Below are 1,153,433 nucleotides of genomic sequence, written 5' to 3'. Positions count from 1 at the left end.
CAATGTAATTGTTATGTAAATAGTTGTTATACTATAATGTTTAGGAGATAATGACAAGAAAAAATGTCTATATTTGTTCAGTACAGATGCAATCATCCTTTTTTTCCGCAAATATTTTAATCTGAAGTTGGTTGAATCCACAGATGTGGAATCCACAAATTTGGAGGACTGAATGTACTTTATTTATCATCTACCTATTTTCTACAGTTCTCAGCCACGAATCCATTAGAAATTATGCTGTGATATAAATCTTGGCATTTCTGGAAAGTAATGCTTCCTATGATTGTGCTTTTAATGCAAAAAGCTTTTGGTCTTACCAGATCATAGCAAAGGTTCAAATTCTACTTTGAATCAATCAGTGGATTCCTCTAACCCCAATTACTATTAGTTTGCAGCAACAACAAGTTTTAGAACATTCTCTTACTTCCAAATTCTGATGATGAGGGTACCAGACTAAAATGTCCTCTTCCAAAAAATACCATATTGATTTTTAAAAAGGATATAATATAATATAATATATCATGCAAAATAAATAGATAAAAATGAAATCAATAGCTCATATGTCTTATAATGCAATTTATTTTACATAAACAAGTCTTGAAAATCAAATGAAGACTGCTTTGTCTATTGTCCACTTGCCACCATTAAAAACCCTGGCTTACTTGAACACAGAAAAATTACATGTTATATAAATTACAAAATATAATAATTGCAGCAATGCAACAAATGCAATTTATTCATTGATTGTTCTATTGACAATCAGCATTTTAAAGTCATATACATTTCCTTAAAAATATAAAAAGCACCACACTGTAATGTAAAATAAATTTTAAAAATCTAATTACTAAAAGATCCTTCTGGACTTGTAGATAGCATGGAAAAAAATAACCTCAGGATTTATTTTAATAGCATTGACCAAAGTAGCATCAACCAAAGCACTTTTAGAAATGCAATGACTTTGGATGCTGCCTACTTGGAGTTAGGCCAAACTTCACAAGTTAAGGGCACATTTTTCTTCAAGACTGCTGTCACTTCAGACAATAGCTGCATGCTCAGGGATTCTGGGGTACTCACCCTTCTAATCTTCTAGCTACAAATTTCAGGGCTCCCACTACCGGTTTTAGTTTAATTATTTGCTAGAAAGACTCACAGAGGTCACTGAAAGTATTATACTTATGAATGCAGTTTCATTATAACAAAAGGTTACAAATTAGAACAAGTCAAAAGAAGAGGCAGAGAGGGAGAGGACTAGGAGGGTCCCAAATGTGAAACTCCTATGTCTTCAAGAACATGTCACCTTTCTTGCGCATCAGTATGCCAGAAAGGTGACATGTGCCAATACCCACAAAATATTATTTCCAGCAAACCTCACCCAAGTTTCAGTGTCCAGAGATTTTGTGGGGTTTCATCATGTAGGCATGACTGAATGAGTTATTGGCCACAAGATTTAACTCAGTCTCCAGCCTTCTTCACTCCCGGGAGTTTAGGCTGATAATTTCATGTCTGAAAGCCCCAACTGTCTAATCATTTGGCTTGTCTTTCTGACATGGTCAGCCCCAATCCTGAATCTCATTAGCATAAACTACCTACGGGCCCACCAGGAGCCACTTTATTAGCATAAACTATTAGGTCACATTATGACTAACAAAGACAGTACTAATAATTTTAAAACCCCAAAGATTTAGAGGCTTTCTTCCCAAGAACCAGGGAGGATCATTAACCAACTTGTTCATTATAGGATAGAAAAATCTGTCCATGCCATCTATTTCTTTTGTTTAGACTTTCCTTTTCACATTTCTCTTTTAGCCAGTAATTTTGAAGTGCCCCTTGCTCTGTGTTGAACTATTTTATTCATGTAAAGTTTATTACATTTTTAATATATTAAATTGCCTCTTGAAGACCCTTTTTGATCTTTCTACTACCATTTTCATTTCCTTTTTCCTATCAAACCAATTGTGCTACCGTATTATAAATTAGTAGTTCCCTAGACAATAACATCTTCATCACTTATGCAACAAACAGGATAAGCCCCCAAAGTCCATGCCAAAATACATCATAATTACATTTTTGAAAACTAAAGACAAAAAATAAAATCTTGCAAGCATTTGAGGAGAAATGACAAATTACCTTCAGGGAGACACCAATCCAAATGAAATCTGATTTCTCATCTAAAACTATGGAGGTCAGAAGAAAGTGGTATGATACATTTTTTAAGTGCCAAAATAAAAGACTTGTCAACCATGAATTTTATACCTGGTGGGTGACATTATCCTTAAGGAATGAAAAGTAAAGAACATTCACACACAAAGGAAAATTAAGATAATTTTTTAATGAATGAAACTACTCTTAAAAACTGACCAAAGGAAGTTCTTCAAACAGAAATAAAATGATAAAAGAATAAATCTTGGAGCATCAGGAAGAAAGAATGAACAATTGAAAGAGCAGAAATATGGATACATACAATACACTATTCTTTTCCTTATGAGTTTTTACATGAGTATTTACGTAATATAATCCTGAGTTTATGTACGAGTGTGTAAATACATTGGCCATGTGCAGTGGCTCACAGCTGTAATCCCAACATCTTATGAGGCCAAGGAAGAAGGATCGCTTGAGCCCAGGAGTTCGAGACCAGCCTGGGCAACACAGTGAAACCCCTTCTCTACAAAGAAAACAAAAAATTAGCCAGGCATGGTGGCATGTGCCTGTGGTCTACGCTACTTGGGAGGCTGAAGCCAGAGGATCGTTTGAGCCCAGGAGGCAGAGGTTGCAGTGAGTTGAGATTGCACCACTGCACTCCAACCGCAGTGACAGAACAAGACCCTGTCTCAAAGAAAAAATAAACAAAATAAAAATAAATATACTATTTATAAATAATATTTAATGACTGAAATAAAAATTAGATCATATGATCCTCAAGCCAGTGATATTTAAAATTTGATAAAGTGTAGGCACCTAAATGGAGGTCAGGTTTCCACACTTCACTTGAAGTGGTAAAATATTGGTACTAATAGACTGTTAAAAATCAGATATATACATTATAATATACTGAATGAGATGGAAAATAACTGAAGAGTTTTGTCAGAGAAGGGATATATTATGGCTTACATTAAAAAAATAAAACACTCATGCTACTGGATGGAGAATTATTTCCATAAGGATAAGGATGACTAGTTAGGAAGTTATTACATTAATTCAAGTGAAAGGCTTGGCATAGAGTAATAATGTTAAAGACAATGAAAATTGTGGATTCTGAATGTATCTTTTCTTATTAATTTATTTTTAATTGATATATAATAATTATACATATTTATAGGATACATAGTAATGTTTGATACATACAATGTATAGTGATCAAATCAGAGTAATTAGCATATCCATTACCTCAAATATTTATCAGTTCTTGTAACAGAAACATTCAAAGTTCTCCCTTCTAGCTACTTGACAATTTATAATAAATTATTGTTAACTATAGTCACCCTACAGTGCTATATAATGCTGGAACTAATACCTCCTACTTACCTGTAGTTTTGTATTCTTTAACCAGTTTCTCCCTATTTCTCCCCACTACCTTTCCTAGTCTCTAGTAACCAGTATTCTATTCTCTACTTCTCTATGGGAACAGCATTTTTAGCTTCTGCATTTAAGTGAGAACATATGGTATTTGTCTTTCTGTAACATAATCTCCTTCAGGCTCATCCATGTTGCTGTGAATGACAGCATTACATTTTTTTATGGCTGAATAGCATTCTATTGTGTATACTGTCACATTTTCTTTAAATTCTGGATATATCTTGAAGGTAAAACTGTCAATGTTTGTTAACTTATTGGATGGTGGTGTCACTTTATAAAAAGGGATAAGGATGAACCAAAATATGCAATTGGCTTAATTCAAATAGAGCAACTCCATGAAAAAAATCAGGACAAAATTATTTTACATTGGAAATAACTACCAGATGTCTCTTTTGAATTAAACTCGTCAAGTCTTTTCAGCTTAGCTGGTAGCTACTTCCTTCAGCAGCCACTAGAAGCTCAAGGAAGCACCAGCGAGGCATCCACCTGCCTGGGTGCCCTTATGGTAGCCTCACCAACTGGAGTCAAACTGGAGACAAGGCTTCAATGGCACTACCATAGGGTGAATGTTTAAGAGTTGTTAGTACATACAGACCATGGAGGGTGCATAGCATTCCTGGAGGCCACAAATGCGGAGTTCATAGAGCCTTGCTTCTCAGAGAGAGAGAGAAGAGGCCACTCTCAGCATATGCTGTGAAGTACAGCGTGAGTCACTTTAAATTTGTGGACAAATGCCTGAATGGTCCTATTAAAGGCAGTGGTGAGAAAGCTAAACCCGCACTCAAAATGGATGCTGAAGCAAAATAAAGTTAAAAGCATTCAATGCAATGTTATTTAAAGCTTTTGTGTAGAAACGTATGTGTGTATATATATATGCAACATATATATATATATAAAATGTAAGTTCCGAGTAGAAAATATGTAGTGCGTATGTATACAAATATGCAACATATGTATATGCCACATATATATATGCAACATATATATATATAAAATGTAAGAATTTAGGGTAGAAAATATGTGTGTACATATATGAAACATATATATATATAAAGAGTTTAGGGTAGAAAATAGGACTAGAGCTATACATAGGGAGTTGTAAGTGTATGAATACTATTAAAGTCATTAGACAGGATAAAGTCACATTAAGATTTAAGGTACAGAGAGAAGAGGAATGGCATGTGAACTAATCCTGGTGAAATCCAAAATTAAGAAGTCATGAGTATGAGGGTAAACCAGCAAAACACACTGAGAAGGAACAACAAATAAGGCAGAAAAACTGAAAAACAGATGTCTGGAATCTTAGCTTAAAAAAAAAAAAACCCTCTAGAGGTAAGTGGTTAACCCACTGTGACAAATGCTGCGGAAAGCTCAAATCAGATCATGATTGAGACTTGGCAATCATATTGGTCATGCATCTTTGTCAGGATCTAAGAGTAATTTCAGTGCCCATAAATCTCATGAGATGTCAGTAAAGATTAAATGCTAGTTTCTATCTTGATAAAGACATATGAAACACCACACACCTGAAAGGAGATAAAAGAGGTAAAGATATTTTCTATCCACATCCCCATCTTCACTTCATACATACTCTGTTTCTAGGCTCTCAAATCTTGGGTGTAATCAACCAGAAAAAGCACAAAACATCTCCTTAATTCATAGGTGTTGCATCTGAAGTAAATATAACATGTCAGCTGTGCTATATTAAGAAACTTTTGAAGATCAAACTTCATAAACCAATAGTGCAATAAACAAGAGCAAGGGGTAGTCAAGGGCACAGTCCTTTCCATTTGATATTTCACATTCCTTCCACCTAAGTGAAATGTTGGAAGCAAGCTTTAAAGAGAAAAAAATAAATAAATATCCATAAAACTCGGGGTTTTAAAATCCACATAAAATCCATCACTTCTCTCTGACAAAGATCCAAATATGGTGAAGATGCAAAGATCCCAGGAATGTCAGTAAAATCAGGCAGTGCTTGATAAATGGTGACTGGTTAATGAGGATTGTACTGAGAATTGTATATATCAAACTTTAAATCTAAGAAGTGAATTAAAACATCACTCAAGCAGATAGGTAATGAAGCCAAGGAAAGTCCACATTCCCTTTCAGTTGAAACACTGATTCTGGGTAGATTGCTTCCAAGCATGTGGTTTACGGGAAAAAATGCTGCAGAAATGAGATCAGCAAGTCATTCTGAAGGCACGATGGACTCAATGGGAAAAACATAACTCTGGAAATGATCAACAGTAGGAATCAAAAAGAAAATGACTTAATCTTTGTTTTAAATAAAAGCAGAAAATCATAAGGATAGTGAAAGCTCAAGATTATATGTAAAGACAAAATGATAGCAGGGTTACAAACAGAAGATTTGAATAAACAATACAAGTGGAAATGGGAAACGTATATTGATAGTGCTAAAAAGAAAATGGAGAAAATAGCTAAAGAAGGTCAGCATGTTACAGAAAAAATAAATGGAAGGGTGGATGCAATCAGAACTGTCCTATGAAGAAAACTTACAAAATAAATAATAAATAACAAATTATATAATCACTAAGCTCTCAAAAGAACAGCTGCTAAATAAACATATAATAAAATTAGAGAAGTCTTTCTATGTTATCAAAATCATAACAGACTTTTAAGGGAAATAAATTTGAGTCAGAGAATTTTGTGTAACTAAATAGTTTTCATAGAATGTAAATACAGACTCAGATGTTTAATGACTCAGAAATTTTACCATACATGTCTTAATTATTATTTTAAAAAGCAGGTATATAAAGCAATTATGTATATATATATGTGTAGACACACACACACACACACACACATCCTAGGTGGCTGAGAGTTGGATTGAAATTTACACTTTAAGAATGGTGGGGTCACTGCAAAAAAAAAATAATAAATTGATAGTGAGCAATGTAGCTCAGTTAATTCTCAATATGTTTTACAACTAAATACAAATATCAAAATAATCTTTGAAATAAAGCCTAAAACATAAGTTATGAGAGTGTGATAACAATGACCTCTTCTCTAAACTTAGCACAGATATAGTTTTGGTACAATGATAATAATAAAAGATCTCAAGTGAGACAAAACTGTTTGAAATTCCAACTCTACCACCTACTATATATGTACTATAAAATATCATGTAAACTTAGTCATTCAATTCTTTTTTTTAACTTTTATTTTAAGTTCAGGAGTACATATGCAGGTTTGTTGTATACATAAACTTGTGTCATGGGTATTTGTTGTACTGATTATTTCATCACTCAGATATTAAGCCTAGTACCCATTCATTATTTTTCCTGATCCTTTCCCTCCTCCGACCCTCCATCCTCTGATAGGCCCCAGTGTGTGTTGTTCCCCTCTATGTGTCCATGTGTTCTCATCATTTGTCTCCCACTTATAAGTGAGACCATGAGTTATTTAGTTTCCTGTTCCCACATTACTTTGCTAAGGATAATGGCTTCCAACTTAATCCATGTCCCTGAAAGGGACATGATCTCATTCTGTTGTAGTAAATTATCACAAAATATCATAATCGCTACCACCAATATCAGAATCAAATATATGATTTTTTTTGGTCTAGGAGGTATCTCTTACCGTTGAATCTCATCTGTGTCACTTGGTCATGAAACACATTTATTTAGGACGCACTTGATGCCTTTCTCATATATCTACATCCATTTAATTATGGTATGCTGTGATGTATGTCCAGATTTATGGCTTGGTAGGTAAGATATCACTCAATTAATGATGGTCAACTCAGGTTGCATAGTGGTCTGTTGTCACCTGGCCATGTCTTCAGTCTCTACCAAGGTATTAAGCCTTTTCAAAAGGAGAAGAGTTAACTGCAGAAGATAGAATCGCCTTATTCCAAAACCTTAAGAAGTTGTGCTGCGCTGTGATTCACTACAGTGTATTTCCAAAGGCTCCACAGCATTCTTATTTGCTGTATAAACTTTAGGCAGCATTGAATCTACTGGGTCACATGGTCCACGTGGCCAAACAGCTTTCATGGCAGTGTGGAACCAAAGCAAAACTCTCTTACTGTGTGCCTACTCAAAATTAGCTTCTCAGGTTACTCAACAAAATGGTTATGGAAATTTGCCCAAATAAGTCTAGGCTTGGCCCCCAAAATTGCAAAGAGGCCATATGTCCTTGTACTTCTTTCTTAGATGTAGGAAGGACAAGATTTAGCAACTTTTCCTTTAATTTAGAAGGGATATGACAATATGCCCTATACCAAGTCTCAGTAAACTATAGCCTGTGGGCCAAACCCACTTCACTGCCTATTTTATAGATAAAGTTTTACTGCAAAACAGCCACATGTATTTGTTTACATGTTGACTGTGCTCATTTCATGTTGCAATGACACAGTTGAGTAGTTGTGATAGAGATGTATGATACAACTTAAAATGTTTACTACCTGTCTCTTTAAAAATTGTTTGCCAAACCCTGCCCTAGACCACTGAACACCTAGAAATTTCACTCAGTGACAAGCCATTGAATTTTGTGGGATTTATTTTATACCTTCTGACATCCACATGTCTTACCAATATATCTATGTAGTTGCTACTTTCTGCTCACCAGATGAATAAGCATATCATTAATTTAATGAAGCAACTTGATATCTTCTAGAATGGAGATATAATATTTATTCTTATGACTAAATTATGTCAATGGCCTGGGCTGTTGACACAACCCTGAGACAGAATAGTGAAGGTGTATTGCTGGCCACATCAGCTGAAAGAAAATTGTCTCATGATGTTTACTTACAGCTATAGGAAAAAATGTTTTTCTATTTAGCAGTTGTATATATGTGCTAAATAATGTATTTATTTGTTCCAGCAATGAAACTCTATCTGGCACAACAACTGCAATTGAAGTCATCACCTATTTAAGTTTACAATAATTCACCCTCATTATGCAAGATACATCTCTCTTTTTCATTGTTCAAAAAGGTATGTTGAGTATGAATGTGGTATGAATCACTATCACCTGCTTCTTTTAAGTTTTCATAGTAGCACCAATATCTACATTGTTTCCCAGAAATGCAAGTGCTAAGATTTACTATTTTGGCAGATTAAGGAAGATCTTATGGTTTCCTTTTGTTTTTTGCTACAATATTAATCCTCATGCTATACATCGAGGCACAAATGTAAGAATCTTGACAGTTAATGTGTATGTCTATTTCTATTAAGCATTTCAGAACTGATAATCACAGGATAGATCAAGGAGTACAAGGGAGAGAAATCGTAACTAAAACTCAATTGATCTCTTAAATGTCATCTGCCCCTTCTCTGACAAGTACACCAAGGTAGTGTTTTGGTCTTCCAAAATTAGTGTAGATATACAGAAAATATATAACTCCCAAAAAGTCTAATTATTTTTCATTACTCAGTTATCGGTGCTATGGACCGAATTGTCTCACACCAAAATTCATATATTGAAGACCTAACCCCCAATGTGATGGTATTTGGAGATGGGGAATAATTATCTCTATAGGAGATAATTATGTTTAGCTGAGAATCCTACTCTCATAAAAGACATCAGTAGAGCTTGAGGGTGCTCTCTCTCTCTCTCTCTGTGTCTGTGTCAAATGAGGACACAGTGAGAAAGCCATTGTCTACAAGCCAGGAAGATAGCTCTTGCCAGAACCTTCCAGCCTGTGAGGAAATAAATGTATCTTGTTTAAGTCACCCAGTCTATGGTATTTTGTTGTGGCAGTTTGAGCTGATTAAACAGAATTTGGTACTGAGAAATGGAGTGCCGCTGTAACAAATACCTAAAAGTGCACAACTGGCTTTGGAGCTTTTCTGAAAGGCAGAACTTGTGAACAATGAAATTGACTATTTAGCCAAGGAAATTTCTAAGCAAAGTGATAAAGGAGTAGGTTAGTTCTGAGCATATATTTTGTATGACTGAATATACAGAAAATTGGGAAAGAATGAATTAGTGCTATATATAACAAATGGATAAATCTGAAGCAATGCTTTTTAAAAAGGCGCAAATTGTAACATAATATCACAGATACGATATATGTAAACTTTGAAAACATACTAACAGTGACATATTCTCTTGGTGAGCCCATGCATATATAATATAATTATAAAATACATAAATAGAAAAAAATGCACCATCTTCTGGGAAGTACTTGTTAATGGAAATAAAAATTAGCAAGAATAAGTTTGTTATGAATCATTACACAGGACTTCAACTATGTCAGTAAATTTTTTCGTGAAGGAGTTTTGACCAAATATGAGAAATGTTTAGTAAACTTGGATGTAGGTACCTGGGGCTTTGTTACTCTACCTTGTATTATGTATAGATCAAATATTTCTTTTAAAATTATATGAGGACCAGGTGTGGTGGCCCGCATCTGTAATTACAGCACTTTGGTTGGCTGAGACAGGAGGATTACTTGAGCTCAGGAGTTTGAGATTAGCATGGACAACACAGTGAGACTTCATCTCAGGTATATATATATATATATATATATATATATATATATATATATATATGTGTGTATATATATATGTGTGTATATATATATGTATATATATATGTATATATATATATACATATATATATACACACATATATATATATATGCCAGGCATGATGGCATGTGCCTGTAGTCCCAGCTACTCAGGAGGCTGAGGCTGGAGGATCGCTTGAGCCAGGAAAGTCGAGGCTACAGTGATCTGTGATGATGCCACTGCACTCCAGTTTGGGTGATAATGGGAGACACTGACTCAAAAAGAAAGAAAAATTATATGAGAAACAAACCACAGCGAAATTTTTTAAATACTACAACCCAATGAACATCCCATAATATTTTAATCTTCAATCTTGAATTACATTTAATGAGAAACTTAAGAATCAAATACATGCTTAGAGCTTGGGCAGGCATAACAAGGACTGGAAGAACAGATACAGTCATGGGCCATAGAATGACGTTTCAGTCAATGGTGACCGACATGTAAGATGGTGATCCCGGAAGATTATAATGGAACTGAAAAATTCCTATCAGCTAGTGACATATTAGCGCAACACATTACTCACATGTTTGTGGTGATGCTGGTGTAAACAAACCTACCGGGCTGCTAGTTCCATAAAAGAGTAACACATACAATTATGTACAGTACATAATACTTGATAATGAATGACTGTGTTACTGGTTTATGTATTTACTGTACTACACTTTCAAATTTTTATTTCAGGGTCTACTCCTACTACTTACAAAAACAGTTAATCATATAACAACCTCAGGCAGTTCCTTCAAGAGGTATTCCAGAAAAAGGCATTGTTATAATAAGAGATGATAGCTGCATGCATGCTTTGCCCATAAAAACTTTCCAATACGACAAGACATGGAGGTGAAAGACAGTGATATTGGTAATGCTGATGCTCTATAGGCTTAGGTTAATGTGTGTGTTTGTGTCTTCATTTATAACAAAAAGTTTAAAAAGCAAAAAAATAAATTTTTAAATAGAAAAAATCTTATAGAATGAGGATATAAAGAAATAAAATCCTTTTGTAAAGCTGTTCAGTGTGTTTTTGTTTTAGGCTATGTGTTATTAGAGAGGAGTCAAAAAGTTTAAAAAAATAAAAGTTTGTAAAGTCAAAAAGTTAGAGTAAGCTAAAGTTAACTTATTATTGAAGACAAATATTGCTTTATAAATTTAGTGTAGCCTACATGTACAGTGTATATAAATTGTGCAGTAGTGAACACTAATGCCCAAAGCCTTCACATTCGTTCACCACTCACTCACTGACATCCTGAGCAACTTCCAGTCCCACAAGCTCCATTCATGGTAAGTTTTGTATACAGGTGTACCATGTTTAATCTTTTATACCATATTTTTACTGTAACTTTTCTATGTTTAGATGTGTTTAGATATGCAAATACTTACCTTTGTGTTTCAATTGTCTGAAGTATTCAGTACAGTATAACCTGCTGTACAGGTTTGTAGCCTAGAAGCAACAGGCTACGGCATTTCTCCTGGGTATATAGTAGGCATCATCATCTAGGTTTGTGTAAGTGCACTCTATGATGTTTGAACAATGATGAAATCACCTAAGGATGCATTTCTCAGAACACGTTTCCATAATTAAATGGCTGATCCAAATGGTAAAGAACATGTAGTCAATCTACATGGGCCTCCATACTTTCTTGGAGACTTCATTATAGAGGCTGGGGAAAAGAAAACTTTTAAGTTAAAAGGATATGCTTTTTTATTATTAGAACAAGATATTGTGTCTTCTTTAAATGTATCACCCTAGAATTAATAAAATAAAAGCATTATACATTTTAAAATAAACCTAAAATCATGGCAGAAAAGTTTTATAGATTTATATAATAAAACTTTTTTTCTAAATATCACGTCACGTCTCATTAGGTTTTTGAATTTAACTTCATGCTGTAGGTTAACTACTTCTTTTACTTTCGACATTTTAAATGAGTGAAATTTAATAAAACAGTAGCCAGTTGACACACACAATATTTTTCCCAGTCCTTACAAATGTGGTGTAACATGAGTATCAATATAAAAGTCAAATGGCAACACACTAAGTTTAAATCACATGCTTTTCTTTTGAAGATAAGACTTTCAATGTACTTAAATTCAAGGCTGAAAATGTTGATAATTCTGAAAGTAAGATTAATAGATTAAGTGATGGCGAGACAAGAAGTCTATCAGACCACAAGTTAGGATATGACAATTAGATGCCATTTTCCTTAGCAACTTCACTTTTAACGCTACTATGAAATGAATAAAATAGTGTGCTTCCATATTTAATATTATAGTTGGAAAATAATTTACAATAAATGGAAGCTATACCAGCAGTGTCCACAGTTACCATTATCACTTCATAGAAGAGATTTTTCCCATCAAAATTTTAGCATGCTTTACCAAATATTTATTTTGTAGTGAGTATGGAATGACTAATGACAAAAAGATTTTGAAAATGTCTTATTCTTTCTCTCATACAATAAGATGTTCTATACAAAAAGGAAAGTAAAAAATTTGAGAAGACGACAATGTGAAATACCTGATAGACCTCAATCATCTGTTTAAGAGCATGTTTAGTGCATTTTGTGCAGCTGTAAACTAAGGGGGAGTCAATTGAGATGCGTGAGGAGAAGGTGGTCAGGAGAATGGTGAAACAAAACCAGGAGAACCACACATGGAAGACTCAATATAATTGCCATTCTGCCACTTCTTTGCTTTTGTAATTGTGCATATTGTTTATCTTCTCTCAATTTATTTTATTTAATTAATAAATGCAACAAAATATTTTTTGTCTCATGAGGTTTTGTACATAGTTGCTGTAGGGATTCAATAAGAAATTGTATGAAAATGTTAACAAATTTTGAAAGCTACACAGTGTTTTGCACAAATATAAATTAACATTTTAATTTTAATCTTATATGATATTGGTGACATGACATATACACAAAAGTAAATAATATGTTTCAGCACAAAGTGGCTGGGGTTAGCAGATTAGCTGTGTAATCTATTCAGAGGGAGAAATTTGTTTTAATAATATCAAGGAGATTTCATTAAGCATCAAAGCATCAATAACATGACTGTATATTTTGCTATGAGGGTGCTGAAGATCTGAGATGAATGTTTCTGGATGCTATCATTTTGAAGATGTATGCAGAAAGTGGCAGATTTGGTTTGGTAACACTACTAAATAGAGCAAGAAACAAATTTCCTTTCAAATTCTTCCTCAGCCATTTACCATCTGTATGACCTTAGGGGAACTTAGATTTCTCAGTACAATGTTCTTAAATCTCTAAAATAGAGATGCTAGGTACATAGCATACTAGTAGTCGGTAAATTAACCTCTGTAAGCCTCAATTTTCCCATTTCCAAAAGATGAATAACAACAGCAACTAAACATGTGGAATGAGTCTTATAATATTGCTTTTTCATATTATCTTAAAGACTTAAAATAACTATTTGTATGTTATACAAATTGAGGTATTGTTTGGGCTCTACACTTTGAGACAATTTGGAAAAAATCAAAGATTAATCGGTGCTGTGCTATTGTACTAAATTTTAAGCTTGATCCTGTCATGAAAAGTTATACAATATAATTTTTTGATGTGATAGATTGTTTAAGACGGATGAGCAGTTTCACTTGAAATCAATAATACTTTGTTTTCATTTCATTTTTGCATTTTTGACAAAATGGATCTCTTGTTTGTCAGTTTATTCTTTAGTGATGTATTGAATACATTTAAATCTTTAAGATCAGGAAAAAATTACTTGGAGGAAAAAATTTAGATAATTTTCATCTTAATATTAATTCATCTGTTTTCCAACCAAAATATTACTCTCAAAAAATAGTACAGGATTATTAAAAATAAAGTGCATGATATATATCAAGGTGGTGTTGTGCAACACTCAGTCATCTGAATATCTCAGCAGCCCAGATTCAAGTGTAACTGAGAGATAAGCCCAAGCCTACTCTTCTGGTTGCAGGTTCACAATTGGAAAGCCATCTGGAGTGCTCTGAGTCCTGAACAATGATTGTTGGCACATGTACACGGGCGCACTGCACAGAGAGAGGCAGATTGACCCAGTTGGCTAATAATAGAAAATCTAGCGAGGAGTGAAATCATGTTTATTTCATTTTCTAATTTTAAAAAAGATTTAGAACACTTGAATGTATATAAGGTGCAGAATACTCTGCTATATGTTATAAAGAAAGAAGTATTGTGAGGTAAATCAAATACAGACCTGATGTTTACCCTTGAGAATTTTCCTTTGTAAGATAGATAACATTTGTGCAGACACCAAAAATAAAATACTTAAAAGAAGAGGACATGTAGGCAGTCAGGCAATCCGGGAAATAATTTCAAAGATGTTTCCTCTGGCCCAAAATGTGCACCAGAGTTTAGTGATATGTCACTATTGATGTAGTAGGTTATTAGTCAAAGTGAATTGACTGAAGCATGGATCAACAAAAAGACAATTTCTAGGAGGAGAAATGCACATTGAAGCATTATCTGTTCCTTTTTTTCAGTGTTGGATAGTTATACACAATTTCTAAAGCTTTATTTCTATATTTCTTTCAGTTTCAAAGTATCCTAAATTTATTTCCTGTTTTGTATGCTGGTTGACTTTTTAAATTTATCAGATCAGGGGATTTCCTGCCAACGTGCCATTCATTCACAAAAGAAGTACTTGCTATTTCTTTCTCTATGTGATGCTGGGCCAGAAATATAAAGATGGTAAAATACAGTCCTTTTCTCCTAGAAATCAATATAAGTATGTTTACTAAAGAGTATTCAGTAAAGTTCCAGAGAAGAGAGAGAAGTCTTTAGAGACAAGAGCCTTTTTAGTCCTGTTTTGATAATTAAGTAGGTCTCATTAAGAAGAGAAGGAGAAAGTATCTCTAATTTAAAAAAAAAAGAAAGAGAAATTTGAAAAACGTATTCAGTCTTAAAAGTGTGTGATATCTGAGGCACCTGTAAGACTGCCAGTACATTATATAGCTGGAGCACAAGACTTTTAAGGAAAGGCAGGAAATAAAGGCTGAAAGAAGTTCAAATCATATATTAGCTATTGCTGCTATAAAATATTATTATAAACTTAAAGAAACAATACAAACTTATTATCTTAGAATTTTCTAGTTCAGAAATCCAACAGTTACCACGATGCTAACTTCACGGTTTCGGCTGGGCTACTTTCTTTTGTGGAGGCTCTAGAGGAGGCTTGTTCATTTGGATTGCTGGCAGATAGCAGTTTCTTGCAGTTGTGGGACTGTGTTCCCTGTTTCCTGGCTGCCTGTTGGTTCTAGAGACTACTGACAGTGCCGGGCTCATGATCTTTCTCCAGCTTCAAAGCCAGCAATGGTGGGTCAAGTCCCTGTCAAATTTAGAACCTCTTCTGCCTTTTCTTTCATTGTTGTTTCTCTCTAATTAAGTCCTATTCTTCCTCTTCCACTTTCATAGGCCCATTTTATTTCACTGGATCCACTGGATGATGGAGGATAATATCCATACCTGAAGGTCAGCTGATTATTAAACAATGCTCTTTTGCAATATAAAGTAACAAATTCACAGGTTCTGGTATTTCAGACTTAGACATCTTTGGGGGGGCCACTATTCTGTCTACCATGCGTTGCATGTATCAAATTAGCTTGAAGAAAATAAAGAGAAGTATCTTTTATTTCATTTTATATTCCTTAGTGCACACCTGCCGATTCAAGTTTCCTAATTTTCTTCGTGCTGTTTTAGCATATTATATTTTTTCTAAAAATTCTTCCATTTTCTTTATATTACAAAACTAATTAGCATGTAGACTTTTATACTATTTTGTAATTATTATTTTAAACATTTATTTTTAGTAAATATTTAGTTCTTTCATTCACATATTTTCCCCTTCCTTATTCTCCATCAACATCACTGGAAGTTTACCCTTCTCATTAATCTTTTAGAAAAAGCTGCTGTTGATTCTCTAAGTCTTATTTACATATTATTGGTTTTTATACCATTAATATTTATAATTTTCATTATTTTATTCTTTGTTTTAGCTTTCTCCATTCTTTTTTCATCTTAAATGGTTGCTAGTTTATTATTTTATTTCTCTAATTTGTTTTCTCATGTGTCTAAGCTACAAAATTCTATGTACTTTTTTTAATGCAGATTTTGACAGCTCATGTTTTCATTGCCATTTAGCTGTATTTTTAATTTCTCTTATAATTTGCTTTTTTAACCAAATAGTAAATTGTATTTTATTTAGTTTGCAGAAATGTTATATTCTTTGCAATATTTTGAAAACTTGTTAACGTGTGTATTTATTACATTTTAAATAAAGGGCATATGCTGTACATTGTTGATTCTTTGAGAAAAATAAGACTTGTTTTGTAGATTATTTTGTGGTAAACATTAAAATTTTCATTGGAACTTAATGCAAATGTGCATTTTCTGCATATATATATATATATAGTTTTCTCTCTCATTTTGTTTTTTTTTTTTTTTTGAGACGGAGTCTCTTTCTGTTGCCCAGGCTGGAGTGCAGTGGCGCGATCTTGGCTCACTGCAAGCTCCGCCTCCCGGATTCAGGCCATTCTCTTGTCTCAGCCTCCCGAGTAGCTGGGACTACAGGCGCGCGCCACTACGCCCGGCTAATTTTTGTATTTTTAGTAGAGACGGGGTTTCACCGTGTTCACCAGGATGGTCTCGATCTCCTGACCTCGTGATCCGCCCTCCTCTGCCTCCCAAAGTGCTGGGATTACAGGCGTGAGCCACTGCGCCTGGCCTGATATATATATAGTTCTCTATATACCTATTGCTTAAAGTTTTATACCTGGATTATTCAATTATTTATTTTGGATTATTTATTGTGTTCTTTATCTTTCAAGAAAAGTAGTAACAAGTTCAATTTAATATTTTATTCTTGTTTTAATATTTTGAAGCTTTTTTTTCTTGTATGTGACATTATAGGTGAACTTTATCAAATTTATAATGAACAAGTAAACATTATCTCAATAAAAGTTTAAGTAACTATGGGGAAAAAATAAAAAGTGGAAAACTGTTCAACTAATTTTATTAACTTGTTAAATATAATGAAATAAAAAACTAGTATTTAATTTATGAATACTAGGAATATGTGGTATATAATTTTGTGAAATGTATATTACTGATAGATACAGCAAATAATATACGTAATGGAAAGACTTTGGTAACATTTTTATTAATATATTTAATTTAGTACATTATCAGTGAAACTTTACTACTCCCTCTAATGTTTAACAGATTATTGAAGGGGAAGGATAAAGTTATAACAAAAATGCATAAGAAGCATGAGGATAACAAGAGAAGAAAGTTTTTAAATGCAATATAATAATCTAAAAAGAGAACTCGAGGGAATAATAAGATGAGAAAGTTCATGAATGTGCCTAGATGAAACACCAGCTTATGGCCATCAATAGCATTTTGTTATAGCAGCAACAGTCAACTCATAGATGTTATAAAAAACAAATATTACTCATATTAACATCAAAAATTAATTAATTAACATCCTAAATTAATACTTAGGAACCAAAATAAAGAGCTAGCATTGTTATAGAGAAAATTAAAATTATAAAAAAGTAACAAAAATACATTTAAGTAAATGGAAAAGCATACCATGTACAGGACAGATAGCTACATTTTATATCCAACCTTTTTAGTTTCTCCAAAATAATGCATAGAAAGTAAATTTTCCAGCTGGGTATCCTGAGACATTTGACAATCTTATGCTAACTTGGATGTGAAAGTATGCTGATGCAGGTGTTGCAATCTTGCCAATGCACCTTAATATAGCAGTTTCTTGCTTGAAACTATATATAAATCAACTTGCATAAAGCGGCTTAGGGTAATTTCACTGACAGATGTTGAAAGTACTAAGAAACCATAGTACTTGCACAGTTTAGTACTGGTGCAAGAAAAAAAAATTTGACTAAGATAATGAAATAGAAGGCACAAAAATGTATGTTGTGTGTGAGAGAGAGATAATAGAAAATGGTTTATAACAAATAGGGAAAGACTGTGCCACATAGAAAGTACTGTTGAGAAAAATAGCAACTCTTTCTACAGAGAAGAGTACAGCTATGTTACCAATTTATTCCAAATAATGTTGCACTTGACATGTATTAATGCCACGAAGATGCAAGAAATAATAAGCATAAGATGATAGAAAACAATAGGGAAGAATTTTTTTTTGTCAACAAGGGCAGGAGAAACTTCTTAAATGAGACCTATAAAGCACAAACAAGATAATAAAAAGGCAGATTTGACTACACACACAAAAATAAAAACTGTATCTTTATAAACAGTCATAACCAAAGTTTACAGATAAATAACCATTGAAAGATATTTCTAAAGATCTAAAACTAACAAAAGATTAATGGTATAAATTTTGACACTTCCTAGTTAATGAACAATGGAAAGAAACATATTGCAATAGTAAAACTGGCAAAGAGATGAACAGGAAGTTTACAAAAGTTATAACCCAAATAGCCGCACAAACTTTCTAAGTAATCAGACCAAAGTGTAAGTTAATATATCAAAGTAATGTGGATACAACCTACTGATGACAAGACTGTGAAGAAAAGGAAACTTTGGCAATATTTAGGGAAGCTAAGCATGTGTATACTTTACAATTCTGGGATGCTACTCCTAAGTATTGTTTCTGTTGGGTGGTGATATGGTTTGGCAGTGTCCCCACCCAAATTTCGTCTTGAATTGTAGCTCCCGTAATTCCCACATGTAGTGGGAAGGACCCAGTGGGAGATAATTGAATCACAAGGGCAGCCTCTTCCATACTGTTCTCGTGGTAGTGAATAAGTCTCAGTTTTATATGGGGAAACCCCTTTCACTTTGGTTCTCATTCTCTTTTGTCTGCCACCATGTAAGGTGTGCCTTTCACCTTCCGCCATGATTGTGAGGCCTCCCCAGCCACATGGAACTGTGAATCCATTAAACTTCTTTTTCTTTATAAATTACCCAGTCTGGGTTATGTCTTTATCGGCAGCCTGAGAACAGACTAATACAGGTGGGGGTGAGGGAGTTTTCAAAGGCCCTGAGAAGACATGAGCAGGATTTGTATAAAAACTTTGTCATGGCAGTGTCTATCTCTAGATACATAGATAACTGATGGGTAAATACTATTGAAAGCTAGAAGCAGTAAGAAGCAAGGGACTAAAGTACATGCAGCACCATGGGCAGATCTAAACTTCTAATGATGAATGACAATAGCAAATAGAAAAATGGAGTAAGAAGTTTTGTATTATAGAAAAAGTTCATGAACTTCTTGCCCCTTGGTTTGATTTCAAACCCCACAAATAGCTCCATAATCTTGATGTTCATCAAATTTTTCTCAGTCTCATTTTTTTCATCTGGAAATTAGGAGTAATTATACAGATTGCAGTGACAAGTAAGTGAAATAATGTTTGTAAAATTATCCAGCAGTGTAGCACTTTTAGAATAGACAGATACAAACTTATTGCAAATGATATCTACTGGAAAACTTTAAGAAATATACTTACTGATAAAATACTGCAATTTTTCTCATTAAAGGAACAAACAAAGTGAATGCCACTATATACTATATTTTACATATAAAGCCTTTTTTTCTTGGCCAGTAAAATAGGACAAATAGAAAACAAAAAGTAATTAGATTATACTTCTAAACTAATTATTATATCAAAGGACTAATAAAAGCTACTCTTCTCATAAATTCCAATGAGAGTGTATAGAAGACAGATAGAATTCTAGTCCAGTCACAATTCACAGTGAGCCCTGTTAGTCCTCAAAGCCATCCTCCAATTATTTCCCCACTTGAATAAGTTAGACTCAAGAATAGGTTTCTCTCCACAAGCTGATATCTGTAAATTATCCCTAAAACAATGTATACCCTACTTTGACCATTGTTCTTAGAAGTCAGCTATTACAGAATGCTAACACCTCCAAAGTGTCCCCAAGTATAGCAGCATTGACATTGTGAGTGCTGATAGACTTCACACAATGATAATTGAGAAGATAAGAATGTATTTAAGGTTATCCACTCTAGAATATTGTTTATCAATGATCATTGGCAAGCATGAGTTCTTTTTTAACCTCCTTCCCTCCCACTGAAATTATGCTGCCCTCTTTCTACCCACAAAACTAAATAAACATGTACACTTGGGAAAGACATATATGACAAATATCGCCTTTGTATATACAGTCATGCACCACATAATGATGTTTGGTCAAGGATGGGCTGCATGAATAACAGTAGTCCCTTAAGATTATAATACCATACTCTTACTGTACATTTTTATGCTTAGATAAACAAATGTTTAGCATTGTGTTCCAACTTCCTACAGTGTTAAGTACAGTAATCTACTGTACAGGTTTGTAGCCTAGGAGCAATAGGCTATACCATATAGGCCCAGGTGTGTAGTAGGCTCTGCCATCTAGGTTTGTGTAAATACACTCCGTGATGTTTGTATAATGATGAAGTCACCTAATGATGCATTTCTCAAAACATATCCTCAACCTTAAGCAATAAGCGACTGTTTATATATAAATATAAATGTATATATACATATATATGCATATAAAATGAGTATAATCAGACATCTACAAAACCAATAGAATTCTCAATAAAGAGTATATCCAGATCATTAAAAGCAGGCCTATGTGAAATCATTCTCATCTACACAGTAATATTTTGGCAATTATGGTGCAATCTTGAGGATGATGAAACCCGCAATAAGTCTATCATTTAATTTTCCTTGTTTTGGTTTATTGACTCAATGAGGCCAAAGTTTTGTCATTTTATAAGTGTTAATTAATAAATAACAAAAACTGTACTGATTACTGTAAAACTAGTATGCATTCTTATTTTAACAAAGCATCAACAATTTCAATTATGAATAATTCAGCAACATTTTAAATTAAGCATTCTCATAACACCGCAAGGACTTAAAATCTTAATTTTTTTGCAGAAAATCTCATAAATAAGAGAGTATAAATTTATTATTGTAACGTATTTACATCAGGGTCTTCAGATAGCATGCTGAAACACATACTGATTTTTAAAATGATAGCTTGGTTTCTTCTTTTAAATCTCATTGTATGGAATTTTATAGAAAACCAAACAGACTTCTAATATGTATTGATCTCTGTCTCAACTTCCTAATATACATTAACCCACTGAATCCTCACCAAAACCTTTTGAGTTGGGGCTATTATTTTTCCTACTTTACGGAAGAGAAGATTAAGTCTGAGAGGATAAATAACTTGCCTGAGCTAAAGAAGCTGGTTGGCAGTGGGGAGAGAATGAACCTCAGAAATTCTAGCTCCAAGCCTTGCTCGCTTAACAACTAGACAATAGTATCATCTCTCAGAGATTTTCTTTATTCTCTGCTTGAATTGTGGTTATGTCTTGACCAAATGTAGCACTTGAATATGAGACTATTAGTATATGTGCCAGTGATTGAAACCTGTGTTTAGTTCCAGAGCTTTTTGCACACCATGAGTGTAAGAGCAGAGTTATATGAAAGGAATAAAACAATTGTTCACTTAGGGCACAAACAGATTGCCTTCCTTCTGGGCCCTATATAAACCTATGGAAGGATTTTTCTTCATGAGTTTAAAGGTATCTGGCTTCTTATTTGTATGTGATTTATGAAAATAGGCTGAATGAATTCCAAAAAACAAGTGATTTGAAAGCTTTTTATGTGCTTCTATGGGAACATAACACAGAAGCCAGAAGCAAGCAAAATAAGTTTATTCAGTTGCTTGTATGTTGGAAATGCCCCTGAGGTGCCTTATAATAATGCACTATGAATAATTCTGTCTTAACAACCCAAGTTTAATAAGAACAAATAATTCTTTTTTTTCATATTGAGAATTGAAAGAATGTTCTTTGGTCTAACATTCTAAAAGTGGTTTTCTATATTGAACAAGAGAGAATGATATTAAAACTGAGTAATGGATTGATGCACTTCTTTTTCTATGGTGGTCACCTTTTCAAAAACAATTGTTCTCTGGTAATCTCTTAAAACTACAATATTTCTATCAGGTAAAGTTATACCTTTATTAACCATCATAATCTGGCTCTTGTTTATATTATACTTGTACTTCCTGCTATAATGTCAAATATTTGAAAACATGGCTGAGATATAAGTGATATTTAATCTTTTTCTATTAGAAATTATTTTAATTATGCAGATAAAGGTAAAAGTTTTAAAGTAACAGTATACTCACATACACCTTCAATAAAATTGTTAAAAGTAAACATAATGTTTAATTTTTTTCAGTGAATTCCAAGATTAAAATAGCTGCTGGAATCATAAAAAGTAAATAAAGCCATGCATTTAATTGCCTCCAATCCACTGTATAACATCAACTCAATACATAAATTAGCTATATTTAGCATTATTTCCACCAACAAATTTTGATGAGATGGTCACATCCATATTTTTATGAAAAACCCCAATGGGAGTGAAGCTTAGTATTTAAAATAATTTAGGTGCTTACAATTTCCAAACAAAGTAGACCATGAAATGGAACTAAATTTCCCACAGGAATTTACTTTTCTTCACTTTCCTTCAGGCCACCACTGAACCGGGGACTATCCTTTCTGGTTGCTGACGACCATGTGTAGAGCTGCCTGTAAACCATCATCAATTTTACTCAATTTCAGTCAACAGATCTAAAGTAATTTCTTCTAGTGAAATGAGAAGTATAGTGGTGAGGTAGGAATAGACACACTGGGAATATATGCAATTTAAGTGTTCCTTTAGGACCCATGTGAAGATAATCCTTTTCTCTACCACTTCTGTTTAATAATCAAATATGTTACTGTGAAAGCCCAGCTATATTTTTATAGTATCCTCTCTGTAGTGACACATTCTGAAGTCCTATGGAATTATGACAATGAGTGTCTATTTAGACTGAATTACGGTATGCAAGAGAACTGACACTTGACAGATTTGCTATTTGAAATACCACTTTATTAAGTTTATGATAATCCACTTTTATCTTTTAAGACCTATCAATCTCTTTCAGAATACAAATAGGTAGATTAAATGATGGTATTATAGGCATAACCACTCTAAAACTTTTAAATCTTGGATGTGATTCTAACATTATGATTGCCCCAGGGTAGGGCAGTAAGCCTGCTTACTTGTTTGATAGGGAAGATAATTTCTAAGCACATATTCTTGGCTCTTTATACCAAAAGTTTCTTTATGCCAAGGATCATGGAACCAATGAGTGAATTTTAAATTTTTGTAAATATCTATTCCAATGACATGCTCAGTTGAAAATTAACCGTTGTATGAATTTGGGGTCCCAATGTATTGATCAAGAGGCAGATTCATGCTAAAAATCCACTTATTAGCATACCAATATTTATACATTAAACTTGATAGCAGGATCCTTCTGAGAAGTATGCAGACTCCAATTCCCTCAAAGAACACTCAGTGTATGTGGTTCACAAATGGCAAACAGAGGGTGTGAGATATGGCAGGGCTCTCTTCAAACAGCCTGCTCAACTTCTTATTCTCTAATTCCAAGTACCCGCCCCCTGCCCACCACCTTTCTTCTCCTTTTCTTCTGATTTTACTACATGCCCAGACATGCCACAGCCCCAACTCACATTCCTTTCCTTATTTGAAAATAGACTGGCTCTCTAGTCCTCTGTAGACGACCCTTTCCTCCTCTCCCCTCTCTCCCATTAGGTGCCCACCTTATCTAAAAAAGTTTAAATGCTTAGCCAATCGAGTCCACTTTAGATTGTGCAGTCCAACCCCAGCTAATGAGAAAAGGACACAGGGTCAAGAGTCGCGGTAAAAATAAAAGCTTCAGGCCGGGCGTGGTGGCTCATGCCTTTAGTAATCCCAGCACTTTGGGAGGCCGAGGCAAGCGGAACACCTGAGGTCGGGAGTTCAAGACCAGCCTGACCAACATGAAGAAACATTGTCTCCACTAAAAACACAAAATTAGTCATGCATGATGGTGCATTCCTGTAATTCCAGCTACTCATGAGGCTAAGGCAGGAGAATCGCTTGGACGCAGGAGGCGGAGGTTGCGGTGAACTGAGATCGCGTCATTGCACTCCAGCCTGTGCAACAAGAGCGAAACTCCCTCAAATAAATAAATAAATATAAAAAGAAAATAAAAGCTTGTACTCTCCTTTGTTCAGGGTGCTTTCGTGCCAGCCAGCCTGATGAGAAACACCCTTCTGCGCAAAAGTAAATTTGCTTTGCTGAGAAATCCTTTATTTAAGTGCTGTTTTTCTTTATGACTCCGAACTTTTTTTCTAACAGAGGGGCTCTAACTATTTATCATCATAGCCTTAGTCAGTTATCCAGGCCTATGATTTAAAAATCCAGTAGTAAATGTCCTATGGATGCCATCAACAGTCTCTTAAAAGGTTTTATAATTAGACAATTTTTAATGCCATTCCCATTGCCTCTGACAGACAACTGTCATGTTTTGCCTTTGCTACCTAAGAATCTTACCAACTTCGTTGAACTCAGGAAACCTGTTCAGTGGCCTAATCTTCTACCTGCGTCCTCAGGCTACACATAACAACCAGTAAAAGTATGTTTTGTCATATTGCTACTTGCCTCTCCAATAGGATCCTCGAAGTGGTATTCCATGAAAACACTCAGGGGACATGGTAGGCTATGGTTGAATAAAATATAACGATACAGGATACAGTTCCTCTAACATTTTTAACTTCTTTAATTAATTCACTTATACAAATTCATTTTTAGCATCCAAGTTCCAATTTTACCAGAGGCCACAGTGAAGCTCAAGTTCTAGTCAACCAAACAAATTAATACCAGACCACTTAAGAATTCAAGGTTTATTTTACTGAGTACTTTATCCACCAATATGTCCTGATGTATAATAATACTCTCAGAATACATACAAAAATCTATTCTTCATATATATTGTCCATATGGACTATAAAGTACTTGGGGTTATTTGATATGTGTTTGAGCATTTTGAGAGGTATCAAATAAATAGCATGTCTCTTTTCTTGAATTCTGAAACTCTTGTGAATTAAAATAATGAATAAGTTAGATGGAGCAAGATGTTTTCTTTAAAATTGTGGAAGCCAATTAAGATTCTAACTATTAACTCCCATCATTAGTCAGAAACACAATCAGTTTCCCCGTATCAGATGCCTTAACTTGAGGAACAAAGAGAACTTTTACTTTGTGAAAGTAATACTACACCCTTCCAAAAGGAAAATTTATGAGAAGCTGATCTAAACATGTAAAATTCATTGTTTTTAATTTACTAATTAGAAAATGTACACTCTGGGGACAGAGTTTTTAAATTCAGCAAACTGTAGGAATGGACTATTTTAAATTTGGCCCTGTTGGCTGTATTGACCCCGAACCTGTAGGAAAATAAATGAAAAAAGATGAAAAATAAATGAGAGAAGCTAAAGATGCTCTCTAGTTCTGGCATATGTGTATTGAGGTTATTTTTTCTATGTATGTTTTCGAATAAAGCAACCATGCCAGCACTCAGGCTGTGTATGAGACCCAGTAAAGATTCATTTATTTATTTTATGTTTTTTGTTTGTTTGTTTTTGAGACAGAGTGTCTGTCGCCCAGGCTGAAGTGCAGTGGTACAATCTTGGCTTACTGCAACTTGTGTCTCCTGGGTCTAAACAATCCTCTTGCCTCAGCCTCCTGAGTAGCTCAGCTAACAAATCCCTGCCACCATGCCTGACTAATTTTTGTATTTTTAGTAGAGATGGGGTTTCACCATGTTGGCCAGCCTGGTCTCGAACTCCTGAACTCAGGTGATCTGCCCTCCTCGGCCTACCAATGTGCTGGGATTGCAGGCTTGAGCCATCGTGCCTGGCCCCAGTAAGGATTTATTAGTGGCTATTAGGTAACTCACAGAAACAACTGGAGGATTAGGCAATGACCAAACTACATAGAAAAACTAGCATGATTACATAACTTACTCTGAGTAAAAAACAATAGATCACCATTCTTACCTCTCAATCCAGGGTAAGCCCAGTCTTTTAAAAGCCTTTTTCTAAACTACAGCCTAGACAAGAATGTGGTTTAATAGAGATAGTTGCATATTTCTTACTAATTTTTGCCATTGCTAAAATAGATTGTAGCAAAGACCATTCATGCATTTACTTTTTTTGTAACTCATTTTTATCAAAATTTGTGCAGTTGTAAAATTTTAACAGAAGAATTTCCAAGTTGAGTGCTCAAAGTGACTATATATGTACACATATACACACTTTCTTTAAAATTAAGATAACATGTGATCCTATATTTTCCTTGTTTATTAAAAAGTGTTTTTCTTGGGTAACTGTAAAAAAAATGAACACATCTGGGCTTTAATGAATAGGTGTTGATTTTTGGAGAAAGAATCAGCATTTCATTGAATATTTTTGACACATTAAGACAATATATAGGCTAGGCATGGTGGCTCACTACTGTAATCCCAGCACCTTGGGAAGCCCAGGTGGGTGGATCGCTTGAGGTCAGGAGTTTGAGACCACTCTGGCCAACATGATGAATCCCCATCTCTACTAAAAATACAAAAAACAATTAGCTGAGCATAGTGGCGTAAGCCTGTAATCCCAGCTACTAGCAAGGCTGAGGCAGGAGAATCGCTTGAACCTGGTAAGCAGAGGCTTCAGTGAGCCGAGATCATGCCACTGCACTCCAGGCTGGGGGACAGAGACTCTGAAAAAAAAAAACAAAATATATACATTTTAATTGAAATTTTTACTAAGAAAATTGTAGATTCATATGCAGTTATAAGAAGTTCAAACTACAACAGAACTCTGTGTATGTTTTATTCAGTTTCCACCAATGAAATACATAAAACCATTGTATATAGATCTCAAAACTGAACTGTGACTATTTTAAGTCAATTTTAAATTGAAGAGTACTTATCATAGAGAATACATAACTTGTTCTAAATAACACAGTGAGCCGTACTGTGCATTCAACCCCAGATCTGTCTATTCACAAAACCCATACTTTTTCTAATGGCACAATTAGAATTTACAAAGATAGTGTATGATAGCCTTGCAACAAGAACTTGATGCACCCCAAGAATACGTCAAGTATTATGTGTCAATACCAACATGGTCAAAAAGGATTTCACACAGTCCTTATGAAATGAGTTAAACAATTGAGGAACAACTTGCCTTCAGATATCAGTTGCTAAAATACCTTAGTTTAGACATTAGAATGCACAAAAATTACCTGGGAAATTTGGAAAAAAGCAAAATTGAAGTAATTCTTTGTTCACAACTACTAAATAGTCTATCGTAAGAGATGATAATTGTTGCTGACCCTTGACCTGTCCTACACCTACAAATCCCTTAAAATCTTTGCATGTAGGAGTGCTTTTCCATCCACATTGCCAGCCGTCTGTCCAGATTGACTAAACTTGGGAGAAAGCAGTGAGCTCTACAAACCAAAACAGAGCTTCCATCTTCATGGTCAGGGGCGAACTGCAAAATCATTGTGGAAAAAAGACAAAATCTTTAATACTGTTTGTATGGGGCTGCTACTGAAAAGCATTTATCTAGGGAATTTTATACAATTCACAAATGTTGATGAAGCTCACACTGGGAGTTAAAGCCAAGTCTTTCGTCCTGAGAATTTCACAACTATCAAGAAAAATACAGTCAATTATATGCTCTTGGGTCTTTTGACATGGCAATGAAATTACTGACCATTCTTGAAAATAATTCACAATCTGGTCAGTCATTGCTCAAGTTTTCAGGGTTTCTTTATTTTCCATAGCTTCAGGATACGTGGGTAAATAGTTGTAGACTTGTCTTTTTGTTAATTAAAGGGCTTTTTTTCTGTTGATAATGGCAAGAAGAAGAAAAAGAAAAAAACATCTCTGGGAATAAAAGTCCCGAAATGACTAACAGAACAGGATGAATGTATACCCAGATAAATTGACATAGAACAATCAACTCTGTGACATATTCTGGAAATTCTTCAGACGTTAAAGATATTAAAAATATCTAAGAAGCCCCTGCGCAAAACCAAACCAAACCAAAACAAAAACATAAGCTGCTTACCAAGGAAAAAAGATAACACTTGTTGGAATTAGGCATCTGAAAAGTAATGAGAAACAAAACAACAAAGAAAACAAAAACAGTGGAGCATCATTCAAGAAACACAAGGAAAGGAAGCTCGAATCCATAATATTATAGCTAGGCAATAAGAAGCTGTAGAAAAATTCTATATATTCGAAAACACTTTCAGTGATGTAAGCATGGAATTTCCTTCAGCAATGTACTAGAGGATGAATTTCATCTAAGAAGTAATTAGGTAAGTACTAGACAAAAGATTGCCAGTAATTTTATTCTAAGACAAAAGCCTCAGAGCCTAGCTGCCATTCAAGTGATTTGGGAGGCTGGGGCAGACTGCATTTGAGCCTGGGCAACAGAGTGAGACCCTGTCTTTGAAATAAATAAATAAATAAAGACAAAAGCAAAGCTGTGACAAGGATGGAAAAAAGCAAAATAAAAATGCCATATATTATGTCAAAAAGTGAGAACAGAAGGAAAATATTAAGTGGGAAAATGGAAAAACTTATTGAATGTCAAATAAGTGGGTCAATCAGTAAGTAAAAGCTTAGCTACAGAGAACAAAAAGGAAATTAGTGAATAGATAAGAGTTAAATCACATGTTTTAAAGCTGAAAACAAACTAATTGAAAGGAAAAAATAAGGATACTATAAAGATGTTAATAAGAAAGTAACTGCTAAAAACAATGAAACTTTTCATTGCTTCTAAAATAAATATCAAAAAATAGCAAAAAAGATATACCACCTAAAGAAAAACCCACCTGTATCTCTTTCTCTATCACACAAACACACACTCACACACACACACACACAATAAATATAAAATAACATGCGTAGCATGTAAAAAATAAAAAGGACCTCAGAAGACTCTCTTGTCTTCTTTTCACCATCTAAGGATACTAAAAGTCACTGCCTGCAACTTGGAAGAGACCCGTCATCAGAACCCAAACATGCACCATGCTGGCACCTAGATCTTGCACTTCTAGCCTCCCAGATTGTAAAAAATAAATGATTGCTGTTAAACCACCCAGTCTATGGTAATTTGTTATAGCAGCCAGAACTAAGACACATGAGAAACGTCTATCTAAAAAAAAAGTGATTCAGAAATGAGAGAGAGGAAGGAAGGAAAGTAAGAGGAAAGGAGAAAGAGAGAGAAAGAGGAGCAACAAGCTGTCAGGCAAATGGAAATACTACTAAGCAGGCAAGTTTGAAGTCTTTCATCAAACAAGGAAGCACTCAGGCCTCAATACATTAGACAATAAAGTTTATTTATGATGCAAAATGATACAATTAACAATCAAAATCTATTAGACATAGATAGCTTCATACTAAGTAACGTACAAACCACCCTTATACTGTAGAACCTAAAGGATACAGAGAGATAAATAGAAAAAAACACTAGGAAAGTTTATCACTCTTTGCAAGTTTTTGTGAAAATAGCTGAAGAGGACAAATAAGTAAGCAAGCATATAGAACATATAATCAATATCAATAAGGTAGATAATATAGAGAAATATCAAATATTACATTCCGATAATAAAGAATATCCCTTTTCAAGAGCAAATGAAACATACATGAAATGTACTGTATATTAAAATGCAGCAAGAAGGCAAATACATTTAACAAGATGGAATTTTTATAAACAATAGTCTCCAATCAGAATGTAATAAAACCAGAAATCAATAACAACATTGAAAAGATTCTTCTCATGGAATTTAATTATTTTATTAGGTTAGGTTTATTGTGGTATAATTAAATACAGTAGAACTGACTTATTTTAGGTATACGTTTTCATGAAATTTTTAAATTTTAATTTTGATATAAGTTAAATTTGATAAAGTCTAATTTATTAAGTTTATCTTCTGTGATTCATGTTTTGCATCCTAACACCTTTTTGCCTAACCAAAAACTGCAAGAGTATTCTTTTCTTTAATACTTGAAGGTCTAACATTTAGGTCTATGAATTCATGTTATTTTTTTAAAGTAATATAATGTATGGGTACAGTGCTATTATTTTTCATACTAACACCCTCATATTTCAGAACCATTCTTACAAAAGTCATCCCATTATTCATTGAATAACCTGGACACATTTGCCAAAAATTAGTTAAAGTAATTATAAGTGTGGGTATATACCTGGTGTGAGTCTCTCTTTGGTTCCTGTCTTTCTTGATCTTAGTTCATGCTTTATAAGCACTAAGACAAAATAGAGTGACACTTTAACACCTTGCTAAGAAATATTTTTAGCTAGATCACTCAGATAAGTTAGTTTTCTACTTTCCACCTTACCATAGGTGACAATATTGCCAAACGTTCTTAATTGTATTTTAAAAATCCCATTTCCAACAGTTTCCGGTAAGATTTTTCATACTTTCTTTAAGCCCTCATCTGCGGTATTCTCAAAGCTTATAAAATTTTCAGCTTCTTCAAGGATCTTGATGCTTTCACATATACTTTCTTCAAACTCTTTTTGGTTTCTAAATCCACTCCAATATTGCAGGATTTGGATTTCTTTGTTTAGGTTTGTGTTTTGCTACCCTAACACCCACTCCCAGGATAAAAATAGCTATTATCTAAAGCTGTGTAAACAAGTGCCTTAAAACATAGTGACTTAAAATAGAAAACACGATTTTTGCATATTGGCAAGTTGAGAGCCAAATCACAAATGAAATCCCATTCACAACTGCTGTAAAAAGAATAAAGTACCTAGGCAGAAAGCTAAATAGGGAGGTGAAAGATCTCTATAAGGAGACTACAAACCACTGCTGCAAGATATCAGAAATGACAAAAACAAATGGAAAAACATTCAATGCTCATGGATAGAAGAATCAATATCATTAAAATGGCCATCCTGCTCAAAGCAATGTATAGATTCAATGCTATTCCTCTGAAACTATCACTGACATTCTTCACAGAAATGGAGAAAACTACTCTAAAATTCATATGGAACAAAAAAAGAGCCCGAATGGCCAAGGCCATTTTATCTACAATTTTACTAAGCCAAAAGAACAAAGCTGGAGGCATCATGCTACCAGACTTCATGTAGTATGGTAGCTACTATAGTACATAGCTACAGTAACCAAAAAATCAGGGTACTGGTACAAAAGCAGACAAATAAACCAATAGAACAGAATAGAGAACCCAGAAATAAGACTGCACACCTACATCTATCTGATCTTCCACAAAGCTGACAAAAACAAGCAGTGGGAAAAGACTCCCTATTCAATAAATGGTGCTGGGATAACTGGCTAGCCATATGCACAAGACTGAAACCGAACCCCTTCCTTACACCATATACAAAAATTAACTCAAGGTGGATTAAAGACTTAAATGTAAAACCCAAAACTATAAAAACCTTGGAAGACAACCTAGGCAATACCATTCAGAACATAGGCATGGGCAAAGATTTTATGAAAAAGATGCCAAAAACCAATTACAACGAAAGCAAAAATTGGCAAATAGAGTCTAATTAAATGAAGGAGCTTCTGCACAGCAAACGAAACTATCATCAGAGTGAACAGACAAACTACAGAATGGGAGAAAATGTTTGCAAATAAATGCATCTGAGAAAGGCGTAATATCCAGCATCTGTAAAACAAATTATTAAACAAATTTACAATAAAAAGCAACCGCATTAAAAAGTGGGCAAAGGACGTGAACAGACTCTTTTCAAAAGTTGACATATATGTGGCCAACAATCACATGAAAAAAAGCTCGATATCACTGATCATTAGAGAAATGCAAATGCAAACTACAGTGAGATACTATCTCACACAAGTCAGAATGGCTACTGTGAAAAAATAAAAAAACGCAGATGTTGGTGAGGTTTTGGAGATAAAAGAATGCTTATACACTGTTGCTGGGGAGTGTAAATTAGTTCAACCATTGTGGAAGACAATGTGGTGACTCCTCAAAGACCTCAAGACAAAAATACCAGTGAACTCAGCAATCCCGTTACTAGGTATATACCCAAAGGAATATAAATCATTCTACTATGAAGACACATGCACGCTTATGTTCACTGCAGTACTATTCATGATAGAAAGGACATAGAATCAACCTAAATGGCCATCAATGATGGACTGGATAAAGAAAATGTGATATATATACACCACAGAATACTATGCGGCCATAAAAAAAGAGTGAGATCATGTCCTTTGCAGGGACATGGATAGAGAGTCACAACATTATCCTTAGCAAACTAACAGGAATAGAAAACTAAATACCTCATGTTCTCACTTATACGTGGGAGCTAAATGATAAGAACACATGGGCACATGGAATGAAAGAACTCATGTTGGGCCTTACCAGAGACTGCAAGGTGAAAGGACGGAGAGGATCAGGAAAAACAACTAATGGGTATTAGGTTTAATACCTGGTTCATGAAATAATCTATAAAACAAACCCCCATGACACAAGTTTACCTATGTAACAAACCTATACTTGTACCCCTGAACTTAAAATAAAAGTTAAAAAAAAGAATACATGACTTATGTAAGATTTCTGTAGGTCAACAATTTAGAAGAAGCTTACCTGAGTAATTTTGGCTCAGAGTCTCACATCTGGCTGCAGCTAAGCTGTTGATCAGGGCTGCAGTCATCTGAAGGGTAGACTAGGACTGGAGGATTAACTTCCAAGTACTCAACGGTACTTGGCACGAAACCTTAGTTTCTTTCCAGGCATATAGGACTCTCCATAGGTCTGACTGGTTAATCTCATGACCAGACAGCTGGCTTCTCACAAAGTGAGTGATCTGAGAGAAATAAAGGGGGACGCCACAGTCCCTTTCATGACTTAGTTTTGGAAGTGATACACTATGACTTCAACCACATTTATTCATTAAAAATAAGTCATTGAATCCAGTCCACACTGAAGGGGAAGAAGTTAAGCTCACTTATTGATAGGTACAGCAGCAAAGAATTTGTGGACACATTTAAGATAACCACAAGGCAGAAGGAATTTTTTATATATACTGGATATATTGAATGCTATGGCAGAGATTTCAGGGGTATAACTGGTTATAGTGTCATGACCATATAAACAAGAGTTAATTAGTTTAGGAGGTGGAAATATTGATGTATAGGGGCTTGGAAATTAGGAGATTTTTGTGGTAAGAAATGTAAATGGACATTAAATAATAAACATTATTTATTTTGATTCAAGTTCTTAAAAAGATTTCAAATCCCTAAGAACATTTCAACTTGTTTGTGTCAGGGAATACTCAGCTTGTGGCCAAGAGGAATACACATTTTCTCTCTTTCTGTATTAGATTTTTCTTAAGCTTAAATGTATTATTGAATAAAAGAGTAAAACACATAGAAAATGATATTTAAGAAACAAAATCACTTGGGATATATAAGGTGTATTTTGATATAAACTGTCTTACACTTCTTCAATAAGTTTCCTATGAACAGTGAAACAAATACAATTATTATGGTTTGAGCAAAGACTGTACAAAGATTATCCATACACAGGGAAAATAATAATGATGATAACACTGAAGATAGCCTAATGTACTGAGCTAAATACTTATTTGTTAAGCACTCTGATAAGCAATTTATATGCATTGCCTCATTTAGTTATCTCCAAAATCACATGAGATTGATGCAACAAGGAAGTAATTATTTTCCTTAGGAGAATTACGTTCTATATTAATATACATGGATATGAATCCAACTTCTCTGAAGTTTGTGGAAGCACTGGGTTTTCTTACTTACATTGCATCTCCTTATTGAAGTGTTAATTGATTCAAGGTCTGCTGATTATGATGATGATGATGATTATTATTATTATTATTATGCATTATCATGCTTTTGCATTCACCAAACCTCCCATGTTTTAAAAACAAACAAACAACATGTTTTCTACAATTTCAGGCAGTTAAAACTGAAACAATTTTGCAAAATTTTTATACAATGAGAGAACAAATTTTGCTTTTCTAGTGCTTGAACTATGTGGTTTATTCATCTCTCTTAATTCATATCTAGTTTTCCCAATATCAGTTAATTTTATTGTTCTTATTATTTTTAATTCATTGACTAAAGCTTAGCTGATTTATCTTCAACAATTCCAGTGAAACTTTAAAAATAATGATTTTTTTCAATTACAGAATATATAGCATATATGAAAAAGTGCATAAACTTTAAAACAGTATTCAAATATAAAGCATGATCAAGGTATTATTCTAGTCCTGCATATTCCTGCATATTCCCCACAAGTGGGGAAATATGTTTTCAATATTATTTTTCTCATGAATGGAAAATATGTATTAATTATAGACTTCAGAAAGTATTTTTAAAAGGTCTCAACAATAAAATATCTACAAATTAACATGGTTAATTTTCTCCAGTAAGTTTCTAGTTATATCCATATCTGAACACATATTTTCAAATATATACATATATGCATTCACATTAATATATAACTATTTTAAAAATAAGATCATACAATGTAAAATTATTTCACTTAAGGTTTTTATCTAAAATATTCCTCTGTACCATTAAATATTTTTTCAGAACACAATTTAAAAACCTGTACAGCATTCTTAAAAACATATATACTGCATTTTATTTTATTATTTTTCTATGGTTGAAATTATAAGTGATGAAACTTGATCACTTTAAACATATTGAAAATATATCTTAAAGGAATTCAAAGTGTTGGTATATGAATGTGGTGGGATGTCTTCTTAATATATTCCTCAAGAGAATTCATCAGCCTTCTTTAAGATTGGTCTTCTGTGTCCCCAAGGTTCTATTTTTCACTTGGAAATGTTTTAATATCTAGCTACCAATTATAATGGCACTATCACAGTACCTGAGGCATTTAATCATACATGATTCTCCCTTCTTTGCCCAACTATATCTGAATTATCTTGGAGAGAAAAAAATCGTTATTCTCCGCATGGTTGCAGTAAAACTGGTGGAAAAAAAAAAGTAATATAAAAGATCAAGAGAAGGGCCCTGCGAATTGCAATAGAAATTGCACCTAGATGTAGGAGATTGGTTTCTACTCCCTGTTGAGCACTCAGATATTTTTGTGCCCTTGGGAAAGTCACTTAAATTTTCTACACCTTTGACTCCTCAGCTGATAATTTATCTTAAATAGTAATTTTTGACTGTGAAATTTTTAAATTTTTCCTTAGAGGAAATAAATGTCTCAATAAATGCAATCTAATTTCCAGGTGATACATCTGAAGTCAGGTAAAAATTATACAAATTAATTCTATATACTTGGCTAACTTTACCACTGAGGCTTTTATAATTAGAGTCTGAGTTACTTGGGATGATTTATCGTCACATGTGGTTAGAGTTCAGAGAATTTTTCTAAATGTTATTTTTCTACAATTAACTTTTTTACCCCTCCATTCACCTCAACACATTTGTTGTAAAGTCTACAATCTTAATATTAGTTTTCATATGAACATTAGATTTCTATTTTTATCTCTAAAACAGTCCATTTTATTGGTGAAAAGTGTATTTAAATTAGAAATTATGTTGGAAAAAAAGTATGTTGTTGTAATATTCAGTCTCATAAGGATGAGATTTTAAAATTGCTTTGGAAAAAAGCATCTCCTAATATCTGATATTTTCCCTTCTCACAAGATATGCTAAGCTTGAAGAGGCTCATTCTGCCAGTGTGTCTTGGAAAAATAAATGGATAAAACTAGCTCAGTTTATCGTGTATGAGCAGTGAAGTGAAAGGGATCCTGTCCTAACAGATATTAAAATATATTAAAAGGCTATAGTACTAAGACTGCTATTGGCCCTGGAAAAAAACTGAAACCAAAGAAACAGAAATCAAAATCTAAAAACCAAAAAAAGTCCAACATTAATAGAAAAAAAATTAAATATTCAAAAGTGAGATTAGGGCACTCATTAGGCATTGCATCTGAAGGTTATATGCTTTCCTTCACAATTTAACCAAAATGAATTTGAGATGAATCAAAGTTAAAACAAGGCTATTTATGTAATTTAAAATAAAACTCCATAATTAGTATAATAAAGTTTAATGTATTTTTATCACAATTACTACCATATAAATTTTTTTAGCAAAACATGAAAAATAAAAATCTGCATAGAAAAAACAGTAAATGTGACAGCAAAAGCCACTGTAACCAAAATGCAAGAAAGAAACAAAAACTGAATAAAGCAACTGCATCACAGTCAGTATCACAGGTAAAGCATTACTTAATATCCTTAACAAATAAGGAGATTTTATAAGTGAATATAAAAATTTTATATGGGATAAGAGGGAAATGACATAGGAATTGGATTAGAAAAAAAAAAACATGTAAAAGACAAATAAACACATGTAATATATTTGACCACACTTGTAAGCTTATATATTTGTCCACATTTGTAAACAAAATTAAGCAAAGAAAAAATAGTTTTGCCTGCAAAGTTTCTGTTATAAATAATGTAACACACTATCATAGATTATGGTGCAGAAGTATAAACTTCCTTTAGCCTCATTTATTGTTAAAAGCTTTCAAAGTTCATGTCTTTCGTTCTAGTAATTCGCTTCCAGCAATTTATCTCAAGCTAAAAATGGACAAGTGTGTAAAGGTGTTGTTAAAAGGATATATTGGAATAACTTATATCAGCGAAAAACCGGAAGCAACTTAAATATCTTTCAATAGGAGACTTATTAAATTAATCATGGTATATTTCTAAAAGGAAAGCTATATTGGTGAAAATAATGGCAATTAATTAATATATTCATTAACAGGCAAAGAAGTATACAATATGTATTTATAGTACTTTTATTTATTGTTTATTTAATGTATTGTCTGCACTTTATTTGTGTGTGTGTGTGTGTGTGTGTGTGTGTGTGTGTATTATTAAAACATTAAAACCCTCTACTCAGTCGGAAAAAAATTCAATATTAGTTCCAGCTCTTAAAAGTCTTTCGGGGAAGTCAGTGGGGTACATCACTGAGAAACAGACGGGTGCTGACAACTCTTTGGTGGAAAAATAAGTTGCAGACTTATACAAGTTGCCCAAATGATTATCAAGCCGAGTTTGTTTTTCAGAAATAGGTTTCAAGAAATTTCAAAGAAGCTATACAAATACTCCCTAACAATACAAAAATTTAACAATAAAGTTTAAATATATAGCAAAAGCCAAATAGGATAATAAACATGAATAATTTATGAAACAAGCCTTTTAATCCTAGAAAACTGAAATGGAGAGACTACACACTTAAGGGTAACATACCTAAAATGAGGACTAATAGCAAATAAAACAACTCTAAATGTTTCCCCAATGACTAAGCCACAAAAAGAGAGCTTAGGAAAATTATCAGCATTTTTTCAACTTGGATGTGTTGTTTAATGCATTTCTCTTTTTCCCTAGCTGATTTGGTTCTACTTGGATAAATCTGGTTATATATATATATACACATATATATATATATACACATATATATACACATATATATTCATATATACACATATATATACATATATACATATATACACATATATATACACATATATACACATATATACATATATATGTGTATATATATACATATAAAATGTTTTTTCTACTCAGTTACTACCATTTTTTTTTCTTTACACCTTTTCCCTAATTTTCTCCAGAAACATTTTTCTTTTGGTTTGAGCAGTTGAACTGACAAGGTTTGGAAACTAGAATGAGTATTAGCTCTTATTGGAATAGCACTTGAGAAATGCAGTCCTAGAAAAGGCCAATTTTGAACTGAAGTGGCTTGACAAAGTTAAGCGTCCATTCTCAATGTGACAGTGACTCCCATGTTACTAACTAGGTCAATGGCTGCTCTTGACTAGATCGCATAGCCCTGCATGATACTGGAATGTTCCGTGGTGAGGTATTGCAGAGTTATGTGCTCAAACACCCAAGCACTTAAGTTTTCAATGAATACAAAGCATCATTTTAATCTATTTTAGCATAAAGGAAACAAAAAATACTGCTGACCTGCTTTGCTTCTTGAACTGGCTTGGAGTGCTGTTCATGACATAGAAGACACAATAGTTAATGAGTAGCTACTACAAGCTCTTTAGACTTCAGCACTTACTGCTCTCCAGGCCTCAACAATGTTTTGGCAGTAATAATCATATTCTTCATTAACACCACAACTGTCCTGGGACGAACACCCCAAGGAACTGGAATGATGTAATCAGCTTTTTCGTGATTCCTTCAAAATCCACATCTCCAACCAACTTGGGTTTAGCAATTATGGGATCTTGAACTCTATGTATTCTCATGTCAATGATTGCTTCTCCTCCCTTGATATCTGCTGTGATCAGATTTGGAATGCCTGAGGCAGATACTACAATATCTGCAAGAATTATATTTTTCTTCAACTGCTCTATGGGAGTGTACTGATGAGATATTGTAACGTGGCATCACCTCCAGGACTTTCATGTGCCCCATCTGTGTTTAATAACATTAAAATGAGCATCCCAACATTTTTTTTATTTCCCAGCTGCAATCACATTCTTCTCTAGGGCTGGAATGCCAGTTCACTTCATCATTTCCCACATACCCTATGAAGGAGCTGGTAGCATGGAATACTGGTTCCATGAAATACTGGTTCCATGGAATACATAGAGTTCTAGATCCCATAATTGCTAAACCCAAGTTGGTTGGAGATGTGGATTTTGAAGGAATCACGAAAAAGCTGATTACATCACACCCAACATTAAGTACATGAAAGCAATCAACATCCCTGTCTGGAGAAACAGCGTTATGGGTCTTTCTCTCATGGATGTGATCTGGAATAAGCCCCTGAACAAGGAAGCCATCTACATTATCATCATTCTTCAGTTTATTGATTAAATTCAACAATAGCTTCTTTGAAATTGAAGCTGATTTTACAACTGTCTCAATGTCAATTTTTACATCTTCAGCTGTCCTGGTTTTGTTGAGGACATAGGAATGACTTGCAGGATTATTATCGACCAGAACCAGGCTCAGGTGTGGTCCTTTGTTCCCAGAAGCCACTCACTCTTCCACCTGCTGCACTTCCTGTTTGATCGGCTGAGCCATTTTCTTTAAGAAATGACAACAGCTTTCTTTTATTATTATTATTATTATACTTTAAGTTCTAGGGTACATGTGCACAACGTGCAGGTTTATTACATATGTATACATGTGCCATGTTGGTGTGCTGCACCCTTTAACTCGTCGTTTACATTAGGTATTTCTCCTAATGATATCCTTCCCCGCTCCTCCCACCCCACGACAGGCCCCGGTGTGTGATGTTCCCCGCACTTCTCTTGGGTTTATGCAAACATACACATACACACACACACACACACACACACACACACACACACACGATGCATAATAAATATATTTACACATAATCATCCTTGATATATAATAGATATATTTACACATATCCATAAAGAGATATATATATATAGCCTTATATATGTATATATACTGTATATATAAATACTCAGAGAGAAGGACTTAACTTGCACTTAATAAAACGTTTCCTTTGAAAGCAATACACTTAGAGAAAATGGTAGCTGCACATTCAGATAAAAATGATATAGTAATGTTAAGGCATCGGGTTCTGGGAGAAGCCAGTGTTCCAAGTCTTAGTCTTTGCTTCCAAACACATGTTCTCTGTGTTAGGCCAACTTGTGAATTCCTGCGAGGTGGAAGGGAAGATGGCGGAGGTGACAGCTCTGCGCTGCGTGAGCACCAGAGTGGTGGAGGAGGCAGACATTAGAGCAGTTGCTGGGAAACTACTGTCTGTACTTTTAAAAAGCCCAGTTGTATATCCATCTGTTTTCCCCTAAATGACATTGCTAAAAATGCCGCTGTCAGAAACACTCAATTTATACACACACACACACGTATAAAATTATAAACATATCCTGTCATTATTTTTACAATTTAAATAGCTCACATTTTTCTGTGAACAAGTTTCTTTTTTTAAACTTTTATTTTAGATTTAGGGGGTACATGTGACGGTTTGTTACCGAGGTAAACACGTATGTATGGTGGTGATTTGTCGTACATAGCATTTCATCACCCAGGTTTTAAGCCAGTGCTAAAATGATTGGCAAAGAAGCTAGAGAAGGTCATGTTAAAAGGAAGTAATATTAACAAATGTTGTAAATCATAACTTGATATAAAATAACATTACAAAGTATTTTGTTATAAACTAATAAAGTCATTTATATAATTTAATAAAAATATTTACAATTTTCGCTAAAAAGTAACCTTGAAATGTTGATCAATATATTCTGTATTCCTTACATATTTAATATGTAGGCTTATAGATGTTAACTTTTACATACTCCAGTCTGTTAACATGTGGTCCTTGAACTTGAATTAACCCAAGACTCTTCTGATGCTTTTGGAACTAAATATCTCTTAATGTTCACAGTAAGCTACCTTTGTAGTGAATTTCACAGTGTAAATTAGTTAAATGATTGTATATCCATTTTTATGCCTTGTGACATTTCATTAGATCCTGTATGGTGATGTAAAGTTTGTATCTTTAAAAATAGTATTTCTGAAATGAATTTGAAATTCATTACTGCTCAGAAAAGGGAAAAAAATGGTTTGAGTTGGGGTTACTCATTCTCACATTGCTTCACAGCCTTCCTTCACTAATATTGATATTTAAAAATATATTCACACATATCATTGGTTTGCATGTATGTTCCATTATTAAATAGATTCTGATTAGGCTTTGTATATCTAGAAGTTTTTGATATATATTTAAAATATGTTTGATTTATTAACAATTAACTTTGATCATCATAGCAGATTACTGAGTAAGGGTTATAAGATAATTTGATGACAAGAAAAGTGATAAGTGTATGAGTGCATGATTAGAGACATCCAAGGTTGGTTTCTTTCAAGATGCAAAAAGCAAAGTGAGGAAAAAGCCCTAGGAAAACTACATAAAAGAGGCTTTATTTCATTATTATTACTTGTTTTAAAAGTTACCAAATATTATCTAAATCTGCTCTAATTTAAGGTATTTAAATTTTTCAATGGGACTGGAATTACCATGTCCCTTATCTTTCAATATAGTCCTTGTAGATAAAATGGAGCATTAGTGACACTATTTTCAAAGCCACTTTGGTGAATGTTTACAAAACATCGTAATTTACATAGCACAAAGAAGGTTTTCTGCACTTAATGTCTGTCTTTATCTTCTGGATAAACACTTGTCCTCAGATTTAGCTAGATCCCCTGGTAAGTTTCTGATGATCTCAGATATTTTCATTTTATCCACATATCCAGATGAACTTTTTGGTTTTCTTATTTAACAAAATGCTGCCAGGAGCTGCTTTACAGTCATACGACCTGTATAGTCAATTTCACACAACTCTACCTTTGGAATGATCCTACACTTGGTTAAGTGCCTGCTGTTGTTATCCTAAAAATCTTAATTGTTTTGTACATAGGCCTCTGAAGTTCCATTTTTCACTGGGCTCTCAAAATTAAGTAGCCAATCTGGCTTATTCCTATAAGGTATCAAATATAATGAATGATACAGAAAACCGGAATTGTGTTTGTGACTTTTCTAGATTCTGTTTTTAACTTATTATTTTGAAAACATTATTTCAGTAATTTGAATGAGTTCCCCCAAAGTTCATGTGTTGGAAACTCAATCTCCAGCACAACAATGTGGGGTGGTGGGGACTAATGAGAGGGAACTGTTATATTACAGCCAAGTCCTTATGATTAGATTAATGTTGTTATTGCAAGAGCAGTTTAGCTATAGCAAGAGTGGGCTCCTGGTGTCTCTCTCTTTTGCATGTGCTCACTTGTCTTTCCATCTTTCTGCCATGAGATAACACAGCAAGAAGGCCCTCACTAGATGTGACTGCCCAATCTTGGACTTCCCAGTTTTTAGAACCATGAGCCAAGTATACCTCTATCCTTTAGAGGTTATCCAGCCTGTGGCAGTCTTTTGTAGCAACAAAAAATGGACTAAGACAAATATATACTCACAGACGTTTACAAAATTAGTATAGAGAGGTAATGTATAATATTCACCCAACTTCCCCCAGTGATAAAATCACACAACTATAGTGCGATATCAAAACAAAGAAATGGACATTGATACAATCTATAGACATTATCCACATTTTAACAGTTTTTATATACACTCAATTGTGTGTGTGTGTGTAGTTTTATACAATTTTATCACTCAAGATTCATGTGGCCACCAACACAATAAAAATGCAGAACTGTTTAAGCATCAAAAAAGAGCTTCCTTGTACCCTATAAAGGGGTACCTTTATAGGAAGAGGTATTATTTTAAAGACATGACTTCATTTACCAAATCAGAACAACACATTGTGCATTACATCTGACGTTAAGTATGCACTATTTGCTAAAAACCACTTAGTGCTTTCCACACATTAACTTTTTTAATACATGTAAAAACCCTATGAAGTAAATATTATCACTCACATTTAACAGTCAGTATATTGATGAGTGAATTGTCAGAATATGTAAGGTACTGATTCCTTAACAATTGTACTATGCTGACTTTCTAAATAATAAATATATTTCTAAAACTCACTTTTGCTATATATTTATCTTTAAAGTTGTCCAGGTGTTGTGTTAATTTTAAATTATAAGCATTATTTTTCATTATTATTGGTAAAACATTTTCTTATTTATGACCCCTGCTTCCAATCCTACATTATTTAGTAAATGTTTTACCCTAAACCCTCCCAATTTTTAAAATAACATATACTTTTAAATGAGCAATTGTTTTGAAAAATATTAATGTATATAATTAATAATTTTATGAATCCTAAAGATTTTTATAATATTTTAAATTTGTGAAATCAGTTTATGAGACACTAATTTCAGGTTTTGCAGTAAAAATTTAGCCATCCATTTCCAGCAAGTCAAGATTTATGGAAATAACTATAAATCAGGCAATTAAAATGAAGTTTTAAGTTATTAAATATGTTAATTACAGAAAGTATTTTTGCCTTTATTTAAGGACATTAATTTATAATTTAATGTGGAGAAATTAAAACATATAATTTCAAATGTATTACTGCCATTTATTAGAAATACCATATCTAAGTGAATTTCTATTCTTAAAAAAACCATAAAATAAATGATCTCTCATGGGCTAAACTTTAAGTTTCATTATTAGATATTGTTTATGTTATATATGAGCATGTACAACTGATGTACTGTACTATGTATTTGGGTTTAAATATTTCACAAGAACTTTTCAATTAGATGTGTTGTGTGTGTGCAGGAGTGATCTTTTATTTTTATTGTTTCTTTTAGGAAATGATGTATGACAGAATGATCTGGGAGCGCTGGGTTCTAATATTGTTTGCTGTAAAGTAGGGTTGTTTTGCTTGAAATTCTGATTATTACCTATCAATTTTATTCATAATAAATATATATTTTTTGCTATAAATTTGATTTGCTATAAAAAACACTTTAGTTTCTGACTAGAAACTGACTAGAAGCAGTTAATGGTCACCTCTCTCCTGGAAATGAATCAAAACAGCAAGTAAATATTAGCACTTCAAGGAGATCATCTTAAAAAGTACACTGGAATCAATTCGAAAGTGACAAGAACATGGAAAGCAGAGGAAAGCAAAGCCCGGTAGCCTGCTGAGCTGGGATCAGCATGGAGCTGGGAGAGGCTTCCTAATGTGAAGAAGGGGTGAGTGAGGGAGAGACCTCTGGGGTTCCACACTTCCGCCATGGACATTTACAATCCTAGACACAGAGTAGAACCCTTGGACCTCACAGGTCTCCAGACCAACAGATAGCTGCTTGGAGACTATTCAGAGGCACTGCTAGAGCCCTTGTTGAATCCCACAGTAATCTTATTCCTGAGCAGCCTGGTGCCAGCTGCTGCCACCCTGCCAGGGGTGGAGCAAGGAAGCCGGGCACTTTTACGTGCCACAAAAACAGATACTGCAGCCATGGTATGGAAGAGTAGGCAGACTACATACCACACAACGCTCTGCCTCCCCTGCTCCTCACTAAACAGTGTCTGCCCACTTCAGCATCAGGTCCCCAGCATAGCCACCTTGCCCCATGTGACAAGTAGTGCTTTGGGCCAACATTATTCTGAGAGCCCTGCTCCCAGAGGCTGGTGATATACCCTTAGGCTCCCACGGTACCTGCTGCCACTGCTTCTATTGTCCTTGCCAACCCTGGGCCAAGGAGGGAGTTGGTAGGCCAGGTACCTAAGTGTAGCCCTAACAGCACAGTGCATTGCTACTTATGTGTGGGGGAGTGAGTGTGAACAATCCATTTACCTTGCAGCTTCCAGACTCCACAGTTCCAGTTGAGGTGACCCTGGCTTTCCCAATGAAAGGCCTATAATGCAGCCACCTTGCTCCTACCTGACCATTTCAGCTGTGGCCCAAAGCACTTCTCAGAGCCCAGCCCACATAGGCCTGTAATCACCTGAATGTTCTGCCATTCTGCCACCAGCTGAGCATTCTGTCTGCCCCTGCCTGAGAGTTCTGCTGGTGTCTTGAGGAATAGCCCAACCTTACCTATCAAGCCAGTACCTGAATTCTGGGACCCTGAGAACAAGTCCACTAACCTGATATTTGTCTAGTCCCTTCAGGACTTGCACATGCTGTTCAGTTGGCTATCTAGGGGCCTGAGAATTGGAGTATTACCTAGCTCAGTCCAAGGTTGCTTGCACCTGATCAGTCCCTTGGGGCCTAAGGATAGGCCAACCCAATCAGCTGAAATCACCACACCTGACACCCACCTGCACATGCCAGAAGGTAGAGCTTCTGCCCTTCTTTATACAAAGTAGCAGTGTTACTTCATTGGAGAACAGGAAGTCACAAATATCCCTGTACGGGGCTGAGTGAAGAGGTCCTTGTCCCAAAATCGTTTCTGCGGAGTGCCTCAGGGCAGTCATTTCCTATGGCTCTCATCTACACTGTAGCCTGGAAGTAGACAACAGTGTGTGTCTGAACCAAGAGCCAAGAGCCCTGGGACAAGGTTGTGTTATGAAAACAGATCATGTTCCTGACAATCTAGGATGTGGAGCTTGTGCCACCTCAACCTCCACAGAGACCTTAGCACATTTTTTCAGTAGCTTTCCCAGCTGCCCTGTCAGGGTTGGTGGCTGTGCTCATCATTTGGGTATTCATATGCAAACCAGGTGGCCCAGCTCCACAAAACCATCCCCACAACCCCATCACTGAAAATGAAGCTCAGGGCACCAGTCATTCTACTGTCCAGCCTATTATCTGAAACAACAGAGAGCACCTCATGACTAACAAAGACCCAGTATATATTAATCTGCTTTTTCTATAGCTGGCTGTTACCCACAAGCACCACCTACTAGTTTGTAGGCTGAATAGCACAACCCAACATAAAACTGGCCAACAGACATGCATGAGGCTATAGAAGCAAAGTCAAAAGACTCTATCCAATATACTCTACTCTACAGTCACAACTTCATGGAGGGTTGAAATAAAATAAAATAAGAAGGGAGGAACAAAACCAACCACGTGAATGTAAATTCACCAACAAGAAGTGTAAGTCAGATAAAAAGGAACCAGTGTAAGAATTTTTAGCACCATGAAAAATCTGAAAGCTGTGGCCCAACTAAAGGACCACAATAGCTCTCTAATAATGGACTTTAATCATAAAGGAAATTCAGAAATAACTGATAAGGAATTCAAAGTGTGAATTGTAATAAAGATCACTAGGGTTCAGGAGAAGTTTCAAAACCAACACAAAGAAACCACAAAAGCAATTCAGGAAATGAAGAGAGAGAGAGATCTTAAAAACAAACAAACAAAAAGAATTCACTTGAGAAATTTCAAGGTACAGTTGAAAGCTTTAATGATAGACTAGACTGAGCAAGAGAAAGAATTTTAGAGCTTTAAGACGGATCTCTTAAATTAACCTAGTCAGGAAAACAATAAAGAAAAAAGAATTTGAAATAGCAAACAATGCCTTCAAGAAATATGGAATTATATAAAGTAACCAAACCTATGATTTATAGGCATTTCTTGGGGATAAGAAAAAGTAAGACATTTTCAGAACATATGTTAGAGAGTAATGGATGAAGTTTCCTGATATTGCTAGAGATGTAAACATCAGATATAAGAAATTCAGAAAACACCTGAGAGATACTATGTAATATGAACATTACCAAGGATAATAGTCATCAGACTATCTGATATGGTTTGACTGTGTCCCCACCTAAATCTCATCTTGAATTTCCGCATGTTGTAGGAGGGTCCTGGTGGGAGGTAACTGAGTCATGGGGGCAGGTAAGATAAAACAGACTTTAAACCAACAACAATAAAACAAGAAAAGACAAGACCATTATGTAATGACAAAGCATTCAATATAATAAGAAGATTTAACTATTCTAAATGTGTATGAACCCAACACCAGAACACCCGGATTTATACACCAAATACTACTAGACCTGTGAAAACAAATTGATACGAATGTAACAGTGGGAGATTTAAGCACACCACTGACAACACTAAACAGGTCATTGAGGCACAAAATCAACAAAGAAAGCCTAGAATTAAAGTGGGCTATAAAACAAATGGACCTAATAGATATTTAAAGAACATTATACCCCCAAACTGAAGCAAATACATTTTTCTCATCTGTGCATGGAACATTCTCAAAAATTGACCATATGCTTGGCCACAAAGCAAGTTTTAAGAAATTTAAGAAAAAAACTTAATCATGCAGTATCTTCTTGGACCGCAGTGGAATAAATTAGAAATCAACAGCAAGATTAACTGTCAAAACAACACAAGTACATGGAAACTAAACATGTCACACCTCAGCAAACTAGAAAAACAAACAATACCCAAATTTAGAAGCAAACTAGAAAAACCAACAATACCCAAATTTAGAAGCAAAAAAAACAAAGATCAGAGCATAACTAAACAAAATTAAAACAAAAAATGATATAAAGGATGAACAAATGAAACAGAATGTCAAATACTGCACATTCTCATACGTGGGGAATAAACAATGAGTACACATGGACATAAAGATGGAAATAATAGATGTTAAGCATTCCAAAAGAGGGAAGGATGGGAAAGGGATGAGCTGAAAAATTACCTGTTGAGTACCATGTTCAGTATTTGGGTGATGGGTGCACTTGAAGCCCAATCCCCACCAGTATGCAATATACTCATGTAACAAACCTTGTACATGTACCTCCTGAAACTAAAATAGAAGCAAACAAACAAAAAATACTTTCAGAATTAGATAGTTTGTGCTTCTCAAGGTAGTAGGTAAAGTTTATTTAATAGTATATCTTATGTGCTTTCTATTTATATGTACATAAAAATCTGAGACAGTAAAAGTATAGTCTTAAAACATAGCAAGACTAGTAGGACTAGAAAATAGTTAAATGATAAATTGTCATCAAGGAAATATAAAACTGATTCTGAATTTGGTTACGTACCCTAGGAATATGTGAAATTTATTGAATTTTTAGTGCAAAATAATGGGCTTGAGGAAAAAAATCCTAACTTCTGAAAATCCAAAACTCAATGATAAATACGAAAATGACTTTATGACTCTTCAATTCACCTACTAAGAGATGTCCTATTGAGGCCATAATACTCACAATGTATGTACCCCAAAATATACCTTCTATGTTTGTCAGTTTCACTCATTGACAACTCATATTTTAAAATGTGACATTGTAGATGAGTTCTGTAATTCACATGCTATCTCCCGTCACTACTCTAAACAGGAAAATCAGTAGCCAGAAAAATTATCCTAGATATTGTCCAGATTCAGTAGTCACTTCTGATACCAACTAGTCTATACTGAACCTAGGATGTTTGAAACTAAACATCTCTACCTAGGTTTCTTACCTTGTAGTCTTTTGTCAGTTGCTAAAGGCAAAGACAGCTTCCTCCTTTTTCTAGTTTTCTGATATGTTTATTGTCTGTTTGTTGCAACTCTGTATTTTCTAATACAAATCTATTCCTTTTCTATTTGCCAGTGAAACAGTAAATATGTACTAAAAATGTATTTAATAATTAATTTTATTAAAGATCAATTTGTAGAGGATTTATACAACTTTTTTTTATTTTATTAAGAAATTATATAAAGTAAAAGTTGTAGATAATAATATAGTGAGTACCTGCATATTTACCAACCAAGTTAATGTTAAAATATTACAATTATTAGTTGAAGTTTTCTGAATTTTTCTTTCTCTCTCGCAAAGGACATCACAAACATTAATTTAATTTTTATCATAATTATACACATTTTACACTTAGGATTTCCATGCATATGAACTATGTAATATGGAATATTGTTTTGAATGCTTTTGAGATATAAATAAACTATGTCATACTCCACTTATAAGTTTGAAATCTTTCCCACCTGTATGTTAAGGAGAGTTCAATCAAATTAATTGTTTTTTATTGTATAAATATCTCTTTTATTTATTCTTGTTTTGATGAACATATAGGTCATTTTCAAATTTTACCTATTCTGAAATAATTGTTATAACAACAATTTTTGTTCTAGCCTTACATGTAAAAAGCTAGAAATCACCATTGTGTCCTAACAGCAAACAAAAAGTTAAACAAACTGAAAAATCAACAACTCTTCTTCTGTTTGACAGGTAGGGTCACAGGGCAAATGATTGCTTCCAAAATTGGAGAAACCAACAGGCAAATGCTATTTTGTGTTCTATTTCTTCCTTTGTCAGTTTGATAAAGAACTTTTACAGTTTTACGAATTATTTTTAAAGAAAATTATCTACTAGACTGAATGATTTTATGACTGGGCAATAAGTTTATCTTGAACCCTAGTCATATCTGTACTCACCATGGTTTTACAGTAATGGCATCTTTCCTTTCTTAATTTCTATTTATGCTTTTCCTGCTTTTATGTTTTTTCTTGATTAATGACTTAGAAAGCTTATTTTTTTATTTGTTTCCATGAAACGTCTTTTACCTTTGTTGATATTCTGTATTCTATCTAGATCTTAGGATTTACTAATTTATATTCTCAAAAATATATTTTTATGTATTTTATTTATTTGAATTTATCACATTAGAGTTTTACAAATTGATTAAGCTGTATGCTTAGCTTAGTTCATTAAACCTACATATTTTTAAATCTTAGCCTTGAGCACTATGCATTTTACTTTCTGTACCTAACACTTTACTAATCTTACAAATGTTCTGACATTTCATATTCTAAATATCATTCACTTCTGATTATTTTATAAGCTACATCTTTATTACTACTTTGACTCACAAAATATTTAGATGTTTTCAAAGGTCTCAATTATAGAATTTTCTTTTCACTTGTCATATTTTTGTCCTCAAATTCTAATTTAAAGGCATAATTGTAACAAAAATCTCAGTCTAAAAATCTCCAGTTTTAATATATTTTGGGTCCTAGTACATAGTATTTACTAAAGTTGCATGTACTTGAAAAGCTTGTGTATTTTCTAATTTTGTGATTTAAATTTTTATATTTGACTTTTGGGAGATCAATTTTGCTTAATTTTTGTTTTCAAAAATGTCTAAATTTAATTTATATTTTTGCTTATTTGATCTATCACTTAAAGAGAGCAGTGTACTAATATCTTACATTATGAAGGGGAATTTGATTTTTAGCAGTATTCTTTCCTTTGTTACTTTACTTGTTTTGAAACACAAATATTAGTTAACAATATAATTGATTATCATGTAAAGCTTGATATACCTAAAAATGTTCACTTTTCTTTAAATCTATTTTTGCCTAATGTTATCAATTCATGCTCATTTTTGGATTTTGTTTGTTCCCCAGCTAAATCTGTTTTCTTTTTATCTTTTTGTTTGTTTGTTTGTTTGTTTGTTGAGATGGAGTCTCACTCTGTTGCCCAGGCTGGAGTGCAGTGGCATGATCTTGGCTCACTGCAACCTCCAACTCCCGAGTTCAAACAATTCTCCTGCCTCAGCCTCCTGAGTAGCTGGGACTAAAGGCGCCTGCCACCACACTCAGCTAATTTTTGTATTTCTGGTAGAGACGGGTTTTCACCATGTTGGCCAGGATGGTCTCAATCTTCTGAACTCTTGATCCACCCACCTCGGCCTCCCAAAGTGCTAGGATTACAGGCATGAGCCACCGTCCCTGGCCAGTCTTCTTTATATTGATTGAGTGCACCTAGTAAAATGCGTTGCTATTTCTCTCTCTTTTTTAATTTATTCAATTGTAATAATTTTGATCATTAAGACAGACATTTAGACCATTTCTAATATAGTTTGTCTCTTGTTATACTTAGATTTCTTTTGTGCTTTCTGTTTACCTGATTTACCTTTCTGGAAGATACTCATTATCTTTCTGTTAGATTTTACAACTTAAAATATATATAAGATTTCTTTTTTTTTTTTTTTTTTTTGAGACGGAGTCTCGCTCTGTCGCCCAGGCTGGAGTGCAGTGGCGGGATCTCGGCTCACTGCAAGCTCCGCCTCCCGGGTTCACGCCATTCTCCTGCCTCAGCCTCCCAAGTAGCTGGGACTACAGGCGCCCGCCACTACGCCCGGCTAATTTTTTGTATTTTTAGTAGAGACAGGGTTTCACCGTTTTAGCCGGGATGGTCTCCATCTCCTGACCTCGTGATCCGCCCGCCTCGGCCTCCCAAAGTGCTGGGATTACAGGCGTGAGCCACCGCGCCCGGCCAAGATTTCTATACTTAAAAGTTAATCACAATTTTTTTCTTCCATCTGAGTAACATATATACCTTAGAATCATTTAAATGATATCACTCATTGCCATTCAAATGTTAGGGTTTTCCAGTATTGAATTCCAATTTTTTTGAGTAATTTAGTCATTATTATTATCTCACATATTATCTGTGTTCAGTTTTCTTCTTCTAGAACATTCTTTAGAAGTTATTTGAACAAAAATACTATTTGTCCAAGCATGCTTTCAGCCCATTTCTTGTAGCTGAATGATACTTTGGCCAATTCAAAATTCCAATTTGCCAAATTTGCTCAGAACTTTGAAAAACTTTATCTACTCAACTCTAGCTTCAATATTTTCTCTTTAAAAGTTTTCTAAACTGTATAATAGCAATTATTTGTGTGCCTCTAATTTTATTTTAAATATTTTATTTTTTTTGGGTGTTTAGCAGTTTCATTTCAATTTATTTAGATGTGATTTTTTTTCTTTATCATATTTGGAATTTATAAAGGTTCCTAGTATCTGGTGATATATGCCAGTTTTCTCTTGAATATTTCCTACACATTTTGATCTTTTTTTCCCCTAAATTTCCTATTTGTTTCATTTCATATAACTTGTTTAAAGCTCTCTTAAATTTTTCCAATTTGCAATTCCTTTGTTTTCTATTTTGAAAAAAAAAATCTTTTATATCTATTTTCTAACGTATAGGAATAATTAAAAATAATTTCCTTAATTATATCGTCAGTTATATCTAAACAGTTGCTTAATCCCTGCATTCATTTTTTGAATTTCAATGATCAGATGTTTTATAGGTACAGATTATATGTCTTTTTAATACCTATCACTTTATATAGTATTTTACTTTATCATGTTTTATATATTACTAATGTTTAAAATTATTTTTATATATTGATCTTTTTCATCTATAGCCAATATTTTTATTTGTTGGACTTTGACATTTACAATTCAGCTATTTCGTGTTTACTCTGATTCCCTTTCATGGTGGTATGTTTTATTGTTCATTTTGTAATTCAGAACTGTGATATTATATTTTGTTGCTTTAATCTGTGGAAATCCTGTGAGATCCAGTAGAGATGTTTGCTTGCTTCTACCAGGTGATCTAGGGATTAACTGGTTTCTTACTACATTTTTATGTTAATTTTCTAGCTTTTCATTTGATTGATGACATAGACGATATAATTTGTAATCCAAAACCCATTTGATGATAGACTCTGTGATTTTGAATTCTTACTAAGACTTTTTTTTTTTTTCTCACTAAGATCTCAGGTCAAGACAGACTTGCTTTAATTCCACTTCCTTTTTTTTTTTTTTTTTGTAAGCAAGTTTAATTTATATTCCCCTTTCACATACCCAGTAGCTGTTGAGGATCCTAGCTTTGGTTCAAGTGGTTCCAAAGCATTGTCTTCCATACCTGCACGGCCATTACATTTTCCACAAAATCCCCAGGAGGCAGTTAAAATATTGTCAAGGATTCACCTCCATAATTTTAGCAGCTTTTTTATTTTTGATCTCCGGAATTTCACTTCTTTAGATTTCCTACCATCTAAAATAGTGTTTGCCGTATATTTTTAATAGTTTCTGAAGTGTTTGGATACATTCCTAGCTGATACCTGGATCTCTCCTAATGAGTTCACTTGCCTGCCAGCTCGCTCTAGCAGAAATTTTTATTCATTTTAACATACCTTGATTTAGAGCCACAAGAAAAATTTTCATTTATTTTTCCTTTTTAACCTGCTTCCTAATCACTTTTACGACTTCCTATTAAAGCCCTCTGCTTGGAGCCCATCCAACCTTGACAACGTAGCACTATTATTATTAATAATAATATATTCAGTCCCTAATACGAACCTAGGTGAAATTAACCACATTGCACATACTGAGTCACTTAATCCTAGGAAATAATTACTATTATGTTCAATATAATAATAAAAATTCTGAGCTATAGAGTAGGTGATAAAATGAGTAAATGATAAATTTAATATATGAAGCTAGGAGATCTGCCTTCAGAGCCCAACCCCATGATCACTATCCTACGTGATTTACTACTTCACATTCTACATTTTTTGATCTCCGATATTAATTTGATATTTAGCTTTCCAGTTAATCACTTTCCTTTTAAAACCAACTTCTGCCATCATAACATAAATTTCAAAATATACAGGACAACTCATCAAAAACACTAGGATAGCGTCCATTGATATTTTTTCAATAGCTCTAATTTTTACATCTAATTCACTCTATTACATACCTCAAAAATTCTACTCTGGACCTTAGTTGTTTCCTACATTTCTGCTTCTGGAATCATAAACTCTAAACATATTCCGCTATTCTTTTAGTGCTTTCAATATCTCATCCATAACAAACCTCACATTTAAGATCAGAGAAACTTTCACATGCAGAAGACTCATTACCTCTCCTTGCCTCAGTTTCCTCATCTGTAAAGTAATGCTCCTTCTCCAAATATTTTATAACCTAAAAAGGTAGTATGTGTAAAGCTGTAACAATAACCATAGAGAATGCATCTGATTCTGATTAAAGTCCTAAAATGTATTCCATTAAAGTCCTAAAATGCACTCTGATTAAAGTCCTAAAATGCACTAACTTGTCTTTCTCGTACTTTAGCTATGTTTCATATTTCTTCTTTCATTGACTAATTCTGACTGCCATAATTATTTAATTTATATAATTATTTAATTTATATAATTGTAATCATTTACTTTATATAATTTACTTGTTTATATTCTGACATTGCTGGCTCTCAGAGAAGTATCACAGTGTTACTGCCTAAAAAGCAAATTGTACCAAATGGTTAATGAACAGAAAATACTTATTTGTGAAAGTGTTTTTCATACTAGCATGATAGATTTTGTATTTATATGTTCTGTGTTTTACTTACTCTGTAAATTATTTGAGGCTTTGGGTTTAAAATATAACACATTATAATTTCTTCCACTTAAAATAATGTAAATAACATCTGGTTTGTATTTTTTGCAGTACATTTGTTTTCAGGAGCAGAGTATTGATTTTAAAGTATTTGCCTATATTTGAGAAAATACCAGTATGGTAAAGCAAGTCTAGATAATAAAACAAATGCCTTTGTATCTCACTCTTTGTATAATATCAAAAAAAGACAATCATGTTTTTTATAACAAACATTTGGAAATTTGACAAGTATGAAACATTTGCCTGGCATGACGACTGGTTTTTTCCTTGCAATCAAGTCAAATATTTATAGCAAATATACCTTGTAGTTAAAAATAGTTTTAAATTCTTTATGTTCCTAGCATAGAAATACTGTGTAACTTTAGTCCTGTAGTTATTTAAATATTTTTAAGTATTTATCAAATTTGTCAAATTATACTTTTTTCTTGATTTTTTGTGGCATATTACTGACCTATTTAAAAATTTTGACCCATATAATCTGTCAGTTTATACTAATTTTGAAAATAAGGATTATATTTTATAATTCTCAATTACATATAGTGGGAATTATGAGAGTGTTTTGGATAATAGAAGGAATGATCAGAGGATTTAAGTCTGTAACATTGATTTATTCATTTATCATGGAATTTTATTCTTATTTTTATAAAACGATATTAGCTGGAGTGCAGTGGCATGATCTTGGCACACTGCGGCCTTGATCTCCCTGGCTCAGGTGATTCTCCAACCTCAGCCTTCCAGTAGCTAAGATTACAGACACATGCCACAACATCTGGCTAATTTTTCTATTTTTAATGGAGACAGAGTTTTGCTATATTGCCCAGGCTGGTCTCGAACTTCTGGACTTAAGCAATCTGCCCGCCTCAGCCTCCCCAAGTTCTGGGATTACAGGCATGAGCCACTGTTAGCCATTTTTAATCCAAAAGGGAATATCAACATAATGGAAGTTTTGTGCAACATGGAGAAATTGTTTTTATCAATTATCAGGATGCATTTAAATCTACTTGTACTCATACCCCAGTTTCACAGCCTACTGAATATAACAAGTCATAACAGAAATTCAGCACTTCAACTCAAATATCCCTTAGACTACTCTACTGGGGCTAGTAACATCAGCATTCCACCCATCTATTCATTTATTTATTTATCTGTGACTCTGGGAAAACATGATTCTTCACTTTCTAGGGAGTTTTATTTTGTGATATGAGATATACTTAGTTGCATATTTTACTTTTCCCCGAGGAAGAAGCTAGACTGATTAAAATCTTGCCTACAGTAGTCTCAAGAATGTCATTTTTGGTTTGCTTTTCTCACAGTGTTGTGCATATACCTAAAGAAATACTTGGTGATTGATTTTTTTTTATAAAGTGTGGCTTTTTCCCCCATGATTTAAATGCAATAGTTTAACTCTGATTTGTTTCTGTCATAACTTAAAATTGGTCCCCAAGTAATATTTCATTACTGCTGACATTGGTAACAACAATGAAGGTAGGTTCCAAACTTTTTTGTGTTGTTTTTAATTAATACATTAAACCCAAAGTATAGGGAAGTGTATATCCTGTTGCAATACAGTAAACTGTATACAGATCAGAGTTATATAAAACTGCTAAGACTGAGTTTACATATTTCTATACATTTTATCTATTTCCATCAAAGTTAGAACAATTTTAGGCTTCCACTGGTTTTCTGACAATGTGATAAAGTGATATTTAGCCTAACCAGGTCTGTGGTCAGGCAGAGACCCATATTTATAATTACATGTCATTGTTTGTGGCTTATATCTTGTGAGACATCTAATTTGTTTGAAGTCGAATACAATTGCATTCACCTAAAGCATTAATTTTGGATTTTTATCATTTGCAAACCTACATAGTGACCTAGGTGTATAGATATTTCTGACAGCATATAAGCTCACCTGTAATTTCTCTAAGTATGATGGATACAGGTGAAATGGCAAATGCAAAATGTAATGCAAGGTGTTTCTATCAGCCTCAATTCATGTGTAATTACATATGTATGTACTGTAAATTACTGGACTACAAAGTTTTGAAGGGAAGAATTGTTACTGAGTTTTACGTTCCTAGCATCAACTTCTTCAGGGCCCTGTAGACAGTTGTAAGAAAATAATGGTATTTGTTATATATTACAGGACTCATTGCTCTTCACTGGTTCCTTTCTTTAAATTTCACTCAAGGTTTGGTTTATTTTAGAAATTGAGAGAGGGTGTTGTAGAAGATTTTATTTATAGTCACGACTTCATTTACCACCTACACATGAATGACTTTTGTATTTATAACTCCACCCCACATACCTCTTCTGAATAGGATACCTATATAGCCAATGGCTCCATAAACTTATCTCTAGAATATCTCAATGATTCTAGCCACATTCTATGGTTCACCATAGCCAAAACTATACCAATGAATCAGGAACACTGAGAGGGTGCTTCTCACCTCAGTGAAGGTTTGCTTCGCCAACTGTTTTTCAAGCTAGAAACCTTATAATCCTGATGATGGTCTGCTTATCAAATGAGCTGCCCTCATCAAGTCCACTCTATCACATTTATTAATACCTCTGAAATTAATCAACTTCGCTCTCCTTACGGCACCACTGTGCTAGTTCAAAGTTTCATCAAGGCAGATCTCCTCTTAATGCTAATAAACTCCTACCTAGTTTAGGAGGTTACGAAACATATCTTTATGTAACCTCCAAACTAGTTAGGTTACTAAACATATCATTATCTGTTTTAACCAATACCATCATTACACTCAAGCCATAGAGATCTAATGAAAATGTGAATCTGAGCATGTCAATTTTCTTCTTTTAACTCTCAAAGCTTTCTCATGACTTACAGAATAAAAATGCAAACCTTTACCTTTATTCAGAATTCTATATCAGGTGGCCAATTTGGGTTTATTTTCCATATGCTCTCCTTTTTATTTTTTAATTTACAAAAAACTCTTAGAAATTTCTCAAGAATGCTGTGACCACTGCAACTTCAAGTCTTTACAAATATATTCTTTACCTCCATGGCGGTAATGTATAATTTTCCCTTTGGTAATTTTACCCAGCCTTCAGTTCACAGCTCAAGTGTAACATCCTCAAACGGGCCTTCATTAAGCTTAGGACTGAAGCAGGTGCTCTAGTCACATGGCTACATAGTTTCCTATGGCTTTTCTTCATAGCTCTCATCACAGTTTGCAATTTAAACCTGGCATTTTTAAACAACTCTGTTTATTATATGTGGCTTTAAATTTCCTGTGGCCTGGGATTCTATCTGTTGTATCCACCATTGAATTTTTGGCTCCAATTAATTGCCTGGAATCGACAAATATGTGTTCACTGGTAAATATTTTGCCTGAAAAAAATTCTTGAACTGTTATTGGCTTGGAACCTGTTCACAGCTACCTACATGCCACATATCCGTAAAATTAATGACTGGGGTCCTGAAGTTGGCCATGTGGACTCTCAAATGACCTACAAAATGATGATTATTAGATTGTGCCAGGTCAGAATATCATAAAGTGATTTTCTCTTTTCTCTCATATTGTTTCTTCCTAAAATCACTGCTTTATCTCTTTTTATATCAGCATAGAACCATATGTGCTTATACGGTTCTGTAAAAGTTATCATTTTATATCTGATCTATTTCTTCTATTTAATTTTCAAAAGGGAAATATTTTGTTTAAAAAAGAAGAGGGAAAGAAGATGGGGAGTTGAGAAGGAATTTTTTAAATGCACGATACAAGTTTTGTATGCTATTACTTGATTAATATTCTTGTGAGTTATTCTCCTCGATAATCAGATCCCAAACCAATTTTCTACATGAACTACACAGCAAAGGTCATAAGAAATGTCCTCAAAGCTCTACTTCTATCTCACAGTAGTAAAAGAAGGGCAGTGCATTGTGATGCAGATTTGCTGCAATGTTCACCCTAGTTCTCTAGCAGACACTTTCCAATGAATATCATTATCCTGCTCATAAAAAGAAGCACACCTAGTAATGGGTGAAAAACTACCTACAGTAAGATGAAAACCCCTCCCAGCTAGGAAACCCAACCACCTGACATCTGAATGTTTGGAAATTACCAACAGGTGCAAGGAAGCAAGACAATAAGGATATTAAATTACAGTAAGGAACCAGGAAGAGAGAGAGTTTCGTATTACCACTGCAAGATGTTGAACTGAGCTTGGTATTTAACAAATATTATATATTTCAGAGCAATAATAAAATATAGAAGGCTATGGAAATGAGTATACTTTCTAGAAACATTACCAAGAAAAAATCTTAAGGGTATCTCTCTAAACAGAATACAGTGAATGAGGCAGTTTCATATTATTATGGGCTTTCAAAAAAGTATTGAAGTGAAAATGCATGTATTTTATACCATTTGATATATATTAGATATTTTGCTAATTATTTTACTTACTAAGACATTATTCTGATATGAAGTCAAGAGTCTCAGATTCAAGTTTATAAGTGATCCCCAATTAAATATATTTGTATAATCTAATGTATACTAAATAATAAACCTCAAGGATTTTTAACAAGTAACTTTTGACATCGCAAGAAAAATACAATTTAGACTTAAAAATCTAGGATAATATAATGTTCTGAAGGATCTTGGTATCTATTTGACTTTTGAATGAACAATAAACATACAAAAGGCAGAATAACATTGTTTCCATATAATTTCAAGAGGTATATCAAGATGGGCAGTCCGTATGTAATATTTTGTTATTGCCAGCATTCATTAGGTTTCTATCATTACATAAGAATATTAATTTTGAAGTCATTGTCCTTTATTGATTTTTAAGAAATCAGTGATCACTTATTACTTATTTTAAACTGAAACTCTATTCCTGTCTAAAATAATAGTGTATTATTCTGATATTTAAAATGTTACAATCGTTTTGGATGGCGATACCAATTATAAACTCTGGACAAAATGTAAAATAAAACTACTTGAGGGCTCTGAAGATGGAATAAACACCGATTCTGGAGAAGAGTTAAACCTTAAATAAAATCAATCACGTGAATATGTTTCCCGTTTTAAGACACCGGTGACTGGGTGGCCAAAATAACAATAGAATCAAGCTGTATTTCTGACTGGAAGAACCAGAGAAAGGAGCCTGGAGAACCAAGGTCACTAAAATGATCAAGAAACCTTGGAAAGGAGAAAGCGCCAAGGAAGAAACTCCAACAGTTTACCCAGATTGTATGCATGTGTAGGGTAAACAGAAAGCAGTCCGATTTGAGATCTGAGTTCCTACCTACCAAAGGTATGGCAGGATTTTTGCTCTACTGTAGATTTCGCTAGACAAAAACATCAACTTCCTTCAGAAAAACATAAAACAATTCAGAATACCTGCAATGCAACATTCACAAAGTTGAGGATATAATCCCAAATTACCCAACATAAGAAAAGCCAGATAAGTAGAATCATTATCAAGGAAAAAAAAAAAATCAACAGACTTCAAAATGACCTATGTTGATGTTATCCAGATGAGGAATTTAAAGGAGATCCTAGTATTTGTCATCAAGGAAAATGAATTAAATATTGAAAAATATTATCAAAGAAATAGAAACAATTTAAAATATTTTAAAATGGAAAATTTTAAATGGAAAAATGAAATTTCTGAAATAAAATCTTTAGAGCCAGAGTGTAATGGGAGAAAGATATGTCAGACAAAAGTTTCAGTAAGTTTGAACATAGATTATTTGTGATAATATCATCCAATCTAAAAACAAGGGAGAAAAATTAATAAAATCGTTGCAGCCCCTGGAACCTGTGAATATTTTGTCTCCTGTAGGTTTTGATTATTTATTCATTCATTTATCTATAAATAGGCCATTGAAGGGCCAAAAGAGAAAAATGAGAGAATTGAACAAATTAAATGTTTCTATAAACAATTGATGAATATTCCAATATATGAACAAAAACAGACTTACAGATTCAAGAATCTCAAGTCTAAACTGAAATAATTAGGAACACACACACACACCTACACACACATACACACCCCTACACACACACACACACAAACACACACACCCCAAGCACATATGGTTAAACTGCTAAAAACCAACAACTCTTGAAATCAATTGTAGAAAACAATACATGTTAAATATAAAGAAGCAATGATTCTATTGATCTCTGAGTTATCTGAAGAAACTCTGTAGGCCAAAAGAGAGGGAAAAAACATTTGATGATTTTAAAAATATAAATAAAATGGAGGCTGGGAGCGGTGGCTCACGCCTGTAATCCCAGCACTTTGGGAGGCAGAGGCGGGCAGATCACGAGGTCAGGCGATCGAGACCATCCCGGTGAACACAGTGAAACCCCGTCTCTACTAAACATACAAAAAATTAGCCGGGCGCGGTGGCGGGCGACTGTAATCCCAGCTACTCAGAGGCTGAGGCAGGAGAATGGCGTGAACTCGGGAGGCGGAGCTTACAGTGAGCCGAGATCGCGCCACTGCACTCCAGCCTGGGCGGCAGAGCGAGACTCCATCTCAAAAAAATATATAAATAATATATATAAATAATAAATATAAATAAATAAATAAAATGAAATAGGCAAATTCAAATAAAGAATATCCGAGATAACTTCTTGCTACCATACATACACTATGAGTAAAAAGGTTAAACTTCTTGACACTGAATTAATTATACCAGAGAAAAATTATCACCTTCAGGAATGCCTAATGAACATGACAGGTTTTATATATATAACCTGACTATAACCTGAATATATATATAATATATAATATAATATATATAATATAATATATAATATAATATATATAATATAATATATATATAATCTATAATCTATATAATCTTATGAAATGAAACTGTAAATAAGAGCCAAAGCACTCCAGATGAGATGGACTACCTGTCATTGATGAAGCCACCCAAATTTATGGAACAGAACCAAGTGGACATGGGGGTGGCGTGTTGAGACAAGAGTAGTTGAGCAGTTGCATGACCTTTGTTCTCAGAAAGGTAGCTCTGGACAAACTTTCTGCTTTATGTTCCTGGGCCAGAACAGTTCTTGTAACCCAAGCTAAGATAAACCAGGAAGAAATCCCCACTCCCCATAGCAAGTTGTTTGGAAGAAACATCTGACAGCGACTTCTGGTTTGGGACTTGGAAACCACCCAATCAGGGCTCAACTACTGTGACTAATTTGAATCCTTTATTTGCACAAACAGACCTGATTAAGAACAGTGGCAGAAACTTTCTCTATTTAGGCCAGACTCTTTGTACTTTGGAGAGCACACTTTCACTTGTCCTCGCCCTCTTCAATCTGCAGATTTTTTTTTTTATAGAAAATATATCTCTTCCTTTTTCCTCCAAAAACCTCAGAATCTTTTCTTAACAATCCCAATCAGAATAAAACACACTTTTTAAAAAGTGATAAGTAAATTCGAAAATTGATATGGAAACACGTAAACTTACAACTTAAAATCAAGAAAGTAAATTTAGAATAGAAGAACGAAGTTGGAGAAAAAACACTACATATGAGTTTAAGATAGAAAGTTACAGTAATCAAGGCTGTAGGTTCACAGACGTTTTCTGAAAGGAAGCATATAATAAATACTTTAGATTTTGCAGGTCATCTGTACTCTTCACAGTTACTCAACTCTGTCATTGTAGCAGGAAAGCAACATGGACAAATGTATAAACAAATAAGCTTATTTTCTGATACAACTTTATTTACAAAAATTGGCAGCGGACCCAATGTGCTATGGGCCATAGCTTGCTGCTCTTGATTAAGACTGTGGAATTGACAAAAGAATAGACCTAAAAGTTGGTGAAAAATGTACAGACTCCAGAATAGACCCACTCTATATAGTCAGCTAATTTTCAACACAGATGCTAAAGCAATTTATTGGTAAACATTTGGTAGTAATGTCTCTATATAGTTATATTTGCTTTTCCTAAGTAATGGTGTTGAATATCACTTGTCTTTCAAGGACTTTATTGAAATATCTGGTCAGATCTTTTTTTTTTGATGAAAATGTAAAGAGACCGACAAGACAAATATTTGATATAGATGTGGAGCAACTGGAACTCTATGCATTGATGGTGGGAATGTAAACTATTCACTGTTTTAAAAAATGTTTTGGCAATTTCTTAAAATATTAAATAAACACCTACTGTATAAGCTAGCAATTCTACACCTAGCTACTTACCCAAGGGACATAGAAAAGCTCTGAAACAAGCACAATAGGGATGAATGTCAAAACTGTTACACTGACTGAAAGAAGCCAGATGCATATAAATTTCTAGAAAATGTGATGTGATCTATAGTGACAGAAGGACAAACAGTTGCTTATGACTCAGGCTAGAAGGAGGGTGGTTTGTAATGAGAAATAAGGGATTTTTTAGGGGCACAGGACATGTTCTACATCTTGTGTGGTGGTGGTTTTATAGTAGTAAACAAAAATAATATTCCTAACATTTTTCATCTTAAATGGATGTAGCTTCCATAATAAATATATTATTTCCATGCAAATATGGTTTAGGAAGATGGTAATAACGTAATTTGATGCAACATAGATAAACATTTTTGCAGTTATTTCTAAGGTAGTATTTGAAAGAACTCTTGAGTAGCAATCCAACAACTCATAGTGGAATAAAATTTGTTGTTCTAAAATTGTGAGTCTGGACTTTATTGATTTCATTGGTAATAAAGAAGGTCCATTTGTGTAACAGTATGTGTCCAGGAAACAAATTTAGGAAACAAATCACAGTATAGTCTTCCCGTGGTATTCATGGGGGATTGGTTCTAGGACACCTCATGAATACCAAAATCCATGGATCCTCAGTCTCTTATATAAAATAGTGTAGTATTCACATATAACCTATGCACATTCTCCTCTATATTTTAAATCACTTCTAGATTACTTATACTGCCTAATACAATGTATGTGCTATGTAAATAGTTGTTACACTGTATTGTTTAGGAAATAATGGCAAGAGAAATAAAGTTTGTACATGTTTAGTATATATACAACTAACCACATTTTTTTCTGAATACTTTTGACACATAGTTGAATTTATAGATGCAGAACCCAGAAAGAGAGGTGGTTGATTGTAATTTGGAAAAGGAACATTTAATGTAAAGAATATTTAGCTTGTAACAGGAAATTGGACTATTATTAACTAGTAATGTAATTGGTTACGATGACAAAGAAACTCAATACAGCAGTAGCAGTTATACAGAAAGAGCAGTGGGATCTTATAGAACAAGATTTTATAGAACAACAATCTGATGGCAAGAATTTTCTGACCTAGATTGGCAGATAAAGACAACAGAGTATTATGCCAATTGTGTGATTAAAAAACACAGTTCAATTTTATCTTACATGAGAACTTAAATTGTGTGTGTATATATATATATATATATATATATACAATTAGTAGAAACGGGGTTTCACCATGTTGGCCAGGCTGGTCTCGAACTCCTGACCTCGTGAGCCACCCACCCCAGCCTCCCAAAGCGCTGGGATTACAGGCGTGAACTACCGTGCCCGGACAGGATTTTTTTTTTTAATGATGATTATTGCAGGTAAGGCAGAGAGATAGATGGTAAATGAGAGATAAATAAGGGCAATTGCAAACATATCCAAGATTGGTAGAGGTGCAAATAAGAGGAAGGGGGAAAACGGTCTTTAAGAATACATTTTTGACAGTTCTGAAGGAACTGTGGGAGTCAGCTTGAATTGCTCTGGTATTTTGTTAGTTTGTTTTGTGTGTTTTCTCTGATTTGGAAGTAATTATGATTAAAGTCATAGACATTGAGGAGAGAAGTTAGAAAAATTCCCTAGATACGTAAAATGAGGGCCTTATTAAGTTGAGCTAAGAAAACTTTACTTAAGTTTAACCAGTGTATGTCAAAACTTTCAAGTCATTGTGAGCATCCATTATCTTAAATATATAGAGTTAAATATCATAGACCTCTTTTTAGATACTTTTCTCTGGAAAACATACTTCTCCCCTTTTAAAACACATTATCAATATCATAAGTGATATGGAAAAGATGAATGGTTAAAAATCCATGGATAAGTCATAATTGTGTTTTTAGAGAAAAGCATTTCCACATTTATTTCAGTTCCTGTCATATTAAATTGAATTGTTTTTATTTTCAAATTAATACTTTCATACTCCTTGCTAGAGCTAAATACCTTGAGTCTTAGTCAGAAATTGCTCATGGGTGATTTGTTTTATTTTCTTCACTTATTAGTTTGACAGTCAAAGTTTGGAAATTTTATTGTCTTTCATACTTCTTAAACTAATAGTCATCCCTTAGAAAATAATTTTCTCCCACTTTCTGCATATTGGATGGCATGGGACCACTAGGTGGGTCAGAACAAGTGTAATTGAGGCAAGAAAGAAATATTATTGGGTAAGTCTTGCACATATCATGCTGGATAGGTATGTATTCATCTGTGGGCAGTAATTAAATCTAGAAAAATGATTAATGCATTTACTAAACAACTATTTATAGACAGGCATCCATGTATCAGGTATTTTTCTGGATGCTGGGAATAAACAGAAAATGAAATACACAAAAATTTGGGTCCTTATGATGCCACAAAGGTATTTTACTTGTATTGTTTTCTAAATCCAGGTTCACAAGGTAACAGGAAATCAAGAGATTGGGCATAGAAAATCTAAGGGAGTTTTGGGAAATTTAAACCAATTTTATGGAACAAGGGTTTATGCAGGATGGGGCAAAGAAAAATCCAACCCAAACAAATATTACAAGGTAAGAATTACTACTGGGTTAAAAATGCTGGAGCGGGATAAAAGGGAAATGAGTCCTGTTCAAACAAAGAACATGGAACAAAGAATATGGAATGCTCCATAACCTGTGCCTTGGTCTTACTCTCCCTAGGAGGATGATAATTCAGAGTAAAGTGTGGTTTACCATTAAGCTTCCTAGACAATTGAAATGGCTATTTGACCAAAGACAAAATCAACTTGCCATGCTGAAAAGTAGAATAAGATAAGTTATATACACAGTTCTTTTAAGCCAAATTTAAAAAATCAATTATTCTGGACAGTGTCCATTTAAGAGAATAAACTTTTGATTTAATTTTAATAATAATTTTAGAAACTAGTAGAATTTGTCAAATTTATTTTCTCTGTTAAGTTATAAGTGAAAGAGTACTAGCATTTATTTCTGCCTTATGTCAGAGAAGCCTAAATGTACTAAGAAAGCAGATTCATCCCTAAATGACCACAGTTAAAGAAGCTCTGCCTTGGAGGTTTCAAGGTAAGGCAAGATTCACTTTGCCCTTCACATTGTTTCTTTTGTACAAAAATGACATTTTGGTTGGAATTTGTGTTTGACAGCTCTATAATGTAATTTTCCAGAATGTGTTGAAGTGGAACCAAATGTCACTGGCTTCATTCACTATGTTTTCTGCCTGGTGGAATATACCATTACTATTCTATTTATTTTTACAACTGATCAAAAAATGGATTATTTTGATTTGTGAAGTTTTTTACACACAATTTTCCAGAAGATAAAGATCACATATTAGCCCCTATACATGCCCTAGATTGCACATTAATTGACTTTGACCTTTAAGAAAGTGCCTATGTTAATTCCATTTTGGCATTACTTACACTAAGAGTCAATAGGCTGTATATTGGATTAGAGTATGAGTGGACGGTGGGAGAATTCTGTGTAATGATTTAAAGGGTGGTCATGTAAAAGACATCCAGAAATGCTGAGAATTAAAAAGGCATTTTATAATAGAAAACCAACTTGTGGTTTGAGAGTAGAAGTGAAGCTGAGTCAACTATAAGCTCTGAGTCAAAAACACTAGAGTCTTGAACACATTGCTTCTCAGGAAGAGAAGTGGAGATAAGGGCAAAAGTATTAGAGCTATGTTAGAGTATCATACAGACTTGTTTTTTTCTAGGCAGGAAACTATCCCGGAAAATAAATGATATATAGAATTTAAGGTACTGGAATTAAGAGGCCCAGGCCGGGAGCAGTGGCTCACGCCTGTAATCCCAGAATTTTGAGAGGCCATGGTGGGTGTATCACCTGAGGTCAGGAGTTCAAGACCAGCCTGGGCAACATGGTGAAACCTCATCTCTACTAAAAATACAAAGATTAGCTGAGTGCGATGGCGCAAGCTTGTAATCCCAGCTACTCAGGAGGCTGAGGCAGGAGAATCGCTTAAGCCCGGGAGGCAGAGGTTGTAGTGAGCTGAGATTATGCCACTGCACTCCAGCCTGAGTGACAGAGTGAGACTTCATCTCAAAAAAATAAATAAATAAATAAATAAAGCCCAGACAGACAGACATGGAGACTTATTTGTGGTTGTTAATGTTGTTTTTTACCACTAGCTAAATTGAAATTAAAATTTTAAAGTAAGATTGTGCTTAACATTTTTATCATATTAATCAAAGTAACATTTGTGACTCTAGGGAATCCATGGCTGCTTAGAAAGAGGATATTACTAGACATTGTTGTCATTTTTAAATTTTTTAAAAGGACATTTAGCTGCTTATCAATATTCTATTCATAAAAGGAGGAAAATCCACCTCTTAGCATACAAATTGTAATTTTAATCTATCTACTTATCATACTGAATTTGAGAATTGAATGAAAAAATAAAGAAATTTTCTCAGTATAAAAGAAACTTAAAATCATACTGTTTGTGATTTTAAATTTATAAACTTAATTTCTTATTTGCTTTTGTTTTCCACCAATGCTTTTTGGCATGAAGATATTTTATGTCAATAAGAAATCAAGATGCTGAAATGGTAGGTGGGTTATGCAATAAAATGGAAATCAGAACAGCAACATAAAAGGCCATCATATGATATGACTGCTCATTTAACAGAGTGGGAACACAGATATAATGTGTTAGGAAAAAGTGTATTGTGAATCAGGTATGTGGGAAATATCCTGCGGACCCAGACTATACACATTAATTATAACTTTTTTTCCTCTATTTTGCCGCCAGTCTTCAGGAAGCTTAGACAAATGTAAAAAGCTATTCATAGGAAGCCTGTTACAAATGAAGTAAACATAAACTTCTGGGCTCTGGGTCTTTTTAAAGAGAATAAAAAACAAACATTCACTTTCCTTGAGTCAAAGCTGGCTTTGCTCCCTCCTTAAGACTGTTGTGTTATATACGAACTGATATCCCAGCTTGTCCAAACCTGTGAAAGTTATCTGACCTTCCTGCCTTAGCTGTCTCTCCATGGGGCAGCCTCACTCATTTCCAGCAGCTATACCATTTCTGCTTCTTAAAACTGAGTATCTTTGATTGCCACTGGCAGACCAAATTTTTTCAATTTGATTTTTGACTTGGTTATGCTACATCAAATCTACTAGGGCTGTCTTTTCAGTTATCCTGTTATGATCCTATGACTACAGTCTTTCTCAATTGATTAGTTCTCCTTCTTGCATTCTACAACCTAGAGTAATCTAACTTGGCGATATCTTTTATTAATCAACAGTCTACCTCATATCGTTTCTATGAGCATTAAATGAGAATGCAGTTAGGGGCATAGGATATTACCTGGTACCAAGATTTCTATTATAGTTATCTTGGTACCAGGAAATATGTTAATTAACACTCTTCCTGTAACATAAAGTTTTATGCTAGAACTGTCCATAATAAATCTAATGTGTCATATACGTAACTTTAATTTTTGTTAATAATATTAAAAACATGTACATAAGAAGGTGAAATCCATTTAATGATCTATTTTGCTTAACTAAACACAGTATATTCAAAATATAATTATTTCAACATATCAATATGAAAAATATTAATGAGCTATTTTACTTATTATTGCTAAGTCTTCAAATCCACTGTGTTTTTAACACTTACAGACTATCTCAATTCAGAGCAGCATCATTTCAAGTGTTTAATAGCCACATGTGGTTTGAGACTACCATATTAGATAGCACAGCTGCAAAGGTATATGGATCTGAATTTCCTGCTATGACCAAATACTCATTTTTTGAATCAGATCACTAAAATGCTGTATCTTTTCAAATGATTCCTATCACCCTGAGGTGAAAGTGTAAGAATTATATCATTGCATTCAAAGTTTTATATTGACTAACTCCTGTTAATTTCTTGACTCTGATCATCTGTCACTTTCCTTTTTATCTGTATTTCTCCAGGCACACTGCCTTTCTTCCTTCTTTTCAAATACCTTAAATTTTTACCATCTCATGACCTTAACTTGCTATTTCCTCTGTTTAGAATACTCTTTCTTCAGATTTTTCTTTACATAAGTTGCTATTCACATTATTCACATCTTTGCTAAAATGTCCAGTCATTACAGAAGATTTTCACAAATTACTTCATCTGTAATACCAAACATCTCTCAATCCATATCCAATATTCTGTCCTTTCCCACTACTCCCATTAACATTACACTGCACCATTTTTCTTCTTTGTACTGTAATCATCACTGATGTCACATTTTTTAAAAATTATTTTTCTATTTCAGTAGGTTTTTGGGGAACAAGTGGTGTTTGATTATATGAATAAGTTCTTTAGTGGTGATTTCTGAGATTTTGGTGCACTCATCACCCAAAAAGTGTACACTGTATCCCATGCAGTCTTTTATCCCTCACCACCCCCACCCTTTCCCCCAGTCCCCAAAGTCCAACGTATCATTCTTATACTTTTGCATCCTCGTAGCTTAACTCTCACATATGAGTGAGAACATATAAAGTTTGGCTTTCCATTCCTGAGTTACTTCACTTAGAATAATAGTCTCCAATTCCATCCAGGCTGCTGAGAACGCCATTTGTTCATTCCTTTTAATGGCTGAGTCGTATTCCATGGTGTGTGTGTGTGTACATATACACACACATATACATATATGTGTATATGCATGTACACATATATACACATATACATATATGTGTGTATATGTATGTACACATATACACATATGCATATTTACATACATACACATATACATATATGCATATGCACACATATGTGTATATACATATACGCATATGCACGCATATGTGTATATACATATACGCATATGCACGCATATGTGTATATACATATACGCATATGCACACATGTGTATACGTATACACACATGCGTGTGTACATATATACACACATGCTCATATATGCATATACACACATGTGTGTATATACATATATACACATATATACACATATATATGTATATGTGTATATATGTAATAATATTAAAAACATGTACATAAGTAGGTGAAATCCATTTAATGATCTATTTTTCCTAACTAAACATAGTATATGTGTTTATATATACATGTATATATACACATGTATACACATGTGTATAAATACACTTGTGTGTATACATGTGTATATACATATGTATGTGTATATATGTCTCTATACATATACATATATACACATACATATATGATGTGATATACATGTGTATATATACAGTATATGTATACTATATACATACACTGTATATACTGTATGTATACTGTATGCATACATATATACTGTGTATACATACATATATACTGTATGTATACTGTATGCATACATATATACTGTGTATACATACATATATACTGTATGTATACTGTATTATACTGTATACATACACTATATGTACATATACTGTATGTATACAGTATACATACAGTATATGTATACTGTGCACATACATATACATATGTATACAGTATGTGTATATATACATGTATATATACATGTGTATACACATACATGTATGTGTGTACACAGTATATGTATATATACTGTGTATGTACATATATTGTGTATATATACATGTACAGTATATGTACATATACTGTGTATATACATATATGTATATATGCTGTGTATATACATATATGTATATATACTGTGTATATACATATATGTATATATACTGTGTATATACATATATGTATATATACTGTGTATATACATATATGTCCATATACTGTGTATATACATATATGCACATTACTGTGTATATACATATATGTACATATACTGTGTATATACATACATGGATACTGTGTATATATACTATGTATATATACTGTGTATATACATATATGTCCATATACTGTGTATATACATACATGGATATATACTGTGTATATACATATATGTACATATACTGTGTATATACATACGTGGATATATACTGTGTATATACATATATGGATATATACTGTGTATACACATATATACACAGTATATACACATACTTGTATGATGTGATATATATACACATATATGTGTACATATGATGTGATATATATACACATATATGTGTACATATGATGTGATATATGTGTGTATATACGTGATGTGATTATATATGTGATGTGATATGTATGTGTGTATATATATGCTGTGATATATATGTGTGTATATATACACATATATATGATGTGATATATATAAAATATATATGATATATATATCACATTTTCACACATACATATATATATCACATTTTCTTTATCCACTCATTGATTGATGGACATTTGGACTGATTCCATATTTTTGCAATTCCAAATTGTCCTACTATAAATATGCATTTGCAAGTATCTTTTTCATATAATGACTTCTTTTCCTCTGGGTCGATATCTAGTAGTGGGATTGTTGGATCAAACCGTGGATCTACTTTTAGTTCTTTAAGGAATCTCCACACTGCTTTCCATAGTGGTTGTACTAGTTTACGTTCCCACCAGCAGTGTAGAAGTGTTCCCTGTTCACTGTATTTCCACCAACATCTATTACTTTTTGATTTTTTGATTATGGTCATTCCCGCAGGCATGAAATGGTATCACATTGTGGTTTTGATTTGCATTTCCCTGACAATTAGTGATGTTGGGCATTTTTCCATAGGCTTGTTGGCCATTTCCACATCTACTTTTGACAATCGTCTATTCCTGTCCTTAGACCACTTTTTGATGGGATTGTTTGTTTTATTTCTTGCTGATTTGAGTTTTTTATAGATTCAGGATATCAGTCCTTTTTCAGATATACAGATTGTGAAGATTTTCTCCCACCCTGTGGATTGTCTCTTAACTCCGCTGACTATTTCTTTTGCTATGCAGAAGCTTTTTAGTTTAATTAAGTCTGATCTATTTATCATTGTTTTTGTTGCATTTGCTTTTGGGTTCTTGGTCATGATGTCTTTGCCTAAGCCAATGTCTAGAAGGGTTTTTCCAATGTAATCTTCTATAATCTTTATGGTTTCAGGCCTTAGATTTAAGTCCTTGATCCATCTTGAGTTGATTGTTGTATAAGGTAAGAGATGAGTATCCCATTTCATTCTCCTACATGTGGCTTGCCCATTATCACAGAACCATTTCGTGAATAGGGTATCCTTTCCCCACTTTATGTTTTTGTTTGCTTTGTCAAATATCATCTGGCTGTAAGTATTTGGCTTTAGTTCTGGGTTCTCTATTCTGTTCCATTGGCCTATGTGCCTATTTCTTATACCAGTACCATCCTATTTTGGTGAATATGGCCTTATAGTATAGTTTGAAGTTGGGTAATGTGATGTCTCCAGATTTGTTCTTTTTGCTTAGTCTTGCTTTGGCTATGTGGTTTATTTTTTTGGTTCCATATTAATTTTAGGATTGTTGTTTCTAGTTCTGTGAAGAACAATGGGGATATTTTGATTGGAATTGCATTAAATTTGTATATTACTTTTGGCAGTATGGTCATTTTAACAATATTGAATCTACCCATCCATGAGCATAGGATGTGTTTCCATTTTTTCGTGTTGTCTATGATTTCTTTCAGCAGTGTTTAGTAGTTTTCCTCGTAGAGGCCTTTCATATCCATGGCTAAGTATATTCCTAAGTATTTTATTTCATTTTTTGCAGCTATTTAAAAAGGGGTTGTGCTCTTTATTTGATTCTCAGTTTGGTAGCTGTTGGTGTAAAACAGAGCTACCGATTCGTGTACATTAATTTTGTGTCCTAAAACTGCAGAATTCATTTACCATTTCTAGCAGCTTTTTGTTTGAGTCTTTGGGGTTTTCTTGGTATACAAAATATCATCAGCAAACAGCAACAGTTTGACTTTCTCTTTACCAATGTAGATGCCCTTTATTTATTTCTCTTGTCTAATTGCTCTGGCTAGGACTTCCAGTACTATTAGTATGTTGAATAGAAGTGATAAAAAGTCATTCCTTGTCTTGTTCCCGTCTCAGGGGGAATGCTTTCAACTTTTCCCTATTCAGTATAATGTTGGCTGTGGGTTTGTCGTAGATAGCTTTTATTATCTTAAGGTATGTCCCTTCTATGCCAATTTTGCTGAGAGTTTTAATCATAGAGGAATGCTGGATTTTGCCAAATGCTTTTTCTGTGTCTCTTGAGATGATCATGTGATTTTTGTTTTTAGTTATGTTTATGTGGTGTATCACATTTATTGACTTGTGTATGTTTTTTTGTGTTTTTTTTTGCTTGTTTATTTTTGAGACGGAGTCTAGCTCTGTCACCCAGGCTGGAGTGCTGTGGCGCGATCTTGGCTCACTGCAAGCTCCACCTCCTGGGTTCACGCCATTCTTCTGCCTCAGCCTCTCCAAGTAGCTGGGACTACAGGCGCCCGCCACCACGCCCGGCTAATTTTTTGTATTTTTAGTAGAGATGGGGTTTCACCATGGTCTCAATCTCCTGACCTCGTGATCCGCCTGCCTCGGCCTCCCAAAGTGCTGGGATTACAAGCGTGAGCCCCCACGCCCAGCTGACTTGTATATGTTTAACCATCCCTGCATCCCTGATATGAAACCCACTTGATCATGGTTGATTATCTTTTTGATATGCTATTGGATTTGGTTTACTAGTATTTTGTTGAGGATTTTTGCATCTATGTTCATCAGGGATACTGGTCTGTAGTTTTCTTTTTTTGTTATGTCCTTCCCTGGTTTTCATATGAGAGTGATACTGGCTTCATAGAATGATATAGGAAGAATTCTCTCTTTTTCTGTCTTCTGGAATGGTGTCAATAGGATTGGTACCAATTCTTCTTTGAATGTCAGATAGAATTCAGCAAATCTGCTTGGTTTTGCACTTTTTTTTTGGTATTTTTTAATTACAATTTCAGTCTCACTGCTTGTTACTGGTCTGTTCAGAGTTTCTATATTTTCCTGGTTTAATCTAAGAGGGTTGTGTATTTCAAGAAATTTATCCATCTCCTCTGTGTTTTCTAGTTTATGTCCATAAAGATGTTCATAGAAGCCTTGAATAATCTTTTGTATCATTGTGGTATCAGTTGTAATATCTCCCATTTTTTTCTAACTAAGCTTATTTGGATCTTCTCTCTTTTCTTGGTTAATCTCACTAATGGTCCATCAATTTTATTTGTTTTTTCAAAGTACTAGCTTTTTGTTTTGTTTATCTTTTGTATTTTTTTTGTTTCAATTTCATTTAGTTCTGCTGTGATCTTCATTATTTCTTTTCTTCTGCTGGGTTTAGGTTTGGATTGTTCTTGTTTTTCCAGTTCCATGAAATGTGGCCTTACATTTCTATTCATGCTCTTTCAGACTTTTTGATGTAGGCATTTATTGCTATGAAGTTTCCTCTTAGTACTGACTTTGCTGTATCCCAGGGGTTTCAGTAGGTTGTTTCACTATTATTGTTCAGTTCAAAGAATTTTTAAACTTTCATCTTGATTTCATTGTTTACCCAATGATCACAGGAGCAGTTATTTAGTTTCCATATATTTGCATGATTTTGAGGGTCCCTTTTGGAGTCGATTTCCAATTTTTTTCCACTGTGGCCTGAGAGAGTACTTAATATTATTTCAATTTACTTAAATTTACTGAGACTTATTTTGTGGACTGTCATATGGTCTTAGAGAATGTTCCATGTGCTGATAAATAGAAGGTATATTCTGCACTTGTTGGGCAGAATGTTCTGTAAATATCTGTTAAGTCCATTTGTTGTAGGATGTAGTTTAAGTTCGTTGTTTCTTTGTTGACTTTCTGTCTTGATGACCTGTTTAGTGCCATCAGTGAAGTATTAAAGTCCCCCACTACTATTGTGTTGCCATCTCTCTCATTTCTTAGGTCTAGTAGTAATTGTTTTATAAATTTGGGGCTCCAGTGTTAGGTGCATCTATATTCTGAATTGTGATATTTTGCTGTTGAACAAGTCCTTTTACCATTATATAATGTACCTCTTTGCCTTTTTGTTAACTGCTTTTGCTTTAAAGTTTGTTTTGTCTGATATAAGAATAGCTACTCCTGTTCGCTTTTGGTGTCTATTTGCAGGGAATATCTTTTTCCACCCATTTACCTTAAGTTTACGTGAGTCCTTAGGTGTTAAGTGAGTATCTTGAAGACAGCAGAAACTTGGTTGGAGAATTCTTATCCATTCTGCCATTCTATATCATTTAAGTGGAACATTTAGGCCATTTGCATTCAATGTTAGCATTGAGATGTGAGGTAGGATTCTATTCATTATGCTATTTTATGCCTGCATACTTTGTTTTATATTTAATTGTGTTATTGTTACATAGGTCCTGTGAGATTTATGCTTTAAAGAGGTTCTATTTTTGGTGTATTTTAAGGATTTGTTTCAAGATTTAGAGCTCTTTTAGCAGTTCTTGTGGTGCTGATGGGTAGTGAGAATTTATCTCAGCATTTGTTTGTCTGGAAAAAACTATCTTTTTCTCATTTATGAAGCTTAGTTTCACTGGATACAAAACTCTTGGCTGATAATTGTTTTGTTTAAGGAAGCTAAAAATAGGACCCAATCCCTTCTAGCTTGTAGAGTTTCTGCTGAGAAATCTGCACTTAATTTGATAGGTTTTCCTTTATAGGTTATCTGATGCTTTTGCCTCACAGTTCTTAAGATTCTTTCCTTCATCTTGACTTTAGATAACCTTATTACTATGTGCCTAAGTGATGATGTTCTTGCAATGAATTTCCCGGGTGTTCTTTAAACTTCTTTTATTTGGTTGTCTAGATGTCTAGCAAGGCCGGGAAAGTCTCCTTTAATTATTTCCTTGAATAAGTTTTCCAGACTTTTCGATTTCTCTTCTTCCTTGGGAACACAAGTTATTCTTAGGTTTGGACATTTAACATAGTCCCAAACTTCTTGGAGGCTTTGTTCATTTTTTTAAATCTACTTTTTCCTTTGTCTTTGACACATTGGGTTAATTCAAAAGCCTTGCCTTTGAGCTCTGAAGTTCTTTCTTCTGCTTGTTCGATTCTATTGCTGAGACTTTTCAGTGCATTTTGCATTTCTCTAAGTGTGTCCTTCATTTTCAGAAGTTGTGATTTTTTTTTTTTGCTAGCTATTTCACTGAAGAATTTTCCTTTCATATCCTGTATCATGTTTTTGATTCCTTTAAGTTGGAATGGAATGGCATTTAATGGAATTTCTTCACATTTCTCTGGTGCCTCCTTGATTAGCTTAATAATCGACCTTCTGAATTCTTTTTCTGGTAATTCAGAGCTTTTTATCTTGGCTTGGATCCATTGCTGGTGAGCTGGTATGATCTTTTGGGGTTGTTAAAGAACCTTGTTTTCTCATATCACCAGAATTGTTTTTCTGGTTCCTTCTCATTTGGGTAGACTAGGTCAGAGGGAAGATCTGGAATTCAAGGGCTGCTGTTCAGGTTCTTTCATCCCATGGGGTGCTCCCTTGATGTGGTGCTTTCCTGCTTCCCCTAGAAATGGAGCTTCCTGAGAGCCAAACTGTAGTGGCTGTTTTTGCTCTTCTGAGTCTAGCCACCCAGCAGAGCTACTGGACTCCTGGCTGGTACTGGGGAGTGTCTGCAAAGAGTCCTGCGATGTGATCTGTCTTGAGATGTTGCAGTTATGGACACCAGCATCTTCTCTGGTGGAGGAAGCAGAGGAATGAAGGGCACTCTGTGAGGGTCCTTGGTTGTGTGTTTGTTCAGTGTACTCGTTTTGTGTTGGTTGGCCTCCAGCCAGAAGGTAGTGTTTTCAAGAACGTATAAGCTGTGGTCCTATAGGCAGGATGCAAACTTGCCCTAGGAATACTTGGTTAAGTATTCAGGTTTCTAAGCCAGTGAACAAGGCCATAGATTTCCTAAGAGATTATGGCTTTTGTCTTCAGCTACCAGGGCAGGTAGAGAAAGACCACCAGATGAGGGCAGGGATAGGTGTGTCTGAGCTCAGCCTCTCTTTGGGCAGGGCTTTCTGCCACTGCTATGGGTGATGGAGGTGTCATTCCCAGTCCAATGGAGTTATATTCCCAGGGGGATTATGGCTGCCTCTGCTGAGTTATACAGGTGGCCAGGGAAGTGGGGGAAAGCTGGCAATCACAGGCCTCACACTGCTTCCAGGCAGCCCACAGTCCTAACGGCCGAACTCACTCCCACCATGCCCTCCCAACAGCACTGAGTTGATTTCCAGGAGCCAGTGACCAGAGCTGAGAACTGGCTCCAGACTACCAGCCTCTCTGTTGAGAAAGCAAGCAAACTCACAGTTTTTTGGCATCTCAGGAAGCCTGCAGTGGTGATCCAGTTCCTTCAAAGGGTCTGTGGATTCTCTTGGCTTTCCTGGTATGTTCTTGTGGTAGTTCTTGGAGCAAAGATGCATGATGTGAGTCTCCGCACACTGCTCTGTCCATCCAAGCGGGAGCTGCAAGCTAGTCCTGCTTCCTATCTTCCATCTTAATCCCTGATTCCACGTTTTTCAGATTAGAATTTACATTCCATAAATAAGATTATCTGTTTTGTTTACTGGTGAATCTCCAGTACCAGGCTTAGCATCTGTCTCACAGTAGGTGCTCAATAATGTTTACAGAGTTGGTGAATGAATTATCGAAACACACACATACACAAACACACTCTCACACAATACATACATATATGTAGACACACATATACATCTTTAAGTAAAACTGTAACCTTTAATAAGTGAGGTATTTATCTGTAATGCAGGTGAATACACACATACACACACACACACAAAACCACACACACGAAAATTACGCACAAATCTGTGGGGTCTGGAAAACTGCCCTAAAAGCACAATGTCCAAAGGTTAAATAAAAAATGAAAATATGCAAAATGTGTAGCTAAATACAAACTAGCTAAATATTAACTTTCTTTCATCACACAATATTATATAGTAGTTTTTAAAAATATGAGTAAGGTTCTTTATCATTTGTACAAAGTGGTAAACAATATTTTTTTCACAGATTATTATAAATATTAGAATTTCTGAATCTGAAATGCTAGAGCATGATCTAGTTTTTAAAGAATACATTTGACTGTATTACATATTAACAACTTTTGATACCAGTGTGCTGATGCAGAGCATTTATTTACTTCTTAGGATTTTGTGTTTTCATTTTCTATTTTTCTTTAAGTGCTCAGTTCATTTTTGAAAAATTTTCGCCGAGTTTGCTGAAGAAATTGTATTTCATCCACATCCATTAAAATAAAACGCCCTCCTGTTGTGGTGTGGATGGTGAGCACTGGATGCCGTTTATTTGCCGTGAGTTTGGATGGCACCCCGGCTGGTGTATAGTGACACTGTGGAGTTTTCCATTTGTTCAGCGGTACGGTGTCCAGAGCCCCAAGAAAACAGCAGAATTTGACTTTCATTCATTCACTCTTTTTTTTTTTGAAACAAGAGTCTCACTTTGTTCCCAGGGCTGGAGTGCAGTGATATGTTCGCAGCTCACTGCAACCTCCGCCTCCCGAGCTCAAGCGATTCTCCTGCCTCAGCATCCTGAATAGCTGGGATTACAGGGGCCCACCACCACACCCAGCTAATTTTTTGTATTTTTACTAGAGACGGGGTTTCACCACGTTAGTTGGGCTGGCCTTGAACTCCTAACTTCGTGATTCGCCCATCTCAGCTTCCCAAAGTGCTGGGATTACAGGCGTGAGCCACCACGCCTGGCCAGAATTCGACTTTCTAAACAATAAACAACATCAATCTTATTCACTTTATTTTCCCTTAAATTATATTGACTGTTGTGATTCCATCAGATTTATACACTCTTTTCTTTCCCTATTTTGCAGCAACAAATTGCAAAGCGCTTTTGTTTTGTTCGTTTTTGTTTTGCTTGGTTAAAGCTTATTGCCACGCTGGTGCGGCTATGGAGACTGTCTGGATGGCTTGGAATGGTTTATTGCTTATGGTAAAATTTGCCTGATTTCTTACAGACAGCTTTTGGAAACCTTTTATTATATAGTTGTTTACATACCTGTAAGTCTATAATTTAAAGACATGTACTTGAAACAAATGTATTTGTTTCATAAGCACCTTCCAGTAATCCACTATACAATTGAAATTAAATATAGAGAATGTTTTAACAATTTTAACTCAAAATTTGTCAAACATTTTTAATAGTTTTTTTTATAAAAAGAAAAAGGAATTTAAGACCAGGCAGTAGTCTCTTTTAAAATTTATTCACAAATCCCTTTACCTGCACTGTTGCTATTAGCTGCCTGTTCTAAAATGATAGTATTTTTATTGAAACACAAATAAACTTTTCTGTAATATTTTATGGAATATGAAGAGACTTTAATTGTCTGACTTGTTTAACTTGGCACTGTTAGTTTTTATTAATAAAATGCGCATGCGCCTTTAAAAAACCAAACAACTTTTATGCTTGAAAGAACACCAATAAGGAAATAAAAATACAAGCCATAAACTGGGAGAAATATTTGCAAGTTATGTATTTGAGAAAATAACTATATCTGGATATTAATAGTAAAAAGATTAATAATACAATTACAAATTGACAAAATATTTGAACCGGCATTTCGCCACAGAAAATATATGTATGTTTGATAAACACTTAAAAAGATGTTTAACATTATTATTCATTAGGGAAATGCACATTATAAGGAAAATCAATTACTATTTCATACCACTCAAATGGCAATAATAAAGAGGACAAACAATAACAGGTGTGGTGAAGAGGGGGAAAAGCTGGAACTCATCCAGTTCTTAAGAATGCAACATGGTGCAGCCATTTTGGGAAAGTATTTGACAGTTTCGTAAAAAGTAAAATATGTTTATCATACCACCCTGTGATCTCACTCCTAGGTATTTGCTCAAGGGAAAAGAAAATATAGTTTTCACAGCCACATACATGCAAATATTTACAGCCACATTGTTGATAATAGCCAAAAGCTGGAAATAATCCACTTGTACATCAACTGGTGAATGCATAAACAAAATGTATGTACTGGGTTGAATAATATCTCCTCAAAAAATCCATCTTCATTTGGAACCTTAGAATGTGATTTCATTTGGAAATTGGGTCTTTGCATATGTAATTACTTAAAATGAAGTCATACTCGATTAAAGTAGGCCCTAATCTAATGACTGGTCTCTTTATAAGAAGAGCAAACACAAGAGACACAGAGACAAACAGGAAGAATACCATGTGATGATGGAGACAGTGATTGGAATGATGCCTTTGCAAGCCAAGAAACGCCCACGGATTACCAGGAACTATAAGAAACTAGGAAGGAGTAAGGAAGGATTTTCCCCTTGGACTATCAAAGAGAGTATGGCTCTTCTGATGCTTAGATTTCAGACATCTAGCTTTCAGAAACTGTGAGAGAATAAAGTTCTGTTTTCTTAAGCCACCAAGTTTTTGGTACATTTTTATGGCAGCCCTAGAAAACTAATAAAATGGAATACAATGGAACACTATTGAGCATAAGAAGGAATAAACTATTGATATATAATAAACCATGGATGAATTTCAAAATATAATGCTAATAGAAGCCAGACGCAAGAGATCATATATTCCATGATTCTATTTACATGAAACATCTGCTGCTAGAGGCAGAAAGAGGATTAGTGTTTTCCTGGGGTTGCCAGTAAGAAGAAGGATTGTCTACAAATGGTCAGCAAAAAGCTCTTTGATGTAATGGAAATGTTTTCCAACTAGATTGTTCTGATGATTGTACAACTCTGTAAATTTACTAATAATTGTTGAATAGTATACTTAAATGAGTAAATTTTATTGTATGTCTATTATACTTTAATAAAATTCTTTTTAATAGAAAGAAGAAAAAAATGATGTTGTGAAGAATGGTGATGGGAGCAATTAAAGTGAAATTCTTGTAGCCCTCAAGAATGCAAACATTAACAATGGATTCAGAAAAAAAAAAGAATATGAACAGCTACACTTTTTATCGTGGACATAGTTCCGGTTTTATTCTTTATCTTTAAAAATATATTTTGTTGGCCAGGCACGGTGGCTCACGCCTGTAACCCCAACACTTTGGGAGGCCGAGGAGGGCAGATCACAAGGTCAGGAGATCGAGACCATCCTGGCTAAGATGGTGAAACCCGGTCTCTACTAAAAATACAAAAGATTAGCTGGGCGTGGTGGCAGGCACCTGTACTCCCAGCTACTTGGGAGGCTGAGGCAGGAGAATCGCTTGAACCCAGGAGGTGGAGCTTGCAGTGAGCCAAGATTGTGCCACTGCACTCAAGCCTGGGTGACAGTGCAAGACTCCATCTAATATATATATATAAAACTATATATATATATATATATATATATATATATATATATATAGTTTTTTATATGCATCCTATAATAGGTGCAATAGATTGGAGAATTATTTAAAAGCAATTACATGTCTGAATCTGCTTATGTGAGCACATAACTCTAATTCCAATGATTTCTAGCCCAGAGGCTTCAGGTTCCCATAGTGCATTGAAAAGAATAATGGATATTCTCAAAGTACTTTCAGTTCAATAAGCACAATAGAAATAACAAGGTTGTTATAAAGGCCACATTTTACACTTTACACTTTACTTTTACATGTATATTTACTTTTGTTTGCAAGTATATTTACTTCATGCTGAGACACATTTTCTTGGTGATCAGAGTTTCCATATGATATATGCTACGATTCATAGAAAACTATTAAATTATTACTTGGCACATGCTATTGTTCAATCAAAGATATGCTTTAGTACCTAATATATAAAAATAATGAAACAGAGCTTATGATGTTAAATAATTTGAAATTAGTTTGTTCTCACATTGCTATAAATAACTACCTGAGACTGGGCAATTTATGAAGAAAAAAGGTTTAATTGACTTGCAGTTCTGCAGGCTATATAGAGAGCACGGCTGGGTAGCCTCAGGAAACTTACAATCACAGCAGAAAGGAAAAGGGGAAGCAAGCACATTTTCACGTGGTGGTAGGAGAGAGAGAGAGCGAAGGGAAGAGTGCTACACACTTTTAAACAACCAGATCTCCTGAGAACTCTATGACAAAAACAGCAAGGGGGAAGTCTGCCCCCATGATTCAATCACCCTTCTGCCAGGCCCCTCCTGCAACACGTGGGGCTTACAATTCAACATGAGATTTGGGTGGGGACACAGAGCCAAACGAGATCAGTAACCATTGGCTCAACTTTTATTTACATATTTTATTTTTCAAGATTTTTCTTATGGAGAAAGAATAAATTTTTTTCATGAGAAACAAAGATCTCCCAGAGATCAAGAGATCTCAGAAGTTATGTGTCATTTCTAGTGAATTTCAATGTAAGGTTTATAATTTTTCTTTAATATAAATATTTGAAGTTGCTTGTTTGTTTGCTTTATTTTGTTTCTTGTATTTGATATCTTCTTAATTTAAACAATCTTCTGTATTCTTCAGAGTGTCAGTTAGTAACCACAAAAGGAATGATGGTTATCTGTAGAGGTTTTGCTTACTCATGATTATACCAAATTTAGGAATGTCACTGAATCATTGATACATATTCACACATTATTTAATACATCAAGTGTGTTGAACATATACAGAAAAAGAAAAGAATTGATGAGCAATAAATACAGTACTGGCAACATACTTGGACCAACAAAATTATAGAAACTGTTTATTAATATATTTTAACTAATAAACATAACTAACAGCATTTATATTTAGTATATATATTTTTAAATGTATGAATGCAAGTAAGGGCCCTGATTAATCTGTATAAATAAAATGATTTATAAGCAATCTAAGCAAGAGTTATATAACAATTTTTTGGATGAAAACTTGCAGGATAAAAAATAAAAATTATATGTTTTCATGTTCAATGTTTTATCTTAAAAATGAAAAGACATTATTTTCAGGTACTACCAAATTACTATTACATATGGTTTTGTGTGGGATTTACATAAAACATGCAAATATAAGGCAGTAAGTTAAACAATATTTAAATATACTTGTGGAAAATATCATGAAATGACTTCTATAGCTTTCAATACAAAGAGAAATCAAGAGAGTATTTTAGCCATTTTTATTATTTTGGACAGAGGCCTTCCATTTATTATATGCTTATTTGCTGGAAAATCTGGAGCATAATAAAATCTGTGACATGTGAGGAGACTGCTCTGAGTGGTAAAAGTAATCACACGTCAAGTCAGCTAGATAAACAGAAAGGGTTTCCTTCAGGTTATCAATGTTAAATATGAAGCATGATTTACATAAAATCTCAATATCCTTTGCCTTTCAGTATTGTCTATATGATATGCAGCTGTTCTTCAAAATAGCTACTTGATTCTTGCTTACTTTTACCAATCATCTTCTTCCAAGGCAATCTATAAATTGGACCCAAATACAAACTTCTCTCTATCAAGGCATGCCCTTCTTCAACTCTACATTTTAGGTATATTAATACACAATACATATGCTGTATTAGGCCAGTGCAGTAAAACCTCGATTCAGTTTTATAAAGATAAATATTGGCCACATAATATTAATGTGCTGGCACTGTATATATAATTATTTTTAGGAAACTCAATTGTACGACAGCATTTTAAGCATTTCAATCAGATTTCATGGTATTAAAATAAACAAACTTCTATTGTTAAAAAAAAAAGTGGTTCCTTAAAAACATAAACACAGAATTACCATATTATTCAGCAATTCCACTTCTGGGCATATAGACAAAAGAATTGAAAACAGGGCTAAAACAGATATTTGTACACCAATGTACGGAGTAGCATTATGCATAATAACCATAAGGTGGAAACAATCCAAATGTCTATTCCCAAATAAAAAGATATACAAAATATGATATGTACCTACAATTGATTATTATTCAGCCTTAGGAAGCAATAAATTTCTAATACATGCTACAACACAGATAAAACTTGAGGACGTTATGATAAGTGAAATAAACAAGACACAAAAAGATGTTATGTGATTCCATTTATATGAGGTACCTAGAAGAGTGAAATTCATAGAGACAGAGAGAACAGTGGTTACCAGTGGCTAGAGGGAGGGAGTGTGAGGAGTTATTGTTTCATGGGTACAGAGTGTTAGTGGGCAATGATGAAAAATTTCTGGACATGTATAGTGGTAATGATTGCACACCAATGAGAATGTACTGCATATCAATGAACCGTATACTTAAAATGGATAAAATGTTACATTGTAAGTTATGAATATTTTACAATAATAAAACTTAATTTGCCAACCTGGGTTTTACTTCCTTTTCACTTCCTGCTTCTTGGATCTTCCCTAGGCTAAAATAAGGGATTTTTAAAAATGGAACTCAAATAGCATGAAGGAGAGGTTGTTTTATTATAGTTAGATGTAGGAAAGATTTAAGCTGGAGGTTTCAAAGATTTTAGATAATCTGTACTGTAACCATGGCTTTGCCCCTTCATTTCCTCCACATGTCTCACACTATCTAGTCTAAGTAGAACACAGAGTGATCCAAATACTACGTTCCAAGCTGGGCATGATAGAAACTGGGGTCTTAAAATAGAACCCAGTCTTGCCACAAAAACTTCATAAGAAAGGCCAAACATTCATTATAATATATATTAGATTACCAAACAATTTTTATAACATTAACAAAGTGATTTTTTAAACTTGTAACTCACATTCTCTTATATTTAAACTTAGAGAATATATGCTGCCAGATATCATGTTTGTAGAATTTTCAATGATTTTTTTAAATTTATGAATTATCTCATAATGCAATTTAATGCTGCAGTAGTGAGGGCTGTTCTGAGCATAATAGCAACACAGTTTGAGAACATTACATACAACAGTTTCTATACACACAGGAAGGCCGTTTTGTAAAACCATTCTATTAATAAAGTACAAATTAGCTACTCAGGAGACTGTGGCAGGAGAATCGGTTGAACCCGGGAGGCGGAGGTTGCGATAAGCTGAGATCGTGCCACTGCACGCCAACCTGGGTGACAGAGTGAGACTCTATCTCAAAAATAAATAAATCAAATAAATAAAATAAAGTAGAAATTAGAGGTCATGTTTTACTTAGTGTAGAAAAATTTAAGGACACTAATATCCATAGAGAAAGAAAAGTTAATAAAACAACTTGGCAATGTGATTATAGTCTATAAGTTGCTGATTTGGTGTGAAGACAGCATCTGTGTCACTTTATTGGGGAGGTCAAGGAGCTGGACTTGTTTTTATACTACCTGGAGAAGAAGGAGGCAAATGACCAGCTGGCATCAAAGAATTTTAAAAAACGCTGTGTGTGTGTGTGTGTGTGTGTGTGTGTGTGTGTGTGTACAGGAATTAGAAAGAAAGAGAGATAGCATATTTCTAATTTTATGAAGTTTGGTGTATTCTATTAAAAAATATCACTTTAAAACACACTATGACTACAGAGTACTTCCAGAAAAGAAAGCAATCATCATTTCATAATATCTAAGGTTTCTTCTCGCTCAAAAAGTCTATAACTTCATGTCTTTTAATTGAACAAGCTTTATTATTACATTCTTATTTGTATAAATACATATATATAAATTACAATAAACTTCGGATTTGAGAATAGCTTTATTAATATAATTTTCTAGGTCACTATGTTAAGTCTCTTTTCAATTAAATTATATCCCCTTCCTCAAACATGGTCAAAAGTATAGCCACTATTTTGAGGAGATTCTCTATAATAATGAAACAAACAAACAAAATACCATAATGAAATGGTTTAAATAAGAAATTTCATTAGACACTGTCAAGGAGACAATGAACTGAAAAAGTTTAAGTAATTAAATAATCATAAATTATAGTTCATGCAAAATAATCATTTGTATACACTTAGATTATGAAAAGTAACTTGAATTTGCATACAATGAAATAATTCATTAAAGTTGGTTATATTTAACTAGAAATAACTCATTTTACAATGCTTACACAGTACCGTATGAAGGCATTCTCTTTCTCACTTATTTTACTACTGTGTGCCTTTTCATTTATTTCAATTTTTGGAAGCCGCAATTTAGAAAATGGTTGAGACACAGTAACGCAGGATCTAAGTAAATTAATTCTAAAGATTGAATTAGTTCTGTATAAAACTCTTACCATTATTCACTGTGTTATAAATCTAAATCCTCTGCATTTCACTTTCTTAATTTTTTTTCTGTTTTTGCTTATTCATGCAAAGGAATAAATAAGCAAAGTTTTTTAAAATAGAGGCAACAATTCATCTATTATTGCTTTATCTTGATCATTGTTCTCCTTCTCCCAATCTCTAGCAATTAATTACAATATAGCATGTTATTTATGTTTTGGAACAAAACATAATAGTAATAAGCTTCATATATTTTAGCTTTATTGTTAAGAACCCAAATGTTAAATAGCAAAAGCAAGCACAACACGTATTCTACAACTGTGTTGTGCAACCCCTTTTCATATGCTTTCTCTTTACACTTGCAAATTGTATAAATGCAGCCATAGGTATTTTGACAGCTAACTAAATGTGAAGATGTGTGATTATATCTCAGTTAACTACTAGTATTTGATGAATAGTAATAGTATATTCTATCATCTAAAATAAGATGAGATTGGTATAATTTGCAATGAAGTACTTTGAATTCTGACACTTACATACCTGATTTCATGATGCTTACAAAAACAATCTAACTGAAATTTCATATATATACACATATATATATATATATATATATACACACACACACTCACATCGGACCCAAATACAAATGTATATATGCATGTATGTATGTACCTATGTATTCATTACTGAATTGAAGGCATGTTTTTATATATCTCATAAAATGCTGGATCTGTGAAAAGTAAATAATGTTAGTTCGGAAATAAATTTGAAGGCCCTGGATTTTTTATTATTTTAGCCTTTGCCTTTTGTGAAATTATTGTAGAAAAAACATATTGTCAGACTTTTAGAATGTCTAGATCGATGAGAAAAATCTATCATTATTGCTCATTCAGTTCAATAATCTTGGGTTAGACACAAGTAATAGTCTAGCCTTGAGTAATAGTCTAGCCTTGAGTAATAGTCTTGAGTAATAGTCTTGAGTAATAGTCTAGCCTTCTGAGTTACAATGGAAGGTGAGATGCATGTGACCCAGGGTGATAGAATATTAAAATATCCCCGAAAATTAGTCCAAATGCAATAGAATATCTTATATTTCCGACAGCCTATACTTTAACTTTGTTCTTACATCTTGCTTTCCCCTATAAGGTTGATCATAAAATATTTAAAGATACAGCTAACATAAGATAATCATACAAAGAAGAGGAGGTGTTTTAAAAAGTGGGGCATCAATCAGGACAGTCACAAATGCATAATATAAATTCAGTATATAAAATGGACCACAGATTTGCCTGTAGGTTTTAGAAATCACAGCAAAATGAGAAACTGAGCAGATTGATAATGCCCAATGACTGTAAAACATAAACCAACTGCTCATTTTAAGGTGAGAAATTATTTTTTTCTCAAAGTTACCTACTAAAAAAGATGCTTTTAATTAGCAATGCCTTTAACAGCAGGATTACAATAAACACTGTCGCTTTTCTTCTAACTTCTCTCAATAAAATGTTGAGATTCATATTTTATTCAATAAAAACGTTTCCAAAGGGCAACCATACATGACGAAATCTGAAACTCTCTGCTAGCCTGGCTAAGTTCTGATGTAGACTTTTAGTTTATGTCCATGAAGCATTTCTTCATAACCAGGACTGTTTTTCAAAAATTTCACATCCTTTAGCCCGCTTTTCTTAGTTTTCTGACCTAACGTTGGTTAAGTCACTCCCAAAAATGCCTTTGGAAAACTGTCCATATGACTTGTTGGTGTCTTCCCACTCTGCCATTTCTCTGGAGAGCAGTGATTGGTCTTGACCAGTCAATGTTCACATTCCATTAGCTAAGAAGGGAGGTGCAGGAACAGGAAAGTTTCCACAGCAAAGCCCATGAGACTCTACGGGCTCTGAGGCAGAAAGAGTATAGGTGTTTTTATTGGAATCTCTTAATGTTTCTCCCAACGCTAATCAATCTTAACACTAAGTAGTAATTTAAAAAGTATTCTACACATTTATTTTATGAGTCTGTATTTTTTTTCCAACAGAAGGGTAGACTTTTCTCCTCTTAAAAATATTCTTTCTGTTCTACACAGTAGCATGTTAAAGACTCTTTATAATGCTATTACAAATGTCTTAAAGTTATTCTTAGAAACTTTAACATTTCTTCTTGTAAATAAGCATTGTGTTAAGCAGCATTCTAAGATGATCACAATTATCTTCTACTTTGTATAATCCCTTCTCACCTCCTGTGTGGAGCATGTGAATATGATGAGTCGTTACCATCATGATTTTATTACATTATATGGCAAAAGAAAGATTAACCCAGGAGAGAAGGCCTGACTGATCAGATGAGCCCTTGAAAAGCAGAGAGTTTTCTCTAGCTGTCACAGAAGGGGAAGTCATACATTTGAAGTATCAGGATTTGGCACTGTGTTGCTGGTTTCAAGATGAAATGGCTCATCAGGTAATGATGAGGAACTGAAAGTGGTTTCTGGCCAAAGGCCAGCAGGAACAGAGGGACTTTCATAAGTCAACTCCAAGGAACTGAACTCTGCCAATAACAGGAATAAGCTTGCACAAGGATCCTGAGCTTTAAATGATAATGGAGACAGCTGACCTCTTGATTTTAGTCTAAGCAGGGAAGCCAGCCATGTTATGCTGGACTAACAAACAGAAGTGTGAACTAATAAGTGGGTGTCATCATTAGCCACAAAGTTTGTGTTAATTTGTTATGCAGCAGTAGAAAACTAACACAGAAATGTCCATTCATTTTATCTTTGAAGAGGCTGTTGTTACTTATTTCCAGGGCCCATTTTTGTGCCCAATTATTTCTCTTAATCACCTCATAATGAGCAAAAACAATTAAATTTCTTTTTCTTTAGATTTTCAGGTACACAAACATACCATCTGCAGATAAGAATGAGTTTGCCACTTGTTCTCACTCACATATGGGAGCTAAAAATATTTGATCCCATGAAGGCGAAGAGTAGAATGATGGTTACCAAAGACTCAGGGGAAAGGGCTGAAGAGAGATTGGTTGGTGTTAAATTAAACATTACAGTTAGATTACACATTAATCTAATGTTAGATTAAAACATACAGTTAGAAGGAATAAGTTACAGCATTCAATATCACAGTAGGGTGACTATAGTTTAAAACATATTGTATATTTCAAAATAGCTAGAAAAAAAGATTCAAAATATTCCCAACACAAAGCAATAACAAATGTTCAAGGTGATAGATATGCTAAATAACAAAGGTTTGATCATTATACATTTTATGCCTATATAAAAATATAATATGTACCCCATAGATATGCACAATTATTATGTAACAGTCAAAATAAAAACTAATGAGTTTGCCTTTTTCATTATTTCCTCCTGTTTGACCATTTTGACTGTTATTACAAAATAATGTTAACTCATAAAAATAATTATAGGCATTCATATTATAGTAAATAACTGTTGTCACCCTATCTATGATAAGCTTTTTTTCTGGAAGGACCTGAAACTGCGTGAGAGCTTTCTCTGGCTGCAGAAATCAGTACAGTCATCGTGCAGAGAAGAACGTAAGTATTGGGGATTGTATTATTTTCCTATTGTTTCTATATCAAAATACTTCAAATGTAGTGGCTTAAACAATACAAATATATTATTTTACACTTACGCAGGTCAGAAGCCTGACACAGTCTAACTGTGCTAAAATCAATGTGCTGGCAGTATTATGTCCCTTTCTGGAGACTATGGGGCTAATCTATTTCCTTGCCTTTCCAGTTTCTGTGGGTTGCCTACATTCCTCAGCTCATGCCCTCTGTGCCTCATCTTCAAATCTAGCAAGAGTGGATTATGTCCTTCTTACATCTCATAACTCTGACCTGACTGTCCTCTTCTGCCTGCCTCTACTACTTCTAAGAATCCTGGTAATTGATTACACTGGACACATCTGCATAATCCAAAATGATCTTCCTAATTTAATGTGATTTAATTTCATCTGCAATTTTAATTCTTTTTCGTGTAATTTAAAATATTCACAGATTAGAGGGTTACGACTTGAGCTTTTTTGGGATTGGTTGTGGGGGGAATTATTCTGCCTAGAAGAGGAATATATCCCAGCCTCCTCACCATTTAGACACACAACTCTAAGGTGTAATTTGCTGTGTTCCATAGAGTACAAGTAGGACTGAGCCTCAGTTGCACTTATTCACGTACTCAGTGTTTTCAGATAAGTGATTAAGATCTGTCTCTTTTTTCCCCTTTATTGGGATTGAAGGATCTGCCCAAGACACTTAGGAAGAGAAGTGCCTTTAGAAGCTAGACTCTTACAAAGAAATTGTAGAACTAGATTACTTACTGACCAAAAGATAATAAGGAACCCATTGCCTTTTATAACTGGGGTGATGATAATCCCTAATATACATAAGCATCATCATTTATTAAGATTTTTGCTTGAGGAGAAGATCAAATACAGAAAATGATGCATTATTTTATGCAGTAGATTGAGAACTTGACAGTTATGGGGGACTGGTAATTATAAGCATTGAGAAATTGTTTGACAGTTGTTAATGGCCAGGTTTTTAAACTTCAAAGGAAGAAAGTAACAGTCTGCAGTCAGCAAACTATCAATCCAGGATGCACTGTGAAAGCTAAAAGACCATGATTGCACTGTTTAAACTGACACTCATCTCCTGGAGGCAGGTGGGAGACTATGATGGAAATCTGGCCCGGGATTTAATAGCGAAAGTTGTGGAATTATAAAGGAAGCTAAAGTCAAATCTCTGGCAAGATTTTCATGCTAACATCCCATAGAAAAAAGGAGAACTCAGAGACCTAGAACTTGTATTTTGTGAAAAGTGCTTGAGAATCTCGAACTCACAAATTCTCTGAATCTTCTGAATTAGCAGAAATAGCTCTTTCCCCCTTGCTAGAGGAAGCCTCTCGTTGCCTGAAGACTATGCAAAGTTTTCATCTGAGAAAGATGCCTTGCATGATTATATTTATCCTCTTCAAGATTTTCCACTGTCTTCCTTATTTCTTCATCAATGAAGAATGAAGCTTCAGCATCATCAGGCCCTAAAGTGCTGTCCCAGTTATAAGAAGAGAAAGCATTTAATAAAGAGCTGAGGAGTGTGGTTAATAGGTACGGACGGGAACTGCAAGATAATGCCTGGGTAAGAATCTTAATGGGACTAGACCAGAGAAGGAAGAATGTAAGACTGGAAGAGAGAAAGTTTATCAATATGGGGCCACTCTCCCATTACTCAAAATTGAACTTATTGGCAAGGCCTGAAGTATCTGGAATAACTATTTGAATTTTGGGAAACATGATGGTTTACAGTAAATGAGTTGGAGCTGCCAGAACAAAATAGGTGGATAATTAGGGGTTCAAATGCCTTTGAGGTGTGTGCATGTGGAGTGAATTTGTTATGTAAGACTAGAGAACCCAGTGGCAGAGAATGATGTTCAAGATGACCCAGAAAGCACTCCTTCACAACAAGACAAGAAATGCACTAGCAAAGGAGGTATTGATATATCTGAGAAACTTAGTGGGGGCAGTCCTCTTGGGCAAAGATTGATGGTAAGATATACAGCCTGAAATGTGTCTACCTAATGTCTACAAAGATACTAGGATTCTGGGAAAGCAGAAGTTACGGGTCAGTATATAAGCTCACTAGGTGTAAGATGAACTTAATAATATAATCAGCAGCAAGACCAGAATGACAATCATGCAGACTTTAACTATAGGCATTACTGACACAAGCTAAGAGACTATGTTGTTTCTTCTAGTGGCAAAATAGATGGGAATTCAATGAAGTTATTGTTTGACATAAACAACCGTAAAAGATGACAGGTGAATGAATGTGAAGAAAGTGAATGAAGAGTGAAGGCTGATGTTTAAACATCATAATAAAAAATCACAATTTATCAAATGTTTTCCAGACTTAAACCATTTTTCAGCCTAGAGTCCATTGATTGAACTGGAACCCAGGTACTTTTGAGGAAATATTAACACAAAAATGTCACATCAAGTATTATAATCACTATTCTTCTAAACTATCCCTCAAAGGGAGATAAGCCTATTTTTAAGAGTAGAAAAATATTGGGAAAGGAAAATATTCAGAACTTTCATGGATTTTTAGATGTAGAATATGCCTTGATATTGTTAACAGAGGGACAAGATAACACAATGCCCCTTCCCTATAAAATCCAGGTGACAGAGTCAATACACACATCTATCTCACCATAGAGCCTATGGGTTTACTGAAACACCTGGTAATTATTCCTCCAGACCCTGATTTTATAATAGGAATATTTATACTTAAAAACAGATTTCTTACATGAGCTCCCTGACCTGTGAACTAAAACCTATCACAATAAAAAAAGGCCAAGTGGAATGGCAAAAACTGCAATTACTTTCTCACCAACATAATATTTGGCCATAGTAGAGACTCTGACCTTCACAGGTCGTTTGACTATGTACCAGAGTTGGCCTTCGTGAGCTGCATATTGTAAGACACACCATTTCATAAAATAGAGTACAAATAGCATCAATTTCTTGCAAAATGGAATTGGGGTATTCAGAATAGAAATCAAGCAGGTTCAAAGACATAATTAAGCTTCAGAAATAAGAAGCCCAGATCCCATGATGCTATCCTGTTGAACAAATGCCTCTATTCTGGTAGTACCTGTTGTGTTTGTAGAATTTCCTACAACCAGAAAAGGAGAAGCCTGAGGTTGGTTCTCAATATGCCAAAGTGAACTGAAAACGATTGCTGTTCCTTTACACCCTTCACTCAGTGTTTGGCCCCAAAAGGCTAAGCATGAGGGAAAACATCTCCAAATCTTTCAGCTACACAGTTGGTCATCATCTTTACAGGGAGAGAGGAGTAGTCTAGAAGAAGTATATGTGTTAACTACTGATTAGGGGGATGTTGCCTTATTAGATTGTCAGGGAACCAAAAGCAAAGAGGTCTGGGAGGATTTTTGAGGATAGACCCATAGAAATTAGCACAAATATAGTAAACTCCTGTGTCACTTATCAGAGTCCATGAGGCATTGCTTTTTCAGCTGTGACAGTAGCTAAGTCAGTTTTCATGCTAGAGAGCCACAGCAAATCCATCACCTTCTGTCAGGACCAGAATCTACTTCTGAGACTTTGATGTGGTACCATTTCTTAGGAGACCAATCAGCTCTTGGTGTGAAGTTAATTTTAATATACCTTGTCTATCACGGAGAAGGCAGGGATTCATCTTTACTGGGATATTCTAGATTTAGCTTTTCCTTTTTGTCTGGCTTAAGCATTCTATGAAACTCTTAGAGTGTCTTATTTAACGACATAAAACGGTATATAAAAACACTTTGAATAAATGGAATAAGACAGAGGAAATGTGACAATTGGCTTATGTCATCTGCATTTCCATATATATATGTATATGTGTATGTATATGTATATAATTTCAACTTCTAGATTCAGTGGGTACATGTGCAGGATGGTTACCTGGGTATCTTGCATGATGCTGAGTTTTGGGGTATGATTGATCCCATCACAGGTACTGAGTATAGTACCCAATAGTTTTTCAATGGTATCATTGCTGGCCCCCAACCTCACTAGCAGTCCCCAGTTTCTATTATTTCCATCTTTACGTTCATGAGTACCCAGTGTTTAGCTCCCAATTATAAGTGAGAACATGCGGCATTTGGTGTTCTATTCCTGTGTCAATTCACTTAGGATAATGGCCTCCAGCTGCATCCATGTTGATGGATTATTTCATTATTTTTTTTATGGCTACATAGTGGCCCACGGTGTATATATACCACATTTTCTTTATCCCGTCCACCAGTGATGGGTGCCTACATTTATTCTGTATCTTTGCTATTGTAAAGAGTTCTGCAATGAATATGCAAGTGCACATGTCTTTTTGGCAGAAAAACTTATTTTCTTTTGCATATATACCCAGAAATGGGATTGCTGCATTGAATGATAGTTCTGTTTTAGGTTCTTTGAGAAATCTTCAAACCGCTTTCCACAGTGACTAAACTAATTTACATTTCCACCAACAGTGTATGGTCATTCCCTTTTCTCCATACACTCGCCAGCACCTGTTGTTTTTTTCCTTTTTATAACAGCCATTCTGACTGGTGTGAGATGACATCTCATTGTGGTTTTGATTTGCCTCTCTCTGATAACTAGTAATGCTGAGCATTTTCCTCATATGTTTACTGGCTACTTGTATGACTTTTTAAATTTAATTTAAGTTCTGGGGTACATGTGCAGGATGCGCAGATTTATTACATAGGTAAATGTGTGCCATGGTAGTTTGCTGCACCTATCAGCCAATCACCTAGGTATTAAGCTTGGCACGCATTGGCTATTTTTCCTGATGCTCTCTCCCCTGCCCCCATTCTCCCCCGACAGGCTCTAGTATGTGTTGTTCCCCTCCCTGTGTGTATGTGTTTTCGTTGTTCAACTTCTGCTTATAAGTGAGAACATGCCGTGTTTGGTTTTCTGTTTTCATGTTAGCTTGCTGAGGATAATGGCTTCCAGCATCATCCATGGACTTTTTAACGAGAATTGTTTTTTCCCATTTATGAGGGGTTATTGTTTTTTTCTTGTTTAATTGTTTAGGTTTCTTATAATTTCTAGATATTAGACCTTTTTTGGATGCATGGTTTGTGAATATTTTCTCCCATTTTAGAAAAGTTTCTTCTAATTCTGTGAAAATTACATTGGTATTTTGATAGGGATTGCACTAAATCTGTAGATTGGGCATTATGGACCTTTTAATGACATTGATTCTTCCCATCCATGAGCAGGAAATATTTTTTTCATTTGTTTGTGTCATCTCTTATTTCTTTCAGCAATGTTCCATATTTCTCCTTTAAAGATCTTTCACATCCTTGGTTAGATATATTTCTAATATTTTATTTTTGTAACTATTGTGAATGGGATTGCATTCTTGATTTTATTCTCAGCTTGAATGTTATTGGTGTATAGAAAGATAAACAAGACCAATAAATTAACAAAGAAAACAAAGAAAGAAAATCCAAATAAGCATAATCAGAAATGACGAAGATGACATTACAACCAATTTCACAGACATACAAAAGGTCCTCAGAAATAACTGTGAACCTTCTATGTACACAAACTAGAAAATCTAGAAGAATTGAATAAATTCCTGGAAACATATAATCTTCCAAGATTGAATAAGGAATAAAGTGAAACTGAGCAGACCAATATCAAGTTCAAAAACTGAAACAGTAATAGAAAACCTACCAACCAAAGAGGGCCCTAGACCAGACTAATTCACAGCCAAATTATATAAAAGGTACAAGGAAGAGCTGGTACCAATTCTACTGAAACTATTCCAAAAATCAAGGAGGGACTACTCCCTATCTTGTTCTAAGGAACCTGTGTTACCCTGATACAAAACCTGGCAATGACACAATAAAGAAAGAAAACTATAGGCCAATATTCTTTATGAGCATCAGCAAAATACTAGTAAACAAAATCCCATAATACATCAAAAAGATAATTCACTATGATTAAGTAAGCTTTATTCCTGGGATGCAAGGTTTGTTCAACATACACAGATCAATAAATGTGATTCATCACATAAATAGAATTAATAACAAAACCATATGATCATCTCGATATATAAAGAAAAAGCTTTCAATAAAACCCAACATCTCTTCATGATAAAGAAAAGTCAACAAACTAGGCATTGAAGGAGCATAATTCAGAATAATAAAAACCTTCTATGACAAACCCATAGCCAACATCATACTCAACAGGCAAAATCTGAAAACATTCTCCTTGAGAACTGGAACAAGACAAGAATGCTCACTCTCACCACTTCTATTCAAGGTAGTACTGGAAGTGCTAGCCAGGGAAGGAAAAGAAATAAAAAGTAAACAAATAGAACAAAAGAAGTCAAACTATCTCTCTTTACATACAATATAATTTTATATATAGGAAACCCTAAGGATTTCACCAAAAGGCAGGTGGAACTGAGAAACAACTTCAGCAAAGGTTAAGAATATAAAATCAATGTACAAAAATTATTTTTTCATTTAAGTAGACTATAATTTGCTTCATCTGGAAGATGAAAGCCTGAAAAACATTCTAATGGACACTTAAAGGGGCGAGCTTGATGCACAAGCTTGGGGATGACACTTTGCATGATTCAGAAGGTATATATGTGTGTGTATATATATACATATATATGTGTATATATATGTGTATATGTGTGTGTGTATATATATATATATATATATATAGAGAGAGAGAGAGAGAGAGAGAGAGAGAGAGAGAGAGAGACAATGTCTAGTATATGGTGCTATGACTCCACCAACTAAAATATACTTGTCCAGAAAAAAAAAAAAAAGGTAGAATTTGGTGTGGCTCTATTAAACATTAATCTCAATAACCCACTTAGACAATTTGTACTAGAATCAAGTTTATTGAATTATATGTTCTGGATCTTGGAGCGGGGATTAGGAGCTGGGGTACAGAAACTTCAACCCTGCAACAGCAGTTGTTGCAGAAGGATGGGGTAGAAGGTTGGGGGAGAGTGGTAGAAGCTTTCATTCCAAAAGAAAGGAGTATTTTATTACTGATATTGCTTAGAAATGCTGGTACATTTTGATAATAAAAGTAGTAAATGTAAATAGCTTATTATTGTTTTTTAATTCTATACAATGCACTCTCTTATTGCCCGAACCCAGAAATAAACAAGAGCACTCTACATCCTTCACCTTGGTGCACCATTTGTTAGCAGTAAAGTTTCCACCAAATCTAAAGCTAGGATTACCACCTGATCATTTTGCAGTTTTTATGCTTGTGGACCAGCAAGGATTGAAACCTGTCACTGTAAAGGCAGGTAAAAACCAAATGTGAGTTTCATAAGGAAATAGGTAATGAGCTCATAATGGGAGCAGAAGAGTTAACTCTAAAATTCAGGGCATTCGCTAAGTACATGCCTCCTGGTGTTTTGTGTTCAAGAATAATCATTAACAGGCAAATGCAGCAGCCACATCCTGACAAGCAAACAATAGCCACAGGCCAAATTCCTCAGGGATAGAATTTTGGGTTACTTACATGAGAAGACCAATCTATACTAGAAAAAGTAGTGGTGTGACTGGAAATCTAAAATGTGTTGTAGAGAAGGGAGGATGTTTATAAATGCTGGTTTTTGGAAACAACTAGATCAATGGTGTCTATAGCTGTACCTTTTATCTCTAATTCTTCTTTTGTAAGTCTTCTTTTTTCTTTTTCAACTTTTATTTTAGATTCAGAATGTAATGGTGCATGTTTGTTACCTGGGTATATTGCATGATGCTGAGATTTGGGGTATGAATGATCCCAGCACCCAGGCCCTGAGCATAGTGTCCAACAATTTGTATTCAACCATTGGCCCCTCCTTTCCTCAACCCCAGTAGTCTCCAGTGCCTATTATTGCCATCTTTATGTTCACAAGTACACAATATTTAGCTTCCATTTATAAGTGAGAATTTGCAGTATTTAGCTTTCTGTTCCTGCATCAATTCACTTAGAATAATGGCCTCCAGCTGCATCCATGTTGCTGCAAAGGGCATGATTTTGTTATTTCTTATGGCTGCATAGTGCTCTATGGTGTATATGTACCACATTTTCTTTATCTAATTCATCTTTGATGGGCAATTAGATTGATTCCATGTCTTTGCTACTGTGAATAGTGCTGCAATGAACATGTAGGTGCATATGTCTTTTCGGTAGAATGATTTATTTTCTTTTGGATATATACCCAAGAATAGGATTTCTAGGTCAGTTGGTACTTCTGTTTTAGGTTCTTTGAGATACCTCCAACTGCTTTGGACTGAACTAATTGGCCTTCTCACCAAAAATGTCTAAGTGTTCTCTTTTCTCTGCAGCCTTGCCAGCATCCATTGTTTTTTGACTTTTAAACAATAGCCATTCCGACTGATATGAGATGATATCTCATTGTGATTTTGATTTGCCTCTCTCTGTAATTAGTGATGTTGAGCTTTTTTTCATGTTTGCTGGCTGCTTGCATGTCTTTTTTTGAGAAGTGTCTGTTCATGTTTTTTGCCCATTTTTAATATTTTTTACTTGTTTAATTGTTTATGTTCCTTATAGATTCTGCATATTAAACCTTTTTTGGATGCATAGTTTGTAAATATTTTCTCCCATTCTGTAGGTCATCTGTTTACTCTCTTGATAGTTTATTTTCCTGTGGAGAAGCTCGTTAGTTTAATTATGTCCTACTTGTCAGTTTTTGGTTTTGTTACAATTGCTTTTGAGACCATAGGCATAAATTCTTTCTAAGACTGATGTCCAGAATGCTGTTTCCCAGGTTTTCTTCTATGATTTTTATGGTTTGAGGTCTTAAATTTAAATCTTTAATTCATCTTGAGTTATCTGTACTTTGTAAACAGTAAAGTTTCGGTTTTATTCTTCTGCATATGATTAGCCAGATATCCCAGAACAATTTATGGAATAAGAAGTCCCTTCTTCATTGCTTATTTTGTTGATTTTGTTGAAGTTTAGATGGCTTTAAGTGTGGAGCTTTATTTCTGGGTTCTCTATTCTGTTCCATTGGTCTATATGTCTATTTTTGTACCAGTACCATGCTGTTTTGGTTACTGTAGCTTTGTAGTATAGTTTGACATCAGGTAATGTGATGCCTTGGGCTTTGTTCTTTTTGTGGTAGGATTGCTGATAAATTATTACTGGATACTGACAGATCAGTGATAGAATAGAATAAACATATTGTGGGGGCACAAGGGGATCTGAGATATGCAAAGAATGGAACATAAAGGACAGTATCAGAACTAAATAGTCTCTTTCTTGCCTTTCCTTTTTAATGCAGGCATCTGAGACTTTACACAAAATATTCATCTTGCTACAGGGTATATTTAGATACAGATGGGCCAATATAAAATTGCCAATGAGTCATTATATTTAAGAGAAGTCCCCAAATAATTAACTACCAACAGCCCAAGGATGTCCAAATTCTAATCCCAGGAAACTGTGAATGTGTTAAGTACATGGCAGGGAGAAACTCAGGGCATCAAATTAAGTTTGCTAATTAGCTGACCTTAAGGAGATTATTCTGGATTATCCAAGTAGGCCAAGGTAATCACAAAAGTACTTTAAGGAAGGTGGCAGAAGGGTGAGTGTCAGAGTGATTAGATATAAACAAACCATTCCTTGTTGCCTTTGAGGGTAGAAGGGGGAGAAAACAAAGATATGGGGGCAGCCTCAGAAACTGGAAAAGGTAAGGAATCAATTATCCCCCATAGCATCCCTAATTGGGAATACAATATCTTGATTGTTGTCCATTGAAACCCATTTTGGACATGCAACCTCCAGAAAAGTAAAAGAGTACATTTGTGTCTTCTTTAATCACTAAATTCATGGTAACACATTATGGCAGCAATAAGAAACTAATACACTTGCCCCTTTTGTAGGATGTTGACAACCTTGGAGTCCCTGTTCTGGGATGCCACTTGTTACCATCCTCGATCCCTGGTGGACTGAACAAAGGGGGGTGAACATGGGAATAAAGACAAAGACAAAAGAGTATGTTTGGAAGAAGGGGTCGGGGGCACCTTGCCTCTAGTGGACAAGGGCCCAGACTTTCCACAGCCCTTTGTATTTATTGGTAAAAGAGATAGCTAGAAGAGGGAGTGGAAGAAGAAATCAGCTGCTGGGTCCAGAGTAGGCTTGCAAGACTGCATTCCTCTAACAATAGGCTCTAGATGTCTCAGTAGATAACCTCAAGGAGCCCGGCGCCAGGGACTGACCACCCTCAGCAAATCTTCTGGTGGCAGGCACAGCATGAGTTTGTCCACATCCTGCATTCATGATAAACAGTTTGCTGTTTGATCATATAGCCGCCAGTGGAATGCTGAGTTGGTCATGACCCCTTTGGCCTTTTCGGCTCCCAACAGTAGGACAACTTCTGAGGCTTACAAATATCTCCTGTTGGTTCCATTGGGTAAACTTGCTCATTTCCTCACCCTCTATTAGCTCCCTTTTCTTTGCAGGTGTATTTCCATTCTGCACTATCAATGCTTTCCAGGATTATCTTCCAAATAAACTACTTGCACCTAAACTCATGTCTCAGGCATTACTTCTGAAGGAATTCATCCTAAAACACAAGTTTTTATTTCACTGTCCTTAATGGAAATCTTTCCATTGTTTCACCCTAAGAATGGTGTTGGCTTTGCGGTATAAGAGTCCTTTGACTCTTGGAACCAACTGAAACAAATTGTCATTATTTTGTGAGAGGCCCCAATCTGTGGAATTAGCTAAGTGACAGATGTGTGTGAGAGTGGTCCGGGGAGCTGGTGAAACACAGCTGGTTAAAGTTTGAACTAAATGACTTGAGAATCAAACTGTCTGTCTACCAAGGTGGCATCCACAGCAGACATGAAAGATAAAATCAAGATATATCGTATTGTCTACTTATTGTGCCTTTCAGTAAAATGCTGCGTGTGTTAAATTTTAGTCGAAGAAAAGGAGACCCAGGCCTTGTCAGCAGTTCTCCATAATTTGAAAATCTTAAAAATCATTCAAGCAATCTCTAGCCATACGGATTAAAAAGTACACTGAAAAACGGGTAGGAATTTGAAGAGTCATCTTTCTGTTACCGGCTCATATCAGTTCCTGAAGTAAAGTGAATAACAGAAAAATTCTCAGACGGCAGATTTACAAAATATGAAAGAAAATGTCTTGAAAGTCATGACAGTGATCACTGTGTTGCTTCCCATTTGATTTTTTCCTTCCCAAATGGGTCTTTTCACTGCAATCATTATCTTCTCTCTTCAATACAATGAGCGGAGGGTATATTCCAGAGTTAAGAGTGGGGTGTTGATTACACCTGCTGTTGATTCACTGGTTGCTATATCTAGTTATTCATCAGTAAATCTATCTACATGTTATGGTAATCATTTTCTATCTGTCAGTCCATTTCCTTTTTCTGGAAAATCCCTAAAATAGACTGTTGTTAAATTTTCTTTGCCTGAAGATGTAGGCTAATCTGAATGTCATCCTGTTTATATTTATAATTTTAGTTATTTCTGTGGAAGTTTCTGTAATGAATGATGATTCTATCAATAAGAAAAAAGAAAGGTTTGAGAAAGTGGAGGAAAAAGTATGAAATAGCAAAATTAACCTTCTCTAACTGTCATTTACTGTACCACATTTAGCAACTGTAGGAACAATACAACATTAACTCCAGAATAAGATGTCATAGAAGGACAAGAGCTTTTTTGTCAATATTACTTTAATACATATTTTATTTTAGAAAAAATTTGTACTACAGAGAGTAGTTGTTCAGTGTTATTCTTCCATTCCAATAGATTACAGGATTCTTTGCTCTAGGCAATAATTATCGAAATTTGTTTCCTTCATGTCTTGTAAACATGCTTTACTTTACAAGTCTCTTAGTAATAATGAAAACTTTTCTGTTAGAAAATCGAGAAACTATAACATAAACTTTTAAATCCTATTTTTAAAAGCCTGGAAGACATATGCAGCTTTCTATAACAGATACCATTGTTTAGAATATATTTATGTGAATTACATATTAGATCTATACGAACATAATTAATTAGCATTATATATTTTCACATTTTTATGCATTGAATTGAATACTGCAGGTGGCATAAAAATGAGGTTTTGTAAATAACATCTTTGTTTATCAAGAATGTAATTGTTGTCATTTACTATTGGTTTTAAAACTTGCTTGTAAAAAGCTGTTTCATTTTACTATTACTCAATTAATTAGCTCCTTTAGCTAAAAATATTTCATGTACAAATAGAACATTACATATAGTCTACACCCCTCTTTTCATTGTTGTTCACAACTCTTTCACTTTCCAAACATTTCCTATTCATGAGCTATTATAGTAATGTCCATTTCTGAAACTCGGAGGCTATAACTTTCACAAAATGATAATAGATGTAGTGGTGATATTTAGATACATATTACAGTATTGTAATAGACATTGGCTATTTTCTAATTAAAATAAGAATCTTAATTACTGTTTCACTCTGAGAATGTGAATTTGTGCAGTGAGATTACTGTCTCACTCTGAAAATTCTGGGTTCTTTAAAAATCTGTTGAGGTGATGTGAAGAGACTGAGACAACCATTATCTTAGCAAGTTTTGTAGGATAGTAGGAGACAAGGCAACTAGCTGAGTGAATTTCTTAAATTTTCTGTCTTAGTTGACAGGTAGAAGAGAAATAAGTAAAACCTACCTTATGGTGATATTATAAGTATTTTTTCAAAACAGTGTATTTAAAGCTCTAAGGCATAAAGCCTGGCATGAAATAAGCAGACAAAATTTGCTTATTTCTTTAAAAAAATTTTTAATTATTATGGATAGACAACAGTTGTACATATTTATGGAGTACATGTGCTATTTTGATAGACACATGCACTGTGTAATGATCAAATCAGGGTAATTGGGATATCCAACACTTTAAGATACATTACTATTATGATTATACTATTACATATTCTATATTTTATATAGAATATATATTTATAGATTTTATGTAAATATAATTTTCTACCACTATTTATATTATATATAAATATAGTAATATAAATAAATGTTACAGAAAATGATATTGATAAAAACCTCTTATCCTTCTCTGACCATAAATTTCTATCGTGTATTTATGGTGTTACATAGATTATATATTTATGTTTAATATTTTATTTTATACTAGAATATTAAATCAGATATAAATCTGATTATATTACATATGATTTGAGGAAATAAATGGGTTTGGTTTAATAATATTTAATAATGATATTCCCACTTAATAATGGGCCAAACTGCACATGAAATTAAATTTCTCATATTATTTTTGTAGAAGTAATTACCTAACCACAGATTGCTATGAAAAGAAAAAAAAATCATCGTACTTTTTAAAAGACTTTTCAAACTGAAAGCTAATATTAGTTTGAAGGGCAAAGAATGATAAATACAAGGAAAAATATATTTTTGTATTTCCAAAAACAAGAAATCAGAGATCTTCAGATGTCCCTGAGTGGTAAAAAATATGGTGTGTGTTTGTGGTGATGGTGTGCGGTGGGGGGTTATCTTTTTTTCAAGATGCTGTTACTTGAAATGTAAGACAGATTTTGTTATTAAAAAAAGTAGGGGAGGACAGTTGTAAAAATTAGATAGTAATATTTTTTCTTAATTTTTAAGTTTATGAAAGCTTTGTGTGAATTAAGTATTATACAAAAATCAGAAAATTAGATAAACTTGAGACTATAATGATTTAAGGCGGGGTTGATGTGGTTAGGGAGGAAGCTCCTCTGTCATCTTCTCATCCTTCTGTCTCCTCTTTTTCCAACCACACATGTCTATCTGCAAACACAAAAACTGGGACTTAACTGAAATTAGCTGTTCACAAAGTAGAATGATTTTGAATTACAGTGAACATTAGAGTAAAAAATAAATAAATTAGTGTAATTTTCGGTCACTTTTTCGTAAAGTTCTCTTCCAAGTATTTTTACTGTAGTTCACAAGAAAGATTCTGGTCTCTATTATTGTAAGTCTTGAATGGCTATTTATGTCTTTTCAACTTTTCAAAAACAAAGAAACACACACACACACACACACACACACACATTTTCAGACTTATGCACTCTGAATTTCTGTCTTGGATTTCTGAGCTTATTCTGTCTTGCGTGAGTTAAGAATGCTTGTTAACTGGTAAGTTTTTCAGGTCATTATTCTGCCTTAAAGGATAAGGCAATAAATCTTGCCTTCTCATCTTATATTCCTGAAAAACAAATTATTCTCTTCCTGCATACACTGTAAATCTCTAATTTTCCTTGTTTCATTTGGATGTCTTTGTAGTTCCTTGTTTAGTTTTTAATTACTTGGCGAAATTCCCTCTGAGGATTCTAAAATAGGTTTATATTTTGCATTTCTAAGGCCTACACTTAAAATGAATGATAAAATTGGACTAGGTGGTCTTTAAAATCTATTCTAATACTAACATTGTATAATTCTGATTTTTAATTATTTTATTGGAATAGAAAACAATATGTATTACTGTAAACTATACCATATTTTTTCATGGTTAAATAAATGTCGTCTTGTGAAATTATACTGTTCATTAATGTGTGTTTAAGGGGACACCATTCATTTATCTAAGTTCCAAAAGTATAAAAATATTGCTGCTTAACACCAATGTTGTCATTCAGTATTCATGAACACCTTTTTGCTCAATCTGATACCCCTAACATAGGATTGCCATCCTACACAGGTCAAGGAAGAGAAACTCTTTTGCCTGCCTATATTTTTCTTCATTGCTGCAGCCACATTTGTATTCTAATGAGTGAAACATTTTGGAAATCCATATTCCACATTCCCATTTGTACATAAAGGAATTAATTAAAACCCAAGAAGTTAAAACCAGATTTACTTTTTGTGCCTTATAACATGATACTCCTATTATGTTCACTGTCTAGAGGAATGAAGTAACAGACTGAACAGGAAAGTAGGCACTCAAGCTGTTCAAATTCAAACCTTAGCTTTGCTGTTTTGCCACTCAATAACTATCTGTGTGTGGACAAGTTACTTATTTCCTTTTTGCTTCAAGTTTGTTATCCACAAACAGTGATAATGACAAGATCGACTTCAAAGCTTGTGAATTTCTTTCCCCTATGAGGAGTAAATTAATTAATATAATGCACTTAGGCAGTTTCCAGGACATAGGAAGCATTCAGTAAATATGCAGCGTTAATATCAACCCATTTGCCCTATGGGATTATAAATGTAGATTTTACATGAAAAAGCGCAAAAAAAATTACAGCTTGTTTATTTTCTAAACCTAATCTTATTTTTCTCATATATCACCCTCACAATCTCCTATTGTAATTGTAACTGTAGGAAAAATGCAAATAAATATATGAATGTGTTGTTTTTTAATTAACTGTAGATATTAATATTTTCTTCGTCTTTTATGACCTCAGATGGACTTATTTAAGTAGCTAAATATCTTTAAAATGTCAGTTTCCTTTTTCTCCACAGATTATTTTCTTCTTCTTCCCTCTTCTCTCCCCTTCCCTAAGTGGAAGGTGAGTATATGAAGCATGTATTCTGGTAGCAAAGGAGAGAGAGAGGGAGAGACATCCTTTCTGATTGTGCAGGATTTTGTACTATTATCTTTTGACAAGTGTCTTATCTGTGATCATCTCTCTGAATTGTTAGCTGCTAAGGTGCTAAGGTACAACTATTTCCATCTGGTTTTAGAGTGCTGTGTTAACGCTCACAAGAAGAGACATTGTCTCTTTCTTAGCCCCAGTGTGCCCAGCCATTTACAAGTCCACAGGCATTCAGGACATCTGAAAGGCAATCTGGAACTCCAGATCCTCTGCACATCATACACAGACTATTTAAAACTTTAATCAATCTTATGCTTATGCTTACATGACACATAGAGATTATTAGCACAGCCAACACCAACACTCTTGGACAGGCTTTGCAATAATTTCTCTCTATGAGTCAGAAAGCAGAACTGTATTCTCAATATATATTTTTCTCTATTTCCAAAATCATCATTTCCAATGTTTGTGCCCTAGCGGAGTGACCAAAAAGTAGGTTGTTGGTAGTGAAGAAATTGACACCTTTTATTTCTGTAATACCTTTATTTCTTCTTCATGATGTAACTTATATTTATTTTCCCCTTTTTGGAAAGTACTTCTCTGTCATCTAGTGCTTTGTTCTTGGGCTGTTAAGACATAGTTTATATTTAATGGCCGAATGGCCAATGAACATGTAAGGACATATCTAAACATAGCTTTAACTTGGTCATAGTTGTCTCTGATACTCAAGAAACCTCTGAAATAGTCTTCACTGGGCAATCCTTTTTTATACAGCAGGCACAATATCCTATTTATTCTTTATCATATATGTCTTTGCACTCCATTTGCTTCATTCTGTTCACATTTTCATTGCTATGTCACAAACCCGAGTTGGATCTTAGCTATAATATTTTACTCACTCTATTTCCACCAATCCACCTTACTTCCAATGTCTCTGCCTACTGAACAATGTGTTTATTAACTGACTTAACACCCTATCATGTACAGCAGGGAAAACTGACACAAATGCCAATAAGTGCCAGGCTAGTAACATAAATGAGTGTTAAGATCCATGTAATAGAGAGTGAGGAATGCACACTTTACCTTACAGAGTGAACATCATACAGCTCCTGCTGAAATATTATGAGACAACAGTGTTACTAGACTTTCTGATTTTTCAAGATTAAGATTGGCATTCTGATTTTTTGAAATAATTTCCAATGCTTAAATAATTGCAATAAATTCAAAAATTGTTGGACACCTTTGGTAAGTCAATGAAGTGTCTGTAGCTAAAATTCAGCTCAAGGATAAGCAGTTGTCAAAAATTCAATATACAGAAAAAAAGATTTAATCATTTAACCTGCCATTTGAGGCATTATTCCTTCAACTTTGCTTCAATCTACATTTCCCAAACCTCTTCCATCTATTCCTAATGTATATTCTACACATCATGGTTCAACTCAATCATTTCCTGTTCTCATAATTACTTGCAGATATATGATATTTATACATATTGATCTTTTTGTCTATAATGTATTACTCACTGAAGAATTCCCTCTAATATATTAAGATTGATGTCAATGATTGTCTCCTGGTAGCTGTGTTAACTAGCTATTTATCTGTGATCCTAAGATAGTTTTCTAGAAAGCTCTATTATATAACAGCATTTATTTGAAGAACAATTGCATGTTAACTTCACTGGAGGATTAATACACTGTGAAACAGAAACCTGCTGTATTCATTCATCTTTATTTCCCAACTCTCAAATAACATCATATAGAGAAGAAATGCTCATTCTGATAAAAGGAAGCAGATTCCCTATGATGCTTGAGCATGGAATAAAGGCATAGAAATGCTACCATCCTTAAGTGCCTTAGAGTAAGCCTTAACTTGCCCCACATGCAAATGCTGAGCCCAGGCTTCCCCCGTCCCCTGTGGGATTAGGTTGCAAATTTTGGTAACTTTTCATAACATGTATGCATCCCCTTGTTCATTCCCAATGCCAGCACCCTAGTTTAGTCCCCAACTTACCTCCCTTATTCCAGTCTGCTTTAGTTTCTAACCTCCTCCACAATATTGTTAGACTAATTAATACTATTTGTGTCAATCTTGACTCTAAAATTATCTCTAATAAGACTTGAACTCATTGCTTTGTGACCTTGACCTTGGTCCAAGACAGTAGTGTAAAAATCTGACAGACTGTGCTCTGCACAAAAGCATCTGCCTAAAGTGGAATGGGTAAAAGTGCAGCTTAGAGCAGTCATCTGAGAATGACTTTTGTTAATCAGTCTGTGCAAAGGGGGTACCTGTATCTAACAACTTGGGAAAGGGTGCTAATTATGATTTATCCATGGGGTAGGACATAATTATTAAATTTGTATAATGGCATAGCTTATGCCAACCAGGGGAATCTAGTTTGACAGAATTCCTAGCATTTTTTTTACAGACTAGTATCTAACCTCTCCCCTGCCCCCCAACTCTCTTTTTTGAGTTACAATTTATATATAATTTATACATAGTAAGTGAACAATTCAATGAGCTTGGACTTATGGATAAACAACATTTCAAGATGTGCAACATATCTGTCAACTCGGAAAGTTCTCTTTTACTTCCTTCTAGTCAATTTCTATCTTCCACAGATAATCACTGTATAAATCAGGATTCTCTAGAGGGGCAGAACTAATGGAATATATTTATTTAGTTTAGCACAGGAGAAAGATGTAGGCTGGGAGGCTAGGCCAGTCTCTCTTTTTAGATTTTTCTGCCTGCTTATATTCTAGCCTCGCTGGTAGCTGATTTGATTGGGTCCACCCAGATTAAGGGTGGGTCTGCCTTTCTCAGCCCACTGACTCAAATGTTAATCTCCTTTGGCAACACCCTCACAGACACACCCAATATCAATACTTTGCATCCTTCAATCCAATCGAGTTGACACTCAGTATTAACCATCACAATCATTATTCTGATTTCTATAGAAAACCTTTACCTGTTCTTATTCTTTACTTAAAAATCATATAATATTTATCTTTAGGCTAGCTTCTTTCATTCAGCATATTTTTGAGATTGATCCATGTGGTTTCATTTATTAGAACTCCATTTATTTTGATTGTTGTGTAGTATTTATTGTATAAATATGCTTAAATTTGTTTATCTCTTCTTCTGTGGAAAAACATTTGGGTTGTTTTCAGATTGGGGCTCTTAAAAATAAAGCTGCTGTAAACATTTGTATGTGAGTCTTTTGTGGACATATATTTTCATTTCTCTTAAGTAAAAACCTAGGAGTATAATTGCTGGAGTACAGAGTAAGTGTGTGTTTGTGTTTTACTATATAAGAATCTGCCCAACAGTTGTTAAGAGTTATGGAACCATTTGATATTCCCACCTACAATGCATCAGAATTGAAGTTCTCCACGTTTACCAACATTTGTCCTCAGTATTTTCAATATTAGACACACCAGTGGGAGGGCCTGTGCAATTATGTTTTTAGCAGTCATTTGCCTGATGATTAAAGACATTATACGTCACAATACATTATACATCACAATAGTGTTTTGTAAATTACAAATTACAAATAATTTATCCCATAAATGGCTTGCCTGTTTTTATGTAGTAACTTTTGATGGCGAGGGGTTTTTAATTAGAATGAGGTAAATTTTTTAAACTTATATTTTATGATTAGTGCTTTTTATGTTCACTCTAAAATACCTTGCCTACACCAAAGTTGAAAAATATTTTCTTAGGTTTTCTACTATAATTTTTATAGTTCCAGTTTTGTGTTTAGCTTGATGATCCATCTTGAATAAACTTGGTATATGGCATGAGGCAGAAGTTAAGGTACATGTTTTACACATTTTTATTCAACTTCTCCAACAGTTTTTTTGTTTCTTTGATTTCCACTTTGTAGTTGTTGTTGAATGACATCTTAACCTTTGACAAAAAAACCATGGCTTTGAACGTGTAAGGCTATTTTAGACATTCTGTATTGTTCCATTGATCTATGTCTGTTTATGCCAATAATGCACTGTTTTATCTACTGTAGATTCATGGTAAGTTCAAATTTGTTACTCCTTTACGAATATGTTAGGTGTTTTTATCTCTTCATAAATTGAAGTAACTCAGGAATGGAAAATCAAACATTGTTCTCACTTACAAAGAGAGCTAAGCTATGAGGATGCAAAGGCGTAAGAATGATACAATAGACCTTGGGGACTCGGGGGAAGCCTGAAAGGGGGGTGAGGACTAAAAGACTACACTTTGGGCACAGTATACACTACTCAGATGATGGGTGCACAAAAATTTCAGAAATCACCACTAAAGAACTTTTCCATGCAACCAAACATCCCCAATAGTATTGAAATAAAAATTAAAATTACAAAAAAATTTAGAGTCAGCCTGTTAACTTTTATAAAAATAAAACAAAACTGTAGAGATATGATTGTTATTACATTGACTCTATGCATCAATTTGAGGAAAGCTGAACTCTTAATGATGGTTCATAGTCTTTTTCAAGAAAATGGAATATTTCTTAGTTGATTTAGATTTTCTTTGATGTCTCTGAGTAGTGTTCAATGATTCGTAGTTTTCAATTTTTGAATCTAACATATTTTGGTATGCTTATTTATAATTATGTTTCAATTCTATAGTAAATAGTATTATAACTATATAATACTGTATAAACAGTATTAAATAGTAGTATTTTCAATTAAATTTCAATTGTTGCTTTTTTAATAGATATCCAATTATTATTGTTGTTGTTTTCTTATTTTTATTATGTTCGTATATTGATCTTATGTGCTGTTACCCAGATAAATGAACTTATTAAGCCAGGCATAGTGGCTCATGCCTGTAATCATACAACTTTGGGAGGCCAATGCAGGAGGACTGCTTGAGCCCAAGGGTTTGAGATTACAGAAAGCTGTGATTGCACTACTGCACTCTAGCTTGGATGACAGAGCAAGACCTTGTCTCTAAACAAACAAACAAACAACTTATTAGTTCAAGTAAATTTTTCTCAATTTTTTCAGAAGGAGTTTTATATATACTCTTATTATCTGTGGATGAAGACAGTCAAAATCTTTCTTTGTCTGTGTTTTTAATATGCTTACTTTTACCATATTGTATTGGTTGAATTTCAGTTTAATGTGGCATGGAAATGGTGGTAACAGACATCTTTGTCTTTTTCCCCTTATAAGGGAGAAAGCATTCTACAAGTATTCTGTATTTTATAATGATGTAAGGTGTTGGCATTAGTTTTTGTTTTTTTCCTTTAAATGATGCTCTTTATCAGACTGAGGATGTACAGTTTCATCTTGAATGGGTAGCAAAGATTGCATTTTCTGCAGCTATTGAGAAGATCACTTGAATTTGCTCTTATAATTGTTAATGTGATAAATTACAGTTTTTCTCAATTTTAAAACAAACTTTCCCTCCAAAGTAGACTCTACTTGGTCATGATATACATCCATTTCTATATATTGCTGAATTTTGTTTTGCTATGTAATTAAGGATTTTTGCCTCCTTGTTTATAAAAAATCTATAATTTGTTTTCTCTGGTGTCCTGGTCAGGTTCACACAGGTGTTATATTAGCTTCTTAAAATAAGCTTGAAATTTTTCCCTCCTCCTCTATTTTTCAGAGATTTTGTGTAGAATTAATATTAGTTTTTCCAAAAATAGTTAAAATACCACCAATGAAGCACTTGGGCCTGAAATTTTCTTCAAGATGAACCTTTCTTTTTCTTTTATTTTTGTTTCCTTGCTTGCTTCTTTTAATTTATAAATTGAATTTATTTTATAAAGCATATCAATTTCAGTCACTTCTTGTGTTCATTTTTATAATTTTGGTTTTCACAGAAATTGCATATTTCATCTAAGTTGTTAAATATATTGGCATAAGATTGTCCTTAAGGTTCTCTTCTTATTCTTGTGTCATATACAGTGTCTCTAGAAAGATTTCTTCTTTCATTCTTAATATTAGAAAGTGATTTTATTCTATTTTCTTGAGTAGCCTTTTTTAGGAGTATATGGGTTTTCTTCATCTTTTTAAAGAATCATCTTTTTGCTTTATTAATTTCTTCTTTGTTTTTCAGTTTTATGTTTCATCGATTTCAACCCTTATCTTCATTTTCATCCTTCTAATTTCTCTGAGTTTAATTCATTCTTTTTTGCAGAATCTTAAAGTTGAGGCTTAGATAATTAATTTTAGTCTTTTACATTTTTTCTAGTATAAGAATTACATTTAAAACTAAACACTTTCCTTTAAGCTCTGCCTTACTACATTCTATAAATTTTGGTGTTTTGTTTAAATATCTGTCTACTTTGAAATAATTTCTATTTTTCCTTGGGACATTCTCCTTTGACATTTTATTTATAGAGAAGTATGTGATTAATTTTCAAATACTTGTGGAGATTTTTTTAGATATTTTATTGTGATTGATTTTTAATTAATTCTGTTCTGCTCAGAGAATATGCCCTGTAAGATTTCAATCTTGTAAAATTTATGGAGGGTTATTAAATAGCTTATTATATGGTGTATCTTAAGGAATGCTCAGAGTGCACTTGAAAAACATGTATATTCTGTAATTATTGCATGTTATGTTCCATAAATATCAATTAGATTACGTTTCAGTAGTTAATGTTGTTCAATGTCTACATCTCTACTGATTTTTTTTCTACTTGGCCTATCAATTAATGAGAGAAGGGTGTTAAAAATCTGAAATTATAATTGTGGATTTACTTATTTCAATCTTTAAGTCTTATAAATACAAGTCTTCGTTTATTTAGATTTTCTGTTATTATTGACTTTTATATTAAGGATTATCTCTGCCCAATGACTACATTTTAATGTTATAAAATTTTCCTCCTTTTTTTTTTTTTTTTTTTTTTGAGACAAAGTTTTGCTTTGTCGCCCAGCCTGGAGTGCAGTGGCACCATCTTGGTTCACTGCAACATCCACTTCCAGGGTTCAAGCGATTCTCTTGCCTCAGCCTCCCAAGTAGCTGTAGTCCCAAGTAGCTGGGACTACAGGCACATGCCCTGTACTACATGTCCCAAGTACTGCAGTCCCAAGTAGCTGGGACTACAGGCACAGCCTACAAGTCCCAAGTAGCTGGGACTACAGGCACATGCCACCACACCTGGCTAATTTTTTTGTATTTTTTAGTAGAGACAGGGTTTCACTGTGTTAGCCAGGATGGTCTCGATCTCCTGACCTCATGATCCACCCACCTCAGCCTCCCAAAGTGCTTGGATTACAGGCGTGAGCCACCGCCTGGCCCCTCTTTTTAATCTCAATAATATGTCTTGTCTTGAAGTCTATTTTATCTGACATTAACATTATCACACCAGCCTTCTCATGTTTATTGTTAAGGAATATATTCATCTATAATTGGAAAGTGCTTACCAACATGCCTGGTGTGTGGTCAATGCTATATAAGTGGATAAATAAACAAATCCATAATTTCCAATGACAACACTATTCCATATAAAGCAATCTACATATTAGCCTCTTTATATGCTGTTCTCCCTCATAAAAACTATTCCCCTTGCATGAAGTGCCCTTTTACTTCTGTGTTTTTTCTATTACCTATTTTTCAATATATTTTTTTTCTGCCTGAGAAGAGCACAAAAAGTAGGCTTGCTTTCCTCTAAGTTCCTATAGCCCCTGCCACCTCTTTCTCATGACACTTGTAAAGTGCTTCCTTATAAAGCAAGTTAGGTTTTATGTTTCTTTATACTCACCATTAGGCCATATGTTAGGCTACACTCTTATTTTACTTGTGTCCTTCTTTCCTCATAACAACTTAGGTAAATGCATTTTGTGCTCTGGATCACTTACATTTAGGGCTTCTCCTAAGAATTGCTGTTGGCATACGGAGTGGGACAGAACAGCAAGAGGGAACAGTATGGCAATGAATAACTGGACTCAAAGAGGCACCACGGGAGGAAAGGAGCTCTGACAGGACCCGCTGCATGTTGCAGAAATTATCTTAGTCGGGCTGACTTGGAATAATTTTGATGGAGTAAGCTGTAAAGAATCAAGTATATGCAGAATCAGGACATGGAAATTCTGGGGCTTTCTACAATGATTTTCCTGCTTATTACTACAGCCAATATTGATGATAATAATGATAATCTCCTATGCAACACATACCATGTACCAGGCCCTTTCTAAGTGGTTCCTATGCATATTAACACTTTAATCTTCATAATGATTCCATTGTTTAGTTTTTATTATTCACTTTTTAAAGAGGCAGAAACAGAGAGACTGCAATACCAAGTAACTTGCCCAAAAACTGTTAGCTATTAAAATCAAAGTGAGATTTTGAACCAAAGTAGTTACACTGTGGAGTGAATATGTGTGAGTAGGAGTTATCTTTCTTTGATTTGTCACAAATATAGCAGCAGCATCTCTGATCCTCTAAACCTTCATGAGTAAGGTAGAGAGAGGTTAGTATAAGAGTTCTGATTTGTCTTGGGAGGCTGAGGCAGGTGGATCATTTGAGGTCAGGTGTTTGAGACCAGCCTGGCCAACATGGTGAAATCCCATCTCTACTAAAAATACAAAAAAATTAGCTGGCCATGGTGGTGGGCACCTGTAGTCTCAGCTACTTGGGAGGCTGAGGCAGGAGAATCGCTTGACCCGGGAGGCAGATGTTGCAGTGAGCCGAGATTGCACCACTGCACTCCAGCCCAGCCTGGGCAACAGAGTGAGACTCCATCTCAAAAAACAAAAATTAAAAATAAGAGTTCTGATTTGTCCTATTAACCTGCCAATGCCTTCCCTGTGTCTGTATAGATGAGATACAGCATTAGTCTTTGATAACTACTACAGGCACACTTTTTAAGATAAAAGATAAATAACCAATGTAAATGCCATTTATGCATTAAAATTCTACACAGCACAGTATCTACTCATTATTGCAATGACTAATATACACCAATGTCTTCACGTATATCATAAAACACAATAAAATAGATAATAGATATATCCCCCTTAATAATATTGCTGCAATTTAAATTCCTCTTTAATGACATAAAAAGGGGCACATTTCTGTAAAAGTCAGATTATAGCTCAATAAAGGACTGCATTATTACTTAAAGAAAAATTAATGAATCAGCCAGTATATTATGTAATAATTTTTCTCATATCTGTTTTTATTTGAATTATTTCTTTCTACTTCAAGAACAAAACCAGTATATCCTACATGTTCTCAGAGTAGATTTCCACTAGAATGGTAACAAGACATATTTTAACAAATTGTTACTCATAGATAATTTTTCATGATTCTGACATAGGACTCTCCATTACATTTTAAAATGAGCTTTTAATAAGAGAAAAATGTAGTATGATAAAAGCGGGAGTTTTGTGTTATCTATTATTTAACAACAAAAGGTCTTATAGTTGTATAATATCAAAATCTACCACAAAACAGCTCTCCTAAAATGACAACATAGTACAATACAACTTAGAGTTACCGCACTTCAAAAGATAAAATCAAAGAAAATGCTCACAAATCCCAAGTATGATATCCCAGGGCAGACTTCATTCTGTTTCTGTCTTAAATGGAACATTAAATGCATATCTGCAAAAGAAATCCATAGCATTCAATCTAAGTAAACACATTTTCTGGGAAGCATTATAAAATTGAGTGAAGCCTATTGCTATGAAGTCACCCAGAATGAAATAGCAACTTTAAAAATTTTTATGAAGTTTTCTGTTGTAAAGCTTGACTAATGGTATATAGGAATGTTTTACTGGTATCTCTCTTTCCTCCCTATGTTCCTGCTTATTCCAAGAAATGTTCCTAGTGCCTCATAAATTGCAGAATAAAATAGTTCACTAAATCACTGACATTTCATTTCTAAATTTTAAGAATAGCTAAATGTTTATAAATGCATTGGTATCCATAGAAACACAGGTAGTGTAAATGTTTCTGCTTTATTTCCAAGTTCTGAAACTGAATATTACCTTTCTTAGAACTATAAATTAAGCAAAATATACAGGTAGCAGCAAAATAATATACAACCTTGAAATTATTCTTTGGAGTATAATTGCTTGTGATTTGAAAACAAAGTAGGATTAATCATTCTCAAGGTCTAAGGCAATTTTTAGACCTGATCACTTTGTGCATATTTAGAGTCATTAAAAGGTATTTAAGATCTACTTAACTGTCAGTTATGTTCTGTTTATTTTATATGAATACATATCTGTCAGACTCAGGCCTTCAGGATTAGTTTTTAAAGACTTTGGGTAAGTAACCTTTAACTTTTATTTTAACAGTGTCATAATACATACATTTCACTGAATTTTTTTCTCCAGTGTTTCATTTTATAAATCTGGCTTGCATCTGCTATTGCAAAGATCAGATGGATAGAGATACAAATGGGGAGGTGTGCCCTTTCTTCCTCACACTAACAAAAACTAAACTTAAAAGAATAGTAAATATAATTTCCTAATTTCAAGCTTAGTCAATGTGTCTGTACAGATAATTAAGAAAGTGGGTGGCTCACTTTCTTACAGTGAGCCTTTCTTACAGTGGGTGGCCTGTAATCCCAGAACTTTCAGAGGCCGAGGTGGGCGGATCAGGAGGTCAGGAGATAGAGACCATCCTGGCTAATGCGGTGAAACCCCGTCTCTACTAAAAATACAAAAAATTAGCCGGGTGTGGTGGCGGGCGCCTGTAGTTCCAGCTACTAGGGAGGCTGAGGCAGGAGAATGGCGTGAACCTGGGAGGCAGAGCTTGCAGTGAGCGGAGATGGCGCCACTGCAGTCCAGCCTGGGTAACAGTGTGAGACTCCATCTCAATTAAAAAAAATAAAAAAAGAAAGAAAGTGGGTTTTATAGTGATCCTGAAAATTTCTTTATAAAAGAAACCCAAAGATGCATGTAATAAAGACTTAAGTGCAAGATCTAAAACCATAAAAACCCTAGAAGAAAACCTAGGCAAATCAGGACACAGGCATGGGTAAAGACTTCATGACTAAAACACCAAAAGCAATGGTAACAAAAGCCAAAGTTGACAATTGGGATCTAATTAAACTAAAGAGCTTCTGCACAGCAAAATAAACTATCATTAGAGTATACAGGCAACTTACAGAATGGGAGAAAATTTTTGCATTCTATTCATCTGACAAAAGGCTAATATCCAGAATCTACAAGGAACTTAAACAAATTTACAAGAAAAAAACAACCCCATCAAAAGTAGGCAAAGGATATGAACAGACACTTCTCAAAAGAAGACATTTATGCGGCCAACAAACATATGAAAAAAAGCTCATTATCACTGGTCATTAGAGAAATGAAAATCAAAACTGCAATGAGATATCATTTCATGCCACTTAGAATGGCGAACATTAAAAAGTCAGGAAACAACAGAAGCTGGAGAGGATGTGGAGAAATAGGAATGCTTTTACGCTGCTAGTGGGAGTGTAAATTAGTTCAAACATTGTGGAAGACAGTGTGGAGATTCCTTAAGGATCTAGAACCAGAAATACTATTTGATCCAGCACTCTCATTAATGGGTATCTACCCAAAGGATTATAAATTATTCTACTGTAAAGACACATGCACAGGTATGTTTACTGCAGCACTATTCACAATAGCAAAAACTTGGAACCAACTCAAATGCCCATCAATGATAGGCTGCATAAAGAAAATGTGGCATATATACACCATGAAATACTATGCAGCCATGAAAAAGGATGAGTTTGTGTCCTTTGCAGGGACATGGATGAAGCTGGAATCCATCATCCTCAGCAAAGTAACACAGAAACAGAAAACCTAACACCACATGTTCTCACTCAAAAGTGGGAGTTGAACAATGAGAACACATGGACACAGGGAGGGGAACATCACACACCAGGGCCTGTCAGGGGTGGAGGGCGGGTAGGGGAGGAATAGCATTAGGAGAAATACCTAATGTAGATGATGGGTTGATGGGTGCAGCAAACCACCATGGCATGTGTATACCTATGTAACAAACCTGCACGTTCTACACATGTATCACAGAACTTAAGGTATATTTTTTTAAAAAAACTTTAACATTTAATTCAATAGATTGTTTATTTTCCCGATTTCTCAACCATACTGTGTATGTTTTGCCTACTTTCCCCAAATGGTAAACATATATTGAAAGCTGTTAGGAAAAAAACCATTTTTTAATCCCACTTTCTGTATTCATTTTCATTATGTTGAAATAAGTATGGTTTGTATTTTATATCAAACTAATTCACTCCTTTTTTTAAAAACATATACAAAAAGCATAACCCCTAAAACGTCATTAGGAAACTGCACTTCAATGCTTTTTTGAGGAAACTGCACTTCAATGCTTTTTTGTAAGGAGATTGCTAGAAAAAAAGCCCATTTAAATTTTTCTAGTTCTATATTGAGATCTCCACCCTCTGATAGCAATGCAATAATTTGATGATTTGTCATCATCTATTCTCAATATTTAGAGTGGGTACGATATAAGTGATATTATTTCATAACACTAGTTGTGTTTTATTAAGACATGGTTGAACAAGTAAATTATAAAAAGTAATAGTAGTGAACAAATTTAATGTCTAAAATCACCCTGCTTTCTCTTAAAAGCCATTCAGGAGTCCTATCAAAGTGAAACCAACATGTATTTCTCCAGATTCCAGATCTGTTCACCAGGCAGTTGACGTACTTGATTCTTTCTACATCTACTATGTCAACACCACTTTTTCTCCCCTTCTGCCCTTCTGACCCTTACATTTACAGTAAATGACCCCATTGCTTTAGTGTCGTTGAATCCATAGAGGTCTGCAGCAACCTCGATACTTGCCTTCTCAATTCTTGCCTTCTTTGACTGAGGGCCATAAGGCAGAGTGGGAGACGGAGGCAAGTTTTAGAGCAGGAGTGAAACGTTTATTAAAAAGCTTTAGAGCAGGAACCAAAGGAAGGGAAATACACTTGGAAGAGGGTTAAGTGGGCGACTTGAGAGATCAAGCGTGCTATTTGACCTTTGACTTGGGGTTTTATATGTTGGCATGCTTTCCTGGGGGGTTGCCTCCCTTCTCCCAGATTCTTCCCTAGGGGTGGACTGTCTGCAAGCACAGTGGTCTGTCAGCACTTGGGAAGGGCTGCGTTCACAGTGTGTTTATTGAAATTGTGCACATGCTCACTGGAGGCCATTCGTCTCTTACCAGTTGAGTGTTCCTAGTGGAATGTCATATACAAATTAAACTCTGCCATTTTGCCTCAGAGTATGCATGCTTGAGCCCACTCGCCCAGTTCCTGAGATCTTATAGGGAAGTTACTGATCACCATCATGAGGTGTTTCTATCTATTGGGAGACTGCCTTTCCCTGGTGCCAACTGTGACCAATTATTATTTTGGAGAGGCGGTTTAACAATCACCTGACCATCCCCTAATTGTTGCCTGACATTCTTGGTGGGTGAGGGGCCCTCACTTGCCCTGCTCCTGTCTGCCTGATTACTTACTGTAACATCAGAATTTTTCATAGTATATCTTTACTTAATTAGGGGGCACTATTTCCATTTTGTTCTCTGGTCACGACTCCACAATAAAAATATTAACCAATCAGAATCACTCTAAGCAACAGTGCTGGGGTCCACTCTTGTGTCAGTGAGGCTTTCACAGGGAGATACTATACCAGTCTCCCAGTGTGGGGAGACCATCCGGAGGGTTTTGTTTTGTTTTGTTTTGTTTTTGATTTCAACTGACCTGATCCCGAAAATATTCAGGAGACTTGTAGCCTGGTGTTCCCCTGGAACGTGAGATAAATGGAGCAGCACTTAACAAAACAAACATAAATCTCATTTCTGAATCCCAGAAGCTGGAATTATTTCTGTCTGATAAAGTTCAAAATGATTTAAAACAGAACAAAAAAATAAAACAATAACTCTCAGAGGATCTCTTGTCAGTAAATAAATGTTACCAGACCAATTTTACAGATATGGTATTGGTATTTTTAACTAATTTCCTGAAAAGTCACAGAAAATTATGACTATTACTGGTACATAATGATAATACTCGTGACTATATAAATTTTTATCTGAGATGAATAATAAAATTTTATGTGTATGTACAGTTACATTAAACACCAAACTATTAGTTTTCATCCAATATTTAACTGTCTAGGTATTATGATATTGGTCTTTGAATATTTTTTCTACTGACAACTTAAAATAATTTTGTAAATCTATGAAGCCTGTCACACATTTTTAAATTGACATCTACTATTTTTCATCATAAGTTTAAATAGTTGCAACATTTTTTCTAGCATACTTTGTGTCATATATATCCATTGAATATATTTTCCTTTAAGTTGTGAAGCTGCAAATTTATCTTATTCACCTTATAGATAATGTCACAGGGTGATTTAATTGGCAAAGCCAGTGCTTATTGTCAAAAAAATCAGCCAAATCAGACTTACTTTCTGTCATGAAAAAAATAATCTGAACTCATTTTCAATCCAAATAATCTTGCTAATAGGCTTCCCCTTAAACAATCATCTCATTTCTGAATTATTTCTAATGTATGCCTCATCTTCAGTATCTAGATTGAATGAAGTAGGTCACATACCCAGCACAAATGCTTTCTAAAACCTCAAGTATTCTTTTGCCCTGAGTCGGCTTTTGGTTTTGTGATTTGTGACTGGAACTTTTTTTTTATTTTTTATTTTTTTTGAGACGGAGTCTCGCTCTGTCGCCCAGGCCGGACTGCGGACTGCAGTGGCGCAATCTCGGCTCACTGCAGGCTCCGCTTCCCGGGTTCACGCCATTCTCCTGCCTCAGCCTCCCGAGTAGCTGGGACTACAGGCGCCCGCCACCGCGCCCAGCTAATTTTTTGTATTTTTTTTAGTAGAGACGGGGTTTCACCTTGTTAGCCAGGATGGTCTCGATCTCCTGACCTCATGATCCACCCGCCTCGGCCTCCCAAAGTGCTGGGATTACAGGCGTGAGCCACCGCGCCCGGCCGGAACTTTTTTTTTTTGAGACGGAGTCTCGCTCTGTCGCCCAGGCTGGAGTGCAGCGGCGCGATCTGGGCTCACCTCAAGCGCCGACCCCCGGGCTCGCGCCATTCTCCTGCCTCAGCCTCCCGAGTAGCTGGGACTGGGGTTTGACAATCCATGTGGTTTTAGCCGCCACAACGCCTGGCTAATTTTTTTGTTGTTGTTGTATTTTTAGTAGAGAAGAGGTTTCACCGTGTTAGCCAGGATCTTCTCAATCTCCTGATCCGCCCGCCTGGGCCTCCCAAAGTGCTGGAACCACAGGCGTGAGCCACCGCGCCCGGCCTGTGACTGGAAATTTTGACCTGCATAATGCATTTGAGCAAGCTTCTGGATGACTAAAAGATAAACCTCTTCTACTGAAAAGTCAGGGAATACCTATTGTAAAAAGTGGGAGAGCAAAGAAAACGCAAATAGTGGGGTGGGCAGGAAACTTTGTCAGCCAGGCAACTTTGAAAGGCAGATTTAAAGTCCAGAATCTGGAAACTGATTAAGATATGCTGCATACGCTCTGGAAAGTTTGTGTGTACCTTCATGCCTTTGCAAGCCCGACAGCAAGGATCAGTGCATATAACATATCCAACGTATGTTTTAAATTTAAACTACCATGAGCAATTTTAATTCTATTTAAACTGCTTACTTTTAAAATTGTATTTTGTTTTCCCTCTGGACTATAATTATACCCCAAATTTAGCATGCTAAAACGATAACTGAGCTTTTGCTTACTAAATGACAGAGTTACATATTTACTTGTGTAATTTCTAAGAATTATCACACCAACTCTAAGATGTAAAATATGCTGCTTTTTAGATAAGGGGTTAGTTAGAGAAGTTATGCAACTTGGCAAGTTGCCTAAATTCACAAAGAGAGCAAGGGTTGAAGCTAGGATTAAAATTCATATTTGTCTTACCTTAACAAATGTGTACAGTTTGTCCTAGTCTTGAATTGATTTTTTTTAAAAAGTACACCAACAATTTAATTTGAATATAATTAAAAGTCTTTGTATATTTACACTACCTATTTTATCAAAACTAAATTTTAATACAAATTCATGTGATGTTAAATAAATTTCTGTATGAAGGTTTCTAAATCCTCAGGATTTGAAGATGAGTCATATTTTAAAGTAAAACTAAATTTGAGTTGTATCTAGATTAGAAATGTTATCTGTTTATTATTAATAGAATAACTGATTATTTTGTAGTTTTTTAAGATAATTATTACATATCCTTAATTTTCCATCTAAACCTAGGCTGCATTCAACCACAGTACTGTACAAAACAGGATCATGCAGCTTTCCAGTTGCTGAATGGATGCAAAATTATAATACCTTTGTAAGATATCTCATACTCCATGCTGAATTAATTAAATTAATATCTGTATGTTGAGTGAAAACAAGGTATACTAATGAGAAGAGTTCAAATGATTCTGGCACCTCAATGGCAGATAATTGAAGTGGTGATTTATAAGGGCTGTGAGTCTAAGAGACTATGTAATTCATGTGCTCTTGCCTATGATGTATCAAAGATATGTCAGAAGAAAGTTTACAGAAGGCAGCTCTGAATAGATCCTAGGCTGCAGTTAACTAAGAAACCAAGACGGCATCAAACCTGACCCTATGTCAATTGGTTTACACAGATTATAGAATCTGATTTCACCTTGAAATTAAAGATAATTATAAACAAGGTATAGAAGACAAAAAAGGGAAGTGATGTGCTAGTAAATTAAAAATAATGCTCACTCCTACAAAAGAGCCTATTTTTAGTGCTTTACATGGTGAAGTACTCCTATTATAACCAATCTTAATCCACTAAATGAAAAGTTGTTAAGAAATGTAAAGCAGTTCTCCACTATATAGCACTTCACTTTACAGATAATAATGGACTTAAATGAACTCAAGAGCTTCCCAGTGATATAGTGAAATGTTACATTAAAAAGGAAGTGATGTATTTTGAGTATTTAGTTTTTGCATTTAACATCACTTATTTAGTTATAATTTTAAAATTATTTCTAGTAAATTTTTAAAAAATATTTTTAAATTGAGAATAATTGTGCAAATTGTGCATATTCGTGGAGCAGATAGTGATGTTTTGATACATATAGTATATAGTAATTAAAGTAGGATAATTAGCATAGCTATCATCAATTTTAATAACTGCTATACTTAACAACCAGCTTGCAAAATTTCTGAAAAATTAACCATCTGTTCTCATGACCTGTATAACTGGCTTCAACACATCACTGCTTGGTTCATATATCGCAGCATGAGTCGGTTTGCCTCCACTTATCTGCCTAGGAAACAGAAAACTATTTTATGTATTTATTTATTTATTTATTTATTTATTTATTTATTTATTTTTGCTAAGAATAGCTCACACATTTCAGTGGGCAGCCTAAAATATGGGTGGGTGGATGAGATATATAGCTTTACTTGTGAGTTGAGGCTGACAAACATGAGTGATGCCGAGAGCTTCACACTGAATTGATGTGACATCTTCACCGGTAAGCCCCTTTAATCACATAGCATTTAAATAAGTTGTTGCCAATATAAGAATGATTAACTAGCATACATTGTAAATCGAATAACCTTTCAGCTGAGATAAACAAAATTAAAATCAGTGACAAAATAAAACTATAAGTTCTGTGTCTTTACAGGTACTTAAGTACAAATTATATGATTTTTAAAATTAAGACAATAAAATGCAAAGGCAGCAAAAATTTCAGGCTCCAATTGAAGAACCACCACAAAACACTTATTCAGTCAATACAAAATACAACCAAATATGAAGTGAGTGAGAAAACCCTGGAGAAGTTACAGAACAGACACCTGAAAACATGTTATTCAGCACAAGCACAAAGAGGATGTATATGTATCAAGAGAAAGATTTGTGAAGAGAGCTTCTCTGAAGAAACTTACGCCCAAAAGAGTTCCCTTCAGTAGGGAGAAATTAGAACTGCTTCTTCTGGGCCTTCCAGTTAAAGAGAAGGATTTACTGGGACTATTTTGGAGAATGTAATGTGAGTCTCATGAAGTTCTCATCAAAACTCACCAGAGAAATAGAACCAGCAGAGAAAGAGAGAAAGACTATAGAGTAGGCCTGTAGCCTGGAGACTCAGGGAAGAATTGATACTTCAGCTCAATTTCCAAGGTAGGCTGGAGGCAGAATGCTTTCTTCAGAGGAACTCTGACCTCAGTCTTTTTCTCTTTATTTTATTTTATTATTTTCATTATTTTTATTTTTATTTTACTTTAGGTTCTGGGATACATGTGCAGAACATGCAGGTTTGTTACATAGTTATACATGTTCCATGGTGGTTTGCTGCACCTATCAACCCGTCATCTAGGTTTTAAGCCCCTCATGCATTAGGTATTTGTCCTAATGGTCTCCCTCCCCTTGCCCCCCACCCACTGACAGGCCCCGGTGTGTGATGTTGCACTACCTGTGTGTATGTGTTGTCATTGTTCAACGCCCACTTATGAGTGAAAACATGTGGTGTTTGGTTTTCTGTTTCTGTGTTAGCTTGCTAGGATGATGGATTCCAGCTTCATCCATGTCCCTGCAAAGGACATGAACTCATTCTTTTTTACGCTGCATAGTATTTCATGGTGTATATGTGCCACATTTTCATTATCCAGTCTATCATCGATGGGCACTTGGGTTGGTTCCACGTCTTTGCTATTGTAAATAGTGCTGCAATAAACATACTTGTGCATGTGTCTTTATAGTAGAATGATTTATACTCCTTTGTGTACATACCCAGTAATGGGATTGCTGGGGCAAATGGTATTTCTGGTTCTGGATCCTTGAGGAACTGCCACACTGCCTTCCACAAGGGTTGAAGTAATTTTCACTCTCTTTAGGCCTTCAACTGATTGGATGAGGCACCCCACATTATGAAAGATAATTTGCTTTCTTCAAAGCCCACTAATTTAAGTGTTCCTCTTATTTAAAAAGCAATGTCTAGACTGATGGTTTATGAAACATCTGGGTCACCTAGCTGAGTTGACACCTAACATTAAACATCACAGACCTCAATCAAGAAAATCTTAAAACCAAAGTGTACTTCTCTCAGCATGTTCAAAGGAGATTTGCATGTATTGGGCAGCCTGCACTTCCCGAGTTTATCCCTGGCAGGAATTTGGGTACTTTTAAAACAGCAACAAGATATAGTGTCTCATGAGTGAAAGGCTGGCTGACATTACTTAAAATTGTACCCAAGAGTGTCACCTGGAGTGACCGTAGGACTTTAACATAGTTTCTCGGTAAAGTGAATTACCAAATGAAGCAATAATTGAAAAGGAGCAGGAAGCCAGATGAAAACCTGGCTGATGTTATCCAGGAATAAGCGCCTTGAAGGGAAGTGTCAGCTTTACTATTCTGTCAGATCGAAGAATAACCAAATAACCATTCAGTATGGGAAATAACTGGTTAAGAACTTCCCTATTCCTCTTACCTGTCCTTTCTCCCTTGCTCCATCCCAGAATGGTCAGAAATCATGAGAAGCCAAATGAGGGAGGAGGGATGGAAGCGAGACAGTAGGGAAACTAGACTGACCAAAGCAGTCTTGTAGATTTTTCTTACCTGAAGCAAGCTCCAGTTGGGTAAGGAGTAGCTACGGCATAGTATAAGGTTGAAAATTCTTGAATAGTAAGTGCAACTGAACTCTAAGTAATAAATCAGTTCCATTTCTATGTCTTAGGCAGTTATAGACTACTATGTATTAAACAAATGTGACCAGAGAAGGTGTGAGACTTCATCTAAGGAAAGAGGAAGAACTTGCTGCATTGAAAGTCAGAGTAGGAGACCAAAGAATGCTTTCTGATTGTATACTATAAATTGTTTGTTCAAAAAAATAGAAATTTAAGTAAGGATGTTTTCTAAAGGGTGATGATGCCATATTATGCAATTTCCAGCTGCATAAAATAACTTATACCAATAAGGAACATGAGATTGGAAAACAAAGCTCTCACAAGAAAAGTTGTAAAAAACATTCATGAGCCTCCCTCACCCACAAATAATGCTGATTCGTGAAATAATGTGTAAAACAATTCTAATATTTAACCTTTTAAATGATTATTTCTGCTGACTTCATCATACGTTAATGCTAAATGTTTACCTATTTTTCAAAATATTCATTTGCCCTTTGGTATATAAAAACATAATTAAGTATTTTAAATGAAATAGTTATGTGTTCTGTACCTTTAAATAAATGAGACCAAATAATTTGACTGTAAGAATGTTAAAAAAGAAAATTTTTGGAAATAACATGGTAAATTGTACTACCTAAAATTTTACCAATACGCTGTTCTTATGACATTGCACATTTTGCAGTGAGAATTGTAATAATTTATAGACAAAATAGCAAACGTTTTTAATGAAGAAAGCATGAAATAAAACAAAAATAGTATAAACTTTTAGTATAAAATACTAGTGAAAACGTGGAAATATGAAAAAAGAGACCCTATACCCCACATATCTTATCTTGGAAAAACATTATTGCTTATAATATTCAATACCTCATATTACAGTTAGTTACCTTTTGTGTAATACTCTATGCCCTAACATCATTGGACACAAAGGAATGTTTATATATTTCCAAAGAGGGAACATCAACTATATAGAGAAAATACATACAAATTTGAAAACATCCCTGAGTTTGAAAATTGTAAATCTTCCTGGACTTTGTCCTTAAAATCATCTTCCAGAATCTCATATGCCCCATCAGGATGTGATTATTCTATCATGCTGGTAAGATAAATGATTCCTATCAGCTTCAGTAAGTTCCTGCCTACCATTCATCTTCTTGATTTCCACCTCGAATGCCAATGTGTGATGTACTCAACAAGCTTAAAATTGGTCAAGGTCACTAAATAAATGGTCTTTGGAGATGAGTGCTGCGATGGACAATCGGATTTTGACAGTTGGCAAATAAAGTACCTCAGATTTCCGACAAGTGACCACTGTCCACATAAAATTTTCAGGGTGGAAATTGCTGGAAGAGCATCATCAGCTGAAAATCTAATTTTGATCTTAAGGTCATTATTATTACCTTCAGTAGACACAGTTCCTGAGGTATTAGTATGTATCCACATCACAAGTTACACAACAATATTGAACTGGAATAGAAAACCTAGCATTGTTTTTATGTTATTTCTACCAACCACCTGCCATAAAGTGCCTTCTTTTATAATTATATACGTGCCTGTTTTTCTTAATAGAGTTGGAGGACCTATTAATAGTATATTTGTTCCACTTAGCTAACAAATATTGAAGATTCAGTAATTGTACCTAGAGAAAAGGGATCTTTTATGTCTCTTGCCATATTGCTCCTGCATACACACAAAAAAAGAGGGTTTATCGTGGATTGATTAAAGGACATTCTGTCAGGCTAAATATTAGAGTATTAAAACTTTTAATGGGGTTAGACTATCAGTGTTAATGAAATTGGTTCCTTTCACTGTCTTGTTTCTGTATGAGCAAAATTGTGAGTACTAGCACTACTCACGTGGTAGACCAGGGTGATTTCTCAATATATACATATTTTATTCTCACTCTCAGCATCAAGACATAGACACAGAATTTCTGCTGTGACCTGAGAAGGTCTAAAGTCTACAGCGTGCAGCTTCAGCCTACTCAGTGGTAGGCGTCAAGGACAAATTGTGCTATTGTTGTTGCTTGATTTTTTTTTGCCAACTACTAGAGCATGTGCATTTTCATGCCACTAAAGTGTTAATTTCTATTATATGAATTTATATATTGGTGGTGGCATATAAAAACATAACTTAGTATTTTAAATGGAATAGTTATGTGTTCTGGGCCTTTAAATAAATGGGACCAAATAATTTGACTGTAAGAATGTTAAAAAAGAAATTTTTATTGGAAATAACAAGGTAAATTGTACTAAAATTTTAACAATACACTGTTCTTATCACATTGCATATTTTGCATTGCAAATTGTAATACTTTATAGACAAAATTGCGTGGTGGTGGTGGTGGGTTATGGATGTACAAAGGAGAGCTGACTAAATGATATACATGGGTTATCTGTTTTGGTATTTTGGTATTGAGGTTTGGTGCTGGATTCTCAACTAACAAACTACCACCTTTTCTGCTTTTCTGTAGTTTATTCATTTGGGAACAACATTGGGTTGGGAGGTAATTGGACCAACTTAGGTTTAGGGATTCCTGAATTTTCTGGCCCTTTAATACTTCATAATATACTCTTAATTTTATACCTTAATAACACCCTAGTATTACTTGAACAACATCTATTTTTATATTGGGACCTCTTCCTTAGCTAGTAGGAGTTCTTTAACTTCCTTAGCTTCACTATAAAGTATATCTTTTCATGATTTTTACATAAATTTGAAAATAACTTATCCTGTTATTCTAATTTATAAACCTCAAAGGATTGAGCACCTTTTCATCGCCATAACAACCAGGAGTCTAATCAGAGAGAAGGTTAACCATCTGAAAAACTTTCACCTGCACTTAGAGATATCTGTTGCAGAAGGTTTTCTTTCTTTTCGATTTTATTTTTTCTCTTTGTGAGCAACTCATAATTCCAGCTCAACATCTTAGCACTTGTCTTCCTCCCCTGGGTCCAAGATCAGTAGCTCAGAAAAATTCTCACAAATACAAATCTTTGTAACACCTAAGAAAAAGTGAAAAATTCGAAGATACTAAGGGTGCAGGTTTTCTTGGAGTGGATCTATTTGTTAATTTAAGAAATCCAGATTGGCAAGTATAATGCACGTAAACAATGGGAGAAACATTTTTATCGGGTCTTGTGTAACTTCAGTTCATGATTATTTTATGTCACTTGAGTCAAAATTGGGCCATTTCTATCTAAACTACATTGACATCTATTTTGTGCCCATGATCATGCTAAACTTGAGGAGGGGAGAGGGGAAACAGATGAATAGCTCTAATTCCTGGCATTGGTGAGAAAGATATAAACACTGACAGGCCATTTCAGTATAACAGGAAACTTGCTAAGAGAAAACAGCCAGAGAACAGGGCAATTGATGCAGCATGAATTATCATGAAAGGCTTCCTGTAGAAGTCATCACCTCGAATGAGTCTATGATCACAGGAAGCAGTTACCCAGCCCAAGAAAGAGAGGGTTGGGAGTGAAGGTAAAGAAGAAGGCAGAGACTATTCAAGAGATCAGCTGGCTGCCGAGTGCCTTCTTTCCTGTTGCCTGGGTTACCACAGCTCTCTCATCTCATGATGATAAGAGTCAATTTCTCCAGAAAATTTGTTGACTCCTCTTGTTACACGTTGACCTCTTGGCACAAGAATCCTGGAGTGAAAAGGTGGTAGTCACAGCTTAACATTCAATATGATATTTCTGTATCTCCAGGTATAAGTAAAGTGACTCCCCTCTGGAAACCATGGGTTTTAGACATAGAGTAAATATGTAAGAGTAGAAAGCACATGTCACCAAGATGGGTTACCGGAGTGATGGTAATTGTGACTACTTCTACTTCCAGATCTATGTATTCTATTTAGGAGACAAAACACTAGGTAATTATGATTAAATTAGGATGCATACCACATCTTAAAGGATAAGAATCCCATCACTAAAGGATTATATCATCTGCAGACTGGTTCCTTGGATCCACATTTATTCTCTATCAGGCTGGCAAGTTATGATGCAGTGGTGCAGAATGTGATACAATTGCCAGATTCTATTGTCATATATTCACTCCCCTCCTTTGTTGTAGAGTGAGTATTTTGTTTCAAGTTTAGGCTATCAATTTAACCTTTACAGTGTTTTATACATCCCTTAATGCTCAGATAATATTATTGAAGGACATACAGGCAGGAAAAGCAAACTCATTTCTGCCATATAGATTGATTCCAGTCAAGACAAAATGCTGGTCCTATCATGGTGTGAAAGAATCAATGTCAGTACTTGTTACAAAGAGGAAGGTGGAACTTCTCAAGGTGTGGTGCTCTAGCGACTACCCAGTGTTGAATCCTCTTGCTGGTAGACTTGATATTCAACAGTGACTATAGTTAGAGTAATGTTGCTGTGTGGGAACACAGGCTATGCATGGGCCCACCTTGTTTTTAATACCTACACCCTGTTCCCTGGCCACTATTATTTCAGGGTGCTATCATTCCCATTGTTATGATATAACCAGTTTTATAACATTTCCTATCATCTACATAGAACAGCCATCATTGAGTTTCTTAATGATATATTTGTCCCTCTCACTAACACATTCCCCCATTGCTTTATAAATGCGCTGTAGTTAAGGTTTGGCTGTGACCCCACCCAAAATCTCATCTTGAATTGTAATCCTCATTGGTCAAGGGCAGGACCAGGTGGAGGTAGTTGGATCATGGGTGCGTTTTTCCCCAAGCTGTTCCTATGATAATGAATGAGTCTCATGAGATCTGATGGTTTTATAAGCATCTGGCATTTCCCCTGCTTGCTTTCACTCCATCCTGCTGCCTTGTGAGGAAGGTGTCTGCTCCTCTATTGCCTTCCACTACGATCATAAGTTTCCTGAGGCCTCCCCAGCAATGCATAAATTAAACCTCTTTCCTTTATAAATTACCCAGTCTTGGGCAGTTCTTTATGGCAACATGAGAATGGACTAATACAGTAAATTGGTACCAAGAGTGGGGCACTGCTATAAGGATACCTGAAAATGTGGAAGTGACTTTGGAACCAGGTAACAGGCAGAAGTTGGAAGAGTTTGGAGAGCTCAGAAGAAGACAGGAAAATATGGGAAAGTTTGGAACTTCCTCGAGACTTGGAGGGCTCAAAAGACAGGAAGGTGTGGGAAAGTTTGGAACTTCCTAGAGACTTGTTGAATGGCGTTGACCAAATGCTCATTGTGATATGGACCATTAAGTTCAGGCTGAGGTGGTCTCAGATGAAGTTGAGGAACTTGTTGGGAACTGGAGTAAAGGTCACTCTTGCTATGCTTTATCAAAGAGAATGGTGGCATTTTGCCCCTGACCTAGAGATCTTTGAACTTGAGAGAAATGATTTAGGGTATCTGGTGGAAGAAATTTCCAAGCAGCAAAGCGTTCAAAATGTGACTTGGATGCTCTTAAAAGCATTCAGTTTTATGCATTCACAAAGATATTGTTTGGAATCAGAACTTATGTTTAAAAGGGAAGCAGAGCATAAATGTTCAGAAAATTTGCAGCCTGACAATGTGTTAGAAAAGAAAAAACCATTTTCTGAGGAGAAATTCAAGTGGGCTGCAAGAATGTGCATAAGTAATGAGGAGCCAAATGTGAATCTCCAAGACAATGGGAAAAATGTCTCCAGGGCATTGTCAGAGGTCTTCACAGCAGCACCTCCTATCACAGGCCCTGAGGCCTAGGAGGAAAGTATGGTTTTGAGGGCCAGGCCCAGGGCCTTACTGCTTTTTGCAGTCTCAAGTCTTGGTGCCCTGCATTCCAGCCATGGCTAAAAGGGGCCAATGTATAGCTCAGGCCATTGCTTCAGAGAGTGCAAGCCCCAAGCCTTGGTGGCTTACATGTGGTATTGGGCCTGTAGATGCACAGAAGTCAAGAATTGAAGGAGTTCAGAGGATGTATGGAAATGCCTGGATGTCTAGTCAGAAGTTTGCTGCAGGGGCAGAGCCCTCATGGAGAACCTCTGTTAGGGAAATGCAGAAGGGAAATGTAGGGTTGGAGCCCTGACAGAGAGCCCCCACTGGGGCACTGCCTAGTGGAGCTGTGAGAAGAGGGCCACTGTCCTCCAGACCCCAGAATGGTAGATCCACCAACAGCTTGCACCATGCACCTGGAAAAGCTGCAGACACTCAACACTAGCCTGTGAAAGCAACTGGGAGGGGTCTGTATCCTGCAAAGTCACAGGGATAGAGCTACCCAAGGGAGTGGGAACCTACCTCTTGCATTGGTGTGACCTGGATGTGAGACATGGAGTCAAAAAAGATCATTTTGGTGCTTTAAGATTTGACTGTCCACTGAATTTCAGACTTGTATAGGGCCTGAAGCCCCTTTATTTTGGCCAGTGTCTCCCATTTGGAACTGGTGTATTTACCCAATGCCTGTACCTCCTTTGTATCTAGGAAGTAATTAACTGGCTTTTGATTTTATAGGCTCATAGGTGTAAGGGATTTCCTTTGTCTTAGATGAGACTTTGGACTTGGATTTTTTGGGTTAATGCTGGAATGAGTTAAGACTTTGGGGGACTGTTAAAAAGGCACGATTGTGTTTTGAAATGTGAGGACATGAGATTTGAGAGGGGCCAGGGTTGGAATGATGTGGTTTGGCTGTGTTCCCACCCAAAATCTCATCTTGAATTGTAATCCTCATGTATCAAGGGTAGGATGAGATGGAGGTAATTGGATCATTCAGCAGTATCCCCCATGCTGTTCTTGTGATAATGAGTGAGTCTTATGAGATGTGATTTCTCCTTTGCCTTCTACCATGATTTTAAGTTTCCTGAGGCCTCCCCAGCAGTGCATCAATTAAACCCCTTTCCTTTATAAATTAGCCTGGGACAGTTCTTCATAGCAGCATGAAAACGAACTAATACAGGTGTCTTTCTAGATATATTATGGAACATACTTATTTAGTAGTTTTTCTAGCATTATGTGTTTAAATATTTGTATATAAACATATAGTGTAAGCATATATTTTCTGTCCACTTATATGTCTTTTGATTTCTTCCTCTATCATCTGTCTCAGCAGTTCTGCCATTTTTACTTCCTTAGGCATGACCGTTACTTCTTCAGGATTTCAAGAGCCATCCTAGAATGTCTGCCACTTCTGGTCTATTGTCATGATGGCAAATTACATATCAATGAAGAATGCTTCCATAGGGATACACTCTCATTTTACAAATTTTAAATAATAACTTCTTCAATCCAATATCCTAGAAATTCAGTTGTATTTGTGTTTCCCTGGCTCCCATTCCTACATTGGCTAGGTCACACAGGTCCTTTGTATAGAGCCATTTGTCTCTTAACAGAGTCAACACTTCTGTGACCAGGTTAAATTTTAAGCTGCCTTTATTGGTCTGGCAGCCAGGAATGGGAGGTAAGGGCAGATACTGAGGGGGAGATCACACGTTTTCTTACAATTCATTTTCTCACATAAGGGGATCCACTAACCTGTAATGGGAATGGGTAGTCTACTTATGTAGATCCAGAATGTTTAGGATAGTCTAAGTATTCAAGAGTTGAAGTGCATATGTCCCCATGCAAGTTTAGAGCCCCATACCTTATCGAACAGGAGCTCAGCCTTGATGTAACAGACTGTTTGGCTGGAGAATTAAAATTTCTCTGGTAAAATGCTACCCTAATAATTAAATCTTGGGCTTAATCCACAGTGGTTGTTTTTAACTCTGCAAGGCAATATATAAGAATCTCCTTACACATCACTTAAGCACTTAAGACATCTTCTGCTTTCACTCATATTAAAGTAATATTTAATTACCCTAAGCATTTAATCGTCCTTCTCCAGTGCATCACTAACACCCACTAAAAGCCATTTAATTTCATAGTCATTATAATTACTATTTCCCTCAATCCCCTGAAAGACATGAGATATTGTACTTCTTAGGAAACTTCCTCCTTATGACATCCTGTATACCACTACAAGTATATGGTTTATTGTGTCAAGAGTACAGCATGCCATCAGCACCCACCTCCCACCAGTAAAGGGATCTTGCTTGCTGCACGCGCGGTGGATGACACAGCTACAGATCCTATTTTAGAGGCCTTCTTAGGACCTGTTTTGATACCAAGTGTTTAAAATTGTTTCCAAGAAAATTATGTTTCCAAATTTATGAAACAGTAATTTGTGTGGAAGAGAGTTCTATAATGAATAAGACTCACATAAAAATGAGAGAAAAAGGACTGGTCAGAGTAAAAAGTGTGTCTGGAAGCCTTTCACAACACAAACCAGCCAATTCCACAGGGAGCTCTGGATCTGGGCTGACTCTCCAGAGATTTTCTGAATCAGGGCAAGTCTTTTAACCTTTGTAATAGTGATGCGTTTTGACTTCCCACAGAGAGAAGTATAATCTTTGATGAGGCAGGTCTCTTTCACAAAGATAAATTTCTAGAGAATGACTAGAATGTGAGTCATCAAAAGCCAACAGTCTCAAGAATTGGAAGAAGGAAGACATAGGTACCGAGAAATTATAAGGGTGGCACACCATGCCATCCCTACATTGAGGGGTATAGGAAGAATAGATTTGAGGAAAAATAAACTTCTATTTCAGAGGAACATATTGCTTTTCATAATCCCTTATACTTGTCAAGTCATTTTTGGAGTTAGGATGCAAAACATTATTATAATAAATTGCAATTCATTTGTTTGAAAGGTAAAGAGAAAATGATGTCTGGTCCTGAGTTTGTGTGAAAATAAGTAGAAAGCAAATTGATTTGCTTAAGAAAAAAATATGGCATGCTAAAGTAGAAAACCATCACTCTTTTATTAGTTTATATTTTTATATTTTCTACTTTATACTTATGGCATATTTGAATTAAATTTATAATAGTTTTGAAATATACTTAAGGAATGCAGCCAAATATTAAAAATTACCTAACCCATGGGAATTTTTTTTATAAGAGGTTGGTTATCTATACAACTTGCAAAAATATTTTATCCACGTTTTGGATCATATACACGAAACTTATTTAAACTGTACTATTTATAGCTGTAAGTTATTTCCTGAACTGTAAACTCCTTCAGGACAGGATACATGTTAAAATCATCTCTCTAGCCCTGCTAGCACATTCTTCAAAGGCATGTACTAAGCCATTCTTCACTATTATATTTTGAGTGAGTGAATGAATAAAATGTATCATTTTTTCTAGATATCAAAGATCGACATCTGTCAAACATAAAAATAGAAAAATATGAAGAATACAATAACACAACATACATGCAGCCATTGAAAAATTATCTAGCAGTACATATTTTAAAATAAATTCAGAAAATGAGGGGGAAAACTAAACTTCACGTCATTTCAAAAAAATTTAATTTGTAAAAGTCATGAATATTTCTTAAACAAAATATTTAAGTTGAAATTATATGTCCAGGAAAGTCTCAGTTATCTGAATGAATAGATTTGCAGATCAATCAGCTAGTTTATTTTAAACTTGAAGATTGGACAGTGTGCAGTAATATTTTAAAGTTTGTTTTTAGGCACTACTGTTCAGTGAATCTCTTTTATGACAAAAATTATAATAAGCGAAGTGTGATACAATAGATATTTCTTTTAAGAAGGATAGAACATAGCATTAAATGTTACCATCCTCATTACCGTCCTAAGTCAGTCACTTCACGTTACTTTTTGCTCAGGTTGATGTGCGCGTTCACAGTCATTGCCACACTCCCATTACCACCTTCCCTGTCATTTATCATTAGTGTAAGATAGAAAGCCAAGAAGAAACTTAACATGATAAGGAATATGTAAAAGAAATACAGCAAATAAAATGAAGTGGTCCAAATAATATTCTTTGCATAATCCTGTATAGTGCAAGTTAGAGAAGTAATATTATTTTTGTATTTATTCCCTTTCTAATATTGTTATATAACATATATGGTAAATATGCTAATGATATATGATTAAACAACAAGTATGCAGAAATTTATAAATTAGTGAAGTAAATTAACAGTTGTCTTCTCATCCCAGTTTCCTTCTCATAATTGATGAAGAAGGTGAAAAGCACAGATTTGTGATTCAAGATTTTGGTAGATTACAATATGGGGAATTTGAGCTAGACCTATGCCACTGTCCATTGATGAGAACCATGATCCCAAGAGTGAATCCTTTCTGTTTATGAAGTTCCTACCTGGGTCAAAACTAATTATTGAAAAACTGAAATGTAGAAATATTTTCTGAATATATAAATATATCAAGAGGCTAGTTAACACTGTAAGCTCTTGGGAGTTGTCTATCATAATCAGGCATGTTGAACCAATCTGTCCTCCAGGTGAAGTGCTCTGTCTTTCCATACCTTTAGCTATCAATTCACAGAACCATGCAAACAATTGCTACAAAACCAGCAAACTGGATTTGATAGAAAAACAGTAAAGTAAGGCAATGAATCACATAGATCCTCTCCTTAGAGCTGACAAAAAAATGTCCATTAGATTACCAGAAAAAATCAAGTCTACATAAATAAGAGAGGCATACAATAAAAGTAAAAAAGATTGAATTGTCTCAATTATATTTAGACTCTCAGTCATTGGTTGCTTGCATGAAGATTTTAACAGTGCTACAGTGCTGTGTATACATCAAAACATAAGATTAATTACAAGCTCCTGACCTGAAAGGAGTACATAGTCAATGATATTGCAACTGGGATATAGCTAGAATGTACCTGACAATTAGACCAAAGTCCAGTGCGAACCCAAGGCAAGATTGTTGCCAATGTCTTTATTAGTGATTAACAAAATAAAGAAATCATTCTGAGTATGTTTTTTCCCTCTAAAATGGAGAAAAATACTGACATTTTTCTGTTAGACTTCCTCCAACAGGATTTGTGAAAGGGAAAGCATTTTCCATTAAATTAAAATGGAGACATTTTGATCATGTTAGATAGGGTTGCTTAGTTCTTAACATCCATTTATGCCTCCTGCGTGTCTTGCTATTTTGCAGTAATGGCAAAGCTGAAAACTATATTTCCAAGAATCTCTTGGTAGATGTTCTAGATGCAAATTAAGTTTTATCGATTATAGGAACTTAAAAGGTTTACAAGATAAAAGAGAAGCCAACGTCAGCTTACTAGTGTTTTTTTTTTCTTTATTTAGCAAGAAAAGCCAAGCTTGTGAGGACCTAGGTGTCTCTCTATTTCAGTCAACAGCCTCATGGATGTGTAAGGCAATATCATAGATTCAGTTGCAGCTTCCTGATCCTGGTTTTCTTATCCTTAGATCAATAGATTTAGCAGTGGCCATGTGATTCTCACTTATCTAGCCTTTCCAATACTTTATAAAATTGTTGCAGCATCTGCTTTTCTGTTTAAAATAGCTAGAAGGGTTTCAATTGTTGGGACAAAGTGTAACTGTTGTCAGCAATAGAAAGTAGAGATGGGGAATAGAGATTAGTTTGTTTCTTACGTCCAAAGCAATAATAAGGCAGAGGTATCAGACATGTAAACACAAACACGAGGTCAGGAGATCGAGACCATCTTGGCTAACATAGTGAAAACCTGTCTCTACTAAAAATACAAAAATTTAGCCAGGCGTGGTGGTGGGCGCCTGTAATTCCGGCTACTCAGGAGGCTGAGGCAGGAGAATGGTGTGAACCCCTGGAGACGAAGCTTGCAGTGAGCCGAGATCAGGCCACTGCACTCCAGCCTGGGCGACAGAGTGAGACTCCATCTCAGAAAAAAAAAAAAAAAAAAAAAATGGAAAAAGTCTTTCTTCAATGTCCTGGTCTCATCATCTTCCAAAGTGACAACCTATGATTGATGAATTCCCTATGTAAACATTAAATCTGAAATGTCTTAATCATTGGACATTTGGAAAATGCCTTCAACGTCACATCCCATGAGATCCATTCTCTAAGGTTCAGCCAAAGAAAAGAAGCGGTTATTTAAACATTTCAGAGAAAAAATGTATGATGTGTGCACCACTGAAAAATTACTTTTAAATTTTTTATTTCTAGTGATTACAGATACATAATAATTGCACATATTGATGGGATATATGTGACATTTTGATAGAAGCATACAATGTATAATGATAAAATCAGAGTAATTGGGGCATCCATCACCTCAAGCATTTATCATTTCTTTGTGTTAGGAACATTCCAATTCTACTGTTTTTGTTATTTAAAAATATAGGATATATTATTTATATCATATATTTATATGTAAATATATAACAATATTAATTATATTAACTATAGTTACCATATTGTGCTATTAAATACTAGATCTTATTTAGTCTATCTAATTGTATTTCTGCCTCCATTAATCATCCCCTGTGTATCACCTCCTCCCCAGTACCCTTTCCAGCCTCTGGTAAACACCATTCTACTCTCTATATTCATGACTTCATTTTGTTTAGCTACCACATATGAATGAGAAGATACAGTATTTGTCCTTCTGTACCCAGCTTATCTCAGTTAAAATAACTTGTACCCAAAAAACAGGCAATGACAAATGCTGGCATGGGTAAGGAGAAAGGCAAACCCTGAAACACTTTAAGGGGGAGTGTAAATTAGTACAGACATTATGCAGAACAGTATGGAGGTTCCTCAAAAAACTAAAAATAGAACTACTATATAATTCAAACATCCTAATTCTGGGTATGTATCCAAAAGAAAGAAAGCATTATATTGAAGAGATATGTGCATTTTCTTGTTTATTACTGCACTCCTCACAGTAATCAAGATATGAAATCAACCTAAGTGTCCATCAACAGATGAATGAATCAAGAAAATATGATATATATATATGCACAATGGAATGTTATTCAACCATAAAGAATGAAATTCTTTCATTTGCAGCAACATGGATGGGACTGAGGAATATAATATTAAGTGAAAATTTTGTTTTTTAATTAAAGAAACAGAAAACATAACATCACTGATTTTATTCCTTACTTTATTAACTTAAGAACAAATCAGCACTTTTCAGGGAAATACTCAGAAGTGTCAAAGATACTACCCTGATTTGATTATTACACAATTTATATATGTATCAAAACATCACATTGTACCTTATAAACATATACAATTATGTGTCAATTAAAAACAAAATAAAACCTGTTTCTAAGAAAACATCATCATAGAAAGTTCTCCTAACACAAATTGTTCAAGTACAAGCTGATTGATCCTCTACCGTTTCATTTTTTTAATAGTTTCTAAAAAATATTATAAAATGCCATATAGGGTGTTATTAGATATCAAATAAATGCTCTGTTCAGAAAGTGACATACATTATTTTTGTTCACAATCCTTGGACAAAACTAGAAAAGGGTGTTACCTAAAATATTAAGAAGCCCCAAGTCCTATCCTTCCATAGGATAGACATGGGCACAACAAGAAATATTTGGAAAACATGCGACATATAATGCATATAATGCATATAATGCATCAGTCTGTGAGGCATAGGATTTTCTGCTACTTCAAGTACTCCCTCTAGAATTTACTTTAGTGTGGGTCTATTGCTGATTAATTTTCTGCTTTTGTTTGTCTAAAGGATATTTTCATTGGAAGTAGAGTTCTGAGATGATCCTTCTTTCAGCATTTTGAAAATGTTATACTTTGTTTTCTTTGGTTGAGAAATCAGATTCAAGCTAATTGCTTCCAAGGAATTTTATTCTTCCAAGTTTCTTTACTCCACAAATTTCAAAGGATATAAAGCATATGGATACATCTTTGACTGCAATAGAATTAAACTGGAAGGCAGTGACAAAAAGATAGCTAGAAAATATTCAATGCTTAGAAACTAAGTAATATATCCCGATGGGTCAATGAACACATCGCAATGGGTATTAAATAATACTTTGAAGTGAATGTTAATAAAAGTGTTTCATTTCAAAACTTGGCAGTTGCAGCTGAATAATACTTAATGGAAAGATAATCTCTTTAAATGCATGTAATAGAAAGCAAGGCTGAAAATCAATGTACTAAGCTTTCTTCTTTAGATTTTAGAACTAAAATAGCAAATTAAAGTAAAAGTGTGAAACATGAAATAATAAAGAAAATAGCAGAAATTAATAAAGAAACATACCACAGAGTTATTAAACCAAAAAATGGTTTTGAGACTAATAAAATTGATATATCTATAGAAACAAATCAAGAAATGTACAAAGTAGTTATACATAAACTAATACATAAACAATATTGGTTTTTAAAATGTTAGCACTAATATAGAACCTACGTTTATTGCAATGTTAATAAAATAGTTCTAAAACCAACATTATGAAATAAATTTGAGCAATATAAATACAATGAACACGTTCTAAGAAAAACAATTATAAAACTGACACAAAAATAAAGGCTGAACACACACACACACAGAATATATATAATTTCTTGCAAAGAAAACTCAAGACTTAAATGGCATCATGGTGAATGCAACTTGGCGTCATTTTATGACTTGAGATAAAGGAAGCTCACAAAAATACTTCCCAATCCCTCCCACTCCCCAGACTTTAAGAAGAAAATTCAAATTCACATAAGGATGCTCTAGGTCTAAATTAAGAAGCACAGCATGCTAGGACAGGCTCTAATACAAGCTGGGTATTATATTTAAATATATGTTATTTGGGAGGTATAAACGTATTTTATTACTGGGTTCACATGGAGTGAATATCATTAATAAATAAATACCCTCTCCGAATTAAAATCAATATTACTAGACAGCAATAACAACATAATTATAATTATAGAATATATACAACTTGACAGGAAATATACTAAAACAAGTATGAGGTAGATATTATTATCATTTTCACTATTTAAGTTAAGCTTTTCCACATTTAAGTATTTCATTTATTCTGAGATTGGTACTAGTAATATCCACATTTGATGAGAAAGCTGTGTGACTAGAAGAATAGTTAACACACCCAAGATTGCAAAGTTTCTTTTTTTTTTTTTTTGAGACGGAGTCTCGCTCTGTCGCCCAGGCTGGAGTGCAGTGGCAGGATCTCGGCTCACTGCAACCTCCTCCTCCCAGGTTCACGCCATTCTCCTGCCTCAGCCTCCCGAGTAGCTGGAACTACAGGCACCCGCCACCACGCCCGGCTAATTTTTTGTATTTTTAGGAGAGACGGGGTTTCACCGTGTTAGCCAGGATGGTCTCGATCTCCTGACCTCGTGATCCGCCGGCCTCGGCCTCCCAACGTGCTGGGATTACAGGCATGAGCCACCGCGCCAGGCTGATTGCAAAGTTCTTAAGTGCCAAAGATATTAATCCCAGATTTCTCGGCCTCCAAAATCAGTGGTCTTATTCACCACCGCAGCATGCTAGCTTACCCACTTACGTTATTACTTTCCTCAGTTCATGGTAAGTAGGTACTAGCCTCAGGGATTTTGATCTGGTCTCTTGGTAGCCTTCTTTCTAGAGATATACACATAGCCAGGTGTGGTGGTCCACTCCTGCAATCCTAGCAATTTGGGAGGCTGAGGCGGGTGGATCACCCGAGGTCTGGAGTTTGAGACCAGCCTGCCCAACATGGTGAAACCCTGTCTCTACTAAAAATACAAAATGTAGCCAGGCATGGTGACACACGCTTGTAATCCCAGCTACTCAGGAAGCTGAGGCAGGAGAATGGCTTAAACCCAGGAGGCCGAGGTTGCAGTGAGCTGAGATTGCACCACTGCACTCCAGCCTGGGTGAAAGAGCAAGACTCCATCTAAAAAATATATCTATAAATAAAAAAATAAAGATATATACATAAACACACACACACTCTTTTCTTTCATATATATTTATATATACATATTTTTCCTTTATATATACATATTTTTTCTTTTCCACCTACTGTGTTATGTAGTGATCTTTGAATATAATAAAGCATACCAAACATATTTGGAATACTGAGTGATCTATTGCCCACAGGTGACCATGTGCATCCCCGTGGTTTAGGTGTAGCCACAAGGAATCTGATATTTTTTTAGGGCAAGTAAAAAACCAGGCATGATACAGTCATTTACAAATACTCTTCATTTAAGCTAATGCAGGTATGAGGCAGGGTCGTATCACCCTTGATTTATAAGTAAACACATTGTGTTTGACAAAATTAGAAGAATTGACTAGGGCCATAGTCAGTTATTAATAGAATTAGTATTCAAATCCTGGTTTAATCCAATTATTTTTTCTGCTACTATTTTATGTCATATATAGAAGGAATATGTATACAAGAGTCAAAACAATTTGCAGATTTTTAAAAAACAATTTCCCTTGGTTTATCTAATATTATGAATGCCTTTGAGAGAAACAAAACTTTCCCCAAGTGTGCGCAGAAAGCCATTAGTGACTTTCACAAACCCCGGCTCCTTCACTAGATCATCGGAGTCCAACAGTCCAAATTGCTTTTCATTACAAGTTTTGTCACAGCATTGTCTTTATTGTGCCAATGGAATCACCTTGTGGCATACTTTCCCTGATTTTTTTTTTCTATTTGTAGTTTACTCGAATGAAAAGAACAGCCACACAGGAGAGTGCCAATTATTTTTTATTGGTCTTTTACTCATATATCTTACTTTTAGACTAGAGGGAAAACAACTGGATCTGTAAACATCAAACTCACATTAGAGTTCTGCATTTTCTTCCAATTAGGGTTTATTTTCCTAAAATTCTGGTGATTCATATCCCTATTATGCACTGTTTACCAGCATCCGTGTCCTCATTCTTATTTATTATCTAACCATGACCCACTGATACCACTTAATATACTACTCCAGGTGTTGGAGATTTTTCCCTTCTTGGCTTTATTGGGCATCGAATAAAATAACAAACCTAAAGATATTTCCAAATTCTCAGCTTGCTCCTTCATGTGAAAGAGGGACTCGCACATGTCTGAACTATCGGGAGAGCTAATTTGTATTCCTTTCGTGCTGAGCAATTCCCTGCAGAGTCCTGAACAATCAATTGTACATCACAGCAGTGAGACTAGCAGTATACTCCTCCCATATCTGACATTCACTTGATTATCTCAAGAATGTCCTTGTATCACTTTCTATTCTTGTTGATAAAACATTAGACAAATTGTTTCCCTGTTCCATTTGTTTCATCCTTTTTCTTCTTCTTATTTTAATTAGAAACAGGAGATAACTTAAATTTGTTATGTAATTTACTCCTCCCTTGATTTTCCTCTTTAATATCAATAGCAAATGATATTTTTCCTTTTGTTTATGAGGTTTTTTATAGATATATTTAGACTCTGTCTAAACTTGCGATAATTGTTTAATGTGATATGGAAAAAAGCATACTAGTAACTAATTTCAGTTAGGCATTTGCACTATTAATACTTCGGGTAATTCTTTCATGGGATCATTTATTCTTCCTTTAATTAGGAAAGAAAATATTTTTAAATTGGTAACAACTGCAATTATCTTTCCGTGGCCTCTCTTAACATCTGTTTACAGTTGTATGTTAATGTATCCTATTTAGATTGGAAAGCTTTTTACTTCTCTTGACAATTTGAATAAGAACTTTAATATTATTTATGCAAATGTATGTCAATTCATGTTTACAATGAGAAAAATATTCAAGATTTCACTATTCAAGAACCATTAATTTTAATGAGATAGATATAGCTAATGCTGTAAATATTAAAATCAAGATGTTTTCCTACTTAAGTATTAAATTACAGAATATTATACTATGTCATATAATTAGCATACAAACCTTTGAACATATGTTATAATGAATGTTTTAAAAATTATACCATGACTATTAACTTCAAAATACTACAAGTCTGTTTATGTGGTAAGTTCAAACAATGAAAACACATGAGAATTGGGAAATGACATTCATTCTGTCATTTACTAGAACTTATTGCACAGTTGTCATAAGAATATTTTCTTGATAAGATAATTTAGCAGTGAAATGTTAATATAACATTTATAATATAAACAACTTAATATTTTTCAATTGTTTTCATAAACGACTATATATGTTTTCAAAGAAACTCATGTATGAGAAAATAATACCACCTAAGAGAATCATGGAAATTCGGCCAGTGTTAATAGTTGAGCTATGACATAGAGAATGTGAACAATGACATTTCAAGCAGGGGTCCAGAATCAAAGACATGTAAAGCACACGGCTGGCTTAGGAGTAGGAAAAAAATCTATACTAACTTTCTAGGGTTGCCATAACAAAGTACAACAAACTGAGTATTTTAAAACCACAGAAATTTATTTTATTTTATAGTTCTGAAATGTAGAATTCTGAAATCCAGGCACGGCCATGCCTCTACAGGAGATTCTAGGGAAGAATCCTTCCTTGCCTCTTCTAGCTTCTGAAGGTTGCTGGCAATCCTTGGCTTTCCTTGACTTCCAGCTGCATCATTTTAATTGTTATGTTACATGTGTAATTGTACATATGATACATATATATGATTAAAGGTCATATGTTAATATTAATTAAATATTATTTATTTAATTAAATATGTAACTCGATATACAGGTATATAGTTATATATATTAAATATGGGCTTTAATTAATGTATCATGACATCTTAATTAATATATCATGTAACTATATACATGTATATATAGTTACTATATATAGCTCCCACTATCCACCATCCACTTACTTGGTAGTTCAAATTCAGTAGTTCAATTTCACATGTATAATGTTTTCAGAACTGATAACCAATATCCCAAATATATATATATAGTTGTTACATGATATATTAATTGAAGCCAAAATATTAAATATCATTTAAAGCCCATGTACTAAATATTAAATATGGGTTTTATTAAATATTAAAGCCCACATATTAATATTAAATATGGGCTTTAATTAACAATCACATAGCTATACATAGTTACATATATAATCATATGTACATATGATTTCCTCAGCCTTCCTCTAATATATTTTTATTGTTCCAGGGTCCCATCCATAATATTAAATAATATTTGATGGTCATGTTTCCTTGAGCTGCTCTAACTCTAACACGTTCTCAGATTTCCATTATTTTTTATTATTTAGGCCATCTTGAAGAATGCTGGTAAGACAGTTCATAGAATACCACCAGTTAGGATTTCTCTGATGTATTTCTCATGATTAGACTGCAGTTACAGGTTTTGGGGAGGAAGCCCTCAGAGATAAATTGCCATTTTCATTGCATCATATCAAAGGTCCATGCTATCAAAATGATGTTCACTGTTGTCATTGACTTTGATCGCCTGCCTGTTTAGTGTTTGCGGAGTTTCAACACTGCAAAGTTACTTTTTTTCCCCTGTAAAAACTTTGGAAGAAAGTCATATACACAAGCTACATTTAAGGAGTATAGAGTTCTGCTCTCTCTCCTTGAGAGCAGAATATCTATGTGAAATTTATATGTACTTCTTCCATATCGGACATTTATCTCTTCTCCCTTACTTATTTAATCATTATTTGTATCAATACGGACTCAACTGTGGATATTTTTGAGAACACTCATACCTTCTAGCAGTACAAGGTGGTGCAGGTTCATCATGTATTTCCTTCCTTAGTCCTAAAATCAATGATTTCCTAAGGAGCCTTCATTCCTATTACTCAAGAATGGTATTAGAAACCAATTCTTGTAGCTAAGTATGCTCATCACTATGAAGTGTCATTGCTTTTGGGCCCTCTCAGATGACATAGCAACAAAATATATGTGTGTGTACTGACCTGTGTATACACATACCTATAAATGTTATTTATGTAAATATTGGAATCTATATTAAGCTAAACATGAATTTATATCCATAACCAAATATATTATTTTAGCCACCTCCCCTTGTTTTTCTGTAATCTCCCAACCTAACAGTGAGAGACCTAGCTCCCACTCTTCACCATCCACTTACTTGGTAGTTCAATTTCAGTATACATGTATCATTGTTTCAGAATTGTTAACCAATATCTAATTGAAAAGCCATTGTATCAACTAGAGTACTGACTTCAATCATATTTGAAGTTACTTAGGTTAGTACCTTTTCCCCATCCCCCCTCAGTGAAGTCACTTAATACACCTTTACAGACTTTAATATTTTAACAAAAATTATCTTAAAACAATTATTAAATTCATATATAAAGGTTTTTTATTTTTACAGAAAAAAATTTTTACAGAAAAAAGACACTCTGGCCACATTTGTTAATTGTCAGTAAGTTAGAATGACTGCCATAATAAAATGATCCTTTTTTTTTTGAAGGCAAAATATACTTTTTAACTGTTCCTATAAGATGCTTACTTAGTATTATTTTGAAGTTATCTTTGGCAGGGTAAGATATAATGTTGCAAATACTTTACTAAGTAGGAGTTATCCACATTATTTTTCAAAAATTTTAGGACTCCAATAGGGATTTAATATTTATGTTACCATTTTTATACAATTATATTTCTGAAGTTTTTTTACAACTGAAAATGAAATGCCATCTATCTTGAGAAAAGCAAACCAATTTGTGATGTCTCCAGGCAAATTTTACATATCCCATTTGTTTAGATTACCAGTCAACATTTTGTACAAACTAAACCAGCTCAGAATCTTCTGAGATTACACTAGCAAATTTAATTAAAGAATAGCTCTATGTGTACAAAAATCTCTCCTCCTAAACTGTTAGCATGGTCCTAAAGTTGAGAGAAGCAACAATTAAATATTGTACTGTTTTATATCTTTAACCTATCTTTCAAGACTACTTTGAAACCAAGTATAATAACAATCTAGGCACCTGAACACACCATCAAACTTGTTGCCTTCAGTAGCATAACATTCTTCCTCATCAGTGGCCATCTTTGACAAATTACTCTTTTGAAATCCTACTCATTTCCTGAAAAACAACACCTAGGGTATGATACTGAGGAATCAAACCAACATGTAGGAAGAAACATAAAACCATTTATCTTTAGCTGAGAAGATATATGTCCCAGACCTAGAGTTTTCATAAAATTCCTTGTGATCTTGAGCGCTCCCCTTTATCTCTTTTCTCTCTATTTCTTTATTTAAAAGTTTATTTGCTTAGATGTACTTCAATGAATCCTCTAACTTTAATATAATATGATTTTCTATTTAAAAAATCACATGACATTCCCTATCCCTCTAGCCACATCTATAAATGTATATAACCTATAGCATGGCTTCCCAGAAACAAATGATGTAGAAAGCAACTGAAAAAAAAACCTAATAATCTGTTTCATTTTAAAATTATTGTTCCTGAAATTTTATCAAAACCTACAAAGGGACTAGTAGTAATTCTGAATATGGATCTAATCATTAATCAAAATCTTATCCATAGTTGGGGCAACCCCAACAACCCAAATATATCTTACTGGGATGATCTTTCACCAGTATACGTACTACTTCATAAAGGTGTTTGGAAACAATAGGCAAGAGTTTCAGAACAATTTAGTGAGAAGCATCTCAATAAATCATTGAGGATTCTGCTCCTCACACATAGGATTTGCTTTGGAGTCAGCTTTTTACAAACTGTACTTTGAAAATATAGAGTATTCTCACTCTTCAACACTTAAGTACATAGGAGATATTTATAGCCCCTTGCTTAGCATCCGGTCCATGTCTATATCTTGAGTCTCGTGGCCCACTCTTCCTTAGAGTCATCCATGCCACAGCCCTTGCCAACTACTTGTAGATGCCCAAATGGGATCTTCCACCTAATGCATCTAATATGTCTTCATGCATGCTGTTCTTCTGAATGTAATTTCCATTTCATTCTGTTTTCTATTTTCCATTTATTTCTGAACATTTAATAGACTCATGCATTTTCTGAATCTCCCTACTTATTTGGAGTTTAACATAGTTGTTCATTTCCTGATTCCAAAGTCGAATTTTATGCATATTTGCATGCACCGCATTTTGTATTGCTGAGTTACTAGGTTTCTCCCTTTTAGATTGTACTTTTTTAAAGACCAAGGACAATGTCTTATGTTATTTGATATTAGCAACATCTAACTAAATGGGGTAGTCACTCAGGAGATGCCTCCTGACCGAATCAGTGAAAAGTCACTCTTAATTTTCTTAACGTACATTTTAAAAAATTCATAATAGGTCTATTGGGTTTATGAATATAGCCGTTTGCAATTTATCTAATCTTTTAAAGTTAAAACAGACCCCAACAAGAAAAGTAAAGGAAATTAACTTCTGATTGAGCTGAATTTGATTAATCTTGGTTATGGCCATTTATGAGTAGATTGACCTTAAACAAATTGCTTACATTTCATGAGACTTAGTTTTTTTTTTATTTTAAATAATTGAATAAAAATAGCTATATATCCTGTATTATTAAGAGGTTTGAGTAAAATAAGAAATGACAATAGTCCCTACTATATGCAAGAAATATCGTGAATAATAATTATATTCTTCATATGATTAATTTGAAGTTTAATTACTTTCTAAAAGATTTAAATAATGATTAGATCTGTATATAAGTCCCATAACCATGGAAAACTATCAGCCAAACAAATCCTTAGATATCAGTTTGGTTTTTTATCTTAAAATTTGATACATCAATATTTTTGCAAGTTACAGAAACATCATTTTTTAAAAACTTCATTTAACCTTAAATTAGTATAAAACTAAGTAAATGACCAAACAAAATCATCAGGCACGTTGGGCATATTTGACTATCAATAACATAATAAAGATAGTCAGTACTTGTATCAAGGGTAAATTACTGGCATTCAAATTTCTACTAGGTTCCAATTCACATTTATCAAAATTATATGCAAGGTATGAGTCCAAATGGGACCTAATTGTATTAAAAAGTGAAAAACTAACAAAAAAGAGACTATTTTCACCACAGTCAATATCAATACAGTGTGACAGATATCTGCAGTTAGGAGTGATAAAATTATATCATACTATTATGCCATAAAATAACCAATTAAAAGTGGTTGATTACTTTGTTAACAAAAACATTAGATTAAAATATCAGATATAAAAACTAAATTTATTTTTCTTCTATCCTAGACTTTTTCAATTATAGTCCTAGTAATAGATGGTTGAACAGTTAATGCCACAATAATTCATGCAGTTAAATACTAAGAGAAAAATAAGTGGCAATTATTCTGAAATTGAACTTTGTGTTGTTGACTTTTTAAAAATTCTAAACTAATACTTTGGACGTGTAAAAGTAATTTCATGACATTAGTACAATTCTAGATATTCTCAGTAAGATATCTCGTACAGAGACTGTAACGTCTATAGTATACAGATACAATCTAACTAGAGCTATAAAATCACAGCAAATCATGTTGGAAAATATTGATACAAGAAAAATACAGTCACTCCCTCATTGACATCTGACAGTCTCATGGCTTTAAATATCATCTATACTAGGAGAACTCATAAATGTACCTTTCCAGCTCAAACTTTCTTTTGAATTCTATACTCACATATTAACTGCTTACTTAATATCTTCACCCAGATGCTTTGTCAGATTAAAGCAGAACTCAGTTTTAAACCTTCTTATCCTACATTCTTCTCAAGTAAGTGGCAATATTGTCCTTCTAGCAGTTTAGGCTCACTCTTTGGACTCATCTTTGACTCTTCTTTCTGTATGTTCATAAGCAATCCATTAGGAAAGGCTGCCAGCCCTGCCTTTAGATCTATCCGCTATCCAACCACTTCCCAACTCTTTGGCACTAGCACTATAGTCAAAGCCATATTATCTTTCCTCTGAATTATTGCATTAGTTTTCTAATTGGTTTGCCTTCTTCTGCCTATGTTACTCCAGTCAACTCTTAGCACAATAGCCTGGATTATCCTGTTAAATGTAAATTATAATATAACTTCTCTGTTCAATACTGCCTAATCCCACCAGTAACACATTTTTAGTCAGTATTAAGTTTATCTAGTTTGTTGCAGCAAGAGAAAGTTCACACCAGAGGAAACCTAGGGAATCTCAATAAGACAGGACTTAAAGGGAGGACCTTATTATAAGATTCTAAAGAAGAATTAGGAAAGCAAAAGTCTGTTTTGGAGATATATTGTTAGTAAGCAGGGCAGTTAGCAATTAGGCAACTTGGTATAGTTGTTCAGAAGGCAAGAATAATGTGAGGCTTTAAAGGAGCAGCAGTCACAAATAAGGAAAGCTATTAGGTATGTTGTAGCTGTGATGTAGCCTTGGCTGTGTCCTTTTAGAAACTTTGTTGATGTTATGATAAGTAAACGCAGACTGATTACCAGTAGGACTCATTTTCACCTTCCCAGAGCTCATGGATGTACCATCTACTCATTTTAGGGAAAAAAGAAAAGAAAAGAAAAGAAAAGAAAAAGAAAGAAAGAAAGAAAGAAATAAAAGAAAGAAAGAGATAAAACAGTATTATCCCAGTGAACAACAAGGCCCCATTAAATTTTATCACACCTCTCCGACCTTATTTATTCATACTTTAGTCACTTTTCTGTACACACGTTTTTCTCGGTGTTTTGTTTCACTTTTTGTTTTTCAACAACCAGATACATTTCATCCAGGTAATTTACACTTGATCCTCTTCTGCCTAGAATGATTTTCTTTAAGATACATGAATAGGTTCACTTCTTCTCCAGCTTCAGATCCTCTCAAAGGTCACATTCTTTGGGCTGCTTTCATTTTCACATTGTTTTAACATTGCAAATCCCACCCTAAATATATTCTCTATCTCACTTTTTTGCCATATTTTTTTCTTGAGAACACTACACAATCTGGATTGCTATATATTTTATATATTTCCTCTGTTTATTGCCTGCTCAATTGTACTATATGCTAATTTTTGTGAAGGCAGTGATTTTTGTCTGTCTTGCTTGTTGATGAGCTTAATGCTTAGAACAGTGTTGAGCACAAAGTAGGTGTTTAATAAAGATGTGTTAAAAGAAAAAAAAATGAGTAGGACATTTTTTTGTCTGAAACTTAATCACAATTGTAAATTTCAGGAGGCTAAGATTGTTAATTTCCTACATCACTGCTCATGTTTGTGATCATTTGAACAATGATAGGTCTTTATCAGGATTATATTAATTTTGAAATTAGAGTGTCAAAAAGCCCAAAGTAAATACAAGTTTTAATAGGTTGTTATAAATCATGCTATAATTTAGTTTTTTATAGTTTTATAGAATTATTTTGGAGACATCTTTGAAAATTTGGAACGGAAAATAGTGCAGCATCTGTGGAGGTATGACAAAGCAAATTTACCCCATAAAAATCCTGACTTAAGACATTAGAAATAAATCGAGGCTGCTATCTTTTAGGTTTGGAAATGTTAACATACAAAATTATCAATTTAATAATCATAATAATATTTACTGTGACAATAAATCTAGCATTTTAAATATCCACATTTTTATATTACAAAATAAAACATTTGTCTTACCTTTTTCAGCATCCCTAGAATGGAACTTCTAAACTTTTTGCATTTCTCCAGTAATAAGAGTGACTTTGTTATTGATAGTGGATGCCTAGAAATATGCTTCAGTTTATGCTACTACAATGAGTCAGGGGCCCCTCAGTAGTTTCAGGATGGGGGCTAGCTATGCCGGAAAGACAAAGTGTATGATTAGTGGGTTGGAGCTTTGAGCAAGATGATATGAGCTTGACATTTGGAGAGGAAATGAGGGCTTGGTCAATTATTTCATCAATCAAACCTACAAAAAAAAAAAAAAAAGCCAAGAAACGCAATGGAAACTGAAGCTCCCTTGACTTGTCTGGGTGGTGAAGGCGTTGATGTGCCAGCAGAGCAATGCATCCTGATTCCATGAGGAAAGGACACAAAAGCTCCGTGTTTGGGGCTCTCTTAGATCTCATGCCATACGTTTCTTCTTTCAAGTGGTTCTAATTTGCATCCTTTACAGTAAAAGCATAATAAAAAAAATAGCACTTTTCTGAATTCTGTGACTTGCTCTTGTTAATTACTGAATCCGTAGGGTAGTGAGAACCCTGGATTGGTAGCCAATTGGTCAGGAGTGCAGGTATTTTAAAATTTTTGGAGCTTGCAGTTTGTCTGAAGGCCTAATAACCTCTTAAAAAAAAAAGGAGAATCTTATTAAGGACTGTGCCCTTACGAAGTCTGCACTAACTCCAAGTAGTGTCAGAAGAGTATTGTGCATATTTATTCTTCATTCAATTTAGTATTTTATAACTGCCATATACAGGAACTATGATAGGCACAGAGGATGACACAAAGATAAAAATACACATGATCATTGTTCTTGAAGAATTTATTGTTCAATGATGAAAAAAGACTGTAAATAAATAATTGAATTGGCAGATGCAAATGCTTCCATTTCTTTGTAAACACACAAGGGCAACTGACTTGTCTTTTTTGGGAGGAGAAGAGAGTGAGGGCGAAGAAGCAACCTGTGGAAAATGAGGAAGAGACATTTAAGAGAGGTGAGGTTTGACTTGTTTTTGAAAGGTGTTAAAAAATTATAATCTGAAATTGGGGAAAGATCTTTTAGGTAGAGGACATCATATATGCAAAATGACTTAAGGACCTCAATATGAACTTTGCAGAAGTGAAATTCTGGAGATTAATATGCATCTGGAGACTAAAAAAGTCTTGATATGTTTTTGGTCTTTACTTAGTAGGCGTAACAATGACCAGCCATTGGAAGTTGTAAGTGCAGTGATATTGTCTGGTATGCACATTTAAACTTTAAATTGGTAGCAAAATGTAAAATGACTGGAAGAGAAAAGAATGAGATAGGAGGCAAGAAAATCAGGAGGTTATTATAAGAAGTCAGGATAATAAGAAGTTATGAGATAATGTAGACATGATTTCAACAGCAGTGAAATGGGAGGACTTAAGAGAATTTGGAGGTAGAATTTACTTTATTGGTTTATTAAATATTAGATATGAGCAACAAGAAAGGGGGAGAAGTTTGCCAGGTTAATAGGTCAGAGTTCTTAACCTAGGTCTACATAAGGGACAAACGGAGGCACCCGGGTACCTCTATATGGGCTTAGACATGTGTACATGAATGCAAAACTTTCTATTTTTGGAGAAATATCTGTAAGTTCCATTATTTTTTTCAAGAGCAATGATGATCCAGAAAAGATCAGAAACCATTGCAGCAACATACGTGAAGTATTATTACATGAGGGAATGAATAAACAAATGATATCTTGTTTGGAATAGGAGAGAGGGGGAACAGATAGGCAGAGATGATCCCTGCTTGTGGAGAGAAGTGTTTTAAGCTTCCTACAGAACAAATATTTTGAGGATCATGTATATTCACCAAAGGCAAGTAGAAGCATTAATCATATTAAGTGCATAAAAAAGATTAAAACTTGGCAATCATTGATGTACATGAATTTATTTATTCCCTGATATGAATTTTGATATAAATTTTATGGATATTTACTTTATCATATAAGTATACCATCGAGTAGATTCCAAATGTTAACTTTCCTGCTTTTAACTGAAGAAAATATCTCCATTCAAGCACTGCATCACCCATTATAATATATTAAATTTCTTTTTTTTTTTTTTTTTTTTGAGACAGTCTCACTCTGTCGCCCAGGCTGGAGCACAGTGGCTCAATCTCGGCTCACTGCAACCTCCGCCTCCCAGGTTCAAGCGATTCTTCTGCCTCAGGCTCCAGAGCAGCTGGGATTACAGGCATGCACCACCACACCTGGCTAATATTTGTATTTTTAGTAGAGATGGGGTTTCACTATATTGGTCAGGTTGGTCTCGAACTCCTGACCTCATGATCGGCCTGCCTTGACCTCCCAAAGTGCTGTGATTACAGGCATGAACCACTGCACCCGACCATTAAATTTCTAAATACTTAAACATTTTAAAAATGTAATCACAAGACTTAAATGATTGCTCATGAACTTTTGCACACTGATTTAATTCCTTCAGACTTACTGTGTCTGTGTTTTTAAAACTGAATGTGTGCATTTTTAAAATTCAACAACCTCATTTTTAAATCTTTGATAAATTTGAACATGCCAAAATTTGTAGCCTAAGAATGTGTACAGGTAATTCGCTAAGAAGCCTAATTCACATTATATCAAAGAAAAGGGGCAAAAAAGAGACTGATAAAACATGCCGTGGCTTCCAAGCTTTCATTACAACAATCCTGGGAGCATGAATAGCTGAAATAAGGCCTTTATTATGTCAAATAAAATACCACCTCAGAAGGATCAATATGAGCAAAATACTCATTAGCAGGAACAAAATCCTAGTGTAAACAGCTTTAAATAAAACAGAAAGGGGCATCAAAAAACAAAGAAAGAAAAGTTCAATCACTGTCTTATATGGATCACTATGATTCAAATTTCTTCCTGATCAAAATGAGTAAATTCGTCTTTTTATTTTTTCTTCTCTTTGAAAAATATATTCACATAAGCAGTTAAGATATGCTTTGTTTTCCAAATCCTCTTCATTTCCCAGAGTCAGCAGTTCTTTGATTATAACTTCTTTTTTTCTAATAAATTTATTGAGATACCATTTACATATTAGAAAACGCACTCTTTTAAAGTGTACAATTCACAGAGCTGTGCAACCATCATCACCATCTAATTTTAGACATTTTCTTTACTCCAAAAAGAAACCTTGTACTTAAAAGCAGTCTCTGTCCATTTTTTCCTTCTCCTAACCACTGGCAACCACTAATCTATTTTGTCTCTATAAATTTGCCTAGTCTAGATTTACCATGTAATTGCACAATATGTGTTGTACATGGCTGTTTTCTTTCACTTATAACATTTTCTAGGTTCTTCCTCATTGTAAAGTGTATTAGTCCTTAATTTATTTTTATTGTCAAATATTATTCTATCATTCGTATATATCATATTTTGTTTAACCATTCATAAGCTACAAACATTTGGCTTATTCCACCTTTCAATTACTATAAATAATAAATATGCTGATTTGAACAATTGTGTCAAATTTTTTCCTGGGCATATGTTTTCAATTCTCTTGGTTATGTTCTTAGAGGCAGAATCTCTGGGTCATATGGCAATGCTTATTTAGCTTTTTGAGTAACTGACAATGTATTTTCCAAAGCGGTTGTGCACTTGACATTCTCATCAGCCATGCATGAGGATTCAAATTTTTCCACAGCAGCAACAGCACTTGTTGCCTAGTAAATTCATCCTAGTGTGTGTGAAGTGGTACCTCGTTGAAGTTTTGATTTACATTTCACTAATGACTAAATATATTGAGCATCTTTTCATGTGCTTAAAGATTACTTGTATATCTACTTTGGAGGAAAGTCTATTTAAACCTTTTGCCCATGTTTGAATTGGCTTGTTTGAATTTGCCCATGTTTGAATTGGGGCTGGGTATGGTGGCTCATGTCTCCAGGACAATATTGTCACCACCAGGACAACATTGAATAGAAATGATGAAAGCAGATATCTTTGTATGATTCCTTACTTTAATAGTAATGCATTCAATCTTTCATATTAAGTAAGATGTTATCGTTTTATAGATTACAATTATCAGGTTGAAGAAGCTCCCTTACATTCCTAGTTTACTGAGTGTTTCTATCATAAAAAGGGTGTTGAATTTTACCAAATGATTGTTTATGACTCTATTGAGATGACCATGTTGTGTTTGCCTTTTGTTCTATTCGTATGATGTATTACCTTGATTGAACTTTTATACATTAAACCTGTTGCATTACTGGGATAAATCCTTTTTGGTCACGTTATATAATCCTTTTTTATAATCCTTTTATATTATGCAATCCAGTTCATTAGTATTTGGTTGTGGATGCTTGTGTCTATATTTATATTGCCTACTTGTTTTTAGTTGTTGTTTGTATTTCTTGTGAAGTCTTTTTCCAGTGTAAGGATTCAGGTGAAATTGGTGTCATGGAATGAGTTGGAAAGTATTCCCTTCTGTTGTATTTCTCTGTTTTTGTGCATGAGTTTGTTAAGGATTTATATTAGTCTTTAAACATTTGGTAGAAGTCACCAGTGAAGTCATCTGTGCCTGAACTTTTATTTGTGAGAAGTTTTATTTTTTCAATTAATGTACTCTCTTTGCTTGTAGTTGCATTCAGATTCTTTATCTCTTCTTGAATCAGTTTTGGAGTGTGTCTTTCTAGGAATTTGTTTCGTTTGTCTAGGTTATTTACTATACTGGCATACAATTGTTTATAGCCTTATCTTATTTATAATCCCTTTAATTTCAGTAAAGTCAACAGTGATGTCCTCTCTTTCATTCTTGGTTTTAATAATTTAAGTCTTCTTTCTTTTCTTGGTTAGTTCAGCTAAAAGTTGGCTATTTTTTTTCTGTTCAAAACACAAACTTTGAGTTTTGTCAGTTGTCTTTATTATTTTTCTTTGCTCTGTTTCATTTTTTAACTTACTTCCTTCATTCTTCTTGTTTTGAGTTTAGTGTACTCCTCCTTTTCTAGTTTCTTAAGGTTGGTTGTTACAGCTGTAAATTCCTTTATAACCCCTGCCTTAACTGCAGCCTATAGGTATATCATGTTGTACTTTTCACTCATAAAAGTATTTCATAATATCCTTTGTAATTTTTAAAAAATCTATTGATTAAATAGGAGTGTCATATCATTTCCATAGATTTTAAGTTTCCAAAATTTACTTCTATTACTGATTTTAATTTAATTCAATTATGGTCAGAAAATAACCTTTCTGTGATTTAACACTTTCCATTTAATATGGCTTTTTAAATGCCTAACAATCTAGTCTTTCTCTGAGAATGTTTCATGTGTATTGGGGAACAATTTGTATTCTGCTGCTTCTAGGTTAATTATTCCATAGATTTCTGTTAAATCTAGTTTTTTTATAAAGTTCCTTACGTTTTCTATTTGCTTGTTATATTTCTGTCCAGTTGTTCTATCCATTATTGAAGGTGAGGTGCTATGGTTTGAATTTGTCCCCATCAAAACTCACTTTGAAACTTGATTTCCAATATGGTGCTGTTGGGGTTATAGGCCAAGTGGGAGGTATTTTGGTCATAAGAGCAGCTCTCACAAAAATGGCTTGATGCTGTTCTCACAAGAATGAGTGAGTTCTTGCTCTGGTGAGACTGGATTAGTTCTTACAGGAAAGGATTAGTTCCCATGAGAGTGGATTGTTCTAAAGTGAGGATGCTCCTCAGGGTTTGCCCTTCACATGTGTCTGCTTCCTCTTTGACATTCTCCACCATGTTATGAAGCAGCACGAAAGCCCTTGCTAAAGCTAGGGCCATGACCTTGAACTTCCCAGCCTGTAGAACACTAAGCTAAATATTCAAAGTATTTAGAATACTCTGTAGGTTTCTAAACTTCTTTTCTTTGTAAATTACCCAGCCACATGTATTCTATTATAGCAACACAAAATGGACTAAGACATGAGGTATCTAAGTATCTATTATTACTAAATCATGTATTTCTCTCTTCAAAAAAGATTAAAGCTGAAATGACAAGATACTTCATAATGAATCAGAAAAATAAGCAATCATTGATATTGAAATATTACTATACTTCTTTTGTAGGACCAAGCAACTCTTTTCAGAAGATTTTCTGTATGCATTTTAAAAAGTAATTCTCTAAATAACATTTGATACACTTTGTCATTTTAACCCCATATTCATCAGTTTAACAATACTCTGATCATATAAATGTATAGCTGTTTTGGCCTAAACCTCATTTATAAAAATTACATATCTATTTTTAATAGGGCTATTATAAAAGCATGCTATCTAACTAAGAAAACAAACAAAACCCCCAAAACATGTAACCATGTTTTTTATTCATTTAAAAATATATTTGTAATATTTGCTAGAACTTAATAATCACTCAACAGTCATTTTTCTTTCCCAAAACAGCAACATGTTTTTGATTCTCACAGAAGTAATTCTAAACTTTCAACTCGATTTTGAAATCCTTACATTTATAACAATGTCAATTGTTCTCATGTCCTTTTTAAGAAGTTGTATTATGTTTGCCTGTCATAATTTTTCTTCTACCACTCCATATTGCCTCAAAATAACGAACATGCATTAAATGATAAATATCACTTGCAACTTCTTTTTAAGAATACTACAGTATGATTTTGGAAGTCTGCAGGCTTGATCTAATTTAGGAGAATTGATTCTCTTTTACAACCCCTTTAAAATTGTCAACTTCAGGTCCTACTAATGTATATTAATTCTACATTTTTTGAATCTTCATATCATTCATTATAATTGAGAATATGGTCACAGAATTGGGGTTGAGAAGTAGAAATACTAGAGTAAATACGTAGTGAGAATATTGAAAATCTTGTTCCTTAGACTTTTTCATCTGGACAAATTGGTGGAAATATTTTCAATGACAAATTTCAGAAAAAAAGATGAATAGCTTCACTATTCTACAAAGAAATAGAGTCAAATAAAAAAAAATCTTGCCAAACATTGAGGTCATCACCTTTTTAACTCTTCATGGTTTTAACAAGGCATAAAACTATGAGAATCACACTTAGATTTAAAATAACTAAAAAACATTTGTTTCCACATTAATTTTTAGAGTAGAATTTGCTTAGTTCACAATCAAAAGAACAAATCTATTTTATGATATCTGTTGCATCTATAAAAATAGCTGCATCACTGTTTGGTTGATGCTTTTGATAGATAGGATTTTGTGTTGAAAAATTATTATTATCATACTTGAGAAGCTTGTCCTGAAAGCTGTTTAGCAGAATTCTCCAAATAGAAATGGTATTATTTTTTAAAGAATTACATTAAATGTTTATTTGTCTCGAGTGGCTTACTTATTATCCAGAAAGAAACACCTTATACAGAATACTTTAATAATGGTCAGCGATATTTTATTTATTTACCTTTGACCTATTAATCCCACTTCTGGCAATATATATTGAAGATATGCCTCTAAAATTACAAAAATGAAGATGAACATGATTATTCTTTGGCATACTGTTTGGAATTGCAAAATATGGGAAACATTCTAAATGCCCATTCATAGGAAAATGGTTGTGTAAACTATGCAACTTTTACACAATGGAGTATTATGCAGCTGTAAAACGGAAAGAGGAAGATTTCTGTGAACTGATATCCAGTGATTTCTAGGATACATGATACACTGTTAAGTGAAAAAGAGCAGATCACAAGAAAAATCTATAATCTATTACTCTCCATGTAAGAAAAAAAAAGGATGTGCTGCCATAACCCAAATGTCCAACAATGATAGACTGGATTAAGAAAATGTGGCACATATACCCCATGGAATACTATGCAGCCATAAAAAATGATGAGTTCATGTCCTTTGTAGGGACATGGATGAAATTGGAAATCATCATTCTCAGTAAACTATCGCAAGGACAAAAAACTAAACACCACATGTTCTCACTCATAGGTGGGAATTGAACAATGAGAACACATGGACACAGGAAGGGGAACATCACACTCTGGGGATTGTTGTGGAGTGGGGGGATGGGGGAGGGATAGCATTAGGAGACATACCTAATGCTAAATGATGAGTTAATGGGTGCAGCACACCAGCATGGCACATGTATACATATGTAACTAACCTGCACATTGTGCACATGTACCCTAAAACTTAAAGTATAATAATAATAAAATAAAAAAAAGAAAAAAGAAAAAAAAAGGATGTGAAGAAAACACGTCCATGAACAGTTAGGTGGTTTCCACAGCTTGGATATTGTGAATAATTCTGCAATAAACATGGGACTACATATATCTCTTCAAGATCCTGATTTCTATTTTTTTGATATAAAACCAAGTGTGAAATTGTTTGATCATATGGTAATTCTATTTTTAATTTTTTTTAAAAAATACTGTTTTCCATAGCAAATGCACCATTTTACATTCTCACCAGCAATGTATAAAGGTTCCAATTCCTCCACAGCCTTGCTAAAACTTATCTTTTTAGATTATGCAAATTAAAAGATGTGAAGCAATATCTCACTTGTAGATTTAATTTGCTTTTCCCTCATAATTAGTGATGCTGAGCATTTTTTCATGTACCTATTGGCCATTGGTATGCCTTTTACAGAAATGTCTATTCAAGTCCTTTGCCCATTAATCAGTTATTTGGATTTTTATGCTATTGACTTATAGGACTTCCTTATGTATTTTGGATATTAACCCTTTATCAAATATATTGTTTGTAAATATTTTCTACCATTCCATAGCTTGCCTTTTCACCTGTTGATTATTTCTGTTGCTGTGCAGAAGCTGTTTAGTTTGATGTAGTCCCACTTTCTAATATTGCATTTATTACCTGTGCTTTTGGTGTCATGTCCAAGAAATGATTTCACAGTTGACAGGATATAGGAGCAACCTAAATGTCTGACAGATGAATGAATAAAGAAAATGTAGTATAAACAATTCTGCCATATGTGATAACATGGATGAACTTGGAGGATATTAGGCTAAGTGAGATAAGGCAGTGTAGAAACAGTGAGTGGAGTAGTCATTTCCAGGATCCCTTTGGGGGGCGGTAGCAGACTCAGGCATGGCGGGCTGCAGGTCCCAAGCCCTGCCCCGCGGCGGGGCAGCTGAGGCCCGGCGAGAAGTCGAGTGCAGCGCCGGTGGGCCAGCACTGCTGGGGGACCCGGCACACCCTCAGCAGCTGCTGGCCCGGGTGCCAAGACCCTCAATGCCCAGGGCCGGCAGCGCCGGCCGGCCGCTCCCAGTGCGGGGCCCGCCAAGCCACGCCCACCCGGAACTCTAGCTGGCCCGCAAGCGCCGCGCGCCACCCCGGTTCCCGCCAGTGCTTCTTCCTCCACACCTCCCTGCAAGCTGAGGGAGCCGGCTCCCGCCTTGGCCAGCCCAGAAAGGGGCTCCCACAGTGCAGCGGCGGGCTGAAGGGCTCCTTAAGCACAGCCAGAGTGGGCACCGAGGCCGAGGAGGCACCGAGAGCGAGCGAGGACTTCGAGGGCTGCCAGTACGCTGTCACCTGTCAACATCACTAGTAACAACAGGTACTGACACCTTAACCCTCCACATTATGATGCACAGAGGTGGTACAATATACTTTTCATGGCATTCCTATAAAAATGCATAACCTTCAATGAATCGTGAAAAAGTGTCAGATAAACCCAAATCAAGGAATGTCCATTACCTGAACAAAAGCTTTGAAGTATGAAAGACAAGAAAAGACTGGGGGATGCTGTGGACTGCAAGAGGTAGTCTATAAGGAATGTGGGATCCTTAGAGAATCCTGCAACAGAAAAAAAAAAAGCAGTGAAAAAAATGGTGAAATTTAAATCATGCTTTTGTTGGAAAATTAGCATCATTTTAATTCCCAGGTTCAGATCATTGTACTACAGTTACTTTAGATGTGAATGCTAGGGTTAGGTCAGTAAAAGGGTACATGAAAATTCTGCATGATTTTCCCAGTCTTCTGTAAGTCTAAAGTTAATTCATTCAAAATGTAAACCTAAAAAAAAATCATTAAACTAAATGACACAGCTAAGCCATTGGTAAAATAATGGAAGTCTGTGGTGGCTGGAAAGGAGTCAAAACAAATCTAGGGAGAAAACTGCCATTTGCCATGGGTATTTGTTGCTGTCTCCAGGTGGCCTAAAGCCATGCTTTAATAAGGTTTTACTTAAAAGGCACAAAATAGCCAGGTAAACTTTCAAAACAGAGGACAGATCAGATATTATATAATTAATAAAGGTCTACACCTGAAATGAGAACACTAGATAATTTTCCACAGTGCATAGGAAAATGGTGATACTTGCCTGTCTCTCTTTTGTTTTGGGGTGGATGGAAAAACGAAACAAAACAAAGAAAAAAAACAGAAAAAAGGAAAAAAAAAGATTTCTTATTTCATGGCCACTGTCCTACTAACAGAGAAATAACGAGGCAGACATTTAAAATGGTCTCAGGTTGACATTATCCAAAGTTTATGGTACAACCAAATATTTAAGAAAAATAAGTCTGAAAGATTTATTACAGATAAATGTATAGAGATCACACCAAACAAAACAAAATGAAGCAAAACTCACAGATGGACTTGGAAATGAACATTCTTTAATGAAAGCCAGCCAATACACAAGTAGAATATATCTTAAAATGTATATGTATATTTAATATGTTTAAAGACCGGAAAGATAGTATGAAAAGTATTATGAAGGAGGAAATAGATATCAAAAATGACAAGAGAATTTTAAAAATAACCAAATCTAACTATATTAAATTGTAGTAGGAATGAAAATGATTACTTGAAATTGGAAACCCAACAGACTAGATAAACAGGAAGAGAAAATTAGTGAGCTGGTAGAAATTGCACAGGAGGAAGGTGATGTAATTTATGCATGTTAAAAAATAAACATTTAAGTCAAAGCCACCAAAAATTTTTCACAGTATATGAAAAATAATGCTTAAGAAACTCCAGTGTAGCTGTCATATGCGGTTGTATTGGAGGGCAAAAATAGCAGATGAAGTCCTACTTCTTGTGGTCTACCACAATAATGCAAACGGGAGGTAATGAAGGCATGCATTAGTGTAGTGACCATGGAGATGGGATGAATGAAAAGAATGCAAAGCCATTTTGAAAAAGACACATTAGTACATGATGGTTTTTTGATAAGGTTTTCAGCATTTCCTTCAGATTAATCATCTGTATTAATGAAAGTAGAAAAACTTGGTGGACATTTTTTGAAACTAAAAATATTATAAATCATATTAGATTGTATTTTGACAACCAGACTTTTAAGAATATAATTTGCCTAATTTGATATGATTGTCTTGTTAAAATGCAGATGCTATGCCATTTAATTCGGTCTCTGCAGCATTTCCAGGATGCATACATAATTTTGTTGACGTTTAGAGAAATAGGAAAATCACACATTCCAACAAGGGAAGTTTAAACAATTCAACATTAAAATACAAATACTCAAACAGCGCTAATACATTTTAGCTGAACAATGTACTTTGCATGGTGTTTGGAATATGGTTTGGAAACAAGTTTATTTCTCCATTTGGGAGATAAAGCAAAGCTCTATTTATAATCAAAAGTAAAAACAAAAATCAGTTTTCCGAAATCTATCAAGTATGTATTCAGTGTAGGTTAAACATTGGTTGACTTATTTACTGTGGAATGGAATATAATAGTTGGAAGGCACCTTTGACACGGTCTGGGTTACAGACTGTGGTGTTATGATATGTGTTGGTTTTCATCCAGGGTTCCTAGTTCATAACTCCCATCTCCCTTTACAGTATTTTGTTATAATGTTGGGTGTGTTAGGCCTCAGGAGCAGGCTTCAGGAAACAGAATCTCTCTCCTGCCATCCTTCCACCTGACCCAAGGCAGGACTTTAATCTTTCTCCACCTTTATGATTGTGAGTCTTAAGACCCTTCCCAGAGAGAGTCCCACCTTATACTCCAGGGGGTGGGGGTAAGGAATGCTAATGTCATGAAGCTTCCATAAAAACCCAAACGAGGCCGGGCGCAGTGGATCATGCCTGTAATCCTAGCACTTTGGAAGGCCAAGATGGGCAGCTCACCTGAGGTCAGGAGTTTGAGATCAGCCTGGCCAACATGGTAAAATCCCATCTCTACTAAAATTACAAAAATTAGCTAGGGGTGGTGGCACATGTCTGTAACCCTAGCTATTCGGGAGCCTGAGGCAGGAGAACCCCTTGAACCCAGGAGGCAGAAATTGCAGTGAATAAAAGAAAAACCCAAACAAACTGGGTTTGAAGAGCTTCCAGATTGCTCCTGGAGTGGGGAGAACCCAGGGAGGGCAAGGAAGCTCCCTACCCTTTCCACCATATTTTGCCCTACACATCTCTTCATCTGTATCTTCGCAGTATCCTTTACAATAAGCCAGTAAACATAAGTAAGTGTTTCCCTGGGCTCTGTGAGCCGCTCCAGCAAATTATTCGAACCCAAAGAGGGGGTTGTAGGAACCTCAACCTGAAGTCAGTTGGTCAGAAGTTCCAGAAGCCTTGATTTGAGACTGGTGTCGTAGGTGGGGTGGGAGTCAGTCTTGGGGACTGAGCCCCCAACCTGTGAGATCTGATGCTATCTCCAGGTCGATAGTGCCAGCATTGAATTGGAGGACAACCAGCTGGCATGCACTGCTTGATGGTGGGGAGAAACCCCCGTGGATTTAGTCATAGAAGTCTTCTGTGTAGGTGATTGTTGTGGTGTTGGTGTGAGAATACAGGAAAACCCGTGTTAGATGGTTATTCTCCAGCCACAAACCTTATATAACTTTCTTAAGATCACACAAATAGGAAGTGGTAAAAGAAGGATTTAAAAAAGATCTTAAAATGGCATAAAACTGTACTCTTGTCACTGGATAATATTGCCTCTCTGGCAATTTGACCAAATCACAGCTAAATTTACACTTAGAGGATAAATCTACATTTCATATTTGTTCTCATTGTGTTCTGATAGGCTTGAAATGTCAAGCACAATTTCATTTAACTTGAATTTAATTTCAAACTTAGAACATAAAAAATTATATAAGCTTCAGAATAACAAAGCCTCTTTTAACAGTCTTCTATTCAAAGGGGAAGCAAACTAAATGGTTACACTTTTTCAGTGAATTAATATATAGCATCCAATGTATGGCCATTCAAAATCAGTTCCCAGGCCTGGCACGGTTACAGGCTCATGCCTGTAATCCCATCAGTTTGGGAGGCCAAGCCAGGCAGATCACCTGAGGTCAGGAGTTCAAGACCAGCCTGGCCAATATGGTGAGACCCCGTCTCTATGAAATATACAAAAACTAGCCAGGCATGTTGGTGCATGCCTGTAGTCCCAGCTACTCTGGAGACTGAGGCAGGAGAATCACTTGAACCTGGGAGGCAGTAATACTGCCCAGATCACGCCATTGCACTCCAAACTGGGTGACAGAGCAAGACTCTGTCTCAAAAAACAAAAACAAAGACAAAAACAAATCATTTCCCAAACTACCTTTTTCATTTTATCCAGGGCCAATAACGCTCATATATTTCACAGTGAATTCATTTGGAATACTTGAACACATCATACACTTCAAGGTTGGAAAATACTTTCACCTATTTCAGTCCTTTTTATATTTCAACTATTTTTTCATTGATCTGTTAGGTCAATTTTCTAAATTTATTCTTTTTCATGTATTTCCATGATATTTATTAACAACCTATCAAAAAACTATATCCCAAATTATACATTTATGCCAAGATACAAACAAAGAACACATGAAAAGTAAAAACTTTAAGTAGCCGTAAGCATAAATAATGTTCAGTCTTATTAGTAAACAAAGGAATGAAAATTGTAGCACAAAAACACCAGTTTTTACCTACACAAGTGGAAGAAAATTTTAAGTCGTTATGTTGATAAGAATGCAGAGAAACCAGTGATGATACTCTTAAATAATACTGGTCAGAGTGTACACCGTCATCTCTTTTTTGGAAAGCAAATAAGTAATATGTGTCAAAAGCTTTAAAATATTTTGCCATCATTCATAATTATTTTTGGAAAAATAAATAATGAGAAACCAATCATGATATATTGAAAGGTTCCAAAAAGGTTTAAAAATATCCAGAAACAAAAACAAAAACAAAACAAAACCCAGAGAAACATTATTATCCATCATGTTTTTAGATGGTTAAGTAGTTAGAAGACAAGCACTGGCTTAGGTGCTAGGGATAAAATATGAATGAGATAAAGTTCCCATGCTCAGAGGACTAAGAGAATTAAATAGCAAAATATTGCAAATGGAAAAAATAAATCACAAAAAATAAGATGTAGCTTTACAAAATACTCACCCTGGCTGGGCACAGTGGCTCACACCTGTAATCCTAGCATTTTGGGAGGCCGAGGTGGGCAGATCACCTGAGGTTGGGAGTTTGAGACCAGCCTGACCATCATGGAGAAACTCAGTCTCTACTAAAAATACAAAATTAGCCAGGCGTGGTAGCGCATGCCTGTAATCCCAGATACTCGGGAGGCTGAGGCAGGAGAATCGCTTGAACCCGGGAGGGGGAGGTTGTGGTGAGCCAAGATCATGCCATTGTACTCCAGCCTGGGCAACAAGAGGAAAACTCCATCTCAAAAAAAAAAAAAGTACTCACCCTCACCCTACAATGGGTTTTGCGCATGTATCCCTTACCCATGTTCCTAACATTCAGCTCTGATCAGGCCGCTGATGTCAACATTTTATGTGTTTGGTATAGGTGTTTCAAACACATTCACTCAAGAAGTGAACAACCTTTAATGTTTCCTTGAAATATAGAAAATTTGTTTTGAAACTTAGTATGAAATACTTAGACATGAAAAGGCCATTCTTATGCATTTCTTTGACAATTTACATGCACATGAGGATTCTTTTTATTTTATTTTATTTTATTTTTGACATGGAGTCTTCCTCTGTTGCCCAGGCTAGAGTGCTGCAATGCCATCTCAGCTCACTGTAACCTGCTGGGTTCAAGAGATTCTCCTGCCTCGGCCTCTCGAGTAGCTGGCATTACAGGCTCCCACCACCATACCCAGCTTATTTGTGTATTTTTAGTAGAGTCGGTGTTTCACCATGTTGTCCAGGGTGGTCTCCAACTCCTGACCTCGTGATCCACCCGCCTCGGCCTCCCAAAGTGCTGGGATTACAGTCTTGAGCCACCGCGCCCGGCCGAGGATCCTTATATAAACTACTAAAACCTGTGTTTTATTTTATGTTACTAAATAATACTAAAAATAAACATTTTTATTTCAAGCATTCCTGAAACTCACTTCATTGTTAGTTTTACTAAGGTGAAATAGCATAGATTTTGTATTGTACATATATCATAGAGGTGCTATATGGGCGAAAACAGACTTTTAGAGTCTAGCCCACTTTTTATAGATTTCTTTTAAAAATCAGATTTGTGTTTCAAATAAATGCAATTTTCAAAAAATACATTAGTATGTAAGATATGTTCATTACAGGCAATCCCCATTTTGCACAGTAGTAATGGACTGTGAAAGTGACCATCAAATTAGACCCATACAAAGGAATCTTAATAAACAATGGGACAAAATATGACTCTTTAATGACCTTTATATAGTTTTCATCAAAATCTTCAACATTCTTATTTTCACTAATGATAAATTAAAAAAATAAATTATTTAGTATTCTTTAAAATATTACAAACATTGAGAATTAAAGCTTTTTTGTAAAATACTTATAAAGTATAGCATCAACAGTATTTGCCTTCTTTTCATTGCAAAATGCACCATGAAGCAAGTATCTTTCATATGCCTAACTTTTTATCAGTTTTCAACACTTTATCTTTTGTGCTTTCAAAGTGATGAAATATCTTCTGGAGTTCCCTTAATGTGAAGCTTTTGCCAGTGTCACTTCCTCTGGGACATACTCATCATTTTCATCACCATCGCTTTCCTCGTAATGTCAACATGATCACCTTGACTAAGTTCCTCTGGCTGCATATCTAGATTTTCTTGAAAAGTGGCACTGCCAACATCGCCACACCCAGGTCTTTATCTTTTGTAACTCCATTTAGGTTTGATTCAAATATCACTACCACTATCATCACTCTTCCAATTTTTTAACTGTTATTTTAAGTTCAAAGGTACATGTGTAGGTTTGTTACATAGGTACACTTGTGTCATGGGGGTTTGTTGTACAGACTATTTCATCACCCAGGTATTAAGCCTAGTACTCATTAGTTACTTTTCCTAATTTTTTTCTCCTTTCACCCTTTATCCTACCATAGGCCCCACTGTGTATTGTTCTCCTCTATATATCCATGTATTTCCATCATTTAGCTCCCACTTATAAGTGAAAACATGCAGTATTTGGGTTTCTGTTCCTACAGCAGTTTGTTAATGACAGTAGCCTCCAGCTCCTTTTATAGGATGTGATCTCATTCTTTTTTATGGTTGCATAGTATTCCATGGTGTATAAGTACCACATTTTCTTTATCCAGTCTATCATTGATGGGCATTTAGGTTGATTTTATGTTTTTGCTATTGTGACTAATGCTGCAATGAACATTTGTATGCATTTGTCTTCATACTGGAATGATTTATATGCCTTTTGGTATATACTTAGTATGGGATTGCTGGGTTGAATGGTGTTTCTGTCTTTAGGTCTTTGAGGAATCACCACACTGTCTTACACAAGGGCTGAACTAATTTAAACTCCCAACAGCTGTGTATTAGTGTTCCTGTTTTTCCATAGTCTTGCCAGCATCTGTTATTTTTTGACTTTTTAATAATAGCCACCCTGACTAGTGTGAGATGGTATCTCATTGTGGTTTTGATTTGCATTTCTGTAGTAATCAATGATGTTGAGCTTTTTTTCATATGATTGTTGACTGCATGTATGTCTTCTTTTGAAAAGTGTCTGTTCAATAATCCACAGAGTCAGAGGAAATCTTCACAAGCTATACATCTGACAAAGGACTAATATTCAGAATCTATAAATAACTCAAATAAATTAGTAAGAAAAAAACAAACAATCCCATTAAAAAATAGGCTAAGGACATGAATAGACAATTCTCCAAACAGGATATATAAATGGCCAATGAACAAATGAAAAATTGCTCAACATCACTAATGATCAGGGAAATACAAATCAAAACCACAATGCCATACCACCTTACTCCTGCAAGAATGGCCATAATCATAAAATCAAAAACTAATAGATGTTGGTGGGGATGTGATGGAAAGGGAACATTTTTACACTGCTGGTGAGAATGTAGACTAGTCCAACCACTATGGAAAATAGTGTGGAAATTCCTCAAAGAACTAAAAGTAGAACTACCATTTGGTCCAGCAATCCAACCTCTGGGTGTCTACCCAGAGGAAAAGAAGTCATTATACAAAAAAGATACTTAAACATAAATGTTTATAGCAGCACCATTTGCAATTATAACAATATGGAACCAGTCCAAATGCTGATCAGTCAATGAGTGGATAAAGAAATTGTGAGATATATATACTACTCAGCCATAAAAGGAGTAGAATAATGGTATTCACAGCAACCTGGATGGAATCAGAGATCATTATTCTAAGTAACTCAGGAATGGAAAACCAAACATCATATGTTCACACTCATAAGTGGGAGCTAAGCTATGAGGATGCAAAGGCGTGAGAATGACACAATGGACTTTGGAGACTTGGGGAAAAGCGTGGGAGGGGGTGAGGGGTAAAAGACTACAAACTGGGTACATTGTATAATGCTCGGGTGATGGGTGCACCATAATTTTACAAATCACCACTGAAGGACTTACTCATGTGGCCAAACACCACCTGATCCCCAAAAATCTATGGAAATAATAAAAAGGGAGAAAATGTTTGTTCATATCTTTTTCCTACTTTTTAATGGGGTTGCTTGTTTTCTTGTAAATTTGTTTAAGTTCCTTATAGATGCTGGATGCAGAGCTCTTTAGTTTAATTAGATTCCATTTGCCAAGTTTTTGCTTTTGTTGCTATTGCAATTCATATGGAACCCAAAAAGAGCCAGTAGCAAAGGCAATCCTAAGCAAAAAGAATAAAGATGAAGACATCACACTACCCAACTTTAAACTATACTACAGGGCTACAGTAACCAAAACGGCATGATACTGGTATAACCACAGATACATAGACCAATGGAACAGAATAGAGAACCCAGAAATAAGACCACCCACCTACAACTATCTGACCTTTGACAAACCTGACAAAAACAAGCAATGGGGAAAGGATTCCCTGTTCAATTAATGGTGCTGGGATAACTGGATAGCCATATGCAGAAGAGTGAAACTGGACCCCTTCCTTACACCATATACAAAAATTAAGGTGAATTAAAGACTCAAATTAAAACCGAAAGCTATAAAAACCCTAGAAGACAACCTAGGCAATACCATTCAGGACATAGGCATGGGCAAAGATTTCATGACAAAGATGCCAGTATTATCACTTTTTATTGTTTTGCTGCACTTTCCTCTCTATTGGCCAATTCCCTTTTTTATTATTCATTTTAGGAAAATGTTACATGGGCTTTTCATCGGGTGGGTAGGAGACAACCTAACTAAATGCTTTGCTGTCTGTGTGAGAACTGAGTAACAGATGCACAGAGAACAGTCTCAGACTTTGAAAAAAAGTGACTCAACTGGTCACAGATCATTATATACATCTATTATTTGCTTGGAGATTGTGTACTGAGGAGCTAGCAGAAAATTTTGCACTTTACTTTCTTACTCACAGTAAATAGACCATAATAACTGAAAATTGAATTATCTTGTTAGGAACTAGGATTATTTAAACAAACCATGGTAACTAAAATTCATGCAGATCAGAATCATTTAAAGTAAGTTGTGCCTGTAATTTTTACAACAGAAAAGTATATGAGATACAATAAAAATGTTATTTTTGATGAACATTTTCTAATAGGGATTAATAAACAATATATCTATAAGCCTTGGTGAGATAGCTTTAAACATGTGATGTTGTGTGCCTGTAGAGCTCAGAATAGTGATTTAAAAGGCTCAATATAATCAATATTATGTCTTTTGTTTACTTGACTTTTGATGTAAAAAGATTACTATGATTCCTATCAGTGAAATATTATTAAAAATAATATGGTTTTGACTCGTAAAAATTAAAATTCTTGTTTTTAAATGACTTGACAAAAATGTGTAATCTGTTGCTGTTGCATGGAATGTTCTGCACATGGGTGTTGGGTCCATTTGGTCTAAAGTATAGTTCAAGTCCAATTGTAGTGGTTTGAAATCCTTATTGATTTTCTGTCTGGATGATCTATCTCTTGCTGAGAGTAGGGTATTAAAATTCCCTAAAATTATTGTGTTACAGTCTATATCTCACTTTGAATTTCTTAATGTTTGCATTATATATTTTTGTGTTCTGATGTTGCATTCATATATATTTACAATTGTTAAACCCTTTGGATGAATTGACCACTTTATTGTTATTATGACCTTAAGGGTTTTTGTTTGTTTGTTTTTTGAGACGGAGTCTTGCTCTGTCACCCAGGCTGCAGTGCAGTGGCACGATCTCAGCTCACTGCAACCTCTGCCTCCCGGGTTCAAGCTATTCTCATGTCTCAGCCTCCTGAGTAGCTGGGATTACAGGTGCCCACCACCACGGCCAGCTAATTTTTGTATTTTTAGTAGACATGGGGTTTCACCATGTTGGTCAGGTTGGCCTTGAACTCCTGACCTCGGGTGATCCACCCCCTCCTTGGACTTCCAAAGTGCTGGGATTACAGGCGTGAGCCAGCGCGCCTGACTCACCTTAAGTTTTTAACCTAAACTCCATTTTTTCTGAAATACATACAGCTACCCCTATTTTATTTTGGTTTTTATTGGCATGGAATATTATTTTCCATCCATTTACTCTCATTCTATGAGTGTCCTTTGGTAAAGTGAATCTCTTACAGAAAGCATATAGTTGGGTCTTTAGAAAAAATAATTCATTCAGCCACTGTATGCATTTTTATTGGAGAACTTACTTATATTCAAATAAATTATTGATAGATAAGTACTTACTAGTGCCATTTTATTAATTGTTTTCTGATTGTTTTGTAGATCCATTGTTATTCTTTTGCCTTCATTCTTCGTAGTATAATGATTTTCTGTAGTGGTAAGCTTTGTATCTTTTTATCTTTTTGTGTTTTTTATGGGCTTTTATTTGTTGATTAGCTTGAGATTTACATAAAACATCTTAGACTTATTACAGGATAGTATAAATTGATAAATTAATTTTGATCACATACACAAAATTTACATTTTTACTCATTCTCTTCCCACATTTTATGACTTGATATCACAATTTACAACATTTTATTATTTGTATTTTTTTAATTTTCCATTCAACAGCAACAAAATACACATTCTCCTCAAGTGCATGTGGAATATTCCATAAGATGGATTGTATGTTAGGCCAGAAAACAAGTATTAATAAGTTAAAGAAGATGGTGATAGTATCAAGTATCTTTTCCGACTATAATAATATGAAACTAGAAGTCAATAAAAAGAAAAATTATGGAATGTTAACAAATATGTGGAAATGAAACGATATGCACCTGAACAACTATTAGGTCAAAGAAGAAATTAAAAGGAAAATTTAAAAAATATTTATCTTGAGCGAATTAATATGGAAACATAGCATACACAAATTTATGTGAATCAAATAAGCAGTTCTAAGATGGAAATTCATAACATTAAATGCCTATGATAAAAATGAAGATAACTCAAGTAAACAACCAAATACTAGAGGTCATGGAATTAAAAAGGGAAGAATAAACTAAGCCCAAAGTTAGCGAAGGAAGAAAATACAAATCAGAGCACAAATAAATAAAATAATGATTAGAAAACAATAGAAAAGATCAACAAAACTAAGAGTTGGCTTTTTGAAAAATCTAAAAAAAAAAATTGTCACGCCTGTAATCCCAGCAATTTGGGAGGTCAAGGCAGGCAGATCACTTGATGTCAGGAGTTGGAGACCAGCCTGACCAACATGGTGAAACCCTGTCTCTACTAAAAGTACAAAAATTAGCTGGGTGTGGTGGCATGTGCCTGTAGTCCCAGCTACTTGGGAGGCTGAGGCAGGAGAATCGCCTGAACCAGAGAGGTGGAGGCTGCAGTGAGCTGAGATCACACCATTGCACTCCAGCCTGGGTGACAAAGTGAGACTGTCTCTCAAAAAAAAAAAAAATTGTTAAACCCTTACTAGATTAATTAAGGAAAAAACGAGAGTAGACTTCAAAAATACAATCAGAAGTAAAGGAGGAAAAATTACAGCTGGTAACACAGAAATAAAAAAAATAGAATATTGTGAACAATTATTTGACAACAAATTAAACAATCTTAAAGAAATGGATAAAATTATTGAAAGCATATATTGCACCAAGACTGAATCACGAAGATATTGGAAATCTGAATAGATCAATAATAAAGAGATTAAATCAGTAATTTAGATCTCTCATCAAAGAAAAGCCCAGGGCCACATGGCTTCAAGACAGAATTTGATCAAATATTTTAAAAAGAACGAATATTCATTCTTCTCAAACTCTTCCAAAAGATTGAAGATAAGAAAATAATTTCGAACAGATTTTATGAGTCCAGCATTAGCCTGATGCCAAAGCTAGACAAAAGCAGTATAAGAAAATAAAACTACAGGTTAATATTACTGATAACTATATATGTGAAAATCCACACAAAATAATATCAAACCATATTCAACAGAACATTCAAAGGGTTATTCAACATAATTGACATTTTTCTCTGTAATATAAGTCTGACAGTCACAAATCAATAAACGTGATTCACCATATTAAAATAAGGAAGGTCAAAACCATATGATCATCTCAGTAGGCATAGGAAAAGCATTTAACAAAATCCAACATCCTTTTATGATAAAAACTCTCAACAAATTATGTATAAAATAATGTTCCTGACCACAATAAATAGCAAATATGACATGCCCCTAGCTAACTTTATACTCAACAATGAAAAGTTAAAAGGCTTTTCCTCTAAGATCAGGAAAAAGACAAGGATGCCCACTCTTACCGCATCTGTTCAACATACTACTAGAAGTTGTAGACAGAGCAATTAGGAAAAAAAAAAAAAAAGAAATTCAAGGCAAGAAAGAGAAGTGACAACATGATCTGATATGTATAAAATGCTGAAAACGCCATCAAAAACTGTTTGAATTAATAAATTCAGTAAAGTTGCCAGATACAAAATCAACTTACAGAAATAAGTACCATTAGTACACATTAGCAACAAACTACCAGAAAAAGCAATAGGAAAACAATCCCATTTAAAATATCATTAAAATAAATAAAATACTTGGGAGAAAATTTAACCAAAGAGGTAAAAAATCTATATACTGAAATCTATAAAACCTTGCTGATAGACATTAAAGAAGACACAAGTCAATACAAAGTTATCCTATTTTCATGGATTGAAAGGATTAATACTGTTAAAATATTCATACTACCCAAGATGATCTATAGATTCAATGCAATCCCTATCAAATTTCCAATGTCATTTTTTAAAGAAATGTAAAAAATATCCTAAAATTTTTATGGAACCACAAAAGGTCTTGAATAGCCAAAACGATTATGACCAAATAGAACAAAGCTGGAGGATTCACACTATCAGATTTCAAAATATATTACAAAGCTATAGTAATCAAAACATCATGGTACTGGCATAAAAACAGATGCATCAAGCAATAGAATAAAATAGTAAGAACACAGAATTAAACTCACATGCTATGGTCAAGTGATGTTTGACAAAAGTGTAAAGAACACGCAATGAGAAAAGGAAAGTCTCTTCAAAAAATAGTGTTGGCAAAACTGGATATCCACATACAGAACAATGATAATAAGCCTTATCTCACCCCTTTTACAAGAATCAACTGAGAATGGATTAAATATTTAAACATAAAATGTAAACCTATAAAATGACAAGAAGAAAACATAGGAGGAAAGTTCCATGGCATTGGTCTGGGCAGTGATCCCTTGATTATGATCCCAAAGGCACAGGCAACCTAAGCAAAAATAGACAAATGGAATTGCATCCAACTAAAAGCTTTTTTCACAGCAAAGAAAACAATAGTGTAAAGAGATAGCCCACAGATTGAGAGAAAATATTCATAAATCGTACATTGGATAAGGGGTCAAAATCCAAAATATGCAGAGAACTCAAACTACTCAATAATAGGAAAACAAATAACCCCATTAAAAATAGGCAAAGGACCTGAATAGACATTTCGAAGTGAAGACATGCAAATGGCCAATATATGACAAAATGTTCAACATCTCTAATCATCAGAGAAATGCAAATTAAAACCATAGTGATATATAATGTAGTACCTGTTAGTGTGGCTAACAGAAAATGATGAATGATAACAAGTAGAAAATAATATATTAAAATATTGTTCAATAAAGACAGTGTTTCATTTTAAATATAGTAAAATCAAGCATGTGAAAACCATGTGTTATGGATTGGGGTTTGGGTTAAAAACATAATACGAGATCGCAAATAATATTTATAGAGAAAATAAGCAAGATGAAAGTCAATACAAAAATGCAAAGTTTTTTTTACTTTTTAATTATAACACAAAAGATGTGCAATTGTCAAGAATTGCCATTGTACGCTCAATGAATTTGCAGAAATTAACCCTTTGGTTCTACCTTCTTAGAGAAGAGGAACTTCGTCAGCATGTTATACATACACTACTGGGGCTAGGCAGTCAGGGTTTAGAAGCCACCTGTTTAGAGTATTTTCCTGGGAATCACAGCTTTCCAGCACCTTTCATGTCTGAGAGAAATTACAGCCTCCAGGGCCTGTGAGAGTGAACCAGTGGCCCTATGGAATGAGTTGACTGCATCTTATTCTGGTGGAAAATGGGTGGGGCAGGGTAATTCCAGCTGTTTTTGTAAATGGAGGCACAAAGGAGACTGCAAGGCAGGAGCAATGGAGAAGTACCTTCCTTTCTTTTATTTTTTATTTTGTATCCCTGTTAGCATCACTCCAGCACCATCATTTTACCCAGCATCCGGCTTCATTTAGAATGCCAAGAACTAGGGTTCCAGTAGCTTTCAGAAGGACCATGGTTGGTGCTCCCTTTTCAGATGTATAAACCCCTTCTCCAAGGGGTTATGTCTTTGAAATCCTACCTTACCTCAAGAGCATTTAATCACTGAATTTTAATCTAATCAATACTATAATTAAAATATATTGAAAGCATAGAAACTCATGTGTGTGTATCTGTTTAGGTTATAGGGTGAGTAATAGTAAGCTAAATCTTCAATGTCCAAAGGAAGAGGTAAAATTTTAAAAAGCTAAAACAGAAAGAAATTCAATAAATAACAATATAAATCTATATAGAGATGTAGAAATTAACAGCAAAACATCAGATCTTTAAAAAGGAAATAAAATGTCTCTGATAAATTATAAGTAGAAGGGATGCAGTGGACATACCTTACTGAATTATTTAACAGTTTATAGTAAATACATGTTACAATTTAATAAAAATAAAAACAAAACTATCAATTCAGAAAACCAGTTCTATATAATAAAGCCCATTACTCCAAATAACAAGAAACATTATATTAAATATTATAACCCTGAATTCATTTCCATTACATTCCAGAAAAAGATACTAATAACAGTTTTCATTAATCTTTTCAGCAGTATTTTGGAGGACTTAGCTAGAACTTTATTAAAGTATTTTTGAATGTGTATGCTGTGAAACAGTAGATAAAAATCTGATTGCATATTATAATAATAGACTTTTCTAATCAGTCAGCCAAACAGCAGTCATAATGCAATTGCAAATACTTGTGTATACATCATGTCCACAGCTGTTAATATTATCTTTATCTGAGTGATGCTTTTGGAACCATGCATAGTGAGTTTAATTGTCGTTTAATATACCTTATAAAAAAGAATATACTAGGATTTGACATTGACACAGAAGTTATCTTGTACACAAAATGGTTTGGAAAAAGTAGTGGTGATCGACATTTAATATAGAAAAACAAATATTTGTTATTTGAGAAATGTTTACAATTTCATGTTTTCGTAAAGGAAAAACACAATGGCCTAAGGGATCTGAGAAAAAAGACACAGAAGGCTGGGTGCAGTGGCTTCTGCCTGTAATCCCAGCACTCTGGGAGGCTGAGGTGGGCGGATCATGAGGTCAGGAGATTGAGACCATTCTGGCTAACACGGTGAAACCCCGTCTCTACTAAAAAAATAGAAAAAATTAGCCGGGCGTGGTGGCGGGCGCCTGTAGTCCCAGCTACTCAGGAGGCTGAGGCAGGAGAATGGCATAAACCTGGGAGGCGGAGGTTGCAGTGAGCCGCGATCGCGCCACTGCACTCCAGCCTGGGCGACACAGCGAGCCTCAGTCTCAAAAAAAAAAAAAAAAAAAAAAAAAGACACAAAAATACTCAAAGCTATGTTATATTTTGTCATTTACGTGTGGACAAAAATTTTTCTATTACAAACCATGTAATGCCACTGTGGCTAGAGAAATTGCTAACTCCTTGGAATAAATGAAAATAAGTTTGAAGCAATGAAAGGCTGATTTGACCAATTTATGATTTGTGCATGACTCTTGTCAAGGAAACAAATATCATGTTGTTAGAAACATCCTGCTCATTTTGAACAGAGACTACTTAACTTCCAGCAATACATGATCCAAATGAAGAAAAAACAAAATTATAATTTAGTCAAAGAGGAAATGCAGATCAAACTCTAGTGCACTTCAACATGCCTAAAGAGTACACCTAAAGATGTCAAAGAGGTCAAGATCATCAGCATAGGTTGCAAAAACCATTACTTCATTGTGATTATATTGTCGCATTGAATTTTAAACTGCAGAAGAAAAAGGACATATCCAAAGATTTTATCATAAGGAGAAGAAAGTTTTTATAAAGACTAAAAAATAAGGGTAGAGAAGATAAATGTAATTAGGAGTGAGCAATGATAACATAATTAGAACTATATCTATTTAATAATTGCATTTGTATTCAGAATATTTCTTACAATGAAGACTTCAGAATAAGAAGATCTCATTGTTGACTTCTGGTCAATATTTCAGGATTTCAAAACGTTGTCCTTGGCCAAACTCTTAAAGTAGAAAGAAAAGAACACTAAAGCCATACTGTAAAGACCAGAATCATCCTCTTTTCAATGCTGGGAAGAACATTACAAAAAAAAAAGAAGAAGAAAGATAAGTATCTTTTATGAACACTGATACAGAATATTTCACCATTTTATAACAAATCACATTCAACAATACACAAAAACATTACACAACATGGTAAAATGGGGTTTATTCAGGGATTGAGTGGTATCTTGTGACAAAATCTCACTTTCACTTACTACTTAAAAAAACTTTCAACAAAGTAGTAATAGAAAAATACATTCTTAATTTTCCAAAGGACATTTACAAACGTCTTACAACTAACAACATGCTTAATGGTACAAGTTGAATTCTTTCCTCATAAGCTAAAAAAAAAAATGCAGTGATGTTTATCCTCACATCTTATATTCAGTGATTAACCAGAAAAATAAGTAGAATGTCTGAATATAAAGAAATTGCTGATGACATGGTTGTTTACATAATCCTAAATATGTATACAAATGTGCTAAAACTAATAAGTGAGTTTATCAGGTTCTTAGGAAAATAAGTCAATATGCAAAAATCTATTACATATGTATATATTAACAACAAACATTTGAAAAATAAAATAAAAATTATAGATATAGTAGCAGTGCTAAAATGTATCCCCCACTTAGCTAAAATATAATACAATTTAAGCATAATTTCATACTGAAAACTACAAAATATTGTTTCAAGAAATTAAATAATACATCAGTAAATAGACAGAACCAAATTTAGATGTCACCTCAAACTTGCTATACGAGCTTTGTGAAATTGGAATTCTCATTCATTTTTCATGGGACTGGGATTGTAAAGTAACACACACACACACACACACACACACACTCTTCTACCGTATGAGCCAGCATTTCCACTCCTGGATATTCGTTAAGGTCGAATTGTGTTATTCCAAAAAAAATATATGTTAAGGTCCTAATCCCCAGTACTTCAGAATTTGACTTTATTTGGAAATGTGGTTCTTGCAGATATAATTAGTTAACCCAAGATGAGGTCCTACTGGAGGAGGCTGGGCCCCTGATCCAATATGACTGGTGTCCTTATAAGACAACTGCTTGCAACAATAAAGACACACAAGGGAAACATCATGTGATAACAAAGGCAGAGGTTGGAGTTATGCAGCCACACATCAAGGACTGCCAACAATTGCGAGCCAACTACCAGAAACTAGGAAGGGGCAAGCAACGATTCTGCTACAGTGTTCAGAGAGACCATGGTCCAGCTGACAGAACCTTGATTTCAGGCTCCTAGTCTCTAAAACTGTGATACAATATTTCTATTGTTTTGAGCCACTTAGTTTGTGGTACTTTGCTACAATAACCCTAGAAAACTAATACAAATATAAGTCAAGAAAAAATAAAAATATATGTCAACAGACCAACTTGAAGAAGAATATATCAGCTTTATTCATGATAACTTTCAGAGGGGAAACAATATGCAAAGGTAATGAACAGAAGAATGGAAAACAAATTAAGATAATAATCCTGCAATGGAATACTTACCCATCAACAACAAAGAATGAATTATAAAAACAGTAGTCAACATGGGCTAATCTCACAAAGATGGTGATAAAAAGAAGGCAGGCAAAAAGGATTAAATGGTTTATAATCTCATTGATATGCACTTCAATACCAGGCCTAAGGGAATTTTCTCACATGGTAAAAAAGGGAGAGCATTAGCACAAATACCTAATGCATGTGGAGCTTAAAACCTGGATGACAGGTTGGTAGGTGCAGCAAACCACCATGGCACAGGGATACCTATGTAACAAACCTGTACGTTCTGCACTTGTATCTCAGAACTTAAAGTAAAATTTAAAAAAATAATGGTTTCTCCCATCCTCCCACTTCCCAGTGCATCTCAGTTTTTGTCTCCTTCACTATATTCACTTCTTATACTCCCATCATACCAGCCTCTTCTGTTTCTGAAACTTAGTAAGCAGACTGTTCCTCAGACCCTCTGCACTCACCATTCTTTCTGCATGGAACCCTTGCCCTCAAGAAATCGTGTGGCTTTCTCATACACAACTTTCAGGTGTCTACTGAAATGTTTAATATTCAAGACATCTTCCCTCATTACTCTGTCAAAAATAATAATTCTTGTAACTCTGTTTTTCTCTGCCTGTCACACAATAAGTTGTCAATATTTATTTGAATGACTAAACAAATGAATAAGCTCAGTTGAGTGATTAACTTCTAGAGAAACAGAGAAAATATGTTTAGCTTTAGATTCATTCACTTGCTATAAAGTAATCAGCCTTTATAACCTTATAGGTTATGGTGTTTATTTAGAAACCACAAGGAATCATGTGAAAATGGAACAAATTATTTTGTTTTATTCTTTTTTTAAAACCAAAAGTAGCACCTTCTTGAATGTAGATACATAACTTAGCTCATCAAAATTAAAAGAGCACACCTCACATGAAAATTAAATTGAATTAAAATTAATTAAATAGAGGCCTGGAAAAAAAAAGTTTATTTGATTCCTCATACCAAAAGGAAAAAAATATATATATAGAAATCACAATAAAAAGTAAGCAGGAGCGGACATACTAATTATGAATAATTAATCTGATAGTTTTGATTGCTTTAAGATACTCAATAACCTTGTGAAGAAAACTATTAATGGATTTTAAAACAGTAAAATTACACCAAGCTAAAACTTTTCATGTAATATATGATTTTATACCTTTAAAAATCATTGCTTTGAACTTGCCTATGTCATGCAATTTTAATAACATTGTTTTCAAGAGGATAGCAACATTACTTCTATTTACCTCATATTCTTAGAGTGTTCCAACATTGCTAATAGAAAAATTAAAGAACATGTGATTTGACATATATATATACATATATGTATATAACTACAACATGAAAGGTGCAGAAGAAATAAGAAATAACTTATTCCTTAAAAAACATGAGTTGTTTGATAAAGTGTAACCAGTACATTCAACCTAATTAGAAATAAAGAAAAAAAAAGACCATTAAGCACAGAGTAATGAGTGATTAAATTTAAAATACACACACATCTCAGGATAATGTTTTCATTTTTGGCAATTCAGATTTTAATGGCAATAATATTTGGAAGAATGTAGTCCACATGCTTCTCATTTCCAGATTATGTAGAGGAAACGTGTGTGTGTGTGTGTATGTGTGTGTGTGTGTGTGTGTGTAAATAGGCAGGAGGCTCTTAGTCTCAGGCTGCTGAAACCTTACTTAGGAGTATATATATATTTTTATAATGAATATATAGGCTTCACACAGTCACAAACAGCCAAGATTCATCCAATCATAGGCAGCCAGTTAATCAATCCATACCCAAATAAAACAAATGCTTAGCTATAGCCAATGTGATGATTTGTCTACGTTGCTTCTGTGTTCACCCTATACAGGTTAACTTCTCACCTTGCTAGGTGGAGCTCTCTGAACATTTTCTGGTTCTGAGTGCTGTCTGACTCATGAGTAGTTCTTTGATCAAATTAACTTTGCTAAATTTAATTTGCCTCAAGTTTTCATATGTGTGTGTGTATTCGCACACATACATACATATGTATATATGTATACACAAACACCCATAGACTCAGATTTGAAGAAGTATAGTTTCTTATTAACTTTGTGGGTCAAAAAATCATTTAAAGTTTGCATTTATTTGAGTTTAAATTAATTTAGGTGAAATTTACTACCATATACAAAAGAGATTTTTTTCATTACCCATGAACATGAAATTCCTTATCTGTCATAACATTGTCTTTGCCATCTGGTTAACTGCAAGTAGCATAGTACATGGAGCCATAGTCCATGGGCTCAAATCTCAGCTCCACACTGACTGACCTTGGACAAATTAAAGGTTATCTGACCTCAATTTCTTCATCTGTGTAATTAGAATATACCAATGATCACCAAAAAAGCATTAGTTCTTTTTAGGTTTAATTGTACACCTTTATTATTTTATTAAAATATTGCATTATTGTTATTCTTTGTTCTTTTCTTTGACTGAGGGAAAAATTATACCTTCTTAGCTTAGCACAATGCTTAGAAAATGAAATGACTTTGTTTAATGTGTGTCTAATAAATGATTTATCAATTTTTCTGGGTATATTTGTTCTTAAGACAAAGAAAAATGTCATAATTTGGGCTCTGAATATTAGATACTAAGGACAGTCATAACAGCTCTCAGAAAATTTTGAATTAACATAAAGCTAATGTTTAAATGCAAGGTATGACCTTCCTACTCAGTACTACTCTCAAGTGTGGCAGGCTTGAAAGTGTGATTCCATGCACACACCAATGTATACCTACCGTGACACATTTCTGCTCTAAGTAAACATTAACTCGAAATAAGAATATGTTAACATCAGCAAAGTGCAGACAAAGGTCATTCCCTTCACAAGTCAAAACTTTTAATAATCACCTTGCTAGATAAATCACAAGGATTTCTATACATTTCAATAAAACACCATGAGATCATCAAAATTAATTAAATCTCACACAATAGACATAAAAATGAGTTGAAATATCAATAATTCTTCATACTTGAGTGAAAAATCAACCTATATTAATCAAATCAGTAGAATGGACATACTGAAAGCAAAATGAACACTAATTTTTCTTCAATGTTGTAGGCCCATTTAAAGATCTTATTTTCTTTTCAGGTAAACAACATGTGTCTTGTATAATCCTTAACATCCTGAGTTATGATTGAATGATCTATGTATGTTTTGTGTGATGAATGCTGTCTAATGTATAAAAATTGAGAATAAAAGTTAAATATGTCTTTTTATTATTTTATAAGTGAAATCAGTATATGCCCATATTCTTTGACATTCTAAATAGTCAAGCCAGGTGTTAGTTTTGAGCTCCAAGTCATTTCAGTTACTTTTTCTTGTTACTTCAATAATTACATTGAGAATTATCCAACATTAAACTACCTTGTGTGACCTTGCTCCTTGGCTCTTTAAGTAGAAGTTTGGATGGCCATACCTCAAGGATGTGGTAGGAAAACTTCTTCAACAAAGCATCTTTAAGGCACCTACTAAATCTGGAATTCTACAGTTTAATTAAAATAAATTTTTAGAATGAAACTTCACATTTATGTTTTGGCCAGAAACTACATTACTCTGTACATATTTATTGTAATGATGATAAATTCTGGTTCAGAAAGTATAAGTGTCAATAATTCTTAGTCTGAAAAGATGTGGCCGGGCGCAGTGGCTCACGCCTGTAATCCCAGCACTTTGGGTAGCCGAGGCGGGCGGATCACGAGGTCAGGAGATCGAGACCATCCTGGCTAACACGGTGAAACCCCGTCTCTACTAAAAACACAAAAAATTAGCTGGGCATGGTGGCAGGCACCTGTAGTCCCAGCTACTCGGGAGGCTGAGGCAGGAGAATGGCGCGTGAACCCGGGAGGCGGAGCTGGCTGAGGCAGGAGAATGGCGTGAACCCGGGAGGCGGAGCTTGCAGAGAGCAGAGGTCGCCCCACTGCACTCCAGCCTGGGAGACAGGGCGAGACTACGTCTCAAAAAAAAAAAAAAAGAAAAGAAAAGATGTAAGTACAGAATTCTCATATATAATTCTAACTAATACATTTCCAAGAAGTAAATATTTGTATTACACCAATATAGTTTTTTGTACTAAATTATACTATAACTTAGTGAAGGTGAGGTTTCAAGTATACAGTTTGAACCAAGGGATTTTAGACTTTTTAAAAATAAGATTACAAGGATGTAATCAATATTTAAAGCATTACTAATAAAAACTTGTGATACTGCAGACAGAAGTGGGTTAAAGTTACTTCGCCAGTAAAAGAAAATTCTAAACAAATTAATAGTATTCCAAAATTACTGTATGCACTATTCAGATCGTTCAACTATTCATGGTTAAGAACATTTTAGATTTTTAAAATATCAATATAACATTTGACAAGAATTTATAACTGATTACACTTTTCTTTGGGAAGCAAAGTACACTGTGAGTGAATTATAAAAATTAGCATTATTTTAAACAATATATGCAAAATATATCTTATTTATAATTCTGAATGTATATTTGAGGGAGAATATCCATCATGGAATGAATAATAATAACTCCTACTAAATTAAAAATATTGAATAAGTGCAGTTGAACCACAAAAATAAAAGAATTTAAATAATTAAACATATCAAAATCCATAAAAATCTCTGTTGAAAATATATAGAATGTAATATCATTGGGGATTAATGCTCTGGTAATATGTACATCATATGGCAAAAATTAAAAGACTGAAAATAAGATGCTAGAAGTAAAGTTTATTCTGCTAGATTAAATATTTAAAGGAAGAAACAAACATGAAAAAACTCACCATTAGTATCACGAAATTTAATTTGATAAATTATAGTACAGGGAACAGATTCTTGTTAATTTTATTTTAATCTATGGAGAATGATATCCTAATATAGGCCACATTCATAATACACTGACTCAAAGTGATCAAATTTATCTCATTAAAGACCATTTTACATATATTTATTCATGAAATAATGAATTGCTTATAGTTTATATAGAAGAATATCCTTCTGACATATGCCCAAGACATTCTTGAAGGCAGAGTTTACTTTCTACATCCTAATTGAAATATAATTTAACATTCCTGAATTGTTCAATGAAGGGGACATCAAATTTCGTTTCAAATTATACAGTAATCGTTCAAAAAACTAAAATTCTAAATTGTTACAGAAAACATGATATAACAATTTAAATAAAAAATTAGTTTTACCTTATGCGTGTGTGTGTGTGTGTGTGTGTGTGTGTGTGTGTGTGTGTTCATTCCAAAATATAACAAAAAAATCAGAATGGTTTATAATGGGGTTATGTGTGCATGAGCCCAAATGTTACTGTTTTATCAATCCAAATTTATATTTATCATTGCTGAAAGGTAATAAAATTTTTTTGCAGAGACTTATCCAAAAAACTATAAGAAACATTTTGATTAATTAGTGTTTAACAATGTCAGCAGATGTAAAACTACCAACCTGATATTTATTGCCAGTGTTCTATGTTAAGAGTGGATATTCTGCATATATTTTAATGACATTGATTAAATAAGATGGGCAGAAACATTCTTTGAGTGCCCAGTGTGTTCCATGTATTTATATTATCTAATTTAATCCTCAAAAAATCTGAAAGCTATGAATCCACAACTAAATAATGGAAAAACTAAAGTGAGTAGTCAAGATTTATAGTAATTCAGTTTGTCTGAATAGGATTAATGAAAATTTTGGAAGAAATCAAAGAAGGGTTGCAGGAATGGATAGAAGCCAGGAGAATCCTGGTTTACACCTGTTGACTGAGAGTGATTATTAATCATGCCTCTTTCACTCTCAAATGTCTTCCAGTTTGGATGACAAATTATATGGTCACTGGAGCAATGGAAAACCATGCCAGGCTGTTTAGTGGATAATGACATGATGTGGGCAATCCTTTAGAAAGATTAATCTGGAAGAAATGTGTAGAAAGGAATGAAGATAAGAAAGACCTGAAGCAGAGAAACCAATTAAGTGTCTACTTCAATCATCCCAGGAAATGTACTGAAAATCTGCACTAGGACAGGGACAATGGAAAGGAAAGAAATATATATTTGACAAGCCGATCAGAGCAATGTTATGATATGTAATAAAAAGAGCTTGGATGTTAAAAACTTTTTATTAGGAAGATTGAAGAATTTGCACTGAATGCACGGTTTGAATCCCGAATGACAGAGAATGTCACAATGCCAATGACGTGTGGAAAGTGTTGTGATTGCATTCTTGGCCTGGAATTTTTTTTTTTTTTTGAGAAAACTGCTTCAATTATTATGGGTTCTGTGACTTAATGCTTTTCGGGAAATTATTCCACTTCAAACACTAAGATGCCAGTATACATTTGTCTGTAGAATTTCTAGCTATGTAGGTCACTTATGTGTATAGTTGATTTTAAAAACTGTTAACATAAAAACCCATATTTTCCAAATTTTTCACAATTGATTATGCTTTCCTGTTTCTGTATATTATCCTGTATAACAACACCTCACCCTAGCACAAGCACTATGATAGTTTTTAATACATTAATTATTATGGTGTCTATCATATTTTCGCATACAATCAACATTCCATATAATGAAAGTTATAAGCAATGATTGTCACTTTCCAGCACTTTTTGCCCACCTTCTATGCTTACTATCCTTTTAGATAAAAATATTCTGTGGAAATCCTTCTTAGAGAAATAGAATTTGGCTAGACTCCAAAGATTTTTTAAAAAAGTATCTTTTAATTCAGATTACTCCAACTCTAAATAAACCTCTATGATAGAAATTTAGTAATCAGTTAATAAATAAATAAATACTCTAAAGGCTACTGAGAGCGTGGTGAATATTTTTTTCTGCCCCTCCATATGCATCTCTAGCCATCTCCACTCCACTCTATGCCTCCCAGGACTGAAACATGAGAGGATAATATCACTGGCTTTTCAGTTGAATTCATCAAGTAGGTGACTCAGAAAAGACATCTGTAAAGACATCTGTAAATGGGAACTGGCAAAGCCAACTTAAGGTATTTTCCCCCATTCGGCTTAAGCAATTTCCTGGACCGGCTGCATCCCTCTAAGTAAAGTGTCACCTCCCTACAGTCTTTCTTTTCTGTAGGGACCAGTAACTTTTCCTCATCCCTCTGACCCTTCAGATCTGTGTGTTAACAGGTGCTGGGAATCCAGGCAGCAGTGTCTCTTGTGCTTTTCCTACATTGTTTGTCTTAGTTTGCTAGGGCTGTCATAACAAAAGAAGGCACATTGGGTGTCTTAAACAACGAACATGTGTTGTGTTTGAGTTCTAGAGGCTAGAAGTCTGAGATCAAGGTGTTGGCAGGGTAGATTTCTTCTGAGGCTGTGAGGGAGAATCTGGGCCATGCTTCTGATGATTTTCCAGCAATCCCTAGCATTCGTTACCTTGCAGACAAAGCATCCTACGTTTCAGTTCATGTTCACATGACATTCCCCTCTTCAAACATTTTTGAATGTAAGAAATACCTATTTTTAAATCTAGGACTTTAAATGCTAAATTATTTACTTCTTATGTGCAATATGAATTTAGAACACAGATCATGATATTTTACAGAAGTCCAGATATAAAATAATTTCCCTTGGTTTAAATTCCAAATTGCTTAACCAAATTTTATGAATTCCCAAAACAAAATTTATGCAATTTTGGAGTAGAAAAGAAAGTGTGGTTTTAGCCACACTACTAAAAATTCTTATGTCTTAAAGATATTTATATTAAGTAAATTCCATTCCTCAGTTATTTTTGCATAACCATACACTCATGGACTAATGGGAAGCATCCATGTAATATCAGTTTTATAATTCTTATCACCTTTCTCATTATTAAGACATTCCTTGCAAAATACATTAAACAGAGAATCAATCATTTAGCAAACATAAAACATATGCTAACAATTGCATAATTCAGTATTAACACTGCAGTAGTCTGACAAATATGAGCATGAGGGCAATGCCAAGGGTAAGAAATTGTTCCAGTTAGGTTAAAAACAGGAGAACTTTATCAGAGAGTAGAAGAGGTGACTTATACTGACAGAAATGTGTGTGGAGCAGAAGTTGAAGTAAAAATCATCCTAATGCAAAAAAAAAAAAAAAAAAAAGAAATTAAACAAGCTAGCACCCCAGTGTATACTCTTTTCCATTTTTTGGTAATAAGATTTCCTGGGGATTAAATATATGATAATACATTTTATATGATATTGTTCTTCCAAGACATTCAATATCTTAAAAATAAATACTAACTTGCATTATAGGTGTACACTTAGGAGTAATAAAAAGAAGAAAGAGGGGTTTAGTTTCAGACTCTGTTTTGCCAAAAAATGTTGATGCTACACATTGGCTTTTGGCATTATGAAAAAGGAAGGGTGTCTGCAGCCTAAATATTTGCAATAATAATAAGAATGTCCTAATTCTTAGAGGATGCCCATCATTATTTTGCCATTTCCTCTGCTTGTGTTTTTCAATGTCATGCTCAGGGAAACAGGAGAATGAGCATGTGTGAATGCAGAGGAGGAAATCTCCAGATCACAAAGTTGTGTGAGCAATAGAGGGATGCTAAAATGAAGGTCAGGAGTCCATCAAAGTCATGGTTGAATCAGGAGAGACAGAGAAAGCTACAATCTTGGAGAAAAAGGAACATATAACTTTATAACTTTATGGAGCAAAAGAAAGAGAGAAGAAATGAAAATAGGTAAGTTGGAGAATCAGAGAAATTGTATGTTAGATTGAGAAAAATTTAATGGAAAGAATAAATGTTAAATTGACAAAACAGAGTCTGATATGAGGAAGATGATGCTAAACTTCGGATACATGACTTTTTATTGCCCAATAATTTAAATTAGGAGTTGCTTTGATCTTATAGTTGCTTCTATTGTTCTTAAGTCCTCAAACACAGATCCATCAAAATCTTACATCTATTTGCCTGTATTTAGGAATCAGTCTTCGCCAGAGCAGAGAACATACCAATGTTATCAGCTTCTTCCACTTATGAGGTTGAAAATTACTTGTGATCCTCAAATCTGTGTGCAGGTGATTCATCACTAATAAGCATATATTTGCCATCTGGAAAAGTTTCTGCTACAATACAGGTACCTATAAACCTGGTCTTTTTTCTTGGAGAAAAAAGATTGAAGCTACCAGTATGGAAGGTGGAAAAATCAAGGTTGTTAGATTGTGGTAGGCGGATGTGAATCCCAGTTTTGCCCCTTCCTAGTTACTATACTTTAAAATATCAGTTTGCATCTCTAAGATGGGGATAAACTTGAGAATGAACCTCTTTAAAATTATAGGTTAAAGAAAACTACACAAAATTACTATTTGAATCATTTTAATTTGCGATACAGTAGTGTTAACTCTATGTACATTGTTGTGCAACAGATCTTTAAAACTTTTCCATCTTGAAAATCTGAAACCGTACTCACTGAATAGCAACTCTCCATTTTCCCTTCCCCCAGCCATTGACAACCATCATTCTACCTTTTGTTTCTCTGAGTTTAAATAGTTTAGATACCTCATATAAATGGAATCATACAGTCTATGTCTCTCTGTGAGTGACTTATTTAACTTAGTATAATGAATTTCACTTAGTATAATGAATGTCCTCACAGTTCATCCATACTGTAGTGTTTGACAGGATTTCCTTTATTTTAAAGGCTGAATAATATTCCATTGTATGTACATGCTACTTTTTAAAAATGGATTCATCCATTGATGGAGATTGGGTTTACTTTCACCTCTTGGCTATTGTGAATAGTGCTGTAATAAACATGAGTATGCAATTATTTCTTTGAGATCTGCTTTCAATTCTTTTTAGTATATACTTTAAAATAGAATTGCTGGATCATACAGTAATTCTATTTTTAAGTTTTTGAGGAATCTCCATACTGTTTTCCATAGCAGCTGCACCATTTTACATTTCTGCCAACAGCCATCACTTGCTTTCTTTTACCTTTGTCTACTGTATTCCCAGTAACTATTAAAACATCCAACCCAAAGGAGATTCTCAATACATATTTCTTTAATGATTAAAGTGATAAATACATGATGAAATTTCTTCTTTACATTTCGTATCAACCTCTTCCACTAAAATCTACAACTTGCTTATTTAGCTTCACTTATATGACTATATTAATCTAATTTATGTGTATATATCAGGAAGATATACACATTTAATTTAGAAGCAAATCCATTGACAATGTCTTCTTTTTATATTTAGAAAAATGGACTTGAAACACAGTTAAAGTTGAGTTACTATCCAGTAATCAATCTTTGTCAAAGAATTTTATGAAAGTGTTAAGTTGGAGCAAATGCAATGAACATTTGTAGGAAAAAATAAGAACTTCTGTAATAGATGAGGTGGAGTGTGTTGAGAATCTTCAGCTCTCGTTTAATTAGGATTGATTAAATGTTAAAATGATAATGAAACAAGGGAACTGCAACCATTAATTGAACATGAAGATAGGTAATAAGGCAGGTTATCTGTGAAGTGAAACTAAGGAAGCAGCTTTGTGAAGTTGCCTGCGATTATTCTGGGACATCTATTGTGTAGCTAAGTGAACCTTGTCACTTGATCAAAGTCAGCATAAAACAGTGTGCCAGTAGCAGGGCTTGATTTGAAGTAAAAATACATAAATAACCAAACAAAACATTGCATTATGGGTGCACTGAATTGTTGCATAAGTCTAGGGCATCTGATTATTTTAATGTTTTTCATAAATTTTCTTTACTAGTTAGTCTTGATATTTTATGCTCAAATAGTAAACATAGCCAATAGAACACATTAATCTTCAAGATGCATTTTAAAATGTGTTATTTCTCTTTGTTTATAACTTTTAATTTCTTTCTTATATTTCACTGGCTAACAAAACACTTTTATTTATTCAGTATAAAATGTCCTCATAGAACTATTTTCAGTAATTTAAGCAGCATTCTGTAAAATAAGTGATGCTATAAAACTCTTTGGGCTAAGGTTTTATGAAACAATTTAGTAACACTGTATTGTTACTCATAATTGCTATGCACCATTGAGGATAATTTAGATATGATTGATTTTAATGTATGCCACCTATATTATATTTGTCCTAAAATATTTTCTACAATAATTATATTACTTTAATCTCTATTTTTAGGTGAAATAACTGGAATTTGTACATAGTATTTAAATCCTATAGTACAAAATATTTATCCTATTTGCTGCTGGTTTACTTAGGTAAAATACTAGGTAGAAATATTAGGCAAAAACCACAATTACTTTTGAAGCAACCTATCCCTAAGTTACCCTTGTTTACATCTCTCTTCTACATTTAGGAACAGTAAGTATAGACTAAGAATCTACAAAGTGCTTTACAGAGTAAGCTGAGACACCTAAGTCACTGTTAGAAAGTTGAAACATATAAATCAGAGTGTACATTGCTTACTCTCAGATAACAAATTTTCTATCCACACTATACCTAGAACTTGACATATATATTTTTGTAAATATTTATAAAATATTAAATTAACTATTTGCAGATAAAATTAGGCATAATTAAAATTCTAGTAATGTTAAGACTGCTTGATAAAATAGACATTTAAATGACTAGTGAAGTTATAGCAAGCTTAAAATAAATTTAACAGATGATATTACTAAGATTCTCACTGACAAGGTTTAAGAATATTTTACGAAATGTTATATTTAGTGAAACAATATTTAGATATTCTTTCTTTCAGCAGTTATTTATTAGGTTTCTCCTACTTGCCAGTTCCTCAGTACGAGATGAGGATATAGGGTTGAATAAAAAATAAGTCCAAACTCTCATTCTGAGATAGACAACAAACATCAATAAGTAGATAGAGAGCAAAGACATAAATAAGTAAACATACATGCTTTTAGATTATGTATTTACTGTGAGCCAGAAATTCACATTACATTATGGATATCAAGCTCATAAATTTTAGCTGTTTTCTCTGAAGTTATCGCTATCTAGTTATTAGACAGAGGAATTGAAAAAATATTTAAAATCAGAATTAACATAATGATATAATTCTACAGTGGTTAAAAGAAAGTGTCACAATCAGTTTGCAGATAAAGTTCTGTGAAAGAAATAGCATTCAATATACTCTTTAAAAAAATGAATAGAATCTTAAAAGGCTAAAAGGAATAGTAAATTAATGCATTGCCAAGTTCATTAATGTATTTATTCAGTAAATATATATTGATCACTTATATTACGGACAGTTCTCTAAGCATTCAGAATACAGGTACGAAGAAGTTGGGCCTTACACTCAGTGATGTAAGATTTGGGTGAGAGAAGACATGATATTGACAAATGAATGAATGAATAATACTAAGTTGGTGCAAAAGTAATTGCAGTTTTTACCTTTGAAAGTAATGGCAAAAACAGCAATTACTTTTGCATCAACCACATATAATTTCAGACATTCATGTATCATTAGCTGAAGAAGCAGTACGAACATAATGGTTAAGAATTTGTGTTATGGTGTATTGTTAGTCAGGAAAAACCACTTCAGAGAACTAAATGTTATGGTGTCATCCATGGGAAAGTCTGAGGAAGATAAGTCATTATAATAAAAGGATATTTGCACATGTATGTTTATAGCAGCACAATTCACAATTGCAAAAACGTGCAACCAACAAAAATGCCTATCAATCAACTAGTGGATAAAGACACTGCTGTACACACACACACACACACACACACACACACACACACACACACACACATATATGACGGAATACTACTCAGCCATAAAAAGGAATGAATTAATGGCATTTGCAGCAACCTGGATGAGATTGGAGACTATTATTCTAAGTGAAGTAACTCAGGAATGGAAAACCAAACATTGTATGTTCTCACTCATAAGTAGGAGCTAAGCTAAGAGGATGCAAAGGCATAAGAATGACACAATGGACTTTGGGGATTCAGGGGGAAATGGTGGGAAGGGGGTGAGGAATAAAAGACTACAAATAGGGGGCAGTGTATACTGCTTGAATGATGGGTGCACCAAAATTTCACAGACCACCACTAAAGAACTTACTCATATAACCAAACACCACCTGTTCTCTAATAATCTATGGAAATAAAAATTTTTAAAGAAAAAGCAATGGAGGCTAATTGCTGAAATTCAGTTATCTGGATAATCACAATATTCAAAAGAGTAGGTAATTCGGTTGTTTTTAGGTAGAGAGAATAGCATAATATGCATTTAACAACTGTTGCTCAATCTAGTGTATGGAGGATGGCATCTGAAAATAGGCACAGGCAATACCCTAAAATCTGTAGTCAGGTATTTGATATCTAGGAGCAATATCCATAAATAGTTTTCGTCAGTGCTTCAGAATGACTTTTAAAGGCAAAACTTTTGTCCCTGGTAGAAACAACCTTAAGGCTTATCAGACTGGGATGATTTTAGGTATATCACACTAATTGCATACTTATTACATTGTATTGTAATGGCTTGGTTGGGTCTTATTTACGGTGTTATCTATTATTTACTCTTGAATCTCTAATTCCCAGTATATCTCTGTCACAGTAGACACCTGATTTCTATTTGTTGAAAAGATCATTGAAGGCATACTTGAAAAGAACTAAGTCGGTTCCTATTCTTGGCAAATATGGGTAAGTGGAAATGAAATTCAGATAACTGAAGGATAGAGAGCCATCACTAAAAGTGTAGAGTGAAACTCAGATAATTAGTTTTAGAGTAATGCATTTGGGCCAGAATGACAGAAAAGCTAAGCTGGTACAGCACAATACAGAGGGATCTAGCACCAACAACTAGATTTTCAGCCCCAAAGTGACTTGTGTCACTTCTACTCCTAAAAATTCTTTGTACAGAAGTGGGCACATGGCTCCACTCAACCATTGGAGACCACAGAATGTGATTCAAACATGCACAGGAGGAAAGAGGGTAGTTAAAAGATGAGATTCATTTTATCTGATTCCAGGTAAATATGAAATGTATAGAATAAATAAGACTTTATCTTAGGAGATCAGTGAGATCTATCATGTAAGAAGCTAGAGAACTCAGAAAATGTAAAACTAAGGTGTTGGTGAAGGATTAGTGCATACACAACTATTTCAAAATTAGTTCAGTTGCTGAAACATATCAATGTCTTTAATCTATTTATGCTGTGGCAACAGACCAACCAAGTTCAAATCTCGGTGGCCTAAAACAAATTTCAAATCTCAGTGATGTAACACAATCAAAGTTTATTTCTTGCTCATGCTTTGTGTTCATACTGGGTCAGCAAAAGCCTCTTGGTTCATAGTTGTCCTTCAGGAGTCCATTCTGTCTAAGCAGTCACTATTTCAATTGTTGCCAGTTACTTTGACAGAGAGAAAGGAGTTGCAGGATCTTGCATCAACAGCTAAATTCTCAACCCAAAAGTGACTTGTGTCACTTCCACTCACAATTCTTTGTATCGAAGTGGGCACATGACTTACTCAACCACTGGAGACCACAGAGCATTATTCAAATATGTGCATGGGAGTAGAATGGCCATGACGTGGTAATCAGCCGTGATAAATACAAAAGAAGTATATTGTGAAATGCTAATCTACTACATAGAATTGTTTTCATGTTTCTTTTTCAACAGTGTTGGCCTATTTAAGTTCAAATAATTTCTACATAATATCAACAAACAGCAATCAACATTTTAAAAGTGATACTTTAAGAAAAGTAACATAACCATTTCTGTTGGGTTCCTTACCACACTTCCTCCCAAACAGTTTTAGTGCTATTCTTGGGTTCAAAAACTGGAACAGTTACTTTGGGTCATACGGTTTGGAAGGATCTTCTGTACAGGAAAGGTTAAAAAGCATAAGGGAAAATCGGTAGTAATTTCTCACTTTGCCAAACTCTTTTCTTTACTTCACTTTGAGGATGTATCACTTCGTACCTGAGATTTTACTGATTTTGACCTGCTATACTTTCTCTATATTTCTAATACTTTTCATTTATAACTTACTTATAATAGAGTTTTACTTATAGAGTTATTAATTTATGTATTATTACATGCCTACAATATTTGTATATTTTTCACATACAGATACAAGAACTTAAATTTCAGATTTTTCTCCATCCTTTCTCATAGCTGTGACTTTCTTTTTTTTTTTTTTTTCCTAGCAAGTACCTGTGATACTTGGGGAAAAATTACTTCTCTGTCTGGATAAATATGCAGATTATTTTCATTAGTAACATTATATTTCCTTACACATTATGATATTTCTGAACTCAAGACTTAAAGCTATATTCTCTATGTCCTTTTACATTCTGCTGTAAAGGTTATAATGTAAAACATGTTACTGTGTTTACTTCTTTTGAAACTGAAAGAACCATTATTTTGTCTCTCCTATAAACCGAAGTGTGGCCGGGCCCAGTGGCTCACGCCTGTAAACCCAGCACTTTGGGAGGCCGAGACGGGTGGATCACTAGGTCAGGAGATGGAGACCATCCTGGCTAACACGGTGAAACCCTGTCTCTATTAAAAACACAAAAATTAGCCAGGTGTGGTGGCGGGCACCTGTAGTCCCAGCTACTCTGGAGGCTGAGGCAGGAGAATGGCGTGAACCCGGGAGGCGGAGCTTGCAGTGAGCTGAGATCGCGCCACTGCACTCCAGCCTGGGCGACAGAGCGAGACTCCATTTCAAAAAAACAAAACAAAACAAAACAAAAATTCAGAAGTGTAAGTAAAATGGTGACGGCAACTAATATGAACAGGGACATTAGATTCTAAAAAATAATTAACATACATTTTTTAGATGTTGAAATAGCTGATATCGAAACGCTTTTAAGACCAACTCCCATACCATATGTGTTTTATGCATTTGCTTAATACTTTAAATTCAACAATAGATATTACAGATTTCCAACATAAATCTATTCATCAGCAGCACGTATTGTAATCATTGTGGGCAAATATATAACTCAAGTTGTGAGAACTGAAATTCTCATATGCAATACCAACATAGGCCAATAGATGCCCTAAGAGCTCTCTTAAACACAAGCACTCTAAGAACGTAAGTTGTCTGTCTGAGCATCAGCAAGTCTCATGCTTTTTTTTTTTAAAGTTCAATTAAGAAATAGCATCATAGTTTTAGATTCCAAAGAATCTTAATATTACCGAACTTTAAACTGCCTCACGAAGTACTAATTTCTATTCTATTAAAGTAATAGAAAAAAGAAAGGAAAACTCAATGAATTGATTTAAAAATCTATTAATACAATGAAGGTAACAATATATCTGATTCACATAATTGATTATTTCTAATTTTATAAATGCAGCCAACAATATTATTTATTACTGTGGTACATAAATGTAATTCTAGGGTTAATTTAATCACAGAAGCAGATCAGATTGTGTTGTAAAGTATTTCTTGAATTAGCTGATACTTTTAGGGTTTCCTGCTTTTACTATAATTTCAATTTTTTTTCTACAATATTGCTATTAGTATAGGGTACTTAAAGGCTTATTAATGGATGATATTTTAATTATGGTTACTACTTCTAGATTTTTTTAACACCGAAGTTAATTCATAGAAAATAAAGGATACTTAAATATGTTTGTTATATAAATCTAGCAAAATAAAACTATGTTCTTATCTCGCCAAGTTTAGTTTATAAAAAATTACATTCAGATGCTTTTTCCTAAGCCAAGGAAAAAATGATTTACTTATAGGTTTATGTCCACATTTAACATCCCTAAGGAGGATAGCTCAAATTGTGAAGATACATAGCTCTATAATAACAATTTTTAATTCTTATTTAATTATACTTACTAAATTTTTAAATCAATTCATCATTTCAATCTATACTTTTATAGAGCAATATTTTTTGAATCCATTCATATGAGCTCGAAAACTCTGTGCATTGACACGTTGATAGATGCTTGCTCTTATTGAAAGTTAATTCCCATTGTTTACTAGTGTGGGAAAATCAAACATTTTTACCAAGCCAAAACAGAAAGGCAAAATACAGCTTTAGGGGGAAACTCATAGCAGTATTACTTGGAAAGCAGGATGAGGGTGTCTGTGAAGTTGACAACTAAATAAAAAAAATACGAAAATGCATAAAAACTAGAATAGTTAACACAAACCTGAGTCTGCTAAATCTGTATGTTAATGTTCATTCCCCATGATGTGGCTATATAAAGAGCGGGTTTTAATTCCCTTCAATTGAGAAGATGAAACTTATAACATTAATAATCTATATTTATCATGGAGAATAAAATAGGTTTATTTGGCTTTGCACCCTCAGCATTCATGGTACATCCTTTGATTATGCAGTGGTTCTTTAAGTGGCCAGTTACTATAATTCTGAGTTCATTTTGACCCCAAATTATTGATGACAATGAGCAAATCTTTTATTTAAGGCCAAACCTAGGTTTCTGTATTAAATGTGGTAGGTTTCAGCTTTCCAGTTAAGCAGCATTTATTAAACCATGTTCTGTCTTTCTCCAATTAATATTACCTCAATAAATATTGATATCAAACAATTTCTTAAACCTATAACTTTTATTCATACTATACATTTATCCAGGTTCTTGTAGAATTTAAGAAGCCTGTTTACACAGTGAGAATTAAAGTTTATATGTGCATTAATCTGATAATTTGAGGGGTAGAATAGCAAAAAGTTATAGTCAGCTTTTAGCCAGTATTTCTGAAAAAGTCCGCCACTCCTTTATGAAATGTGCCATTTTGATGGTGGATTTATAATTACAAATGATAAAAATTGTCTCTCTTAGTGTATCTTTCTGTGTGTTAATGTAAATACTAGCAAGAAAAGACCTTTCACAGTAGTCTTGATTAAATTTAACAATCTTATCCAAAGCCACCAAAATGCCTATGCTATGATATATAATAGAGAAAATGAAAAACAACATAATCTCAATTTTAACATATATTGAGATTTCAAATAATTCCAATGAAACTAATTGAGATTTAAAATTAAACTGATATAATCTCATGAAAATTGTAATTGCTGCTTAGATAAAATACGTGTGTGTGCATAATGAAATAGTGTTCTTTAATTTGCGGGTTTATTTATTAGTAGTGAGTTTTTAATTCATATATCTTAAATTTTATTTCCATAATTTTAAGAAAACATATTTGAAAATTCTCTTTAGTATATCCTACCCACATAAACACACACACACACACACACACACATGCACACATATAAATTTGTTTAAGGTCACAATTTGGAATTAGCTAAGAAATTTAATATAAATATATTGTGTCAATATTTCTTTCAATAACAAAATACTGTATTTAAATGCCCTTTACCACAGTAGACATATACCTAATAGACATTTTAAATAGAACATTACAATGAAATAAAACATATGTGGAGAGCACAAAAGGGCCCAAGGGAGCAAGAGATAGAAAGTAAGAAAGTAATGGAAGTAAAGAAGATGCCATATATATATATATATATATATATATATATATATATATATATATGCTCTTTTTTGTGTATATGCTGTTTGTATTTATATATGCTCTTTCTTTCTATTATATATTTTTATATATATGCTCTTTCTTTTTAACCTTTTTATAGTGATTCCAAATTATATATATATATAAAATAGGTTGAAGTCTAATATAAAATTACAGAATGACAAGCATGTAATGAATTTTGGAGATAACAGGATAACCTATATATTTTACAAATGATGTGTGTGATGAAAAGGTTTAAATAACTTGCCCTCAGTCACATTGCCATTTAGGACAGTACAAAACCAAGAATCCGCTAGGAGGATATTCTCAATGCTTTTCTGCATGTATTCATCTTTGTTCATGCTTCCCAAAATAGCTCTTTTCCTTTTTTTTTCTTTTCTTTCTTTCTTTCTTCTGTCCCTCTTTTTAAAGACAGTGAAAAAATGAGAAAATGATTTGGCTTTCCTTTCCATCTTTCAAAGGAAGGTTTGTTTTCTAGTTTTATTCCCTCAGGTTTTTCAATAATATTATGACTGCTTTAATTGAATTCATAGTCCAAAACATTATGATCACTGGAGTAAACTGAAAAATTATGTCCATTATACAAACAACATAGGTCTTGGTGGAATTTTATAAGCATACATCATGTACTCTCTATATTGCTAAAGTGAACTATCAAGATTTCTCTGACATTTCAGCACATTGGCATGAAGCAGACCAAAGTGTGCTATGCGATGTTCCCAAAAGAAGCATATCATGTGCGCCGTAGCCAGCCTAAGTTCAAGTTATACAGTTGGCTCCATTGTAATTGTAATTGTGCAACACCCATCTGCCCCCACAGATCATCTTTCCTGACATATCATGGTGTCTGCCACCTTTATTAAAATGACTTTGGGAATTGAAGAACTCATAATACATGCATGTATGGGTATATCTGTGCAAAAAGTCATGGCACTTGACACTTACAAATGCAAAATCAGTAGTTGTCTGAGAAAACAAAAACATTGCAGATTACCCAAAATGCAAAACTTGTAGTCAAGGTGTGTTGGAGAAATAGTACTGGGGATTGTACGTTCAGAAAAGAAATGGGCAATTTCTGGAATAAAGCCATAGAGAAAGTTTTATGTGGGTGTGAATCAGAATAAAAAAATGTTCCTTCCCTCAAGCAAAAACACCATAGTTTTTTCCTCTGTTATTTCTTCTTTTTTAAGTAACTAGAAAGAAGCAGTTTGGGGGTATGGGTCCACAAAGTAAATAGACTTCCTCAAATAACTTCTTAATATTAGAGAAAATAAAATGCATTATTTTTCCTGATGGGGAAATAAGTAAGTGTATTCCTTTGATTAGAGTCCCTGAAAAATGCTTGTGAGTGGATCCAGTGCTAGATGATATCAGACTCCTGGCATATGATGACACATATCAGTGTGTATGCATTCTGATGGAAAGCAATGTGTGAAATGCTATGACATTATTTGAATAAACAACCTTTTTTATTAAACATGCTTTATCCAACTTAAGAAAATTTAAGCTTAGTTTTAGATACCCACTTCTCTGTCCAAGTAAGTCATGATAGCTGTAGGTGGGACATGTGCATGGAATGTGAATAATCACCCTTCTGGATGATTGATTGCTTCAGTTCACTGAAAGTGTTTGTTTACAAGTTTAAGCAGTCTGTGGAATTTGGCATGACAGGCCCCCTTTCTCTTGCCTTCAAGGAGGCTAGAGCTTCACTGGGACAAGAAATATCACAAATACTGAGAGAATTGCTAAAGGCTATGTAAAGCTTCCAGCATAGCCCATCTTTCATAGAAATATTGATATAGTAGACATAATAAATATTGCATAACCTTCATAATTTTGGCAGTGGAAGTTGAAGCTGATAACTTTCACTTTTTATTATTTAATTTTTTTCCCTCTGGAATCTCCAAGTCTATACAGTTTGAGGATTTGTTTAAATCATGAGAATGAATAAGGAAGGTTCTGTAGGTTTTATAGGAACGCATATGAAGTATAATATATACTATGGAGCACTCGTATTTTTTTTCCTTAAGATTCTGTTTAGAAATGATGGTTAGCGCTGCAAGCTTTCACGTTTTCTCTCAGTGCTCAGAATTTTTTTTTTTTTCTTCCAGGCAAGTTTCTGCAGCAGCGACTCCCTCCAGAGGCTCCGTGAACCGAGGGAAGGGAGTAGGAACACCAAATACGGATCCGTTCAAATAACCAAATGGCAGGGAGAGGCAGCAAAGTTTGGGCAGGAAGATGAAAAGGATTGGAGATGTTTTCAAGAATGGTTGAATAGATTCATTCTATTTCTCCGTCTCCTCCCCACCCGCCTCCCACTCGGTCCTCTCCGTGCTCCACTGCCCCCTCTCTCCGCCCCGTCTTCCTTCCAGAGCTGTGCCCGCAGCGATCTTAGAGTGCGCAGAAACGGCAGTCCCCGCGAAGGCAAAGGCTCCAGCACCGTCAAAGCGTTTAGTTTCTACTGGACTGGTTGAGAATACATCCTGAAGTCCAAAGATGCCCACGCTGACGTTAAGCCTGAATTTTGTTGCCCCGATTGCCGCAGCTGACTCTAGCAGAAGCCCAGTCAAGGGGGCGGCCCCTCACCTCTCGGCGAGTTGATATGCAAAATAGTTACGTCAGATGGTGGGGGCGGGGCACCCCCGGGTTGAGTGGCAGCAGCTCCTGCCTAGGGAGGAGGAGCGAGAATCAGCCTGGTTCAGTGACTGAGACAAACTGGAGGTGAAAGGAGCTGGTACTGTCCACTGTGCTGTCGGTGCTGAACCTGAGACGCGAGCGGACCAGTTGCTCCAGCACCTGAAGGCAACGCCCTCTTGCACCCTCTGTGCCCTGTGGGACCCGCTTCACCAACAGGACCCATATCAACTTGACAAAGGAGTGTGGTATCGGACGTGGGAGAGAGTCCTCTGTTTGCCACCTGGGCGCTCATTCAGGCGTGACTTTGGAGATTTCTATAGTTTTAGACCAAACTATTTTTTTTTCCCCAGCTAAGACGATCTTTTGAGAGTTTTTTTTTTTTATTGTGATTTATATTTCCACAGCGTTTAGGAATCTTTCTGGGGGACTTTTGTGACTGTTAAAATAAGGTAAGAAAAATAATATTGTTATAAATGATTACAAGTGGGGGAGAAATACAGACTGCCATACAAAAATTTAAAAACAAGTTATGCTTATTTTTATAATTTGAAACTGGACTTTTGGCAATGATTACAAAAATATTTTAATAATTACTATTATTATTATTATTATTATTATTATTATTACAAGACAATCTGTTAGTGATTATGCACTAAATTCTAGAGGGGAAGTTGAGAGCTTTGCTTTTTGTGAAGTTGATGTCATTATGTTATATCTTGCTTTATAAATATAAATATTTTAGAGCAATACTTTCAGCAGGGTTCAAAGGATAGGAACCATTCCAGGAAACCCCCCAAATATATTAGCAAATGATGTTAAATAAATCAACCAACAAGTTGTTTAGAACAAATATAATCAAATAATTATTTGAATGGACTAGTCTCTGGTTAATCATCAATATTATTCCTATATCTAAAGCATAGACTTCAAAGTGCAGAGCTCTCTTAACATTTTTTGGAAGGGAGGAGGTAGGTATAGAAACATTTACATCATGCTGGGTCCATTTAGATGTGTTGTTATGCAGTAGATCCAAATAAAACTTGTGAAACTCAGTCTCTGAGCATTCCACACCCCAAGGTCATGTGTATTTCCAAGTTGGGGGCTGTTTGTTCTGCTGTTGACTAGCAAATGTCATCCCCTTGCAACCCCCTCAGGTTAGAGGTGGATGTAAATGGGAAGTTCTGATTTAATAATACAGTATTCGCTTGTATTATAGTCGCTTGTGCTGTTGGTAATTGAATGGAACTGGGAAGTGTGGGCTGAGAAAATGTCTCACTATTTCAGCAATGTTTAACCTCTTGCATGCTTAACAGAGAGCTTTTCTTTACTTAGAAGAATTTTCTTTTGAAGCTATGTTCCTTTTATCAATTGGCAGTGTGTTCTGAGTGTGTACAGAGAAAGAATTCAGTGTGGAAAACGACTGAACAATACTTCTCATAGTGAGCAATTATTAAATGATAGAAGTTATCCTGTGCTCTTTGTATTTCTTATTACTATTCATGACTTTGACAGGTGTGATGGTTTGCCTGATAAATGGAATTGTGGTCTCTCATTTATGTCATTTAGTAACATTAGATTAAGTATAAATGATGCCTGGAAAAGGACGGGGGTGGGGGATATTTCCTTTACATTCCAGAGAGAGAGAGTTTAGGTTGCAAGTAGATGTCCAATATTAATAGGAATGAGTTAAATATAAAGCTGTTTCGTACTTAATAAGTATTATTCAACTGAATAGAGCTATGCTTTTCAGCAGGCGTACACTAAGTTAGGTTTAAATATTTGTATATTTTAAAATATAAAATTTCTACTCTAGTTGCATTAGAGTTACTAGGATGAAGTTTAGCTTTAGAATTTTATGATTTAAACTAAATCCTCTAGGTAGAGATTTTTCATTGTATTTACTACACAGCCCTACAAGAGAGTGATTGTCACAAGCAATGCATATTGTTGCAAATACTAAAGGTCAAATGTAAATCTTTTGAAGTTGTTCACATGTTTTACCCTAAACAGATATTCTTTGTAGGATTCATGTCAGTCATGTGATCTTAAATTAAATATTCATACAAATTTTGAAAGCCTGGATTGGGTAGAGGGGCAAAAAAGAATATATAAAACACTGAGCTAGGAAGTTTATACAACATAATCTCCTTTAAATACACAGAGAATCATTCTTTCCACTACAAATTTTGAAATGTTCTTGTTAAAACTAATTATGTTGGTATAAATATTTAGGCTGTGAAATTTCTAACAGAATTATGGCTTATTTTATTTTCAATTTTATTTATTATCTTGAAACATGAATACATATCTTAATTTTATAACTTATTTGAAAGGCATACTATATATAAACATTATATTTACTCAAAATGTACCTAAGTGTGTCATTGACTTCCATTTGCACAAAGTTTTCCAAGATGTATGTCTTTATTCAAGTATAAATATTTACCTTGAACTACCAATATCTGGAATTCTTTAAGATGAAATTTAATGTTTCATCTAACAATAACATATTTAAACACTGAAGTCAAACTATGCTACTGGCAATAATAACCAAAGGTTGACTCAGTGAGATTGCAAATGTAAAACATTAGCTGCATTTTTTTTTCTGATTTTTCTACACTTTTAGCTTTTGCATCTTAGTCCTGAAATAAGGTAAAATTAGATTCCCATCATAAGCCCAAATTTAGCATATAGGGGACACTACTTAAATGCAGAATAACATTTCCACTGAAACTAATCAAATTGCCAACTTTGAAGACACTTATGAAAGATATTCAAATGTGGTGGCCCCTTATTAAGTCTTTGATCCACAAAGAAATGACCGTATTTTGGAGTTACAATGAATTCATGTAAAATGTAAAGGATTATTCAGTAACACAACACTGGATGTCTTGTTAAGACATTAACTCATTTCATTACAGACACACTGCAAATATATACAGCACCGTTTGCAGAAAAGTGATGAACTTCATAAAGTCTACAGAAAATTATCAAAATAATTTAATTATATATTACATGACGTGCTCAATTTGTCTTTTTAAATTGTTTCTCAACCTCTTGAGGGTTATCGATCAAACTAAAAATTGAGTCAAAAATGAAATTTATAGATAGATTATTTCTTCTTACAAATAAAATGCATTCCTGTTTATGTTTTGTGAGATTTAAGATAAGGGTGAATCAATTTGGAATTTTTATTATCAAGGCTGTATATTGCTTGCTTGCTTTTTTTTTGTTTTGTTTTGTTTTCTAGTTACTAACATGGGCGATAGAAAAATACAAGTCATAATAAATCTGAAATACTCTAAAAAGTTTGAAAAAAATAAAAATACCTTTTAAAATAATATTTAAGAAGTTATTTGCCTAATAATTTGGATAGTTTTCTTTGAATAATGACCATTTAAAAATAATATTTAAAGCTCATTTATCAATAAGACCCAAAGGCCTTGAATGACATCTTTCTATTAGTTCTTCATATTTGCCCAAAATTGACATAGTATCTCTCGTATTTTTTACTACTTAATATATTATGAAGCTCAAAAGACTCTTGTGAACTAATAAACTAGAAAAAAATATTTCCTGTTGTTAGAGTAGTTCTAAGAGTCAAGTGACCAATTATCCTTTACCAAACAGAGTTAATCACCTTCTGCTTCAACGCCTCCAAAATCTTTTGGGTATATCCTACTTTAGGTTAGCTGTAGAATCCCTTGTGGAAATATCCTAATTTTCCAATTAAATTGGTAACCATACAGTAAAGCAATTAGTCCCCCTGTGTTTTAAATCACCTTAGTATTGATGAATTGATATTATTATAATGGATGGGACCATGTTTTGATAAACTCAGAGTTCCAATGGGTTTTCTGAAAGAGGATGAATTAAATAATAGTATAAGTAATTGAGACAATTAGAATGTATATACGTGTGTATGAATTTATGTGTGTACATATATATTTACACATATATGTATATACACATATATATGTAAATTCTACTCTAGAATAAACATGCAAGGGCATGGCCTAGAACATGCAAGTTAAAGACATGCTAGCTATTACAAAATAATTTAGATAATAAGCTGTAATACAATATATAACTTTTAATGGCAATTTTGTCTTCTAATTACTGTTATTTTTTATTTCGGCTAGAATGCTTGTGCACATACCAGTTTTTTTGGCATTAAAATGACATTTAGAACCTCTCATGCTGATTGGCAAGGCAAGGAACAATTGAAAATGAATATTTGCCAGGAATAAAAAACAAAATGGATGTGTGCATAATGAAGAGTTTATAGCACCACATTAATTATTTAAAAATATGAGTTCTGATAAAGGATTTGGAAATTACAATCTATAAAAGTAAAACATCAAGTTTACTTCCTACAAATCTTCAGATAATAAGCCATGCACCTCTGTAGAACACAGCCTGGATATCCCTGCGCATAACATATTTTTATTCCTTGTGTACTAATGTTTTCACACATAAATGTGGTAAAATAAGAGAACAGCTTCACTCTGAACTTTCTTGGTTTAAAATCAAGTAATTAATATTAATTTAATGTGGCTTTTGGTATTAAATTACATACATCTCTAAAGCAAAGTGGTTGCTTAGTGAGTTCATTTGTATGTCAATACATAGAATATTATTTCAACTCATAACTAGTTCATTGCACAAGTAACAATTCCAAAGCAAAAGATTTAAAAATACTTCTTCATTGAGTTGTATTTAAATATACATTGTAATAGAGAAACTTACTTTACTGATGTATTTTCTCTGTGAATGTAGCACCAAGGTAGCAATTAAGACATACATACAGTAGCAATTAAAACATACACACCTGAACTATATTCCCCAAAGATGATGATGAAATGGAAATAATTTACCTTTTGTAGTTGGACCACTAGATATTGTTTTTTTGTCTCTTGAGTTATTATTATTTTTAAAATTCCAAAACCCTAAAAGTAAATGTCCTTACATGAAAACACAAATGCCTACCTGCCCTCTGTAGTTACATGTCCCTTTTCTCAAAGCCACAGCAATTGCTGTGACTCTACTGTCAATCAGACTCTGAGCTGCCTCACTTAGGATTATGGAATCTGGCTCTTCATATTTCTAAAGAAAAAGAAGCAGTGAGTTGGTACTAGTAAAGACATTTGTTGCTTCATAATGGAGTGTCTATTGGTATCATTTGGTCTTTGATCCTGAATTTGCTTTTTCATCTGGGAAAAGGAATAAGATAGACATAGATACCATTCAAAATATTAATAGGTATTCATATATATTTTATTGATATCAGGCCATAAACCCATATTAAGTAATGTAACATTTGCATGGCTTTGTAAAGATTGATACTATTGAATTCTTAATTACTCATATGAATATAAGAAAGCAGAAATTCACATCAAATCTCCATACCACTGTATCCTATGGTCACACAACTAGGAATAGATGAATTAGGGAATCAAACCAAGTTTACATGTCTAGTACCTCTATTTAGGTCAAAAGTCCAGTAACTAGCTATATCATTTTCAAAACTAATCATTTTTACTATGATAATCTCTTTACTATATGTAAATGCCTCTTATTATTTCCCCAAGACTATTCCTTAATTATTAAGTCATTGAAATTATTTTATAGCGTATATTCTTTAGTATACACACTTTAGAATACATAATACCAAAGACCTTAAGGGGTTTTCCCTCTGTATTTAATGTTATAAAGATGCTACATTAATTGACCTCATAGAATATTCAAAATTTTAGCAGCAGCCAGTGTTTCCCTTGGTGCCTCAAACAGCATAAGAAACAACAGAATAGAGTAGATAATGTTTCCTAGGAGTTCAAGTTGTTTTTCTTTTTCCCTTAAAAGTCCTACTGGAGATGAAATTCAAACACTTGGTGAAATTTAGACCATTTCAAGCAATCAGCATTTGTGGTATCAACTGCTACTCATACGTAATCCTTCAGATTACTTAGCTACTAAAGTTTTGAACAGTCTGTGAGATTAAATCAAGATTAAATAAAATAATCAAAACAAATGATTAGCTTTGAGGCACAGCACTAAGGAGGTAATCTAAGGCGGGCTCTTGAAGGCTTTGGAAACATTAAATACTTTATTCTATTGTTTCTATCTAATTGCATTTGATGTAAAGGGAAATACTGGCCACTAGCTGTTGCTCTTTGTTTTCATATAGCATTTAGGGTGACTGAGAAAGAGAAGAGGTGACTGCTGTTAGCAGTAATTATAACACAGCTCCCAGGTGTGCCAGAAAGTTGCATCAGACTCCCTACTGAATCCCCATTATACAAGTTTTTGGTTGTCTTTATTAAGTGGATCCCAAAGGAGATAGAAAAGTTTGATTTTCTTAAGAATGTTTAACTTTAAAGTGGAAAGCGTATAGGGCCTTTTATTTTATATTTTACATATTGGTTAACAATAATCAATGTTTCACTTTTGACAAGAAGTCTGGCATAAATGTTTTTAATCTTGGAATTTTTACGAGATTGTGTATACCATTCGTGTAACTCATTGTTCCTGATTCTCTGTGGAGCCCTAGGAAGTCTATTCACTCCAGCAGCTACAATTATCATCTCTTCACAGATATCCTCCAAATCTGTAGCTGTGACCCAGATTTGAAGTCCATTAATGTATTTACAAAGGTCTGCTGGACATTTTAACTCTGATTTCATGGTGACAGCACAAACCCCATGAACTCATGATCTCATCCCTAACATGATCCCCATTCTATTTTTTTTCTGGCAGTCAGTTGATGACAAATTCTCCTTCAATTTACTTTGGTCTAAAAATTTATAAATATTTAAAAATTACATTGTTCTTCCTATACAATACGCAGCAGGTACACAACTTTTACATCCCTCACTTTATCATGTAGCTTTGTCTGATTCCCTATTCTCTATTTTTCTCTTATCATTTTTACCTTGACCCAGACTGTCCAAACTGAGACAAAATTATTTTGACATTCTTTGCACTAGTCTCCTTATTCTTGTTTCTTCCTGCTGTAATAATGAGACAAAATTTCTGATGATTCATAAAATCCTGTGCATAGTCTTAAGCATTTATAAACACAGTTTCATTTTATATGCATAACAGTTTATAATGTAGATATAGGGAAACCATCTTTTTTTAAAAAAAGTTAAATTATTTTTCAACTGTTATTTTAGATTCAGGGGATATATGTGCATGCTTGTTACCTGGATATATTCCCTGATGCTGAGGTCTGGGGTATGAGTGATCCCACCACCCAGGTACTGAGCATAATACCCAATAATTAGTTTTTCAGCCTTTGCCTCCCTCCCGCCTCTCCACTCTTGTAGACTCCAGTGCTTGCTATTGTCATCCTTATGTCCATGTATATACAATATTTAGCTCCCACTTATAACTGAGAACATGGGATACTTGGTTTTCTGTTCCTGTGTTAATTTGCTTAGGATAATGGTCTCCAGCTGCACCCACATTGCTGCACAGGACATGATCTTATCCTTCTTTATGGCTGTGTAGTATTACATGGTGTATGTGTACCACGTTTTCTTCATCCAATCTACCATTGATAAACACCTAGGTTGAATCCATGTCTTTGCTATAGTGAATGGTGCTGCAATGAGCATGCAAGTCCATGTATGTTTTTTGTAGAATGATTAATTTTCTTGTGGCTATCTACCCAGTAATCGCATTATTGGGTCAAATAGTATTTCAGTTTTAAGTTATTTGAGAAATCTCCAAACTGCTTTCTTCAGTGGCTGAAGTAATCTATATTCCCACCAATAGCATATAAGATTTGCCTTTTCTCTGCAGCCTCACCAGTATCTGTTGTTTTTTGACTTTTTAATCATAACCATTCTGACTGGTGCGAGATGGTGTCTTACTGTGGTTTGATTTGCATGTTTCTGATGATTGATTTGTGACGTGGAGCATTTTTTCATGTTTGTATGTCTTCTGAAACCAAGTCTTAAGGTATTGCCCACAGAGCTGAGACTTAGACCAAGTTTTGTCTGAAGTCAACTGCATGATCAGATCCTACTCTTTATGTCCTGCTGTTACAGATTTCATATCTTCTCTGGATTTCTCTTGATTAAAATATGCTTTAAAATGCCACTGTGTTCAGAAATCATCATTAGATCTCTAATTTTTACATTAAGTTGACACTCTCTGCTGCTTTAAAGATTCTTCTAATTGGTTCTACACCCTGCAAGTAGTCAGCCTGCTTTTCCATTTTCTGATATGTGAAATGCACACATGCAAAACAAAGATAAGTTAAAATCTAAACCATCACATAGTTCCTTACCTCTGTATAAACACAATGTCCTGTCTGGACTGTTGTACTTTCAAGAATCCCTGTTTAGGTCCCACTCTTCTGCATTCAGTCAAAAGTTCTTATAGTTTAAGAGCATACTGTGCTCCCATGTGATTTTCAGAGTTGTTGCAGTTTTTGTTGCAGTAAATGTCATGTCAGTGTCACTTTGGATCTCATCAAAATGTTCATGTTTTTAAAACATATGTATGTTTTCTGTTGTGACATACAAATTATCACAGACTTAGCCACATAAACATTTATTATCTCCGGATTTCCATGAACTGTGAGTCTGGGTACAGGTGAGCTGGCTCCTCTGATCAGGACCTCACCGTCAAGGTTTCTGCCAGCCCTGGGTTTTTATTTGAGGCTTGAGATTCTCCAAGATCACCTAACAGTTGGCTGGATTTGTTTCTTTGCGGCTCAGAACTCATGGAGACTTGCCTCTTCAAGGTCGGCAGAAGAATTAATCTGACTGCTTCTGCTTCTGACCTCTAACCCGGCTTTTAAAGGCTCACTTATCCAGTCAGGGCCAGCTAGGGTAATCTCCCTTTTGATATACATTTAATTACATCTTTAAATCCCTTCCTTTTTGCCATATAATGTGACTACAAGAGCAATAGCACATTACCTTTGCCATGGTCTATTGGTCAAAAGCAAGTTATAGGTCCTGCCTACACACAAGGTGAGGTGATTATACAAGAGTGGGTGTCACTGGGATTCAGGTAGTGTTCTGCCTACTGTACCTGGTTGAAGTTTTACTTAAACCTTGGTCTTTATTGCTTGAATGCCACTGGGCTTTTCTTTCTAACCCTAAATTTATCACCTAAACTGTGTAGTAGACAGTCTGGAGTGGCTTTTGGATTCGTTAATATGTCGTAGGCTGTTCTTCCTAATTAAATCTTTTATAGGAAGAAGCCTAGAAACTTCTTCTGTGTGTAAAAAAAAACCTGCATAGTTTACAATTACTTCATATATATATAAATTAATTGATCCACATTGGATTTTATTCTCTTTTTATGCTTGCATTTGTTACATAATGCTTTGTACATTTAGGACTATAATAGATTTATAATGATGGATTTGCTTAATGTTTTTTGATATTAGAGTTTGGTCATCTGCTGTGTTTTCCCATTTTTAACTTTGGTCTCTGACTGAGAACCACACAAAGGATATTTTATTATGAACTTATTGCATGCAACATGGACTATTTTCATGCAAATCAGAAACTTGTATTTAACATTATATTTATGCTCTTTTATAGATAACATAGTAATTATGTAGAAAGTGAACATGATATTTTACACTTGCTATTTAGGAAAAGTGCAAGAAATATACTTTAGATTTACTTTAAAAGAAAAACTTCAACATTTGAAAAAATGTCATGTTCATAAGATCTTCAACAAAAGATTTACATGCTATGGATACTTTTTTCTTGTTTATGTAGTCTAAAGATTAGTAAATTATTGGGCAATGATTTTTACTAACATTAATTACACAGAAAAAAGCCATTGCACTTGCATCTTTTATATACAATTAAAACAATTTTATTTTGACAAAAGCTAAATAAAGATAACTAACTAAAAGGTAAATTCGATTTTTCATTCTTTTATAAGCAATACTTTAAAAAATATTATTGAGATTATAGCTATTTTGGCTGGGTGCAGTGGCTCAAGCCTGTAATCCCAGCACTTTGGGAGGCCGAAGCGAGTGGATCACCCGAGATCAGGAGTTCAAGACCAGCCTGGCCAACCTAGTGAAACCCCATCTCTACTAAAAATACAAAAAATTAGCTGGGCATGGTGGCAGGCACCTGTAATCCCAGCTACTCGGGAGGATCAGACAGGAGAATCACTTGAACCCAAGGGGTGGAGGTTGTGGTGAGCCGAGATCATGCTATTGCACTCCAGCCTGGGCAACAAGAGTGAAAGTCCGTCTAAAATAAATATAAATATATATATATACATATACATATATATGTATACATATAATATACATGTATATATACATGTATATTATTATATACATATATACATATATTATTATATACATATATAATATACATATATATTATTATATACATATATAATATACATATATTATATACATATATAATATACATATATTATTATATACATATATAATATACATATATATACACACACATATATATAGTTATTTTAAGAGAAATAAATTAGTTCAATAAATATATTAAATACCTGCTGTTTCAGGTACCCTTTCAGGTGCTGGGGATGGGTAGCAATGAGAGAGACAGAGTACCTGCCCTACCCTCTCTGTAGTAAGATAGACAATAAGCAAACTAATAAGGCCAAAGTGTAATATAATATCTGGCATTGATAAGTGTTCAGGTAAAAAGTAAAACAGGTAAAGTATTACTAAGGGATAAGAGTGCTACCTAAGATTGGAGTTATCATAGGTTCCATCTTCATGCCATTCTGAGGAACCCATTAAGTAATTTCTGATTGAAGTTAAGATTCCTTATCATTCTAAAAAGGGTATGTTTTTATCCATAATTATAACTGAGAAGACATGACATTAGTAAACCTCAGGGACTTTAACAAAGAGTTTATCATCCAGTAAGAAGTCAATACATTTAGGGTGGAAGAATGTTGAATACTGAACATCTACTCACAAAATAGAAGTTTATGATTATCAAGTATTGATGGGATATAATACCTTAAAATCCTCTTGAATGAACTTCAATTTGTAAAATTCTATTCAGTTTTAAATGACAAATTGTTGGCAAAAACCGGAAGGCACATATCATGAAAAAAGTAATTACTTTTTGTGGTTTTCTTGTTAATGAAAATTAGCTTTCATTTTTGTTTGGCACTACAATGTATTTGAAATATGTTGTCGGTTTTTTTTTTTCTTTCCAGTTTTAAACATACTATACAGAGCATGTTGCAACTAAATTCTGGGACTTAAAGCTAATTTCTGAGTATAAATTTAGACCCTTTTAGCATTGTGCAGTTTGTTTGTTCAGAACTTCACATTTTTTCATAGAAAATTTAAGTTCTCTAAAATGTATGTTCCTTTAAGGCAATGATTGAGTGAGCTGGTATTTATGTCAACGATTCATTATCCCAGACACTATGGCATTATTAGGGAAAGAGAAATGCTTACAACACTTTTTGGGTTTGTGCACATGCTTGAGAAACTACAGTGATTGTTTGTTATTATGAAATTGCTTTGTTTATTCAAATAGTGTGACATCATGGGACTATGTAGGGAAAAAAGCAAAAGAAATAATAGTAATAAAAATACATCTATACCTTTAGAAAATAAACGCAAAAATTAAATGCACAATATCTCAATCCTTTGGCAGAATATCAAGAGTTAGTGCGCTTACAAAGAAAATAAGACTTGAAAGAAGTGCGTGAATTGTGCCAAAGATTTTCCTGAATTATTTCCTTGGTGAGATTTCTCATAAAGCTATAATTAATTGGAGTAAAAATCATTAAAAACTGAAGAGAAAGTTTCTAGAAAATGCTTTGCATTTAAAGTCTACTTCTTTACAATTCATGACAACAACGATTTCAAATTAATACCCTCTGCAACTGTTTATTTTCTTTTAGCCAGTGCCCTGTTTCTCTACATGTCCTGAGGCCTGAGAAAGTCGAAGGGCTTTCATTCTGTTTGTTTCCCTGTCTGTGCACAAATAGTACAACTTAATTGATAATGTCTGTAGTCGGACTGTGTGCCCAGCTGTGAAAACTGCTCTGGATGCTACTCTACTGGACTTCTGGTTAATTATACATGTTTTGCTGAACACTTCGGTTAAATTAAAAACTGTCTAAAAATCAGTAGAGGGAGCTCAAGAAGGCATTAAGAATATTCTGATTCTGGCCTTCTAGTGCTGCTTTGTTTTGCCTCAAAAATAGTCTTCAGGTAGAGCAAATAAAGGTATTTTTAAATGCAAAATAACTTTTTGAAGTTGCAAAATTCGGAATTGTTTAAATATTTGAAGAAGCCACACTGTTTCTCTTGAAATTGCTGTGTCCTATTTATTATTGGCCTTAAATGGATTTGATTTATAAATGGTTAGGACACTATGGAAACCCTGCTGTGTGATACTCAGGCTTTTACTGCCCCAGTTTCTAGATCTTAACACTGGGCTCTTGATCCAGAAAATAGAATGTGACAAGATGCCAAGTATACAAGAGACTTCTGTAAAGCACCAGCAGGCTTAAATTAATCTGTGATAGTCATTAGAATATGGCAGGTCACATCCTAAAATTTTGCTGTTTAGCTCAACTACAATGGACTTAAACATCATTTTTTGTTCTATTTCAGAACCTTTCAAACTTTTAAAACTGGCACAAAGTTAGAGAATATCAGTCTTCAGAAACTGTTAAACAGACAGTAATGTTTTGAGTTAGCAACTTCATACCAAGGACCGTGTCTCATATTTATATACCTTACATATTTGAAAATAAAAACTATCTCAAGTTATTTTTGATTGGGAAGTTGCTACATGATTTTTAAACATTCTGCTCAAAATATAAAACCTGCTAATTTAAAAACTTTTTCCAATTAAATTTTTTTCTTTTTTCTTTTTATCAGAGAGAAAGAGTATCATATATGCCCTAATGATTCAGTTGAATACCTCCATTGGAGCATTCTGGAAAAAGAAACAAAACTGGATTTCTAATGATTTAACATAGCTTCATGTGATAGTGTTATTCATTCCTGATTTCATACTAAAGTAATTGATTTCTCTATAATGGCATTTTTGCAATTAGTTGATCTTTCCTATATGAAATTTAAATTTAACTGCAGCACATGTGATTTATTGAGATTACATTAAGGCCAAATTTTAGTAAAATTTGCTATTATTTGGCATGCAGTTTTTATGTAAATGTCTAGTGATCTACAAACTTTTGAAACGTATATTTGAAATTCAGTTATGCTTTTATTATTATAACATTTCCCCAGAAGTTGAATTACTTGGTAAAATCACATGAACACTTTTAAGTAATAGGAATAGGTATTGTCATATTATTTTCCATGATGATTACATCAATACATTCAGACTAGCAATGGTTGAGATATTATTTAACCACAGTGTTGGGTGCCATGATTTTGTTGAGTAAAAATGCACTCTGGATTTTTATTTACATTTGCTTATTAGTGAATGTGATGTTTTAATGTTTTTTTCTGGTAGTAATTCTTCTGTTGTAACATTTCTTTATGTCTTTGAACATTAACTTAAAAGAATCTTAACTTCATTGTACAGAATCAATGAAAATAGATGCCAGAGAATAATAATAATTGTTTATTGAACAATTATTGTACCTCAGACACATTTCTAGACACTGTTAATTTATTTTGATAAAACTTTAGAAGAGCATTTAAGGTAGAACCAAGCTGACATCAAGGTTTCTGGGAGGTTACAGCCCATACTGCCTCAGACAGGAAGCACACATGTTTCTCTCTGGCTCAAAAGGCTCCAATGATCTCTGTCTTATATTAAGAACTCTGTGGCTTTACTGTTATATTTTCCATGTAAACTGATTTTTCTTCCATGTCGAAAGTCTTCCTTTAAAAACATTAGGCCCAGTATGTCTTTCTAGGAAGCACTTGGCCTTCTCAAGTATGTCAATATTTATTCAACATAACTTATCTCTTGAATATCTAGGATTCCAAACAAAATATATTATTCTGATACAATCCTGATTAGCCAATATTCTTTAGGAAGTTCTAAACTGTTAGCAAAAACCAAAAGCACCACAAATTAAAAATTTCCTTAATTTAGAGGAAAAATAAAACAAATTTTATTAATGTGGTTATATATCTGTTTTTCATTCAAGACTTACCACTAAATGGCAGAATAGTGAAACTTCTATTTCAGGCATACTCCACATGTTTTTTCTTAGTAACAGATGTCAAACTGAACGTAGTATTGAAACTGAGTTACAAATTAAGTAAAATCATAAGGTAGCATTTCTACCAGGAACAAAAATATTTTTCAGAAGCACGCTATATGTGTGTGCTTATATATATACATATATACATATACACACACAGATACAAATATATAGACAAATTGAAACTACATGGACTTTTTTTATTTTTTATTTTTTGAGAGACAGGGTCTTGCTCTGTCACCCAGGCAGGAGTGCAGTGGCATGATCGCAGCTCACTGCAGCCTCCACCTACTGGGCTCTAGCGATCTTTGTGGGGGATGATGCACATTAGCCCTTCAAGTAGCTGGAACCACAGAGATGCAACAACACACAGAACTAATTTTTTTTTTTTAAATTTTACATTTCTTTGTAGAGATAGGGGTCTCTCTGTGTTGCCCATGCTGTTCTTGAACTCTGGGCTTGTGAGCCACCACACCTGGCTAAATTTTTTAAAAAATATTTTTATATTTTGGACAGATGGTTGGTCGGCAGGGTACAGTCTCTCTATGTTGCCCAGGCTGGTCTCGAACTCCTGACTCAGCCTGGATTACAGGCTTGAGCCATCAAAGTGCTGGGATTACAGGCGTGAGCCACCGCACCCAGCATACATTGACTTTTAGTGGGAAGAATCTTTTGTATGGGTTTCATTTCAATTACTCAACACTTCCAGATTTGATGATAATTCTAAACAGATAACATTCAGACACTTCAGTTTTTGGGAGTGTTTTCAAAACAATTTTTGAATATTAGAACTCTGTGGGCCACAGAGCCATGATCACATGGTAAATGACACACACATACAAAAGATTTTGGTTTTGACCTTGCAGTATTTTTCCTCAAACAAGTTTGGCTAGAGTAATCTCACACTGTTTTGTTTGATTGATTGCTTGGCTTGTTTTACATATAGTCCTTTCAGGGTGCCTACTAAGTCTGTTGTTTCTGAAGAGTTCACTCACTGAAATCACTATAGCACTTAAAATTCATTTAGAATTATAGATGCTGCATTCATTGAAAAATGGTTGATCACTTCTTATTGAAATGCAGGTTAATAATGCCTGACTCAGAAAATACAAAGTACAGTAATAAATCACGTGCACTTTCATATCATATTTAGAAGGCATTATAAAATAATGTTACATGTGTAAGATTAACACAATAATCTTTTTGAGGGTATGAACTACAAAGATGATAATTTATTATTGACAGTGGACATGCTAATCGTTTATTTTGAAAACCTATTTTTATAATGTATAAATGTATATATACATCATCTTTAAAACTTCTAATTAAATTAATAGGTGTTTTTAGACCTATTAATATGCAGATAAGTACATTTTCAATAAAGCATTATGTTGATATATTAAAATTTGAGGACTCACTGGAATCATAAATATATTAGATATAATGATTGAAAATGCATTAAAGGTCCAAATTCAAGACACAAAAGGAATTTAGGATGACACAATAATTATCACACTAAAAAACACAAATAGTGCATTTTTTTCTCAGTGTATTTTGGATTGTGTTCAGCCATTTTTCAGTGACAGGCTAGTTGAGATATTCAGAGGGAAGATTTGGTCAACCAGCTTGGAATTGTCTAATTTATTCACCAAGTCACCTAACATGGGAAGGTTCAAATAGCTTCAATGTTAATATATTTATTTATTAGTTGGAGATATCAAATTTCACTAAATATTGAATAGTAATCTGCCAGATTCAAGGTAACTCAGGTTGTGGCTTAAGTAAAGGTGGGTTGGTTGGCTAGGTATAAATGTCTTTTATTTGCCTGAGTAATCTTCGTATTTCAAACATTAATTGTTTTTTTGGAGGCAGAGTTTCGCTCTTGTTGCCCAGGCTGGAGTGCAATGGCGCAATCTCAGTTCACTGCAACCTCTGTCTCCTGGGTTCAGGTGATTCTCCTGCCTCACCTTCCCGAGTAGCTGGGATTACAGGTGCCTGCCACCACGCCCAGCTAATTTTTTGTAGTTTTAGTAGAGATGGGGTTTCACCAACGTCTGGTCTCGAACTCCTGACCTCTTGATCCACCCACCTCAGCCACCCAAAGCGCTGTGATTACAGGCGTGAGCCACCGCTCCTGGCCCAAACATTAATTTTATAGATACAAATGAATAAGAAGTAGAAAAACTAAGGAAACAATGCAAACAATAAAAACTTTCTGGAAAGCCTCTTCAAAGAAAAGATAGTAAACTGATCTCAAGGAGAACTGTAACTTACAGAGTACACAAAAATGTGACCTGTATGAGGATTTATCACTTTATTTTGTATTTTCTTATAGCAATAGAGTGATTGTATAATTCTGTACTACAAATAAATCTTACTGCTTTTGTTATTGGCCATACTTTAAAAAATCAAGCATGAAAGAACAATTGTAGATTTAAAATCTACCTTTTGCCTGTTGTGAAGACAGCTTCTTGTGAAATGCTTCTTGATGTTGAACTTGTTCAACATTTTTTGAAAAGTAGTATTTTTATGTTAAGTTAGGGAATGTTAACTAAAGAGAAATAGGAGAAACTATTTCTTAGTTTCTTAACTTAGAAACTAAGAAACTAATTTCCAGATTAACTAAGAAACTAAGAAACTAATTCCCAGATAAGAATATTTATAAAATTTTGAAGGAAATAGAAATAAGAAAACAAGTGAAATCATAGTTAAGAAGAGCCTAGAGAAACAGGATAACTAAATTTCATTTTATGTTCTGAATGGGATCTTCAGAAAGAAAAGGATGTTAGGACCAGGTGCGATGGCTCACACTTGTAATCTCAGTGCTTTGGGAGGCCGAGGGGGGCAGATCACTTGAGGTCAGGAGTTCGAGACCAGCCTGGCCAACATGGTGAAACCTCATCTCTATTAAAATACAAAAATTAGCCCAGGCATGGTGGCGTGCGCCTGTAGTCCTAGCTACTTGGGAGGCTGAGGCAGGAGAATCACTCAAACCTGGGAGATGGAGGTTGCAGTGAGCCAAGATCCCACACTGCACTCCCGGGCAACAGAGCAAGACTCCATCTCACACACACACAAAAAGAAAACAAAGAAAGAAAGAGAGAGAGAGAGAGAGAGAAAGGAGAAAGAAAGAAAGGAGGGAAGGAAGGGGAAGGGGAAGGGGAAGGGAAGGGAAGGGAAGGGAAGGGAAGGGAAGGGAAGGGAAGGGACATTAGGTAAAAAACACAGAAACTCAGAATAAGGTGTGCCTCAGTTAATAGTAAGGTATTGGCATTGGTTTATTAGTTGTGACAAATGTGTCATACTAACATGAGATGTTAACAATAGGGAATACTAGGTGTTGGGTATATGATAACTGATATATAGTATATGTACCATCTTTGCAACTTTTCTGTAAATCTAAAGCCTATTATAAAATTTAAAAAATGAGTGAAACATAAAAACATGTTATAAAAAGGTTCTTTTAGCTATAGATATAGTGATGTCAGTATGGTATTAAGGAATTTACTCTAGAAAGGAAATTCTATTTTTGATCCTTCTGTTGGAATAGATTCACAACAAAGTGACATGGATGTTTCAGTTACAAGGGAAATATTCTTCAGATGGATAGACAGATAGATGCATAGATTCATAGATAGATATATAAATACATAGATATGGACATTATATTTACATAGATATCTCCATTCAAGTGTTAGAAAGAAAACAACATTGGGTGCTTAATTGGTTAAGCTTTAGGTTCCACAAAAATCACTATTATTTCCTTTACTATCATGCATATAAATAAGAAATTATCAAAACAGGAATCTTTTAGTTATAAAAAAATCAAAATCTTAACTATTATTATGAAACTGTGAAATAGTTTTAGTCTGTTTATCTCCTCCTAAGTATTGCATAAACTACTGTTTCATGATCTGGTCACAGAGATTAAGTGAAAAACATTCCCACTTAAACAAATCACTTTTTTAGAAAAAAGTTTAGGAAATTCAAAATAGTCTCTCCACTGGCCTTGGAGAATCATCATACACATCAGGACACTCTAAGCTTTACCACATTAAACTTCCTAAAGTTTGGTAGAAATTATTAATACTCACCAATGTTTTTGATTCTCTAAACTATCTGAGCATATGGAAATATTATCCTAATTCTTCCTATGTTAGGTATGGCCATGTGACTTGTTTGTTCAGTAAAATAATAGAAAAGACAGCATTATCTCCATCTGGGAGTATTTAAGAGCTGATGCATGATTCTCCGTTTTTTTCCCTTATTATGGAATATCCTCATGTCCATGTTGAGACAGGGCTGTCATGAGATAGGCTACTCTTCATCAGTTTGTTTTTAATAACTTCATGGAAAGACTTTTCCTTGCCAACCTTCAGTGCATATGTAGGGAAAACGAGAAATACACTTTTAGGTCCCTGAGATTTGGGAATTGCTTGTTGTATAAAATAGACAATTATGACTATAAATATTGTATGGAAACCTCTTTAAATTTGCATTTTATAGATATTTTGAAAATAGAATTGTATTTCTATCATACCTATCAGTAACATCCCACTTACGCTTTGTGTGTTTTTAGATATACATTTTGATTCTTATTTCCTAAAGCTCATCATGTTGAGATAATTTAGATATTTCCTTTTCACTACTTAAAAAATAAATTCTCATATTTTATATGTTTATGGCTATCTTTATAGGTAAATATGCATGCCTATAGAGATTTACATTTGTGTATGTGTGTGCACTGGTAATGAATATGTGTGTATTCATTACATATTCATTGTATGTATATGAATATACATTGTATATTGTATTCATTGTATATGAATATACATACAATGAATATATATTGTATTCATTGTATATGAATATACATACAATGAATATATATTGTATTCATTGTATAATGAATTGTATAATATGGAAACTTATTTTTTAAAATTTAGGGGGGAGTCTCACTTCTTAATTTACCACCTACAGGAATAATTTTGTGTGAATGTTTACCATTTAAAAGTAGTTTTACATTAGACAGCATACGTTTTTATAAAAATTTACATAAGAAAATTCCAAACAAATAACAAATTAAAAAAATTTAATGAACCACATTATAATTATATGTATACACCATATTTCACCTAATTCTCTTTGCTTTTCTGTATTGGTATCTTACTGCAATATGTATTCACTTTTTTGTGGATCATTATATTTGTCTAATCAATTTTTCAAAAGAACCATGATGTTCTTGATGTTTACAACCTCATCACCAAGAAGCACTGCTTTGTATTTGGTGTCATCATGCAGACCTGACAAGGCTGTTTAAAATATTAAGTTGAGTTTGATTCCATACTAATCACACACTCTGTATTTGAGTGATTGCATGCATCATAGCATACTCTAACATGTCTGATTGTAGTGAATGGAATGAAGCTCAAATAGTAACTTGGAAATAAATTTCCATTTGGAATAGCCTTGTAGGAGAAGAGTTCAAATTAAATCCTCTTAGTGCATTAAAATGCAAATATAAGAAGGCAATCCAATTGAGTTACATCGATAATAGAACATATAACACAAATGGAAATTCCTCCCAAATAATTAAGTTATAGCTATATAAATCACTGATGTGTGCATTTGAATTTTGTTCCTTGCGTACATGCTTGAAAGTTCACTAACTTTGGATCACATTAGAATATGTTTTGTTTATCTCCCGCAGACCAGTCTCTAGGCAAGTTCTTTTCTCCACTAAGGCCAATGAAGCCTCGTCCCTGTTCTTCACTGTGTTTGCTGTGCTATAACTAAAGCTTTAAGCTCTGCCAGCAGGTTTTGTTTTAGACATAATTATAGAAGCTCTTTACTTGGGCCATCACCCTGCGAGGTTCAATATCTTGAGCTTTTTTAGTAAATAATTTTGACTCTAAAATATGCATTATCATGAGAAAAATAATGTTTGTACTTCTGTTATATAATCTTGAAGGGAAAAATACAAAAAACTTGAGATAGTTCTGCTTGGAAACTCTGCAAAGGTATTTTTTTTCCTGCCGTGTGTGTTTGTATGTGTGTGTGTGTGTGTGTGTGTGTGTGTGTGTGTATTTAAAGTCAGATACAATGTAACCTTTTTTCCTGGGTGTGTGTGTGTGTGTGTGTGTGTGTGTGTGTAAAGTCAGATACAACGTACCCTTAGCTTTTAGGATTTAGGATTCTAAGCCTTAGTGTTTTAAATAGTTTGTAATGATTTAAAGATCCAGATGCCCTAAAATATTCAACTTATAACAATTATGGAGGGCAATTAATATTGCAGTAAAAAGAGAAAAACAGAAAATAATATGCTTTGGACATTTAAATTGATAATGATGCTAATTTTATATGCAATTAGCATGGAGCATTAACAATGGTGTTCACCTGTAAACATATGAAGGATTGCTTTTGGTCTTGCAAAACAATCATTTGCTCTCAGCTTTAAATTATGTAAGAAACACTTTTAAGTGATAGCATACATCCATAATTAAATATTAAAATAAAATAAAATTGAATTAAATCAAATGGAATTTATTTAAATTTAGAACACTTATTCCAATGCCTAAATATAAATCAAGGTAAAGTCAATAATCTTTACAAGTTAGTTTTTATCATTGTAATTTAATATCTCTACAAGAAACAAAATGACCTAAGTAAATAAAAATTACAGATGGCTAATTATGGAAAAAAAATAGAGGTATTGTTTGAGTTAATTTTTCTAATGTTACCTATAATCAGATATCAGCATTTTTTAGCAGGAGGTATCTCTCTTAAGATATTGCTACACAATTACAGACATAACATTTAAAGCTTTAAATGATGATGACAATCAGAAATATCCCAAGAACGAAGTAGTTGATTTTCTCATTAAATAATAATGATAGTAACAGTTGTCATTACTTGAGAGCCTAGTGTGTGTCAAAGCAATGTATTAGGTATTATGCATACATAATCTCATTTAATTGTTAAAACAGCTTCATATGAAGGAAAGATTACACAGATGAAAGCTGAAGTAGAAAGACTAAATAATTTGACTAAAGTCACATAGCTAAAAATTGACAGTCAAAATAAAATTCATGCAGGTATGCATGTTTATGACTGAGAATGCTTGTTCTGTCATCTTTTACCTTTCATAAAAATTGGAGTATATCAATAACTATATTATATCTTCTCTTAGCTACTCAAAGGCATTGCTCCAAGGGTCCCCCATTCTTTTTCTTCCTTATCAATTTGTATCACTGTCCTGGATCATTTTTATTAGCATGAAAGAATGGTGCTATTGTCACTGTCTTTAAACTCAACAAACTAGCAAAACTCTCTAGATCACGATTATTCTTCATCTGTCATTCTGTTTCTCTTCTTTATTTTATGCCAAAATTCATTGATGAGCTGTCTCTATCCACTGTCTCAAATTTCTCTCTATATATTCTTTCTCAAATCTACTAGACCATTTCTTTAATTCTATTTCCATCAAGGTCAGCAATAATTTACAGATTATTAAATACCTTGGGGTCAATTGCTAGCTCTCAATAATGCTTGAACTATTAGATGATTGGCCATAGCTGAGATAATTTTCTCATCCTTCAAACATTTCCTTTACTTGCCTTTCAGGACACCACACTCTCATTTCCTCCTGACCCTCAGGCCACATCAACTCAATTTTCTCTGCAAGATCTTTGCCCCAACTCCAAAGCCAGGTTTCTTAACAAGGTCCTAAATTTGGTACCACTGAGATTCTGGGTGGGTAATTATTTATTGTGGGGGTTGCCCTACACATTGTAGGATGTTAGGCAGAATTTCTGACCTCTACCCATTAGATACAATAGCACCTTCATTTCCCATTGGAACAACCAAATATTCAGGACAAAATTACCTTTGGTGGAGAACCACTGCTCTCAATGATGGAATACTCTCAAGCTCTTCTTTCTACCTGTGTACACTTTTTTCTACCTGTGTACACTTTTTTCTACCTGTGTACACTTCTTTCTACCTGTGTACACTTCCTCAGTACTCCCATTCATGACTTTCAATACTTGCTATTTGCGGCTTGACCTCTCTCTGTACTTCCACACTTGTATATGGAACTGCTTTCTCTACATATACATTTGAATATCTGTGAAGCCCCTCAAACATAAGTATCACAATCTGAACTGGTTATCTTCTCCTCTTCCCGCCACCGCCACCAAAAACATGCTTGTCCTGCAGAATTCTCTGCTTTTCTAAATACTTGTCTTAGTTCATTTGCATTGCTCTTCAGGAATACCCAAGCCTGGATAATACGAAGAAATAAGGTTTATTTGGCTTACGGTTCTACAGGCTGTACAAGAAGCATGGTGCTAGCATCTGCTTCTGGGAGTTATCTAAGGAAGCTTACAATCATGGCAGAAGACAAAGACAGAGCAGATGTATCACATAGCAAAAGAGGGACCAAAAGAGAGAAGGGAGGCCGGGCGCGGTGGCTCACGCCTGTAATCCCAGCACTTTGGGAGGCCGAGACGGGCGGATCACGAGGTCAGGAGATCGAGACCATCCTGGCTAACATGGTGAAACCCCGTCTCTACTAAAAATACAAAAATTAGCCGGGCATGGTGGTGCGCGCCTGTAGTCCCAGCTACACGGGAGGCTGAGGCAGGAGAATGGCGTGAACCCGGGAGGCGGAGCTTGCAGTGAGTCGAGATCGCGCCACTGCACTCCAGCCTGGGCGACAGAGCGAAACTCCGTCTCAAAAAAAAAAAAAAAAAAAAAAAAAAAAGAGAGAAGGGAGGGAGGTGCCACACTCTTAAGCAACCAACTCTTGAGTGAACTAATTAGCTAGAATTCACTCATTACTCCCATTGACTTCCAATTTGAATGGCCATTCTTAAGAGATCTACCCCCATGACCCAAACACCTCCCACCAGGCCCTACCACCAACATTAGGGATCAAATTTCAATCTCAGATTTGAAGAGGACAAATATCAAAACTATATAAATACTTATGTTAACATCTTGGGGTCATATTAACCTCCTTTCTTTCTTCTACTCCTCATATCAGATTCTCCAGCAATTCTTTAAGGTTAACATCAGAATACATGTCAAACCTGTATATTGTTTTATCACCTCCACTGCTGTTACCTTTGAACAAGTCAGCGCTATTTCTACATCGATTATGTTACTCTTAAGACTGATCTCCTTGCTTTTTTATCTCTATCCTTAATGTATTATCAATACATCAGTCTGAATGATCTTATGAAACCTAAGTCAGGCAATTTCACTCATCTGTCAGATCCTCCAATGTCTTCCTATTTTATTTAGAGTAAAAGCCAATGTTATTAAAATGAGCTGCAATGACTTGCTCAAACTGGTCCTCACCCCTGTTAACTCTCTGACCTCACTGGATTCTTTCCTTATGATGACTTGCAGCTTTCATACATTAGTTTTTACTGTTGTAAAGATTCAATAGTTAAAAATAAAACCAAAGTTTCCTTATCCACTAAATTAGTGATGGGCTCTTGGGTTGTTACTGGCAATTTACTATTAAAAACAATGTTACTATAAATATTTGTGCATATATTTCCTTGAACACATGTGAGAATTTTCTAGGGTATTCCCACAGGAGTAGAATTGCAAAGTAGGTGAATGTTCAACCTTACTAGACATGGTGAATAGCATTTTAAAGTGATTGTGCCTATTTACATTCTCATCAGCAGTATGTATTTTGGTTGCTTCCTATTCTCACTAGTACTTGATATTATCATGCTTTTTGAAAAAAAATGCCAACTGGTTAGAGTGTAACAATATATTCCTAATATTTATTGGCATTTACCTAAAAATAGTGAAAGTGAACATATTTTTAGATATCAATGAGTTTCTTTTACCGTTTTCTTTTTTACAAAATTCCTGCTTAGGTCTGTTGTCCATTTCTTCATGGAGCTTTTTGATCTCATGCTGTTGATACAAATTCTTTGCTGATGACAAAGATAAAACAAAGATCTTCCAGTTGTACCATGTCTTTTTACTCTCTTCATGGCATCCTTTGATGTAGTGACATTCTTATTTTTGTCACAATATAATTTGCAGTCTTTTATGATGTGTGACTTTTGTTCCTTGTTTGAGAATTCCCTCCTTACATACATTATAAGGAAATTTTGCTGCATTATGTTTTAAAAGTTTCATAGTATGGCTTTTCATAGTTAATAGATGAAGACTAGATTTTATACCTTGTGTCAGAGAGAAATTAATTTTTTTCATATAGCTATTCAACATTCCTTGCACAATTTGTCAATCACATAATTCATCTTCTGACATTTATGTGCAAAGTCTGCTCAGGAAAAAGGTAAAATTTTATGTATGCTGCCTCTAACTTTCGCCTAATGTGGTGTATATGTGTATGTGTATGTGTGTGTTTGTGTGTGTGTGTGTGTGGGCGTGTGTGTATACTTTCATGATATGTCTTGAAATATGGTTTGAAAAATCATCTCCCTATTCCTTCTTCAGGAATTTCTCAGATGTTCTTGGCCCTTCCAATTGTCCTTGAAATTAAAATCTGCTTATCAAATCCTACAAAGAACTCCATTAAGGTATATGTGGCCATAAAGATAGAGATAATAGATACTGGGGACTCCAAAATGGTTTCCAGGAGTTGGAAGGGAGGGGAGCATTAAAAATTATCACCTGGGTACAATGTTCATTCTTTTTCTGATGGGTACACTAGAAACCCAGACCTCACCATTACACATTATATTCATGTAATAAACCTGTACATGTACCCCAGAATGTAAAATTTAAAAAACAAGTAACTGAAAAGATATGGGGAAAAAAGAAACCTATTAAGATTTTAATTGGAATTGCACTAATTCTATAACTCAGTTTGAGGAATATTGATAAATTTATTATAGAGAGTTATTTCCAAATGTTTCCATTTATTTAAGTATTATTTAATGTTTTCAATAAAATATTTAATTTCTTCCGTAAAGGGCTTCTACATATTTTTTATTGGCATTCTTCTGTCAATTGAAAATACATCAAATACGTTTTCTGATGGAATGTGGTAGTCTAAAGATTTTCGATTTTGTGTTGCATGTCAGATTTCTCTTTCTTCTTTTGTTTCATCAAATCTTACTTATTCTAATAACAAAAATACATTTAGGATTTTCTTTGTAAACAAGTACTTTATTAAAAATAAACAGGGTTTGTCTAAACTTTCCAATTATTACAGATTTTATTTTATTATTTTTTTAACTTCACTGATTAGGACTCCAGTACAATCCTAAACAGTATGGGTAATAGCAAGCATTTTCCTTTGCTGCTGGTCTTATTAAAATTTATCTCAGTAAGTATGAGAGTCTTGATATTTTTTCTTTTTACATTAAGAAAAATAGATGTCTTTTTAAAGATTAAGGATTTTCCTTCTATTCTTAGTTTGGTAAGAGTGTTTATCATACGTTGACTTTAATTTTATTAAATGCATAGTATCTGCATGCACTGAGATGTGCTCTAGTATCAGATTCACTGTCCTTTAATCTGTAAATGTGGTAAATTACAATAACTACCAATCAAACTAATTAATTCAGCTAATTACCTAATAGAAGTTCTGTAACTCTGAAGAGTTTTCTCCATCACTGTAATTTCTCCAAAACTGCTTCAAATTCAGAATAGAGCTGGATTATTGAACTTCACATATTACTTAGTACATTGAAGAGCAAGAAGGCTTCTGTAGATATAAATATAAGTAATATTACATGTATATATATTTTACTTTCTTATTTCTGCTTTCATGGTGTTGCTTTTCAGCTATCAATGACTTAAGCAAAATTTTTAAAGCTTGCTACAGTTCTTATCTTTTGCTTCTCTTTCTCATACCCCACCTTCCCACCAGCTCTCTGAGTACCCTTGGAACACAGGAGTCCCCCAGCTTGCCAGGAGACTATAGTCACTGACATATGTTTCACACTTCCATTACCCCTAAATGTACTTTTTATCCTCCCTAAAAGCTTAGGTTAATTGACCTTACTTTGTTAATGAATGTGTTAGTTTATGATATGCTAGCTATGATATTGCTTTTCGATAGAAATATAATGGTATCATATAGTTATAATTAGCAACACCTCTGGAAAACAAAAGCGTTTTTTGTCTGTAAGTTGTGAACATGTTGGTAGACAGGATAAACCTTTTCCAAATGCTATTTGTTCCAACTTTTTCTTTTTTGCAAATTTGTAAATAATACAAATGTCTACTGCCAAAGAAGGACAACTTATTCAATCCATCAGTTAATGAGCATTTGTTGTGACAAACTGAACTAGTCATTCGGGCAAAAAAGGCAAAGAACAGTCTCTTATAAAGAAATCCTGTAGTGAGGGGACAAATTTCAGATGTGGTTCCAAATGTTAAGACAGATTTTGTTATATATGTGTGTGTGTGTGGTATGTGGCCACTAGCCACTTTGTTCTTGTGTAGCTAGAATTCCTTGTTCCTAAAGCAAATATTACCTTCTAATTATAATCTCTGTAAATAATCCCCCAGGTCCTGGCATATTGGATGACTAGGCAGTCTTTAGATTTTTAATATGTGAACTTTGCTAAGATGTGACCTAGGAAATGGCTGATAGAGATTTGACATTAATAAACTATTAAATGTGCATATTGAGATATTTTGGTACATATTAAAAGTATTTATTTTGTGGAAAATATTTATCAGTTTTTGTTTATTTCTTGCTCAGAGAATTATGATGATGACTATTGATTTATAGCCAAGGTAGGAAAATAGCTGAGAAAAAGTTAAAGTATATTTTAAACATGTATTCTCTCTTGTTTAGTATGGTTCATTTTTTTCAGTTTTGTTTTGCTTAATACCCACTATATGTAACTGGGTTGCCTGCATATATTTATAACAGCCTGTTTCAAAGTTTCATCACAGGTCTATTTATCCCTTAAAATGTTCTTCTTTTAAAAAATAGAAATTTTTGTTAAATATGTTTAAGAAATTCTGCATACTACAGCTTCCTTTTGGTGTTTCCAAAACATATTATCATACTAAAGTCTCTGAGAAATGTTTCAGGATTTTTTTTTAATCTCAGCATTTCCAAACCTTATTTAACCATCTAAGTCTGTTTTCTTTCTATATAAATATCCAACTAATACATCACTAGTGTTCTGCAGAATACACTTTGGATAATATAGTTATAGGTAAGAAATGTATAATTTTGCAATAATACTTTAAACTGAATTACTTCCTTTTGGTATATGAATGGCTATATCTACAAGCTGGATTTTTGGCATGGATTCACAGCCTTTTTCTAATGTTTTGGGCTCATTGATCCACTGTTGTAGAGTTCTGTCTAGGTTTCTTGGTTAATTCTCCAACCAAGTCCCCATCTCTATTCCAATGAATTTTATAGGAACCCTTATATCTACAACTCCCCCCACTCTAAAGATGTAAAATCGAAATTTGACACACTCTCAGTAAGTAGTTTGGTTTTCTCATGCATTTACCTCCAAAGTATTTATCATGACCCTGTGAATCCTTCAGACTGATCTTCAATTCCTCTCCTTTTCCTCTAATAACCGGGTTCTCATCATCCCTTACAGTCTTGCCCACTTCGGTATGACTATTCCTAAAGATCTCACAGCAAGATGTTAAATATGCATGTTGAGATGTTTTGGTACATATTAAAAATATTCATTATGTAGAAAATATTTATCAATTTTTATTTATTTCTTGCTGGGGGAATTTTGGGGTGTGGGAGAGAGTGTATTTTTTAACTTAAGACATGTTTCTGAGATATGGGTGTATCACAGTGGAAAACTACAGTACTCAGTCACATTTCTGAATTTGGGGAGAGAAGATCTGTAAAGGATTTTGATTTAGGAAAGATAATATATATGGCAACCAGAGTCACAAGAGTGCATGAAAAGCGAGATAGAATGTGAAAGATGAAGATCTAAAACAGAAACTCATTAGCATAAAATGTGTATAGAGAACAAAAGAAAAATGAAAGAGATTTTTGAACATCCTTCCGAGAAGTAGTAAAAAATCCAAAAATTTTAGTGCCATGAAATAAAATTCAGACATTGTTTTAAGATTAAAGACTCGATCATTTATTCAACAAAATATCTAGAAAGCCATTTTATCTGCCAGGTACTACACTGGTGCTAGACTACAAAGATAAACAATACAGTTATAATCTCTGATCTCATGGAGCTTAAAATACCTTATACCCAAATATTTGGGAAAAGCCAAGGCAGATGAGAAAGTAGTAAGAGGGGCCATTCATTAACCTTAACAGCAATGAGGCTAAAAAGGACCCAGGGAGATAACTTTTTATGGAGCAGAGGTGGAATAAGCCATATTGAAATTGATTGAATGGTAAGGCATTTTTATTTTAGGTTATATGTATGAAGAAAAGATGTAAATATACCAAACTATGAGCTTTCATTGTCTCTAGGCTGTGAGATTGCAAGTTATTATAGTTTTTCTTATCTGTATTTTTCTCACATGTATTTTATAAATGCCTACAATGAAGGTATACCCTTTGTATTAAAAAACATATAATTTATTATAACAAAAGAAAAAAGAAAAACTACCTTATTGAAATAAATTATTATGTTTTAAATATAAATAAAATTGAGGTATAACATCATAGACTAATAGTTTGATAAACATAATGAGTTTAACAAGAGTATTCAAACAAATAATAACAATGAGAAAACTTGAGTAAACCCACTCTGAGGACCTCATTGTTCTGACTGGCTCCATAATGAGCTAATTAAGTGGAGAACTGCAGAAACTCCACTTGTACTATGCTGACAATTCACATTTACCAAACTAAGAGCTGGTAGTTTTTAAAAAGTAGTAATCAAAGCACTGATTTATGTAGTTTCCAAGTTAGCACATGCAAATGCTTTCAAAACGTAGAATAGCTTCAATTCCCACCAGTTTAGCAGCTGACATGATTATGTTCATGAATCCTCTAGGAAATTGAGGAAACGGTAATAACAACCCTACTTAACAAGAGAAGAAAAGGACTGCCTGGCTGACTGTATAAGTTTCCTGTGTTAACACTGATTATAAACATCGGTGGTGGTAAACACAGCCATTGCATAAGATTGAGTTGTGAGCATTTATGGGAAAATGAGATCAGCAGCCATGATTCCATTCTATTAAAACAACTCCTCCCAGAACTATGTAAGATAATACCTTTGTTGTTCTCTCTTCCCTCTAGCAAGTGAATGGGACTATGAAATTACAATCTCCATGAGCTAAATGAGAAAGGGTTAAATTGTTAATTTTTCTTCCAATGGTACTGTAGTGTTTAAAAAATATACCTTGGAAACCAAAGAGTTATTAAGTTGTTTTGTTTTGTTTTCCAGGTATATTTCATGAACAAATGAAAATATTTTTGAAATATTCTCAGGTGGTCTACCATGTCATTTAACAGAAAATAGTGTGTAATTGCTAGCCTGAAGCTCATCAACCAATTACACATTAATATGCAGCTTCTAATATATAAGACCGCAGGGGCAGTGAAATCACATATTTTAAAACTGATTACTTTGAGTTACTCAGTACACCTCTAGGTCCCTCTGACAAAAATTATTCTCCCTCAGGTCACTTCCACTAAGCCTCCATGGCCTGAGATACCACCGTGCTTAAAATATCCAGGATGATTCTTATTCCTCAACATTTTACAATGCAATAGCCCAGAGATGGAGGTGAAAGAAAATAAACTGGATATAGTAAAAAGGAAGAATCACGGGAAGTATCAACTAGAAATTAGAGCTCTAAGAAACCATGGCGATCACCCATTCCATGTTTTAAAGTTGACAGACAAACACCAAAACAATTTCAGTGATTTACCCAGTGAGGCACAAAGTTGGGGCCAGATCACAAGTCCTTCAGTGCTAAGATTAATTGCCCTTCCAATGGGAGCATCATGACTCTAGCTGTCGAGAGAGGCAAGGTCGTCAGAGAATCTCAGAGAACAACTGGTTGGCATTGGCTATCCAGGTAAGAGAGAATCCTTACTGAGAAGAAAGGAAGTTGAATTTCTCTAAATGTATGCTAAGATCTCTATCCTTTATCATTATAAAGCTGCTTTCTTAATGTTCTTTAAAAACAGACACAGAAGAATTGAAGCATAATTTTATGGCTCCAACAATAACACATTTAGGAAGTTTTGTCATTTTATGGTAGACTTTCATTCATTCACTTATTAAATATATATCAAGAGTCTACCATATGACTGGCACCAGCTGAAATACTCACCTTATGTACAATAAGGGCTATATTTTAAGGTGTCTGAATGTTACCAGTATTTATATTAAACAAAAATCTTACATAGAATGCCAAAACTAAACAAAAACAAAACAAAATGAAAAACACGACTTAGGTGAGAAGAGAAAGAAAGCATTGAAAGTTAAAGAAAAAGCCATCAATTAACAATGACTGCCTCTCCTACCTGGTGTGCTGTAAAAACATGAGTAGGAACCAAAAGAGCTGAGTTTTAGGGTGACCTTGTAACATACTGTCTGTGTGACCGTGGAGAAGGTACTCACCGACTTCAGCCTCACTCGTGCAATCATTTACTGCAGACTAGACTTTTTGTTCTTCCCTCACTTTCAATGCCATTTAGACTCAGAATACTGTTAGAAGTTTAAATGCATATGAAAATAATTGATTGCGTTCAACACTACAACCTTCTGAACAATATTAGAACCATCCTGGCTAACACAGTGAAACCCCGTCTCTACTAAAAAAATACAAAAATATTAGCCAGGCATGGCGGTGGGCGCCTGTAGTCCCAGCTACTCAGGAGGCTGAGTGAGGTAGGAGAAGGGCGTGAACCCAGGAGGCGGAGCTTGCAGTGAGCCGAGATTGCGCCACTGCACTCCAGCCTGGGCGACAGAGCGAGACTCCGTCTCAAAAAAAGAAAAAAAAATTACATTACTACCACTTTTTCTGCTTAACTTTGAAATTTCTAATAATTAACAAAGGTCCGACTTCTAAAAATTAGTTATAATCACCTAATACCATGTGAGAGTTTATAGTTTCCAGGCTGACAATCTGGGAGCCAACCTCCTCCTCTAGAAGATAAAATGGAGGTAGCTTCACCTGGAGAGCAGATGGTAAAAATTCAAAGATAAATTCAAATTATCTGCAATTTTTTTGAGTGCAGCTTCTTCTTCATGTTCTGAAGATTATTTCAAGAAGCAAAGATAGTTTGCACATCTATGCAGTAGGCATAGATGTCCTATTGCCAAACTCTGAGGAACAATGTGAAATGTAGGTATTTTTGTGTCCGGAATTGGTGGGTTCTTGGTGTCACTGACTTCAAGAATGAAGCCACGGACCCTCGCGGTGAGTGTTACAGTTCTTAAAGGCGGCATGTCCGGAGTTGGTTCCTTCTGATGTTCCGATGTGTTCGGAGTTTCTTCCTTCTGGTGGGTTCGTGGTCTCGCTGGCTTCAGGAGTGAAGCTGCAGACCTTCGCGGTGAGTGTTACAGCTCACATTTTTAATGCCACTGACAATTGCATCTCAGTTTAGAAAGAATGGATTTTTAAAATTCTCAAGTGTGCCATATTTTGCCTCTGATGGAGCACTGTAGTGCCTACAATTGTTTTCTGGCCCCAACCCTATAAATGAGGGTACTTATATAGATAACAATTCTGCCTGCCCCTGTTTAAGTAGAGAACACCTAAACTTAAACACTGAAATCACACTGTTTATTTCTTAATGTTTTAAGAATGCTGCATAGTCACCCACAGATAATCTGCTAGACTTTGGTATAGAAGTTTTAATTCAAACGCTTTGAGGTTAATCTATTATTCACCTGAGTATAGCAGATATGATAGAGCAGTGTTTCACAAGTCTGAGGCTTGCGCCACCTATATTGCAATCACCTGTGATCCCTGTTTAAATTGTAGATTCTTGGATCTCATCTAAGACCCCTAGAATCAGAATATCTTTGGTCTGGCCTAGGAACTTTTATCGAACACTCTCTACCCATAATTTTCTTGCCTGCCAAAATCTGATAAGTGTAAATATGGTATAAGGTCTGCTGGTCTATGACTGCGGAAAAAGAGAAGGCAGGCTAGGAAAGTTAGTGAGGTGGAAACTAGCATCGAGCAGTGTCATTGCAGACACCAGTGGGCTCTCACTTTGTGGCTGAAGTTTCTGACTCATTCTCATGCTACTTATGTCTTTCTAGCCCAGGGAATCTTCTCTCAGTGAGAAGCCCCTGCTGCAGTAGGTACTCTCCAATTGCATGGGGTAATTTTATATCATTGTGCCATTTGATTACTATAATCTCTGTAAATAGAGTTGAATCGTTTAGCCACATCCTCCAGAGATCCAAAGTATATCTTTTGGAACGTGAATGCAATTTGAAATGAAGCCACCAGATGGCCAATTTTAGAAATGATCAATGAACTTGTTCCTAAGTGGACAACAGGTCCACACATTTTAAAATTTTTTATATAAGCAACTTTGATATTTTTATACCCACAATCCATAGTTTGTCACCATGTGAGTATAAACAAATACATTCATTCATTTAATATAAAATATGTTTAGGGCTTTATTAGTGGCTTATAAGTGAAAAGATATCCTCCAATGAGAAATCAATCATGTCCTATGGGCACTCAAATTACTCAGATAATACCTGAGATTCTAATTCTATTCAATTTAAGGGTGACTGTTTTAGTAAAGTATTTTTGCTTTAAATATATTCTTAAGTCTTCTAAAGGGATATTACAGCTTACAGAGCAGACAATGATCTATAAACCCATTGGACCACCACATTTGCAATGAGCATAATTTGTGTTCTAATTCAAATGACATGTTTATATAGGCTATAAGTATTTGGGCCAGAAAATATGACTCTCTAAAATAATATGTGATTAAAAGTAATTTTTATTTTCATTTAATATTCTTCACATATCTAATATGTTCAATGTGTTATTGGCCATATTTAATATCTATATTATAAAAATATTGATAAAGTTAACATTTAAAAACTATATAGCCATGTGAATTGTAATTAATTAGAATCTCTTGATTTTTGGTCATCATGAATAACAGTGATCCAAATCTTTTGTCAATGTGTTCATCTTGGGCAAATCACTGCACATTCCTAAGCCTCAGCTTTTTTTGTTGCTGTTATAAGTTTAATTATTCATATAAGCTATGTAATATAGAGCCTCAAATAAGGTAATCACTCAGAAAATGTTTGCTATTGTCATTATTATATTGTTTTTACTCTGTGGGGCTTGACATATCTGGAAAAGATTTTTCTACAGTTTTCTTTGCCCTAATGCAGCTTGTATAAACACAAAAAACTAGGAATGAAAAAATCACTTGTACTTGAAGTTGTTTCTTATTTAATATAGACTAATAGTCATTTGAAAAAATATAGTTGTAAGGATAATAAGCTTTTGTTCACATAGGGCATGGATATTTAGTTCTTACGCCTTTCTAATCACTTGCGTAGGAAACACAACATTCTTGTTTGATTGAGCTTGTTTTAAAAGACTATATGCAATTTTCAAACTCATGAACCTCTTTATTATGCACGTGATAAGGGTTAAATGCATAGTTATCATGAAACATTTAACACTGTATTACTAAACCTACGGGTTTAGGAATATTCCTTCCTCCTAAGAATGAACCCACATAGACAGTGAAAACAAAAAGAGAGTTTTTCCACTTTCAGACACATGATTTTTTTCCTAAACTCTTCATCAAGTGCACAGGGATGGCAGACTACAGTCATTTTACAAGACCTCCACTTCGTTGCTTAAAATGGCAGGGCGATTTCAGAAAATGAAAAATGCTCAATATCTATGTGGACTTTATCCCTCTAGGCTCTTTAGAATTCTATTGCTTTATATTTGTAATCTCACTGTGTTGTCTTCCTAGGATATATTTATAGTGCTAGCATGTTGCTTCTTTAAAAAGAGCACATTTAAAATCTTGTGATGAGTAAATCTCAAAGAAATGATGCCTCTCTTTGATTAAATCTTTCCTATCCTTCCTTCATATTATAGATATTTCTGACTACTATCTCTAAAGCTATACAATTTGGAAAACTGTTCTGATTACTTATTTAAATTTAGCATCTGCATAAAACAGACAGAATAAAATTGTTTAATTTACATTGAATTATTGTGTAAGACAAATTTGAGAGGATTATTTTTTCATTTTGTTTTGTTTTCAGCATTGGAGCTGTGAGATGCCTTCTCTTATTAATACTGCTATGATATATTTTGGTGACTATTTTGGAAAGTTTCACCATTACACAGCAAGGCTTAAGTCCCTTCTCTGGGACAGATTGTAAACAATGTTCTGTTGATATTTTTGATTAGTGTTTGTTGATTACTGTGCTTTAATTAAGAACTTGCTATGTAACATCAAGTATATTATCAAAGTTTTTTCTCACTTTATCTTTTTGTAAAGAATATGACAATTTGCAGAGATTTGTTTGGAGATATTAAATTCCAGATGAGTTTTCTGGGAGATATTGTTTTAAAGCTTAACATACAAATGATATGCAGTAGGTTATCATTATAATATTTGAAGGATTACACTTTAGGTAAGGTGTGGATTTGAACAAAACTAATGAGTTAATTAACCATAAAAATAGAAAGTCTCGGCCAGGCGCCGTCGTTCACACCTGTAATCCCAGCACTTTGGAAGGCCAAGGCGGGTGCATGACCTGAGGTCAGGAGTTCAAGACCAGCCTGGTCAACATGGCGAAACCCTGTCTCTACTAAATATACAAAAATTAGCTGGGCGTGGTGGTGGGCGCCTGTAATCCCAGCTACTTGGGAGGCTGAGGCAGGAGAACAGGAGAATCGCTTGAACCCGGGAGCCGGAGGTTGCAGCGAGCCGCCCAGATGGCGCCACTGCGCTCCAGCCTGGGCAACAACAGTGAAACTTTGTCTCAAAAAAAAAAAAAAAAAAGTCTCAAACAGTAAGGTATTATAGCTGAAATTAACTTGGGATAACATGCTGCCAATATGTGACCAATATTTTTTATATGAAGTCTTTTACAATGAGAGTCATTTTAAGAAAAATATTTAATTTGCAAACATCATTGTAGATATATGCATACTAAATAATGAAATACATAGGAAGATCGGGAAAAAGAAAATACCAACAGCTTTTTTCTATTTTCTTAATCTTTCTTCCTCATCTTCTATGATATTGGAATAATCAGGTGGAGTTATTCTATTAGAATCTGTCTCAGTCCATTTAGGCTGGTATAACAAAATGTCATAAGCTGGGAAGGTTATAAATGTCAAGAATTTATTTCTGGAGGTTGGGAAGCCTAATATTAATGCAGATCTGTTGTCTGGTGAGGGCCTACTTTGTGGTTCAAAGAAGGTGGCTTCTCCCTATGTACTCACATGGTGGAAGGGGCAAGGGATCACTCTTAACCCTTTTTCATAAGGGTACTGTTCCCATTCTGAGAGCTCTGCTCTCAGGACCTAATCACCTCATCCCAAACCCACCTCCTAATATTATCACCTTGGTTGTTAGGATTTCAAAGTATGAATTTGCGTGAGACAGAAACATTCAGACCACAGCAAAACTTCTGATGAAAACTTGAAAAGACTCTGGGTTTTAGAAAACTTTATATCTAGACATATTGCTCTACAAATATGTAAAAATACTACAGACATATTACTAGAAGTAATTAGTTATATACAATCAGAGTTTAGTTCATCATGCTGATTCTTTTTATTTATCTGTGAGAAAGGTCTTTGGACTCTATAAATTCTAAGGTGTCTTTCAAATACATATAAAATTCTAGTTTTACATGTTTCATGAATTGGATTTATGTTGCCACCAAATTAACTTTAGCATATTAACTATTTGGACCATAGTTTTTGAAAATCTGTACAACTGGTGGGATTTCTTTTAAAAAGAAATGTCTTTAATAATCATTCCCTTAGTGAATAATTTGAATTACTTATAGGCTGTGTATCCCATAAATGTGTATTCCATTAATGATCTTCCAATGTTATCATCAATTTTCTTCACCCAAGGGTTTCTGTTAATGCATATATAAAATAATCACATGTCAACCCTTGTTTATAAAAGATCTCATTCAGATTGGCATTTTTTTTTCTTTTCTGTCTTCCAGATTTTCATAGTAATGTCTCAGTTCTATCCTTAAACTGTATATATATTAGTATTTTCAGTTCAAATTTGCATGTAACAAAACTCATGAATGCACATAAAAAATTACCTACTTCACTTTTATCACAAGAAAACTTTATGAAAATCCTATCATCTAAGTAACTTCAAAGAAACAAAGGTTGCAAGATATATGTTGTCATTAAATGCCTTACAAATGGTATTTCTGTGAAACTTAAAAAAATGCTTGAATGACTTTTAAGTTTATTTTTGGGCTCTACCCAATAAATAGTTAATGTTTGATTCATCCTTGCAGGTCTAATAGATACAGATGAATTATAGTGTGAGCATGCCTCAGGTACACCAGCAATTTTAAAACAGAACAAAACATACTGGTTACCTTACTTAGACTTTGAGGCTATTACAAAGCATAAACTATAAAACAGTAATAAATAAAATATAAAAGGGGAAATGAAAAAGGCATAGCTTTGTGGGGGTGTACGAGGCATAACTGGCAAAAGTCAAGGGTTTCCGAGGAAGTAGGAAAGGCAGCCTGGAGATTTAGCTCTTTGGGGAAAATGGGGAAGACAACTTTCTATTACAAGTTCTTGGAAGCTGCCACAATCAAACCAGTCCCTCAATCCAGGGACTAGGACAGTATTGATTTGAGGTGGGGTAAAAGGCTGGTCAATGGTGCGGCTTAAATAAAGCTGTGTGTTGAGAGAGGTGGATGCTTAAAAAAACCACGACAGTCAGGCAAGCTGACCACTAGGCTGGTGACTGAATCTGCAATGCTCTCAGCATAGTCAGATGGTGGAAGACAAAAGTTGCCAGTATCAGCATTGGAGGTAGACTTAAAAACACAGACAAACACGTACCATCTGTCAGGCCCACATGCACACATGCACACCCACAACCACCAAGTAAATACATAAGTGCATAAGATTATATTCCAGAGGAAATAAAATTTTGTAAAAGCCTGAATTTTTAAAAATGCATAATGCCCAAAAATCACAAGAAATTACAAAATGAAATCAGAATAAGTTAAATATAAAATAAGTTGTTACTTTTAAAAGACAAAATGATGTAAAATCTTGACAAAAAATCTATAGACATTTAAGTAAAAGTTAAATGGAGAGGCTACACATTAGATTATACACATTAGATTATAAAAGGAAAAAATGATGAATTGTAAATACTACTGGAAATTTCATCAAAATAATATGCTAGACTCCGAAGAGAAAAAGTAAGTTTAATAAAAAGGGTGTTAAAAACTACCAAATAAAAGACACATTGCCTACAAAAGAATCATAATTAGATTAACAGGAGACATCTCATCATGTTTTAAATGCCACAAGACATTTGAAAGTGTTGGGAGAAAGTTCTAGAATTATTCACATATCTAAGATTTTAATAAAGTTATTATTTCAATTAATAATTTTAATATTAAGGGCTAGTCAAAAATTTTAAGATACAAAGAACGGGACATGTTGCCTTTTATTGGCCCACATTGAAAAACTATAGAAAGGTTTATTTCAGCATAAAAGTAACCTCTTAGAAATGTATGGAATACAAGGAAAAATGGCAAGCACAGCAGTTAAGTAACTATTGACTTTAATTGTAATAAAAATTGATTTCTTATATTTTAAAGGTAGAATTATTATTCTTATTAATTTCATATGTTTGGTAAAACATTTTTAAAGCTTAACATTTTGTCTTCTTCAAAAGAAAGATACATTGAATATTTTAGACTTTGTAGGCCTCTACAAAGAGAAAAAAGGAGATAATACTGAAAATGTTAACAATCCAATATAAAGTATGAAAGAAAACAAAAGAATCAAAGATATACAACAGTAAACACACACAGGCACAAAAGTACATGTAGAAATATGTTCAAATATATTAGCAATCTTAATAAATGTAAATATATGAAATTTATCGCTTAAAGATAAATTTTTGTTATAGTAAAAAAACAACTTTATACACTGCTTAAATAATAAACACCTAAAGTAAATTACACTAAGGATTAAAAATAAATGCAAATCAAATATGAATTACAATGTCTGATGAAGACTGTATGCGTTCATTCTAAAGTGAATATGGAAGAGAAAAGAACCAAGGATTTCCTTATTGAATATCAAGAATTATTATCAAACTCTAGTAGTTAAAAGCTGTGGTATCTGCATAGGAATAGATAGTTTAATGGAAACAAATAGAGAACTTAAAAACATAACCACAGATACAGGTAAATCCCACATCTAACCAAAAGAGAATTATAAATCAAATAAACTTTTCAAGAACCATAGTTTACTTTCTACAAGAATAAAATAAAATCTTGTCATTATACTGTGCCTCAAAATTAATATCAGGTCAATTAAAAATTCAAATAAAAAAATTTAGTTACAAATATACAATAACATTTTTTAAACTGCAAAGGTAGTTTTTCTCAAACATGACAGCTTTATCATAAACCATTAAATAAGTCAGTGAATTGATGCATTATAATTAAAAGTTGTATAAAGTAAAAATTAAAAATATAATTAAAATTTCATTTTTATAAGATAAAATGTCCAGAAACCAAAATTGATAGAAAGCTGTGTCCCCTGGGCTAACGGCCCTACTTGCTTTATATGTAATTTTACTCCTTAAGGGTTGGCCTTTGCTATTTTTGTGTTTGCTGTAGGACAATCAGTGGGCTGAATCAAACTTACAGCTTGCTTTTTAAAGAAAAGTAGTGAAGGCCAGGCGAGGTAGCTCATGCCTGTAATCCCAGCACTTTGGGAGGCCAAGGCGGGCGGATCACGAGGTCAGGAGATTGTGACCATCCTGGCTAACACGGTGAAAACCCGTCTCTACTGAAAATACAAAAACAAAATTAGCTGGACGTGGTGGCGGGCGCCTGTAGTCCCAGCTACTCTGGAGGCTGAGGCAGGAGAATGGCGTGAACCCGGAGGGCCGAGGTTGCAGTGAGCTGAGATCGCACCACTGCACTCCAGCCTGGGCGACAGAGCGAGACTCTGTCTCAGAAAAAAAACAAACAAAAAAAGGAGTGACCTAAAAGAAGCTTTTGAGTATGTTTTGATAGAGTCTCCAGCCAGCGTTCAGTATTATTTTGGCTGCTCTCTGGCTGTTCAAGGGCTCATTTTTCAATAGATTATCTCATTAAAGAGACTTTTATCTATCTCATCCTCTGCCCAGAAGAAGCCATTATGCTTTCCGGTTCTAGTCCTTTAAGAACAGAGGAAGGGAGGTACACTTCACTATCAATCTGGGCCCAACCAGTTATACTGGGAATTTTATATTCATTACCTAGAGAAGAGGAGAGAATGGAGAAAGAAAGTTGCTAAAAATTACTGGTGGTCAGGCTTACTGTGTGGATTTTACAGAATTACAAGGGTTCTGAAGCAGGCCATAAATGGGTTGGATGATACTACTAAATTTTTTACACCTACCCTCAGTCTAGAAACAGCATCTTGATGGAGTTGCATATAAATTCTAATTCTGTGTTTCTTAAATTCAATGTAATAGCTATCTCTAAATTTAATTAGAGGCGTCATTTCAAAAGTTCACTTGTGTAAGCTTCTCAGATATCATACTAGTACCAATGTATTGTCTTTATTATCTGTTAAAAGCATTTACTTCAAAAGACATAAGACATATAATTTTAAGTGTTGTTATGGATATATTTTCTGAACTCATCTGAATACTCTACCTAGATTAGTGTATTTTTTGTTGACAGATTATCAAGAATTTGAAAGCTCATGGTGTAACTGTGCCTGGAACACATTATATATCCAATAAGCACTTTTTACTGTTATATTATAAAACACTATGTTGCTGCTTTCTTTTCACCTTTCTTCAGTTTTTTTTTTTCTTTCAAAATCTGATACAATTTAGTTAAAAAAAAATCTTTTACCTGTTGCCTCTTTTTCAAACTTGAGACACTGGTCCAAAATAAAATGTAAGTTATATGTCTCTTGCTGAAAACAAACTCAATTTCTGCAGTATTATTTGCTCATGACTTGGGTTCTGACCACTGGCTATGATTGACCACATAACCAGATGAAATAGTTCCAGTAGCTTTAGAGTTTTCTTGCAGGGTTTCAGCTCTTCTTGTCTGTTTTGGTTAAACCACTAGGAATGTCCTCAAGTCTTCAGTTGAGTGAGCAAACGTTCATCTACAAGGATAGTTTACTCTCCACTTTCCATATTTTCTAAGAAAACATGGAGACTTTGATTCTGAGAAACTTTGTGAGAATCTTTATAGTGCAACTAAGCATTAACCTATCTTCCCTCTTTCCCCTGCACACCAGGATGGCCACATCTCTCTTTCTGGGATCTCTCTGGAAAATATCTTGGGTCTTAATTACTTCTACTAACTGTGGACTATTCTCAGACTCTCCACAGTATTCTGAGAATGAACTAGAATTCCTCTGAAACTTAGCTGACCCCTATGAATGGGCAAGTTTTCCCCGTGGCATTTCAGTTTTAAATACAGAGGAAATTAAGTTGTTCCCTGTGCAGCACTTCATTGTTAAACTGTAACAGATTTTTTTTTCTTGTACAATAAATGTAGGTCCAGATTTAAAGAACACAGGCTGCTGGAGACCTTGGTATGGAATAGGTTGAATTTAAAATCTGTCTGACATTGACAAAATTGCAATGATTTTTTTTAATAGCAAATAAAATCTGTAACATAGTACCTCTGGGATTTTAAGCAAAGTCAGTCCTAAGAGCTGTATTCTTCCTTAATTTACATTTTAAGTGCTCATCAAGGTAGAAGGCAATGAATTCAGAAGACAGAGCCTATAATAATTTTCCCTTCTCTTGAACCAGGGAAAGATCTTCAAGGTCATATAATGTATTATGATTTTCAAACTTTTAAAACATCACTTTTCCACATTACACTACGCAAACTTAGGTGTAGCTTACGTACAAAGTAAGGCAATAGGCCTTTTATGCCACACACATATGAAATGTGCAATAAAGTACATAAAGAGTGTTTAGGAGAAAAAGTTTTAATTTGCATGATAACATCCATTTGCTACCTACTTTGAGAAGTAATAGAATATGTTTTCTTAACTTTCAGCTTATATTACTATGACATACAGATGTTGTTCCTTAAATTTTTATTGAAGATAGTATTGAAAATAAATTTAAAAAAACAAAAATTCAACATTGTCAGTCTGATTATTTCTGTTTTCAGAAATTTAACATAACAAACTTGTAGTTTTAAGAGAGCAGGTGAGAAAAGGAAGGTGGAAAAAGAAACTACAAGACCATGACTAGGAAATGAAGTGAAATCATGAGAATATTGTTTGTGTTTGAAACTAAAGGGAGGAAAGATCAAGTACAGTAGTGACCTCCAAGCAAACAATTTAAGTGGATTAGTTAGTGGTAGAAGCGGGGAACAGTGGGTTGAGAATGTTAATGCAAGTGTTAAGAAAATCAGTTTATGAGCCCAGCCACAAGTAGAATGATGTCTTTTGACTTTTAACCTATTGTTCTTTCTACTATAGTATGTTGCTGCTATTAAAAGTACTTTTTCTGAATTGGTACAGTTTTGAGAAATAAAGTTAGCCCTTGAATGACACAGGGTATAGGGTGCCAACCCCGTGCACAGTATAAAATTCAAATATAACTTTTGACTCCCCCCAAACTTAACTATTAATAGCCTACTACTGACCAGAAGAAGCCTTGCCTATAACATAAACAGTCAATTAGCAGGTACTTTGTATGTTATGTTAATATATGTTATATTCTTACAATAAAGTAAACTGGAGAAAAGAAATGTTATTAAGAAAACCATAAGGAAGAAAAATATATTTACTATTCATTAAGTGGAAGTCAGTCATTATAAAGGTCTTCATCTGCATCATCTTTATGTTGAGTAGGCTGAGGAGGAAGAAGAAGAGAGGTTGGTTTTGCTTTCTCAAGGATAGCAGAGGTAGAAGAAAATTTGTGTATAAATGGAACCGTGCAATTCACACCAGTCTTGTTCAAGGGTCAATATTGAAGTAACTTTTTTTTAGATACTGTCATATATAAGCAAAGCTGATACACAGTAGAGAAGAGCTAAGTACAACATACTGAGATATATCACATTATTTTGGCCATATTAGGACATCATTTTAACCAGTCATTTTACACCATGATACAGACCTCCGCTTTCAGCAAGGTGGGAGACTGATGGTCCATTCTGTGTGTATACCAACATACATAATCCCCAGTTCTGAAGGCAGACAATATGTTTTTTAGTTTAAAAATGGACATGTAGAATTAGTTTCAATTCAGTCAATATGTAATGCACCTTTTCACTATTGAATCATGAATATATTACAATGCAGTCCAGGGACTTGTTTTGAGAGGTAAAAAATGAGTCACTATATGTTGTATTGCTTTTTTGGACCTAAATTTGAGATATTAGTATATAAGATTTGAAGTCCCAGCCTACTGTAATATTATGCAACTTAAAAGAAATTTCCTTGGCTAAGTTTTAGTAAAGGTTTGTTCTGTTTCAAAGTTGTCAAAAATGCTTTAAAGTATATATGCTATACTATATATAACCATCTCTGTATAGCTATAATTATAAACATCTATATGTTTATATATCTATATATCAATAACTAAATGTATATTTACATACAAATTCAAAATTATATATATTTATATACAACCATAACTGTAACCATCTTTGTATATAACTAGAACCATAACTATATATAAGCATACTCTCAGTGAACATCATTGTGAGAAACCAAATGTATGAACCAAAAACTCCAAAACTTCTACTCAAATAGATGATTCTATAAAGATGGTTACTATGATGTCCTTTCAGTTGACTTTAGAAATTCTAGTGAGTAGTAAAAACAATTTTACTATGCTTCACAGAGACATAGCTGTTAAAAAATTTCTTAGACACTAAGCACTTGTACATGTGTGTTTTTTCTTTCCATAGTGAAGAGGTTATAGTCAGGTATGCTGTAGTATTTTTTAAAATACTATGCTAGGAATAAGGACAGCTGTATTCTAGAACCACTTTTTATCATGAGCATACTGTTAACTTCACTTTTTGTGATAACTGCAACTTAATTTTTTGACTCACTTCACAGTCAATTCAAATATTTTCAATTATGTAAAGAATAATAAAAATCACTTAATGTATACCTACTCTTTCAAATTAATTTCACTTGTTCTCATTTACTTCAAATATTAAAAGAAGGGGTTGGACTAAGTCTCTAGGATGGTTTTCAGTTCTGTTCTCTTGTGTTCTATGATGTATTATGTTGTTCTTAAACATTTTGCTTTAAAATGTGTTTTTGTGTACCAAAGGAGTTAATATAACTACAATATAGTTTTTCAAGGTGTGGATGGTTTTGGACAACAAATATTTACCACATAACATGGTTCTAATAATGTGGGGCTTTCGTAAGTACCATTTGTTTAAAGCAGAGTATAAACATTTCTATTTGAAACAAAATAATGGAACTAAGAGTGAATACTTTCTCCTAATGCAAGCTCAAATTCCTGTACGTTTTACATCTCAGTACCTCTAAAATAACAATGCAATTATTTTATCTACATTTAGCCTCAAATTAAGCTGGTGATTGAAAGGTATAATTGATTACAATTTGGAAAGTTTGTTCCTCCAAATTAATGACTGAGATGTCACTGAAGAAAAATTTTCTCCTTTTTTGAAAGGGTAAAATTAAATTAATGGTCTTAATTCTTTTTATTTATTACTTAAAATTATATTCTTATCCCACATACTAAGAAAAAAAGTGTACTGTGTATGTTGTAATCTTTCAACATGGAGCACTGCATTGAAAAATGTTGGATATTTTCACAGTATGGACCAATAAGACAAATAATTTAAAACTAGAGATGGAGGATACTAGAGCCTGGGAAGGGTAGGGATAAGGGGGCACAGGGACAGATTTGGTAAATGATATAAAATTAGAGCCAGATGGGAGGAATAGGTTCTAGTGTACTATAGCACTGTAAGATGATTACAGTTAACAGTAATATATTATGTAGTTTCAAACAGCTAGAAGGAAGCTATTGAATGTTCTCAACACAAGGAAATGAATGTTTAAGGTGATGGATATGCAACTTACCCTGATCTAATCATTCTACATTGATATTAATATTATGCCTATACATTAAAAATGTACCCCATAAATGGGTATAATTTTTGTCCCAATTTAAAGCATAAAATCCTCTGTAAAAAAGAACTGAAAAAATTACCATGTTTGCTAGTGTTTTCATATAGATTTGGAAGGCCTTTTACATACAATCTGGACATAGCAGTCACATGGCTAGTTGCATTCATTATTACAGCATTTGTTTAACTTGTATCTTCACTTACCTTGATCTAAAGCAAATTTAAGTGAAATGTTCCCTCTTCCAGAAGTATTCAGTATGAATAATTAGTTGTTTTTTCTGTGCAGATAGTTCTTGTACAGGAAGTATCTTTTATCTGATTCATTGTGTGCACCTTTTTTTTTTTTTAAGAGAGATAGGATCTCACTCTGTTGCCCAGGCTGCAGTGCAATGGTATGATCATGGCTCACTGCAGCCTCAAACTTCTGGGCTTACGCAATCCACCCACCTAAGTCTCCCAAGTAGAGTAGCTACGACTATAGGTGCACACCTACATTTCTGGCTAATTTTAATATATTTTTTAGAGAGGGGGTCTTGCTATATTGCCCAGTCTGGTCTTCAACTTGAATTTCTGGCCTCAGGAGGTTCTCTCACCTTGTATGTGTGTCTTAAAAGTAGTATTAAATAACAAGAATAAATCAGATTTTATTATAGTCAGCCTTGCTACTAACTTTTTAAACTTGGACATTTCATCTGTATAAGCTTTTATTTTTCTTTATGGTAGTCATATATAGGCAATAATACTTACTGAAAATATTTTTGGAGAATTAAGTACCATCTGGTACTACCCTACTATATCTAGTAGGATGTATAGGATCTGTTTTCCCTTTCTTGCTCTTCTTTATGGATATACAACATGAAAGGCAGTAATTCCTTGTTTTTGTTGTAAATGGTGCTAGTTAGAAAAAGTATTTGCAGCTGGTACAATGACGGGGCGGCAGCCAATTCTCTAATGAGGAGAATGTGCTGCTTAATGGAGAAAATCCACTTCTCTGAAAGAGGGAATCCATTGCTCTTATAAAACTGGACTCTTCTCACGCCTGTAATCCCAGCACTTTGGGAGGCCGAGCGGGGCGGATCACGAGGTCAGGAGATCGAGACCATCCTGGCTAACATGGCGAAACCCCGTCTCTACTAAAAAATACAAAAAATTAGCCAGGCGTGGTGGCGGGGCCCTGTAGTCCCAGCTACTCAGGAGGCAGAGGCAGGAGAATGGCGTGAACCCGCAAGGCGGAGCTTGCAGTGAGCCGAGATCGCGCCACTGCACTCCAGCCTGGGCGACAGAGCGAGATTCCGTCAAAAAAAAAAAAGACTCTTTGGAGAATGCTTTTTCCTAAGAAAAATATTAAATTAGAATTCAACCACAGAGTTCACAGTAGTAGGTGTGTAGTTAAAGTGTCTCAATAGATGAAAATAACTGTTACAACAAACAAACTTGCCTGATGGATGTTAGAGAAGCCACTCCGGTCCTTCCAATTCCGGTTAAGGTAAGGAATAAAAAGCTTTTCTGTCCTTGACAAGGGAGGTTTTTCCCAAAAGAACTTCCCATTGAAAGCCTAGTTTTGATCCAAGTGTAAAAGAAAGGGCTTTTTGCGATAACTGCAACTTAATTTTTCGACTCACTTGTCAATTCAAACAAATATTTTCAATTCCATAAAGAATAATAAAAATCACTTAATGTGTACCTACTATTTCAAATTAATTAATTTTTATCAATTTATTCATTATTTTATTTACCCAAAAATATTTATTGAGATTATACTGGGGGCCAAGTACCACTTTAATTTACAGAAATGATTAACATAGTTCTGTCTTTACTGAGTTAACTTTGTGGTTGGATACAGAGAATAAACAAGCCAATAGCCAGGTAGCAATTCAGATGATGAGGAGAGCTGTGGCTTCCAGTCATTTCATTTGAATAAAATTTTTCATCTCTTATTTTTCCAAATTTACCATTTCAGTATTCTTATTTTCTAGAAATATATAATGTGTTTCGACTAAACCTGCCTGACAGCATAGTCTTTGGACCTCTTCTCCTCTCTAATCACATCCTTCTCCTGTCTCGCACCTAGATTGGATGATTTATAAATGTTAAGAACCCCAAACAGGTATCTCTAGCCCATATCTCTTTGCTAAACTCCGGGTTCCTATATCCCAATGCTTAGCTAATATCTCCATTTGGACTACCAAAAGGCATCTCCAAAAAGAAAATGCCATTTGCTCTCCCAAACCTGTTATTCCCCCTTTCTCTTCTCCAACTTGATAAATCTACTCAGATGGAATAATCTGGTACAGGTGCTACACTATATTGGATCGTAAATCCCCTCTGACAGATGGGGCCCACCCAGGGTAATCAGTTTTGCTTAGGTTACACAGTAAGACCCAAGGTAGTCTAGAAGTCAGTTTTCCTGTCTCACAGAATTCTAGGATACCAGAAAAGAAAAAAGGCACTAGTGAGCATTTACAGCTCTTTTCTGCTGCATAATAAAGCCAGAAGTCTGTGGAATGTAAGAAACTTGCTAGACTGTGGGTACTAGTTTAGTACATCTAAACTACTTTCTTTTACATCTTTGTAAGAGTGATAGCCTTTCTAAAAGCAATAGCCACAGTGTGAGGTGAAGTCACATAAGAAAGATACAGAAAAATTGCAGCAGAGAACAGAAAGCCTGGGTAATGTCAGAGAAGGTCTCACAAAGAATCAGGTTGGACTTACCTCTGAAAAGACCCATAGAATTTTTCTAGGACAGGGTGAGGAGTTTTCCATTATGGAGTTGTGGCAGGGTAAGTAAGGCTAGGAGGCCATACCGATGTCTCCCTTGTGTGAAGCCTCGCGGGCTCTTTTCCCTTGCACCTTCCTGCATCAGCCTCTAACTCTTTTAAAAGGTAAGCGGTCCTACAGGATACCAGCAGACCACCAAAAGACTACAGCTTCCTGATATCTAGCACCGCCTGGGAAAGAGAACAAAAGCCCCTTATTCCTGATGTAGCCTCCCCAACCTCCAGCCAATTAGCACCAAAAGCCCAAGAAGCTATTAGCTACAAATTCCTGCCTGCGGGTGGGAGTTGGGTGGCAGGGGGCAGGGACTTCTCTGGGGTCTTGCATGCACAGCTAAGCTCAAGATTTAACTTATAGTAACCCTTTCCTCATTTTAGTGGTAAAAGCCCACACCTACGTGGAGATTTTATATGCTAACGGTACATGCGAAGTGTGTTACAGCATGTAGATACTGAGCGCATGAGCCAATTAGAGGTCGGCCTTGGCACACGTTACTTCAGCAGTATTTTATGAATATTCACATACAGCTCCCATAAAAGAAATTCCTCTTAAGGCACTAGCTGCAGCCTCACCCTTTGAGCAGCCTGCTCTACGTCTCACAGTGCACTGCTGCTTTGCAATAAACTTCTTTGCATACTCTTACTTTGAATTTGCTCTCAAAGTCTTTTGTGCCATTAAGTCAAGAACCTGAAATGGCCCACTCACAACAGAGTGAGAGGCAGGTGAGGATACTTAACCTCTCTGCAACAATTGATAATGTTGGAGATTTTGCTTCATCTCGACACTCTTTTCATTCAAAGGCATGCTACGACACTTTTCTTCTTCTCAAATGCTGCATTTTATTCTTAAGGCAATGCTTCAGTGGTCTTAGTTTTCCCAAGTGATTAGAAGTGACATTCTGGAGAATATGTAAACATATCAAAATCCCTCAAATTTGAATCTACTAAATAACGTAATTACTCTAAATCCTACCCCCAGCAAGCAGCATGGCATGTTTTGCCATGCGGAGAAAATAAAAATGGCTTGATTCAAAGAAACATATTATCTTTTGAAGAAGAGAGATCTCTGCCCACCCCCTCACCATTTTAAAGTCTCACTTTGTTAGATCTGAAGTTAGGCAGATACTTTTAGATACACATGCATTTTGTTTTCTTCAAGTTAATAATGAGGTTGTTTTCTGATGCTTTCCTGTGAAGATGGAGGTTACAAGGAAAAGTCACAGGATCATTATTGCACCATCTGTTCCAGCTGGTTTGTTTTAGTCACGTGCTTTTCAGTGTTGTCAGTGAGCTGTCAACAAACTGCCAATTAATTCTGAAAACCTAACAGGTTGTCAGAGGTTACTATACTAAGAAAGTGAGATTACGACACTGTTTATGGTGGGATCGATTACTGCTGATTTACAAAAAATTTCCAGAACACTTTCTGTGGATGAGTGAACTTTTAAAGATATAATAATGATATATTTGGATTTTGTATCTAAAGAGAAATAAGAAGATGATCATGATTCTCTGAGCATACATTGAGAAGAGCCATTTTTTAATTTAGGTTACTGTTTGATAACTATATAATTGGATTCATTTGTTTTTCTTAGTAATATTTCAATGAAGAAAAAAATTACAAAGTAGTTATTTACAAAAGAGGAGCACAGAAACTAGGTTTTGTTCTTTCTCTGGTCTTTTTTGGCTATTACCTCTGCACTGCTGAGCTCAAATGCCTATGTGTAACAGAAATCAGAGTTTTCCTAAGGAAAACTGACTTCTGACGATCTGACTTTTAATATTAGTTCTGTTTAGTTTTATTTGTGATACCAGTAAATCAATCCAGTCATATCATAAATTTTGCTGAGGTAAAGCATATATGTATATTTATTTTTGTATAACTTTGTATTACTGAGAAATTTGGGACTTGGAAATCTTAGGACTATCAATGAAAACAATTAATTATGATTAATCATATAAGAGATGTAGATGAAAATAGCACAAATAGGTTGCCTATACAGCCTTGAAGATTTACACACTGACTTATTTGTATCGACTTTTAGTGAAATGTAAGGTAGATATTTCTAGCTTACTGCCTTTGGGTAGATAAAATATTTCAGGATAATGTTGATCTAAGTCTGAATGCATGGGATCTAACAGAAGCTTTATAAGATTTTTAGTAACTTATTAAAGTTAGTTGTTAATTTGCTCTATATTTTATAATGCATGAAATATTTGTAGTCATATAGAATATGTGTGTGTGTGTGTGTGTGTGTGTGTGTGTGTGTGTGTCCACACACAAAGAGAAAGAGAGGGAAGAAGAGAGAGAGAAAAGGAGAGGGAGGGCAGAGAAAGAGAAATCTTAACTGAGCACTTTAAAGAAATTTCTGACCTCACTTGTACTCAGTCAGGGTGGAAGGAAGTTGTTTTCATGCCTCTTTCTTGACTCTCCTCGTGGACAACAGAAGCAGCAGATGTATTCAGAACCTTGTGGAAAATATCTCTTAACTTGAGCTGGTCCTTTTTGCTTTATTTTTGGCTCTATCTTGGATTTAATATCTTCCATCCAGATGTCTTATAAACAAATATTTACCTCTGAGAAAAGGATTAGGCTATACATCAAAATGACAAAAAAAAGGGGGATGGGTTGCAAATGAAAATATTTAGTTTGCTCAGGTTAGTTTTCAGAAGCTTTGTAGCATCAGTGGAAATAGGAATTGCATTCAACATTATCAGAATGTAAGGAAACATGATCTTTATTTTATCCTTGAATGCAGAATGACATTTATGCATTCATGTATTGTTCTGGGCTATTTGCTAGGCCCAGGTGATGTAATGCTGAAGAAAACAAAAATAAAAGCAAACAATTTCCTGCATTAACAAAGTTTGGATGAGAAAAAAGATATCTAATGGAGAAGACCCACATTTTTCAAATAATCATGGTTATGATTTATAATTACATCCCTGAAATGAAGGAAAACTGATCTATGGGAATGCGTAACTAAAACAAGTAACTCAGGGAAGGGATTCTTGAGAGAAATGTCTGATGTGTGAAAGTTTTTGGGTGATAAATGGGGCAGGGGGAAAGGGCCATATTTCAAGTGGAGAAAATACCTTACAAAAGCCTTATAGCAGAGACAGGCAAAATAAGTTCAAAAAACTGAATGAAGTTTAGTGTCGCAGGAGGTGATATCTAGAGGGAGAGAGAAACACATAGAGCTCAGACACTGGGAACTTGTCAGCTAGGTCAGGGATTTTGGTTTTTATCTTAAAAGTACGTGAAAATATGCTAAAGTTATTAATGAGTGCAATAACATGATCACTCAGGCTCTTGTGTGGAGAGTGGACTTAAGATGCATATATAGAAATGTGGAAGACTAGCGAGGATGTGGTTGGGGCAGTTTAGGTGAGAAGCGTCTTGACAGCTTGCAATAGAGTGGGGACCGTCAATTTGGAGGGGAAGCAAAGTTTGGGAATGTATTTAGAAGGTAGATATAAAAGAATTAATGATGAGTTTAATCTAAAGGGTAAACAAGAGATATCAAAGATGTTTCCTTGGTTTCTGGTTTAAGTACACAGATGAATGAAAATCTGGAAAAGTGTGGTGTTATGTGAAGGTGTGCATACTACGAGGGCTGTTTTTGAAACATGAAGGTGGAACTGTTAAGTAAGCAAGATATACCAATCTAGAGGTTGGGTGTGAAGCAATATATATAATTAAGACCAGAGATGATGTTGAGATAACCTGGGCTGAATGAATGAAGCAGGAATACAGGTAGCTAGCAATGAGATTTGATAAACCACAATATTTAATGGCAAAATAAAGCAATAGGCTGAACCTACTAAAGGACTGAGGAGTTTTCACAAAATCTACAGAAACAGAAGAGAGAAGTGTTATAAACACCAAAGAAAGTGACAATTTCTTCCACAAAACAACAACAAGAACAACAACAACATGGAATGGCCACCATACGTCTTGTAAGAATGGATTAGGAATGCCCACTGGTGTGTGTGTGTGTGTGTGTGTGTGTGTGTGTGTGTGTGTGATTGTGTCGGTTAGCTTTGAGAAAGCTAAAAAGTCAGTTTAATGGCCTGATGAGGTCAGAAGCGTGACTGAGTGAACTAGGGTAAGAAAAAATGGATGGAATGATGTATATATAACTATTCCAGAAATTCAGAAAGTAGAGGAGAGAAGTTACCTTCAAACACAGGCCATTTCTGCCTGTCTAAAGATGGAAGAAAATAATTGAGAAAGGGAGTTTAAAATTCAGTCAAGAACCAGACTCAGTGGCTCATGCCTGTCACCCCAGTGCTTTGGGAGGCCACGGCAGGAGAAGCACTTGACACCAGGAGTTCAAGACTAGCCTGGACAAGATAGTGAGAACCTGTCTCTGAAAAGTAAAAATAAAACATTAATTCGGCCTGATGGCACACGCTTGCCATTCTACCTACTGGGGAGGCTGAGACAGGAGGGTCATTTATGGTGCCATTGCACTCCAGCCTACATAACAAAGTGAGACCCTGTCGCTAAAACAGACCCAAAATACAGCATAGAGCAATGCTAATCAATTGATTAAGTTTCCCAAGAAATCAGACATAACAGATTGGCTTTGACAGAAGAAAAAGCTGCTCTCTGTCACAGTAGGGAAGGAGGTGTGTTGGCGAAAGTGATAAAGCAGGATATACTTGAACTCAAAGCTTAGATTTGTATGTTTGAAAAGGACTTAGTATTTATACAATAATGAGTTTATGCCATTTTACAACTTATTTATATCCAAAAACATAGAAAGGCTGAAGTAGACATAAAACTTTTAGTTTAAAGTGCTTGTAAAGCAATTTTCTAGGAAATGCCTTTTTAAATACTGAAAAAGTACATTAATAACTAAATATAATCCACCTGCATAACTTCTGTTGTACTCAGTTAATTTATTAAGTACTACCTATCATAGACTATCTTATTAACTTCTCATCAATATTTACCAGTGAATTATAATAACGGTAAGTCTATTAAGATTTGTTCATCAAACATACTCAAAGTTCAATATTTATATATTAATAATTGTATTCTGTACCGATAATTAGAAAATTAAGTATAATGCAATATTTTCTCTATTTTCCCCTTTTCTTTCAACCTTTTTTTATTAACTTTTTTCTTACCACATTTTTATCAGTCCCTATATTTCTTCTCATTCCATATTTTATATAGCTGTCTGAATGAAAAAAAGTATTTGTTATGATCAAAGGAATAATCCGTATTTGGAGATACTCACTTCTCATTTCCCTTGGCAACTACCAGCAAGTTTTGATTAGATTAATGGAGATTTATATGTGATATTAAATATTTCATGATACATGTTTTTTAATATATAATTCATTTTCTCTGATTCCTTGCAATTTTAATTTTGACAGGTGAAAAGCAATAAGGATGTTTAAGTGCTGGTCAGTTGTCTTGGTTCTCGGATTCATTTTTCTGGAGTCGGAAGGAAGGCCAACCAAAGAAGGAGGATATGGCCTTAAATCCTATCAGCCTCTAATGAGATTGCGACATAAGGTACAGTCAATATTCTGAATCTGCTCATAGTGCCTGCCAATTATAAACTAAGCTATTAGTTTTCTGGTTTATTATTCACTTAGGAGCACTTATTTCAGAATATGCTTTCAGTAGTTTCCATATTATTTTTAAAATGCACATTTTAATACATGAAATAGCAGTAAATTTGGAAATTTACAATTTCGAGAACTACTTCTTGACAAAGAATAGAGATAGCCCATTAAAAACATAATTATTAGAATTTACCTACAGTAATACTAATAAATTTATAAAGAAGTAAATATGAAACCCAATCTACCAGATAATTTATATTACTCCCATATTAATTGTGATTTTAGAAGATTTTAAACTAAATAAGTGTTATGTCCTATGCTTAGCTTTGTTATAAGATAAACAAAAAATTATCTACACTGTCTGCAGATATATAGGTTAGCAAAGGATTTCTTTCCATAGAAATTTTTAGAAATTTTCACAATATGGGGTTTTCTAATGTTGGACAAATACTCCACTTTTTATGTTAAATGTTTTGAAGTATAAAATAAACTGATATTTAGGCATATAATAAATTATAAACATTAAATACTTATAATAAATTAAGCTAATGTTTTAACAGCAGTCCATGATACTGAAAATAATATTCTCAACTTTTTATTAAATCACATAAAATTTCATAATACATTTTTGAGTTTTAAGAAAGTAGGAAAAACATCAAAAATAACATACTAATTATTGGAGAAAACTTTATATATTTGTAAAATTTCGTATTCAACTTGTCTATAAGAAAGACTTTTGAAATAAACAAATAGATTTTTTTTCCCCTTGGAATTAATATATGCATTTACACTGCATATATTTTTGCTGAAATTATTTTGTAAGTATCAAATATTTTGATAAAATAGCCAATCTTTACTGGGACTTTTGTGTACCAGACATTAAGCTAAGCTCTTCAATGTATTATCTGATTTAATCTTCAAAGCAATCTTATGAAGAAGTAACTATTTTCATTTTATAGGCAATAAATTAAGTCACAAAAAGGTGAAGGAATTTTCTAAATGCACACATTTATTAAATATATTAATTGGGATAATATGAAGGATAGATTCGATAGTCAACAAAAAAGGAAGTAAGTATAATGTAAAAATATACTTTAATGTCAAAATCATTGTAAAAATTCAGTTACATGTGAAAATAAATAAGTTTTTAAAGTATCTAGTCTTGACATATGCAATTGGAAAATTGCCCTTAACCTACCACTTTTCAATTATCAATGCTTTCTCCTACCTCATGGACTAATAATCAGTTTTATCCCCAGCTGAAGTTTAGAAATAATAACTCTTAATGTTCTCAGAACACATTATTAATATAGCAATTTGGTATATATTGTTATGTACCCATTGAATATTTATTCTGTGCTGTTTGTCTGCCCTAAGTTATGTGTCTTGAAATGAGGAATTATGCTTTTCTTTCACATCCTTTTATTTCTGGTGCTGTGAACATAAGAGACACTGTTTAATTAAATCAACGGCAGAAAAATGAATGCATGATGATGCTTTTCTGATTGTTCCCTTGCTAAATATCATACCACCGGTTTTAATGTGTTAGTATATACCTTTATAAACAAACTATTTTCAATTATGTTTGGATGCTAAAGAAAAACTTATGTGTTGAGGTTTAGTAAAGCTTTAAAGAAATAACACACTGAGTTAAAGTTGTTCGAGAAGCACTAATACCTACCAAAAATCATTGAAGTCACCTTCTAATATTTTATATATCTGTATGTCTTTATGGCTAAATAGAAATAATAAATGACTGTTGGTTTTAAAAGTAGAGACAGAGAATGCCTGGTCATATCTAACTTTCAAACAACTTTGAGCAGAGATGAGATTTGGTGAATGTGTGTGTGTCTGTTTGTGTGAGAAAGTGTATGTTTGACAGGAATGACTAGGAATCCTGGGTTGTACAAGTCCCTGTAAAAACCCCATCTTACACTTTGTACTCATTGTCAACCCTCATATTCAGCCCTCAGGAATTACCTTCTTTTCTCTGACACCTTGAAGATTGTATTAGAGCTTTTATTTCTGTTTGTGTCAGTCAAGATTAGGATCCCAGAAATTTCTGGCCTTCCTTTTCCCACTGATTCCCATTATGAACCCACTGGGTCCATACATCGCATTATTGGTGAGACCTTACCAAACAATGATTGAAAATGACAAGCCAAAAACATTCCCTATCAATTTCTTTGATTTGTTTTCATCCACAAAACTCGACACCATTTGTCAAGACATATACTTTACGTATTTTTTAGTTTGTTGGATGTTTTCTTTCATTAGGATGTGAACTACTTTTCATCTTGCTCCAAAATAAGGATAGTATTGGGCACATGGTACACGTTCAATAAATTATGGCGAACAAATGACTTTATCAGATGGCTCTAATAAGGCTGAAAACAAGATAACATATGTATCATATATACATATATATATTTCTATTTATCTAGTTAATAATTAAAATAAGTAAAATTTCTTTTTATTTATCAAACTAAAGTCAACAGCAGCACAATACTTCAAATTTTAAAAATAAATTATTTTAATAGCATCATACAAATTAATTTTCTCTTATTCATTATTTTTAACCTATATGATTTATTTAAATTGCAAAAATGTAAATATTTGTATTTTAAGACAAATAATGCAAAATCCATTTAGATTATATTTTGCTAATGTTAAATATTACTTATTGACTAGAAAAGTATAAAATAAATAATATACAAAATAGATCTTCAGGTCTGATAAGTCACATTTTACATTTTTCCTAGAAGAATGTAAGTACTTTGAATCTGAACAAAGAGATATATAGAGCTCATTTTTACCAAATATTTGTGTGCCAGCCATATAATGAATCCAATTTTGGAATCAAAAAGGAAAATATGAGACCTGTTTGTCAGATTACATTGAAATGTTGTAGATACAAATATAAAAATATGCAGGCATATCATTTACAACTATATGTAAACATAAATGTAATTGAAAATTTGTCTGTATCTTGAGATAGAAATGAATGACACAACAATCTATCATGCTAATTGTAGAAATCTTACTTATAATCCACAGATAAGAGAGGAAACCGATCATATGTTTTATCCCATGTGTTTACTTAACAAGCATGTATGGAACATCATATGTAGGAATTCATTCACTCTCTAGATTTGTAAAATACAATTACCAAATCCAAATTCCAAAAGTGGATTTTATTTACCATTTTAACTTAAATATTGCATACTCATATCATGCTAGGTGGTTTCATATACATTAATTATTGTAATTTATATAATAATCCTGGGATGTAGGGAATATTATTCCTGTTTATTCACATGGCATTATTAAAACCCAGAGAGGTAAAGTAACTTTACCAAGGACAAGAGAGAGTGAGAACTAATGAGGTCCTTAAAGGCAGGTAAAAGCAAAGGTAGGGCAGACATAGGGACGAAAAGGCCAGAAAATAAATAAAGACGATGATGATAGTAAAGCAAAATGACATTGACCTCAGGAGAAATATCTTATGTTCTTTCAGTTTGTTTTTCTTGTTCCTCCATAAGCACAACCATAGAATCCCCATGTCCATTTCTGAAATGAATGTCTTCTCCTGATGGTTGTTGCAGTCCTCATTTAGGCCAACCTCCCCATGAAGACTCACGAGGAAGCAATACTTAACCATCCTAATTGCAGGTCTGTGACCCAAAATCTGTGTGTGAGCACAGTGTAGTGACTATTGACAGTCTTGTGCATTTGTGAGAAAGTTCCTTGGACACTGGCAAATTTTGAGCCGTCTTTAGAATTAGTGTACTCAGAACAGCCATGATGAACTTGACTTAACATGTCACTGGGCATTGATTGTATAGCGGGTACTCTGTTAGCTATATTCCATACATTAGGTTACTTTATTATATGAATATTCTCATGGCATAAGTGATTTTATTGCTATTTTGTAAACGGGGAAACTGGAGTTCATAGATATTTACTAATTTCTTAATGTCACAGCTGGAAAGCCAGACAGCAGTATTTGGAGATACGCAGTCTAAATAACTTAATAGAGGTTACAGAATGAGTACTTTTGTAGTAATTTGGCCTGTATGCAATGTATTTCCTGTTCTCCCCACATTCATGTGATAGTAACATAGGCTTACATGTCTTGGCACTTTTGTGCTTGGTTAGGACCATGTGTCTAGTTCTGGCTAATGAGTTGGGGGCAGAAGTGCCATGCAATGCATCTGGGCTGAATTATATCATAATTCACATTGGATCACAATTGTAAAATCTTCCAGAACTCTCTTTTTTCTGAAGCATTGCAAACAGCGTCTGTTCAAGGTGGGGGCTACTTAAGTATTCCAAACTGCCTAAATAACTATGATGAGTAAAATGTCCTAACAATTAGAGATTGTCGTGGAATAAGAACTGAAGGGTTTTAAATCACTTCATTTTGTACATCATTGAGATTTGGGAGTTGTTGGTTATTTCATTAAAACCTTAGCGTTATCTGCAATCAAGACAGAACTAGAACTTAAACCCACATTACCTAATTACAAACCCTGTGCTCCTTTTTCTTTACCATTTTGGCTCCCTGTTTCATTTCTATTCTTGGCCTTTTCTTATTCTCATTTCTCCATTATCCCTTTCTTCTCACTACTTGCTTGGTTGTAATTTTCCATCCCAATTTAACCCCTGGCTATATTTATAATGATGTAATATGTATGTATTAATAGTTCAGCATATTAACGTGTATCTAATTGGTTGCTGGTTAAATCCTTTTGGGGTCAGTTACATAGCTTACAACCTTTTTTCTTAACTACAGTGCTGATCACACTGCTACATTGTTTGCTGATGATTATAATCAAAGTCAGGCTTGAGGGAAGATCTTATGAGGACAGACAAGAGTATTCTTTGAGTATACCTAGTGGGACCACTTAAAGTCCTTAAAATGCTTTTATCTCTATTTAACCAGATACTACTATGTCCAACTTTGTAGTGCAGAGCTACCTCCACAAATCTAAATTGACTTATGGTTCTCTTACTTACTAAATCAAAATGTTTATCTGTAAAGGTAGTTACTGAGCAAATGGGGCAAAGGGTGTACATGATTTAATAATTCCTAAGAGGGTTGCTATTTATGATAGTACAGTATAATTCAAAGAATTCCTTTGTGGGATGTGATTTTTTTAACTTTCGATATTAAAGAGTGATAGATGTGGATTGGTGAAGAGTGGCAGTAGAGAACTCTAGGGAAAGAGACAAACATTAAAGAAAACATCAAAACTTTGACTTCTTAGAGGGTGTGAACCTTCAGGCAGACCCAGGAGCATTATTTCCTGACTGAGGAAAAAATTTGCTATCGCTTCTGACGTATGTGATTGCTGGCAGCATATTCAAGAAAGGTCCTTTAAAATGTTAATGTATTTTGCAGAGGTCAGGAAGCAGTTTGGACCACCATCTGAGAGCAAATATGTCCTCGGTCAGAGGAGTTAAAAGAATATTAGTTGAAGAATTAATTAACTAAATAGTAAGGATTATACCAATTAATATATTGATATGTTTATTCTGTATATACCAAAAAGGCTGAATATTATTGATAAATCTCATAATTTTTCTAATAAAATAAATTATGTTTGAAAAATTTTTTATTTTTTTCTGATAAATTATATCTCATTATTAACTGACACCATCCTACCCGTTTTTGTGATTGTGCAAGAACTATTGAAGAATAATTAAAAAATCAGAGTCCTAGGTTAATAAGATCAAAGTACATGTAATAGTTCCGTATATTTTATAAATGGGAAAAATGAATCTAAAAAATATTTGAGTTTTAGCAAAAATGCTTTCTTAGTCATTTAAGAGGCCTAGGCAAAAATCAAATCACGAAGATGTTTGTAAAAGTTTCAGTTATGCAAGATGAATAAGTTTTGCATATCTAATGTACAGTATGGAGGCTATAATTAACACTATTGTATACTCAAAATTGGTTAGTAGGGTAGATCTTAAGTGTTCTCACCACACAAGCACACAGAAAGAAAATAAATGGTAAATATGTGAGGTAATGGATATGTTAACTGATGGTGATGATCATTTCAGAATGCATATGAAACATCAAGTTGTACATTTTAAATATATACAATTTTCTGTCAGTTTTACGTCAATAAATCTGGGGAGGGGAGAAAATACTAAAAGCAACTCGTTTTATTAGAAATACTCTCTACCTGGATTACCCATAGGCTAGATGCTTTTTTATTGTTAAAATTAACATGCTAATTGCCTGAAAGGAACTCTGTATTATAATGATGATTCTGTTGACAAGGGGTAGTATTGTTTTTTTCCTGAGGTCCTCTGTCCTCTTTTTACCTTCCAAGCTCTAGTCAGGCAGGGAAACATTTAAGCAAGCTTTACTTCAGTGAATGACTCTGAATAATATCAAGAATTGTGAAAGGTCTGAGATTTTATCCTCTTTGCAAGCTCTAAAGATAGCCTGTCACACATAGTTTCATGAGTAGTGATAGAAAACAGAAGACTCCTGGGTCAAAGACAAAGGACAGTTCATTCTTCACAGTAGTAGCGGTAGCCAGAGTGTCATCATTTGGGCTAGTTTTGTTAAGCCCAGTTTCCACAGGGCAATGCAGGTTACACTAGTGCACACCATAGAGTATGTTACACGAGAAGACCTGTGAGTTGAAGAACACCAGGTCTGTTGTATGAGCCTGTTTGTTCTTTGCTCCAGAGAAAAACATTCTCTTTATTATAGTGTTACAGGGGTCGGGGAGTGGGTCCTTGCTCTCAGAGCTCCCAAGATGGTGGCGGGCCGCTTCCAAGATGGTAGCCGGAGGCTTCCAAGATGGTGGCAAGCCTCGTGTTCTCTGACCTGGGGTTCTTGGCCTCATGGATTCCAAGGAATGGAGTATTGGGCCATGTGGTGAGTGTTATAGCTCTGTTGGAAGCCATTGGTCACGGAAGAGAACTGTGGAACCCAGTGACTAGTGTTCAGCTCCATTAGGATGAACCCAGGCACTTAGCCGTGCAGGAACAATGGCAAGCCTTTAGCCCAATAGGGAGTGGCAATAGGCGCCTCGCTGGATCAGGAGCACAGCAGATACCTTGCTGGATCCGGAGGGATGGAAGTCAGCAGTGGGTCTGCGATAGTGGCAAACAGCAGTGGTGGACGGCGAGCGAAAGCTCAGCTGGAGCCATAACAAACGCGGATCAGAAGAGTGCAGTTGCAAGATTTAATAGAGTGAAAACAGAGCTCCCATACAAAGGGAGGGGACCCAAAGGGGGTTGCCCTTGCCAGCTCTAATGCCTGGGTTTATATCCCGATCCTTGTCTCTCCCGCTGTGCTCTCAGGCAATAGATGATTGGCTATTTCTGTACCTCCTGTTTTTGCCTAATTAGCATTTTAGTGAGCTCTCTGATTGGTCGGGTGTGAGCTAAGTTGCAAGACCCTTGTTTAAAGGTGGATGCTGTCACCTTCCCAGCTATGCTTAGGGATTCTTAGTCTGCCTAGGAAATCCAGCTAGTCCTGTCTCTCAGTAGGGGACAGTAAGTGGTCATTTCCTTTGTTCTAAATGGAGATACAATTTCCATCTTACAAGGCTATGAATACACTAGCCTTTTGCTTCAGAGAGAGACATTTTCTGTATGTTCCAAGACTTTGCTATGTAAGCATCCTTGAACAGAGAGATGGTCCAGAACAAATGGAGGTTACTATCTCTGCTCACAAGATGTGCAGAAACTAATTATTAGAGACCCATGGAGAACTGGCTACCAATACACATTGAGAGTACCATGTATTACATACTGGAGGTCACAATTGCCACTAAATACATTTGCTTAAGGCCAAAGCTAAATGCTGTGTGCACAGAGTTAATCTGAAAACCAGGTATTTGTTTATAGCTTCATTCTACCTTTTACCTAGTTTTGTCCTTTTAAGAGTTTTAAGAAAATACAAAGTTTTGTTGACCTTTGAATGTGTTGTTTGCGTGTTTATTCCTTCAAAAAAACTTTATTTCCTATTCTAGAGAAAACTGGCATTCACTGGACTGAATTGCTTTGCTTAACTAAAGCAAGTAAATAAAGGGATATATCTGACTTCTAAAATTCTCAAGATAAAGACCTACTACAGAAAATCGTCTTTTGATCTTTGACAATGAGTCCCCAAAACAATATGATTATTATAGATCTGTAGGTGGTATGCAAAAACAGTTGCTCTTTTACACCTTTGTGACCCTACATTAAAATATTTTGCTTAAAGCTTTAAAAGTAACCATAACTTGACAAAATAGAGCTGCTTTCCTTGGCAAGTTTGAACTTTTGAAATGCTAAAAAAGTGTTGCATCAGCATTCTATTTACATCTATTCAACACAAATAAGACAAAGTAGGCAAATAAAGTCAAATGTCTATAGTATATTAAAGCCAAGCTTGTCCAGGAGTCCAGATCACTCCATATATAAATATATATATAAATATGTTATACATATTTATATATGTGTATATATGAATATAAATATAAATAAATATATATAAATATATAAATATTATATAAATATAAATATGTTATACATATTTTTATATATGTATATATAAATATACATATTTATATATGTTATAAATATTTTATATATAATATAATATTAAATATATATCTATTTTATATATATAAATATTATAATATAGATGGAGTGGGGTAAGAGAAAGTACTGTGTTTCAGGTCACTTGAAAATATATATTTGGGTGGTAGAAAACATCATATGTGCCAAAGGCTGGCACATAATTGGAGTGATCTGGACTCCTGACAAGCTTGGCTTTAATATACTATACACGTTTGACTTTATTTGCCTACTTTGTCTTATTTGTGTTGAATAGATGTAAATAGAATGCTGATGCATATTTATATATATAATTGTTTCAATAGTTGAAAAACTACATGGATTTAACCTTGTTTCCAGGAAGTCAGTGATCCTTTTATAGATAAAGAAGCATCAGAATATTAGGACACAGGTGAGTTAAGCAGGCTACTGTTTATTTTTTTTTTCTGTTGGACTTCCAAAGTCTTTTTACCATTAGATCTCTTTGTCTTTTCTCACAATTTCTGTGGAAACAGTAGTGCTAGATCATAATAATTAGCTAAAGAATAACAATCAACACACCTAAATCTGCATTAATTAAGTACTTTGTGCTTCCACCTATTCAAAAAATAAAATATAGGTGTGGTTGTTTTCAAGAGGCCTCTGTGGATACTCCAAATATGTATATGTAGGAAAAAGGGTTATGAGTTAAAAATAGGTGAATGACTAAAGATATGTTTTCTAATCATTGATATTGATCCATTGGCAAGTTGGCATTCACTGTCACTACTTCAATGTGTGAATTAATTATAAGTTATTTTCTGCATGTTTTATTATTAAAAATTCCATTGTGACTTCAATTAGCAAAGCTCTGTGTTACAAATGAAAAGAAATATTCTGGTTTATGAGCTTGACATTCGGCATGTTTAGGAGATTAAAAACCCTACAGTATACAAGCCACAACTGGAAGGGTTTTATTTGTATCCAGTATTACTTATTCCATTATTTCTTGCCTTAGTTCCTTCACATATGAACTGAGTTTTATAAAATAGTAGAAATATTCTTCTATTTTTTTAATCTAATACAGATGGCAAAACTGAGAGCCTGAGAGGCAGAGATTTTTAAGTTGATGATGACACAGCCACAAACTTTTCAGCCGAGAATGGAACCCAGATTTTCTGTCTTCCAGAACAGTTGTTTTCCTTTAAAGCTGTCTCCTCAAATTAATGCTTTTCTTTAAGTTCAGCTTTTAACAATGAACAATGCACATTCACTCATTATTTCAACAAATATTTATTAAGTACCTACTACACATGAAGTACTGAATAAAACAGTTCAAATCAAGTTCTTAAATACACAGTTTGACTTACCCTGACTGCTGTTGAAGCAAACATCTCCAATGAATTTACTGAAAACATACCTTAAAACCTTATTTAGATGTGCAACAGAGGGATAGTTCTTCAGGGAGAGCCAATGCAAAGTTTGCTTTATAGGAGGTAGTCTCTATGAAAATAAAAGCAGGTGATTATGTATGTTTGCCGGACTAGGTACAAGAAAAGCATGCTTAGTCTAAGACTTTGAGCTAGCCACCTGGCTGTCTGAAGGCGATTGTGTGTTTATCACCTGTGTGGATTAAAACCATGGCCCCTTTCAAAGGTGGGTCTGTCACTCATTATACAATCAGTAAGTAGAAGCACCCAACAATAAGTATCTCTTTCCAACAGGCTGTCAAAATCGTGCTCTCGTATGTTATCAGAAATGCCAGCAGTGTGGTTTGCTTTCTCTTGAGTTAAGGGCCTCTTTTCTCTTTCTCACTGCTTTTTTCTAAAACAAACATTATTTTTAGAGAATTTTAGGTTCACAGCTAAACTGAGCAGAGTACAAAGAGTCACTCTATACCCCCTCCCCCACACATGCACAGCCCTCCCTTTATTAACATCCTGTATCAGAGTGGTACATTTATAGTCAATAAATCTACATTGAATATACATTATCATCACCCAAAGTTCATAGTTTGTAATAGGTTCACTCTTTGTGTTGTATATTCTAGGGGTTTTGATGAATGTATAATGACATGTATCCACCACTATAGTATCAGACAAAATAGTTTCATCGCCCTAAATATCTGTGCTTTGCCTCTTCATCTTTCGTTTTCACCAAACATCATATAGTTGGAATCATACAGTATATACCCTTCTGAGATTGTCTTCTTTCATTTAGTAATATGCATTGGAATTTCCTCACCACACCTGGATAATTTTTTGTATTTTTAGTAGAGTTGGGGTTTCACCGTGTTAGCCAGGATGGTCTCGATCTCCTGACCTTGTGATCCACCCGCCTCGGCCTCCCAAAGTGCTAGGATTACAGGCGTGAGCCACCGTACCCGGCCTCCTCTATGTGTTTTCATAGTGCAATAGCTCATTGATTTTTAGTGCTGAATAATACTCCATTTTCTGAATGTACCACAGTTTGTTTTTACATTCACTACTGAAGAACATCTTGGTTGCTTCCAAATTTTGGCAATTATGAATAAAACTGCTATAAACATCCCCATGCAGATTTTTCTGTGGACATACATTTTCAGCTCTTTTGGGTAAATACCAAGGAGCATGATCGCTGGATCATATGGTCAACATATGTTTAGTTTTGTAAGAAACTGCCAAACTGTATTCTACAGTGGCTGTATAATTTTTCATTCCCACTGGCAATGAATGAGAGTTCCTATTGCTCCACTATCCTCACCAGCATTTGGTGTTGTCAGTATTTTGCATTCTGGCTGTCCAAATAGTGGACGCTGTAGTTTTAATTTGCAATTCCCTAATGACATATGATGTTTAATATCTATGAAAACAGAAAATGTATTTTGTCAATTGTGTATCTTTGAAGATAGTGTCTGTTCAGCTCTTTTGCCCATTTTATAATTGGGTTGTCAGTTTTCTTTTTGTTGTGTTTTTCATGTTCATTGTATATTTTGGATAACAGTCCTTTATCAGATATATCTTTTGTAAATATTTTTTCTTATTATGCAGTTTGTCTTCTCATTCTTTTGACAGTGTTTATTTCTATAGCAGAAATTTTTAATTTTAATGAAGTCCAGCTTATCAATTATTTCTTTCATGGACTGTGCCTTTGTTGTTGTATTAAAAAGGTCATTACCATACCAGAGGTTATCTAGATTTGCTCCTACATTATCTTATATTTTTGTGGATCATAAATTTATTGTGAATCCATTCTTGCCATGAGAGACATAACATTTTTATTGTAAAGTGTTTGTATTCTTTTTTAACAATACAAACTATGAATAATTCATTTAAATTAATGCTGATAATTTCAAATTGGATTCTGCTTGAAACAGTAGCTTTATGCAATAATTGGACATTTTATACACTTTAGTATTTCTTCAATTATTTTCCTTTTCTTAAATCCCTTGGATGTATGTAGACACTTAGCGTGCTATAGTTAACAATAACTTATTGTGTGTTTCAAAATAGCTGAAAGAAAATATTTAGAATGCTACTACACAAAGAAATGATACATGTTCGAGGTGATGACTATCCCAGTTATCCTGATTTGATTATTAAGTGTTGTATGCATGTATCAAACTATCACATGCACCTAAAAATTTATACAATCATGTCCTAATAAAAAAAGAGAAAAAGAAGAAAAAGATCTTCTATTTTATAGTCTTTAAGTTTTATAGTTTTGTGTTTTGCATTTAGTTCTATGATCCTTTTTGAGTTAATTTTTGTGAAGGATTTAAAGTCTGTGTGTGGATTCTTTTTGTTGCTGTTTTTGCATGTAGATGTGCAGTTGTTCCAGAAGCGTTTGTTGAAAATACTATCTTTGCTCGATTGTATTGCTTTTGCAACTTTTTCCAAGATAGGTTGGTTATATTTATGTGATTTTATTTCTGGACTCTCATTATGTTCTATTGATATGTTTGTCTATTCTTTCATCAATACCAGCCAGTCTTATTTACTATGACTTTGTATAATAGTAAGTCTTGAAATTTAGTATTGCTAGTCCTCTGACCTTGTTCTTTTCTTTCAATATTGAGTTGACTATTCTGGGGGTTTTGCCTGTCTAAACTAAGAATCAGTTTATTGATATCCACAAAATAACTTTCTGGGGTTTTGACTGAGATTTCACTGAATCATTTGCATTAACTCATTGCATCCCAATATTTTTTATACAATGGACAGCCCAGATGTTACATGCGTATTCTCTGAGTCTTGAACAAAAGTGTATATTTTTGCAAAATACATCAATATATAGATGCATGAAGATATAGAATGTCATCATCCCCTCAAATGTTTCTCTCAGGCCTTTTCTCTATCAATCTCCGCTTCCATTTCTTCTAGGGCAACCAATGTTCTGATTTTTTTTAACCATGATATAGTTTTATCTGTTTTAAGATTTTGATGTAAATGGGATCATACCATATAGCAGATTTATGTAATACGTTTTTCACTCAGAATAATATTGAGATTCATCTATGCTATTTTGATTATCAGTAGTGAATTCCTTTTTATATATCTAGTTAGAGGAATACTACCCAGTGTAGATAACTATGCTTTTTGTTTTTTGGTTATTTTTTATCTTCAGTTCCTTTTACTATGTTGGAAACCAGATTGGGATTCTTATAAATAAAGCTGCTATGGACATCCTTATGCAATATTTTTGTGATTATTTCAGTTTCCCTTGGGTCGCTACTAGGAGTGGATTGCCGGCTCATAGTGCAGGCATTTTTAAAAATAAGAAACTACCAGACCTTTTTCTATAGATGTACAATTTTCCATTCCCAACAGCAATGTATGAAATTTCCAGGTGGTCCACATTTTTGACAGTATTTGCTGTTTTGGTCTTTTTAATTTCAGACATTCTGGAGAGTGTGTAGTATTATCCATTGTAGTTTTAATTTAATTTTCTTGTTAACTAGTGACTTTGAGCTTTTTTCTTTTGCATTCTGACTTTTTATAAATTTTCTTTTGTGAAGGGTCTGCTCCAATTTTTGCCATTGTTGTAAATTGCTTTTCTTTTCATTTTTAAGTTGTTGAAGTGCTTTACATTTTATTAATACTACAAAGTATATATAATTAGCTTATAGGAATACTTACATCATTTATAGCTAATTAAAGCTACTGTTTTCCAGTTTAATATAATTTTGTAGAAAATGGTGTTGATTATGACAATAAAAGTCCATACTTGGGCAGAAATTTCAAACATTTAATAATAAAATAATTGAAAGTTATAACTTGCTACAAGTTACATATGATTAAAATAATTGTATATTTTATTGAAATACACAAGTATTACATATACACACAAATATATGCGTATACACACATATATATACACACCATATTTATTTCGCTAGCATTTCATTGCTAAAAAAAAATGGAAATTCCTCTCCTCTATTGCAGTCAATTTATCAGACACTAAGGATAATCAGTTACACCCAATTTAAGATTTAAAACAGTATTTCCCTAATATATTATGCCTATAACTCATTTCTCTGAGAAGATTAAATATACACAAACTAGAAATGACAGAAATAACATTGAAAAGAGTAAATTAAATCTCTAGGAAAAGCAATAGTAAAAAAAGATATAACTGTTGTAATGAGAAAGTATCTCTTGCTTTATCATCTTGTATTTTAGACTTTAACAAGTCTTAAAAACAAACTGCTATTTCATCTTAAAGAATAAAACAACAAAGGATAATCAATCCTACTGAGTTCTACATTTCTGTTAGTATGATGGGTGGCAAGTGTTAATATAGATTCAATCATGTATCACGCATTGTATCATTTTCATTTCATCAATTGAATATTGTTAACGTTAAAAAATTTTTGTATTAATCCTATAACTTTATTTTTGATTTATAGTTATATAGGAGATGTATGTGAATACCTTTTATAACATATAGTAAACTTGTTCATACTTAAGCAATATTATTTTGGAAAAAATTAAAGCTACATTACTTGTCCACAAGAATTCTTTCTTTCCTTTGAATGGAGAACACACATTAGTCGAGTTGTAGAGATACTAAGGGAAAGGGTATGTAGGCATCTATGAGTCACTGCACCAGATTTCTAGTTTTCATTCTGTTTTATGTTGAGCTTTAAGATTACTTGGGTATGACCAAGAAATTATACAGGAAAATGCAAGACAAACAGAAGGTTGAGCAGCCAGCCCTCTTGATTGCCTACTCCCATTTCACTTAAAGCATTTCTGATTATATATCTATTACAATATATAAGTAATAAATATTTATATTTATATATTGTGACATAAATTTTGTTGGAGGAGAATGTTTTCATTGCTGAAGAAAAGTTAAATTCTTGGATGATTGGTCTTAGGATTCTGCTGCAACAACCTAGTGATTTGTGAATTTTGATTTCAGATGGTTTTTAGCTAGTTCCATGAATCAAGTCTTTGAAGGATGAAGACTTGCAACAAAGAAATATATATTTAAAAATTGAGGATGATTCAAAAATTTTTTTCAGGATAGCAAATTAAATATTTGGAAGCGTTATTGCATTAATTTATAAAACTACTACAAAAGCATCACTGGAAGTTAAAGTTGAAATGTAGCTTATCTGACCACAAGGGTAATATCTTCATTTTACTAATGAAAAATTTAAGTCATTATATGCATGTGTCTGGGTTGCTACAATCGGGTAGTAGTAGACTTGGAAGTAAAACTCTGGTCTTCTAACAAAGGGTAGATAAAGATTTCACACATTAAAGATATATTTTTCTAATGTACTTGTTTAAAATGCTTGATCATCGTACTTACACATGTAACGTGTGTATTTTAAGTACACACATTTCTACCGCAAGCATATTTCTATCAATTCTACTAGAATTTCAGCTCCTATATAAACATTTTTTTCAAAACTTGATGTTCTAAGTAACTATGTGTTCTCCAAAAGTAACTACAATATCATTTAATTTTCCCCATGAAATTTCAGCCATTGTTTAAGTCCATCATTATAGTGAAAAACACCCTCTTTAAGAACATAAATAAATTTGGTTTATGTGCTACAGTTAAAAACCCATTTTTCTGCTTAGTGTTCCTCTCTTTGAAAAACCGTTCCTCAAGATTTCATGAATTTTTCTTTTGATTGTTACAATAAAGTCCCTTATTCACCTCCCAGGATTCGACATTCATTGCTCCAGAGAACATTATTTCTGTGAAATGTTCTACTGAAAAAGGATTCTAATGACTAAGTCATTTGGAGAAAACTGCATATTATGCTTCTGTGGAAATCCACAATGCACAAGAGCATATTAAAGTCTGAGAAACATTATAAACTTTGTTTAACCTAGAATTTCCCAACTAAATGGACTATAGAAATTTTTGAACACCTTCTTATATTCTGGGAAACACAATTTGGGAAAATCTGCTCTAGGCTTTAGAATTAACTGTTGCTATGCATATCAGCAGACTTGGCCTCTCTTGAAACCCACAATGTTAAGATATTATTCAATGTAATTTTATAGTTATACATAATGAAGTATAATAAACTCATTTTTGCTTTCTTATTAATCTATATTTTAAAGTAATTTTTTTCTAGTAAGAGAATATTGATGCTGGCTTTTTTTAAGAATTGTAATAGAGAATTTAAATCATGTGTTGGCCATGTATATGAAAAGCCATTTTTGAAAATATTGCCATCAGTACCCAGAATGTATGACTAAAGAAAAATATTAAAACATACCAATTTTTAAGTTTTAATTGAATTTCTTTATTTATTTCCTGCTCCTTCCTCTGAGGCAAAATTGAAGCAATATAGAGTAAAGTGCTTCATTGTATACTTCAATCCATATTTAGATTTGTATATACTTACAGTGCTACCACTCAGATTATGACACAAAATATCTCCTGTAATTCAGAAGTTTACTCTTGCCACTTCTGACTAATTACTATATACTGTTGAAATACCATCTTCTGAGGGCAACTACTCTTTCATATATTTCACTATGAATTAGTTTTGCCTTTGAAATTTATATAAATGGAATAAATAGAATCCTACAGTAGGTATTCTTTCATGTCTGTTGTTTTTATTTTTATTTTATTTTTTGCTTAATACTATGTCTGAATGTTGCAGAAACCTATTGTATTTATTACTCTGCAGTGGCCCATTATACAAAATTCATGCGCAATTTATTATCCACTCTACTATTGATGGAAATTTGGGTTGTTTCTGGTTTGGCACTATTATGAAATTCTCGTGTATGCCTTCTGTTGGGTATTATATACTCATTTCTCTTGGAATATAATTTTAGGTCCTAAAATTTAGGTCAAAGCTGACATGTTTAGCTTTAGCTTACTGCAACCTCTGCCTCCCAGGTTCAAGCGATTCTCCTGCCTCAGCCTCCCAAGTAGCTGGGATTACAGGCACCTGCCACCACGCCCAGCTAATTTTTTGTATTTTTAGTAGAGAAGGGGTTCACCCTGTTAGCCAGGATGGTCTCAATCTCTTGACTTTGTGATCTGCCTCCCTCGGCCTCCCAAAATGCTGGAATTACAGGCATGAGTTACCATGCCCAGCCTTTAGCAGATAATTCTTGAGAGTTTAACAAAGTGTTTGTGCCAGCATATTTGTTTTTATAAAATATATCAAAATGGTTCTTAATAATTATTTTAATTTTAGCTTTATTTTGTCTACCTAGAAACGATGAGATGTGAGCAGATGATATATTATTGCTGCTGTGACCAAATTTTGAACAAGACACAGAATGATTCATGACTGAATGCTTATAATCCAAGTGAAAAAATACTAATATTGACTCTCTAAAATTTCCTATAAAGTTCTTTTTTGAATGGTTTATAAAATGCGAATTAGTATGTAATATCTAATTTAGAACAAGAGTCATTATTCGATTGTAAATTTGCCCAAAATGATAAACAAATCACAGAAGTTTGTGGTTAAAACTTTTCTTAATGACATTCCCCTCTTTAGATATGTGAGGAAACATAGTGATTACCAGTTTAAAGTTTTTATAGCTTTTGTTTAAAAAAAATACACACCAAAGTTCCTAACATCTAATTATTTTATATAAAAATAGTCTCTTGGGTATGGCATTTCATATTTGTGTATTTTTTAAAGAAGGAATGTGAACCAGCTTTTATCTCTCCTTAATCCCAGCAGGATTGGCTCCAATATTGTGTTTTTCCAATATTTTCTGGTAATTGGTAAAATGATATTTTACTGTGGAAACATTCATTCCTTCTGGTAGAGATTATGCCACTGGAAAACATAGTAACTTCATCTCAGCGAAGTGTTGGGATTTCCCAACAAACATTTGACCTGTTATCTACTATTGCTTAAGTTAGTTAAAATTTTCCAGAGGTGAAAAATTCCTGAAAATTAGAGATTAGTATAACATTTAAGAAATAAAGAAAGCAAAACACACAAAAAATGAGCACTGCTGTATTTCAGTGGTTTTTCTTTGTATCTATTGTAACACTGAAGTCTTATGCTATCACTACGCTTCTCATTTGCCATTCTAGTTTATCTCAGTGTTTAATGACATTTGATATTCACTTGGTCCTGTACTTTTCTTGTAATTTTGTCTTTATTGATTACAGACACTCACTGAATCTAGGAGTTTATTTCAATTCCCTATGCTTATAAGGTATAAGCCCCTATACTACTACTGGAAGACATAGCCTCGGCTATCTTTCTTTTTTTTTTTTTTTTTTTTTTTTGAGACAGAGTCTCGCTCTGTCACCCAGGCTGAGTGCAGTGGTGTGATCTCGGCTCACTGCAACCTCTGCCTCCCCGGTACAAGTGATTCTCCTGCCTCAGCCTCCTGAGTAGCTGGGATAACAGGTGCGCACCACCACGGCTGGCTAATTTTTGCATTTTTAGTAGAGATGGGGTTTCACCATGTTGGTCAGGCTGATCTCGAACTCCTGACCTGGTAATCCACCTGCCTCAGCCTCCCCAAGTCCTGGGATTACAGTCATGAGCCACTGTGCCTGGCCTCAGCTATCTTTTGAATTACGTGCCAGTTGTTAGAATTTTTGGGTTTCTAGATAATGTAGCTTACTTATTCTACTTATCAAACTTTAGGAAAAGGATCTCAAAATGAGTTACTTTCAGTGTTGTATTATTGCTATTCTGAAGAATGTAATTCAGGTGAAATAATTTCTAGCAGCAAAATGATCATCTGTTGGGAAATTTATCTCTTACCAGTTATAAATAATAACAAATACTACTGGCTCCCAACAGAAAACTTATATTTAGTATCCTCATGGTTAAACATTATGTAAACTTGTAGAAAAATATTTTCTTTCAAACTTGTTTCTTTTTAATGATTTAAGAATATTTCGTGAAGGAATTCCAGGTGTATAATGACTCTAAGGGCTTCTAACACAGTGGTTATCAATCTTGGCTAGACATTAGCATCACCTGGAAACATATAAACATGCAGATGCCTGGTACATTTCAATAAAAAATTATATAAGCAGTTCTAAAACTGGAATCCAGCATGGATATTTATAAAAGTTCCTAGATTATTCTAAAGAGCTGTCAGAATAGACAACCATTGTATTAATGTACCTTAGGATTGAATATTAAAAAGTTGTGAAAATATTGATTTGTGTTTAAGTGTTTTAAATTTGGAAATATTACAAATTCTATATGTAATATAGAATTCTATATTTATATAGAAAATATATTCTATAAGGTAATCTACATATAGATATACATATATTGTCTAAAATATAAAATATACATATATTCTATAGATTACCTTATAGAGGAATATATATAATTTCTCTCCCTATATAAATATAACTAATAAAAGTAGTTCCACATAAAAGGAAATCCACTTTGATGAGAACTTTGTGTTGATTATAATTTTTTTTATGGATGCCGTTGTTGGAAGACCAAAGAAAATAATAGCGCAACAATATTGATTAGAGAGAGAATCAACTTGTGGTGCATGAGACAGGGGTGGCAACAATATGTACTTACATTAGCAGAGGACAAACAAACTTAAAACTCATCAGGCCACAAATGAAACCTTGGAGGATGAACTCCAATAAGTAATAAGAATAGAACTTCTAAAGAGAATGTTTGGATCATATGTTTCATTAGCATAACTGTTTGCCAGGTTAACTGGGGAAGGAGGGTTGGAAATTTTTAATGAAAACTTGAAGTAACCCCCCACCCCAAAACCCCAGACACTTGTTCAGACTGAGTTGGGTATACTCCTAACTAAGAGAGAATATATTAGTTTAAGTCACAACTGATAGTAGTTGAAGATTATGAAGTGAGATGCCTATCCGAGGTTTAGATATTTAAAACCTCCCAATACTAATATCATTTATGTAAGTGTGTAGCAGTGCAGAGATTTCAACAGTATACAGTAATTAGTCAGGAAAATGGATAATCTATCAAGCAAGAATCTTGAGGTAATTGCAGAGTGCAATGGAGCATATAGGATGATCCTCAATCTGGTCTTAGGGGGCAGGGTGGCTGAAGTGACAATTTAGCTGAAACCTGAAAGAAATGATTTTGGAGTTACTAAGAAGAAGGAGTAAATGTATTCTAAGTGGAAGGCAAAACTTATATTCACAAACTGGATAATCACTTCAATATCGTCAGTGATTAAATGTATTTAACATATAGAAGAAGAAGGCAGAGGCAGTGACTCAGTTTAAAAACATGAGGAGCAGAAAGGTGATGGAGGGCTCTGTAAACAAGAGTACAACTTTCAGATCTTAGTCTATGATTGACAAGGAATCTTTGGAAAGGTCTTAAGAAAAAGGAATGTAAAGATGTTGGTAAATGTTTTTAATACTGGTGTGAGATGGTATCTCGTGTGTGTGTGTGTGTTTCTGGCTCTGTTGCTCTGGTTGGAGTGCAGTGGCGCAATCTCGGCTCACTGGAACCTCCACCTCCCAGGTTCAAGGGATCCGTGCCTCAGCCACCCAAGTAGTTGGGATTACAGGCGTGCACCACCACGCCCAGCTAATTTTTGTATTTTTAGCAGAGATGGGATTTCACGCTGTTGGCCAGGCTAGTCTCGAACTCCTGGCCTCAAGTGATCCACCTGCCTCAACCTCCAAAAGTGATGGGATTACAGGCATGAGTCACCGCACCCGGCCTTGATTGTGGTTTTGATGGGCATTCCTCTAATGCTTAGTGATTTTGAGCTTTTATTTCACATGCTTGTTGGGTGCATCCACGTCTTTTTTTGAGAAATGTCTATTAATGTCATTTTCCTGCTTTTTAATGGGGTTGTTTTTCTTTTGTAAATTTAAGTTCCTTATAGATGCTATGTATCAGAACTTTGTCAGATGCATAGTTTGCAGAAGTTTCCTCTCATTTTGTAGGTTTTCTATTTATTCTGTTGACAGTCTCTTTTGCTGTGCAGAAAAACAACCCCATTTTAATTGGATCCCACTTGTTAATTTTTGCTTTTGTTCTGATTGTTTTTGGTATCAGTCATGAAATTTTTGCCTGTTCCTATGTGCAGGATGGTATTGCCTAGGTTGTCTCCTAAGGTTTTCATAGTTTTAGGTTTTTACATTTAAGTATTTAATCCATCTTGAGTTGACTTTTGTATATGGTGTAAGGAAGGGGTCCAGATTTAATAATTTGCATGTGGCTAGCCAGTTATCCCAGCACCATTGACTGAATAGAGAGTCTTTCCCCATTGCTTGTTTTTGTCAGCTTTATTGAAGATCGGATGGAAAAAATATGTAATAATAAAAATAAAATATGTATCCACAAAATTTTTTAAAAAGACATTGGTAATTTTATAAACCTTAAAGTTTAATAACATTTTGCAGATTTTTAATGAAATGTAATTTTATAAAGAAGCAAATTTTTATCAAGCATTGGTTAATAATACTTTGGGAAGACTAGCCATTTTGCACAGTAATCTGGAGTTCAAATTGTACTGTTCTGTAGGCAGAAGTTTAACTTGATTTTTAAGTATAGCAACGATACTACAAACCCAATTAACCCAATTTCTTTCTTTCTTTTTTTTCTTTTTTTTTTTTTTTTTTGAGACAGATTCTTGCTCTGTGGCCCAGGCTGGAGTTCAGTGGCTTAATCTCGGCTCACTGCAACCTCCGCCTCCAGGGTTCAGGTGATTCTCCTGCCTTACCCTCCCGAGTAGCTGGGATTACAGGTGCACCCCACCATGTCTGGCTATTTTGTATTTTTAGTAGAGATGGGATTTCACCATGTTGGCCAGGCTAGTCTCGAACTCCTGACCTCAAGAGATCCACCCGCCTCGGCATCCCAAAGTGCTGAGATTATAGGCGTGAGCCACTGCACTCAGCCTACAAACTCAATTTTTTTAAGGCAGTGATTCAGAAAATGTGGTCCCAGAAAAAACTCCATCAGCATCCCTTGGTGTCTTAGTCGGTGTTTTGCTATAACAGATTAGCAGAGACTAAGTAACTTGAAACAAATTTCTCACATTTCTAGATACGGGAAGTACACCGTTAAGGTGCCAGCAACTAGCAAGTGCCTTCTTGCTGCATCATCCCATGGAAGGCAAGAGAGCATGAGAGGGTGAGAGAGAGAGAGAGGGAAAGAGATATGCAACTATTCCCTTAATAAGAAACCCAGTCTCATAATAATGAAACTGCTCCTGTGATAACATTGATCTATTCATGAGGGCAGAGCTCTTACAGCCTAATCATCTTTCTTGGATCCCACCTTCCAACACTGATGCATTGGGGATCAAGTATCCTACACATGCTTTTGCAGGGATACATTCAGACCATAGCACTTGGGAAGTTGTTAGAAATGCATTGACACCCCACTTATACCTATTAAAATCAGTCTTCCTAGTAATTCTAAGTAAATCTGAGAATCACTTAAACATTTGAGAACTATAAATGTTACTCATTTATAGTTCTGGAGAAAGCATAAGACAAAATGTTTCAGTTTTCCTTACTTAAAGATTTTAACATAACAAGTAGTTACTTTTTTCTACAAAATTAAATCTGTTTCTAATAAATATCTAAGTGTCTAAATCATAATTCTTCCTTCTCTCTTAAGTAGCTAACTTACAGTTATGTATTTTGAGGGTGTTAAAAATCATCTAGTCTATGAGAAGATTGTTTCTATTTTGACTGAATACTCTCAAATATGCATGAAAATAGTCAGCTTATAGTAAATTACTTCGACTAACTTATTGAGGATGAAGTAAAAATGTCGCAGTTATATGTCATTTTTCTGATCCTAAGTCAATGGCTCTTTTTTGAGAAATATTTAGATATATATAGATACAAAATGACATTTGAAAGAAAATTTATAATTTTCCAAGCAACTTCAAAAATCTTGAAAAGTTAATACTTGAGTTATAATTCTATACATTTCTGTATAAAAAAGATGAGTGGGGCACACAGGTAACCTAATATTCTGTTAGGCACCAAAAAATCTAGATTTAAAAAAATTATATATTATTAATAAGTCACAATTTGCCACATTTGATATATCTTGTGATTAGAATCTTATTGCTAAACTTTAACTTGCTTGTAATGGCACACATATTATTTAAATATCATAATTTGGGCAATTCACAAAAAATGGGGGTGGAAGAAAAAAAATCTAGCAGTTAACTAAAAGTGCTACTCATGTCTTGAAGGCTTTTTAAAAACTAAGTATTATTTTTTGAATATTTCCCTAATCCATTCACAATAAAGAAACTGATCATTACAGTGATAAAGTGTATCATAATCCATAATCCAAGAATGACTACAACAACTGTGACAAAGCAATTTATTTTTTGTACTCAAAATGGCTGTAACCTCAACTGAATGTATCTCATTGATTCATACACTTAAATAGTGATTCTGTCAAGTACACAATTGATTCATAGGTAATGTGAGCTCTGGGATTGTGAGTTTGAACTGTGCAATGATATTTTGTCACCTCCAAAGCAGCACTGTGGTGGGAAGGTCCATAGTAATTCAGAAAGCCTTGGTTAGAATATGTCAACAACGATCTACAAAGTCGAATGACGATGGAATATTTAACTTGTGCTTATTACACAAATGCCCCAGAATTCCAGTGGCTCTCATGATTTCTACAACAAGTGAGGGCAGAGGGTTAGAAGATTAATTAACTTTGTTAATAAGAGTGTTAGACAACCTCTATTGGTACTTTTCTTTCTTTTTCCGTTAAATACACTGTATTTTTAAAAATCATTTTTAAGTATGAGATATATTCACCCCTGTACATTTTCTCCTCTTTCCTCTTTATTCTCTATGTCATTATACGAACTGAGAATATTTATATAACACTTCATAACCAAAATTAAGTTTTCTGTGCTTTACAGTTTGATGCAGAAAATTATGAACCCATAAATAGTTAAACATTTCTTTGCTCAACCTAACTTTCATTAATTGAAGTAACCTTATGTAAGCCCCACTCAAATAAATTGCAGTGTTTCATTTGGGTGGAATTTGAATTACTTTTTTTCATTCTCATATTCAAAAATAATTAAAGTTTGGTTTATTTCCTTTTGGCAGAGATAAGGTAGTCGTGTTGGTGAAAAACACTGAAAATCTAGAGAAGAGTTCTGGCATCTCTCTCAGTAGCTGCATTTTATAAGAAGCTTGCATTTCTTTATGGATTTTCTCAAATTTGACTCATCAGTAAATTAAGATTTGTGGCTATAAATAAAACAAAATGTTTATCATCATATGAAGGTTATCTCTTTTAAATACTCAAATAGTCATATTGATATTCACAAGATCATATGTAATTGTAAAATATTATTTACACACTTGGATTTAACCAAACTATCAGATATACTTGATTTCATTTTCCTTAACTATTGAACATTATTGAAGCATTAACTTCTTTCTAAATCTAAAATTTTGTTATTATTTTCCTAAATAGAAGTTCAATAGAAGTTTGTTGAGTATCTAGAAATGAAGTTTTAAGCTCTTTTTTAAAATATACAAATCTATAGCTCTCAGATCAATAAACAGTATGAAAGACATAGAGAAACCAGAAGAGGAAAAACAAATTCCCTGGGCAAAGTACACTTGAAATAAACTATAAATTTGGCATTAAAAAAGTAATAAAAAAGGAAAAACATTTTAGATGGCATCAATTTTCCAATGCATCCCACAGAGATGTAAGCTTTGATGATTAAAAAGTAACGGTAGTGCATGACATATTCATTATGCCAGAACTGAAGGTTTTATAAATATCCTATAAATTGTTAACGTTGCCATGGCATACTAGGTCAAGACATAATCGAGAAAATAAGTTTATTATCAAAATTGAAGTTTGAGAAAGAATAGCAAAAATAAAGGAGGGAGGAAGAGAATGAAATAAAGAAAGATAGGAAGAGGGAGAAAGGAGGGGGGAATGAGCATGAGAGAGAATATAAATGCAATGGCAATAATATGTGGGGTGGGAATTACATAAATAAAGACATTCAGAGAGTGTATTTTTTCTAATCTAGGTTACAGAAATTTTGGATTTAGCCTGGTGCCTGGAGAAATTAGATACTTCAAGAATGCATTCTGATAATGGCTGATTAAAAAACACATTAAATATATTAAATATTAAGGGAGAGAGGGAAAAGAATATTAAATATTACATCTAGCTTCCACATTGACAATGCCCTGTGGCTACCAATAAATTCAACTTCAGAGACTACCTGCTTCATGTGCTGTAAATTTTTAAAACACTGACTGTATTTACATTTGTTTTACCTTGCTCAGGAGCCCCTACGTAATGTAACTGTGACAGTTTGTGATATAAATTAAACTGTGAAATTGGCTTAGAATAAAATCACATAGCATAATAGTTGGATAACTCAAAGGTATCAAATCCAAAGCTCTGCATTTTAGTATCCAAGAGACTGAATCCTTGTAGGTATAGAAAAACCACCATGCAAATGACAGAGCTATTCAATGGCAGGGCTACCATGACGAGGAAATGAATTGTGGGTGTCCCAGTCCATACTTTGTCAAGTATCATTATCTTTATTTTTCACATCCCTCTCAATAACATTTCTTGTTAATGAAACTGGTGATGTAACACCTGGCTAATGATTAGATATGTGTGCACCAGATACGTATTGGATGCTGGAGATGTCTCCATACATATATGTGTGTGTATATAAACACGCAAACATGTATACACACATATGTTTGAAATACTGGATAATTGTAGCAACTGATAAATATTACATATTTGATTTTTTGAAAAATTATTATAATTAAAATTTATTTCACTCAAACTTTCTTATACTGAAATTGAAAAAAATCTCCTGATTGTTAAGTACTTTTTTAGTGATTTAAAGAATTTATATTTGTTGGGTAATTGAATTTTCTTTGTGATTTTTCACTGTGGGAATATTATCTTTTATAAGTATACAACAGTACTTGATAATATATTGAACACATTAACATTTTAGTCCTAGTTATTAGAAAATTTTCACCAGTCTATTCAATAGCCTCAAAAGATTTTAGTAAATAGAATATTCAGGATGAAAATGTAAAATATTTGTTGGGACAGAATAAATTATTTTATGTCTTTAAAAATATTTTGTCTTATTTTTATGGGAAAGTTTCCCAATTTTTTAAACAGCTTGTAACAGCTGTTATTTAGTATAGATTTTTTTCCCGTCCCTATACTGGCAATGTGCTAAGGACAAAATTCCATTCTAGAATATTTATCCTAGAAGTGATATGGTTTAGTAATTTACCTTTACATTTAAAAGTTTAAATATGCATTCTATTATACTTTAAGTTCTGGGGTACATATGCAGAATGTGCAGGTTTGTTACATAGGTATACACCTGCCATGGTGGTTTGCTGCACCCATCAACCCATCATGTACATTAGGTATTTCTCCTAATGCTATCCCTCCCCTAGCCACATGCCCCCTGGTAGGTGCCGGTGTGTGATGTTCCCCTCCCTGTGTCCATGTGTTCTCATTCTTCAACTCTCACTTATGAGTGAGAACATGTGGTGTTTGGTTTTCTGTTCCCGTGTTACTCTGCTAAGAATGATGGCTTCCTGTTTCATCCATGTCCCTGCAAAGGACATGAACTAATTCTTTTTTATGGCTGCATAGTATTCCATGGTATATATGTGCCATATTTTCTTTATCCTTTCTATCATTGATGGGCATTTGGGTTGGTTCCAAATCTTTACTATTGTGAATAGTGCTGCAATAAACATACATGTGCAGAAGTTTGTAATACATTTTGTTGTTGTAGTTTTATACTGATATTTGGGTCATGAATCTTTATTTCTTTTTTCCAAATGATTGACTGGTTTTCAAATGTTATTTATAAATGAGTTGTGATTTTTTTCAACCTTTTAAAATCCTATTTAATCATAAATTAAATTGCAATATAAACCTGACTCCAGGTGATGATACTCTGAATATTTAACAATAAGTATTGTATAGACGTTGACCAATCAGGATTATTTTGTGTTTATATCAGCTAACAATCAGCTCTACAAAACTCTGGTTCTATAATTTATAATTTGCACCACTGATGCATCTGTTCATTCTAGCAAAAGGGCTACAATTTTATTTATTATAATTTTATGATATATTTTAATATTCGAATGGGCATATATCATCCCTGTTAGTTATATTCTCTAAATTCATTCTGCCTATTTGATATTCTTTTTTTCCCACAAATACACATTGAGATAATGTCTAAATTATAAAATGATTTATTGTTGCATTGCATTAAAATTATTAATTAACTTGTTCTCACATCAAATATTCATTGGTAGTCATGCCAGTCAATTTTACATTAAGAAGCATCATCTCATAATAATGAATTTAATTTTTCCCTTAAAGAAGTAAAATGTCTTTTAATTAATGTTTTCTTTATGTTTTCAGTAATGTTTCATAGCTCTCCTAACGTTGATTGTGCCTATTTTGTTAGGTTGATTTCTTAAAGTTTTACATGTTCTGCTATTATAAATTGATGTTTTGATAATATTTGAAATTATTCCTTGCAAGTATTTCAGAAGTCCCTAGATTTAGTAACCAGCTAGTGACATGGATTTTCCTATTGAAAAATTATATATTTTCAGTTGAAAATCTTGTTTTCCAGGGAGAAGATCTCTTCCAAAATAAGTGATTTTTTTCTAAATTATTTCATTTTCTTTTAATAAAGCTGTGTAATTTTGCAAAAACTTTTTTAATGAAAAACGTATATTTATCTAACCCTAAACTCTGTGTTCTTAAAGAGAGTCAATATTTTACACCCTAAAGTTGAACTATCTAATTTTTTCATACTTTAATAAAGCCATGTACATATCATTCATCCCTGTGAGAATTAGAGCATAGCATGTGGTAATGATCATTCATTAGTTTTTATGAATTTAACCTTGTGAATACTTTTATTACATTTTCTTAGCCATTAAATACAAAACAATCACAAAATGTTAGTACTTGTATGTTCTCTGCATGTTTCCAATAAAACTATGTTAAATCAATATTGTAAATGATACTTTTCAGCCATTTTGTTCAAAGTGCAACAATGGATAAAATAGTATATTGTCTCTGGCATGAATATTCTTATTATAAACTATTTTCCAAACAAATGTCTTTCAAAGCACTTGCCATTGAGTAAGCACTAAATACTGGCAGCTGGTTTTACTGATATCATTCATTTAGCAAGCTTATAAAATCTCAGTATGAAGTGGCTTCAAACTTACCATTCAAATTTGTATTTGATATTGATTTACTTTATGGTATGTATGGAAGCATTTATTCCGTGATTAGTTGCTGAATGTGTTTGGATGCCACTTGAGATTGAGATTGAACAGGTGAGAGTATTTATTTTATACCTTGTCTCCAAAAAAAAAAAGAGAAAAGAAAAAGTTTTATGTCCTTGCTTAAGTATCTGTGGGTTAAATTTAATATGATCCTGACATCAGAAGATGTATATGTTTATATTTAATATACTGTGACCTGAGAGTTTCCACAAGTTGATGTGTTGATATTTAGAGGTTATAAATGCAGTAACTTTAAGAACCAAGTAAGTAACATAAATAAATGAATTGGGCCTAGTGAATGCTGTGAGAAACTAGAAAACATAGAGAAAGAGATATACACTTAAATATCTTCATGATCAAAGAATTTGAAAAAAAAAAAAAGAATTTGTTTATCCTCAAATTGAACAAAGAGTAAATCAAAATCAGGAATAAGGAACTAATAAAGTAAAAGCAGACAATAAACATTAATTGAACAGGTAAATAAATCCCAAAACTCTTTTGTTAAATTACCAATAAAATATATAATCTTCTTTTAAGCCTAAACAATAACATACGTGAACAATAATAGGAAATACCAGCAAAGAGGAAAATAATCATAAGCAATTCTTATAGCAATTCAGTTGCAGCAATTTGAAAATTTAGACTCAATGAGTAATTTCCTAGAAAAATGCAAACTCTCAAAATCAAACCAAATGAAAGTGGAAATGTTATTCTCCAACTACTATAAAAGGGATTAGAAAGGAGATTAGAGATCAACACTGATAAAGGCACAAGAATCAGATAGCTCCACAGCTGAGTGTTATCTGTCTAAATCCTAAAAATCAGATAATGCCAATGGTATTAAAATAATTCTATTTTTAAAAGAGAAGCCAACATTTTCATATTGGTATGAAATACCTTAATTTTTAAACGTTGGAATCAATGCACATTTAAAATCCTGTGTGTTCTAGACATTTTTGAAGAATCCATTGGTCACTTGTTTAAGATGTTTTATTAGGATTAAGGGCTGATTTTTGTTTACTGAGCTCTGTTTAGAAATCATTGAAGTAAATATTCTTATAAATTTTGTCGGCTTAAGAAGGTGTGTGTGTGTGAGAGAGAGAGAGAGAGAGAGAGAGAAGCAGTTTTCTAATTTTCTTTCTGGTTCTATTTTCATATTATATATATTCTTTGTTTTACAATATCTATGGACAGGGTGTCATATTATAGATGAGCTCTTGTTTGCCAAATTATTTTATTAACTCTAAGGTGTTGTTAAATAGTAACTGGAATACTTTTTGCAATGCCATCTTTAGAAATAAAGGAATACACTAACCATTTTTCTATGGCTTGATTCCCATGGCAAAAGCATGAGCTCTTTCTTTCTTACCTATGTCTATTTGGCCTTTGGAGGGTGAAGACAAAAGTTTGACTGTGATTATTATTTTATATATATATTGTTTAATTTATCAGGGCTTTGCTCACTAACAGAATCACTTTGCAAACTGGCCTTTGAGTAACGAAGTGCCAGGCCAGAAATAAATGAGAATTAAATCATTCTGACCAAATTTTTGTCTTTGATCTGCTTCATTAGCAAAGGGCCCTCCCCTAGTGCCCCTTGAACGCCTAGTTTCACTGTGATCCATTATATTGTGTCAGTTCTGATCAATTCTAATGAGGACTGCTTGTTAAGAGCATTTTGGTGCTACTGACTCTGGAAAACTCTGATTTTGTATAAATCCCCATATTGCTAGTATTCGAGAGATTGGTATTACATGAAGAGTGATTAAATATTCATCATTAAATAATTAGAATACTTCCTAAAGTAGAGTTTATTTAGAGGGCGTGGATAAAAATATGCCCTAAAATAAACTTTTCTGCTTAGTTAACTGAATGGTCTATTTCACACTTGGAAATTGCAATTATTATTTTTGGAAAAAATAAATCCTTAGAGAATAATTTGCATAGAATAATACTTTTTAAACCAACGCAGCTTATTAATGCTTAGTTCACAGCAATAATTTTAAACTTCAACAATTTAAATACACTAGAATCCTTTTAGTCCATTTATTTAGGATTTGTCTGTTATGAAATTGTGCTTTAGAAGCACCTGTATTTAATCTACTGCATAGTTTGTTTCTCAAACTCACATCAATAACCTCAATAAGAAAAAGAACACATGAGCAAATTTGAGGGTATGGGGGCTTTTATCCAGATTCAGTTTCAAAATATTGATACTCAAACTGAAAAGCAACATTTTAGAGACAAGATAATGAAATTAGAAATACGTCATACAAGGAAATAGTGAAACTTTAAAAATGGATTGCTTTATAACTAACTTTAAGGAAAATACCAATCTATGGTATATGTATAAATGGCACAGTTTATAAAACTTTACAAGTATTTCTAGGACTACTCTCTCACTTAGAAATTTCCAGAGAAGTTTTTATGTAAGTACCTACTGAGTAATGGACATCAGATTCATTCTTTCTTTCTCTTTGTGGGTTTTAATTTGTCATTACACAGTTTTGTGCACAGAAGGAACACTCCTTCTTAAAACCCTCTAGCAATCAGCTTATGCCCTTCAGCATGAGGCTTAATTATTCATATCAGTGTTAGGAGACACATTAAATACATTAAGCCAGAATAAATCCTTACACAATTTGTCATAGAAAAGTAAAAGTTGTAAAAATATAGGTGAAATTATTTCCAAAGCTGATTGAAATAAATTATATTGAAAGAGGCACTAGACATCCATCAAACATACAATAATCTCAGTACTATGTTGTTTCAAGAGACGTTGCTCAGTATGTGATAGACCAGGCAGAATAGTTAAAGGCTCATGTGAAGTAGCACAAAAAATATCATTCTGGGGAGGTGGATACACTTTTCCTGATTGAAGTTGGTATCATATTATTTTGGAAAAATTTGTAGTACCTTCAGGCAAGTACACAATTGCCTTTTCTGCCAACTAACATTAGCTTTGGCTTGCTATAATCCCTTCATTATTGTTTTCCTGAAGTGTATACTATATTTCTTATATATATATACAAGAAACAATAGTTTCTTGCTCCTCATCCCACATTCTAGCATTACCTTGAATCCAAATTCTACTTTATTATCCCAAAAGCTCTTTCCAGTTTGATGTGATTGAATATTCTGATTATGTAGTTTTTTTCTTCTATTTCATTTTTCTTGAGTGAATTGAGCCTTCCTAAATCCTTCTCCTATTCTCATTATAAGACTTTTTTCACTTTGCAAACTAAAGTACTTTGAAGTTGCTCTGATCCTACCCTGAAGAATTGTATCATATTTTAACAAATTCAAGGGATTTTTACCATAATCAAATATTTACATATGCGAGTTTAAGGGCAGTATATAAAAATCCATCCTTATATATTTGTTATTGAGTTTTTAAAACTTTTAACACATAAGACATACAGAAAAGTCTATAATAGAAACCCACATGCTCATAACCATTTTATAGATATTAACATTTTCCCATGTCTTTCTTTTTGTGAAACATGAAAAAGAAAGAGATACAGCTAAAACCTTCCATACTTTCCTCTTCCCTTCTCTACTCTATCTCCAGAAGTCATGTTTCCATAATGATATGCCCAGAAATAGACATGTAGACATGCTGAGCTGTATTACTTATGGGATGCGTCTTGAGAGGATATTCATTGCACTAATTTTGTTATATAAATTCTACCTGATATGCTCTAACCTGAAAACTAAATTAGAAAGCTAACCACCACCTACACTTGTTATGTAAACCCATAGGAGAAAAGTAGATTAATATTTTTCAAATAGTTGATATTTGCAACAGGTATAGAGTAGAGAAAAGTGGAAATCCAAGTGTTCTCCATAATTTATAACTTTCATCTGGATCGTAAAACGTCCTTCCTCCACTAACCATTATGTGTTAGACAATACCTCAACCATTGCAGTTTTCTTGTTGTTACTGATGTTTTCTGCAGTAGAGCATGCCCAAGTTTCTCTCCTGAAATTTGTCCTGAGAGTTTAGTGATTTTGCTTATATTAAGTTTCTCTAATCTTCCATCAATATTTACTAACACATGTAAAAATACCATGAGTTAGTCCAGAGAATCTCTTGAGTTTCAGACAGATGTTTTGTGCCTGTGACTTGGTTCCCTTGACACTCATAGTCAGTTTCCTTATTTACTTCTTTCAATTGCTTAAAGGTGTAAAATTGTCAAATGGCTATTTAAACATCCAGGTCAATGAAAAGGTTCTTTGATCCTTAAGTGGGAGCATTCCTCCTTTGGATACTAAAGTAACAAAACTTGAAGCTGAAGGAAAAGTGAGCAAAATTTGAGAATAGTTTATTAATGTAGTAATGAGAAATACTTCCACCACTTCTACCACTTCTCTCTGTTTCCTGGCACTCTGGGAGATGGGAGAACGGCATCATGTATTGGTTACCAATTTATAATATCTATCTCATCTTGTACCATGAACTTACAAGCAATTATTTCCTTCCAAATGGCAACATAACTGAAAACTAAATAAATTAAACCATTACACTTATTTGTAAAGTCAGCCGCTTCTAGGTGTTGGGATTCATGGTAAGACCAGTGAATTTCATTGTCATATAAACCACTTATCTTATCTAAAAATGATTTATTTGTTCCAGGAGCAATATTTTATGGTATATATAGCAGTACATGCGGCACTTGATAATCCCATAAAGGAGAGACCTTCAGAAATGTTGCCAACAGGAAAGGTATATCCGCATCCAGATTACTGTCTATTCCAGTGTGGAAAACTTCTACCTTCTGTGTAATGGAATGTGACCCATGTAATCAACCTGCCCTAGGAATTGGCTGGTCCATCTATGTACAGATGCTAAATCAAACATTTAGAGTTAGTTTATGCTGTTAACATAACTACCATAGTTTTCATGGGTGCTGGTGATCAACTCACCAATGCCTTTATAAAGATATTACAGTCTAGTATTTCAAGGGACATTATTAAAGAATTTGAGTATGTAGCTAAAGGTGAATCTATTCTAACTTGACTATCAACTTGAGTGCTTTGTTTAATATATTGCAATATATTAAGAAACTTTAGAACTCTCAGTATTAATTAATTTAGGACACTGTTGAGTTTTATTTTGGTTAATAAATCAAGCAAAAGAATCCATTGTTATATTCTGAAACTGGCCTTATAAATCCAGAATGCTCATAATTACACCTATATTGATAACTATGGTCTAATCTAAAGTTATTTTTCTTCCTCTCTAGTTATTTTTTTAATTATCACCACATATGTTCTTCTGGGTTTTAGTGAGGGGTACAAATTATCAAAATCTTACAAGTATTTTGGTGTGTTAGCTACCTCCTCCTTAGTCAGGATTTGTATTTTCCCCACAGGCTATGCTGGATCTGACACTGAGGAGTAAGAATGGGGCAGAACAAATATCAGCATATGATTGTAAGATAGCTACATTAAGTGAGGTTATTACAGTGTCTTTAAGCAAGACAGAAATAGTTTGATTAGACATATTACTATGGTTTGCATGTGGTCCCCAAAGTTTATGTGTTGGAAACTTGACACACAATGCAGTTTTCTGAGGAGGTGTTTGGGTAATGGGCACACCACCCTCATGAATGGATTAATGCCAACATCATGGGAGTAGGAGTGGGCTCATTATAACAGGACCAGTTGGGCTCCCTCTTTCTTTATCTCTCCCTCACTCTCTTGCCCTCTCGTGCTTTTCTGCCAGGGAAGACCACAGCAAGAAGGCCCTTGAAAGCTGCCAGCCCCTTGATATTGGACTTCTTAGCCTTCAGAACCATAAGCCAACAAATATATTTTGTTATAAATTACCTAGTGACAGGTATCCAGTTTTTAACAACAAAAAATGCATTAAAAGACAAGTATATGCAGCTGATTCTACTGGCAGTGGAGGTTCTGTATGCTATATTTCAAGGTATCCAGTTAGATCCATTCTAATTTTCAGAAACTCATGTTTCCCTAAGTGGTACACTAACCCATATGTAAGAGAAATACCAAAGTTATAAATTTAATTTATGTTCAGTTTCAGCAACCTATATGGTTCAATTGTACAAGCGATTTTTTTGATACATCAGCCCCGTGTCTGAGAATATAAGACATAATTTTAGGGCCGTTATAGAACCTGTTTGGGCCTCTCATCTGAGCATATGAAGCCCTTAGCTTATAATTTTCTGTATTACAGTGCCGATTGAAGCAGCCATTGCCCCACCCTCATATTTGTATTCTTTCTCATCACAATGTTGGATCCCAGCATCCACTTTATCCACAGAAGTCTTGCCTTCACTGGCACATTATCCCAAATAACCTCAGATGGTAATCTATGTAATCATATTTCATCGAATAATTGTGGGTTTGTCTCACAGCTGAATTACCCAGAGCTGAGAAATCCCAAATCAAATTTTGAAATAAGCTGCAGCAAACCCATTGAAGCTTTACCTAAATAAATGTAATGCACATTATATTTTTTATACTGAAAATCAAACAGACCTGCACTCTACCCCAGATGTAAATAGTATCTTTATCTTCCACAACTGTGCGTTATACAAAGATTCTTGACAAGACAGTTTGGGAAAAAGAAGGCAATTAATGCTTAGCTCACAAAAATGTGCAGAAACATCAGAGACACTTGGAGAATTGTGTCCCAACAACAGACTCTGAAATTTTAGCCATAGCTATAGCGATATGATGGTTCTGAACTGGTAGTTCAGTTGTGGCCTCAGACTTTTACTCCTTTAGCCACCTCAAAGATTTTGTAAGCATTGGATACCAGTATTCAAGTATTTGTGCTTGAGATTCCAAGAATCGTTTCTATTTTCTCCCATCTATAGTATATGCCTTAAATTGGTTTCCCAGAAACAGAAACTAAGAAAGAGATTTGGATTCAGATGTCTTATTGGGAATACTCTGAGGAAATCACTTTTATATAATGAGAGAAGCAGGAGTGTGCAGAGGAAGGAATTAAGTTACAATGCAGTTGCAACAGAGATTCCAGCCACCCACACAGGGACTTCTGAAGCTGGGATGATCTTTCCAGAATGACTCAACTGACACAGTTGTGACAGCCTTTGTAACTCAGTTTTTAACCGATCACCACTTGTGGCTGTCCCTAAGGAAAGTGTGCAGCATCTATATGGGTGTCTCTTCACTGCCTTGGTGTGATGATGGGACATTATCTCAAAGGAAAAAATTAAGCTTTCTGCTCTACTATTAGTAATAGAGTCATTTGCCTATGATTCAGGAGACTGATGTCCTCTATCAGTATCCATGAAACTGTGCAGACTAATTTTCTAGTGTGCAAGTAGTGTAAATCCTCAGATCCTCCACTTAACATCAGGAAGCTGTTGGTGCTCCATCACAGCTGACTCTCATACTCATGAACATTGATGACCAAACACAGGAATGTAGCATCTGTCTCTACATCTGCCTCAGATCATCATGGAGCTGACACCTGGACACTGGAATGCTAATTCAAGCCACAATTATCTCTAACACTCATTGTTACTACATTGTTTTCTGACAGCTGTAGCATCAGGAAGATGGCCTCTGTCTCAGTGACTCCAAATCTTATGCAAATTCATCTAATTGGAGAAACCCAACTCACATCCAAACCCTTGAGGAAAAGGAAGTTTGGGAAATGTGAATTTTACCCTCTGTCTATCCAATCAACAGAATGGACAAGGGGTTGAGAAATCAGGAGGTTGAGAGATGCCATTGATGGGACACATCCTAGGGAAAGCTTTGGCTTCGAGTCTTCATGGGGCTTCAGCAGTATGTCCAGTTGGCCAAATTGTATATTAATAACTTCCCCTGGGTTTTCCTATGGCACAGATACTGCATATTTAAAACTACCCTTGTGGGCTTGGGGTTGTGGTTATAAGTTATGTTTTTTACTTTCAGTAAAAAACAGTATTCAATAAATGACATGAGCTATTCGACACTTTATTATAAAATGGGCTTTGTGTTAGGTGATTTGGGCCAGTTGTAGGCTAATGAAAGTGTTCTTAGCACATCTAAGGTGGGCTAGGCTAAGGTATGATGTTTAGTAGGCTAAGTGTTCGGTATTAAATACATTTTCAATTGTGATATTTTCAGCATATATTTATCAGTATATAACCTCATCGTAAGGTAAGGAGCGTCTGTATGTGAGGTAATGCGTATGTTAATTAGCTTGATTCAACCATCCCACAATGTATACATATATCAAAACATCATATTGTGTACCCTAAATATATATGATTTTTATTTGTAAATTGAAGTAATAGAAAAAGAAAGATCTGAGACTTGCTTACACAAAGTTCATATGATGATGGAACAATTCCACAGTGCACAGTAGGTGGAACAATTAAGTCTGTTATATTATTGAAATTTAATATGTTAATAAGTTTGATAATGATGTATTAATGTCAATTCAAGATGATTAAATCCTTGATACGTAGTACCACTGGTATCCCATTTTGAAACATAATCTTCAGTGAAAAAATCCTTTGATCAAAGTTATAAGTTTAAAACCAAAAAATTTAGGAAGAAACAAAAGACTCAAATTAAAAAAAATAAAAACCTGGCAAACATTACTAAGAATGTGGTAATTTAAACAATAATAAATATTCAAAGAAAAATGCATATCCATGATTATACAAAAATAATAAATGTAGCTAACAGTAAAAATTTTAAGACTTTCTTTCAGAAAAGGGGAAATGATAAATCTATAAGTTACTAAGTGGTGAGCAAAATACTTCTGTCCTGGGAATTACTAGGTCACTAAAAGCATAATTCAAAATAACCTAAAATTGGAAAGTAGCTATATATAACCCAGCTGACTTTGCGAAGGGCTAATTGTGCTGAACTAATTTAATTTCTTTTTATAGTAGAATAAGAGTTTTTATGAACAGTGGAACAACTGAGAGATGTGAAAATACAAGGAAAAAATTTCAGTTTTTACATGTATTACTTCCTATTGCCAAGCTGAAAAGTATAAAATGCACCATATTTAATTTACTTTTAAAATGTATTGGCCTGAGGATGTTAACGACAGCATCTGTATTGCTGTGGGAATCACCTGTGAACAATACAAGCATTTTCTTATCAATGCTACCTCATTTCTGAAAAGGAAGAGTACTGTAAGAATATTCAATTTCATATGCAATTATACCAGAATAAGTAGATATTCTGATTTAGAACTATTAATTTCCCTACCAATTAAATATTACCCTGACAAAAATTAGCTCACTGAAATGAACTATAATCACTGTACAATAGATATTTTTTATACTTGCTGTTATAGTTAAACATTATGTTCTTTTTAGTCAGGAGCATATTTTCAAAATATAGCTGCTTAGAGCCTACAATTTTCTGCTTCTTGAGACATTTCTTGATGTAAAGTTTTCCTGTTTTTTGCAAAGATTAAAGGTATATCACAAAATATGTGATATTTTATGATATCTGTTTCTTATTGATATGTGTTTGACTTTATTTAAAAAACTTTACTGTGGTGTTTTCAATTTATCAATCAGATAATTTATTGTAAGACACATATCAATAAGAAACAGATGTTTCCTAAACTAGTCAATTTAAAAGCAGTTATTTTTTAAATCAAAATAGTATTATATTGAGTTCATACCCATAAAAATATACATACACACACACACATACACATGATAGTATTAAAAACATATAGTTCTACAGTGAAACAGATATAATAAGATAATGGGATGTTAATATGTATGTTTATATGTGTCTATATACATATGTAGATATATAAAAATATTTATTATAATTATTGGCTCATGCAGATTAGAGGCCAATCATCCCAAGTGCAATAAGATGAATCACCAAACTGGACACCCAGGCTTGCTGATAGTGTAGGATTATTCTGAAGGCTGGCTTGCTTGAGACCCAAGAAGAGTCAGTGCCTCAGTTCAAGGTCAAAGGCAATAGTCAATTTCCTAGTTGAAAGGCAGTTAGGCAGGAGAAATTCTCTCACTCAGGGGAAGATCAGCCTTTTTTGTTCTACTGAGGATTTAGTGTTTGCTTGAGGTCCACCCCAATTAGGGAGAGTAATCTGCTTTACTTGGTCTACCGATTTATATGTCAATTTCATTCAAATACTTCCTTACAGAAACACTACCCAGACTGATATTTAAATAAATATTTTGGCACCATGTGACCCAGTCAGTTAGACACATAAAATTAACCATCACACATTTTAAATTTTAAAATGCTAAGTAGGCTATAATTAAATATATCTTAGATTTTAAGTGTTTGCTATTGTATTAGAATGAAACTATTTGTTAATAATGTTTTCACTGAGGGGTGCCTATATTTGTTATCTAATTATAAAACTTTGTTCAAATAACTATTCTCATACTTAGAAAGAAATTAATGTAGTATATGTATTCATTAAAGTAGTAGATAATTACTTGTGAATTCATTTGTTGATATGTTTTCCCTTATAGTATTCCTAATAGATTTCAGAACCTTGTTATCTTCCTTTAAAATTACTTTGTTTTGTATTTCATTTCACCTTTATAGTCTGGAAGAATAACAAAATGAGAATTCTCTTGATATAATTTTATCTTTGTTCTGTGTGTTGGTGGTGGAAAGGAAAGATATACTTTAGTAAATAAACACACTTTGGCTTTGCAGATGTGAAGGAAAATTATGAACTCTGATTAGATGTTCCTTATTAACTGTGTATTATTTTGTACATTGAACTAATGTCAATTAAACTGACATTCATCAATGGATAACAGATAATTATATATGCCTGCCATTTGATTTAAAACTCCTGCATATTATCTATTAGTATCCCTTTGCATCAGACTTTCACTGATCACTTACTGTAGATATTGACGTTATATGTCAATGACACATCTAATATATAAGCAGTGATACCATTTTATCATAACTGATGCCAATTAGCACCTAATGTTTGTGTTAAAAATCTAATATTAAGGAATTTTTTATTTTCCTATTAATTTCTTCACTGACCCATTCATCATTAAGGAGCATGTTGTTTAATTTTCATGTATTTGTATATGTATTGTACAGTTTTCAGATTTTTTATTATTGATTTCTAGCTTTATTCCATTGTGGTCTGAAGATGCTTGATATAATTTTGATCTTTTAAAATGCGTTGAAACTTCTGTTGTGGCCTAACATATGATCTATCCTGGAGAATATTCCGTGTGCTGATGAGAAGAATGTGTATTCATCAGCTGTTGGATGAAATGTTTTCTAAATGTCTGTGAGGTCTGTATGGTCTATAGTACAGTTAAGTTCAAGGTTTCTATGCTGATTATCTGTCTAGATGATCTGCCCAATGCTGAATGTGAGGTGTTGAAGTCCTAAACTCTTATTGTATTGGAGTCTATTCCTTCCTTTAGCTCTAATAACATTTCCGTTATATGTCGGGGTGCTTTGGTATTGAGTGCATATATATTTGAAATTGTTATATACTCTTGCTGAATTGATTCCTATATTATTATATAATACCTTTTTGTCTTCATTTGTGTTTTTTTACTTAAAGTCTATTTTATGTGATATGAATATAGTTACTCCTGCTTGCTTTTGATTTCCATTTGCATGGTATGTCTTTTTTCCTCTCTTTACTTTTAGTCTATGAGTGTCTTTTTGGGAAGAGAATTTCTTATAGGCAGCATACAGTTGCATCTTGTTGTATTTTATTTCATTTTTATTAATTCAGCCAGTCTATATTTTTTAATTGGAGGAATTTAAACCATTTGAATTCAAAATTTTTATTGATAGTTGAAGAGTTACATGTTTCATTCTGTTAATTGTTTTCTGGTTGTTTCATACAGCCTTTGTTTCTCTCTTTTAATTTATTTTTGTGGGTTGATGGATTTCTATAGTTATCAGATTCGATTCCTTTCTCTTTCTCATTTGTGTAACAGCTTTATTAGTGAGTATTATATTTTTGTATGTTTTCATGACAGTATATATTATCCTTTTTCTTCTAGATGTAAAACTCACTTAAAAATTTTTGTAGGGTTAGTCTAGGGATTTTGAATTTCCTCAAGTTTGCATGCCTGAGAAAGGCTTTATTTATCTTTTATTTCTAATGGATAGCCTTGATGGGTATAGAATTCTTGGCTAGCAGGTTCTTTTCTTTTTCTTTCAGAACATGAATACATTATCCCGTTCTTTTTTGGCCTGTAAGGTTTCTGCTGAGAAATCTAATATTAATCTTTCAGCGATTCCCTTATATTTGTATTTTCAGGCAGCTGATTTTCCACAAAGGTGCCAAGAATATACATTGGAGAAATAACAGCCTCTTCAGTAAATGGTCCTAGGAAAACTGGACATATATATGTCGAAGAATAAAACTAGACTCCTATATCCCACAATATTCAAAAATCAACTCAAAATGAATTAAACACTTACATGTAAAGCTCAAAACTATGCAACCTGTAGAAGAAAACATAGAGAAAATTCTTCAGGAGATTGGTCTGTGTGAAGATTTTATGAGTAAGACTTCAGATGAACAGACAAAAATAGACAAAAGATATTATATCAAACTAAAAAGCTTTTACACAGAAACTATGAAATGATTAAGTAGATAACATGTAAAATAGGATAAAACACTTGCAAAGGGTTTGTCTAATAACAAATTAATATCCAAAATATCCAAGGAACTCAATGCAACATCTAACAGAAACAACAAACAAACAAAAAATCCCATTAAAAAGTGGGCAAAGGATCTGCATAGTCATTTATTAAAAGAAAACATACGAATCCCCGATGTAACTTATCATCAGGAAAATGCAAACCAAAACCACATGAGATATTACCTCACCCAAGACAGAATGGCTATTATAAAAAAGACCAAAAATAAGAAATGCTGGTAAAGATGGGCAGAAAAGAAACTCAGCCATTGGAAATGTAAGCTAGTGCAGCCATTATGGAAAATATTATGGAAGCTCCTTTAAAAATTAGTATAGGAATATGATATGATTCATCAATCCTCTACTAGGTATTGACTCAAAGAAAAAAAATTAGTATATCAAAGAGATATCTGCATTCCCATGTTTATTACAGCACCATTGACAAAGGCTAAGATATAGTCAACCAAAGTGTCTGCCAACAGATAAATGGATAATGAAAATGTGACATATATGCATATTGGAATACTAGTTAGCCACAAACAGGAGTGAAATCTTGTCATTCGTGACAACATGGTTGAGCCTGGAGGACATTGGAGTAAGTGAAATGGGTCAGACACAGAAAGATAAATACCACTTGCTCTAACTCATATAGAGGAGCTTAAAATGTTGGGCTCATGGAAATAGAGAGCAGAATTGTGGTTATTAGAGGCTGGAAACGGTCAGGGGAAGGGGTGGATAAGGAGAGTTTAGTTAACAAACCAAAAATTACAGCTAAATAGGAGGAATAAGTTCCAGTGTTCTTCAGAACTGTGGGTTGACTATAGTTAACAATAATTTATTGTATATTTTAAAATACCTAAAAGAGAAGATTTTAGTGCTAATAATACAAAGAAATAAAAAATGTTTAAAGGGAAAGATATGCTAATTACCTTGATTAGGTTATTACATGTTGTATACATATATTAAACTATCACTCTATACCCAATAAATATGTACAATTATTATGCCAATTTAAAAATAATTAAAAGGAAATTTAAAAATAGAATATCAAGGGAAGATGCTTTAATGAGTACAGTTCATTTTAGATGTGTTATAGAAAATCAAAGGACTAATGATTCTAGGTCTTTGAGGAATTACCACACTGTCTTCCACAATGGTTAAACTAATTTGCATTCCCACCAACAGTGTAAAAGCACTCCTATTTTTCCACAGCATCACCAGCATCTGTTGTTTCTTGACCTTTTAATAATCACCATTCTGAGTGGTGTGAGATGATATCTCATTGTGGTTTTGATTTCCATTTTTCTGATGATCAGTGATGTTGAGCTTTTTTTCAAATGCTTGTTGGCCACAAAAATGTCTTCTTTTGAAAAGTGTGTGTTCATGGCTTTTGCCCACTGTTTAATGGGGTTGTTTGTTTGTTTTCCTGTAAATTTAATTAAGTTCCTTTTAGATTCTGGATATTAGACCTTTGTCCGATGGATAGATTGCAAAAATTTTCTCCCACTCTGTAAGTTGCCCTGATGAGGGTTTCTTTTGCTGTACATAAGCTCTTTAGTTTAATTAGATCCCATTCGCCAATTTTTGCTTTTGTTGCAGTTGCTTTTGGTGGTTTCATCATGATATCTTTGCCTGTGCCTATGTCCTGAATGGTATTACCTAGGTTTTCATCTGGGTTTTTATAGTTTTTGATTTTACGTTTAAGTCTTTAATCCATCTTGAGTTAATTTTTGTATATAATGTAAGAAAGGGGTCCAGTTTCAATTTTCTGCATATGGCTAGCCAGTTCTCACAGCAACATTTATTAAATAGGAAGCCATTCCCCCATTGCTTGCTTTTGATAGGTTTGTCGAAGATCAGATGGTTGTAGATGTGCGATCTTATTTCTGGGTTCTCTATTCTGTTCCATTGGTCTATGTGTCTGTTTTTGTACCAGTACCATGCTGTTTTGGTTACTGTAGCTTGTAGTATAGTTTGGAGTCAGGTGCCATAGTGTCCCCAGCTTTGTTCTTTTTGCTTAGGATTGCCTTGGCTATATGGGCTCTCTTTTGGTTCCACATAAAATTTAAAATAGTTTTTTCTAATTCTGTGAAGAACGTCAATGGAAGTTTAATGGGAATAGCATTGAATCTATAAACTACTTTGAGCAGTATGGTCATTTTCATGATATTGATTCTTCTTATTCATGAGCATGGAATGTTTTTCCATTTGTTTGTGTCATTTTTTATTGTTTCCTTGAGCTCTGGTTCATAGTTCTCCTTGAAGAGGGCCTTCACTTCCCTTGTTAACTGTATTCTCAGGCATTTTATTCTCTTTTAGGAATTGTGAATTGGAGTTCATTCGTGATTTGGCTCTCTGCTTGTCTATTGTTGGTGTATAGGAATGCTTGCAATTTTCCCACATTGATTTTTTATCCTGAGACTTTGCTGAAGTTGCTTATCAGCTTAAATGCTTTTGGGCTAAGACAATGGGGTTTTCTAGATATGGGAGCATGTCATCTGCAAACAGAGGCAATTTGACGTCCTCTCTTCCTATTTGAATACCCTTTATTTCTTTCTTTTGCCTGATTGCCCTGGCCAGAACTTCCAATATTATGTTGGAGTGGTAAGAGAGGTCATCTTTGTCTTGTGCTGGTTTTTAAGGGGAATGCTTCCAGCTTTTGCCATTCAGTATGATACTGGCTGTGGGTTTGTCATAAATGGCTCTTATTATTTTGAGGTATTTTCCCTAAATACTGAGTTGATTGAGAGTTGACCCAGCAATCCCATTACTGGGTATATACCCAAAGGAATATAAATCACTCTATTATAAAGATACATGCATGCAAGTGTTTATTGCAGCATAATTCACAATAGCAAAAACATGGAATCAACCCAAATGCCCATCTTTTAAAACTCAACAATAAGAAAACAAAGAATAGGCCAAATGTGGTGGCTCATGCCTGTAATCTCAGCACTTTGGGAGGCCAAGGCAGGCAGATCACTTGAGCCCAGGACTCTGAGAACAGCCTGAGCAACATGGTGCAACCCACTCTACAAAAGAATACAAAAATTTGTTGGGTGTGGGGGCATGGCCTTGTAGTCACCTGTAGGCCCAGCTATTTGGGTGGGTGAGGTTAAAGGATTGCTTGAGCCTTTAGGGCAGAAAGGTGGAGGCTGCAGTGAGCCATGATCACAACAGTGCACTCCAGCCTGGGTGACAGAACAAGATCTTGTCTCAAACAAACAAACAAACAAAGGACTTAGTTCAACCATTGTGGAAGACAGTGTGGCGATTCCTCAAGGATCTAGAACTAATACCATTTGACCCAGCAATCCCATTACTGGGTATATAACCAAAGGATTATAATTCATTCTACTATAAAGACACATGCACATGTATGTTTAATGCAGAACTATTTACAGTAGCAAAGACTTGGAACCAACCCAAATGCCCATCAATGATAGACTGGATAAAGAAAATGTGGCACATAGACACCATGGAATACTATGCAGCCATAAAATAGAATTAGTTCATGTCCTTTGCAGGGACATGGATGAAACAGGAAGCCATCATTCTTAGCAGAGTAACACAGGAACAGAAAACCAAATACCACATGTTCTCACTCATAAGTGGAAGTTGAACAATAGAACACATGGACACAGGAAGGGAAATATCACACATCGGGGCCTGTCAGGGGGTGGGGGGGCAAGGGGAGGGAGAGCATTAGGACAAATACCTAATGCGTGCGGGGCATAAAACCTAGATCATGGATTGATAAGTGCAGCAAACCACCATGGCACATGTATACCTATGCAGCAAACATGCTAGTTCTGCACATGTATCCCAGAACTTAAAGTAAAGAAAAAAAAAAGGTGAAAAACTGAAAAAAAAAAGGAAAATGAAGAAGAAGAAGAAGGAGAAGAAGAAGAAGAAGGAGAAGAAGAAGAAGAAGAAGAAGAAGAAGAAGAAGAAGAAGAAGAAGAAGAAGAAAAGTAGGAGGAGGAGGAGGAGGAGGAACCCAATTAAAAATAGGCAAAATTCTTAATAGATACTAACCAGAGAAAGTAAACAGATGACAAACAAGCATACAAAAATATATTCAATAAATTCAGAGATAAAAAGAGTGGAAAAGAATCAAATAACAGAAAACACAATTGCAAAAATATAGCAGGATAATAGATTCAAAATAAATATGTTCATAATCACATTAATATAAATGTTCTAAATCTTGTAATTAAAAGGCAGAGATTGTGTGATTTTACAAGAATCCAAGAATAATATGCTGCCTATAAAACTGTACTTTATATATACATATTCAAATACAAGAAAAGTTAAAGCATGGAAAAGATATAAGATGGTAACCCTACTTTTTTTAAAAGTTGGATTAGCAAAGTCACTCTCAGACAAAGTTAATTTCAGGGTAGAGCATATTACAAAAGATAAAGACCGTCATTTCATAATGATAACATAATCAATTTTGGGTAATTTTTATACTTTGGCTGTTGTGAATAATGCTACAGTGAACATAGAGTTGAAGATATTTCTTTTAGATATTGATTTCATTTATTTTGGCTATGTACCGAGAAGTAGAGTTGCTGGATTGTATGGTAGTTCTATTTTTAATTTACTGAGGAATCTTCACACCTTTTTCTATAATGGCTATACCAACTTATCTTCACATCAATGGTGTATACCTTTTCTTTACACCCTTTTCTCCATACCCTTGCAAATGTGTTACCTCTTGTCTTTTTGATAATAGCTATGCTCGCATGTACTAGGTGATATCTCATTTTGGTTTTGAATGGTATTTATCTGATGATTAGTGATGTTGAGTACCTTTTCATATATCTATTGGCTATTTGTATGTTTTTATTGGAAAACATGTCTATTCAGGTCATTTTCCCATATTTATTTAGGTTTTGGGGGTTCTTTTTTGCTATTGAGTTTTGTGAGTTACTTATACATTTTGGTTGTTAACTGTTTATCAGATATATGGTTTGTACATATTTTCACCCATTATATAGGTTGAATTTGAATGTCGTTGTTTCCTTTGCTGTGCAGAAGATTTTTAAGATACCCTAAAAAATCATTGCCAAGATTAATGTCAAAGAGATTTTTTCTAAGCTTTTGTTTTTCTAGGAGTTTTATAGTTTCAGATCTTATATGTAAGTCTTTATTCCATGTTAAGTTAATTTTTGTATATAGTGTAAGACATGGGCCTAATTTCATTCTTTTGCATGTGGATATTCAATTTTTTCATCATCATTTATTGAAGAGATATTCCTTTCCCAATCGTGTATTCATGGCACTCTTCCCAAAGATTAGTTGACAATATATGCATGGGCTTATTTCTGGGATCTCTATTGTGTTTATTTAGCCTACAGCTCTGTTTTTTATGCCCTTTTATGCCATACTATTTTGATTACTATAATAACAGAGTAGAATGGTGGTTTTCAGGAGGTGGGAGGTGAAGGAAATTGGAAATGTTGGTCAAAGAGTACGTAATTTCAGTTATACGATGAACAAGTTCTTGGGATTTCTATTATGGCATGGATGGTGTACCCATAGACACAGCTTGTATATATATGAAATTGGCTCACACAATTATAAAGGCTGAGATTCCCTAAGATCTGTTGTTGGCAAGCTGGAAACCAGAATTGTTGGTCTGTAGTTCCAGTCTGAAAGTTGGCAGGTTCAAGACCTAAGATAAGCCAATGTTTTAGTATGAGTTTGAAGGCAGGAAAAGACCAATATCCTCACTCAAATAGTAAGGCAAAAGAAACTACTTTTTACCTTTTTTCTTCCATTCATGTCTTCAATTATTTGGATGAGGTCCGTCTATGTTAGAGAGAACTATCTGCTTTATTCAGTCTACCTGTTCTCACAGACACACAGAAAATGTTTGACTAAATGTTTGGGTAGTCCATGGCCCAGTCAAGCTGATGCATAAAATGAATCACTGCATGTATCATTTTTGATAAAACATTTCACATCCCTTCTAGTAAGTAGCCACAGATGCAGTTAGCAAAATATCATGCAGGTACCAAAGGTTATTTTTGGTAAAAATTCTTATCCGTAAATATTAACACTATTCTAATAAGGTAACAAATGGTTTTAAGGATGAGCAGAAATGCATACAAGCATAGTAGAAACTGCTGAAGAAATTTATTCGGGGAGACCAAGAGAAGGTAGATGAATATACAAAAGAAGAAACAGCTAAATAATTAACAGAGAGAAGATAGAAAAAAAATGTAAGTAAGGCAACTTATGGCCAAGAGAAGAAACAGGAGTAAAGTGTATTTCTTCACATGTTTGTCTATTTTTTAAATCATCTATACCAGATAAAAGATGGATTTAGAAAATTTGCACAAGCCTCTGATAGAATTACTACAGGAGAGAATGAAACACTTTCAAGGAGAGCTTACTTGTAAGAATTTGCTTTATAAGTAGCAAGAATATCTTGCTAGAAAAGTATTAGGAGATGGAGACCATTATTAATTCAAGGGAAATGACCTGAAGAAGCATTATTGTCATAATTCAAATCAATCAAAATAAGGAGTTTGTTGTATGTTTTAGGGAAGCACAAAAATTGAATTTCTAAGGTAGCTTTGCTCAAACAATAATAAATCAACAGGAATTTATGAAAAACAAATCAATGATTTAACTGTACAGGTCAAATTTAAGATAGCATATTCTCATATATAATAATGTATGCTGTTTTTCTTTTAGAAATAATCACATGAATTTAGGAATTTTCACTATACAATATAAGATTTGAAAGAATGGATTTTACCATGATCTTTCATTTCAGTACAAAGAATTTTAGTTGATACAGCATATTGATCAATACAAGCTATCAATAAAACTTAGGAAGTGATTAAAATAGGGCTTTTGAAATTAAAATCGAATCACTGTTTTGTATGTGGAAAATGAATATGCAAATTTCTCTTGTATAAGAGAAGTTTATAAAACTTCATTGGAAAGGGGCTTTGTTATTTAAAACTATGTATATTTTTGAACAAAAACAGATGGAAAAGAAGTACTTCAAAAATAGTTTAGAATTTCACAGATGAGAAAAAAGGGGAAGAGGGAAAATCTAATGAAATGAGACAATAACAACAAATGATAATAAACATGCAATAATTAAAAGGCTAAACCCAGAAGGGCTAGGGACCTATGAATTGATTAAATAATGTTAAGATGTCACAATAGATTGAAGAAGTGAACAGGATATTGAGATAAGGTATTCAGAAAATATCTTGACGGACAAAGGAAAAAAGCACAATTTAAAATAGTAGCATATAATACAAATAATAAATAAATGAATTATTTGAACCTAAGGCAAGAAACCATGAATATTATTTATAAAATACTGGGTATATTTCAGAAAACACAATATTTTGTCTATATAGAAATTTGATTACAAGGCCCTTTGCAATGTCTTTGAGAAGAGAATCATATGACTTTTATTATTCTGGGTTTTTTTAATAAAATATAATGAAAAAATTTGAAAGTATTGCTTACAGTGAGCAAAAAGGTGTGTGTATATACATATATATATTTTTAACATTCTTTAAGTAAATTTTACTTTATCTTACTCTTTAATTTCAACTGGAAATATGAGAAAGATATTTAAAATATTATTAAATAATTATAATAATTAAATCAATCCAAATTGGATTCTTATTTAGAAGATGTTCTATATGGATATAAAGTAAGGATGGGAAATGTCAGGCCTGTGAATGTAAATTGTTCCAAGAAGAAATGTAAGAGGGAAGATAAGTAAAGGGTTCATTTGTTACCTTTTCTAAGGCAGGAAGGCCGGTACTGTACTGGATAGGAAAGACGACTTATTTTAATTTATTTTCAGGAAATTCCAATAGAAATTGGACTAAGCAAAGAGCAGAATAAGTATCCTGAATCTCTCAACAAGTACACAATGTTAGGAATTTCTCTTTCTGTATATACAGATGGCCTGGCTAGTATATATTCATATTCAAAATAACACTATTCAACTGCTATTTAGAAATCTATCCTACGAAAAAGAGTAAACTCATAATAAGGTACAAACTTGGTTTTTATTTTATTAATCTATAATAAAACATCACCAACTTTGTATTAATGTTGCTAATCAGAAATATTTGTTATATATAAATTATTGTCATATAATATATGTTATATATAAATTTCGACATCATGGACACAATTCAGATCGTTTGGAAAACATTTCTTGAATAACTAGTCCTTTTGATAATGAAACTAAAGAATAAGCTCTTAAAATTATGAGTCATTTATTTAACACTTTAAAACATTTATTAAGAGAGATGCTCTTAGTACATGCACTATTTACATTTTTTAAATAAAAGGAAGTTAAAAACAGAAAATTTAAAAATTAAACTTTCAAAAAGCTACCATACTTAATAAATGTAGGAGTAACAGAAAATTGATTACATATTTAACCACAATTTCATTATGCTAGTAGTACTATATCATGTATGTCCCTGTGTGCTTAAGCATGAATCATCTTCAGGTAGGGCTGCCTTTATGCATATGTAACTCATGCATTTGCATGGGACCCTGTGTTTAGAAGGACTGCGTGCTTTGGTTTAAAACCCTGCTGTCATCATCTTAAAATTCTTAATTTTTGAACAAAATGTGTTACATTTTCATGCTGCACTAGGCCCTGCATGTTATGTAGCTGGCCCTGTTTCTAAGCCACAGATACTGCCTTCAGTTATTTCTGAGAGTCATCAGAGTAGGAGTGGTGTCTGCTGCTTTTGCCTTTGCATGAGAACAGAAATGAAGATACTGAAAGTACTGTCGCTTGATACTCCTAATACCATTTCCAACACTCTGGGTGTCTGAGGCATCCACTGACCTGGAATGGAGAGAATGAGTCATTGCACATGCCACTTGTATTCCAGAGGACATCAGAATCTCAGAGAGTTGCTTCTCAAAGCAGCTTCTTTAGATTCAGCATTCCCTTTGTCTTCATCATTCCCTATGTTTTCACTGGGAAGGCTTGGTAGGGAAGTGACCGTCTTTACATCTCTTCCATTGTCTTAGTGACTCCTTGTTTGTCTCTCAACCTATCTCCTATTAATGTCACATTCTGAGGTACTGGCTTAGCATTATAACTCATCTCTTTTGGGGGGCACACAATTCAATGAATAACACAGCCAACATACATAAAGAAGGAAGAAAGCAAAAAAATAAAGTTAAATATACATTTTAATACCTTATTATGATGTGGACTTGCCCTTATTTTAAAATAAATCATAGGTAAAAATAAGTAGAGATTTACAAATGCAGCGTCAAATGTTTTGTCTTTCTGGCATCTGATTCATAATTTTGATTTTGAGAAATTGAATTTGGTTATGTTGAAGGAAGAATATCTCTTTCAGAAATTTCTGTATATTAAGACAGTTGTCAATAGAAGAACCTTTGGTTTTTTTCATGATGTCAAAGTGTGGTGCAATATGTTGAAAATATTTTTAAATAAATTTTTCTCAAAAATTATGTCAAAGGTTTTAAACAGAATACATGATATATCACTTGGTAGAGTATCTCATAAATTATAAAACCAAGCAATAAAAGTGAAATAATAAAAGTTTCTGAAAATAATAAAAATCAAATAACAATCCAGAGAAGTTCAACAATCTAGTATTGATCTAGTAAGAAGAAAGCTAGATCAAAAAAGGACAAAAGTAACCAGTATCAGGATATCATATGTAGAATATACTATATAGGAACAATATTAGCATATGAAAACTGAAGTAAATAATAGTTTTTTAAAAATGTTTTAATTTTTAATTTTGAAGCTTAGATAGACTCATACATTATTAAACTAACTTTATTCTAATCATATAAACTAAGCAAAATGCTCTAAAATTATATTAGAGAAATAGAATCACCATTTCACAACTCGAAGGAAATACTGTGATTTATAGAAGCTCTACTATGCTATGTTGGCTTTAGTTTCACCGACTGAGTCACTGATTTGAGTATAAACCGGAGACTGCTATTATTTCTAAAATTTTACAATAATATATCTCAACTATAATTTTTAAGAGAGTTCTGTATCAGATTATGGAAGATAGAAGTATAGACATAAGAGAAATGGCAGAACTGAAAATAGGGAACTAATTTAATCCCAAATAAACACAAACCGACTGATTATTAACTTCAATTGTGATGTGTGTTTTTGATTCCTTATTTTCAATACAATTTTGAGATCAATTGTAAGAAAGGACTCCCATGATGTGTTTATTTTTAAGATATGTTAGACAGAACATATTGAGTCAATTCGTTTCTCTTCAAGTAGAATCCAAGTCAGCAGTTTAACAAGTTCCCTGGTGATTCTTATGCACACTAACATTTGAGAAATTCTGAAAGATTTTTTCCAGACCTGTGACCTTTATCCAAAAGTCAGACATCTGTGTGTCAGTTTCTGATCTCATAACCTTGATCTTCTTTGCAGTCCATCTTTTCCCACAGAGTCCACTTAAATTTTGAGCATGATCCTGCCCTATCTCCTTCATCCTTATAAACATAACTCTTTCTCATTTGTATGAGTTATAGATTATGCTATTTATAGACTATTATTAACATTTCTATTCCACTGTGCCTTTGGACTTTTCCTGACCTTTGTGATTGTGCATTGGCTTAGCAGACTACTGTGATATTACCGTGTTCTGAAAGGAATGAAGTGAAATGTGGCTTTCATATCATCCTTGAAGATACTGATGATATTACATAGTTTTGATAAATAAACACAAATAGATATTATATTTATTTCAATTTTCTTCTGAATTCCCAATAGGATGGTATAATTCAGAGCCTCAGACCTAACTTCTACTGCATCTAATTTTTATTTGACTCTAAAATAAGTTTAAAATTTGAGTGCTTTAACACAGCTACAATATTAACACGTAAGAATGTATGCTTTCTACCATGCGTGATGTCCTATGGCTAATATTTCAGTTTCAAGAACTGAAAATTTTTGACTATCAATTGGTATGAGAAATTAGTACATGATTGCTGTGTTTTTCTCTTGTATTGTATCAAAAATATCAGCCACTTAACACTTGTTGGGATAGAAATATCACATAATTTTAGGTTATCTCAAACTTATTTTGATACATACTCAGACTTTCAGAAATTTGTATTGTTGTTTAAAAGATATGCCTATGGCCCTTTAAGTATTAATCATTTTAAATGTTGTGGGATTTCTGCCTTATTTATTAAAGTTTCCTCCATTATTTTGAAATGGTATTTCTTTTCTAAAATTTGGAATTAATTGAATTACACTAGTCCAAGGGTAAAGAATTAGTGAATTCACATTTTCAATACAATTATGCCATTGTTTTAGCTGCAATAATGAATTATATAATTGAAAGTCTTTAGTTCATTAATTTTTTTCCTAATTGTGTGAATAATTTTAATACAGTTCAACTTTGATTCAGAGCAAGTACTATATCCTCCTTGTTATAATTTTGAAATCTAACTCCATTTTAATTGCATGTCAACCATAAAAATTTCTAATTGAATAGATCAGTTGCTGCCAGGCACGATGGCTCACACCTGTAATCCTAACACTTTGGGAGGCCGAGGCAGACATATCACTTGAGGTCAGAAGTTCGAAACCAGCCTGGCCAACATGGTGAAACCCCGTCTCTACTAAAAATATACAAAATTAGCCGGGCATGGTGGTGCGTGCCTGTAATCCCAGCTACTCGGGAGGGCTGAAGCAGGAGAATTGCTTGAACCTGGGAGGCGGAGGTTGCAGTGAGCTGAGATCATGCCTCTGCACTCTAGCCTGGGGGACAGAGCGAGACCCTGTCTCAAAAAAAAAAAAAAAAAAAAAGAGGAATTTATTAGTTGAAAGTGTAACATTGATCAGAATTATTCTCCCTTTAAAAAAACTAACATCACAGGCTAATCTATTTCTTGTCATTTGATATCCTTGCTTTCCTATATGGCCAGAATATAGCGGTTTCCAGTTGAAACCTTCTATTCCCATTCTAGCCTTGTCCCTAACTCTTAGAAATTGAATTTGCTTCCTCATCACTGATATCAAAGAACAGATCATTTGGATTCCTCCTCTAATATCATATTCATCTTCAAGCATTTCATTACCCACACTCACCCTTATAACCATGTACATGTATCTTACTATCCCATAATTATAAATGGAATCATTAAATATGCACACACACATGTAATTAATTAGATACTAACATTTACTTTTAACATATTACACTATCCTTCAGAATATGTGTGTGACATACTATCTTGCCGTTGTCCAGTACCCCAGAATTATTATTATTATTATTTTTATTCTTTTGAGATGGAGTCTCACTCTCTTACCCAGGCTGGAGTGCAATGATGTGATCTCGGCTCACTGCAACCTCCGTCTCCCAGATTCAAGTGGTTCTCCTGCCTCAGCCTCCCAAATAGCTGGGACTACAGGCATGTGCCACCACACCCGACTAATTTTTGTATTTTTAATAGAGATGGGGTTTCACCATGTTGGCCAGGCTGGTCTCCAACTCCTGACTTTAAGCCATCTGCCCACCTCGGCCTCCCAAAGTTCTGGGATTACAGGCATTAGCCACCACACCCGGGTGAAATATGTCTTTCAAATATAAACATACATTGAATATATAGTAAAATTAAAACTAACTTTTAAAGAGCAATGATAGGAATGCTTAATAAATTCACAGGTGCATTTTTATTGCCTCTAAGAAAAGTAGTGAAAGCAATTGTAAATATACTAATCTTTGCATACTGTACTGCATTATGCCCAATGCAAAAACTATATAAAAACAGGAAATATTAATTCTTAAATCTGTTAAAATACCTTTAGCAGTATGAGTAATTTCTAAGTTATCCTTAGACACTGTTTTGTTTTACTTTTAGCTCAGGGGATTTTCATTTCAACGTTGTAATGGCAGGGGAGACGGAGAGTTTATCAGAATAGAGCCTTCCATGAGTAGAGCTCTTGAGAGAAACCTAGATTAAAAAGGAATGAGCAGAGGGAAAGCTTTTACAATCCTACTCGAAAGCTATGATTTAGTGAAATGAGGTTCCTGGAATTTAAAGATTAGATAAAAATAGAAGCTGCTTGTCAGCTCCTTTCAGCCACGGTGCTAATCGGGCAGATGGGCCACACGCTCCAGCTGGGATGTGCCGTCCCTTCAGGACCTGTTTGCAACCTGCTGCACGCAGGCCTTTCTATGTGAAACAGCAGTTTCAATCACACTCCTGTGAAGACACACAAAATCAAATGTCTCCATGTAGCAACACATTCTCCTCTGTGATAATGAAATTCACAACAGATGTCTGAAGTTAAATAATAGTATTTTTATTAGTTTAAGGTTGGAATTTGGCATTTATATATACTTCCTTTTCCTTCCATTTACTATAAAATATTTCAGATATGCAATAATATGTATAAATAATTTAATAAAGCTTTGTGAATCCAATAGAAAAGTAAGAAATAAAATGTTGACAATGTTAAGTCTCTACCTCTCCCCAGTTATATTCCTTACTTGAGCACTGTTTAAAAATAAAACTTTAAAAAAATGTTTTATTAAGGATTCCTATTATATTCTTTTTATGTTTGATATGTATGCAAATGCTGATAAACAATAAATAGTGATTTTGCATGATATAAAATGTTATATAGTTGGAATGTATTTATGCATATTGATTCCAATAGCTTTAATTCATGTATTTCCTCTATAATATCCCATTTACAAATATACCGCATACATCATATAAAGGACAGAATGTTCATACAATGCTGCTAGGAACATTCTTATACATTTTTTCAAGTGTACAGAAATTACCCTAGGACACACCCTCATAACTGGATTTGCTATCTCCAAGAATACCTGCATGCTAAAATATAGTTAGTGCTTACAAATTACTCTAGAAATGGGTTACTGATTTTTCTCCAACAAAAATATTACTCATCATCTGATGAAAATCATCAGCATTGATTCTAGTTTCTTTCTTGGTCCCATTCATATATGTAACCCATTTTTGTTACCATTGGATTCTTTGTTTCTAAATTGATTTTTAGTGCTTTATATATTCTGAGAACTAAAGCTTTATAGTGACATTCATTGCAAATGTTTTTTTCCAATGTATGCTTGTCTTTTCACATCATTAATTCACACATATTTTTAAATTTGGTAACTATCAATATTTCTACAGGGTTTCATTTTTAGTATTTGTTTACTAAATTATTTCTTACTCTTTGGTTATATAGAAGCATATATTAGCTTTCAAAAAATTTAAGAGTTTTGTTTTTTATATTTGGATCTTTGAACTAAATATTATTATTCTGTATTGTTTGATGCAGAAGTCTATTTTATTTTTATCTACATGAATATATAAAAGTTCAAGTGCCATTTATTATATAATTTATCCTTTCCCCAGTGACTTGCAGTGCCACATTTGTAACTTGCATATGCCATATTGTATTTCTTGTGTCTCCATTTTAGCAATCTGTCTATCTGCCTATTCATAGTAGTAAAAACTATAAGAAGTTTTGATACATAGTAAATCTCTCCACCTTTTTTTCTCCAAAATTGTTTTATCAGTTCTTAGTCATCACACTTCCAAATGTTTCAATGAAAAAATTAACATTCTGTTTGAAATACAGTTGGATTTAAGGAGAATTAAGATGCTTAATATATTGATTGCCTTACAATTTGTCTATCTATCTATCTATCTATCTATCTATCTATCTATCATCCTCTATCTATCATCTATCTATTTATATATATGGGTCAATAGATACATTTTTAAATGTCTTTCAGTACTATTTATTATACTTTCCATAAAGAGTATTTTCACAGAGATATTACAGATACTTTGCTAAATGTATTCCTGTATATAGTATTACTATTATAATGGTATTTTATTTAGAGTTGTATTAAATATATACTTTGTATATAAGCATGTAATTCATTTGTATATATTGATCAAATTGCTCTTTGAATTATAGTACTAATTATGAGAATTGTTAAGAAAATATATATATTTTTAAATCTCACAACCAGGCAAAACTCTATACAAAGTAGATGAAAAAGAAGTGGTTTTATTATTAAATAAGCATTAAACAACAATTTGATGCACATCATAGGCAATCCACTAAGACATGAAAAAGCAGAAATAAAATTTACCCTTTTCTATAACCAAGCAAATACAGCCCATCTCATACATGCTATCCACAAAAACAATAACTAGTTATCAAGTAACTGGATTTGACAGCACCATTTGTCACAGAGTTAATCCACAATTGAGTTGGTGACTACCTGTGTTAACTAATTGGCTTTATTAAAAGGAAAAAATGATTTCTTATGTCTTTAGGACAAAAGGTAGTTTTGCAACTTGGAGGTAGTTTTGCAACTTGTAATGAAGTTAGGCTCCTCCTCTCCCAGAGGAACTGGGATACAGGTACACTGTATCCCTGAACATTACATTTCAGACACGTTACCCAGGTCCTTGAAAAAGATACTCCTTTGTCTTCAAGCTGGCAAATGGCTTATTTAGCTTTTAAAAAGAGTTGTACACACTTCAAAAAGACACAAAAAGAACTTATGATTAGAAGTTTCTTTAAAGTAAATGCTCTAAGAAAAGAGAGTGATGGGAAATCTGTTCCATTATTTTCAACAGGGAGAATTAAGCCTCTTGTTTTCATTTTTTTACTTGCTCTTACATTTAAAGTTTAAAGTTTAACTCTGTTTTCTATATTAACAAGTATATACTTTATCAAATAGTGGTAATGTCATTCGTTTTTTCTCTGTCCTTATACAATTTATTTATTTATTATCATTGTAATGTTTGAAATTGCCAGCAAGTTGTTTAATGGAAATATGGATTGTGAATATCATGGCCAGATTCTTGATTTTAAGTGGAATGCATCTAATGTTTCATCATAAAGTGAAGTGTTTTCTGCAGGATTCTATTCACACGTTGACAAATGTTCTCAATAGAGTGTTACTAGTTTGCTAATTTATTCATATTTTTCAGTGAGTAGATATTTACTTGTGCATATTTGGGCATATATTAATATGATCAATTTCTTTTTTAGATGGTGAATAGTAATACTAAATTTTCTAATATAAATGCATCCTGAATACTTACAGTTAACCTAAGATTGATGTAGGTGTATATGCATATTGTGCTCAAATGTGTGTATCAGTGCATTCATTTTGCTAAATATTTTATCAATTTTGCATCTATTTTATAAGTAAATTGATCCATAATATTTTACTTTGGGTTTTATTACCTTAATACTAAATACCAGATTCATCAAATGAGATGAGGAAAATTTGCCCTTCTTGTTTTTTTCCTCTGGAAAAAATTTGCATAGAACAGGAACTATTTTTTCAATGATTTATTGAATTATCGTGGGTACATCTTAGGTATTTTTGAATTTTTGGACAGAATTTTATAAGAATGTTCACTTTTAAAAAATAAAGGTAAAGTTATATTGATAATCTATATCTTCTAAAGTTGGATTTGATGTTATATGTATTTTTCTAGAATATATCTTTTAAATTGAATTTTAAAATTTATTTTCAAACTATCCTAATCATTCATATAAAAGGATCTTATACCTTACATGTGTTAGTAATTCTCTGTATCTCCTTAAACATTTTTCATCTTATCAATTTATATTCTATATTCAGGAATTTCAATGTTTGAAATTTGGGGGAGCATAGTCTGTTGATTCCACTGCCATCCATTCTAGTAACTTGTTATGCACACATGTTTTATACATTTGGACTCTGAAAATGTGTTTTGTCTAGTTCTCTTTGAGAATTTTGTGAGGCATGAGTCTAGGACACAGATTCTCAAAGATGAAGCGCTTCTCTGCTGCAAAGGACCTTAAGGCGTTACTAAAAAAAGACCATTTTAACTTATTTCTTGAGTTTTTGTGACTATATCCACAGTATAAATTTGCACTGCAACCCTTAAGAGGACATACTGTGGTTACAGATACTCTGAAAAACACTCAGAAAATACTCAGGAAAGTATTTTTCCTTTACCTAGAGCACAAGTTGAAAATATACATTCCTGTGTTGTTTCCGTTGGCCAAAAAATTATTTTTAAACAATTTTATAAATGTGTATCAATCTATATCTCCTGTTTGCATCCCAGACACAGACAAGTGTCTATAATAATTAGCCTTTCAAAATTAATTTTTTACTTCATTTGTAACTATTTATCAACCATTCCATCCATTTATTACTTTTTGTCACAATTCCCTATGTAACTCTTCTTCCCATTGTCAACTATATCAATTTGTTTCATGACTTGTTTTCATTAGTATTATTATAAAACATATTTTCTTGTTCTGTGTGTGTGCTTTTTAACAACAATTAGGGTGAATAAATTCAAGAGATCTATTATACAACACAATGACTATAGTTAGAAACAATGTGTTGTTTACTTGAAAACTAAGAGAGTAGATTTTAAGTGTACTCACCACAAAAAAGTGTGTGCTTTTATGCTGTTAATTCACATAATATCATGGTTTTTGTCACACGCGTTTGCTTAATTTTTCACTCAGCACTGTATTCTTGGAGATCTTTCTGTGTTGTTTGATTTGTGCTTCTAATTGTTGAATTCTCCATTGGTACAAATCAATGACGACATGAATTGCCACAGAAAACTCTGATGGTCATCCTCTCTCTGGATCCCTTAGGGAACTTAGAAGAATTTCTAAGCTTTCATAATAATGGGTTGCAGGGGATTATTCCTACTCAAATGCTCTAGTCTCACACAAACAGCAGCATATATTTTGCTATTTTATATTTTCTTGAAAAGTATTATAATATAGAAACCATTTATTTTCTGACTTTCTGACTGTATGTTATAGTATAGAAACTGTTTATTTTCTGAAATCATCTACAAAAGCATTTGGGTGCGGCCATCAAAGGTAGCCACTTAAGGCTTTTTTTTTGTTATGATTGATTTTTTTGTTGTTGTTTGTTTTGTTTCAAATTTTACTCATTAATGTAAGTTTTATTTTTCTTCTTGTCCTATTTTGGCATTTTGTGTTTTTTCAGAAATGTATCATTTTACATGTAGAATTACTAGACTAGACTTATTAGAATGTAATAACTACTCTTTACATCAAGTCTCTGTTGTATTTCCAGTTATATTCATTCTACATTTTGTTTATTTTAAAATTCTACTTTTATTTTTTTAATTCAGACTTGAGACAGGTTTGGCTATGAGATTTTATTAATGCTAATGACAACAAATTCTAATTCAAATTTTGTTTATATTTTTTATTTCTTTTTCTTCCCTATTTCCTTCTTGTTTTTCTTTGCTAATGTTGTTACTATCTTGCAACCTCTTACACCAGATGAATAGTTTCTATTCTATAACCTTTCTTGTTTCATGATAATTAAAGCTATAAGTTTCCCACAAATACTGTTTTTTTTCAGCGCTCCATGAATTTCATCATGTGGTGCTTTCCTTTGGTTCAGTCTAAATATTTCATAATCACATTATGATTTTCTTTTAGGGTTATTGAATAATATTATTTAGTTTCTGTTTATAGTGTGCTACTCTCAGCAGCCTATTGATATTTATTCTAATATTACTGAATGATATCTGATAAAATTATATGTATAATTTCTCCAATTGTTTTTTATGAAGCTGTCTTTATGGCCTAATGCACTCATTTTTTGTTAATGTGTGTTTAAAAGAATGGGTTGCAGGGGATTATTCCTACTCAAATGCTCTGGTTATTCTTTATATGTCTAGTAGGGTTTTCTATTTTTTTTATATTTCAAATAGTTTGAGCTGCTTCCTTTTCATATTATTTATATCTCAAGTGATTCTTCTGTTGAAGTTTTTGTTTTTTGTGAGATATGTTAGATTACAAAACAATTTGTTGATCTATTCATTTATCTACCTATCTCTCCATTAATCAATTTAATTTATATAATTAACTTATATATTCAGTGTTAAATCTCTTATTAGATGATTATATGTTGATGATGCTTATATCTTCCTGTTCTATGATACCTGTTACAGATATATTCCCCCCAATTCTCTACAATATTTTTAATCAACATTTTATCTGAGATTTTAGTATTGATACACCAAATTTATTTTGTTTCCTATTTGAACCAAGTACACATACACATCCTCCCCTGCACACACATACATTTTTGTCCTTTTGTTTTAAGTGTTTCTTGAAGACAATACATTACTAGACCATATTTTTGACCCATAGAAGAGGTTTAAATGGTAAATTTAAAACATTTACAATTATTATTATTATTGTTACATTAGGTTTTATTTCTCTCCTCTACAATGTATATTTTTACTGTGCTCTTATTTTTCCTATTTCCTGCTTTCATTTTATAGGCCTAATTTCTTCTAGTTAATCTACAAATATAGTTTTTCTCTTTATTAATTTATTAACTTCATTAACATTTATATCTTCCCATCAAAGGACAAAGTTTTAGATAAAATTCAAATTCCTTTGTTTTCTACTCCCCCAACCCCAAACATGTCTTTCCAGTTCCCTTCTTATGGAACTAGTTTCTCTCTCTGTCTCTCTTTTTTGTTTTTATGCTATTTAAGTAAAATATATCTGAAGTCATAAAATTATTTTCTTGTCAAATTCTCCTGGAGTTTTTTTTTAATAAAGTCTTTTTTTCCAAGAGTGATTTTCAAGGTGAAAAGGAAAAATGGTTATTAATGATTAAATACTGTTATTTAATTTATTAATTAAATTATTATTAAATTATTTAAATAGAAATAGTTCAGAACTATCCTGAATTATTGACAATCCATAATATTGAAGCTATTTTTGTTCCTTTTATTCCTAAGAATATTTATATTATAAAATGACATATAAATGTTTTAACATTTAATTACTAATTTTAAAATATTCAGTTGTCATTATAAGCATTTTGCTATTGAGAATCTGATGTCAATATAATTATTTTTCCTGTATGAGTATTATTTTTTCCAGAATATATTTGTAATTAGTCTCTTTAAATTTTGTTCTATGCAAGTATTTGTGAATTTATTCTTCTACCCTAATTGCCATTTTAAAAAACCTTTCAATTCTAGATTGTGTATTCACTTGCGGAAAATTTATTTTACAACTTATTTAACTCTTTTCTACTTTCTGTTTTTATGTTTCTATTTTTCTGGAGTTCTTATGAACTGTTAATGGATCTGCTACTTAAAAACCTATATCACTTAACTTTTTTGATATATGTTCTTTCTTTCAAGAATTATTTGCCTTAATTTAATCTTCTTCTTTACTAATAATTCAGCTTCATTTATCCTGCTATTTAACTCCTATCTCATATTCATTATGTCAACTATCGTTTTCTCATGCCTGATATTTTCACTTGGGTTTTCTTTAGTCTTTCTTGTTCTTATTTCATTTTGCTAAACTGTTTTCTGAAGTATAGTCATCATGCTTATTTTAAAATTATAATTTTTTCAGATCTTTTAAGTTGTTCGTGTTGCCTTTGATTTCTCTTGTATGGAAATTGTACTTCTGATTGATCTAGTTATTTTCATCTGCAAGGTCAAGTTTCACAGAAAGATTAGCTATTCTTCCTTTTTAGCGGCATGGCAGATAGTCAACCAGTGTTCCTTGTTAATCCTAACTTAATTCAAGAGAAAGGAAGGGAAGAGACTACAGGGTTGAGAACCAAAGGCACCAAAGAATCGCCTCTGATCTCCCACATGATGCAACTCTCCTACTGAGAAGTGTACCTTTGAATTCTTTCAAACAAACTATATTGTGAAGATGTAATGCTTTTGGTTTGTAACCCATACACTTTTGTTATTTTGAAATAGAGTAGGTGGAAGAATACGTGAGCAAGTATATGTAATCAGTCAGTTCACTCCAGCTAGGGATTTGGGTTACACTAAAATTATCTTGCTAATAGTGGGCCTTCTTTTGCAAACATAAATGTTACATTCCTGATGTAAAGAGCATCCATTGATAAAGCCTTTAGAGTTAGATGTTGAGTCAAAAGCAAATCTTCAAAGCTTTCTCTCACTCTGGTGTTCAACCACTTCCCATTGGCTACCTGCACTACTTGTGAAGATCTTTTATCTTCCCATAGGTTTATCACTGAATTTGTGATAATCTCTTTACTTGCATGGAAACCCATGTCTATATTCTCTTTATTGATTTATTAAACTCATATATATATATTCCCCAGAGATATAAATTTGTAGCTTTTCAAGGAATTACCATATGATCCAAATATACCACTTCAAGAGTTTTAGCATTATGCCAACATCTCAGTTCCAAAACTTCAAGTTGCACTGTCTTAAGACCCTTTGTCTACCCTCACCTTATAGGATATACTGAGTGAAAAATGTCTACAGTTTCAGCATCAGCTGACTGTTTCAGTTTTCAGCTACCTCTTTTAATTTGGAACCCCATAACTCCAAGAGGATATCTTCTTCAGAATATCTAATTTATAATATTACCATAAGCCAACAGCTCCAACACATTCCATCATTTATTATTATTTCTTATTGACATCTATGCATCCATTTTCTTGATGACTTTATTCTACTTGAAATCAACAAAAGCTCTGGAATAATAATATACTTATAAATTCAATCACATTTGTCTCATTCGTGTGTGTGTGTGTGTGTGTGTGTGTGTATGTGTATAATGGTATTAAATGTACATGTGCAGTAAGTCAACATTTTCCCAAAGAGGAAGAAAATAATACTGATAGTAGTGAAGGTCTTATATGACTGATTTACCACCATAATTATATCTTTGTTTATAACATGTTCTTGAGTGTTACCAATTTAAATTATTCTAAGGTTTTCTTTTTTCTAAATCTTGCATGTTTTAGTCCTGAGAGCAGATTGTATGTTTTTCAAGGGAATAGGTGTTTTTTTGTTTGTTTGTTTCTGTTTTTGATACTGAGTCTTGCTTTGTCGCCCAGGCTGGAGTCTAGAGTGCAGTGACACCATCGCCGCTCACTGCAACCTCCGCCTCCCAGGTTCAAGCAATTCTCCTGCCTCAGCCTCCCCAGTAGCTGAGAATACAAGCACGTGCCACCACACCCAGCTAATTTTTGTATTTTTAGTAGAGATGGGTTTTCACCATGTTGTCCAGACTGGTCTCCATCTCCTGACCCCAAGTGATAGTCCTGCTTCAGCCTCCTAAACTGCTGGGATTACAGGCGTGACCCGCCACACCTGGCTGGGAATAGGCTTTAACATGAACAATTGTAAACATAATGCTCCAGGCTCACTCAACTTTTGGTTAAAATTAGGCTGATTTATATGATAACCTTTACTATGTACCTGCCAAAACAGGAATGAAAATCCTGTCAAATATTCTTTTACTTATTTTAAGGACATACTATATGGCGAACTCATAGTTTTTTGTTGTTGTTGTTTGCTTTTGTTGTTTTTGTTTTTGAGATGGAGTTTCTCTCTTGTTGCCCGGGCTGGAGTGCAGTGGTGCGATCTCAGCTCACTGCAACCTCCGCCTCCCAGGTTCAAGCAATTCTCCTGCCTCAGCCTCCGAAAAAGCTGGGATTACAGGCCCCTGCTACCACGCTAATTTTTGTGTTTTTAGTAGAGATGGGGCTTCACCATGTTGGCCAGACTGGTTCCAAACTCCTGACCTCAGGTGATCCACCCACCTCAGGCTCCCAAAGTGTTGGGATTACAGGCATGAGCCACCGCACCTCGCGGAACTCATAGTTTTTTTAATGGAAATTTGACTCGTGTTTGGCTCTACTCACATGAACTCACACTTGCTTAGAAATGCTGCTCTGCATGGCACAACCGTCATCCCCTGGAGAGCTCCATGAACCCTCCAGTTGTGAGGGTGAAAGCAGGGAAAACTAGACCATGATTTTTGGGCACCTTAAAAGAGATAATAGGTAAAGAACTTAAAAATTGCATGCTACATAGTAAGAATGATATGTGTTTTCATCTTATCATTATTATTTTTATCATTTCCCAACTAATAAAACTAGTCTCAACACTATTTTCATAGATCTACAACCAATTCTCTGTCTCCCAGGGTGAGCACAGGTTGTGTGTCTGTACTGAGACTCCATGCTATTGACCTACTTTCTGTTTATCTCCTTATGAAGAAGCTTAGTTGCCTGTGCCCAGAGTGTCTTGTGTTAGTTTGGGCTTACCTGGGGGTATCTGGAAATAAGTCTTTGTATTTTCTATATCATAGAGTATAGTTATTTTTGTGCAAAGCATATTTTCAATAATATATCTTATTTATTTGTTGTCTGTCTAAAATTTATATTACTAGATAAGGCATACTCTACTCTCAGTCACTGGGAATTCACAAACCAAATAATTAGATTCCTATGACAACTCTTACTTATGGGCTGTTTGCAGACTTAATAAATTAGAAACCCAAATCTATTAAGGGATAAACATATTATAGAAGGAATTCTTACATATGTGTACATGTCTACATTTTAAATCATACAAATTCACTAGTTTTCATAACCAAATCATTAATTCATTATTTATATTTCCATTAATTACAAATCTTTTCATTAGTGATTTATGTTTTTAAAAATCATCATTATTTATCACTCTAAAAATACACTGAAAATACTGTTATAATAATTGGCATGTTTATTTAATTTATGTGGCTCTTTACCAAATAGCTTCAGCTATAATATTTAGCCAGGCATAAATTTTCTCCTGGAACCAGGAGAAAACTTTCTTGAATGTATTTTTATATAATCTTCATGTCCAAAGAAGTATGCAGTTGGTTATGCTTAACTGTCCACAGTTTCTCCCAAAAGATTAAAGAGTTTACAACTCTGTGCCTTTGTGCAGCTTAATGCTCTTTTCCCCGAGTAAATTACTTTGCCATCCTTTAATTCTTAGCTCAAGTAACAGTTTCGCTTGGAGACTCTCCCTTTACCCCATAACTCAGCAAATGCAGCTGCTCCTCACATCCTTGTTTCCACATCACCCTATAAATTCTTTAACATTGTGTTGTAAGTAATAGCTATTTGTCTTTCCAGATAGAATATGAACTTCAGAGGTCAGACATCTACGTTATTTATAGTTAACCCCTATTTAATAGCACAGTGCTAGACATGTACGTTCCAAATAAAAAAACCCGTGTTCCAATAGTGAGTGGTTATTTAGTGTGTCAATAGCCTACTAAAATGGCAAGATGATAATAAGAAACTTAATGTGTTCCAATGATATTTAAAATTTCTGCAGACAAAAATGAGATAGACAGGATATCTAAAAGTGAGTTAGTTAGAATGTGTCTCATATATATGAAAAATGCTGTCTTCCTCATTATCCTCTTAAAAAACTCGTAAAATATTGTAAAATTAAATAGGTACACCCTTTAAATGTTTCCAAGTTAATTCTTTCACTAGGGAATGTTGCCTAAGAATACTAACAAACATTGTCCAGTCATTTAAAAAATTATTTATTTTATTTCCATTTCAGTTAATAACTGGAAAAGTGGCCTATTAGCAACAAGCATACCTCTTTATACTGTACCTTATCTGATTGCACTTTGCAGATACTGCATTTTTTATAAATGGAAGGTTCGTGGTAGCCCGGTGTTAAGCAAGTCTGTCGGTGTCATTTTTTAAAAATAGCATGTGCTTATTTTATATCACTGTGTCACATTTTGATAATTCCCATAATATTTTGAACTTTTTCATTATTATTATATCTGTTCTAGTGATCTGTGATAAGTGATCTCTTTAAAAATTTTTAATTATTACAGGTACATAATATTTGTATATATTTATGGGGTACATGTGGTATTTTGATAGAAGCATGAAATTGTGATGATCAAATCAGGAAGAGAGCTTGATGTTACAATTATTACTGTTTTGGAGCACCATGAACTGAACTGCACCTTTATGATATATTGAAATTAATCTGTAAATGTGTGTGTTGTGACTGCTCTGCCAGACCGGCTGTTACCATATCTGTCTCCCTCTCATCAGGCCTCCCTATTCCCTGAGATGCAATAATACTGAAATTAGGCCAATTAATAACCATACAATGGCCTCTAAGTGTTCAAGTGAAAGGAAGAATTGTATGTCTCTCACTTTAAATCAAAAGCTAGAAATGATTAAGCTTACTGAGAAAGTTATAACAAAAGCCGAGACAGGCTGAAAGCTAAGCCTCTTGCACCAAATATTTAGCCAAGTTGTGAGTACAAAGGAAACGTTCTCGAAGAAAATTAAAAGTGCTACTTTAGTGAATGTATGAATAATGAGAAAGTGAAGCAGCTTTATTTCTGATATGAAGAAAGTTTCAATGGCCTGGCTAAAAAATCAAAACAAGCACAACCTCCCCCCAAGCCAAAGCATAATTTGGAGCAAAATTCTCACTCTTTTCAATTCTGTGAAGGTTGAGAGAGGTGAGAAAGCTGCAGAAGAAAAGTTGGAAGCTGTCAGATGTTGGTTCACATGGCTTAAGGAAAGAAGCTGTCTCTATAATATAAGAGTGCAAGGCGAAGCACCAAGTGCTGATGCAGAAATTGCAGAAAGTTATTAAGAAAACCTAAGATAATTAATGAAGGTGGCTACACTGAACAAGAGATTTTTCAATTGGACGAAACAACCTCCTATGAAAACAAATATGCCATTCACCACTTTCTTAGCGAGAAAGAAGTCAATGTCTGACTTCAAACCTTGAAAGGACAGGTTCACTCTCTTGTTAGGGGCTAATGCTGCTGGGGAAGCAGCATTTAAGTTGAAACAAATGCTCATTTACCATTCTGAAAACCCTGAGGTCCTTAAGAATTATGCTAAATCACTCTGTGCTCTATAAACGAAAGAAGAAAGCCTGTATGATAGCACACCTGTTTACCGCATGGTTTACTGAATATTTTAAGCTCATTATTGAACGATTGCTCAGAAAAAAGATTCCTTTTAAAATATTACTCCTCTTTCACAATGTACCTGGTCATCCCTTAAGCACTGATATAGATTTACAAGGATACTGATGTGCTTTCATGCCTGCTAACAAAACATTCATTCTGTAGCACATGAAGCAAGGAATAATTTTGACATTCAATTCTTATTATTTTAGAAATATATTTTGTAAAACTTTAGCTGTCATAGACAGTGATTCCTCTGATGGATCTGGATCTGGGCAAAGTAAATTAAAAACCTTCTGGAAAGGATTCACCATTCCAGATCTCATTAAGAACATTCATGATTCATGGAAGGAGGTCAAAATGTCAACTTTAACAGGAGTTTTGGAGAAGGTGATTCCAGCATCATAGATTACTTCCCATGATTCCACCCTTCAGTGAAGGAAGTAACTGCAGATGTTGTGGAAATAGCAAAAGAACTAGAATTAGAAGTGAAGCTGAAAATGTGACTAAATTGCCACAATCTTACAGTAAAATTTGAATAGATAAAGAGTTGCTTCTTATGAATGAGCAAAGAAAGTGGTTTCTTGAAATGGAATCTACTCCTTGTGAAGATGCTGTCAACGTTGTTGAAATGACAACAAAGGGTTTAGAATATTACATAAACGTAGTTGATAAAGCAGTGGCAGGCTTTGAGAGAATTGACTAATTTTGAAAGAAGTCCTACTCTAGATGAAATCCATGAAATGCATTACATGCTACAGAGAAATCTTTCATGAAAGAAAGAATTAATCAATGCAGCAAACTTCATTTTTTTTTTATTTTAAGAAATTGCCACATCCACCCTAACCTTCAACAACCACCACTCTGATCAGTTGACAGCTATCAACACTGAAGCAAGACCTTCCAACAGCAAAAACTTGTGACTCACTGAAGGCTGATATGATCATTAGCATTTTTTAGCAATAAAGTACTTTTGATTAAAGTATGCACATTGATTTTTACACATAATGCTCCTACACACTTAATAGACTATAGTATAGTGTAAACATAACATGCACTGGGAAACTGCAAAATTCAGGTGACTCACTTTGTTGCAATATTGACTTCATGGCAGTGGTCTGGAACTGATCCTGCAATATTTTGAGGTATGGTTGTATATTAATTTTAGATCTTCCCCATAGTTCGTGTCAAAGCTTAGTAGTACAAAACAATAATGCTGTAAGAAGGATGTACATAACTTTTAAAATCTTATATCACACATTAAAGAACATTTTCTTTTTTGTTGTTTGTTTTGTTTTTTTTATTATACTTTAAGTTTTAGGGTACATGTGCACATTGTGCAGGTTAGTTACATATGTATACATGTGCCATGCTGGTGCGCTGCACCCACTAACTCGTCATCTAGCATTAGGTATATCTCCCAATGCTATCCCTCCCCCCTCCCCCCACCCCACAACAGTCACCAGAGTGTAATATTCCCCTTCCTGTGTCCATGTGATCTCATTGTTCAATTCCCACCTATGAGTGAGAATATGCGGTGTTTGGTTTTTTGTTCTTGTGATAGTTTACTGAGAATGATGATTTCCAGTTTCATCCATGTCCTTACAAAGGATATGAACTCATCATTTTGTATGGCTGCATTTTCTTTTCCATAGTATTTTTCAAATCCTCAAATTAATATACATTGAGAAATAAATGTTTCTAATTTATTATGGAGAGGAGTGCCTATATGTGTGGGTACCATGGATAGGTTTTTTAAAAGTATATTATATAATTTCCCTTTTCACTATTTCAATTATCTGTTATGCTTAATATGAGACTTTGTGTTATTTTCTAACATATCTCACTACCTGATCCATCCCTTATCCATGCTATCTTTTCTGCCCTAAATGACCGTAATTCCTTAACCCAGTCTGTTACACAGCTTCTCACTGTGTAAAAGTCAGTGTGTCTATGTCTTTCATGAGTCCATGAACCAAAGATGTCCATTTTGACACTGGGAAAATTCTTAAAGACTCTATTTGACACTGCATGTTTTGATTGAGTTTATATGTCATATTCATTGGATTTGAACATACATGATCTTGGTGAAAACAAGCAAACAACAACAACAACAAACTTTCTGATGTTTCCAACTACTTCTAAACCATTAGTAATATTTCCCATAATGGGAAATATATTTTCCCATTATTTTCAATTTAGACACACATGAATTTGCTTCATATAACATTTTTTTTTTCTTTTTTTTGAGATGAAGTTTTGCTCTTATTGCCCAGGCTGGAATGCAATGGCGTGATCTCGGCTCACCAAAACTGCCGTGTCCTGGGTTCAAGTGATTCTCCTGGCTCAGCCTCGTGAGTAGCTGGGATTACAGGGATGCGCCACCACACCAGGCTAATTTTGTATTTTTAGTTGAGATGGGGTTTCTCCATGTTGGTCAGGCTGGTCTCAAATTCCTGACTTCAGGTGATGCGTCCTCCTCAGCCTCCCAAAGTGCTGGGATTACAGGCATGAGCCACCGTGCCAGGCCTGCTTCATATAACTTCTAAATGTAATATGTAACATCAGAATATGTATGCAATAAAATAAAAATACAACTTTTTAAAATTCTGGTGGTAAATTCTGTCCTAGTTTGATTTTTTTTTTGTCAAGTGCATGTCATTGATATCTTGTTTATGGTCTTTATAATTTGGGGCAATACTGAGAATATCTCAACCCAATCACAAGTTCTCTCTAGATTTTCTTACTGAAAATTACATAAACACAGCAAATACAATATGAATATACAATAAGAAGCAACTACAATTTTAGCATTGGAATGAATAACTTCACATCAAAATATTAAACTGAAGGAGAAGTTGGTTGACTGTTGACTGACACTCTATAACTTTTCCAGATTGTGTTATATATATATATATTCATTAGGCTACTAATAAATCTAATGACATTTCTTACCAACATAAGAAAATTACTTTCATTTCTCCATGAATCATTGAAACATACTACTTGCCCAACCTTATTTAGTAACTTAACCATTCCAACTCTGCACTACTGCAACAACACTATTTGCTGTTTTGCAGTCTTATCATGCACTCTTTTGAATCTATAACTTTGTCTATGCTATGTCCTCTAGACAGAATGTGCTTTTACACTTTGCTATGGAGATAAACTCCTTTTTTTTTTTTTTTTTTTTTTTACCATCTCATCTTTCTCTATAAATTCTTCAGTTCCCACCTTCTCACAGCTCACCTTCAGCTGCCCAAGTTAAGAAAGCCTGCATTCCTCTCTGGACTGTACTATCTAGATTTGATACATAATTCCACTATTGAATATCACATTTTATGGCATATATCTGTGTGTGTCTCTGCCTATCCCTCCACCTGACTATTGAATTCTGGAGTTCAAAGACTCTGTTGGAAAAGTGTCCACTCTTGCAGGGGCTAAGACATTAAGGATATGTCAGTTGAGACTGCAGAATAGTTTTCTTCATGGAAGATACAATCCAGTGGGAGGAACAGACAATGGACAAGCATATATTATTCTTAGAAGTAGTGACTTTTGTGAAAAATGAAAAAAAAAGATAAATAATAATGGGGGTGCTGATTTAGATAGAATGTTCAGCGAAGGCCTTGTTGAGGAGGTAAGACTGGATCAGGGATATGACTCAAATTCTAAGAAAAAGAATTTTAAATAAAAGGTGATAAGATTTTGATTAAACAAAGTAGAACTGAAAATTTAGCTTTATAGTTTACTGATAATATATGTATGACTCCAAGTTTGAGTACACTTGATATAGTGGATTCTGAGTGACCATATCTCTATTTTTCAGGCATTTTTTTCTATGCCCACTGTCTCCCCTCTATTTTTGAGGCATTTTTATAATTTAATTGCCACCGCCAAAATAGTTGTTTTTGATAAAGTGTGTGCACGTGTGTGTGAACCTATATGTGTGTGTATGTATGTGGCTTTGGGGAGGGAAGCTCACATGTTCATGAGTATTCATGTGTCAGAATAACACAGAATAAATTTGTTGTGGGATTATTGGAGACTGGATCTACTGAGACATTCTCCTATTCTCAAGTTCCATGAATTTCCAATCCATATTACTTAGTGGGTCTAACAATATCTTTTAAAACACCTCAGTATTTTATACTTCTCCCTTATAGCACATGAGAACAAATTTGTGATGAATGTGAGTATTCTGCTGCAAATTATCACTTTTAAAACCATTTTTAATTGGTAGCATTTGTCTGGGAAGTAATAATTACAATCAGAGAGAAGGGAAGAGTTCTGAGAATGAAATTCAACTAGTCAGCCTGCTAAAATTAGTAAGGTTTACCTCTATGTATATTTCCCACAAAATTTATATTTTTATAAACTTTATTTTTATCCATTGACTATTTTCAGTGTTAGGATCTATTGACTATTATTCATAAGTTTAAAATCACCTACTCACAACTAAGCACTGAAGTATATATACATAAGGACACTTTGGTGAATTATATCATCAGTTTACTGTAGGAAGACCTATGGATAATATGGATTGATAGAAATATTACTTTAGCTAGAACATATCACTTTTGACTACTGCAGAATTTATTTCTATCTTTTGCTAATTTGTAAATTTTATGTTTATTGATTTATTTTGGGCTTTATTCGATATACCAGTGAAAGTCTTCTACACATTTGAGTTTTCTCAAATCCCATGAGAGAAATGAACTTATTTTCAGCATTTAGCCAAGCTAAACACAGCTTGAATGTGCTTTATTGTACATATTAGTCAAAGAAAAATCACAAGTAGTGCGTTTTTTTCTCCTGGACTTTATAGTTTCTCAACTTATGCCACCTATTCAACTAAAGGAAATGCTGTGTTTGCATAACAGGAAATTTCTTAAAAAGAAAATAACTTTCCAGTATTGCTGCAATGAGATAGAAGAAATTTTCACAGGGATTTTCCTTTTAATTTTGACTTGTTTTTAAAAATAGTCATGTTAATTCTGTTAATTATCTAGAATAACATCGTCTTACTATATGTTTTTTATTAGTGACCAAATGCAAACAAGTCACATGGGGATCAGGAAAAACAACAGCAAACTAGATTTTTTTTTCCTGATTACTCCCATACTAAAAGGGGAAAGAACCTTGCCTTATATCTACTTGATATCTTCTACTTCTTTTTTTATATAAGCAAGTTATTTTTATGTATAGTGAAAAGTACTATGTATAGTCTCTCAGAGTCAGAGAGCATCAGTTTAACTCTTTAGGAGACCAACTCAATTCTGTCTGCATGTGCTTCACTCTTATGTCTCTCCATGTGAAAGGAAGTCTGTATTAGTCTTGGTATTGATCAGAGAGCACATGACTAGTCTCATTCGTGTAACATCATATGTATATATATTATAAAAGAGTATTTGTGGGTATTATCTGTGTGGACTTTATGGCTCTCCCTTAAAATAGTTTAAGCTTATAGTATGAAAAGGGAGGACAATTCATTGATAGTCTAATGTTTACTACCTCAATGCTGTTATGGTGGAGATGATGCACTTAGCATTTAGCATTTAGATGATTTCTTCACTTTCCAGAGAGCATTTGCTTCTCAGTGAGAAGGAAGGAAATAGGTAAATTATGTTTGAAGATATTGTAGCCAGAAATTTTTAGTGTTTCTTCAGGAGAAATCCGTTTTCACGTTATAACATAGCCATCATCAAATGTTAATAATCATTATGTCATAAATCCAGATACTGGAAAAGAAATATCCTTAATATCTCCTAGTGTGGTCACATTCAGCCCAGTTAAAAGACTAGCAACATGGTACTTTGGTGTTATTTGCTAAACTCCAGTTTGTTTAGATGCTTCAGAACCACTTACAGCTCATTTGTACAACTACTGTGTATCCCAATTTGACTGAATTTTACATTGGTTTAGTTACGTTACATTTACTTTATTTCTGTTTAAAAATATTTAAGATACCATATTGTTGACTCTTGTATTTATTATAAAACCGTACTTCTTCCCAGATTGTCTTTGCTAATCTTTATCATACTGTCTGCTAAAGCTTTTAGCCATCTTACATTACTGGACTGGATTTCATGAAGTATGCTGATGTAATTAATATACAGCACTTTGGAATTCTTCCAAGAAATAGCATAGTACAATGTAAAACACGAATAGTTTGCTATTATTTAGCTTTGACACATAACCAAATATATTTCTTATTTTAAGTCAAGTTCACTTTATTAGAAAATCTTTTGAAAGAATGTTAAAATTAAGTTATACCTAGAAATATAAACATTCTGCTATTATGGACAAGACCTAAGTCTTCCTAATGTAAGAATGTTTTTCAAATGAATCGTGTGGACAGAACAACAAAAGTTTCTGGTCACTCGTGAGTTCTCACATAGTTAAATAATCACAATTTTCTTTATAATGTTTTCTCATTTAAAGTAAATATTTTGAACATGAAGTTATAGTTTGTAAAATACAATTGTGGCAAATCTGTATTGCCATTGTGAATAATGTAACATTAAAGTAATAGAAGCAAATTGGAACAGTTATTATTTGCAAATCCTAAATAAGTCTCCAGTGAAAGGGGTTTATACAACTTTGACAGTAATGCGGGAGTTTACCCTTAAGTTTTCTTCTCACTTTGCAAATCTATTGTCATTCTTTCCAGTCCACTAATTAATTACTAGTTTCCCTTCTCCAAATTCATGCTTCTTAAATATTTCTTGTTTATAGAATATTTAGACAGATTTGCATTGGTAATTTATAATTATATAAAACTGTATGGGAGAGAACTTGATTTTAGAAAACAAATACAGTGAAATATAATATCAATAAAAAGCCTACTCAACTATAGGTAAACTAAGCCTAAGATTGTTACAAATTTATGACGACAAAACTCAACTAGGATTGGCTCAATCATACCAAGCTGTATGTGTGATTCTTCTCACCTACTCTCGCAAAAAGCCATGCACTTAAAATCTTCTCCATCTTCTCAAATTTCAGACAAAACACTCAGCTTCCACAATTAGCCAACCACCTTTCCTTCTATTACATAAAGAAAATAAATCAAGATTGAATATGTTTAATTCGTCATATCAAACCTAGAAACCTCCTGCATCTATGACTAAGCCTTCCTGTTCCCACCTGTTCTATTACAGAGACTGGTCTTCTTTCTATCTAAATTTTGCCCCCAATTATATTCTATCACACCCACCCTTTCAATAACCATATACAATCAGTCATGCTGTCTCTTCTTTTTATCCTAATCCTCTCAATTTCTACCAGGTATATTCCATCATTTATGTATTCTCAAATCTCAGTGATATAAATAATAATGTAATATTACAAAACTAAACAAAATAAAGCAAAAGGCCAATAAACAACAAACATAATATCTATGGACTTTAGTTTCCAGCTACACTCCATAACAGGCTTTTTATTCCTAGTCATATTTCCATCATGTAATTTTTCCCACTTTGTACAAATTTCAATCACCCTCTTCTCCTTCCTTAGATAACTTGAACTGGACATTTAATCCCATATGAGCACCAAAAAACGTTTTATCTAAAGTCAATGATTCTATCTATGTCAATATATTGAATGGGCATTTTCTTAGACATAATTGTACTTCACCTCTCAGAATAATTCTGTACTATTGAAAATTTCCTTCCAAATAATATGTTCCTTGGGATTTCATAATTCCTTGATCTCTTGATTTTTCTCCTGTAATTTTTTTATGCTTCCATCCTCTTTTGTTGGTTAATTCAACTTTATATTTTTCTTATACATTTTGCAATACTCAGTTATAGATCAGTGAGTTCTACTCTATGTTCTAATTTATAGAGTGATAATTTATGCATATGCTAGTGGCTTCCAACTTTATGTATCTGGTTGAAATACGTCCTGTGAGTTTTATCTACCTACTTTGAATCCTTGGAATTATAGTCAAAGTAATTTCAAAGTCAACATGTTTAAAAATCATACTAATGAAAATTTGAGGTTTATTATCTCTCAAGAGACAGAGTAACACAGGGTGACACTAAGGATATGCACGACTAGAAGAATGGAGTTACCTACAACTAAGATGAAAAAGATGGTCAAGAAAGTAAGGGAAGGTCAGAAATTCAGTTTGAAACATTACAGATAGGCCATGTTATTAGAAATCCAAGTACGGATGTCAAAAGACAGTTGAATAAGTGAGTCTGAAGTTCAATGGTGAGGTTGGTTTAGATATGTAAATCCTTAGCAATAGAACGAGACTTAAGGCTAAGAGATTAGACGAGATTGCTAAAAGAATGAGCTATATGGAAGAAAGATAAGACCTCAATGCCTAGGACACTAGTGCTTAGGAAAAGAGGAAGCAGTAAAGGAGACTCAATAGGGTTAGCCAGGGAACTAGAAGAAAATCTCAGAGAGTGTGGCAGTGCTGCAAGACAGGTGAAGAAGGAATAAGTACATATCTCTATCCTTATAGCAGCTCAGACCCTTGGAGTCATCTTTGTTGGCTCTCTCACAGCAAAACTTTAATGTATCAGCAAACCTTGCTCTAAGTAGGTATTCCAAATACACTGCTACCACATTGTTCTATGTTTTTGTCACAGCCCACCTGAATTACTGCAATACCTTCTTTAATGGCCTCCCTGACTTTGCCCTTGCCCTTTCAACCTATTCTTAATAGACAGCCAAAATGATTCTATTTAAAAGTAATTCAGATAATATTACCCCCTGAGAAGAAATGTATATGTATTCTCAGCTATGTCAGAGTAAAAACCAAAGTCCTACCAAATGCCCCAAGTGCTAGTCTGTCTGGCTCCTATTACTGCCCAGATTGTATTTCCTATTAAATTTCCTTCCTTTGATCCAGTCCACACACAGTGATCTCCTTAATATTTTTGACAATGCTAAGAACTCTTGTATGTAACTCAGGACAATTTGAAATTTTTTTCTCCCCTAGGACATGTTTTTTCACATATATATGCTTGGATCATGCTCACCTCATTCAGAATTTTATTCAAAAATCAATTTATCCCTGTGGCTACATGTATAATTTCAGTCACTCCACTCCAACACTGTCACCTTCTGTAGCATATCTTTTCTGAATAAAATTTATGCAGTCTGCTCCATGAGGACACAATTTTTTTCTGTTTTGTTCATCCTGTATAGTCTCATCAACGGGAATAGTGTCTGGCACATAAAAAAGTGATCCATACATATTTGGTGAAATAATGAATGAATAAAAGACTGACTGACTGAATGAATGAATGAATGTTAATAGAGGAGAGGGAGGGAGAGAGAGATTCTCATTAACAAATGTCCTTTCGGAAAACTTAACCCTACTAGTTATAGAATTATGAAAAACTAATGTATTTTTAATACAAGTAATGTACATTTAAATTTTAGTTTAAGTGACCAACAGATACTCTAAATTAAACAATTAATAAAGAGCAGAACAGAATTCAAACACAGAGGTTGGGTGAGTTTAGATGAGAGAAATAGAACACCAAGTTTTAAAGTCTAACAGAATTATATCACTAAGTTAGCTGATTCAATAAATACACATTTGTCATTATGCATTTTATTCTCAAATTCTAAATTGTGGATTAATTTTTGCAGCAAAATCAGTTCTTTATATTTTCCTACTCTTTTGCCAAAATATATTGGCATTCATACAGTTCTGCAGTTCAGTTTATATGTCATTGTCATTTTTTTCTTAGGAACATATTTCGAAGTTATTTTCAGTGTGAGACCCTGAAACTTTTAGACGGAGTAAACTGTGCTTGCATATTAATTGAGAAGTTAGTGCACAATATTCACTTTAAAACTTGAAAGCAAGCTAATTCTTTTGGGGTTGCCCGGTAACTAATAAGGAGAATGTCAAACTGAAAGACAAGTCTGACTGGAGCAGCCTTTGAATAAATCATAGAATTGTTGTCAACTTTAGCCTTAAAGAATTGAGATGGGGTCCAATTCTAAGTTAAACTAAAGCAAAGACAGTTGAAAAGTCTTTTGTGTTTTCTTAGTAAAATTCTCCCCGATGTTTGTGCCTAAACTTATTCCTTCACCAACAATTTATGATTAATGTAGAGCCATTGAAAGCAAATTCTGAAGGCATTATTTAATATCTGTTAGAATTAAATGGAATGGCCTAAGGCATTTGAGAGGCATGATTATTTATTATTCATTAACCATTTGTTTATTTATTTATGAATCCATATTCATACAATTTAGTGATTTCTTAGAGAATTATATGCCCACCAAGAGTTATTACTACTCCAATAAAATACTTTATATAAGGCAGGGATGGGGACTCACTCCTCTAATCTTAGCATTTTGAGAGGCTGAGGCAGGAGGATTCCTTGAGCCCAGGAGTTCAAGACCAACCTGGGCAAAATAAGGAAGCCTCGTCTCTACAAAAAATAAAAAAGATATTAGCCTGGCATAATGATATGTGCCTGTAGTTCCAGCTACTTGAGAGGCTGAGGTGGGAGGATCACTTGAGTCTGCGAGGTTGAGGCTGCAGTGAACCATGTTCATGCCATTGCACTCCAGCCTGGGCAACAGGGCAAAATGCTCTCTCAAAAAAAAATTATATGTAAATATTTTTTAAAGGCGAGAATCATGTTCCTGGGAATATGTACAAAAATCATTTTGATACTTCTATAGTGAAACTTTATATGAAACAGTTGATCACATATTTACTTACATATTTTGACCTATTTTCTGTTTTATTTCCAGCAGGAAAAAAATCAAGAAAGTTCAAGAGTCAAAGGTAAGAAATGATTGCTTTAAGATAACAATTATATAAGTTCATAACAGAAAGAAAAAAGATATGTGATGCTACTTTGAATAAAAAGTCAAAAATGAGAAAATAATGATAATTAAAAATATTCAGTGTGATTTTACAGCCATTTTGAGCCCTATGAGGATTCCCCAGGGCCAAAGGGTATTCTCTGTTGATGTTTTCCATCTTCATACTGTGCTCTTGAAAACGTCAACTTTTTTGTTGTTATTGTTTTTTCCCTATATTGTGGTGGTTGAACTCCTCCACCAACCATTGTCCCTACGAGTTGGTGTTGTGTCACTTCTATGTATTGGCAAATGGACTTCCTCAAAATGTGTCTCATGGAGACCCAACTATTTAGTCACTGCCATCTAGTTAATTTTCTACAAAAAGGCTAGAACATATTTATGCATTAAAAGTTGGCAATAGCTCCTAGTATGGCATAGTCCACATTATTCTAATGTTGGAAGACTCTTTTCTCTATAGTCACATTCTTAAATTTTGAAGTTTACTCATTGAGATAATAAATTACTCTATGTAGATTGTCATCCTTCAGTAAATGACTTCCATTAACTTGTGCTTCTGCTGATTATAATGATGGCATATCACAACCTTTTCTTAGGTTGATCCCTCTGGCATCTCCATTCACTTGTTGGCTCTTCTTAGTCTACATTTTGGGCTTCCTTGCTCACCTTTCCCTTCCCAAAGGCATCCCGGCCCCAAGCCTGTCTATGAAGTGAAGCACAATTGTCCAGTTTTTTTCCCTCCTTTTTGAATAGAAAGATATATATCCTGTTTTTACCTTTTTCAGTGTTCTACAAAAATTAAAAAATAAATATGAAGTAGTTTAATAACTTACATGGTCTTCTGAAATGCTGAAAGGGTAGTTACACTTCAGAGGCTCTCTAGATTGTTGATACAATCTTGCTTATTTATAACAAGTCCAAATAGAATCCTCTCTGCACATTTCCCCACAACTGAATGACTTTTACAATATATTATTTTCCATGTTGGGTCATCTGTGTGTCTATATTGCTGAAGAATAAAAAACACATGCATTTGCGTTTTTAAATAATTTTGCTAGATATATTTTGTTCAAATGAATTATGTAAGACTGTTCTTCCAGGGATTCCCAAACTATTTCTGTGCATTTTCAGCAAACTGAAGTATCGCTTGTTATTTTATATGCGAAATTATTACACTTATTTATACTCAAAGCACTCATATTAACTCCAAGTTTTATACTATTGTGTTGAAAAGGGGAATTTTTACTTCAAGATGTGCTGTATGATGTGCATTTGAATGATATATGCATTTAAACTTACTGAGTATGCATCTTCCTTCTCATGAAGGGTTCCAGGGTTTCAGGTTTATCTTAAATCATATTTGTATTCTGTTATAGTAAAAATACAATAACTTATTTTACTTATAGTAAAAATAAGTGTAGTGTAGCTTTCTACTTGATACTTTATTGCCTTGGGGTATATAAATCATGTCATCTGAAGTAGTAGAAATTATGTTTTTCCAACTACTATCTAGGAATATGTTTTCTTTTATAATGCAATAACAATTTCAAGATGATGCTTGTCACTCCTTTCACTATTATTAGCTAGCACATGGTTCAGAACTTTCACACACATTGTGGCTTTTAGACTTCTAACTTTTTTCTTTTTTTGACATGGAGTCTCGCTCTGTTGCCCAGGCTGGAGTGCAATGGTGCTATCTCGTCTCACTGCAACCTCTGCCTCCTGGGTTCAAGCGATTCTCCTGCTTCAACCTCCCAAGTAGCTGGGATTACAGGCACCTGCCACCACGACCAGCTAATGTTTTTGTATTTTTAGTAGAGACAGACTTTCACTGTCTTGGCCAGGACGGTCTCGATCTCTTGACCTCATAATCCTCCCTCCTCGGCCTCCTAAAGTGCTGGGATTACAGGCTTGAGCCACCGCGCCCGGCCCTAGACTCCTGGCTTTTAAGTAAATCAGAGATACATGTTTACATGAGGACTTGTTGCTTATCTCTACTTAGAAAAGCACTACATTTTTCTTGACTATTTATGGGAATCATATTGAAATGTTATTTTACTAGAAATTAGGAATGACCTCTTTAAAATGTTTTCAGATGTTAATATTAAAAGATTAAAAACCCATTTTCAACCATGAAAGCTATAGCTTACTCATTGGCAAATGACAAAAATTCTGAAAATCAAATATTTTATATTCATTGATTACTAATTATTGAAATGTGAGCTATGTCCTCATTTGATATTAGTAATCAGTTATCAGCTAGTAATTCTTTGAAGTTCCTGGCTATTTGTTAACTTCATTTATTCAAACACATTTATTACATTGTCAGGAGTATGTCTAGAAGTCTTATTTTCTGCATTCTGTGCCTATTTCTGCTAATGACAGCAACCCCAATGTAATGATACCAGTGCCCTGAACTTTTATTAACACATAAAACATTTGTTAAAGATAACCTTCCATAAAATTGCACTGAAGATTATAATAGAAAAATGAGATAGTCCTACAGATTTGAAAGTAAGGGTCAACTACCAGGTAGCCATATTTAGTAAAGTGTTCTTCAGTAACACAACAGATAAAACATGTTAAAATATTGTACATTAAGTGCTTAAAATGCATTGAGAATTTTGTAACTATTATTAGACAATGTTTTCCTTTGAGGAACATACCTAGAATAAGAAACACAATTAGTTCACCCCTAATATTTTTTACAGAAGTATTTAAATTTATGATTTCTTTATTCACTTATATTTGAGAGCATCTCTCTAGAGTTCTCAGAGAAAACAGTAGTAGAGTTTGAGATTTCAGTAATTATTGGTTTACAAATAACTTACAGAGTCTGCCAACTTAATAAAGTTTTTAATTTTTGAAATAATTTAAAAGATTTATGACAACCATAATGATAATATCCTTTGTGGAAAGTGCCTGTGCTCTTGCACTCTTGCATGCTCCTCAGTATCAGCCTTACCCTTCTCCGTAAATAAAAGGATGTTGGACTGTCCATCCACCGAAAAAGTTCAGTTGCTTTTATTGCAAAATTTTCTCCTCCTGTTTTTTCAAGTGGACACTCTTGCCTTTATGCATTCAGAAGTGATAAAAATAAAGTATGTTTTTTTCATTTCCAGTTATATTTTGGTTAAGACTCTGCAATTAAGAGACACTGACCTCTAAAGTTATTTCCCTAATGACCACTTCCATATAATGTATTTTAATACTTATATTTTCATAAGTATCTATTAGATTTCAGACATTGTATTGAGTTTTCTACATATATCATCTCATTTTAATCTTCAAATACATATTATTAAATAAGACTTAGCTTTCATACATGCCAGCATTTTGAGAAATCATATCCAAAGTATATAATTCAGACCAGGCATGGTGGCTCACACTTGTAATCTCAGCACTTTGGGAGACCAAGGTGGTTGGATCACTTGAGGTCAGGAGTTCAAGACCAGAAGACCAGCCTGGCCAACATGGTGAAAACCAATCTCTAGTAAAAAAATAAATAAATAAATAAAAAATTAGCCAGGCGTGGTAGCGCATGCCTGTAATCAGGAGGCTAACACAGGAGAATAGCTTGAAGCCAGAAGGAGTTTGCAATGAGCTGAGATCATGCCCCTGCACTCCAGCCTGGGTGACAGAACAAGACTCTGTCTCTTAAAAAAAAAAAAAAAAAAAAAGGAAATAATTTAGATCAATATTGCCATTTTTGTTCTTTCCTAAAATAGATCATGTTTTATTTAACAAATTACCAACTGTACATTAGGTACATTTAGCATACTGTTATTAGTGATACTTTTTATCATAAATTTTATAGATATGAATTTTATTATTTATGTGTTAGTTTCCTTTAATCTTGTGGTTACAAATATTGACTCTCTTGCAAATTTACATAATTACTGTTCAGTGCTTCATAACTTTAAGAAAAAAAATCGATGATGATAAACACATCACAATAGTGTTCTAAGAAAGTGTCTAGGACTTTTGCCAGGTTGTTTACTAATTACTTATCTTTGAGAAGTGACTTAACCTCCCTTGATATGATTCATCTTTTTTGGTAAATATTAGCACAACATATCCATGATGTTAAAAGTCCTTTACATATAAGATATTCTAAGGCTTATAATTTTACAAGGACATTAAACACTGGTATTATTATAAACATTTATCATTCAAAACTCTATAATCCTCTATAAGCTCAATGAGACAAGTATTATGTCATATATATTGATGTACATGAAAAGGGGAAGCCACACAGTTGTTCTTCGTATAAAGCAAATATTCTTATGTATATGAAACCATAGGAAAATATTATGTTAAGACTATATCTAATCAAATTAAAAGTGTGTATTTGGGACAATAAATGTATTATGGCGCCTGCAGTCTACACACACACACGCACACACACACACACACACACTCTCTCTCTCTCTCTCTCTCCCTCATGTACATATACACTGCTTTCAGTTTATTTTTTTGCAACCATGTGTTCAGATTCTCCTTTATTTTCTTTATTTTATATTGGCACCTCAGAGCACTGAAAATCGCCTAATGTATCCGGGGACATATATTTATATCAATCAAGTCAGAGGGGTGTTGCTGTGAGAATGGAAATAGTGAACTCCAAATCTGGAATGCTTGAATATTCAGAGCTCTTTCTAGTAGATTAATCTCACAGTTTCTGAGGTTGGCTCACTACTTCAAGGTCAAGTAGCCAGTCAGAAATGGTGAATAGATAGAAATGGGCCTTCAGATTCTTAGTACTGAAAGCCATTAGCTATATTACATTGACTGATTAAAATGTCCTGTAAAACTGAAAGATGGCAATTCATGTATTTTAGCCCTATATGAGACTCTCCAAATTATTGCATGTCTTTATATTTACAAAATACAATATAGCCAGTAGCATAAGTAATACCTGAAATGGAGTTTATTACAATTTCATGAAATGCATAGTCACTATATTTTTAGTGAACTGCAATACATTCTTTATTTGTTTATTTATTTATTTAGACAGAGCCTCACTCTGTTGCCCAGGCTGGAGTGCAGTGGCAAGATCTCAGCTCACTGCAACCTCCGCCTCCTGGGTTCAAGTGATTCTCTTGCCTCAGTCTTGTGAGTAGCTGGGATTACAAATGCGTGCCAGCACCCCTGGCTAATTTTTGTATTTTTAGTAGAGTTGGGGTTTTGCCATGTTGGCCAGGATGGTCTCGAACTCCTGACCTCAGGTGATCTGCTCTCCTCACCTTCCCAAAGTGCTGGGATTACAAGCATGAGCCACCTCACCTGGCCAATACATGCATTATTATGAATTATATGTTTGTTAACTTTTAGTCCAAAAAGTTATTTTTGAAGTTAATCATTGTTTGTAAGATTTATGAAAATTAAGTATTTTTGTCTATTATACTCAATACTTATAATCCTCAAGTACCTAGAAGACGAGAAAACTTACTCCTTGAAAATATCAATCAAGAGATTCGTGATTTATTTTCTTGGTTGTTTTTATCAAGCAGTAATGCTGAATAAACATCAGACAAGTTTATTTATGGTAGATTTGTAATAATAATTCTTAAAAAATAATTAAGTGTTGTAAAAGAATGTGAGAGGACAACAAATGGTTTATACTATAATTTTTATGTCATAGCAATTGCATTCTATGAGAACAATTCTATTTTCTCGGATTTATTTTATTAAAAATCAATTTTCAAATTAAATGAGGGCAGAATGCACTCTCATGAGTATTACTTACCTCACAGCAAAATATCAGTGTCACATATGCATAACTTGATAGTAGATGATTAACTGGCAACTCTTTAATTACCAATAAGAGAATCTAAAACATTTCAAAATACTTAACTTTATACTTGACTTAACAATACAAATGCAAATTGTTGACAAATAAATCAATTAAAAATGTAATTCTCAATTATAATGAGCTCATTGAAAGATTTTCTGATTTCATTAGCTGACATCTGTTCCATTTATGATCTTTACTATTTAAAAAATATGTCATGTCTTTATGTGAGTGAGATTTATGTTTTTGTGATAATGCAAGTTTTTGAAATAAAAATAGTAAAACGTTGAGTACAAATTCTGAAAGCCATTATATATATAAGATAATAATTGGTACTTTGACAAACATTCAAAATTATAATTTCAGTTCCAATAAACAATTCTATAAAACCATGAATAATTAGCAATTGTTCAAAATTAACAATTCTATAAAACATTAACCAATTCTATAAAAGAAAATTAAGTAAATTAAGTAAATACCTCTCTAAATTGCTTTCAAGTAGTATAGATCTCAATGTAAGTAATAACTTTTTCTAGGTATAAGGGTAGTATTTATTCTCCATCCTTTAAAAAACTCATTGAAATAAGTTGTTACAATTTAAAATGATCCTGATGGATGTCCTTCTGCCACAGGAAGCAGGGAGAAGAACATCCTTCTCTATCTAATAATCCCATTTTCATCAACCAGAAGAGTTTTCAAAAAGTAACTGGTCATGTTTCTTATTTATTCTAAGAAGGGCTCAATTCATGTTATGCAAACACATAATCTTTCTCTCCCCATTTTGCATATATCCTCTAGTTTTCAAAAGGTTACCACCAATAAATTTTCTTATCCAATGGATCATTTGTCTGGGTTTCAGTGTGATTTATTTTGCAGCTCATTTTGCCCACCAGAAGGCAGTGCTATTAAAAAGATATCAACACATTAGCGATGTTGGGGGAAACAACACAGAATAAATTGATTTAGGTTTTTTTCTATTAATAATAAATAATGAATTTGTTGAAATCTGCATTGGATATAAAATGAATGGTATTCAGATGCTTAAGTAGGCTTTTATTTGCATAAATCAATATTGTCTTAACCTACACACTAACATCGCAATATTGTTCTTTCAATCACCAAAACAAGATTTCTTGATTCTAGACTTAACAGAGAGCTAAATGCTTTCTAGTGGAAGGTTTGTAAAAAAATATATATAAGCTCACGCCTATAATCCCAGCACTTTGGGAAGCCAAGGCAGGTGGATCACTTGAGGTCAGGAGTTTCCAAACAGCCTTGCCAACATGGTGAAATTCCGTCTCTACTAAAAATACAAAAATTAGCCAAGCGTGGTGGTGGGCACCTGTAATTCCAGCTACTCAGGAGGCTGAGGCAGTAGAATCGCTTGAACCCAGGAGAAGTAGGTTGCAGTGGCCGAGATCACACCACTGCACTCCAGCTTGGGGGACAAGAGGAAAACTCCGTCTCAAAAAGAAAAAAAAAAAAAAAGAAAATACATAAGCTGTCTCCTGAAATAATTGAATGTCATGTTTGAAGAAATATCAAGTAATAATAACCAAAATGTGTTTGATGGCTTCATTTCTTTAGCTTGAAGGAATAACTTCACTTACCTAGAATGGTTGGCCTTTATGAAAGAGCAGCTCTTGAAATGTTCATATGAATATTGCATTTTTTTCTTACAAAAATCCCTGTTTTATTTGCCAATAAAAATTATACATTCTATCACATTTCCGTTTTTTTTTTTGCTTTGTCTGTCCAGACACTATAAACATGAAATTTGGCTTTATAAAAGAGTATATTTGCTTGGATTTTTTAGAATATCCTTCTTACCTAAGAACTTAGCATTTAGTTAAGTGCATTTTAAGTATTTTTATGTTATTTGAAATATTTTTAGAATTATTAATGTAAAAATTTCATATAAAAAAGTTTGCAATTCTGTAAGTGGTATTATACCTATGACTTCTATGATACTAAGTAGATAGACGGATTTTTTTGTTGTTTAAATATGATACACTAGAGTTTTATCTATTATGCCAAAAAATAAATAATATCCCTTTTAAATAATTATAAGATATATTTCACAGTTGCAACTCATTACATGGGTAATAACTATTTTGAATTACTTAGACAATAAGTAATAATATCATTCTACTAAAATTTATGTCATTGTTTCTTAAATTATTGGTGCATGGAATCATTATCCACAGGACACTTGAAATGAGTGGAAATTCTGCTCAAATGTGCTCTGTGCTATTGAAAAATTTCTACATAATCCTTTATCCCAGAATTTAGACTCTGAATACTAGACTCAGTTATTTATCCCCCACTTAAGATTTCTTAATCTCCCTTTCTAACCTGTAATGTAAATATAATATGCCACAAAGTGCTGTTTGAAGTATTAAATGAAGTTAACTATAACCCTTTTGAGTAAAATGCAAAAAAATCATGTTTTAAGTACATCCATGATAGAAACATATTTATCAAAAGCCTCAATTTCATATAATGTTAAAATTAGAGTTCAAGAAGTGTTGACTTCTATGTCGAATCATTATTTTACAAAGTTATAAGTTACAATTCACATATTTTCCAAACTTGAAGTTACCTGACCTACCAATATTAAGTATCCTCTAGTTGTCCTGTCATATTTATTTTTAGACTAACACTATTCTTATCTTGTTTTTACCATGATGCATGGAGCACTGTAATGAAAAAAAAATACAGTAGACAGTACTTTGACCATAAATATATATAGAAGATATTTTCCTTATTTTGGGGGAAGTAAAGCGTTATTCTCTCAGAGTACGAATTTGACGTTATAATAATGACATATATTTAAATTTAGGACAAGTTGCAGTGGCTCGTGCTTGTAATCCCAGTGTTTTGGGAGGCTGGAGGATTGCTTCAGGTCAGGAGTTCAACACCAGCCTGAAAAGCATAGTGAGACCCTGCCTCTACAAAAAATAAAATAAAAAAAAATTAGCCTAGCATGGTGGCAGGTGTGTAGTTTAGTCCCTCTAGAGGCTGAGGTTGGAGGACCACTTGAGTTAAAGGCTGCAGTAACTATGATCATGCCACTGCATTCTAGCCTGGGTAATAGAATGTGACCCTGTCTCTAAAATAAATAAATGAATAAATAAATAAAGGAATTTATCTGACATTCTTAAAAAAAACACAAGAAACAAACTTAATTACTTAATTTAAACTATTGATTGTAGTTAACTACTGCTACATTTAGAAACAACTGCTGTGTGCCCCAAATGTTGTGGTAATGTTAGCTTGCCAGAAGAATTCAGAAAAAGAAAAGGTAATGATAAGCTCAGCTGCATCAGATAATGAAGGTTACTTAAACAAATGTGTATTAATTTAAATATTAGAAACAGTGTTAGGTGCCAGGGAAATAAAAAGTAAAGACAAAATATCTGTCAGGTCCTCTGTCAAGTGCTTTCCAAGTTCTGTGTTATTTTATATAACCCTCAGAAGAATTGTATATATTCACAAGAAGGTAAATATTGATGATCTATGTATCATGTAAAAATGACAATTGTTACCATTTTGGTATATGTGAATTCGGAATATTTTTACATATGCAAGTATATTTGCGAAAAACTTCCAGTATTGCTTTAGAAGTGTTAGTGAATATCCTTTTTTAAATAAAGTTTGCATATGCTCTGTGGTGGATTCTGTGAAATGGTTCACTTAACCATTTCAAACACCAAATGGCATGCTTTCCTTTTTATAGGCTTTTTTTACAGGGCCTAGTAAATTAAAAGCTACATTTCCCAGATCCCTTTGCAGTTAGCCTTCTAGATTTGCTTGACATTTCTCTTATCAGATTTATGCAAGCAGGGTCTTTTATGGAATGACTTACTGAAATCCCAGGCCATTTTTGTGGGATACCCATTTTCCTTTCACAGATAATGGCAAAGGCAGTGTGGCTCTGAAGCCAGAGGCCAGAAGGTAGGGGAAAAGTCTTCCCCTATGGTTAATTCTGATAATGCAGGGGCAGCAAATCCTTTGATGTCCCAGTTCTATGATGGACCTTTAAAAGCTATTTCTAACAGCTCACTACACAAACCTTTTCTTCAATCCTATCAGCTATTTTCTACATCCCTTAATAAATCTCTTTTACTTAAATAGTGCAGATTCTATAGTCTGGCACAAAGATCTTTGATCAATGTGTCAGTTCATTCTAGAACTAAGAGCAACTAGGGATTGGGTATGGAAATGTAAAGTACCAAGGTATGATCAGAGATTGATAATACTTTGTTCTTTTGGTAAGATTCTGGGAAGCAAATTCATCTGCAAGACTGATGCAGACAGTGACAACCAGGAGGTACAAGATGTTAAGCCCAAAGGGTAGAGAAAACATGTGTGTGGTTTAGGCACATATAAAAACCAGACGGTGCAATCTAGCTTGCAAACATAATTCTAAGAAGTTTTTAACTTAGATGTAGTAATGCTTCATACAGTCACTTATTCAGACTTAAGTGTTGAACATCAACTATATGCCATTGTTTTCAGCACTGGAGATACACTACTGAACAAAATTAAAAAATCGTTTCTTCCTGAGTCTTAGATTGCAGGTCCTAGGAAATCTTACCATACCACACGATAGTCCCTGTTTTCCGGAAAGTAACGAAAATCACCTAAAAAGATCAGGTAGCTTTTCTTGTAAATCCTGAGACCATGAGAGGTCTCTTTTAAAAAAATTGTACAAATGTATGGGGATACACGTGTAGTTTCGTTACAGGCACAGATTTCATAGTGGTCAAGTTGGGGCTTTTAGGGGGTACCCATCACTCAAATAATGTAAATTGTGCCCATTAACTAATTTCTCATCATCCTCCTCCTCCCATCTTCTAACCCTTTTGAGTGTTCATTACCTGTCAATCATTCCATTCTCTACATCCATGTGTACACATTTTTTAGTCCCTACTTAGGAGTGAGAATATGTGATATTTGACTTTCTTTGCTTGGCTTGTTTCATTTAAGATATGACCTCCAGTTCCATCCACCTCTTAATCTTGTGCCTAAAACTCTTTCCAGGGGTTTAGAATCCTGGGGATTAAGTCATAATTGTCATGATGTAATTTGCATGAATTCATAAAGGGAAAGGGCTCTGTGTCACCTGTTGGCCCTATTTGGGGTTCATAAACATTTTATTCTCTCAGGGATATGAAGCAGCAATGACTTTAATAGGATGACTTAGAACACAAAGGAGTCTAACTTATGGTTTACCCTAGAAGGTACCATTACGTTTTATTTTTTTCTTTATATGGCAATCTTTCTAATTTGCCATACAAATTGCTATCCTTTCATGGACAGCGTAGAACATTATTATCTATTATAATTTTTAATAAATTGTGTTTTAAGTTTCTTTAAAACTCTTGGTATGGAGGATATATGTAAATTATATACAGTGTTAATATACAATATTAATATATGAAATGCAATATTATAGATTGTATGACATATCATGTTTAATATATTATGTAAGTAATATATAATTAATGCAATTGTAATATGAAGCTATAGATGTGGTTTTTTAATTACTTGTTTAAATGTAAAATGTAGAAATGCTGTTTTGTTACATGAATATATTGCATAGTGGTGAAATCTAGGCTTTTGGTGTAGCCATTACCCAAATAGTCCAAATAGTCTACATTGTACCCATTAAGTAACTTTTTTTTTTTTTTTTCCCTGAGACAGAGTCTTGCTCTGTCACCCAGGCTGGAGTGCACTGGTGCAATCTCGGCCCACTGCAATCTCTGCCTCCCAGGTTCCAACAATTCTCCTGCCTCAGCTTCCCAAATAGCTGGGATTACAGGCACCCGCCACCACACCTACCTAATTTTTGTATTTTTTAGGAGAAACGGGTTTCACCATATTGGCCAGGCTGGTCTTGAACTTATGACCTCGTGATCCACCCGCCTCGGCCTCCCAAAGTGCTGGGATTACAGGTGTGAGCCATCGTGCCCAGCCATAACTTCTTATCTCTTACCCAGCAAACTCCTACCTTTCAAAATCTCCAATGTCTATTATTTCACACTCTATGTCCATTATTTAGCTCCCACTTTAAGTGAGAACATGCTGCATTTGACTTTCTGTTTCTAAGTTGTTTCCCTTAAGATAATGACCTCCAATTCCATCCATGTTGCTGTAGAAGACATGATTTCATTCTTTCATACTAAGGCTGGGTAGTATTCTATTGGTTATGATTTATTTGTGTGTGTATTTGTGTTTTTGTTGTGTGTGTTATAAAGGATTTAAAGGAGAGCTAATATTTATAAATCTCTTACCATGTTTCATAAACCTATTGTTTATTTCTTCAGCTTATTAAATATTGAAAAATATCTTTGGGAAGGAGGTATAATTTTACATATAAGGCAAATGAGTCTTGGAGATTAAATACTTGGCCAAGATTGTGCTGTTAATAAACGCTTGAAGCTAAATGTAACTAATTGTACTGCTTTTACTTGAGATTGTCATTCTTAAAATTATCCCTATGAATCCTATTTCAATGCAATACAGTTAAACCTTTCTATTTTGGGATAGACCTATATATAAAAAAATGCTTATTTGCAGTTGCCTAGTAGTAGCCAGTATAGACTATACTGTATCCATTGCAAGATGGGAAGTTCTGTCTTCTCAACATTTGAATAAATAGGTTAATAATTTAGATGCCAGGATTCAATTGAAAAATGTATTTATCACAGCAAATAAAAATGTAAACAACTTGAACAATATAAAATGGGAGACAGACTTAAACTTTTTCTAAAATACAAGCAATAAAATTGCTATTTGATTTAAAGAAAAGATTAATTTTACTCACTTTTATAGCAATTTAAAACATTTAAAAAGTAAAATTAAAACATGAAAGGACCTTTCATGAAGTGACTAATAATGCAATAATTATTTGGTTCAATCAGCACAAGGTACATGATATTTGCTGAAAAATCATAAATATTTGAAATACTTTTATCTTTGCTTGTTTTTGTTGTTTTCTGTTTTTTCTTTTAATTAAATAATAAGTAACTTTTTTCTGTTTTTTTTCTTTTAGTTAAATAAGAAGTAAGTTAATTTTCATCTGCCTGGTAAAATAGAGTCAAATAATTATGCCATGTGATGAACAGTCAAATGGCCTACCTTAAAACTTGGCTTTGACATTCGCTAGCCAGGTGACTACAGGCAAGATACCTAATTAGTCTAAGACTCCATTTTCTCTTCTCTAATTGAGAGTCAAACAATAGTCCCCATCTATTGAGGCTATGGTGAGTGTTAACTATGGTTATCTACAGAAGTATTAGAAGCAGTTTTAATTTCATAGTTAATACTTAATAATTGCTAACTTAAATATTTTATAATTTATTGAGTGCCTTAATATGTGAACGAAGACTGAGGGACTCCTTAAATAACTATTAGAGGATATCATTTGTAGCATTAAACCTAATTATCTATTTTTTTAATATTGAATTTAACTTTCACCAAACAGACTTACCTTGAATCTGTTTTGTTCAACAACTTAAGTATTTAAATTTTGTCCATAGCATAAATTTGTCCATGGGGCCTGTGTCCCATGACCCTGGTTAATCGAGGAATGAAAGTGCAGTGCCATTTATTCAAATGGATAATCATATATTTTTTCATTTGCTATAAACTTTCTCATTTATAATTTGAAGATATTTTTGGAAATTTTTTTGTGAACCTCAAATAAGATAATGAATGTAATAATATATGAGACATTATTTAGCATATTACCTGGAATCTTGTAGGTACTCAATAGATGCTCAAGTCTAAATCAAATTGCAGTTTCTGAATATCTGTCTTATATATATATATATTTATATGTATACATTCATATTAAATTCACAACAATGTCTCTAAAGTTTTGTAAAAATATTATAAAAATAAATGCATATATATTTATATATACTTCTATATGTAAATATATAAAATTAATTCACTTTCCATCTTTTGAAAACCATATCATAACACACACATACACACACACACACACACACAGAGAAAGAGAGAGAGAAAGAGAGAGAGAGAGAGAACCAGTTTATTTAATGGCTAAAACCAAGAAATCCACTTTTGTATCTTTATAAACGCTCCGACAAGTGTCTGCTTCATAAAAGATATTGAGAATATATTTGTGAGTAGGTGCTGAGTGAAGGAGTAAGATGTGTTTAGGTACAAAATGCCATTATACAATCATATGAAAGTATTTAATACAATCCACCATAAATTATATAGGATATTTCTAAGTAGAAATATGATACATTTTTTAATCAAAATTAATTACATTCCACCATGTTCTATGTATAAATAATAGGAAATATATTCTCTTTCAGTCATTTTTTATAAGGTATAATCCAGAAAAACAATGTAGCATAGACTAATGTTAATTTTTTACATTTATTGTCATCTATAACATTTCAAGAATTGAGGTTGCAAATCTGGAAGTACACATTTTCATAATGAATTGAAAAATGAGTTGGTATCTAGATCATATGTTATGATTAGCTAGAGTTTTAATAGGTAGCATACATATATCGTGATTAGTGCAAATTATTTTTATTTGTTAAGCAGCTTTAGGAATTACACATGTATTACCAAAATTTCATTTCCCTCAATTGTGGAAAAAATGTGTGCTGTATCACACAAACAACCAAATTTCAGATGTGGGGAGAAAAAAATCTTTCCTTATAGGTGACTGACAAAGTCAAATGTATAGTCCCAAATAACACGAATAATATTATCAAAGGGCTGCAGATCCTGCAACATGACATTAAGTATTTTATTAAGATAATATATTTAGTTATCAGTGGATTAGTTACTGCAGTGATACTATAAATAATATATGGACAATTCAGACATCTAATATTGTTTCCAAAGTTTGTAATTAAAATGTATTCAGCATGTAATTGATGGAGATAGTGAGTGAAGAAGACAGATCTGTCTACACTGATATGCAAGACAGAAAAATATGTAACTCCTTTAATATAGAACTATTAACTGTGTAGTCCCAGAAGAGCAGGAACTGACTTGGGTCTTATTTAGGGCACAGTGTTTTCTCAAGTTTTCTGGAACTTGAGAAAAAATACTGAGTTAGCAGATGGCACTGATTTTTTTTTTTAATTAAAGAAATGTAAAGCTATCGGACACAAAACACAAATATTATGTAGGCAGAGAAAAAAGTTATGACAAGTAGGCTTTACTGCCAACAATGGTGAAGGAAGAAAGAATCTAAAATAATATTACCAGTAAGCATCTGACAATTATTAAATCGTTACTCTTACACAATATGCTGCAAAATGAGGAAATAATTATTCACAAATTCAAAGTATTATCACCAATTAACTACAGTATTAGGTATCAATAGGGTTTTTGACAATTTAATGGAAAACAATATTCTAACACTGTAAAACTTATGCTGTTTGGGTGAAGTATGCTAACTTACATAATCTTGCTTAATACATTTTTAACCAGGCCTAACTCTAAAAGTGGTAAGTCCTGAACCAAGAGTATAAATAAAGCACTCCACCTGCCCACACACCTTGGTTTGCCCTACTTCTCTTCTCTTACTCCTAACCACATGCCCTTTCTACCATTTACCCCCTAGGAAAATTAAAAACAAGCATTATCTGAGAAGGGGCCTGTGTAGGACCTGGAAGCAGGCACAGGGCTATTGTTAGGGAATTCTGGGGTCTGATTACACGGAGCAAGACCCAGAGGAGGGCAACTCACAGAACTGGACTTAGCCCCAGGAACTGCTTGCCTTGCAAGGAGGGGAACAGACAAAGTCAGGCTGGAGGGGTTCTAGCAAAGCAAGGGGCTCGAGATAGGAACCCACAGTATAATCCTGGGCAGCAATGCATTAGAAGGTATAATGAGTTGGACAATATGATCTAAGAAAGGTAAAAGGAGTAGGGAAATTTGCATTTACGGAAGTTTAAATAAGGGACTCTGGAAGAACCATGACTTACGTGAGATAAAATTACATTTTGAAAATCTTGAGTGTGATGAACTTATCAAACCTTTATATATTAGGAGAAAGTGCCATCCATTTTGTTGTCTCATTCTCAAACATACTTTAAAGTTCTGCTGATCCCATTGTTCTCTGATTTTAATATGCTTAGTGGTCTGCTGGAAGTATGAAAATAAACGAACAACGTGAAAGCCAGAAAATGATATGCCTTCCAGTTGAATATTCTGCATTGTTGTTTGAAAATTAGCCTGCTTTAAACTACTCTTCAAAATGGCAATAGACACCCAGTACTGAAACAGAGTACTTTCTGTTGTAAAATTAACACATCTGCCACCTTATATGGTCATCTCATAGGTACCAGATAACATTTATAATAATTTTAGTATGATGTAATAGAAATACCAAGAATCAGTTTATCAGAGAACAATGCATTTACTTTTATTTTAGGGCTCATATTAGTCAAATAATTTATCTGAAAAAACAAAAACAACTTAGGTAGAGATGTTGTAAAGAATTTGGCTTTTCTCTGCTTATTCTGAGAACATGCTTGCAGATAATCTACATGATGATAGCATTCAGCCCATCTGTTATGTGGTCTGCACACCACAGGTCCGATGATCATAATTACAGCAGGACAAACCTGCACGGAGTAACCACAGGGGTACTTGCAAAGACTGACTCTAAGGGAAAATTATAGAGAATAAGTACAGAGGGAATGTCTACCACCTTTATCCATATTTTTTAAAACTTTACTTTTAAACCATTCAACTAAATTATTAAGCCTATGTTTAATCTTGTGTGTGATCAACCTCCTTGGAATTTATCAGGACAGTTGTAGGACTTCGTAAATTTACAAATCCTGTTTCAATCAAGACTACAGATATCCTGATGGTTAGTGTAGATATCTGTCTCCAAAAGATGCTGAAATGGGTCAGAAAAAAATAGCTTTAACTCTAAGACTGCTGCCTCCAAATTTGACAATCTATTCTAATTCTCTTTGACTTCCCAAATTATGTCCAGTCATGTTGTGAACTGTAATTCATCCAAAGTTCTATACTGATGTAGTATAACATTATAAAGATGCTCAAAAATGCCAGGAACATGGAGATACTCCAAATATAATTAGAAAACTCATTCTTATTTGAAGCCTGGGGAAGCCATTAGAGAAATTTAATAAGAAGACTAAATCCCCACGTAAGTTAAAATCTAGAGACACTAAAGTCCAAAGGAATTAAAACTCAAAAAAAATCCATTATCAAGCTCCTTTAAAGAAAATCAAATTTTCTCCACTTCTTATCCTGCTCAGAATGAGCCCTAGGGAATGTCAGAGCCTGGTTGTAATGTTGCTTCCTTCAGCAGCTGCAGCCCTGCCAGCTGTTTTCCATAGGGTTGATGTGATTCTCTTACAACCTTACAATTTGAATTACTTCAATACCAAATTTTGTGTGCCTCTTTTTCAGAGAGTCCAAAGATTATCACAGTCTATTTTTATCAAGCAAGTTCTGAAAAGAAGCTTATTTCCAAAACCTAGACAAAGTTATTCCACTCAAAAGTATGCTTTTAGAACCCAGAATTTAGTTTTGGCCAAAACCATGACAGAAACTCAGTGCTATCTGAGCAAATAAGGCTAGAGAATGAGAATATACTTTATTTCAGACACTTTAGGATGCCCGTAGGTGGATGCCAGTTGCCCAGATTCATGAGCTTTGAGAGTAAGTCAATCAGAAGACTCCCAACAAGAGGTTAATTATGGCAGGGTATTTACTGTATCTGTGAGAAAAGTAGTATCTAATGAACATTCCCTCCTTTCTCAGAGAGTGGCTAGTGAAACATGACCACTTTATTTTGAAATTGAAGAAAGTAGAGTAAAAACATCCTTGCCAAGTCTTAATTTGTATAGTTTGTCTTCTCATCCAGCATATGAAACTCCTTTTAAGCTCCTGTCTCAATTAAACTTTCCTTTAAACCAGAGACTTTGGAAAAGCTGACATGCTATTTTATGGCAAGTACAAACACGGAGATTGAAGAGTAAAGAAAAAAGTAGAAAGGAGGAGAATGTTGAAGAGCCATAGAGGCAGTGCTTTACCAACCTGGCCCTCACAGTTTATGACTAGTTAGTTATTTGTTTTCACAGGACATTTTTAACAAAACTGTATGAAGCTACTTGGTCAGTGAATAGTTCATCCATCATAAGGAAGGGAGAAGAATTAATCTGAAATTATCCATCACCCCCCATATCCCATTACACTGCAAGGTTCTTTCTGGGTTCAGGCTAAGTTATATCTGTGCTTTAGTGGGCAGCGTGTGGTGTGGCATGGCACGTTACTGGGGCATACACATGAATATCAGAGAAGAAGCGCATATTCCAGAAACTATTTTGAAAATGATGGAAACTTTTTGATTTGGCTCCATGACTGAAGGAAGAGCTAAGCTGTGATTTGAGTCATACAGTCAGGAATCAAACCAAGTAAGCAGATCTGGAATGATAAGCAAAACTAAATCCGTCACACTTCCCTTTTTTCTTGAGTTCTGTGTTTCTGCTACACTAATGTTGCAATGCATATGACTCTTTAGTGACCCAGCCTCCCTTCCTTCAGTGGACTAACATTTATAGCCCCTTGCCAGAGTAACTCATTATACTGCCTTACTGTGGTACACTTGTTCATATCTGTAAGTTCTACCTCTGTGGGAAAGTTTTACTCCATTTTTGATTGTAAAATCACTCTAAGAAGATTTCTAAATTTATCCAGCCATTGATGCTTCTGAAAGTTTGCACTAGGAACATAGTGAGGGCAATTGATCTGCAATGGGTTCTTCAAGCCACTATCTCTTCTCAAATTTTGAATTTTTAACCTTGAGTAGCATTTCTAGCTGCTGTTTTTAATGCAATAATGGAAAAGAACTTATCTTATTTTCTTGCTTTCCTTCTTCTTTTTTTAAGAAAAGCCATTACTAACGTGTTTATAAAGTTAGTCTCTTCTATGTAAAAAGATAGCAGTTTTCTGGATCTAAATGCCTTGCTTCCTTTAACCATCTTATATTTTTATCTAGACTTTTAAAAAAAGATTTTAGGGTCAATATGTTCTGAGCCTGTCAAATGCATCCATTCAAACAAATCATGTTCACCTTCACTTTCTTGACTTGGATAATCTCACCCAGGAGAACCACAGCATGGACTCAGTCTACCATCAGCCCATCTGCCTTTCTATCATATCCCTTTTGTGTTATGCTTTCTTTTATGGTCTTAGTTCCACAAATTTATCTAACTCAAGGCACAGGAAATTCTTGAATAGCCAACTAACTATAACATCATCATCTAAATTATTATTTTTCAAATCTCTGAATACAAGCTAAGTTCTTTCACCATTTCCCTTTTAGCCCTGAATGCAAAGTGGAATTTGAAACATCAGATTTAAGCTTGACAATAATAAATTTTAAACCAGAACCTCAGTAGTATTATGTAGCATGCTTGGACTCCAGCTGCCTTGCAGTATAAAAGTCATTCCTTGCAGACAAGGCTGAAAAGCACATTGCAAATAGCAAATAACTGTTCTGTTCTTTAAAATCTAAGTGGTAGGTATATATGAAGATGCTCTTTTCCATACAAATGAATTCTTGATTCAGATAAACCTGATGACTCCAGCCTCTGCAGCTCACTGGTGGTATCTCCTGAGCCTCCCACTTGCCTCCACAGATGCAGGGTGGAGCAAGTCAAGCTGCCACAGACTGCACTGGAGAGCCAGCACAACCCAGACCTCCAGGCCTGCCCCTTTCCTCCTCTGTGAAGGCTCTGCGAGTGATGTGGCATTGGCTGCCCTCATACAGTGCATTTTGGCTTCTGAGATCCATGAGGCTCTTAGTTTGCTTAAATCCAGGATGTTTAGCACCTTTATCAAGCTCAATGCACTTTTGCTTAAGGCTTGAGGTTTGTAGGCATATTTTTTTAATGCCTATGGATAAGTTTTTCAAATGCCACCATTACCAACAGAAGTAAAAAAAAAAAAGTCACCATACATGTTTGATTTAGGCTGTTGACAGCCTCAAATTTATTTACATAATTTAATCTAAACCCTTAAAAAACAAACAAACAAAAAGACTGGGTTACTAATATTGCTTACTAATGTCTGAAGTCAAGCCATGTGCCATGATCCCAACCTGTAAAACCTAAGTCATCAAGGCAGAGAAGAATAATCTTAGAACAACAACAAAGGACCTATGGAGAATAAGCCTAGCTTCTATTTTTTCCTTCCCAAATTCTACTCTCAGAGAACTCCTGCTTTTTCCTTTAGAAAGAATGTGCTCTGCCTTCCCAGGGGCATCTATAAACTATTCTAGTGTTCCTGGATTTTATTTTGCTACGTAACATTCCTCAAAAACTTTCTGTAAGGAAACAGAAAGAAACCAGGAGTGTTATGTGTTACACTAATGTTGTTCCTCCATATAGAAGGAAACATCAGGAGAGGAAGAAAGTTCCTCCATCTAATCTCCACTTCCTGATCTTCAACACTGTCATTCCCAAAGACCTGGGTGAATGGACTGAATATTGAAGTGATCTTGAGAAATGAGTCAATTGTAATAGACATTGTGAAGGTATACTGAAAATTTTTTTTTTTTTTTAAGACAGAGTCTTTCAGTGTCGCCCAGGCTGGAATGTGCAGTGCAAGATCTCGGCTCATTACAACCTTCACCTCCTGGGTTCAAGCAATTCTTCTGCCTCAGCCTCCCAAGTAGTTGGGATTACAGGTGCATGCCACCATGCCTGGCTAATTTTTGTATTTTCAATGGAGACAGGGTTTCACCATGTTGTGCAGACTGGTCTTGAACTCCTGACCTCATGTGATCTGCCCACCTTGGCCTCCCAAAGTGCTAGAACTACAGGAGTGAGCCACGACGCCCAGCTGAGAAGTTGTATTTTAATAAGTAAATTTCATAATGCTATAAATTTCAGAATTCTAATTAAATATAATGTCATATACAGGAAGGGGTGAAAAACTTAATTTTGCAAAAAAATTTCTAATACTCCTTCAATATTATATTATTAAGCACTCAGATATTTGATTTTCTCTCAACATGTATTTCATATGTCTAAATTCTTCCTTATATAATTTAACTAAAAGCTATAAAATAAATTAAAGCTTTATGAGAATTTCAAGTATTGGCAAAGGGGGATATTTTTCTACCAAAAATCATTTGGCAGGGTAGAATTAAAATTCATATGCTTAGGATTATTTACTTTTACTTAAAATTTTTCCATAGATTTTATTAATTGAAGAAATACTAGGAATGTTTTGAAATACGGTTGAATTGAAATTTGGGTTATATTATTTCATTTTCACTGTAATTTTCTATTCAGTAATAATCCATGTTTACTTGAATAATTTACATATTCTCTTCAGATATCTAAGGTTATATCAATGCAAAAGAATAAAATTCTAATAACCTGAACAGTTGGAATAATGATTATTAAAATTCAGTATTTTTACAGCTGAAAAAGTATCAAAATTTCTGTGGTAGCATGTTCCTCAAAATAAACTATATTTTTTCCTTGTCCTCACCTGAAAGGTGACATTTGACTTTATGTCTCATCTCTGTCTGTTACCCTGTAGGGATACACACACGAAGGGTTTGCAAAAGTTGTGTTTCATTTTCAGATATAAACCAGACAGTATATTCGTGGATATTACCGTTGGAACGTAGTGCATCACATGGAGATTTAGAGCTGTACGCGCTTACTGAACATCAAGGCAAGTGCAAAGTACTTGCCTAGGTATAATAAGAATATACAATTATGAAATACATCACCTGCCCTCTAGAAGCTTGTGAATTGCTAGATAAGTCAAAAACACGCACAGAGAGAAATGTAATGACAGAATAAACAAGACTCTAGAGAAGAATAATAAATAGCAGGTTTTAGGAAGGCTTTCAAATGAATGAGATTTGATGTGGCACTTGAAAACAAATGAAACAACTGAAACTAAGTGTAAGGGTTAACAGAGTAAACTGATGGCCGGGCGCGGTGGCTAACATCTGTAATCCCAGCACTTTGGGAGGCCGAGGCAGGCAGATCACCTGCGGTCAGGAGTTCAAGACCAGCCTGGCCAACATGGTGAAACCCCGTCTCTACTAAAAATACAAAAATAATTAGCTGGGCATGGTGGCAGTTGCCTGTAATTTCAGCTACTTGGGAGACTGAGGCAGGAGAGTCACTTGAACCTGGGAGGCAGAGTTTTCAGTGAGCCAAAATCGCACCACTGCACTCCAGCCTGGGCGACAAGAGCAAAATTCTGTCTCAAAGAAAAAAAAAAGTAAAATAACAAGCACAGGTTCCTTGAGAGGGCTGGACAGAGAAGAGTCAGGAAACACAGGAAAAGTATGTCTTCCAATTTTAAGAAAAATATGATTTTTGTTACTGTTAGCCCATATGTTAAACCATATGCTCTGGTTTTTGCTTTGGGAAATCTGATCTTGGGAGTGGGGGCCAATTTGAATTCCAAAAATTCAAGTAATATCTTCTGGCATATAACTCAATATGAGCCTGGGAATGGAAAACTTAATGGTTTGACGATAAAAGGAGCAATGACTCAGCAGAAAAATGCCACTGGATATGTGAGTGTTCCCCTAACTCCAAACCCCCAACCTTCCAGGCATCCTTGCACTCTAGTTTCGCTGCCATGTACACTTCTCCTAACAATTAGAGGCAAATAAAAAAACATCAGATGTGTTCTGCCTTCGTGGGGCATCTGTAAACTGTTCTGATGTTCCTGGATTTTATTTTGATACACAGAATTCTTCAAAAACTAATGATCTTTAACACAGAATTACCATATAGCCCAGCAATTCAACTTTTAGATATATATATAAGAGAAATAAAAACATATACCCACACAAAAAGTTGTACATAAATGTTCATAATAGCATTTGTAATAAGAAAAAAATGAAAACAATGAAAATGTTTGTCAACTGGTGAATAGTTAAGCATATATGGTGTATTAATTCAATGGTATAATATTCAGTAATAAAAAATGAGGTACTGACACAGGTTACAACACAGATGAACCTTTGAAATGTACAAAGTGAAAGAAGCCAAACGCAAGAGGCGACATTTTCTATGGTTTTGTTTATATGAAATGACCAGAATAGGCAAGTCTGTAAATACATAACATTAAACAGTGGTTACTAGGCCTGGAAGTGGTGATATGAGGTGGAAGAGAGAGAGAGACTGCTAATGGGTGTAGAGTTGCTTTTGAGATTATGAAAATGTTCTAAAATCAGATTGTGGTGATGGTTGTGCAATCCTGTGAAAGTCACTGTACACTGTAAAAGAGTGAACTACATGGTGTGTGGATTATTTCTTACATGTTCATCATTTTTTTCCTTTTAGCATGATTATTAAATTATTTAGGACAATACATCCTATTAATATTTAACTTCTCTTGATCTTTAAGAATCAAATGTATCTCTGAATTACTTTTTAATAATTTTCTTAAGTGAGCGTGCTTTTTATTTTTATTTTCTCTGCATTTTTAAAATTTTATCATCTCAGAGTGCTTTAAGAAATTTCTAATTTCATAGGTATACCAATGCACTAGAAAATGTAAAGAAAATAGTTTGTGATACATTGCCTGATACAACCTTGTTGTTTTGAAATAGTGCTGTCTCCTGAACTCCTAAGTTCAGTATGTTGAACTCTATAAAAAGCAAGTTAACCTACAAGTAGAAACAAAGCATCAAGAAATCATTCAGAATCTCTACTTATGTTCATAGTGTGTACAAGGGGATAAGGAAATTCTGTAAAGATTAATAGGTTCTTTTTTTTTTTTTTACAAAACAAACAAAACAAAAGCAAACAAAAAATAAACCAAGAGACTTTAGTTCAAATTGCATGTCACAACCAAAGAGCAACAATTGCATGCTATATTTCATCTTTATAGCTTGGTGCTACTACACGTAATTTGTAGAAAATTGATTAGAAGTTTATTGAGTTGAATATTTACATAATGTACATAGGAAGAAACACAAAATACCAAATGATGTTGAAATCTTTATGCATTCATAGAATAATGTAGGAATGAAAAATAATAATCCTTATTTTCTTTGTATAGCAGTTTTATTATTTTCATTTTATGCCACCTATTAGCTTCGAGTCTATGAGTTAATACCTTTAAGTGTTATTAATTATATATTAAGATGTATTATTTTCTCTTATATTGTCCACTGGTAATTTAAAGGGCAATCAGAGGTCATATAACCTTGAAATATGAATCCAAGGAGTGCTTTTTGGGGTGGCATATTTTATAATTGTAGCCTTTTGCATTATGCAGGTTCCTACTGAAACAATTATTGTATTCATTTTGTGCTTTTGCCTTTTCATGGAACTGCCATGTTTCATTAACAATTAAGGTCATGTTCTGATTCTCTGTAAGACCACTCCTTTGCCCCTGCCCCAGATCCTAGCTTGCTATTAATAATGCCAGCTCTAGTTAACATTTATATCAAAGTTGAGAAGAGATATTACAATGAAGTGCAAATTAGTGCCTTCTAAAATGCTGCTGCTAACAATTATACTGGGGCACTAGTACATTTTCCATTTATTTCAATGGGTCAGATTAACAAGGCTGCATGCCACTTTATCCTAAAAGGTGGACAAGGCTTTCGGTTCTGATTATTGTTGAAAAAATGGCATTTCTAAGAAGGCTTTGCTAAAAGAGAACACAACTATTACTAACTGGTAGTTTAAACATATGTAATTTTTGGACACTTTTTGTAGGACGTTAGGAACTTATGTCAATCAAAGATTAATTTTTAAATTTCTTCTTCCATTTTATTTATTTTTAATTTTCAACTTAATTTGTCTACACAGTTAAGTATCTGTATATAAGCTAAATAGTAAGTAGAGAAACATTCTTACATTTTAATAGCTTCTTGAGTAACTAAGCCTGTTTAATTTAAAATACCATAAAGCAAATTGCTCTTCCTAGAGGAGTACTATGTAAATCAAGCCCAAGTTTAGGCAATCATCCTTCATAGTAAATATTTAAAAAGAATGGCCTAAAGTCATTTATGCTAAAGGAGATCAGAGCCCAGCAGTTTTTTATCTAGTTCATTGTGTTTTTAATAATGGTGTCTATTTCCTATAACACAGATAAAAACTCTAGGTAATAACTAATTATTTATTCCTGAATAATATGAGCTCAGTGATTATGTCATTGTTTCTACAGAAAAAGAACATCAAATCAGATTTTGTCAGCTGCCTCAGGAGAATGGTGCATGAGTTTTAGACCATCTCCAGATTAAAAATTAAAATAACGTGATTTCCCTATTGCATCCTCCTTAATCAAATAAATATCCTTTATTAAATAGCAGTATTTCTTATCAACATTAGATGGGCCTAAGCAATCTGAAGTATTAAAAGGTGCTTTTGGAAATAAGTATAGTAGTAGATCTTAACATTGGCTCCTAACATCTTCTACTATGCCTATGGTTCTTTGGCTTACATTGAACTATTATTATAACTATATAGAACACCTGTATTTTCTTAATTTTATACAGTATGTTTAAGTTTTTTAAAGATCAAGATGAAGATTTGTTGGCAAGACTTGTTCTCTCATTAATGGTCATTACATTAATCTGGGCAAACAGTTTAAATTTCATAATGTCCAGCAATATACATATAGCAACTTTCCATTTATATACAATTTTCATTATTCCTTTAAAAACAAATACTTTATCATAGTATATTTTACATAACAAATTATAAGTACGTATTTTGATATATACCATATCAATAAATAGAAACTTCCACACTGTCCAAAGTTCCTCTTATACTTACTGATATTATCCATTCTCCCCATCACTGGAAACTTCAAAAGTTAGCTACTATCATGACTTCTGACAACTAGTTTAGTTTGACCAGTTTTCACTGTATATATATGAATAATGTAATATAGATTGTTTCATGCTCAGCTCATCATTTCATAATATTTATGCCCGTGTTACTTTAAGCTGTAGTTTGTTCTTTATGTTTTGCTAGACAGCATTGCATTGTATGAATGTGCCATGATACATTTACCCATTGTATGGTTGTGCAGCATTTATTTGCCTATTACACGGCAGAGAGTCACATCAAATTTGCTAATCTTCTGACAGTGTACTATTTCTACTATGCTTTTTTTTTAATAAGTTGGATATGATGAAATATTGTGTTCCAGGTGCTGCAAAGTTAACATAATGAAAGATATGTAAGCACAATACAAAATTTACCAAATGACATAAAATGTATTAGGCCTAATATTTTCTCTGAAATTCAAGTATGTAAAGAGTTGCTGTTTATATATATTTTTATCATACTTTTCTCTATTACATTTTTATTTGAAAAATACATTTACTTGATTTTAAAATATTTTGCTGTTATGCTTATACATCTTGTAATTACTTATAGCTCCTTTATGTTAGTAACTCAACATAGAATGTTAATTACAACTCAACATCTACCTAAATAAATGCTGGACTTTGATCTCCTTTGGCATAAATAACTTTAGGTCATTCTTTAAAAATATTTAATATGAAGGATGAATTGCCTAAATTTGGGCTTGCTTAACATAGCACTCCTCTAGGATAGCAATTCGCTTTATGTCATTTTAAATTAAACAACTATCTTTTTAAAATTTTCTTTATAACAACTTATATTTTATCAACCACTGATGAATTCCTGGTAATTGTGGATCTGGCAATAAGTCACAGATTAATAGACCCACCTTCTTAAATCTCTTAGTGCCCAACCATCTAATAAGATTTTGATTATCAGAAAGTCACAATATCTCAAGGACTAACATGGAACGTTAGCAGATGCCTTGTGCATCTATTTTTTAACTTAACAAAATAATATTTTCTGATCCACCAATTTAATGACTTGAGCAATTCCTCTCCAAAACCATGTGACTATTTCATTGTTTTTGCAAATATTCATTATTTGAAAATATCTACCACAAAATTAGTAAATTTGGAACTGGTTTATATTTTCTTCGTGATGTTGAATAGAGTCCATTTTAACTGATAATTGTCAAAGCAGGAAATACTACTTGGAAAACAATACAAATGAGGCAAAATAAAAGAAATTGTGTTGGTTAATTAAATATTTAGCTATTTAGAGCAATGAGTAATACCGGAGATTTAGAAAAATTGAAATTTTTCTTGTTACCAACTGGATAATAATGCTAATTATTGAGTACTCATTCCAGTGTAGAAATGTAGGAAAGTTTTCATTAATGACAAATTTGTTTTACCTGTACAACAACATATAAAATTTCTTTACAAGAAATATAGAACACTTGTATTGCCTATATTTTCAATATCACTCATTTATCTGTTTATCATTTCCCTAGTATCACAAGGCATGCATATTTACCAGTTCAATTTTCAAAATGAAAGGAAGGTGGTTATTTTTAAAAGCTCTAGTTTTACTCATTTTCTCTTGAATCCACAAGTGATCTAGGTGACTAGGTTTAGAATAAAACAGGGAAAGTCCTTGTATACACTTACTAAAGATATAAATGTTATTAACAATAAAGTTGAATATGTAATAAAAGGGTAAGAATCTACCCAAACAAGTATAAAGCATAAGCAAATTAAATTTTTGCTTTCATATCAAGACACTCAAGCATCTCATTATCTTTTGTATTTCTTACTTATAATATTTTAAAAAAAAAGCCTATGTTATCATTTGATTTATGCAATGAAAGTTGATAACATTTAAGATGTGTGTATAGCTGTCACTAGTTAATTGTAGGGTGAGGGGAGATGGGAGGTAGTATAATGTGTGTGCATACACACAATTTGAGACCAAAACATAAAAACAGCACAATTGATGGACTTAGAATTTTGTAAATATGTGGTAGCAGAAGAGGCAGTAAACAAAGGAGTAGGAAAGTGGATTTCTGTGTTAATCAGCCACTTACTAGAGTTATTTCCTTGGAAAGTTCCTGAGTCTGTTTATGCCTTCGTCAAGTTGCAAAGAGTGCTTATCCCATAGTGTCCATACTGAGGATGAAATGGAATGGTGTATAGAAAGGGGTCAGAATTATGCTTGACACATCACCAATGTCAGTGTACCTTAATTTACCAAAACAGATGGAATAAAGGAAACAAAAGAGAAAGGAGCATGGGGCTTGCAGTATTCTCTTCCCCTAATACCTTTGTTTTCTCCCCTTCCCCTTGATCTCTTTCAGTGGTTTTACATTCCTCTCCAACTCTGAATTTTCTTGGGATCCCATTCCCGTCTCACTGGTTTTCCCATTTGACTCACATTCTCTGGCTTTCTTATTCAACCACATGGTTTTCTTTACCACCATCTATTCAATAATGCATAAAATAATGCAATAATATAGGTGGCGGGCTACCAAAGACACCAGAGTAGAGAGGACATAACTCATTGAAAGTATAGTTTAGCAAGAAAGAGAGAAAATAAACATGTAAGCAGAGGGTGCTATGGGAACATTAAACCTAGGGGCATAATCTAGTCAGAGAACGAAATGCTTCCAAGTGAAATTTGTATTTCAAGTTGTGTCCTAAATAATGAGCAAACAATTGCCTACAGGAAACAGAGCTGGAAGTTGGGAATAATTTTTTAGGTAGACAGAACAACACAGGTGAAAACACAGAGGAAGGAAAAATGGGACACAATGGAGCGAGAGAAATAGGCCAAGGCAGCTAGAGCAGAGATTTCTAGCAGGGATACATTACATTATTTTAGAGAGACAGACACAGCATCTGGCAGGCTATTTTAAAGAGTTTACAAATTTTATAAGGATAATACAAAACACATAACTGACACTTCAATCGAGTGTGAAGCGTGGTTTGAAAAACCTCCCTTAGTGTGTGAATTGGATGGGGCAGGAACAAAATCATGGGGACAGTTGGGAGGTTGGTATGGAAATCAGTAAATATTTACCAATGTCCACTGTATGCCAGGGACTGTTGCAGGCACTGAAGTTAGTTACATAGTGATCATTACTACTTTTATAGAGGTTATTTTATAGTGTAACAAAACTGAAATCAATAACTAAATACCCAAATAAACAAGTTTACTTCAAGTAGTAATGTATTCAGCACAGAAAATAAAAATAATTTTATTTAATAAAAAGTCTGGGAAAGAAAGCAAAGATGTGTGGTAGTCTAAGAAATGTGGTCTGATGGTACGTACTTGATATGATAATATTTGAGTAGTTCTAAATGATAAGCATCTAGAAGGAGGTGTGGCCAGTTATAACCGCAAGAGCAAAAACCCTGAGGAATGAACTTAATGTGTTCAAAAGATGAAAAGAAGACGCATGTGACTGGATCATTTTGAGTGAAGTGGAGGTTGGTATGAGGTCCAAGAAGTAAGCACAGATGATTATGCTGGAGTTGTGGCAGCAGCTATAATAGTAAATTGCAGTGGCCAATTTGAATTTTGGAAGCAGAGTCAATGGGACCTAGTAATGGATTGGTTGTAATAAGTGAAAGAAAGTAGTTAAGAATAGCTATTATACTTTTGACTAGACAATTTAGGAGGACATTTCTACATTGGCCACACAAAAGGAGGAAAATGTTTAAAGAGAAGAGCACGAGTACAGTTTGGGGTGTTTGAAGTTGTGCTGCATGATATCCATATGAATAGGGAAATTTAATACCTGGATCTAGAGTTTAGAAAATAATAGAAATATTCATTTCTATAAAGAAAAGAACACAATATGGAGAGGTTGCTTAACCTGCCGTATTATGAAGCTATTAAGTGGTAGAAAATGATGAAAACAACATTTTTCTGACTTATGAATTAGGTCTAATGCTAGTAGTCTTGATTCTGCTACCCAGATGCTTTTGGAAGACTCCCTTCATCTACTCAGGATTATCCTCATTTGCCAGATGAGCACAATCATGCACAAACTACCTATATCTATATTATTTGTGAGGAAGTAAAAAATGAAGCAATATGGGAAAGAGCCCTGTATTCACATAAAATGTTAAGTGAATAAAATACATAACTTGCACATATATCATTGCATTCAATAGTTTATTATTTTTGTGCTTAAAGATATTACATTTATGCCACCTATTATATTTACATACACATTTACAATATATATTTACACACAAAAATTACACTACATTGGCCATTCCTATGGATGATAATTATACATTTTTTTCTATTTTCATCATGTCATTCGTTGTGAGTAAAACACTAACCTTTCCTCTCTACCTTCCTCTCTGCCTGGCTGCCTTGCTGTGTTCTTTCTTTCCTTCATTTCTTATTTTATTTCTTCCTTTCTGTGCTATCTTCCATTATTTATTTAAGCATTTATTTATTATTACAAACTCTGTTGAGATACCAAAATATAATGATTGAGAGTCCCAACTTCAAAGCCAGGAATCTAGGATACATTATGAAAGGCTTTTGTTGCTATGACTTGGTTACCCATCTCTTCAATGGGAATGACACAACTAACCTCATAGTACCACTGGGTAATGGAATGAGTAAAGCGCATAGAACAGCATCTGGCACACAGAAAATGTAATGGAAATGTAAGGGTAATGCATTATTATTCTAGTCAGAAACTATGATAGGTATGAATTAAATTGAGATAAATAAAATAATAAATGGCTTCTGCTAATTTCTTTTTTTTTGAGACGGAGTCTTGCTCTGTCCCCCAGGCAGAAGCACAGTGGTGCGATCTCGGCTCACTGCAAGCTCCACCTCCTGGTTTCACACCATTCTCCTGCCTCAGCCTCCCGAGTAGCTGGGACTAGAGGCGCCTGACACCACGGCCGGCTAATTTTTTGTATTTTTATTAGAGACGGGGTTTCACTGTGTTAGCCAGGGTGGTCTCGATTTCTTGACCTTGTGATCTGCCCGCCTCGGCCTCCCAAAGTGCTGGGATTACAGGCATGAGCCACTGCACCCGGCCACCTCTGCTGATTTCTAACAACCCAAGGTCTATGGAAGCAAAATTAGAGTCATACATGAAAAAAAAAACAACAATAATAAATGTGGTATTTGATTACCAATATAGCTAAAAAATGCAGTAACATAGAAGAGAGGCTGTTTAATATAATAGGAAAAAAGCTTCACAAAAATAAATATATTTGGGTCTATGTAGTAGATTGGAGCTATTGTTTTATCTGACTCTACTGGAATCTCTTTGTAAGTAGAGAACTAGAAACTAGCATTCCTCTATGTGACTACCATGAAACATAGCCTGAAGCAAAACATTCAGTTTTGCATTGTTAGCCAGTTGTTTGGTCAATAGGACTGCCAACAAGATATATATAATCCCACAATTAAACTAAAACTAATGACTGCAAACAAATAATAGGATAAGACAAGATATTGTGGATAGCCTAAGAGGAGTTCCTATCCTACGGAGCCCCAGTGCGGTGATTAGATTCAGTTCAGGGGGAGCTTAGAAAAAGCAAGGTTAATCAGAGACCTGAAATATACATGGAAGTGAATCATAAGATTTACAGCTGGATTTAGGGGAAGACATTTACAGATTTTAAAGTAAATCCCTTTCTCTGAATTTTTTTGAAAACTGAGTATTTTTGTGTTAGTGTGCTAATTGTAGCTATGAAACAAAGCATATACTCGCATTAGTTACAAAGGTTGTATATGAAATCATAAAATACAAATCTCTTTCAGTTTATAGTAGAGTCCATATTTATATAGTAGGTCTATATTTGAAGGTTTTTTATATAATCAATTAGGTACAATATTCCTGTGTAAAATGCTAAACTTTTAACTCAACTAACCAAACAAAATAATGATACTTAAAAAAAATAAAAAAAGTAGACAGGTTCAATCTTACCTTGCAACCTTATATTATTTAGGACTAGGTTTTCTCTGTATAACTCTTTGAACCATCATGATGCCTGAAATGAAATCCCTGATTACACACAGAATTTTAAAGAAAAAGAAAAGAAAAAGGAGAAAAAATCATTTTTTTGTACTCTGTGTCAAAGCAGTAAGAGAATGAGAAGCCTGTGACTTTGGCCCTAATAAGGTGAGAGCACTGGCTTTGGCATAAACAAAATCCTGGGCTTGAAGAGTCACTAACACTTAGTAATAACATTATCATTTGTTAGTGTACTAAACATGTATACATCACTAGTTGAATGTTACACATGTATATACACTCTTACACTTACACACACACACACACACACACACACACAATGCATGTATCCTTAGCAGAAGGCACTTTATGTATGTTATCCAACTGACAACTCACAACATATAAATCTGCTCACTATCAGACCCTTCATGTACAATGAGGAGAACTAGATCTCATAGAAACAATGTTATTTGTCTAACATCTAATGGCCAGAAAGTGATTAAGTTGTTATTCAAATTCATGACTGTGTGACTACTATTCAATGATGCCTCCTTTTCACAGTTTTTACTAGTTGCTAAATATCTCTTCAATTTTACTCTCTAGATAGATAGATAGATAGGAGGATAGATAGACAGATAGATATAGGTATATGATGTTTCTCTATCTCTACAACAGGAAATAATATCAATTACCTTATAAGAATATCATAAAAATGGAATGGGATAAAGAGAGACAATATTCAGTTGCTGGCATATAGCTGGTAGCTGCTAATTCTTATTTGTGATTATGAAACTAAACGGTATCAAAATGACAAAAACTACAGGGCTTCTTCTTGTCATTGTGCTTGCATTTTTGAAACCTAATTAAAAACTGTTTGTGCTGGTCCACTTAGTTTAAGATGCATAGTTTTTAATAGATCTGGATCAGTGAGATATCAAATTCCATTTCATATACATAATTAGATGCTACTTTTAGTAATCCATTTCCAAAACTTACAGTTTTAATACCTTGGCAAATTTTCCAGGCATTCCTTCCCTCCCTCTTCCCTCCATCCCTTCTTCTCTCTCCCATTTGGTGCTTCCTTATTTTGTGCCAAGGGCTGTAATTCTTATTTGAAGTCTACTTCCCCAATCCATGTAAGATAGTTTATAATTATGACCTTGTTGCAGAAGATACTAGCATTTCTTTTAGTAATACAACTTCTCAATCCTCCCATTAGATTAAAAGGTCATTGTACAGAGGTAATTTTGCACAATTATCTGAGTTTTAACCTTTTAACCTTAGTTTTATCATTTTGTATATATATTTTGTTGTTGTTGTTGTTTTTGTTTTTTTTTTTTTTAGACTGAGTCTCGCTCTGTCACCCAGGCTGGAGTATCGTGGGGCGATCTCGGCTCACTGCAACCTCCACCTCCCTGGTTCAGGCAATTCCCCTGCCTCAGCCTCCCAAGTAGCTGGGATTACAGGCGCCTGCCACCACGCCCGGCTAATTTTGTTTTTTTGTATTTTTAGTAGAGATGGGGTTTCATCATGTTGGCCAGACTGGTCTCAAACTCCTGACCTCAGGAAGTCCGCCCACCTTGGCCTCCCAAAGTGCTGGGATTACAGGCGTGAGCCACCACACCTGGCCTGTTATATTTCTTAAAAGTTTAAATAAATATATATATGTAGGAAGTCTAGCATTTTCAATTTTTAAAGACTGTAAGTGGTTTAATAAAAAAGAAAATTATTCAATCTGCAATTTTAGAGCATAGACTATTCAACCTTATGGACACCTGTGTCTTTGTGGCTAGCAGGCATGAGTGTAAGCACAGAGTTTTTGACTGATTTTGCCAGAAGCCAAACCTCTTGACATCTTTTCTCCTGATAGCCCTTAAGCAAAATAACCTCAAATCCAATATATCAGATTAGGCCATCAAAATCAATTTCAATCTTCAGTCATTTAGTACAGGCTGACCTTATATGATACCTGTAGAATTCACCAAAAACTTTTACTTGTGTTTAAAAATCTGCTTGTGTTTTACTTGGGAAATCGGAGGTGAATTTGACCTCTGAAGTCTTTTCTAACTTTTGAAGAGACTAGAGATGACTTTGATGGTTTTCATGTGAATTGTCCAAGGAAGCATGGCGGGGAGTGTGCATTATGTATCATGATTTCATGTGGTGTATTCAATTTATAAAATGTATAGGTTGTCCTTGAATTTTTCATTTCTAAAATTAAGAGATAATTGAAGTATAAATGAAATTTATTGGCTATCATGGTGACAATTTAGCCACATCAAACTGTCTTATTTAAATGATCATTTACATATATGTAAGGTATTGTGATTTTCCAGAAGACTTTTATAGACACTATATTTGCTGATGAGTACAAATATGTTAGTGACACCATGAAGTGTTTATTATACATAGTCAATTAAAAAGAGATTTACTCTACACGAAAGGATATTTCAAGATCAATTAATATGAATTTTTCTTATCAATATAAATGTATATTATTGGTTTAAAGTAACATTCCAGTTTCAACTTACAATACAAATTTACAAATTACAATTTACAAATTACAATACTAATTTAAAGTTTAACTTTAATTTCAGGATATTGTTGTTTATTTTCTATCAGTATTTTAAGTAGACCAGATACTTTATAACTTTTGGTTCACATGTCATAGCATTTATCCACATAATCAGAGAATATCTATAATATATTTTTATAGCAGCATATAATATTTCCATTAAATAGCTAATTTCATATTCCTTTCAATGTGGAAATAAAAAATTAATGTATTTTTTAAACTAAAAATAAAATTCTATGCTCCTTATCCGACTGAATGGATCCTACCCTTGGTCCTTGGCCTAGTTTCCCTTAGAAACCTGAAAAACTAGTTTAGAGCACGACTGGAAAGTGGGGAGGTTAGACAAGCCTTATTAGACCCTCCTCCCTTTGGAGTTTCGGCACAACTAACCAGCATCACATTGAAACAGAGATCTTTAGACTGACAAAACAGACTTTGTAGAAATAAGATACCAAATTCCAACCTGACTCGTGTGTGTGTGTGTGTGTGTGTGTGTGTGTGTGTGTTGTGTGTGTGTTTAACTGCTTCACCATGCAAAACAAAGGCAAATAGATGATCAAATCTGTCTATGCAATTCCTTTTGTATAGCAGGAGACATCAATGACCTAACTATTTAAGTTTCCATTTGCATGGTGAATATCTTAATTGAATTGATTGATTATTGAACCCAAAGCAATTCAGTCAAATTCTCTTTCAGCTATGTATGTTGAATACATATTGTAAGAGAAAAATTGTACTAGACACTTGTTAAAAATGTCAAGGAAGACTTCATTCAATATTGTTGGAATAGGAGTGATGAATATTGAAATAAGGGAGAGACTGAACTCAAGTCAAGCTGAAACAAAGGTGAAGGATTTTAAATGCTGAGATCAGTTAAAGAAAAATTACAGGAGAGTCTTCCTAAAGGGGAAGATTGGTCAATGTGATCAGGTCCCAGTGTTTGTTAATTGCTGTTCTTTGAAGGTAGGCTCTTACCTTCCCACAGAGACTGAGAGATAGGGGTACTATCTTTTTTGATGGTTATATTTCAAAGGGATAGTTCCCAGCTCCTTGAGAAAACATCCCTGGCTTGTGGTGGGATTACAACTCAAAGAAGAAGAGACAGTATTTACAATAAAAAAAAGAAACAAAGAAAGTCAGGGGGTATACAATTAGGTGAAAAAACTCTTTAAAGTTTAGTCAAGCTGAGGGAGACCTTAAGGCATTCTTGGTCACTAAGATGCATAGATAGAACCCTGTAGAAATTCTAAAGCAAAGAGTAGACAGAATCTTTTCCTCCGTGTAGCTTTAGATGAAGTACTGTTACAGGCATACAACTCTATTTCTTGTATTCTCCTAACTGGTGGCATTTGAGGCCATTGTGGCTTTAGTCTTGACTGTCAGAAGCTGGTACAGACATTATAATCCATCCTCACATTCACACACCTCTATATATTCATATAGATAACATGTACACACTTGGCCGGGCGCGGTGGCTCACGCCTGTAATCCCAGCACTTTGGGAGGCCGAGGTGGGCGGATCACGAGGTCAGGAGATCGAGACCATCCTTGCTAACACAGTGAAGCCCCGTCTCTACTAAAAATACGAAAAATTAGCCGGGCGTGGTGGCGGGCGCCTTTAGTCCCAGCTACTCTGGAGGCTGAGATAGGAGAATAGCGTGCACCCGGGAGGCGGAGCTTGCAGTGGGCAGAGATCGTGCCACTGCACTCCAGCCTGGGCAACAGAGCAAGACTCCGTCTCAAAAAAAAAAAAAAAAAAAAAGATAACATGTATACACTTATGCACATGCATATTTCATATAAAGACTTAAAACTTGTCATTTGTAGTAAGGTGTATTTGATTTGTATTCAATTGAAAGGAATGTGCACTGTAAAGTGCATATATAGAGTAAATCTATTTTAGACAGTATTGGTACATATGGAGAAGATAGTCAACCGTTATGTGTAAATTACCTAGGTTCTTTAAGGAGTGATGTTAGTTATGTGTGCATCTCATGTTTCCTCCTCAATTCTTGATGTAAGTCATTCCTTTGTCAGTTATGCCCATTTTGCTATACATCTTAAGATATATTGGAAAAACAATAAGGAAAAATCTGCTAAAACATAAAATTTCTATAAGAAAAATTTAATTGTGTTTAAGTTCTGTGATGAAAATTATGTGTCTAGATGTATTTATTTGTCTAACCTTTGAGGAACTTATTAGTTCAAAATGTTGCTAAACATTTAATTTAGCTACTTCATTTGCTCCTCACCAAGGTAGTAATAAAAAGTTAAAATGTTGTAAAACAATAAAATAAAAACAATATACATCTGTCTGACTCATCCCATGGAAGATCTAATTAGCATATGTTTTGACTATATTCACATAAATTTCATTGGAGTGGTGATTTCACACTTCAAATATAATTGCCCACTAAAATGCAGTACAAATTTTCAACTATAAAAAAAGATTTCCCTGTCATAACATCTATCCCGAGAGAATGAGTTTTGCAGCTTTAAAAATATTTTCTAATTAGCAATAGATATTATACTTAAAGTACAGATGGATTCCTTATTTGTAACCAAATATTCAAGACATGCAAAAATACAGCTACATAGAGCAATAACTGTTGGAAGCAAATAAAGTTGGGAGACTTATCAAACAGTCCACTGGGCCAACGGTTCCAAAATGGGAAAAGTGAACACCAGGTGGTGCAAAATGTGACACAACTGAAGGCAGGAAAAGTATTAGGCTGTAGGCAAAGGCTATTGAATGACATTAAATTTGATCAGTTTTATATTTCAGAAAGAATGCATTGGCCACAATATAGAGCATGGATTGAATGAAGGAGACAAGACGGGCAAGGGGAACTTGTGAGAAATACGGATGCCTAAAATTATAGCAATGACAATGAAGTTTGAGTGGTGGGGGAGGTTTGGGATAGGTGAAGGAGTTAGAACTGATGGTGAACATTTGGTTGTGAGAGGAAAGGAAGAGATGTAGATGACTCACAAGTGCCTGGATATTTGTTATGTGTTGCTTAGAAGAATCCAGAAAGAAAAGCAAGTTCTGCCAGAGCAGAGTATTTCACTGGTGAGCAACCTTTGTTTTAGGTGCCTGCAGCCACCCACTGGAGTCAGATAGCTTATGGTTAAAATGGGGCTTTGCCATGTGCAGAATAGATTACTTTGGGCAATTTACTTAATGTCTTTGAATTTCAGTTCTTGTTGTAGAATGGAGATTGTAATAGCTAATTCATACAATTATTCTCCAGATTGAATCCATTAACAAAAGCTATCTTTTCCTAGGAACCAGGCTTTACCTTTCTGGTTTGTCTGGGCCTTAGTAAATAGTTGTGTAACTGCATTAACTCCAGTGTTCTTTTATCTTGCTAATAAAGCGCTTTGTATCCTTTTAGGTGATGGCTGTTTAAGAGTATGGCCTTTTTAGGACACTGATGGTACTTTCTGGAGAGTAACAAGATTTAAGTTTCTGATGGGTGATCTGAAGAGTGTGTAGTCTCCCTGAGAGTTCTCTTAGTTAACTCAGAGAAGCAGTGTGTTTTCATTAGACACTGAAGAGAATATAAATCCAATCATTAAAAAAAAAAAAAAAACTCATTACATGTTAATAGACACTTTAGGGAAATGTTAATTTATTCAGGGGCATAGTTGGAGAACAGAAATTAATTATTTATTAATTAACAACTTAGTGACCCATATCATAATGTATACTTCCGATGTGATACAGTGTCTATCCTAGGAAAGCACTGATGCGGAGTGCTAATTATTGCATTCCTAGGTACTGACAAATGAATAACCCTGGTCCGTCTGCTTAAGGCTGATAAGAACAATCAAAATTTTTCCTTTGTGTACCTAAAGGGCATTTCTTCAGAGAAGGTCAGTCGCTCAAAGGGTATAGGTAATACATAGAGATTTGACATATTAATATCAAGCCAAGCACAAGCTCTTACGTCAGACTGTCTGGTTTGGAATTCTGATTCCATTGCATCTTCACTATGCAAAGTTCGGCAAGTTACTGCACTTCTCAGTTTTCTTATTTGTAAAAAAGTATAATTTCAGATTATCCAATAGAGTAGTTCTAAGTAACTAATGCTATGGATGTAAAAATCTAATATAATTTGCCTAATATATGGCATAAAAACACCATTATTATATTAACATTATCATTTTTTAACTACAAAATAAGCATTTCATTCCCCTCCATAAACTTGCATTCTATCAGAGTACACCTCTATTAATAACCTGAAATCTGGCTAGCCATATGCAGAAGATTGAAGCTGGACCCTTCCTTACACCATATGCAAAAATCAACTCAAGACGGATTAAAGACTTAAATGTAAAACCTAAAACTGTAAAAACCCTGGAAGACAACCTAGGCAATACAATCCTGGATGTAGGAATGGACAAGTATTTCAAATGACAAAGACACCAAAAGCAATCACAACAAAAGCAAAAATTGACAAATGGGATCTAATTAAATTTAAGAGCTTCTGCAAAGCAAAATAAACTATCAAGAGAATAAAATAGACAACCTACAGAATGGGAGAAAAACTTTTGCAAACTGTGCATCTGACAAAGGTCTAATATCCAGCTTGTAGAAGGAACTTAAACACATTTGGAAGAAAAAAACAAAACACCTCATTAAAAAGTAGGAAAAGCACATAACAGACACTTTTCAAAAGAAGACACACTTGCTGCCAACAAGCATGTGAACAAAAGCTCAATATCACTGATTATTAGAGAAATGCAAACGAAACCGCAGTGAGATGTCATCTCATATCAGTCAGAATGGCTATTATTAAAAAGTCAAAAAATAACAGATGCTGGCAAGGATGTGGAGAAAAGGGAACACTTATACATTGTTGGTGGGAGTGTAAATTAGTTCAACCATGTGGAAAGCAGTATGGCGATTTCTCAAGAAGCTAACAGCAGAACTGCCATTCGACCCAGCAATCCCAATATGGGGTGCATACCCAGAGGAATATAAATCATTCTACCATACATGCATGAATGTTTATTGCAGCACTATTCACAATAGCAAAGACATGGAATCAACCTAAATGCCCATCAATGACAGGCTGGTTAAAGAAAATGTGGTACATATACACCATGGAATACTATGCAGCCATAAAAAATGAGACCATGTCTTTTGCAGGAACGTGGATGGAGTTGGAGGCCATTATTAGCAAACTAACATAGGAACAGAAAACCAAATACCACATGTTCTCACTTATAAGTGGTAGCTAAATGATGAAAACTCATTCACACAAAGAAAGGAACAACAGACACTCTGGCCTCATGAGGTTGAAAGCGAGGAGGAGGGAGAGGAGCAGAAAAGATAACTATTAGGTACTAGGCTTAATACCTGGGTGATGAAAAAATCTGTACAACAAACCCCCATGACACGTTTATCTATGTAACAAACCTCCACGTGTACCCTCAAGCTCAAGATAAAAGTTGAAAAAACAAATTGAAATGTTCCTGTGAAAATTGTCAATATTTTTAGTCAATCATATATTCCACATTAGACAACTATTTTTACACACAGACACAAACACATTGACAAAAACTAAAAATCAAATGAAAATAACATTGATGTTACTTTTATCATATTAACCTTCACTTCCCTCTCCCCCAAATCTACACAACAAGCATGCTAGAAACGTACCTTTAATTCAAAGTCAACGTTTTTAAAAGTCTTTCTTTGTGAGCCTGTAACAAGGGATAAGTCCTATATTTACAGTTTTAAAACTTTTGATTTCAATGTACACCCAAAGCACAAAAGTATATTATATGCATATATCAAAATACAACATGTACCCTATAAATATATACAATTATCACATATCCATTAAAAATATAGTTTTCCATTTACTGTTGAGTAATTTATATTATAGTTAAATATCATACAAAAGTAAAAATCATACTTCTCAAAAGGATATGAATTTCCACTAAACTATTATATTCTAATTTTTCAATGATTATATGCCCTTATTATATTTCTCATAAATATTGCAAATATTTTACCTTTTTCTTTCTTAGTTGATCTTGTCATTATTCAGTTACAATTCTAATTTATAAGCCTTGTCATTTTTAAAATGGAGCATGATCTATGAATGGCCTTTGAAAATGAGTTTAGTTAGATGACAGTATTGTGATGTTTTTGATTTGTATACAACCATATCCCTGAATTATTAAAAAGATAAATAAGTATTGACAAATAAATATATTTTTAAAAATCCTTGTTTACATTTGATATTCAGAGCCATGGGGTGACCATTCAATATCAAATAAGGCATCATTTGTTAATAAAAGGAAACAATATGCCCCTCCACACCCCTCCGCCTTGTGCAACCTATTGAAACATGTCACTACTTGCATATATATATATACACACATATATATATAGATATACACACATATATATATACACACATATATATATATATATATATACACACACATATATATATATATATATATATATATATATATATATTTTTTTTTTTTTTTGAGATGGAGTTTCACTCTTGTTGCCCAGGCTGAAGTTCAATGGCACGGTGGTCTCAGCTCACTGCAACGTCCAACTCCCGGGTTCAAGCGATTCTCATGCCTCAGGCTCCCGGATAGCTGGGATTGCAGGCGCGCACCACCACTCCCAGCTAATTTTTTGTATTCTTAGTAGAGATGGGGTTTCGCCATGTTGATTAGGCTGGTCTCAAACTCCTGACCTCCAGTGATCCGCCTGTCTTGGCTTTCCAAAGTGCTGGGATTACAGGCGTGAACCACCGCGCCCTGCTTCCACTACTTGCATATCTAAAGACCTCTCACACCTTCCAAAACAGAATACTTGCTCCTCCCCCTGTCTTTCCCTTCTCAATTAATGGTTACTCCTTCCTTCTCTGTGCTCAGTTAATTCTTGTAATCAGCTTTGACTCCTCTCTTTAACTCATCACATTTCCCGGAAATCTTAGTCTCTACCTTCAAAACATATTCAAAGCTCTAGGTTGTCCCACAGTTTCTGCTTCTACTGCTTTTGTTCATGCTACTTTTACCTCTGCCTAGAAGAATATCCCATGTAGTTTCCTTTTTCCTGCACTTTTCTCCCTGGAGACTCTTCTCCACCCAGTAGCCAGAGCCATTCAGATAAAGTCATTCCTCTGCTCAAACCACTCTCTTTCGTGACTCCTACTTTATCTTGCGTGAAATTTGAAGATGTTAAAATCACTGGCAAGATTCTGCAGGATATGTTCCTGCCTTTTAATCTCTCTGACCTCAATCAGTACCACTTTCTTTTCCTTCACTTTTTTCCTGCCACACCGCCTCCTTGATGCTTCTTGAACAGGAACACCGCAGGTGGCCTCTTCCTGGGATTTTTGCACTTGAGGCTCCTTCTGCCTGAAAGTCTCTTTGCCCAGTTGTCAGCATGGTTTATTCTCTTATATCCTTCATATCCGTTCTGAAAGGCCATCTTCTTTGTAAGGTCTACCCACCTATTTAAAATGGAAATCTCTCATTCTCCTAGGACTTCCTATCCTCTACCCCTTCTTTTTCCTTCATCATAGCCTTTTCAACTTCTAACAAACTGTAGGCAGTCATCCCTCCGCATTTGCAGGGGATTGGCTCCGGGACACCTGCATGTACCAAAATCCATGCATACTCAAGTCCCACAGTTGGCCCTGTGGAAACTGCATATATGAAAAACCGGCCCTCTGCATACACGGGCTTTGCATCCCACCAATACAGTATTCTTGATCTGTCTTTGATTGAAAAGAATCCCTGTATAAGTCAATACATGCAGTTGAAACTCATGAGTTTTACACCCTGTCCCTAGAATATTTTGTTGGCACATAATAGATCTTTAATGCACATTTTCAAATGAGTTAATAATATGGAGGCTTGACTTGTATTTATATCTTAAAATGTTAGACCAAATCACTATCTTCCAGCAGAAGTATTGACCTGAGTGAAAGGAAAAAAAAAGACTAGAAAATAGTTGATGCTGCAATGACCAAACAACTTCGTGATTTTGATTATTTCCTAAGTCTCTAGAAGCTCAGTTATTTTTGCTTTCAAGTTCAGTCGTTTCAGATATAAAATTATGTGCATCGTATGAAATGACACCAATTATTCAGTAGGTGCTAGACAAACCAATGAGTTATGTGAATTAATTTACATTAAAATGAAATGCAAAGTTATATGAAATTAAAACATGGTATTTTGAGTTTGACTATCTTAATAGTCCTTTCATTTTTATGTCGATGATATTTCTGAATTAATGGTGGTATAATAAGTGTTAGGAAATTAGTGCTGGGATTTGGTTCATATCTAGAGAATTTTTTTTAATCCAAGTCTATTACTATTTGCTTACTTCTGGGACTCCATTGCTAACATCCTGCTAGTAGCTGCTGTGTTTTAATCTTCAGGTGAGTGGAGACAGCAAGTTTGGACATGCACACCCAACACCTAACTAGAGAGAGTCATGATTAGGTCTCCACAGTTCAATTTCAAATTGTGTGTGTTGTAGCTCACATATTTCATTTAATAGAGAGAGTTCAGGAGTGAGCTGTTTCAATCTATTTCTAGATAAAGTTATTATGCTTCATAGAGAATTAAGCTGAAAATGTCTACCCGAAAACCACCAAGATTATACCTTAATATAAATGCCAAATATCCTTATACTGTAGAGTCTCTGTTCTTATCAAACTATAAATTTTCATATCTAATTGCACACCTGCTTGTATCTTCTTAATGCCTTTCAATGAAAATAAATATAATGGTAACGTAATTTATGTGCATATAAGTTAACGTTGAGTTTATAAGAGAATAATTGATATATTTTATATTTTCAGCTATGTATTACCATAATTTTATCATTAGACATATTATCTAAAAGGTAGTATTCTTTAATAATTTATTCATATTTAAAATGCTTTAAATATCTTTTAACTTTTTATAAGATTATAAAATTTGTCACTTTATTTGAAGATGCAACAAACTACTTTTAAAAAGCTATCAAAATTGAGTAGCTTTTGTTTCAAGGGTGTTTAGATAAAGAAGGCATTTTGTTAGAGTCTATTATATTTTTCCAGTGTATTTGATTGTCTCATTGTGATATGAGGGAAATCATATAGAAACTGCTTTAATATTGGTTGTATAGTCTAATTTTCTAAAACAGAGTGGGCTATTCAAAAACCTAGCACCACTAGTTTAGATAGAATTCACTAACTGTGTAGTACCTCAATTTGATCTTGTTGAGTGTTTAAATTTACATTTAATTTAAAATGCTGGAAATAGATTTTACAAAGTTATTTCCTATGCATGTAAATTTATTTAACACAAGTCAAAAAACAACTTTATTGAGGTATACTTAAATTGTAAATGTCCTAGGAGTTTGGACAATGTATTCACACATGCAACTACCACCACCAACGTAATCAAGAGAGGTGTAAACAGCTATTTATATTGATCTATACACATGCACACACATGTATTCAATTTCATATTTTTGTACATGGTTCTGTGAGTTTTAAGACCTATTTAGTATCCTGTAATCCCCACTACAATAAGGTTACTAAAGATCCATCACTGAAAAATATTCCCTAATTCCTGTCCTTTTTAGTCAAAACTTCCCAATGCAACCTCTGCCAGCCACTCACCATTCTCTGTCCCTATACTTTTGCTGAGTATCATAGTAGTGGACTCACGTAGTATGTAACATTTTGAGACTGAACTGGCTTCTTTCACTCTACCTAATACATTTGATATTTCAATAAAGTCGCATTTGTTTTTAATTTATTAGGATGCATGCATAAAATTCAGTTGACAGTTAGTCATCTTTTTATTTAAGTTTGATTCCATAGCTATGCTTTGTCTAGTATTTGAAGCATGGTAAGTCTACATTCATCAAATATAAAGCATGCTGTAATATTTTTGATATCTTGATTGAAAGTACTAAGACATTTTCATTTTAAAAATATTAAATAATTAAATCTAAATTGGGTGTTATGTTTCCAAAGCATATTGATTACTGGGAATACAATGGGCTGACCTTTCCTATTCTCCCCTCAGCTTACTCAGAGGGAGGAAGTTTTTCATGTGCTAGTTTGTCTTTTTGAGAAGTCAATTGCAACCTGAGGCTTTCTTGCCTTGGATCTCCTGAGAAACATTATGAGACACAAGGCCTGTTTATTTCTTCCAAGCTTTTATTGTTCTGGCAGAGACTGCCCTTTTCCAGATGTCTATTTTATTTCTCAAGTTGTGGAAACTGTTTAAAGGTTAGCAGAATCAAAGATTTAAGTAGAATACATCCTTGGCATAGGGGACATGAAGGTCACTGTCACATTCCACAAAATGATTACAGTTTCCCATCAGACACTTTGTCAATCTGCCCCACTTGCTATCAGGAAAGTCAATATTTGCATTCTGTTGAATATGCATGACCACTAGTGTTTGAAGAAAGGGCTACTTGATATATGCACTTCTATGATTATCTTGTTTGCATTCACAAGAAATTATCTGAAAATCCTCTAATGATTCAAAGACTTGCTGTAAGGGGTTATTTCATTATTAGAATTAGTTGTACTGTAACTTTAAATTAGACTGACTTAGCATCTTATATTTCTTAATTTAAAATAAATCACCAGAAAAGGGAAAAATTAAAGTATGTGAGAAATAACTTCTTTGCTCATAAAACACTGGATTATATGCGTAAATACATTTTCAATTTTTATCATATTTCTGATTTATTTAATCTCTGAAGTGTATGCATTCAAGGATTTTATCTTCCCTGGGGGTTTCTGATATTTTAATCACATCCAACTAGCTTCAATTGAAAATTGTTTAATGTGGAAGTTTTTAACTGATTAAAAATTTCCTATCTTTACTTTGTACAGAAATTTCTTCTCTTTAAACTTTTAGCATCTCTTTGAGAAGTATTGACTAATACTGTAATTCTTTTACACGTATTCTCCTTTGCTGTAGTTGTCTTTCCTGTATGAACTTTTATTTAATGACCCATTTTCTGTTTTCAGTTATTCTGTTACCTTACATACAAACAAAGATGCTTTCATCACATTGCCTATCTGTGATTTTCCCATTTGAATCCTCATGTTTTGTGATTTCCAGGCTATGAAAACAAATAAATCTTGCTGAATACGATGGGACAAAAAAACTCCTGCACTTCTTCTAAATCCCATTTACCTTGCCAATTTTGCAAAATCAAAGAAAATGCTATAGTTTATCTAGTATTAGAGAGATCTTTCCTCTCCCATTACTTTTCTCTGTTTTTTTTTTAGTGGTTTTTTTAGTCCAATCATTTATTCTCTCACAATAAAATTTGTATTTTTTTTTGTATTTTCAATTAGAAATTTTAAACTGAAATAAAGTAAGTTTCTTTACCTCTCTGAGACTCACTTTCTAAGTCTGTAAAAGAAAGAAGTTGGACTAAGATAAAACCTAAGTTTTTTTTATTTGGTAGACTCTGTCTTAGTGGTCTCTTGAAGTCAAGTAAGATGGCAGATCTCTAACTCAGGTGACATTTTAGTTGAAGGTGTGCTCAGACATGGTGTTGTCCTGCATTCCTGCATTGAGAAACTTCAGCCTGCAAGTTAGCATTTGTTACAGTCATTCGGTAAAGAATGTTCCTCATGATTCTGGCTTCCACTTTTAGTTTGGTAAGGTCACTGGATTTCATTATATATATATTTCAATAAAATATATATATACTTTCATTATATACATTTATTATATATATTTCATTATATATTTTATTATATATTTCTTTATATATATTTCAATAAAGTATATATACTTTCATTATATATATTTCAATAAAGTAGCATTTGTTTTAAATTTATTTTTTATATATGTATGTATATATATATATATACATATATATATAAAGTGAGCTGTTAATTAGGAGTTATGAGCCCATGCTTGTAGTTGTAGTTGAAGAGTTTTTTCTCCTTCCCCGCCATTCTAAAATATCTTCCCTCACTTCTTTATTAACTATTTTTGAAAGCCCACTAAAAGAGATACATTTGTTTGAGTTATAGGAGTGTTTGTGCTGAAAACAAACAAATAAAAACAGCCACCAACAGAACAAAACTCTATAAGCCATAAGAAAGAAAGTCATCTTAAATAACAAAAAAAGAAAGGGAGCAGGATTCTTTTAAAATCTGATATCCTCCCCATGAAAGTAAGTGGATTAGGTTTGATAAGACAAAACTAGATGTCGAGAAAGGGTTAGATTGGGACAGGAAGGGGAAATGCAGGGAATGCGTGACTGTCTTGGAGCTACTATAGATTTAGGGGAAAGTATGGCTTTGGTTCAGAGTACAGTGAGAAAAGTATGAATATGACCAATAGGCCTCTCCTTCCACAGTGGTCAATTTCACAACTTCTAGTTTTGAATACCATACTTTTAGGATTTAGTTTTCAAGGTTTGTGATCAATCTGCGGTAGTTTTCCCTAAACCTCAAGTGCTAATTAAACCTAATCCTTGTCTTCAGCAGTTATCTGAGCAGGAATTCCTAATAGCAAGGATTAGAGCCATCAACGTCAAACATGGTGATCTGTGCCACCCGCTTTCCTAGCTTCTCTGACTCTAACACCTCCTGCCTCCTGCTTTTCAGAAAGCTGTTAATTCACAAGGTGAAAAAATTGGCCTCCACTCTCCATTCAGTTATCCTATTCTAGAAACTAATATTTAAATAATAATGTGCATATATTTGAACTAATTACAAAATCTCTCTTTCAAAATGCATTTAATCCATATACATATTCCTCTATTTTATTATTTATTTTTTGAGACAGAGTTTTGCTTTGTAGCCCAGGCTAGAGTGCAGTGGCACAATCTCGGCTCACTGCAACCTCTGGCCCCAGGGTTCAAGCGATTCTCCTGCCTCAGCCTCCTGAGTAAATGGGATTATAGGCACATGCCACCAGGCTCAACTATTTATTTTATATTTTTAGTAGAGACAGGGTTTCAGCATGTTGGTCAGGCTGGTCTTGAAGTCCTGACCTTAAATGATCCACCTGCCTCGGCCTCCCAAAGTGCTGGGATTACAGGCGTGAGCCACCGTGCCTGGCCTATATTTTATTTTTTAAAGAAATATATATTATTTGCTATATACCATGTTCTTCAGTGAGTACTGAAATTACAATTGTCAATTGTCAAGTGCCCCTTTCCCTACCCTCAAAACCATTACATTCTAAGAGAATGAGGTGTGCAGATATGACACTGTGATTTAATTACTTTAGGTGTAAGGGTCTGTGGGAACATAGGAGGAATATAGTCACATTTCCCATGGAAAATACCTCATTCCATGTATGTCTACATGGAATTTTTATATAGTGTATAAAAGCTTTATAAAAAGTGCAGCTTAAATAAATTGTGACAGTTACACATGATTATGTCAGGTAGTCAGGAAAAGTAGTTCCATAGAGGACTCCACATTTCAAGGAATGCAATCAAAACAATGCCTGTTTCATATGAATAAATACACACTATTCAAATTATTAGATATATGTGGAATGTAGGTATTTGAGTAATGATAAATATATATGTATGTAAATGTTCAACTTTCCCTTATGTAATTTTAATATTATTTAATTTATAAAAAGGAAAGTATAATGTGTCATCAAAAACTAAGTAGTAGTATGTGTTCACATATAAGTATATGGATATTTAAAGTATAAATATATATACAAAGTATATTAAAGTATAAGTATTCATATAAGTGCATGGATATTTAAATAGGCAAATTCAAAATTAAATTCCACTGTATGCATTGAGTTTGTCCTTATTTTAGTGAAACTTGGAGACATTGTATTTTTAAGAAACTTATCTTGTTCAAAAACAGATTTCTTTATGTCAAGATTTATGGTGAAACTATGTAATATTAATAGATGGAATAATTGGGTAAATCACAAATTTGTCTTATGAATAATATAAACTTTTCAAAAAAACTAGTTCTACTTCATATACAACTATGTGATGTGACATATAACAATATGATATAACTAACATATTTTAATAGAGTTTTTTATGAAGTTTCATGAAGAATGTTAATGTCCTCAATAGTGAGACTGAAGAATCTTACTTTTTTTAATTTTATAATGAGATATAAAACAACCAAATCAACCCTGATGGCATTTTGGCTTGCAAGTAATCTTGGGTAAATATAAGAATTACTCAGAGAGGTGAAATCCCACCTTCACTAAAAATATGAAAATTAGCTGGGCATGGTGGCACACGCCTGTAATCTCAACTACTCCGGAGGCTGAAGCACGAAAATTGCTTGAACCCAGGAGGCGGAGGTTGCAGTGAGCCATGATCACGCCACTGCACTCCAGCCTGGGCAACAGAATGAGACTATGTCTTAAAAAAAAAAAAAAAGTATTCAGATAATATGTTCGAGAGAGAGCAAGACATAAGACAAAGATATTCTAAAGCCCATTTCTAGAGATTTTGATTTAGTGGTTCTGACTAGGGCCAAGGAATCTGAATTTTAAAAAACTATTCTGATCATTTTGATATATAGCCAAATTTGTACCACTGCTATACTAGTAAAGACAGTACAAATATTTTTACCTTAATTTTAGATATTAAAATAAGCACACATTGATTATTGTTAACATCATTGTAATCTTTTGGAAATGACTGATGATTTGTAAGCTAAAGTAAATTAAAAATAATGGAACTCTACTGGGGAGGCTAAGGGGGAAAGACTGCTTGAGCCCAGGAGTTAGAGAGACTAGCCTGGGCAAGAAAGTGGAATCTAAGTTTCCAAAAAAGTAATAATAAATAATGAAACAGCATTATAGAAACCTGATCTTAAAGTGAATGGAATTATTTCTAATACATTTTTTATACCTTCTCGTCGAGATTTACTTGCACCAATTGGGAGAATAAAATAAATACATGTATAACATTCATGCAGTAGGTGCTGATAAAGTATATTTTTAACATGAATACAACATATATATAATTTATGTACAAAAATAAATTTAAAGCTACTGCAGAAAAACTTATAGCAAAAAAAGCAAAGATCTATAGCAGATAAACTTGAAAGCTAATCAATTTCTAATTGATTTCACTTTACACATTACTCTGTTAGAAAAAAATTATTAGTAATTTTGATAATGGAAATAAAAAAGTATAGAGAAACCCATATTTCAAATAGCATGACATGAAATATAAAATGAAAGTTAAAGCCACTTTGCAACCATTAGAATATTGTATTTTGTAATATTTTAACTTAATTATGAAAGTGTCAGGAGAAATATGTTTATCAGATTAAGTATTTAAAAGATTTAGGACTTAGATATTGTCTTCAATAAAAGTAAAAGATAATAGAAGAGAGAAATTTTGTATAAAATTTTTTTCAGGAAAGTTTTTTACCGATATTGTGTATTTCATGAAATCCTATGAGCAGACATGGAATATTTTTCAGGATCTAAAAATTCAACATAGAAATTCAACATTGGAAACCAAGAAGTATAATATCATGTTTATAGGACCCAAAATCATGTGAGTTTAATTTAATGTGAATCACATAATTTTGCACTCTTTGGTTTTAAGAAGTTTTATTTGCATGCCCTAAGGTTATTTTGGTGAGAGACATATTGAAAAACATGTATTCATAAGATATGTCTCTAATTTTTGATGTATAAATGAGTGTCCTGGTCTTTATTTTAATCCTTCCTTTGTCATTTTCATGAAATGCATGATCTTTAAAACTCTCTTAAGGGAAGACACGTATTTCATATTAATGATAAAATTGCAAGTATAAATCTCAAACCACAGACATAAGCTTTAAAAAATTATTCCTCTAATTTATACTTCAAAGTAACTCTTATATTGGGTTAGCAGGAAATACAAGTTGTTCTTGCTGTCTGCCAGCAGTCCGTATTTCTGCTTTCGTCCTTAGAGGAGTCTAAACTAACTACATAACTTGACTGGTTTACCTTTGTAAACAAAAGCTAGGAAGGGAAGAATATTACATGCAAATTTTGCTGTCTTGGCTGCCTCAAAAGTCCATTGGAACAAGTAGGCACAGCTTGCTACCTGCTTGAGTGGAAGTCATAAAAGACGGAAAGGAAACACTTCACACAGACACACCCCTGACTTGGCAGAAAATTATTCTATCACTTTCTAATGTACCACTTATAATTGATGTGAATGACATATGGTTTCCTTAGGAGTTCCTATTTCTTCATGCTGTAAAAACCTTCTCCATGGTGTTTTTTCTCCTGGTTTGTCAGTGCAATGCGTACAAAAACTGGAACTTTCCTCGATTTCTCTGATTAAATTATCACTTGCTCTAATGATAACTTCATTTTTTTGAAGATTTAAATAACAAAGTACAGCATGTGGGTTGGATTTGAATATGATAATATTGTAGAAGTTTCCAAAACCTAGGAGATGCATAGTATATTTTGATGGTCATTAAGTTCAATTGTATCAAGTGTCATGATATAACTAAGACATTGTAGGCATTATCAAAATCTTAACTTCGAAAGAATAATACATAGACCTAACAAGGAGTCCATGAATATTTTTAGTAAATCAATGAGTCAAAACACTGGTAGTTTCTTTTGTAACTTTTCTTAATTTATTATTGAACCATAGTCAAAAGGACATAATTGCTGTGCATATACATGAACACCATACTTGAATGTACATATGTTAAATCAAATATTCAAATATTATTCATGTATTCAAAACTACATAAGAGAGGAATTCTTTTATATGTATTAGATCATTTCTTGTTTTCCCCAAACAAGGAAATAGGTAACACAAGTGTGGCCAGGAATATATGAAGAAATTAGTAGAATTCAGCAAAAACACAAGAGTGGGAAAATATTTGTATTTCTAAGCATAACTTTGTTTCCCTTACCTGTAACTATATGTTTAAGAAAAATGTCACTTATACATAGAGAACCATTCTATTTTCTAATTGCTAAGTGCCTCTTTATCTTTACAACAGACATTTTTACAGGTTTGGTTTCAATTTCCTATGAATACTGTTGGCAAGAGGAGGGTCCACAGCAGTTCCTCAAAACAAGTCTTGACCCCAAATGAACAATCAGTGGGGAGTATCTCTTGTGCAGCTCATTCTCACAAGGTGACCTCCTAACACAGACCGTCATAACACAAACCAGGGCTCAACAAGTTGCTATTTCTGTTGTTATTTATGAAGCCATGGGTCATACTTGAAAATCATAGCCTAACCCTCAAGTAAGTTGCTGTAGCTCTAATTTGGTCTTTAGGACCCACTGGAGCCAGAAGCATAACAAATTGGGCTCTAAGATTTCATGAATCAAGGAGGAATAAGAATTAATGAACTAGATTTTTTGAGAATTTTATAATAAACTTTTCCCAAAATATTATCTCTTCCTAACAGAAGAGAACTTGGATTAATTTGAGGTAACTAAAGTTATTTTTATAAAAATCAATTATGTTAACCATTATTGTATAAATGTACAGTTTAAACATGTAAAGGTAGTATGCTAATTTTACGAGTTTATTTTAATGTCAGTATTTACAATACATACGCTGGAATAAATACTAAAATGGAAGAAATGTGCTTAAACACTAAAATATTAAATTGAAGGCAAAGTCCAAGAACCAAAAGGCAAAATCCAAACTTACATTTCAAAGTACATTTAAAAAGTACCTACATTTGCAAAGTATCTGAACTAGCCATGTGCTGTGTGTTGAGAATACAATCATATGTCATTATGGAAACACAAGAAAGTATAATGCCCTTATCACTAGGGTAAAAGAGGAAAATATGGGAGAAATATGGTCAATATACATGTCAATTTCAAAAGTACAAGTGGTGTTTTACACCAGTTACCGACACCTCCAGAATTAAGGTCATGAAATGGTGAAAATTTTACATTTCTGGTTGCAGCATATCAAAAAACACAGAGCTTTGCTAGATAATCCCTGGAAGTCTTTTCATTACTCTGCTTTCTTATTGGAAAGTTAGTATAAAATACATGATTATCATTATAATAGCAAAGCATTTTCTTTATCTTTTAATGGATCTAACTTCTGGTAGAGACCATGTGCTGTGCATGCTAGTGAATTTCAATTGAGAAAGCTAGGATTTTGTACCTGTGTTTCAGCAAGGAAGGAGCACATGAAATTTGGTTGTCTCATCAAATCTTTTCCTGTACTGACTTTTCAGCAATAGGTATCTTAGAACTATAAAGTGTTCCTTTGCATTTGGCAGACAAAAGAATGAAGGTTACATATATGCTGTTTTGCAAAAATTACTTGAAGAGTGGCTGGGCGCAGTGGCTCAGGCCTGTAATCCCAGCACTTTAGGAGGCCAAGGCAGGCAGATCATCTGAGGTCAGGAGTTTGAGACCAGCCTGGCCAATATGTGAAACCCCGTCTCTACTAAAAGTACAAAAATTAGCCGGGCGTGACCCCAGCTACTTAAGAGGCTGAGGCAGGAAAATTGCTTGAACCCGGAAGGTGGAGGTTGCAGTGTGCCGAGATCGCGCCATTGCACTACAGCCTGGGTGACAGAGTGAGACTCTGTCTCTAAAAAAAAAAAAAAAAAAAAAAAAAAAAAGTTACTTGAAGAAAGTACAACTGAGTTACATTTATTATTAAATTTCTTTTATGTTTCCCTATGTTTAGGAGAAGACACTGGTCTCTCTAGTAGATGAATTTTTACATCAAGTTAGAAGATAAAAATACTACTCACTTTCCCTTAATTTCTATATGATATAGACTACAAATGAGAGGCAAAAGACTAAATTGAGGATTATATGAATAAAACAAGGAAGAAAGAGAATATGAAAATGTAGAGAGAGAATTACAATAAGGAAAGAGAGACAACTAGGAAGGAAAAAAAAAGCAAACTGCTGTATTTATGAATAAGGGAAACAAAAGAACATGTGCCAGGGTGTCATACACAGAACTTGTCATTTGTTCTTTGGTCTTAAGCAGCTGCTACTTCTTTCTCAATTTTACTTTTCAAATCCTTCCGTCTCTTGATAATTTATGCAGTTCCATAAATTATCTTCTTTCCTTTCTTTCTTTCTCTTTCTTTCTTTCTTTCTTTCTTTCTTTTTTCTTTCTTCCTTCTTCCTTTCTTCTTTCTTCCTTTCTTCTTTCCTTTCCTTTTTCTCTCTCTCCTTCCTTGTCTCCTCCTCTCTTTCTTTTTCTTTCTTTCTTTATCTTTATCCTTCTTTTCTCTTTCTTTCTTTTCCTTTTCTCTCCTTCCTTCCTCTTTCTTTTTCTTTTTTCTTTCTTTCTTTCTCTCTTTCTCTTTTTCTCTTTCTTTCCTTCATTTTGTATTTTTATTTTTTTAATTTTTTGGTGGGAAATAATTCGAGAATTTTAGGTCTTTAGATAGAAGATACATAATGTTGAATTTGCATTGGAGGCATCTGTATTAAATCATTATATACATTCCTTAAATCTGTTCAGTCTGTCCCCCAATAAGACCAAGAAACAGTCACTCATTATGGAATTGAACATGCGTAGAACACATACCTTGGTTTTTAAGTACCAATCCCCACCAAAATATATCAGACATAATTGAAAGAATGGTTGATTCCAGGTTTGGGCAGCAATAGATATGTTGTTATCATAGAAAATAAATAAATACTGAGAGAAAAGTAACATCATGCCAAGGGAACATAATAACCAGTGTTATGGGTACCCCTTTGTACAATTTGATATTATTTACATTTCAAAAAGAATAATGATGGAAATATAGTGTAAGATATTGAATAAACTCAAGTATCACTCATAAAAATGAGGAAATGAAAGAGGGAGAGAAGACAGAGAGAGAGAGAGACAGAAAGGAAAGGGGGAGGAAGATTTTGTTTTTAAGACAAGCTAATAAATGGTAAGAGGACAATATCAGAAAATCATTATTTTGCAAACCACAAGATAATAACTGAATCAAGTAAATGTCAGTATATTTTATATTCCAGTCTTATACACTCTTATGTAGTGGCATATACAAAGCACATTTATTTTTCCCTCATATATCTGTGGGTAAACTGATATTGTGATTTACTCCAGGCTGCAAATTGTGTTCAAATCTATGCCACATGTTTCTGATTCTTCTTGAACCAGTGTATATCACATCAAGTCATATTCTTCTTATGGTGAAAGGAAAGAGTCCAAAAGAATAAGCCAATATGGGCTAGGACATTTCAAGCCTCTGACATCCCATAGACCAAAGTAAGCCACATAGCCAAGACCAGATTCAAGAAGCAGGGATAAATACTTCTCTCATGATTTAATGCATTAGCTTGATCTAATCTTTATAACAGTCTGATAATGTTTTGGACATTGGGATATTCACATTTAAATTACACCCTATGGATGAGGTATCTGGTTCAAAGACAAAAATAATGTGTTTATTCCATGAATAAATCTTGTAGTTACGGTTTAAACTAAGTGATAAAACTTAGAATAATCAGTGATTAAAAACCTGATGTTATGTGTCTCCTGATATGAGGCAATAATATCACTTCTATAGTAATCTTGCCCCAAAATAATTAACTTTAAATTTAATTATGAGATAACAATAGGCAAATCTAGACTGTAGAAAATTCTAGAAGACAAGTGGCTTTATAATCTCCAAAACACATACTGAAACACAAAGGGATTATACTACAGAAACTAGGGAGCCGTAATGGTGAAATTTAAAGTGTATTGTTAAATCAATATGAATTTTCTATAATGTTATAATAGTACTGTATGTAGAAGACCATCGTTATTCTTAGAAGATAAATGCTGAAATATTTAAGGGTAAAGTTCATGACGTCTGCAGCTTATTTTCAAATAAATTGATAAAATGTTAAATTTAAAACTATTCTTACGTTGTAAAATAATAAATAAAACAGCATGAGTGACGTATTTTTCATAAAAATAAAGCATATTAATCAGTTTAATGTAAATATTTAAACAACAAAAAAAAGTTATGTCTGAATAACCTTAAGTGCCCAGTAAAAGGGTTTTTTGTTTTGTTTTCTTTTGTTTTGTTTTTCCAATTGAAGTTATTTTAACATTTTAGAAAACATCAATACCTTATAATCAATTAGTTCACAAGATACATAAAGCACATATACATGTAAATATACATTTGGATATTTCATATTGTACTTTACTTAAATGGGACATAAATAATGTTAGGTCTAGAAAATTATTATGATTTGTGTATAAATAATAGGAACTCTTATAAGCCATTACTTTGGCTGTTATATACAAACTGCACTCTGCAGGCACAGTAAGTTGCATCTGGATGTTTACAATTTAAATGAAGGTGGAAAGGCCAATACTGTTAGTATCATTTTGATATTGTCAGTACAATGACATAAGTAAGAAATGGATTTTGCATCACTATGACAGTGTTAAGATAAATTGCAGATTTTATATGGTAATTTCTTGTGGTAATATAAACAGCTGCATAAGAATTATGAATTATCAGTCCCTGGATTGACATATAGATTAATATAGAATATTTCACCAATGGAACCTTTTGGTCAGTCCACTTCTGCTTTGGTGAATTGTGGCTGATTATAAAGGGATAGTGGGTTCACTTATAGTTGGATTTGAATTCCAATTTCTTGTTGCCAATCCCATGATGGGCTCAAAATAACTTGATAAAACAAATTATTTTTAGCCAAATTTTTAAAAAAATAATTTATTATTATTATTATTATTATTATTATTTTTTTTTTTTTTTTTTTTTTTTTTTTTGACACGGAGTCTCGCTGTGTCGCCCAGGCTGGAGTGCAGTGGCGTGATCTCGGCTCACTGCAAGCTCCGCCTTCCATGTACACGCCATTCTTCTGCCTCAGCCTCCCGAGTAGCTGGGACTACAGGTGCCCGCCACCAGGCCCGGCTAATTTTTTCTATTTTTTAGTAGAGACGGGGTTTCATCGTGTTAGGCAGGATGGTCTCGATCTGCTAACCTCATGACCCGCCTGCCTCGGCCTCCCAAAGTGCTGGGATTACAGGCGTGAGCCACTGAGCCCGGCCAATAATTGATTATTTTCAAATTGTGGTAAAATATGCGTAACATAAAATTAACCATTTAAATGAATTTTGAATGTAGGGTTCCAAAGTGTCACATATATTCATTTTTTGCTTTATAAAGTTTGTAGCCATGGTAGATGACATTTGCAGTTACCAACTTGCAGCAATTATAACATTTTGATCTATCATGTCCCATTTCTTCTCAGGCATTGTAATTTCTTCTCAAGGAATGTAATTTCTTCTCAGTTTTTAACAATAACATGTCATGAAATATTTGTACAATATCAGTGATTTTTCTTCCCATTACTTTTATAACTGTCCTTATCTGAATGGATAAAATGAAGATAGCCATTATAGTCACCATGGAAAACAGAAAAGATGCCGTGCAGTTCCAAACAAAATTGGTTTTCTTGATATCAACAAAGTTTCAATCATAGAAACTTAGTCTTGAGAGAATTTGTAATTCTCATTTATGTAGAATACTTTCCTTTTCTTTTCCATAGGTCCTGTGGGGTTGGCTGGGCTCCTAGACTTATAAAACCTAACTGCACCTGGCCAGGCGCGATGGCTCACGCCTGTAATCCCAGCACTTTGGGAGGCTGAGGCGGGTGGATCACGAGGTCAGGAGATCAGGACCATCCTGGCCAACAAGGTGAAACCCCGTCTCTACTAAAAATACAAAAAATTAGCCAGGCGTGGTGGCGGGCGCCTGTAGTCCCAGCTACTCGAGAGGCTGAGGCGGGAGAATGGCGTGAACACGGAAGGCGGAGCTTGCAGTGAGCCGAGATGGCACCACTGCACTCCAGCCTGGGCGACAGAGCAAGACTCCGACTCAGCAACAACAACAACAACAAAACCAACTTAACTGCACCTTAAAATCACCTGATAAATATTTAAAAACGACTAATGCCTGAGTCCCACACTGAGAAATTTTGATGATGATGAATTGGGAGAAAATATATCTTAATTTTCCTTTACCAGCCCGTATGCATATCTTGAATTAATCACTCTCAATACAAGGATCATCAAAGAGAGATCTTCATGATTTGATGTAGTGAAGAAAGTCAGATGTAGTAGCACTAATTCCCCATCTCTGTAATCTACTGCCTTTCTGCCAAAGGAAAGAAGGCTTACGCTCTTAAGTTTCCCACTTGAGATGAAACGTGAGTGGAGATGAAATGCTTGGAGGTAATCTTTTTTTTTTTTTTTTTTTTTTGAGGCGGAGTCTCGCTCTGTCACCCAGGCTGGAGTGCAGTGACGCGATCTCGGCTCACTGCAAGATCCGCCTGCCGAGTTCACGCGATTCTCCTGCCTCAGCCTCCCGAGTAGCTGGGACTACAGGCGCCCACCACCATGCCTGGCTAATTTTTTTTTGTATTTTTAGTAGAGACGGGGTTTCATGGTGTTAGCCAGGATGGTCTCGGTCTCCTGGCCTCGTGATCCGCCCGCCTCGGCCTCCCAAAGTGCTGGGATTACAGGCTTGAGCCACTGCGCCCAGCCTGCTTGGAGATAATCTTTTTTTTATTTATTTTTTATTTTATTTTATTTTATTTTATTTTATTTTATTTTATTTTATTTTTATTATACTTTAAGTTTTAGGGTACATGTGCACATTGTGCAGGTTAGTTACATATGTATACATGTGCCATGCTGGTGCGCTGCACCCACTAACTCCTCATCTAGCATTAAGTATATCTCCCAGTGCTATCCCTCCCCACTCCCCCCACCCCACCACAGTCCCCAGAGTGTGATATTCCCCTTCCTGTGTCCATGTGATCTCATTGTTCAATTCCCACCTATGAGTGAGAATATGCGGTGTTTGGTTTTTTGTTCTTGTGATAGTTTACTGAGAATGATGATTTCCAATTTCATCCATGTCCCTACAAAGGACATGAACTCATCATTTTTTATGGCTGCATAGTATTCCATGGTGTATATGTGCCACATTTTCTTAATCCAGTCTATCACTGTTGGACGTTTGGGTTGGTTCCAAGTCTTTACTATTGTGAATAATGCCGCAATAAACATATGTGTGCATGTGTCTTTATAGCAGCATGATTTATAGTCCTTTGGGTATATACCCAGTAATGGGATGGCTGGGTCAAATGGTATTTCTAGTTCTAGATCCCTGAGGAATCGCCACACTGACTTCCACAATGGTTGAACTAGTTTACAGTCCCACCAACAGTGTCAAAGTGTTCCTATTTCTCCACATCCTCTCCAGCCCCTGTTGTTTCCTGACTTTTTAATGATTGCCATTCTAACTGGTGTGAGATGGTATCTCATTGTGGTTTTGATTTGCATTTCTCTGATGGCCAGTGATGATGAGCATTTTTTCATGTGTTTTTTGGCTGCATAAATGTCTTCTTTTGAGAAGTGTCTGTTCATGTCCTTTGCCCACTTTTTGAAGGGGTTGTTTGTTTTTTTCTTGTAAATTTGTTTGATTTCATTGTAGATTTTGGCTATTAGCCCTTTGTCAGATGAGTAGGTTGCGAAAATTTTCTCCCATGTTGTAGGTTGCCTGTTCACTCTGATGGTAGTTTCTTTTGCTGTGCAGAAGCTCTTTAGTTTAATTAGATCCCATTTGTCAATTTTGGCTTTTGTTGCCATTGCTTTTGGTGTTTTGGACATGAAGTCCTTGCCCATGCCTATGTCCTGAATGGTAATGCCTAGGTTTTCTTCTAGGGTTTTTATGGTTTTAGGTCTAACGTTTAAATCTTTAATCCATCTTGAATTGATTTTTGTATAAGGTGTAAGGAAGGGATCCAGTTTCAGCTTTCTACATATGGCTAGCCAGTTTTCCCAGCACCATTTATTAAATAGGGAATCCTTTCCCCATTGCTTGTTTTTCTCAGGTTTGTCAAAGATCAGATAGTTGTAGATATGCGGCGTTATTTCTGAGGGCTCTGTTCTGTTCCATTGATCTATATCTCTGTTTTGGTACCAGTACCATGCTGTTTTGGTTACTGTAGCCTTGTAGTATAGTTTGAAGTCAGGTAGTGTGATGCCTCCAGCTTTGTTCTTTTGGCTTACTTGGCGATGCGGGCTCTTTTTTGGTTCCATGTGAACTTTAAAGTAGTTTTTTCCAATTCTGTGAAGAAAGTCATTGGTAGCTTTATGGGGATGGCATTGAATCTATAAATTACCTTGGGCAGTATGGCCATTTTCACGATATTGATTCTTCCTACCCATGAGCATGGAATATTCTTCCATTTGTTTGTATCCTCTTGTATTTCCTTGAGCAGTGGTTTGTAGTTCTCCTTGAAGAGGTCCTTCACATCCCTTGTAAGTTGGATTCCTAGGTATTGTATTCTCTTTGAAGCAATTGTGAATGGGAGTTCACTCATGATTTGGCTCTCTGTTTGTCTGTTGTTGGTGTATAAGAATGCTTGTGATTTTTGTACATTGATTTTGTATCCTGAGACTTTGCTGAAGTTCCTTATCAGCTTAAGGAGATTTTGGGCTGAGACAATGGGGTTTTCTAGATATACAATCATGTCGTCGGGAGATAATCTTTTAAGTGACTCTGACTTGGCCCCTACCTTTATTTGATTGCTCAATAGTAGAAGCTGGGTCTTATTACAGCACACAGAGTTAAGATTTTTCCACTCTCTTGTCATCAAAATTGACTGTCTCTTCAGTGATGTAACTTTCCTAACATCACCGCAAGTGGGAGAATTTCTCATGAGACTGAATTACATTTTGAACATTTTAAAAAACACTCTGTAACAGGCATAAAACTGTTTTTCATGCTTTAACTCATTTAATCTTTCTTATAATCTTATGGCATTATACATAAATACAGTTATTTAGGATTGTTTCTATTGCTAGCAAAGAATTAGTGCTAATGAAGAAACTGAAGCACAGTTTTGTTGATTTCAATTGTCCAATCATTTGAAATACTTAAGTATTCCATATAATAACTACCCTTAATGTTGTGCTTTCTGCAACTGAAATATGTATTACTTCTAGTTTCTCTTACACTTGTGATCAAAATATTTAACAGAATGGAGCTATCATAGAGCTCAGCAATATTTACAGACCTCACAGCTTCATTTGATGCTATTTAAATATACCTATGTCACCTTTCTTTGTTGGGTTAAATCTGTGCAATTAAAACTGTCATGCTATACCTTTCACTACGTAATACAGAAAAAAAAACATGAAACACTTCACCAAATACTGACTTCATCATCAAATAGTGATTTCATAAGTAATAAGGGAATCTGAAGAAAAACACTCCCTAAGGAGAATGATGGGAGACTGGAGAGTTAAAGGGCCATGCATGTAAGTTTTCTAGGCCATAGTAAAAAAATACCAATTCCTAAGAATCAATGAGAAGCCACTCAAGGAAATATTTTAAGCAGTGTATGCAGTTGAAAAATAGAGGCAGCGATATGATTATTTGCATTTTTTATAAACAAGTGTGTAAATTGTGGTGAATGTTTTAGATGGTTGTCAGAGGAGATGCTATTAAAACAGTAGTAGTCCATGTGAAAGTGATGGCACCCTATTTTCTATTTCTGGTAATAAATTACCACAAACTTAGATACTTAAAACACATTTATACATAACAGTTTCTGTGAATCAAAAGATGTGGCAAAGTTTAACTGGGCTCTTTGCTTTGGATCTCTCACATCCAAGGTGTTAATCATGGCTGTGGTTTTATCTGAAACTGCAACCGGCAAAGAAGGATCCACTTACTGGCTCAGTTGGTTATTGACAGAATTCGGTTTCCTGAGGGCTCTGGGGCCTGTTCCACTAGGGGCCTTGGTTCCTTGCTGGCTGTTGGCCAAAGGCATCCTCAGTTCCTTACCACATGGGTCACTCCATGCAGCAGCTCACAACATGGGAGCTTGCTCCAGCAAAGCAAGCAAGACAAAGTCTGCTAGAAGACAGATATCAGAATGTTATGGTGTCCTATTACCTTTTCTAAATTGCATTATTAAAGAATCATGTCGGGGCGGTGTGATGGCTCACGCTTGTAATCCCAGCACTTTAGGAGGCCGAGACATGTGGATCACCTGAGGTCAGGAGTTCGAGACCAGCCTGACCATCACAAAAAATACAAAAAATTAGCTGGGCGTGGTGGCAGACACCTGTAATCCCAGCTATTCGTGAGGCTGAGGCAGGAGAATCACTTGAATGGGGAAGCGGAGGTTGCATTGAGCCCAGATCCCACCACTGCACTCCAGCCTGGGAGACAAGAGCGAAACTCCCTCAAAAAAGAAAAAGAAGCACATCACAGTTTCTTCCCAAAATTAATCAGAGAAGTGGAGCAGTGGCCAGAAGGAATTATACAAGTGAGTGCATACCAGCAGGTAGCAATCATTAAAGACCATCTTAGTGTCTGTACACCACAGTAACTTTGACTTGGTATGGTTATTGGTGGTAGAAAGTTGGTGGACATTTGAGATAATTAGAAAGCATCATCAACTGGGAAACAGACTGGATGAGGTAAAAATGAGAGAATAATTTCAATACCCTACAATCAACTGGAGAAAAGATGTTAGTATTTACTAACATAAAATCATTATTTGTTTATACTATTGTTTGTTTGGATTTTGGGGATATATTGAAATTAATATGTCCACATAGTCTATAACTAGTGTCTTTTGCATTATGTCAGTTGATAGACCATGACTGATGTCCTTGTGTGCTGACATTTAAGCTCAGGAAATTTATAGTTTTTAAATAATTAACCCATATTACATATTTAAATATTTTACCCAGGAATGTTTAGGTAATTACAATTCATATTCCATGTTCCTGGTTACTCCTAGTAGTAATGCCTTATAATAGATCTACTTCTTCAGAAGGGAGAATTTCAAGTATGAGAATGTATTCTCTGGGATTGTTGGAGAGAGGAAACATGAATATAATTAATAGATGTGAATATAAGGAATTAATCTTATATTAGTCTAGAATTAAATGAAATGTGTTTGAATTTTTAAAACATCTTCTGGGAATACTTTACTATGGGATTTGTAACATAAATTTCTGATATTTTAAAGTAGAACCATATAAAAATTCTAATATATCAATGTTTGTGACATAATGAAAAGGGCAGTTTTATAGCGTTCAGTGTGATAACACGTTATCAGAGATGACTGACAATCTGCTATAAAAAGTTTAATTTGAGAACTCTCCTCCATTGATCTCATGAAATCTTCAATCTGTCATTTTATATGAATGAAATATACAAAAATAAGCATTGAATATTTACTATGGCTATTATGATATGGCAGTAACTGACATCTACATTAAGTAGGAAATCATTATTGTTTCCTAATAAAATAATTTATATACCCAGATGAAAAAGTAATTCCTTAATGATGAGCCCAGTCTCCTTTTATGTAGTTATATCACATAAAGAGAGTACACAAATGAAATAGAATACATACCAGGTATGAACTCTTAATTTCTTCATGATTCACTTAAAATTCATTGTTCAAATATAACTGATACAGTTACAATTGCTTAGAATACAAATAAATTTTCAATCATCTATTGAAAATTTTTTTTTGCAATTCAGAGACTATATTCTGAATATGTGTGTACTTTCCCATAGGGATTTTATTTCTAATCTTCTGTTTTTAATGGCCTTTTTCTTGAACAAGGATTACATTTTTATACCTTTTAGAAAACTTGGTGTAATAGTCTAACCTTAGAGAGTTTTTGTGCAGAATGGAAAATCTCTGTTTTCCACTGCACAGATGCCTTCTCCATAAGGCAGCATTTTACTTTTTTCTCTTAGTTCAATCTGGACAACCGATTCTTGAAATTTGTAAGTTAATTTTAAGTGAAGTAAGGCTTTTTAAAAATTTTATTACCCAGTAAGATGTAGTATGCCCTAATGACACTTCTCAGTATTGCATTTCAAAACATTACATATAGGTCACAAATCTGTATTCCTCCCCATAGCTCTTTTCATCCTAGACCTGAACTCTTACTGATATTCAGAATCAAAGTGTTTCCATATTGCAATGGGTCCCTTATAGTCCTGGAAAATATTATTACTGATATATCAAGATAAACTTGCTAAATATAGAATGAGTCCTGTGATTTTAAATCCTTAGCGTTTTAAAATCTGTCTCTACCTTTTCATTCCTACTTAAATGATCTTACCTCAGGTCCTCATTACCTTCATCTGGACTATTTTGATAGTGGAAACAAGGCTTTAATTTCACTCTTTTTTCCTGAAAGACACCTTCTACATTATTGTAAGTGTTCTTAAACAAATCAATCAAAACATTACATAATTTTCCTTAATGAGAAACTTAGTGACTCCCCATCAAATCCAGTTCGATTTTTTTAGCCCAGAACACAAGGGTCTGGTCCTCACCAACCTCTTTAGCTCATACCCTTTCACCCTCTGCATCGAATCCCACACACAGTAATACTAAAATAACTGCATTTTTCAAACATACACCATATTTTTTATCTTCTCAAATCCTCATTTCCTCTGCCTATATTATTATTATCATCCCTCATTTCTTATTTACCTTTTTAAATTCATTTTTTTAAAGATTGGGGTCACAAATTGGTTCCTCCAAAAAAAGGTTCTTATTCATCCTAACTTCTGTTTCTTCTATTTCCCTGCAGCATACCACAATACATCTATATTAGCAGGTTTGATCTTTCTCATTTGCACAGGAAATACGTGTGGATTATACAACTGGTTGCATTTCATATCCAGTGGAATACAGGATGAGTTCGTTTTTGTTTTAGTATTTTGAGATATATTTTGTATCACTGTATTTTTTTTCTTTGGAACTAACTTCCCAGACAGGTGGAAATGTGATAACTTGATTTTTTTTCCAAAACCAAATACCTAAATTGGTATTTTGATCTCTCTATCTTTTCTAACAAATTCTGCTATTTATTTTTGCACATCTAATTCTTTTACATGGTTCTATAGATAGATCGCTGCTCTCGCCTATATTGTCTTAATTTGCACTTTTTGTTTCCCAAAAATGTTGAAAATCAGATAAACCAGATAAAATATGTTATTTTCAACACTTGGGTGGATAAAATCACTTGAGAGATGTAGGGAAAGGAAATAGTAAAGTAATGGAGACAGTATGAATTAAACGTACTTGTCTATACTTAGTAGATCATATGACAGAAGAGATAAATCAACTAATAACTGTACTCTCTACCAAAACTAAATATGGAGTGCGTTTTTCTTTTTCACATCTAGGTAGGGTATATAATTCCAAAAAATAAAGCCCCTCCAACCTGTACAGTGGAATCCAGTCAATGCGGTAAAAACTTTCATGGCCAGGTCATCAGTTCATGGCCCTTGGAAATTTCTTTGAATAGGGACAAGGCCTTGGGCATGTGTGTGTGTGTGTGTGTGTGCTTATGTGAGTGTGTGTGTGTGTGTGTGTGTGTGTATGTCTGTGTCTTGGGTGGTAGTAGCAGACATAATAATCATCTTTGCTTCTTAAGGTCTTTTATGACAAGAGGTATTCTCCTGTCTTTTAATGTCCAAAAAGATGAATAAGTTGAGGCTAAAGTGACCATATTTGGCTCAATATAAACCAAATATTAACTTTGAATAATCAAGATGTTTGCGACAATCTTGACTGGCAATATGTGGTGTTACTTGTCACAACAGGTGTTCAAACATACATGGAATTATTGCTTGGCTAGGATACTGTTGAGGAGATTAAAATATATCAAAGGAATGGTTGTTTTAGAACATCTCTGGGATCCCTTCTAACCTCCAGGTTACCAAATTTTTAAAATATCTTCTTCCAAATGTCTAGTTTAAATATTAAATGGTGGAGTTCTGTCCTATTTTTCTTCTATGATAAAAATAACATTTTATATTTCTCCATATAAGAATGTGCTCTACTGCATATAAAAGTAATGCAGTTATTTGATTTATAAATCAAAACTGCTTTTCAACTCTGTGTGTTTTTATCTCTTTTATAGACATAGTTATCACAAAGATAAGGATGACTTTTTTTTTAAAGACATTGCATTTATATTGTCCATGTGTATTTAATTTTATTCACTTAACTAATAATGAAGACATATTTCTCTTTCAACCAATTTTGTTTTCTAACATTCTTCTGCCAAACACTGAATTTTGCATGTATTATATCATTCAGAACAAATTTCCTTGTATTTCACATTCAGAACAATATGTTTTACAGATGAGGAAATTGATGTGTGGCAAAATAAACTGATTACTAATAGTTGCAAAGTTAATAAGTGAAGGACCAGAGTATTTAACAAAGTCAGAAATACACCAAAGCTCTTCTTCTAAACAACTATAATCTATTTAAAATAAACAAATTAAAAAAAAAGAAAATACACAAGTATTTATTTTCTTTTTGAAATATCTTTAAGTGCAGAAGATGTTAAAGGCAAACTCCTGGGGGAAATTATCTAGTTTATTTTCAACACAAAATATTATCACTTTCAAGATTTGTTTGTAAGTTATATTGAGACATTTCTTTAATTATGATATTTGAGATTCCTCAGTCAGCATTTTAATCACTTTTATTAGCTTGAAAACATAAAATATGTGAACTTTTATTTTAAATAAATAATACAGAAAGCTCTTTAAACCTACTAATATCAATGATAAATGACTTTAGAAAGAAAAGCCAATTTATTCTACAGAAACTATCACTCCAAATTAATAGTTTCAGAGAATGTTTTTGTCTGCACCTAATTTTCAGAATACTTTCAATATAACAAAAAAGATAGGTTTTAGGTTATCTTTACATCATTTAACAAATCAACAACTTACAAAGTTATTTCATATTATTGAATATTTTTCTCTTTTCCTTAAATCTAGGCACTATCCTTTTTAAACTTTCCTCTTCATAAAGTTTTGTTTTGTTTTGCTTATTATTATTTTTTAATTTTCATCCTTTTTTACCTTTCTTTTCTTCTTTTAATTTTTTTCTATTTTTGTGGTTTTCTTTTGTATCTGTTTTTTGTTGAGTAAAATATTGGTTCTTTTGAAGGTTTAGGAAGATAGGCTGTTTTCTTGTTTCTTGCTCAATAAACCTTCCAGATGAGTCAAAGAAAATTTTGTAAAGTGGAGTTTCTCAACAATACTCAACAGGAATATGTCAAACCCTTCATCAGCTGTGCCTCTGGACAATTTTAAGATGATGTAACAAGGTGACTATCTCAGGTAAACTAAACTAAAATTAAAATTTTTATCAAATTGTGATATCTGAGTAACGTTGTAAAATTTTATTTTTATGAAACAGTTTTTTTTTTTTTGTGAAACAGAAATCCCATATCATTTAATTAGTTAACTTTATGGTGAGAGGTTTACCAGGCTCGTTATGTCTAAGTTGTGACTAAGTCCATCTTGCGTAAAATATGTTCACTGTAAAAGATTGAGGTTTTTTTTGTATTTAAAGCGAAGTTGGTCATTAATTCGAGTTAACTAAAGCATGATTTGAGAAAGATGGAATAGATATACCCAAGTAGAATCATGAGGGCAAGATTAAGGAAGTGTCTCCATGTTTGTTTGCTAGGGCTACCATAACAAAATACCAAAGATGAGGTGACTTAAACAACAGAAATTTGTTTCTCACAGTTCTGGATGTTTGAAGTCCAAGATGGACGTGTCAGCAGGGCTGGTTCCTTCTGAGGGCAGCGAGAGAAGGGTCTGTTTCAGACCTCTCTCCTTGCTTAACAGATGGCCATGTTTTCTCTGTGTCTTCACATCAGGATGATGTGCACATTATTTTTTATGTACATTATTGTGTTCAAATATATTCTCATAAGAACGCCAATCATATAGGATTAGCATCTATTCTAGACCTCAAAGTAACTTTATCATCTCTGTAAAGACCCTATCTCCAAATACAATCACCTTCTCAATCCTGGGGTTTTGTATACTTCACATTTGAGGAATGCAATTCAGCCAATAATAGGCTTTTTAATAGAAATTTCCTTAAGTGTCCATGAAAATGTCTCACAGAAGATTTCCTGAGTAATTCGTTTAGTGTTTTTTTAATAGTTAGCTGTACTAAGTAAGAATTTAGTGAAACTGAAAATAGACAGCTAGAAATCAACAAAATCAGGATGGGTGGTCTGCAATTGTAGAGTTCCAAGCCAAGCTTCAGTATGAACTGAAATTTAGGTTCCACAACCTCACTTACTTGCTCATGCCTTAGTAAGAAACTAACAATGAATTAAACAATATACATTGTTTTCTTACTATAACTCTGTGTTTCTTACCATACGACTTCATTGCAGCCAAGTTGTCTTTGTGGCAATAAGAAACTTGTATATATAAACAAACTCAGATATTCTCACACAAAATTAGAAATTTATACACATATTCATACATACTATGATGTACTAAGTCCCAGCTGTTTTAAATATCATCTATCTTACCTGGATAGTCAATAGTCCTTAAGTTTATAAGCTAAGTATGTAGGAACTTTATAAACCATGACAGATTACCCATACTCTACTGGTAAATGGTGAAAAGAGAAAAATTCCAAGGAATTTGGTTGAATTTCTAAAACACTTTACAATGGGACACTAACAGAAAATGACAATCCCTGCCGTCTTCTCACCAATTAAGTGCCTCAGCCCAGCACAGCATGAACAAGGGCCCAGTGAGCACTATGCCAGCAGTAAACAAGTTGTGATTTATCACTTTTTTATACATTTAAATATCCTGTCTAAGGATAACAGGAAGAAAATAAACCAAAATATGATAGCTTCCACTGTAGATTTGTAGGTCACAGTCCTTCCTGGTTCATTTCTACTAGACATGAAAACCCATGTGTTAAGTCAAATTCCATGAGCTCTTCCTGGAAACTCTCTGCCACCACATAGTTTACTAACACTAAATACTTAAATGAATAAATGATTACATCAAAAGTAAAAGATAGGAGACACAGATCAATTGTCACCCTTTCTCTAGTCCAGGCAAAAATTTCACTTACTTTTCCAAGGGGAAGACACCAAAACTCTTTGAGCCTGTCTTGGGCTTCTTCCAAAGTGGGGTTGCTGGATGATACATGTCCATAAGATGTAGAAGGGGTACAAACATTCTCTAGTCCTATTAATTTGGATAACTTGTAAAAGTGTCCAGAGAGTGGTCAGGTGCTGGAGATTTTGAAAAGAATTTTAAAACAGGTCATGGATATTGAAAGGAAGTTTAGGTCAAACATTGGAGATATAAAGGTATAATAAAACTTCAGTATTCACATGAATAAATATATGCTTTAGGAAAAATATTGAAAACAATTAATGTATGCTTACGAATTATCAGTTCCCTTTTAGCTGTAATGATGCTTTAGGGAAATCTTAATAGTTTTATATCAACTCTAGGTCCTTTCTTGATAATTAGGTAAGCATTATCTTGCTCTAGAATAAAGTAAAGTAATGGAATGATAAACCAACAATTAAGGAGAGTCTAATGTGTTATAAATAAATTATTATACTTTTCAAGAAGCTCAGGAAAAAGTAAATAAGGAATTGTGACCATATGTGTTGTAAAATTAGAAAATGTTTTATTCCAAAATGTAATGGTTACATATAGAAGCCAAAAATCATGTTTCATAAATTTCTGCTACTATCATGCTGCGTCCTAGAAGGCAAACACAGGAAACTATTAATATTTATAGACTAAGAATGAAGCAAACATTATAAATTAAATACGACCTGTTTTCATGAAAGAACACCATAAACCGACCAAAAATCTGATAGTTGATTTCCTATGGTAACAGAAAAAGAAAAGCCATGGTCTTTAAAATAGTTAACCTTTGATATTAAATCTCCCACTCCGCTATATTAAAAAAGCTTGAGATTTTCTGAAGTAAATAATAAGCAACTAATCCCTGTTATTTCTGCTAAAACTCTGTATTCTTCAACATAATGTAGCCTCATTGCACTATGTGATTTTGAAAGGAAAATTTTTAAGATTCTACATGGTAATTTGTAAACCATGTTTAAGGAGCTGCTGCACCGCTCTATGGAGTCTAATAGATAATTTGACAAATTGATTGTTAATTAAATAATCTAAAACCAGTATCATCGAGCTGAAGTGTGAAGATGTCATTTTCTGCTAGAGGTTAAATCTGAGTGGAAATTTTCCACCTCAGGCAGATGACTGCCAATCCAGAACATACTCTCAGAGACATTCTTAATATTACAATAAAAGCCACCTCAATTTAGTGTCTTTATTTATTATCCGTCATATTTCAGGATCACATCAGAATTCAGTAGAGGCTCAAATCATCACAAGTATGAATAGCTAGTATTTAGCATTCATAAAGCCTGAATAAATCTAGAGAAAAAAGGGTATTACTTAAAATTACTTTTTATTATATTATCTGAAATCCTTTGTTCCAGTAATTCAATTCTGTATATAACCTCAGAATTCATGGAGATATATTCCTAAATGTAAGTACTCTTATAAGATCACTATTACAATCAGTTTCTGAAGTATTTTCATAGATTCAGAAATTACTCAGATCACTTCTCAGTGTATTTTACAATTACACATGTATCAAGCATGAGCAGGAAAGATGCCTTCTTAATTTGTTTGGCACAGCATAGTGTCATATTTATACTTATCCAAGGCCATTAAGTGGTAATCATAAGTATGTACATTATGTTGAAAGCAGTAATAGTTGGGCAAACTTTTGTAAAAGAGAAATCTTTTATAACTCTTTGTACTGAATTGCATCAATTACTCAGAAAAGATCAGAGTTATTAAAAGTGAAGAGTACATAGAAGCATACAGGTTAAAGAAATCCCATATTTTTTGTTATGATTTTCTTTGTTTATATGAGTGTTCGGTCACGGTCTTGAGTCTCTTAAAATCTGAGATATATTAGAGGAAAATCACATTATCTGTGATACAGGAACCAAGGTTACTGTAGTATTTCAGTTGCAGCAACCATTATGCACAATAGATAACCTTGCAATTGAAGAAACTAGGTAAGAATGCTTTAATTGCTTTGATTTATATTTTTAAAACTTCAAAACCAACTTCTTAAAAATACTCATCTTGTAACTATATACAATATGTGAGGAATTTAAAAATATATTATTTTAATAAAGAACATTTCTGTGTCTTAAGAACAAGTCTACATAAACTTGCTAGAACAAAGAAATTATTTCATAGATATTTTGAATCAAATTACAAGAAAGTGAAAAAAAAGCAGTAACTGTTTTCCATGGTATTCTTATTTTGCCAGGTGTTTTGCATAGTATTTAACTTACATATTTTATTTAAATTTATAGCAAATCTGTGAGCTCTTGTATACTTCCTATATTAGTTGTAAGTTTGAGCTAAACAAAATACAGCTAGCAAGTGGCAAAGCTGGAATTCAAAGTTAGTTCTGACCCCAAAGCTTGTGCTTAGAGGTCTGGTTGGAAGAAAGGAAGAATGGATTCTGCTGTGAAAATCATGAATCTAGCATATGAAATTTTTATATTAATTTTCCTCATCTACAAAATGAATGTATTTAAATTAGTCCTTACAGTGTCTTCAGAAATAAAAGTTCTTTAGTTCTATGAACATGCCTGAAACTTCAATTAGTAATTATATAGTGGCTTAAAGAGTATTAAGAGCTAAGTTAATAAGCTTTCTCAGTGGCAAAATTATACTTAATTCATGGTGCCTGCCCTAAAGGAACTTAAAAGACAGGGCATCAACTTATGAAAATTAAATGACAGATCAACACTAAAGATAGTAATAGAAGATGCTATCATACAATGCCTATAATTCCATTTTCAAATGAGCAATGCGGGCTCATTAATACTCCGAGGAATTAAAAAAAAAAGAATCACAGATATATTAGCAGCAACTACAAAAAAAAATACTCTGAGGAAGTACTATTGTTCTCAAGTTCATAGCAAGGTATCAATTAGAGGGTTCCAGATGGTTACGATAGAAGAAAAGTGATTTGCAGATGTCACAACAAGAACCATCTTGGCTAAAGTAGCAAACAGAGATGATTTTCCAATTCGTATCAAAATAATTATACATTGAGAGCCATGCAAGTTTCTGAGACAAAATAATTGAAAAGGTAACCAGAACAATACTCTTATAGCACTGACAATCTTACTAATGTTTATATAAATAGTCAAAATGTAAATCTGGACCTTTCTTAATACTAACATATTAAATAATACTAGGAATAATTATTAAATGTGATAATAGAGTAGAAAAATACTTAATACTTTATTAGATTGTACTCATATTTAATATTCCTGCAAGTGCTTGGGAGTCAATTTTTATGAAATAAAAATTATTTTTAACAAATTATAATAGTTATACAACATTATGTGATATTAATATAGCTATAATAATATGGTCAACACATAATATATTTGCATATGTCAAAATAATTGATAGATAACTAATCTGCTTAAATTTACATAGATTTATCCATTTGAGTTCATAAAACACATTTCATAATTTCAATATCTTCTTTCTAATTGTTTGTTATCATAGCTTTTGGTCATGTAATACATATAAGGACATTGATACAATTCAAATCAACTCAAGTTGGTAGAAGTTAGAACATTTAAATGATTATTCAGGTATTAACTAGGATTTATAATTTTTAAAAATCTAACACCAAATTTTCAACTTCGGAGAAATTGATATTGTTCTTTTTTTTCTATGGAGAAATCTATTGCTAACAGTAAGTTTTTGGATTAAATGGAGAATGTCTAATTTTAAAGAATTCCAATTTATTATGAAGTGATGTTTAATATAAAGAAAGAATGCTCTTCAGAGCTCAATTATTTATATATCTATGCATATATATGTATATGTATATATATATATATATTTTTCTAGAGTAATGTGATGTATATAACATTATTTGATTACTAATTACTTCTTTGGGACCAAGTATACCAGTTCAGTTAGTCATAATGCAGTGATATTTAACATTTTAAGATAAACCGGGCATGGGGGTCCTTGCCTGCAATCCCAGCAACACAAGTGCCTGAGGTGGGAGGATCAGTAGAGACTAGACGTTGGAGACCAGCCTGGGCAACTTAGGGAGACATCGTCTCTACAAACACAAACAAACAAAACTTAGCAAGGTGCAGTGGGCACACCTGTGGTCCCAGCTACTAGGGAGACTGGAGTGAGAGGATCAGTTGAGCCCCATAGTTCAAGGGTACAGAGACAGTGTCATTGCACTCCAGTGTGGGTGACAGAGAAGCCCTCATCTCTTTAAAAAGAAAGAAAGAAAGATATAATCGAAGTTATCTATTCTCAAATTTGCTCTTCTTTTGAGAATAAATATCTAAATAAAACAAATTTAAAGCATATTTAATTAAAATAGTATAAATTAAATTTCTTAAATGGTTATATTTAATGAGATATATATTTAGGATGAGAATTTAAATTTTAAAGTTTTCATATTCACTTACAAAGGAACTCATTGCATTTCCTGATTTATTTTCGTTATGGCTCTTGACTCTTCTAAATCCTGACTTGTTAGTTTATTTTTCCTATTTCTATCTGATCCTTTTGAGGTAATTATTATTTTAAAGTGTCTTCTTTGGGTCTCCTTACTATTTTAATGCTATCAGACTTGTATTGGTGGAAAACAGCTTAAAAGTTTTCACTTCTGTTATGAAATAAATAGTAAGTATTGACATAAGTAAATCAAAACTATAGTTAAGAAATTTGAAATAAATTATTGTAAAACAATAATGAAATATATCAAATTTAACATAAGTTGTTTTTAGCCAGTTATATAATATAAATGTTTCTACATAACAAGCAAACATATTGCATATCAACTAGACACATCTTAGTACTCTATAATTTGGTAAGATTTATGCATATAATTTCATTGGTTACAATTATATTAAAATGGCCAGGCGTGGTGGCTCACACCTGTAATCCCAGCACCCAGCACTTTGGGAGGCCAAGGCAGGCAGATCATCTGAGGTCAGGAGTTTGAGACCAGCCTGACCAACATGGTGAAGCCTCATCTCTACTAAAAATATATTTAAAAAAAAAATTAGCTGGGCATGGTGCCACATGCCTATAATCCTAGCTACTTGGAAGACTGAGGCAGGAGAATCTCTTGAACCTGGGAGGTGGAGGTTGCAGTGAGTCGAGATTGTGCCATTGTACTCCAGCCTGGGCAACAAGAGCGAAACTCCATCTCAAAAAAAAAAAAAAAAAAAAATTACATTAAAATTCTGGTTTTCTTAATCTGTTTATTGATTTTCAGCATAGGAATAAATATTGAAAAAGCAAACAAGCTAATTAAACAGTTAAGTTCTGAACTTATTTTTATTTAATAACATTGTATAGATAATAAGCATGTATCTACCTTATTTTGCTCGAATTGGTGTTTCAACATGATTTTAGTTTGAGGTCTGAAAATGCTTTGAAATACTTGCTATGTCTTGACAGGAATAGGAGAAGCCAGAATTGGTCTTTTGTGCAAACTGCTCCCAGAATGTAAATTTGAAGCATAGTTCATTCTTCTAGACAACCAAGACACCACTTAGTAAATTACTGTTTGTATTAAAGGCTAATTCAATAGCACACCTCTGAATTAGCTTTCTCAGATGTCCAATTCTCACCCAATAAATTGTAAAGCACAGAACTCTAGAGAGCAGAAACATTATTAACACAACAATGTCTAAAAAAATCTGCATACCAAGAAACATCTCTAGTCTAAATATATAATACTTCTCACACATACGTTACTTTTCATTCATGTAGTTTAAAATTGCTTATATTATTAAAATATATTAATTTAAAAGCATGACTAAATGTCCTGCTATCATTACCATTATCTCAATTAGCTGTTATTAGAACTTCTGTTATGTAAGAGCTCTACAGTTTTAACATGAAAATGTAGTCATTATACATTAATTCATTAGAAACTATTTACCTAAAGCATATGTAACTATCTGAGGTAACAAATTACGCTGAGTGATGTTAGCTGTAAGACTTTATTTTGGTACTATAAAATAAAAAATAACATCCTAAAATTAGCATGTTATACCTATGTTAAGACATGGGAAATATGTATCTTAAATCAATAAAATAAATATATGTCTTTGAAAGTTATAAAATTTTGCTCATCGTAACACAATAAATGTTCTTGTCACCTTTTATGTAATAATGATTTTACAATAAGAAAATGTCAAACTCTATTAAACATGGAATATATTCTTTCTCCTAACCAAAACAACTAAAATGTCAGGATAAGGTACTTAAAACATATGTTAAGACATCAGGTATCAAGGAACAATGGACAGTGATCCCTAAGAAACATGCAATCATCAATATGAGACCTATGCTTGCCCCAGGTCATTGACGGGGAAATTTCAGACTATAACATAAGAAGAAGAATCCTAGAAAGAGCACAACAGTCTCCCTGAATTGAAGAGATAGAACTGAGAATCTAGGAAGGCTAAGGCTGCAGTTCAAAGGACAAAATACTGGAAAGGAGAGTACTACACAGCAAAAAATACCAGACAACTACAGAAATTATTTCTCAAGTCTTCAGCTGAGTCTTCAATGGCTTCAAAGTTAGCAATCTTTTCCTCTGCAGGATTTGATCTACTGTCAACCCCTCCATTGCACTGCGCAGCATAAGCATGTGAGAAAATTATCAGTGGTGGGAGAAAAAAGATCAGTGAGAACAGTCCCTGGAGCTCACATAGGGTTAGGAATGCTTTTTCCAGCATCCGGCATAGAATACTTCATAATTCAAGAAGCAAAAGATTGGAGAGAGTACCCAAGAGGGTCTTGCCTCATTAGTGGGCCAAATTTCACATTGTTCTTGTTCCCATCAATAAAACTTAAAAAGTAATAAACAAAGAGACCAAATTGTGTCTATGCAACTTAATTTCATTCCAGAAAATGCCCTCAATAATATTTATAGAAGTACACAAATATGGAATACCTAAGAAAGTAAAACTTTCAATTCATTCTATCAAATCAAAATTCAGCAGACATGGAAAGAATCAGGAAAGTATACCACACAACGCAAAGAAATATCAGTAGTTACAATGAACATAGACATGACAGCAATGATAGAATTAGTAGATATGGACATTAAAGAAATATTATAACTTATTTTACATGTTTAAGAAACTACAGAAAGAATTTAATATATTAATTAGAAATATAGAAGATATAACTAAAACCGCAAATGAACTTCTGCCACTGAAAACCACAACGTCTGATAGGATAGATACAGTGGAAGAATAAACAGCAGATCAGACACTGTAGAAGAAAAAATTGGTAACATTGAAGACATGCTAATAGAAACTATCTAAAATAAAGCAAGGATAAAGATAGTGAAAAAAATAGTATCAGTGAGTTGTGGGACAACTTCAAGCAGCTAATATATATGTAATAGGAACCTTGGAAATTGAAGTTAAGGTGGACAGCAAAAATTATTTTTTAAATTTGAAAACACTATAAATCAGCATGTCCATGAAACTCAACCATCCCCCAAAGCAAGAAAAATCAAGATAGCTTTATATGGATCTCAACAACTACACTTTAAATTGTAACTTTACCATTTTTAAAAGGCTGCAAAAGCTTTAAATTGTATACTTTAAGTATGTGTAGTTAGGTATGTCAATTATGCCCAAATAAAGCTAATAAAATTAAAACAAAAAGAAGAATGAGGATTCTGCATAATGTTTATCTTAAATACGATATTTAATGGAAAAGGACTCGGTCTGGCTGGTCTAGGATGGCTCTGGCTCTTTCTGCATGTCTGCCTCCCCCCTTCAGCAAGCTGTTGTGGGCATATTTCCATTTATTAAGAAGCAAGAGTAGCAGGAGAACAAGAATTTTTAAAGTTTCTTCTTCTACCCTGATTTCTGACATTCTATTAGCTACAGAAAATAACAGATGAAAGACAACACCCCACTTCCCAGGAGAGAAGCAAAGAAAAGAATGAATAAAACATATTACCTACTTATTTTGTGACTGACATAAGAATATAATTATTATAACTGTGATTTATAAAATGAGAGAATAATAAAGGTTTGTGTAGGAGTCTAATATTTAATTTACATTAACTCAAAAGTTAGGGTGCTATAATTTTGAATTGGTATGTACTTTTATGTAGAATATATAAATTATATTTGCCCAAATAACTAAACATTGAAAAAAAATCACTCTATCTAACCATTAAATCCCAACCATGTATTTTCAGGGTTTTAAATAAATGCTGTCATTTTATAGCCCAAGGATCTTTATATCTTTGCACATTGGTGTATAAAAATTAATTTATTTTTGTTAGCATCTGCATATTTTACCTAACTACTCACTTTTCCATAGTTTTCAGTATTAAAAACCATACTGCAATAAATAGCCTATACTATGCTAATGTAGCTGAACTATTTTTTCTTTCAATAGGTTTTTTAAAAGTATGCTTATAAATTTTATGTATGTAAAATTTTGCAAGGTAGTACCACATCACTATATTAAAGAATACCAACTTAAATGAGCATTATCAATATCAGAGATATTTTAAATAAATATATTTTCTTCAACAGTTACTGTTAAAACTTTTGAAGTTTTAGCTAATCTGTTAGGTCAAACATCAGTTTGCATTATTTCGTATATATTTTTAATAGAGAGTTTCAGCTTTTTTTACATTAACCCGTGTCTCTTCCTCTATCAAGTATTTTCCCAGAGACATTTGCATCATTTTCCCCAAGTTATATGCTGTCATTTGTTTGTAAAAATCATTTATATACTGTTTTAGGTCAGTGCAAAAGTAATTGTGGTTTTTGCCTTTACCAACCTAATAGATACTAATCTTTTGTGTCTTTAGTGTGTTGCAAATATTTTCTGTTTCTGCAATTTTTGAAGTACAGAAATAACAAAATTATTTGTAGTCAAATCTCTCAGTATTGTTCTTTTTAATTGTGAGGCTTTGGATAAGACTTTCATACCTTTACAAAATTTGCTTTTTAGTATTTTTATATAATAGGTGCAAAGCCATTTTATGTGTCATACGTGCATTTTTCTGTAACTTATTTGTATATATTTTCTTTTATTTATTCTTATTCTTAATTGGGCAATCTCTTTACTTACATTTTTAAAGAACTAAACTTGGTTGTAATAATTCTGTTTACTTTTGAAATTCATTTATTGCTATTTCAGCACTTATCCCTTCCTTAGTTCTACTGTATTTATTTGGCAACTTGTAGTAGAAATCCTGCACAGGTTTAAAGAAAAAATAGATTTTTAATTTGATTTTTTCATCATAACAAGCAAATTGGGTAACTGGTACAACAGCTTCACTATGACAATCAATATCCTATGCCCTTAATTTCTTTCTCTGCCATCAGTAGCATGTGATTCTCATTCTTACAATCTCAGGACTATTGCATGTTTAGGCATGTCTCAGTGTTCCGAGAGTGTAGAAGGGTAGAGAACAAGTGTCAAAAAAGCAAAAATTAAACAACAAAAAAAAACCACCTCTCTCCTTGAAAAAATGTTCTCTTCTATTTTATTGGTTAAAACGTCTAATTGTCTCATTTTTACATTAGTTATTATTAATTAAACCCATGTCACATGGTCATTGAAACTGCAAGAGTTACAGATGCTGAATATACTAGGCTAGACTCACTTGCGCATTCCAAAGGAAGGTTCTGTTTGCAAAGAACAGGACAATACTTTTTAACTAGGCTGCTAGTCATGTATCATACTACTATTACATTTTGATGTATTTTGTTGCTTAGTTTTTGATTTGTTATGCTAAATGCTAAGGTTAATATATTTTAAGAGTTCTGCTTAGTATTGAAACATATGAGGAGATGATAAACATTTTTTCTTCTGTTGAGTTTCTGCATCTATAATTATTGGATATACTGATACTGCTTTGGACTGATTTCTCAAACATTCTTATTTTAGTTTTTATTTTTATTTAGCACAAGATTTACTTAAAACATTTTTTTTTGTTCACATTATACACTTTGGAGTTATTCTTTTGTTATTTATTTGCTTTTTTGTTACCTTAAGGTCAAAGAATGTGGTATGGAAGAGTACTATTCTCTGGCTTCATTGAGATTTCCTCTGTGTTTAGGTACATAATCTCTTTTTGTTACTGTTTCTTAAAGAGAAAAGAAGGATGTCCATTATCTGTAGGGGACATTGTTTTTCCCTCAGTTACTCTGTCTCTATCTATACAAGTATAGAAATAAATATTACCTATAGAAAATTATACATTTCATAATTTTTCTCATAAATTATATAACTTAAGTCATTTTTATATCAACATGGCACAAAAGTCTTATAAGAGTAAAATCTGCGGGTACAATTTATTGTTTTAAATGTTTGCATTTCTCAGTAAATTTCCCTCATGCATTTTACTGTGTTTTTCAATGCAGAAACATGTTGTCATTATTACTTTATTGTATATTACAACTTTTATCATTGAATTTTGCTTGTTTTCCCATTTAGTATCTGGTCTTAAATTCCACATTATTTTTCACATTATCTGAATTTATTATGACCATCTTCAATTTAGTTCATTATATGATTATTTATTTTTAATTTGCTAAAGACATTTGAAACACATTTTAATGTTCTGTGTTTAGTGATTTTGGTTCTGACAGATGCATGCAATGTGTTTGGTATAGGTGAATAAAAATGTGATAAAAGAAGGAAGGAACAAAGGACAAACTTGCCTTACTGGAATATGAAACCAAGTGTAGCATGATGATAGATGATAGACAGATAGGTGATAGATGGATATATACACATGTAAATACATACATACAGACATACATACTTAGAATGTAAAGATATATTTTACAAACATACACACATGCACACATACTTTACAGGTATATCCCGATATGCAATGGGTGGTCTGAAGGGATGAAGAGAAATAAACATCTACAGGCACTAATTTCCAACTAGTTCATAAAATTATCTGTGCTAATTATATATAGCAAAATACTGGAGGCATTTTTGTCCATAATTTTTTGTGGAAATTTTGAAATGGCCTCTTAAAAACATTTTAATAGCTTTACATGTATTTTGATTCATAGGGTGTGAATATCTTTACTCTCATTTGAAAAAGTTATTTGCTAACATTAAGAAAAATGCCACTTGTTTTTCACTTTTCAGAATTTGAGATGACACTCTAATTATTAATGTATATTGTGGATCTGTCCCTTAGTGATTTAAATCCTTTAAAAAATTGGATACATCTTCATTTTTTTGTTTTAAATGTTATTCTAGGGTTTATCTATAATAATAGCTGGATTTTGTAGTATATTGCAATATTTGGCAACATTATCCTCTAACACATAATACTTTGTTGAATAATGAATGCTTATTCTGTGGTCCATTTAGCATATAATATCTCAGTATATTATGTTGTGTAGTCAATCAAAAATTGTTTCATTTGCATTTGTGTCTTTACACAATGGATATAAATTACTCTTTGGCAAAACCAATTTCAAATTTAAATGCATTTTTTGGAAGCTGTTACCAGAATTTACCAAGTTATCTAACTTATAATTATACAGAAACATTTGAAAGTCATTGAAAAGAAAATTCTCCGTGGGATAATTGCAGGGTCTGAGATACACAAACTGAAGCTATTTTGTGCTTTTTGTTCCCTCTGGGTTTAAAATATTTGTTCTCATTGAAAAAAATATGTGCTTGCTAATTCTATGGCTAACTAAAATTGTGTAATCTTATTTAAAATAATATAAAATGATTATTTGCCTTTACCAAGGCAAAGATAGCTTATCTACTTAAAAGAAGTATGCAAATTCTATGAAATGTGTGACTAATCAGTGAAATGAGTTTATATTTGGTTGCATACAACCTATAAAGTAGCAATCTCTATTATGTATCTTCTATATGCATGAAACAAATATCTTGCGCATAAAGCAAGTTGTCCTATATTTTATAGTATTTTTTTCCAGGTTATTTAACCATAACTCATTACAACTTAATGGAATATGTGATTAAAATTAAAAGTATACATTTAAAAGTTTTATAATATTTATAATATTTTATAGTTATCTAGTCTTACTAAGTTTTACATGGGCTAATTGTAAAGTTAAGCAAACATTCAGTACTATTCTTGAAGTTGTGTATGTGACTTGAATTCACAGACTTGTATAGTATATTGCAGAATACAAATCTTATAATACAGAGAGCAAACAGACATATTTTAAAAATATGCTCTGAAGGACCTACTTAGATTGCCTGAGATAACTGCTAAGGGGAGAAAAAGAACTAAAATAATCCTTTGATCCAGCCATCTATCTTCAGGGCCTTCAGGAACATAAATGTCTAAAACATTTCTAAGAATTGTGTCTTGTCTTCATGAAGATAAGGAACCAAGCCTTGAGCCAGTAGTAAATGATCATATAATTTAATGTATGCTTAGTTCTCTACACACCCATCATATTTTTGTAACTTCTGAATGTTTGTAATGATAAATTTTATGTTTTTAAGAATAAAATGATATTTCTTAAAGTTATGACTATAATGACTAAAGTTGAGTTACATAATGATAATTTCAGAAGCAATTAATGGTGAGATTTCACTTACCTGGCCAGATAGAAATTAAAAGGTCTCAATTAATACCCGAATCATTATTTTATTCTCCAGTCTAGCACCATGCTTTGGCATCCTTTATCTATTTGTTAAATTAAAAATGCATTTAATTAATGTATTGAATTTAAATATTAAGGTAAAACACTAACCATGTTTATTTTCAAAGCCAGGTGGCGTGCCTTCACTACATAACAATTTTATGAATCCAAATAAGACATGATTTCTTACACTTTTTAACAAGCTATCTGATACCTAAATTAAAGCTTAACTAGAAATTTCAGACATATTTTGAAGCTTTGGCTAAAGGTACCATGCAGTATTATTTTTCCTACTATTATATGATGAGTTAAACTATTTTCTGCTGAACTCAAATTAGTCTATAATGATTACCTGAAAACCACTGCATCATATTCCACCTTCTTTATTTCCCCTGTCCTGATTTTTATCTTCTCTCTCACTTTTCATCCCTAGTTCCCTTGAGGCATATTTTTCCAATAAGGTAAAAAATAGAGCTATCGATTGTGGCTGACAAGTGTCAAAAGTTTTTTCTATCAAAAAGAGAGAGAAGAGAGCAGCTGATAGTCTGATCAAAGCTGGTGAGACAGATGGTGTCACATTTTAAAGAAAGATCCATTATTTGACTTCTTATAACCCTTAAACTCCCTTATTTATTTGTCAAGTTATATTTCTGGAAAGCTTTCTTCTTTCAGAGATTATTTTTAATCATATTATATCAAGATACTTATATTTTCATTACCATCACTGAGTAAAGACACAATACCTAGAAGAATATTTCAAGTGAGTTAAGGAATCAATGAATTTGTTTATAGTACATCTAAATCTTTCTCGTAAAATGTGAAGCTATTTTTATCTATATACTTGAGAATTATGCTAAGATATTCATACAAAAATTTGTTCATATAATGATATAATAATATATGGAAATTCATATGTACAAAGTAGGTAACTTTAAAATCTCAAAGTACATTTCAACAATTTTGCAGCAAACTATCATACAAAGCTTTTTAGTCAAAAGTAATAGATCTTAATACATTGTGATATTTGACATTTAAAATTTAGTTATACAATTATGTATAATATGTGTAATTTCTCAAATAATTTAAATATTAATAACTAGGTTAATTTCAAAGCTATCTCTTTAGTTCAGGATTAGTTAGTACACATGTAGTATCAAGCATTACATACTTCTGCTTCTAAGATGTAGAACGTTGCAAATAATAGTACTTTTTACTCTAATAATGATAAAAAGACAGAGAAGTGACTATATCATTGTTAAGAAAACCCAGCAGAGGTTTGGGGATGTAAATCACCTTAATGAACTAAAATCTCAAAGAGACAAACATTTTTTAGTAGAGAAGAGATTTCTGACTGCTTTTAATCCTGGTGGAATACTTGAAGGAGGAGAAATTCACCAGAGAATAGGGTTAAGAGAAATGAGTTAAAATAGAAGCAGTAGTAGTAGTGTATTAGTCTGTTCTTACACGCTAATAAAGACATACCCAAGACTGGGTAATTTATCAAGAAAAAGAGGTTTAATGGACTCAAAGTTCCACATGGCTGGGGAGGCCTCACAATCATGGTGGAAGATGAAGGAAGAGCAAAGGCACATCTTATATGGCAGCAGGCAAGAGAGCATGTGCAGAGGAACTCCCCTTTATAAAACCATCAGATGTCATGAGACTTATTCGCTGTCATGAGAACAGCACGGAAAACACTGGCGCCGTGATTCAATTACCTCCCACTGGGTCCCTTCCACAACATGTGGGAATTACGGGAGCTACAATTCAAGATGAGATTTGGGTGGGGACACAGCCAAACCATATCAAGTAGTAATAATAATAATAACATCAATAATAATAATAATGGCCAAGTATTTTCTGGCATGATTGTTTAGAATCCTGAAGGGCCCCCATCTCCAAGCAGATGTGTATCTACCTGACAACTCTTTCCAAATTCTTCACTGAATAACCTGGGCTGTAGCCAGCAGGCCAAAAGACAGAGTAGAAGAGGATAAAGAGAGCTTCCTTGAGGCACTTAGAGCCCATTGTAGGCTGAGAACAGGTCAGGATATTTGAGAGGAACCAAACTGAGGCATTCTGTGCCTTCAGTAAGCTGTGGTTTCAGAACACTGAAGAGAGAGCAGAACTCATGCGAGGTAAACTTCCTGATCCCTAGGAAACAGGAGGCCTGACTGCTACAGGCTGTGCCACAGCAGATGAACTGGGAAAGATGCCTGGAGGCACCTGGTACTTTCCAGAGTATGAAGCACTGCAGCGCCAAGGATATGGGCGGATGGGAAGGTCGAGAGGAATTTTCCTAAGTCTTTTTAAGGTTTCATTGAATCTTGAACTGCAGTCCTTCAAAGGCATAATTGCTCAGGACAGCAGAACAGAAAAAGAAAGCACCTAAATGCCATCAATTGAGGAATAAGAGTGGACAGCAAATAGAATTCCTCAGGAATTAAAATAGGTAAGAGTTAAGTCTCCCATGTTAAAACATTCTAAAGAATGTTGGCAGCTGTGCTGTAAAGCAAAAAGAAATTCTTTGAGTAACCTTAGTACTAAGATCCCAGGTCCTGCTGAAGAGAATGTGCCTCATCAGCACTGAATTCATTCTAACTGAATCAGTAGTCCAGCTCAGAACTATTTCAAAACAGATGTATTGACTCAGAAATTCACATTATTGCCCCAAAAGAAGAATGAGTGTGCCATCACTGAAGATATTATTTATCTTATTAATTTTTAAAAATTTTGAGACATACAAATGAGTCATAAACTGTAACTAATCATCAAGAGACAAAACAATTAATAGAAGCAAATGTAGAAATATCTTAGATTTACCAGATGGAGAATTTTAAATATTTGTAAAAAATATGTTAAAAGATGTAGTAGAAATGAAACAACTTGAGTGGGCAGATGAGGAATTAAAGCAGAGAATTCCAATTATTTTTTAAAAATCCAAATGTAAATGTTAATTTAAAAAAAAAAACTTTTAGCTTGGACTTATCAGAAACATGAACACAAGAGAGAAAAGAATCCCTGAAATTAAATACTGATAAATAAAAATGATGCAAACAAACATATAGAAAAAATATAATAATTACTATAAACAATACGTTTGAAATCTGCAGAACAATAAGAAATGTTCTACCATATGTAAACTGAAGTTCAAAAAGGAGGAAAGAAAGGGGTTGGACCAGAAAAAAATTGAAGACATAATTGCCAAGATTTTTAAAATCTGGTAAAATGCAGTAAACCATTGAATCAAGAAGTTCAGAAAACCCTATACAGAAGAAAATAAAAAAGAAAGCCACACTTAGGTATGTTAAAGTAAAACTAAAGAAAATCAAAGATAAAGAGAAGATTTTTTAAAAGCGTATGGTAGACTTAATAGTAGCTCCCCAAAGATGTTTCTGTCCGAATTCTTACATGACTGAAGGAACTTTGCAGATGTGATTGAGTGAAGGATATGGAAATGGGGAGATTATTCTGGATTATCCAAGTGGGCCCGATGTAATTACAAAGGCCCTTATAAGGGAAAGAGGGAGACAAGAGAATGACAGCCAAAGGAGAAAATGAAAGCGGGAGAAGAACAGAGAGTATTTGAAGGTGCTAAGGAACCACACGCGAAGGAATGCAGGCAGCCTGTGGAAGCTGAAGAAAGGGAAGGAAACAGATTCTCCCCTAGAACCTCCCAGAAGGAACACAGCCCTGCCAATGCCTTGATTTCAATCTAATGAGACCATTTCAGACTTCTAACCTCCAGAGCTGTAGGAGAGTAAATGTGTGCTGTTTTAAGCCATTGCATTTGTGGTAATTTGTCACAGCATCAATGGGAAATTAATACAAGCTGTGAGAGAAAATAGCCACAGGGCATACTGGAAATAATTTTAAAAATCACTAAATTCTTGTCAGAAAGAATGGAAGTCAGAATATGATGGAATAAGGTCTTTTAAAGAATAAATACATTATACATGAATACAAATTCAGTAATTAAATTCTGTTCATCAGGCCAGGCACAGTAGCTCACATCTGTAATCTTAGCACTTTGGGAGGCCAAGGCGGGCGGATCACCTGAGGTCAGGAGTTCAAAACCAGCCTGGACAACATGGTGAAACCCCATCTCTACTAATAATAGAAAAATCAGCTGGGCATGGTGGCGGGTGCCTATAATCCCAGTTACTGAGGAGGCTGAGGCAGGAGAACGGCTTGAACTGCATTCCAGCCTGGGTGACAAAGTGAGACTCTGTCTCCAAAAAAAAAAAAAAAAAAGAAAGAAAAGAAAAAAATTCCGTTCATGTAGAATTCAAAGTGTAGCAAATGTCCCTCAAAAATTGGAAACAAGAGCTGAAAACATTTCTCTCCACCTGACTTGCACTATAAGTATTATTAAAATAACAATAATTTAAAAAGCTGTACAGAGCCAGGATTCATCACTCTTTTTCAGTTTTTTTTTTTTTTTTTTCATTTCTTTAGGTACAGGATCTTGCTCTGTTGCTCATGCTGGCATGCACTGATATGATCACATCTCACTGCAGCCTCAAACTCCCAGGCTCAAGCAATCCTCTAGCTTCAGTTTGTCAAGTAGCTGGGACTATAAGTGCACACAACTACACCCAGCAGCTTTTTTTTTTTAAATTTTCTGTAGAGACAGGGTCTTGCTATGTTGTCCAGGCTGGCCTTGAACTCCTGGACTCAAGCGATTCTGCCACCTTGGCCTCCCAAAGCTCTGGGATTACAGGTGTGAGCCACCATACTCAGCATTCTATTTCTTTCTTGATTAGAAAATAAAATAAGGTAAAATAACATTTAAAATGGCTTTAACATCAAATACCTAAATATAAGAAAAGCTGTTAAAAGGTCTCTCTATGGAAAGCCTAAATAAATAGAAAGACACACCAAATCATGGATTTGAAAACTGAATATTGTTAGGTTGCCCTTTTGTCACAAATTGATTATAAATTTAACTGAATTCCAATGAAAATTCTAGAAGACTTTTTTTGGTAGAGCTTTCAATATGATTCTAAAAAACGTGGAAATTCAACAGATCTCGACTAGCCCAAAGTATTCTGAAAAACATATAATGAAGAAATAAAAGAAAATGATTTAACCCTCATATTATCTGACTCCAAAACTTATAACAAAGCTACAGTAATTAAAAAATAGATATTTATGTGGGAAACAGTATGAGGAATCTGAAAATAAAGCTACACATTCATAACTTTGGGCCAATGCACCAATTAATCACAAGAGAAAAGGAACGTATTTAAAACACATATGTCTGGGGAAGATGATTATAGGGTGAAAAAAGAATTTCAACCTTTCAACTCACTCCATGAATAAAAATTAACTCAAGATGTATCATAGTCTTAAAACATAAAGTGTAGAATCTTAAATCCTCTAGAAAAAGCATATAAAATTAGCTTCACAATTTTGAAATAGGCAGAGAAATCTTACATAGCACACAAAAAGCAACATCAATAAAAAAATAAAAGATAGATAGAACTTTAAAAAATAAAATTTCTGCTCATCAAAATGCTCTATTGAGGAATTTAATAGGCATAGGCAAACCACAAGCAGTAACAGAGTAAGATGCACACACACACACACACACATACACACACACACCCCACAAATATCTGCCAAATGTCTATATAACAAACTTCTAAAATTCAGTATAAAATGATATCAGACCCAATACATCTGGACAAAAAAGACTTGAACTAAAACTTTGAAAAATGAAAATTTAAATGTCAATCATTACATTAAAGGTATTCAATATAATTTTTCATCAGGAAAATTAAAATTAACACAACAGTAAGATACCGTGCCACATCCACTACAGTGGCTAAAATCAAAAGAGATGGCAAGTCTAAGATTTAACAGGTGGCACTCACATGTGGGAGTGTAATATAATAAGCCACTTTAAATAAAAGTTTCAGTTTGACAGTGTATTATAAAATTAACTGTCTTATGACCCAGAAATTCCACTTCGAAGTGTTTACACAAGAATAATGAGAACATACTTCCACAAAAATATGTGTCCATGAATGTTCCTAGCAGCTTTATTCATATTATCCCCATGCAGTAAACAACTGAAGTAATTGTTAACAGGAGAATGGGTAAGCAGATATTGATGTTGTCATGCAATGGAATAATGCTCACCATGAAAAATGAAAGAGCAACCTGAATGATTGCTAGTCACATGATGTTGAATGAAAGGTGACAGGCACAAAAAAATACATATTGTGTGATTGATTTCAATCACACCTGAAGGCATCCTTGATGGCATCCTTCCCCAAAGGCAACACAGTAAGAATAAGAATAATTTATGACTTTCAGTATAATGGCAAACATAATTATACATTATAGATGATGTGGATTTGCTCACTGCTTAACATAACTGAGTAACTTTGTTAAAGTTTCATGTCTTCTGAAGCCATAATAACAGAAGTAGGTGGGAGAAGGACAGCAATTAATGGATACAAAATTAATCACTATGACTCAAAGTTCACAAGGCACCAGACAAGATTGGAGAATGTACAATTTAGAATCATCACTTTTTAAAATGTTAACGAATGAACATATGAGACTGGCTTATAACTACTCTGATAAAGAAATTTGAAATATGGTTACTTTATATTGCATAGGAAAAAATATGTGGTGAGTCAATAAAGAAATCATAGACAAACTTCTTTTTTATTTTTGTGGAAATATATACCATATGTTATTTTATGCAAATGAAAATGCAATATTGTTGGTCAGAACCAGAAGAAGATCATTAGGAAAATTTAAATTATAATTATAATAAGAAAGTTTTGTAAAGACTTCTCATTTTTTATTTGTGCAGATGTATGGGGTACATGATAAACTTTTACATATACATATAAATGTATAGTGATCAACTTGGATATTTAAGGTGTGTATCACCTGAGTACATTTTTTAAGTATAGTTGCCCTACTCTGCTACAACACATTGAATGTATTCCTTCCTTCTTTATTTTTTGAGACAGAATCTTGCTCTGTTGCCCAGGTTGGAGTGCAATGGCACCATCTTGGCTCACTGCAACCTCCACCTTCCAGGTTCAAGCAATTCTCCTGTCTCAACCTTCCCAGTAGCTGGGACTACAAGTGCATGCCACTACGCCCGGCTAATTTTTGTATTTTTAGTAGAGATGGGGTTTTACCATATTGAACAGGCTGGTGTCGAACTCCTGACCTCGTGATCCAACTGCCTCAGCCTCCCAAAGTGCTGGGATTACAGGCGTGAGCCACTGCTCCTGGCCTAGTAATTAATTTTATGTGATCACATTTATTGTAAACCTACATCTTCTTTCATGCTAGCTCAATAAAAGGATCTAGAGAAAATCTATGATAACATGTCAAATCCTTATGTGCCGTCAATCCCTGAATTATTTATAGAGTTCTCAACTATAGCATGCAACATATAACACATGTTTTCACAAAACAACTTTACAAGTTGCAATTAGATCATTGTGGAGCTTAATTCACACACAAAAAAATGATTAGCCTGAAATTTAGTATAAGTAGTATTTGTCTGGGCAGTGGAAGAAGAGAGCAGGAGGAAGAAGTTTTCCTTTTTTGTGGCTGATAGCCAGTGCAAATAAAACTTACATAGAGTTATTATAAGTAGACTGAGATGCTTACCTTTTACCTTTAATTCATCCAGTGTATACTACCTGAGATAATAAAACACTTACTGTATGAATCTTCTGCTGTCATGTATTTTCTGAGATTATGCAATCCTAAAAATTTTCTGTGTAATTTTCCCAAAATGAATATAAAATATAAATATCACTTTATATATTAAAATTATTAAGGGGCCTTTGAATATTATAAACATTCACCTAAATTATTATATTTTAATATAAATCTATAGCTAATTATAAACTTCATATATGAATAACTATTCTAAATACATAAAAACAAACAAAATTATAAATTAAATACTAACCAAACTATAAAGCTAGTAATATCAAAAATTACACCATTGTCTTACCTTAAGAGGTATTATTTTGCTAAAACCAAACAATTACTTTAAATGTATGTATGATACATGTTACTGTGATAAAGATATTGAGTTTAAAATATACATATACATATATATAGCAACTTTTTATAACGTAATTTTCTATCCAATTTCTCTGTACAACTCTATGATAAATAATATTATAGCATAGTCTGACATCATTTGACCTTGCTTGGCTAAAATATATAGTATATTGTTTATGTCTGCTTGTATTCTTTTCTAATTAACCAACAGTTACTCAATTACACTTCACCATTATATTATTTTTATGATGTGAACTATGTTTCACTTTATGAAATAAATTTAAAAATAAAGTTTTAGTCTTTTAAATTTTTTTCTAATTTTTAATTATAAATGTAAAATAGATTTTTTTTATACTGGCAATATATGTTAACATGAATCTGAGGCCAACACAGAAGACCATTGGGAGTTCACATTAGGATGTACCAGTAAAATGATAACTATATTTAAATGCTAGAATCTTCTTGCAAAATAGTAGCATATGTTGTTATCAACAAGCAACTTCTAGCTATAAATACATCCAATTTCAGAATTAAATGCAAGCTGAAGCTAGATAACTCAGCAGAGTTTCGTATCCAGATAGAACTTGGAGGCTGAGCATTGGCATTGCAGAGAAAGGAGTAATTAATTTACACATTAAAAGGTTGGAAATTATTTTAGAACCCTGCAGAAACACGAGCCTTAAATTGATGCTCTACCTATCAAAAGAGAACTAGGAAAACTTTATCCAGCAACTCAAGGCAGTGGAAAAAGGAAGCCAACAATTTGTCTGAGAACTTAATGGAAAGGAAAATAATATATTTACAGAGCAGGTAAAGATACAGTGGTTATGGGCCAGGCGCAGTGGCTCACGCCTGTTATCCTAGCACTTTGGGAGGCCAAGACGGGCAGATCACGAGGTCAGGAGATCGAGACCATGCTGGCTAACACGGTGAAACCCCATCTCTACTAAAAATACAAAAAATTAGCCGGGCATGGTGGTGGGTGCCTGTAGTCCCAGCTACTCGGGAGGCTGAGGCAGGAGAATGGCATGAACCTTGGAGGCGGGGCTTGCAGTGAGCTGAGATTGCACCACTGCACTCCAGCCTGAGCGACAGCAAGACTCCACCTCAAAAAAAAAAAAAAAAAAAAAAAAAAAAAAAAAAAAAGATACAGTGGTTCTGATGTAAAAGTCCAATAAAAAACTTATAGGAGTTCTGAAACACGAGTCAATAATTTATCAGAATTAAATACCAGTCACTTGAGTAATCATTAAAATAACATGAGCAGAATAAATGGAAACAAATTCATAATTAATCATATTATGTTAAAACTACAAAAATAGCCAGAACATCTTAAAACTAATAACAAGTATACTGTTTGTAAGCAAACTTCTTAGCATTGAAACTATCAAAATATAATAATATATTACTATTAGAAAGCTATAATGAAAATTTGGGGTAGTATTGCAGTCTTAATATTTAGTCTTCAAATCCATGAGCATAGGATTTTCTTTCATTTTGATAGGTAATTTGATTTTTTTATACAGTGTTATAATTTTCAATGTACAGGACTTGTACCTTCTCATTTAAATTTATTCCTAGATGTTTTATTCTTTTCCATGCTACTGTAAATGGGATGGTTTTCTTAATTCCATTTCCATTTTGTATTATGTATCACTAGTTTGTAGAAATACAATAGACTTCTCAGTGTCGATAATGTGTTCTGCAGCTTTGCCGAATTGGCTTATTAACACTAATTGATTTTTATGGTTTATTTAGCATTTTGACATATAAGATCATGTCATATGTGAATAATGACAGTTTTACTTCTTCCTTTCCAATTTAAGTGCCTTTTATGCCTTCCCTCTCCCAATTGCTTTGTCTAGATCTTTTAGTGCAGTGTTTGCTGGAACTGGTGAAAAATGGACACCAATGTCTTAGGTAAAAACATTGAGATCAAGAACAAGGATTAAGATTTTGCATCTATATTCATAAAGAATATTGGTCTGCAGGGTTTTTTCCCCCCTGGAATTTGTGTGACAGTTATTCTGGCTTCATAGTATGAGTTAGGGCATATTCTCCTTTTTTCCATTTTTGGAATAGGTTAAGAATTGAGTAATTCTTCCTCATAATTGGTAGATGTAACAGGAGCAATCATGAGCTCCTGGGCTATATTTGATTGGGAGGTCTTTGATTACTGATTTAGTCTCTTTATATGTTATTTCAGTAATCCTTTTTATTTCAGTAAGATTATACTAATGATCCCACTTTATCTTTTGAATTTAATAATTTGAATCTTCTTTTTAATTTTTTCTCTTAGTGAGTCAAGCTAAATTTTTGTCAATTATGTTGATCTTTCCAAAGAACCAACTTGGGTTTAATTGATTTTCTCTATTTTTTTTTTCTATTCTCTGATTTATTACTGTCCTAATCTTTATTATTTCTTTCCATCTACTGGATTTGGTTTTGTTTTGCTTTTTCTAGTTTCTTAAGGTGTATAGTTAGATTATTGATTTGAGATCTTCCTTCTTTTTAATGTAGGCATTTACAGCTATGAGTTCTTAGTCTTCTCTCTCTTCATCTCATAAAATTCAGCATGTTATGCTTTCATTTTCTTTGTCTCTAAGTATTTCCTAATATCTCTTTTGATTTCTTCTTTTAGCCATGATTGTTTAAGAATATGTTGTTAAATTCCTACATTTCTGAATAGTCCAGGTTTTTCTCTTATTTATTTCTATTTTATTTCATTGTTGCTAAGATACCTTGAACTATTTAATTTTTTAATTGAATGTTTTAAAATACAAGTATTGAGATTTGTCTTGTGGCCTAACATATCCTGGGGCATGTTTTCTGTGCACTTGAGAAAAATGCATACTCTGCTGTTTGAGGTGAAGTTTTTCTTATATGTCTATTAGGTCTATTAGGTTTGTAGTGTTTGAAAAGTTCTTTATTTCATAATTATTTTTTATATAGTTGCTTATTCCAGTATTCAAAGTGAGGTATTGAAGTCTGCAACTAGAACTGCAAATTTCTGTCTTCAATGCTGCCAAGGTCCCTTCATGTAGTTTAGGGCTCTGAGATTTGGTGCATATATGTTTGTAAGTATTATGTCTTCTTGGTGAATTGATCCTTTTACCAATATATAATGTTCTTATTTGTCTTCTGTAACAATTTTAGATGTATTGTCTACTTTGTATAATAATCATACAACCATCTCACCTCTCTTTTGGTTATTGCTTACTTACACAGAATGTTTTCTCATATTCTCACTTTCAGCTGATTTTTTACTTCAACCTAAGGCAAACTACTTGTAGATAGCATATAATTGAATCACCATTTTTATCCATTCTGCCAATCCCTTCCTTTTGAATAAGACTTTAATCCATTTAGATTTAAAGTAATTAATGGTAAGGAAGAATATGCTTCTCTATTTTTCATACATCTTACATATTTTTGTTCTTCAGTTTTCTCCATTATTGCCTTATTTTGTGTTCAATTAATGTTTATAGTATACTGTTTTCATTTGCTTCTTGTTTCCTTTTATGTATATTTTTAGATATTTTCTTAGTGCTTCCCCCAGTTTTAAAAATTAAACTCTTACATTTATAACAATTTAGTTGAATTAGTATCATCATAGCCTTAATAGTATACCAAAACACTTTTTCGTACAGCTTCATTCCTCTCCCTTTATGTTGTTTTCACAAATTACATCTTTATATATTGGATGCACATTAATATATATTTAAAATTATTGGGTTTTGCTTTTCATTAAGACATAATGAAAAACAAAAAAGGGAACTACTACTCTCAGTCCAATAATACTGGTTTTGTATTTACCTATGTAGTTGCCTTTATCAGTGTTTTTTGTTTTGTTTTGTTTTGTTTTTTTCATGTTGCTTTGAGTAATTGTCTAGAGTCCTTTCATTTCTGTCACAAAATTTCCCTTTAGCACTTCTTGGAGTGAAGGTCTACTAGCATCAAACTTACACAGCCTTTATCTGAAAATGTTTCCTTTCCAATTTCATTTTCAAAAGGTAGTTTTATCTGATACAGAATTATTGGTGGACATGATTTTTATATCAGCATGTTAAACTTATCTTCCAACTACCTCTGGCCTCTGTGTTTTCTGCTTAAAAATCAGCTGTTATTTGTATTGAAGTTTTTTTTTTTAAATAGGGCAAGTTGTTTCTCTCTGTTTTCAGGATTCTTGCTTTGTAAAAAGTTTCTTTATAATTGGGCTCAGTGCAGATGTTTTTGTGTCCTTCAGAACGTTCATTGGATGTGTAAATTAATGTATTTTATCAAATTTGGGGAGATTTTGCTTGTTATTTTTCAAATATTTTCCTTCTTTTTTTCTCTCTCCTCTTCTGGGACTACTGTTATGCAGATAGCGTATTTTGATGGCATTCCACAGATCTCATAAGGCTTGTTCATTTTTGTCAATTTTTTTAAATTTTTACTCAACAACGTGGATAATTACAATTGACTTACCTTCAAATTTTCTAATTATGTTTTCTGCTTGCTAAAATCTGCTTTTAAAATCCTGAAAATAATTCTCAGTTATTGAAAACTTTATTAGAGGATAGAATTTTTTAGAAATTCTGGCTCTTACAATAACTGGTAATAATTTTCAGCTATTCTAAGAGCCAGAATTTCTGAAATCATGGGCTTATGTCTTCAGCACCACTGCTGAGCTGGGAAAGGGGGAGTGCTAAGGTAAGTAAAAATGTAGCAAAGTTTTTCTACCATTTTTAATTTGCCTTTTTCTTGACTTAGCATTCTCTTAGTTTGTTAGCAGTTTTGACTGTTTTTTGGAGCTATCTAAAGATTATTCTGACAGTTTATGCTTGACTTTTTGGTGTTTCCGTGGTAAGATAGGCTCATGGAGCTACATCCTATACTAATATCACTGATAACATTTTGGACATAGCTTTAAAATAAACATTTTTGATTCACTGTTATCCTCATGTTAGTGCTTGTTCAGTAATTCAGAATGACACCTTATTTCCTGTCAAATGGAACTAAATTGTCTGAATTGGTAATAAGAATTGCTGTACTTTTCCCTTTTGTAACAAAAATCAATTCTTCCTCTACAGTCCTTCTCATTATTTGATCATTTTCAAGCCAGAGTTATGAAGTGTGTCAGCCAGCTTAATGAGCCTGATTGCAAAGTGCACGAGAATCAGCTACAGGTTATCAAGAAGAAAACACTAAAACCACTGCTTAGATAACCTTAAAACAGAAATAAATCTTATTTTAATTATTTGGGACTTAAATAAAAATATTCTAAAGAATGTAATATACAGAGAGTAAAAAGAAAGCTCTTATATTTACAAATATTTCAATATGATTTCAAGTCATAAGTACCATAATATAAGCAAAAATATGCCTTTTAATCATTATATTTTTTGCTCACTGTTCCAATTTAATACATGGAGATATTTTAAAATTATTTATTCTAAGAAAATCAGAGAAGCTTATTTTTTAAATGAATCTTCCTTATTATTGAATGTTTTTACAATTTGCTTGCCAATATAGAAAATAGTGGCATGTAGTACAATGTAGTAATTAAATTATTTTATCAACATCCTTTGCATTTCTTGGATAATGTAACTAATGATATCAGTTAAAACTAGAAAAGTGATATACTATACCCAATGTCATTCTCTTTCTCTGTGACTACATTTTCTTCTAAATATATTTTTATGCTAATTGCCCTTTTAACTGAGGACTAAAGCAACAAATATGATTTTTAAATTATTGATTAATAAGCTAATTAACATTTGATGCTGGAAACCTGTTCCGTGCCTTATGTCACCAATTAAAAAAAATACTTAAGTTTAAGGATAAATTAAGAATAACCAGTTCCCTATACAGAAAAGTTTAAAATAAAGACAATGCTTATTCATAAGAATACAGCTAATAAATTATTAAAAGGATCTTATAACCAAGTGCTCTGACAAAGTAGAAATCAAAGGCAATTATTTCGATATGTAATATACATTCCAATATTTCTTTAGGATGCCAAATTTAATAAACTATGCATTATTTGACCAGTTTATTATTTTTCAGCTTTGGAAATTTTACTATTCCAACCACCCAATTGTATCCATTTTAATTAACCATCATACAAAAAAGATGAAGGTGTACACCAGTGTTTCTTATGACATATTTTTTGCGTAATATTTCTCATAGAAACAATTCTCTGCCCAATTTATGGTATTTTAAAAGAATCATTTTTGCTGGATATCCATATCTACCTATATGTTTATATATAACTTTTAAATGGCATACATCTATAAAACTGTAAAATATTTTAAATTTTAGTGAAATTTGATAATACATTTTTTATTGTTTTTGCATAAAATAAATAAATTAGTGTATGAAGCATTTACTTATGCCCTTATCAAGATCACCAGAGACTCTGCTAGTTACTGATGATACAGTTTTTGAACAAAAAGATGGATCTTTGCTCTCTTGGAACACAGATTTATTGAGTGTCAATAGTAAACAAATATTTAAACTAGTAGCTCTCTAATCACAATTTTTTAGGTGTTATGCAGAGAAAACACAGAGTTCTACAAAAGTACATTGATATTGATGAATGGTGGTGGTGAAAGGGATCTACTTTAATATTAAAGTGATGTAAGGAAGAGTATAAAGGAAAAGTGTAAAGGAAGGTCTGTTAAAAGAGAAGTCATGTAAGATGAGACCTATATGATGAGTGGTAGTTAGACAAAGAAACTGGACATGTTGCTAGAAAGGTGAGATGATGTCAGAGGAAAACCTCATTAGAATATCTGAAAGTTCAGGAATATTTCAATAAGCAGGGCAACTGGCAGGGCTAAATTGTGGACCAGACACCAAAAAGTACAGCACACGTATATGAGGAGGAGAGATGCTGATCTTTGGCTTCTAAGTTTGCCATTGCTTACCTCCAGTGCTGAGGAGCATGCTAAAGCAGAAATACCTCTTTGGGGAGAAAAATGTATTGGTAGCTGACTCAGTATCAGGGCATGAAAAGGAGAGCAAGATTAGGGCCATAATCAGCACAGAGTTCTTTCCCCCAGAATTGTATACTGCTTTATGGCCTTCTAGACTTCCCTGTTGCTGCTGAGAAGTCAGAATCAAATTTAATGCCTAATTCATTTTGTATGATAGAGCATTTTATTTTTCTTTCTGGAGGCTTGTAGCAAATTGTTTTTGTCTTCAATATTTTTAAATGTTACAGTGTGCCATGATATGTGTCTATTCTAATTCATTTTACTGTGCACTGGGTGAACTCTCTCAAGTTGGCAATTCATGTCCTTCAGTTCTGGGAAATATTTTAATAATTTTATTAATTATGTCCTACCATCTGTTTTCCTTCCCTCTCCATCTGGACCTTCTATTATTTGGACTTTGGAATTCTGGAAGTGATGTCTATGTTGTTTTACATTTTTTTCTCCTATCTGTTACATCATTGATTTTTATAAAGTTTCCTTTTGTTTTTATTTCATTTATTGGCTATTATCTCATTTCTCTGAGGATATAAATTACAGGTTTTGTTATGTTGTGTTTTTACAGTATTTTTTAACTGCATTGACTCATTTCACATTGTTTTAATCTGTTTGTTTATTTTGGTCTTATCTTTCATGTTAGAGGGTTTACTCACATGCCTACTTAATGCTGGCTTTTTGTTCTTGATTAAGAAAAGGACATTGAAAATCTGACTTAGAATTTCTGAGCACTGAGTAAGGTTTTTCAACCATCACCTTTCCTGTGAGTGACCTGGGTGAATCATTTTTAGGGAACTCCCAATTTTACATAAAAAGTTCTTCAAAGAAGAATCTGAATAATCTGCCTGATGGCTAAGATTATGGCTTTCAACATTCCTGCCAGAGGCTGGGGTGGAATGCACTGTGGTAGAGGGCTGCTTTTTATGGCATTCAGCTTGCGGTACTCTCCAGATTCCATATGGTTTAGCTGTGTCCTGAAAGAATAAACCTGCAGGTTTCTACCAGGATTGCATAAGGGAGGGGATCTGGCAATTTATTGACTTTGCACATAATTTTCAACAGGCCTCCATATTTTAGTAATCACTGTCATTTTCATTTCCTGCGGTACTTGGTATTGCTAATTTATCTGAGGAAACTGTGTATAAATAAGGTTTGCAGCTTTACCAACCACAAAGTTGGGATTCAGCTTGCTTAGTGCCACTAAGACAGTTCCCACCTATCTATATTCTTACAAGATTCCAATATTTTGTTTGTTTCCTCCAGTTCTCTTCATCCTTGCAGATCTATTTTAAAGTATTTTTAGTTGTCTCAAAGGGTTTAAGAAGATAGCAAAATAATGTTTATATCTTCAATATACCATAGTAAATTAGCAGTTCACTTAAGAGGAAAACATATGTATAGTAGCATATACACATACATACACACACTTAGATTATGTAAATTATGTATATGTGTAGATATATGCAAAAGAACTTTCATTGCTTTCTTTATTCCTACAATTACCTAAATTCACAGCTATTAACAAACTAATCTCTATTCCATTGAAGGAAGCTCTGTATTGGGTAAAATAGTTGATCTCAGCTGAATGCAATCTCTGCCTCCTGGGTTCAAGCGAATCTCATGCCTCAGCCTTTTGAGTAGCTGGGATTACATGCATGATCCAGGCCCAGCTAATGTTTGTATTTTTAGTAGAGACAGGGTTTCACCATGTTGGCCAGGCTGGTCTCGTCCTCCTGACCTCAGGTGACACTCCTGCCTTGGCCTCTTAAAGTGCTGGGATTTCCAGGCATGGGCCACCTCACCTAGCCTGCTTTTGTTTTTAATAAAATGAATAGGAGAAGGTCTTCAATTCTGTGCTTTCTCATTCTGTGCATTTCTCATAAAATGATTTGTGAAGCATGTGTAGATTCATCCTACCATTGGAAACGTAGAGAGGTCAAGGAAGAAAATCTGTTAATTGGGCAGAATGGATACAAGTTGAATATGGGGACCATGAGAAAGAACAAAAAGGACTCTCAGAAGCAATGGAGACATGTGCAAAGGAGGAGGAAAAATTTGATATCCACGAGCTTTAAAAAAACCTTCATATTCTCTAGAAGATTTCCATGAACAGTCCTGCCAAGATGTCCAATTTTTAATTACCTCTCTGTGGTATTTAAAGAGATCTTTGTCTAGGTAGCACTAAATGTCAATCAAATTTTTTATGATGGAAGTGCATTCAATTAACACTAACTTCCTTAGTTCTATGAGGACAGTAATCAGTAAGAAGATGGAACTGAATCAGTATAAATCTATCTTTTCAGAAAGACATCACAGGTGTTTGACCTTTTTGAGCACCCATTGTTGAGGAAAGGCAAAGATTCTGCATCACTGATGTTGTGTACCTAACACAGAGAATAAGTTGGTAATAAATATCCTCTTGAAAGCAAAAATGATAGGAATTACTAGTGTCCAAAGGTTTCTCTCCCTACTGCCTTGGAATCTCATCCTTCTCTTTACTGACCCCTTACAACTGCCCTGCAACACAAGAGCTCTCGTGCTAAATAGAATCATTAACTAGGAACTGGAGCAGTTCTAATTTCCATTACCATACAAGTTTACAGTGAGCACAGGAAATTGCCTAAAATATATGAAATATAGTTATGAGATTTAAAAGTAAATTGCTGGTCATATTTTGTTAAAGTTACATTACATCATCAGTATGCACCATAATTGAACCATCTAGGTTTAAGTAGAGTTTGTGGGCTAACCTGAGAATGTATCATTTTAAGTATTGTTTCAATAATTATTAAATAGCACACAAACTTTGGATTATAACTTCTTTGCAGATTGCCTACTTCTTTGGTTGTTTTTTAGAATGAAATAAAATAATAACAGGGGCATGATATTGATGTTAATGATAGCAGACATTAAGGTGCTGAAAGACACTATTTTATAGTCTGTCATAATGTCTAACATAGCAGTTGTAATGTCTGGCAGACACTATTTTAAGAGATTTGCATACATTGATTTATATCTATGAAATCAGTTCTATTAATATCTCCATTTTACAGATGAGAAAATTAAAGCAAAAAGAAAGAACGAAAAAAAACCCCACAAAATTCTAAAATTACACAGCTAGTTACTGATGGAACCAGGTTTCAAACTCAGGCAATAGAAGGTCAGATCAAATGCTTCTAAACACTACTGATCATATGAGGTTTTTAAAAAGTTACATATGAGTTATTTCATGACTGAGGGCAGTCCAATTTTTTTTGATAAACTATTTGAAAGGCCAGTTGCTATACTTCCCAACCTTCTTTCTATAAATACTTTCTTTTCTTCTATCACATTAACTCATGTCTTCACCTATGATTTTATATACAGCGATGTCAAATTAAGATCCCCTGAGTTTCTACTGTGCTCAAGTTTTATATTTCCAATTGTCTATAATAAATATCTTCCATATTGTTTGCTAGAACTATAAACATTGATAGGAGCAAAGTACAGGCAGAATAATGTGATGGTTAATAGTTCAAGAAAGCATAAGTTTGAAGCCTGGCTCCATCACTTACTATGCTTAAGCTGGGACATGATAAGTAACTATTTGGAGCTAGTTTCTTCTTTATTTGTAAAACAAGAAACAAGTAGCATTTAAGATTGTTACAAAGATCAAATGAGGTCTTCCCATCAAATGATGGGAAGAAAATGCTTAGGTCAGTATAGAAAAATGGTAGTTATTAGTATTAGAAGACAGACTTGTTTAGGAGATATGTTTTCTTACTCTTCCTACTTCAGTGCTACCACTTAAAGAGCTAACTACGTAGAAAAAGTGATTTCAGTGCTGTTTTCAATGTAAGCAAACATATGTGGTAAATAATAATTTAAAAATCAGCTAAAAGGAGACATAGTAAGTTTTGCTAGGTTTCTTTTATTGGGATAACTGTACAGATTGGCTTATTGATTTAGGGAATTATCACTCTGAAACCACTTATAAGGGTAATATAAAAATGATAGACGAGTTGAGGTTTAGGGGACAAAGATTACTGGTTTTCTGTATTTCTGTGTTCTTCTTTTGTAACCATTTTCCACCTTGAAAATCCTAATCATTAAAAAAAAAAAATCCATGATCAAATCTGAGTTCTATTAGGAAGCTTTTTTTTCTCTCAAAATAGATGTTTTTCTCCTACAAAAATTTATATAATTCTGTATCTCTCATGTGACAACTTTTTTAACTTATGAAATATTCATGTTTTAACTATCTCATATCATTACTAAAATATAAGGCTTCAGGACCTAAGCACATGACATGTATCTTAGTATCTTTTTCAGTGCTTAGGTGATTATTTTTCTGTAGAGACTTTTATAACACAACCTCAACATGAGCCAGAATTGAGAAGGTGGGCAGAGGAAAGAAACAAGGACAGTCACCAAGGGTGACACACCATGAAATAGCAATCTAGTGGGATCCTGTGGCTGTGCTGTCTGAAAGGCATAATCAGAGAAAACCGGCAAAGACCAGCAATGTCCAATACATTGGCAGTGTAGGGAGAGTGAGGTGCCAGACCATGTCACACTTTCCTCTAAATATATACCTAACCCGCCATGCGTGTCGGCCAACAATGTAAAATGGACAGTAAAATAGCAATGTTATTATCTAAGCAATTTACACAGGATATAAAAGCAAGTGTAGAGAAGATTATCATACGCAAACTAAAATGTTTATGAAAAGATAATTTCTTGATGTATTGTATTGTTTAGCTTTGTTTTATTTTATAACTTGTAGAGAATTTATCAATAGCTTGAATGTGACCAAAAGCTAGTGATGGGAAGAACAATCAAACATTTAGAAGCCTAGGAATTTCAGCTAACCAATAACATTAATAAAATAATATTTAAAAATAACTGGGAAACTTTTACTTTGGATAAGTAATGAGTTTAAAAATATTAATTTTATTTTATGAATGAGTGAAGATTTCAAATTTGCAAAAGACATAAATATGGAACAACTTGAAAAATCATATTGGCTCATCAGAAAAGTATGAAATAATAAGCCAAGTGATATAGTTCAAAAACAAAAGTTATAGAGCTATAGGATATAAATAAATCAATAAGACACAAAGATGGAAAAATCACAGTGGTCCAGGGGCTACATGAGATTTTAAAATACAAACATACATATATTTACATATATGTATGTATATATTTATATATACACATTCTTATAGGATAGCCATTGTTATTGTCAGGATAATTAGTTTTAAGACCATTAACTTATGTATATGCAATGGGGAGCTTAATTTTCAGACATATGAGGAAGGCAGATAAGTATCAAAGCTTATGAATAAAAAGACGATAAACAGTATCTAACAAAAAACTAAAGATCTTGGCAATTTTAGATTTAAAAATAGTCTCTTGTTATGGGTGGAAAGAAAAATTTCTTATTTTTATATATTAGAGAACCATCACAACAGATTGTTGCTTCAGTTGAAAAGAATATGTTGGACTTAATTATTTTACTGTAAGTGACATTAATATACTAAATTAAATTTACAGGCAAGAATTTGAAAAACTATGCTTTGTTTACCCAACTTGAACCCTATTTTTTGTGTCCAGTCTGCAATACATTTTTTCTTAATTGCTTCTGCTTTTTATCTATTCAAATACTGCCACTACACCTGACAATTAGAACCGTTACTCTAAATAGTCCCGTAACCTTACTTCTCTACCATCATACTTGAAATGACTGAGTTTTGCTGAAAAATAACATTATAACTTGGCACACTGGTACAATTGAAGATGTTTGGACTGTACCATTGGGAGTGATGCCATCTTAGTCCATAGCCCATTATTTATCTTCTTTATACTAAAAATGACCATTTTAGAATGTTGTTGCTGTTAACAAATGACTTGTCTTCCACAGGAGAGAGGAACTTACCACCTACTGCAAAGAAAGCATACAACATTAAGACTGAAAACATGCACTTTTAATCAGTCAGACCTATCTGACTTTAAGGCTCAAATCTGGCATCCACTTTCTTTGCAGTCCAAAAACTTAAAATTTGTGACCACCAGTTTATTCATTTGAAAATGTGAAAATAAAATTTTCATATTGGTATATTGTTAAATTAAATAATACATGTAGACCACATAAAATGCTCATTAAGCAATAATATTATCACATTGTTATTATTGTACAAGAATATTGAGTCTACTGTCCAAGAATTTCCTCCACTTCTCATAATGCTGCTTACAAAAATTGTCTTTATTTATAATCACTCTTAACTCCTTTCCTTTTGTGCAAAACTACCCTCTTTGTCTCTTCTCTTTCCAACTTATACTATATTGCTCCATAAATTGATTTCTTATAGCTGTTCTTGTTTGACTCACACTATATTCACCTAGACCAAGGTAGTGGCTTCCTGACTCCTGTTGTTTTCTTTTCTATCCTCCACAGACTCCTTAAAGCTATTAAAGATCAGCTTCTACGGTCCCAGTGACACATCCTAAACATATTGTGCAAGGCTATTATCATCTTCTCCCTAATTCTCTAACATCTTGTAACAATCATAATCATAATCTCTCCCCTTTGGCAGCATTAGATCAACCTACTCATATATTCATACCTTTGCTTAAAATATCCTTTTACGCATCTATTGTCCACATCCCTAATTTCTATGTAGTGCCAGACTTTTCTTCTTTAGAATGCTTTCTGGGAGCCCTACTAGACAGAGTTAAGTTCCCTTCTTTTATCATAGTGGTATAATACTTTTGAGGTAGTATTTATTATTTCCCCCTTCGCCTTTGTCTAATTCAGGCAGCAGATTGACTCCGTGTCTTTTGCTCCGGGAAAGGAATATAAGCACTTGGAAATCTGAAAAAGCTTGCAATTATTCCAAACACCTAAGCTAGGGGAAATGAAATAATTCAAGGGATAAACAAAGTTTTTGGAGAAATTAGTTATGAAATGGATTTAAAACACATCTGTTGGAGCAGAGAGGTAGAGAGTTGAAGCAAATGAGTTTACGAGCATAGATAGAGCGCTTTGCATCCTGATTTTTTTTAACTATCCAAGGAACTTGAGTGATCATGTGACTAGCAACCAGAATTGTATCAGTGGTGAACCCTGTGTTCTGAACCTGAAGACACTGTATTTACTTCTTATGTTTTGCTATTTTGAAAACGCTACTAACATTGGTGTAATCCTCAAAAGAGAAAAAAAAAGCTTTAAAAATGACTGATATAATATTTTTAAACTTTCTCATGGAAGCATAGTGCTTTGCATATGGTAATAAGTTGATTCTTAGAAAATAAGGTTCTCTTTATTTCCAGTGCAAAAGTTTGTTGAAGAAATTAATGAACTAATCAGTATTTTAATTCAACCATAGAGGGGTTTGGGGAAGAAAACATTGTTAATCATTGACTCTATTTAGATTTATGCCAAAGCTAAGAATTTAGTTTTGCTGGTTTATACTGGTTTATAAGAGCTGGCTGCCCACATGTCTTCTTAAATTCAGCTGTGATGTCTTGTTTGTAGCTGCAGATCAGACACTGTGGGAGTATTTTACAACACAGAAACCAGAGAATGCTACAAACACAGTGCCTTTTGTTAAGCACTAATCACTACATCACTGATTATGACTCAAGGCCAGAAAAACTCAGGAATTTAAAGGATCTTTCCCCAAAACTGATGTTAAGGCAACTATTATAAATATGGCTCTTAAAAAATCTGACATTGTTTCTAATGCATTAGGTGTGAAGAAAATGTGGAGTAAAAATAACCAGCCACACATCAAAAATTATAAATTTGAGGGAAAAATGAGACATCATTTAGTCCAGCACTCTGTAGAAATCCTGAATTTTTCACTTTTTCCTTACTGGATGTCAGAGAGACTGAGGGAAGCCATACCTGGGACTCACTGTCACCCCTGCTTTAATCAGAATGGTGACACTTTTGATTATTTTGTGTATTGGGCTTTTGCACTAGATGTTTTTCTAAGCTATAATTTCCAAGTTTAAACTATGTACACACACACACACACACACACACACACACACACACACACACGTGCCTACCTACATCTGCTAGAGTGGTAGTTAAGATTATGATTGAGTGTATTGTTCCAGTAATTTAGTTCACTGGCAACATTTAAAGTCACTTCCAGTTATGTACATTCCACAAAAAAATTCATAAAAATAAATATCACACAATTGAAAATCCCAGCTTACTTTTTAGATATAGACAAACGGATTCTAAAGTTTATATGGCAAAGCAAAAGATTTAGATGATCTGACAGAATATTGAAGGAGAAGAAGACAGGCATATTGAGCTATCTGACTTCAATATGTACTTTAAAGCTGCAGTAGTCAAGACAGTATGGTGCTGGAGAAAGGAAAGACAAAAAAAGAGTGATGGAACAGAGTAGAGGGCCCAGAAACAGACCCATACCATTAGAGTTAACTGATCTCTGACAAAAAAAAAAAGCAAAGCTAATTAAATGAAGAAAGGATATTCTTGTCAACAAATGGTGCTGAAGCACTGGATATCCATATTTAAAAAAGAGAAAGAAAGGAAAGAAAGAGAGAGAGCAACAGAGGGAGGGAGGGAAGGAGGGAGGAAGGAAGTAAGGAAGGAAGACAAATCTAGTCACAGACCTTATGTAATTCAAAAAAAATTCAGCTTGAATCACAAATTTAAATGCAATATGCACAACTATAAAACTCCTAGATGATCTCTATGGAGGACATCTAAGAGGCTGAGTTTGGTGAAGACATTTTAGTTACAATAACAAAGGATAATAAGTGAAAGGAAAAATTGATGAGTTGGACTTAATTATAATTAAAAATTTCTCTGCAAAAACCACTGTCATGAGATTGAGAAGACATGCTACAGATTGGGAGAAAATATTTGCAAAGACACATCCGATAACAGACTGGTACACAAAATATACAAATTCTTAAACCTTCACAATAAAAATGGGTAAATACTAAAATCAACATCTCACTGAAGATGATTTGCAAATGGTAAACAAACATATGAAAATACGCTCAATCAATCTTATGTTATGATTATGGAATTGCAAATTAAAACTTCAAGATACCACAACTACCTAATTGAATGGTAAAAATCCAAAACATTGCAGACACTAACTACTGATGAGGATATAGAACAACGAAAAACTCTCATTCATTGCTGGTGGGAATGCAAAATGGAACAGTCACTTTGGAAGACAGTTTGGTAGTTTTTTATAAAACTAAATATGACCTTGCCATCCGATCTATAGTAACAATAGTATATTTTAATATTTACCCAAATGAACAGAAACTCTGTGTCTTACACAAAAACCTGTACATAAATATTTATAGCAACTCACTTTATTTACAATGCCAAACCTGAGAAGCAACTAAGATGCCCTTCAGTAGGTGAATGGATAAATAAACCATGGTAATCCATACAATGGGATATTTTCCAGCAGTTAAGAGAAATGAGCTAGGAAGCCAAACATGGACAAGGAGGAATCTTAAATCCATATCATTAAATGAAATAAGTCCATGATAAAAGCCTACATATTGTATAATTCCAACTTTATGATATTCTAGAGAAGGCAAAACTATTATAGAGCCATTAAATATATCAGCAATTGCTGAGGGTTCAGGGTAAAACTTGGAGGGATTGACTTGAGCTCATAATGGTCTGGAAAAATTGATTAGTGGATATTAACGAAGTACCACACTAGGTACTAGTGTGTTAATGGTGTTAATGTTAGGGTGTTAATGGTGGGGAAGGTTGTGTGTTTCTGTGGGAAGGGAATATATGGGAACTCTGTACTTGCCATTCAGTTTGGCTGTGAACATTATATTGCTCTAAAAAACAGTCTCTTAATTTAAAAAAGTAAATATCAATGTATTACACTTCATCATAAAGAAAAAATACATTTCTTCTGAAGAAATTAAATGCATTTTTGCATTTTAATGCTTAATATATTTGGAAAATCTAATTCTTCTTCATGAAAATAATAGTTTTAATGACCAATATTTACTTTTTAAATTAATACACTATTTGGTTTCAATTTTACTCTAATAAAGGAAAAAAGTATATTGTAAAAAGATAATTTACTAGCGTTGATTTTAAAGTTAAAACTTAAAAAATATAATATTCCTTTTCTAGCAGCCGTTTATTTTTATAATTATAACAGAAATTACTATATCTTCATTAAAAAATATATTAACCATATTGCTGGACTGACTTTAACAATAAACATTATAGTCTGAAGTTTGGCTGGACAAATCTACCCTTGTATTACAATGCTTGACCTTCACTTAAAAAATGTTAATATGCTGTTTAATTTTTTAAATCATTGCAAAAAATGCCTTTCTCATTTGAGAATATCTATCTGCTATTTTAAATTTTAATAAGAAATAAGATATTTTTTAAGTGTTGGGTTTATTCCAAAGCCTGAAATATTTTAAGTCTTGCAGATGATTTAGCATATGCCTTTTCTCTCATTGCATAGATTTATATAAAATAAAATACTATTTTTATTTATGTTAATTGATTTATTTTCCTATTTATTATCTAGATCAACATGGTTTATAGATGACAGTGGCAGCTAACTATTTAGCAAAAAAATCACTTTTTTCTGAGTGTCACTCAAATAATTTACTGAATTAAAACACTTTAGAACAAATATTTTGTTTCTAATATTCACAAATCTTAGTTATCTAAAAGAAGACCTTAAATATCATAAATTCACATATGGTCTACGTGTCTTTCTGTCTCTGTATCTACCAATCTATTTATAATGTTAAAGTAGTTCTAAGGGAAACAGTGAAATTTCTTTGGCTTCTAACCAACTTATCATCTAAATAAGTCCTTTCACTTTTAGCCAAAGTGTATAATGATAAGTACTACTGTAATTTTTCAATGGGATGGAGATATTAAGATAATAAGAGAAATCACCGCTTTAGATAGAACTTAGAAAGGAAAAATTAATAATTAGAAAATCCTTTGTGGAATTTGTTATCAAGTTTAAGCATTGAGGTTGGAAAGAGTGTTGAGATTGCATCACACTCTGTTCTGCTTTCAGAATTATCACACTTCAGTTGAGAACATCAAATAAGAAATAACTGTTGCCATATTAGGTACTGATCTCAAATCACTTAACTTCTTGAAATGACACATCAAAAATTATATCTCCTAGCAAACATTCATTAACATGAAACAGAAATTATAATTTGGATGGGTGCAAATTACCTGGATCTCTGGCTTTTTTCTACTTATTATTTTCATACGGCCTCTTGTAAAAAAACAAAAAACAAAACAAAAAAAAAAAACCTTCTTCTGTTGCAGAATTACATGAAGAAGCTTGCAGAACCAATGGATTGTCTAAAATAAGGGAGAAAAGAAGGGTTCAAACTCACTGAACTACAGATTATGTGACCGTTGAAAAGGATTGTCGTTCAGTAGTGGCACACTGGGCAAACTTTTAGTCAGGCAGCCTTTTTTGACCGACTGCAAAGTAGCAGCAGGAAACACACATCCCAATTATTACAGGTCATGAAAAGATTATACTGTGCTCAATCTTCTGTGGGCATTCCAGTATTTACTTGAACTGCCCCTTGCCATGAAGTTTGTGAGGTTCGAATGCATTTTGTTAGAATTTACAGTGTGCAACAGGAAATTGTATTTTTTATGTAATAGTTTCACAATTTTTCCATTTGTGGGAATCAAAACATCACCAAAATATTATACTTAATTCTAAATCAAAATATTTAATTGTGTAATGTAATTTTGAATTTTTCCTTCTTCCTTTTTTACTTTTTGCAGCTGAAGTAAATTCTTATACAGTGAAAGTCCATGAAAATTTTAAGAGTATATTTTGAGAACACACATGCTGCCACACTCCCCTAAATGCATTTCCAATGCTTATAATAATAACAAGAGCTGTAGAGGGCAGTTATCTATTTAATTCAATGATTCTAAGTCAATATGTTCTATGTACCAAATCTGTAATAAATGATAATTCTTAATAACAGTAATGAATACATTTGTTAAGCAGATACTCTATGCCAGGAATTTTCAGTGCATTATTCTACTTAATATTCTTAACAACCACATGATATCATTATTACTGTAATTATTATTATCTTCATTTTATATATTCATGGAAGTAACAGTTACTGAGTTCCTACTATGTTCTAGTTAAATGAGAAAACTGAAGCTCAGTGATTTTAAGTAACTTGCCTAAAAATCATACATGTAGTCAAAATACAAATAGAGGATTCTGATTTTAAAACCCAAATTGTAAAAACCTATTGAAAGTAATGGCAAAAACCACAATTACTTTTGCACCATATTAGCATGAAACAAAAAGTAAATCAAAATCTTAGAAGAGTAATTTAGAAAGTCAAAGTCAAAATTCTTTTGCATTTTGTATAGCCGAGGCTATTTCTAGAGTATGTAAATATGATTTAAATTAAGAAGTATATGATTGTTCAAGGCAGGTGAACTATAAATAATAGATATTATAGAGAAAACTTACTAAATATACTCACCATACATTAGCTTTCATTAGAACTGCGTTTTGCTGAGCATTATTACATTAAAGGATTTTTTGGATGAGAGCAAATCCAAAGATAAATTGCTGGTTACCTCTTATTTTACAACTAGAACCCAATAAGGCCCAAAGGGATTGCAGCCTGGTTGAGGTCACACCAGAGTGGAACAGAAAAGCAAAGACTCAAATTCTGTTCTATGACCAAAATCTGTTGTTCTTTTTAACCAATAATTGTGAACATAATACTTACATTTTTTACTTTAACATAAAACATTTTTATGAGATAATGAACACCTCAAATAACTTGACGCTTTAAATACAACAATATATTAATATTCCATAATAATAGTTAAAGGCAGCTAACTTCAAAATCTGGTTCTTCCCTCCCTCTTTATTATTGTTTTAAATCCTGCTTCTGTCTCTATTCCATGCCCTGTATATCCTTTTATCAGCCATTAGACTCTTAACTCATTCTTTAAACACAGCCTCAGTTATTTGTATTACATGGTACATTGTTTGTGAGGTCTTACATGATCTCAATCTCCTTTGTGCCCTTAAATGTCCCCCTAAATCTTAGTCTCTCTACTTAAGCATGTTCAAGTCCTATCTTACGCTCTTTGTAAGCCACTTGAAGAGTCAAGTGTCAATGATTATTCTTTTTATGTATCATATACCAACCAATATACCACCTTGCTCATAAAAATAATTGTATATTATTAAAATTAAAGTTTATTTCAATTTAGATACACTCTATAAGTATCAGCTGATATATTAGATATACATATAGACAAGAATATAAATATAAATATATATTTTAAGATAATTTTATTCATTATTGAGAATCTGAAAATGCCATCTTAGAATAATAGGGAATGATTTTGCTTTATTGCTTGGTATGTTTAGTCTTTTAATATTTTTATCTCTTTTTAAATTTGTGGAATTTTTCTAATATTCTGAAGGAATAAAAATTATAAAATATGAATTTGTTAAATATATAATCCTTTTTTAGGAGTAAATGCTATTTGATAAAACTATAAGCTACCAGGATATAAGTTCTTGATTAAAATTCATTTAGTGTGTTATCTGACTGAATGTACTTAGAAGAAATCTTTGACACGTTGATCAGATTAAATTGATTTAATCTCAGCTGAAACTTAAGTTCGGCATTAGTCATGGATAATTACTGTCAGAAAGGGTATGTTCTAGCTATTCATTTACATAATATGAGCTTTCTTTGGATTGCATATGAATTAATTAAATTTCGTTTAATTGTAGCAGCTACATGCAACACACAGCTTCTAGCTAGTGTAAAATAGTTCATTAACTTCTACAAAATGGAAAATATCCTAATATAAATCTCTGAACTAGTGTAGAGGCTTTAAGAGAAAGGATTTAAGAGAAAATATGGGAAATATTGTGACCAACCTATATATACTAGATATGACATGTTATAGGAGAGCATTCCCCTAAAAATTGGAAAATTTCACTGATTCATAAAGCTACCTCAATTTGTGACTAAAATGTAAAATGATCAGACTCTTAAAACATTAGCTCATTCTTCAATACTAAAATAAACAAAACACTCTCTTGAAAAATCTTAACTCATTATTTGATGGAAAAAATATGACATAAAATTATACAAAATATAAATATGTGAGTCAAATTTATCTATTATAATGGCAGCCCCATATAGACTCTATAAACATTGAATTAACAATTTGCTTAATTAAAAACTGGCATAAGGATGGGGAAATATTTTTCTGTTTTGAAATCAGTATTTTTATACTTTACATTAAAGTATTTTTCTACTTTATTTTATAGTAATAATTGATATAATTTTGGATTTTCTTTCAGTACATTAATTTTTTTTAAAGTTTAGATAAATTAAATTTAACAGAGTTTATTTGCACAAAGAACAATTCAGGAATCTGGCAGCCCTCAGGACCAAAAGAGATTCAGAAAGCTCCATCTAGCAATGAGCTATTATAGGCCAAACATAGAAGCAAAGTAAATAAATGACCTGCTTGGCTACCACGAGGCATCTATGTTATTTGGGCATGGTTGGAAGAAGCATTTGCCTTTTTGAAACTGATCTGATAAATTGATTTCCTGTGATTGGCTGAAACCTGGTTATTTGTTATAACAATATATTCTTAAAATCAGTTTTGGCTTGTTTACTTACTAATAAGTTAGGGTACAGTTTCTCACTTAGGAACTCAAAATACAGAGACACCTTCAAACTAATGGACTCCTGCTTATTTAATTTAGCATAATGAACATTAAAAAGCAATCATGTAAAAATAGCAAAACTTGCCCAGTACCATATCAACCTTGCTAAATCAACTATATTCATTTTTAAATTTCTTTTCCTAGTATCTTCCAAATAATTGCATGATTTTATAAGGTTTTGATGATAGCATTAACTTCTCATCTTTTTCCACTTAAGAGCATTTTAAAATTATTCACCTAGTCTTTCTCTTAGTATATATATTTTAATTATAAGTTAGGATTTCAGTAAGTCAGTGCCCTAAAGTTTGATCCTGGAAGCAGAAATATCACCATCACCTGGGAACTTGTTAGAAATATAAGTCTTGGATTAGACTTGAGATCCACTGAATCAGAAACTCTGGGGTGAGGTGGAGAAAAAATTTGTATATTAACAACTTCTCTGGGTGATTGTAAGCATGCCAAAATTCAAGAACTACTGCATTACATAAATTTTCCAAAATTGATTTTTTGCTAAGTTTTTTAAATTTTAATTTCAGGGGTACATATACAGGTTGGTTACATAAGTAAATGTGTGTCATGAGAGTTTATTATACAGATTATTTCATCACTCAGGTATTAAAATATTTCAGTGAGTTATCAATATTTAAAATAACATTGGAGATACATCGGAAATATCTTTTCAATAAATTATTTTTCCACCTATTTGTTTTAAATTTCATGGAATCCTTCATCAATAATTATAATATTTTATCAAAGAGTCAAATAGTTTGAAATTTTTTACAAGTAGATTTGTTCTAATTTTCACTGCTATCAGAAATATAAATTAGTTTTTAAAAAATATGCCATTGGTACTGTTGATCTTTTTGTGTAATTTTAATTTTGCTAATTTAAATTCCATTTGAGAATTCATGCATAAATATGAAAATAAAATTAATGTATGAGCTTCCTTTACAAAAGAACAAAATTGATTACTTAAATACATTTCCATTCACATATTTATGTCCTTTTGAAAACCAATTTTTGAAGAGCTGTTAATAGTAAGTAACACAAGGAGTTTTATATGTGCCAATTGCAACCCTTTAATCTTGATAAAACTATGAGGATACACTATTGTTATCCCTATTTTACAGATGAGGAAACTGAGTTACACGTGAGTTACAGATGTGTTAGGTAGTCACCTAGGGCCCTAAAGCTTGCAACTAGGGATTTAAACTCTGGATCAGAATCCATGTTCTTAATTATTATGATGCTGTTATGTAGAGATGGTTTAAACAAACAGCTGAGAATATTAATACATACTAACTACTCAAAAAATTACTGTAACTTATGCTTGTAACCTTTCAAATATTTCTTTTTTGCAATACATAAGTGTCATTGATGCTAAATATATATACAAATGTATGTGTGTATACATGTGTATACATATCTATGTGTATCTATGTGCATATGTATATTCAATTTACTGCCATTTTTCATTTTCTAAAATTCTCAAAGCTAAATCTGCCTAGAAAAGCATAAGGAATTGAAGTTGCTAATTTCAGCCTTAGTACAAGATTGGTGGATTCACTTAAACTTTTCTGATGCAAATTGAGTTTATTAGACTAAATAAGTAACAAGAAAATATAATTCTTCATGATTTGTTGATTTAGTCATGATATGCATCAGTGATTGTCAGGTGGCAAAGGTCAAAACAAGAAAGGATCATGTATCAAAGTTTTCAAGAGACAGTTATTTTCCACTCCTGTCTTCTTAACATTTTCTGCCTTGTATGCATACATTACTTTCTCCTATCTACAATTCTGTTACTGTAAAAGCTAACATTTATGGAACATCTATCATGTGCCAAGGATGTGCTTTCTGTGGATTATCACATGTAATAGTTCGAACAACTGTAGAGATGGTCCATACTATTATTCCCATGTTACAGATGGGACAACTTGGCACAAGGAAGGAATTTATCCAAAACATAAAGCTAGTAAGTGGTCAAGCCAGGATTTAGTCTCAGGCAGTTTATTTAGCTTTACAGACCTTGTCATTAAGCACTACACTTCTCTGGGGAGGGAGAAGAGAGCTCAAGTAGAGGAGAGGAAGAAGGGAAGAATACTGAAAGCATTTTGAGAAAGTTCATGTGCAGTTATTTATATAAGCATGTCCACCACTGAAAATTGAGCCCTGAATACACTATACTATACTTTTCTTAGAACACTTGTTTTCCACTTGATACTCTGAAATATATATATTATTTGGACAAATGAACCAAACGATTTTCAATTTTTTTTTAATTCTTCAGGATTTATGATTCAGGATGGCCCTTTTGGATCTTGTGAAAATAAGTACTGTGGTTTGGGAAGACACTGTGTTACCAGCAGAGAGACAGGGCAAGCAGAATGTGCCTGTATGGACCTTTGCAAACGTCACTACAAACCTGTGTGTGGATCTGACGGAGAATTCTATGAAAACCACTGTGAAGTGCACAGAGCTGCTTGCCTGAAAAAACAAAAGATTACCATTGTTCACAATGAAGACTGCTTCTTTAAAGGTAAATGAAGGGTGAACCTTAAGTGTCACCCCACTCTATTTCTTTTCTTTCTCAACTAGTGCCTTTAAACTCTAGCAATTTTATATCAGCAAGGGTCTAAAAAGGAAAAGAAACACAAAATAGCCTAAGTACTCCACTAAGTAGCAGTGTGTGGAAATTTACATGGAAACAATTCTGATATTCAGTTATGAGAATAAAGCTGGCCAAAATATGACTCAAAATTTAATATAGCTTTCAGCATTGCACCATATGGCTTCCCAATCATGGATTTTCTTAGGGACACAGGGTGGCCAATTCAGTCTACAGGCCAAATTCACCCAGTAAAAAGCACCTGGAGTGGAATTGAGGGACTAGTGAGTGCCAAGCCATGCTGTGATAACATTTCATTCCTTCCTGATTAAAAACGATGGTTTCAGTTTGCACCACATAATTCAAATTATAAGGAACCAGTAGTTGCCCACTGAAATAACTAGAAGAACTCATGCTAAATCTCATTAGTGAATCAGAGATAACCATAGTTAAATTTTTTTTAAAGTACTGGTATTCACTTTCATGCATTTGAAAATCATTGGTTTAGAAAAGTACTGAATTTGTAATTCCATACATTATTTTTACATGCCACATAAATAAATCATTGAACAGTTTTAACATCATTCAGTTTTTATACATTTATTTGTTGTTTACTTGTTCATGCTGTTGGAAATATTTTCTCGTTTATAGTCATGACTCAGTCTGAAATTCTAGAGTTAAATGTGTAGAACTTCCATCAATAATTAATCTGACTTCTAACCTTTGGTCAGTGCCAAGTCCCAGTTTCTCAGAATATTTCTGAAACGTATTTACACTTAAAAACCTGTTTAATATTTTTACTCCTAGCTTAAATTTATGGCTGAAAAATAATTTTATTACACTCCACTCATCCACCTATTAAGGTAAATTGAATAATTAAAAATTATCCTTTTTCAAACTTTCTCTAACACAATATTATTTCCATCGTGATTTAAAAATGACATGTAGAGCTTTTCAGATGATGCAAGATGCAATGCTCTGTTATTGTTGCTGCTAGAAATCCTTTAACACATTTGAAGTAAAACTGGGATAATTTACTTACCATAGTGTACTGTGTGCCTCTTACATACATGTGCAGAGAATTTTATGACAGTTCTTTTACCAAAAGGATAACAGATACTTAGATTTCAAGTTCAGTTTAGTTCCCTTTTCTATCAAATCTATTTTACAAATAATATTTGTAAAATATTAGGGAATTTTTTTCTGTCATTTTGACACAAGATGGTATGGTGGAAATTATACTATTGCACTGATACTTGACACTATGAAATTATGTACATAATATATAATATGTAACTATCAAAATATTTTAACTTAGCATCATATTCTCAAATTGAGGGTTTGTTCACCTGACATCCATATGGAAACACATAATATTTAATATCATGTGGGGTCCTGGCATGGTGGCTCACCCTGGTAATCCCAGCACTTTCGGAGGCCAAGGTGGGCAGATCACCTGAAGTCAGGAGTTCAAAACCAGCCTGGCCAATATGATGAAACCCCATCTCTACAAAAATACAAAAATTAGCTGGGCATGATGGCGGGTGCCTCTATCCCAGCCACTCGGGAGGCTGAGGTGGGAGAATCTCTTGAACCCAGGAGGCGGAGGTTGCAGTGAGCCGAGATAGCACCACTGCACTCCAGCCTAGGCAACAGAGCGAGACCCCGTCTCAAAAAAATAAATAAATAAATATAAATAAATATCGTGGGAAAATAGTTTGTTGTATTTAATGTTCTGTTTTGTAGCTGTATGCTTAGGAATAATACCATTCAATGTCAGGATAGGATGCATGAACAATAGATTGATTTTATTATAAAGTAAATGTATAAAATAATGGTTTGAAGAACTTTTGTTCTTTGAGCTTATACCAAACATATTTATGAGATCTATTGTTACTTAAAAATACTTTCTCATCATGTGTAGTGTTAAAATTTCATTTATACTGTCTGGGTTATTTACCAAAGTTTAGCGTATTTTCCAGGTCTCAGAAATTATGGGTCTTTTGTTTGCTTATGTACTTAACTTGGTGTTTTGCCTAAAATACAACTAACTCATAAAATTACTTTATTTCATCAGAAAGGAGTAAATAATATAAACCAAAACAATAAATTGCCTGTCTTATTAGTGTGCATTGGGCCAAGTTTTGATTGTAAAAGAAGATTCTGTAAAGCTGAGGCCTGATATTATTGTGATAGCTAAAATTAATTTTATAATTGTGAATTATATTTTTTGTGGAGTTTCAGCAAGTTATATTACTTGCTATAGTGGCCCAATGGAAGAAGCAAATCGAAATATTAGGTTAAAGAACTGCAAAACCTTATATTCATTTAGGGATTTTTTAAAGAAAAAATGAAAAGTTAAATAAAAAAATGGAAAATATATTTGCTACTTTTAGATTTTTAAAAGGTGATTATGAAAACCTTAGAATGGGAGTTAAAAAACTATTGGCCAAATCCAGGTCACAATCTATTTTTCCGTAATGTTTTACTGAAACACAGCTACACCCATTGGGAAAGGAGAGTTGAGTACTTGCAATGGAGATTTTATGGCCTCTAAATGCTAAACATCTTCTTATGTGGATCTTTTCAGAAAAAGTTTGTTAACCCCTGCTTTAAAAGTTTATTGGTACTTTAAAATTTATTTTAAAAATTATTAGCAGATCTTTACTATTCTGTATCTTCTTGACTATCTTGATGAATACAGAGACTTACATATGTGGCAAAATTAAGTAGAACTAAATATATACGCAAACAGTGGAAATAAAACAGGAAATCTTAGTAAGACCCAGGGATAGTATTAAAGTCAATATCCTGGTTAGGATATTGTGCTATAATAATACAAAATATTATCTTTAAGAGAAACTAGGTAAAGATATATGGGATATGTCTGTATTATTTCTGACAAATGCATCTCACAAAGAAAATTTTAATTAAAAAGTCCTGGAAAAATATTGGAAAATACGTAAAAGCTTTTAAAGAAAGCAAGATTTGCATTATTCCTTACTGATTTGCACTTCAAGGTAAGTCCTGTTTGTTTATATCAGATTTATATTTGGCATTTATGTTTAAACTTATTAAAGGTTGGGCGCGGTGGCTCATGCCTGCAATCCCAGGACTTTGGGAGGCCGAGGCGGGTGGATCACGAGGCCAGGAGTTCAATACCAGCCCGGCCAACTTGGTGAAACCCCGTCTCTACTAAAAAAAATACAAAAAAATTAGTCAGGTGTGGTGGCAGACGCCTGTAATCCCAGCTACTCAGGAGGCTGAGGCAGATAACTGGTTGAACCTAGGAGGCAGAGGTTGCAGTTGCAGTGAACGGAGATTGCATCACTGCACTCTAGCCTGGGTGGCAGAGCAAGACTCTGTCTCAAAAGAAAAAAAGAAAAACTTATTAAAATAATTTGTATTTGTAGAATCAGGTGTATTGATGCATTGTTTTAAAGTTAAAATCCATGTTAAATCATCTACATTTCTATATAAAATATTTTTTATATACCTATATCTGTATATCCTCTTTCTATTACTTGTGTTACATATTGAAATACCTCTGTGTTAATCTTAGCATTTTTTATTATTATTGACTTTTAAATATACACGTAAATTTACCAATAATTTTTTTAGTGATTTATGATTTGTAGAACTATAGATAAAATAAACAATATACCTATGAATATAATATTTGTCTAATTTATTCCTATTCACATTTATTTGATTATGAAATAACAGGCTATAATCGGATATAGAATATTGTAGCATTTGTTTATTGGCGTCAGATACTTTGTGATGATGCTCAACGTAACATAAAACATTCTATTTTTATAAAATGCCTAGCTGTTCATTTTTGTGATGAGACAGTTCTGCCTTAAAGTCATTTCTCTCACAAAGGGCTTTCTAACTGCAGCAATTCACAACATCCCTTAAAGCAAGTACAATTTCCTTTCACCCTGGCATCAGGTCATTCCCTCATACAAAACATCTATACTACTCAGAGTATAGATGTAAACTGGAGTAAGAAACTTAAGATATAACCTATGCCAAAATGAAAAGGGATTTAAACCTTTTATGAGAGTCAATTGAACAGAAACCCTTCTGCTATTTACTGTGCTGAGAATAAAACTGCCATAAAGGTAAATGTTCTGTGCACTTAAATGTGCATCACAAGCAATAACAACTTGAGAAATATGGTTGTCACAGCGATCTGTGCACTGTTAGCATGAAATCTGACATTGTTTCCATTTTTGAGGCATAATCTGAACAGACTTTTGTATTACATATTTAAATTAGTTATTTTACCTGACTTTTTTCTTTTCTTCTTTCTTTTTTTTTTAAGAAGGAACTTGTAGAATTTAGGCTAAAAAACTGGCTGCCAGATATATTTTAAAATATATTAGTAAATGTCATGTGCTAATCCACATGTATTTTTTAAATAAGGGCACCTTTGTAAAGCTTCTGTTTTATGTTAATACAGCCTTTTATACCATTTAAACAAAAATAGCAGCCTGAATAAATCTATATACATTGAAAAATGATATCCAGATTTTTGTTTGTTTGTTCTGTTTTGTTTTTGTTGTCAGTATTAGACAATTGAAACTGCATGTTGATGATGAAATACATAATTTGGACAATAAGAAATGTAGATAAAATTTTCGAGGCCAGAATACTGTCACACAGTGTTTCCAGTTCCTCTGAATTCCCTTAGTACCCACAACATCAAAAACAATTTTATTAATCCCTTATGTTTGGTACATCTATGTTAACATTTTTTAATTCGGTGATGTGAAACCTTACATATTTTATATGTTTACCTGCCATTTATAAATACATAGGAGACATATGATAGATGTTTTATATATGTATAATAAAATATAATAAAATCTAAAAAGGTGATTAATACTTAGGCAGACTCATCACTCATTTTGGGATTTTGGGATATTAGACATTAGGACTATTCAACAAATGTTACCAGAGAGTGGGAAGGTGGGAGAAAGGAGACAAATGGAGAGGAAGAGAAGAGAGACAGGTAGGGAGAGGGGGAGGGGGATGATGGGGGGAAGAGATACAGAGAATGCCAGCAGGACTAGTGATAATAATAATAACAAATTGAGTATTATTTATTTCAAAACAATTTCACAAATGTTAAATTATTAATTAATCATTCTAAAAAGCCAATATACTATAGTGAAGGCAACAAACTTACAGTTTTAAAAATGGCCCATCAACATTCTCACAGTAAGTTAACCTGAACTGGGACAGGAACCAAAGGGCAGAGGCTTCCCATCTAGTGCATGTTTGTTCCAAATATGTCTGCCTAAGGCTACAATATTGTAATATCTCACTTGCCTATGTTTCTTAATACATTTTACTTTTAATAGTGATTTCTATATGAATACTTGACATCATTTAGAAACAATCTACCATCTATGGTATTGGTGAAGATTAAATCATGCATTTAATGTAATTCTTGGCCAACAGAAGAACACAATAAGAAATTATTATTGGGTTTAAGACTAGAACTTTAGTAAATGTACACATTTGATTATAATAAATTTTCAGACTTGAGTCTGTGAAGTCATCCATATTTTCTTTTGAGTTTATATTCAGTTATAGTATTGTATCTGGTCAAATTAACATAGAAATGAGTTTACAAGATTATAATAGGCTAATTGGTGGTGATCAATTTTCCAATTTTAGATAATTATATTTAAAGAAAAAATAACTACAATGAGTTTGGAAATATATTTGTTATTGATTGACATTTGTAAAATTCATTGTCATTTTTCTTACTGATGATTTATGCAGGTTAATTTTGTTTATCTTTTATGACAAATAGAATATCTATTAGATCTATAACTTAATATTATTTTACTACCCCACTACATTTCTCCCCCAAAAAATATTTTAGTGATTATGAAGTGGGTTTGTTATTGCATTTAATTTCTGTCAAATTTTCCCCTGTGATATATATATAAGAATTAACTTTAACATTCAAATCCTTAGACAATTTTATCTTGTTTTTATACATTTTCATGCTATTTCTTTTTTCTTAGTTTCAAGGTGTGAAATATGTGTTTGAGCTTACTATTTTATTTTGTGTTTTTTGATAGATTTATGGATATTCCACTACTAGTCATGGGCACAATAGTCAAAAGTGACATAAAAAAACAAGAACATTTCGTCAGTTCAAATATTTTTTCTTCTACTTTGTCTCTCCCACAGCACGTGGAATTCTGGGAGATACAATTCAAATTGAGATTTGGGTGGGGACACAGCTAAACCATATCATTCCACCCCTGGTCCCTCCAAATCTCATGTTCTCACATTTCAAAACCAATCATGCCTTCCCAACAGTCCCCCGAAGTTTTAACTAATTTCAGCATTAACCCAAAAGTCCACAGTCCAAAGTCTCATCTGAAACAAGGGAAATCCCTTCCACCTATGAGCCTGTAAAATCAAAAGCAAGCTAATTACTTCCTAGATACAATGCGGGTACAGGTATTGGGGTAAATACAGCCATTCCAAGTGAGAGAAATTGGCCAAAACCAAGGGGTTACAGGGCCCAAGCAAGTCCAAAATCCCGCAGGGCAGTCAAATTTCAAACATCCAAAATTATCTCCTTTGACACCAGGTCTCACATCCAGGTCACGCTGGTTCCCATGGTCTTGGGTAGCTCTGCCACTGTGGCTTTGCAGGGTACAGACTCCCTCCTGGCTGCTTTCATGGCTGGCATTGAGTATCTGTGGCTTTTCCAGGTGCATGGTGCAAGCTGTCAACTGACAGCATTTCCATACATCTTCTGAAATCTAGGTGGAGGTTCCCAAACATCAATTCTTGACTTCTGTGCACACGCAGGCTCAATGCCACATGGAAGCTGCCAGGGCTTGGGGCTTCTACCCTCTGAAGGCACAGCCCAAGCTGTATCTTGGCCCCTTTCAGCCATGGCTGGAGTGACTGGGACGCAGGGCACCAAGTCCCTAGGCTGCACACAACACAGTGACCCTGGACCCAGCCTACCAAACCACTTTTTCTTCCTGGGCCTCCGGGCCTGTGATGGAAGCGGCTGCCATGAAGGTCTCTGGCATGGCCTGGAGACATTTTCCCCATGGTCTTGGAGATTAACATTAGGCTCCTTGCTGCTTATACAAATTCCTGTAGCCGCTTTGAATTTCTCCTCAAAAATGTGCTTTTCTTTTCTACTGCATTGTCAGGCTGAAATTTTTTTTGAACTTTTATGCTCTGTTTCCCTTTTAAAATGGAATGTTTTTTATGGCACCCAAGTCAGCTCTTGAATGCTTTGCTGCTTAGAAATTTTTTCCACCAGATACCCTAAATCATATCTTTCAAGTTCAGAGTTCCACAAATTTCTGGGGCAGGGGCAAAGTGCCACCAGTCTCTTTGCTAAAACATAAAAAGAGTCACCTTTGCTCCAACTCCCAAGAATTTTCTTATCTCCTTCTGAGACCACCTCAGTCTGGATCTTATTGTTCATATCATTATCACCATTTTTGTCCAAGCCATTCAAGAAGTCGCTAGGAGTTTCCAAACTTTCCCACCTTTTCCTGTCTTCTTCTGAACCCTCCAAACTGTTCCAACCTCTGCCTCTTACCCAGTTCCAAAGTCATTTCCACATTTTCTGGTATCTTTTCAGCCATGCACTACTCTACTGGTACCAATTTACTGTATTAGTTCATTTTCACGCTGTTGATGAAGACATACCCGAGACTGGGAAGAAAAAGAGGTTTAGTTGGACTTGCAGTTCCACATGGATGGGAAGGCCTCAGAATCACGGTGGAAGGTGAAAGGCACTTCTTACATGGCAGCGGCAAGAGAAAAATGAGGAGGAAGCAAAAGCATAACCCCCTGATAAACCCATCAGATCTTGTGAGACTTACTCACTATCATGAGAATAGCACAGGAAAGACTGGCCCCCATGATTCAATTACCTCCTGCTGGGTCCCTCCAACAACACATGGGAATTCTGGGAGATGCAATTCAAGTTGAGTTTTGGGTGGGGACACAGCCAAACCATGTCACCTCCCATAGATATTTCACTTACCATATTCATTTTCTCAGTATCCTCTTGTCAAATGCTGAATGCAATATTTCTATAACTTACAAAATATTGAAAAGCAAAGAATGCTTTTTACAACTATTTTTCAATATAATTGATTTTTCTTCTATATTTCTATTCAAAAACACAGTGGTAAAAAAACCTTTTCATTGATTACATTCAGAATATGTAATTGAGGATAAAATGTTCTAGAAAATGCCGTTGAAAATTGTTCTCTATTAGTCTGATTTATATTTCACTTCTGAAATTCTTTCTGAAGAGCACCCACAGATATTTCACAGAGCATAGGAAAACTTATTGTTGATAAAAATTTTAAAACCAAATGAGAAAAGTGAAAAGCTTTGTACCTTATCATCCAGATAGTTATGTGAAAAAAGTGTTTGGATGGAATTACATTAAATAAAGGAAATTCTGCACTTTCCAGAATGACGAAAAAAGCATGAATAATTAGCAATATTGCTCTTTTCACATAGGTTAAGCAAAGTTTAAAAAAGTATTCAAAACAATTTTTAAAAAATTAATTTAATGCAGTAATATGCTAATTGTTTTAGTTTAAGACATCATATCATCTAGCTAGAAATTATTTATTGGCCCTCTCGTTTCGATAAAGCATTCATCTATTGACTGCTATGTGGTCAGCAGAAGCTCTACCTGTCATGTCTTTCTTTATGTGATAGTCAATTTAAGAACTTGTTTCTTTAAGTGCCTTTAGTCAATGTGTGAATTTCTAGTAGTTTGTACAATATCTTTCCAAAAGACCCCCTGAAATCTGAACATGCATTGTAATCACGTTTTTTTCAATGCTTTTTGCTCTTTGCCATACCTAAAGAGCACACAAATAATTGCCAAAGTTCTTAAATAGATTTACTCTCTAGACCAAGATGAAATAAAGTCTTCAATATGTAGAAACAATATTGAACCATAATCAGGTTATAATTTGAATATGTACCCTGAATAAGACGTTTGGCTCCAAATTTCCTCAGAATTATATATATATAGAATAATAATTTATAGAGAAAAGAGAATTACAGATTGTTCTAGCATAAAACTTTGTGGTAAGGGTGGAGATACTGAATGGAAATTTTCACTTTGCTTATTTCTAACATAAATCAATAATGACTTTCGAAAATCCATAATAATTTTACATAGAGATGTAATATACAAAGTGGTATCATGGTCGATTCAAACAGCTGATACTTATTTCCAAAGATTCTTTTCCAATTACTGTGATTTGAAGTTCACAGGCAAAAGTGTGGAAATACATCTGTAAGTAACATTTAAAGGATGAGGATAACAACTTAGTTGCTATCAGGTGACAGATCAGGAAAAAAATCAAAATGTAGCAGTCAATTCATAATTTATATTTGAGTTCAGAATAATACATTAAGAATTGTGGCAGATTTATAGAAAAATAAATAAAATGTTTTTACTTGTAGTCCAGTTAAGTGGAAAAAATCTGCCAAGTCTGGACATAAATTATTTCTATGTTTAGATTACATTAGAATTCATTAGTATGAAGAAGCAAGCTGGGAGAGGGAAGGTCAATTTGGGCCTTTTTGTGATTGTCCAAAAGAGATATAGAGATGATGGTAATTTCAATTAAGATGACAGAAGTGCCACTGATAAAATGTTGTCAGACTATCTGACCTAATTTGCCACAGATTGAGTATGGAGTTCATGTAATTAAAGAAACTAGCTAAGCAAACAGAAGACTGGGGAGCTATTCACTGAAATGCAAAACACTGGAATCTCCTTGTTAATGTATGCAAGGAGAGTATATATACAGGTATATAGTGATTTAAGATTGGCTTTTTAGACAAGCAAAAGAAAGTGTCATTTGTGCAGTTGGATATTCATGTAGAAATCAATACAGTTTGGATCAGGAAGGCATATATTTATGAGCTATAAGTATGACAATAAAGAGAAAATGCCAAGGGACTGTATAGTTAAGATGAAGTGAAGAATGAGTGCTGATTGAGAAGAATGAAGAGTTGAGGATAGAGAACTCTGGTGTACTTCAACCTTCGGAGGTCATGAAGAAGAGCAGAAGCAAGCACAGGAGACAAATGCATAGCCACCAGTGTTACAGAAGGAGAACCAAGCCAAGGAAAAAAGTCGTAAGGAGGACAGAAGATTGGGCTGAATTAATCGCTGCTGAAATCAAGTATGATGAGGATTTGAGAAATGAACATTGATTTGGAAAGTTTAAGGCTATGGGTAGCTTTTGGTAAAACAGAAAATAAGAACTAAGGAAATGAGATACCAAGCTCATTAGAGATTTTTTATTCTAAAAAAATTATTCCCATTCACTTCTTCCTCTTGATAACTACACACATATATTCAATATTCAGTATTCAGTATTCAATATATGTGTGTAATTGCCAGGAGGGAGAGGTGGATGGGAATAAGGAAACATAGAAGGAAAAATTATCCGGCAAGAGGAACAGGGCAAGTGCAGGAGTAGAGCCTCTGGATGTGGTAGAGAGGATGAGACCCAATACACAAGTGGCAGATTTAGCTTTAGATGAGAGCATGGCTTCTTCCTTCATTAAACAGAAAGAAAGGAAAAACAAGACTGGATGCAGGTAGCTGAGTATATTTCATGGCATAAATATGTGTTATTCTCATCAGACTGCTTATATTTTTCTCTATGAAATAAGAAATGAAGCATCAGTTGCAAGTAACAGAGAAGGTTTGGGAAATTTTAGGAGAGAAAAAAACATGAGATAACAGAGAAGAAGAAAAGACTGCTGGTGTAGTGTAGGAATTCTAGCAGTGCTGAGGGAGTATGATACTGCTGTTCACAAATTTAAAGTGACAATAGACTTCCACGGTGGTGTCCTTGTCTCCAAATAGAGTTAGCTGCTTAGATTAATGCACTGAGTAATTGAAGAATTAGTTTTAACCAGGAGTTTTATTTTTCCAGGAAGAAAATCTAATTAAGAAAGGATCCAAAGCCCTATTTTTCATCTCTCATAGATGCAGTATTATTATGTTATGTCCGCTTTATTGTAGAGACTCTAGGATCCACAGAGCTCCTGGTGGGGATCTTCAGCCTCAGCTTATGTATGGACCAAAATGGACTCCCCAGCCAGCTCTACATCCTGGAAATTTTATGACATATTTTTGAGATAACTTCTTAATGCTGGCATTCACTTTACATCTGTGCCTCTTAGTTAAACCATTAGTAATGGACTGTGCTTAGGCTGGCAAGCCAGGACACACCTTTCCTGGGTATTTGGGAAGCATATAGGCCTATTGTTGAATTTCAATGAGTTTTCCATTTCCGGTCAATGAGCGGTCACTGAAGTAGGCATAGGACAATTTATACAAAATTTTTTTATTTATGCCAAAAAAAGGAGATTGACAACTCTTCAAAACATGGTATGGATGGACAGTTACCTTGAAACATATCTAATACTATATCACTTTATTACTAATTCTGTAGGCAAGCCATAAGTAAACATTATTGAGACTAGCCATTGTGCTGTGGTTAAACTTTGGCAAATGAAACTGCTTTGAGTTAAACAAAGTGTATAAAGTTTTGGGCAGCTAAAACATTTTTGACTTAATTTCTAAGTTATGCATATTTTAATTTTGTGTATGCTTTAATCCATCAGGCTTCCAATCATGGAATATAGATTGACTTAGCCAATGTGATATTTGTAGGGTCATTGGTGTTTATATTTTTAATGAATTTTTTCCTGAAAATAAAAGAAAGTGCTATTTTAAAAATTGAGAAACATAGATGAACAATGAATTAATTTAATTGAGCATCAGTATAATTAATTGAAAGAAACAATTTATATATTAACTTTATAAATTGATTAATTTTATAAATGCTCAAAGTGCTACATGCTTGTCAAAAAGATTTTAGGTAGTAATTCATGTAATGTATCTAGAAAGATAAAGTATGTTCGTATGTGTGTCATGGACAGATATGTATGAACAAATATGATTTTTTTTTAGTTAATACATGATAATCATGTATTGGAACCTAATCAGGTGACAGATCTATTCTTAAGGTTCTCTGTAAAGATGGAAATAGAACACAGTCTTAGTTTTCCCAAATTGGTAGAGGTAAGTGGTAAGATAAATCAATTCATGGCCAATGATATATGTTTTTTTTCCATTGCAGGGACTCTCATTCTTTTAGGTTAGATTAGCATTGGTCCCTGATATTCAGGGACATTGAAATCATTCTATGTCAAAACAAACCTATTTGCCTTTTGTAAATGAAACATGTTTCCCACAGTATATATGTACCATATTATATCTAATCATTATTCATGGACATCCAATTTTTTCTCTTGCCAGCTTATTATTACTGAGTATGAGGTGCAAATTAAAAGATGGAGCAGGTATCCATGAGAACCATATATAGCAGCAAATGTGGTAGTTAAGAAAACAACAGCATAGATGTTAGAACTCAAAAGGAATGTGTGGATAATTAATTACACCTTTTGTCATGCACGCTAACCTCCTGCAGCTTTGAAAGATACTGCATATTGTTTTAATAAGTAGGCAGTGCTCCATAAAAAGTCCTCATCGTCAACCTTACTAAGTTTACTCTGAAAACCTAGAGAGATGCTTTTCATTCACCCTGACTTTCAGATAGTAAGTGATAGTATCAGCACCCATGTATGCAGAAGTTTATGCACACATTTAATAATTTAGAAAACCATGTCTGGTGAATAGCAGATTTTGACTACAGTGAATATTATAAGGAGAAAAACTTTTGGAACTTCTCATTTGCATTATATCTGTCTGGTCATTGTGCATGTATCTACTCCCAAAGGCAGAATATTAACCATACAGCTGTAGCCTTGAGGTGGAGTTTTTATGCCCCATGAAAACCCATAATGTCTTTTGCATATCTTCACATTTACATATTTTCAAAATAAAATCGTGTGTGTTAATTCCCTGTATAAGGCCATAGAACTGATTCTTGTTTAACTTTTACTTGAAAAAGGCAGATAGACCCATATCAATTGCACTTTTAGTGAAACATAAAAGAGCATGTAAGTTTGTAGAGAGTGTCTTTTCCATATTCCGAATAATAACTATGGCATTTAGCTGTGATGACAGTCTGTAAAACATTAGAGTGGGATTTGGGGATTTAATTAAATTTATGTCAAAATTACTTTAAAATCCTAGGGAAAAATATGCCTGAGTAACATAGCACATGTTTTGGCCTTTAAAGATTTTAACAAGTGGAAACATTTACACGACACATTGGCACAATCTCTGTAGCTCAAAAATAACTAGTATATCACACAGCAACAGCTTTGTTCATTAATTCCATAGTAAGTATGCATACCAACCTCCGTATAAATTTGTTACTGCTGTGTCTACATCTACTGGAAGCAGCAGGCATGGAAGCAAATTCCATTTAAATATATCTATAAATTTATAAAATAAAGAGTATGTCATGCCCTTTCCATGTAATTCTAATTATTTCAGCAACAGGAACAAAAAATAAATAAATGAAGAAAGAAATACAAATCTTATCTAGACATCTGGACATTATCGTATAAGCAATATTTGCTGTATTTGACTGCAGGTCATCATAAATATTTATAAAATTTTCTTCCAGATACTTGCCTTTGTTATTCATAGGCAAATCCCTCCCTCACTTCAGTTTCCCCCTCACCAAAGAGGAACCATTTCATCCGTCTTTGAGACTTAAAAGCAGTAACCCTGACAGAAGTACATCCTTACAGAGTGGTTTTTTGAAGAGGCTGGGCAGGGATGCCATTTATAGCCAAATCTACTGACTCCTTTTTTTTAAGAAAAATTCAAGACTCAACTGTTAAGCGCATAAAAAGCAGCCATTTTCCAACCTCATTTCCAATCAAATTAGAGCAACTGGAACAATTTTAGCGAGCCTCTAGCTATTTCAAAACCATATCTTTTCACCAAACTACTTGCCCTGAATCTTGTTGTTCTGGTCATTCCAATGGTGCCGTTGTTCCTCCCTCTGGAGACTGGTGAATTTCTTTACTTTAACCGCCGATAACTAGTACTAAAGAAAGAAAGTATGGTTATTATTCCTGATATCAGTGAAGATTTGATTCCAACTGGTTTCTTATAATCTTCCTGGGAGACTTAGGTGTGCTACCTCTGGAGACTGGTGAATTTCTTTACTTTAACCACTGATAACTAGTACTAAAGAAAGTATGGTTATTATTCCTGATATCAGTGAAGATTTGATTCCAACTGGTTTCTTATAATTTTCCTGGGAGACTTAAATGTGTCTTTTCTTCAGGGCACTCAAGTCTCTTTTCCACACTTCTGTGCTAAAATTTATGTCTTTTATAGTCACTTGGCAGTTTAGAAGTTTTGATTCTGAGAACTACCACAGATTGAAACATATTGGACATTAACTTCAGAATTTGTATGTCAAAATCATAGATTAAAACATTGCTGTTTCAAGGTGGGGCCCAGAGAAGCTTCCAGGCTCAGCCACATACTGAATCAGAAGCCCCATACTGGTCAAAAGAAATCGTTCTCACAAATTTGTCCTCTCTTCTGCTTAGTTGCACTTGGAAGGTTCAGTGTCTTCTGTCAAGCAGTCTCAGTGAGGTCCCTACTGGTCTAATTCGCAGTTTCCTTAGCTTTGAACATCAGTGGCAAAGGTTATGCTCTTCATTCTTACCTACTTGTGAGTCCCCAGAGTCTTCACATCAACAGAAAAAAACCAGTATTTTGTTTGTTTCTTGAATTTTTTTTCTAAGCAAATAAATAAATAAATGAGCACATACTCACAAAATCTGGTCATAATCGTTTTCCAAAATAAAAAGTGGCTCGTCATCAGCTTTATAGTGATATTTTTTAATGGGGCCATTCAAGGAACTCTTCCTTGAAAACAGAACATCTACAATGTGGTAATGACATCTCTAGGTAAGCACAGAAGTTCAGTTCCTTCTAACTAAGCACCAACTATAACATATGAAGTGCCTTGCAGATATAGTCTATGGTTAAGCAAAGACAATACTGTCCAACATTGTCTATGAAATTGTATATAAATTAAATCTTTTTTTAATTTTAAAGAAGCTATAATGTGAAAGAACATCTATAAAATAAAATTATTTAACAAAATGAGAATTTTTCCTAATTTAATTTTGTATAAAGTGTGTTTTTATATTTTAGGTTTGTTACAGCATAATATCTTCCAACTGCCCATTTATATGATAGTTGTACAATGATAAATTCATGATATTAGGCTTGTTAAAGCATAATGTCTCCAACTGCCCTTTTATATGATAGGTGGATAATAATAAATTCATGATATTAGGCATGATTTAGGTAATTCATAAATATACATTTAAAAATATACATATACATATACATAGATTTACATGAAACTTAATAGTAATATTATTTTTATTTTCTCAAATATTATAACAAAAGACCAATTACTTTTTTAAAAGCCTGGCATTCATGTTACACTGATATGTCTTCATACTTGATTGGCTGAGGAATCAATGATTTTATTATTAAATAACAAATTAAATAAGAAGGCACATTTATATTGGTGTTAATTCTCAAATCATTACTAATTTTAATATTTTTTTCTTTACTAAGTAAAGATGTTTACATATTTTGGGGGATTATTGTGATTTTTTTTCTGTTTTTGTTTTCTAAAAATATGAATATCTTTTATAATCTGACTTCCTGCTGAATATGTCTTAAAAAATACATAAAGAATTTTCATGGAAATTGTACACTTCCAGTGTGGTTTTCATAAAAATTTGGAATAAATTTCAATAGTATGTATTCTTATTCTGAGAAAAATAAATTTATTGGATAATTTATATATTAGTTCTTAGCACTAATCAATATTGGGTTGCATTTTGAGATAATAGAACATTCCATTTCTAATTACAAACTCCTAAAATAGTAGAATAAGTGAAATTAGGAGCCATTTTAAGTAATGATCCTCTTGAGTCCTTAGCTGTTTCAAGATATAAAATCATCACATTCATGTTTTGCACCTGCAATTTCATGCTAAGCCTTATACTTAAGGGCCAAGTCCTGTGAGCTTAAAAGTAAGTGCTAGAATCCAAGTGATTTTTTTCTCTTTTTTTTTGCTTGTGAGTCTCTGTTATTAAATCTGAGAATTCTAAGAAAAACTGAGAAAAACTATTCTTTAAAGTTTTAGAATTTGAGTCCATAGAAAAAAATAAATAAAATATTTTCCTCCATGTATGGCTATTATAATGCATTTTAGGATATTCAAGGAAATTTTTCTTTTTACTAATTTTTTTTCTCACTAGATAGGCTTGAGTTTTTCTAGTAGTGTAGTTTATGTCACTTTTATAAGTTTAGGTTTCATTTTCTGCTACAGTTATACAATTGAAACAAGGACTGAAGACTTGAAAAATTAGCAGGGGCCTCAGAGGAACAGAGTAAGGATGGCCAAGGACATTCAGTCTTTGCCTTTCAGTTATAATTGATCTAGGCATCTTATGCTTTTAGAGAAAAAAAAAACACTAAATGTACTTTGAAAAATTCATATAATATCCCTCCAAGTGGCTTACTGTCTATAGCTAAATACCAAAAAATGCTCCATGGGCCTCAATTAAAAAACCTATGAATGTCTGATTTGGGGGAAAATCTGATGGAGCTCCCATAGTTGACTTGTCTGGCTTTTGTTAAGAATTCTTTAACAAAGCCTAGGGTTTTAAACATAAAAAATTTATGTTGTGAGACTATAATAGTTTTAAAAAACTTTTTATCAAAATTCCAATATAATTATAATAATGATATTTTATTAAACTATATTTAAATTGGAGCAAAGGTAGAGAAGAAAATCAAGAAGTGGTTTTATGCAATAATAATTGAAGAAATAAATGAAAAAAGTGTTTTTTATTTTCTTTTTATTTTCATGGGAGAGAAGAGTAATAGTTTTTGATAGGGACTAAAGAAAGAAGATTTTTAAAGTATTTCTTGGTGCCAGAAGGAAATGAAAATTATATTTGAATAGAACACTCAGGGACAGTCACATCGATAGTGTCTTTTAAAATGTGCTAAAAGAGTTGGCACATAACATAAGGAGACTGATTTATAAAGGACTTAATAACCCTAGCTGAAAAAAATGAATGGATGACATGAAAAAAAATGTTAAAGCTTAGATTTTGACATCCTGTAAGGATAGCACCTATTAAAGGGATAACATTTCAAAAGTCTTGAAAAGATGTTTAATATAGTCTACATTCAACTCCGTTTCTAGTATGAGTAGCCTTACTGTGCTGATTAATTAGACCTTACCATTCAAACATCTAAAAGCAGTTATGAAAATCTTAATATTGGTGGGTAAGTTAACAACATAAGATAGCAGATATGAGGGTAGGCAAGAATTAAGTATACCCACAGAAGTTTTTATTTTGGAAATTATTATTATTGTTATTATTTTGAGATGGAGTCTTGCTCTGTCGCCCAGGCTGGAGTGCAGTGGCGCGATCTCGGCTCACTGCAAGCTCCGCCTCCCGGGTTCACGCCATTCTCCTGCCTCAGCTTCCCGAGTAGCTGGGATTACAGGCGCCCACCATCACGCCTGGCTAATTTTTTTTGTATTTTTAGTAGAGACAGGGTTTTGCCGTGTTAGCCAGGATGGTCTCGATCTCCTGACCTCATGATCCTCCCGCCTCGGCCTCCCAAAGTGCTGGGATTACAGGCGTGAGCCACCGTGCCCGGTGGAAATTATTTTTAAAAAGAAAAATATTATGTTTTAATCCATTCATTCTCACTTTAAAAAGACACACATTCAATGAAGAATTTGTAAAAAGTAGAATCACTGATTTATTCAAGGTTAGCCCTATTTCTTTTATTATTAAATGTGTGCATATGCCCTTTCCTGATAATTTAAAACATTATGTATTTTACAAAACTAAACACCTCTCCTTACTACTATAGCAGAAAAAGAAAGATACTTTGGATAAGGCTTATTACTACTTAAAATCATGTCAGTGGGATTCTCTATTTTCAACTCAGTGAATTAATATAAATAAATGCTTAGTTGATAGATTAGGTATAATATAAATTTACATATTAACCTGATTTTACAAACTGCCTTTTGGGTAGGTACAGTCTTCATTAAAGTAATTCAAAACTAGGCAAAGTATCATTATAGATAATTTATAATATAAAGTTGGTAAGTATTTTAAGGAACCAGGAACAATGAAATATCAGAATACATGTAACAAATAATATCTAGGTGAAGAAACTAAAGAAATGGAAGAAAACTAAAATGTTCCACATGTATACTAATCTTTATTTGGCTTTAATTTTTATAAACCCATTCTTTTTGTATTATTTATTTATTTTATGGAGATGGAGACTCACTCTGTCACCCAGGCTGGAGTGCCAGGGCGCGATCTTGGCTCACTGCAACCTCTGCCTCCCGGGTTCAAGCAGTTCTCCTACCTCGGCCTCCCGAGTAGCTGGGACTACAGGCGCACCCCACCACGCCCGGCTAATTTTTTGTATTTTAGTAGAGACAGGGTTTCACCATGTTGCCAAGACTGCTCTGGAACTCCTGAGCTCAGGCAATCCGCCCCACCTCGGCTTCCCAAAGTGCTAGGATTACAGGTGTGAGCCACCATGCCCGGCCTAAACCCAGTCTTACCCTTGTTTTTTTCTAACCACACAAACATTTGACAAGGATTTGAATACCATTTATAAAAGACATACGCGATTATCTAACTCTCCTTCTCAAAACACCAAAAGTAAATTTTAATACCCAAAACGAAATTCATTTTGTTAATCACAGCTTAGAAGGTTTCATATGATCTGGCCAAATCTGTATCTTGCATCACTCTTATCACTCCCCCTCTCTGCTCACTGTATCTGCATGATAGGAATCAGCTCATCTTCCTATACATCAGTACTAAAACAACCTCACTCCTACCTGAGGCCCTGTGTGCTGTCTGTAGATGGTCCATCTTCTCACTTCACTCAGGACTCAAATGTCTCCTCTTCACAGGCTACGCTACTTAAAATATTTTTCTATATGTTCTTTCAAAATTCTTATCAAAAATGTTACTAGTAATTTAGGTGTTCTGTTTTTTTTTTTTTGGTCTAGATTTCCCATTAAAATGTAAATTCAGAAAGGGCAAGGACATTGTTGTTATAGCTCAGCATCTGGAATTGCGGTGGCAGCTCAGTAAATATGTGATGTATGAGTGAATAAACAAAAGTTGAAAAGTCTATTAAAATATCTTAAAATTTGACAATAAAAGTGGTTTAGAAAAACAGCCACAGATTACAAATAAATGACCGAGTTTACTAGAGTTAAATAGCATCTCCAGGTGGATAGTGTAAATAAAAAATAATAAGAAAAAAGTTAAACAGTACTGATATTTACAAATACATTATTAAACATGTTTAACTATTGTAATAATCTTGGTAATAAGCGTAATAATCCTGTAATAAGAGTTGGTAAGTGTTTTCTAACCAAGTATGACCAAACAAGTACCACCCTTCTACTATTCTGATGTGTTTTAATCTTCTCATGTTTTGAGGTATATTCAGGCACCTTGGCAACCTTGGCAATGACTTTAGGTCTGCCATTCTTTTTTTTTTCTTTTCTTTCTTTCTTTCTTTCTTTTTTTTTTTTTTTTTTTTGAGATGGAGTCTCGCTCTGTCACCCAGGCTGGAGTGCAGTGGCTCAATCTGGACTTACTGCAACCTCCGCCTCCCGGGTTCAAGCGATTCTCCTGCCTCAGTCTCCTGAGTAGCTGGGATTACAGGTGCCTGCCACCATGCCTGGCTAATTTTTGTGTTTTTAGTAGAGGCAGTGTTTCACCATGTTGATCAGGCTGGTCTCGAACTCTTGATCTCAGGTGATCCACCCACCCCTGCCTCCCATGTCTGCCATTCTTATTAACAAGTTTCTGTTCTTGCTGAGAACCCGAGTTACTAACCACTTCCTTAGTTGTTCCCGTTGCTCTTTATGCTTCATTCACTGTATTAGTTTTTCTGCTCCAGTGGTGTCTTTTGTCTCCAGCATTACATGCTTGTTCAGCTACTGTGTAAAACTAAGGTTTTCCTTTCTTTTCTTTTCTTTTTGAGACAGAGCCTCGCTCTGTCACGCAGGCTGGAGTGCAATGGCACGATCTTGGGCTCACTGCAACTGCTGCCTCCCAGGTTCAAGTCATTCTTCTGCCTCAGACTTCTGTGTAGCTGGGACTACAGGTGTGTGCCACCACACCTGGCTAATTTTTGTATTTTTAGTAGAGACAGTTTTCTCCATGTTGCCTAGGCTGTTCTCGAACCCCTGACCTCAGGTGATCCATCCGCCTTGACCACCAATTTTGCTGGTATTACAGGAGTGAGCCACCACGCTCAGCCAAAGCTAAGATTTTCTAAGTTCACTCTACACCCTCAGTTTTCCAGTAATGGGCTCAGAACTTCAGAGATACTGCTGGTTACATGTTCACTAAATACAATCTGTTAGGTGTAGTTTTCTTTGGTGTTTTCTTCACAAATATCTGGCTGTACTAGAAGGAGTTCACTTTGTCTTTGGTTTACTTACTTGTCAACATATATTGTCTGTCTTTCTCTGTCTCCCCCTTCCCCAAAATGGCATTTCAGGGGATCAGGGCCATTATTTGATTTTTCATCACTATATTTTCAAATCCTAGAATAATATCTGACACATAGTAGATATGCAGTAAATAAGCACTAGCTCAATATACTGTTGAATAAATAGGAATAGAGCAGCTCCCTGGCAGTTCACTAAGATTGGCAGAAGAACTGTAGGCCTTTTGATGACACTTGTGTGTAAATGTATTAGTCAGCAGACTGAGATCCTAGGTGACATGAAGTCCAATAGATTGAATTAAACAAAAAGTAGAATAGTTACTGGCACCTATAATTAAAATGACAAGGGTAGAGTACAGCTGGGCACTAGGGCCTATATAATATCCTATGAATGTGTCCTCTATCCACATTTCTCCTTCTTTCCTTCTTTTCTTCTCTGCATCAGCTCTACCATCGGGATGATATTTTTCTCATGTAACCACAGCACCCTGTGGCTTACTTTTTCCCATGTCTCTGTCTAGTGGAAAAACTTCTTTTTCAAACAAATTCTGATTAGAATCCCATGGTTGATACAGCTGGGTAGCATGTCCATTCCTATTCCTTTGCCTATTGACCCCACGGCCCCATCCCAGATCTCCTTCAAATATTGATGATGGAGTTACTCTATTCAAGAGGATATGGTATGAGGGAGAAGCATCTTCCCGAAAGAAAACTGTAGTGCCCTTACCTATAGGAAGGAGATGGAGACAGAGGAGTGATGAGCATCTCACTAAAGAATACATCCAGATGCCAGGCTGGGCGCGGTGGCTCAGGCTTGTAATCCCAGGACTTTGGGATGCTGAGGCGGGCGGATCATTAGGTCAGGAGATCCAGACCATCCTGGCTAACACGGTGAAACCCCGTCTCTACTAAAAATACAAAAAATTAGCCGGGCATGGTGGCGGGCGCCTGTAGTCCCATCTACTAGGGAGACTGAGGCAGGAGAATGGCATGAACCCGGGAGGCGGAGCTTGCAGTGAGCCGAGATCATGCCACTGCACTCCAGCCTGGGCGACAGAGTGAGACTCCGTCTCAAAAAAAAAAAAAAAAAGAATATAATACAGATGCCAAATATATTTATGAAAGAGACTGAAAATTTTTCATTAGGAAATTGCAAATATATAAATGACAATTAGATACCAAAACATACCTAGTAGAAAGGCTAAAATAATAATAATAAATGGACAATACTAAATGCTGGTGAGGACACAACAGTTTGGCACTTTCCTATGAAGCTAAGCGTAATCTTACCATATCATTTTTCCTTCCAGTTTTCACACAACTGAGTTGAAAATTTATGTGCACAAAGAAAAAAACCTGCACTCAAGTGTTTATAGCAGTTTTATTCAAAATTATCCTAAATTGAATGCGATGAAGATTTTTTCCATAGGTGAATGGGTAAACAGTGATATATTCTTACTATAAATACATACATGTATGATATGAATGTTAAAATAAAATATAAATATACTGTGTGATAAATTAGTATTTTAAAATATATTTATATATACACATCAATATACCTATGGTATATTGAATATATTTAACCTTATGTTTATAATATTAATATATTCATAAAATAAAATATATATATATAAATATAAGTAAATACAATAAAAAATGAGCTGTCAATTCACAAATAGACAAATGGAGAGACCTTACATTCATATTGCTAAGTGAAATAAGCCATTGTGAAAAGGCTATAGACTGATTCCAATTATATGACATTTTAGAAAAGGCAAAAGTATTGAGACAGTAAGGAGATCACTGGGTCTCAAGGTTTTAGGTAAGGGGATGAATGAATAGCTGAAACACAGAGTAGTGTTAGGGACCTGAAACTATTCTGTATGATACTGTGATGATGTATATATCACATTATACATTTACAAAAATCCACAGAACCAAATGTACAACACAAAGAATGGACCTTAACATAAACTACAGACTTTAGTTACTAATGTGCCATTATCAGCTCATTACTTGTAACAAATTTGCCACATTAATTCAAGATGTTAATAATAGGGGAAACTGGGATTTTGTGTGTAAATGAAACTCTCTGAATTATCTGCATATATATATTTTTTTTCTTTTTTTTTTTTTTTTTTTGAGACGGAGTTTCGCTCTTGCTGCCCACGCTAGAGTGCAATGGCACGATCTTGGCTCACCGTGACCTCCGCCTCCCAGGTTCAAGCAATTCTCCTGCCTCAGTCTCCTGAGTGATCTGCTCATATTTTTCTATAAACATATTCTAGGAATTAAATTTTATCAAGCAAAAACTCCCCTTTTGTGAAATATAACAAGTTGTAGGTATCATATCACAGAGAACTCAGGAATTTTAGTGACCTAAGAGAAAGGTATAAAAATAGTGATGAATTACTTTCAAAAATATACATACCATTAGAATATATAAATCTCTTAGTATTCCTCCAATTACCTATTATAAATATGTAAATTAAATTGAATAAAATACATAATTTATTTTCTCAATAATATTTTTTATTTCATGAACAGTATGATCTAGTTTAATTTTGAATATTAGGCTTCTTCTTTTTAAAGATATCTAATATTATTATATATTTTTTATTTTGTGTGGCGGGTACCTATAACCTCAACTACTTGGGAGGCTGAGACAGGAGAATCACTTGATTCTCCGCCCAGGAGGCGGAGGTTGCAGTGAGCCGAGATTGTGCCACTGCATTCCAGCCTAGGTGACAGAGCAAGACTTCATCTCATAAAACAAACAAACAAACAAAAGATTTGTTTATTATATATGCCAATGGTATCTTTAGTCACCTAAGGAAAGAAAACTCTGCACTTTACACTAAGATAGATTTATTTATCTATGCTTTCAAAAGGGAATTAAAAATGTAGGATATAAGTGTACAAAATGAAATGATGTATTTTCCATAAGGTCTTAAGGGAATAGAAACACCATCTTTTGAATTTGTAAAATAATTTTTTCCTATGTAATTATGTAAATGTCCGATTACCTTATTAGAAAAATATAATAGTTCTTCACAGGTTTAAGATATTACAGATTTCTTATGTTATCAGCTTCCACACCTGTAGCACTTTTAGATGTATACTGCATTTTATATATTATAATCATTGTTATTTATGGAGGAATAGTATATAAAAACAAAACTGAAGACATGAACTTTCCTCAGTTCCATTAAGCTACTTTAATACTATCTAATGTAGGGGTGTGTGTGTATGTGGAAGGGGGGCATCTTTCTAGCATTAAAGTTAAAATTTTCATCTAAAGTATTAATACATTGATGTAGGTAAATTAAGGAAAGTATGACCTGATAAGCAAGGATAGCATGATAATTTCTGGAAATAAGACTATTAGTTCAAAGCATAAGAAATTGCTAACATTTAGCCATATTCATGTGTAGCACAACTATTTCATGTGTTTCATTTAACATGCAATCTATCATTTTTAACATTAATTAAATAATGAAATATTTCAGATAGCAAAACAATGAAGATACAATAAAGGTTTATGTAGTTATTGGCAGTCGTTTTGAGAGTTTAGAAACATTATGGAATTCAGGAATAATGACAATATATCAAAAGTATGAAGGCTAAACAGATATTTGATAGATTAACTACCTAGACATATACTGATTCCATATAGCAAACATCTGCTTCCATGATCACATTGGTGGAAGAGGAAACTTACTCTTTTGTCCTGTGACTTTGGTAAAGCCCAATATCATCAGATTTCTAATTGAAAATAATATAGAAGTAAAGCAGTAGATATGCCCCCCTATATTTTTGTCTGTGGTGAAACAGAAAGTGTAAGCTCTGGAATCCTGAATACTGATTTTGAATCCCACCACTGCCACCTAGAAACCAGTGGTCTTCTAATCACTCACTAACACATGCAAAAATACGTTGTGATATGCAAAAAACAATCCTAATGGTTTTTTGTGAGGATGAGATGCCACATGTATAAATGTTTTTTATCACAGTGGTTGGCAGAATTAAGTACACTCTGAAATAAATTATAATCATTGACATTATTATTTTATTTTCCACTGCTTGCCATGCTATTTCTGCCATGACATATCATTCATAGCATCAAAACTACAACTGCTGTGGATAGAATCATAGCAGATGATTCCAAAAATTCTGAACCTAACTCCAAAAAATCTGAGTATAAAGTCAGCTTCATTTTCCTCCTATTGAAATAGTTCTGGGCTTCAAATCAGAACACTGGCCTCAATATCTGTTCCTGTTATTTACTAACAGCGAGGCAAGTCTTGCAATGTAATTGAGCACATCAGTTAAATGTGAATCCTAAATATGATTTCAAAAGTGGTTTTGATTTAAAAAAAGGACATTTGCATTTTTAAATTAATGTTTTCTGTAAGGTAGAAAGAACTGTAAACATACATTATTTTTTCTTTATACAGTAGAAAGAGCATTTCTCATATTATTTGGAAATATAATAATTAAAAGCAGTGTAGTTAAGTGGCTAAAACAAGGGGCACGAGAGTAAGTTTAAATCTGGTTATTGTGTTCCTGCTACTTATTAGCTGTGAGACTTTGGGCAAGTTATCCAAACATTCAGTTCTGAATTTTCTTATCTAGCAAATGGATAACAATAATAGCTACCTCACAAGGCTGTTGTGTTGATTGAATGTTCTAAAGAATGTAACTCCCAAAGCACAGTACCTGAGACATAATAAGTAGCATGTGTATGATAGCTATTATAATGATTGATTTTTCAAAGCATTGATTTGCTTTTGACAAGTATGATATAGCTGAGAGAGCTTTACTAAGTAATGTGCACATTCTTGAAGAAAATAATTTCCTGTCTTATAGAAGCTTCATGTACAATAAGGGATCTGGTATAAATATGCATCAAACATAACGTGTGTATATGTCTCCATAAAAACATTTTGACTGGGCCGGGCATGACGGCTCATGCCTGTAATCCCAGCACTTTGGGAGGCCAAGGCTGGTGATTCACTTGAGGTCAGCCTGGTCGACATGGAGAACCCTCATCGCTACTAAAAATACAAAAATTTCCCAGGCATGGCAGCACATGCCTGTAATCCCAGCTACAGGAGAGGCTGAAGCAGAATCGCTTGAACCTGGGAGGTGGAAGTTGCAGTGAGCCAAGATTGAGCCACTGTATTCCAGCCTGGGCAACAAGAGTGAGACTCTATCTCAAAAGAAAAAAGAAAAAAGATATATATAGAGAAAGAAACATCTGTATATTTTTTGACAGGTCAACCCATAGAAATGACCAACAGAGGATTTTGTTTGTTTTGCTCTTAGCTTTTCAAATACAAAACAGAGATGGACATTGGTGGTGATTCTGTAGGTCATGTGAGCATGAACTAAAATTACATAGTATTGAATTTACAAATTTTGTCCTTGATTTTTTTCATGCCAGGACTAATACCATTATCACGTAATAGAAAGGAAATGAAACTCTGGAGTCAAAGAGGCCTGATATTAACCTGTGCTCCACCTCTTACTGTATGACCTCATCCAAACACTCATCTAAGACTTATATTTCCTCATCTATGGACATAATGTTAAATTAGATAAATTGATAATACTCATTACATTTAAAATTCTAAAATGAGAACTGTATACCAGCCCCCAACTTTGATCATTTTATAAAACAACCTATATAAATTGGATAAAAACCATACCTATGTTTCTACAATGGGCAAAATTCCAGGTCTTCAGGCATTCCTTCGGAAATCCTTACAATAAAGTTTGCAGGAGTAAAAATTTGGTTTTGGCTGCCAGTCTGAAATGCAATGAAAATATTTAGGCACCAGGATATTGAATCTTTAGGGAAAGAAAAGAAAAAGTCAGTTAATAAAAACTGCTGATGTCAATTTAGAGAACTGAAAATTCTTAAGGGTGATTTTTAAGGGATTACTGCTGATACTGCAAATCAGTCAGCAATGTGCTATGCTCATTTGTTCTGTTTTAATAGACCTTATATAGCTATTTAGGAATTGCCCTGTTAACAGAGACTGCAATAAATATCCAATGTTCAAAAACCATTTTGAATTACCTGATGAGAAAACAAAAGAGTATGTCTGCTCATTTTTCCTAGGCAAATGACATTTAGTGACTTTTTTCTATTGTTCTGTTTGATTGGAAATAGTATGAAGCATTCTGATAATGCCAGTGGTTTAGCTGTTAAGGATAATGTGATGGCTTTAGTTTATATTGATGAGAACATTAGAAAAATGAAGCAAAACCACAATCAAAAAATTATGGTAAGATGACAAGTTTAAAATATTAGAATGGAATATAGAACTTGAAAACAATCTTTCTAGTGTTAAAAGCTAATTATGACTTTGAAGTTCCATTATCTGTCTTAAATTTAAAACAACTGCTAAATGGATCATTTCTTTGTTATTTAGCCATTTGAGCTTCTCTTTGATAAAGGTCCTTGCCATCCAAATGGAACATAAAGTTTTTATTGGTCCCTAATGATGCCAACTACAGCTGTACAATCATCATTTTAGAGTCCAAGCTCTGTCTGCTCTTAGATCTGTTGTCACTTGATCACAAAAGCAGAAGTATCTTTAAGTATATTTGCTTAACCAGATGGTAAATGGCTGCACAGGAAATGCATCCATCTTTTTTACTGTATGACTAAGTGTTAAAACAGAAATTTTAGCTCTGGTGGGAAAACACTCACTTGTATCTTTCTAAAAGTAGCATTTTTCCTTTATTGCAAGAAAAAGATATGAACATACAAACTAAGAAAATACAACATTATGGCAAATATTTTTGAAATGTGCATGTAACTATTTGAATAATAGTTGTAATTAAAAGTTAAGGAAAGCATTGACTAACGTGTAAAATATTCAATTTCTGACATTTCTTTCAAAATAGAACCTGAAGAACATTCACTTGCTATATTTTTAAACTACTAATTAAAATAATGATATTCAGAGGCATTTTAATTTCCTGTATATAAAATTAATGATATTTTACATTTGGAAAAGTTAATAAATCAGATTAAACTGTGATGTGGAAATTACTGAATTTTTATGGAATACTTTGAGTTAGTTTGGGAGTTGATTCTTCAAGTTTGAAAACCTGTGAAGAATATTTACAGAGATACAGTCAACATTTATTTGAACCTATAGACTTCTACAAGGTTTACACATTTAGAGAAAGTTGGGATCAAAATGTCTTTTGCAAAGAACTTTGATGGTGTTCCTATAGTAGTGAGTGTGAACTGAGAAGAATTATAAAATATAAAATTAACTAACTTTTTCTCTGTTTTATTGAAACTACAACTAATAGAAATATAGTGTATTTGGTAAAAATGACTTCATCTTAGATTATTTTAATCCCTAAAACAATTTAACCTTAAATAACAAAATGAGCATTTAGATTATATGGGACTGTCACTAAGAAGGGAAGCCAATGAAAGCAGGCCTAAGTTGAAAAGTTAGTAGAAAAAAGCAAGTTATTTATTGTCGTATGGAGGTTGAAGCTGATAGTTGTTCAAAGAATGATATTATTGAAATGAGATCACAATGATTTATTTCAGAGAATACTGGATTATAAGATGTTTGAAATAAGTACATCAGGAAAACATAATTCTAGATGCATGCATAAACATGAATAGCTAATATTAATTGGAAATAAAACTCCCCATATATACGAAAGTAAAAAAAAAATTGAAGCAAAACTGTCAAAGCTAGTCATTCATATGGACTTCCATGATGGCAAAAACTTATTTTGAAGAGAAAGACTAATATAAGCCTCAATAGTTGTGAAGAAAATGAGTAGGATGTCCACAGAACAATAGAAGAGTCACATCTCTGTTTTCTTCTTGATGAGCATTATAAGATCTATAATAGTCCAGGGCATCTCATTTGCTTTTCTCTAACATTACCTAAAGTTTTGCTTTAAAATTTGGACATAATGAGATTCCAAGCTGGATAAATTATGTGACATGAGTGTACTATGCAATCTTAATCCACTGCTAATTCAATCATAGTTATAACTGGCATAAAGATGAAATATTTATTTCAAAATTTTCCTCAATAATATTACATTTGTCACTTACTGATTCCTAACTTTACATTAGTAAATGTGATTTAGCCAGAAATTCAAAACATTGTAATAGACTAGGTATTAATATCTTATGAGACGTGATTTTATTTAAATTAGATAACATCAGCTAGTAACTAGTGAAATATATATTTGAAACCAGATGGGTAAACTGTCTTTGTTTATTCTACCAGACTATGTTTTTTACCAACTAAGTTGTCTTTCTGATTGTCCAAATATTCCTGCAAATAGAGTAACATTTGTCTTAAAGGAGAACAAAGGACAGAGCTTTCTTTTGATCCTATTGTGGGTATGAAAAAGAACAATAGCAAAAGTAAGGAAATAAAATTCTGAAATAAGGAGCAAATTTCCTCAGAAATGACATGAAGAAACAGTGAATGAGTTAAAACAGGAGATTTTTAACAAAATGTGACAAATAAGGATCAAAATAGGAAAACATAAGAAAAAAAATACTTCAGAAGCAGCAAGATACATAGTTGACAACTGGAAATACAAATAATAATGTGACAATAGTTAATGATATAAAAAGTCAAATTGATTAAAAGAATTCGAGAACTATAGAATTTTTGACTGACAAGAACATAGGGTTCTAGGGAAAAGAAATCAGGCAGAACCAGCTAATTTTTTTTTATGAACTCAGTAATATCAGTGCCTTTATTTAAAACTAGTTGCCTTTGAGTTAGAGACAGTATATAATTTTAACGTTCAATCAAAAGAGGCACATGGGGAGAAAGAGATAAATGGACACAGAAGGTGAATAGTAACACTTTTTTATAACTGATTTTCTTATGGTTTTCATTAACTGAATTTTATGAATATTTTTACTGATTCCAAAGTATTTCCACATATTTTTCCTCATTTTACACAAAATAACACTAGAGATAAGAGAATAGACCCTGTTTTTTTTTTTTTTTTTTTTAGACAGAGTCTTGCTCTGCTGCCCAGGCTGGAGTGCAATGGTGCAATCTCGGCTCACTGTAACCTCCACCACCCGGGTTCAAGCGATTCTCCTGCCTCAGCCTCCTGAGTAGCTGGGGTTATAGGCACACACCACCACGACTGGCTAATTTTTGTATTTTTAGTAGAGACGGGGTTTCACCATGTTGGCCAGGCTGGTCTCAAACTCCTGACCTCGTGATCTGCCCACCTTGGCTTCCCAAAGTGTTGGGATTACAGGTGTGAGCCACCGTGCTCGAGAACAGATACATTATTTTTAAGTTGTTTTGTTTTACACTATAATTAATAGAGGAAAAAGGGACTTGCACTATCGTCCATCCAAATTTGAATTTGTGCTAATTTAACATGGATAATTTGACATCATCCTGCATCTAAAATTCAATGTACCATCAACCCAACGTTTAATCATGTGTACCCATTAGGTGCCAACCAAGCAAATTATGGCATATGAACTTCCTTTCTTTTATCCCTATTGCAGTTTATTGAAACTGATTTTAAAGATGCTATATAGACTGACTCATTTACATTCACTGACACAGATAGAAAAGAGGAATAAAAATAAAGATGTACTAATTTTGTAAATCTTACATGATTCAGAACCATATCAGACAGATGGAATCTCCTCCCAATGTCTTCATTATTGGCACTGATTTTTCTAATCTTCTAATGTTTTTCAAAATTATGATACCATATTACAAAATATTATAACATTAGTTAAAATGGAAATAACTCAACTTTTGTATTCCTGTAAATAAACCATACGGTTTTAGGAGAAAAGCAGTATAAAACATAGAATGTTTATTAGAGAAAAATTTTTGTAAATAGGTGGATAAAGATGGCCTGTATTCTTTGGCCATTTAATTCACAAGTTTCTATCATGTTTCAATTAGCTGGATTACAGTCATGCACATCAGAAACTGGAGAGGAGGCAGTTTATTTACATTCAAGTAAATTTACTTACATTTCCAATAAAGTTATAATAATTCGTGTTATTTATTTATTTATTCGACAGAGTTTCATCTTGTCGCTCAGGCTGGAGTGCAATGGCACGATCTTGGCTCACTGCAACCTCCGCATCCTGGGTTCAAGTGATTCTCCTGCCTCAGCCTCCTGAGTAGCTAGGATTACAGGCATGCACTGCCACACCTAGCAAATTTTTGTGTTTTTAGTAGAGATGGGATTTCACCATGTTGGCCAGGCTGGTCTCGAACTCCTGACCTCAGGTGATTTGCCCAACCACGGCCTCCAGAAGTTCTGGGATTACAGGTGTGAGCCACCACACCTGGCCTATTTTATGCATTTACAAGCTGTTCAAGGATAAACATGGATTACCATTACCCTGCACTTCTCGCCAATCAAACCATATCCAAGTATTCCATAGTATTATAATAAAATAGGATCTTCTATCATTAAACAAAACTAAATATTGTTTAAAGCAGAATTTTCAGGCTTTCTCTATTTTGTGGATGATCGTAAATTGCTACTCAAAGCTTGGTTGACTCTAGGATATTTAGACTGCTATTCTAATTGTGGAAGAAAAAAGGATACATTTTAAAAATAATTCATTTTTCTCAGTTATACACGCAAAGTAACTTATATATTTTGTATGTATGTCAATAAATGAATTCTTAATTCCTAACACACCTAATATCAGAAATCCAAGTAATAATTTACAACACAAGAATGTCCATCCTCCTGCCATGTTTTGTGAAATGCTTAAAAAATAAAAATATATGTTGTATAGATAGATGACTCACGAAGAAATCCTGAGTTAATTCTTTAATAAAGAAAATATGAATCAGAGTTTTAAAATTAATATTTATTTTAAATTTAATAATTGAAATTAATCATCACTGTCATGATATTTTGGGTATTATTATTTGGTTAAAGTAATTAAATGAGGAAGAGACAGAATCAAATCATGACTTCCTAAAGTATAAAAGTTGATTACTGAAATCTAATATATATTAAATATAATTTCAAGTTCTTATCACCCATTACCACTAGAATATTCATTATGTTTGAATAAAGACAGCATTTGCATTAATGAAAATGTCAGTGAAATTTCTGATAAAACCCTCTCCTGAAAATACCAAGGGTACAATTGCAAAATAATATATGTATAATACCAATGCAAGTTTATTAGTCAAGTATGCTACTTGCTGTAACAAACAATTCCTAACTCAGTCGTGATGTAACACATCTAAAATGCTATTTCTTGCAGTCCAGCATGTGTTTTCCAGGTTTGGGTGGGCTCTATGTTGTAGTCAGAAACCCAGGCTTCCTTGGTCTTGGGCCTCTACTTTATATCAAGAACTATGGGTCTTCTCCATTCACCAAGTGAATGGGCAAGGGAAATGAAGATCACTCCTACAAGGCTTTTATGAACCAAGCTGGAAGTGGCACACATTACTCTATCAATTTTCACCAGCCAAAACTCAGTCACATGGCTACACCTAACTTCAAGGGAGGCTGGGAAATGCAGTCTAGTTTTGTGCACAGGAGGAAAAGAAATGGGTTTGGGAAATGTATTAGTCTCTTTTCACACTGCTATAAAAACATACCCAAGAGTTTTATAAAGGGAAGAGGCCTTTATAAAACCATCAGATCTCATGAGAACTCACTCACTAACATGAGAACAGCACTGACAACTTCCAGTTGGACTTTGGTGAAATCAATGCATTAATGGGAGAAAAAAGGATAAAGAGAAAATAAACTTGAATGATATTGCACATGGGGACTAGATGAATCCTGATTTGCTTGGCAAGGTGTTATTCTTTTTAGACTTCAGTGTCCTTACTTGTAAAATGAATGAATTATATTAGGTTTGAGCATTTTCCTATGGAAGATTAACTGTAGTTCCTTAGACTTAAGAAGACTAGTCTTAAGGAGAAAATGAATTAAATTGTAAGACTGGCAGTTGAATAAGAGAAAATATTTGATCAACAAAAGGTATTGCTTATCTATGAATTATACTTACATATTTTAGGTAGAAAAATCACGGGACTAAATCCTAAAAAATATGAAGAGAGATGAATTTAAGAAAAATTAAAAGATGCTAAAGGTACCATTAAGGATATTGTAGCAAAAGATAAAATGTCTGAGAAACATTGAAAATTTAGAAAGTATAGAGACTCAGTGGTATAAATATGAGAGATGATAGAAGTAGATAGAAAAACAGACAGATAGACTGATAGATTATAGATGATAGGTAGATAGATGATAGATAGATAGATAGATAGATAGATAGATAGATGATAGATAGAGATAATACAAAACAGAGATTCAGAAACAATAGAGAATTATTTTGCTTTCTAAGTGTTCCTAGAGATATGACTGAATTATGATGAAACAAACTTAACAGTAGTGGATATAGCAACACTTTTTTGTCATTGTGTCTGCTATTGTTATTTTTTGTTCTTTTCTGAGCAGAGGTCTCAATGTTTAATTTAATTTATTTGTGCTTAAATAACTGGCTGATACCCTTGAAAACATGTAACATTAATTTAGTTTAAAATACTATTGGTCTTCCCTTCTAATGCTGTTATGTGATTTGAGATTTGAGAATTTGTTACACAGACATTCTTCAGAACCATTAAATATTGCATTTCTTGTGAACTACCAAAGCAATAAAATGTTAACAGTCATAAATGTAGCTATTTTAAAGCTTAAGTTGACCAAGCTTGAAAAATATGTTTAAACAGTAAAGTTTATAATCAAGGTTTACAATCATTTTGTAGAATATCGCTTATGTCAGAATTGTGTTGACATTGCAGGGATTCCTGAATTGCTATAGAAATATTTGTGATGTATTTCAATATCATATTTAGCATGTGCATTTTCTAAAATGAGGAGTGTGCTATATGTTTTTCTGTATTAGGAATACAACACTAGAATATATTACAAACCTGGTGGACCTTTCAGAGTATACTAAGCTTTCTGATAAATGAATTATTAATGTTGACTTTCTAATACAGATAAAGGTAATGATGATATGGAAATGAAATCCGTTGCTGTTGTCTACTCTGTAGTCTATTCAACACTTTGAAAGTACTGACTCCTTTTGTATCCAAATATGATTGAAGAAATATGGCAGATGTTTATCTAATGCCTTTTATTTATTGAAATCAAGTACATTTCTTCTAATGTAGAGCTCTTTCCATCGACTCCTCATGAATATGAATTCGTGTGGAGAGTGCTGGTCATCTAGCTTCTGAAAATTACAGTAGTTCACTGAAGAAGACTCTAGTTTATATCACCTTTTAGAGAATGATGTTATGTAACAGTTTATTCTAAACTCCACACACACTGCAATTTGCTTTCTGTCTACTAGCAGCTTTTCCTATGCAACTGCTACTCATGTCACTTGAAATGTCCACACTTTGAGAAGGGCTTCACTGACCTCCCAGGTTTGAGTTAACTGATTTTTCTATGAATTGTAATGACACAGGAAGCTGCTCCCTAGGACAATTTCAAATTGTGTTGTATTTGTTTTTCTCTCTCCCAAATCAGATAGTAATCTCTGTGTAGGGAGGAATTCAATAGTACTGCGAATTGCTTCAGTAGTGTCTGGCTCAAGACCTGGTATGCAATGTGTTTTCCTTCTTTTTATTTTTTTTTAACAAATAATTGATGATTTGTTGATTAAAGTAAAGAAAAATAAGATCTAGTTAAGTCTGCTGTCAGTTAAGTCTACATCGATCACATTATTTTTAATTCCTTTCAGTAACTCTTCATGTCATTCCTCTAACACAGTTTTGCCAGTTGTCTATCTAACCAACCCAAATCTAAGGATTTCTGCCAAAGGAAAAAACATACACACACAATACTATCTCCCAAACCACACACTCAAACCCTAAAACAAGGAAAGAAGCAAAGAAAAATGAAATCACTATGCAGGGTCTGCGCACAGTGGCTCTCGCCTATAATCCCAGCACTTTGGGAGGCTGAGGCAGGTGGACTGCTTGAATACAGGACTTCCAGACCTTGATGGGCAACATGATGAAACCCTGTCTCTACTAAAATAATACAAAAAATTAGCTGGGCATGGTGGCCCATGTCTGTAGTCTCAGCTACTCAGGAGGCTGAGGTGGGAGAGTTACCTGAGTCTGGGAGGTTGAGGCTGAAGTGAGCCAAGATTGTACCACTGCACTCCAGTCTGGGCAACTGGCTCAGCCCTGTCTCAAAATAAATAAATAAATTTTAAAAATATGGATATGGTAAGGCTTTTTTTTGCCATTGTATGTATACACTTCTTTGTATACACACATTCATTCTTAGAATTTAAAATGCAGTTAGATTTCCAAAACAGAGTATACCATCAAGAATGTATTGAGGAAAGCAATGTCTGAGTATCTTCCCTTCACTTGATTGCTTTTACTCGTACTCCAGTTTATGTAAATATGAATCAAATACGATTTTGTGTTTATTTAACTTTTAAAATTTCTGGCACACAGGACAACGTAAATGGCAAATTTTACAATACACAAAAGAGTTATTTTGTGTGTATTTAAATATGTTGTTTTTAGACTACTCTACACCCTTCAAGTTCTAACACCAAATAACTTTTGATAATATCTATCTTTTTACTTTGATCATTTTGGGGATTAGCTGTCCACCAAGAAATGTCTCCCTAATGGTGATTTAAACCCTTCGCTCTGATGGTTTTCTGTCAATAATAGGAACTATTCAAATATCTAAAATTGAGATGAAGAGCAATGACTACCACCAGAATAATTCATCTAAATTTTCCTGATATTTCTCAATTTTCAATTGCAGAAATTGAATTTGGTCTATGAGATCTCAAAGCAAGACGAACATCAGTTTCAGATTTTTAAAAAGCCGGATAGTCTGCTATTCATGTAACTGAGCTAAAGACCTCTCTGTCTTTATCACTATCTTTGACAAATATAACTGCCATAATATTAAATTATTAGTTATAAATTAAAGCTCTATAGTTTCACATCAACAGTCTGTTTTGTTTAGCACAGCAGCTCTCAAGCATAAAGGTAATTTAAAAAACAATAGGAAATATAAACCCAAATTTTAGTTTCAATTTCTACCTGAAACTTTGTAAATAACTATAGAAAGTCCGTATCTTTTCATTGTTGTTTTGCAGATTTTTTTGTGTGAGTAGTTTTCATAACATACTACTTCTCTTTAAAAAATAGTGCTTAGAAACCTAATGAGACATAGGGAGGAAGACCTTTGTTATCCTTTTAATACTTGCAGTATTCTGTTGTCATAGATATATTAATTCCTTATATTTGTATAGTGCAGGATATGAAATTAATAAGCAGTAGTGTAGTGAGCACTCCTGAGACTTTTAATTTAAATGGGAAACACCAGTTTGAAAAATGCTGAGGCAGGCAGATCACGAGGTCAGGAGTTTGAGACCAGTCTGGCCAATATCTCTACTAAAAATACAAAAAATTAGCCAGGTGTGGTGGTACATCCCTATAGTCCCAGCTACTCAGGAGGCTGAGGCAGGAGAATCACTTGAACCCAGGAGGCTGAGGTTGCAGTGAGCTGAGATCGTGCCACTGACTGCAGCCTGGGCAACACAGCAAGACTCCGTCTCAAAAAAAATTAAATTAAAAGAACAACTAAAAAGATTTAAAAATCATAAATTCAAAAGAATGTATAAAATTCTGACCGCTAAGCATAACTTCACAGAAAAAAAACTGAATACATTCTCAAATATGTAAAATTTTCTTTTAAAAGCATTAAACAAATCTCACAGAAAATATTCAAAGAGTTGAGGAAATGACTTTTTGTAAAGAACATAGAATAATGTATCCTTGCCTGTCAGAAAACTGTCAACTTTTGAGTCTTCCGCTCTGCCGGTAACATCATTAGATGAATTAAGGGAGAATCTCAGACGTGTGAAGCTCTGGTCTCTGATCTCAGGGAGCTTTATATTTTCCTTTACTTACTGGCACTTTGTTTAACCTACACATTAATTTTTATATCAGTTTACTTTAGTTATTAGAAATAGGTACCTGATAAAATTTTATTTAAATAAAATGTTAACATAGCCTAGGATTATTAAATCTGAGATTAACCATATTGAAACACTTTTATTATCCCAGAGGGCTCATTTTGCTTTCCCTACTTATTGGAATACGTATCAAGGGAGATTTCATTATATTTGAATTTTAAATTACTTAGTAAAGAACTGCATGAGACTAATATAAGATTGACAGTAATGACAGAGTTAATGTGACATTGAGAAATGTGATGAATAAAAGACATAATTTATACATCGTTATTATAACAACATACATCATTGATAAGTTAGGCACGTAGAGAATGTTTTGTTAAAGAATGTTTTTGAGTGAATAGAGCTTGTTCAGCCGAATGTTCTTCACTCTGTTCAGATCAAAACAAACCCTTCCTGACAGTCTCAGCAGGAGCTGAAGAGTTTATGGATTAGAGATTACAGTATTACAGGTGTGTACACTTATGCTGTTTTAGAGTTTATTTTTTATCTCTTATTTTCAGACTTTTATCTTCTGGTTTATGAAGGAAAACAAAATCACACTTCCCAGAATACTATATGGTTTCCAAACATCCTAAACATATCTTTAGCTGACTCAACACAGAATTAGATGAGATATACATTTTTCAGCAATGATCACTGAAAATCAAGAATTCACTATTGATCCCAATGAGATAATATATGAAGGTGTTGGAGAAATGTCTTTTTGGGGTAAAATAAATCCAAACTATTCATATATTGCAATGAATCATTTAACCATTATCTTCCTACATGCATCACCAGAGAATGCTACTGCTAATGCTGCTTGCTCTACTATGTAAGGGGTCTGTGGTTCTTTCCTCAGCTGGAAAGACAACTCGAGTTCTGTAAAATAATTATTCCACTGTAAATGGAAATGAAAATGTGGTGTAAAAGAAAAAATGCAGATAAAATATGTTTTAAAACTCATTTTTATTGTTAGTTTTTAAAATCCATTTAAATGGAACATACTCTAGATGTATTATCCTTAGTCATCCTTTGAAGTTTTTATTTTTCCTTAATAAAGAGCTTGTCATGGTTATTTTGAATTTATGGATAATACATTGTCCCTACATGTTTATTCTGGATTAAAAAATAATACCATTAGAATAACCATGTGTAAAATAACAAACAGATAAGAACAGAAAATCTTTCAGTTAAGAGAGGTGGCAAAAGCGGTCTGAATGTTTCAATTTTCCAAGTGATACAATTTTGCTTTGGTACAACAGATGAAGTTTCCCAGTAATCTGCTGTGTCGGGAATTAGTTGAGGATTTGTGGTTTTCAAGTAGTAGGTCAGCAATGATTTGAGAAAATCCTGAATTAAAGAGAAACAATTTAAGGTTAGACGGGTGATCAGCTTAAAGTCCATTACTGCTGGCTTAAGTCTTAGAGAAGAAAAAGAATGTTACACTGTAGTGCTCACAGAATCTGGAAAAGAGTTGACCAGAGGCTAGGAGGAAAGAGGAAATAAAAAAGAAGGGCTTTAATATATTAGATTGAGTATTATTTAATCAAATGTTAGAAGAATATTTTGATCATTTGCAAAGTTATTATATATTTTTGTCTTAAACTGCCTCATCAAATAGAAATCTTAAGTAATCAGAAGGAAACAGTCTGACCTCTTTGGAACTAACCTCAAATTGCAGTTTGAGATCATTTTATAAAATCCACTGGATAACTGCTGACATGGTTAATAAATATCTTTGAGGGTTAATGCTAATTAACATTTAAGAAAGAGAATCAGTGAATCAGGCAAGAGAAACAATTCAAATAGAGAAAAAAGTCTTTTAAGGCCCAAATTGTAAATGATCACAAAGTATTATGCTGCACATGTAACTCCTCTTGAGACTGGAATGGAGCCAGATGGCCTCAAATAAGCCTGCGTTAGGGAAAGTAGATTTATTTGTTTGTTTGTTTGTTTGTTTTCCATAAAAGCAAAACAAAACAAAAGTGCAGTGTCCTAAGTCCTTCTTGTTATTAGTAGAATGCACTTTCTTCACTGGAGTTTGTAGAGCATCAGGACAATGCTGACTGTTAGGAGAAAAATAACAATCAGCAAAAAACGCGCTGGAGTTGAAATCTGAAGAAAGAAAAATCAGCATTAAACCATGATTTCGAGAACTTAAATATGAATAAGGGATAGTTGTTTGTATGCCTATTTTATTTTCATTTGTTTTTTATTGTATTACTTGGTGACAGAGGTAATTAGTTTGCCATGTTCTTAAAACTCTAAGGAATATTTCCCAAATACCCTTGCATCCTCAAGTCCTGAAGTTCATTGATACAACTGTAGTATCTAATTTAAATCCACTCCAAAAAAGAAAAAGGAAAAAAGTGTGTGTGTGTCTTCAAAGAACAAAATGTTGAATTGAAATACAATTATCAAATGATAAACTAGATTTATTAAAATATTAAATATATTAATATTATTAAAATGTTAAATATATTAATATTAATATTAAAATATGAAAAAATTAAACCAAAATAATTTGCTTTCACAAATCAAATTTTTTGGAATAAAGTTTTGTTAATCAAAATATCACAAATTATTATATCATGTAATACCTAGAGATGATTTTTTACATTTATATACAGTAAAATTTACCTTTATCGCACCCTTCTATTGCGCTTTCTTATATGTATAGATTTGTGTAACAGCCATCATATTTAGGATACAGAGCAGTTCCCTCACTCAAAAAAATTTCCTTTGCTGAGGCTTTATGATCACATCTTCTCTTTATTCCTGCCTCATGGCAACTACTGGTATAATCTCTGTCCCTATAGTTTTGCCTTCTCCAGAAGTCATATGGATAGAGTCCTACAGTATGGGGCCATTTGAAAATGGCTTCTTTCACTAAGCATAAAGTATTTGAAATTAACTTACAGTGTGTGTCTACCAATAATTTGTTTCTTTGCATTGTTGAGTGGTATTTCACTGTGTGAATGTTGTACAGTTTATCCATTCTTTTGTTGAAGGACAGTTAGGCTGCTTCTCTATTTTGTCAATTAGGAGTAAAACAGCTATAAACATTCATGTACATGGTTTTGTGTGGACATACATTTTTATTTGTCCAAGGTGAATGTCTTGGAATGTTTATGCTAGGTCAAGAAAGTATACGTTAAGGTCATAGTAAGTTTAATTTATTAAGGAACTGCCAAACTGTTTTCCAGAGTGTCTGTACCAGTTTCCAGTTCAATGATATATGAGTTTGTTTTTTTATGAATGACAAATATTATGTAGACAGAACTCCAAGTTCTGTTATATTTAATAATTATGGTTTCTGAGTGTGGTAAATGAAATAATGTTAGATTTATTAAAATATTAAACATTAATATTAATATTAATTTTCTTTCAAAATCAAATTTTATGAAGTTTCATTCATCAAAATGTCACAAATGACTATATCATGGAACACCCAAGGATTAAATATTTAAAATTTGCATGCAGTAAAATTTACCTTTACCATTACCACCACTCCAGTGCCTCCTTTTTCTCCCCCACACCTAGCCAAATATACCTAGGACTTAATCGTGGAAAGTGTGAATGTATGGAAAACATGGAATATCTCAAAAAAGGGGCTTGGCTGATGTGACTAAGCATCTTGAGAAAGATGTCTACTGACATGATTAACAACTCACCTTTAAGTAGTAATTCAAATTAACATTTAAGAGATTAACATCAGAGAATCAGGTGAGAGAAAAAATTCTGTTGCTCCCATGGAGCTATCAATCTACTGAGAGAGAATAGATTTAAGGAAATATTATAGATAACTATAAAATATGCTGGATAGTGGTAAGTGTAAGCAAGGGGAAGTGATAGGGAAGTGTCCCAGGGTTGGAGGAGGAAGATAATGTTTGTAGTTCTCAGACGGTCCTTCACATAAGATGACACTGGAGCAGACTGAATGAAGTGAGGGATGCTAGTCAAGTCACATACAGGAAAATAAAGTTCAAGACATAAGGCAGAGAGCTTGAAAAGGTTCTGAGGTGGTGGCATATTGGATGTATTTGGAGAATAACTATGTGTCTGTGTGGGACAAGAGTGAGGAAGGAGAGACTGAATGGAGATGATGTTCCAGAACTGACAGAGACAGGCTCTTGCGGAGATTTGCATACTTTGGTATGAAGTCTGGATTTTATTTCTTTACGTGAAAGGAAGTCACTGGAATGCTTTGCCTGGGAAAGTATGCTAATGCTTTGCCTGGGAAAGCATCGTGAAGAAATTTAGGCTTTAAAACAATTGTTTGGCTCCTGTGTCATGAATAATTTGCAGATTGAGGAAAATGAGTGAAATGGCCCAGGTAGGAAGCTATTACAGGGGTTGGTGTAGACACTAGGTGAGAGATGGGGCTTGTTTAAAGCAATTTTATAGCAATGGAGGTGTGAAGAAATTCTTGGATTATGGATATAATTTGAAAGTAAATCCAACAGGATTTGCTACAGGTCTAATGAGGCAACAGATGAGACAGAGAGATGTTGGTAATATCACCAAGGTTCCAGATCTCAGAAACTGGCCAGCTATTCACCTAAGTAAGAAAATGAGAAAACTCAGGAGAGGAAGAAAGACATAGTTTGCTTTTGGGAGTGAGTATTAAATAGTTAAGTGGAGATTTTGAGTGAGAAATACAGTATGTAAATTTTACATTTAGGAGACAAGTCATAATTGCAGACAAAAATTGAGAATCACCAGAATATAGAAATTTCTGAGCCCAGTAGCATCATATGTAAGCTGGGAATGATAACATTCATATTAAACAATGGATGGAAAAATTAATTGTGATTTTATATAGACAGAACATTTCTAGAATTTGCTATCGTTATCATTAATTGTATTTAAATATAATAACCATAGAAATGGGCATTTAATTTCATTAAAATGTGATCTTTTCAGGAACACTAATATATAGTAAACCTGATGTTTCACTTTTGGTGTTGGCTACTAGGGATATTCTATTTTATTTTACAATTCATAATCAGACCTTATTACCCTTATTTTTTCTTACTCTTAAATTTCACAATTCTAACGTTGTATTTTCTTATTATATTTAAAAATATATCTTTTAGGATATGAAATGTAAATAAACAAAGAAGGTTGTTTCCTTTATAAAGTTTAGCTTATTATCTGTTTATCAAAGTCAGTAGGTCCTATAATCATCTGATCTGCGGTATTATATGAACTAGCAAATAAAGAATTGATGAAATTACATAGACTATTAAAGTAAAAATAATTCCCAACAATATTTGCAAAGCTCTTGGATTTGAGCTTCTCAAATCGTCAAACCATAATACATATGCATATTCATTATTATTCTCATAATCGCAACCCAAGTAGAAAAGAGAAGAGAGGAAATAACATAATATTATTCGTGGTTACGGAAGTACAAATAAACTGTGACTCATAATTTTAAAAGGCAATTTAGGAAGTATAGCACTTCTCATTTAAATGGTTAATATTCAAATAATATCTAAGTAATATTCCAGATGTTACTTAGTTCCGTGTGTTGAATATATCTGTTTATTTTCTTTCAAGAGCAGAAAATTTTTTATGTGGGATTCAAACTTTTTGCTGTACTTTAATTTGTGCTTTAAGACACACATAAATACATTTGTAAATCTATATAAGTAAAAAAAAGATTTTTAATATAAATATATGCACCTAAAAAACAGAATATTGGTGCCGGGCGCAGTTACTCATGCCTGTAATCCCAGCACTTTGGGAGGCCGAGGCGGGCAGATCACGAGGTCAGGAGATCGAGACCATCCTGGCTAACACGGTGAAACCCCGTCTCTACTGAAAATATAAAAAGGGGAGTCTCGCTCTGTCGCCCAGGCTGGAGTGCAGTGGCGCGATCTCGGCTCACTGCAAGCTCCGCCTCTCGGGTTCACGCCATTCTCCTGCCTCAGCCTCCCGAGTAGCTGGGACTACAGGGGCCCGCCACAACGCCTGGCTAATTTTTTGTATTTTTAGTAGAAACGGGGTTTCACTGTGTTAGCCAGGATGATCTCGATCTCCTGATCTCGCGATCCGCCCTCCTCGGCCTCCCAAAGTGCTGGGATTACAGGAGTGAACCTGGATTAATTTTTAATAAGTTGTATGTCAAAAATATTACTGAAGTTTTTTTAAAATTGTGAACTATGCAAAATTTAAATGTATATTATAGGAATAGTTAAAATATTTTTCCACTTAGTAAAAATATTTTTTCTATTTTATCTGTAAAATAGTCTACTATATTATCATAGTAATTTTTAATATAAATATAAATACAATATTACATATGGTTCTTGTTTATGACAACATATTATATTATCATAGTAATTTTTGTATTATCATAGTATTTATAAGTATACCATATTCTACTATATTATCCTAATAATTTTTACTATATCTTAGTAATTTTTCTATATATTTTCTGCTATATTATCATAGTAATTTTTTTTTTTTTTCGAGACAGAGTCTAGCTCTGTCTCCCAGGCTGGAGTGCAAGGGCGCGATCTCGGCTCACAGCAACCTCCACCTCCTGGGTTCAAGTGATTCTCCTGCCTCAGCCGCCCGAGTAGCTGGGATTACAGGCATGCGCCACCACGTCTGGCTAATGTTCTATTTTTAGTAGAGATGGGGTTTCTCCATGTTGGTTAGGCTGGTCTCAAACTCCCGACCTCTGGTGATCCGCCTGTCTCGGCCTCCCAAAGTGCTGGGATTACAGGTGTGAGCCACAGCGCCCGGCCTATCATAGTAATTTTTAATACAAATATAAATACAATATTACATATGATTCTTGTTTATAACAACATTGTGCACTTTCTGTAGTAATATATAATAGGAAATAATGAAGCTACTATTAAAAAATTAAATAAAATAAAACCTCTATATTTTTCTCTTTTTTTAAAAGAGACAGAATCTTTCTCTGTCACCCAGGCTGGAGTGCAGTGGTGTGATCATAGCTTACTGCAGCCTTGAATCCCTGGGCTCCAGCAGTTCTTCCATTTCAGCTTCCCACGTATCTGGCACTATAGGCATGAGCCACCGCGTGTAGCCAGTACTCTCGTTTTTTAAAACACAAGTTACTGTAATATGAAGGTTTGATTAGCCATCTTTAAAAACAAGAAATGTAAAAACTACATTGTAACAAAGTAACTTTTTGTGAGGCGTTATTTTAAGATGAATAGCTGTCCAAAAGTGCCATTGGCCCAACATATTTAAGTATGTTACAAAGGTATACAGTGCTAATCTAATAATCACTTGAAATTTTTTCTCTTTACTTAATGTTTCCTCATTGATAAAACATAATTTAATGTTTCCTCTTGATTATAATGTAGAAAATACAGTCAAACATTCATTTGAATGATGTATGCATATTCTACAAAATATTCAAAATAGAGTGATAAAGGTTTCCTAAAAAATGTCATTGGGGCATTTTTGAGAATTTATTTAGTAAATTGTAATCCACTTTTCACATTTTAATGTAGCATTCAAGGAATGAGAAGGATATTTTTGCTTGGATTTATGTCTGATAAATACGTATTTTTATCAACATTTAATTTGCAACAAATGTATAACAAATTTTATATCTTTACATCTTTATGAGTGTTGTTATACTAGAAATGAGAAGATATGCATGGATTAAAAAATTTCTAAGGTTTAGAAAGAATGACTTTCATTTGTGGTTGTATGCTGTGGTTGTTGAGAAACAATTGTCCAAATTAAAACCTAATGCCACCTAAAACCCAAACCACTTTTGTAGATCAAACAGATTGTACAAAAAAAGCATCAACCAAAAACAAAGTAATAGTGAGAATTCAAAATTGTGAAAAAAATCTCTGATGCCCCCAGTATTGGCCAAAGCCTGGTGACATTGAGCCAATCAAGTTAGGGGAAAAGGTCATGTAAAAAGGAAAGCCACATAAAATCAAGAGTCATACCATTAAGAATTGGTCAAAACATCCAGGAAAGCAAAGAAAGAATGAATGAAGCAACAGAGGAACGAAAGCAGGGATTTATTGAAAACGAAAAGTACACTCCACAGTGTGCGAGCGGACCCGACCAGTGGCTCAAGGGCCCGGATACAGAATCTCCTTGGGTTCAAATACTCCCTAGAGGTTTCCCATTGGCCACTTCACGTTCATCTCATGAAACTGAAGTGGTAGTCTGCCATCAGTCTGATTGGTTGCAGAAAGCAGCCAACCGGAAGATGAAGAGAAGTTACAAAGGTCACACTCCTGTGCAAGCATCTGATTGGTTGCAAAAAGCAACCAACCAGAGGCTAGGGTGAAGTTACAAATTTGCAAAGGAAGACTCTACCCGCAATCAGCCTGATTTGTTGGGGACAGCCAATTTCCTATTTGCCCTGCATAAAAACTCAAGGGGAGTAGCCTCTGGCACTTTTGTTACTTAGGCGTGGAAAGTTAGAGTTTTCCTTTCAATTTAGTTCTAGGAAGTTGGCCTTAAACAGCCTTGGGTTCCCTGCCTCCAAATAAAAGAATATATTCCAAATACTAAAACAAGAGAATCTGAACGGGAACAAACAAGACAAGGGAAAAAGTAATAATATCTGTAGATATACAGTATCAAAGTATACTTTTCATATATTCAAAAGGTTTTTAAAAATGTGATGAAAGAACAAAAGTTGTAGAAATAAGCAGTTTTAAATTACATAGAAACTCTAGAATTTATAGATGGCGTGTGTGTGTGTATATATGTATGTATACATAACTCATAGCAAGAAAATAATATAAAAGTAATAGACAAATATTCAACACTTTCTGGCTTGAATAACGAATATGTTCATTAGTTAGCTTCACCAATTATGAATTCATGCCTGGGAATTTATGCCTAAAATACATTAATTTGTTTACATGATTTATGGGATGCATACTATAATTAATATTACAAAAAAGTTAATGAAAAGGTTAAATGGCAGTTTAAACGCAGCCGAAAAGAAGATTCATCAACTCAAACGTATACCCCAAGGTACTACCCTGAATGTAGCACAGACAAAGAGATGGAAATCATCAAAGATTCTGAGAGAAGAAAAATAGAGTAAGAAAGTAAAAAAAAAAAAAAATCTAAAATATATTCTGGAAGGAAGCTGTGGAGAGCATGAGGGATATAATATTCAGAAATAAAATGGCTAATTTTTTTCCAGAATTTAGGAAAAGCAAGAATTATCAGATTCCAGTAGTGCAATATCCTCCAAAAGAATTAATAAATGAGATCCACCCCAAAATACATGATTGTGAAAACTCAGAAGAAAATATTAAAGTTCTAAAAGCAGACAGAAATATAAAACATATTAACTGAAACAGAACAGCAATTATTATTAATAGGTAGATTAATGTCTCAAGAGTAAAAGTAAACCTAATTTTAAAAAAGCCTTAAGAGAGCTAAGAATGTCAAACATTCTTAATGTCTATAACATTAAAAATAGCAAAAGTTTGAGACGATATAGATTAATGATAAATTATATTCACTGCTGTTAGGAGACTAAATTAAACAGCACCTTTAGAACATAAGTTTGTATCATCTAATATATTTAAATATATTCATACTCAATAACACAATAGTACCATATCAAAGCATACAGTACAGAGAATAATACCTTCCATATACTAAGAGAAATATGCAAGAATGCTTATTCTAAAATTGCATATCATAGCAACAACAATCTAGAAAGAATCCAAATATAATTTCACAACACAAAAGACAAACTACAATACAGTCACACAACTAAAACACTGTACTGAAGTGAAAATGAATGCACTATAGCCACATTCAATAAATGAACGAGCAAAAAAGTGGTGAACAACAAAAATATTGTGTGGTATGATTTATTTTCCATAAAGTTAAAAATGCAAAATTAAAACATATCTAGTATATTTTTGCGTGAGAAAGTATGAATAGAAGCAAATGAATTAAAAATAATTGATAATGCAGGCATTGAGGTGCTTCAAAATATAGGAAATGTTTTAAAGTTCTCTTGTTTAAAATAAGTAGTGGACATATGGCAACTAGATTATACAGTATATATATATATATTTAAATATCTTTTATTATGGGAAAAATGGAGGAAGAGAGGAAGGGAAGGAAGGAGTGTGGGATGGAGGGAGGGTGGGAGGAAGGAAGGAAAGAAGGAAGGAAGGAAGGAAGGAACTAAGGAAATAATTTTATTATTGTAACAAAATTATTGCAATAATTTTATATTTGAGTTGGTAATTTTATATGTCGCTCTTGTATGTCTATTTCTTTTCTTTTTGACTGTTAACCCTAAAGGGCGTACTGATAGTAGGTTCTTTGGAGTTTTCTGCATAATATTTACTACTGTTATTCATCATTGTGAAATCTGCTTACAGACATTTATAAATGCACCAAGCAACTATTCTATCCTTTTCCCAAAGAGGCCATATTAGGTGTGCAGGGTCTAGGGCCCCACCTGATTGGGCCAGGGCAGGGCACCTGACCCAAGGTTAAATAGGCTACACTCCTTGCTTCTTAGGATGAGTGTGGCTATCTTTTGCCTCTTAACAGTTAGACTCTCAGAAAAATTTAGAAACCTGCAAAAATACTCTGGTGAAGCACACATTTTGTCTCTAGCCCCAACTTTTTTCTATAGTTCCAGAATATTTTTGTCTTTAACATTACTATATGTATTTCTAACATGTTTCAAGCACAGTGTGTTCAAAATAGAGTCCTTTTTTCCCCTCTCATTCCAATCTATCCCATCTTGAGTCTCCTTTATTTCAGTCAATAAAACAGAATCATCAAAATTCATACATGTACATATAATTAATTGTTTCTCAAATAAAAAACATAATCCTTATAGTTTTTGTTCCTCAGTTTCTCTCAAACTTCAATTCTTTTATAAAACTTTACATGCAAACAGTAGCAGACATCTGTATATTCTTTCTGTTTAATGGCTACTAAGCTGGTCTCAGCCCTTTATCGCTCACCTAACTTCAGTCTGAATTTGCCTTCGTCTGTCACTCTTGATACTCAATACGTTTTGTCTTTCTTATTCGCCACTCTTATCATAAGTGCCAAAAATAGTGCCTGGCGTGTAGTAAATGTTCCATCGTATTTGCTGAGTTATGAATGAACCAGGAAGTTGAATACTATCAATATAGCCTTGGCCAGTACTTCCTGGATCAAAAACTTTTGGAAAGGAGTCCAGAAATGTGAAAATTTTTGAAGGTCTCTAGAAGACCATTAGGCATTTTTAAAGCCACTGCATTAGGGTGTGAAAGACACTTCTAAAACTCAATATATTTTATTTTTCAACTAAGCAATATATTCTGGTAAAAACAAAATACGTAGTTGTGAAATTTACAAACAAAATCAGTTTAGCAGTTGAAAAGTTAACTTTAGGCTGGGCACAATGGCTCATGCCTATAATCCCAGTACTTTTGGGAGGCCAAGGCAGGTACAGCCCAGGAGTTCGAGACCAGCCTGGACAACATGATGAATCCTTGTCTCTACAAAAAAAAAAAAAAAAACCAAAAAAAAAAACAAACTACAAAGCCTAGCCAGATGTGGTGGTGTGTGCCTATAGTCCCAGCTACTGAGCAGGCTGAGCCGAGATCACACCACTGCACTCAGGCCTGGGTGACAGAGCAAGACCCTGTCTAAAAAAAAAAAAAATTAAAAAAATTATTTTATTATGTTTTTGAATTAATAATAATAACTTTCATGACTATGCATTTATGATGTGTCAGATGTGTTTCTGTGCTTTCCAAGAATACAGTGATAGATTTCATGCAAATACCTTGTGAGATAGACACTATAATTATCTACCTTGAGGTATGGTAAAATTTATTCCCTGCCCAAAGTCACACAGTTAATAGATGCAGGAGCTATGATTCAAATCTGTTGCTTACTCATAGCTTCAATACACATATGCTCATTATATTAACAAATAAATCAGTTTGGAAAAGAAATAATCTGTCTGCAGATGGTCAAATAAGCCTTTGATCAAACAAGCATTTGTTCAACATTAAATAGGTGGTTTCTTTCCTTGAAAATGAAGAACATTAATTCCTATGTACCTCATAATATATTGTGAAATATCATGAATATTATATGTGATAATATATGTAGGTTTATGTTATCCATAAAATGAAACTAGGTACCTATTTGGTTTGCCGGGTTGCTTTTTGAAAATTCAGAGAAATTAACAATTTTGGTTGCAACAATTATTCTGATAAAATACATGACATATAAAAATGTGAAATACTGAAATTTCCACAAATTAATAATTAATTTATCTACAAAACAGACTCAAAAACTATCTCTAATCTTGAAAATTTTAAGTATGTCAATAAGTCTATGGAACAGTTTTTTACTAAGTGCAAATATATATAGACTGATTGGCTAATATCTATGTTATGTTCTATGTTAACTATGTAAGGTAAAACTATTAATTTCAGTAATCTGTGTTAATGGCATGTTATACAAATTCTTTATAAAACAAATAAACTGAAGTAGAGTCATAAAGTATTTGGTTTTATGAATTAAACAATTGTGCATTACCTCTTTGATAGACTGATCAGATATTCATATAATGCATATTCAATTGTTCTTGACCTGGAAAAAAATATTATGAAAGTAGTATGTGTTTACTGCATCCGTGGTTTTCAAAGAAGTGGCTATATTTTTAAAGATATAAATAAAATTACTGATTTAGATGTATCTACATATATTAAGGAATCTTTTTGCCTCAACAAGCTTTATTCTCTTCCCTACCTGTCATTCCTTTTGGGTTTGTTTTCATTATGCAGATAATTTGACCCATTTAGTACACTTGATTAGTATCCAGCTGTCTGGGATGTTTCCTAGCAGAAAATTATTTGGGAAAACAAAGAAAGAAAATAAATTAATGTGTATTGAACATTTGTAATGCATCCAACACTTAGCTTACTTTATTTAATTGAATTCTAATACAACCTTAAGGTAAGTATTATTAACAATTGTAGCTCTGAAAAGGTAAGTGATATTTACTCATTCATTAAGAATTTATTGAGTGTCATTAAGAATTTATTGAGTGCTAAGTATATGCCAGACTTTCCTTATTCTGGAACTTGGAAAACATTGCCAAATAGAAAAATATTCCTGCATTCATGGACGACTCTATGATGTGATATAAAATAGACAGGGTCAAGATTAGAAGCCAAGATTAAATTAGGCTATTATTCAGATATTTTGAACTTCCACTATACCATGATACTTGTTTTTTCTTTTTTTACTGTCTCTCCTCTCGCTCTCTCTTTGTGTGTGTGTGTACGTGTGTGTGTGTGTATGATTGAACAAATAATATTTAATCTTTGTGATGAAAAAAGGAAAATTCTTAAGTAACTTACTCTTGTGAAAAGACAGACACAAAAGCAAAGCAGAAGAACAATTATTTATCATTTCTACATCACTTATATATGCCATATACTGTGTTATGCACCACGTGGTGAACAAATTATACATGTTTTATCTTATGGGGTTTGTAGTCTAGCAAGGGAGATAGTTCAAAAAGAAGCCAACACAGTAATCAAATTCCAACACTCATTCTATCACTTTCTCTGTTGTCTCTATTACAACAGATTTACCTTGCAGTCTTAAGATGACTGTTGATATTAATCAGAGCTACAGACTTTTTTCTTCAGTTTCAGTGGGAGAGTAGAAAATGGGAAAGTGAGATAGGAGGAGGAAAGGAGAGGTAAAGAGATTGAAGGTGGGAGAAGAGTGCTGAAGACAAGGAGAAATTTTAATCTTGAATATGATTTCTGCATTTAAGTCCAATTATATCAATGTAAGACACATACACCCTGGACAAATACCTATCTGTAGGAGAATGCCATATGCTAATGTATTAACACTGGCACAGTGCCTGGGATATTCATGGTTTGTTATTAGGCCAAGGTTTCTCAACATTGACACAACTGATATTTCAGCCAGAGAATTCTTTGTTCTGGAGGGCTTTCCTATGCACTGTAGAATGTGTATCCGACAGTGACCTCTACCTATTAGATGCCAGTAACACTCACAATTGTGACAATCAGGAAGGTCTTCAGACATAGCTGAATTTTCTCTAGAGGGCAAAACTCACCTTTGCTTTAAAACCGCTGAAATTAGCATAATCTCTACCTAGAGCTGGGGAAGGTGGAATGGGTGTGGGAGTCAGCCATAATGTCAGCTACAGTGGTATTATTCTCATTTTGCTGCTAAAGGATCTGATATAGATTAAGAACCTTATTTGTGATCGCACAACTAGTAATCTGGATCTGCCTGAATGTGAAGCCGATATTCTAACAACTTTAATATACTTTCTCTCCTTAATAGTTATTATCACCCACTGAGTATCTTATGTTTAAAAGAATTTGCATACATCACTACATTTTTTCTCATAGATGTTCCCTGAGATATGCATTATTTATTTCTTTATTTATTTATTTTTGAGACGGAGTCTTGTTCTGTTGCCCAGGCTGAGTGCAGTGGCGATCTCGGCTCACTGCAACCTCCGCCTCTTGGGTTCAAGCCATTCTCCTGCCTCAGCCTCACAAGTAGCTGGTACTACAGGTGCCCACCTATTTTTGTAGAGACGAGGTTTCACCATGTTGGCCAGGCTGGTCTCGGACTCCTGACCTCAGGTGATCCGCCTCTCTCGTTCTCCCAAATTGCTGGGATTACTGGTGTGAGCCACCGAGCCTGGCCTTTTGTTATCTTTTCACAGTAACAATATTGCTGCATTAGATGACTTAGTATATAAGGATACGGCTTTCTAAATACGCCCAAGAGGCATAAAGAAGATGGTTAAAGGAAATGATAGTTTATGAGACTGGAGGAATAAGAATGGCCTGGAACATATCTAAGGAGGGCACATCAAATATCTGGTCTAACTTTTACAAATAAACAAAACTGTGAGATAATGTAGCATTAATGAACTACAATGGTTTAAGTGTTATTATGGATAAAGTAGCTGGAAGTGACAGAAGGTACAACCACTTATGCTAATGGGTCTATATACAGTCAATGATAAGTAGTCATTGAAAAACTGTGGCCAGAAAAATTAATAGTAGTACAAACTTGTGAGAAAGATAACTCTGACAATATTGTGGAGATCAAATTGACAAAGTGGGAGGAGATTACTTAAGACAGAGAGATGAGGTCGTTCGGGCAAGGCTGGGTGAAAGACACGCACCTAAACTAAAACAACAGCTTGAAAGTTGTCTTAGTTCCAGAGAGTATCAGAAAATGAGATCTACAAGAGATGTTAGCTGATTTGAAACGGTAAAAGGGAAGGTGACAACCGTATTTTTGTCTTGGCTATTTGATTAGTACAATACTGATAAATAGAAAGCCAGGAAAAAATAAAAAGAGGAAAGGCTCAAGAGAGCAAAGGGATTGTAGATGACGAATAGAGTGAAGAAATGGTAGACTAAATTCAACAAGTATTTCTATTTCATTTCAAAGCTATGTTTATTTATTTCCCTAATTTTAAAAAAATCCTGTTTTAGTTAAAATTATGCTATTGCTATTCCTCAAACATTTACATATTTAATTAAATTCTAAATTGGTTATCTTTATATTTCTGATGCAGCTTTTATCTATATAATGTGGTTGAGAGCATACTGTAGATACATTTGTATCATGCTTCTCTCATTTTTAATTTTTTATGTGTTCACCTATGTTCTTTATAAACAGACATAACTGAATGTCTCCATAATATTCTATTAAATTGACCTAATTGAATTAAACCCTAACTACTCAATAATCAATCATCTATAATTTTTTATTATAGATGATTGATGACCATCTTAGATGTCTGAAATGATGACTGAAATGATTGAAATGAAGTCTGTAATAGATGACTGAAAGACCATCTTAGAATGTGATTTTTTTCTCTATATTTAATTCTTTGGTAAGAATAAGGTCTTATTACTTTGTTTATGGAATCAAAGTTTATGAATATCTAATGCCTCTCTTAGATGTTCCTTTCTTTCTTCCATAATGGACATTACTAGATTATTTTTACACAAGTAATATTTAAGTATGCTAGTTTACTTGGATCTTGTCAAAAATTAACACACTTATTTTTCATTGCCCATGTAATATGCAAATAGTTATATATGTAACCTTCATATAATTTTGATGTATTTTATTAGGTCTAAAGTTAACCATAATATTCATACACATTTAAAATATTTGCATTTCTTTGTCTTTATATTGCCTATTTATGCTTTGTCTCAAATATCAACTTCCATCATGCAGAAAGTGTTTATTAAATTGATTAGTAATTAGTAATTTGAGATACTGATAAATTAAATATATCAATACCTTGTACTGCTTAAGGCATTAACTTTAAGAGAGTATATAGTTTATTTAGAGAAGTAATTTCAGTTAAAAGCCAATTTCAAGATAGTAGGTAAACATGCAAATATAATAATATTATGTAACCTGCAATATATATGTGTATGAATATAAAATATATATGTATGAAACTGAACCCATTTGATAAAAGCCCTCAATAGATGAAGCAGGGAGTTGGAATTTGAACTGAGGCTCTGAATATATCATTCTATTTTCCTTTATCTTTGAATTAACAATAAACCTAAATATTTCCATAGGCAAGTATGTGAGAAAGAGAAGTCATTTTACTAGCCAATTACAAATTACATTTGATGCTGTCTTTCCTGCTTTTCTCTTGTGGAAAAACTTAAGGATAGAGTGAAAAAGTTACCACTTAATTGCTGCATATAAATTAATAAATTATAAAAATCATCATTTATTTCTTTATTTCCTCAAGGGTATGTAGTTCCAAATGGGTTCATCTCTCATTAGTCTTATAGGGCAGAAAATAACAATTATATTTTAGAAAGCTACAGTAAAAACATTTAATATGCAGAAAAATGTGTATGTAATACATATATTTTATATTTTAATTTGATTGCTAAATTTAATCAGAATAAAGTATAATTTTATAAAAATTATAATTGTTGTTAAGGCTACACTGAATAATTCACTCAGTATTCAGGTAATATGTGAGGGCTAAAATATTGAAAAGATTCAGTCCCTATCTTAAAGAGTTGATACTGTAGTAAAAACCTGAGGCAAGAGTTTTGGAGAATTGAGTGAAGATTGAAACCACACACACACACACACACACACACACACACACACACACACACTACAGCTTAGAACACTATAAAACACCCAAATGAAAAATTTAACACCTCATGATACATCAAATCAAAAGACCTATGAAATGTCTCAGCAGGCATACAAGTTCTACAGACATCTAGGTCTGGAGAGAGAACAAAGGAAAATTAGGAAAGGCATGTGTCACAGAAACCAAGAGAAGAAAGAGTTTTTCTGAAGAGACAAAAAGTTTTTGGGTTTCATAAAAATAAATTAATATTTCTGGTAAAGTTCCAGAAAGTAATTTCATAAAAACTGCCTAAATCTTGGGGAATATTGTATGGACAATGTTGGGTCTGGAGTGTAATTTTTAAAAGGGAACCATCATTCTGGAGACAAACTAATAACAACTCCTAAAATACCTTCCAGGTAAGATGTGAGCTAGAAGTAAATCCTTACTCCAGTAGCCAGGAAGAATTTCTGGAAGCACTTAGAATACTTAAAAGTATTCACACCAGTGAGCAGTTCTGCCCCCTCTTTTCTAACTACGATATTTTCTGTGACCTGTACATTTTGTGTAGGATAATTTCTTTGACATAGCTGGCTAGGAAAAAGATATGCAGCAGCTGGAAAGAGAAGTCCACTAAATATTCTTGTAAAATAATTCCTGTTTGCACTTCCAACATGTTTCAAGCAATGGCAGCAAAGAAAATTAAAGTTTTTTTATTGCTATTCTAGAGATAGTAAATTTCAATATAATATAGCAATCTAAGGAGAATATGCAGCCTGACAGGTCAAACCAGCCTATTTTTTTCACTGTAATTAAAATCAAGGCAGAAGGCTTTTAAGACTTTTGAAAGGTTATGGAAATATCCTGTAAAGAAAGCAAATCTTGATATTGTAACGTTATAGTAACAAGGTAATATTTCACTGCTTCTATGTCTTATCATGATTTTTCTGACATCCCGGTGTATTATAAGTAGGAGCTTTCAAAATCATACTGTGGTTAGAATATGATTAATAAATGAGTAGAAATAGTAGGTGCTTTCATGCACATCACTGATTGTATGTTTATATTTACTTTTATATGTACTTCATGGTGATATTCTTAAACCTATGATTTGCTTCAAATTATTCTTCAACTGACTTATAAATTGAATAATGATCTTTGCACAATTAATTTTAAACTGCATAAGGGATATGTGGACTTTTCCCCATAGTTTTTACAATTATTTCTCTGTAGAAGTACTTAAAACTCTTGGTCGCTTTTTATCTCTTGACAGTCTCTGATTGTTTTCTGCGATTTTGTGGTTGTCTTCTGAGCATTGTGTATTTTATTAGTGTCTCTTCTCTTTTCACTTGATACATACAAGTGCCCTCCAGGGGATAAAATAAAAACTGGCCCTGTTTTCATGTTGTGCTCTATCCTTTGGTCCATTTATATAAATGCATAGGTTTTTTTTTTATCACTCTGCTTTTCTATGTAACTCTGCGTATCTCTGATTATTACAACATTTCTTCCTTTACACTATGTCCCATAGCTAGGTATCTATTCCAAGATAGTTCACTAACATTATAAACATAATACAGTCAGAATTGCACTCATTATTCACTACCATTAATGCTTTTTTTTTTTTTTTTTTTTGAGACGAAGTCTTGCTCTGTCGTCAGCCCGGAGTGCAGTGGCACAATCTCGGCTCACTGCAACCTCTACCTCCCGGGTTCAAGTGATTCTCCTGCCTCGGCCTCCCGAGTAACTGGGACTACAGGTGCACACCACCACACCCAGCTAATTTTTTTGTCTTTTTACTAGAGATGGGGTTTCACCACGTTAGCCAGGATGGTCTCAATCTCTTGACCTCCTGATCTGTCCACCTCAGTCTCCCAAAGTGCTGGGATTATAGGCATGAGCCACCACACCTGCCCTCATTAATGCTTTTAAAATAATTTCAGTCTAATATTGCACCAGCTTCCCAACTTTCCCACTACATTTAGCTTGGCTCCTCACATTAATTAAAACTGCCTTTAATTTAATCTATTTTCCCAGCCCTAGAATAATTGCTACATTTATTTTTATGTTATTTAATCCTCACAACAACCTGTGAGGTTAGTCATAATATCCCTATTGTACAGATTTATAAACTGAGCTTCACATGACTTAGATATTGTCTCTAACCATACGGCTTTTAAGAATCAGGGATGCGATTCAAGCCCTGATCCACCTGACCCCAAAGCCAGTGAATAAATTATAAAATCGGCCACCACTACACATTGCTGTGAGAATGAACCTGAAATGTGTTACGTTACTTCCTTCATAACATCATTTTGTGGCTTCTCTCAGGATGCTAGTATAAGTCCTGGGGTTACAAAGTATTTCAGGATGGAGCTTGATGTAATCTGTTTCTAAAGGATAAGTTTAAAATAATGTGTCCAACACCAAACTAATCCACAGGTCCGCAGAAGAAACAAAAGTTGACACTACTCTTGGAGCTTTATGGGGGTTCCAACTAAATAGAACACCTTGAGTTATAACAAATGTCAACAAAAACAATAGACAATGACAAGAACAAACAAGCACCATTTTTTTCACTGATAAAATCAAGGTTGGAAGACATGGCTCTAAATTTGTTAGCCTGTCAGCCTCAAAAACTCTGACTCCAGAAGTGGCCAGACCCCTCCCAGCGGTGCTGAAGTCCTTCTCTAGAAGAAATAAGGCTCCTGGAGAAATGGCTGTTGGCTCACTGGTGGCAGGTCTGTAGCCGTCAAGGGAAAGTTAGGTAGAATTGTGGCAAGGTTATCAAATTATACTTTGCAAATTTTCAAACAAGATAAGTAACTATTAAGTGTGGAACCAATACAAGTGAGGGAGGGTGAGGAAAATCACTTCTTGTGGAAACCAGGAATTGGAAAAGGCAAACTCTTTTATGCTATTTACACAGGTTGAGTTTATGATGCAGATATTCTCTTTTCTTTGCCCGCATCATATCCAGTCTGTCAATTCTGCTACCATCATGCCTCGCAATGTTCTCTATTTCTGTTGTTGTAACTATTGCAACAAACTGATTCTCCTGCTGCTTTATTTTCCTTTTTGTGTTGACTTTCCCCATGACCCGAATAAAAGCATTCACCCTCCTGCACATCTTTGATGATAAAACTTCCCTTGCCTGAAACTAAACAAAATGAATATTTTACTGTATATAGTAAAAAGTAGTTGGCAACCCAAGGTCTTCTGTCCTCTTAATTAAACCTACCTTGTTCATCATGATTATACACTGTTTACATCTAACAAGATCATTTGCCTATCTCTAAGCACAACCATAAATTTCCTAACACTACACTTGTATTGTTCTTGCTTCATACCTGTTAACAAAGATAGCTATAATTAGAATGCATTTGTTCATTGAAATATGAATAGTTAAATGTTATAACTGATAGAAAAATGGAAGACTATTTTGTTACTGATGAGTAGAAATTTCTGCAAAAAATGGGCTTTCCATATGTTTAAGTATTATTTTATATTATTTGTAGCCAATTTGATCAAATCAGACTGCAATGTTATCACTGATATTTGATGAGGAGAATATTTTATACTTAATGGAGAACTAGCAATACATATATTTTTTACTCATCCATACATTTACAGCTTTTATTTTTCAGATAGTTTTCATTATAACAAAAGTACATTTGTAAATTATTCACCTTCTTTCAGAAAAGAGACAAGGGACAACTGTTGAGGATTTCCAGGTTCTTTATCATTTCTTTCTCTATTTATTTATTTATTTTTTGAGATGGAGTCTCTCTCTGTCACCAGGGTGGAGTGCAGTGGCTGGGTCTCGGCTCACTGCAACCTCTGCTTCCTGGGTTCAAGTGATTCTCCTGCCTCAGCCTCACGAGTAGCTGGGACTACAGGTGCGCACCACCACACCCAGCTAATTTTGTATTTTTAGTAGAGACAGGGTTTCACCATGTTGTCTGGGATGGTCTCTATCTCTTGACCTGGTTATCCGCCCACCTCAGCCTCCCAAAGTGCTAGGATTACAGGTGTGAGATACCGCACACGGCCTTCATTCTCTCTTATAGTGACTTCTTGTAATCATTCCAGCCTACACTGAATATGGCATCATCTCCAATATCAAGACTTTGCCTGCCTAATTTTGGTAGTGATGTTATTACTGCTTTAAAATTGAAATTGTAAAAGCAGCTGAATCTTGTATATTTTACTATAGGAAAGCCATTAATTGCTGAATAATTATAGGCTCACAGTCTGTCATATTTACTCATAAATACAATAATCATTTATGTTGGTGCTTATTACATCTTATTTTAACTACTAAAAAGCAATGATGAAGTATCACAAGTTAGTAAACAATATTTGTTAAAAGATTATCAAAGACACTTTATCTATAAATACAGAGTTTTAAAAATGTTTTTCTACGGTTTATTAAATTGCAAGTATTTGCATAAAGAATTCATTCCCATTGAGGGTTAATTTGATCTCAATATTACAGTTTCTCCCAAAGAGGGAAACTGAAGTCTCTTGAGTATGCTGTGTCAGTTTTACAAGGTGAGGAAAGAGTAATGATGTTACATTACTTTTCAGTGAGATGGAATGAACTAAATTTGCATCAAGGGAAAAATGATTTCTTAGCCACAGACACATGCATTGATCAGATTTTCTGTGAGTAGTTTATTCTATGTATTTATATATTTTCTTTCCATCTTGCTGTCAACTATTATTATACCACATTTATCATCAGAGAATTAAAGTGAAAAAGCGGCTTCCAAAGATTGCTTGAAATAAGTTGAATCCTGCCCAGTAAATTCTTTAGCTGCTTCTCTAGCAAGAGTCTAAAAGGGAGTCAGCCTCTACCTATCAAAAAATATAATGCTACCTGGATTTTTCATGTTACCCAAAATTGGACTGCTGGATTTTTGTACCATATTTGAATGAGGATCAATATCAGAAAATTTCCTGTAATTTGAGTGATATTACTCAATTAGCATTTAGGCCTTCCTTCCCTCCTTCCTTCCTTTCATTTCCTTTCTTTCCCTCCCTTCTTTCTCTTTCTTTCTTTCTCTCTCTCTCTCTTTCTTTCTTTGAAGACGGAGTCTCACTCCCAGGCTGGAGTGCAGTGGAGCTATTTCAGCTCACTGCCACCTCTGCCTCCCGGGTTCAAACGATACCCCTGCCTCAGCCTCCCAAGCAGCTGCGATTGCGGCACGCACCACCATGGCCTGCTATTTTTTGTATTTTTAGTAGATACGGGGTTTCACCATGTTGGCCAGGCTGGTCTCGAACTCCTGACCTCAGGTGATCCACTCGCCTCAGCCTCCCAAAGTGCTGGGATTACAGACGTGAGCCATCATGCCTGGCTGCATTTAGGATTTATGACAAGAAAAAAGGATATAATACACTCTAGTAGGATAATATCAATACAAATATTTACAATATGTAGCACACAATTCACTGAATAAAGATATGTAAATTATGTTTTAACATGTTTTCTTGTAAAGGAACACAACGTATTTTCTTTTAAAGGTATTATCTTTTTGTGAAATATATGCTGTGCATTTTGTGTGTGTGTGCATGTGTGTGTGTGTGAGAGAGAGAGGGGTGAAAAGAGAGAGAGGGAGAGAAGTAATACTTGTCCAACATCTTTCCAAGATTTCTTGGGCTATGAGGTGAGTACTTGTATTACAGGGTACACCTAGGCATTTACCCATAACTAATCAACACTTGGTTCAACATTTCTTGCAATGTGGACCATGTAAGTATAGTGTTATGAGATGGTCTATAAAAAATAAAGGCTTTACTCCCTTCTCAGAGAATCACCAAATAGAATATAAATGTAAAAAACTAGGGAAATGGTTAGATTAATTTTTACATATCCATAGGACAAACAATTGTAGAGCTCCAGTGTCTATACCTAGATGTGTGTTACCATCGCGTGTACATAGATTCCTGCTAATTCAGCAACTTGCTTTCAGTTTTAAGCCGCTGGAAATTTTCTCGACCCTGGAAGCAGATTGATATGAAAAGTTTAAGTCTGACCTATTACCTTTGAATTCTTCAAAGCTTTCCATGCTTTTGTTGTAACACCCAACCTCCTTAATATGGCATATGATAACGTTATTACCAGTTCAACTTAATCTCTGACCCATCTTCATAATTAGCTCTACATTTCAGCCAAACAAGTTTTGTTTGTTTGTTTGTTTGTTTGTTTGTTTGAGACGGAGTCTCGCTCTGTCGCCTAGGCTGGAGTGCAGTGGCGCGATCTCCTCTCACTGCAAGCTCCGCCTCCCGGGTTCACGCCATTCTCCTGCCTCAGCCTCCCGAGTAGCTGGGACTACAGGCGCCCGCCACCACGCCCGGCTAATTTTTTGTATTTTTAGTAGAGACGGGGTTTCACTGCGCTAGCCAGGATGGTCTAGATCTCCTGACCTTGTGATCCGCCCACCTTGGCCTCCCAAAGTGCTGTGATTACAGGGGTGAGCCACAAACAAGATTTTAAATTCCATGCTCTCTATTACTTCTGAGAAAAGCATTGCATACATTGTTGTTTTCTGCCTACCATGTCCTTTTCCATTTAATACATTCATTTCGTTCTGTAGTCCTTAATTTAATTGTTATCTGATCTTCAAAGCCTTCCTTGAAACCCCACCTTAATACTTCACTCTTGAGTCCTACTTCCTTCCAACACACTCCAGCAGCCCTCTGCACATGAACATAATAGCACTTAATCCGTGGTATTCAAGCCTCTGCTACCTCACATGGGTTGCTATACCTCCCTTCTATTCCTCTAAGATAGAAATAAAGGCAGTAGGAATGTATGGTGATAAGGAACAGGCCTTCTTTATTCATTATTTTTTTCCAGCAGTTAATACTCTACGTTTTACATAGCTGATCAGTTTGAATTCATTTTCTCAAATTTTGGAAATTGAGCAAGTATATATTTTTTTAAATATTGAAAGATGCAGAATGTTGGGAAAATAATGTATAAAGTAGTTCCTATTTTAGAGTAACAGTTATTACCATTGAGTTATGTTTCAGAGAGCTTTTAGTAACCAAATGAAGAAACTGGAAAATTCACTAAAGACTGAAAGAAATGTTTGGAAGTCTTTGGAAGTGGATATAACCCAATAAAATGTGGTTTTCTAAAGCTAACCTGGTGGTGAAATGTATAATGAACCTAATAGAAAAGATCAAGTGCTGAGAAAGGTTTGTAAATTAGCATTGGTTTAAACCACAGGAGGGTGATAGGATGTGAGACAGAGTAGAAGTTCCCATCTATTCCTCTAAGATAGAAATTAAATAAGTAGGGAAGTTTGTGACTATAGGTAAATTTCCAGGCACCACAGTACTAAGTCAAGGGTTTCATTTTTGATAGAATGAATGTTTTTAAAAGTGGAAGACTATCGTCTGCTAAGGAACTAGGAAACAGTACTAAGAGAGCTGCCTGGAGAAAATGGAAATGGGAGAGAGACCTGACCAGGACCACATAAGACGTCTACTGAGACATTTTCCCAGTGAAGATGTGAAACCATAAATTGCAAAGCCACTGATTAAGACTTATATGAGATTTTTTTTTCCCAGCAATATTGGACTATTCCCACAGGCACAGAGAATGCAAGATACATAAATGTATTACAGAATGGGGTTTAACAAAAGTTTGTGACTGAAAGCAATTGTTAAGGGAGATAAAGCTCTAGGCAGGAGAGAGGCTCCATGGAATGCCAAGGAAAGAGACAGGAAGGAGTAGAGGCAGAAGCAAGACACACATCTAGAAGTAAAAGACATGGTCATGTATTGGAGTCTCTTTATTCACAGTGCAGAGCTAATATAATGAGAATGGAGCAAGAGTCAGATTTGTTGTCTGAGAAAAAGAATTAGAATTACCATTTCAAAGGTGGAGAAGTTTAAAATAGTATATTTAGAAGAGGTTAGCTAAAGTAGACTGCAGATAAGTGTATTTTATGGGAATGTAGGATTGATATCTGTCTCTTCCATTGGATTTTGATTTGCATAATGGAGAAATCATGCCTGCTTTTGCTCACTATGTTATCATCAGTGTCTATCATAGTGCCTAGGTATAGAAAGGGCTCTCTAAGTATACCTTTCATGAATTTAATGATACAAGTAAGTCAAGGACCTTCAAGGTGGATGTCTTAATCTATTCAGGCTGCTATAACAAAATACCATAGCCTGGGTGGCTTATAAACAGCAGAAATGTATTTCTCACAGTTCTGGAGGTTGAAAAGCTCAAGATCAGGTGCCAACATGGTCCAGTTCTGATGAGGGCTCTATTCTGGGTTCCAGACTGCTAACTTCCCATTTTATCCTCACGTGGTGGAAGGGGATAGGGATCTCTCTGAGGCCTCTTTTATTAATATAAGGGCCCTCATCCTGTCCGTGAGGGTTCTTGTCTCATGACCTAATCACTCCCCAAAGGCCCCACCTCCTAATACTATCACCTTTATGGTTAGGCTTTCAACATATGAATTTAAGGTGGGAGACATTGACATTCAGATTTTAACAGTAGGGAACTTAAATTGTTGCCCAGAACAACTTTGAATTTGGTAGTTTGCCGAAAGTTAGGCTAAAAGCCTCTTCCCCTCAACAGTTAACTGACTAGTAGTTAACCAAAATAGGGAAAAGCATAAGGTGATGAAAGAAGATTATATAAACCCCCAAATCAAGGACTGGGGAAAAAAAGAGACAAGGAAGAAAAAGAGAATTAGCTACTCAATAAAAATGTACTCTTTCCATAGTCTTCCAGGTCCTAGTAGTGCAAATAATCTGTGAATAAAACAGACATAATCTTTGCCCTTCTGGAGTTTTCATAGTGGGGATGTGATAATTAAATTAATAAACTTAATATTAAATAATTAAAATAGAGATAAATTTGTTAAAATCTACTCATGTAGGCTTGCAGAGATATATTTGATGGAAAGATGTGTTTATAATAAGTAATGAAGAATGAGTAGCAGTTAGCTCCATGAAAAGACTGAGTGATGAGTTGGAAGGGGTAGCATTCCAGCCAGATAAGTATAATGTAGCAGTTAAGAATACGACAAATAATTGATCCCCAAGAACTGTACTTTGGTGTTAGAAAAAAATAATTCCAAATGGATTTAAATACATTTTCACTAGGTTACTCAGACCAAATCACAGAAAATACTGATTTCTCCCTTCTTTCCCTTCTATTTCACGTGCAATCTGTCAGCAGATACATTAGTCAACACCTTTAAAATATGTATCTGATTTGAGAATCTGATCAATTCTCAGCATTTTCACCATGATCACCTAGTCCAAGTAACTTCCACCTCTCACCTTTACTGTAGCAGTGTCTTTTGACACCCTCTGCTTCCAACTTTACCATCACAATGACCTTGTCAAAAGGCAAGTCAAATGCCCCTGCCACCTTTGAATATCCCAATGTATGGCTTTCCAGTTGCTCTTAGAGTAAATTCCAAGCTTCACACAATAATCAACCAAGACTATACATCTGGCTTCTGTATCTATCTTGCCTCTCATCTCATTATTCCACATTTACTCTGCATTACTCAAACTAGCCTGTTTTTTCTTCCCTTCAGCATGCTAACCACAATCTGGCTTCACAGCCTTGAGTACTCTGCCTAACCCTCTTGCCCCATGCCTTTGCAATTCTCATTTCTTTAATCATTCAGCTTTCTCAACTCATCCATGATTTCCTTTTTACCTTCTACCCAGATCTACTGTCTGACTTCTTGGTTTTATTTCCTTATGATGTTTATTACTATATGTATTTACATTATTTGTTTACTTGCTTGCCATACACGTATACATATATACATATTTATATATATATATATACACACACACACAAGTATGCAAATAAATGAGTTACGGATGTAAATAGAAATACATTTTCTTCTCTGTTAAAATATAAATTCTATAAAGAGAGACAGGCATTTGGCTTTTTTCACTTTTGTATCTCTAGGTTGAGAAGAGTACCTAGCAAAATACATGCCCAATAAATGTTTGATGGTTGCATATAAGTAAACCATAGTGTTGCTTCAAAATGGCTTTTTAAATATGACCACATTTTGATGCTATGCAGATGCTCTTAGAAATCATTATTTATTTAATTTTATAATTAAATCATTAATATTTCCCTTGAAAAATATCACAGAAAACTATAAACTACTTGTTTGTGATATTTTCTACCCTTTTATACAAACACATTTGCCCACCTCTATGCCTTTTCTCATGCTGTTTCTTCTATGTTCAATATCAACAAATTAAGCCCAAGTGATCTTTCAAGAAAAATTCATATTGCTTTGGGTACACAAGAATTGTCTAATTTTCAAAATTGAACTAAGATCACTGTTTCCTCAACCTCAAAAGATTACATTCTTGCTTCCATTAGTAATTAGTACTTGTTATTATTGATATATTGCTAATTATGGTTTATATTTTATCCCTATAAGACTATAAGCTCCTGGATGGCATGATGCATATAAACCCTTAAAAATAAAAGAAACGCAACTAAAGGGCAAAGTTTTAAATATCTTGGTTTTATTCCTTTTCCTTATTGCTTTTTCAAATTTAGATGATGTTTCTTTAGTGATATTTCCTCACCCTCTTTGAACCATTTTTTCCAACTCAGCCCAAATAGTACACACTTTTGTAATACAGGTTGGAAAAAATGTCCAGTAACTGGGATTGCATTTAATTTTGACGTGTGGTATTTTACCAGTCTAAGTGAGAAAGCTAAATGTGATAAAATTAACTTTAGTGCAACATGATTTGTTTCTCTAATAGCACTGTATTACACTCCATATAAAATGACTTAGTTACCATATGAAGAGGAAAAAAGCCTACAATTAAACAAGATTCAGAGAAGGTGGATTTTCTTACCTTTTCTGTAAATTTTAAGTATAGTCCTAGGACCAAATATGGTACCTACTTATCTATTTCCTGCACTTCCTATATTTTTGGCATTGATACAATGAATACTTAATAGCAAATTTCTGTCTTTATCTGAATTTCAATTTAATAATAAATTCTATAACAAATTATTATTTAGTATTCTGATTGCAAACAAGAACACTGACATTATATTGAAATAAATGTGTCTGTTTTATGCTCAAAGGAGAAGTTTGTTTTGTTTCCATGTATTCCTATGGACCTGAATATGTAATTTTCTTCTCTTGTGAAATTTCAAGGGAATACAGAGTAGCTCTGAATGTACCAGATAGAAAGCTCTCCAAGGACACCTTATGGCAGTATTGCCCTATGTTTACACAGCCCAGAGCATAAAACTTTGCTAATCTTAATTTTTATATTTATTGTAATATAATTAATTTACCCCTAATACCACAATTAGAGCTTAATCAGACTCTCTTCTCTTTAATATTACCACCTGGAGCCACATTTCTGAGAATATTCTCAATCTTTGTTTCCAAACTGTAGAACTTAATAGAACTTAATAGTAACAAGGCTAGAAAGCAAAAAAAAAAAAAAAAAAAACCTCTCAACCATATCCTCAAAATATCCTCAAAAGAATTGTGAAGATTGACTTAACCAACATTGTTGTACACACACTAATTATGATTAGGTTTATATTTAGGAAAAAATAATTTTTTTAACATTATTAAAATCTTTTTAATTTGGGTAATATATTTGTATGAATATCTATATGGTAAATATAAGTTTAACCTTAAAAAGTAAAGGTATATATATATAAAATATGGCACATACTGAATTTTGTGTATCATAGTTTATAGAGTTCATCCCTTATTATATATTTTGTACATTTCTCATGACTCCTCAATTTTCATGAAGCCAGCTAGTATTTTGCACAGTAGTTTAACCTAACTTATTTATTCCTGACATTTCTTATTTGTGTCACACTCTCTGACTAAAGAATCTACAAAATTATTTTGTTGTTGTTGTTGGATTAACAGCAGTAATCCCTATGGATAATCAAAACCCCATCACACAGTATGTAATAACGCATCTTTTGTTCTCTTAGGCTGGTGAAGATATATGTAATTGTTCCAATGAATGTGAATGCTTACCATCAAAACCTCTATCAAGGGGCATTATCATGTAGGGACTTCACAGTAGTTCACAATACTCATTGAGATAACTGATATTACTCTTTCCTGTGTAAGCAGCCTCTATGCCAAGTGCTCAGTTTATTTCCTGGAGGACTCATTGCATGGCAGAAGCCCTTTCTAAGGACAGAATATACTTTATTGAGCAACGGTTCTCAGTTGGGAAGTGAATGTTAGTCATCTTTTTTCTTTCCTCAGTGAAAAATATACCCGATCAGCTCATCACCAGAAGTCCTTCCTAAGATTCCAGTAGAAAGCTTTCCCTGTTCCTCCTGGCCAGTCCTATACTCCTCCAACTTTGAGTTCCAGAGTAAACTTGCCTTTAAAGTTATTACTACAAAGCAATATATATAGGTTATGATCTACATATATAAATAGATGCTGTTATGATAGCTTTTATTATTTACTATGGTGGTAGATGAATTCTTTCATTCAAACCTGAACCTGAGCCTATGAAACAGAGATTATCATCTTTGTTGTATTGATAAGCAAAGTGAGTCTAAAAGCCATATCTAATTTTGCATAGCAAGTGAGTGGTAGACTCTAGATAGTCTTATCTAATTCCAGAATGCTAATGTCCCCCCAGTCTGTTTTCTGTCAGAACCTGGGTAAACCATTTTTAATGAATAAGGACATCTGAAATCAGTTGTACTGTATTTTTCTGATCAGGATAAAGAGGAGTAAATACCTACCCAAGAAAGGTTAACGTTTTTCTCTTGGTTATGCCAATAATATCAAACTATTATAGTGTGAAAATTCTAGCAGAAGCAAACATGTATCCAAACAAAAAGCAACAAATAAATGATTAACTTTTAGGAAAGTTTAAGATTTTCCTTTTTAAGAGTGAAATGTTCATTTAAAAAAAAAAAGCCACTTGGGAGGCCGAGGGAGGCCGAGGCAGGTGTATCACCTGAGGTCAGGAGTTTGAGACAAGCCTGGCCAACATGATGAAACCCTGTTCCTACTAAAAATACAAAAATTAGCTGGGTGTAGTGGCAGGTGCCTGTAATCCTAGCTACTCAGGAGACTGAGGCACAAGAATCACTTGAACCCAGGAAGCGGAGGTTGCAGTGAGCCGAGATCGTGCCACTGCACGCCAGCCTGGGCAACAGAGTGAGACTTCATCTCAAAACAACAACAACAACAACAACAAACAAGTCACTTAACATTTATTAATCTACATGATCTACATGACTACAGCTTTCATTGCAAAATTCCTGTTGGAGAATTATATTATACTGATACTATTTTTAGAAAACAGATAAGCTCAACAAAATAAGACTGAAGTATTTCTATGTAATTCTTAAGGGAGGCTATTAGGAACCCATTTTTGCTCAAGTAAATGATAAAATAATACATAAATGAAAAATGTGAGAGAAGAACAAGGCAAGAAATTCTTTCTTTCCCTTCAACTTTTATTTGAAGTTCAGGGGTACATGCACAGGATGTGCAGGTTTTTTACTTAGGTAAATGTGTGCCATCGTGGTTTGCTGCACAGATCAGCCCATCACCTTGGTATTAAGCCTGGTATCCATTAGCTATTCTTCCTGATGCTCTCCCTCCTCCCACGCACCCCAACAGACCCCAGCTCCATCCATGTCCCTGCAAAGGACATGATCTCATTCCTTTTTATGGCTGCATAGTATTCCATGGTGTATATTTATGACATTTTCTTTATCTAGTCTATCATTGATGGCCATTCAGGTTGATTACATGTCTTTACTATTGTGAATAGTGCTGTAATAAACATACAGATTCACATATCTTTATAATAGAATGATTTATATTCTTTTGAGTATATATGCAGTAATGGGATTGCTATGTCAAATGATATTTCTGTCTCTAGATATTTGAGGAATCACCACACTGTCTTCCACAATGGTTGAACTAATTTGCACTCCCACCAACAGTGTAAAACCATTCCTTAGTCTCCACCACTTCACCAGAATCAGTTGTTTCTATACTTTTTAATAATTGCCATTCTGACTGGTGTGAGATGGTATCTCAATGTGGTTTTGATTAAGGCAAGAAATTCTTAATTTCACCTTGTTTATTCTAAAGAGTAGGATGCATGCAATGGTTTGTTTACTTTTTGAATTTTTGTTATTTATTTGTTAGTTTTTCAGTAAATTCTATCATTTTTAAATATGCTATTTTAGGTCCTTTAATAGTTGGCAGTCATTTTCCTTCAGAACTTAAATGTATGATTTCAAATAAATATATATATATATATTTTATATCTACCTATGTTGAAAGAGTGTATTCAATTAGTACTTTGAAAGGGTGAGGGTCAGTGTCATTAACCTCATTTAACAAGATGAACTGTGGTGATCCTAAAACAATAGTCTTCTGGAAGATGGCATAAATAAAGTAATTTACAATGCATTTTCTGATAATGCTATGACTTACAAAAGCAACCAAACTGTCATGAAGATAATTACTAATTAAATCAAAATGCAATTAAATTAAATGTGATAAAATGTGTTTACTTGTGTGTGTATGTGTGTGTGTGTGTGTGTGTAGGGATGAGATCAATTGGGTTTTCCTTTATTCTATTTTACTTTAACATTTAAAATGGTTGTAGAATAAACTGAAATTATTCTTAACTTACATAACTTTAAGAGAAGCCAAAGTTGTAAGTAATATATTATCAAAAAAAAAAAATTCTCTAAATAATAGAGGAAATATCTATGACTCTAACATTTATTTTCAGAGTTATTATAAAATTTCCTGTTAACAACAAAATATTCTAATAGTGTTTAAACCAACATCCAGAATTAAATTATTTCAGATGTGGCAAAATATAACAATGTTATAAATTATATATACACATATTTCATGCATATATATTAAATGTATGCATATACATATGTGCATATATTTAGTGTATATAGACACATACTTTTTGTTTCATTTTGGCAGTTTATCATTACGAAAGATACCTGAAATCGTTTCCAAAATCAGTTGTATGATTATGTGCACCTGTGTTTGTGTCGTCAGGTAGTTAACCAGACACAACTGAGAATAAACAACTAAACAGATTATTCTAATAGTGGCACTATAATAACACAAACTCTGAAAGAAACCCACATTTAGATATATGTTGTAAAAATCTTCTGAGACAGTAGCTTCTATCTTTATATATTTCAATTAAAAGAGAAAGATGGTGTCAGGATAATCAACTTCCAAATCTTGGCTCTGATTAGGTATTAGCTAATTATCATGGCCTAAGGATTTAAGTTTTCTAAACTTTGTCATGTGTAATTAATAGGAATAATAATTACTAGAGAAGACCAGATTTTGCTTAAATCATTGTTATCTTTAGAGATATGGGGAAACTTAAATAAAACCTCAAAATTTGTATCTTTGTTTCTGACCTTATTTGCTTACAGTCATCTTTGTCTACTTTTACATTAGTAGATAGATGCCATGGTGGTTTGTTGCACAGATCAACCCATTACCTTAGTATTAAGCCCATTGGCTATTCTTCCAGATAGTCTCCCTTCTCCCACCTACCCTGACAGACCCCAGCTCCATCCATGTCCCTGCAAAAGACATTATCTCATTCCTTTTCATGGCTGCATAGTATTCCATTTTGTATATGTACCACATTTTCTTTATCTAGTCTATCATTGATGGGCATTTGGGTTGATTCCATGTAATTGTTGGTTCCAAACGAAAATATTTTTTCTTTTATAACTTAATCCTTGAAGATCTGCAGGTTAATGGAGAGAAAAGTCACTTTATGTGATGTACAACCAGCTCCCATCAGCCTTAGACAACAATTCCTTTTTGTTATCTAGTGATAATTGACAGATGCCCCACAGCCATGCAAATGTGTCTGGGCCAGAAACATGATTCTTCTCCACTGGGAAGAATATTGCTAACCCACCCTCTTTGCCCTCACCCAGCATACGCACACCTGCACATGCACAAGCACACACGTATTTTTGCATGAGACAATTCAAGTATGCTAAAAAGCAATTTTCAGTACCTTGTCTTATCATGCTGAATGGCTACTCCAATAATTAAATGGCTGAATGTTTTAAAAATCCATGACAGTGCACAGTAATACAATCAATGAATTTTAGTTTCCTTCCCTTTCGACATTGCAACTGTCATTCAACAGTGTTGATTCTAAAAACCCACGGTTATTATTCCGTATAAATAGTAACTTCTACCATTTTCTGGATAAAATCCCTCTAAACCATAGCATCCTTTCCCTAAGTTATAGTCTACTTTTTAACTCTGTGTTTGCTGGAACTAAGAGATTACATGCTTCAAAATAATGATAATTACAGCCTTAATTTCTGTAATACATATTTTCCCCAGGCCTCAAAGGGTATAAATACTGTACCATCTTTCATGCAAAATTAACATTTCCTTTGAGATCTTGGTAACATCAAGCAATTCCATTTTAATGGAACAAAAAAGTACTTATTTGTTAAGACATAAATGGATTTCCTTGATTTTGTCATGTTAAGACCTAGAAGACCTGATTTTGCCTAGGGATTGTCTATGACAGCAGTGGTGATATCAAAGAAAACAGCAATACCAATTTCATAATCATTAAACAAGAAAAGCCCTAGAAGTTTATAGGTTATATAAGTTAAATGTAAGTAGATTGACAGTATCGCTAAAGACATTAGGACTTCATATTTTTCATTATTAGTAGATAGTATTTGTTTGTCTCATATTCAGTCTCTACTTGGAACATTTTTACTCCTATAATTTATATAAAGAGGTTATCTAATCTTCACATGTCGAGTCATTAAATGTTGCCATTCATTTTTAAGCAAAGAAGATGAACAAAAAAGACAGGGAAAATATCCAATAGAATTTGAGAATTCTATGTGTGTGTGTGTGTGTGTGTGTGTGTGTGTGTAGGTCGAGGGCAATGATGAAACATTTGAAGTAGTTTTGAGCCATTAATAACCATATGTAGTGTAGTAGCAGATACTGCTAACATCGAAGATATGCCAAAGCTTTAGAGGCTTTTTTTTTCCGGCAGTTTTAACCAGTGTGAATAGCTTCCATGCTGTTGTTATGGCTAGCTAAACATTCAGTGTATTGATAAGGACTCAAATAGGCCAGACCTTGTACCAACTGATACCACAGGATGTGCAAGGAGGCAGAAAACCAAAAAACACAATCATGCCATTGGTGGTTATTGGTGCTTCTTTCTGAAGAAATATTCTGGTTTCTTCTTAGTTTCAGATTTAAAAGTGAGTGGGCACTCTTTTTAAAGATTTGCCCAGGAAAATTTATTTAATTTTGAAGTAATTTTACTTTATTTAAAATTCATGTAAAAATATTTATGTAGCAACTACTATGTTCAGTAAAGTAAATGATTGGCACTGATCCCTTTATAGAGACCCTGATAGATCATAATACTTTTCCCATTTTCTCATTCCTTCCCCAAGGGAGCCATATTCGCCCCTGCCTCACTTATGGCAGTTTTCACCACATGACTTGTAAGACCCCTCAAGTGTAGATGGCTATGTTTCCCCAGCCTAATGAACGCAGAGTGCCTATACGACTTACTTTGGTCAATTGAATGCAAGTAAAAGTGAGATGTGCATCCCTTTTAAATTGATTAAGAACCAGTTTATGGTTTGTCAAGACTCTTTTCCCTCTTTCATGAGGATCAGAACATTTCCAAGTAGAGGCAGCGACAACAGGTTGACTCCCCAAATGACGACGATATGGAGTAGAGTTTGAACCAACACATTGTAAAAGTGAACCAACACATTATAAAAGTGTAGCTAGGGCTTTTCTAATTATTCGCATTGCAAAAAAAAATTATGCTTTCCTGATTAATCCATGAAAAAATAATGCTACATATAATATGCAAATATGCAGCATAATATATTAATTTCCTGAAACTTTACGTGCTATCATATTAAATATTAAGAATTCTTTAAGCACTGTTTATCAACATCTTTTAAAAAACATTATAGAACATTACTTCTTTTTGGTAATTCTCATGACAAAAAAGGAATTTAGGAGACTATTAGTTTAGAAAAGTGTTAAAAGACTTAAATAGTGAGAATATAATTTCAAAAATAGTAACCATCTCTCTCCTAAATCAAAGCTAAAATAATCAAGAAATCAGCCTCCTGAAAGTTATAAGGCTGATGATCCTTTCATTGTAGCTATTATATTTATGAAAAGCCTAATCATGTCTGAGATCACTTTTATGGATTATTTGTGGAAAATCATACATTTCTGATAAACAGTAAGTCATTTTAGTATTCTGAAATTACTGTAAGTTTGCAATGCTGCAGACGATTACCTTTTCTTAAAACAAGACATCATGAAAGAAATTCATGTGCTGTTTGATATGTCTTGTTTTTTTTTTTTTTTTTTTTTTTTTTGAGACGGAGTCTTGCTCTTGTCACCCAGGCTGGAGTGCAGTGGCGCGATGTCAGCTAACTGCAACCTCTGCCTCCCGGGTTCAAGAGATTATCCTTCCTCAGTCTCCCGAGTAGCTGTGATTACAGGCACACACCACCACACCCAGATAATTTTTGTATTTTTAGTAGAGACAGGTCTCACCATGTTGTCCAGGCTGGTCTCAAACTCCTGACCTCAGGTGATCTTCCCGCCCTGGCCTCCCAAAGTCCTCGGATTATAGGAGTGTGCCACCGCACCTGGCAGTGTCTTGGATTTTTTAAACTAGGGAGTGATTTTAATATTATGTTGAGATTAAAATGTTAAGGTTATAATTACGAATGCTGAAGTAAACTTGGAAGTTATTTTATTGTTTATTAGAACTCCACTCAAAGAAAGGGAGAAAAAAGACAAAAACAGAAACAAAAAACTGGAAACTTGCCCTTTGAAAAAACAACTACAAGTGACTCTAAAGGTGCCTTCGCTCTAAAGATTCAGTAAATAGTGCTTTGGAGAGCCAGCTCTGGAGCCTTGTTAACTGGCATCAAATCTCAGCTCTTCCACTTTTATATATATGTGACCTTGAGCAAATTACTTAACCAACCCATGTATGCTTTCTCATCTGTAAAATAGGGATAGTAATGGTTTCTCTCTAATAAAATTATTGCATTGTATTCATTAAAAATGCTTAGATAATGCTTTTATATTGAAAACACTCAACAAAAGTTATTTAGTGTAATTATAAGAATAACCAATTTATCTTTTTCTTTCTGTAATGATCCTTTATAAAACTTTGGATCAAACTTTGCATGGGACATTTGGATTTATTTTACCCTGATATTGATGTTTTCTAAAAATTATATTAATACATTTAACATGTAACTTGAATGCACATTAAAGTAATATAACTATTCTGACATTAAATAGTATTTATTTTTCTCAGTTTTAAATACTATCATTTTAAGGAGACAATTCTATAATACTACCATGTAACTCCAAACACTTACTTGAAATAACAGCAAAGTCAAATATAGATTATTAGAACATCACATGTGGTCTAGACTTAAGGGTTAAATATATGTTTTGAATTATATTCAAATTACATAGTTGCATACATATGCATATTTATCAAAAGTATTTATTTTTTTCCTAATCAGCTACAAAAAATATCATAGTAAATGCCTAAGTCAGTAATACAAGACTGCATGGCTGCATAGAGAAGTGGTAATGGTCCTGGAGCAGATAATATGTTGGTTCTAATCCTCCATTCAACTTTGACAAACCTTTTGACCTAGATAAATGCATAAACTCCCAGTGCCTCAATTTTCTTATCTGTAAAATGTCAATGACATAAAAACTACTTGATATTGTGGTTTTAAGAAAAAAAATGAAACAATGAGAATAAAATCATTAGTAGAGTGGATTGTGATTGGTTAATGAATGTGCATTCTCTTCATAAAAATTTATGGAGTAAGTTACTATTCATATAGTATTTTCTCATGTAAACATATAGCATTTTAAATAGTCATTACTAACATTTAGGTACCTGTAAAACTGTATAAATGCCTCAAGATGTTATCTTAACTCGTAACTCTAAAAAATACATTCAAGATTTATTAAGTCATTAATATATTGTCTATTATTTTATTAATGAGAAGAATTTGTAACACAAATTTAAGTACTAAATTGTTGATTATATGATTATAGAATTTTAATATATGGTAAAATTACATAATTTTGAACAAAGAAGACACTATGAAAATACAAATATGTATATAAATACACACATTTATTTTTTAATATTTCACTTCATTATAGCAAATAATTTAAAGTTTACCCAAACAATAATAACATTATAAACCAGAAATGTCTTGTCCTTTGGTTCAGTACAAGCACACATACTTGTGCGTGCACACACACACACAAACACACACACAAATACACACACAATTCACAATTTTTTTTTTTTTTTGAGACGGAGTCTTGTTCTGTTGCCCAGGCTCCTGGAGTACAGTGGCATCATCTCAGCTCACTGCAACCTCTGCCTCCCGAGTTCAAGCAATTCTCCTGCCTCAGCCTCCTGTATAGCTGGGATTACAGGCACCTGCCACCATGCCCAGCTAATTTTTGTATTTTTAGTAGCGATGGAGTTTCACCATGTTGGCCAGGCTGGTCTCGAACTCCTGACCTCTAGGGACCCTCCCACCTTGGCCTCCCAAAGTGCTGGGATTACAGACGTGCGCCTGGCCCACAATTCACAATTCTTGACGTCAGATAAAACACTTAAAGATACCAGCTAAGAATAACATGACAAATTTGTGAAGCAATTAAGTAATGAGTTACATTATAAACTAATATCAAATATCAAATGAAAATCTAAAGATGTTGGCATTTCTGAAAACATGTCTTGAGCTTCTTTGTAATTACATTTGTATTCTAAGGCAAAAGTTTCCAATGTATTCAGAGGTTATAAATATGCTGCCTTTGAAGGCAGAACTCTTTCATGTCTAGTGAATAAAATGAGTAATCAACCTTGATAATATCACTTGCAGTAAGAAATCCAATTGTCTATTAAACAGTGAGATGGATTTTCCAGTGTGGTTGTAAACTGGTTCTGAAGGCAGCTCCCAAGTACTCTGAAGCCTGAAAAACAATATCCATGCCTGTTTTAAGAGCCTGTTATATTTCTGCAACAGGAGAGACAACGTAAGTAGAGAGAAGCAACAGTGCTAGTTAAAACAAAACTCAAACAAAAAAAACAACAATGTTTTATTTGGTTTTAAAGATATTTAGCAATCAGTTATCAAAACTGAGAAGAGTGCATTAATCTAATAGCCAGTAATGCTAAAGTACATTTTAAAAGTTTCTTGGGTATGCAATTTGAAGATCTGGACACTTCAACTCAGGAAAGAAATAGTGTAGCATAGTGGAATTCATAGAATATTGTTGTTTTCTGTTCTATTTCTTTTTAATTACTTTTAATACCAAATCAAGCAATAACTTCCCAAGTACACTATTATCACCTAACTTTTTTTACTCTTTGTTATTTTTATTTTTATTATTTTTGGTGTAGTTTTTTTATTATTATTATTATACTGTAAGTTCTGGGATACATGTGCAGAACCTGCAGGTTTGTTACATAGGTGTACAAATGCCATGGTTGTTTACTGCACCCAAGAACCTGTCATCTACATTAGGTATTTCTCCTAACGCTATCCTTCCCCAAGCCCCCGACAGGCCCCAGTGTGTGATGTTCCCCTCCCTGTGTCCATGTGTTCTCATTTGCTCAACTCCCACTTAAGAGTGAGAACATGCAGTGTTTGGTTTTCTGTTCCTGTGTTACTTTGCTGAGAATGATGGTTTCCAGCTTCATCCATGTCCCTGCAAAAGGACATGAACTCATCCTTTTTTATGGTTGCATGGTATTCCATGGTGTATATGTACCACATTTTGTTTATCTAGTCTATCATTGATTGGCATTTGGGTTGGTTCCAAGTTGGTTCTTTGCTTTTGTGAACAGTGCTGCAATAAACATACGTGGGCATATGTCTTTATAGTAGAATGATTTATAAACCTTTGAGTATATACCCAGTAATGTGATTGCTGGGTCAAATGGTATTTCTGGTTCTAGATCCTTGAGGAATTGCCACACGGTCTTCCACAATGGTTGAACTAATTTACATTCCCATCAACAATGTAAAAGCATTCTTATTTCTCCACATCTTCTCCAGCATCTGTTGTTTCCTGACTTTAATGATTGCCATTCTAACTGGCATGAGATTGTATGACATTTTGATTTGCATTTCTCTAATGACCAGTGATGATGAGCTTTTTTCATATGTTTATTGGCTGCATATATGTCTTCTTTTGAGAAGTGTCTGTTCATATCCTTTGCCCACTTTTTGATGGGGTTGTTTTTTTCTTGTATATTTGTTTAAGTTCCTTGCAGATTCTGGATATTAGCCCTTTGCCAGATGGATAGATTGCAAAAATTTTCTCCAATTCTATAGGTTGCCTGTTCACTCTGATGGTAGTTTCTTTTGCTGTGCAGAAGCTCTTTAGTTTAATTAGATTCCATTTGTCAATTTTGTCTTTTGTTGTAATTGCTTTTGGTGTTTTAGTCATGAAGTCTTTGCCAGTGCCTGTGTCCTGAATGGTATTGCCTAGGTTTTCTTCTAGGGTTTTTTTATGGTTTTAGGACTTACGTTTAAGTCTTTAATCCATCTTGAGTTAATTTTTGTAAAAGGTGTAAGGAAGGGGCCAGTTTCAGTTTTCTGCACATGGCTAGCCAGTTTTCCCAGCACCATTTATTAAATAGGGAATCCTTTCCCCATTGCTTGTTTTTGTTAGGTTTGTCAAAGATCAGATAGTTGTAGATGTGTGGCAGTATTTCTGAGGCCTCTTTTCCGGTCCATTGGTCTATATATCTGTTTGGGTACCAGTACCATGCTGTTTTGGTTACTGCAGCCTTGTAGCGTAGTTTGAACTCCCATTCACAATTGCTACAAAGAGAATAAAATACCTAGGAATACAACTTACAAGGGATATGAAGGACTTCTTCAAGGAGAACTACAAACTACTGCTCAAGGAAATAAGAGGACACAAATGGAAAAAACATTCCAAGCTCATGGACAGGAAGAATCAATACTGTGAAAATGGCCATACTGCCCGAAGTAATTTATAGATTCAGTGCTATCTCCATCAAGCTACCATTGACTTTCTTCAAATAATTAGAAAAACTACTTTAAATTTCATATGGAACTAAAAAAGAGCCCATATAGCCAAGACAATCCTAAGCAAAAAGAACAAAGCTGGAGGCATCATGCTATCACCTAACTTTTTAGAACCTGTGACAAGGAGAATAAGTAGCATAACAATTTATATGAATAATGTGATGGTTATTCAATTCTGTATTCACAAAATGTGTAAATAAAGTCTCTGGAAAAATGATACTGCTCAGCAAACAATAAAGAACAGGTCTTATATTGCAACAGCTTAACAATTTTAGAAAGAAATACTAAATCACATGAAATAATTTACAAATGTTAAAAAATATAGTGGGGCAAACACCATCAAGTTAGCAAATAGGTATTCTAATTTTTCTCATTTCCTTAAGGTAATAAAAATTATTTATTACCTTAGATCACCAGTAATTCTTTTGGATAATTCATGATGAAGATGGCAAAGGATTGTCATGTCTTATAAAATATGTTGATGTTTTATACTAATAATACTTGAACTTCAGAGAAAAGTATTAGAATAAATAAAATGACTACTTATTGCTTACAGAAATATGATATAATATTAAGAAGCCACTTATATTTGCCAAAAATCAATAAAGCAGATTGCATATTGTTTCTTTTTGACAGGATGACATTTTGATAGAGAAGATAAATAGACTATTTTTTAAAGATTTTTGGGACATAGGAAATTATTACAGTAACATATAATCATTCAATTTAGTGACATTAATTAGGGGCAAGTTTAGAGTTATACTTAAAACAGATGATAGACTTGAAATAAAATGTATGGTAATTATTAAGTAGTGTAATATATTCAGTAGCATATTTATCACATATAAAGAGATACCAATTTTATTTTAGGTGAAAGTGTTTATGCTTTGTTACTGGATGATTTGTAACTTGAAAAATAATCTGAAAGAATGATTATACTGGTGTTCATTTTTATAAATCACTCTTAGTCTCATAGTTAGTTTGCTATAACTGTAAAAATGAACTGCATAGAAGAACAGATGTTTGAAATTATATAAGCAAGCATGGGGGCCAACTTGGTACAATCATAGATATGGGCTGGAATGAGCCTATAGCATTTATATTGCAAACGGCCTTCTTAATTACACACGGAAAGGTTCACAGACTGTACCTTCAAAATACAATAATCACCATCACATTTCAGTTCAAATTTAGCCACCTGTTTTTGATTATGCGATACCAGCTGTCAATTTGCAGCTATTTATATTGATGTCACAAGGTGTCCTCGCTCTGTTGGAGTCCTTCAGCCAACACCCTGCAGAAGCTCCCCTAGTGTTTTCCCTGAAGCTCACTGTAAAGACAGCCTCACATCCTTCAATGCCAACACACACTCAAATCTGAACAGACCGGCAGCCCAGCTGGGAGCCGATCTTAAGGCCCATAGAGAGGATGCCAAAGCCTCATCAACATCAAAAACAGTTATTAAAGAGCCAACTAGTGGAATAAACAATAAAATATTAATTATGCTCTGATTCACCATGCAACTACTACATGGGCCACCTTTCTACTCCTAAAATAGCTTCTTTAAAGAATTAGGATCAGCAATTAATACTACTTAATTAGACACTTAATACTACCAACGATTTTTATATATTTATTTTTATCTATTTGTTGCCTGTCTTCCTTTGCCTAAATATAAGCTCTGTGAGAGCAGTGGCTTTGTCTGTTCTGTTTAACAATATATTTTTATCTCCTAGAAAGCTACTCAATAAATATTTGTCAAATAAATGAATAGCATCCCACATGTCCATCTATGGGATTTTGATTCCAAATATTATATAAGGAGCCTTAAAGCACATTTTGCACATACCTAATGGGACTGAAGAGTTATTTTAATATCATCAGATGAAGGTGCATACATTCTACTATATTTCCTGTGGATCTACAAATATGTATTTTCAATATATTTTGTACAATACTTTTTATGAGACATGGCTAAGAAATTGCAACAATAACATATGGTTTTCCTTTTCTATTTCATTTAGAATATTTTTAATCAATGAAAGAGGTGAATCAATCAGATTCTGGCAGGAAAAATAAATGGTGTATGCACTTTGAGCAATTTCATGAAAGTTTAAATAAGGAACTGTTTATAGAAGTGTGAACAGAGCCTACTAACAGTAAGGTCCCATTCTCAATTTTAGGCCTGAAAAAGCTAAAGAAAGCAGCTGTTATAAGAACACTGAGAAACAGAGACATGAGAAGAGCACCTTTGACAGAAAATGTGATGTTAGTTCAAGGGATGCAGCCAACATTCAGTAATGCTTCCAGGTGTTGGGGGAGAAATAGCGCTATCTCTATCTAATTCATATTCTGTCTGTATCTCTATCTATTATCTATCCCATCTCACTCTCCCTCCTCCTTTGATTTCTTGCTTATTTCCTTGCATACTGAACTCTACCAGAAGTCAGACGAAAAGGCAGCTTCTCAGAGTCATTTCATTCATACGAGTTAATAAAAGATCTGGAAAAGGCCCCAACTTGGGGGATAAACACATCAATTGCCCAGTTCATCCTGTACAGTAATTTTAGGAATACATTGAAAGAAATTTACAACATTTGGTTTATCAGATATCACAGATTAGGCGGGAGTGAGATTAGTTGAGGAGAAATATCCCGGAAGAGATAGAGCACCTAAATTAAATTTGAGGGTTGCCCAAACAGTTCTCACTTTTATTACTGTTCACGTCTGTAGATATCAACAGGGTTTGGGACTACTACCTGAGGATTAGTCTTGAGAATGAAAATCTTGCTATTTATGCTTTTTAATTTTTATGCAAATAAAATTATATTATACATTGAGAAATAAGCATTATAATATAACCCTCTAAACAGAGTATAACGGTTGTTTTAGATATGTAGATAAAGCATTGAATCCAATTTCTTCTAAATTTTTCTCAAGTCTGAGTTTCTTTGTAAAATTTCTCTCTTCTTCTCATTTTAATGAAGTCATTTGAAAACATAAATTCCACTTTTATCTTCACCCTTTTCACTCTTTACTTCCCAGTCACACCTCAATGCTGTGTTATTTGACTTGTGCTCCCGAGAGTACATGGAATCACTTTCCTTTAGATCAGCCATATCTGCCAAACACGGTGACGCTCTTCACTCATTCCCTAACAGGGCTTCTACAAATAACAGGTAACACTGGTGAACAATCATTACTACCAACATTATCAACAGTATTAAAAATCTATAATCTCCTGGCTTTTGTAACATCATACTTTTCCTGTAAGTATATTTTGAACTCTAAAACATTTTTAACCGTCTATCTGTCACTCAATATTCCAGCCTTTGCTCAATGCTTTTCTTTCTACATGCTCTCCTGAAGCAAACTCATTCACACTTACATTTTCCTTTAAAAATTTCTTTTAATCTATATGAACTTAAATAACAATGAAACATACACTAGATTTAAGTGTTTAGTCCTTTGAATTTTAGCAAATGCATACACTATGTAATCACCACTCCAATCAAGATATAGAGTATGACTATCACTCCAGTAAAGTCTTTCATTCCCTTTTTAAGTGAAGCCTCCTTTCTCAGCCAAAAATACCACCACTTTTTAAATGTTGACCACTTAAAATAGATTATGTTTTTCTGTATTGGAATTTCACATAAATTGAACCAACAGTATATACATGGTTTTTGTCAGAATTATTTTATTTAATATATAGTTTGTGAGATTCACATATGTTTGTGAGATTCACATATGTTTTGAGTGCTTCCGTAGGTTTTACTCCCTTTTATTGTTGAGCATTAGTGTATTCTATGATTATACCACAATTTGTTTATTCATTCACACATTTGGGTTGTTTCCCATTTTAAAGAATTAGAAATTAGATCTTTGGCAAAAAAAGTGGTTTATAATAATACCTTATCTGTTGTGTCTATACAGTCTGTAGAGTGTATTCTTTCATTTAATTACTAAATATTATTAAGTTGTGGTCTCTTTCTCTCTTTCATTCATCCCGTAACAGAATAGATCATTGCATTAATATTTTCAAATAACTTTTGACTTTTAAATTATACTGCATTTTGTCTATTTTTTTGATGTTTGCTTTTATCCTTATTATGTCCATTCTTTTTTCATTTTTACTTCTAGCATCGGAAAATAAAATTATATCATTTACATTAAATCTCTCATTTATTCTCATGTAAATATTTAAATATCCAGTTTCCTCCTATAATCACTGCTTTAGCTGCATCCTACAAATTTTGTTTTATCTCCATTATAATTTGGTTTGAAGATTTCTCATTTTGCTTTTATTTTTTGACCTATGTTTTATATTAAAAAGTGTTTAATTTATAATTATTTAAGTCTTTCTATATATTTTATGTTTAATAATTCCATTGCGTTCAGAGTAAATACTTGCTATGATTTCTGGCTTTTAAATTGATTGAGATTTGTTTTACAGCTCAACATGGTTTCTTTTGATGAGTATTCCATGTGCTCTTAGATATAAGTTTGTTACATATAGCATTCTTAAAATGTTTAATTTGGTCAGACTGTTTCTCTCTCTCTCCCTATATATATTTATATTTTGGCACCTAATATTTGATATAGGTAACACTAGTTTCAAAGAAGGATCATAATGTCGATACATGTCAACCTTTGATCCTCTTTTCTTATATGGATAAAATTTAGGAATAAGAAAACATTCCAGGCCAGGCACGGTGGCTCACGTCTGTAATCCCAGCACTTTGGGAGGCTGAGGTAGGCGGATCACGAGGTCAGGAGATCGAGACCATCCTGGCTAACACGGTGAAATCCCGTCTCTATTAAAAATACAAAAAAAATTAGCCGGGCGCGGTGGTGGGTGCCTGTAGTCCCAGTTACTCGGCAGAGTTACTGAGGCAGGAGAATGGCATGAACCTGGGAGGCGGAGGTTGCAGTGATCTGAGATCACGCCTCTGCGCTCCAGTCTGGGCAGCAGAAAACATTTTAATATGTTAAACATTAACAGAAAACATTAACTTTTAATACATAAAGGTAAAGAGGTACAACACCAAAACATACAATTTCTTACCTTTGTCCTTATTTTTTAACACCAGTGAGTCAGTATTATTTTAGTGTTTCTGTTTGCTGTCTCATTTTGCTTTAGTTGAGTTTTATTTTGATTTTTTGCTTCAGTAATTATCTATCATTATTATTCATATCTGTGTGAAAATTCTGGATATATCTTGTTGAATCCACTTTTACTTGTCAAAATAGAAGAAATACATAGAACCATAAAATAATACAGTAAAGTCAGCTGTTTAAGCATAGAAGCCCGTTAAGTCAAATGGTGAACATTACGTGATTTCCTTAATGATTTACTAACATTTGTATTATTGATCCTGAAAGTCAAGTATATATATTTTATAAATAGAGGTATTCAAAATTTCAAGTGAGTCAGCATTGCTTTGATGAGTAAAGGGTATTAAATGCATAATAGAGAAGATGCATCCACTTCATAGGCCATAAATTTTATTTTTGAACTTATTCCAAGCCTTAGCAAAAGCTAACCTTTATAAAGCATTTTGTTTTTATTTAAGTATATCAAATATTAGGGTTTCTTCTATAATTGGATTTCCTTTTTTATGAATCATGAACAGGCTATGATAGAAGACACCTCATAGATTAAGTAGTATATTACTTTTATTTTATTAATGATTTTAAAGTGCTTTACCTAGTTGAAAGGCCTTGTTTAATTTCATTATTTTAAATTTCTTGCTATTTTTTCACCTCAAACTAGTGAAATGCCCTCTCTTCAGAAAAATTCACTGAGACACTTTCCCCTAATTTCAATGGCATCCTATTTATTTACCAAATATAATAGGCATATTTTCAGAACTTATTTCATTTAACTTTTATAGTATTTGAGATTTTTATGCTTTCATGTATCTTTAAATTGTCTATAGGTTTTTTTCTAAATTTCCCTAACACTTGTTAGTCAATTTCATGGACTCCTATTTCTTGTTAGTCAATTTCATGGACTCTTCTTTCTCTTTAATTGTTTTTAGGAAAGCATCTTTCAAATCTCATACTTAGTGCTCTTTTCTAAAATATACTGTCTCTTTTGATGACCTCAACTTCACTTCTGTTGATGTTCTAAAGAATTTTCCACTCTTTTTAAACCCTATTTTCAACATAAATACTTTTCTCTATGGCTTCACCTATCACTGCATTTTAACAAACTCTTAAATTAAAAACCTGTTCTGAGTTTTTAGACTCATAGGTCCAACTACATATTTAGTGCCTTCAATTGGATGGCACATAGATGTCTCAAACTCAACACACCCAGGCCCGACTCATTACCATTTCACAAAACTATTCTTCCTCTTTTTGTTCCTATCTCAAAGAATGAAGTCAACATCCACTCAATTATTCAAATCATAAAATAAGGAAATAGTCCAGATTTTGAAAAAAATTATTTTCTGCCCTCTTAAATATCTCTTCATATATCTCCTTTTTTGCATCTCCATTTTTGCTCTATTTTTAATATTTAAAAAATTTATTTTTAATAAAAAATTTCACAATATCTTTAATTTTGCTCTTCAACAACGTATCCTCAACATTGTTTCCAGGGTGTTCTTTCTAATATCCAAATTTGGATTTATAATAGCCTTCCTTAAAATAGCTTCCCTAATACACTCCAAACTCCTTAAAAGAGCATGCAAGAGCCTCCATGACCAGCTCATCACCACTGGGACCCTTTAGCAGCCTCTCCCTGAGGGATGCTGCACTGTGTGCTTGTGCAGGAACATTTCTTACTTTTTTTTTTCTTTTCTTTTCTTTTTTTTTTTATTATTGTTATACTTTAAGTTTTAGGTTACATGTGCACAATGTGCAGGTTAGTTACATATGTATACATGTGTCATGCTGGTGTGCTGCACCCATTAACTCGTCATTTAGCATTAGGTATATCTCCTAAAACTGTCCCTTCCCCCTCCCCCCACCCCACAACAGTCCCTAGAGTGTGATGTTCCCCTTCCTGTGTCCATCTGTTCTCATTGTTCAATTCCCACCTATGAGTGAGAATATGCAGTGGTTGTTTTTTTGTTCTTGCGATAGTTTACTCAGAATGATGATTTCCAATTTCATCCATGTCCCTACAAAGGACATGAGCTCATCATTTTTTATGGCTGCATAGTATTCCATGGTGTATATGTGCCACATTTTCTTAATCCAGTCTATCATTGTTGGACATTTGGGTTGTTTCCAAGTCTTTGCTATGGTGAATGGTGCTGCAATAAACATATGTGTGCATGTGTCTTTATAGCAGCATGATTTATAGTCCTTTGGGTATATACCCAGTAATGGGATGGCTGGGTCAAATGGTATTTCTAGTTCTAGATCCCTGAGGAATCGCCACACTGACTTCCACAATGGTTGAACTAGTTTACAGTCCCACCAACAGTGTAAAAGTGTTCCTATTTCTCCACATCCTCTCCAGCACCTGTTGTTTCCTGACTTTTTAATGATTGCCATTCTAACTGGTGTGGGATGGTATCCCATTGTGGTTTTGATTTGCATTTGTCTGATAGCCAGTGATGATGAGCATTTTTTCATGTGTTTTTTGGCTGCATAAATGTCTTCTTTTGAGAAGTGTCTGTTCATGTCCTTCACCCACTTTTTGATGGGGTTGTTTGTTTTTTTCTTGTAAATTTGTTTGAGTTCATTGTAGATTCTGGCTATTAGCCCTTTGTCAGATGAGTAGGTTGTGAAAATTTTCTCCCATGTTGTAGGTTGCCTGTTCACTCTGATGGTAGTTTCTTTTGCTGTGCAGAAGCTCTTTAGTTTAATTAGATCCCATTTGTCAATTTTGGCTTTTGTTGCCATTACTTTTGGTGTTTTGGACATGAAGTCCTTGCCTATGCCTATGTCCTGAATTGTAATGCCTAGGTTTTCTTCTAGGGTTTTTATGGTTTTAGGTCTAATGTTTAAGTCTTTAATCCATCTTGAATTAATTTTTGTATAAGGTGTAAGGAAGGGATCCAGTTTCAGCTTTCTACTTATGGCTAGCCAGTTTTCCCAGCACCATTTATTAAATAGGGAATCCTTTCCCCATTTCTTGGTTTTCTCAGGTTTGTCAAAGATCAGATAGTTGTAGATATGCAGCGTTATTTCTGAGGGCTCTGTTCTGTTCCATTGATCTATATCTCTGTTTTGGTACCAGTACCATGCTGTTTTGGTTACTGTAGCCTTATAGTATAGTTTGAAGTCAAGTATCATGATGCCTCCAGCTTTGTTCTTTTGGCTTAGGATTGACTTGGCGATGCAGGCTCTTTTTTGGTGTCATATGAACTTTAAAGTAGTTTTTTCCAATTCTGTGAAGAAAGTCATTGGTAGCTTGATGGGGATGGCATTGAATCTATAAATTACCTTGGGCAGTATGGCCATTTTCATGATATTGATTCTTCCTACCCTATGAGCATGGAATGTTCTTCCATTTGTTTGTATCCTCTTGTATTTCCTCGAGCAGTGGTTTGTAGTTCTCCTTGAAGAGGTCCTTCACGTCCCTTGTAAGTTGGATTCCTAGGCATTTTATTCCTTTGAAGCAATTGTGAATGGGAGTTCACTCATGATTTGGCTCTCTGTTTGTCTGTTATTGGTGTATAAGAATGCTTGTGATTTTTGTACATTGATTTTGTATCCTGAGACTTTGCTGAAGTTGCTTATCAGCTTAAGGAGATTTTGGGCTAAGACAATGGGGTTTTCTAGATATACAATCATGTCATCTGCAAACAAGGACAATTTGACTTCCTCTTTTCCTGATTGAATACCCTTTATTTCCTTCTTCTGCCTAATCGCCCTGGCCAGAACTTCCAACACTATGTTGAATAGGAGTGGTGAGAGAGGGCATCCCTGTCTTGTGCCAGTTTTCAAAGGGAATGCTTCCAGTTTTTGCCCATTCAGTATGATATTGGCTGTGGGTTTGTCATAGATAACTCTTGTTATTTTGAGATACGTCCCATCAATACCTAATTTATTGAGAGTTTTTAGCATGAAGGTTGTTGAATTTTGTCAAAGGCCTTTTCTGCATCTATTGAGATAATCATGTGGTTTTTGTCTTTGGTTCTGTTTATATGCTGGATTATATTTATTGATTTGCATATATTGAACCAGCCTTGCATCCCAGGGATGAAGCCCACTTGATCATGGTGGATAAGCTTTTTGATGTGCTGTTGGATTCTTTTTGCCAGTATTTTATTGAGGATTTTTGCATCAATGTTCATCAAGGATATTGGTGTAAAATTCTCTTTCATGCCAAATTGTAAAGACCATCGAGGCTAGGAAGAAACTGCATCAACTAACGAGCAAAATAACCAGCTAACATCATAATGACAGGATCAAATTCACACATCACAATATTAACTTTAAATGTAAATGGACTAAATGCTCCAATTAAAAGACACAGACTGGCAAATTGGATAAAGAGTCAAGACCCATCAGTGTGCTGTATTCAGGAAACCCATCTCCCATGCAGAGACACACATAGGCTCAAAATAAAAGGATGGAGGAAGATCTACCAAGCAAATGGAAAGCAAAAAAAGGCAGGGGTTGCAATCCTAGTCTCTGATAAAACAGACTTTAAACCAACAAAGATCAAAAGAGACAAAGAAGGCTATTACATAATGGTAAAAGGATTAATTCAACAAGAAGAGCTAACTATCCTAAATATATATGCACCCAATACAGGAGCACCCAGATTCATAAAGCAAGTCCTGAGTGACCTACAAAGAGACTTAGACTCCCACACAATAATAATGGGAGACTTTAACACCCCACTGTCAACATTAGACAGATCAACGAGACAGAAAGTTAACAAGGATACCCAGGAATTGAACTCAGCTCTGCACCAAGAGGACCTAATAGACATCTACAGAACTCTCCACCCCAAATCAACAGAATATACATTTTTTTCAGCACCACACCACACCTATTCCAAAATTGACCACATAGTTGGAAGTAAAGCTCTCCTCAGCAAATATAAAAGATCAGAAATTAAAACAAACTGTCTCTCAGACCACAGTGCAATCAAACTAGAACTCAGGATTAAGAAACTCACTCAAAACCGCTCAACTACATGGATACTGAACAACCTGCTCCTGAATGACTACTGGGTACATAACGAAATGAAGGCAGAAATAAAGATGTTCTTTGAAACCAACGAGAACAAAGACACAACATACCAGAATCTCTGGGACACATTCAAAGCAGCGTGTAGAGGGAAATTTATAGCACTAAATGCCCACAAGAGAAAGCAGGAAAGATCCAAAATTGACACCCTAACATCACAATTAAAAGAACTAGAAAAGCAAGAGCAAACACATTCGAAAGCTAGCAGAAGGCCAGAAATAACTAAAATCAGAGCAGAACTGAAGGAAATAGAGACACAAAAAACCCTTCAAAAAATTAATGAATCCAGGAGCTGGTTTTTTGAAAGGATCAACAAAATTGATAGACCGCTAGCAAGACTAATAAAGAAGAAAAGAGAGAAGAATCAAATAGATGCAATAAAAAATGATAAAGGGGATATCACCACCGATCCCACAGAAATACAAACTACCATCAGAGAATGCTATAAACACCTTTACGCAAATAAACTAGAAAATCTAGAAGAAATGGATAAATTCCTCGACACATACACCCTCCCAAGACTAAACCAGGAAGAAGTTGACTATCTGAATAGTCCAATAACAGGCTCTGAAATTGTGGCAATAATCAATAGCTTACCAACCAAAAAGAGTCCAGGACCAGATGGATTCACAGCCGAATTCTACCAGAAGTACAAGGAGGAACTGGTACCATTCCTTCTGAAACTATTCCAATCAATAGAAAAAGAGGGAATCCTCCCTAACTCATTTTGTGAGGCCAGCATCATCCTGATACCAAAGCCAGGCAGAGACACATTTCTTACTTATAATGAACTCCACGATTTCTTGCAGTTCTTGCTATCTGGAAGGATCGTCTCACCTCCCAAAAAATATCACTGCACTGTCCTATTGTACAGCTCATTCGTTTGGTTCAGATTTCATATCATCTGTGAATTCTTCCCCTGTCCTTTCCCTGGGAACTTCGTTAGTCATTGTTCATTTGAAGGGTCCTTAAGTCTTATAAATATACACCACACATAAAACTATCATAACATTTACCATGCTGTAGGAAAGTGGTTTCTTTATAGGTAAGAATTTTCCATAACCTTCTTTTAAGCATCCCTTATCTCTGTATTACCTGTCCCTAGCACATAGCAAGAATATGTTCAGTGAATTCATGGTTTTAACTGGTCAATGTCTCTTATTAGTATCTGAATCACTTAATAAGGTTAAAAAGCCACAAGTCATTATTTTCATTGATCTTGTGGAATATAGTTTTCAGCAAATTTTCTCTAAAATCCTAAGAATGAAATTTAAAAATTAAAAGTCTTTAAATTTTTCAGAATGGCATATATATGTATATATATGCTGTTATATATTATTATGCTGTTCCAAAATATGATATATTACAAATACAACAGAAGTTATTTAATGAGTGACATTATTTTGAGAGGTATTCCTAAAAAGTTCTTACTTTTTAAAACTAAAATCTTGTGGAAAAATATATTAGAATAAAGATTCTATTTAATTTCAATAGCAAGAAATTGAAATTTATTTAATCTCAAATACATATAATGTAACACTTTGAAACTGGGAATTAAAATTGATGAGCGTGATGTGTTTTTATATTTTATATGCTTTTTTTTGTAACAAAACAGCAAGTAACCTTGGATATTTAAAACTTTCAATTTTATTTCTAAGTTTTGTATTACTGCCTCCTCAAAAATGCCACAAAAATGCATTCAGGTGATGAAAATGTCAATTTAATAGCCAGGCAAATGGTGCTTGCTTGTCCTATCAGACACGTAATTAGAGGTATGTTTCATATGAGAAACAAATTAAAATTTAAATATCCAAAGAAAATTTTATATTATATCTATTAATTGGAGTTTTAGAATGACTAAAAAGTTAAAAATTGTTTTAAATAAAATTTATTGCATATATTTAAGGTATACAACATGATGTTATAAAATATATATACATGATAAAATGGTTACTATAGTGGAAGAATGAACATAGCCATCGTTTCACATAGTTACCAATTTCCCCCACTCTCACCGCAAGAGCAGCTATGATTTATTCATTTACCAAAAATCTTGAATACAAGAATACTTTTTACTGGAAGGACATGAAAGTTTCATTTAAGCTTCTAGGAGAACATTTGAGTTGTGATTTTCAAGTATTCTAAGTATCATAGCTAAATATCACTAATAGGGACCCACACATCATTTAATACCACTATTAAAATAACAATGCAGAATCCTATGGGGTCTGGGAGATGGCAATACGTTCTAATTCTAACACCTTCCAACCCCAATTTTTTTTAGCATACTATGATCAAACAATTTGAAGAAATGCTGGTTTACTTCTCTATTTTTATATTTTTTGTTTTGCTGCAAAATTCTTTGACATGTTTAATATTCTGGGGTTCATGATGTCTGTTTGTTGAGAGGCAATAGAATAACTTTCACAAGCATTTCATCAAGGGACACTTTTTATTTAATTGTATGTTCTGTTAAACAGACAAAAGCATGTTCAGTTTGCAATATATACTTATGGTATATACTTATGGTAGACAGAGAATCTGAAGTCTCAAGATGCTAAGTATCTTTCCTAGGCCACAACATAAATGAACAGAGAAACTAGGATTTTTCTTACTCATAATAAAAAGTTCAATAAAAAGTATGCCTGCAAACATAATTTCATTTTTAATCAAAATCTTTAAGCAAGGCAATGCAAGTTTGATCAACTTAAATGTTAAAAAAAGAAAAATAAACACTCATTAAAAAATCCAATTATACGTATGTTTACTGTTAATCCTTACTATCCACATAAGAACTTGGAAATTACATCATAACAGGAAGCAAAATCTCTGGAATTAGTTGGCAGCCTGTTCATTGACTGTTGAAATGTACCCTCTTTAAAGCATGCCAGGTGTTCCAGCAGTGCAAAGAAAAAAATGTGTCTGATAGTGATGGACCAATTGTTTTGTATACCATAAGTGAAGACCTTAAGTAACTATCAAACATTTTATTTGCACAATATCAAATATATTTACCTAACAAAAATCCCTTTGAATGTTATTACATCAGCCAGGAAGTCCATATTTTTTTGTTTCTTATTCATTTATTTTAAAAACAGTAAGATGATTCTGAGATTCTGTTGGATCTTTGCATTCTAGTATATACATCTCAAAAAATGGTTCTGATTCTAGTCTTTCCTTGTTATAAACTTAAGGGTTGCTCTTTCCTTGCAAACAAAATTGCAAAATGTGTTTGTTCCTTGTCATTGATGCATACAATCATTTAAGGAAAATTGGCAGGATGTGTCTGAGATTTTGGCTCTGTGATTTGAAGACATTCTGTGTATGCTTGTGTAAAGGCAGGTGGCAAAATGTGAATCCAAAACTATATCCATTATGTTCATTTACTTTACCATTTAGAAAGCACAGATGTTAACTATATAACAAGGTGGTTTTTATTGTAATCACCTGCTGTTAGGGTCCCTCTTGGCATAGTAGCCAAACAGATTATTGTTTCCTTCTCATTTACAAAGTGTTTGCTATTTGATGGCTCAAAGCAAACCTGGAAATTATTTTTCATTCCTAAGAAATACTTAAAACAAGACAATTTTGAAGTGAAATGATTATAAATTTGAATTGCATACTATTATAGATAATTACATACATTAATTATAATATGATATGTGTAGATTTTTAGCTTAAAAATCTGGTTTTCCAGTGGTTTATTTTTTTATTTGCTATTGTTTAAGCAGAACTCCTTCTATTCACTGACAATCTTGAAAAAAAATTACTTCATTTTTTTTCTTTTAGCTTTTACCCATAAAAGGAAATAGTTTAATATTTTCCTATTTTTGCTACTTAAAATTAAAACTTTAAGAGCTTTTCCTCTGGAATACCAGATCATATATTTAAATATACACTCAGATGAATGTATTTATATAACATAGACTATATTTAATATATATACAGTGTGTCTGTGTACATATATATATATATATATATATAAAATGTGACTGAAGCCCTTTTAACTTTGTCTAATTTTTTTTTGAAAAAATTACATTTATCAAGTATCTCATAAATTCGCCACCATTGACACATATAAAGCTCCCAGTCTTAAAATTTAATTCCTTGAATAACTTAATTCTTAACCTGAGACTTGGTCAAAGACAAAACTCCATGTTTTGCTCTACTACCATAGCCTTGGAAAAAAACTTCTTTAGTGGTTTTATACCTGTCTATAGCAGAGCAAATCAAAATATTTACCTCTATCTCTCTGTTCTTTCTTTGTATGCAGGTTGCATTTATAAAGCACTGTAAAACTAATAAGCATGTGTTGTACTAATAATATGTAATAAATATAACTGTTAAATTTAGAGACAAAGTACATACATTTATTCAATTAAAGTGTTTAGACCATCTATTATTTATTAAATATCACTAAATCTTAGCCTAAGTTAATGATATATGACTCAATCCCCAGAGGAAAATAATATAATCTAGTAGAAGAATTCACAGATTCTAAAATTTTCAGATACTGCTCTAAAACATCAATGACATTTTCCTAAAATTAAATAATAGCTCTTCCCAAGTATAACACTTTAAAAAATATGAATCTTAATATGATCCCAAAGAACTTATCAGACTACTGAGAGAGGAAAATGGCAGATAGAAGGCAGGACTAAATTGCAGCTCCCACTGGGACAGATAGAGCAACATGTGGAAACACATACATCTAGAACTTTTACTCCAGGAACTGCAGAAACACACCAGGAAGGCTGAGAGAATCCACAGACTCTTTGAAGGAAGTGGATTGCTCCTACAGGCCCCAGGAGACAGCCCCAAAACTGTAAATGCTCAAAGAGTGAAAGTGAAAGAGGGATTGTCCACCCCCAGACACACACCCTCACTGCAGAACCTGAAGGTCCAGATCATGGAAAAAGTATGTGACCTTACCAGGAGCTGAGACAATTTTAGAGAGCCAAGCAAAATATAGTGATAGAAGACCCGACAGGAAGTGCCCCTGTGGGCTCTCTCAGTCCCCAGGGAAGCCATTTCTGACTTTATCTCACAGAGGTCCTTGGGGAGGGCTACCAGAGGAACCGGGAAAAGTCCACATGATAAAGGAAACTTCCAGCTGAACTTTGTAACAATTTCGACTGAACTCATAGATTCCTGGACAGAACTCAGGGGATGGTGTGAATCCAGAGTGTAGACACAGCACAGAAGCTGCGGCAGGCAGGGTGGTACGAAATCTGAAAACCATACCTGCTTCACAGTGGGGAGGCTGGTAGCATGGGGCAAGTTCTCAGCATGCCCGGAAACAAACTCTGTGCTGTTGGGAGAATGATGGGAGTGAGACCAGCCTTTTGGGCTGCATGGGAGCTGGGTGAGGCCTGTAACTGCCAACTTTCCCCCACTTTCCTAGTAACCTGCATAGCACAGCAGAAGCAGCCAAAATTCCCCTGGGAACATAACTCCATTGGCCTGAGAACCATGCCCCCATCTTCCACAGCAGCCACAGCAAGCCCTGCCCAAGGAGAGTCTGAGCTCAGACACGCCTAACCCTTCCAGAACCTGATGGTCTTTCTCTACCAGCCCTGGTAGTCGAAGACAAAGGGCGTGTTCTCTTGGGAGCTCTAAGCCCCCACTCACCACCTGATCCTCCCTATGCTACCACATCTGATGCACTCTTGAAAGTGCCATCTCCTGGCAGAAGGCCAACCAGCACAAAACTAGTGCAATAAACAAAACTACAGCTAAGGACCCTCACAGAGTTTACTTCACTCCCCTGCCACCTCCACCAGAGCAGATGCTGTTATCCATGGCTGAGAGACCTGAAGACGGTTCACATCACAGAACTGTGCAGGCACTCCCTAGAACCACTCCCAAGCCTGGTAGCTCTGCTGGCTAGCTAAATCCAGAAGAGAAATAATCACTACAGTTCCGCTCTCAGGAAGCCGCATTCCTAGGGGAAGGGGGAGAACACCACATCAAGGGAGCACCCTGTGGGACAAAAGAATCTTAAGAGCAGCCCTTGAGTCCCAGGTCTTCCCTCTGACATAGTCCACCCAGCACTACAAGAACTGCTAAAAGGAGCTCTAACTCTTGAAACAAATCCTTGAAATACACCAAAATGAACATCTTTAAAGCATAAATCTCACAGGGCCCATAAAACAAAAACACAGTAAATAAATTTAAAAAAATGTTATTCAGGAAACAGAATGATGAATAGAATAGTACCTCACATCTCAACGTTGAACATAAATGGCCTAAATCATCTACTTAAAAGATAAAGAATGGCAGAATGGATAAGAATTTACCAACCAAGTACCTACTGTCTTTGAGACTCACCTGACACATAAGGACTCACATTAACTTAAGGTTAAGGGGTAGAAAAAGATAGTCTATGCAGATGGACACCAAAAGTGAGCAGGAGTTGCTATTCTTATGTCAGACAAAACAAACTTCAAAGCAACAGCCATAAAAAACACAAAGAAAGGCATTACATAATGATAAAAGGACTTGTCCAACAACAACAACAAAATGACAATCCTAAATAAGTATGCACCTAAACATTGGAACTCCCAAATTTATAAAACAATTACTACCAGACATAAGAAATGAGATAGATGGCAACACAATATTAGTGGGGGACTTCAGTACTTCACTGACGGCAGTAAACAGGTCATCAAGACAGAAAGTCAACAACAACAACAAAAAAAACAATGGATTTAAACTATACCTAGAATAGATAGACTTAATAGATATTTATAGAACATTCTACCAAACAACTGCAGAATATACATTCTATTCATCAACACATGGGACTTTCTCCAAGAGAGACCATATGATAGGTCACAAAATAAGCCTCAAAAAATTTAAGAAAATTGAAATTATATTACTCTCTCAGACCACAGGAGAATAAAATTGGAAATCAACTCCAAAAGGAGCCCTCAAAACAATCCAAATATATGGAAATTAAATAACCTGCTCCTGAATTATAGTTGTGTCAATAATGAAATCAAGATGAAAATTAAAAACTTCTTTGAATTGAACAATAATAGTGACACAGCCTATCAAAACCTCTGGGATATAGCAAAGGTAGTGCTAAGAGGAAAGTTCACAGCTTTAAATGCATACATCAAAAAGTCTGAAAAAGCACAAATAGACAATCTAAAGCCACACCTCAAGGAACTAGAGAAATAAAAACAAACCAAAGACAAACCCAACAGAAAAAAAGAAATAATGAAGATCAAAGCAGAACTAAATGAAATAAAAAAATACAAAAGATAAATGAAACAAAAAGCTGGCTCTTTTAAAAGATAAATAAAATTGACAGACCATTAGTGAGATTAACTAGGTAAGGAAGAGAGAAGATCCAAATAAGCTCAAATAAAAATGAAACAAGTGATATTAAAACAGATACCACAGAATACAAAATATCATTCAAGGCTACTAAGAACATCTTTATGCGAATAAACTGGAAAACCTAGAAGAGATAGATAAATTCCTGGAAATATACAACCCTCCTAGATTAAACCAGGAATATATATAAATTCTGAACAGACAAATAACAATCAGCAATATTAAAATGGTAATAAAAAATGCCAACCAAAAAGAGTCCAGGACAGATGGATTCACAGCTGAATTCTATCAGACACTCAAAGAAGAATTGGTACCAATCCTATTGATACTATCCCACAAGATAAAAAAAGAAGGAATCCTTCCTAAATCATTCTATGAAACCAGTATCACCCTAATACCAAAACCAGGAAAGGACATAACACAAAAAGAAAACTACAGACCAATATGTCTGATGAATATAGATGCAAAAATCCTTAACAATGTGCTAGGTGGCCAAATCCAGGAGAATATCAAAAAGATAATCCACCATGATCAAGTGGGTTTCATACCAGGAATGCAGGGATGGTTTCACATACACAATCAATAAATGTGATACGCCACATAAACAGAATTAAAAGCAAAAATCACATGTTTATCTCAATGGATGCAGAAAAAGCATTTGACAAAATCCAGCATCCCTTTATGATTAAAACCCTTAGAAAAATTGGCATAGAAGGGACATACTTTAATGTAATAAAAGCCATCTATGACAACCCCACAGCCAACATTACACTGAATGGAGAGAAGTTGAAAGCATTCCTCTGAGAATTTGAACCAGACAAGAATGCCCACTCTCCCCAGTTCTATTCAACATAGTACTGGAAGTCCTAGCTAGAACAATCAGACAAGAGAAAGAAATAAAGGGCATCCAAATAGTATACCTAGAAAACCCTAAAGACTCATGCAAAAAGCTCCTAGGACTGATAAATGAATTCACTGAAGTTTTATGATACAAAATTAATATGCACAAATCAGTAGCTCTGCTATACACCAATGGTGACCAAGCTGAGAATCAAATCAAGAACTCAACCCCTTTTACAATAGCTGCAAAAAATCACAAACTAATTAGGAATATACCTAACCAAGGAGGTGAAAAGCCTCTAAAAAGAAAACTACAAAATACTGCTGAAAGAAATCATAGATGACACAAACAAATAGAAACATATCCCATGCTCATGTATGGCTAGAATCAATATTGTGAAAATAACCAAACAATCCTAAAATTTATATGAAACCAAAAAAGAACCCACATAGCCAAAGCAAGACTAAGCAAAAAGAACAAATCTGAAGGCATCACATTACCTGACTTCAAACTATATTATAAGGCCATAGTCACCCAAACAATATGGTACTGCTATAAAAATAGGCACATAGGCCAATGGAACAGAATAGAGAACCCAGAAATAAAGCCAACTACTTATAGCCAACTGACCTTCAACAAAGCCAACAAAAGCATAAAATGGGGAAAGGAAACCCTATTCAACAAACGGTGCTGGGATAATTGGCAAGCTACATGTAGAAGAATGAAACTGGATCCTCATCTGTCACCTTACATAAAAATCAACTCAAGATGGATCCAGAACTTAAATCTAAAACCTGAAACCATAAAAATTCTATGCAATAACATTAGAAAACCCCTTCTAGACATTGGCTTAGGCAAAGACTTCATGACCAAGAACCCAAAAGCTAATGCAACAAAACAAAGATAAATAGATGGGACTTAATTAAAATAAAAACCTTCTGCCCAGCAAAAGAAACAATTAGCAGAGTAAACAGACAACCCATAGAGTGGGAAAAAATCTTTGTAATCTATATATCTGACAAAGGACTAGTATCCAGAATCTACAAGGAATTCAAACAAATTAGCAAGAAAACACAAACAATCCCATCAGAAAGTGGGCTAAGGACATGAATTCTCACAATAAGATATACAAATGGCCAACAAACATATTGATGGCAGTGGTGGCCCATCTGGAGCAGCTGATGTGAAGACAGCAGCTGCAGCAGTGGAGTCACAGCTGAAGTTTCATGCTCTGTGATGCCTGTGGTAGCCCTGCCCCTACCAAGTTTGCAGGGCAGGAACCCCATGATCCTCAGCACAGTTGCAGCCACACAGCCATGGATCCAGACTTGGACATCCCTGCACTCTTGCAGGCCTGCAAAGCCCCTTCCCCTTCAGGCTCAGAAGTCCCTGCTCCCAAGATCTGGTGTCTCCCCATTGCCAGCACCTGCTCTGGTGTGGAGCAAAGTTGCGGCTAAGCCTGGCTGTTGTTGTAACCTGGTTGAGTGTACATGAACTCGGGGCTGTGCTGACATGCCAGCCCCACTGCTGTCTCAGTCCCCTCTGAAACTTTTGGCATTGACGAGGGAGGGAGGCCAGGGGGCTCTGAGAGCACCTTGGTGACAGCCTGCAGACGCCCCTTGGGATGAACAGCTTGGGCTCTGTGGATGGCATGTTGATGTTGCCAGGAAGCCATCAAGCTCTTGGGTGAAAATGGGTGGGTCCCTGGTGAAACAGGACCTTCAAGCGAGGGACGGCCTAAAGCCTGGGGGCTGGCCTGCCATTTCTGGGTGGAGTCAGTGATCCAAGGTAAGAACTTATGGTGCTTTTTTTCATACCTGCCAATGGCCAGCCATAAATCAGTCAGCATGCACTTCCTCCCTTCTGAGACCATAAAAACCCCAGACTCAGATGTCAGGACAACCAGCTGTGGAAAGGAGCTACCAGCAGTAGGTCTCTTCTCTGCTGAGAGGTGGACACTCATCAGGATAGCCTGCCTGTGGTACAGAGCTACCCACTACAGGTCTCCTTTCTGCTGAGAGCTGGACACTCATTAGGACAACCTGCCTGCAGAAAGGAGCTAACCACCTTGGGACTCCTGAGAGCTGTTCTGTCATTCAGTGAAACTTCTCTGCCTTATTCACCCTCTAGTTGTCCATGTACCTCATTCTTCCTGGACGTGAGACAAGAACTCAGGACATGCTGAATGCGGGCCTGAAAGAGCAGTAATACAAACAGGGCTGAAACATGCCCCCCCGCTCACCATACTGTGGGTGACAATGAGAGAAGATAAGTAGAGAAGAGCCATGGCCCTTTGGGGAGCCCAGACCTAGGGCTGGGCCAGGGCTGTGACACCCTCTTTGCAGCTCTGCAGTTCATGGTATCTCTAAGATTTTAGGAGTCACTGCATTCTCTGGTGCCCACAGTGGAAGCTGTTTGCAGTATACTTGGTCTAGCTGCAGCCTCACATTTAGCCAGTGCCTGCACCAGTGCCTGGAGCTGCCTGCCCTGCTGCAGCTAGCACACCTGGCTGTGCACAGTGGCCAGACCCCATGCTCACTCACACACCTCTCATCACTCTGCACCTGGCTCATCCTTGGCAGGCATGGAATCTGAGCTGGTAGTGTGAGCCAAGTGCAGCCTACCAGGCTGTGTGGGCGGAACAAGCCCAATAGGCCTGTGCAAAACTCAGGCAAAGGCACCACCATCCACAGAGGTTTCTGGCTGGAAAAGCAACACCCCTAAGGATCCTGTGACATGAAAAAATGCTCAACATCACTAATGATCAGGAAAATGTAAATCAAAACCATAATGCAATACCACCTTACTCCTGCAAGAATGGCCATAATGAAAAAAAAAATAGTAGATGTTGGCAGGGATCTGGTGAAAAAGGAACACTTTTACATTGCTGGTGGGAATGTAAACTAGTACAACCACTATGAAAAACAGTGTGGAGAGTCCTTAGATAACTGAAAGCAGAACTACCATTTGATCCAGCAATCCTTCACTGCTGGGTACCTACCCAGAAGAAAAGAAGTCATTGTATGAAAAAGATAGTTGCACTCACATGTTTATAGCAGCACAATTTGCAATTGCAAAAATATGAAACCAGCTCAAATGCTCATCAATCAACAAGTGGGTAAAGAAATTGTGGTATTCATATATATATATACACACACACCATGGAATACCATGCAGCCATGAAAAAAATGAAATAATGGCATTTGAAGTGACCTGGATGGAATTGGAGACCATTATTCTAATTGAAGTAACTCAGGAATAAAAACCAAATATCATATGTTCTCACTCATAAGTGGGAGCTAAGCTATGAGGATGCAAAGGCATAAGAATAATACAATGGACTTCAGGGATTTGGGGGTAAGTGTGGGAGGAGGGTGAGGGATAAAAGACTACAAATTAGTTACAGTGTATACTGCTTGGGTGATGGGTGCACCAAAATCTCACTAAAGAACTTATTCATGTAACAAAACACCATGTGTCCCGCAAAAACCTATGGAAATTTAAAAAATAATAATAAAGAACTTTTTTTTAATCAAATAAGAACTTAGTATGGAATCTTCTCCATGTAACTTGTCGTTGTCCTTCAAGAAAACCTGTTTCTGGCCATGTGCAGTGGTTCACACTGGTCATCGTGGCAATTTGGGAGGTTGAGACAGGCAGATTGCTTGATCCCAGGAATTCAAGACCAGTCTGGGTCACATGGTGAAACCCCTTGTCTACAAAAAATACAAAAATTAGCCAGACATGGTGTGCTGTGCCTGCAGTCCCAGCTACTCGGGAGGCTAAGGTGGGAGGATCACCTGAGCTAAGGAGTTCAAGGCTGTAATGAGCCATGATTGCACCACTGCACTCTAGCCTGGGTGACAGAATGAGACTCTGTGTCAAAACAAACAAACAAACAAAGAAAACTTGTTTTTAATTAAATACTATCTTAAAAAATGTACAAATATATACATTTTTTATTTGTAAAGAGTTTGGTGGTTTTTTTTTTTTTTGGACAACCAATCTTTGAAATCTGATTAAGAATTTTTGAAATATCGTATTAAAGAATACTAAGTGTTGTAACAAACATACAAAATCATTTTTATGGCTCAGATTATCATTGACATCTTTTTAATGCTCATATGAAAACCAAAACATATTTCTGTAGAGCTGGTGGTTCTCAAGTAGTAATATAGGGACTCAGATTCCTTCCATCTTCTGGCTCCTTTGTTCTCAATACATGACTTTAAAGTCTCCCCTGCTCATCTGTGCCAAGTCCGTGAAGGAAATGAGCATTGAGAATCACCTCTGGAAGGCTCTCATGGTCCAGGCCTTCAATTTTCACGCATCACTACTGCTAATTTTCCATGTGCTAAATATCTGTGATTTGACCGTACCCTACTATAAGAAACATTGACAAATACACATTCACATTGATCTAGGAAGAAAAAGAAATGGGTTTGGTGAGCAGATATTCATTATATGTTTCAATGACATATTTTTCAATTAAAATTAGTATATGTGTATATATGTGTGTGTTCACATACATGTAATATTAGAGTGTCTCTCTATTGGAATTAATCCTTAATATATGCCTATTTGAATTCAGGAATTCCCTGGAAGTTCTTAATGGTATTTTTGAATTCTTACATTTTTCTCCCCTCATTGTTTCCATTTGTATTTAACTTGAATATAAGTGGAAAATATGGAACACATGACTTCCTGTAATCTTTATCTTCCAATAATACATTCGAGCTTATTTTTATTTCAATTAGAAAATATTTCTATCAATTGCTATTTCTTGAAATAGTAGACAACGCAAAAATAAAATTCTGGTGAATTTTTGTGAATGGGTTACACTTCTGTTATATTGCAAACAAATTTTGGAAAACATCATTGGACAAATGTTTTCCACGTAAAAACTTTGCATAATAAAGTAAAAGTTTAAAGAAACTAAAAAGAGTCTTCAATATATTTTAGAGAAAATTACTGAAAAAGTTAAAAAAAACTTAATTTTTTTTTACTTTTTCTCATTATGTTGTGGCAAAACCCAAAATAACAGTTTTTGATACAGGCATAATATTTTGAATAAAAATACTTGATGCAGAAGATGTGAACAAAATTTTCCTTGGAATTACTATTACTAAAGATGAGTTAATCATATATTTTTTACCCCAGTTTTATTAGAATATGCTATTTATGCTTAAATTTCAAAGGAGCTTGCAAAGGAGATTATTTTTAAATAATCAGCTGATTTTAGGTTTCATTCATGAATTTTGAGGTGGATTTTTTTTCTAGCCCCAAATTTTCTTCATTAAACTAAAGAACCATATGATGCAATAGCTTGAAAATTAGTTATAGTATATCAGATTGATGCACTTCTGTGAAAAAGGTCACACTCTATGTCTATTTCAAAATGCAGACCCTGCATTTTGGTAATGTTTTAAATCCACAGAGAGACAGTTAGAGGATGAAAACTGGAAACTGAAGAATAATTTTAAGAATGCTAAGCTCTCTGCTTTATTTATGTAAGTTACATGACATAAAATGTCAGGGAAGTGTTTTGACTATTACTGTACAAAATAGGAAGAACCAACTCAGTGAACAAATTTGCCTTCTGTTTGTTGAGTCAGTTATTTTACAAAAAAAACTATTGCTTATTTTCAGTAGACATTTTTAGTTTTCCATGAATACTGAAAAATTAAAGACTTTAAGTTCTGATCATGAAAAACAAACAAATTTATTTCACCAAAAATATTTTCAACTTAGTTATTATTAGATAAACATATAACTTCATATATTAAAATAGTAGAAAAGTAAGGTTAATAGTATATTTTATTACATTAAGCAAATTAATGTATATATGCCATAGGCATCAATATTTAGAATGTTTAATTAGCACTACTTTTAATCATTTTATTTATTTCAGCTTATGAATTTTCTTTTACTTACTATCAGAAATTAAGCATTTATTAAGCCTCAAGAGAGTGAGGCTTAAGTTATTACTTAAGATGGTTTTAAAAGGAAAATAAAATTGCAGCATTTAAAAAAGTCACAATTTATCTAGTAAACCAAATACATTCAGAAAAATAAAATGCAAAAACACTTTTAAAAGACACCTATCTGTAGATACAGAAATCATACTGTGAAGGTTGTTATAATTACTGAGAAGAGGTTTTTTTCAGTATGGAAGTTTCCCAGTAGTTCAAAATACATTAAGTTATAGAAAACTCTTAAAAGAAAAGGAATCGTTCCTTGAATAGTAATCAAAAGTATTATTGAAACGGGAAAAGCTCCCTTGTCCCCATCGCAGTGCGTGCAATGGGGGTGTGGCTCACTTCTACAATGCCCCACTGCTCAAACCTCTAGGGGAGCATATAGACAGGTAGGCTGTGGGGCTCCCACCCGATGGTGATGTCTAGAGGTGGATGTTCACAGCTCCCAAAGCCCCACTGGGCATGTGTTACAGGGTGCTCTTTTAGTTTTACAGTCCATAGGCGGCTTGTGTTGACCAGCTGAATTAGAACCTCTACCTTGTCTCAAGGACAGAGGACTTTCTTTATCCCCGGGTTCTTGCCTTGATGTCTGGAAATAATCGGATCACATGTGGGCTTGGAGAATGAGTGCAAGGTTTTATTGAGTGGAAGTAGCTCTCAGCAGGTGGGGGAGCCGGAAGGAAGATGGTTTTCCTCTGGAGTCGGGCTGCTCAGCGGCCTGGGCTCTCCTCTGACTGTTCCAGCCAAACTCCGTATCTACTGCTTCTACTGGTGGGGTGGCCTGCGGGTGTGCTGGTGCCTGTCGTTGCATTCTTCTTGATGTCCAGCTGCCTGTGTGTTCCTCCGCTGATGTGCTCCTCTCCACATCCAGCTGCCTCTGTCTCTGCCTTGCTGGAGTTTCAGGTTTTTATAGGCACAGGATGGGGGCATGGCAGGCCAGGGTGGTCTAGGGAAATGCTACATTTGCGCAAGACATGCCTGTCCTCACTTAGGTCCGTGGGGGTGGACCCCGAGCCAGGGACTACGCCCTCCTTACTCAGCACTTCCCTTTCCCTCCCAACTCCAGTATCATTTAAAGGGACCACGCTCTTCCCTTCCCAGTACTTCTATATAAATATTACTCTAAGATTTACAATACAAATTAATATCCAATTGTTTGAGAGAATTGCAATAACTAAAGAATGCTTATGATCCCACATATTTTAATCTGAAAATACACACATGTGTGCACACAGGCACACGCACATGTACATGACTTCAAAATAAATTCTCAGGTATACTATATGACTATCAAAATTGAAATCTCTGTAAAACTTAAAAATTGTGCTGTAAAAATAGTATTAAATACTCAAGAAAAAATAAAACTGCTAAGAATTGCTGAGGGTAGTTTGGCAAAAATGAGAATACAAACCATGAGAATACAGAGTGATTTTTCTTTTTTATTTACCCTGAGGAGCCATTAATTTATTTTTCTGTAACTGAACAACACATTTTAACTTTCGTGCAGCCTCTCCACCAGTATATTGAGAATTTTGAAAGAACACCCTTGAGCTGTTCCTTGAGATTGACTTTTCTAATTAGCTTTTGGATAACAAATTTGTTCTTGGTTTTATACTTCATCTTCCACATTTTCCAACTTCATCACTGACCCTGAATGTATCTTATCTTCCTTGTTATGATCTAGGCCTTTAACTTAATTATTCAACTTGTTGCATGTGTTTGACTTGTGAACTCTTGGTTATAACAATGACACACGCATGTTTCAGCCATGAGTTCTCCACTAATAAAATATCATTATAATTTTGGCCTGTCTTCTTACATGACTAATCATATTTGGATAGCCACAAAGTTGTAGCATCATCCTGGATAGTTAGAAGCTTTAAACTTAATCATTGTTAGTATATATGTGATATGTCAATTTGCTTACTTGATTTGATAATTAAAATTATTTTTTTGTTCAACTCTATGAAAAGTCAGTCAAAATGTATTTAGAGTGTTCAGCACTCTAAAAGGCCCTCTGAGGGGAAGAAAAGGAGGGAGATAGACACAGATTAATTACATAAAATATAAGAAATCACAAATAACATTGGACAATATTGTTGCTAGCAATTCTCCCTTTTCATCAGCCTTTCATAACTGTAGCTCAAGGAATAGTTTAGGGTCCCTTGAAATCTGGAGACCAGTTATTGCCCTTTGACTCTTGTCCCAGGCTTTATCTCTCTCTGTCCTGTTTGGAAAGGATGATTCATTTTCACTTTGTTTGCCTTTTTAATTTCTAAAATTGTATTTTCATCTGATGTCTTTTAGTCTGGGCCGAAAATTTTTTATGTGTTATTCACATTTAATTTCTCAGAAAGAGTTCCTCAAGCTTTTACCCCTTTGTAAAGTGGAACCAAGTAAGGCGAATGATACCAATTTTAGGTTGTACTAGCAAATTTATAAGTCACAAAATAAGTTTTAAAGAAGTCTCTATATGATTATGTATAAATGTTACATCGTGTGGTAGGGAATACCAGATGACTACTTCAACAGCCACATGAATTTTTATACACGAAGATATAAAACTATGAAAATTAAATTTTAAACATTAACATCAGTGACATATTTAAAATTGTTTTTCACCCAATGAAGAAATAAATATGTAATTAACTACATAGTACTTCATAAAATTACACATTCTATAAAACCCAAATATGAAACATTTCAAATAAGTACCCATCTTCACCTGCACATTAACTAATATGTGCACCTGTGTAGAAGTGAGTGACAGCCACGTGGTATGGTATTACCTCAGTTTATTTGCCAGGGTCCAGAGTCAGAGCCCACCCTGAAAGTTCATCTGCCTGATTTAGCTCTGCACTCCAGTGGATTCATGTATAAGAAAATAATTCACATTACTCTAGCCCACAGGACTGATGCCAATTTTCTAATGTTCTGTGTAGTTAACTGTGTGTTCCATACAAGCTGCTGCTTCAGGTAAAGCATCTGCTTTCAAGACACTGTATTTTTTTATTTTTAAATTTTGGTGAGGCAAAGGGAGAGAAGACTTTCATTTGACTTACTTATCCTTATTCAAATTAATACATTTAACAAACTATCCTTCAATAGCATATTAGGTAATTGTAGCAAAGTCAATAAATAATGAAATTTAGTAATATTTTAAAACTATTATACATATAGAAAATATATTACTAAGGATTATGCTAAATTATTCGCTGAATATACTGTATCTACCTTTTAGTAATGTGTAAACTATAAAATGACTCCTGGCCAGGAAATTATTTTTTAATAGTACTGATTGTATAACTACTGACTTAACTTATGTGGGTAGCTGAATAAAGGGTCACTTAAATTAGGATGAAATAGGTAATAAATAGATCTATCTTTGGCAAACTCAAATTACCAGGATTATGACATTTTTAAAGTGAGAAGAAAATTAAGGCTGTCTGTATTTGCAGAGTGAAGATTCTAGACAAATATTTTGCTATACATAGAATAATATATAATTGAAATGGCTATTTTCATTTTTAGGATACAAATATTTTCTTAATTAAATATTGTCTCTCTCTCTCTCCAAGTGGATATATCTCATCAATGAAAAGAGGCAACACACTATTTTCCAGATATTTGAAAATACATATCAGCTGAAATTATCATTTATCACATAATATTGTAAACAATATGCTGTTTATACCATTCTATTTATAGTATCCAGTGTTTATAATACCATAATATGTGTGATCATTTAATAAATTCTATACAGTAATACATTTGAATTTAAATTTAAAAAATATATTTAAGAGCTTAGAAATGATACGGACTTGTTAACCTTGAATTTTAATATAAAGATTTTTAAAATATAAGCTATTAGATACAGTCTAAAACTTCTTCAGACAAATAATTTTTAAGATGCTATTTTAACATATTGCATGATGGCAATGAGTATCTGCAACAGCAGTCTTTAAATTTAAAATATAAAATTCAATCAGAATTGTATGATCCTATAGATGTATAGTTGGCATCTATGCACTTAGATGCTAGTTATATGCATTATAAACCCACAAAAATCAGGACTATATCTTCTTTTTGCACTGAGACATTCTACAGTGTTAGGAACATACTATCTCATCATGGAGAATTAATAAAGGCCTATCTTATAAAGTGGATAAAGTATAGAGTATATATTTGGCTCAAACCTACACATCTTTTTGGCAGCAGGATATGAGATATTATGCTAAGTATAAGAAGACAAAAGCTATTAAGGTGGGAAATGTTTCAACATTTTAATCCAGAGATTGAAACATTTTAGCTTTAGAAAACCAATGCCATATGTACCAAAAATTCTATTATATAATGTAAATGTTTCTATTGCACAGGAGTCCATCACAGCCTAAAGTTCATTGTGAGGTTTTATCTTAGTTTCCAGTTGTTTTGTAGAAATAAAACCTGAAGCTAAGGTTAACTAGCACTTTATATACATTTAAAATAAATAATGCCAATGTAATCAGTTCAAACATTGAAATGTTAATGAACACAATAATGTATCAAGAACTGAGCTCAAGAAATTCCTTTTCAGGGCAGTTTGAGCCCTTCCCTGTATTTGTTCCATGAATTGTAGGAGAATAATCTTGGCTGTAATTTAGTTGAAGAAATTTATTTATACTAACTTGACCTGAGACCCAAGGCTTCAGGATTAATTGTTTAATGAGACTTTCATAGAGCAGCAAATGTCCTGATGTTTTATGTACTTGCTAATTTTCTCTCTACTTTCATTTTCTTATCCTTCTCTGTGTAATTTCTTCCCCTTCTTTCTGTTCATCTTCCTGCATATTTATGCCTTCCATCTTTCTCTTCCCCTTTTTACTCTCTTTCCCTCTCACACTTACTTTCATTTTTTAATGGCATTTGCATTTTCTCTTTTCCTCTCTTCTTTTTCCTTACTGATTCACTTACTGATTTTTTTCATCTTTGAATTCCTATATTAACTCTTCATTACACAGAAACACATTTCCTTATTGATTATGTTTATAAAATAAAATTTCCCTTTTCTATTTAAATAAAATTTTAAAAAGAGACACAGAACTATTATAAAATATACTTTGTACTTCATCTTTCTTTTCATTTCCAGTTTTTGTTGGAGTTAGAGAATTTTGCCAAGAACATGTTCTTTAATTCCCAGTTCATCATATAGAATAATGAAATAAACAATTAAGAATATGCTATCTTCTCTGTACTCTGCTAGCAGTAATTTTCAAGGACGTCATTTAGATAAAATAACTAAGGCAAAGAAGTCAATTTCTAGAGATGCTCTGTTTTTGAAAAGTAAGCCTGTGGCGATACAACACACCAGTACACAGCCCACAGAATGCTGACTGTGTGTAAACGAGAAATGTCAAGTAGCATTCTCACAACAGCCTGAAACTGCAAGTTAGAATTCAAAGAAATTAAACAGCTTTTCCATGATCGTTTCATAATTAAGTGGCTGATTCAGAATTCTACATTATCTTTCCACTACAACATGCTCCCCGCCCCCCAAATTTTTTTTATTGTTACTTTTTTAAATTATTACCAGGTTAGTATGTTGATTAAATGTGGCAATAGAGTTGGCCTGTGTGATTCTAAAGAATCTTTCAGCCAGGCGCGGTGGCTCACACTTGTAATCCCAGCACTTTGGGAGGCCAAGGCGGGCAGATCACGAGGTCAGGAGATAGAGACCATCCTTGCTAACACGGTGAAACCCCGTCTGTACTAAAAATACAAAACAAAAATTGCCGCGTGTGGTAGCACGCGCCTGTAGTCCCAGCTGCTTGGGAGGCTGAAACAGGAGAATCACTTGAACCCAGGAGACAGAGGTTGCAGTTAGCCGAGATTGCGTCACTGCACTTTAGCCTGGGCAACAGCGCGAGACTCTGCCTCAAAAAAAAAAAAAAGGGATCTTTCACAGTCTCATGTTCCCATTCCCTTAACTGCCAGAATCTCCATGATTTATGTACATGTTATCAGTGACCTGAGAAGAGATTTCTTACTGGCTCTTATTCTTCTAAAACGTAATCTTTTTTTTTTTTTTTTTTTTTTTTTTTTGCTGGGATTTAGGATCTTGTTTGGATAAAATTGTTCCCTTATACCTTAAAGATTTACCTCCACTGTCAGTCAATAAATACCTAATCAAGGTCTCAGAATGGGCGGCATAAGGAATAACAAACACTGAGCTAATATTGTTGAAAATGTAGACTAGGATGGTAATGAAATGTCCTAAACTGGCATTCACCTTTGGAAGCCTGCTCAACAGAGATTATCTGAGGAGTCAGTGACAACAGCCAACAATTGATGGGGACTTCCTATGTGCCAAACACTACTTTAAAGCCTCAAAATACTATTTTTTTAGTCTTAATTAGAACCACATGTGGTAGTTTTGTTTGTTTCATTTGTGTGTGTGTGTGTGTTTTTCTTAACTACAGATGGGCTATTGAGACACAGAGAGGTTGAGCAATTTGTACAAAGTCACACAACTGAACAATGGCAGAGATGGGATTTCTCCCCAGTCAGTGTGGCTCCAGAGTTCATTTCTGAGCCACTTCTCTGCAGTACATGCACAGGGGACTGTACTTGCACAGGGACTGTGATCCTACGCATAAAATGAGAAAGGCTTCAACTATGTGATTCTCTCTTGAAAATTCACAGTGCTTTCTTAAAAGGCCTAAATATCTCTAAGAATGTTTGCTTCAGTATTTCTAAATACATTTGTCCCAGAAACTATTTTTTAAATGAAACATCTGTTAATATTTTATAGAACTAATGTTGCCTAAAATGCAATTCGGGGACCAATGTCTATAACCTCTATTAAATTTTCAGCTGCATTGCCATTTTATGTACTTTAATATAAAAACAGAGGTTCTAGGATTCTGGGAGAAAAATATCTCTCATTAATATTTATATTATATTCACATATTTCCCAGCCATTATTGTCAAGTATTACTTCAACACTTAACCCATTGGTTAGAAATATTTTTTGAGTAGTAGTAAAAGTCATTTTGGGAATAGCGATCCTCGGAACATTCTATATGTATTCAGTCATGCAGACCTGAGATCCGATTGGAAATGGCTGCTTATTTGAGATAAATTCTAGTTTATATTTAATTCCTAAGACAAATATTTGATGCTAAGGCACACTGAATGTAATATTAAATATTTAGATGAATTATTGCGCATAAAATTTTCTGATTTCACATAGAATGGCATCTCAGTACAGTATTGTGTTTTTGATGGTTTGATCGATTTAGCCAAGATTAATTACATATTTTTTATTTTTTTCAAGCCCGCTTGATATAATCAACAAGTAGGCTTTTGGGTAAACTATTCACTTGTGATTTCATTTCTATGCTTTCAGACATACTGTATGCTGTGCAAAATCCACTCACTCCCTACTCAATAGAGTCATTTTAAGATTAACTCTAGCTTTTTTCAGTGAAAGGTTAGTGAGGGAAATTTAGATTCAATTTTGATGTGTGTAGAAGGTCCATTAAAGTGCTGTCACAAGGTACAAGTCACTCAATAATTCAAATGCTCGGCATCTACATGAAAGGAAAACATTTTAAAATATCACTATAAAATAATCTTATAATTTGATTATCCAGCAAAGAAAAGTCATATGATTTGTATATTTTTAACTCTCTCTTGCTTCGGCTTCCATAAAATTGTACTTCTCCATTCCTCCTTTGGCACTCTGGTTGTTTCTTCCTTGATTTTTTCGTTTTGTTTTGTTTTGTTTTTTGCTCCTCTCACTTTTCTTTTCAATCAACAAAAAGGTGTTCTCCAATGTAATGCCACATTTCTCCTCTCTTTATTTAGTCAGTTTGTTTATATTTGTATTTATTTATGTTCACTATTTATATAGTCACTATCTATAATAATGGTAGGGGGTTGGGAGCAGAGGGATCTCTCAGAAGTTTTGGGAAGATTAAAGGAGGAAATTCATGTGAAACATTTAAGGCGAGGCTGACGCATAGTTACTTTGTGAGTGCTCCTTGCTTTAAAAACAATAGATCTTATTGGTGGTGTTACTCATTTGTTTGTTGCTATGGTTGCTTTTATTATTGGGTGATTAGGTGTAATATCTATGTCACCTGACTTTAATGATAATGACTATTTTTGTTACAGCTACAATGCCTGGGTATCTTCTATATGTTGAGTTTATACAAATTCTATCAATTATTTAATGATTAACATTATTATAGTTAATTATATAAACAAACTTCAGAACAATGCTATGAAGTAAGTGTTGTCTTTCTCACTGAGACTTTAAGTAACATGCCCAAGGTCACAATGGTAGCAGAGTTGAGTTAAAGTCATAATCTATTTCTTCCAGCTGCATAACCTAGCTTTGTAGGAAATGAAAACATTTTACTGCACCAATTGCCAAATTAATGTCTCTTGTCAGGAACTTTCCCTCACAAGGTGGTCGTCAATTCTCAATTTCCTGTTAAACATTTCTACACCCTTCTCGGCTGCTTAAAGTGAATATACACATTATTGTGACCATCTTTTATAACATTCATTTTTCCCCTCTTGCATTCTCTAATTATGTTAGTATTTATTATAATCTTACTCATCACTGACCTTAAAACTTGAAATATTAGTAGTATTACACTAATCATTAAATTTTGATGATGATTTTCTGTGTGCCACAACTTAGGCTATATACTTCATAGATATTATCTCATTATATCTAACAATACTGTCATGATTTAAGTTTTAATATTGTTCTTACTTTAAAATGCAGTAACTGAGTTTTTTTGCAATTACTCATATTTTTAATTTTTTTAATATACTTGTGATGACATTTCATCACAACTACAGGTTCATATAACCATCATTATAATTAACATCTAAAATTGTTCCTGTCTTAATGAGACTATTTAATTTGTCTAGGCTCACCAATTTGTAAGCAATGAAATTTTGATTCAAACCATGATATCCTGACTCCAGAGTCTATTACTCAATAATCAAAATATTCTGTGGTATAAGTACCTTTACATTGTTGTGTGGCTATCATCACGCCTCATCTTCAGAACTTTTTCATCTTACTCAACTGAAACTCTATACCTATTAAATATTAATTTATCATTTTCTTCCCCCCACCTATCCTAGCTGCAACCATTGTACTTTGTCTTTATGAATGTGAACTATTCTTGGTAGGTTATATAATTGTAATCATACAGTATTTATTCTTTTGTGAATGGATATTTCACTTGGAGTAGTGTCATCAAGATTCTTCCACGCTGTAGCGTATGTCAGAATGTTCTTCTATCTAAGGCTGAATAATATACCATTGTATGCATATACCACATTTTGTTTATCCATTGACCCACTTCCATTGATTGCTTTCATCCTCTGGCTGTTGTGAATAATGCTACTATAACTGTGGGTGTACAACTACCTCTTTGAAACCTACTTTCAATCTTTTTGGAAATACTGTATGACCGGAAGTGAAATTGCTGGATCAAATGGTAGTTCTATTTTTAATTTTTAGAGAAACCACCATAGTCTTTTCCATAGCAGCTTCATCATTTTACATTCTAATAGGCGTGTACAATGACTCCAAGGATTCCAATTTCTTCACGTCCTAGACAACACTTATTATTTCACTCCCCTTGAAAAATAGTGGTCATCCTCATAGAATTCTAATTGGTGTGATGTTATAGCTCATTGTATTTTGGATTTGCATTTTGTTTTGTTTTGTTTTGAGATGGAGTCTCGCTGTGTTGCCCAGGCTGGAGTGAAGTGGCGCCATCATGGCTCACTGCAAGCTCCGCCTCCCGGGTTCACGCCATTCTCCTGCCTCAGCCTCCTGAGTAGCTGGGACTACAGGCAGCCGCCACCAAGCCTGGCTAATTTTTTTGTATTTTTCGTAGAAACGGGGTTTCACTGTGTTAGCCAGGATGGTCTCGATCTTCTGACCTCGTGATCTGCCCGCCTCGGCCTCCCAAAGTGCTGAGGTTACAGGAGTGAGCAACCGCACCCGGTCATGATTTACGTTTCTTTAATGAATAATTTGTTGAATACCTTTTTGTAAGCTTGCTGGCCATTTATGTGTCTTTCTAGGAAAATGTCTATTCAAGCCTTTTGCTCACTTTTTAAATCAAGTGATTTAATTTCGTTTTTGTTTTTGAGTTGTAAGGCATCCATACATATTTTGGATATTAACCCCTCATGAGAGAAATGATTTGCAAATATTTTCTCACATTCTGTACATTATGTTTTCACTCTATTGATTGTGTCCTTTGGTGAACAGTTTTCAATTTTGATGAGTTTCATTTTATCTGGGTTTTTTTTTTGGTCTGTTTTTGGTGTCATATGCAAGAAATAATTGCCAAGTCCAATGTCACGCAGGTTTTCTCCTTTTTTTTCTTCTAAGAGTTTCACAGTTTTCGCTCTCATGTTTACATCTTTAATTCATTTTAAGTTAATTTTTGTTTATGGTAAAGGTAAAGTCAAACTTTTTGTTTATTAATCCATTAATGGACACGGGTTATTTTCCTGTTTTGGCATTTGTGAATAATGCTATGAACATGAGTGTACACTTATCTGTACAGGGACTCTGTACAGTTCTTGCTTTCATGTTTTTTTGGAGGGCAATGTATGCCTATAAGTGGAGTTGCTGGATCTTATGGTAATTCTATGTTTGATTTTTTTTTAGAAATCCCTGTCTAATTATTTTTACTTTGCAATCATACATTGGCCATCTATCACTCAATCATCTATGTATCCTGTTATTATTTTCTGCCAACAATATTTAAATTTTCTCACAATCTTTTCTCTAAAAACTATATCACTTGGTTTCTTTTTTTCTACATTGCCCCCAAAATATTTTATCCTTTACATTTGTTGAAAATTGCTATAACCTGGTCTCAGTATATTACATTTCAGCCAGTTATTTTTTCTTCCTTTTCTTCTACTCAGTAACCATACCACAAATATTATTCGTGCTCTTTGCCTTTTGATTTCTCTGATTTCTCTCTGTTCATTAGCTTCCTGATTTAACTACCTATCATTCCCAGGATAGTTTATCCAAAATGGTTTAGGACTTCAAACACTATTTTTCCTGTATTTTCAACCACCATGTCTTCTTACCCAACCTGTCCACTGACTGGGAAATTCAACCCAGGGACAATACTCATATCTGTCTTCTTTATTGCAAGCAAATTAATATACATTCCTGCAAGCCAGTATCTGTAAACTTTGGCTTATGGGCCAAATCCAATCAATCATTTATATTTCTAAATAAACATTTTTGAAACATAGCCATGTTCGTTTTTTCATTCATTTATGTATTGTCTATGGCTACAATCATGTTAAAATAACAGTTGAGTACTTGCTGCAGAGACCTATGACCCACCAAGCCTAAAATATTTACTGTCTAAAATTTACAGAAAATATTTGCTAAACTCTTCATGCACAGTATTACAAATACTGCAAAAAAAATCATCATAATTTCAGCCACAACTTGAATCTCAATTCTGTCCAGCAATGATTCTACATTTTCCAGGTCAACTGTATCTCCCATACTTCACAATGACTATTTAAAATGATCTCCTGGGCTAGGAACCATGGCTCATGCTTATAATGCCAGGAGTTTGAGAGGTTGAGGCAGAAGGATTGCTTGAGCCCAGGAGTTTGAAACCAGGCTGGGCAACACAATGAGACCCCATCTCTGCATCTCTACAAATATATATGTGTGTGTGTGTGTGTGTGTGTGTGTGTGTGTATTCTCATGTGTTCTTCAAATAGTCGTAGTAGATGGCCTTGATTTATCATTCAAATTAATCAACATTATGTCTTTGAAAAAAATGACCAACCTGTATCCAGACCCAATTTTTTAGAGTACCTCTTATTGTAATAAAAGATATTCCTGTAGCTCACACCCCTTTCTGGTTGTTTATATACTTTACTCATTACTGTACTCATTCATTAACTTCTTCCATTTTTCTTCCCATTAATAACTAAACATGTTAATAGGTCTACTATGGTTTTCATCTATCTATCTATCTATGTATCTATCTATCTGTCTATTTATCTAATCTATATGTGTATGTATGTATGAGAACTTTCATGAACCTATCTCTGTATTACCTGTCAGACTCTCTTTATCTTTTACTTTGCAGTCATACACCGATTTTATCTATCTATCTCTATTATTATTATTCTGTCCACAATATTTTAATTTCTTAACAATTCATTCTGTGAAAGCTATATTACTTGATTTCTTTTTTCTCTTCTATGTTGCAAAAAGCATAATTTATTTCCTAATTTTATAGCCACTATCTTGTTTTCTACTGACTATCTAACTCAGGGCTAACTTGAATTTAGCTTTACTTAGACTATTCTGAGGCATTTTTATTGTCAACAGTGACTTGCTTATTGCTATATCTGACAGGCATTTTTAGCCTTTTTCTACTTATAATATTTGCCCTTCATTGTTGGATACTTTTCTTTTACACTCATCCCATGAATTTTCATTTAACATGCATCTCATTTTTCCTCCAATCCCTCTTGATCCTTATTAGAGTGCTTGAGGCACTATATGCCCAACAATGGTATATTGGTGGCAGAAATGGACACACTCCAACATACTCTGCAGAAAGATTCTATATAACTTAATGGGAAGGGTGTTTATCCAGGTGCTACCATAACTCACTGTCTAACTCAAAGAAACTCTCTCAACTTGTCTTTGACTCAGTTTTGTCATTTATAAAATATTGTTTAATAATTTAACCTATCTCATTTTTTAAGACTAAGTTAATTAATGTGCATAAAGTGCCACAACATTGCTGTGCATGTAGAAAAGTAGTCCTTTCTTACCTATGGGGCATATGTTCCAAGACCCCCAGTAGATGCCAGAAACCCTATGTGTACTGTTTTTCCCTATATGAACATACCTATGACAAAGTTTAATTTTTAATTAGGTATGGTGAGAGATTAACAATAACTAAAATAAGATAGAATTGTAACAATATACTATAAAAAAGTTATGTGAATGTAATCTCACTCTCTCTCAGAATATCTTACTGTATGTAATATTTTTGGACAAGGGTTTACCATGGGTAACCAAAACCATGGAAAGTGAAATCATAGGTAAGAGAGGACTACAGTCATAATTGTATACTGTAAATGGTAGGAATCGTCTCCAAAGCCTCCCTCTGAGCACCTCCAGGTCAATAGATCTTAAAGGTTCCATATTTTATGGTGATAATTCTTTCATCAATATTTTTAGTTCAGTGACATGTATTGCCTCTAATGTTATTGTGAAAATACTTGTCCTGATGCCCCAAACACAACAAAGCCAAGCTTGAATTCATCATATGCTGATACAAGGTTGCCTCATTGTTCTATCATTCTCCCAATTGTCTGAGGAAGGAATCTGGATGTCATTCTTGTCTTGTTTCTCTATATCAATGCAGTTACCAAACTCTGCAACATTTGCATGCTACATATCTCTAAGATGCGTCTCTTTTAATCTATTACCATACCATTCTCCTCTCTATGACAAACATTTCTCTTATCTGAAATGCTTCAGTGGTTTTCTAACTGCATCTGATTTTATAATCTTGCTTTCTTGGAATAATTTTCTCAGCAAATAAATCTAATCAGAACACATTTTAGAATATCTTGAAGAATTACTATTTATTTCTTAGTTGTTGTTTCTTGGAAAGTTTTCTTGCAAACTCATGTGAAAATTGTATCAGGAATGCCCTTGGTATAAAGAAAGAACTCATGCAAAAATTATATCAGGAATGCCCTCGGTATAAAGAAAGTAGCTATTGACATTGGAAGGTATTGAAGTGTGAGTCAAAGATGTTAGGTGAAACAATGGTGAGCTGCTGAAATGGGATGGTCCTACAGAATTGTCCAGTTTTGAGGCACAGGACATAGGACTTTATTTTTCCATGCTGTATTCACTGGTCATTAAATGCAGGTTGCCTCAAAAGAGCATGTATTCTGGGATGACCTATCTGTCTTTGGCAACAGATAATTCTTACAGGGGTAGTTAACTGAAAAATCAGTAACAGCATTTCCAGGGGGCTGAGAAATTGTTGTTTCAGACCTTAAGGATCTTATTGGCCAACTATATCATCCACAACAATTGCAATTTAGATAATGTTCAAAATATTTTAAAGGTCTTAAGAGTCCCTTCGTAATTACCTACATTCTCTTCCCCAGTCTCATCTTGTACTTAACTGAATACATGATTAATCTTTTTATCTCAAGAAGTTGAATTTGATTTTTAAAAATTTCGTTAGGCACATCTCAAAACCGTCCTTATTAAATTTCTATTGATTTTAATTTAAAAGGTAATATAAATTCATCCATATTTTAATAATTATATAATAAATAGGGAAAGTATGATAGTTTTTTAACTTTGAAAAAACAGTGGTTGTACAGAACATATTTGATCATATAGGAAATTGTTTAACATATTTGCCCACAATTTTTTCAAGGAACATCAGTGTTTAACTGGAATTTGAAAGTAAAATGGAATTGAAATAACTCAATATTAAGAAAAATAAGATATGAAAATAACTCAGAACACATCTGTGGTAGGCAGAACCTGTCCCTGACTCCCAAAGATGTCCTTATCACAATTCTTGGCATCTGTTAATACATTATATTACATGGCAGACAGGCATTGAAGGTAAAGTTATGGGTAGGGACCTTAAGATAGAGTGATTACCCTGTATTATCTGAGTGGCATTAATCTAATCACAAGAGCTCTTAAAAACAAAGAGCTTACTCTTGTTGAAATCAGAGAGATGTGACAGAAGGGAAAGTCACAAATATTTGAAGGATGAGGAGGATTTGATGTGCAGATGCTGTTTCTGAGATGTGCCACGTGTAAGAACCACAGAGGAGCTAAGGGTGTTCTCCAGCTGATAGCAACAAAAAGAGACTCCAGAGCAAAACAAAGGGACTTCAGTCCACAATCTCAAAGACTGAATTTGGCTAACAACCTGAATGAGCTTAGGAGAAGATCTAATCTTAAAGCCTCTAGAAAAAGAAAAATGCATCTCAGCGTATACCTTTATTTTAACTTTGTGAAGCTCAAAGCAGTGGCCCTGTTTGTGACACAGTGCACCAGACTTCTGATCTTGAGAAACTATCAGATAATACAGTTGAGTTGTCTTAGATCAAGTTAGCAATAATTTGTAGGGCAATAATTGGAAACCACTAAACATCTAGTTATTACAATTTTTACATAAATTTTTGGTCAATATCTTTACATATAGAAAAACATCTGTGCAAACTTACTTGGTGTAGTAAAAGTGATATATATCAATATGAGTATTTTGGGTAATCAGATAATACAGTTGAGTTGTCTTAGACCAAGCTAGCAATAATTTGTAGGTCAGCAATTGGAAACTAATAAACATCTAGTTATTACAATTTTTACATAAATTTTTGGTCACTATCTTTACATATAGAAAAACATCTGTTTGTGCAAACTTACGTGATGTAGTAAAAGTGATACTTATCACTATGAGTATTTTTAATATTTCAAAATGGGAAACTTTGAAAATTGACAATTATGCTGAGTCAGTACAGGATATATTATCTTCAAAGTTTTGTAGATTTACAGATATTAAAGACAATATAGATTGTGTATTATTTGTCTACAAGAACTTGTAGATGCTTGAATGCCAATTTTTAAATACAGAATCTTGTAGATATAGTCGTAGCATGAACCTGAACCTATTATGCTAGAGAATGAATTTTACCCAACTGATAAATCACAAAGCCAGTGATACACACTGAGTTAGTATCACGCACAGAAACAGAATAAAAGTTTAAGTAAGTTTTGGCCTTATGCAGAAATCATGTAGTGGTTTTTTGTTTGTTTGTTTGTTTCTTAACACAGCGGCAAATTAATTCACTTTTAAATTTTTAAAACAAGAACACTAAATACCAGAATCCCAAAAAGCTCAATATGTGTGTTTTATATTTTAATTATTTCTGTAGTTTCTTGTCATAATAATTAGAGAAAATTACTTTTCAAAAACAGTAGATTGCTGTTTTGGAAATTATTTTCAAGTGATTGCATGAAATATATCCAGCTCAACTATCTTCCAGCACAAAGTTTCAGGAGGCATTCTTTTATTCTACAGCATGGCAAATGCTGTCATTGATGCAACAGAGTAATTTTTTTCAATCTTGTTATCCACATATAAATGGAGCTCCTCTGTTCAATAGCAGCATAAATATTCTTTGTCTCTTATTTTTAGCGGCAATGATAGATAAATTGAAGATATACCGAGACATAACACCTGCCAACCATTAAATCGTATTCAAAATGCAGAAGAGCATCCTAGGTATTAGCCTAATACTAAATACAATTAATGCTATGGGATTGGGAAGGATGAAATATACAGACTTAGGAAGTTTGTTCCTATAGTAATGTGTATTATCCTTCTTTCCTTAACTAGATGAATGTATATGCGAGTAGAACAGAGTTCTACATCACTTTCCCTGAGTGCATTGCCTATCTCATCATTTGCCAGTGTCCTCTGGATTGGATAATTATAAGGGCACTCACTGTGTTCGATTCAGACAAATATACAGGCACACACATATACCCCCATATATATTACCTTTATATTGACTGGTTAGACAAATGCTTAGAGTGGTTATAATCAAAGTCCCAGAACTAACTATTATAGGAGATAGTTAATTTTCTTTCATTCCATGACCAATGACTGCACCTATTTTAGACATAACTGAAGCAACATAAGTATGATGTGGTTTCATCTTCAGGTACATGTGAAGGAAAATTCAGATAATCCATTGTTTTTCAATGGAGAAAATACTAAAAGAGATCAAAATAGGCTTCTTTTCATGAACAGAATAGCACATTACTTAACTATTTTTAAAAGATTACAAAGGCATGAGACTTTTCAATGACTGAATAATTCTATCCACTGTCATGGCTTGAGTATCATCATAAAGTTAGATTCTATTCTTAAATACTGTGAAGACCAGGAGAAAGACATTTTCAAATAATTCCATATTCTGCAATTTATTTGCTAAGAGAAAGGAAGCATAGTAGTAATAGAGACACAACTGGAATCTCTTTTTAATTTGTCTTTCACACATTTCAATCACAACTCATCAGGTGTTCCAGAAACTTGATAGAATGCCTACTATGTAGAGACAATTTTCTCAAAAAGCTTTATTATTATTATTATTATGTGTATTAGCTAGATAAGATACTTATAAATATTTATATATAATACAGAAATAAAATAAAATATTCACCTACAGTTTTACAAGAATGTATCAGTCATCTTGAAAATTCTGAGTGTTAATAGTATGTTTAGGGCTACATAAGAGATAAGAGATTTTAAATGTAGGACATAGAATTCCTGAAAAAGAGGATTTTGCTTTCCCATTAGGAACACAGAATGATAAAATAGAAGGCTCTCATGAAATTGCCAAGATGATTCTTTCTCATATTTCTCTAAGGAGGTTTTTCTTTAAAGAAAATCCCAGACCACATGAAGGCATAAAGCTGAGAACGACTTTGTCAGGCTCCATTCGTTCTTCTACAAAATAAATATGCATTGAATGAATAAATAAGCCTAAATACAACCCCTACTGTTTGCCAATTATGCTAGATACTAGCCACAAAAAGATTAAAGAGAAGAAATAATATAGTTCATATAGGAAATATGCAGTTTTGTACTATTCTTGTCCTCCCAGAACTACTTGCCCCCTTACAATAAATGCATGAACAACAAAAATGAAAACATTAAGATGTTTGCAACAGTATTTTTTAAGACTGAGATTGCAAAATGCTGTTTTATTAATTTTTTATCTTCAGAATATGACAAGTGTAGCACTTTTCACCGTCTAATACTAACCTCTAAGCTGCTTAGTGAAACATATTCACTATCATTTGTCATTATTTTGTCATGGTTCCTAGTACTTCCAAACTCCCGTTGAAAGAAACAGATATTAATCTATCCACATAGACTACGATAAACTTGTCAACTACTTAAAATACGACAAAAATATGTTTCATAATATTCACCAATTTTATTGTAAGGGATTGTGTGGGCTCCTATAAGAAGTCATAAAAATATTTGTTTATATTAAAGATATTTATACTTCCTGAAGAACACTCTATTATAACTACTTACACAGTTTTTAGTTCACATTTTTTAAGGTAACAAGTTTCATGGTACTTTCTGAATTAAAACATCACTCAACCTTAATAGAAATGAAATTTCTACATTTCCAATTACGTTTCAGTCACTTAGAAGGGGTAATTTATGAAAACTGCAACCTAACAAAATCTAAATTAAAAGTTAGCTTTACTTAAGAGGTAAAGAAATCAGGGCAATTCTGTCTCAATTGAGAACAAAAGGAGGTCTTTGTATATTCATTTCCATCTGCCAGCTTGAGGAAGATTTTCTCTTTTCAAAGACTCTTTAAAAAATTAAATTTAGACTATATGAAGACTCTGAAATGTCCTTTGACATAAATAATGAAAGGTGAAAATTGGCCAGGCCATGTGGTGAAAGCTGCTGACAGTGACAGTTGCTGTAGTTCTTATATTCTAAAGGAGGCATTAACTTGTCATATCAAAATTTTTCTCTAGGTCTTTTCTAGACATGCTTCTCTCTGGTTTGAACGGGTTTTGTATAACTATATTTATCCCATTATGTGAAATTAATCATTAGAGGCAAGATTTTGTAACTTCTTTCTAGCCACTTATGGAAAAATAAGAGATCACCTGTTTTCAGTTCCTCAGAGACTACATATGGAAATTAAACTTAGAACTAAGCAGTCAGGATGAAGATGAGAAAGGAATCTTACCACAGTGTTAAAAAGAAAATGTATAATTAGTGCCTTAAGAGAGGGCAACACTATTTGAATAATCAGTTAGCTAAATGTAATCTTAGCATCTATGGCATTCTGTACTACATCTGTGTGATGTGGTAATCTAAATTTGAACAGATGCCCCGCATGTTATGTCAATATTTGAATTGCTATTATGGCTATGAATCAATATTTCTTTGTAAACATCCTTATTTCAAGTGGCTTGAATCACAGCCCTATGGTTAAATACACAGACTGTAGTTTAACTGCCTGATTTCATAACCCAACTCCAGCATTCACGAACTTATCTTTGGTTACTTACTCAACAACCTATTGTCATAGTTTTTACCCCTTTGTGAAAGAAAATGTAGCCGTTGTCTTATAAAATGGTAATGATGAATAAATATATTAATGCTCTGCTTGAATATTAATTTTAATTGGCTGTTGTTATCTTCTTGTATACATTAGATCTTGCTTTCCCATTTCTTTTTTGGAGTCAAGCAAGTCATATAGTACTTTAAAATACAGACTAGGTGAATAAGATGTCAAGTGAAAAATAGAGATAAAAAGTAAAGTAATTTGAGTCAAAAATCTCTTTGCTTCTAGCATCAAAACAGTTCAGGCAAAAATCTTTTATTTTTTTTCATGTATTTTTCCTTTGCAAACATCAGGGCATCATAAAGGGATATCTTCAAACTGAATTGATACCACTTAGTATTAAACTCAAAACAGTTGTAAGTAAAATATTAATATTTTATTGGATCTCTCATAACTCACTCATCACTACCGTGGTGTGCTATGTTTACATTAAAAGGAGAATCTAACACTTGGCGGCGGGGAGGGGGCAAACTAGCTATGTGCTATAAACTGCCGCAAGCTCTTCACATGTAATTTAATCATTTCAAAAATGCACGAACCAGGTTTTGATATCACTGTATTAAAACACCAAGTCATGGAAAGATCAAATGACTCCTCCACACTTTCACTACTAGTATGTATTACAGTTAGTTTCTAAATCTAGGCACCTTGCTTTTCGGTAACTGTGAGCAATCATTTAATAATAAGTAGTCTTAATATCAAACCTAATATAGGGTTTACCTTTTTGATCTTTCAGTAGGGCTTTACTGTAACGACTTCTTAGCGCCTCATAATTTCCCTTGGGCCTCAAATGTGTCTAAATTCCCCCTCACCTTCCACTTTTCTTCCCATTTCACTCAGTTTAGAAATTCTAATGTTTTAGGGTTTTTTTCTTTATTAAAACAGATTATTAAAACAAAACACTTTGCATTTGGCATGAAATGCTAAAAATTAGGCTCGTCTCATCTTTAAGAGAGTTAATTTTTTTTTTAGATTTCCAAATGGGTCCTATCACCAGATTATATTGTTGGAAGTAAAAATCAGTGGTTGTCAAATTTGAGTGTTCACCTGAAGAGCTTGTTAAATCAGTTTGTTGGACCAAATACCAGGAGTTTGTGATTGATAAAGTTTTGATTGGGGCTGAGAATTTGCATTTTAACTGTAATGTGAGAACCACAGATGTAGACCAATATTGTAGATTTTGAAGATACTCTCAATTGCTGTTTTCCCATGAATACTAAATACTTTAAAAAAAAAAAGTATTACAATGGGCATTTCTTTATTTTTTCACCCTGCAAAAAAAATCCTAAACTAACAAAAAGTCTATAAAGATAGGGGTTGATAAACTTTCCATATTAAGTCAAGTGTTTGTTCTTTCTACATTTTTTAGTTATGTTTCTGTATTTTATAGACTAGAAAGTATGTTTTTTTGGAACAGGGGGCTGTAATAGAATTTGTAAGTTACAATGATTAATATTGTTCACTCTCCCTTGGCAAGCTGGAAAGTAGCATAGATTTCTTAGCCAAACTACCTAAATTCAAATTCTAGCTCTACCATTTCTTAAATCTATGAACCTATGATTAAATTACTTAACCTGTATGCCATAAATTTTTCATCTGAAATAGAGAAATAAGAATAGAGCTATTCCATTAAGTCATTTTAGTATTATATAGGTTAATATATTGAAGACACTCAGAGAAATAACTCAAACACAGCATGGGATAAATGAGGTCTAACTTTTAGTTTGATGATGAGCATTACTCTTTCCATGATGTAAATGTTTTGCTTGGTGGGTTTATTAACTGATAAGATGTGATGGACATAACATTCATGGGTCAAAATGAAATTCAAATTTTGGCTAAAGATATTTTGCATTTCTTTCACATATTTTAATTCATTTATAATATTCCTGGCAGGTTTATAATTGAAATATTTCTAATAGAAAAGCTTCAAAAATATCATATTAACGAAGCATCAAATAGACTGCTATTTATGAGAAAAATGATGTCTCATTCTTACTAGAAATATATGTGAATCCTTTAATAAACAGAGGACTTGTAAAATAGCCTACAGAATCCACCTTTGTTTTTAAATCCATTTTTTAATAGTGGTTCATGTACATTATAATTGAAATATAATCATCAGAAATCAATTATTTGACTGCATATATATTTCAATTTCTAATTTTGGAGAATACTTGTCATTTTTCTGCAAGAATGGCTAAGACTACAAGTGTAGTAAAGAGTAATGTTTTAAGTGATTAAAACAAAACTAATATAAACAAACTAGGAAGATTAAATGCTGTACTGAATATCAATAAGTGGTTTTCAGAATGTTACAGTTCCTAATTTACTGTAATTGTATTATGTGTATGGGCATTTAACCCAATTGAGAGAAACATGCTTAATATGAATCTTCAATATTCTTTCTGTACCATTATCCTGCTGAATAGATAGCAGAACATCTTTGCTAAAATAGCCAGTAAAAAAAGTCAACCCTCAGAAATCTCAAAACATCTGAAATAAACACATTAGAAATAAAGAGATAGGCAGTATTACATCTTGTGTTTATGTTGAGACCTAATATAGAAAGGCATAGTGACCCATTCAAAGGTTTAAAACAGAAAAGAAATATTATTCTAAAGGTGAATTAACAATAATATAGAAATTAGATTGAAGTTGGCAAGATGGAAAACAAAAGGAGTTAAGAGTTTCCCAATTCAAAAATTAATGTTTGAATCAGATGAGGTATAAAAGAGTCCTGAGATAACTTATTTAGTAGCAGTATGGATGGAGAAGAAATAAAATAGATATTAAGAAAGCAAGACAGAAGACCATCAGATGAAATTAAGGATTTACTTCCTCAACTTATGACTTTGAGAAATGAGAGTAAGATAATAATTTCATGAAATACTTGGCTATTAATGAATAGGATTTTAAGTACACTTCTTAAAGAAATAAAAGAATAGCATGTATTTCTATAATAAATATGTATAATAAAATATTCAAGGTATGCATTAAAGTAAGCAAAAGAGAGCACATACATTTCGAACTGGTTAATAGAAAAATGATGAATTTTTAAAATAAATGAAAAAAACTTTCTGGAAAAAGAACATAAAAAAGACAACAGCAAACAAAAGTACACAAGTAAAAATAATTCCAAAGATTTCAATAATCAAAATGAATATGAATGGACTAGTTTCATCAATTACAAGACAGAGAATCTCAGATGTTAAAAATCTGTTTATGTAGGATTAAGATAACACAATTTACATGATAGCAATATATTCATCATGTTTTCTCACCTTACACAATATCCTTCATATTATACATGCCTTCTTTCACATTTAGACCTCAAACTGTAGTCAACCACTGAGAAGGCTTCCTAAGAAGTCTTGGGATTCCTTCCATTCTTCAATAAAATTATTCATCTTTCTGTTTGAGAACTACAATTTGTGCTGATCAAGGAGTTCAGGTGAGGGAAACTTTCGACTAAGTTAAAAGGAGATTTAGAAAATATATGCTTTATCATTTTAGTAGAAGTAGATAGAGTTCTATAGCATATTCTACTTATAATTAAATCCAAACTTGAATGGGTACTTTAAACAAAACATTGTTGAGTTTGGTGTTAAAATAAGGTAGAAGGCTACACATTTTAAACTATTTCCTCAAGAAAATGACCTATGAGACAAAATTGATTTTCGAATGAAAAAAATCTGATATTGTATTTTTGGCTGTGCATATGTAGGTTTTCAAAGAGGGTTTACAACACAAAGATTTCTAAAATTTTTATGGAGCCAAAAAAGACCCCCAAAAGCCAAATCAATGATGATAAAGAACAACAAAGCTGGAGGCATTACACTTCCTAATTTCAAACTATAGTATAAAGCTTTAGTAATCAAAACAATATGGTACTGGCATAGAAACAGATACATAGACCAATTAACAGAATAGAGAGCTTAGAAATAAATTCAAATAATTTTTGGAAAGAGTACCAACACAACACAATGGAGAAAGAATACTCTCTTCAACAAATAGTGCTGGGTAAACCGAATTTCCTCATGCAAAATAATGAAATTAGGTCCTTATCTTAAATCATAAACAAAAATAAACTCATATCTGTGTGGGATGATGGATTGTTTGTTTGCTTCGCTATAGTACCAATTTCACTCTGTGTATATTGAAACATCATGTTGAACACATTAAATATATACAATCATTTTTTCAAAAGGAAGGAAGGAACTGGTCCGCTGACAGGAAATAAAATCTCATTTTATTTCATTCAGCTCAGGAAAACAGTAGGGTTCTTCCGGGCCTTCCTCTCATGAAGTGCTCAGCCTGTTGGTGTCTGTTTTCTTGGTATTCTTTCTGGTCTTCAAATTACTTACCCCTTTGGAATACAGATAATTTAGTGCCATTTTAAATAAATTTAGACAATTTGGGGGAGATACAACAAGAATTGTCAGATGAAATACAATGTAATGTTGTGAAAACTTTATACTAAAAAATAATTCATTGTTTATATGAAATTTTAAAATGTCTTCCATTTTTATTTTCTAAATCTGCCACCATAGTAATAATTGAAATGCTCATTTTTCTGCACTCCTTTAGTCATTTGTATTCTTCTCTTTTAAAACTAGATATTAAGGTATTCAATAAATATTTAATAAGAAAATAGGCGCCTGGCACTCAGATAAGCACTAAAAATACAAATATATTGTGTATATATATGTAAATAAAATATATATTCATGGTTATATACATAGATGATTGATAGGTAGATACAGACATAGGTATAGTTTCTTCAATAAGCTAGTTACTATGTTTATGTGAGTATAATAATATAAATAGATGACATATGATGAGAGATTAGAGAAAGGTGTAATGGTTTTTTATCTTGGTATTTAATTTGTGACTATGTCTTAAAACTTAATTGAGTACAAAATCCAATTCAAGAAACTGCAGGTAATAGATAAATGAATCATAAATGGGTCTTACCATTAACATGACATGGTTTAAAAGAAGGGGAGCACACATTCTAAAACTTAAAAGGTAAAGACAGAGAGAGAGATAAAATGTGATTTAGGAAAAGGATGTTAAAGGGAAAAACAAAGCATTGCCCTCTGAGCCCAAATGGAGGGGGACACTGACTAGTTTGTCCCTATATGTATACAGGGCATTAAAAGTGAATGATACCTGTGAGGCAATTCATTGATAAAAGCATATTTTTCTTCAGCTCCTCTAAATTAACTCAAATTTACAATTACCTTAATATGCACAAACAATAAGCCCTAAATGCTCAAGGAATGTTTTGCTACATAATCTACTAGGCCAATGTGAGTGAAGAAGCAACTAGGAAATTGTGGTCTAGATTTAACACCCGAACTAATGTCAAGTCTCAGCTTTTCCTCTTATAGGGAAATGACCTGAGTCAACATATTTAAAGTCTGAAACTGGGTCTGTATCTTGGCTGTACATATAAATCATCTAGAATGCTTTGAAAAAATACTGATGCCCAGGCCCCACCCACAGATTAATTAAATCAGCATTGCTGGGAATGCAGCCCAGGCATCACTTGTTTCAAAGCTCCTCAGGTGACTATAATGTGAAACACAGGCTAAGAACCACTGCTTCTGAGAGACCTATTTTCTCATTCAGTATGCCTTTAAAGCAACTTCAAGCTGTGCCCAAAATACTCTTTGTGGTCTGAATTAACATGTTTGTCTTACTTTCCTGACCACTCTCACTAGGTAACTGATAGGCCTTTCTTATATATACCAAGTAATGTAATATCCGTATTATATCCATATTATAAATGGTTTCTTGGCCAGGCACAGTGGCTCACACCTGTAATCCCAGCACTTTGGGAAGCCGAGGCAGGAGGGTCACCTGTGGTCAGGAATTCGAGACCAGCTTGGCCAACATGGTGAAACCCTGTCTCTACTAAAAATACAAAAATTAGCCAGGCACAGTGGCACGCACCTGTAGTCCCAGCTACTCTGGGAGCTGAGGCAGGAGAATTGCTTGAACCCAGGAGGTGGAGGTTACAGTGAGCTGAGACGGCACCACTGCACTCTAGCATGGGCAACAGAGTGAGACTCCATCTCAGAAAAAAAAAAATGACAACATGGTTTCCCCAAAAGCAACCTTATTTGACAAAATGTTATTTCAATAAAAGAAAAAAATTCCAATCCATTCTTTCATCACATTAGAGTTAAATCAGTGACTTTCCCAGGATATCAGTGTTACATCAGCCTCCTTTGTTCTGACACTAATATATCCTGAATTTACATAAAATATTAATTTCTCACAGTATATTTGAAATGCATTTATATGAACAAATTTAAGTGTTACAGGATCATTAGAGTGTTACTTCGCCAGCTGGAAACCTCTGTTGCCATGGTTTGCTCGGGCCTGCTAGGCTTGTTCTGCCCACTAGGCCTGGCACACTACCAGCTTGCATCCCATACCTGCCAAGGGTGAGCCAGGCATGGAGTGGTGAGGGGTGTGTGGGTGAATGAGCACAGGGTCTGGCCGCTGGGCACAGTCAGGCACATTGGCTGCTTCAGCAGGGCAGGCAGCTCTAGGCACTGGTCCAGTTGCCGGCTCCATGCAAGGCTGCAGCTGGAGCAGATGTACTGCACACAGCTTCCACTGAGGGCAACTGCATATGGATGAGGGAAATGCCATAGTGCCCAGAAGCTTGGAGATGACAGGAACTGCAGAAACCCAAAGAGTGTCACAGCCCTGGCTTGGGGAGCCCCTAGGTCTGGGCTCCATGAAGGGCCACAGCTCTTCTCTCCTTCTTGTCACCAGCAACGTGGCAAGTGGGGGAGGGGATGTTTCAGCCCTGTTTGTGTTACAGCTCTTTTAAGTCCCTCCATTTGGTGGGTCCCAAATTATTGTCCCACATCCAGGAAGAATAAGGTACATGGACAACTGGAGGGTAAGCAAGGCAGAGAGGAGTTTCACTGAGCAGCAGCAGAATTCTCAGGGGATGAGAACAGGAGTGGGTAGCTGCTAGTCACAAGCAGGACATCCCATCGAGCCTGCAGCCCTCAGGGGAGAGGAGACCCACAGTGGGTAGCTTCTATATGTAGGCCGGCCTCCCTTCATCTTCTCACATTTGGCTGAATCTGGGGTTTTTCTCGGCTTCACAGGGGAGAAAGTGTGCACTGATTGGTCCATTGGCAGCCATGGGCAGACCAGGGAAAAGCACCATAAGTTCTCATTCTGGTCCATGAGACTGGCATCCCAGTCCCCAGGCTTCAGGCCATTCCTGGGTTGAAGGTGGGGTTTCACCAGACACCAGCTTCTTTCCACCCAGAAGCCTGCCTTTTGCCGTCATCAACCTGCCATCCATGGTGTCCATGCACCCAGGCTATTCATGCTGCGGGGCGCCTAGAGTCCCATGCCAAGTTGCCCTCAACCCCCCATCCCTCCCAGCCTCTTCCCCTGCTTGTTGTTGTCCAAAGCCCAGATGGGGCTGAGGCAGCAGGGGGCTGAAGTGTCAGCACTGCCTTGGACACGCGCACACCCATCTGAGTTATGATAGTGCCTGGGCTCGGCTCAACATTGCTCCAAAACCAGAGCAGACACCAGGAGTTGGGAGAGCCCAGGCAGCAGGAGCTGGCATTTCCAAGCCTGCGGGGGATGGAGGAACTTCTTGGGCCACCAAGGGTGCAGGGATGCCTGGGTCCACAGCTGCAGCTGGGTGACTGTAGCTGTGCCTGGCAGTGCGGGGCATCCAACCGGCCATCTTGGAAGGGCCCTGGTTCCTGCCTGTTCCCAGCTCCCACTGGCTCTGCGGAGCGCGCAGCCCCGGCCTCACCTTCTCCACTGCAGCAAATGTCTTTGCAGCTGCTGCTCCAGATGGGCTGTTGCTTCCATCAAAAGGATCTTTTCAATCAAGATAATAATGAAAGCAATGCTGTCTTGGAATTCAGCATTGAATGTATCTATAGCTACCTGATTTTCACTCATTCTCAGAAACTGTACTTAACATGTCAGCAAATCAGATCAGACTGCTCCCACCAAAGAATAACCCAGGAATAATGTTAATGAATTTTCTACTGATACCCACCGCTGTCCTACCATTATTGTATAAATCTGAGGTCCAAAGACTGTGACCCACGGCGTGCTATTGTAAATAACATATTATTGGAACACAGCCATGCCCACTGGTTTATGTATGGCTGATAGCTGTTTTGGCCCTACAACAGCACATCTGAGTAGTGGTAACAAAGATTATATGGGCCAGAAAGCCTAACATATTTACGCTGTTCCTTTACAAAAAGTATTTGCCAAAACCAGCTATAGATTAATTTTGTTTCAATCTGTAATTTAAGATACTTGAAATTACTAATTGTCTCAAATTGTTCTTTACCAATATGTCTAATAAACAAAGGGAGAAAAACAAGTATTTTGTGAAACAAGTTTATTCCTTAGTGTGTAAATGATCGCTTTTGCTCACTTTCTTTTCTCTCCATCACCCTCCCTTCATTTTTCACTTCCCATTTTTTTTTTTCTTCTATGGTGCAATTTTCCTGTCTCCCTAATTCTTTGGACTTCTCAAATGCTTGCCATCTTTTCACAAATTAAGTGCTAAATTTTTCTTTGCTTCTCTGGGACCAAGTCTGGGAAAGATCATTTAAGGATGATTTGAAGGGTCATTAAAATATGATAGAAATGCAGATCATGCCTCATGCATCTTGCTGTTTTGTCTCTAGATCTAGATCTTTCAAAAAGATGGACTCGTGCTAGGGACATGGTCATGAGCCACATACTGAGTATGAACCCAAATACTGTCAGTTTTTTAGGGTGCCATGATCAGATAATAGCAAGAATTAGTCCATGGGATCAGGTGCTCCTTTCTTTAGAATGTTAGTACAAAATGCATTCTATGAATGAGAAAAAAGTGAAATATAAAAAGAGCACCTTCATAAGTGGGCATGTTATTGACTAAATCTGACACCATTTCCATTTAAACTGTGTCTCTGGTTTACTTGTCTAGCAATTTTTTTCTTTAATAACTGTTTTAAAGCAGGATGTTCACAATATTTTCATTACTTTTTAAATGTTATTAGCTGACCTCTTTACATTAGTTATGCAACACTATGGTACAGTAATATATATGGCAGTATAAAATATTAGAGGCATCCTCATGAAAAATCCCCTCATTAGAATTCATAATAAAAAGCTTTCTTCCTAGTATGAAAATGATGAAGGAGAGTTACTGTAACACTGTATACACTGTGCAAAGGCACCTGGTCAAGGCAGCACGTAAGTGGGGCTGCAATCCAGGCTGCCCTACACTTGTCAAGCTAGAAACCCTAGGGTAGGTTTGTATTCACTGGAGGGTAGCAATGCTTTCTTCTTTCCTCAAAGGCTATACTTGCTCCCATAGCTTTGTACCCATGTTGTGTGGACTCAGGTGGACACCTTTCTTAATTCACAGTAAGATGCTGTAAAGTCTTAACTACCATGTTAGAAGTGCATGGCAATTTGAAAAAGATATTTCAAATCTAAACAATCAAAACATTGTGTCTTCAATAAATAACAGAAGCCAGATCCTGATATTTTTGTTTACTCTATGGCCTTGTAAGAATTTCTACTTATTATTTCTCCACCATAACACAAAGTGACAGTATTTTCTCCTTGAGAGGATGTTGCAATAATAAAAATAATAACATCCTATTTAATGTAAACTGGTAGTATAAATATGCATGTTTAGAAAGGTGAAAATTAATTCGGTTACTGAGCTGCACTTTTTTGAAGCTTGTTTTGTGTAGCAATAAAGAATGGAAAAATTAAAACAAAAATTTGCTTTATATGCTTTCTATCTGGATTACCTTTTCATTTTACATACTTTGCTGAACTTATTGAAAGTATATTCAGATTGACCTCTGTGAATTCCCTTCTGTACATTTACCTATATATCATATAATAAGAGCAGTTTGACTCTCTATTAGGCCTTCATTCTTTTCTTAAACAAAAGAATGATGTATTTAGAGTGGTAAAGAATAATTTTTAAGGTAAAATCATGACTATCATGTGGATAGAAATGAACACACGTTAAATATTAAATTAGCTCATTATTTATAAAGCAACGAGGCAGATGTTATAATCAGCTCAAAGAAGGCAAAAAGCCACAAATGTATATGGAAAAAATAATTGTGGTAATGAACTTCCAAATAGCTATGAACCTGGCTTTTTCATGGAGTGAGGGAGAGAAAAGTCAATTGAATTTCTTCCCATCAGAATTCGTTCGCACATCTATAGACAATAATTTTTTTTATTTCTATCTGTTATTTGAAATTTATAGGGTAATAAAATACCTCAAAGGCCACAAAAGGCTAGAATGGAAAAACCCAGAAAGCCATGCTATAAATAATGAATTTTTTTTTATTGGCAACACCTAGTCGTCCCTTTGCTTGCTCCAAACTTACTTACCAAATACTAAGAATCAGTATATGATCTAAACAACGTTCAACTAACACAAAATGACAATCATAAGTTACCATATTTTATTTTAATTATAGAGCCTAAGAGGAAAAAAAAGTAATTTAAGAAAATAAAATATTACTAAGCTATATATTTTTGTGTTAGTGTATAGATACAAATATATAAAAAATAGGTATATAAATATTAATCTGTCATCTTCAAAGAGAAGATATTTTTGTTTCCACTGCTCATAAACAGGTAACCAAATCAGTAAATGAAATAAGAAACAATTCTGGTGTGTATGTGAAGGGAAAATCTTAGTTTTTCTGTTTCCTCAGAAACTTTTGAAATCCAGGCATTGTTTTGTTTTTGTTTTTATTTTTGTTTCTTTTAGAGACAGTGTCTTGAACTGTCACTCAGGCTGGAGTGCAGTAGCACAATCGTGGCTCACTGTAACCTCAAACTTATGGGCTCAAGCGATCCTCCAACCTCAGCCTCTTGAGTAGCTAAGACTACAGGTACACATCACCACATTCAGCTAATTTTTTAAAATATTATTTTTGGAGAGACAGGGGCGGGGTCTCACATTATTGCCCAGGTTGGTCTTGAACTCCTGGTCTCAAGAGATCCTCCTGCCTCTACCTCCCAAAGTGTTGGGTTTATAGGCATGAGCAGTGATGCCCTGCACAGGTGTTGTTTCAAAGTGTTTTTACTAAATAATTCTTCAACGCACCTGTGAAACTGAATTACTAACAAAGGCTTTGTCACAGAAGACAAAATACTGCATGTTCCCACTTAGGTTATCCTTTAAAAGTTGAGCTGATAGAAGTAGAGAATAGAATAGTGGAACAACTATCAGAGGCTGGGAGCATTAGGCTTGGAAGGGAGGGAGATGGGAAGATTGGTTAAAGGGTGTAAGTTACAGATAAAAGGAATAAGCTCTGGTGTTCTATTGCACAATAAGGTAACCATAGTCAGCAATAATGTATAGTATACTTCAAAATAGCAAGAACAGAGGATTTTGAATGTTCACATCATAAAGAAATGACATGTTTTTAAAGTGATGGATATACTACTTACCCTAATTTGATCATTACACAATGTATATATGCATTGAAACATACCCATAAAGATGTACAATTATTACGTGTCAATTAAAAACCAATAAAACTTTAAAAAGAGTATCCGCAATTCATTTTCATCTGACAACATACATGAAAAGGGCAAATACTTAAGTAATTATCCTCTGCTGTTTATGCACAAGGTGAAAATTAGAAATTTTACATCTCCCTACTGACATCAGAAATTTCACACATTTTAAATGAATTTTTTTCTTAAATATATTCATAAGTTGTATGCTTTTCAGTTGCAACAAAAGTGACTTGAGAAAAGGCAAATTAATGAAAAAGCAACTATTCATAGTACAAGTTATCTTGAACCCTATCTTTGTTAATGTAGCTTATAAACTATTTCTGAACATGTCAATACCATATCAAAGGAATATATCTCTACATGAACTGTCGCTACTGTTATTAACATAACCACAGATTTTGTTCTATGTATGTATGCACACACAGACACTCAAACACACATCCTTGCATATGGTAAAAATCAAAATGTCAGCTAGATTTTACAGAAAACACTTTTTATTTCAGAGAAGAGCAACGTCTCTTTTTCATCATATTTTTCCATCTAATTTGCAATAGTTATATACTTTCCCGTATCAAGAAGTAGACTTTAGCATCTAAAGTTGAATGACTAAACCATCTTCATTTCTTCTTTCACCAAACTAATCAATGTTTCAGCAGCCTCTTTTTAAGTAGTCTGTGGAATATTACTCCTTATAAAATGTGCATGGTCATAATTCAACCGTAATGACCTTCACTTCACACTTTACAAATGTTCTCTTTTATCAATCTCATTTACAATCATGGCTTCAACTGTCAAGCACTCACCAGTCACTCACAAATCCAATTCATCAAGCACTTCCTTTCTTCTAAACTACAGAGCTTCAAAGCAACCAAATTATATTTTCTGTTCTCTTATCAAGGCCTCTACCAGGATATTCCACAGTTACCTTAAACATCTCATTTATAAATTATTTTGTCATTTTCATTATATTTATCCACTGAAGATATATTGAATATCAACATTAGAAACTGAATTTCTATTGATGGCATCACAGTCACTTAAAGTAGAAAATGTCAAGTATCAATTTACTCTATCTCCTATTATTCACCTCTACTTTTCTACTTCCTTAATATCTTTGGTCAAGGTCATAATAAGCTATTGTTAAAACATGATGCATATTCATAAGAAAGTGCACAATTAAACATTTATTTGTTTATCTTGCAAGTGTGCGAATAAAAAAAGTCAAATATGCAATGTGTAATACTGAGAAATTAATGTTGGCATTTATAATCTTCTAGAAAAAAAGTGATGGACATTGGCAGATAGGTTACACATACCAGAGGTTCTTAATACATAGTATTTGTATAGGAGGTGTTTGAAATTTCATGGGAAAATAGAGGTTACATTATTGGGAAATATTGCAAAGAATCATCATATAGTAGAGAATGGTAGATACATGTCTAGCTGAAGAAATCTTCTCTTGACAATTTAACTATATACCAGAACCAAGTCTTACTTGAAAACACGGAGTAATCCTCTTTTCTGGAGGGACAAAGATTCATAGGATTACTTGTATTTATTTGGTCGGTTTGGGGACAATTAGGAAGAATTAAGGCTAGCATCCAGGCTATGACTGATTGAAATAAGAACTCTCATAGGACTCTTACAGAACAATGTCTCTCAAAGGTTGACTGTGCTTAAAAGAAGTAATCACAGTTAACAAATAGTTGGGATAACCTAAGGGACATGGCTTTCTGCAGGTTACATCTATTCAGATTACTCATTTATATGTTATTATTGAGTTGGTATAAGGTCAAATAAGGCAACTTTGCCCACTTACATACAAGATATTTCTCCCCAGTGTAACATGCTATGAATTGTTTTATATATTAACCCACTACAACGATTGAGCCTACATAAAAGCATCTAACATAAAATAATAACAATGCTATGAATGTTGATATTATGTTTAATATTATATGCTAGTATTTTAATATTTACAATTATATAGAATAAATTAGATGTATTTTGGAAATAATTGTCTTGGTGTTAAATCTGATAAAGACAAGGTCAGATGTCAATAAACATTCATAAATGTATTATCTCTTGTTTGGTCAAAGAGAATGTATTATCTTTTGTTTGGTCAAAGAGAATGAATGTAAAAGGAATATAGATGTATAAACTGTAGAAGAAATCCTGTATTTCATTACCACTTTTGCATTTTTCTTGTGATAAATGAGACAAAGCATGACTGAGATATTGAGGCAAGGCATATGTAAACTCTTGACAGATACATTCATTGACAAGAAAAAAATATATAATTATGTTCATAAACATGGACTTTTAACACCAAACTGGCCAAAAGTCCCAGAGCTTGGGAATACACTTCAGAAAAAAATTAACCTGAACCTCAATCTTTAACTATATGTAAGGTCAGCATTAAACATGCTTAAGGAAGAGTACTATATTCCTATAAATGTAGATTTCTGGGTTTAGTCCAAACCAAAGTATTATGCCTTATGGCTGCTTGATATACATTTCTCATATAGCTGCATTGCAGTTTTTCTCTATGACTGTCGTTTATCAAACTTGCCTTGTAATTGTATCATCATTTGATTTACAACTTTTGAAGCTATAAGTTATATTGTTAGATGAATACAAAACCATGAGATTTAGACAGTCTGGAGTCATCCCTTTCATTATTATTTAGTTGCTCTAATAATTTTTGGAGAAATTAAAAAACCTTATCAACCAAAGGTTCTTTCTGTTCCAGTGTAGATGATAGGGGAAATATGATTTATTATTGAATATGCATATCAGATTACATGTAGGCAGGCTGTCCTCCTGAGACTGACTCCTGGATAGAATTTCACATAAATTTGCAGAAAAAATAACAGTAAAGCTGTACTTTCACCCAAGACAAATGGATGCACCTTGTAGCTTCTGTACCTCATGTGAAACTTTTAAATTTATTTTTGAGATATGTGCTTACCATTCTATGGTGAAAAGTTCCTCAGATCTTCACGTAAAGTCGAATGTTGAGTCTATTATTGGGTCTATTGTGTTTTCAAAGTTATGCTATGGCAAATGACATTTACTTCTTAGTGTCATTATAAAGATTAAATGAGTTAAAATCTGTAAAACACAACAGTGCCAGCAATGTGATTACTGTGTAAGTATCGGGTTAAAAATGTGTTAGATACCTATGATTTCATAGATGTGGATAGCATATCTTCTTTTTTTTGTTTGTTTGTTTTTGTTTTTTTTGAGACGGAGTCTTGCTCTGTCGCCAGACTGGAGTGCAGTGGCGCGATCTTGGCTCACTGCAAGCTCCGCCTCCTGGGTTCACGCCATTCTCCTGCCTCAGCTTCCTGAGTAGCTGGGACTACAGGCGCCCGCCACCACGTCCGGCTAATTTTTTGTATTTTTAGTAGAGATGGGGTTTCAGCGTGTTAGCCAGGATGGTCTCGATCTCCTGACTTCGTGATCCACCCGCCTCCGCCTTCCAAAGTGCTGGGATTACAGGCGTGAGCCACTGCACCCAGCCCGTGGATAGCATATCTTCTATAACATGAATAGAAATAATAACTTTCTCATTGGCAGTCACATATTTGAATGATGTGACAAATTAGTGGAGAAGATGTTTAGTGTTAAAGAGCACTAAGAGACTTGTTCTTAATAGAATCACATGCATCTTTTGACTATATTTGATGCAGTCATAGATTTACTTTTTTGTAATCTGGTTATTTTTTTAAAAAAAGGTCAAATTTATAAAAAATAAAAATATATATTTCATATATTTTTACTACCAAAAGTCATATAAATTCACAGAATTACAAATCAAAATTAACAATGTCTGTAAAGCACAGGCTGCTACAATCAAAACTGTTAAGGCCTATGTAGCATAATATATAAGACATAATTGGCAAGGCATGGTGGCTCACACCTGTAATCTAAGCACTTTGGGAGGCTGAGTGGGGAGGATCACTTGAGGCCAGGAGTTCGAGAGCAGCCTGGCCAACATGGCAAAACCCCATCTATATTAAAAAGACAAAAATTAGCCTGGCATGGTGGCACGTGCCTGTAATCCCAGCTACCTAAGAGGCTGAGGCAGGGGAATAGCTGGAATCTGGGAGATGGAGGCTGCAGTGAGCCGAGATCACGCCACCGCACTGTAACCTGGGCGACAGAGTGAGACATCATCTCAAATAATAATAATAATAATAATTAGCCAGGCATGGTGGTACACACCTGTAATCCCGGCTACTCAGGAGGCTGAGGCATGAGAGTCTCTTGAACCCAAGGGGCAGAGGTTGCAGTGAGCCAAGATCATGCTACTATGCCACTGCCCTCCAGCCTGGGTGACAACAGTGAGAATCTGTCAAGAAAGAGAAAGAAGGAAAGAAAGAAAGAAAGAAAGAAAGAAAAGAAAAGAAGAAAGAAAGAAAGAAAGAAAGAAAGAAAGAAAGAAAGAAAGAAAGAGAAAGAAAGAAAGAGAAAGAAAGAAAGAGAGAGAAAGAAAGAAAAGAAAGAGAAAGAAAAAGAGAAAGAAAGAAAGAAAGGCAAGGAAAGCAAGGAAAGCAAAGAAAGAAAAGAAAAGAAAGAAAGCAGACATAATGCACTGAAAGAAAGAAAGAAGACATAATGCACTGAAAGAAAAAAGAAAGAAAGAAAGAAGACATAATGCACTTAAATTTTACCAGCAATTGTAGTATTGTGAGAAGACGGAAGGCCTTGCATGTCATGTGCAAATCATTTATAGATAGGTTACCCGGAAAAAAATAATTAATTAGGGAAATCACTTAATTTACAAACTGCTTAAGAGCATTAGCTCTCATATATTCTGTAAAAGGCACGTCTTTTCATATGAAGTGTATTATATTTTCCTGAGTTTTACTCTAAGGATAATGATTTAAAAGACTATTAAATTCACTAAACATTAAAATAATGCATTTGATGAGTTATAATAGCTAATATGTTAAATTGTATTTTTGGGGGGTAAAATAAATTTGCGTTTTTTATTTAGGTTGCTACACATTCCATATCATCAATTTCACCATTGTATCGTGCTTTGTTTTATTTTGTTGTGTTTTCTGCTAATGTTCTCTGCATCTTTATGATTTGCTTTTGTGTTTGTGACAGTGGTGGGAGGAGATGAAGAAAGGAAGTAATGGCTAAGTTGCACATATGATCCAAGTGTGTTGTATTTGATGAATATAATTGCAACCCTCAGAAATATTTTAATTAACATTCTCTCAGGGTTAAAAGAGCAAAGTTACCTGGATACTAGAACATCTTTATTGAAATTCTAATACATAATCACATTTGCTGAACTAGAATATCAAACTATGTTTTTACTACTGCTTAGATAGATTTGGAGACAGTTGCCAATTACAATGTGGCATATAATTGACAAGTTATATCTTAAGTAGCAAAGTGTTTGGGGAATGAATTTTTAACTCACGATACTTCCCTTTTATTTCCAGTAAGATTAATTCCCAAAATTAATCAGTAAGCATGTCAATCAACTTAATCATGTTTTCACTCACTTTTTATTTAACTATTCAACAATGCTTAGGGCAATTATAAATTAAACCAATTCAAATTTTCTGTGTGTAGAAAGCGAGGGTAGGATAAAGGAACTAAGGTCTTATAAAATATAATCACTTATGAACTAAAATAATCCGCTCTAAAACAGAAGGAACTACCACTACACAATTATTAGACTGATGAAAACTCAAAACACTGACAACACCAAATCCTGGCAAGGATATGGAGCAATACAAGTTTCACCCATTGCTTGCTGGAATACAAAATGGTACGGCCACTTTGGAAGAGACTTTGACAGCTTCTTACAAAACTAAATATATTCTTACCATATCATGCAGCAATCATGCTTTTTGATGTTTATTCAAATGAGTTGAAAACTTAAATCCATACACAGAAACCTTCACACAGATGTTTATAGCAGCTTTATCCACAATTGCCAAAACTCAGAAGCAGCCAAGTTGCCCTTCAACAGGTGAATGGATAAACTGTGGTACATCCATACAATGGAATATTATTCGGTTCTAAAAAGAAGTGAGCTATCAGGTCATGAAAAGACATGCTGGAAACATACATTCATATTACTAAGTGAAAGAAGCCAATTTGAAAAAAATCTACATGCTGTATGATTCCAACTATCATTCTAGAAAAGATAAAACTGTGGAAAGCATAAAAAAAATCAGTGGTTGCCAAGGGTTACAGGAGAAAGTGATGAATAGATGGAGTACAGAGGATTTTTAGGGCAGTAAAACTATTCTGTAAATTATAGTATAATGGTAGATAAATGTCATTATACAATTGTCAGAACCCATAGAATGTACAACATCAAGAACTTTAATGTATCTAAAGTAGCATAAGTTAAACTATGGATCTGGAGTGATAATGGTATTCAATATTTGTTCATCGATTGTAACTATGATGTGGGATGTCGATAGCTGGGGAAGAGCTGCATGTGTTGGGGAAAAAGGGTATATTGGAACTCTATAAGTTCTGGTCAATTTTGTAAGCCTAAAACACTAAAAACCAAAGTCTTAAAAAATGCCCCTGTATTTACAATAATCACGGCTCTTTAAATGTACTATGTTCTAATGTGGTGTGTGTAAGTGTATTTGTACTAGTGAATCTCTAGAACTAGACTAGTACCTGAAACATAGTAAGCTTACTTTATTATATATACCTGTAGTACACTTAAGTAAAGTTCAAAAAACACAATACAATTGACACTTTCAATCTTTTTGAAATTTAGGTAGACATTACAGTTTAGATTTAAATTTTTTTTTTTAATTATGTTCAGGCTACCTTTAACCAAGATAATTTTGGTTCCTTCATATACATAGTTTCACTACTTATAATTAATATAAATATGATAGCTTTCCACATTGAATTTGATTCATATATGCATATTAAATACATCAACTGAAGTTTTGACATCTTTTTTATGCTTTAAATACAAAATATTTATCTAAAATATTTGTGTTTTATTAGCAATTATTGAGTAATTTGAGGAAAAACAGTTTCTACATACATTATAATATACAGATAGAATTTATTCTAAATAAAAACATTTTTATTCTTTGAGTTTCTAAGATTTCAGCTTATATTGGAATCAAACTAATCAAATTCTATCAATAAATGTCAAAAAGATAAAACATGGTTTCCTTTTATGCTTTTGATTGAATCTTTTGTGTTGAAGGGAATTGGTACTTTTTACTGGAGGATAGGAGGAAAGGATAAAAGTGTCATTTCAAAGAGATAAGAACAAATTGCAGCCTTTACAAAAACATATTTTACTAAGCATAATTGGTATAATCTATAATTTTTAGCACTTATCATGTACTCAAAACTGATGGTTGTACTCTCAGATGTGTAAGGTGTCATTGTCCTCAGTTCTGTGTGACTTGGAGAGGCACTGCCAGCTATACAGGTGCAGGCATTTGGATGTCAGTGATTCTGCATCCTTGCAGGACCCACAAGGCCAGATGGATTTTCCCTGCCCTTAGAATGACTCTTGAGTCAAAGGTCAGCACAGCCCTAGTGACGCTGTATCCATGGGAAGGAAGATAATCTACAGTTACCAATAAATAAGGATTTTTTCATTTTCACTAGTATATTCTTTGTGTCTAGAACAGGAACAGCAGAGGAGATTTCGCACTGGTCTCCCAGAGCATGAAGTGAATCCAGGAAATTGTTTCTTTTCTTTAGCTATGCCAATCTCACTCTGCCTGTCAATTAACTTGAGAAAATGATTCTATCAAAGTAACCATATAAGCAAACAAAAACTTATTTCCTTCCTGCTTGGTGCTATTTTTGGACTTGGGGAGGGGGCACAATTTCTAAATGTCTCTTCTTCTGTATTAACCGTGCTAGATGTTTTTCTTTCCTATCAATTATTATTAAATAATTATTAAATAATTATACAATTATTTATTTATACAATTATTTATTTATACAATAATTATTAAATAATTATACAACCAATTGCAATGTAAAATTTGCACCATTTAGTCACTAGCATTTTTCTTTAAAGTTACTAATTACCTCCAATTGAAGGACTCCGAGGGACATATTTTGTTTACCTTAATTTTACTCTCAAATGTTTTACATTTCATCACACTCTGTTTCTTGAAAAGTTCTCTCCCTTTGGCTTTCTATTCAATACATTCTAATAGTTTACCTGTTACCTCTTAGATACTACATTTGTGTGTGCATGTGTGTGTGTGTTCTTTCTCCTTCTGTAATATAAACAGTGATATTGCCTAGGGTTTATTTTATATACATATATATATATATATATATATATACATATATATATATATATATATATATATATATATATACATATATATATATATAACTTTACAAATAATCCTTGGACAAATTACAGAATTCATGAAATATTTAATTTTAGCTATTAAATAAAATAGTTAAAAAGAAAAACTGAGTTCTGAAAATGAGAGAAATAAAGTTAGTGGATAAAAGGGAGATATGGCACATATGTAAAAATAATTCTGCCCTTCCTAGTTCTATAACCTTGAACAAGTTATTTCACATCTCTGTGCCTTAGTTCCTCATCTGCAAAATGGTAGTAATCATATTGATTTTCTTTTTGGGTTGTTGGGAAGATTCAATATGTATAAAATGGCTTAATATGTGTAAAGTTTCTGACACATGGGAAGCCTTCTTTACCTGTTATCTATTATTAATAACATACACATATTTATAACTAAAAAGTCTATGACAGAAATTTTCTAAACTAATAAATTCACAAAAAATTATATAATTGCATACATATTGTACATATTTATAGAATATGAATGCCTTAACTGCAATTTTTTTTGGTTATTTTATTTGGATTTCCAGCAACTACCCCAATTTCTGGACTGGAGAAGAAATTTACAACAATTTGGGGAAGGAAAGCATTAATGAGAGTGTTATGATGATCACACTGACTAGATTAGATCAAAATTTGAGTGGGGCAACCCAAACTCTATCCCTCTCCCCAGTTTTAAATACTGGTTAAAGGTTTTCAGTGTTTAACTCCTATTTCCCATCCATCTCTCGCCAACATTCAGATCTCCCCAATGCCATTGGTCTAAGTTCAGCCTCCAGTTCCACATGGCTTCCACTGGCAGTTGATAGAAATGAAGGCAATACAGACCCAGGGTCATGTACAGAAATCCAAGGAAAGGCTATTGGAATGGTGTATAATCCTTTTCAGAATTTTTTTCATCACACATTTCTCTCCTTCCTGATGCACACCTGTGCACTCAGATAAATACATGTTTGCTATTTGAAGGTTCCCTTTGTGCTGCTTTCCCCGATACCAAAATTGCTAGCAATGGCTACGGATTTGATTACTTCTCTCATTTGTCAATGAGTTTCTTGCTGTTATGAAAACATATTCTTATTATTATTCTTTAGTGAGAACAGAATGATACAAAATTGACTTAATCTGCAGCACAAAGTTTACATTTTGTTGTGAAAAAGAACTTGTTGACAGGATTGCTAAAAACCAAAGTGCTGAACAACAATAGTAATTTCACTGTCTTTGAAAAATAAAGACAGTCTATCATCTCTTTGGAAGAGATTGTTTTCCATTTTGTCTCGAAAGAGAATGAGATTCAGATATTGTTTTGCAGCCCCATGCTTCTCAGACACATATTTAAATATCTTTAGACATTTTCTTTTAAAATTGTACATGCTCTTAAGCCTAATTGTCAAAATTGATCATAATTATAAAGTTAGGATTTTTTCCTAAAAATATGTTATAAAAAATCTCAACTAACATAAAACCTATTATGTAATTTTCAAATTATTTATGCACTGCATTTTTTGTAATATATTTCATATCGCATTTGCTGTAAGCAGTATACATGCCATTTCAATATGCCATTTATAAAGACCTCATCATGAGGCCATTGTAAGTAAAATTATTTTCCTTCACATAAAAGAATTGTGTGAAAATATTAGAGAATTTTTTCTTCCTTTTGTGTGTGTGTGTGTGTGTGTGTGTGTGTGTGATACGGAGTCTCACCCTGTCATTCAGTCTGCAGTGCAGTGGTGCAATATTGGCTCACTGCAACCTCTGCCTCCGGGGTTCCAGCGATTCTCCTGCCTCAGCCTCCCGAGTAGCTGGGTTTAGAGGCACGTGCCATCGTGCCCGGCCAATTTTTTTATTTTTAGTAGAGACAGGGTTTCACCATGTTGGCCAGGCTGGCCTCGAACTCCTGACCTCAGGTGATTCCCCTGCCTCAGCCTTCCAAAGTGCTGGGATTACAGACATGAGCCACTGCACCTGGCCGTTATTTACTTCTGAGAGACAGTAATCCAAGAAATTATTTTCACTAACTATGATGTTCCCAGTATTGTGCTGTTATTACATGGCAGGTACTAAATATCTATAACACAGTCTTGCTTCAGTAAGCTTATGATTTAGCTGTGGAGAGGCAAACTTAATGCTTAAAAATAAAAAGTGCAAATATATATCACATTATATACCAGGGGCCCTAAAAAAGAGATGAATGAATATCAGAACATTAAGAAAACACTGTTAGAAGAATACTAATATGATCTTAGTGCTATTAAGAAGTCAGAATTAAGAAAATACATTTATTTTTAGTTTTTTGAGATGCTTCATACTGTTCTTCATAGTGTTTGTACTAATTTACATTCCCACCAGCAGTTTACAGGCAATCCCACTGCTGGATATATACTCAAAAGACAGGAAATTAGAATATCAAAGAGATATCTGCACTCTTATGTTTATCACAGCACTAGTCAAAATAGTCAAGATATGGAATCAACCTAAGTGTTCATCAGCCAATAAATGGATAAGGAAAATATGGTGTGTGTATATATATATATATATACACAATGAAATATTATTCAGTCATAAAAATGAATGAAATACTGGTATTTTCAACAACATGCTGGAACTGGTGGATATTATGTTAAGTGAAATAAACCAGGCATAGAAAGACAAATATCACATGTTCTCACTCAAAGGTGGAAGCTGAAAAAAATAATTGAAGTCATGGCTGTAGAGTAAAGTGATGGTTACCAGAGGTTGGGAAAGATAGTGGCGGGGGTGATGGCGGGAGAATAAAGATGGGTTAGTTGGTTGGGTACAAAATACAGTTAGAAGGAATAAGATCTAATGTTTGGTAAGAAAACAGGGGAACTGTAGTTAACGATAATTTATTGTATATTTCAAAATAATTAAAAACTGGGTTTGGAAAGACCCTAACCTAAAGAAACCATAAATGTTTGAGGTGATCCATATCCCAATTACCCTGATTTTAATCATTGCACATTGTATGCCTGTCTCAAAATACCACATGTAACCCATAAATATGTACAGACATTATGTACATATTTATGTACATAATGTATTTGTAACATTATTTATTTGTAACAACTAAAAATTTTTTTAAATAATAATATAAATGTAAATATATATGTGTGAATGTCATCAATGCAAATCCAAATGTCTAAAACACATTTCAGATTTAAAATGTGGTATCATCTTTTGGAATCTCATATGTATATATACATATATACATACGTATATGTATGCATATACGTACATATATATATTTCAATACAAAATCCAGCACAATCTAATCCTTTGCCTTCAGCAATTGATTTCACCTTCTTGTACTTCATTTTCTGCACCTATAAAACTATCAATACAGAAATATAGAGTAAGGATAAAAACTAAGACAATAAATTTGAACGTTGAAATAAATTTCCAGCTGGAGCTATCATGTTTTTCTATGTCCGTTACAGCATCTATGCCTTCCTCATAAACAAACTACAAAGAAATATGTTGTTATCAGATTTGATAGAGATAAAAGTTTTCTATCCTACCATGGAACTAGCCCATTTTTTTCTTGTACAAGTTGTAAATCGTAAAACACCAGAAAAGTAAAAATTATGTACATAGTATGTTATTCATAAAATAACTTCTAAACCTTAATTAAATAAACTATTTCTTTTCAATAATATTGCTTGAAAATAACTAGTTCTTTTGTTACAGGAGATAAGTGCAAGACTACTGAATACAGCAAGATGAAAAATATGCTATTAGATTTACAAAATCAAAAATATATTATGCAAGAAAATGAAAATCCTAATGGCGACGACATATCTCGGAAGAAGCTATTGGTGGATCAAATGTTTAAATATTTTGATGCAGACAGTAATGGACTTGTAGATATTAATGAACTAACTCAGGTATGATTAGTGACTATATTAACAAACTTACTGAAATATAGCATGCACAATATATTTACTTTTTCTAAATTTACTCTATAATGAAAAAATGTATATTTGATCCATATTATTGAAAAGTATATGAATAACAACATTTTTGTAGCAAACTTGACTACATCATCAGCAATATTAATTTCAAGTAACATTTATATGGTGTTTGACAGTTTAAAAAGAGATATCTACTTCTGATAGATATCTATATCTTAAATACCTAAAGGAATTACAAGTTCTTTATCTTGTAGAATTTATAATATCTTTCCTAATGTATTCTGGAGATCATGCAATGTTTAACTTTCTATAAGTCAATAAAAGCTGATTTATCCAATATTCAAGGGCACTACCGAACAACTGAGCACATTTATAACAAAGTGTATATAAATGATTTAAGATAGTGTTGAATCACTGATGTATTCCAATATTTCTTCAATAATTAAGGACCAATTACTGCATATTCAGTTTGTTTTAGTAGTAGAAATATAAAATAAGAGACATGGGATTTCTTCAAAACTATACACTGATTTTAGAGAATAATGAAGAGAAGAAGCCCAATTAGGCAGCAGAAAAATGATGACAGCACTGATGATTTTGCTGACTTCTTGATGATCCCTATAACATATCTTGAGGTGGATTTTGCTCCTACCCTTAACAGTGAATATAGGTTTGGGGTGAGGGAAGTAGACCATTTTTATAATATGCTATTCATTTTTTTCTGGTTAATTTTATGGCTTATTTAAAAAATCTGGCATTGTGGAGTATTGGTCTTATTAAACAAGTATTTCGAAGCTTTGCAATAGTGTAACTTAATTTAAAAACTTTATCTCAAAGTAACATTGTGAGCAAATTGATTATAGTTATCATCATTCAAACTAATTAAAATTCACATCATTTTTATTGTCTTTTCTAATGCAGCCTCACATTTATTTTGTAGTTACCAAATCCTAGGCATTGGAATTTAAGGAATTCAGAGTAAAATTGGAAGATATTTTAATTAGGATATCTATGCTGTCATACACCTCATGATTTATTTCTTAAGAATAAAATTTATACTTTATAGTAATAAGAATAAATAACTAGTTAATTAAATTAAAATAAATTTCTAATTTAAGCACTTTTATCTATGTGTGCCTAACATATATATTGTTATTTTGAGAGTTTTTTTTTCACTTTTTATGCTTTTAATTTTTATCAATTGTTTTGTTGTTTTTGTTGTTATTTTAGTTTTTATTAACATATCTGCACCACCATAGCCACGGACTGGATTTTAAAAAAGACATCAGATCAAGTCGATCTGGTCTGGATTTGGACATCTAAATCCAAAGGAAAGATGGCTAGTCACTGGACAGCACTTTACTCATACATGTTTCAAGCTTCTGCCATGTTCAAGTTTGTATTAGTTTCCTAGGGCTCGCATAAGAAAATACCACAAACTGTGTGGCTAAAACAGCAGAAATTTATCCTCTCAATCCTGGAAGTTGGAAGTTCAGAATTGTGGTGTTGACAGGGCCATGCTTCCTCTGAACTTGGAAGTGGGGGTGAGAGAAGGGTCCTTTCTTGCTTCTTTCAGCTTCAGGTGGCCCTAAGCCTTCCCTTGCATTTGTGATGTTGTAGGGAAATCACACCAATCTGCTTCTATAGTCACATGTTGTCCTCCCTGTGTGTTTATCTTTACCTAGTCTTGCCTCCCAAGTAGCTGGGACTACAGGCACCCGCCACCATGCCTGGCTAATTTTTTTGTATTTTTAGTAGAGACGGGGTTTCACCATGTTACCCAGGATGGTCTCAATCTCCTGACCTCGTGATCCACCAGTCTCGTCCTCCCAAAGTGCTGGGATTACATGCGTGAGCCACCACGCCCGGCCATATCACAATTTCTTTATCCACTCATTGAATGATGGATGTGGGCTGATTCCATAGTTTTGCAATTGACAATTGTGCTACTATAAACATAAGAGTGCAAGTATATTTTTCATATAATGACTTGTTTTCTTCTTGGTAGATACCCAGTAGTGGGATTGCTAGATCAAATGGTAGTTCTATTTTTAGTTCTTTAAGGACTCTCCACACTGTTTTCCATAGTGGTTGTACTAGTTTACGTTTCCCACCAGCGGTGTACAAGTATTCCCTTTGACCACATCCACATCAACATTTTTTTTAAAAGTTTAGATTATGGCCATTTTTGCAGGAGTAAGGTGGTATCACATGGTGATTTTGATTTGCATTTCCCTGACCATTAGTGATGTTGAGCATTTTTTCATGTTTGTTGGCCATTTGTATATCTTCTTTTGAGAATTGTCTATTAATGTCCTTAGCCCACTTTTTGATAAAATTTTTTGTTTTTTTCTTGCTGATTTGTTTGAGTTCCTTGCAGATTCTGTATATTAGTCATTTGTCAGATATATAGATTGCAAAGATTTTCTCCCACTCTGTGGGTTGTCTGTTTACTCTGTTGATTGTTTCTTTTGCTGTACAGAGGCTTTTTAGTTTAATTAAGTCTCATCTATTTATCTTTGTTTTTGTTGCATTTGCTTTTGGGTTCTTGGTCATGAAGTCTTTGCCTAAGCCAATGTCTAGAAAGGTTTTTCTGATGTTATCTTCTAGAATTTTTATGGTTACAGGACTTTGATTTATGTCCTTGATCCATCTTGAGTTGATTTCTGTATAGGTGCGAGATGAGGATCCAGTTTCATTCTTCTCCATGTGGTTTGCCAATTATCCCAGCACCATCTGTTGAATAGAGTGTCCTTCCCTCACTTTATGTTTTTGTTTGCTTTGTCAAAGATCACTGGCTGTAAGTATTTGGCTTTATTTCTGAGCTCTCTATTCTGTTTCATTGGTCTTTGTGCCTACTTTTATACCAGTACCATGCTGTTTTGGTGACTATGGCCTTATAGTATAGTATGAAATCAGGTAGTGTGATTCCTCCAGATTTGTTCTTTTTGCTTAGCCTTGCATTGGCTATGCAGGCTCTTTTTTGGTTCCATATGAATTTTTGGATTGTTTTTTCCAGTTCTGTGAAGAATGATGGAGGTATTTTAGTGGGAATTGCATTGGATTTATAGATTGCTTTTGGAAGTATGGTCATTTTCACAAAATTGATTTTACCTATCCATGAGCATGAGATGTGTTTCCATTTGCTTTTGTCTTCTATGATGTTTTTCAGTAGTGATTTGTAGTTTTCCTTGTAGAGGTCTTTCACCTCCTTGGTTAGGTATATTCCTAAGTATTTTATTTTTTGCAGCTATTGTAAAAGGCATTGAGTTCTTGATTTGATTCTCAGCTTGGTTGCTGGTGGTGTATAGCAGAGCTACTGATTTGTGTACATTAATTTTGTATCCTGAAACTGCTGAATTCATTTATCAGTTCTAGGAGCTTTTTGGATGAGTCGTTAAGAGTTTTGTAGGTATACAGTCATATTATCAGCAAACAGCGACAGTTTGACTTCCTCTTTATCATTTTGCATGCCCTTTAATATTGAATTTTAAAATAATTTAAATTAGAATAAAAAGAGAAAGGATCTTAACAGTGTCTGTTAATAATTTACAAACTATTCTTAGCAAAGAATGTAATATATAACTCTAAGTTACAGCCAGTCATAAGTAAAAGTTAAAGAATATAATTTGTCCCTGGGTTTTATAAATGCAGCAGGAAAACTGGCTGCACACATTCTATAGTTAGTCCACATAATGAAGATGTATTCTTGAGTTTCTCTTCAAGATTTTCAAGTAAATTAGAACCTAGAGGCCTGTCTATTTGAGAAAAAAAAGACATAAAAAAATCAGTGGATAAAGAAGGTAGGCTCTTTAGAATCTCAGCTAGCAGGTTGTCATAGCAAAAAGGTCTGCTAAAATGAACTGACCAGTTATAGAAATAGATCTCATTCAATCCACCTCTTCATCATTCTAACTTAACAGAATTGTCCATAATTGCACAGTTAGTCTTTCAGTCTGAGACCTATTTTTGTGTTTGGAGAATATCTAACAAAAAATGCAAATGTATATCAAAGTGAAATTTTAAACTCCCAAAGTGTGAGGATCACAGGCGTGAGCCACGGTGCCCAGCTGAAATTTTAAACTTTTACAAGAACTGTGTTTTATGAAGTTGACAATATTGATTTTAAAACACTTAGTATCAATCAAACATATGGAAGGATTAAAACAGGTTATAACTGAAGAAGGGACATCAACAAAGATTAAGATGGAACATACATTTCATTTTCAAGACCAAAAGATAATATTTCAAGTAGCAAAGGAGTAGTGGCCCTAAATTGATGAAATCCTAGGATATTTTTTATAAGTTATCTTTTTGATGCTCATAACATAGTGGTTAAGAACTTTTATTATAAAGTCTGGGTTCAAATCACATCTCTACTACTTTCCAAGTAGGATGGCTATTTACTTAAAGCTTCTGTGTCTTAGTTTCTCGATATATAAACTGGCAATGATAATAGTACCCAGTATGTAAATTTCATGTGACACTGTTATTATTTAGAACATGCAAGCTTATTGGAAACATTGCTAGCACATAGAAAGCATGATGTACTTGTTACTTATACGTACACTTTCATATCATTTGTGAAGATGTAGTAGATTATAATAGAGATAAAGGGAAGGCATATTCTTGAAATAGTGGATGAGTGATTGATAAATATTTTGTAATGCTTACAGTTGGATAGTGCATAAGAACAAAACAAATACTGTAAGCAGCCATTATAACCCAGAAATCTATGTGCACAACTTTATGCTAGTAAAAACTTTAGCATTGATTTTTATAATAAAATAATTGTCCTGCCATAGAAGAGGAATAATTTTTCTTATTTCAAGAAATTAGAAAAATAAACGATAGCACAATATTCGTTTTGTTCATCTCATTTAAGGAGCTTATCTACCTGTCTCATATAGCTCGCATGAGTGTTCCTAATCCTAAGAATTCTCTCCTAGAGACAACTAAACATTGACATTCTGCGACCACTGTAATATTGGGCTGTATCCCCCCAGATAATGTAGTGTCTATGCCTTTATAGATAAAATGTTAAATTGAACTGAACTTAAAATAAATATTATATATATTTTGTTTTAAGATGCTAATAAATATTACATTACAATTTGTCTACATATATTGAAGTATTATATACTTAAATTCATGCAGTTTTTTTCTTGCCCATAAAATTAAGTTTTAAAAATAATGAAAACGTTGTCTTGAACAAGAGGACATACATATGTGATGAAAGAAACAATATATTTTCATTAGTTATATTTTACAATTTAAATACTTAAACATCTGTAAGTCCTCAGATATGCATGACTATAATCAAGATTCTGTCGCTTTTTATTTATTAATTTTTAATTTTTATGAGTACATAGTAGGTATATATACATAAGGGTTACATGAGACACTTTGATATAGGGATGCAATATACAGTAATCACATCATGGAAAATGGGGTATCCATCACCTCAAGCATCTATCCTTTTTGCTACAAGCAATTCAATTAAATTCTTCTAGTTGCGGAAAATGTACAATATTAGCATTGTCTATAGTCACTCTGTTGTGCTATAAAATACTAGATCTTATTCATTACCCATTGACCATCTCCACCTCCCACCAACCTACACCCACTATCCTTCCCAACCTGTGGTAATCACCATTCTATGCTCTATCGCTGTAAGTTCAATTGTTTCCATTTGTAGCTCCCACAAATAAGTAAGAATATATGAAGTTTGTCTTTCTGTGCCTGGCTTATTTCATGTAACATAATGATCTCCAGTTCCATCCATGTTGTTGCAAATGACAGGATTTCATTCTTTTTTATGGCTAAATGCTACTCCATCATGTATACAGGCCACATTTTCTTTATCCATTCATCTGTTGATAAACACTTATGTTGCTTCCAAATCTTGGCTATTGTGAATAGTTTTTTTGGTGGAGTCTTTAGGTTTTTTTTTTCAAATATAAGATTATATCACCTGCAAACAACAGTAATTTGACTTCTTTCTTTCCAAATTTTATTTCTTTCTCTTTTCTGATTGCTCTAGCTAGGACTTCCAGAACTATTTTGAAAAGCAGTGTTGAAAGTGAGCATCCTTGTCATGTTCTAGATCTTAGAGAAAAGGCTTTCAGTTTTTCTGCATTTAGTATGATGCTAGCTGTGGGTTTGTTGTATATTTCTTCTATCCCCAGTTTTCTAAGCTTTTTATCATGAAGGGTGTTGAATATTATCAAATGCTTTTTCAGCATCAAATTGACAAGATTATATGCTTTTTGCTCTTCTTTCTGTTGATATGATATATCACATTGATTTATTTGAGTAAGTTGAACCATTTTTGCATCACTGGGATAAATCCCACTTGATCATGATGAATGATCTTTTGAAGTTATTGTTGAATTCAGTGTGCCAGTATTTTGCTGAGGACTTTTGCGTCAATGTTTATCAGGAATATTGGCCTATAGTTTTCATTTTTTGATATACCTTTTTCTGGTTTTGGAATCAGGGTAATACTGGTCTCATGGAATGAGTTTGAAAGTTTTCCTTCCTCTTCTAATTTTCAGAATAGTTTGAGTAAGATTAGTATTAGTTCTTTAAATGTTTAGTAAAATCCAGCAGAGAAGCTTGGGTCCCAGTCTTATTTTTGCTGAAGGAATTTTTATTACAGCTTCAATCTCATTACTTGTTATTAGTCTGTTCAGATATTGGATTTCTTCCTGGTTCAATATTGGTAGGTTACATGTGTCTAGAAAGTTATCCATTTCTTCTAGGTTTTTCAATTTATTGGCATATAGTTGCTCATAGGGGCATCTAATGATCCTTTGAATTTCTGTAGTATCAGTTTTAATGTCTAGTTTTTCATCTCTGATTTTTATTTATTTTGGTTTTCTTTCCTTTTACCTTAATCTGGCTAAAGGTTTGTCAATTTTATTTATCTTTTTAAAAGACCAACTTTTCATTTTGCTTATCTTTTGTATCATTTTCTTTCTTCAATTTCATTTATTTCTGTTCTAATTTTTATTTTTTTTTATTCTATTGACTTTGGGTTTGGTTGGCTTTTACTTTTCCTTGAGATTCATTAAGTTCTTTAAGATTCTTTATTAGGTTGTTTATTTAAAGTTTTTCCACTCTTTTGATGTAGGCGCTGTTGCTTCTTTTGTACTTCCCTTTGAGCTCTGAAAAAAACATCCATTTGCAAAATGGCATGAATATTTGATTGAAGATGTATAAGAGAGATAGACGGTGGGTTTACATTACATATTACACAAATCACACATTGAAATACAGTTTAGATTGAGTACTTCCTTTATGTTTTATTTCCTTGTATTCTGTATAGAATATAAGAGCCTTGCCTTCCTTACACCCTAGATATAATGGATAAGTCTGTCTCTCAAGTCGAATTTCTGTACTTTTCCTGGGGCTCCAAATTCCTTATTATGCAAAACAGTGTGATTGTATTTTAGATCCTCCTCCTAAATTTGTATAACCAAATATATCACATTTCACAGTTACCAACATCTACCTTCCTTGAAAACGAATGGCAAGGTATATATTCTGTAAGTTGCCATTCATTTTTAAGGAAGGTAGAGTTAATAACAATATCAAGATTAATAGCAGTATCTATCATAGACTTCCCTTAGGGGCACAGATATTTGAAGTTCTAGAGGCTAGTGGAAATTCCTGGTCTCTGTCTTGTGCCATATATTTTACATCTTCAGAGCCAGATAAAATCCTCATATTTTTCAATTTCCTCAAGTGTGTATCACACCCACTTTTAGCCCTCTCTTGAGGGTTTCTGCCTCTCCAAAAAAATACAGACGTACATGATAAGATAGGGTGGGGAACTTATCAAATGTGTTTCTTGCAGGAATAGAACAGAAGGTTCTCTCTCGCATATGTGCGTTAATTACCATCTGAAAAAGTTAAAGTTTTACACACACAGATTTTTTTTCGTTGGTGTGTCTTTGTTTTTCATTGCCTATTTTCTCTTTATTGAAAATGCATAGATGATAATTTGATTCTTTAATTCTGAGTGGCTCTCTTTTATGTTGTTTTGAATAAATCTGTGCTATATTGTCTGAATCCTATTCAGAATGAGTATGTGGAACTCTGAATCGTCCTATTTCATCTACCAGTAACCGATTCTGGTAATGAAAGAACTAAAAATACTTGCTATTCCATTTGCATAAGGTGTGAAATCTCTACCTTAGCTTTTCCCTTTAAAATATAAACAGGTGTCTGAGGTTCATCTTTGTTATCTAGATCTTTGTATTCCTTCTCTTAAGCTATCTTCTCCAACAGTAAGAATTCAGCACTCTCTTTGGGGCTGTTGTAAAATCTCAGTTTCAATAAAGCTTGCTTAAGTGAAAATTGTGGTTGAAAAGCTACGGTCTAAATTGACTTAATTTTACAATGTACGTCTCAGAGAATAAATCCCTGAAAAGCCTCGACAAACGTGTAAAGAACTTTCTTTCTTGAAAGAATGTCACAAACTTGACCAAGGCATCTTAGTCTCTCCCATAAGTATTGTAAGTACATCGTGAGTCACTCAGCCACACAACACATTTGTGGTTTTGAGAACATAGATTATGACTAAAACAGACCTGGATGTGCAATTCTTGAAAGCAAAATTCTGAATGAAATAACCTAAGGTATGGGCATATTCTTTTTGACAGGCCAACATGTAGAAAAAAAGTCACTGCAAGAAAGAAGGTTAATGATAATTTCTTATGAAAAGGAGCATAGAGCTCTTCTGGGTGGTTTATTCACATTGTTATTTAAGTCACTGGGAATATTGAAAGACTATGGGTAGACAGAAATACTGAGAAACAGGAGCTAAACTTTGGGGAGAGGATAGGAGAGTCATGTAACCGAATGGCCTGAGATTCAAAGGAGTGAGATCTATCTATCTATCTATCTATCTATCTATCTATCTATCTATCTATCAATCGATCTATCATCTATTGTCTATCTATCTGTATCTGTATATCCATCTATCTTTTATATCTGTATATTTCTAATTATCTATCTGGAAAACGACTTGCTTGGGAAACATAAATAATCCAGAAGTGCCTATACAGCCGTTGTCTACACCTTTCTTACACTGAAGTACAACAGATATGAGAAAAATTAGCCTCTGATTAAATTCATTAAAATTACTGAACGAATAATTTTAAGGGGAAGCCAGATTTTTCTAAAGTCAGTATGGTGAAGAATATATTTGTATAAGTAATTGAGGACAAAAGAGTTTTCTGATTGAGCAGGATTTCCCGAAGACACAATGATGGGTTTAGGTTGGAGAATCATGGGTTTGGGGCCAAACTGGAAACTGTGCAGAGCAATATGGGGAACCATCGATTTCACTGGGTCACAGAAATAAACCACGGTATGAAATACAAATGCATTTTTGTCCAGAGTGTTACTTAGAGGAGCATAGGCAACTATTTCTGGCATCGTGGTCCTGCATATTTGGTTCACAGTGTCAGATGAGGGGAGGCACAGCAGGCTTCACTTGGTAGAATGGCGGCCTCAGTTTGTCAGCAGCAAACAGAGGACTTGAAATGGTACTAACAACATGAAAAATCTGCTTCTTAGCCCTTTCCCCATTTGATAAAATAACACTCATAGAATTTAAGTGAGCAAAGTCATTCCCTTGTGATTCTGAATTTAGATAAGCAGCTGCGTTGAGTATATTGATTTAGGTTTTTCTCCATTTAGATTCTGTCATCTTAATAAACTGATTTACATTAAAAATGCATATTAGGAGCTGGCGCGGTGGCTCACGCCTGTAATCTCATCAACTTTGGGAGGCGGAGGTGGGTGGATCATGACGTAAGGAGTTCGGGACCGGCCTGGCCAAGATGGTGAAACCCCGTCTCTACTAAAAATACAAAAATTAGCCGGGCATGGTGGCGAGCACCTGTAATCCCAGCGACTGGGGAGGCTGAGGCAGGAGAATCGCTTGAACCCGGGAGGCAAGGTTGCAGTGAGCCGAGATTGTGCCACAGTACTCTAGCCAGGGTGACAGAGCAAGACTCTGTCTCAAAAAAAAAAAAAATGCATATTAGAATAAAATACTTCCCTTATATAAACATATGTCAATTCTTTATTAAAATAATGAAAAGAACTACTTATTCACAGGATTTAGATTATTATGTTATACGTATTTGACTTAAAATGCCATTTGCTCAATGACTGCCATGTGTGAATATACTTACAGAATTAAATTAAAAGTGAGCATGAATAAGAGTGTATATTTTCAAGCTTACAAGATGGGACTGCCAATAGGTTTTTGCAGCATTTTTACAAATGAAGTATTTTTCTTTAAAAATCATTACAAATGTTACAAGGGGAAATGAACAGTTAATCTTTACGCTGAGTTCATAAACTCTTTCACAATTATAAGTATTTGTAAAAAGGTTCTGATTTAGTCAACATATTTATTTGCTATGAGATTTATAATAGCCGTTTTATCTCACAGATAAAATGCTGTTTCAGTGGGACAAAGTAAATACAAATAAATAAGCACTTGTATGGATAGAAGAGTGAGATTAAGTGAGAATTTCCAGGGAATGCCATGGTAATTAATCCTATTTAACATCAGAGAGTGTAAAGCATAATGATGTTTGTCCAGATCATCCCTTAGAGCAGAATGGACAACTATTTCATGCATTTAAATGCCCATAATTCCATCAGTAATACAAAATAAGGCAGGAGAAACCAGGTGTTTGACTTAGAATGACATTGTCAATGCCAGTGGGTGGATCTTAGTAGTGTTGGCAATTTCCCTGCCATTAGCTAAAGATTTGAGAATAATAAGAGCAACAATGATCACTTAACAGAGAAAGATAAAGCCTGTAACTGTTGTTATATGCCCAGCTCAAAGCTACAATTACAAAATTAGTACTTTCAATTGTACCTGGAAATGTTAGTAACTAGTTTCAGTTATTTTTTAAGCGCTGTTCGTAACAAACACAAGGTAACTATAGTATTAACATTTAGGCTTTAAAATATTAAACATATTATTTGTAGTATCTTTACTTTAGATGGTCAAGATGCATTTAAAAACTTAGTATTCATGTTCAGAAAATCCTTGTGAGCCATGTAGGATACCTTAAAAATAAAATACTTTTCTTTCCACCAGTGGTTTAATGAAAATAATGATATCTCTTCAACTGGTCTTTCAAAAAAATTAAAGTTGGCTATATTGATTTTTTTTAAATGTTATATTAGGCACTTTAGGAAACCTAAAAGAAAATGTAATTATTTCCATTCAATCTTTTTAAAAATACATCTCCAGGCCAGATGCAGTGGCTCACACCTGTAATCCCAGCACTTTGGGAGGCTGAGGCAGGTGGACAACCTGAAGTCAGGAGTTCAAGTCCAGCCTGGCCAACATGGTAAAACCCCGTCTCTACTAAAAACACAAAAATTAGCTGGGCGTGGTGGTGGGAGCCTGTAGTCCCAGCTACTCGGGTGGCTGAGGCAGGAGAATTGCTTGAACCCAGGAGGCAAAGGTTGCAGTGAGCCGAGATCGCACCACTGCATTCCAGCCTGGACAACAAGAGTGAAACTCCCTCTCAAAAACAATAACAACAAAAATACATCTCTTGTAGGATAGCATTTGTTATATATAACTAAACACATAAAATGTGTAATATTAGTTATTAACTCTGTCCTTTCACATGATCTATTTTTTAGAGTACTGCTGATAATATGTAATTATCTCACTTAATAATTAGATTGCTGTTTCCAGTGATCATCTCTAGAATAAAAACTCAATGAGAGCAGGGACTGTGACATTCTTATTAATTCACCTCCAGCACTTAGTATAGTTTTGGGCACGTGTTGGTTGAAAATAAGGAAAAGGAAAGAGAGAGGGAAGAAAGGAAAAAGAAGAAAGGAAGAAAGGGGGGAGACAAGAAGCTGTTCAGACCAAGTAGCCCAAGAACCAGCTTATATTGACTGTATGGGAGAAGCATACATCTAATACCCGGAAATGTACATTCTTCTCACCGAAGGGGTATACTTATTTTCTTACCTTTAGTCTTTGAAGTAATGTACATATTACCTCAAATCAAATGGGCTTTCTTTTGATTAGAGGAGCACTGGGCACTGAGCATATGACTTCAACATGATCATGATTAGTTTGGGAAAAATATTTTTGCAAAGGATGGAGAAGAACTCAAATAACTCAAACATATGAATGGTACGTTACTCTATGAGTTCACAATTGCTATTTCTTGCCTGTCTCCACCAAAGAGAGTAAATAAGTGGACATAGAACTAGAAGATCCTACTTTTCTGTCCTTCTCTCCCCTACACCCATAGCTTCATAGCCATGACTTGCCTTCACATTATCAAAATCAATCCCATGTCTTGTATATCTTCCATGAAAGTCAGCATAAAAATCTTGTACTTCCAAATCATCCCCTAATCCCAGAAATCTAACACCCATACCTCTCTATACTTGGGAGACAGTACCTTTACATCCACTTCTGGCACATTCAATTTTTCTTCTCATTTTTATTTATTTTTATATCACTTTTCATTCTATGGCAAAATATATATATTTACTACTATATTTCTTTGCTCTCCCTTCACCAGAATATGAGTTTCATATGGGAAAGATTTTTGTCTATCTTGTTGTCTGCTGTGTTTTCAGAGTTTTGGACAATGCCTGACACATAGTAGGCAGTCTAAAAGGATTTGTTGAATGGATGATTGAGTTAGTGAGTGAAGGAGAATAGTAAAAACAGTAAAGAGAATAGTTCATTTTGCGGATGGTCAAGTTTTTTTATTGTTTGTTTTGGAACAAAAGAGAATACAGTACCAAGACAGTGAGTCATTCCTGATTTGTTACAGTCCTTGTGCAACTTTGACATTTCTATTACATTGAAGTTCAAAATGTACTCCCTGTTCCATGCTGTGTGTCTGAACTCCCCTGATGCCATCCATTCTGCTAATACTTCTGTTTTTTCACACTGAACCAAACCATTGGAGGGCCCAAGATTCATATAACTTGACTTCTGATCAGTGAAAAAAAAAGTGTAAAAGATTTTATTTTGATAGCCTTAAGGCTACCAGACTCCTTGAGGAGTTTACCAACTTTGGTAGGCTTGAGAAACAACCTCACCATTTTATCCGAGGTAACAAGTGAAAATATGATTGGTCTTTTTGACCAATCAAGATCATAAGATGGTATCTTGTTATCTCTTATACCACTTATACCACTTATTACCTTTTATATCATTTTATAAGAGGTAAAATGGTATGAGATAAAAAATAGCATGAGATAATGAAGTATCATCACAACATATTTGAATACGATATATTCAAATATATTTAGTGAATCTGGCAGTGTCATGAATTGCTAGTTAAGAACTAACATGTGCCTTTTGAGAAGTCTACAGTGAGTTTTTGGAACCAGTGTCAAACACTAAATGAAAGAAGTGCAAGGAACTATCAGAGCCCTACAAGTTTGTGCCAACGAGTGGTTACTGTGGACTGAGGAAGGAAGTCTACTTGTGTAGTTTTTCATACTTTCTTTTTGACCATCAAATACTCATGACTGTAAAGCTATAAAAATTCTGGTATCTGGGAGGCAGACGTTGCAGTGAGCCGAGATGCGCCACTGCACTCTAGCCTGGGCGACAGAGCAAGACTCCGTCTCAAAACAAACAAACAAACAAAAACAAAAACAAACAAACAAAAATTCTGGGTACCTAAACCAATTTTTCAATGCTGATTGAAATGTCCTGTAAACACATAAAACATTCTACATTAAATATGTGCCATTTTTATATCAATCATACCTCAATAAAGATGTGAAAAAACAGAAAAGAAGAAAAGTCATAGGAAAGTACCTCCCTCATTAGTAAACACCAGAATGTGACAAAGCTTCCCCTCAGGACACATGAAGGAGAGAAATAATTACTAAGAATCATGTTTTAAGTGGGGTATTTCATTGACCCACTTAAATGAGATAAAAGAGCAAATATTTGAAATATTTAGAATAAGAAAATGAATCTACTTTGTCCTATGCATGGATATGCTTCAGTATAGATGATAAGGGCTTAAAAAATAAGAAGTTTATTAGCCAGGACTGGCTTCTCAAGGTCACATGCATTAAAATGGCCTGCCCAGCTTAAGTTGTATCATCATGACCAAGTGAAGGCCAAGATCAAATCAAGATCAAACTAGTCTTATGCAAGAGCCAGTGATAAGTATAAAGTGGGAAGTCCAATATCTTGGTCTAATACATTAAGTTTGTAAAGTATTAAAACAGAAATAAACATGAGACAGAAAATGACAAAAGCTTTTCCCCATCTTTGTGCTCATCTCTATTTACAAATAAATGAGAGACTAAAAGTCATTAAAATGTCTGAATAAAGCCTGGTATCACTGCATCCTAAATATTACCACAATGCTAACATTGTACATATTTAGTGCATAGGGCGGTAGAATCGCGCACACTGCCCCTTCTCCCAGCCCCCAGGAAAAGTCAAAAGTCATTTTCTATGATCTAACCAATAGCAAATGGAGAATGACTGAGAGCTCTGTTGCTTTCTAAATAGAAAAATTGTAATATATGTATTTTTATTAGGCTTATAGAAGAGATGGCTTCAGCGTTAGGTAGTTTTGTTAATCCATCCAGCTGGACTGTGCAAAAGTTTAGGGCTTGCCATCTACAATTTCTATTTATATGGGTCAGTTAAACCAGATAAGATTTTGCCTTTTTTCTTCCTCAAGGTAACAAATAATCAGCTTAACCAATATAATTTTAACACTGATACATACACAAAAATAAAGAACTCACTGAGTTGCAAAAGTTCTATTTAGCACTGCATGTGCTAACATTACATATCACTGCTTAGCTGACTAGAGAGGGTGCTGGAGGCTCCAGTGACCCAGATGCTTAGCTCCATTTTCAGAGTTATCTCCTCAGTCTATCTACACTCAGACATCATGAAACGTTCAACACAGGAGTGTTCCAAAAAAGGTGAAAAAATAGCTCAAAAGCATCTGAGGATCTTTAGAAAGTAGCATCACCAATCTGCCTTTGCTGTACTAAAGAAAGTCCAAGACATTCTGCTCCACCAAAAGAAATGATAATTCATTGTGAATGTGCAACCATAACATGCACGAGCTGATGTCTGGAAGTCTGCAGTGAATTATTTAAAGAAGCAATGCATTATGTAAAAATTACTATTTTTAATGTTAAATGATCACTTTTGAGTGTATGCTGTATGTTATGTCTTACACCTGACTCTGTGTGTGCATGTGTGTGTGTGTAAATCTTCACATTCATTTTCTAATTGAGGAAAGTGTAAATGATTTGCCAGAAATTATTGAGGTATTAAATGGCATTGGCAGGTCCCGAACCCAGAGCCACCTGATTTTGAAGTCTTTGTTTTCTGATTATACCGCACCACTTTTAAAACAAACAAACCAACCAACCAACCACTGTGATGCACAGCTTCAAGCAGTATAAATCCCTGCCTTTGTATGTGAGAGAGTATGAAAAACCATGGTCACAGCTATGCAGCTACCACAATAGAAATGTCTGAAAAATCTTGGTAAGCTCTGTTATATGACAATAAATAGTCAAAATCAGTAGAATACCAAAAAGCTGCAGCCGCAGTCCATAGACTAGAGCACAGACTAGAATAGAAGTTTGATGATTTTCTTCACTCACGCCTGGATAGATTTTCATCATCAATCGGTGCATTAATTCTATCTAGCTCCTGGAAACAGTCATTTGCTTAATAGCTCTTTTGTGACCAAGGGAATTCATGCACAATCCCAAATGACTTAAATTCCAGCTGGGGAGGAGTTCAGGCAGAGGAGAAAAAATAACCTAACTTCATTATTTTACAAATCATATGAGGAAGAAAGTTGGGACAAACTGTCTCACTATTTTTGTTGGGAAAGACCACTGTTTTATTTTGACATAGGTCACCGAGACACAGGAGGCAATTTTCATGCAGAAGTATTTCCTTGAGTCAGTATAAATGGAGCAAAGAAAATGCATGAAATACAAAATGTTCTTTAAATGTTCAGATTTGTTGAGTTCCACTGTGAAACTTTTATATTAGAACGTTTGAACGAAATTGTAATTACCTATCTTAACATCATAACTTTATATCTTTGAAAAGGTTAAAAATGATTGTTCAGTAACTAAAAACCTGGATTTTTCCAAAATTGAGTTTTTTGCCCTGCTGCAGACATGAAATGAACTATTATGTGATTATTACATATAATAAATTATATTATAGAAATTTTAAGACACAAATCTAAAGGTATGGTTTATAATTTTCTTGTTAGGTGATAAAACAGGAAGAACTTGGCAAGGATCTCTTTGATTGTACTTTGTATGTTCTATTGAAATATGATGATTTTAATGCTGACAAGCACCTGGCTCTTGAAGAATTTTATAGAGCATTCCGTGAGTACAAGATTCATTCTCCAATTTCCCTTTGTTCTTTTTCCTGTTGCTTTACACAATATGGTCTATTTGCTTGCTCTCATAGTACAAGCTGTTTCTTAAGAAAAATTATATAATTTAGTGAATTTAAGTTTCAAGTTGTATTGAAACATATGAAAAAGCTAAGGGATTCAGTAGTTCTGAAATGAACAGTTAGAAATATTTGATAACCACGAATATCATCAATTCTCATTGATTATAGTTTAAGACATTAGTTCCTCAATGCTGCTTTCAAGGTTATTTTAGAGCAGGAGGAGCTTTTGACTAGTTGTCACCATGTATCAAAAACAATTATTTACACACTCAAATATTTTAACTTCATTGGGAAACCAAAATGGATTAACAGATGTAGTTTGAGTGTATTTGAAGGGCAATGATTGGCATTAGAATCAAGAGTTATATTTTTATTAAGGTATTTTGGAAAAATTGATACATGTTTGAATTGCCGAAGTGTGTCTTCAGAGTGACTAAATGTATTTTTTAGAACAGTCATAAAGATGACTTGATTAACCAAAATTACTTATCAGGTTATTCTTTAAAAATAATTCAAAGAGGCCGCTAATGGGTGCCTTATGCCTGTAATCCCGGCACTTTGGGAGGCTGAGGTGGGTGGATCACCTGAGGTCAGGAGTTCAAGACCAGCCTGGCTAACATGGTGAAACCTCGTCTCTACTAAACATACAAAAATTAGCTGGGTGTGGTGCTGCGCGCCTGTAATCCCAGCTACTCAGGAGGCTGAGGCCGGAGAATCACTTGAACCCGGGGGCGGAGGTTGCAGTGAGCCAAGATGGCGCCATTGCAGTCCAGCCTGGGTGACAGAGCAAGACTCCATGGCAATAATATTAATAATAATAGTAAAATAATTGAAAGAGAAAGGACTAAGAAACAATAAACAAAAAACAAGGATTTAGGAGCTACGTGTAAAAAGAAAGAAAGACAAAGTAAATTTATTAGTTGGTATTAGAAAATCACCAAAGAAGGAAAATTAAACAGGACTCAGTTTAATTCAGAACTTGAAACCAAAATTTCCATTTTTTTTTCAGAAAAGATAGGAAGTAGAATACGTACTTGTGTAAAAAGGTCTTTTTTGAATTATGCCCCTGACTTTTAGCCATTTATCAGCTGTCTGATGTTGGAGAAGTTATTTAAATGTATTTTTCTTCTTAAAAATTCATGTAAATAAAGATAATTTTCTTACTGCATGATAATTTTTATTAAAACACTGTATTATATTTTATGTGATAATTTAAGCAAAATAATATATGAAAAAAGTTGTAGCTTATAAATTTTTAAATCACGATAAAAATACGCTCTTTGGATATGGTTAAGTTGTATTTTCACTTTAAGTTACTAGGCAGAATGCAACACAGGATGATCCGGTAAACTGTTAGTTCTTTAGAAGGGTGTTGTTAGATTAGCTACTTTTCAAAAATGATAAAATGAAAGCAGCATTGGCAGGGCGCAGTGGCTCATGCCTGTAATCCCAGCACTTTGGGAGGCTGAGGTGGGCGGATCACCTAAGGTCAGGAGTTTGAGACCAGCCTGGACAACATGGAGAAACCCCATCTCTACTAAAAATACAAAAATTAGTCGGGCTTGGTGGCAGGCGCCTGTAATCCCAGCTACTCGGGACGCTGAGGCAGGAGAATCGGTTGAACCCAGGAGGCAAAGGTTGAAGTGAGCCAAGATCACGCAATTGCACTCCAGCCTAAACAACAGAGTGAGACTCTGTCTCCAAAAAATAAAAAAATAAAAAGAACACAGCATTATTATTCTACTTTATATGAAGGAGGTGAAATACACAGAAATTAACAAATAGGTGGCTGAGTTTCTAATCAAACTCATGTTGACCTAATTATGAAGTCTATGTGTTTTTCCCTATGCTTCCTGCTGTAGTGGGCATTCTTTTGTGTACTCATGGTGGCAAGGTAACAGGGAGAAAATGTGGTTTGTCAGGGAAAAACTTATGTTTACATATAATAATGTGTGTGTGTGTGTGTGTGTGCATATGTCGGTATGAATGATACTATCATATAAGATAGAAGGAAATAGGTGTTATTTACAAAGCCTACAAAATATTAAGTAAGTTGAAAATACGATATTTAGTTTTGGAAATCAGGGATACCTTATGAAGGTGGTGGAAATTAAATAACTAAATTAATCTTAAGGACAAGTGAATTTAAACTTTTGGAGATGAGCAAAGGGTAGTAGATAGAAAGAATAACATAAATAAAAAGTCAGATACTTGACATATTAGGGCATTTAGAAAAACCTGGCCCAACTGCATTATCTGTTGCAACCTGAAATTTTATGAAAATGTAGAAATTATTTTGGGCATTTTACTAAATAGTTTTAATAAATAAGCAGTCTAATCTCCTAACCACTACCTCCATCTCTCAATAGAAAGATACATAGACTTGACTAACAGAAGTAGGCAACTTCTACAGCCATGCTTGGAAATAATTTCAATCGTATATAGTTTACCCAGCATCAACAAGAGTATTAAATGGATATGTTTGTGTAAGATATTTATTCAAAATACAGTTATTGTTGGTGGTGCAACAGTGGAAGAGAAACAATAGAAATATGTGAATGAGTAATCTGTTATTTTTATGATAGCCAGCAAAGACACTGAAAAGCAATCCCTGGCCCTATCAGTAAAAATAATTTTGCCTAAAATACTACTGCTTGCACCTGTCAAGGGGAAAAATAGTACTGCGTTTTGGGATGTAATTTGATGTTGCTAAAGAAAACAAGGTACATCAGTGCATCGTCCTTATAAATAACATTTTACAAGTCAGAAATCTAAATAATCAATAAAAAGTTTTAATAAAGATATAGTAAAACAGATTACACATAAAAGTACTAGGGAATATTGAATTTGGATAGAAGGAAATATATATGGGTTTCATTAACTATTAGAAAGTAGTATGTTAAAAAATTTTATGGAAATTGTTTGTAGTAAATACAATGAATTTAGTGAATATAGTAATGATTCTGCCATTAGGTCAAATTTATGTATAATACAAAGGGTCTACATTTTTAATAGTCATAAAGAGACGTTAGTTGGGTAATGAAATTGCTTGGCAATCAGCAATCATGAGATAATTTTTTCTTTTTAGATAATCAAAACTATCCTATAACAATGATAAAATGTTGTTCACAACATCATTTAGTGGAAATAATGTTTTTTCTAAGTAATGCTGCAATTACGGGAAATATTTCCATATTCTTTTTGGTGTCACCAAGCAAACTTCTTGTAAGGTATTACATTTTCAGTGCTTCACCCTTATTTAAACTAGGCGTCAAGCTATATAATGATCCCTCAGAGATACAGAACTGACCTGTGTGGATTGTATCTGCATTAGTGAGAAGATATTTATACTTTAATGAGAATTATAAATACTTATCGATTTCTTTATCTCTCTCCATAAAATTACCTGATAATTAAATCCACTTGGGTTTTGTGAAGTTTAGTGACAGGCTTTGTATAATGACATGATTTTAGAAAATTGTAAAATACTAAGGTATCATGAATAAAAAATGTATAACACTAATGGGAAAAGAAATCTATTCAAAAATCATGTATTATGTACCTTTGTGTATAGGGTGTTGTGATAGTCAAAGCTACTTACAAAGATAGGTTTCCTTTCCCCTAGGAATATATAATCTCAGACAGACAGTGATCAAAATGACAGATGTATTAAGACTAAAAAGGAACCATTTTTCCACATCCAGGATGCCTTCCTCCACATACTTTATAAAAAGAAGCTCAGAAAGCTAGAAAAGCCTTAAGTGAATATCCAGAGGGATAAACTAAGGCAGAAGAAGTTAGAAATCTATCATGATTCATTAATTGTTTTCTGGTCGATACAAAGGTAAACAGACTTCCTGAGTTCCAGGTTCTTTCTCTCTGCCATGGTATAAAATGGAAGATAGTAAAGGGTAATCCGCAAACAGGAAAAAGTTAATGGTAAAAAAAATAGCATATTATCAAGTGTTTTTATATTATTGCAGTGTTATTCCAGTAGACATAATGTGTTTTTCAAAAATACCTTTTTTCTTTGTGGATTAGATAAGTTATTTTAATATTTTATCATAGGTATTGAATGGTCAATTATTTAATTTTTCTTCATAATTTTTAGTATTGTTAATAATTTGATTTTTACTAACATATTTAAAATAAATCCTTATTGTGTGCTTCAAGTATTTCATATCATGCCTTGTCTGATTAACAGACTTGGAAAGCTATTTAATAGGATCCAATAAATAATAAGTTTAGTGACATACTTTTGAATATAGAGAGGAAATACCAAATTCTCTGGTAAGGTAGTGTACATCCTTCACCCTGGATTTTGTTGTCATGAGTATATTCAGTAAAGTGTGTTCATTTTCCAGGACAAAAGTTTCTCGTAGAATTAAAAATGAGTTAATAGTGCTATTATTCTATACCAAGTGCTAAATATTTCATTGTCTTCCAATTCAAATTTAATCAAATTATAACATTAAGTATGATTTGCATGGAATACTATACTTCTGATTTAAATCTGTCAGTAAATATAAGCGATTTGCCATCAGACAAGATAACCATACACTAATTGAGGCATTTAACTTCAGAAGTGATGCTCAAATAAATGTCTTTATTTGCTTAGGTTATGAAACTCAATTGAAATGATGAAGTGATGTTATATGCTTATTGATTTTAGAAATGAGTTACTTCATTTAGAGTTTCTAGATAACCAAGAATGGTATAAATGACTACCCAGAGATAGAATTTTTGTTCTGAAACTGCTTCCTATGTACTTCATTTCCTGAGTTAAATAATAAATTACTTTGACTGTAGTACTAAACCTTAAAATTGTGTGAAATTTTATGAGGATTATGAACTTTTAAAACTGTATGAGACGTTCTGGTAAATGTGATAGATTTTTGAAGTGTTACTAAACTGTTCTAAGTTGTAGCTCCCAAAACCATATACATATATATGTACTTTAAGATGTGTATGTATTTTTGTGTGTTCAACTTCTAATGTCACACTTTTAAAAATTTCTATTAATTCAACATGATCTTTATATGTACAAATATCCAAAAGAAGGTACGTTTCTAGCAGGCATAAAAATAATTAAGTTTTTGTCAGTAAAACACATCAACTGTGAACATCATATTAACACTAATTGTGTAATAGCTCTATTGTTCTTTAAAAGAGGTAACTATGATTCTAAAATTCTAAAATATTAAAAAAAATTTAAATCACCTAATTATTAACTTTTATATTGAAAATGTCATCACTCTATATGAAACAGTTCTTTTTTTTTTTTTTTTTTTTAATTGAGACGGTGTCTTGCTCTGTCGCCCAGGCTGGAGTGCAGTGGCGCGATCTCGGCTCACTGCAAGCTCCGCCTCCCGGGTTCACACCATTCTCCTGCCTCAGCCTCCGGAGTAGCTGGGACTACAGGCGCCAGCCACCACGCCCGGCTAATTTTTTGCATTTTTAGTAGAGAGGGGGTTTCACCGTGATAGCCAGGACGGTCTCGATCTCCCGACCTCATAATCCACCCGCCTCGGCCTCCCAAAGTGCTGGGATTGCAGGCGTGAGCCACCGCGCCTGGCCGAAACAGTTCTTAATGCAATATAGATTTGTTAATGACATTATGAGGAAAATAGAACTCATTCTCCAGGGAAAGCAGAACTGCTACACTAAAATATTACTTATCGAAAGCTTCTAATAATTAGAACAATAAAAATGAATATTACATTAGCATTCATAGATATTAGATCATTAGTATATAAAAACCTTTGTTTGAGAAAAATAGCAGAGTTTAGTGAACAAAATTAAGAATGTTGCACTAATATAGGCTAAAAGTGATGACGGGGCCAGAACCAAAGAAGCAACAGTAAAAATGCAGGAATGTGGCCATATCTGAGAAATAACTTATGAACAGAATTAACTTGAATTGGTGAGTGATTACATATACATGACAGGGAGAGGACTTGAGTCAAGGATAATGCCCAAATTTCTAGCTTGCCTACTAAGGTGAATGGTGTTTCTGTTTATTAAAGCAGGGGTCACGGGAAGAGATGCAAATTTAGGGAAAGACATTGAGTTAAATTTTGGAAATGTTGGTATATTTTTAAAAAATACACAAACTTCTGTTTGGAGAATATTGTGGTTCAAGTAGGTGACCTCAGCCAGAAATAAAGATAGGGAATATGTAGGTAGAAACTGAAGATCTGTCAGAAGGTTGGGTCATTCAAGATGAGCAAGTAAAGAGAGAAAGAATGAGCAAAAGTGGAGGACTTCAGAACCGTCTTAGTGGATATCATAACAAAATATGTTAGACAGGTGGCTTCAACAATGGAAATTTATTTCTCATAGTTCTTGAGATGGGGAAGTCTAGCATCAAGGTACCAGCCAATGCAGTGTCTGGTGAGGGCTGTCTTCCTGGCTTATAAACTAATGCCCGCCTTCTTGCTGCATTGTCACCAAAGAGAGAGAACGCTGTCTGGTGTCTCATAAGGACAAAAAACCTATCAGATTAGGACCCACCCTAAAGACCTCATTAAACCTTAACGTTATTTTAGGCCCTATCTCCAAATATAGTCACATTGAGGGTTAGGGCATTAACATATGAAGTTGGAGGAGACACAATTCAGTCCATACCAGAATTAAAACTGAAATGCATTTTAACAGGTGGTGTCCAAAGCAGGGCACCACCATGACATTTTACTAAGGAAGAATTGATGAACATTTTTCAAAGCTGAATCCAAGGGAAAAAAAAGTGAAGTCTTCTTGGCCACTAGATTTGGCAGAAAGGAACTTACTAGTAACTCTGGTCATGAGACTTTCAATATAGATGTAAGGGCAGAAGCAAAAGTGCTGATGATTGAGAGGTTGGATGTAAGAAAACTGAAAAATAATAATGCTGGATAAAGAAGCAGAACATATAAGCATCCATCAAGTATGAATATATTTAGATAAAATACAAAACAGCTAAAACTCCTCTATGATTTTAGAATTAATATGATGGTAGCCTTTGCGAGAAAGGAAAAGGAATGGGATGGAAACATCAGGTCATCTATGGTGCTGGAAACATTCCATCTATCTATCTATCTATCTATCTATCTATCTATCTATCTATCTATCTGTCCATCTATCATCTGTCTATATTTAACATCTATAGTGGTTTCACAGGCATCCTTACTTTGTTCAAGTGTACTGATTTATACATCATAATGTGTCACTATTTTGTATCTCTGCTATTTAAAAAATAAAACAACAAAGTTTACCAGAGCAACTGAATTCACCTCTGGCCTAGAGCTCATGAATTATCTCTGAAAGACTAAACCTTGCATTCAAACACAAAGGCATTGATAATTCTAAGCTTACCTTGATTTGGGAATCATTGTGTTATATAATGTTATAGCTACTATAAAATAATCCCATATATACAGATCATTATAATATGAAACCTTGCAGCAACTTAATCACCTGACATATTTGGAGAATAATTCCTCTATTACATGCTAGCATTACAAAATTAATAATGTGCATTTTAGTTTGTATGATCATCCTTTTTTTTTCTTTTTTTTTGAGACAAGTTCTCCCTCTGTCACCCAGGCTGGAGTGCAGTGACACTATCATAGCTCACTGCAGCCTTGAGCTCCTGGGCTCAAGCAATCCTCCCATTTCACCCTCCGAAGTAGTTAAGGCTACAAGAGTGTGCCACCTCATTTGGCTAATTTATTTATTTATTTTTTTAGTAGAGATGGGACTTTGCTATGTTGCCCAGCCTGGTCTCAAACTCTTACCTTCAAGTGAGCCTCCCAAAGTGCTGGGATTACAAGTGTGAGTCCCTGTGCCAGGGCTGATTATAAAACATTTTATGTTAGAGTTCATAGCTATCCCCTGGCTATTTTGGGAAATACCACTCAGCACCATTTCCTTGCTTTCTAGTCTGTGTTGCTGTTGCTATACGGGTTCTTAGGGAAAGGATTTTCCAAAATGATTGCTGAGACCCAGCCTATAAACATGTATTCAAAAAGGACAGTTTTTTGCTCCTAAACATAGTAAATTATTTTTATACACCAAGTGTAATGGAAAGAGAGAAAGAGAAGCAATACCAATTTCAACTGTATTTTTTTTTAAGTCTTAGGTTTTTCCCATGGTAAAATAACTCCGTCCTTCATTTTGTCCTTTAATGTCCCATTTGTAAGATTACCTTAATGGGATACCACTATTGTGCCTTTAGGGTTCTTTTTTTCACCTATAGTATCTGGCATTCTTCACACTCTGATCTCTAACTGGTACATTTTGCTTGCTAACATAATGATTTATAATCCTAAAAGCAGACACAATTAGACAGTTCAAGTGAAACATTTATCATATTTATTTTTTAAGTATTTGCTTTTTTTGTCATACAAATATTAATAGAGTAAGGTCTTTTCTGACTCTAAGTGTAATTGCAGTGCAATAAAATGAGAATTGACCAATCATTCTTATTTTCCACACTGTACCATATATTGTCAGTCATAGCTTAGTGCATCTAACCTAAAATTTCTTTCCACTGATTACAGTATAGTAATCTTAGGTAGGATTTGCCTAAGGATTATGTTTTTCAGACCTTTTTAGATTCCACATATAAGTGAGACCATACAGAAATTTTTTAAAATGCAAATGAATATCATCTTTTAATGGCTGCCATTGTTTGAAAATCATAATTTTTAAAATTATGAAGGTAACACTCTATGTATTATCATGCCCAAACTATCACTTTTATACTTAGAGAAGCACTGTCTAATGAAACATAATATAAACAAAAAATGCTGGCCATCCTAATATTTTGAAATTTTCTAGCAGTCACGTTAAAAAAAGAAAAATCAGGCAAAATTGATTTTAATAACATTTTATTTACTTAAACACGTCCAAAATATTATTATCATACCAATATGAGCATTAAGTGTATATTATTCATTCTTTTTTCTTACCAAGTCTTTGAAACCTGGTGTATATTTTACATTATTACAGTACAGCATATCTCAATTGGATAAGCCAAATGTTCAATAGCCACATGTAGTTAATTACTGGCTACCCTCTTGGACAGTGTAACATTAGAGTGTCAAATTATAATGACTTCTCTATCTAAAATTTTATTCCAAGTATTTTAAATATGAATTTAAGTGCAAATTCCATTTGTACATAAATCACATGGTGTGAACTTTGTATTAATATTTACTTTTCAGAAATTCAAAAAAACATATACTAAAATGAATGTGATTTCATCTAAGGGACAAACATACTCGTATATATTCTCAACATAAATAGAATATTTACTTTAGAAAGAGTTACATCAAATGTATTTATCGTATTGTATTTTTTGGATTCAGAGATGTGTTTGTCACATGGATATATGCTGTAATGGTGGGGACTGGGCTTCTAATGTACCCGTTACCCAAAGGGAAGATTTTACCAAATAAGTAATTTTTCAACTCTCACTCCCCTCACACCCTCCCTTTTTTGGAGTCCCCAGAGCCTATTATTTTTATTATTATTTATTTATTTATTTTTATTTTTATTTTTTTTTTGACGGAGTCTCGCTCTGTCGCCCAGGCTGGAGTGCAGTGGCACAATCTTGGCTCACTGCAAGCTCCGCCTGTCGGGTTCACGCCATTCTCCTGCCTCAGCCTCCCGAGTAGCTGGGACTACAGGCCCCTGCCACCATGCCCGGCTATTGTATTTTTAGTAGAGATGGGGTTTCACCGTGTTAGCTAGGATGGTCTTGATCTCCTGACCTCGGGATCCGCCCGCCTCAGCCTCCCGAAGTGCTGGGATTACAGGCGTGAGCCACCGCGCCGGGCCTATTATCTTTCTCTTTATGTCCATGTGTATCCATTGTTTAGCTCTCACTTATAAATGAGAACATGTGATACATGATTTTCTGCTTCTGTGTTAGTTTGCTTATGATAATGGCATCCAACTTCATCCATGTTGCTGCAGAGGACTTGATTTCATTCATTTTTATGAAATACTGCATAGTATTTCACGGTATATATGTACCACATTTTTTTAAATCCAGTCAACCATTGGAGGACATTCAGGTTGACTCCATGACTTTGCTATTGTGAATAGTGCTGCAATAAACATAGGAATGCAGGTGTCTTTTCAATATAATGATTTCCTTTCTTTTGGGTAGATAGATACCCAGTAGTGGGGTTGATGGGTCAAATGGTAGTTCTACTTTTAGTTCTTTGAAGTATCTCCATACTGCTTTCCATAGTGGTTGAACTAATTTACATCCCCACCAACACTGTATAAGTGTTCCCTTTCCTCTGCATCCATGCCAACATCTTGTTTTTTGACTTTTTAGTAATAGCCATTCTGACTGGTGTAAGATGGTATTTTATTGTGGTTTTAATTTGCATTTATCCGATGCTTAGTGATGTTAAACATTTTTTCATGTATTTTTTTTTGCCACTTGTATGTCTTCTTTTGAGAAACATTTTTCATGTCCTTTGTCGAGTTCAATAAAATGTATTTAATGCCACCATACATAAGTGTTTTTCAAATGCCCTTATTGATGGTCATTTAATCATACATCTTCTGTCCATAGTTAGTACCTTAAAAATAGCTTTTCTAATTTTTAAAATAATCTTATTTTAGTAACTAATGACTCATGTCTTTCCTTTCCTTAAAAGAAATTCGCCAATCGTGTAAGTCTTTTCATGTGAGATACTGTTCAGTCTGAGAAAAAAAAAAAAAAAAAAAAAACGTGCTTCCCCTTTGCATTATTTCAGTCCAGCAATTAACAGTGAAACAGCTTTAGGGAGCTTGTACAACCTTATATACCACATGGATTAATGTTTTACCTTCCACGTTTTGAAGTTTTACAAATAGCTCTAGAATATTGTTACCTCTGAGAACTCTAGGGAAATTACTATGATACATGGAATGTAATAATTATTTAAAGGTTTGAAAAATGCTAAAAAAACTTTTTCAGGATCATCACAGTAAAAATAAATATATGTACATATGTACATATTTATGTTTAAAAAGGTATGTGCAAAATACTTTAACATGTCATAGTAATTCAGTGCATGATACTTTTTGTGGCAATTTCTTTTATAGGCATTTCAAAAACAGTAACAAATCTGTTTTTAACATTTTTACAAGGAGCAGAATAATTTGTTAATGCACATCCATCTTTATACTTTTATACAAGTAATTAGTTTGATGATTATTAGCTATTTATTGCATGTATGCCTGATACCACTCATTAGTACTCATCAATGTTTTGATTGTTTTATTCGATTTTGTTAAATAACAAAGTTGAATTTCTTAAGGATATTATATTATACATTCTTTTTAAATTTATAATCTACCTCTATCCATATAGTGTTAGCACCATCTACCATTGTTATCATCCTTAGTAAATTTGGAAATAATTTTTTAATGATAAAAAGTAAATTTATGTTAAATTTCCAATATATATTTGCTATATCCTTAGGTAACAATTAAAAATAGATTGAAGTTAAATAAACATCAACAAACATAGAAACAAAGTGTGTACACTAAGTGCTGTGTAGCTGCCTGAGTGAGGATTTTGTTAGGGCCTGAGTGCTGCATATCATCTGCAATGCACTCATTGTAAAATGTGTCCTTCCTAGTGGGAACTGTTGCTATAACAAGGAAGGAAACTACAGTAAACTTGTTACTAATCATTCAAGTAAGGTAAACAGACCCTAGTTGTTGCCCCCACCATATGGGACAAACAAATAGCATCTATGTTTAAAGCTTTACAGAAGTTGCAGATTACAAATCACATTGAGAGGATATGCACATTTGCAGGTACCGTCTAGAGAACTTTGCAAGATTACCCTCTTTCTTTTCAGTGTTGCTTAATTAGCATTAATGATAATAACACTTTATTGAATAAACAAGTAAATCAGGCATTTTAGTATATGGCATATTGTACTTGTCTACTCCAAAAGAAGGAAACTTTTCAAATAAAAAATACACAAAGTATGTTGGAAAGGTGGGGAGAGATTGAAGAGAGAAGAAAGCCAGGCAAAGAAGAATAAATGTGGTATATTTTATGTAAGTATTTTGTAGCTTAAAATTTATCAGCTGTGCAATGATTCACTTATGTAATTTTACCTATTTAGATTAATATTTCAAGTCACATTTAATTTCATAGTCAACAATCAACATTTGTTATGTTCTTATTACATGACATTATTAAGGCTAGTTACTACAAATACAAAAATGGATGAGAAATCTTTTCTGTTATTTAGGAAATTAAACAGTAAAAGGCAATTACAATATAGTATCTCAAGGGGCAATGGAAAAAGACCACCCACAGGGATGAATTCTAAGCAGAGATCACTTTTGAATTACATACGCCGCTGAATAAGAGTCCTTGGGGACAATATCCAAGAGGACAGGTGCTTTTCTGCTATGGGGGGCCCATCAGCAAAGCCAAAAGTGTGGGAAATTGCAAGCATTTGGGGGACTGGGGGAGACAAAAGTGCAAACTAGAAATTAGTGAAAAAAGAGGCTTAGGAGGAAGGGGTTAGAGTTTGAAACTTAGTGAACATAATAATGAGAAATTGGATAATTCATGTAGGTATAGGCAAGACACCAAAAGTGACACAGGGATTGTAATTTACATTTGAGAGGTCATTTATGAAACTGAGTGCAAAATGCCTTAAGAAATAAGATGAGAAGCAGAAAGAAATGTAGATAGTGCAATCAGTGGTATTTTGGGGTCAATGATTTCATTTTCAAGAACTCTGCTATCATGTTGATGTCACATTGGTAACCTGAAATTGGCCCATGGTGGGAACCTTTACAGCACAGATATTGTCAAATGCTACAGTCAAGCCCCTTACCCCAACCCATTACCACTACAGCTTAGAGAGCTGGCTTGTAAACATTCACCAGGGCACTACTAACTCAGGCTGCAATTCTCTAAGTGATAAGTTTTGAGGGCTTGAACAAGTGGAGTTGGGTAAATCAGAAGTTATGGATTTAAGGAATATTAGGGGAAAAGATCCAACAAAATTGGTGATGGATAAGGCTAACAATTTCTAGAAAAGATTCTTAGAATATTTATATTGTGCAATCCAAAATAAATTCAAAGTTAGTAATAATCCTGTCAACAAATTTGTTGTGACTTTTGAGGGTGCACCTAAATAAATTGGTGACAACTTCAAACCTCAAATTAAAAAAAAAAATCACACTATCTCCAGAAATTTTATTTAACAATGTATTGTAGCAAAAATAATTTATATATGTGATGGGATAGATTTTGGTAAATAAAATAATTTCTGATGAATTTGTTAAAAACTTTCTGAGCTACTCAAGGATAAAAAATTGAACTTGTCTAAAGTTTTAAAGTTAAAATTTAACATTTGTTTTTTACTGATGAAAAACTTAGATTAAAAGAATATCAAAGTTAGTTGAGCAAACTAAATATTCGAGCCTGTAGTCATGTTTAATGGTGTATGTACGACTCATATTTCCATTGACCATAATTCATTTTATTATAATCATATTTTGTAAGAACTATCTATATTAGCATTCTGAAAATGACATAGGTGACAGCTCAACATGTTTTTATGATTACACATTTGCTAGGATATATAAAATGGTAACACTTCTGAGATCAGGAATTTATCTTATTGCTACAATGAGTGATTTTTTTTTTTTACTTATAGTTTGACACATTTCATTTAGAAAGAATATAATTTTTGTGGAGCCCCATCAAAAGTGTAGGTCCTTTTCCTGCTCTTTGTAGACATTTTACAGTCAACTAAAACTGTGTAATTAAATATTTTAACATCTTTTAAATATGTTTAAACAACAGGTGAAAATGCTATATACCCCACTGCCTATATATTGCACTGTTGTTATCACTCCATATTAAACAAATTTATCCTAATATGATGTTAGAAAAAGATTTTGTATTAGCACTGTGTTTCTGGTATTTATTTCTAAGAAAGTAGCACATTTTTGTATATAGTTACAGATGTACAAAATAAACAATGCCAGTAAAAGATTTTTATATGAGATCACACTGCCTCTTTCATCTGTGTTTTCTAATCCTTTGAGGTGTACGAATATTTTTAAATATTGATTTCAAACTGAACTCATCAAGTTACTACTTGCTGAAATATTAGAATATTTAAGGGCTTTTTTAATAGTTTATGGAGATAGTGGGACTTATCAGCTTCAATCAAGATTGTTTCCCCAAAGCCAGGCTATATTATCACTGTGTTTATTTTTTGTTGTTGTTTTATTTTTTTTATTTATTTATTTTGCCTTTTTAGGAAAGTATTTCTTTTTTTTTTCCTCCGGAAACTACTCACTTTTGCTTCTGGATCCGATAAAGCAGAATAAATTGATCTGAGATTTCCTATCCCTAAAACTAATTTTATAATTTGTATTACATGGCCTTTTACCATTTTTCAATGCATAGACAGCTACTGAAAAACTACTAATACCTGAAAGCATTAAAATTTGGTTCTATATTATGTAACTGTCACCACATAAATAAAATATCAATTAGGAAATTGTCTTCACATTTGCATGATAATATAATTCTAAAAGTGTTAGTTTGAACCGAAAAAAAAAGGTTTCTGAACAATTTTATCAGGCTTTTCCTCTGACTTTAGCTGAGACATGATTTCAGGGTGTTGAGAACTGATCTATGCCAATTTGGTCATTAAGAGCCATTAAGTTCCTTTTAGTGACTATTAGAGACTTTAGCTAGTTAGCAGTGGATGAATTCCTTGTCACATCCCCAACAGAAACTGCTTCTGCTGCCAGGTGGTATTATATGAATATTTATATATGGTAGAATTAGGTGTAAGACTTGCCTTTCTCATTTACCACACCTTCGTAAATGTATAGACATAAAATTAGGGAAAGATGTATACCACTATTGGTGCTAAGCCATCTTATAGTAAGTCATAGAGAATATAATTCAACATCATAACAATGTGAGGATGGTACAACTCATCTCAGCTTTGGCTTTACCAGTTCACTGGGCCCTGAAATCTATGTATAAGTGTTGAATGTATAATTATATCATAATCATACATTTGTGGTGCAGATAGATTTCTTAAGTTAGCTGGACGGGAGCCTCAGAGAATGTTACTGTCCAAAAAAGTCGTCATAGTGATGTGCTCATTCCTTATGCATCCCTGACCATACATACGTTCAGTATTCTTGCTTGTAGTGTGCACAAAGCATCTATCTTTGAAAAAAACAGGATGATTTAAAAAAAAACACCTTCTGTTGTTCATGTTCTTGTAATAGTGTTAGAATTTGCAACTGGTTGAGCATAACTGATTAAATGTTTCTGAACTTGTCAGCAATCTAGCAAGTAAACTCACATATTGAATTCTACTAGAAGGAAGAGTGCAAGCATATTTGAATCTAAAAATTCTGCTACATTTTGTTTAAAATAGGTTTCAGCTAAAACACGATTGCAGATGCAACTGCATAATTCTTCCTGTTGAAAACTTGTGAAGCTTATTATACTCATCTCTCAGCTTAAAATGATCTGTGAATACATAATTTTATAACCAAAGTATATTCATATTATTTTTAAATTTGTAAGCATTTCTGATCTATGCCAATTTTTTATTTGTAAGCATTTTATGGAGAAAGAAGCTGCAAATGTGGCAGATTTAAAATATATCTGCAAGACTTAGTATTGTTAAAATAACAATACCATTCAATGTAATCTACAGATTAAATGCAATCCCTATCAATATCCTAATAGTGTTTTTTCAGAAATAGAAAAAAAAACTAAAGTTCATATGGAATCGCATGGAGTCCTACATAGCCAAAACAATCTTGACAAAAGAAAAGCAAAGATGGAGGGGATGTCATTCTTTCTTATTTTAAAGCTTAGTACAAAGCCATTAAAATCAAAACAGTATGGTACTGGCACTAAAACATATGTAGACCAATGGAATGGAATAGAAGATAAAAGAGATTCTAGAACTAAACCTTCCTATACATTGTCTAACAGTTTTCAACAAGAGTCCCAAAACCATTCAATGGAGAAATAACAGTCTTTTCAACAACTAGTGCTGGGAAAACTGAATATCCATTTGCCTCCAAAACCAAAAACAAAACCCTTAAAAATAGATCAATGACCAAAAAGTAAGAGCTGAATCTATAAAAGTCAGAAGAAAACATAGGAGGAACTCTTCATAACATTGGCTTTGGTAATGTTTTATGGGCTATAACAACAAAAACACAGGTAAAAAAATAAAATATAGATACATTAGACTTCATCAAAATTTAGAACTTTCATGCATCAAAGAACACTATCAACAGAGTGAAAAGACCACCCAAGGAATGGTAGGAAACTGCAAATCATCTACATAACAGATTAATATAAAAATTGGCAAGGTAGTTGGATAGATTTTTTTTTCAAAGATATACGAATATCTGCATTTTATATATTTAAAGATACATCAATATATTCTTTGAATGTACTTTTTGGTCATCTGCCAAAGAAGATGGCCATCGGCTTTTATTGTTATTTTTTCTATTTCTGCAAAAACACCATTAGGATATTTTAGGATATTTGAAATAGGTTTCTGCTAAAATATGATAGCAGATGCAACTGCATGATTGTTCATGTTGAAAAGTTGTGAATCTTATCATACTCATCCACTAGTCTCTTCAACCCATCCTTGGCCCACTGGACACTGTCACATGGATTCTCTTCTGGCGCGTCACTGCCATTTGTTCAAACCTAAACTCACTGTTTGCCACATGTCAAAGGCTACTCATATTTCTGTTTTTCTAACTGAGAGCGTTACATTACCCTATTTATACCCAGTTGCTACAGCAATAATAATATTTTAAAAAATTCTCTCCCTTGCCTTCATTTCTGGAGGAATGAAAAGTACATCTTGAATCGTTCCCCTAAACAATTTAAAAACTGGTCCCCTCTCTCTGTCCTCAATATGAGTCTTCATAGTTCAGCCCAGCATCATTTCTAGATAATAATGCAGCTTTGTACATGATCCCGCTGCATTCATTGTTGTTGACTCTTAATCCAGTCCCTTTACAGGGCAGCAAGAATATCCTTCCTAAAATGCAAAGCTCAACCTGAAATCATTTTAATGGTCCTTCACTCCCCTCAGGATATCAAATGGACCCTCCTTAACAAGTTTTCTCTCAAATAACTAGTAGTTTATTTCCTCCGTTGTTTTATTTGCATTGTTTTTTCTTTTTTTTTACTCACAAACTACAGGCTTGCTATACCAAAGTATTATCCAAAAATGCCCCATTCCTTCTTGCTTCTTGATCTTTGTACCAGCAGTTTACTCACCTTAAGTCATAACACTAACTCACACTTACCATAAGACACATTCTTCCTTCTTATTTCATGTCCTTTCTAGTCTCTAGGCTGCGTTTAATGGACTTGCCTACTTATTAAAAAATCATACTTCTTGGGCAACGTGGTGAAACCGTCTCTACTAAAATACAAAAAATTAGCCTGGCGTGGCAGTGTGTGCCTGTAGTCCCAGCTACTCAGGGGGCTGAGGCAGGAGAATTGCTTGAAACCGGGAGGCGAACGTTGCAGTGAGCCAAGACCGTGCCACTGCGTTCCAGCCTGGGCGACAGAGTGAGACTCCACCTCCAAAAAAAAAAAAAAAAAAAAAAATCATACTTCTCCACTCCATCACTTACCACAGTCTTTTGTAATTTCCTGTGTATTTTGCTTCATTCTTCATTAGGTTGGAGGATTCCTTAGATCTGGAATGCAATCTGTATTCACTCTTAGTTGCTCCCATAATAAATTTCTACCTTGGCTTAAAGCAACACTAAGTTATTAACTTAGAGGCCTTTAGGTCAGAATAAGGTAAAAAATCAAGGAGTCAGTACCAGGGCTGCGTTCAGCTTCTAGAGGCCACCACAGAATTACTTGGCTCAACCCTCTACCTTTAAAACCAGTAACATTGTGCCAAGTCTTCCTAAAACCACTATCTTTCCAGTTCTCTTCCTTCTGCTGCCCTCTTTCACTTGTAAGGACACTTAGGATTACATTTGACCTACCTAAATAGTCCAGAATAATCTCTCCATCTGAAGGTCAGTTAATTAGCTGTCTTAATTCTATCTGGTAAATTTAATTCCCCTTTGCCCTGTAACTGCCGTTTACAAAGATTCTGTGGACATATTTTGGTGGGGGTCATTATTCTTCCTACCACACTGCTATGGTCTGAATGTGTTTGTCTCCACCAGATTCATATGTTGAAACTTGATTATCAGTGTGATGACAATAGGAGACAGGTCTTTTGGAAGGTGATTAGATCATGTGGCAGAACCCTTATGAATGGGATTAGTGCCCTTTTTAAGGAAGTCCCAGAGAGCTGCTTTGCTGCTGTCATGTGAGAAGACATTGAGAAGGAGCATCTATGAACCAGGAAGTGGGCCCTCACCAGATGCTGAATATGTCAGCACCTTGATCTTGGAATTTGCAGCCTCCAGAGCTTTGGGAAATAAATTTCTGTTGTTTATAAGCTTCCTCATTTATGGTGTGTTGTTACCGCAGCCCAACAGACTAAGACATACACTATTTGAGTACATAATATGATCCAAATACCTATTTTATGAATGAAACAACAATCAATCACTGAATTCCAAAATATGTCAAATTTATAAGTGTAAAACTTAATGTGTGTTCAATATCTATGAAAATTATTGCACAGACATAGCTTGACCATGTGTCAATATAATGTGATATAGCATAAATAACATGGAAATTCAAAGCAAGAGATGCATTTTTGTCTCAACTATGCTTCTCACTATTCTTTCTTTGAAGGGTTTAGTTCTTGAAGAATCATGTTTTTGTTTGGACTTGCTTTTTTTTTTCTTTTATAATATGGGGGTTGAAATGGGGTCAGATATACTTATCTCATAAAAATACACTACTCAAATTAGATAGTATATAAAAATTCTCCTTAAACCTCCATAAACAATTAGAATATTGTCAATCAAATACTAAAAGCGATACTATACTATTTCAGGCCGGGCCTGGTGGCTCACACCTGTAATCCCAGCACTTTGGGAGGCCGAGGTGGGCGAATAACTTGAGGTCAGGAGTTCAAGACCAGGTTGGCCAACATGGTGAAACCCCGTCTCTACTAATAATATAAAAATTAGCCGGGCATGGTGGCACAAGTCTGTAATCCCAGCTATTCAGGAGGCTGAGGCAGGAAAATCGCTTGAACCCGGGAGGCGGAGGTTGCAGTGAGCTGAGATTGTGCCATTGCACTGCAGCCTGGGCGACAAGAGCAAAACTCTGTCTCAATAAATAAATAAATAAATAAATAAATAAATAAATAAATAGATACTATCCTATTTTGAACACATTAATTACTATCTGGGATTATTTATCCTCAAATTACCTTTTGAACTTAAATATAAGGATGCTTTAAGTTTTAGAATAGTCTACAAAAGAAACCAGATATTATCTCAACAATTTTTTTTTTTACTTCTGTGGAGTCCAATTATGCCCAGTTTTAAAAACAAGTGTATTCATCTGGCTACTCATGTTTTAAACTTGCACGAAACAGAGATAACTTTTACATATTTTGTTCTACTGCCATTCCTCCCCTCCTTTCACATTTCACTGGACATCTTACTAAGGTGTTTACCTTTGCCTTTGGGTTCTCATCCATGTGTGTTCCTAGAGTCACATTGGGCACCAAGGAGTCCCCAGTTTTTACCCTCTGCTGTATACAACTAATCCCCATATAAGACAGCTTTGTCCAAATATTTGATTCAGTGTGTAGAAAATGTGCAGTTCTACAAATGTTCTAAATTTGTGGAACATTTTACTGATAAAGAGATATAAGCAAATTGTATTAATTTGCTAGGGTTGTACCATAACAATGTATCACAGATTGGGTGGCTTGAACAACAGAAATTTGTTATCTCACAATCCCAGAGGCTAGAAATTCAAAATAAAGGTGGGTTCCTTCTGAGGCATGAGTGAAGGATCTTTTCCAGGCATCTCTCCTTGGCTTGTAGGTTGCCATCTTCATGTCCACATGGCATTCTCCTGATATGTGTGGCAAGTTTCTGTGTCCAAATTTCCCGTTTTTATTAGGAAATCATTCATATTGAATTTAGGCCCACCTTAATGACTTCATCTTAACTAATTACTTCTGCAGCAACACTGTTCTAAATAAGGACACATTCTAAAATACTGGGGATGAGAATTTCAACATATGAATTTGGGGAGGAATACGTTAAACACATAACACAAGTAGTCACATCAAACATTTTTAATAACTGAAACAGGAATTATGTGTACAAAAATAAGATAAAACAATTGTTGGAGTTTTCCTTTACAACTACTGTCTTATAAAAAATTGGACAAGAATATTTTTCTTTGTAAATTTTAGAAATAATAAAGCACTTTAAAAAGAGCTTGATTGCAATCAGTGTAATTAAGAAATTGTGCAAGTGATTTAACCAAATATGTAAATATGTGAGAATAGCCAGAAGAAACAATGAAAATGCTTTTAAGTATTATAAAAAATATGTGAATAAGCAAAGGTTTATTTTGTAGTTTAATATTTTGTTAAGCCAAACAGTTTTGATTTCCCATGCAATTTTCCAAGTATGTGAAGCATTATTATTTGAGTTTGATCAACACCAATTAATGTGGTTACCTTTCAGCTAGGTGTCTCCTTTTTATCTTTATTTAATTTGAAAAGTTTTGACATAATTCAAGCTACAGTTTGATCACAGTTTATTGTATTAATTATCCTGGTATCTGGGTCATTTTTAATCCAGCTTTTCTGATTTTTATCTGACTCTTATTTATATAGTACATTTTTTCAATTGCTTTTTTGAATGTTTTATCTGGAAGAGTGATTGAACACCCTTTCTCTATAACCATTCTTGACCTTCTTATTTTGTCATTGAGGAAAATTATCACTAATTATAGGATGAGATATTATTTTACAATTATTGAGCTAAATCATATGTATTGTAAAGGCTTTCTAGGCTTCTTAAGCCAGCACCATAAGATGGTGTATTGTTAGGATTATTTATAGGTTAATGGCTACTCCTGAGCACAAGAACTTTGTTTAATGAGCCATCTCCATTTTATTTTCTTTACGTAAAATTGACATTGTGAAGAAAATTAAGTGTTGCCCAGAAAACGTAGTTTATTAATAGTAAAAGAATATACATTCCTACTCAGTGCAAGAGGAGAAAATGTGTAACATAATTACTATTAGACAATAGTCATCCTCTTTAAGATATTGTATATATAATCACTCGGAAAAAACAGTAAAATATGAACATCCCCATTTTTATTCATAGTCTTAATTTATATGATCATCCTGCTCATTCTTTCTTCAAAAGCCCTAAAACTCGGAAAATCACTGGTCTTAAATTTTTAATTCTCAAAATGAGTAAGAATGGTTACACTGAAATACATATTTGACCATTTAAAAAATTTAAGTTGTAGATCTTATTATAAAGTAGTTGATTCAGAAAGGTCTGAAAACTGCTCCCCAACATTTTTTTTTCTTTATCTCTAAAATCTACACAATAAATGGGGGTCAACAGTGGAAGTTATACAACATAAGGAACTAAAGGTTAATGGTGTTTCTCAGTTTGGAAATGATTTACATACATAGGTTTTGCTTATTTGTGAAGGTAAACTGTATTTGTTGATTTTCCTTTCACTCTTTAAATTTAATATGAAATATGTCAAAAATAATGCATGAGAGCTACTTCATACTTGTGCTCAACTGGTGAGAAATGGGCACTAAAAGGTAGTGAATTAAGATTAATATATATTTTGAAATGCACGTTATTCTTGCAGAATAAAGTTATAAAGTAGCATAGTTGATCTAAAGAAGATAGTTGATCTTCTTTAGATCAACTATGTGGTCTTCTTCCCCACATTACGTGATCCTTCCTACTATTTCTGCTCGATTTTATAGGATCAAATTTCCTTTTCAGCTCATCATTACAATTGCATGTATATTCCTCAGTACGAGACCACAATGGTTGACTGTGGGTCAGGTTTTATTTCCCTTTCCTCTCCATTTTCCTCATTTTCCATAAAGCTAAACCACACTGCTTTATGGACATGTCAGATATTGATAAAGGGTTAGATTTACTAAAGAGAACTAAACACTGGAATAGAAAAAGCAAAAATCTGAACTTTAAATTTGACATTTCTCATAAAGCAAAGCTAAAGTACTTGGAGTAGATTCTTTCGTGGCTTCCCCTGGTCTCTGCCCTTCCTTGCTCTTCCTGTTTTCTAACTGATGTCTCTCTGGGAAGTTTCCTTATTCTTCTGAGATCCATTTTGTTAATCCTCACTCAACATGTGGCAATCTACATTTCAAATATCATCCAGGGTATATATGGACATTGCAAATCCAAGTTACTTAGAGTATTGCTCACTAATTTGAGGTACAGATATGGCTCTTTATTATTTACAATTTCCAGGAGTAGTAGTTTAATTCAACACACACCCACACACCCTAGATAGACAAACAGGATCACGTATCCACAGACATCTTCTGCAAGTACAATTTAACCCCATACAGAGGAATCTGTTTTTAACTGCCTCTAATCTGCAGGACAGATTTTCTTATTATCCTTCTTCAGATTATGCAGCCCCCTCACCTGGCTCTCTAGAAATATTAAAGGAGCTCTCATAATGACAGTTCCCAAGCTACATACCGGAGAAAACTGGAAAATTCGTTTGCATGATCATAATTCTTTCTATTTTCTTCTGGAGGGCAATGTGAAGTCACTTTTTCAGTTACATTTGATTATCCAATACTAAAATGTCATTTACAAGGTTTAGAAAGGCAATAGAATATTTGTATTTTATTTAGTGCAAAATATATTAGATGGCATTAATAGAGCCAAAACTGCTTCTTAAGTGGTAGATTCACTTCATTAAATCGCTGTTTTGGGACCTTCATTTTATTACTCTAAATTCAAATTTAGAGTAAATTTATGTAATAATAATACATTTTCTTAAGCAAGAAGACTTAATAATGTGTGTTTTTATTAAACAAAATGGTGATAAAAAATGAGCTAGATGACACAGTAAACTATCTTCTAAATAGTCATATAGCATTGAGCTTTCATTTTGGTAATTGTAAGAAAATAACATTCTGTAATCAAATGTGCAGTTACAAATGTTGGGATAGGATTCAATTTTAAACTTTAAGATATGTTAAATTTCATAAATAAAGTCACACATACTCATCTAATGAGCTTACTGAGAGAACCCTACTTTAACAATTGCAGAAATTTGACCTCTATGATTCCTGAACATGAAAATAGATCAGCCCATATCAGTTTTATCTCTCACTTTACACTGATTTTCTTCTCTTTTTTCTCTTCCCTTTTCTTTCTCTCTTTTTTTTATAAAGTTGTTTTGATTAATCCATTCTCTTCAAAAATAAAATAGTTTTAAGGAAAAAAATAAGATTTATAACCTGCACTCTTTATAAGAATCAACATATATTACCATGTAAATCTCACTTCATTACAAAATATCCTGGCGAGTCTGTACATTTGGTTAAAGGTAAGCACAAAAAAACTACAATCTCTTAAGTGTTCATAAACCAATAGTTTAAAAATATCCTCAAATTTTTTTACTGAAGTTATATATGCATTAATAACAAATGAAAGTATTTATACTATACGCATGATAAATTCTGAATAAAATGTAAAATTTTCTTAATTAAAACATGTCTGGCATTAAGTGATCCAATTAGATCTTAGCTAACTGATCTCAGAAGAATCAGATGATAATGGAAAACAGGATAACCTCATGGTTTTTTAAAATTATGTATTTAACTTCATTTACCTAGGTTTAATTTGATAGACTACCTGTCAAGGAAAAGCCTCTGGGGAGGAGAAAGAGGGGCTAAATCTCAAGTTGATCACCAATGGTCAATGTTTAATTAATCATGCCTCAATAATGAAGTCTCCATAAAAACTCAAAGGCACAGGGTTCAGGGAGCTCATGGATAGTCAGACACTGAATGTTCCTGGGGAGTGGTGTGCTTGGGAAGGCATAGAACCTTCTCGCGCCTTCCCCATACCTCACCCTATGCATCTCTTCATCTGCATACTTTGTAATATCCTCTATAATAAACTGATAAGCATTAAATACGTTTTTCCCTGAGTTATGTGAGCAGTTCCAGCAAATTAATTGAATCCTAGAAGAAGGTTATGGGAACCCTGATTTATAGCCCGTAGGTTAGAAGCCCAGGTAAAACAACATGGAGCTTATGATTGGCATTGGAAAGTGGGGGGCCAGTCTTGGGGAATGAGCCTTCACCCTGTGAGCTCTGCCACTGTCTCCAGGTAGGAACTGTTGGAAATGAATTGAGTTGGAGGATACCTGGCTGGGGTTCACAGAGTTGCTTGCTCTCTTGGTGCATGGGGAAAAGCCCCTAGACGTTGTGTGAGCTCTGCCACTGTCTCCAAGTAGGAATTGTCGGAAATGAATTGAGTTGGAGGATACCTGGCTGGGGTTCCCAGAGTTGCTTGCTCTCTTGGTGCATGAGGAAAAGCCCCTAGATATTGGTCACAAATGTCTCCTGTGTTGATTGCTTTGGTGTGACAGCAGGGGAAACACAGTTCGTTGAAGTTTTTTTGTTTTGTTTTTGTTTTTTGTTTATTTTGTCCCATTTAGTTTCAAAGAATCAAAAGGAATTTAGCTAATGGGTAATAAAACAACCACATTGATTTGAGGTACACATTAATGTATATTCTTAAGCTGTCTAATCAGAGATTGCAAAAATTTTGAACCAAAACATCACTTACATTTACATCTCTATTAAAATATTTTTAAAAAATTAAGGCCCAGAGATAAGAGACATGTTGTCCAAGGCTTCAGAAGGCATTAGTGTCAGCCAGTGAAACTTGATTACAGCTGTCTGGACACTAAGCACATCCTTTACTTTGATACTACAATATTGCTTCAATGTGGTGTATATTTTACGTGTCTCAATTGTAAATTATATAAGCTAGAACTCCTTTGAAAATATTTTATTTCTGTTTGTAAAGGAACTTTAAGTACTTGGAGTTACATTTTTGGCATCTAAATTTTACTTATTTTTTTATTTAAAATCCCATTAATACTCACAAAATTAACATTTATGAAAGTGCTCATGTGCAGTGTGTTTAAAATAAAAATTATTTCCCTCCTATTAAAATGCTTTTGTATTAGCGTTATTTACTTCTCAAAGATCTTTTCATACTTTCTCATTGAATATGAAATGGAGCTTAGTAAACAGATTAAATACGTAATTCAAAAATATTATTCATGTATTTTAATGAAGAGAGGAAATGAAGAAAGAAAAAAATTCTGTATATCTACTTTTTAATTTTGAGTGACCTTGAGACAGTCATTTAAACAAACTGGAAATCACAATCCTACTGTCTAAATATAAGGTTTAGTCTAGATAACTCCTACAACTCCCTACATTTCAAAAAGATGTACCAAGTTTATATACAAGAAAATATAATCAAATATTTTAATAAGTTTTGATTATAAAAGTAAGTAAATACAGTAAAATATTTCATAATTGTACTAAAGCAATAAATATAAAAATAATTTTAATATATCAATATCCATTACTGATATAAAATGTCAGCAAACTTAAAAAAGGGGGAAACTTCTTAACTTGTTAGAAGACATCAATGAAAGACTTTAGCAATCAGTATACTTGAAATTGACAAACTCGATACTTTCTTTCTACGACTGAGAAGTAAGCATCTGCTCTCACCACGTGTATTCAACACTACAAAAAGTTCTACAGTACAAAAGCTTTGATAGTGCAATAATAAGGCAATAGAAAGGGACATGAAAAGCATACAGATATGAAATTAAGCAAAAATGTTTTTGTTTGAAAATAACACTCTTATCCCAACAAATCTACAAAAGAAAAGAAAAATAAAAAGCTACTAGGACTTATAAGTTCTGCAGGAGCACAGAATATAATGTCAATACAAACATCAATTGATTTCTATAAACTGTCAACAAACAACTGGAAATTAAAATTTTAAAAATTACAAACAAGAGCACAAAAAAGGTTTACAAAAGCAACAAAAATATAAACTGTATTAGGACAAATCTGACCAATGATGGGTAAAACAAGTGCAATACAAAGGCCAATTTTTATGAGAGAAATTAAAGAAGAAACAAATGGAGAAGTAAATCATGTTCAGGAAACAGAAGACTCAATATTATTAAGATATCAGTTCTACAAAAGTTAATCTATGGATAGATACAATTTTAAATAAAACACCAGGAGGCTTTTCAGCAAAAACCAATGCTCTGACTATAAAATTACATGGAAATAAAGAGTATATAAAATAACCAAAGTTATTTTAAAAAAAAAAGAAAAGCTGAAGAATTAATATCTAATTTTAAAACATTATAAAACTACAGTAATAAAAACAGAGTGGTATGTACATGATGATAGACATATAGAATAATAGAAGAGACTAAAGAGTCATTAAAAAAAGCAGATAACGTCAGTTGATTTTGACAAAAGTGTGAAGACCATATAATGAGGAAGGAGTAATCCTTTCAACAGAAGATACTAGAACAAATAAATATGCATAGACAAAATAAACAAACACACTTTAATCCTTACCTCACATCATAAACTAAAAGTAAGTCGAAGGAAATTATAAAACTAAATTTAAGAACTAAAACAATCAAACTTTTCAAAGAAAGCATAGAATACAATTTTGCATGCCTTGTTTTGGCTAAGCATTCTTAATTATATATAAAAATTACTAACTATAGACAACAAAAATTATTCAAATATATTTTATCAAAATTAAAACTTGTTTATTGAAAAGCATCATTATAAAAGTGAAAAGGTCCCCCATAGAATGAGAACACATTTTTTAAAACCATGTATCCAACAAAATACTTCATTTAAAAAAGAATAAAGAATTCTTCCACCCAATAACAGGGGAACAAAAACACTTCATTTTAGAAATGAGCAAAAAAATTAAAATTTTTATAAATAAGCTATTCATAAAAAATGTGCATATGACAAATTTCTCAACACCCATATGTATTAAATAATTGAAAATTAAAACCACAATAAGCTATATAATCCTACTAAATTACATATTGGCTATACCTTTTGTTGGCAAAGATATGAAGCAACTGAAATTATTATGCACTGCTGAAGGGTGTAAAATGGAATAACTGCTTTGGAAAACAGGTAGTTTCTCAAAGTTCGGTATAGAACTGCCCCATGACACAGCCAATCCACTCCTGGGATAATGAAAGAAGAATGAAGATGAAAAATGAAAGAAGAATGAAGATGAAAAATGAAAGTCAATGTCACACAAAACATATGTTTATAGCAGTTTTATTTGTTTTAGTCAAAAACTGGAAATAGCTCAAATGTTCCCCAGCTGTTAAATGGATAAACAAATTGTGGTATATCTTTACAACAAAATGCCACTTGGCAATAAAAAGGAATCAACTACCGATGCACACAACAAAATGGATTAATCAAAATTATTAGACTGAGTAAAAGAGGGCAGACGAAAATTAGCACATACTAGATTCTATTCATAAAAATTCTTTAAAAATGCAAAGTAATCTATAGTAATCAAGAAACAGTCACTGTTTTCATTAGTCTATTCTCATAGTGCTATAAAGAACTACCTGAGACTGGGTCATTTATGAAGAAAAGAGGTTTTAATTGACTTACGGTTCTGCAGGCTGTACAGGAAGCATAGCTAGGAGGCCTCAGGAAACTTACAATCATAGTAAAGGTGAAGGGAAGCTAGTACATCTTACCAAGGCAGAGCAGGAGAGAGAGTAAAGGGGGAGTTGCCACACACTTCTAAACCATCAGATCTCGTGAGAACTCACCCACTATCATGAGAACAGCAAGGGGGAAATCTGCCCCTACGGTCCAATCACCTCCCATTAGGCCCCTCGCCCAACACATGGGGATTACAATTCAAGATGAGATTTGGGTGGAGATACAGAGCCAAGCCATATCAGTGTTTGTCTGGGAAGGTGTGACGTTGGGGATAAATAGTGCAAGGAAAGGATACCTAGGAGCACAAAAAGCTTTGGTGTGACAGATTCATCATCTTGAGTGTGTGACATTTCGTGGATATGTATACACACCAAGATTCATCAACTCATACATTTAAATATGTGCAGTTTAGCCTACATCACTTTTGCAACTTAAGGGTGCAAAATAGATATATTGATTAACAATAAACAGAAAACCTCATTTGATAGTGACTGGTAACTACAAGTGTTTTAAAGATCTATAATAAAAAATACATAATCTTAAATGTTAATTTATAGATTTATATTTATTGCCTTTGCATGGGCACTGTCAATCTGTTTTTGTTTGTTGTGGGGATAGATATATCCCAATTAATTCTCAATTTACACTCTTTTGATAAAAGAATATTCGTGTTTTTATTAACAATTTCCACTTAGCATTCATGAGATACTTGGTGTTTCAATGTTCATCTGTAAATCTAAACTACTCTAAAATCTCTATGCTTTAAATATTCAGTTGCAAGCAGACATGTAGATTAGTGTTGAATCAAACTATATGGTCTGTAGACCCTGCATTCTGGGTAATGGACACTGTATCATTTCAGAGAAAGGACTAGATTTGTGAGAATCTGGCTAAAAGGAAAGTGAAAAGTCAACAGTTGAACATAGATTATAACAGCAGCAAATGTTCTGTACTAGCTTTTCATATGAAGAGTAGAGGCCATTTACTGTAGATACCATTGCAGGAAAATCTTGATGTGTTCAATAAATTTTTATGCAGCATTAAAGTATATAGTAAACAAATAAAATTAAAAATAATTTTAAATAAATAATTCTATGTTAAATAAAATAAAAAACAAAATAGGAAATGCCTTCTTATATAACATATTTTTCAATTAAATAAGAATACTTCCTATTTCATATTTGTTGTAAATGGGTTCAGAAGAGTACTATATAACTGAACACTGACTCAAAACAACTCATATTTGTAATTTCTTTGACACTATATTTTATTACTAGAGTTTCCAAAATAATAGATGCTCACCAATCCTCAAAGAAAAATTAATTTCATTCAAAGCTCTTCTGTCATATAAAGTGCAAACAAGCTTAAATACACACAGAGAAGAGTTGAAGCCACAAAACTCAGAAACTTAGACATGAATAATACTGTCATGAAATAAAAGCATTCATCTTTATAAAATGAATAAAACACACACACATACAAACTTCCAATAAATGCTATTTAGAACGCTCTAGGCTGACATCACCTATACTTTCATGAAAAATATACATATACACTAGTGTGTTTATAATAATAAATTACTAAAACACTATATTTACACATAGATGGAAGTAGTGATCAGCATTGCCTGGCACGTAGTACACTGATGGAGTCCAGCTGCAATTTTTCTCTTTGAATCCTCTGTGAAGTACAGAAGAGCATACAATACCCCTCCATCTTTGCCATCTTCCTGTACCTGAATTGAGTTCAGTTTTAATCATAAACGAGTGTTATTGCCCACCTTCTTCGTAAACACCTGTGGAAGTCAATGAATAGTTGTACACAGAAGGGTCAGATTTTGCTTGCTTTATTTCAAAGCTGAGGGAGGTAGTGTCTTTCATATTTTTCAAGAGATTTTCATAATTCAGTATCGTTTTTGCTTAAAATATCTACTTTTGTTCTTCCTTCCAAATCTTTAACCCACTGAAAAGAATAAAAAGGAGACAAAAATCATATATCACTGAACATGATGAAGTGGTAATTACCATCTTTTTTAAGACTGCTGGGCTAGGAAGGTCAGGTATGAGGGCAGAGTCATTCAGAAGTGTGTGTTTAAAAACCCGTAAAGCTTAAAACTGGACATGATCAGCATCATAAAATGTTCTCATCTGCCTATGCATTTTGGTCTCGCACACTTCCAAACTCACAGGAAAATTGATGGGAAGAAGACAGTAGAACATTTATTTTATGGGAATTATTGAGGGGGTTCTAATAATGAAGGTTGTGGGCTAGATTATGCTCTAAAACTTTCTTAAACGTAAATTTAAAAAAATCATTTGTTATTCTGGCCACACTCTCTAAAAAAGATACCTTGAATTGTAGGGGAGGCGGTAAGGGTTCAGTGTTACTGAAAGTAAAACCACAGGAAATAACAAGTGAATACATATGCTGCCCTTTGAGTTGAGAGCCAAGAGGTAAGAGTCAGGCTCAGCTGGCCTCAGGAAGAGTTGGTCTCTGTGGCAGTGCTTCCAGAAAGTAATCATGGGTGCACCCTGCTTTTGTGATGGATTTCCAGGGCTTTTGAGGCCATTCTCAGATTAGTGATAAGGTAGCTACATATGGCAGCCATTAATAAGTTGTAGCAGTGGCAACGTTAACTGCAGGTGGTAGCGGCATCTTTCATCATCTCACAATGTGAAAGAAGACTTCTAAAATAATACCTATTAATTTGAAAATTTTCATTGGGAGATCTGAAAGGACATGATGTACCATCGCATACCCCTCATATTCTACTCAGTCACAGAGAGGTTCTCCAAGTCTTTATTACATTGTCACATCTTAATTACACCCAAAATTTTAATTTTATTATACAGTTTTCCTAGGAAATAACTTTTGCCTGGTATATATTACCATATTATGTATTCAGTATTAGGGTTGAATATTGATTATCTTCTTTGTCATCATATATATATGTGTATATATATGATTAGATGAATTCTCATGTATGTTCCCTCGAATGGTCCTATAAACATTTTAGCTCAAAATAAATCAACATTATCATCATCACTCTATGCTGTCATTACTTCCTTAGTTCCTTTATTAAGTAAGCAACAATTTTCCAGGCCCAAATCTTTGCACAGCCCTTAATATCTTTTTCTCCTTACCTTTTGCAATTGGTTATCAACAGTAAAATTCTGTTTAGCTAAATGTGACTCCAAATGCCCCCGTTTCCATCTACATTTTAACCAGCTGGCTAGATATTGAGTGTTTTTGTCTTTATCATTAAAAACACCCCATGTTAATATTTCTGTTTCAAGAATTCTCAACTTAATTTCTGTTCTTTAAGCTGCTAACCCAGAGATATTTTATAACTTCAAAACTGTTAAGTTACTACTCTTTATAAATCTCTCCATGGATCCGTATTACTCCGGGAATCAAGCTCAGACTTCTTATCATCTGAATTCTGCTTACCTTTGGAGCATCACTTTGTTTTTCTTTCTTACCCATGACATTTTCCATCCTCATAAATTTTGATTCAACACATTTGGACTTTTCCATGTTTTGTTTGTTTGTTTGTTTGAGACAGAGTCTAGCTCTGTCGCCAGGGCTGGAGTGCAATGGTGCGAACTTGGCTCATTGCAACCTCCATGTTTTGTTTGAATCCATGGTTTTAAGAAAGCCACTCTTGAACACCCTTTCCTCTCCTTTCTCTATTTCCAGTTAGTGCAAAACTAAGAAGTCAGCTTTCCAGAAAGCCTTCTCTTATATTTACACTTTTTATTTGTTGCCACTTTCCTACTGCTGCTTTAAGGGCAAATAGAGGCATTTCATTCAGAAGTGGGCAATGGTAGGGGTGTAATTGTACAAAGGCCTATGTTTTCAACACAGTAGAAAATATAGCTTATATTAGGAAAAAATGGCACCAAATTCCATGCAAAAATGCAGGGTTAGGGTCAGGGGTTAGAACTGGTCAGGGAATACATGAAAACTTAGAGAAGCCTCTTCAGCAATTTTGCAGGTTGGATATTCAGTAAAATGACTAAGGTGAAATGGTGTTTGGCAAATTGACCAGCTTCACTCTATTCAATGATTTGCCTCCCTTTTAAAACTACTGAAGCAGAATCATATCTGTCTGCCTGGGAATATGGAAATATATCTGATTCTTGTTGAATCTAAATTAGGAGTAGATTACCACATAATGTCCTTGCTCTCTCATTTTGGCTCCCTACTTGTGAAGGACTAACAACAATTCAAATCATTTTAGAATATATTCAGACAAAGAATAATGAAAGGCAACTATTATCACAAAGAACTTAGTCTAATGATAAAAATAAGGAAGTCAGTTGTCAAAAAATATGTATAAGGTCAAGCAACAGCAGGATTCTTCACCTGGGTAAATGTTCAGCCATTGCAATTTTCACATTTGATGCAGCACAAAAGAAATATATTTCTTTCCCAGTTCAGTATCATCATCAGCAGATGCTGTTGCTGACCATCAGAATATCTCTTTAAAATGCCTCAATTTTCTGAAAGTTTTAAACTAATACTTGCACATGCAATTTTAGAAATTATACTTTCTTATTATATTTTAATGCTTTTCTTTATCAGTAGACAATGTAAATTACATATACATATATATATATATATATTTTTTTTTTTTGCTCTTTGGGATATCTTGCTAGAGCATTGAGTGACTCTTGACAGGTTAGAATCCCTTAATCAGTAATTACTCTACCTTAATCTGAAAAATTATGAGGTTATCTGCTTTCAGAGGAAATATATATATGTATATAGTTAGTAAAGTTGTTAGCTAATTATTTATTCTCAAATAATGTACTTTTAACATTTCTTATAGTGAAAGGGATTACTATACGTTTTAGTCTTTGTAACAAAATGGTGTTTTACGTAATAGTCCTATGTGATGCAAATACAGTTAAAACCCCTGTAAATATTTTCTTCCAGTTAATTTTGTGTGCATAATGCACATGTGATCTTTTTTCAGAACTAGGTTTACGGTATTGAGAGTTGCATCCTGTCCAGGCGCGGCGGCTCATGCCTGTAATCCCAGCACTTTGGGAGGCCGAGGTGGGCGGACCACTTGAGGTCAGGAGTTCCAGACCAGCCTGACCAATATGGTGAAACCCCATCTCTACTAAAAAATGCAAAAATTAGCCGGGCGTGGTGGCATGCTCCAGTAGTCCCAGCTACTCGGGAGGCTGACACAGGAGAATTGCTTGAACCCGGGAGGCGGAGGTAGCAGTGAGCCGAGATCTTGCCACTGCACTCCAGCCTGGGTAAGAGAGTGAGATTCCGTCTCAAAAAAAAAAAAAAAAAGAAAAAGAAAAAAGAAAAAAAAAGAGTTGCATCCTAATTTTTTTCCAAAGATCCTCACATCAACACGTTTCATGTTATAATATAGTTTTTTGTTTTGAATTCATTGTAGAAGCAGGATAGCTTAGTGCACTGTAGAACCAGATAGCTTGTGTTTACATTTTAATTCTGCTCCTCACCAGCTTTTTTACCGTAGGTTAAGTTCCTTAACCAATTAGCGTTCCTCTTTCTTTAGCTGTGATATGGGGATTTTTATATTAGGTTGATGAAAAAGTAACTGTGGTTTTTGGCATTAAAAGTAGTGGCAAAAACCTTTCATCGTTAAAAGTAATAGCAAAAACCTTTTGTCGTTAAAAGTAATGGCAAAAACCGCAATTACTTTTGCACCAATCTAATAATACCTCCTACCTCATAATGTTGTAATGGAAAATAAATGAACTAATATATGGGATTTTTAGGCCATTGCCTAGTGCACTCAGCAAGCATTATCATTATTTCTATAATTGAGGTGGTCTTTCTCCTTGAATATCCAGATGATGCCTAGGATTAAAGAATTGACTCTTTTATGTTTTTTAGACAAAATTGAAAACTTGTCTTTTTACAGATGCACTGAATAACAATACTAAAAATGACTGCTGTCACTGAAGCTTATGAAGAAAATATATTTTTTCAAAAGTATGTTTATGTTAATTATATATAGTTTTTATATATTTCATAATATTTTATTTATATATTCAATTTTCCCGCAAGTAACTTTTAATATAGTAAATGTTTTAAATTCTATATTTGGATTTAACTATTTTAAAAAATTGACAGTATTTAAAGACAGTCAAATTATTATAATATTCTCAAACTTGATTTTCATTTATTTTTAAAAACGATATGCACATTGTACAAAATCAGTAATACTGAAGAATTTGTAGAGTGAATGGTATTGAAGAGTTTTGCCCTTATCCCTTTTTCTCAAATCATAATTCACCTTCGTGGAGGCACCCACTTCCAAGCCACTTAAGTAAATTTTCAGAGTTATTTTTTTTTATGTTTATTTTTTGAGACGGACAGGCTGGAGTGCAGTGGTGTGATCTGGGCTCACTGCAACCTCTGCCTCCCCGGTTCAAGTGATTCTCCTGCCTCAGCCTCCTGAGTAGCTGGGACTACAGGCACGTGACACCACGCCCAGCTAATTTTTGTATTTTTAGTAGAGACGGGAGTTTCACCATGTTGGCCAGGCTGGCCTCGATCTCTTAACCTTGTTATCCACTCGCCCCTTGGACTCCCAAAGTGCTGAGATTACAGGCGTGAGCCACTGCGCCTGGCCAATTTTCAGGATTATTCTAAACACACCACAAGCAGTTATGAATTATGAGCATATGAAGTATATGGGTTTATATCTTGATTTTTGCATTGAGTACTTTTATATTAAATCTTATGTTTCTTCCTTACTTAAAAAATGCTCAATATTCCTTTGCCCAAATGACTAAGCATTTAATTTTGATTTATGCCATTTAGCAAGGGTATATCTTTAAAAAGGTTTTATAGCTAGGACATGTGATTGATATCTTTACTGAATAATTGTATATGTGTGATTGTCTTTCTATTGCATTCAGACATAGAAACTAAGGCAATCAAACAAACGTGAAGATATAAAATCATACATCACAGGCAAAGTATGTACATCCTTCAAAGCAGTCCAGAAGAAGTCTTTAGAATGATTCATAATTTTATTTCTTCATATTATATATTCCTTCATATACATGTACAACTATTTTGTATATATACATGTACATATATGAGTGAATGTTTTGTTTATATGTCTTTTTAGTCACTTTTCCATTTATTTTGACTAGAACATGATGCGTTTTTTTGATCTATGTACATCGGCCTATTAGTTCCAGGAGATCTTTTTTGCTATTAATAATTGCATTAATTGCTAACAATGCTTATTTTATTATTCTGGTGTTGGCTCAGGAGCAGGAGTAATATTTAAGACGTGTTAGCATTATGTATCACCTCTCTTCATTTGCATTTTCTTTTAGTTTTTGTAAATATTCAGAAACATTTTTGTAATTTTTCCTCAACATTATTTATTTGATTTTTGCATTATCAAATCTATTTGTGTGCCTTGCATACAGTTTTTAATCTACTAATACGATTTAGCTTTTTCTGTGATCCTTTCTTTCTAAGGCCTTATTCATTTTAATCTCATCTGGTTGTACTGTCATTTTACCTTTTTATTCTTTCAAAAAGACTTTATGCTCCTTATGGCTTTCAACATTTAATAGTTTTAATATTAATTTAAATTTGACTGAGCATCCCAAACAGCAAATTTTTTTTGTGTGTAGAATTATTTTCAAATATATGTTACTTCTTCTTGGGTATCTTTTCCCACTTATTAAATACCTTTTCTCAAATCTGATGTTGGTTTGTTTTCTTTAAGGTTTCGTTCTTCAATTTACTCTTCTTAATGAAAACATCTGTGTAGAAATCAGTCCTATGCAATGACACTGGATAGTGTTAGTTTCCATTTTCAAATCAGTAGGTGTATACACTGATCTTCACAGCTTTAAGCATACTTCTCAGTTTGCTGGCATTGTTCTAGTTCTGAAGCCATTCCATCTCCCAGGATGCAATGCACATTTAATATTCCTCTCTCCAAATTCCTATTTAATGCATTTTAATGTACCTTTCATAAAGAGATATAGAAATATGAATGGGGAGCAAAGGAAAATAAAGTCTAAATATTCAGGTTGCCCTGAAGACGTTGTGCCCTGCCTAATATTCTGTTCAGTGCAGATTGTTGATGTCCTTGAGAACAGAAATTCGGAGAGGAAACAATTGCCATTTTTTAAAAAGCCTAAGTTGTCCACTGATTTTTTTTTAATTTTTTTAACCAAGGGTAATACATTTATAGTTAGTGAAAAATTCCTCCATACTCTGACAACAAATTTCTTATTAGTGTAAGTTTTGATTTAGATAATTTTACCTTTACGAATATTTTAGTGGATGGAGAAAGTGTCTAATCAAATCAATTTATAAAGCCTGACTTTTAGCTAAAACTCTTTATAGATATCCATACATTCCCTCATTTCCTTACAAGTAGCATTTCAGCAGGCAAAAAAATTCCTTAAATGTGCACATTAATTATAAAGATGCATTCTTATTTCAGAAATGTACTTTCTGGCTGGCCCCTTAGATGACTTGGCCTTGCCGATTTCTGCTCTTTTAAAATTGTATATCCTCCAGAAAGAAATGTAGCTGGTCCCCTATAAATGTAAGGGTGACATTATAAAAAGCCACATATTGCTTTTACTGAATACTTTTAATAAAGACATATTTCAACAATAGTTATTCAAGGCCCAGAAGTCTCAGTGGCATTCTTAGTGGCCCAAAAGTATTATCATGCCTCCATGAACCTTCTAGTGACATTTAGCATATTTAGTTTTAAAAGGTAATCAATCATGCCCTATGAGATATGCCATTTAAAAATAGTTTGGCTAAGAATATAATTCAATGTATTTAAGGGAATAAAAGCTGTGAGAATGATTCAAATGGAAATTGTTTAGATTAAGGAAATAGCTAGTTAAGTGCCACAGGGTTAGTTCTGCATATAGATAGATCAGCAGTGCCATTATAAGGAAATACATCATTGCAATTTACATACATCAGAATATTCAAAGGTGCTAGAAACTCACAGGTAGGGTAAATCACCTAAAATAAGTGAACTGAAAGAAGATATAGGAAATGTGAGCTGAACATCAAATGAGATTTATCTGTAAAGTAGGAGAAAAAAATATTTGAAATTGAGTAATGTGATAGACAAAGAGAACCTGGATATAATCATTCTGAAAAGACTTAGATGACCTAACTCTTTATTTTGAATCAGATCCATGTTGTGAATTAATTAAAACTTAATGACAAATTTTGAATAGTATTCAACATTAAAACAAATAGATGTAAGAGGTTTCTTACAAGAGTAGAAAGAATTTTGCTAAGGAAAATGTTTGCATTTGCATTTAATTCCCCAGCTGTGTTTTCACATCATTGAGAGGATGAAAATAAAGTAATATTAACATTTCTGGGAACTAATCCCAGACACACACATAATCCTTAAGGCAAGGATATAGAAGCTAGGCATATCATTCCAGAGAGAAATGAAAGAAAAAGACATCTTCAAAGTCTTTTTTTTCCATTTGTATTTGCATTCATATTATGTATAAGAAGATGTTATCACTCTCCAATTATAATTTAATTCACTAGATAGCCTTTGTGTCATTTTACAATTTCAATTACTTTGACCTCTGGCTCACCACTACAATGATACCTAGTTATGCTTCTTAAAACTATCCCTTTGCAAACTATTTTAAAATTCACTCACTAATTTCTTGTATAATCTTTACCAAAGGAAGCGTTTGAAGAATTTCTATTAAGTAAAGTAGTTTTATTCCAAAGAAAAGCTTGCCTATATGGGACGGTGACTTTAATTTTTTCTCTCACTTAATTTTTCTGACGCAGTGTGACTTATATCCTAGCCCATGAGGTCAAGGTTTTCAAAATTTGATCCCTGGATGCCTTGCATTACAAGGAAAGAATGAAGAAGTTGACATAGGAAGTGGGGGAGCCTGGCTTGTGGGGTTTGGGCCCCTACTTTCTGCCTCAATCTGAGCAGTTTGGCATTTTTGAAACCCCTTTTTCATGTATGACTGACATTCAAAAAACTGTATGTATGTAATATACACAACTTCATGAGTTTGGAGATAAGTATATACGTGTGTAACCCTCACCATAACCAATTTTATTAATATATTAATCAACTCCAAAAATTTTTTCCAGGACCTTTTATTTATATATTTGTATTTATTTAAGCATTTTTAAAACCTTTTGTGATAGGAACAGTTAACATAAGATCTACCTTCTTAGAAAAATTTTTTTTTTTTTTTTTTTTTTTTGAGACGGAGTCTCGCTCTGTCGCCCAGGCCGGACTGCGGACTGCAGTGGCGCAATCTCGGCTCACTGCAAGCTCCGCTTCCCGGGTTCACGCCATTCTCCTGCCTCAGCCTCCCCAGTAACTGGGACTACAGGCGCCCGCCACCGCGCCCGGCTAATTTTTTGTATTTTTAGTAGAGACGGGGTTTCACCTTGTTAGCCAGGATGGTCTCGATCTCCTGACCTCATGATCCACCCGCCTCAGCCTCCCAAAGTGCTGGGATTACAGGCGTGAGCCACCGCGCCCGGCCAGAAAAATTTTAAGTATACAGTGTGGCGTTGGTAACTACGGGTGCTATGCTGTACAGTACATCTCCAGGACTTACTCATCTTGTACAACTTAAATGCTGTACCCTTTGACCAATACCTCCCTGTTTCGTCCTCCCCACAACCCCTGGCAATCACTATTCTACTTTTGGCTTCTATGAGTTTGACTATTTTGGGTTTGTCTTATAAGTGGAATTATGTAGTATTTGCCCTTGTGTGTCTGGCATATTTAATGTAGCATAATGGCCTCTGGGATCATCCATTTTGTGGCAAATGGTGGGATTTATTTATATATTAGGGCTGAATAATATTCCATTGTAAGAATATACACTATTTTCGTTATTTACTCATCCATAAATGATGGACATTAATGTTGTCTCCATGTCTTGGCTATAGTGAATAATACCATAATGAACATAGGAGTATAGATATCTTTCCAAGATCCTGATTTCAATTCCTTTGGATATATACTGAGAAGTGGGATTGCTAGATCATGTAGTAGATCTATTTTTAATTTTTTGACTGATCTCCATGCTTTTTCCTAGTGACTACACCGATTTACATTCCCATCAATAGTGTACAAATGTTTCCTGTTCTCCATATCCTTGCCAACACTCATTATCTTTTAAAAAAAATAATGCTATCGTAACAGGTATAAGGTGATATCTCATTGTAGTTTTGATTTGCATTTCCCTGATGATTAGTGACCACAGCATTTTATTCATGTATCTGTACGCTATTTGTATGTCTTTTAATTGGATTTTTTTTTTTTTTTTGCTATTGTGTTGTAGGGCTTCATTATATATTTTGGATATTAACATTTTATCAACTATGGGTTTGCAAATATTTTATTCCATTATTTAGGTTGCCTTTTTCTATTGTTGATTCTTTCCCTTGCTGAGGAGAACTTTTTAGTTTTATGCAATTCCACTTGTCTATTGTTGCTTTGTTGCCTATGGTTTTGGTGTAATAGCCAATAAAGTTTGCCAAGGCCAATGTCAATAAGGTTTTTTCCTATGTTTTCTTCTAGAAGTTTTAAAGTTTTGAGTCTTACGTTTAAGTCTTTCAACCCATTTTGAGTTGATTTTTGTGTATCGTGTAAGATAAAGTTCTAAAGAGTCCCAAAAACATTGTTAGAATTACTAAACAAATTTAGTGAAGTTACAGGCAACAAAATCAACATACAAAAATTGTTTGCATTACAATACACTAACAACAAACTATGTGAAAGGGAAATTAAGAAAACGATCCCCTTTACAATGGCATAAAAAAAATTAACCAAGGAGGTGAAGGACTTGTACACCAAAAACCATAAAATACTGATGAAAGAGATCAAAGCGGACACACATAAAAGGAAAGGAATCTTGTGATCATGGATTGGAAGAATCAATATTGTTAAAATAGCCATGCTACCCAAAGTGATCTACAGATTCAGTGAAATTTCTATCAAAATTCTAATGGCATTTTTTACAGAAATAGAAAACACTATTCTAAAAATTTCCTAAATAGCCAAAGCAACTTTAATCAAGAGCAAAACTGGAAGTATCGTAAGTCCTAATTTGATTTTTGTCAAATTATGCCATTAAATATGACATTTGATTAATGTCAAAAAATGCCATTAAAATCCATTTCAAAGCTACAGTAATCAAAACAGTATAGTCTTGGAATAAACCCAGGCATATAGGCCAATTAAATAAAATAGAGATCTCAGAAATAAAACCATAAAGTTGTGGTTAACTTCAACAAGGCTGCCAAGAATACACAAGGAAGAAAGGATGTTGTCATCAATAAATGTTGTTGAGAAAACAGGATATCTGCATGCAAATGAATGAAATTGGACTCTTATCTCATGCATTTATGTAAATTAACTCAGGTTTTAATGATTTAAAATTTCAGAATTTTGTTAGATGAAACTACAGATGAAAGTTTGTATATTAATTATTTCGATCAATATATCCCAACTGTTACCAATGGGTTTCTAGTGGTTTCCAAAGAATTTTGAAGAGTTTTGGCTTCTTCTTCCCATTTAAAGCAAGAACTGTGAATTTTAATTTGTTTATCAAGTAAATATCTGTGTTAGTTAGAATAAAATAAGTATACGATGATTCAGATCCCCCTTGACATTTTTGGTTTGTTCAGTATAGTTGCTGTGGTGTTAATGCATTACCATGTTTTGATTTATAGATATATATATAGAGAGTAAAACTTATACTTTAGTGAAGCTCCATAGTTTATATTAAAATGTGTATTTCAGGCAGGACATGGTGGCTCACACCTGTAATCCCAGCACTTTGGGAGGCTGAGGTGGGTGGGCCACGAGGTCAGGAGATGGAGACCATCCTGGCTAACATAGTGAAACCCCATCTCTACTAAAAATACAAAAAAGTAGCCGGGCATGGTGGCACGCACCTGTAGTCACAGCTACTTGGGAGGCTGAGGCAGGAGAATTGCTTGAACCTGGGAGGCGGAGGTTGCAGTGAGCTGAGATCTCGCCGTTGCACTCCAGGCTGGGTGACAGAGTGAGACTCCATCTCAAAAAAAAAAATGTATTATCATATTCTCCATCTCTACACACTCCATGATCTAAAGTAAAAATTAATATAAAACAATTTAATGAATAATATAAAAATGCTAATAATTCTTCCAAATTGCCCCAAGATGCTGTTCATAAATTAGTAAAAATCATTAAGCAAAATTAATTCTTTACTTACTATATAAAGCTATCTCTTAGACTTCAAACATTACTGATAATAAACTGAGAGTATAGTGAAGTTCATTTCCAATTTCTCTTTTCAGTTATTAAGCTATAAATTAGTCAAATCAACTATATGTAAAGAAAAGCACTTTAAAATGGTAGTGAGAATTTTCAAAATTTATATTTTTACAAATAAAACATGAACATTATTATAAAAGTATACCAGTTGAATTTTATAGACAGAAGAAGCAGTCTTTTCAAATATTAGGTGATAAACATAAATAACTTTTTCTTTTTGACTCCATAACATACAATAAGTGACTGCACATATTACAGAATGAATATTTCCCAGACCTAGTTGTGTTGCATTATCAAATATGTGATTTTTTAATAACTATAACCTATTGTACAGGAAAAAATGATATATCTTTAAACATGTAAATATTATGTCATTGATTAAATAACCTTTATACAAAAACTGAATTTTTCTTATAATTACATCTTTATCAAAAAATGAAATGATTTAACAATATCATTTCATGCTAATATTTTGGTTTATAATGAAAACACATTTATAACTTCATGTTAAGAACAAAAAAAGATTGAGTTTTTTTTACATAAAAGTTTACTTAACCCACATCTAGCTGATCACAAGAAGTGTATCCTTCCATCAAGTGGACTCTTTTGCAGAATTCAAAGACTCCAAAGATTCAGCCCTCTCAAGAGGTCAGTCTTGTTTATTTGACCCTACTGGAGTTTGGATGTGAGGATGACAAAAATGTCTTCATTTATGCAAGGGGTATGATTTTTAATGTTATGGCAGTTGATTTCCAGGCCCTATCTACTTTGGCATACCCCAGAGTTGCTAAAGCCCACTGCCACTGGAAACTCTAAATTAACATAGACTTGCTACTGACACTGAAACCAGCTATAGTTTCACCTAATGAAAAAGAGATGACCTTTCCTATTGATCTACTCAGATGTGGGAGCTCCACAGTCTAAGTATTTCACCCAGTCTAAATATTTGCTCAGGAAATAAAATCTCTAAAGAAAATAGAATCTGCATACCTGTAGATTTGCCAGTTTCCCTTAATAAAAAGACCGTTTATCTTTTCAGTTTGAATTAAGGGCATTTGGGTCTTGTCATGTCAGTACATTTGTGTCTTAAACAAGAATCACCACCTACCAAAAACAATTATCTAAAACAAAGGGAAAGTCTGTCTCCCTCAAATATGAATTGAGATCCCAGATAAAAACCAACAATATTTGTATATCTAACCTAGGAGTTTTTCTCTTTTCTAACCATAAAAATTTTCAAGCCATTTTTAAGTCTATATTGAATCTACTACACAGATATTTTTACCTAACCACTTCTCTCTATCCTCTCTGCCCTGACCTGGATAAAATTAACGTTATCTCCTTTCTAGACTTCAGCAATCATCTCATTCATTCATGTTGTGAACAAATATTATACCTTAGTCACTGTCCAGGTTTGTACTTGGCACTGAGGATAAAAGAGTCAATGAAATACATAAAGTCTCACATTCTACTGGAGGGTGGAGAGAGTGAAAGAAACAAATAATCATGTAAAATATCATGTGGAAATAATATGAAGAGAAATAAAGTAAGGCATTTGAGAGTGATGGAAGGTGCTATTTTATTTTATTTTATTTTATTTATTTATTTTTTGAGACAGGGTTTCGCTCTGTTGCCCAGGCTGGAGTGCAGTGGCATGATCTCGGATCACTGCAACCTCTGCCTCCTTGGTTCAAGCGATTCTCCTGCCTCAGCCTCCCTAGTAGCTGAGACTACAGGCACACACCACCAAACTCGGCTCACTTTGGTATTTTTAGTAGAGACAGGGTTTTGCCATGTTGGCCAGGCTGTTCTCGAACTCCTGACCTCAAGTGATCAGCCCACTTTGGCCTTCCAAATTGCTTTCATTAGGGTGTGAGCCACTGCGCCTGGCTGGAAGTGCTATTTTATATAGGGGAATTGGGAAAGGCCTGTCGGAGGTGGAGACAAACAAGAGAGTTGAATGCTGTGAAAGAAGCCATGCACACATCTAGGATGTTGAGGAGGAGACAGCATTATCAGATAAAGAGAAGAACAAGTATGAAATCCCTATGGCAGGGTCTATTTCCTGTATTCAAGGATCTGCACGGTGATGGAGACCCGTGTACCAAGGAGGGTGGTGGGGGAATTTTGTCAGAGAGGTGGCCAAGGCATAATGTTATGTAAGACTATTGCAAGGGTTTTGGATTTGATGCTGCGTGTAATGAGCCGATTATTTACTTTTTATTGTGGAATTTATTTGGCTGTAATATAAAGAATGCAGTCCCTGGAATAGGGAGAGAGCAAGATTGGCAGTGGCCAAGCAAATGCTGGTTTTCGGCACTACTACGGGCTAGAGAGATTATTCAGATTTTTATTTCAAAGGCAGAACATATCTTTTGATTGGATGTAGAATAAGTAAGAAAGGAAAATCAAGGATGACTTAGAATTTTGCTCTAAACCCTTGAATGAACATAGCTTCTGTACATCACAGGAGGCTAAGGAAGGAGCAAGTTTTGTATCTAATATGTACAGATGCCTATCAGCATCTAAGTGGAGCTATTGAGATGGAACTTGGTTGTAGGAGTTAGGAGTTTAGAAGAGGAATTGGCTTTGGAATTATAAGTTCGAAACTTATAATTCTTTTACGGGTGATAAACCATGGAACAGGAGATAGTGGAGGGTGGAGAGCTCACATGCTTATTCTCAGATGTGAGTGCTGATTCTCTCCACTGTCTAAAAGTCAGGAAGATGAAAAGCACCCAGCAAAGGATATAGGCTAAATGATCACAGAGACTGGAAACAAAATGACAGGGTGTGTCATTTAAGAAGCCAAAAAGAGTATGTTATTAAAGACAGAACGATCCACTATTATCAAACATTTGGGCAGTAGACAAATCTGCTTTGATTTCTGAACTATGGGTAATTGCCTTTTTTTGTATATGAAATACATGGGCATACATCAACAGTATTGCATGGCTCACCTTAATATGCTTTCTGCACTTTGGTTTCTATGTTCAAATGGAGTGTAAAACCTACATATATGGTAAATGCTTCACAAGCAGTGGTTTTTCAGTATTTGTTTTTCTTCTTTTCCCTCACCACCCTCCTCCTTAAAACATGTGTTTCTCATCATAGCAATTTTGGCTCGATTCATAATGTAGCTCCTATTATTATTTTAAATAATCAAAAATTATTAGTTGTTCAAATATTTTATATGGTTTGTTTTATATAAAATAGTCCTGCTCTAAATTGAGTAAAACTTTAAAAAATTTACTATTTATTAAGTGAACTTCAAACTTGGAAAGAAAATATGTATATTAAGATTGATACTGAAATGCTTACTTTTCATACCTAGTACATATAGGATAGAGAAAATAACCCCAGGCTTTTATGAAAAAAATCTCAATTAATCTACTAAAAGCCAGCTGCACCTCTTTGCTTCTATAATCAAACCAGTGCAAAGTAAAGTTTATTTCTTTCTGAGCAAAAACAATGGCTTGTATGTAAAAAAATCCTTTAAAATGAGCTGGTATTTTTCTGTTTGCTTCTTTCTAGAAGAGATTGGTTAGTATGTAAAGGTGACATTGGGATAACCATAAATCTAAGCAGATGACAGTGTCAGACTGAAAGTAGGAAGCAAGGATCCAGTTAGCAGCACAGCAAATCCAGCTTAGAGAGTGAACATTCATTACAAGATAGAGGCTAATGGATTAGATTTGTTAAAGGATTAGGAGATTTGAAACCCATTTTTAAAATTATTTTTCTATTACTCACGATAGCTCTCACTGTGTATATTATTTCTGGAATGTTTTATGTCTGTATATTAAGTAGAAAATAGAAGCAGAATTAAATAAAATGGAGATCACTTTTAACCGAAACAAACAAAACTCATGATACAATACTCTGATGTGCATACTGGTTCTGAGTTAATGGAATATGAATTTCAGGTTTTGATTTACATTCTCCTTGTGTGAGAAAGCATGTCATGAAGTGACCTCAGATCATTCTACACACTTTAATGAGTTTCTGCATGTCCTCTGAGTCATCTAGCCAGATGGAAGGCTCCTGAAACAGCTCTTCACAAAGAGTGTTTTGAGAAAGGAAACAATTCAAAAAAGTAAGAATGTGAGTGACCAACAAACAGAAAAAGCTATTAGCTTACTAGTAAACAGTGAAAGAAAATTTAAAACAATGAGATTGTTTCAAATATCTACAAATATAATAGGTTTTAAAAAGTGGAAGCACAGGTTTCACACAGTTATGGGTAAAGAATACTAATTGAAAGTGTAAAGGGCATATTTTTGAGGAACAATGTGACAATAGATGTCAAAGAATTAGAATGCAAACACTTTAATAAGCAATTAAAAGTCCAAGTGGAAAAATGTAAAACAATCCAGTAGTTAAAATATATTACAGAAACCTATGAGGCTACAAAAAATGAAAATATGATCACAGAAAAATATGCCTATTTTGTAATGTTAAGAAAAAAATTAATTATAAAACACCATATAGAGAATAATGTAACTAATACAAAACCCTAAATATATGTAGAGTTACCTGTAGGGGTGTGTGTGTGTGTGATTTTGAATGGATAATAACTTTTTTGTCATTATTGTGTGATTTCAGGTAATACTTTTTTCATTCCTTCTGTAGGGCATGTACTGTTTTTGCACGCTGAAAACAGTTAAAGTGTGTTCTGTGAAAGACAATTTTTTGATTATATGTTGTACAACATTACCGTCTTAGAAAGTTATGGTGAACATTAGCTTTTCAAAGTAAAGTCACACAGTAGGAAAACACATTGGACCTTGTGTTACCCAACTTTTTCCTACACTACTTAACCAGGAAACTCCTGGTAACTTACAGCTGTCTCCAGTGAGCATGGACTGGGAAACACTCTTCTAGACACCTCCATTGTTTATGCAGTAGCCAGCACATTTCCAGGCAAAATTATTAACAGCATGTATATGTGTAAAATATGTTTTAGTATTTTGTTAGTCTGTCATGCTATTAGCTATTATTATTGACAATTCTTTTTGTAGCAAGACTAGAAAGGAGACATTCATTTAAATCACAAAGTTGTTTAGGAAGAGCTCGGACTTACCACCTGTACCTGGATTAATTAACTATGCCCTATACCTCTGAACACTTACTTTGTCTGGACATGGCAACTGTGTTAGTCTGTTTGTGTTGCTATAAAGGAATACCTGAGACTGGTTAATTTATAAAGAAAGGAGGTTTATTTGGCTCACAGTTCTGCAGGCGGTATAATAAGCGTGACACCAGCATCTGCTAGTCTTCTGAAGAGGCCTTAGAAAGCTTACAATCATGGTGGAAGGCAAAGGAGGAAACAGTGCATCACATGCGAGAAAGGGAACGAGAGAGAGGGGGGTGAGGGGTCAAGCCCTTTTAAGCAATGAGATCTCCAGTGAACTCAGAAAGAGAGAGAGAGGTGAGGGGTCAAGCTCTTTTAAGCAACGAGATCTCCAGTGAACTCATGGAGTGAGAACATACTCACTAATGTGAGGACAGCACCAAGCCATTCATAAGGGACCTGCCCCCGTGAGCCAAACCCCTCCTGCTAGGCCCACCTCCAATGTTGAAGGAGAAAACATCAAAACCATCTCAGCAACCATGTATCATTTGAAAACAACATTTTCCAAGTGTTTAAATATCAATATAGGCAACTACTTTGCATTGATTACCTGATTTTGTCATTTAAACCCAGTTAGTCTTGATTTATTTCTGTAGATAAGACCTTCCTCATTTTGTGAAACTGGTACTTGCTTTTAACAGAGTCACTACTGGGAGGGTTAATCCCATGGTCAAATTTGACCTAGGTGAATTTCACAATGTTTACTAGCATTAATTTTTTTCTACATAGTAGCAGGTCTTATCTCTATGTTATTTATTCTTTTTATTATTTATTCTTTTTAAACACTTTTATTAATATTTAATTTACATAAAATTGAATTCACCCATATGAAGTGTACGAATTCAATGATTTTTAGTATATTTAGGGTTGTGCATCCATTCCTACAACCAATTTTAGAACATTTCTACCCCCAAAAAGGAAATGCCTTATGCATTGACAGTCACTCCCCATCCAACTCAAAGTTTGGTATAATATGGAAGAGAGGTAGTAACAAACACATGTTTTTTCTTATTCTTGATCTTTGGAGGAATGCACTCAGCCTTTCAAAGTAAGCATGCTGCTAGCTGTTGGTTGTTCATAGACGACCTTTGTCAGGTTTAGGAAATTCCCCTCTATTTCTAGTTGCTGATTATATTTATCACAAAGGTTTTGGATTATGACAGATGCTTATTTGGCATCTACGGAGATAGTCGTGTACTTTTATTTTTCGTTCTATTGATATGATACACTATATACTAATTGCTTTTAAGATGTTGACCCAACCTCAGATTCATGAGATGAATCCCACTTTTTCATAACATATAATCATCTTTATATATTTCTGATTTGTTTGTTTGTATTTTGTTGAGGATTTTTATATTAATATTCATAAGGGATACTGTTGTTAAATTTTCTTTTTCTTCTGTTATCTTTGAATAGTTTTGGTATCAGGGTAATATTGACTTTATAGAATGAGTTAAAAATAGCTTCTAAAGAATTGGTGTTAATTCTTAAAAATGTTTGGTAGAAATTTTTAGTAAAAACATCTGATCCTGGCTTTTTATTGTAGGGAGTTTTTATATTACTAATTTAAACCCTTTACTTTTGATGTATCCATTGAGTTTTTTGTTTCTTAATTGATCTGTTTCTGTATTTCAAGTATTTCTAAGCAATTGTCTATTTCATTTATTTATCTAATTTATTGGCATACAGCTGTTCATAGTACTCTCCAGCAATTCTTTTTGTTTTCTTTAAGGTTGTTAGTGGTGTCACTTCCTTCTATTAGTAGCTTGAGCCTTTTCTCTTTTTTTCTTGGTAAGTCCAACCCAAAATTTATAAACTGTATTGATCTTATTAAAACATTTTTGGTTTTCTTAATTTTTTCTATTTTTTCCACAGCTATATTATTTATATCCTCTTCATTCTAATTTCCTCGTACCTGTCCCCTTGTCCCCCAGGACCTTTAGGCAGAAGATTAGGTTATTAATTAAAAATATTACATAGATAATATGTATTTCATAAGCATTTACAAATATAAATTTCTCTCTAAGCACTGCTTACCTACATCTTATAAGTTTGATATGCCGTATTTTTGTTTTCATTCATCTGCAATTATTTTCTAGAAATGTTTTTTTGATTTCTTCTTGAATGCATTATCTATTTAGGACTGTGCTAATTTATACATATTCGTGAATTTCTCAAAATCCCTTATGTTGTAGAGTTGTAATTTAATCCACTTGTGTTCAGAAACCATATTTTGATAGTTATTGATTGTTCTAAGGCTTATCATATACATATAAATTAATCAGATTATACTTCAGATTTATAACTGAATTCCAGTAAGATAGAAGCATTGCATTCTTCCCCCACAATGATGGGAACATGACTCAATAAAAGGCAGAGGAACAATGGGATATTTTTTTCTTTTGCACAATTGGAAGAAAGGCAAGTGTTCCTTTGATGCTGTGTCTTCTAACACTAAGAATACTGTTAACCTAGAATGGCTGACACTGCCTAGTTCTAGGCTGACACTGCTTAATGGTGCCAGATAATGCAGATAATACAACAAAAAAGGAAGCCATATAAAGGAAGAACTCAGATTAAACACCATGGTTTAGAACATTTGAACATGCAAAATCTAAAGCCAAACCAGATCTCGTCCTGACCTGCCTTGTAGAAAGCAATTCTTCCTATTTTTGTATGCCATTTTGAGTTAATTCTGCTATAGAATCAAAACTGATGTGCTGATGTTCTTAACCTAACTAATCATCTTTTACTTGTAATATTCTAAAAAGTATATTATTTAGACTATCAAAAGTCTGTGTTTGGCCAGGTGCAGTAGCTCATACCTGTAATCCCAGCACTTTCCAAGGCCAAGAAAGGCAGATGGCTTAAGACCAGGAGTTTGAGACTAGCCTGGGCAACATGGTGGAGCACTGTCTCTTCAAAAATGTAAAAATTAGCTGGGCATGGTGGTATATTTCTCTGGTCCCAGCTACTGGGGAGGCTGAGGTGAAAGGATTGCTTGACCCCAGGAAGTAAAGGCTGCAATGAGCCATGATCACGCCGCTACACTCCACCCTGGGTGACAGAGGGAGATCCTGTCTCAAAAAACAACTACCACCAGAAAAATGTAAGTTTTTCAAACATGGAATACTAAAATGGTCTTTGCTATTACTGCCACCAAAATTCCCATTTAAATATTAATATTCTTTTTTATTTTTGTTCCACTCTAGAGGTTCAAAAAAGTAAATCAATAGAATTCCAATTTTTAAACCTTTTTTTTATTTAATTTATTTTTTTAAACAGGGTCTTGCTCTGTTCAGGCTGAATTGCACTGACGTGATCATGGCTCACTGAAGCCTCAACCTCCTGGGCTCAAGTGATCCTCGCACTTCACTCTCCTGAGTAGCTGGGACCATGGGTGTGTGCCACCACGACTAGCTAATTTTTTGTTTTTGTAGAGATGTGTCACTATGTTGCCCAAGGTAGCCTTGAACTCCTGCATTTAAGCAATCATCCTGCCTCGGCCTCCCAAAATGCTGAGATTATAGTTGTGAGCCACTGCACCAGCCAACGTTTAAACTTCTTATTCAAGATGATCATCATTTCAATCATATCTATTTGGGAATTTATTGTATCTCTCAGTTGATTTTTTACCTCTTCTGAATGAATATCTCATGAGAAGAACTTTAAACAAATGAAAGCTTATATAGTTTAAATAATTCATTTTATAATTCAATAAGATTATATTAGAAACAGAATATGTCTGATACAATTCTCCAAATTTATATTCATTTATGCCTTTGAAATTATGTATCAATATTGAATTTTTAAATTTATGTGATATATGTTAAGTATTAAATGATTTTACGTAAAATAACAAAAGGAAAATAATTTTTTATTTACAAAATAAAGGTTGCCTCCAGTCCACTAAAACTGTTCCAGCTATGTAATAAAAATAGCACCACTAACATAAGTCTACTATATTAGGTCCATTTAGGACCACTAAAATTATTCAAGCCATGTTAGAGGCAAAATAATCACAACTTTTGTGTTACTTTAGATTTTAAACAATCAGTACTTATTAGATTTTGCATAAATTTAAATGGTATTACAACAGTTATGATATAAAACACTAAAGCAGAAAAGTATCAAATTAGTGACATTTTATTTGACATTTCCCAAATATTTTGTATATTATTGGACTGTTTTGTAAATGCCTCATATGAAAAATGTTTTTAGAATAAATACCCCAAACATATATTTTCATAGATCTAGAACTAGCATCACATTTGTGCCTGGCAGGCAAACAATAAGATAAGCCATTGTTTTCTAATACATAATTCATCTTTGTAGCTCCAATTACTAAAACAATGTATATTCACTAGAAATGGGTAAAAACATCACGCAACAAAGTCGCAGTCATGGAAAGGAGGGAAAGATAAAATGAAAGTTTTTTTTTAATTTGGAAAATTTTTAAAATAATTTATATAAATGACTTTAATTTAGCATAAGTAAAGACTGAAGGCGCTAAATGATGCATATAACATGAAATATGCTTTAAGGGGAACATCCAAAAATAGAACTGTTTTCCCCTGACTCACAGTGCAGGTTTCACACTTGTTCAAGTTTTTGGGGATTTTTATTTTTGATTTCTTTATTTATTAAAGTATTTGATTAAAGTATAGCTATGCATTACAGAAAATATACTGATGCTATTTTAGAAAATATTGAGTGTAAAAATGTAAACTGTAAGTGCCTCTAATTTTAGGTAAAATGTAAGTAAAGAAGTGAGACAGGGCAGCGGAATAATTTATGTTATAAAAGCTTAAAAGTAAAGAGATCTGTAGTTTTCAACCTGAAACAAACGAAGGTGAAAAAAACATGATAGAGAAGACTTCTTGGACATCCTACAAGGAGACAAGATTTACAATGTTTTATTTGCCTCTTATTTAGGGACAGGACACTGGGTACCTTCTGTGCCTAAATTTTAGTAGAGTAAGGAAACATCCAGCTTTCCACATTGCATATAAAATTCCATATTGTAATACATGCACTCAGTAGAATGTTCTACAATCTGTAACTTTGTGGGCAGTCATTCAATGTCTATAACTGATAAGCAATGCCTTTATAAAATGTGGAAGGTATTTTGTGGGGGAAAATGAGTATCTCTTAATTTCTAATGCTTTGCTCCTTTTTTGGTTGGTTTGTCTGTTTTAATATTATCAGATTTAAATCCCAAATATCAATGAAATGAACACATTATCCAGAGACCAAATTCTGTTAGTTTTGTTTTCTTCTGTATTCATTATATACCCTGTATTGTGTATCACCATTAAAAGATGATTAGTTATGATTGTTTACCATTTTGTAACAAAAATTAAATTGCAAAATAAGAGGAAAATGTCCTAGCAAATTAAGTATTTGTGTATATCAATACATTTGGCAGAATAATACTAAAATAGCAAGATTTCGTGAAAAAATTGGAAGAAAAATGTTAGAATAGACATGTTAAATGCCTTCATTTTCATTAGTAAGCTTTGTTAACTTATATAGAAGTATTATATGCAGTGCATCCTCCGTCTTTATGCCGTAACAAATTTTATGGCATAAAGACATTTGTAGCATAATATATGATGCATGATTTCAAAGTTTTATCATACTTTCTCTTTGCAGCATATTTATTTTCTAATAACAGCATCATGCTAATTTTTACATTTTATAAATAACAAAATAGGCATTAATTGCATCAACATAGTTTCTCAATAGTGCATATCTTGTTTCTATAATAGGAATTTGTCCAAGAAACTATATTTAAATTTCATTTCAAACAATGTTCTCCTGATCCGTGAAAATTAAATATTTTGTTTTAAAAGTGAATGCTACCATGTAATTCTTAATGCAATTGTTTATACAAATTATAAACAATTTGTATTTCTAGAAAGATGTTTTTCTCTGAAAACATTAATTTACAGAAAAAAACAAATTTGTGTTTGGTTTAGATTTTTTTCTGAAATAAGTGCATTACAACAGGTACACAGTAAAATAAATTATATTGTAACTCTAACTACAGTCTGAATAAAAGTAATGGTAATTTAAGAAGAGTTAGCAAATAGTTCTACATATGTAAATATTTTGCTGTTATTTCATGGCACTTTTCAATGAAATATTGTCCTATTAGTTGGGTTATGTTGTTAATGAAATGATCCCAATCAACAAAGACTACTTTTGAGAGCATAATTTAGAATCTAGAACTGGATTACTCTGAAATATGATATTAACTAATCAATTTCAACAATCTGGTTCATTCAGATTTCTCTTTTAAGTAGTGATAACTGTGATCTCCTAAAAGGTCGCTGTGTACATTTTCTTATTTAACTCTAAAAATCACTTTTGTTAGAAAATAATAAATATTTATAAACTGCTTTTAATCTACAAAAATATTCAAGTGACATACATTTAAAGGAAGAATTAAAGAAGAGGACACCTCAGTATTAACAAATATCCTGTAACAGCTTTCACTAATTTTCCTTTCCGGATTGTTAAGAGTTATCCTAATGAAAAAAGCATTCGATAGGCAATAGGACATTTAGTTTCCAGTCTTCTTTCTAGCACTTATTACTTCTGCAAGAGTGGATAATTCAATAACGTTTTTATATATAAACTCTATTCTCAATAAGAATTAAAATATTGAGGATAAATTATTTCTACATCTAAAGTTAAATAATTTTGTTAAATAATAAATGACTTAAAAATCATGACATTTCCCTCCTTCCTACCTATAAAAGGAAATTATTATCAACTGCTTTCCTATTTAAAGCATACAGACAGTGGCTTCCTCCTGCTTACTACAGGCTAATAGATAAATTCTAACACTAACATATTTGCCAAATGATTTGATAGATAATGCAGTTAAGTCTCAAAAGGCGCCAGTGACATGAGATATATATTTTTTACTTGTTCGTCATTGTTTCCTTGTTTGTATCCAAATTAAACTCAACTTACTGGCATAAAGTCAGTGGTGTATGCTAGATACCTCCATAAACCTATTATTAAGAAGTAAAAAGGTATAGTCTGTGTGTGTGTAGATGTGTGTATATATATATATATATATATATATATATATATATATATATATACACACATCTACACACACACATGCATATGTATTTTTCTTTTGGAGATAAGCTCTCACTTTGTCACCCAGGCTGGAGTGCATTGGCATGCAGTCTTGACCTTCCTGGGCTCAAGTGATCCTCCCAAGTTTACCTATATTACAATAAAATCATCATTATAGTAACTATTTTAAAATATTTTATAATGATGAAGTATTTTCTGTACCTTTTAACTTTTGGTATTCACAATAACTCTGTAGGGAAGATTGGTGAACCAGGTATTATCTTAATAATTTTTAGGTGAGCAAACTGAAATTAAGAAAGAAGAATTTGATCAAATCACAAAGTACAGAGTAGCGCAGGCAGTAGGCAGTTGACCCGGAATTCAGACCAAGATCTTTTGTATTTAAGCAAAAAAGAAAAAAAGAAATTTCCTTAATGGTTTTCTAATATTGTGCTTATTCTCCCTTCCAATTTGAACTGAGGCCACTTTAAAACACAGATATTTCTTAGAAAGCACTAAGGACATATTTTTCCTCTGATTTCCTAAGAGACTTCTCATTTCTTTTAAATTCAAAAATCAATGCTACTGTTAGCTTTTGCTGACTTTTCTTTTAGGAAAAATATTTCCCAAATCTCCTCACTAAAATAAATATGTCATCCTCTCTAATCAGTTGTCATAACAGGTTTAGTCCATTTTAACGTTTATTTAATGTCTACTTAAAATAGACTACTTTGTGTTGATGTAGTTGCCAATATAAATCTAAATACATAAATGTATATGTACATTTATAAACATAGAATTGCAAATATGAATAAGATGTTATTCTTGTATTTGAGGAGTATATAAACTATTTAGAAAATTATTTCAAAATAATATAATTTTAGAACAAAATGCAATATTTTAATTATTATAAATAGAGACATAAATATGATGCTATTAAAGAATACAGATGTATATACCCAATTTGGAATCCACAGGAGGCTTTTTTAAGTAACAGATGTCAGGGTTTTAAAAATAAATCATATCTGAATTTTAGGAATAAAAACGAATAAGGCAGAGAAGAAAAGTGCCAGAGGGAATAATGCGAGCAAAACACAGAGGACTGCACCTCTAGTGGCTCGTAATGAGAAAGAAGATGGTCTCAAACCTGAGAAAGATAATGTGGAGTGGACCTCTGTTGTCTCAGTATTAACAGTCCCTTCTAGGAAGTAGGTAGCATTTCTGAAAATAGAGTGAAGCAATTGACTGATGGATTTAATCTTTAAACTGCTTAGGTAACCATCAATCTGTAATGAGCTTAATACTCTTAACTAGGTGCTATTTTTCATGTGTGCTACTTTGCCAGTGATAAAGGATTACGAAAAATTCTTTACCAGAGGAAAAAAAAAATTGAATGACCTTTCTTGGAAGGTGGTCCCTTGTTTGTGATCAAACTTTGACAAGAACTGGTAATTAATTCCTCTAAGAAATTAACGTTCTCATAGTGTGTTTTAAGAGTGAGAACCTCGAACATCTGAGACAGCTCTCAGTTAATTTAGAAAGTGTATTTTGCCAAGGTTGTGAACACAAACCTGTGATACAGCATCAAGAGGTCCTGAGGATGTGTGCCCAAGGTGGTCGGAGCACAGTTTGCTTTTACACATTTTAAGGAGACATGAGACATCAATCAACATATGCAAGATGAACATTGGTTCTATCTGGAAAGGCGGGACAACTCGAAACAAAGGCAGGAAGACTGGAAGCAGGGAGGGGGCTTCTGGGTCATAGGAAGATAAGAGACAAATGGTGGCTTTTGTGAGTTTCTGATTAGCCTCGCCAAAGAAGGCAATTAGATATGCATTTATCTCAGTGAGCAGAGGGGTGACTTTGAATAGAATGGGAGGCAGGTTGGCCCTAGCAGTTCTCAGGCTGAGTTTTCCCTTTAGCTTAGTGGTTTGGGGGACCCAAGATTTATTTTTATTTCACAAGAGGTTGTTAATAAGTAATATGTAGAGTGGGGTCTTTATGGTTGAATATGCTTAAAAATTATATGTTGGATAAAACAAAGTTTATTTTCTATGAAACTTTATTTGTGTTTTTAACGTACAAAGCTAATACTACATTTCCATGTTCAAAGAAAAAGATGAAATATAAATGGAATAAAGGTAGAGCTAGATTATGGTATATATCATAAGTCCCAATATTATAGCAGGTAACTGAAAAATTAATAAATTTTATGACTGTCTATTCTATAGACTCTTCAATGAAATATTAAAAGTTATATATCACTTCTCCTATATGTTGTTCAGCAACATTGGGTCTGAGATTTTCAGAATCAATTTCATGGTTGGAAAACAGAGTAATTGCCAAAGTGAGTCATTGTCCCATAAGGCAATTCATAGAAAGGCTGTTATTATAAAGGTCTACACATATGGAGGGAACAAAACTACATCGATGGAAAGGGAGAGAGAGTGTAAGTTTTTTGCTTCAAGAGGATTTACCTGAGCTCAAGGGTAATTTTGAATCTCAGGAATTGGATGAGAAAGCTCATCACTTAAAGACCACCAGGAACAAATCTTGGGTCAAACAAATTTAAATTTATTAACTTGGTGCAACAAGGAAGAACATAGAAGGAGAACTACGTAGCATGTAAGTTAAAGGGAGAGAGGCATGAGTGGTGAAGTTTGGACTTAGGTTGAAAGATTCTGGGAACAGGCTTGGGAGAGGCAAGGATCAAGTACTGCAAGTTTGCTAGTGCTGTTGTAACAAAATGCCACAGACTGGGTCGTTGAAATAAGAGATATATATTTTTCTCACAGCTCTGGAGGCTAGAAGTCCAAGATCAAGGTGTCAGTAGGTTTGGTTTCTCCTGAGGCCTCTCTCCTTTGCTTGTAGATGACCCTCTCTCTCTGCGTCCTCAAACAGTCTTTTCTTTACGTGTGCATATCTCTGTTGTCTTTTGTTATGTCATAATCTCCTCCTCTTATAAGGACATCAACTAGATGGATTAGAGCCCACCCCAATGTCTCATTTCAACTTAATTACCCTCTGTCAAAGCCTTTTGTCCAAATACAGCCTCATTCATGGGTAGTGGGGATTAGGACCTTAACATATAAATTTTGTAGGGGACACAATTCAATCCATAGCACTCACTATCAGGTTGTTTTTTGAGTGGGAAGAGGGGAAGTGGAGCTCAGCTTTGTACTAGTTGCTGTCATAAAGGAAGGGAGGCTCAGCAATAAGTGAAGTCAATAATCTTTTAAGGAAAACCAGAACACTAAAGTGCATCTGGGGGACATGAGTGCTATGACACGAGAAATCACTCAATAGAAGGTAGACACTTATAAAAGCATTCTACAGCTGTGGCAACCTGGGAGAAAAGTGTGTATTTGTTAGCTTTGGAGTTAGTCATATCTGTTATTATCACAATGATCACAGTCTGATGAAGGGCAGGTGGTAAAAACATTCTGAGTTTACTCTAAAGCGATACCCTGGTATGGCACCCCCTTTTGGAGGATGACTGTATGGCTGCTAATAGATAAATGGCCATTAATGTGCCATTATCTATGGAAACCTCCTAAAAGTCTCCATAACTATGCTTAAGGCAGAGAAATTAGAGTTATAAGACATATCTTCAAAGAGATTTCAAATGAACTAAATTGACCTGGTAATAATTTTAAAACGTCGTTATCAAAATGCAATGTTCTGTTGACCCTTCTCATCATCTTCATGCAGACCTTAACTTTCATTTGATTCAAAAGATTTTTAAATTTTAATGTGGTTTTACTTACAACTTGAGTTTCGCTAAGCAATGAATTTCAATAACATAAAGTAGCTTGTATTTCATGTTGTAAATCAAGAAAAAAACCTTAATAGTTTTAAGTAGGAGAATGCTATGATTAGATTTTTAAGGTCCCATTAATGGTACCCATGTCAGAACATATTTATATCCCTTTGAAATGGGTTTAAATGTGTACTAAATAAGTACATAATAAGATAATATGAATAAACCACATAATATTTATAAAAAGTATATCATTGTAATGAAGTAAATTAACATATTTGTATGTAGGTAATACATGGAACAATATAAATCTAATAAGACACCATTGCAACTGACTATATCAAGAATCAAAACATAAGTAAAACCATTTTTGAACTGTTTCATGACCTTTTGTTTTTGAATACACAATCAAACCTAGTTTAAATGTAACATCTGAATAAGCCACTTAATAAATATTTAAGTCTAATCAGTAGTCCTCTAACTACATGTACTTTTGACAAAGTCTTTAACATATTTTGAATAGCAAGGAGCATTTGCTTAGAACATTACCATTGGTCAGGATGAATGGTCACTACATAAATACAGATATTATTTAATAAATTAGTCATAAAAGTCACACTTCATTTTATCTAAAACTTGTTCTGACTTTATACTAGATTATAAAAATGTGGTTAACTGGTTTCTTTTCAATTCTTATAACCAGATATTAAGATAGTTCTGTTTCTTTTTAGGGAAAAACAGCCTCCTTAGTTTTACTTGTGAAAGTTACTTTGGGAAGATGTTTTAACCTATATCTACTATTTTTTCTAAGTGAGAATAACATTTTAGAGAATGCAAAATAATAATTTCAGTGAGTATCAAGTATCTTTGTCACCCACATGAATGAAAGTGAAGCCATTGAGAACAAATATTATCTCTTAAAGTACATATTATTATTTTTTCTTTCTTGATACTTGAATGCGTCAAAACGCATCAAATTATGCATAGGCATAGGATGAAATACTATTAAATGTGAAACATAGGCTGTAGACTGAAGGATGTTTTGTGTGGGTTTAAATGCTGATTGCTTTAAAATTATATTCCAAAGGGACAAAAAGAATAAAAGCTTAATTCAGTTTTAATTTCTATTCTAAAGAGACAAAAAGAATAAAAGCTTAATTCAGTTTTAATTTCAGATATAAAGAATATGCCTCCATAGTTATTATTAGTTTAGACTCATTAGTTTAGAATTTTAGCATCATTTTTTGGAAAACCGTGAGGCAGAATTTGAAGAAAAATGAGAAGCTCCAAACTACATTATTGTTATGCAAATATGTAATTGAAACATATTTTGAGTAAAAATCTTTCTGTCTTAATGATTTTGTAATTTGTAAATGCCATATGCATTATAAAAATACAGACATATAAATGTACCAATTAAAATAAATGTATATTATTTTTCTCTACAGAAATTCAGTATAATTTTTTGAGTTAATCATTCCAAATTCTTAGCAGATTGTCAGTTTCTGCAGCAGATAAGAAAATTTTACTCTTGGCCAGGCACAGTGGCTCATGCCTGTAATCCCAGCACTTTGGGAGGCCCAGGCGGGTGGATTGCTTGAACCTAGGAATTCGAGACCACCCTGGGCAAACATAGCAAAACCTCATCTCTACCAAATATACAAAAATTAGCCAGTTTCATAACCCTGTCTCAAAATAAATAAATCGATAACAATTTTTTAAAAAATTAAAAAAAGAAAAAAGAAAAAAATATACTCTCATTCTCCCCCTAGAAAAACGAAGATATTTGACAAGTAGGCATATAATTCTTTTTTAACACTTCATTTTATATTATTATTTTCATTTATGGGAAGAGAGGAATTATAGCATAGTGATGATGAGCACAAACTCAGGAATTGGACTACCTGGAATTGAATTATGGCTTCAGCATATATTAGATGTGTGTGACTCTGGGCAAGATACTTTACCTCTCTGTGCCATAGTTTCTTTATGGTAGAATGAGCATAAGTATAGACCACCTTGTCAGCATAATTTTAAGCATTAGATATATTGATTTTTATACATATTAAAATAGTTACAAGCATATGGTAAGCAATATGTACTCATGTGCTATTACATTAATACTTTTTGCTCCATGCAACAAGAACTATGTTGTCAATGTTTATGAAAAATTCCATAAAGTGCCATAAAGATAATGACTCTGCTGTTAGAGACTAGAAAAATAATTTAAGAACTGGAACACTTAAACAGATAACAGAAATCCAGCGGTAATGATTCTACTAAACATTTTGAATGTTGGTAGATTTTGACATTTTAAAAACAACATGGAACATAAAAAAGAGTAATAGAGGATCTTGGTTGCTGTTTCATTTCCTGTTCTAGGTTCTAAATCATTCTTTGCCCCCATCAACTCTGGCATCAGATACAGACCCCAAGTCCCACAAAAAAAATACGTGGTAACACCATGGGAATGCTCTCAGGATACGTAGTCTGGGGTGAATAATGCAAAACTAATTTTGTCCTAACATTTAAAAATTTGTATTTTATGCCCAATTAGAAAATGGCAAAAGTTACATTCTCATTGTAATTCTTAAATGAAAGTTAATTAATGTGTGTCTTATAGTTTAATTTTCTATGAAATAATGAAAAGCTATACCTGAAAACAGCCTGCAATTCATACAGTTTCCAAGGTATCACAACACAAGCTGCTACTTCTTAAACACAGTGGTCTCTAGAAAATACAAGGAATGGAAGTCGCTGGAATCTGAACACTGGCTGATTTTGCCTTGTCTTTGGGCTGAAAAGACTATGAACCCATGTGACTAGTGAAAGATAACACATGTTCAATGTTCAGCAAATGTTGAATATTATATAATTGATAGTGAAAATATTTCTATAGCCATTTGCATGAAATCTTTTTATGTATACATCATAGGTTCACAAAAAGGCACGATTTAATATGAAAAGTTTTAAAAAATAACACTTTTGGTTTTTATGACCGTAAATTTCAAAATTTTAGAGGCAAAAAGAATCACAGAAATCATAATTCCCTTATTCTAAAAATAAGGAAACAAAGTTTTCAAATATTAAATGATAAGTCAAAGTCACCCAGCTAGCTAATTGCAGGCCCAGGAATTGAAATTATGTTTCCCTTTCATTTTTCTATGCCTCATGCTTTTCACATTTTTATTGCTGGTAATTAATTAAATTATTCATCAAATTATTTCTCCTATTTTGTTTTGTTTTGTTTTGTTTTGAGACAGAGTCTTTCTTACTCTGTCACCCAGGCTGGAGTGCAGTGGCATGATCTCGGCTCACTGCAACCTCCGCCTCCCGGGTTCAAGCAATTCTCCTGCCTCAGCCTCCTGAGTAGCTGGAATTACAGGCACATACCACCAGGCCCTGCTAAGTTTTATTTGTTTGTTTGTTTGTTTTTGTATGTTTAGTAGAGACAGGGTTTCACCACGTTGGCCACGCTGGTCTTGAATTCCTGACATTAGGTGATCACCCGCCTCGGCTTCCCAAAGTGCTGGGATTACAGGCGTGAGCCACTGCGCCTGGCCTTCTCCTCTTCTTTAGATTCACTCTCTCTTACCCTTCACCTTCTCCAAAACTTTCATTAATGCTGTGAATTTCAATTTTTAGGTTTAGCTATCAGCTGTTGTTTCTCCACACTAATTTCAAAACAGCCCCGTCACATCAACTCACTCAGCATTTTTCAAGAATACAATACCTCATCATTGACTATAGTCACAAGTCTATGTAGTAGCTCTCTTGAACTTATTCCTCCTATCTAACTGTAATTTTGCATCATTTAATTAACATCTCCCCAACCCACCTGCCAGCCACTTCAGTCTCTAATAATCACCATTCTGCTCTGAATTTCTGTGAGATCAACTTTTTGTTTGTTTGTTTGTTTTAGGCCTAAACAACAAACATTTATTTCTCACATTTCTGGAGGATAGAAGTCCTAGATCGAGGTGCCAGCAGATTCAGTGTCTGGTGAGGGCCCACTTGTTTCACAAATGGCCATCTTCTTGCTGTGTCCTCACATGGCAGAAGGCAGAAGGGGTGAGGGAGCTCTCCAGGGTGTCTTTTATAAGGGCACTAATCTCATTCATGAGGGCTCTGTCCTTATGACCTAATCACTTACCAAAGGCCTCATCTCCTAATGCCATCACATTGGGGGTTAGGATTTCAACCTATGAATTTTGGGAGAACACAGTGACTCCATAACACACACACACACATACACACACACACACACACACCTTCCCATATTTTGTAACTGAATGGACAGTGTCCTCATTCTTGATAAATTATGGCAGCAGGCGTTGGGGGGCAATAATAAACTTCAAACCAAGGAAACTCCAAATAGGCTCTAGAGATTTGTTTCATCAGAAGAGATCAACTTTTTTGACTTCCACATATGAGTGAGAACATGTGGTATTTGTCTTTCTGAGTCTGGCTTATTTTACTTAACACAATGCCCTCTAAGTTCATATACATTACAGCGAATGACAGGATTTCATTCTTTTTATGGATGAATAGTATTCCATTGTATTGATACCACAATTTCTTTATTAATTCGTCCATTGGCCGGCACTTACGTGGATTCTATAACTTACCTATTGTGATTAGTGCTACAATAAACATGGGAATGCAGACATCTCTTTGATATGTTATTCCATAATGCATATATACTTCAAAACTTTATGTTGCACACAATAATATATACAATTGTGTTTGTCAATTTAAAAATAAATAAATAAGCTTGGAAAAATAAATGCCCACTAAAATGTCACAGAAGATGGTGAAGTACAAATCTCCAGGAAATATTTTTTCCCCTGAAACAGATATTGAGCTGACAAGAATTGTCAGAATCATCTATCTCACAGCTCCAGAGTCTAGTTAAACAATTGTAGTGATCAGGACAGGGCTTGACAAAAAAAGTCTGGTAAATTTTGAGGAATTTTGGTATTTCCTATAGCACTTCCCGTCCCCATTCCTCAGTCCCATGGCAGGCAACCTTGAGGATGGCATTGCATATTCCTGGTGTGACTCACAGATGCCTAGGTGGGCAACAGCACTTTGTGCTATGGAGATCTGAGTTGTGTGTTGACAGGGCTGTTTGTTTGCTCTTGCAGAGGCTGACTTAATGGCTTCCTAGGCAGCATTTGTAAGAAAGAATTTAGGATATCCACTCCCACCACTCCTCTTCAACATAGTACTAGAAGTCCTAGCCAGAAAAATCAGACAAGAGAAAGAAACAAAGGGCATCCTAATCGGTAAAGAAAAAGTCAAACAGTTGTTGTTTGCTGATGAGAGGATAGTTTACCTAAAAACCCTAAAGACTCCTCCTTAAAGCTCCTACAATTAATAAAAGAATTCAGCAATGTTTCAAGATACAAAATTAATGTACACAAATCAGTAGTGCTTCTATACACCAACAGCAACCAAGCTGAGAATCAAATCAAGAGCTCAACCCCCTTTTACAATAGCTGCAAAAAATATAAAGTATTTAGGAATATACCTAACCAAGGAGGAGAAAGACCTCTACAAGGGAAACTATAAAACACTGCTGAGAGAAATCATAGATGACACAAACAAATGGAATCACATTCCATGCACATGGATAGGTAGAATCAATATTGTGAAAATGACCATACTGCCAATAGCAATCTACAAATTAATGCAATTCCCATCAAAATACCCCATTATTCTTCACAGAAAAACAATCCTAAAATTCATATGGAACCAAAAAGCACCTGCATAAACAAAGCAAGACTAAACAAAAAGAACAAATATGGAGACACCACATTACCTGATTTCAAACTATACTATAAGGCCATAGTCACCAAAACAACAGGTTACTGCTATAAAAATAGTCATAAAGGCCAATGGAACAGAATAGAGAACCCAGTAATAAACCCAAATACTTACAGCCAATTGATCTTCAATAAAGCAAACAAAAATATAAAGTCTGGAAAGGACACCCTATTCAACAAATGGTGTTGAGTTAATTGGCAGGCCACAAGTAGGAGAATGAAACTGGATCCTCATCATTCACCTTATACAAAAATCAACTCAAGATGAATTAATGACTTAAACCTAAGACCTGAAACTATAAAAATTCTACAAGATAACATTGGAAAAACCCTTCTAGACATTGGCTCAGGCAAATATTTCATGACGAAGAACCCAAAAGCAAATGCAATAAAACAAAGATAAATTGCTGGGACTTAATTAAACCAAAGAGTTTTTGCATGGCAAAAGGAACAGTCAGCAGAGTAAACAGACAACCCACAGGATGGGAAAAAATCTTCTCAATATATACATCCAACAAAGGACTAATATTCAGAATCTATAAGGAACTCAAACAAATCGACAAGAAAAAAAATCCCATCGAAAAGTGGGCTAAGAACGTGAAGAGACAGTTCTCAAAAGAAGACCTGCAAATGGCCAACAAACATATGAAAAAATGCTCAACATCACTAATGATCAGGGAAATGAAAATAAATCAAAACTACCATGCAATACCACCTAACTCCTGCAAGAATGGCCATAATAAAAAATCAAAAAACAAAGGATGTTGGCAGTCATTACACGAAAATGATACTTGCACATGCATGTTTATAGCAGCACAATTTGCAATTGCAAAAACATGGAACCAACCCAAGTGCCCATCAATCGACAAGTGGATAAAGAAACTGTGATATATATATATATGATATATGTCTATATGTGATATATATACACACACACACACACACACACACACACACGTACACCATGGAATACTACTCAGCCATTAAAAGGAATGAATAATGGCATTCACAGCGACCTGGATGAGATTGGAGACTATTATTCTAAGTGAAGTAACTCAGGAATAGAAAACCAAACATCGTATGTTCTTACTCATAAGTGGGAGCTAAGCTATGAGGATGCAAAGGCATAAGAATGACACAATGGACTTTGGGGACTCGGGGGAAAGGCTGGGAAGGGAGTGTGGGATGAAAGACAACAAATACGGTGTAGTGTATGCTGCTTGGGTGATGGCTGCACCAAAATCTCACAGATTACCACTAAAGAACTTACTCATGTAACCAAACACCATCTATTCCCCGATAGCCTATGGAAATACAGAAAAAGAAAAATAAAATAAAAATAAAAACAGATGATTAAATTTAAAAAAAGAATTTAAAGGGAGAAAACACATTTTTTTTCTATTTTTTAATAGGAGCCATGCATTTAAGAAAATCTCTGTCAGGTTCACCCGTTGACTGGAGTGATAATTGAATAAAGACTTCAGTGATTACATGTGACAGGGAATACTACATCTTTTTGCAAAAAAAAAAAAAAAAAAAGGCATTTAGAAAACAAACACTAAGCAAATGAACAACTGCACCCATTAACAATAACACCAGCAATCCCTGGGAATAGAGAAAAATCTGATTTCCAGAGATAGCACATTGCAAAATTAAAGATGTTCTGTTGTTTAAAAAATTGTAAAACATAAAAGAAACATAAAATTAATGCCCATTCATGGGGAAAAAAATAACAAAAATCATTTTTGAGAAAGCCTAGGTGTTGAATTTATTAGATGAAGACTTTAACATTCTTAACTATTTTAAAGGTAACCATGAATAAATATTTTCAAAGAGCTTAAGAAAACTATGGATATATAAATAATGAAAAGCAGGGTATGATGTAAGAATAAGTAGAGAATATCAATAACAAACAGAAATTATAAAAAAAACAGAAATTCTGTAGTTCAAAATACAGTGCCTGAAAAGAAAAATTTACAAGTGCTTTTAATAGCAGATTTGAGCAGACAGAAGAAAAATACAACATTCACTGGGAAACAGAAAATAACAAAGCCTAAGGTACCTACCATCAGATATATTAAAGTAAGATTTATAGGAATTGCAGAAAGAGAAGAAAAGATAAAGGGGCAGAAAACATTATTTCTTTCTCTATATAGTTCTAAATATCTACATTTAAAAAGAAAATTCTCAATTACTTAACTTTACACCTTAAGCAAGTAGAAAAGCAAGGGAATAGTTAAGATTAGACAACAGATAAATGAAATAGAGAACAGCAAAGCAATAGAGAGAACAGATAAACCTAAAAGTTGGTTCTTTGTAAAGATTAATAAATTTGATAAACTTTTATCTAGATTAAGAAGAAAAGAAAGAAGCAAATAACTAAAATAAATAAAAATGGAGATATTACCACCAAACCTTTACACAGATTAAAAGAATTACAAGAAGGCTGGGCACAGTGGCTCACGCCTGTAATCCTAGCACTTTGGGAGGCTGAGGTGGGCAGATCAAGAGGTCAGGAGATCGAGACCATCCTGGCTAGCATGGCGAAAACCCGTCTCTACTAAAAATACAAAAAAGTAGCCGGGCGTGGTGGCTGGCACCTGTAGTCCCAGCTACTCGGGAGGCTGAGGCAGGAGAATGGCGTGAACCCGGGATGCAGAGCTTGCAGTGAGCTGAGATCGCGCCACTGCACTCCGGCCTGGGCGAAAGAGTGAGACTCTGTCTCAAAAAAAAAAAAAAAAAAAAGATTTACAAGAAAATACTATCAACATTTGTTTATCAACAAAATAGACAATCTAGATGAAATGGACAAATTTCTAGAAACACACAAATTACTAAAACTGACTCAAGAGGAAACAAAATTCTAATAGATCTGTTACAAGAAAATATATTGAGTCAGTTATCATAAATCTACCAACAAAGAAATGCCAACACCAGATGCTTTCATTGTTGGATTCTCCCAAACTTTAAAAGAAAAATTCTCCCCAGTCTTAAAAGAAATATTATCACCAAAACTACTCAAAATCTTACAAAAATATAAGAGGAAACACATCATAATATTTTCTGTAAGACTAGAATTATTCTGATAAAAAAGCCAGATAAAGATATCAAAAGAACAGACAACTACAATTTAATATTCCTTATGAATGTACGCACGGAAATCTTTAAGAAAATGGTAGCTAACCAAATTCAACAGCATGTTTGTACACCACGAACAAGTGGGATTTATTCCAGGAATCCAGAGGTGGTTAAGGTTTGTTAGAGCTGCCATGACTAAATACCATACACTGGATGATAAACAAATAAACAAAAATTGTGTCACAATTCTGGAGGCCAGATGTCTAATATTAAGATACAAGTGGCTGGGCGTAGTGGCTCACACCCGTAATCCCAGCACTTTGGGAGGACAAGGCAGGCAGATCATGAGGTCAGGAGATTGAGACCTTCCTGGCCAGCATGGTGAAACTCCTTCTCTACTAAAAATACAAAAATTAGCCAGGTGTGGTGGCGTGTGCCTGTAATCCTAGCTACTTGTAAGGCTGAGGCAGGAGAATCACTTGAACTAGGGAGTTGGAGGTTGCAGTGAGCCGAGATAGCGCCACTGCACTCCACCCTGGAGACAGAGCAAGACTCTGTCACAAAAATAAACAAATAAATAAATAATAAAAAGAAACAAGCAGTGTTGATTTTCCCTGAGGTCCCTCTACTTCACGTACAGGTGACTGCCCTCTTGATACCTCCTCATAGGGTTGTCCCCCTGGACACATTCACCCAGGGGATTTTTCTGTGTGTCTTAATATCCTCTTTTTATAAGTACACCAATCAGATTAGATTAGGGCACATTCTAATAACTTCATTTTAACTTACTTTTGTAAAAGCACCTTTTGTAAAAGCACTAAGGGTTAGGGTCCAAACCTGTGCATTTTGAGGGGAGATAATTTAACCCATAAAAGGCGATACAAGTAAAAGAATAAATCAATGTCATACATTACACTAGTAGAATTAAGGGAGAATACACACACACACACACACACACACACGATCTCCATATCTCAGTAGACGTGGAAAAAGCATTTGATAAAATTCAACACACTTTTATGATAAAAATACCCAGCAAAATAAAAATGAATGATAGCTTCCTTAATGTGATAAAGAATATTTATGAAAATCCCACAGTTAACATCATACTCAATGGTAAAAGATTGAAAGCTTTTCTCCTAATGTCAGAAAAGAGACAATTTTGCCCACTTTCACCACTGCTAGTCAACATTATACTGCAAGTCATACATGAAAACAGTTAGTCAAGAAAAAAAAACGTACAAAAGGAAATAACTATTTCTCTAATTTTTAGTGATTTGATTATATATATGTATTTTTGTAGGTACATGTATATATTTATTTTGAATATACATATTGTGTATATACATATATGTGTACATATATATAGTCCAAAGAATGCACACTCACACACACCACTGCTAGAGATAATAAAAAAAATCAGCATAGATGCAGGATAAAAGATCAACACACAAAAATTAGTGGTGCTTCTATACACCACCAATGAGCAGTCCTCAAAGGAAATAAGAGAATTCCATTCATGATAGTATCTAAAAGAATAAAATATCTAGGAAATAATTTTATACAAGGAGCTAAAAGACTTGTATGCTTAGAACTACAAAACACTGCCAAAAGAAATTAAAGATGTAAGTAAATGGAAACGACATCCACTGTTTATAAATTGGAAGACTTCAATATTGTTAAGATGGCAATAGTGCCCAAACTAATCTGCAGATTAAGTGGAATTCCTATCAAAATCTCAATGTCCTTTTTTCTAGAAAATTATTCAAATTCATATGGAATGTCAACATGCCACCAATAACCAAAATAATGTTGAAAAGAAAAACAAATTGGGAAGATTCACATGCCTCAATTTCAAAACTGCAAAAATATAACAATCAAGTGTGGCACGGGTAGAAAGATAGGCATGTAGAACAATGCAATATAATTAAAAGTCTAGAATGAACTGAAATATCTATGGCCAATTGATTTTGAACATGTGAGTCAAGAGTATTCAATAAGAGAAATAATGGTCTCAATAAATATTTCTGGGACAACTGGATAGGCACATGTGGAAGAATGAAGTTGAATACCCTACCTATTCAAAATTTGACTCAAAATGAGTGAATGAACTGAATAATAAAGTTAAATCTATAGAATTTTTAGAAAAAAAAACAGGGGCAAATATTCCTGACCTTAAATTTCACAATGTATTATTTGATTTTACATAAAAAGCATGAGCGATAAAAGAAAAAAATAGATAAATTGGAATTTGATAGACTGGGTAAAGAAAATGTGGTACATAAACACCACGGAATACTATGCAGCCATATAAAAGAATGAAATCATGTGCTTTGCAGGGACATGAATGTAGCTAGAGGCCACTATTCTTAGCAAACTGATGCAGGAACAGAAAACCAAATACTGCATGTTCTCATTTATCAGTGGGAGATAATAATTAGAACACATGGAAACATAGAAGGAATAACACACACTGGGGCTTTTCATAGGGTGGAGGGTGAGAGGAGGGAGATGGTCGGAAAAATGACTAATGGGTACTAGGTTAAACATGAGAGCAATGAAATAATCTGTACAACAAACCCCCATGACACAACTTTACTTATGTAACAAACCTGCACTTGTACCCCTGAACTTAAAATAAAAGTTATAAAAACCTAAAAATCCTTTAATGATCCAATGTTATTAAGACAACCTGCAGAAAGGGAAAAAATATTTACAAATCATATGTCTGATAAGAGTTTTGTGTCTAGAATACACAAAGAATTCTTGCAGCTCAACAACAGAAAGACAACCAATTCAATGAAAACATGGGCAAGTGACTTGAATAGTTAAATAGAAATTTACCCAAAGAAGACATGCAAATAGTCAACAAGCATATAAAAATATGCTGAGCATTATTTGCTATTAAAGTTCAATTCAAAACCAAAATAATGCACAACTTCACAAGATGGTCAATTTTATATGTATATTTTACCTCAATAAAAATAAAATAAAATATTATCTAACAACATGTTAAATACAAGATGAAAACATAACAGGTATAGACAAGGAGGTAGAAAATTGGAACCCTACTGCTATTGGTAGAGTAAAATGTTGCAGCCACTGTAGAAAGAAGTTTGGTAGCTTGTTAAACATAGATTCACCATATGCCCCAGCATTCGGCTTCTACTCCACAGAATTAAAAACAGGAACTCAAGTAAATACTTGTTTATGTATGTTCCAGCCAAAATCTGGATATAACCCAAATTTCCACCCATCAATAAATGGAAAAAGGAATTGTGGTATATACGCAGAGTGGAACATTATCCAGCCATGAAAACAAATGAAATACTAATACATATTACAACTTGGATGAATCTCGAAAGTATGATAAGTGAAACAACAAAGACGAAAAGGTCATATATTGGATGATTTCTTTTATATGGAATATCCATAGTAGGTAAATCGATAGTGACATAAAGCTGATTAGTAGTTGTCAGTTGATGAGGGAATTGGAAAATACTAAGTAGTTGCTTAATGGATACAAAGTCTTCTTCTAAAGTTATACAGAATTTTTGAAACCAGAGTAAGGTGGTGGTTTCACAGCATTGTGAATATACTGAATGCACTAAGTTGTATACGTTAAGGTCATAAATTGTATGTTATATGGATTTAATCTCAGTAAAAAAATGTCCTCTAAAATAGTGCTGTAAAATAAAACTATACTGCAAGCCGCAAGTGTAATTTTTGATTTTCTAATAGCCATATTAAAAAGGCAAAACAGAATGTATGAGATTAAATTTAAAATGCATTTTAATGAATCCCACATATCAAAAATTACTTAGTATATGATTAGTATAATAATTTAAATAAGATTTTTATATTGTCTATAAAGTTAAGTATTTATTATATGCTCACAGCACATCACAATTCAAACCAACCACATTTCAAGTGCTCAATGATCACATGTGACTATTGCCTACTGTCCTGGATTATGCAGCAATAGAAACTAAAAGCCCTTTCTATAGAACTGAGCTAAAGTCATCTCCTTATAAAGAAAAAAATGCTTTCTCTTATAGAGTTTGTTCTATATAGAGTTTATTAAACATGGAAAAAGAATAATCTGTCCTTCTATCCCAGGAAAGTGAAGAGGGCTTTCTTAAGCAAACGTTTCTTTTTCCTTCTCAAAATAGTACCTCCCTCTTTCCATAGTCTTCACTTACAAAATACCAAAAAGGATGTTGTATGAGCAGAATATATACAGCTGTGTATAGCGACATAAATGCTTCCCAACAAAACTTAGTGCTGCATGAAATGAAGTAATTCATGACTTCAAGTAATTTGTTTATTTTGAAATTAACTAACCATAATAGGGCTAATAAAATCAGTAAGAAACAAGGGCAGAAAAAGTCAATTATTATTTGCAAATGATGTAATTGCATATTTAGAAAACCTAAAATTCCAATTAAAAAGGATTATAATTGAGAAGGCTGTTGGTTTCAAGGGGAATAAACAAGCAGTAGTAGTCTTGATTCTGGCAATAAACATTAGAAAACATAATGAAAGATGCCATTCATTATATAAAGAATATAATTAAATATTTTCCATTAACTTATCCATAAAAACATATTAACTATAATAGGAAATGTAAAATTCTGTGGAATTGTAAGCATATAGTAATATTTCTATAAATGAGAAACCATAACACACTTTTTAAAGATATGGTGAAATATAAATGGCCCTAATCTCTTTGCCAACCTTCCATTCCAGAGGTGTGGTATATTTCTTTTTCCATTGAATAAGGACTGGCTCTGTGACTGGCTCTGACCCACAAAATGTGGTAGAAATGATTCTGTATAGCTACTAATGCCAAGCCTTTAGAGAACTGCAGTTTTGTTTTCATCTATTTTGTGCTGTTATAACAGAGTATGACAGACTGGGCCAGGAGGCAAGGTGGCTCATGCCTGTAATACCAGCACTTTGAAAGGCCAAGGCAGGAGGATCACTTGAAGACAGGAGCCTGAGACCAGCCTGGGCAACAAGGCAAGATTCCATCTCTATAAAAATTAAATATATTAGCTGGGTGTGGAGGCGCTCACCTGTAGTCCCAGCTACCGCAGAGGCTGAGGTGGCAGGATCACTTGAGCACAGGAGCTATAGGTTGCAGAGAGCAGTGATCACTCCTCTGCATTCCAGCCTGAGTGACAGAGGGAGACTCTGTCTCTTAAAACAAAACAAAACAGAAACAAAAATCACAGATTGGGTGATTTATAAAGAACAGAAATTTATTTCTCACAGTTTAGGACGCTGCAAAAGATCAAGGTGCCAGCCTCTCCTTATGGCCTTCTTACTGTGTCTACACATGGCAGAGGAGCAGAAAAGAAGGAACTCACTTCCGTAAGCCTTTTTATAGAAGCATTAATTCATTCATGAGGGCTGAGCCACCTCCCATTAGACCCCACCTTCCAGCACTGTTGCATTGTGAAATAGGTTTCCAACTTGTGAGTTTTGGGGAACACATTCTAACCATAACATTTTCCCTCTGTTGATATTCTCCTTGCACATAAGCAAGGTGTAAGAAGTCCAAATACTGAGAGATCACTCTGTTGTGAGGAAGCCCAAGGTAGAGAGAGAATGGCTTAGTGGAAGAGCACTGAGGTGACACATATGCCCCCATTAAGATGTGAGTGAGGCTTTCCTAGACCTTCCAGCTTAGTGCATTTACCAGCAAAATGCTACAAAATGAAAAATTTAAAGTGAAATAATTGCCTAGTTGAATTGAGGCTGAAATACTGACCTAGACATTCATGAGTGGATATGTTTGTCTCCATAAGTCACAAGTTTTAAGGTAGTTATGCAAAAAACATAATAAATTTAAAAAGATACATTTTTTGTCAATTAAAAAATAAATGTATGAAAATATATGCATAAGGGTAATAAAAATATTGAACAGGAGAATAAAGTAATTAAAGAAATAGTATAAAGATGGGTCTTATATGAGAAGAGCACCAATGGACTGTATCCTGAAGCACATATGTTAAGTGAATTGCATTTTATTAAATATGACTGTATAGTATAAATGAATGACAAAATTATTTGTGACATTTAGGGCACATAAATAAATGTCACTAGCCATTGTTCTTAAATCATCATGAATGTAATATTTAACCATTTAACCGTTGTTACATCATTGTATATTTAGTTTGTTTTAAATCTTGTATTTTAAATAATAATGAAAATGCAATTTAAAGCAATGAGGCCCAATTTTTCACTTATTTAATTTTCAAAATGTGTATGTGTGTTTGTGTGTGGGGTGTGTTTTTTGTTTCATGATAATACGCAATGTCGGCAGGAGCCAGAGAAACATAGGATCATTGTCCAGTTTGTTAAATTAAAAATTTAAATTCATTTTAACAGGTCACATTTCAAATATAAATTAAATTATTAAATTTGGCACAAAATTTGTTTCACATATTCTACTTTTAGGAATTTAATCTATAAAATAATTTTATTTAAAAGTGTGCCTATTGCACACAAGTTACAATTTAGAACAAAATCTGATAGAGATGGAAATGAGAAAAACACCAAAAATATGATATTGACTAAATAAATTATAAGTATTTTGCATCTACAGAAGGTAATACAATGCAGTTATCAAAAAAGGACAAAGAACTATTGACAATGATACAAATATATGTCCACTTTGGGAGGCCAAGGTGGGCAGATCACGAGGTCAGGAGATCGAGACCGTCCTGGATAACACGGTGAAACCCTGTCTCTACGAAAAATACCAAAAAAATTAGCTGGGCATGGTGGCGGGTGCCTGTGGTCCCAGCTACTCAGGAGGCTGAGGCAGGAGAATGGCATGAACCTGGGAGGCGGAGCTTGCAGTGAGCTGAGATTGCGCCACTGCACTCCAGCCTGGGCGACAGAGAGATACTCCATCTCAAAAAAAAAAAAAAAAAAAAAAAAAAAAAATATATATATATATATATATATATATATATATATATATATATGGCAAAGGAGAAAGAGGGAACCCCTCCTAAATCATTCTGTGAAGCCAGTATCACCCTAATACCAAAACCAGGAGAAGACATAACCAAAAAAGAAAACTACAGACCAATATCCCTGATGAACATAGATGCTAAAATTTTTAACAAAATCTAGCTAACCAAATCCAAAAACATATCAAAAAATTAATCCATCATGATCAAGTGGGTTTCATACAAGGGATACAGGGATGGTTTCACATACGCAAGTCAATAAATGTGATAAAACACATAAACAGACTAAAAAAAAAATTACATGACCATCTCAATAGCTGCAGAAAAAGCATTTGACAAAATCCAGCGTTTCTTTATGATTAAAACTCTCAGCAAAATTGGCCTACAAGGGACACACCTCAATGTAATAAAAGCCAACTATGACAAACTCACAGCCAACATAATACTGAATGGGGAAAAGTTGAAAGCATTCCAAAAACTGGAACAACATAAGGATGCCCACTCTCACCACTCCTCTTCAATATAGTACTGGAATTCCAAGCCATGGTAATCAGATAAGAGAAAGAAATAAAGGGGATCCAAATTGGGAAAGAAGAAGTCAAACGGTCTTTGTTTGCTAATGATATGATTGTTTACCAAGAAAACTAAAGGCTCTTCCAAAAAGCTTCTAGAACTGACAAAAGAATTCAGCCAAGTTTCCAGATACAAAATTAATGTAAGCTAATCAGTATCTCTTCTATATACCAATAGCGACCAAGCTGAGAATCAAAACAAGAACTCAACACCTTTTACAATAGCTGCAAAAAGTAAAAAATAAAATAAATAAAACACTTAGGAATATACCTAACAGAGAAAGTGAAAGACATCTACAAGGAAAACTACAAAACACCACTGAAAGAAATCATGGATGACACAAACAAATGGAAACACATCCCATGCTCATGGATGGGTAGAATCAATACTGTGAAAACGACCATACTGCCAAAAGCAATCTACAAATTCAATGCAATTCACATCAAAATACCACCATCATTCTTCAAAGAATTGGAAAACACAATCCTAAAATTCATATGGACCAAAAAAGTGCCGGCATAAACAAAGCAAGACTAAACAAAAAGAACATATCTGGAGACACCACATTACCTGATTTCAAACTATACTCTTAGGCCATAGTCACCAAAGCAGCATGTTACTGGTATAAAAATAGGCATAAAGACCAATGGAACAGAATAAAGAACCCAGTAATAAACCCAAATACTTACAGCCAACTGATCTTCGACAAAGCAAACAAAAAAATAAAAAGGGGAAAGGACCTATTCAACAAATGATGCTGGAGTAATTGTCAAGCCATATGTAGGAGAATGAAACTGGATCTTCGTCTCTCACCTTATACAAAAACTCAAGATGGATCAAGGACTTAAATCTAAGACCTGAAACTATAAAAATTCTACAAGATAACATTGGAAAAACCCTTCTAGACATTGGCTTAGGCAAGGATTTCATGACCAAGCAAATGCAATAAAAACAAATATAATTGCTGGGACCTAATTATACTAAAGAGCTTTTGCACGGCAAAAGGAACAGTCAACAGAGTGAACAGACAACCCAGAGAGTAGGAGAAAATCTTTGCAAACTGTGCATCCTACAAAGGACTAATATCCAGAATCTACAAGGAACTCAAACAAATCAACAAGAAAAAAACAATCACATCAAAAAGTGGGCTAAGGACATGAATAGGGTATTCTCAAAAGAAGATATGCAAATAGACAACAAACATATGAAAAAATGCTCAACATCACTAATGATCAGGGAAATGCAAATTAAAACCACAATGCTATTCAACCTAACTCCGGCAAGAATGACCGTAATCAAAAAACAATAGATGTTGGCGTGAATGTAGTGAACACGGAATACTTCTCAACTGCCGGTGGGAATGTAAATTAGTACAACCACTATGGAAAGCAGTGTGGAAATTCCTTAAAGATCTAAAAGTAGAACTACCATTTGATCCAGCAATCCCACTACTGGGTATCTACCCAGAGCAAAATAAGTCATTATACAAAAAGATACTTGCACACACGTGTTTATAGCATAACAATTCGCAATTGCAAAAACATGGAACCAACCTAAATGCCCATCAATCAACGAGTGGTTAAAGAAATTGTAGTATACCATGGAATACTACTGTATACCATGTGTACATGTGTACCATGGAAACTACTCAGCCAAAATAAGGAATGAATTAATGGCATTCACAGCAACCTGGATGAGATTGGAGACTATTATTGCAAGTGAAGTAACTCCGGAATGAAAAGTCAAACATCGTATGTTTTCACTCATAAGTGGGAGCTAAGCTATGAGGATGCAAAGGCATAAGAATGACACAATGGACTTTAGGGACTCAGGGGGAAAGACTGGGAAGGAGGTGAGGGATAAAAGACCACAAATTGGGTGCAGTGTATTTTGCTCGGGTGATGGCTACACAAAAATCTGACAAATCACCACTAAAGAACTTACTCATGTAACCAAACACCACCCATTCCCCAATAACCTATGGAAATAAATATAATTAATTTTAAAAAGTTACTAACCTGTAGACAAAATTTTACTCATGTAAGTTTTATATTATATGCATGCATGTAATGATATAATGATTTATACTCACACACATACATTTAGCAAAATTTTCATATAATTATTGTACATATATATCAAAATATTTTGGTAGAGGATTATGGACTTTTCCATAGAGGATTTTTAAATATAGTTTTATTTTTGTTTTTTTCTCAAGTATTACAAAAGTTATATACAGTAATTTCTAAAATTATTAAAATGCTAATGTGAAACAGTAATAAATTTCATTAATACTGTCCTTGCTAGAGAAAAATAAATAATGCCAACTCCAAAATCACATATCTAATGATATATTATCTATTATGTATTTTATATATGTTAATATCAAATCACCCACCACATAACAATGCTTTGGTAAATGATGGACTGCATGGACACAGGTGGTTCCTTAAGATTACCATGGAGCCAAAAAATTCCTAGCACCTAGTTGTGAATCACAACGCATTACTCATGTGTTTGTGGTGACATTGATGTAAATAAATCTACTATGCTGACCATCATAGAAAAATATAGCACATACAATTATGTACAGTACATAACACTTGATAAAGATAATAAATATTACTGATTTGTGTATTTACTATACTTTTCATTTTTATTTTAGAGTGTACTTCTTCTACTTATTAAAAAAGAAAAGTTGGCCGGGCACGGTGGCTCACGCCTGTAATCCCAGCACATTGGGAGGCCGAGGTGGGTGGATCACGAGGTCAGGAGTTCGAGAACAGCCTGGCCAATATGGTGAAACCCCATCTCTACTAAAAATACAAAAATTAGCTAGGTGTGGTGGTGCATGCCTGTAATCCTAGCTACTTGGGAAGCTAAGGCAGAAGAATTGCTTGAACCCAGGAGGAGGAGGTTGCAGTGAGCCAAGATCATGCCATTGCACCCCAGCCTGGGCAAAAGAGTGAGACTCCATCTCAAAAAATAAAAAAAAAAGGAAAGTTAACTGTAAAACAGCCTCAGCCAGGTCTTTCAGGTCGAAGAAGGCATTGTTATCATAGGAGACGACAGCTCTATACCAGTTTTTGCCCTTGAAGACCTTCCAGTGGGACAAGATGTGAACATGGAGGTGGGAAGATGGTGATAATGTTCCTGTTCCTATGTAGACCAAGGCTAATGTGTGTGTTTGTTTCTTCTTTTTTAACAAAAAGTTTTCCGAATTTTAAAAATGATAATAAAACATTTTAAAATTAGAAAAATGCTTATAGGTTAAAGATATAAAGAAAGAAGATATGGTTGTGCAGCTGTACAATGTGTTTGTCTTTTAAGTTGTGTTGTTACGAAAGAGGTAAAAAGTTTTAAAAAATTTAAAAGTTCACAAAGTAAAAACTTACAGTGAGAGAAGTTTAATTTATTATTGAAGAAAGAAAGTTTTAATTAACTTTGTGTAACCTAAGTATACAGCGGTTATAAAATCTATGGTAGCATACAGGAATGTCCTAGGCCTTCACATACACTCACCACTCACTCACTGACTTACCCAGAGCAACTTTCTGTTGGGCAAGCTCCTTTCATGGTAATTTTCCCATACAAGTGAACCATTTTTTAATATTTTAAGCAATATTTGTATTGCACCTTTTCTATGTTTAGAAATATTTAGATACACAAATGCTGTCCATTGTGTTACAATTGCCCACAATACTACTCATTACTGTAACATGCTATACAGGTTTGTAGCTTAGTAGCAATTGACTATACCATCTACTGCAGGTGTATAGTAGTCTGTACCATCTAGGTTTGTGTAAGTATACTCTGTGATGTTCACACAAAGATGAAATTACCTAATGTTGCATTTCTAAGAAAGTATCGCTGTCATTAAGTGATACATGACTAAACATAACACCTTCCCGCAATGATTTTTCTTTTGTAAAGCAATTTGACAACATACACAAAGTCTTAAAATATTCTAAAATTTAACCTTTCAATTTATCTATTTTATTAAATTAAATTTAGGTGAGATAATATGAGGGGAAAATATAGTTATAAGCATATACCCTATTGGATTATATTTATTACTCTTAAAGATAAATATTTAAATAAACTATATATATTCCTTACAATATGTTACAGATATTTTTTAATAATGATTACGAATAGGATTTCAATGTTTATGTAAACCCTGCTTATTGCCAGGGCTATTAGGAGACTGTCATGGGCAGACCTTGGAGTATCCCTTGCACTGCCTCTTGTTATTTGTCAGTGTCAATGCAATATATATGTTTAGTATACCCCTAATGACAATCATGGAAAATAACCACAAACATATTTGAGACTTACAAACATCCATCCCATTAAAAAATAGCTAGAAAAAAATTGACAAAATGCTAGTTATGCTGTTAACTTGTTTCCTAATTAGATTTTATATTTCTCAGTTTTTCAGTGATGTAGTTTTTTCTTTTGATTTCCCTTTTATAGCAGAGAAAACAAAGCAAAACAAAAACCAATGGTGATCTAAGATGTCTGTTTTCAGTCACAGTATTTAAACATATTTAGTTTAATAATTTCTGTTTTATAAGATTATATTCAAATCACACATTCACATGCACACTCAGAGGCTATTTTTCTGAATTCACATGACCCAGGATTAAATTTATCTGCTTCATTAATTGATTTCCACAGCTACTCGCTCATGTAACGGAACTTTTGCTTTGACTCTGCAATTCAGTTTGATTTCTAGACTGCATCTTCACATCATTACCATTTGCAGTGTTACACTTCACTGAACTGAATGATTTATTATGTTTTCCTTTAATACCAAAAAGGAACTTACAAACAGTAAAGAATAGAAAACATGGAATTCACTTGAATCTTGCTAGTTTCAGTCTTTTAATGTGCCATATATTTTTAAGCCTCCATAATGCTACTGTTATTGGGTGTTCTGAAATGTTTACTTAATCTTTCATAAATTTGTTACTTGACAAATGTTTTCCAGATATTTTCTCACAGGGAAAATTTAGAAGGGCATATAAAAAAATATATTTTACTATAATTATTTCCCTAAATTATTCCTTATGTAATAGAAATAAAAAAAAACACAAAATAAGAGCAAACTCTAATCTCTTAAGAAAGGTGGCATAAATCATATCATTTGGGAAATGAATGTGTATACCACATTCTTGTTCTTCCAAAGAAAGCTAGCAGAGGGAGAAAGACAAAAACAAACGAACAAAAAGAGAAAAGTTAAAGTTGTTGTCACTTTATCTCAAGTGCTTTGGGATAACCCTTTATTAAACATATTAAATAATAAGTCAATCTAACGTTAGTGAAACTAAAGCTGAATAGGGAGATGGAAAGGTTGTAGGAGTGAGGAAATGCATAAGGGAAGTAATAAAGAATAGCTTAGATTGAGACAAGATGACTAGGTGAACCCAACACTGACCTCAGTAAGTAGATTCAGAGCTCAGGATGCAATGTAACAAGCAAAATATATGACATTGCACTTTGTATCCTGTTAAGTAAAATAATTTCAATTTAAAAGCACTAGGTACTTAAACTGAGACTTGGGTTATATTCATTTTTAGCATATTATTTTCTTCTATAAACAAATAATTATGTAAACAAACATATTTAAAGATAAAATTGTATCTTTCAATTATCTTGGTATAATAATGGATTTGACTTTACATCATGAAATTATGTTTTGATTTAAAAATAACTGGAAGAATACAATTAAGAATAAAAGTGCAAATGTTTAATATTGTTTTGTACTTTTTGGAATATAAAACTCAGTTTAATATTGTTTAGTATTGTTTTGTACTCAGTTTAATATTGTTTTGTACTCAGTTTAATATTGTTTAATATTGTTTTGTACTTTTTGGAATATAAGCTCTGTGAGGGCATGACCCTTCATTGTTTCAAAAAATTGATTACACACGTGAGAAGAGTACCTAGCACATAGTATGTGATCAATTAATATTGTCAACTGAATGAAGAAAGAGATCATATTGGCTATTAGTTTTAATTTCTCAATGAGATGTTTATCTCAAATTTTACCTAATTCACATAGGTTATTTTCTATGTATTCAATAAATGCCTATTAACAATTATACTGTGTACCAAGCACATGTTTTCAATAATTCTGTTTTTGTATTATTTCTATACTTGTATTCTACTGTATTTTTCCCCCTTTTCCAATACAAGAGCCAACATAGTGTAGGAATAACTAGCACATGTTCATGCGGCTGGAGTGGCAAGTGTGGAATTTAAATCCCAGCTTTACCACTTAATAGTTATGTGACCTTAGGTAAGTTACATACTTTTTTTTCCTGCTTCAGATTCCCTAATATTAAAGTAGAATAATAATCTTAATTCATATCATTTTTGATTATTAAATAAGTCAAAACCTGCAACGCATGAAAAAACAGTATGTAGCTTATAGTAGATACTCAATGTATGTTAGCTATCATTGTCATTTGTGAACATTATGTTTCAATGAAACTATTTATTCCTATATATTAATTTCCAATGCTTTTGCAATATTTATTTTATTTCTTCTTCTTTAAGTTTTATCCTATAAGTTTTCCAATTTTGCATCATCCATGATCTCCTCTTTATAATTTTACAATCTTGAAAAATTACTTAAGATCTTTAAAATCTAATTCTCCATCAATAAAATAGGGATAATAAGAGTACTTGCTACAGTATTTACTAAAGTGTTCAATACTAAGATAAAGAATTTAATATATCTAGCACATACATAGTGTTTAATACATTTTTGCTATTATACTTACCATTGTTTGTTTTTAATGATATCGCCATTTGATAAAAATGGACCCTACGTATATAGATAAAAAGACATTAATACCCCTTCATGTGCTAGAACTAATGTTTTATTTAGCATTTACTTCACTCTCAGGTATCAAAATTCTCTCCCAAAATAATCTACAGTAAATCTCCAAATGATGTTCTCTTAACAATACTCTTCAACTTCTTTCTTTCTTTTGGCATTCCTTCTGTGTATTGCCTTACATTTATCTAAATTAAATCTCATCCTGTATTGCTGCTTTCCCATTTCTCACTTTTCATCATGCTGAAACTTTTTCCACCTTCACTGAGTTTGCAGTTTATTTTGAAAATATATCTGCAGCTGTGATAAATGCATATTCTTCTTTCTGTTGATCAAAAGTGATGATAGAGCTCCATCTGAAATCCAACTTGACTCTTTTAATTGTAATATTCTTTTTCTATATTTTCAGTAATGTATTTGTGTAGGTTCTATTATCAACAGCAGCAGTAATGCTGAAAACAAAACTTGAAAGAATGTAGGCCTTAAAAACCAAAAAGATTATTTCACTCTTCTTTTGTCTCATTTCTCTAAGCAAAAATGTCAAAAAAATTTTGACACTATTCTGTTTTTCCTGATGAGGGAAAAAGCACACCTTTAATTAATTTAATTGTTTTCTATAAGTGTGGACTCTGTGAGCTTGATCACTGGGGTTTATTTCCAAGTGTGGGGGCTGTATATATACACATACACACATATGTGTTTGTACATTTACATATTATATAGTAAGTATCATATATGCCACATAAAAATATATCATAGAATATACATATTTACATGTATAATATATTATTGCATTCATCACAGATATGTATATTTACCAACCTGCTTATGAAAAGTGAAGTTTTTGTTTATTATTTTTTCATCATTCCATTGCAGTCTTCTTTTGAGGGGTTAATATTTTTAATTAATTCATATGTTTTAATTGACAAATAAAATATATATATCTATGGTGTGTGGCATAATATTTAGACTATGTATACATTGTGGAACGGCAAAATGAAGCTAATAGATATATGCATTAATTCACATTATTTGTGGTGAGACTGGGGAGGTGTTAGTCAAAAAAACACAATTTTAGTTAGACAGCAAAATAAGTTTGAAAGATCTATTTATTTTACAACATAATTGTAGTTAATAACAATATATTATATACTTGAAAATTCCTAAAGAGTACATTTTAATTGCAGTCTTCTTAGTGTTGAGAAAACTAAAGTGCAAACTGTAATGTCAGCTCTTTAGAGAAGAGGAACACTCTTTCGGTTCTCACACAGAAGCAACATGGGCCAGAGTTTAGTATTGATATCCTCGAAACTTTGTAGCTAATATTTTTTTGTGCTGTGATTTTCCAATACTACTAATACGATCATGAAGAGAAGGAATAAGATTTCCAAATGTGTGATACACACAAACAGGCAGACATTCAATACTTGTTAATTAAATTATGGCCATTAAAAAGGAATAAAAACAGCATATTATAAAGTGGTACCTATTGATTTCAATCTTAGATTATGCATTTTTCCCTGAGATGCCATGCTTTATTTATTCCTGTTTTGTTTTACTCTTCTAACTTCTTTCTCTTTGTTTCTATCTGCCTCTCTCTGACTCATTCCCTCTCTCTCTCTCGGGCTCTCTTTCTGTCTCATTGTATTCTTTCTTTATTTGGAAATATATGCAAATTAAATGCTATAAATGACCAAACATTTCTCAAAAAAAAAATTCTGTAGTTTCAAAAGAGCATTTTGTAATTTTATGATCAAAATGCAGTGTCAGTTACATATAAATTCCCTAAATTGGGGTCAATCATTTAATTTAAGAGATGTTTTAATATTTATAAAATTGCATTGCACATGAAGAAAGAAAGGGGAATTGTACATATAGATTCATTCAGTAAAAATATATTGTTATTTTTAACAGTTTATTTTAAATGTGTTTTAAAATATGGCTAACTTAATATAGTTTAAATATTAAAAAGTATTTTAAATGTCTAATGTTGAAATTAATATGTGGAATAAAACATGAATGAATTGATGTATGGTTATTGATATTCTTGGAAAACCTGAAAATAATCTTAAAAACTACATTGACCTCAAGGAAAGCAATTATTTTTGTATATTACTCTGTGTGTATGTGTGTGTGTGTGTGTGTGTGTGCGTGTATGTATTTTCCAAATAGTGAAGCGAATAATTGTAAGTTTGTTTTTTTAGGAGTCTTTAATTTATTTACTTTATTATTTTTTAAAAATTTATTATACTTTAAGTTCTGGGATACATATGCAGAACGTGCAGGTTTGTTAACATAGGTATACACGTGTCATGGTAGTTTGCTGCACCCATCAACCTATCATCCACATTAGGTATTTCTCCTAATGCTATCCCTCCCCTAGTCCCTCACCTCCCGACAGGCCCCGGTGTGTGATGTTCCCCTCCCTGTGTCCATGTGTTCTCATTGTTCAACTCCCACTTATGAGTGAGAACATGCGGTGTTTGATTTTCTGTTCTTTTGTCAGTTTGCTGAGAATGATGGCTTCTGGCTTCATCCATGTCCCTGCAAAGAACATAAACTCATCCTTTTTTTTGACTGCATAGTATTTCGTGGTGTATATGTGCCACATTTTCTCTATCCAGTCTATCATTGATGGGCATTTAAGTTTGTTTTAAGCAAATAAGGTATCATACCATAAGATTGGAATTACTTGGATTGGTAATGTTTGGTAGTTTAATCATATTCATAACTTTTGTTTGTGGAATGCCTACTAAACATTTTATGTTAATTAATCAAGGTTTCTATGATATAGCTATTACCATTACCTTTACTTTCCAGATGATGAAACTAACATTCTGTAGCTAGCAAGTGACAGAATTCAAATTCAGAATTATACCAGAAACCAGCTTGCACTTATCTGATGTGATTCGTTTCCTACAATTGTATCATACAAATTAGTTTATATTGGGTAATATGCCACATTGCAAGGTAATATCTCATTTATAATAATAATTCATGCAGTTAAAATCTAGTACATCTTTTGTAATATTTCTTTTTCTACAAAAATATGACTTTTATTATCCATATAAGATATACATTAACAATTTTTAGAAAATTTCTATCAGATAGCGTCTCATTAGCATAAATTATATTATGGTTCCAGGTTTAAGTAAAAAAACAATTTCCTTTAAAGCACATTACAGAAGTACTTCTTAGTAATTTATTAAAATCTAATTATAAAGCATGCCTTCAGGAGAAAAATATAGTTTCTTGTCTAACTAGAATTTTAAAATTTGAACTCCTGAGGAAATTAATGCATCCAAATTTATGTTTTCATGATAATACAGTAATTCTCTGTTTTTTAAAATTACTGAGAATTTTGATAAATAAAAAATGAATTATATAAAGATAATTTCTCTGAACTCAGTAGGTTCTCAGGTTGTTATATTAACAAAATGGTGAACTTAATATATGAGTTATATAATATTAAATTGATAATTAAGCAGTTTTAGATAAATATTGTGTTATGTGTGTTCATTTCTATTATGATTTTGAAAATAAATAGAATATAAGCTGATATGCATTTATTAGTAGAAAATATGATGTTACAGTTTTTATAGCCCAAATTCAAAGATAAAATAACAAATGTATTTATCATTTTTATAGAAAGAATAACACTAGTGAAATATGTTGTCACATAGTTTTGTGTGACGTTTCTTAATGAGAGTAAGTAGTTAAATAATCACTGATCAATTGTTACGTTTTTTAGTTTTTATTGAAGTGATTCAAAGGATTCCTATTAGAGTCATACCTATCTGGTGAATTGAAATGCTTATAAACTATCCTGCTTTATCTATATTCTTGTTTTTTGCCTTTATGTCTATTGGTATGCTATTAGTTTTGTAACTGATATCTCAATTGAGTCAATTCAGATTATAAAGCCAATCTCAGATACTGATCCATAAGACCTCTATGTGGAAGAGAGGTTCTCCATCCCCAGTGGAGCCCCCGAAGTGTGGCAACACTGCACAGGAAAGCCCAGGAGAGTTCTCTCGGAGACAGAATTTAGATGCAACTCTCTGCTAAACAGAGTAGGGTATGTCTTGACTGAAAAGCATCTTCTTCATTTCTCTTTGTGCCTACTGCACACTGACAGCCTTTGTTACATTTTTCCTGATAAAATGTTAAGTTACAGACCTTAACTCCTAGCATGGTCACTACGTACCTCTTAAATGTGCAATGTCCCAATCAAACAAGCCCGTGAGGGAGACACTTTGCAGTGTGACATAGCCATATGACTGCAGCGTCATGCCTCAGTGGGACTGGAGAACATCCAAAATACGTTGATATACTATGCAGTTCTGACTGTTGAGTCTTGGAGTGTTTTTCTTCTTTCTGCCAAGAAGGGATGTAAATATAAAAGTGATGCAGACAATGTATTATTTTTAGTATGTTTCACATCAAAGACCAGGGCAGCAATGAGGAAAAGAAACCAATGGGTGATGTGATTCTCCACAAGACATTTTTCCGTCTTTTATTCTGTACATAACTTGCACTGAATCTGCTGTATCAAATCTTCCCTTTTTTTCCCCCTCATTTCTATTCTTTCCCATTTAGGCTTTCTTGGCAAATATTTTCTTTTAATTACAATGTAAATTCTTTAAAACATTAAATTTTAGCTTCTTACACATATATGTGTATATATTTGTGCTTTTAATATGTTTATATATCTGTATATCTGTGCTTTTAAAGCTTCTTACTAAAATACGTTTTTAAGTATATTATCAAAATATGTTTTTAAAAACACTTCTATTAATAGTGAAAATCTATATTGTTTTTATTTTGCAGTAACCCTTCTGTTTCCTTTAATGGTATGCTGAATAGTACCTAGCCCAAATAAAGTCACTCTTATTAACAATTTTATATGTAATAAAGTGTTTGATTATGTCTTAAAATGGCCTTAATTTTAAATGAGACAGATTACAAAGTTTTGAATGCTTTTTTATTGACATTTTTTGAATTTATATTGAAATATCCTGTTAATTCTACATGCACTGTAACATTTAAAACAAATTTTAAGCATTTGTATTACTAATAATTTAATATGAATATAAAAATATATCCTTAAAAATAATCATTTAAAAATGTAAACAAATTCTGTCTGGTAAAATAAATTATGTACTTCATATCACAAAATTAATAATAAACTCAGGCTTAAATATAAAAATAGTGACATTTGACACTAGAACTATACTTTGTTAACATTTATTTATTACAAAAAGAAATTAATATAGTGTCAGAGGCTAGAATGGATCTGCATGTGAGTTGTACTCATTCTTTTGTCTACTTAACCGAAAATAACTGTTTGATTTGTTTTTCACAAGATGCTATAATTAGTTTAGATTTTTGTTACTCAAGGATTACTGAAATCATTTTGGATTTGTCTCAGTAGCTTATTTAAGGAAGAAATGTATTTAATTTTTCTAATAAATACAGTTCATAAAATTACTTCAAATGAGCAGGATATATTACCATAGTAAAATATTTACAAAACTGAGTAACTTACTGCAACTATTGAATTAACATAAAAGTTTGAAAACTTTTACATGTAAAAAAATGCCACAAAATGTCGATGCCCAAATTTATTGTACTGAACTCCTCTTCTAAATAATCAAATGTCCCATAGAAAATCTGAAATAGGTACAGGCGGAATCATGTGCATTATAATTTATATAAATATATTTTCAAACCCTGTAATTTAAATCCAGTACATTATTTTTAGCAATAAACGTACAGAGCATTTTTCCCACTGAGTTAACTGTATAATTGTTCACATGTCTTCTTTGTTTTAATGATAAAGATAAATTGCCCAAAACCTGAGTTCTCAGGCATTTGTATAGCATTTAATTTCATGGAAATCTTCCAATTGTACTGTACTGCATAGGACATTTAAAGACCTGCAGTTTCAAGGCAGTGATATTTTAAAAAAATTATGTCTAGATGATGGTATGAGAAGTACATATTTAGAGTAATTAAAAGTCTATTCATTTGTAGAAAAGATGTATTCCTGGCTTTATAAGTGATATAAAATGATCACTGTATGGCAACAATTGTAGGCTTAAGAAATGTTCAGTTTCTAATTTAAAAAATTACTTAAAATCAATAAACACCTTACTTTTTTTTTTTAGATTTTTGGGTTTTTTTTTTTTAATTTCTTAGATAAAATCGAGAGAAAATTTTATGTTTATGGCTTTTTACTTTGGGACAGGTGAAAATAAAGAGAGGATAATTTGTATTTTTCTTCAATTCTATATATCTCTAGAATTATAAACCATAAGTAAATGTTACTGGTCATCTCATTAATACTTTGTAAACTCTCTCTTAAGCATGAATGAAATGAATGTTGGAGAAATGCAAAATTTGGCCATTCTTCCTACAAAAAAACAAAAGCAAAAAGCTCATTTCTAATTGTGTTTGTTAATTGGCACTTAATGAAGTTAGGCTCCTGTGCTCTCACACAGACTGAGATGGGGCGTTGTCTTCCTTGTTGACTCTCAGCACTTTGAGAAAGATATTCTTGGGTCGTAAACTGTCAAGAGGCTGGGTGAAGATTTATATGTTAAAGGGGCACAGAAAGTATTTATAATTGCAAACTTTGTAAACTAAATACTCTGGGAGGTCAGAGGAGCAAACCTGTCTGAAGTTGAGTCAGGCAGAGGGAAATACTTAGGAAGTCTTGGTCAGATCTAGGTCCCTCTGATTTCTTGGAGAGAAAGTCGTGGCAAAGAGTTGACAATAATTACTTGGTAGGTTTCCTTCTCAAAAGCATTTCTGTGTAAGCAGTTTACTGGTTAAAGATACATTTGAATTAAAATGTTCCCTATTAAAATGTAAATACTCTCTTGGAGAATCAAACTTGTTCACAGATTAGTACTGTGAATGATTCACATGGGATAATCAGATTGCTTTCCTTCTGGCTGAGAATGTGCCCTGGGAATTCGTATTTTGATCGGATGTTAAGAAGAGAGAAGGAATGATAGTTCTTCTACATGCCAGACTTAGGAAGTCAGACCTGGTAGGATGCTACTGTCACGGACTAGAAATTCCATTTGGACAAGACAAACAGGACTTACTTTCATGTTGTTTTGGATTCTGGGTATAGCAACTGTTACAGTTGTAGAAATTCATCCTGTGTCATTATTTGCAGAAGGCTCAAAGATTTTTTTTTTAAGTGGTGGAGTAGTTTATGAACTCACTCATATCTAAATGAGAGCAATTTTCATGCACTCTCTAATTATCTTAGGTTTAATGTTCTGAACCAAGAGAATGAGCAGAAATAAACAGATCATATTTTTAAAACTTACATGTGTCTAAGGAACGTAAAAGCAGCAAAGTAATGTTTCAATGAATAGGCAACTTTTCGTAAAAACTCGGAGAAGAAATATTTTAGGCTTTGCATACCGTAGGTCTTAGCGGCAACTGCTCAGCTCCGCATATATAGAGCTGAACGCAGTCATAGACAGCAACAGAGGCAATAACAGTAAGAAACGGGTATGGCTGTGTTCCAACACAACTTTATTTTCAAAAACAGGTGGCAGAACAGATTTGGTCCAGGGGCATAGTTTGCCAAGCCTAGGTCCATGGGAACATTTGCTGATGTAAAGAAGGTTCTAATATACTTAACTCTTCTGCAATCTACCTGAGTTAGTGCTCTAGTTGCACACGTGTGGTGATATGCACAATGTAAAAAAAGGAGCTAAGAATTTGTCAATAAACTTGAAAGTGACAAGAAAAGAAAGTCTCTCTAGACAGAAATGTCTTTAGAGTTGAAAAGGGCAATTCATTAGCTGATTAGAGCTGGACTGCCTTGAGAATAGCCAACTCTCTTTTTTGTAATTTTCTGTTCATCAGTGTTGTGAAGCTTTTGACCTGTGCATTAGAAAGAAGATTCCCAGGCTCACAGCTGACATTCCTTACTAAACCTGATGCTTTTCCCATTGTAAATGAATAAATTGATATTCCAGAATAAACAAAGGTATCCTGTGATTTTGATTAGCTGAGTTAATCCCCAGTAGCCTAATTAATTCTGGATGAATTGTTAAATTTGTTTCTAGATTTGCATAGTTAAGGCCCAGTCTTTGGACCCTGTGAAGAATTGCCAAAATGAACAGCCAGTGTTCAATTCCCCGTATTTTACATCTGTTTGCTGCAAGCTCCTAAAGGGACACTCACTGTAAAACTTCGTAGTGAAGGCAAATTCTCTGGATCCTAGTTTCAGTTTTATCAGTAGTAGCAGTTTGTTATTAGGCAAATAGCAATCTCTTTTAGCTGAATTGTTTTAATTAGGCAAACAATATTAAAGTCTGTTTTAGTCTATAAGGCCCAAATTCTATTACACCACATGGAGGGATTAGTTCATTAATTTAGCTCTGACTGACTGTAATCTAAAACATAGTGAAAAATGTTCAGTTTATTAAAGACAGAGCAAATAATGTGTCATTTGATCGACTCCAACATTAATGTCCTGGGGTTTCCTTGAGGTAAGTTGAAGAAATGCACACAGGTTAATATTCTTCTCTTATATCTGTAATAGCTTTTCAACATGGCACTGAACACATTTGTTAACATATAGGAAATGGGTATTGATTAACTGATTGCTTTATCCTGTCTGACAAATGAAAATTCGCTGTGAACTCTTCTGATTAGATACCTTCCTTCATATGTATATGCAATTTCTCTTCCCAATCTACCACACTGAATTTCGTTAGTAAGTGAAAATACCAAAACTTTAAAAATATATTAAAGATGGTAAGTTAATTCTGCATTTCATGCATTCAATATTTCACAAATTTAGAATATAATGTCTTTTTTTTCAAATCAAACATAGTATTTACACCAATAAATCATACAGGAAAAAATACCTGACGTTTTTTAACATTTAGTTGATATTTTTGTAAGTAAAAGAGTGCTCATCATTATGTTTGATGTCTTTTTTTCTTGTGTACATATATTTAAATACAGCCTTAAGGACACTTAATTTCTATGTAATAATATAACCAAAGTATAAACACCTTATGATCTATCTTACCTAAGGTTTATAAATGGTCTTGGTTTTCCTCTTGTTATTAATTAGTATCTATGAAAAATAAACCAATATTATTTTTTGAATGTAAAATATGGTCATCACCAAACCTGAGGTCATTTAGTTTTCTCCAATTATCATCTAGGATTTTTATAGTTTTTTGTTTTATATTTAAGTCTGTGATGTACTTTTAGTTAGTTTCTCTGAATGTGTAGGGCTTCTGTCTAGTGTCATTTTTTTTTAAATGTGAATGTCCATTTGTTTCAGAACAATTTGTTTAAAATTTTACTTTTCTACCTTGCATTGTCATTTCTCTTTGTCAGAGATCAGTTCACTATATTTATTTGGTTCTATTTCTGGCCTCTCTATTCTGCCCCATTGATCTATTTGTCTATTATTTCACCAGTGCCACACTGCCTTGATTATTGTAGCTTTGTAGCAACTCTTGAAGTCAGGTAGTATCAGTCTTCTAATACTGTTTTTCTCCTTCAACATTGGTTCATCTTGATCTTTTGCCTCTCTAGACACCTCAGGATTCATTTGTTGATATCCACAAAATGACTTGCTGGAATTTTGACTGGGATTGCATTAAATTTAAAGATGGAGTGGAGAAAAACTGATATCTTGATAATACTGAGTTTTTGTTTTCATGAGCATGGATTATCTATTTATTTATTTATTTTTCTTTTTCTTTTATTTTATTTTATTTTTTTTTTTTTTTTGAGACAGAGTCTCACTCTGTCACCCAGGCTGGAGGGCCGTGGCGGAATCTCAGTTCACTGCAACCTCTGCCTCCTGGATTCAAGCAATTCTTCTGCCTCGGCCTCCTGAGCAGCTGGGATTATAGGTACGCACCACCACACCCGGCTAATTTTTGTATTTTTAGTAGAGACGGGGTTTCACCATGTTGACCAGGCTGGTCTTGAACTCCTGACCTCAGGTGATCCACCCACCTCAGCCTCCCAAAGTGCTGGGATTACAGGCGTGAGCCACCGCGCCCAGCCTCTTTATTTACTTCTTTAATAAATTCATCCAAGTTTTAAAATTTTTTATATAAATCTTGCACGTTTTGTTTTCCTCTTATCTTGTTGATGTGATGAGTACATTTAATTGATTTTTAAATGTTGACTCATTCTTGCATACCTGAGACAAACACCAACGTGTCATAGTGTATAATCATTTTCATATGTTGTTGGATTCTATTAGCTAATATTTTGTTGAGAATTTTTGCATCTATGCCTAGAAGAGATATTTTTATGCAGCTTTCTTTTCTTGTAATGCTATTGTCTGGTTTTGGCATTAGGGTAATAATGGTCTCAGAGAATGAGTTAGAAAGTATTTCTTCTGCTATCTTGTGAAAGAGATTGTAGGGGATTGATACAATTTCTCCCTTAAATGTTTGGTAGAATTCATCAGTGAATCCATCTGGGCCTGATAGTTTCTGTTGGGAAGGTGATTAATAAGTAATGTGATTTCTTTCATAAGTATAAACCTATTCAGATTGCCTGTTTCTACTTAAATGAGTTTTAGCAGATTGTGACTTACAAAGAATTGGTCCATTTAACCTAGGTTATCAAATTTGTGGGCACAGAATTTTTTGTGTAACTTTTATTATCCTTTAAATGTCTATGGGATCTGTAATAATACTGTATTTTATTTCTGATATTGGTAATTTTGCCTAGTGTCTTTCTTCTGAGTTACTCTGGTTTGAGGCTTATTGGTTTTATCTTTCAGATAACCAACTTTTGTTTTCATTGATTTTCTGTATTGATTTTTTGTTTTCAATTTTATTTTTTTCATGTTCTAATTTTCATTCTTTCTTTTACCCTGCATACTTTGGATTTAATTTGCTCTTTTTATTTAATTTCCTAAAGTGAAAGCTTAGATGATTGATTTCCAATCTTTCATCTTTGTTAATATATGTATTCAATGCCTGAATCTTTTTAAAATGATTGTTTTCTCCCTTCTCACCTATTAAATGAAGGACTTGAAGTCCTTCCATCTTTGCATTTTTCATCTCTAATGTGTTGAGAATGTTCCCATTCATGATCACAAGATGGCTAATAAAGCTTTAATTATCTCTTCCTCACATGAGATAAATAAACAGGTAGAAAAATAAAAATAAAAATCAGAATCAGTATGTACTTCACAGGGCAGTTGGGAAAGTTAAATGAATCAAATACTTTGAAAAATCCTTAGCAAATGATATGTATTCAGTTAATACTCACAATTATTTTCTTTTACCTATGTCCTACAAGGAGTAACTCACTTGTAATGAGATTTTAAACTTAATATAACAAGTCTTGCAATGTCAATACCTTACTATTCCAACATTATAATGTTACCTACAATGTACTTAGAATGTACTTAGAATGTTAAAGTCATTCTGTTATCTGCATTCTTGAATTTTTCAAAGTCATACAGTTAATATTAACTTGACTACTTTGAGTGGCCACCCAATTCTTTCTGTTAGTACAGTTTTTGTTAGGTCAGGCTTCACATGGAAACTATTCTGCATAAAAAAGAATTGTTTTCCAAGTTGTGTGTGTCACACATATCACTGAATAAATAGACTCAACCTTTATTATTTTAGTTTAAAATTCAACTTTATATAATTCATTTGAAAGATAGAAATTAAATGAAAGTTAACAGAACCCTTGAAAGATAATTGTACATTTATAAGACCACTAAAAGAATGTCAAAGTCATGAATTAAAAAATAAAATGAGATTCACTATTGTCAATATGTAAAACTGCTTGAATTAATATAAAAATATAGTTTTGTCTGTAGTATTGTACTGTCTTTAGTATACAAAAAGAATATAATGAGAATAAAAAACAATATTTCAATTCTGCACAAGAATTTTTTCTGCGTTGTTTTACAGAAAGACTTTCATTGAAAAGTCTTTTACTCATATATTTCTATAACTTCTCAATCTCACTAACAGCATAGGAAGAAACTACCATTTTGCCCTAGTAGCTAAATGCTTTTATTTGTATTTGTGATTATAAGTTCTCCTAATTACTTTCAGAACTTTTGGCAGAAATAATTATTTTCTCAATTTTATATTCAGAACTTTTCTTTCTACTGGCCCCTTTTCCTCAGAATAAACTCCAGATTATTTTATCCTATTTGTTATCATACTGTTCTCTCCCCATATAGGGGTCTTCTCTTTTCTTCTCTGTCCTGTATATTAAAGGTGTCTTAAAAAATTATGTGTTCTTACTTCTGTTATCGCTTTATAACAGCTAAACTCTCCGCCTTTTCTATGTCATAACTCTAAGCTTCTACAAGGGATATGGCTAACTTGGTCCTTGGAAATGGGTTGACCAGAAAAGTTTGCTAGATGAGGCTTCCTTTACTAATGGAGCAAGTTTATGTATACATTTACACTCTTGTTCATGTTATATAAGAATTTATGTTGCTTTGTATTTTTCTCAACAGTTATTCTCATTAGACTTTTAAATTCAAGCCAATTTGAAGGGTTTTGGCTTAAATTTTCATTTTCCTAATTGCATAGATAGTTCAGCAATTTTCAGATTTTTCTTAGCCATATAGACTAATTCATAAAGCACTTTTTCAAGTCTTTTATTGATTTCTTGATTGTTTTGTTAATGAGTTGTTTAAATTTTTCTTAGTGATGTGTAGAATAATTTATTTGAAATATAAGATTTTTGTCAGTTTTGTGGGTGGCAATTATCTTCCGCTTGGTGACTTGTGTTTTTGGTCTTTTAACAATATCTTTTGAGGAATAGATATTTTAAATTTTAATGTTGTCAAAGTTATAAGTCACTTTCTTTATGGAGAATTCATTTGTGTCTTGTTAACAAAATCTTTCTCTACCCAATGTTATGGAAATATTATTTTATATTATCTGGCCTTCTTGAACTATCAAAGTTTACTGTTAAACTTTAACATTCATATTTAAATGCTTTTTCTTCTTCTTCTTCTTCATCTTCTTTTTTATTTTTTTGCTGTCCACTCCTTGCATCTGTGAGTGTTCATCTAGAATCATTTTTCTTCTGTCTGAAGAACATTTTTAGAATTTACTTCAAGGCAAGTTTCCTAGGCATGCATGTTCATTCTTCTGTTTTTTGTAAATATGTTAATTTTATTATAATATTTGTGTATTTCTATAAAATTCTAAGATCAGTTTTTATTTTGTTGCATAATTTCCAATATATCATCTTACTGCTTTCTTGTTTCTACTTTTGCTGATGAAATCAGTTATGTGTCTAACTCTCCTCACCATATAGGCAGGCTGTATCTTTTAATTTGCAAAATTTTAAGATTTCTCTCTGGGCCGGGCGCGGTGGCTCACGCCTGTAATCCCAGCACTTTGGGAGGCCGAGGCGGGGAGATCACGAGGTCAGGAGATCGAGACCATCCTGGCTAACACGGTGAAACCCCATCTCTACTAAAAATACAAAAAATTAGCCAGGCGAGGTAGCGGGCGCCTGTAGTCTGGGGAGGCTGAGGGAGGAGAATGGCGTGAACCTGGGAGGCGGAGCTTGCAGTGAGCTGAGATGGTGCCACTGTACTCCAGCCTGGGTGAAGGAGTGAGACTCTGTCTCAAAATAAAACAACAAAAAAAAGATTTCTCTCTGTCTTTGATATTCTTTAAAAAACAAAAACAAAAACAAAACAAAACTTTTACTTTAGGTTCAGGCGTATATGTGCAGGTTTGTTACATTGGTAAATTGAGTGTTCCTAATTTTCTTTAATTTCATTGTTAAGTGACTGACATGGTTTAGCTGGGTCTGCACCCAAATCTCAACTTTAATTGTATCTCCCAGAATTCCCATGTGTTGTGGGAGGGACCCAGGGGGAGGTAATTGAATCACGGGGGCCGGTCTTTCCCGTGTTATTCTCGTGATAGTGAATAGGTCTCATGAGATCTGACGGGTTTGTCTGGGGTTTCCGCTTTTGCTTCTTCCTCATTTTCTCTTGCGCTGCCATGTAAGAACTGCCTTTCACCTCCCACAATGATTCTGAGGCCTCCCCAGACATGTGGAATTGTAAGTCCAGTTAAACTTCTTTTTATTCCCAGTATCAGTTACATCTTTATCAGCAGCATGAAAACTAACTAATACAGTAAATTGGTACCAGTAGAATGGGGCATTGCTGAAAAGACACCTGAAAATGTGGAAGTGACTTGCACTGGGTATCAGGCAGAGTTTAGAACAGTTTGGAGGTCTCAGACAAAGACAGAAAAATGTGAGAAAGTTTGGAACCTCCTAGAGACTTATTAAATGGCTTTGACAAAAATGCTGATGGTGATATGAACAATAACGTCCAGGCTGAGGTGGTCTCAGATGGAGATGAGGAACTTGTTGGGAACTGGAAAAAAGGTGACTCTTGTTATGTTTTAGCAAAGAGACTGGCAGCATTTTGACCCTGCCCTAGAGATTTGTGAAACTTTGAACTTGGGAGAGATGATTTAGAAAATCTGGCAGAAGAAATTTCTATGCAGCAAAACATTCAAAAGGTGATTTGGGTGCTACTAAAATATTCCATTTTAAAAGGGAAACTGAGCATACAATTTGGAAAATTTGCAGCCTGACTATGCGATAGAAAAGAAAGATCCATTTTCTGGGGAGAAATTCAAGCCAGCTGCAGAAATTTGCATAAGTAGCAGGGAGCATAATGTTTTTCCCAAAGACAATTGGGAAAATGTCTTCAGGCCGTGTCAGAGACCTTCACCGCAGCCCGTCCCATCACAGGGCCAGAGGCCCAGGAGGAACAGGTGGTTTCCTGTGCCAGGCCCTGGGACTCTGTGCTTTGAGCAGCCTAGGGACTTGTTGCTCTGTGTCTCACCGGCTCCAGCTGTGGCTGAAAGGGGCCAATGTACAGCTTGGGCTGTGGATTCAGAGAGTGGAAGCCACAAGCCTTGGCAGTTTCCACGTGGTGTTGAGCCCGTGGGTGCACAGAAGTCAGGAATTGGGATTGGGGAACCTCTGCCTAGATTTTAAAGGCTGTGTGGAAATGCCTGGATGCCCAGGCATAAGTTTGCTGCAGGGGCAGGGCCCTCATGGAGAACTTCTGCTAGGGCACTGTGGAAGGAAAATGTGGGGTTGGAGCCCCCACACAGAGTCTCTACTGGGCCACTGCCTAGTGGAGCTGTAGGAAGAGGGTCACTGTTCTCCAGACCTCAGAATGGTAGCTCCACTGACAGCTTGCAACATGCACCTAGAAAAGCCACAGACATTCAATACCAGCCTGTGAAAGCAGCTGGGAGGGAGGCTGTACCCTGCAATGCCACAGGGGCTGAGCTGACCAAGACCATGGGATCCCACTTCTTGCATCAGATAACCTGGAAGTGAGACCTGGAGTCAAAGGAGATCATTTTGGAGCTTTAAAATGTGACTGGCCCCCTGGATTTTGGACTTTTATGGGCCATGTAACCCCTTTGTTTTGGCCAATATCTCCCTTTTGGAATGGCTCCATTTACCCAATACCTGCATCCACATTGTATCTAGAAAGTAACTAGCTTGTTTTGATTTTAAAGGCTCATAGGAGAAAGGGACTTGCCTTGTCTCAGATGAGACTTTGGACTGTGGACTTTTGGGTTAATACTGAAATAAGACTTTGGGGGACTGTTGGGAAGGCATGATTGGTTTTGAAATGCGAGGACATGAGATTTGGAGAGTCCAGAGGAGGAATGATATGATTTGGCTGTGTCCCTACCCAAATCTCATCTTGAATCCTATCTCCCGGAATTCTCATGTGTTGTAGGAGGGACCCAGGGGAAGGTAACTGAGTCATGGGGGCCGGTCTTTCCTGTGTTATTCTCTTGATAGTGAGTAAGTCTCACGAGATCTGATGGGTTTATCAGGGGTGTCCCTTTGCTTCTTCCTTATTTTTCTCCTTCTGCTGCCATGTAAGAAGTGCCTTTCACCTCCTGCCGTGATTCTGCTGAGGTCTCCCCAGCCTCAGAATCTGTGGAACTGTAAGTCCAATTAAGCCTCTTTTTCTTTCCAGTCTCAGGTATGTCTTTATCATCAGCGTGAAAATGGACTAATACAGTGACTCAGTGTGAATTAGCCTAGTTTTTTGTTCGCTTTGCTTGAAATTTGATGTGCTTCTTCAATCTATTGATTGGTGTCTTTTACATTTATGGAAACCTGTCAGCTGCTATTTGTTCAAATATTACTTCTCCTCCATTTTTTTCTGTTTTCTCATTCTGGGATTCAAAAGAACCCTGGTTTCATTAACCGTATCTGGTTTTGCTTTTTATTCAGTAAAGTTTCATTTAATCTCTTTTCTAGCTTACTATTTCTCTTTTTTGCTGTGTCTAATCTGACCTTAAGTACATACATTTAATTATTAATTTCAGTTAGTATAGCTTTTACTTTTATAATTTCTACTTGATTTTTCACAAACTTGTAATGTTTATAGTTCTATTATTTATGGTAAAAATGTCTAACCTGGAATTTTATTTTCATAAACATAATACATCTTACAATCTTATTGGATTATTTTTAGTGTTATGTGTTATTTCTGCTCCTTCTCATCATGCTGTCTTCTCTTTTGGTGGGCCATATCATAGTTATGGTTTTCTGGGTATTGTAAATACAAAATTGTTTATAACAAGGATTGGATGAATATAATGATATTAACTTACTCCAGAGAGATTTTGTTTAAGACATCTAGGTAACAGCGTGCTGCAGTCCATATATTCAGTTTCAGATCGTGGCACCTTAAAGTCTTAGCACAGAGATGGACACACTCCATTATTTTCCCTATCCCTTATGCCTGGAAAACAATAAGCCACATAAGAACATCTAAGTATTGCTGTTATCGCTTCAAAATGAAAAAAAATCCTCAACAGAATGTGCAATTCCAGGTGTAATCTCATCTCTGAGTTACAGTTCTCTTCAGAATATAGACTGGGCAGTTCCTCATTATTCTGATATTTCTCTAATGCTTTTAAGAATAAATGATTTGTATTTAGTTCATGCTGTTTATGTGTTTGTTTGCTGTGGTGTCACTTCTGTGAATGTATTAGTCCAATTTATCCAGTCCATTGTTACCAAAACAAAGTTTCTAGATCTTTTAAATTTTGTTTTAATTTTATAAGACCAATTATAATAAAAGCTATAATATTTAACAGGTAGACATTTAGTCTCGAAGATTCTAAGCATTTCATCATAATAAATTTATGAATATCTTGGCATGTCTAAATTATGTAAGCATTACCATTTATTTTGAAATCACCTATTTCCTGACAAAATATGCCATCAGAATTTCCTTGTTAGTTAAAAACCTTGTTATTAAGTAATTGTGGTTATCTTATATGAGAATAACTAATTTATTCCATTTACAGTTTCTAAGTGATTTTCTTTTTTTGATCTATTTCTGGCTTAATATTGTATTACTATCTGCATTTAATTAGCAATTTCTTTACTGAAGTAGAGAGAGGTAAAATACCCATTATTAGGAAACATTACTGATAAAATTTATTCTAGGCTTCATTCCTATAATGGAAATGATAGGCATGATGAGGATAATAAGATTATGAGTCTAGTGTTTAAACAGATTTAATGAAATATTTAACGTAAGTCTATAGTTAGAAACATCAAAGATGTCGATATTTAGAAAAGCAGAATCTTGGTTATGAAAAGCTTGCTCTTCTTATGATTTTAAAAGATATCTTTAGTCAAAGTTCCTAAAATCATCCTTTTTAAACTAATGTTTCACAAATATTCATAATATTTCGTTTTTTCTATATGTGTTAAAATCACATAATATGAGGTCATTGAGGAATTGCCATACCGTCTTCCACGATGGTTCAACTAATTTACACTCCCATTGACCCAGAAATCCCATTACAATATTAATTATCCTATTACAATACAATATTAATTATCCTATTACAAAGACACATGCACACGAATTAAAGTTCATTGCAGCACTATTCATAATAGCAAAGACATGGAATCAGCCTAAATCCCCATTAATGATACACTGGATAAACAAAATGTGGTACGTATACACTATGGAATACTATGAAGCCATAAAAAAGAACAAGATCATGTTCTTTGCCAGGACATGGATGGAGCTGGAGACCATAATCCTTAGCGAATTAATGCAGGAACAGAAGACCAAATACCACATATTCTCACTTATAAGTGGGAGCTAAATGATGAGAACACACGGACACATAGATGGGAACAACACACACTGGAGCCTATTAGAGCATGGAGGGTGGGAGGAAGGAGAGGATCAGGAAAAATAACTAATGGGTACTAGGCTTAATACCTGGGTAATGAAATAATCTGTACAACAAATCCCCATGACACACACTGACCTATGTAACAAACCCATACATGTATCCCTGAACTTAAAATAAAACTTAAAAAATATGACATATTTTTACCCAAATTTATATTATTACTGGTAGGACCTAGTTGCTATTGAAATCAATGCCTCATAAATACCCACTAATCACGCTGCAAGTTGTACTAAACTATACTTGTGTCTTTGGCTTCAGATTCTTCTAGCAGACACTTCAAATATTTCATTCCTTTAAAGCAAGCTCTTAGTTTTTCTCTAAGCCAAGTTGTAAAAATGAGAAAGCATAGAGAAGGATTCACAGTGTGAAAGTATTTTACTTGCCTCTTGACTTCCCTAAGTAATCAAAAACAAAAGCTGAATTAAAAAGGTAGTAATAGTCCTCATAATGTGAGATCAGAAAAAAATCATTAAAATTTTGCGTTAAATACTTGAGAGTGCTTCTAAGAGGAGGCAAAGTTTACAGATGAAAGAATTTTTGAAGTGTGTCAAAACACTCGGTACCATATGTTACACTTAGCCTATATGTTTTTACCTTTTGCTAGGGCACCAGGTGACTCTGGACACATGATACATGTTGAGGTCATTAGAGCAGAAAGGATGCAGAGGGGTATAAAATGATTGGTGCTATTTGTTGCAAAGATAGTTTCTGTACATAACTAGCATAAGCTGTTTGCATATAGGATGCTATAAAATGAAACAAGTCATTATTAATGTATATCCAAGAAAACATGGATTAACCATAGTTAATAAAAGATTGTTTTCAATATTTTGTTTCAAAATTCTTGTTTTTAAAGTAGCAACTGTAGTCACTAAAATGTACACACACACTCAGAGGCAATTTACAGTAATAGATATAAAAATCGTTTTTAAATTGGATTACAGCTTGATTCATAGCTGTTGTTTTACATAGTAATGCATTTCTAGAAATAATGATCATGTATCTATAAAACTTATAATTTTGGCATTTTATAAGCATTTCACTCAACATTGAAACATTCTTGATATAATTTAAGAATAAAAATGTTTAACATTTTTAACTTGCAATATTAAATCTGTGCTAATCTGTGCTTCTTAATAACTATCACAAGACAAATAAAGATGGGCATGGCAATTCTGTAGCTAAAATAAATTGTGCTGCTAAATTTATTTCAGGAAAAGCCCATTTGATTTTGAGATGTAACCAGTGAACATAATTGGCTTGGTGTATTTTTTCTATACAACATAGTAGGGAAGAGGTGAAACATACAGCATGAAATATGCAGAAAACAAATCTAAGAAATTATCAAATATATAGTTACTTAATAATAAGTATTACCACGAAATATATTTGAAGTCATTTTAAAATGTAGCCATAACATGAAAAAGTAAGTTTTTCTGTGCATGTTAATATTCCTAGTGAATAGTAATTCTTTATTCTAATTACACATCTTCTAAAAAAATACATTTTAGAAAGATTGCCCACATAATGTTATGCCAAATCTCAGCATTTATTCTAAGATGATTATATTATCTAATTACCATTGTAATATATAACTATAAAAAGCACAACTAATTCAAATGGCCTGGGACCTAATAACAGATGCGGAAGGGTTAGTGAAGAGATTCCAGGGTAACTTAGTAGCAATTGTATTTCTAAATGGCAGAATAGCCAATGTTTACATGCTGTTTTTAGAACCAGATGTCCCATTATCTCCTCTGTAATTTAATGAGGAACCAGAAGCTGAAATTCAGGAATGTAAATGGGAAATTATTAATAATTCTTACGTGATACTGTACATGATGCCATTACTTTTATAATGTTCTCACTTTCTGTAAGTTTGTAACATTAAAAAAGACATGAACACTGTGTATGCAGATTTCAACTTTTAGTGTTTCGAATTAATTGAATAATTTTTAACTTATTTATGTATATACATGTCTCTGTATGAGTGTATATGTGTGTTTATGTTTCTGTGTATGTATGTGTGGTTTTATATGTGTACACATATGTGATATATAACAGAGACATGTCATATGTATATGACAGAATATATATTAATCTAAAACAGACCGAAAATATTCCCTATTTTTTTTTTTTTGAGACGGATTCTCACTGCGACACACAGGCTGGAGTGCAGTGGCATGATCTTGGCTCACTGCAACCTCTGCCTCCCGGGTTCAAGAGATTCTCCTGCCTCAGCCTCCTGAGTAGCAGGGACTACAGGCGTGAGCCACAATGCCTGGCTTTTTTTTCTATTTTTAGTAGAGATGGGGTTTCACCATGTTGGCCAGGCTCGAACTCCTCACTTCAAGTGATCCGCCTGCCTCTGCCTCCCGATGCTGAAATTACAGGCGTGAGCCACCGTGCCTGGCCTTCCCTATGTTCTTATTACTCAGGAAGCATTGAAATAAATGGGAATATGGATAAATCTGATTCAAGGTTAGACTCTTCACACAAAGAAATGGACAAGATGTTTGTTATCCATTTCTAACTGGTTACTGTCTCTGTTTTGGGTGATGTAACAAACCAAACAATGAGTTTGGGCTGAGCCTTTCTCTACTAGGATTTTCCAATTTCAAGAGCATTCCTGTTCACTTTGGACAACACAAAACAATGATAACTTAAATAAGCGTGACTTTAGGTTTAGAGATTAGATGCTACATAACAGAATAGGAGTGTGAGTATATTTCTGTTTCATTTTATCAGATAATGAGGTGTCAGCCAGTGGTGAAAACACCACAGATCACTCAACATTTAACGTGTGTGTGTGTTGAATTATATGTTTAATCCAGGCCTTAATCCAAACACATACGCCATGTTTGGCATTGCAATTTGTGATGATGCCAAAAACCAAATAACTCTTTATTGGATATTTGCATTCTATAAAACTCACTTGTTTAGCATCTCAAGGGGAAGACAGGATTAAGAAATAGAGACAAAGTGGTAGAATGCTGAGAGGGAGGGAGGGGGCTTTCTCAAGAAGAATGCAGCCATTGCACATGATCATATTTATTACAAGTTAGGACACCACTTTCCTCACTCAACCCCAGTGACAAATATCACAACCTTAACAAGGGGACAGAGGACAATTATTTCACTCCTCTACATCGACATTTAAGTTAGAATTCGTGGTGTTTCGTTTGTGGTATTTCTAACGTGGTCAAGACTGTGAGCAAAGTCAAAATACAAGACTCAAATCATAATGTAGAAAACTTCATGTCTGTGAATGTCAGCAGGAAACAAAAGGTCAGTTTTTACATGGATGCAGAATTGGCAGACATTATCCTAGTCATCTCTCATGAAAATTGACAATGATACAGTTGATAATTCTCCTAATTGGTAAGGATTATCTGAAAACCAAAAAGGAAAGCCATATGCAGATTTCAAATAATGTTGTCCAGCAATAGACAGAAATGTGTACTTTGGCAGATTATCAGCAGAAATATGCACACTGGTTAGTTAAAATATGATATGTATCTTTAAGAATCATGAAATAACTATTCAATACCAGTGCGATCTGGTAAAGACAGCTGATGGAATTTTACTTAATTGCTGTTTGGTCAGCGAACTTCAGATTTTTACTTCTTCAACTTCCCAAACAAATCTTATGCCTTCAGAGTCAATAGGTTTCCCAGCAAAAAGATGCATTTTACCGTCTACTGCAAGCCAGCAGTGATCTCACCTAACCTACAGTATAAATCTATCAGTGAATAAACAGCATCATTTTTATTTCAATGCTGATGACACACTACATGTCGATTTGGCAGTTAAGTAATTTATCTCTCTTTTGGGTGCAATCTGCCAGGCTTATTATAACTCTACTTCTGATATTCATTTCATGCTTAATAGTTCTGTGCCTCATGAGGATGCTTGTCAATCAATTAAATTGAAATGTCATTCTGACCTTTTATTGGAAACAATTTTCTCTTTTTTCATTTCATCACAAGCTTTTTTCCCTTTTATTCAAATTAAAAGCCTTAATTACTAGTATTCAGAAATTTTATACTATTAGCCTTACAAAACTAAATGCTCATCAACATTACTGACACTTCATCTTTACAGAAGTGATCCAGTTGAGTCTGCCAGAAGATCAGAAACTAAGCATCACTGCAGCAACTGTGGGACAAAGTGCTGTTCTGAGCTGTGCCATTCAAGGAACCCTGAGACCTCCCATTATCTGGAAAAGGAACAATATTATTCTAAATAATTTAGATTTGGAAGACATCAATGTGAGTACATAAATATAGTTGCTTTATAATATATATATTTCATGTGATATACTCCAGACTTTGTGATGTCAGGGGAGCTTAATGAATATTGGATGCAGAGTAAAAGAGAATTATTGGGACATTGCTATATCTAATCTACGGAATGAGAGGTGCACTATAGGTCCTTTGGAATTTTCCAAATCATTTGTATTGGTATAGCAAAATGGTTGTGTGGCAATGTATTGGTGAGAAAATAAATTGGTTCAAAATCTTTACAGGGAATATCTATTAAGTTTTAATATGTAAATATTCTTATTGTATAAATCCACATGTAGGATTTATTCCTATTAATATGCCTATATGCGTGTTCAAGTACATATGTATGAAATTGTTCACCTTCACAATTTTGTAAAAGGAAAAATTAAAATGCCATCAATAGGAAATGTGATGGTATGGATGAGTGTATGTTTGCATGTAATAGGAATCTATAGCCATTAGAAATCAGTGAGGGGGATTTATATGTGCTAACATGAAAATATAATATTTATATGTGTTTATATGAAAATATCCTATTATCTTACAGAACGCTTCTGTGCATCTAAAAATATATGTTGTTAATTTATAGAACATTTCTAAAACTATTTATATGAAATAATTCACAGTGTTGGTTCTAAGGATAAGGATAGGATCAGGATAGAATTAGACTTACTTCTAATAGATATTCTTTTTTACTTTTTGCATTTCTAACATGTGCATATATTAATTTTCAATAAGAAAGGATTTTAAAAACTAATACTTCACATGGTTACTTACCAATAATGTTCTAATACCTATGAAACACATTCTAGAAAGATCACAGATTTGTATGACTGGCATCACGTGGCTTTCGCTGAAATAATTACAGTAAGTACAAGAATGTAATACTCTGATTGGTCAATCTGGGGTCATGTGTTCACTGGACCAATAGGGACTATACCAACTCCCATGAAGTCATCTATGCTATTACTGAGTAAGAGCTGGATAGTTTCTCAATAAATGAGTAGGTCAAGAAAAAAAAAAGCTCTCAGAAGCCTTTGTACTCTACTACTCTTGGTTAATCATCTCTGAAAATAATGTTTGCCTGTCAAAGATCTGACTGTCAGAATATCTATAATTATCAATAATATCTATTTAATGCCCTTATGGTTGAGAAACAGCCTATAGCTTGTGAAAAATCAAAAGACAATAAAGACACTTTTTGCTTTCAACATGTCATAATGTATTCGAAATAAGAAATATTAATCAAAGCAAAAAAATATTTTCCTAGCATGAAAGAACATGTTTTTCTACTCAGGCTCATTTTTAGAAATTTGGAATTTAAATTCAGTTCAATAAAGTACAGCTTCAAAAGTGCAACCAAAACAGAAACAAACTCAAGGGCAATCACCTGTTCCTTCTATGCTACCTGTTTAGAGTGAGCATCAAAAAGTGAACATTATCCTACAAGATGAAAAGTAAAAATTGTGTGCTTATGGGGTATCTGTGGAAATGAGGTGGGGCAATCCCTTGCTTTAGTGATTTTGAAGTTTTATGTTCTCTTTCATATTTTTTATCCTCATTCAAGAAAGCCATCACCTTTCCTCTTAATCTTGGCTGCTTCATACAGAACCCCTAAAACACAGGCCTGAGATGCAAGCCCAAACTCCTATTGGTTACATTTTCCTAATGTTTTTGTTTAATGTCCCAGAATATATCAAAAACATAGAGCTTCTTCAATTTTTATCTTTTTTTATTTTGATAGAGCTTTTCTAAGTTTGCATATATGTGGAAACTTTTCTTAAAGACTATCTGGAGAATAATGCTTAATTCTCTAAGATGCCAAGAACATTGAGCACATATCTCAGGTGCATTTAAGATACTTTGAGAGACAAAGCCCTTGACAGCATCATTGTGGATTTGCATTATGGGTTGTCATTTCTATACTTTATCTTTTCTTTTTTTTACTGCCATCCATACTCTTAAGCTTTCCACTACTGTTTTTAATAGGCCCAGTGTATTTGAGGGTGCTGTGGTCTGAAAACCATCATTGTAAACTCATTTAAATTATTTCAAGAATAATTTGAAAGTATATGCTATGATTGATACTCTCTGGACAACTTGCAAAAGTGGACACATTCTTGTACATGGATCTGAGAAATTCTTTTGTTTCCATCCTAATACTTCACTCTGTTTCAGAAATTCAAAATTTTTGGAAAAATGATCACTGGATATGTCAGGTCTCTAAAATATACATAAATATAAGATAAGTTCTTGCACAAATACACTTTATTGGATAAAATTATTTTGTATAAACTTTATAGAACAGATACATTTTGAGAATTTTAAAAATGTTTTCAATATTTAGAAAGTTTCAGTTTCATTTTGAGCCATATTTAGTTAAGCTGAACAAACATTCCTAATCTATAGTGTACATAGAACTATCAGCTTCTCAAAATTAAAATAGCAGAGTGCAAAGATATCTTTCAAAGAGGAATATTTATTCAAATTTCCAATATATTCCTGGTGTTTTTGTTTAAGTACTATAGTTTCAACAGTCAAATTATGAAAATACATTTTGATGCATTTATCGATATGACTATGTAATGTGACAAATGCAAAATATCAGTTAAACTGTCTTTCATTTGATACTTATTTATGCTTAAAATTTGCTAATAAGGACTTTACTGTGTAAATAAACAACATATATATATTTATTTATTCATTTTTCAGCACTGTCTAATGGATATCTGATGTGTTTTCTGGTTACCCAACACCTTTTGAACAGCCTGTCAATGTTATGGCAATTCTTACCCCATTATTTTTGCTGGCTAAGTTGGAAATCAAAAATCTTACTTGTTTAGCCCTCCTTGTAGTTAGGGAGCAGATACGTAAATAAGGCTGTAACACAGAAACCAATAAACAAGATTCCATTTCATGAATAAGAACAGGAAAATGCAGGTGTTCTACAAAATTTATTCTCTCCACCATTCTTCCTGTGACAGAGGATACTATTTTCAAAGACAACGGTGACAAAAGTTCTGGAGTTTTTCAGTGTTTAGCTACAATGGGGTCTCCAATAGGCCAATTTCAGTATGTGCCTTGGGCATCTTTGCTGGCATTTTAGACCCCAGGCGTGATACTCTGCTCTCTTGAATGTTCTACAAGCTTCCTAATAGTCTTTATTAAATTTCTTGCCTGCTTAAAACTACCTGGAATGGGTTCTGTTGTCTGCCACTAAGAATGTTGTCTAATTAATTTGGGGGTCTAATTACATTAAGAAATGTCTATAATTCCATTTGCATAAGATGAGCTTTTCATTGTTAGATATGGATTTCTGATGTGTTGAAAGACTTTCAAAAGGGTCATATGTGAGTCAGTGTATATACCCTAGAAGTACATTATCTATTTTTACAAAAGTGAATTTAATTCCCATTAAATTATATAAAATTAAATTAATAAGTGCCTTTCATGTCAAAGGAAAGCAATGACAATTTGCAATATCCTTTCTGACTTTTGAATATGTATATTAGGTAGGATTAAATGTATAGTCACCTAGATAACACATAAATACATTTTAATTGCGAACAATTACAATAATATAGATGTATTTTAAAAACATAACTGCCCTTCATTTTTGTATCCCCTCATTTTTATATTTGCTATATTTAATTAAAATATATTTTTATTTAATTCTTGAATGCAGAAGAAATCCCGTGTGTATACATGTACTCTTTTCATGCATTGCATATATAATTTTATTTCTTTAATAGGATGGGTTAATATTACCTCATGATCTCATTACCTCATTATCTCACTGGCCCTAAGAACAACTCTATGAAGCAGGGAATCTTATGCCCATTTACATGGGTGAATTTTTGTTTGCTTGTTTGTTTGTCCTATAGATGGTCTGGTTTGTTGTACAGGCTGGTGTGTAGTGGTAGAATCACAGCTCACTGTAGCCTTGAACTCCTGGGCTCAAGCGATCCTACCACCTCAACCTCCCAAGTAGCTAGGACTACAGATGTGAGCCACCGCACCTAACTATTTTTTAAATTTTTTGTAGAGATGGGGTTTCTGGGCTGGCCAGGCTGGTCTCGAAATCCTAGCCTCAAGTGATCCTCCTGCTTTGGCCTCTCAAAGCTCTGGGTTTACAGGCATGATTCACCATGTCCAGCCTGAAAATTGATGATAAAAGAGATACTTAACTGTTTACCCAAGGTCACTGAACTAAGTGGTATCAAGTGCTGGGATTTTTACGTAGCCCGATTGCCTCAAGAGCAGGAGTTTAACCACTGTGTGCAAGTGAGGTAATCCAGTTTTCTGGTGCTCTTTGGAAAATACATCCCAAATAATTCTAACCCTTGTATGTTACAGCTAGATTTGCTTTACTGTGCTATTATGTGTGGGACTAATTGATATTCAATTGATGTTTGAAGACTTTCATTTCGTCTGTTTTATATTTTGCACCAAATGAATAAAAGCATACCACCAAACTGCAGGAGCCATTATGACATTGTTTTGCAACATGGGCTATGGATTCAAACCATCTGGATTCCAATTAATCTTCAGTCACATAGGAATGATGTGATCTCAAGAAAATTATTTAAACCCTCTGTGTCTCAGCACCCTTATCGGTAAAATGAAGATAACACTAACATTAACTCATATTTTTTGGTGAGAATTAATGAGAAAAAACACTTTAAATCTGTTAACACTGTATGAGGCACATTGTAAGTTTTCTATGAAACGACATCTGCATTTTCTCTTCTCTTTCTTTCCCTTTCTTCCCCTCCCTTCCCCTTTCTTCTCTTCCTTCTTATATTTGTTTCAAAGAGTACATATACCCTGAACCTACCTAAAAAAATAGTAATTTAGTATTAGGTTACATATAGTACCAAGAAAGATTGGGAATTCACAGGAAATGCTGGAACCAAATTTTATCTAGTTATAATAGCCACTGTAAATGGAGAAATGGAAGAATTTCTTTTTTTTTTTTTTTCAATTCAAGGAAGGTTTAGGAATCATGCTATCTTTTCTCTTGACTAGCAATCTTTTATTAATCCCTGTTCTAAAAAATCTGCCATTATATTCACTCAGCTGGATGAATCTGCCTGTATCTGTGTCCTGGATCCTCTGTATGCCCACATTTCTGAAAAAGCTAAATGCCTTATTTTGATTTGGTTCCTGGTTTGTGAGTTCCTTTGGTAAAGGAAACTGAATTAAGCAAGCTGAGGCGAGCATAAAGACAAATATAGAGTATTGAGAGAAACCTGGAGAGGAAATAAAATAGAATTGGTTGTCAGGATTGGCAGTCAGGGGTGAAAGAAAAAGAGAAGTTGAAATGCGGAACTGTTTTGGATGTGTTAACGTGACCGAGAAAGTTGTCAGGAAGGAGTTGCATAGCAGAATTTGTTTTGCTTTGTTTGTTTTTACTTGAGAGAAAGTAGGTCTAAACATTTTAGACATTATTGTCTACATTATATTTGTAGTATCTAGAGTTGCTCACCGTTCAGTAACTTATATATAGTCCAGTCTAAATTCAACACATAAGTCAAATTATGTCATATTAAACTAGATTTCAATTTTAGTTTTGCCACTTCTTAGCTACATGCCTACAATGGATTTATAAAATAAATTTAAACTTTAGTTTCTTCATTTGTAATAAGGAGGTTGTCATAAAATTCAGTGGTATACCATGTTTTCAATGAAATGTATGTCATTTATTCTATTCAATATGGCATTGTTGATCATGTTCGATACCAAATGTAAAGCTCCCCAAAATATTATTTCTTTGAAGAAAGCATTATGTAATTTATATTATTATAACTCAACCACTCTACAGGTAGGGTTGCTAGACAAAACACAGAACTCCCAGGTAAATTTGAATTTCAGATATACTATAAATATTTTTATTGTATTATACACTTTTACAAAATCACTTTGTTGATCTGAAATTCAACATTAATTGAATTTTTCTAATGCTATATTTGGTAAGTTTGGCACTTTATTTACGTGAAACTCAATAGTTTGATTACTGTGTATTTTAAGTGACTTTCCTACGAATGATAATGTGGCTTATACCACCAGGATCAAATGTTTGAACTGTGAAGATATCATGTGAATTTTATCTATTATGTTTGTACATTTCTATTGTTTTCTCATTGTTCCTCTTAGTATTTTCTTCTCTCCATCTATCTAAACTGTGTTACTATTAACTTCCAGCACAGAGTAGAATAGATTGGGGGAAAATTAGTTAAAGTTCTAGGACTTTACTATTTTATAAAACATACTATATACAGCTTTCATTATTTTTGCTCCATAAAGCACATGGATCTCAATCGCTTATCTTTTTCTCTAGCATTCCAAGACCATGGCTTCCATCCACAAGGTAATCTCAGGGTTCAAGCAGGCTGCTGGAGCTCCAGCCATCAAACTATATTCCATCAATCTGTATTCCAGTTCCGTAGCGGTATAAAGCAGGTGAAAGATAAATGACACTTATTGTTGCTGTTGTAAAGAGTCTTCCTGGATATCCCACAACCATTTATAGATCTCTGGCATGCAATAACTACAAAAATCATAGCAGGGAGGCTAGTAAATAGAATCATTTAGTTCGGCATACTACTCAGCATTCTGTTACAAAGGAAGAACAGAAGAATGACTATTTGGTGACAACAAACAATGTTTACTACTCTATATAAGGTCATCTAAGAGAGTATAAAATGTTCTATTTATTTTTGTTTTTCTGAATTGATTAGATATTATTATCTATTGTATTTCAAATTTAACCAACTCTGCGTATCATTTTTATACCTTTGGTAAACGGAACCAGCCTTCAGTTTGTTTGTTGTTTGTTTTGCTTTTATAGGCCTCTTCTTAATTATGCTTTATTTATTTGTTTATTGACACTTAGATTGATGTGTTTTTATGCTGAACATTTCTTTTTGTAAGGATTGAGTTTAATTCTGCTGTCGAGGAAGAAAAATATAACAGGTTTCATAAGAACCTCAACTGTCTTAAAAAGAAGTATAAACATCAGTTTCGTAAACAGTTTGAGAAAAGGAAATTTGCAGGCATACTAATTTAAAATTGAAATGCTGGGTCCACATGTAAATTACAAGATCTTGAATTATCTTTCTCATTATATAGGTTTTCAGGGTTTGAATTAGACCAAATTTTTGCCTCTAGTCATCTGAACATCTGGTTCAGGTGTTCAGTTGTGTAGTTGTCCGGGCTGTTAACAGGTCAATATAGTTTGCATTAGAATTTTTGTTATTTGCATATCTGACACTAGTAGCTATATTTTACCTGTGCTCACCAGCCTGCACTTGTTGATTTCTCTGTGCTTATTGAAATTTTCCATAAGTTATAGAAGATCTGAACCATTGCCCGAAGAACATGTTCTTCTTAGTTTTTGTCCATAAAATGTACTGTTATGTACACATTCAGGAGCCAATTAGTATCTGAAAAAGATGTGGCATGTGTGAATTTAGACCCTCACTTTCCAAGAAATCATGTCTCTAATACCATAAGACAGACAGCTTTTTAGTATTGCTAATAGAACCTACATTTAGGGCCCTTCAGTGCATAGATTGTATGTGTCACAGGAGGGGCACTAGCAATTTTGTATTCAGAGTTTTGCATTATTTTTTTTAAAGAGGACCAAACCCAAATTGTGTAAACAGTAGACCTGACAAATCTTGGATTTATTCCTGTCTTACAGAAAGTTATTGTGTACTAGGTGCCATTTTTAGAACGATGAGAATTAGTAAATTCATGAAAGAAGTGCTGAAGAGATGTTTGTCTCCCCGATTCACTTCTTCTTTCTTTTTCAAAAATTGAGATAAGAACACTTAACATAATTTCTGTCCTCTTATGAAACGGGAAAAGTTCCCTTGTCCACTTAACAGGGTGTGCGATGGGGCTGTGGCTCACTTCTTCATGCCCCGCTGCTCAAACCTCTACAGGAGCATATAGATGGGCAGGCTGTGGGGCTCCAATCCCCTGGCAGTGTCTAGGGGTGAATGCTTACAGCTGAATCCCCCGTAGCCATGTGTTACAGGGTGCTCTTTTAGTTTTGCTCTTTTATTTTGCAGTCTATAGGCGGCTTGTGTTAACCAGCTCAATTAGACCCTTTACCTTGTTGCAAGGACAGCGAGCTTTCTGTATCCTGAGGTTCTTGCCTTGGTGTACCGGAAGAATCGGATCACACATGGGCTTGGAGAATGAGTGCAAGGTTTTATTGAGTGGAAATAGCTCTCAGCAGATGGGGGAGCCAGTAGGGAGATGGCTTTCCCCTGGAGTCGGGTCATTTGGCGGCCCGGGCTCTCCTCCAATTGCCCCAGCCAAACTCCGTGTCGTTCTGCCAGTCGGTGGCTGCTAGTGTGCTGGTGCCTGTCAGTGTGTTCCTCTCGACGTCCAGCTGCCTGTGTGTCTGCCTGCTGGGATCTAGGGGGTTTTTATAGCCACAGGATGGGGGCGTAGCAGGCCAGGTGGTTTTAGGAAATACATTTGGGCAGGAAAACAAAAATGCCTGTCCTCACCTAGGTCTGTAGGAGTGGAGCCCTAGCCACGGACCATACCCTCTTCTACCCAGCGCTTCCCTTCCCCCTTTCCGCATCATTTAAAGGGACCATGCTTTTCCCTTCCCATCACTCCTGTATCATTAACACATTTTGAAGTGCACAATACAATATGTCAACTATCAGCATGATGTTTTATAGCAGATCTCTAAAACCTATTTATCTTGCATCACTGAAACTTTACAGAACCAGTTTAATCCTTACCAAAATCTTGGCTTTTTTTTTTTTAAACGAAATAAAAGCAACAATCCTGAAATTTATATGGAACCACAAGAACCCTGAGTAGCCAAAGTAACACTGCAAAAGAAGAAACAAAACTAAAGTATTTCATTTCCTTATTTCAAAACTTACTACTAAGCTACAGTAATTAAAACAGCATGGCACCAGCATAAAGACAGATATATTGACCTATGGAACAATATACACGGTTTGTGCATAGATGTTCAATTGATGTTCTAGAAGGGTACCAAAAATACACAGTGGAGAAAGTATCATCTCTTCAACAAATCTTGTTGAGAGGACTGGATATTCACATGCAAAAGTATCAGGTTGGACTTTTGTCTTACACCTTATACAAAAGTCAACTCAAAATGAAATAAATACTTAAATAAAGACCTGTCACTGTAAAATTCCTAAATGAAAACATAAGGGAAAAGCCTCATGGCATTGGTCTTGGCAGTGATTTCTTGAATATGACACCAAAAGCACAGGCAACAAAAACAAAAATAGGTAAATGGGAATACATCAAACTAAATAGTTTCTGCATAGCAAAGGAAACAATCAAAAAGTGGGGAGGCAATGTATGGAAGTAGAGAAAATATTTGCAAACTGTATATCTAATAAAAGGTTACTATTAAAATAAAGAACTCATACAACTCAATTGCAAAAACAAATAAAAATAGTAATAATAAAAACAATAGTAACCTGATTAAAAGATGATCATTTGTATGGTAATTCTCTTTCTGCAAGTTATGTGGAGTGGCTCATAGCATATACAGTTGATCTATATTTAAAGCAAGGCATTCTGTTGAAGAGAAAAACACAGACAGATAATAAACAACTGAAATTATAATTTTAATTCAACCAGAATTCAATTGCAGGTGTGGCAGCTTGCCATAATAATTTTTTGTTTGTAAAAAGATTTTCTGCAGTGCATAGCTAGCTAGCAAAATTAGCAATGGGAGAAAATATATCAAAACATAATGCAATTTTCATAATATGTCTGGATTTTATATGTCATTACATTCTTAATAGAGAATATTATATCTTATAAAAAAGGTTTCAGAATATGTACTATACTTCAAATTATAAGTAATATACTCAAATCATATCTAGATTTCAGAGACAGAGATTTTAATAGTTGAGGCTTCTAACTAAACTGCTGAATTTTTAATATTTAAAGCAGTGAGAAAATACAACTTTTCTACTTAAAAGTATAAAGTTAAAGTGTATACACATGCATAAATATATATAATATATGAGATATATAGAGAGAGAGCTAGAAAAAATATATATGAGATATACATTGTACATGATATATATTATACATGATATACATTATATATGATATATTATATATATATTATATATACAAATATATGAGAAAGGGTTTTTGCCCCTTAGGCTATTCATTGCTAACAGAACCCAAATTGTATATCATTGATAAAAATAATTTAATCTGCAAAATTTTTTTTAACATTTTAGAAAGCTAGAGTGTTATTTTTTAATATAGAGTGTATTAGAGGATACCATCAAACTCAGATATTTAAAAATACAGCTATTGACTTTTTTCTTCTCTAGACTATAAATAATGCACTTCTTATTCCACTTCAACTAAAAACGTAGAAATTTAATATTTTTAATAGAATACATCATTCACCGCATAATTTTTATCACTGATTCATTTTTAATATAGGCCTGAGGACATTGTGGCTCTTAAAATCCAAGTGGAATCAGAGAATATTTATGATCCAAAAGCTTCTAAGCCAAATAAAGCAGGGAGCATTGGCATAGCTGAGGAAGTTGGATTTCTGTCACAAATATAAAACATGGAACATGCATTAATTTTCTGCCTAAATACAAAAAACTAACGCAGGTCGTGTAGGTTCAATAGTAATTATTAAATTAGAGACATGGCATGTAATCATAAGTATTGTCAAACAGTGCACTGTTTTAAAATGAATATTCTTTCTAAATAACTTTTTACTCCTGATTTATTAGAGTACTGCATATTGTAATTCACTTCACAAACAAGTCTTAAAATCAGTAATTTAAAACGTATTTTTAAAGGTCTTTATTCATATTATTTTGGAACTTATTGGTGAAGATAACAATATATAAAAATACAATGTCCACGTGTAAGTGAGTGGCAGAAATATTTACAAAGGAGTTTGTGTAACTGGTAATTTTAAGTTTAGTTTCTAAAATCGTTTTTTAAAATATTATTTACATGTTCATAAGGAATATTAACATAGAAACATAATTTTATCATGACTTTCTTTAAATAATAATTTTGGCTAAATATCTATTCATATTTATTTTTAAATGTATAAAGCATGTGTTTCTAATTTTTTTTTTGGCATTATCTTTCTGAGCTCATGGCTACAACTGCTATGTTTACCCTGAGAAATTCCAAAGTTAAGTTCTACTTGCAATTTGCCTTTTGAGTCTCAAATTTTTTTATTTGAATATGCAAAATTACTAGAAATATTTTTATCTTAAACCCTATGTACTTGCAGTGTTTCTTAGTTAACGTAGGTATAGCTAGAAAACCAAGTCTGGCTAAGTTTTAACCCTCATTTTATCCTCAAATCTAATCTGTCACAAAATCTTGTGAATTTAACTTTTTCATTTATCTCAAATTCATTATGTCCTCTTATTTCCACTGTAGCTGCCTTAGTTTAAGGCCTGTCATTTCTCACCTTCAAACTATCCTTGCCTATGGAGACTTCTCCTTCGCTTTCAACCTGCACTTTATATTATAACCAGAGAGGTCTTCATAAAATTTACATGTGACCATTTCACTTTCCCTTTAAAATCCCTTAATGGCTTCTTCTAGCTTTCTGAGAAAAAAATAAACTCTTTAGCTTATTCTAGAAAACTTATTTCTCTATTAATTCTTCCTACTATTCTCCCATGTTCACACTTTACTGCAAGTTCTCCATAACACAAGCTGTTCTCTGATTCCATTGTTTTATTACTACTGTTCTTTTTTTTTTTTTTGAGACAGAGTTTCATTCTTATTGCCCTGGCTGCAGTGCAATGGTGCGGCCTCGGCTCACTACAACCTCCACCTCCCGAGTTCAAGTGATTCTCCTGCCTCAGCCTCCAGAGTAGCTAGGATTACAGGCATGGGCCACCACACCCAGCTAATTTTGTATTTTTAGTAGAGATAGAGTTTCACCACATTGGCCAGGCTGGCCTTGAACTCCTGACCTCATCTGATCTGCCCTCCTTGGCCTCCCAAAGTGCTGGGATTACAGGCTTGAGCCACCGTACCCAACCATTACTACTGTTCTTGAATACATTCTTCTCTCCCTCTCTACTGAAAAACCTTCTCTTGTCATTTTTATCTACCTAAATCCAGTGTGTCCTTCAAAAGTAAACAAACGCCTCTTGTGCCTGAACTTACTCTTTTTTTTTTTTAAAGTTCCTCATCAAAAAACTAAAGTACTTGTTACATCAGAATAAAACTGACTGTTCTCACTTTTCTTCTCTGGACTACAAACTCTGTGCAAAGGACCTTTACCAATTCAACTTTGTGTTATGATGTTTGCACTGTACTGACACATGGTAGGTACTCAATAATTTTTAAATGTGCAAATAACAAGTCACGTAATGGTGGTTCTTATATTTGCAGTTATGCATTGTTCAATTTTTCTGGACTATCTTATTTAAAATTTTGCTGAAGATTTTATTTTCTTACAGTAGCCACATGCAGAATTATCAATCAACTGATGTTTATTGGCAATCAATCATTTAAACCTAGCACAGTTCAACAATTTCTAGATTCAATTTCTTTAATAACAGTTTTCATTAAGCATATTGATTTTTTACTACACTTTCAATTTAATCTCCCATCATATGCAATAGAGTAGGCAAGAAAAAGATGAGGGGAAGTACATACATGATCGTTGTTTAATCTTCATGCATTTAACAAATATTGATTTAACTGCTATGTTTTTCTAGGCATTCAGCTAAATACTAAAGATACAACTGTAAGAGATAATATTCCAGTCTTCAAAATCTTACTGACTGAAAAGGGGAAAAAAAAAAAACTCCGTTACATTTAATACTGCAATATAAAATAATTTCAGAAACATATACACTATGGAATAATCAGAAAGGGAAGTCAAATATAAATGCTGAAGGCCATAGGACACTTCTAAGAACACACTGGTTTTTCAGTTTAGGTGACAGCCAGGTGAAAGAGTGTTCCCAGTAAAGGGAGCCACAGACTTGAGAGAGAAAGGTACATTCAGTGAAGTTCAAAGTCTCTTCTTATGTCTAAGAATAAGCTAAGATAGTGGAACAAGAATGGGCTTGGATATGAGAAATAAACTCATTTTTGCATCTGAGTATTGAACTGTACATCTATATTTAAAACATATAACACAATAATAGCACTTAATGAATACTTAATGCTTTTCAAACATTGTAAATTGCCATTTAAAAAAATATTAACTCATGTATTTAGAACAAGACTTATATAAACCAACATGTTTATACCCATACACAAGATGAGGTTTAAATTGATTTTTTCTAATTTTTAAATTGTGGTTGAATACACATAGCATAAAATTTACCACTTCATCATTTTAACTATAGAGGGCAGTGTTATTAAATACATTCATAATGTTATACAACCATCTCCAACATTCATCTCCGTAATTCTTTCCATCTTGTAAAACTGAAGCTTTATACCCATGAAACACAAATGCCCATTCTATCTTCCTCTCCACTCCTGGGAACCACCATGCTGCTTTCTGTCTGATTTTGCATACTCTAAGTAGTTCATATGACTAAAATTATACAGTATTTCTCTTTGGGTACTTATTTCACTTAGGATAATATCCTCAAGATTCATCCCTGTCTTATCAAATGTAAGTATTTAGTTGTATCTCCTTATTGTACTGAAACTTTTATTAAAATATAATTTTCTTCCTTATATATCGTAACCTTTTTAAATTTAATGTCTGTTTTGTCTAATATTTGTATATCCATCTTGCTGTATTTTGGTTACTATTAGCATATCTTCTTTCATATTTTCATTTCAATGTATTTGTGTCTTTCTAAAGTGAGTCTTTTATAGAAGGCATACAGTTATCATGATTTTGTACTTTTGCCAATATTTGTCTTTTGATTGGATATTTAATTCATTTCCATTTAAAGTAATACTTACATAGTAAAGGGGTACAAAATTTTACTTAGGCAAGATAAGTTCTGGAAATCATTTTTGTATATTGCCAGAACAATATGCTTATAGTTAACAATATTGTATTGTATACTTAAAATTGGCTAAGAGTGTCTTCGCAAAATTTAAGAGGCTTTATGTGTTCTCACTACACACACACAAAAAAAATAGTAGCCATGTGAGGTAATGGATATGTTAGTTAACTTGATTGTGGCAATATTTCACAATGTACACATATATCGAATCATCAAGCTGCATCTCTTAAATGTATAAATTTTTTATTTTTAACTATGTCTTTGTAAAGTTGAAATAAATTACTGGTAAGGAGAAACTTTATTTCTTTCATTTTGCTATTTGTTTTCTATATGCCTTAGAGCTTTTTTGTCTGTCATTTCTTGCGTAACTATGTCTTTGTGGGTAGTTGATATTTTGTAGTGAAAAGTTTAAATTATTTTTTCATTTTCTTATATATATAATCAGTACTATTTCCTTGTGGATACCATAGGAAGTCCATTTAACATCCTCAACTGAAAACTCTCTAATTTGGGCCAGGTGCGGTGGCTCATGCCTGTAATCCCAGCATTTTGGGAGGCCAAGGCGGGCAGATAACGAGGTCAGGAGATCGAGACCATCCTGGCTAACACGGTGAAACCACGTCTCTACTAAAAATACAAAAATTATCTGGGCGTGGGGGCGTATGCCTGTATTCCCAGCTACTTGGGAGGCTGAGGGAGGAGAATCGCTTGAACCCGGGAGGTGGAGGTTACAGTGAGCCGAGATCGCGCCACTGCACTCCAGGCTGGCAACAGAGTCTCAAAAAAAAAAACAAAACAAAACAAAAAAACCCTCTAATTTGGATATCTACCAACTTCAATCACATACAAAATTCTGCTCTTTAACAGCTCCACCTACCCTTTTGGTTGTTGATGTCATAAAATTACATCTTTTTACATTCTGTACCCCAAAATATAAACTCATATTTAGTTCAAATGAAGTAGTTTCCGTAAGTTATATGGAAAACGAAATGTGGAGTTACAAACCAAAGTTATGATAATTGAGCTTTTATCATGTAGAAATTAAAAAGTGGAGCTACAATGTCCTTGCATTTACCTTTATTGAGATTCTTATTTCTTTATATAGCTTTCAGTCACTGTCTAGTAACCTTTTTTCACCCTGCAGAGCTCCCTTAGGTATTTCTAGCAGGGCAGGTGAGCAGGTATCAAATTCCCACAGATTTTATTTATGTGTGGATGTCTTAATTCTCCCTTATTTGAAGGAGCTAAGCCAGATATAGGATTACTGGTTGGCAGCTTATTTCTTTTAGCACTTTGAATATATTAGCTTACCACCTTCTGGCCTCAATGTTCCTGATAAAAATAGCTGCAAACAATTGTACTAAGGATCTCTTGTATGTGATTCATTGCTGTTCTCTTGCTGTTTTCAAAATTCTCTCTTTGGCTCTTAAAGGTTTGATTGTAAAGTGTCTAGGTATGTGTCTCTTTGAGTTCATCTTACTTGGAGTTTGTGGAGACTCTTGGATGTTAAGATTCATGTCTTTTATTAAATTGGGAGAGTTTTCTGCCATTATTTTTTCAAATATTTTCTCTGCTTCTTCTCCTTCTGGAGATCCCACAATGCATGTGTTGGAACTCTTGATGGTATTCTACAAATCATGTAGACTTGGTTCACTTTTGTTCAATCATTTTTCTTTCTGTTCCTGAGGCTTCATGATTTACTACTATCTTAGGTTCAAGTTCACTGATTCTTTTTTCTTCCTGTTAAAATCTGCATTTGAATCCCACTAGTGAACTTTTCATTTTAGTTGCTATATTTTCAGCTCCAGAATTTTTTTCTGGTTTCTATTTAGGTTTCCTAATTCTTTATGGATGCTTGTTTATACATGCTTTTCTTCACGTTCTTCACATCTTCCTTAGTTCTTTGAGAAACTAGAAAACAATCGTCTAAAACCTTTGTTGAATAGATCTTATATCAGGTCTTCTTCAGGGACAGTTTCTGTTGATTTACTCTTTTCCTTTGAATGGGCCAGGCTTTCCCATTTCTTCATATACATGTTAAATTTTTAAAGAAAACTAGACAGTTAAATCTAATACTGTAACTCAAAACCAGATTCTCTTTCTTCCCCAGAATTTTCTTCTTTTTAATGTATTTATTGTTTTAGATTTATTTATTGTTGTAGGCTGTGTGCCAAAGATCTGTCTGAGATATAAATTTAAGATTTTCTAAGAATTTTTCTGAGCTTGTGCATTCTCCTAGGCACATCCAGACACTTTCTAGTTTTCTCTGTATGTAAATTTCCTTTGAAAATTCTTATCTTTAAAGTCTTGTTCCAAAAAGGTAAAAAAGAAAAAAATGAAGGAAGCAGGGAGGAAAAGGGCACTGACCCTTTAAATTATCTGCAAGTCACTTTAGCTGAGGAAGGGGGAGCTTGCAACATGGAGGGAACAGTGGCCATCCACTTCTTCATCTAAACCTGTGGGATCAGAAGCACGATTCAGAGTACAAATCCCCAATATTTCAATGACAGGATCCCCTTTCCCAGCCATGGCTCCTGTAAGCTGTGTGCAAGCTGCTTGTAGTAGAAATGTTCAGCTGCCTGCCAGGGAAGGGGTGGCTGCTATGACAATATAGCTGAAATTGACTGAAATTCATCTCAAATTGCTTTCCAAGCCTTCTACAGACTCTAGAATTTAAAAACAGTTCCATCAGACAGAGGCTGCCAGTGCAATTATTGTCTAGGTGTAGAGACAGGTTCCTGGTGCTTTGTACTCCACCATCTTCTCAGAATCCATTTAAATTGATTTTTAACTGTGTAATTGCAATAATAATTTATGTTTTTGTAGCTTATCTTCCTTTAGACACTTGGGTCATATATTTAGATGATAATGTAATTAAATAAATAATACACCTATAACGTTTTAAGCAATTTTTCGGTTCCATAGCACAGAACAGCAAGCACCATGGGAAGGATAGGTAGCTTATGCAAAGTGATCTTGCCAATCCCATCAAGTACATAATAATCATTTCACAATAGACTTTTCATTACCCTTTAATTACAGTTAGCTTTCTGCCTCACATTTTTAACAGTACCTAGATTGGAAGAGATGTATCTGCTCCAATTTTTTTTTTCAGAACTAAGAGGAAATTTATAGTGGTTTAATTGCTTAACAACTGCCAGAATTCCAACACTATGTTGAATAGAAGTGGTGAGAGAGGGCATCCCTGTCTTGTGCCAGTTTTCAAAGGGAATGCTTCCAGTTTTTGCCCATTCAGTATGATATTGGCTGTGGGTTTGTCATAGATAGCTCTTATTATTTTGAAGTACGTCCCATCAATACCTAATTTATTGAGAGTTTTTAGCATGAAGGGTTGTTGAATTTTGTCAAAGGCTTTTTCTGCATCTATTGAGATAATCATGTGGTTTTTGTCTTTGGCTCTGTTTATATGCTGGATTACATTTATCGATTTGCGTATATTGAACCAGCCTTGCATCCCAGGGATGAAGCCCACTTGATCATGGTGGATAAGCTTTTTGATGTGCTGCTGGATTCGTTTTGCCAGTATTTTATTGAGGATTTTTGCATCAATGTTCATCAAGGATATTGGTCTAAAATTCTCTTTTTTGGTTGTGTCTCTGCCCGGCTTTGGTATCAGAATGATGCTGGCCTCATAAAATGAGTTAGGGAGGATTCCCTCTTTTTCTATTGATTGGAATAGTTTCAGAAGGAATGGTACCAGTTCCTCCTTGTACCTCTGGTAGAATTCAGCTGTGAATCCATCTGGTCCTGGACTCTTTTTGGTTGGTAAACTATTGATTGTTGTGTTGGAAGTTCTGGCCAGGGCAATTAGGCAGGAGAAGGAAATAAAGGGTATTCAATTAGGAAAAGAGGAAGTGAAATTGTCCCTGTTTGCAGACGACATGGTTGTATATCTAGAAAACCCCATTGTCTCAGCCCAAAATCTCCTTAAGCTGATAAGCAACTTCAGCAAAGTCTCAGGATACAAAATCAATGTACAAAAATCACAAGCATTCTTATACACCAACAACAGACAAACAGAGAGCCAAATCATGAGTGAACTCCCGTTCACAATTGCTTCAAAGAGAATAAAATACCTAGGAATCCAACTTACAAGGGATGTGAAGGATCTCTTCAAGGAGAACTACAAACCACTGCTCAAGGAAATAAAAGAGGATACAAACAAATGGAAGAACATTCCATGCTCATGGGTAGGAAGAATCAATATCGTGAAAATGGCCATACTGCCCAAGGTAATTTACAGATTCAATGCCATCCCCATAAAGCTACCAGTGATTTTCTTCACAGAATTGGAAAAAACTACTTTAAAGTTCATATGGAACCAAAAAAGAGCCCGCATCGCCAAGTCAATCCTAAGCCAAAAGAACAAAGCTGGAGGCATCACACTACCTGACTTCAAACTATACTACAAGGCTACAGTAACCAAAACAGCATGGTACTGGTACCAAAACAGAGATATAGATCAATGGAACAGAACAGAGCCCTCAGAAATAATGCCACATATCTACAACTATCTGATCTTTGACAAACCTGAGAAAAACAAGCAATGGGGAAAGGATTCCCTATTTAATAAATGGTGCTGGGAAAACTGGCTAGCCATATGTAGAAAGCTGAAACTGGATCCCTTCCTTACACCTTATACAAAAATCAATTCAAGATGGATTAAAGATTTAAACGTTAGACCTAAAACCATAAAAACCCTAGAAGAAAACCTAGGCATTACCATTCAGGAGATAGGCATGGGCAAGGACTTCATGTCCAAAACACCAAAAGCAATGGCAACAAACGACAAAATTGACAAATGAGATCTCATTAAACTAAAGAGCTTCTGCACAGCAAAAGAAACTACCATCAGAGTGAACAGGCAACCTACAAAATGGGAGAAAATTTTTGCAACCTACTCATCTGACAAAGGGCTAATATCCAGAATCTACAATGAACTCAAACAAATTTACAAGAAAAAAACAAACAACCCCATCAAAAAGTGGGCGAAGGACATGAACAGACACTTCTCAAAAGAAGACATTTATGCAGCCAAAAAACACATGAAAAAATGCTCATCATCACTGGCCATCAGAGAAATGCAAATCAAAACCACAGTGAGATACCATCTCACACCAGTTAGAATGGCAATCATTAAAAAGTCAGGAAACAACAGGTGCTGGAGAGGATGTGGAGAAATAGGAACACTTTTACACTGTTGGTGGGACTGTAAACTAGTTCAACCATTGTGGAAGTCAGTGTGGCGATTCCTCAGGGATCTAGAACTAGAAATACCATTTGACCCAGCCATCCCATTACTGGGTATATACCCAAAGGACTATAAATCATGCTGCTATAAAGACACATGCACACATATGTTTATTGCGGCATTATTCACAATAGCAAAGACTTGGAACCAACCCAAATGTCCAACAATGATAGACTGGATTAAGAAAATGTGGCACATATACACCATGGAATACTATGCAGCCATAAAAAATGATGAGTTCATGTCCTTTGTAGGGACATGGATGAAATTGGAAATCATCATTCTCAGTAAACTATTGCAGGAACAAAAAACCAAACACGGCATATTCTCACTCATAGGTGGGAATTGAACAATGAGATCACATGGACACAGGAAGGGGAATATCACACTCTGGGGACTGTGGTGGGGTGGGGGGATGGGGGAGGGATAGCATTGGGAGATATACCTAATGCTAGATGACGAGTTAGTGCGTGCAGCGCACCAGCATGGCACATGTATACATATGTAACTAACCTGCGCAATGTGCACATGTACCCTAAAACTTAAAGTATAATAAAAAAAAAAAAAAGAAAAAAAAAAAAACAACTGCCAGAATTCAAAAAGTCAAAATCTTCTTACATGATTGAAGGGGCAAGAGATTATGGATAATGTTTAATATAGAAAGACACCTAATTACTTTAACAGTTATATTTGATTCTTATTTGCCTTATCTTGCTCCTTTGGGTACAGTTTGACTCAAACTCAAAATAAAGAAACAGTTTCATAGATTTTTATGTTCTTTAATAGTATCCATATACACCATTAACAGTATAATTCAGAGTGTTTTGATGCTTTGAGACAGAAATTTAAAACTATTAGAAGTGATTAATCAGAAGAGAAAATAAGTTATATAATGAAATTCAATTTTACCTTTCCTTCAAGGATTTTTTTTTTTTTTTGCTGTCAATTACCAGAGTTTTGGAAGACATTGGGTACTATCATATCTTTTCTCCGTAACTACGTATGTTACTAAAATTACACAAGGGAACAAAAACACAATTAACAGAAAAAAGGATTGTTTTTCCCAGTTAAGGAATTTGTTGATGCAGAGGTATGTGAAATCAAAGTTGTATTAGAAATATGTTTGTTGGCAACTGTTTACAAATTACTGCTTTTTACTCCTGAAAATGAATTGCATTTATGGTGGATATATCTAGTAAATGTTCTCAAATTATAGCCAATATTCAAGCATCTTTATACTGACATTATCATGATATATAACATTTCTTTCAGTGGAGAAATTGCAATATTTTGTTACAACTTTTGTCTAGACGTAATGAATCAGTAGTTGTTCATAAGAAAGATAGCCATCCCTCTTTTACTTATTTCTATTCTACCATGCTGTAGTTAATTCTAATGAGTTAACTTGAATGGATGTTTTAAACAACTTTATCAATGAGTATTTACAAAGAGTCAACAGATATGTATAAGTTTATGGTGTGGGAAATATTTTGTATTATATGATGTTAGATTTGCTAGATGGATTTTTTTTTTTTTTAATTTGTAACAAGAAACAACTCCAACATCAAAAACGAAGCTAATTTTCAGTGAATTGACATTTTGTATAGCAGGTAGATATAATTTTGTTTGTTTGTTTGTTTTGAGACAGAGTCTCACTCTATCGCCCAGGCTGGAGTACAGTGATGCCATCTCGGCTCACTGGAACCTCCGCCTCCCAGGTTAAAGCAATTCTCTGCCTCAGCCTTCTGAGTAACTGGGATTACAGGCGCCTGCCACCACGCCCGGCTAATTTTTTTGTATTTTTAATAGAGATAGGGTTTTACCATCTTGGCCAGGCTGGTCTTGAACTCCTGACCTTGTGATCTGCCTGCCTCGGCCTCCCAAATTGCTGGGATTACAGGGGTGAGCCACTGCGCCCAGCCAGTAGATATGATTTTTAGGAGAAAATCAAACTGAGACAAACATAGTTTCAATTACAAGATTTTTTTTCAGCTTTATTGAGGTATAATTGACAAATAAAAATTGTAGTATACATTTATGACATATAATGTGATATTTTGATACACATATACATTGCGAAAGGATTACCACAATCAAGCTAATTAAGATATCCATTACCTCACAGAGTTACCATTTTGTGTGTGTGTGATGATAATAATTAGCATATTCTCTTAACAATAAAACATGATTACCTATAGTCACCAATCTGTTCATTGGATCTCAATAATTCAATCATCCTGCATAATAGAAACTTCGTACCCTTTGAACAATGTCCTCCCATTTTTCTCATCCCCAGTTCCTGACAACCACCATTCTACTCTCTCTGATTATTGGTTCAGCTTTTTTACATTCCACATATATGTAAAATCATAGGGTACTTGTCTTTTTGTATCTGACTTATTTCTCTTAGCATAATGTTTTCCAGGTTCATGGATATTGTCACAAACAGCAGGTGTTCCTGTTTTTTTAAGATTGGATAACCTATCATTTAATATTTATACTGTATTTTCTTTATCCATTTGTCAGTTGATGGATATTTTGTTGGTTTACATACCTTGGCTATTGTGACTAATGCTGTAATAAACATTGAAGGTGCAGATATCTTGTCAAGATACTGATTTCACTTCCTTAGGATACAAATTCAGTAGTGAGGTTGCTGGATGATTGATTTATAGCTTAGGTTAGAGCAAATAGAGGGCTATCTTTTGGCTAATGCCTTAAAGTCAACAGCTCTAAATAATGTCTCTCCCTTTCTTTAGGAAAGGAGGTCTTGATACTTGAAAGTTTTGTATTATTATCTCTCCTGTTCACCTGCAAATTTTACTAAGAAAACATCACCACTTGGAAATGAACAAATGGGTGACAAAGCTTTCAAAGTCATATTGGAGCATGGTCTAACATTCCCATCCAGAAACTATTTAATTGTCTAGGGATATAGCTTTGTTTGGACATTAACTTTTGATTAGGAACAGATTCTGTGAATAAGAATGTTGATTTGTGTATACGTTGTCCAACAAAGATTTAAATGATCCTATTCTATAGAAAGGTAACTCCAAAATAATTGTTACATTGCCCTGTAGGACATTAACCAGCTTTGTGTTTAACATAACAAACTTACTTTAACATATCTTTTTCAAATTACATACATCTCTGCTCCTCAAAAAGACTTTGAACTAGCTTTATTATCTTGCTAGTGTTCTGATTAATGAATTAAATAAACTGTTGTCTCATGCTCATTTTATATTTGCTTTGCATTTGTGTTTTTACTGTTTTAAAATTTCATTTCAACAATGTTTTCAGCTCCATACATCTAGTTACTAAACACTCTAGCATGATATTTTAGAAAGATATACTCTTAATTTAACTGAATAAAAGGGGAAGCTAGGCTGGGTGCGGTGGTTCACATCTGTAATCCCAGCACTTTGGGAGGCCGAGGCAGGCGGATCACGAGGTCAAGAGATCGAGACCATCCTGGCCAACATGGTGAAACCCTGTTTCTACTAAAAATACAAAAATTAGCTGGGTGTGGTGGTGTGTGCCTGTAGTCTCAGCTACTCGGGAGGCTGAGGCAGGAGAATCACTTGAACCCGGGAGGCAGAGGTTGCAGTGAGCCGCGATCGCGCCACTGCACTCCAAACTGGTGACAGAGGACAGAGCGAGACTTGGTCTCGTTGTGCACATGTACCCTAAAATGTAAAGTATAATAATAATAATAATAATAATAATAATAATAATAAAAAGAATTAGTTTAAAGACACAGAAAACAAAAACAAAAACAAAAGTGGGGGGGAAGCTGTATAATTTAGTAATAAAATTAAGTATTGGGAATAGTTTTGAGGGATGCTAAATATTTTTGCTATTTTAATAAATTTAGCAACTTCAACGTGACCCCGGGCCTAAAAGAGATATGCACCTATGAAATACCTATTTTAGAAACATTGTGCTATCATTTGCTAGGTAACAGGATGTTAGCAAAAGAAACAATCATTCTAAATAACAACCTTCTTACTTATAAGGAAAACAAAATCCATTCTAGCCACTTGCCTTAGAGATTTGTGAACAAAAAATATATTAAATGAAACATACATCTTTAGAATAAAACGAGGTAGATAGTGAAAATTTAATAAGATTTAGTTTTCTGTCCCTCATAAGAACTTTTACTCTATTTCTTTGGTCCTCGTTTAAATTCCCTTGTTTATTTTCTAAGAGTTTAACCTATTTTATTTGAATATTTTATTAATGAAAATACTAACAAATCAACTTGTAAGCAAATTAGAAATAGTGTATATAACTCCAATACATATTTCATAAGAATATGTAATATTCACCTTCTAAAAAACACAGAAATCAATAAAAAACTCTTTCTTTTAACTCAGACTATTAGTTTTAGAGAATGTGTTTTCTTGACATAAATTCACAGAGTTAAATGCACAAGTTATAATTGTAGAAGAATAATCAATAGAATACAATTGCATTTACACAAAGTTATATGTGGCCAGGTTATTTACTTAGCCATGTTATTTGGCCATTAAATGATACATATTTTTAGGACTTTGAAAAACTACACACCAATGTCTAAATGTATTATTGCCCCCATGTTAACTTGAATCTATTTTTCTCTCTTTTTGTTTTGTTTTGTTTTGATTTTGGGGGCGGAGTCTCAGTCTGTCGCCAGGGCTCGAACACAGTGGCGTGATCTCTGCTCATTGCAACCTCTGCCACCCGGGTTCAAGAGATTCTCCCGTCTCAGCCTCCCAAGTAGATGGGATTACAGGTGCCCGCCACCACACCCAACTAATTTTTTGTATTTTTAGTAGAGATGGGGTTTCACCATGTTGGTCAGGCTGGTCTCAAACTCCTGACCTCATGATTCGCCTGCCTCAGCCTCCCAAAGTGCTGGGATTACAGGTGTGAGCCACCATGCCTGGCTGAATCTATCTTTCTCTTAAAAATTTACTTCTGTGCAGTGGAAAAGTCACTCAATTGAAAATAATTATTAAATTTGGAGTTGATTTTCTATATGCTAAGATAAATTTTACATGAACCAAATATAGCTTCAGTGTACTTCTAAATTGAAGGAACTTTAAATGAGAAATGGTAGGAAAATGCTTTACCTGAGTTCCCACATAAATACTATACTAGAATTTCTTGTAAAATGTCCTTAATTACCAACTCTATTTAGGTACTTTTGCAAATTTGAAACTATTTTTCTTCAATGAATAATAAAAATGTAATTTAAACCTTTTCATTTGTTATTAGTGTTGTCCAGTCAAAATTTTGTAGTAATTTGTGTGTCAGAAGAGGTTCTATGGCACCCTGAATACTAGTCATATAACTAAATAAATCTAATAATATAGCATCAAGTGCCAAATTAGTGTTATGTGTCATCTGAATTATTTATTAATTTATTTAGAGACAGAATCTCACTATTTCGTCCAGTCTGGAGTGAAATGGTACGATCTAGGCTCACTGCAACCTCTGCCCCCTGGGTTCAAGTGACTCTCTTGCCTCACCCTCCTGAGTAGCTGGAATTACAGGCACCTGCCACCATTCCTGGCTAATTTTTGTATTTTTAGTAGAAATGGGTTTTTGCCATATTGGCCAGGCTGCTCTCGAACTTGTGACCCCAGTGATCCATCTGCCTTGGCCTCCCAAAATGCTAGGATTACAGGCATGACCGTGCCGGGCCGCATGAATTATTAATAGAAGAACAGATTATGAACTGGGGACTAAGCAATTTATTGATGAAATTCAAACTTTATTCTTGAAAGACAAGAAGAGGTAGAATAATTCTAAAGGAATATGAGAAAACTCTAATTTTAGGGACTTTGTTATGAAGGTAGAAATGGGCATATATTATTCTCAGGGCATAGAATCAACAATTACATTGCTGTAGTGGATCTTGGTATAAGGCACCGGTGAAGAATCTATTTTCTTGAACCTAAATCAATACAAAAAAATGCCAGGTACATTGAATCAATTAACATGGCATATAATGAGTTAATTTGCTTATATTTTGCTTGATTATTTATCATTGAACAATTACATTATGAGAATATTGGAAAAACGCAGAAGAGCATTTGTGTCAGATTCCTGTTAAGAAAACAGTTAAAAGTTATAAGAAAGAATTTGTTTCTATGACAAGTTCATGTAAAGCAAAGTTCTGTCAACAGATGAGGACAAAAGCAGACACAAAATACAAGTAAATAATATTTTGGGGCCATGTGACTCAAAGAATGATAGCACCATTGGTAGAAATAGAATAATTTTGTTAATTGGTTTTCTGTTGGAATCGTAATATAGTTTTCTTACGCATATGTTGACTTTGAGGCAATTGAGTAAACCATGTGTAGTTTGAAGTCATAATATTTATTATTCATCTTTGTGGAGACATACTTAACCAATATTTAAAGTTAGTGATATAGCCAATCACTGTCATTAACTCTTTTTCTGATCCTTCAAATTTCCAGTTACAATTGTGGTTTTGAAATTACAGTGCCAGTTTTATCTTAGGAAATCCACATATATCATTGGCTATACTTATGATGAGAAAGTTATTGCTGTCTCTACTTCACAAACAAGAAAGGCTCATAAAAGCACATATTTTCAAGGGCTTGAGCTGACCTGGAGAGAGCTGTACTGCCAGGTGCCATAGTAGCTGATAGAAAACACAAACCAAGACGAAAGCAACAGTCAAGACTGTGATCATTTAGTACGAAAATATGAGCCAGAGGCTAAATGAGAGCTGGCAGTAACTCACCGCACTGTTCATTTTCCCACGTGAAACAGCACCAGTAAAGGGTAAGCTGGATTAGCATAAACATGGTGAGTCACCTCACTGCACAGTGAAGCTGAACAGAAGGGTCCCGCAGTTTTATGGACCTGGAACGGAGGGGCAGGAAGGGGAGGGGAAGAAGGAGTAAGGGCTAGGAAAGAAAAAGTACTGAAACCTAGTGGAGGAAAGTGTCTCCTAGTTCTCCCTGATTCCCCCATTAAGAGGCCTCGGCTGCAGTGTCTGAGGAAGACTCCACTATAGGCCCCTGGGCTAGGAATGAAGATATGCATAAGAGAATGGCCGGCCAGGAGGTCCTGAGCCTCCGACTGGAAGTCCCATCATAGACAGCCTCGCACTGGCTGTGCGCCAACTCTGTCGTTCAGGGGATAGCTTTCCCCTCTGAGACCTGCCAGGTAAAGCCTTTGTAATTTCCCGTAGTCAGGCCTAAAGGTTCACACATGAGTATTTGACCAGGAGCCCAATAATTTGGGGCTGATAATAATTTTGGTGTGAACTGACTCGGCCAAAAACATATATAGCTATGGCTTAGGGGAAAAAAATCCCATTTTCTTCCCTCCAAGATGCTTCTTTCATTAAAAACATTTTATGGGCCGGGCGCGGTGGCTCAGGCCTGTAATCCCAGCACTTTCAGAGGCCGAGGCGGGTGGATTACCTGAGGTCAGAAGTTCAGGACCAGCCTGGCCAACATGGGGAAACTCTGTCTCTACTAAAAAATGCAAAAACTTAGCCAGGTGTGGTGGCAGGCACCTGTAATCCCAGCTACCAGGGAGGCTGAGACAGGAGAATGGCTTGAACCCAGGAGGCAGAGGTTGCAGTGAACCGAGATCATGCCATCGCACTCCAGCCTGGGTGACAAGAGCAAAACTCCGTCTCAAAAAAAAAAATTATCTAATTTACTATAACTTCATTGATTTTCATTTTGTCTCTTGTGTTTTCACTCTTCCTTACTAGTAAAATTATGTTTGGAAATGTTCATTGTAACTTGGAACAGAAAACAGAGCTGGAGTTAGAGTAGTATGTGGTAGTAGGTCAGTCAAAACATGAAGGAAGCAGAAACAGCTTGTGGTGAGACTTATGTTGGACAGCCACAGGGTTCTGCTGCCTGTGTGTACCATGAAAATCACTGCTCTTCAGGGACAAAGCAAACTTAGTTTTAAATAATAATTGATGTCATTTCTTTCTACTTTGTCTAACACATACCTATAGATGTGTTGCTTTAGCTCCTCCACTAAATCTCAGGCTCTTTGAGAAATTATAACCCTATAATAAATACCAAAATTATAAGTGTATAGAAAGTTTTTAATAAATACTATTGAGTTGAATATGCTAACCAATTAATAAAATATACAGACCTTTATTATTCCTGGAGATCAGTGACTTTCATAGTACAGCCAGGCAGCAGAATTTCATGGCTGTCCATTAGTAGTCTGAATCTTGACATTAGAAATGAGCAAGTGAAAAATTGTGATCAAGGGAATAAGATTGGCAGGGCCAACCTGATAGGAAGTTAAAAGGAATAAATTACCAATTAGTAATGGAGGTTTCAGATTGAGATGCATTGTAAAATTCAAACCTAAATTTCATTGGGATTTAATGTTACACTTAACGGGCTAACGTGATCTCAGATGTCCTTTTTGGCATCTCTCTGCACATTAAAAGTAATATGACTATCATTCATCCTTGGTTAATCTGAAAAAGTAAAATAATTATACTCTGATATTATGTTATATATATTAATTTTTAGACATAATTTTAAAAATGGAGCTGCAATTTGTGTGTTTCCTTTAAGCCGTTTTTATCAAGGCTGTCATATTTCTGGTTGGAGTGTAACATATCCATCTAAGACCTTTAGACTAATCAGGACCCCACTGATACTTTAATTTCAATTTTTTCTTGCTTTTTAAAATAATTTACTACAACTAGAATAATCTACACAAGTAAAAATATAGAGATTATAGATTTTTCAATTAAGTCTGTATAAAAATGTTAGAAACTTATGGGGAAGAGAATTAACATTTTTGAGTGCCTATCACATGCCAGACACAGTGTGAATGTGTGCTATATTGATTTGTTCCTTTAATTATCATACAAATATTGTATGGAAAGGGGCATCTTTCCCCATTTATGTCTGAGAAAACTGAGGCTCGGGGACTTATTTAACCAAAAGGAAAGCAAGAGGTAAAGCAAGAATTAAAAGCTAGATTTGTTGGTTCCAAAATTGTACTATTTTGTCTGTGTGGGAATGTTTCCATTCATGGCTAATTCTTTTGTGTGTATTGGATTTGAATGAGAAATGAGTTATATTGACATATGTTACTATCATAAAATTATTCCAAAGTCTGTGTCTGTATGACCGTGACAGTATATATCAAAATTCTTCTTAATAATTTTATATCAGATGTAAAATTATAAGATTTTTTAATATATAGACTAAAATGCTTTTATTTTAGTCAACTTTCACTTTAATATTCCAGAAAAATATTTCATGATATTCAAAATTGTCATATGGGAAATTATCTGGTTGTACACTACTTTTGACTTAGGCAGTGTAGTAATGGGTATAAATATATGGTGAATTATTAAAAGTTAATATTCTGTAATAAACCATTAAGATTTTTGAGCTTCTATACTTTTGTAAAAAGGTATCTAACAAAAACACATTTTCTAGACTTTCAGGCATGCCTCGGAGATCTTGAAGGTTTGGTTATAGACCATCACATTAAAACAAATATTGCAATAAAGAGAGTCACACAAATTGTTTTGGTTTCCCAGTGCATATAAAAGTTATATTTATACTATAATGTATTCTATTAAGTGTATTAAGTACGATGGCATTATGTATAAAATATAAATGTAAATGCCTGAATTAAAAGTATGTTATTTCTAAAGTGGCTGACAATTATCTGAGCCTTCAGCAAGTCATACTCTTTTTGCTAGTGGAGGATCTTGCCTCAGTGTTGATGGCTGCTGACTGAGCAGAGTGGTAGAAGCTGAAAATTGGGGTGGCTGTGGCAATTTTGTAAAATAAGACAACAGTGAAGTTTGCTGCATCAATCGACTCTTTTTGAAAGATTTCTCTGCAGCATATGATACTTTTCATAGTGTTTTACACACAGTAGAATTTCTTTCACAATTGAAGTCAATTATCTTAAACCCTTTATCAACTAAGTTTACATAATCTCCTAAATCATTTTTTGTCATTTAAACAATTTTCATGCATCTTCCCCAGTAGGTTGCATCTCAGGAAACCTCTTTGTTTGCTCATCCATAAAAAGCAAGTAATCTGTTCAACTTTTATAGTGCTACTGTAGCAACTCATTCACATCTTCAGGCTCCACTTCTCATTCTAGTTTTGCTATTTGCATCACATCTGTAACTCTTGAACCCTTTGAAGCCATCCATGAGGATTGGATTCAACTTCTTCCAAACTCCTGTTAATATAAATGTTTGACCTTCTGGCATAAATCATGAATGTTCTTAACGGCATCAAGAATGGTGAATCCTTTCCAAGAGATTTTCAATTTATCATGCCCAGATGTTCCTGTGGCAGCTGTAGCCATACAAAATGTGTTTCTTAAATAATAAGACTAGAAATGAAAAATTATTCTTGATCCATGTGTTGCAGAATGAATGTGGTGATTGCAATCATAAAAGCAAGATTCATATCCTTGCACATCTCCATCAGAGCTCCTGGATGACTAGGTGCGTTGTCAATGAGAAGTAATATTTTGAAAGGAATCGTTTTTTATTTTTTTATGAGCAGTATGTCTCAATAGTGGGCTTAAAATATTCAGTAAGCCATGCTTTAAACAGATGTGCTATGATCCAGGCTGTTGTTCCATTTAAGAAGCACAGGCAGAGTAGATTTAGAATAATTCTTAGGGCCTTAGGATTTTCAGAATAATAAATAAGCATTGGCTTCAATTCAAAGTCACCGAGTGCATTAGCCCTTAACAAGAGAATCGGCCTGTTTTTTAAAGCTTTAAAGACAGACATTGTCTTCTCTCTAACTACAAGTCCTAAATGGTATTTTCGCCCATCACAAGATGGTTTTGTCTACATTAAAAATATTTTGTGTAGTGTAGTCAGCTTCATCAATGATCTTAGCTAGCTCTTCTGGATAACTTGCTGCAGCTTCTACATCAGCATTCGTGTCACCATGCACTTTTACATTATGGAAGTGGCTTTTTTCCTTAAACTCCATGAACTAACCTCTTTCTTACAGAAGAAAAGCTTCCAAATTTTCTCTGTGCTTTCATATATCTCAGCCTCCATAAAATTGAAGAGATTTACAGCCTTTCTCTGGATTAGTTTTGTCTTAAGGGAATGTTGTGGGTGGTTTGATCTTCTATCCAGACCACTCAAACTTTCTCTATATCATCAATAAACCTGTTTCGCTTTGTTATTTTTTGTGTGTTTATTGAAATTGCACTTTTAATTTCCTTCAAGAACTTTTCCTTTGCATTTAAAACTTGGATGTTGGGCACAAGAACCCTAGCTTTTGACCTGTTTCGGCTTTCAACATGCCTCTCCCACTTACCTTCATCATTTCTAGTTTTTGATTTAAAATGAGAGGTGTGTGACTCTTCCTTTCACTTAAACACTTAGAGGTCATTGTAAGGCTATTGTTGGCCTAGTTTTAAAATTTGTGTCTTAGGGAATAGGGAGGCCTGAGGATAGTGAGAGAGATGAAGTATTGGCCAGTCGGTGAAGCACACATTTTTCAATTAAGAACACACGCAATTTTTACCAATTGTTTGCCACATTTTAGGCATGTAGTTCATGGCAACCGAAAACAATGACAATATTAACATCAATGATAACTGATCACAATCATCATAATATAATAATAACAAAAAAGTTGGAGATATTGTGAGACTTATCAAAATGTGACACAGAGACATGAAGTGAGCACATACTGTAGGAAAAATGGTGCCTATAAACTTGCTCAAGGCTGAGTTACCAGAACCTTTTCGTTTGTAAAAATTGCAATATCTGTAAAGCATAATAAAGCAAAGTAAGCTTGTACTGTGAAATACTGATATTAAACTAGTACCTATAGAAACATTGTTAATTTATTGACTGTAAATTTGCATGTGATTAAAAGGAACTTTTTGAGTACTATTGTTCCATATGACAGATATTTTCTTCTGTTATCCCATTATTGAACAATACTGTATACTATTAACCATCATAGAATCCTAGAATGGCAAACTGGTATTTCCTAATACAACACCTAGTTCAGCTGCTGTTGATGCTGGACAAAATGGTCCCCAAAAAAGGGTTTACATATTGTTCACTGTAGCACCGGCTTCTCTGCTGCTTCCGGTAGGACTTCTGCATAGAATCTGGAACTAAAGTTTGGCATACAGCAAATATGTCCAAATTCAGCAGTATCTACAAAACATATACTGGTTGATAAAGATAAAAATATGTGCACTAAAATGCAAAAATATATTAGAAAAGGTAATACTTATTTTAATCTTGGAATAGTATCGTTCTTCCTCATTCTAGATGCTTAACTTATTGCAGAGTGGTAGATAATATTTTTTTTTCTCAAACAGTATAAGGTTTTCTATTTTGAAATGGAGTATTTTAAGGTTTTTAATATGAAGAGCATACAATCATAATAAATTTACAATCATGTATTAAAGTTTTTAGTATTATAATTAAAAAATGTACACCTATAATCTGTAGCTCTATAATATAAAGGAACTTTTAATAAATTTATATTATAAATGATAAATATACATTTAATCAAAATTGTCAAATTGTAAGTTTAGATAATTTTGTGTGTTCTCAAATTATTCCCTGAATTATTATTCAGAAGGTATCCTAAACTCTAATTCTTAAAATCAAATTAAATTATTATCTATGGATACATACGTAAAGGGACAAATTAAAATGTCAAAAAATAGTGATCCTGTTTGGTTTTTGGAATCAGAAGTCATTTAGGTTTTCAAATTTGGCATGTATTTCTATGATATAAGAAATTGTAATAATAAAGGGATGTTAGGTCAGTACAGTGCAGAGGTCCACACTTCAATTTGGTAGGCAAGCAAAATTCAGACTATGAATAAAGTGGCTGTTGTTATTCTTTACTAATTGCCTCAAATGTAATTTCTTAATTGGTTATAGCTATCTTTTCTCTCATGTGGAAGCATTTTTCTCCATTGTCTTTGTCTTATGAAAAACAGTATATAAATAGTATTGGAAATTTTTACTTTCATACATTCATTAATATGGTGTTCTAAAGTTTGCCTTGCAAATTTAACTGCTAAGAACTATATAAATTTCTTTAAAAAGAATTAATAAATTATCAAATGTATAAGCAAGTCCTGGAAGTTTTACTATGTCAAATATTTCAAGTATGTTAAATTAAAACATTTTGAATAAAAAATGCAAGATAATTCACAGAACTCTTCTCTGAAGTATGGATGCTACTTAATGAAAAAGCGGTAGGCTTTTTAAGTAGAAATAAACAGATATTTATCACTGATTTGAAGTATCATATCATGCCAGAAATAGTTTTAGATACTAAATACAACACCATAATTTAATTTTTTCTTTCATAAGCAGTTGTGTCACAGAAAAAAAAATCACTGATAAAATCTAAACCTAAAATTAATCTAGAGAAAATGTTATCAAAAATTACATAGGGACTGACCCCACTAAATATATATCACTTCATTGTATAATAAAATTTTAACAAACAGGAAAATTATTTAACCAATATGAAAATTGTAAATAATATTAACAATAATCATAAAATATTTGAGTACAAATATTTCATTAAAAAATTAAAATGTAGGATAATTTATGTAATCTAATTCAACATAAATGTTGAAATAAAAATTGCAGTGAACATGTGTCTTTAAATAGTGATAACATCTGCCAATACTAATATGGTTGTTTCCTGCCTGTCTCCATACTTTTATTTATTTTCCTTGACTTATTGTACCACCTGGAAAATCCAGTACAAAATTCAATGAAAGTTATGTTAATGGAAACTTTTCTTTTCTTACATATCTCAAAAGTAAGTTTTCAGAGTTTGTCTCTGAAGTATGATGTATACTTTAGATGTTTTGAATATACCTGTTGGCAGATAAAAGATGTTTATTTTATTCCGAGTGTGCTAGAATGTTATCATCAATGATTCTTTTCTGTCAAAAGTGTAATTTTTTCAGCAGTTATTGAGATAGTTTATGACTTTTATTGTCTTTCACTGTAGTTAATTATTTTTATAATACAAGGCAACCTTGGCTTCCTGGATAAAAATAAGAAAGCCTCACGTCTGTTCCCAGCTTTATATTTATAGATTGTTCTGATGTCCTTCACAGAAATGTCAAGCATCACAATGTGAGGGGTGGGGAGTACAAATTGTACTACTTAAATACACACACATATACTCAGGTTTAAGTAATGTGGAGTATACCTGGAATTGATTCTTAAATAAAAATTTTCTAAACTTTTTTGCCAGCTTTCTGTTTTTATAATATATTGAATTACGTAACAGATTATATTAATGAAACACCATTATCAAATTGTTTGCCTTCATCTGCTAGTGTAATTAAATCATTCTCTTAACTTAGAAGATTAAATTGTACAGTTTTCAAGGATTAAACTAACTTTTCACCCCAATGGTAACTCCACTTGGTCATTATATATATATATACACATATGTAAATAAATAAATACATATTTATTTACTTACATATTTTGGTGCTTTCAATTGCTAGTATTTTATTAATGACTTTTTTCTGTATTCAGGAGAGTTATTCATGAGGGTCTATAATTTTCTATTGTAGTAATGTGTTTGTTATGTTTTTACGTCAAGCTTTCACTGACTTCATAACATATGTTCAGAGGTAGCCCTTCTTCCTCTGTTTTACAAAAAAAGTTGTGTAACATTGGTATGAATTAATTTCTTAACCTTTCCAGGATTCACCAGTGTAAACCTCTGAAATTTTTGTGGGGAAAGATTTTAATAATAAATACAATTTATTTAAGAGATAAAAGGCTGTTAAGATTTTGTATTTAATCTCATGTTTATTGGTTTAACTTGAACTTTTCAAACAATTTGTCCATTTTTCTAAATTCCTGTTTACAAATTTATTGATCTGAGTGTTTATACCATGAATTCATTATCAACTTCTAATGTTTTTAGCATATGTAGTAATCGCACCTATCTCAATTCTAATACTAGTATTTTTATTTTATTTTATTTTATTTTTTTGAGAGGGAGTTTCGTGCTTGTTGCCAGGCTGGAGTGCAGTGGTGCGATCTTGGCTCACTGAAACCTCCACCTCCTGGGTTCAAGGATCCTCCTGACTCAGCCTCCCGAGTACCTGGGAATATTGACATGCACCACCACAGCCAGCTATTTTTTTTTTTTTTTTTTTTTTGTATTTTTAGAAGAGACAGGGTCTCATCATGTTGGTCAGGCTGGTCTCGAACTCCTGGCCTCAGGTGATCCACTGGCCTTGGCCTCCCTCCCAAAGTGCTAGGATTACAGCTGTGAGCCATTGCGCCTGGCCTGATATTGGTAATTCCCATTGTCTTAATGTTTCCTTTATGAATCTTAGGGGAGTTTATCAATTTTAACAATCTTTTCAAGTAAATAAATTTTGCTTTGTTAACTTTTCTGTCTTTATTCTATTTTGTTGGTTTCTTCTATTGTCATTGTTATTTCTTCTTACATTTATCATGGGTTTAACTTGCTGGTTTGTTCTAAAACTTTGTTGAGAGGAGATCTTAGCTAGTTTAAGTTAAATTTCTCTTGCTTTCCTGCAACCTTTTAAATTTGTATGTACTGTATTAGCTGCTGCTTAAATATTTTGAAATCTTATATTTCAATGATTATTTAGTTTGACATATTTTCTAACTTCACTTGTAATTGATTTCTTCTTTGGCCAAATTTTGTGTTTGTGTGTGTGTGTGTGTGTGTGTGTGTGTGTGTGTGTGTAGTCTTTACATCCCCATATCCCTACTATTTAGAGACTTTTCAGATAGTTTTCTGGAAATGATTTTTCATTGAATTCTTCAGTGATCAGAAAATACCCTTTGCAAGATTTAATTTTGTTCATGCACTGGAATTGTTTTATGGCCTCCATACGGTACATCTTGTGAATGTCCCATGTGACCTTGCAAGAGTATGTTTTCTCCAGTTTTGGAGTATACTGGTCAAACTGGTTAAGAGTGTCATTCTGATATTTTATATTCCTACTGTGTTTCTTTTTTCTTTTCCTCTATTACTTGTGTTATTCTAGAGGGAGGAGTGATACCAATTATTGATTATGATTATGAATCTATTTCTCCCTGAGGTTCTGTCAGTTTTTGCTTCATATATCTTGAATCTCTATTATTAAAGGTTTTCATATATTTGTAATTTTAAATCATGAGATCTTTCTGTTATATTCATCATTTTAATATTGATCATTTATATTTACCTACATATTTACCATTTTGAGTGTCTTTATTCATTTCTGTATATCTAAATTATCACTTTGTGCCATTGGCTTTCATCCTGAAGAACTCTGTTAGCACTTTTTTGTTTTTGTTTTTGTTTTTGTTTTTGAGATGGAGTTTCATTCTTGTTGCCTAGGCTGGAGTGCAATGGCGCGATCTCGGCTCATCTCAACCTCCACCCTTCGCGTTCAAGCGATTCTCCTACCTCAGCTTCCCGAGTAGCTGGGATTACAGGCGCCTGCCACCGCGCCCGGCTAATTTTTTGTATTTTTAGTAGAAAAGAGGTTTCTCCATAGTGGTCAGGTTGGTTTCAAAATGCCGACCTCAGGTGACCTGCCCATCTTGGCCTCCCAAAGCACTGGGATTACAGATGTAAGCCACTGCTCCTGGCCTCTGTTAGCATTTCTTTTTTCTTTTAAATTATTATTATACTTTACGTTTTAGGGTACATGTGCACAATGTGCAGGTTAGTTACAAATGTATACATGTGCCATGCTGGTGTGCTGCACCCATTAACTCGTCATTTAGCATTAGGTATATCTCCTAAAGCTATCCCTCCCCCCTCCCCCCACCCCACAACAGTCCCCAGAGTGTGATGTTCCCCTTCCTGTGTCCATGTGATCTCATTGTTCAATTCCCACCTATGAGTGAGAATATGCGGTGGTTCTTTTTTTCTTCTTGCGATAGTTTACTGAGAATGATGATTTCCAATTTCATCCATGTCCCTACAAAGGACATGAGCTCATCATTTTTTATGGCTGCATGGTATTCCATGGTGTATATGTGCCACATTCTCTCAATCCAGTCTATCGTTGTTGGACATTTGGGTTGGTTCCAAGTCTTTGCTATTGTGAATAGTGCCGCAATAAACATACGTGTGCATGTGTCTTTATAGCAGCATGATTTATAGTCCTTTGGGTATATACCCAGTAATGGGATGGCTGGGTCAAGTGGTATTTCTAGTTCTAGGTCCCTGAGGAATCGCCACACTGACTTCCACAATGGTTGAACTAGTTTACAGTCCCACCAACAGTGTAAAAGTGTTCCTATTTCTCCACATCCTCTCCAGCACCTGTTGTTTCCTGACTTTTTAATGATTGCCATTCTAACTGGTGTGAGATGGTATCTCATTGTGGTTTTGATTTGCAGTTCTCTGATAGCCAGTGATGGTGAGCATTTTTTCATGTTTTTTGGCTGCATAAATATCTTCTTTTGAGAAGTGTCTGTTCATGTCCTTCGCCCACTTTTTGAAGGGGTTGTTTGTTTTTTTCTTGTAAATTTATTTGAGTTCATTGTAGATTCTGGATATTAGCCCTTTGTCAGATGAGTAGGTTGGGAAAATTATCTCCCATTTTGTAGGTTGCCTGTTCACTCTGATGGTAGTTTCTTTTGCTGTGCAGAAACTCTTTAGTTTCATTAGATCCCATTTGTCAATTTTGTCTTTTGTTGCCATTGCTTTTGGTGTTTTGGACATGAAGTCCTTGCCCATGCCTATGTCCTGAATGGTAATGCCTAGGTTTTCTTCTAGGGTTTTTATGGTTTTAGGTCTAACGTTTAAGTCTTTAATCCATCTTGAATTAATTTTTGTATAAGGTGTAAGGATGGGATCCAGTTTCAGCTTTCTACATATGGCTAGCCAGTTTTCCCAGCACCATTTATTAAATAGGGAATCCTTTCCCCATTTCTTGTTTTTCTCAGGTTTGTCAAAGATCAGATAGTTGTAGATATGCAGCGTTATTTCTGAGGGCTCTGTTCTGTTCCATTGATCTATATCTCTGTTTTGGTACCAGTACCATGCTGTTTTGGTTACTGTAGCCTTATAGTATAGTTTGAAGTCAGGTATCATGATGCCTCCAGCTTTGTTCTTTTGGCTTAGGATTGACTTGGCGATGCAGGCTCTTTTTTGGTGTCATATGAACTTTAAAGTAGTTTTTTCCAATTCTGTGAAGAAAGTCATTGGTAGCTTGATGGGGATGGCATTGAATTTTAGACCAATATCCTTGATGAACATTGATGCAAAAATCCTCAATAAAATACTGGCAAAACGAATCCAGCAGCACATCAAAAAGGTTATCCACCATGATCAAGTGGGCTTCATCCCTGGGATACAAAGCTAGTTCAATATATGCAAATCAATAAATGTAATCCAGCATATAAACAGAACCGAAGAGAAAAACCACATGATTATCTCAATAGATGCAGAAAAGGCCGTTGACAAAATTCAACAACCCTTCATGCTAAAAACTCTCAATAAATTAGGTATTGATGGGACGTATTTCAAAATAATAAGAGCTATCTATGACAAACCCACAGCCAATATCATACTGAATGGGCAAAAACTGGAAGCATTCCCTTTGAAAACTGGCACAAGACAGGGATGCCCTCTCTCACCACTCCTATTCAACATAGTGTTGGAAGTTCTGGCCAGGGCAATTAGGCAGGAGAAGGAAATAAAAGGTATTCAATTAGGAAAAGAGGAAGTCAAATTGTCCCTGTTTGCAGATGACATGATTGTATATCTAGAAAACCCCATTGTCTCAGCCCAAAATCTCCTTAAGCTGATAAGCAACTTCAGCAAAGTCTCAGGATACAAAATCAATGTACAAAAATCACAAGCATTCTTATACACCAATAACAGACAAACAGAGAGCCAAATCATGAGTGAACTCCCATTCACAATTGCTTCAAAGAGAATAAAATACCTAGGAATCCAACTTACAAGGGACGTGAAGGACCTCTTCAAGGAGAACTACAAACCACTCATCAATGAAATAAAAGAGGATACAAACAAATGGAAGAACATTCCATGCTCATGGGTAGGAAGAATCAATATCGTGAAAATGACCATACTGCCCAAGGTAATTTATAGATTCAGTGCCATCCCCATTAAGCATTTCTTAAAGTGCAGGCCAGCTGACAGTACATTCTGTTTTATCTAAACATGTCTTTATTCTACCTTCATCTGCAACAAATATTTTCACTGGACATATAATTCTATAATCACAGTTTTTCTTTCCTTTCTATGAATGAGTTAAAGATGTCATTTCATCATTCTCAGGTCTTTTTTGTTTCTCCCTAATGGGAATGTGGTGGTCAATCTCATTATTGTTCACTATATGCAATGTGTCACTTTTATTTCCTTCCGGCTGTTTTAAATATTTTCTCTTCATCCTTTAATTTCAGCAGTTTGATTATGATTTGCCTAGGTATGATTTTCTTACTGTTTGTCCAGTTTCAATTTTCTTCAGCTTCTTAGGTCTGTAAGTTGATGTCTTCCTTCAAACTTGAGACCAAGAATGATTTTTCTATCTCTATTTTATCTTTGTCTCCTTTGGTATTATAATTGCATAGGTTTTGTCACTTTATATTGTTCCTCTGGTCTCCAGCACCCCATTAACTTTTCTTTAGTACTTTTTCTCTTTGTAAGAATAATTTATTTGTGGCATAATTTCTATTTGTCTACCTTGATGTTTACTGACATATCTTTGTGACATCACCAATTTACACTAAATACTTACAAGGATATTTAAGTTCCCTAATTGACTTTTAAGCTCCAGAATTTATCTAGCTATATATGTTTATACATATGAATTTATATAAATATGAGTTTATATTTATTTATTATTTATTTTTCAGCTGAATCATCCATCTGTTCTTTATGACTATATTTCCTTTAAGTCCTTGAACCTATTTGTAATACTTTATTTAAGGTCTTTTGGTACTTATTGCAATAGCTAAATCATCAAAAGTTAAGTTTTTATTGACAAATATTTTGTTCTTTTTCTCCTGAGTTTGCACACATTTTCCTGTTTGCATGTCTGATTGATTTGTAATTGGATACTAGATAATAAGAATTATACGTTATAGTTACTCTGGTTTCTTTTTGTTTTTTTATTTTATTTAATGTTAAGTTCCAGGGTACCTGTGCAGGATATGCAGGTTTGTTACATAGGTAAACATGTGTCAGGGTGGTTTGCTGCACCTATCCACTCGTCACCGATGTATTAAGCTCTGCATGCCACCTATTTATCCTGGTCCTCTTCACCCCACTGCACCCCACTCCCACCCCCAATAGGCCACAATCTGTGTTATTCCCTTCTGTATTAATCAGGATTCTCTAGAGGGACAGGGATAATAGGATTGATGCATATATAAAGGGGAGTTTATTCAGGAGTATTGACTCACACAATCACAAGGTGAAGTCCCATAATGGGCCGTCTGCAAGCTGAGGAGCAAGGAAGCCAGTCTGAGTCCCAAAACCTCAAAAGCAGGGAAGCTGACAGTGCAGCCAAAGGTCCAAGAATCCAAAAGCTGAAGAACCTGGAGTCTGGTGTTCAAAGGCAGGAAGCATCCAAAATGAGAGAAAGATGTAGGCTGGAAGACTAAGCCAATCTAGTGTTTCCACGTTCCTCAGCACTTTGGGAGGCCAAGGTGGGTGGATCACCTGAGGTGAGGAGTTTGAGACCAGCCTGGCCAACATGGTGAAACCCCATCTCTAAAAATACAAAAAGATTAGCGGGCATGGTGGCGAGGGCCTGAATTCCCAGCTACTTGGGAGGCTGAGGCAGGAGAATTGCTTGAACCCAGGAGGCAGAGGTTGCAGTGAGTCGAGATTGCGCCATTGCACTACAGCCTCGGTGACAAGAGCAAAACCCCATCTCAAAAAAAGAAAAAATAAAAAAAGAAAAAGAAAAAAAAAACACTCAGAAAAGAAAGAGCAAGTGTTGCTCTTTTGTAAATCATTTTGCTAGGAAAAATTATAGAATGTGTTGCTGAGTAGCAAGTGGAATCCAAGTAATTTTAAAGGGTTTGACATAATAAAATAACTTTTGGCAGAAGAAAAATGAATTGTGTTACATTTTAAAAATAGATTGTCACATTAGCCTATTAAAGGGTTTTATATTTTTTAGAAAATATTGATAGTGTCAGAAATATAATAATAGTGTAAATATAACAACCCTGTGAATAATGAAGAATACTTGTGCATTCGTTCTAATGTTTATTTTATATAGTGAGGAGAATTCAATCTCATTGTCATTTTAGCATTTAACACCCACAATCAAACAATTCATGTTTTTGTGGGAAATAAAACTCTTTAAATCTTTTTCGTGTTTAAAGATTTTAATATTTAAGGAGAAAAAAGTTATAATTTTTTCACCCTAGATATAGTTATACCATTTGATAAATGCAGTTTGTGTGTGTGTGCGTGTACATGCATGTGTGTGTGTTTGTAGAGTTGTACATAAATTTGAAGGAAGAAGGTGCATATTTATTTAGAAGGCCTGTATTTCTTTTTCTTTCTTTTTTTTTTTTTTTTTTTGAGATGGAGTCTCGCCCTGTCACCCAGGCTGGAGTGCTGCAAGCTCCGCCTCCCTGGTTCATGCCATTCTGCTGCCTCAGCCTCCCAAGTAGCTGGGACTACTGGCGCCTGCCACCATGCCCAGCTAATTTTTTTTTTTTTTTTTTTTTTTGAGACAGAGTCTCCCTCTGTTGCCCAGGCTGGAGTGCAGTGGTGCAATCTCTGCTCACTGCAAGCTCCGCCTCCCGGGTTCACGCCATTCTCCTGCCTTGGCCTCCCGAGTAGCTGGGACTACAGGCGCCCGCTTCCACACCCGGCTAATTTTTTGTATTTTTAGTAGAGACGGGGTTTCACCGTGTTAGCCAGGATGGTCTGGATGTCCTGACCTTGTGATGCGCCTGCTTTGGCCTCCCAAAGTGCTGGGATTACAGGCATGAGCCACCGCGCCCAGCCAAAGGCTTTTATTTCTTTACATGTTCTGCCTGATCACTTCATCTTTGTTGATTGATTACAGTTTCTGTCATCTCAATGAATTTTTCTATTTGAGGTTCCATAAGAGGTAGCAATAGATAATTAAGCGTTCATATATTAAATTGAAATTCTCCTTTTCAAAAAGTTGTTAATTATTTTTTAATTGTGAATACTTAATCCTTGAGAATAAAATTATTTTAATTACAATGCTTTGTATAGTGTTTAGAATATAGTAATAAGTTGCTATGAGAGTATAGATGGAAAATATATTAATCAGCATAGATAGTTGGAATATAATTGTAAATTATATAATTGCAAATTGTAAATTATAGTGATTACTTGCAATGTTCTGGAGACCTCATGTGCATGTATCATGCAACATAAGCATTTTTCCTCTTAATAATCAATGAAGTCATTTAATTTTTGAAACATACACAGTGAGTACACTGTATATGAATTCCAGTTCTCTCTAAGGTTGTTCTGATTTCGGAATCCTTGCTTCTTTTGCCACTCTGCTAAATTACTTTTCATACTTCTGATTTAATGAAGGCCTGTTTTGTGACAGGCAGTATATTAGAAGATTTACTGACTGCAATTTATTTATTTAAAATGAAGGAAGTTTTATTAACCTTATTTTGAAAATAAGGAAACAGATTCAAGGAGCTCAATTTATCTTCTCAGAATCATACAATTGTTAAACATCAGGTATTTGGTTCATACTAGAACAAGATTGAAAATTTTTTCCGAATTCATACAGAAACCTAAGCTTTAACATTCATACCAATTATATCAGTTTGTTTTTTGTAATTTTGAGGTACAATAATTATTAGAGTTTCAAAATATGACAGAAGATTTTAGAACTGTCCAAGATAAAACTGCACTATGAACCCCCTACTTTAGGGAGATTAAATAAATTGTAAAAGAAAGTATTTTAAATAGAAATAATCTATTCTAAGCCTATTGTTTTTATTATTTAAACCCTCAGAAATTGTATATCTTCAAACATAAAATGTATTTGGAAATGTAATATATAGTGATTCGAAATAAAATAAACATAACATGATTTCGTCAGTGATGTATATAATTAAACTATATTAGAAATTCATGTTGCATAGTTTGTTTCAAAGTGTTTAGCAGAAAATAAATGTCAAACATGACTTTTAGATTTAGGTACTTTTTTTACTTTCATATAATTATAAATTTAGTCAGTCACAAACCAAATATGTTCCAGAAATTTTACACAATGTGTAATTCATAATTTAAAAGATGCTGAGGGAAAGTGATCCTTAAAGAAAAGATCAGGTGAATAGATGTGAAATGTAACGAGACTTTTTTGTTTGGGTTCGCTCAAGTGTTTTCTTATGGTGGATGATATTTGAAGAAGTCATTGGAGATTTTTTTCTTCGGTCTCCCTGTCTCCTGGTCCTGCACTCCCATCCTACACTATCTAATCGCCCTCTTCCTGCCTTTCTCTAACCATCATCAACCTTACCAACTATTGAGTACTTATTAAATGATTAGACAATTATCATTTTTTTTTTTTTTTGAAACGGAGACTCACTCTGTCGCCAGACTGGAGTGCAGTGGCACCATCTCGGCTCCCTGCAACCTCCGCCTCCTGGGTTCAAGCAATTCTCCTGCATCAGCCTCCCGAGAGCTGTGACTACCGGCGTGCGCCATCATGCCCAACTAATTTTTGTATTTTTAGTAGAGACAAGATTTCACCATTTTGGCCAGGATGGTCTCGATTTCTTGACCTCGTGATTCCCCCGCCTCATCCTCCCAAATTGCTGGGATAACAGGCGTGAACCACCGCGCCTGGCTGCTATATTGTTAAATGTTGGAAGCATTATGTGAGGTGCCGCATTAGTGAATTATCATGTATTAGTCCTAGATTCCAAGAAATGCTGTGATTATCTTTGGGGTTTATTACATATTAGCCACCCTCTGAGGTGGCTAAAAGATCTCTTACTATCTAATTTAGTTCCAAGCTTGTTTGAATTCCAGTATTCGACCTATCTTAAGATACAACTGTTAAACTAGTAAAAAAAAAAGAGCACTAATATACCATTGTATTACATTTACATTCACAGACACATTTGTATTTTATGCAAATTAAATCATTCAATCTTGTAACATAATTGATACCACTGAGGTCCCTATTTTATAGAAGGTAATTCTGAGACAAGAATCACATAATTGTTTCTATTGTGTATCCCACTTCAATACTGTTCTCTACAACTCCCAATCCCTAAACTTCATGTTAACCAGCTTCTCAGTCCACAAAAGAAATTTCTTCTGACGTTTTATAGCGTCAACATGGCCTCACTGAAGTAATACGCTAATGAAGGAACTTGGTCCTTAATACTTCTCATCCCCAAGTGAATTACATGACTTTTTGTCTCTGTTAAAATAATTTAGAAAATTATATCACAAGTCTATTTTAATGTGTTAATGGAGGCTAATGAATGTCAGAGCACAATAGTTGAATTTAATAGTGTGGATTTGAAGCACCAAATTAACTTATTCTTGTCACAGAATAGTTGTGTTGAAATGCAAAAACACAGAAATCTGACTTTTCTAGACCTCTAAACTGCCACTAACTTTATTTTCCTTGACTGAACAACACAACAATGGATACTTTGATTGAAATAAATCTTTGTTATTTTATTACTTTGCTATTAAACTACATTAGTAGGAATAAATTTTTATTTATTCACATGAGTACAATACTTCCATTCATTAATGCAAAATTCATTTCCTCTATATTTTATCTTATTGCTTTCTCTTTATTCTAAAGTAATGTTAAAATTGATCTTTGTTCTTTGAATGACTATTTTCTTCACTTGTTTTGCAATTGGTTGAAATTCTGCAATATAAGTTGTTAATTATTATAAAGAACACAATGTGAAGAAACTCTTTTCTCTCTTGGCTTCCCACACATGGCTGCTACAATTTCTGCTCTCTGGCTTTTGCCAGTGGATCCTCCAGTAACAACCACTGGATTTTGGAGGCTTTGGCCTTGACCCTCTTCACTTCCTCAGATGAACTCATCTAGCCCTGAATTAAGTGCTCATGACATCCGCAGTTTTAACTACAGCAGCTCTGACCTTTTCATTCGCTCCTTTTGGGGATTAGAGTTTGGAGGGCCTTCCCCAGGTCTTTGCTTTCTGACTCCTCCCATGGCTGTTTTCTTTTCAACATTTCTATTTCTGTTAGAAAGTTACCTCCTGATAGAGAGACCTTTTATCACCATTGCATCTAAGGTAACATTCCTACCCTATTTTTTTCCTACCATAATTGTTGCACTACAAAATTAGCATTTCTATGTGTTCACTGTATGATGCTCCTCCCTGGAATATGCTTCCTGATGGAGGCAACTCATTGGTTAGTTGGTTCACTTCTATATACAGTGCCTTGAATAGTGTTTATTCCCAAATAGGTATTATATTATATAAATATTTGGGAATTGATGTTAAAACTTCATGCATAAATGAAAACATGTAACACATTGCTAAATTTTAGCTATTTAGTGATAAGGCTTTACTATAAGAGTGTACGTAGAAGGTTATAAATTAATATTTGTTAGGTGTGTGCATAATATATGAATGAAGAAATGTAAAGAAAATAAAAATATCTCGATTTTCTTGATAAATTAATGTAAAATTGCAGGCAAAAACAGTCCTTTACGTAATAAATGACATAATCTACTGATTCAGGAAGTTACATATATATATATATATATATATATATATATATATATGTATACACATACACACATATACACATATATATACACATATACACATATATACATATATACACATATATATATACACACACATATATATAGATACATATATATATATATGTATCTTTTCTTTTCTTGTCCTCACTTCCTCTGAGACCTTGGGCAAATTATGCAGATCATCTGTGTCTCAGTTTATTCTCTGATAAAATGAAGAATGCTGAATTGAGTAATGTTGCCATTAATTATATATCCATGTTCTATAAGCTTAAGATTTAATTGTGGTGGCCATTTTGCCTTATGAATGAGAAAAGGTCTGTGAAAATTAGATATAATAGCTTTGGGCATCTAGATCTAGCATAGTTGATTTTTTGTTGTATCTGCACCTGAAATTACCAGATATAAATTACAGCACATAAAATCTCCACAGAAAAACTTCATCTACAACCAAAATATAAAAAAAAATTATAGAGGAAATCTATTTAAGTATGTTAACAATTTCATATCAATGTGTCAGCAGGCTCCCTTTATCATTTCAAGAAAGAAATTTGCAGCAGAGTCCTAGTTTTCAATTTCAACATCTCTCCATTTGATTACTAATTTAGGTTTCCACAGGATAAGGAAACTGTTGCCTGTGCTGAAATGATGCTCCCCACTTTCTTGTTCAGCTCAGTCTTTTATTAGATCTTAGAAACCTGGGTTTTATATATTGTCCTTGGTCATGCAATCACCACAGGTTTCTCAAATTTAAAGCGAAGTTAAGCTATAACTTTGCTGTAGCAAAGGGATAGAATCAGTTTCCTTCTTAGGCCGTCAACACCTGCTGGGAATGAAAAAGCGATATAATTGATTTTCATTGCTATACATGGTGTGCCATTTTTGACTAAGTCATCTTTATCTCTGTTGCTAGCTTAAAGATTCTATAATAAAGACTACAGTTTTGTGATTTACAGCATGCTTTATTTTTACACATACAACAGGGCACTTTACAAATGTGTGCAACATGATTGATTGTAGAAATATAATCTGAAAGAAGTAAAGCCAACCTTCAATTTTTTAAACCTCATATTGTTATCCTTTTTTTTTTACTAGCAAGAAGAGTTTCAATAATCCAGTATAAAATTTCTCTAGTACAGTATTTAGCAGGTTCAAATTTACTCTATTGAAATTAAAAATTTTTAATTGACACATACACGTACTACTCAGATAAAATGAATAAAGTGATTATTCCAAAGTAGAAACTGCAAAATTTACATTAATGTCAAAAAATACATTAGGAGACAAATTTCCCTGAGTCCCTCATGTTTTTGCATGTCTGGTGAGCAGAGCATTGACAGTTTTAGTTCTGGACCATATTTACGAGAATATATGTGTAGCAAACAGTCTTTGAAAACAGAAATATTATCTCCCTGAGGAACAGAGGACAGGTTTGTTTACTGTAGGCAGCATTCACCTGAGCTGCTTTGCACTGCCCTAAAGGGACTTTTGGGACAAAAAGAATGATACAAGTATGAAGCTCATGCTGCTTGCTATACCTTGTCTCTGATCCATGAATCTCATGTCTTCTTCCAGTACTCATGAAACTGTGTCAGGATAAATTATTAGCTTAAAAGTAAAAAAAAAAAATTTAGACCATTCATAGTTCTTGACAATTTGAACTGATTTAATCTGGAAAATTAACAGTGTGAGATATTAAAATCAAATTTAGTTTGATAATCATCTCTAAATAAAATTTTTGCTACATAATCCAATGAAATACATAATTTAAGTGTTTATGGATATTTGTTGGTTTGGAAATTGGAATGCTACAGCATGATATTACATAATAACACAAATAATCACACACATCTATGGAGGTGTTATCCAAGGAAGTCTGATAAATCTAAATGGCAAAACTTATTGATATATCGCTTAGTAATAAATCTAGTCAAAGATAAAAATAGGCTTGTTTTCAGCATTACGTATTTTTAAATGTTTTTAAAGAATACTTTTTCCAAATAAATCCCTGTGAGCTAAAACAAGAAGACATTATAATTAATGTATTCATTAATTTATTCAAATGCCCATTGAACACTGTGTATGTGCCAGGCATTGTGCTGCATGCTGAGACTAACACAGTGAACTAAACAGCATCTACCTTCATGTATAAGGCCTTCAAGACAGACAATTAACAAATAATCACACAAAATGTAAGTTAATATAATTATATTAAAAATAGAATAAAATTATAGGTTAATATGATAAAATATACAAAAGGGACCGAATTTATGTTATGCAACAGGAGATTTAATGTAATATCAGAAGGACATAGAAGATATTCTGGAATATATATACCAGGCAACAGGTGTGAAAACTCCAATATGGAAAAGACTGTGGCTAGTTGAAAGATTTGACAGAGACCACTTTGGGTGGAGCCTACTTGCAGGAGAAAAGTCTAGGGAGTCATCAAATATGTTTTTTAATGTGAAATTTAAAACTCTCATATGACATTTCTATTATTACACCATATATCCTCTTTTCTCCTTCAAATGTTAAGCTGAGGTGTAAAATATTTTATAGATATTTACATTATTGTAAATTATACTGCATTTACTCTAGAAACCTATTATATTATTTTTTAAAGATTCATAGTCATGATTTTTCTTTATCGTTTTTTGTAATTTTAGAAATGTGTAGAAAATTTCCAAATTATGAAATATAACTTATTTGCAATTACTCTTTTTACACATTTTTCTTAACAAAGAAGATTTCTGAGCCTGTTTATTTCCCCCCAAAAAAGACAATTAAAGAAATAATCCTTTCATGTGGAAGCAAGAATATCAACTTTCACTTATAAAAGAACTCCAGAACATCTTAAATTTACCAGTCACATTAAAGAAAACATGTTGACCATTGGTACCGAGGTGAACTGTTAGAAGCAATTATAAAATGGCACCCCTTGTTACTTTAAAAAGTTTATTCCCATTTAGAAATTTTTAATATGTGCAAAATTAGATGTGCTGATATACAAGTTATATATTCCTTATGATTAAGAGTCTTCTGCTTCACATTTTATTGTAATTTACACAGCATTTTCCAAAATGTCATTTAATTTGCTCCTGATATCTACTTGTGAGGTAGAGTGAGCAGATGTTTTAATTCCCATTGGGCATATTTGGAAATTGAAGCTTAGAAAAAGGAAACAAATTTCTCCAATTTCTTAAAATGAGTCAGTATCAAAGCTGAGTTTCAGATCCAAGTATTTATTTTCAAATACTTGATAACCTAAGTACTTGCATTTAAATTGTTATAAAGGTAACAAAAGCAACAACAACACTTCTTTAAGAAGCACAGTATTGATGGAAAAAACATGCACATGTGGTTATAGAATTTCATCCACTATAGCTTAAGGAAACATAAATAAAGAATAGGAAAACAAACATTTAATGATAACAAATATTCAGCATCCAGTGAATACTATAGATAACTTTTGTTTGACATAAGCATACATTGAACTGGTGAGTTGACTGATTTAAGATTAGAAGCGGCACAAAAACCAGCTTGCTTTATTCAGGTTCTCAAAACCAATTACACCTTTCTCTGCGTGATTAGTTAAAAGAAAATTATCCATTCCCATAGGATATCTGAAAATATAGCCATGCAGTCTTTATTAGTGACCAGTAAAGAACAGGTGCCCAATAAACATTTTCTGACAAAAAGCAAATTGTCTTAGAGAAAGTTTTTAATACTTTACATTTTTAAACTTTTAGCTATTTTTATCGCAGAAACAGACAGATAACATAAATATGAAAAGAAGCCATAGTTTTATAGTATTTTATAGTATTATATATATTTCAGCTGTCATGTGTTGCAATTAGCACAGCAAAACTCCCAATTCTCTCCTGACTTAAAAAAGGCAGCTGGGTCAACAACAGCAGTGTCATCTAGCTGCACACAGAAAAAAAGAATTATAAAATTTAGCAATATATTCCTCATATATAACATATTTATGGACTAATCACCAAGTCTTACGATTTTTTTCTCTACATTTTCATAATAATGGAGAACATGGACAATACAGTTTTCTGCAGCTGTTTATCATTATTACCTAATTGACAGTCTTCAGACTCATTATATTACTAATAACTTGTGGGTTAGCGCACTGTTTGTGAAACCAACTGTCAGTATGTATACATTATTGAGTTATCACCTTTTTTTGTTGTAAAACATTTCTGAATAATCTTCAAATCATTTCATTTCACCCTTGCAGCCTCTCCTAATGAGGAAATCGAATAACTAGTATTACTTCTTTAACTCTTATTTTTTAACCAATTATGTCATTTGGTGGACTCAATATTTATAAAGTTTTAAATTTAAATTTTTATCTCTTCCCATATAACCCTAAAAGTTTATGGTACATCATATTCTGTATTTTGCTTGTAATGCAATTTAGATTCACAGTCTCCCATTGCTGGTATGAAGAAAAATGGTCTCCAGATATTCAGAATCCAATTGACCATCTTATATTAGAATCTTAGGTTTTTGGTTCTTAATTCAATTTTCCAATGCAATGACTCCTATGAATTACTCTGAACATTATTTCTTAAGAAAACGAAACAAAATTTAATACAAAATTAACTTTTAAAAGGTGATCAACTGAGAAAGAAATCTCAGCTTAAGGTAAAAAATGTACACTAGTTTTTGCTACATACATGACACATTACTTCACAGATAATCGGGCCGGGCGCGGTGGCTCATGCCTGTAATCCCAGCACTTTGGGAGGCTGAGGCGGGCGGATCACGAGGTCAGGAGACTGAGACCATCCTGGCCAACATGGTGCAACCCCGTCTCTATTAAAATACAAAAAAAATTACGCCTGTAGTCCCAGCTACTCAGGAGGCTGAAGCAGGGGAATCACCTGAAGCCGGTAGTCAGTCGGAGGTTGCAGTGAGCCGGGATCGCGCCACTGCACTCCAGCCTGGCGTCAGCGTGAGACTCCGTCAAAAAAAAAAAAAAAAAAAAAAAATCACAGATAATCATTATCTCTGGAAAATTTGGGGGTCAGCTTGGAGGTTCTGCCGATCTCGATTGAACTTCACTGATCTTGGCCGGGTTTACTCATTTACTCATTCCTAAACTGATGGGTAACCTATGAGCCAGCTAGTCTTGGATGGCCTCAGCTGAGATACCTTCGCTGTACTCCACGTGGTGTCTCATCTTCCAGTAAGCTAGTCTGAATTGATTTTCATGTTGATGGCAATCATCCAAGAGAGAGCAGGCCATGTCACGCAATAATAGAACAAGGAGAAATGCACACTTTTCTTTTTCCATGTCTCTGCTTGCATTACATTTGCTAATACCACTTTAGCCAGATAAATTAACACAGCGCAGCACATAGTCAAAAAAATAGAAGACCAGAAGTTACAGAACAACTGACATGGTTTAGAAAAGCAATTAAGACCATCAATGAAATCAGTCTACCACAAAAGGTAATTCATTTGTTCACAACGCTGTTGAAAAGACTTATCTTCCAAGACAGGAAATGGTTCTCCACTGAAGGGTGAAGACATTTCAATTTTCAGTCATTTGGGGAAGAGTTGGATCTCCAACGAGTAACTTTCATGCAAGGACAAGAATTTAGTAGTGAAATAGAGGTTATTCGTTTTTTTACCATAAAATAATTAATAATCTTGGAGGCAGTTTCCTCATAGCAGTTATTATGGCAGTTGTGTTCATTTACAGGAAAACTGAGAAACTCTAAGATGTTTTTGGGAAAAAAAAGTATTTTGAAAGCTTGCGAGTGTTAACTTCCACAATAGATATACTCTTCAATTTTTTTTAACAAACATGTATTTAAGATATACATATCTTTAGGGCCTAGAAATAAAATTATATGTAATTAAATCATTGCAATTACAGTATAAATAAATAAATGTATCAATGTGGCTCAGTTCATGGATACTGTGGAAGGCTATGTGCTATGGCATGTTTTACTTCACAAGTTTTTATTTAAGTATAAAAACAATACAGTCATGTGAATAAATGAATTTTCACAAATTGAAAACACTCCTGTAACCAGCTCTGGCATACTTCTGAATTTATTTTCTGTATGCTAATCCCTTTTCTGTCCCCTTCTTATTGGTGGGTGAGTAGGATATAAAATGAGTACAGAGCAAAACATGTGGCCTGCAGTAAACCACATAGTTGACCATTTGTTTTCTTAGCTTGGCATTTTCCCTGCCATATATTGAAAATTTAGGTACTCGTTATAATGCATTGCCTCTATCCTCTAAATCACCTTGAAATAACTCCTATACAATAATATGTAAGCATAGATTCTGTAAATATTTCACCTATTTAACCGTGGGTGAGAAAGGAGTTTCTCTTTCTGGTTCTGCTGTGTTCTTTTAGGCAGGCTCCCACACTGTGTGCAACTTCCTCAATGCTCAGGCTCTAGCAGAACATGAAACCTAGGCAGTCCCTAGGCTCCAACAGTGCTTGATAAAAAGCAGTTTACAGCAGTCCCCATGGGCAGATTTTCCCAATAACACGATGAGTGGCTTCTCATTGAAGGGTTTCCAACAGGGCATCTCCCATTAAAAATGTCCTCCTGTACCACTTTGGGTGGTTTTGTAACCCCAGTGACTTTCTCTACTACCCGGTGAGTCATAAATATGCCCACTCTCATCAAAGAAGTTTGGATCTCAATAGTGCTAGAGAAGAGCCTGTTCCTTGGGAGTACTATGTCATTCCAAGGGATGGTGGTTTGCTGTATATCTGTTATTTTTATATTTTTTAGAGTACCCTTCACTCTTTAGTATATAACTTTCCATTATTCCAACTCTCTGTTTTAGTTAATCATTTATTTTTATTTAAAATTTTTATGTTCAAGTTACTGTGTGGTTTTGATCTTCTGATTGATTGGTTCCTAAATGATGTGCTTGCTTTATTCAGGACCCCAGAGTTCTTCTGATTCAAAACTGATAATCCATGATAACAGTGCTAAGAGTAGGTTTTTGCATAATAATGTATTTATAATCAATTCCATGACCCTTAAAATATCTATTAAGAGAACTGAATATTAAAATCAACCCAGTAACATGTTGAAAAGATGATTATCAAAATGAACATTGAAAGTAAGAAGCAAATACTATAGAAAAAATAATGAGAAATTACATTATTGGAGCACAAATATCAAGAGTTGGTTAGTTTTATGATTTGAAGGTATAATGACATCAGAATCTTATTATTTTTAAAATTGCATTTATTTGTTATTGATCTATTCCTGTACAATTAATTAATTGATTGATTAGTTTTTACAAAGTCTATAAATGACCGAGTGATCCAATTTCCCTTAGCCAGGTAAAAAATGCATTGTACTGGGGAACTGACGTTGTTGCCCCACATCCTGATTTTTCTTAATCTTTGGGGCATATCATTGCTTCTTCTAAATTATAAGCAATATTTTTCAGGTACGTTGACACCTTTACTTTGGTTATTGTCTCGGAGACGTTCTGTCTCTCGAACATGATTCTGGATTCTCTGCTCTCATCCATGTCATGTATATTACACAATTTAAGTGCAATTCTCTCATTCTTCCCTACACTGAAAAATATTTTAAAAAAACAAATGTATTATCTTAGCTTGAGCTGCATAACAAAATCACACAGACTTGGTGGCTTTAATAACAGAACTTTATTTTCTCTCAGTTCTGTAGGCCGGAAATCTCAGATTAGGGTGCCATCATATCAAGATTTTGGGGAGGGTTGTTTTCCTGGATGGCAGAAAGCCACCTTTTCTTTGTGTTTGCACGTGGCCTTTCCTTGCTGCTTGCAAGTAGAGAAAAATAGAGAAAGAGAGAACTCTTCCTCTTGTTATAAAGCCACTACTAATCCTATCCGATTGGGACTCCATCCTTATTTTTAAACGTAATGCTATTGCACACTTACTAAACTATAATATAGTGCAAACGTAACTTTTTATATGCACTGGGAAACCAAAAAACAAATTGTGTGGGTCTCTCTATTGCCATATTCACTTGATTGCAATGGTCTGAAACTGCACCTACAATAACTGCAAGGTACGCCAATGTGTGTGTGTATAATTACTATTTATTGTCATATACTGTTCCACATGAAGTGACATGTCAGCTCCTTAGAGCTCTGTACCCTCAAATACTTCCTCTCATCTTTTTTCCTGTTGTTGTTATGCATTTTACTTTCACATTGATATAGGTACACAACTACCCTTTTTTGTTTAATGTAGTAAATTATAAATATACCAAAAAGTGAAGTTGTTATTTATTTGTACACATCCAGCTTTCTTTCTGGTATTACATTCCTTCTTCCTGAAGAGTTTCCTGTAGGATTTCTTACAATGCAGATTTGCTGTTAATGAATTCTCAGTTTTTGGCTGAACAAAATTTGATTTTCTCTGATACTACAAAGGTACTTTTGCTGTATATGACATTCTGGGCTGACAGCTCCTTAATTCTCCCCACCCCCTGCTTCATCCATACCCTAGCAGTTTGAAAATGTCAGTCTTTATTGTCTTATGACTTTCAAAACTTCTGATAAGAAGCCTGTTGTAATTTTTACATTTGCCCTTCTGTATGTAATGTGTGTCTTTTTTCTGGAAATCAAACATTTCTCTTTATCTTTGGTCCCCTGTAGTATAAATACATTTCTGGCTTTTTAAAATATTAATTATTCTTTAAGAATTTAAGAATTTCTAATCTCTAATCTCAAATATTCCAATCTCTATTTTCCCTCTTTTGGTGATTCCCATGGTACGTATTTTAGACTGATATTGACTGATTTCTTTTGGATACCCTGTTCTATTTTTTTCCTACTAATTTGCCCTTTGTGTTTCAGTTTCAATAATGTCCATTCACCTATATTCAGATTCACTGAGTCTTTTCTTCAATGTGTCAGGACTACTGATAAGTCTTCCAAGGGCATTAATGCATTAATCCTCTCTCTCTCTCTCTCTCTCTCTCTCTCTCTCTCTCTCTTTCTCTCCCTCTCTCTCACTCTCTCACTCTCTCTCTGTGTGTGCATGCGTGCGCACACGCTTTTTGTTTTCTTTTTTTTTCTGTGTGTGTCTTATTTATTTATAGCATGTCCTTCAACACTTTTTTGCTTTTTCCATTTCTCTGCTAACATTACCCAACCATTCATGGATTTCTTCAGGTCTTTCCACTAGAAATATTAACATATTAATCATAGTTATTTTAAATCTACTTTCTAATTTTTTCAATAATAGGACTGTATTTGAGGTTAGTTCCATTGATTGTTTTGTCTCTTAACAGCCTATTATTTTTTCTTTCTATTTTATGTGTCTCATAATTTTTAGTTGAAATGTACATATTCTGTGCAAGGTAGTGGAGACCAAGTTTAAAGTGTTTATGCCTGGAAGTAGGCATGCCTCTTTTTCTGGGAGATCTTCATTGAAAAGTTAAGCTTGTTTTGGTTTTGTTAGCCACTATGATTACAATGTACTTATTCCTTTAGTGTTACTTTGTGCTTGTGGTGGGAGCTGTATTAATTGATAAAATTCTTGATTGTGCCTGGTCCATCCTCAGTTTTAAGTGTTCCCTGTGAGCCTGCACCCAAGAGAAGTTGTTTCTTATGCTCTTGTCCCTCTACCAAGGGTAGTTTGCTGTTGCTTGCTTGTTTGCTGGTTCTTTGCAAGCATGGGTGGTGCCAGACAAGGGGGTATTATACATTTTTTCATTCAGTATCAACCTTAGGTAGTTATATGGCTCTAAGCCTGTTGAGCAGAATTTTCTCAGTGTTCCTACCTTGTTCACATCGGTAAGGGTTTTTTAAATTTTCTGGAACAAGGAGGGTCTTTCTCTTTTTTAAAAACTCAGTGGGTTTTCACCTGTGTTTTGAAAGGGACAGGATTGGCTGCCTTTTTTTTTTTTTTTTTTTTTCCAACTATTTAAGACTTTGTGTCACTAGGGGAAAGGATGCAGGTAAGAATTGTTTTTTTGTTTTGTTTTGTTTGGTTTCTCACCTCAGCATGAGCTGTTACTCAACACCAGGCCTGTATCATGAGGAATGCCTCTCCTGCCCCCAGTCTTTCTGAAGAGCAAATTGTGAAGTCCATTAAGAAGATGCTGCAAAAGTGACTCTTCTCTATGTCTGTGCTCCCAGGGTTTTATACTCTCACAACTTGTGCAAGTTCAGCTTTTAAGCTATTTTTTAAAAATTAGATGATTTTTTTTGTACTTACTTGTATGGTTCCTTGTTTTCTTCCAATGCCCTAGTGTAGGTGAATAATTGCCGGTGTCTTGTCTCTTTCTAGAGGCACCAGGGTTCCTGGGATTTGAGGATAGTCAGTTGATCTGCAAAGTTAGCACTCTGATTGATTCCAGAAAGAAATTATTGTGTAGATTATTTAGCTTCATCTCATTGTTTGGATAGAAACTCTTTCCATTTATATCCCAAGATAAGGCCAGAAGTCTGGAATGTGTATTCATTTACTAATGATACAAGAGTTACCAGGATTTTAGGTTTTTTGGGCCATTCGATTATGAATATTTTTGATGAAACCAAAATAAAATTGTATTCGCTTTCAAAACTTGACTAATATAGTTTAAAATCTAAATGAGATTTTTTTGCCTTAATTTTTAAGAAGTACAATCCAAGTCGATTTAGGAAACAAGAAACTGGGATATTCTGCATATACATAGGGGAAGCTATTTACTTTGAGATACTTATGTAAAGCTTACTTTGATTTTTTTACTAACTCAGTTTTTATTGCATTTCAGTATTATACAAACCCAACGGTTTATGTAGGTCACTTACAATTAAAAAAAAGAGATATATCTATACTTTGCAACCATTTAGAAAATATGCCCTTACCAATGAATCTGAAGCCTCCTGTAGGCTTCTCTTCATTACACTCTCCTTCTTCTCCTGTGCATGACTCCTACTGTGAATTATATGTTAACCCTTTTTTTGCTGCTCTTCGTATTTTTACCATAAATGTATACATCCCTAAGACATATAGCTTATTTTTGGCTGTTTTTGGATGCTACATAAATGGAGGCATACTGTTTGTGTGTGTGTGTGTGTGTGTGTGTGTGTGTGTGTGTGTGTTTATTGACATTGTGCTTGGGGATTCATTCATGTTGATGTCTGTAGCTATGTAAATATGGAATTTCAGAGCATGAAATGTAGAGCTAGATGACCTAGTTTTGAATTTTGTACTGTGAAATTAGTAACCTTCATAGGGAAGTTACTTAAACTTTCTGAAATTTGTTTCTTTATGTGTAAAATATGGCATTGTCAATACATAAATAATATAGATAGGAATGATTCAAGGTTATATGGGTCGTCTTGAATTTTATTTTTATTTTATTTTTATATTATTTAAGTTCTGGAGTACATGTGCACAATGACACCTATATTTTGGAGAAAGAATACAAATTATAAATAACAGTTAGCTATGTAAATGGATATTTATTTCCAAAGAGAAAAGAAATTATAGCAAATCTTAATATATTTGCAAATTTTACAGAAATATATGGCCATATACACACATTGCAAAGCTGCTATCAGATCTTTGGAAAGGGCTTGTCCAACTGAGGAGCTCTTAAACCTGGACATTATTAGCTTCATGGCAAATCTGACTCTGCATATATTTAAAACACTTGGAATAGTGGTTTTCTGCATGTATTTAAAACACTTGGAATAGTGGTTTTATAAAAGCAGTGTTTAATTATTCACCATGATTGTGTTGTGTGATTAATCTGTTGTACTTGGTGTTATTTCCAGAATTGTATTATTAAAAATGATGCTATAAACATTACTATAGAAAAATTTATGTGTGTACATTCATATGTCTGAGTTTTAGAATATGCTCATATTTGAGTTTATATTTTACAGATTGGTTTTGCCAATTTACAATTTCACTGAGTTTATGAGACTTTTCATTGTGCTACATGTCAGTCAGCACTTGGGATTAGGCATTTTAGTTTTGTAAATCTAGTAGATGTTTACATGGTTTCTTCGTTGTTGCAGTAAATTTAATTTTAATGATTAGTAGTGATATTGAACATCTTTTTACAAATCTAAGTGATATTTGTGATTTCATTTTCAGTACATGACTTTTCAAATCTTCATTTTTCTATTGAATTGTTAGTCTTTTGTTTTTCCCTTTATCAGTTACAGATAATGGGTTGCTTTGTCCAATTATGGCTTGTAGTTTCACTGTTTTGATAATGTATTTTTACAAATAAGAATTCTTAATTTTGATATAGTTTAATTTGTAAATTACTTTTAAAATGATTTCTTCATTTTGTCTCTCAATTTAAAATGTCATCCAATATCCAAATTCCTGAGATTATAAAGATATTTTCTTAACATTTTATATGAAAAGATTTAAAGTTCTGTCTTTTACATATATGTACTGTTTCCTTTGCTCTTGATTTTTGTGTATTCTGTGAGGTAGAAGTCCAGTTTAGAATTTTCTATATGTCTAAACTTATCTAGTTGCTTCAGCCCTGTATGCTTAATAGACCAATCTTTCTCTACTAATTTGCCATGCTATGTCTGTCACATATCATACATGTGACATGGCTATCTAGGTATCGTATATATACTTGTCATTTATCTATTTCTTGGGACAGAGAAAGAAGGGAGAGCTGAGAATATTGGTTGTTTCCAGAGACACTTTATCTTAATACATCACTTCATCTTAGTTTTAATCTTGTAGATGAGTCTTGATATATGATAGAGGCAAATCATCTTTGTTTTCTCTTTCTATTTCAGGATTGTCTTGGCTTTTCATGCTCTATTACACTGTCTTACAAATCTAAATCAACTTTTGATTTCCTCAAAAACATGCGTTTTGTTTGTTTGTTTGTTTGTTTGTTTGTTTTGAGACAGGGTCTCACTCTGTCACTGAGGCTGGAGTGCAGTGGAGCAATTTTGGCTCACTGCAACCTCTGCCTTCCGGGTTCAAGCTATTCTCCTGTCTCAGCCTCCCAAGTAGCTGCGATTACAGGTGCATGCCACCACACCCAGCTAATTTTTGTATTTTTAGTAGAGATGGAGTTCTGCCATGTTGGCCAGGCTGGTCTCAAACTCCTGACTTCAGTTTGAGATCTACCCGCCTCAACCTCCCAAACTGCTGGGATTACAGCCATGAGCTATTGTGCCCAGCCAACAAGTTGATTTTTATTAATTGAAATTGTGTTGAGATTTTGGATTAATTTAGGAATAATTGATACCTTTAAAATATTGAGTTCTATTCATGTTTTTCAACTGAGTAAGATACTCTTTAATACCTTTCAATAAACTGTTATCATGTTCTCAATGAATATTGTTCATGTCGTATGTTGTATTTGTGATCTTTTTGTGATCTCTTATAGCTATTGTTACAAATACCACTATTCTCATTTTGCCTAATCTACTTTCCTTTACCTTCTCCACACTAGAATTTGAGGGACACCTCTTACCCCTTTTGTGTAGCTTTTCATAACCTATAAACACTCCATAACCTATTGCATTGGGTCTACATATTGTACAAGTATCTACTCAGGACAACTGCCATAGGCTTCTTCTGCTTGTCTCCTTTTTATTCTTTTTTTTTGTATTTATTTATTTTTTGTTTCATATTTTTTTTATTATACTTTAAGTTCTAGCGTACATGTGCACAACGTGCAGGTTTGTCACATATGTATACATGTGCCATATTGGTCTGCTGCACCCATTAACTCGTCATTTACATTAGGTATATCTCCTAATGCTATCCCTTCCCCCTCCCCCCACCCCACAACAGGCCCCGGTGTGTGATGTTCCCCTTCCTGTGTCCAAGTGTTGTCATTGTTCAGTTCCCACCTACGAGTGAGAACATGCGGTGTTTGGTTTTTTGTCCTTGGGATAGTTTGCTGAGAATGATGGTTTCCAGCTTACAACTATCTGATCTTTGACAAACCTGAGAAAAACAAGAAATGGGGAAAGGATTCCCTGTTTAACAAATGGTGCTGGGAAAACTGGCTAGCCATATGTAGAAAGCTGAAACTGGATCCCTTCATTACACCTTATACAAAGATCAATTTAAGATGGATTAAAGACTTAAATGTTAGACCTAAAACCATAAAAACCCTAGAAGAAAACCTAGGCAATACCATTCAGGACATAGGCATGGGCAAGGACTTCATGTCTAAAACACCAAAAGCAATGGCAACAAAAGCCAAAATTGACAAATGGGATCTAATGAAACTAAAGAGCTTCTGCACAGCAAAAGAAACTACCATCAGAGTGAACAGGCAACCTACAGAATGGGAGAAAATTTTTGCAATCTACTCATCTGACAAAGGGCTAATATCCAGAATCTACAAAGGACTCAAACAAATTTACAAGAAAAAAACAAACAACCCCATCAAAAAGTGGGCGAAGGATATGTCTTCTTTTTATTCTAACAGGAGAAATACCTGCAGCTCATTTTACTCCATTCAAAACTTTTTCAAGAGTGACTGTAAAAACTTCCATATTCCTAAGACCCTTTTACTTTTAACGAATTACATTGTATTCCAAACCACATTTATAAAACTTCGTGATCCTCAACAACCATTTAGAACTTGTAGGGATTTTCATTAATGTTCCCCTTTTCCGTGATTATTCTGAGATGTAGTTATTCCTAAATTATTATGCTAACAATAAGGAATTCTGAGAAGTGTGGTCAAGAAGAGAACATATCAATTAATTTGAAGTTATTAGAACCTTTTTGCAGGGTTATTTTCTTAAGTTTAATAAAATATAATTAAATTATTTTACATTTATTATCTAATAATATTTGTTCACAAAGTTCTCATCATTTTGGTTTTGCTTTCATACCAGAGAATGCAGCTGTTTTATTTTTGTTTGCTTAATAATTTTAAGCAATAGTTTCAATTCGTGTTAGTTGACATTTCTTTTCTATTGCATATTTAAATCAATTTTAAATTGATTCATAAAATGATTTACTTTAGGGAAAGCAGTTTTTTAAATGATGTATTTACCAAATTAAACATATTATTTAATTTATTATTTTCACAGTGTTATTTACTGATTCTGTATTAAGTATGTCAGTAAGTAGGCTACTGAGAAAAATCCATAGTTTCTAGAAAATCTTGTCTACTGTGAGATAATATTGCTTTAGTCAATCTCAATATGTAGAAGTTTGCTTAGATTTATTTTATTGTTATTTTATGAAAATATATTTTGTATACATAAAAAGCTAGGAAAATAGCTTTTACACTATTGCAAATTAAATGCATACACTAGAAAACTCAGAATTTGAAAATAAGTTACTTTAATGTCAGTGTATATCAAAACATATTTTATACAGAAAACTGTATTTAAAGTGCAAATAATATTGGTACCATACAATTTAGAACTATAAGGAGGGACATAATATGAAAAAGAAAGTGGGCTAACATTTAAAATTTACCATTTTATAACAGATGAAATATCTTTTATATTGAAGCAATCTAAACAATATGGTTAAAAACCTGTGGTTAAATATAGGCCAGAAATTCAGCTGTTATGTACTGATATAATCAGTACCTGGTTTTTACTGCCTTGTACATTCTGATTAATCAGTGCTCATCATCTATAGGTTATTAAATGTTTTGTTACTCTTACATAATTGATTATAATCAATAGGTAGTTGCCAGAAAAATTTTCGCAATTTTACATATGTGCTACAGATGTTCTTTCTTCCAAAGTTCCCATTTGCACTACCTTGAAAAATATATAAGCAATCAACTCAACAAAATAAACGATTTTGTGTTTTTTCTCCTATCAACTCTTTCCAGACATCAATGCCTTAAGGCAACTCTGTAATGGTGTAGAGGCTCATAAAGATTGAATCTCTGATGAAATATTTATGGAGTGTCCATTGGCAGTAAGATTATAAAGGTGTAACAGGGGTTCAGAACAAGTGCAAGATTTTGTCCCTGAATTCAGAGTGTCTGTTCTAAGGTCATAACTCTCAACCATGGCTGAGCCTCAACATCATACATTTGTTTTGATCTATTTAAGATTAGAAAACTGCTGAGGAAATAAAAGATCAGAAATGCTGTATCAGGATGGAGGTAAAGAGTAGGCTTGATATGTCTTTATACATATAACAAAACTCAAAACGTAATTTTGAGGCTTGGCTAAGATTAATGGAGAATCCTGAAAAAAAGAGAATGTGTTAAGAATTATATAAACAAGAACAGCTAAATTCTGCAGTCTATTTGGATGCTAATCTGAGACCCCTCACCTTGTTTGGTGACCTCAACCAAGTTACTCAACATCAGTATATTTTAGTTTTCTTATCTGCAAAATGGGATTAATGATGGGGCCTTTTTTACGAAGTTGTTTAAATGATAAAATTTCATGTTTCATTTAAATTGTTCGGCATAGCACTCGACATATTTACATGCTCAATAAATATTTATTATTTATTTTAAATATACTGAAATATGCTGTTTTATTTTAAATATATTGAAAAGGTCTATGCTTTATTCAAACTGATGAGAGGATTAGTTAAAGTCTAGCTCATTCAAAAAGCTGCCTGAAAAGGAGTTTATAAAATTGTTTATTAAAGAAAATTTTGGCTGGAATATTTTAATTCCATTTAGAGGAAAGAGAAAAACATGAATCAACAAATATACCTTAGAAATGGTAATGGTAATTTAGATATGGTAATTTAGAAAGAAGGGCATTGTAACTAAAAGAGATTTGGTGTTATGGAATAACACAGATTTCAATAAAACACTTTAAAAGTTGCAGTCTTGGATAATTTTTACATCATTGGGTGAAGGAATCTTGATTATACTAGAAAGGGAAAGACTATATTCTCTAGGTAGCTACATAGAACGTATGGAAAAGTGGTTTATTTCAGGTTTTAAAGAAATTTTAAAAGAATTATCTGAAAATATACATTAAAATATGAATATACCATTTTGCATATTTGAATATAAACAATCACAAATGCCATTCACATATATTCAGAATTTTCACTATTGTTTTTAATTATTCTTGTCCGTTGAAAGAATTCTCTGTTGTGATCTGGTCTCCATGATATTTTCTGGTTGTAATGAGTTTTACACGTTCTTGCCCTGTGTTTATGTCTATGTTATGGAGACTAGATATCTTGCTGTTATTTTTCTGGCCATCGGTAATTATTTTTTTTGCTCAAAATCTTTCTAAAAATACTCTTAACTCTAATCTTTCTCAATTAATTTCTACAAAAGTTTGGCTTTCCCCCCATTATACTCTACAACATGTCAAATATCTGCTTACTGTTCACGTGAGGTACAGCCTTTTGTCTTTTTATTTAGCATTTCAGTTCCTTAACAGTGTTCTGTCTGTATGAGCCCTGTTTTTAATGGTAGCCTGTGGGTGAAGGCTGGAGTTATGTTATGGAGTTTGTATCAGTAGTTACTTTTTGTGGAGGTTCAAGCTCCAAATCCTCTCCTATTGTGTAGCTCATAAGGCTTTCCCTCATTAAATCAGTGAGAGTGGCACCATGACAATTTCCTCTGGGAGCTGTAGAAATGTGGTATGATTGATCGTATATAATATGATATTGAGGATTTCTATTTTATTGAGAGTTATTAAGGAAATATTCAGTTAAACTGTATGACAGCCAGAGTGTACAGTATGATTCCCCTTGCCTCCCTTTCCTCCCCTTCTCCCTCCCCCTCCTCATCCCTTCTTCCTTGACTCCTCCTCCTCCTTCTCCTCTTCCCCCATTTATCTCTTTCTCTCTTTCTCTTCTCTGATCTTTTTTTCTCTGTCAGAAGATTTTTATCATTTTCAAGGTCAGATTCAATAGCTCCATAATCGTGTTCTTGTTTTCAATAAATCCGTAGTGGGTATCAGTTTGAGGGAAGCTATTTTTAACAGAAATTCACCTAGCATAAATATAGGTAAAGCCAGAAATATATAAGATATGCTTTTTGGAGTACTATTATGTGAGCATTGGTAAGTCAGTGGATACTATCCTATTTTAAAGATATAAATATTTTTAAAAAAATCACAATTCAGAGGGAAAACAGTTTCTTTACCAAAAGATGCTGACACAAGTATTTACATTTTACAAAAATGAAGTGAAGATAAATGCTTGCTTTTTATTGATAAATATTGTATATAAAATTAAGAACTGAGCAACACATTAAAAATTTAGAAATAAACATGAAAAATTCTAAACCCAAAATTAAAATTGGGAAAGGGCAAGGAACAAAAAACTCTTAGAAGGTAAATCCTCAGAGCAAATATATGGGAAAAAATATTTAAGACTCTTTATAGTAAAGTATATTTAAAATTTGCCAATTACAACTTAAAAAGCTAGAGAGGATGTGGAGAAATAGGAATGCTTTTACAGTGTTGGTGGGAGTGTAAATTAGTTCAACCATTGTGGAAGACAGTGTGGCGATTCCTCAAGGATCTTGAATGAGAAATACCATCTGACCCAGCAATCCCATTGCTGGGTTATACCCAAAGGATTATAAATCATTCTACTATAAAGACACTTGCTCACGTATGTTTATTGCAGCACTATTCACAATAGCAAAGGCTTGGAACCAACCCAAATGCCCATCAATGATAGACTGGATAAAGAAAATGTGGCACATATACACCATGGAATACTATGCAGCCATAGAAAAGGATGAGTTCATGTCCTTTGCAGCGACATGGATGAAGCTGGAAACCATCATTCTCAGCAAACTAACACAAGAACAGAAAACCAAACACTACATGTTCTCACTCATAAGTAGGAGTTGAACAATAGAACACATGGACACAGGGCAGGGAACATCACACATTGGGGTCTCTCAGGGGTGGGGGGCTAGGGGAGGGATAGCATTAGGAGAAATACCTAATGTAGATGACGAGTTGATGGGTGCAGCAAACCACCATGGCACGTGTATACCTTTGTAACAAATCTGTACATTCTGCATATGTACCCCAGAACTTAATGTATAATAATGATAATAATAATAATGGTAATAAAAAGAATTTTCTGTACCAGCACCTCATATCCTCATTCTCTGCAGCTGAGAAAAGGAAGAAATACAGGGGTTGACATGTTTCACAATGTTGTCTTTTGACTCAAACTTCAGTGGATCTACCCAGCCTTTCTTCTATGGCACATGCACTCTCAAAACACTTCCAGCCTTTTTTCTTCAAACCTGGTAGTGTATTTGACCTCTTTTGTTTTGAGCGTTTTGTCTCAAATTTCCTCTTTGTTCCCTTTTCCTGTCTTTATCCCTGAGTTCAACTTATGACTGACAAGGAAGGCAGTGTGGTGTGGGAGCATGAAACACAGACTCTGGAGTAAGCCTACCTGGTTTCCAATCCTAGCTCCGCTAATTAGAGGCCAAATGGAACTAGTAGCTTCCTTGACATCTTAGCCTCCCCAGCTATAAAGTGAGAGAATATTAATAGATCTTGTTTTTTAGGTTTAGTATATAGATGAAATGTGTCCATTTTTGTGAAGTGTTTATAGTAGTGTCTGGCATACAGATAACTGCTTTATAAATAAAGATTAAATGTATTGAGTTTTGTCTTGATAATCTGTGGTTAATTAGCTCTCTGTTACTGATTGCAATGTTTTAGAATGCAAGAGTGTTTCTTCTTCATAAAAATATGTCAATTATTCTTTCTTTTTTGATTTCTAATTTTTTCATACTCACAAAAGATTTCATTAACTAAGAATATATATAGTTTTATTATGGCATATTTATTTTTTTGGATTTAAGTATTCCATATAGATTTTATTTTAACAACAGCTTTACTCTGATATTCTCCACAAACCATAAAATTAATCCATTCGAAGTGTGCAATTCAGTGCTTTCTAGTATATTAGCAAAATTGTGCAGCCATCATGGCTGTCGAAGTTTAGAATATTTTCATCCCTCCAAAAAGGACTTCAGACTTATTAGCAGTTATTTCCCACTCCCCCATTCCCTCAGTCCCTGGTTACCACAAATCCGTCTTCTATGTCTATGGATATGCTCATTCTGGACATGTCATATAATTAGACTCGTAAAATTTGTGGCTTTTTGTGTCTGGCTTCTTTCACTTAGCATATTAATTTCAAGATTCATGCAAAGGCCCTAAGGCTGAAAAGAAAGGTTTATTCATGTTGCAGTATATATCAGTACTTTATTCCTTTTTATTGTCAAATAATACTCCATTGTATAGATATAGTACATTTTATTTATCCATTCATCCATTGATAGACATTTGGGTTGTTTTCACTTTTTGCCTTTTATGACTAATAAATATAGCTATGCACATTTGCATACATTTGCATACAATAGTATACAGCTATGCACATTTGCATACAGTTAGTATTAGACATGTTTTCAGTTCTTTGGGGTAGTACATAATGAATTGCTAGTCCTAAGTAACTTAGTTTAGCTTTTTGAGGAGTGGCCAAACTGTTATCCAAAGCAGAGGCACCATTTAATCTTCTCACTAGCAATGTGTGAAGGTTCCAAACTTTCCACATCCTCTCCAACACTTGCAATTGTCTCTTTTTTATTTTAACCAATGTAGAGCATATGAAGTAGTATCTCACTGAGGTTTTTATTTGCATATCCTTAGTGACTAGTAATGCTGAACATGCTTTTATGTGCTTATTGTTCATTTGTAAATCCTTTGAGAAATGTTCATTTGAATCCTCTACCCATTATTTTAATCAGACTATTTGTTTTGTTTTGTTTTGTTTTGAGATGGAGTCTCACTCTGTCACCCAGGCTGGAGTGCAGTGGCACGATTTCGGCTCACTGCAACCTCCACCTCTCGGGTTCAAGCAATTCTCGTGCCTCAGCCTGCTGAGTAGCTGGGATTACAGGCATGTGCCACCATGCCCAGCTAATTTTTGTATTTTTAGTAGAGACGGGGTTTCCTCATGTTGGCCGGGCTGGTCTCAAACTCTTGACCTCGGGTGATCTGCCCGCCTTGGCCCCCAAAGTGTTGGGATTACAGGTGTGAGCTACCATGCCCAGCCTATTTGCTTTTTGATTGTTGAATTGTAATTACTCTTTATGTATTCTGAATAGAAGATCCTTATCAGATAAATTTTCTTCAAATATTTCCTCTCCTCTATAGGGTATCTCTTTACTTTCTTGATGTCTTTTGAGCAGCAAAAGATTTTAATATTTATGAAGTTGAATTTACCTATTTTTCTTTGGTATGTTGTATGTGGCTGTTGGGATTCACTCTTAGTGGTGAGCTAATGATTGAACAGGGATTTAATTAAATGCCTTGCATCAGTAAGTCTCCCAGGCTTTGTTGAGGTTTCCTATCTCTGTTTTGTGTTACGGTATGAGTGTTCCTATATAGTTCACAACTCTGTCTTAGCCTTCAATTTCTGCTTGTGTAGAGTCTTATGTGCAGCTAGAGATGAGATAATAGGGATTCACACATCTCTGCTGAGCATTCACACAGTCCTGCACGTTTGTGTGGCCTTCTAGACTCCTAGGAATATATGGAACTCTTCAAACTTCTCTACGGAGAGCCCATTCCTCAGGTTTATCTTGTAAGGTTTTTTAGTCAAACTGTTGCTCTCTACAACTAGTATCTCTGTTGCAGAAAGTTGTAATGCGAAACAACTGCTGTTGTTTCCTGATTTCAATAAAGACTCTAGGGGGCAGGTATGGTGGCTGATTCCTGTAATCCCAGCACCTTGGGTGGCTGAAGCAGGAGGGTCACTTGAGGCCAGGAGTTTGAGATCAGCATGGCCAACATAGTGAAAACCTGTCTCTGCTAAAAATACAAAAATTAGCTGGGCGTAGTGGCTCATGCCTGTAATCTCAGCACTTGGGGAGGCTGAGGCGGCCGGATCACCTGAGGTCAGGAGTTCGAGACCAGCCTGGCGAACATGGTAAAACCTGTTTCTACTAAAAATACAAAAAATTAGCAGGGCGTGGTGGCACAAGCCTGTAGCACCTGTAATCCCAGCTACTCAGGAGGCTGAGGCAGGAGAATCACTGGAACCCAGGAAGCAGATGTTGCAGTGAGACGAGGTCATGCCATTGCACTTCAGCTTGGACAACAAGAGTGAAACTCCATCTCAAAAAACAAACAAACAAACAAACAAAAACCAACAATTAACTGGGTGTGATGGAGTGCTCCTGTGGTCCCAGCTACTCAGGTGGCTGAGGCAGAAGAATTGATTGAACCCGGGAGGCAGAGATTGCAGTGAGCCAAGATCATGTCACTGAACTCCAGAGCCTGGGAACCCTGCCTCAAAAAAAAAAAAAAAAAACATTAGGGATAGGGCTCTTTACACAGAGTGAACTTTAAGTGTTGCTCAAAGCTCAACTAAAAAGAAGTCATGAAAATGTATGTTCTCGAGGAGCTGCTAATCTATCCAACAGGTACAATTCTCTCAGGATAAGGTCTTGGAGGAGCTTCAGACCTGCTCTTTCCCTTCCAGTGTCTTCTAGAATGATGATTTTCATAGCTGGCATAGTTTTAAGGAGGCTGGTTCAAGGCCACCATGCAGCTGTGGAGAGCTGTTGAGGAAGTAAAGTTAAAATGCCACATAAATTTTGCCATTCTTACTAAGAGTCAGCCACTTTTTGAATAAATACTCTGTGGGCTATTGTGAACCTTTCTCTATTTCCAGAATTCTGAAAAAAATTGATTTTGGCAATTTTTGCCAGAATAGTCATTACCATAATGGAAGAGAAAATTTTCTGGTCTTTGCTATTCTGGAGGTGCTTCATGGATTTGATTTTAACGGTGCAAGTTTTTTTCTTCCTTTCTTTTTTTTCAAAATGGTTATGCATTTATCTCCACTATTTTGAAGTGGTATGGTTATTGTATTCAAATGTGTTGATGGTATCTGGGCTTGGAAAATAAATGCTATTCTATGTTATGGCTATAAATGTTATCACTGAGATCACACTGCTTTAATAATTATTTTTATTGGTAAATATATAATTAAATAATATACAAGTAGTAGATAACTACCAATGTGAAGAATGCAGTTAACAGGTATTTGTTTTAGCCATAAATAAGAAGAAAACACATTATAGCTATGCTAATCTTTTTTTATTTTTTAATTTGTAATTATTTATTTATTTAGAGACAGAGTCTCACTCTGTCACCCAGGCTGGAGTGCAGTGGCACGTTCTCAAGTCACTGCAACCCCTGCCTCCCAGTTTCAAGCAATTGTCCTGCCTCAGCCTCTGGAGTAACTGGGACTACAGGTGTGTGCCACCACACACAGCTAATTTACGTATTTTTAGTAGAGACATGACTTCACCATTTTGGCCAGGCTGGTCTTGAACTCCTGACATCAAGTGATCCACCTGCCTCGGCCTCTCAAAGTGCTGGGATTACAGGTGTGAGCCACCGTGCCTGGCCTGTTCTAATCTTAAAAATGGGAACTAAATTAGAACACATATGTGGAAATTAAGTTACTTTATATATTAAACATGCATTTCAAATAAATATTAAAAAGCTATATTTATGAGTGATATGATGCTTTTTAAACAAAACATATTGTTAGAAAATTATAATTACAGATCCTTTACGCTTATACACCCAACAATGCTCATTTTGATAATTTTAAAACAATATTTGAGTCTATTTGTTTTGTACCTGAATACACCTTTTAAAAATTGAAATTGTTACAATTAATTCAAAATGCAAACACCTTGTTTTATTTTATTTTTAATAGGACTTTGGAGATGATGGGTCCTTGTATATTACTAAGGTTACCACAACTCACGTTGGCAATTACACCTGCTATGCAGATGGCTATGAACAAGTCTATCAGACTCACATCTTCCAAGTGAATGGTAAGAAGTGATTTTTGTTACCCTAACTATTCAAAGAACACCATAGTTTACTAGGAAGTGAAGCCTTCAATTTTTTGAGTTTTTACAAGGTACTAATAATATTTCAAGTTTTGAGACTCAACTGATAATGTAAAAGTTTTTTAAGTAAAAAAAAAAAACACAAAATTTCCAAGTAAATAAGCACTATAAATTAGTACTATTTTTGTTATAAAATATTAGAGTAACTCATTTTAATTGGAAAATTAGAACACAAGAAATTTACATTATTTTTTCGTTTAGAATATTAACAATTAGGCAAGCATAAATTTTAGAAACAAAAATTTTAAGCAGATCATCTATTTAATTGATTGTTTTAATGATATAGACTACTGTTATTCATGTATAGCAAGTTTTATACTCTTGATGGTTAATTTAATGTCTACCTATGAATGTTGACCAGGTGGGCTGATATCACTCCTACAATCAGAGCTTTTCTTTATTCTTGATTTAATTCAAATTTTAGTTATTTACTAGCATTAATACAGGATTACACATATGACTGATTAGTAAATATTTCATTTCCATAATTTATTGTAACATATATTTTAATATACTCTGATTTATGAAAAGGAGGCAGAAACTTACATGGCTTTCTGTAGGAACAGCAAGATGGCTAGTGTGATGGGCATGAATTTAGAGGAGAGTGGCAGATAATGAGCTTGCAGAGGTAGCCTTGGGGCAGATCACATGGAGCCCTGTAGACTCAGGTAAATATTTGGATTTCCATTCTAAGTGTAAGGGGAAGCTGTCAAAGTGTTTAGTATACAGAGTAGCACATTCTGATTTATTTTAAAATAAATGAATAGTTTAAAGACTATTTTAGTGTCCAAGTAAGAGATAGTGGTAGCTTAAAATATAGTCTTAATGGTGGAGTTATAAAGAAGTGGTCACATTTGGAATATATTTTAAAAGTACTTCTGTCAGTATCACTGAGGAATAGCATGTGAGTGTGAGAGAGAGTTAAAAAATGATGCTAAGGAATTTGAAGGAAACAGGTATATGGGTGTGCCATTTACTACTTTGAAGAAGGAACACATTTTGAGATTGGATGAGATTAAATTTTAGCATGTTAACTTAAATATAATTATATTATCGATGAAAATGTCAAGTATTCAATTGAGGAACATGAAAGCCCAAAGTTGTATGTTCAGATAATATCAATATGTATACATTGCATTGAAAGTCATAAATCTGAGCTTAATTAGGTCACTTTAGAAATAAATATAAATGGATATGAAGTCAGAGGATTGAGCCTTGGATCTGAGGTTAACAAGTGGAGAACACTGAGAAGGAGGACCCTGTGATGAGAAGTACGTGTACTGGAAATCAATTAATAACATGTGCCAAAAAGTTTGAAAATATTGGGTAATCTGATTTGACTATTGTTGACGCTCCAGGGGAGCAGATCTAGTTCTTGGTTTCTGGTGAAAATACAGTTGGTATCTAGACATAATCAAGTCTTTGAATCCAACTTTCAATGAAACCAGGGAAGAAAGCAGGCGAGATGCAAAGTTGATTCATGGTGTTTCCAGTGGCCTCAGCTGTTTGGAGATGGACTTTCATATATAAAGTAATTGTACCTGCTGATACACAATCTTGAGAGGGTAGGACAAGTCTGTGCTGAGGATGCTCGTCCCTATAGGTAAATGCTGCATCCATGGGGAAATTGTTCTTGCATGTCTGGTCCTCACCCTCTAGGTAAATGCAGCATCCATGGGGAAATTGTTCTTGCACGTCTGGTCCTCACCTTCTATTTTGTGGTAAATGCTTACTGACTGTTTGCCTATTCAACAAGATTAATGCCCTGCCTTTTTTTTTTTTTTTTTTTAGCATTAGGGAGAGAATGTCTCCAATTTCATTTTTGGCTAGCAATTAATTCTGTCTTTTATCTCTTATCCTCATTCCCAGTCCTAGATCTTCCATGTAAGAGTTCTTAGTAGTTTTTAGAGTGTATGGTGCATGTTCTCCACCTGCATCAGAATCACATAAAAGAAAAGATCACAAGTGCAGAACCCTGGACTTCACCAGCACTCTCAGGAATTCTGACTTGAAATTTGCATTTTGAAAAGCTTCTCAGGAAATTGTGATGCGTGGTAAAGTGTGACAACTATTCTAAACGGCTGCTCTTCAGGAGCTGCTGCTCTTCATTCATGTCTGATGTAGGTTTCTTACATAACTTACTCATTTGCCATGCTCCAGCTGGGAAACCCATGAAGGAGACTTTGAGCCAAACTGCCGGCTTTATGTTGCAAGGTTGCATTGAGCAGCGCTGGTGAAAGGCGGCTTCCCTGTTTCATCCCCTCCCATGAATGAACTGCTTACTCTCTGATCTCGGGTTTTTCTGAAGATGGAATATGGAAATAAAGAAATAATGAGGTCTCAGAAACAGAGTGCTCCCCATCAGCCTTAGCATTATGAATTAATCAAGAGGAATTCAATATTAGCAGTGATTGCTTGTGCTGAACTCTAATGCTTTTCCTTTTCGAGGTACAAGGGTCCCTGAACCGATATCTCACAGGGAGCAAAACCAGTTTCTTTCCATTATGTCCCATAACATTTAAATTGCTCTGACTATCTTGGTATAAAGATTTTCAGGAAGGGATGGGGTTTGGAGAGAAAACCAATGATATTATCATTGCTGAGAAGGCAAACAAGATGAGGAGTATAATTTAAGCACTAGATTTCAGTACTTGTGTGCAATTATTAACCTTTCCAAGACCAGCTTTTGCCAAGTATTGGTAATAAAACTATGATTATAGTCAATTCAAGAGAGAAAGGAAAGTGAAAAAATCAAGAACACTTCTATCATTAACTCTTTTAAAGGAGAACATTTGCTGAAAGTAAAGAGAGAACTTTGCAGTAGCTGCAAAGCACCTGCATTCAAGGGAGTGAATTTTATAAAAGTTACAGATATGATCATCTTTTATGCTGATGGGAATAATCCAGTAAAGATTAAAAGCAGATAATTTATAAGACCAAAAGGATAATTATAGTAACAAATCAATTAAATTTAAAATTGATGTGATCTAATTCACAGAAGGACGGACTGATCTTTGGAAGATGAATAGTCCCTGTGTTGAAACAGAGAGAAAGACAGACTGTTTGGGAAAAGATTCACAGTGTAGGAGCATGAGGACGTCCTTTTTGCATTACGTAAAGTTTCTTCAGGGAAATGAATAATACCATTGGTTGAAAGTGAAGAGTTTGTAATAGCTTTAGTGGTTTGAGGAGGGGAAGACATGTCGAATAATTATCTTGCAATGCAGGAGGGCAATTGAAATAATAATATGTAGTTGGTGTGTTGGGGAAAGCTTGGAGTATTCATGAAGTATGTTTTCCTTCTGTTGTGGTTGACTGTAAAGTGGCCATGAGAGAAAAAAAGATTCTGATTTAGCTAGTGTTTTGTTTGTCAGGTGAGTAAGTAGGGGAATAGTTAGGAGAGAAGAAGTTAAATAAGTTTACAAGGGAGTGATTACAGTGGACTACAGACTAAGTGTGAGATAAGGACACAAGAGAGGACATGATAAATGTGACATGAAAATGGACTGGTGTTCCCAAGGATCAAATATTACTAGAATGAGGTACTAGAGAGGAAGATATGCAATACCTCAAAGCATTTTCTCAAAGCAGCTGGCAATTTCAGTTTCTAAAAAAAATGTTTCTAGTTAGGTCAAGTCTATATAAAGGACTCTGTGGACCACTAAGGTTTGCTAGGGTTTTAAGCAGCCCAAATGTCCTAATCTAATTTGCCAGTTCTAGTCTTAACCACAAGGAAAAATAAGGTATAAAATAACACTGATTTATCAAAATTCAACTATCATTGGTCAAAAATTTGTTCTACTGCATTTATATCAACAAGGGAAGGCAAAAAGTGTGTTTCAAAGTTCATTTTATATTTAACAGTGAGGGATTAACTATTAACTGCTATAATACAGACCCAAAAGGACAGGGGCTCAAAGGAGATACAGTGTATTCTTCTAACACAGAAAATAAGACAAGATAGGGCGGTTTGGGGATGGCAGATCTATAATGTCATCAATATCATAAGCTTCCTCTATTATGATTAGCACACAGTTTCTACCCTCAGTCTCATCCTGTGACTTCAAAATGGCTGTGGAAATTCTGTAGACCTTTCAACAGGGAAACAGGAAGAGGGAGGAAGGGGAAAATGACACCTGACACATGAGAAAGAACTTTTATTTATTTATTTATTTTGAGACGGAGTCTTTCTCTGTTGCCCAGGCTGGAGTGCAGTGGCGCCATCTTGGCTCCCTGCAACCTCCGCCCCCTGGGTTCAAGCAATTCTCTGCCTCAGCCTCCCCAGTAGCTGGGATTACAGGTGCCCGCCACCACGCCTGGCTACTTTTTTTATTTTATTTTATTTTTTATTTTTAGTAGAGACAGGTTTCACCATCTTAGCCAGGCTAGTCTTGAACTGCTGACCTCGTGATTCACCCGCTTCAGCCTCCCAAAGTGCTGGGATTACAGGCATGAGCCACCACACCCGGCTGAGACAGAACTTTTTAAAAAAGTTTTAATGAAAGCACCAGTGATAACTTCCACTGATCCTCCCTAAATGCAAAGACATGGCACAATATATTTCTCTGACTGTGACGTATTGCCACCCACAACAATATAAAGATTATGTTAACTAGAAGAAAGGGGAAAATAAATATCAAGTAGGTAACTAGCCACCTTATTTGCAAAGTTTCTGATGTATCAAAATATTTTGCCAAACAAAAAATAGAATAATGACACTTTATAATAACATATCTAGAAATGGTGGGGTAAGTTACAAAACCACAGCCCTAAAATTGGTACTGTCTCTTTTTTAGTGTGTTCCTCTCCTTTGGTTTTATGGTGTTTTGTACTTGGCATAAGAACTTTAAACGCATGTTTTTTATGTCAAGAAGTATAACAAACTTGGGATTACTCAAGTGTTGTAAGTCAACAACAACAAACAGTAGTTGGGAACGAGGAACAATACTGGATAAAAATACAACAAAAATGCGAGAAAATGCAAATTATCTACCAAATAGCACATTTATGGAATTCAACAAATCTCTAAAACTGGTTTAACTCATCTTATATTTTTCATTCACTTTTAGAAAAAGTTAAAAAGAACTTTAGAAAATCAGGCTTTCAGAATTTAAAATATTTATCTTAACAATTTGTCAATTCATAATAAAAACAAAATATGTCATTGATTACCATAACAAGCCCGGAAAATACCACAAGTTACTGGAATTTGTAAAAGAGTCTTTTTGAAGTTCAAAGTCTGTTTAAATATCCTAGAGCATAAGCCAAATAAAAGTCTATCTATAGCCCTGTTCCTTTTCAAACAATGCAAATTAGATATTGAAATATGAGAGTGCTTCTGTGCCATTGTCTGAAGAAACATTATGTATAAATCAAAGTAGCTTGACTCTACCAGGGGATTTCATTTCATGCTTTTCTTTCTCTTTTTACATAAAGCAAATCGTCTTTAGATCTTATGATACAGAATGTTTGAAATTTTTAAAAGTCATCATTGTTTACACGCCCCTCTGGGCAGAAAGCTTGTCCATATTCACAGTGAAACTATATGTACACTGTTACTTCTCTCCCATTCAAATTATTTAAGCCCTCATACATAATATTGTGCGGATGTGTTTTCTACTGAAATAAGAAAACTTCTGCATAAAGTGGTTGTTGTTTGTTGGTTTTACCAGATGTCTATATAAAACACCCTGATTTTTCTCCTTCAAAGTTTGGAAACATCTGTACGAAAGACACAAAAGCCAGATATACAGATACAAAGCATGACCTTCATTACTGACAGAGCTATTATTTAGAAAACCCAGCTTAAGTCTGGGGCAACAATAGCTTTCTTTCTTGCATCATGTAATTCAGCTTCCTCATTTGGTCATAGGGAACACTGGAATCTCTGCACTGGGTGTGGTAAACCGTCCTAGCTAAACTTGGCCAGACTGCAGAGAGATCTAGAAAGTGAGACAGTGAGATCTACAAAGCAGGAAGAGGTCTCCTTCACCCTCTCTTCTCCTCCCACTGTGAGTTAATAAATGAGAGAGTGAGAAGCTAGAGGGTTACCCTAGCTCAGTGATTGTCAAACTGTGGTTCATGCACAAGGAGCAACAGCGACATGTTTTAAAGGCAAATTCTCAGGTCTCATCTGTGGCTACAAATCAGAAGCTCTAAGTAGGGCATAGAACAATGTGTGTTCTAACAAACCTTCTGGTAATTCTGGAGATAAGCTTTGAGAACTACAGTTTCCCTCCTAAAAAGATGACAGGTGGGAATATGTTTCCCTTCTTCATATTCTTCAACTCTTTATTCTTTTAATTTTGATTTAAAACTTTCAGTTGATTGTCATCTAGGAGATTGGCTCTTGCTTGGGGGGTGGTATTGGCCATGTATCATTTCAGGCTTTTGCCTCATGAGGCCCCACAGCAGACAGTATTCATGTCTTGCTCCATAGCCCACACAGGCCTCCTCATCTATGGTGAATATCCCTTGATAACTACTTACTGCCAAAGCTTGTCTCTCTGCCACTGTTCCTTAAGATTTTACTTATTAGTTAGTTTAGTGCAAAAGTAATTGCTTTTTTTGCACTTACTTTTAATGGCAAAACCACAATTACTTTTGCCCCAATCTAACTGCCCAAGAATCTTTATCAACTACACTCAAGGAAGCCCTAATATGCCAGGGAGTTGATGTCCTTAGGAATCATCATTAACCAATGAGGGACACAAATCAGTGGGTAAGAAGCACAGCTACCCACTCACTCAATGGGAAGCTCCTGAGGGGCATTCAACATTGTTCAAGGGGTCCACACTAGAATCCATTCCTTTTTTTCCATAGTTATGAATCTCATGAATGCATCCCCCTTCTTCTTTGAACTTTTATTGTAGTTTTCCTTTCATTGTCTAACTTTTCCCATTTTTACACTTGTCCCTCCTGGGATCACTTGTCAAATCAAAACTAGTTGAACCTAGGGTCTTTTCTCAGAGCTGCTTTTGGAGATATTCATATTTTAAATAAATTTAAAGTTCTTCACTTAATAACAATTGCTGCTCTATTGTAGCTTCCCCTAAGAATTACTAGTGGGCACTATGTTTGTTTACAGAAGACTTTGAACTATAATAAAACAGTACAAAAATTCGTTAACTTCAAAGCCTCAAAATTCCCTCTATATACTGTTTCTCATGTCAAATTATGTTCAGTTACACTGTTCAATAGAGTTCTTCAGAGGCTCTGTGATTAAATTAAATCATGACGTCAAGATGCTTCAATTATTGAATAGCAAGAATATAGACATGTTCAAAAATTAATATATAAATGTTCTAATTATTAAATTCTGAGAGAAATAAAACTGAAGAGATTAAAGTTCCAAAAAATTAGTCCAAAGTAATTAATATCCAAAATTAAATTCTTCTGCCCTTATAATTTAAAGTCTAAAGAAAGTCCAAAAGTTTAAACTACATGCAAAGTCCAAAGAACCAAGTTTTTCCCTGATTCTTTATTATGGTCACTTTCAGGGAAAGAAGTCCTTGAAAATGTATGACTTTGGGGTAACTTAAACATTTGTATCCTGGGCTTATTCTCACTGGGTTTTGCAATCCATTTTCAAATGATCACATCCATTTTTTTTTCTTTTTTTCTTTTTCTTTCTTTTTTTTTTTTTGTTTGTTTTTGTTTTTTGAAATGGTCTTGCGCCATCGCCCAGGCTGGAGTGCAATGGCACGATCTTGGCTCACTGCAACCTCTGCCTCCCAGGTTCAAGCAATTCTCCTGTTTCAGCCTCCCAAGTAGCTGCAATCACAGGTGCCTGCCACCATGCCCAGCTAATTTTTATATTTTAATGGAGAGGGGGTTTCACCATGTTGGCCAGGTTGGTCTCAAACCCCTGACCTCAGGTGATATGCCCACCTCGGCTTCCCAAAGTGCTGGGATTACAAGTGTGAGCCACCGTGCCCAGCCTCATTCATTCTTTATTCAATATTTCCTTTTTTGTACTGACTTCTGGTGTACTCCATAACATTTAGAATTCCATTTTATCTCTACTACTGACTTATTAGTTATATCTTTTTTTAAAATTTTTGTCAGATATTGCTATAAGCCACACATACGATATGAAACTTAACATATTGTCATGTATTTTTAAATAATGTTTTACTACTTCATGTATAAAGAACCTTAAAACAGCATGCCTTGATCTCTGCCATTTTCATCCTTTGTAATAATATTATCAAACATTTAACTTCTACGTATGTTATAAAACACACAGTATATTGTTCCATTTTTGCTTTAAAAGTTACATATCTTTCAGAGAGGTTTTTAAAATTAGGCAAGAGAACAAAACATTTGCATTTCTGATCCTCCTCATTTTTTCATGTAAAACTGAATTTCTGAATTTTCATTTACTCTAATAAACATGCTTTAATAATTTGAAGTTCAGGTCTGCTCCTGATACATTTTCTTGGCCATTGTTTGTATGAAGATATTTTTACTTTTTTTTAAATTAAATAATATTTCTGTTGGATATTAAATTCTAAGTAGGCAGTTTTTGGTTTTTATTTTTCTTTCAACAATTTATAGATGTTCTATTGTCTTCTGGGTTGCTCTTGCATGGTTTCTAACAGGACATCTGCTGTATTTCTAGTATTTCTAGTCTCTTTTTTTCATTTATCTGACTGCTTTTAAGAGTTTCTCTTTATCATTGGGTATCAGCAATTTATATATGGTAAGCCTTGGTTTGCTTTTCTTTACTTGGATTTTTATTCTGCTAGAGATAACTCAGCTACTTGGACTTTGGGATATATATTTTTAAAACCTTTGAATAAACGTTTGGCCATTATTTTTTTCAAATAGATTTCTGTTTTCTCCATCCATTTGGACTCAAATTATAGGTATGTGTGTCTGATTGATATTTTCTCATAAATCACTGAATTCTCTTCCTTTTTTTCTCTCTGTCTCTTCAACATTTGTACATACTGTACTTCACTTTCAATAGTTTTTATGCTCTGACTTTAAGGTCACATTTTTTCTTTTATCTGTATGTCTAATCAGCTGTTATTCTCTACCAGAGTTCTTTTTCCTAAATTTATTTTAGATATTATATTTTTCAACGACATAAATTCTATTTAAAAAATAATTCTTACTTATTCTTTCATTGTATTTGTGTTTTCCTTTAAATCTTTAAACCTATTTATACTGGCTACTTAAAGTCCCTGCTTGCAATTTTTATCATGTCTGAAATTTATTGTCTCTTCCTATTCGCTGACATTTTTCTCTCATGAGTCATATTTTCCACTCCTTCTCACATCTGTTAATTTGTGTATTGAATGCTGAACATTGTTGAGAGGATAGATTTGCCGAAGCATTGAGTTTTGTTTAGGCATCAGTTTAATCTTTTTGAGACTTTAAAAAAGAAAAAAAAAACTATATTTGAGTCTGTCTAGAGTAGCCTTTACAGTGGGATCTGTTTCACTCTCCTTCTGATATGCAGTATGAGATGTTTTATGAAGTCTCCCTAGTCTGCTTTTTTCAGTTAAGTCTCTCCATTCTGGTTAATCCAACTCATATGGCACCTATCCTTGTGTAAGCTCTTGTAGCTTTTAAATGTAAGCTCCCTGATTGTAGTGGTTTCCGTAGTCATAAAATTTTGCCTGATTTTGAATAGTTTCATCCTAGGCATTAAGCCAAAGCCTCAGCAGATCTGTATTTAGATTCCCGTAGCTGTCTCTGCAGAGTTCTCTACTTTATGCTTTTCTTCTCTAAAAATTCCAGCTGGCAACTTTTTGTGAATTCCAACTTCTCGTATCCTTAGTTCAGTGAGACCTTTCAGTTCTCTCTTTCTGCATCAATGTCAATGGATGCCGCCAGGAAGAAAGCCAAGACAATTATACACCACATCTTGTTTCCTTTTTTTTTTTTTTTTTTGTCTTTTTTCTTCTCTTCTTTCAGGGATTGCCATCCTTTGCTGCTGGTTTTCCAATGTTTCATGACACTCATTTCATATTTGTTCTGTTTATTTATGGCAAATGGCTTACAAGTTTTAAGTTACAAGTTTTCTACCATAACCTTCTCTATCATGTCAATTTTCTTAAAGGCCTTAAAGTTGTATGGGTTAGAGGAAAGTTTTCCTAAGACCCTCATTTGTAAAAAGTTCTGAAAGTTAGTACACATGACTAATATTGACAGCATCAGCCCTACATACAATAAATTTAGAAATTTTAAGTAATACCTATTTTGTTCTCTGAGTCTGGTACATAATTCTGCCAAAAAAACATGGCAAATACTCACTAGAACAAGAAAGGAGAATGAATCCCTGTTCTAAAAAGAAGTGTTATTTTTGGCTGTCCTAAGATATAGATTTCCTATAACAATTGCACAAATTTAAAGAACTTATATGACTGGATCATAACTTCTCATAAAAATGTTAATTTTGTCACTATGTATGGAGAAAAGACTATTTGTGGTCTACCACATAAATTTTGATAGTTTTCCTCAGTAATTGAAGCTCAATATTAGCCAGCCTATGGATGCCTACCTAAAGATTACCTTCCTCAGTCCTCCTTGAAACTTTTTTCTATGACAAATTTTTGGCCAATGGATTGAGAAGGTAATTATTGTTTTTCATATCTCAATTATGATACTAGAAAAGATATATGTCATCTATTTCTCTTTTTGTTTGTTGAAAAATGAGTGTGATGATGATAGTTGGAGGAGCTATTTTAAATTTGAAAAAGGAGAGTCTAATGTGTTAAGAAAGGGATCCAGTTTCTATTTTCTGCATATGGCTAGCCAGTTTTCCCAGCACCATTTATTAAATAGGGAATCATTTCCCAGTTGCTTGTTTTTGTCAGGTTTGTCGAAGATCAGATGGCTGCAGATGTGTAGTGTTATTTCTGAGGTCTCTGTTCTGTCCCATTGGTCTGTATATCTGTTTTTGGTACCAGCACCATGCTGTTTTGGTTACTGTAGCCTTGTAGTGTAGTTTGAAGTCAGATAGCGTGATGCCTCCAGCTTTGTTCTTTTTGCTTAATATTGTCTTGGCTATATCGGCTCTTTTTTGGTTCCATATGAAATTTAAAGTATTTTTTTCTAATTCCGTGAAGAAAGTCAATGGTAACTTGATGAGAATAGCATTGAATCTATCAATTACTTTGGGCAGTATGGCCATTTTCATGATATTGATTCTTCCTATCTATGAGCATGGAATGTTTTTCCATTTGTTTGTGTCCTCTCTTATTTCCTTGAGGAGTGGTTTGTAGTTCTCCTTGAAGAGGTCCTTCACGTCCCTTGTATGTTGTATTCCTAGGTATTTTATTCTTTTTGTAGCAATTGTGAATGGGATTTCACTCATGATTTGGCTCTTTATTTGTCTGTTGTTGGTATATAGGAATGGTTGTGATTTTTGCACATTGATTTTGTATTCTGAGACTTTGCTGAAGTTTCTTATCAGCTTAAGGAGTTTTGGGGCTGAGTCAATGGGGTTTCCAAAATATACAATCATGTCATCTCCAAACAGAGACAATTTTACTTCCTTTCTTCCTATTTGAATACCCTTTATTTATTTCTCTTGCCTGATTAACTCAAGATGGATTAAAGACTTAAATGTGAAACCCAAAACCATAAAAACACTGGAAGAAAACCTAGGCGGCCGTGCACGGTGGCTCACGCCTTGTAATCCCAGCACTTCAGGAGACCAAGGTGGGTGGATCACAAGGTCAGGAGTTCATGACCAGCCTGGCCAAGATGGTGAAACCCTGTCTCTACTAAAAATACAAAAATTAGCCAGGCGCAGTAGCAGGTGCCTGTAATCCCAGCTACTAGGGAGGCTGAGGCAGGAGATTCATTTGAATCCAGGGGGCAGAGGTTTCAGTGAACCAAGATGCACCACTGCACTCCAGCCTGGGCAACAGAGTGAGACTCTGTCTCACAAAAAAAAAGAAAAAAAAGAAAACCTGGACAATACCATTCAAGACATAGGCATGGGCAAAGACTTCATAACTAAAACACCAAAAGTAATTGCAAGAAAAGCCAAAATTGACATAGAGATCTAATTAAACTAAAGAGTTTCTGTACAGCAAAATAAACTCATCAAAGTGAACAGGCAACCTACAGAATGGGAGAACATTTTTTGCAATCTTCTTATCTGACAAAGGTCTCATATCCGGAATCTACAAGGAATTTAAACAAATTTACAAGAAAAAAACAACTCCATCAAAAAGTGGGCAAAGTATATCAACAGACACCTCACAAAAGAAGGCATTTATGTGGCCAAAAAACCTTTGAAAAAAATTTCATCATCACTGGTTATTAGAGAAATGCAAATCAAAACCACAACAAGACACCATCTCATGCCAGTCAGAATGGCGATTATTAAAAAGTCAGGAAACAACAGATGCTGGCAAGGCTGTGGAGAAATAGAAATGCTTTTACACGTTGGTAGGAGTGTAAATTAGTTGTTCGACCATTGTGGAAGACAGTGTGGCAATTCCTCAAAGATCGAGAACTGGAAATGCCATTTGACCCAGCGATCCCATTACTGCATATACCGAAAGGATTATGAATCATTCTACTATAAAGACACATGCACATGTATGTTTATTGGAGCACTATTTACAATAGCAAAGACTTCAACCAACCCAAATGCCCATCAATGAAAAACGTGGCACATACACACCATGGAATACTATGCAGCTGTAAAAAAGGATGAGTTAATGTCCTTTGCAGGGACATGGATGAAGCTGGAAGCCACCATTCTCAGCAAACTAACACAGGAATAGAAAACCAAACACCGTATGTTCTCACTCATAAGTGGGAGTTGAACAATGAAAACACATGGACACAGGGAGGGGAATATCACACACTGGGACCTGTCAGGGCTTGGGGGCAAGGAGAGGGAGAGCATTAGGACAAATACCTAATGCATATGGGGCTTAAAACCTAGATTATGGGTTGATAGGTGCAGCAAACCACGCTGGCACATGTATAACTATGTAACAAACCTGCATGTCCTGCACATGTATCCCAGAACTTAAAGTAAAATTTAAAAAAAAAAAAGAAAAAAAAAAGAAAAAGGAAAGTCATGTTTTGTAGTAGAAGAAAAAGATAGAAGTTGCCTGGGTGTGGTCAGGTGAATATTCTCTCCAAAAGATTTCCACATCCTAATTTCTGGAATATGTGAATGTTACCTTATATGGCAAAGGGGAGACTTGCACATGTATATAGTTTAAGGATCTTGAGATAGGAAAGTTATCCAGGTTGGTGCTAAATATAATTATAAGGGTCCTCATCAGATGAAGGCAAGAAGATAAAAGAAGGAAGCAGGATATGTGATAACAGAGCAAAAGGTTGTAGTGACTTGAGGAATGAGTCATCAGCCAATAAATGCAGACATCTTCAAGAAGCCAGACAATGCATGAACGTGGATTATCCCGTGTACTCTCCAAACCCAACTAACTCTACCCACACCTTGACTTTAGTTCAGTGAAACTGATTTTGGTCTTCTGGCCTCCAGAATATAAGAGAATAAGTTTGTGTTGCCTTAAGCCACTAAATTTGTGGTCTTTTATTCTTTTCTTTTCTGTCTTTTCTTTTGTTTTCTTTCTTTTCTTCTTTTCTATGTGTCTTTCTTTCATTTTCTTTTCTTTTTTTTTTTTTTTTTTTTTTTTGAGCTGGAGTTTCTCTCTTGTTGCCCAGGCTGGAGTGCAATGGTGCAATCTCGGCTCACCACAACCTCCTCCTCCTGGGTTCAAACGATTCTCCTGCCTCAGCCCCTGGAGTAGCTGGGATTACAGGCATGCACCACCATGCCTGGCTGATTTTGTACTTTTACTAGAGACGGGTTTCTCATGTTGGTCAGGCTGGTAGCGAACTCCCGACCTCAGGTGATCCACCCTCGGCCTCCCAAAGTGCTGGGATTACAGGCGTGAGCCACCGCTCCTGGCTTTATTTTCTTTTATCTCTCTCTCTCTTTTTTTTTTTTTTTTTTTGACAGGGTTTTAGTCTGTCATCTAGGCTGGAATCAGGGACAGTTGTGCAATCAAGGCTCACTGCAAGCTCCACTTTCTGGGCTCAAGCAATCCTCCCACCTCAGCCTCCCAGGTAGCAGGGACTACAGGCATGTGCCAGCACACTTGGCTAATTTTTGTATTTTTAGTAGAGATGGGTTTTTGCCATGTTCACCAGGCTGGTCCGAAACTCTTTGACTCAAGCAATTCGCTTGACTCAGCTTCCCAAAATGCTGGGACTACAGGCGTGGGCCACCACGCCTGACCAAATTTGTGATATTTCTTAAGGCAGCATTAGGAAACAAATACACTAAGTTATGCAATAAGATCTAATTACTAAACTGTCCTTTGACCATCTATAAGGGCTTGTTTACTTACATCTTGTTTAGGCCACCGTTCTAAGGGTCTCTTTTTTATAATAGCTTACCCCATACCCACACCATCAAGCCACCGTATCACTTTTTGATTAAATATCAGGATTTATGTCTTTTTAATGCTCTATGTTTTTTCTTACTTTATTGTAGCAGTTTAAACCATATCCTACCTTTATTTGTCAAGTTTATTTCTCACTTCTCCTACAGTCTGATTGTGGGTTGGTAGAGTTCTGTTTCATTCAGTCACCCAGTGATGCAGACATCTTCTCTCTTGAGGTCACAGTATCACATAGGACAATGCTATTCCATGTTCTTGCTCCAGTCTGTGCACTACTTGTTACTTGTACATGAGATAAATTATAGAAATTATAAGCTTTAAAAATTTTCTAGAAAGTTTATATTGCTATAGTATCTATGTAAGTAATCTTATTTTCTGGTAACTATAAAAATTAGAGGGAAAAAGATTCCCACCACAAATCATTTTAGCCTCACTTCCCTAAAGCCTTGGAGCCCTTCAGTGAGTCTTCTGTGTCTGTTTGGAAGACACCAGAACATGTGAAGGAAGGTGTGCAAGCTTTTATAAGGAAGGCCTTGTGGCAGCCAACAGCACTTTTGCCACTTGTCAGGGGTCATAATCAGTGCATTCTTCTTCTTTCTCTTTCTCTCTCTCTCTCTCTTTTTTTTTTTTTTTTTTTTTTTTTTAGACGGAGTCTCACTCTATCACCCAGGCTGGAGTGCAGTGGCACAATCTCAGGCTCACTGCAACCCTGAACTCCTAGGTTCAAACGATTCTCCTGCCTCAGCCTCCCAAGTAGCTGGGATTACAGGTGCCTGTCAACATGCCTGGCTAATTTTTGTATTTTTAGTAGAGGTGAGGTTTCACCATATTGTCCAGGCTGGTCTGGATGGTCTTGAACTCCTGACCCCAGGTGATCCACCCGCCTCGGCCTCACAAAGTGCTGGAATTACAGGTGCGAGCCACCATGGCTGGCCCATAATCAGTGCATTCTACTACAAGAGAGCTAGTTGTGTATTTAAAAAAGAAGAGGAAATACGTTTATTGTGTCTCTAGCCTAATTTTGTCACAAGATCACAATGCTCAGAAGCCTTTTGGGGGAAGGAAAAATTATGCACAGAGTCACTTCTCTGAGAAAACATTAAAGACACTCACGATGCCTCTTGGGAACAGGCAATTTTGGACCCAGCACCACAACAGAATTACCTGTGTTTACGAAATGCACTCCACAGGGATCTCACCAAGGCTCCACATTGCTTCAGTTGCCATATATTCTTTAGCTGACTCTGAATCTAAAATTGAGATTAATGTTTCTGAAGACTGTATCCTCCGGGGGATCCTGCTGACATATACCTCACCAAGAGGTCGATAATGTATTATTTCCTCTATTTATAAAGGTTCTCAATCTTGCGCAGTATTCAGTTTTTTGTTACATTTTCCCCCTCCTTCTAATGCTCTATTTTTCTTAATTGTTCCATTCTTTATTTTGTGAGAATTCAGTCACTTTATAACAGTTTAGCCTTCTTTTTGATGTGGACTTTTTTCTTTTTTTTCCTTTGGGAGGGCCGTCTGCTAGAAATTTGTCTTCCTTCCTTTTTATTTCTCTCTCCTTTCTGGCCCACACATTTTTGTTCCCATGTATTCTCCTCTATATTTTTCTGTGGGGTTTGTCACAGTGAGAGATATGAAAATATGATCTCTGTCTGCCAAAACCATCCACTGTTCAAATATTTTCCACCTTTTCCTTAGTGATTTGGCAGATCCCACCTAGGGGCTTTTCTCCCATTAGAGCAACATCTAACCTGTGCCTTAACATAATCCATTACTTTCTTTCCCAGATTCTTTTTACTATGTTTCATCTTGGCCGTGTCTTCCCTTGGAGTCTATTTTTTTTTTTAAACGGAGTCTTGCTCTGTCACCCAGGCTAGAATGCAGTGGCGTGATCTTGGCTCACCGAAACCTCCGCCTCAAGTGATTCTCCTGCCTCAGCCTCCCGAGTAGTAGCTGGGACTACATGCACCCACCACCACGCCTGGCTAATTTTTGTATTTTTAGTAGAGACGGGGTTTCACCATGTTGGCCAGGATGGTCTCGATCTCTTGACCTCGTGATCCGTCTGCCTCAGCCTCCCAAAGTGCTGGGATTACAGGTGTGAACCACCACACCCGGCTCCCTTGGAGCCTTAACTCCATAGATTTCCTGGTCATATCCTTTTAGGTCCAGAGCATAGCTGCAGGCTCACCTGCAATAACTGCTACTTTGAAATACATTAAGAGATGCCATGAGAATTTTAGTGTTCTTTGTCTTTCTTACACAATTTTATCTACGATGTTTGTAAACACTTGATAAAGATCTCTGAACTATTAGGAATTTTTCTTAATTATTTTTATTTTTATGTGTCCCCAACTTCATGCTTATGAAGTCAAGTCACATCCCTCCTCTACTTAAAATCCCATTGGCTCCCAATGTCTCTCAGATTAAAAGCCAGACTTTGAATCCCCTAAATAACCGTAAATGTTCTGATTTCTCAGTTTTTGTGGTATCTTCCTACCCTATTTCTCTTTCCTTTTCAGAAAAGAAAGTGTAATCCAGCTGCATTCAATGTACACTTCCTTTTGGACCTTATACATAACAAACATTTACACTTGGCTGTTTCCCCTGCCCAGAAGATTCTTCGCCAGATCTCCATAAGTCTCAGTTTCAAACTCTTTCAACTCTGCTTAAATGTCACATTTTCAATGAAGCTTACCCAGACTACACTATTTAAAATTTTAACTATGCCCCCACCTGCTCTTCACTCACTCACTGTCCTGCCCAGTCTTCTCCACAGCACAGTTTTTTCACCTTCTACAAAACTGCACATAGCCTAAAATACTCTACACACTACTTTTCTTCCTGTATTAATGTCTTTGAAATAAGGATACATTCCACTGTATTGTTACAAAAAAACAAGGGTATATATTAAAGAGGCAGCATTTTTAAATGTACATGAGTAGATGAATAGATGTTTCTCATTAGCTCCTGGTTCTGGAAAGCTTTGACGTATCCATTCTTTCTCCTCCCTCCCTGAGGTTTTTCATGTTCTTCTGTTGTTAGATTGCTAGGCCCCAACTCAGGTTTTATTCACTAGACAACTAAAACATTTCTTCATTGTCTAAGGATACTGTCCTTAAAAGAATTTAGTCCTTAGAGCCACAATGTGGGGTGTGTGTGTGTGTGTGTGTGTGTGTGTGTGTGTGTGTGTGTTTGTGTGTTGGACTTAAAGATCTCATTTTCCTTTTCATATCTGGCTGCTGTGTCCTCCAAGATGTCCTCTTAAATAAACTTTATCCAGCATAATCAGTCTTTCTTCCTCTATTTTCCTTTCATTTTCTACTATTTATGTTGTGATGGAAAATCAAAGGTATATGTTTTCAAACCACTTCAGTTGCTACTTGGTATCTTGAGCAAACCCAATTCTCAGAGACAGTGGAGGAACAGAAATGTAATTGCTGTCTTAGGCTTTAAGTTGGCAACACCTCCTTTGAGTTGTTTTTCTACCCCACCCTTGAAATTGATTTCTCTAAAATAAGACACTTTTTTCTTGGTGTAATGGTTTGAGACATTCCTTGGCTTAATGGTGGCCTTCACAACTTCCATGATGTAATTCTGGTATTTGAAACAGGTAACCCTTGGGCCCAGATCTTGGATACCAAGAAATGTTTATGGCAGCCATGGCTTTTTACTTTGTATTTGTTCATTAATTGCTCATGCTTGTAATCCTAGCACTTTGGGAGGCCAAGGAGGGAACATTGAGGCTAGTTTGATACCAGCCTAAGTAACATAGTGAGATCTCATCTCCACTAAAAATTATCCAGGCATGGTAATGCACACGTATGTTTTTGTAGTCTCAGATACTAAGGAGGCTTGAGCCCAGGAGGTTGAGGGTGTAATGAAATATAATACAATATATAATCTTTCTTTGGGTGAAGACACATTGTAGAAAGCCATGATAAGAAAATACATAAATAACAGAACTGGGGTACTTGCTACCTTTGAACAAGCCTCTCTTTATAGAAAGTTAACCCTGCAAGATTCCTTCTATATAACTAAAGACAGTACATGTAATTTTGTTAGTCAGTTTAGTACTGCTTAACTATAGCTGCTATTAATAATTTAGAGTAATAACCTATATTTGTGCTTTGTATTACTAATGGAAATTAGCTGCCTATGCATTAGGTAAACAACAACAACAAAAAAACTGCTTACAGACCTGGTTAAGAAACATAGCAAAAGCCATTTACTGATACATAAAATAACTTATCTCTGCCTTAGCCTTGATTTTTAAACCAGGCCAAACTTGATCTGTGTAATTCAAAGCTGAATAATGACAGCTCCTACATAGGGTGACCTGCTTCCTAATGTGTATATTTGTTAGACATAACTCTGCCTGCATAAACACAGCTATTCATTTATGGGGAAAACTTACCCAATAGGATAACATTAAATTATGCCATATTTAGTAAAGCTTAAGACCCAAAGCCACCTGCGGAGGCTGCAGCATATAAAAGCTAACTTCCCTACTGTAAAGAAGATCAGCTCTAAGGCATATACCATCAGGGCTAAGTTACCCGCTGAAGCTATTTCAAAAGCTTTGATTCTTCCTGGTGTTACTGTGTCAACTGCACTTTATTCTTTGTAAGTTTCTAGAGCGTTCTCAAAGCATCAGATGTTGCACATATAGGAGATCGGTAAAGAACACCACTCTCTTCTTCCTCCTGATCCTTGTCTTCAGAACCAATTAAGAGAAAGATGCAATAGTGATTGACATAAAGGACAAAATATTACCTGCATTGTGGGTAAAGCTGCCTAGAGAAGGTGGTTGAGATATATGGCAAATATGGACTCCAAAATTTGCCAAGTCATGGGCGTCGCTGGGCAACCCTAGACTTCAGCACACGGAGACAGAGCCAACACTGCTGATCTCGTATTGCCAAGAGAGCAGAATAGAATGCATCCTCTTTTCAGGCAGATCCAACACATGAGAAAGGATGAGTTCCATGTGCTCAATCTTTCTAAAAACACACCAAGCCAATGATTCTTTCCTCTTCCTACTTTGACCAAATGGGAAGATCGTTTTAGAAATTAAGTTAGCAATAAAACAGAACATCATTTTAAGGGTTGAAGGGAGAAACAGTCCTCTACATGAATCAAAGACGTGTAGATTCTCTTGTTTATAGGAGCAAATCTCAGATAGGTGACTCATTCTCAGATACTATTATTTTTTATTCACCTATGATTGACTTAGACTTAAATTCATTCAGCTAGAATTCTTTTACATAGGTAATTGAATGTACTGCATCTTGTTTTTGATATTACAAAGTTGTTTTCTTCATAAAATTATAATCTGGTTATATCTACACATAGATATTTAAATTAGCATGATATGGTTTACTGGACTAGGAGTGATATATCATAGATTACTTCTATGTATACAAGTACTGGGTAATGTTACAAAATGCTCATGAGGTGGCCAGCACTTAAAAAACAGTATAATGACTAATTAATGTAATGACACTTGTATAACAAGAGAGTGGAAAGAAGGTTAATGTGATAATGAGGCTTATTTGATCTTAAAGATTTAACATGAGGGCACTCTCAAGATAGCTTAATTAGATTTTAAGCACCTTTTGCAATTTGCATGTGTACTTGTTAATCCATATGTTTTAAAAATAAATTTTATTTTATTTAAATTAATGAATTTATCTAATCTCTTTCTCTGTGTTGTTTTACTGCTAGATGCTTTCTCAGATCTTTATTGTGTGTAATTTATGATTATTTCTTCCATATTATGTTTAAATTGTAGTTCAATTTAAAATAGTACAATGACATTTCTAAAGTTCAAAACAATAGCTTCAGATGGTTCGGGCAGTGATCACAAGTTATGACTGGAATTATCTAATTAGTCTTTATGTTATTTAGCATACTTTATTGTATCATGTAATACATAGTAAATTTGATTTCATTCATTGACATCTGTGTCATTTTTAAACTTGACCAAATGGGAAGAATGTTTTAGAAATTAACAGTAAAACAGAGCATCATACGTAATAGTAATTCAGAAAATAATTTGCTGCCTCTGGTGCACTGGGAAAATATAGAATACATTTTCACATGCTATACCTAGGCTTTTATGAGTTCTCCAGATTAATACCTTTTAACGCTTTTCTTATACTTATGAGTAATTATTATAATTCATTTCCTTGATTTTTGCTACTCCCTCCTTCCCTCCATGAGATACGAAAATATGTTAGTCATCACTAATCATCAGGGAAATGCAAATCAAAACCACAATGAGATACCATCTCACACCAGTTAGAATGGCCTTTGTTAAAAAGTCTAAAAACAACAGATGCTGGCAAGGCTGCAGAGACAGGAATACTTACGAACTGCTGGTGGGAATGTCAATTAGTACAGCCACTGTGGAGAACAGTTTGGCGATTTCTCAAAAAACTAAAACTTGAACTACCATTCAATCCAGAGATTCCATTACTGGGCATATACCCAAGAGAAAATAAATTGTTTTTTCAAACGATATATGCAGCCCTATGTTCATTACAGCACTATTCACAATAGTAAAGATGTGGAATCAATCTAGGTGCCCATCAACTGTGTATTGGATAAAGAAAATGCGGTACATATACACCATAGAATACTATGCTTAGCTTCCACTTATAAGTAAAAACATGTGGTATTTGTTTTCCATTTCTGAGTTACTTCACTTAGGATAATTGCTTACAGTTCCATCCAAATTGCTGCAAAAGACATTATTATGTGTGTTTTTTTTTAATGGCTGAGGAGCATTCCACGGTGTGTGTGTGTGTGTGTGTATATATATATATATATATATATATATATATATATAGTCCAAAAAAAAAGAAAAAAACAATAGATGTTGGCACAAATGCAGTGAAAAGTGAACACTTATACACTGTTGGTAGGAATGTACATTAGTACAACCTCTATGGAAAACTGTGGCGATTTCTCAAAGAACTAAATGTAGATCTATCATTCAACCCAGCAATCCTACTCCTACATATATACCCAAAGAAAAACAGGTCATCATATAAAAAAGACATCTGCACACATATGTTCACCATAACACAATTCACAATTGCAAAGATATGGAACCAATCTAAGTGTCCATCAACCAATGAAGAGATAAAGAAAATATCATATATATGTGTGTGTGTGTGTGTGTGTGTGTGTGTGTGTGTGTGTGTCTCAAGTTATACTACGTTCACAAGAAGGAAATCAGCACTCAGGCTAATCTTATAACAGAATAGGTTAACAATTAAGTGTTTTCATGCCATAGCAAAGATATTTTTCTGACCCACATGGGATTTTTGACATTTAAGTGGCGGGCAAACAGCAAGCTTTTGCATATTGCAAAAGGAAAACAGCCTGAAAAGGTACCAAGATTTCATTTCTGGCCTGCTTAAATTTTCTTTTAATAATCAAGACTGCCACTTGTGTAAGATAAATAATTATATATGAGGATCAGAGAGAAAAATGTGTTAATGCAACTAGCATTTTTTCCCTCAAAAACATATATATGTATTTATTTCAATATATTTATTGAGATTACATTAAGTTTATGTGGATTTCCATTTACTTGACATTTACTAAGCAAACCTACTTCTAAGAATTTAATGCCAGTCAAACATTTCATATTAATCAAATGCAAAAAGATGTTCTTATGGCTAATTATAATAAATATGATGATGATGATGATGATGATAGGCAAGATATGTCAAATGAATCCCAGAAATCTGTATAGATTGGAGGGCTTTGATTAGTTTTCTGTTAATACGGAGGTCTGAGAGGCACTTATGAATTCTTTGCTTTCGGCCCCACATTTTCAGCTAACACAAATCATTTTAAGTAAACTTTGCCAGAGGATAAGTAGAAGGTTCCCTGTACTGTGGCTTCTATGATAGTGATTTGGGAGTGTGTTTTATAACAAAATACATATAATTTTGTGCATCATATAGTTTTATAAAATATTATCAATAGAAAATATATCATTTGTGACTATCAGTGTTCTATCACTATTATAGATAATTTATGCTATTGAATTGGAAGTTTCCTCCAGCTCATTTTTTGATTTAACACCAGTGAATTTTAGAATAAAAACAAATAGTATGCAAGCAGAACACCTAGTGATAACACCACTCCTGACACCCGCAATAGGCATCTCCCCTACAAATGCTACTCTGAGTTAGAAGGCATTAAATAATAATAATAATTATGTCTTTGGAAGTATCTAAAAGTTTATAAATAATAAAAATGCATTTAACAGTAATTATCATGTATTAATAAAAGATTAAAGATTATAAGTATCATTTTGAAAGTGAATATTTACAGGTGATACATTACTATGTCAAGGAAATAGTAAATTGTTTATTGAAAGCAAATTTTTAGGAATAAAAATTAATAAATTAATTATATGAGTTAATTAAATAAATTATATTAGTTATCAATTAATATATTTCAGCAAATATTGTTATATTTTAGCAAAACATATGGTAAATAGTAGTGCCATCTATTGATAAAACTGAAAACTGCAGTTTCTCCTTAAGAAAACACTTTTATATATATATATAGGAATACAATTCCAAAGCTAATGATTCCTTATTGTTATGGCTATTATTATTTTATTATAGGATCAGGTCATATACTGGAACTGTGTTAAAAATGTTTGTGTGTGTACTTGCATGTGTACATATATATGTACACATGCATATATACACATGCATAATTTATAATTTGATGGTTCTGATAATATACATCAAGTATTGTTGTAGAATTAATTAGGCTGGCTGAGATTTATCTGAATAATGTAAATTTGAATACAAATATATTATTCACTCTGAAGAAAATTAATATCAAATGTTTATAAAATGTCTAGACAATAAATTTCAATGTGGATGAGGGGCATAGTTTTATTTTTATTCCTTTTATTATAATATGCAGATAATATTTTAACGCATAAGCATTTACATATCTTCTTTTTAGCACCCTACTATGACAATTTTTGTGTTGTTTTTTCTTTTCATTTTGGCTTAATTACATGTAGTAAGGCGCTACTACTTAGAAAACTTTCAAAACAGGTTGGCACTTCTAACCAATTTAGATTATAGTAATGTTATTCCCAATAATTCTAAATTATACAATAACTTTTCCAAATTTGCCTTAGTATAACTGACAAGAACAATATGTGCACTTTCTGGCCAAATTGTTGGGGAGAAATAAGACTACAGAAAAGATAGCAGTAGAGAGCAGTGGTAATATCCATTGACTGCTACGGGGTGATTAGATTATTTGTTGCAGGGACATATATGCCACAACATTAATAGGTACCATGGAGGAAGCAGTAAGATTGACAAAAGCAGAAATAATAATAAAGAAGCACAGCCTAAATAGTGAGGCACAAAAATGGAGGCTGACATGAATTAGAGCCAACTTTGAAGTACAATGACCACTATCAAACAAAGCCCAGGAAAATAACGGATGGTCAGAATGTGGAGAATTTGGAGCCCTATTCACTATAAGTGGAAATGTAAAATATTAGCACTTCTGTAGAAAACAGTATATTCATTTCTAAAAAAATAGCAATAGAATTGCCATACGATAAAGCAGTTCCACTTCTGGATATATAGCCAGAAGTTTTCAAAATAAGATCTCAAAGTAATATTTTTACACCCATATTCATAAGAGTATTATTTACAATAGCTAAAATATGGAAGCAACCCAAGTGTTTGTTGATAGATAAATGGAGAAGTAAAATGTGGTATGTCCATAAAATATGTTTCCAGTTAGGGTGAGTCATATTTAATATTGTTCACGGTTTGGAAGGCAGAAAGAAATGAAAAGCCACTTTTGAATGCGGGGACACAGCCACCATGTGACCTTGTAGCCCACACATGTTGATGCTAATCTAGGGCTCATGTTGTTGTTACATCCTTCAGACTTAAAAAGGAAGACCATTATGCAATATGCTACAACATGTATGAACCTGGAGGACATTATGCTAAGTGAAATAAGCCAACTACAAAATGATAAATATTGTATAATTCTATGTATATGAGGTACTTTCAGGAGTCTAAAATCATAGAGGCAAAAAGTAGTTATTGTGTAGTAGTTATGGAATTTCAACAGCAAGAGTTATGGAGATGAGTGATAGTGATGGTTGCACATTATGAATGTGTTTAACACCACTGCACTGTATACTTAAAAGCAGTAACAGGGTACATTTTATATTATGGGTATTTTGCCACAATAAACAAGGTTGAAAAAAATCAAATAGATCTGCATACACTAGCAATGACCAATCAAAAAAACAATATTAGGAAAAAAAACCATTTATATTAGTATCAAAAAATAGGTAATTAAGAGTAAACTTAACCAAATAAGCAGAAGACTTTTATACTGAAAGCCAAATTATAAATTATAGAAGAATTATAGAAATAAATTATAGAAGACCTAAATCAATGGAAAAACATACTATGTTGATAAATTTCAATACTTAATTTTATTAAGATGGCAATACTCCCCAAATTGATGGGCAGATTCAGTGCAGTTTCTATGAAAATCACAGCTGTCAGAAATTGACAGGCTAATCCTAAAATTTATGAGGAAATTCAAAGGATCTGGAATTGTCAAAATCATCCTGCGTGTGAAGAACAAACCTGGGGAACTCACACTTCCCAATTTCAAAACTTCCTACAAAGTGACAGTAATGATAGTGGTGTGATACTGACACAGCATAGACATAGATCAATAGAACAAAACTGAAAGAATTAGAGGAGGGAAAATGAACGTCCAGTGGGGAAGAGCAAGAAAAATTGCAAAACCATGAGCATGAACTGGAGTCCATGAGATTGGCTTAGTACCCATGTCCATTCTCATCGCCTCCACTCTCAGTAAGGTGGGTGTCCTGAGATTCTGGCTCTCATTGGACAGAACCAGATGCATGCCATGCCCAGGAATTGGCAAAGCTGAGGGAAAGTGGAACACTTGCAGACTGTTGTTCCACACCTACAACACGTGCCTTAGCTTTGCAACAATGTGTGTGGGCTACAAGGTTACATAGTGACTGTGCCCCAGCACTCAAAGTGACTTTAATTTTTCTTCTGCCCTCCAAACTTTGAACAAAATTAAATATGACCCACCCTAAGTGGAAATGTAGAAGAAAAAGAATTCTGGGGAATATAGTTCAGCCTAGCCAAGTTGAGACATTTACAAGCTACTATTATTTTTTGCTTTTTCTTCACACTAATGAAAACATACTGTATACACTTTTCTTTCTTTTTTTTTGCCTTGTTATTATTGTTCAGTTTTTTGAGCTACAATTTTTACCCCATTAAATTCCCTGTTAAAGTGCGCAATTTAGTGTTTTTTGGAATATCCTCAGAGTTTTACAATCCTCACCACTATCTTAACTCGATAACATTTTCACCAAACCAAAAAATAACCCAGAGCCAATTAACAGCCACCAGGCATTCATCTCAAACCATGCAGTTCCTGGAAATCACTAATCTACTCTCTCTTTCTGTGGATTTACCTATTCTCTCACTTTCCATTTATCTTCCCATTTTGACTGCCAGTTCTGTGAACTTCAAGCTCCAAAATCAGACAGGAAGATAAGAGTCTTACAGAGATACTTTTTCCAGCTCCTGCAGTTGAATTCTGTAAGGTCAAATTCCTGTAACAAATATTTATCTGTCTATCATCTATCTATCTATGTATCTATCTATCTATCTATCTATCATCTAAAATACAGTTATGCACTGCACAACAACATTTCTGTCAATGATGAACCACATGTAAGATAGTGGTCTTATAAGTTTATAATGGAGCTGAAATATTCCTATTCCCTAGGGACGTCGTAGCTATTGTAATGTCACAGTACAATGCATTACTCACATCTGTGGTGATGCTGGTGTAAAAATTCTACTGTGCTACCAGTAATACAAATGTATGGCATATACAATTATGTATACTACATAATACTTGATAATAATAATAATAAATGACTATGTTACTGGCTTATATGTTTACTACGCATTTTAGTGTCATTTTAGAGTGTACTTCCTCTATTAATTAAAAAAATGTTAACGGTAAAACAGCCTTAGGCAGGTAGTTCAGTAGGTATTCTAGAAGAAGGCATTGTTGTCACAGGAGATGACAACTCCATGTGTGTTATTGCCCCTGAAAGACCTTCCAGTGAGACAAGACGTGGAGGCGGAAGACAGTGATATAGATAAAGACAGGACCTACACAGGTCCCCTGACCCTGTGTAGGGCTCAACTAATGTGTGAGTTTGTGTCTTAATTTTTAACAAAAATGTTTAAAAAGGAAAAATTAAAATTAAAAAATTGTATAAACAGAAAAAAAATCTTATAAAATAAAAATATAAAAAATTTGTACATTTGTACAATGTATATTTGAAGCTAAGTGTTATTACAGAGTCAAAAAGTTGAAAAAATTAAAAAGCTTAAAAAGTAACAAAGTTACAGTAAGCTAAGGAAAATTTATTATTGAAGAAAGAAAGTTTTTTTATAAATCTAATATAGCCTGAGTGTTCAGTGTTTATAGTGTACAGTGGTGTATAATAATGTCTTAGGCCTCTATATTCACTCACCACATACTCACTGACTCAGCAACATCTCATCCTATAAGCTTCATTCGTGGTAAGTGCGCTATACAGGAGTACCATCTTTTATATTATATCTTACTTTTACTTCACCTTTTATATGTTTAGATATATAAATACCATCATGCTACAATTGTCTACAGCAGGGGTGTCCAATCTTTTGGCTTCCCTGGGCCACAATGGAAGAAGAATTGTCTTGGGCCACATATAAACTACACTAACACTAATGATGGCTGATGAGCTAAAAGAAAAAAAAATCACACCAAGAAAACTCATAATGTTTTAAGAAAGTTTACAAATTTGTGTTGGGCTGCATTGAAAGCTGTCTTGGGTTGCATGTGGCCTGGGGGCTACAGGTTGGACAAGCTTGGCCTGCAGTATTCAGTACAGTAAGATACTGCACAGGTTTGTGGCCTGGGAGCTATATTGGCTATACCATATAGCTTAGGTGTGTAAATAGGCTATAGCATCTGGGTTTGTGTAATTACAGAATGAGCTTCCCATGGTGACAACATCACCTACCAATACATTTCTCAGAACGTAGCACCTTCATTAAGTAAGGCATGAACACATTTTACATGCATATGATATATATATTATGCATAATTATATTTATAAGTTTATACATAAAATCTCCTTCAAAATGCATGAGAAACCATTAACAGTTTGCTTACAGGAATTAATTTGCTTACAGGAAGAGAGAGAAGTAGAAAACAGTAAGATAGAAATGAGAGGGAGACTTTTCACAGTGTACTTTTTGTATGTTTTAGCTTTTCAACCATGTGAATGCATTGTCTGTTCAAAAATAATGAAATTAGAAGTGACAATTTTAAAACTAAAATGTACATTTGAAAAGTGGAAAGAGTAGAGGATGAATGAAGAGATAAAGGACAATGAAGAAAAGTAAGAAAAAAAGAAGAGGAAAGAGAGAAGAAATAGAAGGAGAAAGCAAAGGAGAAGAAAGAACAAGGAGGAGGATGGAAGGAAATAGAAGGAAACAGCAGTTATTTTAGGAGTCATCAGAAAGTTAAGAGTTATTAGAAAGAGGAGTCTAATTAGGAAGAGGAAAAAGGAGAGGATATAGATTAGAAACATCAATGCAGGCTTTTACGAAGAGATTCACCATATATAAATCTTGAGAAGCTAATACAGACCAGGTAATGAAGGATATTTTAGGTTGAGTAGTTTGGATATTAATCTGAGAAACGGAGAATGCAGTAAAGGATTTTAATTAGATTAGTTGCAACATAATACTTTCAATTTTAAAATAACTTTGTCGGCAGTATGAAGAATGAAGAATGGATTTGTGCAGGGCTGTTGAGAAGAAGAGCAGTTCACAGGTTTTGCACAAAGGCTAGAAATAGTGAAGGCCTAAACTGAAGGAAGAAAAATGTGAAAAATTGAGATCAAATTGATAATAAATATGTTGCCATAAATAACTGGATTGGGGTTGGTTGGGAGAGTTACTAATGAGTTAGAGTGAAAAGTCACAGAGGGCTACCAGTTTACTAATTGGGCTAGATAAATAGTGACTTCATTGCTTTCAAATGAACTTATAGGAAGCATGCTATTTTTACTAGAAGGTGGCATATTGAGAGATGACCTCTATGAATTGTTGGTGCCAGCAGCCACTTTTCCACTAATAGTGTGGAATAGCAGTGAACTATATTAAATACAATCAGAGGGAACCAGAACGGTGTGGACGCAGAGAGTATCTAGGGACCAGGAACAGAGGATTGAGTGAGAAAGTTAAGAGTAACATTTTGAGAGTTCCAGTGGGGTGGCATTTTTCTTTGAGCTACTCAGTGTAGACTTGTCTTTACTACTGATATAAATTATGTTTCTTTAAAGTAGACCAAAAATATTTAATTACACTTTTTAATTTTGAGATAACTGTAAATTCTTATGCAGTTTTAAGTAACAATGCAGAAAGATCCTGTAAAACTGTAGCACATTAGATTGCCATATTGACATTGATACAGTCAAGTTGCAGAAGAGTTTCATCACCACAAAAGCCCTAGTGACACCCTTTTGGAGCCACACTGAGCTCTCTCCTACTCCCACCAACTCATTAACTGCTGACAGCCACTAATCTGCTCTTCCTTTCGATAGTTTATTATTTCAAGAATATTATATAAATGGAGTCATACACTGTACATCCTTCTGGGATTGTTTTATAAAACGTTTTTCACTCAGCATAATTATCTGGATATCCATCTGCATTGTTGCAAATATCCACAGTTCATAGCTCTTATTGCTGTATAGTGTTCTATGGTATGTACGTAAAAGAGTTTGTTTAACCACTTATTTGCAGAGGAACATATGGGCTTATCTCCTAAGGACACATTCTCAGAAAACATCCCCATCTTTAAGCGACACATGACTGAACCTTAAGGTTCAGTTTATATAACTTATATGAGCACATATAACACATATGCACGTGTTAGATTCTCAAATATGGGCTTATTCTCTATAAGTTACTCAGGATTTTTCTCATTTAAGATATCTTAGATTTATTTTTGGGCAATATATGCAATATACGTAACTTAGCTCATTCTTTTTTGTTGTTTAATAAAATTTCACAGTATGATAGTATGATAATCTGTTCAATTTTAATATTGATGACTCAGATTTCACAAGTTACTCTTATATGCAGTGTGTACATAATCATCCTTGTACTTACATACTGGTGCTTTAATTTCTTTAGATTAGCTTAATCAAAGAAGAATCACTACATTAAAAATCACATGCATTTAAAAATGGGTAGATAATGCTATATTGCTGTGCTAAAATTTTGTAGCAATTTATTCTCCCAAAATTATCTATGGTAATGCCTGTCAAGTTAGGGAATATTCTAAACATTTTTAATTTTACTAAGTGTAAAATAACAGCATAACTCTCCTGTATTTGGAGTTAGTTTAGTATGCTTGTCATGAAATTTTTTATAGATTTGAAAACTGAAGATTAAAAATTCTAGCATACTTAATAATAAAAAATGAGGAAAAATTACATAAATTGTGTAAAGGTGCAGAAATATTTTATCTTTGTTTAGCAAGTTTTAGGCTTATTATGATTTATATATAATTTTTAAGGCTGCTCTTTTATTTGTAGTTTTGTATTTTAAAGATTTCTTTTGAAAGTTGTTGGTTAAAGTATAAAGTGATGATACTCAAACAAGGGTACTATTGCTTTATTTAAGAGTGCTTTTTCAAAAATTAATTATCCACACGACTTTATCAAATTAATTTTGTAGCTCAGTATTACATGAGAACTTCCAAGTACAAGTAGAGTTCATTTACAATTCCCATTAAGAAGCTCATTCTGAAATTAGGAAACTATATTTATAACTCTCGGTTTATCAGTTTATATAAAAATTGTTCTAAGACAAATTAGGTAGTTTCTAAAGAAATTACTTCATTTTGATAAAATAAACTTAATCCAGGATTATATATATATATATACACACACACACACACACATATATATATAATCTTTTACCGAGAAATACGAACTAAGTTTGTATAAATATGGATGACTATAACCCGCTAAATCTTAGTGGGTTTTTTTTGCTTTTTTACATATATTAGTTTGCAATAAAACTTCCTGAGCAAAATTATCTAATATTAGTAATTTTTATCATCTACTCTGTTGAAAAGATCTTCAACAATATTGTCGTGAATTCATTTCTATCTGCATAGTTTTTATATTTTAAAGTGTTGTCTTATTCTTTCCTCATAATGTTCATTTTACAAATGAGTAAACAAGCACTCATAGAGTTGGAGTGAGTATCCCAAAATCACAGAGCTAGTCAGTTATAGCTTGTAATCAAAATCTTCGTCTTGAGTAATCCTGTCTGATGCAAGACATGTTATATTTTATAGTCTTACATGTTGTTAAAATTCTTCTGTTTCTTACACAAACGGTGGTAGAAAATAAGGCTAGCTAGAGAACTAGCTGTAAGAAAAGTTATAAACAAAAGCTTCCAGAATCATATATATTTTGCAACACATTTTAATATAATATTGAAAGACAAATGTTTTCTTTATGTTTAAGCCCTAATGCAATGCTTTCATTACCTTCTAGTTGCAAAAATTGGCTATTTACAGGGTATATATATACAAACACACTATTGAGGTGCAAATGTGAGTTAAAAAAAGAGCTGAGAAGGTGTTTGATCTGTTTAAAATGTGTTTAGACACAGCTTTGACTAAATCTATTCCTAGATTGTATTTAGACAGGGTTTACATTTGCATCTGGAACATTTAACCAGTTTGGAATACGTCATGCTTCCACTTCCTCCCTCTAGTCTTGACAAACATTGTTGATCAATTATAGTTTTCTTGCGTGTTGAAACAGTTCATGGGCTTAGACAGGTTCAATTCCCATCTAAGTTCATTTCTACTAATCAGTTGGTATTGACAAGTGAAATTAAACACATTTTCTGTTCCTCTTATTAAGTCTTAGACATTCTCTGTGTAGCCAGCAGAAAAACCCCTCATATTTTCAAAAACAACAAAACATGTGAGTAGACACCAAACCTTTGCTTGCTGACTCATGCCTAGCAATGGGCTGGGAATTTACCAGAGAGTGTTTCCTTTAGTCCATTTAATCCTCAGAAGAGTTTCAAATTTTACAAATGGAGAAATCAAGACTCAGAAATGGGATATTTTATCCCTTACAGCATAGCAGAAAGTATTAGAGATGCGTTCAAATTTTCTGCTTAGGAGGAGGTTACTGTAACATATCAGCTACACAACTCCTGCCTCAAATAATCACTTTGAGAACTCCTGATCTCTAAATTAGATATACATTAAATAAAATTAAATAAAATCTGTCAAAAAGAAACCAGCATCATCCAGCATGTGCCAGGCTATGTTTTTTTCTCATTTATTCTTTCTTTTCTTTAGGTTTAGAGAAACGACATCTTGTGTATTATCATCTGAAACGCTTTTGTTATATTTTCTTTTGTGTTTCAGAGAGCATTTCTTAAAATGGTGACTTTTGAGACTTTGAAATTGAGGATTAAAAAGGCCACTAACTTTAAATATTAGTAGACTACATCTAAGTTAATTAAATTAGGGTGAACTGTCTCTTTCAAAATAGGTTAAAGCATTGTAATTTCTTACAATGTCATATGATAAATAGGAAGACCCAATTAAAAAAACTCACCGAAGTTTATGACCCTAAGAATGTTGCTCTTAATTTATATTTTGCCTCCAACATTTGTTGCATCCTCTACACTTTCATGAAGACTGCAATAATGTGATCAGAGAGTTTTGTAATATTGACAAGAGGCAGTGTGAAAGTCATGAATATAAAAAGACTGCTTTGGGACAAAGTTAAAGAGAAATTGATGGCTTTAATAATGTCAGACAAAAGGCATTGGACAAGCTCAGTAGCATTTAAAATATTTATTAAACCGAGTCTGTAATTTTTCATAGGAAAGTTGCTTTAATGACAAAGGAAGTCATAATACAAACAGAACAATCCAGCTGCCGCTGTGAGTCAGCACTACTTCAGAGACATTTATATTCTTACCCTCAAGCTTTCTTAGAACCTTTTCGAACAGTTGCAGCTGTGTGAATAATTTGTGGAAGAGCCATGATAGAATTCTTCAAAAGAATACAAGATAATAGCATCAAGAAAAAGGAAAAAATAGTCAGTGCTTAGTTGTTTACTTACCAGTGACCTGACGATTCACCTTAAATTCATTTTTGTTTTCAGTTAGAATGAAGTCACTGTATTGGGTCAGTGATCCCTGCCTCTTGACTAAATTCAGGCTTCCAAAACAGCCAGTTATGCTGTCTCCATACTCTGCGGCAATAATGCAGAAACTTCTAAAGAAAGATCAGTGTATGAAAGTATGAAGAATGAGAAAAAAGTAAGACTTAGCCTTACAGAGATTTTTTTTTCACATTAGAATCTTTCTAATATTGGATTAGAAGCATCATTACATTAAATAAATTCTATTAGATTCTTCCTAATGTAGAGAGAAGTACTGGTCTAGTCTAATGCAGTTAAGTTGCTGTGGGCCTTTGAGAAATATATCTATCTACCCTTCCTTTTTTTTTCCTACTATCATCATAAGACACATCATGGTTTTCGGATGATAAATGTTTACAAGGATTCCATATAAACACCAAAGTTTCCAGAAAGAAAAACCTGTGTAAATGTAAATATACTTTATTTTATTTAGTTTCCTCCATTTTTCATTTCTACTTTTTTAAGTATCAGAACCTCACCTTCATTTCTAAATTTGTGTAATGTTAAAATGTACTAGTCTTATGTATTCTTAGAGCAATTGGTCATGTGTATATAGTATCTGATTATTTACATTTGATGCTCTAAGAACCATCAGATGAACTAAATAAAATTTTATTAGATTTGTTTGATTTATTTAAATGATGATGTCGTTTTTAAACTGAGCAATAGTTCAGTTTCCTTGAAAAGTTACATATATTTGAGATGCATTATTAATACTGCTCTGAAATACTATAAATGCACTAATTTATTTGACCTTTACTTTTAAAATATGATTTTTTTCCAGGATCTCTAATATGCCTTATACATTATAGCTAACAATCTAATTCATAATTTAATGAATGTGGATGCCAAGTAGTCAAATTCCAGTAGACACTTTTATAAAGACATATATTATATTATTAGGACCATATGAGACAATTTAAGCTAAGAATGTATTTTTTTTTCAATGCTCCACTTGGCTAGTTTCAACTCGAACCTATCACTCATTGGATGTGTAATATAGAAAAGAGAGCAAGTGAGTGATGGAGAAAGTTACCAGCACAATGTATTATGCTCAGGAGTTGCTCAGTGAATAGCTATATATTATTATCTTAAAACTCAAAAATAAATCAAATTTTATACTTTACCTAATTTTTGAATAAAATATATATATTTACATCCTTTGGTATCTCCTTCCATTTTAGGTAATAGAAGTTTACTTGATTACATTTTTGTAGAATAAATTTTAATATGTAATGTCAACTTTTTATAATGTTCCTGTATTAATATATACATAATAAATTATTTGATGTTTATATTATATGATTGTATTGGATATTATTATATAAAGTAACCCAATTAGTTTAAACTATTTAGGTTGAAGGCATTTCCTGAGCTATATTAGCAAGACATCAAATATCATATGGAATTATTTAGTGTATAGAAGCTGATCTTTAAATATCACATTTTCATAAAATGTTAGGAGCCTATTTAAAGCTTTTCATGGTAGTCCATGCAAATTGGATCCTAAATCCAATGTGACAACACTTTGGTAGTCTTTATCAGTTTCTTTTTTTCATGTGTTGCCAATAGAAAGAAAAAGACAAGTTTATAGAGTGCACTTCCTAGCTAAAAATGCCTGTAACAAATGGTTTGAAATGTTCTGTGGAGGATTATTGACTTTTTTAATTCAGGCTGCCATCAGTCCTCATTTATATTTCATAATATGTATCCTGGGAAAAGTAAGCTACTTTTAAATGTTTAGCTTGTCACTGAGGTTAAATAGTTGTTATGCCAATCACTTATCCTTCAATTCTATGTGAGTTAAGAGACACTTTTCAGAAAATCATTTAACACCAATAAACTAAGTGAGACACATGTCGATTACATGAAAGTATTATTTTTTCATATATATAATCTATATGAGAATTAAAATTTCATGTGACAAAAATTATTATTCACTAGTTTTCTTTCTGTCCCTTCATAAGTACATCAATAAAGTAGAAGTAGCTTGGAATGCAGGAGGAAATTGAACATCTCATCTAAAAAGTTTTCCTTTGGGGAGTATCAGTGACCATGTAAGTGGCCCATATAATATATATATTTTCCAGTATGAATAATGTGTTATCTATTGCTCTTATTGAGGTGATTGATGTGCTTCCTTCCAAACTAATTCTCAGATTTAGGCTGTCTCAATTTTTTGCTGCTCCAAAGACTGTTGCAAGAAGAATTGATGCTTACAAATCCTGTGGCAAGATAAACTTTGTCTTATTAAATACTTATTGAGAGTTGTTATTAATATCTATTCTGATTCCCTGTCTTTTTTAAAAAGCTCATCTCCTAACTGTAGTTGTTAAGAGATTAGAGATTAGTCAGATTAGTCTAAATATTTTAAACAGTGTTTTTACTCCACCCCTTACAGTGATGTGGGTTTACCATAAGTACATTAACATATCACTTTAAAAAGTTATTTATTAGATGAGTAGGTTGCAAAAATTTTCTCCCATTTTGTAGGTTGCCTGTTCACTCTGATGGTAATTTCTTTTGCTGTGCAGAAGCTCTTTAGTTTAATTAGACCCCATTTGTCAATTTTGTCTTTTGTTGCCATTGCTTTTGGTGTTTTAGACATGAAGTCCTTGCCCATGGCTATGTCCTGAATGGTAATGCCTAGGTTTTCTTCTAGGGTTTTTATGGTTTTAGGTCTAACGTTTAAGTCTTTAATCCATCTTGAATTGATTTTTGTATAAGGTGTAAGGAAGGGATCCAGTTTCAGCTTTCTACATATGGCTAGCCAGTTTTCCCAGCACCATTTATTAAATAGGGAATCGTTTCCCCATTTCTTGTTTTTCTCAGGTTTGTCAAAGATCAGACGGTTGTAGATATGCGGCATTATTTCTGAGGGCTCTGTTCTGTTCCATGGATCTATATCTCTGTTTTGGTACCAGTACCATGCTGTTTTGGTTACTGTAGCCTTGTAGTATAGTTTGAAGTCAGGTATCATGATGCCTCCAGTTTTGTTCTTTTGGCTTAGGATTGACTTGGCAATGCGGGCTCTTTTTTGGCTACTCATCTGACAAAGGGCTAATATCCAGAATCTACAATGAACTCAAACAAATTTACAAGAAAAAAACAAACAACCCCATCAAAAAGTGGACAAAGGACATGAACAGACACTTCTCAAAAGAAGACATTTATGCAGCCAAAAAACACATGAAAAAATGCTCATCATCACTGGCCATCAGAGAAATGCAAATCAAAACCACAATGAGATACCATCTCACACCAGTTAGAATGGCAATCATTAAAAAGTCAGGAAACAACAGGTGCTGGAGAGGATGTGGAGAAATAGGAACACTTTTACACTGTTGGTGGGACTGTAAACTAGTTCAACCATTGTGGAAGTCAGTGTGGCGATTCCTCAGGGATCTAGAACTAGAAATACCATTTGACCCAGCCATCCCATTACTGGATATATACTCAATGGACTATAAATCATGCTGCTATAAAGACATACACACACATATGTTTATTGCGGCATTATTCACAATAACAAAGACTTGGAACCAACCCAAATGTCCAACAATGATAGACTGGATTAAGAAAATGTGGCACATATACACCATGGAATACTATGCAGCCATAAAAAATGATGAGTTCGTGTCCTTTGTAGGGACATGGATGAAATTGGAAATCATCATTCTCAGCAAACTATCGCAAGAACAAAAAACCAAACACCGCATATTCTCACTCATAGGTGGGAATTAAACAATGAGATCACATGGACACAGGAAGGGGAACATCACACTCTGGGGACTGTGGTGGGGTGCGGGGATGGGGGAGGGATAGCATTGGGAGATATACCTAATGCTAGATGACGAGTTAGTGGGTGCAGCGCACCAGCATGGCACATGTAAACATATGTAACTAACCTGCACAATGTGCTCATGTACCCTAAAACTTAAAGTATAATAATAAATAAATAAATAAATAAATAAATAAATAAATAAAAAAGAAGTTACTGAAAAAATAAAATAAAATAAAATACAAAAAAAAGTTATTTGTTTTAACCTTCAATAAAATAAAATGCTGCAATAACTACTCTGTTCTAAATACATTAGGAGAGCCTAAACGTGTGCTTTATGTCACCAGGAAAGCAGGCACAGAAATACTAGGACAATCATTTTTGAAAGTGTATTTTGTATTTCAAAAAAATTCATTTAAGTAGTCCTCAAGGAAAAGAATAAAATCAGAACTTGGTTTTGCTCCTTGTCACTGTGCAAGCTTGTGTATATTGTAATACTTTTGAATGAGAAATGGCAGAAAGGGTGCAGCAGATTTCTTTTTGTACTTAGAGCTTTGAAGGTCTATTATTTTTCTGCTTCTAAAAATATTAAGGGCAATGTACAGGATACAGTCCCAACTATGGACACTAAGGGTTATTAGGCCTTTCTGAGGACACCCTCCCCTGCCTCATTTTTCTCTGTGTAGTTAACATGAAGCTAGTTTAATATTCCCAGAGTATAGCTGGGAAAGGGAACTAACAGGCCAGTAGGGTGGTCGGCTGTAGTCCTGACGTGACGGCTTTAACTAGTCTTGGTTTGCATTACTTTTATAGTTTTAGTAAGTCTGGAGGATTGACACTTATTCAATAGTCAGTGAAATTTGTATATACAATGGATCCTCCAGACACTAAAAAATAAGAGTGGTGAAATTAACTTTGCACATATTTGAATCACCAAATAGAGTCTCAGATTGGTTTTGGACCTTAAAGTTTTTTATTGGCATTCTGATGGCTGAAAGAAAAGGATGTCAGGTAGTTCAAAATACATGCATTAACCGGAGAGCAAATGGTCCAAGTGAACAAAACTTTTATGTCCTGTCTTTTGATATCTCCTGCAGAAACTTTTTTGACAGAGAACTGGAGTCCTCTTCTTTATTTACCAAGTCATATTCTTATCAAGGACAACGTATGTTACATATACTCTCATGGCCATTTTAAATAGCAAATGCTAAATTGTAAATGTCAGAAAGGAATCAGTGTGGTAAGCCTGTAACATACATCCTGTGGAACTCTTCCACATGGTCTTCATTACACAAGTCACCCGGCTACATCAGGGAATTTAATGATTAAATAAGGCAAAACCTCTTCTCTCAAAGAGCCTATTATTAATCATATATATCATATTATATATAGCTGTCTGATATATATTGTTTTACAATATATATTGCTTTGCAATATACAACTCTTTATTTTTATAATTCTTTTGATTTTCAAAACCTTAAAATATAGTACAATATTTATTTTACATATAAGAAAACAAAGACTCAAAAATGTTTGAAAATGAACTCAACATCACAGCACTATTAAGCAGCAAAATGAAGACCCCAAATCTTCATTTGTCTCAATCAAAATGTCTAAATGACGACAAATAAACATATTTTCATTAGCAGGGGATTTTCCAAATCTGAGGTCTAGAATTCACTTGAGAAACACTTTCATAAAAACAATATTATTCTCAATATTAAGTATGGAAAGGTACCACTCTCTACAATTAAGAAAATTCAGCCATCCAGAACTATTTGCTTTCAATGTGAATAGATTTAATATTTACATTAAAGATAGCATGTTAATTTTTGTTGGAAAGGACATTATGCTTTTTGGTATTGGAATTAAAATGTCTAAACCATTTGTTCTAATATATTCAAATTCTCATCTAACCTCAAAAATTTACATAGCACAATCATTTGAAAATTATACAATTAATAGTCCATCATTGCATAATTCCTGAATCATTTCCCACAAAGCTTAGTACATTATAATGGCAATTATAATGTTCTTGGAATGCCTGGCACTTGTAGATAATTGATACATGTATATTTACTGAATGAATGCAGGATTTCTCTCCCAGCATTTTTGGTGGTAAACTGGCTAATTGACTGTCCATACAATTGCATGTGACATATATCTAACTACCTATGACATAACTCAAGTTCAAGAAGTATACACTCATTGGAAAAATATAAAAAGTTCAGCATGGTGCATATACTGAAAATGTCTTCCCCACAACCATATTCACTACACTGTCTATCATACTCCCCTAAACACTTCAAAATTCAGTTCATTTTCCTTTAACGAACTTTGTGTTGATAACTCCCATTTTTCTGTAACTACCACACCTCTTTCAACTCTATTACAGGACATAAAGTGTTCTGTTACAATTATTGTTTCCTGGTTTTCATTATTGAACAGTACATACGAGACATATGTTGTCCATCTGTGTCAACCTAACAGTTTACAGTTTATCGCAGATACTAAGTAATCAATATATGACTAATTAAATGAACAAAAGTGAGCATTTTGGTAAGTGGTACCATATTTAGATTGTTTCTACAAAGATGGGTTTTACCAGTTTTGTGGAATGGGAATGCAAATGAAAAAAGATTTGATGGATAAAATTAATATAATTGTAACTAGAGGCAATAATAACTAAAGGTACCATGAACATGGTTTATTACTCCACTGATTTTAGTCTTATTTCATTTTTATCAATAACATTTTAAATAATGTTTTAGAATGTTTCAAAAAGGGTTTGAGCACCACATGTTAAATATATTTGTAGATAGTTAATATATTTGTTGCTTTATTAATCTTAAAATATATGAAATATTTTGTTACTGGTATTTACAAATATGCAAACTTGTATCATGCACACATACCAAATTCACTTATTATCACAATTCATCTAAAGAATCTTTTGTATTTTAATTTACTCTATGCCATCTACAAGTGCTTAAGATAACCCTTATCATACTGAAGAAAATATTTTCTTGTTTTGTTTTCCAAAGGTAAATGACTTTTCTGCAGTTTTGGAAAAGATCATACAATTTTACTTCTTTAAACTGTTAATATGATGAATTACATTCAGTGATTTTTTGAATGTCTATAATTAACTCAATATATTATGGTATATTACCATTTTAGTATTCTGATAAATTTTGTTTGATAATATTTTATACGGGAATTTTTCATCTATTTTCATGAGTGACACTGACCACTAATTATTCTTTCTTCTAATGCCTTGTCACATTTTGATATTAAGTTTATGCTGACTTCATAAAAAGAAGCTGGGGATTTTATTAGTTATCTATGCTGCATAATAAATTAGCTAAAATACTAGTTGCCTAAAACAACAAACATTTATGCTCTTTGAGATAATAGGAAAATCAAGATATGCAATAATAAACAGAGAAATGAAATAATCAAATAATTTGAGAACAGCTTAGCTAGGTGATCCTGGCACAATCTCTTTTCTGAGATTTCAATCAACATGTTGTTCAGAGCTGTAGTCATCTGAAAGCTTGATTGCGGCTGGCATAACTACTTCCAAGATTACTCACTCACGTGGCTATTGGCAGGAGGCCTTAGTTTTTTGCTGGCTGTTGTCATGGGGCCTCTCTCTGCCCCTTGGCATATAAGCATCCCCATAAGAGTGATTGAGTATCTTATGACACGGCAGCTGAATTCTGCAAGAGCAAGAGAACGATGAAAATATTGCAATACCTTTTATGACCTAATGCTGGATATTATGCACCATTACTTTGCCACAGCTCTGTTCATTAACAGCACGTCATTAAATCCAGCCCACAGGTCCCATGTGTAAAGTGAGAACAGTTAGTCTCTATCTTTGGAAGACAGGAGTGTCAACAATTGATAGAGATATTTTAACACTACTAAAGAGATGCCTCCAGCCCCATTTTATTTTCTAGAAGAGCTTGTATAAGATTGGTGTTATTTTTACTTTATTTTGGAAAAGTTCTAAAGTTTTCTTTGATTAAAAGTTTTTAAATAAATTAAATGTATTTAAATGTTATAAGACTTTTTAGATTTTATACTACTTTTTGTGTAGGTTCTGCTAGATGCTTGCGTTTCCAGAAATCTGTTCATTTTATTTAAAGTTACGTGTTGGCATAAAGCTGTCTATAATGTGTTCTCTTTAGTTTTTACCATTTCTGTAAGAATTTAGCTCTCATTCTGACTTTCTTGGTATGCCATTTTGTTTCTTGGGGTTGCTTTTTATGATTTGTCTTTTTTTCTTTGGTGTTCTATAGTTTTACTGTAATGTCTATGTGTCACCTTTCTTAAGAAAGTTCATCATCTTTAGGCTTTTGGAATCACTGATTTAATGTCTTACACAGAACTGAGAATATCACAATGGTTACCTCTTCAAATATCGCTCTCTTCAGTTTTATATATGTGTATATATATATATATAATATGTATATATAATATGCATATTTATAGTATTCTTAATCTATTCTATATTCACTTACTCTCTCATCTGTATTTTCTATATTTTATACCTCTGTGCTTTATTGTGGCTATGATTTTTTTCTGACTTAACTTTCTATTATCGCCTTTCTTCTTCAGCTGTATCTAATCTGGAGTTAAATACAAAGATTGAGTTTATAATTTCAATTTTTGTTATTTAAAAATATAGCATTTCTAGTTGATTTATTTTAATTACAACATTATGTTTTATAGCTTCCTAAATTTTTATGTTTAGCTATCAACTCTTTAAACACAGGAAGCCTAGATGAATAACTCCAGTTACCAGAATTTTGTGGCTTTTTAAAACTTGACTGTTGTTTTTATTTTTATTGGTTAAGTTTGTATTTTCTTAAGGAAAGCCTTGAGATATTTTGTTGTATTCAGCAAATTTGATTTCATCAACCATTTTCCAAATTATTTTAATTATAAAGATAATAGGTTCTTTAAGAGAGGTATTCCATCTATGACTGTCAGGCACTGGGGGGTACCAGAGATTCTGCAATGAATCTTTGGACATTTTGTGGCCACTTAAATGGAATGCAACTAGTAACCCAGTACAGAGAAAGAGTTACTATGCCAGAATCTCCAGCCACAATTATTGTGGGACCACAATACTAAGCCCATTTACTTTAGTTGAGGCTGCCTACCAGAATCAGCTGATTCCCTGATATTGGCATGTATTTGTAAACCAAAAATAAGTACATAATCCTGGCTTCCCAGAAGTTTTGGAGTCTGGTAAGGTAGAAGAGATAAATCACTATATTTGATTCAATGTAGCAACGCGCCAGATCTTAAAGAAATACACACTGAATTAATTAATGGCTAAAAGAAAAATACAAAACCTCTCAAGTTGTCTTATTATTTTTTAAATTACGTGTGCACACACATGCATATGTGTATATACATGGGAGAGAGAGACAGAAATAAAATACCTTTGATTAGTAATCAACTCTGACTTCAGAATCTTCACCTGCTTTGGGAACTATTCTTGAGGGAGAAACAGTTGTAGCTCACTTCCATGAGCCTTAAAGTTTCTTCTGTACTGATTCTGCCATTCCTCATTATATCCCTAAGTTACTTATGATTTCTGAAAATGCTTTCTGTAAACTTTTCCAAGATTTTAAATTCTAGTCAGGAAGATAATCAGAATCAGTCATTATCATTTTTTCAACATTACTAGAAACAGAAAGTTATCAATTAATCCACATCTCACTTTTAATTGAGTCTTTCTATAATTATGCCTAATGTTGTATTTACGACATCTCATTTTAATATCAATGATTATATAATTGAAAAAAGTTTCAGATTGTATTCATCACTAGTTAATTCAGTGAGTGACTTTTATAAAGAAAATTATTTTACCTAATCAAAGTGCAATTATCAAATCAGGAAAGGTAACATTAGTAGTATCGCAATATCTAATACAGGGACCATATTTAAATTTTGTCAGTTCTCTTAGTAATATACTTTATAACTTATTTTTCTAAGTCCAGGACCCAATCTTGATTTGCATGTTTTATTTATTTCTTATAACTCATCTTTTTTTAGTCTAGAGTGTTTCATTAGCCTCCTTTGCCTTTCCTTTCTTTTTTATTCAGATAAAATCCACATGCCATTTAACTGTGTCAAAATGTACCACACAGTAGCTCATAACATATTTACAATGTTGTGTAACCATCACCACTATCTAAGCCTAGAACATTGTCACCCCCAAATAAACCTCATATCCATTAAGCAGTCATTTCTCATTCCTCCATTTCCTCAGTCCCTAGCAACAACCAGTCTGCTTTCTGTCACCATGGATTTGCCCATTGTGAACGTTTTATAAATGGATTAATATAATATGTAAACGTTTGTGTCAGATACCTCCAATATTCATGTTGTAGAATGCATTAGTATTTTCCTCCATATATTGCATGGCTGCATCATTTTATATTCCCACCAGCAATGTGCAAGAGTTCCAGTTTCTCCACATACTCAATCAACAACATGTTATTTTCTGATTTTTGTTTATCTGTTTAAATAGCCATTCTAGAGGGTGTGAAGTGGTATCATGTAGTGGTTTTGATTTGCATTTCCCTCTTTTTGATTTTTTTTAATTTTTTAATCTTTTCATATGCTTAATTAGCCATTTATACATCTTCAATAGAGAAATGACTATTCAATTTTTTCGTCTCAAATTTTAATTGCATTGTTGGCTTTTTAGCTGCTGATTTGTAACAGTTCTCTATATATTCTGGATACTATCAGAATTTTCAAATATCTTTTCCTATTTTGTGGGTTGTGTTTATACTTTTTTATAGTGTCATTTGATGCACTACAAAATCTAACATATTTATTTTGTTTTTGTTGTTGCTTGTGCTTTGGGGTCATATCTAGAAGAAACAATTGTCCATTTCTAGATCAGAAACATTTACTCAATGTTTTCTTCTGATAGTTTATTGTTTTAGCTCCTACATTTAAGTCTTTGATTTATTTTGAATTCAATTTTGCTTATGGTATGGGGTAGGAGTTCAGGCTTATTTTCTTGCATGTGGTTTTCCAATTGTCCCAGAATAATTGGGAAAAAAAATGACCATCAATGTATGTTTATTTCTGCACTCTCAAGTCTATTCCATCTTTGTGTCAGGATTGCACTGCTTTGATTACTTCATTGCATGTTTTGAAATCAGCAAGTATGAGCCCTCCAGCTTTGTACTTTTTCAAGATTTTTTTTTTCACCACTTGGGGGTCTCCTGTAATTTCACATTTATCTGAGGATAAGTTTTTTTAATTTCTCGAAAAAAATGCAGTTAGAACTTTGATAAGGATTACACTGTACCTTTGTTTTTCTTTTACTTGTCTTTGTCAACTTGGGAGTATGATCACCTTACCAATAGCCTTTACCAGTTTGTACCATGTTACCAATCAATTCTTTCAATCCAGGAATACAAAGTGTCTTCGGATTTATTTAGGTCTTCTTTAAATTCTTTCAACAAAGTTTCATAGTATTTAGTATGAAAGTTTTGCATGTCTTTGGTGAACTTTATTCCTAAATATTTTATTTTTTGATACTATTGTAAACAGAATTATTAATTTCCTAACAGGCTATAATAAAAATATTTTATTTTCCTTCCATTATATACTCATTTATTTATTTATATAACTGAATTCATGATTTTATTTAATTCCTTATACTCCTTTGTAATTACTAATTATTTCAGTGCTCAAATTGTCCCATATTTAGCAAATTGGAGTCTCTTTTAACTGGTTTCTGTATCCTTTTGGTATGCCTCATCATTCTTTGAGGACTTGTTTAATTTCTGAAACAAGATATTCCAGGCTCATCTTATGTTTTCCCTAGCAAAATCCCAGAATAGTTTTTATACAGGTAACACTGGTACATTTCAGTGGATAATGCTATTTGGAAACTACAATCTGTAGAAACGTATAGCATCATTAAAATATATAATTTATTATTTATCTTATTGCAATTTTTCTTTTGGAAAATTAAATAGAAAATATGAATCACTAATTCACTTTCTCTTTCATTTTTTCCTTTAGTTCCTCCAGTCATCCGGGTGTATCCAGAGAGTCAGGCTAGAGAGCCTGGGGTAACTGCCAGTCTTAGGTGCCATGCAGAGGGCATACCAAAGCCTCAGCTTGGCTGGTTGAAGAATGGAATTGATATTACACCAAAGCTTTCCAAACAACTCACGCTTCAAGGTGCTTTTTACTTGCTTTTTTTTCTCTTAAATGACCATGTTGAAAATTTATACTAAAATTTATAACGTTCTTTGGAAAATAAAAGAAAAATGAGTGTTGGTGGCAACAGAATGTCACAAATATGAAAAAAAATGCTCATATCTAAGAAATTATATGGGAAAGATTCTTTTAACATTTTAGTGTTTTTAATAATAGTCTTGTCATAATGATTAATTATGTCATTATTTTGGTGATAAGTAAAATATTAAATTATGTATCTTTAAAATACTTGTCCTGTGAATTATAGCAGTTATGCTGAGCAGAATAATTAGATTCTTTTATAGAAATTCATTTCTGAAGTTACTTTTTAAGTGTTTAAATAATACCTTGAATATATATTATAGAAGATTTCAATACAGAATTTTTAGTGGATTTTTTAGCATATTTTGTAAATGAAGGGAGAAGAATATCAAAAAGTTACTAAATGTTTTCCATTTACATTTTTTAAAGTTTGTGTTACATTCTAATATATAAAATATTGTACATATTCTAATCTTCTAATGTGTAGACATGAATAAATTACTGTATATTAGATAATAATAATCCCAAATATGTGGAAAATAAACAAAACCAGGCAAGATTTGTAAGGTCAAATAATTTAAGTAGTCTAAAAGCAGTTGCATATAATATATTAATTATACTAGCATTAAAAATAAACCACAAACCTTTTTTTCATTGTTAGGGGTAACACACAACACTCATTTTACTGGAGTATCTTCTTCATGGGCATTATAGTTCTTATTTTATGACTTTAATTTTCTTTATATTATTAAACATGAACATATTTTGTCACTTTATTACATAGAGTTCTATTATTATTCCACTTTAATAGTGGATATATATAATCATTATACATTTTTAAATAAAACTTTTTAAAACTTCTACTTATTCTTGCAAGTCAATAGAGACATGTCTGTGAAAGTGTCCTTAAACTTTAAAAACTTTAATCCTAGAAATCACTAATGTGCATACGTAGGTCAGACACATTTGCACACATATCTAGTGATTACCTCAAGAGGTCTATAATCTGAGAGGAGAAGACTTATTAACAGAAATTAAATGAATAAAAGTCTAAATAGCTTCTGACTTTGTCTCTTGCCCATTTAATAGCAATAAACCATATTATAAAAGTATATCAAAATTTTGCTTTCAGGAATATACATGACAACAAATTTTTGAAGTTGTTACACTCCAGACTCAACATTTGAAAAGAGAAGGTGCTTGCAAAGAAATTACTGTAAATTTTTACAACAGGGAAAAACAGTTGAAGTTTTAAGAGAATATGACAAAAAATAAAAGGAGAGAAGAGATAATTCTACACACATAGGGGTATAAAACTCCATGTGGCTTAATAACTGTTTAATTATCTACTCATTCATGAGATGCTTCTTTAGTGTTTGTGTGTGAAGTCCAAGTCCAGACACTAATTTAGTATCTGTGGCAATGGCTGGGATAATATGTGAATTAGAGAGAGTAAAATCCCAAGAAAGCACAAATATTTTATTAACAGGCAAATGAAGAAAATAACAGTAAGAGACTAAAATTCATCAAGAGACAGGAGACTAGGTGATAATATGGAAGAAGAGAAAGTTAAAAATAAAGAGGTCAACAATGGCAAATGCATAGAAAGTTCAATAAAAGGCATTGATAAGTGTTTACTTCAGGTGATGAGCATGTTCTTGCGACATTTAGAAAAACAGTATCAGTAACAATCAGTTTTCAGTGTGTTTAGAAACAAAAAGGAGACAAGAAATACAAAAATCTTTTTTGGCCAGATTCTGAAAGGAAAAAAAAATAGAAGATAGTAGCTCCTGGTGGGGAGGCTTAGAACTGATGGAGATATTTCTTGGATAATTCATCAATCTGAGAAAGTATCAGTAGGGAGAAATGAGAAGGATGAAACCTGCAGGAAGAGTCATAGAAATCAATAAGAAATAAGGGGAGATTTGCCTTGGAAAGAAACAGAAAATTTCCTGTGAGAAATAAATCAAGGTGAAACTAGGAACAGAAAGTTTTGAGGTTGCTTTCTGATCACTTCTATTTACCTCACGATTGAAAGAGCAAGATCACTTGCTGAGAGTGAAGTTAGTATTATGATGGGAAACATCAAACAAAGTATATAAAGATTTGAAGTAAAAGTAGAGGTGGATATGAAAGGTACCTAACTGGAAAGGTCAAGTGAAATGAATAGCAAGTAGTTTTGAATGTCCTAGGAATTGAAAACTGTGAATCTGAAAATTATAAACTCGCTTATGCAATAGTCTTATAACTTACTCAAAGAACTAGGTGCAGGGACACCAGATGCAGAGATGGGTTAGCTTATTCTAGTTCTAGAGGTTAGGAAGGCAGATGTGTCAGGATGATAAATAGATAAAGGGATTGGTAGTTCTGGCAATAAAGTGGTAACATCTAAGAATGCTAGATTACATAGGAAGAGAAGGAAAGACAATGGGACATATAGGTTAGGAGAACATGTAAAAATATTGGGAGACAGCATTTAAAGAAGGAAGAAATTTATTTGGTATTTCAAAACAAAACCCAGAGAATTTAAGCTGTTAAGTGTGTGGATCCTGAAAAAAAAAAAAAAAAAGGTATGATTTTGGAGGAGGCCGTATCTTATATAAAACAAGAAGGTGAAGCAAATGTAAATACATTGTTTACTACCTATCTTTAGAGCAGGTTCCTATAAACTAAGACCCACAGACCATATCTAGATAGCTGTCTGTTTTTTTAAATAAAGGTGGGTTTTTTTGTTTTTGTTTTTGCTTTCTTTTTTGTTGTTGTTGTTGTTGGTTTGTATTTAGAATACAGTTGCACTCATTTTTCAAAACGTATTGCCTGGCTGCTTTAATGCTGCTGTGGCAGAGGTGAGTAGTTGCCACAGAAATTGTGTGGCCCACAAAACCTAAATTATTTACACCTGGCCTGTTGCAACAAAATGAAAACCTGCCAACCCCTTTTTTGGAGTAGTGATTCTCAGTGAATTATGTGGGGAATGAGGGTGTGTAGTAAGCATTTGCAAATAAAGAAACAACTTCAAGTTATTCAAATGATTATGTCTCTCAAACATCCACATCCACTGCCTGTCCATATCTCACATCCCTTGAGAGCTACTGGCTCCTAGCGATGGCAATCAAGCTGTTTTCTCATTGGCTTTCTACCCTTGTTTTCCCAAACCACACTGATTACGTTGCCTTCTACCTGTCACAGATAGTCATTTCCCGTTCTACTGCTTGTGTGGTTCTTGTAACTGAACAACATGGAACACACAGACACAAATATGTACACAAACACACACACAGTACCCACACAGGCATGCACACACACACATACACACAGAAAGAAAACAAAAGGAAAACAAAGAAAAAGAAAAGAAAGGAAAGAGAAACTTAAACAAATGACTATAACAAACACTCAACTGCCAGGTGGGGTGGCTCACGCCTGTAATGCCAGCCCTTTGGTAGGCCAAGGCAGGCCTATACCAAAGATAACCTGAGGTCAGGAGTTCGAAACCAGCCTGGCAAACATGGTGAAACCCCATCTCTACTAAAGATACAAAAAATTAGCCCGGGGTGGCGCAGTGGGCCTGTAGTCCCAGCTACTCAGGAAGCTGAGGCAGGAGAATTGCTTGAACCCGGGAGGCGGAGGTTACAGTGAGCTGAGATCGTGCCACTGTACTCCAGCATGGGTGACAGAATGAGATTCTGTCTCACAATAAAAATAATAATAAGTTTGATGAATGGCAATAGTATACCTGCATGATTTAGCTCAATTAATTACTCTATGAAAACATCTTTCATATACATTTACCTGCAAACTAATCATATTGCTATTATTAGATTTCTGAAAAATCTTAGGGGAATGTAGGTTCTGAATATTATAAGTAAATATATAAATGAAATTATACTTATCAATATGAAATACCTCATATACAATGTAGAATATAGAAAATGATACAAAACATAAACTATGCATTTGATATAGAGTATTGGGCTCTCTTATAGAATGACAGCACAGTTTATGAACATTTGAATGCTTCTGGAATAATTTGGCATGCCTTCAAAGTATGGAAGTAGGAAGGGAAACAGTTTAATTAGGACAAGCCAAGAGAACTGTTTGACTGTGTAATCAGAAAGCACTGTTCCAAAACTGAAATTGTAGTTTACAAGTTGCATTTCCCTTCTTTTTTCAGCAAATGGCAGTGAGGTTCACATAAGCAATGTGCGCTATGAAGATACTGGAGCATACACTTGTATCGCAAAGAATGAAGCAGGAGTGGATGAAGACATCTCTTCTCTTTTTGTGGAAGACTCTGCTAGAAAGACCCGTATGTATAGAACCACCCAACAGCACACACACACCATATTCAACGTACTTTTTTACAGCTTTTTTTAAAAAGTAAAGGCACCAGAAAACTGTGAATTGCACAATGCATTATAACAAATAGATTTTATACGTAGGAAGGATAGAAATCTTGAAATACTAAAAGCAGATTTAAAGATGAAAAAAAGTTGTGAAATTTTCATTACAACACTAGATTTTATTTTTTTGCAAGTGTACATATGGTGTTTCAGGTCCTGTCTTCCCATTTGCTCTTGGAGGAATTTATATCTCTTGCAAAATCCCTCTCCTCAATTAAATGTGGGGAATTCAAGGCCCCCAAATGTATCCAATGTGTATCTTCTAGGTAGAATAAATTACTATATTTGTTTTCCTGTCAGTTACATTGCAGTCACTGGATTAAGACCTGTACAGCATCCTTCTCTACAGAAGGTTCAGTGGTAACTGCCACTCTAAGGCACTCACTGCCCCTGACACAAAAACTACACTGTTGCTGTTCTTGGTTTAGTGCTAAAAATCCTTTGCCATCATGGTTCATGTTGTCTGATTGTCTCCTGGAGTTATACCCCAAATGTCTTCTTCTCTTTTATTTTGTTTAATTACTTGGCAAAAGGGGTAGAGATAGGGTGGGGATGCTGAGGATGGATTGCTTTTTATGATAGCCGAATTGTTTGGAACTCAAACTACTATTATAGCATTTATCAAGTGCATTCTTTGCAAGCAAACAAACAGCCATTTTATTCCCTTGGTATACACGTGCCACAGTGTGGCTGTTTTGGGATAGGGCCTGGATGTGCTTGAAATGACTACTCCCCTTGTTCTCTGCTCTTCAATCCTACTTGTTACGCTGTTATTAATATATGTTTTGCAAGAGTCTGACATTATTGGACCCTCTAACTTGACAGGCCCATTTTTCTGAATCCAGTGTTTGAACAAGGTTAAAGCATTGATCCAGCCAGGGGTCTTCCTATTACTTCTTAAGTCACTTAGTGCATATTGACATGAGTGGATCCATTGAGAAAGAAGGACCTTACCCAGGTCCCAACTACTAGCATATCATTATCTTCATTTTGTCTGGTTAGGACAACCATCATTATAAAGAAATATTTAAGAAGGAAAGTCTTTAGGTTGAAAAAAGAGAAAAAAAGCTGGATTTAATGGCCTGCATAAGGTCCACCATAATTCCTTTGCTCTATTCCTTTTATGTGGTACAGCCAATACTAACTTGTAATTCACTTTCTGTTAAAAATTAATTTGAAGTGACAAGTAATTAAAAATGTTTGTTTTCTTTGTCCTTATGATGATGTTTGTGAAACAGATTTTAATATCAACTCTATATTCTTAATTTATTTTAATGTTTGTCAAGTACTTTTTAATATGTTTCCCTAGTTACAACAGTAAAACACCTAGCCAAAGCTCCCTTAGTCAACAAATCATACAACCTTTTAGTGTGTGAATTCTAGGAAAATTTTAGGAGAAGGTTTAACAGGATTAAATTTTCGACAAGGTTTAATCTTGTTGAAGTAAAAGTGCCCATTTAAAAAATAATCATGCATGTAATTAAAATCAGGACAATACTAAATAAGTAAACTGAGTAGAATATTAGCAACTACGGAAAAGTATAAACAGAAAATGTAATAACGTCTACTTGATAGAAGATAGTTTCCCTTGGGATGCCTCCTAATAGTTAAATGCCAGAATTCTGTATAACAAAAGAAAACCAAAATCGGGTGGATTTCATAGTAGTGAAAATTACTGCCTTTTGTAACCCCCATCTTAAGGATTGTGGATCTGGGTTCTTTTCTAGTAATTTCATGGAAAGAGACTGATATTAGATATACATGGCACATTTGTATTTTGGAATGCTAGATATTTTCTTTCTTTATTATTTTTATGTTTTCAATAATTTCAAATTTTATTATAAAGAGTGCATGTGCAGGTGTGTTACATGGGTATATTTCTTGGTGCTGGGGTTTGGGGTACAAGTGATCACATCATCCAGGTAGTGAGCATAGTACCCAATAGATTATCTTTCAGCCCATGCCTCCTTTCATACTTCGCTCCTTTAGTAGTTCCCAGTGTCCATTTTTCCCATCTTTATGTCTATGTGTATTCAATGTTTAGCTCCTACTTATAAGTGAGAACATGTGGTATTTGGTTTTCTGTTCTTGCATTAATTCACTTACGATAATGGCCTCCAGCTTCATTCATTTTGTTTCAAAGACTATGATTTCATTCTTCTTTATGGCTGAGTAGTATTCCATGATGTATATCTACCACATTTTCTTTAACCAGCCCACCATTGATAGGCACCTAGATTGATTCCATGTCTTTAGTATTGTGAATAGTGCTGCAACAAACATGCAAGTGCATGTGTCTGTTCGGTAGAATGATTTATTTTATTTTGGATCTAAATCCAGTAATGGGATTGCTGGGTCAAATAGTAACGTCTGTTTTAAGTTCTTTGAGAAATCTCCAAACTGCTAACCACAGTGGCTGAACAAGTTTGCCCTCCCACCAACAGGATATAGGCATTCGCTTTTCTCCATAACCTTGCCAGGATCTACTGTTTTTTGACTTTTTAATAATAGCCATTCTGACTGGTGTGCGATGATATCTCATAGCAGTTTTGATTTGCATTTCTCTGATGCAAATCAGAGTGATGACGTGGAGCATTTTTCATATGTTTGCTGACCATTTGTATGGCTTCTTTCGATAAGTGTCTGTTCTTATGCTTTTCCCATTTTTAAATTGGATTATTTGATTTTTGCTTATTGATTTAAGATGTTTGTAGATTCTGGATATTAGTATTTTATTGCTTGCATAGTTTACATATATTTTTTCCCATTCTGTAGGCTTTCTGTTTACTTTGTTAGTAATTTCTTTTGCTGTACAGAAGCTCTTTAGTTTAATTAGGCACTTCTTAGGCACTCTTGTCAATTATTATTCTGTTGCGATTGCTTTTGAGGACTTAGCCATAAATTCTCTGCCAAAACCAATGTTGAGAAGGGTATTTCCCACTTTTACTTTTAGGATTTTTATAATTTAAGGTCTTACACTGAAATCTTTAACCCATCTTGAGTTAATCTGTGTGTATGGTAAGAGGTAGCGGTACAGTTTCATTCTTCTGCATGTGGCTAGCCAGTTATCGCAAGATGATTTACTGAATAGATAGTCCTTTCCCTGTTGCTTTTTTTGTCTATTTTGTCAAAGATAAGATGGTTGTAAGTGTATGAGTTTATTTCTGGGGTGTCTGTTTCATTCCATTGCTCTATGTGTCTGTTTTTATACCAGTACCATGCTGTTTTGTTTACTGTCTCCCTGTAGTATAGTGTGAAGTATAGTGTGATGCCTATGGATTTGTTCTTTTTGCTTAGGATTGCTTTGGCTACTCATACTCTCTTTTGGTTCCAAATGAATTTGAGGATAGATTTTTCTAATACTGTGAGATACAACATTGGTATTTTGGTAGGGACATCTTTTAATCTGTAAATTGCTTTGGATAGTATGGCCATTTTAACAATATTGATTCTTCCAGTACATGAGCATGAAATACTTTTCCGTTCATTTGTGTCATCTCTGATTTCTTTCAGCAGTGTTTTGTAGTTATCCTTGTAGAGATCTTTCCCATAATTGGTTAAATAAATTCCTATGTATTACATATAATTTTAGCTATTATAAATGGAATTGTGTTTTCAATTTGGTTCTCAACTACAATGGAATTGGTATATAGAAATGTTGCTAGTTTTTGTATATTGGTTTTGTATCCTGAAACTTTGCTGAATTTGTCAGTTTCATGAAGCTTTTTGCAGCATCATTAGGGTTTTTTATGTATAGGATCATATTCCCAGCAAAGAGAGATACTTTGACTTCTTCTTTTCCTATTTGGATGTCTTTTATTTCTTTCTCTTGCCTGATTGCTCTGGGTAGGACTTCCAGTACTATGTTGAATAGGAGTAGTGAGAGTGGGCATTCCTTTCTTGTTCCAGTTCTCAAGAGAAATACTTCCAGCTTTTGCGCATTCAGTATGATGTTGGCTGTGGGTTTGTCATAAGGTGGTTCTTATTATTTTAAGGTATGTTCCTTTGATGCCTCTTCTGTTGAGGTTTTACCGTGAATGAATATTGGATTTTATCAAAGGCTTTTCCTGCATCTCTTGGGAGATCATATGGTCTTTGTTTTTAATTATATTTGTGTGGTGAATTACATTTGTTGATTTGCATATGTTGAACCACCCTTGAATCCAGGAATAAAGCATACTTGATCATGATGAATTAACTTTTTGATATTCTACTGGGTTCAGTTTGCTAGTACTTTATTGAGGATTTTTGCATCTATGTTCATCAGGGATATTATCCTGAAGTTTTCTTTTTTGTTGTTGTTGTTGTGACTCTGCAAGATTTTGGTATCAGGATGATGGTGGCTTCATAGAATAAGTTAGAGAGAAGGCCCTCCTCCTCAATTTTTTTGAATAGTTTCAGTAGGATTGGTATCCATGCTTTTTTGTATGTCTGGTAGAATTTGGCTGTTCATTCTTCTGGTCCAAGGCTCTTTTTGGTCGGTACATTTTGTATTACTTACTTACTCAATTTCCAAACTTATTGGTCTAGTCAGGTTTTCACTTTCCTTCTTGTTCAATCTTGAAGGGTTATGTGTTTCCAAGAATTTATACGTTTCATCTTGATTTTCTAATTCGTGTGCATAGAGGTGTTCATAATAGTCTCTGAGGATCTTTTCTATTTCTGAGGGATCATTTGTAATGTCATCTTTGCCATTTCTGATTGAACTCACTTGGATCTTCTCTTTTTTTTCCCCCTTAATTAATCTAGCTAGTGGTCAACGTTTTTATTCTTTTAAAAAACAAACTCTTGCTTTATTAATCTTTTGTAAGGACTTTTAGTTCTCAATTTTGTTCAGTTCTTCTCTCATTCTAGTTATTTTCTTCAATTAGGTTTGGAATTGGATTGCCTTTTTTTTTTTTTTCCTAGTTCTAAGTCTGATGTTGGATTGCTAACTTGAGGTCTTTCTAACCTCTTGATGCAGGTATTTACCACTATGAACTTTTCTCTTAACACTGCTTAAGCAGCAACCCAAAGATTTTAAATTGTGTCTCTATTTTCATTAATTTCAAAGATTTTTTTTTATTTCTGCGTTAATGTTATTGTTCACTCAAGAGTTGTTCAGAAGCAAGTTTTTTAATTTCTCTGTATTTCTGTTGTTTTGAGAGATTTTCTTGGTATTGATTTCTATTTTCTTTGCAATGTGGTTTGAGAGAGTGCTTGATATTATTTTGATTTTTTTGCATTTATTAAGACTTGTGTTATGGCAAAGCATGTGGGCAATCCATGGGCAAAAGAGAAGAATGTATATTCTGTGGTGATTCGGTGGAGTATTCTGTAGCTTTGTATTAGGTCCCATTGGTCAGGTGTCAATTTTAAGTCCAAAATTTCTTTTTCAGTTTCTGCTGCAAAGATATTTCTAATGTTGTCAGTGGAGTGTTGAAGTCCCCCCACTGTTATTGTGTGTCTGGAAAGATATTTTCAAAAATGCCAAAAGAACCAATCAAAGACCCATTAGTAATAAATATACTTTTCTTATTTGCACATATTAAGAAATTATTGACTTGTATAAATCTACAAAAAATAATTTCAGGGATTGTTTTCAGTAGTGATAGGATACAATTTTTAAATGAAAAAGCAAATTGTTGTAACTGAAGAGTATAAATTTTGCAAAATGTGTGTTGGAATCACACAACACCTCACTGATGTGGGGGTACTACATGACCTCTCTGGGCTTTAGTTTTCTTATCTTTAATATGAAATAAATACTAATACATCGAGAGATTTCTGTTTCGATCTTACGTATAAAGCACTTGTCATAGTGCAAGACATAAAGTAGCTCTTCCTCTGACTCACATTTGTTTTCTAAAAATAATTTCTTTTTTTTTTTTTGGAGATGGAGTCTTGCTCTGTTGCCCAGGCTGGAGTGGCGTGATCTCCGCTCACTGTAAGCTCTGCCTCCCGGGTTCATGCCATTCTCCTGCCTCAGCCTCCCAAGTAGCTGGGACTACAGGCGCCCACCACCACGCCCGGCTAATTTTTTTGTATTTTTAGTAGAGACGGGGTTTCACCATGTTAACCAGGGTGGTCTAGATCTCCTGACCTCATGATCCGCCCGTCTCGGCCTCCCAAAGTGCTGGGATTATAGGCGTGAGCCACCACGCCCGGCCCTCTAAAAATAATTTCTTATTGCTAAAAACACTGACAAAAATCTATTTCTCAAAAGCCTAGAAAACCCAATAATTGCTACAAATCAGAGTTTTATAATAATGCATACAAATATTGATAGCATAGCTATAGGCAGATATGAGTATGTAGGGGCATCCATTTTTATGCATTCAAATATTAAATATTATCTCTCTTAACATTTAAAACATGGACTCCACTGATTGAGTATACCTTTTATTATTTAGTGTATATATTAAGATACTTTAAATAAATTTCAAAATCTTTTTCTAGAGTTCACTTTTGTCACAATCAAAGCAGAAGCTACACTTTAGTCCGCCTTTACATTGAGTCAATTTATACTTCTATTATATATTTGAGAATTATTCTGTAATGCGCTTTTCTTCTGTTTTTGAAAGATGCAGAGAAGAGAGGTATTGAATCCCATGTAGACAACAATAAAAATGGGGAAAGATTTGTAACTTTGGGGGTAAATAACACAACAAAGACTCACTTTGTCTGGATACAGCTTCGGAGTAATCATCCAGCTATTTTCTACATAATAGAGAGCTCATAGTAGTATCAATCACATTTTTTCCTACACTACATTTGCCAGAAATATGATACTATTGAGAGAACAATCCATGCAAAGCATCATATGGCTAAGGAGTTTGTGTTTTGCTTCTACCCTAATCTTTGAAGTGGGAAACTTTGATTTACAGTGTCTAACTTTGTCAACAAATATCACTGGAAGTTTTCTCATGTGAGAAATTGAATGACAAAAAATATGTGCTTCAAAATAATATACTCTACAGTTACATTAGAGATAGGTTTTCATAACTAAGATTTAATAGAGTGACATACAGGGAGGATTTAAATGTAAAGAACAGTAGAACTGGACCATAGGGGATTGTGTGGTTGCTCACAACAGGGAGTAGGAGAAGATATAAATTATGTGAAGGGATTTAGATAGAGGTAACACATTATTTATTTGAAAACGTCTTGTACATAGCATAAGCACTTGACACATTTTCATTCCCAAGGGAAGTCAATTCCCAGGTAATAAAGGTTCATCCTCAATATGAAGTTAAATAAAAAGTGATGTGAACATAGGCTTCTACAGGAAGCTTTTAAGCTACAGGCTGCATTAAGTGCTAAGAACAGATTGATTCACATCTTGCTATGATTTTAGTAAGGAATATGATTAATCCAGCTGTTTGAGAGTATCAGAGTATGTCTAAATATATTATAATAGAATTTTACGGTCTAAATATAATAAATATACTATAAGGCTAGATACACCATTTTTAAATTATTGTCACAAGCAGTTGGAAATCTTACCATATTGCAATAATTCTTACTTTAGAATTAGCTCCAATAAATTAACATTAGTTGGCTGTATTTCTAAAAAATTAATATTTTGATAGTTCATACTTTATTATAAAATAAAACAACTTGAAGATTTTTTAAAAAACACATTTCAAATGGCTAAAGTCTACAAGATTATTTGCGTAAATAAATTATATAAACATATACTATTTATGTAAGTTAATAATTATTATCAAAATGAAATAAGCATAATTGCTAATACTAAGATTTAGCAATATTGTAAAATCCAGCCATTTGTTTCCAACTATCTTGAAAAAAAATTGAAAAACATATGAATAGTTATGAGGTATCTTCCTATTTTAGAAGTAAAAGAAAGGGTCCTAAAATAGATTAAAACATGGTCTTTTTACCTATAAAGATCGTATGAATATGACTATCATAAACTTTAGAAATAGAATAGATTCTGATAACATAAACAAATTAATTAACCTCTTTAGTCTTCATTTACTTTCTATTTCTATAGAATGAGGAAATACTTCAAAAGGCAGGTTGCATAGATTTAATGAGATCACTTATGTAGGATCTTATTAATCTCTACAGAGGCTAGGAAGGTAATATAAACAGTTGAACAATATAGTCTAAAAAGAGGTATAAATGAAGCCAAATGCAAAAGTCATCGATTAGTAATTATTTCTAGACTCAACCAATATTAGGTGCAGCAGTAATCAGATTAATAATTGTTTTGTTTTGTTTTTACACTCAATAACTGTGAGATAGATAGAATAATAACATACAGCAAAAATCCATAAAGATAAAGTGCAGACATCACAGCCGGGTAGGATTTTATCCTGATAGTGATGAGCTAAGAGCTAGAGTCAAATAGAACCAAATAAAAACAAATATTTATGGAAAAAATAAATCAATGAATAAAAATATTAATTTTCATATATTTTATTAAATATAATTCTATAGAGAATATATACTAATTATAACTTAAAGCAGAAATTAACAATTTGTATTTCTTTTTGAAAAGCCCCAAATTACTTGTTTAATATTTGATATAAGATTTATATAGCAATAAGGTTATTATGAAATAAAATGTCTTAAGATGAAGAGTCATGTCGAAGTTAACCATGCTTGATAAGCATTTATTATTTTATAAACTTTCATTATTTATAATAAATTCCAATATTCATGCTTCTCAATTTGGCCAATGTCATTTCACACCCTGTGAGGTAACTTGTTCTATAAGTCTTTTCATCTTTTTACCCAGAACATACCGAAAATACCTGTCTTGTGACTTCTATATGAAGACTATATTTTTAAAATAATACCCTTCAATATCATTAAATAGATCTGTTTCTAACATGTTGCCACTTTTTGCACAAAAGCAGGGCTTTATTAACTAACAAGATACTATGTGATCTGAATGTCACTAAAATTGACAGGTTTTCAGCAACCGTAAACTACTGGGCATCTTTATTGTCTACACAACAAAATAAGAAATAATGCTTTCTTATTTTGATCTACTGCCTGAATTTTCTCTGCAAGGCATTATATACCTTTAATGAACCTCCTAATTCATATTACACAATGCCAATGTGACTAATTTATTTTAGGATAAGTTGATGATGATGATGAAATTTTATTTATATGACTTTAGGCATGTGGACTGAATACACTTAACATATAGTGACAGTGCTGAGTATACAGTCTCTATTGAACTTAAAAATATGTACATACTAACGTTGTATTTCTTGTGTTCAGGAGAAAATGTTAGGACTCTCTTTGAGGTTTTCTAATTCCAAAGGCTTCAAATATAGTTAATCCTTTACCAAATAACTGTGTTCTTAAGTTTAACAAAAGTAGAATTATCATCACTTTATGATTCTCTTAGTGTTCTCTGTTGCAGGAATTCGGTCAGATAATGGCATAAATGTGCAAAGAGTTAACAAAACAAATGTATCTTTGAAATGCCCAAACTCTGGGGTAAGGGGCTGAAGTGGGGTGTTTTCTCAAAGTTTTGTGAAGTCTAATTTATGCCATATATTTCTATTAACTCTGTGCCAACAGCCCAGATTATACAACTGTGTTTCCTATTGTCCTCTATTTACCCAAATACCAGAATTCTGATAAAGGCTGACTGTGTCTGAATAAGTCAGATAGAGTAAATCAGACAGTTTGATTATTGTTCTTCCTCCTTTTTTGCTTTATATCCCAACTATATGTGCATTTTATATTTATGTTAAACATGAAATGTTGTTAAATGTGAAATTTATTTATTTTTATTTTATTTCATTATTATCATACTTTAAGTTTTAGGGTACATGTGCACAATGTGCAGGTTAGTTACATATGTATACATGTGACATGCTGGTGTGCTGCACCCATTAACTCGTCATTTAGCATTAGGTATATCTCCTAAAGTTATCCCTCCCCCCTCCCCCCACCCCACAACAGTCCCCAGAGTATGATGTTCCCCTTCCTGTGTCCATGTGTTCTCATTGTTCAATTCCCACCTATGAGTGAGAATATGCCGTGTTTGGTTTTTTGTTCTTGCCATAGTTTACTGAGAGTGATGATTTCCAATTTCATCCATGTCCCTACAAAGGACATGAACTCATCATTTTTTATGGCTGCATAGTATTCCATGGTGTATATGTGCCACATTTTCTTAATCCAGTCTATCATTGTTGGACATTTGGGTTGGTTCCAAGTCTTTGCTATTGTGAATAGTGCCGCAACAAACATACGTGTGCATGTGTCTTTATAGCAGCATGATTTATAATCCTTTGGGTATATACCCAGTAATGGGATGGCTGGATCAAATGGTATTTCTAGTTCTAGATCCCTGAGGAATCGCCACACTGACTTCCACAATGGTTGAACTAGTTTACAGTCCCACCAACAGTGTAAAAGTGTTCCTATTTCTCCACATCCTCTCCAGCCCCTGTTGTTTCCTGACTTTTTAATGATTGCCATTCTAACTGGTGTGAGATGGTATCTCATTGTGGTTTTGATTTGCATTTCTCTGATAGCCAGTGATGGTGAGCATTTTTTCATGTGTTTTTTGGCTGCATAAATGTCTTCTTTTGAGAAGTGTCTGTTCATGTCCTTCACCCACTTTTTGAAGGGGTTGTTTGTTTTTTTCTTGTAAATTTGTTTGAGTTCATTGTAGATTCTGGCTATTAGCCCTTTGTCAGATGAGTAGGTTGCGAAAATTTTCTCCCATTTTGTAGGTTGCCTGTTCACTCTGATGGTAGTTTCTTTTGCTGTGCAGAAGCTCTTTAGTTTAATTAGATCCCATTTGTCAATTTTGGCTTTTCACAAGCATTCTTATACACCAATAACAGACAAACAGAGAGCTAAATCATGAGTGAACTCCCATTCACAATTGCTTCAAAGAGAATAAAATACCTAGGAATCCAACTTACAAGGGACGTGAAGGACCTCTTCAAGGAGAACTACAAACCACTGCTCAATGAAATAAAAGAGGACACAAACAAATGGAAGAACATTCCTTGCTCATGGGTAGGAAGAATCAATATCGTGAAAATGGCCATACTGCCCAAGGTAATTTATAGATTCAATGCCATCCCCATCAAGCTACCAATGACTTTCTTCACAGAATTGGAAAAAACTAAAGTTCATATGGCACCAAAAAAGAGCCCGCATCACCAAGTCAGTCCTAAGCCAAAAGAACAAAGCTGGAGCCATCACGATACCTGACTTCAAACTATACTACAAGGCTACAGTAACCAAAACAGCATGGTACTGGTACCAAAACAGAGATATAGATCAATGGAACAGAACAGAGCCCTCAGAAATAACACCGCATATCTACAACTATCTGATTTTTGACAAACCTGAGAAAAACAAGCAATGTGGAAAGGATTCCCTATTCAATAAATGGTGCTGGGAAAACTGGCTAGCCATATGTAGAAAGCTGAAACTGGATCCCTTCCTTAAACCTTATACAAAAATTAATTCAAGATGGATTAAAGACTTAAACGTTAGACCTAAAACCATAAAAACCCTAGAAGAAAACCTAGGCATTACCATTCAGGACATAGGCATGGGCAAGGACTTCATGTGAAATTTATTAAAAGATACTTTTCTATCTCACGCAGTAAAATGGTATGCCCATTTGTATATCTTTCCCCTAAATTGATGTACTGTCTGTTTAATACATATGGTAATACTCAACTCTGGTGTAAAGAATAATACATCCTTTGGAAACATTCTACAATAGTGAAATTTTAATAGAATCAGATTATTAATGAATAAAATATTTCTACTTTTATCTCAAATATGCCCTAATAGGTCAAATTGTGTTTGTAAATATAATTTCTTACTATAAAGTAAGGATTCTGTGTGTGTATAATATACATAGTTCAACCATTATCATACAAGTTATACTAATGTTAATGTCAAAATGTAATTTCAGAGTTATGTTTCACAAAGCAGAATAAAACAACAGAGGACCCTGTATGATTAAGATTAAGAAGTTGTAATCCTAAAAATTTGCCTAAAGTTATTGTCAGCGCAAATAATTGACAGAAACTCATTATCATAAATAAATAAAGTCAACCCCCACAAAACTAGCCTATAGGTTTAAGAAGGCATTTCAAAGACAAGGAAAAATGAAGTATCAGTATGAATTATGTAAAGATGCTTATTCTCATTAATTATAAAGAAAACATACCTTAAAATAGTAGAGAAATACCTAAAATAATAGAGAATGCTATTTCACATCCACTATAATACCAAAAGTCAAAAAGTTGCATATTACCAAGACTTGGTGAGATATGAAAAAATAGGAATTGTCATACATTACCAGCAGTAGTGTTCGTTTTACTGCCCTTTGGAAAGCATGTTGACATTATCTGTTAGAGTTAATTTTTCCTATGCCTTGAGAGCCAGCAATGTCACACATTAGAGTCGCATTGAATTCCCATACATCCAGAAACTGTTTAGGAAGAACCTCCCATGGATGGAATATTTTTAAAAAAATTTTTTTTTAATTTGAATTGAGTATTTGTATTGAACCAAACTGATTTAATTTCATGCATACACTTTGAAATGGCTATAATTTGACTGCTGTAATTCAAATGTGTGTGAAGCTAGTTACCTTACAAAGTATGTGAACACCAACGGAGTATTACCTCTGACTTAACTATTTCTTAATTGTACATTAGAAAAGAGACATTTACATAGTTTAGAAGGTGACAAGAGCTTTTATTGTTAGGATAATAAAAGTTCTGCAGAGAACAATGGGTTTGTTCATTCATGCTTTCACCTTTTAAGTGTTTCTTGAGGAACAAAGAAACATGTTGCTAGCATGTGGTCAACACTGAATACATCAATTCTCTATTTTTAGAAAGTCTTGAAGTCCTTTCAGAAAGAAAGTTGAGTGCAGGTAGAAATGAAGGGCAACAATAATATATAGTAGAATAAAATAATTGCTGTTAATATGCACACAAGCAAAGCGCGATGAGACTGCAGACACAGAAACAAGTAGTCTCTATTGAGGTAATGAACATAGAGCTGATCTTTGATGGTTGTAGTGACACTTCCATAGCTGGAGATTTAAGAGAATATCAAACCTAGGAATGATCCAGGAAACTTTTTTTTTTTTTTTGAGATGGAGTCTTGCTCTGTTGCCCAGGCTAGAGTGCAGTGGCGTGATCTCAGCTTACTGCAACCTCCCCCTCCCAGGTTCAAGAGGTTCTCCTGCCTCAGCCTGCTGAGTAGCTGGTATTACAGGCGTCTGCCACCACCTCCGGCTAATTTTTGTATTTTTAGTAGAGACAAGGTTTCACCATGTTAGCCAGGATGGTCTCGATCTCCTGACCTCGTGATCCGCCCGTCTCAGCCTCCGAAAATGCTGGGATCACAGGCGTGAGCCACCGTTCCCAGGCCAGCGAATATTAATACATGGTGGGTTTGGTTAACTTTGTGTAATATATCATCATAAAAAATATTTACAATACTAGACAAGAAGGCATTGTGACGTAGAATCTGATTAAGAAAGACATTGAAGTGTATGCATGAAAAAAAAGCCAAATTAGAAAAGACATACAAGCTTTGACAGAAGAAATTCTGTCAATGAAAAGAGTCAAACTCTGTAAAATATTTGTAGAGATTTATTCTGATCTAAATATGAGTGACCATGGCTGTGACACAGCCCTCAGGAGGTCATGAGAAGATGTGCCCCGGGTGGTCAGGATATAGCTTGGTTTTTTACATTCTAGGGAGGCATGAGACATCAATCAAACACATTCAGGAAATACATTGATTTGGTCCAGAAAAGCAGGACAATTCAAAGTTGTGGTGGGCGGGGTGGGCTTCCAGGCTATATAGGTAAATTTAAATATTTTCTGGTTGTTGGTTGAGTTTGAAAGGACTGTCTTTGTGGTGATAAGAGGTTGTAGAGACCAAAGTTTTACTATGTAGATGAAGCTTTTAGCTAGCAAGCTTCAGAAAGAATAGGATGTAAAATGTTTCTTACCAGACTTAAAGTCTGTGTTGACATTAATGCCAGAGAGGTATAATGAGGCATGTTCCATCCCCACTTCCCATCATGGCCTGAAACAGCCTCTCAGGTTAAATTTTAAGAGTCCTGGCTTAGGAGGAAGTCCATTCAGATGGTTGGGGACCTTAGAATTTTATTTTTGGTTTACCCTTCAAAGGTAAAAATTATTTTTTACATATTAATTATTTAGTTTTTATCCTGGAGATACCACAATAAGCATTTTTATGCTGGATTTTATTTTTTACATATAGTAGGCATTTGAGTATTTTATTTATTACCAAGGGAGGTTTAATTCAAATTCCAATTCCCAGCAAAGTTTATAAGACAAATTGTCTTGTAGTTTACTATTTAATCTTAAGGAGAAATACGTATTGTGGAAACTCACTTCACCATGCTGCTGGAACTCAGTTAATATGGGTTTTCAATTATCTTCCTTTATCCGTGTATTGGATAATAATAGAATTTCCTAAAAGATAGTGTTACTTGGCTTACCAGCCTATGTGAACTTCCAGGAATAAAACCAGTGCATTCACAAAATCTTATTTTTCATAGTATATAATTATATCAAAATAAAGACTAAATTATGCCTTAGGCCTCTTAGGCCTATTAAATTATAAGCATTAAATTGGAGCAAAACTGGCACTGGAAAGAACTTATTATAATAGATAGAAGGTAATCTGCTGTCCATTTTTCATGCCTTTATGGTTCACAGAGCATCATTTCCTTCCTGCCTATATATACATAAGACTGGTACAGGTTTGGCCAGAAAGACAATTTTGGCTACAGAGCCTAACCTGAAAATATTTTGTGTAGTACTTAAAAGAAGTAGATGTTCTGCTTGTCAATTTACTTATAGAACATTATTATCTAACTATACCCTATTTGATTACTCTCATTTTTAACACATGCTTGCTTTATTTTGCTTTTGTATATTAAGCTATTATAGAAATTAACTCTATTAGAGACGTTTATAAAAGTGAAATTTTAGTGGATCCAATGTTATAAAATACTTGGCAATGTCTAGCACATAATGAGGGCTCCATAAATGTTTCTTCTAGTTATCATTATTGCTATTATTCCTTTGATGATTATTAGCTTTAAAATTTTCTCAAGTGTATTAGAGGATAAAAATTATTCAAATGGGCAAAAATAATAGCACAATATTCTAGATATAGGACTATTTTAGAAAATATAATAAATGAGATATTTTTTATTTATATTTAATGTTAAAATATTTTAAACTTCAAATAATTTCGGAATCACTTATACTTTTATTAGCAGTATGGCAATCGACTATTTGACTGTTTATTCTTGTATCTAGGTATTATTTTACAATGTCAAATTCACATGAAACATTTCATCCTCCAGTTTGAAAAAGATTCTCCAAGAACATAATATCTATAATTTTATAAAAATCTGATAATTTTTCTTTGCTGACTATCTTGTAGAGTGTGGGAAAGATAAGTTTTCAGGAAATGTTAGAAAAAAATTATATATGTATGTAATATGTATTTTATTAGTTATATATATTAGCAAAATATATTTTTATTAGTAAAATGTATATTAGTAAATATGTATATATTTTATCAACATTATATAATACGGGAGGAAAAGCCTTTCTATATCCTATTCTCAAAGTCTTGCTTGACCACATTTTATTTTCAAGAATGAGCAGTAATTAAACATGTGTGTGGAGTCTCTGTGATATCAGAAGGTGTCAGCTGGAAATGCTCTCACATTTCAGTGCCTACGTTCATTCTTACCACAGCCACAGTTGGCTACACTGCTGCTACTTGGCCTGATTTTCTTGCTGTCTCTGTCACTTCTCTGCTGAGCATCTTTGACCCCATTCTCTTTTTCTCTGTGCCAATAACTGCAGCTGCTATCTGTTGTTTGTTCTGCCCTTGTTTCAGTGTTGACAATGGAAGGAAGAACAGCTGGCATCGCTCTGTCTTATTAATATAGTAACCTTCTTGTATGGGGGTGGGGACTGAAACGAAGGGGAGAGAGAGGGAATGTAGGACTAGGGGAGAACAGGCATATTTGTCATATTCTAGCATGTGTTTCTCCATTGTAACAATTTGAGTTAGTGAGACAGCCCCTAGTAGGAGCAATAATGTTTCAAAGAAAGAAGACAAGAAGTGATAAAATAATGTGGACAGTAACTCCAAATTCATAACCTTTTTTTCTTTTTTTTTCTTTTTTTTTTTTTTTTGAGGTGGAGTCCTGCTCTGTCATCCAGGCTGGAGTGCAGTGGCGCGATCTCGGCTCACTGCAACCTCCGCCTTCCGGGTTCACGCCATTCTCCTGCCTCAGCTTCCCAAGTAGCTGGGACTACAGGCACCTGCCACCAAGCCTGGCTAATTTTTTTGTATTTTTAGTAGAGACGGGGTTTCACCGTGTTAGCCAGGATGGTCTCGATCTCCTGACCTTGTGATCTGCCCGCCTCGGCTTCTCAAAGTGCTGGGGTTAGAGGCATGAGCCACCGCGCCCGGCCACCAGTTTTTCTTTAACCAGGCTTAGATATTGATGTTACTTTTCTATGCTTTAATTTTTCCTTCTAAACTAAGGAGAAAAATTGTGGTTCTCAAACTGATTTACAGGCACTTAAACATATAAAGAAGACTTAAGGCTTCTCACAGAATAGAGATTTAAAATCAGGTAGCATTATGACCAGAGGATTTAATGTATTAATATTAATGTAAGATGTATGTGAGTAATTACAGGAAAAAAAAAACACTGTGGATGACTTGAGACATTTTTATAATTTCAATATTTTCCTCTCTTTCAATATATTGAACTGATTTGTAATATTCAAATCACCATGAGTTTCACTTAATTCATCTAGCAAGATAGGTAAATTATACTAAATAGAAGCCTATCCATCAAATGTTTTAGGAGAACAGATACTGTAAGTGGTAACACTGAAGAGTTGGGATGAAAACATCTAGAGCTTATTATGTCATTTTAAGCAGAAGCTGCCATCCCTCCCCATTAATGCAAGTAAAGCAAGGATATTAATGTTTTTTGAGTAAGTGCTACATTCAAAATGAAATCACAGAGAAGGAAAAAATATCCAAGGACAAAAGATTCAGAGACACCCCAGGCTAAAGATGAGTTGGCCAGTGCCAAATATTCCAATTCAACAGGATGACTTAACAAATAAATAAAATAGCAAATTAATTCTACAATTAATCCATCTTCTTGGGACCACCAGGATACATTTTAATTCAAGATCCTAAATTCTGCCATGCTTAAAGTTTGATTGTTTATGAAAGAAATTATTGTTTTGTAATTCTTCAATTTTTGATATCAAAATTCTTACTGCATAACTCAGATTTCTGGGTGCTCTATCACAAACCTTTTCAAGAACTAAGATATATTTAAAGTACTTTAAAGAAAACTTCAGTTCTAGGGTTAGTTTTTCCTTTGTTCCAACCACATATAATTAGTTGGTATGGTAGAGTATAGGATATATTTACTCCTACGTGTCTTTAAAGATAAGCCAATTTAGTTGAATTATAAACTATGTGTTTACTTAGAATGCCTATATACAGCAGCATATACGATGTCTTTGATGTTTTTTGTTATAATTTATAATTTCCCTCACAAAATATCTAGCAATTTTTATCCTGATAATAAATATTGTTTTAAAGTAGTCAATTTCCTTCAAATATGGGCTATTTTATTTTATATTATAAATACAATTATATTGATATGTTAACCTTATATATATTATACATTTCAAATACACTTAAATATTAAACAGTGAGGAGCTCAGAATATGTAGTAGGAATATAATTATTAGAAATAATGCCCCTTAAAAAATGTTGTGGTTTATTACAGCAACTTTAAAGAAAGCTTTAAAGCTTTACCATCTTAATTTTTTTCTTGAACATATGCTAATTAATATCTAAGTAGTCTACTTCTCTAATGATTCTGTTCTCTGCAATGATAAGGAGAGTTCTCATATAGCCCTAACTAAAGGTTAAGGTATACTTTTTTGCAATGTTTTATTTTGGATACTTTTCTATTAATTTAACTTTATGTGTATGATCATCTTGAGTTCCGCCTAGGATATATATGGCTGCAAAACCAACATCTATTGAACAACTGATTATGTGCCAGGCACTTAATATATATTATAATCATTTTATTTTTAAATTGTCTTCTCCCTATGGTATATTTTCTAAATGGGGAAGTTAAACCAAAAGAAGAAGCAACTTTGCTTGCCACATACTTAAAATGATACAGTATGAGTGAGTTAGAAGGCAATGTTTCTTCCCTATTTATCTGTAGCTAATTACTCACAATTATTTAATTATGTCACTGTTTATCATTTATTATGTAAAAAATCACACTCATTTGTGTGAAGAATTGTCAAAATCAAGTCACTTTCTGACAGCGGTGGGCTTAGTATGTATATATAATTAGAAGCTTAGGTGTTGCCAATCTGGCTAGGAGGATGTTAGCTAGAAAAGTTTTTATGTTTTCTTATTAGAAATTTCGTTATTTTTTGTTTTGTTTTGTTTTGTTTTGAGATAGAGTCTTGCTCTGTCGCCCAGGCTGGAGTGCAGTGGAGCGATCTCGGCTCACTGCAAGCTCCACCTCCCGGGTTCAGGCCATTCTCCTGCCTCAGCCCCCCGAGTAGCGGGGACTACAGGTGCCCACCACCACTCCTGGCTAATTTTTTATATTTTTAGTAGAGACAGGGTTTCACCAGGTTAGCCAGGATGGTCTCGATCTCCTGACCTGGTGATCCATTCACCCCGGTCTCCCAAAGTGCTGGGATTACAAGCATGAGCCACCATGCCACTCTAAGACTGTGGTGTCCAAGATTAACTAGTTACCGTCATCTCTTGCAATACACACCCTTGCAATCTCTTCCCACGTTGAAACAGTAAATGTCTCTATCACACATAAAGCAGGGTGGAAGTGAAGATGAGTGTCTTCCGATGCCAGGTCATAAAGGGCATTATGGCCTCTGCCTTGGTTTTTTGGATCACACATTTCTGGGAGAAACCCATTGACACAATGTGAGGACACTTAGGCAGCCTTGGGCAGAAGGCCAGGGAATAAAAAACTGAGACCTCCTGCTAACAAGCAGCACCAAATTGCCAGCCATATAAATGAGCACCTTAAGAAGTGGATCTTCCAGCACAGGACAAGCCTTCAGATGAATGTAACCTCATGAAATACCCTGAGCAAGAACCCTCCCAGCCAAGCTACATTTGCAAAGACCATAAATGTTTATTGTTGTTTTAAGCCACTAAGTTTGAGACAGTTTGTTACACGCTATGACATAACCACTGCCTACTTTGTTTACTTGGTTTGAAGGAAAGATGGATGTTGTTTTTATTTTTTTATTTTTGCGGTGGCTTTAATCTTTTGACTTAGCAACAATTCTTACCTTGTCGTGGATTCAATGAGACTAATTTGATTGTCAGGAGTAGACTTATATTGTTTGATTAAGTAATAGATTATTTGAAAACTAAGGTGAACTTTAAACTGGCAGTGTGAAGCAGCCAGAGATGCATCCACATTCAGAACCCAGAAATCTGCATTACATAGTTAGACAACTTCCGACTTTTCTTGCCTCTCTCCTGGGTTGTGTGGACTCTTCTTCCATGTCATACCTTCTTAAGTCACAAGTTATCATAGTCCTGACTATACCACCCTATCGTGCCTTTTGCTATGCATCCTTAAAGCTCCTGTTCTCTCTGATCTCTGCTTTCCAAGTGTCATTTCTTGATTCCAGTTACCTCCCAAAAGAATATGATTATCCCATCTCATCACTTTTTCAAAATTAAGGTCACAGTTTTCTGGCTAATTTCTGTATTACGTGCCCTAATGTAAGCTGGGCACTGCAGCCTAATCAGCTTATGTTAGACGTTAGGTTAAAACCCTGTGTGGTCACAGGAGGAAACAATCTTCAATTAATTTCCAAGAATGACAGGTTCATTTGAAAGTGGCTTTAAATTTGGCATATGACCGGCAATGTACTTGACATATCAAATGTTGTTTCTAGCCTAAAAATAGCATAGGTTAAAGTCTTAGTTCATTCTCCATATGTATATTCAAAGAAATTTCAACTACCATAGAACTAACCATAAGTTTTTACAGATTACACTTTATCCACATTTTTTATTTTAAGGTTGCCCTTTTTTATTTAGCTGCTGAAGTTAAGTCAGTTTCTTAAATCCAAAAGGAAAGCAGTCAATAAGACATCTAATTTAAATGTTATCATTATATAAGTTCATTTTATCAAAAAATGATTTGCAATGGTGAAAACCTGAAACTTTCAGAAAAGGAGAAGGACAAGCAAAAAAAAATTATTTAATATAAAATTCAGGCAATTTACACATGAATAGCCAAGAAAAGTAGCTCTGCAATAGTACAGCATGATGTTATGTAGGTAACTACCTTATTGCTGTTGCTTATATAACATCATTCAACTCTCCACATACGTTTCTTTATAGAGGTAGCATATTTAATATGAGATCCATCATTTTGAAAATAAGTGTAAGATCCTAACACAGGAAATAAGGCAATTTACTAAAAAGCACTAGTAAAGGTTTCAGTCACTCCTGTCAGGCATCTATTCCACTGAGCACATTTTCATTATAAGGTGTATATTATCTTCAAAAAAAATTTTACATTTCAGTTATGTAGTGAATACATATTAAATTAAGTGGTTTATAACTTTGAGGGTTTTATTGTTCAATTATGAATAAAAGATATCAAAGCAGATAATTTTTATTGTATATTGAGTACATTAGTTGTTTCACAGGGCTCCATGTGTGAAAGGAAAAGTTATTTAGTCCAAAGTCTTGGTTCCAGACAGACTAACTATAGTTTAAAAACTAAGCTGGGTTGGCCAGGCATGGTGGCTCATGCCTGCAATACCAACATTTTGGGAAGCCGAGGCAGGCAGATTACCTGAGGTCAAGAGTTCGAGACCAGTCTGGCCAACACAGTGAAACCCCATCTCTATGAAAAATATAAAAATTAGCCAGGTATGGTGGCACACTTCTGTAATCCCAGCTATTCAGGAGGCTGAGGCACAAGAATCGCTTGAACAGGTGGAGGTTGTGTTGAGCAGAGATCACACCACTACGCTCCAGCCTGGGCAACAGAGCATGGGTCTTACTGGAGAGAAAACTAGGTGGAGATTTCTGGTAAGGATATCCCTTAAAATAAAGAGATTCAAAAAGTCTTGATGTTTGGAATGTGAGTTGAAGATGACAAGGACATATCATGGAAGCCCCTATGTGCTATACTAAGGACATTGAGGAAAAAAAAATTGTGTGTGTGTGTGTGTGTGTGTGTGTGTGTGTGTACATATATATATATATATTTACATATAATAAATTCACTATACATATATACTTAGTGTGTGTATATATAATTTATTATATAAAATATATAATTTATTATATAAAATATATAATTTATTATATAAAATATATAATTTATTATATAAAATATATAATTTACTATATGAAATATATATAATTTACTATATGTAAATATATTTTTATATATGTGTGTATATATATAATAAATTACATATAAATTCACTATACATATATACTTAGTGTGTGTATATATACACAGACATACTAAGGACATTGATAAGAATATGTAAAAAAATATATATTTACATATAATGAATTCACACATGTATATATATAACAGTAGTGGCATATTTAAGCCTGAATTTATTATATGTAGCTGTTTATATTGTCTGAAGGATAAATTAATGTGGTGAAACTAAGCCATTCCAATATAGAAGCAGCTGTTAAAAATGTAAAATATATATATTACAATACCCTAATAGAAATAAGGAGCTGAGGACATAAGCAGAAGGTAAAAGTTTTCTCCAAATATTTCCAAATATATTCAATATCACAGGTAACCAAACTAATATATATATAAGAATATAATATATAATACATTATGTTTTTAATTTATATATATTATATATGTGTATATATATATTCACATTTAGTAAGCTTGTTCACAAGGTCATGCACACACGCACATGCATTCAATAATAGTTCACCTGAAGTGTTTGAAATGAATAATTTCACAGATTGCTGGTGGTGCTGGTAACAATCTTTTGGAAATCAACCTGACATATATCAAATGTTTTAAAGGCTTTCATACCTCTTGCAGGAACATATACTACTGGAAATAACTACTTAGTGGGATGGTCATCACAGTAATCACATAGACACACACCACACACATACACATACACCTGTATGACTGATAAAGGCCAATGATATTTATTGAGCTTCTATTACTTATGCTAGCATCTGATATTGGTACTAGGTTAGAATTAATAAAGTAAATCATAATACTTTTAAAAGGCAGAAATTCATATGATGAAACAGTATTTGAAACCATGTATAAAGACTATATTAGGCATGTTATAACAAATGAATAAAAGGAATGAAAAATTATATTTATATATTATATATTTATATATTTTATCAGATAAATTTCCATATATGTAGGCATTTATATGAAAATCAGAAAAGTAATGAAAAGACATGAAAAAATGCATTATATGCTTGTAATCCCAGCACTCTGGGAGGCCAAGGTGGGTGGATCACCTGAGGTCAGGAGTTCGAGATCAGCCTGAACAACATGGTGAAATGCCATCTCTACTAAAAATACAACAACAACAAAAAATAGCTGGGTGTGGTGGTGGGAGCCTGTAATCCCAGCTCCTTGGGAGGCTGAGGCAGGAGAATCTCTTGAACCCAGTACGTGGAGATTGCAGTGAGCTGAGATCTCACCATTCCACTCCAGCCTGGACAACAGACAAACAACCCCCAAACAAACAAAGAAACAAACAAAAAGAGAATGTATTATTATACCAGGGCAATTAAATTTGAGGTTTTTTTTAATTTAATGTACATTCTAACTTTGTATATAAAATGGAATATGTTTTAAACAGATAATAACAATATATATAATTTTTAAGTTAAGTAATTGCAAAATACATTTTATCTACATAGTATTCATTATCTTCATCTAGGAATAGTTTATATTCCCATCTAGCTTATTTTTAGTGGCTGTTACATTTAATTTGCTACACTTTCTATATTCTAGTAAACCATCAATATATTATGCTTTTAAGCTATTGCAAACAAAATTTTATTTTGCATCTTATTCTTACAGAAGAAAAATATAGAAATTGGATATTTATCTTGTAGCTTGCTAAATAATTGATCTTATGAACTTAATTTGTACTTTTACTTTAATCTTTTGGGACTGATTTTACCTTCAAATTTTGATTGTCTTCTATTTATACTATTTATACAATTTATATTTGTTTCTTAGATTAATGAATTGATCAACCCATCAAAAATTAATTTTAAATAGTAATCACAATTCAATATTTTGATTCTCCATTTATTTATCTATTTAAAAAATTTCACTTTTATAGATTTAGGGAGTACAAGTGCAGTTTTGTTACATGGATCTATTGACTAGTGGTGAAGTCTAGGCTTTTAGTGTAACTATCACCTGAATAGTAAACATTGTACCCAATATGTTATTTTTCATTCCTCACCTACTTCCAACCCTCCCACTAATGTCTATTGTTTCTTTTTTATGTCCATGTGAACCCATTTTCTAGCTCTTACTTGTAAGTGAGAACGTTCAATATTTGAATTTCTGTTTCTGGGTTATTTCATTTAGGATACTGGCCTGTGGTTCCATCCATGTTACTGCAAAAGACAAGATTTCATTTCTTTTTATGGCTGAGTAGTATTCCATGGTGTGTGTGTCTGTGTCTGTGTGTGTGTATGTGTGTGTGTGTGTAATACTTTATTTATCCAATCATCCATTGATGGTCACTTATTTATTATTCTGGTGTATGTTAATTTTTTATTAATTTAAATATCCCTGTATTCTTAGTTTATTAGTTTACTAAGAGAATTTATATTATACTTAGTAATATGCTATGTATTTTATCAGATTGCATTTTTGTTTGGTTAAATTATATTGACGGTCCTTAATTGACAAACTAATATCATGTATTAAATTAATTTCTTTTTGTTAAAATTTTAAGTTCAGGGGTTCATGTTCAGATTTGTTACATAGGTAAATGTGTGTCATGGGGGTTTGTTGTACAGATTACTTCATCATGCAAGTATTAACCAAGTGCCCATTAGTTATTTTTCTTGATATTCTCTCTCCTCCTATCCACCACACTCCAACAGGCCTCAGTGTGTTCTCTTTCATGTTTCCGTGTTTTCACACCATTTAGCTCCCACTTATAAGTGAGAACATGTGGTATTTCTTTTAATGTTCCTGCATTAGTTTGCTAAGGATAATGGCCTCCAGCTCCATTCAAGTTCCTGCAAAGGACATGATCCTGTTCTTTTTATGGCTGCATAATATTCCATGGTGTATGTATTCCACATTTTCTTTACCCAGTCTACCACTGATGGGGATTTAGGTTGATTTCATATCTTTGCTATTGTGAATAGTGCTGCAATGAATATATGTGTGCATGTGTCTTTATAATGGAATGATTTATATACATTTATACACATTTGGGTATATACCCAGTAATGGGATTGCTGTGTCAAATGGTATTTCTTGTTTTTAGGTCTTTGAGGAATCACCCTGGTATTAAACCAAGTACCCATTAGTTATTTTTCCTGATCCTCTCCCTACTCCCCTCCACCCATCAAAAGGCCCTCTTTCTCCTCCTCCTCCTCCTCTTCCTCTGTCTCTCTCTCTCTCTCTCTCTCTCTCTCTCTCTCTCTCCCCCTCCTTGTTTGGTTCAGTTCAGTGCTTCAGTTCAGTCTGTGTATTATCATTTGCTTAAAACTCTTTGGGACCACATGGTTAATTTTCTTTTTTTGATATGTTTTATATAAATTGTGGTTATATTTGGTTTTTAAAAATATTCAATTTATTGGTGAATTTTATGGGCTTGAAGATTTGTATATTTGCATTTTTACTTCTTGTCTGAAAATGCAGAAACAATCTCTGCTTATTGGAACAGATTTACAGAGTAGAGCCAGGCTTTTTGTTTTGTAGTTTACTTCGTGGCCACCCTTGAAGATATGTCAATAAAATTGGAAAATGCTTTCTGTTTGTGTAGTAAAACAATCATTATAAATACAGTAATTCAATCTTGATAATTGTATTGTTAAAACTTTGTCTTTATTTTTCTTCATTTTTCAAATATTGAGAGTGATATGTTAAAGAAACAGACCGAGATTGTGGATTTATTTATTTTACATCCAACTTTAACAGTTAAAACATAATACTGTGTTTTAGCTTATGTAATTTTAAATTCATTATGTAGTGCCTTGATTTTTATCTATTACAAAGTCTGTAATTTTTGGTATTTATTCCTAAATGACTGCCAGTCTTAAAAATGTCTCTGTCCTTAGTTCTAATGTCCTTACTCCTTTAAAATAGTGGTGCTTTGATATGCCACTAGAATTTTTCACATGCTTTTTTTCTATCTGGAAATTGAATCATACCCTTCACTTCATTTATTCTTACTCATTTCTCATACTTCACCTTGATCATAATTAGAGAAGTTCCCCCTGTTTAACAATGTCTAATCCACCCAACAAATGCATTCACATTACTATGTTTTTCTCTTTATAACACACTAAATTCATAACTTTGAATTTTTTTCTGTCATCATTTGATTACTTTTTGTCTCCCCAATTAGAATATAGGTTCTATGGGCACAGAGATTGCCTGTTCTAACCTGTGTATGTGAGTGCTGAATACATCTAACACATGTTAGGTACTCAATTGGTACTCACCAAGTAAGTGGGTGGAGATATAAGGAAACACATGCGTTGTTATTTTTGTATAGGCCAGAGAAAGATTTATAAGTCTAATCATAGTTCAACCATTCCTAAAACTACAAAAAAATCCACTTCTTTTGCATTGTGTGTGCAGACTTACTTGATTTTATCATGAATAAATTCTCCAGCTTTATTTTTTTAAACCAGTCTTACCCGCCAAATATACCAAATTACTTGACACATTCCCTCAATATGTTCTGATGCTTCTGGTTGATATACCTTGAACATATTTTCTTTTTTCCTCATGTATGGAATAACCTCTCTAGCCCCCTACACCGCACAGCACTCTTGTAAGCTTTGGTAATATTACATTTCTTGTTCAGCACCATCTCAATGAAGCTGTCCCTCCAGTACCCATCTTCTTCTCATAGCTGATCATTCTGTCTTGTCCACATTTGCTGAATTTGAAATTTGCTTCTTCCCTTTCATTTATTACATGTTTGTATTTATTTGTTTTCAATGTTCTCTTTCCTCCTATGTCTATAACCTCTCCTTGAGAATAAGATTTGTCTTTTTATCATCTTATAACATATTTAGTTGACAAAGATTGAATATGTTTAAGATGAAAAGATGATGTATATATTATGTAATGATTATCACAATCATTAACACATCCATCACCACCCACATTGTACATTACATGTTCAGAACTTACTCATCTCATAATTGAAAGTTATACTTTTTTCGTATTTGTTCAAAGTGCACTGCTGGCACAAGAACAACAGCATAAAATGTGCTGCAGGAATGCACACATCATGTATTTATGTTTGAATAAATGTCATTAAGGAATTAAAAATCTAAAAATTGCAATGTTTACCATTAATAATTAATTTTTTAAAGAAATATAGCAGATGCTGAAAACTGCATGACTTGGGCCTTCAGCCGTAGGTGAGGAGTGCTAGACTTCATTCTTGGCTCTAAAACATACACATGTGGGTTCAGTTGGAAAAAAAAGTCATTAAGTTTTAATATGGTCAAAATACTGGAAGTAATTGCTGTGTATGAGATTTTCTATTAGTTACACTTTTATGATTTTGCTTTAAGAACATATAGTGTTATTGTAACTTTGAATTATTAAAGAAGCAGGCATTTCCTTCAGAATAGTTTCAACTGGATTTTTTTCTTAATTTCTATCTTAATATATTAGCTCTTTACTGATTAAGTCACTATATAATATTTTTAAAACCTGTGGTTCAAGAACAATTCAGTATGTACTAAAAGAAGCGAAGTATACTTAGATCTATTTTCTGTCTGTTTTAAAACAGTAAAAACATATACTCTTTAAAAATAGGCCAATTTGTTGTTCAAGATCTTGGATTTACAAGAACTCTTCTTGTTCAGGAATATTTCATATTATGTGAAAATATATATTGTGATTATTGCAAAATTTAAGAGTGTAACTTTTTCTATTAGCAACTTAAATAAACTGTCAACCTAATAGTTTTAACTACTAATGCTTGCTCTAAAAATACATTTCAATTAAACTAACTTATAAACTTCCTATTCTTTTCAATGCAGAGTAAAATGTTCTTTGTTTAATAACAAAATCTGTATTCCAAATAAGAATTGGCTATATCAAAAAATGTACAAAGCATTATTAGCTAATTCCAACATGCTATTGTTTTGTTAATTTAAAGTAGCTCACTGAATTAACTTCACTACGTTTATATACACATTCTATCATAGATATTTGACATCTTTAATAATATTTATATTACCATATAGCAAAAGCTCTCTTTACTCATTTTTCTTTTTCTTCTTTTTCTTTCAACATGCTGCAGTAGCTAACATATTATGGAGAGAAGAAGGTACTAAGTTGAATTATTTTTATGTTGTGACAATTTTGCTTGATTATTATTAGATTTGTTGATTATATTTTGTATCATTAATTACCTTCTTTTTCATTTTGATTCAATATTTTAATTGATGGTATTTCAATATTTTTGTGTAAGCCTGCTACCATTACACATATTTATCAGTTCTCATCAGCTTGATTAAATATTGATACATAGCCAGAAAGTGTCATTGCGATATATTGAAATACTTTAAAAGTATGAAATTACACCAAAGAAACAAAAGCAATCTCAGTTAAACATAATTTACATAATGAACTCTGATTAATGCAGAGTAAGAATATTTATAAAAACTGTGCCTTATCAAGGGGATATAATAAATTATATTAAAATCTGAGCTACATACTTGAAGGGCCTGGATTCAAATGTAGTCTTCAAGTTTACAAACAATAGGGCAAGTTACCCTGCACGATCTTCTTATCTCAAAAAGGAGTATAGTAGTTGTTAATACTCAGTAGGGTTGTTATCAGTTCTTTAGTTATTAACAGCACTCAATAAACAGTATCCATTTTCATATATTATTGCAGTTGTTACTGGTTTTCCTCATTTAGTCACAAAGGCTGGGAAGAATGCGTTTGCCCCAGTACTTAAATAGTCCATCAATTGTGGTTAAATGAAATTCTTAAGAGAAAAATGTCTAAAAGCCATCATTACACTCCTGGTGAGCAATGGCCAAAAATTGTCTTCAAAACCCACCTTAAACAAAATTTCTCTTCCCTGATTATAGCTTCCTGTAGGAACCCAAGTCACTGTACCCTGTGAAAGCCAGTCTCAAAGCCTCAAGTAATTCTGGAATTTAGCCATCTCAATTCTGTGCTCAAGGATGAAGCAGTCCACTTATTTTTTTTTTCTCTCTTAGATCCCGTTGCTCCTTAAATCTTTTGTATGAACTCCATTAAAACCTGGGTTTATTAAAGAAATTCTGGTATAACTATACCCTCTATTTTTATTCCACTTCAAATATTTCACCTTTAAATGTACATAATTCACTCGTTAATGAAAGTAGCCTTGACATATCAGTACTTACTTATTTATATATTTATTTATTTGAGATGGAGTTTCACTCTTGTTGCCCAGGCTGGAGTTCAACGGCGCGATCTCGGCGCACTGCAACCTCCACCTCTCGGGTTCAAGCAATTCTCCTGCCTTAGCCTCCCGAGTAGCTGGGGTTACAGGAGCGGGCCACCACGCCCGGCTAATTTTTGTATTTTTAGTAGAGACGGGGTTTTGCCATGTTGGCCAGGCTGGTCATGAACTCCTGACCTCAGGTGATCTGCCCGCCTCAGCCTCCCAAAGTACTGGGATTACAAGAGTGATAATATCTATCAAACAACATTTCATTATATTGTCTTCTCTCTGGGCAAGATTTCTCTGAGCATTTTAAAAATTGATTTTATTTTATCATTGAAATGGAAGGAATAACACTTAACAAGTCTGAACCAAGTACTACAGATCTGGCTTTGACGGTTAATTGCTGGGAAAATTTGTATGAAGCTTTGCCATACAAAATTTGGAAGCTAAGCCAGATGCTTCCAATACAATATTTGAAATAGATTTGGCACTCACCTCACAAATCTGTGCTATGTAAATCAACTTAAAGTATGTGGAACAACTCTTTCTATGAACTTTGGTAACCACCGTGAACATTATTAATTCGTAGTAATTTTTAATACATAATAATAACAATACTCCAGGCCACCCTCTAAAGTATAGAATAGAAGCTTTCAGATTAATTAAAATCATGATGAAATTCATTATATAAATCCAGATTATTTTCTATTTAAAAATGTATTCTGTTAGTTTTTGGAAATTTATACCCTCAGTAATTATTCTCCATCAAGAATAATGTTCTTATGCATCACGATTTCATTTGACATATAAAATGTGCTTGACAAAAATAGATATATGATACATTTTACAGATACTTTAAGTCACATAAAACAAGTGTGCGTCTTTGGGTAAATTATTAAAGTCTTTTTTTCTACATACAGTTATCATAACAGTACTTGTTGTTTCTTGTAATAGGAAACATTTTAAAAATAGATTAAAGACAGCACATTTGATTTTGATTCACAGACTTCTGTAAGTTATTTTTATAATGCCACAATTATTGGCAAGGCATTACAATAAAAATGATTTCATGTACTAATAGTAATAATGGTGACCAGAGAAAATAGACTGGCTTGAGGAATCACTGAACCCCATCATTGGGTATAAGTATTTCATACAAATAATTAAAATTATAGGTAACTAAATTTTCTAAGGAAATTGTCTCTTCATTTTTACAATTTAGAATAAAATAAATATGAGCTACATATTTCTGAGATACACTTTTATTTTCATTCTAGCAGTGTTTTATATTTATATATTTACCTCTTTACCATAGCCAAGAAAAATCTATCTTAGAGAGAACCAATTATAAAACCTTAGAATGTAGGTCACTTAAGGCCAATAATGGAAAGAGTTGAAATGATAATTTCTCTCATAATGCCATTGAACTCATCTATAAATGTTAAACCTATGTTATTTTTATATTAATAATTACAAAATTATTTTTTTAAACATGAGCATCAGAATCTAGTGAAGAGTTTATAATCTAAATAAATTTAACTGAATTTAATATGTATTATCTTACCAATCTCATCAATATATAAACTTGGAACGCAATGTCCTCTACTTCTCTGGGCTCCACTTTCAGCTTTCTACTCATCTTTAAATTTTACAGGAGTATAAAATGACAATACTAATAGAGGAAAATCTCACTTATTTGTTGACAAATATTTTAAAGAGCCTATTAAAACACATTGAAAACATTGGAAATTCATAGATGAATAAGATCTAATATCTGCTCTAAAGAAACTTTCAATCTAGAAGGTTCAAGCCTGAACCATTCTTACTGAAAAGTAGTTTTACTATATATTAAATTATAGATATAATACATTTAAATATACATGCACTAATATGTATTTTTACATACACATTAAAATATTCAGTATGATTTGTTTTCATTTTCAGTATATTTATGATACGTATAATTAAATATAATTTAATAAAGTATTTTCTAATGTTTATTTTGTGGCAATTAGATTATGTTATGAGGTCAAAGTTTATAATATATGTTTTGGATTATATAGGCACTGAATTATACTTACTTAAATTATTTGATTCACTGAAGGATTTATATAAATTTTACATATGCTAGTTTCAATCTCCAAGGAGAGATTTAGGATGATTCAGTATATAAAATGGGATTTTTAAAATTTATTGGCACATGAATTACTTTGATGAATATCTCCAGGATCAATATTGAGTAGAACATAACATACTTTGGGAAACACCAGCTTCATATGATATGTGAATAATTTAAAAGCAGAAAAAAAGTTTCGTATTCAGGAAAATTGCCTTTTTTATTCTTTCTAAATTTATGTATCTATTCACACAAAAATATGTTATAGAAACATTTAAAATAAATCACTATTTAGTTTGACTAACACCAAACCAAAAAAATTACAAATAGAAATGTAGTGAAATTATACAACAAAGTTAATATTACATTACACTTCATGATTAGTTTCATAATCTGTAATACAAGGTTTCCAATGTCATCCAGTTGGGGGAAAACAGATTTAAAAACAGGCCAGCTTAGCTTCTTCAGCCTAAAATTATTTAAAATTTCATTACCCACAAAAAATGTACACTGCCAGGGAGGTTCGGAAATACAGACGAAAATACAGCTTCTAAGTGTGGTTCAAAAACCTCTGGTATAACTATTATTTTACAGAAAAGAATAAAAGACTACAAACTGGGTTCAGTGTATACTGCTCAGGAGATGGGTTCAACCAAAATCTTACAAATCGCCACTAAAGAACTTAATCATGTAACCAAATACCACCTGTTCCCAAAAAACTTACGGAAATAAACAAAAATTAAAAAAATTACTACTTCAAAATAATACTGAAATAATATTTAAAATGAAAAAGGTCAGGATGTGGTGGCTGATACCTTTAATCCTAGCAATTTGGGGGGCCGAAGAGGGAGGATTGCTTGAGGCCAGGAGTTTGAGAACAGCCTAGGCAATATAGCAAAAACCTGTCTCTACAAAAAATTAAAAAAAAAAAATGCCGGGCGTGATGGCTCATGCCTGTAATCCCAGCTACTCAGAAGACTGAGGTGGGAGGATCCCTGAGCTCTGGAGCTCAAGACTGCAGTGATCGCTCCACTGCCCTCTATGCCACCCACACCACTGTCCAAACTGAGGGACAGAGCAATATCCTGCCTCAGAAATAACAGGGCCTATAAAAGTAATAATATAAAATAAATAAAAAGAAAAAGACTTCTCACAGAATAAGTCTTCTGAATACATGAGATTTAGTCATGGCATTGGGGGGAGGGGAAGACTATGCTTTCTAATGGCGAGTACGTGATGCAATTAAATTAAATCACAATCAACCTGTTGTTATTTCTACTGGCCAGTTCACTAACTGGTCTGCTAAAAACTTACATCAGTCTAAGCTTTTTAAATCATTTTACAATTTTTTTCATCAAAAATTTGATCTTGCAAGAGATATCCATTTGTAGCGATATCTATATATGTGCACATGTACATACAAGTATATAATGACATTGGCTTAAATTATATATATGCATGTGTGATACACATATGTGTGTGCATAGATATAATTATGTATGATTTCAACCAATGCCATTTATTATGAAAACAAATATTCTATTACATTATAACATTTGCCCTGCTAATTAGTGTGTGAAGTTAATAATGAAGATTTCCATTCAGTGTTTTTCAGTACACCTTTGGAAGTTAAGGAGATTGTATACTTACTCAAAATGACTGGTTTTAGATACTATCACTCTGGCCAATATACATAGTGGTCAGACGGTACCCACTTCCTGGATTAACAGGGCCTAAAAAAGAGCTTGACACACTCACTCCTAAAAAACTTTCTAGCAAGAATGAAAGGATAAGCAAGTCTTGTTCTAGTTGAACTTAATATAAAGACTTTATTGAGGTGCAATGGTATGATTTTGCTCTGTGTACAAAGACAATGTTATCTCCAAAGTCAGGATATAGTGAATGAGAACATTCATGAACCAAAGATCTATCCGTGCTGAGTTATTCAGTGAGAAAATGCAACGCAATCTATTCTTGCCTATATTATTCTTTATCTAAAGATGGGAGATTTCTTCCATATTTCAAAAATATGCATACTTTTAGGATCACTTGAAAGTAAAAAGGATAATATCAACAAATGAAGGATTCTGTATAACACCGTAATTTATTGAAATACCTTTGATTGGCTACCAAATCACTACATCATACACTTATAACTTCTCATGGACTATAATATGAATGCAAAACTAATGACAATTAAGTCAGAGGAAGAAAAACATCACAAAATCTTTTTTATGATGCACATAAACATGCATCCAATGATCAGAAATTAATCAAATTGTATTGCTAGTGTAGATTACATAGTATATATCCACTGTATATAATAGGTAGTATAACTATATTTCACAATACACTACTGTTCTTGAGTGGTTCCCATTCCCAAAGGATTGAGATAGGAAAGTGCATTATATCCATTTTTTTCTCAGTCCATTTCATGTATTTAAGGGTACAATATTGATTAGAAAATCCTCTGGGAAATACTTCTGTCTTGTAAGACTGCAGGAGTAATTCTTGCTTATGTCTTTTCTGTGTATAGAAAGAAAAAGCAGAAAGAAAGCTCTTAAGGAACAAACAAATTATGGATAACTTCTAGAGTCACTATACTCTGTTAGATTAACAATCAACCCAAAAAAAAGACTAAGCGCTTTTGCCTGCCTTCACCAGAGCTTGAAAAAGGAAAAAAAAAACAAAAACGAAAAACAATCTGCACATGTTCCCGATCTTTACCATGTCTAGAGTAGTGTAGAATCTTTCACTGAAGTCAATAATGTTTGTAATATACTTCACCACAATGCATTCATGAAGAGAGAAGTAATGATCACCACTACTCAAACTTTTTGAGACTCAGGACCCCTTTACAAACTTAAATATTGAGAACTTAAAGAACTTTGTGTTTGGTTGGGGAGAGGTGTATCTCTATCTACTAATATTTAGTATTAGAAATGGAAATAGAAATTTTTAAAATATGCATTCATTAACTTGTTAAAATAGCCCTAATAAACCCATTACATGGAGCCATAAATAGCATATTATCTTTTTAAAGCTAAGTTTTCAAACAAATAAAAGGTAAAACATTGTTTACATTTTGCAAATCCTTTAGCTTTCAGGCTTAATAGAAGATGCTGGATTCTTACATCTGCTTCTGCATGAATTGTGATATCCCACGTAACATTCTACTTCATGTAGCCTGTTGAAAACTAAACCCTACATTAAAAGTAATAATAATACAAGAAAAAATGTGAATGACATCTTAGTAGTATTAGGAAAACAGTTTGGGCTTGGCCCAAAATCATATCATTGCACCTCAATAAAGTCTTTATATTATGTTCAACTAGAACAAGACTTGCTTATCCATTCATTCTTGCTAGAAAGTTTTTTGGGAGTGAGTGTGTCAAGCTCTTTTTTAGGCCCTGTTATTCCAGGAAGTGAGTACCATCTGAACACTATATATATTGGCCAGAGTGATATTATCTAAAACCAGTCCTTTTGAGTAAGTATACAATCTCCTTAACTTCCAAAGGTGTATTGAAAAACACTGAATGGAAATCTTCATTATTAACTTCACACACTAATTAGCAAGGCAAATGTTATAATGTAATAGAATATTTGTTTTCATAATAAATGGCATTGGTTGAAATCATACATAATTATATCTATGCACACACATGTGTATCACACATGCATATATGCCAAATTTAAGAAATGCTTTACTAGAAAATAAAGTTGATCTTTTAGCTGGCTCAAGGATTCTGGGAAAACAGAACTTAAAATTTTATATCATAGAAAATTAAAATTTAGCATATATGGGTTTGAGGAGAAATGAGAATAGTTATCAAAGTCTGGTTATATATCATGTCACCATTTGCTTTTTTCAGTAGTGTTATAATGAATAGATACCTGCAAAACATAAATAAATAGGTTACCATTTCTTTGAAATCTTGCTGTGTGTGAGTTACTCTGCTAAATATTTTACATTCTCTAACTAATGGAAATTTTACAACAGCTGCATGACATAGTATAATTATTATCTTTAAATTTGATATGGGGAAATTATCACACTGTCTAACATTCTCACGGTAAAAGAGTAAGTGCTATAGCTATTATTTGCCTCTGATCTGTCTGAATGCAGAGAATGAAATTTATCATCCCTCTTTGTCATATTTTCTCATCCCTACACTTGTCAAAAAATATAATATATATAAATTTAGTAGTTAGTAAAAATCTATACAAATATATTATTTTCTTTTTACACATAAAGCTAATGAATGTCCCCAATGAAAATGTGCATTGTGTCTTCAGTTTCCAACATCTCCATCATCAGGTCATTTATATTCCTCTTTGCTGAGGATAATCTTAATAAATTTATATGTGCACAATATCAAAGCAGCAAATTGAAAGAGAAACACATCAGGTCATATGTTCAGATCATAAATTCTGCTGCAAAAATTCTAAATAAAACTTTTGAGGAAGAAAATAATGCCTTGCAAAAATGTAAATGGCAAAATATCTAGTCTTATGAATGAGGAGGACTCGCAGAGACCATTAAAGGTAGTGGAAAAGTTTTATTTCATAAGCTGAGTTACCAGTATATAGGCATTTATTTTATAATCGCTATTTTAATTAATCTAGTTGTATTTAGTAATTTGTTGGCATTACTGTTTCATAAGCACTAAGAATTTATATTCTCATTGAAAACAGTCAAATAAAAAACTAAATCTTGACTAATAATATCTGTATTTCTTCAGTAACTTGTAACCTGAAAAGTAGTTTATGCTTTGTAAAAACGTTCATGTGTAATTCATATTTTAAAAGACAAGAAAATATGCTCTAGAACCTGAAAGAGTAATTTGGATGGATTAAGTGGTATTTAGTGGAAAATATAGCTCACAAATTCCACCAGTGCAACAAATCATAGTGGAATCCCACTGACTCTTTTCTGTGTAGAATATGGTAAAACAACCTAATAAAAGTATGCATAGTGGTAAGGGAAGGAAATATTTCAAGAAACATGACAAACAATCTGGACTTAAAGTAGTTGTCAGGCCCAAACACATTCAAATTCATAATTTTCGAACAGTATTTTGGCAAAGTTAAAGAAGGGTAGTCATATTCACTGAAAAATGTTAAGAGCTTAGTAATAAAAATCAAACATAGTATGTAACAGACACAAATGAAAATCAGACACCACATTATGGTTTTGTTATGTTCATAAGTTTCAACAACAGTATTCAGAAACCAATAATGTTAAATTGATAGTTATTTATATGTTAATGTTTACATGGAGGCTTTGCTGATACAAATCAAAAAGCTTTGGCATAAATACTTATGTGCTTTGTTTCGGCTTTCTCTTTTGTGCATGTAATATTTATATTCCTTTAAACACAACTATGATTATAAATAATAGCTGACAACTACTAAATTTTATTTTATATAAAACGTGACTTGAGTCTATTGCTTGCCACTTCTGCTTCTGTTCAGGAATATTCCGTCTTTATGCATTGCTCTCTGGAATTATAATGGATAATTAACTATTAAAGATTACATCTATTAAAATAGAAGTACTGAGAATTATTTATAAAATAATAAGATGTATCAAACAACCTGGAGTAATTTAAAGTGTATATGTATTATTATAAATAATTTCATGTGCTAAAAGAAAAATTGTATGCACACTATATATAAACATGAATAAAGTAATAGTTTAGTTTATATACATTTTTCTCTAAATCTTAGGAATATATGGATACATAGTTATATGGGAAAAATTGTTGACTATTTATTCCCTAGAAACATATAAGATGTAAGATTAAATATGACTGAAGTTCAATAAACACATATTTTTTACAAATCAACAAACTGTTTTTGTGATTCTCAATAGATGGAAAGCCCAGGCTGAATCTTCCAGGAGATCACAATTGAAAAAAATTAATAATGCTTAGAAAATTATTTTTTATTTAAATAAATTATCTTTCTCTTTACAGATGTTTTTAGAATGTAAACATTGTAAGAACAATGGTTTGATTTTCCAGTCAAGATTTTAATATTATTGCTGTCTTTTAAAGAGAACATGCTATCACTGAATTATGTAAGATATAATTATACTGAATAAATTTGACTGTGTAAACCAATATAACAGGTCAAAAGAGCTATATAGGCAAGGACCAGAAAAGGAAGGATTACAAGAGCTCAGGGCTGGCCACATTGGAACAGGGGAGAAGCAGAGGAAACAAAGAGAACAGGTGTTCATGAGTATGTGGAAGTTCCCTGGGCTCAGGCTTTGATTAACCTACACAGGTTTCAAACTAGCCTCCTGCACCCATTTAGACATGGATTTAGAAAGTGGGGGGAGATGAATTTCTGAGACACCACACATCCAGATCCGTAGTGTGAAAAAGAAAAGTATGATTTAAACATTAAATTAAGATTTTTCAGATACCTTAATTTGTTTTGAGGTATAGAAATAGACTTCCCAAATTGCCAATATTAAAACTAATATGTAAGACCTCTATTTAGAATTATTTTGACAAAAATTAGTTTAAGAAAATTTATATTCTACAAAATCTAGGGCATTTGGTCTTTTTCTTCCTAAAAATCTTTATATAAACCAAACTCCTGCAAAGAAATTAAACTTTTCCTAGTGAACTCTAATAAAAGTAGTAAAACAAATTTGATTCTTCAGAAAGTACTTTTACTCCTTAATCAACATGTACATTAAGTGGGGAAGGTATCCAAGATAATCTATGTATCAAGAGTTTATATCCCTATTTATAACTGTTTTAAACTATGAAACATTTATTTAATTATATTAAAGAAACCACTAAACTGCAGCACAGGAAGAATGAAGTGTAATGTCTGCATAATATCACAAAGTGGTGCGAGTATACAGTAAGGGTCCCATATGGTTTGCTTTATTAACATTACACAACTTCGAAAATTGGTCTCCTGCTAAAGATATGAGAGGCACTGAATTTTGGTTGTAAAGGTTTATGATAATTATATTTTGAACATTTAAATGTGTTTTTATTCCTAAGGTCTGGGAATTGGGAACATGTTCTATGTTTTTTATGAAGATGGAATCAAAGTGATACAACCCATAGAATGTGAATTTCAGAGGCACATTAAGCCTAGTGAAAAGCTCCTTGGATTTCAGGCAAGTATCTAAAAAGTTCCTTTGACGTTTTATGCAGAAATTTTGTTAAGTAGAATTACGTTTTGGAAATATAACAAAACCTATACATATATGAGACTCGTGTTGGAAGAAAATTATGAAACCCATGATATTCGGTGTTATTCTTTTTAGGTTTTATATCTGAGGAGGAAAATAATATATTATGTATTCCTAAGAATTTGCTAATATATTATGTATTCCTAAGAATTTGCTAAAATGAAGGTAAGAAAAGTGAAATACCAGGGATGAGCACGACCTGCAATAGCTTTGCCTGCTCTCCAATTTAGAATACCTCCTGTATTTGTAGGTTATATTTAAGAAAATAAAATAAAATATCCTGTACATAATCTGGTGGGAAGCTGGTGTATATTAGATGCTTTATAAATGTAAAACCACTTTTATTCTTCATCTCATTCTTCATGAGGTCTCATTGGAATGGACAATTCAGATAAATAAGGGAAAATATCAAATTTTTTCAAATCCTCATTTCAGCCTACCAGTAGGCAGTGTTGCTGTCATATACTAATACATGGAGACAATAATTTATACCTTAAATCTATGCCCTAGAATGAAAAAAAGGAAAAACATTATGAGAGGAGATAATGACCAGGAGGTCAGTTTCCTCCTGGATATTTTGTAGGACAAAGAAATCTAATGTCCTTTTATTTAAAAATATTTCAGCCATAGGCTAAATTATTAAGTAAAATTCTTACCATTTTGGTTAAGTTATAACTTAATTATACATGTAAAAAATCTTAAATTGCACATGGAATTTTATTTTATTTTATTTTATTTTAAGACAGAATCTTGCTCTGTCACCCAGACTGGAGTGCAATGGAGTGATCTCGGCTCACTGCAACCTCCGCCTCCTGGGTTCAAGCAATTATCCTGCCTCAGCCTCCCAAGTAGCTGGGATTACAGGCGCGTGCCTCCAAGCCCAGCTAATTTCTGTATTTTTCATAGAGACGTGGTGGTTTCACCATGTTGGCCAGGCTGATCTCGAACTCCTGACCTCGTGATGCACCCTCCTCGGCCTCGCAAAGTTCTGGGATTAGAGGCATGAGCCACTTCACTCGGCCCTATTTTCTTTTATAATCTTAAACGTTATCATTATTAAGTCAGTCTTTGAATAAGTTGTGTTTATGTGCATATATGTATGTAATACATAAGCACATGAATAAAAACAAATTATTGCTGATAAAAGAAATAATTTAAGCCACACTCATATTCTTACAAAAATATTCTGAATAAGAAATATGGACTAACATGCAGATATAGGTAGTGTGGTGTTCAATACAAATATTATTATTTAAATCAGAGCAAAATAATTTTATAGGAGAGTGTTTCTCTCTGATTTCTACAGGACTAGCAGTTTTGCAGCTAACGACACACATGTCTTGGCTATATCACAGAATTTGAAACTTCAATTACTAATACTAATAAGATAGGCTGTGAAATCCATACTCTTCATCACAAAACTATCACTTCAGGAATCTGATTTGCAAATTTAGAGACAAAGAATATTTTTCCTGCACCACATGTGTGCTATTTCAGGGTATCAGTAAATGCTTCATTACTATGTGACTCAAGTCTTAAAGAGCATGCTTTCCCAGAACATTTCTTGACAGCTCTGGGTGAGTTAATTTAATCACTTGGAATCTCAAGTTAAAAAAACAAGCAAAAATTTGATGTGACAGTTTTGCAACATGTCAGGGCAACAAGGATGTGAGCATTATTTACCTGCATTTCTCTCTCTTTAAAGCTTTATAATACTCAGATGTCCTCCTAAAACAACTAAAGAAAAACAATGTAGAATTGTGTATATTTATTTCTCTATGTATACACATATTATTTCTCTATGTATCCAATTAAATATGTATATTTATCTATGTATACATATATATGTATATGTATATATACATACATAGAGACATAGAGATGTAGGACAAAGCAATGTGATGTATCCAGGTCTCTATGTATACATATATGTTTATGTATGCATACATAGAGAAATAAATATACATAATATATTAATAGATACAGAGAAAAATTATATATGCAAACTATGTATAATTTTCTGATAAGAAATTAAATATTAAAGAGGAAATAGAAACCAAATATGAATGATGACAACTTTAACTTATTTTCTTCAAACAGTGAACCCTTATCCACAAACATACACCAACGGCGACAAAGTAGAGATAACTAGTTACTAATAACTAATCTGCTATATCAGATTTTTAAAGTCACAGCCCCTGGAAATCTACAGTCATATTGCATGTGAGATAAATATTATAGAATATGAAGTTATTCTAGAAACATATACTTCAACATAAAAATACATGCAAGGATAGAAAGTTTGCATTCTTATACTATATTAAAAAGTTTATAAAGGTTTCTGTACTCTTATGGAAGAGTAATAAAAGGATTAAAAAGAAAAGCCTGTTGCATTTTTAAGAAAGGAGAAAACTATCAAATAGTATTTTGGTTTTGAAAACATTTATGACATTTTTACTGCATTGGATGTTGAAATTAAAATACAGCTCAAAATTTAAGGTGACCAACATTTTGTAAAGAACTAAGAATAATATTTAAAAAGGGAATTGTTATAACTAATTTCCGCTTATGATTTTTAAATACAGAATATATGGAGAAACTCATGACATGAAAGATATTTCTTATGTAATTATTATATGCCACATATATGAAAAAAGGCTAGAGTAAATTAAACTCATTTTATATTACTCTGTCATTTTTCATTCCTTAATGTAAAATAAGCTTAAATAATTGGAATATATATACACAAATACTGTCATGTACATGCAAGTATACAGCAATAGAATGAGAAGCGCATTGATCATGTTATGCTTTGAGAATAAGTGTTGAACTAAATAATTTTTACATGAAGGTAATATTTTCTACATTTAAAAACAAGATAGATGGCAATTCAGAGTGTGGAAGCTATTTAGTGCTACATTCTCTTAATAATATATTTCTAATTCCAAAGTAATTTCGTGAGAAATTTGTTGAATATTATGCAATCAGAAAATATTTATCCAGAAAAACAGAATCAATAAGTTCTCCATTTCTATCTCTGTCTGTTCCTCTACTGCTACCACTACCTCTGTCGCCACGTTTCCCTCTATTTCTCTCTTTTGATCTCTATCTCTATCTCTATCTCTATCTCTATCTCTATCTCTATCTCTATCTTTTTCTCTATCTATCTCCTATATAGAGAGTTTTATTTTAAGGAATCGGCTCACACAACTGCAGGTGGGATATGTCAAGTCCAAAATTTGTAGGGTTTGCCAGGCAGCAGGAAATTCAGATAAGAGTTGATGTTGCAGTCCTAAGTCCAAAATCTACTGTTGAGGCCATCAGTCTGGAAACCTACACAGGAGTTGAAGTCGTAGTCTTGAATCTTAAATTCATAGAGCAGGCTGGAAACTCAAGCAGGATTTCTATGTTGAAGTCTTAAGGTAGAATTCCTTCTTTTTGAAAAAACCTTAGTCTTTGCTCTTAATTCCTTCAACTGATTAGAGGAAGCCCATAAACATTATGGAGGGTAATCTGTTTACTTAAAGTCAACTAATTATAAATGCTAATCACCTCACAAGCATCTTCACAGCAAAATCTAGACGAGTGTTTGACCAAACAACTGGGCACCATAGGCTAGCCATGCTGACATATAAATCAACCATCACATCTTCCTATCACTTGTAGTCAAGGATTAAGTTTGATTAGTGTTTGTATTCTCAACATGCTCGGTACAATGTCTTACATATGACAGGCCAAGAAACATTTGTTAAATGAATTTAACAAAAATTCCATTGCTTTGAGCCTTAGCTATTCATCGTTTTATGCATTCTCTAAGTTTAAAAATGTATACATCTAATTCTCTCTCCACCTTAGTATTTCTCCTTAATTTGCAATTGCCATGAAACAGTATTCTTCTTTCAATGTGTTTGTGAAAAATGTTTCATAGAGTAATTTATTATTGAATTGTTTCAGAGTGACTCTAACCTCATGGATCTATTAATTCAGGATTACACAGTGAAAAGTTCCTGTGTAAATGCACTGTATATGAGTTTTTAGTACAGAAAAAACGCTAATGTGTTTCATTTTAGAAGACAGATTTCCTGAGTACCAGTGGTGGAAATGAGTCTTTTGGAACCATTTTTCCCATGAAAAGGGATTAAATATGAATATAATATTTTTCAAATTCATGGTCGACATTAAGAGAGAGTAGTAGTATACTTCCCAATATAACTCATTGATCAGTAAAGTTTAGATAAGACCTGATATATTTAGAGTATAGAATCAAATCTCTCAGAAAATGGTATTTGCTTGCTGTAAATAAAAACTCAATTTTGGTGCAATGTCAGATTACATTAGGTTTCAGCTTTTGATAGTGAGTTGGTGAGGATATATACAACAAACTTTTAGCTATTTTTCATCTTTTATTCCATCTTGTTATGTAGCTTTACTAGATACGATTATTTCTATATTTATCCTAGTTGTACACATGATTTCATCTTGTCACCTGGAGTATGAACTTCAAGCAAATAGAATTCTATTTCAGACTTATGGATTCAGAAGTCAAACTGAAAAGGAGTTTGGAAAAATGTTTAAAATTACAGGCTCAAAAACAAGCTTTCCCAAGATTACCAACTTTGTCACTCTTCTGGTTTTCTACTACTGTTCCATCCTTATCTATCACTCTTTTATTCTTTGATACTTTTACATTCAGCCACCTTCTTTGCTTGTTATAGATCTAGCTGCTGCTTTTCACATATGCCATGGTATTACTTATTATTTAATGGGTCCTAAAATAACTTTAAAGAAAACCACGTGTCTTATTATGCATATGTCTTATATTGTGGAACCTGAAAGATCTATTACTTATCTGTTGTTGTTGTTGTTGTTTTGTTTTATTGAAACAGGATCTCACTCATTCGCCCAGGTTGGAGTGCAGTGGTGCATTCGTAGCTCACTGCAGTCTCAAGTTCCTGGGCTCAAGTGATCCTTCTACCTTAGCCTCATGGGTAGCTGAAATTACAAGTGCACACCACTGAATCTGATTAATTTTTTTCAATTTTTTGTAGAGACAGGGCCTCGCAAGGTTGCCCAGGCTAGTCTCTAATTCCTGGGCTCAAGAGATTCTCCTCACTTAACCTCTGAAGCTCTAGGATTATAGCCATGAGACACCTCAGCCAGCCTATTCCTGGTTTTAGTGCTAACTTAAATGATACTGAACTGTAGAACTGAACTCATTATACTTTATACAGGGAGTCTGATGTAAGTCTCCTCTAAAATGTCTGTTATCCAGGTTTGGCATTTCCACAAACCAAAATTATTTTACCTTTATAAACTACTGTTACCAGTCTGTTAGAAAAGAATTCTTGCTTAGGAACAGGTTGTTTGTAATGTCCAGAATACTTACGTTTCAAGAAATTGAAACTGAGATTAGAAATTGGGAAGCTCAATGGTCCACATTTCTTTCTCTGCTGTTGTTGTCCTTTATCTCAAACAAAGCAGCCTTCAGGGTGTTCATCAATTCCCTTGTTCTGTTTCTAGTCCACTTATACTTCTGCAAACTTGGTCCTCAAAAATAGTCATTTGAAATACCAGCCTCTTTACATGATGCAAACAATTCATTTCCCCATGAAGCCAGTGAGTAACCTTTTGAATACAACACCACTGTCTTTCAGAAAGGGAATCAAAATGTTTCCCCACTTATTTTTTTTTCTCAGGGTGTCTCTTTTCAAACATGGCTTAACTTACAGAGAGTTATACAGTGATAAAAATGTGAGCTTTATTCCCTTTGTGGTGACAATGATATCCTGCAAAGAGCTTCCTGAAGAGAGGAATGTAAACTACTTCTAACTATTCCTTAGAAGATTATTCTGTAGATTTAAAAAGAAATGAATTTAAGAAATCGGTGCTTGACATCGTAGATGTAAAGAGGTCTTATAAAGCTTCCTTAGTAATCACACTGTTTTATAATTCTCACTTCGTGTTTCTCTTAAGCTTTAATATGTAAGCCTAAAATTGGGGGTAACAACAGTGGAAAGCTTATAAATCTAATGGAGTTACATAGCATTATTAAGTGGGCCAAATAGCATATGAAGTCCTTTCAAGAGATTATCGATAACAAGTAGCCAAGGTGTTTGGATGAATACCATCAGAATGTTGTGTGTCTCAGATAATACATCGACAACATTTTTATATGACTAATAAGGGCTCACTTATACACATGTAAAAGTGCATTCCGCACGCTTTACAAATAAACGTGTTTAAGGTTATTTAGATTTTTCAACAGAAACTTCCTAAAGGTAAAATTGAAGATTTTGATGGAAAAAAATATTGATACAAATATATTTAAACATCAAAACATTTTACTTGAGATTTACAAAATCACACAAATCTATCATATTAGATGTGTCTTAAAGAATACTTAGTCTTTTCATCTAAGATTTATTTTAACACAAAAAAGTACCTATCTTTTCAAGGTAATATATATTCACGGCAAATATAAAATAAAATAAAAGATTTTATTATAAAATATAGTAGATTATTCCTTCATGTCCCCCTATGTCTAGTTCCAGCTCATACAATCAATTGCTACATTTAGTCACTAAAAAAAGGTAGTTAGTGATGATATTTCTTGTATTATCAATATTAAATATTATCTGTTCGTGTTCTTCTATGAGAGACAATAATTTTGCTTATACAATTCTAATAACTTTTTCTTTCTAAATATATTGAAATATATATAATTATTTTGCATACTCATGGATTAGATTTACAATTTTAATGATTAAATCTTTATCTTTTATTTTTCTCAACATTTCTAAAACTTTTCATTTAACTATAAGTTTCTGAACACTGGCTTAATTTCTCATTGTTTACTTTTGATATTTCAACAATAGTTCTCACAATTTCAATTTAACAGTGAAGACATCCATTTCTTTAAATTTTTTTCCATATTTTAAAAAAGTCACAAATATCAGTTTGGAGGTGGTGAGGGAAGGACAACATACTACAGGAAATAGTGTTTCAATTTTATTTTACTAAATGTTTGTATTGGTAAATATTAAAAATTAACTCTTCAGTATTTAAAAATATATTTACATTCTCCATGTACTATATAATTATTTTATATACCATGTTGTCCACATGGAAATTAAGAAAGAATTATATAATAAGAATTACAATGAAAATAGCTTAAACTTCAAAATTATCATTCGTATTTTAAGTACTTAAGCTACCGACTTATTGCCCATTACAACTCGTTTTTTCTATGTTAGTCATTTATTTTCAAAATGTTGTTGATTCAATTTTAGAAGACATATGATGGGTTGTTTGGCAAATTAGTGGCAGAGTCAATATTTCTCTAGAACTTGCCAAACAACAACATAGTTGTACCATGAGCTATGCTATCTACCTATTTTTTAATTTTAGAAAACAATAGAATTAAAGCAGCTGCTGTTTTCATGTAAATACATATTACATTTATATGCATATATACATGTTAACAGAAAGTTATACTAAAAGTTAATAATAGACATACATAACATTTATGTTTCTGGCTATATTTTAAAATAAACATTTCATGGTATACCTCTACAGTAGTTTACAGATGAGATCTAAATTTGACCCATTTAATATTGACTTCCAAACTATCACTCGTGCACTGAGGTTTGTTTACTAGTTTATCCATATTTGGAATTTGCTTTGTGTCAAGCATTGTGATAGGCAGGGGAGAGAAAATTATAACATAACAGATACATAAATTTTAAGCACACTCAAGTGTAATGGTTGCCCTTGTAGACAGATGTACACTGAGGACACAAAAAAGGAAATAATACTACTGAATTTCTCCTAATTTAAATATTTTTCAAAAGATCAGGAAACTAGGCTGTTTTAAAGATATAGAAGGATAAAATGGAGATGAAATTGACATGTGGCTGCATATTGTATAATCCTATTATAAATCTCATTTGTACAGCTTTAAAGAAAATGTAACATAAAACACATTTGAAGGGTGCAACTACTGGCAGCAGAACTATATTGCCTGAAAACTCTACCAAGGTGTTTCTGCTGGAATGGGGAATGGGACCTATTTGCTGGCTCTCTCTCTTTTTTTTTTTTTTTTGAGACAGAGTCTCCTTCTGTTGCCCAGGCTGGATTTCAGTGGCATGTTCTCAACTCACTGCAACCTCTGCCTCTGGGGCTTAAGCCAGTCTCCTGCCTCAGCTCTGCAGTAGCTGGGATTACAAGGGCGTGCCACCACGCCCAGCTAATTTTTGTATTTTTAGTAGAGACGGGGTTTCAGCATGTTGACCAGGCGGGTCTTGAACTCCTGACCTCAGGTGATTTGCCCACCACAGTTTCCCAAAGTGCTGGGGTTACAGGCATGAGCCACCATGCCCAGCCTGTTGGCTGTCTCCTAAGTGTTATTGCTTCCATCCTGAAAAAGAAGCGATCAGTTCTATCCCATCTCTATTTTAAAGTGAAAAATTAGCTCCTTATGATAGGAGCAAAGGAGAATGAGATTATATGTTTAAAAATCTATGTATCTAGTATCATTTACATTCAAAACTTAACTCTGTAATCTGTGATTTTCACTAAACAGTAGGTAATATAATTTCACAAAAGATATCTAATAGCCGATAGCTCCCTTTTGAACTTATTTGAAAAATTAAAAGATAGAATTAAATAATAGCATACTGATTATATAATCTGTATATATTTCTAACGGTGGACCTTGAACTAAATCACCGGCTCAGGTTTTGTGAATTCTCAATATTGTTTTCAAGTTCTTACTCTGAAAAATTTTCCTAAAATGGATAATGTGGCCTGGAACCCTATTTAAATTTTTAGTAAAAAAGAGCCCAGATGAAATGTAATATTTTATAAAATATGATAATAAATATATAGTTATAAATGTAATGGACAAAGATAACGTGCCTTTTATTTCTGTTTTCATGTAAAATGAAGGTAGGTACAGAGCTAAAGTCTTTAAGTAACACTTATTTCTAAAGATTTAAAAAGATTTTTTTAAAAAACAAATCTTTTTTATGGTTTTCCTTTAATTGATAAAACATAGCAATGGTATACATGTATAACAATTCTTTGTCCAATATTATTTTACCACATAACTGTAAGAAATCAAATGCGAAGCTCTTTGTAGTCATTCTTATGTAGAACAAATTTATGTGTGAATTACAGTAATGCTTAAAAATTAAACACATATAATTATCTCTGTAAAACATTTATAGTTTTTAAAGATAAATTGATTGCATTTCAGAGTAATTTTTTCAGTCAATAGTAGTCTTGTAAACCTGTTAAGCCTTTGTTCCATATAAGGCACTTCTGTGCTAGACAATATGGAAAGATGCAAGAACTAAGCACCATCTGTATTGTAAGATTATGTGCCACAGGAAAAAAAAAAGTTTTATTCCTAAGTGATATACTGTACTGAATCAAATGTGGATAATCCAGCAGTCACAAAATCCACCTGATTTATCCTTCCATGTCAACATTTTTTAGTTAGTAGGCAGAGTGAGATAATCACAGGGAAAGGCTACATATGCATATCTAGAAAAGTAATTAATAAAACCTGTCTCACTCTTCAACTAAGGTTTCCAAAAATAGAAATTGTACAACATGTGTTATCAGAACTCATGTGTCATTACTAAAAGGAGAGAGAAACATTTAAGGGGGAGAAAGGAGAACTTGTATTATATCGGATGTTCCATCTTCAAACTGTATGATGCTTTTCCTTAAAAGTTTGTTTTCGATTTTTTATGGATTTGTAATGACAAGAAATAATGAAATTTATTCCACAATAATATTAGAAATTCAGAGGATCAGAGTGAATTAAATCCAACTAGAATTCATATAAAATGTCTTTTAATAACTAGAATTTTTATTTCAACAGAATTCATGTCTCTGTTTTCCACTTATATGAATAAAGCAAATATAATGCAGATTTTGAAATAAAAAATACCCACTAAATGAAAAATCAGGCTGCGAAAATGAATTCTACAAGATAGGACTGAAGTACAAAAAAAATTCTGCATTTTAATTCCTGCAGCCATGTTTTAAAAGCTGCATTAACAAAGTATCCTAAACTCCCTCTTTTCAAAGTTTAATGAAAAGGTTGAATATCTATTGTCAGGAAAATTGTACAGAAAGGTGTACTTTGGGCATTTAAAACAAATATTTTATTGATTTTTCAATGATAAGAATTTATTAATCAATAGTTGGGGGTCAGTTAACTTCATGTGTTATGTGGTAATTATTTTCTTTAGTTTTAATTTTTTTCCCTCACTAACCAATCTACTAATTGTGCTGTGTGCCACAAGTTAAAGAAAGAAAATCACTGCTCCTATACAATTCAAAACTGAGGAAAGTTTAAACACATCTAATTCTTTGATTCCAACTTATCCATACTAGGTTTAAATTAGTTTCATCCATAAACCCTCATTGTTCATACAATTTGCAATTACTGATATACATCTAGTAGTTGTCCTATTTCTTTAATGCTTTAATATTGGCTTTCAATTCCAACACCTTTTTGTCAAGCTCTATTTTCTATTTTTTGGACCTAACTCTAGACCTTTTCTTGATATTTAATTTGCTTTCCCTACTATTCAAATGTTTACCTTTCCCAACAGACATTAAGTGCCTGCCTCTCCTGTTCTCAGTGTCTAATGGCCCCTGGACCTTCCCCCTAGCCAGGATTTCAGCTCCTTTACAGTAACTGTAAAAGCCAGGAAAGCAATCATCTAGTCCTGCATTCAAGAAGCATCTAGAATTTGGTTTTTATGTTCTGTAAGCATTTGAAATTTAACACCCTACAGTTGTGTCTTTTTAAACCAGCTTTTCTCATCTAATTCAATATTTTTAAAAACCACTATAACATTTTACATTTAAGCAGAGTTAAAATAATTCAAATAATTTTTTTCATCAAAAAAATTGACAAACCTCTGATTTAATCCTCTCGATTTTCAGGTAAAGAAATGAGAAAGATCAAGTGATTTGCTCAGTCACGGGACTGCCAAACGCCAGATAGAGAGAATAAAATTCTCCTTGCCCTATATGCAATAATCATGCCACATTTAAAGTAGCTCTCTGAATCTCTTGAACATGCACAGCAAACTTCCTTCCAAAACATTTGGTAGAATTTAAAAAAAAGTTTGCATCAAAAACATGTAGACTGTTATAATTTTTGTCAAATGTAGTACATCGATAATTTCCTAGATGAAAATAAGTGGTAACTTTTATTGATCACTTCACCTTTTCAAATATGATTTTATTTACTTCTCACAATAACGCCATGTGATAGGTAATATCATTATACCCAATTTACCAATGAGTTAACAAGCCTCAACAGGTCTACTTGCACAGATAATATAAGTGCACCCTTGGACACTACATTGAGGTCTCTTTGTCCTCAAAGCCTGTTTTTTTTAACCTCTCTAATACACTATTTATAAAGAGAAAACAATGCTCAGCTTATGATAGCATAGTGTCATAAGCTTTGTTTTTATTGTATAGCTGAAAGACATAATATATTAAAAGAAAGCATAAAAATTTCTGTAATGTAGCCTTTGGACCTTTGATATCCTAAAGCAAAACCATGCTACCTAACAGTGTGTCAATGTGGCACAAATTAGGCAAATAGAGCCCCCACGTTACCATGACTACCTATGTTCTGACTAATATGAGAAAGACTACTTATGATATTTATAAATGAAATCGGAAATTGAATGGGATAAATTTAATATATCTCAGTTTAGAAAAAAAGTATTGCTTTGGTTATAAGCAGTAATCTCAGTTAAAACTTATGAAAGTATTTTATCCTCAGTGCTTTAAAAAATGGTCAAATTTGGAGGCTATTCAATGCTACCAAATCATTTAATGTATTTTTGTAAGATTTTTTTCCAATATTGCAAAGCAATATTGAAGGGAACTTTATATCTAGCATATTCACAAATAGCTCAGACTTGATCATGTGTGTATAGAGATAAATATTTCTACATGACTGTAAATATATCCTAGGAATCTAAACCTGAATATTCTAATTCAGTACAAAAGTAACTGTGTTGTATTTGCCTTGATTTATGACAAACTGAATAAATCCTCATTCAGAATAATTATTTATATTCCTTGCATTTGATAAACTGAACATTATATCTCCAAGTATTTTATTATTCACTTTTAAAATTTACAGCAATAGACTCAGATTGTGACAGGTTCGGTTAAAAATACATACTTAAAAGAAAGAAATACTGAAAGAGAGAGAGAGCGCTAGAATAAAAAAGCATGAAATCAGTGCTTCCTAAACTCTGTGGGAGAAAAAAAAATCACTGATTTTTGCTCATTCTGTTTTTCTCTTGTAAAACCAGTAGGTAGTTTTCACTACATGAAATCCTCCAGGCAAATTTGACAATACCCAAACTGGTTTAAATACTGTTAAAGTAGATAGGTCTACTGATCACATACAGGGATATTATGGCAATGTCAAATTGCTATAAAAGTTTCTAAATGGTTATTTTCAATTTCTATGGAATCCTCAGCTTGGTAGCAAATTGTATGCCAACTGGCAGCAGTTTACAGACCACATTTTGATTAGTACTACTCTAGAATTCAGTTTCTCAATGATTCTGCATGACATTGCATAGTGTTTAACATCGTGATTGAGTAACATACACCACTTCTTGACTATTTTTTCTTTTTGGCTATTATAAGTGATATTTAAACACGTATTTACTAAGCAAATATTGCACCTTCAGCATTATGTTTGGGAAATGTAGAAATACTGGAATAGCAAAGGCTAACATTTTAATTGGAAATATAATATATGATTCATTGCCAAATTATATGTCACAAAATAAAAATTCTGTGAAAATTCAGACAAGAAAAAAATCAGTGAAACACCTCAAAGTTAGGAATGAATTATGTAGGTGTTGGAAATTTGGCTGCCAAATATAGATTGAAAATAATTTGACAAAGTATTTTGGGGTGCTTTTCAATAGCTGTGGAAAATCTTTTCTTTTCATGAAATATTAAGTAGAGTGCTCTAGCTAATGGACAGGACATTTGTTGATAAACAATGGATATAAAAGTTATACATTTGTAATTAATTAATTAAAATTCATACCAAAATGTATTAATTATTTTTTTACAAAAGAGGGGGCACTAGGAAAGAGTAATTAAAAGAAACTCTGAAGAAAACAGAAGACTGTGTTGACGGTTGTATTTCCTATGATGCAATCTTATACATTATTTGTGGCAGGAAGGAGCAGAGAGAGTGGTTAATTTACACACATTGGCAGCCCAGAGAACATCCCAATTCAATTTTCAGTTACAACAAGTGGGTAGGGACTCTCTGCCTGTCTTAGGAACCTGATTGGTAGAGAAGCATAAAAGTAAAACAATGCAAAACTACTAAAATATGTTTATTTTTCATAACTACTAACTAGATCAGTGAGAGACCCAGGCCTGCAGTGTTTCCACAAGTTTTCAGACTTACATGCCTTTATTTAATGATATATTAAGACACCAAACCCTCTCTCCCCTCCTTTGTCTCAACATCTGTTTTCTTTCAGTACTTGTCTAGCAGTGTCTGCCTAAGAAACATGGGTGAATCTCCAAGGCTCCCTATTTTGGAACCCAAGTTGGATGTATACATGTTAGGCCACCTTATTTATCACATTTGTATTTCTGTGTTCTTCATAATACCAGCGACAGTTTGTTTTTATTCACATAAATTACAGAATGCATTGTAATCCAAATTACGCAGAGAACCAGATATTTACTTTTTTTTTTTTTTTTTTTTTTGAGACGGAGTCTTACTCTGTCGCCAAGGCTGTACTGCAGTGCTGCGATCTCGGCTCACTGCAACCTCTGCCTCCTGGGTTCAAGCCATTCTCCTGCCTCAGCCTCCTGAGTGCCTGGGATTACAGGCGTGCACCACCGTGCCTGGCTAATTTTTGTATTTCCATTTTTGGTAGAGATGGGGTTTCACCATGTTGGCTAGGCTGGTCTTGAACTCCTGAACTCAAGTGATCCACCTGCCTTGGCCTCCCAAAGTGCTGTGATTACAGGTGTAAGCTGCTGCGCCCGGCCTCATTAGCATTTAATTAATGGCTCTTTCAGTGCTTTAGTTTCACATCTTCCAAAGTCCATACGTTTACTCTTTTTTTTCTAAAAGACAAGATATTTGACATATAAACTATACTTATGTTCAATATATGTTTGGAATATTTTTATTATGAATTTTACTTTGTTATGTTACTATTCAATAGTCTCCTGTTGTATAGAACTACTCAGTTTTTTTAAACTTTTGTAATACAAATCACTTTCTTCGTGTTCACGTATGCAAATATTTCATTCTTTCTTTGGTTTATTTATTTCATTAAGTTTTGGATCAACTTTAATGCTTCCTTTAAGATAGTATACTTTTTTGTTCTATATTATCTCTCTCTTTGAAACTGCCTGTTCAACAATTTTCCTAGAAGGTGACAGCGGAGGAAAGCCTGGTGAATGACAAAGCCATAGATTAGTGTCTGGTTGTTACCTGACCATGATAGTAATTAGGCAATCAGAATGGATGAGTTTTCAGAGGAATTTAATGTAAAAGAATTACAGCAGAAAACTAAAGTCTGAGCCTTGGCTTTTCTGAAGCCACATCCAGGGAACTGAAGATAAAGGAGCTGCCACAGGCAGAAATAATTTAAATAATAGGACAAAAATGATAATTAAGGTCAGAATGTACACTAACATGGGATCAGCAACACTTTTTTTCTGCAAATGGCCAGGTAGTAAGTAAATATCTTAGACTTTTCAGTTCATATGTCTGTCATTATAACATGAAAGATGCCATAATATTTAAATGAATAGTTGTAGTTGGGTTACAACACCTTCATTTCTGTAAATTTGAATCTCATATAATGTTTACTTGTCATGAAATTGTACTCCTTTTTCTTATTTTTTTCCAACCATTAAAAGATAAGAAAACATTCCTAGTTTCTGGATCATATCAAATTAGGCAGTGGGCCAAATTTGGCCTGGGGGACCATTATTTGCCAATCTCTGCCTTGCAAGAATGAAAGAACCTTTTATGACAAATCAAGTGTCTAAAACAGCTAAATGCGGCAGAAATTACAGGCAACTTGAAAGCAAGCGTTCTCTCCTATTCATGTTTTTAATTTTCAAACATAGCTTTGCACAATATTCTTCACATAGTAAGCTCTCAATAAATGCTTTCCAATGAGAAATAAAGGATAATAATTAGAAATTCTGAGGCCACTGGTGACCTTGAAAATATATCTTTTAAAAGAGATGATGTCATGAAAGCCAATGTGAAGCATGGTTAGTTTAGAGCGAAAGGTTGGGAAATGGAAGTAATGTTCCAGAAAGCTTGCTCAAAAGTCTGAAGATAATTAGATGGATGATTGAAATGGAAATATTAATTCAATTGAAACTGTTTTATGAAGTGTTTCTTAAATTTATGGGGCAATGTGAATGTTTGAATACTTGAATAGTTAAAATTATAAGAAAAATTGAGGGCAGATATTTCTGAAAGTAAGGAGTAGTGGACACATCTTTTAGATAGAAGGATGAGAGGAGGTAGTCCTGACAGCAACTTATTGAGGTGAAAGCAAGGAGAATAGACATGTTTGTGAGAAATATCTGTCTTTAGGAATGATGCCGGATGACCTGAGAAGGAGAATAAGAAAAAGAAGGAAGGAAAGATTGGAATTTAAAGATTTTAGGGCAAAGTATTTTTAATAGGTAATTAGTCTAATAAATGAAAATGGCAACATCCTAGTAGAAGACAAGTGTATATATGATTCTGTTTGATTTACTTTGGCTTAGCAAATCAGATATGAGTAACATTATTTAAATTGCTAATTAAAATTTATACCATCAGTAGTGATATAACTTGTACTCCTTAACATTTTGGGAAAGTATAATACATATGTAGGAAATATGTGATTAAATATGGAAAAGATCCAAAAGAAATAAATTCTAATTATAAATTAGAATTGTCTTTTCCAGGACTCTCATCTCCATTAGTTTAATATCTTATTTATTCTGTTCACTCTAAATGTTAGTATACATTTCTGTAAAAGCGATTTAATAATACTCTTTGATATAATCCCTGGCAGCTTTCTTCATCAGTATGTATTATCTTAATCTTATTTTTCATCTCTGGATTCTGTGTCTCCTTTTTGGCCCATTAAATCTCTAATTCATGCTTAAAAACATTCCTCTACTATTTTTCTTCCATAGAAATCAATGTTAATCTGAGAAAATAAAAGAGTGCTATTGTAAAGTGAGAAATAATATAATATAATCAGAAATAATAGCATAAACCAAAGCAAAGAAAATCCAGGATGACTGTCAGGAAACTTTTAATGGCTTTGTAAAAATGCTTGTAAGTCTGGTCAAGGATGTCTTATAGGGACAGCATCCAAACAGAAAATAATTTCCAGCAGAGCAGTTTATTTTACTGTTGAATAGTTCTGTAGCAAACAAAGGGGTGGAAATCTTTCGTGTTTCAGCAGTTGTTTGGCTGACAGTTATTTGTCAGGTCACTCACACTTTTCATTACTTTGGCAGGTTTTACGCAATGGCGAAGAATTTGTAAACAATTTCCCTGTATTCAGAGCCTTTCACCAACCTTAGTTCCCACTTTTTTCCCACTTCTTCATGCCTCTCAAGTACATATTTTATCGAGTGTTTGTTTCTCGCAAAATAGATTCTTGTCCTTGACATTCAGTATATTTCTGAAGAAAAGGTTGACTTAGAAAACAGTGTGTCAGTAGGAATTGGTGAATGAAAGTGTAATACTGCATTCTAAGCATGTAGTGAAGACAGACTTCTGCCTTTGGGCTGCCTCCTTAAGAGTGCCAAGGACTTTACTCAGGTTGACCTCCCGAGTAGTCACCTGTAATGGCCATGGTACATAGAATTAATTTCATAACTCCAGGACTACCTGAAACACCATACATCTCATGCTTCATTTTCAGACTTTCCGCTTATGTCTTAGAAGCTTAGAACAATCTGTGCTGTTTAGAAGAGAACACTATTGTTTCATGTTCCTAAACCATGCAATACTGAACCAGATCTTAAAAATTAATGGACACTCCAGAGCCTTCCTGAATTAGATCTGACATTTGGAGAACATAAACAGCAGGCCACACACTGGATGTCTCATTGCAAAGTGCTTTGCTATTTACATTAATTTCCAAATTTTATGCAAAAAGGAAAACCACCTATGATGGTTATGCAGCCTGAGAAAGGTTACATTTTTAGTTGTTCAATGTGGTTACTCAATGTCAAATGTGGTATATCTGCCATCAGTATTATCTTTAAAAATAAACGCTTGGTGATAGTGATGATGAAAGTGTGGTTGATTTTTGTCTTATGAGTATTAAATACATATGAATGGTATCTCTGCTGAAAAACTAATGGTTTTATATAGATTAGAAAAAATAGTGTTCTAAATTAGCTTAGAGATAACAACTGGAGTATACAAATAAATGAAATTAGACGTTGTTAATTGTCAGACAAAAAATCAAATGAAATACTGGAATAATTGTTTATCATTACATTATTATTATGTAAATAACATTTTTACTGCACATAATTTTTTTTTTTGAGACGGAGTCTCGCTCTGTCACCCAGGCTGGAGTGCAGTGGCGCGATCTTGGCTCACTGCAAGATCTGCCTCCTGGATTCACACCATTCTCCTGCCTCGGCCTCCCAAGTAACTGGGACTACAGGTGCCCACCACCACGCCCAGCTAATTTTTTTGTATTTTTAGTAGAGATGGGTTTTCACCATGTTAGCCAGGATCGATCTCCTGACCTCGTGATCCATCTGCCTTGGCCTCCCAAAGTGCTGGGATTACAGGCGTGAGCCACCACGCCCGGCCTGCACATACATTTTATGTACATTTTAACCAGTCTCTCTTATTAGTGGTTTTCCTAACTGTAATGGAACAGTGAATAAAAGAAAACGTGAAAACATTTCATACGCTTTTACTTATGCTGTGACTCCCAGGATAAATCACAAGGGCTTGCATATCTCCTCCACAATCATTTTTTGACAATATGAAGGAAAAGAGGAAATAGAGGGGCTTTCTTGGCCTCATTTATGGTCATCTAACACAAAGTATGCAGTCTTCAACCAGAAGGCAGTTCTAAGGTAAGGAAGCAGAATAAGAAGCTTTGGGAATATTGAAAGATTTTATACAATTTGACCTTGATTGAAAAATAAAATAACCATTGTGAATAACTATCTTATTATAATTTATTTAAGCCTCTGATTTATTACAAATTAAAAGAACCCTGCAGTCTTTTCCACAAGATTACATGACTCTTAACAAAACTATGAATTTGCCATGAGGACAGCCACCAATGTTGTGTAAAACTCGGAATATACTTTAGTGTGACATTTATTCTGTTAAAGAACCTTGAGACTGAGAAAATTTGAGGAAAGATGTTGGACTTTCTGAAGTTGCTGAGTTATAACCAAGTAGGAAAAAAAATGAAAGAACTACATTTTACTAGAAAAATAAGTAATTAAGAACATAAAATTTATTTTAAAGGAATCTCATTTACATTGCTTTCTATACATATTTAATGAACTGAAATATGTTCTATTAATTAAACTTTATATATATATATTTAACATTTGATGCTGAAAGTAGTAAAGTATGAAACATTAATTTTACCCATGATATTGTCAGGCATGTGTTATAATTTAAGGTATAAATTTCATTTTCTCTTTCCTAAATTACAGGATGAAGTCTGTCCCAAAGCTGAGGGAGATGAAGTTCAGAGGTGTGTGTGGGCATCAGCTGTTAATGTCAAAGACAAGTTCATTTATGTTGCACAGCCAACTTTGGACAGAGTCCTTATTGTTGATGTGCAGTCCCAAAAAGTTGTTCAGGTATGAATAATTACTACTTTTTAAAAAGTAAATCTTTAAAAAATATTTATATCATTGTAGTAATCTTTACCAGGTAACTTGATTGTCACTGATAATGTGTTTCCTTACTTGGATAACTAGAAAATTTATGCATTTTCTGCAAACTCTTCTCTCATTCTGTTCCTTAAGCCTAATGAATTCAGGAGATAATTTAATTTTTTTGTTTTCAAAAATTAGATCCATGAACACTTTGTAATATTAACCTGCCTAGCTCCACACAAATCTCCCTCCCAGCTGCTTATTCTGTCTAGAGCAAGGAAGGCACAGTCGGAGCAGGCAGAGGCCAATTAAGACATTCCTGCTTATCATTACAGAACCGGAATTGAGGTCTCCTTATTTTATTCTTAACAAAGACCAAGACAATTGTAGGCTTCACTAGATGACAGTAACCTAGTAGAATTTGCTAGGTAGTAGTAAAATAAATAATATGTAAGTAGGTTAGAGATAGAGAAAGCAATCTCTAATAAACATTGTCATCGTCATGCTTTCACAGTTCTCTGAATTCATACTTCAAGTTTGAGCCACTGACTGCTGCAGCCCATGCTCTTTACCTGAAATCAGTTGCACAACAACCAAGGTGAAGTACAGGGTTGGTGTCCAGTCAGTCTGGCATTAGAGTCTACTCCCTTAATTTTTTTCATCTTTTGCTTCTCAGCTCAGAGGAAATTAAGTTAACTAGCTTTATGAGATATGTATAATCTGTCAAATGGGAATAATAAATATATGTATCTTACGAAGTTATTTTAAGAATTAGATGAATAATGCATGTAAAGCATTTATAGTAGACCCTGGCATGTGGAAGTGCTATATGCCCGTTTCCTATCAAAATTTCTGGGGAAACTGGACCCAAAACATTCTTTTCATTTACAGAGAATGTTTTCAGTCAATATTGGTTTGAAATTAACCCTCTAATTTTGATTTCTGTCTAGCACTACAAAAAGTGTTAAGATGTTCAAAGTAGGACTACACATTCTAAAAGTGATTAACAACTTCACATGGATCCATTCATTCATCCATCCATCCATCCATCCATCCATTCACTCACCCATGTAGCATTTCATCCATATATTCTGTACTTATTTAACAAATGCTTATTTTGTGTTTCTTATTTCACAAATACAAACATGAAAAACATTTCTTCTATGAAGAGCTGGCACTTCCAGGTTTATAAATTGACAGTGAATAACTGGCCTAATGTTTCAATTTCTAATATGAGAATGAGCAGTACAACCATGAGTAAAAGGAAGAAGTTATTCTAATAGAAAACCCTAAGGCCCTGAGGTTACACATTTTTTATGAATATACAATCTAATGGTCTGATATTTATTGTGAGAAAAAATTTTGCTGTATATTTCACTTCTTTTGTTTCCGATTTTTGAGACTGTTGGATTTTGACTAGATTGGCTTTTTATTTCAGCTGCAACATAGGCCAACACAAATGACAAGCATTCATTTTGGGATTATCAAAACTCCTTGCTGGTGGATTAAAATTGGAAATATATTTTAGAAATAACCAGGCTGGTTTTTAAATTGAGTTTTCAAACTAGAGAACTATACTCTCTGAATATAAATTATCTAAGTGATGTTCAAAAGTGGAAAGAGCTAACATCACTTATTATTCATATAATTCCACCTTCAAATAATGGTGAAACATTTAAAATTAATAGAAAATATTAATAATAAAATGTTCAAGTGATATGGTAATAATTACATAAACTGTATTATTTTTCAAAATGCCTATTATTATGAAATACTAAGGGAACTTAAAAGACTTCACAAATTGCTAAAGCAGATAATAATATGATACAATCATGATTGTGGAGATTTTTCAACTTAGTATCTAAACACATTTTTATAGGTTGATAAATTGGGGCACAGTCCAAATGCATTCTCCTTATGACCATGTTATTATAATAATAATTATTTGTATTACTCCTTCTAGATACTACCTATTTGAAGGAAATTATTGTGTAGATTTCTATTACCACATGTAACTACTGACTGATTTTGAGCATAAATGGATATGTATGATATTCACAATCTGAATCTGGCTATTTGTGCTTTACATGATGATTGCAAGATCATTTTGTTTGTAGCTGTTGCTAGGGTAATTCTTTCTTTTATTGCTGTGGAGAAACTGATTACAGTTGATTCTCATTGTGGATTCTGTATTTGTAGTTACCTACTTGCTTAAATTTATTTATAACCATGGCATTTTATGGTCATTTGTGGGCATACCTAGATGTGAAAACTTTTTTATTAGTAAATATACACATGCCTCTGTGTATTTGAACAAGAAGATATTCTGCCTTCTTGTTTCAACTTTCATACTATAAATGAATATTCTTTCCATGTTCAATTTAACACCTTTAAAAAAAAATCGGTGATTTTGACAATTTTGCTGTTTAAAATGTCCTCCACACATAGTGTTGAAGTGCTGTCTAGAGTTCCCAAGTACAAGAAGGTTGTGATGCACCTAACAGTAAGTTTTGTTAAGGCATGAGTTGTAATGCTGTTGGCCATGAGTTCCATCTTCATCAGTTAACAATGTATATTAAATAAGGTGTCTTTAGACATATACATACATAAAGCAAGGTGATGTATTGATTGGTTGATTAAAATATTATGAACAAAAGCTCAACAGATCATAACTTTTCACTTCCTTTATGAAATCAGTATTCAGTAATTTGGTGTTAGTGATGATTTATAGAGGAACTATCATCAATAAGTATAATTTACTATATTTGAGTATCAGAATTGTATTTATACATTCTACTGCTAACAGACATTTAAAGTGTATTTAAATTTGTACTATGGTGAATAATACTACTTGCTACAATTTTGTACACTTTATTTCTGTGTGCAAAATATGCAATTCTTTTGGTATATACATATATGAGTTGAAAAGTGAGACCGAATATTACATGTGAGTTTATGTGTGTGTATGCATATGAAGCTATCCAAGGTGCATCATTTTCCAAATTATTATATTATATTTAACTTCCAAAAATAGCATATGTGACTATCAGTAGTGAATTTCTATACATTCCTGCTAAGTTTTTAACTAATACTACATTTAATCTACTGATGAAATTAGAGAGAGGCAAAATGTATACACTATTGAGACTTTTTCTATATTTCTACATTGATGATCATTTTGTTTATTATTTTACTTTCAAGTTTTATACTAACCCTGTATTTCTTGAATAAGTTCCTAAAATTGAAAAAGCCAAAATATATCTTCTAAAAATTAAAAGTGAATTATTAAAATTAAAATTGATATGTATATGTTAAATAATAGTTTAAATAAAAGAGGAGGATGATTAAATAAGTTCAGAGATAGACCTGAATTATAAATAATGGAGTCAATCAAATAATGCAGTGTATTTAGGAAAAGAGAAGGAAAATATAAATGAAAAATTAAGATATAAAGTCAGGACTAACATATATGCAACAATATTTCCTAAAGTAGACAATAGAAAGAGAAGGGAGAAGTTAATATTTTGGTCAAAATGAATAATAATTGCATAAAGTGTAATAAACTATAATAATTAATAATTTATATAATATAAAACAATATAGAATCACTTATGTAAACCCTCAGATTTAAGATGACAATGAAACTCAAATGGAAAAAAATATATATACTTTAAAAAGGCAGTAATTTATCTGCCTTTTTAAGATCTTCCTTTTGCCTTTTGGTTGTGTCACTTCAAAGAGGAAGATCTTAAAAAGGCAGATAAATTACTATGAGATGGTAGCAAATTTCTCAGTAGAAATGATGAATATCAAAATAAAGTAAAATATTACAAAAAGACTAAGTGGAAATTTAAAAAATAATTATAAAACTAGGGCACGATTTGTTTATTGTGTCAGACACACAAAACATATACTTTATCACCAATGTAAATGGAAACAACATGGAAACAAATTGTTTACTTCAGGAATCAGGAAAATTAGCTGTAAATTTGATGTGATAGTGAGCAAGGGAATTGATAAACATATGGCCTATTAAAATATTAACTGTCAAAAACAGGAGAAGCTTGCATGCAGAATGCAGGAGCCAGGGTAAGCAAAAATGATGCTGTCCTTTACATTTGGGGTATCTGTTCTTTGATTGTTGATTGACACTTCTGATTTCAGAGCTACAGACAGAGGTGGGTGAACATTGTTGCCACACCTTGCTCATTGTTGCAAGCTCCTCTTCCTTTGGCAAAAGTGACTTCTAGGACATCTAAAGGCCTAGTGTCTGTTTATACTCCTCTTTCATTTTTCTCTAGTTCTTCATTTTAGAACCAAATATTAAATACTAGTTTATTCAAAAACAAGTGCATATAGGAGAAAAATTAGAAAGTGACCAGTTGGTGCCCAGAGAAAGGCTCAGAAAAATACCTTAGAAGACTTTAAGTTTGCTTTAGGCTGAACCTTGGAACAGAGATGGCCTACAATAATAAACAAAAGCAAAAATTGCAATTAAAAAAACAGCAGTGGCTGGGCATGTATATATGGCTCACGCCTGTAATCCTAACACTTTGGGAGGCCAAGGTGGGTGGGTCACCTGAGGTCAGGAGTTCGAGACCAACCTAACCAACATGGAGAAACCGTGTCTCTACTAAAAATACAAAATTAGCCAGGCGTGGTGGCGCATGCCTGTAATCCCGGCTACTTGGGAGGCTGAGGCAGGAGAATCGCTTGAACTCGGGAGGCAGAGCCTGCGGTGAGCTGATATTGCACCATTGCACTCCAGCCTGGGCAACAAGAGCAAAACTCTTTCTCAAAAAAACAAACAAACAAAAAAAAAAAAAAACCAGCAAACTTGAAGAAGGAGAAGAATCTGATCTCTAGAATTATCACAATTATTAGATTTGAATGCTTAGTCTTCAAAAAAAAAAAGTCACAAGGTGTACAAAGAAACAGGAAAGTATGGTCATTTAAAGAAAACAGAATCACCTGTAATCCCAGCATTTTGGGAGGCCCAGGCGGGCGGATCACGAGGTCAGGAGATCAAGACCATCCTCGCTAACACGGTGGAACCCCGTCTCTACTAAAAATACAAAATAAAAATTAGCTGGGCGTGGTGGTGGGCAACTGTAGTCTCATCTACTCGGGAGGCTGAGGTAGGAGAATGGTGTGAACCCAGGAAGCGGAGCTTGCAGTGAGCTGAGATTGCGCCACTGCACTCCAGCCTGGGCAACAGAGTGAGACTCCCTCTCAAAAAAAAGGAAAACAGAATCAACAGAATGTATTCCTGAACAAGACCTGAGGCAAATTTACTAGATAAAAACATTAAAATAACTATCTTAAAGATGCTCAAAGTACTAAAGATAAAAAGGAGTTGAGGAAATAATGTAAAAACAAAATGGAAATGTTAGTAAAGAATAAAAAATATTTAAAAATTTGAAGGATGAAAAGTACAATAATTGAAATGAAAAATGTACTGGAGGTATTCCAAAGCAGATTTCAGCAGACAGAAAAATCCACTAACTTGAAGATAGGACAATTGAATTATTGAGTCTGAGGACTGGAAAGAAAAACAACTGAAGAGGAGTGAACCAAGTCTAAGGGACCTGTGAGACTCAGTCAAGTGTACCAACATATGCACTGCGGCAGTCCCAGAAGGAGAAGAGAGAGAGAAATGGCCAACAGAATATTTGGAGAAATAATGGCTAAAAACTTTCCAAATTTGAAGAAAAATAAGAATATAAGCATCCATGAAGATCAACAAAGTCCAACTAAGATAAACAAAAGTGACCAACATCAAGACATGTTGGAATTATACTTTCAAAAGCCAAAGCCAAAGAAAGAATTATGAAAGCAGCAAGAGGGAAACAACTCTACACATACTGTGTATCCTCAATAAGATTGCTATCAGATTTATTACTAGAAACTATGGAGGCCAGAAGGCAGTGGATCCATACGTTCGGCATACTACAAGACAAAAAAAAAAAAAAAAGCCAATCAAGGATCCTATATCCCACAAAAATTGTCCTTCAAAAGCGAAGTAGAAATTAAGACATTCCCAGATACACAATAGCTGAGTTTGCTTGCCATAATTAGACTTGTCCTGTAAGAAATGTTCAACGTAGCCCAGCAAAGTAAATGAAACAAACATATGAATAAACCAAAACACTACACAGGCCGAGCACAGTGACTCATGCCTGTAATCCCAGCACTTTGGGAGGCTGAGGTGGGTGGATCATGAGGTCAGGAGATTGAGACCATCCTGGCCAACATGGTGGAACCCCATCTCTACCAAAAATACGAAAAATTAGCCAGGCGTGGTGGCGGGTGCCTGTAGTCCCAGCTACTTAGGTGGCTGAGGCAGGAGAATCACTTGAACCTGGGAGGCAGAGGTTGCAGTGAACCGAGATCCTGCCACTGCACTCCAGCCTGAGCGAGAGAGCGAGACTCCGCCCATCTCAAAAAAAAAAAAAACCACTACACAATAACTTGAAGTCATGTGAAGAAATACAGATCTTTATAAAAGCAAATACATGGACAATCACAAAATCTAATATGATTATAATAAAATTTGGTAACTACACTTTTTGTTTCTTACCTGATATGAGAGTAATGCATAAATATTATTAGTCTAAAAGTTATTATTATTGTAACTTTGATTTGCAAAAACCCTTTTTGTTTTCTACATAATTTAAGAAAATAATGCGTTTAAAATAATTATTTGTTTATTTTTTTGGCACGTGGTGTACAAAAATGTAATTTGTGACATAACCGAAAGAGATCAGAATGGAGCTATTAAAGGAGCAGAGTTTTCTATGTTATTGAAGTTTAGGTATTATAGAACTGCTATAACTTTAGGATATTAAGTGTAATCCCCATGCTAACCACAAAGAAAATAGCTGCAGAATATAGACAAAAGAAAATGAGAAATTTAAACATTTCATTACAAAAAAATAACTAAACATGAATGAAGACAATAATGCAGGAAATGAGAGGGGAAATCTGTAAGGCATATAGAAGACATGTAGCAAAATAACAAAAGGAAGTGCCTTCTTATCACTAAGTACTTTAAATATAAATGGCTTACATTATTTAATCAAAAGAGATTGACAGAATGGATTAAAAACAGGATCAAACTATATGCTATCTACAAGAGGCTCACTTTAGGTAAAATCACACTAAAAGTCTGAAAGATAAGGGATTGAAAAGGATAGTCCATGCACTGAGTAACCAAAACGGAGAGGTAACTATACTAATATATGTCTCCATAGACTTAAAAAGTCACAAGGGCCTGGTGTGGTGGCTCACACTTCTAAAACCAGCACTTTGAGAGGCCAGGACAGGGGCAGTGTGTGGCCCCAGGAGTTCAAGACCTACCTGGACAACATAGTGAGATGGTGTCTCTCTATATACACATTTTTTAATTTGCTGGGTGTGGTGACACGCACCTGTAGTCCCACATACTTGGGAAGCTGAGTGATGTGGGAGCATCACTTGAGCCTGGAAGTCAAAGCTGCAGTGACCTTTGGTTGTGCCACTGCACTCCAGCCTGGGAGACAGAGTGGGACTCTGTCCCAGAAAAAAAAAAAAAAAAATTACAAGAGACAAAGAGGGAGATAATTTATTAATAAAAAAATCAATACAGCAATACAGCAAGCAGATTTAAAAATTATAAACATTCATATAGTTAATACTAAATCATCAAAACATATGAAGCAAAAGCTGACAGAATTGAGAAATAGGGAGTTCTACAATGATAACTGAAAGCATCAATTCCTCACTGTCAATAATTGATAGAAATACCAGACAGAAGATAATAAAGGGAGTAGAGGACTTATCACAATAAACCAACAGATCTAACAGACAAATACAGAATACCCTATCCAATGACAATAGCATATATATCTTTCTCTTTCAAGAGCTCATGGAACATTTTCCAGGATAAATGATATGTTAGGCCAGAAATTAAGTCTCAATAGATTTTAAAAGTTAGACACAGCCAGGCACGGTGGCTCATAGCTATAATCCCAGCACTTTGGGAGGCCAAGGCAGGTGGATCACTAGATCAAGAGATCGAGACGATCCTGGCCAACCTGGTGAAACCCCGTCTCTACTAAAAATACAAAAATTAGCCAGCCATGGTGGTACACTCCTGTAATCCCAGCTACTCAGGAGGCTGAGGCAGGAGAATTGCTTGAACCCAGGAGGCAGAGGTTGCAGTGAGCCGAGATCATGCCGCTGCACTCCAGCCTGGCAAGAGTGAGACTCCGTCTCAAAAAAAAAAAAAAAGTTACATATAATAAAAATTGTCTTATCTCAGCATAATGGTGTGGAAGTAGAAATCCATAATAGAAGTAAAATTGGAATTTTTTTTAAATTGTGGAAATTAAAACAACCTTAAACAATCGATTAAAAAAATCATGAGGAAAATTAGAAAATACTTAGAGGCAAATGAAAATAAAAGCACAACAGACCAAAACTTATGGGACATGGCAAAACCAGTGCTGAAGGATGCCAGGGGAGTGGAATTTAGAATGATAAATACTTACATTTAAAAAAATCAAGAAATATCTCAAATCAACAACCTATCTTTACAACTTAAAAAAACGGAAAGAAAAAGAAAAAGAGCTAAAGTCAGAGCTAGCAGAAAGAAGGAACTGATAAAAATTAGACAAAAGATAAAATAGAGAATAGAGAAAACTATTGAAACCAAAAGTTAGTTCTTTAAAAAGATCAAGAAAATGGCCAGGTGCGGTGGCTCACGCCTGCAATTCCAGCACTTTGGGAGGCCAAGGCGGGCAGATCACGAGGTCAGGAGATCGAGATCATCCTGGCTAACACGGTGAAACTCTGTCTCTATTAAAAATACAAAAAAATTAGCCGGGCGTGGTGGCCAGCACCTGTAGTCCCAGCTACTCTGGAGGCTGAGGCAGGAGAATGGCGTGAACCCGGGAGGTGGAGCTTGTGGTGAGCCAAGATCGTGCCACTGCACTCCAGCCTGGGCAACAGAGCGAGACTCTGTCTCAAAAAAAAAAAAAAAGATCAAGAAAATTGACAAGCTATTAGCTAGATGGGATAAGAGAAAGAGATTTTAATTAATAAAATCTAAAATGAATGCGGGGCCATTACTATTATACCAATTCTATAGATAATGCAAAGGATTATAAGAGAGTACCATGAACAATTGTATGTTGTCAAATTGGATAACCTACATAAAATGGACAAATTTATGGAAACACAAAATGCAGCAAGACTAAATTAAAATAGAAAAAAATAAATTTACTTACAAATGCTAGGAAAATTGAATCAGTAATCAAAAATAGCTCAAAGAAAAGCAGTAAATCTGATGATGTCACTGCTGAATTTTACCAAACATTCAAAGAGAACTAACACCAATATTTCTCAAACCTTACTAAAAATATTAAAGGAAGTAAATTCTGCCTAACCCATTCTATGAAGCAAGCATTGCTGTGATACTAAAGCCAGACAAAAACACTACAAGAAAACACACCCACAGCTCAAGATGCCTTATGAACACTGATGTAAAAATACACAACTAAATATTAGCGAACCAAGTTCAGCAGCACATAACTACATCATACCCATGACCAAGTAGGATTTATTCCTGGAATGCAAGGATGATTCAACATATAAAAACAGATCATTGTAATAAACAGACTTAACAAAATGAAAGAGAAAAATTACATGACCATCTCAATTGATCGAAAAAAGCATGTGATAAAATTTAACACTCTTTCATAATAAAAATACTCAAAAAACTAGGAATGGGAAGAAACTATGGCAACATATAAAACCCATGTGGGAAAAAATTCAACAATGAGAGATTGAGCTTCTCCTCTAAGTTCAGGAAAAAGACAAGGATGCCCACTTTTGCCACTTCTACTTAACATTGTATTGGCTTCTAGCCAGAACAATTAGGCTAGAAAGATGAATAAAAGCCTTCCAAGTTAAAAAGGAATAAGCAAAATTATTTGCAGATGGCATGATCTTACATGTAGAAAACCCTAAAAATTACGCAAAACACTATTAGAACTAATGAATGAATTCAATAAAGTATCAGGATAGAAAGGAACATGCATAAATCTGTTGCATTTCTATACACTAATAATAAACAAATTGCAAATAGAATTATGGAAACAGTTCAACTTGTCATAGCATAATAAAGAGTAAAATACGTAGAGATTAACAAAGAAGGTGAAAGACATACAAGGGAAATTACAAAATATTGCTGAAAGAAATTAAAGGAGATATATAAATGGGAAAACAACCTATGTTCATGAATTGAAAGACTCAATATTGTTAAGATGTCAGTAGTACTCAAAGCAATCTAGAGATTCAGTGAAATTCTTATCAAAATCCCTAAGACTTTTTTTTTTTGCAGAAATAGAGAAGCTCATCTTAAAATTCATATGGAATCTTAAGGGACCCTAAATAGCAAATATATTCTTGCAAAAGAAGAACAAAGCTGGAGTACTCTCATTTTCTTGTGTCAAAACTTACTGCAAAGGCTACAATAATCAAAAACTGTGTAGTACTAGCATAAAGACAGGTATACAGAATAATAGAATGGAATAGAAAGTTCATAAATAAACATATATAGTCAATTTTTTTTTATAAGGGTGCCAAGACCATTCAGTGGGGCAATGGCAGTCTTTCTACAAGTGATGCTGGGAAAACTGGATGTCCACATGCAAAAGAATGAAGTTGGAACCTTACATAACACCATAAATAAAAACGAACACAAAATTAATAAAAGACCTAAATTTCAGGTGCAAAATTTAAACTGTTAGACGAAAGAGCAAAAAATTTATGCTATTGGATTTGGCAAGGATATCTAAGATGTGACAACAAAGGCACAAGCAATCAAAGAAAAATTACATAAATTGGACTTAATAATTTTTTTAAAAAATTATTCATTCAAAGATAATATTAACAGAGTGAAAAGTAAAAGGACAACCCACATAATAGAAGAAGATATATGCAAATCATATATCTGTTAAGGGATTACTATCCAATGTATATAGAGAACTCCTAAAACTCAACCACAAAAATCACCAAAACTGGATTCAAAAGTGGCAAATGTAATCCCAGCACTTTGGGAGGCTGAGGCGGGTGGATCACAAAGTCAGGAGATTGAGACCATCCTGGCTAACACGGTGAAACTCCGTCTCTACTAAAATCAAACAAACAAAAAGTAGCCGGGCGTGGTGGTGGGCGCCTGTAGTCCCAGCCACTCAGGAGGCTGAGGCAGGAGAATGGCGTGAACCCGGGAGGCGGAGCTTCCAGTGAGCCGAGATGGCACCACTGCACTCCAGCCTGGGCAACAGAGGGAGACTCCGCTTCAAAAAAAAAAAAAAATAGATAAATAAAGTGGGCAAAGAACTTCAATAGACATTTTTCAAAGACGTTATACATATAGCCAATATGCATATAAAAAGATGACCAATATAAGTAATCATTAGGGAAATGTAAGTCAAAACTCAATGAGATGTCACCTCATACCCATTAGGATGGCTACTATCAAACAAAAAATAAGTTTTGGCACGGGGTTGGAGAGATTGAAACCCTTGTGCGTTGTTGTTGGGAATATAAAATGGTGGAACTGCTTTGAGAGACTGGTGGTTATTTAAAAAATTAAAAGTAGAATTATCATGTGGAAGTAACTCAAGTGTCTGTTGACAGATGAATAGATAAAATATGCTTTATAAATGCAATGGAATATTATACAGCCTTACAAGGGAAAGAAATTCTGAAATATGCTACAACATGGGTGTAATCTGAGGACATTATGATAAGTGAAATAAGCCAGTCATAATAAGACAAAAACTGTCTGATTCCATTTATATGAGGTAATTAGAGTAGTGAAAATAATAGAGACTGAAAGTAGAATAGTAGTTTCCAGGGCTAGGAAGAGGCAGAATTGAGGAATTGTTGTTTAATGACTATAATGGTTCCATTTTACAAGGTAAAAAGAATTATGGAGATTCATAGGGATGATGATTACACAGAATTATGAACATATTTCAGCACACTTAAAAATGGTTAAGATGGTAAATTTCATGTCAAATTTATCGACCAAAGTTTTAAAAAATGAAAAAAATACTAATGAAATAGATAAATCTGGAAATTTTGGCAAAGAACAAGAACAAAAGTCACAATTAATACTATCAGAATTGAATGAAAGAAAAGGTATACACACAGTCTTACAGATAATAAAAGCAACTAAGAAAATATTAAGTTAAAATCATGCTAGTAAAATTTAAGAAGAATATGAGGGGCCAAATTAAAGAGAAAATATAAGTTAATGACATGAAACACAAGAAGAAATCAAGAAAAAATGATTTTATGACTGACCAAATGAACTGACTTAGGAATACTGAAACAAAAAACAATAATCTTGTTAATCTAAAAATGTGTATCTTCATTAACTAAGCAGTTGATTTCCCATTTTTTCTTTCCACATGCTCTGGGAATAACAGTACATTCTCAACTAACCTGAGGAATATGCTTGCGGGCAGCAATCTAAAAAGCCAGTGTAGACCTGCTGCTATAATTCAGGTTTTTCTAATAGTCACTGTGTATTCTCAGATATCCTACTATCAAAGACAAATCCTAACCTTCTCTTGATACATTCTGTCCCATGCCACCCTTTATCAGCCTTATTGCCTCACTTTCTATAGCTGCCCTCCATTAGGAAAACAGAACCAAAAGCAACATATCAAATATGTTCCTATTGTAAAAAAAAAAAAAAAAATGTAGGCACTTAATCCTTGAAGCAAAACACAGAGGCAGTAGTATGTAGTGGGGGTCGCTCACTCAGCTCTGGAGAACTGTATGATGGGGTTGATTAGTACCTGTCAATTATAAAAAAGGGTTTTCAATTATGAGAGCTATTAAATACCTTGCTAGAAAGAAGGAGAGTGAAATAAAAACTGAATTATGTGGGCCATTCTGGACAAACTATTCTATAGAAATTTAGTGATCTCCTGAGTATATGGAATGAAAATTTCCATACTGGTACATCTGTGTAGTATTCTTTCTGAGAGATAAACTACTTTTGAGGCATGTTGTTGACTGTAGATAACTACCTCAAGCTTTATATATATGCTACCAAAATACATACATTTATCTTTTAAAAAATGTAAGTTTTGCTATTTTTGAATTTACCTAAGCTCTCTTTTTTGCAGCCACGTATAATTTCAGCCTGTGCGCCTCTTTAGATAATGAGTTCCATAACTCTCTTACCTGCTGGGTGAAATAACACACCCTTATATTTGTCTTAACATTACCTTAGGAGTATGTGAATTTTAGTCCTCAGAGTACATGCTTAAAGTTGAATTATGAATAAGCTAATGACTCCATTTTTATACTTGAAAATCATTCATCTTTTAGAATTTTAAATCCTCTTGAGGTTTTTCCCGAATTTAAAACAACATGTAAAATGGTCAGTTTTACAGACAAAGATATTGACTTCTGTTTTATAAATTGATCATCCTAGTAACCTAAGTGTATAAAGACATCACACATTTACATTTATAGTGAACTGCAAAGTACAAAGTTAATTTTGTAAAAAGTAAAGCATCAATTCTCAATTTGACCACTTTTGTCAACTAAGCCTAGATTCAAAGTTAGACTTTTTTGTATCCAAATGATGTTTTACTTCCTTACTGTATGATGTGCTTTTATTTACCTATTTTTTCTAATCTGAGTATATTATACAGAGGCAACTAAGAATACTAATTGTAATCAAAATTTAGTTAATTATTTCCCAAACATTATAAAAAGTGGTATACATTATACATAGTATGGATATAGAAATGAGGCAGTGAAGTCCAAAAATCAAAATGCCTTCTTGAAAAAAATAACAATAAAGAAAATAATGTTACAGTTATTGAAATGTAAACTTTGAAGTTTTCTTTTTCAGTCCAGTCCAACTGATCCCCTAGTATTTCATGCTGTCCTCATCCATGAACTGATATTTCTGATTTTTGCATGTTTTTGACTGTGTGGACTGGTATTAAATGTGTATTTTGGAACTAAACATTTTTTAAAATTTAAACTGAATATTACATATTATTATTAAAATGAGAAATATTTTATGACAATATAATATTTTAAAAACTATAATAAATTATTAGCATTAGGAGATCATTGGTGTATTTGTTTTCAGCAAATACATCAGTATCATTTTTATCTGCAGCTAAAAAGTAAAGGTCACATTTTTTTAATGGAATCTATAAACTTGGTGTTCCTTTAAATGTCAAATTGTTTCAATTATTGCTTTTCTCACCATCAAAGTTTTTGTAAGAATGTCATACAGGTGATGTTGTGTAGTATAAAAGATTAGCTGGTAAACAACTGACCTCATTTTATGGTCTATGGAGTACGATCAAGTTCTGCTTGGATGCAGAAGGGGCTTATTGTAACACCCCGGGAGTACTCTTAAGTATTATCAGCAGTCTCCTCCAGCCATTAGCGTATTATCTTGAGAACTGCATCATTATTTTAAATTAGGTTCACTTAATTAGCCAGCTGGTACTTTCCTTGTCAGACTGATAAACAAGCTGTGCTTCACTGTTCCTTCATGTCAAGACCAAACCGCAAGTTCTGTGTATCTTTGCTGCTATTATCAGTATTTCAAATTTAGAAGTTGATACAACTTGTCCATGACTAGGGTATCATGTGTTTTAACTTTGTTGTATATGCACCCCCTCAAGAAATATTGATGAATTTTTTAATACTGTGTATGTTGGGATTGTGAGGGAGTTTAGATAGCAACAAAAGAAATAAAAAATCTCATAATGTAAGTAAATTGAGTATCCTTCAACAATGTTTTAAAATGTTAAAGAAAAATTGCTTTTATCAATATGTGTATAAAGCTACAACAAATCACTTTTTTATTATTTCACTATATATTTTATGTTAACATACAAAGCAATAGGGTAAAAAGTTCATTCATCATGACAATATAACACTGAAAACAGTGCTTGTCTGAGAAACTAAGAAATGTAGATTCTAGAACTTCAATGTATAAATCACTACTATTAATTGAGTACAATTTTAAAATTATTATTCGAAACTTTTTTGAAAGTGTTTAATAATTCAATAAAACTGCAGAAGAGGGATTGTAAATTAATAATCTCAATATCACCAGGCTAAGCAAAGGCTACAGTGTGAACAACTTTTCTTTTAATGATTATTATGTAGGAGAGAAATTTCCAATATATAATTGGAAGCTATCACTTAAATAAAATCTTACAGAATAATTCAATAGATGCAAACTGATCCCCTTTGTTCTATTATGATGGGGGTTCAAATTGCCAGCTACAAGTAAGTCTCATTTCCATAGGCTTCTCAAGACAGTTTGAAAACAACTTTTCTAGCAAAATAAATTTGGGTAGTCAAGTGTAAATTATACTGCCGGTTGTGGTGGCACTTGTCTGTAGCTGCTTGGGAAACTGAGGTGGGAGGATTGCTTGTGACCAGAGTTGGAGGCCAGCCTGGGCAACTAGGAAGATCCCATCTTTATTTTTTTAATGTAAATTACAGTAAGCAATAAATGAGCATTATATAGGTTAATTTTGAAATAAAATATGAGCACATAACTAATGCTTTTTTGTAATTATATATTCCTGAATAATGCATTTACTTCATGTCATTTTTCCTAAATTAAGTGGTGACTGCATAAACAAAAAATGTGCACACCAATGGTCTCCAAAGTGGAGCACATGAAACCCAAAGAACTTACAGGTGACTAGTTACAGGAAGAGAATCCTATGACATCTGTTCACAATTTTTTAATCTTAAAAAAATCTTATTTTATTTAATAAAAAGCTACTATAAGGACCAATATTGAAGGCCTGAATTTATCTGTATATTGGATGGTCAGGTAACATATAGTGAACTCTAGTGTCTTGAGAAGAAAGTGGGAATTTTACAATATGAAGGCATCAACAATAGTACTCTTAGTCTTCTGTTTACTTTTATCCCTATAAAAGAGATGACAATAGTGCATACTTCAACAAAAAGATTGTTATGAAAATTAAATTTTTGAAATTTGTGTCTCGTACAAATAAGGTGTCTGTAAAATACCTCATTAAAAGAGCCAGGTTGTATAAGCCTGGTGCAGGAGTACAATTATTTTTGTTAAATAAAATAATAATCTCAATTTCAACATCAGAGGAGAAATTTTTTAAGAAAATAAATAATAACAATAATGATCATGATCTTAATAATAATAATTAGTTGCCATGCTACAAAATTTTGCAACTTACGTTTTACAATTAAGTAGACTAAGAAGTTTATTAATTATAAATTGAGAATACTATTTCACTAAGTATTATTCTAAGTGCATGGTTTATTTCATTGACCTAAACAAACACAAAAAGCTTAACTTCTGGGAGCATAGAATCTATTAGATGAGGCAGACAATAAGAAATAAATATACTAAAATACAAACTATGCCATATATAAGGAGGTAAGTGCTTTTGGAAAATGTAAAACTGCGGAGCAAGGACAGGAGGGCTTGGGAAAGCTGAGGAGAAGAGGTATGCACACAGGGAAGGAGGGTTTGATTATTAAATAGGGTGATCAAGCTGGCCGTGCTGAGAAAGTGAATTATGAGCAAAGATGTTGAGGAAGCAGGCATTGGGATTCTATGGAAGAACTTTTCAAGGAAAGACCCTCCAAAAGGCAGAAGCATGGCTGACATATTGGATGAACAGCAAAGGAGGCCAGGAGATTCTGTATCAGAGACATCAAGGAAAGTGTAGTCGGCGACAAGGCTAGAGAAGACTGGGGAGGTGTCAGTTCAGGTAAGGCCAGGTGGTCATTATAATGACTTTTGGCTTTCACTCTAAAAGAAATTAGAAGAGGCTGTAAATTTCAAGAGTATCCTAGCCGGTATTTTGTAAAACCCAACACACAATTTGTCTATTCCAAAAACTGACAGTTTGGAGCTGATTACTGTCATGACTTGCCTGATGCTTAAAGAATGAAAAAAAAAATCACTCAGACAAATTTATGAGAAAGACTGATGAGTATAAGGTAAGAAGTTAGACACCATGTGATAATGATAATGGTGACTGTGTTCATGGGGATAGTAGAGATATTGCAAAGGGATCATCATTTAGAAGGTAGATTCAATTGCATTTCCTGAGGATGTGAAGTATGGGAGGAAGACGGCAGTCAAGGATGACAGACTCTTTGTAATCCTTTGCATAACATGTGGAGAACCATTTCAACACTTGTGACAAAGAAGTTCAGAAGTTGTCTGTGGCAAAAACAAAATTTTGTAAGTGTCAAAAATATTGCCCTTCTGTTCTATAAAAACCAATTGTTCTAAATTTACTGATTCTTTAAAGTCCATTTCAAGAGCATACGAGCAGGTATTTTGTAAAATCCAGTGTGTTATTTATTCCCTTGCCAAAGTTGATGGTATTAATAGTAACATACTGGCTTTTCTGACTGAAAATTGGGTCATGGAAGTATTATCCTGAAGATAGTCATTTGGAAATATTTTTATCATTAATATATGATTCTGTTGATGAAAATCATATAAATGTTTCTTGTATAAAATGTGTTATTTTATACATGAAAACTTATAAATAAATTTTCTTGAAAATTACAATTTTTCCAAATAAAGTATGTTATATTACTTTTTTTATTTTGATCTGCATATCTTTTTCAGTTCTGGTGAACTTTTATAACCAGACAGCAAAATAACTGAATTTAGTGCAAAGCTTTTGAAAAGCTGAAACAAAATGTTCAAAACTTTTGGAAATCGTTGAGCAGACATTTTTCAAAGTCGGAAATTATTTTGAAAATTGGCTGATATTTTTTTCCTCCAAATAGGTATATCCTAATTTATTTGAAGGCAGTTCATCATGAACTGCTTTCTGACACTTCCTGTAAAATATTTCCATAAGTTAACTTTTAAAAATATTCTCTTTCCATTCATAAAAATATTCGTTCTTTAAGGCTCAATGAAAGCCTTACCTCTTTTCCTTATATTTTATCCTGCATTGTACTTCTTCCTCTGAGCTTTTGTAGTGCGTGGTCCTTATTTTTTTATTTTTTTTGTGACACACATCAAGTTATTTTAAGTGCTCTTTTCACCCTCTAGTCTGTAAATTCTTCAAGGACAGAAACGGGTTTATTTTCTCTTCTAGGTCTCATTTCTTTCACTTACTAAAGATATTGCACATCTAACCTTGAAACATTATGATGCTAACAGTCACTAAAACATCTAGCTCAATTACTGTTTCTAATGGTAGTAGTAGTAGTAGTATGAGTGGTATTTCCATGGTACTTAATATTCACCAGGCACACGCTAAGTACTTTACTATCTCACCTAATACTCACAATAACCCTTTGAAGTAGGTATTATTACAGTCTCCATTTTATTGTAGAAAAAAACTGAGCCACAGAAAAATTTAGTAACTTCCCAAGGTACTATTATTATTGTTGTTGTCATTATTATTTTAATGTAAGTGAAAGAGTTAAAGTTTGAAATTGGCTTCAGAATAAATGCTCATAAACATGATCTATACTGACTTTCAGTGATTCTCCATTAGGATTTTATTGCTTGCAGAGATGACGGCATGTATTTGAGCCCGTTGGTTTTCTTGTTAACCTCCAATAGAGGAAAAAGACCCAAAGCAATGTTTTTTATACATGAGGCATAAATAAGAGAGCAACATATCCACACATTCCCAGGAATAAACAATCAACTAAGAGGGAGTGTCTTTCATATGCAGAGAGGTTCCCACATTGGAAAGGAACACAGACTATCAGATCCCAGATGTCCTTGTTATTGGCTGGAGGACCTCCAACAAGACTGATTCTCAGTTTCCTTATCCCATTAAATGTAGGTGTTAGCCTAACCTATGCTTTGTAGTATGTCTCTATAAGATAATACTTATGAAAGGCCTGGTGAAAAGAAAAGCAATTTGTGAGAGCTGGCAAACTGGAAATTTTCATTCAAATTGTTCCCAGATCCTTACCATTACTTACAGACCTTTGATATAGTCTTACAATTAAATAACAATGAGATTTTTTTTTTTACTGTTTCTTTTTTCATTTGTGTTGAGCTATCTTATCTTTAACATTTTAAAGATCTAAAGATTATTCCATTTAAAGCTGCATGCAAAATAGGCTATTACATTCACACATAGATTAAGTTTAACATAGAAAGGGAAAATATGAAAAATCAAAGGAATCTTATGGCTTTGTCATTAGTGTATTGATTAATGATGACTTTTTAGGGCTATATATGCACTGAAATTATTGATTAGTACATGAAAAAATTTAAATGAAACATCTGGCATTCTAACACAATTAACAGAATCCAGATTAACTATTCCTTAAGCAATAAAGCTATTTAATTACCTAAATAACATCAAGTCTGGGAATAGCTGTTCTATGTTTGTGTAGCAACTCAAGGTTATAAAGAATTCAGTTTCCTTTTATTTTTCTCCTCTGCACCCTCAAAGTATTGGGTTTTCCTCTTTTTTTTTTTTTTTTTTTTTTTTTTTTTTGAGACGGAGTCTTGCTCTGTCACCCAGGCTGGAGTGCAATGGCGTGATCTCTGCTCACTGCAAGACCGCCTCCCAGGTTCATGCCATTCTCCTGCCTCAGCCTCCCGAGCAGCTGGGACTACAGGCGCCCGCCACAGCTCCTGGCTAATTTTTTTGTTTGTTTGTTTTTTTTGTATTTTTAGTAGAGACGGGGTTTCGCCGTGGTATCTATCTCCTGACCTCCTGATCCGCCTGCCTCAGCCTCCTGAAGTGCTGGGACTACAGGCGTGAGCCACCGCACCCGGCCTTTTCCTCTTAACCTAATAGCTTCATGGCCTCAAAATGACTTTGGAAACTAGAGGCTTAATATCCTCATAGGACAGCACTGGAAACTGGAAATAAGAGAACATGTGGTGGAAGGAAGCCTTCTGTTATCTCTGTTGATGGAATGGAGTATTATTCTCAGAAATCATGCATCATACTAATCTTTACAATACAGAAACTACAATACATACAGAGTATGCAATACATACAGAGTATGCAATGTGACCACTCTTAAGCCTCTGAAGAGGCTGGGAAACTCAATATCAGTCAAAAGGAAATAGAATCAGTCATTTCCTTGGATCTGTGGTGCTTGCCAAGTGAGCTACCTTCCCTGAGGATATTGCTGCACATCTGATCCCAAAACAGTATAGTGACTCTCTTAGCGAGGAAAAAAGGGGTAAAGACACTAATATAAAAAATGGTTAAGTGAGTTTCTTTCGAAATCCAATAATTATTCCAGTAATCCAAGAATACTGAGAATGTTAAATAGGCAAAATGAAGGGCATTATTTTCGAAAAGAGATGCCTTAGTGAGACTTGTTAACATTTAATTTAAAACATGCATTTCCATATTTCCAACCACAACAATAGTTTACCTGTTACTAATGTGCTGAGAAGAACATTGCATTATGGATAAGTACTTAGAAAATTCTCTAAGGATGATGGTTTCTAGCTTCATCCCTCACTCATAGGTGGGAATTGAACAATGAGAACACTTGGACACGGGGTGGGGAACATCACACACCCGGGCCTGTTGTGAGGTGGGGGGAGGGGGGAGGGATAGCATTAGGAGATACACCTAATGTAAATGACAAGTTAACGGGTGCAGCACACCAACATGGCACATGTATACATATGTGACAAACCTGCACGTTGTGCGTATGTACCCTAGAGCTTAAAGTATAATAATAATAATAAAAAAGAAAAGAAAAAAGAAAAAAAAGAAAATTCTCTAAGGATATTTAATAGAGCTTTGGGAAGAAATGCTTTCACTGTTGGATAAAGTTTACTTTACTGGATACAATTTGTTTTATGCTACATAGTTAGAAAATATATAAGTACCTACTCCTGGAAATTAATTTTAAGTGGTGTTAGCTTGTAATATGAATAGCATAAAATTAAGGTGAGTGAAATAACTTCCTGGCATCACTTTGTTTTCTGAGAATTTTGTTTTAAGTAAATGCTAAATATTATAAATATTATACATATTATTATAAATATTAGCAAAAAAAACACATTTTCATACCAAGCATGGTGCATAAAAAAAGAATTCTTTTTTCTTCTGTGGTTTTGAATTTCTCATTAAGGAAACTTAACTAGCTGATCATTCGTTAGAATTACAGCCATATATCAGATTGTTGGCATTTTAACATTACAGATAGTGAAATCTTGTAATCAGAATTGGGATAAAATAAATCTAATAGTGTAAACATAGTTCTCACCTGTATTCAACACTTAATTAAAATGAATATATTAATCTTTTATATCTTGAGTTTCTAAATAGCTTCTCCCCACCTCACAATGTGCATAGGTAATGAATGAACTGAAAGCTGTGTACAGTTGTGCAAATGATAAACAAAATATTTATCATGTATATGATAATTGTGATCATAATTGTATATGATAAAAAATTTAGAAAGATAATACTTTATTCATGTATATGAATATACATGAGTAAAGTATGATATTTTCAAATATCAAATAAGGGCTAAGGAAATTATATATTTGGCAAATTAAATTTTTAATCTGACATCTAAATTAGAATCTTCATAATTTCTGGCCTAGCTTTAAACTAATAGTTTAGTCTAAAACATTTTTTTCAATTCTTCTTTATTGTAGGCAGTGAGCACAGACCCTGTCCCAGTTAAATTACACTATGACAAATCACATGATCAGGTCTGGGTGCTAAGCTGGGGTACCTTGGAGAAGACATCACCAACACTACAGGTAAGTACATTTCAGTATATTAGAGAAAATAACAATCTTTAAAGCTTTCAACATTTTATTGGATATTTGTGATCATTTAACCATGATATTTTTCCATCTGAGGACTACAGCTTTAATCATAACTAGATAGGCACAGAAAAAGGCAAAAAAGTTGGCATTCATGTACTTTTGGACTGGGAAAAATCATAGATAATGTGTATTAAAGGTTATATTTATATGCGAAAAGAATAACCTATAGTGACAAAGCTGATGCCATTAGGAGGAAAAGAAAGTCATAATTTACTTTTTAACAATTTTGGTAAGGCAAGTACAATAGAGACAAAGAGAATTCGACAGCAAAAGCTTCAAGGCCTTCTCCATTTTTCTCTAATCAGATAATATTCTGTTATCTGAGGAGAGGCTTATTTCTAAAGGAAGAATAGTGGTGTTATTCTTATGGATTTTGCCTCTGCCTTGAAGTTGTTTATGTGAGAACTTCACAGATACAGAAAAAGAAAATCTGCATTTTGGTCATGACCCTTTGGAGCAGTCCTTAGCCTTACAAGTTTAAGCAGAAACAGAAAGAAAATGGGAAGGAGTTTTTGGCCCTGGAAATGTGCTTTATATTACAGTATTTTTCAAAATGCTTTGCGATTTTGCTACTGCCTTGAATATCCCCCTCTTAACAAGACCCCAAATTATTAACTTTTGGACATTTTAAAATAAATTCTTTTAAATGAAATAATTTTATTTTAATCAGTTGTCACTACCAAGACTTTTAATGTTTCTGAGTTATTTTCAGTATTGCAATATTTAACTTACAAATGACAGTTTTATGTAAATAGAATATTTTAATATAGCTAGCATAATGATGGATCATTTTATATTCACTAGAAATATGTGTCATTTGAAACATTGAAAAAATATTATAGTATTTTGGTTATTTATTTTGCAAATCAATCCACTCTCAGAATGTGAGGTCTTAAAATTAAAGGATGACTCAGAATTCTGTGAGTTGGCTACCTGGGCAGCTCTGCTGATGTGATCTGGGAGCACTCATGGGCTCCAGTTACCTGATAACTTGGCTAGAGTTGGAAGGTTCAGAATGGCCTCACCCTCATGTCTGTCGCATGGTGATGGTGCTCAGCTGGGTGCCTTGTGTCCCCTGCATGTGACGCTCACACTGCATCTTCACAGCATAATGGTCTTATGTTACAAAAGTGGAAGCTACAAGACCAGCTGAGGTATGGGCTTCAAAATGCATATAAAGCCAATTTTGCTACATCATATTCATCGAAGCAAGTCACATTGCCTGCCCAGATTCAAGAGGATGGAGTGATAGAGCCAATCTCTTGATTGAAAAAGCACAATCTTCACAGTGGGCAACTTTTAGAATCATCTATCACAATATGGTAATAGGTGCTTGTTAATTGAGATTTTGTATTTAAGTATACTCTTTGCAAGATAAATAAAACAGGTCAATATATATATGATTTTTTAGAAAATATTCTTATAAATTATTTTAATACTCTATTAACTTTAAGATTAGTATAACATAAAAGTTTAATTTTTTCATGTCTTTTTTTTTAAAAAACTAAAGCTGCATATATTTTTATTATACAATTTTCTTCAGAATTGATCCCTTCCTCTCCCCTTTGATTCATGCTACTTGGATAGATTAACAACTTTCCCAGCGTTGCAATTCCACCACAAAATAGTTTAGACAAATTCCTTTGACATTGTACACAGAAAACAGCCTTCTGGAGGTATTCTTCCCACACATTATTCAACCATCTAAAAATGGGTTCTTTATTTTTCTCTGGATGCCTAATAAAACATATTTTGTGCTGATAGAATATGGTAAATTATAAAAATATTTGCCAGGTGGGAGTGGAAGGTAAATGTCACAAGTGAAAATATAAAATAAAGTGTAGGAATTGAGAAGTATCCTTTAAAAAGGTATACACAAGAAGATTTATTTACATAAGGTTTATATGTGTGTATGTTATATGAATATAGATATAAGCTTGATTAGATAGGTAGATTGATTGATTCATTGATTGGCAAACAATATGATAGGAAACACAAGATCTCTGGATCAGAGAATAGGCCATTTCTCACTCATGGATCATGTTAGTGTTTATGCCTCAGCCATAATCAACTTTGGGTCACGTGGAGAGCCTAATGCTACCCTGAATGTTCAGCACAGTTGCACGAAAGAAGTGGGACCCTAGAATTATAAGTCTCTACGTTTTTTTAGGCTGCTAGCATATCAGCCTATCCTCTGTCTGGAGAGATAATCATCATTACTCTAGAATGTATGAAAATCTTCCCCTGGAAGAAGAAGAGTAGGTCAATTCCCTTGAATGTCAGTAAATGGTTCAAAGGAGATAATTCTCTAAATCTCTCATGAGCAAGCCACTATCACTAGTCTCCAAGGCATTTTTGCTATGCCATTAGACTTAAACCAAGTTTGCCAATGCTCTTTGCTATGAAAGACCTGACTCTGCAGAAATGTCAAAATGTTCATGGATAATTGTCTCCCAAAAGATTATCAGGAAACATTCACAAAGGAAGTGGAAGTTAAGATATGCTTCCTTTGGAGAAACTGAATTCACAAAACCAAAAATATGGGCAAGCCCTCATTGTGGCTATAGTGTTTCCCATGCCATCATGTTAAAAGATTAAGCTGGAAGAGAAATCGATGCTGAAGCATGTTCTCAAGGATCAGAAAATTCTACTTATCTTTTTCTTTGTGTTTTAATTTTTATTATAATTTTATCCATACGTCTTCGTCAAATACGAAAGCAAAATATGTATTTTCTGAGATATTTATAATTAATAGAGACTAGGTGTCATAATTTTAGATATATGACAATATTTTCCAATTAGTGTCCTCAGGTGGATTCTCAAGGATTTATCATAATTTATTTATTTTACTTTTAAAAGTCATATGTGTCTTACAAAAATTTCAAAATACTGCCTTAAAAATTATAATGAATCTGTAATCCACAAATTTCACAATTGGAATATAATTAATGTCTTATCAAATGCACAATAATTAGAGAATAAAATATTCCCAGGAAATAACTTGAAATAGAAGCCTTCCATTTTGCTATTGTTCAGGAAGTGGGCCCCAGCCAGGAGGGATTCCGATGGAACTCAATGAAAGTATATTCATTTAGATGAAGAAAAATTACCCTTTAGGAAAAACAAACTAACTCTAAAACTAAAAATTATAAAATAAAATCTTGTCATAAAAACCAAAGGAGAAGTTTTAGTCTTGAGGGAGAATTACTTTAACTTAGTCAGTAGTTTAGGAAGTTACTTTGATGGCCATATGTAGAAAGTATTTAAAAGTGGATAAAGTAAAGGCAGGAAAAAGGCCCTTTAGAAGGCTACCAGAACAATGGTTGTGCAGTAGGAACAATGAAAGTTTACAGGGGTGTAAACAGATCTGAAGAAAGAACTAACAGGATTTGGTAACTAATGGAATTAGGGAAATAAACTAGTTTAAATGTAGTTGACCTTTTCTTTAAAGGACTATAAAAGTTTAAAAAACAATTCATTATTAAAGATGAAATCTCTTTTATTAAAACACGTAAACCGGTTATTTTTCAATGATAGGAGGAAAACGTTTTAAAATATGGTTTTATGTATTCCAAGATTTTAAAAATTTAAAATGTTTCATATGATTTATTTGGAGTTTTTAAAACTATGTTGCCAGTTATGTTATACTGGAGGGATTTTGTCCTAATATCACACATTACTTGTATGTTTGCATTTATTTTTCTCTTTGTAAGAAGATTAGGATTTTTGTAATGAAGAAGTTGCTTACATGCCTATTTATTTTATATTTTAAGCTGAAATTGTTCAAGGCAAATATTTTTCTATTTTTTTCTTTATAGAAACAAGTTTCTATATTGAAAATAAGCAAAACAGTCACAGAATTGTAATTTGTGTAATAATATATTGATTTTGAGGATGGCATAAAGTCTATGCAAACAACTGCCAGAAACATTTATTTCATCTCTAAATAAAATTAAAGCTTATACTATGAAGTGACTGCATTGTTGAGGTCTAACCAAGGTGTGTTCTCTTTAGGTAATTACCCTGGCCAGTGGGAATGTGCCTCACCACACGATCCACACCCAACCAGTGGGAAAGCAATTTGACAGAGTGGATGATTTTTTCATTCCCACCACAACACTCATTATCACCCATATGAGGTAAGTGCTAAGTTGAGTGATCAACTTTTTAAAGATTTGTCTCTATTATAATAGAAAGCCATGTGAAATCGTAAAGAAACTTAGATATGAAACAAATACACATGTACAATTGAACTTGCTTTAGCTTTGTCATATCTGCTTACTGAACCTTTGTTTATCAACACTAGTGATGAATTTCCCATAAAATGTTTCTCTTTATGCCTAACAGAGGTGTGAATTTGTGAAAATACAGTTTTATTTTTAAAAATCACTTTAACGATGTTTTTGCAAATTGTCATTAAGATTTTTCTTACTGGGCTCTTACAAAATGCTGGCATTTCCCCCAAAGATAACTAATTTAAAAGATAAAATCACTTCTCAAATGGAGAGAATGTTAACTGAAACTTGGTATGGAGAAGCAGCCACAGTCATAGAAATATATTCAATGTAAATATTTTGTTCACTCTCATCATTTTTTGATCATATTGTAATTAATATAAAATTGTATTAGGAAATACAAGAAGTTGAAATGAAATGTTTCAGGTCTGCACTTTGAGAAAAGATGTTAGTGTGTTTTATCTCTTGATGTATTTACAAGAGGCGGAAAAGTAATATTAACTTCTAGTTATAAAACTGCAAAGCTTTATAGAAGAGGTTTAAATGCTAAAATGAGGAGAAGGTTGGGATATCATGATATTTAGTATTATGTATCTTTAAAATCTGTTGAAACAATTTAAAAATATTTGCTTAGCAATGTTAAAAATGAATCTGAAACAAAGATTTTGTCCTTTTACTCAAGTGAATTCTGATGTGTGGAAACTGCTCCAGCTATGTTATATGAGCCATTATTGGATTATTGTGCGTATTTGTTTCCTTATTTAAATTAAAAATTATATCATCTAAAAATTGCAGTTGTGAGAATTATGAAAGACTGCATAATTCAACTTTGCAAAAATAAAAACGGGGATTAATAAATCAGAATTATAACTCATAGTCAAAGATAGAATAAATTATTCCTTGCAAAGCCAAGCATATTTTCAAAGTTTGATATATTTGTCAATCAATTAGCCATTATTTTCAGAATGCCTATTATGTGCTCAGCAAAAAAGTGATTAAATAACATAATGTGCAGGCTGGGCATGGTAGCTCTCCCATGTAATCCCAGCATTGTGGGAGGCTAAGGCAGAGGTGTAGCTTGAGTACAGGAGTTCGAAACCAGCCTGGGCAACATGGCAAAACCCTGTCTCTATTAAAATTACAAAAATTAGCCGACATGGTGGTGCATGTCTGTAGTCCCAGCTGCTCGTGAGGATGAGGCGGGAGGATTGCTTGATCCTGAGAGGTGGAGGTTGCAGTGAGCTGAGGTCACACCTTGTGCTCCAGCCTCGGCAACAGAGCCAGACCCTGTCAAAAAATAATAATAGTAATTATTATTATTACACATTTTGTGGAAAACAAATTATTGAAACTACAGAATATCTGATGAAATTAACAGTTTTTTAGGTTCTGATTGTAATAGCTCAGGGACTTAAAAATCAGAGTTGAACTGAAATGGTACCACTTAAGATGCTGTCTGAAAAATATATGAAGTTCTTATACATATTTAATGAGGATAAAATTTAATGTAATTGGCAATTGGTGTTATGACTAATAAATATTCTTTTGTTATTTTCAAGTTATTGACAAAGTATTAATAACCAATAATTAGATATGTAACCTTTGTTTTTATCTCACTTGCCTATTCCCTATTACTGTATTTAATATGCTATTATCAACCTTGCTTATTTTTTAAAAATGTACTATTAATACAATTTCTTTGAGAAAAATTTTAGTGTGTATGACACTACTAGGTATAATTGTGTATAGTTGGGAGTGGTTTCACCCTATAATATGTAAAGTTATCATTATGTTAAAATACCTACCGGGGTCAAGAGTATAGACTTTGGTGGCATGCAGTAAGTGCTATTTGTAATTCTGTGTTTGTAGATATAATTTATATGTTGTCAGACCACAGCATCTCTTTGGGTTCTAAATGATTACCTCAGAGCTGGAGTTGGAGCTAATACTAATTTGAAAAACATCTAACTATTGTGAACAACTATAAGGCACACATTTATTTTAGTTCTATATATTATGAAAAAGAGTAAAAAGTATAACTGAGGATATTTTTAAGCATCATTTTATTCCTTTGAGGAATGTGCAGTGAAATGCATGGGTATTTTGTCACTACTTTATTTATACGTATTTAATTTAGTAAGAGTAATTTAGTAAGAATAAAAATTAAATTATAGCAATTCTACCTGCATGTAGAATCCCATTTTAATGAACATGAATGATCATCAAATTTCTTGGTGCAGTTCAAAGTAATTACTCATTTTACTACCGTGAATGCGAGAAGTAAAAATTAACATGCGTTTCCAAAAATAAACTGTTAACTATGTAAGGTAGTTTTAACATAATGAGGATTTATTCCACATCAGGAACACCTGAGCAATGAATATGGTCTTTTCTCCTATCAATTTCATATAGTATATTTCTTTTTTTTTTTTGAGACAGAGTCTCCCTCTGTCACCCAGGCTGGAGTACATTGGCACGATCTCAGCTCACAGCAACCTCCACCTCCCGGATTCAAGCAATTCTCCTGTCTCAGCCTCCCTAGCAGCTGGGATTACAGGAGTCCTCCACCATATCCAGCTAATTTTTGTATTTTTAGTAGAGACGGAGTTTCACCATCTTGGTCAGGCTGGTCTTGAACTCCTGACCTCAGGTGATCCACCCACCTTGGCCTCCCAAAGTCCTGGGATGACAGGTGTGAGCCACCGTACCTGGCCCATATAGTATATTTCTAAGCAAATTCAGCATGTAGTTAAATATGTGCTGCTGAGATTGAATCGTTATGAATTGTGTTTTTCAGAATTTGACACTACATTCTAACTGTTGGGCTCAATAGAAGTTTTCCATGCCAGGCAGAGGGTCTGAAACATGTGTTGAATTAATATTAGTTTTCTTTCTCTGACTCTACATCACATTAATCTGCTTTTCTCTCATGCTGGTACACTTATTTCAAATAATTTATATCTTCAGTGTCTGAAAAGCTTCTTGACACGTGTCAGGCTTTTATATTCTTAGTGCCTAAAAACCACTGGACACTTAATTTATGTTTCTCATAGGAATGGAAGTAAAGAAGGAAGAAAGTGCTACACTATTTCCTAAACCAGACTAGCTGGTACTGAGGGAAGAACTGTGTTTCCTATATATGGATTTCTCAGCCTCCAACACATTATCAGCATTAAGCAAATGCTGTGTTCAGAGTACACAAATTTGTGGAACCAGTAACTACAGTAATAAGAATTTACATCTGCTGTCAGACAGATCTAAGCCTGAATATCCCAGCAACATCATTCACCATTGACTCTGGTGACCTTAACCAACTTACTTCATTTCTTTCTAAGGACTGGAATAAAATAATGTTTGAGTATTCAGTTGCTCACTAGTTGTTGTCCAGACTTCGTAATCTCTACTGGGAAACTGGCTCCCTGTTGATTATTTGCAATTTTCCTAAAAGTCTGTACTTTTCCCTGCCTGGCTTCCTCTCATTTTTCCTCCAGTTTTTCTGTTTCTGTGCCTGTAATTTTCAGGCTTCTTTAGTCTTTAAGCATATCAGATAAGCATGCAGTGTCATAAAGTAAATCATGACTGAAGAATTTAAGAATACCATTTAAGACACATTCTCAGACTTGAAGTTAGTAAAAATTTTTCTTTAAAAAATTTAAACTTAAGCAAGAAATTAATAAATTATGGAAACCATAATTTTAGTTTTAAAGTTGAAGAGATTATGGAGTGCAAAAGGAGTATATTTTGGAATGACATAAGAAATATAAATTTGTTATAGGATGAATTTCAATTTAGATTTTTATTTTTATAAATAAAAATATACAGATAGGTAAAATTAAAAGTGGCTGTTAAAAATGAAGATGAATGGGCCGGGCTCAGTGGCTCATGCCTGTAATCCCAGCACTTTGGGAGGCCGAGGCGGGCAGATCACGAGGTCAGGAGATCGAGACCATCCTGGCTAACACGGTGAAACCTCGTCTCTACTGAAAATGCATAAAAATTAGCCAGGCGTGGTGGTGGGCGCCTGTAGTCCCAGCTACTCAGGAGGCAGAGGCAGGAGAATGCCATGAACCTGGGAGGGTGGATCTTGCAGTAAGCCGAGATCGTGCCACTGCACTCTAGTCTGGGCAACAGAGTGAGACTCTGTCTCAAAAAAAAAAAAAAAAAAATGAAGATGAATGTAATTCTCGTAATAGTCAATTATGTCTAATAAAATTTGAAATGATAATACATTACCTTCTAAAATCAATTATAAACAAATATAAAGCAACGCTTCATTATTCTATGTGTAATTTGTATCCAAAAAAATAAGTTATACAACTCAGTTGTTATATTAAATTGAAATTACAATATCATTACATGTAAATAGATATACTTGAATATTTGAATAATATTGTAATTCTACTATTGTTAACTTTTTAAAAATTACATGGCTAATGCATAGGAGATTTGGTGAAACAGTTTTCGAAATGCTTGTGTTAAACTTCAAAACAAGTAATTCTCATAAAGCATGAGGATTTACATAATCAATTGTTTTATTTTTGCTGCCATTGTGAAGAGAGAAAAATTTAAATATCAGTTTCTTATGTGTGAACATTGCAGCTTGCTGTGCAGGTGCAACTAGAATTTGCATAATAAATTAAGATCAATAGGTCTGGCAGTTACATGTTATATTTTCTTTTATATGTAAAGATTCTAGAAAGGTAAGGAGAATTGAGAAAAGAAGAGGAGAAGCTAAGGAGGTAGCAGACATTAAGCAATGAGTAATTTCCATGAAATTTTTCCATGAAACCTCCCTCAAAAAATCTTCATTAATCCTTCCTGAGAATTATTTGTTTGGGGCAGAAGGGGGATGAAAGTGAGAACTACACGGAGACCAACGTGGTGCAGAGCAGGGAAATGTAAGAAATCTGAGTGCAGGATACCAGGAAGGCCACAAAGTGTAATCTACCACAAATGCAAGAATTAGCAGAAGTCTTTCCTAGAGCTTTTGACGTAGCACGAATAAGATGTGTTGGCAAGAGAATAACAGCAAGATATCTTCACCTAGATTGCAAGGGAACAGCTAACATTTGGGTTATTTGGTGTTATAAGTAGAAATCCTTTAAGGTTCTCACTGACTAAAATAATACCTTTGATACAATTTAAAACAAGTGCCATTTGATGAAAAAAAAAAGATGTATTATGTATAACCTGCACTTTGTAGCACCTGCAAATCATTCCTTTCCCATTTCTTCTCCTATCTCTCCCAGTTAGAGTTCAACTACAAACAGATTTAATCCAATCTAGCTGAAACATGCTGATGTCAATTGGCATACAGGGCACTTAGAGTAAATTCAAGGAGATGACTTATGATTTATATAGCCACTCCAGGGCTAGGCCTGTGAGTAATAAGAGAAGGCATAAACTTGGGTGATGCTATTTGAGATGTCTTGAAAGGCTTACCTACTCTTGAAACTATCCCCCCCAACCCAAACTACCATTTGATTATATTGTTTGGAATTTCAAACCACTTTTCTCATTTTTTGAGTTATATTTTTATAGAAATCAATCTTTAAATTGCTCTTATTTCTTGAGAGGAAAATGCAGCAGTTAGGAAATTGATATACTTATTATTGCCATTTTTGTCTAGGGGTTCATTGGTTGATTATGTAGTGTCTTAAAATGAATGTTTGTACTTGGGAGGGTGTGTGTGTATGTGTGCATGCAAGTGTATTTATTTCAGTCAGTGATTACATGATAAGCAGTAAGATGAATAGAGATATTTCTAAATCACACTGACAGGGAGACTTTAAGCAACAGGCATTTATATAAAATCCTGAAAATGCCAGTTCCCACAGCTTTTTCCTCCTCTGTTAGCTTGCTTCATTTGGCATGGCTTGACCTGCTAAATGAAACAAGTAAACAAACAACTAGTGTTCAAAAGGTTTTGTTATAACATGCCTACCCTCCCCAGCACCACACCCCAAGATGGTACTGGTTTGGACTTGAATACCCTAGGGTAAATCAGGAATTCAATGAAGTGGACCTCAGTGTTACTCTTCAATTTGAATGGACTGGAAAGGACAAGGGTAGCTGGAAGGCACTCCTTTAGGATCCTCAACAGTGAAATAAGTGCTAAGAGTGTAAGAGTACTTGGAGCCAAATGGGGGTAGTAAGGGGCTAAGGATTTATCTTGTTTCCGATCAGCAGTAATCCCTGCATAGCCAATGGCTATGGCTCTACTACACGGATGAAGTAAAATGAGAGAGTAAGTAGCGGACACCGCTCCGGCAGTCTGGAGAGTGGTCTATAGCACTCATTTTGGCATAAATTCAGCAAGGAAATGATTAAGAAGGGATTGAGTTTGATATATGTTTCCTTAAAACTCCTCCAAGGGAAAAATAAACATTCTGTGAAAGTGAAAGTATATCATTCTCCCCCATATTTTATCAAATCCGTTAAAGCAAAAATTATATATATGGCTAACCATATATCAAGACAACTCATCTTATGACTTGATTCATGGACAGGCCAGGTGTATGGAGATACAATTTTAGCACTAAAATGCTGTGGTTACGTTGAAATCCCAGCACAGCAGAAATTGAAAATACCTGCTGTTCCATGGCATTTAGAGAAAAGTAAAATCTTGGGATGATGAACTGCAATTAAAATTGTTTCAAAAAATGTTTTGTAGATGAAAATCTCACAAAAGTCACAATTCAGTGAGGTGCGTTTTAACTCCTTTCATCCTCACATGCTAATTCCTCCCACAAAGAGAAATAAACTAACAAAGAATTCCAAATATCCCAGGAAGCCAACTCTGTCTACACTCTCTCAAAAAGTGAATATTGAAATACGCATAAGTTCTGAAATTGTGACCTTCCCTTTCCACAGTTTCTTTACCTTTTTTACTCCCCCTCTCCACTCCAAACAAACACAAACTCTGTATTTTCAGAACCTATTATCTCATGGGATCGTTAGATTCCCAGAGCTACTTCACTATCTGAAAACAGAAGATATTCATAAATTGTTTGTCAAACAAAGTATATACGTATACTTTTATATATGCCTGTGTGTATATATGTGCAAACCATTGTTAGCAAACCACCCAGCATTCTTACATGGGTGCAAAGCTTCATCTACGTAACATAAACACTGGATAACTTTCTTAATCTTATTTCTAATGAAGTAAACACACTATAACTGTCAAGCTTTGATCTATAATGCCACTCTCTTTTTTTCATTATGGTTACCTGATTGGCTTTTATTTTAAGCAATACTTTCAATCTTCTTTAGCATATTAATACAGGCCACACGTTGAGTGTAAAATGCTTAGATAGAAAAAACAGAGTGCTATTCAGTGTGTTACCTTTATTATTTCTTGAGTTAGAGAACCCTGTCTGCTTCCCTTCTTGGTCTTTGTTCTGTGTTAACTGTGCTCTGCTCTGACACTTGTAAGAAAGGAGTCTTGTGTCCAAAGTGGAAGAACAAAATAGACCTGCACCTCTTTTCACAGAATGTCTTATTAGTCATGTTGCTAGCCCACATTTGCTATGTAATGTTCTTGATGTATGGGTCAATGCGATTTGATTTAAAGAACAAGTTATTTTTAATATATATATATGTAATTATTTTAAAAAGGAAGAGTTTTTATAGGTATTATTGGTAGACTCTAAGCTCTGTAATTTAATAAAGACACTAAACAGACTCATTCTACAACAAATTTTTACTGAAGAAATCAATGGAGCACTAATAACACATAATTTAGAAACACTCCACATTGCAGATTTGACTCTTGAGTTTTATTATGCAAAGTAAAATAGCTCTTGCTTCTTCTCTCAGAGGTCCTTATGCTAACTCATCAAAGTGTTCAGTAAAACAGGATTGTCCATCTCACAGGATCCAGTATTCTCTTAAGAGACAGCTATGGTATACAAATATAAGCGAATATATATGCATATATAGGTACTTTTTTTTCTGTCTTACATATGATTCTGGGTTTGCTGATAATGGTAAATCACACTTACTTTACCCTAAACAAGTCAATTATGTGGTTGCAGAGATTACTCCGTTTCCTCATTAGTAAAAACACTCCCAAATATGAATTAAAATGCATGAAGAAATATGTCAGAAGTTAAGATACGATGTAATGAATACACCACAAGAGAGGGGCAGAGCTCACTGTGAGAATTTAAGCATTTTCTTACATGAATTGAAAGTGTACATTGCATGGCCTATTAATACATATATTTAATACAGTAGACTGCAATATTTTGAATCAATCATATATAGCATTAGCTAGTTCTCATAAAATTTTGGTGAAGAAAAAGATAATGTACATTGAGGTTTTTAATTCTTTGTATCATTAAGTGGATATATTATTTTTCTGTCAAAGGAAAAGGGCACATTATATATTTTATTATAGCATCTTACTTTATGAATTTATGAAATTTTTCTTGATGCAACTGTTATTAAAATGATAAAACTTCAAATACAGGAGTATATAACTTAACAGAAACTCTGAAAGCATTCTACTGTGGCTTAACAAAGCAATACCATTAAATAAATAATTTTATCTTTGAGAATACATACATAAAATAATGGTAAAACATTTTGGAAATTTTCTGTGAATGTGGCTAAATGCTTATTTTATATACACATCACTTTTTTATTTTGTTTGACCATAAAAGCAAGATTAATTTAAATGTAAAATTAGTGATGGTGGCTGTGCAGGCAGTTTTGGGTGGGCATCAGTGGTGGCACTGATATGCTCTATCTTCACAATGATCAGAGGCTGTAAAAAATATTCATTGTGAATCCAACCGAGTTAATATTTTGTATCTTTTTAGTTGAGTTGTAAATCTGCTGATATATCTTCACTGTAGCTATCCATGTACAATAAAGAAATTACCAGTTATTTTGAGTCAAACAGATAATATTCAGATAATCACATTACTCTTTTCATTTAAATTAAATTACATTTTTATGTTATTTAATTCAGCTATGATTACTCTTTCACATTTACTTTTTCTAGTACAATGTTTTATTTCTTGCTTTTCGTTTTGAACAAGAAATAATGCAGTAAAATGTCAGGTTTTAGAGTTCTTTAAGATATGGTTCAAACAAAACTGAAGCACATGAAAAGGATGACATTGAGCCTTTAAAATGAACCATAACAAGGAAATCCAGCAAATTAGTAGATATGTGGAGAAACTGTATTATATCTAAATTGTCATCTGTCATGGATGAAAATGACGTATTGATAATCCTTTTGATACTTTTACCACTAACAGATCAATTTTAACAGATAAATTTGAAATTAATCTGTTTTAACATCTTTTAATATTTTAAAATACTTGAAAACCATTTTTGGACTATCGTAATATTTGGTTTACAGAAGGAGAATAAACAATATTTATTCTTATTAATAAAGTCATTGTTAAAATTTCAAATTCATTAGGGAAACAAGTTTTCTAACTATATGCAAGTAAAAGATTAAAAAATTCATTTTTTATTTTAAGTCTATAATGTAAATAATTGAAAGATTAACTTTTTTATTATGGTAAACAGTGATTTTATAAGTCAAGAATACGAATTTTAGTAAGAAGTAAATGAATGACAATTTTAAAGAAAAGTGAACTAGATATATGAGAAACTGACTAAAAGTAGAGGCTCTATACTACCATTTATTCGTATGGTCCAACATAGAGTTTCAGTAATAATCTCTAACTTTCCTTTTGTCCTATGCACAATACTCATTGAAAGCGTTTCTCTATAATTTCCTTACTTTAATATCGATTTTAAAGTCTGAATTTACAAATCAAGTTTAAGTTTACCATACCACTTCCATGCTTTCAGATTGTATTGCTCAATTGTAGATTTTGTACTTATTGCTAAGGTTATTATATATGTTAATAGTGATTAACAAACATTGAGTACTTACTCTATGCCAGATACTGAGCTAAGCAATTTTTATGCTCTGTCTCATTTAAAACTAGCAGCAACATAAATTTTTATTCCCATTCTACAAATGGTGAATCATTTCATATGTATTGGAACCAGCTATAAACTCAGTTCAGTCCAAATTTAGACTTACCACTCAATACATTCTAGAATTCAAGTTATTTCCTCATTCTTGGGGTAAAACCTAACGACTGATGTGCTCTACAAGTTATCCCAAGCCAACCTTTGCAACACTCCCTTTTATCCCATTTACATGCTATTACTACAACAAAACTCAACTCCTCATAACAGATCTACACCATATTTTTGTGCCTATCTGTATTTACTTGCAGAAAACTTTGTTTTTCCTCTCCCCAATATTAATAAATCCTTCAAAGTCTACCTTAAAGCCACTGTTCATAAAATTTGTTGAAATTTCCCTAATTGAAGTCCTCTTGGCATTTTGAATTTTCATTATTTTTCATTTGTATGAGATACAAGCAGAAGTGAGAATTTGAGACCACACAGACCTAGCCTGGAAACTAGATTTCCAGCTCCTTTGAGACCTTCAACAAAGTATTTAATATCTCTTAGATCAGTTTGATTTTCCTCTTCCAAAGGTAAATGATTTCAGAAGGGAGAGAGAAAAAATATAGTGTTGTGTCAGTAGTCCCTGCAGACCCTACAGTAATTTTTGCTGTCTGCTCATGTCCAACTTCATAAAGTCTGTTCATTAATCTGTTCCTCCCCAGTCTCACAGACACAGCCCTAAGCTGAGGCCCCTTGCCTCTCAACTTCTAAACACAATTTACTCTTTCCTGTTTTCCATATTTATCATTTTTGCCATACGGTTCTCTACTCTGTTCACCAAACAGAAAACCACTAGATTCCTCTTTCTATGTTATATCTAGAATGATATAATACTCCAAGGAAAGAAAATAAAAACTCAGATTTTTGTCTTATTTTGCTACAGTGCTATATAAATAATATTATAGTTTTTTGAAATATCTTTTAAAAATAGAAGATTTTTTTCTTGTTGCTTATAGATCATGTCCAAACTACATTGAAGCTCCCTCCTTCAGCAGCCTTATATCCTAATGTTGATATGCACACATCTTATGGTCCAGCCAAGAAGAACCTGAGTAGCCCCTATACTTTCCTGCTTTCACATAATTACTCATTTTGTCTACAGTGCCCTTTCCAATTCTCATTTAGATCCTCTTAATTGTTATCAATCTCCTAGCCAAACTCAGTATCACTCTTAATTCATGCAACTTTTCCTGCTCCTCTAGTCGTTTAAGACAGCACCGCTCTCAGAATTTACTTTGTGTTGAAGGCATTCAACCTTACATCAGTTGTAAACATACTTCATTTATTCAATAAGATTGCATTAAATACCAACTTTTCAAATACCAGACACAATTCCAGGCTCCAATAGGAAATGTCATACAGATTTTGTCTTATTTTGCTACAGTGCTATATAAATATTATTATAGTTTAGTAAAAGTTTAAAAATAAAAGATTTTTCTTAAACTCATACTTTGGAGTAATAAGGATATAGATCCAAATTCATGTTCTGCCGCTTACTACAGTGTGATTCCAAGTAAATTAAACTGTGGAATAAGCTTTAAAAAAATTTAGTATGCTAAGGAATCACCCTCCCTCTTTGCAGGTCTGTGTCTTTTGCATAAGTTTTTTCACTTATCAAATGAAGGAGAGCGCTTGACATAATCCTAGACAAATTTGCCCTTGAGTTCTCTCTGGCCACAATGTGTAGTTCAGGCATGGGCATGTACTCCATTCAGAGACCATATGTTGCAGTGAGACTTTTACTGGGACTTTTGGAAAGAGACTTGCTTTTTGTGTTTACTGCCTTAAATCCTCAAAAGATGGCAATCTAGAGCTGAATAGCTATTTTCACAGCACTTGAAGCCTGGCTTTGAAGCTAACATTGAAAATGCAGGAGCCATTATTTTTTCCTCCAGATTAAGAAAAAAATAAGTTATGATTACATTACTGTAGACCAAAATTCAGCTATGATTTAGCTAGTCCTAACTCCAGAATTTCCACCAGTGAGCCCCAAATTCCATCTGGCTTTAAAAAGTTTGGAATGGATTTCCTATTATTTATAAGAGAAAGAGTCTAAGATTAGTTTCATATTTCTAAAGCATGCATATTATCCACTTTACACTAGTTTGGTTTGATTGCATCCTCTTGTACAGTTCCTGGCACACAATGAGTGATTAACAAACGCTATTTTCCTTTTCCCTTGGGATGATGAATTGTCGTCATAGTATTTTTCCTATAACAGTTATAATAATTAGCACTCAGTGAATTTTCATTGAAAAATAATGCACTTAGGAAAGTTTCTCTGAATATCTGGCTAGCATGGTAATTCTTCATAAAAGAAAAATTTACACTGAACCAAGTCCCAATTTTTATCTTACTGAAAACTTCGCCATGGCCTTAGGTGTTGTGGACACAGAGAATTGCCAGTTATCAGCCACCTGAATAATACCATATGATGGTAGCTCATTTTGAAGATATTTGTGGCACTTGAGTTACCTCAAAAGTAACAATTAAACTAAGATTGCACTTTTAGAAGTTTTTTCAGTGTCTTTTAAATTATAACAGTTATTGATGGGGCCACTGGTTTACTTAATCTGGGCATCTATCTCTATGGCACATAGAAATTCACATTTTCTATAAATGCTTTTAAAAGGTAAACTAAGGCACAATGAAATCTTTAAAGAGTGTATTTGAGCAAACGGTGAATTAGGAGGCACCAAACTGAAGGTGGTTTTTGGCCTCTGCTGAGGGAATGAAAAAAAAAAAAAAACCTTTTATAGAGTGAACTGGAAGCAAAGCAAAGCAAATACTTGATTGGTTACAATTATTTAGTGACCTTTTTGGTCTATCCCATTGAAAGTCCCTAGTTATATAACTATAAATTAGTTGGTAACTATAAATTAGTTGGTTAAGCTGAAGTTTCACTTTTCTTTAATATAAGAAAGCATTTGCAAGAACTAGCTCAAGTTAAGTTTCACTTATGTTAGCGAATAGCCCTAGTTAAGTTGTGCTTATGTTTGCAAAAGGTCAAGGTTGCCTCCATGGCTTAACTGGCCATAGTCGGCTCAGGGGATTCACTGTTTTATTGTTTAACAGTCCTACCAAGAAGAGAAAATTCACTAGGACTTTCCTCAAAGGGAAACATTTTATTTCATTTAGGATTTGATGGAAACTTATGATTCAAAAAACCTTGAACCCTGGGAGTAATAAAATTCTTCTAGGGTTTAGAGAACCTATTTTTTCCTCAGGTAGATTCTATTTTAAATCTCCTAAATTGCTTGTTCAAAATTTGTCTTTCACACAATTCTGAAGATGCCGTAGAGACTTAACTCAGTGAAATTTTCCCTGGTTCAAAGCCATGTATATTGAAGGAAATATTTCATTAGGCTTCTCAGTTTTTATTTAGCTTTAACCTAGTTTACAGAAATGTTTGTTAATTGGTGAAATTTGTAAGTTGGAATCTCAACCACCTCATGGCTGATATTTCGGCATAAATTATAATGCTTTTTTTGTAAACTGAACTTTATTAAATTGTAACAATGAAGGGCAATATCATCTGCAGTTGACATTAAATATACTTATTAAGTAATTTATAAAGCTCAAGAAGTCTTGTTCATTCGGTTTAATTTGGAGTTTTAATATTGGTGTTGTAGAGAAAGCAAATCACAGTCTTCAGCAAACAAAACGTGGAAGAGATTCAAAATGTAGGATAGTTTTTGTTTGTCTGTTTGTCAATCATGAGCACTGATGATTCACACTACTCCTGGGATGTGCCTTAGCGCCACTGACTGCCTTATATCTTACCAGAAATATTTAGAGAAAAAACATCCTGTAACAAAGATGATATGGAAGGTTTCTAAATAAATGACTATTAAATGGAATGCTGGAGGATTTTTTCTAAATGTCAGTAATCAAATAATAAACTTGTGTGCTTATTACCTTATAAGTATCAGGTAGGTAAATGTTTAGACACTCAAAATTTATTAGGCAATTTAACAGGAATATCAATATGCATGCAAAATAAATTAGTAATGGACTTCACAATGATTTCTATCATGCTCAATGGGTGCCACTGGTCTAAAATGTAAACATCAATCCTATAATGTAATTTATCTCAGCACTTTGAGGAAAAACAGCATCGAGGGTTGAAATCATAACTGTGATGGAGACCTTTATTTCCTCAAGGCCAAAAGGAAAATGTAGTAAAAACAAGAATATCTAAAATAAGAAGTCATTGAGATGTGTGATTATCTAGCAAATCCAGAAGCAGGTCAGTATTACCAACAGAACGACCAAGTCAGAATCATAGTAGGTGTTCATTAGGAAAGTCAGGAAAGCATGAGGAGAGCAAAACAGAACCACATTCTTCTGGAAAATGAAGTTGTCAGAGACTATCTGTAGGTGTAAAACAGCCATGTCTAACCCTTTGAATGCGGGACTTTTTTGCTTATCTGTTGTGGGAGATATCACAAAATTTATGCACAGACCTTTTTTTTTTCTTTTTCGGCTCATCAGCTGTCATTAGTGTTAGTGTATTTTATGTGTGCCCCAGGACAATGCTTCTTCTTCCATTGTGGCCCAGGGAAGCCAAAAGTTTGGACACAGTGGTGTAGGAGGAAAAAATACTCTATCAAGTCCAGATATGTGATATTGGTCTCATTACGTTCTGTACAAAAATTTATGAAACTAAGCCCTGTGTGTTGGCGAATCTCTTACATGTTTAATGATGATTTGTTCACTTTTAGTGCCTTTTGTGGAGGATTAAGGTTATTCTTTTTTCTGCTCAAAAGGGAAAAATAAATAGTAGCATTTCATTGTGAGGTGACCTGTAAAGTCACCTTATTCTTCTCTACGACTCTAGTAATTTTATCAGATGTTGTATTGTTTGGCATTATCTGCTTCTGTCAGACCCTGCAACTTCCAGATATGGCAATACTCTATTCTCAATTACTTACAGAAAATGTGCCTGACCAGGGGATGAGAAAATGCTTAACTCAGACCCCATTCACTTTGGCCATTCACTTGGGGAACTACCTGAAATAATTCTTAGATGCACAAAAATGTACCTCTGTAACTTGATGTCTATATAACTTAATTTTGCATAAAAAATTTGAAAGTATCAGTTGATTTTAAATCACCCTGTATATACATATATTTGCAGAAAGGCACACGTGTGCGTGTGGGGTGTGTGTGTGTGTGTTAAATAATCAGGGCTCATCTTAAGCAAATGTATACCAAATTGTCAAAGATTCTAATTCTTGATGCTTGTTACCTATCAATGGTCAGATACTTTTAATATCACTTCACAAATAAGTCACAATTAAGTGTTTTATCTGTGTTTGTAATGATGATGATGCCTATTCTTTGCATATTTTAGCCCATTTTTAATCATAACAACCATATTAATCATAGCAGTCTATTTTATGAATTAGAAAACAGACTCATAAATTAAAATGGTTCACACAAGAGTACATGGTTATTGAATTGCGGAGCTGAGAAACAAACCGTAGTCTGGTTGGAGTGCTACATGTAAATCTTCTAAGGCACTTTGCTCTGCTGTGGGCACTACGTGCCTCCAACTCACTCATCCACAAACACCAAACATACACACTCGACACCATTTAAAGTTTGCCTTCCCTTCGTTTACATAGCCACCATTTGTTTGTTTGTTCTGTAGAGGCATGTTGAAACTATTATTTGTTAAGATATATTTCTGAAGTAATGGACAGGCTTTTGAGATCTATCATTAATGTGCAATAAATATTACATCATTTTACAAGACACCGACTGAATAAAATTATATTGATTATGTGTTTCATAATAATTCAGTAGTTACTATGTTCTGATATTTTAAATGCTTATATTATTTCCAGGAGAAAATAAGCATGCTCATTTATTATTTTCAGTATCATCTAAGATTGTCCCTTACAGTTGTCAATGTGTTAAAAAAAAAAAACTATAATCATCAATATTTGTACTCACTTTCATATAATACCAGCATAGACTTTAGAAGGGATATAACCTATACTTACATTTTTACTATAATGGAAAATAATAACTATAAAACATATTTTCATTTCTAATCGATTATATCAGATTATATTGCTTATCTCTTTACAAAATGTTACTTCATATATAATAGTTAGTTTGTAAAAAAATTAATCATTTGCAATATCATAGTTACTTCATTACATTTGATTCATCAATTTAATTTTAATTTTGAATCCTTGTACAGTATTGATATAGTTTAGTTCAATTCAATTATATTTTGTTCATTTACTTTTATGAATTATAGAACTGAAAATAATTTCGGGTGTTCTTTAGAATTTTATAAATACTTTTATCATGAGAAATTGTAAAAACATCATTCTGTAGCTATATGAGAAGCTAACTGGGCAGCTTTTTTTAATCATCAGCAAGACATAAAAGGGAAAATTAAAAGGCAATAGATTTTAGATAAAATACTTTTGTTGAGTGGGATATTCATTTTCACTATGAGTGCATCTAGTACAATGAGCTGCTCACTTATTTCTAAGTAGCAGTTTTTATTTTCTCTCTAGTACATGAAGCACATAAAAGAAAAAAAAATAGTAAGAAGAAGCTCTGGCCCACTTACAGATAAATAGGAAAACCTCAAATGGCCAGATGGGCTCATAGGCAGAGAATCACTTCAGATGGCTCAACATTATCTCACTTTTATAGACAGCTATTTAAGTTAAATTTCTTTACATCCATAGCCTTTTCCCAGTATTTCTTCACCCTTCCTGCCTTTAATGAAATTCATTCTTCTTTTCGACGGCTTCTTTTTGCACATATGCTTGGTAGTCTTTTCTAAACAGCTTTGACTTGTGCGGGAATGAGGGGAGGAATTGTTTGCCTTGCCCATCTTTGCCTACACTGTCATTTATAGACCATTAATCCTCCGCCAACATGAGAAAAAGACAAAAGCATCCTCTTCGGAGGAGTAAGTCTTCCGTCTCAATTGTATCACTCCCGAGTCTTCTTACTTCTTGTTATCTCACAGCATCCAAGCCACCCCTTTTAAGGAAATCCTCTCGAGGACTTCAGGAACTTCCTTTTTCTCTATGCCAAGCCCTACCAAAGTGACTTCTGCTTCCATGTGGAAAATCCATCCACCATCTCACTTCTCACATTCAGAAAATTCCCAATTGCTAACAATTCTATCACCAACACATACATTTTAATTTGTTGAATTGCCTTCTTGCTTATATTGCATTTGTAATTAAGTCATTGCTTCAAATATGATAAAGTGTCCATTCTCTTTAAAAGAAATAACAAGATACTTTCATGGGATTAAGACCTTTTCTGACCTCGTTTTTTTTTTTTTTTTTGAGACGGAGTCTCACTCTGTCACCAGGCTGGAGTGCGGTGGCGCCATCTCTGCTCACTGCAAGCTCCGCCTCCCGGTTTCACGCCATTCTCCTGCCTCAGCCTCCCGAGTAGCTGGGACTAAAGGCGCCCGCCACCACGCCCGGCGAATTTTTTGTATTTTTCAGTAGAGACGGGGTTTCACCGTGTTAGCCAGGATGGTCTCGATCTCCTGACCTCGTAATCCGCCCGCCTCGGCCTCCCAAAGTGCTGGGATTACAGGCGTGAGCCACTGCGCCCTGCCCGTTGTTTTATTTTCTTTCTTTTTTTCCCACCCTCACTAGCTGTTACCTCCTACTGTCAAACCCGCAGTGATCTCTCCTTCCACCAAACTGCTCACAGTGCCTCTACCATGCCAGGCTCTCTTAATGCTTCAATATCTCTTCCACTAGCCTTGCCTCCTCTGTTGAACCTATTCCAATGCCTCCAATTTCTATTTTAATGGCGTTATATGCAAGCTTTTATAATAGCATAACTCATTTTTTCAAACATTTGTTGACATATTTGTCTTCATTATGAGAATAAGGCCCTTAATAACAAAATTACAATCATTGTATTGTTATTCCCAATACATAGTTTATTGCCTGGCATATGGTACAAATTCACAATGTTAAGTGAAGGAATTATTGAATATACTCGTAGAAGTTACTTGCTAACTTCTTTGAAAACTTTCCCCTGCAATCTTAAAACTGCTGAAGATTTTCTTTTGTTTTCTCTATTGCAAGCAAGAGCTGATAATCATAATTATTCTGAATGATATAGATGTTCCAAAGTTGTGACAGGCTCAATCTGACCATCTGCGGGCATAGATGGGACATAGGCATAGATGAAGGGTTTTGATACAGATATTACAAATACCTACATTTTAATGAATACTGTCCCTCACTATTAAAATGGCTTAATACATAAACAGAGTTTGATACCTTATGTTGTGTTATAATAAATGTGTCAATGAGACACTTCATACAGAAGTGAAGGTGAACCTATTCTGGAGAAGTCAGAAGAAATGCAGCCGAAGCAATGATGCACAAAATGGATGTTGGAGAAATGGAAGAAAGTAAAACATGGCACATGAAAATGTCCAGGGATAGTTTGCCAAGAAAATTGAACATTAATTCACCAATAAATACTCAGGAATGGTTATGGTTTTCACACATTAGGCAGGCAAGCAAGCAGCAGCCAAAACCTCCCTAAAAGTTAGAAGAAACTAGGAAAGTATGTAAATCTCCTGAGAAAGGGAGGAAGAAAAACGTGTTTAGATTTTTATCCTATTTAAAGGCTACCATGAGTAGTTGGGTGCTTTTACGGGGACTTGAAGGCTTAGTAAAATTACCCCTCCAACTGGAAGTATGCTGCTGTGTCCCCTGCCTGAATTGGTGACTACACAGCGATCTCTTAAATATTTGGCCTCCTTTAAAAGGATAAGTATCTTTTGCTTGGTTCTCTTGGAAAATTTTTACTCTATGACAACCACAAAAACTTGCAGAGTAATAGATTGTCAGCCAATCAAGGCAAGAAATGTGAGGAAACTTATAGGTAGAGAAAATAACACATATAAAGCCTGGTTTAAATGAAAAAGCATGGTGTACTTTATAATAAAATAAAATAAACTTTAAAAAAAGTTTTAGTTCTTTGGGGGGAAGTCCAGTTGTTTCTTTGTGGTAGAATTATAAGTGCTACATTTATTGACAAATTTGACTAGTGTTTTTGAGAGTTGCCAAGGGACCATCTGGTTTTGATTGCTTATTATGAAGACTCAACTCCTTTTACAAAAATGTTTTTAATTTTTGTGAATATGTTTTTTATATATATGTAATTACATATATAATATATACATATATATGGATTACAGGAGATACATTCATACAATGCATAATAATCACATCAGGGTAAATGAAGTATTCATCACCTCAAGCATTTGTCCTTTTTTGTGTTACAGACAATCCAGTTATACTCTTTTAGTTATTTTTAAATGTGCAAGAAATGATTGTTGACTGTAGCCACCCTGTTGTGCTATCAAATACTAGATTTTATTCATTCTAACTATATTTTTGTATCCACTAACCATCCCCACTTCTCCCTCTTCCCCTCCCCAGTTACACCTTTCAGCCTCTGTTAACCATTATTCTAGTCTCTATCTCCATTAGTTTAATTGTTTGAAATTTTAGCTCCCACAAATAAATGAGAACATGTGATGTTTGTCTTTCTGTGCCTGTCTTATTTCACTTAACGTAATGACCTCCAGTTACATCCATGTTATTGCAAATAACAATATCTCATTTTTTTTATAACTGATTAGTACTTCATTGTGTATTTGTACATTTTCTTTATCCATTCGTCTGGTGATGAGCACTTAGCTTGCTTCCAAATCTTGGTTATTGTGAACAGTGTTGCAAAAAACATAGGAGTGTAGGTATCTCTTCAAAATACTGATTTCCTTTTTGGGGGGTTATATGCCTAGCAATGGGATTTCTGGATAATATGGTAACTCTACTTTTAGTTTTCTTGAGGGACTTCCAAACTATTCCCCACAGTGGATTTTCTAATTGCATTGCCACTACCTGTCTAGAAGGGTTCCCTTTTCTTCCCATACTCATCAGCATTAGTTATTGCCTGTCTTTTGAATAAAAGCCATTTTAACTGGAGTGAGATTATATCTCACTGCAGTGTTGATTTGCGTTTCTCTGATGATCAGTGTTAGCACCTGTTATACTCCTGTTTGCCATTTGTATGTCTTCTTTTGAGAAATGCATATTCACATCTTTTGCCCAGTTAGTTTTAACTGGATTATTAGATTTTTTTTTTCTTATAGAGTTTTTTGAGCTTCTTATATATCCTAGTTATTAACCACTTGTCAGATGGGTAGTTTGCAAATATTTCTCCCATTCAATACATTGTCTCTTCACTTTGTTGATTGTTTCCTTTGCTGTGCAGAAGCTTTTTAATTTGATGTGATCCCATTTGTTCATTTTTCCTTTGGTTACCTGTGCTTATCGGATACAAAAAATCTTTGCCTAGTCCAACTTGCCTAGTCCAAACTCAACTCCATTGAGTTTCCTCAATGTTTTATTGTAGTAGTTTTATATTTTGAGGTCTCATATTTAAGCCTTTAATCCATTTTGATTTGATTTTTGTGTATGGCAAGAGATGGGGGTCTAATTTTATTCTTCTGCATATGGATATCCAGTTTTTCCCAGAACCATTTATTGAAGAAACTGTTTTTTCCTGAATGTATGTTCTTGGCACCTTTGTTGAAAATGACTTTACTGTATATATGTGTATGACTTTGTTTCTGGATCCTCTATTCTGTTCCATTGGTCTATGTGTCTGTTTTATGCCAGTACCATGCTGTTTTGGTTACTACAGCACTGTAGTATAATTTGAAGCCAGTTAATGTGACTCCTCCAGTTTTGTTCTCTTTGTTCAGGATTGCTTTGGCTATTCTGAGATATTTGTGGTTCCATATACATTTTAGGGTTTCTTTTTTCTGTTTCGAGAAGAATGTCATTGGTATTTTAATAGTGATTGCATTGAATTTGTAGATTGCTTTAGGTAGTTTGGAGATTTAAACATTATTGATTCTCTCAATCCATGAACATGGACTATCTTTTTATTTTTTCTGTCCTCTTCAATTTCTTTCATCAGTGCTTTACAGTTTTCATTGTTGAGATCTTTCATTTCTTTCATTAATTCCTAGATATTTAATTTTATTTGTAGCTATTATATATGGGATAATTTTCTTGATTTCTTTTTCAGATTGTTTGCTGTTGGCACATACAAATGCTACTGATTTTGTATGTTGACTTTTTTATCCTGCAACTTTACTGAATTTGTTTATCATTTCTAATAGTTTGCTGTGGAATCTTTAGGTTTACCAAATATAAGATTATATCATCTGCATACAAGGATAATTTGACTTTTTCCTTTGTAATTTGAATGCCCTTTATTTCTTTCTCTTGTTTGATTGCTTTAGCTAGCAAATCTAGTACTGTATTGAATAACAGTGGTGAAAGTGGGCATTCCTGTTGTGTTTCAGCTCTTAGAGGAAAGGCTTTAAGTGTTTCCCCACTCAGTGTGATGCTAGCTGTGGGTCTGTTGTATGTGGCTTTTATTATGTTGAAGTATGTTCCCTCTAAAACCAGTTTTTTTAGGGTTTTTTTAATCATAAAGGGATATTGAATTTTATCAAAAGCTTTTTCAGCATCAATTACATGATCATATAATTTTTGTCCTTTATTCCATTGACATGATGTATCACAGTGATTGATTTACATATTTCTGGGATAAATCACACTTGGTCATGTTGAATAACTTTTAAATTTATTATTGAACTTAGTTTGCTCATATTTCATTGAGGATTTTTACATCAATGTTCATCAGGGATATTCACCTATAGTTTTTTTTTTTTTTAATGTGTCTTTGTCTGGTTTTGGTAACAGGATGATGCTGGCCTTATAGAATGAGTTTAGAATTATTTTCTCATCTATTGATTGGAAAAGTTTGAGTATGGTTGGTATTAGTTCTTTCAATGTTTGGTAAAATTTAACACTGAAGCCATTGGGTCCTGGGCTTTTCTTTGCTCAAAGACTATTTATTACAGCTTTGGTCTTATTGCTTGTTATTAGTATGTTCAGGTTTGAATTTATTCATTGTTCAATCTTGGTAGATTGTATGTATCCAGGAATGTATCCGTTTCTTTTAGGTTTTCTAGTATATTGGCATATAGTTGCTCACAGTAACCCCCAATGATCCTTTGAATTTCTGTGCTATCAGTTCTAATGTCTGCTGTTTTTTAAATCTCTGATTGTATTTATTTGAGTCTTATCTTTTTTTTTCCCTAATCTGGCTAAAGATTTGTTACTTTTATTTATATTTCAAAAAAAATTGTCATTTCATTGATCTTTTCTATTTTTTGTTTTAATTTACTTCTGCTCTGATCTTTATTATTTCTATTCTACTAATTTTGGATTAAGTTTGTTCCTGCTTTTCTAGTTCTTTAAGATGCATCATTAGTTTATTTGAAGTTTTTCTACCTTTTTGGTATAGGTGCTTATAACTATATACTTCCCTCTTAGTACGGTTCACATTGTGGATTTAGGTATGTTGTGTTTTCATTATCATTTGTTCCAAAAATGTTTTTAATTTCATTCTTAATTTCTTCATTGACTCGCTGCTCATTCAGGAGCATATTGTTCAATTTTTATGTGTTTGTTTAGTTTTCAAAATTCCTCTTGTTACTGATTTTGAATTTTATTCCATTGTGGTCAGAGAAGATCTTTGATATTATATCAGTTTTTTAACGTTTTAAGACTCATTTGTGACTTAACATATAGTCTCTCCTTAAGAATGATCCATGTGCTGAAGAGAAAAATGTGTATTCTGAAGCCATTGGATAAAATATTCTATAAATATTTATATGGTGCTTTGGCCTATGTTACAGATAAGGCCAGTGTATCTTTGTTGACTTTCTGTCTGGATGATCTGTCCAATGCTGAAAGCACAGTGTTGAAGTCTCCAGCTATTATTAGGGTCTATTTCTCTTTTTAGATCTAATAATATTTGCTTTATATATCTGGGTGCTTAACTATTGGATACATATATATTTACAATTATTAAATGCTCTTGCTGAATTGCCCCCTTTATTATTATATAATAATCTTCTTTGCCTTTTATAGTTTTTGCTTTGAAATCTATTCTATCTGTAGTAAGTTTAGCTACTGCTGTTCTTTTATTGGTTTCCATTGGCAGAAAATATCTTTTTTCATCCCTTTATTTTCAGTCTATGTGTGTCTTTATTGGTGAAATGTGTCTCTTGTAGGTAATAGATTGTTGAGTCTTGTTTTCTTTATCCATTCAACCATTCTATGTCTTTTGATTGAAGAGTTTAGTCCATTTACATTCAATGTTACTATGGACAAGTAAGAACTTACTTCTGCCATTTTATTGTTGTTTTCTGGTTGTTTTGTGGTCTTCTCTTTCTTCTTTCTCCCTTTCTGTCTTCTTTTAAGTGAAGGTGATTTTTTCTGGTAGTATGTTTTCATTTGTTGATTTTTACGTTCTGTTTATCTGTTTTTTTTTTTATTTGAGGTTACCATGAGGCTTACAAATAATATCTTTTAACTCATTATTTTAAACTGATAGCTATTTAATACTGACTACATAAATAATCAAACTAACAATCATAGAGAAAACTAGTAAAAGCCTTACATTTTAACTTTGCTTTCCTTTTTTAAAAAACTTTTTGTTGTTTCTATTTATATCTCATTGTACTATGTCTTGAAAAGTTGTTGTGCTTATTATTTTGATAGGTTCATTTTTTAGTCTTTCTAGTCAAGATATGAGTAGTTTATACACGACAATTACTCTGTTACCAAATTTTATGTTTTTCTGTGTACTTACTATTACAGTATAGCTTGTTCCTTCAGATGATTTCTTATTAACATCCTTTCATTTCAGATCAGATAACTGTCTTTAACATTTTTTGTAGGGCAGGTCTGATGTTGATTAAATCCCTCAGCTTTTTATTATCTGGGAAATTCTATTTCTCCAGGTTTGAAGGGTATTTCTGCTACATATACTATTCTAGGATAAAGCATTTTTTTTTCTTCAGCACTATTAAATATGTCATGCCACTCTCTCTTAGCCAATAAGGTTTCCACTGAAAAGTCTGCTGCCAATGTACTGGAGCTCCATTATACATTATTTGTTTCTTTTCTCTTGCTCCTTTTAGAATCTTTTCTTTATCCTTTTCCTTTGGGAGTTGGATTTTTTTGTTTTTGTTTTTGTTTTCTGACGGAGTCGCGCTCTGTCGCCCAGGCTGGAATGCAGTAGCCGGATCTTGGCTCACTGCAAGCTCCGCCTCCCGGGTTCACACCATTCTCCTGCCTCAGCTTCCCAAATAGCTGGGACTACAGGCGCCCACTACCACGCCCGGCTAATATTTTGTATTTTTAGTAGAGACGGGGTTTCACCGTGTTAGCCAGGATGGTCTCGATCTCCTGACCTCGTGATCCACCTGCTTCGGCCTCCCAAAGTGCTGGGATTACAGGCATGAGCCACCACACCTGGCCAGGAGTTGGATTATTAAATGTCTAGAGATAGTCTTATTTGGGTTAAATCTGCTTGGTGTTCTATAACCTTTTTGACTTGAATATGGATACCTCTTTCTAGATTTGGAAAGTTCTCTGTTTGATGACTTTGAATAAACTTTCTAACTGTATCTCTCTCTCTCTACCTACTCTTTAATGCCAATAACTCTTAGATTTGCCCTTTGAGGATATTTCCTAGATCTCGTAGATGTGCTTCATTCTTTTCATTTTTTTTTCTTTTTGCTCCTCTGTGTATTTTCAAATAGCCTGTCTTCAAGCTCACTAATTCTTTCTTCTGCTTGGTGACTTCTGCTATTAAGAGACTTTGATGCCTTCTTCAGTATGTCATTTGCATTTTTAAGCTTCAGAATTCCTTCTTGACTTATTTTAATTATTTCAATCTCTTTGTTAAATTTACCTGATAGGATTCTGAATTCCTTCTCTGTGATATCCTGAGTTTCACTCAGTTTCCTCAAAACAGCTCTTTTGAATGATGTGTCTGAAAGGTCACATCTCTGTCTCTTCAGGAGTGCTCCCAGGTGACTTATTTAGTTTGTTGGATTAAAACATTTTTTTCCCGTGTGGTATTGATGCTTGCCAATGTTCTGGGCATTGAACATTCAATGCAGCATCTGGGCATTAAAGAGTTTTATATATATTGTAGTTTTCACAGTCTGGGATCTTCGTACTATCCTTCTTGGGAAGGCTTTCCAGATGTTAAAAGGGACTCCTGTGTTGTAATCTAAGTTTTTGTTCTCTGCAGCCATATCTGCATTAGAGAGAACCCCAAGCTCAGTAACACTGCGGCTCCTGCAGACTCAGAAAGTTACTGCCTTGTGGTCTTAGATAAGGTCCTGAAGAATTATCTGATTACTGGGCAGAGACTCTTTCTTTCTTCCTTACATTCTTCCAAACAAAGTCTTTCTGTGCTGAACTCAATGGAGCTGGCGGAGGGGTGATACAAACACCCCAGTGGCCAACACCACTGGGACTGTGCTAGATTAGAGCTGAAGCCAGCACATTACTGGATCTTGCCCAAGGCCTGTGGTAAGCACTGCCTAGTTAGCACCTATGTTTGCTCAAGGCCCTTGGGCTCTACAATCAGCAGGTGGGAAAGCCAACAAGGCTTATATCCTTCCCTTCAGGGCAGTGAGTTTCCCCCAGCCCTGGGCAGGTCCAGAGATACCATCTGAGAGCCAGGGTCTAGCATGGAAAACTTTAGGAATCTGCTTGGTGCCCTATTCTACTGCAACTAAGCTGCCATCCAAGCCACACACACACACAAAAAAGCCCTTCCCAGTCTTCCCTCCCATTTTCACTCTTCTCCTTGTGGTCCCCACTGCCCCAGGCCTGCAGTGAGCACTGCCTGGCTACACTCAATCCCAAGAGGGCTTCAGTAAGCTTGTGGTAAGTGCTGCTAGGCCTGGGACTCTTACTTCACAGCAGTGGGCTCCTCCCTGGCCCAGGGTAGGTCCTAAATGTCATCCAAGGGCCAAAATCTAGAATCCAAACCTCAAGAGCCTGCTTGGTACTCTGCTCCACTGTGGCGGAGCTGGTCCCCAAGCAGCAAAACTAAGTCCCCTTTACTTTTTCCTCTCCTTTTCTCAAGCATAAGTAGTCTCTCCCTGTAGGCACCACAGCTGGGAATGTGCTTCGTCACACTTGAAGCCAGCACATCTGTGAGTGTCACTCTGAGCCCATGGTGAGTACTGTCCGGGTATCACTGCTCCTTATTCAGGACTCAATGGCTCTTTAGTCAGCAGGTGATGAGTCTTGCCCAGACTGCGTTCTTCCATTTAAAGCAGTGGTTTCCCTTCTGGCCCAGGGTGTGTCTAGAAATGTCATCCAGGAGCGAGGGCCTGGAATGGGGGCCTGAGAGCTCTGCCAATTGCCCTAACCTACTCTGGCTGAGCTGGTATCCAAGTTACAAGACGAAGTCCTTTTTAATTTTCTTTCTCCTCACCTTAATTAGAGGGAAGGAGTCTGTCCCGAAGCTGCAAGCTGCACTACCTGGGGTTGGCGGAGGGGTGGTGCAACCACGCCCTAGGTCGCCTAGGCCAGTGTCTCACTAGGTCACGTGCCACCCTATTCTGCTGGCTCTGAGCCCAATGCAGCACCCAGATGTGCCCAAGAATTGCAGTCCTTGTGGCCTAGACTGCCTTTCAATTTATTTAGGACCCCGGAGCCCTTTAGCCCGTGGGGGTGAGATTTGTGGAAACTCAAGTTCTGACCCCTGGGATGGATGAAATACTGGGTTCAATGCTCCCTCCATAGGTAGCATGTGAGTTCTGCTTGATGTTGCTTTCTGCTCTGACAGAGCAGCACTGAGTTCCATTGCAAAGTCCTAAAACCACTGCACTCTCCTTTCCCAAGAACACCGACTCTCTCTCTGTGCCATGTGGCTGCTGCTGAGGGATGAGGGAGGAGCTGCCTTGGAATTCAAGACTGTCTTTTCTATCCTCTTCAGTGCCTCTTTTAGTGATAAGAAGTTAAAAATAGGTAGAATGATTACTCATCTGATTTTTGACTTTTAAAAGGGTGGTATTTTGTATTGATAGTTGTTCAGTTTGGTGTTCCTGTAGGGAGGACAACTGGTGAAGGCTTCTATTCAACCATCTCACTCTTCCTCCTCAACTTCTTGATTAAAAATAATTTGTTGTTTCTGTGTACCATTTGTCACATTCATAATATGGCTAATTGTTATCAGACATTGTCTTTACGTATCATTTATATATGTGTGTTTTATTCTGAGTCCATTAAGAAGCAGACACCAAGCTGATTTCAAGCAGTTTATTTAGGGACACACCTTTTTGAGAAAAAAATGGAGAGGGAGCTGAATAATTCTCAGGAATTTGTCTGACCGTGGTGCTGGTCTGACCCTGAGTTAAAAAGATGGTAACAAAGGAAGTTAGTTTGGGTGAAGGCATCTTAGACTGACGTAGAGTCTAAGGAATACTTAGCAATGCTGTTGGAAGCTCCAGAGCCAAAATCCTTATGCAGTGAATCCTCACATCATCTCTGCTTTAGTATCAGCACTAGATTCAGCCACTGCCTCAGAGCAGCTTGTGAAAAACAAGGTCATTTCACAAATGCAGCTATAGGTTTCAAAGCAAAGGTGTGGGACCCTTGTCAAATTAAGCTCCCCAGAGGAGAAGATCTGTTGAGCTCATTCCCATGGCTGACATAGCATATAATATGGCTGCTACAGAAGTTAACATTCAGCAGAAGTTTAATAAAATAAATTTAATTATACTGAATTAAAAGTAAGAATAAAAAGGGAGAGCCTTTTCTAAGGAAATTTATTAACATCTGGACGAAACTGTAAAGTTGCCTTCTATTATGAAACATTAGTGTCTAATATAGAAGTTCTCTAACTCTAGCTAAATTCTATTTTGTATACTTATAATACCTGCATATTAGTAACACTTGGTTTTCTATATTAGATAATATGTTATTTACATTTTAAGCTCAACAATTGATTTAGACCATTAAAATCTGTTGTCATAGTATTGATGTAATTTATATTTAAATGATCTTTGGTAAAAAATATGTGTATTTTAGAAAACCATATTTTGTTGTTTTCTCTGAGATAGTTGGCAAACGTTTTAAGTGTGGCTAGAGACCATTAGGTAAACAAATAAATATTACATAAAATTATTTTAAAGTCACTCATAGCAAGAGATCAGACAAAGTAAGGTTGTTTTACTTTTCTTCACAGTTACTCGGGAGGCTGAGGAAGGAGAATCACTTGAACCCGAGAGGCAGAGGTTGCAGTGAGCCAGACTGTGCCACTGCACTCAAGCCTGGGCAACAGAGTGAGACTCCACCTCAAACAAAAAAAATTATCTTCTATTAGATGATTTGTTCCCTCGAGCTTTGAGAGGAGGAGGGGCAAGTGGCAGAAGTGGACTCTGAATAATTTCTGTACCAAAACACTCATCTTCCTATCTGCTATCTGCTTACAAGCTCTGTCTTTTGTTTAAAATTCACACTGAATCATGTCTGTTAGTTCTGAGAATCTTTCCAGATTTCTCCTGTACCATTGCCTAGCTGCATCTATATTACCCTGACTCTTTCTTATATTCTCAAGACTTATTATGATTACAGCTATTGAAGCATTTATCATACTGTTTATCTTTGCACTTGTTTAGATATTGAGATTCTAGAGGTTAGGTATTAGAATTTGTTAAACTCTTCACACAGTGCAATAACGAGCAAACAGTTATTGTTAAATAAGTGTTATTTGAATAGAGTTGCTACATATAGTTAATTCAAAAATTTAATCATTATATATAATGAATAATATGCAGATACAAAAATGTTTATGAATTACACAGTATAAATAATATTAAGCAAGTAGTATGGATTGAGATATTAACTAGAAGATGTTCATTTTTTTCATTAAGCATATTTTCCAACCCTTTTTAAAGTTTAAAACCTTTGATAAACTCCCAAATAATCTGTCCTTTTTTTCTATGTGCCAATTTAGAATTAAAAAAAAAAAAATCCCTACAGCACCTTTAAGCTCTACCCTCACTCTTGAGAGAGAAGCGGTTGCCTCACTCCTGAGAGAGAAAAAGAGAGAGAACAGAATTTGGGAACATAGGATCTAATCCAAGCTCTTCAATAAGTGAGCTGTGTGATTTCAGGCATATCCTTTAATCTCACTGGGTTTCAAGATTTTCATCTGTAAAGTGAGGGGATTGAACCAGATCATCTCCAAAGTCACTCCAGCTCCAAAGCAAACTCCAGGGTCTTAAGATTGCCTCAGACCAGAACATCCAGCTTTCTGTGCTATTCTTCTCTCTAATGCCTTGTGGTAGTGCACAAGGACTACTAAGTGTTAATCATTCTCTTAAAGGAGGCAACAATTCTTCAGAATAGGAATTTCCTGGGCAAAAAATAGCTATGAAAATGTGATACACGAATCATTCAAAAACCTACTGTATCTAAAATATAGCTCTATTCACCATACTGCCAAGTGTACCCTTAAGTATAAATAAATCCTAGGCTCTATAAACCTGTTCTGCTGACATTCTGCCAGAGACAGACACACCCATATTCTTTGGATCTGTCGTCTAACATACCTCGATATGGCTAATATCTAAATATGGAAAACTTGGACATTAAATCAAGATGGTAGATTTTCTGGAGATATATATATATTCTTTCCTAGCTCTCAGTTTATCCCTAACTTTAGTGTCAGCCTCTGAAAACTTTTAACAGCATATAATCTTTTTTAAAAAAATTCGTAAAATTGAAGCTCATTTGCAGTGTGTTATTTGCAAAGATCCAAAGTAGTATTCTACCACATTCTGACAATTTCTGCAAAAGACAAAATTACAACCAATTTATTTATAGATCTAATGGCTTTTATTTGCCCTTCATGAATTGAGGCTGGCTCCTTCCAACAAAATGTAATGAAGAGCTCACACTGGGCAATGGCAAAACAGTGAATTTTGTAAGGTGGGAACAAGAAAACAGAACAATGGGGAAAAAGCCAATTGGTTAACATTCAGTTATTTGAGTTTGCTTTTCTTTGAAGGGTTAAAGCAGAGAGGACTCTCCTATTATGCTGACTCTGATTTCAAAACAACTGGTTTGTTTTTAGATCAATCTACTTCCATAAAGTTTTAGTTTGATTATCCGATATTTAGTATAAGTGACTTCATTTTCATTTGGACTGGTCTGCTAGGACCTAGTACAGGAGCTCAGTCCAAAATAATGGCCTCCCAGAATTCTTTAACATTTCCAGTCTCTACATTTTGAGTCTGGTTATTTGCAAAATCTTATCAACATAATGAATTTTGGAGAAAAATAAGAGAGAAGCAATATTCCCTTTCTTTAGAAAAAAATATAAAAAGAGATAGATGAGGGAATATTACAAAAGAAAACCATTTTTTTTTTTTATTTAAAGGAGGAAAAGGAGATGTAAGCTTTTATTTAAGTAAACAAAAATGCAAGTCTTCTACAGGAAACATTTAAGAAATTCTTTTCCTGTTCCTCAAAAAATAAAACCTAAAAAAAAAAAACTAGTTGCCTTAAAAACATTATATCATTTAACACTATGCCCTATGTTCCCACTAAACAGTAAATGATTATTTTAATGAAATGAACAATATATATGCAAAGACAAAATAATTATATTAAAACCACTTCAAGAGTTACTCTTATTACATGGATAATCTGAGCAATCTTTCAAGGTCAGCACAAACCTATTTCCCCTCCCACTGTGATGATAAGCAATATAAAATACTAGGAAAGGGCTGGGCGTGGTGGCTCAGGCCTGTAATCCCAGCACTTTGGGAGGCCGAGGCGGGCGGATCATGAGGCCAGGAGATCGAGACCATCCTGGCCAACACAGTGAAACCCCTTCTCTACTAAAAATACAAAAAAAAAAAAAAAAAAAAAAAAAAGAATGATGGGCGTGCTGGCAGGCACCTGTAGTCCCAACTACTTGGGAGGCTGAGGCAGAATAGCTTGAACCCAGGAGGCAGAGCTTGCAGTGAGCCCAGATTGCGCCACTGCACTCCAGCCTGGGTGACAGAGTGAGACTCCATCTCAAAAAATAAAATAAAATAAATAAAATAAAATAAAATAAAATAAAAATACTAGGAAAGATCAAGCCTTGTCCACTGCCTCAAACCACTTTCAAGTTGGCTTTGGATGAACTGCTGTTATTTCATTTGCAGGACTAATGCATCACCCTGGAAGAAGGTATTTTCATTATGGCCTGTATCTGTCCAATTATCTCAATGATGAAATGCACAGTGCTTTATTTCACTAATATCTCAGTCTCCGGAAATTCAAGCTAATATTGAATGAAAAATATAGTAGGCCTAAACAAATAAAGTCCATAATTAACTTTAAAAAAAGAAAAATAGTGAGCTATCATGCCAAAAAAATAAAAGATATGAAGAAAACTGGAATGCATAAGAGAATTATCAGAGAATTATTCCATTTCAAAAAACATAACGAAAAATTTTAAAAAATCTAAAATTCAAACACATATAGTCAATGAAAGCAATTGAGAGGATTTTTCTCATTAAAGACTCAGTCAGTTGTTACTTTTGATAGCCAGCATTTCTGAGATAAATCACAATGTGTTTTACTAAAAATTACTCTTCACAGGATATTTTAGAAGACTATTTCCAGGAAACCTTTAAAGAAGGATCATAATATTTTATACTAAACTCAACACTGTTTTTATTTATTTATTTTTACTAGTCAAGTCATGAACTTGGAAAGAACTTTCCATATGAGGGAAATGGTGATTGTCCCATATGGCTTTGAAATCTGTTTCCTGTAAAGAAATGGAGTTTTAAGCCTCATCAGTTTTTAAACATAAAGGAAGTACTTGACATAGTGTAGTGAAAAAAAGTTATAGTCTCTCATTATTAATTCACAGATCAGCTGTTCAAGCAAAATTGTTTCTGAATTTATAGCAAGCTAAAAGAAGCATAAAAATTATTTCTTCCTTGTGGTCTCCATAAACAGCTTTAACAGGTACTAGGTAATAAGTGTAATATAAATGCCTTTCCAAATAGATAAGTGAAGCTGTGATTGGGTTGTATTATGCTGTAATGTGTTTTCGGTCCATAGGCCCATTCCAAAGCAACGCTGACTTCTTTTGTATTCTCTTTTCCTAAAGAAGAAATGTGATGCATTGTGGTATGATTTATCTCAGAAAAATAAAGCAAACTCCCTAGGGTATTTTGAAGAGTAGTACTTAGGTGTCCTGCAGGGAATGCTTAAAGCACTTGCTGTTTTTGTTGTTGCTGCACACAGTCTGCTAGAAGAAAGCAAGGGTTAGCGATACATACAGCCCTAAGGTCCAGCGTGGATGCTCAGGTTCTCTGAGATATGCTAGCACTTCCATGCTTTTAGTTCTCTTGGCACCATCATCACCTTCTCTATGATCATTCCAAAACTTCCTAGTTTCCGAGATATTCAAAGGTAATCAAAATAAGAAAATTGGTTCTGGACTTTTAAAAAGATTCTCACTAGCTCAGGAGAAAAAACTGTTTTTCTGTTCAGAAATATAATGACTCTCATTAAAATATCAATAGTAGTAATAGTAGACGCTCTTTACATCGAAAGACATTTTTTTAACACACACAGACACACACATTATTTTGTGCTAGGCAATCTACTGGGTACTTAATTTATAACATTTACAGTGTTCTAAACAATCCTTTACAACAGAAATTTATAGATATTAATAAAAAATGAAATACGGAAATTATGTAATGCCAACTATATTAGTCTGGCTTCTCTAAAGAAACAGAACCAATACCATATATACAATACCCTATATATATTATGACCTATATAATATACATAATAAATCTCTTCATATATTCATATATTCAATACATGAAAATATATATGCCGTATATAATATACATAGCACATATAAGGTATTGAATATATGAATATATAAAGAGATTTATTATAAGGTATTGGTTCATGCAATTATGAAGGCTGAAAAGTCCCACAATCTGCTGTCTGCAAGCTGGAGACTGAGAGAAGTTGGTGGTATAGTTTGAAGGCCTGAGAGCTAGAAAGCTGATGGTGTAGGTTCCAGCCATTTTCTAAAGATTTGAGAATCAAGAGCATTTACGGCAGTAGAAAACCAATGCCCCAGCTCATGCAGTCAGGCTGAAAGCAAATTTAAGCTCCCTCCTCCTTTTTGTTCTATTCAAGCCCTCAACAGATTGGACGATGCCCACCCACATTAGGGAGAGCCATCTGCCTCATCCAGTCCACCAATTCAAATGTGAATCTTTCAGAAACACTCTCACAGACATACCCAGAAATAATATTCAATCAGCTATCTGGGGATCCTGTGTTCCAGTCAAGTCAACACATAAAATTAAGCATCACAGGTCCACTCCTTTTCAACTTGGAACCCATGCACACCTCCTTAAACCCTAATCTCCAAATGAAGGCAATAACAAAGTTCCAGCTCACCTGATACAACTATCTTGTGTAGAACTGAAAATGTAGTAACCTTACACTAGAAGAAGAAATAATGTCTTTGATACACGCACATTATTTTGTGCTAGGCTATCTACTGAGTACTTTTTTTTTTTTTTTTGAGACAGTCTTTTGCTCTGTAGCCCAGGCTGGAGTGCAGTGGCGCGATCTTGGCTCACTGCAAGCTCCACCTCCCGGGTTCATGCCATTCTCTTGCCTCAGCCTCCTGAGTAGCTGGGACTACAGGTGCACACCACCACGCCCGGCTAATGTTTTTGTATTTTTAGTAGAGTTGGGTTTCACAGTGTTAGCCAGGATGGTCTCGATCTCCTGACCTCGTGATCCGCCTGCCTCGGCCTCCCAAAGTGCTGGGATTACAGGCATGAGCCACAGTGCCCAGCCTCTACTGAGTACTTTCTTTATAACATTTACACTGTCTGTAATAATCCTTTACAATAGAAATGTATAGATATTAATAGACAATGAAATATGAAAATTATGTAATGCCAACTATATTAATCTTGTTTCTCTAGAGAAACAGAACCAATACCATATATACATATTTATTTATTTATTTATATTTAATACCATACACATAATATATATGTTATGGCCTATATAATAGATATAATAAATCTCATGTATTTATATATTCAATATTCATATATTCAATACATGAAAATATATATGCTATCTATATAATATTATGTAGTAAGGCATATATATGGTATTGAATATATTCAATATGAATGGTATTCATATCCTCAATACATGGAAATATATATGCCATATAAATAATATTGCATATACAGCATATATATGGTATTGAATATATGACTATATGAAGAGATTTATTATCAGGTATTGGCTTTTACTCTTCCCCTTGATATTCTTTAACTCAAATACTGTGATATAAAATTGACAACACTTAAATACTTAATATTATAATAAAGTCAATATATCTTATGTTGCATGGTAAGGAAATAAGAGAGGAAAGAAAACAACCCTCTCTTTAAATCAAAAGATACTTAAAGATATTTGCTTAACATACACACACACTGACACACATGCACACCTTACATACAGGCACATTTTCTTAACAAACTAAGGAGGAGATACTTATGACAATTGCTAGTCCTTGTTTTTGTAACTGGTCACATGGCCGTAGCTAGTATTTATAACTACCTTCTTCCACTACTCATTCTGTATCCCCTTTTCCTTCAGTAAGCACCTTAGCTGGTTGTGGTTCTTTACCTGGTGGGGTTACCCAAACTTTGGTTCCTGGAGAGTCTATATCATTAGTAGTCCTATCAGGAATAAATTGTAGTTTTCTGTTGACCTTAATCATAGGCTACTGTAATACTAAGAGACGCCCCAAGGGGCCCTCTTTGTTCCAGACATATTCTTTCTTACCTCCATTGCAGAGCAGCAGTTTCCTGTTGGTGATCAAACTCAATTACCCCAGCCAGCACCATAACTCTCTTCTTTGCCTGTTGATTCAGAGGCATGAGGAACTCAAACTGGCCTTGTGACAGTTTTAACTTCCTCTTCAGCTGAATGGTTATTGTGTCTTCTGGTGGAAGCATTCCTCCCTCTGCAATTAAGACCTCTAGGCCAGCAGAACATAAAGTTGCAGAAATAGGAAATTCTGCTAATAGGTCACTGGTATAACAGTGACTGGGGCCACTCCAATTTCCACCCTTTGATTCCTGAACCTATGAATCTCATCTTTATAGTTAGGAGATGAGTTTGGAGAGACAGGGCCAGTTGCAATTTATTCTGAGTGAGGTGAATGCCATTGGAAGTTTTGACCAGAGATGTGATAGAATCTAATTTTCATTAGAAAAGTGTCATTACTGGTTGTGGAGATTAGATTCTCAGAACAAGGGGGTTGGCAAACTGTAAGGTAATGTGGAAGTCGAAATCTAAGGACAAGACCTCAGGACAGACATTCCTTAAGGACATGGTAGTCAGAAACAGTATTCAGAAACTTACCTCTTTTCTTTAGGAGTATTTTCTTCCTTTTTTCTTTCTTTATTGGCTGGTGCTTTGCCTGCTTATCCCACTACATTTTTTTAATGTCCTTATTTTTAAAATGCTATGCAAAAATACATATGTAATTGGTAGGAAAATCATGTTTGTTGCAACTATTTGGCAAATATGTATGGTTTAGACAGAAGAAAAATGACTTAAATGATTACAAAGGCTGGGCAAATAATAAAGAGGACATAAACTATGAAAAAATATGACTAGTGCCAGAAGAGAGACTATGGCTTCAATGCCATTGGTAAAAAACAGCAACTGAAGTTCTTCAGTCTGTCCTTCTTTTAAGGGAGTATGTGTGTATTATAGGTTATCCTGGAAGCTCTACATGAAATAGATTGAAATGTGATTGAGAAGTGTGTTTAAGATGTTTAGGAAGCTGTTTTGGGAATAATGCATGAGATGATGAGTGACTCTTATATTAAAGCTCTGTGTTAGAGACTACAAGTACTGCAGATGGGCTAACCGAAGACTTATATCTCAAGGAGCTTAAAAACAAGAATGAAATACATCTTTGCTATACACATTTCACTTGTATAATGCAAGGCAGCTTGTATTTGATATTACAGACTATGTTGCCTATTTTGTTCCCAACATTTGGATGGGTTTTGTCCTGTCTTTATCTGACTAATATTTTTCAGTACAGTAAGTCCTTACCATCATTAATAGGTTCTTGGAAATTGTGACTTTAAACTAAATAACATATAAACTAATGACATAAACCCAGTTTTACCATAGACAAAGTAATATGAACATCACCAGTCTTCTAAATAAAAACCCAAGACACTTTTAATAATAAATATTTTGTATTAAATGTGAGCTATACATAAAGATTAATAGAAAATAGCAATATAATTATTTTATTTATCAAACTTTTGGTGAATTAGTGAGTGATCACTGTCGTAATGGTGGTGGTTTAAATCAAGAAATAAATATTTGCAGATCAAAAATTATAAGGAGCACCACTTCCCACCTTGCAGTCAAAAACAAGCAGTAACAAATAAGGTGGGCTCGCTGAGTGCTTTTGTACTGTATCATTTATTGTCATGCATTTGTATGATTATCATCTGTTTTACAAATTTTTGTTTGTCAGTAATTTATATTCATTCATTTATTTATTTTCTAACGCACTAATTCAAGTTCAGGGTCATGGCGGACAGAGATTATCCTGGCAGCTTGGAGTGCAAGGGAGGAACCAGCCATGGACAGGATGCCATCCCATAGCAGGGCACACTCACACACATTCACCCACACTCACACTTAGACTGGTGCCATGTAAACACACCAATGAACTTAATGTACGCATCATTGGGCTGCAGGAGGAAAACAGATGAATTGAGCTAAACCCACCCAGACATTGGGAGCACTTGTAAGCTTCACATAGTCAGTAGTCCTGGCTGGGAATTGATTTTTTTTCTCATCAATCTTATAATGAAACGATGTTGAACTAAACAACCTTGTTGAAGGACCTGCTGTACTTAATTTCCTCCAGAAAGACTTTCATAATCTCCATCAGTCTGTGTAAATTGTTCATTTTCCAATGGAACTTCATGACTAATCCTAACACCAAGTACATGGTGCCAAAGTAATTTATGTATCCATTAGCATCTCTTTTAAGTGTTTATTTAACAAACAAACGTGGAAGTATGTGCAAGATGCTGTTCTATTTGTGTTATGTGATTTAACTAATTTCCTTTGCACAAGACCCCCATGAGTAAATGTTATTTATATTCGTATCTTACAGATGAGGAAACTAGATCCCTGAGGGATACGTAGTATTTGGTAGGATTTGAAGGCAGGTAACCTGGCCCCCGGGCCCAAATCTTAATTCTTAATCAACTGTAAATTCCTCAAGTATAATGACATTTCACATACAATACCTATTTCTAGTATCTAGGCTGGTTTTTAAACAGCACACTATGAAAAGAGGAAATTGTAAATGCCAGGAAAGAATAAAGCATGTTAAATAAAATAGCAACTCTATAAATTTAGCTGAAATGTAAGGTGACATTACTGCAAATTAGAATGAAATAATACATACAAATCATTTTATGAATGGCGTGATTAAAAGAGGGAGTAGTGCACTCAGGTTGCATTAACAGGAAGAGTTATTGGTTGTTGTGCAAAATTAGCTAGAGTTAAAGCAAACAAACAAAAACAGTTAAATATCTATTTCATATGCTACTTCAGAATTAGGCTACTGTTGAAGCATAAAATAGCGTTATTTCTGCTTGTTAAATAAGCAACATAAAAAGAGACTGTTGAATGCAGAGATTTTAGTATAGCATACTGCATATGTGACTTTAAACTAAATAACATATAAACTAATGACATAAACCCAGTTTTACCATAGACAAATTAATATAAATATCACCAGTCTTCTAAATAAAAACCCAAGACACTTTTAATAATAAACATTGTATTAAATGTGAGCTATATGTAAAGATTAATAGAAAAGAGATAGGTAGAGATGAGCTTCTTTTAGAATATAGTCAATTTATTTACACAGAGTAGAAATTGCATCAATAATGGGTAATGGTTTCATGAAGAATCTTTCTTTTTTTTTTTTTTTTTGAGATGGAGTCTCGCTCTGTCACCCAGGCTGGAGTGTGGTGGCATGATCTTGGCTTACTGCAAGCTCCACCTCCCGGGTTCATGCCATTCTCCTCCCTCAGCCTCCCGAGTAGCTGGGACTACAGGCGCCCGCCACCACACCCGGCTAATTTTTTGTTATTTTTTGTAGAGATGGGGTTTTACCATGTTAGCCAGGATGGTCTCCATCTCCTGATCTTGTGATCCCCCCACCTGGGCCTCCCAAAGTGCTGGGATCACAGGTGTGAGCCACCACGCCTGGCCCATGCAGAGTATTTTTTAAACTTACAGAAATTAATTCAGAAAAATGTGCTGGTGGATTAACACATTGTATGTATCTGAAGCTCTCATGATGACAGAGCAAGTAATGATTTTATTCATATTTAAAATAAAATAGCCAAATAGTAGGGAAAGAAAATCTTGCATAGACATAAACACAACAAACAGAAAAAGCTTGTGAAAGATATATTATGACTATTTTAAAGTTGTTAATGGCACAAATAAATTAAAGAAGTTGAATGAAAGGTCATTGGCTCTGTCAGTTGTCTAAACTGAATTGTTTATTCTGATGAGCCATGGCAATCTGACAATACATTTAACCTTTCATACTCATCAGAGAAAAAGAACAGCATTTGGTGACCCTTCTATCACATGGAGCTTTTTAATTTTTCTCTTGGGATAATAACGACAAAATTATGTGTTGCAGTAGATCATTGTGCTTTAGGGAAAACACTTGCCATTCCATCTATATAGGTTGATGAATTGGCCTCAAAAAGCTCATCAACGAATAAAGATGTGGAATTAGAGTAAACATTGTCTTATGTATTGACTATGCTGAAATATTTCTCCATATGGCATTTTAAAAAATCTGAGTGCTGTGAATAAAGAAATGATCTGCGCAGGCTATCATCACTCACTTACCCGTTGTAGACATAAATTAAAGAACAATGTCAAATAGCAGCTGGTGCTTTGAAATGATATATATATATATATATATATATATATCCCCTATATGTATGATATATATATGTGTATATATATCATATATATATCCCCTATATGTATGATATATATGTGTATATATATCATACATATATATATCTCCCATATATATATATGTTCTCTCTCTCTCTCTTTCTCTCTCTTTCTCTCTCTCTCTCTCTATATATATATGTATCCCCTATAATACAACATATCTCTTTTTGAGTAGGTAAAAGATGAGAAATTATTTTAAAGCCAAAGCAGCTAAGTGGGGCTCAAAAGTGAAGAGACGGCCGAGCGTGGTGACTCACGCCTGAAATCCCAGCACTTTGGGAGGTTGATGCGGGTGGATCACCTGAGGTTAGGAGTTCGAGACCAGCCTGGCCAACATGGTGAAACACCATCTCTACAAATCTACAAAAATTATCCAGGCATGATGGTGGGTGCCTGTAACCCAAGCCACTCAGGAAGCTGAGGCAAGAGAATCACTTGAACCCGGGAGGCAGAGGTTGCAGTGAGCAGAGATTGCATCATTGCACTCCAGCCTGGGCGACAGAGTGAAGCTCCAGCTCAAAAAAAGAAAACCAAAAAAAAGTGAAGAGACAAACAATGCTGGCCCAAGCTGGGGGTGGGCAGCATTGTATATTGTAACTCTTAAATATATTTATGTATCTTATTTTCTCAGTGAAATGATATAAAGTTTTGAAAAGAATAAGCTGGTGAGTGATATTTGTATTTTTGTAATTTTAATGTATTTTCTTGACATCGTACCATTATTCTTAATGATAATAGGTATAATTTACTAAGCACCTACAATATATCAGATTTCAAACATACCTTTCCCTAATTTTCACTGGTTATGCATTAGTAGAAAGGAGTCAAAGAAACATTATTAAGAAAGAAACAAAGAAAAGCAGTAAAGTTCAGATAAAGTCACTTATTCAATATGTCACAAACTAAGACATAGGAGACCAGGACTCAAAGCCAGACCTAACTCCAGAACATGTGTTTTTCACCATACAAAGAATCATTAGAAACCTGAATCAGAATATTCTCTTTTGACATTAGAATTCATATCATTGTTTTAAAAAGAAAATAATGTCTGTTAATTTTTTTTCCAAATGCAGAAGGAAATGAACTGCCAGTTAATTTGCTTTTGGGATTGCTGATTTGTTGTTTTTAATGGGCTTAAATGATAAATACATTCATCTAGGTTGGACCTACATTGATTTTCCTATGTGAATTGCTAAGGATAAAAAGATTCAGGACACCAGACTGATATTCTAATGTTAAATAAATGGCCCCTTTGAACTCAATACTAAAATTACACCAAAGATTCTAGAGACATGACCCTCTGACGCTGGTAGACTCAGAAGATCTCTAATGGCACACATTTTAATTTATTTTAACTTATTTCAGGTGAATGATCTAAATGTATGAATAATATTTTGTCTCGTTTTATTTCTACTCCTAATGACTATTATGGTCTTCTACAGATGATTATGGTTTTTCAATCTGTTAATTAAAATTAAGAGTGGATTGAAGATGTGGTAAAACTACTATTCAAATGTGCCACAAGACAGAGACAGGATTCTACATCATCAGTGTTATCTTGAGTTAGAATTAAACATTGATTTCTACTTGTTTTCACTATGAATTACTTTTAGCTTAATCATTAATTAATATTTAAAATTAAATTATTTACTTTAATTTTTTATATTGAAGTGAAATTCACCTAACAAAATTAAACATTTTATTTATTTTTATTTCAACGTTTTATTTTAGATACAAGGGGCATATCTGCAGCAGATATTTTACTTGGGAATATGGAGTGACACTGAGGTTTGGAGAATGGGATCCTGTCACCTGTAGCTAGCATGGTACCCAGTAGGTAGTTTTGCTAACCCACTCTCCCGCCCTCCACCTTTTAGTGTTCATCAGTGCCTATTGCTCCTGTATTTACGTCCACATGAAATGCTTAGCTACCGCTTACAGGTGAGAACATGAGGTATTTGGTTTTCTGTTTCTGGATTAATTTGTTTAGGATTATGGCCTCCAGCTACATCTATGTTGCTGCAAAGGACATGATTTCATTGTATTTTATGTCTATGTAGTATTCCATGGTTCGTATTTACCACGTTTAATTTATCCAATCTATCATTGATGAACACCTGGGTAGCTTTCATGTCTTTGCTATTATAAATAGCACAGTAATAAACATATGAGTTCATGTCTTTTTGGTATGATTGATTTATTTTCTTTTGAGTATATGCTCAGTAATGGGATTGCTGGATAAAACGGTAGCTCTGTTTTAAGTGTTTTGAGAAATTGCCATACTGCTTTCCACAGTGGCTGGACTAATTTACATTCCCATAAAAAGTGTATAAGCATGCCTTTTTCTCCACAACCTTGCCAGCATCTGTTGTTTTTTGGCTTTTTAATAATGGCCATTCTGACTGGTCTTAGATGATATCTCATTGTGGTTTTGATTTGCATTTCTGTGATGATTAATGATGCTGAACATTTTTTTTCATATGCTTCTTGGCCACTTGTGTGTCTTTATTTTTTTTTTTTTTTTTTTTTTTTTTTTTGAGAAGTGTCTATTCATGTCCTTTGCCCATTTTTTAATTTTTTTCCTATTGATTTAAGTTCCCTATAGATTCTGAATATTAAGCCTTTGTCAGATGCATAGGTTGAGTTATCTTCTCCCATTCTGTAGGTTGTCTATTTGTTCTGTTGATAGTTTATTTTGCTGTGCAGAAGCTCTTTAGCTTAAAAAGGTCCCATTGTTCGTTTTTGTTTTTATCGCAATTGCCTTTGGGGACTTAGTAAAAAATTCTTTGTCAAGGCCAATGTTGAGAAGAGTTAGGTTGTTGTCCAGGATTTTAATAATTTGAGGCCTTACATTTAAATCTTTGATCCATTTTGAATTAATTTTTGCATACAGTGAAAGTTAGGGATCCAGCTTCAATCTTCTGCAGATGGCTAGCAGTTATCCCAGCACTGTATATTGAATAGCAAGTCCTTTCCACGTTGCTTTTTTGTTTTCTTGGCCTTGTTGAAGATTAGGTGGTTGTAGGAGTGTAGGTTTATTTCTGAATTGTCTGTTGTGTTCCATTGATCTATGCGTCTGTTTTAGTGCCAGTACCAAACTATTTTGTCTACTGTGTTTTGGTTTTGTTTTGTTTTGTTTTAAATTATACTTTAAGTTCTAGGGTACACATGCACAACCTGCAGGTTTGTTACATATATATGCATGTGCCATGTTGGTTTGCTGCACCCATTAACTCATCATTTACATTAGATATTTCTCCTAATGCTATCCCGCCCCTATCCCCCTACCCCACGACAGGCCCCAGTGTGTGATGTTCCCCACCCTGTGTCTAAGTGTTCTCATTGTTCAGTTCCCAGTGTGAAGTCAGGTAGTGTGATGCCTCCAGCTTTGGTCTTTTGCTTGAGATTGCTTTGGCTGTTTGGGCTCTTTTTGGTTCTATATGAATTTTAGGTTAGTTTATTTCTAATTCTGTGAAGACTGATATTGGTAGTTTGATTGGAATGGCATTGCATTTGTAAAATGCTTTGGGTAGTAAGTCCATTTTTATGACATTGATTCTTCCCATCCACGAGCATGTAATGTATTTCTATTAATTTGTGCCATCTCTGATTTCTTTCAGCAGTCTTCTAGTTCTCTTTGTAGAGGTCTTTCACCCTCCTTGTTTAGCTGTATTACTAGATTTCATTTTCTTTTTGGCTATTGTAAGTGAAACTGTGCTCTTGATTTCACTCTCAGCCTGGATGTTGTTAGTGTATGGAAATGCTACTGATTTTTGTACATTAATTTTGTATGGTGAAACCTTAATAAGTTGTTTATCAATTCTAGGAGCCTTTTAGCAGAGATACTAGAATTTTCTATCTGTAGAATCACATCATCAGTGAAGAGAGATAGTTTGAATTATTTTCCTATTTGGATGCCTTTTATTCCTTTCTTTTCTTTCTCTTGCCTGATTGCTCTGGCTAGGACTTCTAGTACTATGTTAAATGCGAGTGCTGAGAGTGGGCATTCTTGTCTTCTTCCAGTTCTCAAAGGGGATGGTTTGAGCTTTTGCCCATTCAGTATGATATTGGCTATGCTTTGTCATAAATGGCACTTGTTATTTCTAGGTATGTTCCTTTGATGCCTAGTCTGCTGAGGGTTTTTAATCATGAAGGGATGTTAGATCTTATTGAAAGCTTCCTCTGCCACTGTTGAGCTGATCATATGGTTTCTGCTTTTGATTCTGTTTATGCAGTATATCACTTACTTATCTGCATATGTTGAATTAGCCCTGCATGCCAGGAATAAAGCCTACTTGATCATAGTGTATTAACTTTTTGATATGCTACTGGATTTTATTTGCTAGTATTTTGTTGAGGATTTTTGCATCTATGTTCATCAGGGATATTGGTCTTAAGTTTTCTTTTTTTTTTTTCCGTCTCTGCCAGATTTTGTTGTCAGGCTGATACTGGCTTCATAGAATAAGTTAGGAAGGAACTCCTCCTTCTCAATTGTTTGAAAACTTTTAGTAGGATTAGTATCAGTTCTTCTTTGTGCATCTGGTAGACTTTGGCTGTGAATCATCTGGTCAGGGGCTTTATTTGGTGGGCAGATTATTTTCTAACGATTTAATTTCAGAAGTTGATATTGGTCTATTCACGCTTTCAATCTCTTCCTGATTCGATCTCGAGAGATTGTCTGCTTCTAGGAATTTATTCATTTCTTCTAGAATTTCTGTGCATAGAGTTGTTCATAGTAGTCTCTGAGGATCTTTTGTATTTCTATAGGATCAGTTGCAATATCATCTTTGTCATTTCTGATTGATAGCTAAAGGTCTATCAATCTTATTTTTTTTTTTTTGAACAACCAACCCTTGGTTTCATTAATCTTTCATATGAATTTTTACATTTCAATTTCATTAAGTTCTTCTCTAATTTTAGTTATTTCCTTTCTTCTGCTAGCTTGGGGGTTTATTTGTTTTTTTCTTTTTTCTTCATTCCTTTAAGTGCAAAATTAGATTTTTAATTTGAGAACTTTCTAACTTCTTAATGAAGATATTTTAGAGCCATAAACTTTCCTCTTAACACTCCTTTGGTGACATTCTAGAGATTTTGATAAGTTGTGTCTCTGTTTGCATTGATTTCAAAAATTTTTTTCATTCTGTCTAATTTCTGTTTTCATCCAGAAATTCTTCAGGAGAAAGTTGTTTAATTTCTATGTTTTCATGTAATTTTGAGAGATCTTCTTGGTATTTATTTCTATTTTCATTTCACTGTGGTCCAAGAGTTTGCTTGTTACAATTTATATTGTTTTGAATTTGTGGAGGCTTGCTTTATGACTGAGCATTTTGTTGATCTTAGAATATGTTCCATGCACAGATGCGAAAAATGTATACTCTGTGATTGTTGGGTGGAGTGTTCTGTAGATGTTGACAAGGTCCAGTTGGTCAAGTGTCAAGGTAAAGTGCACAATTTTTTAAGTTTCTTGCCTTGGTGATCTACTTAATGCTGTCAGTGGGGTGTTCAAGTCTCTCACTCTTATCATGTGGTTGGCTAAGTCTTTTCATAGGCAAAGAGTATCTTGTATGAATCTGGGTGCCCCAATTTTGTTTGCATGTATTTTTAGAATAGTTAAGGCTTCCTGGTGGATTGTACCTTTTATCATTATGTAATCTTCATTATTATTCTTAATTTTATTGGTTTAAAGTCTGTTTTATCTGATATAAGAACAGCAACTCTGGCTTTTCTTTTGTTTTCTGTTTGCATGGTAGATCTTATTCCACTCATTTACTTTTAGCCTGTGGGTATCAATAGATGTGAAATCGGTCTCTTGAGGAGAGCAGATGGATGGGTCTTGTTTTTTTATGCAACGTGCTACTCTGTGTCTTTTAAGTGGCCATTTAAGTAAGCCTATTTACATTCAAGGTTAGTATTGATATGTGATTTTGATCCTGTCATGGTGTTGTTAGCTGTTTGTTATTTAATATATAGATGTGATTTGTAGTTGCTTTATAGTGACTATGGGCTATGTGTTCATGTGTGCTTTTGTGGTAGCAGGTTTGTTCTTTTGAATCCATGTTTAGCACTCCCCTAAGGACCTTTTGTAAAGATGGTCTAGTTAAAACATATTCCTGTCTGGGTGCGGTGGCTCACGCCTGTAATCGCAGCACTTTGGGAGGCCAAGGCAGGTGGATCACGAGGTGATGAGTTCGAGACCTGCCTGGCCAACGTGGTGAAACCCCATCTCTACTAAAATTACAAAAATTAGCCTCATGTGGTGGCACATGTCTGTAATCCCAGCTACTCGGGAGGCTGAGGCAGGAGAATAGCTTGAACCTGGGAGGCAGAGGTTGTAGTGGGCCAAGATCACGCCACTGGACTCCACCTAGTGACAGAGCAAGACTCCATCTCAAAAAAATAATAATAATAATAATAAAATAATAATTCCCTCAGCATTTGCTCTCAGGGAAAAGTTTTATTTCTCCTTAATTTAAGATGCTTAGTTTGGCAGGATATGAAATTCTTGATTGAAATTTCTTTTCTTTAAGAACACTGAAAACAGGCCCCAGTCTCTTCTAGCTTATAAGGATTCTGCTGTGTGGTCTGCTGCTAGCCCAATAAAGTTCTCTCTGTAGGTCTCCTAGCCTTTCTCTCTAGCTGCCTTTAAGAGTTTTTTCTTTTGCATTGACCTTGGTGAATCTCATGGCTATGTGCCTTGGAAATAGTCATCTTGTATAGTATCTGTTTAGGATTCTCTGTATTCCTTAGGTTTGCATGTTGACCTCTCTAGTGAGATTAGGGAATTTTTCATGAACTATATCCTCAAATATAAGTTATTTATTCTTTCTCCTATTCTCTCAAGAATGCTGATGTGTCATGGATATGGTCTCTTCACATAATCCCATATTTCTCAGAGGTTTTGTTCATATTTGTTAATTCTTTTTTATTTTTGTCTGACCAAGTTGATTTGACAAACTGGTCTTCACGCTCTGAGATTCTTTCCTCAACTTCCGCTGCTAATACTTCTGATTGTATTATACAATTCTTGTAGTGAATTTTTTAGCTCAAGAAGCTCAGTTTGGGTACTTCTTAGAAGAGAAATTTTCTCTTTTAGCTCTTGAGTTATTTTACTGTATTGATTGGCTTCCTTGGACAGAGTTTTAACTTTCTCTTTGATCTCAATGAGCTTTCTTGCCATCTGGATTCTGAATTCCATATATGTCATTTTAGGCAATTCAGAATAGTTCAGAATTATTGCTAGGGAGCTAGTGAGCTCATTTGGGGATAAGGGGATACTATGACTTTGAATTGCCAGCATTCTTGAGCTTATTCTTTCTCATTTGGGAGGGCTGGTATTTCTTTAATTGTGATTTAAATTGAGTATCATCTTTTGACATCATTTCTGAATGTTTTCAGAGGACTAAAGGTCTGTACTGGGTCTTCTTTGATTGTAGAATTCTTGTTCTTGGTTTTGCAGGAGGGGGAATTAGTAAAATGATTTTTGGTGTTGAAGTTTAGGCTGTGATCCAATAAATGCTGATTGAGAGCAACGGGCAGTAGATAGGTTCTTACTCAGTCACATGGTTCCTTTGTATGTCTTTGCATTTGAAGTTGTGTTCTGTGGTGTGAGGAGAAGAGAGGTGACCCTCTCACCAGGTCTGTTCATGGGCCTTGGGAAAGCCACCTCCAATGCCAAACTGTTACCAAACAACCCTGCGGATGGAGGGACAGTTAGGTCCCACACCAGCCCACAAACCTGTGTGACTCAGTCCTCTCAGTTTTCTGAGAGTGTGGGCTCTTCTTCCATTCAAGTGTCAAGCAGAGCTCTGAGTGAGGCCCTTCTGAGCCACAGGCCACAGCTCTCTGGTACTAGGACCTCCTCATGTTTACCCACTCTGGTTGCTCGGGACTGGGTTCTTTCTGTGGTGTGAAATCTGAAAGTTTTCCAAGCTGTTGGAACACATTGAGGTGGAGCAAAGCACTCAGGCTGGGCAGTGGAGGCTGCACTATATACATGTTCCTATGAGGCAGCCAGGACCCAGGGAGGGCTGTAGGGTAGGTGGGCCTGTGGGATAGATGTGTCCCAGTCCCATGGGGAAGCAGGCCCTACTTTCTCCCTGGAGGTTAGCTGGGGCTAGAGCTGACCTATGCCAAAAGGTCCCTGGCTCTGTGCCTGCTGCAACTGTCTCCCCATCTAATCTCCAGGGAGATCCCCTTGCCAGCTCATAGGTCTGTGGGGGTATGGGGTCCCTGCAGCTAGGATTCCAGAGGTCCACAGTGAGAGTAGGCAATCCTCCATTTCCTTCACTCACCCCTTTTCCAGGCACTGTTGGGGAGGGGAACTAGCCATAGTGTTCAGGCATCTCATGCTAGGTTTCTAGCCTCCTCCCTCTTCAGGATCGGCGACTGCATCTCCTCCCCATCCTCATTCAGTTTTCTCTCTTTAAAGATCTGTTCAAATTATGTTGGTGTAGTAGAAATCTCTGTTTTTGTGGGAGCAGCACTTCCTGTATGCATCTACTTGGCCATCTTGCTAAATAATATAGTGTATCTGCTAGACCATCACGTGGCCTCCTTCTCCAAGGAGATTCTAGAGGGCATTGTTGCTAAGCCTGAAATCCAAAATCAAAAATTTTAAAGTGTACAATTCGTGACAATAATACATTCACAGTATTAGACAACCATCATCTCTATCTAGTTTCAAAATGCTTTGCTTACCTCCAAAGGAGAACCTGTATCAGATTAGCAATTACTTCCCATTCCCCTTTACCCCAATTCCAGGAATTTACTACAAAAAAGACAGTACTAGAGGAGAAAGGAGGAACAAAAATGACATTAGACATATAAAAAACAGTGAATATAAACAAATTGAACACTGTAATAGGCAGTTACGTACTTGTTCTGGAACCTTAAAAAAGGCGGGTGTGGGCAAAATTGATTAAAATTAGACACTCTATCCACCCTATTCTATGTATAAGAGATTGACATTAGATGTAAAGACATAAATAGGTTGAGAAGGAAGAGATGGAAAAAGATATTCCATGCAAATAGTAACCACAAAAGAGATGGTATAGCTGTGCTAATACCAGACAAAACACATTTTACGTCAAAACTGTTAAAGAGTACTAAAATATGTGAAGCAAATATTGACAGCATTGAAAGGTGAAATAGACAGCTCAACAGGAATAGAGACTTCAATACTCTTATTTTTGATAATGGATCAAAACTCCAGACTGTTTTTTAATAAAGAAATAGGAGACTTGAATGACACCATAAACTAACCAGACCTAACAGACAAATTTAGAAAATTTCATCCCCCAAACAGCAGAATATAAATTTTTCTCAAGAAAATATGGAGCATTCTCCAGGATAGAAGACTTATTAAGCTACAGAGCAAGTCTCGATAAATTTTAACAGATTGAAATTACGCAAAGTATCTTCTTCATAAACAATGGAATGAAAATAGAAATCACTAAAAGAAGGAAAGCTGGACGATTCACAAATAAGTGGAAATTAATACACTCTAAGTAAAAAATGACTCAAAGAAAAAATCAAAAGGAAGTTTGAAAATACTTTGAGGCAAATGAAAACAAAACACAACATAATAAAACTAAAACACAATAACATTGACTTCATTTTTTACCCATGTAATTACATTTACATGTGTCTTTAAATATTCATTATTGCTTTACATGAATTGTATAAGTTTGGGAGTTTCTGTTTTTATAGGATTTTGTCCAAATTCTATCTAGTGTCTTTTTACTTCAGTCTTCAGGACAGCTTTAAGAATTTCTTATGTGGTAAGTCTAGTAATGTGAATTCTCTCAGATTCTTAAAATCTGAGAATGTCTTGATTTCACCTTAATTTTTGAAGACTAGTTTTGTGAGATATGGAATTCTTGGTTGACAGATCTTTTCCTTCAGCACTTTGAAACTATCATCCTATTGCTTTCTGGCCTTTGGTGATAAATGTGTTGTTAATCTTATTTAGGATCTTTTGTTCATGATGAGTCGCTTCCTTTGTGGTGCTTTGGTGATTCTCTCTTTGTCTTTAACAGTTTGGTTATAAAATGTTATCATGTGGCTCTCTTTGCATTTATTCTTCTTGGAATGTTTAAAGTTCTTAGATGAATAGATTCATGTACGTTAGTAAATTTGGAAAGTGTTGGCCATTATTTCTTCAAATACATTTTCTGTGATCTCTCCTCTCTTTTTGGAAAATTGCGTAACTGGTATTTTGGTACACTTGTTAGTGTTTCATAGGTCTTTTAGCCTCCATTTAGTTTTCTTCTTCCTGGTCTTCAGAGTAATTTCATTTACCTCTGCAAATTTTCTGATTCTTTCTTCTGCCTGCTCATATCTGCTACTGAAACCTTTCAGTAAATATTTCATTCCAATTATAATTTTCAACTCCAGAATTTTTGTTTTACTCATTTTTGTATTTATAATTCTTTGTTAATTTTTATTTGTTTATATATCATTCTCCTAGTTTCCTTTAGCTTTTTGTTGTTGTTGTTGTTGTTCTTTGATCCATGTTTTTCTTTAGCTCTATGAGCAATATTTTCTCTTTTTTTTTTTTGAGACAAAGTTTCACTCTTGTTGTCCAGGCCAGAGTGCAGTAGCATGATCTCGGCTCACTGCAACTTCTGCCTCCCGGGTTCAAGCAATTCTCCTGCCTCAGCCTCCCAAGTAGTTGGGATTACAGGTGCCCACCACCATACCTAGCTAATTCTTTTGTATTTTTAGTAGAGACAGGGTTTCACCATGTTGGTCAGGTTGGTCTCGAACTCTTGACCACAGGTGATCTACTCACCTCGGCCTCCCAAAGTTCTGGGATTACAGGCATGAGCCACCGCCCCCAGCTACGAGCAAATTTTTAAACAGCTGAGTCAGTTTTTGTCTTGTAATTCCAATGTTTGTTCTTCCTCGGAAAGTTTTTGTTAATTTCTTTTTTTTTCTGGGTGTGGTCCGACTTTCCTAGTTTTTTTTTATATATTGCATAACTTTTTGTTTTAAACTCAACACATTTAATATATAATGTAGAAACACTAGAAATAATTTTCCCCTTCTTAAATTCTATGAGTTATCATTGTTGTTTTTTTTTTTAAGTCACTTTTCTCAAAGGCTTTTGAAAATTTTTTTTTATTGTTACGTACTGTCATTTAAATCTTAGTTTCTTTAGCTTTTGACCAGCTTGTGGTTTAACAAAGATTTTCTAAATGCCTGAAAGCCAACGAATAAATAAAACAAAAAAGTCATCTGCTCTGCTGGCCAACACAGGATTGGCCCTATGTTGAGGCATTCTTTCCACTGTTAGTGGAAAACTTAGAATGCTTCCTTAGCCTTTACTTCCTGTTTACATGAGTCTACAGGATATTGGGAGATAAAAGCTTAGGATCTTCTAGGTCTCATTGAACATGTGTCCTGCCTCGTTTATCTGGGATCTCCACTATACATTAAGAATTCTCAAAGCTTTCATTTTTCGAAATAATCCTCTCCTGAGAATTTTTTGTCAGGGCTTCCAATGTGTCTACTGATTGGCCCAATTGTAATCAATTGACCCACGCTTCAGTAGCTTCATCATTTGCCTCTTGATAATTTTTCAGTAATACCCTCTGCTTAGCTGTTTCTCCTCATTAAGAGAGTTCTATTTTGGTGAGCAAAACAGAGGCAAGCACCTTGCATTATTACTTCAGGGAACTTCAAGACTAGTAAAAATGCGCAAACACAGTCACTTGGGAGCAAATTCCACTCTGTGAACTCTGAAATCAGGTAACCACACTGGGAATGTGGACTTCTATTTTCAAGACTGCTACCACTCAGGAAGAGGGATGAAGCAAGGCTAGGCGAAATTGAAATGCCACAGAGTTCACTTAACATGCTTAATTAGCCTTTTTCTTGACTCAGTATATAGGCTTCTTTGCTGTCAACCTTTGACTGTTTTCCCAGACTCCAACAAAGTTGACTCTGGCAGTCTTTGTTCCATTTGTGTGCCCAGATAGACCTTTGACGTTCACTACCAGATTGTTTTTGCTGGTGTCATTTAGTGAAATCTGTAGATATTTTTAAAATGGAATGAGTAGTGATGTGCTTTTGCTTTAACCATATTTTTGGCATATGATTTTTCCAATAACTAGACCATTGAAAAATGCTTTGGCTCCTATATAGGTTATACATATATCCCTCTTGCTGGAGAAGACATATGTGCAATTTTCTATTATAAAACCTGAATTATTTTTCTTATAAAAGAACAAAAGGTAGAATAAATTATATTCTCAAACACAGATTAACAATAGCATAAAAGCAGAAAAAATTCTGGTGAACACTGTAGGAAGGAAATGCAAGAAACTAGCCTCCTTTGGATACATTTCCATAGTGATAAAGTAGGTCATATCTGCTATATTAATTGGTAGTTCTTTAAATTTTTAAAAGCCTTTTCAGACTTTTTAATTTTTTAAAAGATTCCTCTTGTTTTTTCGTTAGAAAACAAACAAACACACACACACACAAAAATGGTGTTAGTCTTGTGAAGGCAGCAAAAAATTCTAGTGGCTAAGAAGTTTGTAAATCAGGAAATCCTATAGGAAGAATTAAGAAAAATGGTAGTGATTTTTATGGTGTTCAAGTATTTAAAGCTTTGAGTCAATATTTTGACTGTTAGTAATGATTATTAATAGTTCTGGGGGCCGGGCGCCATGGCTCACGCCTGTAATCCCAGCACTTTGGGAGGCCGAGGCAGGCGAATCACGAGGTCAGAAGATCAAGACCATCCTCGCTAACACGGTGAAACCCCGTCTCTACTAAAAATACAAACAAAAAAAAAATTAGCCGGGCGTGGTGGCAGGCACCTGTAGTCCCCGCTACTCGGGCGGCTGAGGCAGGAGAATAGCGTGAACCTGGGAGGCAGAGGTTGCAGTGAGCCAAGATCATGCCACTGCACTCCAGCCTGGGCAACAGAGTGAAACTCCATCTCAAAAAAAAAAAAAAAAGTTCTGGCAAGTAACTAATTACTATTTTGATGTTGTCAGAAAAACAAATGGGGTTCAAAGAAGAGCTAAATCACTTGCCTATGATTGTATAGTAAATGGCATAGGTGGGATTTTAATCTACATCTTCAAAGCTCTATAAAAGGTGTTGCAATTGCTATAAAAGTGATAGCAGATCAGACCAAGTCCAAGGACCTAACATTGCACGGGGAGTGTGTAGTGTATGTATAGCCAACACAAGGAAGAACACTAGATTGAGAATATAAGCAAAGAGAATCTGAGTAATTTCCTTACAGAAACAAACCTTACTGAATCCCATCACTCAAAGCAAAAGGAGTTATGTAATCTATAGATGCTACAAATATATTCTGAAAAGAAAACACAATGTGGCATTGTTTCAAAAATGCACTACTCAGATCCTAATATTTTGAGTATTATCCAGTAGAGCTCAGCTATGTAGATCCTTCAAGGGAGGAATTAGTCTAAAATGAAGAATAATTTATATTATTAATAATTCAGATTATTAGTGATAACATTCATTTTTATTTGAAATAACTCTAAAAATAAGTTTTACACATAATTTATTAAATGATTGCTTTTTGTTGCAAATGATGCATTTGTTGCAAATGATGCATCTGAAGTGTGTGCGTTTGTGTTTCATTTTCTTTTCTGCCAGGCTTCCATTAAAAGTGTTAGCTAGATCCCTCTAGCTAGTTCCTTCTGGTAACAGTTCCTTTGTGCCTTTCATCTACATTTAATTGACTGATGGTCATATAGAGATATGAAAAAGCACTTTATAAATCCTTTGGCTAAATGAAAAGATCAAATCTAATAATTATAAGAAATTTAAAATCAATTAGTAAAATAAGAAAAATAAGAAAATTGAGTGTTAAATTAATTAGCATTAATTACATATTTTAAACATGTAACAGCAATATAATTTCCATTCAAGTGAACTGCAACCAATTTTCAGTTTGCTATTATAAACAATCTAGGTATAGGCTGGGTGCGGTGGCTCATGCCTGTAATCCCAGCACTTTGGGAGGCCGAGGTGGGCAGATCATGAGGTCAGGAGATGGAGACCATCCTGGCTAACACGGTGAAATCCCATCTCTAGTAAAAAATACAAAAAAAATTAGCCGGGCATGGTGGCAGTCTCCAGTAGTCCCAGCTACTATGGAGGCTGAAACAGGGGAATGGCGTGAACCTGGGAGGCAGAGCTTGCAGTGAGCTGAGATCGCGCCACTGCACTCCATCCTGGGTGACAGACAAGACTCCCTCTCAAATAAATAAATCAATAATAAAAAATAAACAACTAGGTATATGTACTTTTCCATTTGTAGAAATGTTATGATTTAAAACACTGAGATTCTTAAAACTAATTTATTCTCTGAGTATTCTTGGATTTAGCATAATCACACAAAAACCAAACCAATGAAATTACAGTATTGAGGTAGACTTACAATATAAGTATCATCAACATACTTTGGCTTTTCTATTTCTACTTTCTTCCTCATAAAATTTCTCAACATGTTTCTCTATAGCATCATTGTGTTAATTAAAGAAGTAGACATCAGAGAAAGGCTACTAAATTGAGTAAGATTAAGTTTTCAAGAAGAATCAAAGTAGCTATAAAATTCAACTACTTCAACCTTGTTTGTCCTCACCTCTGTATTTTGTATGCTTAGTTCAATCTCTAAAATAACTATACCTTTTCATCAGTTTGCAATAAAACCACATTCAATGTTAAATTCTAAAGTTCAGTCACTAAATTGCACATGATAAAATTCAAAATGGAAATCATCAAATATTGTTGAAAATGAGAGTCAAGACAATTATCAAAAGTGTCATTTTGAGTACAGAAGTTGTGAAAAATAATTAGTTAATGCTGGGTTGGAATTCAAAACAGATTTTCAAAGACAGGATAGTTTATGGAACTATAAAAAATGATCTCTGATAACATAATAACATAATGTCCTAAGAGGAGAAATAGTTTATTCCAATTTTACCATAGAATTGTTTTCTCATGTACACTGCTATTTACTAAAATAATAGCTGCAAGCATTTTATCCTGGCAAACATTTAGTGTCATTGTACTACAAACATTTTTTGATGATATTATACAATAGGTTATAACACTGTCAATGTTTCTATATGTAATATTTAGTAACTATGCCCTTTCTTATACTATTTACTTATAGTTCTATCATTACCTCATTGATTCATTTATACTGTAAGGAATCTTTTTATTTACAAATATTTGTATTAAGTTTTATATCTAAACATATCCTAGTATTTGTTAAATGATTCATCATGTCTATCTTGCTCCGTACTTCCTTGAAGATGGGTCTTTATATGGATGAGTCTTTTTACTGAAGCATCAAGTACAGTCTGCACATATATCTGGATTCTTAGAAATGTATATTTAAGATTAAAATGATGATAAGCAATTCTTATGAGAACTATCTGAAATTTTATCTAGAGCTCATATATATTTTTATATTTCTATCTACTCAACTATTTATGTACCTATCTATATATTTTTTCTCAGTACAAAAGTAATTTATATCCACTGAACAAAGACTGCAAATGTAAACCAAACAAGACAAAATGCAGTTGACCTGAATAATATAGGTTTGAACTCCACAGGTTCACTGATTTTTTTCATAAAAATATGGAAGTTTATTTTGGAGATTTGGACAATTTGAAAAAATTCTCAGAACAACCGTGTAGTCTAGAAATGTGAAGAAATGAAATAAAAGTTGTGTATATTATGAAGCATATAATAGATTTAGATACTAGTCTATTTTATTATTTGCTATTATTAATTATAAACAAATCTATTATAAGAAGTTAACATTTATCCAGACTTATTCACACAATCGCTTACATACTGTACATAGCGCCATTCACAGTCCAGAGAAATGTAAACAAACCAAGATGCAATATTAAATTATAACTGCATAAAATTAACTGTAGTACATACTGTACTACTTAATAGCCACCTCCTATTGCTCTTGTAGTGAGCTAAAGTGTTGCAAGTATCCTCATAAAATGCAATCATCTCCACTCCACGTGAGCAGTTCGTCTCTCTATTAAATTTTGTATCACAGTAAAAAGTCTCACTCACGGTGCTCAAGTATTCTTGACCATGTTCAATGCAATGCCATAAACTTTGAATAACATTATGAGACGCTTACAAAGTACCACTAAGTGATGTGGAAATGCTCCCAAGGATCAGAATTAAGTCATAATATGAAAAAAAAAGTTGGTTGGCTCGATAATGTACCATAGATGGAGGTCTACAGATGTGGTTGCCTGCCGTTTTAGACTATTCATCTTGTAAACAGATGATGCAAACTTATGGCAATGAAAAATATAGTACAGTACTGTAAGTGTATTTTCTCTTCATTATGATTTTCTAAATAACATTTTCTTTCCTCTAGCTTACTTTATTGTAAGAATAAATTATACAATTTATATAACATACAAAATATGTGTTAATTGTTTATGTTACCGTAAGGCTTCAGGTCAGCAGTAGGCTCTTAGTAATTACGTTTCTGGGGAGTGAAAAGTTATGAGCAGGTTTTTGACCATTCATGACATCAGTGCCACTATCCCCTATGTTGTTAAGGGGTCAGCTGTAAAACATAACAAAACAAGTTTAATGCAGTTTTCCATAACCACAGTTAACCTCTGAGCATGTATCTCTTCAGTCCATGCACAGACTTCGCTTATTTTATTTTTAATGACTTAATTATACCATTCATACAGTATTGTGCTATGTTTATATAATTTATTGAATCTTAAATTAGTGTTTTATAAACATTTTTTAACGTGTATTCTATTGCACCAAGTGGCTATATCATTTGTCATTTACATAAATATTCATTTATGTCTGGGCTTTTAAATTGCTTAAAATGTTTCCTACAACATAATAATGTGAAGATTGTATTCATGCATAAAGCTTTATTCATATTTATTGTTATTTCCTCAGAATAGTTGACCAGAAGTGAGTTAGTATCACAAGGGGCAGACATATGTGGAATAACCTTCATGCTAATTATTAATTATTTTGTACATGCAAGTTACACTGCCATTAGGAATATAAGAAAGTGCCTATTCCATTGAGCACTCTTTAAAATTATGTACTTCTAATTTGTGAAATTAAATTGAGACTAACTGATACAATTTCATTTAGTTAAAACATAATGAAGTTGAAAAGTTGAGTATTTTCTTTATATTTTTTGATGCACAGAAGCAATATCCAAACAATGCAGAAGTGTATATGGTAAGAAGAAAAGTCTCCTTTTATAAGGGCTCATAGCTCTTTCTCTTTAGGACGATGGAGCAGGTTGTTGAGTAATCTCTCAGATTATTTACTGAAGCAATTACATAAAAGAGCATTAAAATATGCAGTAGTTTTTATATCTGGAATATATTCAATTTAAAATGAATAATTTTGGAGACATCTCTGTGTCAGTACTAATACACTATCATTTTTACAACTGCAGCGTGGAATTTCATTTGGTGGAAGGTTCATTGTTTAAGCACTTGTCTAATGTTTTACATTTGAATATTTCTACATTTTCTTGTTGCAACCAGTGCTGCAATAAATATCCTTGTGCATGCTACTTTGTGGTCATTTATGAGCATTTATTAAGGGTAAATACTGAGGGACATTATTGCTTTATTAAAGCAGAGTCACAACTTAACTTTTACAGAATAATGCCAAATCGTTATCCAGAAAACCTAAAACAATTACGTTTCTACCAATACTATATGAGAGATTATATTTGTTCACTTCCTTAGCAGTCTTGGATCTTAACACACTTTATTGTTGTTGCTAATTAAATGGTGAAATACATATAACTTTTTAGGGATTTAATTTACATTCATCTAATTATTTATAAGATTGTGAATCTTCTGATGTTTATAGATCATTAATTCCTCCCTTATATGAGTAATAGCCATTTGTTACATTTCCTTTTCAGTTCTTTTCTTGTTTTGACTATTAATAATTCATTTTATAGTCAGAATATTGACCTTTTCTGTCATATTTTCTCTCATTTGTTAGATTACCTTAACCATTGTTTATTTTTAATATAGTCACCTTTGTCAAGCTTTATGCTTTTAACTTATATGACTTTTATCTTGCTTTAAAAAGTCTCTTCTTCAATATGTATGTTTTTTGTTTCTAATAGCATTATAATACTATTAATACCAATCGTCAAATACTATATATAATTTTATTCACTTCAATTTTTTCATCGATATAGATATCATTTTATGTTAAAAATTATATATACATGTGTTTAATATTAAATTACCTCAATACTCTAGATTATACAGTGTTTAGCTCAACCCACTATATTATATAGCCTATATTTTCCCTACTGATATAAAATGCTACCTTTATTCTATTATTAATTTTATACATATGATATGTTTGCTTCTAAAACCTTTATTCTATTCCACCAATATTTTCTGTCTTGTTAAAACACCACTACATTGTTTAAATTTATAACAATGGAGTGTAGTATGTATGTGCGTGTATATAGAGGTTTTTATGTGCATGTATATATACATATACAAGGACTATATAAAATCAGGAAATTTATATTATATTTAGGAAAATATCATCGAATAGTTTTCTTTGTGTTTTTGACCTAGAACAAAATTTGTTGCATGGGTAAGACATTCACATTGTTAAAGGCATACAAACAGAAGTTATGTATTTTGAAAAATCTCCCTTTTATCCCCTGCCTTTCACCTGCACAGTTTCTACACTTGTAAAGTGCTACTCCCATCCTTAAGATAAGTAACTGATCTTTTGATTTGGGGTAGAAGAGAGTAAAGAGAGTTGAATTAATTCATTATACTCCCTAGTTCACAGAATACCACAATTATTTATATGGACAAGATCCTTCTTTTATTAGTTTATCAATTGTCTTTATTTCTATTCCACACTTTAATTTTCCTTCTCCAAACCGTGTAGTCAACAACTCTCATGTTTAAAGTATCCTTTGCTTTGTATTTTTCTTATAAAATGGGTATAGCTTTTGGGCTTGTTTGTGTTTGCTGTTTTTTTTTTTACAGTTTTCATTTATGTAAATGATAATATGGCTTATATCCCATATTGCGTCTTACTTCTTTTCTTTTTTTTTTTTTTTAAGACAGAGTGTTGCTCTGTCACCCAGGCTGGAGTGCAGTGGTGCGATCTCAGCTTACTGCAACCTCTGCCTCCCAGGTTCAAGCCATTCTCCTGCCTCTGCTTCCTGAGTAGCTGGGATTACAGGCACATGCCACCACGTCTAGCTAATTTTTTTTTTTTTTTTTGTATTTTTAGTAGAGATGGAGTTTCACCATGTTGGCTAGGATGGTCTCGAACTCCTGACCTCAGGTCATCTGAGTTCCTCGGCTTTCCAAAGTGCTGGGATTACAGGCATGAGCCACTGTACCCAGCTGTGTCTTACTTATTTTCTTTCAATCCTACATTTTAAAGAAATATTCTTGTTGCTCTGTGTATATTTAGTCTACTGCTTTATAATCATCCATAGAAATCTATAGTGTGGCCCACCACATTTTACTTAATCAGTCATGTGTGCGTTCATGTAACTTCGGTCACTTTTGGATTGGTTGATGGCTGAGCTCAGCTAGGGTATCTGGGATGGGTGGGCTTCTCTCGCAGTGTTTTTTTTTTTTATGATCAATGATCCTATACAACATTCTTCAAAAAGTGACTGCAGTACTCTAAGAGGGAAGGCCCTAACTGGTCAAGTCTCTGCTTCCTCCTGTTTGCTGATATCCCATGGGCATAAACAAGTCACATGGCCAAGTCTAGGGTCAGTGTGGGAGAGGACTACCCAAGGGCATTGATACTGGCAGGTAGGATTAATTGGAGGCCATTGTTATAACAATCTAGTATTTAAGGTATTAGTTCAACTGTTTGTCTCTCTCTTGAGGTAGCTTTATATTTGTCCTGATTTTATGAATAGTCCATTACTTTCCACTTGCAGCCCATATACATGTAGTATATTTCTGAACAGTCTATTTATTTCACTGGTCTTTCTCTTTCTTAATAAATAAATTCTTCACTGATTTCCTTCTAGAACCTGTATAATATGTATAAATATGCAGGAGAAAAAAATCTCCCACAGTTTTTCTCCTCAAAACCTATTGGCTGTCTTTTATGGTAGGGTTTCCATAAAATTTACAGTCAGTTTACCAAGTTAAACAGCATTAGTATTTTAATTTTAGATTTTAGAATCAGCCAATCTAATTATAAAATGTTAATATTTTGAAAGAGTATATTAAATTTATAGATTGAGTTTTAACATTTTAAAGGAATATGATAGATTTCTATTTATTTCAGTCATTTTTAATTGCAATAGAAAGAAAAATTTATTTCTGCTTCTGCGTGTTCATAGATATTTTACCTTTTTAGTTGCTAATAGTCATTTTTCCAATTCTCTCTCTTGTTTTTGTTAGTATATATAAAATGTATTAATTTTATATTATTTTGTGCCCCTTGACATTTCAAATTATTCTAGTTTAACAGTAGGTTTACAGTTTATTTTCTAGTGTTACCTATATTCTATTATATCATCTTTGCCCCTATGTTTGCAATTTCTAATCTGCTAAATATCTTCATCTTTTATTGTTCTATTGGTTACTATTGTATTTTTAGTTCTGAAATATAATTTTGATGATAGGCCTTGACCTGGAGAATTTGTTCACTCTCAGGTTTTTAGAATACCTGCTTCTAGAATCTGTTTGTTATTTAAATCCCTTCAGGATTTATCTCTTGTCTTTCATTTAAAATTTGGTATCTACAAAAAGGCTATTTCTTCTTAAATCAATAATAGTTAAATAAATCCAACCATTAATTGAATAGCTCAAGGAAAACATAGGAGTCAAAGGCTAAAATGCTTCCAAATGTTTATTTAGAGATAATTTGAAGACCCTAAAAGCAAAACACAACTTTGACTTTATTTTCCCTAATTTGCACATATCCCAAAACATGCAAACCAAAATATAAACTTTTTTAAAAATAGCAAATCCAGATAAATTTCTAAACATATATTACAACCTATTTTATGTATATTACATAGTCTGGTAAGCAATAATTACTCATGCAGTTTTAATGTGTCTGGAGAAATTGTAAAGGGTAATTGGAAAATAATAATACATTAACTAGTATTGATCATATGTGTAACCTTTACTACATGGTTATTAAAATTACGTGTATTGGCCAGGTGCAGTGGCTCACGCCTGTAATCTCTGCACTTTGGGAGGCTGAGGCACACAGATCACGAGGTCAGGGGATCTAGACCATCCTGGCTAACATGGTGAAACCCTGTCTCTACTAAAAATGCAAAAAATTTGCCGGGCACGGTGGCACGCCTCTGTGATCCCAGCTATTTGGGAGGCTGAGGCAGGAGAATCACTTGAACCCAGAAGGTGGAGGTTGCAGTAAGCCAAGATTGTGCCACTGCACTTCAGCCTGGGCTACAGAGTGAGACTCTGTCTCAAAACAAAACAAAACAAAAAATGGGTATTTTACCTATAATTAAATGTTAAGAAGCATTTTCTAAAACTTTACCAGAAGTAAGAAAATGTTACCTAAATATTCATTTCAGGTAAAAACAAAAGTTAAAACAATTTATGTTCCCCACTTGCAAAGTTGATACAATTTTTCTTTATCAGCTGTCAAATGAACCCTATTAGAAATTAAATATACATGTCACGTCCTCACTCCATGTAGCTCTATACATTAACTAGACTTTAGTTTTTCACACTCTTTAGCTAAGGAACTCTGTGACTGCTGTTTTGCGTTTCCATCCCCAGATACACTTGCCACTGCTCTGCACCTTGCCCTCCATCCCAAAAGGCTCGCTAATATGGTTTCTTGTTGGTTTGGAAAATGAGAGGCCTGACTGGAGATTGCAAGGAGTGGGACCAGAGTACTAGCCCCCACCATTGGCTCCTTGTCTGCTCATTTATAGGAGAGCAGTGGTTTCCTCAGATCAGAATTCACAGCTCCTCAGGAAGCATACATTTGCAAATAGCTCCTTTCTTCCAGGACCAGCAGTGGTAACAGCTTCATTGTTACTCTCCTCATATTACCGCATTACCCTTGTGGTCAGTTGACACTTCTCTGAAAATAGTCACTTTATTGTGCCCCTCTTGATTTATTCCAATTAGAATTTGCCCTTTCCTTCTGGCATCTAGACCAATATAAACTCTCTCTTCAAATGAAAGCCTAACATAACAAAAATGTAATTTACTAGCTGAAGCCGGGATGTAGCTACATCCATCCCTTCTCCCATCTTCGAAGAGGTTCCGGAAACACTCTTTGAAAGTCAGGGCATAGGAATATAAGCACCCTTCTGCTTGACTGTAGTTTACCTTAAGGATAAAGACCATTTATTTTCTCTCCATTTCCTTCATAGTGTTTTACACAGTGTACACACATAGTAGATTGTGCATAATTATTGAATTTGGTCATATGGTATCTAGAATCCAACTCATGCAAAACCTGTTTCTTCATAAATTTTTTTTTCAGTTACTATCTCTCTCTTGCATGTATAAAATGAACACATTGGTAATATTTTTTGATTAATTAATAGATTTTAAAACTGCTTTTCCTTTTCTTTTTTTGAGACAGATTCTCACTCTTTTGCCCAGGCTGGAGTGCAGTGGCTTGATCTTGGCTCACTGCAACCTCTGCCTCCCGGGTTCAAGTGATTCTCCCACCGCAGCCTCCCAAGTAGCTGGGACTACAGATGCATGGCACCATACCTGGCTAATTTTTGTATATTTAATAGAGACAGGTTTTTGTCATGTTGGCCAGGCTGGTCTTGAATGCCTGGCCTCAAGTGATCCATCCACCTCAGCATCCCAATGTGCTGGGATTACAGGTGTGAGCCACTGCGCCCGGCCTTGCGTTTGCCTTTGTTTCATCTTACTTTTCTGTTTTTACCTCTGTACTTTATAAACATTTTCTCATTCTTCTAATTGCTTACTCTGTTTCTTCTATGCCACCTCTGACCCATTTATCAACTCCTGCATAAAACACACATTAATCAGAAAAATGAGTGACTTTAGGGAAGCTACTCTTTTCAGATTTTCAGGTTATTTTTTCAATCCCAAATTAGGAAGAACAACCAATTTTATAAAATGCCACCTTAAGACATAGTTGTCAGTTTCATGTCCTAAGCTCTTAATCTCCTGAAAAAGAGTTAGAGGGCTTTAATATTTGAAATACAATCTACAATGTATATGATGTACACAGATTTTACCTGAGTACAGTGGTTTATTTCTATAATCTCAGCACACTGGGAGGCCAAGGTGGGAGGATCCTTGGAATCCAGGAGTTCAAGGCTAGCCTTGGCAGCACAGCGAGACCCATCTCTACAAAAAATACGAAAATTAGCAAGGCATGTGGTATATGCCTGTAGTCCCAGCTACTCAGGAGTTTGAGGCAGGGATTCCCTTGAGCCCAGGAGTCAGAGGCTGCAGTTACCTAAGATCTGGCCACTGAACTCCAGCTTGGGCAACAGAGTGAAACCCTGTCTCAAAAAAAAAAATTAATTAAAATTTAAAAATCTGATTTAGCCATATGTCCCAATTACTCACTAGAAGTGGTAGACCTTTATACTGCAATACTAATCCTGTTAAGCAACTGGACACTTTGAATGTACTATAATTAAATTATGGATTTCGGTTTTGATTTTGCCTAGAACAATTAGAGTCCCTACATATCAGAATAAATAGAATACTGAAAGAAAATAAGGACTTCCATGTTTAGAAGCACATTCTAGTTTTTTAAGGAAAAAAAGTCTAAAAGTGAAATTTAGGGAAGAAGTAATATAGCTAAAACGTTTAATGTAGAATTTCTATGATGTACTTATTCAGGTGGGAGAATAGCCTGTGGTTTATTTTAGCTTCTTTAACCTATGCTTTGGAAACAGAAAACTTCAAAGTGCTATCATTTCTCAAACACATCTAAGCATTAGGACCATTCAGAAACTGTCCTTGCTCTTGTAATAAATCTTTACTAAATGTGGCAATTCCAGTTCTCTCTGCTTCCCCTCTCACAAACATGAATGTGACCACCCTTTATAAACAGGTATGTTTTACTGAACTATTTATGTGATGATGTTCAGATAAAAACTGAATCCTCTGGTACTTGAGTAGGAAGGACATTCAATCTTTTCTTACAAGGGTTGGTGTGGGATAATAGAAAAAACTAAATATAAATTCCTTTATATTCATTTATTCATAAATGAATGATAGCTCATGTCAGATTTATGGTTTATGTCCATGAAAATACTGTGTCAGCTATAACATAATGGAAGATGTCATTGAAACAGCGTATTTTGAGTGGGTTTACTTATTAATTATGTGTAGGGGAAGAATTATGATTATAGCATCTTATATGTTCAGCATTTACCTTTCAGTTAGAAAACATGACATTTATAATCCAATTAGAAAAGCTAGATATTAATAATATGACCCACACTTATTTATAAAACACTAACCACTTAATCATGTGTTTTGGATTTAAGCCTTCACAAGTAAAATTCCCATAATACAAATTCCTATGGCTGTTCAAATTCTGTGGTTCTGGAATTTTTTTTCAAAGAATATGACTTTAATAATTGGGACATCGGAACAGCTTTCAAAATGCTTTTGTTTTAGATGTGAATTGCAGCACAGTTGGTTTTTATAACAGGATAGAGTGTTTGGCTAACCCATTCCTCAAATACACCTAATCACCCCTCACTACTTTTCATTTGCAACAATTAATGCGCGTGCGAAGGCTTGTTTTGAAATCTGAGGTGGTGTAGATGATGGGGTTGGAGGAGTAAGATCATGCAGGAATGGAGAGGAAGCATTTGGTCCTTTCCCAGCTGTTTGTATGGAGATTGAGCCTCAGTGGGTAAACATTGAAAGTCAGTAGTGAGAAGAACTGTTGAGATGAGAAGTTCTAAGGACTCTGGAGACAGGCAGTGCTATGTTAAGCCAGGAGATAGAATAATTGTTATTCTGCAAATCTTCCAGAGTTCTATACTTACGAGCTTTAATGTATCTGGGACCATATGAGGACATTGCTCTTGGTGGTGACCATGACAAGTTGACACAGGGAATTGCTTGCAATCATGAGATTTCTTCAGTAGCATCTCAGGTGACTAATTTGAAAAGAGAATAGGAGCATTGTAACGTGGCAAGTGCTCAGGTGACAAGGCCTGGAACCCTGTTTTATGAGACTTTGTGACCAGGGACTGAGTAAAGGACTTGGGAAACCATCCATTACTCAATTGCAAGAATTGCTGCCTGGCTTTTGGGGATGTGAAGACCTTCAAGCACTGACTCTATCAGGCTTTGTGGTTTTCAACCATGCATCCCTAAATACTGTTCTCTTCCTTCCTCGGCCAAATAACTTCCCTTACAAGTCTCCTGAATTGCTGTGACATAAATGCTGACTGCAACCTCTCCATATCCTTTGATATCCAGGTCCTAAAGTAAGCCACAAAATTTTCTGTGACTTTTAGCAAAAATTCTTGGGTAAGCCGAGGATCTATTTTAAATCCCATCATCTGTGCAGAGCTCAGGTTCACCTAGTACCCCATAGCCTACTGCTCCATGTTCTCAGTAAGTACTGAAGCAGTGCCTCTAGTGAAGGTGGAGGTAGAGTGAGCTAGACTGTCTTTATTTTTAACAATGTGAGATATTTGGTGATAAACCAATATGTGGACTGGACATAGACACTGTTGGTACAAGTGAGAGCAAGAATAAAAACATGTGTTTTTATTGTCAATGTGATCTCTCTAATATACATGAATGGAAAGTTATAGCCACACTTGGGTAACACTATTTATTTTTAACGTTGTAAGAATATTACCTGCACAGAAAAATTGATAATAAGTTTGTGGTATTTTTCTCATCCTTGGGTTATAATAATCTGTTGTCCCACAGAGAATGTTTTATGTGATTAATAATTGGAAAATAATGCTACTCATGGTGTAAAGGACTGGCAGTTTCTATTTATTGAGAATCTACTGCATGCCTGGTAGTATACATACATTTACTGTCATCCTCAGAGCAAGGTAGTACTTTTATCCTCTTCCTGCTGATGAGGAAATTGGAACTCGTGGAAGTCAAGGACTTTACATAAGGTCACATTTATGTAAGGTCTATTATTTTGAAAATCTGGATCATGAAAATAAGTTAGCTTGGAATGAAAGCCCTTACTTCATCCAAAACAAGTCTCTTCAAATGAATCATTTCAGGATCTTAGCTTAAATCATAAAAGCAGTAATTAAAGTTGAGCCTTTTTATGAACTTTATAATAAACTACTTTGATTAGACATTCAGAAAGAGAAAATGATTTGGAAAGAAGAAATAACTATAACTCTTTTCACCAAAGTTGACAATCCATACCATGCTATGCTGAGAGCCCACACTTTTCTATTGGCATTAATTTCCTAGAAAAAGCAGTAATTTTGAGAGTCAATTTTAACTCTCTTATTTCTCAGTCTGCAACTTTCTGTACACATTCTGACAAATACTAGACAAACTATGTTAGGCCTAATACTGTGCAGGATTTTATTATACTAAGCAGGCATGAAAGTTGAGAGCCTCGTAAATATTAATCAGAGACTAATGAACAGTGGGAGACTTCTGAATATCAATCTGTACTAGGGGAAATTTTGAATTAGAGACACCACTTCCTAATCAATAAATCAGCAGTGAAAAATTGCAGGCATTCTCATGCATCTGCTTATGTAGCTACATCTCCAGCCCTAAAGGAGCATACAATGCAGATGCTAAAATAGATGTAATTTTATCACCCCACAAAGATCTTCTGCATTTTTAACTGGACCATTTTTTTAAATTTTTAATTACTTCCAAAAGTAGCTAGATTGTATCACAGAAAACTTGAGTACATTCGGTAGTATCAAAGTTAAAATTGTTCAGGAGTAAAGAGAGCTTGTCTCATTCTTCCTCATTAGCATTTGAAAATCTAGCCTAAAGGGACTAGAAGACTCAAGGTTAAGAGGAGAGCTGAAATGCCAAAGCTTGATTGGCTTATTGCTTTTATTCAGTGAGCCTAGTACTGCTTTTCCTCTGAGCTCATGTACAAATTATAACAGAAGGATATTTTTCAACATAATTCATAATTTTGCAAATAATGCCAATATATTTACACACCTATACATCCTTAATGGTTGTCCATTAATAGAAAAATGTTATATGTTTGTTTATAGTAAATGGAGTTCATTAGTTTTTCAGACAAATCTGAGATTACATAGTGGTACTTATGATGTTTATGATTTTTTGATGCAGAGACACAGAAATATGGGACTCAGTTGACAGTTTGAAGCTTTTTTATTCCTTATGATTCAGATAGGATTTTAAAACTACACTATGTTTACACACAAGGCATTAATATTTTAATGAAAATATAAGTAATTATCAACAGTATGAATGTTTCTTCATACCATCATAATCAAGACTGAAATTTATCCTGAATGGGTATGGTATGAGCTGGGTTTACTGAAAGGACACAAACACATTTATTAAGGACACAGAAAAGATAAACAGTTAGCAAATAAGCTACAAGTGGTGGGCATCATTCAGAAATACACTCAAAATATTATTTTCAAATATATTGCTTTATGCCATTTCAAATACATGGAACAAGAAATAGTTACAAAATTAGGTAATAGTATAGCAGAATGCTATAATCAAGCTTTATTCACTAGCCCTGTTTCACTTTTTTATCACTCAAAATGTCTAGACTCATTGGAGACAGGGAGAGTTATGTTGATCTGCAATATATTCCCAGTGCCTTGCATTTAGTAGTTGTTTAACAAATATTTAAGAAAGTTTTATAAAGGAGTAGCTATACACTGTGAATTTTCATTCATATAGAAGAATTTGTACTCTCTCCAATGACAGCAAATAGTCTCCTCATAAATTTTAAATGTAGCTAAAATTATAATATGGTTTGTCAACTATATTTAATGTAAGAAGAATGGAAACAATTACAATTTTATGTCTATTTTCGTAAAACATCTGTGTGTAGGCACTCCCTTTCTTCTGCAATTGCAAAACGGGACTGATTTTGAGAATATTTTATTTTTCTATGATATTTAATATATGTTTATTTATATTTTTGAGCTTGCTAAATGCTGACATTTAAAATTTTAAAGAGATATTACTCTGATTGCACCATATTTTGTACTATGTGTAGAAATGGTCATTTTTTACATAAATAAAACTACATGTCATAATTATGTGTGATAATTAGCATAAAGATAATTACACAGGTGATGATAACATAATTGGCTCTCTTTAGAGTTTTTGTTTTGCTTTATCTTAATACTCATAATAAGGTAATTTCATTGTATTACTTATGAACACAGTGAATGGAAAAATATTTCTCTTATTTTTATTATGAGCTTTTAGAACTATTAGAAGGTGACAATCAATATTGTTAATGCAAACATAAATAAAAGTCCTTTACAATTCTATTGGCCAATATCTACTTTGGATATAATTTTGTTTAATTTTGTTTAATAGTTTCTATCTCATTGTATCTTGTTTAACTTATTTTTGCTAGAAAGTTGCTTGTGTTCTAGGTGAGTTTAAAAATATATTTATACTTGCCACAGGTATCTCTGATAATTCTCAAGCAATATTTAGCAAATATGCTTTGAAAAGTTCTGAACTAATTTAAGGTCAACAAAACAAACAAACAATTGTTTAATTGGCTTTAATATAAAAATAAAGTTCTTCATTATTCAGTATAGGATAACAAATAAAATGCAGGCATATCATTAAAAATAACATATAAACATTGAAAGGTTGAAAAATGTTATACTTAAATTTATCTAAATAATGATGAGTGTCAGATTTATTTAATGGTCAAAAAACAATATAAGAAGTAAATGAAATGAGTGAAACCAATATATATTCGAGCCTTTTACTCTTGCTGGGTTTGGCAATAGTTAACCAAGCTTATTTAATATTACATGGTCTAGAGACTTACAGAATAATGTATACTTCTTCTTTCCACTATGTTAAAAGCAAAATTTGTTGCTGCAATTAACTAGATGTATTGCTTTTAATTATTTTTCTTTCTACAGCATGAGTTATGATGATTTGGATGTAATGAAAGAATGACCTAGAGAAAGAAGGAGAGTGGCACAATCTACAGATTAATTCTAGCACAATTGTAACACAAATTGCTGCCTCGCCTGACAATTAGAGCCTGCGATGGACCTTTCCACCTGTATCTAGTTTTTTTCTTACGGCTAAAAACTCCATTGCTTCCTGTCTAACTCTGATTTTCATTTTTTTCAGGTTTGGATTTATTCTTCATAAAGATGAAGCTGCACTACAAAAAATTGATCTTGAAACCATGTCATACATCAAGACAATTAACTTGAAGGACTATAAGTGCGTTCCTCAGTCATTGGCATATACACACTTGGGAGGCTACTACTTCATTGGCTGCAAACCTGACAGCACCGGAGCAGTTTCCCCACAGGTCATGGTGGACGGTGTAACTGACTCAGTCATTGGGTTCAATAGTGATGTGACGGGCACTCCATATGTCTCTCCAGATGGCCACTACCTTGTCAGCATTAATGATGTGAAAGGTCTTGTAAGGGTTCAGTACATTACCATCAGAGGAGAAATACAGGAGGCTTTTGATATTTACACAAATCTGCACATATCTGATCTGGCATTTCAACCATCCTTTACTGAAGCCCACCAATATAACATCTACGGTAGTTCAAGCACACAAACTGATGTGCTCTTTGTGGAGCTCTCTTCTGGGAAGGTCAAGATGATAAAGAGTCTCAAGGAACCACTCAAGGCAGAAGAATGGCCTTGGAACCGGAAAAACAGGCAAATCCAGGACAGTGGCTTGTTTGGTCAATACCTGATGACACCTTCCAAGGACTCTCTCTTCATCCTAGATGGACGACTCAATAAATTAAACTGTGAGATCACTGAAGTTGAAAAAGGAAATACAGTCATTTGGGTTGGAGATGCCTAAAAACCCTACGATACAATTATTGAATGAAGCGTTTTACAATACATTGCACTTAATCCATTGTTTAAATTTACAACTTAACTTTCCAAGTTTATATCCTAGTCAAACAAAATTTACTTGGTTGGTCCAAATAAAATAAATTGTTTTTGACTAAGTGACTAAGACATACACAATTAATTATATTGGTTAATTAGAAATACTCAGCACAATATTTAATGAGAAATCACATCAGTCACAAGAATCAAATATGTAAATTATGCTTTAAACAATAAAGTAGGATTTAAATCATTTAAAAAACTAAACTGCAGGGAATTTCAGATGACATAAAGCATTATTTCATTTTGAGGGTAGTTTATTTTTTTTCTCTGTCCTTTTGGTATGATTAAACAAGAAATAAAAGGTGTTGTGGAAACTTAAAATTCTTAATTCAAAATATTCGGTCCTGTCCACTGTTTATAATATTTTGTGCCTTGAAGGGAATGTCACAGGAGGAAAAGGAAGACTAAAGCCTGCATACTAAATGCTCTCATAACTATAAATCTCTTGTTGTTAAAAAACATCTCTTGCACCAAATCCTGTCTTCAGTCTTTTGTTTAACCCTCAATGAACTACCAATTGAAGGCATAAGTTGGTCTTAGGTTGTATACAGGTGTCAAACTCCACTTGACATTTACTGTATAATCTGCAGCATGCTATAGAAAGTGGGGAGGAAGGGAGGAAAAATAATTACAGTCAAAATATTTGCAATCTATCTACTCATTTTGCTTTCAATCACTAGAGTGCATTATGTTTTTAATGCAAGTTTGTCTGGGATGTCAACTGCCTACAGATGTTTATTACTAGCAGAATAGATTATTTATTAATAGATTGTTTCTTTTCATATAGTCCAATGTTTCATCATCAGGAACTTTCGGTTTTAAAAAAGAAACATTACTTTTGTCTGCTAAAGTAAACCATATATAGGGAAATTAACACCTAGGAAAAGAAAACTGGCAAGAGAATTGATGAGGTATTAGTGGCTTAGAAGAATTAGTAATATAAGTTGGGAATAAAGGGGTAGCCCGACAGTGGTAAGTAAAAATGTAGTACTCCATTGTTTTTGCTATTTAAATATAATGTATCAAAAACCTTTATTCTAAAATTTCCACAAATGATTCCTTTTATCCATCTTCTTGTAATCCTAAAAGCATCTTCTCACTATGTGCTGTAGTTTGAAACCTAACGAATCCTCCTACTTGAGACACTGTAGAAAAGTAAAAATTGTTGCTTCTGTTTTGTTTTAAGAGGAAATGAGAAGGCCAGCAGAAGTAGATTAAAACTAGAGAGCTGGTTTATTAAAATAAGCAGATAATTATCCAGGCTTAAAGTAATAGCTTACATGTTTTGAAAATCCTTGTACTTATTTTTGTTTTTATTGTTGCAAAAAAATGTTAATGGGCTGTTGAAATGACCTCCATTTACTTAAGGTAATCCAATAAGGTCTTTTTTAAATATACAAATTTTACTCAAGTTTAAATTGTATAAAACTGCTTAGAAACCTGAAATTTTATAGTGTGTAATATCTTATGTGTATATAGCATCCTGAGCTGTGTGATACAGTAGATTTCTTCTTAGCAGAAACATGCGAGGTAGATTTAATAAACAACAAAAATCAGCTTATGTTTCTACTTATTGAATCTGCTTTACTTTTTAGCAATTTTCTTCCTTGTGAACATGAACCATATAAAGTGTCTGTGACTTAATGATTTCATGTAAGTCTGTCGCATACATCCTTCTTTTGTAGCTTACACCATGTGGATGCTCTGTCTGTAGACACTGCTTGATAAAAGGAGAATAAACCTCTTACATTTTAACCCTTGAGAGTTCAGTCAATGATTTAATATGCATACCGTTTTTAAAAAATTTCTCCCAATGCTTCAGATATAGTGTGATGCTCTGCATTATTCTGAAAGTGATGAGATCAGGTGAAGGTAAAGTAAACTGAGATCAATCAAGGAAAGAGAAGTTAGTCTGTCTTTTAATATAAAATCTAAATTGGATATCCTTTGATTATTCAGTGTTTACAGCAAGGCATATATTCTTTACATGATGTCTATTTCTATAGAATCCCTTCTTTTCTTGTGTATTCAATGAAAATATAGCACTGGAATATCAAAATTATACTCAAAAAAGTAGGCTTTTCTTTCCATGATCTTATAGCATTAATCATACAAATATTGAGTCACTTTTTAAAAACATTCTGATTGTTAAAATACTGATATTTGTGAGCTTTAAAAAAATCAGATGAATATTTATGTTACAATTATATTTGAAGTAGATATTTCTTCAAAAACAGGGTAAAAGGTTGAGTAAGAAATAACATACAGGGAATCAGTATGACCCTATGCACACCCTGATTGAAGTGTACTGTAAATACTCATATTAGCAATAATGTGAGTGTGTGTAAAAAGTGAAAGTGAAGAAAAACTAGGATAAAATGATGAGTAAACTGCTTTAAAAAGAAGCTATAACCCCAAAGAGTAGATTTTTTTGTTCGTTTGTTTTTGTTTTTTTGAGACGGAGTCTCACTCTGTCAACAGGCTGGAGTGCAGTGGTGCAATCTCGGCTCACTGCAACCTCCACCTCTCGGGTTCAAGTGATTCTCCTGCCTCAGCCTCCCGAGTAGCTGGGATTATAGGTGCTCACCACCACACCTGACTAATTTTTGAATTTTTTGTAGAGACAGGGTTTCACCATGTTGGCCAGGATGGTCTTGGTCTCTTGACCTCGTGATCCAACAGCCTCGGCCTCCCAAAGTGCTGGGATTGCAGTGAGCCACCGTGCCCGGCCCCAAAGAGTAGATTGTTAACAGACAGAAAAACAAAATGAAATTATAGCAATGACAGGCACGGAATGAGTAAAGGTATGAAAGCAAGTATGGAAATACGATGTGGGGAGGTCATTGAGCAAAACTGAAAGAAAGAAGTAAATGATTGAATTTAAAATTGTTGATATAGGTAAGACAAGAAAGTAGGTCATAAATAGTTTTTAAAGGAGAGAGGTGAAAATTGAAATTAGTTTAAAAACTTGGAATTAATCCAGGCAATAGGGACCTAACTATAATCTGTCACTGCTTCTGTAGATACTGAATAACGAATTTCCAAAAAGAGAAATGATAGTGAAAACGATATTTTTAAAATTTATGATCTTTTTAGTGGAATGAAAATTTAACCAAAGAATAGGGAAATTGGGGGAAATTGAATTACTTAGATAACTTTTGTAAAAATGTGAGTTTATGACCTTTAATGCACGACAATTAAATTGAAAACATATTTTAAAAAATAAGACTTGTTAAGGAACCATACCTGGAGTGGCAATTGAATAAATATGGATAATAAAAGGGACAAAAATGATAAGACTAAAATATGACACCATTGATAGAAGTAAGAAAGCCTTGAAGGAGCACTAAATTGGAGTGACAGAATGAAGACATGGATAAGGGACAAACTAAATGGAAATATAGGGCAATGGATATACTCCCAAGGAAGTGCCATCATATACAGCAAATAATGTAATTTTTAGGGGTCATTCTACCTTCTGGCTAATTATATCCATGTAAAATTGAAGCACTTAAAATATTTGTGATTTAGGGCCTAATAACCTTTCTGATTCCCACTCAAAAGGTATTCACAGAATTTTATTTTATGAAATAAACTAATTCAGTTGAATTTTACTAATCAGGATATTTACATGATAAAACAATATGTTTAATACTATCAGACAAATTATTATATTGTGTAAATATTTGAAGACAGAAACAAGAACAATATTGATATTCAGGAAAACATCTTTGTATGATGTTTTCACTATTTATGGAAACCAATAAAATGAAATAAAAATGTACAACCCAATGTTGCAATTTTAAGAACTCTTAAGGGGCCCTTCTATTTTCACTTGCTACATTTAGCATGTTCCTTTATGAATGGGCAAAGAGAACAAAGGAAGCACCTACCAAATATCTATGTTTACGTTTCTTTCAATCACAGTCTAATACCATTTACTTCTCCTGAGAAACTTCAGAGGCAGAAATGTATTCTGAAATTCATGCCATAGAAATTCTCATCTGCTGTCTTAAGTCATGGTAAATTTTCCCATCTTTCTAGGAGACTAAATCTTCACCATATGAGCATAGCTTTTTGTTTGTTTGCCTTTATAAATTGCATAGTCCTGTTAGTAAATGGAAAAGCACTTAGCTTTTCAGTAATATTCAGCAGCAAAATGAACCTGTCTCTGTGGTATTTAGTGGATACTGCACAGCTATTTTACAGTAATTTACAGCTACAGTTGGTGACGTGGAAAAGTTTTAACAGTTGTTCTTTTATACTAGAGTTTACCAATAATAAAATTCTCTATTTTGGGACTTGTTTTCAGGGCTGTAATTAAGTTTGGCTGAAATTGACAAAGAACACACCAAAATACCAAACATACTCTGTTTTGATGTTTTGTAAATGTATTGAAAGACTGTCTCTAAATACACATTTTCCTCCTTTTTAGAAGAAGAATCAAAATCACCTCAGTGTCAAAAGAATATTGATATTTCAATGGGAAAAATGTCCACCTTAAGTGGGCAAATTACTCAGTTATTCAAATATTTGATAATTATTCAAATATTCATTATTCAAGATACTTTTTGCATTTCTATTAAAATGAACAGTGTTATTTTACACCTGGACCCATAAACTTGTTCAAAGTTACATAGTCCAAGTAAAATATCTCATGATAATCAAGGCAGATAGGTGAGAAAATATAGCTCTTTAAAAATGGTTAAATATGGCCAGGCGTAGTGGCTCACGCCTGTATTTCCAGCACTTTGGGAGGCCGAGGCAGGCAGATCATGAGGTCAAGAGATCAAGACCATCCTGCCCAACATGGTGAAACCCCCGTCTCTACTAAAAATACAAAAATTAGCTGGTCACGGTGGCCCATGCCTGTAATCCCAGCTACTCGGGAGGCTGAGTCAGGAGAATCGTTTGAACTCGGAAGGCGGAGGTTGCAGTGAGCCGAGATTGCACCACTGCACTCCAGCCTAGTGACAGAGCGAGACTCTCTCTCAAAAGAAAAAAAAAAAGGTTAAATACTGAATACTCTGCTATGACTCTGCTCATCCACCTGCTTTTAAACTACTTCTGCTGTTCAGTTTCTGTCCTTTCAGAACTATTAACAAAGACTAGCCAAAAAATCAACATTTGACCTTATAAAGTATAAATTATCATTCTCTCTTTATTAATAAACATTATCTTCAAACATTAATTATTCTGTAGGGTAATTAAGTTGAGCAAGAGTGAATATTTTGATAAGTTACTAACACATAGCATGTTAATTTTATAGCGTTTTTAAAAGTTGCTTGCTGATAGAAATATCATTTTTAATTCGTCTATTTCGGTGCAAATCTGCCATATGACATGCAGTTTTCCACTTTAAAGCAAGTAAATACCTCACTGAGTGTGTGTGTGTGTGTGTGTGTGTGTGTGTGTGTTTTAATTTGAGCATACAAAAGTGAAAATACATCTAGGGACATTGGAGGATGAAGTTTGAATATTCAAACATATCCCATTAGTATTTTGGAATGCCTATTAAATCTAGAACCATGATAGTGAGTTACATAAAAATTATTATAATATAGGATTCCTGTATAAATTTGCCGAATATGCCTATGGATCACAGAATCTCATATCTCTCATAGCATCCAAATAGATAAAAATATAGACTACCAAGATGTAAGCAGAAATCAAAGAAACACAAAGTCAGTGGACCTTCACTCTGGAGACGCTACAAGATCAAGTAAATTAGGATGTTTACCTATATACAGACTTTCAATAATGTAATACTAAGCTCTAATAAATAAATATACATATACCTACACATGTATACGCATTAAAATCGCTTCCGTGATATATTTCACGATTACTAAAATATATTTTAAATCAATTACAGACACAAATTCAATAAAGGGAAACTAGAAATCAGTCTCAATTCATTGGAATAAACTGAGAAAAATTTCAATTACTTAACAAATAATATATATGTGAACAAATATATAAGCATGTATATGTAAAAAATATTCACAAATAGCCCTTTCAAGATGAAACCAAATTGAGATCTGTACAATCTGCAGATTCTCTAAATAACGAAAGTGCTAACATTATTCTGCAAAAATAATATGAAAATCCTTACATTGCTTAGAAAGAACAAAGCTGCAAAGAAAGCCATCCCCTCCCCCATACACACACACTGTAGCAGAAAAAGCTGGAAAATCCACAAAATCATATTGTTACTTGAGCCTCATAGACAGCTGGGGTTAGAAGTTCACCAAGTAAACTAATTTCCAATGAGGGACAAGGAATAATTTCACCTTGGCACAGCACAAGAGAAAGAAGTGGCCTACATAAATGTATGTAAAATAAAATCAGCTAACATTTTAAAAACTTCTTCACGGGAATGTCTAGGCTAGCTTATCAGTTTGGAAAGACTAGGGGCCTCAGACACAAGAAGAGTTTATACTCACAAAATGTTTTCCACAGATCTTCACCATGTGCTCAGAAAAGTCAGGATGGGAGACCAGAAATGGCTAGCTTCATTGGTAGTTTGGTGTGCAAGTGGGGATCAGCTGCTTTGGGGAGATGGGTCTTGTCCCCTTGCCCTTACTCTTCTGTCCGGAGAAGCAAAAATGTTAGGTAGCTAATGTAGGGGCAGTCATCCGTCTCACCCCCAGGGAACAGGCAAGGTTCCATTGCTTCTAGGAGGAGTAAAAGCAAAACCTGTTGCCTCTGAGGAGGTGATGGCAAATACTCTCATCTTCATCGAGAAAACACACATCAATATATTGCTGCCAAATGAGAGTAAGACTCTCACTACTGTGGGAGGGGCAGTGAACCATTTCTAGTGAAATGTGAGAAAAAGTACAGCACTTAACTTTTAAAGAGATACACTTTAGTAACACTTTTTTTTTATTAAGTCTAATTTGTCTGACATTACCAGAGCTACTCCAGCTTTCTTACAGAAACTTTTTGCATAATTTTTTCTCCTTCCTTTATTATCTATTTGAATTTTTCAATCTGAAATTTGTCTCCCTTAAACACCATATATTTGGATATCTCTATACTCTCATCAGACTATATCTGTATTTTGATTGGATTGTTTACCCCATTCACATTAAATGTATTATTGCTATAGTTGGATTTAAATCTTCTACGCTATTTTTTATAGGTATCCTGTTTTTCTATCCCTCATTTACTGCTTTCTTTGGAATTAAGTGAATATTTCCTGGGGTAATATTTCAATTCCTTTAATGATATTTTCACTTTTTAAAAATTGTTTTTGTAGTTGTTGCTCTGGGGCTTACCATATAAATCTTAACTGATCAGAATGAACTTCAGATTTATACTAACTAACTTCTAGGGAGATACAGAAATTTCAGTCCTATGTAACTTTCACTACTGTTTCCTTATTTTGTGCTATTTTTGTTATATTCCAAAAATGCCTAATCCTAATTATTACTTCATATAATATTTTGTTTTTTAAAAATGAGAAAAAAGGAGAAATACATATATTTATTGTTACAAAAATGTTCTTATTTACTATTTATCTTTGTCTTTATAGGTTTCTGTGGATTTAATGCTTTTTCTCATTGCAATACAAGGACCTCCTTTTTGCTTTCATTGTCAAATATATAATTTTGTGGTAGGTCTGCAATAAAATACACATTTTAAAACAAATTATTTTATTTCAGTTAAAAAGAGGGAAAGAGAAGATATAAGCATTTATAATGTCTTCTTAATTGCATAATTATCATTGTTGGTACTTTGTGTGCACCTGTGTGTGTGTGTGTGTACGTGTGTGTGTGTATTCACATTTTTCCTATGGTCACTAAAGAAATTTGTTTAGCATTCTTATGAAGTGGATTTGCTACCAAGAAATTCTCTCAATTTTTGTTTTTCTGGTAAGGTATTCATTTCACCTTCATCTACAAAAGATGAAGTTTCCAGACGTTAGATTGTTGATTGCATTTTTTTGTTTTACCAATTAGAATATGTCATCCCATTACCTATTAGACGTCATTGTTTTTGATGATAATATGCTAGAATTCTTACTGAGATTCCCATAAATGTGACGTGTGGATATCTTGCTACTTTCAAAATTGTCTATTTGGCAGGGCGTGGTATCTCACGCCTATAAACCCAGCATTTTGGGAGGCCAAGGCGGGTGGATCATTTTAAGTCAGGAGTTTGAGACCAGCCTGGCCAACATAGAGAAACCCTGTCTCTATTAAAAATAAAAAAAATAGCCGGGTGGTAGTGACATGTGCCTGTAATCCCAGCTACTTGGAAGCTGAGGCAGGAGAACTGCTTGAGCCTGGGAGGTGGAGGTTGCCAGTGAGCCGAGATTGTGCCACTGCACTCCAGCCTGGGCAACCAAATGAGATCCTATCTCAAAAAAAAAAAGTCTATTTGTTTTTGTCTTTTAATATTTTTACTATGACATGTCTGGATTTTGATCCTTCTAGTTTATGTAACTGGGGATCACTGAGCATTTTCAATGTTTAGAATATTATTTTTTAAGTTTGGGGAGTGGTCAGCCATTATAATTTTTAATACATTTTCTGTTCCTTTCCCTTTCATTTCTTCCTCTTCTATGGTAATTAATTATATGTATGGTAGTATAATTAGCAGTATCCCACATTTCTCTGAAGCTTATTGCATTTTAAAAATAATTATTTCTTTTGGATTTTAGATTTTTTATCCATCTACCTTCAAGGGCATTGATTTTGTCTTCTAGCAGTTCAAATCTTCTGTTGAACAACTCCAGGAAAAATTTTTTCTTCTTTATTATGACTTGAAAACCCAGGATTATGTTTGTTTCTTTATATCAATTCTACCTTTTTACAGATATTATATTTTTGATAAGCCATTGACCTCTCATCTTCCTTTAGTCTTTAAACAATTTCAGTTAATTCTTTGAACACATTTATAATGGTTTCTTTGAAGCCTTTGCCTATTAAATGTAACAACTGGACCCTCTAATAGGTTGTTTGGGGTGCATGATTTTTTACCCTGTATGGGACACATTTTTTGGTTTCTTTGCATGTATCATATTTTTTGTTAAAATCAGGTCATTTTGGATAAGACATTGTGGCAACTCTGAATATTCTCTCTCCCTAGTCCTTTTGTTATTATTGCATTCCTGTTTATTTGTTTAGTGACTTAGCTGGACTACTGTAGTGAAATATGAATCCCACATATTGTGAAACTTTGATATCACACCTCAGTGAGTACAGCACTGGACATGTGTGTAATAATCCTGGGATGACATTACTTTTAGAAGGGCTTTCTTTGACTATCAGTTTGCCTGATCTTTCTGTTAACCTGTCTGCCTCTTTCACATTACACCCACCTGTTTGTCTAATTGCTGACTGAATTTGTTATTGGTTTCAAGAATTTTACTGTTATCCCAGATGTTATTATTATCTGGGAAACTAGTTTCTCCACAGTATGCTCCAGTTAAATTCAGACTCCTTTGCAGATATCGTTTTGGTCTCTGCCTTACAGATTTGTTCTGACCTTGCTTTATTTTGCTGTCTCTTTTTCTGCTCATCTCTGGCAAATTGGCTGCCCTAAGATTAAACTTCTTGCCCACATAGAGCTACCAGCTTATTTTCACTTGACTACCACCAAAATATCTACTGTTTTAAAGAGATCATCGTAGGCTTGAATTTCTTCACCTTCTGTTTCAAATAAGAGTTGTTATAAGAATAATCTGAGTTAACTCAGTGTTTTTATAAAAATAATCTCTTGATTTTTTTTTCTTATGACTTACTTCCCCCTCTGTTATTATTATCTGCAAAATATCTTGGCCACAGCTCTTAAGCTGGTAGTGAAGATCGTTGCCCTCTACTCTTGAAGTGACGCCCTAGTTTTACGAGTAGGACAAGGTAGGAGACGGGAAGTCCCCATTTTTCTGGGCCTACTTCTCTGATTATAAAACCCTCTTAACATTGTCTGGGCTGGGCGCATTGGCTCATGCCTGTAATCCCAGCACTTTGGCAGTCCGAGGTGGGCGGATCACCTGAGACCAGGAGTGGATCACGAGATGAGCCTGACCAACACGGTGAAACCCTGTCTCTACTAAAAATAAAAAATAAAATAAAAAATAAAAAAAAAAACAGCTGGGCTTGGTTGCAGGCACCTGTAATCCCAGCTACTACAGAGGCTGAGGCAGGATAATCGCTTGAACCCAGGAAGCGGTGGTTGTAGTGAGTCGAGATCACACCACTGCACTCCAGCATGGGCGACAGAGCAGGACTCCATCTCAAAACAAAACAAAACAAAACAAAAAAAACTCTACATGGAACTATATGGTGTAGCATCCCGTTAGCTCTCCAAACACCTGATCATCTTTCTTGCACCTTTCTCCCTCACTCATTTCTTTGCAGTCATATAACTTCCCTTCTCTTCTCTTAAAGGAACATACATACTCCTGACTTGGGCTTTTATATTTGCTGTTTCTTCCACTGCAAATACACATTCCCCAGATATCCTCATGAATGGTCTCTTTACCTTCTTCAAGTGTCTGCTTCCCAGGGAGAGTTCCTATTACCTTATGCAAAATTGGAAATCACCTTCCACAAAATCCAAAATATGCCTATTCAACCGTGCTGCTTATTCATTTCCATATTTTATAGACACTTAACATGTTATAGGTTTAATTTTGTTTATTACCTACATCACCCCATTCAACACATACAAATAATGCAATTTAATAAGAAGAGATGTTTGTCTGTTTCATTTATACCACATCCAGAACAAGGCTCTGTATGTAGGAGGTACACATTAGGCAGTCACTAAATATATGAGAGATGATTGAATTACTATTTTTTCAACTCTTGCCCTCTTTTTTTTGTCCTCTATGTTTAACTTTTTGAGATTCTCAAATCATGGCAAATTGCATGCCTTGAATGTTATTAAACTGTGATAATTAAAAGTAGAAACATTCAGGCAGGTGTTTTCTATTTAATATTCCCTAATTCTCTAATGTATTAGAGCTAATAGACACATAATGAATATTTGAATAGATGATGTCTTTTTAAAATATTTGCCATTTCAATGTAAATGTAATTGCTTATGTAAACATGATGTTTGTTATGTTAAAAATTAATCTCTTTCATATATTATTAAACTCTAAATTAATATACATAGTCTTTTAGTTATTTATAGAGGCAGCGTGTTCTTTACATATTAGTAACACAAGAAGCATGCTTATATGAAACAAAGAATGTTGTATTTATTGTAATCTACAGCAATATAGGATGATAATTCATATTTCTGTCTTGAGATTAATTCATCAAATAAGAATTATACCATTCAATGTTGAAAATAACTACAATTTTATTGAAACCTTTTTAATTGTTTGATGAATTTCTACTTCCCACACTATCTGACATGACATCTTTATCTTTGAATTATCTTACTCTAATGTATTATGCATAAACTGTACATTGCGTTATCCAATTCTATCTAATCTCTCCATCCATTATTGGCCAATTTTCTATTTTTGCTAATATTATTAGTTATAGTTATTTGGACTAAGAATCACCAACCACAAAAATCATACTGCTTTAAAGACAATTATAATGGAAAAATAAATGTATTTATTATGGTTGTAGTGCTGATGTATGTCACTTAGAATTTTTTTTTCAATTATCTCAGAAACTTTCTTAATTGAATTTTTGCTCTTTAAAACATTTATTATTTTAAAATCGTCCTAAGATTTTTGTTTATAAACCTGTTATTTTTATCCATTCTTTTAATTTGTAAAAATCAAGTGTAGCTAAGTTTACTAGTCGAAGTCTAGGAGAATTACACATAAAACAGAAGACTGTGGGAGAAGTGAGTAAAGTATGAAGGAAGGTCACTTATAGAAATTAAGGCAAGTAAATTTAAAGTTCAGAGCATACTGTTATAAAATTTTAAAATAAGCATTGTTAAAAGAATAAGATATTTCATTTTTAATAGAATGAGGTGGTAATTTGATTGATAAAAAGGTCCAATTGACAATATCAGGTACCCTGCTACTTCAGTATTAAACCAATACTAATAGTGCTACTGGAAGAACTTCTAGCAAGTTCTTCTGTGCTTTGGAGTATATTCACATCATCTTCTGCCAGAAAGATTTATTTAAATAAAAAGTAGCTTCTTCTTTGCTACTGGGTGCAAGTAGAGACTAAACGCTTGACCATGTTGGACAAACTTACTATTTTACTTAAATTGTATGTCATGAAACCAGTAGTACCTGATGTGTTGAACCATAAAACTCCATGTTCATAGCAACCCACTTTTAGAGCAGAGCATCTATGTGATTCAAGACAAATGGAAAATACTGAGACCTTGATTAACCATGCTATAGCTTACTTGAAAGCTGGAGGTTAATGAAAGGAGAGGAAATTCAAGAATACCAGTGTCTACAATCCAAGTTCAGTGTTCTGCTCTTCAAACATGAGTGTCACCCAGAGAAAAGTGGGTCACTTTCCCCATCTTTACTTCCAGAGCAGTAGCCAGGTATTTTTCCCAGGAGGACAAGCAAACTATAAGAGCAGAGTTCTCCAAAATTAGCCTCAAAAGAACAGAGTGTTTGAAACAAAGTATGAGGAAATTCAAGCCTAATGGCATTCCTGAAAACTATGAAGATTTTGGTTGTAAGCAATTAAGTTAAGGCTAACAGCTCCATGACAGCAACAAGGTAAGTTGTAAGCTAAATAGTTTACCAGAGAGAATCAGGGAAAGAGACAGTTAGGAAGAGCCCTCCTGGTGTCACAATTAACCACAAACATAGGCATCAAATACTATACTTGCAGAGGGACAAGCATTTAATTTGACCAGACTGTGGAGTAATTTGTACTCCAAGGCATTGTTGAAAACAATAGCAAATTCAGTCAACTGTCAGTGGAGCCTAAAAACTGGATGTTACATTGACAGAGAGAGACAGCTTAACAGAGAATTCATGCAAAGAAATAGCTAAAGAGAGCCCTGCTAGAACCAATCTCATTTTATAATGATTATAAAAATACCAAAGGCCACACCAAGTAAGTAGTGATATTAAAGGCTTAACGGTATGGGAGGATTATATTTCACTACAATAATCTAGCTAAATCACTAAACAAGTAAACAGGCAAACAAGCCAGCAATAATAAGCTCTATTTAGGGGTATTCAAATTTTCCAAACTAAGTTATCTAACACACACTACTTTTAACAAAATAAATAAATACATTGGAAATGCAAAAAAAGCAAACAGCGGAACAGCTTGTGAGAGAGCCAAGCTGTTGCATTGAACAGCAAGGACTTCAAAGCAGTCGTCATAAATATGTTCAGGAAACTAAAGGAAAAAATGCTTAATGAAATAAAGAAAGGTATAATGACAATGTCTTATCAAAGGATAATATGAATAAAGAGATGGAACTTAAAAAGGAAAAAACTGAAATTACGAAGATTATTAAGTTGAAAAATATAGAAACTGGAAAGAAAAATTCATTAGAGAGGCTCAACAGTAGATTAACATTGACAGAAGATAGAATCAATGAACTTGAAAATTGATGTATAATGATTATTTGATGTAAAGACAAGACAGAAGAGAATAAAGGCCTAAGAACAGAGCCTAATATAAGTGTAGAACATCATTAAGCACACCAAAATGTATAAAGGGAATACAGAAAGAGAAGACAGAAGATTTTAAGAAATAAGAGCAGAAAGTTTCACAAATTTTATAGAAAATATTAACATATACAGCCAAGAAGCTCAATAAAAATAAAATAAATGCCAAGATATCCACACCCAGACATGTCACCGTAAAAATGTTAAAATCAAATGATAAAGAGGAAATCATCCTAACAGCAAGAGAGAAATGATTGTTAGTTCTACATACAGCAACAACATTAACAGTGGATGCATGATCATATACAGTGGAGTCCATAAGGTGGTGGAATCACATACTGAAAGAAAATAACTATTAACCCATAATTTTATATCCAGCAAAACTATCTTTTTAAAGGAAAGCAAAATAAGATATTCTCAGAGAAACAAAACAGAATGTATTGCTTTCAGGCTTGACAGAAAATAAATTCTAAAGGCTCTTTAGTCTAAAAGTATGGGACCTCAGAGAGTAATTTGAACGTATATTTTTAAAAAGGCTGGTAATTGTTATTATGCAATTATAAAAGACAGTATAAATATATATGCACTCTCCTTTATCACATTTAAAAAGAAATTTCACATATAACATGCTTTCAATTTTATTTTTAGTTCTATAATATAAAGAGGTGTAATATACAATAGAAAAAATAAGTTGTGTAAGCTGTATTTGGATAAAGAACTGATAACAGATCATAATTGAAAATTAACCTTTCATGACAAAAATATTTGAATTCTTCAATATGATAAACAGCATGTATGAATAACTCACGGCTAACATAATATTTAGTAGTGAATTATTTCATGCTTGAAACCTAAGATCAGGAATAACACAAGAATGTTCACGTTTGCCACTTCTATTCAACATTGTAATGAATGTTCTAGCCAAGGTAATTAGGTAGAAAAAAGAAAATACATTAAACTGTACACATCAATATTTGAACACATCAATATTTAAATTTATTTTGTATTTTCATTTTTATTTTTTAAGACATAGTCTCACTGTGTCATCCATGCTGAGTGCAGTGGCCCAATCACAGCTAACTGCAGCCTTCACTTCCTGCTTCCTGGACTCAAACAATCCTCCCAGCTCAGCCTCTTGAGTAGCTGGGACCAAAGGCATGCACCACCATGCCCCGCTAATTTTTTTAAAAAAATTTTGTATAACCAGCCTTGCATCTCGGGGATGGAGCTGACTTGACCATGGTGGATAAGCTTTTTGATGTGCTGCTGAATCCAGTTTGCCAGTATTTTACTGAGGATTTTTTTTTAATGGAGTCTCGCTCTGTCACCCAGGCTGGAGTATAGTGGAGGGATCTCAGCTCATTGCAACCTCCGCCTCCCAGGTTCAAGCGATTATCCCACCTCAGCCTCCCGAGTAGCTGAGATTACAGGCATGTGCCACCAGGCCCAGCTAACTTTTGTATTTTTAGTAGAGACAGGGTTTCACCATGTTAGCCAAGATGGTCTCGAACTCCTGACCTCGTGTTCCGCCCGCCTTGGCCTCCCAAAGTGCTGGGATTACAGGCATAAGCCACCACCCCCGGCCTTACTCAGGATTTGTGCATTGATGTTTATCACGGATATTCACCATCATTCTTAGTAAACTAACACAGGAACCGAAAACCAAATACCACATGTTCTCACTTATAAGAGGGAGCTAAATGATGAGAACTCATGAACACAAAGAAGTGAACAACAGACACTGGGTCCTACTTGAGGGTGGAAGGTGGAAGGAAAGAGAAGCAGAAACAATAACTAATAGGTACTAGGCTTAGTACCTGGATGACAAAATAATCTGTATAGCAAGCTTGTGTGACACAAGTTTACCTATATAACAAATCTGCACATGTACCCCTGAACCTAAAATAAATGTTTTTAAAAAGAAAAAAAATGAATTCATAATTTTAAAAATCCTATAAAAGCAATCTCCAATCTCCAGGCCAAAATGTTTTCAATGGAGAATTTTACCAAATATTCAAAGGATTAACAACAATTTTGCATAATGTCTTTCACTATGCAGTAATGCATAATGCTTCCACTGGCCCCATTTTATGAGAAATCAGAATTATACTTGGGCCAAAATCAAAGGCAAAGAAAAGCAAAATGAAGCAACAATGAAAACATTCAGAACAAAATCTGGCATGAATTTAAATCTCAACTTTTTATTTTATTTATTTATATATTTACTTAGTTATTTTTTGCCTTTTCAACCCAGCAATGTACACAAGGAATAATACACCAAGATTTAGTGGACTTTATTCCATAGGCATGGCAGGTTCAGAATGTGAAAGTCAATCAAGAGTCATTGTGCAAATAATCATATTAACTTATGTAGACAAAAATGGACAAAATTTCTCATAACTCTCAGTACAGGCTCTGAACACAATTTAATAAAGAGAATCTACAAAATTCTATACCTAACATCATACAAATGGTAAAAGGCTAAATGCCTTATCTCTAAAATAGTGAAGAAAGCAAGGATGTGTGCCCTTACCATCAGTCAACATATTATTGGAAGATGTATAGAAAGCAATTAGGTAAGAAAAATAAATGAAAGGCATACAGATTGAAACAGAATAAAACTCTTTCTATTTGCAGATGTCATGATATTCTATTAAAAACTTCCAAGGAATCTACAAAGAAAGTTTCTAGAACTAATAAGTTAATTCAATATGGTCATGAGATACAAAATCAACACACATAAATCAAATACATTCTCATGTAAAAGTGCAAATAAATTTCAAATGCAAACCATTTATAAGTGTTCCAAATAAGATTAAATATTAGGTATAAATTTAACTGAAAATATATACAGGATCTCTATGATGAAAATCGCACAATATTTAAGAAAGAAATCAAAGAATCCCTAAATACTTGGAGAAGCACACTGTGTTGACTGACTGGAAGGCAAAACATAGTAAAGATATCAATTCTTACATCGGTTTGTGGGCTTAATGCAATTCTTAAATCTCAGCAAGATTTTTGTAGGCACAGACAAACCTACTCTAAAATTTCTATAGAAATTCTCTAGGATAGACAAAACACTTGAAAAATAAAAGAATAAAGGGGGAGGAACTATTCTACACAATATGATGGCTTATTTTAGAGCCAGAGTAATCAAACCAGTATAGTAGTGCTGGAAGAATAACCACATAGATCAATGAAACAGAACAGAGAAACTAGAATTATTTGTTGACAGAGGGTAAAAAAACAACTCAATTTAGGGGGATAGTATTTTCAAAAAGTGGTGTTGAAGCAATTATACAATTATTGGCAAAAAATAAACCTGAATCTAAATCTGACACCTTATAAAAACTAACTCAAAATGAATAATGTATTAAATATAAAACTTCTAAAAAGATAAGAAAAATATTTAGGGCCTGGGACAAGGTAGAGGTTTCTTAGACTTAGCACCAAAAGTATGATCCGTAAACAGAAATTTGATAAATTAAACCTATTAAAGTAAATAATTTTGCTCAGTAAAAGACCCTAAGATGAAAATACAAATTATAGACTAGGAGAAAATATTTTCGAATCCCACATCCGACAAAGGACTCATGTAGAAGGTGTAAAGAGCTCTTAAAATTCAATATTAATAAATAACTCAATACAATTACAAAATAAGCAAAATACATGAAGAGACAAAGCAGGAGGATCTTGAGCCCAGGAGTTCAAGACCAGCTTGGGCAGCATAGTAAGACACTGTCTCTACAAGCAATAATTTTTAAAAAGTTACCTGGGCATGGTTACACATGCATGTACTCCCTGTGACATGGGGGGCTGAGGCAACAAGATTGCTTGAACCCAAGAATTCAAGGCCATAGTAAGCCCTGATTGAGATCCTGCACTCCAGCCTTGGTGACAGAGCAAAACCCTGTCTCAAAAAAAAAAAAAAGAAAAAGAAAAATACGTTAAAAGCACAATAAGATGTTAAGATATCAGTACACACCTCACACCTATCAGAATAACTAAATTTAAAGATGGTGATAACACCACAAATGCTGTCAACAATGTGTCAAAACTAGGTGACTCATAACATTATTAGTTGGATGTAAAATGGTACAGCAACCTCAGAAAAGAGTTTGACAGTTACTCTTAAGACTAAAAAGAGTCTTAACATATGACCCAGGAATTGCATTGTTGGCAAATATCCCAGAGAACTGAAAGTTTTTGTTTGTTTGTTTGTTTGTTTTTTGAGACTGCATCTCACACTGTTGCCTAGGCTGGCGTGTAATAGTGCGATCTCGGCTCGCTGTAACCTCCGCCTCCCGGGATCAAGCAATTCTCCTGCCTCAGCCTCCCAAGTAGCTGGCACTACAGGCACACACCACCATGCCCAGCTAATTTTTTTGTATTTTTAGTAGAGTCAGGGTTTCACTATGTTGGCCAGGCTGGTCTTGAACTTCTGACCTCGTGATCGGCCTGCCTCAGCCTCCCAAAGTGCTGAGAATACAGGCGTGAGCCACTGCGCCCAGCCTGAAAGTTTTTTACATACAGTCACTTATACATAAATGTTCATAGCAGCCTTATTCATAACTGCCAAAAACAGGAAACTCTTAAAATGTTCATCAATGGGTGAATGGTTAAACAAACAGTGGAACATCCAAATCATGGAATCCTCCTCAGCAATAGAAAGGAATAAACTATTGACACACACAACTTGGATGAACTTCAGGAAAATTAAGATGAAGAAAGCCAATTACAAAGTGATACATATTGCATGAATCCATTTATATAACATTTGTTAAGTCACAGAACTATAGAGACAGGGACAGAATGGTGGTTGCTGGGTTGGGGGCAGGGTGGAGGGGGACGTGGCTATAAAGGAAGAAGCATATGGAAGTCCTGTGGCAGTACCATTAAGTATCCTGATTAATGGAGAGCACATGTAATAAAATTGCAAAGAGCTCCATGAGCACGCACACACACATACACACGAGCTCATGGGTAACTGCTGAAATCTGAATAAACTCTATATTTTGAATTTCTAATAATTTCTGGTTTTTGATATTGTGCTTTCCTACGCAAGATGTTAACATTGATGGAGGTTGGGTGAGGAGTACACAGATCATTACCACATATATTTTATAATTCCCTGAGTCTATACTTATTTTAAAATAAAATATTTTTAACATTTGTATTTATATTGAAACAGAGTACTATATTTATATGCACATCACGTTTGGTTGTTTCTTTGTTTCTTTGTTGGTTTTGAGACTGAGTCTGGCTCTGTTGCCCAGACTGGTGTGCAGTGGCGCGATCTCGGCTCACTGCCACCTCTGCCTCCTGGGTTTGAGAGATTCTTCTACCTCAGCCTCCCAAGGAGCTGGAATTAAAGGTGCCAGCCACCGCATCTGGTTAATTTCTGTATTTTCAGTAGAGACAACATTTCACCATGTTGGCCAGGCTGGTCTCAAAATCCTGACCTCAAGTGATCTGCCCACCTCGGCCTCCTAAAGTGCTGGGATTATAGGTATAAGCTACAGCGCCCGAACTAATGTCAGTTTTTATGAGTAATATGGATAAATAATACACTTGCTAATCATGGCAAATCTGTTTTATGATCAAGTTCTACAGATTCTTATTTTGTGATTTAACTCTGGATGTGTGTCACTATGTGGAAATATATATATATGTATATTTATTATATTTTCATATACACACACATATGTGCACACATGCCCATATATATATATATAAAAGTCTATAAGAAATTTTGTAAGAAACTCTTTTGGGTTGAATTTTGTCCTCTCAAAAAGATAAGTAAAGTTCTAATACCCAGTACCTCAGAATGTGATCTTATTTGAAAATAGGGTCATTGAAGGTATGGTTCGTTAAGTTGACGTCATACTAGTGGGGTGGGCCCTTAATCCAATATGACTGGTGTCCTTATAAACAAGAGATGAAGAGGTACAGACAGAAGAGAAAAGAAGACCATATGATAAGGGAGGCGGGGGTGCGATTAAAGCGTTATAGCTACTAGCCGAAGAATGCCAAGGATTGCTGAGAACTACTGTAAACTAGGAGGAGGCATAGAATAAATTATCCCCCTACAGGTTTCAGAGGCAGCATGGCCCTGTTAACACCTTCCTTTTAGATTTCCATCCTCCAGAACTTTGAGACTGTATTTCTGTTGTTTTAAGCTACTCAGTTTGTGTTATTTTGTTATAGCTGCCCTAGAAAACCAACGTAACAACATACCATAAATAATCAACTAATGTAGAATAGATCATTTATAAGCAGGATTATGGGACCATCCGGGGAGAAAAAGAAACAAAGTCAAACAGTTGCTGTGATATTACATTATTTTAAAATCATTTTTCTGTGAAATTCCATGTGGAAATCAAATACATGAGGTTTGAGGAACGTGCAGAATTACTTAATACTTTGCGATGAGCATGAAATCGAAAGCAGCAGTCACTGGCAAACAAAATCTTAGAGTTGTGATGCTCAAAATTGCCTTCGGCACTGATGGGAAAGTTCTGTGCCTTCCCTATCCTGTATTTAGCCAACATCTAGTATGGTTATTGGAAATTTGAAATGTGGTTAAGGTGACTGAGGAATGGAATTTTAAATTTTATTTAATTAATTTAAATTAGTTTCAATTACATGACACTAGTTTCTACCATACTGAACAGCACCAGACTTCTCAAGGTTCTAGTTTGAAAGCCTTTAATTTAGAGGAAACTATTCTTTTAATTTAACCCACAGGATATATGACTTCTAATTCACAGTCTTATTCTTACCACTTCTTATCTACGTAAAGCTGATGAGACCATAATCCCCTCAGAATTATTTACTTATCATTGAAATATATTAGAACACTTTAAGATCCCATGTTTCTATATATTATCTTACCTCCCACTGTTAACTGTTTTGTTTAAAATATGTATGTCTGCTGTGTTGCCTAATGTACTAGTCTCCCCAGTCTCAGTTGGATCATATTGATAATACTTTTCAACACAAATCAAATTGTAGCCCAACGGACTGGAGTACAAGGTTTTCTTATTGTCTAAAAGCTGTGCTCTTTCAGAAGTGGTGCTTTCCAAAATCAATTGATTGAATCATCAGAGGTATAAATGCTTTTTCTCTGACAAAGCCACCATCCTCTGAGAAGCTGACAGGCAGTGGGTGGCAACAGTTGTCTGACAAGACAGATTTGCAGTGTAAGCCTCAAGTGATGGGATTATATAAAGCAAAACATTTAAAAAAATTAAATTAGTGTCAGTGCAACTGTTCTTTAAAACCAGAGGAAGAATTTCCTAATGTTACCTGTTTTACAGAAGATTTAACAACGTAACAACGCTATCTTCCTTTGTTTTCACAGATTAGGAGAGGCCTTATTTGATCTTCCAGGATGTATGTTTTGCTGAGAATGTTTCTTGGGATTCAGTTCAATTAAATTAATAAATGCATGGCTACTCAGAATCAGATAATGCCAACTACCGGGGAACAAAGATGAATGAGATACTGCTGTCCATAAGAAGTTACTCGTCCAGCAAGGAATAAACAACCAAATTAAGCAAATATTTTTAAATTGTTGTTTGATGATGTTTTAACTTTATCACTTCAATCATTTACATTTGTGCTTTGCAGCACTGTTAGTTTGGGAAGTTGATAAGAAGGTATTATATGAGTGTGATTTTATTGTGCTTTATAGAGTGAAGCTTTCCCCAAATTAATACATATTTACTATAGGAATGATGGGCATTGCCTGTATTACCAACTGGAGGCTTCTAGCAGAAGGGTTCTCAATTTACTTAGCTACGTCGATACTCTAATCTTCAAATTCTGCTTTTTCTGTGCTACTTTTGTTCTCTTGTTCTTTCACTTATGAAATATTTACTAAGTAGCTATTGTTAGGCTCTGCTCTAGGTGCTGGTTGTATAGGAACAAAACCCATATGGCTGCTTGTATGGGAACAAAAGATCTCCCTTAACAGAGCTTGCTTTCTAGTGGGAGAGAGGCAAGGAGACAGGAGGAGAAACTTCTGTTATTCTTGTCTCTTAACTCTTTCACTTTGACTCCCTGCCCCACTCCCACTGTATTCATAGTGGTTTCAAAAGCTGTGCTTCAGCCAATTCCCATTTCTACTTTCTGTGCTTTGTTATTTACCCCTTACCAGGTGATTCTGTCATCCTTCTTCTGTCAACCAGTGCACAGGGCTCCCCGAGGAAAGGGATAGAAGAATGGAGACATATATATATATACAAATATACTGCTGCTAAGTTAAAACATAGAGAAGGCACGACATTTCACAAAGCTAGCCTTGGCACTTTTTTCCAGTCACTAATAATCTCTTTATCAAGATTGTCATGCCACTGTCAATTCAACTTAGAGTCACTGAATGTCTTCTAAATGCAAATGTCATAGTCACAGTTCATTAAAATCATTACACACTAATATGACTTTCCATCTTTTACTAAATTTTTAGAAATTGCAGCACAAACATGTCATTACAAAATAATTTGATAAACATATGGCTGAGTCTGGATGGTTTACTTGAGCATCCTGGAGATCTGATGTAATTCTCATGTTATTACCTCCTCAAGCAAATGAGAATTTTTAAGTTTTAGAACTTTGTACCATGATTTCTTCTTTTTTTTTTCTATTTTGTAAAGATAGGGTCTCTCACTATGTTGACCAAGCTGGTCTCAAACTCCTGGCCTCAGGGATCCTCCTGCCTCAACCTCTCAAAGTACAGGGATCACAAGATGAGCTACCATGCCTGGCCCAACATTATATTTAATAATTCTCAGCATTCCTTATTTTTACAAAACCAAGTACCGCTATTTCTTATGAAGAATAATGATTGTCTCTGTCACATATCTTGACTGCACTAACTTATGTATGTATAGTTTAGATGAATTGCTATGAAAACTATAGACCATTTAGGACAAATCTCAGTAGAAAAATTCCAGGGTGATAAAAGGAATGGAGCGGGTGAAGAAGAATGTAATGCTTGGTTGGACTGATGATCTCCTTTGACTCAGATATTAAGATATATCATGACAAGTAGGATTCCCAGTGGAGTATGACAATTACACTCATCTCTTAGGGGTCTGGCTCATTAGATTACATTACAATTTATAAAAGAAAGAATTACTGCATTTCCCTGGTTACTGGTAACTGCTCCGGAAAAGACTGAGACAACATAGTTTGCACAAAAACCATGGATGAAACTTATGGTTCTGTGGTTTATGCCATTATTTCTAAATTGTGAGACAAGGCACTTGTTGTAACATTTGACAGATGTAGGGCTGTAGTAGTTAAAGGTCAAAGATGATCACGGGAAAGTTACAAATGTTTAGCATGATATCTGTTCTGAGTGGCATGATGATGATTATAATACAGTCATGTGGAAATTATGACTAAATGCTAAAATCTCGCTGATGTATAGGGTGCCTGCCCCTCTCTCAGGTTTAAGTGGTTAGATTAATAGAAACCCCTGATCTTTTTTGCCTAAGCTAAAAGCAATGGAAAATTTTAAACCGTATTGACTTTCAGATTGACCTAAGGAAATATGACTTCCAATTAAAGGAATAGTATATACCAAAGTTTTGGGTATAAGAATAATAGCAAACACTTATTCCTTTATGTTTCCAGGCTCTCTATTACATGTTTTACATGTTTTAGCTCCTTTTATGCTCACAGAAACCCTATGAAGTACATACTATTAAAGCTCACTTTACTGATTAAAAAAAAATAAAGCACAGAGAGATTAAAGAATTTGGCCAAAGTCACACAGCTAATAAGAGGTGAAGCTGGATTTTGAATCTACAATGTCTGGTTCCAGAGTCCATGCTTTTAATCATGAGAGAAGTAGAAGTTCAGCAAACTAGAGGAGTAGAATATACTGTCATTAATCCTGCTAATGCTTGCTTTTCCACTCTACTACAAAAGATAATTAGAAAGTTTACATTTATTTGGGAAAAAAAAAGCAAAATACCTTAGTATGTCATTCTAGCAATAGGTGAATTCTACTTCAATGGTAATAATCATTATCATTAACGATAATGATAGTGATTTAATGATAATACTGTATGAAGAGGAGTAGTCTGTCAGGTAAGATCATGGCAGTCACCACCTGTACTCTGACAAATTGTATTGATGACTTAATGTACAAAGAGAAATGATTTTTCAATTTGAGAAGACACATGACCTACTGAGATAGACTATTAAAGATAAAAGAAAAAAAGGTTATTTTAAAATCTGTCCTCACTTTTATCAAGAAATTAAAATTATTTGGACTTAAACTGGATATAATTTGAGGACATATGTGTCAAGTAACATATAAAAAGGATGTTCTGAAGATATTAATAAAAATTCATATTTGTTCTGTGACATTTTAAGTGTCAACCATAAAGAGTTACACAGAGACAGAAGCCTCTGGAAAAACTTTCAGAAGTTTCTCTGCAGTATCCATAATTTTTGGACAAAGTGATTGTACTTGTCATTTATTCCCTTTTAGAAAGATAATTATTAGGCAGCTGCTTGGCACTGGGTGAGACTCATTACTGAAGAATATCAAATAACTCTATGAAAAGAGGTCCCAAGACTGTACTTGGTGATGTCTCAAATGCATTTAAACAAGAAGGTTAGTACTCAGTAGAGCCAATTGTTTACACGTAAAGAGTACATGAAATGATATGATAAAAAGGGCAGAGGAAATACCCAAAAATTCTAAGAAAGTGTAGATGGATACCTGCTCTTGGCACCCATCACTCCTTGTCTTCCCAGATGCTGTACCCTTCAGAGATGACCCACATGGAATACATCAGTGAGCACTCAGCCCTCTGGTATCTACTGTGAGGAACCAGAATATGATAGCGAAGGCAGAAAGAAAGTCAAGTCAGCATTATTTCACTGGCTCCCCGTCTACTGCACCACCATGACGTGGTTCAATAACTCCATCAAAGTACATAACTTAAGCCAGAAAGGCTTCTCCATTCAGCTGTCTCTTAAATTCCGGTAAATGCACCTTGCCTTGCTCCTATAGGCCCAGTGTTAGTGACAGTGCCCTAATGTTGCTACAACTAGAGAACTGTCCATCTCTTCAAGCTGTTTTTAAACCCTGCCTACACTTTTTTAAATGGTGCAATTTTTTTTTTCAAATTATACTAAGAAATATTTGTTTCTTAGCAGTATCCTGGCTAATATTGCAAATGGATTAGGAAATGGCTCAAGGAAAATAGAAAGTCAAGATGAGAACCTGGGTTGGTCTTCCTCATCTCAATACAAATAATAGAATTCTTGAATGGCAACTACAAATAAATATCCTCAAAACATTAGTTAATTTTATTATCAGCAAGTGATTTTACTCAATTTACCAAATAAAATAGTTGCCTCAAGAAAAGACATTATATTCATTCCATGGTGTTAATTGTCTTAGCTATATTATTAAAGTACTTATATATCAAATTGAAAAGCATAATTTTAATGCATCTATTTATCATTATTGTTTTATTGTGTGATATTATGCAGACTTTTTCTCTCACAGTTTTTTGATTTTTTTCTTTTGTAACGTGGCTCATCCTTTCTTCATTTATCATTGAGAATGCATGCTAGTCCTGAGCCTGCCTCTTTGAGACTTCCTACTTTGCCCCAGATCTTTTTCTCCCTTTGTATCTAGTGCTGAATTCCCTATGGGGACTATACTCATAAATAACAGTGATAAATTTAGTCATAAAATGAGAGCATCCAAACATCTAGAAGTTATACACACAGCAATAGTTAAAGCCCTTACGTAGTAGGTTGAATAGTGGCAACCAATAATCTTCAAGTCCTAATCGCTGGAATTTGTTAATGTTTCCTTATTTGAAAAAAACAAAGTTCCTTTGCAGATGTGATTAAGAATCTTGACATGAAGAGATAACCCTATTAACTGGATGAGCCCTAAATGCACTCACAAGTGTCCTAATAAGATAGAGTCAGAGGAAGATTTTACACAGAGAAACACAAAGGAGGAGGTGATGTGAGGATGGAGGCAGAGATTGGAGTGATGTGGCTGCAAGCCCAGGAACAATGGGCAGCACCAGAAGATGGAGGAGACAAGGAACAGACTTTCCCTTACAGCTACCTGAGAGAAGGCAGTCCTGTCATATTTCAGACGTCTAGACTCTGCAACTGTGAGAATAAATTTCTGTTTTAAGCCACCGCGTTTGAGGTTCTTTGGTACAGCAGCCACAGGAAACTAATCTGTCCTTATTATGTATTAAGTACAGTTCTGTGCACTGTTTATGCATAAATAAGCTACCAGTAAAAACCCTGTGAGGTGTGTGGTATTGTTAGGTACATCCCTTTTACAGATGAGGAAACAAAACTGCAGAGATTAGTAAGTTGTCAAAGTCTCAGTACTGATAAGGAGCTGAGATGGGGTTCAGGGAGTCTTGCTCCAGAGCCTGCACTCCTGACCTCTGCATCACACTGTGTTTCATAACAAAAGCAGTTGGACAAGCTCAGCCTTTCTAACTATCACAGTCAAACAGTGGAGCAGTCCTTGCTTTAAGTATCCAGAAACTTTAGTTTTTATGCCATGTTGATGATCCTGGTGAATCACTTAACTTTAGGTTATAAAATGAGAACATGAACTGCTCTGTTTACCGTAGCCCAAATATTCCTCAACTCTTCAATCTTGTGACATTTCCTTCCCTCCTTACATATAATGGGATTCTATCCGTCACTACTCTCCCATATATTTTTAGATATCAGTCTAAAACGTTTATTTTCTTCATTACTGGCATTTATATTTGTGTTTACTTTGTCTGTTCAAGGCTTTTCCATTAAATAGTATTTCACCTCCTCCTCTCCCATACTGAAGAATCAGAACTTTTTTCCCTGATGAATATACAAAACCCATTCCTGATGAACATACAAGCTTCTTAATTTTCATCAAAAAGCAATGTTATATATCTCTGCAACTACTTTAACAAGAAAATATCACTGTGTTTTTAAAATGGCATAACATTTTGCATTTAAAAAAACCTAAAGGAGGAGAAAATTGCACAAAATTTGTTGACTTTATGCCCCCTGATATATCATGTTGAGTAAAAGGCATGAATCATCAAAGAGTAAATAGTCATCCCTACATAAGTGAACCATCTTTTCCTTTTTATTCATTTCCTTTTCTTTAACATTCGCACCATTTTAGCCAATTGGGATTATCAGTCCCAGAACTTCAAGAGACTCAGACAAGTATGTGATTAGAATTGAAATCCTCTTTTGCATTTTTATTTTTGTTCTATTTTGACCTTTTGATAGGATGGCGTAAACCACATGTTAAATTACAAATGGGTAGTTATGAAAGATATTCTTGGTAGTATATTTTTCTTCTTTCTAGTTACAATGACATCGTTATTAATTGTGATATCATCTTTCAGAATGTTAATGTAGACCCAGTAAATGAGAGGCAAATTATTCTGATTTAAATATTTTGCAATCTCAATAATTTCAACAAAACTCTAAGAACTTTATTTCAGGTGAAAAGTCTTACTTCTTTGTAAATAGACTATGCTCTATATTTGTTAGTAGCTTTTCTTTTTCTCTTACTATACCACAATTTTGTCAGCATCTTCATATCTCCATTCCTCAAGTTTTCTCAAGATAGCCTTTTTTCTTTTCTTAAAGTAATATTGACATAAATATGTCTCCCAGATATGGTGATAACTAAGGACTTATTCAAATATTTTAGGTGGTCCTTGATGTTTTTATATTTCTATTAGTTGTACCAGACTCTAAGTTGTTGCATTTGTTGAATTCTCTACCTCTAATGTCCTAAACTACCACTGATTTGAACAGGCTTGACTAAAGCTTTTGTATTAGTTCATTCTCATACCGCTACAAAGAACTACCTGAGACTGGGTAATTTATAAAGGGAAGAGGTTTACTTGGCTCATGGTTCTGCAGGCTGTACAGGAAGCATGGCTGGGGAGGCATCAGGAAACTTACAATCATGGCAGAGGGCAAAGTGGAAGCAGGAATGCCTCACGTGGCTGGAGCAGAAGCAAGAGAGAGAAGGGAGAGGTGCTACAGACTTTTAAATAACCAGAACTCATGCTAACTCACACACTAACACCAGAACAGCACCAAAGGGGAAATCTTCCCCCATGATCTAATCACCTCCCACCAGGCCCCACTTCCAACACTGGGGATTACAATTTGACATGAGATTTGCATGGGGACACAGACTCAAACCATAGCAGGCTTGAAACATGAAATGAGATGGTTACAAAGCAGGGCAATAATTCATAATACTTAAAATTAAGCAGTAGACATCTCTGTCCTTTATGAACCATAAATGTCACAACTTCCCAAGATCGCACGTGATATGACCATATGACAGAACTAGTATTTACACAGGCATTCCATCACTCCTTAGAGCATAGTACACTGGACTTTGGTACTAGAAGCAGACATAGTTAGAAATGATAATATTAGACCTTTAATTTTAGGAATTTCACGAATGAGTTACCTCTTTCCATGGATATTCTCTTCAAAATGTGTGTTGGCAATATTTGTGGTACCAATTTACATTACATATGTTTTTTAAAAATTATTAATGTTTATGAATACATAGTAGGTATATATATTTATGAGGTACATGAGACATTTTGATACAGACATACCATGTGTAATAATCATGTCAGGGTAAATGGTGTATCTGTCATATCAATCATTTATCATTTCTTTGTGTTATGAATGTTCTTTTAGTTATTTTAAAATATACAATAAATTATTGTTGATTATAGTCACCCTTTTGTGCTGTCATACATTAGATCTTATTCATTCTATCTAATGATATTTTTGTACCCATTAACCATCCCCACTTTTCCCCTCTTTCCCTTCTCCCCTTCCCAGCCTCTGGTAACCATCATTCTACTCTTTATCTCCATATGTTCAATGGAAAATTATTCAACTATAAAAAAGAATGAGATCCTGTCATTTACAACAACATGGATAGAACTGGAAAATGTTATGTTAAGTGAGATAAGCCAAGCACCGAAAGACAATCTTCACAAATTCTCACTTATTTGTGGGAGCTAAAAATTAAAACAATTAAATATATTACATAACTTTTTATCCTTGAAATCTGGCAATTTACAACTCAGACTATTTTTATTATATCTTTGTTTTCTGTTTCTAACATAGCATAGTTACTCATATTAATTTTGCAAATCAGCGATGAAATCTACATATTAATCTACTGATTAATTGCATACTTATGCAGTGGCTATTATATCTATAGCATGGCTATTTTTAACAATCAGGAAATATAACAATAAAGCAGATCCTCTGCTTTCTAATAGTTTACAATCTTGGTGGTGAGAAAACTGAAGAGAGACATTTAATACTAAGAAATGATGTCCCGAGTGCTCTAATAGCTATGTAAACAAAATTCTGTGAGTGGCATAGAAGAAGTGGGATTAAAGGCCTTATAATTAAACAGCACTCTGTAGATTTCTTGGCACTGTCACACGCATTTGTTTATTTAATTCTTACAACAACCCAATGATATAGTCAATGTAAATATTACTTTTAACACTTTACAAGGAAAAAAATGCTGTGTTCGAAATATCAAGGCTCTGATGACAGAACCATATTGAGTCTCTTCTGATTCCTAATAAAATATTTGTTTATAGTTTTAGTTTACCTATCCTAGTTTATCTTTATATCTATATTTAAAGCAGTAGAATATTAATGTTAGTTCAATTTAAAATGAAGGGTAGTATTACCCTTGGTCAAGTGAATATTTACAAGTAACAAATGATCCAAGGTAAGCATTCTATTTAGGGAGTGTCAGTAAGCACCAGATACATAGCATTGTACAACTACTTTAAGTTTAAAGAGAAGAAAAAATGAACACTGGATCTCCAGAACAATATTAGAAACCCTGTCCTGGATAGTTTCAACATGTGCCTGCCTGAAGGCAAGAAACTAGAGCAGATGATCTCTGATATGGTTTGGCTGTGTACTCACCAAAATCTTGTCTTGAACCATAGTTCCCATAATCCCCACATGTCATGGAAGGGACCAAATGGGAGGTAATTGAATATTGGGTGTGTTTACCTCCATGATGTTCTTGTGATAGTGAGTGAGTTCTCATGAGATCTGATAGTTTTATAAGGAGTTATCCCCCACTTCACTCTGCGCTTCTCTTTGCTGCCACTATGTGAAGAAGGACATGTTTGCTTCCACTTCCACCATGATTGCAAGTATCCTGAGGCCTCCACAGCCCTGTGGAACTGTGAGTCAATTAAACGTCTTTTATTCATAAATTACCCAGTCTTGGGTATGTCCTTATAGCAGTGTGAGAATGAACTAATATGATCTCCAAGGATTCTTTCTAACTCATTCTGTTATTCCTTTTCTCTGGTACCTTAGTTGGGCCCTATAAGTATTTTTGGCATCAGGTACATAAATTTTTTTAGTCACCTGGGTTCTGTTTTGAACATTATTCATGCATTGTAGGTGTTAATGTTCTTCTCTAAGCACCTAATTCACTCTCAGACAGGGACTTGAGTCCACAGAAGAATAAAGTTGTGGCTAAAACCTTTAAGATTCATTCGGACAATGGAGTGACAGTAAGTTTTTTTTTTTAACAGCTAAAAGAAGCTATACAAAATAATAAGAAGGAAAGGAGTAAACTATACTAACAAAAAGTTTATAATTTTTATTATAGTCTAGAATTTTTAAAAATGGTGATTAAACAGAACAAAGTTACATTTTGTATAAAGTAAAAAAGGAGGAAGGAATATTAAAAATTTACATCTACTTTTAAAGTTATTGAACAGATATGTACTTATTAAAGAGAAATTCACAACCCACCAAAACAAAGAAAAAGCTTTTAAAAATACCACAAATGGAGGTTTTAGAGAAACATCTTAACATAAAGAATGAAAATTAGAGGTCAAAATGTATAAATTTGAAAGGACCTTGTGAGTAGAATAGGAATGGTTTGAACAGTGACTTTGAGAAAGTTTCAATACAAGCCTTGTGATATAAAAGGGACTTTTGAACAAGAAAATTGTCAAAAGATAATAATAGTATTTGTAACTCAAAACAGCTGGATTTGTAGCCACAAGATATGTGAGATATAATCATGAGAATATAAGATTGAGGAGAGACATGTTTTTATTTTGATCACAGATATTTACCAAATACTTTGGATTATATTCTATTACAAAGGGTTTCACAATAAGAACTTTAGATCTTTAAAATAAATACTTTATGCTAGACAAGGTACATTAGGAAAGTGCAAATTTAGTACTCCAAATGGAAATAACCTAATGAGGTTATGGTTTTTGTATTAACAAAATGAAAGTTTAAAAATAATAAGGTATTTACATACAAAGGTTTTAACGTTCACAGTGAAGATTACCAATAAATGTTTATTACGTACACTTTAAGAGAAAAAAGGTTATGAAATCTGTTCCATAATAATTAACCTAAGACATTAATATTCTGAGTTATCAGGCAAAAACTAACCTAGATCGTATAAAACACCTTAAAATTTCACCTTTAGATGTTAGGATCACCACAGCATCAATCTTAGGGTTAGAAGATGGTATGTTCTATGAGAAAAAAAATTTAGAGCAGAGTGAGGAGTCAGAGTCTTGAGAAGAGTTGTAGATGTGATGGCTGGTGCAGTATAAAATAGGGCTTGACTGAGAAAGTGTGATTTTAATGATGCCTTGAATGAGGTAAAATCTTTTGGCAAGCGAATGTCTTCCAGAAGATTATTCTGGGCAGAGCAAAGAGTTAGAACTAGATCTGAGGGGCAGGGTTTTGCCTGGTGGTTTTATGAAGTTAAAAAAAAAAAAAAAGGCTGTGGTTGGAGTAAAGGAGATAATAGAAGGATATTTCAGAAAGTTAATAAAGGTCTTTATCAGTCAGCGTTTGCTGCCATAATAAAATACCATAGACTAGATGCATTTAACAACAGAAATATATATTCTCAAAGGTCTGGAGGCTGGGAGTCTGAGATCAGGGTGAGAGTATGCCATAGTTCTGTTGAGGGCCCTCTTGTTGAATTGTAGTCAGCTGCCTTCTCATTGTGTTGTCACATGGCAGAAAAGTGAGAGAGCAAGATCTCTGGTGGCTTTTCTTATAAGCGCACTAATCCCATCACGAGGGCCATACCCTCATGATTTCATCTAAACCTAATTGTCAACCAAAGGCCCCTTCTCCCAGTTACCATCACATTGGGGTTTGGGCTTCAACATATGTATTTGCAGCAGGGGCACAGTTCAGTCCACAGCATGGGTAGACCTTGCAAGGCACTCATGTTGAGGTATTTGGTTTTCACTCTAAGAGAAATGGAAAGTCATTGCTTGGTTTTGATTAGAGAGGAGACCAGATTTGCATCACATTTTATAGGATCCCTGCAGCATCAATCTTAAATACAGACTACAGGGACAAGAGCAGAACCCCTAGTGGTTACTGCAGCAATGAAGACTTGATAGGACAATGAATTAGACCAGGGTTAAGAGATTAAAAGGTTAAGAGACAGACAGAAATCATTGAAATATGAAATCAAGATGATAACAATATTTCCTGATGGATGTGGTAGGTGAGAGTAGCATCGGGAAGGACTATGATTTTTCTAACCAGTAGATAGGAAGGTTGGCGTTATCATCAGCAAAGAATGGGAAGGCTAGGCTAGGGAAGGCTAGGCCAGGGCAGGCTTGGAGGAAAATAATTAGGAGTTAAATAGTGGATTCATTGAATGTTAGATGTGTATTTGACATAGAAGTTAGAATATAAATGTGTAAATTGTCACTATTTGTCATATTGAAATTCATGGAACTAAATGAGATCACCAAGAGAATGTTTATAAATAGAGAAAGGATGAGGACAAGGAACCAACATAAGGAGGTCTTGAGAAAAATAGAAAGAACCAGAGCAAGAGAAGTGAGGTAGATGAAAAATAATTCAATATAATATTACAAATGCAATTTTAAGAATGACTCTCAATGGCAATAAATATGCTCAACATGACTAATGTGTGATAGAAGATACTTATGAAGAGCTGACAGCATGATTTATCAACATGGATATTGTTAGTGACCTGGAGTAGAAGAGTTTTGGTGCAGAGTTGAGTTTGAAAGCCTGATTATATTATGTTTAAGAGGGAATGAGAAGAGAACTGGAGTCAGCAAGTTGATCATGAATAGCCAAGTAGTGAAATGGGGTAGTGGCTAGCGCTAGCAAATTTTGAATTTTTTCCTAAACATGGAGAAATAATATTATGTAAATTAGCTGATTAGGAAGATATAAGAATTTTTTTTAATTGCAATTAGAACAGACAAAGGAAAATTGCTAGAGGCATATCCTTGAGAACATGAGCGCAGATGGGATCAAGAACACAGCGGAAGAAGCCAAATGTTGAAAGGAAGATAGAGTATGTGTATAGGTGCTCAAAGTGTGGCAGAAGTCTGAAATTTCTCTTCTTAAAATTTCAGTTTTCTAGGGAAAGTAACAATTGAAATAATTAACAAAATGTGAAGATCAGGAAGAGGATCTTGGTTTCACCTATATAAATAAGCCATATGCATAGAAAAGGTAATTTTGAATAAGATCTTAATAATATTTTGAATAAGTATAAAATAAAAATTAATTAGCCATATATAAATATTCCATATAAGATACATTGATACAAAGAATAGAATGTAACCTAGAAGGTAAAGTTGGCCACTGATATATGAAATAATGTTTGAAAAACAGTATGGACTGATTACAATAAACACATGAACTCAAAACTAACTCCACTTCCCAACTAGGAATCACTTATTTATAGAATACAGAAAGTAATTTTTGTTTTGTTTTGTTTTTTGAGATGGAGTCTCGCCCTGTCACCCAGGCTGGAGTGCAATGGTGTGATCTTGGCTCACTGCAACCTCCGCCTCCTGAGTTCAAGTGATTCTCCTGCCTCAGGCTCCCAAGTAGCTGGGATGACAGGTGTGCTCCACCATGCCTGATTAATTTTTGTATTTTTAGTAGAGACAGGGTTTCACCATGTTGGCCAGGCTGGTCCCAAACTCCCGACCTCATGAGCTGCCAGCCTCGGCCTCCCAAAGTGCTGGGATTACAGGCTTGAGCCACTGTGCCTGGCCTGAAAGCAATTTTGTTTCTGAAACGTTATTTGAGATGTGGGGTGAACCTGAGTGTAGACAACAAGGTTGAACCTGCGTATAGACAAAGATTTCTTTATACTTTTTAAACTAAGCTTGCAGCTGAATGACCAGAGAGGCAATATAGTGGATAGAAAAGGGAATGTTGAAAAATCTTGTTCCAGTTATTTTCCTCTATCCACCAATAAGGTTATGAAAGTCTGTTTTGTTGAACTAAAATTTCTTTCTTTGTTAAAATAATTTGATTGGAGAAATATTTTTCTAGAGGCTGACCTTTCAGTCTTCAAGATTTATAATGATATTAACTAATGCTTTACATTATTAATCATTAATATTATAACCATGAAGTTAGGCATAAAAATCATAAAAGTATTTTGTAAGTGTTGCAATTGCCTGTATACACATGCAGGATGCTACATGTTTTAGAACTGTCTACTTAGGAGTGAAACAGCACGGACACAATAAAGACTACACCTTACCTTCTGGGCTTTTCGTCTATTATTTCCTAAAGCACTCTCTTTTTTTTGAGGATGTCAGCCTAGGGAAGCTACAAGTGTCTATCCTCCCACAAATTTCTATTATAAGTATTTCAAACGACAGTCTCTAAACCTCCTATTTCTGAAAATTGAAGCTTCTGAAACTTTTAAACTCCATCCTTTTTCAAAAATTCAACATGATTTATCTCTAACAATAGCAGTAACATTTTATTGAGAACCAATTGTTGCTCAACCACTGCCTTTGATATTTGAATCACCGGGATGACTAAGACCACACTTGTATGTCCCACGTAATAGCCTGTGAAGTGCAGGGATAGAGAATACTTGGTGATTCCTGAACACCAAGAGAAGGAGATGGAAACTAGATTGAGAAAAGAAATATCTCATGACAGTTTCAAGTAGAAGACAACCCTTGAGCTTTGAAGCTAGCAATTAAGAGGAAAATGGAAAGAATCCCAGGCACAGAGAAGAGTAGAGGTGAAGAGATTGATGAGAAAGATCAGGTTATATTTTTAAAACTGCAAGAAATTTGAGCTAGGTTCAGATTAGAGTGTCTGTGAGGGCAGTAATAGAAAAGTTGGATGAAACACAGCCAATTGCTTGAAGTGTATTCTATGTGAAATGTGAGAATTATTGTAGAAATACATTTCAGAGAGTAATTACACACACACACACACACACACACACACACACACCAATATACACATACTTTCTAAGAGTCAGGGACAGGTAAATAATACATTCATTATTTAACATTGATTTACTTTTAAAAAAATCACCTAAAAATGCATATGAGTAATTTTGCACATAAGGACTTCCTCAATATTCTTGATATTCTTTACCATCACTTTACCATCACTTTACCACTTTGAGCACATAAAAACAGAAAAGTAGATTGGAAAGCAGAAAAAAGACAGGCATCAGAGGCAGAGTGATCAGAATCTGAATCTCACTTCATTTCACATTTTCTACTCAGGATACACCTAGGAAAATTGACTATTTCCTTTGGATATTATAAAAATGCTACTCGTATCTATAACAACACTGGCTATAGTAGTATAATTACTTCAGTAAATCTTTCATCAACCTATGTTGTATTATTTACTGAGTAATATTACTGAATTTTTTTTTTTTAGATGAAGTCTTGCTCTGTCGCCCAGGCTGGAGTGCTGTGGTGCAATCTCAGCTCACTGCAACCTCCACCTCCCAGGTTTGAGCAATTCTCCTGCCTCAGCCTTCTGAGTAGCTGGAATTACAGGAGCACGTCACCATGCCCGGCTACTTTTTGTAGTTTTAGTAGAGACGGGTTTTCCCCATGATGGTCAGGCTGGTCTCGAACTCCTGACTTTGTGTTCTGCCCTCCTCGGCCTCCCAAAGTGCTGGGATTACAGGCGTGACCCACTGTGCCCGGCAAATATTACTGAATTTAAGCCAAAGCCAAAGAAAATATTACCTGAAATAATTTAAGCTCATAAGAAATAAATATGATTGTGTGGCCAAGATAGCCAACTAGAAGCAGCTAGTGTGCACCACGGTCACAAAGAGGAATGAACGGGACAAGTAAATCCAGCACCTTCAACTGGAACATCCAGGTACACGCATTGGGACTAATCAAGGAAACAACTAGATCCATGGAGAATGGAGAAAAGTAAGGCAGGACAACAGCCCACTGGGGAGTGACATGGCGCTGGGGAACCTCCCCCAACAAGGGAAGCAGCGAGTGAATGTGTGACCTATGAATACACCTACCCAGGGAGGTAAAAGTTCTCTACAAGGAGAACTGCAAAACACTGCTTAGAGAAAATAGAGAAGACACAAACAAATGGAAAAACATCCCATTGTCATAGATGGGAAGAATCAATATTGTTAAAATGGCTATACTGCCCAGAGCAATTGATAGATTCAATGCTATTCCTATCAAACTACCAATGACATTCTTCACAAAACTAAACAAACAAAAAAACAAAAAAAATTTTAAATTTATACAGAACCCAAAAACAACTCAAATAGCCAAGGCAATCCTAAACAAAAATAACAAAGCTGACTTCAAACTACACAACTTTCTTCACAGAACTAAACAAGCAAACAAACAAATAAAACTATTGTAAAATTCATATGGAACCCAAAAATAACTCAAATAGCCAAGACAATCCTAAACAAAAAATAACTAAACTGACTTAGAACTATACTACAGGGTGACAGCAACAAAAACAGCATGGTACTGGTACAAAAACAGGCATATAGACAAATGGAACACAATAAAGAGGCCAGAAATAAGGCTGCACACCTGTTACCATCAGATCCTCGACAAAGATGACAAAACAATGGGCAAAGGACTCCTTATTCAATAAATGGTGCAGGGATAACTGGGTAGCCCTAAGCAGAAGATTCAAGCTGGATCCTTCCTTACACCATATACAAAGGTCAACTCAAGATGGATTAAAGACAAAAATGCAAAGCCCAAAACTATAAAAATCTTGAAAGACAACCTAGGTAATACTATCCTGTAAATAGAAGTGGGCAAAGATTTCATAACAAAGACACCAAAAGCAATTGCAACAAAAGCAAAAATTGACAAATGGGGTCTAATTAAACTTAAGAGCTTCTGTGAAGCAAAAGAAACTATCAACAGAGTAAGGAGACAATCTACAGAATTGCAAAACATATTTACAAACTATGCATCCGACAAAGGTTTAATATCCAGCGTATTTAAGGAACTTAAGCAAATTTACAAAAGAAAAACAACTCCATTAAAAAGTGATAAAAAAACATGAACAGACACGTTTCAAAAGAAGACATACGTGCAGCCAATACGAATATGAGAAAAAGCTCAATATCACTGAGCACTAGAGAAATGTAAATCGAAACCACAACGAGATAATAGCTCACACCAGTCAGAATGGCTATTACTAAAAAGTCAAAAAATAACAGGTGTTGGCAAAGTTGTGAAGAAAAGGGAACATTTATACACTGCTGATGGGAGTGTAAATTAGTTCAAGCATTGTGGAAAGCAATCTGGCAATTCCTCAAAGAGCTGAAAGCAGAACTACCATTTTACCCAGCAATCCCATTACTGGGTTTATAATCAGAGGAATATAAAGCATTCCACCATAAAGACACGGGCACATGAGTGTTCACTGCAGCACTATTCACTATAGCAAAGACATGGAGTCAACCTAAATGCCTATCAATGACAGGTCGGATAAAGAAAATATGACACATATACACCATGAAATGCGATGCAGCCATAAAAAAAAGAATAAAATCTTTTTTTGTGGGAACATGGATGGAGCTGGAGGCCATTATCCTTAGCAAACTAACACAGGACGAGAAATTCAAGTAACACATGTTCTCACTTATAAGTGGGAGGTGAATGATGAGAACTCATGAATACAAAGAAGAGAACAAAAGACACTGGGGTATACTTGAAGGTGGAGGGTGGGAGGAGGGAGAGGATCAGGAAAAGTAACTATCAAGTAATAGGCTTAATACCTGGGTGACAAAATAATCTCTACAACAAATCCCTGTGACATGAGTTTACCTAAAATTACAAACCTTCACATGTACCCACGAACCTAAAATAAAAGTTAAAAAAAGAAAAGACATATGATTATGTGCCTGCATATCCTACATATAAGAGTTATTTATGAAGAAAAACGTTTGATGAGTGTGATAAATTGGTGTGCTAGTTATAAGCAGTGTGGCCCATTAATAATTAAAATGTTAGCTGAATTCAATATATGTGTGTATATCTGTGTATATTCAAGAGACTACACACTATTCTCACTTGTATTATGTCAACTCGAAATTATAACAGAAAATCTTTCCTTCCCTTCACATTAATTAGGATGGAACTGCATGGAAGAAAATTAGGAAAAAAAATATTATTATGGAAACATGTCCAAGAGTCAAATGTTTTATTCCAAACACTTTTTCTAAGAATAAACATTAATAGCTTAAAGTGCATAAATTCACATTTTCCTTAACTCATCATTTATATTTGTATACTTATTAATGAAGAACTTGTCTAAGAAACATAGTCATGTTCATTTCTAATTAGCTCCCACAGGAATGGCTTTGAGTGGATAGCACAGACTTTCTATTCAGGGCATTTTGAGGGACATGGGCATATTACATTACAGATTTTCTCAAGCAGCACATTCTCTAGTTGAGGGAGAAGCATAAAGAGTAACTGGGAATCTACAAGGTAAACCTTTGTGTAATTTAGTAATCAGGAGCTATAAAATAGCAAAGTATTAGAATGGTGGAGGTGGTGAATGTTAACCTGGACTTTAGTGACATTGGGATTTGAACAGGTAGAGCACAGAAAGCTTAGCACTTCAATCAAGCAGTGGGTCACAAGGAATCTGGTCTGAATAATAACTAGGAAGGGTGGACCTATTAGGAAAGTGGGTCCACAACACGGAGAACTTTAAAAGACTAGCTGACAAAGTTAGATTAAATGTGATAGAAAACAGTAGGGCAGATTACAGTGTGTGAGCAAATGCCTTAAGAAATTCGTTGTGTTTTCCTGGCAATGCTATTCAGTATGGATTGAGGCAGGAATCAGAGTCCAGACAAAAAGCTATCTCTAAAAAAAAAAAACACAAAATAAAACAAAAACAAAAACCCCCCAAAAATCTAAGCACATTATGATTGTTAGTGGTCATCTAGGAGCATATAGTTTGAGAGATTGGCAGTTCTTATATAAACACAATTTTTTGTCTCTACTTCCAAGTTTACAGGATATTGTTTTTCCTTCTTATTGCTTACCTCTAACAATGTTTACTTCACTTTGCTACAGCTTTGCTATTTTGATTCTGCCTGTCTCAAGTTTTTATTCTCAGATTGTAAGCTTCAGGGCAAAGACTATCAACTTTTTATTTTCCACAACGTTCAGTGCACTGTATTCCAGTGACGGAAAAAAAAAAACAGAGAGAGAGAAAGAAATGGAAGAGGTAAACTAAATGAAAACCGAATTTCACCTTCCAAGGCATCACAAATCATTACTTTTTACACATATTAAAAATAAAAAGTTTATTTTAATTCATTAATGTAAAAATAACTATGTTTTGTTTACTGCCATCCATAAAGTAAAAGGTTATTGTTACTGGGAGATCAAATGCATGCCCCATAAAGAAAGTAGAAACACGGTGAGAGAATGATCTCCAGAGATAGATTTCCTAACTGAATTTGGAGAGTATGTTTAACCAAAACAGATGGACGAAAAGCTAAAAATAAAGAAAGAAAATAAAGATTTTCTTGCAAAGTGACTAGATCTGTGTAGGTTTATAATTTGTCATTCTTCTCCCTCTTAATAAATTGTACATATGCATTAGCAGCTCATTGCAGTAAGACAGATTTAAACAACAGTATGTTTTGCCACGCAGAATGTGTTGCTACTTTTATGATTCCAAAATGTACTGTGCCCTCAGAACTGCAAATGTTGTCATATTAAAGCAGTTGTCATTTGGATTTGCTGAAACAATAGCTTTTGCCAGAATTTGCTCTTTCTGGAAATGATTGCCTTTTAGGAGTTCTCACAAATAGATTTATTAGCTTTCACACTGAATAAACAACCAAGAGTTTGCTATGCAGATCAGCCCCAGAAGCTGTTATAGAGGAAATATTTCCAACTTTTATGGCAACATCCTTTACTTTGATGTTCTACCCTCTCTTGAATTGATAAATTGAGTTTTGTTTAAAAAATACAAGAAAATGTAACAGAACGAAGCAGGACAATTTCTTTTGTTTTTTTATAAACCTAATTCTTGGAGCTCTTTGATTTTAATGTATAGGAAATTTTACAGGAGGAGCAGAAGTTTTTGTTATAATATTTCTAGAAATGGAGATTCAACAGGGATGGATTGAGGCAAATGTAGAAATTAGTAACAAACAACAATTTAAACATCATTTAGGAACGTAGCTTCCCTGTAACTTCCTCTTCCCACTGGTTTTTGTTTGTTTTTCTTTTGAGGGTGTTGGTTGCTGTTCTTAAAAAATAAGCATATAAAAATTGTATATTTTGGGAGAGCATGCTGTTTTGTCAATTAAAATATTATTACATTTCACATGGAATAAAAATGCATTTAAAATATAGAGAAAATGTTAGATACATAGAGAAGAGAAGAGGGAATCAGTGAGAGAAAGAATGAAGTCTAGAGACAGAGGAAAAGAGAGATTTCTAGGATCACGGTGACTGATTTTCACTGTGAAAAGGAAAGGGGTATTAACTCCAGTGATGATTACATTTTACACCAGATAAAAATGCAGGTATTAATGAGTCACATTGTGATATTACATGTAAGTAGGCTCCACACCTACACCTCTTCACACTTTCTTTTTTAATAACTAGGAGTCAGATTAACTCCATATGGGAACACATATGATATTTCCCTTCATGTGCTGTGTTGTCATAGCTGCCTGTTCCAGGACATAGCTCTGTTCTGAATTAGAAAGGCTTTTCATGATTAAATATTGATGAACCTACTGCTTCATGTTTTATATTTCTCTGCAATATATTTTCCTCAAAGGATAATGTAACACACTCAAATAACTATTTTCCATATTTTTGGTTGAAAAAGTTTCCATTAAAACAACAAAAAAACAGTATTCTATTATTAGAATCAGATTGGCAAAGTTGATTTTTTTAATGTATTTTCTCTGTTTTTCCACACTCAAACATCATAACAATAGTTATTCTGAACTAAATGTTCATCGTCAGAGAAGTCTCTTGACAGGAGGATCTGCACAGAAAATGTGGAAATATGAAAAGTCTTTTTAACCTGAATTATTTGGATCCAATCTTATGGGATTAAGAAAATTGTCTAAATAAAACAAATATACCATTTGTAGTTAATCTGCAGTCATTTTCTACAAGTAGTATGAAAACTATCCATGCTGTTGGTATCTGCCCTCACATTTCTTCTGAAAACATATGGGACTGATGAAATGAGGGATAGAAAGTTGAAGGAAGTGTTTTCACACTTCTTTTGACCTGAGGCACTCTATTCTCCAGAAGTGTGAAATAGTAATGCATGGGTTAGTTCTACCCATTAGTAAACCAAGCATAAGGCAAACATTTGTTAAATTTATACTTTCTATATTTTTAAGCAAACTCTTTATAGTTTAGACATTTTCTGCATGTGTTTTAGAATATACTTTTTTTGTAATTCATATTTCTTCAGGCTATGTAAGTCTAGGGTACAGTATAAATAATAATAAAAAAATTAGTTGACACTCATTTAGTAATTGTCATATGATAAATCCGCTCTAAGCATTTTACATTTATTAACACACTTAACTTTACAATAATCCTTGATTTTGGATACTTTCAAAATCTCCATTTTAGAAATGAGGAAACTGAGGCACAGGGAGTTTGAGTAATTTATTCAAAATCCAAGGACTAGAAAATGACAAAGCCAATTCTGTCCACCTGTCCAGTGTGGTTAAGTCAGATGGTTCAGCCAGGATGGACTTAAAATTGGAGATTACCAGGCATGTAGGATCAACATCAACACCCTCTGTCCCCCAACACACACAAACATGCACACAGACACATTCCCTCTCGCTCTCTTCTCTCGTCTATCTCTCTGCTCTATCATAATAATTTGCTATCTTAATGTCTCAAAATGGAGTCACTCATGTCCAGTAGCATTTTAAGCTCACAGTGAAGTTGTTCTCCTCTTCCATAAAACAATAAACTGAGCTGATAACACCTGCAGCTGCCTGGTACCATCCTAGACCTGGAATGAACCCATAGCCAGTGCAAGGTGGCTGAAATCATAACAGACCCATCTGGGAGGATCATAAAAGCAGCCAGGACCTGGCTGTATTCGTGATGCCTTCAGAGGGTCTGCCCATGAGAACTCCTGAGCCATAGCTTCGGTGTGTTACCCCCATTTTATAACTGCCGGTGTGTGTTGAATACCAGTTGCATGATTGCTGGTGTGTAAAGGCCTCTCAATAAACTGTAAATTCACACATTGCTAATTGGCTACTGAGTCATTCTGAAACCTCCAGTGTTTGAAGTTGGCATATCAAGCCCTCAGGAACACATTAACATAACACACACTCTCTCTCTATTTCTATGAGTTATTTTGCTTGGTAATGCTTAACTTCTTTTAAATCTTAGCCATGGGTTCAGATTTTTAAAATGAAATGTCATGGGAAGGTAAGGAGTTGATGCAGGGACGGCAGATATTGGCATAATTTTTACTGACGGAGAATTGCACTTTTGAAATATATTGGCAGGTTCTGAGTACAAGTAATATTGGTCAGAACCCAGGAGGCCAAAGACCACACAGAAATGAGCATGTGGGCATGCTACATACCCTTTCTAGCTGGCATGGGCCTTGGCACTGTGAGCTGTCAGGTCATTCCCATTACTTAGTTGACTGTTATTCTCAGCCAGGTTGCCAGAAGCATTTGCATTTGTTTATACCAATAATTATTCAAAATAGCATAAAACGTACAATTTACTTTTCACCACACAAGGTACTTAAATTAGGAGTTCTAACATTAAAAAGAAAGAATGGTGTCACATGCCTGTAATTCCAGCTACTTAGGAGGTTGAGGGAGGGGGATCTCTGGAATTCAGGAGTTCAAGGCTTTAGTGAGCTGTGATCCGGCCACTGCACTGCGTGACACAACAAGAGTGTCTCTAAAAGTAACATAACATAACATAACAACATAACATAACATAACATAACATAACATAACATAACATAACATAACATAACATAACATCGTATCGTAGCGTAGCGTAGCGTAACGTAACGTAACGTAACGTAACGTAACGTAACATAACATAACATAACATAACATAACATAACATAACATAACATAACATAACATAACATAAACAAGAAATGAACCAAGAGAGTTTATCAACCAGGAGGCTGGTAGGGAAGACAGAAACCCTACTATATTTGAAATGAAGGAATTTTACAAAGAGTTGGTTATATAGGTGCTGAATAAACTAAACGAGAAACAGAAAACACTAAGGTGAGTCAGAGATAATAACTTCAAGGAGAATCTATCACCCTTAAATCTGGGGGAGTAAAGAGAAAAGGTTTGGATTATCATAATGCAGACTGTCAAAAGAGTGGTCCTGCGGAGCTGGAGATCAGACCTCTAAGGAGGGATCATGAACCAATTGCTACTCATTCCAGGAAAGGTTTCCAGGACGCTGGTGCTGGAGAGCAAAAAGGATCTGGAAGCTAGAACTGACTGCTAGTGCTGGGGTGGACTGCTTCCATTCAGGTGATGGTGACAAAAATAGAAAGCACACAGGAAAAAAAAATCTTTCTTTCTTTTGTTTGCCTTATAGTTTCTTTCTTGTGTTACCATCTATTGTCAGAATGTAATAAGAAGTCACTTGCAATGAGAAATGTTTGCAGAGCTTCAAACTCAGGATCGATCGTAAAATAGATTAGCAGGGTAGACTTGATGTAATGACACACTAGCTTAATAACCAGGAAAATAGGCCAGTAGGTGTTAAATTTCATTATAACTCAGTTTTCTTATTCATGAGCTTTGGAATTTAATAGCATCCAACTGAATGTGATATTATAAATATTTAATAAACATCTATATCCTTATAGCAATAATGGTATATAGTAAGTGCCCAATAAATGTTAACTATTCAAGTAATTTTTATTGAGTTATCTAAAATACATGAAGATATGAGAGAGTTAAGAAAGAAGAAAGTTTTAACTTACACTGTAGAGAAGGAATAGATCAGTATTAAAATTCTAAGCACTCACAAAGAAGCTTTCATCTGACAATGCCTATAGTGAGGTAATTAACCATCTACCTACATGTGAGTATTCAGCCAAGACGTCAGAAAAATCAAATGTATGAAATTTGTTGAGAAGACATTTCTCAGGTATTATTAATTCCTGAAGATTCTGTTAAACTCTAGGACGAATATTTACATGACATTCCTATTCAAGAGACAACCCACCAATTGTACCTCTGATTATTTCTGTTAATTAAAGTTTGAATGTGGAACGGATGTTATGTTTAATAAATATTATATAATAGATAAGAATGTTATACATAATATAAACCCTGTTTTCAAGCACTGCCAAGTTCTTATTAGAAAAAAATAATATTTCTTAATATTTTTCATTGATGGTCGACTCCAGGATCATGAAGAAAAACAAAACAAAACAGAACATTCCTGTTCACTATCACGTATATTTGGAATGAACATATGGCTTACAAATATGATAAGCCACAACTATAACAAATTAGTCAAGTGGTTTTACTAAACACATTAAACCATATTTAAAATAAATAATTTACAATAAAGTACTTATTTAGTTTCTCTAGTAAGCAGGAAGGCAACTGATGTTTATTATGTCTTACATTTTATATGTTATTGCATTTAATAAGCATAATCACCTTATAAAATAAGTGTTTTTCCAATTTATAAATTAAAAAAGAATTTCAGAAGGAAATTTTCCAGGGTAGTTATTATTATTATTATTATTGAAACCAAGTCTTGCTCTGTCGCCAGGCTGGAGTGCAGTTGGGCAATCTCGGCTCACTGCAACCTCCACCTCCTGGGTTCAAGCAATTCTCGTGCCTCAGCCTCCTCAGTAGCTGGGATTACAGGTGCCCACCACCACGCCCAGCTAATTTTTGTATTTTTAGTAGAGACGGGGTTTCACCATGTTGGCCAGGATGGTCTCGATCTCCTGACCTCATGATCTGTCTGCCTTGGCCTCCCAAAGTTCTGGTGTTACAAGTGGAAGCCACCTCGCCCGGCCCGGGGTAATTATTTTTAAGTGACAAAAACATTTACAACCAAAAGTAGTTATCCTCTAGTTTATCCTGCTGTTGATGTTAGATCATACTTTAATATATTTTATATCCCCAATCAATAAATGTTATCTTATGAAAGTAAGTAACTAAAAGTCTTGGCTATTGAAACTCTAAATTTTTTGAGCCTTAAAGTCTCATAATAGACCTCTATAACCAAGGAAGCTGTAAACTTTGTCTGATTACAGATTAATCTTTCTCCCTTATCTGTATCATCTTGTAAGATGTAAATGACTGAAGGGCACCAGGGAAGGCCCCCTTCCTTCTACATTTTTTACCTTCATAACAGATTAATCTCCCTCTTAACGTTTCTCACAGGAAGACTTCATGGCTATCACATTGTCTTAAGGTGAACTGTTAAATACATTCTTTAAACTGGAAAGAGAATGACAACCAGCTGTAAAGAAAGGAAAACAAGTGGTAGAGAACAGAAAATGAACTGTAACTAATTTGTTGCAACTTTTAAACCAGCCATGGCTAGGAAATCATGTAGTCCTGTTAAACTTCTTTGTTTTCTGCCGATATAAGCAATAACTTAACTTTTAACTTTTGGGCACTGACCCCATTTTACTGGAGTTTTTATCTCCCAGGTAGCCATTCCCAGGTTTTGCTTGAATTAACTCTTTAAAACTAGATTCTGACCCTTTTTATTATTTCAGTTTGACAACTTGGATGTGTTTTCATTTTCTATGAATTAACATGCTGAGAAATTTTAAAAATTTAGGCTTCATTGTACTAGTCCATTATATGTTGCTATAAAGGAATTACCTGAGACTCGGTAATATATCAAGAAAAGAGATTTAGTTGGTTTATGGTTCCACAGACTGTACAGGAAGCATGATACCACCATCTGCTTCTGCTAAGGCCTCAGAAAGCTTCCAGTCATGGCAGAAGACAAAGGGGGAGCAAGCATGTCACATGGTGAGAGGGGACAGGAAGTAGAGGGAGAAAGGCCATGCTCTTTTAAACAACCAGCTCTCATGTGAATGAATAGAGTGAGAACACCCTCATCACCAAGGGGATGGCAGCAAGCCATTCATGAGAGATCCACCTGGATGACCTGCAGACCTCCCAGTAGGCCCCTTTCCCAACATTGAGGGGTCACATTTCAGCATGAGATCTGGAGGGGACACACATTCAAATCATATCATTCATTCTTTGGAAGATGCATTTCTCTTTTTGGGAAGCTATGCCATCTATCATAAAGCTAAATAAACATTTAATAAAACCATTTAATTTTTAATACAGATACAGTGTATTGTCAGATAGTCTACAGATGAGTGTTTACCAAAATCTCTTCGTAAGTAGTCTGCTTATGAGGAAGAATTTGAATTAAATATAAAATATAGATCGCATTTGATATATACTAAAGAGGGGAACTCTCAATGAGCTCTTGTTAATTTGTTTGCAACTAAACCTTTTGAAGTGTAGAGATTCTTGCCTTAAGTCTGAAAAATTTTTATAGTGTTTTTCATACATACTGTTCAGACATGTGGATGCTAGTGAATGACACTCATATTTCTTGGCTATATCCTGGACCAACTGAGATACAGTGCCTAAGACATGTGGACTCACATAAAACATCAGTTTGATTACAGAGAAAAAAAAATGGGCAGAATTGTCTGGGCTATATGAGGTCTGCAGGCAGGCCCAGAGAGACATCAGTATGAGACTATAATCATGCTCCTGGTACCCATGCCATGGGCAATTGTTTAAAGTCATTTTGTTCCTGACTAGCTGCCTCACCCATTATCTTCATGGTGCTGGAATTTGTGATAAAAAGAATGTAGAGTCAATCAATAGCTTATGTTATTTTAATGTAAATTCTTGTTAAACAACTCAGGAACTGCCTTGTCTCTGCCTTTAAAAATCTGCTTATAACTGCAACTAATTAGAGTGTATATTCAGGGCAACTTGAATCTAGGATCCCTGGTTGCAATTCTCAAGATTGTCTCATGGAAACTCTCTACTTTCCAGGTGTGGTGGCTCACGCCTGTAATCCCACCTCTTTGGGAGGCCAAGGTGGGCGGATCACCAGGTCAGGAGTTCGAGACCAGCCTGGCCAACATGGCGAAACCCCATCTCTTCTAAAAATACAAAAATTAGCTAAGCGTGGTGGCAGACACCTGTAATCCCAGCTACTCGGGAGGCTGAGGCAGGAGAATCATTTGAACCCAGGAGATGGAGGTTGCAGTGAGCCAAGATCGCACCATAGCACTCAAGCCTGGGTAACAGGGCAAGACTCCATCTCAAAAAGAAAAAAACCAAAAAAACAAAAAACAAAACAAAACAAAAAGAAAACTCTCCACTTATATTAATTTTGCCTCAGCCTCCCCCATTTAGGTCAACAGGATTATCTGGCGTAAGTCAACAGGATTCACAGAGACTCCTCCTGAAAACCTTGTGTTTCTCTGAAGTTGGGGCTTGGTACCAGCAGGAATTCTCTGTCCTCAGAAGTCTCATGGGTTGTTTTGGGTGAGTTATCCTGAATTTGGACCTCCCACTCTTTGGTTGAAGGTCTAGACTTTATTTGGACTGTTTTTCCAACCCTGTATTTCCTTTAAGAGTGAGGGCTTCAGTCTCTGTCTTTGAACAGGAGAATGAGGTAAAGATCTCCTCAGAGAACTGCCTCTGTTTCCACCTTGGTCTCACAGCAGAGGTTCAAGTCAAAGGACTGGCAATTAGGCACTGTTGGTTTTATTTTATACAACATTTTTTTAGGACTACAGCTGTCTTCTATAGCTGGAAAATTCAGACTTAGTCTTTAATTTGTGACCCATTCCTGTTAGTTCGTAAATGAAATGTGTACCTTGTTTTTTGCTCTTCTAGACACGTATAATATTGGGGTCTTATCCCTCATACCTTGAGCACTCTGCTACCACTTGGCAGTTAGAGACAGTCTGAGACATGTCACACTTCAACCCAAAATACATTCCCAGCCTTGATTACTTTCCCTAAATTATGGAAAAATCAAGCCTTAAAATCTGAACACTCTTTGTAGAAACATCAGATGGATTTATATATACCACTTATAAGGCAATCTCTTGTAAATATCTAGGAAAGTGGCCCTGCTTAACCTGGACAGTCACAATCAGTAGTAGCCAAAATAGGGATTCTTTGAAATATTTAAAATAATTCATTTGCATGCGTAATTGAAATAAAAAAAGCTGTTTTAGAACCAGGATAACTAAATGACAGACCTACTTCCTGTTTGTCCTGGCTGAAATCCAGTAAGTTGAGATTTGAAATGATTTCTTTTTAGAGCACTATGACCAGAGGTCAGCTTAATTAAAAGTGGATATTTAGAAGATATATATCGATATATATATATATATATCAATATTTAGTATGTAGATAGTATAGATAAATATCTTCCAAATATCAACTTAAAATACATATATTTATTTAAGTAATGAGATAAATGCCAGGATCCCAAAGAAGGCCTTAAATATATTACAGGCCTTCTTAAATATATTATTGGTAAACAACTCAGGAACTGCCTTTTATTTCTTGAAAATTCTACTTGTAACTGCCACTGATCAGAGTGTATATTCATGGCAACTTGAATCTATGGTCCCTGACTGCAATCCTCAAGCTTGGCCCAAAGCTTTATTTTATTTTATTTTATTTTATTTATTTTTTGAGACAGAGTCTCACTTAGTCACCCAAGCTGGAGTGCAGTGGCACCATCACAGCTCACTACAGCCTTGACCTCAGGTGATCCTCCCACCTCAGCTTCCTGAGTAGCTGGAATTATAGACTTGCACCATCATGCCCAGCTAATTTTTGTATTTTTTGTAGAGAAAGGGTTTTACCATCTTGCTCAGGCGGTTCTCGAACTCCTGGACGCAAGTGATTTACCCAACTCAGCCTCCCAAAATTTTGGGATAACAAGCCTGAGCCACTACGCCAGGCGTGATATTTTCTTATTCATAAAAACAACAAGGAAACTGGTCAAAAAAAATAAAAAAAATGAAAATCAATTTTTTCAGATCTCTGGAAATTTGCCAAAAACTTTCAGCAATCTGGTGAGCATGTATTCAATTAAAAAAAAAAAGCTGAATTAAAAAAAGAACAACTAGCTTTGTGATGTTTTAACTTATCCTCATCCCAACTTCCCCTTCTCACCTCTGGTTACTTTGAAAGAAATCAATGGATCACAAGCACAGTAAAAGCCAGTCACCTGGCATCCACTAGAGGTTATAAAATTGGATTAGAGCCCCTTCAAAACCGCATTTTAAGAGATTTTAAAAACTATTTTATGTGTCTAGTGTTCTCTGGAAACTCAATTCACAAAGCTGGCTTTATTTAAACTGTCTGAGACTTTTCTAGTGCTAACAAGCTGGCCGCAATGTGGCAGCTGCCCAAGGTGGTGAATAACAAGAGGGGGAACAATAGGCTAACCAACATGTTTAGAAGAAATACATAGGGAATTGAGTGTAAGAATCACTGACTGCTCTGGGACTCAACCAACTGGAAGTCTCTCCTGGTGGACAGAGTCCATGAATGTAATTAAACAGTCTATGCAGAGTTGGGGATGAGTATGGCAGAGGAGAAGACTCTTGCTTTCATGGACAAAATAGCCCCAGTGTTGCATCCCATGCCCCCTCCTCCAGATGTTCAGTTGACCCCATTGCCAGAATCTTTGATAGGAGATCGTTGATATTTAGGAAGGTGTTTTATTTCTTCAGTGACAGAGTCCAGTTGCAGTAATTCATCAGGTCTAAATTAGTAAGGTTAGGACACCTGGGATAGTAGAAATTTCTATGGCTAGAGAGATGTCCATTTGTGATATACAGTGACATAGTTATAAGATGTTTTCCTGCAGGATTAGGCAAAGGTGGCATCCAATAGTTCATCAGATTCAGGGTGGTGGTAACTGTCTAGAATAGGCAGACCAAGAAATCTGGCAAGACACAAGTCACCTGGGCTACCTGTCCTGTCGGAGAGAGATAAGAAATGCTTGATTTATTCTTTTCCCTCAGAAGTGAGCTCTTCAGTAGGAATGTGCTCGTACCCTATCAGCTGGTTGGGATGGGGATTTTCCCCACTGACTGTGACGTGGGCAGTCTGTCCTGTACCATTTGTAATGAGAGAACCCTTGACCTAACCTCCAGGGTGGCAAATTCATGTAATTAGGCTTACATTCTCTTATGTATTGCACGGTAAAACTTTCTGTTTTATATGTTTTCCCCATGGGGCTATACTGGGTAAAGTGGAAGGGCCACATTAAGGAAAATGCTTAACTAGGGCTTTTCAATATACTTACAGTAGTTTAAATTTTTGATTACACAGCCTATTCTAAATAGCAAGGGGCCTCAAATTGATGGTCTTTATTTTTGTGGTCCTTGTAGATAAAAACCTATGCCATGCACCTGGGGGTAAATGAAGAAGGAGTTCATTGTCTCCCACCTTGTAGACAAAAACCTATGCCTTGCAACTGGGGGATAAATACAGGAGTTCATTGTATTGCTTTTTAATGTCCATCTTGATCTCCCTTTGATTTGAGTCTTCAGCAAGGGGCCAAAGATGATAGAAAGTCCTTACAGAGTACCCAATGGAGACTGAGATGTCAATAATTGTAAAAGAATGATGTACAAAATGAGGAACAGGGACGACAGCCTGATCAAACAAGGGGCACAAATAAGAACAACCTTTTCAGGGAATCCCTGCATTGAGATACAAGGATGCTAGCTTGAGATGTGTAGTTCAGGCCATGGTTATCTCATTTCCTCTTATCAGCAGCTTCAAGCCTGCCCTTCAATTTTTCATTAAAATGTTTAACTATACTTTTTGCTTGAGGATAATATGGAGCATGTAGAATTCATGGTATAGCCCATGATTGGGTCCAGTGTTGTGTAGCTTGAGCTGCAAATCTAGGGCCATTATCAGATAATCATTTGCTCAGGGAACCTGAATAGGAAATAAATTTGACCCTCTAGGACCTGGATAATTTGGCCCCAGTCAGAGGACTATAGAGGACTGACTATGTCAATTCTGGAAAATTTGTCAGTTGCAGTCAAGATGCAGTGAAATCCTCTGGATGGGATTCAGGGCCCAACAAGATCTATCTGTGAAGAATTCCCTGGCCCCCTGGTTGAAGTCATTTTTTCCTTGGACTGTATCTTTAGCTTTAGCTAGGTTTTCCAGGTGGGACTGGTTTTTCATGCTAGTTCAGCATCTTCTGATGACAGTATCAGTCTGTGCATGTACGCATAGCCTAGGACATTGTCAGAATATCCATGGCCGCTCTCTCACAGATCTAGCAGGTATGGCTCTAAAGGTGTACTGCAACCCATTGCACATACAGCCAAATTGATCTTAATCATTTAAGTGCAGAGAGATGTCAAAATAGTGCATTTGCAATATCAGTGGCTGCATACCAAGTTCTCTCAGTTTGGGCAAAACCTCTATAGAGTCAAAATATCAAGTGCTGCCAGTGCTAAGGGTAGGAGAATAATGTTGAACTGCTAAAATCAGTGGTGGGTCTCCAGCTACTCATAGGCCAGACAGGACTGTGGAATGGAGACTAAAGTAGATAAAAGGTAATTTCATATCTGAAGCACTTGAGTAAATTATTATTATAATTTATATTACATTAATTGTGTATGACTATGTTTTATCCCAATTTAATCATTCATATCTTATTGTTATTTTAAATCAATGAAAACCCCTCTGATGTTAATGATAAGCTTTCAGTTTGAACTTTAAGAGTAAGTTATTTCTCTTTCTGGGAATAAAGTGGTGGACATTTGAGTTGGGTTAATTTAATCTGTAATGAATGTGCTCATCCTGGAAGATACAGAGATATTTATACAACACAGCAGCAAACTAAGGAGCTGAGAAAGAAGATGTGCTTCTATAAGGTCATAGTGCACAACCAAATAAAATTAAGAGTGAACATTATTATTAAAATTTCCCTAGTGAAAGTGACACCTTTCTCGGATCAGCAAAAGTAAGTATTTTTTTAAATATATGAGAATTTTTGGTGACTTATTGTTAGATTGAAATCTGTTTGTCAATATAACAACCTACTAGCCAACCAAACCACAAATTTAGATATTTACTCCTTGCTAATTAAAGGGATATACATATATATGTATATGTAGATATATACAGATAGATATATATGTATATGAGATATATATGTATACATATATACATATATGTGTGTGTATATATATATCACTCTCATATACATTCACATTCACACTCTAACATATTCATAATCACACAACTCACACCCACAAAAACGTAATCATACTTATAAATACAAACTTAACAGTCAAATATTCACACAGATATACACATGCCTATGTCTTGTGTGGAAGTAATCTGAATAAGAATTACTGAAAAGTTAGATTATTATTGAAAATATGCTTATTTACAAAATATTGGTTTTTTTCTATAAAAAGCTACAATATAGAATTTCATATATGGAAAGAAGTTAAGGAAGATTTCTTAAGGGATTTTTTCAATATACTTACAGTGGTTTAAATTTTTTATTACACGGCCTATTCTAAATAGCAGGAGGTCAAATATACAAAGAATGAAATAGAAAAAAAAGTACCTTGAGAGATAAATGATAATACTTCTAACTGCAGGTATTTATTTTTCAGAGGTTTTTTTTGGCCTAATGTACAGCTAGGTAAGAGGCATACTGATTTGTTTAATGACGTAATCTTTTATGTAAAGTAAACTCTAATAGTCAAATTTTACGACAACATTTAAAATCAATAAATATTTAATCCTTTCAGATACCTCATTCAATTTCTCTCATAGAAACATATTTGCTTCTAAGAGGGTTTTTATTTGAAGCATACCTTAAGAAGGTATATAAACAATACATAAAGTACAAAAGTTAGAAAAATATACAGCCTGTTTAGATAATAAAGGCATGATAAAGTAGTAAGCTCTGTGTTATAGCTACATCAGAAAATATTGATTAAGATGAAAAAACATTTACTCTGATTTAAAACAAGAACAGATGTGACAGACATGTTGTTACTGGAACAACTGTTACTAAACACAAAACTATTTGCTTTGGCAATTTTTAATGTATGAGGGGAAAAATACTGGTTATAAAGAAACACCATATTGAAATAATCAAACACAAAGACAAGTAAAAAGGAAGTAAATATCAAAGTGGAAGAAAATTTCAGAATGTTTAAAAACACTTTCAGGCCAGGCACGGTGGCTCACGCCTGTAATCCCAGCACTTTCGGAGGCCAAGGCAGGGGGATCACCTGAAGTCAGGAGTTCAAGACCAGCCTGGCCAACACGGCAAAACCCTGTCTCTACTGAAAATACAAAAATTAGCTGGGTGTGGTGGTGCACGCCTATAATCCCAGCTACTCATAGGCTGAGGCAGGAGAATCACTTGAACTTGGGGACGGAGGTTACAGTGACTGAGATTGCACCACTTCACTCCAGCCTGGGTAGAAGAGCGAAACTACATCTCAAAAAAAAAAAAAAAATCAAATCTAGTTTACTTTAATAAAACTCAGTATTTATTGATGTAAGAAAAATGACACAGTGAAGACTGCTTCTAGGGACTGTAAGTAGAACATCACACCCAAATGGCCCAAGCCAGTGGTCAACGATAAGAGCTTAGAGGCATCTCTCCCACCTGGCAGACTGGGCTTTCCCATCACTTCCTTTTCATGGACCGTTCAGGCATTTGCCTGGGAACTTCGAGTGACCTGCACCCTGCCATATACTGCTAGTTGCCATGGGCATTTTCTGTCTTTTCGTTCTCTGCCTGACTTTTCATGCCTGCCTCATGTGACCCGTGGATAGAGGACTATCTTTCTTATAATTATGCCCTCTCTGCCCAAGATCGGTAAGTAAAAATCTTTGAATTTGCTTCCTATTGTGGTGGTGTATTGAATTTGTGCCTTCCATCTGAACAACCTGGGGATACCCCAAGCTGAATTTTCCCTGGACTTACAGATTGAGGAGACAAGATAAGGCTCCTCATGCCAGAGCCATGGTCAGGCAGGCATAAACTGGTTATGGGTAGACAAACCTGTAAACATGTCTGCCGATATAAACAAGCTACCTGGTCAAGGACCCACTGGTCACTAGTTACACTACTAGGCATTAGACTGTCCATTTGATAAAAAAAAAAAAATTATCCCACACAAGGCACACAGTAAAACACTCATATCTAGTTCTTTATTTTCTGTCAGGGCAGGTTGCCAGCCACTCTGGTACCGGAACCCCAATTTGGCTGGGTGCTCTCAAAACAACTGAGTACTGAGATAATTTGTGAGAGGCAAATGAAATCACCATCAGTATAATTCTGACTTCAAGTAGCTTGCTGTTGGGAAAGAAGTTCCATGTGAGTTTCCTAATGATAATAACAAGAGAGCAATTAGAGAATTTGAGAGCGACAGAATCCTAGAGGGCTTCCTCCATAGCTAAAGACCACATTTTAAAGGATCTGGAAGACCTCCAGAAGGGACTAGAAAACTATGGAGGGTCTGAGATCTTATGCTACTTGCAAGTTAACAAGTGGGCCTGTCACAGTTTTATATACATATACTGAGAAAAACTAAGAAATCTGGGTCACGGTTATAACTCATGATAAAAGCATCAAACAGAGCTATATCTTCTTGCACTTGTTTCCTGTCCCAATTTCCACACAGTGACCCAGTGAAGAACAAATGACATCCACATATGCAGTGGGGTGCATAAGAGAAGAGGAACTCAGAAATTAGGAAAGCTAGCAGTCTGTTCATATTTTCCTCTAATGAGAGAGTGAGTCTTTATATTTACTCTGAGAGGTAAACAAGGATATTTTATTGTCTTGGAAAGGTTGCTGGTAGACATTGTCTATCTTTGTTCTGCTGATCATGAAGCAAATGTCCTCTAATCTGGAAGAAGACACTATATCTAGCTTCCAAGAAAGATTTTCCATACCCTTTGCTCACTGGAGCCAGGCCATGTACAAACATGAAATATTCATAAAGTATTGTCTCCCAAAATAGAAGTTGAATTGGCTAAAAAAATTGGAAAGCATCTTCAGATGGAAGATATCCTTTGAATTAAAATATTCAGTAATGCAAGACAGAAATGCATCTATTCAATCATATAATGTTGGTTTACTCAACTGGGTTAGCTAATAGAAGAAAACAAGAGGTAGCTGGAATGTGCAGAGGTAAGAATAGAAGGATTTATGCTTTTACTAACGATTCTGTCTTCGACTGATGGCTCTTCTATTTCATATGGTTTCAGATATGATTACATTGAATATGGGCTGCTGGTAAACATCAGGTACAAATGTCTAAATGTCTGGTATGAATTGAAAATGTCAGTCTGCAGTTTGAATAAAAATTAAGATTAAGAGACACAATTAAAATCTTTCACGTAGGAGCTATAATTTTGTATCCTGTAGTTGATCATGAGGTTCTTGAGGCAAAAATTATATATATATCAAGGCCTACTAGATAACATGACATTAAATGGAGACTTGATTGACAATAAAGTTGCTGCTTCTGAGTGATGAAAATGTGTTATTATCAGTGGAATCCATGAGCACAGTGTCATTGCCAGATTCTTTTGCAACACAACATGCTTCCTGAATGTAAAGGACACTGTGTCACACAACAAAGGAAAGGATGAGAGATTATGATGCTGGCAGAAGCCCTGTGGAAAGGGGAGGCATATTCTTATCTGGAATATTTTTCTGTCTCTGTAGGAGGACAGTAATGTTCATCCATGATAAGAGAGGGTCAGTATAATGCAATTGATACCAGGTAGCCCTCTGGCACCCTATCAGAAGCTCGGTGGTGGGTTGTGTTCTTAGAAAATTGTGCATTCATTCAATAGCGTTGGTAGACCAAACAGTCTCCTTCAAGAGAAAAGTTTGTCACTGTTCTCTGATAAAACCTCCATTCCTGCCACAAAAGTCATGTTATTTATGAGAGTCATCTTGCCTGTAATTAAAGCCAAGAGAGTCTTGTCCACAGGGGATGTCTTCTGATGGGCAATTATTATGTGACACAAATATCTACACAATCTGCCTCATCCAAGTGGTCCATCAATATACCTTTTCTCAGACATATTTGCCACCAACTTTTCAGTTTTGTTCTTTCAAATTTCTGTCCAATTAATTATTGGATCTACACTAACTAACAGGCAATGGCTATTTGATGATAGATACTGAAACTAATATTTGGCAAGTCTTTTTAACTCAGTCACTACATTAAAACTTTTCCTGTAATACTATAGTTTACCCTCATAAGTATTCAAAAGGATACAAGAGAAATGATTTTTCATTTTATAGAAGAGAAAATTGAGGCTCAAGATAATCAAATATTTCACTAAGGCCATACATTGAATAGATCGTAGAAAAAGAATTTAAATCAACTTCTGACTCCAAGTCTCATCTTTCTTCTATAACCAACTTTCTTTGAGTGTGTTGAAAACTAACCTATTAAAATTCTTCTTGAGTGTGCATGTGTATATGTGCATGTGTTCTGGTATACACAGAAGCAGGTTTATACATATTAAATGCATTAATAGCATGTCCTTTTGTTGTAGTATCTTTCTGCTGACATCGTTTTTTGGTTCAAATTTTATCTTAGGGAATAAAAAACAATCTAATTTTTCTAATATTTCCTTTTTATTTTAGAATCTGACTGGCTTACATGAGAGTCAAAAATAGAAAAAACAACAAATAAAAAGAAATAAAAATGAGGAATTATAAGTGCAGAGCCAGGGCTAAATGCAACTGTCTAGGTCTAAGATTTGAATGAGTACAAGCCTGTTTTGATCTACAGTTAATCTGTGCACAATTAACTCTAGATTTATTTTCTTTAATTTACCATTGCATGACTGTTACTACTTCCCCAAGTACAGTGAGACAGAACACTCAAACACACAAGTTGTAAGTGGGTTTATTACTCACAGATTGTCAACAACAGACAACAGAAGGATTCTGGGTGAGCTGGTCATCCACAGCTCAGGAAAACTCCCCAGGCAGATGGAGTCTTGTCTACAAATTCCTCACTTGCACCACAGCTGAGGAACCCTGGAGAGCAGCCTCCATGGCTTTTATACTGTATTAGTCCATTCTTGTATTGCTATAAAGAAATACCTGAGACTGGGTAATTTATAAAGAAAAGAGGTTTAATAGGCTCACAGCTCCACAGGCTGTACAGGAAGGGATGTGGATGAGGAGGCCTCAGGAAACTTACAATCATGTTGGAAGGTGAAGCTGGAGCAGGCATTTCTTACATGGCAGGAACAGAAGCAAGAGAGAGAGAAAGAGCAAAGTGGGAGGTGCTACACACCACTCTGGTGCCAAACAACTTGATCTCATGAGAACTCACTCACTATCATGAGAACAGCACCAAAGGGATGGTGTCAAACCATTCACGAGAAACAACTCCTTGATCCAATCACCTCCCAAGAGGCCCCACTTCCAACATTGGGAATTACAATTCGACATGAAATTTGACTGATGACCCAGATCCAAACAGTATCATATACCAAGGGGCAAAACGATACACTGGGCTGAAGCACTGAAAAACATCCTGTTTTGGGAGGGATGGAAACAGCGCATGAGCTGTTCTAATCACTCCCTATCTCAAGATGCTCCCAGCACATTCTACAGTTATTCTTAAGAACTTTAAGTGAGAAAGAGATAAGCACTAGATTGGTCCAAGGCCATCTGGAGAAATGTCCTGTAATAACCACGTTTTTATTAACTAAAAAAAATATATTAATATAGGTGTTCATAATATATACCATATTTATGCCAGGCCAGGAGCAAACATCTGTACACACTCTGAGTTTATGCCCTCAGTGAACTTACAATCATATGTAAAAAGCTTTTAGTAGTAACAAAATACTCTGTGGCTTTTCTGAGTTGTTAATGTATCTACAATAATCAGCAGTAGAAAACTACAGGAATTTATGTTTTGGAGGCTCTTAGTCTTTCTGCAAAATACTAATTTTAGTACCACTTCAAAAATAAAATGAGCATACATGCTCTTCCAGCCAAAATCATATTTAGATCTTCAAAGATGTACTGGTAGGTTGTATTAAGATCTGTTCATCTTCTTGGGACATTTTATCTTTTGGCTATATAGTACTCCATGTAATTCCAGAAGAAAAATCAAGAATTCTCTTTTCTCTAGTTGCCTTCCTGGCAACTTCTCTATACCACTTGCTCTTACCTTCTTTACTTGAAAAAACCTCTACTCAATGTTAAAGTGTCAAGTTAAAAACTCCTTGGCACAGCACAGTAGTCACGCCCTTAACACTTCAGCCTTATATTCTTCCTCTTCTCACCTTGCCTATTTTAAGTTCTAGTAGATGCAATTCATTTGAGGTCACCATTCAGTGTTCTGAAAATTTCATGCTGAAGCCATCTCTTTAATAGGCAAAAATATACTAACTCCTTCCAATATATAAGTGACATGGAGGCAAAATCTCTCTAGTTAAATTAATGAAAATGTGTTGGCCATATAGTGATCATATACCCATAAATGTCACCCAATAGAGCAAATTTATCACAGAAAGTGATGTTGTCTTCTCCAGTTTCCTCCTAATTGCTCTTATCACCCATAATGGCAAACTTCTATGAAAGGTGGAGAAAAATTTCTTTTGCTTATTGCACGGGGTTTTCTTTCTTTGCCATTTCATGTTTTGTAACACCAAATATGATCAATGGGCAACCTTCTAATTACTTCATGCCATACATCAAAACTTTAAAATTACCTAGATATGTTATACCTAAATTGCATAATACTCTAATTCAACTCCCCTCAAAAAATATTTTCTTACCTTAGCAAAAGTGTTCATACAATATTTTTACTTTACTTTTCTAAAACAATAATAAAAAAGAAAAAATCACAGCAAAGCCATTTACCTTATGATATAATACATTAAGCAAATGGTATTAAACACTTTGAGAATGGAGACAGAAAAAGATTCTGACGTTTTCTGTTAGGGTAAGTTTATTCCAATCCTGCCTGAATATTAGCTATCCTTATGATCACTTTTACATTTTTACAGATCATACCTCTTCACACTTAAGTTGTTAATATTCCTTTTAGACCCTGTTCTTTCATATACAATTTTCCTTCAGCACAGACTGAAATTCTCCTATATTTTGCTCCTTTCCCTTCAAAATATGTGTTCATCATCTTTTAGATTCAGATTCAATCACATCCTCATAAAACCTTATTTTCTCACAGGTTAATTTGGTCTTACAACTAATATTTCTGGGTTATCAAATATGTGACAGGCATTGTACTACATCTTGAGGATATAAATACAAATAATGCAGACTGTGTACTAAAGGAGCAAGGAAATAGTAATCATAATGCCATATGCTAAATTCAGTGGCAGGCTCAATATGAGACAGACACAGAAAAAAGTAAAAAAAAAAAACTTACTCTTTCTCTATCAAACAATATTTTAATAACTTGTCTAAATCTCTTTGCTGTCTTATGGCACAAGTAATATCTTACTCATATTTATGTGCCCAGCTTTACACAACTGTTAATGAATAAAGATGTGCTTAATAAAAAAGGAAATGAAAACTGTATCAGTGGAGGTCCTGGAAGAGCATCAGGATTACTTATGAAAGATACTGCAGAGAAGACCTTTGTAAAGAATAGATTTAAAATGAGGTGATCTCTGGATTTTTACAATTGTAACAATATATGGTCCCATTTCAGAATTAACCTTTTCCAGGTTCATTTTAATTGCCTACATTGAAAATTGTCTGACAACTTTTGTGCATCAAGGTGTAGTTTATCAGACCTCCAAAAATATTCTCAAAGCTTATAATTGCCTTAGGAGTAGTAAAAAATACAAAAGTCATTAGAAATGTTGCCTTTATAAGGTTTGTCACTATATGTTTGGAACTAGAAGAGTAAACAAAGGTAGATTGTAGTTAATGCCAGCTGTGGTTTGAATGTGTCCCCCAAGAGCATGTGTGGGAAACTTAATCTCAAATGCAACAGTGTTGGAAGGTGTGGCCTAATGAGAGGTGATTAGGCATGAGGGTATAGTGAATGGATTCAGGCTCTTATTAAGACAATAGCTTCCTTAAAACGGAAAAGTTTGCCTTCCTTTTTTGCCTCTCCCTCTCTTTCACACTGTTTTGCTCTTCTGCCCTCTACTATGAAACAATGAGTCAAGAAGGCCCTTGCCAAGTGGCAGCCCCTTTATCTGAGAATTCCAAACCTCTAAAATGTCAGCTAATATATTTCTATTCATTGTAATTTACTTAGTTTCAGGTATTCTGTTATGGCAGCACAAAAGGGACTAAAAACATTGCCTCTCACTGAAACCCTCTCTCAAAAATCTTTGCATGGTAGAAGTTAATCTATTGTCAAGTAGCTCAAAAGTTATCTCTTTCATAATATATTTTCAGAGATTTCAATCTTATTTGATCTGAGTTTTCTGTGTTATCAGTACAAATTATAGGAGATGCTATAGATTATAAACACGCTCAATATAAATGTATTTTACTAAGTGTGCTGTTCCCATATCTATCTTCTGCTACAATGGAAGCTTCTTGAGTACAGGTCTAATTTGGTTGGGTTTCCCTCTCTCCAATAATTTCTCATATAGGTATATATATTTGGGAGTAAAACAGTTATATAATGTATTCAGTACAGAATAATATGTATCCTCACTTAAAGTGATATTCATACCATCTCAGGAAAGACAACACTAAATATGAAAATAAAAACAACCATAATAATGAAAATGCTGAATGTTATTAACAAAGTCACAGATTCAAGAAACAAATATATGGAGGGTGTCCATCAGCAAAAAAGTAGACTTTAGAATGGGAAGAAATTGTCATGATGATATTATTTCACTCAACTCCACTAGCGCTCGCTGTCACTTGAAAAATGAGATTCAGCAAAGAAGAAAGTCCTCAACAAAATCACTCAACATGGTTAGCCCTTGGACCTATGTCTTTTCATTCTACACTGATTTTTTTTCTATTATACGAAATCAAGTTTGAGAGAAGACATAAAAGAACTATTACTCTATAGCTTATGTAGTAAATAATAGCTGGTGCCCAAATGAAAAATGAATGTTTACAACATTGGTAAGGAAAACATTAGTGGATGAATATTTAATAGTAGTTTATTAATTTATAATAGGGCTATTCGGGCATCATTTTAACTTCAGAATTTAGCAATATCTTATAAATACAAAATTTATAATTGTAACACAAAAATTGATGTATTATTATTCTAAATGTAATACAGTCATCTTTAAAATGTGTGGTATATTTCCGAATGTATAATTCAAAGACAGAAAGAATTGGAAAGAAATTTTGTAGTGAAAAGTAAGAAAACTATATTGATGATTGTAGTTCTCAAAGCAATAAGTTTCAATTATTATGCCTTGAAGTTAAATATGAACAAAGTACAAAGTGTGACATACAGCTTTCTAACTTCCATATTTTATTTTAAAATATAGTAAACATTCATAATATTCATACTTTATACTAGTTTTTAAAGCTACAATAGTTATTTGCTGAATCTCATATAATCCTGCAATCTTATATAATCAGACACAGTGTTTATATACTATCATTTCTAAAAATTGGACTTACTAAAAATGTGCAAATTATAGGTAACTCTACTGATGAGATATAAATAGTTATCTATCTTCCATATAGAGATCTCTTGTCATTCATGAGAAATAGAGGTTATAGAAATTTCCATGAAAGATAGAACTGAGAAATGTCATTATTTAAGTACATATTATAGATGGAGGATCCCCAAACACAGAAATACAGTACTTGAAAAGCATATTTTGATAATATTATATATATAATGATGACTACTAAAGAAATAAATAAGTTGAGAAATATTGTAGGACCACATAAAATAAATAAACGTTAATAGTAAAACCTTTCTCCAGTATTTTGAAAGAGAGCATTCAGACAATGACAGAGTCAGTACAGTTCTGCCTAAACTATCTGAAAATATTAATATAGCCACATTACATAGGATATATTGTATTTAAACTCTTAAATAAGTTTTCACAGTGATATTAAATAGATCTGTGTATGATAAGACAAAATTAATTGATGTACTAAGCATAATTTCAGTGCTGTGTGTGGATAGTTTATTTCATGACATATAATTCAAATATGTATAAGACTATTTTTACTTTCCTTTAATTACTAGATTTCAAATCAAAATACTTGTTAGCATTTGCTGCAATGGAAAGTTCACTATTTTTCTCCATTCCCTTAATGTCTTTTAATATGAGGATTTTATAAACATATATACTGTACCACCACATTTACCAAGTGTCTTAACCTGTTCCTGATGCTATAACAGAATACCACAGAATTTATAATTTATAAATAGTAGAAATTTATTTATCCATCTCTGGAGGCTACGAAGTACAAGATCAAGGCACCAGTAGATTCTATGTCTGACGAGGGCTACTCTTTACTTCCAAGATTGTACATTCCTGCTGCTTCTTCACATGGCAGAAGAGATGGGAGGTCCAGCAGTTCTCCAAACCCTCTTTTTAATGGCATTAATTCCATTTTTGAGGTCAGAGCCAAGAGACCACACTTGCCAAGAGACCCCACCTCTTAAAACTATCACCTTGAAGTTTAAGTTCCAGCATATGAATTTTGCAGAAACACATTCAAACCATAATACCAAGTATATCTAGTCAGTAGCCTTGTTCATTTTAATTCTCATCTCACAGGATAGAAAGAAAAAAAATCCTGCACTTCCATTGATTTGCCCTGGAAGCTATTATATGTAAAAATAAACAAATCCACATCACAGTCATAGTAGATCATCCTGAACTAGAGTTTAAGAGATAACATGGATGCTGGTTGGAATGGTACAGTGTGGGTGGTAAAGCTAGCATATTTCAGGGCTGATAGTAGTAAATAACATTCGCTGGTGATATTTAATGTCTCCAGCAGTACAACTGCAAATAGTTAGGAATAATTTTATACTGCTACATTTTAAAAGCTGTGTTTTGGTAATCTTTGATATTTTCAATGATTTAAGGACAGAGGAATGAGTAATACAGTATTAAATTTAGACGCAAACTATTTCAGTTACATGCATTTATAATGTTGATTTTGAGCATGTCAAAAATATTGCTTTACAACATAACATATTGTGGTAAGTTTTTACGTTGTTCTCTATGCCCTTGGTGTACCCATTTCTGGTGCATATTTATTTTCAGTCAAGATCAATTTCTGAGTTTCAGAGAAGCTATAAAATAATTCTGCTTAGCACTTCCACAGTACTAATATGTAATTCTTCTTAATACATCCAAAACTTAATTCCAACTTCTATTTTCTCTAATTCAATAAGTAACATCATGCCAGAAGCCAGAAGATCTTAATTAGTTACATCCCATTGTGAGCATATTTATCCATCAATCATGAAATGAATAACCTTATCCTATTGATATTTCCTCCAACTCTTGAATATGGCTGCTTTTCTTTTTATCAAATATTCTTATCTTACTTCAGACACAAATTCTCCTGCATACAAACTTTTCACATTTTTTTTGTATCCTGAATTCAGACTCAATTCATTGTGTTTGTTTATTCAGGCTGCAGTAACAGAATACCATTGTCTGAGTCAATTATAAACAAAAGAAACTTATTTCTCAAAGTTCTGGGAGGCTGGGAAGTCCAAGATCAAGGTGCTAGCAGATTGATTATCTGCTGAAGGCCAGCTTCCTGGTCCCTAAAGGCCATCTTTTTTTCGCTGTGTCCTCACAGAGTGGGAGCAGCAGGGAAACTCTCTGGAGTTTCTTTTATAAGGGCACTAGACTGATCTAATCACATTCCAAAAGCCCTGCCTCCAAATACATCCCATTGAGTGTTAGGATTTCAACATAAGAATTTGGGAGAGACCTAAGCATTCAGTCTATAACACACATTTTGATCCACTGCAAAATAGGTTTACTATGTCCTGGTTTCTGGCTTGTCTGAGTTCAGTGAGACAGACACACTCACATGCAACAAGTTATATGAAGCCTGTTTATTTCTTACAGATAGGGCTGTAAGGGACAAAATCATCTTAGGATCCATTGTGAGCTGGTCCCCCAAGGCTCCAGAAACATTCCCAGTGTAAATAGAGTTTGTCACACGTATTGCATATGACACTCCAGCCATAGATGCTCAATCTCCACCAGTGTCCAGCAGTGAGCAAGGAGTTAATTTTCAAAAGGGGTATATCTTCTGGCTGCCTCAGGCAATTTATGTGTTTAAATTCAAGAGGCTTGTGCACCCCACTGGAAGTTTTGTGTTGCCACAGACTCTAACCTGCAGGCATGGAGATTGCAGACATCTGTAATTTTATTGGGTTAGCAGCCTCTAAAATTTTAAAGGTAGTACTGGAACCACGACTTGTTGAATGCTTTCAAGACATGCTGCTGCAAAGAGCCTCATCCAAAGTTGGTGGTGTTGCTGGTAATCCTGACAAAAGGGACAAAAGGAACACTCAAGTGAAGTATATGCTGGGGCCAGTACCCAAAGGGGCTTTCCAGCTGTAGGACCTCCCTTTTATTAGTGAATGCTGCCAGAGTTAGCCATAGTTAAACATTTTATTTGATTGTATCTGGAAGATTTTTGGCTTCCCATCCACATAGCCTTGGCATTCAGTCTGAAACAATCCATTGTCAGTCTCCACGACCTGAAGACCTTTTTGACTAGCCAAAGTGTGCTGTTATGCTATGACAGAGTAATTTGTATCGAGTCCCGAGTTAACAAAGTAATGTCTTTTTCTCCACTTAATATGCAGTACTACTTTTGTTGAATAACCCTTTGAGTAATTTAGATAGAAGACAGGAGTGGATTTTTTCCCTGCTGTTACGACTCAAATTCTTACTTGTTAGGGGGCATTCAGGCGGCAGTGATGTTCTGTGCCACCAGTAGCCAAAATGTCAATGCTGATAATGCACTCAGCAGTGGGAACACATGGTCATTGTCACCTGAAATGGCCTAAAGGGCTCCACCTGCTGGCAGATAAGGACCACAAGGCAGTAAATATCATGGGTCGCATGTTCGTCCCAAAACCTCCAGATGTCATCATTTAATTTTTTCTCAAAGGGGACCTAGTATAGTGTCATATGGATTCCCATGTATAAGAACCACAGAAAAGTCTCAATTTCTCTCCTTTTCCCTTTTCCCTTGACAAGAATATATGGTCCCCACCAGGGATGGGGTTCATGGAAGACAATTTTTCTACAGACTGGAGCGGGGGAGATTGTTTTGGGATAATTAAACACATTACATTTATTATGCACTTTATTTTTATTATTACCTCATTGATTGGCTGTGTCCACACCCAAATCTCATCTTGGATTGTAGCTACCATAATTCTCTCCTGTTGTGGGAGGGATGCAGTGGGAGATAATTGAATCATGGGAGAAGTTCCCCCCATACCATTCTTGTAATAGTGAATAAGTATCATAAGATCTGATGGTTTTATAAGGGGAAACCTCTTTCTTTTGGTTCTCATTCTCTCCTCTCGTCTGCCACCGTGTGAGATGTGCCTTTCGCCTTCTGCGATGATTGTGAGACCTCCCTAACCACGTGGAAATGTAAGTCCATTAAACCTCTTTCTTTTGTAAATTGCCCAGTCTTGGTTATATCTTTATTAGCAGCTTGAAGACAGAGGAATACACTTGCAATATATAATGAGATAATTATGTAACTCACCATAATGTAGGTTCAGTGGAAGCCCTGAGCTTGTTTTCCCATAACTAGATGGTCCCATCTGGGGGTGATGGGAGACAGTGACAGATACTCAGGCATTAGATCCTTATGAGGAATCTGCAATCTCCCTCACACATACAAATCACAACAGGGTTCACACTCCTATGAGAATCTAATTCTGCTGCTGATCTGATAGGAGACAGACTTTAAGGCGGTAATGCAAGCAGTGGGGAGCAGGCATAAAGTTGAACTTTTGCTCACTCACCTGCCGCTCTCTCACTTCCTGCTGTGTGGCCCAGTTTCTAACAGGCCATGGAACAGTTCCTGGCCCAGGGACTGGGGACCCCTGGTATAGCCTATTGCTCCTAGGCTGCAAATCGGTACAGCATGTTACTGTACTCAATACTGTAGGCAATTGTAACACAGAGGGAAGTATTTGTGCATCCAAACATATCTAAACAGAAAAGGTACAGTAAAAATATGGTATAAAAGATTGAAAATGGTAAACTTGTATAGGGCACTTTCTGTGAATAGAGCTTGTAGGACTAGAAGTTGCTGTGGATATGTCAGTGAGTAAGTGGAGAGTAAGTGTGAAGGCCTAGGACATCACTGTGCACTACTGCAGACTTTAAAACACTGGACACTTAGTTTGTATTAAATTAATGAACAATAGTTTTTCCTTTCTTCAATAATAAATTAACCTTCACTGACTGTAACATTTCCTTTACTTCATACACTTTTTAAGTTTTTTAAATTTTTGACTGTTCTTGTAACACTTAGCTTAAAACATAATCACATAAAAGCAATGGCAACAAAAGCAAAAATTGAGAAATGGGATCTAATTAAACTAAAGAGCTTCTGCACAGCAAAAGAAACTACCATCAGAGTGAACAGGCAACCTACAGAATGGGAGAAAATTTTTGCAATCTACTCATCTGACAAAGGGCTAATATCCAGAATCTACAATGAATTCAAACAAATTTACCAGAAAAAAACAAACAACCCCATCAAAAAGCGGGCAAAGGATATGAACAGACACTTCTCAAAAGAAGACATTTATACAGCCAAAAGACACATGAAAAAATGCTCATCATCACTGGCCATCAGAGAAATGCAAATCAAAACCACAATAAGATACCATCTCACACCAGTTAGAATGGCAATCATTAAAAAGTCAGGAAACAACAGGTGCTGGAGAGGATGTGGAGAAATAGGAACACTTTTACACTGTTGGTGGGACTGTAAACTAGTTCAACCATTGTGGAAGTCAGTGTGGCGATTCCTCAGGGACCTAGAACTAGAAATACCATTTGACCCAGCCATCCCATTACTGGGTGTATACCCAAAGGATTATAAATCATGCTGCTATAAAGACACATGCACACGTATGTTTATTGCGGCATTATTCACAATAGCAAAGACTTGGAACAAACCCAAATGTCCAACAATGATAGGCTGGATTAAGAAAATGTGGCACATATACACCATGGAATACTATGCAGCCATGAAAATGATGAGTTCATGTCCTTTGTAGGGACATGGATGAAGCTGGAAACCATCATTCTCAGCAAACTATCGCAAGGACAAAAAAACAAACACCGCGTGTTCTCACTCATAGGTGGGAATTGAACAATGAGAACACATGGACACAGGAAGGGGAACATCACACACCAGGGCCTGTTGTGAGGTGGGGGATGGGGGAGGGATAAAATTAGGAGATATACCTAATGTTAAATGACGAGTTAATGGGTGCAGCACACCAACGTGGCACATGTATACATATGTAACAAACCTGCACATTGTGCACGTGTACCCTAAAACTTAAAGTATAATAAAAAAAAAACATAATCACATTGTATATTGTACAGCTATACAAAAAGATTTTCTCCCTTTATATCCTTATTCTGTAAGTTTTTTTCTATTTTTAATCTTGTTTTTTTAGTTTTTTGTTAAAACTAAGACACATTAGCTTAGGCCTCCACAGGGTCAGGATCATCAATATCACTGTCTTCGCCTCCACATCTCACTCCACTGGAAGGTCTACTTGCCCCACTGGCAGTAACACCCATGGAGCTGTCTTCTCCTTCTTTTGGAATGCCTCCTGAATGACCTGCCTGAGGGTCTATTACTATAATATTTTCTTTAAAAAATAATTAGGAGTATACTAAAAAAAAAATTAAAAAGCATTGCATCACAAGTAAGTAAACCAGCAACATTGTCATTTATTATCAATACCAACAGTACATAATTTTATGTGCCATACTCTTTTTTTGAGATGGAGTTTTGCTCTTGTCGCCCAGGCTGGAGTTGCAATGGTGCGATCTCGACTCACTGCAACCTCCGCCTCCCAGGTTCAAGCAATTCTCCTGCCTCAGCCTCTTGAGTAGCTGGGATTACAGATGCCCGCCACCTGGCCTGACTAATTTGTTTTTCTTTTTGTATTTTTAATACAGACCAGATTTCACCATGTTGGCCAGGCTGGTCTCGAACTCCTAACCTCAGGTGATCTGCCCGCCTCAGCCTCCTAAAGTGCTGGGATTACAGGCGTGAACCACCATGCCTGACTATGTGCTATACTTTTATACAACCGGCAGCACAGTAGGTTTGTTTACACCAGCATCATTACAAATGTGTGATAATGTATTGCACTATGATGATATTATGATGGCTATGATGTCATCACTAGGGGCCAGAAATTTTTCATCTCTATTACAATCTTATGGGACCACCATCATTTATATGGTCTGTTAATCACCAAAACATCATTATGTGGTGCATTACTGCATTTACCTAAGTTCTTCTGGACCATAAGTTTCTTCAAGACAAGATTATTGTCTTATTCACTGGTTTATCTCCAGTAGTAGCTCAGCATCACACATAAATGGTTACTCAGAGCTATTTGTTTAATTGAGTGAATTAAATTGAGATGATCTGTGAAATAACAAACTGATTAAACCTATAAATAAGAGGCAGATGTACAAATTATATGATATACGCATAAATTATATCATATTGTTATGTGACCTATGTCTACTCGATAAAATAAAGCTAGAAGATTGCAAGTAAACTCAAATATTTCTAAAGGTTTATTTTAAACAAGAATTACATTTTGTTATGGATTAATTTATTTTTTGAATCCTATAAAGACTAATATGCATGTTTCTCTGAGTGATGATTCAAAGAGCAAGGAAATACCATCTTTTAGGTCCATCATCTTCATCATGTGGTTTTTAAAGTTGCTATGCTTATCTAATTCAGCTGGCAGGGAAGAAAAATCATGAAGAGTATACATAGGAAGTTTTTAAAAGCCAGTCCTAGGAGCTGTTCACATCAATTCTGCTTATAGTCTATTATCTGTAATATAATTACATCCAAATGCCAAGGGGACCAGCATATACACAGTAGCTGGATCTCCAAGAAGAGGAGGTAGTTTTAGTAAACACATATCTTGTCTCAGCAACGGTCAACCAATCTAGTATTTTCAGATAAGATAAACCAAAGTCCTGTCCAATTGCTGCACTCAACTCAGCGTTCAAGATCTCTAGGTCATTCACTTGATGTCAATGGATCCCTTATTGTCTGATAACCCGTAAACCAAAAGACATTTTGTCTATCTCCTTATATGTCTCATTTTATATCTGTGCACTTCCACAGAGGAGAAGGGGATGAATAACCTTGACAAAAAGCCCCACTTGGCAAAGTGGAGAATGAGAAACACACCGAAATCACTTTTCCAGAATAATAATAAAATGTTGGAGTCCAGACATTATAGGAACTTCTACTTTGCTGGAGAAACACCTTAATCAGACCATCCTAATTTTCCCTCTTCATGCATTGTTCTTTGACTTCTTGTTTTGTCTTCTCAGATACTCCTTCTTGTTTGTTACCCTCTATAGGCATATCTGAAGTGAGTGTACTTTGGAAGGAAAACGATCAGTTTGGTGGAGTATAGTCTTTATCATGCTCTTCTTACTTGTGCAACTCTAAACACAAAGGATTGAAGTAAAAACGTCCAAGTGTTTCTTATACTTGATTCGTTGCTTCTTTGACAAAATAATTCCCTCAAAAAAATGTAGTAGGTTTCTGATCTGTTTGTTGCAGGCATTTCAAAATGTCAGTAAAATCCTACAAAGTTTTCTTCATGGATAATTCTCAGGTCGGCTTTATTTATTTGATTCTTAAAGCTTATGCTTTTCTTCCGACTTAATTGTGGCTAATTTGTGGTAGACTGAAGAAAAATATTCAGGTGGAACAGTATTAGCTTCAAAGATGTTTATCTGAGGATTAAGGCACTTCTTCAACTAAGGAGTCTTATTATTATTATTTGTATGTATTTTATTTTGGGGAGGGGACAGAGTTTCGCTCTTTTTGCCCAGGCTGGAGTGCAATGGTGCCATCTTGGCTCACTGCAACCTTTGCCTCCTGGGTTCAAGTGATTCTCCTGCCTCAGCCTCCCAAGTAGCTGGGATTACAGGTGCATGCCACCATGCCCAGTTAATTTTTTGTATTTTTAGTAGAGACAGGGTTTCACCATGTTGGCCAGGATGGTCTCGAACTCCTCGCCTCAGGTGATCAGACCGCTGTGGCCTCCCAAAGTGCTGGGATTACAGGCATGAGTCACTGCATCTACCCTATGTTTTTAACATTAAGTCTTTTTCTGTCTCCCATCTTCTTACTTGGATCCAGAAGTGGCTGGTGGCTTTCCCAACCCCATAGCTTTCTTTATTTCCATACTCTCTCTATTTGTATCTATGTTTGAAAACCAATCAATTATTGCATGATCTCATCACTTTTCATATTTTGGCTAAAAGCTGCCAGTCATAGCTAATATACAGTATATTTGTTTTAAATCTCTCTTTCTGAAATCAGGCTCAGTAAACATATAGTCTGTTTTCAAAATTTTCAAAATCTTTATGGGTGACAGTTTTACTGAATATTTTGGTCATTGTTTAACAGAGATCTTAAGTTTTACAATGCATAAGATCTATTTTCTTGCCACCTATCCTCCAACCACTGGGCCAATGCCACATACCTTAGGTGCTATAAAGGCAGCAAGCCATTTCCAGTTACCAATTCTATTATAAGTTATGTAGTGCTAGTTGCTATACTCAGTAAATATACAAAGGACTCAAACATGAGAGAAGTTCATTTATCACACAGGCAAATTCCAAATCTAGTGTTCCTAAGCGGCTTGTGGCTCACGGTGGATTTACAGATCTGGGTTTCTTCCATTTTAAGCTTTACATATTTCAGCATGTGGGCTTTCATGAATATTGGCTTATGTCCAAAGAAAAGCAAAATAAAACACGAAGAATTTTGTAGAGGAAGTTTCACAAGTCAAGCCTAGAGGTAGTGTCCAACACTTGACATTCTGTTGCTCAATCACAGTGCAAAACTATGTGCAAAATCAGTGTAAAAATCTAGCTGTGGATAGAGGAAGAAGAATAAACAGTTTGTATCCATTTTCACAGCAGTCTCTTATTTAATAACATAGTTTTTAATATCCAGAGACAGAGGGATTCTATCTTTCTAATAACACTTTTTTTGTGTGTGATACTGGGGGTAAAAGCCTGAAAGTTTGGAAAGACATTTTTATGTTATAGAATTGATGCCACTTTATATAGCTGCTCTCTGACAAGGAAACTAATAACTGGGAATATTTGGATAAGTGCTGATAGACATATAAATTACATCTTTCAGCAAGAAAGTGTTCCAGGAGAATCAACATACTTTTCTAATATGGCTTTACCTTAAACATGTCAATTCATCTGGGTATTTTATTCTAAAAAGAAATTTAAAGCATTAATTGAGGGAAAAGGGGGCATATTTTTGGATAAAGTGTACTTAATTTTGTTTAAGAACTACTTCTGTCTTATACATGGAGGTGGTTTGCTAAGTTGGAGATGGAATGAGTAGTTCTAGACTTTGACTGAAATAAGTGAGTGATGGAAAAAAGTGTGTTGAATATTGTAACATAAATCATGCAAAACTTTAAACTTCTATTGATTATATATTTCTCAAAACTGCAAGGTGGGCATGGCATTGGAATGATTAATTTAGAAATATATTTTCCAGACAAACACATTTAATTAAATCTTTTTGGGTATGAAATGCATCCTTCTTCCAACTCTACATCTAGGTAATGTCATGACTATGCACATTTAACATTTACATAAATATGTTTATGCTTCAGAGCTTTTCATTTGCTTGTATTATTACTCATTATAATTTTCAAATCATATCATCTAGCAAACCATTTTAAATTAAAAAATAATCAATGGCAAGTGATTGTGTTTTCTGGTTCTCAAAATAATATACAAAGGAGAGTAGTTTTAACTATAATTAACTTCAGGTTGCCCAAGAGAGTAAGAGATAATTAGTTTGTATTGTTTATATTCCTTTTCATATATGCTATATTTTAAATTCTGTTTTATCTAGGCACTTTTCATTAGAATAAATATGGTTAGTATGCAACCACAGTTTTTAAAGTTTAAATTTCCTTTAGATACATTTAGAATTAAAATGCATTTTGAATTTAATTAGGAGCTAGAATAAATGCCTTGCCACTATAACAGTTTCTATTATTATTTTCAAGTTGGAAAATGAGCAATTATTAGAAACTTGCTTGTTTATAGGCCAAATAAAGTTACATAGTCAACTGCTTCCTGCTTTTATGTTTTTAAAGTTAGTTTTTATTGGCACTTGGAAAGAACATGACAATGAAAATTAAAGTCATAAATGTAAGCCCTGTAGAATTCAGAACACTTGAAAATAACACGATAGATCAGAACTAGCTGAGAACAGGGGAAGCAAACTCTTCCTTAGAGTGTCTTAAATTGAAGGGAAACAAATACATAAACAAGATAACGATAATGTGTTCCAGGTTACATAAAGGATTCTAATGTTTTGATATTTTAGAACTATTTGAGGAACTATAATATTTTTTAAAACGGTCCCTCATTTTGCAACCTGAAGACAAACCATCTTAGTGCTTAATTTTGTCTGGTAGCCATCCTCCCTAAAATTTATCCTATTTCTTTTACAAAAAAGAAATCAGTAGAACAATCTCATGGTTAGAAATTTGCAATAATGGTACCAATTTTGCCAGCCTAGACACTAAAAGGTACTTTATTATGCCCTTTAGTGGTTTTACCATCCTTTTTAAATCATTTTGTTTTTGCTATTTGCAGGCATACGGGCTTTTAGAAGCTCAGTATAACTGGAATTTTGTGACATTCTTCAGGGTCTACAGCAATGTATCTTCGTCTCTTCTATTGGAAGGTTACACAGCTGAATTTGTTAATTTTCTTTAGCAAAGTCCCTCTGTCAGCAGATTTATCCTTGGATTGTTTAGAATGTCACATCAATAAATAATTTTTAGTCAGTTGTCCTTTCAGCATTTAAGAGTTAAATGACAAAACTGATGTCATATTAAATCGAATGGTTAGCATGCCGAATTGTAAAATATCTAAATGAGGGTGGAAAAGGAGGCTTTTGTAATATACAATCTTGATCACTGTCAAATGATGCCCAGAGTTCAACCATCAAGTCGTGATTTTCATATTAATTGATCTCCCAGCATTTCTTAACAACTTCTTCCCCATAATACATTTCCAAAAAGAAGAATAAGAGATTGAAATTAATAAGATTATGTTTTGCATTAAGGTTTTTTCCTTGATTCTTTGTCTATTGACTGATAGCAGATCATATCTATAAAGATAATTGTATCATGCTATTGTATCACATTTAACTAATTGTATCATACTAAAATGCATCATATTTAACTACGTCCTAAACATAAATTACAAAGTATTTCATGTCTTGCTCTATAAAATAAGAGTTTTCTCCAGAATTTAGGAGGAAAAGCTGAAGAAATGTGAGAACACAAACTTTGCTAATTTTAGGAAAATACAAAGAATAAAAATTTGGGTTCATGATAGATTTCACATTTAAATTGAAGTACATATGTGTTACTCTAAATGCCACAATTAGACAAAACTTATTCTATGGAATTTTACCTTGTTTCATATAAAAGAGTTCATTATTACTGCACTGTGTCATAGATAATATTAGCGTATGAGAGCAAAAAAATGATTAATTAAAAATAAGATGTGCATAATAGAACAGCCATGATAAAGAATAGATGTGTACTGATTTTTTTTTAATTCTTATACAATTTTAAAACACCTCTGTTGTTGAGAATGGTTTCTAAATAGTAGATACACACACAATATATAATGTAATATAATGTATACAATATAATATGTGTTATTTTAAGTAGGTGCATATTTGCATACTGACACATTCCCATGCACGGTCAAACATAATACGTATGAAAATATCTAAAGTTCCTTAGTGAAGATTGACATAGATAGCAACACTCAAAAATTTTATATTGTGGCATGCTGGACACTTTATTGTGGCAATAAGTCCCTGATTTTTACTGTAATAGAACTGGCAATATATTTTATCCTCAGGAATGGAGTATTTGTGGTATGCAGAATAATTACACCCTTTTTCCGCAGATGTTTATATCTACTCTCTAGAACCTGTGTAATGTTCTAGAGGCAAACGGGAATTATGGTTGCATGTGCAATTAAGTTTGCTCATCAGTTTATCGCAAAATACAGAAGTTATTCTAGATTATCTCAATGTAGTCACAGGGGCCTTTAAAGTGAAAGACAGTATTGGAATTAAAAACAAGAGCTGTCAGTTTGCTGTTTTTGAAGATGGAAGAATGAGTCCACAAGCCAAGGAATACGTGCCATCTCTAAATGATGGAATAGACAAGGAATCAAATTTTCTTCTAGAGCCTCCAGAAGGAACTCAACCCTACGAATACCTTGGTTTTAGTCCAGTGAGACTCATTTCAGACTTCTGACATATAGACTTTCAGATAACAAATTATATTGGTTAAGCTATTAAACTCATGGCAACTTATTACAGCAGCAATAAGAAACTAATACAGATCTGGACATTTTTCCACTCGGAAATTTTGAAGTCCTTCTCTATTGAAACATTTGTGGCCATGTTATTTAATTTTCTCAATAATATATTGTAAGATCAAAAAATATCAAAATGTATTAACTTTTTTGAGCCATTGCAGATGAATCAATTACTTATCAGCTACATCTAGGATTTATACACACACACACACACACACACACACAGTTATTATATATGAACTTTCAGTTAGCCTTGTTATTTATGTCCAGATACTGTGAGTTAGTAATCCTTTTTTTAAATAAAGACCATCATTCTAAGTGAAATTATATAGAATTTTAGGTTGTATTAACTATTGAAACTTATTTACATTTCAGATGCTTATATTCCAGGTTTATCCTAAACCCATTATATATCCCAGTTTATCTAATTCTAACAATGATGTTTTAAGTGTATTTATATCTCCTTTGCTTAAAAGAAGATCCTGCAGGCCAGGTGCCATGGCTCACGCCTGTAATCCCAACGCTTTGGGAGGCCGAGGTGGGCAGATTACGAGGTCAGGAGTTGGAGACCAGCCTGCCCAAAATGGTGAAAGCCTTTCTCTACTGAAAATACAAAAACTTAACTGGGCATGGTGGACGCCTGTAATCTCAGCAACTGGGGAGGCTGAGGCAGAAGAATCCCTTGAACCCAGGAGGCGGAGGTTGCGGTGAGCCAAGATAGAGCCACCGCACTCCAGCCTGGGCAAAAGAGTGGGACTCCATCTCAAAAAAATAAAAATAAATAAATCCTGATAACTTAACCAATGTTATTCAATTAAAAAATAGGGTATTAAGAATTAAAACACAGGCAGTCTGGATCCAGAGTCTGACTCACTCCCCAAAGCCTTACAAACTGTATTATCAAGCAATTACTGTGATGATGTTGTATAACAAACAATCTTTAAGCTCAATGGCATACAACAACAAATATGTATTTTTCTTGCTTATCAATCTGTTGGTTGGCTACCGTACTAATCTCTGCTGGACTTACTTGATCTTAGCTAGACTCAAGTTATTCTTCATTCCAGGGAACAAAAGTTAGCTAGAGCATATTCTTTTCACAGAAGGTGGGAGAAGCCCAAGTGACTGAGTCAAACAACACCCATTTTGAAACCTCTGTTTATAACACATCTGTTAATCTTTTATTTTCCAAGCAAGTTACTTGGTCGATGGTGTGGTCATATATACTATGCCTGCTCTATTGAGGTTTACTGTAAAGCCAAGTGGCAAAACAATGTGTATGTATCATACATTAATGGAGAGGTAGTGAAGGATTGAAAACAATTACTAAATTTATAAAGTCTCCCATTAATTCTATTTTTACTTCTGACATTTTAACTGTCTGTTATTCTCTAAGGTTCCTTTTTTTAAAAATAAGATATCATTTTACTCACAAAGGAAAGAGTTTTAAGCAGAACACTTGAAAACTACCAATCTGAGGTTGTCCCTACTCAAGTCTCAAGGGAGTATAAAAGCTCAAAAGTGTTTTATTGTTACATTCCTCACAGGAGCAATTGATCCTTCTATTACATATTTGCAATGAGCAAGAAGAAAAGTATCCTTTATAGTCATATCCCTTATCAGTTTTTCAATAAAAGTTGGCAGCTTTTAAAAATGTACTTATTTATATTAAATTTCCTTACATGCTGAGGTTTACATATGCTATTCATTTTATACTTGGTTCATTTAAACAATTAATTTTCACCGTAAGTGCTATTTTGATAAACCAACGCAGAAGATAGTAAACTATTTTTGGAGAGAACATTAGTTATACTAACAACCTAATTTTAGCATGACCATTTGAAACTTAGCTCTTCTTGTAGACATCTCTAGTCATAGAAAAATAAAACAATAGGCCATGCACGGTGGTTCATGCCTGTAATCCCAGCACTCTGGGAGGCCGAAGCAGGCAGATCAGGAGGTCAAGAAATCGAAACCATCCTGGCCAACATGGTGAAACCCCGTCTGTACTAAAAATACAACAATTAGCTGGGCATGGTGGCATGCCCCTGTAGTCCTAGCTACTCGCGAGGCTGAGGCAGGAGAATCGTTTGAACCCGGGAGGCAGAGGAGGTTGCAGAAGCTGAGATCACACCACTGCACTCCAGTCTGATGACAGAACAAGACTCTGTCTCAAATAAATAAATAAATAAATAAATAAAAATTTGTACACGAAAATGTTTTGAGAATTTTTCTAGGTTGTATGTTAACAGAAATTTATTTTTTGTTTATGTATTTATAATTTATATAATTTTTCCAAATGTTTACATCAATTTATAGGTGTCGTTTTTCTCATAAAATGTTTTAAAAATCTCTAAATGCAATTAAATCATGTAGTTAGTGCATTTCTTACATACTTTACCATATAAAATAGTAAATAAATTTGCTGTTTAATTTTCCAGCCTAGCTTAATGTTTCCTTACATGTTAAATAGAATTTTGCCTTTTTTCATAAAGTGGGAAGACTTAGTGAAAAGTAGCTTTCCAACTCTGTTTCAATGTCTGTTATATCAGAGTGCTCAAGGGTAATCACAAGTAGAGGTAAGAAAATGTCTTTCAAACCATAACTTAGAAGCAGAAGTGGAAAGCCATAATTCTCAATGAGAAATAAATATTCATGCTAGAATGTTTTCTAGTGTATGCTTTCTAAGGATATTTTTAGTGCGTGGTTACAAGAACAACATATATTTCCATGAGAATGTATTATAATAATTGTATTCAATTACAGAAAAGACTTTTCTTCCTACATGTTCATCAGAGACAGAAAGAATAGCAAGGTATCTGCTTAGTAAATGTTCATAATTGATGATTTGATTTAAATGTTTATTTAAATTAATATTATATATGAGATCCTGCTAAGCATGCAGACTTCGAAGTCCCAGGAAAGTATCTGAGTGTTCTTTTAGTTGTCTTATATTACAAATTAAGCACAATACCCTCTATTTTTTATTTAGTTCACTGTCTAGGTTTCTCATAGGAAGAGTGATATTAAATTTGACATCCTATGTGCAGAAAAAAAGGTGTTTTCAGACAGTTAGGCCCTGAGCAAAACTAAAGTCCCCTCAGGAAAACATTCAGCATGACAATTTGAGAGCTCTGCTTCTTGTTTATCCTAAAAACTATCTGAGAGATTTTCTTTCCCTAGTCATATTTAACTCGTATAGGTGTTATGATAGACATTCTTAAATACTCAATGGAGCAAGCTGTTCGAGTTTATTTCATGCCAGTAATCCTTTCTTAGACACTAGAATTATGATAGGCAGAGCTCTTTTGGTTTTATATGAAAGCTCTTAAAAATAACATGTGTTGGCTGCTTCTATATATTATGAAAACAAATGTTAACTTTTATAAATTGTAGTAGACAAGACACGTAGTGCTACAGTATTGTAAAGACTAAACATTAGTTTTCCTGAGTGAATTTTAATTTTTATTCCAAAATAGCATTGGTATTTGTAATAATCAAGACTTACAAATCTTATAGGTGTGAATGTAATGGTAACAATAGCAGGAGCAATAGAAAATAATATTTTATATGTAGATAATCCTAGAAAATCTGACACAATTGATCATGAAAATAATAGTCTATTACATTTAGGTTATTAATAAAATAAAGTTATCCTAAATAAGATCAAAATTACAAAAGTTCAAAAGAGTTTGGAAATATATGTATTCACACACACACACACACACACACACATACACACACACACATTTTATAGTGATACCAGTTTCAATTCTGAGTATGTTGTTTAGGGTTATATAAACAACACTTCAGGTAGACCCCATCATAAGTTTTTGTTTGTTGTTTGCTGTTTGTTTCTCACCAAGGAAAATAATGGCACAGAGAAGTTAAAATAAGATTACCCAAGGTCAAAATTTATCAGTGTTGAAGTAGGTCTTAAACTGAGGCTGCTGGTCCTCTTTAAATTTTATATACTACACAATGTTGTTTCTCATTAAAAGAGAACCCAAAACTAATATTTAAAATAATTTTCATTCTTGTCCAACATTTTGTCTCTATTAAAAAGAAGAGGTCAAATGATAAGTACTGGTTTTTGTTTTGTTTTTTAAGTAGGAGAAAAGGCATATACATTTATTTAACATTTATACATGAGAGCCTTCAGAATGAAGACCCAAATTCTCGATGAGTTATAGAATCTTATCTAGCAACTTGAAGTTACAGAAATAATGGGTGGCTTGAATTATGGTAAAACAGGTTGTGAGAGTGGTGGAAAAAAAGGAATTCTCTTGAGGGGCAATAGATTATTGCTATGAAGAAAGACTGAGTCAGGAAACTGAGACTAACTTGTAAATAGTTGATATGATTAGGCTTTGTATCCCCACCCAAATCTCATTTTGAATTGTAATCCCGTAATTCTCATCATCCCTGTATTAAGGGAGAGACCAAATGGAAGTAACTGAGTTACGGGGATGGTTTCCCCCTGCTGTTCTCCTGATACTGAGTGAGTTCTCATGAGGTCTGATGGTTTTATAAGGGACTATTCCCCTCTTCACTCAGCACTTCTCCTTCCTGCCGCCTTGTGAAGAAGGTGCCTTGCTTCCCTTTTGCCTTCTGCCCTTTTGCCTTTTTCTTTATAAATTACCCAGTCTCTGGCAGTTCTTTAGAGCAGTGTGAAAATGGACTAATATAACAGTATTAAAAAAACAAAACAAAACAAAAACCAGTACTTATCATATGACCTGTTTTTCTTTTTTTTTTTAAAAATGGACAAAATGTTGGACAAGAATGAAAATTATTTTAAATACTACTTTTGGTTTCTCTTTTAATGAGAGGCAACATTGTGTAGGAGATAAAATTTAAAGAGGACCAGCAGCCTCAGTTCAAGACCAAATTCAACACTGTTTTCTTGGAATTTAAATGATCCTTGAAAACAGTCATTATACTCATAAAAAGATCCGCTTAGGTGTGGTCACATCTTGGTCTTCTCTGCAATACATAATGAGATAATAAGGAGGGTAAATGAACAATTGTTCTCCTCAGTGAGTGTATTAGTCTGTTTCATGCTGCTAATAAAGACTTACACAAGACCAGACAATTTACAAAATAAACAGGTTTAATGGACTTACAGTTCCACATGGCTGGGGAGGCCTCACAATCATGGTGGAAGGCAAGGAGGCACAAGTCACGTCTTATGATGGTGGATGGCAGCAGGCAAAAAGAGAGAGCTTGTGCAGGTCAACTCCTCTTTATAAAACCATTAGATCTTGTGAGACTTGTTCATTATCAGGAGAACAGCATGGGAGAGACCTGCCTCCATGATTCAATTACCTCCCATCGGGTCCCTCCCACAACACATGGGAATTCAAGATTAAATTTGGGTGGGGACACAGCCAAACCATACCATTCTACCCCCGGCCCCTCCCAAATCTCATGTCCCACATTTCAAAACCTATCATGCCTTCCCAACAGTCCTCTAAAGTCTTAACTAATTTTGGGGTTAACTCAAAAGTCCACAGTCCAATGTCTCATCTGAGACAAGGCAAGTCACTTCCACCTATAAGCCAGTAAAATCAAAAGCAAGTTAATTACTTCCGAGATACAGTGAGGGTACAGGCATTGGGTAAATACAGCAATTCCAAATGGGAGAAATTGGCCCAAAACAAAGAAATTGGCCAAAACAAAGGGGCTACAGGCCCCATGCAGGTCTGAAATCCAGCAAGGCAGTCAAATCTTAAAGCTCCAAAATGATATTCTTTGACTCTCACATCCACGTCACACTGATGCAAGAGGTGGGTTCCCATGGTCTTGGGCAGCTCCACCTTTTGGCTTTGCAGGGTATAACCTCCCTTCTGGCTGCTTTCATGGGCTGGCATTGAGTGTCTGCAGCTTTTCCAGGTGCACGATGCAAGCTGTTAGTGGATATAACATTCTGGGTTCTCGAGGATGGTGGCCCTCTTCTCACAGCTGCACTAGGCCGTGCCCATAGAGATTCTTTGTGGGGGCTCTGGCCCCCCATTTCCCTTCAGCACTGCCCTAGAAGAGGTTCTCCATGAGAGCCCTGCCCCTGCAGCAACCTTCTGCCTGGACATCCAGGCATTTCCATACATTCTCTGAAATCTAGGCACAGGTTTCTAACCTCAATTCTTGATTTCTGTGCATCCGCCGGCTCAGCACCATGTGGAAGCTGCCAAGGCTTGGGGCTTGCAACCTCTGAAGCCATGGGCTGAGCTGTACCGTGGCCCTTTTAATCACAGCTGGAGCAGCTGGGATGCAGGGCACCACGTCCCTAGGCTGCATACAACACAGGGACCTTGGACACAGCCCACAAAACTATTTTTCCTTCCTAGGGCTCCAAGCCTGTGATGGGAGGTGCTGCTGTGAAGAACTCTGACATGCCTTGGAGACATTTTCCCCATTGTCTTGGGGATTGACATTTGGCTCCTTGTTACTTATGCAAAATTCTGCAGCCCGCATGAATCTCTCTTCAGAAAATGGGATTTTCTTTTGTATTGCATTGTCAGCCTACCAATTCTCTGAACTTTTATGCTCTGTTTCCCTTTTAAAACTGAATGCCTTTAACAGCACCCAAGTCACCTCTTGAATGTTTTGCTGCTTGGAAATTTCTTCTGCCAGATACCATAAATCATCTCTCTGAAGTTTAAATTTCCACAAATCTCTAGGGCAGGGGCAAAAATGCCGACAGTCTCTTTGCTAAAACATAACAAGAGTCACCCCTGTTCCAGTTCCCAATAAGTTCCTCATCTTCATCTGAGACCACCTTGGCATGGACGTTATTGTTCATATCACTATCAGCATTTTTTGTCAAAGCCATTCAACAAATCTCTAGGAAGTTTCCCACATTTTCCTGTCTTCTTCTGAGCCCTCCAAATTGTTCCAGCCTCTGCCTGTTACCCAGTACCTAAGTTGCTTCCACATTTTCAGGTATCTTTTCAGCAGCACCCCTCTCCCAGTACCAATGTACTGTACTAGTCTGTTTTCACATTGCTGATAAAGACGTGCCCAAGACTGGGCAATTTACTAAAGAAAGAGAAATGGACTCACAATTCAACATGACTAGGGAGGCCCCACATTCATGGCAGAAGGCAAGGAGGAGCAAATCAGATCTTATGTGGATGGCAGGAAGCAAAATGAGAGAACTTGTGCAGGGGAATTCCTCTTTACAAAATCATCAGATCTCTTGAGACTTATTCACTATCACAAGAACAGCAGGGGAAAGACCTGCCCCCGTGATTCAATTACCTCCCACCTGGTCCTCCCACAACATGTGGATATTCAAGATGAGATTTTGGTGGGGACACAGCTAAACCATATCAATGGGTCTGGAACTTAGGCAGATAAAGGAACTTGGGCTTCTTTGGGAGAGATATTGTGTGTGTGGTGGGGGAGATGATTAGAGACCTTGAGGGTTTTTCAGTTCAGCATTTCAAACACCATATTTTGACATATTTGTTTCTGAGCCCCAACATTCCCCTTTTGGAACTTCCCTAGAAGTTTCACACACTAAAAGCTGAATTGGTGGCCGTGGAAGAGAAAAACTGAGTTAAAAGCTCACTGGAAAAGGATTCCGTTTAACCAATCTGGGAAAAGGCAAATCCCATTAAACAGCTGCATCTGATGTAGGAGAAGGCATTGCCGGTGAGCTTTAAAAGAGAAGAAAAACAAAGGTTAATATTGGGAACAATGTATAAACCAGTTTCTTCTGAGGCTGGAGGGCAGTAGCTGAAGTGTCCAGGTGTTAAACTCAAACCAGCTTTAGGAATTATAATAATTTTTCAAACTAAAGGCTTTAAACACCTTTTCCGGTTTGGGACATGTGAAAAGGAAAGAAGTAGTCTGAAATGAACCTCTGAAATGAAAATGGAAAATCCATATGTTGTTTGATATAAATAATATTATATAAATAGAAAGATAAGACCTAAAAAGGTAAAACTACTAGAATAAAACGCAGAAAAAAATTCTTGAGATTAGTTTTGGCAAAAATTATTTTTTATATGACTCTAAAAGCACAGGGAATGAAGCAAAAATAAACAATTGGCATTGCATTAAACTAAAATCCTTCTGTACAGTGAATGAAATAATCAATAGAGTGAGGAGACAACCTCTGAAGAGCTTGGAAGAAAATATTTGCAAACCATGCATCTGATAAGGAGTTATTAGCAAAAAAATTATATATATATATATATATAACATATATATGAAACTCAACTTGATAGCAAGAAAAAAATAATCCAACTTAAAAAATGACCAAGGGACCTGAGTAGACATTTATCAAAAGAAGACATGTAAACGGTCAAAAGTTATATGAAAAATTGCTCAACATCACTAATTATAAAGAAAATGCAAATTTAAACCACAACGAGGTATCACCCCACAATGGATTAACTGAAAAGATAAAAAATAACAAGTTTTGGTGAGAATATGGGGAAAAGGGAAACCTTGTACAACATTGGTGGGAAAGTAAATGGTATACTTATTATGGAAGATAGTATGGAGGTTTCTTAAAAAATTAAAACTAGAACTACAATATGATCCAGCAATTCCATTTCTGAATATATCGAAAGAGAGTGAAATCAATATGTTGAAGGAATATTTTCATTTTCATTTTCACTGCAACATTATTCACCAGAGCCAAGATATGTAATCAACCCAGGTGCCCATAAATAGATGAATAGATACAGAAAATGTTGTATATATGCACAATTGAATATGATTCAGCCTTAAAAAAGAAATTGTGACATTTGTGACAACATAGATGAACCTGGAGGACATTATGCTAAGTGAAAATAAGCCAGGTGCAGAATGACAAATATGGCACGATCTCACTTATATGTGTAAACTAAAACATCTAAATTCATAGAAGTAGAGATTACAATGGTACTTACCAGAGTTTGGCAAGGTGGGGAAGGATGAAAAGATGTTGGTCAAAGGGTTTGAACTAGACAGAAGGAAATAATTCTGCATATCCATCACACAGCATGATGGCTATAATTAATAAAAATGTGAAATTAAAAATTGCAGACAGGCTAGATTTTATTTATTTATTTATTTAGTTATTTATTTATTTTGAGATGGAGTCTCACTCTGTTATCCAGGCTGGATTGCAGTGGCACCATCTCGGCTCAGTGCAGCCTCCATCTCCCAGGTTCAAGCAATTCTCTTACTTCAGCCTCCCAAGTAGCTGGGATTATGAGTGTGTGCCACCATGTCCAGCTAATTTTTGTATTTTTAGTAAAGATGAGGTTTCACCACACTGGCCAGGCTAGTCTTGTACTCCTGACCTCAAGTGATCCATCCACCTTGGCCTCCCAAAGCACTGAGAGTACAGGCGTGAGCTAACAGACTAGATTTTAAATAGTATCATCACACACACACACACACAAAAGGTTAGCATGTTGGGCAATAGATATGTTAATTAGCTTAATTCAATCATTTCACAAGGTACAGCTACATCAAAACATCATATTGTGCTCCATAAATATATACAATAAAAAAGTAAAAATGAATAAATATAAAACTGCTATGTAAAGAAAACACAAAAAGAAATAAGCGTCCCACATTGTTGTTATCCACAGAGACTCTTTTTATGGTAAAGTTATGATAGGCTGAAAAAAACAGTGAAAATTATAAATCAATGACCTCAAGTTATTATTAAGATTTTTTCAGGATACTTCTAGTTGATATATAACGATTGGAAAGTATAGTCTTTCAAGTTTGTTTTACCAAGTTTACTTTAAACTCTAGGATTCACCTTAGTAGCTCTCACTATTATGTGAACTGGAATGATTTGCCAGTGATTGATGTAGAACCTCACTGAGTGTCCTGCTGTCAAAGTCTCTTGAAGAAGACCATTCAAAATAGCTGCCTAAACTACAGAAACACTGCCTGTAAAAGATTCCACATATTGATTGTTGAAACTCTGAAGGATTTGATTCATCACATCAGTTTTGTTCTTGAAATGCTTGTTTGCTTATACATTTTTATTTAGAATCCATGAGGCCTGTCTTTAAAAAGTAACAAACCGGCAACAGACTGATCAATGAGCAACTTTCTTTTATTGAAATATTTAATTTGAGAGTGCTTGCCTTATTTATTTATTCATTTACTTCTTGGTTTTTGGTATGGCGTTTGAAAGTTAGTTTATTTATATAACTCACCTATCTACATTGTTTCCATTTTGTGTAAGATATTTGCAAGTAATCGAATATGCCTTATGTTCTTGCCATCTAAGTTGCTTAAGGACAGCACTGATGGGGGAAGATGCAATTACAGCTTTATGAGAATCAGGTGAGGGAAGACCAAGGCAAATACAGAAAGCAACCCTGTAAGTAATACACAGTTTGCATTTAAGACTTTCTACTTCCCACCCTAACTTCATACCACCAAGGCAAATCTGACATCTTTAAGTAGCTCTAAGACTCCAAATTTTCAATAAGAACTGCTCATAACTTTCTTTTAAATGTGTTAACCTTGTTTCTTAAACACTGATGGTGTCAAAGATAGCTTATCATATAAAAGTAGTTTAAAAATATAAATTTCATTCTGAATAACTGTTTTTCAAAAGGATTATCACTGGTTTTCTTTTCCTAGATGTCTTCAACATGGCATTTTAAAAAGTTTTAGTACTGCTTATATCAAGCAATGCATCCATGTAAACAATTTTATAGCTGGGGTCAGGTACCACTCCTCAAGCTATATGGGACAATTATTCCTTTCTGCCTAATTCTTTATAAATTAACATGTATTTCATAGTTCAGTTGAAATGCAAGACTTCAGTGATTTATAAGGTGATTCAATGTGGACTTTAAGATCTATCTACTGAAAACTTCTGCTAACACAATCACCATTATATTTGACAACATATTTTATGAAATAACAATTCTTTGCTCACCGAAAAAAGAGGAGTATACATTTGGATAATGGAAAGAAAAAATAATCAGGCAATTTATGTAACTAAATTATAAAGTCAAACTTTATAACTAAATAAGTAAACATCTAACAATATAAAAAAGTAGGGTGTATTAATTTATTCAACCATGTATTTAATAAATATGTATTAGCACCTACTTAGTTCTAGGCACATTTCTTAGCTATGAAGATACAGAGCACAACAAGATTAAATCACTCCAGACCCCAAACATTTAAATAACCATGTGTTGGGAGAAAAGAAACAATAAACAAGGAATTATATGAATTCTGGTGAAAGGTGCTATAAAGGGAACATAAATGAAGTTGTATAAATTGACTTTTTGGATAAAGATCTTGTGCAGACCTGTCTTAGGAAGGGACACATGTGAACAGAATTAACCTATGAAAGTGGGCCAAATATGTAAAGAGTTAACTATCAAGGATTCTAGATAGATGACAGAGCACATAAAAATGACAGGGACAATGTGTCTGACACCAGCAGGAGGCAACTGATTTTGAAGAGTGAAGAGAGGTTGGCAGGACCCAGAGCATTCAGGCCATTTATAAACTATGTGTGGATGTGCATATGTGTGTGTATTTCTGTGCAGAGAGAATTTTTTTTTTTTTTTTTTAGATGGAGTTTTGCTCTTGTTGCCCAGGCTGGAGTGCAGTGGTGCGATCTCGGCTCACCTCAACCCCCGCCTCCTGGATTGAAGCAATTCTCCTGCCTCAGCCTCCTGAGTAGCTGGGATTACAGGCATGCACCACACCACATTGGGCTAATTTTATATTTTTAGCAGAGACTGAGTTTCTCCATATTAATCAGGCTGGTCTTGAACTCCCGACGTCATGTGATCCACCCGCCTTGGCCTCCCAAAATGCTGGGATTACAGGCATGAGCCACCACTCCTGGCCAAGAATTTTTGTTATATTATTTTTGCAATTAATAGTTTTATTAAAATCCAACAAATATTTATAATGTTAATGTTAAAACCATGTTCAAGTTACTGTTTCCTCTATATCAATGGTATAATGTACGAAGGGGAGATTTTTTTCCTCCTGAAATAATGAAAATGAACATTTACTTAGTATATACTATTTGCTAGTGTTGTAAATTGTTTTACATGTTTTATTTAACTTACTACTCATGAAAACTCTAATATAGCCATTATCATTACTCGTTTTACACATAGGAAAAAATATGCAGAAGAGTTCAGTAACTCACCTAGTTACCACTGGAAGTACCAAAGACGGAATGTCAACCCAGCCTATCTGGGTCCAATGTTCCTGCTCACTATCCTTTTTCTTCTGTTTCTTCCTCTCTTGCCCCATTTTTTTGTAAATATACATAAAAAAGAATGCATAAAAAGCCTAGAAATATTTTGAGACCTAATAATAAAATAAATACCCATAGCAGCCAACAACCTTGATTGTAATATTACCATTACAATCAAGTTTTTCTTTGTCTGAAGGCAATCGCTATCCAGAAATTCACTTACCATCTATTATTTCATAGTATTACAGTATATGTATGTATCTTTACTAACTTCAAAATTTTATACAGTTGATCATTATTTCAATGTAATTATGCATACTGACTTTGTGACTTGAATTTTTCATTAAATAACTTTAAGTTCATATATGCTGATGAACACGATGGCAGTTCATTACTTTTAACTGCTGAATACATCATTGTATGAATTTGTAAAAACCGAATTGTACATTCAAATACCAATAGACATTTCATATTTTCTGGTGTTTTATTTCTAGAAATAAAACTATTATGTGCATTCTTATCCGTATCTACTGGTACAGATGTGTAAGAATATTTCTAGGAATGAAATTGCATATATTGAACTTCACAGGGTAATCCATAATTATTGTCTAAAGTGTTTGTTTCCATTTATATTCCACTGAGAGTATTGTTCTAGCCATTATTAATGCTTGGTGTTTCTCCAAGTTACTAGCTTTGGGTGCTTATATGTTTTGTTTTTCAATCTGGTAAGTATGAAATGGTATTCAATTGCGTATTTACTTTCTACTTTTCATACTAATAAAGATGCTGAAATTTCATAAAATCTTTATCAACTAGTTTTATTTTTTCTTCTGTGAAATATTTGAACATGATTTTACCCCAGTATTTTGTTGCAGTGCTTGTGTCTCTTACTAATAGATAGACAATCTTTACACATTCTGAACACTAAAACATTTCTGGCTGTATGGGAAGCAAATGTTTCCTGCCAGTTTTTCCCTTTCTGTTTATCCCTTATGTTGTTATTTTTAGTTGTATAAAGATGTTCTTCATTTGATGCAGTCAAATTTATCAGCATTTATTTTTATGATTTGAACATTATGTTTTCTGAAGATGTTTTTAGAGAAGTTTTAGGTTCAGAGTAAAAGGGCAAGGCATAGAGATTTCCCCTATACCCTTTAGTTTGTCATTATCAATGTGCCCCACTAGAGTGGTACATTCTTACAATTATGAGCCTATACTAACACATCATATTTACCCAAAGCCCATAGTTTACATTAGGATTCACTCTTGATGTTGTACATTCTATGAGTTTGGACATTAGCATAATGTAAAATCCAACATTATACTACCAAACAGAGCACTTTCACTGCCCTATAAATCCTCTGTGCTCTGCCTATTCAGCATTCTCTCCTCCGTAACCCCTTGGAACGACTGATCTTTTCCCTCTCTCCATGGTTTTGGCTTTATCGTAATGCCATGCAGTGGGAATAATACAGCCTGTAGTCTTTTCAGATTGGCTTCTCTTGATAATATGGATTTATGATTCCTCCATGACTTTGTGGTTTGATATCTTCATTTTAGTGCTGAATAATGTTTTATTTTTTGATGCACCACATTTTGTTTATTCATTCACCTATGGAAGGAATTTTAGTTGCTTCCAAGCTTTGATAATTATAAATAAAGATTACATAAACATCTATGTGTGGATGTTTGTGTGGACATAACTTTTTAACTTCTTTAGGTAAAAATCAAGCAGTGTGATTGCTGGATTATATTGCCAGAGTATGTTTAATTTTGTAAGAAATTGACAAAGAGTCTTCCAAAGGGGCTATATCATTTTGAATTTCCTCCAGCAATGAATGAGAATTTCTTCACATCCTTGTCAGCATTTGGTGTTATTAATTTTTCAGCTTTTGGCCATTCTAATAGGGATGTAGTCGTATCCAATTAGGTTAATTTGCATTTTCCTGATGATATATAATGTGAGACATCTTTTCATATGCTTATTTGTCATCTGTGTATCCTTAGTTGTCTGTTAAGGTCTTTGGTCCATTTAAAAAAAATAGATTATTTGATTTCTTATTGGTGAGTTTCAAGAGTCCCTTATATAATTTTAAAAAGCCTTTATTACATGTGTCTTGTGCAAGTATTTCCTCCCATTCCATTATTTTTTATTCTCCTAACAGTATCTTTCACTGGATATATTTTTAACTTTAATGAAATCCAACCTATTAACTTTTTCTTTAATAGATTATGTTCTTGATATTATATCTCAATTGTCATCACTAAACCCAGGGAAGATTATCTAAATTTTCTACTATATTCTAGGAAATTTGTAGTTTTTTGTTTTACATTTAAATATATGACCCATTTAAGTTAATTTTTTGAAAGTTTAAGATCTGTTTCTAGATTCTTTTTTCCCATGTGGATATCTTCTTTTTGCAGACCATTCGTTGAGGGAAAAAAAAACCAAAAAACAAAATGAAATAACCTGTCCTTTTTCTGTTGAATTGCATTTGCCCCACTGCCAAAGATCAATTGACTATATTTCCGTGGGTCTATTTCTGGGCTCTATTCAACTTCATTAATTGATTTAGAGCTTCTGAAATTTTCTTGTGCGAGATCTGGCAAATTGTGTCTTTCAAGAAATTGATCAATTTTATCTTGGTTTTCATGTTGGTGGACATAGAAATATTCATGGTATTCTTTGACTTTCCTTTTAAAGTCCATAGAATCTGTAGTGATGTCTTCTCTTGATTTCCAGTAATAGTAATTTATGTCCTCTCTTTTTTTTAACTAGCTTCAATTACAGTTTTTCAATTCTATTGGTCTTTTCAAATAAGCAGTTTTTACTTTTATTGATTTTTCTCTACTGATTTATTTTCAACTTTATTGACTTCTGCCCTAATTCTATTTTTTCTGCTTACTTTGAAATTAATTTTTTTCTTCTAGTTTTCTCAGAGGAAACTTATTTTTCTTATTTTCTAATATATTTATTCAATGCTATAAATTTTCCTTTAAGAATTGTCTTTTGCTTCATCCCCCAAATCTTGATGTTATGTTTTTATTTTTATTTAGTTCAAATTTTTTTTATATTTCCTTTGAGATTTCTTCTTCTTTGGCTTGTGTTATTAAAAAGTGTGTTGCTTAATTGCTGCATATTTGGTGATTTTTCTGTTATCCTTCTAACACTGATTTCTAGTTTAATTCCATTACGGTCTTTGAGCATACATTGAATGATTTCTATCTTTTAAATTTGTTAAGGTTTGTTTTATGGTCCAGAATGTGGAATACATTGGTGAACATTCTTTGTGAGCTTGAGAAGAATATGTATTATATTGTCCAATGAAGTAGTCAATTGATGTCAATTATATCCAGTTGCATGATGGCAGGTTGAATTTAGATATGTCCGTTCTGATTTTCTGCCTGCTAATTTTGTTCATTTCTGATAGTGGGGTGTTGAATATGATAGGGTATTTATCTATTTCTCTTTGAAGTTTTATCAGTTTAATGTTCTGTTTTTACACACATACATAATAAGGATTATTATATCTTCTTGGAGAATTGACTCTTTTATCATTACTTAATGCCCTTCTTTAATCTGTGATATATATATATATATATATATATGTATTTTGCTGTAAACTATGCTCTGTCTGAAATTAATATAGCTACTCCTCTTTCCTTTTCATTAGTACTATTATGGTATATGTTTCTCCATCCGTTTAGTTTTAATGTATAAGTGTCGTTACATTTGAAATGGTTTTTTAGCAGCAGCGAATCAAATGGGTCTGCGCAAACTCGATTCTTGCCTCCTCAGACAAAAGAATTCAGTTGCGACGTAGAAGGCAGAGTAAGAAACCGAGGTGAAGTTTAGAGCAGAAGTGAAAATTTATTAAAATATTTTAAAGCAGGAACAATAGGAAGCAAAGTACACTTGGAACAAGGCCAAGTGGGTAACTTGACAAATCCAAATGCCCCATCCAAACCTTGACTTGGGGTTTTAAACATTGGCACTGTTGCAGGGTTTGCATTTCTTTCCCCCTGATTCTTCTCTTGGAGCAGGCTATCTGCATGCATAGTGGCCTGGCAGCACTTGGAAAAGGCTGCATGCCCAGTGTATTTACTGAAGTTGTGCACATGCTCATTTGAGGCATTATTTTTTCTCTTACCAATTGAGCATTCCTAGAGGAAGGTTATATACCAGTTACACTCTGCCATTGTGCCTCTTAGTGTGCATGCTTGAACCTGCTTGTTCAACTCCTGAGATCTTATCAGGAAGCTGATTACCAGCTTCAGGTGTTTTCTTTTTCTTTCTTTCTTTTTTTTTTTTTTTTTTTTTTGAGAGGCAGTCTCACTCTGTCACCCAGGCTGGAGTGCGATGGCATGATCTTGGTTTACTGCAACCTCCACCTCCCGGGTTCAAGCGATTCTTTTGCCTCAGCCTCCCGAGGAGCTGGGACTACAGGTGTGCACCGCCACGTCCAGGTAATTTCTTTTGGTATTTTTAGTACAGATGGGGTTTCACCATATTGGCCCTGCTGTTCTCGAACTCTTGACCTTGTGATCGGCCTGCCTTGGCCTCCCAAAGGGCTGAGATTACAGGCAAAAAAAAAATTATTATATTATTTGTGCAATTAATAATTTTATTAAAATCCAACAAATATTATCATATTAATGTCAATACCGTATCCAAGTTTCATCAGGAAAATGCAAATTAACACAATTAGATACCACTACACACCTATCAGAATGGCCAAAATCTGAAACATTAATAACACCAAATGCCGGCAAGGATGTAAAGAAACTCTCATTCATTGCTGGAGGAAATTCAAAATGATATAGCCCCTTTGGAAGACCGTTTGCCAATTTCCTTTTTTTTTTTTGAGACAAAGTCTCGCTCTGTCACCCAGGCTGGAGTGCAGTGGTGCTATCTCGGCTCACTGCAAGCTCCGCCTCCAGGGTTCATGCCATTCTCCTGCCTCAGCCTCCCAAGTAACTGGGACTACAGGCACCTGCCACCACGCCGGGCTAATTTTTTGCATTTCTCAGTAGAGACAGGGTTTCACCATGTTAGCCAGGATGGTCTAGATCTCCTGACCTCATGACCCACCCACCTCAGCCTCCCAAAGTGCTGGGATTACAGGCATGAGCCACCCAATTTCTTATAAAAGTAAACATACTCTGACAATATAATCCAGCAATCACACTGCTTGGTTTTTACCTAAAGAAGTTAAAAAGTTATGTTCACACAAAGATCCACACACAGATGTTTATATAATCTTTATTTATAATTATCAAAGCTTGGAAGCAACTAAAATTCCTTCCATAGGTGAATGAATAAACAAAATGTGGTGCATCAAAAAATAAAACACTCTTCAGCACTAAAATGAAGACATCAAACCACAAAAAGTCATGGAGGAATCATAAATCCATATTATCAAGAGAAGCCAATCTGAAAAGACTACATGCTGTATGATTCCCACTGCATGGCATTATGATAAAGCCAAAACCATGGAGAGAGGGAAAAGATCAGTCGTTCCAAGGGGTTAGGGAGGAGAGAATGCTGAATAGGCAGAGCACAGAGGATTTATAGGGCAGTGAAAGTGCTCTGTTTGGTAGTAAATGTTGGATTTTACATTATGCTAATGTAAAATGGGCATTTTACATATGTCCAAACTCATAGAATGTATAACATCAAGAGTGAATCCTAATGTAAACTATGGGCTTTGGGTAATTATGATGTGTTAGTATAGGCTCATAATTGTAAGAATGTACCACTCTAGTGGGGCATGTCACTAATGACAAGCTAAAGGGTATAGGGGAAATCTCTATACCTTGCCCTTTTACTCTGAACCTAAAATATTTCTAAAAACATCTTAAGAAAACATAATGTTCAAATCATAAAAATAAATGCTGATAAATTTGACTGCATTTAAATGAAGAACATCTTTATACAACTAAAAATAACAACATAAGGGATAAACAGAAAGGGAAAAACTGGCAGGAAACATTTGCTTCCCATACAGCCAGAAATGTTTTAGTGTTCAGAATGTGTAAAGATTGTCTATCTATTAGCAAGAGACACAAGCACTGCAACAAAATACTGGGGTAAAATCATGTTCAAATATTTCACAGAAGAAAAAATAAAACTAGTTGATAAAGATTTTATGAAATTTCAGCATCTTTATTAGTATGAAAAGTAGAAAGTAAATACGCAATTGAATACCATTTCATACTTACCAGATTGAAAAACAAAACATATAAGCACCCAAAGCTAGTAACTTGGAGAAACACCAAGCATTAATAATGGCTAGAACAATACTCTCAGTGGAATATAAATGGAAACAAACACTTTTATTTATTTATTTATTTTTGAAATGGAGTCTCGCTCTGTCGCCCAGGCTGGAGTGCAGTGGCGTGATCTCGGCTCACTGCAGGCTCCACCTCCCTGGTCACACCATTCTCCTGCCTTAGCCTCCTGAGTAGCTTGGACTACAGGCACCCACCACTACACCCAGCTAATTTTCTTGTATTTTTAGTAGAGATGGCGTTTCACCGTGTTAGCCAGGATGGTCTCGATCTCCTGACCTCGTTATCTGTCCGCCTCAGCCTCCCAAAGTGCTGGGATTACAGGTGTGAGCCACCACGCCTGGTCACAAACACTTTTGAGAACGATTATGGATTAGCCTGTGAAGTTCAGTATATGCAATTTTTTTCCTAGAAATATTCTTACACATCTGTACCAGTAGATATGTATAAGAATGCACATAATAGCTTTATTTCTAGAAATAAAACAGAATAAGAAAACAAATGTCTATTTGTATTTGTAGTCGATAATAAATGACTATTGGGGGAACCAGCCCCAATATTTCATTGTAGGTTCTTTCCTATTTTCCCTAAGTGTTGGCCAGTCTGAGAAATAAAGAGAAAGAGTACAAAGAGAGGAATTTTATAGCTGGGCCTCTGGGGGTGACATCACATATTGGTAGGACTGTGATGATGACCCTGAGCTGCAAAACAAGCAAGTTTTATTAGGGATTTTAAAAAGGGAGGGGGTGTACGAACAGGGAGTAGGTCACAAAGATCACATGCTTCAAAGAGCAATAAAGATCACAAGGCAAAGGCAAAATTAGAATTACTGATGAGTGTCTATGTCCCACTGTGCTGATGAGGGTCTATGTCCCGTTGTGCACGTATTGTCTTGATAAACATCTTAACAGGAAACAGGGTTCGAGAGCAGATAATCGGTCTGACTAGAATTTACTAGGCTGGAATTTCTCAATCCTAGTAAGCCTAAGGATACTGCAGGAGACCAGGGCATATTTTAGTCCTTATCTCAACCACATAAGACAGACACTTCTAGAGTGGCAGTTTATAGACCTCCCCCCAGGAATGCATTCCTTCCCCAGGGTATTAATTATTAATATTCCTTGCTGGGAAAAGAATTTTGCAATATCTCTCCTACTCACATGTCCATTTATAGGCTCTCTGCAAGAGAAAAATATGGCTGTATTCTGCCCGACCCTGCAGGCAATCAGACCTTATGGTTATCTTCCCTTATTCCCTGAAAATTACTGTTATTCTGTTCTTTTTCAGGGTGCACTGATTTCATATTGTTCAAACACACATGTTTTACCATCAATTTCTACAATAGTCTTCCTGAGGTGACATACATTCTCAGCTTATGAAGATAACGTGATTAAGAGTTTAAAGTAAAGACAGACGTAAGAAATTATAAAAATATTATTAGGGAAGTGATAAATGTCCATGTAATCTTCACAATTTGTGTTCAGAGATTGCAGTAAAGACAGGCATAAGAAATTATAAAAGTATTAATTTTGGGAACTGATAAATGTCCATGAAATCTTCACAATTTATGTTTTTCTGCCGCGGCTTCAGCTGGTCCCTCCGTTCGGGGTCCCTGACTTCCTGCAAAAAATGACTATGTTGCTGGTTTACTTATTTATGATACTATGCTTTTTAATCATGTTTTTTAGTGTACTCCTTCTAATAATAATAATAATAATTATTATTATTTTTTGATACAGAGTCTTGCTCTGTCACCCAGGCTGCAGTGCAGTGATGCCATCTCGGCTCACTGCCACCTCCGCCTCCCAGGTTCAAACAACTCTTGTGCCTCAGCCTCCTTCAACCTGGGACCACAGTTGCATGCCACAATGTCTAGATATTTTTTTTTTTTTTTGTATTTTTAGTAGAGACAAGTTTTCACCATATTGGCTAGGCTGGTCTTGAACTCCTGACCTCATGATCTGCAGGCCTTGGCCTCCCAAAGTGCTGGGATTATAGACATAAGCCACCGCGTCTGTCTGCTTCAGGTGTTTCCATGTATTGGGAGACTGCCTTTTCCTGGTGCCGGCTATGACAAATTATTATTTTAGAGAGACAGTGGTGGTGTTCTGCCCTGCTCATGTCTGTCTTGCTACCTATTCTAGTAGTTTTCTAGTAGATAATATATAGTTGGATCTTGTATTTTAATCCACTCTGACAATCTCTATCTCTAAATTGGTGCACTTAGACCACTGATGCTCAAAATAATTATTGAGCTGGGCACGGTGGCTCATGCATATAATTCCAAAATATTGTGAGGCTGAGGCAGGAGGATTGCTTGAGCCCAGGAGTTTGATACCAACCTGGGCAACGTGGTGAGACCCTCATCTCTACAAAAAGTTAATTTAAAAAATTAGCCAGGTGTGGTGGTGTGCAGTTGTGGTCCTCACTCTCAGGTGGTTGAGGCAGGAAGATCCATTGAGCCCAGGAGGTCAAAGGGCTGAAGTGAGCCATGATTGCACCACTGCACTCCAACTTGGGCAACAGAGCAAGACCCTATCTCAAAAACAAAAAGACACAAAAAAGAAAATGATTGTTGATATACTTGGATTAATATCCACATTATTTAACAGATTACAGTTACTATTTTCTATTTCTTGCCTCCTTGTCCTTTGTTCCTATTTTTTGTTTTCATATTTTTTTCACCTTTTGTAGTTTGGATGGAATATTTTACATAATTTTATTTTCTCTTCTTTCCTTCATTGGTATATTGTTATTTTTTTCTTTCTTTTCTTTTCTCTTTTTTTTTTTTGAGACAGTATCTTGCTGTGTTGCCCAGTCTAGAGTGCAGTGTGATCATAGCTCACTACAGCTTCTAACTCCTGGGTTCAATCAATTCTCCTGCCTCAGCCTTCAGAGCAGTTAGGAAAACAGTGTGCACCACCATACCCAGCTAATAATTTTTCATTTTGTAAGTGGTTGCCCTAGAGGTTGCCATATACATTTATAACTAATCCAAGACACTTTCAAATAACAATATACCACTTCATGGATAATTTGAGTAATATTATAATAGAATAATCTTAGATTTGATGACAAGAAATTCCCTCAATTTTTGTTTGTCTGAGATAGTTTTCATTTCTCCTTCAGTTTTTGAAAGATAATTTCAAAGAATATATAATTCTAGATTGATGGTTTTTTATTTTTTCACTCAATGCTTTAAATATTAAATATTTCACTCCACTCTTACTGCTTGCATGGTTTCTGAGAAGAAGTTGGATGTAATTATTATCTTTAGTTCTCTATAGAAAAGGTGTTTTTATTCTCTGGCTTCCTTTAATTTTTCTTCATCATTAATTTTCTATAGTTTGAAATAATATGTCTTAGTGTAGCTTATACTAGTGTTTATTCTTCTTAGTGTTCTCTGAGCTTCCTGGATTTGTGTTGTGCTGTCTGACATTAATGTGGTGAAATGTATAGTCATTATTGTTTCAAATATTTCTTGTTTTCCTTTTTCTCACGCTTCTTCTGGTGTTCACATTGTGTATATGTTACATCTTTTGTAGTTGTTTCTTAGATATGGTTTTTCTTTCTCAGTCTATTCTTTTTACTTTTCACCTTTGAAGTTTCTGTTGATAAGTTCTCAAACTCAGAGAATCTTTACTCGACTATTCTCAGGCTACTAGTAAGTCCATCAGAGGCATTCTTTATTTCTGTTACAGTGCTTTTGATCTCTAGCATTTCTTTTTGATTTTTCTTTCTTTTTTTTTTTTTTTTTTTTTTTGAGACGGAGTCTCGCTCTGTCGCCCAGGCCGGACTGCGGACTGCAGTGGCGCGATCTCGGCTCACTGCAAGCTCCGCTTCCCGGGTTCACGCCATTCTCCTGCCTCAGCCTCCCGAGTAGCTGGGACTACAGGCGCCCGCCACCGTGCCCGGCTAATTTTTTGTATTTTTAGTAGAGACGGGGTTTCACCTTGTTAGCCAGGATGGTCTCGATCTCCTGACCTCATGATCCACCCGCCTCGGCCTCCCAAAGTGCTGGGATTACAGGCGTGAGCCACCGCGCCCGGCCTCTTTTTGATTTTTCTTAGGATTGCCACTTCTGATCATATTGCTCATCTGTTCTCTCACACTGTCTACCCGTTATAGATAGTCTCAGCATATTAATTATGTTTGTTTTGAATTTCCAGTGTCATAACTTCAACATCTCTATCATGTCTGGTTCTGACGCTTGCTCTGTCTCTTTAATTTTTTTTTTCCTTTTGGCATGTCTTGTGATTTTTTCTTGTTAGGCAGACATGCTGTACCACATAAAAGGAACTAATGCAAATAGGCCTTTAGTAATGTGGTGGTAAGGTGTAGGGTAGGGAAAACATTTTATAGTCCTATGATTAGGTCTCACTGAGGCTTTCAGTGAGTTTATGCCTCTGGACTGAGAACTTCACAAATGTTTCTGTTTTTTTTTGTTTGTTTGTTTTGTTTTTTCTCTCCCTGTAGGTGGGCCAGTATAGCTTGAATGGCTGGGGTTGGGTATTTCTCATATGCAGAAAGTTACAGCTGAGTGGAGTTGGGTATTTTCCCTCTTGAGGTAATTTAGTCTCATAATATCTCAGCAGGTTAGACTCTAGTTAACTTGTTTCCCCTGAGGGCAAGGCTTGTTAGGAATAACACAGTGCTCTTGAGTATTTCTGGTCGGGCGCGGTGGCTCAAGCCTGTAATCCCAGCACTTTAGGAGGCTGAGGTGGGCGGATCACTTGAGGTCAGGAGTTTGAGACCAGCATGGCCAACATAGTGAAACTCTATCTTTGCTAAAAATAAAAAAATAAAAAATAAAAATTAACCGGGTGTGGTGGCAAGCACCGGTAATTCCAGCTACTTGGGAGGTTGAGGCAGGAGAATCACTTGAACCCGGGAGGCAGAGGTTGCAGTGAGCTGAGATCGCGCCACTGCACTCCAGCCTGGGCAATAAAACGAGATTCTGTCTCAAAAAAAAAAAAAAAAAAAAAGATTTCCTTTCCCTCAGCCAGAGGCATGAGGCAATTTAGTCTGTAACTCTCATCTTGGGGATAGCGGTTTGTCCTGGGTCCTCCCATCTCTTATGAATCCAAGAAGAGTTGTTAATTTTTCAGTGTGGTCATCTCTTTACTTGTTATTAGGACAGCTGTTGACTTTCAAGCACCTTACATGTAAAACTGAAAAATGGAAGTCTAATAATGTACATGAAGTTTAAAAAAAAAATTCTTCCATAGTCTTCCATAGACTTCTAAAAAGTCATTTAAAAATATTGTCATTTGGAGGAAATTTTAAAAATTAAAAAAATTTTAAAAATTGTTTCCTATATTTGTTATTAATTCACTCCAAATTATTAATATTTATCATGTATGATGTTAGATAAAAATTAAAAAGGAATTTAAGCACAATAAAAATAATAGGAAAGGAAAAATAAATTACATTCCGATAGCAGTGGATCTATTATTTGGACTAAGTTAATGGTTATTTCATGAGATATCAAAAAATATGTCAGGGAGCTAAGTGGGATTGTAGTTTTGGTCTTTTATGTAAGATGAGGAGATAAAACTTTCTATTTTGAATGTTTTGACTAGTCTGCATTATAATTAGAATTCTTTCAAGAAGAATAAAATAACTCTACAAGTTGCATTTAAAAACAAATTAAAAGAGAGAAAAATCAAGGGACTATTCCAAAATTCAGAAAAAAACCTAAAATTAACAGTGAAATTGAAGAGAAAAAAAAAAGAGAGCAATTTTAGAGGAAGTGAGGAAGTACAGATCCAAAGCGAATGTGATTATAAATTAGTAGTAAGAGACACGATAAAATAATGTATATTTACTAGGATTACAGGTTTGTGTAACCAGCAGAATACAGAGTAAATTAAAGCAAGGGTCAAGGTTATTTTCCTGGAGTATTTTGTGGTGAATATTAAGAGAAAGAAAGGAGAGTGGAGGAGGAATGTCAAAGAGTTAACCACAGATAAATGACATGACTCTCAACTATCTAGGGCAGTTTCTAGGTGGTATCTAGATAGTCTAGTATCTAGGGCAGAATTGTTAACCTTGATGAAAATTTTAAACATCTGTATGCTAATTATCTTGTTTTTCTTGGAAATATTGAGGCAGCAATTTTCAACTCTTTAAAAATAGTTTAGAAAATGTAATAGTAGTTAAGATAAAATCTTTCGTGGTTAACATAGCAAAAATTTAAGCAGGTGCTCCCACCATAGGACTCATTATACCATTTAATATACAGCGCACATAAGGCAGGGTTGTAAAATGCAGCATTATACAATGCATGTGAACCATTTGTTACTGAACGATTAATAATAAATCTGGGAATATTAATTTATAGGAACATAGTTTGGTTGTGTCAATGTCTAGAAGCGAGAATAAAAAAGAATTAATGGTTGGTATGACCACATCTAGGTAGGGTATAAAGTATGAAGGACACAATTGATCAGTGATTAGCTACTGTTGTGAGAGAGAAGGTGAATATAAAAATAAAAGTAAATCTAGACTTAGATAAGTAGAGCCTTCATTTTTTTTGAAAAAGTGCACCACAATAAGTAGGATGCCCTGATCTCAAAAATTTGCAAACATATCTTTTATATAAATGGATAAGTAGGACTAGCAGGAGCTTTGTGGGAGAAGAGGGCAAGTGTGGGTGGTGACCAGTTGGTAAATCAGAATGCTTCAAAAGGAATTGTTTCTCTGTGTGATTGGGCTGATTGTCAGAATGAGCTACTAAGAGCAGTATTCTACCCCATAGTGTTTTGCTGCTTGCACAATCCTGGGAACAAGCCAAAGTGTGAGAACATATGGATCATAGAGAAGGCTGATTACAGTCTGGTCAAGCCTAAGTTCAGTGGGTAAGTATGGGCAGTTGTGAGCACTGGGGTAGCAGGTGATAGAGACTAGTGACAAAGATTGTATTTAAGGAGGGTAAGTGCCTAGTCTGAGGTCTTGAAAGTGAAATAAAATAATGAAGCCCATGGAGGGTATGACTTTGAGTGAGGAGGACAAAAAGCTTCTGTTTCCTAGTACCAATGATCAGAATACAAAATCCTTATTTATAGAATGAGTGGCAGTATCCACATATGAATTTCAATTACTTGCTTACTATTTAATTCTTTAGATTTCTATCATGCTGAATTGATCTCAGAAAGTTTCTCACATAGATCCAGAGAACTTTCAGCCATAATTAAAATAAGTTAATATAAAATAATTATACTAAAAGTTATTACATATATATGCTTACATATTTATAGTTTATATGTATAATATAAATTAACTCAGGAAAATGCAAAGTATGTGATTTCTATAGAACTAAAAAAAATTATAGCACAATTTATAAGCATGAAGAAATTATCCCTATATTCAAGAATGATTGTTAAGGAATTGTTGATTTTAAAGTTAGTAATCTATTGTTTGAAAATTTTAGAATTAAAAAAATAGAAATACATGAACCATATGCATTATTTACTGTATTAGACTTTAGATTTGGTAGTTATTTGAATTTATTTTGAATAATTTTTAAAAAAATTCTCTGTAGATTTGGACACGAATATTCTAGCTTTTGAAATTGTGAAACTGTGAGACTAGAAATATTATTATCTATACACCAAACTAAAATGCTGTGTATAACCTCACTGTGGTATTTACACTCCAAACTTCTCTGTTCAGTCTCTTCAGCTTCATTTACATTCAAAATGTAGTGAAGATGCATGTTATAGTAACCTTCAGTTCAGTAGAAACTCAATTCAAACTGTAGGCTGTTTGTTCTATTAATTCTCATTGACCTTATCTCTTTGCTAATGTGCTATTTTCATCTTACCAATGTCCTGTAATACAAAATTTGTAATTTACACATCTGTGAGAGTTTCACACAGTCATATACTTATTTGATCCGGGAAATCTCAGTTCAAATAAATACAATCAGATAGTCAAACAAGGTAACCAAACAAGCTATACGGGGTCAAGTTCTCTCAAAAAGAAAAAAAAAATCAAAGAAGATCTGACTGACAAAAAGAAAATGGTCATGTTTATTTCAAGAGAAATTATCATTCTAATGGGAATACCTTATCTCAAATGAGTAGAACAGAATTTACCAGAGTGTCACTTTTACTCATTGTATAATGAATCGAAATTACAATATACAAATCTAAACATAACAAGCCTTTATTCTGGAGTGAGAATAAGTGGTCAGATTGAAACACAAAAAGCCTTCCATTTGGAGAAAACCAGCATCTGAGGAGGGGTTTCAGTAATGTCATGTAAGACCTTCCTGAAATGGCAATTTAAAAAAAAATGTGTAACTGTGTATGAATAGTGAAATAAGAAGAGTTTGAGTAGAAGCTGTATTGTGAAATATCATAATTATTTTATTTTGAGCTCAATAGGTGAGAGTGGGTAAATATTGACTATATTTTTTAACAGAATAGGCATGTAAACAGAGCTAGAATTTGGAATTATTTACTGGATCAAAAGGAACAGCTGTTATTATATAGACCTGAAAATAAATTTTTAAAGTGTAGACACATAATAAAGAACTGACCTGAACAAAATTGTTTGGGATATAAATGAAGGAATAATTTAAATGAATATTTACAGAAAAATATACACATACAGGAAAGAGGGCAATGTTTATTTAGCAATACTATATGCTTATTGTTTTACTAATAACTTTATATATCTTATCATATCAAATTTTCATAAAAAATTCATCTTGCTAGATATTATGTCCATTTTAAATATTCGGAAATTGAGATAGAATACATATATGGGTACCAAGTTGACAAGGAGTAGACTCTGATACTTGGTTTAATGTGTCAATTTGGCTAGGCCATAGTGCCCAGAGATTTGGTCAAACACTAACGTGTGTTGCTGTTAAGGTATTTTGTAGATGTAGTTAACATCTACAGTCAGGTGACTTTCAGTAAAAAATATTCTCTATAATATAGGTGAGCCTCATACAATCAGTTGAAAGCACTTAAGAGCAAAATTGGGGATTTTTAAAGAACATATTCTTCCTGTAACATAGCTCTTGCTAGAGAATTTTCAGCCACCTGGTCTGCATGTGTATTTCTGATTCACCCACTTCCAAAATTATATAAGCCAATTCATTGTAATAAATCTTTTCACATACACACGCACACAAACACACACACACACATTTTGTTTTAACTGGTTCTATATCTTTGAATAACCAGATAACCCTGACTTTCTAACCAAGGAAATTAAGAAAGAAAAAATAAATAAAAGATGTTCACATTCAAAAGAAAGTAAACCCTATCTCTGCTTGTGGATAACATGGTGCTATATAGAGAAAATTCTAAGGAATCCACTAAAAGAATTAGAATTACTAAACAAATTCAGCAAGATGGGAGAAAATACAGGATCAATATATGAAAATCGATATTTCTATGCACTTGCAATAAATATTCCAAAAAGGAAATTAAGAAAAAATTTAATTTACAGTAACATCTAATAGAATAAAACACTTAGGTTTAAATTTAACAAAAGTGCAATGCTTATTCTTTGGAAACTAAAAAACTTTGTTAAAAAAAAGGAGTTCTAAATAAATGGAATAAAATTCCATATTTTCGGATCGGAGGACTTAATATGGTAAAGATAGTGATACTAGCAAATTCATCTATAGATTCAATGAAATCTCTAACAGTCTCAGCTGATTTCATCATCATTGCATTATAATATCAATTTTCTGTAAGATAAAATCTGTTTTATAAAATAAAGTCTATTTTTAAAAATATACCTCTTTTAAAATAATATTTTTTATATGGCTACTAGAATTTAAAATCCATATGTAGCTCACATTACATTGGATCAAAAAAACATTAAGAACAAGGTGAGAGACCTAAACATTTGTGGCTTTCTGCATAAGATGTGAACTTGGAAGCTCTGTGATTTAGGTTAAGCCAGGAGATGAGTGATAGTCTATACTGCGAGTAACTGATTAACCGAAAACAATCTGGCAAATAATTAAAAAAAATTTTTTTTTGCTTACATTGCTTAAGGCTTCCAAAGTTAGGAAAGAAAACAAACAAAAGTATTGATAATGGATTCTAAAATATGCAAGAGCCCAAAATTTGGAATTTACATCAGGAATAATTTAATTGCTTAATATAGTATAGTCTCTTTTTTTAAATAATTGTGTGATTAAAATGTATTGTCCAATAACCAACTCTGTACAAATATTAGACATACTAGAAATTAGAATGTTATTTATTTTAGGATTCACTGTTAATATCTTGTTACCTAGTAAATTAAAAAAAAATTCACAGACAAAAAATCCCTTGAGGTTAGGAATTTTCAGGATTCTAATTTAGAATTTCTTTTCTGTCAGTAAATTACTAATCAGTCCTGACTTATAAAGGGCAGAAATATGACAATATATTTTTTCTGTCTGATAATTTTTGGTTCATATGCTGAACAACTTGAGATACTTTGCCCTGTATGGTGTCTTCCCTTTAAAGGATTTAATTTCCTTCTATTTGTGGTCCAAGAGCTTTAGAGGCCAGAAATATTAATCATAACATTTTTATTATGTATATATTTTATTCATCCATTCTGCAAACATGAGTGGGTAACAATTCATGGTGTTTGGTAAATGATTTATCTGCTTAATTTTGACAACAAATGAGACTCATTAATGCTAATAAGTCTGGTAGTATGACCCTTGAATTCTGAATTAAACTTCCTCCCATTTACTGCAGAAGCTTGCTTCTTTTTTCTTTTGTACTGCTGACATTTCTTTCTACTCACTCTTTTCTAAAATATCTTTCATTGTCATCTGTATCATCAAAATTTTTCCTTTAAATTACAACTATATCTTCAAAGTATCATACCTTTTGTCTTATTTTCTCAGCCAAGCTTCCTTAAATATTAGAATAAATTTGTCTCTGGGTAAATTCAAAAAGCAATGAAGTTAATTAAGTAATTTGAAATAACTCTTTGCTCTTATCAGTACCCCAACATGGGCCTAAGTTTTAGACATGTGTAACAATAGTTTGCTATACACATCTACCTCAGGTACCTTGAATGCTACATTCCCAAATTCATCCAGTTAGAAAAATGGGACTAAAAAAAAAAGACAGTTACTTCACTCAACTTTCAGTGCTACCTCTTTAGTAAATGCATCAAAATAAAAAATTATGTAGTGTCTACATTTATGATATGTGTTTGGAAAGATTATACATTGTGAGAAGGAGAAGAAGTACATTAAACTAACTGCTTCTTTGGTATAATCAAGAAATGTAGCAGTATGCTACATTTTCAACCATTTATGCTGCCAATTATTCTCACTCGAAGGTTACATCATATTCTCACCATCACTCAAAGCTCTAATAGCAGTAATTTTCAAAAGAGACAGGGCAAGATCTTGCAATGTATCACATAACACTCACCAGAGAGTACAAAAAGCGCCCCTGAATTTGAGAAAGTTCCACAGGTTATTCTGATATGCAGCTAGTGTGTTTTTGTTGAGGGTCACTTTTCAGAAATGACCGCACAAAATTTGGCCACAAGAAGTTTCAGGAGTTTATATTTGCTCAGGTGACTTGTTTTTATTTTAAAAAGTCTTTTCTGTCAGCCAGGTCAAATTGATATAATTTAAGATGCTTGCCAGTGAAGCAATCTTCTGCTGTCTTTGGTGCAAGACTGTACTTAGGGACAATTGCATGTGCAAGTTTAAAAAAATTAATAACGGGCATAGACCATGCTTAGACCAGGACACAGAGATGTCAGATGGGATCAGGGACCATAGGCCAGTTACAACATAGGGACAAGTTTGCATGCATATTCCTCTCTCACAATGTCTTCTCTTTAGAATCCACCCTGACACTTCCCCCTTCATCAAAACTTACTGTTGGGAAATCATCCTAGCCACAGTGTGGGAAGGATAGAGAGTGGGAAGCAGGGACGCTAATATTTGCTGAGTGCTTATGATGCTCTGGGTACTGTGATACCACTCTTTCACATATATCATTTTGGCATCTCAACCACATCTAAACTGCTTCTCACAAATGGAAAGAATACTGAATTTCATCAGGAGATCACATGCCCTGATTTTTGGTTTAGAAAGCAATTCCAAAGGGAACATCTGTACTTAGACTCATAGGAATATAGGATTTTAGAGTTGAAGTGGGCTATGTAGCTTTTTCAGTTTATCCCACCCATTTCATTGAAGAATTGAGGTCAGACTTCTTAAAATAATAATCAAGGTCATACAGACAATTAGGGATGGAACCCAAACTAGATTTTTGTCTACTTTTCCTACACCTTATATTCCCCAACTATACCTGACTCCTCCTCAAGTAAAACTTATTATTAGATTATCCCGGAGTCCAAGTTACAGATAATTACATTGTATTAACACTATATTTCCTTATATGACATTCATGGCGATTACATTATGGTAAAAAAAAAGTAGATTAAAGAAAAACATGTTTTCTGAATTTTAACATCAAGCTTAAAATAAGTTAAATTTAGATTTAAGGACTCACATTGAGGAGTATCTATTTCTCATTATACATCACAATAGGGCAATTACTTTAACACATTTTTAATTTGTTTTTCTATAATATATTCAAAGTATACAGCTTTTAAAAAGGAGCCTAAATGTTTTATTTTCATTAAAGATAATTTGGTGCTTTAAAATTTTAAAACAAGAGTTTATTATATTGACTTTCAAATAAAACAGTTTTAAACTTGAATATAATAGTAAGAAAACAATTTATTATTTCAGAAGGCATTATCTTTTGAAGCACCTTTTCTCAATTAGGTTTATGAGATCTGGGCTTATCTTGGACTTCCAGAACTATAGAATTTCAGTACTTTAATCAAACATAATTTTTCTAATTTATTGAATTTTATTTATTTGTTCATTTATTCATCCTGCTCCTTGCAGAGCAGGGCTGTCATAGAACATGCACCCATAGTTAGCCAATGTATTGAATTTTTTAAAATAAGAAAGGAGTACCAAGAAAATAGAATTAACAAAGATTATTTTTAATTGTGCAAAATATTTATGTGGTAATTGAACATTCATGTGGAGCTAATAAACATTTTGTCTATTTTTTTAAATAAATGTACTTTGTTTTCAAGTTTTTACTTATTATTCATATGTCAGCAAAATCAATTCTCAGTATGCCAAATATAGCTTTAACTTAAACACAAGTAGCACTCGTTACGATTTACTTCAGTTAATATATCATATGGGGATTTTCCTTGCAAAAGAAAAAACATGTATAAAGAAAGCAAGTATTACACATGAGGACATCTAATACTTCTTTATCCTGTGTTTTTGATCTATGTAAAACTCCTGGAAAAGCTATTTATATTGAAATAACAGGTCAGGAAAATTTGTTGAGAAATCAACAACAATAAAAAGAGTGTGTGTTGCACAACAGCTTGGAAGTCCTTTTAATCAATATTTCTTTTACTGCTAGAATGTGGAATACTCTGATACTATTTATTGATAATTATTTAGCTTCCCTATAAACTTCCAACTCTTCAGAATAAAAAGCTACACATCCAGAAAAACATCTAAATAAGTTTTTAAACACTTGAAAGCTGCTTATCTTGCTCTCAAAGAGTAAGATTTATGAGATCTGCAGAGTGTGACAGAAAAGAAAAACTGAAATGCTTTCATCATGGGTAGCATAGAAAAGCTGAGCTTTCAGACTATTCTGTTAACAGAAGGGGAGAGAGAGGCGCTAAAGTAGACAAGATGGAATGGCAAAAAAGACTGATCACTGTAACCTGACTAAGGAGACCATGTTCAGCAGAAAGGTAGGGCACTTCAGAGCCGCGCTGCATCCAAGAGGTCATGCTTAACTCTGCCTGGGTTTGGAAAGCCCTGGAGAGCTGAAGGGGCCCTTTAAGTTGGTTGAGAAACAATAAAGTGAGAACACAGATGACATGCAATTTTTGGAAGAATACAGGTGTGTCCAGAATTGGTGGGTTTTTGGTCTCACTGACTTCAAGAATGAAGCTGCAGACCCTCGCGGTGAGTGTTAACAGTTCTTAAAGGCGGCGTGTCCGGAGTTTGTTCCTTCTGATGTTTGGATGTGTTCGGAGTTTCTTCCTTCTGGTGGGTTCGTGGTCTCGCTGGCTCAGGAGTGAACCTGCGGACCTTCGCGGTGAGTATTACAGCTCCTAAGGCAGCGCGTCTGGAGTTTCTTCCTCCCGGTGGGTTTGTGGTCTCGTTGGCTTCAGGAGTGAAGCTGCAGACCTTCGCGGTGAGTGTTACAGCTCATAAAGGCAGCGTGGACCCAAAGAGTGAGCAGCAGCAAGATTTATTGCAAAGAGCAAAAGAACAAAGCTACCGCAGTGTGGAAGGGGACCCAGGGGGTTGCCAGTGCTGGCTCCGGAAGCCTGCGTTTATTCTCTTATCTGGCCCCACCCACATCCTGCTGATTGGTCCATTTTACAGAGAGGGGATTGGTCTGTTTTACAGAGAGCTGATTGGTGCATTTACAATCTCTGAACTAGACACAAACGTTCTCCACGGCCCCACTAGATTAGCTAGATACAGAGTGTATACACAAAGGTTCTCCAAGTCCCCACCAGAGTAGCTAGATACAGAGTGTCGATTGGTGCATTCACAAACCCTGAGCTAGACACAGGGCCCTGATTGGTGTGTTTACAAACCTTGAGCTAGATACAGAATGCCGACTGGTGTATTTACAATCCCTTAGCTAGACATGAAGGTTCTCCAAGTCCCCACCAGACTCAGGAGCCCAGCTGGCTTCACCCAGTGGATCCCGCACCGGGCTGCAGGTGGAGCTGCCTGCCAGTCCCGTGCCCTGCGCCCGCACTCCTCAGCCCTTGGGTGGTCGATGGGACTGGGTGCCCTGGAGCAGGGGGCGGCGCTCGTCGGGGAGTCTCGGGCCTCACAGGAGTCCAAGGAGGAGGGGGAGGCTCGGGCATGGCGGGCTGCAGGTCCCAAGCCCTGCCCCGCGAGAAATCGAGTGCAGCGCCGGTGGGCCGGCACTGCTGGGGGACCCAGCACACCCTCTGCAGCCGGTGGCCCGTGTGCTAAGCCGCTCATTGCCCGGGTCCGGCAGGGCGGGCCGGCCGGCCGGCCGCTCCCAGTGCGGGGCCCGCCAAGACCACGCCCACCCGGAACTCCAGCTGGCCCGCAAGCGCCGCGCGCAGCCCAGGTTCCCGCTCGCGCCTCTCCTTCCACACCTCCCTGCAAGCTGAAGGAGCCGGCTCCAGCCTTGGCCAGCTCAGAAAGGGGCTCCCACAGTGCAGCGGTGGGCTGAAGGGCTCCTCAAGCGCGGCCAGAGTGGGCGCCAAGGCCGAGGAGGCGCCGAGAGCGAGCGAGGGCGCACGCTGTCACCTCTCACAGGTAATAGTGGACCAGTCTGCTTAGAATAGGGCCACTGCTGAAGAAACACAATTTTGGGGAAGCGGCTGGCAAAAGGAAGATTGAGGGTTAGAACTTCAACCAGCTTGCCTTTGATTGGTGAAGTGTCAGAATTTGAGCATACAAGTGCTGAGTAGAGAAATCCAAGCTGGTAGAAATCCAGTTACGAAGATGTAGCAACATGATAGTGAGAGGGGTAGTGGTGGAAGAGAGAAGGAAAAGGTGGTAGACCAGGGAGGGCTTTTCTTTTTTCTTTTTTTTTTTCCTTTTTTTTTTGGAGACAGAGTCTTGCTCTGTCCCTTGGGCTGGAGTGCAGTGCAGTTCAGTCGCGAGATCTCAGCACACTGGAACTTCCACTGCCCGGGTGTAAGTGATTCTCCTGCCTCAGCCTCCCAAGTAGCTGAGACTACAGGCCTGTGCCACCAAGCCCGGCTAATTTTTGTACTTTTAGTAGAGATGAGGTTTCACCATGTTGGTCAGGCTGGTCTCAAACTCCTGACCTCGTGATCCGCCCGCCTCAGCCACCCAAAGTGCTGGGATTATAGGCGTGAGCCACCGCGCCTGGCCCATGGAGGGCTTTTCTATGCATCAAATACCAGGGCTTCAGCGAGACTAACTGCATAGCCTATCAGCGGCTATGTATGAGATATCAGTGTGTTGAGTACCTTGCTCAGGATGTGGTCAGATGAAGTCTTTACTTGATAAACATTATTAATTTAAACTGAGGGAAGCCAGAGAGTAAGGCAAGTGGGGACATTGTATGCTGTGTAGAAATAAGCTTATCAACAATATCAAATGAGTTATTAATACTAAACCTAAGTAAAGCACAATAGTAAAACATATAATTGACAAATAATTGATTTATTTTAAATATGTTTTACCAATTTCTTTCCATATTTACAATTGCAGAGTTAAACATATATACACATTTTTTGGGGGGGGTGGTGAGAGGTACTATCACATGACCTTTATATGCCTGCAAGTATAATTGTTGAAATTCACTCATAATTATTGCTTAGGAGTGTTCCAATAGGCTTGCACATATCTTGTCTTGCTTATAAGATAAGGAAGGCACAGGTGATTTGGGGAAATTGAGGAAAAGTAACATTAAGTTTAAGGCAAGCCTTATTGTTTACGTTCTTAGGATACTTTGATGTTTGAAACGTACTACTGTATAGTCACTATCCTACAGTCCAGCGGGACCCTTTTCCTCTCAATGAAGCAAATAATTGTGTTAAAATAATTATAATTTAGTTTCTCCTGTGGTAGTTGATTAGGATTCCAGTTGACATATATGTGACCTAGTAGTGATTCAAAGAGGCTCATGTGTACCTGTCAAAGTTTAATGTACGAAACTAGTGTAAGAATGCCTTTCAGGTATTTCAATCAGGAACAAGCCAATAGAGGAAGTATTTGGTTACAATATTGGTTGAAAGATGGGGAGCCCACATGGCTCAGGTATAGCTATCACCATTGCGTCTTCTATGTTTGGCTCACAACTATGAAACTTGTGGCTAAATACAAAAATATGCAGTCAGCTACAAATATTCATATATGCCAGATCTTACTTGCTAGGCTGTTCTAAGCTTTACTTTCTTTCAAATCTCATGAGTATTTCTTATTTATAAAATTTCAATAGATATTGAACTCTGCCTGCAATGGAGAATGACAATGTAGCATTAGTCTTCCAACTTCTGTGATGAAGGAGGGGAGATAGAACAGTTGGAAATGTTTAAGGAAACTGCTAGTAATTTTCTAACAGTATGCAGCAACACATATAAAATTGTATTCTAAGAGAGACACCCATTATGACCAGTTCATGTTTGAGTCAGCTAAATGTCAGTGAACCAGTTGGTAAGCAATTACCAATAAGTACATCAAGATTATTTTGAAATGGTTATTTCCACTTGGATAAGGGGTTTTGTATTTTAATAACAAATGGATTACTTCAAATTGTACTTCATAATTAAATGCAAATTCTAAAATAATCTGTAATAACACAGTAAGTAAAATATCATGAATTAACTAAAAGGTTAATATAGAGGGATATTTATTACGATTTTTTTCAAATAATAGTCTTCTTCTGTTTAGTGGCTCATTTCTCTTTATCAAGAACTATTCCAATGTTGTAGCAAAAGATAGCTAACTAGATGCCCTATGCTCTACCAGTTGTCTGTTTTGTCATTGTTCAGTCCGTGGAATCTGTATTGTCCTCCCATGCTAGTAATTTTCTTCTCAGACAATGATATTTAAAAGTGTGTCATTCCAGGCTGAGCGCAGTGGCTCCGCCTGTAATCCCAGCACTCTGGGAGGCCAAGGCAGGCGGATCACCTGAGGTTAGGAGTTCAAGACCAGCCTGGCCAACATGGTGAAACCTAGTATCTACTAAAAAAATACAAAAATTAGCTGGGCGTGGTGGCACACCTGTAATCCCAGCTGCTCAGGAGGCTGAGGCTGGAGAATCGCTTGAGCCCGGGAGGTGGAGGTTTCAGTGAGCAGAGATCGTGCCACTGCACTCCAGCCTGGGCGACAGGGCGAGACTCCATCTCAAAAAAAAAAAAAAAAAAAAAAAAAAAAGGTGTCATTGCAGTCCCTCTTGAATCCTCTATGCAATCTCTATGCAATAATTTCTTTAAACCGTAATAGCTACTACTTTTCTTTAGTTTTTCTGTGACTACTCTGTATCTTTCATCTATCTCAGACTTTTTGCATTTGTTCATTCATTCTTTATGTTTTAATGCTAAATACAAGCAGCTTTTCTTTGTCTAGTCAGGAAAACTGCTCTTCTCTAATCATTTGTACTTTGGTTTTGTGTGTGACATTGCCTTTCCTGGAGTCAGTTTTTATGAACAACACTTTCATAGTCACAGTCAATAGCTATACATATATAAACACCAAAATTTTGGTCAAAATGGATTGTCTTTAGTCAAGTTAAAGTGTTGTATATATCCTCTACTCGGTATGTGCTTTTCTGCATGCATTGTTCAAGGTTATACACTCCCTTTGGTTGATTTTCTTCTCTAAAGGTCAGTTTTAGACAACTTGATATTCAAACCTTGGTCATGTTTTGGACTCTGTTGATGTTATTAAGCTGGAACTATGTTTTTCAGAATCCCTTTCCCTGTAGGGTTCTAGGTTAGAGTTGGCTAAAAGCAATGTGTACATAAGATTTGGAAAATGGGAGAGAAGCAGGGATCCTTACTCCCTGAAGGTTGTCACACACCGATGGGTTCCAACTTCTCCTTGCTCTTCTCAGTTCTTCTTTCTAATTGCATCAACCAACATGGCTCCAGGCCCATACCACATGCTTAGCCATGGACCCACAGAGATGACAGCTACACAGAGCAGCCGCTTCTTGTAGATCTCACCATGAGGTTTTCTTTCTCAGTCCCACATTTGTGCCTGGACATGCTTATCTTTTCAGATTGATTGGTTAGCAATTTCTCTGTTTCTCTAATTTCTCTCCCAGCCTTTTGCTGCCCCAGCTACTTCCATAAAGGTAAAAGGTCAAATTTATATAGTGAATCTCTCATCCATAATACTCATAGTGATTCTGTTTCCTTGACTGAATCCTCACTGAAAAATCTGGCTGTAGAAATATTGTATTAAGATCTTAGCATATCTCATTTTCTCCCCAAACCATATGCCTGAATTGTACTATCCTTATCAGTTTAGATACAACTACTAAAAGCATATTTCTAATGATCTCATATTTCCACTGTGCTATAAGCTTTCTTGAAAAATTAGTCTTTAAGTCCAATTGACTTATTTCATCTTTCCTCTCAACATTTTTCGAAAGTCAATTCATTCTAATGCCATAGTCAGGGATAGAAAAGAAATATCTGAGGAGACTGGCCTCCTTGGAAACATTATATTACTTTCTTTGTGATTCCTTTATTTTCTTTCCTTTTCCCCCCATCTAATCTATTTTCTTGAATCCATCTCCCATTACCAGAATTGCAGAATAAGATATAAGAATTCTATGCAAAAGCACCTAGGTAGAACAGAAACTGGCACATAGGAAACCCTCATTGAAAGTTTTTGTTTCCAAATATATTTACCTTAACTTCCCATTGCTGTTGACACAGTTTATTTTTAGTCAACAAAAGCACTTAATTTTTTACAGCCTATTGCTTGAAAAATTTCCACACAGATACATAAAGGAAACAATGAAATATTATTATCTACATGTTCATTGTAACAATGTCTATATTTAACAATATCAATATGCCATGGCTGCATTTGCTAGCTGAAATTAGCAACAAATATTCTAAAATTAGCAACAAATATTCTAAGTACATTTGATCCAGCGATTATGCTCTTTTCTTTTTTCCTTTCTTTTCTTTTTTTTTTTTTTTTTGAGACAAAGTCTTGCTCTGTCTCCTAGAATGGGATGCAATGGCAACAGAGATTATGCTCTTTTCAAAGTGAGTAGAAGCAGTACAAACATAGAGATCTCAAAGTGCAGTAATAAAGTATATCACTGAGCTCATATTGGTACTCAGTAAATATTAAACAGTCAATCAAGGACCTATGTTTTTTTTAATAGGAAAATACCACAAACACCATAAAAATGAAATGTCTATGTCTAATTGTCATTTCCATTCCTTTACTCATACGCTGTAAACCTGCCGTATTTCACATGCAAATCCACTAAAAGGAGGTTAAAAGACAGATGTGGTTACCAACTACTTTTATCACCATCTGAGAAGAATGCTTTGGAAAATTCTTGATCAGAGAGATCAAATAAATAAGTATAAAATTTATATTTTATATGCTACATTTTTTAAAAGAGTGCATTTACACACCTTTCCTCAAGATGTTCAAGGTGAGTAATTTATCTCTTTAGGCCAAAAGTGTTGTGTTTCTCCATAAGTCGCAAGCTGTTCTTACCAAAATGTATGAAATACAGTGGTATTCTTCATGAGGAAATACAGATGATGCCCAACAAGAGTGATAATTGGGTAACTACATGTTTAAAAATCTGTATTTGACATAGGGAAGATCTAACAATGACAGCTTGGGAGCACCATCTTTAGAATCAAAACAAAGCAAAAAACTATCTTTTCTCACTTCTTGGCTCATATTCCTGGAATTCCACATATAAGTTTAATTCCTCTTTCATTACACAGTGATTTTTCTTTATAAGTGCCAAAATCCTGAACCCATGTTGCTTACACAAGTAGAGTATATATTGCGCTACATAAACTGAAACCTCTAGGAGACTTCTGGCTTCAAGGATAGCTAAATTTTAGTCAGAATCTTGGGATCAAGTCTAGATTTCTCTTTTTGTTCATACATTTGACCAAAAAAAAAAAATAGGACTTCACTACAAAATAGCCAAGGAAGAAATAATTATTTTGTGTCTTGACCCAATTTTATTCCTACCCTGGAGAAAATTACTGTGGCGAGGTATACTAGATGGCTCATTCTGGGTCACGTACTTACCACTGGTGCATGAGGGGGAGGAGAAGGATCAGCTCAGATGAATATTATTTCTTATAAATAATATAGACTTAGAATTCATGCTATTAGACAAATTAGAACGTAATCACTTTTAAGATGTTTTATTTTCCATAAAGCCTAAATGTTAAGTATCTCTATAATTATGAGCAATGCAGTATTTAAAATATATAAAGGAGAAATGTTTCAAGGAGGAGATATATAACAAGGAATGGATATTATAGAAAGTAATTCAGATAATGTAATATGAGTTTAGTTTATAATTATACTGCCAAGTGGTTTCTGAGAAATGCGCAGCTCAGAGTTTGAGATTTGGAAATATATATTGCATTTTTCACCTCTGAACCATTTCAAAACAATGAATTTCTCTACTTCTTACATATTGTTGTGAAGACAATCTTAAAAGATTTTTTTAAAATTTACTTAAAATTATTCAGATATCACTTAAACCCATTTGTTTTATCTAGTTTTCTAAGAAATATGGGCCTGTTAACTCTCCAGTGCTAAGCATCACTACTCTTCCTTTAACAACCATCATATTTCATCCAAAGACCGAAAATATTAACCCCTTAGTTGGAGTTAAGGTTTATTATTCAACAGTTCTCTCAAAGCATCATATGAAGGAGAAATTCTTAGTTGTTGTTTTTTTTCCCTCAAAATGGAAAAAAATAAAGAAAACATTTATTGGAATATTTACAAAATTAAATTATCTGGTTCAAATATTATCTGGTTCCAGCTTCACTTTGTGCTGCTAGAATGAAAGAAAGTAACTTCCTGATTTGGCTTGGGAAAAAAATGAGCTTATTATCTGAATGCTCATTAATTTTTCAGCAAGGAGTTAGCGAAAAATCCTACGCTTATCTCTACTCTGTGAACATGCAGGAAAAGGAATTCTTGTTTGATAATCTTTCACAGGGCTTCTGTGAACATGAAGTTAGCTGTGAAGTGATTTACTGTCTACTGACTTCAGATTCTGAATCTTTGTATTTTGTTAATGGAATTGATAAGAAAAGTGGTTCTCCACTGGCTTTTCTTTCCTATTTCCTTCCCACTTCACCTTGGCAGAGATTTATCTGTAGGCAGGAAGAGGAGCCAGGTATACGAACTGCAGTGGTGTTTATCTCCCTCTGAGGTCACTGTAGTGTATGCCCTTTCCTCTATAACAAGAACACAGTAGATTGATCATAGATACATGATAGTGAATGGGTGTTGGTGGTGAAGTTATTGTTTTTTCACAAGCTATATGAAGCCTGTGGAGAAAAATTACAATGATCTCTGATAGATACTAAAAACCAAAGTAGTTTTTTATTTGAAAATATACATAAACTTAGTTAAGTGAATATAATAAATATGTGCTGTTTATTGAAATATGCAAAACTATCTTAATTAACTAAGTCAGTGAAAATAAGGTTTAAAAGAAAGTGTGATCTTAAAATAAATATACTGATAAATCACATTTTGTCTTAAAATATTTATTTTTATTGTGAATGAGTACACTTTTGGATTAGCTAGTAGAATATGAAAAGAAACAAAAAAGGATGAAGCTTCCAGAAATTACCTCAAAATTCTTCTCATTTTGCGACTTCCAGTATTACTTTCTCAATACATTTATTCCTTACCAACCACCAGATCTAAAATATATGGTCTCCTGAATTTTCTAAGTATTTTGCTTCCTTTCTACACTGTTAGTAAATAAATTATACTTTTCTCTACATATAAAATGAATTAGGCCTCTTTTATGCTATCATATTTAAAAATTTATTCCCTTTCCTTTGGAATTCAAGAAAAACTAAGAACAGCTCTCAGGTAACAATAATAATATGTAAATGACTGCCATAAAATTAAGCATCTCTGTTTTTATCTCAGTGTTTTATATTTAAAATACCATTGATAGAAATGTTTAATTGGAAACACAAATATTATTCCTTCTTGGAATATTTAAAAATATTATGGTATAGCGACAGGTTGGAATCACACACATTCATGATTATTGAAGTTAATGTTATTAAATGCCTTGCAAAATATATACTGTTAAATGCTATGTAAAATATAAATATGCAATGTAAACTATATTATATGCATGTACATGAATCTAAAAGATACATGTACTTAGAATAAAGCCTTGGAAGAAAAAAAATGAGAATAGGCTGTACAATTAAAATAACCTTTAATTTTCCTTTTTATAAGTATTTTACTGATATTTTATAGTAAGGATATGTGACTTTTAGAATAAAATATAACAATTTTTAAACATTCTTGCAACAAGTGCATTAAAACAACAACAAAAAAAGAGTTATTTTACTTTTTCCTCTGTTTCCATGTTTTCTTTATTATATACCTTATATCAGTCAATAAAACGCAGCGTGTTGATTTTGAGAGTAAAAAGAAAATAAAAAGTTTAAATCAGCAAAAATGTTGACTCACTTGTCTGAAACAAGTTTCTATATACCAAATTTGGTGAAAATATATTTTTAGTTTTAACATTATTATATGAATATTTCCTGATATTTCCTCACAATAGTGTTTCTTTTACTTTATTTTCTCAAGGCAATGTATGATATCTACATTACATTGATTTTTTAAAGTATTTATTTTAAAAAAGTTTATTGATACATAGTATTTGTAAATATTTATGCAGTCCATGTGATATTGTGTTACATGGGCCTGTTAACTTGATATGTAATGATCAAGTCAGGTGTTTAAGATATTCATCACTATGTACATTTATCATTTCTATGTGTGGAGACCTTTTGAAGTCCTCACTTCGCTATTTTGAAATGTATAATACATTGTTGTTAACTATAGTCAGCCTACTCTACTATTCAACATTAGAATTTCTTCCTTCTACCTAACTGAATGTTTGTACCCATTAACCAACCTCTCTTTATATCACACCCTGATATGGTTTGCTGTGTCCCCACCCAAATCTCATCTTGAATTGTAGCTCCCATAATCCCCATGTGTCATGGGAGGCACCCAGCGGGAGGTAATTGAATCATGGGGCAGGTTTTTCCCATGCATTTCTCATGATAATGAATAAGTCTCACAAGATCTGATGGTTTTCTAAAGGTCAGTTCCCCTGCACATGCTCTCTTGCCTGCCACCTACTAAGATGGGCCTTTGCTCCCCCTTGACTTTCCGCCACGATTGTGAGGCCTCCCCAGCCATGTGGAACTGTGAGTCCATTAAATCTCTTTTTCTTCGTAAGTTACCCTGTCTTGGAAATGTCCTTATAGCAGTGTGAGAATGGATTAGTACAGTAAATTGGTACTAAGAGCTGTGGGGCACTGCTGTAAAGATACCCAAAAATGTGGAAGTGACTTTGGAACTGGGTAACATGAAGAGGCTGGAACAGTTTGAAGGGCTCAGGGAAGACAGGAAAATGTGGGAAAGTTTGGAACTTCCTAGACACTAGGAGTGATCAGAAGACAGGAAGAAGTGAGAAAGTTTAGAACTTCCTAGAGGCTTGTTGGATGAAATGCTGATAGTGACATGAACAATAAAGTCCAGGATGACATGGTCTCAGATGGAAATGAAGAACTTGTTGAAAACTGGAATAAAGGTCACTCTTGCTATGTAAAGAGACTGTCCCTATTTTGCCCCTGCCCTAGAGATCTGTGGAACTTTGAACTTGAGAGAGATGATTTAGGGTATCTGGTGGAAGAAGTTTCTAAGCAATAAGCATTCAAGTGAGAGAAGAACATAAAAGTTTAGAGAATTTGCAGCCTAATAATGTGATAGAAAAGAAAATCCCATTTTCGGCCGGGCACGGTGGCTCAAGCCTGTAATCCAAGCACTTTGGGAGGCCAAGGTGGGCGGATCACCTGAGGTCAGGGGTTCAAGACCAGCCTGGGCAACATGGTGAAACCCTATCTCTACTGAAAATACAAAAATTAGCTGGGAGTGGTGACAAGTGCCTGTAATACCAGCTACTCCGGAGGCTGAGGCAGGACAATCACTTGAACTTGGGAGTTGAGGTTGCAGTGCGCTGACAGTTGTACCATTGCACTGCAGCCTGGGTGACAGAGTAAGACTTTGTCTCAAAAAAAAAAAAAAAAAAAAGAAAAGAAAAGAAAAAGAAAAAAAAAGAAAAAAAGAAAAACCCATATTCTGGGGAGAAATTTACATAAATATCAAGGACTCAAATGTTAATCACCAAGACAATGGAGAAAATGTTCCAGGGCATGTCCAAGATCATAATGGCAGCCCCACCCATTACAGGGCCACAGTCCTAGAAGGGAAAAACTATTTCCTGGGCCGGGTCCAGGGCATCCCTGCTCTATGCAGCCTTGGCACCTGGTGCACTGCATTTCAGCTGCTTCAGCTCCAGTTGTGGCTAAAAAGGGCCAAGGTACATCTCAAGCTTCAAAGGGTGCACGCTCCAAGCCTTGGCAGCTTTCACATGGTGTTGAGCCCGCAGATGCACAGAAGTCAAGAATTGAGGTTTGTGAACCTCTGCCTATATTTCAGAGGACGTATGGAAATGCCTGGATGTCGAGGTAGAAGCTTGCTGCAGGGGCAGTGCCCTCATGAAGAACCTCTGCTAGGGTAGTGCCCAAGGGAAATGTGGGGAAGGAGCCCCCATGCAGAGTCCTTACTGGGGCACTGCCTAGTGGAGCTGTGAGAAGAGGACCTCCGTTCTCCAGACCCCAGATGGTAGATCCACTGATAGCATGCACCATGTGCCTGGAAAAGCCACAGACACTCAACACCAGCCTGTCCAAGCACCTGGAAGGTGAATACTTATATATTCACACACATACTGTGCAAGGAAATATCTTGGGCCCCCAAAGTCACTAAGCTAAAGGGAAAATTCAAGCTTGGAACTGCTTAGGGCAAACCTGCCTCCCATTCTATTCAAACTCATCCCTCTGCTCACTGAGATAAATGCATATCTTATTGCCTCCTTTGGAAAGGCTAATCAGAAACTCAGAAGAATGCAACCATTTATCTCTCACCTATCTGTGATCTGGAAGCCCCCTCCCTGCTTCAAGTCGTCCTGCTTTGCTTTTGCTTCGGGTGGTCCCACCTTTCCGAACTAAACCAATGTTTATTTTACATATGTTGATGGATGCCTCATAACTCCCTAAAAATGTATAAAACCAAGCTGTGCTCTGACCACCTTGGGCACATGTCGTCAGGACCTCCTGAGGTTGTGTCATGGGTGCATGTTCTCACTCTTGGCAAAATAAATTTTTTTCTTTTTTTTTTTTTTTTTTTTATGAGATGGAGTCTGGCTCTGTTGCCCAGGCTGTAGTGCAGTGGCACGATCTCGGCTCACTACAAGCTTCGCCTCCTGGCTTCATGCCATTCTCCTGCCTCAGCCTCCCAAGTAGCTGGGACTACAGGCGCCCACTACCATGCCCGGCTAATTTTTTTGTATTTTTAGTAGAGACGGGGTTTCACCGTGTTAGCCAGGATGGTCTTGATCTCCTGATCTCGTGATCCACCCGACTTGGCCTCCCAAAGTGCTAGGATTACAGGCATGAGCCACCGCACCTGGCCTTGGCAAAATAAACTTTCTAAATTAACTGAGACCTGTATCAAATTTTCAGGGTTCACAATACAAATATGCACAGGATATATCATGGACTTAGAATTAATGTGAATTACTACCAGCCACTAAACTTTGGTTACCAACTCATTTCAAATTCTATGTGAATTCTTCATAGGCACTATGATTAAAATGAGAAAAGAAGGTATACAAAAGCATAATTACAAATTGTAATGACTTTTAGAATTTGAGTAGAACAAATTTTAGTCAGTGACCCTATGCACAAATGTCAACTCAAGCAAGGATTATGTCTACCATGAAAGCAATTAGACATCAAGAAATAGATGGATTTTCCATTAGGAAAAGAGTGTTAAGTGATGAAAAGGCATGTGAAATGCACTGGGAATGGACAGGTAGGCATATGACACTCAGATGTTTAATTTACAAAGTGCTATGATTTATAGTTGGTTTTACAGGATGAAAATATTGATGAAGTTTTTAAATTATCTGAACTGATTATTGGGGACATTTTAGTTTAAATCTTATTTTACAAAATATTTAATAATAGATAGTAAAGATTAGGTAAATTTTCCAAAGCCATGTTGCTAGCTGATGCCATAAGTAGGACTAGAAACTTGTTTTCAGGACTGCTTGTGCAGTTTTCCATATACTATATTCAATTGAATTTGAATAAGGTGAGGTAAGTTGCAGCCTAGAAAATAATCCTTCATAGTAAGTGAGTTGCTGAATCTGTATTAATAATGATAGATTTCTGAAGCTTAATAAGGTATCTAATTACTTAATTATGAGAATTATATTTTTGTACTGGTGATGTAGTAAAATGTAGTGGAAAGTTAATGGGTTTGAAACCTAGCAAACTATAATAGGAAACTTGAATATACTACTGAATATCAATGTGACCTTGAGTGAGTTACTAAGAGTCCCTGAACTTCAGTTTAGTCTGAAAATGGGCAGGGTAATTCCTATCAAATAAGACAGTTATGCATATTAAATGGCACACAAAAGAGAGATGTTGAATACATCTTGCCAGGCATTCCATAAATGTCTGTTTTCCTCCCACTTTTCTTACCTTCCTATATATTCAGTGCTTTATTCATGCATTTGTTTATTCATATATGTCAAACATTTCAATAGATTTTATGGCCATGAACACATATAAAATGTAGCTTCTGTCTTCCTGGAAACTATATTCTGTGTTTTGATTCTTATTATATGTTTTCTCCAATGATTGAATCAAACTATATAGAGATTCTCTGGGTTTTCTTTTTTTTCCACTGCTGATAATAATTACAAACATGACCTTTGCTGTAAGTTCAGACAATTACAGAATAGGCAGTAGAAATAAATTAATACAACTGAATTTAAAAAATTGGCCAGTTAGGTATAATTTGACCTTCTTAAGAATATACATTTTAATGTTTTTTTCTTGTAAAAGTAGATATTTAAAATACTAAATATTGTTTTATATAATTGAATTATATAAATAGAAAAATGAATTGAAGAAGCCTGTAATAACATTCATAAATAATTGAAAATACTTTAGAAATAACCTGAATTCAAAGAAATGTTATAATCAGTGATATTTACTTTTTTTTGAAACCCAGTGACTTAAGTATAAATATTTACAAATATAATTCAACTCAGTACCTACAGTCTCTCACTGCCTTCTTATTTTTCTCTTAATTTGTTTCTCCGTAATTCAGTTTTCCTTATTTGTATCTGCTCTATTCTGTCTGAACCAAAAGACCTCTTTTTTGCTATAACTTATTTCAAGAGCCTTTATGCTTGTTTATGTTTCCTTTTATCTCTCTGTTTCTCTCAGTTTCCTGCTCTCTTTTTATCTTACACCACATACAACTGAATTTTTGTTCCTGATCAACTTTCTTGCTGTTCTGGTATTCTCCCTGTTCTTTCCTTTTCTTATCTCTGCATTATCTAACAAGTAATGATAATAGTGACAAATAATGGCTACCCCATATTGAGCATTTACTAGGTGGAACAGAACTGAGAACAAATATAAAATAATATAAGTTGTGTATTATTAGTTTCCCCATTTCAGAGTTCTAAAACCAAAGCTTACAGAGGAAAGTCAATCGCTTAATTTTAGAGAGAGAGTAACCAAGGAAGTAATGATCTCACAGTGTCATTTTGTAACATTCAATACTACTTCTGAATTTTATACTGGGTTAATAACAAATTTCATTTGTTAATTATTTCTTCTACCCTCATTTATATAAAAGTCAGTATCTAAGGTTTATTATGCTTTGCCTTAAAAATAGTTTTGAAATAACATTTAAAATAGATGTTCTTAATAGTCATTTACACTGCAAAAACATAATTTTCATTGTATTCCATTGGTAACAAGAAATAAATATCAAAGAAGGAGAGAAAGAGTGGAGATGAAAAATGAAATCGGAGAAGTGATGGCATCTGAGAAGTGAGGAAACGTACTAAAAATAGGTTTCCCTGAAAAAACAAGTGTGTATGTCAGTATTTCAGCAATGAAATGAAGTATTTGGCTAGTGGATAAGGCAGACGAGCAGTATCTGAAATCTTCAGATTAAGCCAAGGCAGATGCAAAGGAGATAATGTGGTCCTGGCTTAGTAGTTACTTTTGACTTCTAAAAGAAACAAATGCAAAATCCATGTAGAGGACAGAGTCTGAAATTTAGACCCTGAATTTCCACTTATAAGATCAGCCTATTAAGAGTTCATAACCAAAAGGTATCAAAGAGTGAAGGATGGATCATTAGTGAGAATTAGTAGAACACAAATAGTATAATTAGTCCTTCAAAGATGTCAGATATCAGAATTATCAGAGAGCATAAAATTAGCATTTAGAATGAATGTTTTTAAAGAATAATGTAAAAGAAGACATATTATTGTAAAATGAAATTATTAAAAACAAACAGTGAGAAAGAATAGAAGGCACAAGAAAGATTTGGCAAAAAGCCAGATAGATACTATTTTAAAATTTGGAAAATGAATTGAATGAGTTAAAGAACAGATTTCAGAGAGCTGAGGAGGGGTTTAGGGAAATGAAAAGAAAATGTGAAGAAGTTATATAGAAGGTACTCCAGGAACACCAGAAAATTGAAAATATGAAAAAATGGTAAGGAGTATTTAGAAAGCCTCACATTCTCTACTCTGAGTTCCAGAAGGAGAAAACAGGAAGATGACAAGATAAAGAATTAATGATTGAGGAATTTCCAGACTCAATGAAAAGCATTAATAACTAATACGGAAATCACAATTTGTACCAAGTAGGATGAATGAAAATAAATTTGTATGTAGTAAAACTGTGAAATGCCAAAAACAAATATAGAATTATGAAAGCGCTTAGAAAAAAGACAGGTAATCTACAATGGGATAACAGATTACAGATTCCTGGATGAAGATTTGTGAAGTGTGACAAAAGAAGACAAAAGATAATTTTTAGTCAAAGGGAAATGAGAATACTAGAATTTTCTATAGAGCAAGCTATCTTTCAATTACATGAGAAAAATACACATAAAAAGGGGAAAATAAAACTATAAGCAATTACCAGTAATAGATCTATGTTAAAGGGAAGTTTTCTTAGTAATAAAACATACTATAAAGGAGGCTAATATACTGGAAGGAAGGGTAAACAGAGAAATTGGTTAACATGTAGGTAAATTTAAACAAACAAGCAGAATACTAGTAATAACAATTACAATATTAAATTATGGTATTAAAGACTAAATCAAAATACTGAGTGTGGTAGCATTCAGGTCGGGTGATGGATACAGAAACTTTTACTATTCTGAAGGGCATTAAGTTATTGTTATGCCTTAGAGACTATTCAGTTCTAAATTATTGGGTAATAATCAAAATTATGGAAATAGTATATTGTTCCTATATCATAGTTAGAACAAAAGATTTTAAAAAGCACACACTCAATTCACAATAAGACTAGAGGTAGAAAGGAAGGGTGGAATTGTGGGTGAGAGAAAGAGAGAATAGAGCATGTGGAAAATAGCAAATAATAGTCCAATAGATATCAAATAATATTCTAAGACATACTTCCAATAGAAATATATATATAAAAACTCCAGTCAACTAGATACCATTGTAACGTGCATATCTTAAACACAAGACCATGAAAATGTATAAAATTGAAGTGATAAAAAAAAAGAAACCATGAAAATGCCAGCTACATAAAAGTGGGGTATCTATGTGAATATTTGGCAATATAAACTAAAACCAAAAAGCATTTTTCTCAATGTAGAAAATCTTTATATAATGATAAAAGTTCAATCAGCTAGAATAAAATCAATGGCAAAATTATTTTCTCATTTCTAGTAAAGTAGCTTTGAATCATTAATTTCCCCCATCCCAAGAATTATTGATACGGGAAATATTGCCATGATCCATGCACATGAATGAGAAAAATATACACTGTATTTTCACTGACTTTCTTCAGTTACGAATATGGGCAACAAACAGCATTATTGGCAGCGCCTGTGACTTTATCAACTGGAAAATCAGATATTAATATCATAATAAAGTTGTCAAAGATATCGCTACTTCAAAATGAAGCAGAAACTAGATTGTATTACTTAATGTATTACAAATGAAGCATATACCTTATATATAAAAGAAAATTTTTAAATATACATTTTAATAATGCCCTTATTTCAGCCTCATGCATTTTATTTTATGAATCTAAGAATATTATTCTGAAGTAGTCCATGGGATTATCCAGACTCTAAAATTTGAAAGACAGATCTTGACCTAAAACAAAAACAACAAACTAAGAACCTGGCCTTATTACTATTTTAGACAGTGAATTTGAGCAGAATCAGCAAAACTGATTATAAACCACCAGAAAGAAAGGAAGAAAACATATCAGATAAAAGGAATCTGATGGAAAAATTACCAAAAAAATGAAAGAGGTAGGTAAATATTATCAGTTTAACAATAAATATATAAAACACCAGTGGTTTTTAACATGTAATATTTGGAGTCCTGATATAACGTGGCAAAGCCTCAGAGACTAACAGGGCTCTAATGACCTCTATCCTGCTCACCCACTTCATCAGCTTTGTCTGTTCTGAATTATCTACTATGATGATGCTTATAATTCTATTTGAAAAAACATAATAAAGTTCTGCTGCCAAAAATAACTTTAAACTAATGTTGGAGTTAACAAATATCTCAAGAAAGCCAAATAGTTGAGAGAGAGAGAATTGGATGCTTTCTTACACTTTTGCTGACATTTGCCTAGTTTTTCAAATTTAGACTTGTATATTTGGCAGCTAAGAACTGTAGATATTGCCATCTATTTTACATGTTTTCGTTATTGTTAGAATATGCTGAATAAAACAACGTCAACAACAACAACAAAAAACTATAGGTGTATAGGTTGTATGTACGGGAGATCCTCTACCCATTCACACATAGGCACCGTTCCACGCATTGGGAATATAGCAGTGATCCACATGGACAATTACTCCTGGTTAAAAGGAGCTTACATTCTGCTGGGGGAAAATACAGCATAAGAAAATAAATGAGTATCATACGTTTATGTGCTATGGAGAAGAACAAAAGGAGAGAAGTGAAGTGGGGTTGCCATTTTTAACAAGTGGACAAAGAAGACCATATTGAAAAACAGATATTGAATAACCCTGAGAAAGTTGACAGGAATTGGCATTTGGATTTCTATGTGGGGAGTGGGAGATAATTAATTACAGAAAACAAAAGGAGGAATACCCTAAAGAGGGAATGCGGCTTCATTTTTAAGGAGGCCAATGGAGCGAGAGACCACCAAGCAAGGCAAAGAGGAGTAGAAGATGATGTCAGATATAAGTGAATTAAGGGTCAGGTCATGTAGAATTTTTTAGGTGCTTGTAAGAACTTTGAAGTTTTTTGGGATGAGAGGAAAAGCCTTTGGAGAGTTCTGAACAAAAGCCTTAACTAATCTGATATGTTTCATGGGTCACTGTTAACTTTTATGTTGAGAATGAAAGCTTAGGCATTGTTAACCAAAATAAAATATTTTCTTAATGACATTGACATTCAAATAACAAATTTTTTAAATACTAAGTTTTAAATAAATAACTTAGTAGAATTAAATGATTTTATTAAAATGCTATTTTAAGATGGTATTTTTGGTTTTAAAGGACCCTTAACATCATTCATAACACCAAAATCTTCCAAATCACTTATTCTCTGTTCATTAGTATTAACCATGTAACTTACCTCTAGCATTATTTATAAACTTTCTTCTGATTGTGGGAGGTTTGAATCTTGTATCGCAAAGTCAGTTGTGCAAAATGTCTGACATTTATTTCATTTCCTTTTAGTCAACATAATCTCCCTTTTAGTTCTCATCCCAACAAAGATGTGAAACATTTAACTATATTCATTTTATACGATTTTTTCTGTCTTCCAAATGGACACATTTAGTCTCTCGAGCATATATCAATCTCTGTTCCAGGTGAGAAATCTCTCTCTCTCTCTCTTATCTCTCTCTCCCTCCTCCTCCCCTCATTCACTATTTTTTCTTTTGCACATTCATACTACTGACTGCAGAAAGAATAAATTTTTGCTTTAGACATTAAAGCCATTCACAAAGCAAAGGGAAGACATGTGATAATAAATTATAATTTAAACATAAATTAATCTGAAATTTTTATATATTAATTCACCATTTAATTATTTGAATATATTTATTTAACTACTTATTTTATTGATCATATATGGGAATAATTTTATCCTTGATTTTTGACACATTATTAATTTAAGAGATGATGACTGTTCATTCATTGAGTTTAGTTGAACAAAGTAATAAAATCCAACATTTTGTTGTATTCAGTGGTTCCCAATCAATGTGGCTTAAACAAAGGGGAGATATTACAACACTTTTTAATATCCACATGTACATCAAAGGATGTCTCTGGGCTTAACCGATACTCTTACATCTATAATTTAATATACACTATTATTTTTAATGTGCTTACTGTTCTATGTATTAATAAAAGAAAGTATTGATACTGTGATTGTTAAAATTCACTTAAAATCATTTTTTGGAAAGCTACTACTCTCAGGTGTGACATTTCAATGTTCTTTGGTGCTACAGGGTGGGTTTTATAGTTTCGCCCTGGTTTAATTATACTAGCTCTTCCTACCTTAGCTTGAGTTCTTAGGATACAAAACCTCTAGGCATGGTTTGCATTTGACACTGATGCAAATTGCTTCTAGGCTCTCCTTCTAGCAACTCTACATAGCTTACTTCTGTTAGAAGCTATTAGTCTAATTAAGGAAACAGACTTAATTTTCCTTTCAACTTCTGAATCAATGGAAGATCCAGGTGTTATTATTACTAAATGTCTTTTCCTATTACTGAATAAGAAAGAAAAAAAAAGGAATAGACTCATAACTGATATCTTTAGATGTAAGTATATTATATACAAATGACCAAATTTTATCATTTGGAAGAAGGTAATATTAACTTCTTCCTTGTTAAAGGGAAATAAAATATCCTAGCATTTATTTCTTACTTGTTAAGATTTTTTAATAATGATAGATGTGGTTTATAAATCTGTCATACCTATAGAAATCTGTCTTTGACACCAACTGATTTGAAGGAATCTGTAGCTATCAACATAGATCATTATTTTTTGAGAAACATTTAAAACTAGAAACTTTTCAGTGATTTTATAATACATTGTTTTCATTAGAGACAAATACATTTACTATGTAGATGAATGGTTCTGTGATGTTCTGAATACCTTACCTTCTTTGCTATAGAAAGAAGGCTACTGTGTAAAATCAAGGTAACGAAATAGGAAATTGAACTTCTGTTCTGTTCCTGGAGTCCAAGTTTGAACACTGAAAAAATGTTACAAGACATTTATAGAGATATGACAATATTTTAATATTAAAAAGTGGTAGATCTGAAGTTGACTTATTGGACAGGGTAAGGAATAGGTGTAAAATCTTCCAGAAGATAACTCCATCTGGATTTTTATTATTATTATTGAATGAGGATTTCATTGAATCTTAGATCAATTTGGGGCATTTGCCATAATAATATGACAGTTTTCTGATTCATGAAAATATAATATCTTTTCATTATTTTGATATTTTTAGAACCACATTAAAATTTTAAATTTAAAAAATATAATTAATATTTGGTAGTTTTCATTGTGCAAAATTTTCGCTTCCTTTGATAAGCATATTTCAAAGAAGTGTAGTGCTTTTGATGCTAATAATACAGAAGTTATTAAGAAATAATTTTAGGAAGCTAGACAGGGTAAAAGTTCTTGGTGGAAACTAACAGAAAGGTGGCTTAAAGAGCCAGACCGGCAAGCTTTGATATGCAAAAGCCGGAAAATAGAAACTGGGTCTACCCAACATGGTGATTCTCTCTGTTTTCTCCTTGTCACCCAGTGTGCCAAGTGTCGTGGCTGCCCCCACATAATACCATGTGTTCAAAACATCATGGTGACCCACATTTGCATATTAAAGGGCTAAGGTGGGAAGGCCAGGTTTTTTGTGGGCTATGTGAATGACACCCCTGGTCAAACCAATCCCCCATGCAAACCAGACGCCATCTCCTCCAGCCTCCCAATATAATGGACTGCCTTTCTGCTGCACACAGTGTTCCTCTTTGTTCTGAGCCCTCTCCCTTTGTACAGGGGAGCTGTTTACTTCTATCTTTCTTCTTTCTTGCCTATTAAATTTTTTGCTCCTTGAAACCACTCCACATATGTCTGTGTAGTTAATCCTATGGGCGCAAGACCAAGGACCCTGGTGTTCTCCAGTCATCGGAGCTGTATCATTTTGGTGTGTTGACTGGGAAATCATTCACTGAAAGGCTAGGTATGCAGCAAACCTCAACTTTGAATATGCCCTTTAATCTAAAGGCTCTCATCCAGCTACCCTGTCACCAAACTTTCTTTCTCTCTCTATCTGCGGCCTCTTACTCTCTCTCTGTGTATAGAATGTGCGGGAATGCTTACAGCCTAGGGAAATAATCCTGTTAGGCAAGATCAGGAAGTGGTGTAGTGCCTGGGAAACAAACTCAGGAAAATGCCATTGCAATCTTCTAGGAACAGAGTTCTCCCCATTCCCCCCAAGGTAAGGTTATTCACTACTGATTCTCTGGCGAGCACGTGGTATTTCTCATCCAACTGCCCCACCTAGTGGAAATAGAAATCCACTTCATGAGACGCAGTGCTGGCTCTCTGAGGTACACTGCAGCTTTCCAACTTTTCCTTTTTGAGCTATTCTACTGGAAAGTAGGATCTATGCTACTTCTGTGAATGGGAAGGCTTTACATATGTCTTACATAGCCAGAATTTAGTCTCAATATTGTCCCATCAGCAGGAAAATGGCCATTCGGTTCCTATGTTCTTTTAATGCACTTAAATCTGTCTCCAGTTAAAACAGTACTTAATTAATAAGGGGATTTTAAGTTCGGAAGTTATCCAAAAGCATTTGTTTAAAGGATAAATGCTTTAGCATGGGCCATAACAGCAGGCAATCTAGCACATTGTCTCTGTTAAAGGAGTCTTGCCCAAAGGCGACACAGTCTCTCTGGAGATCCATTTTTTGGGGAGCCAGGCAAATCCACAGGTTTAGGAAGTCAAAGGGGAATCACACAAGGCAGATAAGCTAAGGTTGTGTGGGTAAGCGTGGTTAGCCCCATCACCTAGTTCATCCAGTTCCATGGCTTGCAGGACCACGCCTTCAACCATGGACAGCACATTTAACATGGTGTCGGGATCCAGAAACCAGGGAGGGGAAGCAGTCAGAGAATTCTCCCTGTCTTCTTCTCTGCTCTGGGTTACACGGAAAGAAAGGAGACTAAGAGGACACTTTTATTCTCACTTCTTTTTCTAGATGAGTAACAGATTATCTTCAGCTTGCAACCCTCTGAAGTGCAGTCTAAAACACTGGAACTTCCTTAACTTCAGGAATTTGAAGAGGAAAGTGACTAATTTGCTCTTGCAGAAGGGCATGGCATTTTTACTAAACCTTTGCAGGTGTTGTAAGATCAATCCAGCTCTTTTAGCAATCGTTTTGGGTAGGCCCAGAGGGAATGGTTCCCCATAATTAAAAAAGCAACTTCCAGGGGAATCATCTAAGAATTCCCTCTTATTTGGGGCCCCCTCAAGTTCCATTCTCATAACAGAACCTTAGGCAAATAAAAGGAAACTTAGGCCAATTTCCTAAAGACCATAATAGGTATACAGAAGTTTTCCAAAATTGATCTCAGGTGTTTAACCTCACATAAAGGGATGTTACGTTGCTTCTAAACCAGACCCTAATGACAGCTAAAAAGCAGGCAGCTCTGCAAGCAGCAAAGAATTTTGGAGATATGCAATATATCTCCTATAATACACTAAAAGAGAAAAAAACAGATAGGAAAAGCAAAAAAAAAAAAAAAAAAAAAAAGACAGAAAAAAGCAGAAACACCATTCCCAATAGGGAGAGAAGCAGTTCTAGTAAACAACCCTGATTGAAACCCCAATAGCCCAGAAAATAAAAGGAAAAGGAAGCACTTTTTATTATCCATTTTAAAGGGCCTATGGAAGGCCAAACCTCTCAATTATTCTAAACTGTGTATAATAGGCCAAGAGCCAAATAAGAATCCTGTAGCCTTTATGGAAAGGCTAAGAAAGGCACTAATGGAGCACACATCCTTATCCCCTGATTCAGTCAAGGAGCAGCTCATCCTGAAGGACAAGTTTATTACACAGGCAGCTCCCAATATTAGAAGGAAGCTACAGAAGCAAGCTACAGGACCAGATAGCACCTTAAGGGACCTCCTGAAGGTGGCTACTTTGGTCTTTATAATATGGACCAGGAGGAGGCCCAAAGGAAAGGCAGAGCATTCAGGATAGGAACAAAGCCTCTGGTAGCAGCTTTGCAGGCTTGCAAAGTCCAGGATCCCCAAGGTGCATTTGCTAGTTGCTATCAGTGTGGCAGACCAGGGCATTTTAAAAAGGAATGCCCAGGCAGCAAGACAAAGCCACCTCAAACCTGCCCAGCCTGTGGTGGAGACCTCTGGAAACTGAACTGCCCCCAGAGACAGAGATCACTGGGTTCAGAACCAGTCTCTCAGGTGGTTCAGCAGGACTCATGGGTCCCAGGGCTCAAGCCCCAGTTCCAGTGGCTCAAACTGCCATTATAGCACAGAAGCCCCAGGTGATTCTGGAAATTAAAGGAAGGAAAGTAAACCTCCTTCTAAACACTAAAGCTGGTCTCTCTCTTTTCTCCTCTCTAATCCAGGCCTCCCCTCTTCCCATAGCATGACTGTAAGGGTCATCTCAGGAAAAACTCTAATCCAATATTTTTCTCAACGTTAGTTGCAATTATTTACACATGTTTCCAGGCCATAGTCACGATAGCACTACTAGTCAGAAAAGCCTCCAAATTAGCCCTAGGACATAATTTAACTGTTTACACTCCACATAAGGTGGCAGGATCACTGTCCTCTAGGGGGAACTCTTAGCTAACAAACAGTTAGTAAAGCAAGCATTCATAAGGTGGGATAAGCAGTAGTCGCTCTAAATAACATCTCTCCCCAGCCAGAAGTACTCAATTAGCTGGGCTAATTGCTCTTTAAAAAAGCACTTAAATTAAGCAAGGGAAAGGTAGCTAACAGTTACACTAACTCCAAGTATGCTTTCCTAATTTTCTGTGCTCATGCTGCCATTTAAAGGGAAAGGCATTTTCTTATCACCCATAAATTCCTATAAAATATCACCAGGAAATTAACCGTTTATTATCCTCAGTTTTTCTTCCATGAGAAATATCAGGGATGTGTTGTAAGGAACATCAAAAGGAAACAAATAAGGTAGCTGAAGGAAATAGATTAGCTAATCAGGCAGATAAGTCAGAGGCAAAAAGCCTCAAAGCGTTAGTACAGTTCAAGCCCCTTCTAATCTAGGAAGGCTCCGTAAGAAAAATTAAACCTCAGTATCCCTTACAAAAATAAAATAGGCCACTTGTCAAAGGCATTCTTTTAAGCCCTTAGGATGGCTACAGTCAGGATGACAAACACTATTTGCCAGCCTCCAGCCAATGGAAAGTCCTTAAAATCCTTCACCTAGCTTTTCACTTGGGAAAGGATAAAACTTCAATGTGCTCAGAGATTGTTTTCAGGCAGGAAGCCTCTAAATTGGTTAAGCATGTAAACTTTCTAGCTCACTTCCAACAGAAACCACCTGTATTTAACCCAGGAAATTTGGTATTAGTGTAAACTCTCATCTCTGTCTCCTCCCCTAACCCAACCTGGGAAGAGCCTTACACTGTTTTTCTTTCAACCCCCTCAGTAAAAATTACAGGAATCGACTCCTGGATACATCACCCTCAAGTCAAGCCCGAAGAGCTTGGGAGCAACCTCTGACAGCCCAGAGGAACGTCTTGAATATCAGTGTAAAAAAATAGAAGATCTTAAGCTGAAAATCATAAAAAATAAGTAACTAAGGGCTACCCATCTTACTCAGTCCCACTCCTACCTCACCAAATATTTTATTGTTTCTACCCTTTCCTCTCAAATTCACCACCAAATATTACAACTTCTTTTTAACACATATTTATAGGAGATTTTCAAATATACATAGGATCACATTTGTAACTTTTTAAATCCCCAAAGGAAAATGTTATATATTGGCAAGTAAAGTTTTAGAGAAAAATTATTTACTACGCCACTCTTGTGGGAATGATTATAGTCACGCTATTATTTGCAATAGAACTATACACTGTGGCACCTACAATGTGAAATTCTCGTTATAAAATTCTAATTGCTGTAATATTTTGCCTGATTATTATCCTTATAACAGGATTAATAATTGCAGAAAAAATTAATCCAGATTGTTTTGCTTATAGCAGAAGTAATAGTTACTGATAAGAAATAAGCATAAAAGTTTTACCATCATTAAGTTTAATAAGATTTTTTACTGAAGTTTGGCAGTATAATGCACTCTAAGCTATGAAAAAAATGTTGTAAAGAAAGAAATTTTATGTAAGGAAAAATTTTGTATGGTAAATACTTGTCCTAAAAAGAAATGACTGGTTGTTTAAAGAATGAGTATTTAAAACAAGTAAAAACGTTTAAGTATGTTGTAACAGAGTCTATACAAGTCATAAAACAATTCAATAATTAAAGAAAAGGAATTGTCAAAATTAATGCTAAAGTTATTTTAGCCACCCAATAACGTATCTCTCCCAATCATATTACAAGTTATAAAAATGGCCTAAGCCTAAGGTTATTCTCTAGTGGCAAGCCAAGGGGAAATGTATGCGTTTCTCAAGAAAAATGTTACTTTCATATTAACGTTTCTGGTAATGTACAGCAGCATCTAGTGGAGGCAAACCAGTATTGCAATCCACTGGTATAACTAACAGGTGTCAACAGGTATAACTAACTGGTATAACTAACAGTTAGACTATAACTGTCAGTTATAGTCTAAAGGACCCCTATTAATGGTGGTAATCTTAATGCTCGTATTCAAACCCTGTATTTTAAACCTTCTTGTCGAATTTATCACTTTTCACCTAGAAGTAGCCAAACTCCAAACGGTGCTGTGAGCAGAGCCACACATGGACACAGCATTATTCTGAGAACCCTTAGATAAACCTCAGAAGGCCAAACTGCTGAACCCCCTACACAACACCCCTTTTCAGCAGGAAGTAGCCAGAAAGAATCGTCATCCAACACCCCCTAACAATAATTAGACCTACTTCTCTTTGAGGGGGGAATAATACAGGAGTTATTAAGAAATTATTTTAGGCAGCTAGATGGGGTAAACGTTCTCGGTGGAAACTAAAAAAAAGTTGGCTTAAAGAGCTAGACCGGCAAACTTTGATACGCAAATGCCGGAAAATAGAAACTGGGTCTACCCAACATGGTGATTCCCACCATCTTCTCCTTGTCACCTGGTGTACCAAGTGTCATGGCTGCCCCCACGTAACGCCATGTGTTCAAAACATCATGTTGACCTGTATTTGCATATTAAAGGCTAGGGTGGGAGGGCAAGGTTTTTTCGGCTACGTGAACGACACATCCGGTCAAACCAATCCCCTGAGCCCTATGCAAACCAGACACTGCCTTCTCCAGCTTCCGGATATAATGGACTGCCTTTCCGCTGCACACAGGGTTCCTCTTTGTTCTGAGCCCCTGTCCCTCTGTCTCTGTTTTCTTCTGTCTTTCTTCTTTCTTGCCTGTTAAACTTTTTACTTCTTAACGACCACTCCACATGTGTCTGTGTCATTACTCCTAATGGCACAAAACTAAGGACTCTGGTGTTCCTGCAGTCATGGAAGCTGCATCACTATTGTGAGTGGAATGACTTTTTTTTTTTCGATTGTTAACTGTTGGTGTATGGATATAATATCTATTAGGCATATATTGTTTACAGTTTAATTCCAGTCTTTTATTATCTTTTCTGTCTTCTGCCTATTTGTTCTACCCCTTATTAAAAGGTGGATATTTGAGTCTCCAGTTATTACCGTTAAGCTATCTATGTTTTCCTTCAGTTCTCTCAGTTATTGCTTCATGCATTTTAAAGCTTTATTAGATCCTATAGGTTTGTAATTGTTGTCTCTCCCTAATATTTTGACCACTTTATCACTTAAAATGTCTTTCCTTCTCTCTAATAACATTTTTTTCTCAAATTGTATTTTTTGTTATTAATAAGCCATTCTAGGTGTCTTTTGGTTACCATTTGAATTATATATTAATTTCTACCCTTTAACGTTTAACTTACTTGTGCCTTTTATATAAAGTGTGTCCTCATACATAACATATAATTGGATATTTTTTCTCTTTCTTTCAATACATATCTTTTGATTGGAACGTTCAACAAATCTACATTTAATAAAATTACTGATAAATTAAGATTAGTTGTATTATTTTATAAATGTTTACATATGTGTGTATACATATATATATATATCTCACGTTTATTTTAAATTTTCTCCTATTTCTATTTCTGCCTTCTTTTACGTAAAATAAACACTTTTTAGTTCTCCATTTTATTTTCCTTGTTTTTCCTTTTAATATATATTGTGAGATATTTTCTTCATGATTGCTCTGGGATTACAATATTTATATCTACATAAAACTGTATTTTTTGAGGGATTTTTTTTTTGCTGGGTGTAATTATTTTAGGTGATGATCTTCCCCTCCTCTCCTCTCGTCTCCTCTCGTCTCCTCTCGTCTCCTCTCCTCTCCTCTCCTCTCCTTTCTCATTCTTTCACCCAAGATAGAGTGCAGTGGCACCATAATAACTCTGGGCAGCCTTGAACACCTAGGCTCAAGCAAAATTCCCACCTCTGATTCTCAATTGGCTGTGACTACAAGCATGTGCCACCATGCCTGGTTATTTTTCATTTTTTATTTTTTTGGTAGAGATGAGGTATTGCTATGTTGTCCAGGCTGGTCTGAAATCCCTATGCTTCAAGAAATCCTCCTGTCATGGCCTCCCATAGTGCTGAGATTATAGGCATGAGCTTCTGCCCCCAACCTGATGATGGTCTTTTTCTTTTTCAACAATTTGAATATGTCATTCAAAAACAACGGCTTTCTGGTGTCCAGTTCTTGTGAGAATGCTGCTGTTAGTGTTATTGTGAATCCTTTGTATGTCATGAGTTCCTTTCTCATGATGCTTTCAAAGGTCTCTGTTTTTGGCTTTTGAAAGCTTGACTAAAATCTGTCAATGTGTAAATATGATAACAGCAGTTTCCTGTCTGGGGTGGCTGCTGCCATGATGCCAGCTGCAGTAAGGGAGGTGCAGTGGGGGCTGCGAGTTCCATGAGCCCACAGGAACTGGGAACAGGTGGAAGCCCTGCTCACTTCCAAGTTGGAGGGGCAGCAGTCCCGCCCTCCCACGTGGAGCTGCAGCTGCCCAGTGACAGCTGGGAACCCAGGCATCTCTGCAGTCTCAGAGGCCTGAGAAGCCCCATTTCCCCAACAGGCTCAGAAGTGTCTGCTCCTGCTGCCTGGCCTCTCCCCACTCCTAGCACCTGATCCAATTTTAGAGCAAAGTTGTGGCCAAGCATGAGCATTGTCGTGACCTGGCCAGGTTTGCACGTGCTTGGGGCAGTGCTGACACACCAGCCCCCTGCTGCCTCAGCTTCTTCCGGACTTTCAGCACCAACGAGCATGGGGAAGCTGAGGGAGAGCTAATGGCGGCTCAGTGTGGGCCTGCAGGCACCCATCAGCAGGAATAGCCTGGGCACTATGGCACTGTAGATGGCAGGCTAATGGCAGCAGGAAACAGGCTCCTGGCTGGAAAGGAGCAGGTCTCTGGTGAAGCCCCACCTTCAAGGCAGGGATGGCCTGAAGCCTGGGGGCTGAGCTGTCAGTTCATGGACCTGAGTTAGAACTTATGGTGCTTTTTCTGGGCCCGCCCATGACTGCCCATGGACCAATCAGCACACACTTCCTCCACTCTGAAGCTCATAAAAACCCTGGACTCAGCCAGACTTGAGCAGTCAAATGGATGACCTGCCTACGGAGAGGAGCTTCTCACTGTCGGTGTCCTCTGAGCTGTTCTGTGTCTCAATAAAGCACCTTTTCACCTTGCTCAGCCCTTACTTGTCTGTATACCTCATTCTTTGTGGAGGCAGGACAAGAACTTCGGACCCACTGAATGGCAGGGCTGAAAGAGATGTAATACAAACAGGGCTGAAACACCTTGCTCACCATTTCGCAGGCAATGAGAAGGAGAGAAGAGAGAAGGAGAGAAGAGCTGCAACCTCTTGGGGATCCCAGACCTAGGAGCTCTCCAACCCAGGGCTGTGACACCCTCTCTGGGGCTCTGTGGCTCCTGGCTTCTGGGTGCCATTTGTTCTCCAGTGCTAGCCATGGAAGCTGATTGCAGTACTCCTGGTCCAGCTGTAGCCTCACAAGGAGCTGGCACCTGTGCTGGTGCCTGGAGCTTCCTGCCCCACTGCAGCCAGCATGCCTGGCTGTGCACAGTGGCTGGACCCCATGCTCACTCACTCAGACACCCCTCGCCATTCCTTGCCTGGCTCGCCTTTGGCAGATGTGGGATCCAGGTGGGTAGTGTGGGCCAAGCAAAGCCTGCCAGGCTGAATCTGCAGAATGAGCCTAGAGGGCCTGAACAAAAACTTGAGCAAAGGTGCTACTGGCCACAGAGGTTTCTGGCCAGAAAAGTGACACCCCAAGGATCCTGTGACGCATATAATTGAATTTATATTACTTGGAATCTTTGAATTGCTTGAATGTATAAATCATGTTTTCATCATATATGGAGCTTTCTGATTATTTCTTACTCTTCTGTCTCTCTCTGCTCTTCTTATGTCACAATTATTTTGTATGTTGGTATGTTTTGTGGTGTCCCTTAGACCTCTGAGGCTCTGCCCACTTTTTTCATTCTTGTTTCTCTTTGCTCCACAGACTGGATAAACTCTATTGACTTATTTTTTCATTGTTCTAATTCTTTTTTTTTAGTAAATTTAAATCTGCTGTTGAGTCATTCTTATGATTACTTTAAACTTCAATTAATATAGTTCCTAAATCCAGAATTTTTGGGGGGTTCTTTTTTGGAATTTGTCTCTTTTTATTGATATCTTGTGTTTGATGAGATGTCAATCTAATACTTTAGTCTTTTAGACATAATTATCTTTAGTTCTTTAAATGTATTTAAAGTTGCTAATTTAAAATCTTTGTCCAGTGAGTCCAATACCTGTTATTCCTTATGTTAGCCTCTATTGACTGCTTTGTTTTATTGGTATGGGACATAATTTAATGCTTTTTAGAAAACATTTCTTAAAAACATTTGTATTGAAAACTGCATCTTTTAGATAATATGAATTGAATTGTAAGCCTGGGTTTCAGACTCCCCTTTCTTTCCTAGGTTTTATTGGTAGAGGTGATTTCCTTATTATTTCTGTGGTTTGTTTGTTTAGTTAAATGTCCCTGAAAAGAATCTATAAAATCTGTATTCCTTGACATTTATGGCTACTAAAGTCTCTGCTTATTTAGCTTAGTAATTAAGTAATGTTTGGACAAGAGATTTCCCTAAATGCCTTGAATCAGTAAGTCTCTGAGACTTTGCCAAGGTCCTCTCTTTCTGGTGTTGGTCATGTGTTCAATGCACTTGTGAGCAGTTTTTCACTCTGCTTTAGCCTTCATTTCCCGTTTGCATTGAGTCTCAAAATCAGATAGTAGTGAGGTATTATTGCATTCTTTGGGCTTTTCTGAGCAGGCACACTGTCACACAGACTTTTTAGGTCCCTAGGAAAATGAAGAGGTTTCAAAGTCACTGTGGACAACTTATTTCTCATATAATTCTTATAAATGTTTTGAATTCTTCTTGTTTGTCCCAACTTGTTATCATTGGATTTGTCAACTGCAGTGTTAAATATTTGAAAGCAATTTTTCAGCAACTTCTTGGGCAATAGAACATTTTTTTATTGACCAAGCTCAGAATAGAATCTAATAACAATCAGCTGTAGAAATGAGACTTTGACAGGGTGCTCCCATCCATGCCAAACAGTAAAAAATTTCTAGGTATCGACTTTTGAATGAGCTGCATAGTAAGTCTTCCCCCATCCAATGGCTACTAGATTGCTAGATTTTACGGCTCCATGGTTCTGAGGCTGCCATTTTAAAGTCTACTATGCACTTGGGGAGAGGTGGATGGGAAAAGGGCAAGTTAGTATCTCCCAAAATCACTGTTTTTACAAAATTTGGCTGTCTTTGAATAGAGTAGCATGTCTCAAATGATTGCAAGCTTTTGTTTAATTTCAGAGTTCTGAAAAAAAGTATGATTTTCATACTGTTGTCAGTTGTGTAATGCCTTTTTGATTACGTGAATTTTTGAAGGACCTTGTTCTGCCACTCTTTAAGTTCTGCCTTTCTACTTAACCTTTTATAAGGGCTTAGAGGCTGGGTAATTTCCACTGGTGGAAAAGTTATGCCTTAAGGCATTCTCTCTATATTAATGTGCCTTAAGACATCCTCTCTATATTAAAATATAGACAGATTTTTTTTTTACCAAAAATATTAATGTTTTAATTCTAACACTAACTTATCAGGTCTCTACCCAAATAATTATTTATCAAAATGTACTTCTTATAGAAGAAAAACAATACATTTACAATATGAGATAATCTGTCATTCACCTATGTATGTATTCACTCACGAATTTATTGTAAACAGATACTTACTGAACAAACAAAATTTTCTAGACACTGGAAAAACCATGGTGAATAAATTATTACATCATTACTCTAATTAATTTTACATTATATACTTTCATGGAGATCATTAATAATGTTGGAAAACTCTTCCTTAACTTCTGTCTTCATATAATAGAAAGACCTAGATATGCCCTCTTCCATTTTTATTTTTGAAATTTAAACAGTTTAAAGTGTAAAATTCACATACAGTTTCCATAGCTAAATGTACAGTACATAGCAAGTAGATATCATATAGTCTTTGTCAAGAAAATTTTCTATGACAATCTCTCTTAAAGCTGAATAAAGTATGGCCTCTTTTTAAGAAAATAATTAAATTATGGTGAACTCCCAGTCTTACACATATTTTATTAAAATATTAACATAATAATACTTTTAAAATCTAGAAATGAACTCATGCTTATATTTTCTATGAAGCTATAAAATGAAATCAAATTTACAAATTGAATATTAACAGATCTATACAAACAATACAATTTTAATTAGCTAATTAATATTCTGAATGTTGTGTTAAAGCTTAGTTCCTGAGAGAGGCTTAATTATGATATTAATGTCAACAGAACAAGAAGTTCTTTTGAATTTGTCATTTCTAGATTTATGAGTGACATGTCAGGCTTAAATTATCCTGCTGTTTACAAAATTTGGAACTATTGTGGAAACTTAATGTGTACAAGGTGATGACATCACTGAGATTTCACTTGATATGAAAACATTTTTTATGTCACATTTTCAATGTTCAATCCACATTCACCCTTTCAGTTTAAAGTAGGACTACTTGTCACCAAAGCATTAATAAGTAGCACAGCAAACACCAACTCCAAAATTATATGGTGATGCTCAGTTATAAGGGAAATACCCAATTGATCCAAAATATAACAAATATTCCAAAAGAAATTGTGCTCTTCTCCATGCTTCATGAAACACTGTGAAGCTTTTAAAAAGAATAAAGTAGATTTTTATTCATGGACCTGGAATGAGACACAAGAAATATTATGAAGTGAAAACCTAACATTGAATAACATTAAGTTTTATTTAATATGTTGTATAATAATATAATACTCTACAGAATAATATACTAAATATTACATACTATATATAAATATTTTATGTTATAAATATATGTGATATTTATAAAACAAATTTTCTGTATAAGCATATATATTACAAATACCTGAAAGAATAAACTCCTAACTGGTTAACTATTTTTACTATTAATAAATGGGAATGAGTGGGGGAGCTGAAAAATTGCTGTTACTTATTATTTTGCACATATTTATATAAAAATATTTAATCTGTATTATAAAAATATATACCATACAGAGAAAACATATATTTTAATTCTTTGGGACCAGGAAATTTAGGATAGTAATTAGATAAAACTTTTATAAATGTAAATTGATAAATAAAATTAAGCCTCCAGTGATTGGTTAGACAATAGCAGTAATGAGGTTTGTGTCAAATTAACCTGAATACATAATGAAAACCAGCATTTTCAGTTCCTTTAAAAGTTAGGCTGTAAATAAAAACAATTGAAATTTATTTTAGATTTCTAGTATGGCACTTTTTTTTTTTTAAGATGCAGTCTCTCTCATTTGCCCAGGCTGGAGTGCAGTGGTGTGATCTTGGCTCACTGTAAACTCTGCCTCCTGGGTTCAAGCAATTCTCTGCCTCAGCCTCCCAAGTAGCTGTGATTGCAGGCACCCACCACCACACCCAGCTAATTTTGTATTTTTAGTAGAGATGGGGTTTCCCCATCTTGGCCAGGCTGGTCTTGAAGTCCTGGCCTCATGATCCACCCACCTCAGCCTTCCAAAGTGCTGGGATTACAGGCATGAGACACTGTGCCTGGCCTAGTATGGTACTATTGATACAGACAAGAGGCAGAAAGATATTTGGTAGAAGAGGGCAGTTCCTCAGCAAAGGCCCTACCCTCAAGCCTGGAAACCACAGCCCTAAATGGGAACAGACATTCATGTATTTGTGCACAAATGTTGCCTTCTGGCCTGCCACACCTCCCTATCCTGTACTCATATAAACCCCAAACCCCAGCCTCCATGAAGAGAAGAGCAGAAGAGTAGAGGAGCAGAAGAACGGCAGAGCAGCAGTGTGGTGCAGCAGCGAAGGAGACAAGAGAAGGAGTGTCGGAATGTCAAGAGGAATTTGGCTGGAGATGGTTGGAGTGGAGATCGGCCGCAGGATGAACGAACTCCTTTGGAAGATCATCTTCCCACTCCATCCCCTTTCCAGCTCCCCATGCATCCTTCTGAGAGCCACATCCATCTGGCAATAAAATTCCCCACATTTACCATCCTTCAATTTGTCTGTGTGATCTGATTCTTCCTGTACATTGGACAAGAAGCTGGTACCAAGAGGGCACTGAGCCGGTTAACACTTAAGCCATCTGCGGATGGCAGAGCTAAAAGAGCACTGTAATACACCCACTGGGGCTTTGGGAGTCATAGGCACTCACCCCTAGACATTACCGTGGCTTGCCCTGGCTCCTGCACCTGCCTGTCTGTGTACCTCCCCTTCTATAAGGGGTTTGAGTGTGCAGTGGCCTAACAGACAAGCCACATCCCTGTTGCACATCCTGCAAGGGGGTTCAGGGAACTCTCTCATTTCACTATAGAACACTCTCAGTATGTGGTTTAGAAATTTGAGCATTTAACCAATTTCAGGTAAAATAAACATCATTCCATACAAATAGATTTATTCAAAACCCTCAACTTCTAACACCACAATACACCATTTTATGTCTTACATCATAACAAAAGTCAGTTGCTTTACCAAAAACAGGTAAACTCATCTCTCTATTTAGTATTTTCTTCTTAAAGTACTGGTTCATTCTATTACCAACCAGATCCTTTTGTCACAGAGAGAAGTCATAACTTAAGCCAACAACTATTTTTCATAATGTTCATGAAGGTATGGAGTATCTTAGTATAATATAACTTAATTGTAGGTATCTTCTCACCTCTGCCTCTTCTCTCAGCAACATTAATTTTGCATGTTTGTTGTTTCTTGAAAAAGTACGGTGTATTTTATCTTGAAAAAATAATTTACATTTATACAATATAAATATTAAATATATCTATGTGCATATAGAAGAGCTACATTATTTGTATGTTATTTGTACCTAAAAGTTGATACAAACAGGAATTCAACAATGATTTTATCATATATTATATATCACTAAGGGATATATCCCTTAAACTAAGGGATATAGCTAACCTTTAGAATTAAACCAATTATCTTACCAAAATGATTATCAACGTTTATATGGTAATACTTTTCAGGGAAAAAACACTTAATAATTACACTTTTGGAAAATAATTATAAATATTAATTGATCTTGTTTACAAATATGTTCAAAACAATAGTGACAGTTTTTAAATATTTTCCAGCACATTGACCATATTTCTTTGCTTTTGATAGCTATGTAATTCTTTATTTAGGTTTAAGAATGTACCCTTTTCCTAAAAGGATATAATTAGATAAATCAAATATGTAGCTAAACTATGATAGAAATCTCTTGAGTTAGGTATGATAAATATAATATAGGACCTCTTTTCACATTTAAAAATGATACCTGGAAGCAAGGCTGTTATCTTTCTACAATTTATAAAATTACAGACAAAGGCAGTAAAGAACATTACCTTCTGGCAGGAAAGGAATATTAACAACCTTGGGATCTCAGAAAAGACAGAATATACCTTTATAGTTATAGGTACCACAGGTGAAACATGGATCAGTTAGATTCAAAGGTTCTTTGTTTCTGATCTTTTCAGAGAAGTTGATATGGGAAATGAAGTACCTCTGACTCCTTGAAATAAATTACAACCCTAGAGACTTTAGAAGACTGTCTAGGTTCCAGTTTTGTTAACCAGAAAATAAGAATGGCTTTGCCCACTAATCAACATCTCTTGACAAGTAAGTGTTGGCATATTATTTAACATATTTTGTTATATCTATGCAAATAAACATGGGCAATGAAAAAATTAATGGTATTGAATTCCAAACATTTCAACATCACCTTCTGTGTTTAAACTGTGCCTTAGGAGCAGAGGTTTGATCACAAGGAGGAACTGGGGAACCAAAATTGACATTTTGTTTAACTGCCATCAGGAATAAATATAAATTGAATTTCCTAGAGTTGATAAAGTGTGGCGTACTTTGTACCCTGAGATAAACAAACAAACAGTGTAATAGTTTAAGCATTTTCTTTTTGTTGCTGACTAGGAAGTGAGAAAACAAACTCAGAAGCAATTTCCTTTATCCCTGGGCTGTGCAATGCTGATTTTGGAAGACATGTTACATTCTACGTGGATATAGAAATTATTTGAGAAAGAGTCTATTTTCCATAACTGGTATTAACATGCTAACCGTTGTAATTTTGCAGTTTCTTTTGTCCTGAAATACTTTGTGTGAGTGTATTTGTGTGTGTGTGTGTGTGTATGTGTGTGTGTCTGTGTGTATTTGATGAGCAAATCTTTCTGAGGTCTGACTTCCTTGCAAAGTAACCCTTTAGCAAGTGCATTTTGTCTTGTTCTAGTGCTTTTGTCATTGAATCTTGCTTTCATATGGGTAAGTTTAGATATAGGTATTCTGATATGAAACATGAGGTCTTGGGATCGGAAGACTGTCTGTTTATTACTTACAGCACATCTTAGCACTGGTTCTCCTTGCTCCATTTCCCACAGGACAATAAGGTAAAAACATGATGTTATCTCATGCATGCAGTGGGATTGTGCTGCAGGAGAATGATGATGGAATTATGAGACTTGGAGCATAAGCAGGGTGGTTGGCACATTGATCCATCCTCCCCTCTAGGGAGAGAGAAACACTAGCATATAAACAAATCTCTGTGGAGGGGGGAAGGCTCTCTGGCTTCCTTACCCTGTGTTGTAAACAGACGGGTGGGAAAAAGTCTGTAACTCTCTTCAGAAAAAAAAAAAAAAAAAAAAAAAAAAAACGCTATTGTTCCTGAACCAAACTGTGTGTCGGGCTGCTTGTTCTCTTGGCCCAATAACAACATGCAGATGAACTGAGAAAGAATAGAGTTTTTATTTCTGTAACCAGGTACAAGGAGAAGGCCTGGAAAATAACTCCACACAAACTCAAAGTTACTAAGTTTTCCAGAGCTTATATACCTTCTAAGCTATGTGTTTATGTGTAAGTGTGAATTCATCTAAAGACTTAAGTGATTAACTTCTTTTAATCTATAACTAAGATCTGAGTCCTCAATACCTTCCTCTGAATCCTCAGTAAATTTACTTAATTTAAATGGGTACAGGTGCTGGGGTGATTACTTTTATCTTGTCTCCTGCTAAATCATGGAGGTTTGAGGAGTTCCTTCAGACCCCCAATAAACTTGTTTGTGGAGGTCTATGGAGTTTCTTCGGACCCCCAATAAAATTTGTTGAATCCTAAGCTGGTCCTATTAAGAACTTCTTCATTATCTTGTCATGATTTAAGGCCCAGGAAAGTCCTAGGCAAAACTCTTGGTGGGCTTTTGTTATATTCCAGTCCTTGTATAATTGCACTGGCTCTGTCAGCTTTTAAAATATTTAACTTAACCACTTAGTCAGTGCTGAAACAGTTGTTATGGAGGCCTGCCTGTTCAGCCATTAGGGAGACCTGGACTGCCACACTATCTCTAGCCTTCAAAGCATTTTTCCTATTGAATCAGGTTTCAACAATGTTTGCTAGTTTTCTTTAATAAAAAGCCTGCAAGATCCTAGTGTTTTATGTTTTGTAAGCATGAAAATATTAATGAACAATTATCTTCATTAGTTTGAAAACTAAAGATGTCTGTATGTACAAAACTATGAAGAAAAAGTCATGAAAATGGGAGATAAATATTTGGGTTTTGTCTTAGATACAGGAAAAAAAATTTCAAGCATGTCATTGTCAATAAAAGTTGATTTTTCTACAAGTCCTCTGTTTGTTTATGTACCTAATTAATAACTGTTACTGAATAGGTCAAACTGGATATACCATTTGGCATCATAACATAGTAAAGATGTATATCTGAGTGTTTCTGTGATTTGAATCCAAAGAAAAATAACAATAACTTTTGGGTTATTCTTAATTTTGCAACATCTTAATTCTCTTAAGAAAGATCCTGTGAAATTGACCATATCTAAAAAGTATACATAAATATTTGATAATATATTTTATACCTGAATTTACTTTTATGATTTCATAGTAAACTTATCACTTATGGGAAACAATTTTTCTTTTTATATGAATTACTTTTCTACGTTAATTATATATTGTGATGGCAGTAATATATGATCATGCTCCTAATACTTGACTGTGGTCAAATTCATGATGAAAATTCCTGTTGTACCTTTGCATGAACAATTGGTAAACACAATTTTATATTATTAGCACAGAGCAACGTATAGTTCTAGCATCTTATTTAAGATACTACCCTACTGTGGTCTGGCTGTTTGTATCCCCTTCCAAATTCAGGTGTCGAAATCATAACCCTCTAGATGATGTTATTAGAAGGTAGGGCCTTTGGGATGTGATTAGGTCATGAGAATGGAGTCCTCATGAATGTAGAGTTCTTATAAAAGAGGCTCCAGGTGGGCCCTGCCCTTCTTCCTTTATGTGAATGCTTAGCTAGGGGATGGCCATTTATGAGCCAGGAAGCAGACTTTCACCAGACACTGAATCTACCTGCCCGTCAATCTGGGAATGCCCCACCTCTAAAATTGTAAGAAATCAATTTTTATATTGATTTCTTTTGATTTATATTGATTTATATTGATTATATAGATCAGCCACCTGATCTGTAGTGTTTTGTGGTAGCAGCCCAAGGAGACCAATATATACATCTTCTGCCCTATTAAAAATTATTTTTAAGGACATTGTTTCCCTTATTTAGCAATTTGAATAAGATCATTTTTCAGAATATGCATGGGAGTGTGAATTTAAGTGAAATTCCTGGAAGTCTGACAAGGGATAATCAACGTAATTGTGAATAAATTGCTTATGTGAGGCAAGTTGCTGAGGGATAATTCAGTTCTCTTAGGATTTTTTAAAGTAATCTCAAATAAAACTTGCACCTTTCTTTCAATGTTAGATACATAAAAATCTTGCTGAGTGATGAATATCATGGCTCTTTAGGTTTTTGCACCTGCTTTGAAAGGATAGTTAAGGCTCAAGTAAAATTATTGTAGGCACTTGAAATTTCTCACCTGTGAAAGACAAAAAGCTGCAGTAAGTGAGAGTCCTTGGAGACCACTATAAAAGATTCATTTGCAAATAATCTCAAGTGCTTAAGAGATAACTTGTAGAGGAAAGTGTTTGATATTTGGATTTTTTTGTATTACTATAGCAATTGTGAGAACAAATGATTTTTGCTTCTTAAGTATGTTTTTGGGAAATCACACTTATAATGACTGTCTTTTAAAGGTCTTACATCTCAACAAAAGCTATAGGCGAGTTAAAATGAAGATTAAAGAAGAAACATTTAGATTAGAAAACATTTAGATGGAAAGAAATTTATTGTATAAGGTCATTATTTTGAGTGCTTAATAGAATTCTGAGCTTCCTGACAATTTACACTCTCTCTTAATGCCAAACATCTCGGTTTTATATTTATTCTTTATTTATTCTTTTAATCTCAAACTTATATTTTTCAGACTAGTTTTCTCTAACACACTAACTCTAATTTCCATGTATGTGCTGTTTAGCACCCCTTGTTTACTTGTAGGACTTATTAACACTAAATACTTAAATACATAGCTATCTGCTTAATGTCTGTTTCTCCACCCGAAAAACTAGTTCCATGATATTATAAACCTTTATTTTCCACTGCATTCTTTGAAGTGCCAATGACATTCCTTTAGATAGAATTCCCAAGAAATCTCACATTGAGAATAGGTAGTTATATCATCACACATAAATTATCCTAAAAGGAAAGAGATCCAGCAAAGTCATTAGAAATGAAGAAAGTGATAGCCCTAAAAAACTGTCTTCTTTTACAGTGATGGTGGGTGACTAGACTTCTATCACCTTGAGTAAGAAGAATAAAATGCTTCATTTTTCTTTGTGCTTTCAACATATTTTAAATAAGTGCATGCTCTGAACACAAAGTACTTAATTAGTATTAACAAGACTAATGAATAAATAGATTTATGTTAGTTGTCTTCCTTATCCAGGCCATGGAGATGCTGATAGCACAAGGAAGGGTCAAAAATATCTTATCCATAATTCTGACTTTCTGATATTGAGGAAAAAGAGTAATAGTCATGGAATAAGCCCTGACTCCTCTTTACATTAGTGTACTTTTACCTTGATAATGTACAGTTATAAATGGATACTTACCAAGTTTGTATTTGTTATGGATCAATAATTACTCAAAAAATATTTATTTATTTTAAATCAGCACAATTATAGGATCTGAATTACTTGCACAAGCCAGTAAGATATATTTTTCTATAGATATAAGTTTGAAAATAATAAATGTTTTAAAAATTATATCAGTTCAAGACCCATATAGATAACATATTTGACTAAGTTTTACTTACGGAAATGATCATGTAAAACAGACTATACTCTAGACACCTTGATTAGATTAAGGCTACTCAGGATCCATTTTATTCAATGATTACAGATTATGCTTTATTTTTAGTTACTTTATTAGACGGCTAATCTCATTTACTCTAAATCAGTTTTTCCAATTTGCATTATTGGAAGGCAGTCTTTACCCCAGTTATTGGTTCCCTTATGTCATCCCCTGTATACTGATTAAAATCTCTACAGCTTTAAGTTGGGAGGCATGAATATGTGTATGTGCCGGCACACATGAGTGCACACACACACAAACTGCAGAAATCTACAAAGTTGACACATCACATGCTTCATCCTAATGTTTTGACTGGACCTATGTTTCTTTATTGTGCTTTATTTGTGTTTCTATGGAGTTGTGTGAAAATCTGTTAATTCAATCTGTCAGTCATCAATTGCACACCTGCTAATGTATGTTCTTATTGTAGTGACTACATTTCAGACTTTGCAAGCACGACTGCATTTTGCTTTTCTTCATAATGCTTTCTACTTTGCATTTACAATTGGTTCAGCAGTGGTATTATTTCTTAGGCAAACAAGAGGCTATTGTGAATGTAAAGGCAGGTTTTTCACTTCCACTATTCCAACCAAAGTATCAAAATCAAGTTTGCTTTTAGAAGGATATGAATGAAGCGTTGCTTCATTGCTTTGTGTTTCATGTCCTGAAAGTGCTACTTACCAGCTCACAAATGCTGTTATTACTAACATCGTAGGTATTATATATATCTGCTACTATCATGTATTCAGTAGACTGCACAAACGCTTTTCACATAAGAATGTATTTGCACAATGTGTGAACATGTTTTGAATGAAATAATTAAGTCAGCAAAATCTAAACATTACCTACTGACCATTAACACTCAGTTCTAAATTCTATTCAACTTTCAGTTACCTCTAATAATGGAATAACAAAAACATTAAATAACAAAGAGTCTGTAGGCTATTATATTTCATTTTGAAATGAGGCAACTAGGGCATAAAAACTAGTGATCTCAACAGTTTTGGAATCAAACACAATGAGTTAAATATTTTTATTTGGGTTATGTGAATAAGTAAGTGGCTTATAGAATTTTTCACTTCACTCAAGGATTATTTCCTATAATTCAGCCAACATCTGAGAAATATATTTCTTCAGAGCTGCTGCTACCTATAAATCTATGATCTATTTTAAATGCACGTGACATTCAAGTTTAAGGAATTATATTCATTGCCTATCCTTATTTTCTGTTTATAATATTAACTGGACTTAGGTAAGTATCATAATAACAATAGTAATAAACATTTATCTAGAAAGAAATAATACTGTTTCCAGTAATTATTTTATTAATTTTCACCACACTACTGAGTGGAAGGAGAACAATAGTGCTAAATTCAGGAGGATGCCTTAGTAATATGCTGAAATACATAGTGGTCTTGCTCTTGCTACTACCTTCTGAAAAACAAGCACACAAGCAAAGCAGATACTAACTACCTAATGTTAGAGCAGTCATACAGGCAGTTTATTTTTTTTAATTAAGTAATTTTATCTGTTAAATAATATATAAATGCAGGAAAATTCTAAATGCTAGAAAAGTTTACTAAATGAAGAGTTTCTAAGCATAAGGAAAATTCCCTTCAGTTTCAGTAGAGTTATTTATGACACAGGGTATATTTGTGATTTTGTGTTAGCTTTTATTATTTCCTGCTGTCAGGTATCTGTAGATACAGGGCTGCTCATAATTTGCTTTTTAACCATACTTTCTCACCAACAGGCAGCTTCCTACAAATATGGCATGTCTAAAGGATTTCTCATTTATTCTAACTTTTCCAGCTCTTTCTTCATGGTAAACGTGTCCAAGAAAGCTCATGTTAATCCCTGGACCATGTTACGGTTGCTTTAAAAAAGGGGTGATTATTTTTCTTTTCAGGATGTGCTGCCTCCTTTAGAAAATAATTTTTAGCCACACATCCCTGAAATCTGAACCTGTAGGGGTTCTCTTTAGCCTCCTTGCAACCCTCTGTCATCTTGTTTTTTAAAGATGGATTTTGTATATCACTCTCTCACATTCCCTGTGGTATTTGACGATTTATGAGAGAAGCAGGCATTTCCCATTTATACTCTACAATGTAACTACTATAAATAAGGTGGTGTGGTGGTGTTGTTGTTTTGTACTGAGTCAAAATAACTAGGTCAGTGCATTGAAATGGAACCTAAAGATAAAGATAAAATAAATGTGTATGCACAGTGCAGAAAATATTCATAAATATTTAGATTTTTCTTACAGCAACTTTAACTTCAAATATGTATACTAGGAATATCTAATCAGATAAACAGGAGGTTAAGAAGGCTTGCTGTGTTTTAGAACAGAGATGGCCCAGAGATGATCCACGGGGGTCCAAATTAGGTGTAACTATGTTATTTTTATTAATGTATTGGGTATAATTTTGTCTGTATTTTGAACAAATAATTATTGTCTAGACATTTCTGTATGGTACTGTCAAGGGAACAGGGGATATCAAAGTGAAAATATGCAGTCTTTTATCTTTATGAGCTTGCAATTAGTAGGAAAGGTGAGCTAGTTTTTAAGGCACAGATTCCTAGTCTTTCAAACAGTAAAAGGAAACATTGTTGCGTGAATTTGAGTACAGAGAGAATGCTTTTATTAAAGAGCTGGTTCTTGAAGATAGGACTTATTCAAAACAAGAAAGAATGAAAATATTCCAGAAGAAAGAGCATGGGTGATGAGAAAATACGTGGTGCCCATATAAAAAGAAAGTAAATACATTTGGCTGAAGCCTTGAAAATACAAAAGATTTTAGTTGAATAGAGGTTTTAATAGTTTTTTAGAAACCCTCAAATACCAGGCAAAGAGGTGTTATCCTTTTTCCTTAGGCAGTGCAAAAACAATGCTATAAAATACAGAGATAGGTTTTATTAATGAGGAGATTTGAATGGATGTCTTATTTGAACAATTTTAAGTTTCCAAAATATTTATGTTTCTTTTTCAAAACTTTTGAAACAAAACAGACATAAAAATATCTAAAGTGTATGGTTTTTCTGCTCACAAAATAACTTCTACATAGGCATAATTTTAGAAAATAGAGTTTCCTCTGCTTTTCATGTATCAGTGAGGAAAATATTCTATATTTTGCCCCTCTTGCTAAATTGCTGTTCATTATGGAAACGTAAGTATGAAAACATGTAAGGTTTTCTTCTGTCTGTACGTTCATTAGGAATTTCAACTAGTAATTAGCAAAATTGACAATACTGCAATGAAGATAACAAAGCTCAAACTTTGGAGCTTTCACTTTCATGAGATTTTTCCAAAGCCTAGACAAGGGCTCAGGATGTTTGTTCTTCAAGTTCTATATTTTTGTAAGATTTTCAAAGTAAGATTTTAAATACAATTACTAAAAACTACTACCTCTTAATTGTTTATCTTACTTTCTGTCACTTTTTCTCTCCTACTGGCTGATATTGGACAAAAGCATGGGCCCTTTTGAGTCCAACTAAGGACTCAAAAGCCCTTATTGAGTCCTTGTTGAGTTGGGGAATCTTCTACTTTTGGTTTAGTGGAATGTATTTCTAAGACTTGCAGAGTATGGCTGGCCATTCCCATTTTAGGAATTACTCTACACTCTACTGGATTACCTAGCATTGTGGCACAGGACCAAAGGAAAAAAAATTACACCATGCAAATTTAATCTATAGCTCAAGCATTTGAAATTATGTGGATAGCACAGAAAGAACAAAAATCAGACATATGGATACAGAAATTATTTTGTGAAAAAATGCTCTAATTGTGAAATCTATAAATTGTAAGTGTAGTAGTCAGTTCATTGACCCTTAGTCAGAATGGACATTCTCTCCTGTCTGAGTATTTCTATAATTCAGTTTTTGCTGTTGTGCCAGATGGATGAGTGAATGGTGGAATGGGTAGATGGATGGATGGATGGATGTTTGGATGGATGGATGCATGCATGCATGAATGCATGGGTAGAAAACCAGGTAAATAATTTAGAGGAGTGGTCAGGAATTGTTTAAAATAGAAATCATCAATGTTCATGTTTTTGCAGCACAAACTGGTTTCAATACTTCACACAGTGAATGTTTTTGTGTGTGAAGTTGCATATTATATGAATCTGTGTGCATTAGGTTCTGTTTAAGGGTGCTTCATGGTTCTTTGTTTTTTTTTTCTGATAAAGTTTGGCATTCCCGAAAGAAATGACATGCAAAATTGCCTCTGGTGTGGCAAAATGGTTTGAAAAAGCAAATATTGTAGTGACAAAACTGCTACACATATAAAGAAAGCAATGTAAGTAATATTACAGTAATTTAAATGTATGTTTTTGTAGCTTCATACATAGTAGAAAATTACAAATGCTTTTGAACTATTTCATGTATGCCTTTATTTCAAAATAATTTTAAATAGTTTTTACAATCATTCATTCTATAAAAATTAAGTATAACTAAAAGGGAGTATCCCGGCTGAAGCCATAAGTGTTAAAAATAAGATCGCTGGAAGCATCAAAATGTCAAATATTTGCTCAATTTGTTTTTGTGTTTTATTAGGCAATTAACTTGGTTGACTCAAACAACACAGTGTCTTATGTGGAAGCTCAATCCTAAATTCAGTTCTTTAATTCTTAGCTTTAGCTGTTTGGTGTCTGTCCCATGTTTGTATGGTTCAAGGGTAACCTAGATATTTAGGCAATGGTTATACACAGATTTTGGAGCATTCTTTCTCTGGTTCTCTCCTTCCTCAGGTTTCTCTCCCATTGTCCAGCCCTATGGTTGTCTAAAACTCAGTACTTTTCTTCCTCATGCCAGAAAGATTTCACATTTTCTTTCAAAGATTCAGCTATCCAAGTAGCACTGCCAGCAGCCTGCCTCAGGCCAAAAGTCATAAAATCCACTCTGGGGCATTCCCTTCCCTCAAGTGTCATCCAGTTGGGTTGCTTTGTTCACCTTCGGTATCTTTAAGATTTCGGTATTTACTCGAGTTTATTTTTAATTTACAAAACATTTGTTTCTGTAGAAGCTTAGTAGGCCAAAACCTAAATGGTGGTTCTCTACCAGTCATTGAGAATGTGGCAAGTTTCTGAGTCCTCAGAGCTAACAAATGTGAAAGACCACATTCTGTCTCTTAGAGGTTTTTAGTTGAGCTCCTTAGCCTCATCCTACACACTCTGAGAGTCTGACCTATGCTATGAGGGAGAGACTGTGTTTGTGTTGTCAGCACTCCCTTGTATTTCAAGCAGTGTGACACTGTATGTTGTATGATTTTACTTTGTATTTATGACCCAGACATCCAGACTCCCGTGTCACTCCAGGATTCAGAATACATCAAATGTTCCAGGGGTAAATCCAGCCTTGTTTTTTGTGTTGGTGAATGGTCAGGCCAGTTCAAGTAACCTTGATGATTTTCATCCCCCCTTACCCCCAGAGAGAATGTTCTGTTGAGCTAATCCTGATTATCATGTCACATGGAGTGTTCTCATTGTCAAAACTTGAAAACCACTGAGATATCGGTCAATAGGTGAATGAATAATTGAACCGTGCGTGATACATCCACATAATAAAATATTATTCAACAATAAAAAGGAATGAAATTTCAAGCCAATGAAAGCCATGGTTAAACTTTAAATGCATATATTGCTAAGTGAAAAACAGTCTAAAAAGTCTACATACTGTATAATTGCAACGATGTGATATACTGAAAAAGCCAAACAGACTATAGTGATAGCAAAAACATCAGTGGTTGCCAGTGTCTAGAGTAGGGCTAGGGGAATGGTTAAGAGAAGAATAGGTGAAGCACGGATAATTTTTAGGGCTGTGAATATAATTTTGTAATGATGGATACATGGCACTATGTATTTGGCAAAACCCATGGAACTGCACAGCAGAAAAAGTGAACCCTAATGCCAACTATGAACTTTCATAATGTATCAATATTTGTTCGTAAATTGAAACAAATGCTCAACATTAATAAAAGCTGTTAATAATGGGAGAAATTGGGCAGGCAGAAAAAGAGTATATGGAAACACTAGGTCTGTCTAATTATTCTGTAAATCTAACACTGCTCCAAGAAATAAAATATATTAATTAAAAAAATAGTAAATGTGAAAAATATGATTTCCTCTATCAATGTTTTTTCTATTTTCAGCAGGAGTCACAACTGGTCATAGTCTACTGCATCCTGTTCATAAGTAGGATGAAAGAAGTCTCAAATAAGTGGAATTTTAAAGTAATGCTTGAATAAGTTATCCTATGGAAACTTCAGGGCTTGCTGTCTGTGAACTAAATGGCTCATGGACGAGTACTGTGTAAGCACTCTTCACAAAATGAGGATAGACATCCGGAGCACCTGAGTGTTTCACTGTTAAAACTCTTATTGCTTGATATAGCTGGAAGATGACTTCTGCTAATCTTACTCAGTGAATGGAGCATTAGGCCATGAGTCTAGTTGTGTGTTGAATATTTGAATTCTGTTGTGGCTACAGAATATGTACCATAGGGAAAATGTTTAACAGTAGTAAGCCATAGTATTTGTAATATACCTTAGTTTTTAGAACCGTTTTAGATGTACAGAAAAAATTGAGAAGAAAATAATCTGTTCTCATATACCCTGTATAAAGTTGTCCCTTTTATTGACTTCTTATACTAATGCAGTACATTTATTAAAATTATTTAACCAATATTGATACGTTATCATCAATTAAAGTCCATAGTTTATTCATGTATCCTTAGCTCTTACTTAAGTCTGTTGTATTGCTCAACAGTTGCATCCAGAATACATTGCTTTTAATTGTCCTGGCTTCTTGACTTCCTCTTGGCTGTGACAGATTCTCAAACTTTCCTAGTAATTTTTTATCTTAACAGTTTTGAGGAGCACTGGTCAGATATTTTGTAGGAGTGCCCTTTATTGGAGTTTCTCTGATGTTTTTCTCGTGATTATACTGAGGTTAGGGGTTTTGTGAGGAAGTTAGCAGAGGTAAAGTGTCATTTACATCAAATATCCAGGGTGTGCTTTACCAACATTATTTAATTGTTGACATTGAGCTTGATCACCTGGCTGAAATAGTGTTTCTTAAGTTTCCTCACCGTCAAGTTATGTGTTCTTCCACCCTAATTTCCATATTTACTCTTCAGAAGAAAGTCAGTATGTACAGTGTGCAGTTAAGGAGTGGAGAATTATGCTTCACCTTCTTGAGGGCAAATATCTACATAAACTATTTGGAATTCTTTCTTAAGAGATTTGCCCTTTCTCCCTCATTTATTTCTTTTTCAGTCATTTGTTTACATTAGTATGGATTCATAGATATGTATTTTATAATTTGGGTTATAATCCTATTCAACTACTTTATTTTTTCATCAAATTGTTACAGCATTTACTATTGGAAGCTCTTCGGTTGTCTCCTATGCCTCTTTTGACACACTCCAATCAATGCATTTTATTTTTTAAATTTTTTTTGAGCATTTTCTTACTTTCTGGCACTACCAGATTCTCTAGGCTCATTTTGAATGTTTCCAGCTCTAGTACAAAAATCAGCCATTTCTCCAAGGAGACCTAGTGCCTTTCATTGAAGAATGTTATTGTAAACAAAGATCTGGGTGCTGAGTTTGCTGTTACTCCTGGGGTGTCATTTCTTTTAAGTCATCCATAGCATTTTTATATCAGTAACAAAAAGATATCCTGAATTATATTACTACAAAAATGATACAGCAGTCAAAGAAAAAACCAAGATTTAAATCCAAGGAGAAAACAAAATGAAAATGTATGAAAAACAAAGTTTATAGACAGTCCAGTATTTAATGAATGAGTAGCTGGTGAGTTGATTTATATATTCAATACTTAGATGGTTTTGCTTATCCTAAATGTACAAAACTGCAGCAATCCTTGGATACTGTGACATAAAGATAATGCTCACCTAGAATTAGAGAATTTTTTTTTCATAAACAGGATTTCTAAGATGACCTATTTTACTGATAATTCTGTTTTTAGATAGCCAAGAACAGAATTACATATAACTTGGAATTCTAAAAGTTTATCAAATTGTTCTAATTATTCTATTTTTAATGCTTATTTTTGACCTACAATATCTGCTTTAAAATTAGAATGCCTCAGTTCTCTGAAATTATTGTAACCTTTCTAATCACTTTTTTTGAGACAGAGTCTCGCTCTGTCACCAACTGGAGTACAGTGGTGCAATCTCGGCTCACTGCAACCTCCGCCTCCCAGGTTCAAGCGATTCTCCTGCCTCAGCCTCCTGAGTAGCTGGGACTACAGGCATGCGGCGCCATACCCAACTAATTTTTGTATTTTTAGTAGAGACTGGGTTTCACCATGTTGGCCAGGATGGTCTCAATCTCCTGACCTAGTGATCTGCCCACCTCGGCCTCCCAAAGTGCTGGGATTACAGGAGTGAGCCACTGCACCTGACCTCTAATCACTTATAAGGCATAGATATTATCATAAATGTACTTAAGAAATGTGTAACTCACACACTAATTTAGAAAATAAAGCAATATGGAGTGACTTCTTATGAATTACATACCACATAACAATTATTTTCAATTCCTAACTATAAGTAATTTTAGAAAGAAATAAAAAAGACATTTTTAAAGCTTCATTCAATATAATTTGGTATAAATAAGAAATTATTTATATCCTCATTATAATTTCTAAATCTGAAAACCACAAAAGTTGATTAAGAAAAATAAAAATCCACAATTGGATAAAAATGCAATAGAAAATCAAATTAAAGATGTCTAAAAGTACATATTCTAAAATTAGTAATTGCTTTAACTGCAGAATTAACACTTTAAGAATGAATTAACAGAAGAATAACACTTCAAATAAAACACCATGAAAATGTGACCCAGAAATAATAGACTTATTTGGAAAACTTGACCAAAAATATTATTTACAATGGTACAACCCATAATTCATCAAAATTGGCATTAACCCTAACTTCTTATTGAATATGAGCTTTAAAGTTAACATGGCAAAAAAATAATAATTTTTGAGTAAAATTATATTTTAAAAGTGCTGTTATGCTCTTAAGGAAAAAAGTAATTAATTTCACTTAATGAATTTTGCTGCACAAATTCTTTCCCAAATATTAAAAATGTTTGTATTATTTTGATAAAACACTTGTTTTCATATGACTCAATTTAAATATTTTGGGTCAACAAAACAGAAATACCAATAGGTCCACTAAAGATTAAGATAGCAAATTTTGAATCATCCTGTATATAGGTCAACACATATCTATTTGAGTTCAGATTATCTGAAGTAATTGGTCTCATTTGGAATAATTTCTTTACTTCCTTAGAGTTTTTGGGTACTATTGGTTTCATCTGATTATTTTGTTAAGGTACTCTAGAAACAAGATATTCAGATGAATACCTTAGATACTGGTGTTCTAGAAACAAAATATTCAGATGAAGCCAATGTATTAAAATAAGAAGAAAGTTGAATTGCATTTCTCGTAAGGATTTTAATATGAGACCTCTGTGAGTTAGTGCTAGAATATAGCTAAATAAGGATTGTGGTGAATTGATACGGTTTGGCTCTGTGTCCCTACCCAAATCTCATCTCAAATTATAATCCCCATGTGTGGGAAGAAGGGCCTGGTGGGAGGTTATTGAATCATGGGGGGTGACTTCCTCCTTGCTGTTCTCATCCTAATGAGTGAGTTCTCACAAGATCTGATGTTTTAAAAGTGTGTGGCAGTTCCCCCTTCTCTATATATATCCTGCCACCATGTAAGATGTGCCTTGCTTCCCCTTTGGCTTCTGCTATGACTGTAAGTTACCTGAGACCTCCCCACCCAAGCAGAACTGTGAGTCAGTTAATCCTCTTTTTTCTAAATATAAATTACCCAGTTTCAGGTAGTTCTTTATAGCAGTGTGAAAATAGACCAACACAGAAAATTGGTACCAGGAGGGTTTGGCAGTGCTATAAAGGTACCTTAAAATGTGGAAGCAACTTTGGAGCTGGGTAATGGGCAGAAGTTGGAGCAGTTTGGAGGGCTCAGAAGAAGAGAGGAAGATGTGGGAAAGTTTGGAATTTCCTAGGGACTTGTTGAATGGTTTTGACCAAAATGCTTATAGTGATATGGACACTGAAGTCCAGGCTGAGGTGTTCCCAGATGGAAATTAGGAACTTATGGGGAACTGGAGTCAAGGTCACACTTGCTATGTTTTAGTCATGATACTGGTGGCATTTTGCCCCTGCTCGAGAAATCTGTGAAACTCGGAACTTGAAGGGGTGATTTAGGGTATCTGGCGAAAGAAATTTCTAACCAGCAACGTGTTCAGGATGTGTCATGGCTGTTTCTAAAAACACACAGTCACATGCCTTCACTAATGGATGGTCTGAAACTGGAACTTATATTTGAAAGGGAAAAAGAGCATAAAAGTTTGGAAAATTTGCAGCCTGGCCATGTGGTAGCAAAAAAAAATCTGAGGAGGAATTGAAGGTTGCAGAAATTTGCATAAGTAATGAGGAGCTGAACGTTAATCACCAAGATAATAGGGAATATGTCTTCATGCCATTTCAGAGGCCCATAAAGGCAGCCCCTCCCATCACAGGCCTGGAGGCATAGGAGAAAAAAATGGTTTTATGGGCTAGGCCCAGGGCCTCACTGTTCTTTGCTGCCTCAGGACATGACACCCTGTGTCCCAGCCACTCCAGCTCCAGTTGTGGCTATAAAGGGGCAATGTGCAGCTTAGGCCATTTATTCAGAAGGTTCAAGCCCCAAACCTTGGCAGCTTCGATGTGGTGTTGGGCTCATGGGTTTTCTGTGCAGAAGACAAGAATTGAGAGTTGACTCCCAAACCTCAACTCTTCCTAGATTTCAGAGGATGTATAGAAATGCCTGGATGTACAGGCAGAAGTCTGCTGCAGGGGCAGAGCCCTCATAAAGAATGTCTACTAGGGAACTGTAGAGGGGAAATATGGGTTTGGAGCCCCCCACACAGAGTTCCCACTGGGGAACTGCATAGTGGACCTGTGAGAAGAGAGCCACCATACTCCAGACCCCAGAATGGTAGATCTACTGACAGCTTGCATTGTGCACCTGGAATAAGCGCAGGCACTCAACACCAGTCCATGAAAACTGCCATGGGAGCTGTACCGTGCAGAGCCACAGGAGCAGAGCTGTCCAAGGCCTTGGGAGCCTACCCCTTACATCAGCATGCCCTGGATGTGAGACATGGAATCAAAGGATATTAATCTGGAGCTTTTAGATTTAGTGACTGCCCTGCTGTTTCAGACTTTGATGGGTCTTGTAGCCCCTTTGTTTTGGACAATTTCTCCCTTTTGGAATGGGAGCATTTACCCCATGCTTCTCCCCCAATTGTATCTTGGAAGTAAGTAACTTGTTTTTGATTTTATAGGCTCAGAGGCAGAAGGAACTTGCCTTGTTTCACATGAGATTGTGGACATGGACTTTTCAGTTAATGGTGGGATGAATTAAGACTTTGGGGACTGTTGGGAAGGCATAATTGGTTTTGAAACATGAGAAGGACATAAGATTTGGGAGGCACTAGAGGTGGAATAATATGGTTTGGATTTGTGTACCCACCCAAATGTCATCTCAAATTATAATCCCATGTTGGGGCAGGGAGGTGGCTGGAGGTGATTTAAGCATAGGGACAGACCTCCCCCTTGCTGTTCTCATGATAGTTAGTGAGTTCTCATTAGATCTAATGGTTTAAAATTGTGTGGCATTTCCCCTTCTCTATCTCCTGCCACCACGTAAGATGTGCCTTGCTTCCCCTTCACCTTCCACCATGATTGTAAGTTTCCTGAGGCCTCCCCAGCCATGCAGAACTGTGAGTCAATTAAACCCCCTGTTTTTATTTTTACGTATTTATTTTTTTTTTATAAATTATCCAGTTACTGGTAGTTCTTTATAGCAGTGTGAAAGCAGGTTAATACATGAATCTATCTATTTTGTATATTTTTAAGAATAAAATGAAAATGTGGAATGATAGTAGAACAAATAATTAAGAAAAGATGCAACATTTTCAGATTTGCTTGAATTGAAACCAGGTTCATCAGTTAAACTTATAGGCAGAGCCATCATCAGTTAAACTTATAGGCAGAGCCAGTTTCATCCAAAAATATTACATGGTATTTTTTAATAATATTTTTCTAGAATCCATGAAATTGTTAGGTATTTGCATTATGCAAATGTTAAAATGCAAATACGGAACCTCTTTTATGATTTTGATTCTTAAACACTGAAAAGTAAGAAGAAATAATTTCTGAAGAAATTTGCTTTATAAATTTCTCAAAGGTAATCTCAGCTGTTGCTTGCAACTGCCACTAATTCGAGTTTTCATTTAAAAAAAGTCCTCTATTAATCTCTGGACACACTGTATAACCAATTTAGTTACTGATTTAAGAATGTTTTTCTTGCAGCATACAGAATTTATATGCAAAATGTGTGAAATTATCATTTCTCCTCCATTTTTCAAAGACTATAGGCGTTTAAGTACATATTTAGTCATTTTTGTCATCAGTTCACTCAAACATGCTTCTTTTTCTTCAGATCTTATCACTACATATGATACATAAGGTCTATGGGTGTGGGCTTAATATTGGACCAGGGAAAGAGTAGTGTTTTCTTAGACTACTTCTAGACAAAGGAGAGTTGTTTTCATAGTACTTAGAATTATAGTCAACCCCTATAATAAAGGCAATTATATTTGCTGAGAATATATTTTATTGGCAGTGGTTTCACAGAGCCATATGGGTGGCTCTATTTTCTTCTTGGCTTCAGCTACATTTGTTTCCCTCTTCCCCATAAGATTGCCTTAGATGTCTTATTTATAATATTTTAAGCAGTCTCAAGTCCAGTGAGCTATTGCAACACTATGGCCTTGACAATAACTAAAAGTTTTCTCACCTTGGAATGGCAGGTAAGTTTGAATATATATTCATGATCTAATGAATCTATAATCATGTTTATGTACCAGCTGTTTGCCTTTTCTCAGCTGCAGTGAATTTTCTCTTGCTCTTTATTAACTCTCTTGGAAGAAGAAAAGAAAAAATTCACAGGCTATGAAAAGAGTCTTTTGATAAATATAAAGTTCTGACATTATGACTTTTCAAATATATATGCACCATGATGAAACTCAATATTCTATGTATACAAAATGTATTTATGATATTTATTTTAATATTCTAACTTATTTTAGTTGGAGAATTTAGTAAATATAAAATATGTGACTACAAATAAAACTGATTAGCATAAGGTGCATTAATCATCTTGTTTTTTCTGTCACATCTCACAATCAAAGCCTTCCTAGATAAATCCTGCTTAAACAGGTTCTATATTTTCTTTGTTCTATTTTCCACTGAGTCTACTTCTCTAATTTTCTGATCTCAATATAATAGTTTCATAAAATTGCTAATGTCTTAGTAGAATATGCCAAAAATGCTGAATAAATACATTAAATGTGTTCAGAATTTGAATGGCTTAGAAAATAAAATGAAGATGTTAATTTCTTAGCTATTCTGAAGATTAGGAAAATGTTTATGACCTTTAAACTAAGACCAATATGACACTTCTATGCTAGTTATAGCTACATGTAGATATATGTAAAATTTGGCTCATACTCCCATCCAGCCCAGGGATTGTGGAAATGTCATCTACTTAATCCAGGTTTCAGTAAATTCTTGGATCCTAACATTTTCATGGCTGCCTCAGCCTGTAAAACTATAGTGACTTAATCAAGAAATCCAGCCACACAAAGAATATTGTGAATACAATAGATGACCCTTATGATTTCACAGGTGTGGTACAGCGTACATCGAATGATCATATCTTTGTTTCCCTGGTCAGTAAAATACTCTTCTAAACCCAACAGCAAAAATAAGAAGTGGTTCTAAGTTCTTCATTAATTAATTCATTTATTTAACAAGTGCTCATGAACACCTGCTGAGAGAGTTACTTTACTGGATCCTGAGAATTTAGCTGTGAGAACAGAATAGTCAATTATTTTTCCTTATGAGATTATATCGTCTATTGCATAGTTACAATGAGTAGATTAATAACAATTTCCTATGCCTTGAGCACATGCTGGAAACACATCATCTACCCAAATAACTTCCTTTACATAAAACAAATATAATTTGCCTATGATCACATAATTTTATTTATTTTGTTACAAATATTATGAAGAGGGAAGGGTTGATAATTTTGAATATTTGGCAAATTGTTCATAGACTTGATTTTTCTTATTTTAAACTAATTTATTAATGCAGTTCACTTTCTAAATGCATAATCTAAATTTCTTGATTGTGTAATATATTTATATAATTCTCATTTTCAAATCAAGACAAGCATTTTAAAATTGCAGGTGCAATATATAATATTCAATTATTAATATTTGCATTCTAATTTAGTCTACTTTTATCTAAATTTCTGATTATCTACTTAGAACAGATTTCCACAAAGAGGGAATTTAAAAATATTTAACATTTAATGCTAATTTGCTATAAAATATAAATTTTAAAAATTATAGTTCCATTAGCCTTGTATGCCCATCCTATCACTTGTAGCCTCTTATTTATACCTTAATTTAAAATTTTTGTCTAACTTGAAAGAAAATAAGAATCCCATGTAATTTTTAAAATTTAGTAATTATTTGATTGCTAGTATGGATAAACATGTTTTTGTATGCTATGAAATGTATTTATCATTTAATATATTACCTTTACTGTTATTATTAATGCAATATATTAACATTTTTAAAAAGAAAAATAAAATAGTGTTAAGAAAAAGGCTCCATTTCCTCCCACTATCATCATCTACCAATTCCTACTACTGTTTCCCAGGCAAGCTCCCTTGACTCTTATAGGTCATTCTTCTGTCACTTACCACTACATAAATACTTAATACGCTTTCTCGTATATCTTTAATTTATGAATTTCAGATAATAGCTATTACTTTACTCTCACAATAGATGAGAACTTTGCTCATTTATTTGACCTTACACCCAAACATCTTCCCACCGTATGTATATCCCTGTTTTAATTACTCTGTTTGCTGCATTAATTTTCTTAGTTTGGCAAACATATTTATTCCATTAATTATCACTTGACTTATTATGAAGGCACTGTAAACATTACTCCTCTCTTAAGTTGCTTCCACCTCTAGATAGCTGCAATCTCTATTGTAATGCTGTATTTTCCAGGTTAATGATTTACATTCTGTTCTTTGAACACTGCATAGCAATATCTTTAGTTTTTGTCTAATGATAAGAAAATGTAGTCAAGCGTTTACTTTATTATATTTATGCAAAAGTTTTCACTGTGAAACATGACAATACATTTTAGAAATAAGTCTTATATACTGTTTTAATGTAATAATTTAGATTCTTTTTTAATGAAATACATGGCTTTATAATAGCCAATTATTTTCACAAACTGTCCAACTAATGAAGTCCTATTGAGTCTTCTTTATTGGCTAGAACTTCCCTCTCTTCACCTTCAATTTTTCTGCTCCACTGTGGTTTTGTATTCTTAACTAATCACCTGCCTTTCTGTGGTGCATTTCTGCCATGGAACTGCTCTTTTTGGGACCCCAGTCTTCCCTTTTCTTAATTTATTCCTTCCATGGCTGCAACATATCCTTACTACTTGCCTGCAGCAGGTTTGTAGGATGTAAATGTTTGGGTCCATTTAAGTCTTGAAAAATGCACTTTTCTTACCCATACCAAGAGATTGATCAATTTGTTATGTATAACATTTTAAGTTATAATCGTGATGATAATTAACATTTATTGAGCAGTTGCTATATTCTAGGCACCATTCTAATTGTTTTACATGTGTTCACTCACTTATCCTTCAAACCACCTTATGGATTTGGTGCTGTTATTGATACAAGTATAAGAACTATAAACACAAAGTTTCAGTAACTCAGTGAAAGTCACACAGCTAATAAATGGCACATTCGAACACTGACAGTGTCCTTCCAGAAACACATCTTCTAAGCATTATACTCGACTGGCTCTATTTTTAGGAGTCTTAGTACCCATCCCAGGCAGAGATGGGTAAGGGAAAGCTGAAAAGAGAACTTCACTTGAAAGAGTCCTACCCTGACAATGGCCATACAAATGTGTTCACATGACCAAGAATTTCTGCATGATTTGAAAAAGTTATATATATATTTAAGACCTATATTTAAAATAAATCTTCAAGATCATATATTTAAGACTTATATGTCTTTCTACTCTCTTAATTTTATTGATATGTTTTAAACTTCATTGTAAATCTGACAAAAACAAAAAATGCACTCTCCAGTAAAAATCACAATAAGTAAATCTAATGCTCTAAAGGACAATGAACAAGCTCCAAAATGGGAGAAACCAGACCCCAGTATATCAGTAATTAAAGCAATTTAAACATAAGTGAATATGATCAAATATAATACAAATTTTAATTCTATTTTGCACATAGTATAAGGCCATAATATATTTTATGTGGGTGAGTTAAATGATCATATTTTCATTCAGAAAACTCATTTTGAAAGTACAATAAGGATTTATTATGGTAAAAATTAAGTTATAAATTAATATTTATTGCTAATTGAAATAGGCCAAAATGTCAAATAAAGCAATGTAAATGGGAATGGAGAGGAAAAACAAAGAAAAAACAGTTTGAGCCCCATTACACAGGTAGATACAGCAGCAATTAACCGATTGAATAAAGGCAGATGAGGGTCAGGAAAAATCAGTAAGTTTCATAATCTTCTTGCTTGATTAACTAAATGAACAGTTGTGTTGTTTTGAAAAGTATATCACTGAGGGGAGAAGCAAGTTTGAGAGGAAAAGCAATGTATTTATTTTTGTCATGGATTAGCTGAGGTTTGTACTGGCAGAGATATACAACCCCATTTTTCTAAATACTCTGTAACTCTCTGCGTTCTTCGATAGAGCCAGAGGAGTTGATTTGGCAGGGTATGCCAAGTTATTTTCCATCAACATAGTTATTCGTACATATGTTTTCTGACCCGAGATGTAAAGTTTTTTTTAAAACTATACTATGCAATCTTGCCAGAGCTGATTCAATTTGGGAAAACGACATGTTTCTTTTATTTAAATTTAGCTTTCTTCTCTCTGTTCGTCTATTTTTATTAATACTTCCAAGCCCGAAATGTACTTTCTTGAGGTTTAGAATTTATATTATAATAAAGGAGATAAAATGCCAAAATATTCATTGTTGCTGTTAAGATGGTGCTGAGAATAACTTCTATAACGTTTTTCACTGTTTTCTTATTTTTTTACCGGAAGGTTCTCTCTTATTGTCTATTGATGTTTTTAAGATATTCTGTTAGTCTCTGACATTCCACAGATTTTTTTCAATATGTTCGAGTATACTTTAGATTTATATCCTGTTTGAAATGTGTTCTTCTTGTGTCTAAGGGTTTATATCTTCCATCGATTTTTAGTCACTAACGCTTCAGAGATTTAATAGCCCATATTTGTTTTTTCCAATTTCTTTTCCTGGAAGTTTTTTCACCTTTGTTCTTATCATTGTCTTAATATACTTTTTTCCTTTTTGTTCATATTTTTGCATTCTTGACACTTTTCAAATGTATTTTACGACTTTTTTCCTTTAAATTGAGTGTAATCTGATATTTAAAATTAATACTCATTTTAAAAAATAATGTGGTGGAAAATAATCAAAATGACAAAATAAAATTGTTTTAACAAATATATACACTTTTGTAAATACAACCACAATTAAGATATAAAATATTTATCATCTCAAATTTCCCTTGCTCCCATCTGCAGTGACCTTCATACCTCACCTAAGGCCACCACTATTCTGCTTGGCTCGTCTTCTCTTGAGTTTAATATAAATGGGTAATAGCTATATGTTCATTTGTGTCTGCATTGTTTTTATTCAGCATGATGATTTTCAAGTCTGTCTATGTTGTTGCAAGTATCAATAATAGGTTTCTTTGTATCTCAGAGTAGTATTCCGTTTCAGGAATATTTGTTGGACCATTCGTTAGTTAATGGACATGTACATTCTTGCTAACTGCTATAAAAGCTGTTGTAGATCTTTGAGTTAATATATGTTTTTATTTTTCTTGGGCAAATATGTGGGAATGGACCTGTTGGGTGATGAAATAAGTACATTTTAAATTTCCTGAGAAACTTCCAAAATGCTTTTCAAACTGACAATGTCATTTTACATTACAATTATCAAAGTATCGTAGTCCCAGTTACTCTGGATCCCTGCCATCACTGAGTATTTTTTGTCTTTCTAATTGTGCCTACTCTAGTGGATATGTAGTGAAATCACATAGTGATTTTAATTTGCATTTATTTGATAAATAATGATATTGTACATCTTTTAAGGTATATATTAGCTGCATGAATAGTCTTTTTTGAACTGTCACTTCAGATATTTTACACTTTTAAAAATTCAACTATTTTTATCTTATTGAGTTGTAATAGTTATTTATATATTCCAGATACCAGTCTTTGTCAATACAATGTGTTAAGAATAGTTTCTTCCTATCTGTGGCTTGCCTTTTAATTTTCTTGTGGTGCATTTTGAAGAGCTCCTTTAAGCTTTGAAGTTGATTTATCTCTTAATAATTTGTACTTTTTTTGCCCAATCCCCCAAATTCTTGCTTTATATAAGGTCACAAAAATTTTACCCTACCTTTTATTGTAGACATTTTACAGTTTAAGATTTTAAGTTTTGGTCTAGGATCCATTTGGAGTTTATTACTATATATGCTTCAAAGTAAGGGTCAAGGATTGAGTTTCTATTTTTAGTTGTGTATGTAAGCATCTGTTCCACCCCTCTTAGTTGAAAATGCTGTCCTGTACCCACTGTATCACCTTGGTTCTGTCCCTTTTATCATATCAAACATATGGGTTTTTCTCTTTTATTTTGCATGGATTGGTGTTGTGTGAATCTGCATCAAAGGCGTCTTTAAGGCCTGGATGTAATTACCTCTAAAGAGGAATTTCTTGCGTATCTCTTAGTTGCTTAGGGATACTGTCAAATCATAAACACTTTTAATAAAATTCATTAATTTCCCAGACCGCCTATGTTTTGTTAATTCAAATCCAAACATGTCTAAAGATAGAATTGTGGTTGCAAATTCCAGTGCCTATGCGAAGACAGAAATACGTTATTTGGCATTGCCTTTTGCAGGCAGTGATACTTCTGATAGTGCATACTTTAATTGGGAGTGTATCCCTGGATAAGCCTGGGTTCTCTGGAGACTCAGAATATATATACTGTGTGTGTGAATGAGAATATTTATAGTGTGTGTGTGTGTGCGTGTGTGTGTATAGTATGTGTGTGTATATATGTATATAAATACAAAGTATAACATTTTACATATTTAACAAACTGTATATATAATTTTAAAACACTACACATGCACACACACACACATACATATAAACTGTTCCAGAGAAAAGTAAAAGACAATTCAATCTAAAACATAATTTAGTGAGTCTATGTAATTTTTAATTCCACACCAAGCCATCACGATTTACAATATAATAAATCAAAAACATTGTTAATTGTACTTTTCAATGCATGCAAGCATACTAAATAAATATAACATATTTTTACTCATTATTTTATATCTTCAATTAGGTATTGGTGATATTCTTTCATGATTATTGTACTTAATTTGCATGCTTGAATATTTTTATAGTAAGTTTTGTTTTGTTTTGTTTTGTTGAGATGGAGTCTCACTCTGTTGCCCAGGTTGGAGTGCAGTGGTGCAGTCTCGGCTCATTGCAACCTCCTCCTCTCAGGCTCAAATGATTCTCCTGTCTCAGCCTCCTGAGTAGCTGGGATTGCAGGCACATGCCACCGTGCCCAGTTTATTTTCGTATTTAGAGACGGGGTTCTACCATGTTGCCCAGGCTGGTCTTGAACTCCTGACTTCAGGTGATCCACCTGCTTTGGTCTCCCAAAGTGCTGGGATTACAGGCATGAGCCACCACACCTGGCCTATAGTAAGTTTTTAAAAGAAAAAAATGATGAAGCAATTTGAGTTTTTGACAAGGACTTGCCATTGTTGTCCTATATCTCTTACATACATACTCGATAATATATCTCTGTGGCTACCTTTGATAGAACATCATGAGTCATTCAACTCAGAGGAAGCAAATTCATTTATTGAATTCAGAAAATCTGTTTTCTTTTTCTTCCTTTTTTCTGAGAAACTTTTGTTAAGAAGGTGTTATCAGTGGAAAGGTGTACTTTGCTGTGCTGGGTCACATTGAGTTTAAAAAACTAAAAGACTCTGTGCCTTCTAAGTTGTTGTCACTCATCAAACATTTCATTATGGCCATATCACTTGTGACATACATTAGCTTTTAATATATGACCAGTGATTAAAGTAAACTGAGGGTCAAGTAAAGCACTGGTCAAATATTAAAAGCTTATGTATATATAGATCAACTAAGAACCTTATTAAAATATAGATTGTGATACAGGTCTGAAATGAAGCCTGAGATTCAATATTTCTAATAAGCTCCCAGCTGAAGTCATACTGATATTCTGAGGACCACCTTTTCGACAGAAATGTCCTAGACATGCTATTGACAAAGAAGTAAGTACAGAAGAAATATTGTCAAAGTTCACTAAGTGGCGGAAGAAAATCTAAGTCATCCTTCTTTAGTGTGAACTGTAATTCAAAAATATTCTTGAAGTTCACCCACAATCAATGAGGGTATGGGAAGCAAAGTTTATTGATTATACTTCTCTTTTAAACTTTATTTAACATAAATTCTCCTTCTAATTAAAATATTTTTTTCAGAAATAAAGTAATTAAAATCTGTCTTTTTATAGTACCCAAACCTGTCAACTATTTTTAGTCATAACAATATTTCTACAATAATATATAATATAGATGATTTTGAAATTTACACTGGCCTTAGATTCTATCTTTTTAAATAAGGTTTGACCTGTACTCTGAGAATTTAATGATTTAAAATTAAACATGATATTTATTATTAGTGATTCTCCCGCCTTAGCCTCCCAAGTAGCTGAGATTACAGGTGCTTGCCATGATGCCTGGCTAATTTTTTGTATTTTTAGTAGAGACAGGCTGGTCTTGAACTCCTGAATTCATGATCTGTCTGCCTTGGCCTCCCAAAGTGCTGGGATTACAGGTGTGAGCCACCACACCCGGCCTTATTATTGTCTTAATGGCCATTATAAAAAACATACTATTTGCAAATTATGTTTTGACTTTTGCTTAGTGTATAGAAAGCTCTAGAGAACATTGCCACGCATCCTATGTCATCACACTAACAAGACAATTCTAGATATTATACAAAATCATAGTTTTTCTTGAACTTACCAGGGAGCTAAAGTCACAGATATGCAATTAGCCTAAAATTTCAGAAAGGATAGATACGACATAAGTAGAGGCCCAGTTTACTTAACCGGAAGCAGGATGAAGGTAGGATTGTGGTAGTTCTATTTTTTTTTTTATTGGGGAACCTCCATACCGTTTTCCATAATGGTTGTACTAATTTTCATTCCCACACACAATTTATAAGAGCTCCATTTTCCCTACCTCCTCACCAACACTTGTTATCTTTCATCTTTTCAAAAAATGCTATTCTAACAGATGTGAGGCAACATCTCATTGTGGTTTTAGTTTGCATTTCCTTCATGATTAGTGATCTTGAGCACTTTTTAAATTGTACCTGTTTTCCATTTATATATCTTTTGAGAACTGTCAGTTTAGCTCCTCTGCCCATTTTTTAATTGGGTTGTTTATTTTCTTGCTATTGTTATGGTTGCTTTTATTTTGAATATTAATACCTTATCAGATTTGTGGAGTACAAATATTTTCTATATTCTGTGGGTTGTCTTTTTCTTTGTTGTTTCCTTTGCTGCACTGAAGCTCTTTAGTTTGATGGCATCTCATTTGTCTATTTTTGCTATTGTTGCCTATGTATTTGGAGTTATATCCAAAAACTTGACCAATGTTGTGAAGCTTAGCAGTTTTAAGTCTTAATCTATATTGAGTAGATTTTTTGATGTAGTAAGAGACCAAGAGTACTTTTTCATTTTTCTTCATGTGGATATCCAGTTTTCCTCACACCAGTTATTGAAGAGACTACCATTTCTCTGCTGTATGTTCTTGGTAACTCTGTCAAAAACCAATTGACCATAAATGTGTGGGTTTATTTCTTTCTGGGCTTTCTATTTTGTTCCATTTTGTGTGTCTGTTTTTACTGCAGTACCTTGTTGTTCTGATGACAGTTGCTTTATGTTTTGAAATCATTTAAAGAACTAATTCTAGTTCTTCTAAACTCATCCAAAAAATTGAGCTGGAGAGAATATTTCCAAACTCATTTGACAAGACCAACATTACCTCAATAACAGAGCCAGAGAAGAACACACACACACACACACACACACACACAAAATGAAACATCAACATCCTTGATAAACATAGATGCAAAAATCCTCAACAAAATGTTAGTAAACCAAATTCAACAACTAATTTACAAAATCATTCATCATGCTCAAGTGGGATTTATCCATTGGATGCAAGGATGATTCAACATACACAAATCAAGAAATGCCATACACCACATCAATTAAAGGAAGGATAAAAATCAAATAATTATCTCAAAAGATGCAGAAAATGCATTTGAAAACATTTAATGTCCTTTCATGAAAAAAAATATCTCAACAGTTTAGATATAGAGGCAATATACCTCAACACAATGAAGGTCATGTATGACAAACCCATAACTAACATCATTCTCAATGGTGAAAGGTTGAAAAGTTTTCCTCTAAGATCAGGAACAAGACAAGCATGCCCACTCTCACCACTTCTTTTCAACATACTGTTGAATGTCCTAGCCAGAAAAATTAGTCAAGAGAAAGAAAAGGAATCCTAATAAGAAAGGAAGAAGTGAAATTGTCTCTACTTGCTGACAGCATGGTCTTACATATAGAAAATCCCAAAGAGTATATAAAAAACTGGTAGAACTTATAAATGAATTCAGTAAATTTGCAGGATAAAAAATCAACATAAAAAATCAGTAGTATTTCCAATACTAATAATGAACCATCTGAAAAAATAATGAAATAATCTTATTTATAATAACAACAAAAAATTAAATACTTAGGTATAAACTTAACCAAGGAGGTATAAGGCTTGCATATTGAAAAATATAAAACACTAATGAAAGAAATTGAAGAAGATACAAATAAATGGAAAAGTATCCAATGTTCATGGATGGAAAAAATTAATACTGTGAAAATGTACATACTACCCAAAGTGATCTACAGATCATTATAATCCCTATTAATATTCCAATGTCATTTTTAACAGGAATTTTAAAAAAATCCTTAAATTAGTATAGAACCACAAAAGGCCCTAAATAGCCAAAACAATCTTGAACAAAAAGAACAAAGTTAGAGTCATCCCCTAACTTCTCAAATAGATTATTAGAGGCTGAATGCCTGAGTCTGAGAATATTAGACAGAAGGGAAGTTCACATTCAATTGCAGGCTATTCTTGAATCTCACTGAGTGCTCACAAGAAAGGTAGTGAGAGAGAAAGCGTTCCAGTGGTACAGGCCTGTGGAGGGAAAGAGTTCCTGCTAGGGGAAACAAAACCCTGTACAGACTTCACTTAAGGAATAAAAGCTTTGGTGTTGGGTGGAAGAGGGGGAGTCTTATCCCACTGAGGAAAGGGCAGCAAACCTTGTCATGTACCTTCACAGAAAACTTATGAAGATTTATCATATTTGGAGAGAGGGAAGAGAAAAAGCCTGCTACCTTTGGGGAAGTCACAGGAAATGGTATTTAATCTAGAACATTAGATGTCTTCTATGCTGGAGGAATGACAAGATCACAGAGAAAACCAGACTCTAAAAATGTTAAACACAGGTCTTGCCTAAGATTGAGATTGAAATAGGACAATAGACATGTACACCTACACTTCACCCTCCAATGAGGTTAGCAGAGATCTAGTAATAGAGGACAGCAGTCTAACACCAAGGGGATAACAAAAACGTGGCAAGAGACCCTCTCAAATGTGCAGGCTCAGAGAGAAAGCCAAAAGTAGAAGATAGAAAAAGAACACTGAAAAAAAATCTCTGTTGATCTAACCCCAAACCCTAAGCAAAAGGTAAATGCTAATGGAATTTGAAGCTTATGATAGACCAATGGTAACCATAGCAACAATTAAACCTTTACCCAGCTTAACACTAGTTTAGATTAACTCCACTAAATGCCTGCAGAGAAAAAAAATGCCCATCTTAATGCATAAATATTATTTACCTTCTTATCTACTTCCCTACACATGGTGTAGTTTTCATCCTAAAAGACATGAGAAAACTTCAGAACATTAATTCACTTGCAAGAGAAAAAGCAACCAACAGAACCAGAAGTACATATGATCCAGATTTTGGAACTACCAAACAGTAAATTTGAAGTAAGTATGATCATTTTTTAAAAGCATTAGTGAAAAAAAATCAAAAACATGCAAAAACCGATGAAGAGTTTCAGCACAGAGAGTAAAACAATGACAGAAGGTAAAATGAAAATGTAAAAACGAAAAATCATGGTAAGAAAGATGACGATATTTCAATAGGTTCAGCAAATACTCAATGCAGCTGAGGAAAAAATCAGTGAACTTGAAGAAAGTTTGATGAAGTTTGAAAAATATGTGACACTGAGGAAATGCCAATAGACATTATTCAAACTAAAACATAAAGAGAAAGTAAAGTGTAAAAGAAAATAATAGAATATATTGGCATTGGTCTATATCAGATAGTCCAACATACATGTAAATAAATCCCACAAGGAATAGAAAGATAATGAGGTAGAAGAAATATCTGAAGAAATAATAATTGAGATTCATATGAAAATGAGAGACACATGAAACCATAATTTAACAAAGATCAGAGAACATCAAGCAAACTATTTTTTAAATAGCAAAGAAGTAAATTAAAAATTCCTAAACACAACATATTCAAAGTGTTCAAAACCAAAAGACAGAGGGAGAAAGAAAACCTTAAAGGTAGCCGGAGACAAAAGGCACATTACACATGGAGGAACAGAGATAAAAAGAAGACATATATGCACACAACAAGAACGTGAAAAAAAGCTCAACATCACTGCTCATTAGAGAAATGCAAATCAAAACCACAATGAGGTATCATCTAACATCAGTCAGGATTATTAAAATGCCAAAAAAACAAAAAACCAAAAACCACCAAAACAGTTGCTGGTGAGGTTGTGGAGAAAAAGGGAACACTTGGGCCGGGCACAGTGGCTCACGCCTGTAATCCCAGTACTCTGGGAGGCTGAGGCGGGCGGATCACAAGGTCAGGAGGTCAAGACCATCCTGGCTAACACGGTGAAACCCCATCTCTTTTAAAAATATAAAAAATTAGCCGGGCATGGTGGTGGGCGCCTGTGGTCCCAGCTACTCGGGAGACTGAGGCAGGAGAATGGCGTGAACCCAGGAGGCGGAGATTGCAGTGAGCCGAGATCGTGCCACTGCACTCCAGCCTGGGTGACAGAGTGAGACTCTGTCTCAAAAAAAAATAATAAATACATAAAAGGAAAAAGGAACACTTATACACTATTGGTAGTATTGTAAATAAGTTCAACCTTTGTGCAAAGCAGTGGGGCGATTCTTCAAATAATTAAAAACAGGTCTACCCTTCTAACCAGCAATCCCACTACTGGATACATATCCAAAGGAATATAAATAGTTCTATCATAAGGACACCAGAATGCATATGTTCATTGTGGCAATATTCACAATAGCAAAGACATGTAATCAACCTAAATGCCCATCAGTGGTAGACTGGATAAAGAAAATGTGATAGACACACGTTATCACTTACAAGTGGGAGCTAAATGATGAGAAAACATGGACACATAGAGGGAAACAATGGACACTGGGGCCTAGCTCAGGGTGGAAGATAGGCGAATGGAGAGGATCAGGAAAAATAACTATTACTAGGCTTAACTCCTGGGTGAAGAAGTATTCTGTACAACAAACCTTGTGACATGAGTTTATCTATATAACAAACCTACACATGTAACCCTGAACTTAATATAAAAGTTAAAACAAATACAACAGCCTTCTTGGCAAGAGGACAGTGGACTGAAACATTTAATGTTGAAAGAAAAAAATGACCCACCCAGATTCTATATTTAGTTTTTCTTGTTTTTTTCTTCCTATCTTCAAAGATTGAAGGAGAAAAACAGACTTTTCCGAGAAGAAAAACAAGGAGACCAGCAGACCTGCGTTACAAAAAAAAATTTAATGAAACTTCTTTAGGCAGAAGGAATATGACACTAGAAAAAAAACGTGAATCGCCAGTCTCAGTGGCTCACACCTGTAATCCCAGCACTTTGGGAAACCAAGGGTGGGCAGATCACTTGAGGTCAGGAGTTCAAGACCAGCCTGACCAACATGGAGAAACCCCATCTCTACTACAAATACAAAAATTAGCCGAGCATGGTGGCACATTTCTGTAATCCCAGCTACTCAGGAGGCTGAGGCAGGAGAATCTCTTGAACCCGGGAGGCAAAGGTTGCCGTGAGCTGAGATCGCTCCATTGCACTCCAGCCTGGGTAACAAGAGTGAAACTCTGTGTTAAAACAAACAAACAAACCACACACACAAAAATACTTGAGTCTTTCTACACAAGTAATGGAGCTGAAAACGGTAAATATCAAAGTAGAGATGGATTTATTTTTAAAAATTTTAATATTTCTAAAAGCTAATTGTCTGTTAAAGCAAAATTAGTAGCAATGCATTATGTGTCTATAACATATGTAAAAGTAAAACTTCTATCAATAATACCAAAAAAGATGGAAGGTAGAAATTGTGGGGTGGGAGAAATGTGTTGTTGTATGGTATAATACACTACATGTAAAAAGGTATTATATTGTTTAAGGAAGACTGTGATTAAAGATTGTACATTCCTTACTCGGGAGGCTGAGGCAGGAGAATGGCGTGGACCCGGAGGTGGAGCTTGCAGTGAGCTGAGATTGCGCCACTGCACTCCAGCCTGGGAGACAGAGCGAGACTCCATCTCAAAAAAAAAAAAAAAAGATTGTACGTTCTTTAAACATTTAAAAAGTGTAAATAAGAAAATAGTGGAGAAGAATTTTGGAATATAAAATTGATAAGACTAAATATATTGCTTTTTTATATGAAACACATGATACAGTAACTGAAAGTTCTTCAAATCTCTACTTAATCAAAGGAATTAATGAGTATTCATGAGTCATTTAGCAGAAATAGAAGAAATAGCTAAAAATTTGTGTGAACCACAAAAGACCCCAAATAGTTAATGCAATCTTGAGCAAGAAGAATAATGGTGGAGGCATTATGCTTCCTGATTTTAAATTATATTACAAAGCTATAGCAATCAAAATAGCATGGCACTGGCATAAAAACAGACACATAGACCAATGGAACAGAATAGAGTTCATAAATCAACCAACACATATACAGTCAACTCATTTTCTACAAAGGTGACAAGAATACACAATGGGGAAAGAATAGTCTCTTCAATAAATGGTGTTGGGAAAACTGGAAATCCACATGCAAAAGAATGAAATTGGATCCTTATCTTACACCAGACGTAAAGATCAACACAAAATGGATGAAATACTTGAACACAAGACTGGAAACTGTGAAACTCCTAGAAGAAAATATAGGAGGAAAGGTCCTTGAAATTGATCTTAGCAAAGATTTTTGGGGCACATTACCAAAAGTACCAGCAGCAAATACAAAAATAAACAAGAGGGACTACATCAAACTAAAAAAATTCTGCACAGCCAAAGAAATTATTAAGAAAATGAAAAAGCAACCTATGGAATGGGAGAAAAATATTAGCAATTATCCATGTGATAAGAGGCTAATATTGAAAACATATAAGCCAGTTATACAACTCAATAGCAAAAAAAAACAAATAACCTGATTTTTAAAATGGGCAAATGACCCGAATTGACAGTTCCCCAAAGAAGACATAAAAAGGTCCAACAGGCATATAATATCACTAATCACCTGTTATTATGGCTATTCTCAAAAAGTCAAAAAATAACAGATGTGATAAAAAGGCAACTCTGATGCATTGTTGGTGGGAATGTAAATAGGTAAAGCCATTGTAGAAAAAATATGGAAGTTTATCAAAAAATTAAAAATAGAATAGACTATGTCCAGTAAACCTACTTTTGGGTGTATATGCAAAGATAATTAAATAATTATCCCCAAAAGCTATCTGTATACTCATGTTCATTCCAGCATTATTCACAGTAGCCACAATATGGAAACAACTTAAGTTTCTGTTTATGGATGACTGGATAAAGAGGTTGTATTATGTATATACAATGAAATATTATTCAGCCTTAAAAATGGAAGAAAATCCTGCCATTTGCGATAACATGGATGAACCTAGAAGACATTATGCTAAGTGAAATAAGCCAGACACAGCCAAATACAGCATGATTTTACTTACATGTGGAATTGAGAAAAGTTGAGCTCATAGAAACAGAAAGTAAAATGATAGTTACCAGTGGATGGAGGGGGTGGGGAAAAAGGGAGATATTGGTCAAAAGGTACAATCTTTGTGTTATAAGATAAACAAGTGTGGAGACCTTATGTACAGCAGTACATATGTATATAGTTAATAATAACATATTATGTACTTGAAATTTTCAGAGATAGTAAAAAACTCTTCTCATCCCACATACAACTGATAAATAGGTGATGTAATGGATGTGTTAGTTAGCTTGATTGTGGTAATCATTTCACAAACGTATACATATAACAAAACATCTCATTGTGAACCTTACATATACACAGTTTTAATTTGTCAATAAATATGGGAAAAATGTTTTAAAGTTTTGATTTTTTTTTTCTTTTTTGAGATGGAGTCTCGCTCAGTCGCTCAGGCTGGAGTGCAGTGGTGCGATCTCGGCTCACTGCAACCTCTGCCTCCCGGGTTCAAGTGCTTCTTCTGCCTCAGCTTTGTGAGTACCTCGGACTACAGGCGCGTGCCACCATGACTGGCTAATCTTTGTATTTTTAGTAGAGATGAGGTTTCACCACATTGGCTAGACTGGTCTTCGAACTCCTGACCTGTTGATCCACCCTCCTCGGCCTCCCAGAGTGCTGGGATTACAGGCGTGAGCCACTGTGCTCGGCCAAAGTTTTGATTTTTTTAAGTGAGAATGAAACTATAAGCAGGCTTGAATGTCCCCCTAAACCTGCCACACTTAGTTTTGGTTTAGCCACCCCATCCAGCACACACACCTAGTCTGTGTTTAATCTTTCTGGTTATCTCCTTCAGTGTATTTTCTTGGCACTGACTGATGATAAATTGTTATCATTGTTCCTTTTGTTATTTATAAATGAAATTAGATTGAGCTATTTCTCCCAGTGGAAACCTTAATTGCAATGCAGTTTTCTATTCTCCCCAAATGACTTGAGGGCTCTGTTTTTTTTCCTTAATTGAAGACTTCAGGCGGCCTGGCTTCATCACACATTTATTGAAGCTGTGTGCTCAGATGTCTATGGCTATTAGATCATAAAACAATCATCTGTTGTTTATCATGC

The 1,153,433-nt window shown here is 34.2% G+C and overlaps 1 protein-coding gene, 2 long non-coding RNA genes and 1 pseudogene across 6 annotated transcripts, besides 16 other annotated features; 2 read left to right on the top strand and 2 right to left on the bottom strand.

The window, feature by feature from the left end:
• Positions 38,004-38,790, bottom strand: MTHFD2P4 (methylenetetrahydrofolate dehydrogenase (NADP+ dependent) 2, methenyltetrahydrofolate cyclohydrolase pseudogene 4; annotated as a pseudogene).
• Positions 133,878-134,047: an enhancer, noted in NCBI's record as "experimental_75628 CRE fragment used in MPRA reporter constructs". NCBI's record gives its function as "activates a minimal promoter by MPRAs in K562 erythroleukemia cells, with activity observed for both the introgressed and non-introgressed 4:163149297 variant alleles {active_cell/tissue: K562}" and the evidence as "EXISTENCE:reporter gene assay evidence [ECO:0000049][PMID:34662402]".
• Positions 197,844-197,953: an enhancer, noted in NCBI's record as "active region_22095". NCBI's record gives its function as "activates an Ori minimal core promoter by ATAC-STARR-seq in GM12878 lymphoblastoid cells {active_cell/tissue: GM12878}" and the evidence as "EXISTENCE:reporter gene assay evidence [ECO:0000049][PMID:35858748]".
• FSTL5 (follistatin like 5) lies at positions 198,107-978,210 on the top strand. Of its 4 annotated transcripts, none has more exons than NM_001128427.3 (16): positions 198,107-198,492; positions 250,695-250,836; positions 328,452-328,482; positions 441,455-441,703; positions 586,033-586,229; positions 602,576-602,696; positions 705,613-705,779; positions 774,532-774,652; positions 819,414-819,575; positions 823,807-823,941; positions 851,683-851,709; positions 861,973-862,091; positions 880,938-881,087; positions 902,788-902,895; positions 906,979-907,103; positions 975,658-978,210. In NM_001128427.3, exons 2-16 carry the CDS (start codon positions 250,711-250,713, stop codon positions 976,358-976,360), a joined length of 2,541 nt encoding a protein of 846 aa, NP_001121899.1. In that variant the 5' UTR covers positions 198,107-198,492; positions 250,695-250,710; the 3' UTR covers positions 976,361-978,210. The 4 variants fall into 4 exon arrangements, with proteins under 4 accessions (NP_001121899.1, NP_064501.2, NP_001121900.1 ...); NM_020116.5 differs by having other exon boundaries at positions 328,449-328,482; NM_001128428.3 differs by lacking the exon at positions 851,683-851,709.
• Positions 213,550-213,719: an enhancer, noted in NCBI's record as "experimental_75588 CRE fragment used in MPRA reporter constructs". NCBI's record gives its function as "activates a minimal promoter by MPRAs in K562 erythroleukemia cells, with activity observed for the introgressed 4:163069625 variant allele {active_cell/tissue: K562}" and the evidence as "EXISTENCE:reporter gene assay evidence [ECO:0000049][PMID:34662402]".
• Positions 314,557-339,374, bottom strand: FSTL5-AS1 (FSTL5 antisense RNA 1). The gene is made up of 6 exons (NR_125888.1): positions 339,198-339,374; positions 329,354-329,529; positions 326,708-326,897; positions 320,016-320,253; positions 318,796-318,924; positions 314,557-314,734 (listed from the first exon to the last, which is right to left on the bottom strand). It is a non-coding gene; the product is annotated as an FSTL5 antisense RNA 1 (long non-coding RNA).
• Positions 327,370-327,539: an enhancer, noted in NCBI's record as "experimental_75545 CRE fragment used in MPRA reporter constructs". NCBI's record gives its function as "activates a minimal promoter by MPRAs in K562 erythroleukemia cells, with activity observed for the introgressed 4:162955805 variant allele {active_cell/tissue: K562}" and the evidence as "EXISTENCE:reporter gene assay evidence [ECO:0000049][PMID:34662402]".
• Positions 333,565-333,734: an enhancer, noted in NCBI's record as "experimental_75539 CRE fragment used in MPRA reporter constructs". NCBI's record gives its function as "activates a minimal promoter by MPRAs in K562 erythroleukemia cells, with activity observed for both the introgressed and non-introgressed 4:162949610 variant alleles {active_cell/tissue: K562}" and the evidence as "EXISTENCE:reporter gene assay evidence [ECO:0000049][PMID:34662402]".
• Positions 424,666-425,865: an enhancer, noted in NCBI's record as "CDK7 strongly-dependent group 2 enhancer chr4:162857394-162858593 (GRCh37/hg19 assembly coordinates)". NCBI's record gives its function as "activates an origin of replication core promoter dependent on BRD2, BRD4, P300/CBP, MED14 and CDK7 cofactors, with strong dependence on CDK7, by STARR-seq in HCT116 cells {active_cell/tissue: HCT116}" and the evidence as "EXISTENCE:reporter gene assay evidence [ECO:0000049][PMID:35650434]".
• Positions 533,947-534,446: an enhancer, noted in NCBI's record as "H3K27ac hESC enhancer chr4:162748813-162749312 (GRCh37/hg19 assembly coordinates)". NCBI's record gives its function as "activates a minimal SCP1, AML or CMV promoter by ChIP-STARR-seq in primed H9 embryonic stem cells {active_cell/tissue: H9 hESC(primed)}" and the evidence as "EXISTENCE:reporter gene assay evidence [ECO:0000049][PMID:30033119]".
• Positions 534,447-534,948: an enhancer, noted in NCBI's record as "H3K27ac hESC enhancer chr4:162748311-162748812 (GRCh37/hg19 assembly coordinates)". NCBI's record gives its function as "activates a minimal SCP1, AML or CMV promoter by ChIP-STARR-seq in primed H9 embryonic stem cells {active_cell/tissue: H9 hESC(primed)}" and the evidence as "EXISTENCE:reporter gene assay evidence [ECO:0000049][PMID:30033119]".
• Positions 539,663-540,164: an enhancer, noted in NCBI's record as "H3K4me1 hESC enhancer chr4:162743095-162743596 (GRCh37/hg19 assembly coordinates)". NCBI's record gives its function as "activates a minimal SCP1, AML or CMV promoter by ChIP-STARR-seq in primed H9 embryonic stem cells {active_cell/tissue: H9 hESC(primed)}" and the evidence as "EXISTENCE:reporter gene assay evidence [ECO:0000049][PMID:30033119]".
• Positions 731,736-732,030: an enhancer, noted in NCBI's record as "tiled region #7835; K562 Activating non-DNase unmatched - State 24:Quies". NCBI's record gives its function as "activates a minimal TATA promoter and a strong SV40 promoter by Sharpr-MPRA in K562 cells {active_cell/tissue: K562}" and the evidence as "EXISTENCE:reporter gene assay evidence [ECO:0000049][PMID:27701403]".
• Positions 806,239-806,348: an enhancer, noted in NCBI's record as "active region_22094". NCBI's record gives its function as "activates an Ori minimal core promoter by ATAC-STARR-seq in GM12878 lymphoblastoid cells {active_cell/tissue: GM12878}" and the evidence as "EXISTENCE:reporter gene assay evidence [ECO:0000049][PMID:35858748]".
• Positions 836,365-837,202: an enhancer, noted in NCBI's record as "OCT4-NANOG hESC enhancer chr4:162446057-162446894 (GRCh37/hg19 assembly coordinates)". NCBI's record gives its function as "activates a minimal SCP1, AML or CMV promoter by ChIP-STARR-seq in primed H9 embryonic stem cells {active_cell/tissue: H9 hESC(primed)}" and the evidence as "EXISTENCE:reporter gene assay evidence [ECO:0000049][PMID:30033119]".
• Positions 968,052-968,606: an enhancer, noted in NCBI's record as "OCT4-NANOG hESC enhancer chr4:162314653-162315207 (GRCh37/hg19 assembly coordinates)". NCBI's record gives its function as "activates a minimal SCP1, AML or CMV promoter by ChIP-STARR-seq in naive H9 embryonic stem cells {active_cell/tissue: H9 hESC(naive)}" and the evidence as "EXISTENCE:reporter gene assay evidence [ECO:0000049][PMID:30033119]".
• Positions 1,048,262-1,048,431: an enhancer, noted in NCBI's record as "experimental_75511 CRE fragment used in MPRA reporter constructs". NCBI's record gives its function as "activates a minimal promoter by MPRAs in K562 erythroleukemia cells, with activity observed for the introgressed 4:162234913 variant allele {active_cell/tissue: K562}" and the evidence as "EXISTENCE:reporter gene assay evidence [ECO:0000049][PMID:34662402]".
• Positions 1,109,313-1,109,362: a silencer, noted in NCBI's record as "silent region_15779". NCBI's record gives its function as "represses an Ori minimal core promoter by ATAC-STARR-seq in GM12878 lymphoblastoid cells {active_cell/tissue: GM12878}" and the evidence as "EXISTENCE:reporter gene assay evidence [ECO:0000049][PMID:35858748]".
• On the top strand, positions 1,109,905-1,128,099 carry LOC105377515 (uncharacterized). Its single transcript, XR_939409.1, has 3 exons — positions 1,109,905-1,110,345; positions 1,119,026-1,119,167; positions 1,128,006-1,128,099. It is a non-coding gene; the product is annotated as an uncharacterized LOC105377515 (long non-coding RNA).
• Positions 1,112,326-1,112,495: an enhancer, noted in NCBI's record as "experimental_75444 CRE fragment used in MPRA reporter constructs". NCBI's record gives its function as "activates a minimal promoter by MPRAs in K562 erythroleukemia cells, with activity observed for both the introgressed and non-introgressed 4:162170849 variant alleles {active_cell/tissue: K562}" and the evidence as "EXISTENCE:reporter gene assay evidence [ECO:0000049][PMID:34662402]".
• Positions 1,128,100-1,153,433: the final 25,334 nt, after the last annotated feature.

Source organism: Homo sapiens, chromosome 4 (assembly GCF_000001405.40).
Source record: "Homo sapiens chromosome 4, GRCh38.p14 Primary Assembly".
NCBI classification, from domain to species: domain Eukaryota; kingdom Metazoa; phylum Chordata; class Mammalia; order Primates; family Hominidae; genus Homo; species Homo sapiens.
Note: the sequence above shows the minus strand (reverse complement) of the source record. Positions and strands in the feature narration are given on the sequence as shown.

Bases quoted from the DNA above. Each gene is read 5' to 3' on its own strand.
- FSTL5 (NM_020116.5), top strand. From the start codon at position 250,711: ATGTTTAAGTGCTGGTCAGTTGTCTTGGTTCTCGGATTCATTTTTCTG. The intron at 774,653-819,413 runs GTAAGAAGTGAT...TTTTTCCTTTAG, and splicing joins TCACATCTTCCAAGTGAATG to TTCCTCCAGTCATCCGGGTG. The intron at 862,092-880,937 runs GCAAGTATCTAA...CCTAAATTACAG, and splicing joins AAAAGCTCCTTGGATTTCAG to GATGAAGTCTGTCCCAAAGC.